Raw genomic sequence first — 1,083,046 nt, forward strand, 5'->3', positions numbered from 1 at the left:
TGAGCCTTCACTATCCATCACAAAGAAATTCAGTGCACTGGTCAAGAGCTCAAACATCTTCAGACAAGTGAGGTGCTTCAAAGAATTGCAACACTTACAAATAGTGTCCTGAAAGAATGGGTACTCAAATCATCAAATTTAACTGGAAATGCAGTCAAAGAAACTTCATGGCAGATTAAAACTGTGTGCCGGACCGAGACTCAAACTCAGTACCTGTGCCTTTCGCTGGCAAGTGCTATACTAACAGCTACCCAAGCACGACTCATGACCCATCCTCACAGCTTCAATTCTGCCAGTAGTTCGTCTCCTACCTTCTAAATTTCACAGAAGCTCTTCTGCAAACCTAGCACTCCTGGAAGAAAGGATATAGAAGAGACAAGGCTTAGCCTGTGGGATATTTCCAGAATAAGATTTTCACTCTGCAGTGGAGTGTACACTGATATAAAACTTCCTGGCAGATTAAAACTGTCTGCCGGACTGAGACTCGAACTTGGGACCTCTGCCTTTTGCAGGCAAGTGCTCTTCTGACTGAGCTACCCAGCATGACTCACGACCTGTCCTAGTTCTGCTAGGTTTGCAGAAGAGCTTCTGTGAAGTTTGGAAGGTAAGAGATGAGATACTGGCAGAATTGAAGCTGTGAGGATGGGTTGTGAGTCGTGCTTGGGTAGCTCAGTCAGTAGAGCACTTGCCCGCGAAAGGTAAAGGTCCCGAGTTCAAGTCTCGGTCCGGCACACATTTTAATTTGCCAAGAAGTTTCATAACAGTGCACACTATGCTGCAGAGTGAAAATTTCATTCTCATGCAGTCAAAGTCAAGAATGCCTGAGAAAGCGACTGAGACTGAAGAAGAGGTGCCAAAAATTGGTTATCTGACTTATGCTAGCCCAGTATCTGGAAAGATCAGTAGACTCCTAGAGAAACATGATATCCAATGTATTTTTGTCTTCTCCAGCTAAGATAAATAATATTCTTTGTAGTGTTTAAAGACAATCTAGGTCTCTGAAAGCCAAGAGAGTATTACAATCCATGCAAATGGACATGTCTTATATAGGGCAGACTATCAGAACAGTCAAGGAGAGATTCAGAGAACAATAGCAACATACCTGACGACAACCACCAAGCAAATCAGCTGTTGCCAAGCTCTGTCTTGAATATATTCATGAAGTGAAGTGAAACACAATAAGATCAGTAATGTGCTGCAAACTCCAAGTTTCTGCAAGACCGTACTCACGGAGTATATTGAGACAAAGATGTCAGAAAATCTAATAAAAAAGGGACAGCAGTTTCAGTTTACCTGGCACTCAATTTACTAAAATCTTGTCAATCATCACATCCACCAGAGTTGGAAAACTCTCAGGGAATTTGCATTTCATGGGCCATCAGTGTGACCTCTCAAAAACAAAAGGGCATAGTGTGAATCAAAGAGCGGTGTGAGACCAGCAATAGCTCACAGACTGGTTGGAGTCCAGGCAGTGAGCATACAGAACAGCAAAACTTGCAGCACCTGAAGAAGATGGCTGAGCTGGTCATCAGAATATTCTGTATGAAATGGAAACAACAACGTGGCAGAACACTCGGAAGCACGCTTTTAATACTGCTGAACACAATTATTGTCAACACTCCTTAACATGCGCATCTATTTGCAAAGAAGCCTTGTAGGTGACATCAGGTCCATGTCAATGATAACTGAGGGAAATTTCTTTCTCTGCCTAATTTGCACACTGGAAAAGTATTGTGCTGGTGAAAAAAGGATTCGCCTTTCTCCAAGCAGATCATCAAGAGCCTTCAAAGGTTCTATGACAGGAGATTTGAGAGGAGGGTTCCTCTGAGAGGCACCACTAAGCTTACAATGTATATCTTGGAGGCTCATTTCAAGCTTAGACTGTTTTGCACATTGTTGCTTACATCAAGAAGTGTTGTAAGCACGAGAAGCTAACCGCACAATTGGTGTACAACATAGTGATGTCACTTAAACACTCAACTGATATCATGAGACATGAAATGAAAATTTGCCACATAGTGGTTGGCTAGAGTCAACAAAACCAACTAATGACTGCTACCTACAAATTATGGCTCAAGGAAACCATGAGGAGAATGAAACAAAAATATGTGCTGTTTTTTGGAGGCAGCTGGGAAGGCTGTGAGACCCGAAGGGTCATAAGGTGAAGAACGTTGGTTCAAAAATGCATAAAAAATTTTGCTGTGACCCAAGAAAAAATGTGTTATAGCTTTGAAAATACTGTACTTTCTCTGGCCTTGGCCAGCAGGGTACTTGGCGAATATCTTTAAGTGAATGTTACATATTTTTGCTTGTATATATTCACTGCATATTGGAAAAATGAACTAGGAAGTCTCCCGTGTGGCCACATGTTCTGATGTCCATGCATGTATGCATGTTAATGCCTTTTGTATAAACAAAAAGCTTTGATATTAATTTTTAGCTAAATGGTTGTTCGAATGAAAAAAATGGAGAATGCATTTCATATGTAAACTGTCTCTCCTTTCCACAGGCAATGTTTTCATGTGCGTCAAAAAGTTCCGCTGTGTAACAGTTGATGAGGCTGCAATAATTGTTAATATTTGGAAGATTAAATCGTAGTTCTCATCAGTCACCACATATATGGCAAACATAACAGGAATCTACTGATGCTTCCACCACAAGACTCACAAATAGTCTTTTACATCTGTTGGTAGTTATGTCTGCCACCACAGAGGGCACTAATATGAGGCACTACTTGCTGCAATCACCAAATAATTTGCAGGTGTAACATTCTTCTGCTGTTCATGGATAAAAGTGGCTGCACAGCTTTGCTTGGCCAGTTGTCGCCAACCACCAGTTGCTGATCTGGTATCTACAGCTGCCGCAGTTATAGCCTAGCTGGTATCAATGAGTGATTATTGGGCAGTCAGCACTGAGTGTTGTCAAAGTGTTTATCTTTATTTGAGGCTGAACTATAGACTGCCTGGCAGCAGTCCAGGCTGAACAACTATTATATAAGTTAGCCAACATTCATAGACAATGGTATGGTCCAATCTGACAGTTCAAAATATGACTAGAAATTTTGTATACAGGAAGAATGCACTGAAAGAAAGATCCTGTCAGAATTTTAGCTGTTAAGACGCACTGCAATTATGTCTAGAAAAACAATGTTGAAAATAGCCAAATCTGTAACTCGCCAGGTAGCTGAAAAAAATGTACACCCCTACCAGAACTGTAGCAGACTGCACATGCACACTATGTCAGGTGCATACCCTTGGTTGAGGGTGCAATCGGTAAACAGATAACACAACTAGGTGCACTTTGAAGGATTGAAGGAAGACATCGAAGCAATTCAGAGGTGGGCTGCTACATTTGTTATCGGTACCAGAGCATTACTTAAGAATTGTTAGCGCAAGTGATTTATGTAAAATTCTTTGAACCCCTTTTATAACGGTGTGTAATTTCACATGTCAAACATCGCTGCTATGCATCTATCTGTTCCAGCATTAGATGCATTTTTCATTGCTTGTGATCATAGGACTGATGCCAGCGTAACATAATTACTGAACCATAACCAGATGTAACCACTGGGTGCTATGCACCTCCAGAAAGCTATATTGTGCATGTATCACAAAGAATCCATATTTTTTCTTTGATGTAGAAGGAAGTACTTATATTATCTTAAAGTTTGTCTCTGTAGTGAGTGACATAAAAAAGTTGCAGGAAGGATGTGTGTCAGATGTTGGACTTATGTGTCCTGCATTAGAATGTCAAGAGTGTTACACTCCACAAGACTAATATTTTGGAAACCATATGGCTTAGACATTATAGCGTGTTTAACTGCAGAGCTATGTAGCCTTAGGAGTGTGTTCTACGATCATTTCTCTCTTGCCAACAACTTCTTGGTACTGACCCTAAACGCTACAAAATTGATTCAGAATTGATAGCACAGTTGATTTATGTAAAATGCTTCAAACCCCGTCCATCAAGAGCTCCCTCATGCATAAACCACGCATTTCTTCTTAATCATCTGTTATATCACCACAAAACTCCAAGGTCTACTACACACTGGTAAGGGATGCTAACCTCCTCGACATGCATGCATCTGGAGAGATCTTGAGCACTTGCATGGCTGCTGTGAGTAAGACTGGTGTGGAACAGTATGCACTGAACAGCAGTTATGGACTCGGCTCGCTTTCTTCCTTCACAAGACTTGGAATGTATCAGGTACAGTAGCCTCCTGCTTCCGGTCAGTTTCAAATTAAATCGACGACATTGTTGCAGGGAGGGTTGGTCAAAGGCAATGCAGGGAGATCTTTTGGTATCCAACTTTCTCTCGTGAATGCAAGAATACTCTGTGAATCCCATCTACATAGGGAAGATGGCCAGTCATTATAGTAAATTCCACAATATGATCAAAGTGCTAGAAATATGTAGATAACCTAACTGCATCAGTATCGGGCACTGTCTCATATACTTTGGTGTATATGTGTGAGAATTAACAATGAATGGATGTAATGCACAGTCATCTATCTAGTGTATGATACTCACAAAGTTGTGGAGGGGTGGTTTAGTGATGATACAGAAATTGGGAAGCATGCAACCATGCCATTGGTTGGCATTGAAATTACAGAAAAGCTGGTAAAATTGCTAAACTTGATCGCACTATCAACTATGGTGCTTATTACAGTACATCACCCCCTATTGACGGCGTCTTTTTCCATCCCATTTTCCGCTGGTATGCTGTTGATTACCACGTAATGATTGACTGACACCACTTGTTTGAGATAGGGAGAGCCTTGGTGGGAACAACACCTTCTGAGGATGGCCAGCACCGAAACAGCAATTGCGATTATGGCTGCAATATGAGGAATGGGTGCTATTGGTCTCTTCAAAATGGAATTCCGAGACATATGCTACCCTGTTATTGTAGAAGATGAAATTAAATGTAGAGGTCATTACCTCCAGACAGCTGTTTGGAAGTGCTCTACAATGCTGCAAACTCTTCCAGTTTCCATTTGTTGTGATGTGTTCCACATTTTTGTCAATAAGAAATACCACCTCAGACTTTTATTTCAACCAGTTTGTGTGTTGTGAGAGCACCGTAGCTTTCACCATGTGATCTGCAGCTTTTTGTGAGAGACAATGGGTAGAAACATGTTAATGTCGGGTTAGCACCTGACACAGACCTTAAAGTCTGGTAGAAAAGCAAAATGTACAGCTGTGTGCACATCTGTAGTCATACACTGCTTTGATGTGTTACAGCAAAAAACACTGTATCAAACTGCTTATGAAATAACAACACAAGAACCCTCTTCTTCTGAGTGATAGTCGATATGATCCTCATTCAGTACAGGCAACATAACTTCACAAAGGCTGATGAAAACAACTTCGATCACTGGTCACATACTCCGGTGGACCAGTAAATGCATTTTAATGGGATCACCACATATGTTTAATGTTAACATGCAGATGGTATTTGTTTCCCTGATATATCGGAAGAGAGAGATGGAGTAAAGTTGTATTGAGTTAACTGAGGTAACATTATCGAAGTTTTTACAGTTTGTAGTTTTACTCCCTTGGATGTTACAAAAATAATGAGTGCAAAGAGAGACACTGTGCTGTCATTGATTACTTGGTCACCATTACAATGTCATATTTGTAGTGTGGTAATCACAGGAACATGATAGAGGGGATTAAGACATGCACAGGATGGTATTTATAGAATGTCATTTAACGTTGATGAATTGTGGGTATTATGCTTCTGAATTTCTTTGTACAATCTGCATATACTCTGCATGGTGGTGAATTTTCTCTTGTACATTACTGTGCTGTTTTTGCCGTTGTGATAGCTCTCTACCCATCAGCTTTCTAACTAATGGAACAATGCTGTCTGAATGCGATGAAATTTGGAGAGAATTAGCAGGGGTTTGTTACTTGGTGGGGGACATCTCTTACTCATTGAAATCAGGTGAATTCAAATGCTATACACCACAGACTGGAAGAGTCGTGAGAATACAACAGGTAAGCTACACTCTGACAGATGGGGAGTTGAGATGTGAGCTCTATGTTGGGGAGGGAGGAGCTAGGCGGGGGAAGGCGAGGTAGGGTCAACTGCGGCCTCTGGTGATGGTGGTGGTGTTTTTAACGAGGTCAGTTGGCCTCCTAAAGTCAAGTTGAACTCACAAAATTTGACATTCCCACCAATAAATTTGAATTACCCACCAAAATTCCAATAATTAATTTGATTTATAAAGTGTCCTTGGAGCCCCATCATGGGTGATAAACCACTCAGCAGAAGGGCAGGTTAGGGGAGGGGGGTCATAAACCAGTCAAGTTTTGCACAGAATGTATGCTTGTCCCTGAATGTATGCAACCCACTCTAACAAATTGACTCAGAGTGAAGTTTATCCCGCTACTAACGTCACGGACATTGTGCATTCTCATGCGTTGCCTCCTATGTGACAGCACCATGGTGTCATTTTTCAACAGGAAAATGCTTATCCACACATGGCACATATCTGTATGAACTGTCTATGTGATGTTGAGACACTACCATGGCCAGAAAAATTCTGAGATCTGTCCACAATAGAACATGTGTGGGACCAGCTTGGACGTCAACTCTATCCCAGTGTCAATATCCAGGGCATCAAGGACCAGTTACAACAGTTGTGAGCCAACTTGCCTCAGGACAGGATACAGCAGCTTCGTGATGCCCCTCCCAACCAAATCAGTGCATGCATCCAGGCCAGAGGGGCTGCAACGTCATAGTGATGAGTGGTCTCATATTGCCAAGTTCCTTGTAAATCTGAGTCGGTTTTGTAATTATGCAATCACATTTCACTTTTGTTTCCTCCTCACATTCTGGTTGCCTGCCGTTTTAAAAAGCGAGTATATGTTTTATGTTGTATTCATCAAATAAGTCTGGCAACCAACATAAAAGGTAAGAAGGGAAGGAACCTCCTACCACAGAAACGTAGCTGCTGCATATAGGTAGCGTGCTCGCACACTTACAACTACATTCATCACAGTGTTATCGTTAACTAAAACACAAATATGGTTCTCAACGCCGTAAGTAACAAATAACAATCAATTATTAAAATAATATGTACACAAATACTCATATTTAATTTGCTGATAAGGCATGGAATTTAAGTAAAAGTACTGAACCCACAAAGGAATGGCCAATACAACATGAATTTTTTTATGCACGAATAATACACCGAAAGAAATGCACTGTTTAGGAAATACGCAGCGCACTGTAAGTTTATTTTCAAAATTGTTGAAGTTATTCGTTTTGTCGTACAAAGAATCGCACATGAAAGCGGTTCGTACAGACCTTCCAGCCCTAGGGCATGATCGGCTGTGACGAGAGAGCGTAGCGCCGAGTAGTGGTAACATCCGGAGTGGCACAAGCGAAAATGAAGCACCTAAACCACACAAGGAATGTCACATATCATTAATGTTTTCAGTAATACGAAGTTCGAATTAACAGCTAAACTGTTGCATATGTAAATCTTAGAAAGGCGACAAGCAGAGGGAAATAAATCGAGACAGTGTTTGATGTTACATTACAATTGATTTCCACAGTAGTGACTTTAATTTGTTAAAATGAAATATTTCTTTAGGCTTATAATTTTATTGCAATTCCTATATCATAGTTCTAATGACAATTTTTGAATAATGTGTATTTAGTGAGAATCCTTACCCCCCCCCCCCCCCCCCCACAGTCGTCGCAATAAAGCGAAGTGTCATTTGAATGACGAAAACAAATATTTTCCTTGCATCGGAAGGAAGTAATGTTTTAAGGCACGGCGCAGTGATTACTAGTTTTATTTAGACGAAATTGGCCTGGAGTAGGTAAGAAATAGTCCTAGCCATTGTTCTGCTTAGTGTGCTGCATACCGAGCATTCTTAAAGCCATTCCTAAATTGTGCCCATGCAAAGTGATAATGCACAAATTACTGAAATTGAAGGATGGTGTCTGCTGATAAACCTCAAATGACATGGAGCTACCGGAAATTATATTTTTTGACAATCTCCTTAAAAATATTTTTACAGTCGAAAAAATTCTTTATCAAGAGTCTCATTGTTTATTCTAGATGTCTTTTCGTCGTCGTCCTGAAAGACAGAAGTACCATTTTGTCCTGACCAACAGTCCCACAAATGCAATGAATCAATTTCTGTAGTTGTTTAGAAACAGTTTCGAATGAAATTTTAAAAATTATTCCTTCCTATTTCTCGAGATTTTGATAGGTCGTTATATTTCCAACTAAAGAGTTCTCTTTTTATTTTTGGTTTTAATGTGCCTTGAGGTCGCTGAAGACGGATATCAAGGTGCGGAAACAGTGACTAACACATACTTGTCACTGTCAGTGATGTAGCCTGTGTGAATGTGTCTTAGCATTAATTGGTGACCCACCAACCACTCTGATAGATCTACACCGAATCGCCGTTGAGGATGGGACAATTTGGACCAACAGTGCCTTGATGAACTTGTGGATGGTATACAGGCACACATCAATGCAAGAGGACGTGCTACTGGTTATTAGAGGTAATGGTGTGTACAGGAATCTGGACCATCACCTCTGAGGATCTCCCAACAAGTCACCGGTAACCACTGACAGTGATACCAATTCACGTGAACCCTTTCCACAACCTTGCATAAGGGACCAATCTTCCCCTTCGTCATCCAACGACTCCCTTGGCTACCTGCTGATAGACCTCTCACCCAGTGACGGTCAAGTCATGTCGGCCCCCCAACACTGATACAACCGACCACTACATGGACGCTTTGTCAGGTGCTGTTTCATCTACACCATCTCATTGGCCCAGTGGGCATTCTGGGCACGTTGACTCTGTCAGTCCTCCCTGAGGCCAAAAATTTAAACAGTTTCCACTCTTGTATCCGATGATGACATCCTCATTTTAAAATTAGTAAAAAATAGTCTCGATCACATAGTCTTCTATTGAAAATATAACTGGATTCGGCTTCTAGTAGTAGGTCATCTTAAGATAATGCAGCATCCAGCAGGGGATGATGATGCTTGGAACAGCTGTGCTGACCCTAATCACACGGGCGTTGATAACCGTGCAGTTGAGCGCCCCGAAAACCAAACATCATCATAATCCTAATCGCAGTTTTGCGACTGGGGTCAGCACAGATGTTCCAAGCATCAGCGTCATCCTGATGCTGCATTATCTGAAGATGGCCCACTACTAGAGGCTGAAACCGGTCATGTGATCGAGACTTCTTTTTACTAATTTTACTTAACTGAGAGGTCACTGTTAAATCTCAATAATGTTATGCTCAGATTAGGTAATTTCACAGGTGTGACAGATGATTCTGCATGATGTGCACAGCGATTTGCCTCTATGTACAGAGTGCCTAGTCCTGTGCAGTGCTTCTGTCACCAAACTGATGACAATGCAAGGGGGAAAACAGAGATACGTAATGCGCTATAGAAGCCTCCAGTGTGTACTGCTTAGTTACCTCCAGCATCTCCTTCCAGCAGACAAGCTGGTTGAAGGAGTATATGGGTGTTAATACCGAACAGAGGAGTCTCACGACGTATGACTTTGAGGAGATTTTTTAAAATTAATGAATAATGCTATTTCCGAGAAAATCTTGGAGAATTTAAGAAACTACTACGAAACTCATGTAGTTTATCGTTAGGAGGGGCGTTAGGGTGTACAACATGATGTGGCTAGCCAAATATTGAACGGGCCACAGTCTTCTACGAAGGATTAGTAGCTCTGGAGATGAGTAATGTTTATGTCGGTATACGTCTATTGGACTTTTCCAAACTCCATATGTACAGATTTCACTCCAACTTTGTGAAAAAAAATTCTCTGATAAAAATGTATTTTATATGGACACAGACAGTTTCATCTACTGGGTGAAGGGTTACGATCCATATGAAGTAATTAGGTCTTATTGCGAAGGATTCGATATGTCTGGATATTCGTTCGACAATCCTAACGGTATTACACGTCAAAACAAGATCATCGGCCTGAAGAAGGACGAGCCAAATGGTTCGCAGATCTGGAGTTTGTTGGTCTTAGATCCAAAGTGTATGTATAATTTACAGACATAGGCGCTACACAAGGCCAGGCAAAGGGTATGTAGCGCGCAGCATCCATGGCTCTCATGACTGATGACTGCTTGGAGTGCCTACTACCTGGTGAGGATTCTTTCCTCTCTGCATATGGTGCGTCAAGTGAGCATCTGATCATACGACCATGACGTGCATACTGTATCGCAACTGAAAATCGGTCTTTCGGGTCATAACAACAAACAATTCATCTGTGAGGACGAGATCGAGACTCAAACTACACTCCTGGAAATTGAAATAAGAACACCGTGAATTCTTTGTCCCAGGAAGGGGAAACTTTATTGACACATTCCTGGGGTCAGATACATCACATGATCACACTGACAGAACCACAGGCACATAGACACAGGCAACAGAGCATGCACAATGTCGGCACTAGTACAGTGTATATCCACCTTTCGCAGCAATGCAGGCTGCTATTCTCCCATGGAGACGATCGTAGAGATGCTGGATGTAGTCCTGTGGAACGGCTTGCCATGCCATTTCCACCTGGCGCCTCAGTTGGACCAGCGTTCGTGCTGGACGTGCAGACCGCGTGAGACGACGCTTCATCCAGTCCCAAACATGCTCAATGGGGGACAGATCCGGAGATCTTGCTGGCCAGGGTAGTTGACTTACACCTTCTAGAGCACGTTGGGTGGCACGGGATACATGCGGACGTGCATTGTCCTGTTGGAACAGCAAGTTCCCTTGCCGGTCTAGGAATGGTAGAACGATGGGTTCGATGACGGTTTGGATGTACCGTGCACTATTCAGTGTCCCCTCGACGATCACCAGTGGTGTACGGCCAGTGTAGGAGATCGCTCCCCACACCATGATGCCAGGTGTTGGCCCTGTGTGCCTCGGTCGTATGCAGTCCTGATTGTGGCGCTCACCTGCACGGCGCCAAACACGCATACGACCATCATTGGCACCAAGGCAGAAGCGACTCTCATCGCTGAAGACGACACGTCTCCATTCGTCCCTCCATTCACGCCTGTCGCGACACCACTGGAGGCGGGCTGCACGATGTTGGGGCGTGAGCGGAAGACGGCCTAACGGTGTGCGGGACCGTAGCCCAGCTTCATGGAGACGGTTGCGAATGGTCCTCGCCGATACCCCAGGAGCAACAGTGTCCCTAATTTGCTGGGAAGTGGCGGTGCGGTCCCCTACGGCACTGCGTAGGATCCTACGGTCTTGGCGTGCATCCGTGCGTCGCTGCGGTCCGGTCCCAGGTCGACGGGCACGTGCACCTTCCGCCGACCACTGGCGACAACATCGATGTACTGTGGAGACCTCACGCCCCACGTGTTGAGCAATTCGGCGGTACGTCCACCCGGCCTCCCGCATGCCCACTATACGCCCTCGCTCAAAGTCCGTCAACTGCACATACGGTTCACGTCCACGCTGTCGCGGCATGCTACCAGTGTTAAAGACTGCGATGGAGCTCCGTATGCCACGGCAAACTGGCTGACACTGACGGCGGCGGTGCACAAATGCTGCGCAGCTAGCGCCATTCGACGGCCAACACCGCGGTTCCTGGTGTGTCCGCTGTGCCGTGCGTGTGATCATTGCTTGTACAGCCCTCTCGCAGTGTCCGGAGCAAGTATGGTGGGTCTGACACACCGGTGTCAATGTGTTCTTTTTTCCATTTCCAGGAGTGTATTTGCTTGAATAATTCAATGCATGAATGTGGTAATTATTTGTAAAATTGAATGGGCTGTTTATTTGTAAAGAGCCCACGAGTGTGTGTGTGGGGGGGGGGGGGGAGGGGGATAGTTATATGAACCGTTTGTCCTAGTTATGTAAACAGGTGTGCTTATATGCGTGTATGTATGAGATTACATACACACTGTGTATGGAAAAATCGTTTAGAGGAACCCAGAGTAGTTCAGAGTACTGACGCGGACTGAAGACCGACGTTTTTAGGTGTCAAGCAGGTGCTGGCAATAAGTTGAACTATATCACCTTAGTGCTCTTCAACTGCAGCAGCTATGATTTTTCGTGTTTTCTTAGGATTTTCACTGTCAATAGGCATTGTCCCACTCAAAAATTTGTAACTGTACTAAACAACTGAAATTTCGTAAACGTCTCAAAATCTGTATGTTGGCTACAAATATGCGACTTTGACTACAATTCAGTTCTATCAAACCACATATCGATAGCGCTTTCCATATTAGAAATATATGCGGTGCCAGCGTTGGGAGATTAATCCGGTAGAGGGAAAACTTTTTAATTCCAAGATAGGGAAGTCTGTCATTCGCTCAGTTCTGCCCCGGGCCTGGGGAAGAATTGGGCAGTAAGGATAAGCAGTTATAAAAACACACAAAGCTAGTCGAATGTAGACTTTTTTGCTCTACGTTTATTTCGTTTTAAGAGATTATAAAATTTTAATTACGGTATTAATCACCTGTGTCGTTTCCTTAAGCCTCTTCACATAATTCACACACCAGGACAGCCTCATCATCTTTGTTGTCAAGTCTCGTACATCAGTTGTGTACCCACTGTTTGCACATGGAACAAGTGACCCAGACTTCAACTGACACTGAATAAAAATCACCACATATAAACATGCACACTCAGAACAGTCCTCAAAATCGCTCTCATTAGTTTTGGTTTCTCTCTTCTTATTTTTTAAACTTATCGTCAGGCTCTTTCTTTTGATTTTTACATTCCTAATTTTACTGTCTTTCTTAAATAATTGTTTCCATATCCTTCTTACTTTTACAAATTTCTTTTCCTTAAGAGTGGCTTCTGGCTATTTTGTATGACGAATCAGTTAAGACGTCCGTCTCTCCCCTCTTCCGATTCGTCCTTTTCGTGATTTCACTAACTTTTGGCAAAGGCATTACACTTTGGGGAGCCCCTGTTGTCAGTTGTCATCATAGTGCTATCAGGAGTGGAACAATTAGCCTCCTTAAAGCAGACGGTCTTAGGCAGACTGCCACCATTACAGTTAGCTGAAACCTCGCCAGGTTTATCATCTAACCTGGTAGGCATGTCTCTAGCGAGGCGTCTTTTGGCATTTACCGGCGTGATGTGTGGCTTATAAGCAGTCGCTCGACCATGAAATCCAAGTTTTCTCACCTCCCGCCTAACTGTCATAGTACTTGCAGTGGATCCTGATGCAGTTTGGAATTCCTGTGTGATGGTCTGGATAAATGTCTGCCTATTACACATTACGACCCTCTTCAACTGTCGGCGGTCTCTGTCAATCAACAGACGAGGTCGGCCTGTATGCTTTTGTGCTGTACGTGTCTGTTCACGTTTCCACTTCACTATCACATCGGAAACAGTGGACATAGGGATGTTTATGAGTGTGGAAATCTCGCGTACAGACGTATGACACAAGTGACACCCAATCAACCGACCAAGTTCGCAGTCCATTCTGCTCTCTCACGATGTATAATGACTAATGAGGTCGCTGATGTGGAGTACTTGGCTGTAAGTGACAGCGCAATGAATCTAATATGAAAAACGTATGTTTTGGGGAGTTTCCGGATACTTTTGATCACGTAGTGTAAGTGCTGTACTGGTAGCACATGTTTTCCTTAAAACAGAGATGAAGCTACTTGACAGAGAACATTTAATGTATGGAGGTATACACTCTTTCTCCCATGTTTAAAGTAGCGTTACTTGATTGCTAAGACCACTGGTCAGAGGACTTTATGGTTTGTGCTGAAATCTGAAAACGTATGTGGTTTACTACAAGTTCTTGAAAATGGCAATGACTGCTTAATAACGTGGTTGTATGTATTACAGCGACGATTCTGTGTTACAAAATACGAAAATTTTGCTGATGTCATTGATACGTGTCGGAGTTGACATAAAATGTGGAATCCACCCTGTAGTGCGTGGTATTTTCCAGTAAGGACTGTACTTTACGAAGTCAAAAGTACGTGTCTTCCGAAGCAGCGAAAACTTTCCTTGATCATAATCGTTTGACAGGATGTGAGTCTTTATTTGATGGCAAGGCATGTTTATGAGAAGTTTACAAGTTAGAAACATATTTAAAACTTTCCAGGACTGTTTGATGAGCACATAACATCTAATTTCAGCTTTATGTTGCGGCAAGACGATGCGAATATGCAGCACTTCGATTCCCACCAATGATGGATAGACAAATGTGCGTATAACGCTCACAGAATCTCAGCACTTGGTGTCACTCTCCCAGAATCGCTACAGATATGAAAGTAAACGGTTCGAGTCATATCCAGACTGACTGCTAGTGTACCAGTTGTGACAGAGAAGATTCTTTTAGGAGTTTGATACAGCTTTTCACAGTAGGATATTCCCTGCAACTAATCTGTACATAAGTGCTACACCATACACGCAATACCACACGGTTAACGTAGCTGGTAGCAGAATTGTCACGAATGCACTTATTAAACTACCACTGTAGCGAACTGAATATACACCCTCAAACCAGCACAGCATGATTTGGCCCTTGTATGAGAAACACCCATCAGCCATCCTGCTGGAAGACAGAACACAGTTCGTTATATTGGACTGTGAATGTCTCACATCACAATATATATAAACGACAGACGTACACGTCAGATGTTTCCACAGGATTTCTAAATAATTTCAGATGAACACCATTTAAGACCACAGTTTTCAGCTTGCAGAAGTAGTATGAAAGTCGAGAATCTCTTTCGATTCTTGAAAGTCTCGTCTTGATACATACTAGATGATCGATGACAAGTGTCACAGGTATGCAAGCATGGATAGGTTGTAGAACAGTATGACTACAACCATTCGGAAATATCACAGTAGATGCGCACTGCGTTAATTGTCAGAAGTACACATTACATGTTTCTACAGGCTTTCTAAATAATTTATGATGAATGCGGAAGTGTTTCCTCCAACAGCGCGCTTACGTTGGAAGTCTTTTGCTGACCAAGGTTGCAGATGGCCATACTAGAGAGGTCTGCTATAACAATTTACACAAAATTCCACATACAAGCATACAATTCCCAGCAGATCTAGCATGCAGATGAATTAGTTCCACAGTAGCTTCTTCCAGGGATATCTGACAATGTATGTTTACACACAACTCTGGTAAATTGAAGGTGTAGAGCTTACGTCCAATTGCATCCCAGATGCATTCAGATCAGACAAATTTGATGATTAAGATATCAACATGAGATCTTCTCAAACCACTGTAGCATGATTAAGTCTTAAACCACAGTCAATTATAAGGGTGTTTGTGCAGTGAAATGTACTACAGTAGTTCTTAAAGACGTGTCGTCCATGTGGCTCAGTTGGCAGTGGTTGTTTTTATAGTAGTACATTTAATCCATAAATTCAAACGGTAGAGCCCATGAGAAATTCAGTAAGATAATAGCAATAGACTCAAACTATGGATTGAAATAGGTCCTCTACTAGCTGTAGGAGTAGAGTCATAGCATAGATTCTAAAGCAGTTGTACCACAATGACCACACACTTTTGATAGATGATAGTATTATTCTTTAACTAACACTGATGATTCTAAATGGTGACAGTTGAGGAATTTGAAGAACAATGTGTGAAACATGTTTGTAAACCGTATCTTGTAGAAATCAGGGTCACTTTGGGTAATGAGGATGAACTCATCTTCCAAAACCTTCATGTACTGTTCTTTAATCACCATGCCATAAAGGAATATCGCACCGTTTATTCCGTGACTGGACATTACTCACCACACAGTTACCCAGGGTGAAGAGACTTGTCGATCGCGAAATGCTGATTCCCAGTCCTCCAAATGGGCCAATTTTTTATATTGACGAACCCATCCAAATGAAAGTGAGCTAAATCAAACCCTGTGTATACTAATTCCCATCATGCCCCACAGCAAACCGTACTCTTTGAACGTCTTAACGCAAACTGTTCAGAAGCTATGACGATTTTATTTGATATAGTTCAATAATTGTCACCCTGTATCTCGGAGGAAGAAGTTCGTGCAACTATTTCTGTTGATGGAAGTGAACCAATGGCTTTTGATGAAAGCCTGAATAATGAGCGCATGTGGAAGCATGAATGTGAAAATGTGTTAGATGGTATGCTAAAACAGTCGGAACAGTCTGAGAGTAAAGAAAATATAATGAAGACAAAGGCAGACCATGTTTGGTTGATTTCTATAGCCTACCATTGGGTGTAATGGATGTTTTAAGTAATCAGTCTTACGAGGAATCGACGAATGGTAATAGGCTTAATTGTGATAAAGGTTGTAGTGATTTGGCGGAAGTAAGTGAGAATTTGTTTAAGAGAGACGAAGGTTTAAGTTGTGTTGTTAGTAGTGTGAATGTTGCAGCTACTTATATCGTTGCTTCGGAGGAAGCAAACAGTATATCTGATGTTTATGGGCCTGATGAAATGACTGGTTTTGAGGGTGATTCAAATCCTACAGATGAGATGGCAGAAGAGCAGGAAAATCTAGGACTGGATAATGAAATTGAGGGTTGTTCTGAAATTATAATGTGTACCATAGACATGAGAGAAAAAGGAAGAGACATGTGAAATGATCTTTTGAGGGAACAGTGTTCAGAGAGGGTTGAAATCAAATATGTGCAGCCTATAACTGAAATGATCGAACCAAAAAGCGGTGTGTCAACAGTAGTCACCAATTTTGCTTTTAAACGTAAGGATCCGTGATGAATGGGAACAGATGCGTCGAGTTGGAGCAGTTCAAAAAACGCAAAAAGGTGAGATTTAAACGGTACTCACAATGGCAAAAAAGGAATAAAAAATGATATAAGAGGCAATGGTGACAGAGTTGCACCTTATGAATGAAGAACAGAGTGTGTACAAGTACAAGCGAGTAAAAAGATGTGTTTCATGTGTAGTTTTCAGAGTTTTTGGGGGTTGTTTCTGTTTTGTGTAAGGGTTAATTTGGTGAACTTAAGATGTAACTGACAAAGTATGGAGGCACAATTTAGTGCAAGGAGGGAGTAATTATTGAATGCAAAAATCTTGGTGCAGGGAGGTCGGCAGAACATAAACAAGTTTCATCATTTACGAAAGAGAGAAATATGAATAATTTGTACATAAGATCTGACGGAAATTTAAAGGGGTTGGTAAATGTGTCACTTGTAATATTTCGTATTGGCTTTTTCATATACTAGATGTAGTTCACTTGTAATAACTGTTCACAAAATATTTGGCGTATAGAGGTCATCAAACCTTATTAAAATTTTACTTGTATGTGGGAGTAGAACATGCAGCTTAGGGGAAAACTTGAAACAAAAGTTTTTGGGGTATATTTCGTGGGTTAATTCTATGTTATTTTGGGTTTTGAATATATTTATGTGTTTAAAATTTTGGGGATAAGTTTTTAATATCTTTATGAGAATAAATTTGAGGTAAATGGTATTTTATAACATATATGAGTGAACATCTGCTGAATGTATGATCCAGCTATCTGTTGAGCTGAAAAGAAAGTTAAATGAGCGTTTTCTGCACATGGTAGTATCAGTTAAAAGGTTTTTAATTAGACATGGTAAACTTGCACAAAAACGATAAAATATTAGTTGATTTGTGGTGTTGAACAAATTCCATAGCATGAAAGACATGTTTTACATTGGGAACATGGACAGAGTTTTTGAAATGCCAAGCTGAATCAAATGTGTCTTGCCTATGGTATAAATCAGTTTTTGCTTGATATTTTGTTTGTGAATGTATCTATTCAGTGCCTGATCTAGGGGATTCAGGAAGTCATATGACCACTGGTAACTATCCTACAATCATAGTGACTGCAGATTGACGCTGTTCTGCGCTGTACTTGGCCAAAGGCGTCATGAATTTCTGCAGAGGCGGCTGGACTACGAACGATCTAACCTTCGACGCCACAACATCGTTCATGTGTTCTGGTGGTGATAGTGAAAAAATATGATGTGGTCAAAGCAAAAAAAAAAGTGCTATTAGATAAGCGTAAAAGCGCTGAAAACATTTGAAAAGAAGGAGCTGACGCAAGAGTTTATTCAAATTTATATGTTTATTTCGGCATTTAATGAGTACACCATAATTTTAAAATTTAAGTCACATTTAGAAAATTTAGGCTGACAGTATGACATCCCAGGAGAAACATGCTGTTTCATACACCACCACAAAGATACACAACAGTAGAGTATTTTATTTATTATGTTATGTATGTATTTATTATGTAATGTTAGAATGTCTAATTTGGTGTTAATGTCTCAAGTTAGCAAGCTAATGTGCCACATTAAGGGGGTGGCGGTGGGGGGATGGGGGGTGCACCGTGAAATGCCAGATATACGATGTAACGTTCCGTCTATGTAGGTGAGCTAATCGGTCACCTAGAATTGATATAAGGTAAGCTGAATATGTTTGCAAAGCTGTGTGCCTCCAGAGCCGACAGCATGACGTGGCTAAGTGGGTAACCACGGCCGTTCCAGGTGAGCCACGTGCATGAGCAAACGACCAGATGTGGGGAAAGTCCCATATGGTCAGTTTGGAAGACGCATCAATTACGTAAGAGGGCCAGCTATGGTCTCAGCAATGGCAGGTTTTGAGACAAACTGAAAGATGGCTTCTTACAGCTCTTCAAGAGTCTATAATATTAATGTTGTTGTTGTTCTTGTGTTCTTCAGTCCTGAGACTGGTTTGATGCAGCTCTCCATGCTACTTTATCATGTCCAAGCTTCTTCGTCTCCCAGTACTTACTGCAACCTACATCCTTCTGAATCTGCTTAGTGTATTCATCTCTTGGTCTCCCTCTACGATTTTTACCCTCCACGCTGCCCACCAATGTTAAATTTGTGATCCCTTGACGCCTCAGAACATGTCCTACCAACTGGTCCCTTCTTCTTGTCAAGTTGCGCCACAAACTCCTCTTCTCCCCAATTGTATTCAATACCTCCTCATTAGTTATATGATCTACCCATCTAATCTTCAGCATTCTTCTGTAGCACCACCTTTCGAAAGCTTCTATTCTCTTCTTGTCCAAACTATTTATCGTCCACGTTTCACTTCCATACGTGGCTACACTACATACAAATACTTTCAGAAACGACTTCCACATACTTAAATCTGTACTCGATGTTAACAAATTTCTCATCTTCACAAACGCTTTCCTTGCCATTGCCAGTCTACATTTTATATCCTCTCTGCTTCGACCATCATCAGTTATTTTGCTCCCCAAATACCAAAACTCCTTTACTACTTTTAGTGTCTCATTTCCTAATCTAATACCCGCAGCATTGCCCGATTTAATTCGACTACATTCCATTATCTTCGTTTTGCTTTTGTTGATGTTCATCTTACATCCTCCTTTCAAGGCACTGTCCATTACGTTGGAGTGCTCTTCCAAGTCCTTTGCTGTCTCTGACAGAATTACAATGTCATCGGCGAATCTCAAAGTTTTTATTTCTTCTCCATGGATTTTAACACCTACTCCGAATTTTTCTTTTGTTTCCTTCACTGCTTGCTCAATGTACAGATTGAATAACGTCGGGGAGAGGCTACAACCCTGTCTCCCTTCCCAACCACTGCTTCCCTTTCATGTCCCTCGACTCTTAAAACTGCCATCTGGTTTCTGTACAAATTGTAAATAGCCTTTCGCTCCCTGTATTTTACCCCTGCCACCTTCAGAATTTGAAAGAGAGTATTCCAGTCAACATTGTCAAAAGCTTTCTCTAAGTCTACAAATGCTAGAAACGTAGGTTTGCCTTTCCTTAATCCTTCTTCTAAGATAAGTCGTAAGGTCAGTATTGCCTCACGTGTTCCAACATTTCTACGGAATCCAAACTGATCTTCCCCGAGGTCGGCTTCTACCAGTTTTTCCATTCGTCTGTAAAGAATTCGCGTTAGTATTTTGCAGCTGTGACTTATTAAACTGATAGTTCGGTAATTTTCACATCTGTGAACACCTGTTTTCTTTGGGATTGGAATTATTATATTCTTGTTCAAGTCTGAGGATATTTCGCCTGTCTCATACATCTTGCTCACCATATGGTCGAGTTTTGTCAGGAATGGTTCTCCTAAGGCCGTCAGTAGTTCTAATGGAATGTTGTCTACTCCCAGGGCCTTGTTTCGACTCAGGTCTTACAGTGCTCTGTCAAACTCTTCACGCAGCATCGTATTTCCCATTTCATCTTCATCTACATCCTCTTCCATTTCCATAATATTGTCCTCAAGTATATCGCCCTTGTATAGACCCTCTATATACTCCTTCCGCTTCCTTGCTTTCCCTTCTTTGCTTAAAACTGGGTTTCCATCTGAGCTCTTGATATTCATGCAAGTGGTTCTCCTTTCTCCAAAGGTCTCTTTCTCCAAAGGTCTCTTTAATTTTCCTGTAGGCAGTATCTATTTTACCCCTAATGAGATAAGCGTCTACATCCTTCCATTTGTCCTCTAGCCATCCCTGCTTGTAACACTAACCAAAACGGCCTTGCTGTGCTGGTTCTGCGAGCGGCTGAAAGCAAGGGGAAACTACAGCCGTAATTTTTCCCGAGGGCATGCAGGTTTGCTGTATGGTTAAACGATGATGGCGTCCTCTTGGGTAAAATATTCCGGAGGTAAAATAATACCCCATTCGGATCTCCGGGCGGGGACTACTCAAGAGGACGTCGTTATCAGCAGAAAGAAAACTGGCGTTCTAGGGATCGGAGTGTGGAATGTCAGATCACTTAGTCTGGCAGGTAGGATAGAAAATTTAAAAAGGGAAATGAATAGGTTAAAGTTAGATATAGTGGGAATTAGTGAAGTTCGGTGGCAGGATGAACAAGACTTTTGGTCAGGTGAATACTGGGTTATCAATACAAAATCAAATAGGGGTAATGCAGGAGTAGGTTTAATCATGAATAAAAAAATGGGAGTACGGGTAAGCTACTACAAACAGCATAGTGAACGCATTATTGTGACAAAGATAGACACGAAGCTCACGCCTACTACAGTAGTACAAGTTTATATGTCAACTAGCTCTGCAGATGATGAAGCAATTGATGAAATGTATGATGAGATAAAAGAAATTATTCAGGTAGTGACGGGAGACGAAAATTTAATAGTCATGGGTGACTGGAATTCGAGAGTAAGAAAAGGGAGAGAAGGAAACATAGTAGGTGAATATGGATTGGGGCTAAGAAATGAAAGAGGAAGCCGTCTGGTAGAATTTTGCACAGAGCATAACTTAATCATAGCTAACACTTGGTTCAAGAATCATAAAAGAAGGTTGTATACATGGAAAAATCCTGGAGATACTAGAAGGTATCAGATAGATTATATAATGGTAAGACAGAGATTTAGGAACCAGGTTTTAAATTGTAAGACATTTCCAGGGGCAGATGTGCACTCTGACAACAATCTATTGGTTATGAACTGTAGATTAAAACTGAAGAAACTGCGAAATGGTGGGAATTTTGAGGAGATGGGACCTGGATAAACTGACTAAACGAGAGGTTGTACAGAGTTTCAGGGAGAGCATAAGGGAGCAATTGACAGGAATGGGGGAAAGAAATACAGTAGAAGAAGAATGGGTAGCTCTGATTGATGAAATAGTGAAGGCAGCAGAGGATCAAATACGTAAAAAGGCGAGGGCTAGTAGAAACCCTTGGGTAACAGAAGAAATATTGAATTTAATTGATGAAAGGAGAAAATATAAAAATCCAGTAAATGAAGCAGGAAAAAAGGAATACAAACGTCTCAAAAATGAGATCGACAGGAAGTGCAAAATGGCTAGGCAGCGATGGCTAGAGGACAAATGGAAGGATGTAGAGGCTTATCTCACTAGGAGTAAGATAGATACTGCCTACAGGAAAATTAAAGAGACCTTTGGAGAAAGGAGAACCATTTGCACGAATATCAAGAGCTCAGATGGAAACCCAGTTCTAAGCAAAGAAGGGAAAGCAAGGAAGCGGAAGGAGTATATAGAGGGTCTATACAAGGGCGATATACTTGAGGACAATATTATGGAAATGGAAGAGGATGTAGATGAAGATGAAATGGGAGATACGATACTGCGTGAAGAGTTTGACAGAGCACTGAAAAACCTGAGTCGAAACAAGGCCCTGGAGTAGACAACATTCCATTAGAACTACTGACGGCCTTGGGAGAACCAGTCCTGACAAAACTCTACCATCTGGTGAGCAAGATGTATGAGACAGGCGAAATACCCTCAGACTTGAAGAAGAATATAATTATTCCAATCCCAAAGAAAGCAGGTGTTCACAGATGTGAAAATTACCGAACTGTCAGTTTAATAAGTTACAGCTGCAAAATAGTAACACGAATTCTTTACAGACGAATGGAAAAACTGGTAGAAGCCGACCTCGGGGAAGATCAGTTTGGATTCCGTAGAAATGTTGGAACACGTGAGGCAATACTGACCTTACGACTTATCTTAGAAGAAGGATTAAGGAAAGGCAAACCTACGTTTCTAGCATTTGTAGACTTAGAGAAAGCTTTTGACAATGTTGACTGGAATACTCTCTTTCAAATTCTGAAGGTGGCAGGGGTAAAATACAGGGAGCGAAAGGCTATTTACAATTTGTACAGAAACCAGATGGCAGTTTTAAGAGTCGAGGGACATGAAAGGGAAGCAGTGGTTGGGAAGGGAGACAGGGTTGTAGCCTCTCCCCGATGTTATTCAATCTGTACATTGAGCAAGCAGTGAAGGAAACAAAAGAAAAATTCGGAGTAGGTGTTAAAATCCATGGAGAAGAAATAAAAACTTTGAGATTCGCCGATGACATTGTAATTCTGTCAGAGACAGCAATGGACTTGGAAGAGCACTTGAACGGAATGGACAGTGTCTTGAAAGGAGGGTATAAGATGAACATCAACAAAAGCAAAACGAGGATAATGGAATGTGGTCGAATTAAGTCGGGTGATGCTGAGGGAATTAGTTTAGGAAATGAGACACTTAAAGTAGTAAATGAGTTTTGGTATTTGGGGAGCAAAATAACTAATGTTGGTCGAAGCAGAGAGGATATAAAATGTAGACTGGCAATGGCAAGGAAAGCGTTTCTGAAGAAGAAAAATTTGTTAACATCGAGTATAGATTTAAATGTCAGGAAGTCGTTTCTGAAAGTATTTGTATGGAGTGTAGCCATGAATGGAAGTGAAACGTGGACGATAAATAGTTTGGACAAGAAGAGAATAGAAGCTTTCGAAAGGTGGTGCTACAGAAGAATGCTGAAGATTAGATGGGTAGATCACATAACTAATGAGGAGGTATTGAATACAATTGGGGAGAAGAGGAGCTTGTGGCACAACTTGACTAGAAGAAGGGATCGGTTGGTAGGACCTGTTCTGTGACATCGAGGGATCAACAGTTTAGTATTGGAGGGCAGCGTGAAGGGTAAAAATCGTAGAGACCAAGAGATGAATACACTAAGCAGATTGAGAAGGATGTAGGCTGCAGTAGGTACTGGGAGATGAAGAAGCTTGCACAGGATAGAGTAGTATGGAGAGTTGCACCAAACCAGTCTCAGGACTGAAGACAACAACAACAACAACAACAACATGCAACAAAACGCCGTTCCCTAAAAATACGATAATATACTGCTTGATTATTCTTAATTCTGTTTTAGAAATGACGCCTTCAACCGGTTGGGTAACAAGGCGTTCCCAATCATCAGAGATTTAATGCTATGAATAACAGTGCTCTTACGGGTGTGGTGGTCTAAAGGTGTAGCAGTGAAGAAACGCACATGAAACAGTAGTAGAGATATTGTATTAAGTGTTTAAGGTATGGCTTTCCTTGTTAACCTCTAAGAGGAATACAGCGATAGTCATGTATACCGATAGCTTATTTCTCGCAATTTCTTGATCATGGACGCATTTGGAAGCTGCATATGTTGTATAAGTTGTGACTACACTCTCGTCTCACAAGGAAAGGATCTGCGTTCGATCTAACATGTCTGTATGAAATTTTAGTTACTGGACCATTACGAACCCCTCCATGTGCTGGTGAGTGTCGTCTTTTGCAAACGTGTCTATAAGTCACTGCAGATGTCACTGAAGAGGGAAAACGCAATGCATGTATCTTAACTATAAACGCAAGTGAGGACTTCAATAGAATTAGCAAAGCAGTATGAATAACTACAAAACTCACAGTGAAGAAAAGCAAACTCTCACACCTCATAACACCGTATTTTATAATATCATCGCTGAACACCACGTCAATGACACTTTTGAACTTGTCCACAGGTACACCAATATCGTAGCCAACATTCTGCCACGCACAACGAAGAACTGGTCTATGTACTTCCGCATATAATTGATTGTACATGACAGGATGCATTTTGATGATAAAGAATCTGTCACTCCAGTTTTGGCTGCATGGTCATGGAAAATAGTTTAAGAAAGTCTCTTGGTATACATTTTACATTGCCTGAAGATATACACGCCCAGAGGCTGTCCATATTTTTAGTTTTATGTGGAATGATTTTTAAAACTAGATCTTATACTCCTGTGTCTTCCAGTGGTACTTGTACATCCATATGTCCAGACCTGGAGTCACAAAGCACTACTGACTTCGTCGGCAAATATGGATCCAAAACTGACAGAAAAAACATCTTCAGATGTTCTTTCGTTATCTTCCCGCTCACACTCGCATCTACAAAGACGTTTAGAGGGCATCGTTTATTCTTTTTCCCATGGTATACGGGGTTCAAACTTTCTACTTTGTTCTTGGAAACATATACAGAATCTCTCTGCCGATCGTCCGTCTGATGATGTAGCATCGTCGATCGTATAGCTATGTGTTGCACTGTTCAGTGATTGCAACGTCGAAATAGTGTTTCTCCCCCTTTTCATGATTAGTGTTCTTTCGGAAGAAAGCTCATAGTTGAACTGACTCTGATAACAGTTCCATACAGAACCCATTTGGATGTTTTCTGTCGTGATTTACTTAAGCAACAAATACTGAATCGTCTCTTCTTTGCCGTCCTTATCTTTTCGTGCTGGGAATACAGTTATATAGCGTGATATTCTCCTAAACTACTTTTTCAAATTAATAATAAATCCAAGTGACGCTGCAAAATTTGCACACTCGAGATTTTTTTCTACTTTCACTGCTCAGAGTTGTAAACGCCAATAATGAACAGAAAAACTGCATCCTCACGCTTCATAAAACTTCACTATTACACGTTGGTCGATAATATTGAACAGCAGCATAGATTTTCTTTGAAAACTGCATTGCTTCCTATTTTCTTTGCCACATATTCCAGTACGGTTTTAATACTGATTTTAGTCTTCAGTTTAGGGTTTATTTTCCGGAGCTTGTCATATGTGTTCAGACGTCTGACGTGATCATCTTACATGTTCTCTAGTTATGTTGTTATTAAACACCGTGATGACACTTTCCACTTTAAATCTCTTATCAGGAAAGTGCTGGAATTCGCTTTCACTGCTTCCTTCGCCTCTTCTCGAACTTCCTGTACCAGTATTGCGGGCAGTGATTTGATCGTCACTGTCATTAGTTGTGTGATAATCACCTGTTACTGTTACAACAGTATCCAGTTCTAACTGATGATAATACGTTTGTTATAATAGGTACCAGTAAATGTGCGAATGATTCATCTTCTACACCAATACCATCATCACGAAGGAGAGTTTGTCTTAACTTCGTCTTCAATTCATTGTAAAACATTAGCAGGATAGATTGCCAATCGCCGATTCAATTGACGCTTCACTACACACAGGTAACTTCACGAAACGAAATTTCACATACACACTGCACCGTCTCTACTGGTGTAGTGGCAGACCAAAGTCGAATTTCGGATGACATTCTCTGTGTCCTCTAATGGACAACTGCACAGGTTTGCAGATAAACGAGTATCTTCGATACGATAAGGGACTTTTAGAAATGCACCCGCAGGGGATTTTGGTGTCAATGTGTTTGTTGGAAATCCTTTCCCTGACAGTTCTCTTCTCACCGCAGTTGTGTGCACATTGCAGGAGGCAGGCATCTTATTCAATGTATACAACACTTCTCCCATGCTTACAAGGGAAACTCCCCATCGCACCCACTCAGATTTAGTGGTAATATGGACCAGTGGCTAGCCCGTCGGAAACTGAACACAGATCAAGGATGAATACAGGAAGAAGATTTACAGAACTGTGGAAAAAGAAGCAAAATCTGAACAGCGAATGGTGCAAGCTCAAAACGGGCAACATCGAACGAATCTGAATAACCATTGCGTCGAGGTTCTGTAGTCACGGTGTCAGACTTCGAAGCGAGATACTTGTGTTCAAATCTCCCTCAAGCCTCTTTTTTTTTTTTTTTTTTTTTTTTTTTTTTTTTTTTTTTTTTTTTTTTTGCGAAATTATGAACTGTCCGTCCACGGTCATTAACTTGTCTGTTCACTGCATTCAAATTTGTGTCTGTGTCACGTTGTAAAGTCCGTTTGCAAACATCTATGTGTAAGGAAGAGATCTCTAGTCGTACGTACCTCCTATTTGTTCGACATAAGTACCACATATTTCTTATTGTACGTTTTTACTCTTGAATTCCTTTGTTGTTACATGATTCACACCCGTTTATTTGTTATTTTCATTTCTGTGAAAGGTCTAAGCAGCATCTCGCCTGAATACATCACATTTACTTGCGACCGTAATATAGTCTTACCACATGACTCATATTCTATAACCAATGTATAGTATGCCAGTTGTCAGGCCTAAAGAAGAACAGACACATTAAAGACCGGACGGAAAGTTCATAATATTCTGAGGAAGAAAAAATTGCGTTCAATAGAGGTTCGAACACGGATCTGCCGCACGTAGTCCAACACCGTGATCACACAACCACGACCCACGACGGCATGTTTCTGTAGTTTTGATCTATGTTATACATCTTAAATTTGAACCGCTCACTACTATTTTGCTTCATTTTTCACAGTTCAGTACAACATCTTCCTGTTTTGATGCTTGATCTGTGTTCAGATGTTGACGGGGTATCCACTGCGCCATTTTACGCCTAAATCTGAGGGGGGAGGGTGGGTGATAGGGCGTTTCTCTTGTTAGAAAGAGAGTTTGATTTTTCTGGCTACATGAGATTTCTTATTGCTTTGTTTTCCTTTCCGAAAACATGTATACCATCCTCTTGATCGTCAAGGATTCCGCACCACAGAAAATCGCTGTGTTTCGAAAGACATTGATTTTCATATTTTGGGTGTAGTAGTGTAGTATTTCTGGAAATTTCATTCTGCACTGCACATATCTCTATTATGAGCTAGATATAGCTTCAGGAAGTCGTTGCAGACGGAAATGAATGGTTTATGCTCAGTTATAGCACAAGACACACATGTCTTTGTATAGGATGTTGAGAAAGTGGAATGGGTTAAGGACTTGGTGCCATAACATGATATGGTAAATATTGAGGACAAGGCCTGCCTCTCACTTCCCGCACATCGACTAAAAATGTGTGTTGACAGACAGAAAACAGTGACTGCTAAGTTAAATTGGAAGTTATTGGATCAGTGGCGGCATGATTGTCATCTGTGAGATTTCCCATTCTACGCCTTTGAGCGGAGTGGACCTTGTCGTTGAACAATGAAAGAAATGTAATTTTTAATAAAATTTATATCTACAGTTTTTACTTGTTTTTCTTTTGTTTTCGCTTTCCTTATGTAATATATTATACAAAGAAAACAGTTTTAATCTGCCAGGAAGTTTCATATGAGCGCACCCTCCGCTGCAGAGTGAGAATCTCATTCTGGAAATATTATATTGTTGGGATCTCATTCTGGCAAGATCTTGCTCTTGTTGCTAACTTCATTTTAAACAATGTGCAAGCTGAAGAACTTCATCACTCACCAAGCAAAATTAATCTGAGGAGAGTAGTTGTCTTAAAACGGAACGATGACCTTCATCAGGCTGATTTCGCATGTTACAAATACAATTCAGGCTATAAATATTTGATGTGTACTGCAAATATCCATGAGTCTCTGGTCTAAAGACTAAAACTACTACTGAGGTTGCAGATGTCCTTAGAAAAAATTTCAGGTATATAGCAGGATTCTAAGTCGTTCAAGTAAGGAGTCTTACAGTTCTAATTTTAAGAATCTAATGCAAAAGCATAAAATCAATCCCTACTCATCAATATCTACCTTGAAAGTTTCAGCTGTGAAGTGATTCAATAGAATTCTTAAAAGCAAATGTTTAAACATTTAATTGCTCAAGGATCTTTCAATTGGATTGATGTGGTATAAGAACTACTTAGTCAATACAATCACACAAAACATAGAACGATAAATATGGGAACTATTTATGTGTGAGATAATAGCCTCTTGTGTACTGTGTACAATAAGATCAATATGATAGATTCCCAAAAAGCTAAATTCGAATTCGGCGACATTATAAGAATTAGAAAACGTAATACGTTTTTCGAACAAGTCTTCATCCCCAGCTGGTCTAGCAAGACATCCACAATTTGAGCAGTTCAGGCAACAAATCCAAGAGTGTCTCTGCTAGAAGATTACATGTTACGACGTGGAGCAGGAGCTTTTTATAGTATATAACTACAAAACATCATACATCTACCCATATATCTAATTGAAAACATCACATGAAACATAACTTTCATAATATGGCTGGCTTCTGATAAAACACACAATTTGTGGATTACTTTGTAAGAGGTTGCTTAGATAAGGTCTTGGCTGTGTAGAGACAATCACATGCAGATAGTTTGTAATGTACAATGTGTGTGTGTGTGTGTGTGTGTGTGTGTGTGTGTGTGTGTGTGTGTGTGTCTGTGTGTGTGTGTGCATGTGCATGCGCATACATGTGTATGCACATGCATGTGAGATGAAACTTACTGACAAGTAATAATTTTAGGTGCATTTGTGTTTTTGATATGTAAATACTGTAAGCTGCGCCCATTATGTGTTTTTGCTGCTGTGCATGCACATATGAGATGATAGTACAGTATTTGATATAAACATGTTTTCCTATTTTTGATGGATAATACAGGTCGTTCGGATACTTTTGAGCATGGTTACGGTGATGCCTACATACTGACTATTCTATTTCATTTTAATGACATGTAAAATTCTGAAGCTATAATTATAAGGTGTAAATGTGGGTGTGTTGGCTTAAATGCTGTCTGACAGGTCCATTTCCAACAAAAGGGACGACACGATGACGTCATAGAAAGGGGGAGTGGCTTTTGATGTCTTGGTTACGCTACTGACACGCACAAGTGACGTCACAGATGCATACAAAGTGTGCCAGAAGCCCCATAGCCATATTATTACAGATATAGACGTCTAGGATGCTGAGATATTTAAGGGTTGGGATACTATTTCAAATGACGAACAGGTTAAGTTGCAAAATAGCCCTTTTTATTGCTTGAAGATGGCTAGTTTCGGGTTTTTATTCATAACCCATTGCGAAATCGTTAAGTGGAACAATAGGCTAAAATTACTATTTGTTACATAAAGTACCAAATAGCCAAGGGGTGTCACAAAGCGAGGTGTCTAAAATGTCAAAATATGTACCATCAAATCAGAATAAATAGTACTCCAAATAGCAAAAATCATGACAATCCTTATCCAAAGGAGTGAAATGCAAGTGGTCATGACACCAGATACAAACTGACAACCTAATTTCAGTCAGCCTGAGAAAATTTTCCTGCAGGTGGCCCTCCTACGGATGTTTAAGGCAAGTATTTATTTCATACCATAATTATCACCAGTACAATGAAATAATGACTACAGAAGTGTGTAAGTCATTCCACTAACAAATTACACATCATTTTTTTACGCACAGTTTCTTAAACCGAAACAAGAAGTCCATTTAATAAATAAGACAACACACATAGCTCCACACTTAGAGATTGTTTATGAAAGTTCTTGCAGTAACTTACGGCAATCTTAACTGAAAATCTCATGTGCAAATTAAGTACACTGATACACTGATGGAAGTTGAATGTTATGTGAAAAACATGAAGTATCACCTACTAAAATAAACTGGTTTCAAAATTCTAATAATGATTTTCAATTTTGTATTTGCTGTCGTATTTGTGCCTGGTTGCTTCAGCTTTGAAGTGCTATTAACGTATATTGTACGTGGATTGCTTTGGTCGCTAAATGGAAAACTGCAGCAGTGAGATTTTGCACAGAAAGACGAAGCCCTCGTTGGTTAAAAGTATTTCACGACTGCAGCTGTGCGTTAATGTGGGAAAGCCCTTGATCTTCATAGACTATTACTGGTTAGAGCTGCTGTCGACACATTTGCTGCAAATTGCAAGTTTGATCACCCTTCGTTTGTAACTAAGAAATTATCGTGAGGTTACAATAGCGGATGTCCAATTGAACTGGTGATAGTTTCCATTCATTTAGGGTAATACAAAACGACAAAATTAACGCATTATTTTAATAACACCACTCTTTGTCTCCATAATATATTACTGCATAAAACTTAGCATATGCTGTTCTGAAAGCGACGAAAAGTGTTCGATATAATCGAACTGGTTACTTTTGAGGCGTGTCATACCACAAGAACTAAATTTTATAAGTGACAGAAAAAACTTACCAGACTGCATGTTTTAAGATGTGCAGCAGTGGAAAGGGAGAGGCGTTCTTCTGGGAATTGGTGGCGGCCTACCGACATGTTGGACCTATCCTTTTTCAATACCCCAAAACGAAAAGGCACGAGGAAACGACAAGAAAGAGACTGGGGGTTCTATTTCCGCACTGTCCCTCAAAAGTCTGCATTTGCTTTGAATTTTGGTAAGCGCAAAAAAGCAAGTGCGCTGGAAGAAATGGTACAATTCCCCATGAGTATTGTGAGAGTCAAACAAACGTTACAGAGCAATTGCTAAAGCCATAGTACAGCCTCACTCCAATCGGTCAGATGATCCAACAGCTGGCTAAACGAGAGGTTTTGTGGAGAAATTCTAGAAGTGAGTTTGAAACCTGCAATGCATAACAAGTCTGTGCTCCAGGTTACATGGATGGGCTAGTGGCCCCTCCTGCTCACCTTGCGAACGCCTCTGGCCCTGTCAGATCGACTAGATAACATCACGCCGTCAGCTTAATTAGCGGATCGGACGGGAGTGTTACATGAGGAGAACAGCTCAAGTGAATCCAATAGCCCATTCGAAGAATAAGTAGGAGAGGGTTGCTAGCCACGTGTACAGAGGAAAGAGAAGCTGCGTAGTTTTGAGGGTCTGCGCACATGTGGAAGCCTAACAGAAACATTAACAGGCATCAGATTCATGAAAGAAGAAACTGAAGGTGCTCTTGTTAAACTCGATACCGTCCACACGAACGACAATGGAACACTTTGAGACAGGTACATCAGCGTGAAACGCAACACAAAACCCGCCCAAAGTCAAACCGACAAAACCACAGACTGTGGATTAATGTAAGAACAAACAGTGTCAAAAAACATTATTTCTGGGAATCGACCACAGAAAATTAGGGACAAGTTTCAATGCCATTAATACTGTTAATACTTTACTCCACAGTTTCACATTTGGGACTAATAAATATGATTCTGGATGCTATTATTTTTGCTATCTAAATGTCCTCTAGTACTTTTCGTAGTTAGAATTTTTCTGACCTTGTTTGTCTTTGTATTGAATTAGTTTTAGTAACTTTTAACTTTAAGACATTGGCTGTTTTTCAGAAATTTATTAATTACGAAATATTCCTATTTTTCCTGTTTTAGGCAGCACAATAAGATAAGATGCTTGTGTACTTAAAGTTTGTGCACATTCCACATTGCACTCATATCCCTGCAAGAGAAATTGAAGACTTTCTCGAAATGGAATCGTCACTGTGTATGTCAGTCCATAGTAGAGAAAGATGAAACCACTCTTTAAAACTGAGATAAAATGTAATTTTCACAATGTACCATTATTCATCATCACTTTCAACGTGGACGACTTGCTAGCAGGTTATGGTAACATGCTGTACTTTGTGTACGTATAAAAGGCGTTAACGTAAGTAGGTCTCTGACCTTTTCTGCAAATGATGGTATAAGTGTCGTGTGAATGGGTTGCAAGTTATGGTTCATTGGATCTTTGTTCTCTTCTTGTTAAATTTAATATCTTGAATGCATCTTCTGGCGACATCACAGTGAACACACAGTGGAAGCGTGTATTCGTCATCGCCATACTGGCGTATCACCCGGCGTGATTGTATGGGGTGCCATTGGTTACACGTCTCGGTCACCTCTTGTTCGCATTGACGGCAATTTGAACAGTGGACGTTACATTTCAGATGTGTTACGACCCGTGGCTCTACCCTTCATTCGAGCCCTGCGAAACCCTACATTTCATCAGGATAATGCACGACCGCATGTTGCAGGTCGTGTACGGGCCTTTCTGGATACAGAAAATGTTCGACTAGCTGCCCTGGCCAGCACATTCTCCAGATCTCTCACCAATAGAAAACGTCTGGTCAATGGTGGCCGAGCAACTGGCTCGTCACAATATGCTAGTCACTACTCTTGATGAACAGTGGTATCGTGTTGAAGCTGCATGGGCAGCTGTACCTGTACACGCCATCCAAGCTCTGTTTGATTCAATGCCCAGGAGTATCAAGGCCGTTATTACGGCCAGAGGTGGTTGTTCTGGGTACTGATTTCTCAGGATCTATGCACCCAAATAGCGTGAAAATGTTATCACATGTCAGTATAATATATTTGCCCAATGAATACCCGTTTATCATCTGCATTTCTTCTTGGTGTAGTAATTTTAATGGCCAGTAGTGTATTTTTGTTCTGCCCACTGCAGGAGTTATTAATCATACTGACCTCAACGATCTCTTCGGGCAATGATAGTATATGCTTGCAAATACAAGAAGCTATTTCATTTCCTTCACAACTAGAAATAGTTTCGTACCACAAAACTAAGCGGATCTGTGCTTGTTGGTTGAAGAGTACACAGTTAAATTGAGAGTCCACAACGTCCATTTATAGAAAGCTATAACACTGAATAAAAAGGGTGTTGGTAAACACTTTTGCAAATCAAAGCAATGCGTTGATTTCCCCTATTCTTTTCTTTGTTGAACCTCTTCTGTACATCGCTGAATTCTGTTAAACTTAACTGAACTTTTTTCCTCTTCTTTTTTTGTTTTTCTTCCTCAATATAAGTTTTTTTTTAGCTGACACTCTTACACTTCACATTTCCTACATGTATCTTCCTTGGAATGACTGGTTTAAGGCCCAAGCGGCACAAACCACTGCTTAGGGAGCCACGTTGAGAGAGGTGGCAGAGGCACAACAACTGTAAGATTTCTATACAAAACTTATGACAGTTACGTAAGTAGTGGATGTATGTACGTTCTAACCAAATGGGTAGCATTGCTCTCTTATATAAACAAACCAGCCAATTGACAATGTCTAATTTGATGACCCTTATGCAGACAAACCGCTAACTTGGCAGCATATTTTATTTTATTTTTGTAGGACCTTATTAATGAGCAATAACTGTCAAGATAATTATCATAATTTATGGACAAAATGGCGGCTGAACGGAGGACTTAGCTTCATGTTCAACCAGGTCTTCAGATACTTTTGTGTTAAAATGATAAAAGTCATTTTTAATTATGTTAATTTATAAGCCAAAAAATTATATCTTCCTGCCCTCAGTGCCCCCACTGTGCTGCTACTGGTCATTCTCTCATCACCAACGCTCCCACAGTTCTTTAGTGTCCCTGAGACAGGCATTCTCCCATCTCTTTCCCACTGCTGTTATTGCTCATTTTATTATTATTTTTTGTCGATAAGTATTATTGTCTCTCTCCTACAGCGCAAGTGCACTCCTGATGATAATGCAGCCAATAGTATTTGAAAATCCCCCAATTTAGTGGAGCAGATGATATCTGGGGCTGCTACCCCACATACGAAGTATGTTCAAAAAAATTCCGCGCCATTCGTAATTTCGTGCGATTGGTGTGTTGGAGCGAAGTGCGATTGGCAACCGTGTTTAATATGTTTAATGTGTGCATTCCGGAAATTTCATTGATGTATGTCTGTTCAGTGCTGTATACAATAGAACATTGTGTCGCATAGTCTGCGAATTTCGAGATGGCAATGTTAGAGGAGCAACATGTCTGCATTCAGTTTTGCGTGAAACTCACGAAAACTTTTACAGAGACACATCAAATGATGCAGAATGCCTATGATGATGAATGCTTAAGCCGTACTCAGTGTTACGAATGGTTCACATGGTTTAAAATGACCAAATGGAAATTAAAGATGACCCTCGTTCAGGACGCCTCCGACGTCTACCGACGACGCTCATGCCGGGAACGTCAACAAAATCGTACATGCCAATGGAAGACTGACTCGCCGAGACATTACAGAAGAATGTATCATTTCAGTTGAATCACCTCATAAAATCCTGCCACAGCATCTTGGAATGCATTGTGTTGCCGCCAAGTTCGTCCCACGCCTCATGAGACAGAAAAACCAGCCACTCGCTGTACCCGCGCGGTCTCAGGCGACTTGCCACGGTTCGCGCGGCTCCCCACGTCGGAGGTTCGAGTCCTCCCTCGGGTATGGGTGTGTGTGTTGTCCTTAGGGACAGTTAGTTTAAGTTAAACTAAATAGGCCTAGGGACCGGTGACCTTAGCAGTTTGGTACCATAGGAACTTACAACAAATTTCCAACGCGCAAATGAGAAGATGTTCCTTAAGAGCATCATAACTGGTGATGAGACGCGGGTATACGGTTATGATGATGAGACCAAGGTTCAATCTACACAATGGGTCGGAAAAGGTTCTCCAAGGCAGAAAGAAAACTCGTTAGGTCAGGTCAAATATGAAAACCATACTGATAGTTTTCTTTCACTTTGAAGCATTAGTTCATCATGAATTCGTGCCACAGGGACAAACTGTTAGGCGATGGTACTATCGGGCGTTGTGGTTCCTGCGAGAAAATGTGAGAAGGAAACGGCCTGAAATGTGACGAGACAATTCATGGCTCTCGCACCACGACAACACACACGCATATTCATTCCTGTTGGTGCATGATTATTGCACACAGAACGAAATCCTTGTGCTGCCTCATTTTCCGTACTCTCCAGCTCTGGCACTTGCGGTCTGTTTCAATTTCCAAAACTGAAAACCCCACTGAAAGGACGAAGATTTGCAATGATAGACGAGATAAAAGAAAATTTGGAGACTGCGCTACGCGCGATGCAGCGATGGACGTACCAAGACTGCTTCTGGAAGTGGAAACGTCATTGGGAGCGATTTACAGTCTGTAAACTCAGGAGTGAGCTGCGCTTGAGGGAAGTGGCCTTTTCCAGGAGAACACTGCCACTGGCCTACAGGGGCACCCAAAATCGGTTGCTCGTTACCTGTCTGGGCTGTAGATCGGCGTGCAGTGATATACGTCCATTCCATTCGTGGAATAGTAGTTGCCAGCGCCACTCAGTTAACTTTTTATACTTACTGATATACTATACAATCGGGAATGATGGATAATCGCCCCGCTCTGAAAGAAAATGTTGTAATTGGTAAGGTTTTAAGGGACCACACTGCTAAGAAAATGTGCAGAACACGGTGAAGCGGAGGTATTTGCAGAGTAAAGAGCATTCTGTCGTCTCTAATGTTATTACAGCATATGTTAAAGAGGCAACACAAATAGAACTGTTGACTAATATTACCAGTCCCAATCAAAGGGCTGTAATTTATACAAACGTCAGCCTCGCTACATTAGGACGCATAAGAAAGGAACGCGAAAATAAACGACATGGTTTACTGGAATCGCCACGAAGCAAAGCTAATAATTTTGGGAGGAAACCCATTGTTATAGGCTGTTTCTCAAAATTGGTCATTCGACAAACGATGGAGGACTTTTCATAAATCAATAAATAGTGCCAACATTACGGTAATTGCTTACTGCGATAATACAAAAATCCATTCTCCTTGGCAGAAAGACGTTTCACACGGGTTTACCTGCAAAAGATCTGTAAGTAAACGAATGATTCTGCTAGAGAGATCGGATATGACTGACTGGCATTGTAAGTATCTGATCTAAGTGAGTAAATTAAAGGAGCGAGACAGAAACTTCTTTTATATTGATGAAACTTGGGTGGAAAACAACATTACATACAGAAAATGTCGGCAGGGCCTTGGCCTTGATGTCAATATGGATCATGTAAGTATCTGATCTAAGTGAGTAAATTAAAGGAGCGAGACAGAAACTTCTTTTATATTGATGAAACTTGGGTGGAAAACAACATTACATACAGAAAATGTCGGCAGGGCCCTGGCCTTGATGTCAATATGGATCATGTTAGAGGAAGCAGATGGATTATTATGGTCAACATTGGATCAAAAGATGGGTTTTTACCCAATGCACAGTTACTTTAAAAAGGAGGATCTGCAACAGGGGACTACCATGGGGAAATGAACAATGAAACTTTTTCAAACTGGATATCGACTATAGTAATTCTGAATTGGCCACCGAACCATTTTACTGTTATGGACAACCCTTCATATCATGACGAGGTGGATAGCAAGGCAACAACCTTTTCCTGGAATATAAGGGAAATGATTGAGTGGTTATTAAAAAAAAGATGGAAACTGATTTGTCAATGACAAAAACAAAATTATTTGATTTAATTAAACAACGTATGATTTATGGAAATTTGAAATTAATAAAATCCTTAATCTCATGGGTACACTGTGCTGCGACTTTCAGCATATAACTGTGACTTCAATCCAATTGAACTGGCATGGGAGAAACTCAAAAATTTCGTCAGAGGAAGAAATATTCTTGGAGATATTTGCATGAGAAAATAACTGCAGTTTGTGAAAGAAGGTATGTAGCATTTTTCTGAGTTTCCACGTTTTATTCCAAACTAAATTTTGCAGTAACCAAAAAAAGTATATACAAACATTTCTCCAATTGTTACAGATTTTGAAACAATAACTCAAGATGACTGGAGTGCATACTGCCTCGACATAGAGAGTCTTGAAAGACAGTACTGGGTTAAGGATGGAATTATTGAAGATGTGCTAGAGGGCATAGTTATTAATTCAGAAAGTTATGATGACTATAATGACAGTGAAACTGTTCATGATGACCTCTAAAAAATGACATATGTAAATGGGAAATGAACAATTTCTTAAAAAATACATCATGTATGCTTTCAAACCTGACTATGTTCACACACTGTGAAGCACAATGTACTACATAATAGCAAAAGTGTTAAAAATTATTCAGAGATAAATGTAGACAAATGTGATCCAAATAAAGAAATACCTTTATCATTAGTTGTACAAAACCAGAAATAATTAAAAATTAATTAATTTTCGCTAATAGAATATGATTCAATCATGTAAAACCTTTGAAGCTAATGGAGCAGTAGCATTTGAATGCATTCTGTCACTAAATCTCTATGTCAGTTATTATTCACCTGATTGTAAGACATACTGCTTAAAGTATGTACGCAATAGCTGTCATAAACACTGCTGAAATTTCCTTCAAAACACGTACATCGATTCTGGAGTTCTATGTAAAAAGCTTGATATACAAGATGTATTCAGATATTAATTTTTATTTTGTAGTAAGAACTTTATTTGTTAATCTACAACAATGTTATATACTTTACACTTATGCCAGTGTTTTTTCCAGTTCCTGAAGCACATTTGGAACTCTTTCTTCGTGATAGTTTACAGCTCTCTTAACTATGCATTTTTAATTTCACCTATGCTTGTAAACCAACTGCAATTTAACACCTGCTTTGAAATGTTTATACCACTTGTAAGCCCTTGTTTTACTTATAGGAGACTCACCAAAAGCAATATTTGACACTTCTAAATCTTTGATACATTTTATTCCATTCTCATAACAAAATTTGATACAGATTCTGTAATCTACTTATATACAAGACAAATAATCGTCGAAACTACCAAAACACATGTAACCTATTTGACAGCTGACAACAGACTAAATACCCGATATGCATAACATTGTACAGATACCTTTGAGACATGTTTCCAAAGACAATGATAAAAATATTAGTGTGAATTGGACTAATAGATGTGAAATTTTAAATTTCTTGTTACTTTTTAAATGCTCTTTGTGTTGCAAAAACTGTTATGCACCCTTCAAATGAAACTTCTACCTTTTTTAGTAGAAACACACTGTAAGAACAAGCCTTTTATTGTATGGATTTATTGCACTACATGGTGCTGGATTTGCGAATAGCTGTTGAGGAATTTACATTCACATGAAGAGGCACTTGGTTCTATGTTTCTAGTAGAATCCCAACTTCTGTTCCTATGTGAATATTATTTAATCTACAATGTTGTGTTTCGCAAGATGCTATCGTCTTTAGTAGTGCTTATGGTCTTAACACATTTATCTAATAATAATCGCTGCCGGGACATATGTATACACGGCGTCGCCACAGATCTAAAGCAAGCACCACGGCAGGGCCAGTACTACACTGTGAAAAAACCTGTAAAAGCGTCTAGTGACAGCTGGATAAGCAGAGTGGGGACTAGCTCGCTCGCTCTTGAGTTTACTGATAGTTTACATGAATTGTGGAGGAGAGTGTTTCGTAGGAGACCATGGACAATAAGTAAAAGGTAAGTGTACAAAAATTTTATGTACGAAGTATTGAATTATTTGAAATATTTGAACACACCTTGTAATCTCATAATTGGTTAAAATTAATTATTTTAACTATTTATGATAAGTCGGACTGCCACAAATATCATCTACTACTAAAAAAAATTGAACTGGTTCTCCTCACTACTACAAACAAAAATTCAATTGAATCTATAAACTTAACTGAATACGAACATATTTGTAAATCAGTAGATTATAAATTTTAACAGAATATGTAAATGATTCAGAATCAGTTTAGTATGAATCATTAAGTGAATAAAAAACCTTGTACATGAAAAAATTTAAAAAATATGAACTATCAAAATATAAACCATATAAAAATATAAACTCATTTTCAAAAATGTAATAAATTTTTTTACTCCTTTCTTATTTTAATCTATTGTATTAATTATTTTTATCTATATTTCAATCTATTGATTTTTTATTTTAATCTATTAATTTTTTACCTTTTTCATTAAATTTTTTTTCTACAGGAATGGAAGCCAGGATCTGTAAAAACTGTGAGGTGACAACCAGTTGATAACGTTACTTCACAGAAATATACAAGAAATAGTTGCAGAACCAAATGCAGCCATTGTTTAGGAGAATGCAATAAAAACTATATAATAAAAGTATAATTCCAGAATGAGATTTTCACTCTGCAGCGGAGGTGCGCTGATATGAAACTTCCTGGAAGATTAAAACTGTGTGCCTGACCGAGACTCAAACTTGGGACCTTTGCCTTTCGCGGGCAAGCGCTCTACCATCTGAGCTACCGAAGCACGACTCACGTCCGGTACTCATAGCTTTACTTCTGCCATTATCTCGTCTCCTACCTTCGCAGGAGAGCTTCTGTAAAGTTTGGAAGGTAGGAGACGAGATACTGGCAGAAGTAAAGCTGTGAGTACCGGACGTGAGTCGTGCTTCGGTAGCTCAGATGGTAGAGCTCTTGCCCGCGAAAGGCAAAGGTCCCGAGTTCGAGTCTCGGTCGGGCACACAGTTTTAATCTGCCAGGAAGTTTCAAAAGTATAATTCTTTGTGTGTGGGTGAAAAATGTTTCTAAATATTACTGCAAAGAACATTTTCAAACGAATTATAAATGAAGAAAACTCAAAAATACTTTTATCGATTAATAATTATAAAAACATAAATTCAAAAAATGAAGAAAACAAATTCAAAAATGTAAATTGTCATAAAACTAAAGAATTAGAATGTTTCTATAAAAATCTAACATTTGAGGACAAATATAGATATTAATGGAAAAAAATGATTCTAGAATACAACAAAAATAAAAAACTTAATAATGTTACTTAATTCTTTTTTTTATTTTATTATTAAAAATTAAAAATTTAAATGAAGATTCTGTCAGTGACTAATTATTAACTTTATAATGTTCACTTGATATTGTATCTTTTTTATGTTATAAATCATATCTTTTTTACCATGTAGACTTAAAGCTCTTTATTAATTTCAACAGAACGGATTTCATGTTTAAAGCTTTATATTAAATTCAAAGTTCTATATTGTACTTTATTGTGAAATAAACAATCATTACAATCCTTTAAATTTTTATATTTTTAACAAGACAGTTCTTTATGCCTTTTGGTTTTTTCCTCTTGCTTATTATCAAATTCACAAGCAGACATTTTTGCTCTTAAACCAAAGAATCCTTCATTTCTCCTACTACTTTTCCATTTACTTGAGGAGAGTTATAAATATTATCTTCTGAATAATCACTTGTATCACAATAATCAATCAGTGGTTTCATATCTTTAATAAAATTTTAGTTTTTATATTATAGATTTAACTATCGGAATGTTGGAAACAAAGTTCAATTTTTTCTTCATATTTTAGTGAAAATGATACATTAAATTTTTCGATTAAGCAAGTATAGAGATTCCAATACAAATAAGTTTATTAAAAAGTTTTTAGTTTACTTCACATGGAAGGAAACAAAATTTTCATTAAATATTCTTCTTCCTTTAAGGTTTATCCTTGCTAATAATGTATCACATATCTCTGCATCTGAGATTAATTTTATATATACTCTGTTTCTTATGCTTCCTGTTGATTTCCCAAACACTGGATTATTCAGTTGTTTCTAGAAACCTTATCCAAATCCTTTCTTGTTTATGTCCTCATTTCTGTATATAAATCAACATACTTTTTTAAAAATCAACCTATTTAAATTTGAAAAATTAATTAATTTTTTTCATTCTTAGAGATAAATATAGCTTAAGATTTCTATAGTGAAGAACATAATTACATTTACTATCTCACAGAATTTAATTTTTGGGAGCGAGAGGGAAATCCTTATGTTTATCATGTAAATTTTTTGGGTATTCACAACTCACTCAAAAACATAAACAAGTGTCTGAAATTTCGGTTATTTTTTTAAAATCAAATGAATTTGAATCAACCCATATGAAAACATCGTGATATTCTGCAGGATTTATTAAAATGTTTCCCTGATCAATTGAGTATGTTTGTAATATTCTTCACTAATACCATATCCATTTAATTTATTATAAAAGTTCTTCTGTTAGTGGAAGTTCTTTTTTTCAAATTTTTCCAAACTATGTATATAATCATAAATATAAGCCCTTTTTAGTTACTAAATTTGTAAGTTCTACTGGTAAATTTTTTTGAAATACTGTTCATTTGTTTCCATTTTAAATTTGAAGAAAGTTAATCAAGGCTTCAAGCCTTACAGTTAGATGTGTCAATAAAGCTCATATCCTAAATTTCTGTATTTTTACCAAAACTAATATAAACACTTTCAATATTTGCTGTTAAATTTATTTCTTTTTTATCTTAAGCAAGTTCTTTCACAAATAAATGACAGTCACAGACACATAAATTACATAAATAAATCGGTATCAATCTTGGATCTTTTTAGTTTTACATCGAAATTATTCCATAATGGATTTAGTTATTACTTTTTTATATAAGGTATTTTACAGAATGGAAAAATTCTAGATTTCTTATATTTAGATTCTACTTTACAAGTCATGCTGTGATTTCTTCTTCTTCAGAATAAGTTCTTCCTATTTCTTCAACTAATTTTTCAAACATTCTGAAAATTTTTTGGGGAAATATGATCCTTTGTACACAAAAAAAATTTTGTAGTCTCCATACAAATATTTAATAAAGTAACAAAAAGCACTTGGTTCATGTTTTATTATTTTGCAGTATAAGTTTTGGTTATTAGATTATAGTTTTAATTCAATTTAATTTATTTGTTCATTGTTAACCTTATATGTATTTTTATTTTACACAATAGAAACCACTAGTAATATCAGCTGTTGTTAATTCAGGATATTTGTAATTAATTTTAATGACAAAGTTACAAAATCTGCATAAATAACAAAAGGAAATTTTGTGTACATTGATAATTTTTATGTTTTATATTTATATCTTTTTCTGGTGCTTCTGCTTTTAACAGATTATTAATTAAACAAATATTTGAGTGGTTGTCGAATTTCTAGTTATTATTAAACTGTAGTGAACATGAATCACGAATAAATTTCCAATTTTTATGTGCTCGTACTTGAGATAAAGCAAGTCCAGGTAAAAGTTTTATCCAGCGGTGATATTAGTTATTTCATTCCTTAACATATGGTAAATTCATCTGTTCTTATTTCTTACATTTTGCAATTTTTAATGGGTATACGTGACGTTTTTTAGCTAAGGAATAAACTTATGTAGCTAACTAATTATAGATTCGTTTTTTCAAATATTATCTATGCAAACACAAAATGATATGTTAGGTATTTTTTCTTCAGGGTCTATAATAATTGTCTTATATTTACTTGTTCTATCTGGGTTTTCACATTTCATATTAGTTACTGGATTTCATGCTGAGGCTGTAGACCACAGAAAACATTTCAGCTCTTTATGTGATATATTAGTATAATTCTTTTAATTTTTTTCTGGTAATTCAGTATAAGATGAACCTATGATTGGACATATCTATTATTTGCTAACTGTATTCCCATACTTCTATATCATGCCCATTCTGTTCTGCATGTTCGAGAATTAGACATTTGTGATAAAATATTGTTGACTCTCCTTCAATTTTTTTGATATATCCTTTTCTCTGGAAATTTTGAGTTCGATGCCAAAATTCCATAACTTTGTTATTAGTCTACATTCCGTAGTCACAATGACATAAAAATTTTTCTCAAGGCATTGCATAATTTTAGGTTTTCTTCACCACAGTCACAGTTTTAGGTTACAATGCATAGAAATGACTAGAATTAACTGAGATTACACTATTTACGAAATTTACAGTTTGTAATCTAATTTTAAATGCTCTAGAAACTACATAAGTATTAACTATTTTCTGCTTTTTGATTTCTCAAAGACATACTGGTAGAAAAACTACTTCTTTCAATGGTTCATCATATTTTCAACATTGGAAGGAAGTAGTGTTTCTAATTCTTTTCTATTGAGGCTTTCTGATTGACAATGATGTTTTATTTATAAATTTAACTAAAAAGTTTGTTTCACAACAATCATGAAGTAAATGGTAAATGGCGGATTTAATCACAGTGAAGTTGTATAATCATTCCCTAATTTATAAATGAAAAAATTAATACGTTTTGAAAAATAAAAAAATGTAACATTTTAAATTAAAAATGAAAAACAAAAAATTAACAGAATAATAAAACAGTAAAAAATATTAATATTCAAAATAATTAAAAACATAAAAATATAACAAAAATTATTCTAATAAATGAAAATCAAATTAAAGACAATAAAATAATATTAAAAATAATGAACTATTTATTTTAGTTAATGAAAATAAAAATCCTCAGTTTGCAACAATAGATGTTGTGGAAATATTAGCATTTAAAGGTATAACCAATTGATTGTAACAATATTAATGAATATGATAAAAATTTATATGAAAATTTTAGGGCATGTCTTACTTAGGGATAAAAGGAAGTGATAAGATGTCTCTCATTGAATCACTTCTCCATCCATTATTTTTCTCTTCTTGAAAAGAAGTGGCTAAAAAATTTTAAACTAGGGTTACTGAAGATATTTTATCATCTATAAGAAAACATGGTAAATACAGAATCAAGGAAAATATAAAAAATTCGTACAAAATAGAAATAGAGCACAAAGATTATTGTATAGCACAACTTCAAAAAAAAAAAAAGAAGAAATAAGTAAAAATCGTGAGTAAACAATGAATTTCGGGGAAAGGTGAATGGAAACTTTAAGAGAAACAGTTAATATAGAGATAATAAACGAAAAAATGATAAAATAAATGTAATATTTCAACATACGATTTCTCCAAGAAAGAATTTAAGGCCAACATTAGTTATTTTAAAGATAGCAAGATGGTAACTTTTAAAACAGTTATTATGTTATTAGAACTCTAAGATTAGATAAACAATGAATTGAAATTAGAAATAGCCCCCTGAAAGGTTAAGTAATGTTAAGCCTATATTATTTCCCCAATTAAATAAAATTACATGAAGGGATTAAAGATAACTTAAGAATTGACAAGTATTGCAACAATTTTAATGTGTTAGATACATCAGAACAATTATTCACGATATAGCAAATTGAATCTTGTATGGTATTCGCTTTTAATTCAAATATTATTCACTTTGAAAAATTTAACTTAAATAGTGCTATCAAAAATTATTTTCAGTTATTTAAAATTTATAACATTATATTACAACAGAGTATCCTGTTACATAACTATTAAAAGCATTTTCAAAAGCAATTAATTTTTGGAAAATGTGTTCCTTTCTCTTTCACAAATTGATTTATATATATATACAAAAAAAGCAAAATTTGTTTTAGTCATTATTGTTCATAAAATTTCCTTTTATGTCCTTGAATCTATATCTAAATTTATCTATACAAAATATTAAATTTCAAAAACTTCTGTTGACGATTTAAAAGTATATATTTTAAAAAAATTCCTAGATATTTCTTGATTTAGAATATAATCAACCATTTTACATTTTTTATATACAGCAATAAGTTTACACAATTGTTTCATTTCTTATTTGGTTTCATTTTTAATGCTGAATATTTTGTACTGTTGTATTGTTCTACTAGTTTTTTTAACTATATCAACTCATTAAAAATTTTTTAATTTAATGTTCTATTAAATCTTTAATCAACTTAAACTCTTAGGCCGGCCGCAGTGGTCTAGCAGTTCTAGGCGCGCAGTCCGGAACCGCGCAACTGCTACTGTCGCAGGTTCAAATCCTGCCTCGGGCATGGATGTGTGTGATGTCCTTAGGTTAGTTAGGTTTAAGTAGTTCTAAGTTCTAGGGGACTGATGAGCAGAAATGTTATGTCCCATAGTGCTCAGAACCATTTGAACCATTTTTTAAACATTTAGTGTTGAAATAGTTGAGTAATGATTAATAAAAAATTTTTTTTAAAGGATAATAAAATTCTTTACCTTTGTCCATATTTTCTTGGGGATCTTAGTTTTAAAATGTTTTTGAAACCTTAGAAATATTATTACCAGTTTTGACTTTAATCAAGGTAGATGAAGCAAATTTGGAAAAAATAGCAAATACAGTTAACAAATATTAATATCCTATATTTATTTCTGAGATACTTTTGAAATTCTTAGAACCCATTTCTACTTAATCTGTCACTAAGTGTATATAGCAAAACGTATATTTCTTCTATTCAAATTTTTCTGATCAGATCATATAACAGATTCATTATTTCTTTGGCAACATTCAATGCTGCCTCCCAGCACCTACAATCTTGGTTTAATAAACTAATTTTTCTTATTTTTACCATCTGTATAAATACCTTAATTACTTGTTTTCAATTTTTTGTTGCTGTTCTAGCAAAGTGTTTACATTTCAAATACCAGATCTGATTATCCAAATGGCCAAGATTCATATAATTGGTTTTATCCATTTAGATAACATAAATTTAACACTTAAGTGAATAACACATTGATTAAATGAAAAATTTTAATCTATATTATAATCATTAACAATAACATTTTTAAGGATTAACACATACACAAAATATATACTTATCCATTTTTAAATCCATTGACTTAATTTAATGTATAATAACTGTGTTCGAACACTTGTACATTAATTTGTTGTAAAATTTTTATTCTTTTTCCATATAATGTTTATAAGAGAATTATTAAATTTTGTTAATATATCGGTATGATCAGCTTTTTGCTTTAGCTGACACCATTTGATTTTCAAAATATTTCTTTGAGACAGTTGCATAACCACTCAGTGAGGCAGCAGTAACAATCAATCTAATACCTTTCAACTCAATAAACTTCTTAGCAGACTATTAAGCAATTGCTTATTAATTTGTTACATCGTATTTTACATTTTTCATCTGCATCTTGTTTATTAATTTGGAGCTATTTCTCTGAAATTCATTTCTTTATAAATTTTTTCCAATCCTTCATTAGTTGTTATTTCTGTTTCTACTTTGTGTTTATTACATTTTTATTCTAGTTCTTTATGAAATTTGATTCTATTCCTCCTATTTTTTTCTAATTCATGTTTATTAATTTTTAATTCTGACAATTTTTGATTTATTTTAATTCCTCATATTTTATTTCCATCAGTGCCCATTTATTAAAATTGAAATATCATGTAATTGAAAAATATCTGATAAGAGTTTTAACAGAAATAAACTCAACTAACCTCAAGTAATTCCATCAAAATTTTGTCTTCCTTCAATATTTTAATTCAAATTATTTTTCCCAAATAATTGCTTATGGTACATTTCCAACAAATGAATTGGAAACAATTTTTCATTATTTCTTTTATAAAAAGCAATCAAATTAGTAATAATATTATCAAATATCTAAATTAACTATACAATATTTAAAATTTTTGAGCTATTTCCTAATTTGTCAGTAAAAAAATGCCTACCCTATATTATATTTAAATTTTTAGCAAGATTTCCTATGTCAAAATCTGATTCCGGCTTATTATGCTTTTCAATTATTTTTTGAGTCCTTTGTTTCTACGAAAACCCCAGCTGAAACCATCTTCGGACTGTATCAAGTTCCTTTCTTAAGTTATGCTAAATTATGTCTTGTCTGTTCGAATTCTTTATCAGCTAATTTTGTTACTGGGTTAGTTACATTAGCTGCTCCTCAAGTTACTAAACCAGCAGCAGTTAAATATGATAATGCAACAAATAAAGGAGGAAGAACTCCTCTTTCATGCTTCTTTTTTTAAATGTTCTACAATTCCTTCATAATAGGTATAACTGGTGTAGAAATAAATTTCACCGACTTTTTTATCTTTACTTCTTTTTTGGGCATTTGTCAAAAAATTATCAATACTATTTAATTGTTCAGTATTTAATTTAATTTCAGTTGCTTTAGAATTTGTTTTACCACATGGTAGAATATTTGATGCTAAAACTATTCTTTTATACAGATTAAAAATTTTTGATATTATACAAAATGGACTTTGATTAAAAATTTAATATTTAAAAAATTAATGAAAAAATCTTATTTAAAAAATTTCTAATCCCCAATATTTTCACTGAGTACCATACCGTATTTTCTTTTACCAAACATCTTCTTACTGTCGTTGCAACTAATTTTTCTCATGTTAAAACTTTATCTGGTTATATCTTTTAGATTACTGGTGTAATTCATTAGATCCTTGATAACCATGAGCTAATGTTTTTTCAACTTTGTTCCTGGGACACAATACGTATAGCCAGGAAGATGCATTTTAAATGGTAAGTTATTTATTATAGTATTCACTAATCTTTTGCATACTTCTCTGATTTTTAGTAATTATGAGAGAAATTTCTTGAAATTCGAATTAAATTAGATATATTTTTATTGTTAATATTAATTTCATTGAATTAGGTTTTTAACATCTTTTTTATTCCATGTTTTTCATTACTCCATCATTCATCCAAATATATTTAGTTTCTTTCCCTATACATTTTTAATAAACATTAGTGAGCTTTTTCATGTACACTGGCATCAAAATCTTCTGATAACGTTAGAAAGTAGATATCATATTACTGTAGTTAATACCTAAGCTTATTGTAGTCTAGTAGAATTCTTTACCAGATTATAATACTCTTGAATGAAATAATATATCTGCATAAAATAATAAATCTGCACTATTAAGGTTTGTAGTTATATCACCCCTTGTAGCATATTTTTAGTTAAAAATTGTATAATTTAGCTGTAGACTAATGTACCTTTTCACCAATTGTTAATTTACCTCCATCAAATTCTGCTGTAATATACCTACAAATTTATGTGTGCCAAGAGATATTAAACAATAATCTTTATCTTCACTATAGTTGATGTATTCTGGCATTCATTCACATCTCTTTCTTTTTTTTAAGTTTTTTGTCTTCTTCTGTTGTCAACCAGTCATTCAACTTTTATGCGAAGCACCTTCTATTTCTGAGTAAGTTAATGTATAATCATATTGTTTAATTGGTGATATATCATCAAATAGCCTAATATTGATGGTGATTATAAGAAACCATTTCTCTTCATACTAATTTTCTATTTGTTCCTTTCATTCCTTCTTCATATTTCTATTTTGTTTAGCATTTTTAACAACTTCCAGGTCTTATTTTGCAAACATTTAATAAAATTAAGTACATTTATAATTTATTTTTAGTGTTCGTGTTTCATGTTTTATGTATTTATGTTTTCTGTTTTTATGTATCTTTTATTTACGTAGTTACATGTTTATACTTTATGTTATGTGTTTAATGTTTGATATTGTTAAAAATCTTAAATTTTATTTCTTTATTCACCTTCAATAATTTTTCTGGTCTTACTTAATGCAATAAATTCAAATGTGTCACTATGCTAACTTTTACAAAACATTTCTTAAACTTCCTGAAATTATTAAATCACAATCAACAAACTGATGGCAAATATGATTTAAATTTGAATCAGCCTGTCTAAAAATACTTTTAATAGTTACATTATCTTTAACTTTTTTGAAAATTTTAGTCTGAATAAAAGCTATTTTCTCATGTTTACTTTTAGCATTTAAATATATATAGATTTTCAAGAATAAAATCATCAACTAAAAGAAATCGATTATCCTCAGATTCATCTGATAGTACACGTTCATTATCATTAACAATGTAAGTAAAAAAGTGTAAAACTAACTTGTTTACACTTTTCATTAATTTTTGATATTTTCGTTGATCTAAACTTATAGAGTAAACATATAACCGATTAAATTCTTTCCAGTTGCATCATCCTTGAGCTTAATATCTTATCAGTCATTGACATTCTTTTACCAGATATGCATGATCCTATTATAGAACATCCTATAAAATTTGGTAATTATTTGCAATGCTTATATTACAATTTCTGTTGTGAAGTTCTTGGTTTTGACTTCCAAGCAGTTTAGATATCATTAAATACTTTTTTAATATTAAATAATTTATAATTAATATTAAATTAGCTGTCACCTATTTGAATGGAAAATAATTAAGTAGTTGTCAACAAATGGTTATTTTTTCCTGTAAGAGATAGTGATGAAAATTTTGCAGAAGTCTATTTTCTTACAATGTTTCAATTCCTAAAATTTTAAAAAAAAATAAAGATATTCTTTTCAATGCAATGGTTTAACAAGTGTAGAAAAATGTAATCTTTCTAAAAACACCTAATAAACATATTACAGAAGATAAAATGTTTTAAAAAATATTATGGAAAGTGTCAATAAAATTCATGTGGATATAAAAGATGGTGTTAGGCTATTATAATCACATTTTTGAAGTTAAGAAGAAACTACTGCAAATAACATGCAAAATTTATTCAATTTGAGTTATTTATGTAGATTTCAAGTTGTGCGGTGGGATGCGTATAGAAAATGATAAATGTTTATATCAAGAAGATATATTAATTCGCTTTTCAAAACATGATTTAGAATTTAGTGACCTGTAATATATGAACCAAAATATCCTTTTTGTTCTAATTCATGATATAAGAACTCACGATTTAGAAATGAATATTACTGATCAATATAATACTTTGATCTCCATCAATGGTGCCAACGCAACAGTTAATCTAGAAATAACTGAATAAATTTTACTCTTTAAGAATTTTAACCATTGTAAGTGAATGAGATTGAGATGTATCATTTTATTTTTTTCCATTGAATGAAAAAAGTGAAAATAACTAAAATATTCCTAATAAAGATGCTGAAAGCAATATAAATGTTAATGATATCTGGGCTCATAAATCATGATCAGTTTTATATGACTTTTAAAATTATTCGTACTGGTGACTACCTGACATAAGATGGAAAATCTTATAAAAATCAATTGATAACTATGTTGCAAAATTATTTGATTCTGTAACCACTAAAAGAGAAATCAAATTATCAAAAGTAGAACACATTTTCATTTCTTCTTCACTATAAAAAATTAATTTCTTTCTTACAAAATTTATATATCGACATGTACTTAATGATGGTAAAATAAAAAAATTGTTCTTTATGCTTTATAAATATTTAGAGGGTTTTTGATTATAAATAAGAAATGCGGGATTTACCTATAATTCCTACATACACTTCAAGTGCTGAATATTCTATATTGAGATACGCTGATTTAAATGGTTCTTGAGTCATAAAAAAAGAAAGTTTACTAAAATAAGATAAAAAATATATATATGAAATGTAGGGTACCTCTTCTTGAATATGAACCCAAATATGAACATGAATTAGAAGAAAAAACCTAAAAAATAGAAAAGTAGCAGCATCTTTCTTTGAATTACGAACTATATAAATCACTGTGTTGAATAACAAAAATAATTTTGATTTAGATATAGATAACTATTTTAATTCAGCAGCGTGTCATATGACTTATTTTATTTTCATTGTTTTTCAACACATCGAAAAAGTAAATGGTTTGTTCTTCATTATTTGATAATGATGAATTACAGACTATTTGTTTAAGAAATGGAAGGAATGTAATTTTCCCTCAAGAGATGTGGAATATAGACCCACCAAATAACTTTTTAAAACTTATGATTCTTTTCGTGATTTCAAATGAGTTATACAGCAAAAAGTAAATTTTGGTATGAACTCATAATTTTATTGCAAAATTGTCCAATTCATGTAAAAAATATTGTCAAGGAAAAATATTACAGTAACACAATAATCTACTCTGACAGTGTGTGCTAGCTTTATTAATTAAATTCCTAACGATACTTTAAATTATATAATTTTTACAGAAGAAAGAAATTCACTCATGATGCTCAGCATAGAACATTACCAGAGAATTTTATGGTTATTAAGTGAGAAACTTTTAATACTTATATACAAACATAAATATAGTCTTAATATTAAATGATAGATTATAATACACTTAAAGATGGAACATTAAATGATCATTATTTCTATGCAAATCTATAATTTTTGAAGTCATAAAAAGAGAGAGCTTGATTTTCAATTTCTTTCCTATTTATCTAAAAAGTCGATAGATTAGCAGTAATTAATGGTGAAGATTTAGCTGAAAAAAATTATCATAATGAAAAAGTTGGTATAGCACAGATTTTAAGAAATACATTTATTGATTTCATAATCGATAATCCGTAAGGAACTCCATTTTTGATTAGATATTTGAATAATTTGTCAAATACATTTTGAAAAGTCATAAATATGGCTTCAATTAATAAATTACAATTTGGGATGCATCTTCCATCCTATGAACTTTGTGGATCAGGAAACAAATCAGAAGAAAGATTAGCTAGAGGAGAGCAAGGAATTAATCCATTAGATGAAAGCATGTGAGGAACATGCTGTCTCGTATAAAATAACAAAGAATTAGAAAAAAGACATGAAGCTGTTATAAAAAACTTCAATTAGTTTCGAAAAAAAGAATGCATGCAAGTGATGCTTCAGTAAGAGAAAATAAAGCTGCAACTGCACTTACAAGAATAATGTATGGAAAACGAAAATTGGGAATGGGCAATGATGTTGATGTTATAGGAAATGGTTGGGGATTGTAAAAATATTAATTCTCATAAAGTTTTTCAATTGATTATTCTTTGCTACAAAGTCGCAAAACTCAACGAAAATCAATTATAATTAAGTTAAATAATTAAGAGATACATGGTATGGAGCCATTTTTGTCTAATTCTCAAAAAAGAAAGGCAGAGAAAGCGACAAATTGTCCAAAAACTGGTGGAAATCTAACAAAAAAGAGAGAACGAAAAGGACTAACACAACATGAAGGTGGAGCTCATCCATTACTATTACCTGCATTAGCATATCCAGCAACTGTTGATGCACTTACTGGTGGTTCTGCAGCAATCGCAAATGCAGTAATATAAAAAAAACGCCAATGCAGAATTTGAAAAACAGAAAACTCATAATCAAGCAGTGGAAGAAAATGGTGTTAGGTCGAGATAACGAATTTTGAAAATATAATCAAAAAGGATAATAATCTTTCATCTAATTCTGACATAGATGAATTAGTTAAACAATGAAAAATTAAGTACTTTCGTGACGTTTTTGTAATTGATATACTTCCTAATTAACCAAAGAATTATGCATATTGAATAGTTAATTTAGATAAACATGATCGTCCTGGTACTGCTGGATTTTTTATTATAAGCATAATAATAAATGTATTTGTATCATTTGGTAGATATAGTGGGTAAGAAGTTGAAAATCTCCATTCAAGTGAGTTGTACTATAATAGACAACGAATTCAGTATTTGGATTAAGTAATATGCAGTCATTTGTCTCTCTTTGCTTTAACATGCATGCATTACAAGTTAATGACTTTTTGACTTTAATAAGCTGGCACTTTTGGAAATAACACACAGCCAAAACGTTACATAATAAATGGAAAAATAAATTTAGAAAACATTGAAAAAGAATTAAATTAAAAACTGGTCCAAAAAAAGAAAGTTTAATTAAACAATTCCGTAAAGAATTCTGTGTCATTTTTAAAACAACAAAATGATATACTGATCTTAATGGTAGAAGAGTAGTGGTTGTAAAACATCCAGTGAATGGTTATGATGCTCTTACTAAACAGTAGTTAGAGAAAGAATAAGTTGCAAAACCTGAATATACAAGTAGTTCAACACAGCTGAATAATCATGTAATTAAAATATGTTTTTATGAAAATGTTTCATAGATTCCTCAAGATTTTTTACCACTACAAGTCTTGTTGAAAAAGTAAAAACAGTCATGCATATGTGACATTTGCTTGAGATAGGTGTAATAAGTTAGAGAATATAATATAGGATAGATAAATAATGGAATCTATTTTTATGACCCGAATGAACCAAAAATACACAATTTTGAATATGATTTCAAGCTTAAAATAATTATTCTTGTTGATAAGAATACAATCAGAGTTATGGAATTTGACGAGTTTGATGTTACAATGTGTGTGTCTGATAAATTATACGAAATAAATAATATTAATCAGCCAATAATTGTTCCCAATTAAATTTTTTAACTGTAAGATTAAAAGATGAAGTAAAAACTGTTCCAGTTGATGTCAAGTTAATTGTATTTTCGTGAAATAATTTAAATCTTTTTAAATTTATATTCTAATTAAATGTAAAAACGTATTTGCTGTTTGAAGTGTAAATAATTTACTGAAACACATAATCCTCACATAGTAACAACTAAAAATGGCCGACAAAGGACTGAAGATCATTGTACATTTTGTAAAATGAAAAAGAGTAAATTGGTTAAGAAAATTTTGTAGGCAATGGCTTAAATATTCATGAAGAAATTATTAATGAATTACCCAAACCAATGAGAATTAAATGAACTGAAGAAAAGTAATTACTTTTGGGATACATTATTAAGGCAAGCTGATTTAGTTGAAATGGACTCAGGTAATCTGAAAGGAATTTGAAAAAAAAAATATCAATATCTATTAACTGTTCTAAAAGCTTTTTCAAAATTTGTTTGGTCTTTTCCAGCTAAAAATAAAATAGTTAAGAATATAATTAATGCTTCTGAAAAATATTTAGAGAAGTGTGTAATCAAAACATTTACAAATACATGATGGAAAAGAATTTTATATTATAGATTTTCAAAATCGATGAAAAATATAATATATATTATTTTTCAACTTTTACAGGATTAAAAGCATTTGTTGTTGTATGATTTTACACAACATTTAAAGATATGATGTGGAATTTTCTTTTCAAGGTAAATATAAATGTTTGAACTAATTTGAAATTAGTTAGAAAATATAATAACACAAAACTTTCAACTCTGATAATTAAACCAACAGAGATAATGAAAAGAATTATAAATCAGCTGTCATTGTTGTTAAGGATAAAAATAAATTAAGAAAGGAGATAAATTCAGAATCAGTAAAATTAAAAGGAGTTTTTGTAAAATGATATACAACCAACTAGCCAACAGATATTTTGCAATTAAAGATGTTATTCTTTCTGGTGACAACCAAAGCAGTTATTGAATCAAATATCAATTGAAAGGTTTAAGTGGCAAGGGTAATGTTTATGAACAAAAACTACAAAAAAACAAATATCCTCATGTATATCTTGTTAAAATATGAGAAAGAAAGGAGAAAAGTATAAATGAAATGGTTAGGATATTATCTCATAAAAACTTTTGTATATCAATGGAAGTCGTTATTGAAACTTTAAATCACTTTTATACTGATTATAATATTCACTCTGCTAATTGTTTTAGTCAAGCAGATAGAGGATATTATGATATTCAAATAAAAGTTAACAAAGCGACACAATGTCAGAATCATCTGAAGGTTTTAAAATTGAGTTGATGGAATCAAATATTAGATTTAGCGTGTTTTGCATATAAAATGAACATAAAAATAGTTATGAATATTAGCTGAAATTTAATTATGAAAAAAGTAAATGGAAATTTACTTTTATTGAGAAATAACTAATTTGCATCGTGTTAGACCCTTGTTCTTTGTATTTTTCTTTATCTTCTTCAACAACTTAAATTTAAAAGTGTCTTATAAATTTTTTATAAATAAAAAACCAAACAGTGCCAACGAGAAAACTAGCTCCTTAATTTTTTTATCTGTGTGTTATCCTGATGAAGATGAAGAAATAATGTCTTAATTCATAAATAAATTAACTGATGAAAACATGAATTATTCAGTTATTTATGTATTGTTATGGAGAAGATTTTGTGTTGTATATATATACTTTAAAAACACACTAAGTTACTTCTCACAATACTTAAACATTATTTCAAAATTTTGTTTGATTTTGTTATCATCTACTTTGACTATTTTTGATAGAAGAAAATTTTCTAGTGTTGTCTAAATATGTTAGTTTTATTAAGATATTCTTCATATATTTCCTAAATAATTGCTGTTAGTTCCTCTCTGGTCAGATCATCTAACACAATTTTATCAATTATCTTGTTGTTTACTTTAGTTGTGATTCCTTGAGAAATTTTTAATGCTTGTCTTTCATGACGAGGTAGTAATTTATTGTTATACATTTTATCTCTAACTTCATACACATTTAATTTCAGTCCATTCAACAAGTTACTCTCTCTATAAATAAAAATATCTAAGTAATATTCTATGTCATTAAAGTATATGTTCTGAAATTCTTTTTCATCGTTTTTTCTGTGTGTTTTAAAAGCAGATAGAAACATTCCTTCAATAACACGATAAATTACTCAATCACTTAAACAGTAGTATTCAATTGTATTATCTGGATGTTCACGACTATTGTATGTAGATAATCTAGATTTGATTAATTTGATTGTTATTCCGCCAACTTTATAGACTTGTCTGTTAAGACATGTGTGTTGTTGTCTGTAGTCACTACATACATTAGCCATTCTTCTCTATTTTTGACATTTTTTTATATTCATTTATTAATTAATGTTTTTAGATTTTTATTCTTGTACAGCAAGTTCTTAAATTGGTTCTTCTTGTATTTTTAATTTAATTTGCACATACATAACAAGTTGTTTAGATTTACCTTTTTCAACAAATGCTGTATATTTGAAATAATCGATTAATATTTTTTCAGTGGTACTCTAATAATCTTTAATTTCATCAGCCACTTTAGTTCTTAAACTCATTACTAATTTTTTAAAATTATTAATAGTTTACAAAACCCATGTCTTTTTAACAATTACTGAGTGTTAATTGTTTGACCTCTTTGTGAACATATTCATATTCAATAGCTTGGGGATCGTCATATTTTAATACTTTATGTTCAAGATTATAATTATTTAAAGACTGTGTAAAATTATATTTTATTTGTCTTAAATTTTCGGAGTCTTGATGCCAGACTCTCCAGTCTGATAATGAATGGACTTTGAAATATCATATGTAATTAACAGATTTTCTCTTGAATTAAAGGAATCCAAATATCTTTGAAACAACTTCCTAAATTTAATTGACAATCTTTCTTTTGAATTAATCCAAATATATGCAACATGCAGCCTTTCTAATTAGAAGTACTGGCAATAGCTACCATGTATTAAGAAATTTTTTTTAAAATTTTTATATTTCAATAAAACTAGTGTTTCTCCCATTCTCGTTTTATATGTGAAAAATTTTTCTACTGACTTCTTTATGTAAATTATTTCGAGCTGTTTTCGGTAGGTTGTAAGATATTTGACCCCAAAAATTAATATTATTCCAGGTCATTAAATCCTTACATATCTGAAAAGTCTGTTGTTTCGAAGGGGCTAAACTTTTACCCAACTGGAACTTTACATATAAATTTGTGTTTTTACAGGTTATATAAGTTCTTGTTCCCTAGTTTACAAAAAGTTTTGTTTTTACAGGTGGCTGAAAGCGTGGTTATGTGAATGTCTTCATTTACATACAGATTAAATTTTATATGAGTAATCTGTTCTCATGTACCTTCGTAATTACCATCAAAGGATCATCAACCAATGAAAGACAACCACCAAATTGAGTTGTAATAAATTTTGCAGTATATGTTTTAGTAACACATTTACATTTTGGACATTTCATAAGTTTTGTAGCCATTCATCGATACACTCTTCATGAAAAATTTGATTTCAGATTGTTTTTATAAATTGATGTTCATTACCTAAACATATAGGAGATTTATATTTTTTATATAATTCCACCAGTATTTCATATGGTATAATTATTTTTTGACTGGTTTTGAGTTCTTAAAATTATTTCCCAATTAAGTTTATCTTTAAATTCAGACCATCTTTCTTCAACTGATACTGCATCCCAATTTGATTTATTTTGAAATCCTCTCATAAAAACTTCAGACATTTCTTGTGCTGTGTATCGTGACCCCAAGCTTGTCAGTGCGAGTTTTTTGTATCAATGTAATAAATAAACTACTTGAAATCTTTCCCTAAATAAACTATTCCAAAAATAAATAAAGTAAATTCCTTCCTCTCTCCAGCAGCCCAGAGAAGGCTAAGTCCTTTTTCCCCATTCTCCCCCCCCCCCCCGTCCGGTCCGCTATCTAGGATTACATCACAGAAGGGACGACAGAGTCCTCTGGTGGCAGTACTGTGTACTAGATCAGTTCGACTCTGGACCTCATGGTGGATTGATTGCGATACTGCCTCAAACTGTTTAAAGAAACACTGCATGCAAAATAAAGACCGACATTTATCCTATCCAGCATCCTAACACAGTCTGAGTGCTTTCCCAGCCAATTACTAGGAAGAGGTGGCGGGCGAACGACTTAGGTTATGGGAGGTAGCCCAGGTGACCTATTTTCCTGCCATTTTCTTAATTTAGTGGAGGTAGCCATGGTGTGTTGCATTGTCATGGTGGAATTTGAACTTTTCGCCATTTTCTGGGTGAGAGGATGGGGGAGGGGATGGTGTTAGGTTAGTAGAGGTAGCCCAATTGACCTAGCTTCCAGCCAAAATTTGAACTTCACGTCATGACATCACTGCGATGTGGCCATATCTATCACTGCCATCTTGGATCCGCCATCTTGAGTAAATCTGGAAACAATGCAACATGGGGAGGTGCTCTCTTTGTCCCACTACTACTCTATTCGCCCAACTCCTCCTTTGCAGACAGAGTTAATAGGAATTTGAGAGTATCTGCCATTGCCTATCACCATAGGAACCTAATGAGACAGGATGAGACGTAAAATTGACTTGCATATACTTTCCACATGGCTAAGCATGAAACTCATTTGAAGCCTCCTGCACATTTGATGTTTGCTTATACACCTAATTCTGTGTTAAGTAACTTATGGGAAATGTCGATCTGTTGTCCTTGAAAATTTCTCCTTGAACATTTCTCCTGCTATTATCCAAGAACAATAGCAGAAAACATGGAACAACATAGGAATGGCACATTGTAGAAGTGAGTACCATTATAATAAAAAGGTGAGCACTGTTATAGTAATATAAGGCCACTTTGTAATTGCCAGTTTGGCGACAGGGTGTTCCTTAAGAATTTCACTGCAGTGAGTAAGGCTAGGGAAAACATTTGAAAGAAATTGTCGCCTCACTTCAGAAGACCATTCGTTGTATAGCGTTTCCTCAGTCCAGGTATGGTAAAACTGCAGGATAACGAGAGTGGAAAGAAAGTGCTAGCGCATGTCTCCCAGTTTAAGCTCTAGGGTGAGTAAGCAGCCGAAATAAACTTTGGTACCGTCCTTTCACGAGTAGGCTGAAGTTTTGTTGAGGGGGAGAGGGAAGATTGTGCCAGATGTTCATCGTTCCAGCGGTTTGAATTTGCGCGCCTGTCCGCACGAACTTGGGTGGTACTGGTATGCAGCTCGCCTGTACATTGTCGGCGGAGCGCCCTATGTGAGAAGTGTAGTGTGCTTGGGGCAAGTAAGTAGCGACAGTTGGCTCTAGGAGTTACTTATCGCAACATCTGTTCGTGAGCCACTGACGTGGTGTCAGAGCATGTAATGTTAAACGTTTTTCTTTTCGGAAAACAACGTTGACCTGCAGTAGTCCACCTAGCTCTTTCAACTATCCATCTAAAGGAATTGTTTTATTATGTCTGTCGTTCTGATAATGCAAAAGCGGAAATCTCATGTTGAAAGAAGATCGGTTTTTTTAATGTTGTTGTTGATTGGTGATTTATACTGTTTATCGGTGAGAGTTTTTAGCATCGTTGTGGCAGTCGGGCGGATGCATCTGGGCACGCCTTCTAACATGATATTGACTAATGCATACAGATGTATTTACTACAGTGTGATCAGTTACTGAAGCCTTTAATTTCACTGTGTCTCTCTGTGTTCACTTTTGATATAGAGTCGTGATAGGTAATGCAACGTGTTCTGATTGTTTTACCGGCAGCCAAACTGCTGGACAGTCGACGCTGCAGGACATATAGTGTGATGTGTTATGGGTTGTTTGAGTCTGACGCAAAGTGATATCACGAAATGTAGCCTTTTTAGCTGTTCCATCATTGCCACTTGCTGCTACTGCTCTGAATTCCCGAAGTTACGGAAACTTGTGGTTTGTTCTTGTTTTTCTATTTTGTTCACTGAAGTAAGGGCTGGCAGAGTTGCTTTACATCCTTACATGGGAATGTGGTTACACACATCTTCCCAGTGTATGTTGTTTGTGCATACGGCTATCTAATTTTGCTAAATTACTGAAGTGTTTGCTCTCGCCCCACATGGGCTATGCAGTGAAAATTTTCACTGTAATCATAACAGTGGTTAAGGTGCGATATGCCGTAAGGACTATAGGGATTAAATAAACATTAAGCATGTGATATTGGTGCCCCACATAATGCTATGTCAAACTGACACATAAGGCACAGTATGCTACTGTGGTGTTTCATTGCTGGTCAGTGGAAAAAAAATTAGAGTAGCTGGTGCTTCAAAGCACCACCTCTTAATCATAGAAGTGGTGCACTTTTGTAATTTTAGTTATTGTTTACTTTTTGATTTAAGATACTTTAAAGCAGAAGTAAGGCTGTTAAACAAGAATTCTTTACCATAACCTTATCTTAAGCTTCACTCAGCCATGGAATACCACAGACGATTTGTTTGTGTTGTGGTGTTTGAGCAGCAATTAGTTAAACCGCAATGATGGATGACTTCATGATAAGCCGGTGTACTGGATATTAGTAATTGTGTTGTATGTGTGTATCCTTTAGTTGTTGATTTCCAGTGTGTGTGTGTGTGTGTGTGTGTGTGTGTGTGTGTGTGTGTGTGTGTGTGCGCGCGCGTGTGTGTGTATGTCTGTTGTATTTGGTTTTCGTGTGCTGTAATTCTTATCCATGGGGCCAAAGTATTATTAATTAATGTTTTATTTAGTAAGACTTTTATTAAGGAACGGTTATGCTTTAAGGAAAATAACGTCAAAGCGTCTGTCAGAATAGACGATTTTAAAAATTTTTATTGAAGTTATTGAGAGCTTAAAGGAAATGAAATTGCTTTTGTCATTTGTCTTCAATTTTAGCTATCTACAGTACTTTTGTAGTCTGTCAGTATCATTGTTGGATTAACTACTATAGATTGCGGTTCAAGACTCTGGGAACATGGTAAGTGGGCTGTTGTATTGTATCTGTCTTTAGTTGCAGGTTGAGATTGGTGCTTATGACTGGAGAAACTGTTGTCCCCAGGGAGTTTCCATGAGATGATAATCCACCAACCACGAGCAGCCCTGTAGCTAACCAAAAATATTAGCTTCATCTATGGGATATTTTGTTAATAACGGTATTCAGCTCAGTCTCATCAGCTAATTAACCCAGCCCTTCTCTACCAACTACAAAGAAACCTGAACACTGTAAAGATATCCTAAACTATTTCTAGGGCAACAGGTTCCCTGCAGGTCCAGGCCTGTCTGTTAGACATGGGATGCCAGTCTCCACCTGAAGATGTTGTACACCCTATACATACCAGTCTGCTGACCTACGTTCAGCAACATGAAAAACTGCTTTACATATTTTCCCTCCCAATTATTGCTTATCAGATCATTTGTTCTGCATATAGAATTACAGATGGTTACCAGCTTCTCCAAGTCTCATACGTATGTTTTTCAAATAGTTCTAGACATGGCAGAGGAGACTTTTTTACATGTGAAATTCATGTCTTGCTGAATGCTAGATGAACAGAAATAAGTGTCACAGGTTTGCAATTAAAGAAGACACACAGATTGGAGAAATATATCCATCATGATGTATATGTCTCTTCCAAACACCAGAGTGCGCAGTGACGCATGATGTCAGAAGGCAAAGTCGTCCCACACAGGTGAAAACAGTTGGTAGAGACGTATTTTGTCTCTGGAAAGACAAAGCTACATTATAGACGCAAGAAAAGTTGTCATAAATGCCAGTAGAATCTTAAGTGGGTAAATCTTCCATGATGTTGACAGAAATCTCTTTGTGTAATTTCAAAGACCCAAACGCTTTGTTAGTAGTGCACAGAAGGAATCTGAGGGATTCTGAGCCATCCTATTCGAAACACTGAGAGAATAGTGTGTTGTAACATTTGACTATAATCAACATTTTCTCCGGAGTGTTATTTCAAATCATCAGATAATCACACACCTGGTCCTGCTACTGTCAGTACATCTGTTGATGTTAATAATCTATAATGGACTTGAATAAGTCAAAATAAGAACCAATGATCACAAATTACTAGATGCATATACATGTACTGTATTTAGTGTCATAGTGACAAACATAGTTCCTGGGCCTCGTAATATAAGAAGAATAACTAAACTCGGAATCAACACAACAGATGCTACATCTGACATCTTGGAGAAGCTGGCAGAACAGGTTTCTGACAAACTGCATGGTACATCGAAGCAGGACACAAAGATTTGCTTTCAGACTTTGTCCTGGCAAAACATTCTATTACGTTCTACATCCCCCTATATCAGTACCTGAAAGGTAGTAGCTAGCATGGACATGTCTAAACCAGAACATATTCCATCACCTATTTAGAGCTGTCCTACTTCCACCTCAATGATACTTCAGGTCTGCAAACATGTTATTCACTCGCCAGGAAAGTAACACAGTAAACCACTTAGCAGTGTAATGGTACTTCTATAGCTCTCCCAATAGGTACTAACCTATACTATCCTACATGGGTGTGTTTCCTTGGAGTTTATTATAGTGTCTGCTGTAATGACAGTGTAAGTCAGTCACTGACAAGTACATATGAACTTGTAAGTTAGATCAATTTTACCCCCTTGACTGCTGTGTAATGTTATAGAACAAATCTTTAAGTATTTTGACAAATAATACCACTGTGGTACATGAATGTTCCAGAAAATCGAACTCTTACACTTTGCTTCATGATGATACATATACTGTGACAGTTTTGGGTATTATTAGCCCAAAATACTTAAAGATTTGTTCTATAACATTACAGGCTACATATGGAGGTACTACTGTTATAACTTACATGTTAAAGTGCACTGTTCAGTGACGGACTGAACTGGATGTAGTTTATATTTTTTGATCATTTTCCAAGATAATGGAAATATTGTGAAATTTCAAGTACATATCATAAACATTTGTATAAAGCATCTCAAAAATCATCAAAAACAAAAAATTTCCCAAAATATCAGAATATCACAACAAGATAATGAATAACACATTCCATTTTTATCATTTTCGAATATTTTCATCATTTTTCCAATTTTTCCACTATTTTTCAAGATTTTTCGCCACTTTTTTGAAATTACTTTTTATGTAACCAATAATTTCCTTATTATTTCGTCGAAATTTCAGTGACTTTCCGTGATATTTACTTGAATTTTCTACATATTTTATTAGTTTGGAAACTGGGCTGTTAAAAACAAGCTACATCTATTTTAGATAAATATTCAAGACAAAAACATCGAAAATATTTCAAGTATAAAATTTGAAAATGTATAGAGATATAAAAGTCTCAAACCACCTTGTCCTTTTCATCTCCATTTTCCTTCAATATGTGGGTGAAAAAATAGAAATACTTAGTAAAATATCTTATCATATTCCATTTCTCTCACTCAATTATTTCCTTAGTAGTTTTATTATAAACTTTTTTTAATATAAATGGGTTTCCTCAAATATTTAAAACCATTTAAAAGCATATGCATTCTATGTGGAGAATTTCATTAGCAGAATAATTTTCAAAGTTTAGTGAGGTTATGAGTTTGTAAAGTGATCATAATGGTTGGGAATACAGCTCATGCAGCAAAGAACATATAACTGATCTACTTTTCAATGTGAAACATAAATGTATGAAATGTGTGTTTTACAAAAATTCTGTCAAGAAATTATATAGGTTATAAAAATATGTAAAATGTAAATTTTTGGAAATTTCTATCAATTAATTATTTCATCATACTCATATGGTAATGCATCTTTTTTACTTTCCAAAACATATCTTTTATCATCATGAGAGCTTAATGTACTCTTATTAACTTCAATAGAGTAAATTACTAGTTTATTACTTGATATCAGAATAGTTCTCTACTGGTCACAATTAGTAAACAATCTTTATAATCATGTAAGCTTATTTTATTTTTTACAACATATTTCTCCATTTTTTAGTTCTGGTTTTCCAAGGTATCTCCAATTTTGTAGGCATACATTTTTGTCTGAAACCGATAATTTCCTCCATTAATTGCATTCATCTTTCATTTTATGTAATACTTTTTATTTACTTGGAGAATGTTGCAGAATGTTGGATAATCACTAATATCAATTTTTATCAAACATCTTCTTTCTATCTTTACAAATATCTTCAGTTTCTATATTTTAGATGTAACTGTCAGTATCTTGATTGCAAAGCTCAATTTTTGCTCTAGGTTTTGGTTTCATCACTGTATAGTTAAAGTCACACATCAGTGCTTCAGATAAAGCAAGTACGCTCATTTTAGTGAAAAACAGATGCTAAATGTAATTTTGTCTTATTCACATAACTGTGGCAAGATATTCACCGAATATTGTTCTTCTTTCGAAATATGATCTTGGTGCAAATTTTTCACACTTATTTGCAGCTAAAACTAATTTTACACCCACTGCATTTCTTACATTTTCCATAATTTTCCCAAATACTGAGTTGTTCATTAATTTGTAGAAATCTCTCTAAAGCATCTGTAGTGTTAATGGTCATTTCTATGATTAAATCCACATACATTCTCAACCTTTCACATTGTTCAAATTTTAAAAAGATATTTATTTTTATTAACGTCAGTCCTAGAGATAAATACTTTTAAGATTTCTAAAGGAACTACAAAATTATTTTTTTCATAAAAAGTAGTCAATAACATTTTCTTTAATACCAGCTACAATTTGTTTTCCTGGAGTAATTGTAAATATTTAAGTTCATCATGGAATTTTTTTTGATATTTCGTGTAACTTCAAGTATATAACGCTTAGGAGAATTATCAGCAGTTTTCATCTTATAACTGCCAATTAAATTTTTCCCATTCAGAATTTCCATATGTTAAATATTGACTAATAGTCCAGCCATATAAATGATTTGCATCTAAATCTGTAATAAATTTGTTTTTTTATTTGAATCACAACCTTTCAAATATTTACTACTTGCTTTGACATATCTCCTACAATATTAGGGTTTACCACCTACAGTACATTTTTAACCATCACCATTATACCATAAACATCAAAAACTGTAATTTAACTTTAGTCTTTTTCACATAAAATGGCAACTTAATCCTTGCGCCATAAGCTACAAAGTGTGATTTAAATCATAAGCACTTATACTAGTTTAGAGATAAATGTCACGATATACACTAAGATTTTTATATTAAAATTTTCAGTCTATAATCGATATCTTATTTAGATGGAACACCTGTTTCTGCAAAGTTTTCGGACTATTTAAATTCTTACAAGAATAAATACCTTTTTAATTATTAAATTTTTCTAGATTTTCAAAAAAAATTTCTTATGATTTTCAAATGATTATTTCTTATATCTGAGGCAGTCTGTTGAGACATGCAACCCTAAATTTAAATGTTTCAATTTTTCTGCCTTTTTAACAAAACTAAGATATCTGTTTTCATTGTTATATATTAATTCTATTTCTCTGTAATCATTAATTAATTATTTTACAAACAATTGAGTAACATATGAGGAGGTATTGTGTAAATAAACTGGTAGAAAATGTGATGTTTTAATCTTTAAATTTCAATTGTTACATAATTGCTATACTTATTTTCCAGTTAAATGTTTATTATGATGAACTGTTTCATGCCTGAATAATGGCATCTACATAATGAACATACCTTAATTTAGAATTATTGATTGTTCTTCAGATTTTAATGGTTTTATTTCCTCAATTTCAGAAAAATAAATTGCCAAATTGATAATTTCTTATCACTATTTCGTTCTCTATAGACAAATGGGTTTTATGTTTATTCATAAATCTAACGTTCTAAGAAAAAGTAGTTGGTAGATGTTTTTGAGATTTCACTGTATGTAATTTATTCGAATCAGGCTTACGAATATCCAGCTTTATTAACCAAACATTCAAAATTAGCGTAAACAGGTAAAAGAACTTTCCTTGTATGTTGATAATTTTAAAATCTAATCTATGAATTTTTATTCAGTAATTCAATTTTAATGGTTTTGCTAATTAACGATTACCACAAATAATATCATGTTAACTGTGCTGAAACTAATCTTGAGATATTTTCTATCCAACAATAATGTGACTTACTTTCATCCTTAAAATAATATGATTATCAAATTTACGTTTAGTTCTTATCTATAGAATTACTAGACATTTTTCATCAAGTCAATAAACATTAACTCATACATTAATATTAGCCACAAATTTAGGAATATCTTCAAGTCTGTCAAAAATATACATTGTACAATCTTATGAGGAATATTGAAACTTAGATTTTTGTATTTTGTAACTCTATTCACATTTTTATTTACGAGGAATAATGCAGATTTTATAGGTCACAGAAAACATTTTTGATAATTGTTTTAACACTAACACAGACGTGTTTTTCTAATAGTTATATGCAAGCTGAACCTCTCCATGGAACATATTTATTAATTGTCATTTGTAATCCAGAAACTCAGATGGTTTCCAACCAGGTCCATGAGACATGATAAAAATTCCTTTTCCCAATTTTTATACAAGTTACTCAAATCTCTTTCATTCATGATTCTGTAATTATGTGACTGGAATTTAAATTTAATTTTTTTAGAATCTGATGTTTTCATCTCATATTCAATAATAAAGTTATAAATTTACTTTCAATGCATTACGTTATTTTAACTTTTCTTTCACTATTTGCATAATTTGCTGTTTTGATCATTCAAAAAGAAATTTAGGACAAGAATGTTCAGACTGCTCTCTAAATTTATAGTTTGTAATCACATCTAAAATGCTTTGTTAATTAATGATTAACCATATTAGTTTCTTTCCTTCCCACACACATTTGCAGAAAAGGAATATATTTCTTTCAGTTGTTTGATTTCATCATTTTCAAAAATCTGATGTCGACTTACAATTTGAAATTAAGCTAATTTTGTCCAGATATTGTTTTTAATATTATGATGTTCAATTATTAAAGTTATTAAATAATGTTTTCATGATTTAGTATGTCCAGTAAATTTATATCTCTTACAATATTAAGAAAGAGTAGCTTTTTTGGACAGCCTCAAATTTTTCTCCATTTATAAGAAAAAATTTCATTAACAAAATAAAAAGAATAAAGAAAATATTAAGAATGGTTGGTAATATAGAATATAATAATATTAACAATATTGGAAATAAGATAATGATAAATTTAACTGTGTTCAAGATAAAAAATTGTTATCATATTTTTTTCTTATATTCCAGAGTATAATTTTTACAGCTGCTTGAATGTTTATCTTTATACAATGGCTTGTTCTATTTGATTATTATAACAAAACGGAAAAAGGCACAAATTAATCGTTTAATATATTGTCTTAGTGGTACTCATTAGAATATTGTTAACATATTGTCCTATTAACATCTTTTCTATCTTTATGTAAATTAAAATTTTAATTTACTTGTAAAATGAGAGAACCTGTGTTGTTTATGATCTGGATGATGTATTCGTTGTACTGATATTTCAAGAAATAAATTTTGATTGGATCGATGTCATCTTGAGATAATTTTAAATGTTTTCCTTTTACACATGGTCACATTATTCATCCAAAAATATTTGTATACTGCAGACCTAATGAGTTACCTATCTCATGTACTAATACTTCAAATGGATTTATTTGTTCTTTTGCCCATTTATATCAATTTACAAGTAAACATCTCATCTTGAGCCAAATGTATTTCTAATGGATTATTATTAATACTAGGGAAAACGCATGAACTAACACATTAATGTTTCCAGCTAGTAGTATTAGATATAGGAGATTTATATCAATTTCATCTTTATTTACATCTGTTTTATTTGTAATTAAAATAAAAGACTACTTTCTATCCTGATGAAACTCAATGTCAATAATTTGTCACAATTCAAATTCTGGTCACTGTGAATTTATTTCTAGTTGCTACTTCATTTTGTCAGTTCATGTTTTTTGTTCCATTTATATATATTGATGCTATAGCTACCAAATGAATTTTTACACCACATGCAGGCATTTTTATAAAATTTCATCTATCTTCAATGAACTAATCATTTAATTCAAGATTAAATATCAACTGAAATAACATTAATCATTCTCTGAATCCATCATCATTCACTTGATTAAGTTACCTGGTACATTCAATCAACCAAAGTTATTTAAATAATTAAGTGGTTCCTCTTACCACCTGCAACTGTCTTCACCACCAACAGCAACAGATATATCTTCTTTTATATAGACTTCAAATGGCTTAAGATGTAGCTGAAATATTAGAACATAATCAAACACATAATGTTTCAAAAATATTTGCAACAAGGGAAAAGAATTTTATAAAATTTAAACTAAGTCTACCAGACAGAACTGCCATAAATGAAAAGCACGATCCTTATCAATGAATGTTGCAAATATTCTTTATTTTCATCATTAAAAAAAGCAAAAAGTAAAAAGATTACAGAAAACATTTTTTAAAAAAAATGTTTTTCTATTACATGGAGTGTATCCAAGCTACAAATGAATCTCAATCAGCAGTATTGTTCATTATATTTGCTTTTATCAACCAAAACAATTATCAGTTAAAGTTGAGAGTGTGATTAAATTATATATATATATATATATATATATATATATATATATATATATATATATATATATATATTCTGAGATTTGATTAAAAAAATAACTATTTAAAAATTTTAATGCTACATTTCTCAAAACTAACAAAACTCCATGTACAGAAATAAAATCTGATAACCCACTTTCTTCAGGATATGAATTTATGTAAAAAATCGAAACCTTAAAATCATGTAATCTTGAGCAAAAGAAACGGACGTTTTAAACAATTGATATCTCGAAAGAATCAGGAATGACTCGAATGAGATTACTTCTTTAACCGTGGTTGTGAAAATAAAAATGAAATTCAATTGTGTATATATCAAAGAATGTACTCACAATGAAGCACGCGTAGAAAAATTTCTACTTTTACAACTTTTAGAACAGAAGAAGATAAAGAGCTGTATAATATGTAATTTGATTAGATTAAATGTTATTTACATTGGTTTGTTGATGATAGAAATAATTTGATGGTAAGGAACACGAACTAAAAAACGATCAAACTAAAAATAAGTTATATACCCATCTTCTAACATCAGCACAATGTATCCAATTCTTATCATCACCCAAGAGCTTAAAACTAGTGTTAAAAGTGTTGTAATTGATAACCTTGCATTAGATAATATCAGTCAAGGAGAAATAAATAAAGAATAGAAGAATGTTACTTAACATATCCTACCACAGACGAAATAATAAGAAGAGATTTTGAACCACATTTATACGATAATCGTTATAAAATAACCAAAAACAGAACTATATTTAATCTAACTAACGAAATGCTTTTGGTGAAGTTTATGTGGATACATAAGTCTGTTTCTTGTAATACTAGGAAACAATACATGTTTCATCAGCATTTAGGTGAAATAAGTAAAGATAAATAACCCTCACAATTATCAGTTTGCTGATATATATATATATATATATATATATATATATATATATAAGCAATATATATATATATGTATATATATATATATTCACTGACTGTGAACTCCTGACGACGATGGGGGAGTTGGCAATCGAAAGCTCGAGCATTTTATTTGAATTGACGCGGCTGGAAAACCGAGAACGTTTTATTCATGTATACCATCGCGAAAGACTCCGAGGACACATACTTGCTGTAATATCAAAATCATTCAATGTTAGATCTTTGTTTATATTTTTTCAGTGACAATAATTTTTTCAATATTATCGATTTGTTGTTCATTTCCAATCATATATGAAAATTCAGTTATTTGGTTATTATATAAAATTTTTACCGAATTCATGATGAAAGTGTTTAATCTCTACACTAAGATTTGTTATAGTGACATAGTTTTCATTATGAAGCTGACATATCTTTTGATGAAGACGTGTTTAAGTGATGAATTGTGATAACTATCTCTTTTTATCAGTTGTTTCATTTACATCCACTAATTTTGCACTATTAAAATCAATGTAAATTTTAGTTGTTTGAAAGGCATTACTCAATGCAGTATGGAATTTTTTAACTAAATATTTACTTTTGGGTGAAATATTTTTATTCTTTTTTCAATTTTTCTAAATCTCCCAATTTTTTTCCAACACTGGGGGAATTTATCTTAGAAAACATTTATTAAATTTATTATATTATAGAATTTATAAACATCTGACAACAGCTTTAATGCAAAAATACAGAAATAACCACATATTAATTCATCATAATGCTGTATTCTATTGACCTTATAGTTAGCTCAATTTTTCCCACATAGCTAATTAATCCCATTGGAATGTTGCTGCTGAATGAATGAAAGACAATTTATTTTTCGTTTTCAGTTTGCAGTAACATATACAGTGTGTGTGAATATTGTTTAATCAGATTTTTAGGACAAAATTTGATAATGGTCTATCGCACTTTATAATTATATCTTCTAAATCTGTTTTATTACTTTTTCTTTTTTCTCCACTGCTATATTATTTCTTTTTCGTTTCTCTTTTGTGCATTATAATTTTTTCATTAACTGATTTAGCTATAGCAGCTACTGTACCAGCTAATGAACAGATAGCTCCTAATGCTGCTAATAAAACTGGTAAATAACCTACTTCATGATTGTTGAAGCTTATCCTTCTTTCATTTTTTAAAAAATAGTCAATATTTTTTCATAACAGGTACCGTTATGGGCAAATTTCTACTATTTTTCTTATCTCCCTATCTTTTTTGAGTATCAGTTAACTAATCATCAATGCTGTGTAGTTGATCTTTCTTGAGTTTTATTGATCTACCTTTACTTTTTCCACTCATTAGTGTAGTATAATCAATGCTGAATATATATATACTAAAAATAAAAATTATAATCCTCATCCATTTTTATCGAATCTAAAATCATTCCCAGTTTTTTTTTCTATACAATATTCCTCTAACTGCTGTTGCAGTTAATTTTTCCCCATACAATGCATTTTCCATATACATTCTGTGTTTTGCGATTGTTATGAGCTGTTTATCTGTTTCATGTTTAGATTCTAAATCTTTTTTATATCTATAGGCAATTTCGTATGCTTCATCTAAAAGATTTTTACCTTGATGTCCTTACACCGATGCCTCTTCTTTAGTCTTCTTGCCGGCCGTTGTGGCTGAGGTGTTCTAGGCGCTTCAGTCTGGAACCGAGTGACCGCTACAGTCGCAGGTTCGAATCCTGCCTCGGGCATGGATGTGTGTGACGTCCTTAGGTTAGTTAGGTTTAAGTAGATCTAAGTTCTAGGGGACTGATGACCTCAGATGTTAAGTCCCATAGTGCTCAGAGCCATTTGAACCATTTAGTCTTCTCTTTGTTTCTTGTTTATCCAGGCTTCTTGAGATCTCTTGTGAATAGATACGATAAAACACATTCAGCAGTGGCGTGGGACAATCTATGAAGTTACACAACAGTTCGTAATTTAATTTTTGAAACAGCCAGTTTATTGGCATTTCTGGAAATAAAATCACCATCATACTCTCATGCGGTAAGCAAATTTCGTGTAACAGTTTGTATGTGTAATGGGACTTATTATGTCGCAAATCGTTCTAATGAATTAATTAATCTGCATTACAGTGCAGCTAAGCGATGTGATCAACAAAGTGATATGTGTCTTAATTAAAACAGAACCTCAATATCTGGAATAAACTTGTGGTTCATTTTTGTCAAAATCAGCGCTTGTGTCAAAATTAATTTCCAACTTCGTGCATTAAGTCCAAGTGTGTTTGCAACTATTGTATGCGATTCACTGGACAGCTCGATAATGCACTAGCGTGTAAAACATTTCAAATCGAGTGCTCAGGTTTCACTTTTCCCTAATGGGTTAAATGACACTTTTGTAATAACGTGATGTGTCTATCTCATGTGAAGCCTAAATGAAACTGGATTTGTCTCCATTTGGGTCAAAATCACAAAAAAATAAACTTCACCAAGAAGGTCAGTGAACTGTACACATGCACAATTAGCACTCTAAGTGATAATTCGTCTCATAGTTAAAGCTGTAGTACTTTTTCATACACACAAAATTCAAATCGCCTTTATATTAAACAGATAAATTATGGCTTGCAATTACTAATAAACATTTCCCATTGTGAATAAACTGCAAGAGCCTGTATGCCATAAGCTATAAAATTTTATCACCTGAAAGAAAGTATTAGTTTGCTAAAATGGATTCAGGTTACAGTCAACTCGTTTCCAGACAATGACATCACAAATCGATACTTGCTTGGAATGAACGAAATACCTGTACTGAAAAATACTGTCCATTGAGTAATTTACTGACCTTTATAACAAATTTGGTACCCATTGCATCGCTACATCCTCTAGCTAATCTTTCTTCTAATTTTGTCTCTCGTCCACAATACTTGTAACCCAGTAGATGCATTTCAAATAATCTATTGTTAGTTAATGTATTTACTAAACCTTTCCCATATTGTTCAGATTTCCAAAGTTTATGCAGTAAATTACTTAAAATCTAGTTTATAATAAAATAGTTGAACTTACTAGTTAACATTTTTGATATAACAATTTTTTCATTATGATAATTTCTATTTCTGTGTGATTCTTCTCCATGAATTATCAGTAACCCATCAGTTAGATCTGTTATATCATTCATCCAAACATATTCAAGTGGTTTCTCTGTATATTTTTAATATACTCCCACATTCTGAATAATCGTACCGAATTGTGAGGTACCTGATGTTAATTTTGGAAATAATCTTCAACAATTTCTTTTATCAAGTTACTGTATATAGTACCCATACTTGATAGTAATTTATTTGGATTTTTATCAAAATGTAGTGATACTGATTCAAATAATTTATTTGCAAACTTTGATAAATTAACAGAATCTAATTTTGTATTTATACTGCGTAAGCCATACATTTTTAGTGCAACTGTATTTTCATGTGTTACTTCACCAATTTTAAAATTATGTCCACTGAGTTATGTTGGTAAGTTACCAACATATTTAAAAGCACCAATAGGTCTTAATCTAAAAACTTTATCTTCATTCTTTCAACTTTCTTTCACTTATATTTATTTTTCAGCATTCTTTTATTTTCTTGCTCTCTTCTGTATTTCTGTGTAATAGGTTTCGTATTTCTTATTCACTAAAGGTATAATTAAATTATTTAATTGGTGGTATAATCTTCAAATTTCTCTAACTGATGATGATGATAGGGAACCATTTTATTTAAAGTTCTCTATTTTCTTCAATACCTCTCAGAATGTCATCATCTAAACCTTCGGTTTGTGGTTTAAGTAGTTCGATTGCATCACTAACAGTCTGAACTTCTCTTTTATGTTTCTCATATTATATTCTTTGTTATTTCTCACATGTTTGGAAAATTTCTATTTACTCTTCAACTTAACTTTATCCATATTTTGCAGCTGCAAACATGACTATATTCAGTATACTGAAGGTATGAATTAAAAAACGCTTTCCGTCACAAATTTCCATGTTTTCTTAAATACATGATGCATTTTGGGCCCTGTGAGTCCATCATCACGTGTAAATTGTCTTAATACATGATTTATTTTTGCATTTTAATGAGGTGAAATGCATATTCTGTCATGAAAGTGTTTGAAGTTAATTTATGATTTTCGTTAGTCAACTGGAGCTAATATGTACTTAACAGTGGAAAAAATTAACGGTGTAAACTTACCACATAACACAAGAAAAATGTTTTTCTTGTAGCATCCTTAACATGAACTTCTGAATCATATTTTGCTAGCATTTAACCACAGTAAAAAGCATTAGCAATTTTTAAATTTCTTGCTTAATGTTCATGTTCATATTTATGTTGTTTATGTTAAGTTATGTTATGTTTATGTTTAATGTAGACCGTTCGTCTGGTGCAACTCTTTCGATTTGACGCCACTTCAACGACTTGCGCGTCGATGGGGATGAAATGATGATGATTAGGACAACACAACACCCAGTCCCTGAGTGGAGAAAATCTCTGACCCAGCCGGGAATCGAAGCCGGGCTCTTAGGATTGACAGTGTGTCTCGCTGACCACTCAGCTACCGAGGGCGGACTGCAGTGCGTGACAATTCTTGTATGGTAGTTGACAATCAATCCATTAGTGTTGTATGTTTTGTGGTATGGCCACAACTGAATTCTCCATCTGTATGGCACATTTGTGTCATATGCAAATGTATAGTGCAAGTTTGTGGTTTCAGGTTGACACTGCCTCATGAAATTAAATATAGTTGGCAATTATCTCTGCTTGTTTAAAGACTAAATTTATGACCGTGCTTTTTTCTGAGGGGAGCTATGAATTGTGTTTGAACTACCATATCGAATACTTGTTGTATAACAGGATTAACTATGTGTGTTCGTCTCAACTGCCACTCAACTGTGTATAAAGTATTTGTGTTTCAGGGGGATGATCTGCATTTGACAGAAAGAGAATATATTTATGTATTTAAAGGGGATGACCATGGACACAGCTCATGTTGTTATGAATGAGTAATGTTAACAGGCCACTGGCCTGTATGATTCTCAGACCATATTTGGAACGGTAATGATAAAGAGTTGCTGTGGATTTGGCAGTGTAATATAGTTTCACTGTTTGTGAATGTTGTCATTCTCCTTTTAGAGTTTCGCTGTCTCTAGGAAAAGAGCTTCTTAACTAGGTTTGTTTAACGTTTGATACAGTTCTATGCAGGATCTTAGTATAAGTTAAATCATGAGTCGATAAGTTGTGTTAAAAAAATCAAATTTTAGAAGTTCTTTAAGAGCTGCTGAGAAATTTTGAGTGATAATTTTTAGTGGGTTGTTCTGACAATGTAATCAGTTTTCAAGATGTGGGTCAGTATCTGTAAGCTTTTGCTAATTGTTCTGTCAGAAGTCTGGTTTATTATTCTGAAAACCTTATTTATGTTAAACCGGGTAACCGTTGAATTTAAGGTAAATGACTAAAATTGATTTTGATGTAGGACTTGAGCCAGCATGATTCAGACTAATAAATACTCAAAACGATATGTAAAATTTTGGAGGCGGTTAGAAAAATACAAAACTAAAATGGTTTAAGAAAAAGGAAAGTGTTCAACAAGGCAGTTTGCTTTCCCTATTACTTTTAATTATACTTATGGACACAATCATGAAAGAAATCAAGGAAATAGAAAATGAATATCTCATCCTTTTGCTTTTTCTGATGGCATCTCCATCTAAGGAGAGACGCAAATGAATGTTCAGAGGAGACAGGAGTACTAGAATAAGAGCAAAAGGAAACAGCTCCTACCACCAGGTAGGGAACTTAATCTGGGACAAGGGGCATGAGCTGTGAAGGGTGACTGCACAATACCTGCAAGTTTTTGCAGATGGGATAGGTTCTACTCACGTTCAGTAGTCTTCTTTGTTTGACATTTAGTCAGTAGATGGTTCCGTGCTATGTCGCTGGCGACAGTTACAGTCGTGTGGCGTCAGTTGGCTCTGCGCTCTGTTCTGTAGGTAGCTGAGTTTTTTTTTGTCACGAAATATCTAGTCCAAAATAGTTACAGAAATATACTCTCTTAAGAATGTGTTCTTTCCTATCATATGTATACGCTCTTAATGGTTACGATTCACATTACTTCATATACAGGCACTTATCTCTCAAGTGTTGTTGCCACTTGCCTGATACATATAACTTCGCATGTTTGACGGTTCATGTTCGTGTTCCATCTTTGCAGCAGAGCTGAGAGCACTGCTGCTGCTGATCACTCCATGGAGATGGAAGACAAGGCTGAGAGGTCATGCCTTTGCTGTGGCGTTGGCGGAAAGCAAATTGTCGTGGTGTCGTTCTCACGACACATGGAAATTTGTTGTGCTTTCACGCCATAGTGTGGGCAAATGAGGTGGTAAAACGAAAGCTGTATACGTGAATGGGCCGTCGATTATACCTCTCAACGAGCCTGCCGACAGACAGGAGAAGAATGATAAAGACGATTGTACAACTGTGCTAACTCTTAGATCCAGTGCAGACGCACTGAATAGGCAGAGCTGTACGGCACGAAGATCGACTGCTGTGAGCTCGAACTTGGTGAAGAGTCTGTAGACTCGGATGCCATGATCGAGTTACAGGCAGCAAGTATGATAGACTTCAGGGTACTAAAGACCGTTGTGACTATACACACCATAGCAGAGCCAACGAACAAGAAGACGCTGTAGAAGCAAGAAGACAACCAAGGTGCTCACTCAGGGGTCGTCTTGGATTTGCAGTTAAAATGCAGTCCAGGAAGAGCTTCTACATGGTGACTAGGGAGATGGAAGGCTGCAAAACAGGACAAATAAGAAGAGGCCGTAGATCTTAATCAACACCGTGCGAGCGGAAGGTCATTCCAGTATCATCTTCAAGCTGTGCAAACTCCACGGCTTCCCCACCTCTGTGGAAGTTCTACCATGCAAGTTGGACTGTAAGCGTCAGTGCTTCCGGGGCCAGGGTGGTGGCCATGTGGGTAAGCACTGTCGCAACACCACTAGGTGCGTAAAATGCTCTGGCTAGCATGACAGTCGCACCTGTGGCAGAGACAGAGATGAAATGCCAATGTGCCCCCACTGCAGAGGGCCCTATATTGTAGACTTGCGCTGCTGGCTGGCGTTCGCAGGCCACAGCAGCGCCAGCTTGAAGAAGCGAAAGATGGCGAACCAGGTGGGCTTGGCAGCTGCTGAGAGGGCCATGAAGAATCATAGGAGGAGATGAAGATGAGGTTTGATCGTGACTTCGCGCTCCGAGAGGACCAGAGGCACCCTGGCAGCGGAAAATAGGGAAGAAGAACAGGGCATCAACATCGACACTGCCATCCATTAGGCAGAGTCCTGATTCAGGATGGTGTTACATGGAGAAAAGGAGCCTGTCTGCCTCTTAGTGTGCGATGAGTGCAAGAGGCAAATACTGGATTCAGGTGTAGCTGACAGACCTACTGCAAATTCGCAAGAGAAGACATTATGACAACCAGATGGAGGACAAAACTCCACGAAAGAAGACAACTCACAGGCCATCACAAGTGGAAGCAGCACAAGAAGAACACCAATTACCCTGATCCCAGATGGTCAACCTAGGGGCACAAACAAATGAAGTCGTTGGAGACTACTGCAAACTGATATCCCGTGAACAGCATGCACTAGCAGACAAAAAAACCAAACTGATAAAGTATGGAGACAGCTCAAATGACCAGGCAAAAGAAAATGGGATGCATGGTACATTACGTCTACAGTGGAAAGACTGCCATCAGTTCGAGGCTTTTAGAGGTTTCTCTTGGCCATGACACAAATGCCAGAGCTGTCCCCAATATCCTTCCAAGTTCCAACTGGGAGAAAAGAAAGTTCTCCACCAAATCACAAAGGCCAAGAAGCAGAAATAGTTACCCACAAGTAAGTATTGCATTTTCAACCCCAGCAGAGAAAAATGAAATTAAATAAACGAACAGTAAATATATTTTAGCTGTGTCTGACTGAAAAGAGCAGAGCAGGCCTTAAAAAAATCCTGGTCTGTGGTGGCTGGCTATGTTACTGCCAGTGAAATAACCACCATGCTTTCCACACAAATTTTTTCTGATGAGTTTTCATTTTATAAGCATAGTACCTAAACCCACTTTTTGGTCTCTGCGTCATTGCAAAAGTGTCCACCACCAGGAGGATGAATGTGCATCTCTTGAATTTTCAGTTCCCTAGCAGAAGATACGTGTGGCTTATAGGTTATATACAACATACATGAATTCCTCTGTCATGTTTGAATATGGGTTAAACTACAAGTATGTCTCATGCATTTTTCGTTATTGCTGTCATTTTAACTTGGGTCATGTGGGCTTTGATGTTAATGGTGGTGCAGCATCATCACAACAGCATTCTAACATTGGGAATCACAGCTTGCATATTCCACTTCGCATTAGGTTATCAAATTGGTAGTATGCAAGTGGCATCTATGTGCATGGATCTGTCACTGATGGATGGTGGCATTACCACACATGAGTGGGACTCAGTGCTTGTGGCCTAATCTGGCCCAGCACAGCTCAGGGTAAATGTGGTTGACTGATGACACTGCACCTCTGGGCTGATAGGGTGCTTGACGGTGAGGCTGTAATGGCATACTGAGTCTAATAAAATTTAAGGCAAGTCATCACCAAACTTAATTGCTTAAAATTTAATGTCAGAGGGGTGGACAGAATTGTTTAAACTTCAGGCAGCTGGAGTTTAGCTTGAGGCAGGCAGTGGCCATCTTGGTTCTGTTCTTATAACAAGTGATCTAACAACCATGACTGCAGGTCCCTACTCATCTGCGTGAATAACAGGTTGGGGGAAATATGTTAAGTGGTTTTTCATGTGACTGAAAATAGGTCAGCATACTAGTTACTACCTGTAAGTTGAAAAACACATTTATGTGTCAAAAAGCTCAAACTGGAATCCTTTGTCAAACAGACAGGCCTGAATCTGTGGGGGAAACTAACATCCTTTGTATCAGGGGGAAATCTGGCAAAAATGCAAGCTGGGCCAGTATTATTCGTCAGTCATCTTGGATTGCAAAATGACAATGCACCATCTAGAATTTTTGAATTTCTGGCAATTTATGCTAAAGATGACAACCCCACTTCCACTTCCACTTCCACAAAGGAATTGGGTGTGGGGGTGTGAAATCCGACTAGTACACTTAGGCTAATTTCAATTTCCTGCCTATTTTTGAATTTCACGCCATTTTATACGTAGTGCTCTTGGTCTATGTCACATGGGCGACCTTGGAGACAGAACCCTTTGTTCCAGGACTGAGAAATTCAAGGACAATGAGGATGACACGAAAACCAGTTAACAGGACGATAAAGGGTACGAGGCGGGAGGGGGGGGGGTATCATCTGAGCATCTGTTGTTCCCATTCTCTGCTTGCCTACTGCTCTTAGCCGAGGGATACTAGCCCGCATCACATAGGATGACGCGTCCGACCACAGGGGAGGAATGGTAGGGAAGCGTGGAGGGGATGAGATCTGTGCATGCAGAGAATGGGCAAACACAGTTTACATTGCCAAACTGTGTTACTGCAGACAACAATCAGGTTCATTTGTCTACAGTACATAGTATCATACGCTCAAACCTATGACTGGAATAAATTTTAAAACCGATTTCGATCAATAATCTTGAGAAAATCTTACCCCACGTCTTGATGACGTTGCGTCCACTGCTTCACAGCTGTAGTCCGCATAGTGCCGAAAGGCGAGAACAGCTGACACAGCTTTGTGAAACGTCAAATACAATTTCTCTCAAAATTATAACTGTATAACGACAATGTCATTGAAACTGCTTGAAATAATTGTCATTTATTGCGGTTTGGACTGCATTATAAGTAAAAATGCAATAAACAGCAAAATAAACTTCAAGTGTAAACCCCCTGCTTCTAATCCACAGAATTTCTAAAAACGTGTATAAGGTGTGATTGCGAGTGTGTTTCACGTTAGTTAGGTGTCATCACTATGTGTAGAAAAGAATCACTAGTAGAAAAGACTAAAGTAAAATACTGTTGCAAAAATGCTCAGTATGTTGTAATAGTTTTCGCTGTAAACAGGTGTTACGTGTGAAAACTAACTCGTTCGACATTACAGTGAGAGATGGCATTTATAATCCATCGAACAAGCAAACAATTAACTATCTTCTGCGAAAAACTCGAGGGAATGCTGACCGATACCATCGAAAGCCACGATACCTCGTCAGGCAACCGCCGCTGTCATTTTAAAGCATTTTCCAATAGTGCTTTGAAAATGACAGACGTTTACGTGTGTAAGGTTTTGACGAATTTATTTGACCGCATTCTTACAAGTTATTAGAGCTTACAACACGCTGAGAAAAGCTTAACCTCTCCTTGGACAATATGTTGAAATTATACTCTGCATACTACATAGGATACGAATTCGTAATCAACAAAGGTTAGGAAGTTCTTGTATACCATGTATGTAACTGATATGTTGACAAATATATTTTTGAACCACGAGTCTTTAAAACCAAGAAATATTATTACTTCACATTGTTCCAAAGTATACATCGTAATACCAGATTCACTGCTATATGAGTCTGTGTCCGAACCATCTGATTGTATATTTACAATGATACGTTAAGGCTTACACCCATCTTCAACTCGCTATGAAAACCTTCTTCCTGAAGCTTTTCAGCATGCAGCACACCATGTGCCCACGCTGAATGAGGGGATGTCGTCTATTGCTTCCCACATCGCTTTTAAAAATGGTTCAAATGGCTCTGAGCACTATGGGACTTAACTTCTGAGGTCATCAGTCCCCTTTAACTCAGAACTACTTAAACCTAACTAACCTAAGGACATCACACACATCCATGCCCGAGGCAGGATTCGAACCTGCGTCCGTAGCAGTCGCGCGGTTCCAGACTGTAGCGCCTAGAACCGCTCGGTCACTCCGGCCGGCTAGCTTTTAACCTTTGCCCAAATTAATTCCATGGGATTATACTGACAGTGATACGTGGGTAAACGTAAAACTGTGTGACCACATTCACGTGCGAGCCTGTACGTCCTGTCGTGTAACTTATATATATAATCGGAAAGTAAGGAACGATAGGCCGCGAAATGGAAACCACAGTGAAAATCAAAACTATTTTACTTGCAGCAGTTAGCTACAACTTCCAGCTACTTATCTCCTCAGTCGCCATTCCGACTTAGACGTTTGTCGTAGCGTTGTACCAACTTTCCAATACCCTCGTTATAGAAGGCAGCCGTCATTGCTTTCCGCCAATTCTCTACGCTGACCTACAGCTCGTTGTCTGTGCCAAAATGTTGTCTTCATAGCCACACAAGGTTGGCGCCGGTGGCGACACCTACAACGTGCTGACATGAGAAAGTTTCCAACCGATTTCTCATACACAAACAGCAGTTGACCGGCGTTGCCTGGTGAAAGGTTGTGATGCCTCGTGTAAGGAGGGGAAATGCGTACCATCACGTTTCCGACTTTGATAAAGGTCGGATTGTAGCCTATCGCGATTGCGGTTTATCGTATCGCGACATTGCTGCTCGCGTTGGTCGAGATCCAATGACTGTTAGCAGAATATGGAATCGGTGGATTCAGGTGGGTAATATGGAACGCCGTGCTGGATCCCAACGGCCTCGTATCACTAGCAGTCGAGATGACAGGCATCTTATTCGCATTGGCTGTAACGGATCGTGCAGCCACGTCTCGATCCCTGAGTCAACAGATGGGGACGTCTGCAAGACAACAACCATCTGCACGAACAGTTCGACGACGTCTGCAGCAGTATGGACTATCAGCTCGGAGGCCATGGCTGCGGTTACCCTTGACGCTGCATCCCAGACAGGAGTGGCCGGCCGGAGTGGCCGTGCGGTTAAAGGCGCTGCAGTCTGGAACCGCAAGACCGCTACGGGCGCAGGTTCGAATCCTGCCTCGGGCATGGATGTTTGTGATGTCCTTAGGTTAGTTAGGTTTAACTAGTTCTAAGTTCTAGGGGACTAATGACCTCAGAAGCTGAGTCCCATAGTGCTCAGAGCCATTTGAACCATTTGAACAGACAGGAGCGCCTGTGACGATGTAGTCAACGTCGAACCTGGGTGCACGAATGGCAGAACGTCTTTTTTTCGAATGAATCCAGGTTCTGTTTACATCATGATGATGGTCGCAACCGTGTCTGGCGACATCGCGGTGAACGCACATTGGAAGCGTGTATTCGTCATCGCCATACTGGCGTATCACCCAGCGTGATGGAATGGGGTGCCATTGGTTACACGTCTCGGTCGCCTCTTGTTCGTATTGACGGCAGTTTGAACAGTGGACGTTATATTTCAGATGTGTTACGACCAGTGGCTCTACCTTTCATTCGAGCCCTGCGAAACCCTACATTTCAGCAGGATAATGCACGACCGAATGTAGCAGGTGCTGTACGGGCCTTTCTGGATACAGAAAATGTTAGACTGCTGCCCTGGCCAGCACATTCTCCAAATCTCTCACCAACTGAAAACGTCTAGTCAATGGTGGCCGAGCAAACTCTCGTCACAATACGCCAGTCACTACTCTTGATGAACAGTGGTATCGTGTTGAAGCTGCATGGGCAGCTGTACCTGTACACACCATCCAAGCTCTGTTTGACTCAATGCCCAGGCGTATGAAGGCCGTTATTACGGCCTGGGGTGTCCGCAGCTCGTGGTCTTCCGGTTGCGTTCTCGCTTCCCGCGCACGGGGTCCCGGGTTCGATTCCCGGCGGGGCAAGGGATTTTCTCTGCTTCGTGATGACTGGGTGTTGTGTGTCTTTCATCATCATTTCATCCCCATCGACACGCAAGTCGCCGAAGTGGCGTCAACTCGAAAGACTTGCACCAGGCGAACGGTCTACCCGACGGGAGGCCCTAGCCATACGGCATATCCATTTCCACGGCCAGAGATGGTTGTTCTGGGTACTGATTTCTCAGGATCTATGCACCCAAATAGCGTGAAAATGTAATCACATGTCAGTTCTAGTATAATATATTTGTCCAATGAATACCCGTTTATCATCTGCATTTCTTCTTGGTGTAGCAATTTTAATGGCCAGTAGTGTATTTTGTGACTAGTAATAACAGTAAATATGTGGCAAACAAGATACCCAGAAACAAACAACTAAGTAAGTCTTAAGACAGGCCCTCCTATATGTTTAGAAATTAAAGAAAGTCAATAGCCTGTTTTGAGTGATATAATTATTGTTTCAGAAATTTTGGCTTTAGGTACTACAATGACTGACTTGCATCTCTGTCATCATTCCACAAGTATGTAAAGTTACTTGGGAGCATTTGAAACCAATCTGCTTTGCTAAACTGAATGAGAGATTCTGGCTAGAGATTGTTACATAGTTTTAGTAAATGCTATTTTCCCTAATTTTATGGCTGCTATAGACAGTAGACACATCAGAGTTGTGAAGCCTGTGGCTAGTGGGCCATCGTATTACACTTACAAAGACAATTTTTCTGTTTTACTTCTAGCAATTTTTGATGCATCTTTCAAATTTATTTTGTTGACGTGGGGTATATGGAAAATAAGTTGCTTCTAAAATTTTCAAAAATGTTATACTTTCAAGAAAACACTTTAAATCTATCCTCACCCTACGGATCGTTTAGGGAAACGACAGAGCGTATGCCGTTTGTGTTTATTGCTGATGAAGGATGGAGAATTTTCCACCGACTTCTAAATGTAGATTTAAAATTATGTGTAGGTATCGTTAGAGTCCTCTGTGTTCTTCACAATTTCGTCCTGGAGAGGGACAGTTTTTAAACTGAAGACACTATGACAATTGAAGGTTTATTTGACCTAGAATATGGAAACGAAGTGCGTTCGAGTTTTTGAGTGAGACAGGTGCTCTCCCATAGCAAATGGCCCACATTTAAAAAGACTGTCAAGGCCAGGCACTTGTTCGATGAACGTAGTTCAATTAAGTTTGTAAATCTTCGATTTCATTACCTATTCCTCACGTTATTTCGTTGATTGTGTTTACTTTTTGTTTGTTGCACGACATAAGCAACAATAAGACTTCTTCTATACTCATAAAACACAGTGAAAACGGTGCATACGTAATATTTCAAATTTCTTCTAAATAAATTTAGAGTCCTACAGGAAGCTCTTTTTTTTTTTAATTTACCTAATATATCTGACAAGAAAGTAGTTTGGCTGTGAATTTTTGTCTATTACAGCTAAATTCACGAAAAAAGCAAATGCGAAATTTTATCTTGAAATAAGAAAATAAAAACAACGCGAAAACCGTAATATCTTTGCTAGGTCTATCCAACGAATGATGGATACCCATGAATGTCACTTGTTACCTGTTGTTCCGCATACCGTGTTGCTCGTGGTCGGGGGAAATGTTAAAAAGAAGCGCGGACTAAGAGAACACTGTAATTCAAAGAGGGGAGCCATAGAAAGTCGATTGTTTGCGCTTACACATTCATGAATAATAATCTTCGTGATCAGTTTGGCTTGTTCATTGTTATTTACGTTGTATACTACGTGTTTGACATTCGACTGAAAGCAATGAAAATAATATCAAACCAGATCTTGTGATGACAGGTATTTCTATACTGAGGTACTGAAATCAGAATAAAATTCATCTAAAACAGTTTTCTCGCTCACCCGTTTCACCTCGAATTCTGGAATGAGATTCTTTACAGTACTGTATCAAGACCACAGTTTCTTTGTTTTGTCATTGTACGCTTCTGTCGTGGTGTCCCAGATCACAGGTTTCCTTTCAACCTCAGAAAATATGTATTTTTTATTTAGTGTACTTTCGAACAGTTTATTCATGCCCCTCACTTCTCTGTGTAGCTTGTTTTATGTTTTCATATTTATTTATTAAAAACTGTTGAACTGCACTCCACCATACACGATGTTTACTGTATTGTAACAACAAGATACTGAAGGACTATCGGGTTGACAGCGTGCGCTCAAGTGACGTATCCTATGTGTGCACAGGTCCATAGGGGGAACAATGATGCCAGTAGTGTCCTTCGGCTAATAGGCTCCATCAACCGCAGTGCTCCATGACCGGCTTCGGCAACTCTTAAGTGGAAAGAGCTGTTGCCGAGCCCGGCAGCTAGTGGATCAGTGCCGCTGCTAGTTGCCGTCTACTAATAGGCTCCTGCCGCTGCCCATAAGACACAATGCACCGAACCCTCAGGAAGCTAACGGCGTTACTCGTGACTTCACGAGTGGCGCCACTAGTGTCCCTCTGCTGATAGCTGCCTTAGGCTTTTTCTAAATCGATGTTGAGCAGATATATGTTTGTACCTGATTCTGCCATAATTATTTGTGGTTTCTTATTTTTGAAAACTAGTGTGATTATTCTGGGTTCATTTCCGAATACGCCTGTCCACAGTGTTGTCCTTCCCTCACTATCTCTGTGAAATCTTTCCTGATGATTGGTCAGAAAGTTTTACAGAATTCACAAGGAATACCATACACTCAGGGTTCCAGCCCTTTGGCATGCTTTTCGTTATGCCAGTAGCGGCATAAAGTGGTTTCTGAACCAATTTGTTAGTGGAGGTTGCATACATTCAGAGGCAAACTTGATTGATTTATGACCCACTCCCCTTCTCCTAATGCCCTGCTAAATGGATTATGACACCAGGGGGGGGGGACGGATGATTTATGACTCCCTGGGGATAATCTGTCCTCCTGAGAACCAACCATCCCTCCCCTCCTCCTCCCACACCCCTCTGTAAACTTCTAAGCCTCCCCGCTCGCCTTTGCCAATGCAAGCACACTTTCAAGCCTGTGTTATTCGAATAGCCCCCACCCACTCTAGAAATTTGATTGACTAATTAATAGATCAATAAATTAATTAACCCCGCCCCCTCTGGGAAATTCACCAGCCCTCACCTACCCTCCCCCACCTGGAAACTGGTATACTGATCAATTAATTATCCCCACCCCTGATGAAATTGTGGGTTGCCCCAGCTGACATCTGGGCCCATTCCCCACCCCCTCCCTTCCTCTTGAAATTGTGGGAAAGTGAAATTTTGGCAGAAAATTTAAAAAATGGCGGGACATTCAAATTTATTGGTGGGAATATCAAATTTTGTGTGTTCATCTTGAGGTTCATGGACCAACTGACTTATTTCACAACACCATCACAAGAAAGTTCTGTTGGACCTACTCCACTCCACCACTTCCCCACTCCACTACTCGAAGTCACTTCCAAGGACCTGTGTAAAGTTTTGTCACCTGTACTGCAGGAAGACCATATCGAAAATCAGGGGGGGGGGGTTCTTGTGTTGTTATTTCATAAGCAGTTCCATATATTGTTTTTTTGCTACAACACATCGAAACAGTGTTTGACTACAGCTGTGATCACATCCACGCTTTTGTTTATCTATCAGACTTCGAGGTCTATGTATATTGTGTGGTGTAAACTATTCTGCTCTCAAAACACACAGGATGGCTGGAATAAAAGACACAGGCGGTGTTTCTTATTGACAAACACTTCGCAAGATATGGAAGAGCTTGCAGCATTGTGGAGCGTTTCAAAACAACTGTCTGAAGGTGATCACTTCTGCATATAATCTCATCTTCCACAGTGATGGGGTATCAGATGTCTCAGTGTTCCATTTTGAAAAGACCAACAGCATTGATTCCTCATCTTGCAGTAATGTTTCGGTGCTGACCATCCCTGGAAAGTGTTGCTCCCACCAAGATTCTCTCCATCTCAAACAAGTGGTGTCAGTCAGTCATTATGTGGTAATCAGTGGCATACTAGTGGATGGACGGGATGGAAAAGACACTGTCGATATGGAGTGAATTACTGTAGTAAGCACCATAGTTGATAGTGCTATCAGTTTTAGCAATTTTACCAGCTTTCATCTAATTTCAGTGCCAAACAATGACATGGCTCCATGCTTCCCAATTTATGTATCATTGCTAAAGCACCCCTCCACTACTTTGCAAGTACTGTATACTAGATAGCGAATGTAGGTAGATAGATAGATGATTGTGCATTATGTCCTTTCATTGTTAATTCTGGGACATATACACCAAAGTATATGAGACAGCGTCCTATACCTCTACAGTTAGGTTATCTACATATTTCAGGCAGTTCGATAATAGAGCGAAATTTACGATTACGATTGGTCATCTTTTCGTTTGTGGATAGGAGTCACATAGTGTTCTTGCAGTCATAGGATCAAGTTGGATATTGGAAGATCGCCCCATATTGTCTTTGAGTTACCCTCCCTGCAACACTGTCGTCGATTTAATTTGCAACTGACCAGACATTACATTCCATGTCTTGTGAAGGAACAGAGCGAGCTGAGTCCATAACTGCTATTCAGCGAAAAACTGTTCGTCACCAATCTCTCTCATGGAACCCATCCTAGTGCATAAGATCTCTCCAGATGCTTGCATATCGAGGAAGTTAGCACCCTTTATCGGTTTATAGTAGACATGGGAGTGTTATGGTCATATAACAGGTGGCTAAGAAGAAACATGTGGTTTATATATGATGGAACTCGAGACTGACGGAGTTTGAAGTATATTATGTAAAACAACTGTGCTATGAATTCTGAAGTACTGTTGTAGTGTCGGGGGTCAGTACCAAGAAGATATTGGCAAGAGAGAAATGATCGTAGAACATAAACATGTGCACTTCTAAATCTACGTGTTTCTGCACTTAAACACACACTTCTTAAGTAATAGAACCCAGTACGTTGTCCTCAATGGTGAGTGTTCATCGGAGGTGAGGGTATCATCTGGAGTGCCCCGGGGAAGTGTGGTAGGTCCGCTGTTGTTTTCTATCTACATAAATGATCTTTTGGTTAGGGTGGATAGCAATGTGCGGCTGTTTGCTGATGATGCTGTGGTGTACGGGAAGGTGTCGTCGTTGAGTGACTGTAGGAGGATACGAGATGACTTGGACAGGATTTGTGATTGGTGTAAAGAATGGCAGCTAACTCTAAATATAGATAAATGTAAATTAATGCAGATGAATAGGAAAAAGAATCCAGTAATGTTTGAATACTCAATTAGTAGTGTAGCGCTTGACACAGTCACGCCGATTAAATATTTGGGCGTAACACTGCAGAGCGATATGAACTGGGACAAGCATGTAATGGCAGTTGTGCGGAAGGTGGATAGTCGTCTTCGGTTCATTGGTAGAATTTTGGGAAGATGTTGTTCATCTGTAAAGGAGACCGCTTATAAAACACAAATACGACCTATTATTGAGTACTGCTCGAGCGTTTGGGATCCCTATCATGTCGGATTAAGGGAGGACATAGAAGCAATTCAGAGGCGGGCGGCTAGATTTGTTACTGGTAGATTTTATCATCACGCGAGTGTTACGGAAATGCTTCAGGAACTCGGGTGGGAGTATCTGGAGTAAAGGAGGCGTTCTTTTCGTGAATCGCTACTGAGGAAATTTAGAGAACCAGCATTTGAGACTGACTGCAGTCCAATTTTACTGCCGCCAACTTATATTTCGCGGAAAGACCACAAAGATAAGATAAGAGAGATTAGGGCTCGCACAGAGGCATATAGGCAATCGTTTTTCCCTCGTTCTGTTTGGGAGTGGAAGAGGTAGAGAAGATGCTAGTTGTGGTACGAGGTACCCTCCGCCACGCACCGTATGGTGGATTGCGGAGTATGTATGTACATGTAGATGTAATGTTAAAGCCAGGTGGTTTCCATAATATTAGTTATGCAGAGTGCAACGCTCTTAATACGCTAATGAGGGACATACATGTCCAACATCTGACATACATCCACCCTGCAAGTTTTCTATGCCGCTCACTACAGTCACAGACTTTAAGATGATAATACTACTTCCTTCTATATCAAAGATAAACATAGATTCTTTGTGATACATGCACAGTATACTTTACAGAGGTGTATAGCGCTCAGTGTTCACATCTGACTATGGTTCAGAAATTATGCTATGCTCGCATCAGTCCTATAAAATGATCGCCAGAAATAGAAAATTCATCTTATGAAGTAACAGACAGATGCATAGAAGCGGTGTTTGTCAAGTTGAAATTACAGGCCATGCTGCACTAACAGTGTAAAGAGGACAACCGTAAAGCAAATGTACACACACAGAGTTTGCAGTACCTCAAAAACCTCTGGCATGACATATATCCTCCCTGCAAGTTTCTCTTCAATAAACTATGGTGACAAACTGTAAGATGATGAAACAACTACCTTGCACACGAAGGAAAACATCGATTCCTTGTAACATCAACACTGCACAGGTTTCCTGAGGTGTCTGATGCCTGCTGTTTACGAAGTTGAAGCCGGATTAGGGTTTGGAAATTATGAAATGTTCACAACAGTCCTATAAAATGATCATTGGTAGCCAAATATGCATACTAAGAAACAGTGACATTGTATGGGTAAATACACACCACAATCAGTAGCCGAAGGAGATGTAACCACCTTATCGCAGTTTACCACTGCTCCTGCTAACCTTCCTGTTGCACAAAGGAGTCATGGTCCGATGTCAGGTTGTGTAACTCATGTGCAGGATAATATTGTCGTTTCGCCTTGACATCAAGTCTCTAGAATGCCTCCTCTTTCACACTATCAAGGTGTGTATATGTAGCATTGGTCCACTCTTCTCCTCCAGAGTGCGCAATTTTATTGATTTCGCTCAGTATTCATTTCACGGTATTTTTTCTCTAACTTTATGTATTCTTAGTTAATTTCCGTAAATGTACTTGGATATCTATTTTACACATTTCATCGTACATCCCTCAATTTTTACGTATTTCACATAAATTTTTCGTGTTCATACCAGGTTCCCCTCGAATTTTACCGATTTTATGTCATTTTTCATATTTTTGACAGTTTTCCTTAGATATATGGTGATATTGCTGACATACCCATGTGTTGATTGATTTTCTACGAGAATATTTGGTCGTCTTCTACACCAACATACTAAAAAATTCTAAGACTTCCTCTCTCCCCAATGATCCACATGCATCCATTTTGGATAGGACGTTCATGAAAAGTATAGTAACAGTTGCTTTGCACCTATATGAGCCTCAGTGTGTGGTGCAGATGATGGATGTATTGAAAACTCGAAGTCTGGAAGCAATTCCGTGTACTCCTCTGATCCATCAGAGAGCCTGTCTTTAGGCTCATATAGTGCTGCACTTGATGGAAACTTAAAGTCTGCAAGCAGTTCTACATGTTCATTTTACTTTCACTCTATCGTGTAAGGGTTTGCAACAGTGAGTTGACATGTGTACAGAGTTGATTTCTGTTGCTGCTCAGAGTTTTTCCCCATAGGTATATGCTCTTATTGCATACCAGATGATGTTCATTATGTCTCTTTTTTATCTTCCATGATATGTATCCACAATCCTGTCAGGCCACCCACAAACTATAGCTTTCAGGTATTTATTTTTATTACCCCTGTAACAAGTTATTCGTTAGTTGGCAGTGTGTCATCTGCAGGTAACATGTTGGGCCATAAGAGTTTCCCTTCTCTAGCTACAGAGTGTTTCTCCCTGGCAGCGTCATTTATAGACGAATAGGTAGCAGGTTATGTATCCGAACTGCAACAATCCACCGCTGAAGCTCTACACACATACATATAAAATCTGCATGCTTATTAGCAATAGCGAAGTCTCGATTTCAACCACTTGTACATTATTTTCGACAGTGCTACAGCTCTTCAATTAGCGAAATACTCTTCGCAAAATGGTTCATCCAGCTAAAGAACGTAATATTTGATTTAATCTATATTACCAATATTTACAATGAGATTGTCTAGTCTCCAGTAATAACAACCATCCAAGGGGTTCTACTGCGCCTATCACGCCTCCTTTTATACTCTAAAGATCCATGATGACAGCACATGATCACCACGGTCAGGCTATTTTGTGTGCCAGATGTCCATTGGATGGCGGGAGATAGTGAGTATTACTCTTATGTATAATATAGAACAGCACATTAGTTGGATGGTATAATACAGCACTGTACTCGAAAGCATCCAGTCACTTCCATTCACATATTCTACAGTTGCATTACATTTGCTCTATTTTCTGTATGTCTGTGTCACAGATGGTTCCCATAATGCAGAGTAAACCCAATTTAGTTTTTGAGTGTGGATCCACTAGACATTATCTCCAGGAAAACATTTGGAGGTGGATCCACAACAGACTACATCCAGGATAGGGTTCAAAGATGGATCCACCACGTGTTATATTTGGAACTGTGTCTAGAGATGGACCCACAATGTATTGCATATGGGATAGGTTTCGGAAGTGGGTCCCTCATGCCTTATGTCTGGAGATGTTTTCTATATCATGTCTTATGTCTGGAGATGTGCTCCTTTTCTGAAGGTGAATCCTCCAGTGGGAGGACTGGGTCATAGTAGCCATCTGTGACCCATAGACAGACAGGTCTCAGCAGGATTAGTTCAGGAGCATCATACCTTAATTCTAAGTGACTTAATTCCACCAGTATGACAAGACGACCGAGAGACAGAACACAATCAGTGCTTAATTTCTTCAGCTATTTGATGATGGTTACCACCCACATTGGTATTTATTTATTTATCATATGGCAACAACAGCAAATTTTGACAAGTACAAAAAATTTAATTTTACATGTATATCTAGTTAAGCATTTACATATACTTTAGTTTTACTTTTTCGCACAAATTGTATACACATTTTTGTATTGTAAGAATTACTAACTTAATATTATTACTTTGACTGATATAATTGCAAGTTAAAAAAGGCAGATACATTCAATCACAGTTCAATATCTAATGATTGAAGCCACTAGTCTTGCCTAATCTTTACTACTGTGATGTAGTTCAACACGGCACAAATAGTGAAAATTCGAGACGCCTCGAGCTAGTGATGAACGCTTGCGTTAGATACGTATGCAATATACGGTTGTATGATCATATCAGTCCTTCATACTCCCAGCTAGGTTGGATACGCCCACATAAGGCACGCGATCTCCACACGATGTGCTTACTTCATCGATTTCTTAGCCACTGGTGCCCCCAATACTTATCTTCTCACATTAAACACCTATCATCATTCCACAACCGCAATACCAGATCGGATACGTCTAGCATCTTGGCTGTACCTTTACATAACACAAAATCTTTCTCCATGTCATTCTCCATCTCAGCCATACGACTATGGAACGCGCTCCCCTGTGATCTGCGTCTTATCCAGAACCACTCAACATTCAAGAGTGAACTCAAGACTTACATATTAGGGACGGTATAGCCACCATTGTTGGGCCCCTCTCATCTCTTTCTTTCTCCTCTCCATCATAGCTTCGAATTTTACCATTCTATTTCTCTTCCTCTAACCTATCTACCTCTTCTATATCTCTTTCACCCCATTCTATCGTCTTATGTCTCTGCTTGATGAGAATAACTCACAAGCTGCAAGAATATAACGAGAAAATTCCCAACTAGCAATAGGACTGACATTCATAAAAGAAAAATATGTTTACTTTCATATACATAGTCATTATTATTATTATTATTACTATTATTATTATTCTTGATTGTTATAATTAATTTTTGATTGTTATAATTATCATTGTACTACGTTTATAATCTCTATTTTTTTCTTAACATTAATACTGTATAACATGTAATATGTCCTTAATGTTCTGTAGAAACTGAAATTTGTTGAATCTGAGTATGCCTGGTTAGGTGTAAGAGAGGGCCTGAAGGCCCTAATCTTGCCAGGTAAAATAAATGCATAAATAAATAAATAAATAAACTAACAGCAGAGGGAGTAGCATTAATAAAGTCACTATATGGTCCAGGATACTTCCTCTGAGGACAATCTCTAACAATATGTTGAACAGCTTGTTCTTGGGCCCCACAATCACAGGCTGGAGAATCTTGGAGTCCCCTCTTGTCATTCATAGCGTTGCACCTGGCGTGGCCAGTTCCTATTCTGTTCAGCCTTTTCCACTCCCTTCTCTGCAGATGAAATCCTGGTAGGGTGGCAGCTGGGTCTTGGGTACCTCGATGTGCTACTGTTGCAGAATTCCACCTCTTGTGCCACTCTTCTTTAATGTCGACCTTCTTATCGTTCCTTCCATTATGCCACAGTGGATTGCGAGATTTTAAACGGTCTGGGGGAGAGTTGTTTAAGATTGTATGAATTGGGAGCCCTTGTGGGTAGTCGGGGTGGTGTATTTTCTTCCATTCTCGATCGATTGCTTCTTGGCGTCGACGTTCAGGTGGTGGGAAGTTGCTGATGGTGCGCAGCCAGGGGATCAGGATGGATTTTAACGTGCTCGTGATAATCCTCATTGACTCAAAATTGTTCAAATGGCTCTGAGCACTATGGGACTTAACTTCTGAGGTCATCAGTCCCCTAGAACTTAGAACTACTTAAACCGAACTAACCTAAGGACATCACACACATCCATGCCCGAGGCAGGATTCGAACCTGCGACCGTGGCGGTCTCGCGGTTCCAGACTGTAGCGTCTAGAACCGCTCGGCCACCCCGGCCGGCCTCATTGACTCATTCTACATCTACATTCATACTCCGCAAGCCACCCAACGGTGTGTGGCGGAGGGCACTTTACGTGCCACTGTCATTACCTCCCTTTCCTGTTCCAGTCGCGTATGGTTCGCGGGAAGAACGACTGTCTGAAAGCCTCCGTGCGCGCTCTAATCTCTCTAATTTTACATTCGTGATCTCCTCGGGAGGTATAAGTAGGGGGAAGCAATATACTCGATACCTCATCCAGAAACGCACCCTCTCGAAACCTGGCGAGCAAGCTACACCGCGATGCAGAGCGCCTCTCTTGCAGAGTCTGCCACTTGACTTTGCTAAACATCTCCGTAACGCTATCACGCTTACCAGATAACCCTGTGACGAAACGCGCCGCTCTTCTTTGGATCTTATCTCCTCCGTCAATCCGACCTGGTACGGATCCCACCCTGATGAGCAATACTCAAGTATAGGTCGAACGAGTGTTTTGTAAGACATCTCCTTTGTTGATAGACTGCATTCTCTAAGGAATCTCGCAGTGAATCTCAATCTGGTACCTTCCATACCAACAATTAATTTTATATGATCATTCCACTTCAAGTCGTTCCGCACGCATACTCCCAGATATTTTACAGAAGTAACTGCTACCAGTGTTGGTTCCGCTATCATATAATCATACAATAAAGGATCCTTCTTTCTATGTATTCGCAATACATTACATTTGTCTATTTTAAGGGACAGTTGCCACTCCCTGCACCAAGTGCCTATCCGCTGCAGATCTTCCTGCATTTCGCTACAATTTTCTAATGCTGCAACTTCTCTGTATACTACAGCATCATCCGCGAAAAGCCGCATGGAACTTCCGACACTATCTAATAGGTCATTTATATATATTGTGAAAAGCAATGGTCCCATAACACTCCCATGTGGCACGCCAGAGGTTACCTTAACGTCTGTAGACGTCTCTCCATTGATAACAACATGCTGTGTTCTGTTTGCTAAAAAATCTTCAATCCAGCCACACAGCTGGTCTGATATTCCGTAGGCTCTTACTTTGTTTATCAGGCGACAGTGCGGAACTGTATCGAACGCCTTCCGGAAGTCAAGAAAAATAGCATCTACCTGGGAGCCTGTATCTAATATTTTCTGGGTCTCATGAACAAATAACGCGAGTTGGGTCTCACACGATCGCTGTTTCCGGAATCCATGTTGATTCCTACATAGTAGATTCTGGGTTTCCAAAAACGACATGATACTCGAGCAAAAAACATGTTCTAAAATTCTACAACAGATCGACGTCAGAGATATAGGTCTATAATTTTGCGCATCTGCTCGACGACCCTTCTTGAAGACTGGGACTACCTGTGCTCTTTTCCAATCATTTGGAACCCTCCGTTCCTCTAGAGACTTGCGGTACACGGCTGTTAGAAGGGGGGCAAGTTCTTTCGCGTACTCTGTGTAGAATCGAATTGGTATCCCGTCAGGTCCAGTGGACTTTCCTCTGTTGAGTGATTCCAGTTGCTTTTCTATTCCTTGGACACTTATTCAGGTGTACATCCAGCTTCCTCATGTGGGCACTATGTTGCCACAGTGGAGCACAGTATTCGTCAACTGGGTACACCAGCGTAAGTATTGTAGTATGTAGAGTCGATGCATCAGCACTCCATGTTGTACCAGCTACTTTCTTTATGATGTTGTTTCGGGTCTTTAGTTTTTGGCTTGTTTTTTCTAAGTGTTTTTTTTTAATACATCAGAGACCGATCTAGTGTGACACCAAGGTATTTAGGCTGAAAATTATGTCTAACCTTTTGTTGGCAGAAGCTGACATTTAACTGCTGGTTTGCAATTCTGTTGTTTAGATGGAACGTGCAGACTTTTGTCTTTACTGCATTTGGATGGAGTCTCCATGCTTTGTAGTATGTGTTGAGAATATCTAAGTCTCTAGATAATATAGGTTCTCCTTCCTCACGTGTGCTGGTTTGTACGGCTATTGCAAGGTCGTCGGCATAGCAAAACTTTGCGCTAGCAGTGTTTGGCATGTCACTGGTGTAGAGATTGAAAAGTAGGTGTGCTAGGACGGACCCTTGGGGGAGCCCATTTTTCAAGGTAAATGACTTGCTCTGTTTTTATCCAGTACTAACCTTCAGGTTTGAGGTAGCGGTTGGTTAACATATTTCCCACAAGTGTCTTCAGTTTCTTACTTGTGACATGCTTTTTTAACTTCAGCAGGAGTCCATCTAGCCACACAGTGTCATGTGCTGCTGACATATCAACAAAGGCTAATGATCTACATCTACATCTATACTCCGCGAGCCACCTTACGGTGTGTGGCGGAGGGTACTTATTGTACCACTATCTGATCCCCCCTTCCCTGTTCCATTCACGAATTGTGCGTGGGAAGAACGACTGCTTGTAAGTCTCCGTATTTGCTCTAATTTCTCGGATCTTTTCGTTGTGATCATTACGCGAGATATATGTGGGCGGTAGTAATATGTTGCCCATCTCTTCCCGGAATGTGCTCTCTCGTAATTTCGATAATAAACCTCTCCGTATTGCGTAACGCCTTTCTTGAAGTGTCCGCCACTGGAGCTTGTTCAGCATCTCCGTAACGCTCTCGCGCTGACTAAATGTCCCCATGACGAATCGCGCTGCTTTTCGCTGGATCATGTCTATCTCTTCTATTAATCCAACCTGGTAAGGGTCCCATACTGATGAGCAATACTCAAGAATCGGACGAACAAGCGTTTTGTAAGCTACTTCTTTCGTCGATGAGTCACATTTTCTTAGAATTCTTCCTATGAATCTCAACCTGGCGCCTGCTTTTCCCACTATTTGTTTTATGTGATCATTCCACTTCAGATCGCTCCGGATAGTAACTCCTAAGTATTTTACGGTCGTTACCGCTTCCAATGATTTACCACCTATGGCATAATCGTACTGGAATGGATTTCTGCCCCTATGTATGCGCATTATATTACATTTATCTACGTTTAGGGAAAGCTGCCAGCTGTCGCACCATTCATTAATCCTCTGCAGGTCTTCCTGGAGTACGTACGAGTCTTCTGATGTTGCTACTTTCTTGTAGACAACCGTGTCATCTGCAAATAGCCTCACGGAGCTACCGATGTTGTCAACTAAGTCATTTATGTATATTGTAAACAATAAGGGTCCTATCACGCTTCCTTGCGGTACTCCCGAAATTACCTCTACATCTGCAGATTTTGAACCGTTAAGAATGACATGTTGTGTTCTTTCTTCTAGGAAATCCTGAATCCAATCACAAACCTGGTCCGATATATGTCTTTAGTTTCTTTTGGAATCCAGCCTCAATGTAGGATGTCAAGGCTAGGACCTGCTCACAGCAGCTCCGCTTGCTTCTGAACCCAGCCTGATATGTTGGGGTTGTGTTGTTTATTATTCATTGTATTGTGTTATGGATGAGTCATTCCAGTAGTTCGAAGCACACGGTCAGCAGTGCAATTGGCAGCTAACTTGAGGGGTCATGTACTGACTTTTCAGATTTGAGGATTGCTAATGTGAGTGCAATCTTGAACTGTTGAGGCACCGTTCCGGTCTTGAGTATATCATTGTAGAACTTCTTCAGCCAAGTTCTTCCATGTTCCCATATGTGTTTTATAAATTCAGGAAATATGCCATCCAGTCCTGTGGCTTTTCTCATTTTCAATGTTTTGATGGCCTCATTTATATCTATTTCATAAAATAGTTCTGATAGTGTGGTGTTATCATGGAGGTGCCTATTGACGTCATTGAGTTCGTTCTTTACTTTTTATTTCATGGTTGTGTCTACAGGGACCTTCTCAGCTCTTGATTTTATGTGTAGTGCCAGTTCTGATGGCGTAATCTTTGGTTGCTGATTGCAGACGTTGTTTGTTGTGCCAAGTTTTCTTAATAATCCCCATGCCTTTCTGCTTGAATGAGCGAAATTTAAACTAGACATCATGTCCATCCATTTCTGCTTTCTTGCTTCATTTAGCTGTTCTAGTATTATTTTACCAGTATCAGGGTTTTCAGTTTGTTGATATTCTGCATACAAGTTTTCTATTGTGTCATCCCAGCAAGGGATGTATTGCTTCCTGAACCCTCGGGGTATATTACGTTTGGCTGCACCAATTATGACTCCCACGAATCTTTTGCAGTTTTCTGCTTTTGGGGCTACCCAGCGTAGGTTGCTGTCAACTTCTCATAAATACTGATTCCAGTTAGCTTTCTTGAAATTCCATCTTGGCTTGTTAATGGAATTTATTATGGGTATCTCCAGCCCAGTTTTGATTATTGTTGGGCGATGTTGTCTTCTTACAAGGGAACCTCCCCATCGCACCCCCCCTCAGATTTAGTTATAAGTTGGCACAGTGGATAGGCCTTGAAAAACTGAACACAGATCAATCGAGAAAACTGGAAGAAGTTGTGTGGAACTATGAAAAATAAAAGCAAAATATACAGACTCAGTAGACCATCTGCAACATAGGCAATGTCAAGAACAATTGTAGCAAGGGAGCGCCGTGGTCCCGTGGTTAGCGTGAGCAGCTGCGGAACGAGAGGTCCCTGGTTCATGTCTTCCCTCGCGTGAAAATTTTAATTTTTTATTTTCAGTTTATGTGACAAACTCTTAGGTTTTCATTACTTTTTTGGGAGTGATTATCACATCCACAAGAAAACCTAAATCGGGTAAGGTAGAAGAATCTTTTTACCCATTCGCCAGGTGTACAACTTATGTGGGTGGACAACAGGTCCTTGGTTCAAGTCGAGTGAAAGGTTTACTTTCTTTATTTTCGCAAAGTTATGATCTGTCCATTCGTTCATTGACGTCTATGCTTACTGTAATAAGTTTAGCGTCTGTGTTTTGCGACCGCACTGCAAAACCGTGCCAGTTGTAAACGAAAGGAAGCGCCTGTCCAATGGGAAACGAAAAATTTGATCGCAAGGTCATAGGTCAACCGATTCCTCCACAGGAAAACACGTCTGATATATTCTATACGACACTGGTGACGGCATGTGCGTCACATGACAGGAATATGTTGTCCACTTGGCGAATGGGTAAAAAGATTCTTCTATCTCACCCGATTTAGGTTTTCGTGTGGATGTGATAATCACTCCCATAAAAGTAATGAAAACATAAGAGTTTGTCACATAAACTGAAAGTAAAAAATTAAAATTTTCACGCGAGGGAAGACATGAACCAGGGACCTCTCGTTTCGCAGCTGCTCACACTAACCACGTGACCACTGCCTCGCTGTGCTCCCGATATCCCTGATGTTCTCTACCTTGTACATGGATTACTCAGTTTGTATATTTTGCTTATTTTTTCATAGTTCCACACAACTTCTTCCTGCTTTCTCGATTGATCTGTGTTCAGTTTTTCAAGGCCTATCCGCTGTGCCAACTTATAACTAAATCTGAAGGGGGTGCGATGGGGAGGTTCCCTTGTTAGGAATTCCTGTAGAACTTTCCTTGTATGACTCAAGAGGAGTGTGTTTTCATCGGTGGAGGGGAAACACAGGTCAGGATTAGTGTCAGTGTGCCACCTACCGAAGCAAAACGTTTTTGGTTCTGAGATACAGTTTTTTCTTCTTCTGCCAATTCCACTAATTTTTCTCCATTTATGTCACTGTTTGTATAACCCCAAGTTGTGTGATGGCCGTTGAAATCACGTAGATATATGCATGGCTGGGGTACAGATGGCAAGAGTGGGGTGGGCCACTGGATGTTCGGTGGTTTGGAGACTGAGACAACAGTTAAGCCACTCAGCTCCAGAGTTATCACTTCTGTCACTGATCACCTGGTAGCAGACTTCTTTAATAACAGAAACGCTGTTTTTGGGGTGCACGATAGAGCCATGTGTAGATGATGGCAAGTATCCTATCATTTTGTAACCTGCAACCTTTCCCTTTGCCATAATGTCTTCGTTTAGATGGGATTCCTGGAGGGCTATGATATCAGTGCCTTGGTCTGTGGCCAATTTCCTCAAGTAGTCACATTTCACTTTTGTCAGTCCTTCTACATTAATTTGTAAAATACTAATACTTTGTCCAAAATTCTTCATACTCTTTGTCTGGCTCTGAGAAGAGCCTTTGTTGTAGTTTGTTTTCTTGTGCTGTTGTCTTGAGGAGCCATGAGAGAGTGATCTAGTATGGCTGCCAGGACTGTAGAATTCTCACGGTCCTGCCTTAGCAGTCTGTTGCCCGGGGTACACTATCTTGGAGGTTGTCTACACGTTGCACCCCCCACTTTGGTATAGGAGGAAGTGACTACCTAGAGTATGGGAAGCCTACAGAGACATCATGGGAAATTCAGTAATAGTTACCTGGAGAGTGTAAACCTACTTCAGGAAAAGGCTACTCACCATGCAAAGGGACTCTCATGATCAAATTAATTAATTAGGCTGTCAATTTGATACCAATGATGTGCTGCTGAGTGGGTGGTAGTGAGGGCGACAGTACCATGGATATGATTCGAGAGCTGTAGCGGTGGTCTGGCGTTTTTTTGTGGTGAAATCTTTTAACAAAATTTCAATCTCCCACATACACAGGAAGAGATGATCCACATAATAAAATCAGTTTTATTATGGAAATTATAAAGTAATATATAGGATAAACCTGATACAGCTTACGACTTCTCTGTGCTGTTACCTTGAGAGATGTTGTATGTGACGAGATATTTGTTTACTTTAAGGGAGAGTTCGAAAGTGAGGAGGCATGGTGTGACAGAGGTAGAGCATACTCTTAGCACTCCGTCAATAGCCAAAAATGAGTTTAATATTCTAGTCCTGTGATGTAGGACACAACAGACAAAAAAAGACATTTTATTTCCCAGAGGGGTAGAGGTTAATTAGTTTATTGGCTTAATTAATTAGTCAATAAAATGGACAGAGTGGGAGGGGGTATTCAAATAACGCACATGAAATTTAAATGTCATTATTACTTCCCTGATAGTCTTCCTGTCTCTCCACTTGGAATGTATATATACACTCCTGGAAATGGAAAAAAGAACACATTGACACCGGTGTGTCAGACCCACCATACTTGCTCCGGACACTGCGAGAGGGCTGTACAAGCAATGATCACACGCACGGCACAGCGGACACACCAGGAACCGCGGTGTTGACCGTCGAATGGCGCCAGCTGCGCAGCATTTGTGCACCGCCGCCGTCAGTGTCAGCCAGTTTGCCGTGGCATACGGAGCTCCATCGCCGTCTTTAACACTGGTAGTATGCCGCAACAGCGTGGACGTGAACCGTATGTGCAGTTGACGGACTTTGAGCGAGGGTGTATAGTGGGCATGCGGGAGGCCGGGTGGACGTACCGCCGAATTGCTCAACACGTGGGGCGTGAGGTCTCCACAGTACATCGATGTTGTCGCCAGTGGTCGGCGGAAGGTGCACGTGCCCGTCGACCTGGGACCGGACCGCAGCGACGCACGGATGCACGCCAAGACCGTAGGATCCTACGCAGTGCCGTAGGGGACCGCACCGCCACTTCCCAGCAAATTAGGGACACTGTTGCTCCTGGGGTATCGGCGAGGACCATTCGCAACCGTCTCCGTGAAGCTGGGCTATGGTCCCGCACACTGTTAGGCCGTCTTCCGCTCACGCCCCAACATCGTGCAGCCCGCCTCCAGTGGTGTCGCGACAGGCGTGAATGGAGGGACGAATGGAGACGTGTCGTCTTCAGCGATGAGAGTCGCTTCTGCCTTGGTGCCAATGATGGTCGTATGCGTGTTTGGCGCCGTGCAGGTGAGCGCCACAATCAGGACTGCATACGACGGAGGCACACAGGGCCAACACCCGGCATCATGGTGTGGGGAGCGATCTCCTACACTGGCCGTACACCACTGGTGATCGTCGAGGGGACACTGAATAGTGCACGGTACATCCAAACCGTCGTCGAACCCATCGTTCTACCATTCCTAGACCGGCAAGGGAACTTGCTGTTCCAACAGGACAATGCACGTCCGCATGTATCCCGTGCCACCCAACGTGCTCTAGAAGGTGTAAGTCAACTACCCTGGCCAGCAAGATCTCCGGATCTGTCCCCCATTGAGCATGTTTGGTACTGGATGAAGCGTCGTCTCACGCGGTCTGCACGTCCAGCACGAACGCTGGTCCAACTGAGGCGCCAGGTGGAAATGGCATGGCAAGCCGTTCCACAGGACTACATCCAGCATCTCTACGATCGTCTCCATGGGAGAATAGCAGCCTGCATTGCTGCGAAAGGTGGATATACACTGTACTAGTGCCGACATTGTGCATGCTCTGTTGCCTGTGTCTATGTGCCTGTGGTTCTGTCAGTGTGATCATGTGATGTATCTGACCCCAGGAATGTGTCAATAAAGTTTCCCCTTCCTGGGACAATGAATTCACGGTGTTCTTATTTCAATTTCCAGGAGTATATATATATATATATATATATATATATATATATATATATATATATATATATATATATATATATATTGTTGTGGTCTTCAGTCCTGAGACTGGTTTGATGCAGCTCTCCATGCTACTCTATCCTGTGCAAGCTTCTTCATCTCCCAGTACCTACTGCAACCTACATCCTTCTGAATCTGCTTAGTGTATTGATCTCTTGGTCTCCCTCTACGATTTTTACCCTCCACGCTACCCTCCAATGCTAAATTTGTGATCCCTTGATGCCTCAAAACATGTCCTACCAACCGATCCCTTCTTCTAGTCAAGTTGTGCCACAAACTTCTCTTCTCCCCAATCCTATTCAATACCTCCTCATTAGTTATGTGATCTATCCACCTTATCTTCAGCATTCTTCTGTAGCACCACATTTCGAAAGCTTCTATTCTCTTCTTGTCCAGACTGGTTATCGTCCATGTTTCACTTCCATACATGGCTACACTCCATACAAATACTTTCAGAAATGACTTCCTGACACTTAAATCTATACTCGATGTTAACAAATTTCTCTTCTTCAGAAACGATTTCCTTGCCATTGCCAGTCTACATTTTATATCCTCTCTACTTCGACCATCATCAGTTATTTTACTCCCTAAATAGCAAAACTCCTTTACTACTTTAAGTGTCTCATTTCCTAATCTAATCCCCTCAGCATCACCCGATTTAATTTGACTACATTCCATTATCCTCGTTTTGCTTTTGTTGATGTTCATCTTATATCCTCCTTTCAAGACACTGTCCATTCCGTTCAAGTGCTCTTCCAAGTCCTTTGCTGTCTCTGACAGAATTACAATGTCATCGGCGAACCTCAAAGTTTTTACTTCTTCTCCATGAATTTTAATACCTACTCCGAATTTTTCTTTTGTTTCCTTTACTGCTTGCTCAATATACAGATTGAATAACATCGGGGAGAGGCTACAACCCTGTCTCACTCCTTTCCCAACCACTGCTTTCCTTTCATGCCCCTCGACTCTTATAACTGCCATCTGGTTTCTGTACAAATTGTAAATAGCCTTTCGCTCCCTGTATTTTACCCCTGCCACCTTCAGAATTTGAAAGAGAGTATTCCAGTTAACGTTGTCAAAAGCTTTCTCTAAGTCTACAAATGCTAGAAACGTAAATTTGCCTTTCCTTAATCTTTCTTCTAAGATAAGTCGTAAGGTTAGTATTGCCTCACGTGTTCCAACATTTCTACGGAATCCAAACTGATCTTCCCCGAGGTCCGCTTCTACCAGTTTTTCTATTCGTCTGTATAGAATTCGCGTTAGTATTTTGCAGCCGTGACTTATTAAACTGATAGTTCGGTAATTTTCACATCTGTGAACACCTGCTTTCTTTGGGATTGGAATTATTATATTCTTCTTGAAGTATGTGGGTATTTCGCCTGTCTCATACATCTTGCTCACCAGATGGTAGAGTTTTGTCATGACTGGTTCTCCCAATGGAATGTTGTCTACTCCCGGGGCCTTGTTTCGACTCAGGTCTTTCAGTGCTCTGTCAAACTCTTCACGCAGTATCTTATCTCCCATTTCATCTTCATCTACATCCTCTTCCATTTCCATAATATTGTCTTCAAGTACATCGCCCTTGTATAAACCCACTATATACTCCTTCCACCTTTCTGCCTTCCCTTCTTTGCTTAGAACTGGGTTGCCATCTGAGCTCTTGATATTCATACAAGTGGTTCTCTTCTCTCCAAAGGCCTCTTTAATTTTCCTGTAGGCAATATCTATCTTACCCCTTGTGAGACAAGCCTCTACATCCTTACATTTGTCCTCTAGCCATCCCTGCTTAGCCATTTTGCACTTCCTGTCGATCTCATTTTTGAGACGTTTGTATTCCTTTTTGCCTGCTTCATTTACTTTATTTTTATATTTTCTCCTTTCATCAATTAAATTCAATATTTCTTCTGTTACCCAAGGATTTCTTTTAGCCCTCGTCTTTTTTACGTATTTGATCCTCTGCTGCCTTCACTACTTCATCCCTCAGAGCTACCCATTCTTCTTCTACTGTATTTCTTTCCCCCATTCCTGTCAATTGTTCCCTTAGAATCCACATCTGCCCCTGGAAATGTCTTACAATTTAAAACCTGGTTCCTAAATCTCCGTCTTACCATTATATAATCTATCTGATACCTTTTAGTATCTCCAGGATTCTTCCAGGTATACAACCTTATTTTATGATTCTTGAACCAAGTGTTAGCTATGATTAAGTTATGCTCTGTGCAAAATTCTACAAGGCGGCTTCCTCTTTCATTTCTTCCCCCCCTATCCATATTCACCTACTATGTTTCCTTCTCTCCCTTTTCCTACTGACCAATTCCAGTCACCCATGACTATTAAATTTTCGTCTCCCTTCACTACCTGAATAATTTCTTTTATCTCATCATACATTTCATCAATTTCTTCATCATCTGCAGAGCTAGTTGGCACATAAACTTGTACTACTGTAGTAGGTGTGGGCTTCGTGTCTATCTTGGCCACAATAATGCGTTCACTATGCTGTTTGTAGTAGCTAACCCGCACTCCTATTTTTTTATTCATTATTAAACCTACTCCTGCATTACACCTATTTGATTTTGTATTTATAACCCTGTAATCACCTGACGAAAAGTCTTGTTCCTCCTGCCACCTTACTTCACTAATTCCCACTATATCTAACTTTAACCTATCCATTTCCCTTTTTAAATTTTCTAACCTACCTGCCCGATTAAGGGATCTGACATTCCACGCTCCGATCCGTAGAACGCCAGTTTTCTTTCTCCTGATAACGACGTCCTCTTGAGTAGTCCCCGCCCGGAGATCCGAATGGGGGACTATTTTACCTCCGGAATATTTTACCCAAGAGGACGCCATCATCATTTAATCATACACTAAAGCTGCATGTCCTCGGGAAAATTTACGGCTGTAGTTTCCCCTTGCTTTCAGCCGTTCGCAGTACCAGCACAGCAAGGCCGTTTTGGTTAATGTTACAAGGCCAGATCAGCCAGTCATCCAGACTGTTGCCCCTGCAACTACTGAAAAGGCTGCTGCCCCTCTTCAGGAACCACATGTTTGTCTGGCCTCACAACAGATACCCCTCCGTTGTGGTTGCACCTACGGTACGGCCATCTGTATCGGTGAGGCACGCAAGCCTCCCCACCAACGGCAAGGTCCATGGTTCATGGGGATATATATATATATATATATATATATATATATATATATATATATATTCTTCCTGTCTCTCCACTTGGAAAGAATACATATATATATACTTTCCAAGTATATATATATATATATATATATATATATATATATATATATATATATATATATATATATATACTTTCCAAGTGGAGAGACAGGAAGACTATCAGGGAAGTAATATTGACATTTACAATTCATGTGCGTGTTTTAGTGCATAAAATGATAGACTTTAGCTGTTAGCGTTGTATGTTGGTGGAAAATATTTTCATGGGTGGACATATGGAAGAAGAACAACACACCTTTCAGATAGTTTGTATATATGTGCAAATATACACTTTCTAAGTGGAACAATGTCTATTGTCATCAAAAGAACGGTAAATTAGAATGTCATTGGTGTTTGTTGCGCGATTCTAGTGCGAGTCGTTTACGAGATATCATATTTTGAAAAGTTGCCACCCTGAAATTTGTTTGTGCCATTCAACCTGTGTAGTTGCTAGGTATGATGTTTAATTTTAGTTTAGAGTGTGCTTTTGTGTTCCTGGAGTGCATTGCGTCTTGCTAGTCAGTTAGTGTGTGACAGTCCAAGCAGTAAGTCGTGAGTGGACGATACGGTTTACCAGTGCAGAGAAAGCCGACATGCTCATGGTGTATGGAGAGTGCATGAAGAATAGAGTTAAATTCTTGTACGATGTGTGCGACAAGACATCCGAATAGACGTCAACTATCTCGGTAATTATTTATGAACCTCTACAACCAGTTAAGTGAAAGTGGTAGTGTAACACCTAGACAACGTAACAGAAGGAAACAAGTGATGACAGAAGATAGGGAAATTAATGTTCTTACTACTGTTGCAGTTGGTGTGCACGTTATCTCCCGCGTTATCGCAAGAGGAAGTAGCATGAGTCAGGCAAGTGTGCTACGCATTATCCATTGGCATAGATTCCATCCCTATCACATTTCACTCCATCAACATCCGCATGGTAACGATTATGAGAAACGTGTTCCATACATGCGCGTTACGACAGGATACTCCAAATGTATCATGTATCTTGTTTAGTGATGAAGCCATAGTTACCAGTCACTGCCAGATAAAAATGGTTCAAATGGCTCTGAGCACTGTGGGGCTTAACATCTGTGGTTATCAGTGCCCTAGAACTTAGAACTACTTAAACCTAACTAACCTAAGGACATCACACACATCCATGCCCGAAGCAGGTTTAGAACATGCGGCCGTAGCGGTCGCGCGGTTCCAGACTGAAGCGCCTAGAACCGCTCAACCACTCCGGCCGGCATCGCAATATCACACGTTAATGTACATGGTGAGATAAGCCATTGCAAATGTTAAATGCTGGTATATTAATAACCGGTGTAATCGACAGAATGTTGAATGCGAGTATGTAAACGTGGATGCATTGTTTGGCACAGGTGCCGGATGTCAGTTTTCCAGATAGAGCTATGGAACGGTTAATGCTGTCAGTGGATGACGCTGGAGTTCTTATCCGATGATGTCCCATATGTGCGCGATTGGAGACTGATCTGCTGATCAAGCAGGCCATGGCAACATGGCGATACTCTGTAGATCATGTTGGGTTACAACAGCAGTATGTGAGCGAGCGTTATCCTTTTGGGAAAACTTCCTGGAATGCTCTTCATGAATGGCAGCATAACATGTACAGATTTGCAGTCGAGGTGCATTGGATAACGAGAATGCTCCTGTTGTCATACGAAATCGCAACCCGGACCAGAGCCGGAGGTTTATGTCCAACGCGTCTAGCACACAGACAGGTTGGTTACTGGCCTCCTTCTAACCAACACACTGCATCACTGGCACTAAGGTAGAACCTGTTTTCATCATAAAACACAACAGATCTCCACCCTGCGCTCCAGTGAGCTCTCGCTTGATACCACATAAGTCGCAAATGGTGGTGGTTTGGGATTTGTGGAATGCACGCTACAGGGCGTGTGGGTCGGAGCTGTCCTTCAAGTAACTGATTTGTAACAGTTAGTTGTGTCACTGTGGTGCCAACTGCTGCTCAAATTGATGCTGCAGATGCAGTATAATGCGCCACAGTAATATGCCGAATACGATGGTATTCCCTCTCTGTAGTGCCACATGGATGTCTGGACCCTGCTCTTCTTGCGACCATACATTCTCGTGTCTGCCACTGCCAGTACTCATGTGCAGTGGCTACATTCGTGCCAAGACTTTCCACAATATCGCAGAAGTAACTTCCAGCTGCTTGTAGCCCTATTACACGACCTCATTCAAACTCTATGAGTTGCTGATAATGGCGTCTTTGCCGATTTAAATGTATTCTTGGGTAAGATGAACTCACCTCGACCAATCTCAAAGACAATTAACGTTAACGACTATTACAGCCTATATTTAAAGCAAACCTGATCTGCATCCTCATAGTGGCGCTGCTAGCGGCACTCTAATGAGATTGGCGTGAAATCTGAATAGACATCATCTTTCAGATGTAGAAACACGCTTACCAGCTTCCGTTTATGTCGCACAACCCTTCTTGGTGTTGTGATTTCTTTTCATGCAGACTGTTAGTCCTACCGAAAAAAATGAACAGAACCTTTTTGTAGGAAATTTAATGTGGTTAAACTCTGTACTGGGGTACGTTTCCGCTAGACCCCGTTGTTTTTCAGTTACTCAAGAAAACGTTCAAAAGTAACCTTCAAATGCGCTTTTCTTCAATAAATCGAAAACCATGGTCTCCAGCAATATATGTGGCAGTACAAAATTTAACTACATTAAATTTCCTATGAAAAGGTCCCGTTCATTTTTTCTGTAGGACTGATAGCTTGCGTATAGTGAGAGAGCGAATATGAAGATCTCACGCGTCGTCTTGGAAGGTCAGATACAACATTGTGGGTTGCATAAAACGATAGCGGTGTCATCAAATGAATCACAGACTAAAGATCCAGGATGTATTTAACCTATGGAAGTAATAGTGTTCGAGGAACTGCCTTTATCGTGTTGTAAAACACACATAGTACAGTTGCGCTATTTCGTGTGTGTGCGTGTGTCTGTTTCTCTTGTACTCTCTTGTACTCTCCAGATTAGGTTTGGTACAGGAGTCGAAAGTGGATACAACCACATTATGTCTGGGATATATTTTGGAGGTGGAGCAATCTACGTTTGGCCTGAGGTAGTGTCTGCATTTATATCCACCCACATTACATCTGGGGTAGTGTCCGGGGACAGATTCATTCTCTTTCAGTCTCAGGTTGCGTTTGGATGCGGATACAACTGGGTTATGTCTGTGGGTAGAGTTGAGAGATGTATCAACCTGCGTTAGGTCCAGGGGGAAAGGTTTGGCGGCAAAGAGAGAAACCAACTCAAGCACATACTCAAAATAGCACAACGGCTGGGTGTGTTTGTAGTAGGATAAGGTAAGTTCTCCAAACGTTATTATTTCCATCTGTTACATTCTTCCTACATCCTTAGTACACACACACACACACACACACACTCACCCAATATAGATACAGAAGTTTTGATACCTGCAGTTGATCAGCATACTGTGTTATTAACACGTGAGGAAGTACAAATGGATGTCCTCATTGTTTGATGCTTGTGGATTGGATTGGATTGTTAGGGGGAAGAGAATAAACAGCGATGTCATCGGTCTCATCGGATTGGGGAAGGGCGGGGAAGGAAGTCGGCCGTGCCCTTTCAAAGGAACCATCCCGGAATATTCCTGGAGCGATTTAGGAAAATCACGGAAAACCTAAATCAGGATGGCCGGACGCGGGATTGAACCGTCGCCCTCCCGAATGCGAGTCCAGTGTGCTACCCACTGCGCCATCTCGTTCTGTCGGATGTTTGCGACCATAGCGGTCGCGTGGTTCCAGACTGAATTGCCTAGAACCGCTCGGCCACATCGTTCGGCTTCATCAATTGCTCACAATTGGCGTTCCCGATAAGTTAATCGCAGATCAGAACACTAATTTTGTTTCTGATCTGATATGTCGATTGTCTCTCAGTCACAAGCTGAGGACAAGCCCTTGCTCCCCTGAAGCCAATAGGAGACTTCCCCACGCGATTTTTAAGACATTCAGCTATAATGTGGACAGTAATCATGACAAGTGGGATGTGTACATTAATTATGTAATTCCAGAGCCCACACAGCTACTGGCCTTTTGCCATATGAGGTAACATATGGTAGGGAAAAGGTCTTCAACTTTCGAAGTGATAAAACCGAAGCTTGGAAGCGATGCTGAATCGTCAGAGAAGTTTGCCAAAAGGTTGTGAGACGTTTGGCAAAAAGTGAAATGTGCAAACATGAAAGCTTTGGAGCATGAGGACTTGCTAGGACAACACATGGGGATGTCACAATACAGGGTCAGTCAATGGGTCCTGGTAACGAATCCATACACACCTAAGGGTAAAACGCAAAAATTCGTTACCTGGTACCACAGACTGTACCAAGTGGTGGAAATAACATCTCCTGTTAACGTTAGGATACCGATGCTGATGAAAACTTCAATTACTGACATGGGGAGTGTTAAGCCATTTAAGGGAGTTTTGGATGCTTTACCACAAGTGACATCGTCACCTGCAGTACAGAATACTAAGTCTAGGAAAGTAAAGAATGTATCAGCCAATAATGAACAAACTGCACATGGGATCATATTCACTTCAATCACGTTGACAGCTAGGATTATGACCAACTTTTGGATTACTTTTTATAGTTGTGTTTAACACCAATTTTTGTGTCTAGTTTGCAAATTTGGAAATTTGTTTTAAGGTCTTATGGGACCAAACTGCTGAGATCATCGGTCCCTACGCTTACACACTACTTAATCCAACTTAAACTAACTTACGCTAAGGACGACACACACCCATGCCCGAGGGAGGACTCGAACCTTCGACGGGGGGAGCCGCGCGGACCGTGACAAAACGCCTGAGACTGCATGGCTAACCCACGTGGCTTTTGTCTAGTTTATTGAGGGGTGTAAATAAAACATTTTTTCTACTATACATCATGGGATTTAAGGCGTTTGTTTTCTTTCTAACTCTTTGTTGATAAGTTTTGTTAGGGGGTAGAACGAAAGTTATTTGTGTTGTACGTTCTGGCTGTGTTGTTTAATCGATGTAGCCTCGCCTTTTGGAGGAGAGAGTGGAAGTGATGAAGTTTCCTTTCTCTCAGGTACCGACCAGGAAACTATTGGTAATTTCAGAACAAAGAGAAGCTTACGTTCTGCGGTCATTGAAGACTTATGAAAATATCAAAGGGAAGGTATTAGGATGTGTCCAAGTAGAATGAGGCATGAGAGGTACATTTGTTCTTGGGACACACCAAAGCAACTGAATTTTGAAGGGAAGTGTAAACCCTGTGTTCTCATTTCCAGCGATTAGGCCCACACTGAGTCTACCTAGTTTTTTCATCAGAAATGTTTATCATAAACTGTTAAGAAAACGGGAAACCAAAGAGCATGATGAGACTGGAACTGTAGGACAGCAGAATACTGATAAATGGTACGACAAGTGACATAGTGGGCACAACATTCTGTCTCCTATCTCCGTTCACCAATATACTTAAGTGGACACAACTTATGTTGTATTGTCCAGAGAGGTTGCGAACCTAAAACCTAACCTTCTTGAACAATACCTTGAATCTAGACATCCTACGCTTGCTAGAGGAACTTGTAGCGACACAAAAGGAACTAGTCACAGCAGAGAAAATGCCCCAGCATGTGCAGGAATACTGTGATAGACAATGTCGTAACATATCCACTATATGCGTTACATCTTCCAGTGCTGTAGTGGCACTTTTTACGATTTGTGTAATCAACTTTTGCTTCAAACTGTTGTCTGCACACCGCTCAGAGTCACCTGTACACCAAATATCCGACGACAGGTTTGTTAATGGAGCTAAAGATTGTTTGTTGACCTAGTAGATAAACTTATAAATGTAATATTGTGTAAGTAATGATTTTGATATAGGTCAAGATGATTAATCCAATGGACTGAGCGTAGAATGTAATGTTATAAGATTAAGAGCCAATACAAGGTTCATGTGATTCAGTTCCGTGAAAGTGGAAGGATAATTAAATTGTACAGTGTATAATCACTGATGTCAAATATATGTAACGAGATGATTACAGATATACTCCAAGCAGTGAAAGTGGAGGCGAAATTTCTAAAGAAAGGGGAGAATGTCACATCCCAGAATAATATTCCAGGTAGACATTACAAAATTGTCGAAGTTCTTCCCTGGCAACGTCAGAAGCAGAGCATAAAGAGTCAATGTCCGGCGAAATGCCAGCAAGAGAGAAACGCTGATCGAGTGGCAGTGAATGTGAAAGGTTTTGCAACATTCATAACTGGCCAAGTGCTCAAGTAAGCGAATGTACCACGATGAAATAATGGCAACAGAAAGAAGCTGTCACAATGGTGACTGCACAGAGTGTCACAAGAAAGCACAGATCCATCCTAAGAACAACTATTCACTTGCCAATGTAGCAGAAACGAGCATCTGAAAAGTGAAGCTGAGAAATCATAAAGCCACCAAGAGAGTTGACCAACCGGGAAAACCAGGACTCATGATGTCATTGCTGCCTCAACATACAAGAGGACACTATCGCATGCAGTATAAATTCTACTCCTATCCTAGCGGATTTCTATTCAGTTACAGTGGTCCTGTAAAGAGGGGAGACAAGGTTTTGTCTACCCTCTACTCACCTAGTAGCCTTCCAACTTCCATGGAGCACCAGGGCCGGCCGCGGTGGCCGTGCGGTTCTTGGCGCTCCAGTCCGGAGCCGCGCTGCTGCTACGGTCGCAGGTTCGAATCCTGCCTCGGGCATGGGTGTGTGTGATGTCCTTAGGTTAGTTAGGTTTAAGTAGTTCTAATTTCTAGGGGACTGATGACCACAGCAGTTGAGTCCCATAGTGCTCAGAGCCATTTGAACCATTTTTTTTTTTTTTTTTTTTTTTTTGAGCACCAGGTCCTGTTGGGGAGACTTAGCCACTGTGAGTTGCAGCACTGAAAATGATGGGACGCTGTGAATGTCAGCATCTGGCTGGCATTCTGGAGTCCTGACCAGAAGATCTCATCCATCATCATAAGAGTGAGCCACTGCTGCTGCTCGCCCTGGTTCGTGCAGCCTACACCGATGCTGCCAGCATCTCTCTCCTAACAGGTGGCTGTGGTGATCCTCTGCCTAGCTGCACACACTCCAAGCAGGGCTGGAGGGCACCTTTACTGGATGTTGATATACAACACCAATGAGAACACTCGGCAGATCAATTAGCGGAACTTCAGACCATTGTCCCATGCTGGCTGTGTTGGTGGCGCTATCAGGTTCGTTGTCTACCCATGACGTAACAAAAAATGTTCAAATGTGTGTGAAATCTTATGGGACTTAACTGCTAAGGTCATCAGTCCCTAAGCATACACGCTACTTAACCCAAATTATCCTAAGGACAAACACACACACCCATGCCCGAGGGAGGACTCGAACCTCCACCATGACCAGCCGCACAGTCCATGACTGCAGCGACTTAGACCGCTTTTTTTTTTTTTTAATCTCATTTTGTTCGCTTTCGTTCGTTGCATCTGCTCGGGGCGGACGTCGTAAGACATCCGTTTATGTTCGTCGTTGATCGATGAACTCAGTATTTTTATTACAGAGGGCTGCTAACCCTCTGACCAAACACGCTGAGCTACCGTACCGGCTACCACTCGGCTAATCCCGCGAGGCCATGATGTAACAGCCTGGTATGTGAGCCGTCACTGCCGCTCTGAGACTGCAAGGTGTACACACGTCAGCACCCGCTGGCCAGGAGTGCACTGCACTCGCTCGCCTAAGCTGCCAGCATCCTGAGGAAGACAACTATGTACTTCTGCTTAATAAACAGATAACTGACAGTAATATCTTTTAACACTTTCGAATTTCTGACAGATCCTCACCACCGCATCCCACATTTCACAATCCTGATGACTGTAGGGGACTTGGACTGGCCCTCTATAGTAAACATAAAGCTGTATTTAGGACAGCTAAAGTTAGCAGTCCATCTTCAATGCAGTTCATGTGGGTTTCAGTGTGTATAAGTGTTGGCTTTGGCGATTATCACTGAGTGTTGACAGGAATATTTTTTCTGGGTTGACACAGGAAAAAGAAGAGGAACAAGTGATTTTGCAGACCGTATTACAGATCCTCTCTGGGTTTGTGGGACAATTCGAATCAGTGTTAGACACTAAAGAAACTTGGTAGGTAAACAATAAGAGCACTAATGTCTCTGTAAATTTACATATAAAACATGGAAAAATGAAAAATGTGAAAAAACTGACGTAAATATGAAAAATATGGAATAAATTTGTTAGATATTAAAAAAGTATTGAAAAAAAGATACGAAATGAAAATACAAGATGTCTATAGTTATAGAGAGGGAGTAACTGCAATTCGTAGTATAAGTTTTAGGACTTTAATGTGAGCACTGGATGTATAGGAGAGGGATAATACCACACATACACTAAAAAAAAAAGAGGGAATTATACAGAGAGAGTAATCGGAATTTGCGGTAGGGGCTATACAACTTTAAAGTAACTACTAGATGTAGAGCGGTGATACCACTTATATATATTTTTAAATAATGGAGAGCAGGGACATTCTAGAGACATGGTATCAAGACAGAACTACTATATTCACCTACACCTGTGTCGTACTGCATCATCAGCAATAGGCATATGCTCGTGGTGAAGTAGCTAGCCTTGCTGCCTCTAGATCACGGGGTCCTGGGTTCGATTCCCGGCCTGGTTGGGGATTTTCTCTGCTGGGGGACTGGATGTTTGTTTGGTCTTCATCATTTCATCATCATTCGTGAAAGTGACTAGATTGGACTGTGTAAAAAATTGGGTCTTTCTACAGGTGCTCATGACTGCACAGTTGCGCCGGCACGGGTGGCCAGGCGGTTCTAGGCGCTACAGTCTGGAACCGTGCGACCGCTACGGTCGCAGGTTCGAATCCTGCCTCGGGCATGGATGTGTGTGATGTCCATAGGTTAGTTAGGTTTAAGTAGTTCTAAGTCCTAGGGGACTGGTGACCTCAGAAGTTAAGTGCCATAGTGCTCAGAGCCATTTTTGACTGCACAGTTGAGCGCCCCACTAACCAAACATCATCATCATTATCATCATCATAGGCATATTGGAAAAGAAATTTAGCAGGGAAGTGCTGGAAATTGTTTCGATGATATATGGCTATGTCGTATAAACTGGAGGTGACCAATGTTAAAAATGCGTTTTCCAATGGGTCAGATGTCTAGACTATTGCATGAGCTTCGTGAAGATGATAACCTTATGGATACAGATACAATGCAAGACTTTGCTTTGATTTTTTAACGAAATGGAGCTGTGTGACTACCCAAAATCAAACCACGACTTCTGTAAACAAGAGGTAGACTACCAGGGAAGCAGTAACGATATTCACAATTCACATGCGTGTTTCAACGTATATAATGGTTGGCTTTGGCAGTTATCATTGTGGTCATGGAAAATTTTTTCTGGGTGGACATTTGGAAGAGAGAGAAGAAGGAGATACCTTGCAGACATTTTGTATATTCTCTCTAGCTTGATGGGGGAATCTGAGTCACTATTGTATACTAAAAACTAGGTAGGGTTAGCAATAAGAACATAAATATTCTTGTCCAGTTACACATAGACTATGGGAAAATTTTGGAAAATACTTAAAAATACGGAAAATATGGAAAAAATATAAAAAATGAAAATTATTGGAAAATATGGTTGATGAGTGATTAACGAAACCTGATGCTGATAACGACATTGTAGTCACTTTCCTCTTAGATCACTGCCCACCAGTGGAGAGGTAAAACCCATCCATCTAGGCTATAAAGACGTGCGAAAGTTACAGCTCAGCTGGCAAAGTGATAGATTATAATGCAAGAAATAAATTACTTTCATTACAATACAGTAGCTATATAGTGATAATAGATTCAAATTAATTCATACAAAAGATAAGTTACAATCCCCCAACCAGCTGTGTTGTAAAAATCGCTCACATTATGTTTTCATGCATCTCCATGACTTATGGTAGCAACTAATACTTTTGTTCAGAATTTGCATAGTATTAAGTTACTTGTCATAATTTTGGCTTTTTAAATTTTACTCTATGCACATTAAGTTACGTGATGCTGTGGACATGGATGACATAGAAGATAAGTTGGTGTTTTGGATATTCTGCATGTTTTACGTTGCATTAGAGGTAGACATTTGCAGATTCTAAAGCCTACTACTTCGAGATGGCCAAAGATGGGGCCTGTGCAAATGCCGCCGGTATCCCATTGTTGTACCCTAAATAGGGATTCCCGCTGCTGCTGACACGTCAGACCCACAATCTTAACAGTCAGGACTCCTCTGTCGGTGTCCCGTCATTTAAAAAGTACTATAATGCTTTATTTAAACAATGAAATACACTTTTGTCGCAAAGTGGAAATGACTTAAATTTTAAAAAAGTTTTGTACTCTAATGGTTCGACTGCTGTCAAAAATTTAGCTAATACCATATTAGGACAGGTTGCTTTCAAATATAAAACATTTATGTAACACTACTGTCATTCTGCAATTGTCTACTGGGGTGACAATGACGCACGAAAGTTGACCTGTGTAGAACTACTCGTTTCATACAACTACAATTCTAAAAAGGTTATAAACTATGCTATTTCCACCTATAAATTTAATACTTTACCTGTAAAGTATGTGAAAATCTGTATTTAGCATCCGATTCCATTGCTATGTAGAAGAATTGACCATTCTTCGTAAGTAAAGTCCATTTCAAAACGAGGATGGTATGTATGTACTGCTGAAGACTGTAGGTTTTAGTGGGATATTTATTAATGGCAGGAGGCAGCGAAATGCAGGAAGATCTGCAGCGGATAGGCACTTGGTGCAGGGAGTGGCAACTGACCCTTAACATAGACAAATGTATGTATTGCGAATACATAGAAAGAAGGATCCTTTATTTTATGATAATATGATAGCGGAACAACATTGGTAGCAGTTACTTCAGTAAAATATCTGGGAGTATGCGTGCGGAACGGTTTCAAGTGGAATGATCATATAAAATTAATTGTTGGTAAGGTGGGTACCAGGTTGAGATTCATTGGGAGAGTCCTTAGAAAATGTAGTCCATCAACAAAGGAGGTGGCTTACAAAATACTCGTTCGGCCTATACTTGAGTATTGCTCATCAGTGTGGGATCTGTACCAGATCGGGTTGACGGAGGAGATAGAGAAGATCCAAAGAAGAGCGGCGCGTTTCGTCACAGGGTTATTTCGTAAGCGTGATAGCGTTACGGAGATGTTTAGCAAACTCAAGTGGCAGACTCTGCAAGAGAGGCGCTCTGCATCGCGGTGTAGCTTGCTGTCCAGGTTTCGAGAGGGTGCGTTTTTGGATGAGGTATCGAATATATTGCTTCCCCCTATTTATACCTCCAGAGGAAATCACGAATGTAAAATTAGAGAGATTCGAGCGCGCACGGAGGCTTTCCGGCAGTCGTTCTTCCCGCGAACCATACGCGACTGGAACAGAAAAGGGAGGTAATAACAGTGGCATGTAAAGTGCCCTCCGCCACACACCTTTGGGTGGCTTGCGGAGTATAAATGCAGATGTAGATGAGGCAGTATCAAAGAGCAACACTCTACTAAAAAAGAGGAGTTATAGGTGTATTGTAGACTATCTCTTGGTTGAAATCTGTGTTACACATCTGATTACATTGCTCTGCTAGAGTACAGGCTATTTTTCATAATCATATTGCATTTAAAAATCAGGAAGGGTGTATATACTGCAGAATTGTGTAATTTTAACAATTCCAGAAAAGGGGAACTGACAGCTGTATATAACTTGTAGAATACTCTACTGAGAAAAGAGGGCTGGCAGGACTATTGTAGACCATATTTGTTTACACAGGCTCCAACACAGACGACATACGTATCGTACATAAGTGTTGTATTAAAGCTGGGGAAACTTATTTTCTCAATTCAAGACTTTCTGAAAATGATGTACAGCACACTCTCGTTTAACCGGATTTCAAGGGACCAAAAAGTAGCGAATTCGTTTTAATGACGTTTGAATTAACGAGTTTTTCTTTTCTTAAAAAAGAAATGCGACTATTGAGTTCAATTTTTTTCTTGTTATAGCTACCAACGAATGAGGGTTCTCTATTTTCGTGAGATGTAAGAGAAAATAAAAATAGTTACCGGTACTCTGTATATGTACAACAGTATTTCCGGCATTTGTTTAATTGAGAAAGTGTATGTAGGCACAAATATTGTCAAATACTTGTCATAATTTTCTTTTTCAAAAAATACAGTTACATAGATATTGGAAACAATGTTGTGTCCATTGAATTAGTGCGTCATGTAATAGAACAAACGATAATCTTAACAAATGTACTGTTCTGTAACACACTAGGTTCTAATTATAGCGAAAGGTTTTAGGTTACAACAGTTCTTAACGGTTACACATTTTACTTCAGTACATTAATATGCAGAAAATCATTAAATGTTTTCGTCGGATTGTCGGTCGTAACATTATGGCACTCTAAGAGGATACCACATCCAGAGCAGCCTTAAATGCCTTGGAGACACCAGAACTGGCAGCAAATCTCTCGAGAACAGCAACTGCAGCTGCAACTTCAGAGCGGAGCGGCGGTGTCCTATCTTCATGTTCCTCATCAGAAAATGATAGTAAAGCATTATCAATCTCTTCCGCATCATTAGCAGAACTGATGACTGGTTCTTGAGCAGCACAGATGTCGTCGTCTGCCTCCGTCCATTCTTCCATATTGACGGTACAAGAGGGCACCAACCTGGTATAAGCCTGTAGAAGTGCAGCATCAAAATCCAAAGATAACCCACATTACCAGTAAATTCAGATGCTGGACCATCGGTTTCCCCTTCAGCGGCGTTATCAGTTGCTGTCCAGACCTTCTTTAAACAGTTAGTTATGGTGTCTGTTATTATTCCTTCCCAAGCAGCAGCTGTGTTGCAAACAGCTTGCAGCACATTCCAATAGGAAACTGTTTCTTGTAGGTCGATTGCACTGATGGCAGCCTTAACAACTCGGCGCCTGTAATTACGCTTCATTGAGGCAATTATTTCTTGACCCAAGCGCTCGTGGTTTTTGCTACTAAGAAAGCAACTTCAATGTTCGAGCAGTGGTCCAAAGTTAGGAAAATATTTCTCCTCCTCGCAACCATTTGTTATTGAACCTCCAAGAGAGATTTGGTCATTTAATAGACTGTCATTAAAAAACGCTGATCTTTGTATTTTCAATCACTAATGGTTTGAGCTTCTCAGAACCGTCTGAATTACACCAAAAGACCACCGTCAGTTCCTCCTTGCTGTGTTTTCCTCCATGACATTTTAGCCATGACGTTTAGTGTTTTTTCAGGAATCAAGTCACAGAAAATGCCGGCTTCATGCACATTAAACACTTCTATTGGATGATACAAATGAGAGATCTTAGACTGAAATTCCCGAGCCCAATCATTGGCATCTTTCTCGTTTACTCTAAGTGCCTCCACAGACACCAACAGCACTGATTTTATGCCTCTTCTGAACACACAAACCCAGAAATTCCCTTTTTCTGGGCAATTTCACGAATCTTTGCTTGAAGCATGGGGCCGAACAACACTATGAGCGCATGTGCTGGAACCATTGAAACAGCGAAACTTCCTCTTTTTCATGTTTGGCTGGCGTCATGCCCTTGTTATTGCCGTTGAGTGATACAGCTTGCCAGACTAGTCTCTATTGTCTGTCTTCAACTTATTATCGTTGAGAGATAGTCTTCGTGACCTGAAAGTGTTCCGCAACCTGTGTTTTAGCCTTCTCTCCACTGTCGACCAGATGTAGAAATGGCTGCTTTTGATTTATCGTCAGGGCGTTATGAGCTTGTTTATGTTTCGGCGGAATACTACAAGTGATGGAGTGAAAAAAATTCACCGTTCGCAAACAAACGGAGAAAGAAGGTTCCCTGGATTGTTATGTGTAGCACGCTGTGTACAGTCTCCTGACTGTATTACTACTTTCCCACAACCAGTACCTGAAGAAGGAATACAATATATAATAAAAAAGCATGCCGAAACAAAGGAACCTTGGAGTATACAGTATATCCTGTGAATTTTGTAAAACTTTCTGACCGATCATCAGGAAAGATGCCACGGGGTAGCGAGGGTGGAACAACACTGCGGACACTTATATTCTGAAAAAGAATCAGGAATAATCGCATTCCTTCTCAAGACAAGGAAACCACAAAGAATTGTGTGTTTTAGGTCGATACGTTGTTATATACGGAGTCGAAAATCATATCTCGTGTCATAGCTGCAAGATTAAAACAAGTCCTTCCAGACATCCTCGGGGCGGACGTGTAGCATACCTAACAAAATTATCATCGATGGAATTTGTTCATTAAGGGACACGAGTTTTTTCTCATGCCAGAATCAGGCAAAAACATTAGGGCTACTCAACACTGATTTATAGAAAGTCTTCGATAAAGTCTGTCATCAGTACCTAAGGAGTGAGTTACAGCATTTGAGATTTCCACAACAATAGATTTACTGCTACCAAATCAATCCCAAATAGTTTCCAGAGTGTAACGCAGACGAATATCTTATGGATGCATTCCGAATCTAATGTTCTGTCATTCAACGATATTGTCCATCATCTCTTTAGAACCATGAATCCTTACAGTCAGCATCTACACAACACGACTACACGTTAGTGCATGACTGTTGCAGGTGCAACTATGAGCAATAATAAAACACAGCTCTCTTGCCTCAATGGAAGCTCAGATTCAACGTTACATCCCTTTACAAAACGTGTGAAATGGTATTGTGGGATTCGAAATTAAAGAAAAACATACTGATGTCACCTCCAAAGAAATGACAGGAAAAGTAATAGTTGCTCTGATAGGGAAAAGTACAAGGGAATCGAATATCATTAAGACGCTTGAACGCATCAGCACACTGGCCTTACCCAAATGTAGTATTTTGCCTAACTCATTACCACTGACAGAAAATATATAGCGCAAATAAAAACAATCATACCTTGATTTTTCTTAGAAAACCATCAGCTGACATTATCACCTACAGTAGGCCTCCTAGGTTTAACAGATTGTGATTGTGACAAAAAGTTCAGCCCTTGTTATGAAAAAATCCAATAAATTCACTGAAACTGCTTGCAAGTTGGTCGAATTTACCGCAGATTGCACGGGATATGGCGGCAGAAAAAAACATAGTTTGGGAACAATGGCAGCAACTATATCTCAGGCCTTTGAAACCAGAACACATATGTTAGAGAAGACCTGTAATGAAAGGTATTATATTCATCATCATCATAAGTTGTTGTGCTGAATGCTGAACGTCGTGACCCCATGAACCAAACGTCTCCATCCCGGACGCTTACCAGCTTCTCTTAGTGCCTGCTGAAGAGGTAGACCGGAGATCTTCTTGATTTGATCTATCCATTTGCTCGCTGTTCTTCCTCTTGGTCTCTTGCCCTCGATCTTTCCTTGCAAGATTATTTTCTCTAGATTTTCTCCATCTCTTCTCACAATATGGCCAAAGAACTAGAGAATTGTTTCGGTGACTCGAGAAGAAAGGCGCCTGAAGAAATCGAGTTGTTCAATAATGGACACATTTGTTCTTCTATGTTCGCAGCTCGTGGTCGTGCGGTAGCGTTCTCGCTTCCCACGCCCGGGTTCCCGGGTTCGATTCCCGGCGGGGTCAGGGATTTTCTCTGCCTCGTGATGACTGGGTGTTGTGTGATGTCCTTAGGTTAGTTAGGTTTAAGTAGTTCTATGTTCTAGGGGACTGATAACCATAGCTGTTAAGTCCCATAGTGCTCAGAGCCATTTGAACCATTTGTTCTTCTTTCGGTGCATTTTATGCGTAGCATCCTACGCCAGCACCAAAGCTCAAACGCATCAATGCGCTGTTTGTCTCTGGCCTTGGCTGTCCATGTTTCCCAACCGTAAAAGAAGACAGAAAACACGAGTGTTTCAACTAGACGGATTTTTGCGCTATTTGCTATTGCTCTGCTAGGCCAGATCTTGGTGAGCTTCTTCATAGCCACTCGTCCTTGCGTGATCTATCTTCTTATCTCATCTTCGCAACTTCCTGTGCTGCAGATGGTTGATCCAAGATAGATGAAGGAATGCACACGACTTCCAGTTCCTTTAATCGACCTGTGAGCTGGATCTGTTCTTCTCGGTCAATTACAAAGACAATAATCGGAAACATTCAGAAGAAAACTCCATGTCTAGTTAAATACAATGAGTTAAACTGGAAGACGGTGTATGTAGATCTCGCCGACAAACGCGTGAGCTCACTGACATGCTCAGTGCACGCACACTGAGGTGACAGAAGTCATGCGATAGTGATATTCGCATATACAGTTGGCCCTGGTACTGCGTACACAAGGTATAAAACGGCAGTGCATTGGCAGAGCTGTAATTTGCACTCAGTTGATTTATGTGAATATGCTTCCAATGTGATTACGAGCGCACGACGGGAATTAATAGACTTTGAACGCGGAATGGTAGTTGGAGCTAGACGCATGGGCTATTCCATTTCGAAAACCATTAGGGAATTCAATTACAATGAAATGAATACTCCTAGCTGCATACAGGCGTTGATATAAGTCAACGGGGACAATTGAAAATGTGTGCTCCGACGGGGACTCGAACCCGGGATCTTCTTCTTACATGGCAGACGGTCTATCCACTTTTTTTTTCACTAATCTTTATTGAACAAACTAACAGTACATATATATACGCAATGCAACAGTTCTTCAAGGTACCATTTAAACATATACAAATGATTGTTAGTTAAACAAAAAATATTCGAAAAAACATAAAATACAACAAAATATAACTTTTTTTTTTGGTCGATGCATGAGAACGTGAATAAGGGTGTTGCATCATGTGACGGGTAGGCATGGTACACCCCAACTTTGAGGGGGGTCAAGGAAGAAGATAACCGGCAAAAGTTCGTCGGTAGGATGGTTTCCGGGTGAGTGTGTTATGCGCTGTCACAACTTTGTACCAGAAGTCAAGGACTGTATGCGGACCACTCTGAAAGAGGTATTCTAAAGCCTGTCCTCGAAGCCAGATGAGTGTATGGTGCTTAGCAAGAGGGTAGTGAAATGTCTGGGGCAACAACAAGAAATTTGGGGTTAACGTCGTCGGCGGGGTCCCCTGAGCCACAAGGACACAGAGGACAGTGTAACTGCAGGGACATATCTCTGGCACGCCTCCCTTGAGACCCTCTTTCGCAACTTATTGTCCCGTACTATATTCATAGTGCCCCCGCCCATTATACTCATTACTCGCGGCTTTACTGCCGATTCCTGTTAGAGCTCGGTCACTCTTTGTGCATCCGCACAGAAGAAGATGGTCAAATGGACGGTGAGCCTTAACCATCTATAAATGAAGACGGTGTCTGTTCTTTCGGATATGTCCGAAAGAACAGATACCATCTTCATATAGTTAAGGCTCACCGACCATTTGACCATCTATCTATCATTTGACCAACTATCTATATATGGGAATGCGCCGGTAAAACCAAATATCAGTCATTACCTCTCACCACAGACAACATGTCTGGGCGGCTGGAAGTTAAAAAAAAAATGGTTCAAATGGCTCTGAGCACTATGGGACTTAACTTCTGAGGTCATCAGTCCCATAGAACTTAGAACTACTTAAACCTAACCAACCTAAGGACATCACACACATCCATGCCCGAGGCAGGACTCAAACCTGCGACCGTAGCGGTCGCGCGGTTCCAGACTGTAGCGCCTAGAACCGCTCAGCCACCCCGGCCGGCGGTGGAAGTTCAACACTGACTACTGTAAATGAAGTAGCTGACAGTTGCACAGTTACGTTTCACAGTTCTTTACTTTCAGTGTTCACAAACCCACAGTATTACACAGTTATATGGCCACTTCACTACTGGTAAATGTTAAGCCTCATTAATAGGTTGCAGGTAAACATAAGCATACTGCTACAATAATTTGCTGTTGAGCATCTATGAGCAGTAAATACCTAATTACATAGTTCACAGTTCTTGCAGAATAATAAGGTACGTGACACTATTTCTCAAATAAATTGAACAGACACTGTCATTGTTTTAACCCACGGCCTATTTGTGTTACACTAATTCCACTGTTAAGTTGATGCATTGTTGCTACTGCCCTCTGAAAATCGGCCGTGGACTAACTGACTCGGGATCAAAAATCGGGCCTTTATATATCCTCAAAATAATAGGTACTGAAACTACACATTGTTTGATGTTTAATTTACAGAAATTACTATTAAAACATAACTTATTCACTTAACTGAATACATCGAAAAATTCCTCCTTTTTAACAGTTCCTTCTATCACAAAGGTTAGGCCGAATTATTTGTTTAAATAATAAAATTAACTGATACAGTTACGCAAACAATGATTGTGAGAAATCTGGTAATTATTTTGGAATTACATAAGGGCTGGCTTTGCTAACATGTTTTCGAATAGAGCCAAATAAATACTTAAGGAATCCCAGTAGTTCTTCTTCCAAATGTTTATAATTAATACACAATTTATATGTGTTTATATGTCAACAATAGAATTTAAGTCACGAAACTATTACTGCTCTCATCCAATAACAAAAGATATTAACTAAGAACAGTCAAAATAAATTGGGAATTGATTACCTACACAAAACTAAGCACAAAATTAGACCTGGTGCTATATTCTTTGAGACTGAGGGCCAACTTTTCTCTTTTATGGAAATGCAGATTATACTCATGTATGTTAATGGTAATTAGGCAAAAATGAAAATAAAATTAATTTAAGGAGGCAGATGGGAAAACAAGAGAGGAAGTAAAGAGGTCTCAGCTTGCTTCGTCACACGTTGACAGTTTGTACCAGATAAAAATTAGGTCTTCAGCACACCAAAGATAATTAAGTAACACCGAAAACCTGTGTTGTTTGTGATTTATGTTGTTGACAAATGTGAAACATAAAAGCAAGTCAGTACGACTGTACTGCCATTTAAATACGTCGCGTTCGCTGTTTTTCCCTCTTCCTCTCCCCGTGATCAGACAGGGGGGCGTGGCTATGAGGGGAACGTGAAGCAAGGCTGAGCATTTCGGCACTCGGACCCGTGCATGGCTTACAAGCCCTCACCTTCGCCACCACTGATTTGATGAATAAAAAGTAATCTTCAGGTAAAGCTTTTGGCAAAAAATACGAATAATTTTAGCTTTAAATAAATTATTTTTTATGAAATTCATTGCTTTCCTTACATCACTCTGGAGCATTATTGGATTATGAATAAAACCCTATCTCAGGTACCATGCATGAGATAAGTGACTGTCTACAAGATACTGAGGTTACAGCCCTTTTATTAACATAAATGGACAATATTCTTCTATCAAAGCAAAATATTTTTTCCTGTTCTGTGTGTGTGAGATTATGTTGTTGGGATGTACTCAGTCTTCAAACTATACGAGTAACATAACAATAAGAAATGTTACATTTTTCATTTTTATAGGCCAGTTTCGGTTGGAAAAAAATTGGAATTCGTTGTCGGACGTTGTGGAATATTCTCGCTTTAGGCCCTACAGTTCAATGATGTTCCGATAGGAAGCGTAGTTGTACGTAGCCTTCAAAATGGCACCTGCAATGGAGGCGCATTCCAAGCACAGAGCTATCATCGACTTTCTTTTGGCGGAAACCCAGAGCATCGCAGATGTTCATAGGCACTTGCAGAATGTCTAGGGTGACCAGACGTCCGGATTTATCCGGACATGTCCTCCTTTTTAGCTCTTTGTCCGGGGTCCGGGCGGATTCTTACAGTGCCGGCTTTTTCAAGTTGAGCGTAATACAGTTAAATTTACAATTCGTCCCGTTCTATTGCTCCTTTCTTAAAGTATCAATAATTGTAAAGGATTGTATGTATCTTATGTCTATAAATAATAAACTCATTTATTAAAATTGAACTTTTGTTTGATGGGGAATACTGCAGATGAGGATACCACCCGTCAGCTTTGGACAAGTCACATGTAAGTAGTCAATCAGGAGTGGTGTTTAGACAGCCGCCTTTGTTAAATCTTAAAACTACGCTGTAAATATAAAAACAATTGATGCCACACTGTCCCCACAATCAATGTCTTTAATTTAAAATAAAAAAAAATATTGCCCTGGGAATCACCACCTGACCACCAGTAACAATTAACTACCAGTTTTACCGGTAATTCCCAGCAGTCACGTGACTTGTCCAAAGCTAATGGGTGGTATCCTCATCTGCAGTTGACCCGTTTGATGTGTACTTTTTTCTTCCTTTGTCCTCCTTTTTGAAGCTGTTTGTCCTCCTTTTTAAACAATTGCTTCTGGTCACCCTAAGAATGTCTGTGGAGACCCGGAGGAGAACAAAAGCACAGTGAGTCGTTGAGCGGGGCATCTGTCAACATCACAACAAGCTCGCGCAAGCCTGTCTCATCTTCTTCGTGCCGGCCGGCCACACAGAGCTGTGACTCCTGCAATGTTGGAACATATGGAAACACTCATTTAGGCTGATCCACGGATCACAGTCCAAGACTTCGCAGCACAAATGGACGTCTCCGTTGGTAGTGTTGACACACTCCTCCACCAGTTAGGGTACTCGAAAATGTGTGCCCATTGTGTCCGTCACCGACCACCAGAGCACCATAAAGAACAACGTAGGACCATCTGTCTGGAATTTCTTGTGCGTTACGAGGTGGATCGTGACAAATTTTTGTCGGACATCGTCATAGGCGATGAAACATCGGTTCATTCGAACGGGAAACAAAATGGCAATCCACGGAGCGGCGTCACACCACCTCTTCTACGAAGAAAAAGTTCAAAGGCACACTCCCAGCCATTAGGAGGGTCTTCTGGGATTCTGAAGGGGATATTCTGTTTGATGTCCCCCCCTCATGGTGCAACGATCATTTCCAAAGTGTATTGTGCTACCCTCAGGAAATTGAAGCAACGGCTTCAGCGCGTTCGTCGCCACAAAAATACAAATGAACATCTCGTTCTCCATGACGACATAAGACCTTATACAAATCTGCACACCCGTGAGAAGCTCACAAAACTTCGTGGACTGCACTGGACTTCACTGGATCTCTCACCTTCTCTCTTCCATCTGTTTTGCCCAAAGAAGGATGCACTCAACAGGAAACAGTACGTGGATAATGGAAAGGTTATTGATGTAGGAAGTCATTGGCTCCGACGTCGACCAGTTGAGTGGTACCATATGGGCATACAGGCTCTCCCATTAAGGTGGCGTAAGGCCGTTGCCTTGAACGGAGGTTACGTTGAAATATAGATTTTTATAGCAAAAAGAGTGGGGAACAATATGGTGTATTGGAATCCTTAATAAAATCAACCTGCTTTCAGAAAAAAAAATGTTTTACAGTACTTATTGAACGCCCCTCGTATCTATGTTCCTATGGCCCATTAAATTAAAATCATTCTGGAACCTTTCGAACAACCTGGTTTAATTTTCCTACCCCTATCCTGAGCTTTTTCTCCAGTCTCTCCTACCTGACCACTTCCACTAATCAGTTTCAGAGTGCCTTTGCCGACACATCCATGACAGTGATTTTCTCACACTGCTTGCCACTCCTGATTATGACGTAACAAAGGCATGAGTCATGAAGGCATTTCTTAGGGTACTACTTCTCCTGACGCTGATCTGCATCAGAGCTTGCCTGTTAACATTCTTAGATTGGAAACCAAATGCTGGTACTAAAGCATTCCCAGTTCCCATGATAGGTAGTTCATTCATCTTCGTACTTTCTTTCAGCTGTGGATGACATCGTCGTAGCTTCTGAACCTTTGCCCAGACACACCAATGCCCGCCGTCTGTCTGCTGTAATTTTGATATGGGGACTCCAAGGAGTTGCCTGTGTGCACTCCCTCTTTCTTTGGAATGCACGGCATCTGCTCCACTATCCTGTGTGTTACCCGTCGTTTTGATGTCGTTAAATCACATCAACATTGCATTGTTGTGCTGGTCTTTGATGATATGGAACTCTTAATCGAACCATTACATCTAATCATCTCTCAGTTCTGTTAGCATTTTACGTAGTTTCATTGTGCAATAAACAACAGGGATTTTTGAGAGGGTAGGCAAAATACACTTCTGTTCACTAAAATTGCAACACCAGGACAGTTACCAGTAAAGAATCTTCTCTTATTGTGAGTGTACTGTGTAGCAGCAAAAATATCTTATTAAATTTGTAGGTAATATACAGGGAGCGAAATTTAGTACATAGAGCCTCCACATCTGGGAGTAACCTCGGCCGTAACCATGCTATGCATCGAGTTGAAATGAGTTTGGATGCCAGGCAGAGGTAGGTTACTCAATGCTGCTTGAACTCAATGCCAGAGTGGTAGCGTGCCAGGCTCTCTAAAACCCACGTCCAAATCTTTTTCACGGGTTCGAGATATGGAAAACAAGTTAGCCTGGACAACAGTCGACTCCCTGTGTATCGAGGTAAATCAGGACAGCACGGTAAACGTGTGGCCTTGTGTTATGTGGTTCAAAGTAAACGCCACAGAGACCTCGATTATCGGGAACAATCGTTAGCCTTAACTCATCATAAATGTAACACGTACAGTTAAATTACTCTCCATGTGAACTGGAGATGATTGTGTTGTTTATCCAATGGCACACCATACTATCAAGCCATGTACTGTCTCCTTACGAGGATGACAAAAATCTGATCTGGCAACATTCGTTCTCCTCAGAGCCTCCATGCGCGGCACCATGATGCTGTGTGAAAAACTGGGACTCGTCTGAGAAAACGATGAGATGCCTCTCTTTTGTTCATTGTTAGCTCACCTCTCTGCTGCCTCAGTAAGGGAAGTCGCAAGAATGGATGCCGTGCTGTCAGTCGCTGAAGCTCCAGACGTCGTCACACTGTCGATGCAGAGTCTTGTCTTGCTGCAAAGAAGCCCATTTCATGCCTTAAGGTACGTCACGTGGCTGTACGAAGCTGCACGGCCAAGCTAACAAGACTTCTGTCCTCTGGTCGTGTAGGGTAGTTGGGATCATGCATGGTGTTGAGTATGGCCTTCCTGAATCCACTGATTCCATATTCGCATTACAGTCGTTGAGTCCTGCGACTGTCGAATTGCGACTCGGATTAGCAGACGTTTCTCCTTCCGCAAGATATGACACGATCTTCTCACAAACAACAAACATTAAAATGCGATTTCTGAATGATGAACCCACAGTATAATCATTTCTTGTATGCGTAATATAGATGCTGTTACTCATACCTATTTTGTGCAATTTGTGGCGTTACCTGTCACTTCATCTGTAAAATCAATTGAATTCTAAGCCCCATAAATTAAATAATGCTTCAAACCCATATATGGATCTTATCGATAATGATGAATTAAACTGGATGTAGTCCATTCCAGGAGTTTGGTCCCACAGTTCATGTGTGCTAGCACTGTGTTCCACGTACAAGTGAAAAATCAAAACAAGTTTTCACATATATGTTTATTATGTAAACACAGTTCACACATGCAGTCAAAAATATCGACAGACCTAGGCCATGTTTTCCAGTGGGCAATCACAAAAACACACGTATCCGTCATACAACCTACCCCAATGCTATCTCCTTGCCAGGATCTCTCAAAAATGTATTTATAGACATGCCTCCCCATCCGTTTAGGGGATGTAAGGTCACGACAACGAAGTATAAATCTCTGCTTCATAGCTGAAGTAAGTTTCCTGATGGCTAGCAGTATTTTGATTTATATTAGTTGTTACATAAAAGAGCTGTGCTGTACGTATTTCAGTAGCTGTCATATACTGTATGTTAGGGGCATAAGTACAGATACTTCTATTGCTGAACGAGGACAGTGTACTGAACAACATTACGTCAGTATGTACTTTATTTGCAAATTAATAATTATAGATATTAGGAGCAGCATGTTTTAGGTTGGTTAGTACCTACAAATACGTGTGGCCAAAGGAAGCCTTTAATGCTTGTTTTCACCTGAGCAGAAGGTCAGGTTTTTAAGAGTGGACAGATTTTTGACGTCGCAAGTTATTATGGGATAACATTTATTGCAATAAGATACGTAGATGTGGAGCCGGTGGCTGTGAGGAAGCTGCAGGAAGACGCCTCAGCTATGAATCACAGCGCAGCTGACGCTATGTGGCCGTGTGAACGGGCTACCGTGTCACCTAGTACGACCGTTTATTCATACCCCCTACGAATCTAAATAAATCATAGTAAATATTAAACAATTGCTTACAAACTTGGTATACTACTTTTTGTTATTCAGTAGAAGATCTCATAAAAATTACAGCTTTCTATTATAGTTCCGGAGATTGAGAAAATGTACTAAAAACCATAAAACCGACGCTTAGGGTGTAAAATTCAGTTAGGAACAATAACCGTTTGTCTTTTGTTATCAATTGAAATCATAAACAAAGTTCTCAATGTGTAGAATCATTGTGGACTTAATAGCCATAAACGTGTGTTATTAAGCAATAAACATTACTGGTCTTGAAATTTTAGGACGCTTATTTCAGTCAAAAATACACAACATTACCACCGAAATCCTGATAAATAGAAACTTTCAGGAACTGTTTCCACCACTAGAGTTACGTGGACTCTGCTGGGTGGGAATCAGGTGACGCTTTCTTCAACGCTGATTTTTCGCCGGCTAGTAAGTACCTACGATTGCAGAGTGAAGGGACGTCAAGCGGAAGCCGTACTGAGGTAGGTGGACATTTAATATGATCAGTACGACGAATGTTCGAGACATATATATATCAACCCGCCCCGCCGCAACATGGACGCAAAACAATTAGCCTATACTGACAGGCGTAGTCCAATTAGTGGTGCAGTTAATACTGTGTAGAAAACATCATGTAATAAATTATTTCGCGCGTTTGCTGGAAGACTTTTAGACGCAGAGAAAAAATAATTAACACACCGAAGTGGGTACATATGAAGGTACCAATGATTACCATATATGTACTTATTCCTCTAACGTCCTGTATATTAAGGCGGTAGCAACAACATTTGAGTAATTTATCCCTTCCATAAACCATTCTGCCATCTTAGAAATAAAATAAACGTAATTTTTACTATACAGGGTGATTCAAAAAGAATACCACAACTTTAGGAATTTAAAACTCTGCAACGACAAAAGGCAGAGCTAAGCACTATCTGTCGGCGAATTAAGGGAGCTATAAAGTTTCATTTAGTTGTACATTTGTTCGCTTGAGGCGCTGTTGACTAGGCGTGAGCGTCAGTTGATGCTAAGATGGTGACCGCTCAACAGAAAGCTTTTTGTGTTATTGAGTACGGCAGAAGTGAATCGACGACAGTTGTTCAGCGTGCATTTCGAACGAAGTATGGTGTTAAACCTCCTGATAGGTGGTGTATTAAACGTTGGTATTTCAGCCAATAAAGTTTTTGGTCCCTTTTTCTTCGAAGGTGCTACTGTAACTGGACTACAGTATCTGGAGATGTTAGAGAATTGGCTGTTCCCTCAGCTCGAACAAGAAGCACAACAATTCATATTTCAGCAGGATGGAGCGCCACCACATTGGCACTTATCTGTCCGTAACTACCTGAACGTCAACTACCCGAGGCGATGGATCGGCCGCCAGGCAGCCCGTGACAGAGCACTTCATCACTGGCCTCCAAGAAGCCCTGATCTTACCCCCTGCGATTTTTTCTTATGGGGGTATGTTAAGGATATGGTGTTTCGGCCACCTCTCCCAGCCACCATTGATGATTTGAAACGAGAAATAACAGCAGCTATCCAAACTGTTACGCCTGATGTGCTACAGAGAGTGTGGGACGAGTTGGAGTATCGGGTTGATATTGCTCAAGAGTCTGGAGGGGGCCATATTGATCATCTCTGAACTTGTTTTTGAGTGAAAGAAAACCTTTTTAAATACTCTTTGTAATGATGTATAACAGAAGGTTATATTATGTTTCTTTCATTAAATACACATTTTTAAAGTTGTGGTATTCTTTTTGAATCACCCTGTATTTACAGTCACTGTAGAATATTGTGCAATATGTCTCAACGTAAAGTAACTGATTCCAAAATTGGTCTTAGATATTGTGAGCCTCTAATATTTCCGAAGTTATGGACAATTGAACAATGTGATTAACATTTTTGTAATACTAATTCACCCGATACGCTTAGGATACAGTTGTTTGTGTAAAACATGTTCTTTTGTTGTCTTGAATTGGCTCAATGAAGAGCCGGTCGGGGTGGCCGAGCGGTTCTAGGCGCTACAGCTACGGGAACCACGCGTGTACCAAGGCCAGTCCGTCTCACAATCCTTCTGCGAATGTGTAATTATGACCCTTGTATCGGCACACTGCGCTTACCGGCCAGCGGTAGCTACGCTTCACCGCAGTTATTTTACAATTTCCTATAAGTTTCACTTAAAACTAGCTAGCGACACTACTAATGATTTTGATGTGCAGCTTATGCTTCGATCAATGCTGCACACAGTTTCGGCCCTAAAGCAAGCCAAATTACTTTCGGAAAAAGACGATAATCGTTTCATACTTGATAAAGTGAACAGAGTTCCATGTGGTCACTACCATCTTAAATGTGGTGATTGAAATTATTGTAAAAACGTAAATAATGTAAAAAAAAATTGTAGATTGTAACTTGAGGTGAACGCCACCTGTCTGATGGAAAAATTTAGAGACACATCTTATGTAGATAATGTATATAAAAATGTAAATTTTAGATCGTCAGTTGAGGGGAATACCACCTTTTTCTGGTGGAAAAAATCTGGTGAACCACAGCAATTGTTCAGATTGTAAATAGTTGAAAATTGCATACTTTTCGAAGATAATTCGGTGAGTCACTACAATTGCTCGCATAACGAGAAACGTAGTATGTAAATATATAAATAATGAAAATGGTCTACATTTTTGATGGAAATCCAGTCAGCTTTTGTAATAGCTGAGATACTGAAAAAACATAATATGTGAAACAGCAAATCATAGGATGTAAATTGAGGTGAACACTACATTTCTGATGGACACTTATTGAGGCATTATGATTGATCACATAGTGGAAAAACATTGTATGTAAAAATGTAAATACATAAAAATGTTAATTGTGTACTTTTCACTGGAAAGTTAGTGATCAATCGTAACTGCTTACGTAGTGAAACAAAACCCTCTCCGTGTTGAAACGTCGTATGACTAATTTACTATCATAAATTTTACATGTAGAGTATTTTTGTTTTTAATTTCTTTTTTCTGTCTTACTCCCGCTATACTTTGTTTCATTCATGCAATACAATACATTAAGAAGTGTCCCTTTTTTAATAGAGTTGGCGAGGCTACGTTTCGCCGGCCAGGTGGTCTCGCGGTTCTAGGCGCACAGTCCGGAACCGTGCGACAGCTACGGTCGCAGGTTCGAATCCTGCCTCGGGCATGGATGTGTGTGATGTCCTTAGGTTAGTTAGGTTTAAGTAGTTCTAAGTTCTAGGGGACTGATGACCACAGCAGTTGAGTCCCATAGTGCTCAGTGCCATTTGAACCATTTTTTTTTTTTTGAGGCTACGTTTTATCAGTGCAGCTGGTACGTGCTGGAGATAATTCCCTGCTCTGGGTTCTATCTAACAGCAGCAGGTGAGGAGTTAAATTGTGTACTGCATGCATGTCTGCGGGTTAGTTACGAAAAAAGTTCGAGAGATGGAGTATTTATACCTTTTCGCAAAAAAGTTGTGAGAGCTGACATTTAATGACAATATTTGCACACACACACACGTGAGACGAAATTTAATGAGGAGATATTTTAATTTAAATAATGAGTTAGTTCATGTGTGTGTGTGTGTGTGTGTGTGTGTGTGTGTGTGTGAGAGAGAGAGAGAGAGAGAGAGAGAGAGAGAGAAGGAGAGGGTGAGAGAGAAGATATTATTACTTTGCATGAGAGATAGCCCAAGTGCGTTTCAGGAAAGCAGTATTTTTATGTATGAAATACAGAGAGAAATGATTACTTTATCACATGTGTGTTTAAGGAGTACAGTACATTTGGCATGAAACACAGAGAGGAATGATTACTATGAATGAGACAGATAACGTACGTGTTGAAAGAGTACTGTATAGTATTTAAAGTATGAAATACGGAGATGATATGTTTATAAAAAGTTCAGAATTTGACTTATGAATAACAACAACACACCAATTAAATACAAAGATACATATGTAAATATCTTTCGGAAATAATGCATATCTTCGACATTCAGGTTGAGGTTATGTAATTTTTTACTGCATATTTGATGCCATTTTAATGCCTCGTATTGATAGTCACTCTGATTGGTTGGAGAGGGGAAAGGGGAAATGGTTTCTAATTTACTACTAACAAAATTGGGCTACTTCCGCCATCTTGGATTTTTTATTGATTGTTTCATTTTAATACTGCACTATGATTAGCCGGTGATAAGGCGAGGGGAAGATAGGGGGATAGGGAGAGGGTTTCTAATTTTCCATTGACACAGTTAGGTTAGTTCCACCATCTCAATTTCTGATTGGCTGTTTCAGTTTTAATACTGCGCTAGGATTGATAGGCGACATGGGGAGGGGAAAGGGAGGGAGAGGGTGAAGGTGGAGGGGTAATAAAGCACAACTGAATTTGTTGGATTTTTAAAATTTAATTTTTTTAATTGATTAATTTTGTTGATTGATAACATAGCTGATAAGGATGATGAATTCACTGATAAGAGCTATGATGCCAGTCAAGGTCAAGGTTACAGGTGAAAGGTCATTGTCCCTGCCCCTGAATGGAGGCAACCCAAACGTCAAAGATCAAAATAATTTCACTAATGTGAATAACTTACAGTCAGCTGTATTATGTACAGACGTTCTACCTGTTGGTTTGATCTAATTTCGGACAGCTGTCAGTCATCATCAATGTAAATATTACAAAGGCCAAAGGCCAATTCGTATCAAGAGTCGCCATTGTGTCCCTACTTATAATGATCTCAAAGACGCGATGGCCCAGTTCAGCAGCATGTGATGAATGTGCTAGTCGCAGTAAATTGGATGAGCTGGAGAAAAAGGTACAGTATATTCTCGGTTATCCAAGCGCGGATTATCCACTTTGCGGATTATCCGCGGCCTATTTCTCCAACTTTTTTTGCTGGTAAAAATTTTGCGTTAACCAGGCAGCGGTCGCAGTTGAGCGATAATCTTGAGCCACAACACGAGTGTACTAAGTAATGCACTGCTCGAACACTGCAGGAGCTGGACTGTATTTTGATTCAAAGTAGTGTAAGATAATGTGAAATTGGATTGTATTCGTTGTAAGTACCGAATTTACACATATACTATGATGATTAAAGTAGAATTTATTAGAAACATTAGTTAATGATTTTAATAATGATATAATTAATTTTTGTTTTAGAACAACCCTAATACAATATTGCGCGCTTTAATTGCGAATTATACGCGGAATTCGATTATCGATGGTCTTCAAATCCCTAATTCCTGCGGATAATTGAGAGTTCACTGCACTAGAGGTTACGAAAGTGCTATTGAGCTAGGACGCTGCACAGTTCAACATTCTGTGTAATCACAAGTGATATCGCAGCCAAGTACAGGACTGCCAATGTAAGTGATCACAGTCAACTTAGTGTTAAAGTTTTTGGCATTTTTATGAGCCGCTTTATATTCTTATTTTGTAACTCATGCTAATAAATGTCTCTGCTGGAACTGTAGACCATTCGAGAAAAGTGTAGTCAGTCTCCCAAAGGGCAAAGGCAAGATGTTCACCCACTCTGGCGCAAGCACCCATGTCTGCACAGTGTGTTCAATTGAGGAGATGCTCGTTACAAACAGAGTTGAGTTTAATAAGTGCACCACATGCAAGCATGCAACTGAGGACTTCTCCCACAGTCTCCTACATGAAGACAGGGAGGAAAAGATAATAGATGAGCATAGTGTGAATACTTTTTGACAAATAATGGTGATGCAGCAGGATGGGGTGAAGATGAATTTCAGAACTCATGTTGATAGATGCTTGTGCTGGAACTACCTACCTTTTATGAAATTGCCAGAAGTATTCAGATCTTGAGTGAGTTAGTTCATAACATAACCACCAGAGGGCGCTGTTGTCCACTACCACATCCCTCAGGAGACAATAGGAGCCCAGGAACACCATATCTGGTCATGTGATGGTGATGTAGAGCATATAAGGTGAACAGGGCAGCTTACCAGTCTCAGTCAATCTCTGGAAGAAGAGCAACATCCATGAAGCATCGCCACTAGCCACCACAGTCCGGCCGCCACATCGCAGGTCTTATTACATTCGGCGCCACATTGGGCGACCTGCACGCCGGATGGGGATGAAATGATGATGAACACAACACAACACCCAGTCCCTGAGCGGAGAAAATCTCCGACCCAGCCGGGAATCGAACCCGGGCCCAGAGGTCGGCAATCCGACACGCTGACCACTCAGCTACTGGGGCGGACAGGAAGAACCATAAAAGTATATCTATATACATATACAAAGATACTGATATTTAGCCTCACTGCAATTCCATTTCTTTCCTTTGTTCAACCTCATTTTCTTAGTCTGGGTGGATGCTTATTGCTTTTTCTTCTCTGTTCAACAGTGACCTTCGACGTGTTCAGACCAGCAGCAGCGATGACCACGAACTTGTCATAGACTGCAGTGACTTCCAGCATGTCAGGACAAGCATCAGCAGTGGCACCGTGGGATCCTATTGCGCACCTGGTCAGCATGATGGAATAGGAGAATGATGTGCTGTTGTCTAAACCATTCAGTGATGAATACACCCAGCCTGTCCCTGACTTACAGAGGGGTGCAGATAGTCCTACACAGCACAGATCAGAACTAGCTGCCACACACGAGCCATCTGAGATGATTTCAATGCCACTGCAAGAAGAACAGCGTGTAGATATTTTAGATGAGAAGCTAGCAGTTGCATGTAGCGCTCTAATGCTTTTTGTTTCAACATACAATTTAGCATCCACAGGTTCAAAGCTTTTAAATATCGGTAAACTAGCAGCTGTAGAAGCCAATGACTAGTGTGTGTTGTTAGAAACTGAAAAAGTATCTAAAAATGTTAAAGTGCAGTTTACTGAACACGAATGGAATGAAATGAAACATGCTGAAACCTATATCAATCAGCAGATGGCCACCATGTATTATCTAACTTGTACCCCACAAGCCATTAACTGTGGTGCTCCAACTCTCTCTATTACAAAAGTGTATGATGATATATATCATATATATTCGCAAATACTGTGTGTTATTTCTTACTTCATAACCGTCTCATTACAACGTAGTCACGGTAGCTCAGTCGGTAAGATGATTGCGCTATAGAGGCTATGGATATTATTATTACAAGTGCACATTTTTCTATCAAATGTGGGAATGAGATACTCCCTCCTGATAACATAAGAGCTGTAATTGTGGGTCAACCCAACTGCGGCAAGACAAATGTTCTCATGTCGCTACTAACACACCCAGATGGGATCTGCTTTGAGTATGTATGTGGATTTTCAGAAACACTGTTTCAACGCAAGTACTGCAAAAGATACTGCAGGGTGTAAATGATGTAACACACACGACATTCAGTCAAAGCAGTCAAATCCCCCCAATAGAAAAAGTAAAGCCTAACACAGTGTTCATATTTGAAGATGTCACTGCGAAAAACCAAGATCAATATTTCTGCTTTGGGTATTGACATATTTTATTTGACTCAGACATATTCCAGAAACCCAAAACAGTTGGCGAGGGTAATGCAAATATCATTATAACTTTCAGAGAAGACAATTTGAATCTAAAACACATTTACCAGGTGAATATAGGAGCTGAAATATCATTCACTGATTTTGTAAAAATATGTGCCGATTGCTGGAATCACACACAGTACGAGTTTCTTGTTATTGACAAGACGGTAGGTATAGATGGAACTTCCAGGTGTGTCTATATATTTAGCTATCAAAATAATGATGAGTATCTTCGTATACATCATGCCATGTATATCAGGCACTCAGCCTGAGAGGGTAGGTGTGCATAGACAGAGAATGACTTTGTACATGAATGGAAAATTTCAATCTTTCGAACATAAAGTAAGGAACTAGATACATACCGAGACACTTCTGAGACTGATCAACAAATTAGATGCTATGGTTAAGGAACTACAGGCATACACCCACATCACTCTGAGAAAAAAAGTAGGTGACTTAGCTGTAAGGGTTGATGGAATTGAAAAGAAAGTACATGACACAACTGTAAAGGTTGAGTGAAATGTATATAAGGTGCAGCCTGTGAAGCAGCCCGCTAAGTATATAGCAAGATGTCAACTAAGCTTATGGTCATCAGTGCACTAAAGACATTCAAGAAAAGTTACGGTTGCTGAGGTTAGGGCATTTGAATTGAGAGCCGACGATGCCAGAAACGTTTAAACCAGTTACTACATCTCTTGATGAATTCTAAGTGAAATTACACAAAGATGACGACGTTGCTATTGCTGGTTTCATTAACGATCACAGCGATACTAGGGTAGAGACAACATTCGGTGTGAAGGGTGAAAAACCATACATTTTTGGCCATGCAGCCTATAAATTTAAATGAAAAAACAATAGAGAGAGGGGGTAGGGAATTTAAAAGAAAACCAGGTCTACTGAAACTCATTTCCCTAAAACCCTATAAATTTAAATGAAAAAACAATACAGAGAGGGGGCAGGGAATTTAAGAGAACACCAGGTCTTCTGAACTTCATTTCCCTAAAATAAAAAAAACAACAAAATTTTCTCCCAAATATCTGGAGATATATTTTGAAATAGTACAATTGACCAGTGCACACGGAAAGCAGGAAACTAACGCAGTGCGAAATACAGAGACATTATAAAACCATTATTATTAGACGGTCGGTATAGCAGTGATGATGATATTGACGTTCAGCATAAGAGTCACCAATCAGCCTCCTCAGCATAAATGCCGGCCGGTGTGGCCGTGCGGTTAAAGGCGCTTCAGTCTGGAACCGCGCGACCGCTACGGTCGCAGGTTCGAATCCTGCCTCGGGCATGGATGTGAGTGATGTCCTTAGGTTAGTTAGGTTTAATTAGTTCTAAGTTCTAGGCGACTGATGACCTCAGAAGTTAAGTCGCATAGTGCTCAGAGCCATTTGAACCTCAGCATAAATACTATGGCGATCCCAATGAATAATAGATCGACTATGACTGGTCATGGCATCAGCTGCTGTGGGTAATACTGCTCATTCAAATGAGGTTGTCTCAGTAATTTCAGAGTTTAGAGAGAGAGAGAGAGAGAGAGAGAGAGAGAGAGAGGTATAATCGAATGAGTATGAAGATGGTAGTTTGAGAACTGCACAAACTAGCACGCAAAACATTCCCGTAGGCATGTTATGATTAAAGGTTTGGGTGATTTATGACAGGCTGATCTATACAAGGGTGTAGTTGCATGAGAATAATGGATTCAAATATATTTTAACGGTTATTGGTACATACTTCAAATTTGCCCAGGCATTACCTGTTAAAAATGTGTGTGTGTGTGGGGGGGGGGGGATGTCGCAGATGTGTTTAAGCTTTTATTACAGACAGGGATGAATCGATGCCAGGACAACCTCCAAACCGATCACAGTAGAGAGTTTTACATTAGGTCGTTCAAGACTGTGGTGCAGCGGTATGGAATACATCACTACTCAACATTCACACACCTGAAGGCGAGTATCGTGAAATATCTCAACAGAAGAATAAAATGTCAAATTTCTATCAGTTTTAATCTTAGCAGCTCATACAACTAGCTGCACAGTATAATCGAACCAAACATAGCACAAAAGAATGAGACCAATCGATGTTCATGGTAATGGACTCATCGATACGGTGTACTATTGTATTAAAGTGCTTGATCCACTTAAACAGAAATTTAATGTGGATGATTTGGTACATATCTCAAAACACAAGACAGTATTTGAGAAGTCATACCTCCCAAACTGGTCGAGTGAGATATTCACAGTTTATAGGTTAGGTTTGGTTAGCTTAGGTTAGGTTAGGTTAAGTGCAGGAACGCATCCCAGAACCTACATCTTAAAGGAAAGCAGTGACACTGAAATTTCAGGATGCTTTTACACCGAGAAATTGCAGAAGAGTTTTGAAACACATGTGTTTCTCATATAGCGCGTCATTAGACTTCGAGGCAATAGAGCACTAGTTAAATGGCTTGGTTCGGATGCGATACAAAACAGCTCGATTGACGCTGACGATTTAAAATATAATGGGACGGACAGGGCACGATCAGCACAGTAGCATAACATTTGTGATAGGAGACCCGTTATAGGAGGCTGTGGCATTCTCGACAAACCTCCCATCGAACTGCACATTCCAAAGTATAATTACTCTGGACCTGGTACAAAGCTTCAAAAACGTTTGACTCGTGGTGATAAAGAAATTAACCTGGTTGACGAGGCGTGTTTGGAACACGACACTGCATATGCAAAACGCAAAGATCTCCCAGGACGTCACGCTGCAGATCGAATTTTAGTTGATAAAGCCAAGGAAATATGTGTGAAAAAGTATACTGATATAGGACAACACGTTGCAGCATTTCTACTTGATAAAACAATGCATGGTAAAATTAGGTTGGGCTTGGGTGTGAATTTGTAGCACACTGAATAAGAAGAAGATAATGATGATGAAGAAGAAGCAAGAGCAAGGGTGTTTTAAAAAAAACTGTATCATGTCAGCGATGTAGGCAGCTAAAAGTGGCCCGAAGCGTCATGGAGTGGTTAATGTACACAGGGTTCTGTCGATACCCAAGACATCAGGCGGAATTATTCCCTTCCTCATTCCTGCCCTCGTAGGTATCTCAGCGATGGAATGACTGGCTGGTGGTACTGAAGCTATCGCAAGAACAGGGAGGAACGCGCAGAGCTCCCAGGAGCAGCAAGAGGAAGCAAGAAGACATAACTGCATGATGGAAGCAGCAGCCATCGTTAATGATGAAATCATACAAGAAAGGACTAGGCCTCTTCATAAACAAAAAAAGCCCGTTAGTTATCCTACCGGACAGCCGGCTTACAAATACAGATCTGCTCAAGTTTGCCAGGAAAAAATTCAGCATTCCGATTCCTTGGTGTGTGTATGCAGAGAATGTGGTATTGTGAATTTACATGTTGCTGGGGGACCTGGAACCCACTGGGTGACGTACGTTAAGAAAAATACAAATAACGTCTACTATTTCGACTCATTAGGAGAGCTGCAGCCGTCTGAAGAGTTACAACGATACTTCACCGACAGAAGATCTGTGTTCTACAATTTTATCGCTACCAAGACTTTAATACCTACCTATGTGAGCATGTGCATCATATTCCTCCTAATGTTTAAGAAGAAGCATCTATATAAGCAGATGCATTAAGCATCCACCCATCAGTCAAAGTTCAGATGCAATGTCATATACTCTGACATTAAAAGAACGATCGTCAGCATTACGCGCGAATTATTTCCCACCGACTGATTCACGCAACGGTGAGTGGAGTATTGTGCTGAATGGATTAGAGACTTACAGCAGCATTCCAAATATCACAGAGGCTAACAATAAAATTCACCTGGAAATTAGTGACGCAAAAGAAATTGTGGAAGTAGAACTTCATGTATACAATATTGATGATTTAAAAGAAGTTTTAAAGCGGTCTGGAAAAGAGATAGCGCTGCGTGCGAACATCAATACACTTAAATCTGAAATAAAGACTACGAGTGTAACTATTGACATTAACCAAAAGGATCAATAGGACGGCTACTGGTTTTCACAAAAGGACAGGTTTTGAAGAAGGATCCTAATAAATTTTACAGATCCAGGGGGACAAGGAACGAGCCTCCACGCGTGCACTATCTGAGATAAGAGACCGAGAATCATCTGTCAGATAATGCCGGCGTCCCCCGGAAACGTTAAAATAAAAGACAACGGCCAATCCTTCCAACACCGGAAAAGCAAAAAGAATGGGCCCTTCTCAGAGCCAACTCTGACGATTGCAAGCCTAAACGTAGAGGGTATCACCAAAAACAAACAACAAATCATATCACAACTTTGCCGCACGCACAAATGGGACACACTGTGTATACAAGAAACACACAAGAAAGAAGGGACAATAAGACCAGAAATAGAAGGAATGAAATTAGCCATAGAAAATCCACATCCTAAATATGGCAACGCTGTCTTCACTAAACCTGAGATGGCCATGATATCAACTAACAGAACTACATACAATAACACAGAATTACTGACTGTCGAGTGTAGCACCTTCACCGTAACGTCAGTATACAAGCCGCCCGGAGAGAAGTTCAACTTGACTTTGCCGCCAAACTTCAACAACCAGAAAACACAGTTCATCTTAGGAGACTTCAACTGCCACAGCACATCATGGGGCTACAAACATACAGACGACAACGGACATAAATTAGAGCATTGAGTGGAAATAAATAACTTATCCCTGATCCATGATACCAAGCTACCATGCTCGTTCAGCAGCAAAATCTGGAAGCGCGAATACAACCCTGATATTTGTTTTGTAAGCGCAAACGTGGAAGACCGATGCTTAAAAACTGCATATGCACCTCTTCCTAAAACACAACACCGACCTATCGGAATCCAGATATACGCTGCTTTGAGAACAACGAAAATACCATTCCGCAGACGCTTCAACTTTAAAAAAGCTAAATGGACAGAATATGCTGTGGAACTGGATGCAGAAATAAAAAATCTACACCCAATTCCAGAAAATTATCAAACTTTCGTAGAGACCCTCCAAAAGATTTCTCGAAGACACATACCCCGAGGCTGCAGAGAGCATTTCATCCCAGGTCTCTCTGACGAATCAAAGAACATCCTGAGGGAGTACGAAATGCTTTACGAACAGGACCCCTTTAGTGAAGAAGTAGTCCAATGTGGAGAAACACTAATGAAAATGATTAGTGAATCAAGACAAACGAAATGGGTCGAAACTCTGGAAGTTCAAATGGTTCAAATGGTTCTGAGCACTATTGGACTTAACATCTGTGGTCATCAGTCCCCTAGAACTTAGAACTACCTAAACCTAACTAACCTAAGGACATCACACACATCCATGCCCGAGGCAGGATTCGAACCTGCGACCGTAGCAGTCGCGCGATTCCGGACTGCGCGCCTAGAACCGCTAGACCACCGCGGCCGGCAACTCTGGAAAGAATGGATATGACCCACAGCAGCAAAGTCGCTTGGAACTTAATAAAAAAACTTAATTGTGACTCTGGGACAGCTAAACAATGCTCTTCAGTAACACCCAATCAAATTGCCCATCAGCTCCTACTAAATGGAAAACCCAAGAAGGAATATCAGAAAATAAAAATCAGCAGAGTCAAGAGTCAAGCATGTTCGAAATACCATTTACCATGAAAGATCTTAATCATGGAATGAACTCAATGAAAAACGGGAAAGCAGCGGGAGTCGACGATATATGCGTGGAACAGATTAAACAGCTCGGACCTAGTGCCAAGCAATGGATCCTGCAGCTCTTTAATCATTGCTTTAAAACGTGTAAGATCCCAAAGATGTGGAGGAAATCAAAGGTAGTGGCGCTACTAAAACCTGGGAAAGACGCATGTCAACCAAAGAACTACCGCCCAATAGCACTCTTGTGCCATCTGTACAAACTGTACGAACGAATAATCCTAAACCGCATAGCAAATATCGAAGACTAAAAGCTCATTCCCCAACAGGCTGGATTCAGACCCGGGAAATCATGCACCTGTCAAATCCTAGCATTCACAGAACACATAGAGGAAGGGATTGAAAACAAACAAATAACAGGTGTAGCATTGGTGGACTTAAGTTCTGCATACGACACCGTCAACCACAGAAAGCTCATGGAAAAACTGTACTGTACATTTAAGGATCATCAGTTCACAAAAATCATTGAATCTCTGCTGCAAAACAGACAGTTCTGTGTAATGCTGGACGGAGAAAAAAGCCGATGGCGTCGACAAAAGAACGGTCTCGCCCAGGGCAGTGTGCTGGCCCCCCTACTATTTAACCTATACACCAATGATCAACCAACACCGGAACGTACTACCCATTTCTTGTATGCCGATGATCTGGCCATTACAGCGCAAGGAAATAGCTTCGAGGAAGTAGAAGGGAAATTAGAAAGCTCGCTACACGTAATGTCTGAATACTATAAAGAGAACTCCCTCAAACCAAATCCATCTAAGACATAGGTTAGCGCTTTCCACCTCCGCACAAAACAGGCAAACAGGAAGCTGAACGTCACCTGGAATGGCAACAAACTGGACCATACGGACAAACCATCATACTTTGGTGTTGTGCTGGATAGATCACTGACGTAAAGATATCACTGTGAAATAACCTGCCAAAAAGTTGCTGCCAGGAACAATATTTTAAGAAAACTGACGAATAGTAAATGGGGAGCTAGTCCGACTGTATTACGAACAACTGCTCAAGCACTTTGCTTCTCCACGGCAGAATATGCATGCCCTGTATGGTCTCGATCCACACATGCCAAAAAAGTCACTACAGTCCTTAATGAAACATGCAGGCTAACAACAGGATGCATGAAACCCACTACACTTGGGAAAATATACAAAGCAGCTGCATTCTCATCTCCTGAATCCCGAAGAATTGCGCACGAACATGCAGAAAAATTTTCGACGAGCGCCACCCGCTGCGTGGTTCTTCATGTGGTCGTAGCAGACTTAAATCCCGCAAGAGATTTCTCACTAGTGAATTGAACGAGCCTCCGAAGGACTACCCTGCCTCACGAGAAATACCCAGCGGCAGTACATCAAGCTGGAAGAATTGGAGAACACTGAACCGCATCATAATAGGCGTAGCACCAGTTAAAGCAAACCTAGTCAAATGGGGCTTCAAGGACGAAGGAGACAACAAATGCGACTGTGGTGAAGTTCAGGATATGGAACACCTTCTACAGTGTTCCATCTGCCCCACAAGGTGTACCCTTGACGAACTATGGCTTGAGAAGATAGAAACATTGGATTTGGCCCTACATTGGGCTGAAAGGCTTTGAAACAAATCTCCGGAGACGAAAAAGTAAAGTAAGTACAGATCCACTAGTCAGTGAATATACTCCCTATTGGTACAATCTGTGTCGAGTGTGACATTGTAACAAACTCTTATTCCAACAACAGATTAATTCATACAGTTTACGGATTCCTCCCGTCAGTGGGAATAGGGTATAAGACCGTTGAGACGACTACCAAAGCTATTTATCTCCAAGTAACAGTTCAGGCTTTGGACCATCTTGAGCTGCGTATTGTGGACCAGGATAATCAACTTGTCGATTTTCGCTGCGAGGAAATCATTGTACGGTTACATCTACAGCGGGATCAGCAGTGATCTTGAATGTGCAGAGACCCAGAAGCTTTGGGGGCCTTTAACCAGCCGGGAACTATTGGAGGCAGAATCGATTACCTATGTCGTACCGGACCTGAGTAGTCGGCGGCGAGCTTCAACCAGTCAGGGATAGCAGCATACCCGCATTGTCATGAAGACAGGATGGGTGTAAGTATAAAACCAAACTGCACAAAGCGCAACGTAGCACACCACAACAGAACAGCAACGTTCAAACTACGAGTTCCTTAAATCAGTGGGTCTGAAGACATGAAATGACGTCATTCGATATTACTAGCTCTGTGGAATATGACGAGTGTGTTATACGCCAGGAATACTTTTTGTGTAAACCTTATGCATCAACCACATTTCACAAGCACGATGAATTCAGGATTGTCATCCAACAGCATTATTATATATCTTTATGGAACATTTACGAAAAGGGTTGGTACTGCTACAGTGGTATCGAGCCTTACACGTAATGCTTTAGCGTTCTTGTTTCAGGAGAGCATTGCTACCCAAACAACCCAGTTTCCACGTAAAAAAGGTGGGATCAGAAGCATATGGGGTCATGCATACACTCCGGAATTTCTCGAAAACGTTTGAAAGCAAGTGAACGTCTGTTCCCATGTAAATCTGTGCATAATCTCCTAAAGCGGAGATAGTGAGTTCCCGCCATACATTCACGGCATGCTCATACTCTGCATCCGTTGTGGCATCACCTGTAAGGTTGCTGGAGAATGCAGCTATGTCAGGTGGCCTGCCATACTATCCAGATACTCGTATGGGAAAACCCACTTTCAAGTCACAAGCAGAAACCTATCCTCATGGGGAAATGCAGTTTGTGTGAAATGCATATCTCCTCAAGGCAGAGTTTCAACGAATTTCTGGAGTGGTGCCTGCATAGAAAGTAGCGCATCAAGGAATTGGAGCATGATTTTCGGCGTCATTCGTTTTGAGAATAAAATATATTTTTAAGGCTGTCAGATAGGACACTGACCTGATCTTTCTCCAGGCCGAAATCTGCCAACCGCTCAACAAGAAAGTGAGCGTCATACCTGCTAAATTAGGGAAGACAACGAGTATGTGCCTTGGAAGCCGGTAGTTCAAGTTGCACATATTGTGAGCTCCGTCACAGAACTTCTCTGTAAGATGACAGTGAACCCTACAAAAAGTTTCTGCTTTTCTATCTAACGGAAGGCCACAAATATGACAGTCAAATCTTCATTCTCCTTAGGTTTGGTCATGTGAACGTTGTCGCTATAAAGCTTATCAAACTCCCGCGTAAGGTTTTCGAGCTCAGTGAGCAGCCAAACCGCAGGATTATTCCTGACATAAGATTTGTAGCGGTTAAGACTTGAACCATAGGACAATCCAACTTAGAACACAACTCCATATGGTATGTGTTTTTTTTTTTTTTTTGTAATGGTAGTATAGGAGGCTGTAGGGTCACCTTCACAGCGGATCACAGGAGCGAGGAGGCATTCAAAGTAGGCATAAACCACAAATGGACATCGCTCCTGATGGTGAACAGTTTTAAATTTTATTCATTTACCTTCCTCAGTAGGCATAATAACACGTAGTGGGCCCTTGGAAGCACAATCTACTAGATGTGCTGCTTATAACTTGTCTCAGGAAAAGACATTGAAGCACCGTAAACAAATACACTTTTTATGCTCATGTTTACTCGACAGAGAGAACAGAAGTCAGGACATGTCTTTGATTCAAACATAATGATAATTGTGACCTTCAGAGAATAGTAGCATGTTTACATGCATCTTATGCTCACTGACAAATTTTGAGAAATGGAGGGGGTTGAGAACTGTATACTTATCCCATGCATCTGACTTCCTTTTTTTCTCCAGGCCATAAACGTGGACTGATATTCTGGGATTCTGTGCCTCAAATTTAGGTATGTTCTGGATCTTGAGGGGGAACTCGATACCATCAAAGTTACAACACTTGTGAATATTATTACCTATACTGTATCTACCGACACACACACGATGATCCCTACGATAATAATTTCTCTCACAAGCCAGGATTGACTATGCAAAACAAGCCTGATCCTTTCTATTTTCGACATTAATGCATGCTCTCTTGTTAGCCATATCCTTAGGGATATGCTGGATCCTTCATGTACCAGAGCATAGACATGTGTGTTGATATCCAGGTGTAGTATTCAGCTGAGTGCTTTATCTGACCCTCTCAGTTCCATCTTGGAAAACTGGGCCGGTATAGCACTCAAGTGGATTCATGAAACATCTTGGCAATTGACGTGCTCCGCGTTATTATAACTCCATTTTCTCCCCAAAGGTAATGACTACTTGTCTCTTTGGGGGGGGGGGGGGCAGATGCAGTAGTTTGATGCACACTACTGCACTACATTTAGTGGTGGGATACCACAGATCATTGACTACTTTGAGGAGCTCCATTTCCATGAGAGGAAGAAAGCCGACAGGATTGGGGTACCCTCTTGCCAGATTTTTTAACCTTGTGAAGGAGATTCGCTCCTCAAAGTCGTCTGTAGTCACCAAATATTCTAACTGCTATATTGCTTCACTGCTCTGATGTTCTTCACTAAAAGGACGGGATAGCGAACTTTCGCTACCTTTAGGATCATCTCTGGTACTAATAATGCTACTAGTACAGGGTGATGAGGTCCATGCTGTTCATGATGGAGTCGGTGAGGTGCACAGGGTATGTGCGGCAGCACACATACCTTTCATTCCCGGTGATGATTCTGGTGAGTTTCAGAAGGAGGATGAGGTGGCGCTTTGGGTCAGGCCTGTGGGAACAGCTTGGCTGTGGTGACGGCTCCTGATGTTGGTGTAGACCTGGTCCACTTGCCTGATTGATGGTAGCTCGTTGCTTGATCTAGAGACATGGTGCTAGGGCAGCTATAGCGGCAACGGTGACGGTTGCAGCCTCTCGCGTAGCGACTAGCGGTGTTTCTGCCAGTGCTGTATGCCGTTTTGGAGAGGTAGGTTCCACTAGTACCTGCATCCCAGTGTGCTGCGGCTGCGGAGGGGTAACCACTATAGAAGAGAGAGAATAATGGAAAAAATTAAGTGCAACATTCCAGACATTGCTTGCTGCTTCTCCCGCAGGGGGAGAAAGAATACAGACGATCGCATTGTTAAATAAGTAGAGTGAGTACTTTTACACTCTGGGCGCACGGCGCGAACATTTTATCGATATTGTCTTGTATCTCTACCACCCATTCAGGAAAGTCATCCTCTTCTAAAAGGGCCAGGTCACACTGCCTTTGCAGCTCTTCTTTAGAGCCATCTCTCTGAAACATTCTGGCATCTTATCGTCATCAGAATCTACATGGTGCCACCAATCCATCTACAGATTTATTAGAGAAGAAAACAAAATAAATTAGAATCCTCACAGTACTGCTCGGCTGTCTCACAGGGTGCTGGAGACTGTTGCAATTGGTGAGTAGTCTCTGGTTGACTGTCTATGGCATATAGAATTGTTGGTGTAACAAGACAAAACATAATTTTTTAATTACACAGGTACTACTGCTACTGAAACTACTACTACTACTAGTACTGCATAGATATTTTTCCTATACTTACGTGACTTGTTGCTGTGTTTTCTCTGCTGGAGGCTGTTCCACAGTATGAGGCTGGTGTATTTTTTCAGTCTCCAGCATCGCCACAAGATTAGATTCCATTTTAGCCATGTAAGCTATAACAAGGACAACAACAAGAACAAATTACACCACTATCACGAAGATTTTTTTAAATACTCATCTGGCAGTTCTGGTTGTGGGCTTTCTACAAGGGGACTTTTCTTCTCCTTCTACCATCTTTCCCCTCATTCCAGTATAAAATCCTGGAGTTGTGCTGTAACAAGGGAAAAGAAACGGAATTACTGTTGAGAATTTTTTTAAATACATGAAATGTTTTTAATGATTTCTACATGACAACAACGTATTTACCAAAACAAATCATTTATTTTCTTACAGGGTAGTTCGTATTCTTCAATTCTATGGTGCTTGCCTCTGATACTGATGCTACTGTTGATGACATTCATTTTTCCTGGAAAAAAAACTGGCGCAAACACACACAAGCAAATACGCAAAGGAACTGAGGATGGCAGAATCAGAGCGACTGCACCACAATGAGGGTTTGTATAACCTCTACCCCCTCCATCCACCATTTCACCCAGGGAACGAATAGAAGTGTGGAATTCCTCCCTACACGCTGATGAATGCTGGTACGAGCACACAGGACAAGTTGTTGCTGGTCTGCCAGCCATGGATTTTGCACTGTGTTATATGTTCGTTCTGGTGCACTCTGGAAATACCCACGAAATATAGCCTATGCCATAGTGTTGTACAGGATTTTTGCAACAAGTAACGATAGTTTAGCGATGTGAGGGGAAGTGGAGGAGGACGAACAACGCCATCTGGTGGTGGTGGCGTGAACTAGGTAAGCTGATCTCTGAACCTCAAGGTGAACACATAACATATAATATACCCACGAATAAATCTGAATTTCCTGTAATTTTGTGAATTTCCCACCACAATTTCCCTCCATTTCAGGGAAGGGGAAGGGGAAGGGACCCACATACAGCTGGGGAAGGAGAAGGGGAAGGGACCCACATGCTGGCTGGGGAAAACTCATGTCGTCATCAGGGGTAGGGGTAATTAACTGATCAATTAATTAACTAATATAATTAATTTTATATCAACTTTATTTAAAAATGCGCCAGAACTAGCTTTCTCCTACTACTGATGAAAGATTGTTCTCCCAAAATGCCTCAGTTTTAATGTGATCACATTTTAATGTAATTAACAGTGTAAGTAAAGATGAGCTGCATTATTGTCTTCAACAGTTCTAACATTATTAATGGAAAACAGGAATGAGGCGATCAGGATCGTTGGTACTGAAGACAACAAACACATTTGGATAGGACACTGACAAACACTTACGTCAGTTCAATTCTGACTGTATTTCGACCAGTTGAGGTAATCTGGCTGGTACTTTTGCTGGTATGGGAATCTATGGAGTGAAACAAGTGCGCTACATCCATACTGTGGGACCTTCCTACACTTTTAGGTCCACTTTCTGTAGCGACAATGTAAAAAACTGTGGTCTCCTATTTGTCAGGACTTGATTTTTCCTGCTACTTGAATCCTTCCTACATCTACATTTACATACATACTCTGCAAACCACCAAACGGTACATGGAGGAGGTTGCCTTGTCCACTGCAAGTCGTTCACTTTCCTGTCCCAGTCAAAAATTGAGCAAGGGAAAACGACTGTCACTGTCTACATTCTTCCGTAGCCCTGATTTATCTTGTCTTCGTGGTCATTATGTGAGATATAACTTGGCGGCAGTATGATCGTTCCTCGGTCTTTCGCAAATGCAGGTCCTCCAAACTTTCTTGATAGTGTTTCGTAAAAGAACAACCTCCTCCCTCCAGGAAGTCCCATTCCAATTCACAGAGCATTTCCGTAATATTCGCGTACTGTTCGGACTTAACCAGTAACGAAGCTAGCAGCAAGCCTCTGGTTTGCTCTGATGCGTTAATTTAATCAGCTCTGGTGGAGATCCCAAATATCGGAGCAGTATTCAAGGATGGGTCACAAAAGTGTTTTCTACGCGGTCTCCTGTATAAATGAGCTACACTTTCCCAGAACTCTCGCAATAAACCGAAGTCGTCCACTCACCTCTACAATCGACATTACGTGCTTGTTCCATTTTATGTCGCTTTTACAACATTATGCCTAGATATTTAACCAAGATTTCTTGGACATCAGTCTCAGTATTTTTAAACTTTTCAAGTTACTACACTACTGAGTTACCGGTAGACGTAGTGATAATTAATTCCGTTTTTCACTCGAATTTCCATGTCCACGCATTCATGGTGGAAAGAGCACCATCAAATCCATCAATGTCGTTTGTAGCCACGGACGGCTGTGTTGGTGGCGAGAGTGGTATTGATCAAATCTAGACCGCCACCACCACTACACAATAAGCCACTGATTACGAGAATAATCGTAAGTTTACTCCAGTGTAGTGGTTGCAACTTGCTGCCAAAGACGATCTTGTCACACAGCTCTCTGCATTCCATCGACCTGTTAACACTGAAGGTCGATGTACTGTTGACTGAACGGCTGGTTTGGGACCGTCGAAACATTTCACAATGCATTTCAAAAAGCAACATTCACGCCCGACGTCAAAGAAACGGAACGAAACGTTGACATCAAGATTTCTCAATAAGAAAATTTGTCGTTGTCGTTGGTGGGGGAGGGGGGTTGGAGGCTTCCTCTGCTGACACAGGAAGTCAACCTGCAAGCATTCTTGCAGCGTTTACTCATGTTTTAATGGTTGATTTTGTGCTTTTGGTTTATTATAATTTATTTTATTGCTTTCTTTGTTTTAGGTACACACAGCTATACTTGCACTCATCCAACACCATGGTTCGGTAGATTTGACACACTACATAAATGATGTAATAAACCATAGGATTACTGGTAGTAGTAGCAGCATTGGTAGAGAAAGAAACATAAATGAATGTGTGAGAGAGAACAAGTTTTGTGCTTTTTTTGCACATAATCTTTATTGTTTTTTTTTTAATTTTTTACTGCCACTTCACTCTGTTTTACGTTACAAATCAACGGTTTTCAAAAACCTGAATTAAGCAATAACAATTTCAGTTTTGCTACGAATAACATTTATTTTTAAGGGAGAAGGATAACTACATAATCAAAAAAGTTCCTTAGGTTACACGGCCCTTTATATATCCACACCCAGTTTCTAGACGGTTCACCATTTCCGGTTTCTAGAGGAAGCTGGTAATACACACATCGCATACGCAAACAAAGCATCGAAATGACGAAGCGGCCAACAGGTATGTAACACACCCAACGTATAGGTAATGAGGCTACGATCTTAGCTAACCAAAGCTACTAGAAAAAATACGGTAGTCCATGATTAATTACGATAGTCTACGGTAGCCTACGATAGTTTCAGAACGCAACACATAGCAAAGGTTCCTTGAGAACTCGGATATTTTTCCTATGATTGTTTTTCATAAAACAAGAAAGATACCTGAAAGTGAAAAAGTTTTCAGTTTTATCATACCTAGAGAGAGAAAAAGACTACAATGTGCATAAATAAGGACATAAACTCATTAAACAATTTTCATTAAAACCATTTTTAACATTGGAAAAGTGAGCTCGAACGAGGAAGAAATTATAATTGTTTTTGGAATTATTTGGTACTTAGAAAGAAAAAACTACACTATGGTGAAAAGACTTAAGTATTACCTTCTTAATACTGTTTGATGTATTCGTATATGTATCTTTTCTCTAGCAGGTAAATGTCAGTGTTTTGAAATGTTTGGACGACATTTTTCCTGTGATTGCACCTCTCAGAAATTTATCATAAAGGCTTTGTGACGAAAACTCGTTATGAATTTTGCTTTGGCCATTAATAAACTCTATTATTTCTGGTTTCCTAACTGTGGTAGTCTATTCCGACTTTCTGTATGAGAGATGCTACCTGATAAAGTCACTTTCACCGTTCGGTACTGAGCTAAGCGAAGTGATGTTAATGCCCCGGCTAATGCGTGGACACCAATCATTTGACGGTGATGTCGTCTAACGTTTCGTTTCGTTCCGTTGACTTCGAGTGTTTTAACCGACCTTGGACGCTCCGCTTTTTCGTATGCTACCTCGTCTCGCGCCGTCGCCGCAGCGTATATCACGTGAACATCACACTAGTTGGTAACTGAAGTGTCTCTACTCGCCGGACGCAACAGCATAATTGTGTACTCTATCGTGTATGTGCTATTCGCACCGTTCTTCGCTGTATTCGTGCTGCTCAAAATGTTGTGCAAATCATGAGAAAAGAGCAGCTGTGATATGTTGCTAGTGTTTGTCGCAGCAGTCCGCCTACACGACTTCAAACCCACGTTCTATTCGAGAAGGATATTCACTTCTACTAACACTCAATATCACCCTGACTTTAATAAGCTATCAAAAGTTTCCAGTACTGTCTGCTTCAGAAACTGCGTCATCGCAGTTCAAGTACATTCGAATGCGGCTGACACTTTAATTATTGAAGCAATACACTATCGATTAGGGGCACCACTGCTATCCACTGCCCGTCGTCGGCTAGTACATTTTACCAATTAACAAATTCTTATAAGGAGAAGGTGTTCTATGGATGTTACGAATAAATAGGTATTTTGTGAGGTATTGATTTAAATCGTTACGGTGTTCCACGGCATTAACATTTTTTGAATAGGCTCTCTCGCAGTTTCGAGTTTTACGTTCACTATGTTTTAATTTGATATTATCCGACATTCTATTTTAATGATTATTGCCAAAATTTCTGACCTATTATTTCGCCAGGTTGAAACTATCACTAAACGTAACTGGGCCACAGCGTTAGATGTAGTAAAATACGCAAATTTATCGTTACGACTGTGCGGCAGTTTCGAAGCCACAATAATCACACAATTTTTTGTTGCGCCTCACACTATACCTCGTCCGGAGAATTTCTTTATACATTAGCGCGTGTCAAATACAGCGCTGGAAAAAATTAGTACGCCCTTGTAGAGGTTTCCAAGTCACTCAAGATATTTATTTTCAGGCATAATGGCTATGTTTTTGCACCGTGACTGTGTGGGATAATTATTTATTTCAAGTTTCTGCTACCGTCACTTTTTAGTTTATGCTTAATCTAACATAATGCAACTCGTTTCGAACATGTTCTGTTCATCTTCAGGCGTTTATACATACATACATATAGAGAAATGTTACTTAAAAATAAACAGTCTTAAACTGGATTAATCTAGAACTCTTTGTCCATTGTTTTTTACTGTAGCTGCTGGTGTGGCATTTGGGGGGAAGGAGGGGGCAGTGTATGGCTAGAAATCGAAATCAGAACAGCAGCTACAGTAAAAAACAATGGACAAAGAGTTCTAAATTAATCTAGTTTAAGACTGTTTATTTTTAAGTAACATGTCTCTATATGTTTGTATGTATGTATAAACGCCTGAAGATGAACAGAACATGTTCGAAACGCGTTGCATTATGTTATATTAAGCTTAAAATAAAAAGCGACTGGTAGCACAAACTTGAAATAAATAATTCACTCAAGGTATATTGCTACATTAGCGCATATGGATTGTATTAAATGATTACATTTACAGATCAACAACACAATCGGTTCTGGGGTACCGGTATCGACCCACGCTGAAACAGCCGTGTTAGTATGTAGTGTAGCCACCACGGGCGCCAATGTAGGTGCTGACTCTGGCACGTTTAGTGTCACAGCAGTGTGTGGGCGAGCATTATCCCGTGGAACAACACGTTTCTTCCTGTTGCAAGAGCAGCAAAACAACAGGTCCAACAATATTCTGCAAGTAACGAGCGCTAGCTATCATCCTCTCCAAAAACACTAAAGATGAACGAGAGTTGTAGCTCATCACACTCCAGACCATGAGGCCTGAGGTGAGGCCAGCATGTCTTGGACGATTGCACTCAACGAGACACCAGGTCTACAGGATGAAAAGTATTTAAACCAACAAACTTTGGGAGGTTGTAGGGGACATCAAAACAAATATTTTTCCCTAATGTCATTTTTTCTTATGAGGATTATTTAGACCGGTGGAGGCCGTATTACGCTCTTCAGTTGTTAGAGGCCGTATTATGATCTTCAGTTGTAGGAAACTGCTGTTCACCATCGTAGTAGTGCATTGTCTCTGTTTACTAATGGAGCGATACACTTGGGAGTGAGCACACTGATATGATTGGTGCGTACTACGTAGCGCACCACAACGGACGAGCTGCACAGCGTGTTTATCAACAACAATATCCTAATCGCCGTATCCCGCATCATACGACCTTTGCTGCTGCGTACCAACGTCTGCGTGAGACCGGATCATTTAGCAGATTACCTGGACAGGGACGCCGTCGCACGGTAAGAACGCTGCAATTTGAGGAAGCGGTCTTGCAGCATGTGGAGCGGGATCCTTCAGCCAGCACTCGTGCAATTGCACGTAAAATGGGGACGAATCAGACGAGTGTAAGAAAAGTCCTTCGAGAGCAATTGTTACGTCCATTTCACTTACAGCGTGTCCACAACCTGGAACCAGTTGATTATCCATCCAGAGCACAGTTTTCGCAGTGGTACCTGGAACAATGCGAAATGCATCCTACATTTCCATTCTCTGTGTTGTTTACCGATGAAGCAACGTTCGGGAGTGATGGAATCTTCAACATGCACAATTCGCATGTTTGGTGTGAGGATAACCCGCATGCCACAGTTACTAGCGCTAATCAAGTGCGGTTCTTCGTTAATGTGTTGGTTGGTGTTGTTGGGGACTGTTTAAATGGGCTGTATCTGCTGCCTAGGCCATTAAATGGCAGGCACTATTACAATTTTCTCGCTAGAGCATTGCCAGAATTGCTGGAAGACGTCCCGCTCCCTACAAGACAACGCATGTGGTTCCAACATGACGGGGCGCCGACACATTTCAGTCGTCGTGTGCGTCGATTCCTGGACCGACGGTTCCCAGACACGTGGATTGGCAGAGGTGGTCCTGTACCATGGCCTGCTCGATTCCCACTTTTTTGTGTGGGGAACAATTCAGGACACTCCTGATGTTTTTGCGCGTGTCAGACAGAACATGATCCGACAGTGTAACCTTTGTTTACGTGTCAATGGAGACATTTTTGAAAATCTACTGTAATTGAAATTGGGTTGTGTTAATGTGTTGTCTCTCGGTCATAAAAAATGGAAAAGTGTTTGTTGGTTTAATTAATTTGCCGCCAGAGAAATCTTCCTTTACCGGTTTAAATACTCCTCACAGGAAAAAATGACATTAGGTAAAAATATTTGTTTTGATGTCCCCTACAACCTCCCAGAGTTTGTCGGTTTAAATACTTTTCACCCTGTATATCGCACACGCAAACGACCATCACTTGCGTGCAGGCAGAATCTGCTTTCATTGCTGAAGATCGCGGTACACCATTCCATCTTCCAGGGGATCCTCTGATGGCAGTAGTCGAGCCGTGCACATCGATACTGTGGCGTGGGTGGAAGATAGGCTAGAGGTGTGCGTGCCCGTAGTCCCATCGCTAATAACCGGTTCGCAACAGTTCGTGTTGACACGTCTGGGCTCAGAAGCTCTGTTATCTGTGTTGTGGTAGCTGTACGATATGCCACTGCTGTCCTTACAGCACGACAATATTGACGGGCGTCTGTGCTGTGTGGTCGTCCAGAACCTCGTCTACGGGTGTGAGAATATTCACGTGACCACTGATACCTGCGTCGTTCACAACTGGCGCAGCACGTCCAACTGTGGCAATTCTCCGAAAAGACCAACCCGCCTTCTGATTGTGAACATTCCCTATTAAAGGGTAGACACAGATGGCGCTCTGGTAGCTATACAACTACGCTACTTGTTGGTGGACGACGCTGAAACCATCATCAGCACATTTACTATCCCCCAGATTGCATATGCTGCCATCGGACCAAATTCGACGTCGTCTTTCAAGGTGTACTAATTTTTTTCTCCTGCAGTCTATTTTTCAATGTTAGTTTTCGATGACGTCTTTCTTACGTTTCCGATTCATGGAGCGTCTATCATATCATGGTTATAAAGTGTATCGTTACAAGAGGCTACCATCCTAAGTGTCTATTCCACTCATAAGTTTCCAAAAAAAGTTCGTAGAACAGGTCACACACGATATATTACACGGCAAAAACCTGTTTACAGAACAAATTTGCTACTGATATCTTCGATCCCATCTCTAAGGGTGTGTTTACTTGCCGTCAACATCCGCTGATGTGACTGTAATGCACTACTCTGGTACGACCTAGAAGTATTGCTGATGGAATGGGCAGTTGCCAAGGTATGGCCGAGATGTTGTCTACGAAGTGCGGAGAATGTTTGGTATGGCCAGGACCTAACTACCTCTGTCCTTCTCTGTAAAATCTTCTTTTATAACTTTGAGCCTTGCTTCATCTTTCTCACACCGGCAGCGCTGCAGTAACAAGTCAGTAATATTAATAGTGAAACAATATTATTTCGCATCGTATCGAAAGATGGCGCGTATACATAAAGGCACTCGAGTTATTAGTTGTCTACAAAAATGCAGCTATGGGTGAACGAGAGAACCATGAATTTCACAAGTGATACGTACATAAATAACCAGAGCTATGGAACGCTCTCAGAAAATCATGTATACAAATCCTACGATGTGAAAATGGACATTCTCGCTACTACCGTCACAGTAGATTTGCATTACCGTGCCGCAAATGTATTCTGCATAGATTCTTAAAACTTTCAAATAGTTTTGAATAAAGACAGTAGCTTCACCATCATATGTCTTCCATTCAGTAATACAGCAAGCTTATTCCTCCTACGCAGAAGTGCTGCACAGCTCATTGGCAGAAAACATAATCATGACAGCAGCAGCAACATGGACAGCAGCAACAGAACCACCAACAAAAGTGGTAGCACGATCGCCAGCACCACAAACAACAGCAGCAGCAATGCAACATTGCTGAAGGAGGAATCAAATCCCAAGTACATCTGCGTCACTCAATGAGGAATATTTATGGCTTCAAAACAGAGAAAGGAAAAGATTGTGACAAATCAGCATGAAAGGTTACAGATAAGTGGCAGCAGTCAGGAGAAAATCAAGGCATTACCAGATAATTGCAAAACGTGCAGGATAATATGTCAGAATATTGAATGTGTCAACAACAAAGTGTTACATTTGGAAACAGCTTTAAACAATTTTGGTGATATCTCTTGAATTTGTTTATCTGAAGGCTGTTGCAAGGTTAGTGAATTAGGACTTATAAACATAAGCAGTTGCAATTATTGTCTCACTATTTCCGTAATATTTTTAAAAATTGTGGTGTATGCCTTTACACAAGAGTAGGATTACAAATCAAGGCAAAAACAGCAGTAGATCACCTAAATATTGTAAAACATTTTGAATACATAGATACAAAAGTTGGGGAGAAAAGTAAACAAGAAAAACTTACTGTGTTATCACTATATACACTCCTGGAAATTGAAATAAGAACACCGTGAATTCATTGTCCCAGGAAGGGGAAACTTTATTGACACATTCCTGGGGTCAGATACATCACATGATCACACTGACAGAACCACAGGCACATAGACACAGGCAACAGAGCATGCACAATGTCGGCACTAGTACAGTGTATATCCACCTTTCGCAGCAATGCAGGCTGCTATTCTCCCATGGAGACGATCGTAGAGATGCTGGATGTAGTCCTGTGGAACGGCTTGCCATGCCATTTCCACCTGGCGCCTCAGTTGGACCAGCGTTCGTGCTGGACGTGCAGACCGCGTGAGACGACGCTTCATCCAGTCCCAAACATGCTCAATGGGGGACAGATCCGGAGATCTTGCTGGCCAGGGTAGTTGACTTACACCTTCTAGAGCACGTTGGGTGGCACGGGATACATGCGGACGTGCATTGTCCTGTTGGAACAGCAAGTTCCCTTGCCGGTCTAGGAATGGTAGAACGATGGGTTCGATGACGGTTTGGATGTACCGTGCACTATTCAGTGTCCCCTCGACGATCACCAGTGGTGTACGGCCAGTGTAGGAGACCGCTCCCCACACCATGATGCCGGATGTTGGCCCTGTGTGCCTCGGTCGTATGCAGTCCCGATTGTGGCGCTCACCTGCACGGCGCCAAACACGCATACGACCATCATTGGCACCAAGGCAGAAGCGACTCTCATCGCTGAAGACGACACGTCTCCATTCGTCCCTCCATTCACGCCTGTCGCGACACCACTGGAGGCGGGCTGCACGATGTTGGGGCGTGAGCGGAAGACGGCCTAACGGTGTGCGGGACCGTAGCCCAGCTTCATGGAGACGGTTGCGAATGGTCCTCGCCGATACCCCAGGAGCAACAGTGTCCCTAATTTGCTGGGAAGTGGCGGTGCGGTCCCCTACGGCACTGCGTAGGATCCTACGGTCTTGGCGTGCATCCGTGCGTCGCTGCGGTCCGGTCCCAGGTCGACGGGCACGTGCACCTTCCGCCGACCACTGGCGACAACATCGATGTACTGTGGAGACCTCACGCCCCACGTGTTGAGCAATTCGGCGGTACGTCCACCCGGCCTCCCGCATGCCCACTATACGCCCTCACTCAAAGTCCGTCAACTGCACATACGGTTCACGTCCACGCTGTCGCGGCATGCTACCAGTGTTAAAGACTGCGATGGAGCTCCGTATGCCACGGCAAACTGGCTGACACTGACGGCGGCGGTGCACAAATGCTGCGCAGCTAGCGCCATTCGACGGCCAACACCGCGGTTCCTGGTGTGTCCGCTGTGCCGTGCGTGTGATCATTGCTTGTACAGCCCTCTCGCAGTGTCCGGAGCAAGTATGGTGGGTCTGACACACCGGTGTCAATGTGTTCTTTTTTCCATTTCCAGGAGTGTATATCAGCCCTGGGTGATAAAATCATATTTTAAAGAAGTGGGGGGAGCATTAAACACGTTTCATAACAATGAAGTGAAATTGTTATTATGTGGCGATTTAAATATAGCCCTTAAAGTGACAGTGAAGAAAAAATATTGCTTTTGGGGAACCCATGTACTTTTCGCATCAAACCACTCTTTTCAGACTGCGCTAGAATAACAGAGTTTTCATTTTCTCTATTAGATAATATCTTCGCAAATGTCTAAAATTGTATCGCTGAGGCTCTAAAGGTAAACTTAGGTCTTTCATAACACAAGACACTAGTATCATACGAGGCGTGTTTTTAAATTTCTATACCGTTTCGAAATTCCGACGCTGCAGCGTTGGCGTCCGTATTGGCGCATTCGTGTACAGCACTCTGTCGATAAGCCACAGACGGCATGACAGGGTCGTTCGACGTGTTAAAGTTTGTTTATGCGTATTTGAAATGCTTCCTCCGATTGAGAATCCCGCCGACTGTAAAATAGCCCTGTGAGTTGTTTTATTAGTTCTGTAGGCGCGAAAGAAGCTGAAATTCATCGTCAGATTTGCGAAATGTACGGAGAAAATATTATGAGCGATGAAATGGTGCCGAAATTGGTGAGAGCTTTAAAAGATGGCCGTAAAAATGTGCATGATAAGGGACAAAACGGGCGACCTGCAGTCATTACTGACGATCTGGTGCGAAAAGTTGATGAAAAAGTGAGAGAGAACAGGCGCTTTACGATTTCGACTTTACATTATGAGTTTTCTCAAGTATCAGTAAGTGTGCTTTATGCAGTTATTACAGAACGTTTAAATTATCGAGTTATGCTCATACTGGGTACCAAAACTGCTGACTGAGACGCACGAAAGCAAACGTTTAGCCTGTTCTTTAACCTCCCTAGAGTGATACAGAGTGGAAGGCGACGAGTTTTTAAGGCAAATTGTCACAGGCGTCGAAACATGGGTGGCTTACGTTAGACCTGGATCAAAGCAGCAATCAATGCAATGGTCACATTTAACATCACCCAAGAAAGTGAAGTTCAAGCAAACAATTTCAAGTTGGAAAACCATGCATACTGTTTAATGTGGCGGGAAGGGGTGTTACTTACGGGCTTTCTGCCTCTTGGTGAGACCATAAGTTCTATGACTTGTGAGAGCTTAAAAAACTGCGTAATGCAATCCAAAACAAAAGTCGTGATATGCAGAGTGTGGGATCGTTTTGCTTCATAACAATGACCATCTACAGGTGGTCAATCGAACTCAAGGGCTGATCGGATCATTTGGGTGGAAACAACTTGATCACCCTTCGTAGATCTCCGATCTAGTGCTCAGTGACTGCCACATGTTCCTGAGTTTGAAGGAGCACCTGCGAGGTCAGCGCCACAATGATTCTGAAGATGTTAAAACGACCGTGTTGCAATGGATATCTAATCGGGGGCAGTTTTATACAAGGATGATGTTCAAAATTTGGGTGTAGAATATGATATTTGTCTTAATATCGATAGGAATTATGTACAAAAGTAGAATACACTACAGGCTTTCCTGCAAAAATAAAATTGCTAAGAAAATTCTACTTCTTTTATTTTTATTTCAAAATGGCACTTACTTAAGAAAACACGTCGTGTATGTAAAGTCTTCTACACTCAAGTTATAGTAGTTAAACAATATATTGGAATATAAAAGGCATTTCTACACAGAAAAGATGAACATTTTTAGCGAGATGTTAGCAAAAGAAACTTGCAACAATTTATTTTCAAAAAAACTAAAACTAATGTGTCATTCAGTGCCTTATCTAGTACCGTTGTGCCTCTATCTGAGATTTGGTTTCTAAAAAGAGCTCATAAAAGTCAATTTTGTGCCAAAGAATGACAGTCAGTGGATATTACCTGTTATAAGAGGATATAGTCAAACTCTAAAAATCTCAGTCAACTTAAAAAAACAAAACAAAGATCAATACTTCAAGATTATATTGAAACATTTAAGAAAATTTGTAGGAAACTGATTAAAGAAAGCTACGACAGTGCAGAATGACGAAGCAGTTACAGGGATAGCAAAAGAATCAAAATGAATATGGACTGTACCAAAAACGTTAAAAATTAAAATGACATTGTTTTAAACGTTTATCAGCAATGTTTCTCGGAAATCAAACTCTAGCGAATTACATAAATGACTACTTAATGAGTTCGCCAGTCAGCCTGTGTAACAATTGCTTAAGGTATAGTGAAACCTCAGTTACAACAGAAAGAAGTGTTAATTCAATGTTGCTAAGTCCCACAAACAGATCACAAGTTCTCCGAATAAAAAAACAGATGAGGAATAAAACGTTTACAGTGGTTTATGAGGTACCAGGTTCAACCATAATTAAATGTGCTAGTGTCATACCAGAACCACTCTCAGATATCACAAATATGCAATTAGAATTAGTGTTTCCACAAATATTAGGAATTTCAAAAGTAAAACCATTGCATGAATGGGTAATACATACATAAATTCGGAAATTATAGATCGTTATCTTTGTTGTCTGTATTGTCAAAAGTGATAGAGACAGTCATGAAACACAGACTAGCAGATTACTTTAAAAAGTTGAATCTCTTGTTTATAAATCAACATGGTTTTCACAGAAGCATAAGCACAGAATCAGCTACTACTCAGTTGATTGAAAATATGATAATGGACTAAAAAGGAACAACAGTACAGTAGGAATAAACATGGACTTATTGAAAGCATTTAATGCTGTCTAACATGGGACTATATAAATAAAAGGTAATTAATATAAACATATTACATACAAATTAGACCCTGTTGGTGTACAAGGATTGGCGAAGAAGTGCTTTCAGTCATATATCGAAAGCAGAAGACAGCCAGTTAGAATTACTTCAAGAAAAATTAAAAATCAAAGCATTGTTTATGGATCTGATATTCAGACTGTTCTGATAGAGGTAATGTAGGGCTGTGCTTATGGGCTCTCGTATTTCTTAATTATGGAAGTGACATCAAGATTCTCTCTTTACTGATGACAAAAATTTGTCATAAGTGATATAAATCAGGTATTGACAGCATCTGCAAACAGAAGTTTGAAATAAATACAAAATTAGTTTTAAATGAACAATTTAACCTTAAATCTTTCAAAAACTAATAACATTCATTATAGAAAAAATGTCATATGATGGTCTAGAAATCAGAACTTAAAATTAACAAATGTAGAGGGTCACTATCTCAAGATTTTTGGTGTGCATATTGACGAAAATTTAATCTGGAAAGCTGTGTCTTGCAAGCAAGCTAAGCTCTGCTGTTTTACATTATGTGTAATTACGAGTGCGTCCTGAAGAGAAATGCATCCGAATTTTTAATGTGAAAATTCCTTATTTGTTTTAAATAAAACAAACGTTATGAATATTCTACATCCTCATTCTTCATGTCTACATACCTGCATCCCTTTGCCAGTATAGGGCTCTGAAATGTAGCATGTAACATCTGGGTGTGTAATGTAACTGTTTAGGTTTGTGAAAAATAGCGTAATCGAGTTTCGAATTCGAAGTGTTCACCCACATATGGAGCACCATCTCCTTCAGCATGACAATGCCAGACAACACAGAGTGCTGCGACATGTGCAGCAATCTGACGCTTGGGTTCACTGTCACTGTTCATCCTCTATATAGTACCAACATGGTCCTATCCAATTTTCATCTGTTTCCAGAACTTAAAGAACACCTTCGAGGACTTCAGTTCGATAGTGATGAAGCAGTGCAAGCAGAGGTGAGGTTGTGGCTGTGTCAAAGTCAAACATTCTACAGTCACAGTATCAACAAACTAATCTCTCATTGGGAGAAATGTGTTCATCGCCATGGTGACTATACTGAGAAACAAATACGTAGACATGCGGAATAAAGATGCAAAATGTCAATACGTTTGTTCCATTCGAAAGCTTTAAGAGTTTTCAAATAAAAAATTCGGAGGCCTTACTTTTCAAAAATGGTTCAAATGGCTCTGAGCACTATGGGACTTAACATCTGTGATCATCAGTCCCCTATGACTTAGAACTACTTAAACCTAACTAACCTAAGGACATCACTCACATCCATGCCCGAGGCAGGATTCGAACCTGCGACCGTAGCGGTCACGCGGTTCCAGACTGAAGCGCCTAGAACCGCACGGCCACACCGGCCGGCTCCTTACTTTTCAGCACATTCTCGTAGTATTGTGAAGCTGAACTGTCTATTTTGTTTATATACATTGTGGTATTACTTACGGCCTTCTCTTCTGGGATGATAATAAGACAAACCTAAAAGCCATCTTCACTATACAAAAACGAGCTGTAAGAATTATTACTAACAGTTCAAGGCTAACACTCTCCAAACAATAATTTCAACAGTTAAATATTTTACCTTTTCCATGCCTCCATATCCCAGAAAGTATAATTCATACAAAAAGATACTTTGACGATTTCAAAACAAACTCAGATATTCATTGTTATAACACAAGAACATGGAATGGCATCCGTGTAAAATGGATAAACAAGATTTTAGCACAAAAACGAACCAACGTTCGAGATACTGGATTGTACAACAAACTCCCGACATAGATAAAAGAAATAAAGAAACTGTACAATTAAGGAAGCAGTATTCAAATTCTTAATGACCAACTGATATTATATAGTAAATAAATACCTGCAATAAACTTGCAGTAAATAACTACATTCATTTACTATATGTCAACAGCATTTTTAGGTGCTTTCTATAATGTGAGTGAATATTTTGAACGAAACAGTCAGTACCCAGATTTTACTTGTATGTAAATCTCAACTATGTATTCGACATAAAATACCCTTTTCATACATTTCATATCTAATTACAGTTGTATATGACATTTTGAATGTGGCATTGTATTGTGTAATGTTCATCCTTGGAATTTGAAGGATACTGTAAAGCTTTGTGTTTTTTATGCTATGTATTTCCTAATGAAATCCGTGCAGTCTGTGTAATTTCTGGATGAAAAAAATTACTGCTGCTACTACTACTATTACTACTACTACTACTATCACGTGTATTTTCATGTTTATGGGCAGCAACTTGGCAATTGACCTTTTTTTATTACGCTGTTTGTACACATTACTTTCCACGTCCCAAACTTTGGTCATAGAGTTATCACATTTATGAAATTAATTGTTATTTCGCTGTACTGGTGAACCAAAATAAAATATTGACGTACTGGGTTCAGTCACATTAATGTGATCACCCCCTATATTTGACGTCAACGTGCAACCGATTACGGACGGTAGGTGGCAGCATTAGCAGTGGAGGTATACAAAGTGTGTTGGGTAGACGCGTAAAACAATGCAGCCGTTGTTGTAATGCGGAAACGCAGCTATTTATTTGATGGTCAAAAGGACATGGTCATCGACTTTCGGGCCAATAGTGGAAGCATTTCCGAAACGACTAAGTTTGTAAACTGTTCTCATGCTGCCGTGGTTAAAGTTTACCGTGCATGGCAATATCGCGCCTCCAAAACTAGCGCCGAGGGAACTATGGTGCAGCACAGAGGCGAACGACAGCTACGGAGATGTGTTTGGGCGAAGAGACACGCAACTGTTGAGCAGGTGACTGCCAAGATGAACCAAGCTGCTACGAATAGTGTCTCCTCAACGGCCATTCAACGAACACTACTGCACATGGGCTTCTGTAGCAAGTGACTGGTACATGCACTCATGGTGACTGCTGTTCATGGGCTATGAAGGCTGGAATTTGCACACCAGTACCTCAACTGGACGTCCACTGAGTGGCGAAAGGTGGCCTTTTAAGATGACTCACGTTTTATGCTCCATCGGACAAATGGCCGTTGGCATGTATGGCGTGAAAGCAGACTCTCTGCAACAGTCGTCGAAAGGGTCCAGGCCGGAGGAGGGACCTGGGGGTTGTTTTCGTGGCATTCCATAGGTAATTTCATCATTCTGGAAGGCATAATGGATCAACATAAGTATACATCTATCCTTGGGGACCATGTCCACCCCTACATGCAATTTGTTTCTCATTGGCATGATGGTATCTACCAAGATGACAATTCAACATGTCACACAGCTCGCAGTGTGTTTGTATGGTTCGAAGAGTACAAGGATGCGTTTATCATACACTCCTGACCACCAAACTCCCCGGATTTAAATCTAATCAAGGCTCTGTGGGACCACTTCGATCATGCTGTTTGTGCCACGGATCCTGAACCAAGAAAGTGTAGCGCTGGAGTCGGCAAGTCCCCATATCCCGTCGGTACCATCCAAAACCTCAGTGACCCTCTTCCTGCACTCTTGCAGCGATCCGCACTGCAAAAGTTGGTTTTCAGGCTGTTGACAGTGTAAGTATTTGGTGATCATTTCAAACTAATTCAATGAATTCCTTGAATTTAACGTAAAAGCGTTACAATCATCTGTTACCAAGAGGGATATTGATAGGAAGTACTCTTCAAAGAGGTGTATCAACTTCTGTATGAGTTATCAGTAACCAAAAACTGAAGGATGATAATTAATCCAGTTGTAGCTGGTATATAGTATGTCATTTTGATACTGGTGTTAATCATTCTTGGAGGAATTACTTTTAAACGGTGTATTCAGAATGGTGTTTCAGCAATTTGTTGATAATATAAATGCGAGATCAGTTCATCAATTAGTTTGTAAAGCACTTGCCGTAGTTGAAAAAGAATGCATCTGTAAAGCTTGATTTCCCTTTTTGTTGATTTTCTTGCATTACAAATGCAGGAGAACCACACTCACTTTCACTAGATAGCTTTCATCCATTTTTCATCCAGTGTGCCCAGAAATGAACTGCTGTAAACGCTGCTAGACAACAGTGGGCAGCAAAGTTGCTGAACATGTGGCTGCATATTTTGTCGCTAGCCTTGTTGCTGGGCAACATTCTTGGGCTATATTGCTGGCAACATGCAATCTGTATGGCCCATGTAAACATACCTTAAGATAGAGGCTTTGAGTGTAATTTCAAAAGTCAAAGTGCTCCGATACTCAGTTAATGAGAGAAGGGGGGGGGGGGGGGGGAGGCGAAGGAACCCTACATCTCTGCTCTTGGCGAAGTTGTGTGGATTACTGTGAAGAGTGTGAGTATGGTGCAGTGTAGTATTTGTGTTGTTACAGACGAAGGGAAGGGAAATGGTGAAACTCAGTGCAGCAAGTAGTCTACTCCTCTCGAGTAGCAGCTTAATGTCCCCATCAGACTGATGGATCATTGTCAACAGTGTCACATGATTTCTTTCCATGACACACTAAGAGGACTTAATTCAGGGCACCGGCTCTAAGTCTGTTGATCAGGAATTTTACGCCGAGACCTCTCCTCCTCCTTCTGGCAAATAGAGGCGGTGAAAATGTTCCATCACCAGTATTCACACCAGATTATCTTTTAGTCAAGGGCCACCACATAGGCACCACTGTAGCCTTGGCTACAGAGGCGGGAGACTGTATTTTAGACAAGTATAAAATTTTCAGGAACGGGTATAGAAATTGGGCTATGCTTTCAGTGTGACAGGTGCACATCCGACGGAACACCATATGGCACTTAATGATACACAGACTAAAACTAACGACGCTATCATGTATTGCTCAACATGCAAACTGTGCTAAAGTTAGTCATCTGGTTTACAGTTTTCATGTAATTTGTTATGGCTTTGGGGTATTTTGTTACAGTCTGGGAATGCTTTGTTACAGTTTGGGGCATTTTAATACACTTTGAGGCATTTTGTTACAGTTTTTGGGTAGTTCATTACAGTTTTAGGGACACTTAGTTCCCAGTTTCAGGGGCACTTGGTTACAGTTCTGGGACATTTTGTTACAGTTTTTGCCATCACATGTAGATATACAAGTGAAGCATTATGTACTTTCCCCTCTGTAGCACATGAATTGCTCGATTTCCCATCATACTGATGCTACATAAGGAATCTTCAAAGTTCAAGCTTCATCTGAAATATTTCGGAGTAGTCTACATGAAGTCAAACTTGTCACAACCTTGAAAAACTCTGTTTGATGATTGTTGGAACTATGTCACTGCATTTGAACATATTTCAATTTCCTATAAGCTAGCAAGCTTGTACAACTTCTGCCCGCACCACATGCCTGTCCGTTTCACATTACATTTCCTGATGTTTCCTATCATGACTAGCAGAAAAATCTCCTGAACAAGTACACTTGTTACAGGCACTCATCACAGAATCATTTAGAAGTCCTATTCAAGTATGTATGCTTGTTAATAGAAGTTCCAATATCCCACCAATTGATTACAAACATGTTTCACACATTGTTCCAAAGATTCCTCAACTGTCACCATTTATAAATCATCTGAAAATATTAAAAATTGTAAAACCCAGTCGGAGGAATCGTCTAAAAATCACTTAAAAATGCTATTCTAGGCTGAACGTTACATCACTTTCTGTTTATAGGAAGGATGACTGGAGTTTCTCGTTTTGTCTACATCGGTATCAAATTTCCATCACACCAAGGCACACCTACAACAAATATCAGTGTTAGTTAGAGAATAGTATTATCATCTATCAAAAAGTGAATGTTTGTTGTGGCACAAAAGGTTTAGAATCTATGCTATGACTACTTCTACAGCTAGTTGGGGACCTGTTTCAATCTATAGTTTGAGTCTACTGCTACTGTCTCACTGAATTCGTCATGTTCCCTGCTGTTTGAATTTATGGATTAAATGTACTATTATAAAAACAATCACTAGTACTCTGCCAACTGAGACCACACGTCTTTAAGAACTACTGTAGCACATTTTTCTGCACAAGCACCCTTATAATAGACTGTGGTATAAGACTTAATCATGCTACAGTGGTCTGAGAAGCACTCATACTGATATCTTAATCATCAAATTTGTCTGATCTGAAAGCATCTGGGACGCAATTGGGCGTTAGCTCTACACCTGAAATTTACCACAGTTGTGTGTAAACATACTTTGGCGGATACCCCTGGAAGAAATTGCTGTAGAACTAATTCATCTGCATGCTAGATCTGCCGAGAATTGTAAGCTTGCATGCGGTCTGTTATATAAATTGTTATAGCACACCTCTCTAGCATGGCCATCTGCAACCTCGCTCAGACTTTCAGCATAAGCGAGTTGTTGGAGGAATCACATCTGTATTCGTCAGAAATTATTTAGAAAGCCTGCAGAAACATGTAATATGTACATTGACAATTAACTCAGTGTACATCTACTGTGACATTTCCGAATGGTTGTATTCATACTGTCCTACAATCTATCTACGCTTACAAACCTGTGACACTTGTCATGGATCATCTAGCATGTATTGAGACGAGACTTTCAAGAATCGAAAGAAATACTAGACTTTCATGCTACTTCTGCAAGCTGAAAACTGTGGTCTTAAATGGTGTTCATCTGAAATAATTTAAAAATTCTGTGGAAACATCTGACGTCTACGCCTGTCGTTTATGTATATTGCAATGTGAGGCATTCACAGTCCAACATAACGAACCGGGCTCTGTCTTCCAGCAGGATGGTTGATGGGTGTTTCTGATAAAAGGGCCAAATCATGCTGCGTTGGTTTGAGGGTGCATATTCAGTTCACTACAGTGGTTGTTTAATACATGGCCGTCCCTGTGGCCAAGCGGTTCTAGGCCCTTCAGTCTGGAACCGCGCGACCGCTACTGTCGCAGGTTCGAATCCTGCCTCGGGCGTGGATGTGTATGATGTCCTTAGATTCGTTACGTAGATTCACGTAAACATGCTGTTATTCTCAGATGAGAAATATCAGGAGAAAGTTAATTATCGTAACTGCTGGATCAAAGATATGTTCCGACTCCTATTTTCTCAATTGAGTAACCACACGTGCAAAGCATTTTTGCTTAAGGTGCCTGAGTGCCTTTCCAGCAGGCGAGTTTTTAGAAAAATACCTAGAAGACTGCGCTTCCAAGAACCCAATAGGTGCTATTTTGCCTATCGAATAAAAGAAATTTATAAAGTTCAGAAATTTTCACCATTAGAAACGATTCTCATTTGTGGTGTATGACGACTTTGAATTGCGCTAGCTGTTGACAACTGTACTACATATACAAGCGATATTAGACTACGTGGCGAGAGGTGATGTCATGATCACCTGAGCAGAAGTGACGTAGAATTGTTAAAATTATGAAAGCTGACGGAAAATACGTCTAAACTGAAGGGAAAATCCCAAAAATGCTGCGACATTGAGGAAGAATGAGGGAGTACTTACATGTCTGCTTGGTGCAGGAAAATTCTTGCACATGTGAAAGAGTATGTGACAGCAAGAAGAATATGAGAAGAAGTTGATATGGAAGGACCGGGAACCAGGGAAACAGTCATTTTTCTTGGACAGCGACGGCTGGAATAGTTTGTTTAATATGGATGACCGCCAAATGTAGAGTAATAAATTTATATATACTGTATAGGGTGTATCAAAAAGAATCATCCGATTTGGCACGTCTATATTTCTGAAACTAATAAACATATACAATGAATTTTATTTTTTGGTGAATGAGAAACTCAAAAGATTTTTTCATATCTTTTCGTAGGTGTTCAGTATGCTACCCTTTAGATGCACTATTCAGATGCACTATCCAGATTGCTTCCACACTGCAGTGAGCATGTCTTGAGTTACAGCTTATGCAGCTGCTGTTATGCGATGTCCCAGTTCATTCATTGTTGTTGGTAATGGAGGCACATAAACAGCGTGACCAGATGCAATTGTTTAAAAATGAGGACAAACAGCTTCAAAAAGGAGGGCAAAGGAAGAAAAAAGAGGACACATCAAACGGGTCAACTGCAGATGAGGATACAATCCGTCAGCTTTTTACAAGTCACGTGACCGCCGGGAACTACCGGTAAAACTAGTAGTTATTGTTACTGATGGTCAGGTTGTGGTTAACGGAGCAATATAAAAAAAATTAAAAACAATGATTGTGGTGACAGTGTGGCGTCAGTTGTTTTGTAATGTCAACAACACGGAATTGTTTACAAAGCCAAAAACGTAAGACCATTCACCTCCCTTCATTCGACGCACCGCTACCAACATCTACAATTGAAGCAGCCGCTGACGATATGTAAACTGCACTTTAACCTCCCGAATACAAATAAATTGAGTGACTATGGAACAATGAAAGAAAACCATGACAGTTAATCTGTCGAGTCATTTCTTACCTTTAATGGCCACTCACTAAGACGTACGTTCCAGCTCCACATATCTTACATTCCGCTTCAAATTCATTTCTCCCTTTCTTGATATTTGCAGTTAAGGACGTCAGAAAATGTACACTTTCGTTTAGGCATAGCCAAATATTTTACGTAACTCACTTGGTTAAAAATTACACTCACAAATCACACGTGTTAATTTCTTTGCGTGTTTTTGGGTACTTGCATTGTTTAATTCATAAATTTCGGGCGTATTATAGTATTTGAGAGTTGTAACATCGCGCTTTAGTACCTGAGTAGTGTAAATTCGCGTAGTCGTCTGTCTTCTGTTTTTGTTTTGAACGGCCAGTGTCGGTTGGTCACAGCCAGTACGCTCCCTGCCGCCGTTGCATAAGCAGCTGCCAGCAGCAAGTCGTATACTCTTAGCTCACTTATTTGTTACATAGTTTAATTCTTAATTTCTTTGCGTGTTTTTGGGTACTTGCATTGTTTAATTCATAAATTTCGGGCGTATTATAGTATTTGAGAGTTGTAGCACCGCGCTTTAGTACATGAATAGTGTAAAATCGCGTAGTCTCCTTCTGCCGCCGAGCAGTTTGTCAGCAGAGCGCAAGTAGCAGCATTACTGCATTTACTAGGCAATCTTGTATTTTAATAACCGTTTAAATTTTGTGTCGAATTGTTTGTGCTCTCTGTAGATTAGTTCAGACGTTCTTTGCACAACAGTTTCTATCATGGATAGGGACTGCGACTGCTGTGTTCGGATGCGGGTTGAGTTGGCATCCCTTCACTCGAGCTTCAGGCAGTGTTGGCTTCGGTCACACAGCTTGATGCTGTTGCCAATGGGCATCACTGTGGGGGTCCGGATGGGGGTTCGTCGAGGATGGCCAGCTCGTCCCATGCATCCCCCGATCGGACTACAGCTGTAGCTGCCCAGGATACTGCCCACATTGAGGCTGACCCCTCACCCGTGGTAGAGTGGGAGGACGTCTCGAGGTGTGGCAGGAGGCGAAAGACATTCCCCGGCTGATACTGATCTTTGGCCGGACATGGCTGCTTGTCCTGTTCCAGAGGTTGCCCCTCAGTCTGCAAGATCCGGGCGGTCGCAGAGGGTGGGCTTACTGGTAGTTGGGAGCTCCAACGTCAGGCGCGTAATGGGGCCCCTTAGGGATATGGCAGCAAGAGAGGGGAAGAAAACCAATGTGCACTCCGCGTGCATAGCGGGGGGAGTCATTACAGATGTGGAAAGGGTCCTTCTGGATGCCATGAAGGGTACAGTGTGCACCCTTCTGCAGGTGGTCGCTCATGTGGGCACCAATGATGTGTGTCGCTATGGATCGGAGGAAATCCTCTCTGGCTTCCGGCGGCTATCTGATTTGGTGAAGACTCCCAGTCTCGCTAGTGGGATGAAAGCAGAGGTCACCATCTGCAGCATCTTCGACAGGACTGACTGCGGTCCTTTGGTACAGAGCCGAGTGGAGGATCTGAATCAGAGGCTGAGACGGTTCTGCGACCGTGTGGGCTGCAGATTCCTCGACTTGCGCCATAGGATGGTGGGGTTTCGGGTTCCGCTGGATAGGTCAGGAGTCCACTACACACAGCAGGCGGCTACACGGGTAGCAGGGGTTGTGTGGCGTGGGCTGGTCAGTTTAGGTTAGATGGCAAGTACAGAAAGGGCAACAGCCTCAAAGGGTGCGGGGCTAAGCCAGGACATGGGGGGACGAAGCAGCAATCGGTATTGTAATTGTAAACTGTCGAAGCTGCATTGGTAAAGTACCGGAACTTCAAGCGCTGATAGAAAGCACCGAAGCTGAAATCGTTATAGGTACGGAAAGCTGGCTGAAGCCAGAGATAAATTCAGCCGAAATTTTTACAAAGGCGCAGACGGTGTTTAGAAAGGATAGATTGCATGCAACCGGAGGTGGCGTGTTTGTCGCTGTTAGTAGTAGTTTATCCTGTAGTGAAGTAGAAGTGGATAGTTCCTGTGAATTATTATGGGTGGAGGTTACACTCAACAACCGAGCTAGGTTAATAATTTGCTCCTTTTACCGACCTCCCGACTCAGCAGCATTAGTGGCAGAACAACTGAGAGAAAATCTGGAATACATTTCACATAAATTTCCTCAGCATGTTATAGTCTTAGGTGGAGGTTTCAATTTACCAGATATAGACTGGGACACTCAGATGTTTAGGACGGGTGGTAGGGACAGAGCATCGAGTGACATTATACTGAGTGCACTATCCGAAAATTACCTCGAGCAATTAAACAGAGAACCGTCTCGTGGAGATAAGATCTTGGACCTACTGATAACAAACAGACCCGAACTTTTCGACACTGTAAGCGCAGAACAGGGAATCAGTGATCATAAGGCCGTTGCAGCATCCCTGAATATGGAAGTTAGTAGGAATATAAAAAAAGAGAGGAAGGTTTGTCTGTTTAGCAAGAATAATAGAAGGCAGATTACAGACTACCTAACAGATCAAAACGAAAATTTCTATTCCGACACTGAAAATGTTGAGTGTTTATGAAAAAAGTTCAAGGCAATCGTAAAATGCGTTTTAGACATGTACGTGCCGAGTAAAACTGTGAGGGACGGGAAAAACCCACCTTGGTTCAACAACAAAGTTAGGAAACTACTGCGAAAGCAAAGAGAGCTTCACTGCAAGTTTAAACGCAGCCAAAACCTCTCAGACAAACAGAAGCTAAACGATGTCAAAGTTAGCGAAAGGAGGGCTATACGTGAAACGTTCAGTGAATTCGAAAGTAAAATTCTATGTACCGACTTGACAGAAAATCCTAGGAAGTTCTGGTCTTACGTTAAATCAGTAAGTGGCTCGAAACAGCACAACCAGACACTCCGGGATGATGATGGCATTGAAACAGAGGATGACACGCGTAAAGCTGAAATACTAAACACCTTTTTTCAAATCTGTTTCACAGAGGAAGACCGCACTGTAGTTCCTTCTCTAAATCCTCTCACAAACGAAAAAATGTCTGATATAGAAATAAGTGTCCAAGGAATAGAAAAGCAACTGAAATCACTCAACAGAGGAAAGTCCACTGGACCTGACGGGATACCAGTTCGATTCTACACAGAGTACGCGAAAGAACTTGCCCCCCTTCTAACAGCCGTGTACCGCAAGTCTCTAGAGGAACGGAAGGTTCCAAATGATTGCAAAAGAGCACAGGTAGTCCCAGTCTTCAAGAAGGGTCGTCGAGCAGATGCGCAAAACTATAAACCTGTATCTCTGACGTCGATCTGTTGTAGAATTTTAGAACATGTTTTTTGCTCGCGTATCATGTCGTTTCTGGAAACCCAGAATCTGCTCTGTAAGAATCAATATGGATTCCGGAAACAGCGATCGTGTGAGACCCACCTCGCTTTATTTGTTCATGGAACCCAGAAAATATTAGATACAGGCTCCCAGGTAGATGCCATTTTCCTTGACTTCCGGAAGGCGTTCGATACAGTTCCGCGCTGTCGCCTGATAAACAAAGTAAGAGCCTACGGAATATGAGACCAGCTGTGTGGCTAGATTGAAGAGTTTTTAGCAAACAGAGCACAGCATGTTGTTATCAATGGAGAGACGTCTACAGATGTAAAAGTAACCTCTGGCGTGCCACAGGGGTGTGTTATGGGACCATTGCTTTTCACAGTATATATAAATGACCTAGTAGATAGTGTCGGAAGTTCCATGCAGCTTTTCGCGGATGATGCTGTAGTATACAGAGAAGTTGCAGCATTAGAAAATTGCAGCGAAATGCAGGAAGATCTGCAGCGGATAGGCACTTGGTGCAGGGAGTGGCAACTGACCCTTAAAATAGACAAATGTAATGTATTGCGAATACATAGAAAGAAGGATCCTTTATTGTATGATTATATGATAGCGGAACCAACACTGGTAGCAGTTACTTCTGTAAAATATCTGGGAGTATGCGTGCGGAACGACTTGAAGTGGAATGATCATATAAAATTAATTGTTGGTATGGAAGGTACCAGATTGAGATTCACTGCGAGAGTCCTTAGAGAATGCAGTCCATCAACAAAGGAGATGGCTTACAAAACACTCGTTCGACCTATACTTGAGTATTGCTCATCAGGGTGGGATCCGTACCAGGTCGGATTGACGGAGGAGATAAGATCCAAAGAAGAGCGGCGCGTTACGTCACAGGGTTATTTGGTAAGCGTGATAGCGTTACGGAGATGTTTAGCAAACTCAAGTGGCAGACTCTGCAAGAGAGGCGCTCTGCATCGCGGTGTAGCTTGCTGTCCAGGTTTCGAGAGGGTGCTTTTCTGGATGAGGTATCGAATATATTGCTTCTCCCTACTTATACCTCCCGAGGAGATCACGAATGTAAAATTAGAGAAATTCGAGCGCGCACGGAAACTTTCCGGCAGTCGTTCTTCCTGCGAACCATACGCGACTGGAACAGGAAAGGGAGGTAATGACAGTGGCACGTTAAGTGCCCTCCGCCACACACCGTTGGGTGGCTTGCGGAGTATAAATGTAGATGTAGATGCACTACAGGAAGCCAAACGAATACAAAGCGAAGATACGAAACAAAAATTTTAAATAATCGATATTTGTATTCGCTTATAGATCGATCAACGATAACCTCGACGATCCTGGTGCCACGTACTAACACCGCCTTTGTGCGGGTTTATCACGAAGGCTGTGCCAATAGTTAAAGTATTTAAGAAAAGAGCAATAGAACGGGACGAATTGTAAATTTAACTGTATTACGCTCAACTTTGTGAAAAAGCCGGACACTGTAAAAATCCGCCCGGACCCCGGACAAAGAGCTTAAAAGGAGGACATGTCCGGATTAATCCGGACTTCTGGTCACTCTACACATAAACAGAGTCTATTATAAACCCCCACAAGAAATAATCACATACAGTCAGGTCTGGTGACCCTGGAGGCCAGTAATGTAAGGCCCAATCATTTGGTTCAGTGCGACCGTCCCATTGTTCAGTAATCCTTTGATTTAAAAATTCCTGCACTTCCAGATGCCACTGTGACGGTGCCCCATCCTATTGGTAAATGAAGTCGTTCGAATCAGTCTCCAATAGTGTGAAAAGAAGGTTCCCAAGCATATTGAGCTATGTGCTCCCTGCAAGTGTTCTCGGCAAAGAAAAATGGACCGTACACCTTTTTGCATGAATCTGCACAAAACACATTACACTTTGGAGAGTCTCTCTCATGTTGTGCAACTTCATGTGGTTGTTTCATACTCCATATGCTCACATTATGATGGTTCACCTTTCTACTTAAATGGAATGTTTCCTTGTCACTAATCACTAAGTGTGGAACGAAACTGCAATCCTCCATCTTGTGAGGAACGAAATCACAGAACTCCAGGCGTTATTGTTTGTCACCTTCACGAAGAGCTTGCATCAGCTGAATTTTGGACGGTTTCGTGAGTAAACGTCGACGCAACACACGCCAGACGAACATCGGGGGTATGTCGAGCTGCGTGGCGAACGGATTTCTGCGGTCCGCAGCTCGTGGTCTTGCAGTAGCGTTCTCGCTTCTAGCGCACGGGGTCCCGGGTTCGATTCCCGGCGGGGCCAGGGATTTTCTCTGCCTCGTGATGAGTGGGTGTTGTGTGTCTTTCGTCATCATTTCATCCCCATCGACACGCAAGTCGCCGAAGTGGCGTCAACTCGAAAGACTTGCACCAGGCGAACGGTCTACCCGACGGGAGGCCCTAGCCACACGGCATTTCCATTTCTGCGGACTCCTTGTGAAACTATGGCGGATGCGTTCGACGTGGGGGACGGCTCGGTGATTTTCCTTTACACAAACAACCTGTTTCTCGGAACTGTTCATGCCATCGTCTAATGCTCCGTGCTGTAGGAGGACCCACAACATACCTAGTACGAAAGTCAAGCTGAACAGTTATTACTAATCCGCACTGCTCAAAACGTACAACACAAAACGCTTTCTGTTACCCCGTCACCATTTTACTAGAACTGAAGTGGGTGTACACTGCTGCTGCCTAGAGGGAACCATGTAAAACTCGAGAGTTTACTCTTTAGAACGGTACATTGTTCATGCACGTATCTCAAATAACTAATAGTTATGATTTTTTTTAATCGGATGATTCTTTTTGATACACCCTGTCTGACACTCCACTCCTTTTCTCTAACGTCAGACGTCAGCAAAAACACCCTGTGAGTGGGTTAGCGTCTGTAGAATAAATGACTGGGGTGAGGAGTTGACCCTTACTTATTCTATGGCAGAGCACAACAGTGTTTAGCTGTACACGGTTTGTTTTTAATTCAGGATAATTGTTAAAGAAGTATACACATTTTCATAGGTTATAACATGACGATGTTAGGACAGTTGTCAAGATAGCGCATTACGTTCTGTTAAATCGAAATGACACGACACTGAATACAACAATATCAAATTTTAACCAGAAGGTTCTCTACAAAATTATTCTTACTACTACATCGTGAAGTTGGCCAATATTACGACAAAACATCCGATTCCGGTTCTAAGTTCGGTACTATTTAGGATGGCAAACAAGTCTACGGAGGATGGTTATTTTTTGTGACAAGCTGAGCAAATGATTACTCAAGGTTGCTCGAGTTCACAGCGGACGCAAACTGGTGAACCAACAAGTTTACGCCTCTGCTAGCGGTATTTCCCTTTGCTGCGATGAGCTGTCGCCTGTATGGCTTCTCTCGTCCTCTGAAAGTTCTGTAAAAGCTAATCGAAATCTTTGCTGATTTTATCAGCACGAACTGTCCTATGTTTCTCGTTAGGCAAGAAAACATGCACTCACCCCTAGTCTTGAAATGTGGCAATATGCACGTGCATGGATGGAGCAGTGTGCATATGACAATGCCCTCTCAGTTCTCGCAAGAAGAATTAACTACGTGGCTGTTTCGTTTCTCCACAGTTGGAGCTCAATGACGCTACAGCTACTATCTAGCTGAACCTCAGCCGAAGTGAACGCAGAGTTCACACAAAATTCCTCCTTTGCGTCGTACAGAGCGTGATGCACCCTGTTCTGCACTTGACGCTGGTTCAGAGGAGAGTCCCCGAAATGTTCGGTGTTGCCTCTCTTGTAGCAAAACTGTCCCCCACCTGGGTCCTTTCGTGCTTCACGTCACGGCTTTTTCCAACCAACAGGAGCATTCCTTTCATCTTTTGGAAAGTGGGCCTACCATGAAACTGCGTCGAAATTTCGGCACTTTATTCCTTCCTAGTTCATTTCAGCCAATCGGACATTTTGCACCCGCTCCAGACGCCTAAAAGTTACACGCGTACATCACCTGCGTACCACGCGCAGTTCACATGATCAACTGTGTCTCTGGTTTGTTTGTATCAATCTGGAAATTCCCCAACGCAGTTTTCTAAAGATTCTTTCCGTAGCACGCCGCTGGATCGCTACCTGCCCTCTTCAAATGAGTCACCCAGCGCGTTCATTGTCCCTCGCCACGGGCCGCTTTAAGCGTGTTCCGTTGTACTTGGTCCGTGACTTTGCAATTCGCATCTGCTCCCAAACTAAAACGTTTCCTCCAGCAGCTTTTTTCTTCTCTTGCTCATTGACATGCAGGGTTTAGGTTCGGTTCGTTAATACCATCGACTGAGTGTCATCCCTTTGCATTGCAAACTGTACATTTTAATAGGCAAATCTGCTCATTGTCAATAAAGTATGTTAGGTGACATTCAGCTTCTTGTTACGGCATAAAAATCTCTCATGTAAGGTGCGAAAATGACATTCATTTAATCTGTCGCCTTACACCTGTATATCGGGTCACAAGCCCAGGTGTGATCCTAAAGTTATCAGCAACCACCTTATAGACTTTTATAAAGTATCCTTACCTGAAGAGTACTCTATTACCAGCTTGGGGGCTGCAATATACAACTACAGAACAGATCGCATGTTTGACCATGTGCAAGACTGTTCACGTGTTTTAAACCCTAACAGACAGTGTTGACAATGTGCTTCTCTGTACTCACTACCATTCACAACCTTGCGATATCAACTGAGAAATAGCTTGCCAAACAGTTTTTAACAACATTCTGCTGTATGTTTATTGAGGTAATAGGGATAAATACAAGTTGACTGTTATCACTGATGCTATCCTGGAAAAGAGAACCACCTGGCTCAAAATGGACATGGACCTGTGTTATAGGATGGTAGAAAGTAGATGGAGTAATCAGTTGAGAGGGGTTGTAACAAGGTATGATTTAATGGTAGTCTTATGATGCATTGGAAACGGCCTTGCCGCAGTGGATAGACCATAGAACGATTCCCGTGAGATCACCGAAGTTAAGAGCTGTCGGGCGTGGTCGGCACTTCGGTGGGTGACCATCCAGGCCTCCATGCGCTGCTACAATTTTTCGGGGTGCACTCAGCCTTGTGATGCCAATTGAGGAGCTACTCGACCGAATAGTACGGTCGAATGTCGCGGTAGGCCACTCGTGGCCTGAAGGCGGAGTGCTTATGATGCATTCTAGAGAGAGGGAGATGTTGCAGCAGATCATTTATCACGCATTTTTTCCATTGTTCTCTTGGGGAGTACCAGTTGTCTGCAATCGCATGTTCTGTGTGTGACTTAAAGCCTTATCTACCCATATATTTTGTTAACTTTCATATTAAACTTCACTTTCATGTTCAAAACTAATGTCATTTGTCTCTTGTACATCCTTTATATATACAATTGGGATAGGTTTTTTTTTTGTAGATAACAACAACAAAGATAATCGTATCGAATTTTTTCATTTAATAAATTCTCAAAGATACAACTCAGTTCTGGAGATTACAATTCAGTTCTTGAGATTTCAATTTGAATTTGTTTCACTTAATATATTTTTTTAAAATAACAAACAAAAAATGCACATCTTGAAATATTTACAATTTTCAGATATATATGTAAATCTACAATAAAAACTGATGTGGAGATTATTTTATACTTAACGCTAACAGGCCCAATAGTAGCAGTTACATGGATGAACAACAATAATTTTCATAGACTGTGAACTATGTACACTTAAAAACTAATCTGACATGGATGGTTAGCGGCAGGTAGAAATTAAGAACTATTCTGTTTGCAAATGCACATGGCATGCACACACACACACACACACACACACACACACACACACACACACACACACACACACGGACAATTACTTAAACTATGATAAAAGGGTCATACTATTGGGTTACATTCACACCCAGTCTCATTCTCTCCCTCTCACTCAATCAGTCCCCCACCCCCTCTCTTACAGTTTCAATCCCGTCATCACAAATGACCCTTTCATTGTCATGACATGACAGGTTGGCTTTAGATTGCAGCAAAGTGTACACCTCGTGCCCTCTCTATCGAATACTAGTTTGCTACACCATGTGCTGAGGCTGTGGCGGAGCACCACAAACTCCGGTGTACAGACACTGCAAACAGTCTTCGGTAGAGACTGCTCTCGATGCCCCATGATGATACCCTTAGCCTGCCTCTGGGTGGGTCCTTGCAATGTGCATATATGCATACATTCCTGTTCACACATCTATGAACTCCACAATCGGCAATCCATTCGCCTCATCTTTCATAAGGCTGATAATCTTCTTGTTCAAAATGGTTCAAATGGCTCTGAGCACTATGGGACTCAACTGCTGAGGTCATTAGTCCCCTAGAACTTAGAACTAGTTAAACCTAACTAACCTAAGGACATCACAAACATCCATGCCCGAGGCAGGATTCGAACCTGCGACCGTAGCGGTCTTGCGTTTCCAGACTGCAGCGCCTTTAACCGCACGGCCACTTCGGCCGGCAATCTTCTTGTTCTGTGGAACAATATTGTAAGGATTATTGGCCGTGTATGAGGATTCATTGAATTCATTACCATGGTACCTCATTACTTATATGGATACCAGTTCTTCATCCAACAGATGAAGCTATCTGTACCAATATATAGTAATTTAGGATTGGCGAAATGCTGTTTCGCAAATTCATAATGAAAGTAGTATACGTGGAGTTTGGATAGGTCTAGTATGCACAACGCCTCATAGACAGGTTTCGTGAACTCTACTTCAACTTTTACCATCTCCACAGCAACAAAGTTCTCATTAAATATTGTGATCTGTTTAAAATTTCGTCTGGTGATGCATTTTCTTATATCTTAATGCCCATCCCATTTGGCACTAATCAAAATTTCCTGATGTCCCCTCAAATTCTGCATTGTTTTACCGAAAGTGCAATTATTCATTAATTAAAAACAAATGTTTCTCAGAGTCACATGTTGCACAAGTCCTCAGTGTTGTATTCAAATACATATACTCCTTTAACCAGGAGGATTGCCTGAAGGCACATACATCATGCATACTAATAGAGTATGTGGATTCTGCCTCCATCGCTTACCCCACATCAGAATCAGCTGTCATACCCCCGATTTTTCCATTGCATGGTGTGCCCTTATAAGTTGTTGACATCCAAGTACATGATGCAACTCAAATCATAGTATGCATTGAACTTTTTACCCATACATGGGTTATTTGCCTTGGAACACCTATGGACACATTGGCAAATTTACCCATGGACCTCTCGCTCACAGAAATAAAGCATTACAGCATTGGCCAATAATTCGATGCTGCCCTTCATTTTCTTGAGGATAGTGCCCCATGACAACCCAAGTGCTGTGTAATAAAAGGAGGGATCCAGAGAATATGTGGTCATGCATCGACTCCAGAATTGCTCGAAACCGCCTGTAAGGAAGCACATATCTGTGTCCATGTAAAGCTGTGCATACTCTCCCAAAGTAAAGGTGCTGAATTCCCTCCAGACATTCACAGCCTCCTCCTACTCTATATCCGTTATGGAATCACCTGTAAGGTTGCTGGACAGTGCAGCTATGTCAGGTAGCCTGGTTTCATTGAGTTTTGCCGTACTATCAAATGGCTCTAAGCACTATGGGACTTAACATCTGAGGTCATCAGTCGCCTAGACTTAGAAAAACTTAAACCTAACTAACCTAAGGACATCAGACACATCCATGCCCGAGGTAGGATTCGAACCTGCGACCGTAGCAGCAGCGCGGTTCCAGACTGAAGCGCCTAGAACCGCTCGGCCACAGCGGCCAGCACTGTACTATCCAGATATATGGGGAAACCCCTTCCTAGTCATGGTTGAAACTTTTCCTCGTTGGGAAATGCAGCTCGAGTGGTATGCTTATACTGCCTAGGTAGAGTTTCAACGAGTTTCTGTATTGGAGCCTGCACAAAACGTAGTGAATCAAGGAAGGAGACCATGATTCTCAGTGTCATTCATTTGGAGAATGAAATACATTTCTCAACGCTCTCAGGTAGGATTACCTGATTTTTCTACCAGCGAAAATTAGCCAAGTAAGCATCAAGAAAATGAGTGTCACACTAACTTAAATTATGGAAGAAAATGGGTACATACCTTGGTAACTGGTGCTTCAAATTGCATGTATTTTGAGCTGTATCAGAGAACGTAGCCATAAGATGACTGTGATCCCTATGAGGAGTTTCCACTTTTCTATCCAATGGCAGCCCACAAATATGACTGTCAACTGCATTATTGTACAAATCTTCATTCTCCTGAAATTTGGTTGTTGTAAGGTCTATCAACCTCCCACGAAAGTTATTCAAGCTAAGTGAGGAGCCAAACTGCAGGATAATTCCCAGCATAAGATTTGTAGCGGTTAAGGCTTGAATCATATGATGATACACTATGTGATCAAAAGTATCCAGACACCCCCAAAACATACATTTTTCATATTAGGTGCATTGTGTGCCACCTACTGCCAGGTACTCCATATCAGCGACCTCAGTAGTCATTAGAGTGCAGCGATCGTCTCCATACGTTTCTATTGGGCTTTTGATAGAGCGCATCATAACTTTCTCCTACAGGTGTTGGACAATATGGTTTTCCACGCGTCTCATCGACACCCTGCAGTGCCTTTTGGCCGCAGCCATCTCTCAAATCCAGGTTAACGGATGGACGGTGGGACCAATAAACATTAAGCCACCTCTACGACAAGGTTGACCCCTTTCTACCTACCTTTATGCAACTGCACTCGAGCGATTCTTCGGGGGTCTCAACCACAGGCTATCAGGCATCAGACTGTGGGAAGTCACCTTCCACTATAGGGCAGACGCTGACAACCTGCTACTGTTGGTTTGTTCCACTGATGTAATCCACAGCATACTCAGCCGAATCGAGCAATACAGACAGGCCACGGACAGTTTCCTGAACATCAAGAAGTCAATGCCTTTCGTTATCGGGTGTCTCGCACCTGACGCTGTTGCCCCCCTCATGCCAGTTACTGAATTTACACTCCTGGAAATTGAAATAAGAACACCGTGAATTCATTGTCCCAGGAAGGGGAAACTTTATTGACACATTCCTGGGGTCAGATACATCACATGATCACACTGACAGAGCCACAGGCACATAGACACAGGCAACAGAGCATGCACAATGTCGGCACTAGTACAGTGTATATCCACCTTTCGCAGCAATGCAGGCTGCTATTCTCCCATGGAGACGATCGTAGAGATGCTGAATGTAGTCCTGTGGAACGGCTTGCCATGCCATTTCCACCTGGCGCCTCAGTTGGACCAGCGTTCGTGCCGGACGTGCAGACCGCGTGAGACGACGCTTCATCCAGTCCCAAACATGCTCAATGGGGGACAGATCCGGAGATCTTGCTGGCCAGGGTAGTTGACTTACACCTTCTAGAGCACGTTGGGTGGCACGGGATACATGCGGACGTGCATTGTCCTGTTGGAACAGCAAGTTCCCTTGCCGGTCTAGGAATGGTAGAACGATGGGTTCGATGACGGTTTGGATGTACCGTGCACTATTCAGTGTCCCCTCGACGATCACCAGTGGTGTACGGCCAGTGTAGGAGATCGCTCTCCACACCATGATGCCGGGTGTTGGCCCTGTGTGCCTCGGTCGTATGCAGTCCTGATTGTGGCGCTCACCTGCACGGCGCCAAACACGCATACGACCATCATTGGCACCAAGGCAGAAGCGACTCTCATCGCTGAAGACGACACGTCTCCATTCGTCTCTCCATTCACGCCTGTCGCGACACCACTGGAGGCGGGCTGCACGATGTTGGGGCGTGAGCGGAAGACGGCCTAACGGTGTGCGGGACCGTAGCCCAGCTTCATGGAGACGGTTGCGAATGGTCCTCGCCGATACCCCAGGAGCAACAGTGTCCCTAATTTGCTGGGAAGTGGCGGTGCGGTCCCCTACGGCACTGCGTAGGATCCTACGGTCTTGGCGTGCATCCGTGCGTCGCTGCGGTCCGGTCCCAGGTCGACGGGCACGTGCACCTTCCGCCGACCACTGGCGACAACATCGATGTACTGTGGAGACCTCACGCCCCACGTGTTGAGCAATTCGGCGGTACGTCCACCCGGCCTCCCGCAAGCCCACTATACGCCCTCGCTCAAAGTCCGTCAACTGCACATACGGTTCACGTCCACGCTGTCGCGGCATGCTACCAGTGTTAAAGACTGCGATGGAGCTCCATATGCCACGGCAAACTGGCTGACACTGACGGCGGCGGTGCACAAATGCTGCGCAGCTAGCGCCATTCGACGGCCAACACCGCGGTTCCTGGTGTGTCCGCTGTGCCGTGCGTGTGATCATTGCTTGTACAGCCCTCTCGCAGTGTCCGGAGCAAGTATGGTGGGTCTGACACACCGGTATCAATGTGTTCTTTTTTCCATTTCCAGGAGTGTAGATAGCTGGGAGTCACTTTCACGAAGGACGTGTGCAGAACAGTCGCTACAAACTATCGACAGTTACTACAGACTATACACGTGATGTTGCGCCAGGACCTGCTCCTGTACTCGAGCCAGCCGCATTGTGTGGAATACTTGAACCTTTATGTGGTGTCACAACTCAGTCATGTGGTACAGGTCATCCATCTACTGCTGGTGATAGATCACAGACTTCAGGCTGCCTTCGGTTATTACGTATCCTCAGGACACGTATTTAAAGTATGTTATGACACTCGCTCCCTACCCCTGCGTGATGGAGGGCTGGGACTGGTCAACGTCTGGGCATAGTCAGCTGCCCTCCATATAAGCAACATGTGGAAACAATGGACCAGTCATCACGTATCCCTCATGGGTCGTCTATCCCACTGGTGTCGCTGGTGGACGTTACGACACAGTTCTCCCATGTATCGACATCCCGTCTCGAATACAGTGATGTGGTCTCGGATCTCCCCGCAACATGCCCGCCGAAGACAAAACACTTTCACAACACCTTCCTGCGAGCGGTTTGTGTAACGTGGTAGAAACCAAGTACCCAACTGTCCCTTGCCCACGAGTGTGGAAAACGATACACCACCACTTTCTGCCCACCAGCGTGGGCGTGACGTGGTATCAAGTCACCAACAAAAAATATGCTACGGGACACCGGCCCCATACTGTCGAATTAATAGACTCCCTCCTTTGCCCTGACTATCGCTTCCTGGACACCAATGAACATTGATTCACTTGTGTATCGTCGTCCGGCATTTGGCGACTGAATAATTTTGGAAATTTGTGGTAAGCTTGTATGGGACCAAACTGCTGAGGTCATCAGTCCCTAAGCTTACGCACTGCTTCATCTAACGTAAACTAACTTTCGCTAAGGACAACACACACACCCATGCCCGGGGGAGGACTCGAACCTCCGAGGGGGGCAGCCTCCCGGACCGTGACAAGGCACCTTGGCGACTGACACACAAAATCTTATCTTGTACCTTCGTGTCACACCTGACGTGATTGAACCTCGGACCCTCCTCTGTATGGATGACTATTAATTTCCCCTCACAAAATACTACTCAATCACATGGCTCAAGGGAATGGCGATCGCCTATGTCTTCGGAGAAATGGAGAAAGTGGAGCTTGACTACTGGTGGTACCTGCAAAACTTTCACAACTCCGCGAATGCACACCGAGGTACTGTATGCTCTTCACAAATTATTTATGCAGTGTTTTCGTTAAGCCCCCCCCCCCCCCACGCCCCGCCAATTACAATTAGTTGGGGTATGCTAAGCTCTGTCTGACGTTCCACGCAGCATCACATTGAAGACAGAAATTCCTGAATTATAAGCAGTGAGGAAAGAAAGAGATTGCCTCATTCAAGGAATTGCATTTTTGGAGATAGAAGACTCCTTCCTATAGCAGTGGACAAGAAACATCCAAGTGTACCATTTGTAGAAGGAAGATTCTTTCAGCTGAAGCTGCACAAGCAATCTACAAAACTTACTTTTGTTTCCTTTGAATAACATTTTATGTAACATTACGTTTTACTGAATTTCCATTTGCACACATTTGATAATTATAGTCATGTAAAAATAATATAGCCGGCCAGTGTGGCCGAGCGGTTCTAGGCGCTTCAGTCTGGAACCGCGAGACCACTGCGGTCGCAGGTTCGAATCCTGCCTCGGGCATGGATGTGTGTGATGTCCTTAGGTTAGTTAGGTTTAAGTAGTTCTAAGTTCTAGGGGACTGATGACCTCAGAAGTTAAGTCCCATAGTGCTAGGAGCCATTTAAAAATAATATAGAACCCTGGGCTCTACCATCTTGGAAGAATTTTTGGGAATATTTAGGACAAACATCTGAAGAGTTTTTTTTTCCTTTATTGATTTTCGATTCCCCTCCCCCCCCCCCCCCCCTCCCAGAGGGGTGAGGGCGGGCTGACAGCAGCTCAATACGCTGCTCTGCAGCCGAGGGAAGAATTAAACACACAATGGTGAGATAAAAAACAATATAAAAAAGGCGAGAAAACGGGACTTTGTGAATAAGAGTAAAATGGCGGAAAGTTTCGAAATTTAAAACATAAAAACATAGCGTCGACGATGCGGATGAAGACACAGAGTAAGTAGACAGGCACAATAAAAAAACACAGCGACAGTCTGGTGACTATTTGCGCGAGACAAAACACACAACTAGCGACAGTATGGTGGCTGTTCGCAACACTGATAAAGGCCACACAACATGGAACATTCACTGAAAACAGCACTATAGGTCATACGGTAGCAGATGGGGTCAGGGGGAGGAACCGGACCGATGAGGAAAAAGTGGGGGGAGGAGTGGAAAAGAAAAATGGGGGGAGCCGATGGAGGAAGAGGACATAGGTAAAGGAGGGCAGAGTGGACCCAAGAAAGAATGACGAAGGCAGTGGAGGGGAAAGAAAAAGGACTTGGGAGCGAGAAGGGAGTCAAAGAGAGGATAGGTGGGGAAGAACAGGATGGAAGGGGTAGGGGGAGCCCAGGAAAAGGACAGAGGGAGGGAGGGGGAGGTGAGGATCAGAGTTGATAGGTGGGATAAATGGAGGGAGAGAGGGCATCAGCCAGGAAGGGGAGTTGGTGGAAGCCACCACGGGAAAGGAGATGAAGGGTGTAAAGGTAGAGGGTAGGGGGGACACAACGGTGAAGGTGCGGCAGCGGGTTGGGGTTGCAGAGGAGAGGAGCAACCATGGGATGGGAGGATCAAGAAGGTGGGAGGTGTAAAAAATGGTTCAAATGGCTCTGAGCACTATGGGACTTAACTTCTGAGGTCATCAGTCCCCTAGAACTTAGATCTGATTAAACCTAACTAACCTAAGGACATCACACACATCCATGCCAGAGGCAGAATTCGAACCTGTGACCAGAGCGGTCCCGCAGTTCCAGACTGTAGCGCCTAGAACCGCTCGGCCACTCCGACCAGCTGGGAGGTGTAGAGGACGCAGATACATTCTAGGAAAAGGAGCAGATGGGGGAAAGAAATCAGGTTATAGAGGATCCACGTGGGGGACGGGAGGCGTATATGGAAGGCAAGGCGGAGTGCATGGCGCTCAAGGATCTGGAGGGACTTATAGAATTTGTGTGTGTGGGGTGGGGGGGGGGGGACGGATATCCAGGCAGTACTGGTATAACAGAGGATGGGACGGATTAATGTTTTGTAGGTGTGGAGGATGGTAGAGGGGTTCAATCCCCATCTCCGACCAGAAAGGAGTCACTTGAAGAGCGTCAGTTTTTTTTTTTATGGTAGGGAAAAACTGGAGGTGCCGCATAGTGGTAACTTTGATATTTGTTTCATATTTTTGACAATTAAACATAGTCAGACAAGTAGAAAGTTTAGAAAAATGATTTGCGTCGAAGCATCTACACTCCTGGAAATTGAAATAAGAACACCGTGAATTCATTGTCCCAGGAAGGGGAAACTTTATTGACACATTCCTGGGGTCAGATACATCACATGATCACACTGACAGAACCACAGGCACATAGACACAGGCAACAGAGCATGCACAATGTCGGCACTAGTACAGTGTATATCCACCTTTCGCAGCAATGCAGGCTGCTATTCTCCCATGGAGACGATCGTAGAGATGCTGGATGTAGTCCTGTGGAACGGCTTGCCATGCCATTTCCACCTGGCGCCTCAGTTGGACCAGCGTTCGTGCTGGACGTGCAGACCGCGTGAGACGACGCTTCATCCAGTCCCAAACATGCTCAATGGGTGACAGATCCGGAGATCTTGCTGGCCAGGGTAGTTGACTTACACCTTCTAGAGCACGTTGGGTGGCACGGGATACATGCGGACGTGCATTGTCCTGTTGGAACAGCAAGTTCCCTTGCCGGTCTAGGAATGTTAGAACGATGGGTTCGATGACGGTTTGGATGTACCGTGCACTATTCAGTGTCCCCTCGACGATCACCAGTGGTGTACGGCCAGTGTAGGAGATCGCTCCCCACACCATGATGCCGGGTGTTGGCCCTGTGTGCCTCGGTCGTATGCAGTCCTGATTGTGGCGCTCACCTGCACGGCGCCAAACACGCATACGACCATCATTGGCACCAAGGCAGAAGCGACTCTCATCGCTGAAGACGACACGTCTCCATTCGTCCCTCCATTCACGCCTGTCGCGACACCACTGGAGGCGGGCTGCACGATGTTGGGGCGTGAGCGGAAGACGGCCTAACGGTGTGCGGGACCGTAGCCCAGCTTCATGGAGACGGTTGCGAATGGTCCTCGCCGATACCCCAGGAGCAACAGTGTCCCTAATTTGCTGGGAAGTGGCGGTGCGGTCCCCTACGGCACTGCGTAGGATCCTACGGTCTTGGCGTGCATCCGTGCGTCGCTGCGGTCCGGTCCCAGGTCGACGGGCACGTGCACCTTCCGCCGACCACTGGCGACAACATCGATGTACTGCGGAGACCTCACGCCCCACGTGTTGAGCAATTCGGCGGTACGTCCACCCGGCCTCCCGCATGCCCACTATACGCCCTCGCTCAAAGTCCGTCAACTGCACATACGGTTCACGTCCACGCTGTCGCGGCATGCTACCAGTGTTAAAGACTGCGATGGAGCTCCGTATGCCACGGCAAACTGGCTGACACTGACGGCGGCGGTGCACAAATGCTGCGTAGCTAGCGCCATTCGACGGTCAACACCGCGGTTCCTGGTGTGTCCGCTGTGCCATGCGTGTGATCATTGCTTGTACAGCCCTCTCGCAGTGTCCGGTGCAAGTATGGTGGGTCTGACACACCGGTGTCAATGTGTTCTTTTTTCCATTTCCAGGAGTGTAGATTCTGGGGTCGCGGGTTCTATTCCCGGCCGGTTCAGAGATTTTCTTCACTCGGAGACTCCATGCATGTGTTGTTCTCACGATTTCATCTCGTCCCCTAGACGCACAAGTCGCCGAAGTGACGTCAAATGAAAACATTTGCACCAGGCGGCAGAACTACGTCAGACAATGTCTTGCGGCCAATAATGCCATACGACCATTTCTTTTCGTCATGGAGCTAAAAGCTGAGACTGTTCCTTTGACAAATATAAAGTACGAACATGAGTTCTACTTGAAACAAAAACCGGGCCTCAGTTGATTCACACTCACTTTGAATTGTTTGGTCGGTATTCTTATCTCCAGCACTACCTTCTGAGTGTTCGCCACTGTAATAGTCTTCACTCACTATCACATTCTCGGGATGCATCGGTATCGGCAGTTCTTCACCATAACATGCAGGAATTGTATCAGACGGGAAATTAGGGTTTCTTACAATTTACTTTGTTTGTCAGGCAAATATAACAGTTTGTTTGGAGTCCACTGATTCCCTCCAGATCGTGGGACAGCAAAAGACATGTGGTGTGATAATTTTAACCAGCCTGTCAGGAGTGTGGCGCATGACGAACGCTGTATATGGGGGCCTCATCCAAGCCTACACCCGAAATAAAGCTCACAGGAGTACTTTACAAGAGGATTAAGTTTCTGGTTTTTCGATATCTGAATTAACTCTCCACAGACATAATAAAAGCATTTTCTGAATCATCACAAAATACAAACTACAAATCTTCACTAAATTAGGACAACAAGTAATTACTTCCAACAACTGTGACAACTCTTATTGCTGAATGCAAGTGGCAACAAACACAACCTGATAACGAGTTCAATTATGACTCATCGGCAGTGCTGCCAATCCACCTTAATTTCCTGAAGGTAGATTTCTGAACTGACGATCGTATGTGGTAATACTTTGCACATATTTCTATTATTTTTCAAAAATAAAATGTTCAGAGTATTTAAATTAAGCTACAGGAGAATATATGCAGCGTTTTCAAGGATAGCGTGTCACAAGATAAGTGAGCTCGACAGTCACAAACTGATTTCATTTTCGAATTCAGCACGAACGGCTTGCAAAAAACGCCATTCAAATTCTTTGCGACAAAAATGTTGTTGACCAGTGAAACCATTCAGCACAACGCTCTTCTTTCGTCATGTTGTTGACCACCATGCCTCTGTGAGAACGGTAGCATATCGATACTACGCGGTTGTTCATGAAATTCCTGTTGTTGTTGTGGTCTTCAGTCCTGAGACTGGTTTGATGCAGCTCTCCATGCTACTCTATCTTGTGCAAGCTTCTTCATCTCCCAGTACCTACTGCAACCTACATCCTTCTGAATCTGCTTAGTGTATTCATCTCTTGGTCTCCCTCTACGATTTTTACCCTCCACGCTGCCCTCCAATACTAAATTTGTGATCCCTTGATGCCTCAAAACATGTCCTACCAACCGATCCCTTCTTCTAGTCAAGTTGTGCCACAAACTTCTCTTCTCCCCAATCCTATTCAATACCTCTTCATTAGTTACATGATCTACCCACCTTATCTTCAGCATTCTTCTGTAGCACCACATTTCGAAAGCTTCTATTCTCTTCTTGTCCAAACTGGTTATCGTCCATGTTTCACTTCCATACATGGCTACACTCCATACAAATACTTTCAGAAACGACTTCCTGACACTTAAATCTATACTCGATGTTAACAAATTTCTCTTCTTCAGAAACGATTTCCTTGCCATTGCCAGTCTACATTTTATATCCTCTCTACTTCGACCATCATCAGTTATTTTACTCCCTAAATAGCAAAACTCCTTTACTACTTTAAGTGTCTCATTTCCTAATCTAATCCCCTCAGCATCACCCGATTTCATCTGACTACATTCCATTATCCTCGTTTTGCTTTTGTTGATGTTCATCTTATATCCTCCTTTCAAGACACTGTCCATTCCGTTCAACTGCTCTTCCAAGTCCTTTGCTGTCTCTGACAGAATTACAATGTCATCGGCGAACCTCAAAGTTTTTACTTCTTTTCCATGAATTTTAATACCTACTCCGAATTTTTCTTTTGTTTCCTTTACTGCTTGCTCAATATACAGATTGAATAACATCGGGGAGAGGCTACAACCCTGTCTCACTCCTTTCCCAACCACTGCTTCCCTTTCATGCCCCTCGACTCTTATAACTGCCATCTGGTTTCTGTACAAATTGTAAATAGCCATTCGCTCCCTGTATTTTACCCCTGCCACCTTCAGAATTTGAAAGAGAGTATTCCAGTTAACGTTGTCAAAAGCTTTCTCTAAGTCTACAAATGCTAGAAACGTAGGTTTGCCTTTTCTTAATCTTTCTTCTAAGATAAGTCGTAAGGTTAGTATTGCCTCACGTGTTCCAACATTTCTACGGAATCCAAACTGATCTTCCCCGAGGTCCGCTTCTACCAGTTTTTCCATTCGTCTGTAAAGAATTCGCGTTAGTATTTTGCAGCTGTGACTTATTAAACTGATAGTTCGGTAATTTTCACATCTGTCAACACCTGCTTTCTTTGGTATTGGAATTATTATATTCTTCTTGAAGTCTGTGGGTATTTCGCCTGTCTCATACATCTTGCTCACCAGATGGTAGAGTTTTGTCATGACTGGCTCTCCCAAGGCCATCAGTAGTTCTAATGGAATGTTGTCTACTCCCGGGGCCTTGTTTCGACTCAGGTCTTTCAGTGCTCTGTCAAACTCTTCACGCAGTATCTTATCTCCCATTTCATCTTCATCTACATCCTCTTCCATTTCCATAATACTGTCCTCAAGTACATCGCCCTTGTATAAACCCTCTATATACTCCTTCCACCTTTCTGCCTTCCCTTCTTTGCTTAGAACTGGGTTGCCATCTGAGCTCTTGATATTCATACAAATGGTTGTCTTCTCTCCAAAGGTCTCTTTAATTTTCCTGTAGGCAGTATCTATCTTACCCCTAGTGAGACAAGCCTCTACATCCTTACATTTGTCCTCTAGCCATCCCTGCTTAGCCATTTTGCACTTCCTGTCGATCTCATTTTTGAGACGTTTGTATTCCATTTTGCCTGCTTCATTTACTGCATTTTTATATTTTCTCCTTTCATCAATTAAATTCAATATTTCTTCTGTTACCCAAGGATTTCTATTAGCCCTCGTCTTTTTACCTACTTGATCCTCTGCTGCCTTCACTACTTCATCCCTCAGAGCTATCCATTCTTCTTCTACTGTATTTCTTTCCCCCATTCCTGTCAATTGTTCCCTTATGCTCTCCCTGAAAGTCTCTACAACGTCTGGTTCTTTCAGTTTATCCAGGTCCCATCTCCTTAAATTCCCACCTTTTTGCAGTTTCTTCAGTTTCAATCTGCAGTTCATAACCAATAGATTGTGGTCAGAATCCACATCTGCCCCTGGAAATGTCTTACAATTTAAAACCTGGTTCCTAAATCTCTGTCTTACCATTATATAATCTATCTGATACCTATTAGTATCTCCAGGATTCTTCCAGGTATACAACCTTCTTTTATGATTCTTGAACCAAGTGTTAGCTATGATTAAGTTATGCTCTGTGCAAAATTCTACAAGGCGGCTTCCTCTATCATTTCTTCCCCCCACTCCATATTCACCTACTATGTTTCCTTCTCTCCCTTTTCCTACTGACGAATTCCAGTCACCCATGACTATTAAATTTTCGTCTCCCTTCACTACCTGAATAGTTTCTTTTATCTCGTCATACATTTCATCAATTTCTTCATCATCTGCGGAGCTAGTTGGCATATAAACTTGTACTACTGTAGTAGGCATGGGCTTTGTGTCTATCTTGGCCACAATAATGCGTTCACTATGCTGTTTGTAGTAGCTAACCCGCACTCCTATTTTTTTATTCATTATTAAACCTACTCCTGCATTACCCCTATTTGATTTTGTATTTATAACCCTGTAATCACCTGACCAAAAGTCTTGTTCCTCCTGCCACCGAACTTCACTAATTCCCACCATATCTAACTTTAACCTATCCATTTCCCTTTTTAAATTTTCTAACCTACCTGCCCGATTAAGGGATCTGACATTCCACGCTCCGATCCGTAGAATGCCAGTTTTCTTTCTCGTGATGATGGTAATACTCTATGCTATTTCTAATTTTCCATGTGTGTTAATTATAGGCCCAAACAAGACGAAAGAAACAACTATCAATGCAATTAACAAAGTCTTCGTTTCTCTTGAGTGTATGAGGGGCACAAACATGAACATAAAAGTCTCTGCACAGTTACGGCATGGTGTGAAACATTCAACAATAATTTCGCTCTTTCATTCGCCCATGTTCCACGGCCGCCCTTTGATTTCACCTAGGTGCTCCAGTCTGGGCGTTGACTTTCGCTATTTTTATTTATTTTATTTACACGTCAAGTTCGGTAGGACCAAACTGAGGAGCAAATCTCCAAGGTCATGGAACGTGTCAGTACATGAAACTACAACATAAAAGTAATAACAGATAAAAATAAATGTTTATGAACCCGAAAAAAGTCAATCCATAAGTTTAAGTAAACGCAATCAACAATACAATAAGAATCAGCTTAATATTTCAAGGAACTACTCGACAGAATAGAAGGAGTGACCCATGAGGAAGCTCTTCAGTTTCGATTTGAAAGCGCGTAGATTACTGCTAAGATTTTTGAATTTGAGTGGTAGCTTATTGACAATGGTTGCAACAGTTTACTGCACCCTTTTTTGCACAAGAGTTAAGGAAGTCCGATCCAAATGCAGGTTTGATTTCTGCCGAGTATTAACCTAGTGAAAGCTGCTTATTCTTGGGAATAAGCTAATATTGTTAACAAGAAATGACAGTAAGGAATGTATATATTGAGAGGCCAATGTCAAAATACCCAACTCGTGAACAGGGATCGACAAGAGGTTCGTGAACTTACTCCACTTATCATCCGAACCGCCCGTTTCTGAGCCAAAAATATCCTTTTAGAATGGGATAGATGCCTACCACGATGATATCATTTACTGTGGCCTCAGTGTGCCTGCATCTACATCTGCATCTAAATCCAGATAATTACTCTGCAATTCACAATCAAGTGCCTGGCAGAGGGTTCATCGAACCACCTGTAACCTACTTCTCTAGACTTCCACTCCCGAACAAACAAACACATAAATCTTTCCGTGCGAGCTCCGATTTCTTTTATTTTATTATGGTGATCATTTCTGTCTCTGTAGGTGGGCGCCAACAAAATATTTTCACACTCTGAGGAGCAAGTTGGTGATTGAAATTTCGTGATAATGTCCTGCCGCAGCGACAAACGCCTTTATCTAATGACTGCCATACCAATTCGTGTATTATATCTGTGGCACTCTCTCCCCTATTTTGCGATAATACAAAATGAGCTGCCCTTCTTTGAACTTTTTCGATGTCCTCCGTCAATTCTATCTGATGCGGATCACACATCGCACAACAGTACTCCAGAAGAGGGAGGACAAGCGTAGTGTAGGCAGTCTCTTCAGTAAACCTGTTACGTTTTATAGGTCTTCTGCTAATAAATCACAGTCTTCCCCCACAACATTATCTATGTGATCGTTCCCATTTAAGTTATTCGTAATTGTAAACCGTAGCTACTTAGTTGGTTTTACAGCTTTTAGATTTGTGTGATTTATCGTGTAACTGAAATTTAGCGGATTATTTTTAGTACTCATTTGGATGACTACACACTTTTCATGATTTAGAGTCAGTAGCCACTTTTTGCACTATAGAGATACCAGTCTAAATTATTTTGAAATTCGTTTTGATCCTCTGATGACATTATATAACGGTAAATAACAGCATCATCTTATCCATCGAGGCTGGCTTTCGGGCGTGGTCATAGCGTACACCATTCGGGGTGGTCATATGGGTCCATATTACCACTTCTACCCCATCCGCCGTCGCGTTCAGCTGGCGTACCTACGACTGCCGCCTCACTCCCGAACCGCTCGCCATCGCCTCCTCGGGCATCTGCAGCTATCACGACACCAGGGACATCGCAAACGCGCCCGTACTTGCGGAGGGTCTCACAAACAATGATATGCCGCTGGCCACCAGCAATCCCCGAATGGAAGCAACACAACTGTGGAACTACACAACAACGCTCACGCCACAACTACCAATCTCATTCCTCCCGGTGTGTCACTTTGTCGCTACATTAAAGGTTATCACGTCACAACTTCAGTTTGTTCTCAGCACAGAGCAATTTTACTATCGACACACCATCGGCTCGATAATCCCTCGACCAATTTCGCTATACTTAAACAGCGGTTGTGGACACATTTCGCCGGCCGGTGTGGCCGTGCGGTTAAAGGCGCTTCAGTCTGGAACCGCGTGACCGCTACGGTCGCAGGTTCGAATCCTGCCTGGGGCATGGATGTGTGTGATGTCCTTAGGTTAGTTAGGTTTAAGTAGTTCTAAGTTCTAGGGGACTGATGACCACAGATGTTAAGTCCCATAGTGCTCAGAACCATTTGAACCATTTTTTTTTTTGGACACCTTTCAACAAGAACGTGTGAGTGCTGCTGCTGAACACTTCCTGTTCCTTCAGACATCCTTCAGCTGACTTATCAGCCGGTGTCATTACTGTGTCGTTTGATTATCAGTGCTGTAACTTCAACTGTCCCAGTTCTAATCATTTACTGCAATTCCCACATCTTGTGCCTACCACAGGCAGAACACTGTCCACACAATGAAGTGGTGAGGACTGGGCTCCGTTTGAGTGAAATCATCATGTCTTTTATCAATTTTGTCCAATGCACAACTTTGAATGTTCAGTACCACAGTGTAATTATCTCGGGAATAGCTGCTGTGAGTAATTCTTTGCCTCATGCCTCCTGAACATCGCGGGTTGCATTGACCCATCTAGCAGACGTTTGCCTATCCTCGTCAGCTCATCCGTGTCGTGACACAGTTATTGGCGAATCAAATGCGTGCACGCCTGCCTCTCTGAGAGGACATCGTCTGACGGCCATTGGAGGTCCCAGGTTCTATTCTGGGAACTGCAAAGAATTTTTCCACATAACTATAGTGGGGTGTACTCAATTTCGCAAAGAAAACTGAAGAAACTTCTCGACAACGGAATTGTGGCATAGGTTATGGAAAGGGGATATTAAGAGTCAGAGGAGTGGTGCCCCTTTCACACTGATGTTCAGTGAGGACACAGGTAGCGTGGTATTCGAAACCTGACTGCAAAGTTATCATTGTACTCTACAGAAGATTTTATTGGGTGTCGAAGAGATTTTATCCTTATTGCGAATCTCGTGCAAACGCTACCAGATGACCCAAGCTACTAATGATCTCCAAGAGGACTTTTTTGTCGCAGAAGCTTTCTTTATAAATAGCAACCACATCTCAGTACCTCTAATTTTCTGAATCAACCGCAGCATTGCATCCACTCAGCTCTACACAGAGCATTTACTTCGTACCTAAAAATGTATTGTATGTAATTCATATGTTTTTCAATATTTAATTTCTTATAGATTAGAACATGTTTTCTCATACCAAAAACTCTCACTAGGGTCACCGAAAATGTACCTGTTTTGATACAACGGATCGAAGCATCGTAAACGGAACAGACGCATTTAAACGCCTGACATACCATTTAGGCTTCTGGTTCCTAAATGACCTCTAGTGAATGAAATGGTGGTTCCTATAACAATAGATCAGCTGCTTGATTTCCTCAAAACTGCCAACAAGAATCACGTGTTTTTGTTGGAGTGAATTCACAATTAATCAAATGTTGAGTTCTAGCAACAGAAAAAGGAAGATTAAAAGTTAATGTAATTTGCTATTGGCTTGAAATCATGTCTCCAGATATCAATTTAAGACACAAATTTTGAATATTAGACAATATTTCAATGGCTTATCGACATGTTTCTTGCTTCTTAAGCCATCTTCAGAGATTAGGTAACAACTACTGCTAGATAATGGCTTTTACAAAATTTATAAAACATGTGTGCGTATTAATGGAAGTATCACTGATTGTTAAGACCCAACGAGTAGTCGCCAAAACATTCTGTATGTTGTGGATGATGAAAGTACACTTTTTATATGAACTGGTATTCAAGTGAAAGGATAACTTCGTAAAGAAAATAGAGAGCTCTAGATCCTGGGGATACAAGACAGGCGTAACAAGCTGAGAGAGACTGTGCTGCAGTTCCGTTAAGATGCAACTAGAAAACGTTTGTCCTTATTGCCGGGCTGACCGACTTATGCAAATGTTGACTTCCACTTGCTTCAGCTGACTAGCATCCTGTGTGGTAGCCAGCAGGGCTCTTTTCCCGCTACCTGATGGTAAGTTGGACTTCCTACGCAGTATGCGAGCGTATGTAATTGATACAGAAGAACGAAAAACGTTATTCAGCATGGAGATATGACTTGTAGGGTATTTATTCTGGTCATAAGAATGAGTAACGTTACCTAACGTGTCGTCTCCAGCTGCGGAAGAAACTATCAGAGGGTCTCGCAAACTGTATACTCGAACATTTTTTGGCCAACGGTGATAACCCAAGAAATTATTTCACTTGAAAATAGTCGTAAATGTATCGTGAAAAAATCAGACTACCTTGTAAGAGAAGGTTATTATCGGAGTCGATATTAATTATAGTTGTATCTGAAAGTAATCTACAGAATTATAGACTCATACCCTTGACATCGATTTGTATTATGATTCAGGAACAAATGCTATGTTTCATTATTATGAACTATGTCAAAGAAACGACCTACAAGTATTGACACATAACCAGCACGGATTCGGAAAATATCGTTCTTGTAAACACAGCTGGCTCTTTATTCACACGAGTGCTATGACAAGGGATTTCAGATAGATTCCGTATTTATGGATTTCCAGAAGGCTTTTGACACTGTAACACACAAGCTGATTACAGTGAAATTGTGTACTTATGGAATATCGCCTCACTTATGTGACTGGATTTATGACTTCATGTCAGGGAGGTCATAGTTCGTAGTAATTGAAGGAAAGTCATCGAGTAAAACAGAAGTGATTTCTGGCATTCCCCAAGGTAGTGTTATAGGCCCTTTGCTGTTCCTTATCTATATAAACGATTTGGGAGACAGTCTTAGGTTGTTTGCAGATAACGCTGTCGTTTACCGACTAATAAAGTCATCAGAAGATCGAAACAAATTGCAAAACGATTTAGAAAAGATATCTGAATGGTGCGAGAATTGGCAGTTGATCCTAAATAACGAAAAGTGTGAGGTCATCCACATGAGTGCTAAAAGGAATCAGTTAGACTTCGGTTACTCGATAAATCAATCAGATATAAAGCCCGTAAATTCATATAAATATCTAGGAATTACAATTACGAACAACTTAAATTGGAAGGAACACATAGAAAATGTTGTGGGAAAGACTAACGAAAGACCGCGTTTTATTGGCAGGTCATGTAGAAAATCTAAAAGATCTACTAAGGAGACCTCCTACACTGCGCTTGTCCGTCCTCTTTTAGAATACTGCTGCGCGGTGTGGGATCCTTACCAGATAGGACTGATGGAGTACATCGAAACAGTTCAAAGAAGGGAAGCACGTTTTGTATCATCGCGAAATATGGGAGAGAGTGTCACTGAAATGATACAGGATGTGGGCTGGACATCATTAAAAAAAAAAAAAAAAAGGTGTATTTCGTTGCGACGGAATCTTCTCACAAAATTCCGATCACTAACTTTTTCCTCCGAATGCGAAAATATTTTGTTGACACCGACCTAAATAGGGAGAAACGATCACCACGAGAAAATGAGGGAAATCAGAGCTCGTACGGAAAGATATAGGTAATCGTTCTTTCCGCGCACTATACGAGATTGGAATAATAGAGAATTGTGAAGGTGGTTCGATGAACCCTCTGCCAGGCACTTAAATATAATTTGCAGAGCATCCATGTAGAAGTAGATGAAGTGTTGAGTGCTATCGACAGGGTCTCAAGCTGATTCTATATTACTATATTGTCAGGAGGCTTTTGACACAATGGGCTTCTTATCAAATTACATGCCTGTGGAGTGTCATCTCAACTGTGCGACTGTGTTCGTGATGTCCCACAAAAGCGTTACAGCTCTTATTCAATGACGGAAAGTCATCTAGTAAACCGAAGTGATGGTTCAAATGGCTCTGAGCACTATGGGACTTAACATCTGTGGTCATCGGTCCCCTAGAACTTAGAACTACTTAAACCTAACTAACCTAAGGACATCACACACATCGATGCCCGAGGCAGGATTCGAACCTGCGACCGTAGCGGTCACGCGGTTCCAGACTGACGCGCCTAGAACCGCACGGCCACACCGGCCGGCCAAACCGAAGTGATGTTTGGGTTTCCCCAAGGAAGTGTCATAGGCCCTCAGATTTTCTTAATGTATTGGGTGTAAAAAAACTAAGTATACAAAATTTAAGAATGTTTACAGGAGATAAAAAGAAATAAGAAATAGTTTTTTATGTGACAAAATTGTCATAGGAGCATCTTTTCCTCAAAAAGAGATCCGTAAAAGTTTTGACGCCAATAGCGTTCAGAGACGGCCTTCAAACTGTCGTGTGATGAATATTGTTTTATAAGGAAGGAAAATTAGATGTCTAACGTCTCGTCCATATCAGTCTCATTAGAGATGGAGCTGAAGGACGGATTGTTTCAAGAATGGGGAAGGAAATGGGCCTTGCCCTCTTCAAAGAAACCATCCCGGCATTTGCCTGGAGCGATGTGGGAAAATCAATGAAACTCTAGATCTGGATGACCGGACGTGGATTTGAACCGTAGCCCTCCCGAATGCGATTGTTTTAGAGACGTTGCTGAAAATGTCGCCCACTTAGATTAATGCACAGGTGACATCTACATACTAATGATCGTCTGACATGGACAAAACAACCAGGTGTTTCACTAATAACGGCTGTATCTTCAGCCAAAAGGCCTACACAGTCCGCACAGTGCAAGGTCTACCAGATTCCCGTCGATTAGTCTAAGGGGTTCTGTTTCACGAAGAAATGTGAAATTGTTTGGTAATCTCCTCCCTGTGAAACGCACTGCACACAGGCGCCTTGCTGCTACACCGTTTCATCGTGCCTCCCCGTAAATGAGGTTCATACCAGGAAAATCGGTTAGAGCGTAATCAGCCGTTAAGAGCCTGCAAACATCAACATACTTTCATGCAAACACGATATAACAGAAAAAATAATAATTTAAGTGTTTATCCATGGATATGGGCACTGCTAGCAGTAATAAAAACTTATTCTTCATAGCACTAAGATGTAACTGTGTTGCAAATTGTATTCCAATGTCAACGTGTTGCATACGAGGCAGTCGAAACAACGATGAACGTTGGCCTAAGGGAAGTCCAGCGTCCAACCCTTTTAGGACACCTAGCGGGGAAATGGTGCACCTGTGGCATTTGTGTCACATAGCAAAAGTGTTACGTCTTATCTTCTCTAATAACTCTTCAAATTTGTGTACGTAGTTTTTGCACATCCTGTATATAAATGGATTAGGAGACATCTGTGCAGCCCTCTTAAAGTGTTTGCAGATGATGCTGCCGTTTACCGTCTACTAAAGTCATCAGAAGATCAAAACGAATTGCAAAATGATTTAGATAAGCTATCTCAATGTGATAGTTGACCCTAAACAATAAAAAGTGTGAGATCCCACACATGAATACAAAAAACAAAAAAATCCATTAAATTTCTGTTACACGATAGGTCACACAAATTTGAAGGTTGTCTATTCAAGTAAATATCTAGGTATTACAATTACGAACAACTTAAATTAGAACCATCACGTAGAAAATTTTGTGGGGAAGGCAAACCAAAGACAGCGTTTCACTGGAAGAACGCATAGAAGTTGCAATAAATCTATTAAAAATTACGAACAACTTAAATTAGAACCATCACGTAGAAAATTTTGTGGGGAAGGCAAACCAAAGATAGCGTTTCATTGGAAGAACGCTTAGAAGTTGCAATAAATCTATTAAAAATACCGCCTACACAACGCTTGTCCGCCCTCTGCTCGAGTACTGGTGTGCGGTACGAGATCGTTACCAGATAGGATTGACGGTGGACATAAAAAAAATTTAAAGAATTTCTGCTTGTTTGTGTTGTGGCGTAACAAGACAGCCACGCCACTCGGAAGTAGCCGAAAGGCACGCGTTAACTCACGCAGGCTAGTAAGATAGGTCTGAAACAGGATACGTAATGAATGCTATAAAGAAAAGTACGTAGCTCCTGGAATACTTAACTTTAATCCATCCTTGTGGTACATCGCTCTTGACGATACAAGTGAGACTCTTTAGATACAAGCTATGTAATGCTAATGGCGCCTTGCTAGGTCGTAGCCATTGACTTAGCTGAAGGCTATTCTAACTATCGGCTCTGCAAATGAGCGAGGGTTCGTCAGTGTGCATCGCTAGCTACGTCGTCCGTACAACTGGGGCGAGTGCTAGTCCGTCTCTCGAGACCTGCCGTGTGGTGGCGCTCGGTCTGCAATCACTGACAGTGGCGACACGCGGGTCCGACATGTACTAATGGACCGCGGCCGATTTAAAGCTACCACTTAGCAAGTGTGGTGTCTGGTGGTGACACCACAGTTTGTATTATCGCGAAATAGGGGAGTATGTGTCACGGGTATTGCAAGCGGATTATGATGGTAACAATTAAAACAGACCCGTTTTTCATTGCGGCGAAATCTCTTCACGAAACTTCAGTCAGCAACTTTCTTCACCGATTGCCAAATAATTTGTTGACGTTCGCATATATATGGAGAAAAGACCATCGCAATAAAATGAGAGAAATCAGAGGACGGAAAGATTTAGGTTTTCATTTTTGTCACTTGTTATTCGAGAAACAGTCTGAAAGTGGTTCTATGAACCCTCTGCCAACTATAGCTCAGTCACGCGTATGTAAATGTAGATGTACCTGGGATGTAAGCAGAGCAGTAAAGTGGAAAAGTACAAACAACTTTGCCTGACAGTAAACTTAAGCGTTACATATGTATTTATTTACTTCACCTGATAAAATTAGAGTCATTAGGCCCTCTGTTACATCAAACCAGGCAGTCTGTATATTTTGAATTACATGCATTACGATAATCACGTTCTATTTCACTACTGGCCATTAAAATTGCTACACCACGAAGATGACGTGCTACAGATGCGAAATTTAACCGACAGGAAGAAGATGCTTCGATATGCAAATGATTAGCTTTTCAGAGCATTCACACAAGGTTGACGCCGGTGGCAACATCTACAACGTGCTGACATGATGAAAGTTTCCAACCGATTTCTCATACACATTAGCTTTTCAGAGCATTCACACAAGGTTGACGCCGGTGGCGACACCTACAATGTGCTGACATGAGGAAAGTTTCCAACCGATTTCTCATACACAAACAGCAGTTGACCGGCGTTGCCTGGTGAAACGTTGTTGTGATGCCTCGTGTAAGGAGGAGAAATGCGTACCATCACGTTTCCGACTTTGATAAAGGTCGGATTGTAGCCTATCGCGATTGCGGTTTATCGTATCGCGACATTGCTGCTCGCGTTGGTCGAGACCCAATGACTGTTAGCAGAATATGGAATCGGTGGGTTCAGGAGGGTAATAAGGAACGTCGTGCTGGATCCCAACGGCCTCGTATCACTAGCAATCGACATGACAAACATCTTATCCGCGTGGCTGTAACGGACCGTGCAGCCACGTCTCGATCCCTGAGTCAACAGATGGGGACGTTTGCAAGACAACAACCATCTGCACGAACAGTTCGACGACGTTTGCGGCAGCATGGACTATCAGCTCGGAGACCATGGCTGCGGTTACCCTTGACGCTGCATCACAGACAGGAGCGCCTGCGATGGTGTACTCAACGCCGAACCTGGGTGCACGAAAGGCAAAACGTCATTTTCTCGGATGAATCCAGGTTCTGTTTACAGCATCATGATGGTCACATACGTGTTTGGCGACATCGTGGTGAACGCAAATTGGAAGCGTGTATTCGTCATCGCCATACTGGTGTATCACCCGGCGTGATGGTATGGCGTACCATTGGTTACACGTCTCGGTCACCTCTTGTTCGGATTGACGCGGTAGACGTTACATTTCAGATGTGTTACGACATGTGGCTCTACCCTTCATTCGATATTTGCGAAACCGTACATTTCAGCAGGATAATGCACTACCGCATGTTGCAGTTCCTGTACGGGCCTTTCTGGATACAGAAAATGTTCGACTGCCGCCCTGGCCAGCACATTCTCCAGATCTCTCACCAACTGGCTCGTCACAATACGGCAGTCTCTACTCTTGATGAACTGTGGTATCGTGTTGAAGCTGCATGGGCAGCTGTACGTGTACACGCCATCCAAGCCCTGTTTGTCTCAATGCCCAGGCGTATCAGGGTCGTTATTCCGGCCAGTGGCGGTTGTTCTGGGAACTGATTGCTGAGGATCTATGCACCCAAATTGCGTGAAAATGTAATCACATGTCAGTTCTAGTATAATATATTTGTCCAATGAATACTCGTTTATCATCTGCATTTTTCTTGGTGTAGCAATTTTAATGGCCAGTAGTGTACATATAGAAATTAAAAATTACAATAGTACATATAAAAACAGACATAGTTTATATTCGTACCCGATAAGTACAAGAATAATTACAGATTAAGATGAGGTAGGTTTTTAACTGTGAGAGTTAGCAACAAAGAACATGAGAGAAATGGGTGGACTGGGAAGCAAGAAGGAAGGTGATAACACACAGTTAATGAATGTAGGGGAACAGAAGGTGGTGTACTTATAGAGCAGAGAAAGGAAAAGAGAAGCGTAACTGGAAGAAGAGAGGAGCACTAGCTTTGCTATTTGACATAGGGAAAATTGGCCGCATATCTTAATTTTTTAGAAAATTTTATGAGGGTGACAGAAGGAATTGCCCCAACTTCTTAAAAGTAGCAGGTCATCGAATTGTGCGCAGAGTGCAAGGCAGCATGTTCCAGAGGCGGGGAGCAGCTACAGCGAATGAGCTACGGTACGAATGATCAGTTTCGACCTCTCCTTCGTTCCCCGTGTATTTCGGGACGAACTTTTGTGTATCGCGATAAACAGGACTACCGAACTGGAAGGCCGCCAACAGCTGCGGTTCGTGCTGTTCACGCAAGTTTAGAAACGCGATGGACAGCCTCGCCTTAGCCGGTTCCAGTGTTCGAGATCGAAATTTCAGGCAGCAGCAGTAGAGCAGTCGGGCGCGTTAAAATTAGAAGACGCGGCGTAAAACGTGAAGACACGAGGGTGGGCCGGCCGGGAGGTTAAATTTAACAACACCGGGTGCGTGGCGGAGCGAAAGGGGGGGGGGGTCAGTGGAGGGGGGACGCGGCGGCAGAGGCTGGGCGGGCAGTAGCGGTGGCGGCGGCCAGTGCGTGTCTCGTGCCTAGACATGGCGGGCGCGGGTACGGGCTCTCCGCAGCCGCCGCGCGAGGTGCACTTCTGGCCGCTCGTGTCCGAGGTGAGCTGGCGCGGCGACGCCGAGCGCAAGTCGTCGCGCCTGCCGCACTTCTTGCAGCGCTTCTCGCTGCACCGCTTCAGGAAGGAGCGCGACCGCGAGCGGGACAAGGGCAAGGACAGGGAGAAGGGCAAGGGCGGAGCCGGCAGCGGCCGTGCGGAAGCGGCGGCCGGCGCGAAGCGGGCGACCGACGACGGCGGCGGGGGCGGAGAGGGCGAAGGCGGCGAGCAGCTGGTGCGCTGGGTGCCGCTGCGCGCCAAGCCGCCGCTGCCGCCGCAGACGCACGCCCCCGCGCGCCGCCTGCTCGAGACCAGCCTCGACGCCGACGCCGCCCCCGCAGCCCCCGCCGCCCCCGCCGCCGACGCGGCCGACTCTGCACACCAGCTGGCCCCGCCCGCAGGCGCACCCCTGCGCGCCAAGTCCGTCGAGTTCCTGCTCGACAAGGAAAACCACGCCGCCGCACAGGTCAGACCCCACGCTGCGCAGCCGCTGCCGCGCAGCTCTCGCCGGATGCTCAGATCGCTCATTTGTTTCCTGGAGTTCTTGACGAATTACTTTGCTCTTTGTGAATAGATTATCTCATTTCGTTTCATAAGAAAACGTCTCATTAGAAAAATCTTCACTTGTACTCCCGTAATTATTATAACTGTCATTTAAAGCGCTCGAAATGTTAACCTTGAGCGTTAATACTTCCTATAATGCTATTACGGACAAATAATGCTTCACGATGAATATACAGTTCTGACAAGAAGAGCATATAAGCCTTTGGAATGTGGTACATATACATGTATACATGTAATGCCGGCTTAGATCTTTTTTAATATGTGACTTGTAAGTACAGCATCTTTTCGAGTCAGTACAAACTTCAATTTTATTAATCTCCTATATACCTAATATGTTTTAGTAGAGTTAGTCTAATTCTGAAGATGACGCTCATAGTAGCGTCGAAACCAGGTCAATTTTGACTTAATATTTGTGACTGAGGGCTTATTTGTTCCAATATAGCCGGCCGGGGTGGCCAAGCGGTTAAAGGCGCTACAGTCTGGAACCGCGCGGCCGCCACGGTCGCAGGTTCGAATCCTGCCTCGGGCATGGATGTGTGTGATGTCCTTAGGTTAGTTAGGTTTAAGTAATTCTAAGTTCTAGGGGACTGATGACCTTAGAAGTTAAGTCCCATAGTGCTCAGAGCCATTTGAACCATTTTTCCAATATAGTTCTGACACACTCCCTGAACCTTAGTAGCTATGTTCAAAGTTTTACATTTAATTGCACTGATTGACTGTTCCGTCAGTTCTTGGTAGAATATTTTACACATTACGAATGAAACACACACAACACTTACGTAATAATATACAATATTTATTATTTATCACACGAACAGGTTTTCGGCTGTTGCACCGTCATCTGGTACAATTATAAGTATGAGGTTTGAAAGGTAGTTTTTGGAAAATAGTCCACTCTCTTCTACGGTTGGATATTGGTTTAGGTATGTTGATCATGTGTTGTGTCAATGGACAGATACTACCAGACAACTTCAAAAATTCGTGAAGCAACTAAATTCTAAACACAACAGTATAAAATTCACTGCATAAATTATTTACATTCAACCATAGACGTCAGTGAGCGTATGCATACTTTCAAGATTTATAGGAAACCTACCACCACAGATATAGTAACACCAGTGAATTCTCAACACCCAGTGACACATAAACATGCACCCATTCATTCTATGATACATCGCTTATTACTCGTACATCCCCATGAGTAAAGCCAGCTTCCAAATGGAATTAAATTATGTCAAATAAATAGCAACAGATAATGACTATCGTATGTTAGTGGACTACATAATGCGCAGAAACAACAGATGTACTCTCTTCTTTACCCTGTCCTTGACCCACCACCTTAAGGATGTAATAAATGGCGCACAATTCCATATTTCGGAGAAGTCTTACCAGATTTAGCCAGACATCTTAAATCCAGGAACGGAAAAACATCATTTTATGTGCACAACAGTGTTGTACACTGTTTGACCAATGGTAAAGACAGCACTAGAGCTTTGTAAGAGAATGGAATATATAAAATTACTTATAACTGTGGCAAGTTCTATATAGGTCAGTCTGGCAGGGCAACTTGTACCCGCATGAAGGACACCACAGAAGTTGGAAATTATAAAAGGGGATTCTACCTTTGCAGACTACCTGCTTAAAGAAGGCCAGAGTTACGAGGTTAAACATGAAGTATTACATCACATCCACAAAGGAAGATAGATGAACTGTCTTGAAGTAATGGAAATTAGTAAACACATGTCAATCAGCTCAAACTTAGTGCTGAAAGATCAGACACAGTTTCCTCACTCTCCACTTCTAACTGTAAATACTACTCATGATCCCATTAAGGACATGTTGTTAATTACCCCTCTTATTCATATAGTCCATTTCCTTTATTTCATGTACTATAATTTCTCTAGTTCTATTAAAAAAATTTACTTTGTATAATCACAGCTACGTAACTCACCCGGTTAATATCACTATTATATTTCATCTGTTTGTAATTTAGGATCTATGAAAGACAAGATTATTTTGTTCAGCCACGTCTTTGGAATATGACACCAAAGTTTATTTTTCAGTTATGTTCCTCTATGTACAACTGTTGTAATTTGTCTATAGTTCATTACTTAATGTATCACATATTTTGTCTTAGTTAAATAATCTTACATCGTATTTACTCTGAAATAATTCCGCTTTTTTTATTCCTAATTCTAACATTGACATTTCCAGCTCTGAAAATGGAGATACTCGATACATGCACTAGTTTAAAATCAGTGATATAATAAAATTTCACTGCACCACGTACTTATCCTTGTACCTGATGATGGCGTAACAGCCGGAAACTAGATGGTTTAGCAAATAATAAATACTGTAGAATAACACCAGTGTTGTGTGTGTTTCATTCATGATCTTCATTTACATACATTGTCGGCAAGCCACCATACCGTACATGGCAGAGGGTATCTTGAACTACTGCTAGCCATTCCCTTTCCCGTTTCACTCGATAATGGTGCGAGACTAAATGACTGTCTATATGCATCCTTACGAGCCCTGATTATCCTGTCTTCAAAGTCCTTACGCGAAATGTATGTTGGTGGCAGTAGGGTCGTTGTGCAGCTTGTCGCAAATAGCTGTTATGTAAGCTTTCTCAACAGTGTTTCGTGCAAAGAACGTCTTCTATCGTCCATGGATTCCCATTTGAGTCCACGTATCTTTACCGTAATACCTGTGTGTTGATCGAACGTACCTGTAAGAAATCTAGCAGCATGCCTCTAAAATGCTTCCATGTCTTCCTTTAACCTGACTTCGTGGGGGTCCCAAACAGAGCAGTACTCAAGAATGGGTTGCGGAAGTGTTCTATACACGGTCTCCTTTATAGGTGAGCTACACTTTCTTACATCTCCCAGTAAACTGAAGCAGACCATTCACCTTCCCTACAGCCGACCTGTGTGCTCATTCCATTTCACGTCGCTTTGCAGCGTTACGCCTACTCATTTAATCGACGTGACTGTACCACAGAAGAGTGCTGAAGATCAGATCTGCGGGCGGAATAATTGATGAGAGGACAGCGAATCTAACTGACAAGAAAAGAAATTTGTGGCACAAATGGGGGGGGGGGGGGATGCACAGGGTACAGCGAGAAAAAGAACTTGAGGACAGCAAACGGTTGTAAATGGATGCCGCTTGCAGTATTTATGAAGAGATGAAGGGGCTTGCAGATAATAGACTACCGTGAATTGTTGTATCAAAATAGTCTCTGGACTTGAAACCATAACTACAGTAATCGTTTCCATAGTTCTTTATTCGATCGGACTCTGGCTATGCAATCACAGAAATGTCTTTTTTCGTTATCAGCCGGATTTGTTGAGCAGTTCTGTGACGCTTTTGACTCTACCTAAACAGACCGAGACAGATCTCCCAGCTCTTCCCTGATTTGTATCTCTTCCACAAATTCAGCATGATAATGTCCAACATTGATGAAAAATAGTCAAGAATAGACCAGTAAATGGTTTCGAAAGCGATCTCCTTTATGTATAAATTTCATTTCCTGAAGGTTCTTCCCGTTATCTCAGTGTGACATCTGCCTTCCTCTCAACGCGTGACAAATGTATTGTGGTGCAAGTGTGAAACGTCAGGAAGTTAAGTGTCAAATACGAAAGGAATTGTTGAATGTGCATGCACGCAACACATTTGTGCGAGTGATAAACAAACAAGACAAAAGACGATAGAGAAAAGAATTTGCTAAAATGAATGACTCCAGATTGGTGGTACCTTTAGATACTTAGCGGTGGTTACTGATTCCACTGATTTCTATTCAATGGTATAATCTATCAAAATGGGCATTTTTGTCGATTTACTCGCATGGTATTACATTTGTTTATGTGTGGAGTCATCCATCAGTAATTTTACCAGGCATTCATCATCTTCGTATTCTCTTCCATTTGTAATAGTTTTGTCGTATGCGACTTTCCTGTATACAATAAGTTATTCACGAACAGTCTCGGAAGCTATCAACGTTATGTACCAGATTTTTTTATCTATACAGAGAATTTTAAAGTTCCCATGACATTTTCTTGAGTTGAACCCACCGCTATTAACATTTCTGACTACGACTTCCCATTCACAAGTACCTTCACTGAGTGCAGATTCCTGGAAGTCTTCGATACGAATATGAGTGGTCTGCACGATAAATAAACACTTAATGTAACTGATAAGTTGGCAATACCACGAACACCGAGGTGAAATGATGCAAGTTAATTCGAAACAAGGAAGACAAATAAGACTATAACAACCGATGGAGCGGCGAAAATACAACAATATTCAAACACATACACCAAACGCGTGACAAATGTATTGTGGTGCAAGTGTGAAAAGTCAGGAAGTTAAGTGTCAAATACGAAAGGAATTGTTGAATGTGCATGCACGCAACACATTTGTGCGAGTGATAAACAAACAAGACAAAATACGACAGAGAAAAGAATTTGCTAGTCTAGAGAAGTAGCAGATTTTGGATGCTAATCAAAACGAGAGTGTACAAAAACTTCGAATTTTAGGTTGTTGTTAATGCTTTTACTCAACAAAGGAAAATGTGCATTGTCACTAAATAAAGCATTTCCGTAGTTTCATAAATAGTAATTAAATTAACGTAGTTACATTGTTGTTTAGAAGTCCTTAACATAGCTACTCTTATTTTTTTCTGTATGCTCTGTTTTGTTAACTGTATTATTATTATTATTATTATAGGCTGAATTAGTTGGCGGGTCACTATAACTTTTCACATATATGACCCATAAAATCTTTGGGGAAACGCTCTAGTGCTTTCTAGTGCTTGTTGTTGTGGTCTTCAGTCCTGAGACTGGTTTGATGCAGCTCTCCATGCTACTCTATCCTGTGCAAGCTTCTTCATCTCCCAGTACCTACTGCAACCTACATCCTTCTGAATCTACTTAGTGTATTCATCTCTTGGTTTCCCTCTACGATTTTTACCCTCCACGCTGCCCTCCAATACTAAATTGGTGATCCCTTGATGCCTCAGAACATGTCCTACCAACCGATCCCTTCTTCTGGTCAAGTTGTGCCACAAACTTCTCTTCTCCCCAATCCTATTCAATACTTCCTCATTAGTTATGTGATCTACCCATCTAATCTTCAGCATTCTTCTGTAGCACCACACTTCGAAAGCTTCTATTCTCTTCTTGTCCAAACTATTTATCGTCCATGTTTCACTTCCATACATGACTACACTCCATACAAATACTTTAAGAAATGACTTCCTGACACTTAAATCTATACTCGATGTTAACAAATTTCTCTTCTTCAGAAACGCTTTCCTTGCCATTGCCAGTCTACATTTTATATCCTCTCTACTTCGACCATCATCAGTTACTTTGCTCCTCAAGTAGCAAAACTCCTTTACTACTTTAAGTGTCTCATTTCCTAATCTAATTCCCTCAGCATCACCCGACTTAATTCGACTACATTCCATTATCCTCGTTTTGCTTTTGTTGATGTTCATCTTATATCCTCCTTTCAAGACGCTATCCATTCCATTCAACTGCTCTTCCAAGTCCTTTGCTGTCTCTGACAGAATTACAATGTCATCGGCGAACCTCAAAGTTTTTATTTCTTCTCCATGGATTTTAATACCTACTCCGAATTTTTCTTTTGTTTCCTTTACTGCTTGCTCAATATACCGATTGAATAACATCTGGGAGAGGCTACAACCCTGTCTCACTCCCTTCCCAACCACTGCTTCCCTTTCATACCCCTCGAATCTTATAACTGCCATATGGTTTCTGTACAAATTGTAAATAGCCTTTCGCTCCCTGTATTTTACCCCTGCCACCTTTAGAATTTGAAAGGAGTATTCCAGTCAACATTGTCAAAAGCTTTCTCTAAGTCTACAAATGCTAGAAACGTAGATTTGCCTTTCCTTAATCTTTCTTCTAAGATAAGTCGTAAGGTCAGTATTGCCTCACGTGTTCCAACATTTCTACGGAATCCAAATTGATCTTCCCCGAGGTCGGCTTCTACTAGTTTTTCCATTCGTCTGTAAAGAATTAGTGTTAGTATTTTGCAGCTGTGGCTTATTAAACTGATTGTTCGGTAATTTTCACATCTGTCAACACCTGCTTTCTTTGGGATTGGAATTATTATATTCTTCTTGTAGCCTGAGGGAATTTCGCCTATCTCATACATCTTGCTCATCAGATGGTAGAGTTTTGTCAGGTCTGGCTCTCCCAAGGCTGTCAGTAGTTCTAATGGAATGTTGTCTACTCCGGGGGCCTTGTTTCGACTCAGGTCTTTCAGTGCTCTGTCAAACTCTTCACGCAGTATCGTATCTCCCATTTCATCTTCATCTACCTCCTCTTCCATTTCCATAATATTGTCCTCAAGTACATCGCCCTTGTATAGACCCTCTATATACTCCTTCCACCTTTCTGCTTTCCCTTCTTTGCTTAGAATTGGGTTTCCATCTGAGCTCTTGATGTTCACACAAGTGGTTCTCTTATCTCCAAAGGTCTCTTTAATTTTCCTGTAGGCAGTATCTATCTTACCCCTAGTGAGATAAGCCTCTACATCCTTACATTTGTCCTCTAGCCATCCCTGCTTCTAGTGCTTAGCTAAGCAAATAGTGGGGGTACGAACATGTAACTACAAACATTTACTTTACGAGTACAGTATGTTCTACACAACAAAACGGGCAATTTCTGATCAAAAATACGAAACATGACGAATATGGAGAAGATGCTTCTACTGCGTGAACTTTGAGCCATTAGCAATAAGACACATGGTACATTGCTGTAAGATAGTCCATCGAATTCACTTTAAGGTGGCTGGATTATTGTAGTTCTGGATTTCGTGATTTCTATAGTCTGACATAAAAAAACCCACAGATGCATCTTACAAGAGGCAGTGTAGAGAAAAAAAAGCTTATGCATAGACCGATATACAATGGCAACGGCAGGAAGCAGTCGCCAGCGACGTTTAACCGTTCCCCGTGTCGGTTCCAGAAAGAGTAAGGGGGTTGAATTCATAACTCTTTAGCTACAAATGTACCTCTAAATACATATTTTAGTGTTTCATTGGTTTATTTACTTATTTTACGTGGTAGACTTCCTTCCATAGGAAACTGTCAATTATTTTGGTACAATTACGACCACCATCGATGTGTAACGAACGATTTCCTGTCCTGTTACATGGAGAGAGCCGTCTTTAATAATCTCTCTGAACACGGACCGATGAACTCTTACATGAAGAAAGGGGACACCTAAATTTCTGCTTTATTTTTAGTGTTACTTTCATCACATGGAATGAGAAACAAAACTGCGTTTCACCCCACTACACTTGCAACCAGAAATATGTAGGGACTTCAGAAAGCAAGTTACATATATCGCCCCGTGATAAGGTCATTTCACAACAAGAATGGCATATTGTCAAAAGAGAGTAGATGTTATGGGATTCCTGCAGGCGCAGTTCTGCTGACGTACGGATTGCAGGTGAATCGCAGTGAGCGAGTGAAATGGCGACGTGACTGGAAACGTATTCCATAGTTGAAAGTACACGGGACAGTACGATTTTTGAGGGGAAAACACCTAAAACTGCGCAAAGATTAATCGTGAAATTCTGGCAGTATATGAACCACATGCAATGGCGCGTCCAGCCATTATGAAATGGTGTCAACAATTTGACCAACGTTACTCAGATGTGGGTGACGCTGATCGTGAAGAAAGGATCTGGCACGATGCGAATTCCATATTTTCGGCAGACTGAAGCAATATATGGCGGGAAACAGATTTTCAAACGATGAGAACTTCACACAGTTGTTCTCCAATGGCTCTCTGTCCAAGGAGCGGATTTTTATCGTCGAGGAACTAAACGATTAGTAGAACTCTCCGACTGTCGTTTACAGAGATCTGGTGATTATGTTGAAAAATGGTCTCCTGTCTCTGTGTCACATGGAAGTGTAGTGCAGCATTCAATAAAAGTTACTTGGTCTGCCATAATAATGTGTAACTCACTTTTGGATGTCCCCTTGTATGAAGCTACGTTCGCGTTATGCCGTATCACAGACTATGACACATTCGGGTCATTGGATAGTTGGAAGAGAACATATTCTACCATAATCCAATAACTGGAAGAGAACATAACCGGCCGGGGTGGCCGAGCGGTTCTAGGCGCTTCAGCCTGGAACCGCGCGTCCGCTACGGTCGCAGGTTCGAATCCTGCCTCGGACATGGATGTGTGTGATGTCCTTAGGTTAGTTAGGTTTAACTAGTTCTAAGTTCTAGGGGACTGATGACCTCAGATGACAAGTCCCATAGTGCTCAGAGCCATTTGAACCTTTTTTTGAAGAGAACATACTCTAGCATAATCCATTCGAAATAATGTACACAGAAACATACATACGTACAGACACGCATGCTCCAATCAGATTAACTAAGTATAATATGCAGTCTGTACGTAGTTTCTCGATATTTCTCCTGATACCTGTAATCTGAAGCCCTAAAATGCTATACAAATAATATTCCTCTGTCATAGTGAACACAAACTGATGAGGTAAAGCATTATGACTATTTTCTTATTGGGTTTTGGTCCATATTTGGACTGCAATACAGCCGTGATTCTACAGTTTAAAGAAAAAAAATCGCGCACTCGGTCTTCGTGACTTCTCACATACTAGCAAGCAAAAATGGCTCTCACAAAATTTCGTCCTACGCATATTTCCGGCTGTAAATTAATGTTAAAGATCGGCAATCTGGCAACACTGTAATTGCATGTACGGTAACGAGCCCTGGCAGCGCATCTGACTAGTGCTCTGTACGTGGTGCAGGTTGGTTCAAATGGCTCTGAGCACTATGGGACTCAACATCTTAGGTCATAAGTCCCCTAGAACTTAGAACTACTTAAACCTAACTAACCTAAGGACATCACACACACCCATGCCCGAGGCAGGATTCGAACCTGCGACCGTAGCAGCCCCGCGGTTCCGGACTGCAGCGCCAGAACCGCACGGCCACCGCGGCCGGCTACGTGGTGCAGTGGATAGCGTTTTGGGTTAGTATGAAGGAGGTCGGCGATTCGATTCTGAGTCGAGGTATATTTGTTTTTACTTTCCAGTTTCATTCTGACATATAATACTGTAATATACACTTTTTCTTAACCCACACGTATCCGACATTTACGTAGTATATTCCTAACGAAATGTAGTGTAGTTGAACGTGGCAAGAATGATAGCTGGTACTAATCGACGAGACCATTGGGGGAGGGTACACAGAAAAAAAATGGTTCAAATGGCTCTGAGCACTATGGGACTCAACTGCTGAGGTCATAAGTCCCCTAGAACTTAGAACTACTTAAACCTAACTAACGTAAGGACAACACACACATCCATGCCAGAGGCAGGATTCGAACCTGCGACCGTAGCGGTCGCGCGGCTCCAGACTGAAGCGCCAGAACCGCTCGGCCACCAACGGCCGGCTACACAGAAAACTGGTTTGGAATTTAGTAGATGCCGTGCTGCGAAACAATTCGCGTCCACATCATGCAGTTGGCTTATTTAAAAGCTAAGCAATGAAAGCGATTGTACTTCCATTTCTGTGTTCGTAGAACGTTAGCGCAAATGTTTTGTAGAAGAACCACTGAAGACGTCAGACGCAGACCACATATACCAAATAAACATAAATTCACTTCGATCCACAATCGAACCCTCGACCTTCCGCACACTAATCCAAAACACCACCCACTGCACCAACTGCACAGCACTACTGATACATGCTGACAGTGTTAGTTACCGTACATGTGATTACAGTGTTGCCAGATTGCCAATATTTAACGTCCATTTACTACTGGAAATATGCGCAAGCCTAAATTTTCTGAGAGAGATTTTTCTATTGTTAGTATGTGAGGAAACGTGTTGCGAAGTCCGAGTGTGCGAATATTTCTTCACCCTGTATGTGTCAAGGATTCAAAAAGTCGTTAATTTGTTTCTGGGGGTATGTGGCACCAGATATCTGCGCAATGGTCACACAGTTCCCATAAATTACGGGCCTGTGGTTTTTGGGTACTGAGCTGGCACCAGATGCTTTACCATATGCCTTCCATCGGGTTCCAAGAAACATCAATGTGAGTTCAGTGTCATGCTCCTCAAACCGCTTCAGCACGAGTCTGACCTTGCTGCACCGACAGTTATCCTGCTGGGAGATGCTATCGGTGTCGAGGAAGGAACGACGGTGGACCGCAATAATGGGCATGTAGTCGAAAGGTGTCATAGTGCCTTCGATTACTACCAAATGCGCTACAGAAGCTCAGGTGAATGCCCCGTAGCGCAATATCGTCCCGTGGCGTGGTGCATGTTTATAGCAGCTATTCACCTGAGCGACAGCATATCGGGACACGACCATAGATCTGGTTTAACAAGAAACATGATTCAACCGATCAGGCGACACGTTTCCATTGTTCACCGGCACAGTCTCGACGATCCCATTTAATCGCTATTGATGAGGTTGCTAGCTCAATATGGGAGCACGCAGGGGTCCTCTGCTGCTGAGCACCATGTTCGACATTGTGCGCTGAAGGGTATGTTCCGAAACACTTGCGCCAGCGTTGTACTCTCTCGACAGACCTGCCACACATCGCCGCCTATCCTACGTTACCGTGTGATCAAGCATCCGGCACCCACGTTCTGTGATGAGGGGTGCACGTCCAACACCTTGTCGCCTATTTGTTGTTTCACTGTCCTCCAATCACTTTCCGTAGATGTTCACGACAGCAGCACGCAAAAAAAAAAAAAAAAATGGTTCAAATGGCTCTGAGCACTATGGGACTCAACTGCTGTGGTCATAAGTCCCCTAGAACTTAGAACTACTTAAACCTAACTAACCTAAGGACAGCACACAACACCCAGCCATCACGAGGCAGAGAAAATCCCTGACCCCGCCGGGAATCGAACCCGGAAACCCGAGCGTGGGAAGCGAGAACGCTACCGCACGACCACGAGATGCGGGCAGCACGCAAACAGCCGACCAGCTTCGCCCTTTCCGAGATGCTCATTCCCAGGCCACAGGCCATAACAGTCTGCCCTTTAGCTGCTAGTAAACCTTTTGGGGTGTGAGGTCGTGGTCCAAGAAACTCTTCTGTTCTTGACGTTTCGTCCAGGATTGCGCTGGACGTCCTCAGAGGCGCTCCTCCGCTGAGTCTTGCCGACTGACCGATCGGAAATTTTTTTTTCCTTTATTGGATTTCGATTCCCCCTGGAAGGGGGCGGGCTGGCAGCAGCCTAGTACACTGCTCTTCAACCTACAGAATTTTTACAACATAAGAAGATAAGACAATAAAAGCAGGCGATAAAACGGTGACGTAAATTGTAAAACGGCGGAAAATTGTGGGAAGTTAAAACATAAAACAAATGGTGGGCGATGATAATAAAATACACAGGAAACAGACAGGGAAAATAGTAGACAGACAATTAAAAAAAACAAGATGACAGTCTGGTTTCTGTTTGCAAGAGATAAAAATATCACACCCAGCAACAGTATGATGTCCGTTCGCAACACTTCAGAAAAGACACACAACACTTAACAATCACTGGAAACACTGCACTAAAAAGTCGGCATACCACAGACAAGAGCAAATGGGGGGGGGGGGGGAGACCAGGACAGATGAGGGGAGAGGAGAGGAAAAACGAAAGGGGGGGGGGACCGACAGAAGGAGAGGTCTCACAAGTGGGGGAGCAGGGCAGATGTGAGAGAGAATGGGGAAAGGCAGAGGAAGGAAACGCAAAAAGACTCACGGAAGAGAAGGGAGGCAGAGAGAGGGTGGGCAGGGAAAAAACAGGATGGGAGGGGGGGGGAAAGAGGGAGCCTGGGAAAGGACAGAGGAAAGGAGGGGGAGGTGAGGATCAGAGTTGATAGGAGGGATACATGGAGGGGGCGAGGGCATCATCAGGGAGGGGGAGTTGACGGAAGCCACCTTGGGGAAGGTGATGGAGGGTGTAGAGATGGCGGGTAGGGGGGACACGACAGTGAAGGTGCGGCAGAGGGCAGGGGTTGGAGAGGAGAGGAGCAACCTGGGGATGAGGAGATCAAGGCTACGGGAGGTGTAGAGTATGCAGATTTGTTCGAGGAATAGGAGCAGATGGGGGAAAAGAATCAGGTCATAGAGGATCCGCGTGGGGGACGGGAGGCATATATGGAAGGCGAGGCAGAGTGCATGGTGCACTGGTCGGACGTCCAAGAGTGACATAAATACTGTAGGAAAGGGGCGTGGTCAAAGTAACACGTGATGAGCAGAGATAATCCTTGTCAGAGATAAAACTTAACTATCGACTGTCGTCTTGTCGAAGATAAAACTGTCTAGCGATTCTGCAGAGCTACTGTCTATATGTCGCTAAGTTTCATTGCCTCCTCTTTCCTGTTAAAATTATCCTGATGCTTATAAATTTCAATGGCTTCTCTACATAGTCGCGGGTAATAATCTGACGTTGTAGATAAAATTTCTGTTTCAGAAAACTTCACTTCGTGGGCTCCTGACCGAAGAGCATGCTCTGCTACAGCTGATTTCTCTATTTTTCCTAGTTGGCAAAGACTTTTGTGCTCTTTTAGCTGTGTATTTATGCTCCTCTTGATAATTCCAATATAAACTTTACTGCACCTACACGGAATGTTGTATACACCACATGTCGACAGAGGAGGGCGTTTATCCTTCACAAATCGGAGTACTTAATTTTCCTTGTTGGTCTAAAGACCGGTCTGATGTCATGTCTCTGTAAAATCTTACCGATCTTTGACAACATGACAATCAAGAGTTAAGTTTTATCTCTGACAAGGATTATCTCTGCTCATCACGTGTTACCATGACCATGCCCTGTTCTTACAATATTTATGTCACTCTCGGACGTCCGACCGGTCAGTCGGCAAGACTCAGCGGAGGAGTGCCTCTGAGGATATCCAGCGCAGTCCTGGACGAAACGTCATGAACAGAAGAATTTCTTGGACCACGACCTCACATCCCGAACGGTTTATCAGGAGGTATGTCATTCGGCCGTGAAAGCCTTCATTCTATGACTCTGCTCTTTATCATAGTCGCTCATGTCAGTGGATTTTCCCGATTTGCGGACCAAATAATAGCTAGAGTAACACCCCACTCGTCTCTCCTCCAATTATGTGCGTCCATTACCAGAACTTGTTACCTGACTGTATCAGTCTCTAAGAATGTGTACTTTTCGTTGGGAATTTCTGATACTTGAAGATTTATTAGTTACGCATTTCGTTTCGGCTCTTGCTTCGCGATCTATAGTGATTTCTACGATTCAGTGTATTTATAAACAACCTTCTGAACAAAATGATGAGGTAAATAATAAGCTGCAACGACACTGCTTACATTCCTGAGCCTACGGTGAGGTTCGCCAGTTACAAATCTGGATCGGCTGCGTGGTCCGCGTTAGACGTAAACAGTTATACTCCTCCTCGCTGCGGAATACGCGTGGGAAGACGGGTTTCCGAGCGGCTGCCTACGTCTTGCGTCTTCCGTCACTGCTAGAAACGATGGCCACTTTTATGCAAGCAAAACTAGTTTTGAAATTCAGCTCTACGTCAACTTTACACACAATATACAATGATCATGAAGAATTTGTTGTAGGGTCGAAAAGTTACAGGCTTAAGTTCATTTGCAGGCTCCTGGAATACTCCAGTTCATCTTACCAGACAAAATATTAGTCATCCCTTTAAAAAATGCACACTGATGGGTTTGGGGCGCTGTAGATAAGATAAGCTGTCATGCCACCGCTGACGTAAGTCATGACAGTGAAGTGGTGCCCATTTTCCAGTCGGTTGTGTGGAATCAGCGCAGTAAGATGAGTCAACGTGAAGACGTTACAGTGAAAGAAAGGAGCTATCATGTTTGGACGTGCCCATTACAACACTCTGAATGAAATTTCCCGATTAGTTGGTGTATCAACGCGGATTCTCCAAAGTCTCCGTTGTGTAGTTTGATCCATTTCCGTACAGGAAATGTTTGATGCTTCCATGCTCTACGGTCTAGAGAGATGTCGTCGTGGTCTGGGGAAAGTGCAACATTGTCGGTTGCACTCAGTCCGCAAAGCGATCTTAATACTAGAACCCAACCGCATGTTTCTCTTTGAGCTTTATGTGCCCATGATGATGATGCTTGGTTTGTGGGATGCTCAACTGCGCGGTCATCAGCGCCCGTACAAAGTCCCAATCTTTACACATTCCAGTCTATCAACTTTCAGGAATGAGGATGAAATTATGAGGACGAAACAAACACCCTTTCCCCGTGCAGAGATAATTCCTCACGTACCCAAATTCAGATCTTGTACATATAGGCTGTTTGTAAATTCCCGTTACAGACTTCTATAACTTGCAGAGGGAAATGAATACATAATATTTTGAACAGGAACCCATGTGCGAAAACGTATCGTTTCCCTTCTACAGCTGTTTGAAAAACATGTTTGCTAGCTAGGTATGCAACATGATAGTCATGTTGGAGAGCGGTTACATCGGATCGGCTGATGTCATTTGACGTCTATTCTATTTCTCTGAGCTGATTAGGTGTTAGAGCAACATGACCGAGTACACGTTTGCAGTTTACAGCGACATGGTCCTTCTGATTGGCGAAGCTCACTGTAATGGAAGAGCTGCTCGTCGCCTTTATCAAGATCGTTCCCCCACAACGTCTGACTCCATCGTATACCCATTTCCCCACAATTTCGCAACAGCTTCGAGAAAGGGTACCTTCACCCTCAGCAGGGATGACTGTGGTGCTCCAAGGAGACGCCGTTCGCCCGAATTGAGAGACCGTACTGCATCGCGTTGAAGAGAACTTATCAACGAGTGCACGAGCAATTTCTTTGGTTGTTAATAGTGGAACTGTAAAACAAGTAATGTACTGGGACACGCCTAGTCAATTACTTGTAAAAGTGGTCTTGTTACCAGCATGTTTTCAAATGATTGTAACACGGAATGGTACGTTCCCAATATGGGTTCCTATTCAAAATATTATCCACTCACTCCCCTCTAGCAGTCCTAGAAGACTGTAACGGGAATTTCCGAACCCCCTGTATATCCCACAAGATACGTCTGTTAAAGTGTGAACATTGTGTGTAATACATACAGCATCACACGGCATACACCAAACATGCACACCCCATCAACGGAGAAACAACAGTGATATTAGCACTCCAGGCGGACAAATATCTGTTACTGAGGATGCCAGATAGTCGTATTCTCAAGGAGATGATGTGGTCGAACTTTACGGCAAATTACCTACAAATCGCTCAACGACAAAAGTTAAAACGAGGAGGAAGGATGGGGAAAGGATGGAGGAGAGCACGACAGTTGACAGAACAGATAAACTCCAAGGAAAAATATTAGTCACCCCGTTGAAATAGCAGACTGTTTCTGTAGGGAAGCTGTAAATGACGTAGAAATGATACCAGATAAAGATCCCCCCTCTCCCTCCTCATCCGCTGACGTAAGGCATGACAGTGAAGTTGTTTTTATGTGGCAGTTGGTTGTAGCAAAAAATATTCAAATGTGTGTAAGGGACCAAACTGCTGAGGTCATCGGTCCCTAGACTTACACACTACTTAAACTAACTTAACGCTAAGGACAACATTTCACACCCATGCCAGAGGGAGGACTCGAACCTCCGCCGGGAGGGGCCGCACAATTGGTGACATGGCGCCTCCAACCGCGTGGCCACTCCGCGCGACTAAGTTGTAGCGAAGTAAGCTGAGTCAACGTGGAGATGTTACAGAATGACAGAAAAGAGGTATCGTATTTGGACGTGCCCATGACCATACCGTGAATGAAGCTGTCAGATTTGTTGGTGTATCAACGCAGACTGTCCAACGTGTATACAAGGAATGGTGTATCACTCACAAAAATGGTTCAAATGGCTCTGAGCACTATGGGACTTAACAGCTGAGGTCATCAGTCCCCTAGAACTTAGAACTACTTAAACCTAACTAACCTAAGGACATCACACACATCCATGCCCGAGGCAGGATTCGAACCTGCGACCGTAGCGGTCTCGCGGTTCCAGACTGCAGCGCCTAGAACTGCCTGGCCACTCCGGCCGGCTATCACTCACACCCACGTAGCACGGTGTAAGAAAAGTGATCGTAAGATCATACTAACCGAGAGGCGTCGGAGTGGAGTGCCTTAACTTATTAATAGCATTCACTTCCAAACAGGACAGGAACTGCTTCTGTCAGTGAATGCTGATCTATCTCAACCAGTTTACGAGGGAATATTGCGAATGGTACTTCGTGAAATGGACATTTGGAGTCGGGCACCTCGGTAACGGCTTTGCACAAAGCTGCCCACAAAGCTGCACGTATTCAGTGGGCCAAACAATACATAAATTGGACAGTGGCTGACAGGGGGCGTGTAGTATCGTCCGTTGAGTCGAGATTTTGCCTCTTTTCAAACGATGCAACGCGTTGAGTTCATCGACGGCAGTGCGTGGAGGACATATTTCCGGCCGGAGACGGTTCTGTGATTTTTTGGAGCAGTTTTTCGTGCCATAACTTGAGCGTACTCATTCAGGTTACCATGGGCGTGAACCAGTATGTTTATGTCAACATTCTCGGTTGCCCTTCCTTCTACATCTTCATGATGAGTATACTGTGGACATTCTCGAATTCCAAGACGACATAAGCCATGTTCACGGGGCTGCATGCATACATCCCTCGATCGACGATTATTTAGGCACCTCATCGTACCACGAATGACCCGCTAAAGTACTCGATTTTAATGTCACAGAAATTTACGAGACTATTTGGAGCAGTGGGTGAAACGTAGCAATCAGAATCCCTTCAATCTGATAGCTCAACTGGTTGACTATATGGTAATTAGAAACGGAACACAGACTGACATTGGACAAAGTAGACAGGAAAATTGACTTCTCGACATTTGCGTTAAGCGACTTAGAAATCTGTGTGGCCGGTCTGGGATTTGGACCCTTCTCCTTCCGAATGTAGTTCCAGGAGAACCTCTGATAATAAGAAATTGCCGTTTATCTCCACATAGTTACTCGAGCGTCTGGGTAACGAAACTACTATTTTTATTCCTTGTTATGTGCTTTTCTTCTTTGATATATTTGTTTAAAATTCTCATACCATCCGCAGTCTCACCGGGGATGTTTTTTACGAATTAAGGGAATTTTGAATTTCTATGGAACATCAATTGACAAAGACATGATCAACCATTTTTGTGGAAATTTCTGATCGGAAACCTCAAAGAATTTACGGGATTTTCCGCAGTCTACAGAACAGTCACAAGGTGTCTGATTAAAATGATTAATTGATAGCAGACAGATACCATAAGAGACCGTCTTTGCAGTTGATAAACCAAAGGTGGGTGTTAACACTCCTCCACGACGGGTACTTCCATTCCACGTTACTTACACTAATGTCCCCATTTCGTGTTGCTTCCCAAGCACGTTCAAGTGATTAGCACTAGGAAGAAGGTCGAGGTAACAAAGAAACTGCTTTCCCACTTGTGAGCGTCGCCGCTGTGTGAACATTGTCCGGATCCACTACTCGTTCTTCACACGCATGCTGAAGGACAATTTGCAACTATCTCAGGGCATCTAAGAACAACCGTATTACTTTTTCAACTTGCCTGACTCTGCAATAATTAACAACCAGAATGAGATTTTCACTCTGCAGCGGAGTGTGCGCTGATATGAAACTTCCTGGCAGATTAAAACTGTGAGCCCGACCGAGACTCGAACTCGGGACCTTTGCCTTTCGCGGGCAGGTGCTCAACCATCTTTTTTTTTTTTTTTTTTTTTTAAATCTCATTTTGTTCACTTTTGTTTGTTGCATCTGTTCGGGGCGGACGTCGTAAGACATCTGTTTAAGTTCGTTGTTGATCGATTAGCTCAGTTTTTTTATTACAGAGGGCTGTTAACCCTCTGACCGAACACGTTGAGCTACCGTGCCGGCACCATCTGAGCTACCGAAGCACGAATCACGCCCGGTACTCACAGCTTTACTTCTGCCAGCAAGATGACTGTTTCTACCCGTTCAGCTCAATTACAGATTAATATGCAAGCTAACTCACATGTATGACACACATGAGTGAAATAAAAAAATGTCCGTTAGCCATTTTTAGGGACATTCTAAAATCGTGACTAAGCAGCTGTTCATTGTAACATGATGTTTTGGTTGTTTAAGGTGGTAGCCTTAGAGTATTTTCTGAACAATAATTCCTTTATTACTAAGCTTAACTATCGTATTTTTGACATGTGAAGCTCAATGTTTATTTCACATGTTTGACCTGTGTTTATCATAATAGCTTCAGTCTAAAGTTCTCTAGTACTTCACGTTCTCAAAAAGAAGAGTCAAGGACTCGCTGTTCGAAGAATAAAATTAAAATGTGCTCTATGTTACGGTATTTGTCAAACGTATCAATATTTATATCCCAAATAGTTAGTTCATGTCGTGCTCTAAATCAGTCGAACCTCTGACGCTGATGAAAGTTGGTACTTGTGTATTTCCAACGAACAAATTGCACATGTGCTGAATTTTGACAACGTCGCACAAGAATTCAAAAAGCAAAAGTTTAAACAGCTTGTGTTTATGTGGGTACGAAGTGTTTCCTCCATTAGCCCAGACTGGATTTAAGCGTAGGTGGCTGGAGAATGGCAAGTTCAGAGGGGAGAAGGAATCAATCCGCATAAAAAATGGAAAACCGCAGGGACACCGTGTGCTTGTATCCAGGTCTCTCTCTCTCTCTCTCTCTCTGTGTATGTGTGTGTGTGTAAGAGCGTGTGGATGTGCGTGAGTGCGTGGGCGTATTTGTGGTGTGATGTGTGTATGTGTGTGTGTGTGTGTGAGAGAGAGAGAGAGAGAGAGAGAGAGAGAGAGAGAGAGAGAGAAAGGGAGGGAGTGATACGACCCCACACAGGGCTCCATAGTACATGGCCCTGCTGTCAGTGCTGAAAAGATGGTGGCAGATTTAGTGCCGGACCCTCTGCGAGGAGTCACGCATGCGGTGCCAACGCATGGAAAGTCACTGTACAATTTCAGTGTGATGTGGTGAAGGGAAGGAAGAAGAGAACAGCGAGAGTATTAAAAGTATACTGTTGGGACCTGCTTTCTGGACAGATGTGACAAAGGAGGGTCTCTGATGTGTGTTTTTGGGTAAATGTTGCTCCTGTGGAACGAAAGCAATCATCAGTACAACGAAAAATCAGTTCAAAGTTGCAAATTTTACTTTCTTTTATTCACTCGATGAATAGTTCCGGGCCGAGACCCATTTTCAAATCATCGTAACATAGTTAAAAATGGTATTTCCATAGATGTGAAAACTATGTAGAAAATGGGCAACGAACAGTTACAGCGCACATTGATAACTGAGTTATCTGCTGTGTCTTTTTTAAAGAAAACATCACAATTTCGCCTTTATCGGTTTATGAAAACCACGGAAAACCTAAATCTGAACTGCCGGGCGGGGATCTTAGCCCAGCTTCCCGTGAATGTGATAACAAATACACATTTTAAATAAAAAATTGAAATTAATATTATCTTGTAACTTTAAATGATAAATTTTTAAGAGAAAAGAGAATTTGTTCTAATCGTATATCGCAGAGTTAAAAAAAGTTGGAGTTCGACACAGAAATTTTCCCTACTACTCTGAAAAACGAAAGAGGGACTAATTTTTTATGGAACTAAATATATGCAAAAAATATAATTTTTTATTCGGAACCTTTCTTCGCAGGATGTGCAGAACTATAGACCTATATCTCTAACGTCGATCAGTTGTAGAATTTTGGAACACGTATTATGTTCGAGTATAATGACTTTTCTGGAGACTAGAAATCTACTCTGTAGGAATCAGCATGGGTTTCGAAAAAGACGATCGTGTGAAACCCAGCTAGCGCTATTCGTCCATGAAACCCAGAGGGCCATAGACACGGGTTTCCAGGTAGATGCCGTGTTTCTTGACTTCCCCAAGGCGTTCGGCAGCATGTCATTCTCAATGGAGAGAAGTCTTCCGAAGGAAGAGTGATTTCACGTGTGCCGCACGGGAGTGTCGCAGGACCGTTGCTATTCACAATATATAAAAATGACCTCGTGGATAACATCGGAAGTTCACTGGGGCTTTTTGCGGATGACGCTGTAGTATATCGAGAGGTTGTAACAATGGAAAATTGTACTGAAATGCAGGAGGATCTGCAACGAATCGACGCATGGTGCAGGGAATAGCAATTGAATCTCGATGTAGACAAGTGTAATGTGCTGCGAATACATAGAAAGAAAGATCATTTACCATTTAGCTACAAAATAGCAGGTCAGCAACTGGAAGCAGTTAATTCGATAAATTATCTGGGAGTAGTCATTAGGAGTGATCTAAAATGGAATGACCAAATAAAATTAATCGTCGGTAAAGCAGAGGCCAGACTGAGATTCATTGGAAGAATCCTAAGGAAATGCAGTCCGAAAACAAAGGTTACAGTACACTTGTTCACCCACTGCTTGATTACTACTCATCGGTATGGGATCCGTACCAGATAGGGTTGATAGACGAGATAGAGAAGATCCAACGGAGAGCAGCACGCTTTGTTACAGGATCATTTAGTAATCGTGAAAGCGTTACGGAGATGATAGATAAACTCCAGTGGAAGACTCTGCAAGAGAGACGCTCAGTAGCTCGGTACGGGCTTTTGATGAACTTTCGAGAACATACCTTCACCGAGGAGTCAAGCAGTATATTGCTCCCTCCTACGTATATCTCGCGAAGAGACCATGAGGATAAAATCAGACAGATTAGAGCCCAGACAGAGGCATACCGACAATCTTCCTTTCCACGACCAATACGAGACTGGAATAGAAGGGAGAACCGATAGAGGTACTCAAGGTACCCTTCGCCACACACCGTCAGGTGACTTGCGGAGTATGGATGTAGATGTAGATTTTTCAAGACATTTCATAGCCTCACTATGCTTAATGTATGATATATGCAGCTTAATAACAAACGCAGTATTATTACTTTGCGCCAGTTAAGCTCCAGCTGGAAATTAGTTGAGAGAGAGCACATCTCCTCTGGCAGTGTAGCAACTGTCATTCTTTATGTGTTGGTTATTTGGTCCTACTGTATTAGTCGGCCCCCAAGACTGTAAAATTGCAGTGTGCACTGCACTACTACTGGTTGTGCATACACTCTTTCGAACAGCTGTGGGTGGGAATATTCGGTTGTTTCACGCTTTGAGAAGTGATGCTCAGCACATAAAGGAACAAGACAGGATTCTTTTTCCGTGATACGATCATGTGTTATCACATTCCTGAGACATTATTAGCAAACATACCTTTATATCTTTTGTGTCTTATTTTTCCACTCTTCCTTTTTGTATCGTTGCAACTCGAAGCCGGAAAATAAGATGGTATGGGAATAGCATCTACTTTGGGAGCGTATCGGTGATTTGAAATATATGCGGAAATCATCCGCAACATAATTTAGCAGTGCGGGAAGTTCTTGTGGATATTAAAAGCTTTTTGTTTATGTTAGACATATTTGCAGTATCCTGACAGGCATGGAATGTTTGTGCACGTATAGGACCCATGCAAGCTCCACATGAGCGTTCATATGTGCCCAACAATGATGTTTGTGCGCCTACAACGAACATTTAGCCTTTCTGTATCGATTCTGCTGTCTCTGCAATCAGAAAGTGCTTTATGACGATTATGACAATGTCACAGAGTGCACATTGCTGAAATTCAACACATTCCATCAGCCCTGTGTGTGACTCCACATCAACAAAGCAAAGTACCATTTCTGCACGTTGAATTTGCATCTTTGATTTGATATGACCCGAGCTATGAGATTCTGGTTTCTTGCCACCCCGTAATCAGTAATTCAGCGGGTAAATTCAGTAAGAGTCAATCACAATGCTCCATTTATTCACAAGACATCCTTGCTGCCAGAACATAGGAGCATCTACAAACTGATTCGAACAAGATAGAGGCAAGGTATCTATGGAAAGTTCTGAGAAAGCAAGTGTTCAAAGACAAGTCAAAGTAGACCACCCATCTCTGGCGGGAATGCCATCACTCATCCACCACTATGGCATTAGGATATCTCCAGACCAGAAGCTGTAGGATACCAAAAATTTCCAGCATTTTTCTCTTCTGTAGGACAGTGCTTCGAATTCTGTTTGCACAAGTGTTCTGATTTTTCCCCACCCACATCTGTGCTTAGACGGTGCTCTCTTTCCAAATAACAAGAGTACATATCTCTACAGGAACTTCTCAGGTGTCATGTATGAAAGGGATGCCGCCACCTCATGCTTGCGGGACCTGAATGGACACCTACGCATGTCTCAGCAGCGGCGGTGGCTGGAGGCGGCGTTGACACATGCATGTGTTGGATCCTCGGATACGTCACAATTGACTATAGTTCGAAAGGGTCTTTTACGTGCACTGACTATTTGTGCAGTGTATTATTTCCAGCTGTTTATGAGTTGTGAGCATGTTGGCGAAGCGTTGTATACAGATTATTATGGTAATTTACGAGTTGTTTACTTGTCTGTACATTGGTGTACTGCATTATTTCGGTGATTTATGAGTAGTTTCCAGGTCTGTATGCTGTGTACTGCATTATTTTGGTAATTTACGAGTTCTTTGCGTGTCTTTAGATAAGTGTATTGCATTATTTTGGTGATTCACAAGTGGTTTGAAGCTCTGTGTACTGTGTAGTGGGACCCTAAGCATGCCAGAGCGAGTGTTTTGTATCAGTGTAATATATATACTATGTCAAATCCATCCCTAAATAAATTGTTCCAAAATAAATAAAGTACACTCTTCCCTCTCTCCAGCAGCCCAGAACAGGCGGAGTTTTTTTCCCACCAATTTGCCCCTCGAGACCGCCATCTTGGATTATGTCATGGGAGGGGCAATGGTGCCCTCTGGTGGCAGTACTGTGTACTAGGTCAGTTGGACTCCAGACCTCGTGGTGGACACACCAGATGGTGGTACTGCCTCAAATTGTTTAAATAAAGATTGTCTGCAAAATAAAGACTTACGTCAGTCCTATCCACCAACTCAACACAGGCTGAGTCATTTTCCTCATATTTTCCCCCTCCAGACCGCCATCTTGGATTATGTCACAGAAGGGACGACAGTGCGCTCTGGTGGCGGTACTGTGTACTAGGTCAGTTGGACTCCGGACCTCGTGGTGGATGCACTGGATGAAACTACTGCCTCAAACTCTTTAAATAAGCACTGCATGCAAAATAAAGTCTTACGTCCATCCTATCCAGCAGCCCAGCACAGGCTAAGTCCTTTCCCAGCCAATTCCTAGGAAGAGGTGGCAGCTGGATGACTTATGTCAGTGGAGGTGGCCCAAGTGACCTTTTTTCCCGCCATTTTCCTAAGTTAGTGGAGGTAGACATGATGTGTTGCATTCTCCTGATGGAATTTGAACTTCTCTCCATTTTCTGGGGGTGGGAGGGGGGAGAGGGGGTTATGTTAGTGGAGGTAGCCCAACTGACTTATCTTCCCACCAAAATTTGAACTTCCCACCATGAAATCATTGCGACATTGCCATATCTATCGCCGCCAACTTCAACAAATTTGGCAACAATGGAGAGTGGGGCAGACCATAGTTTGCCCTACTACTTGTGTGTACTATCTGGTAGCTGGAGCATGACAGATGTGAAGGTAATATCCCATCCCGCAAGAGAATATTATAAAGCTGTTATTGTTTACAATACTCGAGATGCTAACCAGAAGCTTCCAAAATTTTATATGACCCATGCTTAGAAACGGTAGTTCAACCAAACGCCATTAGGAGCAGTGTAATTCATGTTTCTTCTGTCAGTAAGCCAGGCGGCTTTGATTTAAGAGGTCATGGTTACAGTTGGCGGGCAGTTTTCCATTGTGACATTTGCTAGTGTTTGCGATTTTGCAATGACTATCCTGAGAGAACAGCGTTTCTGTATCAATGTCTGTTTTAAACTTGGTAAAACAGCCGCAGAAACACACAAAATGTTAGTGCAAGCATTCGCTAATGACGCTTTGGATCAGGTTTCAAATGGTTCAAATGGCTCTGAGCACTATGGGACTTAACATCTCAGGTCATCAGTCCCCTAGAACTTAGAACTACTTAAACCTAACTAACCTAAGGACATCACACACATCCATGCTCGAGGCAGGATTCGAACCTGCGACCGTAGCAGCAGCGCGGTTCCAGACTGAAGCGCCTATAACCGCTCGGCCACCAGCGGCTGGCTTTGGATCAGGCACAAAGGAATGACTGGTTTAAACGTTTTATAAGTGGCCGCACATCTGTTGATGTTTTGATGATGATGAACGTTCGGGACGGCCATCTACCGGCATTACACCAGAAAATGTAAGTGCTGTTCGGACTGCGATAGTGGAAGATCGTAGGCTATCCATCCATATCTAGTGAAGTCCTAGGGTGGCTGAGGGAGAATGTGAGAAGGAAACGTCCCAAGAAGTGGCGGAGAAATGTCTGGTCCATCACGACAACGTGACGCCACATACAGTTTTCATCGCGCAGCAGTTTTTGTCAAAAAATGGCACGGCGGTTCTTCCTCATCCACTGCGTACACCCGACTTGGTTCTGTGCGAGTTCTTTCTCTTTCTCAAGTTGAAAAAGAAATTGAAGGGATGAAGATTTGACACGATAGAAGAGATACAAGCGGAATCGCTAGTAGTGTTGAACACATTGACTAAAAAAGAGTTTCGGGCTGATTACAGAGATCTAGGGCTTTGTACGAAGGTTGCAAAGCCAAAGTCAGCAGCGAAATGAAGGGATACATGTGGATGATCGATATTGGTGTGCGGCTAGGCTTTTGACGCTCGTCGTAATTAAACGTGACGTACTGACCGTAAATTGGGGAAGGGACCCACATTTATTCGGTTACGCTATTGACGATAAAATACTCAAAATAGCAGTTATAGTAAGATACGTAGAAGTGACTGTCTGGTGCGACCTAAAGTGGGACCTAGCAAGGTAGAGCAGTGGCTAGCAAACTGGACTCGCATTCGGGAGGAAGACAGTTTAAATCCCGCGTTCGGCCATCCTGATTTAGATTTTCCATGATTTCCCTAAATCGCTCTAGGCAAATTCCGGTATGGTTCCTTTGAAAGGGCACAGCCGACTTCCTTCCCCGTCCTTCCCTAATCCGATGAGGCCGATGACCTCGCTGTCTGGTCTCGTTCCCCAAACAACCCAACCCAGCCTAAAGTGGAATGGCCGCATAAAACTAACTGTAGGAAAAGCTGATGCCAGGCTGAGATTCATTAGGGGAATCTTAAGGAAATATAATTCCTCCTCATGCCGGCCGGAGTGGCCGGGAGGTTCTAGGCGCAACAGCCTGGAACCGCGCGACCGCTACGGTCGCAGGCTCGAATCCTGCCTCGGGCATGGATGTGTGTGATGTCCTTAGGTTGGTTAGATTTAAGTAGTTCTGAGTTCTAGGGGACTGATGACCTCAGATGTTAAGTCTCATAGTGCTCATAGCCAATTCCTCCGCGAAAAAAGGTACTTAGAAAACAATCGTTCGACTGATTCTCGAGTTTTGTTCATGACCCTGGGATAATTACCAGGCTGGATTAATAGAAGAGACAGAGAAGAATTAACTAAGAATGTCACGTTTCGTCTCAGTATCGCTTAGTTAGTGCCAGAGCGTTACGGAGACGTTCAACAAACCGCCATGGAAGACGCTACAAGCGAGTCGTTGCATAGAACGGACAGGCTTACTGCTGAAATTCCGAAAACGTACTTTCCAAGAAGAGTCGGACAACATATTACTTCCTCCCACGTATGCCCCGTGAAATAAACGAGAAAATCAGAGAAATTATAACTCATAAGAATTATAACTGAAACAGCAACCAGCCACAAGTATTGTTTAACGAAATTTGTTAAGATCAGATCATGACTGGTTTCGGATTTTTACAAATCCATCTTCAGTTGATTGCTACATGTTTCGTTGTTTTCTTTTTGGGGCCTCATTTTGCATCCATTATTGCTTAGCTGCGCTAGGATACGGAAAGTCTGTCCTAATGTAGCAAGGAAGAGGCAAGAAAGGGCCCATGCCATGTTCTAGAATCTGGAGAAAAGGCTTTTAATTAATCGCTCCCAGCGCTAAGTCCCAAGCGACTGGAAAAAAGCGCAGATGACTTTTGTAAATAAGAAAAGTAAAAGAACAGACCCACAAAACTACAGACCAATATCTTTAACGTCAGCTTGCTACAGACTTATTGAACATATTCTCAGTTCGAATATAACAAATTTCCTTCAGACAGAAAAGCTTCTGTCCTCAAATTAGCACGGATTTAGAAAGCATCGGTCGTGCGAAACTCAACGTGCCCTGTTCTCACATGATAGCCTACAAACCATGGATGAAGGGCAACAGACAGATTCTATATTACTAGATTTCCAGAAAGCGTTTGGCACAGTGCTCCACTGCAGACTTTTGACGAAGGTCCGAGCATTTGGATTATGAGCTTAGATTCGTTAGTGGCTCGAAGACTTTTCGTGTAATAGAACCTTGTACGTTATCCTTGACCACAAGCATTCCTCAGACGCAAACGCATCGTTAGGAATGCCCCAGAGAAGTGTGATGGGACCGCTCTTATTCTCCGTATACATCTCTGACGGACAGGGTGAGCAGAAATTGATGGTTGTTTGCCGATTACGCTCTGGTATACGGGAAGATGTCACCATTGAGTGACTGTAGGAGGATACAGTATGACTTAGACAGAATTTCTAGTTGATATGATGATTGGTAGCTTGTTCTAAATGTAAAAAAATGTAAGCTCATGCAGATGAGTAGAAAAAAAATGCCGAAACGTTCGAATACAGCATTCATAGTGTGCTGCTTGACACAGTCACATCTATCAAATATCTAGGGATGAAGTTGCAAAGAGATATGAAATAGAATGAATACGCCAGGTTGGTAGAAGGGAAGGCGAATACTCGGCTTCGTTTTACTGGAAGGATTTTGCGAAAGTGTAATTCATCTATAAATGAGACGGCGTATAGAACGCTAGTGCCATCCACTCTTCAATACTGGTCGAGTGTTTGGGATCGCCACCAGGTCGGATTAAAGGAAGACGTAAAAGCAATCCGGAAACTTCCTGCTAGATTTGTTACCGGTAGGTTCGATCAACACGCACGTATTACGGAAATGCTTACTGAGCTCTAATAGGAATCCCTAGAGGGAAGGCGAACTCTTTTCGCGAGTCATTACAGCGGAAATTTTGAGATCCGGCGTTTGAGGCCAACTGCAGATCGATTCTACTGCAAAAATGGTTCAAATTGCTCTGAGCACTATGGGACTCAACTGCTGTGGTCATCAGTCCCCTAGAACTTAGAACTACTTAAACCTAACTAACCTAAGGACATCACACACATCCATGCCCGAGGCAGGATTCGAACCTGCGACCGTAGCAGTCGCACGGTTCCGGACTGCGCGCCTAGAACCGCGAGACCACCGAGGCCGGCGATTCTACTGCAACCGAAGTTCATTTCACGTAAGAACCACGAAGATAAAATGAGAGAAATTAATGCTCGTACGGAGGTTTCCTCGCTCTATTTACGACTCGAACGGGAAAAGAATAGACTGGTAGTGGTATGCGGTACTCTCCACCATACAGAATAAGGTAGCTTGCAGAGTATGTATGTAGATGTAGATTACAAATTTCTCACGCATTTCTAGCAATGATTGTCTGTGATTATACTAAACAGCAGATTTAATATTCTGGAATACGATGTGAGATACTGTGGCTTTAGAAATCACTAATTTACCCTTTGTCTGTGGACATTATGGGTATGCGAATAAAAATATTGTACTTTTCTGCGTTCTTAGTGCATAAATCACAAGGTACCTTGGATTTAATAATGATAAAAATTAAATTTAAGATAGTTGAATCAAAAATTAGCATTCTAATAATACACTCCTGGAAATGGAAAAAAGAACACATTGACACCGGTGTGTCAGACCCACCATACTTGCTCCGGACACTGCGAGAGGGCTGTACAAGCAATGATCACGCGCACGGCACAGCGGACACACCAGGAACCGCGGTGTTGGCCGTCGAATGGCGCTAGCTGCGCAGCATCTGTGCACCGCCGCCGTCAGTGTCAGCCAGTTTGCCGTGGCATACGGAGCTCCATCGCAGTCATTAACACTGGTAGCATGCCGCGACAGCGTCGACGTGAACCGTATGTGCAGTTGACGGACTTTGAGCGAGGGCGTATAGTGGGCATGCGGGAGGCCGGGTGGACGTACCGCCGAATTGCTCAACACGTGGGGCGTGAGGTCTCCACAGTACATCGATGTTGTCGCCAGTGGTCGGCGGAAGGTGCACGTGCCCGTCGACCTGGGACCGGACCGCAGCGACGCACGGATGCACGCCAAGACCGTAGGATCCTACGCAGTGCCGTAGGGGACCGCACCGCCACTTCCCAGCAAATTAGGGACACTGTTGCTCCTGGGGTATCGGCGAGGACCATTCGCAACCGTCTCCATGAAGCTGGGCTACGGTCCCGCACACCGTTAGGCCGTCTTCCGCTCACGCCCCAACATCGTGCAGCCCGCCTCCAGTGGTGTCGCGACAGGCGTGAATGGAGGGACGAATGGAGACGTGTCGTCTTCAGCGATGAGAGTCGCTTCTGCCTTGGTGCCAATGATGGTCGTATGCGTGTTTGGCGCCGTGCAGGTGAGCGCCACAATCAGGACTGCATACGACCGAGGCACACAGGGCCAACACCAGGCATCATGGTGTGGGGAGCGATCTCCTACACTGGCCGTACACCACTGGTGATCGTCGAGGGGACACTGAATAGTGCACGGTACATCCAAACCGTCATCGAACCCATCGTTCTACCATTCCTAGACCGGCAAGGGAACTTGCTGTTCCAACAGGACAATGCACGTCCGCATGTATCCCGTGCCACCCAACGTGCTCTAGAAGGTGTAAGTCAACTACCCTGGCCAGCAAGATCTCCGGATCTGTCCCCCATTGAGCATGTTTGGGACTGGATGAAGCGTCGTCTCACGCGGTCTGCACGTCCAGCACGAACGCTGGTCCAACTGAGGCGCCAGGTGGAAATGGCATGGCAAGCCGTTCCACAGGACTACATTCAGCATCTCTACGATCGTCTCCATGGGAGAATAGCAGCCTGCATTGCTGCGAAAGGTGGATGTACACTGTAGTAGTGCCGACATTGTGCATGCTCTATTGCCTGTGTCTATGTGCCTGTGGTTCTGTCAGTGTGATCATGTGATGTATCTGACCCCAGGAATGTGTCAATAAAGTTTCCCCTTCCTGGGACAATGAATTCAAGGTGTTCTTATTTCAATTTCCAGGAGTGTAATATAAAGAATTGATTTGCATTTTTAGTGGAATATCCTTACATATTGGGTATCAAAGTAATCTACCTTAATAACATTGAATGAAAACGATCACTAGTGTGAGATGCAATACGTCTTATGGATGTTTTAGAGTCTTGCCCTCTCTTTGATAAATTTCGGAGGACGCCCCTGCCCACAGCATACATTTCTGTCGCAGAAAAAATGTAACAGAGCTGGACTTTAAATAGCTCAGGGCTTTCAAAATACAGGAAATGTCAGCGGTAACTGAAAGTACAACCTCGATAGTGAAAACAGGTGGCCATGGTGGAATATAAATTTGTTTCTGTAAATTCATCGATGGCTACCGTGGAGCAAAATTGCTTTGGAGGTCAATAATCGATCTACTCGGTCACGCAAGCATGTACAGAGAGAAGGGCAGACAGTAATGGCTCATAGATCGACAGGTGGGACTGATGTGCAGCTTTAATGAGAAGTGCGGGCTGCGTTGCGATGGCACTGGCGCCAATGGCAGCTGACATGGCAGCAGAGACAGCGCCAGCGGCCGCCCGAGCCGGAGCGGTCGCCTCTCCGCACCAGCCTCGCTCAGTTCCAGCACGGGTTCGCATTATTTCCTCTTAGCTAACAGAGACAACGGCTGCAAAATATGTCCAATTCATCTGTATAATCCTGTACGTCATACATCGCGTTCCAGTGTGGCCTTTCATAGAAAATATACTGTTGTCTGGCACTACGAGGGGTAGTCATTGAATTGTCTTACCTTGAAAACATCATGAAGCGTGGTGATGGTGTTAGTAATTTTCTACATATTCGCTCTTCAATTCGACACATTTTTACCCAACGACGGATGACTTGGTGGCGACCTTGATTACAGGAGACTGCGATTTTGCTGTTCAGGAAACGATCCACCTCGAAAACCTGTCACGCTATGGTTTCTTTATCCCAATAATTTCTTTATCCAAGGCAAGAGAAAGTAGTCACTGGTTGCCATTTTAGGAAAGTACGAGAGTGAGGGATAACTGATAGACCAAAAGAGCAGCACGTGTGACTCAATCCCAGATATCCCGAGAGTGGTCGATGTGATCTCCTGCGGTCGATAAGAGTTCTCCTGGAGTTGATTAATACACGAGGATCGAAAGTGTTTCGGTTAATACACAGAGGATCAATTATACTGTCCAGAAAAAATAGAATATTACAATAAAAATATCTTAATGTACGGAAAATCGTTAAATGTAGATACATTTTTGTTATCGTTTTCCTGCCTAGTGGTACTGAATAGATAAAATTTCGATATAATTATAATTCCCTCGAATTGTAAATATCTATTGTTAGCGAAAGGTGGCAACACTTCACTCTGAGAAAGAAGAGGCAGTTTTTTTTATATCTCGGGTGGGAGTAAGTTATGTCTCTTGCTGCTGCTGTTTTGTAGTGCTGCAAACGTATTGTCGTTCAAATGGCTCTGAGCACTATGAGACTAAACTTCTGAGGTCATCAGTCCCCTAGAACTTAGAACTACTTAAACCTAACTAACCTAAGGAAGTCACACATATCCATGCCCGAGGCAGGATTCGAACCTGCAACCGTAGCGGTCGTGCGGTTCCAGACTGTAGCGCCTAGAACCGCTCGGCCACCCAGGCCGGCAAACCTATTGTGTTTTTCATGTTAAAAATCTAATTTTAATACCCACAATTTCGGGTACCAGTGCTAAGAAGAAATACAGGCAGTATTCACAGGAGCATTTGAAATGAGGTTTTGTGTCATCGTTTGCTAATGAAACAATTCTTATGTTTTAGTACGAATTGATGCTATGAAACCGGCGAGAATGAAAGACCACTTGGAGAGGACCCATTCTGATCAGAAAAACAAATATTTTGAGTGTTTCAAAATACTAAAAGAGAAAGTGAGACTTCAACCAAATTTCAATTCATATTTGAAGTCATCTGCTAGTGTTGATAGAGGAGGAGGACTGAAGAAATCCTACAGCATCTCTCTTAATATATCAAAGAAAGGCAAACCGTACACTATTGGTGAATAAATTATAATACCAGCTACAGAATATGTAAATGAAAATGTTATGAATAACGAATCTCAACTAGTTTTAAAATGCATACCATTAAGTGCAAATACTGTGCAGCAACGAACTCAGGAAATGGCCAATGATGTGGAGAGAACTTTGACCTCTGAGCTCCAGTATAACAAGTTTCCTATTTAGCTTGGCGAATCTACTTTCGGAACTTCATTCTTCTGATGGTTTATGTTAGGTTTCATAGCCCATTCCATGAATGACAGTGTTGATGAAGTTCTGTTTTCTAAACATCTTGAAACGGATTCAAAAGATGAAACAATTTTATGTTTACAAGGTTATTTGAACAAGCGCACCGTTCTTTTCATGAATATTATTGCAGTAGCTACTGACGGTGCACCTGTTATGGTAGGAAGTTACTGATGAAAAGGTTCCTAAAGTGTGTAATGGTCACTGTATTTCCACAGGCAACATCTTGAGCCAAAAAACTGAATGGCGATCTTTGTGATCCTCTAAAAGTGTGCACTAGTTCAATAAATAAAATACAATCTCATCCTCTCAATTACGGACTGTTTGCGAAGTTATGTGAAGAAAATGATTAAACTTTCAACCAAATACTTTTGCACGATGGTTGTTAAGAGGTGATAGTTTGTTGACTTGCACGACTTAACTGAGGAGTTTCGTAGGAATGTGGATCCATCACTATGTGACGAGTTAAAACAGTGCAAGAACCATCTGTTCTATTTGAAAGACAGAAAAAAAAGTTACAGTTATTCAAGATCGAATAATCATAATGGTCTTTCGAGTAAAAATGGAACTATTTAAATCTTCGCTGGCGCTTTCCGATTTTAAATATCTTTCAAACTTGCGTGTACACAAAGAAAATGAAAAGATTTTCGACAATGATTTGGAGATATATCTAGGGTGTTTCGCCTGCCGCAACCGCTGCCTTTTTATTCAGTCCTCAACGTTATATCCCGCCTTCATAAACCACTCTGGGATTTTCATATTCTCACGCTCGTTGTGCCCAAACTGTTAGTCCTACAGAAAAAATGAACAGGACCATTTCGTAGGAAATTTAAAGTAGCTAAATTTTGTCCTGGGATACGTTTTTGCCAGAGGCTGTAGTTTTCGAATTATACAAGGGAAAGGTACGAAAGTGACCTTCAAACGTCCTCCATCCCCACACTAAGACTCCACCCGTCAGGATTTCTAGTACGTTGTTCATGGTACTCCCTCCTACCATTGTAGAAATATTTGGGACTGTACGACTTATTTCCCACGTTCGACATTTTTGGTCTTATTACGCCGCCGGCTTAGCTGAGCACTTACAAATTGTAAAATTGACATTTGACAAAGTTTTATCTAAAAATTTGTGAATTTTAACAGCATAAAATAAACAATTACATCGTTGTATTCGTCAGGCCTTCTGAGTACGCAACTACTGTGTTTGCAAGCGTTAAGTTTTCATCGAATGGTCGATGTAATTAGTTTCAGCGTAACGTTTACAAAAGTCGTTTTTGATTCATTACCTCGCGGGCATGTTTAAGCTGATAATGTTAACGAAGTAGCCGACTATGCTGGTGGCGTAATAACACAATTTATGGAGACTATAAAAGATCGAATATCGGAAATAATTCGCATAGTCGGAAATTTTTGTACAGTGGTTGGAGGGAGTGCCACGAACAACGCAATAGAAATCCTGGCTGGTGAGGAATAAGAGTGGAATGGTGGTACGTTTGAAGGTCACTTCTGTACGTTTCTCTTGAATAATTCGAAAACCGTGGCCTCCAGCGAAAACATATTCCAGTACAAAATTTAACTACATTAAATTTCCTACAAAAAGGTCCTGCTCATTTTTCTGTAGGGGTAATGATTTGCACGTAGCGAGCGAAGGAGTATGAAAATCTCACGCATGGTTTATGAAGACCAGCTGTAGCATTACAGGTTACATAAAACGACAGCGGTGGGGGCAGTTGACTCACCCCATATATTAAACATCTTGATAAATTAAGAGAAGACTTTAAATCACGTTTCGAAGACTTGGAGAATATGTATGTCCCCGAACGGTTTGCCACCCCATTTGATGTAAAAACAGGTAATGAAGGTGGTGAACATGGCTTAGAAGATGAACTGATTGAAATATGTGCAGCTAAAGCGTTGTTTGGAAATAAAACACTCAATGAATTTTGGAGCAGTTACAATACTTCCACGAAATCTCCCAACTCAGAGCAGAAGCCGAACCTATCTTACTCACATTCCCAACTTCATACATGTTTGAAGCTGGTTTCACCCACGCACATACAATATTTGATAAAACAGCGGAAGAGATGGAACTTGGGAAACCTTTATGATTTGCGACTAAAACTTACCAGTTTTCAACCGAATGTCAGTAAACTTTCTGCTTCTCTTCAGACTCATCCATCCTACTAATAACAAGTATTTGCGGTGTATTTGACAACCAACGGCACAGTCCTCTCAATACGTTGCAAGTGTCAGTGGTGGTCAGGACAGTGTTTTGTATAGTTGTGAGTTATCTCGGAGCTAAGTTCAAATGTTCAAATGTGTGTGAAATCTTATGGGACTTAACTGCTAAGATCATCATTCCCTAAGCTTACACATTACTTAACCTAAATTATCCTAAGGAAAAACACACACACACGCCCGAGAGAAGACTTGACGCTCCGCCGGGACCAGCCGCTCGGAGCTAAGTGAATTCGAACGTGGAAAAATTGTTGGTGCCCGTATTGTGGCTGCTCCCGTAACCAAGGTAGCCGAAGTGTTTAGTGTCTCATGAGGCACCAAATCGAAGATTTATATCTTATATAGGGAAAGCAGAAAAACATCATTCGCTAAATCACAACGCGGAAGCAAATGTGTATTGAGTGATCCTGACGGACGGTCATTGAAGAGGACTTGAGGAAAAATAAAGAGGACGACAGCTGCAAAAGTCGCTGCAGAACTGAATGTCACACTTGCGACCCCTGTAAGCACTAAAATAGTATGAAGTGAGCTCCATAAGTAGGGAACTGCAAGGAGAGCTGGAATTCTAAAACGTACCATCAGTGATGCAAATGCCCGTAACAGGAAAATGTGGTGCTGAAGCTATAAAATCTGGACTATGGAGCAACGGAAGAAATTCATGTGGTCCGATGAGTTCTGTTGCACAATGTTTCCAACTTCTGGCCGCGTTTGCGTTCCAAGAGCGGAATATGGCGGGGGTTTGGTGATGGTTTGGGCAGCCATATCGTGGTATTTATTTTATAATACCCAAGGGTACCCTGCAAAGTCGTATTACTGCCAAAGATTATGTGACCACTTTGGCTGATCAGGTCTATCCCAAATATAAAGCTTGTTAGCCAGTGGCGATGCTGTGTTCCATGACGGAAGCCCCCTGTTCACACAGCTCTCATTGTCCAGGACTGGTTTTGTGAGCATGAGGGTGAACTGTCGCATCTCCTCTGTCACCACAGTCACCTAATCCCAACATGATTGAACCGTTGTGGTCTACTTTCGAGAGAAGGGTGCATGGCGTGATCACTTTCCACCTTGGTCATCGGAACCTGAACTTGCCACTGTTTTGCAGGAATAATGGTATAACATGCCTTGAAACACATATAGGACGTGCATTTATCCATCCCGAGACGACTAAAAGCTACTTTGTAGACCAACGGTTTTCCTACTATATATTAGGCATGGTAATGTGCTGTGTTTGTGGTGTTTCCATATGTTTGACCAGCCCCGTGTACGCGTGATCAAAGGCAAAATTAATTTCGTAACTATATTCTTCCAAGGTGATAAATAAAATTTTGTCTCTAACCCTCGCATATAATCCTTTATCAAAAAGCGTAAACTTGAAGGCTTTAATTTTGTTTTCTTGTCCGTGACTGATTTCCATTGTTTCACAGAATGAGAACGAGGTTTCATTTGACAACTTTCATAGATCTTCACTAATGTGCTTTACATTTTTTCATCGAGCGATGAAATGGCGTGAGTCTTAACATCATCCGCACTGTCCGAGTTGGATTGACCTGACGAGTGCATTGAAAACACCAATGATTTTCGAAAATAGCGTGAGATAATGTTTCTGGAACTCTTTCTGCAGTCCTTCCATTCTTGGTTCTTACGGTGCAAAAAAAAAAAAAATTGTGGTAACTACTGAGGTCATCGGTTCCTAAGCTTACGCACTACTTACGCTAACTTAAACTAACTTACGCTACGGACAACAAACACACGCCCATGCCCGAGTGAGGACTCGAACCTCCGACGGAGCAGGCCGTCCGGACCGTGACAAGGCGCCTGAGACCACGCGGCTACCCCGCGCGGCTCTTACGGTGCGCCTCTATCGAGTTCTAAAGCACAGTGTCTGGCAGGTGCACTCGTTTCATTTAAGGTCCATATTGCGATAGAAGTTAACTTTTTCGCAAGTGCAAAAAGTTACACTCTGCACTGGATTTGAGTCATGTGCTCCACTTAATACACTTGTTGAAGAGCCGAATAAGTAGACTTTCTATTCTGTTTTCAGATGCTTTTTCTTAAGAATTTGAGTAAATCATTACATTACGTGCAGACGGATAGTTATTCCACCGACTTTTTTTTTACCATTCATCGTCACTCTGCATGGAGCTGTCCTCGTACGGGACGTGTTTTTCATTGTGAAGCACGTTAGGTGATGTCTCCATCGTCTTTGGTGCATACTTAGAAATGAGATGGTGCTTCACACGGAATGTGATCATCGTGATCTGCGGCCGCAACGCTCTCCAGCAGCATGTGTCTGCTGTACCTGACTCACAGGTCACAGAGTTTGTTTACGAAAATGAACACGTGTAAAATTGCTATATTAACTCAATCAAAACGCACATTTCCACCCTTGTTCACATGCTGGCAATGTTGTTCTGTCTTTAGCGTACATAAATAAAAACTTCAATATCCATGTACTTGATACAAGGCGAGAAGGAAAAATCTATGTCCAGACAGTAGGAACATCACCTTTTAAAACTTCAATTACAAATAGTACAATACTAATTTACAAATGTAAAACAGTCTTCCACATAAGATTAAAATGGTTTCTTTATTCTCACTTTATCTCTTTTATGTTACAACATCTTAAATGCTTTAATCGCCGATATGTCATTAACTGACATTGAATTGTAGTGAATTGTACTAAGAACCCTCGTTTTTGATAATTCTTCACAGTGTCATTGTCTTGAATCAGCACACTTTTTGATAACAAGTTATAATACGAAAAAATAAATACGAAAATTCCTTAACCACTCGTCAGGCCTCCTGGTATTTTATTATAACAAATGTACCAAAAATGATGCGTTTTCGAGAGCTCCTAATTGTGATGGAGGTTTGAAACAGCTTATATTCACAGGACGTAAGTAATAACATAACGCCGGCGGGGTGGCCGAGCGGTTCTAGGCGCTACAGTCTGGAACCGCGCGACCGATACGGTCGCAGGTTCGATTCCTGCCTCAGGCATGGATGTGTGTGATGTCCTTTGCTTACTTAGGTTTAAGTAGTTCTTAGTTCTAGGGGACTGATGACCTAAGAAGTTAAGTCCCATAGTGCTCAGAGCCATTTGAACCCTTTTTTAATAACATAACACTCACCAAATATTAGTTTCAAAAGCAAACAACGTAAACCAATATGGGGGCTCTCAGGTTCTGCTTGTGAAGTAGAGCACGCTGTCTTATCTCGTGGGTCATTTTCCTCACCACGAAGCAACCTTCAGACTTCTCTTGTTTAGCATTTCACGCTTCTGAGTGCTGTGGAGTGTAAAATTACGCGTTGTGACGCCACAAATCTCGACCAGTTCTTCGTCGAAGAATGCTTTCAGGCCCAATGTGAGAACGGCTGAACAGCGAGTAAATAACTTACTTCCTTTTTAATTGTGTGGATTTGAATAAAATACCTCATAAGAACGTCTTGACGCCTTGCACGACGCACATGCTACCATGAATGAAATGGGCGTCGTTCAACCGATTTAGGCGGTATGTAGTGGCAGCGCTGTGTCAAGGCTGCAGGCCAAAAGAGGCAGAGTTTGGGCGAGGCGTGTGGCCTGTGGCGTGGGGAGACGCACAGGGACAGGTTCCTGACGCCAGCCGCAGCCGGCTTATAAGCTCCCTCCCATCACAAGGAAACAGAAGAGTCTCTCCGCGCGATGCTGCGCTCCAAAAATGTAGTTCATTAATTGGAGAACATCTGATGAATTTAACTAGCTTAGGATGCCACATTAAGATTAACAGGCAGCTTAGAGAGAAAAATGAAAACTGTAGTTGTCGTGTGGTTAGTCTTATGTATCGTGTTACTCTAACAGAAAAAAGTGACTTTGTCAGAACACATCATAATGCAATGCAGCAACCCTCGAAAAAATATCCAAAGACAGAAGGTTAATTTCACTTTGACGTCACATCGACGTCGAGGTGGTTAGAGGTGGAGAACTAGCGCAGCTGAACGTCGATGGGAGATCGAATCTCAAGCAGTCATATCAGAGGGGCCATATGAGTCCTTTGTTTTGAGATGTGCTTTAGCAGTGTCTTACTTAACTACAGTACCAGTTCGTTGGTGACAAATAAATAGGAATCTGAGGAGGAAATCCTATTACCGATTGATGAGCCGAGGTGTGGTTCGTGTTTCTGAGTGAAACATGTTACTGAAAAGTAAGCCAACGAGGTAGCTTACAAAACTCACTTCGACCAGTATTTCAATATAGATCGCCAATATTGGGTCTACATCTTATAACATTGCAGGGGAAATGTAGAAGATCTAAGGGCAGCGTTTTTCGCTACAGGTGCATTTACTAAGCGCCAAAGCGTCACGTAGGTGCTCAGCCAATTTCAGTGGCAGACGTATCACGGGAGATGATCTGCATCACAGTGTGGCTTACCACTAAAATTCTGAAAGAATAGGTTCCTAGATGATTCAGCCAATATACAGAATCCGCCAGAAAAATGTATACACTCTTTGTCAGGCTCTATCGAGATATCGATATTGTCGCACGATTTGAGTTATGAGCGTGTTGTAGTATGGTGTTTGGCTCAACAGATGTTAGCACTTTCATCTCGGTATTGAGAAAACAAGATGGCTGGAGCACGCTTGACATTCGAGCAACATAATAATAATAATGTCGTGTGACTAGAGCCTCCGTTCGGGTAGACCGTTCGCCGGGTGCAAGTCTTTCGATTTGACGCCACTTCGGCGACCTGCGCGTCGATTGGGATGAAATGATGATAATTAGGACAACACAACACCCAGTCCCTGAGCGGAGAAAAGTCTCTGACCCAGCCAGGAATCGAACCCGGGCCCTTAGGATTTACAGTCTGTCGCGCTGACCACTCAGCTACCGGGGGCGGACATTCGAGCAACGAAAATGTATTATGAAGTGTTTTCTCAAGTTTGATAATGCCGTTGAAGTGCAACTTCAGTGGAGGTGGGAGTTTGAAACAGAACCGCCAACCCGTCTAACAGTTAAACGCATCATTGACAAGTCTGAATTGCATGGAACGATTTCCGATATGCGCAAAGGAAGATCAGGAAGACAGCGTACAGCTACAAGTCCTGCTTCGTCGGCTCTCGTATTGGAAACGTCTGTTAATTCTCCACAGAAGTCTGCTACGCAATGCGCATGTGAAGTGGGGGTTAGCAGTACAAGTGTACGAAGAATTCTGAAAGCTGCTAAGTGGAAAGTTAACATTCCACAATTACTGCTCGCGATTAATGATCACGATCGTGATCGCCCAATGCAATTTTGCGAATGGTATCAGCAAATGGTAACTGATGACGAGCAATTTGTGACGAAGGTAGTGTGGAGTGACGAGACACAATTTATGCTTAATGGAACCGTGAATCGGCATAACATTGTGTACTGGACACCGGAAAAGCCGCATGTTTATGTGGATAAAGCGGTGAATCTACCAGGGGTTCATGTGTGGTGTGGATTATCAACTAGTGGATTTGTAGGACCTTTCTTCTTTGATGCTACTGTCACTGGAGAAGTGTACCTGGAAACGTTACGCACATCAGTTTTGCCAGGTATACGTACTCTTTATGGAGCTGATGCAGAGGTATTCTACCAACAGGACGGCGCGCCACCACACTACCACTTAGTCGTACGAGCTTTCCTGGATGAAAATTCTCCGGACCATTGGATTGGACGAAGAGGGCCTATTGAATTCCCGCCACGATGGACAGATCTAACACCTATGGACTTTTGCTTGTGGGGAACTGTGAAAGATAAGCCATGCACGCTGGAGGAACTTCGCCAGGAGATCACAGCGACATATGCAGCGATCTCCACTGTAACATTGACTGACGTAGTTGCGGCGACCGCTCGTCGTTCTGTTATGTGTATAGCCGCCATCGGTGAACATTCTGAACATTTAAAGTAACCATGTGCTAAACTGAAGGTTGTACGACATATGTGATCAATTATTAAATGTAAAATAAACACATAAGTAATACTTTTCGTTCCTTAAAGTGTGTATACATTTTTCTGGCGGACTCTGTATTGCTTCCTTTTACGTATAATTGGCGAAAGGTTCAAATGGCTCTGAGCACTATGCGACTTAACTTCTGAGGTCATCAGTCACCTAGAACTTAGAACTAATTAAACCTAACTAACCTAACGACATCACACACATCCATGCCCGAGGCAGGATTCGAACCTGCGACAGTAGCGGTAGCTCGGTTCCAGACTGTAGCGCCTAGAACCGCACGGCCACTCCGGCCGGCCTCTGGTGAAAGGGCCATGAAGGTAAGATTAGAGAGATTCCAGCTCACACGGAGTCTTACCAGCAATCATTCTCCTCGGGGACCATTCACGACGGAACAGGAAAAGTGGGAAGTGACAATGGAACACAAAGCCCCTCGGCTACACACCTTAAGGTTGCTCGCGGGTTATAGATGTAGATGTACCCTGTCAGTCCAAAGAGTCTCGACACTGGAATAATAATTAAAAGTAGAGAAAAGTTAAGATGGTGGCTTTAATGCTTCAGGTGTTCCACTGCATGGTCGCTCACCACTTGAGTACAACGCACAGAAAGTTCATAGAAACACATGAAATTGACAGAAAAGTCCTTCTTTGTGATGTCATTCAACTCGCACGTCACATTGGTCTGAATGTTGATCATGTCGTCAAAGCATTAGCTCTTCATGTTAATTTCTGCCCTCTGTCACTTTGTGGTAAGTTTGTATTGATAAAACCAAATCTCGTAACCCGTGATGATTTTTTCCAGGAAAGGACTGTCCGCGTTTTGCATGTAAATCAAGTCGCGGCAAGCGTTCATGCGCGATTGTTTTTATTAGTGTGTGAATGTGTGAGACAAACTGTGCACATACTTTTCTCTTCTTCAAAGGCTTCTGGAGAACGACTTGAACAATCCATTTTGAGATGTTCAGTTCCTTGCTCCATTGCAATTTGACACGCAACAATGTTGATACACTTTCAGAACACGTACATCCGCAACTCGTGATCTAGTGGCTAGCCGAGTTGGGGATTTTCTCTGCCCGGGGACTGGGTGTTTGTTTTGTCCTCATCATTCGTAACAGTGGCTAGATTGCACTACGTAAAACTTGGGACTTTGTACGGGCCTGATGGCCGGGCAGTTGAGCGGCCCACAAAGCAACCATCATCATCACACATTAACTATTTAGCACTCCCTGCTCGCAACTAACTGGTCGAATACACATCTGTTGTTGGCAGTTGTTAGTTCAAGGTGTTACTGTACTGTGCCGACGTTACTTATATGCCAGGAATGAAATCGAACTCGGAACTTTTTGGACGGGTGGTATAGATGTGAAAGTGAGTGACGCTTATGGAACTGAGGGAATATCAGTAGTGCTAAAACGACAGAAGGATCGCTGTAACATTACGTAAAACAACACTCCAGCATCGACTGAAATAAGAGAGATTTCGTCAAAGAAAAGGAAAAGGAGAAGGAAATATTGATCAAAATATTAGCTTGGGCGTAACTGTGACTATAATGAATATCAAATAAACTAAGCAAATGACTGTAACTAGTACATTTTATTGATATTCCCGCATTTTGGAGAATTGTACGTACATCATGACGTGGATTTATTTAAATTAGAAGACGTAGACGATTAGTGCATATTTCTGGGTAACCTGTGATATTCGCTTCCAGTGGTCACAGGCTGTTTTTCTGAGTATTACTAATGTTATATAGACTTTCTACTAGTCTGAAAAGCTTGTAAGGGCGTTTCAGGTTACGTTGCACCGTTTCCGAGTTTTTGGCTCGGGTTCGATCCTTACTACCTTCTTACGTCCACTTTTTGTATCGCTCTTTTGTTCGATTTTAGGAAACCAAAACAAAGCACAAGTTTGGCGACACCGTCTCTAGCGGGCCGCTTGAACTGCAATGGCGTGATTGTCTAAATTCAATGCTAATTAACTCGGAAAAGGCACAACGTATTGAATGTTTTTCATAACAATTATTTCTCAGCACAACCTACCCTGCAACAACCTTACGTACTTTTCAGACTGTTTCTTATAACACTATAGAAATTCTGTGTAACATTAGTAGTACTCACAAAAGCAGCCTGTGACCACAGGAAGAGGCAACTCATTTTATTTATATAGTACAGTATTAGGTTTTTACCTAGTCGAACTACAGTCAATACAAACCACTTCTCATACTTTTAAATTTTCAGCCTCCAGTGCGGAACAAAGCTTGGCACAAAGATCATGCGCCATCTACTAATTTATGTTTGAAAGACTTGCTACGTGGCTTGGTACCAAGATCAAGTCTAAGGAGATGCAACAGAATACCGAGAACACAACAGCACTGAAAACTCGTTTTATAAAAGAATGACAACTAGAACGTATACCATATTCACTCTTCAAATGCTTAAGAGTGTATTATTCAGCATACATTATAAAGCTCGCCATCTACTTTATTTATACATGAACATATAAGGATGCCAATACAATTCATCTAACAGCGCAATGGTGTACAGAAAAACGTCAGCAAACATTTTCTAGTGAGCACTAGAAAAAAATTGGTATATTTGCACATTGTGCTTACATTATTTGCAGACACAATACAAGTATGAACTTTAGTTTATTATGCTAACTGTAATGCAGCTGTTAACTGTGATTTTTCTTATATATTTACTGTAACAAATCTGAATGTGGCTAACACCGATACTGCCCGCAATATTTGTAGTAAAACTACCATCATTATCCCGGGCTCTCAATATAATATTTTGTCTATCTTTGAGAGGATTACTTTTGTATTGTATCTTGTTGAGCACAGAAGCGGTATTTTATTTGAATAACGTTTTTTCGTAAAGGGAACATAATGGAACAATATAGTTATAGAGATGGACTTAACAATGCTGTCCAGCTTGGTGAATTAACTTACGATAATTGCATACGTTATTAACAAATAATGGATTTACGTGCGGCGTATTGCAATCAGGCAGACTAATTAAAGTAATGCTCTGGGGTGCGGCATTTACAACTAATAAAAGTGAAAGAATTAGATGTGTTAGTTACAGGGTTGTGATTAAGGTCGCTGTAACAGCTTTCATTTCAATAAAAATCATCTATGTTTGAACCACAGCCAATCTGATTATAGTTACACTGTTGCAAAATTAATTGTTATCTTACTCTGATGCGTTTCGTCGAGTGTATGTGCAAATGAATACTCGTCCATGTACCGTTAACATGTCTATCGGCCGCCTGTTATACAAACTTTTTAGTCAAAGGCAAGTTCAAAGACGATAGACGCCGTTTTTATGACTTTTCTAACGCAATGCTGCACGTCTACGTACCATCCATTTGTCGTGAAAATAGACTGTTGTTCGATTAAAATTTTTACGTATGCTACTCGTATAAGTATATAAATCAAATCCATTGTAATTCACAGTGCTGCGAAAGACAATTTTGGATAAAAGTGGAGAAGCACAGATTTTATCTTATTTCTGGAAACAAGTCTGAAGCATTTTAAACATCATAAAAATACCGACAGGGCAGTGACGAAACTGAAACCGAGGCAGATTTTAGGGAAATGAAGCAAATAACTGTTAAATTTTTAAAATTAAATATCTAACAATTAAAATCAAAATTGTCATTCTCGCAACAGTAGTAGGAATTCATAGTAAGGGACTTGGCGATTCCCGTAACAGTCTCCATATTGACGTTACGTTCAATCGGACTGGCATTTTAAATTCTTACATATCACAGGGTGATAGGTAGAGGGTGACTCACACGTAAGTGAATTGCGTGGTTGGCAGTATGGGCGGAGAAGGTAAGTAAAAACTTTAGACCATGCAGAACTGAGCAGGTATTTTGTGAAATACGAGAACGATCAACTTCATCAGTCAAAAACTATTATCACTGACTTAAATTTATAAAATCGAATTAACTTACAGTATCACTGTTCCTTGGCTTCCATTTACTTAACTAGGAAGGCACCACAGCACTTTCGCCTGATCCAGTACCGTACCGTACAATAGTTTTCAGTTAGCCCAGTTACTCCAGTACTGCTAAATAAAGCAACACTGATGCTTTATAATTGCTTACTAGTGATATCTATGGCTACGGCTGTTGCTGATGACTCATCGTTACTACACACTGTCGTTTATCTCTGATATTACTTTTTTCTTTTGCAATACTGTTAGTTTTTGAAATCCTTGGCGACGGTCTTTCGCCAGTGGCCGCCGCCCGCTGGTATGCGGTGTTTGTTTTTGTTATTATTTCTGGACGTGAGGGAATGGATGTGGAAAACAATCTTGATAGCGCAACAAATCACCGAGCTTTTTTTAGAAGCGCTCACATACAATGGCGCTGTCAGACGCTGACGTTAACAATGACGTTGCAAAGAACTTATTGCTCACAACGTTAAAAGGGCTATTTACGATGTGTCAAGAATCCTACTCCGTTATGAAGTTCGGCAGTCGACTTCTGCACTGAAATTTCAAATAACAGATTCGAAAGATTTGTTAAGTGATTTTCTGATTATTGAGATGGAATCGCCGAATTTGCAGTTTCACCTGTTAGAGTTAATATGTTACAATTAGTTGAGGAATATCATAGGGCGATCTTGTAAATGACAATGAGATACTTTTAATTTGCAACATTTCTAAAGAGCTATTTTTACAAGGTATAAAGGAACCGAACATTCAATCGTTCAACAGCGCTTAAAGAATTAATTCTCGAGACTATTTCTTTTTTTTATAGTCGGTATTCCGTTTCGAAGATAGTGAATGCTTTACATGAACATCTTTATACACTACATCCTCATACACCAAACACTGTGGTGCCATTTCGACTATCTCGTTGCTATTTTGACTATGTTGTAATACTAGTGCTGCTTAATGAATATAACAGTTTCACTGATTTCATCTCCTTTCTTGAATTAGGTTCAAATGTCTCTGAGCACTATGGGACTTAACTGCTGAGGTCATCAGTCCCCTAGAACTTAGAACTGCTTAAACCTAACTAACCTAAGGACATCACACACATCCATGCCCGAGGCAGGATTCGAACCTGAGACCGTAGCGTTCGCGCGGTTCCAGACTGTAGCGCGTAGAACCGCTCGGCCACCTCGGCCGACCTTGAATTAGGAATGGGATGTCTGACAGATATGAGATATCGAAGCGTATTCTCCATGCTGTAACAGTATTAACTAAACGATATAGCAAATAGCTAACGAACATTTAGCTACATTATATGTCGTAAAGTGTATTGACTAATGATGCAAAAGACTGGCGATCGAGAACCGATAATGTTTGTCATCGTTTGTTAGTTTCAACACTATTTTCATGCTTGTGTAGTTAAAGTTGTTTAAGCACCGTTGTCGTCCGAGAACAACTTTTCCATTTGTAAATTCCCTTAACATTATCCGAGACTCCTGTGGTTTAGTGTCATACAGTATTCTATTGTCACGTCTTTTTCAGTGCTGGAGAATTTTTGTAACTATATCTTAAACAGGATTAATAAAACTACCAGCAGTGATACCAGCGGAGAACGACAGTGACTTCTGAAGTTTTATATCATGTTCACGTACTAAAACTTCTCACATTCTCATTTGTTCAGTTGTTTCCGTTATTATGCAACATCCTGGTGAAAGGTTTACGCACCTGGGACATCTCTTCATACAAATTAACAGCATGTAACGGAAAACGTAGTACACTCCACTGCACAGTAATAATTTTCGATTGGTGTTCCACTTTCCGATAGTCAATAATAGTAAGCGTTATTTCTGTACCACCGGACGGAGATAACGCAAAAAACTGAAAATCAACACCATGACGAAACAATCAGAAATAAATAAAAATTAATGCCACACTGTGTATTGATGATTCTTTTTCTTCACTTCCCAGTTTAGTTTAATTACTGTCTGTTACTGTTCTCAGCTTCCAACTCATTTTTCTATTGAATTGTATTTCACTATTTTCATTCGTAAACTTTCAAGAGGCATTCCGTGTAGATGTTCATTCTACCGTTCTTCTAGGTTTTCATTTACGCTGCATATGTTTACTTCATTTCTGATATTAAAGTTTCTGATTCTGTCAGTTTTTTCATTTGATTATTAGTATTGTTATTTCGCGTGGCTACGGCCTTGTGAAAGCCTTCTATTTGATGCCGGTTCGGAGGCTTACCTGTAAGATATTCTTAGAGTAACTGCATTAATTAACGTGACTGTGGGTAGGTAATATGAATCGCAGTATCGTGTTGGCGTGGTTCATTATGAAAGAAAGTGGAGTCGGTGAAACCCAATCGCAGCTACTGTTCTGGAGCACGAACGAGGGCTCCGAATTAAATGCCGCCATAGAATGGAAGGATAGGCATCAATAGTGCCACGAAACCCCATTCTATGACGCGCCGCAGTGTCACAGTGACGATCGAGGTTTTACTCAGGAAATTGGCGCACTGTCTACTGATCGCGGACTATACGCCACGGCCGCGATATTAGATGACAGTCATTGACGACCACTACTGCTACGGATTTTAGTTCGGCTGCTACGTTGGGCAAGCTGCCAATGCCGAAGTTACACATTTCCTTTAGTTCAGCTTTGGTGCTACATTTCTATACGGAAAAATCTATGCACATGGTGGTCAGAAACGTTATAACTTCTTCGACGCACTGGAGGATACGCGTCTTCCATAGTCCTATCCCTTAGGTAGTCAACCGTCCACATGTGGCTTGTGAACAGTCGCCACTTGTTACAATGCCTTCACAGCACCAATTACTAGAGAAATGTCAACTTCAACCTCAAAAAAATGCATGGTCAGGTAGATTCGATATCACGCCGTGTAGGCACTCTGAATTAAATTCATGGTAGCTCCAGAAAAGGATACCACTAAGAAGGTGAAGGAGATGCTACGCCTGGTGAATGGCAGTCTTAGTCTCAGGACCCCTGGATTGTACAAGATTCGTTGGGAGCGCGGTAGGAACTACATCGGTCAGCCTATCCGTACTATTACCGACTGCTGTGCAGAACACCAAAGGCACGTTACAAATCGAGAACTTGAGAAATCAGCACTTCTGAGCACACTCTCACAAATAAGCACAGAATAATGTTTGATGGAATTAATTCTTGTGCCACGCTTTTACATACTGAGATTACGTTATTAAAGAAACAGTAGAAATTATAATGTCCCAAAATCTTCAACGGAGGCAGTGACTATTAGCTTAGCACTCCGCAAAAGCCAGCTCTTAAAGCTGAGAAAACAGAGAAATGCACTGAATTACTTACTTTCCCGCGAGAGCGGTGGCGCTACCAGTGCAGACTCGAGACGATCTCTGAAAGCATGACGTAGTGATGACGGACGCCTATCAATCACAAGCCGTCTATGGGCTATAAATGGTAACTAAAACAACAGCCACGACATCAGCTGTTCCTGACAAAGACGACGGAGAATTTCTGTGGAAAGATCAAATTTTTACCTAGATCTGACGTTGGAAAATAAACCGAGAATGTTTTACACACTTATCATGTTTATCTGAATGTTTCAAACTCTCTGATGAGTTCTTAATTGACGTGCAAACGTAACTAAAAGTTGCACTTTCGGGTAACACTATAGGCAGTGTGTTATTTATCGTCATTAGAGCCTTACGTGGCGCTAGCGGGTGATTAAATATAAGTCTGCGGGGTGACCTGCATTACATAAACACGCTTGCATACGGCTGGGGTTTCTTTACAAACCGCAAGGAACCTGTAGCAATGCGACCGGCCAGTAAACGGACCCCTATCGTGCAGAGAACCTGTCTGATGTGTCTTTGGGCGTTATCAATATCTGCTGGGATCTGATTACATGACCTCGATTTAACACTCATCTGTACTAAAACCTACAAATATAATTCGTAATTTTCATTAAATGAAACGTTTTTCCTTTCTGTCCCATTTAATCGGAGATGGGAAAAATTGTTGTTTTCGTGCCTCTTGTTCTCATCACAAATAACGCCCACATTGCTTCACTCTGTCAGTCGTCTGGTTTCTAGTGGTAAATCACATACATATCTGTAAGGGATAGCACCTTTCGCACATTTCCATGTACGAGTGTACGTGAAGCTTCTTCATGCTGAAAATGTTCCAGAAAAGGGAAGAAGATTGGATTATTCGTATTGTTGACTGTGCGGTCGTCATGGATGGACCACAATCTCGGTTCGACCATGAGTCTCGGTTAGACCATGGAAGGGAAGAAAATCGTCAGCAACGTTTTTGAAGGAACCATCTCGGCATTCATTTGAAGTAATTTACGGAAACATAAATCGAATTCGGATAGCCGGAGGAGGATTTAGACCCCTGCTCGTTTGGACGCGAGTCCATCCCGGTCGGTGGCTACGTCTCGCTGTGGCTCAGCCTTCAGTCTGTAAGAAAAGTTTCTAGCCAAATAACACTCAAACGTAATGTACACTACTGGCCATTAAAATTGCTACACCACGAAGATGACGTGCTACAGACGCGAAATTTAACTGACAGGAAGAAGATGCCGTGATATGCAAATGATTAGCTTTTCAGAGCATTCACACAAGATTGGCGCCGGTGGCGACACCTACAACGTGCTGATATGAGGAAAGTTTCCAACCGACTTCTCATGCACAAACAGCAGTTGACTGGCGTTGCTTGGTGAAACGTTGTTGTGATGCCTCGTGTAAGGAGGAGAAATGCGTACCATCACGTTTCCGACGTTGATAAAGGTCAGATTGTAGCCTATCGCGATTGCGGTTTATCGTATCGCGACATTGCTGCTCTCGTTGGTCGAGATCCAATGACTGTTAGCAGAATATGGAATCGGTGGGTTCAGGAGGGTAATACGTAACGCCGTGCGTATTACTAGCAGTCGAGATGAAAGGCATCTTATCCGCATGGCTGTAACGGATCGTGCAGCCACGTCTCTATCCCTGAGTCAACAGATGGGGACGTTTGCAAGACAACAACCGTCTGCACGAACAGTTAGACGACGTTTGCAGCAGGATGGACTATCAGCTCGGAGACCAAGGCTGCGGTTACCCTTGACGCTGCATCACAGACAGGAGCGCCTGCGATGGTGTACTCAACGACGAACCTGGGTGCACGAATGGCAAAACGTCATTTTCTCGGATGACTCCAGGTTCTGTTTACAGCATCATGATGGTCGCATCCGTGTTTGGCGACATCGTGGTGAACGCAGATTGGAAGCGTGTATTCGTCATCGCCATACTGGCGTATCACCCGGCGTGATGGTTTGGAGTGCCATTGGTTACACGTCTCGGTCACCTCTTGTTCGCATTGACGGCACTTTCAACAGTGGACGTTACATTTCAGATGTGTTACGACCCGTGGCTCTGCCCTTCATTCGATACCTGCGAAACCGTACATTTCAGCAGGATAATGCACGACCGCATATTGCAGGTCCTGTACGGGCCTTTCTGGATACAGAAAATATTCGACTGCTGCCATGACCAGGACATTCTCCAGATCTCTCACCAATTGAAGACGCGTGGTCAATGGTGGCCGAGCAACTGGCTCGTCACAATACGCCAGTCACTACCCTTGATGAACTGTGGTATCGTGTTGAAGCTGCATAGGAAGCTGTACCAGTACACGCCATCCAAGCTCTGTTTGACTCAATGTTCAGGCGTATCAAGGCTGTTATTACGGCCAGAAGTGGTTGTTCTGGGTACTGATTTCTCAGGATCTATGCACCCAAATTGCTTGAAAATGTAATCACATGTCAGTTGTAGTATAATATATTTGTCCAATGAATACCTGTTTATCATCTGCATTTCTTCTTGGTGTAGCAACTTTAATGGCCAGTAGTGTAAAAAAATTCCCAGAGAGTCCGACGCCATTCTGCCTTGAGAGTTTAATCTTCTTACAGTAATTTCAATGTGATGATTCATCTTAATCGTATAGCAAAACCGAATATCCTTAGAAAATGCGAAGAATTGTCCAATTATCCGCTAACAGCAACCGTTGAGATGCTCTTCCCACTAAATTTATACTCAACTCAATTTTCCTCATTTGATCTTGCGGAACATCCTTCAGTCTCTGACACAGTTTATCCACGTAGCAACCTGCTGTCAGGGACCCCCATTGCACTGCCAGTTGCTCGAATCTTGCAGCATCCAAATTTATGGGATTCAGACGTGACAGTTGCCCGATGTTGGACTGCATGGGAACATCAGGTCAGGCATAGTCGTCGTCAAGTGTCTGGTCGATCATTTCTGACCACCTCAAGGGATGATCGCCGTATTCTGCACCAAGCAAATCATAACTCCTTCATATCTTCGTCTGCCTTCCGAGAGCAAGTCATGAATTCCCTGCAACATTCTGTGATATCTCACACCATTGGTCGGAGACTAGCATCAGTCAGAATACGGAATTAGCATCCCATATGTAGCCTGTCATGAATGACCATTGTCGGTGATGTGACGACAACTTGGGGAATCTCCCATTCTCCCAATGTTCTGGAGACTCACAGCTGTGTTACTCCTGGCGTCTTGGTTTGGGGAGCCATCAGCTATGACTTCAGATCACGGCTGATAGTGATTAAGGGAACTGTGATGGCACAACAGTACGTCACGGACATCCTCCACTCTCATATGTTACCTCTCATGGAACAGAGTCGTGGTGCTATTTTTCAACAAGTCAATGCTCGTCTACATATGCCCGCATTTCTATGAACTTTCTGTGTGATGTTGAAGTGCTCCTATGCCCGGAAAGAACCTCTGATCCCTGATGGATCGCGTGTCGTGTCATCTCAGACGTCAACTTCTTCCCAGTGCCAATATCCAGGATATAGAGAATAAGTTACAACAGTTGTGAGTTAGAGTGCCTCAGGAGCGGATACAACGGCTCTATAACACCGTTCCCAACCGAATCAGTGCATGGTTCCACGCCATACGGCGTGCAATGCCATACAGATGAGAACGCTCATATAGCAAAGTCCTCTGTAAAACAATGTATATTCTAATTACTGAAAAGATATCGCATACCCTCTCATACTGTAAAATTTCTTTTCGTTTGCTCCCCCCTTCTCGGTGCTTCACTTTTTTTTTTTGTCAGGCAGTCTTTAGCTTCGCGTTCTGTCCATGATGGGCAAATCCGCTCAGACCGACCGCCGTGTCATCCTCATTAAATGGCATCATTGGATGCGGTATGGAGGAACGTGAGGCCAGCCCACAGCTCTCGAGGCCGTTGTCGGCGCTCTTGACCTTGGAGCCGCTACTTCTGACTCAAGTAGCTCCTCAATTGGCATCACGAGGCTGAGTGCATCCCGTTCTAGACCTCTCACCAGGGGAAAAATCCCTGGCGGTACCGGAAATAAAACACGTGTCCTTCGTATAGCAGACACGCTGTCCACTGTGCTACGGAGGCCGACACAGGCAATGTATACAGCGATTATTTGCGTAACATTGTTAATAAAGTTTCCCTAACAATTGTTTGTTGATTACTTTCGGACCAAACAACATGGGCCTCTCATCGAAATAGTCGAACAACAATATTCCCAGTCTGACTGCCTTTCCTTTGCATTAAGGTTAGTGATATTCTAGCTAACTTAGTGTTGTTTTCAAGGACCTATTTTACGTTCTTTTCACGAATTTTATGTTCACGCGCAGTGTGCCTTTACGGTATGTTTCTCTATTATATGTCAACTAACTTCTGAAAATGTTTTCTTGCATGCTTTAATGTTTATCTCATTTAGATGCGCTGCTGTACTCAGTTTCTCCTGCCGAAGGTTAGGTTTTTAGCTTCCTACGCTATGTACAGCGTAAATTAGGCTTTGCCAAGAACGTGTGGCGACATTTTACTGTGTGGCATACTGTGAAACGTCCCCTTAGAAAAATTATATATGACTGTGCTTAAACTGACACACAATAATTTTTTAGCGCAACGCAATCTGACTTTCAATAATCCCTGCAAAAGAATGGCCCTGACTAACATTAGCCGGCCGAAGTGGCCGTGCGGTTAAAGGCGCTGCAGTCTGGAACAGCAAGACCGCTACGGTCGCAGGTTCGAATCCTGCCTCGGTCATGGATGTTTGTGATGTCCTTAGGTTAGTTAGGTTTAACTAGTTCTAAGTTCTAGGGGACTAATGACCTCAGCAGTTGAGTCCCATAGTGCTGAGAGCCATTTGACTTACATTAACCTATACATTTCACAAATCACTTACCTCACAAAAATCTTCGTTACTCGAACTACTACAATACAGCGAGCGCCACTACCGCCAGCTAAATAAAAGATTCAAACTATGGAAGGCACTAACTACTGATAGGCATAGTTAGCAAATGAAAGATTTTAATAGAGAAGAAACAATGTATTTACCTTAATAGTCATAATATATACAGCAGTTCATGACATCCATTCTTACAAATGTACTGTTTCTGATGGACACACGTCCAGATTATCCGCTCTCAAAAATCCGCCATCTCATTTCCCCACATCCACCACTGCTGGCGGCTCACCTCCAACTGCGCAACGCTACGCGCTGTTAACATTCAGCTGCCCAACATTACAATAGCCAACAACAATGCAAACCAGCCACAGACTGCACACCGCACAGCCAGTGATTTTCATACAGAGCGCTACGTGGCGTTACCAATAAAAAAACCTAAACAGCCTACTTACAACTGCTGAAAAGTGCATCGCGACGGTTTATCCTATCGGGAGGTTTAAACTTGGGAAGTTTATAGTATGGTGCGTTTTACTTTTTAACGAGCGTGTGACAATATTCACAAATATACTCCTGTAATGGCGAGAAATTAATTGTTACGCTTACCGGCAATTCGAGCGGAAGTAAAAATTTGTAACAGATGTTTCATTACTCTGGAAAGGTAGGACTGAGTGCACCGTGTTCACTGACCGGTTTCAGTGGATACATGACCTACAAAACAGCTCCTGTGGTTTCATCACACACATTATTATGGCAGGCCAAGTAACTTCTATTAAATGTTGCACAGACACAGATACATGACATTTTTCAACATAGTCACCAAGTCTCTGAAAACAGCTATCGGAGCGTTGTATCAATCGCTCACTTCCTCGATGAGTTTCCCCCCTTATATTCTTTCAGCTTGTCGAAAAGATAGAAATAGCATGGCGCAAGATATGGACTTCCCGGTCAGCATCACCCACGTCTGTGCGGCCTTCCTCAAATTGTTGGCGCCAGTGCATTAATATGGATGCGACATTGCCTTTGGTCCATATGCTGCCAGAATTTAACGGTGGATCTGCGTGCAACTTAGACATTTTGTGGAATGTCTTCACGTAATAGAGTAGGTTCTGTCTGTATGCGTCTCATGGGTGTTCACCTGTATGGCGTGGACCTGTTGACCTGCTTTTCCGGAGTGCATTCGCCCACGACATTCAAGTTTCATCCCAGGTTTCATGGTGTGTGGCTATCGGTTCCAAACCGTGGTCACATTCCGAGTTCTACAGGGTAAATTAACCAGTGCGCGTTACATTGCACAGGCTGTTATCTTCGTGCTACTCCCATTTTTTCGACAGGAAGGTGGCGCACTTTTTCAGCAGGACAACGCACGTCCACATACTGCTGCTGCTTCGCAACTTGCTCCTCGTGGTGTACAACTGCTCTGGAAATCACGAGATCTCTCACCACGCCGGCTGAAGTGGCCGTGCGGTTAAAGGCGCTGCAGTCTGGAACCGCAAGACCGCTACGGTCGCAGGTTCGAATCCTGCCTCGGGCGTGGATGTTTGTGATGTCCTTAGGTTGGTTAGGTTTAACTAGTTCTAAGTTCTAGGGGACTAATGACCTCAGCAGTTGAGTCCCATAGTGCTCAGAGCCATTTGAACCATCTCTCACCACACGTATGGGACATGATGAAGCGGAAACCACTGCAACAAGGGCGTAAGGTGCTTGGGACAGTTTATCGTAGCATGTAATTCGGTGCATTTGTGATTGTTTGCGTACGAGAATACACACCTGTGTTGCCACCAGTGGCGGAAAACTGTTTATTTATGTGACTGTTTGGGTACTCTTTACTGTGATATTTGTATACACTTGTTGTAGCTGGGATTCACAGTGATACAAAACTTTTTGAAGGACATCATCTTTACGCCAGTGACTGTTATAAGTTTTTATTACACACTATTGCAATTTCGGCCATAGGCCATTATCAAGTGCTGATATTACGGCTTCAAGCCATGCCAACGTAATGTAAGATAACACATTTGTATGTCGTTGTCAATCCTGTGCAACAACGACACGAATGTATCTAACAGGATTGACAACGACATACGAATGTGTCAGCTTACATTACGTTGACATAGCTTAAAGCCGTAATATCAGCACTTGATAATGGCCTAAGGCAGAAATTGAAATAGTGTGTAATAAAAACTTATAACAGTCACTGGCGTAAACATAATGCCCTTTAAAAATGTGATATTTATGTTTCATTTGGTTTGAATTTGATATCATATTCTCCTACAATTTTTCATCGCACTTGTCAATAACGTGATCTTGTCATTGAGGGTGTTGCATTTTATCCCGGCAAGAGTAATGCTCAAATAGTGGTTTATAAATCAAGAGCCGTAGCATATGTTAGTGCTTAAATTCTCTGTCCGAGCAGGCCTCGTAAGGCCCAATGGTAACGACAGCACGCCGTGTCATCCTCAGCCGATAGGCGTCACTGGATGCGGATACGGAAGGGACATGGTCAGCACACCGGTCTTTCCGCCGTTGTCAGTTTTCGTGACTGGTGCCTCTACTCATGTCAACAGCGCTCGACAGACAGACGGTGGCCCATCCTAGTGCTAGACTAGCCTAGCCCTACAGCGCTTAACTTCGGTGATGTGACGGGAACCGGTGTTACCACTGCGGCGAGGCCGTTGTCGAGTGCTTAAGCTTGTGAAGTAAAATTTTACTAGACGTTACCTTCACATGTTACATGGAAGCAAAACATTAAAAAAATAATTATACAGGGTGTAAATTTTAAGTTGACAAACCATAATAACACGAAAAATAAGCTTCACAGGAAAAAATGTGTAGAATTCAGAATTGATTATTTTCGAGGGGGACATCTGCTGGTGCTAAAATTAACCCGCCACCCCAGCCCCCTGGGGATCGGGCAGGAGGCCACTTTAAAATTTCAAATGGGAACCTGCATTTTTTATCGCAGAATCAAATTCTACATAGAAAACTACGTACATTTTGTCTTAAACATTTGTTCTTGATTCTTGGTAGTTGGCGCTGTAATTCAAGAAAATCCATGTTCTTATTTTAGCGTGGAAAATGGTTACGGATAAATAAAAAATACTTATTACTTCGTAAATTTTGATTCGCAAAACTAAAACTTTCCCTCTCTCCCCATAGGGTGGGGTTTGAGAGAGAGGAATTAGAGTTTTAAAAATGTTGACGCAAATATTTTTTTCCGCAGATTCGGATAAGTTTTGTTTGTTTCCCGGTCATGAGGCGGCCACATAACTTTTAATTATCAAACAAATCATCTGACTAGCTAACTAACTAACCAAACATTAGTTTTAGCGAAGGAAAATTTACGAAGTAAATAACTACTTTTTTTTTATCCGTAATCATTTTCCACGCAAAAATGAGAACATGGATTTTCTTGAATTAAAGCGCCAACTACCAAGAATCAAAACAAATGTTTAAGACAAAATGTACGTAGTTTTTTTGTTATAATATGATTCTGCAATAAAAAAATTCCATTTGAAATTTTAAAATAGCCTCCCGCCCCGCCCCCAGGGGGTGGTGGGTTAATTTTAGCACCAGAAGATGTCCCCCTCGAAAATAATCAACTTTGGATTCTACACATTTTTTCGTGTGAAGCTTATTTTTTGAGGTATTCTGGTTTGTCAACTCAAAATTTACACCCTGTATGTTGTTGAATAGTGGACCCGCAATTAATCTGTGCTATGAGCCCTGAACGACGTCAAACCTGCCTTATCTAATCTACCTGCACTCTTGTTAAATCTGCCAGAAACAAGAATCGAGGAAAGTAAATGAAGTATTGACTGGCGGCAGCCAATATCCTTCCTGTCACCCGTTTCGTTTGAATGACATCATTTGTTTGTAGTCGCAGGCGTGCGACCGGGTCATTGATCGTTGCCACGCCCACCTGTCAGCGGCTGGAAGTCGTCAATCGAGTTTCTGCCGGACACTGCGCACTTTATGATTTAGTTAAGCTGATCAGCAGCGTGCTCTGGAGCAAGAGTTAATCCCGCCTCGCAGCAGGAAGCTTATAATTTGGAGGTCAAGTGCCTAAAGGCGACGTGCAGACCGCCACCAGGATTGACCTCTGTTCCAACAGACAGTTAGAGAGCTGCAGCGGCAGGCGGATGCTGAGTCATTCGATGATTCAGGCAGCGGAAGCATAGTGCTCCCGCAGACTACGTCCTGCCTCTCTGCACACCAGCTTTCCGAACTGTTGTAAATACCCTCCAGCTGCTACTCGCTGAAGCCTGTTTCCCTGCGTACGCTACACCAGAAATTTCGTTCAGCATGTTATGCATAACATTCTCGTTTGCAGCCAGCCGCTGTGGCCGAGCAGTTCCAGGCGCTTCAGTCCGGAACCACGCTGCTGCTATGGTCGCAGGTTCGAATCCTGCCTCGGGCATGGATGTGTATGTGATGTCCTTAGGTTAATTAGGTTTAAGTAGCTCTAAGTCTAGGGGACTGATGACCTCAGATGTTAAGTCCCATAGTGCTTAGAGCCAGTTGATCGATTCTCGTCCGCCAATCCCGAATGCTGGGCGAACCCGAACTACACCGACAGAATTTCGAAGGTTGTTCAGGGATGTTTTCTGAGTGTATTTATGCGAGGGACCCGTGGCCTCAAGTGACTCGTTACAGAGTAATACACTGAGATGACAAAAGTCATGGGATACCTCCTAATATCGTGTCGGACCTCCTTTTGCTCGGCGTAGTGCAGCAACTCCACGTGGCATGGACTCAGCAAGTCATTGGAAGTCCGGTGCAGAAATATTGAGCCACGCTGCTGTCCATAATTGCGAAAGTGTTGCCGGTGCGGAATGTTGTGCACGAACTGACATCTCGATTATGTCCCATAAATGTTCGATGGGATTCATGTTGGGCGTTCTGGGTGACCAAAACAACAGCTCAAATTGTCCAGAACGTCCTTCAAACCAGTCGCGAACAACTGCGGGCCGGTGACATGGCACATTGTCAAAAAATGGTTCAAATGGCTCTGAGCACTATGGGACTTAACATCTGAGGTCATCAGTCCCCTAGACTTAGAACTACTTAAACCTAACTAACCTAAGGACATCACATACATCCATGCCCGAGGCAGGATTCGAACCTGCGACCGTAGCAGCAGCGCGGTTCCGGACTGAAGCGCCTAGAACCACACGGCCACACGGCCGGCTGGCGCATTGTCATCCATAAAAATTCCATCGTTGCTCTGGAACATGAACTCCATGAATGGCTGCAAATGGTCTCCAAGGGGTTCAGTTGGACACGAGGACCCAACCCATTTCATTTAAACACATCCTACACCATTATCGAGCCACTACCAGGTTTCTCAGTGCCTTGTTTACAACTTGGATCCATGGCTTCGTGGGGTCTGCGCCACACTCGAAGCCTACCATCAGCTCTTAGCAACTGAAATCGGAACTGATCTGACCAGACCACGGTTTTCCGGTCGTTTAGAGTCCTACCGGTATGGTCACGAGCCCAGGAGAGGCGCTGCAGGCGATGTCGTGCTGTTAGCAAAGACACTCGCGTTGGTAATCTGTTGCCACAGCCCATTAACATCACATTTCGCCGCACCGTTCTAATGTATACGTTCGTCGTACGAGCGATGTTGATTTCTGCGGTTATTTTACGCATTACTGCTCGTCCGTCAGCACTAACAACTCTACGCAAACGCCGCTGCTCTCGGTCGCTGAGTGAAGGCCGTCGTCCACGGCGTTGTCCGTGGGAGCGGTAATGATTGAAACGTGGTCTTCTCGGCAGACTCTTGACACTGTGGATCTAGGAATACTGGATTCCCTATCGATTTCCGAAATGGAATGTCCCATGCGTCAAGTTCCAACTACTATTCCGGGTTCAAAGTCTGTTAATTCCCGTCGTGCGGCCATAATCACGTTGGAAACCTTTTCACATGAATCACCTGAGTACAAATGACAGCTCCGCCAATGCACTGCCCATCTATACCTCGTGCACAAGATACTACCGCCATCCGTATACGTTCATATCGCTATCCCATAACTTTTGTTCAAACGGTTCAAATGGCTCTGAGCACTATGGGACTTAACTGCTAAGCTCATCAGTCCCCTAGAACTTAGAACTACTTAAACCTAACTAACCTAAGGACATCATACACATCCATGCCCGAGGCAGGATTCGAACCTGCGACTGCATAACTTATGTCACCTCAGTGTAATATACTACGATTTTTTCGGTTTATTACCCTAATTACCGTTGTTTTTGTGAAAATACTTTGAAAACAGTGAAAATGCATGTAATATGCAATGGACAAAACATACAATACGAAACACAATATTGCTAAAGTACTGTGATACTTGCCGTAGCTGCGGTAACAATCATGGCGGCCGAGCGGTTCTAGGCGCTTCAGTCTGGAACCGCGCGACTGCTACGGTCGCAGGTTCGAATCCTGCCTCGGGCATGGATGTGTGTGATGTCCTTAGGTTAGTTAGGTTTAAGTAGTTCTCACTTATAGGGGACTGATGACCACAGCGGTTGAGTCCCATAGTGCTCAGAGCCATTTGAACCATTTTGCAACTACTTCGTAACGACCCACTGGAGACCACGATTCTCTTGAACCAAAATAATCAGAAATTATCTTTGAAATTTTTTAGATGGAGTCCGGGTTCGTCGTGTACATGTTTACAATTAATTTAATAGAAGTGAAAAATTTAAGTTTATTAATGTGAATATTCCAGAATGAAATTTCCACTCTGCAGCGGAGTGTGCACTGGTGTGAAACTTCTGGCAGGTTAAAACGATGTTCTGGACCGAGACTCGAACTTTGGAAGGTAGGCTGTGAGGATGGGTCGTGGGTCATGCTTGGGTAGTTCAGTCGGTGGAGTGCTTGCCCGCGGAAGGCATAGGTCCCGTGGTCGAGTCTCGGTCTAGCACGCAGTTTCAATCTGCCAAGAAATTTCATTGTGAATATTCATAACCGACCAAAGATATGAGAATTGGAGAGGCAGCTCGTCTTTAATTTCAAAGATCCGACGGAAAAAATTGCTTGTTAACATATCTCTGAAGCTTAGCATGTTCATAAAGGGTTAATTTCATATCCTAGCGGAGAAAGTTGCTTAAAGGAAATGAACTTTTATACGGAGAAGTAAGGATCGTACCCCCAGCTGCTCAACCTGCTTTTGACCTTTTATCGTTTTCGTAAATCACCCCACGTTAATACCTGAAGCGTTCCTTAAACAAGTCATGACTGGTTCACTTCTGCACCTGCGTTAATGATCCGTTTCTAGTGACGCGTATATTTAAATTCTTGCAGCCGCAACTGAAATAACATATACATATCTACAGAGTCCATCCAAACAGTTTCGAAGCTGCTTTCATTCCTCGTATATGAGCGACGTCATCACTGTAACTACGGTGACAGCTTGAACTAATAACTGTAAACAACAGATGTGCATTCGACCTATCAGTTGTGAGCAGGCAGTGTTAACTAGCGGACGTGCGACCGTAGTGTATCAACGTTGTTGAGTCACAAATTGCAATTAAGCAACGACCAGCATATCTCTAAATCAAGAGTTAAAGACATTCACCAGGACGTTTTGAAGAAGAGAAAAGTGTGTGCAAAGTTTGTCCCGCCAACCTTGACTCTCGAACAGAAAATAGTGACAGGTGGACGCCTGTCGCGTCTTGATTATAATAAAAAACGCGGACAATTCATTTCTGGGGAAAAAAAATCATCGGGCATGGATGTGTGTGTTGTCCTTACCGTAAGTTAGTTTAAGGTCGATTAAGTAGTGTGTAAGACTAGGGACCGATGACCTCAGTAGTTTGGTCCCATAGAACTTACCGCAAATTAAAAAAAAAAAAAACATCACGGGTGAAGAGACCAGGTGTAGTCAATACAAACCTATCACAAAAAGATAAAGTGCAGAATGAGTCTCTGATGGTTCTTCAAGACCGAAGAAGTTGCGAATATCATGCGTGAGTTCAACATCTTCTCAAAGAAGGACTTTTCTAAGAGTTTCACCTGACTGTATGAACGTTCTGTATGTTGCACTCAAGAGGTGTATATTATGAAGAACACCTGAAGCATTCAAATTACCATCTCAATTTTTCTCTATTTTTCATTAATCCAGTTTCGAAACTTTTTTGGGCTGATGGTGCATGTACTCACGGAAATGAAAATCGGTCCACCCATAAAAAGGTCTGAGACTTGCTCGCCTACATTTTGAACCCATATATCTAGAATGGGGGATTATACAATCAGAGGCCATCTTGCTGAATTCGTCGTGTCAATCAACGTTTGTTAGTTCATGTGGAGTTTATTACAAATCTTTCACAGTTGCAGTACATATGTTTTGGCGACTAGTTTCGAGCCGTCTGGTTCATTCTCAAGCCTGAGCTACTGAGGCTGCATTGAAAGTGCATTACTTTAATGTGACAACCAGCTAAAACTGACAATGCATGCATCACATAGTGACTGCAGATAAATGTTCACTGCATAAGTCAGAATCAAACTCTTGATTCCAACTTCTATAGTGCGCGTATGTGTATTGTGACATTTTATCTACTGTCACTGTGTGATGCGTGTATTTCCAATTTTAGATGGTTGTCATTAACATCACGCTCTTTCAGAGGAGCCTCTGTAGATCAAGCTTGAGAACAAACCAGTTGGTTCGAAACTAGTCGCCAAAATATATGTACTGTAGCTGTACAGCTTTGTAATAAACTCTTCATCAAATAAAAGGGTTGCTGGTCGTACTTCAACAAAATGTTGAAATTGCATAACAGTTTGTTAATTTGCTCTGATTTTCCAGATCAGCATTCCCGTTTTCCCATTGGCTGTAAACCAGGCTGGTTTTCCCAGTGCTAAATCACTGGACGTCTATCGCGCAGAGACATGCCATGAGAGCTTTTTCCTTTTTTTTCCCCTGAAAGCGACGTCTACTGTACGCTCCAGGAACCAAAGAAACACTTTGAAATCAGCATTCTTTCAAGTTACGGTTTTTGTGAAGCGAATGTATCGTCATCTACTGTACCTTTCTAAATTGTTCTCACTATCCACGTTTGACCCCAAGGAAACTCAAGGCTTACCTTCCCTGCCGGAGGTACGGTCTGCATCAAGAGCGTCACATGATCTCGCTGTACAGGGTAATGTGCACACGTGTAGTGTATATTGCAGGACGTTCACTCACAGAAGTGTAGACCACCTCACTGACAACTGAACAGTGTTGATGAAAATTAGATTGAGATAGCTCTAAGTCCACTGTCATACTACGTGCACTGTCACTCTCCCTTATAGAAGGAGGTTAATATCCAATGTAAAAAATCAAATTGTTCAAAGAGTGTTAATGCCTATGTACAGATATGTATTTCTTCGCAGACAGTCCTTGGTTAATGAAGTAAGTGTTATTAAACTGCTCATTTAGAACGACCATGTTTGTAGTTATCAAGACTTAAATGTTGATTCATTCTTGACACTGTTATTCTTGGACCTCTGTACAAAACCTCTAACTGTTTAATTCGAGATCTTCATGATTGTAAATGGGGATTTACGTAAGGACTTTTCAATAAGCTGTAAAGTTTCTTTAGTAGTAATACTTCATAATGAGCTTCACGGAAATCATACAGTCACCTTAATTTTGCGAACACACTGAGTTTCTTCCTAGTGGTGGTATTATATATAACAGTCCATCTTAGGCCACTGAATTTTATGTCGGCGTTATGTTAAACATGATATGAAGCTATTGCTCCGTTTAAAGGGCTGTGCTTAAGATTTTTTTAGTTAACTTTCATAAAAGATAAAATTTTGTACTCTTGGTATTCCGCAGGTTGTATGTATTTATTAATAAATATCTCACTACAAGCAGAAGACACTGAAAATGGTTTCTATGGCCGAATTAAGGTCTATCAATTAAAAATTTTACGTGGAGCACATTGTGAACAACAAGATATTTTTAAGAATTCTGTAAATTCAGTACGATTGTTGGTATGAGAATTAAAGTGTGACATCAGAATTGCCTGGAACCTTCGGATCTTGCGGTAAATCGTTATATTAAAAATAGCTTGGATTTAATCGTGATTTGTGTGCGTTAAAGTAATGACTGTAGCAAATAGTGAGTGTGGTAAGGCAGAGGAAGGAGTAAGAAGTCGGTGAGCTTGGTTTAAAATTAGAGTCATTTGTGCATACAAGGTACTGTAGTTAGCGGAAGCAGTAGGGGAATAATTACAGCACCTTGGATCTTATTTAACACAGGCACAGACTTCGTCCACAGCTTCAGTTCACTACTTATTTCGCATATAACCCAGATTATTGTATCCAGTTTTGACGAGGCTATCACCAGTTCCCAATATGATAGTATATTTAACATTCTGTAAAGTGTATAGGTCCTACTTTTGTTTTATGCATTTCTGTGGCATTTAATGTGTGTTATATTTGAATTAAATTTTCATCACTATGGTCGTAATGCACAATCTAGGGAAAAAAAAATCAACGCACCATGAAGGACCCATCCGAATGGAATGCAAATCGGTAGATGTGATGTACATGTGCAGGCAAATCAATGATTACAGTTTTAGAAAAAATGGATGATTTACTGAACAGAATCAGCTTCACAAATTGAACTAGTCAATAACGCATTGGTCCAAAAATGGCTCTGAGCCTGCTGAGGTCATCAGTCCCCTATAACTTAGAACTACTTAAACCTAACTAACCTAAGGACATCACACACACATCCATGCCCGAGGCAGGATTCGAACCTGCGACCGTAGCGGTCGCGCGGCTCCAGACTGTAGCGCCTAGAACAGCTCGGCCAGCATTGGTCCACCTCTGTCGCTTATGAAAGCGGTTATCCAGCTTGGCACTGGTTGATCGAGTTGTTGGATGTCCTCCTGAGGGACGTCGTGCCAAATGCTGTCCGAGTGGCGCGTTAGATCGTCAGAATCCCGAGCTGGTTGGAGGACGTTGCCCCAATGTGTTACTGACTTGCTCAATTTGTGAAGCTCTTTCTATTCAATAAATCATCCAATTTTTCTGAAACTGTTATCATTTGTTTGTACATGAACATCTCATCTACCGATTTCCGTCCGTCCCGTTCGGATAATTCCTTCGTGGTGCGTCTTCTTTAGTCTTTCTTTTGTCTGTGAGTATATTTTAAGGTGTATGTGCTTGTAGTTTTATTAGGTGTGGCAATGTTTCCTTGGCCCGATATCTGACTGGTACCCTGCTATCTCTCCTCTCCAGTATGGTAAACTGTTACACGTAACAGTGTGTGACGTTTGGATAACTATCATTTGTTGCCCGACATGGCTATCATTTTTCCATATTTGCTGTGTACTGAGTCATAGCAATAGGCGCTGCTTGCGAATCTGTAATATACATATATTACACTTTCTTCTTTTGGGTTGTCTGTAGCAGTATATGAGTATTTTTTGTTCCTGATAGGATGTGTCAGATAGTCATTTGGTTTTGCATTTGAATGGTGTAATTGTGAGTGTAGTATTGGCACGTTCAGGACAGAGTATTACGAGTGTTTTGCTTGTTTACCCCGTGTAAAGCCCATCGCGTTTCGTCCCCTGTTATTTAATACCGCCGGCCGCGGTGGCCGAGCGGTCCTAGGCGCTTCAATCCGGAACCGCGCGACTGCTACGGTCGCAGGTTCGAATCCTGCTTCGAGCATGGATGTGTGTGATGTCCTTAGGTTAGTTAGGTTTAAGCAGTTCTAAGTTCTACGGGACTGATGACCTCAGATGTTAAGTCCCATAGTGCTCAGAGCCATTTGAACCATTTTTTTAATTTAATACCGTGTTATTTGTTGCAGCTCTGTACGCCGACGAGACTCGTTGTTAGTGTTGTTGGGAATGGCACATATGGTACCCTGACCATTAGCACCCAAATGAGTTTCGACTGGGCTAACTCTTAACGTCGAACTAGCCCTGCTTACCGACTTTGTCTTCACCACATTTTCGAGCTGCATCTCAAAATGTTCAAATGTGTGTGAGATCTTATGGGACTTAACTGCTAAGGTTATCAGTCCCTAAGCTTACACTTTACTTAACCTAAATTATTCTAAGGACAGATACACACACACACGCCCGAAGGAGGACTCGAACCTCCACCCGGACCAGCGCGCAGTCCATGACTGCAACGCCTTGGACCGCTCGGCTAATCCAGCGCGGCCGGGCTGCATCTCTCCGATAAAATTAACTGAGTCATTCGAAAATATTCTGAAAATCGAACTTCTGCTCAGCACTGAGGACGAACGTTCATTAATCATTATGGACAAGAAAAATGCTAGTGTTTTACAAAGGAACATGAGACAGACTTTTGAAGCATTTTTCTCATTGTGAGCTTATGATAAGTTAGTAGCGTCTCCTAAGCCTGTCGATGTGCTTGCACGCGAGCCAGCGGAGAGAAAGCGAGTGCACCAGCGCGTAACGCGATAATGCGCACATCTGTAAGCCGCAGCTATCGCCGCACATGTGTTTCATTTCCTGTGGTCGTGTGACAGCTCAGAGCGCTGACCACGGCGTGACTTCCTGTAGAGGCAGACGCCACACCACGTGGTTAGCTGTAAATGCACACGCTCAGTGCAGCTCTTCCAGTATTAAGAATCAGCCGAAACAGTTACGAGCTCCTGTGTTTGTGTGGCCGCAATAGAAAGATACTCATCTATTCGACACAAAATTATTTCATCAGATAGGAAGACGTGCAGCATGTGCGGTAAATCAAATTCCAGAGGAAATTTACACTGGACGATTTAATAAAGCATTATGGGTGAAAACTGCAGCGCTGCACCTCCACACCATCCACTTTTGGCGCTAGCACCATTTGTACAGTTTGTATTTTGAATCAGTACCACAACTACGCTTATTACCGAAAGTACTATCCTATGGCCATCAAGCGAAATTTGTGACTGGATTGAGGATTTCTTGGTAGGAAGGATGCAGTATGTTATCTTGGATCGTCTGGCACAGTTGTTAGATCGGTTAATGCTGCTACTGTAGCAGGTTATCAAGATTTAGTGAGTTTGAACGTGGTGTTATACTTGGCGCACGAGCGATGGGACAGCATCTCCGAGGTAGCGATGAAGTGGGGATTTTTCCGTACGACCGTTTCACGAGGGTACCGTGAATATCAGTAATCTGGTAAAACATTAAATCTCCGACACCGCTGCGACCGGAAAAAGATCGTGGAAGAACGGGACCAACGACGACTGAAGAGAATCGTTCAACGTGACAGAAGTACAATCCTTCCACAAATTGCTGCAGATTTCAGTGCTGGGCCATTAACAAGTGTCAGCGTGCGAACCATTCAACGGAACATCATCGATATGGGCTTTGGGAGCCGAAGGCCAACTATGTAGCCTTGATGACTGCACGACACAAAGCTTTTCACCTCGCCTGGGCCAGTCAACACCGATATTAAACTGTTGATGACTGGAAACATCTTGCTGGTCGGCTGAGTCTCGTTTCAAATTGTATCGAGCGGATGGACATGTACGGGTATGGAGACAACCTCATGAATCCACGGACCCTGCATGTCAGCAGGGGACTGTTCAAGCTGGTGGAGGCTCTGTAATGGTGTGGAGCGTGTGCAGTTGGAGTGATATGGGACCCCTGATACGTTTTGATATGACTGACAGGTGACACGTACGTAAGCATTCTGTCTCATCAACTGCATACATGCATGTTCATTGTGCATTCCGATGGACTTTGGCAATTCCAGCAGGACAACGCAACACTCAAAATTCCTACAGAGTGGTTCTGAGATTAAACACTTCTGCTGGCCACAAAACTCCCTTGATATGAACATTATTGAGCATATCTGGGATGCCTTGCAACGTCCTACGGCTTTATAGACAGCTCTGCAGGATTCATGATGTCAGTTCCCTCCAGCACTACTTCAGACATTAGTCGAGTCAATGCCACGTCGTTTTGCGGCACTTCTGCGTGCTTGCGGGGGCCGTACACGATATTAGGCAAGTGTACCAGTTTCTTTAGCTCTTCAGTGTATGTGTGGTGTCTTTTTTCGGACTTAAGGATACATCGGAAAGAATAAACACTACACATACAATAGTAATATACAGGATGGACCATTTCATCCATAATGGGGAATAACTCCAGATAGAGATTAGATACAACAAAATGTTGGAAGTAAAAGTTGTAGGTGGTAAAGAGGGTCACGCACTGCTACTAATGGCCATGAACTTGAACGAGATTTTTAAGGAGATTTGGTGGTTAAACTGATTTTTTTTAAATTGATAGCGTAATACTTGATTTAAAATTTGAACGGAGCACCAAATTTTACGTATAAAATGATACATTATTCAAGGTCAGGGCAAGGTTTAGTGAAGGTCAATTAACAAATATGTTTTTAATTCTAGTAGGGATTAACTCGGAATAGAGGAGGGATACAGCAAAATGCAATGTTAGATGCCAATTGGAAGGGGAATTAGGGGTCAGGTATCATTACCAATAACCATGCTTCTTAAAGTTAATTATCGAAGGTCATTCGAATGTTGAGTTTTTTTCGTGGAAGCCTCTATTTGTGACGTCAGGTTTGGAAAGAGGGAAAGAGGGAAGAGGGAAAAGAAATATGAATTTTAAGTTTTAATGAACGTGTATATTGGCAAAACTAAATACTTCACAACGTATAACGTTATTCTGAAATTTACAAGACAGAACAAACATAAATAGAACGTAGATCTTTGACTTAAAAGTCGTTCAGTGGGTCCCCTGACTTGTCATTGCTCGGGATGCGCATTCCAGTTTGTAACTCACATTGTATTTTACTGTATCCTTCCGCTATTCCGAGTTAGTCTCAACGAGAACTAAAAGCATATTTCCTTATTTGACCTTGATTGAACCTTGGCAGGAACTCGAATACTTCGCCGCAGTTTTGAAATCTTAAATCAAACATTAGGATTCCCTTTTTAAAAAATCACTTCAGCCTGCAAATCACCTTGAAAATGACTTTCAAGGTTACGGTCATTAGGTTACGGTCATTAGTAGCAATGCGTGACCCTCTTTATCACCTACAACCTTTACCTAAAACATTTGGCTGCGTCTCATCTCCATCACGGGTTATTCCCCATTATGGGTAAAGTGGTCCACCCTGTCTATTCCTTGATGGTATTTCATGATATCTTCAGTGTGGATGCACCATAGGTCCGACTTCTTGCGGGAATCTTGCTAAATGCTGCGAGCGAGGTTGGTGAACAGGGGGACGCTACAGAAGTAGTGTGCAACAAGTTGGGAATTTGGGTTGCACAGAAAGCGTGCTTGGACAGCCGAAGCGGGTAAGGCGACTGCTCGAGTAAAGCGAGAAATCCAGGTTCGATTCCCGGTCCGGTACAAATTTGCACTTGACTAAACTGAATTGTTTCACTGCCCTTACGCGGCTGACGTCTGTATTTCTCTATCATCACATCATAACCAGTTGTGCAATGAGAATGGTGACACAGTATGCTTACTGCAAGATTTGCCCCTACTCTTCTCTACTCCTCATGTGTTGTGCAGTGTGTTGTATGGATATATTTGTGTCAGGAAAAAAATTCCAACAGGGGAAAAATAATAACCCACACCTATTGTGTGAGAAGGGGGAAAACTTCGCCAAATTAAAATAGTAGATGAAACACACAGTTCAGTTTTCACTACCGGTGTTTGCATACTTGTTGATTTTTGTTACATGGAAATCAGGCCGTAATCTGAAGCACATTGCTGCACCTAACGTGTCATCCCCTAATGCTGGGGATATCATCAGAGGCAATAATGACTCATAAGTACTTTCAAAAACAAACAAGATTAGCAAGCGGAATTGTTCATTAACTTACGAAAATATTAAATGGAAATTGTGCAGCCCTATGATATTTTCGTAATATTTCAATCAATTTAACCTCTGAACCATGGGAACAGATTACATTTAATAAGCAGTACATTCTAATTAACTCATTTCTGAAACTCACACATTATTAAAGACGAACTCCATCGTTCCAGCAAGTGCAGTAACCAATTTGGAAAGGTAGTTAGATTGTGGGACTTACTATAATCACAACGAAAAGCATCATGTGATCCGTTAAAAAACTGTAGCACGTACCATCCACTGGAGACTTCCGATGGGCAGAGATTACCATATGACAAACATAATAATATACAAGTACAGGATGTAATCTTCCTCGATGGCTGGATTGTGTATTATCTGCATTCGTTTTTCATTCACCTTAGTGTGGCTATAGGTACTCCGCAAAGTCTCCCACTTATCCACCACTCAAAGAGTGAGATACTGAAATCTGTTAATATATTGGTGTCCAAAACTTAAGGACGAAAGTAAGTTACGAATGATGTGTCACTACCAAGTAAAACAGCTCGATGAAACTTGGACCATACATAGATACACTACTGGCCATTAAAATTCCTACACCACGAAGATGACGCGAAATTTAACCGACAGGAAGAAGATGCTGTGATATGCAAATGATTAGCTTTTCAGAACATTCACACAAAGTTGGAGCCGGTGGCGACTCCTACAACGTGCTGACATGAGGAAAGTTTCCAACCGATTTCTCATACACAAACAGCAGTTGACCGGCGTTGCCTGGTGAAACGTTGTTGTGATACCTCGTGTAAGGAGGAGAAATGCGTACCATTACGTTTCAGACTTTGATTAAGGTCGGATTGCAGCCTATCGCGATTGCGGTTTATCGTATTGCGACATTGCTGCTCGTGTTGGTCGAGATCCAATGACTGTTAGCAGAATCTGGAATCGGTGGGTTCAGGAGGGTAATACGGAACGCCGTGCTGGATCCCAACGGCCTCATATCACTAGCAGTCGAGATGACAGGCATCTTATCCGCATGGCTGTAACGGATCGTGCAGCCACGCCTCGATCCTTGAGTCAACAAAAATGGCTCTGAGCACTATGGGACTTAACATCTATGGTCATCAGTCCCCTAGAAATTAGAACTACTTAAACCTAACTAACCTAAGGACATCACACACATCCATGCCCGAGGCAGGATTCGAACCTGCGACCGTAGCAATCGCGCGGCTCCGGACTGAGCGCCTAGAACCGCTAGACCACCGTGGCCGGCCCTTGAGTCAACAGATGGGGACGTTTGCAAGACAACAACCATGATATGGCGAATAGATGAATTACCCTTAAGCGGGTAATCCAATTCATTTTTTCTGAAAGCAAGTTATTTTTATTCATGATTCCAATATACCACATTAATCCACACTTTTTTGGCTACAAAAGTATTTTTTTAAATAATCTAAGTTCAATGCGACGGCCTTATATCACCATACTGGGAGGGCCTGTGTAACAGCATCATACCACCCTATGGTCGACGTCTTGCTGCATGAGTGACCTCCCCGTCATCCACGTACTTCTTCCCGCGGAGTGCATCAATCATTGGCTCAAACAGATGGAAGCCTGAAGGTGCGGAAGATGCAGGCTGGAGAGAGGATGAGCAAACACAGCCCAAAAAAGTTTTGTGAGCGCCTCTCGGGTGCGCAGACTTGTTTGAGACTTTGCGCTGTCATGGAGAAGGAGAAACTCATTTGCGTTTTTGTGGCTACGCACAAACTGAAGTCGTTTCTTCAACATACTGAGGATAGCACAATACATTTCAACATTTCAGAGTTGATCGTTGCTCCATGATGGAGGACATCAAACAGAATAACCCCTTCAGACTGCCAGAAGACCGTCGTCATGACTTTACCCTTTGAGGGTGCACCTTTGAACTTTTTCTTCGGAGGGCACTTCATAGATTGCCGTTTTCTTCGGTCCAATGTGAGGAACCCACGTTTCATCACCTGTGACACTGTTCGACAAAAAATTGTCACGATGAACATCGTACCGTGCAAGCAATTCAGCACAGAAATTCCTTCGTTGCTCTATATGTACTTCTGTTAGATGGCGTGCACACACCTTTGAGTACCCCAACTGATGGACGAACGTGTCAGCACTACCAGCAGAGACGTTCACTTGTGCAGCGAGGGGTTTGCTTGTGATCCATCGCTCACCTCGAATGAAAGTGTCCGTACGTTCCTACGTTGCAGGTGCCACAACAGTGTGCGGCCGGCCATAGGACAGGTTTGCGCGACTCTGTTACTATGACGAAAGACGCCTCGCCTCGCCATCACCGTGCAGCATTTGCTCACTGTCAAGTCTCGGTACCGAGCGAGGTGGCGCAGTGGTTAGACACTGGACTCGCATTCGGGAGGACGACGGTTCAATCCCGCGTCCGGCCATCCTCATTTAGGTTTTCCGTGGTTTCCCTAAATTGCTCCAGGCAAATGCCGGGATGGTTCCTTTCAAAGGGCACGGCCGACTTCCTTCCCGATCCTTCCCTAATACGATGAGACTGATGACCTCGCTGTCTGGTCTCCTTCCCCAAACCAACCAACCAACCAACCAAGTCTCGGTAGAAATTTTGTAAGCGCCTATGAATATTTGCGATGCACTAGTTTTCTGCAAAGAGAAACACAATGACGGCTCTCTGCTTGGAATACACCTCCGTTACAGATGCCATTGTGAAGGCTACGAATAGCGCCGCCACCTATCGGAACTTCATGAAACTATAGGGGCCGAAGCAGGAATATTCCACGATGTCCCACAATGAATTCCGCGTTTTTTCAACGCAAATTAGTTGAGAAAAATGTGTTGATTTACTCATTGAACGTTCCTCGTGGAAGTAATTTCGTATCTGCTCCTGTTAATAGTACACAATGACTTCTTTTTCTTGTCTGGAGGTGCGTGCTGTGCTGTCGTGTAACGAAGACCTCCCGTCGGGTACACCGTACGTCGGGTGCAAGTCTTTCGATTTGACGCCACTTCGGCGACTTGCACGTCGATGGGGATGAAATGATGATGAGGACAACACAACACCCAGTCTCTGAGCGGAGAGAATCTCCGACCCAGCCGGTCATCGAACCCGGGCCCTTGGGATTGATATTCTGTCGCCCTGACCACTCAGCTACCGGGGGCGGATGTCTGGAGGTGATACGTGTGAGCATAGCTGTGCAACGTTAGTAAAAAGTTAACTCCGCTAATCATTAATCCGTTACTAAAAAAGTTAACCTCGTTTAAAGTTAAAGCGACAGTTTACAAGAGATTTATCGGAAGTTATCGTTAATCGTTAACTCGTGATAGACAAAATATTTTGCTGTGGGCGTAGTGAAATGAGCAAGTGAATCAAACGTATCACCGTTGCTTAAATAAAAATGTTTTGGTAGGGGAAGTATAGGTAGCACATCGAAGATAAATAAAAAACGGTTTAATCATTTAATAATTTAGTTTTATAATTATTTAGGTATCAATATTAGACCTAGGGAGAATCAAAATACAGAAGAATAAGATAGTGTCTGACGTAAGGTACATACTTCTCTTCATAAACATCAACTTAAAGCTTTCATCCGAAAGCGATGCTCGTTTAGAGGACAAAATATCTTTGCCCACAGAAAAAAGTCGTTCGGCTGCAGCAGTCGAGGGTATCGGGGTATTATATTGAATAAAAACCTGCTCCCTAAGAAAACCGCATGGTCGAATAAGTCTTTTAATTTCGTGTCCGCCACATTTTGACTAGGCTCTGGGCTTAGATTTTTAGAGATGTGTTACTACTAACCTTTTTAGATAGTTGTTCGAGCTAGAATCCGATTCAATGATTTAGTTTCCACGGTCAGTTCACTAACAAAAAGTAGTACTTCATGCGAACTCAGTAAACAACCTACAATAAACAGACAACACTCAATTATTTTCTCTCACACTCGATTGTTTACATCAATCGGGCGCAACCCGGCGTAGTCACATACCTACTTGATCCGAACTTGTCAGAACATGATTTCTGCAGGCGACACAGCGTCATTTTTGTCATAAATATTAGGTACCTAATTAACGATTAACGGACTCAAAGGAAGTTAAAGAGTCCGTTAACGTTTTCCAAAATTAACTTAGAAGTTAATCTGTTACTCTAAAAATTAACTTCGTTGATTAACGGTTTTGCGCCCAACTGTGCCTATAATTATAAGAGGAATATTTTTTGTTTATTTTCGCTCAGTTTGTGTGCTCCGGTGGCATCAATATTGTTTGGTGGAGAGTTGAGTCTTGCACACTCTCTAGCGTGTCGCCCGCTTTTGTGAGTCAGCCGCGCTCTTGAGATTTCCAACTGGGCGGCGCAACTTAAGAGTTGACCTTGTGGATCCAGGATTTTCTGAAGAAACGAGACAAAAACTTTCTGCCGTTATGGTTGTATTGTCGCCATTGTCAGAACGACAATAGGCGTAGCTGTGCTGGGACATTCGAGGCTGGCGTGGATGTTTTGTTTATGTGCAGCGGAGCGCGTGTCTGATCACAAGGTAAAGTTTAATGGCGTCACCTCCAAAATGAGACAGCTGATTTTTTAATTAAAAAGAGAGAACGAGTCAGAGTGTGAAATTTTGAGGTTAGCCAAGAAAAGCGGTACGACAAAATTGTCACTGTTACTGTCGTAGACTCACTGACAGAAGAGGTTAGACACCTAGGATGAGAAGGAATGAAATTTAACACTTTGAGAAGTTATACTGTTTAATTCAAGTGATTATAAAAACAAATTAAATGAACAACGGAAATGGCAGTAAGAGCTCACTGCTGGTCCCTTATTAATAGGGTTTGCACCCCATTGAGCATGGATGTGTGAACTTATTCCTTTGAGAAGGGAGTCGTACAGTAGCTTTATCTTCTCATTAGGTAAACAGCCCCACAACTGTTGTAATTTTACCCGCAGTATTTGTTGTGTCTAGACAAGACAGTCGAGACACAAGGCGAGGAAGCCGAAAGGGCACGCGTCAACTCACGCAGGCTTGTTCAGGTCTGAAACAGGATTCGTAATGAATGCTATAAAGAAAAGTACGTAGCTGCTAGAATACTTAACTTTATTCCATCATTTGTATACAGCATTCTTGATGATACAAGTGAGACTCTATCTTGAAATGGTTAATGGCGCCTTGCTAGGTCGTAGACATGGACTTAGCTGAAGGCTATTCTAACTGTCTCTCGGCAAATGAGAGAAAGGCTTCGTCAGTGTAGTCGCTAGCAAAGTCGTCGTACAACTGGGGCGAGTGCTAGTCCGTCTCTCGAGACCTGCCGTGTGGTGGCGCTCGGTCTGCGATCACTGACAGTGGCGACACGCGGATCCGACATGTACTAATGGACCGCGGCCGATTTAAAGCTACCACCTAGCAAGCGTGGTGTCTGGCGGTGACACCACAGTATTGACAATGACATTGAGTTGACATGTTCCATAGGGAACGGATTGGGGATCTCGCTAGCCGAGGAAGTGCCTCAACAAAATGCCGGAAGTTCAGAGGGACAAGAGCCTTGTGTGAATGTGCGCTGTTCTGTTTAAAGATGCTACCAGGATATTTTCCCGTGGAAGGTAACTGTGGTGTCACCGCCAGACACCACACTTACTAGGTGGTAGCCTTTAAATCGGCCGCGGTCCATTAGTATACGTCGGACCCGCGTGTCGCCACTGTCAGTGATTGCAGACCGAGTGCCACCACACGGCAGGTCTAGAGAGACTTACTAGCACTCGCCCCAGTTGTACAGCCGACGTTCATAGGAATGGTTCACTGACAATCACGCTCTCATGTGCCGAGACGATAGTTAGCATAACCTTCAGCTACGTCATTTGCTACGACCTAGCAAGGCGCAATTACCAGTTATATTGAGCTTATTATAAAACCTGTACCGTCAAGAGCGATGTACATCAATTATGGATTAAAGTTAAGTATTACATCATCTACGTACTTTATTTGCAATTCTCAAGACATTGTCCTGTTCCAGACCTCACGCCAGTCTGCGTGTAATTAAACGCGTGCATTTCGGCCTACTCTAGCAACACGGTGTTGGCTCTTCTGCCAACACTTCAGTAACATATGAAGATGAAGGATGTCTGTGAAGTACCACTATGAATAAGAATTCTCTGAATCATTACCAGAGGTCATATCTGATAGTACCCCACACCACGATGCCATCTTGTCTCCCCAAAATTAAGAATTTTCTTCTACCTTCGGCACAGCCATACTTGCAGACGATGGCCATCCGGTGTAGTACAGAACAGCGATTCAATGTAGAAGATAATGCGACACAACTCGTCAACGTTCAGTGATTTCCGGGTATGGCACCACTCCAAATGCGGCCACCTGTGCCTTGCTGTTAACGCAGCCTTTTCGTGGGACGGCGAATCTGTAGCCTGGCGTTTGCTAGATTCCATCCAATAGTGCGGGATGACAGGGGGTGTTGTAGTGAACCCATTAGTTGCGCCCTGATTGCAGGGGCAGATGTGAAGGGGTTATGATGAGCTTGGCGCACAATGCGGCGATCCTCTTTTGGTGTGGTCATACGTTGTCGACAGGAACCTTAGTGGTGCGTGTGATTTTCACTTTTAACACTACCGTCCTCTAAGTCATTACATAGCTAGATAAATAGCTATGTAAATGCGTAGCTACACATAACGGGAAACAGCAGTGTTAAAAAACGGTTCTAAAATGATTGTCCCAATGAACAAAAACTTTTAGTGCTCATCTTGTTTGGACGATATAACTGTGGTTCCGAACATCGTCTTCTTGTTGTCTAGGAGATGATGTAAAGGTGCAGGTTTTTAAACGTGGTGGAGACAGTTATTCTCATTTTCATGATATTTTGATTTATTTCCTCCCCATAAATGGCAAACAATGGAACTTATGCATCAACCTTCTGCATGTTGCTAAAGATAGCTTTCATGCAAGCTGACACAGGTTTCATACTCACTGTAACAATTTAATTAAACATTTCAGATTCATTTTCAATTATAAATCACAGTTCCCAATATAAAAAAACGTATATGGTGCACTTTTCCTGCATAGCACAAAAATCAACCTACTACGCAGCACCCAGACAAAGGCTGCCCTACTCGAGGTCGAAACGAGGACTTCCCAGCTTTTGGCGCGTATTAGACACGATGTATCACAGCTTGAAGTTCTAGATTGTTCCAGAACCGATAATTGGTCAAATTAACTATTATACATATTTTTCTGCATTCACGAGTGAACGGTTCTAAAGACAAAATTTCTCCTGAGGTTAAAAAAATTTATAAAGGTAAAAATAATCATATTATTATACATAATTTTGAAATAGAGTTTTTGTGTTGTTTACGGGATACGTCATATCGCCAAAATAATAAATATTACGTATTTTCTTCCATATGACTTGTTTCTTTATGAAATATTGAATTTGGCTTTGAAAAAAATATATAACTGCTTTTGTTTCAAAAGACAGTAAAATATTATGAGAAAATTTCGCAGTTGAAATATTGTAAAGTGTGAAACATATGCAAATTATGATCACATGAAAGAAATAGAATTATAGGATAATTAACTTCTTTAAAATCAAAGAAAACAATAGTATTACAAAGTATTACAGAAACCTTATAAAAGAGTAGACTTTAAATAAATATTTCCACGCAATACATGGGTCGGTTTTGCTCTCCTTTTGTACACGATTGGCAGCATAACTGAAAAACTAATGGAGTCACAAATTTAATCAAACAACTCGAGTACCATTATCTACTATTGGTCAAAGTCCTCATACTTTTGGCTCGTTGTACACTGGCACATTAGAACACCCAACGTGCCTGGAGTTTTCACGATTCCACCAGCTGGTCGCAGGCTGATCCATAAGAATGCTCTTAGTAGATTATCAAGGAATCGTAATGTTGTCTCCCTCGAGCACACGGCATGCTCCTTGGTCCGTCACAATGCTCACTATCCACATGGAACAGGACACGCCCATTACATATGTTGTCAGACCTGATAACATGGTCACGTGGTGGCTCACTGAGAAAGTTATTAGATTGTATCACATCAGAAAAGCCTCCATATCAATATTTCAATGTTCATTGAAATTGTAAATAGCTTGAAGACAAAGATCTGTAAATTTACATATATACAGGGTGTATGACAGGAGCGATTAGTCGAAGCAGCCGGCCGGAGTGGCCGAGCGGTTCTAGGCGCTACAGTCTGAAACCGCGCGACCGCTGCGGCGCTGGTTCGAATCCAGCCTCGGGCATGGATGTGTGTGATGTCCTTAAGTTAGTTAGGTTTAAGTAGTTCTAAGTTCTAGGGGACTGATGACCTCAGAAGTTAAGTCCCATATTGCTCAGAGCCATTTGAACCATTTTTTAGTCGAAGCAAAAACGTCTGGTAAATAGAGGCTTTTAATTGTATGCGAGTTATGAACGTTATTCATCCTCGAAACTGTGAAACAAATCTCTTCTGCTGCAAGTTCTTTGCTTTCCATATTTTGAGAGGTGGTCGTTTGCAACAAAACAAGGAAAAAAGTCCAGTAAACATGGGGTAAATGTGCATACCTTAAGAGCTATGAAGACTTGTTCATCTTAGCTACTATAAAACTCATCTCTTCTATTGAACAAATGCTCATAACTGCGTTTTAGAGTCCATTTTTATTAGACATTTTTTCTTCGAATAATCGTTCCTGTCATATCCCTGAAAACTGACCATTCCATCTGAGAATCTTCGAATAAGCGTTCCTGTCATATCCCTGAAAATTGACCATTCCATCTGAGTCATCCTACATATGCGACAGTCCAGTAAATTGTTAAGTCTTGGTGTATACCAATTTTATGTTAGAAAAGTGAGACACCTGATGTAGCCACGTGAGCTGTACATCCTTTTTAATCTATAATTCTACAGGTTCAAAAAATGGTTCAAATGGTTCTGAGCACTATGGGACTTAACATCTGTGGTCATCAGTCCCCTAGAACTTAGAACTACTTAAACCTAACTAACCTAAGGACATCACACACATCCATGCCCGAGGCAGGATTCGAACCTGCGACCGTAGCAGTCGCGCGGTTCCGGACTGCGCGCGTAGAACCGCTAGACCACCGCGGCCGGCAATTCTACAGGTAACATTTTAAAGTTACCTACAAAGATGAAATATCGCAATATAATGGAGCATGCTAAATAAACAATAGTAGTAATAATAACAATAATAATGGTCACATGGTGACAACACCAATACACTATGGTGGCCGTCTCATATAATGGCATCGCTAATCATTTACACACTCGCTGACGGTATATCGGACCTTTCCTAGACTTCCTATTTATCAGCCAGCGTAATTCACCTGCTGTCACTCCGTGTAGTTTCAGTAGACAACGCATCGCATTTACAAGGAAGGAAGAAAGGACGATTAGGGTTTAGTGTCCGAGTGTTTCAGGGATGGGGAAGGAAATCGGCCGTGCCCTTTCAAAGGAACCATCCCGGCATTTGCTTCAAGCGATTTAGGAAAATCACGGAAAAGCCGGACGCGGATTTGAAGCGTCGTCTTCCCGAATGCGAGTTCAATGTGTTAGCCACTGCGGCACCGCGCTCGGTCGTCCCATTAGGCAACATGTGGTTTACTTATAGATCTGGCGACTAGTGAAAGGACAAATATAGCGTCGTAGAGTAAATTATGGTCGCGAACGCGACAACTAGCTTACGAAGATAAGATTTAGTTCCATTGAGAAGTATATCACAGCGGCACATAATGCACGAGAATGTACAAAACGAAATATCACATCCCCTAATAATGTATTCTCTGAGAATTGTAGCGTAGTAACTTAAAACCGGTACTACGGATTGGTATTGTTTAAAGAATTTTTGGAGTGTGTTGTTACAGGTGTTCATGTGACTTCAAGTAATGTTAATTAGTTCGAGGATTACTATTAAAAAGAACTTATTATTTTAGAAGGTGATAAAGAGGTTTCAGATAAGGGGGATAAAGTCATAATGGGTCAGGAATCGTAGGAATTATGATTTGCAGAAAATTCGTGACAGGGTAGCGGAACCCTGCTTGCATACTCGGTTACATATTCGAAAGCAAATGTACCGGGTGATCAAAAAGTCAGTATAAATTTGAAAACTGAATAAATCATGGAATAATGTAGATAGAGAGGTACAAATTGACACACATGCTTGGAATGACGTGGGGTTTTATTAGAACCAAAAAAATACAAACGTTCAGAAAACCTCCTACAGATGGCGCTTCATCTGATCAGAAGAGCAATAATTAGCATAACAAAGTAAGACAAAGCAAAGATGATGTTCTTTACAGGAAATGCTCAATATGTCCACCATCATTCCTCAACAATAGCTGTAGTCGAGGAATAATGTTGTGAGCAGCACTGTAAAGCATGTCCGGAGTTATGGTGAGGCATTGACGTCGGATGTTGTCTTTAAGCATCTCTAGAGATGTCGGTCGATCACGATACACTTGCGACTCCAGGTAACCCCAAAGCCAATAATCGTACGGACTGAGGTCTGGGGACCTGGGAGGCCAAGTATGACGAAAGTGGCGGCTGAGCACACGATCATCACCAAACGACGCGCGCAAGAGATCTTTCACGCGTCTAGCAATATGAGGTGTTTTTTTTTTGTTCTAATAAAACCCCATGTCATTCCAAGCATGTGTGTCAATTTTTACCTCTGTATCTACATTATTCCGTGATTTATTAAGTTTTCAAATTTATATTGACTTTTTGATCACCCGGCATTTCAGAAGCAAAAACAGGTATTGTTACTGCGTTCAGGAGTATTATAGCCGAGGAAAGACAGGAGAAAGAAAAACAGGGAAGAAAGCAGAAGTGTCTAAACAAGCAGCAAGACAAACAGAAAAGAAAACGGGAGAAAGACGTGAGGAAAGGAGGAAAAGCAGGAGAAAAAAGAACAGATACAAAAAAGAGCAATTAAAATGAGAGAGGAAGAAGGGAAACTTAAGATTTTGCGTTCTGTCGACGACGATGTCGTTAGAGACGGTGCACGAGTTCGGATGAGGCAAGATTGCAGAAATGTACCATTTTATGTTCAAAGAAACCATTTCGACATTCGCCTTAATGGATTTTGAAAACGAAAAAAAATTAAATTTAGAACAGTTTAATAAGATTTGAAAATCTTTCCTCCGAATGCTAACTTTCAGAAGAAACCTGTCTAAACTTCCACCTGTCGCTAGTATTATGTCAGAACAATTATGGGATGGAGATAAGTAGAGGAACTGCGTTGGTGCGCTTTAGGCCTTGGGTAGAAATTTTGTATATGTGTGGTGTAGTGCACATCGGTTCATTAGGTAAACTTTAATTTGGAGTATCTTCAGCTGCTTATGAAAATAATAATAATAATTACTTTAAACTACTACAAAGAGTAGATTGATCGATGAGAGGATACGGAACAAAAAAGGTCTAACAAACTTATGTCCGGAAATGCATGGTTTCCATGATAGAGACCATTTATTCAATCATACGTTGTTACAGTGACTGCGGTCTAATACGCGCTGTATCATGCGGTTTTCACAGAATGGATTTGGTAGACAGAGACTCGTATTTCTAGCCAATATACAGATTGCAACAATACTTAGAAAGTGTATTTTTGTGCGAACATATACTTTTTAAATGGAACAACGCCTATTGACATTAACAAACTAGATGTAGGGTAAATTAGAATACCAATGGTGCCCGTTGCAGGATTCTAGGTCGAGTCGTTTACGAGATACCGTATTTTGAAAAGTTGCCACACGGGCACTCGTATAAACTTGTGGCAACACACGCTAAAGAACAACGCAAGTGCGTACATTAACCGTCAGAGGTTGTGTTCAAAATAACCACTGGCAGCGGCAATACACGCTTCGAATGTGGTATGGAACGACTACTGCACACGTACCAGCATTTCAGCGGAGATGTCCGAGCAAGCTGCAGTAATACGTTGTTGCATATCATCGAGTGTAGTTGGTCCGTCATTAGATACAGCGTCTTTGCGCGCAGGAAAAGGTCTGCAGATGTCAAATCCTGGAAACGGGCTGGCCATGGTAAAGGCCCTCTGCGTCCAATCCAACGGTTTGGAAACAATTCGTGAAGACATGCTGTAGTACTTCATGCACTATGGGCTGAACAGTCATCATGTTCGTACCACATCTTCCTCCTTAGTTTGCAGAGGAACGCCATCTGGCATCCGTGGAAGATCTTGTTTTAGGAGGCTGCAATACTTATGCGCGTTCAGTGTTCCATCTATGAAAAACGGATCTAGGACTTGATGGTTCACTAGCCAACACCACACGTTTATACTCCATTGACGCTGACATTACACTCGACGAAGCCAACGGAGACTGTCAAAAGACCAATAGCGCATGTTTCAGCAGTTTACCTGGCCATGAGCCGGCCGAAGTGGCCGTGCGGTTAAAGGCGCTGCAGTCTGGAACCGCAAGACCGCTACGGTCGCAGGTTCGAATCCTGCCTCGGGCATGGATGTTTGTGATGTCCTTAGGTTAGTTAGGTTTAACTAGTTCTAAGTTCTAGGGGACTAATGACCTCAGCAGTTGAGTCCCATAGTGCTCAGAGCCATTTGAACCATTTTTACCTGGCCATGACTGATAAATATGGCTTCATCACAAAACAAGATACACAATACATCTGGAATACTCCGTCTTAGTGCGCATGTACAGACGTTAAAACGATTCTCGGACTAGTTTCCATGCAGCTCTTGATGGGAGAGAGACGTGATAGGGATGGGACCTATGACGATGGAGAATGCGTAGGTCACTTGCCTGACTCGTCCCGTGTTCTCATGCGATTGTACGGGAGCTAACGTGCCGGTCAACTGCAACAGCAGCAAGAACATTAGATACCCACACTTCTGTCGTCTCTTGTTTCCTGATATTACGTTGTCTAGTTGTTACACGCAAGAACGAACTGTATTCTTCTACACTTCCCATACAAATGAGCGCGTCGTTTTTCTGCATTGGTAAATCCTATAGTCCACTCACGATCTACTGCTTGCACTGTCGCACAATAAATGCACTACTGGCCATTAAAATTCCTACACCAAGAAGAAATGCAGATGATAAACGGATATTCATTGGACAAATGTATTATACTAGAACTGACATGTGATTACATTTTCACGCAATTTGAGTGCATAGATTCTGAGAAATCAGTACACAGACCTACCACCTCTGGCCGCAACAACGGCCTTGATACGCCTGGGCATTGAGTCAAACAGAGCTTGGATGACGCGTACAGGTACAGCTGCCCATGCAGCTTCAACACGATACCACAGTTCATCAAGAGTAGTGACTGGCGTATTGTGACGAGCCAGTGGCTCGGCCACCATTGACCAGACGTTTTCAATTGGTGAGAGATCTGGAGAATGTGCTGTCCAGGGCAGCAGTCGAACATTTTCTGTATCCAGAAAGGCCCGTACAGGACCTGCAACATGCTGTCGTGCATTATCCTGCTGAAATGTAGGGTTTCGCAGGGATCGAATGAAGGGTAGAGCCACGGGTCGTAACACATCTGAAATGTAACGACCACTGTTCAAAGTGCCGTCAATGTGAACAAGAGGTGACTGAGATGTGTAACCATTGGTACCCCATACCATCACGCCAGGTGATGCGCCAGTATGACGATGACGAATACACCCTTCCAATGTGCGACGGTTGTTGTCTAGCAAACGTCCCCATCTGTTGACTCAGGGATCGAGACGTGGCTGCACGATCCGTTACAGCCATGCGGATAAGATGCCTGTCATCTCGACTGCTAGTGATACGAGGCCGTTGGGATCCAGGACAGCGTTCCGTATTATCCTCCTGAACCCACCGATTCCATATTCTGCTAACAGTCATTGGATCTCGACCAACGCGGGCAGCAATGTCGCGATACGATAAACCGCAATCGTGATAGGATACAATCGACCTTTATCAAAGTCGGAAACGTGATGGTACACATTTCTCCTCCTTACACTAGGCGTCACAACAACGTTTCACCAGGCAACGCCGGTCATCTGCTGTTTGTGTATGAGAAATCGTTTGGAAACTTTCCTCATGTCAGCACGTGGTAGGTGTCGTCACCGGCACCAGTCTTGTTTTTGCATAAAAAACGTTCTAAGTATTATTACAATCCTTGTATTGACTAACAATACGAGCTCCTGACTACAAATCCATTCTGTGAAAACCGTGCATCAACAGCACTTACCAGATCCGCAGTATTTGTTGTGCAAGTTTTAGGTGGTTCACCCTGTATACTCTACTCAGGAAAATGTGTTGAAAAGTATTTATTACATGTAAAAGTAAGACTGTAGGTATTGTGACTGCAGAATAAAGACCTCTAAAAGGATTTTGAATTAAATATATCTATCGTTTCACTAATTTGTTCAACAAACTCTGCAGATAATTTTCATACCAAATAACTTGTGAAAACAATTAAAGGAAGTGAGATTCACTCTGCAAGCTGATTTACAATAAATCGATAAGGACAGCTCTAATAGTTTTTGTCTTAATCCTAGTATCGGAGAACCATTCGTAAAATATAATTGTTTTGTTTGGTGCCTTGTTTGTGCTTACTTTCGTTAAAATGTATTTGTCATCATTATTTTATGAAACATCAGACTATAGATAACTTCGCGAACGGTAGGTACAAGTTATCTGCTTTGAGCAATTCACAAACTTTCCAATCATCTTCTGCTATATGACGATATTATACTTTAAAATTACTTAAGGTTTAATGCTAGCCAGAAGCTCAACGTGAAAATAGACATTTTATGATAACAATTATTAGGCTACACTATGCTGCCGTTTCAGGATGTCACTCTCTAGTATACTACGTTGTAACTATCTCTCCAGTATTTGCTGAAGACAAAGTAAAAATTATTCGTAAAATGTAATTGTTTTGTTTGGTGCCTTGCTTGTACTTAATTTCGTTAAAAGGTATTTTTCATCAGTATTTTATGAAAGCATCAGACTAGAAGTAACTTCACGAACGGTAGGTACAATTTATCTATTTTTACCAATTCACAAACTTTCCAGTCAACTCCTGCTATATTACGATATTATACTTCAAAATTATTTAAGGTTTTATGGTAGCAAGAAACCCAACGTGAAAATAGACACTTTATGATAACAATTATTTGGATACACTACGCTGCCATTTCAGAATGTCCTTTCTTGTGTACTATGTTGTAACTAACCCTCCAGTACTTATTGAAGATAAAGTATACTATGCGTTATCATTAACATTTTTTACGAAATGGCACAGCAACACGTGGGAGGATTTTAAAAAACAAAAGCTCCGTTCCTTCCACCGCAATAAACGAATAAACTCAGAGTGAGAAAACTTTTGCAATATACAGTATATCTTACTAATGAAAAGCTATGATCCTGGAGCAAATGAGACTTTCACACGTTGTTAAGTTGCTTCATGTTCGCTGACCATCCACCTGCAGTGGAAATGAGGAAACCTTACTCATTTGAATAAAATTCATGGAGACGCTGAGACTCATGAAATGTACACGTGCTTCCGCCATCAGCATCTGTCGAGAGTGGGTGAATTATGGTAAAGCCGATGAAAAGACATTGAACTTCCGTGCGTCGTTAGGCAGTGTGTATATAGGAGTTGCCCGCTCTCAAGCAGATTCTATGACGCCCTGAGGTGCGGCTGGAAGTTTACGGGAAGTATGCCGGTGTTTTTTAGCGCACCGTTCCCCGTGTATTGCTGCAGATATGGCTCCAAAGCAGTCAAGCCGTACGCGTGTTTCAATGCCGTCGCTAGTTGGAGACTGCAGTGGGCACTGGAACAATACAGTGTAAGGTATGAGAGAAAATTAGGGTTTTACGTGCCATCGACGACTAGGTCATTCGAGACGAGGCATACGCTCGAATTAAGGGAAGAAATATGTCGTGTCCTTTTCAAAGAAAACATAATGCCATTTGTCTTAAGCAATTTAGGGAAACCACGGAAACATAAATATGGGTTACTGGGCAGGGATTTGAACCGCCGTCGTCTCGAACACATGTGCATTGTCTTAATCAACTAGTAATCTCGTTCAATAACATCCTGATTGAACGAAGTTGTAATGTATAGAAGTTGTCTTATCTTGCCAAGTGTTCACGTCGTTACATCACATAAATTTCTTTCCAGATGCTAGCCTGTGCTTCAGCTCTAATGACCTCGTCGTCGACGGGATGTCAAAACATAGTGCTTCTAGCTTTCTTCACAAGGCCATAATTTTGTTCAGAGATTTTTTGGTGCATGGTGATGTATTACCCTTTCCAATTACTCGTGATATGCTATCGAACGCCAGTTGAAGCCCATGTAACATCTCTTCGTAATCTACGCGAATTATGTGCCTGTATGTGGACACGTGCCTCTAGTTAACAACGATCACGTAAGAAGGGCTCGTAGAATTGATGCAACGACAAATTGGAGTTGTTTTAGGTTCCAAAGTTGAATCAACATGCTATTTATAATTAGTTTCTATGTCCTGGCTCATTGGTGTATACGAGTATCTCAGCCTTTGTTGACGATTCCGGCTAGTTTGCATACATACATGACGACACATTTTCAAAAATAACATGTTTCTTAAGGTTTTCGTTTCACTTATCCTTCTTGCTCAGTTCCATTTACATGAGCGGCAGCAAACCACAGGTAAGGGTTTATTTTTCGGGAAAAACGGATCTGATGCAGTCCCATGCTTGAGGATCTTTATTCTTTATTTGTCCTACAGGAACGAAGTGCATCCATCATTATGGTCTTTCGTTACTTCTGTGGATAACAGATAGTTTGTGCTTTAATCAGAAGAATTATATATCCCAATCTGTCGTTTTTCTCATGAGCATTTTCTCGTAAGTTTAAAAATTACGTTATCTGTTTTAAATCCACAGTATTTTCGCTTCTGTGACTAAGTGCTGTGTGGTAAATGCAAATACCATACTGAGACTAGAGTATAAGATCAATTTAATTTCCAGCACAGTTCCAGATCTACAGTAAGCCTTCAGAGGCCTATTAAAACTACCACATGGTACGAGTATATACAGTGTCCCAAACAAATTTTGTTACTTGACTGCATGTAAACAGTTTATTATGTCCGTTAGCTCGCCTGTTGTCTATGCCATTGCGGGTTACTGCTCACGCAATGGTGCAATTGCTTCAGTCTTCAGTTTAACCCTTAACCGGAATCGATATTTTGACGAACTTAACTGGAATCGCGTTTCCAAAAGGACCCTTGAATAAAAATTCAACATAATCCCCATAAAAGATATAATTCTTATGTGAATGCGTAATGATTGAATTAAATTAAGTTGTATTTCAAATATAAATCAACTTTTATTGAGCAAAAATTTTACACTCTGTTTTTTTTTGTAAACTATAAGTCCTATGTCTCATATTTTACAAGAATTTTTAGTACCTTACTTTGGAATGGTACATGATTACAAAAAAGGCTTAGATTAAAAAACTTAGATATTCTATGGAGTTTCTCATAACGTCCACTTAACATAAATAGGGACTCTTTATGGCATCAGGCAGAAATAAAAATAATGACAACGAAACATGGAAGTGTCCAAATGTTATCTATATCAGTATCTGAACTAAGAATGGCACTTTGTACGCAACACTTTTTTTTTCTGCATGCCGTTTACAGATGAATTTAAAACATCTGTCGAATTTTTGTGATTGTTTGCTGTCAGTTTTAGAACCACTTGAATAACATCTTCCTCTTTTTCGTGAGCCATTTTGATTACAAGGTGAATTTTCTAATCGTAGGTTATTTTGTGGTTCATCAACTGCCCCAAGAAAATTATCTATCCTACTCTTCAAATCTACCGAAAATGGAGAATACTACATCGTTTTTTCTCTGATAAATGGCCTTATCAAATTTAGTCCAATTTCTTTTTTGTAATGATTACGTTTCACACGTTTTCCGCCATTTGATGCCTTCCATAATACGAATCCATTTGCACTCGCAACATTAAATATTGCTGAAAAAACTACACATGCCCATCGTTGAGTTCTTCTAGAGACTGAATAATTGGCGCATTTCTAATCTAATGTATCAACGCCACCTTTTGTTCTGCTGTAAAATTCAACTATCTCAGGTTTTCCACTGTTTTCATTGACTGTATTGTCATGATGCATTGATGAGATCACCACTAAACTTCGATTCTTTTTTGGGGCAGAAGATGCCAATGTTTTATCCTTCACGAAACCTAATAACGTAGATCCTACTACCCGTTGTTTGTTGGCTAAAAATTCTGGTGGTATTTCCCTTTTATTTTTGCGCATCGTTCCAACGTAGGTCAAACCACTTTTAATCAGTATGTCAACCAGCTACACAGAAGAGAACCAGTTATTGGCAGTTACATTTCTGTTTGTTCCAAATAAAGTTCTGCAAGCTTCTGTGTTGGAACTGAAAGTTGGCTTGTTTTATTAGTGATTGCTTTGCCCGTGTAGATAAAAGCATTGTGTAAATAGTGTGTTTTAGCGTCGCAAAGTCACATAATCTTGATGCCATATTTAGCAGGCCTCGATTTCATATAAACCCTGAAAAAGCATTTCCCTCTAAAAGGGCAAAGCATTTCATCAATTGTCAAATATTCTGAGAAGCTATAGTGTCTTTGACAGTTCTGAATGAAATTTCCAAGTATTTCTGAGATGAGAGCAGCGTGATCATTAGTTCTGCTTTCTTCTCTGGAATTCACAGCATGAGGTCTCAAAGCAGATAACAGGAACATAAATCGCTTTCCTGACTGCGTTATTCTGAATATATCTCGGCCTGTTCCATCAGTTGCCCCATAAACTTTCTATATCTTCACGGCCAGATTTGAATACACCTGATAATAGCAACAACTCAAAGAATGCTTTCATTTCCATAATACTCACATGGTTAGTGTAAGTAGCATTAGTTTTATACTGTTCTAAATATTCTGTTATTTTCTGATTAGTGTGAGTGCAAATATGTGCGATCATTTCATCTGATATCAGCAACTGCCATGATTCAGTTGGTGACATGTTCCGTTTTTCACGAGCTGTACCGATGAGACCAGATAGGTGAGTGATGTTGTTGTGACTTCTGACTCTGGACCTAGCTAGTGGATGAAAAGACCACTTGAATCGATTTTAACCTCGAAAATATGCACTAATTGAGAGCCGGCTATCTCTCTCTACTGAATGATCAGACGATGAATTGCTTGAATTAGAAGAGATTTATTGTTGTGTATTTTCATCGTCACTTATGTCATCGTCACGTATGTTCTCTTCATCACAAGCTTGGAAATCACTTAAAGATTCTGTGTCTGAATAATTTTCGTCTAATAATAGTTCAAAGATTTCTTTTTCAGTGAGACCCCGCTGCATTGTAGCAACAAAGTGTCTGAAACACCACAAAATAAAATATACACTGACTATAAAACCCCGTATCTGGAATCGCGAGTCAAATTGGACCCTGGGATGGCACTTACTTCCACTTCCAGTAAATTTCAATCAGCGAGCTCCCGGTCCCTGGTACACCTCACAATTTACTGAGATTACACTGTCGCGCGAGCTGAAACTCCGCGCGTTTCCATTGTTAGACGGTTTTTATTGTTGTCAGGGGGTCCAAAATGACCCACGATCCCGGTTGAGGGTTAATTACGACTATACCTTTCACAATTTAATTCTTCAACAAATGCCCAAGCAACAACAGCTCTTGAACTAATTATTCGATATGGAGGTATCGATTTGTTAAAAACAGACTGCTGCTTTTACTGTATAATAAACTATTTTTTTAAAATAAAGTTAACGTTCGGCTCAGTCCAATACAAAACAAGGATACCTCAAAAGGTCATTCTGATGTCTTTACTCTAGAAAGCGAACATTCAGCCAATGTGCGAGAGCGTATGAATTGTTTTCCACTAATTCATGCTCTCAAGTTTCCCCAGTAAGTCATTTCTAGACACTGGTTTTTGTTAAGATCTTTCCGTCTGAATTCATTTTGTCTATACCACACCTCGCCTCTCCTACACCCTCTCTCCTTACGTTTCGGAAGCGTACACTAGTCTACTGGACGCAAATAGAGGCGACTCGTTGTTTTCTGTTCCTCGCGAGCATTCGTATAAAGCGCTCGCACGTGGTGAGCTTTTTTCTCTCCCTGCACGCTCAGTTCCCAGAGGCTCGGGTGTCTGCCTGCTCTTCCTGATGTGCGCTGTCATAAGAAACTCCCAGCGATGAACGGCTAATTGGGTAGCAACTGTGGCTACCGCGCCACTGCTCATTGTCAACGCAACAAGCCTGTTTTTGTTTGAAACAGCTTGCTCCTTGCTGATGTTAGTATTTCAGTCGACTATTGCCGACTTACAGTCTATTATTACTTTCTGATACTCAGAAATGACAGTACCTCTTTTTCATCTGCAGTTCTCTCACTGTGTGATCTCATTACACATATGGAATGATCTCAATTTTTTTCGTTATAAGCTTTATAATTTCGAATGTACTGAGACTGTGATAACATCGTTATCATTATAGCCATTTTAATGTCGTTATTCACACTGTAGCGAGGGGCGAAAGTAATAATCGTTACCTCAAAGCAGACCGTCTCTAATGACATAGTCGTCGACCGGACTTTAAATCTTAATTTCCTTCCTCAACGAGAGTTCACTCTTTACTGTAACGAGACATCACATTTTCATATTACGCTCCGTGAAATTAGCCAGAGGGTGGTTGTAATTAAACTTTTGCTACTTGATCCAATGTAGAAAGAAAAATATCTACCGCATGACTACACAACTTTATAGGAATAATGTTCAGGCTGTGCGCTGCAAGATTTGCGCTGTTAGTAGTGTTAGTATCAAGACTGGCCGTTAGGCGCCGGTACACGTACGGCGACATAGGGTTGAAACAAAAGCATCAGTGTGCATTACAGTTGCAGACAATCAATATGGATGTGCAAAAGGTGAGCGGAGCTTTAACAGTAAAGCTATTTTATCAAAACAATAGGAATAATTCTGCTCCTCCCCGCGACTACTGTCGCATTAAAGGTATACGGAAAAGTCGTCTTTCCGCAACGGGGTTGAAGTTGTCGTTTCGGAAGTTGGTACTTACTTCCGATTTAGGAACTGCTCATGGGAGAAGCCGACGGTTAAATTACACAATGCCTTGTAAAGAAGTTACTGCTGCTATGGCTGTGAATGATGGACGCAGAATGCTACCTTCAAGCGGTGCCCGAGCTGTGTCACGTCAGCTGAACAATCCATGGTCTACCGTTCGAAAAGTGCTGCAAACGGTTGTGAAATGGTATCTCTAGTGCGGTTACAGGCAAAAATGGTACGCATTTAACAAATGTTACCCTCACACGTGGACATTAAAATGTATTTCTTTCAATGCTTTATTAGTTAGTACTCTTTCGCATCTCCTTGTAAATGTTTGCACGAAGTTTCATTGTCCAACGATCACTCGCTTTTCCTGGGAGCCGTCTCAAGTAGCGAAAGTTTAATTAACACCATCCTGTATTTCAGCAGCTTTCTCTTTGTTATCTGGCGCGAATATGTGAGTCGGTAGGCAGGTACTGTTAAAATATACTACACTCCTGGAAATGGAAAAAAGAACACATTGACACCGGTGTGTCAGACCCACCATACTTGCTCCGGACACTGCGAGAGGGCTGTACAAGCAATGATCACACGCACGGCACAGCGGACACACCAGGAACCGCGGTGTTGGCCGTCGAATGGCGCTAGCTGCGCAGCATTTGTGCACCGCCGCCGTCAGTGTCAGCCAGTTTGCCGTGGCATACGGAGCTCCATCGCAGTCTTTAACACTGGTAGCATGCCGCGACAGCGTGGACGTGAACCGTATGTGCAGTTGACGGACTTGGAGCGAGGGCGTATAGTGGGCATGCGGGAGGCCGGGTGGACGTACCGCCGAATTGCTCAACACGTGGGGCGTGAGGTCTCCACAGTACATCGATGTTGTCGCCAGTGGTCGGCGGAAGGTGCACGTGCCCGTCGACCTGGGACCGGACCGCAGCGACGCACGGATGCACGCCAAGACCGTAGGATCCTACGCAGTGCCGTAGGGGACCGCACCGCCACTTCCCAGCAAATTAGGGACACTGTTGCTCCTGGGGTATCGGCGAGGACCATTCGCAACCGTCTCCATGAAGCTGGGCTACGGTCCCGCACACCGTTAGGCCGTCTTCCGCTCACGCCCCAACATCGTGCAGCCCGCCTCCAGTGGTGTCGCGACAGGCGTGAATGGAGGGACGAATGGAGACGTGTCGTCTTCAGCGATGAGAGTCGCTTCTGCCTTGGTGCCAATGATGGTCGTATGCGTGTTTGGCGCCGTGCAGGTGAGCGCCACAATCAGGACTGCATACGACCGAGGCACACAGGGCCAACACCCGGCATCATGGTGTGGGGAGCGATCTCCTACACTGGCCGTACACCACTGGTGATCGTCGAGGGGACACTGAATAGTGCACGGTACATCCAAACCGTCATCGAACCCATCGTTCTACCATTCCTAGACCGGCAAGGGAACTTGCTGTTCCAACAGGACAATGCACGTCCGCATGTATCCCGTGCCACCCAACGTGCTCTAGAAGGTGTAAGTCAACTACACTGGCCAGCAAGATCTCCGGATCTGTCCCCCATTGAGCATGTTTGGGACTGGATGAAGCGTCGTCTCACGCGGTCTGCACGTCCAGCACGAACGCTGGTCCAACTGAGGCGCCAGGTGGAAATGGCATGGCAAGCCGTTCCACAGGACTACATCCAGCATCTCTACGATCGTCTCCATGGGAGAATAGCAGCCTGCATTGCTGCGAAAGGTGGATATACACTGTACTAGTGCCGACATTGTGCATGCTCTGTTGCCTGTGTCTATGTGCCTGTGGTTCTGTCAGTGTGATCATGTGATGTATCTGACCCCAGGAATGTGTCAATAAAGTTTCCCCTTCCTGGGACAATGAATTCACGGTGTTCTTATTTCAATTTCCAGGAGTGTATATATACACTACTGGCCATTAAAATTGCTACACCACGAAGATGATGTGCAACAGACGCGAAATTTAATCGACAGGAAGAAGATGCTGTGATATGCAAATGATTAGCTTCTCAGAGCAGTCACACAAGGTTGGCGCCGGTGGCGACACCTACAACGTGCTGACATGAGGAAAGTTTCCAACCGACTTCTCATACACAAACAGCAGTTGACCGGCGTTGCCTGGTGAAACGTTGTTGTGATGCCTCGTGTAAGGAGGAGAAATGCGTACCATCACGTTTCCGACTTTGATATAGGTCGGATTGTAGCCTATCGCGATTGCGGTTTATCGTATCGCGACATTGCTGCACGTGTTGGTCGAGATCCAATGACTGTTAGCAGAATATGGAGTCGTTGGGTTCAGGAGGGTAATACGGAACGCCGTGCTGGATCCCAACTGCCTCGTGTCACTAGCAGTCGAGATGACAGGCATCTTATCTTGATGGCTGTAACGGATCGTGCAGTCACGTTTCGATCCCTGAGTCAACAGAACGGGACGTTTCCAGGAACAGTTCGACGACGTTTGCAGCAGCATGGACTATCAGCTCGGAGACCATGGCTGCGGTTACCCTTGACACTGCATCAGAAAGAGGAGCGCCTGCGATGGTGTACTCAACGACGAACCTGGGTGCGCGAATGGCAAAACTTCAGTTTTTCGGATGAATCCAGGTTCTGTTTACAGCATCATGATGGTCGCATCCGTGTTTGGCGTCATCGCGGTGAACGCACATTGGAAGCGTGTATTCGTCATCACCATACTGGCGTATCACCCGGTGTGATGGTGTGGTTACACGTCTCGGTCACCTCTTGTTCGCCTTGACGGCACTTTGAACAGTAGACGTTACATTTCAGATGTGTTACGACCCGTGGCTCTGCCCTTCATTCGAGCCCTGCGAAACCGTACATTTCAGCAGGATAATGCACGACCGCATGTTGCAGGTCCTGTACGGGCCCTTTTGGATACAGAAAATCTGCGCATGCTGCCCTGGCCAGCACATTCTCCAGATCTCTCACCAATTGAAAACGTCTGGGCAATGGTGGCCGAGCAACTGGCTCGTCACAATACACCAGTCACTACTCTTGATGAAGTGTGGTATCGTGTTGAAGCTGCATGGGAAGCTGTACTTGTACACGCCATCCAAGCTCTGTTTGACTCAATGCCCAGGCGTATCAAGGCCGTTATTACGGCCAGAGGTGGTTGTTCTGGGTACTGATTTCTCAGGATCTATGCACCGAAATTGCGTGAAAATGTAATCACATGTCAGTTCTAGTATAATATATTTATCCTATGAATACCCGTTTGTCATCTGCATTTCTTCGTGGTGTAGCAATTTTAATGGCCAGTAGCGTAAATCATCTAGTACACAACGTCGAAAGCTTCATGAGGCTATTTATAGATGCTGTTGTTATCCGTAGAAAGGTTGCGACTTCAGATGACCGCGGCGACATGCAGGAAGATCTTGGCGGATCGATTATTTGTTCATGGACTCGCAGTTGCCCCTGAACAAAAATAACGTAACGATCTGCGCATAAATAGGTGAAGAGACCCATAACTGTTCGATTACAATAGTGGCGATTGCTATTTGATACGATGACAGCCGTAAGGTACACCGGTGGAACCCTCTGAAGAGGATTGACCACATGAAACTAATCGTACGGAAAACTGATATCAGACTGAGGTTCAATGGAAGAATATTAAGGTCAACCACGAAAGAAGTAGCTTACAAAACGTTTGTAAGACCGATTCCTAACTATTGCTCATCAGTTAGGGACTAGTTCGGAGAGCAGAAGTGCGGCGTTATGGGATCGATTAGTAAGTGCGAGACCGTTACGGAGATGTACAACAAATTACAGTGGCAGACGCTACAAGAGAAGTATTATGTACTCAGGAGAGGAATACTGCTAAACTTCCGAAAATATACACTATGTGATCAAAAGTAGTCAGACACATGGCTGAAAATTATTTACAAGTTCGTTGCACCCTCCATCGGTAATGCTGGAATTCAATATGACAGCTTGATGACAGCTTCCACTCTCGCAGGCATGCGTTCATTCAGGTGCTGGAGGGATTCTTGGGGAATGGCAGCCCATTCTTCACGGAGTACTGCACTGAGAAGAGGTGTCGATGTTGGTCGGTGAGGCCTGGCACGAAGTCGCCGTTCCAAAACGTCCCAAAGATGTTCTATGGGTTTCAGATCAGGACTCTGTGCAGGCCAGTCCATTACAGGTATGTTATTGTCGTGTAACCACTCCGCCACAGGTCGTTAATTATGAACAGGTGCTCGATCGTGTTGAAAGATGCAATCGCCGTCGCCGAATTGCTCATCAACAGCGGGAAGCAAGAAGATGCTTAAAACATCAATGTAGGCCTGTGCTGTGATAGTGTCACGCAAAACAATAAGGATGCAAGCCCCCTCCATGAAAAATGCGACCTCACCATAACACAACCGCCTCCGAATTTAATGTTGGCACTACACACGCTGGCAGATGATGTTCACCGGGCATTCCCCATACACACACCCTCCCATCGGATCGCCACATTGTGTACCGTGATTCGAAACTCCACACAACGTCTTTCCACTGTTCAATCGTCCAGTGTTTACGCTCCTTACACCAAGTGAGGCGTCGTTTTGGCGTTTACCGGCGTGGTGTGTGTCGCTTATGAGCAGCCGCTTGACCATGAAATCCAAGTTTAACACCTTCCACCTAACTGTCATAGTACCTGCATTGGATCCTGATGCAGTTTGGAATTCCTGTGTGATGGTCTGAATAGATGTCTGTCGGCGGTGTGTCAGTCAACAGACGAGGTCGGCCTGTACGCTTTAGTGCTGTACGTGTCCGTTCTCATTTCCACTTCACTATCACATCGGAAACAGTGGACCTAGAGATGTTTAGGAGTATGGAAATCTCACGTACAGACGTATGACACTAGTGACACCCAATCACCTGGCCACATTCGAAGTCCGTGAGTTCCGCGTCGTTCCCCATTCTGCTCTCTCACGATGTCTAATGACTACTGAGGTCGCTGATATGGAGTACCTGGCAGTAGGTGGCAGCACAATGCACCTAATATGAAACAAGTACGTTTTTTGGGGTGTCCGGATACTTTTGATCACAAAGTGTATAGTACCTTAGCGAAAGCATACGGACGCCCCTACGTAAACTGAAATTGGCCACCAGATCTCACGAGAGGTGGGCCCGTCGGTATAAAGGGAGGTACTGAGTGTTGTCTGTAGGGAAGCTGTAACAGCAGAATGGATTGGACAGGAGAGCCCTGTTGCTTTGAATGTGGCCTGCCCATTGGCTGTCACCTGAGTAACAAATCTAATAGGGAGATTTAAAACATTCTAAAGTTGTCCAAGGCGATTGTGAAGTGGAAATGCTAAGGAACAACCACAGCTAATCCAAGACCAAGCAGACTTCATGTACTAACGTAGAATCAAATGGCTCTAAGCACTATGGTACAACATCTGAGGTCATCAGTCCTCTAGACGTAGAACTACTGAAACCTAACTAATCTAAGTACATCACAGACCAGCGGGAGGATTCGGACTTGCGACCGTAGCAGCAGCGTGGTTCCGGACTGAAGCGCCTTGAACCGCTCGGCCACTAACGGCCGGCTACTAACGGAGACGGACCGTCAAGAATTGGGGGGGGGGGGGGGAGAGGGGGAAGTTGCTGTTAAAAAAATCGCATGAAATCAGCGGGAGCAATCGCTCGTGAGTTCCAGAGTATTACCAGCAGTCCAGCTATCACAATAACTATGCATAGGAAGTCAAAATGAATGCCGTACAGTGGTCGAGCAGCTCCTCAGAAACCACACATTTCTGTCTTCGTACATCCATATTTAAATTGGATGATGGTGGTACATTAGCGGGCAGTATGAAGTAACTTCACACTAGTTACTGCCCGCGATCCATGTGGAGCACGTATTGGTATCACCGCTGACTTCTAGTGCTCAGGCACACACAATTGATTTCATCAAAGTGTACGGGCCTGAAGATGGCGTTGATGCAACGTCGAAACTAGTAGCCAAATAAATATGAAATCTTACGTACAGCTAGAGGAGTTTCATTATTAATAAAAACACATTTCTGTAGCCAATGGTAAGCGACGCTTGAGGTGATGAGCGACACCACTGGACAGTGGATGACCGGAAACGTGTGATTTGAAGTGATGAATCACACCATACCCCGTAGCAATCCGATAAAAGTGTTTGGGTTTGGCGAATACTTGGAGAATGCTACCTGCCAAGTAAAGTGTAGGGCCAACAGTGAAGTACGGAGGAGGTAGGAGGTGGTATTACGGTATGTGGATGTCCTATTATTGCGCTGAAGATAAAGTTAAATGCGGAAGGATATGGGCACATTTTACAGCATTATGTAGTGCGTACAGCAGAGGAACAGTTCGCAGACAACGACTGATTGTATCAGAATGACAGTGCACCGAGTCATAAAGCAGCATGTGCGAGGCAATGGTTTGTGGAAATAACATTTCTGAAATGGACTGGCCTGCCGAGAGTCCCAACTTTAACCCAATGGAACATTTATGTGAAGATTTGGAACGTCGATTTCATCGAAACCCCAGCGTCCAGCATCACTGCCGTCTCTGGTTACGGTCTCGAGTAAGAATATGCTGCCATTCCCCCACAGACGATGAGACACCTATTTTAAAGTGTCCCCAGCAGAGTTCAAGCCGTCATAAAGGCGACTAGTGGACACACCCCACATTAATATCCACTAATAGGTATTGATTAGACAGTGCACATTCCAAGAATTGTCGAGCTATACATCATTTCCTCCAACACATGTCTAACGAAAGGACCAATTTAGTAAGTCATGGCTGGCCCTCCCGGTTAGCCGTGTTGTCTAACGCACGGCTTTCCGGACTGGGAAGGAGCGCCTGGTCTACGGCACGAATCCGCCCGGCGGACTTGTGTCGAGGTCCAGTGAGCCGGCCAGTGTGTGGATGGTTTTTAGGCGGTTTTCCATCTGCCTCGGCGAATGCGGGCTGGATCCCCTTATTCTGCCTCAGCTACACTGTGTCGGCGATTGCTGCGCAAACAAGTTCTCCACGTACGTGTACACTACAATTACTCGACCACGCAAACATAGGGGTTACACCCGTCTGGTGTGAGACGTTCCCTGGGGGGTCCACCGGGGGCCGAACCGCATAATAACCCTGGGTTCGGTGTGGGGCGGCGGAGGGATGAAGTGGGCTGCGGTAGTCGTCGTGGGATTGTGGACAACTGCGGCTGCGGCGGAGACGGAGCCTCTCCGTCGTTTCTAGGCCCCCGGTTAACATACAATAAAATACAAGTCATGGCTACAAGATACTGACACGAATTATTTACAGAAAAATGGGAAGACTGGGAAAGATCAGTTAGCGTTCCGGAGAAACACAGAACCGCTCGAGGCAATACTGAGTTTACAACTTATCTTAAAAGATAGGTTAAATAAAGGCAAACGTTCGTTTGTAGTATTTGTAGCTTAAGGGATAGGTGGTGGTGGTGGTTAGTGTTTAACGTCCCGTCGACAACGAGGTCATTAGAGACGGAGCGCAAGCTCGGGTTAGGGAAGGATTGAGAAGGAAATCGGCCGTGCCCTTTCAAAGGAACCATCCCGGCATTTGCCTGAGACGATTTAGGGAAATCACGGAAAACCTAAATCAGGATGGCCGGAGACGGGATTGAACCGTCGTCCTCCCGAATGCGAGTCCAGTGTGCTAACCACTGCGCCACCTCGCTCGGTCGCTTAAGGGATAGGTTTTGACACTGTTTACTGAATAAGATTTCTTGAAATTCTGAAGGTGGTAGGGATAAAATACTGTGTGCGAGAGGTTATCTACACCTTGTAGAGAAACCATTCTGCAGTTATAAAAGTCAAAGAACACGATAGGGAAACAGTTGTTTAGAAGGAAGAGAGGCGGTGTTTCAGGCTATCCCCGACGTTATTCAATGACCAAGCAGCAAAGGAAACCAAGGGAAGGAAATTAAAGTTCAGGTAGGAGAAGAAATAAAATCTTGAAACTTGCCAAATGACACTGTAATTCTGTTAGAGACGGCAATATACTTGGAAGATTAGTTGAACGGAGTAGATGGTGTCTTGAAAAGACGATATAAGCTGAATATCGATGAGAGTAAAACAGGGTAATTGTATGTAGTCGAATAAATCAGGCAATGTCGAGGAAATTGCACTAGGGAATGATACACTTGAAGTAAAGGGAAATATTTGACAACAGCTCAAGCAGAGAGGATGTAAAATGCGAGTTGGCCATAACAACATAAGTGTTTTCGAAACAGAGAAATTTTTAAAAATCGAATATAAATGGCTAAAATGGTTCAAATGGCTCTGAGCACTATGGGACTTAACATCTATGGTCATCAGTCCCCTAGAACTTAGAACTACTTAAACCTAACTAACCTAAGGACATCACACAATACCCAGCCATCACGAGGCAGAGAAAATCCCTGACCCCGCCGGGAATCGAACCCGGGAACCCGGGCGTGGGAAGCGAGAACGCTACCGCACGACCACGAGATGCGGGCATATAAATGTCAGTGTTACGTAGTCTTTTCTGAAGGTATAAGGCTAGTGGAACTGAAACATCGACGATACACAGTTCAGATAAGAAGCTATCAGAAGATTTTGAAATGTGGTGCTGTGGAAGATTGCTGAAGATTAGGTGAGTAGATCGTATAACTAATAAGTAGGTAAAGAAACAAATTAGGGACAAAAGAAATTTATAGTACGACTTGACTAAAAAAGTAATCGATTGATGGGACACGTACTGAGGCATCAAGGAATAGTTAACTTGGGAATGGAAGGGAATGTGGGGGTAAAAATTATTGAGGGCGACCTAGGCTTAACTGCGATAAGTAGTTTCAAATAGATGTATAATGCGGTCCTTACGCAGGGATGAAGATAGTTGCTCAACATACAATCGCATGAAGAGCTGCGTCAACTCAAGACCACAACAACAAGTAATTCTATAAACAACACTTAGAACATTAGAATCCAGAAGTTTCCCATCAGCTACGTCATAGATATCATTTTAGTTCCGTAAGTTTTTAATATCTTCCTTAATACCCGAGGTGGCTAACGCATAGTATTGGAGTGGCATTCGATCAGCAGATAACAGGATCGAATACAGCTGATGAAAGAATTATCTCTAATGTAATTTCAGAGGTTTTGGGGAAAGAGGTGATCGTATACGAGGGCGTGCTGAAAAGTAATAACTCCGAATTTTTTATTTGAAAACTGAAAATTCTTAAAGCTTTTTAAACAGAGCAAACTTTATTAACATTCTACGCCTTATTCTTCATGTCTACATATTTATTTCTCGACATAGTCACCCTTGCGACGAACACATTTCTCCAAACCGAGCGAGGTGGTGCAGTGGCTAGCACACTGGACTCGTATTCGGGAGGACGACGGTTCAATCCCGCGACCGGCCATTCTGATTTAGGTTTTCCGTGATTTCTCTAAATCACTCCAGGCAAATGCCGGGATGGTTCCCCATCCTTCCTTAATCCGATGAGACCTTTGACCTCGCTGTATGGTCTCCCCCTCCAAACAATCCCCCTCCCCCTCCCATTTCTCCAAACGAAAGCCCAGTTTGTTGATACCGTTACTGCAGAATGTTTGATTTTGTTGACGCAGCCACAACCTCACCTCTGCTTGCACCGCTTCATTACCATCAAAGACCTCGAAGGTGTTGTTTAAGTTATGAAAACAGATGAAACTAGAAAGGGGCCGAGTCGGGACTTCATGGACGATGATCGTTGACAGTGAACCAAAAAGTCCGCTTGTTGCAGCTCTCGTGTGTGGTCAGGCATTGTCCTGGTGAAGGAGAGGGTGTTCCATGTGTGGACGTTTCCTGCGGTTAGAAACTCGATTATAGCTCTGTGTTTCGTAGGCACCTAGATAGTTACGTTACACTTCGCCATGTTACCCGCTGCAGTTCAGAGCAAAGGGTTGCAGCTTGCATCAGCGCAGCGGCGAAGTCGACAGAGTAATATGCATGGTATGTAATACCTCAAACGATATTGAGAACAGAAACGACGCCACCGCAACGCTACGAGGTCGGCTCCGGCAAACATCGCGGTGAATCGACAAGCGGGCGCCGCCGTGTTTAGAAGCCTTACCAGTGTCTCTGCTTGCTGCTAAGGCGCTAAACGCCACGCTGCCCATCCCAGCCGCATTCAAAATATTTTCGGCACGGTCTACTGGTGCCTTTCTTCAGTAAACTCGAACTATAGATCAGGACAAATGACACATTCCCGCAATTTCTCACCTGTATTCAGTAGCTTGTCTGCTGCAATGTAAAAAACGGTGTAAAAGAAACCTACTTTCACGTCGACAACAAAGATCATGGCGATGACGCTCTTGCTTTTGTAGGCGGTTAAGGATGAATTACAATCGTGTTTCCTTAACTTGTGACAAAAGTCTGATATTCTGATGATAGGTCGTATCCGAAACGCAGAAAAAATGTGTTTATAACAAGTGGATCCTTCTTGTTTACCGACTTGAAGTAGCATTTCAGATCGTACCCTGTTAAAGGTAAGTTAAGGTTCTCTTTGAGTTGTAGTGTGTAATACTTGAGCTGCTTCTGCCTACAATAATTCAAACATCGCAGCTATGATTTCAAACCACGTTTTATCTTATTCTTAGACCAACGTCATTTTTATCAGATAGCGGGCTAGCCGCGAGGTCTAAGGCATCTTGTCACGGTCCGCGCGGCTCCCTCCGTCGGACGTTCAAGTCCTCCCTCGGGCATGAGTGTATCTGTTGTCCTTAGCGTAGGTTAGTGTAAGTAAGAGTAAGCAGTGCCTAAGCTTAGGGACCGATGACCTAAGCAGTTCGGTCCCATAAGACCTTACCACAAATTTCCAAAATTTTCAGATAGAGAGATACTTTAAAACTATCTCCTTGGACTGAAGTTTGTCTGCAGTTCAGCTGCTAAGACAGTCTTTATTTTCTGTGGAATCGAATGCTTTCCTCTTTTAAATTTCGATAAGCGGCAGCAATCTCGTGCCAGCTACGAAGTACGAAAAAAATTTAACCGTAGATAATAAGTGGTAATGTCGTATGCTTTTTTAGATTGAAATGGTAATAATTGTGGCGGCCATAGCAAAGCTTTCAATCTCTCGTTTCCGGTGACAATGTTATTTTTCTTTTTCATGTATGCCATTAATTCAAAAACTGTTCTCAAATTTCCATTTCAGAAAGAAATTTAGTCGCAGATCGGAAAGGACGTGAAACTAATCTCCAACTAATCTATACGTCGATTAGCAGAACAACCATTACATACCATTATAAAAATCAAAACATTTTGATAAACGACTTCCTTGCTGGTTTGACTGGTCGTATGTGTTGCTAGATGTCTGCTTCAGAAAGTCACAAATTGAATGTATTCCACACTCTTCTAAATAATTCACCACAGTAATATCATTTTTTTAAGAACTTGCTTGGTAAGTGTTAGAATCTGCTACATTACTGTTTTAATCATAATATCCGCTTCTGCGGTTTACCCCATGAAAAACTGGTACATCTTGTCTTAGAGTTTGGTGACGTAATGTGTGGCAAAAGGGAAAAGACTCACGTCCATTTATGAGCGTCTGGAACCCAACCGAGAGGGACATTGGATAGAACTGAGAGGTGATCGCTTTCACGGCATCTTTATAACCTTACACAAGCAACGATGCTACCGAAAGAGTAATTACGTATGTCTATCATTTCTAGATTTAATTGATAGAGAGCGTGTTGTAATGTGTTTGCTCTTCGTGTTACACGGCTTTCGCCTTACTAAAATAATATCAGGTAACTGCCTATCGTCGCACAAGACAATAGCAACTTGATGAATAGCTTTAGATCATAGATATTTTAATCAAAATTCGAGCTGAAATAATCGCAGATTATATGTTATGTCATCATTAAAATAACAGAAAACAAAAAATTCTTGTAAAATAATTAAATATCTAATACTGCACAAGTGAGACGTGTCACAAAATATGTGAAAAACTGTTCTACAGCTGAAGTGAAACTGATGTGTTTGAAATTATCTACTTCTTATGTTTCTATTCTTAAGTTTGAAATAATTCTGCGAACAACGAAGATGGTTCAAATGGCTCTGAGCACTATGGGACTTAACATCTGAGGTCATCAGTCCCCTATAACTTAGAACTACTTAAACCTAACTAACCTAAGGACATCACTCCCATCCATGCCCAAGGCAGGATTCGAACCTGCGACCGTAGCGGTCGCGCGGTTCCAGACTGAAGCGCCTATAACAACGAAGAAAAGATACAACAGCTACAGTGCATGTAACGCTACTTTATATTCATAGGATTACTGATTTCCTTTCTCTGGAGATTGTAAGCAAACTCCTTCATAAACAGATGTTCGGTGTATATTTTTTGGTCAAATGTGTAACATGAATCCCTAAAAATTACACAATGAATTTTTGTCCGAATTTTCATAGCCAAACGAGAATGGGTACTGAACAATAGGGCATCAAATCGACCAGCGTGAGGTCTAGTTTTGAAAAGAAAGATTTAATTGCTTGAAAGTAGCCAGGATAATTAGAAAAACTTAATTAGTGATTTAAGAAAAAATGCTTATGGGAATATTCACATGAAAAGAGGGGTATCAAATTGACCACCATGAGGTGTGGTTCTGCAGAAAAAAAAGTTTAATTGCTTGAAAGTAATCAGGGTGATTAAGGAAAAATGAGTTATTTGAAAAAAAAAATATTGTCCGACTTTTCATTGCAAAAAAAAAAAAAGAGCGGGAAATGTAAAAATGGAGTATCAAATTGACCACTGTGAGATCTGTTTCCGCAAAAAAAAAAAAAAAAATAAAAATAAAAAAAAATAAAAAAATAAAAATAAAAAGTAAAACAAAAATGTAAAAAACAAGAAAATATTTTAAAAAACACCGGTCAAACATGTTGTGAAATAATTTCTCTAAAAGGAAGAAATAAAATAGACTTGTGAAAAATTTGATGCAACTTTGAATGATGATTGAAATCGTGAACAGCGAAGTGCTGACTGAGAATCTTGTAGTTCTCTTTAAAATTCTGATCTAAGCATTGAACTTTAAATTCTCAGTCGGCGCCTCGTTTGCTATTCATGATTCCATGCTTCATTAAAAGGTGCGCTAATGTTTCTCTAATCTATTTCATTTCTTACTTCTACTCGAATCATCTCAGAAAACATTTGAGCGATATTTAAAAAAAAAATTGTAAATTAAGTGTCTTGTGAACACCATGCAAGTACTAATTTATTAGACAGAAAATGAAAAATTCTTCCTTTTGTTTGCAAACCTATGACGGGATGTCAGAGGGAGTCGTATCTTGGTGATTGACTCATACTGTATATAACGGCAATCACTGTTCATGCAGGTGCTGCTAATGCTATATAGATGGATATCATAAGGTTCATCTTTCTCTGTTTCCCCGGAGTGATACAGTCTTGTGGGGCTACTTTCAACTCCTCGGATTATTTGTTTAGTTTCTCTGAAGACTGCACGGTATCTCCTTTATTGCACATGTTCTCGGCTCACATCTTCTGTTTATTGTTGCTGTGAATACACGATACACGATAAGTAAAAAATTCTTCTGTTAATTTGCACACTTCTGTCAGAGTATCATCGTTTTTCGAGCCTTGCTGTTTGACTGTGCTGTATAGGACGGCAGCACCCCTCAGGGCGGGCGGACCCGCACGCTGCGCGCTTCCTCATTCCAATCACGTCTGCGCGGTGCGCGGCTCTTGTCTCCATTCTGGCCACTGTAGACCATTTCCTCAATCCTGCCTCATTACGTGCGCCCCTCCGTCACGTGGCCACCTCAGCTGACCCTCTCAATCCTAGTTCGTTAGCATTTTCTCTGCCCATTGCTTTAGTTTTAACGCTAAATTGACGAACTTTTATACTTAGTAAGCCTTGCATTTTACTTAATATTAATTATTTTTCTTGCGGTAAAGTTGGCGCATAAGTAGAACATGTTTCATCCAGTCTTCGTCTTCCAGGTTACGTGTCAGTAGGTTGTTTAAGGTCCTGTGCAAGTCGTTGACAAGCACAACTCTGGGATAAATATTCATATCACAAGGAACAAGTTATGGGGAAAACGTGAAACTAATACCGCATGTAAATATGACTAAGTCTTCAAACAATTGTAAAGGAACCATCGTCAAAAAACCACATTCCTCGAACTACCATTAGCTGAAATAAGAACTTCTGCACGTCAAAACGTCTCAGATGTATGACCTGCACGGATATTTCTAACTATATACACATGTATTTGACACTAACAACTGGTGAACCAGTTGACGGTGACCATGTCCTATACACTGTCTGATCAAATGCGTGTCAGTGGATATAAATATGGGATGTATCCACACTTCGTCTTTATGGCAGCTTGAAATCTATTAGAGACATTTAAAATGACGTGTCTGAATGTCTGAGGACGAATGGCAGTCCATTCTCCCTAAGAACCCAAGACCAGGGAAGGTAGTGATTTTGGATGTTGGGGTCTAGAGCGAAGTCGACGTTCTAACTCATCCCAAATGGGGCTCAGGTTGGGACTCTCAGAGGCCAGTCCATTTCAAGAATTTTACTGTCACATTGCCTCACAGACGCTGCTTTACAACAGGGTGCTTTGTCATGCTGATGCAAACAATCGTAGTCTCCAAACTCTTCCTCGACGGTACGAGGTACACAATGCTGTAAAATGTGCCCATATCCCTTCGTGTGTATCGCTTTCATAAGCATAATAAGGGGATCACATCCTAACCACGAAAAACACCCACATATCGTAACGCCACTTCCGTCCGCCCCATTAGCTGACCAGCGCGACGGACTGTCGTGCCAAGGGGCCCGGCTTCGATTCCCTGCTGGGTTGGAGATTTTCTACACACAGGATCTGGGTGTTGTGTTGTCCTCATCGTCATCATCTGATCACCATGGACACGCATCTCGCCGAAGTGGCGTCAACTCAAAAGACTTGCACCAGGCGATCGGTCGACCCGACGTGAGGCCATCGCCACACGACATTTCCATTTCCAACACCACCTCCTCCGTGTTTACAGGAAATGATAAGAGCGTGATTCATTACTCTATATCGCTCTTTCTAGTCATCAATTGTCCAATGGCGCCTCAAGGGTCGCTTTGCAATGACTGTACACTGATCAGCCGGAACATTATGACCACCTACGTTAATACCCAGTATGTCCACCTTTGGCACGAATAACAGCGGCGACACGTCGTGGCATGGAAGCAATGAGGCCTTTGTTGGTCGCGGGTGGGAGCTAGCACCACATCTGAAAACAAAAGTCAACTAATTCCTGTAAATTCCGAGGATGAGATCTGACGCCAGGTTCAGTCACATCTCGGATGTGTTCGATCGCGTTCAGATCTGGCGATTTGATGAGGCCAGCACTTCAGTTGGAACTCGCCACTGTGTTCCTGGAACCACTCTATCACACTCCTCGTCTTGCGACATGGCGCATTATCTTGTTGAAAACTGCCAATACCGTCTGGAAAAACGATCATCATGAAGGGTTGTACGTGGTCTGCAACCAGTGTATGATACTCTTTGGCCGTCATGGTGCCTTGCACGAGGTCCGCTGGACCCATGGATGCCAACGTAAATGTTCCCCAGAGCGTAATGGAGCCGCCGTCGGCTTGTCTCCGCCCGACAGTACACATTACAAGGAGCTGATTCCCTGGAAGACGGCGGATTCCCAGCGTCCCAGTGGCATGATGAAGAATGTATCAGGATTCATCAGGCCATGCAACACTCTGCCACTGCGCCAACGTCCGGCGCCGGTGGCCACGTGCCAATTTCAGTCGTAGTTGCTGATGTCGTGGTGTTAACTTTGGCACAAGCATGGGTCGTCGGCTGCGGAGGCACATCATTAGGAAAGTTCGGTGGACTGTGTGTTCAGACACACTTGTACTCTGCCCAGCATTAAACTCTGATGTTAGTTCTGCCACAGTTCGCCGCCTGTCTTGTTTTACAAGTCCGCCGAGCCTACGACATCCGACATCTGTAATTAGGGGTTGCCACCCAACCTCACGACGTCTGGACGTGTTTAACCTTGGTTTTGTCACGTGTTCAAAAATGGCTCTGATCACTATGGGACTTAACATCTGAGGTCATCAGTCCCCTAGAACTTAGAACTACTTAAACCTAACTAACCTAAGGACATCACACACACCCATGCTCGAGGCAGGATTCGAACCTGCGACCGTAGCGGTCGCGCGGTTCCAGACTGAAGCGCCTAGAACCGCTTCCCTGATCCGATGACCTCGCTGTTTGGTCTACTCCCTCCAAATCAACCAACCAACCAGGGATTTTCAATTAAAGTATCCTCCCCCAGTACGCGAATTACATAATATGTACGAGCGCAGGTTGTAACGCATGAACGACGGCATATGGAAGCTGGGGTCTGGCTGCGGCTCATCCACGGATGGCCAAAGCGGTTAAGGCGACTGCTCACGTAAAGCGGGAAATTTGGGTTTGAGTCCTCATCCGGCACAAATTTTTATTGTTGTTATTCCATTATACAGCTAATGGTTGCCCGTATTCGCAAGTGTGGATGCATTTCGTGTGTAGCTTCACATAGTTGCCACCCCTCTGCCTGATGCTGCGTTCGCTTTTGAAAGTCACTAACACGAAGACAGAATCGCCTACAGTCACAAAATACAAATTTGGCCGTTGACCACCCCTGTTTCGACATTCGTTGTTCCATCGGAGAAGAGCTACACAGTACTGAGGCACAAGAGGGAACCTGCTCAGCGGAACGCTTTCCTGCAGTTCACCTTCTGTCAAACGGTTCCTAATTATCCTAACTGACACTCCAGGTCCGCCATTAGTCGAAATCTGTATTACGCTCGCCGTGTTATCATCAATGGCTGTTCCTCTGATGCGGCGTCCTAGACTTCAACAAATATCACGCGTTTCACTTCCGTGTCACCATGTGCATTTTATCTGCTGTTTCGGCTGATACTTGTAATTTCATTTCTACAATGTCGAGATGGAGTCAGTCCATACAAAAATTGCTCATCGCTTATTCCACACGACGCCGAGTGTCAACGAAAAGCGCTATCTCGTTTTTCGTGACAAACAAAATGTGCTTTTAGGCGTAATTTCATGATCCCATTCGACAGAACGGTTCCAGAGTAATCTAGCATAATACTGGCTGTACGGACAGCTCACAATAAGGTCAGTGGAATACGAAAAATGACCAGCACTCCAGCCGTGACTGGGTGACGTTGCTTCATGATGGTATCAGATGCCGGCCGCGGTGGTCTCGCGGTTCTAGGCGCGCAGTCCGGAACCGTGCGACTGCTACGGTCGCAGGTTCGAATCCTGCCTCGGGCATGGATGTGTGTGATGTCCTTAGGTTAGTTAGGTTTAAGTAGTTATAAGTTCTAGGGGACTGATGACCACAGCAGTTGAGTCCCATAGTGCTCCGAGCCATTTGAACCATTTTGGTATCAGACGGTCTGCGGGGCGTTGGTGAGCACTCGTCAAGAAGGAAATACCCGGGGAACAAATGTTTACCGATTTTTCGTGCAATCGATTGCATTCGAGACTGATAGAGCGCAATTCTTGTAGCAATTGTACTAATAGAGCCTGGGACAGTATCACATTCACGATATTTTTGCAGAACGGCCTAGTGTTTCATTTTACATAAAACTCCATTACGAATGCATCTATTTTATTTCACTAAGGTTTAAAAAATTTAAAAAAAGGACAGTCAACGCCGATGTATTCTAGCGTACGGCACTTCGGTAAACATTTGAACCAGAACGACAAAAAATGTTCAAATGTGTGCGAAATCTTATGGGACTTAACTGATAAGGTCCCTAAGCTTACACACTACGTAACCTAAATTATCCTAAGGACAAACACACACGTCCATGCCTGAGGGAGGACTCGAACCTCCGCCAGGGCCAGCCGCACAGTCCGTGATTGCAGCGCCTTAAACCGCTCGGCTAATCCTGCGCGGCTCCATATCAATCGTCTTGGGCAATACGACCTCGTTGAAATTCATTTATTCTACCAGCTGTCCGAGTCAAAACCGTCCTAACGCGTATATAATACAGTGCACTCTTCGAAATAACAGATCACTCTTTTAATGAGTCAAATGGTGTTGGTATGATCTCAGAGCTCCCACGGGCAGCGCATTTCTTCTGTGCGGGCCATGTGCTTCTCCACTCTCTTCTGACAAGCTATTTGTCATGCTTTTAGCGTTTCCAGCCCTTGTCCTTCAACAGTCAGCTACAGGAAGTTGTCAATGATTAAGACACAATTTATTTCATAACAGTAATGTATATAACCGACGTCCTGATTTTTAACAGGTACGTAGGACGTCAAGATTGGAAGGTAATCGGTAAAAAATTTTATATAGCCAATCGCATAAATTATTCTTTATTTTCGACACTCGTTTTCGACAGACTTTTCTGTCATCTTCTAGTCTTCAAAAATTTTTGTTACAAAATGTGATTATTGTGATTTAGTACCTCATGCCGCGTTGCCATATTCATGGATAAAATGTAGCACATTATACAAAGGTTTGTCAGAAATGAAACATTTACAATTAAAAAGCACTTTGTGCACATGGCCATGTCCGTATAAGTAGCGCTAACAGATGTTTGCTAAGTTTTAAAAATCAGAATGTACAGTAAAACGCACATTTGAACATCATTTTTGAAGTCCAGAAGGTAACAGCAAAGTCTTTTGAAACAAGTTGTCGAAAGTAAAGAAGAATTTATAAAAATTTTACTATAGAAAGTTTTCTACCAAGTAAAACAGATGGCTCCTTCCAATTTCTCAACATGAGAAAATTCGATGGAAGCTAATCACCATATTTGGAGGAAAGGAATGGCATGGAGAATATGAGCTTCGCCTTTCTTATGTATTGACATCGCACGCTTATCAGTACAAAAAAATATCTGAATTTATAAGTGGTGCTGTGGATTGCTCGTGCTTCTAAGTACTGTTTACTCCAAAGTTCGTCAGTTCATGCCGCAGGTACACTGCTTAGAGAGCACAGGCATAAAGAAGTGAGTGGACAATAATCTAACTACTCAAAAACCACAAGAGCCCCAAAGCATATGAAAATGGTTCATTAGTATCGTAAAATGAAACTTCAATGTTAGAAAGCATTATTTAACGTGAAAAATGCATACTATTTGTAAATGAATGGAAAAACTTTTGCATGTACCCACTAACATTTATTTAAGAAATCTCTTGAAAAAGATTCTTTTACAGGATTTTACATTACAGTATAGGAGATTATGTCTACTATTTGCGAGGAAGAAATTACACGCTTTTCGGAGAGTGATTTATTAATATCATTCTCTATGTCTGCGAATAGAGTACGCGAAAGCAACATTTACGGGCTAACAAGAATTGATACGTAAATGAGCCAGAAATTGACGAAAAAGCGAAAGGTATAATTATGCAACATAGTGTTGCATCATTGCTAACAATTGCTTCATGACGGGTTACCATTTTTATGTAAGATTACGTGTATTGGTTGCGGTGGCGAAAGACAGCCACAAGCTTGCTGCAATAAAGTAACAGCAGTCTAAAAGTGGCGCTGTTGTAACACTGAAAGTGAAATTATAATGGGCCCTCTTCCAAGACGAATGGGCTGACACGCAGGCGCTAGGATGTCGTTACACAACACTACCGCGGGGCTTTGTCTATTAATTCATGAAGTGGCTTCATTTTTTAGAGAGTTTCGTTAGAGCTCAGAGCTCTTGGTCTAGAACGTTAAGAACGGCTTAGTAATGTCATTAACTACTCTGCGCTCCTGAATTCTAACAGAAATCCTGCCGTCACTTATCGACATTCTTCATAGTTTAAAGGTTAATAAAATTTTTTGCATTGGTCTGCAACATTATACTTCATAGCGTAGTACACAGTTTCATTTTCTTCCTCTTATATATTCATCTTGCGTATGCACGTCAGTAAAAAGAAGACTCTCAAAATGATCACCGATGCTCTTCAAACTTTTTACACTAACTAGTAATAGTCTTCTTCAGTTGATGTTTATGTAGCTAATAAGATTTTAACTTTAATTTTTTAGCTAAAGCTAAAATTACATACTTCCATGCTACTGAAATTCGCATGGCCTTTTCGCCTAATGTATAATGAATAAAAATATTACAAGAATATTATTTTTTCTATAAATTTCATCATCTGTTCGCTTTTTGAACAAAAATCCCGAAGTTTAAAGAACATTTTGCTTTTTTCTCCATATTTATTATCCGTATTGCACATACTGTTTCTGTTTCAATTTCCTTGAAATTTTTCACTTTGTAATCGCTCGTATTTCATTCTTATTTTCTTACCATACTTTAGTATGTATTGAAGCATTTACTCTTTGTTGATTTACATTTCTGAAAAATTCGCGGTGTTTTAACTTCTTGAGAACATTGATATTGTTAGGAAATATTTTCTTCATTAGTGCAGCTTACTACCGTATTATCTATAGTATGACAAACTGATTGTAAATTTACTTTCATAGCAAATGGAAATACGTATTTTTCACATTTGTAGTGTACTCTGTTTTGATCATTTTTCTATAATATATTCTACTATATTCATTCCTCACAACAGGCATAATTTCTATCTTTCATTGCATCATTTTGAAAAAGAACTTGCCTAAACTCTTCCCAACCTTATAACCTCTACAGATCTTAGTTCATTACTGTTGTTTGTTGTTTATTAAAAGTAAAAAATTAAGAATCATGTATATCATTCAGAGGAGAAAAACTACACGTAACTTCAATATAATATTCTTTGAATTCTACTCAAATTTCCTACATCACAGTAAATTTCACCAGTAACCCGAAGGTGTTTTTTAAAATTTGGAAAAAAAAATCTAGAAAATTTAAAGCAGGTTGTAAATATTCTGTAATGGAAACAGTAGTTACATAGTAGTAAATATTTTTGCTTTACAACAATTTATTTGATGACTGGGTGTTGTGTGATGTCCTTGGGTTAGTTAGGTTTAAGTAGTTCTAAATTCTAGGGGACTGATGACCATAGATGTTAAGTCCCATAGTGAATTAAAAAAAAATCAACTTATTAATTCTACTATAACAGTCTACTTAACTTCGACAGCTACCCAGACTGATTACTATTAGCTCTCCACTACCAAAAATATGAATTAATACAGGAGAATTTTAACTTAAAAACTAAAAAAGAAAGAAATATAACATTTAAACTGATTATAATAATACGTATATGGGTGCAAAAAAGGGCAGCTCGTTTTGTATTATCACGTAGTAGGGGAGAGAGTGTGGCAGATATGATACGCGAAGTGGGATGGAAGTCATTACAGCAAAGACGTTTTTCGTCGCGGCGAGATCTATTTACGAAATTTCAGTCACCAACTTTCTCTTCCGGATGCGAAAATATTTTGTTGAGCCCAACCTACATAGGTAGGAATGATCATCAAAATAAAATAAGAGAAATCAGAGCTCGAACAGAAAGGTTTAGGTGTTCGTTTTTCCCGCGCGTTGTTCGGGAGTGGAATGGCAGAGAGATAGTATGATTGTGGTTCGACGAACCCTCTGCCAAGCACTTAAATGTGAATTGCAGAGTAGTCATGTAGATGTAGATATACTCACTCGGTACGTGACTGTGTCAGAGCTACCTCGAGTCTTGCCTAACCCCTAAATGCAATTTGATGTTACTGCCTATAGTGATGCTATTATACCAACCTCCCCTGTGTGCCTTGGAAGTACTCATGTCACCACAATTTCAGATGGAGCTATTGTGATTGATCATGGAACTTGATGTTATCTCTATCACTACAACGTAAGACACACAGTTATCTATTAGCAAATACATGGTTGATCTAAAACGATAACGATTTTGTGTGACTAGACAAGACTCAAGTCCACGCAAAATCTGGTCGCTTCTATTCTGAAAGTCTAATTCATAATAATGAGTAAACAAACTACATAATTCCATACCTTGAAGAATCAGGCTACACATTTTCCAACTAAGGCAACAGTTAAAATTTCTTGGTGCCAGGGAAAACGAAAACTCAAAAAATGACGTTTTTCACGAGACAGATGGTTCAAATGGCTCTTAGCACTATGGGGCTTAACATCTGAGGTCATCAGTCCCCTAGAACTTAGAACTACTTAAACCTAACTAACCTAAGGACATCACACACATCCATGCCCTAGGCAGGATTCGAACCTACGACAGTAGCGGTCGCGCGGTTCCAGACTGTAGCTCCTAGATCCGCTCGGCCACCCCGGCCGGCTTTCAGGAGACACCTTTTATTGATTTTCGTGAAACAAACAACTGAAAAAACTTTTTCCAAGTTGTTAATAACAATGATCTCTACTCATATAATTACATGGAAGAGCTTTGTATTCAAAGAAACGAATTTAAGGTTTTATGCGAGTTAGTCTGTTTCTCCTGTACTAAGAACTAGACTTATACTATGGTGGTCGTTGAATACAATAACACATACATAGCTTCAATTTATGAAAACAAAAAGAACAAACAAAATAACAATATCCTCGCTTCGAACAAAGTCTGCACAGAATCTACAGCTAAATGACTGACAGGTTAGCAGTACGAACTCAGTCACCATGGAATTCTTCTGTGTCAGAGTCATAGTCCTCATCTTCATTTGTTTTGAGATTTGTTTTGAGATCTTTGTAAAAGTAATGGAATATAGGTGAAACAACTGGGAGGAGAACCAAAAGGTCTTTCATTTTTTGTTTTTAAATTGGGTGCGTGCCATGATAACATTTTTCAGGTTGCTGTCGAGCACCTATTTCCCTCTTCGAATGAAGCTTATTGATTGAAACGGTTCATCCTCATAAAGACGCTTTTTGAAAACCACGAAACCATTAAACATCCTGTCACTTAAATTGATTTCCATATGTGTATCTTTCTTTCGAAGTAGAAAGGTGTCTTTCAGAACACCAGCAAACTCCAAGAAGTCAGTATGTGACAGTTCTGCAACACCAAATTTCCTTTTCTTGGCAATTGAGCGTACCGGTTGATACCAGTCATGCAGATGAGCCACTACTACTTGCAATTTCTTCCCTTGTTTTTCGATCAGGCCTTGATCAACGTCTCATTCTAAGTGACTGTGGCCACTAATCACGAATTTATGATCAACTGTATTCAGATTTGGATTTTCCTGCATGGCGAACAAGAACATTGCAGCCACATGAGAGTTTTTGTTCTGCCCTCCGAGCCTGAGTATAGAATCACTTGTTTCACTTCTGAAGAGATTGACATCAGTTCCTTGAAAACACACGTTGCACTCTGTTTCCTACCACGAGCACCTTCTGCTTCATGCCACATGTGGCGAGTTACGCTACCTGTACTGTTTTCATGCATGGTCAAATTGCACGTTCAGAGTGGCCGTTTATAACAAGCAATTGAAATATTCAAAAACGGAGTCAGAAGACACTGTTGTAAGTCGAAAGTGTAACACTGCATCGAAATATCTGAGCTAGAATGTTTCTTGTATTTGTCCTTTTGAAGGTACGTTTTGACTGCCACAGTGTGATGAGCAGCTATCTCGTCGTCTATTTCTTCCATAGAATCATCTTTCGTTGTTGCAAATTTCTTTCTAACGTATAGAACATTACATTTGTGACACGTATCCACTTTAGGCTCTATAAATGTAAGGTTTATCTTACGGAACTCTCGTACATTCCTCTGGAAACTGGCCCATCATTTCCATCACAGTAGAGCTTGTACGTAGTTTTCAAATTCAGATATGATGGGAGATAACCTCTGTTACTTTCTCTACGTGTGTAGTGCGATTTATAATGAGGAAATGATGAAATTTGATCTCTTACTTCTTTTAGTTTCTCACCAGGTGGTGTTTTCCCTCTGTTGTCATCACTTAAAGTTCTAGACACGTTAGCCTGTCGATTGGTAAGTGCAAGCGTAATGAACATCTGGGACTCTCATCAAGGATGTTCATGAAACATCCTCTGGAAACACGAATTCCTTCTCCTTTACCCCGCAAATGAAACAAATGAATAACCACAAGACATTTTGCTTTGTCGGGGTCCTGGGTCCTTTTCCGCGATGTTGCAGGTGCTTTCGAGTCAATGAGACTGACTACATAGCTTACTGTTTTGTTTCGATCTCCAAGAGCCCAATATTCATTAAATATTTGTGTCTCAACCGTGCTCTGTTCATCAATTATTTTGTATAATTTTTACTTATATTTCGAACGGCACATTTTCAGAGATTTTGGAGCTCTAGCTTTAACTTATTTCCCTTTGGTAGTTATATATTTTTGTCCTGTGTTCCGCTTTCGTTTTCGTTCCGCTCTCGCCTTCCGAGAATGAGTACCTTTCACAGCATTTGGTGCAGACAATGTTTTCGGGTCAGCAGTAACATAGCCAATTTGCTGTGCAATACTGTCAATATTCTTCCTTTTTTGAAGGTCTCCCGGCATTCACTATCTCACACACATTTGTGTCTTCATCGTCATTTGACTCATTCTCTTCCTGTACATAGTCTTCATCCACGTCGCAATCAATATATGTGTCTGACAAAGGATCACTATCACTGCCTGTTGCATCCTCATCATCCTGAATTACTCCTAACATCTCCACAGTTAGCTCAGGTGACACATGTGAGAATGTACCTTCCTGTTTTTCCAGGTTAACGACCATCTTTCTCCTACTAATTTCATTAAGAGCTGAAATACACACAAACAGGTTCTAAATAGTAGGAAATTTTGACCGTAAAACAGCTACTTATGATAATACACCTTCGTGTATTCACTACTGAGCACTACCAAGAGCACTCACTTGTTTCGTCATTCTTGTCCTGTGTTAAAAATTTCTTTGCACGTTCTAACATTCTTAATGACCCAGCAGGCATCTTCAAAAGTATGTAGTCTTCTGTTACTATTGTTGTCTTATTTACATGATCGTACCACCAAACATCACTATACTGTACACTAATAATACTGAGAATTAATCTGTTTTCCTACTGTAACCAAATTTTTACAATTTCAAATAGTACTCAGAGAGGTAAAAATACATACCTGCGTCCGGCCATCCTGATTTAGGTTTTCCGTCATTTCCCTAAAACGCTTCAGGCAAATGCCTAGATGCTTCCTTTGATAGGGTACGGACGACTTCCTTCCCCATCCTTCCCTAATCCGATGGGAGCGACGACCTCGCTGTTTGGTACCAACTAACCATGCAGCCAACCTACAATCATTTTCCATGACCAGGTCAAGAAGTATAAGAAGACTTTTACTGTATTGCACTGCGGCACTAATAGTATAAACTGACTTGTACTGTTTTCGCCCAGATAGATATCAACATGTTTACTTGTAACATTAGGACCAAACGACTAACAGAATATTCTATCCAATTCTGACTTAAAGAACTTAGACCAAAATATCGATATCCCCTCCACAACTTAAGCGGCGGACGTATCTTCTTTTACCATTTTCTGACTTATCCTCTTTTTTTTCCTCGAAGCCTAGATTTAATCTGCTACGGTTATTTGGAGGCTTAATCTGCACAAACTGGCAGCTGTAAGAGCTAGCAGGATATGATTTATATGGCTTTTGATATGTGTGGGTGGGGTGGAGGAGGAGGGGGGGGGGGGAGCAGGATGAGCGTTTTACTCCTCCCGGCAGTCTTCACGATGCGGGCTCTAGTTTTGATGAAGATGGACCCAGTATTGAAGAAAGGCTATCTGAAGAAAATTGAGAATTGTGTGGTTTGGTCTGGCAACTTCATTTTGTAGCTACTTACTTATAGTCCTCTTTTAATTAAAAACTGGTGGCGAAAATTTCTTCCGTCTCTACGACTAGAACCGATTGCTTTTACTTAATGCCAGTCCACTTAACTTGCATTAGCAGGGTTGACTATGAAAACAAGTAAGCAGAAAATATATGTAATGGGTTGGGTTGTGTTGTTTGGCGGAAGAGACCAAACAGCGAGGTCATCGGTCTCATCGGACTAGGGCTTGAGAAGCAAGTTATAGTGCCGTGCGAGATATAAATCAGTGCTATGGTACCGAAATTTTGTCACGATTAAGCATTTTCTGTACACAGTGCATCTTAAAATCATACTTCTTGGAAACGATATCAAGTTTAATGTGTCAGTATCGTAGGTAGTCGTCAGAAAATGGGAAATGTGGCTCGGACTCTGTAGCAGTGCAATAAATACAAGGTGTTTAAAAAAGTCTCACTTATTTCTACAGGAGGCAATATTGAACTACAAGAAAAGTTGTTGTTGTTGTGGTCTTCAGTCCTGAGACTCGTTTGATGCAGCTCTCCATGCTACTCTATCCTGTGCAAGCTTCTTCATCTCCCAGTACCTACTGCAACCTACATCCTTCAAAATGGTTCAAATGGCTCTGAGCACTATGGGACTCAACTGCTGTGGTCATAAGTCCCCTAGAACTTATAACTACTTAAACCTAACTAACCTAAGGACAGCACACAACACCCAGCCATCACGAGGCAGAGAAAATCCCTGACCCCGCCGGGAATCGAACCCGGGAACCCGGGCGTGGGAAGCGAGAACGCTACCGCACGACCACGAGATGCGGGCCCTACATCCTTCTGAATCTGCTTAGTGTATTCATCTCTTGGTCTCCCCCTACGATTTTTACCCTCCATGCTGCCCTCCAATACTAATCCCTTGATGCCTCAGAACATGTCCTACCAACCGATCCCTTCTTCTGGTCAAGTTGTGCCACAAACTCCTCTTCTCCCCAATCCTATTCAGTACCTCCTCATTAGTTATGTGATCTACCCATCTAATCTTCAGCATTCTTCTGTAGCACCACATTTCGAAAGCTTCTATTCTCTTCTTGTCCAAACTATTTACCGTCCATGTTTCACTTCCATACATGGCTACACTCCATACAAATACTTTCAGAAATGACTTCCTGACACTTAAATCTATATTCGATGTTAACAAATTTCTCTTCTTCAGAAACGCTTTCCTTGCCATTGCCAGTCTACATTTTATATCCTCTCTACTTCTACCATCATCAGTTATTTTGCTCCCCAAATAGCAAAACTCCTTTACTAGTTTAAGTGTCTCATTTCCTAATCTAATACCCTCAACATCACCCGACTTAATTCGACTACATTCCATTATCCTCGTTTTGCTTTTGTTGATGTTCATCTTATATCCTCCCTTCAAGACACCATCCATTCCGTTCAACTGCTCTTCCAAGTCCTTTGCTGTCTCTGACAGAATTACAATGTCATCGGCGAACCTCAAGGTTTTTATTTCTTCTCCCTGGATTTTAATACCTATTCCGAATTTTTCTTTTGTTTCCTTTACTGCTTGCTCAATATACAGATTGAACAACATCGGGGAGAGGCTACAACCCTGTCTTGCTCCCTTCCCAACCACTGCTTCCCTTTCATGTCCCTCGACTCTTATAACTGTCATCTAGTTTCTGTACAAATTGTAAATAGCCTTTCGCTCCCTGTATTTTACCGCTGCCACCTTTAGAATTTGAAAGAGAGTATTCCAGTCAACATTGTCAAAAGCTTTCTCTGAATCTACAAATGCTAGAAACGTAGGTTTGCCTTTCCTTAATCTTTCTTCTTAGATAAGTCGTAAGGTCAGTATTGCCTCACGTGTTCCAGTACTTCTACGGAATCCAAACTGATCTTCCCCGAGGTCGGCTTCTACTAGTTTTTCCATTCGTCTGTAAAGAATTCGTGTTAGTATTTTGCAGCTGTGGCTTATTAAACTGATTGTTCGGTAATTCTCACATCTGTCAACACCTGCTTTCATTGGGATTGGAAGCAGTAATTATATGTACGGAAACCATTACCTGTTGAGATATAGGCAGTTTTACTTGCGATACAGTATTCGACGGTTTAGACTGTCTTACTGTTGCAGTTCATTGCTCATGTCTCAATGGCTGTAATTTGCAGGACACTGATGGTGGCGCTGATACGTATCAGAGTGTGCAACAAGCTGCTACATCAGCCAGCTTAGGCTGTGCTGTCCATGCACTATGTTAGAGAACGAGATTAGTGTTCCCGCGCTGTGTGAACTAACTGTACTATAAACAGTGCCGTGGTGTCCACGACGGATATGGCAGATATGGTATTCTGTTACGTGATAGCCGATTGCAGTAACCGCCAGTCTAGTGAACTACAAGCCGAAACGTGTCATTCCATCTGCAAGAATGTTCAGCAGACTAATCCGACAACTTGCAGACAATGGATCATTGGCAAGCAAGGACAACGGACCGCGGCAGAACCTATCACATTGTGACGCCACGGAAGTCTGCTGGCTGCGATCCGGTCCGCCGCTATGAGACGCCAGAGAAATTTGTTCCGCCTGCACTCAGTATCGAAATGGACGCAGAAGAGCTATTACCTGTGCTTTGTGTGTGACGTCGAAATAAAAAGAAAATGCAGAAAAAGAAGTAATTCTAGGTATATTCCTTTATTGCCCATCGTGACATAAAAGGGCTATTTCACACTCTGTAAAATTATTTTAAAAATTGCAATGATAAATTTGTCATTTATGTGAGAATTTCAGAACGTTCATACGAAGAGTTACTGAATATCTATCCAGACAGTATCACTTAAGAAAACATAACCGGGCGAGGTGTCGCAGTGGTTAGCACACTGGACTCGCATTCAGGAGGACGACGGTTCAATCCCGCGTCTGGCTATGTTGTTGTGGTCTTCAGTCCTGAGACTCGTTTGATGCAGCTCTCCATGCTACTCTATCCTGTGCAAGCTTCTTCATCTCCCAGTACCTACTGCAGCCTACATCCTTCTGAATCTACTTAGTGTATTCATCTCTTGGTCTCCCTCTACAATTTTTACCCTCCACGCTGCCCTCCAATACTAAATTGGTGATCCCTCGATGTCTCAGAACATGCCCTACCAACCGATCCCTTCTTCTAGTCAAGTTGTGCCACAAGCTCCTCTTCTCTCCAATTCTGTTCAATACCTCCTCATTAGTTCTTCAGAAACGCTTTCCTTGCCATTGCCAGTCTACATTTTATATCCTCTCTACTTCGACCATCTAATCTTCAGCATTCTTCTGTAGCACCACATTTGGAAAGCTTCTATTCTCTTCTTGTCTAAACTATTTATCATCCACGTTTCACTTCCATATATGGCTACACTCTATACAAATACTTTCAGAAACGACTTCCTGACATTTAAATCCATACTGGATGTTAACAAATTTTTCTTCTTCAGAAACGCTTTCCTTGCCATTGCCAGTCTACATTTTATATCCTCTCTACTCCGACCATCATCAGTTATTTTGCTCCCCAAATAGCAAAACTCCTTTACTACTTTAAGTGTCTCATTTCCTAGTCTAATTCCCTCAGCATCACCCGACTTAATTCGACTACATTCCATTATCCTCGATTTGCTATACTGATTTAGATTTTCAGTGATTTCCCTAAATAGCTTCAGGCAAATGCCGGGATGGTTCCTTTGACAGAGCGCGGCCGACTTCCTTCCTCATCCTTCCCTAATTCGATGAGACCGATGACCTCGCTGTTTGGTCTCTTCCCCCAAAATCAACTCAACCCAAGAAAACAGAAACTGGACAGGCGTGAATATTTCCGAACTATCAGTCTAATACGTCATGGTTGCAAAATACTAACAGGAATCCTTTACAGAAGACTGTGAAAACTGGTAGAAGTCGACCTCTGGGAAGATCAGTCTGGGTTCCAGAGAAATGTAGAAATACGCGAGGCAATACTGATCCCATGACATATCTTAGATGATAGGTGAAGAAAAGGAAAAACTACATTTATAGACTTAGAGAAAGCTTTTGGCAATGTTGACTGGAATACTCTCTTTGAAATTCTGCAGGAAATGGGAGTAAAATACGGGGAGTGAAAGGCTGTTTACGACTTGTACAGAAACCAGACGGCAATTACAAGAGTTGATGGGCATGAAAGGGGAGCAGTAGTTGGCAAGGAAGTGTGACAGGGTTGTAGCGTATCCCAAATGTTATTCGATCTGTACATTGGGCAAGCAGTAAAGGAAACCAAACAAAAATTTGGAGTAGAGATTAAAGTCAAAGGAGAAGAAATAAAAACTTTGAGGTTTGCCGATGACATTGTAATTCAGTCAGGGACAGCAAAGGATTTGGAGAGCAGTTGAACGGAATGGACAGCGTCTTGAAAGGAGGATATAGGGTAAGTCGAAAATCAAAAAAATTAAGACAAGGGTAATGAATCTAGCCGAATTGAATCAATTGATGCTTAGGGAATTAGATTAAGAAACGAGACACTAAAAGCAGGAGATGAGTTCTGCTCTTTGCACAGCAAAATAACTCATGATGGCTAAAATACAGAGGATATAAAATGTAATCTGTCAATGGCAAGAAAAGTTTTCGATGAACAGGAGAAATTTGTTAACATCTAATATAAATTTAAGTGTTAGGAATTATTTTCTGAAGATATTTGTGTGGAATGTAGCCATAAATGGAAGTGAAACGTGGACGATAGACAGTTTAAACAAGAAGAGAATAGAGGATTTTAAAATGTGGTGCTACAAAGAAATACTGAAGATTAGATAGGTAGCTCGCGTAACTAATGAGGAGATACTGAACAGAATTGGGAAGACAAAAAATTTGTGGAACAACTTGACTAAAAGGAGGGATCGGTTGATGAGACAGATTCTGAGATATCAGGGGATCACCAATTTAAAATTGGAGGGAAGAGTGGGGGTAAAAATCGTAGAGTGAGACCAAGATATGAATCAGTAAGCAGATTCAAAAGGATGTAGGTTGCAGTAGTTATTAGGAGATAAACGACTTGCACAGGATAGATTAGCATGGAGAGCTGCATCAAACCAATCTTCGGGTTGAAGACTACAACAATAACAAACATCATAAAGCACGATTAGCCTCATTTGTACTAATATGAGAATATATTAGAAATCAAATAAAATTAATAGCACATCTGCAAGAACTTCTATGAAGGCTTTAAAGTAACATATAAGACCGCTGACGATGAGCGTGTAATCGATAACGGTCAGATAAATTAAAAAATGTAAAATGCAAGCAGCGTTACTTTTATATACAAATAAAAATGTCGTTTCTCAGCATCTCAAGCTAATTCAAACTTTTTTATTTATGTAAACCTGATGAAAAGTTCACGAAAAATGGCATGCTAATTCTTTCTCACATAACAGCATGCAGTGCAACAGTGGGCGTAAAAATTATTTCTTAATTTCCAGCACGTACAAAATTGTAGACAGAAGATGTGAACGAACGGTATGCCAGCTAAGCAAGGCTTTAATATTAAACATTTATTTTATAAATGCATTATAGATAAATCTTACTTTGGTTAATTACAAACATTTGTCAATGCAGAAGTTATGTGAGTAGATATGCAGCAATAAAATATGGTACGTAACAAACCGTCCAGTGAGTGACTTCCTGTAATCAGTAGGGTTCAACTTCAGCCCTGGGTTCAAACAGCCTGCCAGACAACAGCACTGACACACTTTTGAAAAAGCCTCTTTGAACAGATACTGCGACATTCAAAACATCGTGTATGAGGTTTTGATAATCTTATTGTGACAGTGAATTGGTCGTATCAGTGCGAAAGTTTAATCTTTTATTTGTAACATTATTTGTAATTTGTACTATCATTTTAATTCGTTTCAAATAATTTCTTCATATCGCTGCAACTTTGTTGTTCGGCGCTGTTATCGAAATTTCTATTCAAGAAGGGTTCTGTGGTTCAAGATGACTTTAAAAACTGAGCCACTCGTCATTATGGCGGGCGAAGTAATGTCTATTCAAAGCCAGATTACACTTCAAAGTGGCACAGATGCATGACACTTTTTTCAACACAGTCATCAATTGTTTGTAAACAACGATCGTATAACTATCAACCAATTGCTCCAGTCCTCGACGATAGAGATCCGCTTCTTGGTCATGGAATCATTCGAGAACCGCTGTGTGAACGTCCTCATGGTTCAGAATCTCTTTTCGCCAAATTTTCTTTCAGATTTTCGAAAAGATATAAATCGCATGGTGCAAGATCTGGATTTCCTGATCAGTATCTTCTACGTGCAGATTAGAAGTTTTGCCAAGAATTGTAGAGTCCCGCGTACTTCATCTTTGGAGCATGTTTCCAGTTGCCGTGCCATTTCACTCCCACATTGTGATGCACTTCTTACCCGTACGGCAGTAGAACTTTGTCTGCGGGATATCCGGAACTCCTACTCTCTTCTTCCAATGCACCGCTTTGTTGGACAATAGCCTTAGCGTGGGAGGAGACGTATAACTTACCTTTTTAAGTCCTTGATATTATTACGCACATTCTGGAAGTGGTTTCTTGGAATACCGACTACTTTTTAAGCCTCGTACGTTTGAGAAATCGTGATGTGTTTCTACGCAAATCTATTATTAAGAGAAAATGTAGGGAGGCAGCTACAAATTCCGACGACGTTTTTATGGGATACACTTTTCTCTCTCGTCTAAAAAAAGTGATTGGCGTTTACGATCTTTTTGCCTCAGTTTCGTAGACAATCAATGACAAGTTTGCAGGTGAAAGTTATTGGTTGAAGTAAACTGTAGAGTGGACCCTGTGTCGAATCGGATGCTGATCTTGTGCTGTTACGGACAACGCTTTACCCGTTGAGTCATTCGTCCTCGCCTAGAGGCCCGTCACTGAGCTTCCACCTGCCAGTGCCTCTTTCCTACTCTTCCGATCCCCACAATACTTCTCTTTCGCTCCTTACCAGTTTAGTACTCTTGAAGAGCGAAATTTCCATTCTGGAAACAGCCCGTCGGTCATTGTCAAACCACTCTTCGTCACATCCTTCCAAAAGCGAGCACTGGCACAGCAAAGTATGCAGGAAAGCTGAAGAGGAATTCAGAAGTCACGAGAGAGGTACTGGTAGACTGGTCCTTTGGGTAAGGCTGCACAAGAGTGCAGTAACGGCTGAGTCGGCAGAACATCTTCTTTTCCTTTTCCTCTTTCACTTCGGGATCAACATTGTTATGCGGTGACACTAGTGTAAGCGGTGGCCCGATGCTCTTCCTGACGCCTTCATTCCCCGCAGGACGGAATCTGTGTACCCCACCTGTGTGCGTCTAGAGTAAATCCCATTTTTAAGTATGAGAACGTTTTTTTAAAATGTTTTCGAAGCGTGTACAGGGGTAGGACAATAATACGGAAAAACCGCGAGAAAGTCACGCTTAAACATAACTAATGCAGATGATGGGCAAGCCTGTAGGTTGTGCTTTTGTATTTGGCCACGAGCATTGTGTTGCAAGCGTCAGTCGTGGTCAGAACAGCGGTCCCTGAGTTTGTGATTGCTTTATGTTGGAGCTCAGTGAATTCGACCGTGGACAAATAGCTGGTGGTCGTATGGTGGGTGTTTCCGTCATAAAGGTAGCCGAAGTGCTTGTGCTTCAAGAGGCAACGGCATCGACGAATTTTGGGTATACGATAAATCGCACAAATCTAAGGGCTGTCGATTCGACTAAATACTTAGGAATTACAGTTACGAGCAACTTAAATTGGAAAGACCACATAGATCATATTGTGGGGAAGGCGAAACAAAGATTGCGCTTTGTTGGCAGAACACTTACAAGATGCGACAAACCCACTAAAGAGACAGCCTACATTACACTTGTCCGTCCACTGCTGGAATTTTGCTGCGCGGTGTGGGATCCTTACCAGGTAGGATTGACGGAGGACATCGAAAGGGTGCGAAGAGGGGCAGCCCGTTTCGTGTTATCGCGAAATAGGGGTGAGAGTGTCATTAACTGAAACAAAGGCGGTTTTCTTTGTGGCGAGATTTACTTACAAAATATCAAACACGAGCTTTCTCTTCCGAATGCGAAAATATTTTGTTGACACCCACCTACGTTGGGAGAAATGACCATCATAATAAAATAAGAGAAATCGGAGCTCTTACGGAAAGATTTAGGTGTTCCTTTATCCCACGCGCCATTCGTGAGTGGGATGGTAAAGAAGTAGTATGAAAATGGTTCGATGAACCCTCTGCCAGGCACTTAAGTGTGAACTGCAGAGTAACCATGTAGATGTAGATGTACTGCTTACAGGGAAAGTGGAAAACCATCATCCGCTAAGTCACAACACGGATGAAAGTGTGTGTTGAGTCATCGTGATTAGAGAATTGTGATAATGACACGACAGCTGCAAAAGTCACTGCAGAACTGAATATCTTACTCGCAACCCCTGTCAACACCAAAAACCACTAATGTAGCCCCATAAGTAGGATTTCGGTGGGCAAGCTGAAATTACAAAACCACTCATCAAAGATGCAAATTCCCGGAACATTAAAACGTGGTGCCGAAGCCATAAAACCTGGACTATAGAACAAGTAAAGAATGTCATTTGGTTGGATGAGACTTGTTGAACACTATTTCCAACTTCTGGCTGAGTTTACGTCCCAAGAGTGAAATATGGCGGAGGTTCAGTGATGATTAGGGCAGCTATATTGTGGTATTCCATGGTCTCCATGGTGACTCTGCAAGGATACATTACTGCCAAGGATTATGTGACGATTTTGGCTGTTGAAGTCCATCCCATGGTACAATGTTTGTCCCCCAATGGTGATACTGTGTTGCAGGAAGACGGGGCCCCTGTTCACACAGCTCGCATCGTCCATGACTGGTTGTGTCAGCACCAGGATAAATTGTTGCGTCTCCCCTGGTCACGACAGTCACCAGGTCCCAATATTATAAAGCCTTTGTGGTCTACTTTCGAGAGAAGAGTGCGTCAACGCTTTCCACCGCCGTCATCGTGATCTGAACTTACCAATGTTTTGTTCCCTTTAAACGATGCAGGGCCTGTCTTTATCCATTCCAAGATGACTGAAAACTGTACTGAATGCCAACGGTTAGACATGGTAATGTGTTGTGTTTGCGAAGTTTCCACATTTTTGTTCATCCCCTGTATCTGAGTCGGCACTTCAGTACCAGCTCGGTATTCACCTAATTGGATGTAGAAAACTATCTAACAGCCACAGCCAGGCTGGCCAACCCAGCAGGCCTCGTCATTAATCCACAGGACGGATTCGGTCCGGGGCAGGCACGTCGCCCTGAATTCCGAAAGCGACGCTTTTACGCGCTCCCCTATCCATGCTGGTGATGGGCTCAGTCGGTAGTACGTCGCCTGCAATGTTCAAAGATTCTGGATCGAGTTTCTATCAGAACAACAGTTTTCATCAGTCAGAAAGGTTCACAACAAAACACACTCCTCTGTCGAGTAAATTTACCATTTTGGCATTTTGCAAAAGTTAAAAATGGTTCAAATGGCTCCAAGCACTATGGGACCTAACATCTGAGCTCATCAGTCCCCTAGACATAGAACTACTTAAACCTAACTAACCTAAGACGTCACACACATCCGTGCCCGAGGCGAGATTCGAACATGCGACCGCAGTAGCAGCGCGGTTCTGGACTGAAGCGCCTAGATCCGCTCGGCCACAGCGGCCGGCGCAAAAGTTAACATCGCGAAATAGACTGCTACTATTTCTTCTCGTTTCGGAGAGGTGCTTTAAAGCAACTAAAATTATTCACCTGAAAGCTAATGTTCGAGCAAAATAAAAGGGAAGAAACATCTTTTCCACAGGAAACGTCAAATTAGTTCCTACACGCAGGCCACGGGTGCTGCGATTCTGTCTCCCGTCAGAGCGAACAAAGCCTGCGGTGTAATGAAGTGTGCGGCTCGCCTCCGGCAATAACGATGACCTTACACAAAGGCGTGCAGTGCTTATGAAGCATGCTGGTTGTGGCGGTGGGAGTACCCCTCACGCTCCGCGCTGCGCTGCGCAGACCAAAGGTCGGCCCACGTTGGCCAGCGTCCAACCCGTACGTTTTCACAACCTGCCATTTCCAATTCATGGCCTGAGCGCTCCTGGCTGACAGTCTTCACACGGAAACACGACGCAAATTTTTTATACAACACTTGATCTCCTGAATAACAGATTACTGTAGGTAATTACGAAATACTAACATTGCTTTCTTTTTTACGGTAAACAAGAAAACTTCTCGCCAGCTTCAGTGACAGTTCTTGTATCTGCCCTTAGCTACAGAGTTGCAGTCTGTTTCGTGTTTGTTTCTGTATAGGGTCTGTGTGCTTTGCAATTATTTCCCACTTCTAATAACTTATTGAGATGTTGCAGTAGCTAACACGCTGGAATAACATTTTGAAGGAAAAGTATACCCATCTCAGCATCAAGATTTTGGTTTACGTTTCTTCACTAAATCACTTAACATCATTTGGGCAAATGTCTGCTGTATGTAGTTTCGCTGGTTATTTCCTGTCTTCTGAGCCATCGTTCAGTAACCCACTGATAAAATAAAATAAAAAATTCAAAAATATCCACAGAACATTCAAACCTCTAGTCTAATCCTGTGCAGTAATAAGATGTGTGAAACCAGAGATCTTACCAATCGATGATTGCTTGTAAAGTGGTCTTTGCTGGATGATTTCTTGTAGCTGATGGTGGTGATACTGAGTGTCGATCCCGATCCTGGCACGGTCACCAGGTGAAATATTCTCACTTTTCGAAGAAGAAGCTGCCATTGTACACATGCTACATACGGGATGCCGTGACTACGTGCTTGCTCTACTAAATTACGCCACTGCCGATGAAGGAAGCATTAATCACCCGGTCTGGCCTAAATCTTACACTCCTCCTTCTTCCTAGTGTTGCTTGTGATAAAGAGATTTGTGTTTTGTCTTGATTCGGCAATTATTTAGCTTTAGCTGTGTGGTGGTATTTCCTTCCTTCTGCCAACCTCTTACTCCCAAATACTTGTCAACTGTTTTTAGAACGGCTGCAAGCTTCGCTTTGACTCTTAGGTCAAGGCTATGTAGTGTACCCTGCTAACATGTGCCTTTTTATCTTTTTAACTGCTACACCACAGAGCCGACCACTGGAGCTGAAGTTTAAATACTGCTTGCTATAGCCACTATTAGCCAGCTTCTGCCGTCTTACAAAAGACGACGAAAGCAAAGAAGTATTGGACAACGTTTGAAAGGAATGAGAGCCAAATTAATATCTACTGAGACGTCGAGACCTAATGAAATAGCACTTGCGCGTTGACAGGCACACCAAAGTGTGTCAAAGTTATAGTAAAAGTAAAAATAAAGTGCCATAGATATGGCTATGGTAATTCGTTACTGTTTCCTGTCGCCCGATGTAAAATATGTCAGATGTCTAATTATTGAGCGGGGAGTCACACACACATGACTAGTATTCGGGAAGTGTGTGCTTCAAATCCCCATCCAGCTATCTTGAAGGCTTCTCGGTTTCTTGTAGTTTTACTGCGTAACTTGGAGTGAATGTGGGAATGGTTACTTCAACAAGGCTACGCCTAGTTTCTCCTCCACCTCACTGTTTCCGGCTAGTGCTTCGACTCTACTTATCTCGTCATCGACGACGTTAAAGATGAATTACATCGCCGTGTGAACGGCTTGTGCAGTGTAGCATTGTATTGTAATGGTTTATTATGGGTTGAAAGGATGAGAAATGAAGTAATCCGGTGCAAAACATAACTCGATTATGTTGAAAATGACCAAAGATACTTCCGAGTTTCACGCCACCTTGCGAAGGATGGATCAACATTAATAGTGCCTTATGCCCTTACCCTATACGACAAACAATATACACTCCTGGAAATTGAAATAAGAACACCGTGAATTCATTGTCCCAGGAAGGGGAAACTTTATTGACACATTCCTGGGGTCAGATACATCACATGATCACACTGACAGAACCACAGGCACATAGACACAGGCAACAGAGCATGCACAATGTCGGCACTAGTACAGTGTATATCCACCTTTCGCAGCAATGCAGGCTGCTATTCTCCCATGGAGACGATCGTAGAGATGCTGGATGTAGTCCTGTGGAACGGCTTGCCATGCCATTTCCACCTGGCGCCTCAGTTGGACCAGCGTTCGTGCTGGACGTGCAGACCGCGTGAGACGACGCTTCATCCAGTCCCAAACATGCCCAATGGGGGACAGATCCGGAGATCTCGCTGGCCAGGGTAGTTGACTTACACCTTCTAGAGCACGTTGGGTGGCACGGGATACATGCGGACGTGCATTGTCCTGTTGGAACAGCAAGTTCCCTTGCCGGTCTAGGAATGGTAGAACGATGGGTTCGATGACGGTTTGGATGTACCGTGCACTATTCAGTGTCCCCTCGACGATCACCAGTGGTGTACGGCCAGTGTAGGAGATCGCTCCCCACACCATGATGCCGGGTGTTGGCCCTGTGTGCCTCGGTCGTATGCAGTCCTGATTGTGGCGCTCACCTGCACGGCGCGAAACACGCATACGACCATCATTGGCACCAAGGCAGAAGCGACTCTCATCGCTGAAGACGACACGTCTCCATTCGTCCCTCCATTCACGCCTGTCGCGACACCACTGGAGGCGGGCTGCACGATGTTGGGGCGTGAGCGGAAGACGGCCTAACGGTGTGCGGGACCGTAGCCCAGCTTCATGGAGACGGTTGCGAATGGTCCTCGCCGATACCCCAGGAGCAACAGTGTCCCTAATTTGCTGGGAAGTGGCGGTGCGGTCCCCTACGGCACTGCGTAGGATCCTACGGTCTTGGCGTGCATCCGTGCGTCGCTGCGGTCCGGTCCCAGGTCGACGGGCACGTGCACCTTCCGCCGACCACTGGCGACAACATCGATGTACTGTGGAGACCTCACGCCCCACGTGTTGAGCAATTCGGCGGTACGTCCACCCGGCCTCCCGCATGCCCACTATACGCCCTCGCTCAAAGTCCGTCAACTGCACATACGGTTCACGTCCACGCTGTCGCGGCATGCTACCAGTGTTAAAGACTGCGATGGAGCTCCGTATGCCACGGCAAACTGGCTGACACTGACGGCGGCGGTGCACAAATGCTGCGCAGCTAGCGCCATTCGACGGCCAACACCGCGGTTCCTGGTGTGTCCGCTGTGCCGTGCGTGTGATCATTGCTTGTACAGCCCTCTCGCAGTGTCCGGAGCAAGTATGGTGGGTCTGACACACCGGTGTCAATGTGTTCTTTTTTCCATTTCCAAGAGTGTAGATAGCAGTTGAATCTAATCTGAACTTTGGTGCGTAATCTATGGGTCAGGTAAGAAACGCTGTCACATCTCCCTATCCATCCGACCAAATTATGGTGATGAAACTTTCTTACGCGGGTAGTTCTGAACAATGAACATACGAGACGTGTGACAAAGGACCATGAACATGTAGCGGCGGAATTCTCGTATCTACGGCTTTGCACAGCGCCTGCGCCAGTCACTAGGTTCTGTGCTACGTTGATAGATGGGGATGTTAATTATAGTTTGTAAAGTCTTTACCGGAATCGGTACGTATGAGACACTATTCGTACCTAATATGTTCCAAAACACCGCCCATAAATATAATGTTTCCAGCCTGCCGCGGTGGCCGAGCGGTTCAAGGCGCTTCAGTCCGGAACCGCGCGACTGCTACGGTCGCAGGTTCGAATCCTGCCTCGGGCATCGATGTGTGTGATGTCCTTAGGTTAGTTAGGTTTAAGAAGTTCTAAGTCTAGGGGACTGATGACCTCAGATGTTAAGTCCCATAGTGCTTAGAGCCATTTGAAACAACCTTGAAAATTTTCTTGATATTTTTATCCGTTTCTGAGATATAGAGGGAAACGTCCCCTTTGAAAAATTATAAATTACTGTGCTGGTAAACCTCTTACGTCATTTGATACAGACTCAGCTGAATAAAACTGAACGTACTTAGACATTTCTCTCTTTACTTATTCCGATCATCACTGAACTGACACACAATATTTGTAGCGCAACGAAATCTCACTTTCAATAATCCCTATAAAAGAATGGCCCTGACTAACAATAACCTATACCTTTCATGAATCACTCAACTCACAAAAATCTTCGTTACTCGAACTACTGAAATACAGCCAGCGCCAATACTGCCAGCTAAATAAAAGATTCTAACTACGGAAGGCACTAACTACTGATAGGCATAGTTGGCAAATGAAAGATCTTGATAGAGAACAAACAATGTATTTACCTTAAGAATGTAAAAGTCACCATATATATATATATATATAGGGTGAGTCTCCTAACATTACCGCTGGATATATTTCGTAAACCAGATCAAATACTGACGTATCGATTCCACAGACCGAACGTGAGGAGAGGGGCTGGTGTAATTGGTTAATACAAACCATAAAAAAATGCACGGAAGTATGTTTTTTAACACAAACCTACGTTTTTTTAAATGGAACCCCCTTAGTTTTGTTAGCACATCTGAACATATAAACAAATACGTAATCAGTGCCGTTTGTTGCATTGTAAAATGTTAATTACATCCGGAGATATTGTAACCTAAAGTTGACGGTTGAGTACCACTCCTCCGCTGTTCGATCGTGTGTATCGGAGAGCACCGAATTACGTAGGGATCCAAAGGGAACGGTGATGGACCTTAGGTACAGAAGAGACTGGAACAGCACATTACGTCCACATGCTAACACCTTTTTATTGGTCTTTTTCACTGACGTACATGTTATTTCAGTTTCACATAAGTATGAGTAACCTATCTAAATTTTACTGACCAATACATTTCCTTTAATATCAGTTACATGTTCTGCTGCAACACGGAAAAGAAGGGAACCAGCGGAAAAGTGCTCCTATCGGAGAGAAAAAAATGCGAATATGTTCCTATTTATTTAAAAGACTATGATTGATAGGTGAGGTACCAGCAGCCTCATTCTACCTTCCTCAACACCTTTAAAAATTTTCACAAAAATTTTGGCATGCGCTTTTTTTATGTGGAGGGGTAAGAGACAGAGGTAGTGGCTAAGAGACCGAAAGGTAATAAATACAGTAGATAGTGGTTGGTTATACAAAGACCGAAGGACACAATAGCAGAGTGAGAGAAAGAGGGGGATACAGTGCCAGTGGAACATAGTTGATACTGATACTGGCAGAACAGTGCTCGGAGAAGAGTGAAGGAGACAATGTCATGGGGGGAGGGGCGAGGAATAGAGAATGTGGAACTGGGTGAGAACCAGTGATAATGAGAGACAGAGTATATGACAATGACAACGAGGAAGAGAGAAATATAGTGACATTGAGAGGAGGCACAGCAGTAGGAAGGAAGGAACGAGATATTAGCAGTAAGAGGGAGTGACAGTGAGAGGAGACTGCAGTAGTAGGACAGAACGGAGGGGACTGTGGCTGTGACAAGAGACAATGACAGACATGCACAAAGAGATAATGTCAACGAGGTGGGCTGAATGAGTGAGTGAGAGAAGGCAACTGGGAGTGGGTGGGTATGAGCGGCTCACAGGGGTGGACTAGTGGGTGTGAGTGATTTACAGTTAGGGGAGCTTGCGGGTGTTTGAGGTGAGTTTCACGTTCAAATAAGCTCGAATATGTTCTCATGCCAAAATTTTTGGGAAAATTTTTAAAAGTGCTGAGGAAGGTAGAATGAGGCAGCTGGCACCTCACTTCTCAGTCAGGGTCTTTTCAATAAACAGGGACATATCCGCATTTTTTTGTGCCCCGATAGGACCATTTTCCGCTCGTATAAGGAGTCATGACGTGAGTTTTACGGAAAATGGCAGGAAACTAAATCAAACGTGAAAAATCTGAAATGATGCGGCCGTACAATTTATCCTAAACAATAATTACTCGAAAGTATAATAAGAGATCGCATGTTATAACAGAAAACTTATAGACTGTGACATTCGTGTTCCAAACACAGTATTAAATATAGTAATTAATATTAGGTAATACACTATAACAACAATAAATTGTTAGTGCCGTATTTTGTAAGACGCCTTCTTATGACTTTAGCGTAAATAATGATAAACAAATCTGTAATATTTACTCAATAACATAGTAATGTCTTCTCAAAGTGACATTTTTAATCGGTGCTTAACTGTATGAACATTAACAGCCGGTCAAAGAAGAAGTTTCACAACTTTTCTAATGTATATGTACATACGTGCGTGCCTGCGTGCACTCATGTCTCTCTCTCTCTCTCTCTCTCTCTCTCTCTCTCTGTGTGTGTGTGTGTGTGTGTGTGTGTGTGTGTGTGTTTGTGTGTGTGTCACGTATTTGAGTTCAACGCAGAATTCGTTAATTGAGTGTACAGAAGTGCTTAAACATCACATCCAGTTTGGACGGCGCGCCAGAGACCGGTGCTTAATGTCACTAGCGAATTCGTGTGTGGCTGGCTCGCAGCCCCACCACGAAGCGTTTAACGCTCTCAGCAATACTCACGTGTCACCAGCCGTCACGTTTGTTTTTAAATCACAAATTTCCCCGTCGCGTTTTTCTGTCTGATTCGCGAGGGAGGTTTGTGTACATAAGATATTACCTCTTCGCGAGACAAGTCGTCCGGCTGTAGATACTTACGACTGGGAAGGCGGGTCAGGTCGCTAGTTTTTTCTTCAATAACCGTACAGATTCAGGCGTCGACGCTTAAAGAACCATCTGAGTGCCGGTTCCTTAAATGAGGCACACAGACCCATTCAACTGTTTGCCGGCCGCGGTGGTCTCGCGGTTCTAGGCGCTCAGTCCGGAACCGTGCGACTGCTACGGTCGCAGGTTCGAATCCTGCCTCGGGCATGCATGTGTGTGATGCCCTTAGGTTAGTTAGGTTTAAGTATTTCTAAGTTCTAGGGGACTGATGACCACAGATGTTAAGTCCCATAGTGCTCAGAGCCATTTGAACCATTCAACTGTTTATATGTTACCTACAATATATTTCCGTCACAACGAAAGCGTTTCTACATTTGGTGTACCGATAAAGGCGAACTATTAATGTGTTTGATAGTTCCTCCATAGGGAATTGGTGCTAACATACCACTGACTGTGAAGAGTTTTGACTAGAAAAACCATGCTTTTTAAGAAATGAGATTTCGTGGTAAGTGTTAGGTCTGTGTCTACTTCCGGATAACTTTTTAATTATATTAATAAAGACTATGTATTCCAATATCCATGCACACAGAAAGTTGTTTATACATGAAGAATGGTCCTTACTGTCTTTTCGGGATTTTCGCTAGGATAAGAGTCATAAGTTGAAAGTTGTTAATCAGTGACGGTTACATCATTTTAAATCAATCGAGATCCAAGATGGCTGGTGTAGTGCCGTCCAATTCCGTGAGCAAACAGACGCCCACCCTCTTTCCCCTAATATACTTGACGGGCGTGGACGAAAAGATGTTGACACTTCCAGTGGCTGTTACCTCACGATTACCCAAAAGTTTGTCAGCTTACGAACGTAAATGGTCTAGGATCAAAAAAACTATGTAATAACTATCATAGCTCTCTGGTAGTGAAACGTACCTAGGATATTGCCAAGAAATTAATTCTTATAGTGCAGCATCTTTTGAGTTTATTGAGCCATGCGCAGCCTGTTTCACATACTCATTTGCCGGTGATGAACGATATGCACAGAGTATAACCAGATATCTGTACATAAATCAGACCGTCTACGTGGTACATCTGTGAAGCTCTCCATCTTTCTTTTGATCTAAATTTCACAGATTTCCTTTGTTTTCGATTGTTTGTCTTCTGTCTTCTCGTCTATTTTCGGTAGAAGACTAGTTTAGTCAATATCGCTGAAATTGTTCGTGATCAATAGTAAGTTATGCTTTCTTCCTAGTTATGGGAACTTTTATTACATTGTTGCTGGAAATTCTGATATCCTGTCAACTAATAGTTGTCCACACTGTTTCATGCACGATTTTTAATGACATACCGGAAACAACATGTTCAATCACATCCTCCTTCATATAGATCGTGGCTCCATTTCATTACTGAATCTGATACCGGTCAAAGTTTTACAGTTGTTTCCTACCGCCGAAGGCGGTGGGAGTGTTATGAAACGACAATTGCAAAGGATACATTATTTCGTCGCCTCTGTGCAGAACAATTTCATACTTAAGGTTGAAAAAGAAACAAATTCTTTTTGTTCCACAAATATTAGTTCCTTACTAATAGCTTTTTGCTTACTAGCCCATCACCAGAACAATCTGTACTCAATGAGATGGGTGACAAATGTTATACCGAGTCCTCACAACTCTTGATATGTGTGAAATGTGTTACAGCCAACAACTGGCTTTTACTTTATATTGTGTGGTAAAATTTTGTAGGAAAAAAGAAGTTCAAAATGGATAACAAATTGAGATGTAATCAGTGACTACGAGAGATATATTTCAGTAAAAATATCACATGGGCTCTAATTTTCAATATAACATATACATTGATGCATAATTATTATTACTGTTTGTTGTACAAGAGAAAGTCAGTAGCGTATATATTATGCAGGATGGTGGTAACCTAATGAGTTACAATTTATGGAATCAAGAATATATTAAACGCCGTACGAACGTTAATGACCATTAAATTACGGTACGGCTACGTATAATGTATGTATAACTGAACAAGCCAAAAGAAGGAAACAGTACAATAGACACAAAATTGTAAGAGAAAGGATTGTGTGGACAACAATACAAGGCTCAGTTTTACAACTGTATTGCAGTACAATTCCCATACTCTTATGATGTCAAGTATTGTCGCATAACAGAAAACTCGATTGACATAGTAATTACATATTGTTATTAGGTTTTCGTATTTCGTTACTGCAGTGTTGTAAGAGCTGCTAATTATTCAAATGACGCTAAAAAGCATGAAAAAATGTTTCTCAACAAGCTGCTCCATTCGGTGAATGGAACCTTAGGAGATGTTCCAGCTTCTGGAGCAACTTCTTTACAGAGAAACAAACAAGAATAAGTTTTTTTATACGATAATTCGTGATAAATATAAATCCAATTCTTCGAACGAAATAAATTTTCGAACCTCTACCTCAGTGTTATTAAGTAGTGAGGTATAAACAACATTAACAAAAATAAAAATGTATTTGTAAGAGTCCCTTAAAAACGAGCATTGTAACAAAGGAACGTGACGATAGAGTTGTTTTTGTAGTGCAACGGTTATCATTATGGAAGGATTTTCTGTGAATATCACTACCGGGAAGCCTCGATGCAGTGACCTTTCGTAGAATCAATCGATGTAAGCTAAATGTCGAGTCCATTAGCAGCTGTACGTCGACATGTAGCCGTGCGTGAAATCGGGCTCTGAGAGACCTACGAAACCACTTGCGGAAAGCATCGCGCCAGCGGCCGCCAGTCGCACCTCTTGAATCATGAATAGCCCTAACAAGGGGACCGTACCCGCTCGCCATCACCGACTAAAGTTCTTATAGCACGTAACATGATCTCTTTAGCAACTTTCCTGCTGTAACAAAGCATCCGACCGAATGCCCTGTAGTATTAAAAGATGTGTCTACCCTTCAGCAACACGTCAATGTCTTAGCTTCATTTTTGATGCGCCTTGACTAAGGTCCTTTTGGTATGTGGCGATTCAGTTCCACAACAGACTGAAGTCAGTGATATAGACCTATAGCTACGTGCCCCTGATCTATGACCCTTTCAAGAAACGGAAATGACCAGTGCTATTTTCCAGTCGCCAAAGTACGCTTCGTTGCTCTAGCGACCCAAACTCTTTCGCATAATCTCTGTAGAATCTCGCAGGTATCGAACTCGATCGAGAGGCCTTTCCACTATCGAGTGATTGTAGTCGTTTTCCTCTTCTCCAATCACTAATCTCAGTACCTGCCATTTGGAAGTTCGCGCGATTATTGAAAGGAGAAACCGAGAAACGATTTCGGAAACTGAATTCATTATTTCGACATTTTCTCTGTCATCTTCTGTTTCGGTGACAATGTGGTGCCTGGTCGACTGGACTGATGATTTTGATTCGCTCATTGTCTTTACGTAAGAACATAACCCTTTAGTATTTTAGTCTCGTCGATTGACAAAATTTTACTTTCAAATTATTGAACGGTATTCACATTGCTCTCCTTAAGTTCATATTGGCTTTGTTCAGCTTTTCCTTTTTGTAAACTAGGCAAAATAGATACACAAAACATAATCTGAGCCATCCCGGTTGGTCTGTCTGCTTATGGTAATAGCTCATATCCATTCATGAGGCATATAGGATTTCTATGGGTATCAGTCTCCATATTAACCTCCTGAAGACTGACTTACCCGTGGCCATTGTGTTAAGATGCGCCGAGACTGTTTTTTTTTTCTTTTACCATAATTATGATGAGACGTTATATGGTGCTATACATCTTACGCCTTTCAACCTTTTTTCAAAGTGTGACTTGACTTTCTAATCTTTGTAGACGATCATTTAGGAGGAACACTGTGTTAGGGACGGTCAGTTGAATTTTTATTTCTAATTTGCTTGTTCTTCAGGGAAATTAATTTACAGAATAATCTTAGCTTACACAGTTTTGTATACAGGCGAAGACCGTTACAGCTTGAGGCTCTTGGTTAAGTTTATTTCCAGATTATAACCTCAAATTTAAAGATACATGACTGTTTTATTGTCTGGTTGCTACAGGTTTTCATCTAACATAAACTGAAGTAAAAGAAGATGCAATTTATGCGTGTTCATTAAATGATCAGAAATGTAATGCATTAAGTATATGGAAAAATTTAGTTGCATGGTAAATCTTTTGCACCTTGCAGTGATAGTCTGCGATGTTGAAATCGCAGCTCAAGAAACGGTTACTGTTGTCAAACTGAACAACCTGCAGTCTCGTTTACATTACTCCTGCAAATTATATAATTTATGGGCCTAACCTGCATCTCTGTTTACAATATTCCCTCAAATTATGTCATTTATGGGAGTAAATGTAAATACTAAGTGTAATCCTTTCTGTTTGTTTACATATGTGGAAGGAATAACTGTACCAAAGAGATTGAAGTTGGAATGGCAGCAGAAGTTAGGTAATGAAAGGCCGAAAGTCAACACGCGTAGGGTGATATTTTGAACTAAGCGGAAGAATTAGGTTTTGTCTCTTAAAGCTTTAAGTTGCTACTGCTTTCGATTTGCAAAATACGGCAGCAGAAGTTCAAATGGTTCTAATGGTTCAAATGGCTCAGAGCACTATGGGACTTAACTGCTGAGGTCATCAGCCCCCTAGAACTTAGAACTACTTAAACCTAAGTAACCTAAGGACATCACACACATCCATGCTCGAGGCAGGATTCGAACCTGCGACCGTAGCGGTCGGGCTGTTCCAGACTGAAGCCCCTGTAACCGCTCGGCCACACCGGTCGGCGGCGGCACAAGTGGTTAATATTTTACACTCAAAGTAAATTTTCTGTTCAGAAAAATCTGTGGTGACACATCGTTGGTTTACATGTCGAGGACACTGCTCGATCCCGATCAATTAGAAAATGATAATCAAGGTGATCTACAATACATCAAGCGCACACTCCCCCTTCTCCTCAATCGCCGTCGTTTTATTTTGTTTCTTATTAGATTAATCGGTTCACTAACGAAGATGTTGCACTCTTCGACCCTATATCTTTGCTACATGGAAAACTCGTGCGTTTACTCACAGGAATAAGACGGACTGCACGTCAACGGCAAAAATAAGACCTTTTTATTATAATTTTTGAGAACATTTGTAGTGGAGAAAGTCAGCGGACTAGCTAAACCACCTTAAAATGGATTAAAAACACTCTTGACCACAATAAAATATTTTCAACGGTAACCGGTTTCGGTTAGTATGTGACCATCCTCAGATGAAATTTTTGGTAAATTTTTTTGGGAAAACAGCGATTTGTAATCTATATAAAAACAATGAAAAAACAGTCTTGATCGCAATGGTTATTTTATTAAAATGACCGGTTTCGGCCTAGGTTTATGCAGAAACCGGTCATTTTAATAAAATAGCCATCGCGATGAAGACTTTTTTCACTGATTTTACATCTTCAGCCGATTTATACCATGATGGTAGGTAGTGACGGGGAACGGAGTTTGTGTCGTGGCTCCACGAACGTCAACTGCTCTAGATGACGTGCGTGAAGCCACAGCACCTGTTCCGTTAATCGCCACCACCTTAATCGGCTGAAGGCAATCACATTCTGACCAAAACCGGTTAACATTTCAAATATTTTATTGCGGTCAAGACTGTTTTTAATGCATTTTAAAGTTTTTTTCTTATCGATTGTGCCAGAGACAACAGTGCTCACTGATTGCTACAGCCTGAAATACTGGACACAGCCCTCATAGGTACTTTGCTCTTACGTGGACTGAATGAAGGTACACAACGGCGCTTCGGCGCCATGATGATTCTGCGAAACTTGGGACCGGCGCTCACGGCTCAGTGCTCCAGGATTAGCTCCCAGCCATGCCACATCAGAACTAGCTCCACTTATAGCTGCAGACCGTGGAACGTCTGTCAGGGAAAGAGCGTTTCGTAAACGGAAATGCACTCCCGTGCCAAGCGCTGGAAGCCGTGAGTCTGGAAATATTTATCAGATATCTGTGGACGACCCGCTGCAGGGAAGCTCGCGTAAGTAAATGGCCGTGACAGTTCCTTTTCAAATGTGACCTTACAGTGGTGGAAAACAAGCGATGTTGAAACCGTACAAACGTTCCTGCACATAGTAACAGCCTCCCAGGATAGCTTTCAACGTAAAGTTGACGGGCTGTGTAGGCATGTCCATCTGCCGGGTCGTACATTATCTTGTTGCGCTGTGGCGGAAGCTACTCTAAAACAGAAGAAACGACAATCAGGCAAAACAAAACAAATAACATGACCAACCGAAAACAAGAAAATGACTAAAAATGCATATCTGAGGAAAATTACGCTATCAGTAGTCACTACAGGGAATTCCTTTAATAATTCCAAAACGAATTATTTTCGGAATCCATGTTCACAGGAACTTTTTGTAATGTTTTGATGGCAACAATAACTCCCTAAAGTTTCTGAAATATGTTTTTATACGCCCTGTATCTGCCACGAACTTGTTTAGATAATTTCTACATATGTTGTTAAAAGGTTCAGAAATGTTAGAGTATAGTTATTTCTAATTAATAACTACGTTTCGCCCTGAAGGGATTTGTGCTTCTTGGAGAAGGAATCTGAAAACTACATGCTCAAGAAATACTGAATCACCACAGTTACACATGCTGATGGTCTCTTTCCTATTGTATGAAAGTATTAGAGATATGGGAGATAAAATGAACCACACCCCAAGTTGGAATGACGTTATTCTTTTGTAGTCTCTCTCAGGTGTTCGGAAGGAGACTGTGTACTCTGCTTCCCGTAGGTCAACATCAAAATCCCGTTGCAATTCATCAAGTCTCCAGTTTTAAAGATTTGACGTTTTATTTATTCTGGAACTTGTAATCTCTTCTACTTTATCTAAGTTATCTTCCCGTAACCAATCCCAGTTGCGGTGTGATATCTCACTGTGATGTCGGCTGCACACATTTCCCAGAAGGACGAGCAGAGCCTCTGCTGGTGTAGTAATGAAGGTCCTTATCGTACTTAGAAGAACGTCTCGCGCGTGCTTCTTAGAGTGGTTCTCTGTGGTACCAAACTGAGTCGGTGAGACCACATGGCAATCAGGGACGAACTGTGGCGTAGTTTCGCAGCTTCCAGGGGTAAGTTGCAGCCGGCAGTATCGGTGCTGGGAATTTGATGCATGATTTTTGCCACTTTTTGACAGACTGTATCAACTTGTGCTGAAGTTTCTTCTGGCGTCGGGGAATACTCATACGTACGTGCAACAAGTGCTGCTCATAAATGAGCTATTGTCTAGGTTAAGCGTTAGCTAACAGTTTAGGGAGATCTTGTCAATAAGCAACATTTATGTGGTTTTATTTGCAGTTATTGCTAATTTTTTGCTTCTGCATTACCTCTGCATCTTTTACATCACATTTTTTGCATGCCCTTCACTCGTTAAGGATCCGCAGACACCACCGCCAATATACCATTAGCATAAGCCAAAACTTGATCCGCTATACCAGTCCCATCCAACAATTCCAGCTACATGTCAAGTGTCACGACCTAGAAAATTGGCCCACATATTTCTATCTAGTTTAAGAGTTAGATTACAATTTAGAGAGTCCTTGTCGTGAAGCAAAATTTATGTGGTTTTACTTGCAGCTGTTGCTAATTTGTTGCTCCTGCACCACATCTGCATCTTTTGCAGCACATTTTTTGCATTTCTTTCACTCGTCAGGAATGGTTCAAATGGCTCTGAGCACTATGGGACTTAACTGCTGAGGTCATCAGTCCCCTAGAACTTAGAACTACTTAAACCTAACTAACCTAAGGACAGTACACACATCCATGCCCGAGGCAGGATTCGAACCTGCGACCGCAGCGGTCGCGCGGTTCCGGACTGAAGCGTCTAGAACCGCTCGGTCACACCGGCCGGCCGTCAGGAATCCTCAGATACCAACATCAAGATGTTACTAATGTAAGATACAACTTGATTCACGTCATCGGTTTCATCCAACAACTCCAGCGACATGTCAAGTGTCAGGGCCCAGAAAATAGGTCAACTATGAGCAGCCCTTGGTAATATTTTTTATTACCTTATTCCGTTCGGCAAGTTATTTGCATGTGTGACACGGGAGAGCTTGATACTAATAAAAATGAATTTTGAAACGTAGAGACATCTTAGACGACCACTTAACAGCCCACCATAGACTGTCAAAAGCGCCTATGATGTTGGACCTAATAACTGCACAATATCTATTGTTTGCCATGTCTGCAATTTGGAGAGTCTGCTTGGTGGCGACATCGATAGAGTGACCTCTGTGGAAGCCAAACTCACATGGGCTAAGCCCTCAACATTCTCTGTGCTCTTGAACACGCTTACACAATAGCGGCTATTGAACTTTCTATAAGGAGGCATACGAGTCAGCTTTTCGATGTACTGCGGGATATTTATCGATGCATTTCTTCATGATACATGTACTGATTTCCCATCTTGCAAGATAACAGCCGCAGTCACAGGACTGCATGCATTCATTCCCGGTTTGATAATCACTCAGGCACCCTGCTTTACCTTGACCTGGCCGCTAAATTAGCCAATCTTAATCCAATAGACGAAGTGTGCGACCGTTTGCAACAGCGGGTGAAACGTAGCAATCAACGTCCCCGCAATTTGGTTGCTCTATAGGATCTAATCAGTCCTCCTGGGTAGCTGAGTGATCGTTCCGTTTGAGCAGCGACAGCGGTCGGACGTGTTTACTCCTCTGTACCGCCGTAGCGCTTTGAATGTAGCAGTTAGCTCTTCCCTGGTGAGTGTTCATTTCTGAGTCGTCCTTATCTTTTCTCTTGTGGTGTTTTGTTTGGTGGCGGATTCGTCCGCTTGTTTCGTGTCCATGGTGTCCAGAATGATTCTGCGTAAAGGTACAATCAGTTTTTCGTTTGGTAAGTCCACCAATAACGTGCAGCAAGTTCCCTCGAATTTCATGATTGGTTAGCTAAAACGTTTGGTATTACTACAGAGGAGGTTCACACTGCATATTTTGACGCTGCGCTTCATGTCTTTTTCGTAAAATTAATGAATTCCCCCAAGGAGACAGATCGTTAGTTAAACACAGCAATCAGGTTTCTTTCCGCCATAGAGAATGTTGAGTTGGTATTGTCCTCCTTGCTAATGCTGATGTTGAATATACCAATGCGCAGGTTTTCAACTTGCTGCCGGAAGTAGATGATCAATATTTTAGGATGTGCTGCTTAAATTTGGCGATGTTAAGGGAATTCGCTGGTCGAGTCAGCAGCGCCTTCAATATTACAGTGGCATAGTTCCGACGAGATGACCATTTAACAGACCATCTGGTCATATCTTCAGATTTGTGGTTATCAGGTCCATGTTACTTGTAGTCGTCAGGTGGGAATATGCTTCTTACGTAATGGGAGTGGTCACCAACGTTTCAACTGTACCAAGCTGGTTGTTGATCTCGAAAAATTCTATTGAACATCGAATAAATTGACGGTAGCAGATCTCGTTGCACCTGGTGGTCCTTCTAGTGGCAATCCACAGCCAAATTTGAGTTTATCAGCGAGCAGTTTTCCCCAGTTAAAAACGAAGACGGATTCTACGCCGTGTGCTAGCCGTGCCAGTGCTCGGGTGCTGCACAAGAAGTGACGTCCTACCCAGGATGGAGCTGTTTCTGATGTGAAATCCTCCGAGTTACCCCATCCTGCATTTAAATGTCTCTCTTGATGGTACAAAATGCGTACTAGCCTCCCGCCTTCCTGTGGATGCTGTGGGGGCGGCGGATTTGGGCGTTCGTTCGTCCTCCAACTTGGATCTTAATGGATCGCGTCAGGGATCTGGTGTGTCTGGTCCGTCTCCCCCCCCCCCCCCACCCCTCCCTCCTGTACATGAACATCGCAGCGTCAGTGATTGTCAATGGGCGGCTGAACCCTCCGATTGTTCTCCGTCGGTGAGTGTCTCTGGACAGCTCGCTTTTTATGTCTTTGTTTGTCCTGTCTGTTGAACTGTTTTCCCATTATCGGGACCGTTGTTGCGGCAACATGCTGATCGGGTGTCAGGTTTAAAAATCTCAGGGAGAACCTCGTAGTTAGGGCGTATGCCAATGACGTGGTGGTCCTCCTTCGTCCAAGTGAGGAATTCCATTTTAAAAGTGATAACTGTTCGTTTTTGTAGCACTTCGGGGGCACGCTTAAATGAAGAAAAATGCAAATTTGTCAACCTACGCATCTTCGAGGACGCTGTTCTTTCTTGAGCATGTTTCGTGGATCGTTATAAATCTTTGCCGGTTGCCGTTGATCGTTGCCCACTGAAGACGGCGGCTTTCAATTGGAAATCTGTTACCGATAAAATTCAAGGTGCCGCACTGGAACGTGAACGACACTCGCTTACCGTTTTCCAGAAAGTACGTGTATCGGATACCTATATTTGGTGTAAGGCATATTATATCGCGCAGAGCTTTCCCTGGCCCAGAATGGTAGTGAACAACTTGCGACAACTATCTGGCCAATTAACGTGGAAAGCCACGTATTTAAACTACGTTACGAGATTCTGACAAAGCCGCGCACGGAATGCGGCTTGTCTCTCTCAGATATCTCACGCAAAGCCTCTGCAGTGTATGTTCGACGCATGATACTTGTTGTTCACTGTGAAGTGCATGCTATGACGTCACTACTCGTCACCGTCGTGCAGCCAGTGAATCTTGCTTCACCTGCTGACGCAGCTGGCATTTATTTCAAATTGTGTCACGTTCGTGAATTTTATATTACGGTAAGCTATCTGGGGGCGACATCTTGAGACGGCAAGTGGTCACGACACAATACCTACTTACTCCTGGGGACAGGGTGACCGGCCGCAATCCTGCAACGTATTCTTTGGAACGTTGTGTGGACCAACATCAGTCTCCCATTTCACACGATGGGCGGTGGCTTCCTATTGGTACAGAGCCATTAATTACATATTACCTACTAATGAACGTCTACACCGCATTGGACTTATTGACGTGGTTACATGTTGTCGGTGTGGTTCCTTGGACATGTTTCCGCACAGATTCTTCTGTAGTGTTAACGTGGCAAACTGGTCCTGGTTGCAGAATCAACGTGCTTTCCTCTCCGGGATTGTGGTCGCTCCCTGCCCCACCAACATTATCCTGCGGCTGGATTCCTCCTCCTTTCCTAAGTCGAAAACTAATTCCGTGATGTGGTTAATCGCTCATTTTATACATTTTGTGTTGCTGGTGTGGGGGGATGACTTTTTTTTACGTTTTAGCAGTACATGAGTACTGTGACGCCTCGCAATTGCCCCGTTATGGTTCACATGGCTCTGAGCACTATGGAACTTAACATCTGAGGTCATCAGTCCCCTAGAACTTAGAACTACTTAAACCTAACTAACCTAAGGACATCACACACATCCATGCCCGAGGCAGGATTTGAACCTGCGACCGTAGCGGTCGCGCGGTTCCAGACTGAAGCGCCTAGAAACGCTCAGCCACAACGGCCGGCTACCCCGTTATCGGGACAATTTTGCCAGCATACTAAATCTCACGTTTATCAGACAGCGTGTTAGTTAAGGTGTTCAGCGGGTGTGGCCCTTATCTGATAACGATGTCGAGGCGCTCTATCGGGGCATATGACCATTATCATTTCTCGTTTCTGTCTTTGGCGGGCTGTTTCGCCGATTGTGTTCTCTATTATATACAGGAAAAAAACACGTTTAGGTATGTCCTTCAGAAATTTCAGTAAAAAAAGCGGTAAAGCGCGTGCTAGGAAACCCAGAGAAGTCAGATCGAATCTCGGTGAGACCACGGATTTGTCAGTCTTTCACTGAACCTAGCCTTCACCTCTCAGTGAAGTGACGAGTCGCCAGAAACAACGGCTAAAGACAAAATATGGTCATCGTGGCTGACTGCCATATGGAGGACCCACGTTCGATTCTAGGCAATGGCAGGAATTTTTTCCCTGGTGAGAGGACTTGAGCGGGGTGCACTCGTCCTCGTGATGCCAATTGAAGAGTTACTTCACAAAAACTGTGCTGACACCACGCTTCTCCATACTGCATCCAGTGACGTCATTGGCAAAGGATGACACGACGGTCGGTCGGTACAGATGGGCCCACCAGAGCCTGTGGACGGAGTTTACGTTTACACAATCCAGTCATCAATAAGTGGCATCAGCTATATATGACGTACGTCAAGAAACTTGTGGAGTGTCTTCATTGGCAAATTGAGGCCATTTTCAAGGTTACAGGATGTGTTAGTATCAGCGTGATGTCTCCGTGACTGACTAACTTTTTTGTCCAGTGTGATTATGTTTTTTCAATGCTGCAGACACGTAAATCTAGGGTCATATTGCTTCTGGCTCTTACGAGCATGCATCTAAAGCTCGTTTCCTTTTCATATGCCCAATAATATAATTGTAACTACATTCTTCTGTAATCCCAAAATTGCACTGATTTTTTTGTTACGTGTTTTACGTATTTAGTTCCATGACAGAAGCATGAAAAAGTAATCTTGTACTGAATCCGAAATGTCAATAAAATGAAATGTACGATTGCAGGTGGCAATATTAATAGCGTAGCAGTAATGGTAATAGTAGTAGTATTAATTGTTGTTGTTATTGTTTCATTCCTCTTGTGATCACTTTTACAGTGATACTGGAGATGACGTGGCCCCACAATTTAAGAACGAGAAAAAAATTCATCTACACTACCTGACCAAAAGTATCCTGATACCTGTTAGTGGACAGTAATATGTGGTGTGTCGATCCTTCGCTTTTACGATAAATTGCGTGTTGGCTTCTGTCTCCGGTTCTTCAGCCAACGTTTTTCTGACGTATCGCCAGGACGAGTGGCTCCCATTGTCAAAGCTTAACCCTCCATGCTGCTGATGACCACCTTAAAAGTGCTATGACGGCTTGAGCCCTGGTGAGGACACTTTCACAGAGGAGTCTGAATCTCTGCAAAGGAATGACAGCTCACTCTTCCTCAAGTCGAAATCAGAGCCGTTGGTGATATTGGACGTAGTGGTCTGGACCGAAGTCGACTTTGTAACTCATCCCAAAGGTTTGGTTCAGGTCGAGACACTGGGGAAACCAGTCCACTTCAGGAATGTTATTGTCCACAAACCAGTGCCCCATAGATGCCGTTTTGTAACCATCATCGCTTCCGAACGGTTTCTCTGTTGTACTCAGTACACAATGCTGTGAAATGTCTTCATATCCTTCTGCATTTAGCGATTCCTGAAGTGCAACGAGTACACCTCACTATAACCACGAAAAACATCCACATACCGTAACATCACCACCTCTGTACTTTACTGTTGGCATCAAACATGATGGCAAGTAACGTTCTCTAGCCACTCGACAAACTCAAACAATTTCGTCTGAGCCGGCCGAAGTGGCCGTGCGGTTAAAGGCGCTACAGTCTGGAACCGCAAGACCGCTACGGTCGCAGGTTCGAATCCTGCCTCGGGCATGGATGTTTGTGATGTCCTTAGGTTAGTTAGGTTTAACTAGTTCTAAGTTCTAGGGGACTAATGACCTCAGCAGTTGAGTCCCATAGTGCTCAGAGCCATTTGATTTGAATTTCGTCTGACTGTCACAGAGTATAGCGTGATTCATACTCCAAATGACTCGTTTCTAGTCTTCCACTGTTCAGTGGCGTCGCTCTAGACACCACCTCAAGCCTCGCTTAGCTCTGACTACTCAGGTTTGTGGCTTATGAAGAGCTATTCGACCATTGTGCCTCTTCTTTTTAACTCCCTTCGCACGGTCATTGCGCTAGATGGACTGCTGGTAGTACTCTGGAACTCACGAGTACTTCCTTCCGCTGATTTCGCGCAATTTTTCTCAACGATCCTCTGAAATGCTCAACAGTCCTGTCCGTCAGTACGTCAGATCTGTCTGGCCTTGTTTTAGCTGTGGCTGTTCCTTCGTGTTTCTGCTTCGCAGTCACATCACAACAGTTGACTTGGACAGCTTTAGGAGAACTGAAATGCCCCTGATGGATCTGTTACTCAGGTGACATCCAATGACCTCTCCACGCTCGAAGTCATTGAGTTCTCCCGCCCGACCCAAAGTACTGTTATTGCTTTTCTTCTAGCAGCGCAATACTCCCCGACTCATTTTATACTGGCGGGTTCCCCTCTCATGACATGTACTGGTCAATTTCATATTACATAAGGTTGTCCGGATGCTTCTGATTAGATAGTGTAGCCGGCTGGAGTGACCGAGCGGTTCTAGGCGCTTCAGTTTGGAACCACGCGGCCGCTACGGTCTCAGGTTCGAATCCTGCCTCGGGCATGAATGTGTGTGATGTGCTTAGGTTAGTTAGGTTTTAGCATTTCTAAGTTCTAGCGGACTGATGACCTCAGTTGTTAAGTCCCATAGTGCTTAGAGCCATTTGAACCATTTTTTGGATAGTGTAAATAGGCAAACAGGCCATATAAAAATTATTTACCAGAACTGCGGGAAAATATCTAGGATGAAGTGAAGAATAAAAGGGTTACAGATCGTCAGACCAATAAAAGACATGGAGCACACCGAAAAGTGATATTTGAAAGCATGGAAATGAAGGGAAAATGTGATTTTCTAGCCCTCAAAACCCTCGTAGACAACCAGTACTATCAGACCAAGAATAGAATGAAATTTCTGCCCATGTAATTACTCTTGCTACCTATGGTCTTCCAGTTAATAAACTCGAATTATTTGACACAAGTCGGTCGCACTCTTCCTGAGTTCAAAAATGGTCTGCCTGGGAAACTTGGGTTGACAAATTTTCGAGAATTTAATTTTTGAAGTGTTGCACGCTAAAATCGACAATTTGTAGCGAATAGGATGTGTAGACTCCAATGAAGGTGTTGTGACTGATAATTTTCAATTTTTCACAAACACAACTTTTATTGATGTAAGTTCACAAGGTTGATGACTGAACAACAAACGAAAGGTAACAATAACGATGCCAGTAAAAGTCTCCTAATTGAGGCAAACAAAAGTTAACTTCCAATTTTCCACAAAGATTCGTGGTAACACACACACACTAGTAAGAGTCCAATTCAGAGACGAAGGCGTAATCTTCAGCGGTCGAAGTACACGAGGTCGGCATCTGGAGTGAACTGAACTTCGGAGCTGGTTCTAGCCCCTAAATAGCTATCTCGAGTCAATAAGGTTTTGGCGTAGTGATACTTTCTGCAGGCCGTGACTCGAGCTCCCCCTGCAGAAGTAGTGCTCGGAATGTCTGTTTCCATTATCTTGTATGTAAATAGCCGGTGTTTACCATGGTGCTTAAGGTACACCTTTGACATAGACAACCTCGTCCTCCCTAGTGTAATATGGGTTGCCAGCCCTCAGGGTCTACCTTGGCTCTGGCATAACAGAAGGTACCACAACAATGTGACACATCCACTGCGGATGAGTTTTTTTACGTAAAATGTGGAGTATCGCATAGTTGGCCAACTTGCACTCCCAACAATGTGATACACGAAAGAAAATCCCCATCCTCTCCTATAATAAATAGATTTTTTGAAAAGACAGAATTCGAAAGGAGAGATGTGTTGCTATCCTCAGCGTTCCAAGTGAAATTTTAAGTGAGTTAGCCGGCTGAAGTGGCGGTGCGGTTATAGGCGCTGCAGTCTGGAACCGCAAGACCGCTACGGTCGCAGGTTCGAATCCTGCCTCGGGCATGGATGTTTGTGATGTCCTTAGGTTAGTTAGGTTTAACTAGTTCTAAGTTCTAGGGGACTAATGACCTCAGCAGTTGAGTCCCATAGTGCTCAGAGCCATTTGATTTTAAGTGAGTTACGTTTAAAAAACCTCAAAAAGTGTCATAAAGTTGGGGAGTTCTATGGTACAGTTTTGCAAGGACGTTACACTGTCCAATCACATTAATGTGGCCACCTGTCAAAAGCCTGAATAAGCACCTTTTGCAGCACGAGATGTGCAAGAAGAGAGTCAATGAGGGTCCGAAACGTATCGACAGAGATGTGGAGCCACGTCGACTCCAGTGAGGTGGCCATCTGCTCTAGGTTTCACGCTTGAGGATCCATGGCGCATACAGCCCGATCGAGGTGGTCCCACAGATTCTCGACTGGGTTTAAATCCGGGGAGTTTGGTGGGCGGGGGTGCATGGTAAACTCATCCCGGTGCTTTTCGAATCACGTATGAACGATGAGAGGCAAAAAGATTGCCCAGCTCGAATAATTTAGACTCCAAGAACAGAGCACTATGCATTCCCCAGATCAAAAGTGCCAGTGCTCACAACTCTAGTGGTGTGAACAATTGCACGTCGGCAAAATTACTACAACGAGGGGCGATCCACATCTTTTTCAAGGGCTGAATAGAGCTGCTACGGTAGATCAGCGTGTTCGGTCAGAAGGCTGGTTGCTCTCTATAATAAAAGAATGTGAGTGAAAGGATCTACGATGAACCTGACCAAGATTAGACTTTTGTAAAATGAAATCTTTTGAAAGACTGTGGAACCTCGAAATGTCTACAACTGCACAATCTGTAGCGAATTAAGGTTTAAAATATTATCTGCACTGGTCTACATAAAAAAGTGACATCTGACTCCAGTTAGATTCGAACGCTCGTCCTTTACGTTCGTAAACCGTCAGCCGATCCACTCAGCCACTGAAACATATGTGGAACACTCGCCGTTGTAGTGATCCTACCGACGTGAAGTTATTAAATTTCAGCCGTTTCTACGTGCTCGAATAATGATTTTCAAAAGAAATGATACGGTGAGTTAAATTGCAATAAATCTCGACATCACTGTATCCTAACTATTATATTGCTTCAATTTGAAGACGTAAACACCAAGCTGAAGGTCCACAGACCATTAGAGTCGTGAACACTGGCACTTCCGAACTTGGGCATGCGCAATGTTCTTGGACTCTAAATTATTCGGGTCAGACAATCTTTTTGCCTCTCAATGTACATCCCCAGCTTTTTTACACGTTGCATTGTCCCGCTGGTAGATGCCATCGAGCCGAGGGGAACCAGACGTCATGTAGGGGTGGACATGGTTCCCAAGGATAGATGCATACTTGTGTTGTCACATAGTACCTCCCAGTACGACGTGATCACCCAGGGAATGCCACGAAAACATTCCCCAGACCGTAACACTCCCTCCTGGTAGCAGGACGTTTGCTTTCAGACGTTTCACGCCGTACATGCCAACAGCCGTCTGTCCGTTGGAGGATAAAACGTGATTCATCTGAAAAGGCCACCTGTCGCCACTCATTAGACTTCCAGTTGTGGTACTGACGCGCAAATTCCAGCCTTCGTCGCTGATGTACAGCAGTCAGGACGGGCGCATGAATTCAGGCGCTTGCTGCGGAGACCCATACTCACAAAGGGACAGTGCGAACTTTCACTCACCGATTTTATTCATACTGACAGACTGCGTAGGGCACAAATAGCACTTCAACATATGTAAATAGTAAGTTTCCGAGAAAATCGAGTTTGAACATTTTACGCGTGCAATACATACTTTGTATGGTCCTTAGTAATCAAGCATTCTATAGCCAAGAGTGTAAGCGTTTAATTTCGTAAGCGTGAGGTCTGTGGCTCGAATATCCCGTCAGGTACTCTTTGTTTTTATTTCATTCCCACGTAATTCTAACAACAGATTTGCGTGGTACGCCGCGTAATTCTATACTGCCCGAGCACAGCTTACGAATTTAACCCAATCTATTTTACAATAAACGTTGAAAAAACCATACACATGCAAATATTCGACGTTCATCAGAAATCGGTCTAAGGCGTCTTGCACGGTTCGCGCGGCTCTCCCCGTCGGGGGTTCGAGTCCTCCCTCGGGCATGGGTGTGTGTGTTGGCCTTAGCGTAAGTTAGTTTAAGTTAGATTAAGTAGTGTGTAAGGTAAGCTTAGGGACCGATGACCTCAGCAGTTTGGTCCCATAAGACCTTACCACAAATTTCTAATTTTTCCCCATGTTTCTATGGTCAGTATAGTCCTGTTTCGTTCACTGCTCAATAGGCTGCACGTTATACTTGCCACACATCTAGATAAAATAACATAAATAAAATGACTGTACTTGATTGGATTGAAAGTTCTTGAGTATCCATTTTTCCAATCTCTGTCATTTAGTACTCCGTCTTCAGGCCACGAGTGACCTACCGGGACCATCCGACCGTCGTGTCACCCTCAGTGGAGGATGTAGATAGGAGAGGCATGGGGTCAGCACACTGCTCTCCTGGTCGTTATGATGGTATTCTTGACCGAAGCCGCTACTATTCGGTCGAGTAGCTCCTGAATTGGCATCATGAGGCTGAGTGCACCCCGAAAAATGGCAACAGCGCATGGCAGCCTGGATGGTTACCCATCCAAGTGCCCACCACGCCCGACAACGATAAACTTCGGTGATCTCACGATCCTTTCAGGATAAAGATCATGGAAATATTAAATAAATCATTCAGTAATGACAGTTTGCACAGTCACAATACTTAGGTGGGAAAAAAGAAGTGCAGGCAGAGCTATTTGATCCAGGGACCTTGCGCTCCTGAAACGGACCATTTAACACACTTTTTTTTCAGTCATTATGGGAACTCGAAAGGAGGGGCAAAGAGGTCAGGGGTCACCGGTCGCCTTCCGAGGCCTAGCCACAATGTCCCGTTCCCGCCCTCCCGGAGCCAACGAAGAAAAGGGATCTTACAAAATCAAGTTCTCTTTATTTAGACAAATTCAATTTTTTTCTTCTCCACCGATTCCTACTACCGCCTTCTGAAGCTTCCGAGTCGTCTTCTCACAAATTAATGGAGGGAGGACTCCCTCTAAACCATGTTCCGTGAGTCGTCTTCAAGTGTGTCTTCTCGTACTCGGAAAGCCCCAGTGGGCAAGACGATCCTCGAATAATGCGCCTAAATCTAAATAATTCGCTAGTCGTGTCCGGTACGTGGTGGAACGCCTCGTGAGCTGTCGTCGGGTGATACCACAAATCGAAAGCGCTGTCGGGCGCGGCTTGCAAAATACAGTGCCACGCCCTTCAGCCAGTTGACGGCGTTCGTTCTGGCGGTGGGAAAGTAAACAGCATCTGGGTGTAGAAGCTCGTCCGGCGTGATAGACTCCGGCTGTCGCCTCAACAGCAGCGCCAGCATACGCTGTATAAGATCCCAGCAGTTGCTCGTCGCACCACAGGTCAAACAGTGCGCGTCTGTGTCGACGACTGCGCAGTGCGGACACAAAGGGTCGTCAGTAACGTAGATTGCGCCGGCGAGTGGCTAATTTGCCGTTCACAACCACGTACCATAAGGATCGAGCGTACGTGGGAAGTTATAGAGTGTGGGCGGTCCACCCCACCCTGATCCAGCGGGTTGTCGGGTGCTGCTGTTCGACCTTGTTGCGGGGTTGTCGTGCATGATAGAGGCGGTAATAGCCTCTCGTGCCCGGCGCTCTCGTCGTAGATAGATCCTCGGACATGAAGCTCAGTCCGACCAGGCAATTTCGGACGCAGGCGAGACAAGGAACTACACTGGTGTCCAAAATTAAAGCAACAAACGGAAATTTTGCAATGTAGGATTTATTTTGCCACAAAGCAATACGAACAGATGATAGTAAAGTAGAAACAATGTAAAGAATGCAGAACATAATCAAATGCAACGTGCACAACGGTAGACAAAAATGTTCTTCATTTTTTTCCAGCTTAACGGATTTGCACACACATTCTGACAACTGGTTAATATGCTCAGTATGGCGTGAGGCCCACTCTGGCATCAATACTGGCTTGACAACGACTGGAAATGCTGTGAATGATGTCATCAATCTCATGTTGAGGCAATAACGCCCATTCTTCCTGCAGAACTAGTCTTGGAGAGTGGTTGGTGGATGCTGACGTGATGCAACCGGTCTCCCTAGTGCGTCCCAGACATGATCTATGGGATTCAAATCGGGAGAGCGAGCAAGCCACGCCATGCGTGTAATATCTTCCGTTTCAAAAAAAAAAAAAAAAAAAAAAAAAAAAAAAAAAAAAAAAAAAAAAAAAAAAGATAGGAAGACTGGGCCCACATCACCTCGCAACAGCCACACTTGAGATCTCAAGATATCCTCACGGTACCTGACAGCAGTTAAGTCTTGTTGATTCACCTGTACAATTTCATGAAGAGGTGTTCGAGTGGTCAATATAGTCCCTGCCCACACCATTAGGTATCCTCCGCGATATCGGTCTCTTCCCGCACTGTTTGGGTCCCGAAATAGTGTTCCACATGCCCTCCAGATGCGAATCCGTCGAGAATCACTCTCCAGACCAAATCGGAAGTCATCTGTTAAAGGAACATTGGTCCACTATTCGACCGTCCAATGGCACCGTCCAATGGCATGTTGACGGCTCCACTCTGGACATTCCCTCCTTCTGTGGAGACACGCCAGAGGTAAACAGACAGCAGGTCACCAGCAATAAAGGTCACTCTGCTGAAGAGTTATGTAGACCGCGTGCCTCGATACAACACGTCCAGAGGATGCTGCGAGGTCAAATGCCAGTTGCAGTGCAGTACTAGGACGGTACCGTCGTGCCCTTACAGCCAAATAACAGTCCACTCTTTCTGATGTTTCACGTGGCCGGCCCTGTCCTGGTCTCCGGAACACAGTTTCAGTCTCCATAAACTGTCGCCTCTTCCGAGAAACAACAAAACGATTCACATTGAACCATCGGGCCACATCAGTTTGCGACTCTCTTGCTTCCATTCTACATATGGTCCTCCATAGCAGAGAGTATGTAGGCGTCTTCTCTGTGCCATACTGCACCATCTGTGACTGTATTGGGACTACCCTGCAAAACACTACCCCGCTTGATGGGTGCCCTGACGTCATTGTTGGCATGGTTGTCTGTTGACTGGAATGCCATCTTTCGTGCAGAACACGATCGTAACGACATATGTTGACAGTTAGTATGAATATATCTAGAATTAGACACAGGGCAAGGAAACAGCAGTTTGTTGCTTTAATTTCGGACACCATTGTATGAGACCCACGGCGACCGGTAGTAGAAGAATTCCGTACGCGACGACCTGAAGCAGTGTCCCGTCAAGCTGGTGCTGGCCGCGGTCCACACGAGTCGCGTCGTCTATAGATACAGCGCCCGCGCGTGGTTGTGAACATGAGTCAACCCCAGACCTCCCGCCAGCAGTGGCCTCGTTAAAGAAGTGTAGCGGACTTCGAATATCTGACCTGCGCTGATGACGTGGCGTGCCCTCCTGGAAACTATAGGCCATGGCGACCGTTAATGGGAGAACGTGTGCAAAATAAATAAGTTTGGACGCTAGGTAAGTGTTGAATAACGCGTCCAGAAAATCATATCCACGTGTCGCAATTTGCTGTCACGTAGTAGCTCACGGGTCCGTTGCAGCAGCCGGCGACATGTGGCCGTTGCAGTTCGTCGAACTGTACTGGAGAACGGCACTCCCATTGCGTTCAGTCGGCTGCGGACTTCTTGAGTACTAGCGATCATCCAAAATATATAAATGCGTGTAAAAATTTTCAAACTCGATTTTCACGACAACAGTTGAGAGTTGCGCCTTCCTGTTTACATATGTTTAAGTCGTAGTCATGCCTTGCACATGCTGTCAATATGAGTCAAAGCGGCGAGGGGAAAATCGTACGGTATCCTTGCCAGTAACGTTTGCTAAACAGTCATTGAGGAGACACTGTTGGTAGCCCCACGGTTAGTGTGGGCGATCAGTTACTCAACAGTCGCACATCTCTCCAGCCGTCATTCCCCCTGTCATCTGTGGCTCGCGATGCACCACAACTGCCTCGGTGCCAGTTTTGGATAGCACCATTTTTCCATGCACGGTATACTTCACTACTGGACATTAAAATTGCTACACCACGGAAATGACGTGCCACAGTCGCGAAATTTAACCGACAGGAAGAAGATGCTGTGATATGCAAATGATAAGCTTTTCAGAGCATTCACACAAGGCTGGCGCCGGTGGCGGCACCTAAAACGTTCTGACATGAGGAAAATTTCCAATCGATTTCTCATACACAAACAGCAGTTGACCGGCGTTGCCTGGTGAAACATTGTTGTGATGCCTCGTCTAAGATGGAGAAATGCGTACCATAACGTTTCCGACTTTGATAAAGGTGGGATTGTAGCCTATCGCGATTACAGTTTATCGTATCGCGACATTGCTGCTTGCGTTGGTCGAGATCCAATGACTGTTAGGAGAACGTGGAACCGATGGGTTCAGGAGGGTAATACGGAACGGCGGGCTGGATCCCAACGGCCTCGTATCACTAGCAGTCGAGATGACAGGCATCTTATCCGGAAGGCTGTAACGGATCGTGCAGCCACGTCTAGATCCCTGAGTCAACAGATGGGGACGTTTGCGAGACAACAACCATTTGCACGAACAGTTGGACGACGTTTGCAGCAGGATGGACTATCAGCTCGGAGACCATGGCTGCGGTTACGCTTGACGCTGCATCACAGACAGGAGCGCATGCGATGGTGTACTCACCGACGAACCTGGGTGCACGAATGGCAAAACGCCATTTTTTCGGATGAATCCAGGTTCTGTTTACAGCATCATGATGGTCGTATCCGTATTTGGCGACATCGTGGTGAACGCACATTGGAAGCATGTATTCGTCATCGCCATACTGGCGTATCACCCGGCGTGATGGTATGGTTTCACGTCTCGGTCACCTGCTGTTCGCATTGACGGCACTTTCAACAGATGTTACATTTCAGATGTGTTACGACCCGTGGCTCTACCCTTCATTCGAGCCCTGCGAAACCCTACATTTCAGCAGGATAATGCACGACCGCATGTTGCAGGTCCTGTACGGGCCTTTGTGGATACAGAAAATGTTCGACTGCTACCCTGGCCAGCACATTCTCAAGATCTCTCACCAACTGAAAACAACTGATCAATGGCGGCCGAGCAACTGGCTCGTCACAATACGCCAGTCACTACTCTTGATGAACTGTGGTATAGTGTTGAATCTGCATGGGCAGCTGTACCTGTACACTCCATCCAAGCTCTGTTTGACTCAAGGCCCATGCCGTTATTACGGCCAGAGGTGGTTGTTCTGCGTACTGATTTCTCAGGCTCTATGCACCGAAATTGCGTGAAAATGTAATCACATGTCAGTTCTAGTATAATATATTTGTCCAATGAATACCCGTTTATCATCTGCATTTCTTCTTGGTGTAGCAATTTTAATGGGCAGTAGTGTATAACCACGGCGGCACGAGAACAGTTGACAAATTAGCTGTTTCGGAAATGCCTTCACCCTTGGCCCGAAAGCCAATGATCATGCCCGTTAGGACGTCAAATATCGCTCCGTTTCCGCATCACAACGACTGCACTGTTTTCCTCGTCCCCCCCCCCCCCCCCTCACCGACACGCTTTATGTACCCTCCTGTGCTAGCGCTGCCACCTGCCGTCTGCGATGTCGATCGTAGGTGGTGGTCACATTAATGTGACTGGACCGTGTATTTCATTATGTGAGAAGCTAGTGCCACACTATTGATAGACGATGTCGTTTCCGAATATAGAGGTGTTCGTAGCGACGGGTTATTTTCGCGGCTGGCGGAGGTCAGTGAGGTGAGAGTGGCAGGGAGCTACCTGTTGGGTGGCGGCTGGCGACCAGTATTGAGCGACAGCGCCGGCGCCGGCGTGGCAGCAGCAGCGGCAGCGGCAGCGGCGGCAGCAGCGCCGGGAGGCCGGCTCGCGGCCGCAGTCCGCTTGACTGGGTCAACGCGGCACACGCCGGGCCGCGCCGCCGCCGCGTCGCGACCCCATGCTCGCCGCACGTGCACCGCCGGCATGAGCGGGTCCGTGCTCGCTCGTTCTTCGCCCTCGCTGCAGCTCGCGCATTCCTGATGGGGAGCGTCGGAATCGACGCCGGTAGTATGGTAAATATCGCGCTTTCCTGCTCGCCGCACATTCCTGGACGCACCTCGTGCTTTACGTGTCCCTACCACGTGATAAATAAGTCACGGGTTTTACACACATAATAATTTCACCACACAAATAACATCGATTTTCGCTATCCGAACCTACACGATCCGAGAATGACGCGCCTGGAGGAAACGTACACCAGTTTGATCTTTCAGAGGCACACTTGAGAACAAAGACCACGTGGTTACGAAAAATACGAAATTTCTGTTAACTCCAGTAGATCCTGCAGAATGGCTTGTATTTATAGAGGGATGATAAGTATATCCTCGGACGACTGACCCACCTAGCTGCTATACGTTAAACGCCGACGGTATAGTTTAATTATTGGCATGTTTTGTGCGACCTCTCACTGTTATGTTGAACGAGTCAGTAAATCAATTACAGTAACGTTCAGATCATTTACATGTTTGTCTTAAGCTTCCTTTTCTTCATAGTGACTTTACTCAACTGTACTCAATATCTCTATCTCATACGTACACCATATTATTACACATTCATAAATTATTTTATTCTGTAGAATGTGAATAGTATTTCTCAGAACGTATAAAGTTTACACGAGACACTTTTTCCGGTGATATCTTTGTAAAACTCGGTTTTATAGTCACATTAGTGCTTCCAACCCATTTCACTTAGTTTCCCTCCGCTACTTTACTCACTTCTAAAGCTTCTTCTTTGCTGACGAGTTCCCGCTATTCCTTAAGCGAGCGTGCATTGCATTTGTTGCCTTAATTATCATTGTACTTAGCTTTTTCTAATGTTAATTAGCTTTAAAAGAGCTACAATCTAATACTGTTTTCGTATAAAGCTGTATCGCTTCTTTGAGCGCTAATGACGAAAGCTCATTTTTGTTGAGATGCGAAACGAACCTCTCGAGTGAGCTCCTATAAGCTGTTTATTGGTACGTATTTCTCCTTGTCTGTTTTACAATACGACTACATACGCTTTTGTGAGTCTAGCACAGTATACGCATTGTCATGTAATATTGGTCATCGTTTGTTGCGGATAACTGCTACCAAACGTTAACAGTTTACAAAATGCAAGAGTAGGCTTCCGCGGCCATTATCACGGTCAACAAAATTCTTCTGGAATTCTGACCGTATCGTCAATGAGTAAAATACTCCGGCGTTTCGGCCACTATTGCAGATGGTCTTCCTCAGGCTGTTTTTACTAACTGCAATCTAACCGTATTGTCAACATGTAAAACTCTCCGATGTTCCGGACACTATTGCAGATGGCCTTCCTCAGGGTGTTTTTCCAACTACAATGTGGCCGCATTGCCGATGTATAAAATTCTCCGATGTTTTGGTCACTATTGCAAATGGCCTTCCTCAGGTCGTTTTTGCTAATTGCAATGTGATCGCATTGTCAGCATGAAAAATTCTGCAACGTTTCGGCACTATTGCAAATGGCCTTCCTCAGGGTGTTTTTGCCACTACTATGTGATCACAATGCCGATGTGTAAAATTCTCCGACGTTTCGGCCATTATTCCAGATGGCCTTCCTCAGCCTCTTTTTGCAGTTTAGCAGAACACCCCGAGGAAGGCCATTTGAAATAGTGGCCAAAACGTCGGGGAATTTCACACATTGGCAGTGCTGTCATCTGCCCAGAAGAATTATATTGACGGTTTAAAAATCGTTTTACATCAAACGCCGTGTTGAATCTTCTATACTGGAATGTAGCTTATCTCTTAGACTTTCTTAAGTGATCACCATCTAAGGCCAGACGGCTTTATGGTTGTAGAGAGCAGACTGATCTCTGACATAAGAAACTCAACAGCCTCATCACTTCGTTAGTCATAAGCTAATTTTGGTCTATTGGTAAGAGAACAAGTCGCCTACGTGGGAACTTCACTAGAATCCAGAAGGACGGAATTTTAGTTTTTTTGTGTTCCTTCTAAATAAACTGAAGGATTATAAATATAATTGAGGTGCCCCGCCGTATTGTAGTGTTACCAGTCAAACGTTACTCCCTGTTAGACGGACACAGGACATTCTATGAGTTCGTGAGTGAGTAATTTTCGGTACGCTAATGTGTCGTGTCCAATCAGTTCAGGCTCACTTTACAACAGTTATATTTATCTCGTCATTGTATTGGAAAAAAGCCTTTTCCTTCTAGACTAGTGCCAACCCTCTGCAATGTAAAAAAAAAAAGTTCGTCAAGTTATGTAAAAATAATGTGGCTCAGACAGACCACTGTTTTTATTCGTCTCGAAACTCTTCGTGGAAAACATCGTGTTTGCTTGGACATGCCAACCAAGGCAGTTTACCGTTCTCATCAGAACTAACGACTAAGGCTGCTGCGACGTTACTGGAGACTGTCGTGATCCCTTTCGCTTGCTGACTGTACAGCTGTTGTGAAATTTTACCGTGCTGTGCAAGCTTTCACGGTCTCTTTTTTAAAAAAAAAAAAAAAAAACAACTAAGACGTGAAGCTATATTGTCATCTACTACTGAAGCGAATATGTTTTTATGTAATCGTTACAGCGCGGAAGCGCTCTAACAAATATGCCTGAAATGACCGCGCGCAGAATCGCGGGGCGGGGTTGGGGGTCTTGGTGTTTGGTTCCCATTTTAATTAGGAACATCGGATAAAAAAGGCCATTTTTATTGTCATTCGAACATTTCTATTACTATAGCTCCCTTACAGTGTATTAAGCAAGGTTCGAACGACGGAACGGAGCTGGCGCCCAGGCAGATTGTGCGAATAGATGAATTTCTTTTGCCAAAGGTTTTAATTGAGTTGATATTAATGCTCAGCACCATTTGTATGAGCACCGTTTGTATTTTACGTGCAAAAAAGGCACCCTTAAATAATTCGGAACTGGAGCGAGACTGATGGTTCAAATATGATCCACCGGTGTAGCGGATTTTGGTCTAAGATAAGTTTTAACCGTTGATTCGTTTGGATTTTACTTGAAAAGAACACGCTCTTCTGTGAGGTTCTTCTAGCGCGTCACTTCTATACCTTAAACTTGTACGAATCGTTTCAAACTTAGCACGAAGCCAGATAAACTGAAGCCAAAACGATTTTTTTTATCCAGTGATCTCTAGCCATTGTCGAGATACGATGGTTTAAAGTTGAGCTAAATGCAGCATATAAAATTCGTTCTTACGTAAATTGAATGAACGGAAATGGTTTAAAGTGCGGCAGATAAATAAAAATTGAAAGCTCGATTTCAAAAATCTAGCTTTATTAGGATTTTACGTTTAAAACATACTTTTTTACGAGGGCTTTTTACGCGCTCCACTTCTATGTTCCAAATGTATGCGAATCGGTTCAAATTTTGTAAGAAGGTAGACAAATACATGTAATTAGTGATCGTTCTGCTGCTTTGTGAAAGCTTTATCCGTTGCCACGATATAATCAACATAGTTAGAAAGACAATAAAAAAGAACCTTTAATGGATCAATCGTCACTCGAGTCAACAAAAATTTACATCGGTTACCAAGCTACGGAAGTCTAATGTCAAAACTATGGTAGAGTAAAAGCTGGGAACCAGAATGAAAAATGCCGAGCCGGCCGGTGTGGCCGTGCGGTTAAAGGCGCTTCAGTCTGGAACCGCGTGACCGCTCCGGTCGCAGGTTCGAATCCTGCCTCGGGCATGGATGTGTGTGATGTCCTTAGGTTAGTTAGGTTTAAGTAGTTCTAAGTTCTAGGGGACTGATGACCACAGATGTTAAGTCCCATAGTGCTCAGAGCCATTTGAACCATTTGAAAAATGCCGCTATTGTAGAACAAAAATAGGCGAATGTACCCTGGGCACAGATAGTGGTGTATAATAAGGGAACTAGGAATCGCCTTGTCTGGCAGCTTGACAGACATTTAAATCAAAACATCTTGACATATTCGCACTTTTTTAGGAGTTACCACTACTTCCCAGCACACTGAGATCTCTTAGACCCACCCTCTGTTACGTGTATGGTGAGGGGTGTAACAACAAATAGACACAAATTTATGTGCTTGTAGAGAGTGGGATGCATCTACAATAGAAAGTATCCGAGAGTGGGGGTGCATCTATAATAGAAAGTATCGCAGAGTGGGAATCCATGCTTCCTAGACTTTAATGCCACATAGTGTCCCATTGGACAACATGACAAATGCCATGTTGGATGATATGATGGCATCTGTCATGTTACACGACATGTCGTCATCTATCATATTACTTTACTTCACGCGATGTATTATATTACGTGACATGGGTATTGACACTAACAAGTAAAAAAGGGCGAATATGTTTTGATTTAAATGTCTTTGAAGCTGCCAGATAAGTCGAAAAGCTAGTTCCCTTCTTTTATTTCCCTAACTCTGCCGAGGACACATTCGTCTCTTTTTGTGCTATGATACGAGCATTTTTCTTTCTGATATTTATATATGTCATCGATAAGAACATCTGCAGGTACTCATTTTCCAGAAGTAACCGGATGGCGTGTAGTGAGGGCTGCCTGCCACTAACATTACAAGCCGCATGATCATTCAGTTCGCGGATGCTGTGCGGGAAGAATGACTAGCAATATACATCAGCACATTGTCTAACCTGTTTAATTTTATCGCTAGTATCTCTGCGTAATTCGTATGAAAAAGACAGTCGAATACTCTTATAATATTCTTTATAGGCATACAATCGAAATTTAAAAGCCTCTCTTCAAAAATTGCACCACTCATTTTTTTGTGGAATATCTTCTGGTGTTGATTGTGCATGTCGGAAGTTGTGAGAGGAAATATTTTGACCAGCCCAGCATTGCACAAGTGTGAAAAACCGTCCAAAAAATATACTCTCATTACTCGTTCAAGTACGTTTGAGTCCATAGAAATACATCACAGACTATCAACTGGAGCTATTCATTAAACAAGAATGAAAAATTCTCCTACCACAGCACAAAAAAGGGAAATATGTCCTCGGTAGAGAGAGGACAGTAAAAGAAGGGAACTAGCTTTTCAACTTCTCTAGGAAAGACGTTCAAACCAAAGCATCTTGACATATTGGCGCTTTTAATCCACCGGCAGATATTTTGTCCCCCCCAAAAAATCTTTTCAGATATTACATGTATACTCTTCAGCCATATGATATTAGATATTGTTTATTATGTTTGGTGAATCTTCTGGATTATGGGCACGGGATCAGAGAGTTTACCCTATAAATTTCAAGATGCAGGTGTGCCATCATCTTGCAGCTGAGAGTTCCCTGGACTAAGGAAGTAGCGTTAACTCGTGAAAAAGCGAGAATACGTCAAGATGTTTTGATTTAAATGTCTTTGAAGCTGCCAGACAAGTCGAAAAGCTAGTTCCCTTCTTTTACGTCCCTATCTCTGCCCATAACATATTCGCGTTCTTTTGTGCTACGATAGGAGCATTTTCATTTTGTTTCCCAACTTTTACTTTACCATAATTTTGATATTAGACAGTCGTAGTTCGCCAACCGATGCAGATTTTCGGTGACAAGGACGACGACTGATCTGGTATAGGTTTTTTTCTATTATCTTTCGAACTATGCTGTTTATATCGTTGCAACGTATAAAGCCCTCACAAAACAACAGGTCGACCATTAATTACATGTATTTGTCTACCTTCTTACAAAATTTAAACCGATTCCTACGAGTTTGAAAATACAAATGGCACCCGTAAAAAAAACTCACAAAAAACGTGTATTTTAAACGTAAAATCCGCATGAAGTTATATTTTTGAAAGTAAGTTTTCAGTTTTATCGTAAGAATGCATTATTTATTTATTTAATTCGCTTTAAACCTTTTCTGCCCATTCAGTTCTGTAAGAACGAATTTTACGTGATAGATTTAGCTCGAATTTAAACCATCGTACCTCGACAACAGATAAAGATTATTGAAAAAAATCGTTTTGACTTTATCCATTTATCTACTTCCGCGCAAAGTTTGAGCCGATTCGTACAAGTTTAAGGTACAGAAGTGGAGCGCTTCAAAAACCCTGCAGAAAAACGTTGAACCATGGTACATCGACAACGGATAAATATTTTTGAGTAAAAAAATTTCGCTTTTACTTTATCTATTTATTTACCTTCGTGTGATGTTTGAACCGATTCGTACAAGTTTATCATATAGAAGAGGCGCTCTAAAAACCTCCCAGATATAGTGTTTTTTGCATGTAAATTCCAAACAAACAAAGATTTTTTCAAACGTTCAAAACTTGTCTTAGACCAATGTCCGATACCCCGGTGGACCAAATTTGAACCATCGACCCCGCTCTAGGCTGGAGTTATTTAAGGGTGATCGGTTTTGCTCTTAAAATACGAAAGAGAGTAACTGTTTGTGCACTTAAAATCCGAAGGCTCATATACATATGGTGCAATGAGATGAGCATTAATTTCAGCCTAATTAAAATTTAATGCTAAAGGAATTAATCAATTCGCACAATTTGCTCTTGCTTACTATACTGTAAGGTAGGTACAGTGAGACGGATGTTCGAATGGCGATGCAAATGGCCTCTGGTTAGGGCTACACCAAAAAGTTGCACCCCGTGTTCCTAGGCGCGGCGTTTTCAGTCAAGTTTGTTACCGTAGGTAACCGGTTGAGGTGTAGCGAGGGATGCCTGTCACCAACATTACAACCCTCATGACCATTCAGTTCACGGATGCCGTGCGGGAAGAATAATTAGCGATATAAATCCGCACATGCTAAAACCTCTTTAATTTTATCACTACTATCTCTGCGTGAGTCGTACGAAACAGGGAGTCGAATACTCTTACAATCTTCTCTGTAGGCATATAATCCCAATTTCAAAGCCCCTCTTCACAAGTGTCGCACCACAATTTTTCGTGACCTATCCGCTGATATTGACTGGGGTTCACAAGTGTGAAAAGCCGCCTAAAAACATGCTCTGATTACTCATTCAGGTTCTCTTGAAGGCTTCGAAATGGATCACAGAGTATCTGCTGGAGCTGTTCATTCAGTACTGACTATTGTCACAATACAGCTTCTTTTCCGAGTGAAAGCGTTTCTATTTACGTGCAGCGATGCTACATCGCCACAAAGTTTTCATTTACTTTCAGTATACTTCCACTAACGTCTTCTACAAGCCTAGAACTACTGTGCAGAGGACACGTATTTTCGTACCTAATGCTAGGATTTATATGTTTAGTTTTTTACTGTAGCACGTTCTTTACTGAAACAGTACTGTGCAGCGAGTACTTTTCTACTTAAAACTGAGCTTTGCTTTCTCTAGCTCTATGGTGCTAGTTCAGGCATAATCTGATATCAATGTAACCGGTTTTTGACATCATAAGTATTAGATGAACTTCATTCACCACATCCGTATTTTATGAACACAAATTCGATGTCTACCTGAATTTTTTTCAGTCTTGTGGTCTAATTAAATTAAGTAATCACTCCTAACACGTAGCTAGCTATCCCTTAGCTCCTCTGTGAGTATAAATAGGACAAAAACTTGGGGAATTTCGGCTATAGTAAGATTCCGGTTTGATGTTGAAATAAGTTAAGATCCTAGGGAAGCGGAGGAGTTGTTGTAAATCTACGCATTATTTTGAGATTAGAATTATGGGAGACATTCTCCATACTGAACAGTTCGTCACTGGAATAAAAAAGACTCAAATGGCTCTGAGCACTATGGGACTTAACTTCTGAGGTCATCAGTCCCCTAGGACTTAAAACTACTTAAACCTAACTAACCTAAGGACATCACACACATCCATGCCCGAGGCAGGATTCGAACCTGCGACCGTAGCGGTCGCGCGGTTCCAGACTGTAGCGCCTAGAGCCGCTCGGCCACACCGGCCGGCGTCACTGGAATACATCCGTCGGTTGAGAACATAGGTCATATTTGCTGACACGCTAACAAATAAGCATAAGTGCAACTGATTATTATTAACGACATGATAAATTAGTTGTTAACTTTGAGACTCCAAATATGTCAAGTTTTTCGGCTGTTTTAAAATGTAAGGAATGTTTCGACACTTTAGACGCTACGCTACAGATTTCATTATAAATATGTCATCATGATGTGGACCTTATGTGGACCTTATAGACAGCTTTATATGAGTAATTCGAAAATATGGATATTCGAAAATATGCAGTTGACAATTTTTTCCGTATCGTAATTTTAATTCCAGGAGAATTAACTTGCGACACTATGAACACAAAAAAGGCCGTGATACTTCAAATAACGCTCACCGAAAGTCTTGTTATAGCGCAGCATGCGATGAACGCCCATTTGAGGAAAAGGTAAGTATGACGTCGCAATAAAAATGGTTCAAATGGCTCTGAGCACTATGGGACTCAACTGCTGTGGTCATAAGTCCCCTAGAACTTAGAACTAATTAAACCTAACTAACCTAAGGACAGCACACAACACCCAGCCATCACGAGGCAGAGAAAATCCCTGACCCCGCCGGGAATCGAACCCGGGAACCCGGGCGTGGGAAGCGAGAACGCTACCGCACGACCACGAGATGCGGGCTGACGTCGCAATAACTCTAATGCGTTTCAGAAGTTACTCATTACTCTGAACATGAGGATTTTGGAATTTTTGGTACGCTGTCCACTTATGTACTCTATTATTTCCTTATACCAAGCCTAGATTCTCAATCACTGTGATAATCAGGTTTGTTTGCTCTGATAATACCGATGAAACTTGTACTTTGCACAGCATTGCTGACTTACAGCTCTTGATAAATGCTTTGATTTTGGCTAGAGGTTTATTATAGTTAGAGCATTTAAATCTTTTAATTTACTATGAATACATTTGATCGTTACCAGGGTTCACCAAATCTATTTACATGTTACGGAGAAAAGAAAACTGTACTTGGTTTTGATTAGAAGTCGAATTGTAGCTAGTTATTCCTTGGTCGACCAGAAATTTGATATATTATGTGTTTAAAGTACTGAAGTTTGCCTTCATAACCACAATCGTCAATCAAATACTAATTTTAGCGAGACTCAACCAGTGGGACAGCGTGGAACTACTAGCAAGTGTTTGTGTTAGGAAGAACAACATGTAATTGCTTCGCTGTTCTTGAAGAGCGAGTTGCCGTAATTAGTTGTAAAGAGAGGTCATTAAATTCTCACAGGCGACTGAATACGTGACGTGTTTTCTCCGCTGGAGTTCCTTCGCGTGTGTCTTGCAAAGAAAAGAATGCTCCTTCCATCAGATTCAATAAATACAGTGAAATTTACGTTAACATTGTGGACATTAAGGCTCCAATATTCTACTACAAGCTAGCGAACTTTAATGAAGGAATCTCATGAAAACACAATGATCACGCCGAGTCATTCTTAGCTTGGCAACTCCCGCACCAGTTTACAAAACTCAATTTGCTGTGAAAGTCCTCAGCCAACAGCATCTGTAAATGTTAAATTAGAAATGGATGATAATTTTTTCATGATCAGCTACTTGGACTTCCTATCTGTCGCTTACTTTTTTTTTCTTCGTATCGGACACGCTGTCGACGTCTTTTCATTTTTGACCATGTGAGGCCTCCCTGTGTGCGCCTGATCTTCGACGCTACATTTTGTTGTAACGTTATCAGCTTGGCAAAGGCCAAATGGACTATATTGCTCCTAAAAGTCTACCCATTTTACGTTGAGCAACTCAGCCTCATGTCTTGCATAGCCTACATCACTCAGGACCAATGTATGCTCTCCTCGTAGATTAAATGTGCTACAGCCATTGCCCTGCATGAGGAAATTTCATCTGCGACATTACTTACATTCCAACCGAGAAAGAATACCATATTTTAACACATTTAGTCACTAAAAAGAGTTTTCACGTGTGTGAATATTTCTGGCACACCTTGTAATGGAACTGGTCAGTTCCTATCGCCCTCACATATAGTATAAAACGACACTCACATTAAATTCATGACACGAATCAGCGGAATCAAGTTCATAAATATAAAAAAATAGTTCATTCTTTTTTTTCATAGACAGAACTAGTATATAAAAATGACACATGATTTATTTCCAATTTGATTCGAAATTGTAGTTATAATTTATAATTATTTTCATTATCATTATTTGTATAATTTATTCTGAAAACATTTATAAAAGAAGTATTTGCTTGCGTATGAGACCCTTTGGATGTAAGATATCGATATATTTTATGATATTTAAACTGCAACCTTTTGTATCTTTGTACTTGTTGATCTGTGTAAGTAGTCAGAACTCAGAAGTCTGAAATCGCTTAAGTCAGAAATGTGAGGTTGATGTGTTATGATGTGAGTTTTTGGGCTAAATTATGGAAACCAATGTGTGTCATTTTATTTAATTATGAGACGAAGAAAATAAAAGGATAAAAGTTCATCACGCAGCAGTGTCCTTATTTGTGAAGTTTCGACCCGACCATATTCCTATACATGACACTGATTACTGCAGCAAGTCATATTTTGGCGAAGATCAACGAGAACAACATGAGTACATTTTAAATTTAATTATTATTATGAACTTGCTTCTCGCTTAAAAATGCTTACAAACACTTAGCGTTGCTGTACCTAAGAAGATGAATGTAAACAACTGAAGATTTTTTATATTTTTATAGGAACGGGGGAGGGGGGGGGCGAATAATTTTTTAGGCAGTCTCCTACAGTTTAAGGAAGTAAGACAACGTATAATGGTATAGGTCCTGTAAGTGACCAAAAGACATTTCGAAATTTATAGAGACATACTTTTTCCGTCACTTCGCACTGTTCCTGAGATTTGCAAAGGAATTATGTTGCTCGTAATGAGGTATCACTAACACATTATCGATGAGGTAAACTGTTGGCATACGATGGACAGGAGACAGTTTTAAACTATCTATAATTTTCATGAAAACAAATTTACACAATGTTTGACCAATGAGCCAGTACACCATGCTACTCGAAGAAGCACGAAGTGCACTCTCCAAGTAGCCTTCCTTAACGGACATCACCAGTCGACATGCGTAAGAGAACAAGTGGAACAAAGCCAAACCACAAGAAAACATCCAGCCACATTCGATTCTTGAGTTCATGTGGCCTGCACAATACCCTAATTCGCTCATCAGCTCAAAATAATCCGGTTTCATCTTACGAATTTAATGATTCAAATCTTCTGCTATCACATGAACAACTTCACGAACCTAGATTAGCTGTTAAAACTTGTACAGCGGTCTTCAAGGATGCGCTACTGACTGTAGTGTGCCTTCTGTTCCCAAATGTTTTTGCGAGCTAAAGAATACTTCGCTGTGTCGTCGGAAGTGGGTCTTGTAGCTGCTGTATTAAATTGTGATGTCGCAGTAGCTTGGTGAAGCATGATTGAAAACTCTCCTGCCTGCATTTTTTTCTAGTTAAGCAAGCGATAATGGCTTAAAGCCATTTGTGGAAAGAAGAAAAAGTCTAAATAAATACAGCCTAAGTGTAAAAATTCCGAAAGTACTTGTAAAAAGTGACTGATTATCTCATGAAAACTCCGAGAATCAAAATTCCCTTAGATGTTCAAGATAATTTAGCCATCAATTTATTCTAGTGGATGCAATAAAGACAGCATTTACTAAATAACAACATAAATTTGAGTTGAGAATTGTCCATTCGAATTACTGTGAAGTATGAGTAAAACGAACAGGATCCTTAATAGTACAGGTATAGCAAAGAAAGGAAGAAGGGTAGCAATACAATATTACATAGGGGTATGTGATACAGAGGTTTCGTTGCTTTTACTTATCTGGTGCCTATGAGAGCTCAAGTATTCAAAACGTAACCGTTTACAGAGCAGTTTGTCACTATAACTGCAGCTGTACTTACATGTGAAACATTGTTGTTGAGGCTACGGTCGGAAAATTTTTGTACGCTCTTGGGGTTCTGACAGAGAAACTAGCTTTTCAAGAAGGATTGTGGTTTCATAATATCGCTCTGTATTTTAAGTGCTTTATTGTCCCAAGTGAGATGAAGTAACAAAACGTAAGTTGTGAAGTTACAGTGATTTGAGGCATTAAGTCGGAAGCAATAGCCAACGTTTCAATCAATCATCTAATTTTATCGTTAGTTTTACAGTGTGAAATATGTTTATAATTGATCTTTCTGATACCTAAAAGAATAGTGAAAAACAGAATGGTTGAGACACTACAGAATTGCTAAAGAAAGTGTATTTACCAATGTGCATCAGACCAGATCTGCTTTTTATTCGCAGAGCTGAGGAAGTAGTGAAGTGTTCAAACTGCTTCAATATTCATATTAAAACTGGCATTTTTCGTGGTTAATATCACATGTTCTGGGCATTTGTGTCGCATGCTTCGGGACCTATCAAATCTACATCTGCAAATGCGATGTTTAATGCACCGTCGAGAATCTCTACTTTTTCAAGATATTGCTTTTTATTTAAGTTTTGATCGATGCCGTGTCCCTGGGGCCATCTTCAGACATTTACATTAGCGTGTTACGTGGTGACACAGTGCGTGACGTTAGAAATACGACGTCTGCTGCTTTGCGTGTGGGAATTTTCTTTTACGTGGGTACACTTGTCATAGACAGGAATAGATGACATTGATTTGAAAGCTAATTGAAGGCTTATTCTATGTGAGGTTTCTAATTTGGGAAGGTAATTAAGTTAATGGAATATGGCAACTTATGGACACCCAGTTTTAGACTTCGATCTCGTCTTGTCGCACAGTTCTACACGGAAACGCACACTAGGCCAAAAAATTGTGCACATTTCTTAAAACTGAAGCAGAGAGATTGTTTTCGTAACATATCTGCATGAGATCTAAGCTTGCCTATAGTAGAAGAGTGGGTTGTGCCTTGAGGAGAGTCTACCTAGGAACACATATTTCTGTTCCAGTCTAGCGAACGATTCTGGAATCACATGGAGGCATGCGCGCTAGAGACCGTCATAACTAGTTTGAAATGTAAATTACATAACGGTGTTTTTTTATACATTTTCAGAAAGAAAACTTCAGCTGAAGCACAAAACCGACACATGAAATTGATAACTTTGGGCTCGGTCATTTCCGGATCAGGGTTCCTTCCCTCAAATTCATACATTTACCCTTTTCCGTTATCCCTGAAAGTATGTAACATCATCACGGAATCATCCTGTATAATAGCTGCATGATAGGGAACTGGCACATTCTGCTGTTGATGTAAGACGACATGCAATGCCCCAATATGGTCCAAGATGGATAAGTCGACCAGGGTCTATACCTTGGCCCTCAACATTACCTGACCTCAGTCATCAGGCTATTTCTGTCTGGGTCAAATGGGAGGTGTACAGCACTCCTTTTGAAATGCTTGAAAACCTGGAAAATCGGATTATAGAGCCTTGGCAAGATTTACGATATGATCCGAGAGTGTTTTAATGACTCCATAACTCACTGCAGAGGGGAAAGTAGCGTTGCACCAAATGCAAGGAAGACAAGTTGAACCCTTCCTGCTACATTATTGCATTTCTTGTTAAGGTATCTGGCCGCGGTGACCGAGCGGTTCTAGGCGCTTCAAAAAATGTTCAAATGTGTGTGAAATCTTAGGGGACTTAACTGCTAAGGTGATCAGTCCCTAAGCTTACACACTACTTAACCTAAATTATCCTAAGGACAAACACACACACACCCATGCCCGAAGGGAGGACTCGAACCTCCGCCGGGATAGGCGCTTCAGTCCGGAACCGCGCGACCGCTACGGTCGCAGGTTCGAATGCTGCCTCGGGCATGGATGTGTGTGATGTCTTTAGGTTAGTTAGGCTTAAGTAGTTCTAAGTTCTAGGGGACTGATGACCTCAGATGTTAAGTCCCATAGTGCTCAGAGCCATTTGAACCTTTTTTTTTTTTTTTTGTTAAGGTAAGCCACAGGTGACATTTGAGCCCAGTTAGATGAGAAATTAATTGAAAAGATTACATTTAAAATACAGTTGTATTAACTAGGACAATATCTCATACTGAAGTTGATAACTACATGGTCGGAATTATCTCGCAAGTGTATGCGGATCAACGTTCGCTGAAATGTTTGAGTCTATTATTCTATATTTTCACCCGCATCAGTGTACGCATCATCCAGACGTAGTCGCACGTATGGGATAACGCTCTCCGCTTAACTAGTCCATCACGTTGTCCCATCAGAAAAGCCAATCGCCTGGTTCAACGGGCACGCCACTAGCAATATTGATTATCGATGAAAGAGCAGCTGTGCTGATGAATTCTATTTACATACGTGCTTCGTGTATGGGTGTATGCCTTTGTTATCAACTACGTAAGACCATGGAAACAGTGCCTGGTTTCCACACTGTAGGCCAATTAGAGGCGCTTTTACGATATGAAACCGTTTACTTTGTAAACATTCAAACTTTTGTTGCACTAGTAGAATACATACTTCGCACCATTGTTAGTTATCTTCTTTTCGACTTTTAGCATTTATAGACGACATGGCGTCTCCTATCACTTTCATCCTGTACAAGAATCGTTCATAGTACACAGAGACTGTTTTCATTTTCTTTTCGGTAACTCGACACGTCTACTGCCATCATGTTGACACGCAAGAATCTTGGGTCTGTCGACAAATAATTGCACTAGTGACCCGTCAGATAGCCGTTGTATGCAAAGTGGAAGCTCGAGTTACAATGGGAAATAAATCAGTTACCGTACACTCTGTACGAGATGGGGCAGTGATTGAGACACTGGACTTGCACTTATCTACATATACAGACATACTCCTCAAACCACCGGACAGTGCATGGTGGAGGGGACCTCGTATCACTATTAATCATTTTCTCTCCAGTTCCACTCGAAAATAGAGCGAGGGGAAAAGACTGTCTGAAAGACTCCGTGCTAGCCCTAATTTCTCGCTTGGTCATTACACGAAATGTACGTTGGTGGCAGTACAATCATTTTGCAGTCGACCTCAAATTCTGGTTCTCGAAATTTTCTCTGTAGTGTTCGCCGAGCCGGCCGGTGTGGCCGAGCAGTTCTAGACGCTTCAGTCTGAAACCATGCGACCACTACGGTCGCAGGTTCGAATCCTGCCTCGGGCATGGATGTATGTGATGTCCTTATGTTTGTTAGGTTTACGTTCGCCGAAAAGAACGTCGCCTTCCATCTCCTTAAAGCCTGGATGTTTATTGAACCTACCGGTTACGAATCTAGCAGCCGACCTCTTAATTACTTCGATGCCTTCCTTTAATCCGACATGGAAGGAATCGTAAACCCTCTAACAGTACTCAAGAATGAGTCGCGTTAGCGTTCTATACGCTGTCTCCTTTTGGATCAGTTACACTTTCCCAGAAGTCTCCCAATAAGGCGAAGTCGAGCATTCGCCTCCCCTATTTCCAACCTGACGTGCTCATTTCATATCGCTTTGCAACGTGACACCTAGATATTTAATCGAATCGACTGTGTCAACCTACATCATACTAATGCTTTATTCGAACGTTACAGGACTGCTTTTCCTATTCATCGGCACTAACTTTTTTTTTCTACATTTAGAACACGCTGCCATTCATCACATCAACTAGAAATTTTGTCTAAGTCATCTTGTGTATTCCTAGAATCAAGAGCAGCGTCCGAAACCCCGTCGTTCATTCAGAATATGTCGCATTAGCGTTCTATACGCCGTCTCATTGTGGTTCTTTACCCATCCTTGTCCAGTTCTAAAATAAGGAGTTAATAGTTTAACGTCCCATCAAGAAAAGGTGCGTTAGACATGGAACACAATCTTAGGCTGATGGCAACCAGCCTCTTCCTTTCCCCGTAGGAGAGCCACAGGAAACTAAAACTAGGCCGGCCGGGGTGGCCGAGCGGTTCTAGGCGCTACAGTCTGGAACTGCGCGACCGCTACAGTCGCAGGTTCGAATCCTGCCTCGGGCATGGATGTGTGTGATGTCCTTAGGTTAGTTAGGTTTAAGTAGTTCTAAGTTCTGGGTGACTGATGACCTCCCATAGTGCTCAGAGCCATTTGAACCAACTAAAAGTAGCTGACAGGACATGCACCTGAACACTGCTCCTTCCGAATGCGAGACCAGTTCCTTAAACATTGCGACCTTTGTCTCAATTTATCCCAGTTCGAGCTTGTGCTCCTAGTCTAATGACCTCACCGTCTACGGGACGTTGAAACTTAATCTTCCTTCCTTCGCTTAGTTACCATTCGTCACGACCTAACCGCCTGTTAATTAAATGCATTCATCTGCGAATTCTGTTATTCCGCTTGAAAGCGATGTTAATTTCAGTTCTAAATTGCGAATCAACGCGCTTTCAGTTACGTTGGTGGCATATACAGCCTTCCTGACAGAAGTGTATCTGACAGCTGTGCGATGTTTCTTCCTCTGTCCTTCATGTACTCTGAAAAGACAAATAAGCACTGGGGCAGGTAACTTCGCTGTAAATGCCATATATACCTATTATAAATTAAAGACTACCCCGCATTTCCTGTATCTGCGTCTACATAACTATTCTCCATTTCACACATAACTGCTGAGACAGGGTTCATCGAAACATTTTCACGCTGTTTTCCTACCGTTCCACCCCCGAACAGCGCGCGGGAGAAACGAACGCTTATGTCTTTCCGTGCGAGCTATGATTTCTCTTGGTGGCCGAGCGGTTCTAGGCGCTACAGTCTGGAACTGCGCGACCGCTACGGTCGCAGGTTCGAATCCTGCCTCGGACATGGATGTGTGTGATGTCCTTAGGCTAGTTAGGTTTAAGTTGTTCTAAGTTCTAGGGGACTGATGACCTCAGAAGTTAAGTCCCATAGTGCTCAGAGCCATTTGAACCATTTTTTTTTTAAATTTCGTGAAAAATTCTCGCCGCAGCGAGGAACACCTTTATTTTAATTTTTGCCACCCCAACTCGCAGATAGCATCCGTGGCACTGTCTCCTATTTCGCGATACTAAAAAAACGAGTTGCCCTTGTCTCAACCTCTTCGATGTCTTCCGTCAATACTACCTGGTATGGATCCAAACCGCACAGCAATACTCTAGCAGAGGACGGACAAGCGTAGCATAGGCAATCTCTTTAGTGCATTTGTTGCATCTTCTACGTGTTCTGTCAATGAAACGCAGCCTCTGGTTCGCTTTCCGCACAACATTATCTATATGATCGTTCCGATTTAAGTTGTTCGTAACTGTCATCCCTATGTATTTAGCTGAACTGACAACGTTTAGATTTTTGTGCTTTATCGTGTAACGGAAATTTAACGAATTCCTTTTAGTTGTCATGTGGATAACCTCACCTTTTAATTATTTATTGTCGATTAGCACTTTTCGCACCACACAGATATTTTGTCTAAATCATTTTGTAGCTGGTTTTCTGTCTGTATGGAAGGTCATACTCAGAAACTACGATAAAGATTTTGATACGGCTTTTACTAATAGCTAGACTGATTCACGAGGAAGATTTGTGCACATAATTTATTATCGTTACGCCAGACAAGTCATCCAGCCGTAGATATTTAGTGTTACGCGAGCGAATCCAGGGTAGGTCGCTAACTATTGTATATGCTCAATCTCCGGAAAAACGGTTCTACGAAATACCTAAGATATTTTGTGCAGTTAATTTCCTGTTTTTACGGTATTTAGTTCACTGCCGATTTATCTGTGCATATTTTGAGATATACTGATCTTTATCCCTTATCTCAGGCGGTGTGAGTATCCTTTTCTCTATGTACTATCGGTAGTTGGAATCAAAATATTGCTCTTTGAAACCACTACGAAATGGACAACGATATATGCTCATATTAGACTCTTCCATAACCTGAAGCAATGGTTGCATGTGCGACAGAAGAAGAAGTCATTGTCTGAGAAGTAATGTGTAACAAAGCTGGTACAACGTAGTTAAAAGGATTTTTAGGTCAGATGCAATCAAATGACAAGAGATCGGGCTCTTGTGGCAGATAATTACTCAGTTATTCTATAATTGCGTGCTATTAGCCGACTTGGAAAAAATAATAACAGCTATTAATCATTCTTCTTGCAAAGAACGAAGTACTGCATGCAAGATTCGTTCTCACCATTTTCGTCACACTTACAAATACCATCCGAAACCCGTGGTGAATACTGCATTCCAATTTTCATGTAAGTGCAGATGAATTTTCTCGATGCTGAGATGTGTCCATCTGTTGGCAAATGCTGAGCTTTCAATAGCATGACGCAGCAAAATCAGTATGCAATGAGCATTGCGAGAAAATGGCTCATAATGATTTACCGAATCGACAGTATGCAATAACTGAATTCCTTTTATTGAATGAAGGATTCAGGGCATCAAGTCACTGAGAATACGTTGGTCAGGACATCTGAAAAGGATGGCAGATAGCAGGATGCCTAGTAGAATAATGAAAGGAAATTTGTCTTCTATAAGAAGGAACGGGAGGCCAAGAACAAAATGAATGAGCGTCATGTTGGCTGGCCTTGCCAAAGCAGCTATCAGAGGGCATAATAGAAATTCAGGAAACACATGTACAGGGGAAAAATGTTAAGGATATCAAGCTCATTAAGGCCGTAGAACCAAGGATGAAGTAGGAGATATGGAAGTAGATAAGAAGAAGAAATAACGGTAGATATAATCCATTCCGAAATCTATACGGTTATCAGCAAAACGCCACAAATGTTGCATATAGTACGAGAAATGAGAGGATGTGTGGAAAATTATTTTTCAGGGGCAAATCCCCACATCTGAGATCGGCGTCAATCCGCTGTCACCGACGAGAGCTTTTTAATGGACTCACTCAACCCTTTTCTTCGAAAAATACAAGATATATAGAAATAGGAGCTCATCAATTGCTAATCGTTCGCTGTTCACTTGCTGTCACGTGCATTAAAACATTTAAAGTGTTAATAAGGAGCTGGGATGATACAAATCACTTACCTGGTATTTTTTGCGGAGGTAAATAGCGAGCCGCCTATCAACAACTTCTTGCGGCTGATGAAGTTGTACTACTCCAAGGGCCCCGCAGACAGTGAAACTTTCCGCCGCAACTCTATTAAACTGTATAGAGGAATGGCAAATCTTCCAATCAAAATACACAGCACCTCACAATGAAAGCTGTGAAAACTGTAATTATTGAGAAAATTATATAACCTATTTCGCAACAGGCGAAAATATTAGCTTTCGCATGATATTAGCGTTGACGAATTTTTTGTCGGTGTGTATCACAGTACAAGAAGGAGATGGTACCAAAAGAAATTTCAGGTTCAATTATCTGTACAATGTTACGCATACAAAACTAAACAATTTGTGCAATCTTAATCATATGAGTTGAGAATTAAATGACTCAGGGAATGTAACCTGTGAGGCGGCCGTTAATGGTTTGGAATAGTTGAAGTCATTTAATACAGTCTTGACGGAAGGTACGGTATCAAGTAATAGCAAAGTCATCAGTTTTATGGAAAGCGCTTTTCGAGCGCTTAACTTACTATACAAATAAAATGAAATAACCAAAGCTCTTATGACCACCAGGCTTGGCTACTGATACTAACGTTGACACGACGTGGCGCATTACCAAAAGACTGTGCCAGTTATCCTTTTCACAACACTCAGAAGTATAAGACCTCTCAGCTGGATACAATCACATATAGTTTTTGCTGTTAATTCCGTCTCTTCTTTTTCAGACCTTACGGCAGACGATTTGTACTACACAATGGTTCATTGTGCTACGGACAACATAGATCTTTCATCTGTTTGTGTTAAAAGAAAACTTTTAAGTCACTTTCAGTCGTTCTATGGATAAACCATTATTGACTGTTTTTCTCACAAAGGCCATGTATATTGTAACTTTTTTAATATTGGTTCATCGTATCCTGTGAGGGGAAATTTTATTATTTTTTAATTGAATCTGAAGATTATTATGCTGTATTTGTTTCACTTTCAAGAATATCTTAAAATTTAGATTTCTCTTCAAGTTGAGGGCAAAATTCGGTCGAGAAGACTTCTGTGCGACGGATTTATAATCAGTTCTTAAGTGAGCTGCATGCAGATAATCCATTTCTGATTACAATGGCTGAAATAAAAATATCATTTGAAATTGTTAAGGGGTGAATACGTACCATCTTCTCGCTCTAATATTAGCTTCTTGTGTTAAGGAACATATTGCCAACGTCTTATTTTGTTATTATGGAATAGACTGGGAAAGTGACGAAAATAATTTGTACCAAAACATTTAGAAAATTGCTCTTTTATTCTCTGGCCATGAAAATGACAGCTGCTCTGGAATTAAATGATTCTGAGACCTGGAGCTGCTACAAGGATACTGGCCGCTCGGTTTTAAGCTCCGTGGTATCCCGTCGGACATACAAAGTTACTCAGCGACGTTAAATAGTTCATTTACCTGTCTTTTTCTTAAATCATTCAAGTACATCGTTGATACTTGGGCGTAATATCTTGATATTCTACGCGAGTTGTTAAAATTTCCGTGGAAAGTACAGTGTTCCACTAGGCGAGACAATAACTGATGACAGGGTCGATATACCTGTTCGTTTCGTCGTCAATGCGTCTGACGTTAGATGCTATATGCGTCCCACTAGAAAGCTACGTTTTTTTCTTTTAATTGAACTAAATAAAGCAAGAATATAAATGGAATGGATGTGATATAGATTCGTACCAACGCGTGAACAGTAAACTCGTTATGCATAGTGTGTGTACCGATGAAAACAGAAGCTTCTATTACATCTATTGTGGCAACTCAACAACATGTCGTAAGTTAAGTTAGATGATACGCAGGCAGTACAGAACAATTGCTTAATAGTCAAAAGAATCTGGGGTCCAGTAATTTCAGGAGTAGACTTAAAGCAGTATGACATGTTACTTCCAGGTTTAACGTAAATATCAAATAGTTTGAGTCATGTTGAGATGGTTTTGGCGCATAACCCAGAGGTTTATGTAGGAATTATATATTAATATTAGATATTATATAATATCTAATGTAGATATTATATAATATTATATATTAACATTAGATATTCGTATTTACGAACGAAAGTTACGAAGTCAATCAAAAGGCTTAATGGCATCTGAATAATGAAGTCAACGCTCTTTGGAGAGCGTATTGTTCGAATAGTTACACTTGAGAGCTTGTTCAAAATGCAAGTGGTTGTCATCACGAGACGCTGTGAGACGATATTTTTCCATATTAGCATAGTATTTCGCAATCTGTTGTAGTGTCTGAAGACGCCTGAAATTCTCGATATAAATTCTTCATTAAATCAATCTTAAAGATAGGTTCTGCTACTAAACTTTTGATTTCTACCAGGCAAAATTCATTCTCTGAATTGTGATCGGTTTATTAAAAAAGAGTTGTAATCAATTTATGTAATACTTTACCTCAGTATTCTCTTAGCACCTGAAATGCGAGAATTTAAGTCACACTAACGATCCATTTATTAAAACACAACACGAAATATAACGCTGGCTGAAAATTTTATCGGTGGCTTGCTTGCTGGAACTCAAGAAGCTTATCGGTTTGAGATAAATGTGCTCTCAAATGATTGATTTATTACAGAGAGTAATTTATCATAAGAGAAAAGGTTATTATTTCTAAGCTCTAAATATTTTAGCCTATTATTATTTGTAGTGTCTGAATCTAGCAAGCAATATTGTAACTTAGTTTACTTCTATTCATCCAGTAACACCCAAAGTCAGATGCTCTTATGCAACTCATTAGTTACTTTCAAAATGTTATATTGTAATAGAGAATAAGACAGCAGTAACGCCTGACTCTAGGTGCTTTGAAGATGTTTTGGAAAGATGTCAGGAGCTGATACAGCAGTTATACTGTCGCAAAGTTTTCGATAAACAATTTCTTATAGTTGAGGTGATACTAACATGAAAGGAAAAAAAAATTAATATTTTGTTCATAAAAGAAAGAAGTATTGTGAATGTTCAATTACGTATTAAATCTTACATTTGAATAAGAAATTGTAATACCAATTGTGTTTGCAATACTGAAAGCTTCTCTTCTACAAATGCTCTCTTAATTTGTTCGTGTACATGCGCCTTGTTATAGTAGAATGGTGTTTGGAGTTAATGTTAAATTGAGAAAGTCTGTGCAATGTCGATACAGAAAATTCATATAACCACAACAGAATACTAATAATTTCATATCAGCAGTACAGATACCTGCAGCGAAGAGTGTTAGTGATGCTCATGAAGCCTGAAGTTTTTTATCAGGTATAGCTCATTCATATGAAACTGTAATTTCGGAAGAAAAAATGAACGTATATCAGAAAAACACCGACCAGTCATCCTCATTTAGGCCTTCCATTGTTTCCTTAAATATGCTGAAGTGAATGTCAGGATGGTCCTTTTGGAAAGGCCACGGCCAAGTTACTGTCATATCTTCGTCTATTCCGAGCTTGAGCTTCGTTTCTAATGACCTCAGCGTGACAATTTTCTGCTCTCTCGAAACCATGAACATATAACTCCCGTAACATTTGTAATAGGCACTAAGTTTCATTTTTATAATAGTACATCTAACGAAGAGGGTTTCTGCTAAATATTAAGTTTGATTGGGCTGGTTTCTGCTAGATATTAGGTTTAGTTGATTTTATTAAAATTAGCAGCATTCTTTTCACCTTCGTGGTTACCGTTTTAGATTATAATATTTTATATTGAATGGTTCCCATTTAGCAAATATTTCATTATGTTGTATCAGAGTGTTTCAATGTAGCAAACGAATAGTGGTCTGGGACACAGATCTCAAGACATTTATAGGAAAGAACAAGCGATAATACCATTGCCAGTGACGATGGAATAGACCCTGGTCGTATCTTCTGAAAGAGCCAATTATTGTCTGAGATGTAGTATGTATCTCAGTTAGATATTCGTCGGACGATAAGGCGATATCGGTGTGTAGTAACTGATACACGAGAGAATTAAGAAGCAGCCAAATAGGAGCAGGTACTGAACATTAGCTGTCGAGGGGAAGCTTTGAAAGGTTCATATTTGCCTTGGACAATATTTTAAGATGTTAATCTCTCCATACTAATTGAATATTTAAGCTAACGAGTTTTAATTTGCTATGAATGCTGGTACAATGATTAATATGGTATATGGGTTGCAGTCCAGTATTTCCAAACCTTTTAGTATTCGCGACACAATTTTCAAACACAATTTTCTCGATAACAGTATACATATACTGTATTTTGAGTATTTTGACGCTAAAGCTACGAAGTTAAAAGCCTTAAAAATAACCAAGGCTAAATTAAATAAATGTATTGCTATTTCGCAACACCGATACACTGCATTGACAAAACCAGAATCTATTTTGTTTTCAATTTAGTATTGGAAAGTTAACTATTAAATGCATCGTGCGTTACTGGTACAGTCCTTTTTATAAGTGCATTATATCAGTGTAAGTGTGAATTTGTTTTTTGTCAGAATGTATTTTGCTTTGCTTTCATCACTGTAAATTAATCAGTTTTTCAATTTTCAATTCATATTTCTTTTCTTGCGCCTCCCATTTAGTGTTATCACGGTCTCTGCGGAGGGAGGGGGGGGGGGCGGAATAGCTGGGACATATTTTATAAATTTTACGTACTTCCTTTGAGATGTCTTAGAAGTGTTCGTCTCGGAGCAGACATTGGGAAGTCTTCAGCTGGGCGTTTTGATAATCTTTTGACCCAATACCTCACAGATATTTCGTCCAGCAGTTATCAAGAATGCCACCAGTCAGGTTTCTTCTGCCTGTTATCAAGAAAGAATTATAAGGTAGGAAGTTCTCGGTTGTTCTTGGATGCACATTAACTAATATCAATTCGGCCATGCTAAATTACGAAGAAAATATTATGCGTTGGCTGAGGTAGTGGCTACGCCGTTTAGAAAGTTGCTGCTAATCGAATGATACCCATTTTGAGTCCCGACGAAAACAACAATTTAGATTTTAGTCTGCATGTTCCTTGTCTGCATGATGTTCAGTTCTGTATTTTAGCGATGACTGTACGTAAGGCTAACGGCATAACGGAGTATGTTCACGCTTGTCATCTTCTAATTTAGAGTAAAGAAAGATAATTGAGAAAGCTAGGACAAGGCTCTGGAAACTGTTTAAAGTCAAAGATTAGAAAATTTTCACTTGCTTCTCTCATTATTTTTATAGCAAACCGAAGCATTTCAGCATCCTCTCATTGTTTAGTTTCGGTCTCACTGTCGAGAGATGAAGTAGAAGGATGAGACAGCACTGTCAACTTTTCGCACTGCTGCATGAAAGGTACGATGCTGGCGTTTCGCAAACTCCGTTTGGATACACTACAATTACATGCACATATTGTACTAAATGGTACCTGGTACTTCCATGTCACTGCCGTGACACAATGTTACGAGGGTAACATCGGATCGCGACGTTTTTACTCTCCATCTAGTCTGTCCTGTTTCGGACCTCGGACGACGATAAGAAATTAATCCCTATTCAGGCTAACAATGTTCCCTAACATGTTGAGATCATAATAACAATCGCAAAGTGTTAACAGTGAAACGTTGAGGTCTCATGCTTTTATTCGTCCTTATTCGTTAAGTTCTGCCTCAATACTTTCACACCGTTCGCTTAGCAGTAAGAGTGTAAAGCTGTCAGATTGTTAGTAGTTGCAGTGCTTAGTATTTTACGAACTGCCATTGGCAAATTATAGGATGAGTTTTTTGATAGTACAGCAATCTTAAACAAATAGTTGCATTATCTGTAGCCTGTAGCCTGTAGGGAAAGTGACAGTGTGAAATATGTATTTATTTGTATTTTCTGCTACCCCGGTCACGACAACTGACAACTGCCTGGAGAACGGTGTGCTGACCACACGTTCTTCCGTATCCGCATCCGGTGGCGCCTAAGGCCTGAGGATGACACGGCGGCCGGTTGGTACCGTTGGACCTTCAAGGCCTGTTCGGACGGTGTTTCTTATTTTATTTTCTGCTACCAGTCGCTTTTATTTGTTTTGCGTTTAATTTAGCATGTTGCAATGCGTTTCGAGCATTTTATGCCCATCTTCAGACGTTTATGCATAAAGAAAAGTGTTACTTAAAAATAAATCGTCTTAAACTAAATTAACACCGATCGTTGAGTTTCCTTTTCACTACTGGAGTGGCTGTTGGGGTAATTGAAGGTATTTTTTTTTTTTTGGGGGGGGGGGGGGTGGAGAGGGATGGGGACTGTGATTAGCCAGAAATTAATTTAATTTCTGACCAACCACTGCCGCCCCCCCCTCCTTCCAAATGCCCTAATAGCCACTCCAGCAGCAAGCAGTAAACACAACGTTCTATATTAATTTATTTTAAAATGGCAGACTCGACGTCTTCGTGTGGATCAGCGGTCGTAATCATCCACAAACACATAATTTTTTTCTGTCTTAGGCACACACAATTATTTATTATTTTGATTACGCGTTTCGGCTAACTTTCATCATCGGGTCTGTCATGAGGCGAAAAGTAAAGTAAAAAGTAAAACCATGAGATACACAATTCTTTGCACATTACAAAATATTTTTCGCAAGAAGAGAAAATTCCATGGGATGCACATTGTTTCTGTGAGTCACAGAATGAGGACTACTTTCAATAATTAGGATACAAATACAGAAATGTACATAAGTAATACTTACAAAGCTCTTTAAAACATCAACATAATGTATATCGTCAACTAATAAATGTTTGGAAGATGTGTAGGCGCATCCTGGCGGCGACGCAGTCAACGTAAGAAGGTAAATTATTCTTCCGCCATCAGGCGGCGCTCATGGCAGAATAACAGGGCACCCTGTTTGACTAATGACTCATAAGTTTGCGTTTATGAGTAATCAATCGAAGTAGAAACTATATTGCGTTTATGAGTAATCAATCGAAGTAGAAACTACTATTTTTTAATCAAATTTATATTTTAAATCTAATAGAGTACGCTGTCTTCTGCCTCGAGCGCCATCTGATGACAGCAGAATAATTTGCCTTCTTAAGGTGATTATGTCACCACCACCATACATCTACACATCCTACAAACATGTACCATTTGAGGACACTCATTATATTGATGTTTTAAGGTACTTGGTATGCGTTACTCACGTACATTTCTGTATTTGTATCCTATTAATTGCGAGCAGTTCTCATTCTGAGACTTACCGAAATAATGTGCATCCCATGGATATTTTCTCTTCTTGCGAAAAATATCTTGAGAATTGTATATCTCATGGTTTTACCTTTTGCCTCATGACAAATCCAATGATGGCAGCTAGCTGAAACGTGGCATCAAAATGATAAATAGTAAAGTGTGGCCAAGATATAAAAAATTGTGAATTTACTTCAAGATAACTTATTTTTTGTGCATAAATACTTGCAGATACGCAGAACATGCTAGAAACTCGTTACAGTATGTTACATTAAACATGAAAAAAATAAAAGTGATATAAAATACAAATAAAGAAATCATTGCAAGTTTTATTCCGTCATGACATTACTTCATTTCACTGTCGAAACGCCACCGTCAGTGGAAATCATTGTAACACTGTTAGAACCTCCATTTTCCGCGTTATTGCCTGCAACTGCAGAGAGTGCATTACTTGCAGTGTCATTCACAAATCAGTTAACTACTAACAGCAGTAGTTACACATCATACACTTTGTATTTAGCCCCGTGTTTGCAGTAAGCTAACTTGTTTCCATCGACCTCTGTTAATAGCCGCAACAGCATTTTCCTTTCGTCCGCCGTTTGCATTACGCGCTGCATTTCCAACCGGCCTCTGTTTCGATTAACATATTTCTACGTGCTAAACCCTCTTTACATGCTTGTACTTCTGTTCAAGCAAAAATTCTGTACTTTCGTTCAGTTCGACAGTTTTTACCTTATAAATCTGAATTTCAACTTTCTTGGTCATAACATGCAGTTTAAAACGTCATAACGTGAAGTGAGTATTATGCACCAAGTAACAACGTTTTGATGTTCTTGTGCATGCAGAGTACAGCAGGATACGTGAACATTTTTATGTCTACCTTCTTTCTGTCATTAGCGTCTAGTCATTTGCAGTCTGGAGCAATGCATCACGTAGCCTCAGCAGCTTAATAACCCTTCTCTGTCTCCACACTATTCTTTGTCAATCAGCTATTATTCTGAGAATTTTCTGACGGTTTCTGTGTCCCAGCATGAAAATCTACCTCTGATTTCTTTTATGTTGCTTGGATTATTTGTAAAACTGTGCAAGACGTCGTAACAAATTGCTTGTACTTCTCATCAGTTCATATCAATGCACTTGTTTGCTTCAGATGCCTTCGTAATTGAGATTCTACATATTTCGTCAGTAGCCGATACGTTAAAAGTTCACTACCTTTTGCCTTATCCAGTGTTTCTAGAATTATGAGTTTCACTGCATGTTTAAGCAGCAGATAATATTTCGATCCGGTTTATTGTGCTTAGGCTAACTACAAGGAATAGCTTATCGCTTGTGCTGCTCTGTTACGAAATGATCGTTTCACTTTGCTACGCACAAGCAGGATATCATTTTTTCATTTGAAGACTTTCTTCATGATGTGCTTCCTCTTTGTGTGCTGCTGCAATCGTTGTCGTTATACGGTAGCAGACCTCTTTTAACCTTTTCAACACCGAGTCTTCCGCGTGGGCGAGCTATGCCGTACACGGAAATAGTGTCAGCGAAAGGTCACACGGGGCGCGAAAAATGCGGCACTTACAGCGTGTTTCAAAAATGACCGGTATATTTGAAACGGCAATAAAAACTAAACGAGCAGCGATAGAAATACACCGTTTGTTGCAATATGCTTGGGACAACAGTACATTTTCAGGCGGACAAACTTTCGAAATTACAGTAGTTACAATTTTCAACAACAGATGGCGCTGCAAGTGATGTGAAAGATATAGAAGACAACGCAGTCTGTGGGTGCGCCATTCTGTACGTCGTCTTTCTGCTGTAAGCGTGTGCTGTTCACAACGTGCACGTGTGCTGTAGACAACATGGTTTATTCCTTAGAACAGAGGATTTTTCTGGTGTTGGAATTCCACCGCCTAGAACACAGTGTTGTTGCAACAAGACGAAGTTTTCAACGGAGGTTTAATGTAACCAAAGGACCGAAAAGCGATACAATAAAGGATCTGTTTGAAAAATTTCAACGGACTGGGAACGTGACGGATGAACGTGCTGGAAAGGTAGGGCGACCGCATACGGCAACCACAGAGGGCAACGCGCAGCTAGTGCAGCAGGTGATCCAACAGCGGCCTTGGGTTTCCGTTCGCCGTGTTGCAGATGCGGTCCAAATGACGCCAACGTCCACGTATCGTCTCATGCGCCAGAGTTTACACCTCTATCCATACAAAATTCAAACGCGGCAACCCCTCAGCGCCGCTACCATTGCTGCACGAGAGACATTCGCTAACGATATAGTGCACAGGATTGATGACGGCGATATGCATGTGGACAGCATTTGGTTTACTGACGAAGCTTATTTTTACCTGGACGGCTTCGTCAATAAACAGAACTGGCGTATATGGGGAACCGAAAAGCCCCATGTTGCAGTCCCATCGTCCCTGCATCCTCAAAAAGTACTGGTCTGGGCCGCCATTTCTTCCAAAGGAATCATTGACCCATTTTTCAGATCCGAAACGATTACTGCATCACGCTATCTGGACATTCTTCGTGAGTTTGTGGCGGTACAAACTGCCTTAGACGACACTGCGAACACCTCGTGGTTTATGCAAGATGGTGCCCGGCCACATCGCACGGCCGACGTCTTTAATTTCCTGAATGAATATTTCGATGATCGTGTGATTGCTTTGGGCTATCCGAAACATACAGGAGGCGGCGTGGATTGGCCTCCCTATTCGCCATACATGAACCCCTGTGACTTCTTTCTGTGGGGACACTTGAAAGACCAGGTGTACCGCCAGAATCCAGAAACAATTGAACAGCTGATGCAGTACATCTCATCTGCATGTGAAGCCATTCCGGCAGACACGTTGTCAAAGGTTTCGGGTAATTTCATTCAGAGACTACGCCATATTATTGCTATGCATGGTGGATATGTGGAAAATATCGTACTATAGCGTTTCCCAGACCGCAGCGCCATCTGTTGTTGAAAATTGTAACTACTGTAATTTCGAAAGTTTGTCCGCCTGAAAATGTACTGTTGTCCCAAGCATATTGCAACAAACGGTGTATTTCTATCGCTGCTCGTTTAGTTTTTATTGCCGTTTCAAATATACCGGTCATTTTTGAAACACCCTGTATTTCCTATCTTTATTTTCGGCTATGGAGCGGTACTAGTCGAATCAGAAGTACTTGTTGACGGTCGTTGCTACTGTTTTCGATTTTAATTTACAAATAATTGCATTTTAATACTTTTACTATAAAAGAGAAGCATTTTGTTTTAATTCTACACAGCAAAAGCGAGAATGATAATGTGTTGTTCTGTCTCCTCTCTGATACGGAAGGACTAAATGTGTTCAACCATTACAATGCCTACTGCAATGATTATTCGCTCTATTTTTAATAATATATGGTTTGTCATCGTCCGAAAACGAATAACTAAAGAAAAAGCTAATAACTAAAATCTTCGACTGGGTTGTTAAAATTCTATATCTGTGAGTTGTCACGTTCAGAGACTTGAAAATTTTGTTTGGTTTGTAGATTTTGAAGCAAGGCTTAACGTACGGACCTACAACACATCTTTGCGATACAAATACGTCCCTTTTTTCTTAATTTCCTTATGTTTCTTGTATACAAAACAACTACCTTATTGTAACATCCTGGCAGATTAAAGCTGTGACCCGGAACTGGACTCGAAACTGGCCTTTGCCATTCGCGAGCAAGTGCTCTACCACCTGAGCTACCCGAGCACGACTCACGACCCCTCCTCGCAGACGTAGTTCTGCCAGTCGTGGTTTCGAGTGCCAGGAAGCTTCATATGCGCGCACACTCCACGGCAGAGTGAAAATTCATTGTGCAAACTACCTTATTATTCTCGCCTTGTTTTAAGATTGGGTATGGTCCTTGGAGAATGACATTGTATTTATGCAGAGGGTGGTGCATTTTCGAGGGTTATTTTATTATTAGTTTTCCGTTTTTCATCACAATAAGTTTGCATAACACTTTTTGTGAGACGAATGTGCAATTGAAGGTTTGTTCCAGTTTCAAGTTTGTACATTACGTGTGAATTTAATACAGACAAGTCCAAAAAGTGGAGAAACTTGTTCTTGCACTATTTAATGGTTAGTCCGTTCTATGTCATGCAAAATTTAATTAATACAGATATTCATTCATTAATACAGACAAGTCTAAAAAGTGGAGAAATCTGTTCTTGCACTATTTAATGGTGAGCCCGCCATATGTCATATAAAAGTTCATTAGCTCATTATATGAGAGTCTCCTGCTAAAAGGTTAATCACCGCCTGTGAATTTTGCCTACCATTAGGCATTTAAAACACACGTTATCAGATAACTATGTTTGGTTTAATTGCTTATTTTTTGCTGTGTTTTATTAGACATACTAACGTAATCCCAGAGAACTTCCGATTTCGGAATGTGTTATGGTACATTACAAAGATATCGTTCTCTATGGCACAAATACGACCTATAATAGATATTAATAATGTGAGAGAAAGTTGTATGACTCGACGGTGGTCTTACTTAAGACGATTGCATAACATTAAGATAAAACCCATCACGTCCATTAGAGAAAACTATCTTCTGACTTGACATATTAGCTCGGTTTTGACAAAAATATCAGCTGTAATATATCACGTCACTCCTTCAAGCAACTATCGATCAGATGGTTGTTGGAAGTGAAACTACAAAACCACACGACACCAAGTAAGAGGATGTCCGGACTGGTGTTCAGAATTTCCTGCTATAGAACAGGAATACAGGTATATGCCAATGCGTAACCCTGCCAGATCGAATATATCATATTCTGGACTGTTTAAAAATACAGACTTTTCGGGTGGAGCGTCCGCCTGCAGCTGAGGGAAAACAGAAGTCGCATGTGGGTAGCTCAGGCTGTGCACACAGCACTACCAGATACTGGCTGTTAAGAAGATCTGATTGTGTCAAACTGTGTCTAGCAGAAGGAATACCAACGAAGACAGAAACGCAAGAATTTCATTTCATTTGTGAATCGAGCCGTTACTTTCCATTTATAAGTGACGAACTATTTGGTGTCAGACCCCGAGCCGGCGCATGAGGCAGAACTCTCTTCAGTGTTGCACTGCGAAAATTCCGGTTTGGTTCCTTTGCTTAGTAGTTGCCCGAATTTCTTCTCCATCCTTTCGTGAATCCGAATGGTTGCGCTCTCTTTATAGACCTCGCAGTCGATAAAAAGTTAAACCCACATTTTTCTCCCTTCCTATTTCTGCTTTTTTTATATTCAATAGGTGGTAGAAAAATATTATTCGCAACACACACGCTATTTCCTCCAAATGAATCTATACGACACATCTGGATCGCAGCGTAGAAATGCATAGCCTTTAGAATATGGCTGAAAAGACACTGTCAGCAATATGAACTGGTGTGCAAAACTTAAGGCTCAAAATAACATCACACGACGCGTCACTGCCAGGTTACCATAGTTTGATGAAAACTGGACCATACATAGAAAGAAATAACACAGTATAGTACAGTACAGTACAGAAGGCAACTGGAAGAAATATTCAATGAGACCAACACAAATGACACTTTCATTCCAAGACAATAATTACACTGAAGTCACCGCCATTCATGATAGTGCCCTGGACATTACAAAAGGTAGTACATGGTTCTTAATAGAGTATGTGATCACCACGGACGGCAATGCACGCTTTGCAACGTGTTCTCATGCTAGCCACAAAGTTGGTATGGAGTTTTTGTGCTAGGGCTTTCCATTCCTCCACCAGCGCAGTTTATAAGTGCTGAATGGTTGTTGGTGCATGTGGACGTGCTCTCCAACGCACCCCACACGTGCTCGATGGAACTTAAGTCAGGGGGACGGACAGACCTCTCCATTCGCCGAATATCCTCTCGTTCCAAGGGCCCCTCTACCTGCGCAATTCGATGCGGTCGCGCATTGTCATCCATAAAAATGAAGTCAGGGTTAATCCACTTCTGAAAAGACACACATGGGGAAGGAGTCCTGTCACAATTACGTTGAACAGTGAGTGTACCGTGTTTCAGCGATTTGGAGGTCAGTACGCCCATGCAACACACGCCGTAACACCTGGCCCACCATGGATGTGTGTGATGTCCTTACGTTAGTTAGGTTTAAGTAGTTCTAAGCTCTAGGGGACTGATGACCTCAGATGTTAAGTCCCATAGTGCTCAGAGCAATTTTTTGAACCTGGCCCACTAAAACGGTCGTGTTGGACAATGCTGGACGTACACATATACGGCGAGAGCTAGGAATACGTAATGCACCCAGGAATACTGTGTCGCGTCCCAGGACAGTTTTGTAGTGCAGTAGGAACGTTGAGGACACTCTGAGGGTTGTTGGGGTGTTGGTTCAAATGGCTCTGAGCACTATGGGACTTAACTTCTGAGGTCATCAGGCCCCTAGAACTTAGAACTACTTAAACCTAACTAACCTAAGGACATCACACACATCCATGCCCGAGGCAGGATTCGAACCTGCGACCGCAGCGGTCACGCGGTTCCAGACTGTAGCGCCTAGAGCCGCACGCCCACTCCGGCCGGCTGTTGGGGTGTCCACCTTTGTTGTCGGAGATGAGAGGGAGATAGCTCTCCGAGGTAGAAAAAACTGGCTCTGAGCACTATGGGACTTAACTGCTGAGGTCATCAGTCCCCTAGAACTTAGAACTACTTAAACCTAACTAACCTAAGGACATCACACACATCCACGCCCGAGGCAGGATTCGAACCTGCGACCGTAGCGGTCGCGCGGTTCCAGACTGTAGCGCCTAGAACCGCTCGGCCACTCCGGCCGGCTCCGAGATAGAACTGTGGTTATTGGTTGCAGTGGTAATCTGTTAGGATTAATGGCAGGATGGGTTTGCTGAAGAGTTCAGTATTAATTTAAGTAATTCATTTATTATGTCTTTGATAACTTATAAAAAAGGTGCTAGTTCTTAGCCCCTTCTTTAATAAATGTCAGACTCCATTTATTCTTATCAACAGGCCACACGCCTAAGCTTGTTGTTGTTGTTGTTGTTGTTGTTGTTATGGTCTTCAGTCCAGAGACTGGTTTGATGCAGCTCTCCATGCTACTCTATCGTGTGCAAGCTTCTTCATCTCCCAATACCTACTGCAACCTACACCCTTCTGAATCTGCTTAGTGGCCGGCCGGAGTGGCCGAGCGGTTCTAGGCGCTTCAGTCTGGAATCGCGCGACCGCTACGGTCGCAGGTTCGAATCCTGCCTCGGGCATGGATGTGTGTGATGTCCTTATGTTAGTTAGGTTTAAGTAGTTCTAAGTTCTAGGGGACTGATGACCTCAGATGTTAAGTCCCATAGTGCTCAGAGCCAGCCAATCTGCTTAGTGTATTCATCTCTTGGTCTCCCTCTACGACTTTTACCCTCCACGCTGCCCTCCAATACTAAATTGGTGATCCCTTGATGCCTCAGAACATGTCCTACCAACCGATCCGTTCTTCTAGTCAAGTTGTGCCACAAATTTCTCTTCTCCCCAATTCTATGCAATACCTCCTCATTAAGCTTACAAGAGGCAATTACTGTTCCATAAATTGTTCTTGTTAATTATGAAACTACAAACGCTATCTATTCCTTGAGACTAAGACAGATCGTCTATGTTCAAAGATAATGATTACTTATCTTGCAGTTGACGTACGTGTCATCGGATCTGATCACCGACTTCTCGCTGAAAATATTACTTTTGCATTCTTCTGCTGATGCTGCTTGGCGTAGCTACACGGTGGCTCCTCAAAGCGGCCACTTCTGCTCTTCCTCTGCTTCCTCTCTCAGAATCCCTTGCTTATATACCGTTCTAAGTCGAGGCTGACCTTTCCATCAGCTGGCTCCTTCGACACGAAAACACTTTAATGTTCGATTTCTCTTATAGGTTTCCACTCGATGTTACCACTTACGTATACTGGAAAGCTTCCTTGAGTATGTGCCTCTTGGCGCAGTCTCCTTTATTTGATCTGACAAGTATTGCTTATTAAATTTTTTCTTGGGATTGGACAACTGTCAAACGTGATCGTTTAGGCGGTTTAGGTGGTATGGTATGGTGAGGCATAATGTACCATAGGCATAGTGTCATCCACATCTTTGAACACGATATTCTCACCGATCTACCTTATTGTGACACTTTTCTCCATCCCCACGTGCTCCTTTTCAGGGGTCCATTCGGCCCTGACTTCATTTTTATGGATGAAAACGCACGACTGCATCGAACAGCGCAGGCGGAAGAGCTCTTGGAGCGAGAGGATTTTCGGCGAATGGACTGACCTGTTCCTCCCGGTATACTCCATCGAGCACTTGAGGGGTGCATTAAGGGGAGGACGTATTGGAGCGCGTCCGCGTGTGCTAACGACCGTCCAGCAGGTGTCAACCACGCTAGTGGCGGAATGAGACGCCCTACCGCATATCCTTACCAACCTTGCGACCGACACGAAAGCACGTTGCAGAGCATGCATTGCAATAAGAGCTATAACCCACCTTTTGTACTGTCCAGGGGATCATCAGGAACGGCTGTAACGAGTGTTAACTATTATCTTTGAATGAAAGTGTTTACGTTCGTCTCCGTGTGTATTTCTTTCAGTTGACTTACGTACTAAAGCAGTTGTTCCTACGTATGGTCCGAGTTTCATCGAGCTATGTTACTTGTCAGTGACACGTCATGCGAAAGTTACTTTGGTTCTTAAGGTTTGCGCGCCAGTTTCAGTTGCGTCGATATCTACTAACTGCAATGTCACGAGGGATATCCACGTTTATTATGTAGAACAGAGCGGACTGTTGTTGCATGTTTCATTATAAAAGCCGGCCGCGGTGGTCTAGCGGTTCTAGGCGCGCAGTCCGGAACCGCGCGGCAGCTACGGTCGCAGGTTCGAATCCTGCCTCGGGCATGGATATGTGTGATGTAGTTAGGTTTAAGTAGTTCTAAGTTCTAGAGGACTGATGACCACAGATGTTAAGTCCCATAGTGCTCAGAGCCATTTTTCATTATAAAATCTGGCAAGTCATATAATTAATAATTGTTCTCACTGTCCTCTCTCTTTTCAAAACAACAATAGTGACAACATACATTTACGTATTCAAAAAACTTGGTTAAAATCAACTGCATCGTAATATTTTATAACGTTAGTGATTATTCACCGCTAAACCATGACTTCTTTTGATGGGGAAACGTAAATTAGTAGTTAATAATCGTAATTTATTTCCCAAATTATCCACTCACATAATACGTAAGGCATAAAATACAGAAGGTTTAATATACAATTCTTTTTCCAAAACTTCGTTGAGTCTTGTAACGACTGAGGAAACGCAAGAACTACAAATATAGTTACATCATCTAATGCTCTACCAAATGCAAGTACGAAGGCGTGTAGAAAACTAAAGCCTCCGAATTTTTGATCCTGTTCTCGGTATTCGTTGAGGTATGACATGTTATGCATATTACTCGGTCGACTTTCCAGCTTCGCCTACTCAAGTTGCAAACCTCTAGAGCGCACCGAATAGTAGTATCTAATAGAGAGCCTATAGTATGTAACATGGCGGTGCGTTACGTTTAGGTCGTTGCGTGAGGACCAGCTTGCTCTAATTGCGTTTCTCACCGCAGAAAAGGTGCCACCAATTGAAAGCCACAGAAGAATGAAAGCGGTGTACGGTTATTATTGTACCAATATTAGTAATGTGCGACGTTGGGCTGTTCGTGCTCGTTATGAAGGAAACGATGGTGGTAACCTCAACGTATGTTACATCAGATTTTCATTATCTGTTTCCATAATTTAAATCACGAGTTCGAGGACTTCACTTTGATGATAATGAAGCGGTGCAGGCAGAGGTGAGGTTGTGGCCCCGTTAACAATGTCAAACATTCTACAGTAACGGTATCAAGAAATTGGTCTCTCGTTGGAAGAAATACACTCCTGGAAATGGAAAAAAGAACACATTGACACCGGTGTGTCAGACCCACCATACTTGCTCCGGACACTGCGAGAGGGCTGTACAAGCAATGATCACACGCACGGCACAGCGGACACACCAGGAACCGCGGTGTTGGCCGTCGAATGGCGCTAGCTGCGCAGCATTTGTGCACCGCCGCCGTCAGTGTCAGCCAGTTTGCCGTGGCATACGGAGCTCCATCGCAGTCTTTAACACTGGTAGCATGTCGCGACAGCGTGGACGTGAACCGTATGTGCAGTTGACGGACTTTGAGCGAGGGCGTATAGTGGGCATGCGGGAGGCCGGGTGGACGTACCGCCGAATTGCTCAACACGTGGGGCGTGAGGTCTCCACAGTACATCGATGTTGTCGCCAGTGGTCGGCGGAAGGTGCACGTGCCCGTCGACCTGGGACCGGACCGCAGCGACGCACGGATGCACGCCAAGACCGTAGGATCCTACGCAGTGCCGTAGGGGACCGCACCGCCACTTCCCAGCAAATTAGGGACACTGTTGCTCCTGGGGTATCGGCGAGGACCATTCGCAACCGTCTCCATGAAGCTGGGCTACGGTCCCGCACACCGTTAGGCCGTCTTCCGCTCACGCCCCAACATCGTGCAGCCCGCCTCCAGTGGTGTCGCGACAGGCGTGAATGGAGGGACGAATGGAGACGTGTCGTCTTCAGCGATGAGAGTCGCTTCTGCCTTGGTGCCAATGATGGTCGTATGCGTGTTTGGCGCCGTGCAGGTGAGCGCCACAATCAGGACTGCATACGACCGAGGCACACAGGGCCAACACCCGGCATCATGGTGTGGGGAGCGATCTCCTACACTGGCCGTACACCACTGGTGATCGTCGAGGGGACACTGAATAGTGCACGGTACATCCAAACCGTCATCGAACCCATCGTTCTACCATTCCTAGACCGGCAAGGGAACTTGCTGTTCCAACAGGACAATGCACGTCCGCATGTATCCCGTGCCACCCAACGTGCTCTAGAAGGTGTAAGTCAACTACCCTGGCCAGCAAGATCTCCGGATCTGTCCCCCATTGAGCATGTTTGGGACTGGATGAAGCGTCGTCTCACGCGGTCTGCACGTCCAGCACGAACGCTGGTCCAACTGAGGCGCCAGGTGGAAATGGCATGGCAAGCCGTTCCACAGGACTACATCCAGCATCTCTACGATCGTCTCCATGGGAGAATAGCAGCCTGCATTGCTGCGAAAGGTGGATATACACTGTACTAGTGCCGACATTGTGCATGCTCTGTTGCCTGTGTCTATGTGCCTGTGGTTCTGTCAGTATGATCATGTGATGTATCTGACCCCAGGAATGTGTCAATAAAGTTTCCCCTTCCTGGGACAATGAATTCACGGTGTTCTTATTTCAATTTCCAGGAGTGTATGTTCCCCGCCAGCGCGACTACGTTGAGAAATAAGTATGTAGACACAAGAATGAAGATGTAGAATGTTAATAAAGTTCGTTTTATTTAAGAAGCTTTAAGAGTTTTCACATAAAAATTCGGAGGCATTACTCTTCAGCATGCCCCTGTATCATGTTTTCGAAGATTCTCCCTGGAAAATTGCTGAAGGGAGTCCCAATATCGAACTATCAGCACCTAAACCTCTTTGATAATAGTTAAACCTCGCGACTTCACGTGCCATTTCAGTGTCAATACATCAGGGTGCCTGTTAAGACAATTTTTAGATATTTTCGATATAATACACGTAACTGTTATCGTGCGCGACGTGGACAATCGGAGTCTCCTCTGCTGGATAATGAGGTTGTCAAAGCGCACTCATATTAAAAGTGAGTGAATTGATCGCAGTCCATTTTGGATGAAACTTAATAAATTCTTCCACTCTAGAAGCAGTCTTGCAACGTCAAACATCCAAGCTTATCCTTTCGTTTTCTATTTTGTTAGCTGTGTGATTTGGAGATTAGTAAAACTTATCATCTATGTATAAAGACAATCTGTCAGCCTTATCCAAACCAAAAACATTTTAGTTATGTGCCGTTCCGCCGTGTACCAGAAACATTTTGCATCTAGGAGGTACTGGAGTCACAATGGAAACCAGCAGCACGAAGGTCTACGCGAAGAGTACTCGCACTCACCGGCAGACTGAGGTTTCTGCCCGTTTATGTACCCCACACCAACAGACTGCTCATGCTAGCATCTCAAGCCGCTCAATATTGGTTCGTTAGTGACGCTGTAGCCTATACTGCATTTTGGTGACTAAGTCAACTTCATAGTTTCCGAGATACAGGGTGACAATTATTGAACTGTATGAAACAAAATCGTCATAACTTCTGATGAACGGTTTCCGTTAGGACGTTAAAACTGGACGGTTGGCCACGGGGCATGATGAAAATTAGTATGTGCTGTATGGTTTGGTTTAGCGACTTTGTCCACTTTCATTTGGATGGGTTCGTCAATAAGCAAAATTGGCGCATTTGGGGGACTGAAAATCCGCACTTCGCGATCGAGAATTCTCTTCACCCTCAACGGGTTACTGTGAGGTGTGAAATGTCCAGTCAATGAATAATTGTTGCGATATTCCTTGATGGCACGGTGACTACCGAACGGTACGTGAAGGTTTTGAAGTATGATTTCGTCCCCATTATACAAAGTGACCCTGATTTCGACAAGATGTGGTTCATGCAAGACGGAGCTCGGCCCCATCGAAGCAGGAGAGTGTTTGAAGTCCTGGAGGAGCGCTTTTGGGACCGCATTCTGGCTGTGGGGTCTGAACACATGCGAATCCTGTTTGTGGAGCTATATTAAAGACAAGGTGTACAGCAATAATGCCAAAACCATTTCTGAGCTGAACACAGCCATTCAGGAGATCATCGACAGGATCGATGTTCCGACACTTCAGACTGGCATGCAGAATTTCGCTTTTCGTCTGCGCAGCATCATCGCCAATGATGGCAGGCATATCGAACATGCCATAGCCTAAATCCCAATATCTGTAGTAACGTTCACATATTGAATAAAGTATGTGCACGCCGTAGATTGTAACTAATCTACTTTTTTTCATATAATTCAATAACTCTCACCCTGTATCTCTGCGACCCCAATGTCTTCTGCAACAAGATCGGTCACCCAACCAAATTTCCAAATACAGACCATACTTATCTCCGACAAGCAATGCGCGATTCGAAGAGATCTCTTTCTGGTTTTCCATTTCTTCGCCTCTAAATAGTTGTTGATGTAAAACTAGTGAAAATCTCACACAGCAATTGCGGATATAGTGAGGGCGTCATCTTGCGTCTTTTCGGGGCACGAGCAAAAAAAAGAGCTAAACATAGTCTCAATTCCAGCCGGTTTAGGCGGATAATGGGTTCAGAGGTGACTACGTCATGATACCGCCATAAGAAGTGCATCGTGCTGCAATACCTGTCCTTGCTGGAGTATAGTTTTGTAAACTAATCATCACTAAACGCTTTTTCAAAGATGATTTCCTTGCATTACTGAGCTATCTAGGTCTTGAACCATTTTCCTGAAACTGTACAGTGTTGTGTTGTATTGACAACACATGAAATATATGTCTGGAGGTAGCTGCTGCAATGAAAGGCAGCCGCGCGAAGTGGCCGCGCGGTTGAGGGTGCCATGTCACGGATTGCGCGGCTGCTCCCGTCGGAGGTTCGAGTCCTCCCTCGGGCCTCGGGTATGGGTGTGTGTGTTGTTCTTAGCATAAGTTAGTTTAAGTAGTCTGTAAATCTAAGGACCGATGACCTCAGCAGTTCGGTCCCTTAGGAATTCACACACACACACACACACACACACACACACACACACACACACAAGCGCGCGCGCGCGCGTGATGAAAGGCATTCGCAAAACGTTACATCCGTAATATGAACCTGCATTTCAAAAAGAAGAGTCTGTCCGCGAATACATTAATCTCATCACAGTTGATTTAATGTTACGTTATCTCAGCGAGAAATGCAAAGTCTGGTAACCGTTTGTTTTGGTGCAATGATCGTGTGCTATTTCTTTATTCCATAACTAGTAGAATCATAAAGAACACGTCGTGCATGTTGGTTTGCTACTCCATTTTACAAATTATTCGTAAAGTATATCGCTACGTATTGTGTCAATCTCTTACATAGTGCCTTTTAACTGACGGTGACAAACAGTGACACATCAATACACATCCCACAGATCACAACAACTTGCTGGACAACTGATCACATATCTTTGAGCAAGAGCTGCAAGCCCTTTTGAGTGCCCGTGCTCAGTGAAATTGCCCTATTTAATGAAACAATGTAATTATGACCCGACAATACAAATAAATTAAGACAATGACTAAAGCCTGTAAAAATATTCGTCGCCTTGTGCTATTTTCGTCCCTTGACATCCACTCGTTCCATCTTCGCCATCTTGGAAGGAGGTCGTTTGTTTCACTCGATTTGCTCATCCGCCACGCAATCTCTGACCGTGAAGCGGAAATCCAATGAGGTAACTCGTGGCACAGTGCCCAGCTGCATCGGGTCGACCAGTTTGTTTCCTTACTAAGCACGTCGTTGCTTTTCTCAGAAATGGTGAAGCAAGGTGAGAGGGCTTTAAGTATTCCTTTAGAAAATATTTCTGTATTTTGAGTGTGTTGTTCTGATTAGCGGAAAAAGCCGGTTAGTTTTTTACAACAAACAAAATTTTTTTAAAGCGGAGTTTTATATGGCCGTTCGATGGATTGGTCACAAATTACTCTAATCCATTATTTGGTTAAACAATGTGTGTTAACAGGGACCTAAAATACGAAGAATAACCAGTAGTGCAGCAGTGACTCCGTAGCTGTTCTGCACAGCGCTCAGTGGCATACAGCACAGCGCGAACCGGCAAGTCAGATGTAGAAGGCGTGGCATATAAATGTTTGTCGATATGACAAGTTCTGAAAATCGAATTATACTAATTTTGTGAAGCTTCATCGAATGGACACACAAAATTCCTCTTGGAAAAATGTTTGTAACAAGAACTATCCGCGGAAGCAACAGAGAAAATGCGCTTGACGACCTTCAAGACACATACCCGATAAACGCTATGTGATCTAAAGAAAGCGGGCACCCCTATGTAATGCGGTATGACCACTAAATGTCACGAAAGCCTGACTCACCACTATAAAAAGAAGCGGGGAGTATTGTGTTGTTAGTAGAGAAGAAGTAACAGCAGAATGAGTCACACATGTGAGCTCAGTGTCTTACAACATGGACGAGTCATTGGACGTCACCTGAGTATCACATCCAGCAGTGTCATTTCAACTCTTCTAAAGCTGCCCAAGTCTACTGTTGATCAGACTGTGAAGTGGAAAAGCGAAGGAAAAACTACAGCTAAATACGAAGCAGACCTCACGTACTCATAAAGAGGGGCCGTCGTGTATTGTGGAGGACGGTTGTAAAAAATTGCATGAAATCAGTGGAAGGAATTGTGAATTCCAAAGTAATATCAGTTGCCGAGCTACCACAGTTGACTGTGTGTAGGAAGTTACAAAGCATCAGGTACAGTTGTCGAGCAACTCATAACCCACTGGACAGTAGGTGACTGGAAAAGCGTTATTTGGAATAGTGAACACTCTATACCCTGTGACAATCTGGTTATGGTATCACACATCGGTACCACTCCACAGACATCAAAGTTGGCAACGGAATCTAAAGTTTCCGTCAGACGTCGATATCGGTAGCGCTGGATCTGGTGGAGCCAATGGTGCATGCATGCTGACCCATGCCTCCAGTGGCTCCGTACCAAGCGCCCTTTGTCGCCACAGTATAGGATGGCTGGCAGCAGCCACACAACCCACACACATTCGGAGCCACTTCACTACTTAACGCTACGTAGAGGCCACCTAGTCGTGGCTCTGGCGCCATTGCTCGTGCTTTAGTTCAGAAAGCTTCACTCTTGTTGCTATCATATGAGCTGGACTCTATCTTTTGCTACATTATTTGTAGGCTTTAAGAAATAAAAGTTAAGTAAATCTTCTGTTTGTTGTGTTAACTTTTTCGCTAATCATTCTGCTCCTGTCCAGCACTCTACGAAGTTCTACACAACATCGATGGAAGAGTTAGGATATGACGAATACCTGGAGAACGTTACCTGATGTGTAGGGCCAACAGTGAAGTACAGAAGAGTTGGTGTTACAGTAGGTTGTATTTTCGTTTTTAGGGCGTGATCCCCTTATTGCGCTTGACATAACGCTAAATGCGAAAGATCTGAACACGTTTTATAGCACTGTGTACTGAATACAGTTGAGGAACAGTTCGGAGACCGTAATTTACTGTGTCAGCATCACAATACACCCTGCCATTAAACAGAACCTGTGAGGCAATGGCTTGTGGATAATAACATTTCTGAAATGGACTGGCCTTCCAAAAATCCGGAACTACCAGGTAAACCCCTAGGAACATCTTTGGGATGAGTTATAACGTCGACTTCCCTCCAGATCCCACAGTCAAACATCACTACCTCCTTTGGTATGGGCTGTTGAGGAATAATGGGTTGTCATTCCTCCACATGCATTCAAACACCTCATTCAAAGTGTCTGCAGCAGATTTAAAGCCGTCATAAAGGCGAAGGCCGAGTGTACTCCATATTAGTGTCCACTAATAGGTGTCAGGATACTTATCATCATATAAGGTATATCTGACACGAACACCAGACTCTAACCTCCTCTAAAGTCTACCATCCATTACGGGTTTCGTTGATCTGCATCCATGCAGCTTCAGCATGTTTTAATGTCTTGTGTCAACCTTCCATTAGGTTGTCGTCTCGAACATTTTATACACTACTGGCCATTAAAATTGCTACACCAAGAAGAAATGCACATGATAAACGGGTATTCATTGGACATATATATTATACTAGAACAACCATCTCTGGCCGTAATAACGGCCTTGATACGCCTGGGCATTAAGTCAAACAGAGCTTGGATGGCGTATATAGGTACAGCTGCCCATGCAGCTTCAACACGATACCACAGTTCATCAAGACTAGTGACTGGCGTATTGTGACGAGGCAGTTGCTCGGCCACCATTGACCTGACGTTTTCAATTGGTAAGAGATCTGGCGAATGTGCTGGCCAGAGCAGCAGTCGAACATTTTCTGTATCCAGAAAGGCCCGTACAGGACCTGCAACATGCGGTCGTGCATTATCCTGCTGAAATGTAGGGTTCCGCAGGGATCGAATGAAGGGTAGAGCCGGCCGAAGTGGCCGTGTGGTTAAAGGCGCTGCAGTCTGGAACCGCAAGACCGCTACGGTCGCAGGTTCGAATCCTGCCTCGGGCATGGATGTTTGTGATGTCCTTAGGTTAGTTAGGTTTAACTAGTTCTAAGTTCTAGGGGACTAATGACCTCAGCAGTTGAGTCCCATAGTGCTCAGAGCCATTTGAACCATTTTTGAAGGGTAGAGCCACGGGTCGTAACACATCTGAAATGTAACATCCACTGTTCGAAGTGCCCCCAATGGGAACAAGAGGTGACCGAGACGTGTAACCAATGGCACCCCATACCATCACGCCGGGTGATACGCCTATATGGCGATGACGAATACACGCTTCAAAATGGTTCAAATGGCTCTGAGCACTATGGGACTTAACATCTATGGTCATCAGTCCCCTAGAACTTAGAACTACTTAAACCTAACTAACCTAAGTACATCACACAACACCCAGTCATCACGAGGCAGAGAAAATCCGTGACCCCGCCGGCAATCGAACCCGGGAACCCGGGCGCGGGTAGCGAGAACGCTACCGCACGACCACGAGCTGCGGACATACACGCTTCCAATGTGCGTTCACCGCGATGTCGCCAAACACGAATGCGACCATCACGATGCTGTAAACAGAACCTGGATTAATCCGAAAAAATGACGTTTTGCCATTCGTGCACCCAGGTTCGTCGTCGAGTACACCATCGCAGGCGCTCCTGTCTGTGATGCAGCGTCAAGGGTAACCGCAGCCATGGTCTCCGAGCTGTTAGTCCATGCTGCTGCAAACGTCGTCGAACTGTTCGTGCAGATGGTTGTCTTGCAAACGTCCCCATCTCTTGACTCAGGGATTGAGACGTGGCTGCACGATCCTTTACAGCGATGCGGATAAGATGCCTGTCATCTCGACTGATAGTGATACGAGGCCGTTGGGATCCAGCACGACGTTCCGTATTACCCTCCTGAACCCACCGATGCCATATTCTGTTAACAGTCATTGGATGTCGACCAACGCTAGCAGCAATGTCGCGATACGATAAACAGCAATCGCGACAGGCTACAATCCGACCTTTATCAAAGTCGGAAACTTGATGGTACGCATTTCTCCTCCTTACACGAGGCGTCATAACAACGTTTCACCACGGAACGGTCAACTGCTGTTTGTGTATGAGAAATCGGTTGGAAACTTTCCTCATGTCAGCACGTTGTTGGTGTCGCCATCGGCGCCAACCTTGTGTGAATGCACTGAAAAGCTAATAATTTGCATATCACAGCATCGTCTTCCTGTCGGTTAAATTTCGCGTCTGTAGCTCGTCATCTTCGTGGTGCAGCAATTTTAATGGCCAGTAGTGTATCTGTTGGAAGCCATCAAAGAACTTCTTTGATTCATCTACCATCCAGTCGCCCACCCAGCTCCATTTCATTTTCATTGCTTTCACAATGTTGTCTTCCACTTTAGCCTGGCCTCTGATAAATTTCCTTTCTCTCCTGCCTCTCGTAATAATTCCCACCCTTAACTTGTCTATCTATCGCTGAATGGTTTTCTCATTACATCTCTATATCTTATTACAGTAAGTACAAACTTGTAATACACCCAGACTATAAACTTCCACGGAGGGAGGTAGCGCAGTGGTTAGCGCAATGGGCTAAATTCTGAAGGACGACAATTCAAACCAACTTCCAACTATCCTGATCTGAGTTTTCCGCGAATTCCCTAAATCACTTAACACAAATTCCTGGATGGTTCCTTCGAAAGTAGATAGTCGGTTTCCTACTCCGTCCTTCCCTAATTCGAGTCTCGAACGATCTCGTTGTCGAAGGGACGTTAAACACTTATCTCCTCCCTCCTCCTGAAAACTCTCCGTTTCGGACATATCGGAAGATTAGTTTTGAAAAACTTGTACAGTTTATTAAATGCGCTGTTGTCTATTTTTTATTCTTCTGCTTATGTCTTTTCATGTCCTTCCACACATTGTCTTCAACTGTCCTACATGCAAAAACTCATGCACTCATTCTATGACGTTATTGTTAATTGCTGCTATTTTGTTCTGTCTTTTTTTATATTTTGTTATTGCCTTATATCAACCGAGCGAGGTGGCGCAGTGGTTAGCACACTGGACTCGCATTCGGGAGGACGACGGTTCAATCCCGTCTCCGGCCATCCTGATTTAGGTTTTCCGTGATTTCCCTAAATCGTTTCAGGCAAATGCCGGGATGGTTCCTTTGAAAGGGCACGGCCGATTTCCTTCCCAATCCTTCCCTAACCCGAGCTTGCGCTCCGTCTCAAATGACCTCGTTGTCGACGGGACGTTAAACACTAACAACCACCACCTTATATCAACTGATTATCAAGCCACTTGATCCATTCACTCTTGCATTTATTGCTGAAATTTGTCTACCATAGAAGCACACCGTAAAATGTCAGCAGCAAAAAGAAGGCGTATCTAATTTATTTCATAAACATGTATTTCTTCTCCGCTGTTCCAGTTCAAGGATTTTAACACATCGTCTAGGAATGCCTTGAAAGGTTTTGGTGATATTAACCGTGAAAATCTTCAGTCGGGACCGCCGGTCTGAGATTTAAACCCATTACTCCTTAATACTATACCTGTGGCTTAACAACAGCAGGGTCACTCTCTGTGCAATTTGGAAGCAAAAACTGCTACACTATTATTGACTGTATGAACTTGAGTTCAGCTGGACATGAGATTGGTGTCAAGAAAGAGTAAGACAGTTCTTACATTATTTGCCACAAACATCATAGCAAGGAGAATACTGCGGTGCGAAACCTATAAAAATAACTGTACTTCAGAAGTTAAGTTATTTACTCTCAGAAATGATGAAATGGAAGACGATTCTGGGAGAAGTAGGAGAAAAATCTTTAACAATTTTCATGGAGTCAATGTTATTATTACTGCTTGCTATTAACTTTTTAATTGCGCTACATTTCGATCTGAAACGATTACTGGCTATTTGTTGGTTTTTTTGCACTGAAAGTCTGGCTGCGAACAGGAAATATTACAGTTTCAGGTTATTGTTTTTTGTGAGGGTAAGACATTGTTTTAGTCCCGCGTATATGCCCTTTCTGCCTTACCCTTAGGCAGTTTGCTTCCAGTCTTCGGCACTGTGAATTTGAGCTTGAAGGATAACAGTTCACTTCACGCTCTGCCGGAACAGTATTCTGTTTAGACTTCATTAGGGAATAATCGGTGGTTCGTATAAGATAATTAGCGAACATGGCAATAAGGAATTCACAGGAGGAGGATTACGTCTTAAGCTCGGATCGAGCAAGGGACAAGTTCGTGAAACTTCTGTCGCCGTAATACACTCCATTATTGTTTAACCTTATGATTCTTAAATGTCACTCGTTATAAATTTTCCAGCTATTTTTCTCACAGGAATTATATTATTTTGCATGGGGATGTACTCATTGCAATATGATCTTCAGCTGACGTGATATTTTCTGTGAAAGAGATGCTGTTTGAATGCTTCTTCACACAAAAAGGTTTTCATAACTGTTTCTGATATTAAGTTTCACTGTGATGCATGACAATTGGTCTTCATTGATATTATTCTGGGTTATCAGTGACAAGAATACATCAACTCGTTACGTTACAGTTACTTAAAGAAGTTATTATTAAGTTTTAATATATCATATTTTTGCGGGGACTGTTGTGTCTGTTGGTAGTATATCTGATCAGCTGTTGTAAAAAAATTTTTTGACGGTCACCACACAACCTACAAGAGAATAAAATGAGCTTATTCATTCTGGTATAAGCTGTTATGGTATAAGCTGTTCGTTACGTTTTGGGAAGATTCTCTTTTCATTGCTTCCTGCCAGGGTATGCGAAGATACATCATAAAAAGATTTAGCATCACCTCGATTCCGAGAGTTCCGGAAGCTTTACAGAAAACAGGAATACAGATCAACATAAACATCATTTCCGCCCTTTATATTGCTCATGAAAGCCACACATTGCATGTTGTACCACCATACAGCGAGACCTTCAGAGGTGGAGGTCCAGATTGCTGTACACACCGGTACCTCTAATACCCAGTAGCACGTCCTCTTGCAGTGATGCATGCCTGTATTCGCCGTGGCATACTATCCACAAATTCATCAAGACTCTGTTGGTCAAGATAGTCCCACTCCTCAACGGCGATTCAGCGTAGATCCCCCAGAGTGGTTGGTGGATCACGTCGTCCATAAACGGTCCTTTTCAATCCATCCCAGACTCTATAGGGTTCATGTCTGCAGAACATTCTGGCCACTCTAGTCGAGCGATGTCGTTATACTGAAGGAAGACATTCACAAGATGTGCACGATGGGGGCTCAAACTGTCGTCCGTGAAGACGAATGCCTCGCCAATATGCTGCTAATATGGTTGCACTATCGGTCGGAGGATGGCGTTCTCGTATCTTACAGCCGTTACAGCCCCTTCCATGACGTCGGCCCCACATAATGCCGCCCCAAAACATCAGAGAACCTCCACCTTGCAGTACTCGCTGGACAGTGTGTCTAAGGCGTTCAGCCTCACCGGGTTACCTCCAAACACGTCTCCGACGATTGTCTGGTTGAAGGTATATGCGACACTCGTCGGTGAAGAGAACGTGATGCCAATCCTCAGGGGCCCATGCAGCATGTTGTTGGGCCCATCTGTATCGCCCTGCATGGTGTCGTGACTGAAAAGATGGACCTCGCCATGGACGTTGGGAGCCAAGTTGTGCATCATGCAGCCTATTGCGCACAGTTTGAGTCGTAACACGTCGTCCTGTGGTTGCATGAAAAGCATCATCCAACATGGTGGCGTTGCTGTCGGGGTTCCTCCGAGCCATAAGGTAGCGGTCATCCACTGCAGTAGTAGCCCTTGGGCGGCCTGAGCGAGGCATGTCATCGACAGTTCCCGTCTGTCTATATCTCCTCCATGTCCGAACAACATTTCTTTGGTTCACTCTGAGACGCCTGGACACTTCCCATGTTGAGAGCCCTTCCTGGCACCAAGTAACAATGGGACGCAGTCAAACCGTGTAGGCATGTTTGAACTACAGACAACAAGAGCCGTGTACCTCTTTTCTGGTGGAATGACTGGAACTGATCGTCTGTCGGACCTCCTCTGTCTAATAGGCGCTGCTAATGCATGGTTGTATTCATCTTTGGGCGATTTTAGTGACATCTCTGAACAGTCAAAGAGACAGTGTCTGTGATGTAATATCCACAGTCAACGTCTGTCTTCAGGAGTTCTGGGAACCAGGGTGATGCAAATTTTTTTTGTAGTGTGTACATCTCAAGGAAATGTCGCGTATATACTGCGAAATTGAGCATTTTAGCAATGAGAGAATCTTTTCCAGCTGTAAATATGACATTTGAATTATACCCATCTTCAAATGAGACTTTTCTACTTACTTACTTGCTTGATTACTCACTTTACGCGATCAGGCCAATAGGACCGGGCGTAGCGTCTAAGCTGCTTTTCGACTGGGTTCTATTTTCTATTTTCGGCCTCCTATAGCTTTCTGTGCCTATCTGAAGCAAGTTCTTATGGATTCCGTCTCTCTACGTTTTCTTTGGTCTACCTAGTGGTTTTTCGCGGCGAGTAAAATACAGGTATTTTAAAGGTCATCGATGTTTGTCCATCCGAGCGGCATGACCTATCCATACAAGGTGTTTAGTTCTAATAAGGGTCACAACATTTGGGCTGTTGTAGATCTCATCAAGTTGAGAGTTATGCCGCATCCTCCTTTTCCCGGTGATTTGATCTTGCAACGGAAAATAGATCTGCCTCTAGACTCTCTACTGGCAGACCAGAAATTACCTAAATCCTTTTACCGGACACTCTACATTTCGCAACCACACAGCCCCACGGGTTGGATCAGTCTCTTGTACAGCTGGAGTTTGAAAATTCCCTTACAGCTCGCGAGATTTAAAGAATTGACGGAGACTTAAGTATGTTTGGTTTCTGGGTTGGATCCTCGCTTTGATCTCGGTCTCATTCGCTGCGTCGTTTACTCTTCGTCAGTGCTCATATCGACTGCCAATCAATGGTACTATTGAACTTTCTCATCGTGCTTAGTACGTGTGGTAGACACGAGTATCAATATGGCTATTAATTGCTTTGTTATTTTCTGTTTCTGAACTTTTATTATTACTTTTTTTTACACTATTGTATAAAAAAGGCCTTGTCTTTAAGTTTTACTTTATTATGCAGTTCTTCCAACATACTATTCAGGAAAGATTTTCTGATTCATCGATCATGCTTAACTATAGGAAATTGCACTTTCCATGCTTTTTCTTATAAGAACGTTACAACCTGGAATGTTCTAGGAGCAAACAAAGTTAGTAATATTTATTTCTCGATTATTACGAAGTATGTTTTTCATTGTTATATAATACCACTGGTGTTGAGAGTTTTCGCATTGTGGAGAACAGAGTGCGTGGGAAGTGGCATGTGAACCAAGGTGAAGAAGATTCACACCATGTGAACAAGACACGGATGCCGACTGTACTCGTTGATATTAAGGAATCTGCTGCGGAGGCTCCGCCAAGGTTGCCGCTTTTGCGCTGCTTGCATACGACGCATTTCCTTCCATACGGGCAACTGCTACGGCCACTCTTCACATTTTCGGTGTTTTGTAGTATTTTCTTTGTTTAACGGTGGGGGTGGAGCAGGCTACGTAACAGGATCAATACGCTTGGAGTAACTTTCCTCGTCTAGGGGAAAGGTGCGGAGAGGACTGATTAGGGGAAGGGAAGAGGAACCAGCTTCCAGAAACTCCACCCACGAACTCTGAATTAGATTAGGAGACTGTTGTTAAGTCAGAGCCCACACGACTGCAGCCCTCTGTAACTACAGTTGAGTTTCTGATTTCTTCTTCGCGCTGTGACTAACAGTCAAATCTCAAGCCATTAAATAACGATTGTATCTTTTGCCCATGAGTACTGTAGAATTTTTTTTGCAGGTAGCCTTTCAGGAGACAATGAATGAAAGTTTTCTGTGTAGTTACAATAACAACCTGTTGCTTTCTTGTTGTGCTTCCGTGTCTCCAAACAATTCATCGCTCACTAGTTCTCTCATTTCCTCCCTCTTTCTCTGCCTCACACACACACACACACACACACAGATACAAATCCCTTAAAATCTCTCCCCGCTTCTCATCCACTTCCTCCGTTTCCTCTGTCTCACACGCCTTGTATTCAATAGAAATAGCAAGAACACCGGTTCAGGTTATGAATGTCACCCCTAACACCTCCGTGGTGAAGACGGTGTAACATCTGAACGTCAATTAATAAGTTACGCATGTGATAGGGTTGATCACAGCGAGCATTGTACTTAGCGACACCATATCAACAGGAGCATAAAACTGAGCCGGCCGGTGTGGCCGAGCGGTTCTAGGCCCTTCAGTCTGGAACCGCGCGACCGCTACGGTCGCAGGTTCGAATCCTGCCTCGGGCATGGATGTGTGTGATGTCCTTAGGTTAGTTAGGTTTAAGTAGTTCTAAGTTCTAGGGGACTGATGACCTCAGATGTTGAGTCCCATAGTGCTCAGAGCCATTTAAACCATAAAACTGACACCCATCTGTCAGTTCATTAAACAAACACACCTAAATCTGATTTCCTCGGCATCATGGGTCAATGATATGTTTTCAGGTTTACTGAGTCTTATTTGTCGTAACAGAAAAGTCTATACAAGCAATAAAACGACAGTCGCAGGCTATCATCGTGTGGGAGGGCATCGAAATAAATGTGAATATCTGCCTGTGTAGCGAACATATAAGGCCTGAATGTCAAACAAACCAAACATGTGTATAAAAATAACCCATTTTATTTAACTTTTGCTGTTCACTTAATAAGAGCAAAATTTCCGAAATTTGTAAATGCCAAGCTCGTAATAGCCATACTGCGAAGCCTAGCTGTACTAACAATAAACACAACTTGTGTCGGTTGAGAAACAAAAGGGAACACATATAAGAATAGAAAAATTACCAGATATCACTCCATAAATTAGAAACGAATATTTCATGGAGCATTGTAATAACTGAGCAATGTGTCCCTGTGGTGAAGAAACTGGTTTCATGTTAAGGAGGGGGAGGTACAAGTCTCTGCTAACTATTCGCATTTATGTTTTCCCTGGTTTCCGTAAATCACTCCACGCGAATGTCGGGGTGATTTCTTCAAAACCGTATGCGACAGATGTCCCGTCGCATCATTGTCCAAACACAGTTTGCCCTGTCTCTAGTTACCTTGATGTTTGCGCTCAGTTCTGACTTCCTTGCATTGGATTCTCACTATTCATCTTTCTTTCTTTGCTTTTACATAGAATGAGAAATAAACATCTACTGACGATAGTGATACTGTCCCGGGACTTGTTTAGGAAAAGGAAAGTTATGGTGTCTTGCCTCAAGGCGGACCTATAGTCTTTATGTAGCACGGTGGTTTTATTAATTTCATTTTTTTACCTCACTCATCATTGGACAACCTGTTTACTTTTGACGTATTAAACACGAGAGCTGGTTTCTTAACTCACATGAGAAATACAGTATGAGATAATCACAACTTCATGATAATCGTGTGCATGGATTACACTTGCAAGAAGGTCTAAAGCTCTGTGTCCTCTACTGCAGATTTTTTACTTGTTAGGCGTACACTAAGAGTTTCTCAGTAACTGAAATACGTGCAGCGCTTACTTCAGTGAAAGATAGGAGATTCACACTGAGTCAAGTCCGTAAGCCAGACTAACGACTGCTTGGGTGTTAAATAGTAATTTGTGGGAAATACTCTCTTGATAATCACAGAACATTTTTCTCATGGCCATAAAATTCTATTTTGTGAAAATTCAGTGGAAATTGATTTTTCTGTTACACATAAGACTTTTCGCAACATTTACTCATGTCGAAGTCAAAACTAGCACGGAACTCCGTTGACTCTTTCAGCTGTGAAATTGTCAACATTTTTCCACTTACGAGTCACGAGTCTAGTTGACGATTCTAGATGAGTAGAACGACCATTTTCTGCTGTCTTTAGTGACAGTGAACGATTGTACTCCAAACTGTACGAGACATCCGCGGGCAGTACACTTTTCTAGAGTAACCTTGTTTTGGAAGTATACTCTTGAAGTACTGCGGAGCAAGCTGTCTATAGTTGTTGCATGACTTACATTCCTCAGACAATTTATATGATGCACTATGCGTTTTACCGTTGAATGAAGCTCACATGACGTTTAAAATTACTGTCGTTTATACAATTTTGCAATAAATTCTCTAACATACTGGAAAACTTACGACCAACGACAAGTATGACAACACATTTGCAGCTCTTCCGTGACAGTCATGAAATGCACCACCATCGTCATGGATTTATTAGGCGAGAAATACATACGTGACAATTTGAAGAGTCAATATGTTTAGATTAACGTTTGTCCACTGTAAGAATGGCCCTCCAACGCTGTACCCTTTACGAACAATCTCAGAATGCTTTAGTGAACGGTAAAGAACACGAACGTGTTCAGTTGGACTGCTGACCTACTAGCAGTTTTTTTTCTCTAGTGGCCGTCTGTATTCTCGAATACCTGCAAAGTTTATGAATTCATTCTGATCTGTCCTTCTGTAAAACGAATAGTCTCACGTAGAGGATTAAAATCCTTTTCTACTTTTTCGCTCATTGTAGAGAGCAGCTGAGAAGTTCTCTAGATTGTTAAAAGAGTCATCGTACATGATCGCAAAACATACCAGAAACATGTAAGCAAAGATGTCGGTGTTTCGCGACAAAGCAAAGTTGATGACTAATCGTCTATGTCTCTTTTTAAAATCTGTCTAACTAATTTTGGTTTAATAATATGGTTGTTAATTTCCACTTCCACCAATATGTGCGTTAATTTATATTTATGTATTATGTGCAGTACCTGTATCAAGTCATTAATGCTGAATGCTTTATGTTATGACTCTTTTAAATGTGCTGCAAAGGTGGAACTGTTACTATCACATATCGCCTTATGTTTTATAAAACGTACGCTGAATGTAAAATTTTGATCAGTTTTTGCAACTTATATTATAAATGCCTGGTTCTGAATCTGACTCATCTTCACAGGGCATACGTCGCAAACTGGTCCTACCTTCATGTTCTTCACGGAGTGTGCTGTTTTATCATAAATGCGGAAATATAATGACCTTCCTCTTTCTTTGTCCTCATATATACCTAGGCAAGGTTATTTCTTCTTCAACCCTAGGGGGTCCTTTATACGTTTTCTTTTTAAATAACGTGTCTACAATATTAGCTGTAAACCGTTGTCTGTGGCCACATTCTTGGGAGTATTTAGCTCCTCTTCAGTTTTCTTCTCTCGCGATGTTTCTGATCTGGGGATCATTGCTAGAAACTGTGGCAAGTCTTGTGTCCTAAGGTGATATGACCAAACATGAATTACTACAGTGGCGTGCAGAACTTAACGACGAAAGTAATCTTCTCATGATGTGTCACCAACAAGTAACACAGTCTGATGACGCTTGGACCATACATAAAAAGGACAGTACAGTATAGCACAGATGGTAACTAAAAGAAATACGCAATGAGACGAACAGAAATGACACATTTATTCAAAGATGCGTACACTGATGTCCCCGCGCTTCATGGTGGTTCTTAATAGAGTGTGTATTCGCTACGAACAGTAATGCATGCTCTGCAAACTTCTCCCACGCCGGCCACAAGGTTAATACGGAGTTCTTGTGGTAAGGCGGTCCATTTACCAGGGGTCGGTCGTCTAGGACATGACTAAACTTCCATTGACTCATGTGTGTTAATCGAATTATGTACAACGGATAAATTTATTTAATAAGAAAAGGTCCTCCAGCCTTCAAGACTATGTAACTAAAAGTCTCAGAAGCCGACCTTGCCTAGGGTATTGGGCGGATCATAGGTGGTGGATAGTGAACGTTCCACCAGATATGATGAACTGCTGCGAATAAACACTATGTGATCAAAATATCGGGACACCCGCAAAAACACACGTTTTTAATATTAGTTGCATTGTGCTGCCACATACTGTCAGGTACTCCACATCAGCGACCTCAGTAGTCATTAGACATCGTGAGAGAGCAGAACGGGACGCTCCGCAGAACTCACGGACTTCGAACGTGGTCAGGTGATTGGATGTCACTTGTGTCACACGCCTGTACGCAAGATTTTCACACTCATAAACATCCCTAGGTCCACTGTTTCCGATGTGATAGTGAAGTGGGAACGTGAAGGGACGCAGTACAGCACAAAGGCGTACAGGCCGACCTCGTATGTTGACAGACAGAGACCGCCGACAGCTGAAGAGGGTCGCAATGTGTAATCTATCCAGACCACCACACATGAATTTCAAAATGCATCAGGGTCCTTTGCAAGTACTATGACAGTTAGGCAGGAGGTGAGAAAACTTGAATTTAGTGGTCGAGCGGCTGTTCATAAGCCACATAAATCACGCCGGTAAACGCCAAACAACGCCTCACTTGGTGTAAGGAGCGTAAACATTGGACGATTGAACAGTGGAAAAATGTTTTGTGGAGTGGCTAATCACAGGACACAATGTGGCGATCCGATGGCAGGGTGTGGGTATGGTGAATGTCCGGTGAACCTCATGTGCCAGCGTGTGTAGTGCCAACAGCAAAATTCGGAGGCGGTGGTGTTACGGAGTGGTCGTGTTTTTCATGGAGGGCACTTGCACCCCTTGTTGTTTTGCGTGGCACTATCACACCACAGGCCTATATTGATGTTTTAAGCACCTTCTTGCTTCCCACTGTTGAAGAGCAATCCGGGGATGGCGATTGCATCTTTCAGCACAATCGAGCATCTGTTCATAATGCACGGCCTGTGGCGGAGTGGTTACACGACAATAACATCCCTGTAATGGACTGGCCAGCACAGTCCTGATATGACTCCTATAGAACACCTTTGGGATGTTTTGGAACACCGACTTCGTGCCAGGCCTCACCGACCGACATCGATACCTGTCCTCAGTGCAGTACTCCGTGAAGAATGGGCTGCCATTCCCCAAGAAATCTTTCAGCGCCTGACTGAACGTGCGCCTGCGGGGTGGAAGCTGTCATCAAGGCTAAGGGTGGGCCAACACCATATTGAATCCCAGCATTACCGATTGAGGGCGTCACGAACTTGTAAGTCATTTTCAGCCAGGTGTTCGGATACGTTTGATTACGTAGTATAGAATAAGCAGTCCCGAACCAAGGCGAAATAAAACAAAATCGACTTTAGCCCATTAAATTTCGGGCATGCAGCCGCGCAAAAAAAAAAAAAAAATAAATAAATTCCTCCGCTGATCTTTCGGCCTCGTATTGTCCGCGTGAGTCACAAGACTGACGACTAGTTGCCAAGCGCGGCCTTATATGCTCCACCACGGCGGTACTGCGCATGCAGGTCACAGATACTCGTTGGCGGCAAAGAAATACGCTCAGACATGCACCGCCTGTGGCGAAGGCGTACAGACATTCGATTCGCTTATCGATGTATGATCGGCGACGTCTTCTCTGCAGTTTGATTACCCCAACAGCCGGATTCCATGCTTTGTCCAAATTAAAACCATTATCTCTGTTTATTAAATTATTAGCTAATCTTATCTCTATAGCTTCCTTGGAGACAGATGCCCAAAAGGAAGAGGTGGATGTTAAAATCTTCACATCACTGTAATTCATGGAATACCAATACAATGTTCGGCTACAGTTGACTTGTCTGGCTGCAATAAGCGTGTGTATCTTCGATGCTCCACCTATATCTCATGATGCATTTTATTTGCGCGGCTGCATACCCGAAATTTAGTGGACTAATCATTACGACGCGAGAAGTTGAAAATGCACATCAAAATCCACTTTTTGCGTCTGTCTTGTAACAAGCGTGAAAGTGGTCAGTGTTTGTTCACCAGTGGTACGGCTAAAATTTATATTCTGGAACTAACCCTTCTAATCTTAACACTTTCGATTTCATTCAATAAATCTACTCAAGTCACCTGATTCCGCGTACAATCATCATGGAGCACTTTGATAACCATAATATTACCCCAGGTGGTGAATCCACTGCCAGTATTACTGGCGAAACTGGTCTTTCGGATTCTGGGGCGGCCAGGTTAAAATGCAGTGTGATTCAACAGAGGAAGTCGGAGTCCTCTGACCAACTTAAAAAAAAAAATACATTTTTTGCAACACTTAACATACAAACACTTTCGCAAGCAGGTAAACGTTATAAATTGGGAGATATATTAAAAGAACAGAGGATTCATATTTTGACACTTCAAGAAATACGAATGACGGATAAAAAACCCATAGATTTCGGTGATTAAAGTCTTTTTTAAAATGAAACTGATAAAGAATACTTAATAATACACTACATCTCGGAATTGCTTTTGCAGTCTCCAAAATATTTTAAATTCAGTAACGGAGGTAAAATCTATTAATAATACGCAAATAAGGCATACACTTTAATTAATGTCCATATGCCAGTCAATGAGGATAACTGTAAAAAACCAGAAGAAGTTCATGAAGTTTGGGAAACGTTAGAAAGCATCATCTCGAAACTCCCTAAAACCATGTTAAAATTTTAATGGGTAATTTTAGTGCTCATTTACGTAAAGAGAAAAAATGTAAGAAACCGGTGGGTGGATTTCCTGCGCATAAGTGGACAAATCAAAATGGCCAAAGACTTGTTGAAAGGGTCAAAAATTTTAACCCTAAAATCATTTCAGAAAGAACTCTTCCAAACAAAAAAACTTGTAAGCCCACAATACATTTATTGGGGAATTTAAATCGATCATGTAGAATTTCATACCCTAACTACAAAGAAATTTTTAATATCCAAGTTAGGAAAGGGGCTAATATTGGTTCTGACCATTATTTAATTCGAATAAAAGTAAAACTTCAACTTCAAGAACTCTTCAAAGCAAAAAATGTTATCTCAAAATCTGACACCGCTAAAATAACCCCATCTCTAACAAGCGAACCTGACAAAAAAAAATCGAACAATTGGCAAAGCCTAAAACAAAATTTCATCACAACAGCATAAAATTTAATTCCGCTTCGAAAGAAACAAAAACACCCTTGGCAGAAAGCGGATTGAGAAACAGCAGTTAGGTCTAGGCATGAGGCATTCAAAAATTGGAATAGTAACAGAACTTTAAGTACGTATAACACCTTTCTAACTGTAAGAAAAGAAACATCTAAATTAATCCGACGGAGAAAAGAAACTACTAAAATGCCCAAATAAATCGAAATAGACTTCCAAAGGAAAATAAAAGAAACTTTTATAAAACATTCAAAACAAAACTAACTGGTTACCAACCTCCAAGTCTTTGTTTCGAAAATGAAAATGACTGTTTGGCTCTTAACAACCAGGAAAATTGCAAGGTACTTGCTAATTATTTTGAAAAACTATCAAACTGTCCAGAACTAGCGAATAAATTCCCACAACAGCAAACTAATAACACCAACCCTAACTCTAAAGAACCTGCCGAAATCGGAATAATTAAACAAATTAATAGACTTAAAAACAAAATGCATCCGGAGAAAACGGTATAATTGCGGAAATACTAAAATTAGCTGGTCCTAACACTAAAAAGAGATCACTCAACTAATAGGACATATCTGGCAAACTGATAAAATACCTGAGGACTGGAAAACTGCCCTAATTCATCCATTGCATAAAAAGAGGATAGAAACGATGTTAATACTGTAATCTCTCTTCTTCCGGTCACATACAAAATTCTCTCGCATTGTTTACCTGATCGAGCCCGAGAACACTTAGAACCTAACATTGGTGAATAACAAGCAGGCTTTGGACCAAACAGATCCTGTCTGGAACAAATTCTTAATTTGAAACCAATCCTTAGACGCCAAAAGACTTCTGGTAACAATATTGTAGATGCATTTGAGGATTTTTAAAAGTCCTACGACTCAGTTGATCATGAATCTCTTTTCCAAATTCTAAAGGAGCAAGGGCTATATAATAGAAATCTAACGCTGATTGAGGAAATGTTAACTGACACTAGCTCTAAAGTCAAATTCATGGGAGAAATTTCTGAACCATTTTATATAAAGATTGGAGTTAGACAGGAAGATGGCCTCTCCCCATTACTGTTTAACTGTGTTTTAGAAGAGGTGATTACAGAATGGCGAGAGCAAAAGTCGAATCAAAATATAGATCAATCAATCACGTTAGGCAGAAGTATTGAGTAGATTGTCTCGCCTTTGCAGATTATCTGGTAATTTTAACTAGGGATATTACCAAAGCTCAAAAACAAATTCAAATTCTTAAAGAAGTTGCCGAAAAAGTGGAACTATAAATATCATTCGGAAAAACGGAATATATATGACATGCAACAAACAAGCACCAAAGTTTTTGAACACAAAATATGGAAAAATAAAAATGGTTTCTCAGTTTAAATACTTGGGGGAAGTCATACAAGAAAACGGTATGGAAAAACCTGCAAACGAAGATCGCTGTCAAAAAATGGCAAGTGCATTCAGATTAACACACAATATTTATAATAAAAAATCACTTTCTAAATTCAGTAACTTTAGGCATTACAGCACTGTAATCAAACCTGAATGTCTTTATGGAGCAGAAACTTAATTTTAAATAGAAAGAGGGATATTGAAGAAATTCAAAAGAAAGAAAGATTATTAGGAAAATATTAGGCCCCAAAATTACCGATGAAGAAACTTATAGGCTGAGAAGCAACAAGGAAATGGAAGAATACACAGACATACATGGTGACATGAGAAAACGAAGAATTAAATTTTGTGGGCACATAAAAAAAAGACACCCACTAGGTTGACAAAACAAATAGTAGGGTTCTACGAAAACAGAAGTATGGCCAAAACTGAGCCAATTAAATGGACCGCTACGATTAAGGAGGATCTTAAAATAGCCAGTATAACTCAGGCAGACGTTACAGATAGAAAAACATTCAGGCAAAAGACATTTGCTTAGAAAGTTGGTCAGAGGTAAATTAGAAAACGGACTAGAACACCGTGGTCTGATGAAAGAAAAACGCTTCATTCTGAAAGGATGAAACAAATTTGGACACAAAGTAAAGCCAACCATCAAAAGTGATATTGATGGATTGTACCTCGCGTGGTCCTATTGGGCCCATACGTGAATAATAATATATAAAAAAAAGGTCCTAATGAGACATGAGACTTAGGTTGTCCATTTAGTAATATGATTAATTAGCGCCAAAGAGATCAACTAATTAATAAATGAAGTAGGGTTCCAAATCAATTTAATTTATTGCAAATGTGGTTGCCCTCCCCTGTTGCACAATTTAGCGGTCATCTGCTACTGTAGTTGACCGTGGTCGACCATCTCCTCCCATTCGGGCAGTAGTGTCTGCTGTTCGGAACGCTTCTCATGCAAATGAAACTATCTTTTAAGCAATACCAAACTCCTGTGCTACATTCATCACACTTCGTCCTTCTTCCAGTTTCCCGATGATCCTTCTCCGTATGAAGTCATCCAAATCTTGTCTCCGGACCATGTTGTAATGACGACTGCTCACCGTAACTGCTCACTGATTGACACAATTGTCTTTTCTCGTCCCTTCAATTCCCTCACGTCACGGGACCAGTCCCATTTGGCGCTATAGCCACGCTGGCCTCAGACCATGTGACGCCCAACTTTCTGTGCATGATTGGGAGACATCAGGCAATTTGCTCCAACCGTTTCATTCATTTCCAAAGAGTAGTTAATATGTTACGTTACTTTATCTGTCTCGCCTTTAAGTTTCATAGAGCAATGTATATACTTGGTAGTAGCTTCACGGAAGTAATCGAATTTATGTGCTGACATTTTTTTGGTGTTTGTATGTCCAAAAAATTGATATGTCTCGTTTCTGCTTCCATCGCAATTGTAATTTTATTATGGAAGCTATTAACCTAAGTATGCGTAACTTTAATTTCATCTGTGATGCCCTTAAACAAAATTAGTGCCGTCGACAAACCTCTAATAATAAATTATTTCTTCGGCTGTCTCAGTGCATTTTCCAAAAAAGTTTTCTTTCAACGTATTAATAAATATATACACTAAAAAGGCGGCAAGACTTGAATCCATTGCCTCTCCATCTTCTTGAAAATAAATATCATCTTGGAATGGTAATCAGTAATATAAAGTGCTTAATTATAGGAATTCTACAATTTCGAATACTTAAGCTTAGCTGATTTGTTATGCTCTTGAGATGCTAGGGCTTATACAAAGTGAAGTCGGTTGCATTTCTTAAGAACGAAGATGTACAGACTCCCACAGATGAAACTGTCACATAGGTAGAAGTGAAAGGACGATCCAAATAAACCCAAGGCCACTGTCACTACTAAAATATTCGGGTGTGCTTGAATAGAGTAATTAGCTTCTTTGTTGGCACGTCCTCTCGGTCTTGCGGTGCCGATAACACGGGGCGGAGCAGTCTGGGCTTGGCTTATCGCCGGCGGGGCCATTCGGAGACTATTGACAGGTGCGACGGCGCGGTGCATTGTGGGAGCGCATCGGATACGCACGTGGAGCAGGCGGCTCACCCTGGCGCACCACGTGCAGTCACAGTCTGCCCACTACACACTCGTTGAAGGTCGTGCTTTGCGTAAACTAGCACTAAAAATATCGAATGCGTTCTTAGCTGTTAGTTAACTTTGGAAACGCTTCAGAGGTAAAATTCCTGACTTGGTGCACCAGTGGACCAGATCTAGACACGAGCCGAGACCTTCTATATAGCGATTTCAATTGCTAGAATTTTCATAGGAAATGCTAGGGTTCGACCAGAGAATTCAGTTAAGACTTTCTTCCCGGACACTGTTGACCTGAATGTTGTATGTACGGTGTACATTACCACCTAAATAAGTCACAAGTAGAATGATCCAGCATTGTATTATTCCTTGTTTTAGGATTCATCTTCATTTTGACAACCAATTCTAGGAACGACTTCATAAACGCTAATGAAAGTACATTCACTGGCATTTGAGACGGTAATTCGCTTAAGCCAGCTCTCAAAACAATTTACAAGACCCATAATGAAGTTACGTTGAATCGGTTAAAACAGCCCAATACAATAAATACAAACTAAAATGTTTTATGTCTTCAATTAAAAAAAATTAATTTTATAATATTTTCCATAAAAGCGTTAAAGTGTCCTGAGAAATACTGCTATCCATGAAAACATCGTTCAAATCCCTTTCTGTTCACTCTGAATTTAGTTTCCATTGCTGTGCATAACTCATCCCGTGCGAAGACAAGAATTGTTTGGTACTTCTAAATCAATCTTGCTTTCTTAAGGTTGCTCCATTAAAAAGAGGTTTCTTGCAACCTTCCTATAGACGGGCGTCAAATATGGACAAAAGGAAAGAAAAATTGCGTATATAACTTGTTCGATTTATTTTCTTTGTCCATTGTGTAAAGTTAAGTGATGGTTATTTAAGCTATACAAGTTTCATTCCTGTTTATCAACAAAAATTTTGTGCAAACATCTACATTTTGTTTATTAACTTAGCTCTGCATCCGGGATAAAACGTACACAATGCGCTCTTGTTTGAAGTAATGCTAATGTTATACGACATTTGTTGGAGAAAAACAACACAGTTGTGTATTTATATCACAAAAGAACGTACAAGTTGACAGCTGTAGGAATCTATCGATCGCTATCAATGATGATATTTTGGATACAGAGTTAAACCCATTCGCCATAGATAAACAGTGCTGCTTTCAGTGACACATTAGAGAAACGAAATAAGTCTAGTAATTTATTAAACAAGGAGATGTGCAAACACAAGTTACAAAAATTACGAAATATTAATAATTTCTATTTTTATCGTCACCGATGTTGGCTTTGAAATGTCGGCATTAAATAAGTTCCGATAGTATGAAAATAATTAAGTAATATATTAAGATGCCTAGAATTACGGAAGAGGAGGACGCAGTAGAAGCAGGGGCTATCAGCAATTGGGGCTAAGGAGGCTGCCATCACAGAAGTGGTTAAAATAAGTTTCGTCACAGATTGCAGGACCAAAGGTTCTGCAACCTGACAACTGTCTTTGGTGTATTTCGCCCAGCGGTGAATGTGGATATGGCAGCCACTCTGAGTAGTCTGCAAATTGTATGCAAGGGAGTGAGTCCGTCTGGCGGCAAACAGATAAAGCTATTACGTAATCGTGTACAATGTTGACAGAGCAGTCCAATGGGTACTACAGTGTAGGGAGGGGCATATTTTAATGGTAATGGTAAGAAATTCGACATGTACGATGGTAACCTAATGTCTGATGTCCGTAAGGAAAATTTCTTTGCAAACTGGAGATGTGCGGAAAGAGGTTATGATACAGTGTAATTACTGTAACTATTTGAATATGTTTCATACGTATGCCAGGTCAGCATTTCGCGCTAGTCTTCTCCGCTTTACAAAGTAAAAGTCCGTAATATCACTGTGAAATAACTGATGTCATAGAACAAGTGGAGCGAGCTATCTTGTAGATAATTAAAGTAGACAAATGTTTTTTAGATTCGTGAAGCCCAGAGCACACTTTCTTAATTTACAGTACAGGAAATTATTGGGTATGAGATCAGAAATCGTTTGAAATTTAAATCATGGATACAGGTGAGACCCACGATGATGACTCCTTGGACGGCCCGTAGTGCTGCTCCGTCAGAAACCACCTGCACAAAACCAAGTAATTAAGTTTTAAAAACGGGCTGCTTATGTTCGAGCGCTCTTGTTTAGAAACGTAAATGGATTATTCAAAATTCAATTTTTGAAGTTCAATATTTGATTTCATGTACTGGGCTGCTTAAAAATTAGTATTTTTAATGAAATTGCCAACAAGTGATTTTTTTATGGCAATAAGAGCACGGCTGCGCCGCCTGACAAAAAGGAGAGCAGGTCACAAAAGGGGGAAGAGGAAATATTTGAATCTTCACGAATCGAGAGGTTATTTGATGCTATTTCTGTGATTACAAACTCGAGTCATATTTACAAAGAACTTGACAGTATGAGCCGACTTACCAGTATATCGTTGGACCCCGTCTGGCCTGCGTGCACGTACTGATGCGCTTGGGTGGAGTGTAAAAACCCGTTGTACCCTCTGCTAGGGCAAGCTGGCCGCAATCGTTGGAACTTGTGCTTGATATCCTGGTTATTGACTCTGGGACGGAGATTACATCCAAAATGGTCCCACACGTGTTCTATGGGAACAGACTTGGGGATTTTACTGGCCATAGGAGTATTTCAGCATCACATAGTTCATAGAGACGCGCTCCATATACGGACGAACGTTATCCTGCTGAAAGATGACACGCCAATATTGTCATATAAGAGATAACACATGAAGACACTGGATGTTCGTGACGTACCGCTGTGCCGTCAGAGTTCCCTCAGTCATTACTAGCCGTGACCTGAAATCATACCCGATAACTCTTCACACCATGACTCCAGGAGTAGTTCAGTTGTGCCTCTCCAAAACACTGAAAGGAAGCCCTCTCCCAACATCATTTCCATACTCGCCGACGATGCTCATCCGGTGTAGCGCAGAACCGCGATTCATCGCTGAACATAATGTGACGCCCGTCATCAGCAGTCCATTCTTCTTGGTCACGGCACCACTCCAAACGCAGCCGTTTGTCTACATCTACGTCTACATGGTTACTCTGCAATTCACACTTAAGTGCCAGGCAGAGGGTTCATCGAGCCATTTTCATACTGCTTCTCTACCATTCCACTCTCGAAAGGCGCGTGGGAAAAAGGAACACCTAAATCTTTCCGTTCGAGCTTCGATTTCTCTTATTTTATTATGATGATCATTTCTCCCTACGTAGGTGGGTGTCAACAAAATGTTTTCGCATTCGGAAGAGTAATTTCGTGACTGGAATTTCGTAAATAGATCTCGCCGCAAAGAAAACTGCCTTTGCTTCAGTGACTGCCACCCCAACACGCGTATCATATCAGTGACACTCTCACCCCTATTGCGCGATAACACGAAACGAGCTGCCCTTCTTTGCACTTTTTCGATGTCCTCCGTCAATCCTACCCGGTAAGGATTCCGCAGCAATATTCCAACAGAGGACGTACAAGTGTATTGTAGGCTTTCTCTTTAGTGGGTTTGTCGCATCTTCTCAGTGTTCTGCCAATAAAGCGCAGTCTTTGTTTTGCCTTCCCCACAATATTATCTATGTTGTCCTTCCAATTTAAGTTGCTCGTAATTGTAATTCCTAGGTATTTAGTCGAATTGACAACCCTTAGATTTGTGCGATTTATCGTATACTCAAAATTTATCCGATTTCTTTTAGTACTCGTGTGGATGACCTCGCACTTTTCTTTTTTTAGTGCCAATTGCCACTTTTCGCACCATACAGATATTCTCTCTAGATCATTTTGTAACTGCAATTGACCGTCTGATGATTTTACTAGACGGTAAATTACAGCGTCATTTGCAAACAATTTAAGAGGGCATCTCAGATTATCACCTAGATCGTTTATGTAAACCAGGAATAGCAGAGGACCTATGACACCATCTTGCGGAACGCCAGATATCACTTCTGTTCCACTCGATGATTTAGCGTCTATCACTACGAACTGTGTTGCGGTGTTAACGGCAGTCTACGCAAGGGACTGTAATTCTTCATTCTGGCTGCTGCTAGTCTCGCTCGCACCAGTGGTGCAGGAAGTCACAGAATGTTGCAGAAGTCCATTACTTGTTTTCGGAAGGCTAGCGCAGATGTGAAGGTCCTACTATGTGCTTAATCCTCAATACGGTGATCCTTCTTTGTAATGGTCAGACAAAATCGACCGGAAACATGACAACTAATACGCCTGGCCTCACGGTTGCGTGCAGTCCAGCATCTGGTCACTGTCACATCCAAATTCAACACAAATCTGGATATTGCACGTTCCGACCAGTCGGGAAGATGGAGAGCCACAATGAGGCCTCTTTCCGTCTCTGTAAGGTGCCCATAACGCTGTCACATACTAAAACGTGGCATCTCCGTGTCCTATACAAAGATCAGTCATCATCTGACATTTTTCACGACCCTGATATGCCCTACCAGGCCTGGTAACAACATTAAACACAAACAACACCAGCGCAGTCTGGTGGCCGTTCTACCTGTCACAAAGAATAGCAACCTGAATCATTTACTTACCTACTGATGGTGTCTGCTTGTGCGAAATAACATTGACATCCCACAATATCTTCTGGGCGCTTCACTTTTTTTTTTTTCGGGCAGTGTACTGTTGGCGTTCATCTTATTCTAGTGATGTATATTTTAATTGGAATTTAAGACATCATTGCTACCACTTTCTGCTAACCAACCGGTTTTAAATTATTTTTTGTACAGTAGTTTTTTTCTTAGTCAAAGGAACAATTCGCCTTAACTAATTTTGGGGCAAATATAGACAGCCTGCATCAGAATGTCCAGATGTCTATCCGAATCCTGCACCTCTAGAATGAGAGTCATATGTCTTAATCATTGCGCCTCCTGTCAGAGTGATGTGCTAGTATGAACTGTGGGCGTGTATAAATGCAGAATGCCCCAGACGTCTACCCAAAGACCCCCCCCCCCCAAATTGCTATAGGTTCATCAGAACTAAAAGTGACGAACGGTAAGATGCAGTGTTGTCTTTTCCAAAGTACGAACGAGGGACGTTCAATAAGTAATGTACCATATTTTCTTCTCGGTTAATTTAGGTTGAAAAATGCGAATTTTGTTGTGGGACATTGTGAAATACTCCCACTTCAGCCGCTATAATTTCATAAAATTCAGATAGGTGGCGGCGTTACACACTGCTTCAGAACAGCTCTATAAAGGAGGTCCGTTTCAAGCAGATAGCTGTCATTGAGTTCCTTTTGGCGGAAAACCAGAGAATCGCAGATGTTCATAAGCGCTTTCAGAATGTCTGCGGAGACCTGCCAGTGAACAAAAGCGCAATGAGTCGTTGAGTGAGGCGTCTGTCATCATCGGAACAGGGTCGCGCAAAACTGTCCGATCGACTGCGTGCCGGGCTCCTGCAATGTTGGAACGTGCGGACGCTCTCATTCCAGGTGATCGATGAATCACAATCAAACAACATGCTACGCAACTCGACGTCTCTTCTGCTTTACTGAACTGACACGCACGCACGCGTCCCCCCCCCCTCCCCCCCCCCCCCCCCCGGCACACACACACAAACACTTGTCCACCAGTTGGGATACTCAGTGCTGTGTGCCCGGATCTTTCCGACTTCCATCTGTTTGGCCGAATAAAGCATATACTCCGCAAGGAAGCAGTACGTGGATGATGGGAAGGCTATTAACGCAGCAAGACGTTGGCTTTCACGTCGACCAGCAGAGTGGTACCATGCGAGTACACAGGCCCTCCCAGTAAGTTGGTGTAACGGCGTCGCTTAGAACAGAGACTATGTTGAAAATAGTTTTGTAGCCAAACGAATGGGGTATAATATAGTGTATTAGAATCCCGAACAAAGCCAACCTACATTCAGAAAAAAATATATTGTATTACTTACTGAACATCCCTCGTAGTTTTGATGCCGTCTGAGGTAATGAGCGAGAACGTACGAGTCGCCACACAGAGGTTAACGGTCTCGCAGGCATCGTATCGGGAGAACGGCTATCATGAAGTCATAGGACATCATTAGGCATCACGTACGATTTTTTGTCTTTTTACGACCTATCCAATCACTACACGTCATTCATTAGCATATCTCGGATGGTCACTGAATCAATTTATTTTTTATTCGGCTGAAAGCTATAGTAATGCCATTCCCCAAGCTTGTTTGGTTTGATACTACGACGTGTAGAGGCTCTTAATATACCCTGTAATCGCTTCACCCACAGGAAATTCATTCCCCATAGCAGCTCTATTCGGAACGGTATTATCGTCCAAGAAGAGGACGTCCAGACCAACTGCGCGTCTGAAGGGTCGGACACGTACGTGGACGTGCGCGTCTACACGTGAACAGTATTCCTCCAAACACCGAGAAAAGGTGGAATTTCCTTCAGAGCATCGAACAGAATGCCTAACCATACCAGAGCCCCACTACCATTAATTTGTGTACTGCGACAACGTTCCTGTGATTGTACATATAATTATTTTGCCTCTAAACGTGCTGTGACAACCATTCTTCAAACTGGAGCTGAATTCTTCTATAGAAAGCAAATCATTCGTGGTCCACTGTCGACTTTTCTTACTCCGCAATGGACTGGCACATCTCTGAATCGCTGTTAATAAGTCGCACGTGCCGGACGTCTAGGAAACATGCCAACTGCTCTGAGTCTCCCATACACTGTCTGCCAAGAAACTGTAACTAATCAGGCAGCTGCACTCTCAGGATCTCTTGCAGACATTGTTGAATTTCGTCGTCCAGTTAAATTGATGCAACGATTAAGACACCAGCGAGTCTTCATGGGCGAATGGGTTTCAAACCCTAGTCCAACTACCCACATTTAGGTTTCCGTCATCTTTCTAAACGAGTTAAGGTAAAAATCAGTATGATTCCTTTGAAAAGGACATGGCCAATTACGTTCCCCAACCTTGTCCTACCTGAGATTATGCTCTTTCTCTAATTAACTCACCGTAGTCGGAAAGTTAAACCCCAGTCTTGATTTCTTCTTGTTTTTAAAAACTCAGGATTCAGATACAATTTCGTATAAGAGTATTTGCGTGTCAGAATCTGTGCAGGATGGATGAGATGACGCAGAATTAAAGGAGAGCGAAGAAATCGCTTAGTAACCACTCCAAGTTATAACGAAAAATGTTGGTAGGGACGCTATTAGACTGCATTAAAAATAGACGGATGAGACAGCAAGGCTAGTGAGACGCACTGTACGGAGAAATCGCTTCGTTGCTATCTGCATTTCTGTAGAACAGCGACTGACCCGCAGGTCGCGGGACAATGCTAAGAAGACGATGATGAAGAAACGTCATTATAAGGTCTGTGACATCACAACAAGTAATCAGATAGCACTGACTGTGTCCTTTAGGCTTTACTGAACACAAATTAAATTTGAATTTCATGCATGCTATTATTATTATTAATTTCTGATATAATGCGACACGTAGACGATAATCAACATGATCATCTACTATATCTGACAATATGTTTTATTTTTCTTTAAAAAAGTGATGTTGACTCAGCCCTGGAGAACAGTTTCCAGACTCTGTGTGTGTCTTATTATTAGTTTCAAATCGCTTTACTTCCTCCATTGATCGGGAACTCGAGTGGACGTTGTAGAGAGTAGATCACGTAACTAATACGTCCCGAATATTTAAAGGAAATTAGATCAATCACGGGTATTGAATTCGCTAGGATGTACGCGGGTGTCATATTTGGACATGGCGCACCATTCTCTCTGCAGTGTATTTCACCCTGGATAAACGGAGCGCTGAAACGGTAAACTTACCACTACGAATACTATCTCAAAACTTCTCAGAACTTGTTTCAAATATTTATGTCAAATACAAAGCAAACGACATATGGATGTTCTGTATAGAATTTCATGTTTCATTTTCTAACTGACCAGTATAAAAATCACATAATTTTACGCTCGTGTAAAATGGAAAATCAACATCTCGACGCAATGTTATTCACGTGTTATGAACGTAGTGACAGACTGTCTTGGAGCCAAAATACAGTATACTGAATAGCGTTTTCAAGCTACCACTTAAGGCAGCAATAGTGCGTAGAGACAACCATAGAGCTATCGGGTGTTACCCTGGAAGGTAATATTCAGTGTTACTTTCACTTGCTGTGAAAACTGGTTAGCGATGTAGCCGACAATTTCTACCGGACTAGATGCCGTCTCTTCGTGTCCCATACATTCATTCTAGGAAGAGAACAGACCTTGTGACCGCGATGGCCAGGAGAGTTGACGGACATCTGGTGAAGTGCACTGCGAAATGCAAGAAGTACGTATACGAGCGCTGTCGTGATGTAAGAGCATGTTTTCTAAATGTTAGATGAACTGCATAGTTTTCTGGACGTATCTGGCAGTGTTTAGTATTGCCTCGATAAATACTAGCCGCGCGGGATTAGCCGAGCGGTCTCGGGCGTCCCAGTCATGGACTGTGCGGCTGGTCCCGGCGGAGGTTCGAATCCTCCTTCGGGCATGGGTGTCTGTGTTTGTCCTTAGGATAATTTAGGTTAAGTAGTGTGTAAGCTTAGGGACTGAAGACCTTAGCAGTTAAGTCCCATAAGATTAAACACACATTTGAACATTTGATAAATACCAGACGTTTGCGCTCACAGTGAGTTATGGCTCCCAACATCACGACCCAGCAACTGGTCCCGTACGTCTCTTACCTGGCACAGTCCAGTAGATGCTGGACCCCTAGCTAACGCCGCACTAGAAAATAGAACCGTCGTCTATCGTCCATTCCTCCAGCTGTGTCTTTCTCCATACTGTCGGCGTCAGCTGCACAGTAAGGAGGTGTAATGGAAATTTGGCTAGAGCATCGTTGGTCATAGAAATTGGTTCTGGATGATCTTACCTGATACTATCTATCCTTTATAGGGTTTATAATTTAAATTGCTACAAGTATGGTTTACAAAAAATTTATTTAGATCAAACCATTGCCGGTTTCAGATTTATTACAAATATAAATTCAGACGGCTCTTACAGATTTTCTTGCTTTCCCGCTGTGACCTCGATTTGTAGTCGTTACTGATTTTGTACACTAAAATAAACAAGAAGTTTTTCGTTCAGATTCGGTAAACACTTTTGTTTCTATTTTCCTTCTTTAGGGCCAGCAGCATAATGTATGTCAACTAATGACAAAACTTTTAGAAATATGCACCAGTACAGCTGCTTGTAATAATTAATCTTTAGTAACGATTGACTGTTTCGGCATTTATCCTCATTGTAAAGTACGTCTAGAATGATGTGACGTCGTAAGAATATAACTGTGAAACTACTGTCAAACCATAATTAACGTTTTATTTTAAATATATTTACTTCACTTACCTTTTAATGGAAACATTGACAGTTATAAGACAGTTGACTAGCGACGTAATATGGACGTTACACCATTCTAGAAGTACTGGACAATGGCAATAAATGCCGAAACAGTCTTTGGTTAATAAAGGTTACTTATTATAAGCAGCTATTCTGGTGTATTTTGCTATTAATCTTTTCTTCTTTTTGATTTCCATAGAAACGCCCATGAAGTGATTTCACCTTAATAAAACATGAAATCTGAAGAAAATAGGTGGTGTATATTTCCATGTGTCTAATTTATCGGGTATTTATGTTACACATTTTACTTAATACATTTTGCACATTCACTATGCGAATGCTGTTAAATTTTGTGGAAACTTGTTCAACACAAACCAGTCTGTGTTTTATGGCAGCACACACACGCACACACAACATTCGCGAAACGTGACTCAATTTGATGTAACAAAAACAAGAGTTACAAAGATGTTAGAACAGGAAAGATGTTAAGCTGCAGATACTGTATAAAGTGCATGGGCACAGTGAAATATGTCTTTACTAGTGCAACGAAATTAATTTATAAGTCAAAGAGAGAAGTAAAATTATTTAGAATAAATTATAATGTGTCATTCTACTGAATGGCTAAGTTTGCACAAACAAATATTATATAAACAATGAAAGATTTATAAGTGTGAACTATCTAATCAGATCTAATGAATACATAAAGTGTTTGTACAGTGAATAGAATCATTATTAGCTTAAATAAACTTTTTTAAGCCATACTTGTGGTTGGTTATACTACAGCCACTGTTCTCATTATGCTGCTCGGGTAGAGGCGCCATGTCACGGATCGCGCGACCCCTCCCGCCGGAGGTTCGAGTCCCCCTCTCGCGCATGTGTGTGTGTGTGTGTGTGTGTGTGTGTGTGCTGTTCTTAGCATAAGTTAGTTTAAGTAGTGTGTAAGTCTAGGAACCGATGACCCCAGCAGTTTGGTCCCTTAGGAATTCACACATATTTGAACATTTTCTTCTCACTATATCAACTTTCGACAAGATAGCGAATTGATACTTTTTCTTAAACTCACGATCCTAGGACTGACGTGTAGTAGCTCTTCGAGCAAACTGGCGATTCTTTCCAATTACACGAATACTCCACACACTAAATCCTACATTATTTGGCTAATATTCTTTCTTTTGGTCTGCCTTTCGCATTTTTACCCATAACTGAACATTCCAATATGGCGTGGAGTAGTTTTTCGTGTCTCAAGAAGTGCTTCTTCCAGACGTCTCTTTTCTTAATCATCTCCCACAGCTCTGGCATTTCTTCAGCTCTATATACGACTGCTTCGTTTGACGTCTTACCAACCCATGCAGTTTCGAGCATCCTTCTGGAACAATTACATTTCAAAACTCTTCCAAATAAAGTTCTTGACTAGGTGTTTCCTCACTGCCAGGCTACTTGTATTTCGTGTAGAAATTCCTCTCCTATTATAGAATGCTGCTTTAACCTGATTTCTGTAATTTATTACATCCTTTCTGCTGCGATCATGTGGCGTTATTCTCCTTTCTGAGTAGAAGAAGTCTTTTACATTCTTCAAATTCTGCCCGATCAGTGATCTTCATATACTACTTGTTTATTTCATATTATACTTGTTAGCAATAATGTTCTACATGGCATACAACATGAAGTCCTTGTTCACTTTCAGCTATGATAGCTGCACTAATGAGCCCAACATTATGACCGCCTTCTTAATAGTGTCCTGGTCCGCTATGGAATGCTATACAGCATCAATTCTGCGTTGCGCGGATTCGATAAGTCTTTGTTAGGCTTCCGCAGATATGTGGCACCAGATGTCTAACCACAGGTCACGTAGTTCCCGCACATTGCGGGCCGGTGCGTTCTGAGCGCCCTATAACATCTCAGATGTGTTCCGTCAGGTTCATGTCAGGCGAATTTGGTGGTCTAGACATCAACGTGAGGTATGTGCCAAGCTCCTCAAACCACTGTAGCGCAATTCTGGCCTCGTGGCATGGACAGTTATCCTGCTGGAAGATGCCAACGCCGTCAAGGAATACATCAAGCATGAAGGGATACAGGTGGTCCGCAATAATGTTCCCTGTCTCCACCGGCCAGCGTCCATGGCGCGGTGCGCGTTTCGAGCAGCCATTCGGCTGTATGATGGCGAATACAGACACAAACATCGACCTTGTATAACAATAAACGTTGATTCACCCGGCGAGGCGACATGTTTCCACTGACCCACGGTCCAATCTCTACATTCCGTGCCTACTGCCATCGTAATTGATGTCGTTAGGTCAGCATGGGACCAGACAGGGGTCGTCTGCTGCAGAGCTCCATGTCCACCTATACTATGTGATCAAAAGTATCCGGACACCTGGTTGTAAATGACTTACAAGTTCGTGGCGCCCTCCATCGGTAATGCCGGAATTCCATATAGTGTTGGCCCACCCTTAGCCTTGAATGCAGCTTCCATTCTCGCAGGCATACGTTCAGTCAGGTGCTGAAAGGTTTCTTGGGGAATGGCAGCCCATTCTTCACGGAGTGCTGCACAGATGGGAGGTATCGATGTCGGTCGGTGAGGGCTGGCACGAATTCGGCGTCCCAAAACATCCCAACGGTGTTTTATAGGATTCAGGTCAGGACTCTGTGCAGTCCAGTCCATTACAGGGATATTATTGTCGTGTAACCACTCCACCATAGGCCGTGCATTGTGAACAGGTGCTCGATCGTGTTGAATGATGCAATCGCCATTCCCCGAATAGCTCTTCAACAGTGGGAAGCAAGAAGGTGCTTAAAACATCAATGTAGGGCTGTGCTGTGATAGTGCTACGCAAAACAACAAGGGGTGCAAGCCACCTCTATGAAAAACACGACCACACCATAACACCACCGCCTCCGAATTTTACTGTTAGCACTACACACGCATTCGCCTTACCCACACCCTGCCATCGGATCGCCACATTGTGTACCGTGATTCGTCATTCCACACAACGTTTTTCCACTCTTCAGTCGTCCAATGTTTACGCTCCATACACCGAACGAGGCGTCGTTTGGCATTTACCGGCGTGTTGTGTGGCATATGAGCAGCCGCTTGACCATGAAATCCATGTTTTCGCACCTCCCGCCTAACTGTCATAGCACTTGCAGTGGACCCTGATGCATTTTGGAATTCATGTGTGGTGGTCTGGATAGATGTCTGCTTATTACACATTTCGACCCTCTTCAACTGTCGGCGGTCTCTGTCAGTCAACAGACGAGGTCGGCCTGTACGCTTTAGTGCTGTACGTGTCACTTCATGTTGCCATTTCACTATCACATCGGAAACAGTGGACCTAGGGGTGTTTAGGAGTGTGGAAATCTGGCGTACAGGCGTATGACACAAGTGACACCCAATCACCTGATCACATTCGAAGTCCGTGAGTTCTGCGGAACGCCCCATTCTCCTCTCTCACGATGTCTAATGACTACTGAGGTCGCTGATGTGGAGTACCTGGCAGTATGTGGCAGAACAGTGCACCTAATATGAGAAATGTATGCCTTTGGGGCTGTTCGGATACTTTTGATCACTTAGTCATATGTGCCTCGAGTCACTGCCAATTCTGCTTTACAGTGCGGAGAAGCCTCCGATCTTCGTTTTTTGTGATGAGGCGTGGACATCCTTTGTCGCCTACTCATGTTCTCACCGTTCTTCAGCCAGTTTACACAGAGAATCACGACGTTAGTACGCGTACAGGCGACCAGCCTCGCCGTTTCCGAGATAATGGTTCCCAGGCGAAGAACCGTAACAATCTGCCCTTTGTCACAGTTGCTTATAACAATGGATTTACCCATTTGCAGCCCATATCTTAGCTAAAATTCATCTCAGCTGGGGTTGTATGCTTCCCTTATCGCGGCACGTGCCCACAATGCCGGAAGGCGGTATTCAGTCTTGTGGCGGGCAGTGATTGTAATTTTTTGGCTCATCAAGATATATCAGATCTAAAATCCAACTTATTCATTATCTCTACTTGCACTTTGACTCCATTAGTTTGCTGAACATATTATAGAAGACGGAAGAAATTGAACAGCGTTGTCTCATACCCTAGTTAATCTTTGACTGATGGTGATAGCTGTTATATGTCAACGGTGCCGCCGCGCCGGCTCGCCGCCTTGCAACGGTTCTCGCGGCTTCCCCCGTCGGAGGTTCGAGTCCTTCCTCGAACATGGATGTGTGTGTGTTTTGTCCTTAGCGTTAGTTAGGTTAAGTTAGATTAAACAGTGTGTAAGCCTAGGGACCAGTGACCTCAGCAGTTTGGTCCCATAGGTACTTACCACAAATTTCCACTTTTCAATGGTGCCTTCTCTTCTTTATGTTAATGCCATATATTACCCTGCCTTTATAATTCGTTTCGTTTTCCTTCAGTATTTATAATACTTTCACCCAGTCAACCCAGTCGAAACGTTTTTAATATCGACTGATGTATTATACGTGTTTTTTTCCTTTCCCCAAACTTTTTCCATTATGAATCGAAAATCAATAACTGCTTCCCTTGTGAAACCAAAGCGGTTGTCTGTGAACATACCTTCCACTTTCCATTCTATTCTTCTTAGAAAATCAGTCGTCTGAGGTACGTGGTACACTGCGAATTTCATTCTGTTCGCATGTTTTTCTTCTTTTGGTCTCCCTCTGTCAGGCACTTAAGTGTGAACTGCAGAGCAGTCATGTACATGTAAATGGTTTAGAAACAATAATACAAACCTCCAGAATGTATTCCAACATCGCAAATATCACTAATTACTTTTTTGCAGCTTCCTACTCTGGAAGCAACTGTTCCTACTCTGTCCGCAGTACGGCGATTTGAATTATTATTTTTACTGCCCTCTGTTAGTGTCTAAAGTAAATATGGTGTTCCTAGCCCACGTCTGTAGAGATATTACTTGTCCATTCCCCACTGTTAAACAGGGTGTAAACGACAACTGTTTACACGTACTACATTGGTGTAACAGAAGTCAAAACAACAATTTGATACAGGACACTTGCGCTCTGTCAGGCCGGAAAACAACCTCAGACTGAAACTTCCCGGCAGATTAAAACTGTGTGCCGAACCGAGACTCGAACTCAGCACCTTTGCCTTTCGCGGGCAAGTGCTCTAACCTGAGCTACCCAAGCACGACTCACGACCCGTCCTCACAGTTTCAATTCTGCCAGTACCTCGTCTTCTACCTTCCAAACTTCACAGAATCTCTTCTGCGAACCTTGCAGAATTAGCACTCCTGGGAGAAAAGATATTCCGGAGACATGGCTTAGCCACAGCCTTGGAGATGTTTCCAGAATGAGAAAGATTCTGGAAACCTCAGACTGTCTTACAAAAGACAACTAAGTTACAGTATAAAGCATTCAAGGCGCGCGAGATTTTCCATGCCCTTTCGCTCTCTTACACCACAAGCTTAGTCGGCTATTTCGTCAACATTATTAATTTAAACTATCCCGAGGGAGAGGGCAGGGCGGAGTGGCCATGCGGTTCTAGGCGCTTCTGTCTGGACCCGAGCGACCGCTCCGGTCGCAGGTTCGAATCCTGCCTCGGGCATGGATGTGTGTGATGTCCTTAGGTTAGTTAGGTTTAATTAGTTCAAAGTTCTAGGGGACTGATGACCTCAGAAGTTAAGTCGCATAGTGCTCAGAGCCATTTGAACCATTTGAACCGAGGGAGAGGTAAAAGTAATAAGACTTTTGTAAACGTTATTCAAAAGCTAATTACGGTTACAATTAAATGTACACGTACCCCTTACAAGAAAGTAGTTTTGTAGTAAGAAGGCCAGATAAACAAGACAATTTAATTGTCAATTTAATGGTGTTCGGGACAACTCGAGGCACGTCTTCACGGGTCACATCGGCTCATTTCTAAGCGGGAATCTGCACTGGGACATCAACCTGACTATCGCCCGCCATACGGCTCGACAACCAGGTTCAAAATGATTCAAATGGCTCTAAGCACTATGGGACTTAACATCTGAGGGCATCAGTCCCCTAGACTTAGAACTACTTAAACCTACCTAACCTCTGGACATCACACATCCATGCCCAAGGCAGGATTCGAACCTGCGACCGTAGCAGCAGCACGGTTCCGGACTGAAGCGCCTAGAACCGCTCGGCCACAGCGGCCGGCCGACAACCAGGAGTGATGGTCGGGGGTGCCATTTCTTTTCATAGCAGGAACCCTATAATTGTCATCCACGGCATCCTTACAGCACAGCGGTACGTTGACGGTATTCGACGCCCCGTTTTGTTGCGCTTCGTGGCAAGCCATTCACGGCTTACATTTCAGCAAGATAATGCTCTAAAGCCTTCGGTAAATACAATTTGAAACTAAAGAGTTCCAAATAATTTCTGAATCTTCTACAAGAGTGCTTTTATTATAAAATCGTCAGTTACATTAGGAATATTATTAAAAATGAGGCACTATAAAAAGTTAAATTAAGTTTGAAGCAATAATTCTTGAGATAATAAGTACGCCTAATACATAAATTGTACTTAATTTTTCTTGTAAAACAGCTCATCCTTGTCTCCTAGAAACACTTTTCACACAATAAGTATCTGCAGTAATACACATATGTTCATTCACCTACTTTGTTGTCATCGTATCAGAATTTTCAGTTTTTTATGCAATTTTTCAATTTTTTATGAGTAGCATGTATGTGGCATGCGTTTTCAGACATACAAAAAATATATCGCTCTTTTCTAACTTTTTCTCTTTAAATCTATAGTTTAATGGAACAGTGAGAGGTGAAGAGCGCAACAGCTACGCTGAGAGATTCTGGATGTAACTGGGACGAAAGCTACACAATGAAGAAACGAGCGTGTCAAAAAACTAAACGAAAGTGAGCGCTGGTACACCTCAGGAATGGCATTTCTGGGAACAGCTGTAGTTGGAATTGTGCGCCGCTTACAGTGAGCAGGGCTTGTCCGTTGATTGGCGACGGCTTTAGGTGCTGAGCGCCGTCGCTGCCAAGGGGCGTCCAAGCCGCAGACTAAAGAGCGAACACCCGATATGCGACACGCCTCAACGCAACTTTCCGAGGCAGCCTATCTCTCTTTATTCGCGTCCTTTGAGACATCACCATATTTACATTTCTAAGCCCCGCTGAAGGGAGAAATGAAGGTTTATCTCTAGTGTTGTGTGCAGTGTCATTAAAGCAGTTAGTGGTGTTGACTTTTTATCGTTCTCGTATAATTTCTGGTTGTCCGAATGACATTTAGAAACTCTCAGCTAGCAGATGCAACTGATCATTAGGCTCACGTTTCATTGTCGTGTGGTTGTGTGCGCCTAAAAGTTGCTACTTGCGGTAAGGACAATGTTAAATACCTTCGTTTTAGGCAGTATGAAGGTCACTTGAAATTAGACAAAGCGATGAAGCGCTGAAGTTCTGCGCACCTTAACAGGACTCTCGGGATTTAATTACGTATCTGCTCTATATCTACATCCAACGCCACGAGCCATCGTATGGTGTGAGGCAGAGGGTACATAGCGTACACGATGATTTATGCGCTCTCTCTCTACACAGCGTGTAGATTTATAAATATTCTTCCTTGATGTTCCTGTTCGGTCCTGACTAACGCGGTTGTGAAATATGAGCAATTCATGGAGATATGAAAATTTCGTGTAAATCGTAACGGGAAAAATAACGACATTAAGTCAAAACGGCGGTTTTTACGTAATGCGAAATTTAGAATTTTCTCTTTCCCGTGTAAGTTTGTCGTAAATGTGCAGCAGCAGTTTTCTAATATTGGTAACTGGGTATTACGCTGATGTGCAAAAGCCAAAGACGAAAGTAACTATCACGTGTGTCACTGCCCAGTAACATAGCTCGATGACACTTAGACCACACTTTGGGAAAAAAACTGCTACAGTATGGTACAGAAGATAACTGAAAGAAATACGCAATGAGACGAACACAAATTACAAAGACAGTAATTTCACAAAAGTCACCGCAATTTGTGATGATCCCCTCAACATTACAAAAGGCGGGACACGGTTTTTAATAGTGTGTGTGATCACCACGGATGGCAATGCATGTTCTGCAACGTACTCCTATGCTGGCCAAAAGTATGGTAAGGAGTTCTTGTGCTAGAGGGCTCCATTCCTCCACCTGCGCGATTAACAAATGCTGAATGGACGTTCGTGTAGGTGGACTTGCTGAAATAGGACTCCCCAACTCATCCCGCACATGCTCGATGGGACTTAAGTCGGTAGAAATGGCAGGCTAGTATATGCCAAATATCATCTCATTCCAAGAGCTCCACCACCTGCGTTGTTCGATGTGGTCGCGCATTGTCATCCATAAGAAACAAAGCAGGTGCGAACGCAGCCCCGAAAAGACGCACATGGTGAAAGAGTACAGTGTCACAATAACGTTAACCGGTCAGTGTACCGTGTTTATTTGGGGATCAGTACGCCCATGAAACATTATGCCTCCCCACAACATACAAGGTGCGCTCCATAAGTAATGCGACCAAATTCATAAAAAATCCTTTATTGAATATATTCGTAAAAATAAACAAAAATTTTCAAAATAGCACCCTCGTGCGTCGATACACTTCTGGAGGCGGTGTTTCCATGCCTGGAAGGCATCCTGGAATGCCTTTTCCGGAATGTCCTTTAGAGCTGACGTAACATGCTCCTGTATTCTTTCAATCGGGTCCCAATGTTTTCATTTCATGACTCCTTTTAACCGAGGAAACAAAACAAAAGTCAACTGGAGCCAGGTCAGGACTGTAGGGAGGTTGGGGAACCAATGAAGGCGCTGTGACTCGGCGCGTTGTCCTGGTGAACTTTGCACGTGTCCTTGATGTCGCTTCGGCAGCGCGAGACCCTCCTTTTCAGTCTTTTGAGCACTTCCAAGTAGAAAACTGAGTTCACTGTAGTCCCGGTAGGTACGAATTCGTGGTGGACAATGCCTCTGACGTCAAAGAAGACAATGAGCATGGTTTTGATACTGGACTTGCTCATGCGTGCCTTCTTGGGACGCGGCGACGATGGGGTGTGCCACTCTGAACTCCGCCTTTTTGTCTCAGGTTCGTACTCAAAAATCCACGACTCATCACCAGTGATAACTGCGTTTAAAAAATGAGGATGTGCTTCTGTTCGTCGGTCAACACTTTTGGGACGAGTTTGGCACACACCTTTCTCATGTTCAAATCTTCGGTCACGATGCGGAAAACGGTTGTTTTTGACATGTTTAGAGTTTGTGCTATCAATTGAAGGCTCAGCCGTCTGTCACAGTTCAAATAATCGCGCACACGCGTCACATTTTCGTCGACTCGTGAGGTTGATGGCCGTCCACTGCGACGTTCTACGGTGATCTCCTCTCGGCCCTCCATGAATTACCTGTGCCATCGGAAAACTTGTGATTTGGACAAGCAGTCATTTCCAATGGCAAGCTCAAGTAATGGAAACGTTTCGGTGGCGGACTTCCTAAGTTTAGCGCAAAATTTGATAGCGTACCGTTGCTCTACAGAATGATCCATCGTGCCGTGTTACATAAACTCAAAACGGGGTTGACGGAAACGCACGTCCTGACTCTCCGGCAGCTCCCTGAGTGAGACAAAGAGCGTTTTGAAGCTAACACTCCCCTCCACTTAGCTTAGCCGGTTATAACACGCTGTGGTGTACCGTTTCGGCAGAAAAAAATTGGTCGCATTACTTATGGAACGCACGCTGTAACACCTGGACCACGAAAACGAGCATGTTCAACAACGTTCCAGGGTGCATTACATACTCCCACCTCTCGGCATATGAGGTTATGTCCAGGGACATTACTCACGTAGAATCTGCTGTCGTCGCAAAATACCATGGGATCCCGCTCCTCGTCCAGTCGCCCTGACCTTGGCACTGTCGCAAACGCTGCGGGTGTCAGCGGAACACAACGTACTGGTTGGTGGTCGGGCGAAGGGCCCACCACAATGCAGGCACCGTACCACTCTGGAACATGAGATAACGTACTTCGCACTCTTGTTAAATGTGGATGCAATTCCAGCCGCTGTTTGACATGGGTCCCTTCTTGGCTGTTGCGCAATGTGCGGCCACCTGCTGCAGTAGTTACCCGCGGCAGACCAACTCGTCTCCTCCTTCGCTCCCCACGCACGACGTGAAAAATGCTGTGAGCAATACGAAACTCTCGGGCTACACTCGCCATACTTCGTCTCTCGTCCAGTTATCCGGTGATTCTTTCCTGGGTGAAGTCATCCAAATGTTACCTCCAGGACATGTTGTAATGAAGAACACTACCACAACGCACTGCACCTGATCGCTGGTTGACACAAGTTGTATTTTCCCGTTCCTTCAACTGTATCGCTTTGCTGGGCGAGCCTCATTTGGCGATATAGTCACGCTGACCTCACGCCGGAGCCAGTGAGATATACGGGCCCTCTAGCGTGTGTCACAGCACGTGACAGCACAGGTCTTACGAGTTCCAGCGACCATCTCCGGTGGGAGCGAACTGCTATTTCATACGAGTTTAATAATTCTTAATGGCTCGTTTAAATACAAAGCTTTCGATAACACATGACAGAGTTAAGACCGTTAATGCATACCTCTTCATTGGAATACTGATTTCCTGTGGGCCCAAGACAGAGCCGAGCGTTAGCGATGTACGTCGGCCAAGGCAACTAGTGTGACCGTCACGAGTTCGTTGCGGAGGACCTGTATTTCTCATGGGCCTGGTGCACGAATGGTAGACCTCTGGCAACACGCTCCCGCAGTTTCATTCATTTCCACCAAGTATTTAATGTGTTATGTTACTTTATCTATCTCGTCCCTAGGTTTTAGAGAGCAGTATATTAAATGTTGAAGCTGGATCTTGTTTTTTTTATTTTTTTTTTTTTTTCAAAGCCATGGTTCACGCATAACATTAACGTGACCATTTCCAGTGTGAAGAGCTTGTGCTTTAGATGGAACATTAGACAAAAATACCGTTTTCCAGGCGGCATGTTGTTTTACGCGTTTCTGAAGCTAAGTGCCGTAAATGGTGGTTCTCGTATTTATATTTACGTACTCCTAAAACATGCTGTTTAGTTGATGCACTGTATTTAAGACCTCTCCAAAACACATAGTTTCTGGTATGATTTATTGTGCGATATTATCGGAAAATGTGGCAGTGCCAGATAAAATAGTTACCTCTTTTTCAAACTATAATCCTCTAAAGGTTGCTTCATTGGGGAAAGGAATTATTTTTATCATATCATCAAACTTCGGTAACACGTAAATTTCGGTTAAATGATGAATGACACAAACGTCAAGGCTGTCTGTTAAACTAAATACCTAGAGATTACAGTTACGAACAACTAGAATTGAAACCATCACATAAAAAAACTTGTGGGAAAGGCGAACCAATTGCAGAACAATTAGAATATGCAATAAATGTGTTAAAGAGACTGGACTGGCTACGCCCGTTCGACGAAAGATTCACATATTAGCACTGGAAAGTTGCACAGGTCACAATAATTCACAAGAAAGGAAACAGAAGTCATCCGCCTAATTACAGACCCATATCATTGACATTGATTTGTAGTAGGATTCTGGTAAATTTACTGTGTTCCACCATTATGAAATACCCCAACGGAAACAGTCTTGTGAAACACAGCTGGCTCTTTATTCACACCAAGTGACGTGTACTGCCGACAGTGGATATCAAGTTGGTTCCATATTTCTAGATTTCTCGAAGGCTTTCGACATCATGCATTACGAACAGCTTCTAAACAAATTGCATGTCTATTGCGTATCGTCTCAGCTGTGCAATTGGATTCGTGATTTCTTCTCATAAAAGTCATGTTTCGTATTAATTGACGAAAATCATCTTGTGAAACCGAAGTGATATCTGGGGTTCCCCAAGGAAGTTTTAAAGGCCCTCTGATGTTCTTAATCTATTTAAAATGTGTGGGAGACAATGTGAGCAGTCCTCTTAAACTGTTTGAATATATTGCTTTCGCTTGGCGTCTGGTAAAGTCACCACAAGATCAAAACGAATTACAAAGTAATTTAGACAAGATATCTCCACGGTGCGAGAAGTGTCATGTGATTCTGAACAATAAAATGTCCGCCACGTGAGTACGCAAAAAAATCCATTAAATTTCTGTTACATGTAAAATCACAAAAATTTAAAGGCTGTTTAGTCATTTGAATATCTAGGGACTACAGTTACTAACAACTTAAACTGAAACCATCACGCAGAAAATGTTATGGAAAAGATGAACCAAATATTTCGTTTTATTAGTAGAATACTTAGAGACTGCGTACATTACGCTTTTCTGTCCTTTTATGTAGTATTGATGCACACTATGGGGTCCTTACCAGATAGCATTGAGAGAACATCGAAAAAGATAAAGAAGGGCAGTTAGTTTTATATTATCGCGTAATAGAAAAGACAGATTCATAGATGTGACAAGCGAGTTGGGGTTCCAGTCACTGGAGCAAAGTATTCCTCGTTGCGACAAGATTTTTTCACGAAATTACAGTACCAACTTTTTCCTTCAAATGCCAAAACATTTTTACATACGTAAGCTGACAAAATAGGGTGATAAAATAAGAGAAATCAGAGCATTCATGGAAAGATTTGTGTTTCGTTTCTTTCCAATGTGCTATTCGAGACTGGAAAATTGTTGTATGAACCCTCACTTTAGTGTGAATTGCAGAATAATCGTGTAGATATAAATCTGGATCTAGAGGAGAGAAATCTTTCAGGCAATCGTGAAGAAAACATTGAAATCCCTTGAGTTGTACCTTGAAACTGAACTGACAACTCTTGTGGCTACAGATCAATGAAGCCTAAGCTACAACCACTGGATGATTGCCACAGTACGGAAACTTTTTGTGAATGTGAAATGTTAATACAATGTTCACACTGCTCGTCTTGCTACTTGCTGTCGAAAAATGTAAATGACTAATGATGAAATTCACCTCTGTCATTTCCACCAGAGACTGATTTGTGAGCCTCATTCTACACCTGCACGATAAAAAAATGCAATGATGCAGGAAAAATACTGTTCTTAGAGCCTCCTAATGCGTGGTTGGATTATAAAATAATGGCAACATTACAGTGCAGGGACCAACCAATGCATCTGTCACATTAACCCAAATGAAATCAGTCGCAAGTTTAAAAAATATGCAGGCAGGAACTTGTGATTAAATGATGTTCACTTCTCACTTTCCTCAAACTGAATTTATTGAAGAAAAACTAAATGAAATGTCATTTCACACTATTCACAACAGTGTATTACTAAAATAATGTATCAGTGCGTCAACATAAGTAAGTCGATCAGCATCACGTGTTCACATAACCTTTTCAAAGTCCACGGAAAATATTTAAAATGCTTCAGCGCACTTCTATGTTGAAGTTCTGTAATCACGAATTAAAGACATTTTAACTGAAGATCGTCATCAAAGTTAACTGCAAAATAGTTCATAGATGTTTAGACTAAGTCGCGTAATCCGAATTTATTCAGAGTCCTCACACAGAAAAATGTTTCAAACTCTTTGTGATCGACACTCGCGAAATATTTTTCAGTCCTATACAACCAGTTTACGCGACCCGAATTTTTGTAAGTCCACATAAGCTAAATATGTTTCAAATTCCTCGCGATTATCACGCGCGAAACTTTTACAAGTCCACTACCAAAGACGTAGAAAATATTTTTGTTACACACACGAAACTACTTCATGCCACACATGTGTCGTATCTGTGCTCGAATTCCCCTCCTATAACCTGCCAAAATCCAAGTCGTCCCGCGCGAAAGTGGCCGCCGTTACTTACATCCTCGCTCTGATGTGAGTCAAACTGATGCACATCCGACTTCGGAAAACATATATAAAGTACAAATCTAATCTTATATATACATATTACACACAAATTTGGACCCAAATTTCATCAGCTTTCCAATGCTGCTCGTAGTTTTCGTGTACCTTTAATGGTTTTCTCACATAGAGTTTTGGCTTATGCGGACACTATTTTGCGCCGTTGTATCAGTAATAAATCCTAAACGACTGAAGTAATTACAGTCATTCATGTCTAATTACCTCTGTTTACTAATACTACCGCTATCTTCACTGTTTCGTTTTGTTTAGTAGAAAATTCACTTTTTTATGCACAGAATATACATTCCAGCCTGTAATTTGGAATACGTCTTATCTACAGAAAATCTATTAGAACAGTTCGATACTGCTCACTGACCCCTAACCATTAACATACGTTTGACTGAACTGCTTAAGGCGTTAGTGAGTTATTAATGTTTACAAATCATTTTACATCCAAAACATTTGACATTGAATAACTTGTAAACACACTCGTCTAATATTTGTCTTGAAAGCCATTGAACTGATTTCTCTGATAGTGGTTTGGATTAGTTTTTGTTTACAGTTTCACTTATTTCATATTATCTTTATTCAGTTAGTTAATCATGACGGCAACCATCCGCAGTTCATTCATATGGTCGGGTTTTACCCACCACACGGCCTATGTCTCCAGCTAGCTGACCTACAGGCATGCATCCCCATACTTTGAGGTCTGCCAATCATCGCGCATCAAAGGTCCGCCCCCCTCCCTCCCCCCTCCCCGCTCCACAACCAGCTGACAGAGCTGAAAAGCTCGTCCGGCTCGGCGTGGCCCCCTCAGCTGTCAAACTTCACTCTCTTGGCTATCATATCATTCGCCAGTTAAGCTGGTAGCATTACAACAGAACACGCGCGCTTGGCCGCATCTGTTGTCAAAGTTTTTCATAGGCAGTTTTGGGAAGTACAGGGTAGGGCAAATAAAAGTGGCCCGGAGAACAGAGTTCCATAGTACAAATAAACGGAGCAGAGGAAAGGAAGTGCAGTACTAACCTGACCACAGTGGGTGTTGAAAGTGACCACCATTCATCTCTTGGCACTTTTGGGTCCTGGCCAGCAAGTTTCTTAAGGCGCATAGAAGCTGGACTGTTGGAAATGCTGCAGTCTCATCCGAAATGTTCTGTTGTAGTTCGTGAAGACTATGAGGGTTGTTTCGATACATCTTAGCTCAGGGCTCGCCACAAGAAGTAATCTCACACTGACAGATCAGGTGGCCCGGGTGGCCAGCTAGGGCTGCGACCAGACTGACCTCTGCTAACAGTTCTGTCAGGCGCGAAGATTGTGTAGATGTGCTCCAAGTTTCGGCCGCCTATATGAGCAGTTGCGTCATCTGTGTGGAAGTAGCTGCAGGTCTTTTCTTCCTCCGTTAATACTGCCGCAAATTGTATCCACTCTTCCGGGCCACTTCTACACTCCTGGAAATTGAAATAAGAACACCGTGAATTCATTGTCCCAGGAAGGGGAAACTTTATTGACACATTCCTGGGGTCAGATACATCACATGATCACACTGACAGAACCACAGGCACATAGACACAGGCAACAGAGCATGCACAATGTCGGCACTAGTACAGTGTATATCCACCTTTCGCAGCAATGCAGGCTGCTATTCTCCCATGGAGACGATCGTAGAGATGCTGGATGTAGTCCTGTGGAACGGCTTGCCATGCCATTTCCACCTGGTGCCTCAGTTGGACCAGCGTTCGTGCTGGACGTGCAGACCGCGTGAGACGACGCTTCATCCAGTCCCAAACATGCTCAATGGGGGACAGATCCGGAGATCTTGCTGGCCAGGGTAGTTGACTTACACCTTCTAGAGCACGTTGGGTGGCACGGGATACATGCGGACGTGCATTGTCCTGTTGGAACAGCAAGTTCCCTTGCCGGTCTAGGAATGGTAGAACGATGGGTTCGATGACGGTTTGGATGTACCGTGCACTATTCAGTGTCCCCTCGACGATCACCAGTGGTGTACGGCCAGTGTAGGAGATCGCTCCCTACACCATGATGCCGAGTGTTGGCCCTGTGTGCCTCGGTCGTATGCAGTCCTGATTGTGGCGCTCACCTGCACGGCGCCAAACACGCATACGACCATCATTGGCACCAAGGCAGAAGCGACTCTCATCGCTGAAGACGACACGTCTCCATTCGTCCCTCCATTCACGCCTGTCGCGACACCACTGCAGGCGGGCTGCACGATGTTGGGGCGTGAGCGGAAGACGGCCTAACGGTGTGCGGGACCGTAGCCCAGCTTCATGGAGACGGTTGCGAATGGTCCTCGCCGATACCCCAGGAGCAACAGTGTCCCTAATTTGCTGGGAAGTGGCGGTGCGGTCCCCTACGGCACTGCGTAGGATCCTACGGTCTTGGCGTGCATCCGTGCGTCGCTGCGGTCCGGTCCCAGGTCGACGGGCACGTGCACCTTCCGCCGACCACTGGCGACAACATCGATGTACTGTGGAGACCTCACGCCCCACGTGTTGAGCAATTCGGCGGTACGTCCACCCGGCGTCCCGCATGCCCACTATACGCCCTCGCTCAAAGTCCGTCAACTGCACATACGGTTCACGTCCACGCTGTCGCGGCATGCTACCAGTGTTAAAGACTGCGATGGAGCTCCGTATGCCACGGCAAACTGGCTGACACTGACGGCGGCGGTGCACAAATGCTGCGCAGCTAGCGCCATTCGACGGCCAACACCGCGGTTCCTGGTGTGTCCGCTGTGCCGTGCGTGTGATCATTGCTTGTACAGCCCTCTCGCAGTGTCTGGAGCAAGTATGGTGGGTCTGACACACCGGTGTCAATGTGTTCTTTTTTCCATTTCCAGGAGTGTATTTGCCCCACCCTGTATCAGCTCATGATTAAATCTGTTAATGCTGCCATGATAAGAACTCTGTTTCCTATTCCTAGAATGACAGGTCTCTGAATTGTAGCTCTTCTCACGAGAAACAAACCTCTTCAGAGTATTGTGGAAATGCAACTTTCCGTACCAACAGGAAATGTGGGCGTTCTCAAATATCTGCTGTTGTGTTGAAGGCAGTTCGTCTTCCACGTTAAAGTATGGACCCCGCGCAGTTTTTTTCACACTATAGCGAAGCGTTTGCAGATCGGCGACGTAATGTTTCAAAAGAGAACTTCGACATTATGACAATGCTTTGTTTTGAAAGAATTTCGACAGCGTATGGTTACAGAGATTGTTTTTCTTTAATTGATTAGATCTGTGGTTGTCAAACTGCGGGCCGCGGACCGCATGCAGCCCGAATTACGTATTTGTGCGGACCGCGGATCTCTGCCGCATTTTATAACAATATTCATTTTACAGCTAACACCCGAACCAGAAAAACGTGAACTAATGTTAAGAGCTTCTTAAGAATGTAGTTTTCACGTTCAATGACAAAGCATAATACTTGCAGAGACAGCAACATTTTAAAGGTGCTTAATTTTAACTGACGCTGGTGAACTCGGCCGTGAGCTAAGTAAAATTTCCTCCCTACCTCAGTGGTAGAGGGGCAACTGGCGCAGCCACTGCGGAGTTACGAGATGTGAGAGAAGGACTGCTGTATTGTTCGTTTTCCACTTCCAGTCGCGTGAGCGACTTGTAGCGACCAGCTACTATTGTATAAATTTTGACACAGGCCTAACACGGATTCCTGAATGTGCATCACAGAGACGTTCATCTTCAAATGCAGTACTTAACTGTAGCAAATAACATTAAATTAATTAAGGCTGTTGTAATATAATGCAGTGAGTAGAAGAAAACTAATATTTCATTTAGCATATTTTATAAGGACAAATGATATCATTAATCCAAGTCATTCGTACGCATGGTGAAACCATCAACACCACGCAATTATAGTGTCACAGGTTAGCAGCAGTCTGCAACAGATCGCAGTCAACAAGAAGTGTTGCGAATGGTACCGGCATGTAGCGATCAGTAATATGGGACTGCCGGCCAACTTCTCCAAAAATGGTTCAAATGGCTCTGAGCACTATAGGACTTAACTGCTGAGGTCATCAGTTCCCTAGAACTTAGAACTAGTTAAACCTAACTAACCTAAGGACATCACACACATCCATGCCCGAGGCAGCATTCGAACCTGGGACTGTAGCGGTCGCGCGGTTCCAGACTGTAGCGCCTAGAACCGCTCGGCCACCGTGGCCGGCAACTTCTCCCGTCTCTACTATAGAATAATACTATCAATAACATAACTGACCAATAACTATAGAAGTGCAATTTTCGAGCACTCTTCAAACTACAGAGACCAATGAGGTCGAAGTTTTATTTAAAGTTTTCTCGATGTACTTACCACGGCATGGGTGGCTTAGCACAGATAGACTTTTAACCAACGTATTGTGGATGTTAACTGCAACTACAGTGTGATTAATATTGTATTACACCTAACAGTTATGAGCACGTCTTACCTGTATCTGACTGTGCCAGTGTGCGATTTGCAGGGGGGGATGGGGGGGGGGGGAGGGGGGGGGATTTCCCCCCTCTGCATCAGACCATCCCCTCCTCTGGTTTTAGTTTATGCATCCCAACCTGGGATGTTTATTTCCCACGCACTGGAGTAAAACTTTACATATAACTTAAATTTGTGGAGCTGAATACTGAAAGTTTTTAATATGTCTTACTATTAATACTATTAATATGTTTCAGTTTTCTATCATCAGAATAAGTACAGCTTTTCGCAAATGTGCCTCTACTTTTTGAATTCCCCTCGCATACCTGTATGTAGATGATTTTGTAAATAAGCTTTACCTATAATGTACTTTTAAAGATATTACAAGGGATGGCTTTTCTGATAGTGCATACGCGTGAATAGTGAGTTTCGGCATTAACATCTATTTATAAATAGCTGTTTAACCATGTGTAACGCCACGGTCCAAGCTAGTAACATATATAATTCTACTAACCCCCTAAGACATCCCCCCCCCCCCCCCCCCCCACTGGTAAAAGCACATATCGTACTCTGGACTGTGCCAATCATATCTTGCAATCTAGCGTAGGAACTCTGCAAAGCTGCCAGCTGCCCGACATGCGCTCTGTAACAACTGTCTGTGCGCCGCTACAGGTGGCAACGCAGAGCGTCCCTTTCGTCAGCTGGTAGGTTCAAAGTAATTTTAATCGCACTATGATGAGAATGCTGTCTCACATGAAAGTCAAACATTTCGCATTTAGAAGATGCAATATGGACTATCACTTTTGAGTAGGTGTAAATATGGACGAGAAAGCCAAAAAAGTACATCACAAAACACATTAGTTAAATATTTTTATACTTAAATTTGCCGCCGAAGTTTGCAATTGTTGTCTGTACCTGACTCCATCGTCAAATCAAAAATGTGCTGGAGGCACACAGTAGGTGTGCGAAAAGTTGGCTGGTAACCTCAAGGATGAAGCTGGCCGCAGGGGAAGATAGATTCGTCTTTGCAGAGTGAGCGGGCTTGATACGGGGACGGAGTTAGTTTCTAATTTCAGCGCTGACATGTGTATGTGTGCTTATACTGATCATCTGATATGATATGAATTTCAGACGGAAGTAACATGGATTCGTGAGTGTGCATTCTAGAGACAGTGATCTTCAAACGCAGTACATATTTGTATCAATGAATACGAAATCAAGTTAAGGCTGTTGTCATACAATGCACTGGAAAGAAGAAAAATCGCATTCCAAATATTTAGTAAATATTTTTGATCGTGTCTGTTATTGAATAATAAATTGTTACTGTTATTAATCAGTTAATCATCCGCTCACATAGATAACACAACATATTGTCAGTCAGTTACAATGTCACAGTTTTAGGATTGCTGAGGGTGGCAGTAATCTGAAGGAGAGAACAACCGACACGAAGTGTTCCGAATGGTGGCGGTTTTTAACGATCAGTACTTGGGAATCAGCGGGGCCAACTCGTTGCACCCTTACTATAGCTAGTCTACTAGGGGTTCTTAACATATTAATTTAAGAAGGTTGCCGATCAGTAATAAGGTCGATACATTTGCGGTCCGAGGTGCCACTCTATAATGTCAGTATTGGCTCCTCAGCAGAAAAGTTCGACAACTACTATTACATGCACAATGGGGAACGGCATATGTTGCTGATGGTGTAAGACGACGTCAAACGCGCCAATACGGCCCAAGATGCATAGGTCAAGCAGGGCCTGCACTTCGGCCTCCAACATCCCCTGCCCTCAATAGGCAAAAATTAATAATCCTCCTAACAGACCGTACATGGGAATTATCTCCTCCCAACGTCTTCTACGACTATAAAAGATTTATCCGATCCGCCTCACCTCTGTCCAGTCCCGGCATGTGGGTATAATCTGCCAAGAAGTTAAAATCAGCGCACAATATGCTGCAGAGTGAAAATTCATCTCTCTCTCTCTCTCTCTCTCTCTCTCTCTCTCTCTCTGTGTGTGTGTGTGTGTGTTTGTGTGTGTGTGTAGTATGTCGTATGGTTCAGACTAAAGTGCATTCCCAGAACTTCATGGATCAATAAATGCCAATTGTATACAAATTACGTTTTATTCGAATAAGCTCAAAACAGGTGTACCGCCATCCATTAGTATCATAACATGCTCAGTGGCTGTTTAACTGAGCCGAGCATGGAGAGATTGCATTACATGTGGCGAAACAAATCAGTAATTCGCGCAGGCACGCCAAGTCTGGTTGGAACAGGAGTAATACCAGATCAGCGGCAATAGCTCTAACAATGAAAAAGGAAATAGTATTGCGGTTAGGCTACTATCAACTGTTTAGTAAACGTATTACCGTAGCGAAAACAGACACTAGTCCAACAATCGCCTGAGTTTGGAAAACGTAATCTTTTACCGCCAAGAGCTGCCGGTAATTATTCTTTATCGAAAAGCCAGTTTCGTTCCAAGGACCATCGTCAAGTTAATAAAACATTTACAACATGCTCGGCGATAAAAAATGAAACACGTCAAATAATAAAATTCATGAATTCGTCATTGTTTCCAGATAGTAATATAAGTTACACAATCATTTATAAAAATATGTCAAACACTGCACTGATTCACATTACATAAACAGTCACCATTAACGTTACGGAGGCATTCTACATACTGCGACATTGACGATTCATGGATTTTGTTATTTAACGCGACTGACCGTCAGGATGAACAAACGTAGCGAGTTTTGTACACTAAGTTCTAACTGCGAATGTATTATTGAAGAGGAGCCTGATGGTGGTAAAAGAGAGTAACTTGATGATTCAGTATGAACCGGTATAAATGTAATTTAGCAAGTAATTGAAACACAGTAAATACACTTGGTTTTGAAAAACTGCCTATTGGCTTCTGTCTCGGGTTCTTCGGCCCACGTTCACCTGATGATTTTACTGACGTTTCGCCAGCACGAGTGGCTGGCATCATCAAAGCTTCACCCTCCACTGCCGGTGTTGAACTAGGTTTTGACGTTCCGTCAAAATGTCCGTTCATTACCTCTGGTAACTCTTCGCACTAATGGTTTTGATTACCAATACACGCACGCAATGAAGAACAGACTCATATTGTACCCTTCACTTTGAAAGTGGCGTCCATTTGTAGTCTATAGTCGGGCCGCCCCAAAATTATCTTTCGCGAACGGAAAATGAGATCGAGCGGGCAGGTCGCTCGGCCTTAATTGGCTCCCAATTATGCTAGCAGCAAAATAAAAACGTTTAATATGTTTACGTGTCTGCCAAACGCAACGAATAGTGAATACGATTATTTCCTGTGACCCTTCAACGAGAGAGTTTTTTGAACAAATGAGATACCGTATACTTCATGGTTATTTTAGTAAAGGTCAATGTATTGATATAGTAGTTCGGACATTTTAATACGACCGTCTCTCCACGACGAGAAACACGAAAAGCAGTGCCTCCCCACGAAGGAAAGTAGGAAAACGCGCGCCGCCCTACAGCGAGAAAAACTTTTATCTGCGCCGGTGTGAAAGTGTTAACTACATGTACAGTTACTGTTATTAATCATCTGCTCACACAGACAACACAAGAACACTTTGTAAGGCAGTTATAGTGGCACAACTTTGAGTCACTGAGTGTGACAGCAGTCTGAAACAGAGAATAGTTGACACGAAGTGTTTCGATGATGTGTGGTTTGTGGGACGCTCAACTGCGCGGTCATCAGCGCCCGTACAAAGTCCCAGTTTTTTCGCAGTCCAGTGTAGCCACTGTCACGAATGATGAGGATGAAATGATGACAACACAAACGCCCACTGCCTGGGCAGAGAAAATCCCCAACCCGGCCGGGAATGGAACCCGAGACCCCGTGATCCAGAGGTAGCAACGCTAGCCACTAGACCACGAGCTGCGGACGAAATGTTTCGAATGGTGCCGACATTTAAAGATCAGTACTTGGGGTCCGTACTAGTCTACTGGAGGCTCTTAACATACTAATTTATGTAGTTTACCCATCATTAACAATATGATCGGTAGGTCTACATATGCGGCCAGAGGTGCCTCCTTATAATGTCAGTATTGACCATTGAGCAAGCAAGTTTGACAACCACTGGATTAGATTAAATAGGCTTAACGTAACAGTATTTCTCAATAATGTAAGTAAACGTGATGTAATAAATTTAATGTAATAGATAGGTATATTTTCAATTTCAACATAACCCTGAAAAATAAATAATACAAAACAAAGAGTGTACCGTAATTGAAAAATAGGCCGTCAGAAAATAACACCAAAAATAATACTGAAATTAGCTAGAAGTACCACCGAAACTGGTAAAAATGACTCCGAATTTGACCATAAAATAAAAGGGTTTTTTCGTGTTCCTAGCAATTCATAGCGCAGGATAACATAGCTCAACTTCACAGAGCTTGTATTTTAGGCAACTACCATCAACAGTTCACAAATCAGATATGTGAGATGCATTCAGGAGGCCTGTTATTGCTCGCAATGTTCCCGTCTGAATTCTTTCAGCACCGGAAGCAGCTTTCTAAGAAAAATACCATTTACCTTCTATAAGTTGTCCAGTCATATTTTTATAATCACTTCCTAGACTTGGCGACTACGAGCTGTAGCTCATGACGTTCATCACACGATATACACCGGCGAAGTAGATGTATTGGAAGACTATCAATCTGTCTGCTTGCATTTCGCTCATTGCAGTAATGGGTAAGGGAAGCGATTTTTATGAGTTAGCAACCAGGGACTTTCATTGGCTGCCAGGTTAAGAAATGGAAAGAGTGGTAATATTTCTGAAACTGAAATTTGTGAACTTTTTGACCCGCTCGTATGCCTCTGTGATGAAGTGTAACTTGAATATCCCGAATGGCACCATTGTGAATAACTGAGATGGAAGCTCCTGGGCTCCACGTGTCATTTATGTCCGACCTGGGTGAGGGCTACGACAAGACAACTAGAAAAACGCGTTGACGTCCAGATAAGCCAATAGGCTAACATACCCTCGTCTATCGCAAGCCGGTGGATGTTGTCTGGACCGTAATAATGACGACGCATTGTCGAAAAAGTCCTGTAATTACTCGACTGTATAGAAACTGGAGAGCTGCTGGGCGAAGATTAACCTTCTGCGATTTGTCACGTTTCCTATTTCATTGATCACATGGAGGTTTCTCGTGACCGACGAGAAACGTCGGAGGACAAACGTCTGTACCGCTATTCATAGCATCAGGAATCGTTCAACTAACTACACTGTATTACTTCTCTGAGTAATTAAACATTGCAGTCACGTTTCTACCAAACAGATAGTGTCGATAGTTTCGTACATATCAAACACACACTGCCTGAAAAAAGTCAAACATCTAGAAAGGGGGGGGGGGTGGAGAAAACGAAAAGAAACTTCACGGATTGAGAGAACATGTAATTTTATTCCAGTGATTACAATATGGGTCAAATTTACAAAGGATTTGGCAGTATGAGTCCACTTACCTTAATGACGTTGACCCCCTCTGGCCTGGATGCATGCACTGATTTGGTTACGAAGGGAGTCATAAAACCTTTGCATCCTCTCATGAGGCAAGCTGACACATAACTGGTGAAATTAGTCCTTTATATCCTGCACATTGGCTATGGGAAGGACTTGATGTCCAAGCTGGTACCATACATGTACTATCAGGAACAGATCTGGGGTTCTTTCTGGCAGCGGAAGCACCTCAACGTTACGCAGACAGTTCAAAGATGCACGTGTTATGTGTGGAAGAGCACTATTCTGTTAAAAATGGCATCACGACACTGTTTTATGAATGTTAGCCAGCCCGATCGTTGAGTGGTCCGCGTGACGGATTACCGTCCTACGGCACCGGGTTCAATTCCCGGCTGAGTCCGGGATTTTCTCCGCTTAGGAAGTTGGTGTTGTGTTGTCTTCATCATCATTTCATCCCCATCCGGCGCGCAGGTCGCCCAATGTGGCGTCGAATGTAATAAGACCTGCACCATGGCGGCCGGACCTGCCCCGTAAGGGGCCACCCGGCCAGTGACGCCAAACGCTCATTTCCATTTTTTTTTTTATGAAAGTTAAAACATAATTACGCCCGATGATCTTAACATACCGGTGAGCCGTCAGAATTCGCTAAATCAGTACCAGCCATGAGCTGAAGTCATATCCGATGGCTCCCCACACCATGACATCAGGAATAACATTGCTGTGCTTCTCCAAACATTGGAAGAACGGGATCTGTCCCCAAGTAGCCGTCATACTTTCTGACGATTGTCATCCGGTGTAGTGAAGAACCAAGATTCATCGCTGCACATAATGCGACGCCGTTATCAGCAGTCCATGCTTCCTGATCACAACACCAATTCAAACGCCGTCTTTGGTGTTGTGGTGTTAACGGCAGCCTACGCCTGGGACGGCAGTTCTCTAATCTGACTGCTTTTATTCTCCCACTAATGGTGCGCATTGACACACAGTGTTACACGAACACCATTACTTATTCTTGGACGGAATGTGCGGATGTGAAGGGGTTACGATGTGTTTGGTGCAAAATACGGCGAGCGATCATTGTGGTGGTAAATTATTGTCGTGTGACTAGGGCCTCCCGTCGGGTAGACCGTTCGCCGGGTGCAAGTCTTTCGATTTGACGCCACTTCGGCGACTTGCGCGTCGATGGGGGTGAAATGATGAGATTAGGACAACACAACTCCCAGTCCCTGAGCGGAGAAAATCTCCGACCCAGCCGGGAATCGAACCCGGGCCCTTAGGATTGACCTTCTGTCACGCTGACCACTCAGCTACCGGGGGCGGACATTGTGGTGGTGAGACGTGGTCGACAGGAACCTTGGCGACGAGCATTGCTGCACTCAACGAGAGAAGTTCAAAATGGTTCAAATGGCTCTGAGCACTATGGGACTTAACAGCTGAGGTCATCAGTCCCCTAGAACTCAGAACTACTTAAACCTAACTAACCTAAGGACATCACACACATCCATGCCCGAGGCAGGATTCGAACCTGCGACCGTAGCGGTCTCGCGGTTCCAGACTGAATCGCCTAGAACCGCACGGCCACACCGGCCGGCCCGAGAGAAGTGGCGCAGCGGTTAGCACACTGGACTCGCATTCGAGATGACGACGGTTCAAATCCAGTCAGCCACACAAATTTAGGTTCTCCCTGATTTCTCTAAATCGCTCCAGGCAAATGCCGGGGTAGTTCCTTAGAAAGGGCAAGGACAGTTTCCTTTCCCGTCCTTGTAACATTATGAGCTTGTGTTCCATCTCTGGTGGCCTCGATATCGAGGAGACGCAAAACCATATTCTTCGTTCCTTCCTTTCCATCACGTTCCTATGCAGTCCAACAGAGAGCCATTTTTACATCCTAAGGCTGCACAAATATGGATATTATACAATTCGACCAGCCGGAAAACCGAGCGAGGTGGCGCAGTGGTTAGCACACTGGACTCGCATTCGGGAGGACGACGGTTCAATCCCGCGTCCGGCCATCCTGATTTAGATTTTCCGTGATTTCCCTAAATCGCTCCAGGCAAATGCCGGGATGGTTCCTTTGAAAGGGCACAGCCGACTTCCTTCCCCGTCCTTCCCTAAAGCGATGAGACCGATGACCTCGCAGTTTGGTCTCTTTCCCTCAAAGCAACCCAAACCAACCCAGCCGGAAAAATGGAGACCCATAGTGTCAGGTGGTAATAACGCTGTCTCACACGAGTACTCATCGTCCCCGTGTCCTGCATAACGATTACTGAATATCGACGCTGATCAAGCCTATTAACGACACTCAACGTGAACAACATTAATGCACACTCGAGGTCGTTCTATCTGTCACAGAGAATTGCAACTCTATTGATTTACATACCCACGACCATGTCTTCTAACTTAGGATATAATTTTACCTGTGGTTTCATATTTCATGGTATTGCTCTTTGGCTAACTTTCATCATATTCCACATTTTATTGCGGTGTCATTACTCTTCTTTTATTTTGGAACTAGTGTACTTACATCGCCTTCTGTAGCGTCGTATGCATATCTAAATATGGTACTATAATAAATTATCTAACGGGGGTGACTTTCGTGCCTTAAGGTTTTCTCGTCAGTTTTTGATAATTTTGATGCATTTGTTTACGAAATGTGTTCAGCTATGTATAACATTTGTGTAAGAAAATGCTATCGCATGTCGGCGTTGACTGGTTCAGCATCAGTCCACTTCAGCACAAGTCACTGGACAGCAGCCACATAAATAGCATATGGAGATTGCACTTCACAGCGGTAGCCTCCTCAGTGACTTATTGGAGAAATTCCCTGAAGTACTTCATTAGAGAAATGTTGTATGTGCAAATGTGCCCGCAGTAAGCAAGAAACTTCAGAAGCGTTACAGATTCCTGGCTGGCTTTGTTTTAAACAGAGTAACCTATTCAGCTAGCTGTCACAAGACACCCACGGAATTCTCTGTTATGCAGGTAGGCACTGAAAGATCTCTTAATTATGGTCACCTCACCAATCTTTAAACACATTAATGCGGCTACAAGACGCTCACGATGAATATTAAAGCAAGCATTTAGTGAATGACACTGGGGTCAGTTGGCAGTGGGTAGTGAGTGTTTGAGCTTCGTAGATAACAAAATAATTTGTATGTTTGATAAAGGACAGATCGGGGCGGCTATGGAACCTCTTGTCTCTATACAGCCAACGACTACGCTACTGCTGCATTTGGAGAGCTCTTTATTGAGTGCGTTGGGCCTCAAGAGCATGAAGCTCTGGATTGCCCACGATGGTGATATGAAGGTGATTTTATCGTAAGATGAAGAAATTAGGATGAACTAAGACATAAAAAGGAGCTTTTCGTCCAGGCCGTGGAGGCCCGAAGGACGTCTTACGTGCCGCTTTGTCGTCCTCTGCCTTGCGGCGTCAATGCGAATTCGATATTGAGGGGCATGAGGTAAACACACCGCTCTCCCGGCCGTTTTGAAGACTTTTCTGACTGTGAAGCAGCTACTACTCGGTCAGTAGCACCTCAATTGGCATTACGAGGCTGGGTGCACCCTTTACCAGTCGACCCACCGAGGAAAAGTCGTTGGCGGTATTGGGAATCGAACCCAGGTCCTCCGCATGGCAACCAACTTCGCTGACCACTCAGCTACGGAGGCGAGCAACTGGGACATATGATTAGCGTAAGAGTACGCACAACTGTTTTCTGATCTGAGTAATTCGTCTGTATTTCACTATATCTCAAATGGCGGTGGCATTTTTCGAAAGTTAATGCAAAAACAATTGCAAGTGACGTTAACTGAAACGATTCGAAAAACACAGTACGGATTCAAACACTCTGAAAGTCCTCTATCAATCATATTGATCATTTATGGGCCTGCATGAAATGGCTTATGCTTCAGTGAATTACACATCGAGAATGGGAATCGCACTGCATACAGATTCTTAGTTGTAGCACAAGAATACTACCATCGTTTCCTTACAAGATTGTCACGTGCGAACGCTAATTGATCTACGTAGTATTTACTTATTATTCATGCGGAGAACAGCTTCATCAGTACACCAGGGCTTCACGTCGACCTAAGAGAACAGATTGTGGCAATAATCACATTCTGCCCTATCGACACTGCCCCCCTCCCCGCTGTCCCAAATTATACTAGCAGCTTCCCTTCACGAGAAAATTCCTCACGTTTTAATATATTTCACGGATGATTTCCACGTATTACTAGAAGCAGACAAGAGTCTGTGAGCACGTATCGATTAAAAGACTTTGCACTTGGGCTACTACTGACACTTCGGCACTACACGCAGGCGTGTAGGTTGGCTACAAGTTGCAATCGCTGGAAGTTTTGTATCAGTTTCCCTAATAATTATGGTCACATGTGGATTCGGAAACTTCATTCTGAAGAGAGACACACAATTGGCGACTGTGTTGCCCTAAGTCCCAGAACAATGCTTTTAAGAATACTCGTTTCCATCCATAGTCTCTAGCATTGAGTAACAGCTCTCGTCGGACGATATGCATTTCATGAAACATAATACTGTATTCCATCAGTGTCTAGCACAGTAAACTTAATTATTATAGTTTCAGACTACTGTAATTTCCACATAAATAAGTGTATGCTACTTGACGAATCTGAGATCTGCCATTAAGGCTGCGCAGAAGTGCTTTTTACTCGTACAGGTGATACAAAAGCAGTGTATCTGTTTAATAATTATCAGCAAATAATTTGTCAAGGTTGTTTTTTATCTTCCCTACCTTCCTAGAAATGAGCCGGAGTTTGTGGTTTGGATTCCTTACAGACATTCTCCAAGAATACTAGACGTCGAGTTGAGGTGGCGGCTATTTAAAAAATCGTAGAAGGGATCGTGAAGCTGCAAACGTTAACTTTTGAAAGAGATAGAAAGTAAGTGAGTTTAAACTCTAAGGACTGATAGCGCATGATTTTTTCCTCACTCACAAATCAAACAACGAAAAAGCAGAGATCGACAGAAATAGAGCGAAGGAAAGAAAAGTAAGCGCAAAAAACTAAGAGAGTCTGGCGGGGAGGCGAGAGTAAAAAAGAGAAAGTAGACAGATAGGTAGAGAAAGAAAGACTCAAGTTGTAAAACCACTGTTTAATATCACGACGACTACATTCCAGCCGCAAGATGTACTGCTATTTTCGGAGGATAACTTTAACTTTTCTCGATACAGCTCAAGTTCCTCGAGTTGCAAAACTTTCAGTTCACTGCTCTGTTAAACGCTTCCGATTGCGGGGCAACTTGTGAGCGTAGCAACATCTGCGCGACATCCGCGAAGTTTAATCGAAAATCTGTCGCATCCCACTTATTCAACTATCAAATGGTTGTTCGAATGCCGAATTTTTCGGAGATTATTTCTGTGGTAAAGCGCTATAGGTTCTTACCTCAAAACGGTAACGTGCGTTTTCCTTGTACGTAAGGCTTTTGATTAGTTCTCATTCACTGAAAAGCATTGAGTATAGTAGGAAGACACCATAGAGAAGAGAGTATAAAACCTGCGAGGCAACTGAGTATTGCTGCGATCGTATAGCTGACAGCAGACATCGTGATGTTATAGCATCTGAGAAATTTCACCAGTGCAGCTTTTAATTCACATATTGTGCAAGTGGCGTGGTTACTGAGTCGATTATTCAGGATTCTAACATTGTCAAAAACATTCTCCACTATAGACCACCACTTACCGATTTTTCAGAATCCTATTTTCTGTAAATTTTTGTGTATTTCTCAATTTCCAAAGTTTGTTATTTCTAATCTTCCCAGGAGTATTACTTCAAAATTACATTAAAGGAAGGTTTTAACAATTCAGTGTACGCTTTCATTACAAATTTTCGACCAGTTTAAAGAAGTAATTTTCGTATTTCATGCCACATTTAAAAATACGCTTTATCCTCGACTGCTTAGAAGATTTTCACAAAAATACGGCCATATCCCACTATGCAGATCACTTAATCGTTTCATAAATATAAATCTCTCTCGGTATAATTCTGAATTAGTCCTCGTAAGTTTAGAAGCTTCTGAAAACAGACATCGTAGTCCAGAGAGCAGTGTAATCAATTATCAAATGCTTATAACACATTTGAAAACACAAAAATTTCTCCCACATACTAGTTTAATATGTACAATTAGGAGGAAGACAAGACCAAGGAGAATTTCTTGAGATAGATGGCGTGAGATTCAAGGGAGATCACTGTTTCAGATATTTGGTATTTTGGTTTACCAGTGACAACAGCACAGAAATGGACATAAAGGGAAGAATAGCAGTGGGAATGAAATGTACACTATGTGATCAAAAGTATCCGGACACCCCCAAAACGTACGTTTTTCATATTAGGTGCATTAAGCTGCCACCTACTACCAGGTACCCCAAATCAGCGACCTCAGTCGTCATTAGACATCGTGAGAGAGCAGAGTGGGGTGCTCCACAGAACTCATGGACTTCGAACGTGGTCAGATGATTGGGTATCACTTGTGTCATACGTCTTAAGCGAGATTTCCACACTCCTAAACAGCCCTAGGTCCATTGTTTCCGATGTGACAGTGAAGTGGAAACGTGAAGGGACACGTACAGCACAAAAGCGTACAGGCCGACCTCGTCTGTTGACTGACAGGGACCGTCGACAGTTGAAGAGGGTCGTAATGTGTAATAGGCAGACATCTATCCAGAGCATCACATAGGAATTTCAAACTGCATCAGGGTCCACTGCAAGTACTATGACAGTTAGGCGGAAGGTGCCAGCGTGTGTAGTGCCAACAGTAAAATTCGGAGGCTGTAGTGTTATGGTGTGGTCGTGTTTTTTTATGGAGGGGGCTTGCGTCCCTTGTTGTTTTGCGTGGCACTATCACAGCACAGGCCTACGTTGTACATTGATGTTTTAAGCATCTTCTTGCTTCCCACTGTTGAAGAGTAATTCGGGGATGGCGATTGCGTCTTTCAACACGATCGAACACCTGTTCATAATGCACGGCCTGTGGCGGAGTGGTTACACGATAATAACATCCCTGTAATGGACTGGCCTGCACAGAGTCCTGACCTGAATCCTATAAAATACCTTAGGGATGTTATGGAACGCCGACTTCGTGTCAGGCCTCACCGACCGACATCGATGCCTCTCCTCAGTGCAACACTCCGTGAAGAATGGGCTACCATTCCCTAAGAAACCTTCCAGCACCTGATTGAACGTATGCCTGCGAGAGTGGAAGCTGTCAGTAAGGCTAAGGGTGAGCCAACACCATACTGAATTCCAGCATTACCGATGGAGGGCGCCACCAACTTGTAAGTCATTTTCAGCCAGGTGTCCGGATACTTTTGATCGCTTGATGTATGTATTCCCTAAGGGATACGCTCAGATCAGAATCAATATTAACGAACACTAATATGGAAATCTATAACACAATCATTTACGGTTCGGAAACTTGGAACATAATCGTACGAGAAAAAGAAAAAAGTTGTTAATATTTGAAAGAAGAGTAATGAGAAACATATGGAGGTCGATCTCGGGTAAAGAAGAGTGGAGAAGGAAGAAGAATGGGGTAATGTACCTCTTCATGCATTAACCAACAATCCTGCAGAAGCTGAAGAACTAAAGAATCCAGTGGGCGGGCCTCGTAGTCCGTCTGCTAGAAGAACGACGAGTAAAGAAGGCACTTGATGGAAGTCAAAGGCAGAGATGGATGGATGATGAAACCTGCAGAAGGACGTGTCAACCCTGTGGGATTGAAGACATCCGGAGGAACCAGGCACGAAACAGAAAGAAGTGAAGGTAGTTTTTGGAAACAGCACGTGGTCTACAGGGCCTGTGATCGTTGATATGTATGTATCTTTTTTTTAACTAATAGTAGAAATCCCAGCGTATCATCAGAAGTATTGACAGCTGCAGATTATTTTGCACTAAGTAATAATTCAACAGTTTTTCCAAAGAAATAAAGTCTGAGTGTAAGTGAATGTAGTGTTGTGCGAGAAACATAATGGCTCTGAGCACTATGAGACTTAACATCTGAGGTCATCAGTCCCCTAGAACTTAGAATTACTTAAACCTAACTAACCTAAGGACATCACACACATCCATGCCCGAGGCAGGATTCGAACCAGTGACCGTAGCGGTAGCGCGGTTCCAGACTGAAGCGCCTAGAACCGCGTGCGAGAAACACTTTGTGTGTATTCTACAGTATCGTAGTCGAGATAATTGCTTAACAGATGACGTCTTCTTCATATTTCTCATCAACATGTCACTCATATCTTTTTCTCCCACTGTTTTCGTTATAAAGTTCAGAGTTCAAAATATTAGACTATGTAGTATACCTACAACTTTACATCGATGACGTAAATGTTGGAGATAGGGTCCTTCCTACAGAATTTTATGAATCTGTGGAAGTAATTAATGGTATTATTGGTATAAAGTTTCCCTGAAATGCACATATAGTAATTTAATACAGAAATCTTCAGAGTGGAGCAATGGTTAAAGTGTAGGATTCGCAATCGAGAGGTATGGGTTCAAATCACCGTCTGACTATCACGATTTAGTATGCCCTTGAATTCTTTAAATCTCTTAAGGCTGATGTTGGAGTGGTTCCTTTGAAAGGATGAGATAAATGAAAGTTTTATTCTCAAGTCTGAGACATTAGGTTAAACGGTTCACTCTTTAGTGCTGGCTGAATTTTACGACTCGATGAATTTTAATCAACATCTCATCGAGACACCGTTGGAGATCTTTGTAATGGAGTACATACTTCGTTTCCCAGCGAATGTCCTTTAGAATTTAGGAAGGAAGCCTGTTTGCAGAAACTGCGACTGCTGTATATTAGTTAGGAACAGCGCACAGGTTGTGACACAAGAGGTTAAGTGTAAGCCGCGATCCTTCCACAAGCCTGCAAAGTTAGCGGAATATTGCTGGATCTCATGTCACATCCCTATAATGATAATATCAGCAGAACGAATCGTTCATAGGATTTGCATGTGTAAGCCGATGTATAATTTTAGGTATATAGTTGGACAGGCAATAGTACATGGAGGTTTTCGTTAAGACGTGGAATGCCATCCCACAACTATGGAGTCCTTGCGGTCTCGTCATAGTTGGTGAAGTAAAGTGCGCAACTTGAGAAACAAAAATTGTTCATTTCCTTGTACAGTGGCTTCCAGACTAGCAAGGGACCTAGTGAAGGAACTAGGTACAGTAACTACTCTTTCCCAGCACATATATTCCTTAATCTAATTTGTAATAAATAATGTGTCTCTTTTTCAAGCAAACAGCTCAAGTCATGGATTCAATCAGAGAAACAAAAATAGTCTACATAAAAATTTAGAAGTCATTTATTTTGGTCTATAAGCATGTCCACAATTCAGCAACACACATTTTCAATAATTTGTCAGTATCCATAAAAAGTTTAGCTACTAGTAAAGCAGGATTTAAGAGGAGTCTAAAGGATAGTTTGATGGCCATTTCGTTCTATTCTATTGATGAATTTCTTAATGGAATCAATTAATGTAGATAGTATTAATATTGCCAAATAAAGTAACTTTTACGTAAAATCTGACCTCTGCACATCTTCAGTGCAGTAATGTGGTCTTCATAAGTAAATTCAAATGGTTCAAATGGTTCTAAGCATTATGGGACTGAACATCTGAGGGCATCAGTCCCCTAGACGTAGAACTACTTAAACCCAACTAACCTAAGGACATCACACACATCCATGCCCGAGGCAGGATTCGAACCTGCGACCGTAGCAGCAGCGCGGATGCGGACTGAAGTGCCTAGAACCGCTCGGCCACAGCGGCCGGCCATAAGTAAGTGTTCTGAACTTGTTACTGTTTATTGGTTCATGGCTACAGCATCGTAAGAATTATGTTATCCATTGTTGTTTACATAAATTTATATACTAGTGATAAGTTTGGTATTAATTTCAAACAAAACTATGTTCCAAATTTTTTAATCGTTCCACATCAATGAGGACCTGTTTTATAAATAAGTATCGTGTATTTTTGTTTTATTCCATGTTCTACATCCTTAAGAATCCCCATGCCATGGATCAATGAAACGGAAATCATACATCTGTTTATCTGTCTAAATAGTTCCGAAGTACTCTGCCGTCTTTTCAAGCACATATAGAACTGTACTTGCGTGGCGCGCAGTACGCAACGCTGGTAGAAAACAACAAGCGTTTTGCGGACTGTGTCGTTACCGATGTGAAGCTGGCAGCCTTCTATGAGTGTTGATCATAGTGTGTGATGATCTGAGCCGGCCGAAGTGGCCGTGCGGTTAAAGGCGCTGCAGTCTGGAACCGCAAGACCGCTACGGTCGCAGGTTCGAATCCTGCCTCGGGCATGGATGTTTGTGATGTCCTTAGGTTAGTTAGGTTTAACTAGTTCTAAGTTCTAGGGGACTAATGACCTCAGCAGTTGAGTCCCATAGTGCTCAGAGCCATTTTGATGATCTGAAACATGGAACAGTGACTATTAAATCGATAATTGGTGAATGCTGTAATACGTATATAGTGCACACGTATCACTGCGAAATTTCGAAAAGTACAATACAAAAATACGACGAATGCATGGCTCAAGAACATATACCAAGTAAGTTTTCTCCAAATTGAATAGTAATCAAATTTAAGTATGGTTCCACAAATTACAAATATTTTCATTTTGTTTACTGAATTTCAAACAACAAATTGTTTCTTAGAGCAAAAAAAAAAAAAAAAAAATGGCTATGAGTAGAATGGGACTTAACTTCTGAGGTCATCAGTCCCCTAGAACTTAGAACTACTTAAACCTAACTAACCTAAGGACATCAGACACATCCATGCCCGAGGCAGGATTCGAACCTGCGACCGTAGCGGTCGCGCGGTTCCAGACTGTAGCGCCTAGAAGCGCTCGGCAACTCCGGCCGGCTCTTAGAGCAACAAACGATCTACGAGCACAAAGCGAGGCCTCAAAATGAAAGCTTTTACGAGGGAGTGTTGTAAAGTAATGACTGCAAATTTTTTATTCTATTCTCTAGATCGGTTGAGATATTTCATGTCATGCATATTACTCAGTCGACTATCCCCCTTCGCTGACACAAGCTGAAACACTCTGCCGCTAGAGAGCTCCAAATTGTAGTGCGTAACATCGCGGTGTGTAACGTAACTATGTCGGTGCGTCCAAGACGCTCAGAAAACTGAAAGTACGAATTCGAAGAGTTCGTTCACACATGGAGCACCCTATCCTTCAGCATTACAATGCCTGACCACACACGAGCGCTGCGACGTCAGAAAATATCCGACGCCTTGGGTTCACTGACATCGATCAGCCTCCACACAGTCCTGACTTGGCCACATTAGATTTTCATCCGCTTCCTAAACTTAATAACACCTTCGAGGGCTTCACTCTGGTAGTGATGAAGTGGTGTAAGCAGAAATGAGGTTCTCAACACAGTCAAACATTGTACAGTGACGATATCAACAAAATTGGTTTATCGTTGAGTGAAATGTGTTCTTCGCCAGGATGACTTTGTTGAGACATAAATATGTAGGCATGAAGAATAAAGATTTAGAATGTTAACATAAAATAATCGGAGACATTACTTTTCAGCACACCCTCGTAATAGCAGTTGGGTGATTTATCTGAAAAAAAAATGAAGTCGGTAATTATTAAATGTAAATAAACTTTTTGTACCTCACTTGTGGGGCGGTTGCTGTATTCAACTTATTGTCCTTATAATTCCATTACAGCTACGTTTCTCAAAGTTTCTGCTTTCGATAAGATAGTGAACCTCAAGAGTTATTTAACAGGCGGTTGCCGAGCAAGTAGCGTTGTAGTTCTGCCATGCGCCGCACTAAGTGAAAATGAAATCATTCCAGGCCAAAAGGTATGCCTTATTCATAGGTCTTGTTTTGAATTCATTCCTCGCTGCTGCAGCCGACGCAACCGTAAAGCCTGCGCCGTACGCCTTCCGACATTTCACGGATACCTTCATCCCCGAACTAAGTTGAATATTGTTTCACATCAGCTAGCAACAGTTATTTCAGGCAGCGCTGACAGTGGTCGCGGAGAGACGATCTGTGGGGCTGAAGCTGCAGATAGCGCGATTCAGCTGATTTGGGCGGTATTGATCCGGCGGAGGCTCGGCTCGCTCCCACGAGTGGCGCAGCCTCTTGGCCCAAATAGCGCGTCGCTCCGCTCCGTGCTGTAAATATGAGCCTACCACTCTGGCATAAGTTTTTCAGTCCGGCCGTTGCCGAAAGCAGGCTTAAGTTAAGGCAAGATGACTGAATTAAGCGATTCACATATTTTAATAAAATAACTGTTGATAAGTCACAGTTAAGCAAGTTGTAACCTAATTGTCGTTGGAGAAATTCAGATGAATTTGAATATTTAACCGTAGAACGCTAAAGAGGAGGGGAGGAGGGGAGGAGATGTTATATTGCTGCTAAACAACTGTTCGTCAAACTGCGGCCCGCGGGCCACATGAGCTCTGAGTCAAGAACTCGTGCGGCCCGTGGTCCTTAGCCGCATTTTATAATAATATGCGTAAAGCAACTAACAGCCGAATACAAAAGCGTTAACAGCTTCTTAAGGGGAGTAGGACGTGAAACGGGCCGACTTGGAGCAGGAGAGGCACCACAGGACATTTTAATTTACACCGTCTATACTTTTACAAATAAATTCACAAAACTTTGTTAGCATGACAAGGAAGGATGCAGGATTCACACTCATAGCGGAGGAAGTTCAAAAACATAACAAAACATTTTTTTACATGTGAAATTTCATCATTTTTTCACTTAGTATTGACTGCATTTGTTGCTGTAGGTACAGTTTTCTTCATAAGTAAGAGAGATATTCTTCGATGAATTTTGCACAGCATACAAACCATACTTACAGGTGTATGAAACTCTAGAATTTCCCAAATCTGTTAAAAACTGTGGTAAAAATTGAGATAATTAACTATAAAATTCGAGTTTTCTCTAAACACGAAGTTTAAAACGTAACAGCCCATTCATTTCTCCATAGATTAAATAAATTCTAGAGTTTCATACACCTGTAAGTATGGTTTGTAAGCTGTTCAAAATTCATCGAAGAATCTCTCTTGCCGGCCGCGGTGGCCGAGCGGCTCTAGGCGCTTCAGTCTGGAACCGTGCGACTGCTACGGTCGCAGGTTCGAATCCTGCCTCAGGTATGGATGTGTGTGATGTCCTTAGGTAAGGTAGGTTTAAGTAGTTCTTAGTTATAGGGGACTAATGACCTCAGATGTTAAGTCCCATAGTGCTCAGAGCCATTTGAACCTTTTTGAATCTCTCTTACTTATGAAGAAAAGTGTACCTATAGCAACAAATGCAGCCAAAAGTAAGTGAAAAAAATCATGAAATTTCACATTTAAAAAATATTATTTTTTGTGTTTTTGAACTTCCACTGCTATGAGTGTGAATCCTGAATCCTTCCTGGTCATGCTGACAAAGTTTTATGAATTTATTTGTAAAAGTATAGACAGTGCAAATTAAAATGTCCTGTGGTGCCTCTCCTTCTCGAAGTCGGCCCGTTTGACGTCCTACCCCCCTTAAGAGTGAATCTTTTTCTTGGTAGTAACAAACAAAAATACTTACAGATACAGTAATATTTTAAAATGTGCTTAATGTTATTGACGCTGGTGAATTCGACGATGAGCTAAGTAAGTTTGCCGCTTACGTCAAGAGCAGAGTGGCATGTACTTCTGCCACTGTAGGGTAAATTGTAGCGGGGCGGGAAATGTTTTAGTGTTTGTCTTCCAGTGCTGACAACTCACAAGCGTGCGCAACTAGCTGTTATGTTATAAATGTCAGACGGAAGTAACATGGATTCGTGAATGCGCATAATAGAGACTGTCATCTTCAAACGTGGTACATGTTTGTAGCAAGTAATGTGCAATCAGATTAAGGCTATGGTAAAACAGTGCAATGAATAACAGGAAAATTACATTAAAAACATTAAGTAAATATTTGTGATCGTATCTCATATTGCAGTTACTGTTATTAATTAATATAACATACTAATTGATGTAGCTTACAAACTAATCGTAAGATCGGTGGGAAAGATGTGAAAAGTGACCAGGACGGAGAAAGTGGCCATTCCATATGGTTTGTCCTGAATAGCATTGTTGCCTGCCGACAAGTGGTCACACAAGTTCTAACATGCATTGCCATTGTTGCCAGTGAGGTTGACAGTGTAAGGGAAGCTTGTTCCGTTATTTTTCGGTAAAGACTTTTTTGTTTTTGAGTAGGCTGATACAGTATAAGTCATTTATATTATTCTTGTTATCTTACTTGCATAGAGAGCAATAACTCTTTACAATATCAGTTTTTAGATAACGTCTTTTGGTTGGTTGGTTGCTTGGGGAAGGAGACCAGACAGCGTGGTCATCGGTCTCATCGGATTAGGGAAGGATGGGGAAGGAAGTCGGCCGTGCCCTTTCAGAGGAACCATCCCGGCATTTGCCTGGAGTGATTTAGGGAAATCACGGAAAACCTAAATCAGGATGGCCGGACGCGGGATTGAACCGTCGTCCTCCCGAATGCGAGTCCAGTGTCTAACCACTGCGCCACCTCGCTCGGTAACGTCTTTTGACCTACAAATGTAGTTCCGCGTTATTCATTTCGGTTTGATTGTTTCTTCTGTGCTCTAATAATGTCGACATCGCGCCCGACAAGGAAAAGCGGGCACACTACTTGTCGGATAAAGTGGCCAGGATGTTCACCCCTATAATAATTAGTTACTTCCAAAAAAACCGCTTAATACAAAAGATAAAACTGAGTTAGAAACCCTTTTATATCCACAAAGCTGTCACGCGTATTTCTATACTTTTGTGATAATTTTCATTGAAGTTGTATTATTTAAAGCCGACTCTGTTCCGTTATATTTGGCCTAATACGAAGGTCCAACTTTAAACGGTCTGTTGCAGCCACCTGGTATTCTTTCAGATAGTACGGCATGAAGACCTCTAGAAAATGTGTCAAGAAACGTCCTTTTTTGTAACTTACTGCAATCGCGAATTTTTCGAGGGTTTAGTAATCTAGAGTTAATTTCATACCTTCTGAAATTATCAGGAAGTCGCAGCGACAGTCTCTAAATTCTTAATGTCGATATATCAAACGGGTTTGACGTCACAATATGTATCGCATCCTCCAACTCGCAGAGATCAACACCGTGACATGATGTTTGTTTTCTTCCGTCCAAAGATTGGTTTGATGCAGCTCTCCCCGCTGGTGTATCCTGTGCAAGTCTCTTCATGTCGACATAACTACTGCAACCTGCATCCATTAGAATTTGCTTACTGTATTCGAGCCTTGGTATCGCTCTACAATTTTTACCCATTATTACCAAATTAAAGATTCCTTGTTTTCCTAGGCTGCGTTTCATCAACCGATCCCCTCTTTTAATCGGGTTGAGCCATTACGTTCCTTTTTCCCAATTCGAGGCAGTACGTTTTTCATTATTTACTGAATCTACCCTTGTAATATTCAAGATTCTTCTTGAGCACCATATTTCCAAACCTCCTTTTTGTCTGAACTGTGTCACTGACGCGTATTTTGTGGTTTAATAAAACACCTACAAAAACTAAATATCATTTATCTTTTGTAATTTTAAAAATAGGAACGTTCACAGAATTTCTTTCTTCTTTCTAAAATTTAAATGGGCGCTAACGTTGAAGATGATGGGGCGAAAGGGGTATTAATTAATATCTGATTGCACTCGGGAGTAGTACTCTCAGAAGGATTGGGAACCACTGGTACAGAGGGTCGCCCGAAGAAAGTGCTTTCTCTCAGTGTAGCAAGGAACAGTTTGATTACGATATTTGTTGTATTTTACTGGTAAAAAGTAGTCCCATTTATGCCTATAGAAGGAGAAACTATTTTGTCTTATGTATTTATGTTCTTGTCTTTTAATTTAATAGAAACGCAAGATGCAATAACTCAAAATTACGCATTCGTGGGTTAGCACATCGATACCTCGTTACTTTCGGTTAGCTGATTACGTCTATAGACATATTAGAAATACACAGTGGAAATTACTTCCAATTGTAATATTTTATGAAACCTTACAGTGAGAATGGATAGGTTTTCATATCAATGGACATCATGAGGCTCACCTTTATCCTGTTACAGGTGTCTCACTGGCCCTGACCCGATACTTAGAGGTGATGCTCTGAGGTCGATAATTGTAGCGTCATTTTTGTGCATACCGGATACGCACTGGGATTGAAAGAAAGTGGAGGGATACTCTTAATAAGACACTAGAATTATGTTCGAGAGGAGTAATGTTCAAATTTTTGGCCTGGGATTCATATATTGAATTTTGTCGGATTTCTCTAGACCTGTTTAGATAAGTGGGGGACTTTTTTTTCCATGATCCTATTCAAAATAATGTTTTTTTTTTAAATATCGGTGTTAACATGATACTGAATTGTAAGCTTAATTTAAGGTGACTGAAATGAACTTCTTAGATTATGGCCAGAGGAATAGTAGAGGAAAGATTTCAGATGAGCCAAGAATATACTGTCTCATTGATAAAAAACCGCGCTGTGGAAGTAACGTCAACAAGGCATGGGCTTTATGATGCACAGATTACTAATGATAAGAAAGAAACAAGACTGATTCCAGTGCAACAACATTACTGACAGTAATCTGTGAAGCCACCATCAGCTTCAGTACTATCTCGTGGAATCGGATCAAGGAAATTCTGAAAGTGAGTCTGAAGTATTACTCTCAAAGCAGCTGCGGCTCGAATGTGAATTAGAACACAGTGAAGTACTGGTTAATAGTGGAAGTAAATCTAGCACCCAAAATCATTGATCATGCTGAATGGCTCCCTGAACTTTCTTATGTAATGTTCATCTGGAACAAAGTTTCTAGACTAGTGTCGGAACTTGATGTTGATCGATATGTATATGGTATCATCATTTTATTCGAAAGAGATAATGGTCAGTTCTGAAGAAATCATTATTGGCAAGCGGCTTTTCATTGTCTGCATTCAATTCAGCTGTTAGGGATCACAATATGGTAACCATTACAATCTGTAGTACCGTGCGTGGCTTCCCACAAGAGTATGGGGTGTCTGGCAAATTACATTAGGGCAAACGGAAACCAGCTCGCGAGGGAGCATACTCCACCAGAGATATGTATAGTATAGGTGATGATGTCCAGGTCACAGTGAACTCTGTTCCAAACATTAAAAATATCGTTACCTTAGAATTGCATTTACCGTCGCTACGATTTGGTGACATGAGGTGAGGTATCCGCCAAGAGCGATTATTTATGTGAATGCATGGTCTGAAAGAGCAGACATCACGCGTTCAAATAATTGAGTTCCCTCGATGGGCTTAAATCCACCAGCTTCCATGGGAAGGTACACTACTGGCCATTAAAACTGCTACACCACGTGCTATAGACGCGAAATTAAGCAGACAGGAAGAAGATGCTGTGATATGCAAATGATTAGCTTTTCAGAGCATTCACACAAGATTGGCGCCGGTGGCGACACCTACAACGTGCTGACATGAGGAAAGTTTCCAACCGATTTCTCATACACAAACAGCAGTTGACCGGCGTTGCCTGGTGAAACGTTGTTGTGATGCCTCGTGTAAGGAGGAGAAATGCGTACCATCACGTTTCCGACTCGGATTGTAGCCTATCGCGATTACGGTTTATCGTATCGCGACTTTGCTGCTCGCGTTAGTCGAGATCCAATGACTGTTAGCAGAATATGGAAGCGGTGGGTTCAGGAACGCCGTGTTGGATCCCAACGGCCTCGTATCACTAGCAGTCGAGATGACAGGCATCTTATCCGCATGGCAGTAACAGATCGTGCAGCCACGTCTCGATCCCTGAGTCAACAGATGGGGACGTTTGCAAGACAACAACCATTTGCACGAACAGTTCGACGACGTTTGCAGCAGCATGGACTATCAGCTCGGAGATCATGGCTGCGGTTACCCTTGACGCTGCATTACGGACAGGAGCGCCTGCAATGGTGCACTCAATTACGAACGTGGGTGCACGAATGGCAAAACGTCATTTTTTTGGATGAATCCAGATTCTGTGCCGGCCGGAGTGGCCGTGTGGTTCTAGGCGCTACAGTCTGGAACCGCGTGACCGCTACGGTCGCAGGTTCGAATCCTGCCTCGGGCATGGATGTGTGTGATGTCCGTAGGTTAGTTAGGTTTTAGTAGTTCTAAGTTCTAGGGGTCTGATGACCTCAGAAGTTAAGTCCCATAGTGCTCAGAGCCATTTGAACCATTTTGAACCAGATTCTGTTTACAGCATCATGATGGTCGCATCCGTGTTTGGCGACATCGCGGTGAACGCACATTGGAAGCGTGTATTCGTCATCGCCACACTGGCGTATCACCCGGCGTGATGGTATGGGGTGCCATTGGTTACACGTCTCGGTCACCTCTTGTTCGCATTGACGGCACTTTGAACAGTGGACTTTTTATTTCAGATGTGTTACGACCCGTGGCTCTACCCTTCATTCGATCCCTGCGAAACTCTACATTTCAGCAGGATAATGCACGACCGCATGTACGGGCCTTTCTGGATACAGAATATGTTCTACTGCTGCCCTTGGCCAGCACATTCTCCAGATTTCTCACCAATTGAAAACGTCTGGTCAATGGCGGGCGAACAACTGGCTCGTCACAATACGCTAGTCACTACTCTTGATGAACTGTGGTATCGTGTTGAAGCTGCATGGGCAGCTGTACCTGTAAACGCCATCCAAGCTCTCTTTGACCCAATACCCAAGCGTATCAAGGCCGTTATTACGACCAGAGGTGGTTGTTCTGGGTACTGATTTCTCAGGATCTATGCACTCACATTGCGTGAAAATGTAATCACATGTCAGTTCCAGTATAATATATTTGTCCAATGAATACCCGTTTATCATCTGAATTTCTCCTTAGTGTAGCAATTTTAATGGCCAGTAGTGTACAATCACTCTCGACCTCCTGTGGGACTCTCAAACCAGCAAGCATAGAGAACACGAACGGGAACTGCGGATAGGTGGCGCTAGAGCGGAACGTGGGTCAGCAAGGGGCGTACCGAGATAACCCGAGCAATTGCGGAAAAAACTCTGTGTCTGTATGGGGCAGTGGTTAACACAACTGCGTGGTAAGCAAAATATCCCGGGTTCAAATCCCAGTCCGGCAAACATTTTATCTGGGAGCTATTGACTCCTCTGCAGCTGACATCATGAGTTCCTTTCCTTTACCTTCACCTTCAATTTACATAAAAAGGACTTTTAGTTGGTGGAGCTTCACTGTGGAGAAATGAAAGTAACATCAGGACCTGATAGCGCTTTATAATTACGACATAAACAATAATTATAGTAATGCAACAAGTAAGCTGGATAGAAGGAAGCTAGGTACAGACTTCACAGCTGAACACCACCACTCCATCATACACTATCTGAGCAAATGTATGTGGACGCCTATTGTAGGACACTGATATGGGGTGCGTCCACCCTTCGCCCTTTTGACGGCTTGAACTCCACTGGGAACACTTTCAATGGGGTGTCTGAATTTCTCTGCGAATGGCAGTCCATTTTTCCTAGACAGCCGAAACCGTAGAAGATACTGATGTTGGACGCTGGAATCTAGAGCGAAGTCGACGCTCCAACTAATCCCAAATGTGTTCCATTGGGTTCAGGTTGGAACTCTGGGCTGGGCAGCCCATCTCAGAATGCTATTGTCCACAAAACATTACCTCATGGATGCTCCTTTATGGCAGTTTGCATTGTCGTGTGATACGAGTAATCACACTCTTCGAACTGTTCGGCTACTGTACACAATATACAATGCTCTAAAATTTTCTCATGTCCTTCGAACTTAACATTTCCTTAAGCTCAGTAAGGCGACCACACCCTGAACACGAAAAACAAGTCCATAGCGTAACACCATTTACTCTGCATTTGGTAGTTGGTACTATACATGTAGTGCCGGCGTAATGTTAAATCTGCAAAAATTACCGCCTGAAAACGGATAAATATGAGCATATAAGAAAATAAATTTTAAACAGAGTTGCTATTTCATGAAACTTGATCCAAGAAGGCGAACAAAAAAAAAAAAAAAAAAAAAAAAAGATTCTGTAAATCTGCAAATAATGGTTTTTCTTAAATAATTAAAAAACTGGGTCTCTGACCGAAAAATGGTATATTAGAAAGTTGTAGGGGTTAAAAAGACCTATCGATTGCTATTTTATAGCTATCGATTGCTTTGTTACGCTCCGAGCTCTATCTAAAAACACGTCAAGAATTGGATTCTCTCTGACTCGTTAAAATTCACTTTCCCATACTTGCTATTTACTGTGAATATAACTCGCAATAAGTCAAAAAAGCACTTGCTTGAAAAATTAAAAAATGCCTGTTATTTTTCGAGATACATCGATTTTTTTTAAAAAAAAAGATTCTCGATGATTGGCTAGATCTTCTCAGCGAATGGCCCTACAGTAATGCATCTAGGCTTATTTTCTTCACAAAGAGTTGTTCTACCATGCTATTAGCTTCCTATTTATTTAAGAAAAATCATTTTTTGCAAATTTGCGGATATTTTGTCCATGTTGGTCATCTTGGACAGAGTTTCATGAAAAAGAAACTCCACTTAAATTTTGATTTTGTACACGCTCATATTTTTTGTTTTCAGGTAATAATTTTTGAAATTACTTCTCCATAATGCTTGGACTAATGATGGTAGGTAACGTTCTCCAAGCATTCATCAGACCCGAACCCTTCCATCGGACTGCCGAAGGCTGTAGTCTGATTGACCACTCCAGATCACTCGTTTCCAGTCTCACACGTCGCTTAGCATTGACTACAGAAATGACTAGTCTATGAAGAGCTGCTCGACCATTGACCCCATTCTTTTTAACTTCCTATGTACAGTCATTTTGCTAGCTGGTCTACCGGTAGCACCCTGGAATTCACGAATAATTCCTTCCGCTGATTTCATGCGATTTATTTAAACCACGCTGCACAATGCTCGACGCTCTCTGTCCGTCAGCACGTCAGGTCTGTCTGTTCTTGGCTTAGCTGCAGTTGTTCCTTCAATTTTTCACTTCACAAACACATCAGCGACAGTCTACGTAAGCAGCTTTACAAGCATCGAAATTCCCCTGATGTACTTTTTACTGAGGTGACACGCAATGACTAAACCTACTTTCGAAGCCACTGAGCTCTTCTGACGATCCGTTCTGCTGTAACTGCGTCTCTAGTGGCAACACAATACTCGCCGTACTCTTTTTTTTACTGGTGGGGCCGCCTCTCGCGTCATCTAGCGGTCAGTTCCGCAGTGGCCAGATGCTTTTGTTCAAATAGTGATACACATGCAATATCAGATGGCTCTTTTGAAAATTAAAGCTTACTGGTGTGTCCGCGTATCGTGACAGCTAGTGGTCAATTCTACAATTACGTAACGGTGTGCAGACACTTTTGTTCGTATGGTGATACAAATGAAATTTAGATGGCTCTTTTAAAAGTAAAAACTTCGTAGTCCCGTTCGAAAGTTAAAATATGCCAAAGTTTCTGTATTTTGTCATGTAGAAGATACAGTTCTATGAAATCGAATGAATCTGTTTGCAAAACCTGTTTAATAGACGCCCATACGACCATAGATCAGACTGGCGAGTTGACATTCGCATTCCCTCCCTCGCAGCGCACAGAATCTGACTGAATCGCGCTAGAGATCGGCTGTAAACAAAGGCTTGCACCTGACACGAAAAATTCGTTTTTACTCTACCGAGTTCTACAATTTTTTGAAGAAATAAACGTTCGCAAGCAGCCCTGAAAGGTCACCAGAGCGTAAGGACGTACGTAATATGCACGTGTTAGCTCGGTCCAGTGCGCTGTGGGGTCATCGTCTCCGTGGGTGTCGGTGAAAAGCGTTTACGTGGGCGTGGGAGGGAGCGACGCGCAGCCATGTCAGAGCGCGCCCTATCTGCAGCGCCTTTGTGTTGGCAGTGCGGCGGCGGCCGTGGCCGCAGTGCGTGAAATCCCGTTCCTTCTGCGGGATGGGCGCGCCTGCCAGCCGAGCGCACCCGCTCCACTCCTCTAACATAACAAACTAGACGCAGTACACGTTTCTTTATTTGTCCTCGTTTCGTCTGAGTTCATGCAGACCTTGGAGAGTGTCTAGTCGAGTTTTACATCTTCCGCGGAGAAGAATATCAGTCAGCTGAATTAGCGGAGGGGCAGGAAATATCAGAATTCTAGTTTCCAAAAAGGACCATGGAGTCTTGGTAATATTTTAGATGATTAATAGCACTGATAAGGAATGTGCTAATGTTCGTACACCATTTCAATCAAGCGGTCCAGAGGGGGATACGAACCCTAATCCTGAAGACAGCTCCGATCTCTTAACAACTGCAATACCTTGTTCGGTTTTGTTGTTAAGATACCACATGTACATTGATGAGCCAAAGCATTATGACCACCTACTTAAACGCGTGTTGGTACACTTCTGGAACGCAATTCAGCAGTGACTCTGCATGCCATGGATTCGACAACTACACTACTGGCCATTAAAATTGCTACACCACGAAGATGACGTGCTACAGATACGAAATTTAACCGACAGGAAGAAGATGCTGTGATTAGCTTTTCAGAGCATTCACACAAGGTTGGCGCCGGTGGCGACACCTACAACGTGCTGACATGAGGAAAGTTTCCAACTGATTTCTCATACACAAACAGCAGTTGACCGGTGTTGCCTGGTGAAACGTTGTTGTGATGCCTCGTGTAAGGAGGAGAAATGCGGACCATCACGATCTCGACTTTGATAAAGGTCGTATTGTAGCCTATCGCGATTGCGGTTTATCGTATCGCGACATTGCTGCTCGCGTTGGTCGAGATCCAATGACTGTTAGCAGAATATGGAATCTGTGGGTTCAGGAGGGTAATACGGAATGCCGTGCTGGATCCCAATGGCCTCGTATCACTAGCAGTCGAGATGACAGGCATCTCATCCACATGGTTGTGACGGATCGTGCAGCCACGTCTCGATTCCTGAGTCAACAGATGAGGACGTTTGCAAGACAACAACCATCTGCACGAACAGTTCGACGACGTTTGCAGCAGCATGGACTATCAGCTCGGAGACCATGGCTGCGGTTACCCTTGACGCTGCATCACAGACAGGAGTGCCTGCGATGGTGTACTCAACGGCGGACTTGGGTGCACGAATGGCAGAACGTCATTTTTTCGGATGAATCCAGGTTCTGTTTACAGCGTCATGATGGTCGCATCCGTGTTTGGCGACATCGCGGTGAACGCACATTGGATGCGTGTATTCGTAATCGCCATACTGGCGTATCACCCGGCGTGATGGTATGGGGTGCCATTGGTTACACGTCTCGGTCACCTCTTGTTCCCATTGACGGCACTTTGAACAGTGGACTTTTTATTTCAGATGTGTTACGACCCGTGGCTCTACCCTTCATTCGATCCCTGCGAAACTCTACATTTCAGCAGGATAATGCACGACCGCATGTTGCAGGACCTGTACGGGCCTTTCTGGATACATAAAGTGTTCGACTGCTGCCCTGGCCAGCACTTTCTCCTGATCTCTCACCAATTGAAAACGTCTGGTCAATGGTGGGCGAGCAACTGGCTCGTCACAATACGCCAGTCACTACTCTTGATAAACTGTGGTATCGTGTTGAAGCTGCATGGGCAGCTGTACCTGTACACGCCATCCAAGCACTGTTTGACTCAATGCCCAGGCGTATCAAGGCCGTTATTACGGCCTGAGGTGGTGGTTCTGGGTACTGATTTCTCAGGATCTATGCACCCAAATTGCGTGAAAATGTAATCACATGTCAGTATTAGTATAATATATTTGTCCAATGAATACCCGTTTATCATCTGCATTTCTTCTTGGTGTAGCAATTTTAATGGCCAGTAGTGTATTTTAGATGATTAATATCGCTGATAAGGAATGTGCTAATGTTCGTACACCATTGCAGTCAAGCGGTCCAGAGGAGAACACCGATGCTAATCCTGAAGACGACTCCGATCTGTTAACAACAGCAATGCCTCGTTTGGTTTTATCGATAAGGTACCACATGTACACTGATGAGCTAAAGCATTATGACCACCTTCTTGAAAGCGTGTTGGTCCACGTCTGGATCGCAATTCAGCAGTGACTCTGCATGCCACCGATTTGACAACTACTTGATAGGTTTATAGAGATTTGTGACACCAGATGCCTACGCATAGGTCACACACTTGCCGTAACTTATGGGCGGTTGGTTTGTGGGCCCAGAGCTGGCGCTCGATAGCGTCCCAGCTGGGATTCATCGGATTCAGATAAGCCGAATTTGATGGCCAGGACATCAACGCGAGTTCACTTCAAGATCCTAAAACCACTGCAGTACAGTTCTGGCCATGTGACACAGCCAGTTATCCTGCTGAGAGATCCCATCGCTGTTGATGAAGACATCAAGCATAAAGGGTTACAGATGGTCCCTAATAATGTTCACGTACTGCACAGCTGTCATGGTGCCTTCGATTACTACCGAAGGTCCCATAGAGGCCCAGATGAATGTCCCCCATAACATAATACTCTCCCACCGGCGTGCGTCCGTGACGAGCTGTATGGTTCGAGCAGCCGTTCGCCTTGATGACGGCGTGTCTGGGCACGACCATCGACACCGTTTAACAATAAACGGGATTCATTCGACCAGACGATACGATTCCCTTGATAAACGTATTGGCGCCTACTCGTGGTTTCAACTTTACATAGTTGCTCACGACAGTAGCACGCTAACAGCCGCCCAGCTTCGCCGTTTCCGAGATGCTCGCTCCCAGTCACTAGGCCACAACAATCTGGCTTATGTCAAAGTCGCTTAAGTCGGCGGATTTCCGCACTTGCGCCTCTTACCGTCGCTAGAATGATTCCACATTCGTCTCTGCTCCGCTCATATACGAGGGTTGTCCAGAAAGTAAGTTCCGATCAGTCGCGAAATGGACACCACAGTGAAAACCAGAAACGTTTTATTTCCAGCAGTTAGGTACACTTTCCACCTACTTCTCTACATAGTCGCCGCTCCAACTGCGAGTGTTGTCATAGTGTTGAATCAACTTTCCAATATCCTCGTCATACACTCCTGGAAATGGAAAAAAGAACACATTGACACCGGTGTGTCAGACCCACCATACTTGCTCCGGACACTGCGAGAGGGCTGTACAAGCAATGATCACACGCACGGCACAGCGGACACACCAGGAACCGCGGTGTTGGCCGTCGAATGGCGCTAGCTGCGCAGCATTTGTGCACCGCCGCCGTCAGTGTCAGCCAGTTTGCCGTGGCATACGGAGCTCCATCGCAGTCTTTAACACTGGTAGCATGCCGCGACAGCGTGGACGTGAACCGTATGTGCAGTTGACGGACTTTGAGCGAGGGCGTATAGTGGGCATGCGGGAGGCCGGGTGGACGTACCGCCGAATTGCTCAACACGTGGGGCGTGAGGTCTCCACAGTACATCGATGTTGTCGCCAGTGGTCGGCGGAAGGTGCACGTGCCCGTCGACCTGGGACCGGACCGCAGCGACGCACGGATGCACGCCAAGACCGTAGGATCCTACGCAGTGCCGTAGGGGACCGCACCGCCTCTTCCCAGCAAATTAGGGACACTGTTGCTCCTGGGGTATCGGCGAGGACCATTCGCAACCGTCTCCATGAAGCTGGGCTACGGTCCCGCACACCGTTAGGCCGTCTTCCGCTCACGCCCCAACATCGTGCAGCCCGCCTCCAGTGGTGTCGCGACAGGCGTGAATGGAGGGACGAATGGAGACGTGTCGTCTTCAGCGATGAGAGTCGCTTCTGCCTTGGTGCCAATGATGGTCGTATGCGTGTTTGGCGCCGTGCAGGTGAGCGCCACAATCAGGACTGCATACGACCGAGGCACACAGGGCCAACACCCGGCATCATGGTGAGGGGAGCGATCTCCTACACTGGCCGTACACCACTGGTGATCGTCGAGGGGACACTGAATAGTGCACGGTACATCCAAACCGTCATCGAACCCATCGTTCTACCATTCCTAGACCGGCAAGGGAACTTGCTGTTCCAACAGGACAATGCACGTCCGCATGTATCCCGTGCCACCCAACGTGCTCTAGAAGGTGTAAGTCAACTACCCTGGCCAGCAAGATCTCCGGATCTGTCCCCCATTGAGCATGTTTGGGACTGGATGAAGCGTCGTCTCACGCGGTCTGCACGTCCAGCACGAACGCTGGTCCAACTGAGGCGCCAGGTGGAAATGGCATGGCAAGCCGTTCCACAGGACTACATCCAGCATCTCTACGATCGTCTCCATGGGAGAATAGCAGCCTGCATTGCTGCGAAAGGTGGATATACACTGTACTAGTGCCGACATTGTGCATGCTCTGTTGCCTGTGTCTATGTGCCTGTGGTTCTGTCAGTGTGATCATGTGATGTATCTGACCCCAGGAATGTGTCAATAAAGTTTCCCCTTCCTGGGACAATGAATTCACGGTGTTCTTATTTCAATTTCCAGGAGTGTAGAAAGCAGCCGCCTGTGCTTTCGGCCAGTTATCTGCACTCCTCTGCAGCTCGTTATCTGTGGAAAAATTTTGTCTTCATAGCCAACGGTTCTTGTGAGCAGAGATGAGTCTCAGGGGGAGCCAATTACGTACTGTATTGTGAGCGATCAAACACGTCTCATCGGAAACGCTGCAGGAGCGTCTTCATTGCCCCTGCAGTGTGCGGCCGAGAATTGGCATGAAGAAGGAACTACTCGACAGTTCTGTTATGTGGGCTGCATGACACAGGCGAAATCTCTAACCAGGCCCTCATACTTGGCGTGAGACGCTATTCCCTAGGCATCTTTACGTGCTCACTGTTCGCTCAAATCTGAAAAGAGCGATACGACATGATCAACGTGCATACTAGAGACACTGTCCATTTGGCTCAACAGTGTATACTATAGAATTACTACGACGTTTACATGGTCGCTGGCAAAATCTTATCATTAGGCGTATTAATACAGTTAGTATCGAAATGGTTCAAATGGCTCTGAGCACTATGGGACTTAACATCTGACGTCATCAGTCCCTTAGAACTTAGAACTACTTAAACTTAACTAACCTAAGGACATCATACACATCCATGCCCGAGGCAGTATTCGAACCTGCTACCGTAGCGGTCTCACGGTTTCAGACTGAAGCGCCTAGAACCGCTCGGCCACACCGGCCGGCAATTAGTATCACACAGGACACTGACATTAGTTAGCTCGTATCTTCGCATAACTTCCTGAATACACCCCTGTAACTGAAATACGTCGCTATTGTGGGACTCTTTGTAAGTTCCATGTAGGTATATACATTCAGCTGACAGAAACAATATTAATAATGACTCAGCAGATAATATTTCGTTTCCACGTTTTATGTGCAGGGACTGTTTAATGCGACTGTAGAACTTCAGCCGGCCGTTGTGGCCGAGCGGTTCTAGGCGCCTCAGTCTGGAACCGCGCGACCGCTACGATCGCAGGTTCGAATCCTGCCTCGGGCATGGATGTGTCTGATGTCCTTAGGTTAGTTAGGTTTAAGTAGTTCTAAGTTCTAGGGGACTGATGACCTCACCATGGGCATGGATGTGTGTGATGTCCTCAGGTAAGTTAGGTTTAAGTAGTTCTAATTTCTAGGGGACTGATGACCTCAGAAGTTAAGTCCCATAGTGCTCAGAGCCATTTGAACCATTTGTAGAACTTCATCTTTGATTACAAATGGATTACACATTACAGAAGTTGAGAATAAGGGATTTTCAATAGGAATCTTTCCATAGTAAAAGGGGTTGCGTATTACTTATTGCGCTCGGATGTCATATGCGTAATTGTACACTTCATGACAAAAAAGAGAAGCGTCCAGAAGTAAGTCGAATGTAAATGTAACTTCGTACACGTACACGTCATCGGCGAATATGAAAATCATTACGGTTGCAATATTATGTGACAAGTAGCATGGTCATCAAAGTGCGTTAGGGATGTTCGTGTTATCAGGCCTAGTAGGGTATATAAGAGTGTGAACAGTGGCAGACATTGAGTGAGCACTACGAAAAATACGGTGTGGCCGCTACTCGTGCCAGACAGCGTTGTCACCACATGAGAGAGATTGAAAGGGGTCTCATTGTGGGCCTCCATTTGGGCGGCTGGTCTAATTGTGGAATATGCAGATTTGTAGAACACTCAGATGTGAAGGTGGTGAGCATGGAAACGTGAGGGCAGGCTTCTTCGTTGTCAAGGTCCCAGTCGACTACGTCTGCCCACCACAAAGGAGGTTCGACGTGTCGTGCACCAGGTACATCGTAACGGCTTCACATTTGCGTCTGCCATCCGAAAACAAGCGACCGAGTGACCGTAGCATTCTGTGTCATCCCGCAACACTGGTCGGAGATTAGTAGCATCCAGACTAGAGAATAACTGTCCCATGCGTAGGCTGCCGTTAACGCCACAATTGCCGCTCGGAGTGGCCGCGCGGTTAGAGGCGCCATGTCACGAATTGAGCGGCCACTCCCTCCGGAGGTTCGAGTACCCCCTCTGGCATGGGTGTGTGTGTCGTTCTTAACGTAAGTTAGTTTAAGTAGTGTGTAAGTCTATGGACCGATGACCCCAGCAATTTGGTCGCTTAGGAATTCATACACATTTAAACTGCGTTTGGAGTGTTCCCATGACTGGGAAGCATGAACTTCTAATGAATGACGCCGCACTTGATTCAGTGATGAATCGTGTTTTTGTACTACCCCGGATGTCCATCGTCTGCAAGTACGGCGAGACTCTTAGAGAAGTTCCATTCTTCCAAAGTTTGAAAGAGTCGCCGCGGTGTTACTGCTGGCATCGGGTATGACTGCAGGTCACGGCTGGTAGTGATTGAGGGAATTCTGACAGCATAACGGTACGTCACGGACTACCTGCGTCCTTATGTGTTACCTCTCATTCAACACTATCGTGGCACCATTTTTCAACAGGACAATGCTCGTCCGCAAATGGCACGTGTCTCTACGAACTGTGTACATCATGTTGAGGTGCTTTCGAGGCCAGCTAGATCTCCAGAACCGTCCTCGATAGAACATTTGTAGAGTCAGCTCGGTCCCAGTGTGAGTATCTAAGACATCGAGGACCGGTTATAATAGTTGTAGGTCAGCTTGCTACAGGAGAGGAAACAACGGCTTAATGACACTCTACCCTACCGAATCAGTGCACGTATTCAGGGCAGAGAGGATGCAACGTCTTATTGATAAATAGGCTCTTACTGCCAATTTCTTTTTAAATTCTGACTCACTTTTGTAAGCACTGACATAATATCACATAGCCACACACACCGTGAAGTTTAATTTCCTTTCGTTCGTCCTTTCTGGGTGCGTCATATTTGTATTAGACAGCGTATTTTCGAGGTCTTTGCTGCCTCTCTTCACAGATGTGGTTTTATTCTTGTTTCTGATGGAGTTACAATTCTAGTTATTATCGTGGTCTTTGATCCGCCATATATCGTTCGATCCGAGGAGCAGGGGCCTTAACGTAAGATTTCAGTTCGTCTCATAAACACCAGTGGTAGTGAGAAACAACACCTACATACATACCAATAACATCTTCATCTGTGTTCCATAAGATACCTTACGGTGTGCTGTGGAAGGTGCTTCTAACAATACTAAAATTTCCCCCGTTTTCTGATCCAAACTGCAAATGGTACACAGGAATTGCAACTGTCGGTAAACCCCACATGAGGTCTAATTTCTCTGATTGTTATCGTCGTGATTATTTCGCGAGATGTGTGTGGGACGATGTAAGGGTCAAGCATTTCTACTGAACTCCCTGGTCCGCGCATGATAGGTAGCACACCGCGCCTAATACACGTTCACCGCGGCGCTCGGGGGCCACAGCACTAAGTTACGACACCTGGAGATGGGCTTATAAGAGCCCGAAACTGGTCGTGTGATAATAAAAGAACTGTACAACTGAAGCGGTATTTTCAACCTCTGTTGTAAAAATTGTATTATCGTGCTCAAAAATATTCGACCTACCTGAATTGCGTTCCGCCTGATTTGGATGCAACCCACATAACAAAACTGTCTTGCAGTTCCTCTAATCCCTTGCCGGTACACTCCTTTGACTATACAAAATGGTTACTACTAGAGAACATTGCTCTGTATGGCCTTCACTCAGATGAAAAATAATATTACGATAATGCAAACATCACGGAACACGTTATTAGAGATTATACGCATTTAGCGCTTGTAAATTCAAATTGACTGCAATTTCAAAAAAGCAAGTTTCAATTAGTAATTACATGACGAAAATTTTGTTCTAGAACAGCGGGATTGGGATAACTCTTGTTTCTTGCTCATTAAGTCTGAGGTCAAATCACTTTTCGGACAACCATTTTTAGCAAACATGAACAGATCCTCTTCGTCTCTGGTAACGCCAATAGAACAACGTAGCTAATGATCTTTTCTTCGTGGATGATTACAGTCATACAGAATTTTTCGAAAGAAATTTCCACCATTTGATTGTTAATTGTTCATTTACTGTACACAATCATGATTTCGGATTTTTAGCCATTCTCAAGTGTTTTTTGAGATGTTAAAGTATATCTGTCCTGTCTGCGACGAAATATGTTTTCGCGACGGTGACAGGTCACAGACTGGTCAGACATACTTTAAAAATTCAACATGCACTTGAGAATGGCTACAAAGCCGAAATCATGATGGTGAACAATAATGGACAGTTAACAGTCAAATGACGAAAAATGTTCAAAAAGAATGAACAACGTAGGTTTGCACCTTGATTCCAAATCCACATTAATCAATGTCCCTTCGCTACCGACAGGAGGAGCGTCCGTGTAGTTTAGGCCGTGTAAAGGCGGAAGTCGCGGCAAGTAGAATCTGTCACCAGTAAGCTAATCAGGAATTTTATTGTATTTATGAACCGACAGTAATGTAAGGCCGCAGGGCACTTATTTCTTATTGTATTTATACTTGTACTTAAGATATTGAAAAACTGATGCTAGTTTTGGATTCAAACTAAGATCTCCCATTTCGCTGGATGTGACCCGTTGCGGACGATACAGTCCCACCTTTTGTTGTTCACCCAAAATTCAAAACTCCTCAAGGTCTCCACGAAAGGTGCGTGCCTGGATTCAAATCGTGATCCGACATAAAAATTTTCATGTCATTTCCAGTTGTAGCATGCGCACAACTCACTACAAGTGAACAATACTTCTGATTTTAACCGTGTCTCCGTGCATTGTCAACAATAACGATTGGCACCGGCCTCGGTTCCCAGTCAGATACAGAACTTTTCGTAATATTATTTCAGGTTCAAACATGCCACTACTAGCTACTGAAGAAAAATAATTCCAAGCTAAATGTCTCTTCGTATGTAGTCAACAATGATGATACGTGCTGGTTCGACATCCCCTCTGCACGGTACTATTCGCCATGCTATTTCCAGTTAAAACATACGCTCATGTCGCTGGTTGTGAAACACATCGATATTTAACGTTTGTTTATCGCTATAAAACAACGGCGATAGATGCCGGATTCGAGACCCGGTAAGGCAAAACTTCTTCGTCTAGTCAAAAAAGTTCAAATGGCTCTGACCACTATGGGACTATCTACTTAAACATAACTAATTTAAGGACATCACACACATCCATGCCTAAGGCAGGATTCGAACCTGCTACCGTAGCGCTCGCGCAGTTCCAGACTGAAGCGCCAAGAACCGCTCGGCCACACCGGCTGGCGTCCGCAGCTCGTGGTCGTGCGGTAGCGTTCTCGCTTCCCGCGCCCGGGTTCCCGGGTTCGATTCCCGGCGGGGTCAGGGATTTTCTCTGCCTCGTACTGATTGGGTGTTGTGTGACGTCCTTAGGTTAGTTAGGTTTAAGTAGTTCTAAGTTCTAGGGGACTGATGACCATAGATGTTAAGTCCCATAGTTCTCAGAGCCATTTGGACCATTTGAACACCGGCTGGCTTTCGTCTAGTCATTTTAGTTTCAATCATATCGTTACTGCTGAAAACTTTTGGTTGCAATCCTTTCATTGTAGTTAGTTTACAATCGATAAGTTGCTGTGTTCGAATCAACTTCTAGCACAATATCTTACGCCACGTCGTTTGAAGTTTACACATGTGCACTTTTTTATGACTGAAACCATATTTAAGATCGTATTAGGTTAGTTAACAGGGAAAATAGTAGCTGTATATGAGTTTTGGGTTCTGGTCTAGTATAAAATTATTGTCATGTAATTTGAAGTCGAAAATTGCTTTTTGAGATGTTGTCTATTGTAATAAATTTGAATTTACAAGCACTAGATGTGTATCATCTCTAATAAAGTGTTTTGTGACATTTGCATTATCGTCGTGTTATTTTTCATCTGAACTGAAAACCCTACAGAACAGTGTTCTATAGTGATCTCTTGCAGTAACCAAATTTGTGTAATCAAAGGCTGTACCGGCAATAAATTAGAGAAACTGCAAGACAGCTACGTTATATGGGTTGCATACAAATCAGGTGGAATGCAATTCAGACCGTTCGAGTACTTTTGAGCACGATAGTAAATATTACGTGCAAAATGTTAACATGGTCATCCGTAAATATAAATTTATGCGTATATCTGACAGGTACCTCAATGATCTTTCATTATAATTTATAATCAGCGTTTCTATTATTTAGTTCAGCTAGAAATCGTGGTTTCATCTGGACATGCAAATCCTTTGCCGAAAGTGTATCTGTGAGCAACTGACAAACCTGCACATTGAGGACCTACATGGTTTGAAAGATTCATGTTATGTGGCTGTAACGGGGAGTCCATACTGAAACGGACCACATATGTATAAAATTTCACTTGCTCCGTTGCCACTTTAAATTCAGCATGTGCGTAACAAATGAAAGTAAAAAGTCTTTTCGTACTAATAATTTACGAAATCTCCTAAACCTTGTAATAGGAGAGTTTTTTGCCTTATTAACAAAGGCACACACTAAAAATTACGTGGCCGACAACGAACCGTCTTGAGTTATATACTGCATTCTCTACAATTTTTGCAGTGTGATAGCACGCGACTATGCAATTAACATGGTCATACAAATCAGGTGGAATGCAATTCAGACCGTTCGAGTACTTTTGAGCACGATAGTAAATATTACGTGCAAAATGTTAACATGGTCATCCGTAAATATAAATTTATGCGTATATCTGACAGGTAACTTAAACCGTGTTAAACTAAATCAGTCAAACTACAGAATCATGGAAATTGAGTTCCTCGCATATTTCACGGAATTAGACTCACTACTGTGTGAGCTAATTTTAAAAGCACAAAACAAAAATAAAATTTTATATTTCTTCCTTGTAACGACTTGTCACACAAAACATGTAATAAATTTGTCCCTAATTGAGTAATGAGTACCAGTTCGAGTCGCTTCCACTGTTTCAGAACAATAATACTCAGTCACACATAACAAGATATTGAATGCCTTAGTATGGCTCAGTGGTACAGTGAATGACACATTTCATTATTGAAGTTAAGTATATGAAATGCCAGATGAACAATTCAGAAAAAATATGCTCAGTCCAGTGCAGCAATCAGTCGTTAATAAAGCCAAAAGAAAATCTGTCGAGGTGAGTGAATATACACTACCGGCCATTAAAATTGCTACAGACGTTTTCAATTGGTGAGAGATCCGGAGAATGTGCTGGCCAGGGCAGCGGTCGAACATTTTCTGTATCCAGAAAGGCCCGTAAAGGACCTGCAACATGCGGTCGTGCATTATCCTGCTGAAATGTAGGGCTCCACAGGGATCGAATGAAGGGTAGAGCCACGAGTCGCAACACATCTGAAATGTAACGTCCGCTGTTCAAAGTGCCGTCAATGCGAACAAGAAGTGAGCGAGACGTGTAACCAATGGCACCCCATACCATCACACTGGGTGATACGCCAGTATGGCGATGGCGAATACACGCTTCCAATGTGTGTTCACCGCAATGTCGCCAAACACGGATGTGACTATCATGATGCTGTAAACAGAACCTAGATTCATCCGAAAAAATGACGTTTTGCCATTCGTGCAACCAGGTTCGTCGTCGAGTACACCATCGCAGGCGCTCCTGTCTGTGATGCAGCGTCAACGGTAACCGCAGTCATGGTCTCCGAGCTGATAGTCAATGCTGCTACAAACGTCGTCGAACTGTTCCTGCAGATGGTTGTTGTCTTGCAAACGTCCCCATCTGTTGACTCAGGGATCGAGACGTGGCTGCACGATCAGTTACAGCCATGCGGATAAGATGCCTGTCATCTCGACTGCTAGTGATACGAGGCCGTTGTGATACAGAACGGCGTTCCGTGTTACCCTCCTGAACCCACCGATTCCATATTCTGCTAACAGTCATTGGATCTCGACCAACGCGAGCAGCAATGTCGTGATACGATAAACCGCAATCGCGATAGGCTACAATCCGGCCTTTATCAAAGTCGGAAACATGATGGTACGCATTTCTCCTCCTTACACAAGGCATCACAAAAACGTTTCACCAGGCAACGCCGGTCAGCTGCTGTTTGTGTGTGGGAAATCGGTTAGAAACTTTCCTCATGTCAGCACGTTGTAGGTGTCACCACCGGCGCCAACCTTGTGTGAATGCTCTGAAAAGCTAATCATTCGCATATCACAGCATCTTCTTCCTGTCGGTTAAATTTCGCGTCTGTAGCACGTCATGTTCGTGGTGTAGCAATTTTAATGGTCAATAGTATAGTTTTCAACTATCAGTGACAAGTAACACCATTAGCAATGACACAGGGGGGTCTTTGATTCGTTAATGAGCGTGATTGATGAGAAACAGGCAAAGTTTCAAGTTACTGATGTCCGCTATACCAGGGAAGTTCTTCCTTTCAAATAATACACAGTGACAGGCTAAAATATTGGAGCAGCCAAGAGGGGAGGAGGAAACGAAATGAAACTTTAAAGGTTGAAAGGGCAAGCAACGTTATTGCAGCGATTAAAAACTCCAGTGAAATTTACGAAGAACTTGATGGTTTGAGCCCACATGTCAGTATGACGCTGCGCATCCTCTTGCCTCGAAGTATTCACTAATTTCATTGGGATGGGTATCATAAAGCCGTTGCGTCCTCTCCCGGGGGAAGCCGGCCCACAAATACTGGTTCTTAGTATCCAGGTTACCGGCACTGAGACGGAGTTTATGTCCGAGCTGTTCCCACACGTGCTTTATCGGAGACAGATTGGGGAATCTTTCTGGCCTCGGAAGTACTTCAACATCAGGCAGACAGTTCATAGAGAGGCTTTCCATGAGTGGACGAGCATTGTCCTGTTGAAAAATGTCACCATAACATTGTCGTATGAGAGGTAAAACATGAAGACAAAGGATGTCCGTTGTGCCGCCTTAGTTCCCGTCAATGGCTACCAACCGAGACGTGAAGCTAGACCCGTAGCTGTACGAAGTTACATTGACCTTCGACCTGTCTTCTGGGTGCTTTAATTTTTTGTCAGGCAGTGTATTGAGATTACGATTCAAAAGGAGATCCGACAGTTTCCATATCTAAGACACCATCTCCCACAAGTCGTGGAAACTGATCGGAGCTGGCTAGGTTCAAGATGTGCTCATCTACGTTGATGGCGTTGCTGATGTGTTGTATAGATCTGATCTTGGATGAACAAGTACCCCCATTTTCGTGCAGTATTCCTTCGGCTATTCCGACAGAATTCTGTACCCATGGGGTAGCTGGTTTTCTTATTGAAGTTACAGTACTCCTGTGGGGAGCGACAGGCGAAGAAACGGATGTTCATGGTAGGACAATAGGTTCCTGTATTGTTGGTCTGCAGGCGACGATGGCAGACATGTCGAGGATCCCATTTAATCCCATGTACATTTCCCCCGTGTGAGAATACCACCAGCACATGCTTGAACGGTGCCTGCTGGGAACCGCCACACGCTGTTTACGACTTGCTCGTACACTACAATCGGAGTTTTTCAACATGTACAGCGACTTAACAGACAACAAAAACGTTTTCCACGCTTCTAGCGTATAATGGCGGTCTTCCTGTACCGATGCTTACACAAGAGGAAGATGGTGATTCCTGGAGGAGTTTGCAACTCTGGTGATGAATTGGTGTGAATGGAAGAGGACGTCGAAGATCACGCAAGACTTCGGAGAGACCCTGCTGGCAGAGATGCCCTGACCCAGCTGTGATCGTTGTGACTTGGGGGAGAAATGGACTTCATCTGCGTCGCATTCTACACTCTTGCTTCTGCTTTGGCTTGCAAGTTGTGCCCTGCTGCCAGCAAAACTTAGCTTTAGTTAACGAAAGAACTTCGTCTGGAAGCAGTTGGCTGAAGCAGTTCCCAATTAGGCGTGTTCCAGTTTAAAGAGACCGTATAAGGTTGCGAACACTAAGGGCTGTAGGAAACAAACTGGTAACAGCGACTAAACGTGCGTAAGTCGGCTACCAAAGTTTTCTATTCTTCCCCTGCAGCTTCTACTGATGTTGAGACTCAAACGTTGTGGGTAAAAAATTACTTTCCTTTGACATAATGAGAGGTCAAAAATGTAAAATGGTTCAAATGGCTCTGAGCACTATGGGACTTAACTTCTGAGGTCATCAGTCCCCTAGAACTTAGAACTACTTAAACCTAACTAACCTAAGGACATCACACACATCCATGCCCGAGGCAGGATTCGAACCTGCGACCGTAGCGGTCGCGCGGTTCCAAACTGTAGCGCCTAGAACCGATCGGCCACCCCGGCCGGCTCAAAAATGTAAACTTCAATGAATCGTGACATACTGAAATCAACAAAGAGATTCAACTTGCGGAACAGACTAATGTATAGTGGGAACCAGTTATGAAAGAAAGACTAAAGTGATATATTTTATGAAAAGCCTTTGGTAATGAGTCTGATTAACTTCTGCTGTCCGGAACCCAACGCAAAGTTTCACCAATATAGTAATTCACTCGACTATTTTAAAGACATGTAGGGGTTTGGATATTTCTGGAGTTAATACATTGTAAACATTGAACGTCAGTCGTTGTCAAAATCGCTTGCATTTGCCACTGTTGTTGTTGTGGTCTTCAGTCTTGAGACTGGTTTGATGCAGCTCTCCATGCTACTCTATCATGTGCAAGCTTCTTCATGTCCCAGTACCTACTGCAACCTACATCCTTCTGAATCTGCTTAAGGTATTCATCTCTTGGTCTCGCTCTACGATTTTTACCCCCCACGCTGCCCTCCAATGCTAAATTTGTGATCCCTTGATGCCTCAAAACATGTCCTACCAACCGATCCCTTCTTCTAGTCAAGTTGTGCCACAAACTTCTCTTCTCCCCAATCCTATTCAATACCTCCTCATTAGTTACGTGATCTACCCACCTTATCTTCAGCATTCTTCTGTAGCACCACATTTCGAAAGCTTCTATTCTCTTCTTGTCCAAACTATTTATCGTCCATGTTTCACTTCCATACATGGCTACACTCCATACAAATACTTTCAGAAACGACTTCCTGACACTTAAATCTATACTCGACGTTAACAAATTTCTCTTCTTCAGAAACGATTTCCTTGCCATTGCCAGTCTACATTTTATATCCTCTCTACTTCGACCATCATCAGTTATTTTACTCCGTAAATAGCAAAACTCCTTTACTATTTTAAGTGTCTCATTTCCTAATCTAATTCCCTCAGCATCACCCGATTTAATTTGACTACATTCCATTATCCTCGTTTTGCTTTTGTTGATGTTCATCTTATATCCTCCTTTCAAGACACTGTCCATTCCATTCAACTGCTCTTCCAAGTCCTTTGCTGTCTCTGACAGAATTGCAATGTCATCGGCGAACCTCAAAGTTTTTACTTCTTCTCCATGAATTTTAATACCTACTCCAAATTTTTCTTTTGTTTCCTTTACTGCTTGCTCAATATACAGATTGAATAACATCGGGGATAGGCTACAACCCTGTCTCACTCCTTTCCCAACCACTGCTTCCCTTTCATGCCCATCGACTCTTATAACTGCCATCTGGTTTCTATACAAATTGTAAATAGCCTTTCGCTCCCTGTATTTTACCCCTGGCACCTTCAGAATTTGAAAGAGAGTATTCCAGTTAACATTGTCAAAAGCTTTCTCTAAGTCTACAAATGCTAGAAATGTAGGTTGCCTTTTCTTAATCTTTCTTCTAAGATAAGTCGTAAGGTTTAGTATTGCCTCACGTGTTCCAACATTTCTACGGAATCCAAACTGATCTTCCCCGAGGTCCGCTTCTACCAGTTTTTCCATTCGTCTGTAAAGAATTCGCGTTAGTATTTTGCAGCCATGACTTATTAAACTGATAGTTCGGTAATTTTCACATCTGTCAACACCTACTTTCTTTGGGATTGGAATTATTATATTCTTCTTGAAGTCTGAGGATATTTCCCCTGTCTCATACATCTTGCTTACCAGATGGTAGAGTTTTGTCAGGACTAGCTCTCCCAAGGCCGTCACTAGTTCTAATGGAATGTTGTCTACTCCCGGGGCCTTGTTTCGACTCAGGTCTTTCAGTGCTCTGTCAAACTCTTCACGCAGTATCTTATCTCCCATTTCCTCTTCATCTACATCCTCTTCCATTTCCATAATATTGTCCTCAAGTACATCGCCCTTGTATAAACCCTCTATATACTCCTTCCACCTTTCTGCCTTCCCTTCTTTGCTTAGAACTGGGTTGCCATCTGAGCTCTTGATATTCATACAGTTGCCACTAACATAGCAAATTCGTATAGTAGCTGAGCTGTCCACCATGCATTAGCCTTGTTAATTAAAACATTTATAGATCTGCCCTATTTGAAACAAAATTGTCTCTGATCAGTCCGTGAAGTTCACTATATTCCCGCTAGCCGTTACACACGAGTCATTATGGATTCTTATGACGAACACAAGTGATGTAAACCCAGTAAGCCGCGCTTAGTGGCCGCGCGGTTTGAGCCGCCATGTCACGGATTGAGCGGCTCCTCCCGCCGGAGGTTCGAGTCCTCCCTCGGGCATTGGTGTGTGTGTTGTTCTTAGCTTAAGTTAGTTTCAGTTAGTTTACGTAGTGTGTAAGTCTAGGGACCGATGACCTCAGCAGTTTGGTCCCTTAAGAATTCACACACATTATTATTATAAACCATGTAAACAAATTTCTCAGCCATTTGCAGATATGTTAAATTCTTCGAAAGCCGACGCAGTTGAATACGATACTGCTGAAGTTCCTTTTAACTAGAGTTACACATTCTCTTTAAGTTTCCAATAGTGTCGTTAAACTTAAAAATGACTATGTCGATTGTGCACTAACTTGCTGAGGTTCTTGAGTTTCCATGGGATTAAAAGGGGCTGGATCCGTTGTTCACTAGCGTTAGATCTAAATCTGTGCCGTGGCGGTAAAACAGGTAAAGTACACATACACAGATACGGTGTCCTTGATAATACCTCTTTCGTCACCAGCATATCCAGACACAGTTCCTGATGTCCTCAGCAGAATCTACTTCGTTAGTGCGATTGTCCACTGCACACTCTATTATAGACCCGAAACTATCCAACGGAAGATAACCGAGAGCCTATGCAAAGAGTCTATAAGACAGCAATGGACTCAACGAACTATTACGAGGCCGTGCTGAAAATTAATGCCTCCAAAAATTTTATGTGAAACCTTATAAAGCTTTTTAAACAAAACGAACTTTACTAACATTCTACATCTTTATTCTTCATGTCTACATATAGTGCAGTCACCTGCACCTAGAGAGCTCCGAATTGTAGCCTACAACATGGCGGTCTATATCGTAACTACGTCGGTGCGTGACAAACAGCGTACTGTAATAGAGTTTCGAACTTTAAGAGCACCCTCTCATTCAGCATGGTAATGCCAGACCACACATGAGCTCTGTGATGTCTGCAACAATCTGACACCTTAGGTTCACTGTCAACGATCATCCTCCATAGAGTCTCAACTTGACCCCATCCGATTTTCGTCTGTTTCTAAAACTTAAAGAACACCTTCGAGGATTTGAGTTTGATAATGATCAAGCGGTGCAAACAGAGGTGAGGCTGTGGCACCGTTAACAAAGTAAAACATTCTACAATGACGGTATCAACAAACTGGTTTCTCGTTAGTCGCCAGGGTGACAATGTTGAAAAATAAATATGTAAACATGAAGAATGAAGATGAAGACTGCAAGTAACAGTTGTTTGATGTAAAAAGCCTTAAGAATTTTCACATAAAAATTTTGGAGGCATTACTTTTCAGCACGCCCCCGTGGACAGTGGGCGTTCTCATATCGCCAGCTGGCTGTGTTGCGGGACGGCATGTGAAGTCCTCCACCTTGTCTGCAAGGAGGAGACATGGCTACACAGCCAATGTTTTTCTTACTCACATAGCGATGATCTGTTGTGACTTTCTTGTATCGTCATTGTATTCCGATTGGGGTACAACAGCCACCGTCCTGGATGTACCTATTTCGAATCCCTGTGTTAGGAGAGCTTTTCACCAGCAATATTGGATTTCAGAGGAGACAAGAGGTGGTGGAGTACCAATGCTCTGGGTAAAATATCAAACTTCCCCGCAGTATGTCACGGATTGAGGGTATGCGACACTTTTGTTGATAGTGATCTGTCCGACATCGGACAGCCTGCTATTGTTTTAGAGGAATAGTGCAATGTGCCATGTTTATCCTCCACCATCTATCACACATTGTGATCAACAACATGAAAGGTACCAATGTAAATCCCTTGGGTATCACAGCCAATATTGCTATTGCCTTAACTTTCACGTAAGAACATTTACGAAAAGGCACTGAAATTGAATGAACAGATAATCCAGGAGTATGAACAGTGAAATAATTAGCGCAGTAGTAGATTGGAAAACATACACTACTGGCCATTAAAGTTGCTACACCAAGAAGAAATGCAGATGATAAACGGGTATTCACTGGACAATTATATTATACTAGAACTGACATGTGATTACATTTTCACGCAATTTCGGTGCATAGATCCTGAGAAATCAGTACCCAGAACAACCACCTCTGGCCGTAATAACGGCCTTGATACGCTTGGGCATTGACTCAAACAGAGCTTGGATGGCGTGTACAGGTACAACTGCCCATGCAGCTTCAACACGATACCACAGTTCATCAAGAGTAGTGACTGGCGAATTGTGACGAGCCAGTTGCTCGACCACCATTGACCAGACGTTTTCAATTGGTGAGGGATCTGAAGAATGTGCTGGCCAGGGCAGCAGTCGAACAGTTTTTGTATCCACAAAGGCCCGTACAGGACCTGCAACATGCGGTCGTGCATTATCCTGCTGAAATGTAGGGTTCCGCAGGAATCGAATGAAGGGTAGAGCCACGGGTCGTAACACATCTGAAATGTAACGTCCACTGTTCAAAGTGCCGTCAATGGGAACAAGAGGTGACCGAGACGTGTAACCAATGACACCCCATATCATCACACCGGGTGATACGACAGTATGGCGATGACGAATACACGCTTCCAATGTGCGTTTACCGCCATGTCGCCAAACACGGATGCGACTATCATGATGCTGTGAACAGAACCTAGATTCATCCGAAAAAATGACGTTTTGCTGTTCGTGCACCCAGGTTCGTCGTTGAGTACACCATCACAGGCGCTACTGTGTGTGATGCAGCGTCAAGGGTAACCGCAGCCATGGTCTCCGAGCTGATAGTCCATGCTGCTGAAAACGTCATCGAACTATTCGTGCAGATGGTTGTTGTCTTGCAAACGTCCCCATCTGTTGACTCAGGGATCGAGACGCTGCTGCATGATCCGTTACATCCATGCGGATAAGATGCCTGTCATCTCGACTGCTAGTGATACGAGGCCGCTGCGATCCAGCACGGCGTTCCGTATTACCCTCCTGAACCCACCGATTCCATATTCTGCTAACAGTCAGTGGATCTCGACCACCGCGAGCAGCAATGCCGCGATACGATAAACCGCAATCGCGATAGGCTACAATCCGACCTTTATCAAAGTCGGAAACGTGATGATACGCATTTCTCCTCCTTACACGAGGCATCACAACAACGTTTCACCAGGCAACACCGGTCAACTGCTGTTTGTGTATGCGAAATCGGTTGGAAATGTTCCTCATGTCAGCACATTGTAGGTGTCGCCACCGGTGCCAACCTTGTGTTAATGCTCTGAAAATGTAATCATTTGCATATCACAGCATCTTCTTCCTGTCGGTTAAATTTCGCGTCTGTAGCACGTCATCTTCGTGGTGTAGCAATTTTAATGGCCAGTAGTGTATGTTTCCATGAGAATCTAGTTGGAGATGGCACTTACGGAGAGAAAATTTTAGCCCTACACGCGAGGGGTTACAAGCTAACATATGAGAATTGCTAATACGTTGACCTTAGCGGGAAAAGTGTAATGTTCAGGAAGAGTGAAAGAAAATGAAGAAAGGAACAAAAAACAAGAATAGTTCAGATTCAGATCTAGTTTCGTAGAGAAGAAAACTATGCATGAGAAAAGTTTTATATACTCGCTCGCTTAAGTGGACACAAACTTCCCTTCATCTTTTTCGGAGAACGGCAGTGACCTCCCAGACACGCAGATGTAAAATGAAAATCACTCGTGTTGTCTTTGTTTATGCGGGAGTAATGTGGACGTCTCCGTATTATGCAGTCGTAGCGCAGGAAATGATTTTCGATTTGACATATCGCATTTTAGATAAGCCACAAAATTATCTTGACTTCATAAATTTTCGCAGAAGGAAAAAACAAACTTGTCATAAACAACGTAACATTAAATTCGTGACTGCATTATAGTAACATATCAAAGGAATGGCACATCTGTCCACCTCTGTGTCAGAAAACAGACTAATACCTTAAATGAAAATGAAGTCCCATGCTTCTTGGTAGAGTGTAGGGGAACGATGCAGGAGACCCGCACCGCCGTACTAGCCAAGGTCCTAATGGAGGCGATTTGCCGTTGCCTTCCTCCGACCGTAATGGGTATAAATGATGATGGTGAAGACGACAAAACAACACCAGCTCATCTTGGGGTAGGTGAAAGTTCCTGAGCCCGCCGGGACCCCGTGCTGCGGGAGCGAGAGCACTACCGCGAGACCACGAGCTGTGGTCATTACCTTGAAAGGAAGTTAAATTACAGCACAACAGACGTGAAAGTTTTTACGTTGTCTATGAGGTCGACTTACAATCCACTGCTAAATATAGGAAGTATGGCTCGCACTATATATTTTTAATAATTAATTATTTGTCTCTAAAAAGATTGTTGCCTCGTGAAGTGTCATTAATGCCCAGCAAATATTCGACTTTAGGGTGTATGCGTAATAACATCAGCACTGTAGATAATACATTCTTCAGCTGTCGCCTATGGTTCACGATCCAAAATACCAATGACTTGTAAAGATTTTGTGACACATTTTTAGCAGTGTTTTTGCGCCAGGATGTAGATACATGCTGCTGTGCAATGCTGTTGCAAATTGTGGTCCACAGTTTGTAGAATTGATGCTTATAATAATCCTTCTTAAAATTGCTTAGCACTTTATGATTACAAACATCACATTTTGAGGCGGAAGAATAATAGAAGAGAAGAATATTGAGAAGCGATCCAAGTCACAGGAAAGTACAGCTTTATCACATACGCAAATCGTAATGAAGTACATGTCATTTTCAGTTAGAGATTTATTATGTTTAATTGTTCTCGCCAATGGTCTTCAGAATTGTATGTTGTTCAGACACTGAGGGACGATGCATATAATCCAGAATAGTTTGTACCTATTATCAGTGCCCTGTTTCATCCAACTTTACGAATGACCACTAGATATCTAATCATATTTCATGTTCAGAAGTTGCAGATCACTGTTTTATGCCGAGAGGCATCTTGTACGTTGTTGACAGTTCGTTGAGATACACTGGGTGGTTAACTCCAAACCTTAGCACTGATACTGTGTGTAGTAATGTGAACAGAACACCTCATTTACCCTCTTGTGTTTGTCTCTTGTAGATGAAGAAATAGTCTCAGCCGTCTTTAAGATGACGAGGAGAAATGTGCCAGGGTGCATGTGTCCATAAATCTTGAAATATGCAGCGCAAAAGATAATGTCTTCTTTAACATATATTGTGGATGATTCACTCACGCAAGGAGGAAGTCTAGAGATCAGGACTGCAGCAAGAATTATATTATTAAAAACGTTGCGATAAGGATGCTTTATATCCGAACGCTCCGGCAAGACTCCATAATAGGCTGCTGTGTAATCGCCCGCTGGCATGCAGTGAATTTCACGGCCTGGCCAGAGGCAGTTTTGTTTCAGAAAGAGCAGATCCACCAGCGACTTCATAAAGGGGAATAACGCGTGGTGGAAGCAGGGCTAATAAGTATAATGGTGGCCATCGCAGCCGCCTTTGACAACGCCTACGTCCAATGTAATTTTCATCTAGCTGAGAGATATCAAAACCCCTGTATGTATAAATGGCTCTGAGCACTATGGGACTCAACTGCTGAGGTCATTAGTCCCCTAGAACTTAGAACTAGTTAAACCTAACTAACCTAAGGACATCACAAACAGCCATGCCCGAGGCAGGATTCGAACCTGCGACCGTAGCGGTCTTGCGGTTCCAGACTGCAGCGCCTTTAACCGCACGGCCACTTCGGCCGGCCCCCTGTATGTATATAAAATAGTCCAGTCAGTTATTATAAAGGCTGAAGCTTTGAGTGCAGAGCGTGGTAGCAATAGGCGCTATCGAAGGCAATCCACAAGACACTAACTGCGGTCCAGATGTTAGGAATTAACCACTGACCACTTGATAGTATTAATGGATTAGGATGATGACGTAGACGGAAACTTCGGGTATTCATACGACATATTCAGAGAACTAAACTATAGAAAAACCAAAAAATATTCCCGTACTGAAGCACACATAACAAACAAGTAATAGGTGTCCGTTAGAGAACTTACTTGGTGAAAGATGGTTTGTTGCTAGCTACAAATGACCTACAAAGATACACCCGAGTTACATCCACTTCAAACTGTCAATATAAATCAAAATTTTCAGCATTGAAACAGTAAGAGTCTCATTAGCATTGCTGTGTCAGCAGTAAGTGTGTGGGCCTAAGAGTTGAGTCAGATACAGCACAGGCGCATGAAGCGCGGTATCGAACCTACCGCCGACTACGCAGTCATTCGATACGGAGCACAGTCTTAGACTGAATAACCACAGAACAGGAAATCGGCCGTGTCCTTTTGAGAGAAACTCTCCCTGCACGCACCGAGCTCCGTTCTGAGAGATCACGGATATCATAAACCTGGCTGGGCGACCAATGATGATCATTTCGATTATTTTCTGTAAAATGTATTTCTCCTGTTCATTAAATAAGAAAAATTATTTCTTGCCAGTTTAACTACATTTTCCAGACCAGTTTTATTTTGGCTGTACACTAGTTTCCACAGAGAACTGCTAAGCTTCAGATCGAAAAGGGAAGAAAGCAATTAAAACCCCAAGTACATATCAAATTATGTCAGTTATATATTGCAGTTTCTTTCGTTAGTCCCTCCTGTTAAATGTGGTTATTTTTACTTTACTATTTTTTCACATTTGTTTATTAGTTTTATTTTCCTTTATTGTAAGTGGCAGATTTCGTTTATTTTTTTCGGTTGCTGTGTTCGATTGATAGCTAACTGCAATACTCATAAGTCTTCATTTCTTGCAACTATAGACAGTTTTAGATCATATGTAGTTTACTGTGTTAATTCAACTCATTTCATAACTTTTTTTCATATGAGTTGTTTATCTACTATATATAGTCTGGAGTGTTAAAATATTGTGTATGAAAACAGAACAAATGATAACTACATGTGACATGACGACTAAACCTATTCCGAGCCCCACAGAAACAGCGGGCTCTATATGAACAGTAAAATTAAAGTTTTCTTTAACCCCATGATTGGTCTGAGCAAGACAATGCTTTACTAAGCGTGGTTTTATTTAAGGTGGCTAGCCTCCACCATCTTCCAACCTCTGAACTGAGAAAAGCAAGGAATACTGGGATTTAACGTCCTGTTGACTTGATCGTTACAGATGGATTGCAATCTCGGATTGAGGAGGCAATCCTATGCTATTTACTTAAGCACAGCGTAGCCGCACGGGGATATGAACCGCCGTCCTCTCGAATGTGATTGCAGTGTCTTACAACTGCGACACCTCGCTCGGTCTTTGAATGACATACACAGCATGTTATAGTGGGACCTATAGTTTAATATCATCTCCGAATTGTGGGGCAGCTTGTCATTTTTGACATATTCGGATCATCGTCAGAGGCTAAAAAAGCGATGAGTGACAGAGAAAAGCTAGGAGCGACGATTCCGACACTTGCCCAGTTACGCACTCATTCACTTAGACAACGAGCCAAATTTTAGACAGGAGCAGAAGTAAAAAGAAATTCCAAAAGGTGTGCTCAGATACGAGATTTTCTGAGACGTTGTAGTGAAAAACTGGTATTACTTTGAGGAGTGATGATTCTTCGATAGAGTTTTATATTTTTGATTACTCTTTCTTTTACTTCTTTGAGTTTGTATTTGTATTATCATGAAAGCGTGGAATACAATGCTCCGCCGGCCGCGGTGGTCTAGCGGTTCTGGCGCTGCAGTCCGGAACCGCAGGACTGCTACGGTCGCAGGTTCGAATCCTGCCTCGGGCATGGGTGTGTGTGATGTCCTTAGGTTAGTTAGGTTTAAGTAGTTCTAAGTTCTAGGGGACTTATGATCTAAGATGTTGAGTCCCATAGTGCTCAGAGCCATTTGAACCATTTTACAATGCTCCAGTTGTCATACGATGGAAATAAAAGGACATAGTCTGAGACCTGCTTGCAGCAAAAAGTGAGCTGTTTGCGTTATTTAATATCCTTAAAATTAAAAAAATGTACAGTAAACACATACAACTAACACAACGCAGGTGAAGCGTACAGTGGAAACGTGTTCGAAAACGCCGAAAATCGGTCATCCTGGTGTACGCACGTCAACTGATTGATGCTTCAGGGCGAAAAACATGGAATAAGAAGATCACAAAATCGGAAGTAGAACCAAATAGTAATTTAACCTTAAGAAAATTGCGCTCCAAAAAGTAGTTTCTTGATTAACGTTAGAGAATAACCTGTAAAATAATAACTTATCTGGAATCATTATATAATGCAATTATTATATACATAAAACCAAAGTATTGTAGCTCATCGAAGGTGGTTAGTAAATAAAAAGAAGCGAATTGCGTATGGCACAAAAACCAGCATTTCATTTAGACGGACCACATCTCCAACAATAAAAAAAAATACTTTGGTGGGGCTATGTTATATTTCGAGTTAGCAATGAAGTTGTAATTGTTTTCACAGTTCACCAGGTACGCATGGAATCCCAGTTCGATTTTACAAAGAGTACACTACGACATTGGCCCCTTACCGAACTTGCGTTTATCGTGAATCTCTCGCCCACCGCAAAGTCACAAGTGACTGGTAAAAGGCGCATGTGACTCCAGTATATAAGAAAGGTAAAAGGACGGATCCTCAAAATTACAGACCAATATCCCTAACTTTTGTTTGCTGCAGAATCCTTGAACACATTCTCATTTCGAGTATAATAAACATTCTTGAGGCTAAGCAGCTTAATGTCCGCGAATCAGCATGGTTTTAGAAAGCATCGCTCATGCGAAACTCAGCTTTCCCTTTTCTCACATGATATACTGAGAACTAGGGACGAAGGTCAACAGGCAAGATTCCGAATTTCTTGATTTCCGAAAAGTATTTGACATGGTACCCCACTGCAGGCTGTTAACGAATGTACGAGCACATGGAATAAGTTTACAGATGTATGAGTGGCTCGAATACTTTTTAAATAATAGAACCTAGTACGTTGTCCTCGACGGCGAGTGTTCATCAGAGACAAGCATATCGTCAGGAGTTCCCCAGGGAAGTGTGACAGGACCGCCGTTGTTCTCTACATACATAAATCATTTTACCAACAGGGTGGTCGTCAGTCTGCGGTTGTTTGCTGATGATGCCGTGGTGCACGGTAACGCGTCGAAGTTGAGTGACTGTGTGAAAATATGAGACGACTTAGACAAAATTTCCAGTTAGTTTAATGAATGGTAGCTATTCCTAAATGTGGAAAAATGTAAGTTAATGAGTAGGAAGACCAAACCTCTAATGTTGTAGATACAGTATTACTAGTATCCAGCTTGACACAGATAAATCGTTTTAATATCTAGGCGTAACGTTGCAAAGCGATATAAGGCGGAACGAGAATGTGAAAACTATGGTAGGTGAGGCAACGGTCGACTTCGGTTTATTGGCGAATGTCATCTGTAAAGGAGACTGCATATAGGATGCACATGCGACCTATTCTTGAGTACTGCTCGAGTTTTTGGGATCCGTACCAGGTCGGATTGAAGGAAGACATCGAAGCCATTCAGAGGAGGTCGGCTATATTTGTTACCGCTAGGTTCGAACAAAACTTAAGTGTTACGGAGATGCTTCGGGAACTCAAATGGAAATCCCTGGAGGGAAAGCGGCGTTCTTTTCGGAAAACACTATCGATGAAATTTAGAGAACCAGCATTTGAAGCTGACTGCCAAATGATTCTGTTCCCACCAACATGCACCACGCGAAAGGGCCACGAAGATAAGATACGAGAAATTAGGTCTCATATGGAGGAGTACAGACAGTCGTTTTTCCCTCGCTCTATTTGCGAGTGGAACAGGAGGGGAAATCACGAGTAATGGCACAGGATACCCTCCGCCACGCACCTTACGGTAGCTTGCGCAGTATCGATGTAGATGTAGAAGGTTTGCGCATACAAACTACAACACGTTGTTTCTCATTGCTTGTTGTAGTGCCCCAATATTGTTGTTGAAATCGTCGAAATAATAGTCACAAACACAATACGCCGTTTCCCCAGTTTTTCGTAGAGTTTAATTTTTTGGCAAGCGTAACATCACATTTGGTTTAATTTTCGTCAGAGTGAGAAAATTTACATAGCTTCAGTTAGTTTTGTCATGGCTTTTTCAGAATGTTTGAGAAAGTCCTGAAAATGGCATAGACTCAGTTTGTAGTTTTCATTAATTGATTTTGTTATTTTATATGAAAATATAGATAAATTTCCAGATACTCATGCAATTTGTTTGTTCTTTTTCGGGTTTATGCAGGGTAAACGAGAATTCCACTGACAAACTTTCAGGGGAGGTAGTATGGCTTAAAACAAGAAAAAAGCTCTTTTAAACACGATTTTTAAAATGCATGCGTTGAGAGCTATGAGTACTTGTCAGAAGAAGACGTTTCACAGTAGCGAAGATGAACAAGTGCTCATATTTCTTAAGATATGCATTTTAGAGCCAATGTTTATTGGCCATTTTTTCTTATTCTGGTCCATAGTACCACCCCTGAAAGTTTGTCGGCGATGTTCTGGTTAACTGTGTAATATCGTAAGTACTGGTTCTTTCTCCGTGTGTGGCAGCGAATTTATCGCGTATAGTTTGCAACGGCTGAATTCCTATTTTTGTCGCAGGTTTTATTGTTCGTCATATCTTTTACAGAACTCCTTTCCAGTTTACCCTGCGTAATAATCAGCACACTGAGAATACGTGTTTTTTTTTCTATTGCTTATTGTGTGAAGCTACGTGGTATATTGCGTCTCAGTTGTTGGTTGAAACCAAAACTGCCGCTAATTGTCAGTATTATTTGACGAAATACGGTGTGTACCGTAACTTCTCTTGTAGTGTCACAGTTTTCATTCAATCCAAAATTACAACGAAATGTCAATAAAACGTTGACAGATGGTTAAATTTCTTAAATAAATCGCGCCAATTCGCGTTACATAGTTTCTTAATTTGTGACTCGGTGGCTAGGTGAGCAAATGTCATACTGCGGGTCAGAAAATCCATGATAGATCCCCCACTTATTGATTCTTTCACCTCTAGAAATGATTTTCATATCTCAAAAATGCTAAGCTGCACCGTGGATTGAAGTCTATATTAAACTGGGTGTCCCTACACGACTTACAAAATCAATTCAAAGAGCAGATAAACAAAAGAACGTAACACCTCCAACGGAATCAGACATAGTAAACACTGCAGTGTTGAAACCAACCTATGGGTTGTGAGAGCTTTAATTTTACGTTTGTTTCAAAATGAAGGTTCGCTCAAACTGTATCACAACTTGCGTGTTTCTCTTTGCTAAATGGATCAAACGAAGCAGCAAATAATTTATTCGGGAAGTTAGTCCACGTACCGATAACTGACTGAAACGTGGCTATTTGCTAATCGTCGGTGGTTGCAAGTACAATGGTTTCGACACACACTTCAGTTCGTGAGATCCGCGACCTCGGTGTGTGGTACAGCGCTCGCCAGTTTCTTTGCGTTCTCAGAGTTCCACTGAGGTCAGATAAGTACAGTTTTTTCACCAGAAAGTAAGAGGTCTGTGCTAACCTTTGCCGTCTCTTACAAGACGCAAGCCACTTTTCGTGTGTTCACGACAACGCTCACTCTAGGCACGAAGTACCTGTCATCGTAGCGCAGTTTTTGTAATATAAAATAGACATGTACTGTTATTATTAATGTTTAAAACAGTTCACACCCTCAACTATAGGATCTGTTCTTCTTGCTGAGGTATGACACACCATTGTCACTGATGTTACCAGAGAAATAAAAATTTACCCGCAGTTAATGTCAATATTGGAAACATGATTTGGTGCAATTTTGTCATATGATGACATGGTTGGAGACCGTGGCTGTTATTTGAAGACAAATGTTGATGGTGTTGAGACAGCAACCAAATTTATTTTCAGTTCCTTTAATCAAGAGGTACCGTTACCGGTTTCGAATCATTACGATTCATCTTCAGACGGTTTTCATGTTTTCAAGTAGCAAACTTATACGTTACTACAATTCTCTTGATGCTAAATGTAAATAAATAATGTACTGTCTTACCTATACAGTACTCAAAAAAATGGAACAGCTTTATAATTAATGTTACAATATTCGCTCTAAAATTCACAAAATCAATGTCTCTCTGTAGTAGTGTAAAAGGCGTTTCAGATGCATAAGTGAACATATCATCTTTATCCAAACATGGGGCATCTTTATAATGTTACGACATATCATAGCATCTTTGACACTCATATGTTTGTAAGCACTTTGTATGTATCAAAACATGTGTTGCATGTTAGAAATCTATTCTGCGACAAAAGTAAAGTGCTCAATGAGAAAAATTTACGTGTGCAACGATAAGAATGCAGTGGGAATGTATTTACATCTGCTGGACGAAAACTATGAAAGTAAACACTACAAACGGACATTATCGTACGTCACATCCAATGCAAATCTGTAACGCAACCATCTGTGTGGCGTGCTTATAATTATGTATTATTTATATTTTAGGACAATTTATCTGTAAAAAAACGCACCACATGTTGCAATGAAAGCATGAAAACCGTCTGAAGATGAATCGTAATGATTCGAAACCGGTGACGGTACCTTTGGAATAATGGAACTGAAAATAAATTTGTGACTGGTTACTGTCTCAACACCATCAACATTATTTGGCTTCTAGAGAACGTATTAAACACACGATTTCACTTAAATTGCTCACACAGTAGTGCACAATAGTCACTATGAATTCGGACTCGTATGACACTGAATAATTATTCCCAGCATAAAAAATGTGGTAGGGTATTCCATTCCTCCACCAGCGCGGTTGACAGCTATTGGATGGTCACTGGTACATGTGGAAGTGCTGCCGATGAGATTTAAATCGGGGAGACGAGCAGACCAGTCCATTCACCAAATATCCATTCCTTCGAGAGCTCCTTCATCTGTGCTTTTCGATGCGGTTGCGCATTGTCATCAATAAAAATGAAGTCAGGGCTTAATGCAGCCCTGAAAAGACACATGGGGAAGGAGTACACCGACACAATAACGTTGACTGGCGATTATACCGTGTTCAAAGATTTGGAGGTCAGTACATCAATGCAACATTATGGCTCGTCACACTATAATACCTGGACCTCCAAAAACATGCTGTTCCATAATGTATTACGTGGTTCCATCTCTCGCTACATGAAGGTACATCCAGAATAAATACTGAAACTGAATCTGCTCTCATCCCAGAAGCGCACGCGTTCCCACACATCGTTGGACCAGTTACTATGTTGTTGGCATCATTGTAAACGGTGCTGCCGATGCGTGGGTGTCAACGGAACACCCCTATGCAGTCACCGTGACACCGTGGAACTTGAGATTTCGTGCCTTGCAGTCATGCTAAATGTGGCTGCAATTGCATCCGCTGTTTGTCGTAGGTTCCTTTTCGGCTGTTCTACAGTGTGGCGGTCATCTGTTGCTGTAATTCACTGTGGTCGACCAACTTCTCTCCTCCCGGCAGCAGAAACTGCGGCTTCGTATGCTCCCCATGCACGTGATGCAATAGTGTCTGTGGGGAAGCAAGCCAGTGCTACTGAAGCGAGTGTATTGAGTTTTTCAGATTGCTCAACGAAGGTCACTCCATTTAAGAGCCTGATGTACGCTGTGAGCTGCTAACAAATTGCACCATATCCTATTATAAAATTAAATGTTTAAATGTTATTTCAAATTTTGATGAGGTTATGTAAGACTATGAAAAGGTTAAATACTGTGAATCTCAACACGATTCACTAATTACCTCTTTCAAAAATCCACTTTCTTATAAAATTCTAAGAGATACACAATATTAAAGCTAAAAGTTCTACTTTGGAATTAGATGCAGTTTATCATATAGACAGACTGTAGCAGCTTTTTGAATTATTTCACTTTTTCGATTTATTAGAAGCGCATAATATTAAAGATACAAAATTCCACTTCAGAAATTAGGTTTAGTTTATCATAGAAACATATGGTAGAACTTTCTGTGAAGATACCTCATCAACTTTTTGAATTAATAAGGAAAAACCAATTTTCATGGCTACATTTTTTGAAACAAAATAGATTACTTATCTTTGTTATTAAGCTGCAAAGCCACGACAGGAGTACAACATTTATTATATATAATAATAAAGCTGCAGTAAGTTTCAAGGTGATATTGTGAAGTTGAAAAGGTACAGAATTAAAGCAGAGACAGTTCACAGGTCACCATGTACGGTTGGTGCCGTTTGGAAAATTCTGGAGTTCAAAATTTAAGAGCTGTTGGGCTAAAAACTTTCTAGAGCATAAACAAAGTACAGAGATACTTATAGAAAAACTGGGATCGTTGTTAGTCTTCAGCTAACAACGATATAAATAAGTTTGTTGTCATAAAGGGTGCTGTCAACGCTAGGAGCAGTTTTGGAGTGAACATTCCCTTAGCCTTCTGCACCGAGCATAATATGTAATTAACGAGGTTTCTGCACCAAAGAGGTTATTCGATCGTTGTCAGTCATACGGGAATGTGTTACGCTCCGCTGTGAATCTGTTTCGCGTCCGCGTAAGCCCCAAATCGCATTAATAATGACTGACATTATTGTGTTTCGGTCGACTGATGTATCATGTATAACTGGTGAAACAGGGTAAAAGTGAACTTACTCGGATTACGAATTTATGTGGTGAACACCTGTCTCGTTCCCCCTGTTCTGTTTTGTGTGCCTCCCGTTATGTAATAGAAAACAGAGTGCCAAGTTTCGGGGATTATTCTCCACTTTTAAGGCGAACAATTAAAAGTTTCGTAAATGGGACAAAGAACTGTTTAGAGTGCTGAGAACTATAGGACAACCTTTAATGAATTTTATAGTTATTCTTGTGAGTGTGAACATTGCTCATAATGTTCGTTAAAGCCGGCCGCGGTGGTCTCGCGGTTATAGGCGCGCAGTCCGGAACCGTGAGACTGCTACGGTCGCAGGTTCGAATCCTGCCTCGGGCATGGATGTGTGTGATGTCCTTAGGTTAGTTAGGTTTAAGTAGTTCTAAGTTCTAGGGGACTGATAACCACAGCAGTTGAGTCCCATAGTGCTCAGAGCCATTTGAATTTGTTCGTTAAAGGTCAGTAGAATTTTATTTATCGTCGTGGTTCCTGACTCCTCTGTATTATTCTTAGAGTGTTTGAACATTTTATTTCAGTTTAGGCGAGCTGAGAAGTGGCTCTGTGGAATGAAGACTATGGACAGTAGTTCATCGCTATCTGGCTCTCCGAACAATAGCTTTCAGGCCCTTGTAAAAGTCTGTGGTAACTAAAAATCACACAAGACTACCAAACATTTCAACTGATAAAAAGAGAGAACAAACATCATATATACTTTTAACCGCCGCCCGACAGATCAATACCAATCTCCTGGGCTACACACGTCACACTTCGTCCTTTTTCCAATTTTCCCATGATACCACCCCGTGCTGAAGTCACCCAAATGTCTCCATGCCTTCTAATGAAGAATACCGACATAGGGCAGTGCACCGTAGCTGTTACGTGACTGAACACACACACACACACACACACACACACACACACTCACACACACACACAGCCTTTTCGCGTTGCCTCAACTGCCTCGCGTTGCGGAACCAGCCCCATTTGGCGCTATAGCCATGATGACCTCCTGCCATGTAACTTTCTTCTTTCTGTGCACGACTGGGAGATCACTGGTCATATGCTCTCGTACTTTCATTATTTTCCACTGAATTTTTAATATGTTATGTTACTTTATGTATTTCGCCCTAAAGTTTTACAGAGCAGTGTAGCATTTGTTCAGTGGATCTCTCATTCTGGAGTCCTTTGTTCAGAATCCGCTGAAGTAGGTAGTCTCTGCGAAAATGGCGTACGACACAGTGTTGCAGTAGCAGCCGCACTGCTGTTATTATGAAATTTGCTGAAGTTGTATGGAGGAATTCAAAAGTTGCAATTTTCACGAAATACGTAAGTTCGTTGCTCTGTCGCCGGTTGTATCGATCGTTGCTCCAAAGTGAAGAACAAACACAAGAAACATTTCTCCGGTTAGGTTGCTAGCACTGCACGAGTATGGTGTCGCTTCCTGATCCCGACCCTCTTTCTTTGCCATTGCAACCAGTTTGTGGGGTGTAGCTGACTTACTTCGTCCTCCATTCGTCACAGCGGCAACCACTCCTGAGCCGGAGCTAATACCCTTCGCACCCTTTCACAAAGGAAACGTGAACAAATAGCTAAAATTTTATCGTCTGCTAGTCTAGAGAGAGACACACACGCACACACACACACACACACAGACACACACACACACACACACACAAATGGTTCAAATGGCTCTGAGTACTATGGGACTTAACTTCTGAGGTCATCAGTCCCCTAGAACTTAGAACTACTTAAACCTAACTAACCTAAGGACATCACACACATCAATTGCCCGAGGCAGGATTCGAACCTGCTACCGTAGCGGTCGCGCGGTTTCAGACTGTAGCGCCTAGAACCGATCGGCCACCCAGGGCGGCACACACACACACACACACACACACACACACACACAGAGAGAGAGAGAGAGAGAGAGAGAGAGAGAGAGAGAGAGAGTTGTTGTCGTTGATGTTTTTGGGAGGGAGTAACGATTTAACAATACTCATGTCTGACTATGGATGTTCAAAATCATTTATCCGTTTTCACTAGACATTCTATTCTACATGAATGAAGATAGGAACTGGAGTTAATTTTAACTTACGTGTAGGACTAATAAGCTTTCATTTTCAAATGAAATATCCGATTTGACAAAGGTATATCGTTTACATACATACACACGCAGCTTTGGAATAATTTTTACAATTAGGGTAGGAATTCTTACTAATCCATGACAAATACACTCAAAAGAAAAAGAAGAAAAAAAGAAAAGAACGGCTCACCACGAAGGAGTTATGCAAATTAATATTCATACAGGTACGGAAAATACAAAATTGTACACTTTGGATGCCAGTGTATGAATGTGCGACGCTGTAGCGCAGTTTCACGGAGCGGCTGGCAAGGATAGTAAACTAGGGTCATATTGATACCAGGGCATAAAGTCTTTGCCAGTTTCGTTCCGTGTATTCAGTTGGACAGTAGTTATGCTTCGGAGACAGATGTATGAACGATATACGCAGATGTCTGCATTTGAGATAAAAGAGTCACATAAAGAAACCACATGCCGTGCTATCAGGCAACCTTGCAGGCCCGTGAGTGCGATGCGATATCCGTACATCCCTTGTGGCTGACCCATCGTTGAGGCACCTCATTTTTAAGAAACTTTCTTAAATGTAGATTCCATTGCGGTGGTACTCCGACCTGTTGAAAAATGGATCGCCTGTATTTCCAAATACGTGGTTCCCATAACCAAGAGAGCGAGAGAGCAGCTACACCACGCAGACCCCTACCGGCAACAATGTAAGCCGGCAACTTACAACTGACACCAAGGTAAGCTGTTACCTTCGATGCGTAAGTTGTAATTCACCCCAAGTGTCTATCTTCATTCTTGTAGAAGATATGGTCTTTTTAGTTTACCCATGTTTTGGAGGGTGCTCTTATTCCGCAACTGTATATTCAGTTAATGAAAAGATGCTCTAGTTGCTGATATGTCGTTTATTTAAGTCTACGGCCGTTTTTGCCCATTTTCAAGTGTTTATGAAACAGCCACGGTTAATACTTAATATGATAGACATATTAATATATTACATAGGGTGAGATGAAAGCCGAAGCTTGCATACGTACAGTAAAAGTATAAGAAGAATATGTATCTAAGTTAGGCAGCAGTAAAGCAGATGATATACGACGTGAAAGTCTGGTTCGTAGCTGTATCCAGATGTTAGTAAACGTGTTCCTGCATGCAGTCCACGTTGTCTCCAAGACACGCTAGCGCCTTCTATAGTTCCCTGTGTTAACTTTTGCCCACTCAAGCTAAGTGACGTAACTTTACACTCTACATGGACGCACCATCCGCTGCAACTACTTTCGATTTTTATTAACCCTAAAATCCACTTTCGCTCTTTGTTGGTAAAGCATGCAGTCTGAAATATCGAACATTTCACAACATAACTCTTTTGAAGATAAAGCATGTCAGTGCTTTTAATGTATCGAACTGTACATTTTTATAATCATGACATGCCCACTTTTCTCACGATGTCATTGGGTACATAACTTTTAAATCTACCAGACTTTTACTTTTTGGCTGTTTGATGTTGCTTCACAACAGCACAATGTAAGTTACACATTCTTTCTGTACTTACACTGCACATGTGTAAGGTTCGTTGTCCATCCCCAGCTATGTAAAATATTTATATATCCATCATATTATGTAAGGCAGTTTCAGGTGCACTTGAAAATAGCCTGAATGAGACGGCCTAAATCGGTCGTGGATTTTAAGTCATATCAGCAACTGGAGCGGTCTTTCAATAGTTAAAAGATACATTCTTACTGAATCGGATAATTCTTTTTGAAACACTCCGTATTTTGGTATTTACATAGTGCCATACTCCAAATGTAGATGGGTAGTTATATTAGTATGTACCATCCTATGACCCCATCATTATAAAATTGGAGGGTGTTTAAAATGTCATTCAAAGGTATTCTTGTCGAAAACACCAACTTTCATTTTTCCTCCAAATGATTTTTCACATCTTTGCAGAGTATTATAAGATATTTATTGGAAAAACACCTATGAGATTTGTAGGTTGACTGGATTTGGCAGATGTCTGGAGAACATTGATCATCAAAACAGCATAATTTAATATTTCCAGATGCCTCTGTGTCACATAGAGAAAGAATCAAGGGCACCGAAGTCAAATTTCTGATCAAATAGAACGGGAAACCCCTACGTAATTGGAAACTGACCACCGTCGAGAGAGGCGGACCAGGGGATATTGTGTTGTCAGAGGAGAAGCAGTAACAGCAGAATGAATACTTCAGGAGAGCTCAGTGACTTCGGATGTAGACTAGTCATTAGATGTCACCTGGTAATAAATCAACCAGGGACATTTAACCCTTCTAAAGCTGACTAAGGCAACTGTTGGTGATGTGGTTGTGAACTGGAAACGCGATGGAACAACCCAGCTAAACCAAGACCAGGTAGACTCATGTATTGATGGACAGTGATTGCAAACATTTCTGAGAATGGTTGTAAAAATCGCATGAAATCAGCGAAATAAATCACTCGGGAATTCACAAGTGCTACCAGCATTCCAGCTAGAACAACACCTGTGCGTAGGGAGGTAAAAAGAATGGGTATAATGGTCGAGCAGCTCCTCATAAGCCACACGTTTCTGCAGTCACAGCTAAGCGACACTTGAAACGCGCCACCACTAGACGTGGATGATGGGAAACAAGTGATTTTGGAGTGGTGAATCACGCTGCACCATGTGGCAATCCAACAGAAGGGACTGGATTTGGCAGATGTCTGGAGAACATTACCTGCTACAGCTGTGACGTACAGAGGGGGTGGTATAGGAGCGTATTTCGTGGTCAGGTTATGGTCACCTTACTGCGGCTAAGAAAATATTAAATTCGGAAGGATATGAACATATTTTACAGTGTTGTGTGCAGTTTACTGTGGGGTAGCAGTTAGGAGATTCAAAATGGTTCAAATGGCTCTGAGCACTATAGGACTTAACATCGGAGGTCATCAGTCCCCGAGAACTTAGAACTACTTAAACCTAATTAACCTAAGGACATCACACACATCCATGCCCGAGGCAGGATTCGAACCTGCGACCGTAGAGGTCGCGCGGTTCCGGACTGAAGCGCCCAGAACCGCTCGTCCGCCGCGGCCGGCGCAATTAGGAGACAACGACTGTTTATATCAATACGACAGTGCACCCTGTCATAAAGCAGTACCTGCAAAGTAATGATTTGTGTACAATAACATTCCTACAATGGACTGCCGTGGCCAGAGTCCAATGGAACGACGTTGGGACAAATTAGAGCGTCTACTCCGCTCCAGATCCCATCGTCCAACATCAATAACGTCTCCGGTTTCAGCTCATGGACATTCAGACATCTCATTGAATGTGTCTCCAACAGAGTTATAGCCGTTATAAAGGTGAAGGGTTGACACCCTTCATATTAAAGTCTACTATTATGTGTGGGCACTTTCGATCACACAGTGTACTTTATGTAGCATGGCAGAGTAGGTACACTATGTGATCAAAAGTACCGCACACCCCCAAAAACATACGTTTTTCGTATTAGGTGCCTTGTGCTGCCACCTACTGCCACGTACTCACATCAGCGACCTCAGTAGTCATTAGACCTCGTGAGAGAGGAGAATGGGGCGCTCCATGGAACTCACTCACTTCGAACGTGGTCAGGTGATTGGGTGTCACTTGTGTCATCGTCTGTACGCGATTTTTCCACACTCCTAAACATCCCTAGGTCCACTGTTTCCGATGTGACAGTGAAGTGGAAACGTGAAAGGAGACGTACAGCACAAAAGCGTACAGGCTGTCCTCGTCTGTTGACTGACAGAGACTGCCGACTGTTGAACAGAGTAGTAATGTATAGTAGGCAGACATCTATCCAGACCATGACACAGGAATTACAAACTGCATCAGGATCCACTGCAAGTACTAGGCGGGGGGTGAGAAGATTTGGAATTCATGGTCGAGCGGCTGCTCATAAGCCACCCATCACGCCTTTAAATGCCAGATGACGCCTCGCTTGATGTAAGGAGCGTAAACATTGGTTGAACAATGGGAAAAACGTTGTGTGGAGTGATGAATCATGGTGCAAAATGTGCCGATCCGATGACAGCGTGTGGGTATGGCGAATTCCCGGTGAACGTCATCTATCAGCGTGTGTAGTGCCAGCAGTAAAATTCAGAGGCGGTGGTGTTATGGTAGGGTCGTGTTTTTCATGGAGGTGGCTTGCATCCCTTTTGTTTTGCGTGGCACTATCACAGCACAGGCCAATATTGTACATTGATCTTTTAAGCATCTTCTTGCTTCCCACTGTTGAAGAGCAATTCGGGGATGGCGATTGCGTCTTTCAACACGATCGAATACCTGTTCATAATGCACGGCCTGTGGCGGAGTGGTTACACGACAATAACATCCCTATAATGGACTGGCCTGCACATAGTACTGACCTGAATCCTATGGAACACCTCAGGGATGTTTTGGAACGCCGACTTCGTGCCACCGACCGACATCGAACCTCAGTGCAGCACTCCGTGAAGAATGGGCTGCCATTCCCCAAGAAACCTTCCAGCACCTGATTGAACGTATGCCTGCGAAAGTGGAAGCTGTCATCAAGGCTAGGGATGGGCCAACACCACATTGCATTCCAACAATGCCGGTGGAGGGCGCCACGAACTTTTAAGTCATTTTCAGCCAGGTGTCCGTATACTTTTGATCACATAGTGTATGTTGCGTGATTTAAAGAACAGAACATTTTAAGTAGGCCTGCTTACAGCAAGCGTTTTATTTCCCATATGAGGTAATCACACCGGGATTAATCACCCCAGTAGAATGAGACCGACGTCTTGTGACTCGTCTGGATATGCTCTCGTAGGGTTCAGTGCTCTGCTCAATCCAATTTTCGCGGAACAGCAACGTGTGAGCTTGCACCGAGACACTGTTTGAGGACATGCGATACAAGTTCTCAAACGCCCACTGGTTGCTAAAGAATGCTGAGGAAATGCGGAGTAATCATAGGGAAGAAAGCAAGCGTTCTGTAGCCGCGGGGGAATTTTTCCCAGGCCGGAGCGCGCGCCACGGCGCTGGCAACGCTGCTCGGCGGCCAGGGCCCGGGCCGTGCGGTTTTCTCCGTTCCGCGCAGACGCGCCTAGTATGAAGGCGGAGAGTCAGTGGCCACGACGCGCGCTGCCGCTGCAGGTACGTCCAGCGCTGCTCGAGCGACGCCTGTCGGCCGGCTCGCGCGCTTCCCTCCACCTCGTCCCAGTTCCAGTGCTCTCCCACTTGCAAGCCGAACTGACAGACTTCTCTGACTACCATCGAAGTCAACGAGACCATTAATTGTTTGTTGATTGACCTTTGTGGCTTGTTAATGTAACTTTATCTAGGCTATTACGTCCCTTGATGAAAGCCCCTTTTACACGAGCGACTTCTTTGTCTCAGTCGTCTACTAGTGGCAAATAAGTCTCCTGCAGCGCGCAGGTGTTTTATTTCTGTACTTTCACGAGTGGTCGTTGCGTGGTTTGTGACAGCCGTCTGCTATACGGTTTGAAATCTGAACTGTGAAAGTGAGACAATGAGTGGCCATCCTTTTTACGAAAAAAATCAACCTATAGTAAAAGAAAATAGGAATAAGCAATGATAATATTTTATCAATAACCGAAGCAAAACTGACAGTGGCACCTCTTGGCAAAAGTCGCGTGGTAAATTTTCCACACTTCTGAGATCTGAAAGAATAAGAAACGTGTTATTCGAGCATTTCAAGACATAAACATTTATTTTCTCGGGAAAATATTTACTTACAAACAAGTAAAAGAATATTTTGAAGGCAGTAAATAGCAAAATTTTGAAAAACACAGCCCTCAGTCGCGAACACAATTAATTTGTGACCTAGGTTTCGGTGTCACAAGGGACACCTTCTTCGGACAGAATTAAAACTAAATGTTACAGCATAACGTACCAAAAAATACGAAAGCTACGGTCGTACCTGACAGCGTCAGATAGAATTAAAATAAAATGCAACAGTGGTGCAAGCCACTAAGGGCTGCCATGTGTCCTCTGCTACAGTCAACACAAAACTGAAACATCGTGTGACTTGTGCGCCACGGCAGTAAATATCATCTTTTTATTTTATCCTTTCTGTCTCTTGGTTTCTTTCTAGGGGCAAAATAACATCAAATATTATTTTTAGCGTTAAATAGATCTGACTTTTTCACTGCCGAAACAACCTTCATTAAAAGACGTTTATCTATTTACGTTCTTATTTATGAGTGGTGTAGATATTGTAAAACGTAAATACTCTAAATGCTCTTTTGCTTTCAGATATTTCGTGTCTCTCATGGGAGAACACGAATAATAAATACACCTGGCCCTCATGCAAGCTTGACAATGTCTCACGAAAACAGCACAAACAACAAAATAAAAATCAAGAAGACACAAAAACACGAAGTCCATTACTATAATAGAATAGAGCTCACTGAGAATAAGTTAACTTCCGATATTAGCAGACGCCACCGCAGGAACCTGTTTTTGCGCATGCGCTTGCACAAGCGCATGGGCAGCTTTCAGGATACTCGAGATTTTAGATTGATCACTGATGTCACCGTCCCACTCGCAGCCGAGCCAATTTACGCCCAAACACGTGGAACACACCTCATCGTGTAGTCGATTTCGACCAAAAAGTCGCTCTTGTAAAACAGGCTTTACACATGTAATGACACTCGCTTCTCACGAGACGTCGTTTGTATTTCTCGTTGGCGCCAAAATTGCGTGCGTTCGGAGTGCTGTCTGCCTCTTAACACAATACTGAACCGTGAAAGTAAGGTTGTGAGGGACTGTCCATCTTCCGAAAGACGGAATATACTAACAGCCTTCAGGAACCAGCAATGACTAAAGCAAAATTCATCGTGGATGTTCTTGATAAAGGCCATATGGTAAATTCTCGACATAGCTGAATACTGAAGGAATAGGAAAAAGAACTTCTGAACATTTCAGAACATTAACATTTGTTTCCTCGATAAAAGACATATTCATGACATAACGATAAAGTAAAAAGCCGCTATGTACTGCGTCTTAAATATTAGGTTGGTGCATAACTTCGTAGCGTTTTTCCATAAATTTAACAAACACAGTAGATACACATAACAGGGACTTTAATTATCAACAGTATATTCTCTTTCACTATTTACAAAAGTCTGTTAACGGTGGGGTAACTTTTCGATTCCGTGACGGTAGGCACCACACGGTTTTGAGGCGAAAAACCCGTCGAGCCATATTCGCAGCCCATTTTCGTCCGGAAAGGAAGTTCCTTTAACGTTGTTCGATAGGCAGAGGAAAAGGTGAAAATTTGAAAGGAACAAGATTGGGTGAATAAAGTAGCTGTGGAATGACATCCCAACCCATCTCCAGTATAGTGTTTTTTGTCAGTCTAGTAGAATGCGGGCGGATATTATCATGCAGTAGCATCACTTCACGTAGTCTGGTCGTTGTTCTTGGATTGCGTCTGCAAGACGTCTCATTTGTTGATAATAAATGTTAGCGGTGATGGTTACATCTAGCGGAAGCAGTTTGTAGTACAACACACCGTCGTTGTTCCAGCAGATGCATAACATCATCTTTTGTGGATGCGGGCAGGTTTTTTTTACGGGGAGCTTCTGTTTTGTTTGGCCTCAACCATACCTTTCTTTTCCTTACGTTATAAAAAAGACACCGTTTCTCGTCACCTGTAACGATACAGGATAGGAATGGTCGGTGATGTTCTCTAGACAATTGATGACGAGAAAGCATAGATACACATATGGCCACCCGCTGATTTCTGTGATTTTGGCTTAGAACCTGCGGTACCCAAACACCCGATTTATTAACCTTCACCATTGCATGCAAATGTCGCACGATGGTGGGATAACCACAGTGCATCGCATTTGCCAGTTATCAAGCACACGGACGTGGATTAATGCGTTTAAACGATCTTCATCAAACCCCGAAGGTCTTCCTGAACATGGAGCGACAGTAATGTAAAAGCGATCCTCCTCAAAGCGAAAAAACCATTTTCTTGCCGTGCTCTGTCGAATGGCATCATCTCCATACACGACTGAAATGTTTCTGTCTGTCTCCGCTGCTGTCACCCCTCCACTGAACTCAAACAGAAGAAGTCGAAAATGTCCCGATTTCTCCATTTGGCAGTCCATTTTCTAGTGTCCACAGCTCGACTCACTGCCGCCAAATGACAAATATAAGCACAAATAGCAACAGTGAATTACAAAGAAAAAAAGAAAATCGATAAATAAATCCATAGCAACCGGAATACCAACATTCAAAACAAAAACACTATGAACTTATGCACTAACCTAATATTTTTATTCTGATATTGACATTGCTTTAGTATCTGTACTGCATTAAGCAAAAACTGCAAACAATTTTTTTGCAAAAATCCGTCGTTACGGATATAAACAGATGTCCCTTCTTCTAAAATAATAATAAAACATTTCACACGTACCGTTGAGGAATTGTCAGAGGACTAGACTTACGGAAAAAACAACACCAAGAAAATGAGTTGTGAGGAATAAATGAAATTTGGTAGGCGTGTTCCTGCATTTGAAAGATGGTGTCTGTTCAAATATCGCATCAGTCGCATAAAAGTGGTGTTAGTAGTGCCGCTACGAGGATGTGAATTAGGTTTGCTTTAAAGACACTCTGTAACGGTCGTGAGCGTTGGTTTCCTTTAAGACGGGACGTGGTGAGTTGATGTTAGTCACGAATGCATTTAATGTGACAAAGACGCCAATATCAACACCTCACTGAGTTTGAATGAGGTCGTGTAATAATGCTACGAGAAGCTGCATGTTGGCTGGCTCTGAGCACTATGGGACTTAACTTCTGAGGTCATCAGTCACCTAGAACTTAGAACTACTTAAACCTAACTAACCTAAGGACATCACACACACCCATGCCCGAAGCAGGATTCGAACCTGCGACCGTAGCGGTCACGCGGTTCCAGACTGTAGCGCCTAGAACCGCTCGGCCACCCCGGCCGGCAGCTGCATGTTCCTTCTGCGATACTGCAGAAAGACTTGGCAAGAATGTAGCCATTATAAATGATTGCAGACAGCGGTGGTCACGAGAATGAACGGTCGCAAGAAGACCGGTCTCCGGACGGCGCTGCCGAGAGGCAAGACCGTCGTATTCGGCTTATGCTTCTTTCGCATCGTACTGCGTTTGCAGTAGCAATTTGAGCCGCAGTTGACACCACAGGACAGAACCGGGCTAGACGTCCAAAACCAGCACCATTTGCGACTTCAGTGTGAAACGTCCCCTTTGTACAATTACACACGAGACTGTGCTTATCCTGACACACAATAGTTTGTTAGCGCAACGTAATCTGACTTTCAAAAATCCCTACAAAAGAATGGCCCTGACTAACATTAACCTATACCTTTCACAAATCACTTACCTCACAAAAAAATCTTCGCTACTCAAGCTACTGCAATACAGCGAGCGCCACTACTGCCAGCTAAATAAAAGATTCAAACTACTGAAGACACTAACTACTGATAGGGATAGTTAGCAAATGAAAGATTTTAATAGAGAACAAACAATGTATTTACCTTAATAATGTTGAAAACTCATAATATACATAGCAGTTCATGACATCCAATTTTAAAAATTTCAAAACTCCACCATCTCTCTCCCCACATCCACCACTGCTGGCGGCTCACCTCCAACAGCGCGTAGCGAAGATTTTTTTGTGAGGTAAGTGATTTGTGAAAGGTATAGGTTAATGTTAGTCAGGGCCATTCTTTTGTAGGGATTTTTTAAAGTCAGATTGCGTTGCGCTAACAAACTATTGTGTGTCAGGATAAGCACAGTCTCTTGTATAATTGTTAAAAAGGGGACGTTTCAAGTGATGTTAAGAGAGAGCTCACTGGAGGGCAGGGTGGAGGTCAGTTGTGTTCTTTGATGAAAGCTGACTCCACCTCAGTGTCAGTGATGGCCGTCTGTTAGTTAGAAGGACAGTTGAGGGTCTGCAACCAACATGTCTGCTTGCTAGACACACTGGACGTCCTACACCTGGAGTTATGGTCCGGGGTTCCATATCGTATGACAGCAGGAGCACTATCGTGGTCATCCGACGCCCTCTAACTGCAATTTTTCAACAGGATAACGCTCGGCCACATGCTGCGGTTAAAACTCAACACGTTCTGCACAGGGTCGACATGTTGCCTTGGCCTGCGCGATCACCAGGTCTGTCTCCAGTCGAGCACATATGAGACATCATCGGACAACTCCAGCGTCGACCACAAACAGCATTTACCTTCCCTGTTAAAAAACGGTTCAAATGGCTCTGAGCACTATGGGACTTAACATCTGAGGTCATCAGTCCCCTAGACTTAGAACTACTTAAACCTAACTAAGCTAAGGACATCACACACATCCATGCCCGAGGCAGGATTCGAACCTGCGACCGTAGCAGCAGCGCGGCTCCGGACTGAAGCTCCTAGAACCGCTCGGCCACAGCAGCCGGCTTACCTTCCCTGTATTGAACGACCAAGTGCCACAGGCATGGAACTCCATCCCACAAACCGAGTTCCGACACCTGTACAGCACAATGCATTCACGTTTGCATACTTGCATTCAATATTCTCGAGGCTAGACCGGCTGTTAATGTACCAGCATTTCACATTTGCAATGGCGTATCTCGCGCTTACATTAACCGAAGTTAGTGCAATGTTAATTCCTTAAATATGCTACCTAGACAAATGTAGTCCTGAAATTTCATTGCTCCACATTAATTATTTTTTGGTGTTGCGATTTTTTTTTTGTGTCAGTATAAATGCTGCCTGCCAAGCTGATATTTTGGCTTCTACTTTCATGAACGCAGTTAACTAAACGACTCGCAGTACAGAAAATGCAGAAATTCACTGAAGAGCTGTAATTCTGTTACTTTTACAAAAAAGAAAACTGTCAGTACAATGTTTCAAACTGATGGTAATCATTGCATTAAAATTGGGAGTTTCGGAGAAATTAGGTGAACTGCACTACTACTACATGTATAATACTAACACAACAAGTCGTTCAGTTATTAAAATCAATGCTTGATTTCAGCTGTCAGTGAGAAAACTGTAAATGTCGGCTCCACTTCGCATAATGTGTAATCACAAACACTTGGCTTTTCGCCCTCTGTCAAGTAACTTAGATGATGGGTTCAACACGTCATAGACAGAAGCGTACGCAGTCTATATGTCTGTGTGGTCTAAGGTAGCTAGTGGCTATTATATCTTCCGTCGTAGTTATTACTTGGAGCTGGGTGACGTTATTAAGCACTGCAACTTCATTTCGATTTTTCCAATGTCTAGAGAAGTGTTACAACTTGCAAGATATCAAGCAAGGAGGGGCAGTATTTGACGCAGTGAACCCTTTTTTTAGCGCAGTAGCATCGCATTCGGGAGGACGGCTGTTCAAATCCCCAGTCGGCCATCTAGATTTATGTTTGCCGTGATTTCCGAAAATTGCTTAAGATAAATGAGGGGATGGTTCTTTTAAAAAGGCCACGGCCCATTTCCTTCTCCGTCCTTTGCCCAATCAGAATCCATTATAATGACCTAGTCGTCGACGTGATGTTAAGCCGTTATCTTCCTTGAACTCTTATTACGGAGGAGACACTAAGATTCAGATTGTCTGTTGTTTCTTCGAGTCACTTCAGACGACTTACGGCAAAGCTAATTTCAACAACGCCACCACCGAGTGTCTTTTCCCATTCTTATCCAGCTGCGCTCGCGTGTTCGACTGTAATGACTTAGGTGTAGACGGATGCTCTACTGTGCCCATTACAGGCGGGCGACACACACAGGTTCCATAAGTGTTCGGAATTTCTCATTGCATACGGGTGCTAATGCACTTCCAATGGCCACTCACTTTCAGAAATCATGTCGATAGACTGCAATTGTTTGAATTGGCAGTGCGTGTCACACCCATTTACTGTATTAGACGTGTACGCTACGTCATGATCCTGGTGACTGTGCTGCACTGTGGCTAAGTTTAAACCTTTAAAAAAAAGTAGCTGTATTTGACTTAGGTCCACGGACACTAGCTTTCAACTGATTTCTTGCTCACTTCTTATCTACATACCGACCACTCTACGATACACAGGCTAAGGCTGACAGCGGTGTGAAGTAGCCAGACTAACTTTTCTTGAAATCCGGCATACCACATGATACGTCCTAATACATGTGGTAGAAACACTCCTCGGATACAGAAAAATGGTTGTATGTACATAATTGTAAGCAAAGGAAGTAACATGCTTCTCCTTGTCTGTGGCGAAATGCTGGGTAATTGCTTTGTGCAGAATATTTCAGAACGATTCTGGACTGCATGTTCTACATGATTGAAGACAGAAAATTGCAATAAATGTTAACTTGCATATACATTACAAAGTTTTTATTTTCAAAAGATCCATCCAATTACGTTTGAAATCAAAGTTTTCATTTACTTTTCCCAAATGTTCAAACTTTCACAAAATCCATAAAAAAATAAGTTATTTACCGTGAGGCCATGCCAGTACTGCAATGTGCGATTCGTACACCCCTTGCGGCTTTAGGGAGCGCAGTGCCGTAGTATGGATGAAAATCGCGCAGCACAGTTGTAATTAAATTGCATCTTTTGAAAGAGAGAAAGCGAAGCGCCTTTTGTTGCTGTGTTATCGCCATCTCGATTTGGTTCAAATGGTTCTGAGCACTATGGGACTCAACTGCTGTGGTCATTAGTCCCCTAGAACTTAAAACTACTTAAACCTAACTAACCTAAGGACATCACACACATCCATGCCCGAGGCAGGATTCGAACCTGCGACCGTAGCAGTCGCACGGTTCCGGACTGCGCGCCTAGAACCGCGAGACCACCGCGGCCGGCGCCATCTCGACTCGACGAACATTGGGTAATGAATTAGCGACCGAGTGAATGGCACCAGGCAGACCCCTACCGGTAAGCTCATGAACCGGCAACGTGCAACTGACGCCGAACTTCTAGTTTATGGTTAAGTTTAAATGTACTCCATGTTTCTACCTTTATTCGTGTATCAGATATGGTCTTGTGAACTCGGACGAATGTTTTTAAAACACTGCGTATCTGATTTTTTGGCTGCGCTTCAGCAACTACGCATGCAAGAGCTTCGACGGGTTAGAAGTAACAGTCAACCAGTTGAAAAATACAGGTTTGTTAAATCTTGTCGATGATTTCAGAAGATATTGCACCTATTAACAATATTACAACATTGTGTGTGAGACAAAGGTGGTAGCAGTAAAACAAACAAAACAACAACCTTTTTAAAATATCACGCTGGATATAACAACATATAGTATACCACTTGCAATGTTTGTGTAAAACTGACATCTAAATTTAAAACGTGGCATCGGATCCTACCGCTCGGCGCTGGCCTCCACGTAGTGCTTGTTTTCCTTAAAATTCTATGTTCAGTAAGAATACCTATCTTGTTATTTTAGTGTCGTTTGTCATCCCGTTTATTATTGTACTAGTTATTTTATAACACTCCTCATTCTAGTACATTTGTTCATATAGCATGCTTTATCAGTACCACTCCCCTTAGCATGACGCTTTACAAGTGATGATCTAGCCCCCTACTTCCTCCCCCTCCCCCCTCCCTATCTCCTTTCTCTTATCCAAATTTGTATTTGGCATTTAATATTTACAGTTTTTCTGTCACTGTGTGTCCTTTTAGAATAGCCCAGCATAACAGGGATTAACTGGATACGTCTAGTATTGGGCCTCTTATACAATGATAGTGTTCCTTGAAGTGGTTTTGCTTTGATGCTCATGCTTGTTACTGTTACGTATTCACGCAAAAGTGCTTCTCGTGAGGTTTCCACATTTTGTAAAGACTCCGCTCTGTTCACCCGAGACTGCAGGCTCTTTATAAACCATATGACTTTAACGACACAGTTTATAAACCGTCTTCTCTCCCTATTTTCAGTTATTTAGATAATACACTAATTCTGTTAATAATATGTACAAGTGAAATCACAAACGCTGCTTATTGCCTCTAAGCACATATAGGACGTTCAGGAGCGCCGCCTACCAGAGATGATTTAAGGCTAGTGTCTCTACTCTTCAGCCGGTAGGCGCATATCTCTAGCTCCGAACGTGACATATTTACGCTTTATAGAATCCAATGCTACGTTTCTTTCAAGTGGCATACTATATGTTGTTGTCTCTAGCGTCAAGTATGTGATATTTTAAAAGGTTTGAAGACAATGCGCTACAGTAAACGGTACTACTTTTACATAATGTATTTTCAGTGGTGCTTAAATGGATGACATGTACTACACAGTCAACGACTACCACATTGGCTATAGATAATGTGGCCCTACGTGTGTATGTTTGACTAAAAAAATCCTGGAATATTGGTTATTGTAATGTTACTACATTTGTTCCACACACAATGTCGTAATCTTGTTAACAGGTACAATACCTTCTCAAGAAGTCGGTTTTAAAACCTTTGAAACCATGGTGAAGATTTAATAATCACGTATTTTGTAACTGGTTGCCTGTTACTTCTGATCCACTGAAACTCCATATCTCCACAAGATTTCTTTCCGCATGCTCGTTATAACTGTAAAGTAATATTGTGCGAAAGAGCAGAATTCCTATTGGATCTGACTGGTAAGGCTACATTGCGCTTGGATAAGGGTAGGAGAGTTAGCTACCCCATGTGAAGACAACTTTAGCGATATTCTAAGGAAGGAAGTGCTAGGTCACAAAAAACTGCAGTGTTAATTTCAATAATCTGTTGTTCACATAACTTTATGCACCATAACTAAGCCCGCAGCTCGTGGTCGTGCGGTAGCGTTCTCGCTTCCCACGCCCGGGTTCCCGGGTTCGATTCCCGGCGGGGTCAGGGATTTTCTCTGCCTCGTGATGGCTGGGTGTTGTGTGATGTCCTTAGGTTAGTTAGGTTTAAGTAGTTCTAAGTTCTAGGGGACTGATGACCATAGATGTTAAGTCCCATAGTGCTCAGAGCCATTTTTGAACTGTCGTCCATGAAGACGAATGCCTCGTCAATATGCTGCCGATATGGTTGCACTATCGGTCGGAGGATGGCATTCACGTATCGTACAGCCATTACGGCGCCTTCCATGACCGCAGCGGCGTATGTCGGCCCCACATAACGCCGCCCCAAAACATCAGGGAACCTCCACCTTGCTGCACTGGTTCAAATGGCTCTGAGCACTATGGGACTTAACTTCTGAGGTCATCAGTCCCCTAGAACTTAGAACTACTTAAACCTAACTAACCTAAGGACATCACACACATCCATTCCCGAGGCAGGATTCGAACCTGCGACCGCAGCGCCGCGCGGTTCAAGACTGTAGCGCCTAGAACCGCTGGAAATTTGTTTGTCTGGCACATTCCATCACTTAACACTTTCACAGTCAGATGTTTGCAGTCCAAATACTCTAAGCTATTAAGATAAACTGATTTCATTACTAAAATTGTACAAACAATGAAAATAGAGTCTCTTTATATAATCATATTTACTTCAAAGTACATATGAAAGTTATGATTATTTGTTATTTATGAAAAAAGTATTGTCTTACCATTACTGCCTAACCAAGGAATGAAAAATAATCATAATTTTAATATGTGTCGTAACAAATATATGTTTGTATATAAAAGTTAGTATTTTCATTCTTTGTGCTATCTTAGCATCTGAAAGAAGTTTAGACTATAAGCATCGGAATGAGAAAGTGTTAAGCGATGATGCGTTTTTTACTGTGCTTTTTGTACCAGACAAATTGGCAACAAAAATATTAGCGAAGACAACAGTGAAATTACCATACAACTCACGTAAGGCATACACTGAAACAAATTAATCTTCCTATATAGGGTTAAATTGCGGTATGAAACCTCACTTACACACCCAGAAACTAACCATCACACATAATATTGAAATACAGGTATCTGTAAAGAACCCGAAGATGGCAGCATTATGCCAAAACGGTTCGTGTCAATAGATATTACTAAAAAGTGACAGAAGCAGTAAAAAAATAATTTCTGAGTTGTAATAAAACTGTTGTATACGCTATTACTACTTCACCTCTCTGTTTCTTGGCCAGTTTATCAGTTCGTTTTACTGGATTATACCTCTTGTTTTTGTAACAATGGTTTCGTCATCAGCTGAGAACGCTCAATAAGATGTGACGTCATGTGTGTTTATTGAGCCATCGTGTCTGAATACGTCTGATGTTGTTTCGAAAGCCTTGAAATCGATAGATGTTGGTGGGCATTCAGAGAATGGAATACTGTTTGATTTTAACACGACGTGTCGTTTGCAGAGCGCCGGAAGAGAGCTGCTGACGCGACGATAAAAGACGCGGGCGGCGTCACATTGCATGTCCGCTCGAGTTGGCGGACCAAGGCAACCTTCTCCTCTCGATGAAAGCACTCACTGTGTTCTGCCTGTACGTTTCGATGCAGCCGATATCCAAACCGTGTTTGTACGCTTTCGAGCTTCGTTTTTATAGGGCAGCCTGTACGACTGTTTACAGGACTCCGTTAATATTATTTATTATCATGACGACAGTTTTTGTTCAGAGGGATTTGAGTTATGCTGAAGAACAAGAGCGTACGGTATTTTTTATTTCATTATGACTGTGTGGTTTCTTAATTCTCCAACTTCCTCCTCTCAAAAATTTTATGCGAGATTGTGTAGAAGCCAACGCGATGACTGCACTGATATCGTTGTAAGTTAATTTCAGCTTTTGATGTTTTATTGAAAGTGAAGATGAAGTCTGACGTTACTTATACTAAACGTTGTGATTTATCATCTTCCAAAACATGTCCGTAACTTCGCCATTTTGACTAACATTTTTATCAGTAACATGTGTCCTTCAGAACAAGTTTTGTCATGTTATTTAATTGTTACGACGTGGTGATCTTGAACATAGCATCATGATTAACGACATAGCCTGTTTCATTAACTTCCCAGAGCATCGATTTGCGACGCGGCGTTGGCGATAATCGGATTGCTTCTCTAATTACGAGCCGATAGTGAAATGTATCTTTATTTGACATTGGCAATAAAATATCTTTGCTTAACTAAAGCAATTACCGTTGTCCAAACGCTTTTATCTGTTGATTGCTTTTTCGAATGTTAGAGTGCATCTGTTAAATGGACAGCCAGAGGACGAGAGCGTTTCTCTCGAAATGCGTTGCTATGTGTTTTCATTGTTTTAACGTGGTTGTATGCAAACTTTTAGCGACTGCTGCCTCTAGTCCTTAATATGGATACTATTAAAATTACTTATATGTTCCCGTGAGTGTAATAATCATTGCTTTAAACGTTTCCCCGTAATGCTTGTGTCGTGCCGTATGTTTGTTGGTTGTTTACAAATTAGCACCGGATTACGTGACCATTCAATCAGCTCATACTATTGTCTGACATGTTATATCGCATTATATTCGTCACATGTATATCTTTCATAATTACTGTCTTAATGTGCCTGCCCTTTTGAGGTATATACTCGGTAACGGCACATTTAAATCCCATACCCATTTCTGTGTCATCAAATGACAATAAGGCCGTTTTATATTGTATTTTTATAATTTTGGATGAGGAACTTCACCATCTTACATTAAATACCGAAGATTACAATCTAGCACTAAAATAAATTTTTGCTCGGCTAAGAGTAAATAACCTAGCTATTTCGACATGAATACACAATTTCTCCGTAGAACTGGCTCGCACTTAGTACTAAATAAGTACTTGTTTTGATTTAACGTCAGATACACATCACCGGTAGAAACATGTGGTGGTATGTTAATGATCCAGTGTCCTGTGGAAATTGATCTGCTGTCGATTACAAAGGTTTTTTCAATCGTGCACTGATGAAAGTTGTACCTTATTACTCGTTGACTTAGCAAGTATTTCACTTTCTAGTCGCCCGCCTATAATTAAATATAAAGCTACATCAGCGACTTGCCGGTAGTGTGAATCACAAACATGTAACAAACTTTTTCAAAGGTGACGATCTCGTTAAGTACCTACATCGAAATCTATATTACTACTGCATTCATTAAGTAACTGAGAAGTGTATAGAGTATAAAAAAGCTACGTATACAAAATGTAGAGTGATTACAGGTGACAAAAAGAAACAGTTTCCTCATGTGTCAAAAATGTCACAGGTTCACCGTTTCCCCTCTATGGGTCTATGAAGGTTTGACGCTAGTAATGTCCAGAGACGGCGTTCACATTGCCGTGCAATGTATATTGTTTTAGGGATGTTGTTGACCACCGAGGGATTTATTTTTGTGGGGGGAGATGAATCATTTTGTGTACGAGACACGGATAGTCCTTCCAGAAGAATTGGTTGCCCATTTGGCTGAAGCTGCAGTTATTATTCGTGAAACACCGGGTTGTCTTGATTGTGTTAGACAACCATTACTCGCAGATGCCAGTTGTGCAGTAATGTAAACGGACGACATTTTCACCAACATTTCTAGAACAATATTCCTCACACGGCAGTTTGAACACAAACTCTGAACATCACAAGCGTCAAATTTTTCATTAATGCCGAGCGGGGAAACGGTGCACATAAAGTGTTGTTTCTTATCTCCTATAAACCCTCTAAAATTCTGTATACGTTGTTTTTTTCATACCTTGTACAGTAGAGAACACTTGCAAGGGTATCAGGTCTTTTGTACAGTAACGAGCACCACTCACAAAGCAATAAACGTAGTATATAATTGTAACTGAGATAAAGAGTCTTGCACTGCCTTGGTAAACTGAAAAAAGACAGTCCATAATTAGTTAGGTGAGGTATGTGTTCATATATGACAGTTCACTTGAGCACTGGCAGAGTCAGTATCATTGTTCTTGTTTTTTGTTATTCATATTATCTTGATACAGCTGTCAGGCATAGTTGTTCGTTTCTAGGACTGTTTCCTTATATTAAAGCGCATGCGTTATGGTTTCTGCACACATTTATAGAAAACAAAAACATTCGAGAAGACAGATCATGTCAGTATGGAACGGAACAGTAATAATCACGACTGTTGTTGAGGTGCGTACAGTCGATATGTGTGACTGCTGGTTTCAGTCTTCAAATCTAACAAAATATAATGTACATTATGGGAGGAGTACCACAGTCACTATCAGCTTACATATCCTAACGAACGGGGGAGTGGATTCCTATTAGTATTTCCCAGTATCGAAAGTATGAGACTTAAGCTACACATGCAAAACGCCTAGTTTAATGTTCACACTGCAAAATAAATCTTACGTGTTTTTTTTTGTTTTTTTTTTTTATCTGACGGTTGCATGATGTTGAGTATATGTTCCTGTCGCGCTTCTGTCAAATGCAACAAACAACATGACCGTCATTGTCACTGACACCCAAAAAAAAAATACAGGGTGTCCATAAAGTCCCTTCACATCTTCAAAATTTTATTACAACGGCAATTGTTGAAATATTTTAACAACATTTCTTTTATTGTAATCAGTGTTTATAAAAGTTTTTTGACAGTGTTTAATAGACCTCGATATGGGCGCCTTTAGTTGCACGAAGCACATTAAGACGGTACTCGATTTCTTGCCATGTTCGCTGTAGCATAGCGTCATCAATGGTGGCAATGGCATTACGAATCCTTTGCTTCTTGTCAGCCATGTGTCGTATCTGTGTTTGATACACGATTTCTTTTACATACCCCCATAAAAAAGTCCAAGGGAGTGATATCTGGCGAACGCGGTGGCCAAGGATTTGGCCCATCCCTCCCAATCCATCTGCCTGGAAATGTTTCGTTGAGGAACCGACGAACATGCAGTCCCCAATGTGGTGGTGCACCATCTTGCTGGAAAATGACAGTTGATGTAAGTCAATTAATTGTGTTGCTACATATTCGGTCAGAAGGTCGAGGTAAACACCTGCAGTAATTGTTGACTCGTTGAAGAAAAATAGACCAATTATTCGGTTGCACATTATTCCACCCCACACATTCACTTTTGGACTATCCTGGTGAAGCTCTCTAGTCACATGGGGGTGTTCAGGTCCCCAGATTCTCACATTTTGTCTGTTTAATGTCCTAGAAACATGAAAAGTTGCCTCGTCACTGAAACAAACTCGCTTGAGGAATGCTTTCACCCTCCGAAAGCGTTCCAGAGTGCAAATTCTGTCCGTTTTGGCTTGTCATTTGGCTCAACTGTCTGCAACAGTTGTACTTTGTAAGTGTACAACCGTAAGTTCTTGTGGAGGACCTTATGCACAGCTGAATGTGGTAGTTGCAACTGTCTGGCAGCAGTGCGGATGGACTTCGTAGGTGAACGAGTGAAGACGTTTAAAACGCGATCAATGTTTTCCTGGGATGTTCTTGGTCGCCCGCCCCTCCCTTTATCCAACCATGTCCCTGTCTCCATAATTTTTTTGTGCCATGCACGGATTGAAGGGTGCGATGGTGGATCTCTCCCATACTTCGTTCTGAAGTTTCGTTGAGTCTGAACATCCGATTTTGTCTCAATAAACCAGGACAAACATTGTGCCTTCTCTTGAGGAGTTGCCATTTTATAGACGTTCAGTTCCTTCCATCAACAGAATATCTGAAACACAAAATTTTAGTATATATAAAAACTTTATTAAACAGTGATTACAATAAAAGAAATTTTATTAAAATATTTCAATGAATGCCGTTGTAACAAAATTTTGAAGTTGTAAAGGGACTTTATGGACAACCTGTAATTTAAAACATAAATCAGCAATAGTCACCCACATTAAGATAACTGGCCACCCACACCGGAGTATCGCAGATGATCTTCATACATTATATAAAATGGTCAAGGGTCACCAAATGGGTTTTTATGAACAATTAGAAATTTTCATACATAACACAGTGCAGGGTAACAGGTTGCTAAATAATAAGCTAGAAAGCACCAATGGAAAATTTATTCAAAATTTCTCCGATGGGCAGTGCTTGTTGTATTAATATAAAGAAACTCATGTAACAGGGAAAAAATTGTCTGCATAATATTAAATATCTAACAAAGGAACACTAAATTATCGTAATACTTAATATGTGCCATGACATAAATATGATGATATAAATAATATTGTGTTGTTGTTCTTTGTACTATCTTAACAACTGTAACAAGTCTATCTAACCAGTTTGTGGTGGAGTTCTGTTTTTTATTGTGTTGTGTGTACCAGAGAAACGCATATCCAGCAAAGATGTAAGCAAGGACATCAATGAGATGATTAAAAAAAAACAACAACTCAATTAAGGTATACACTGAAATAAATGAATCTTTCTGCATTCGTTAAATTTAAGTGCGTAAATTCACTGGCATACACAGCAAATATATTTCATCACACGTTAGTGTGCAAGTAATTGTAAAACACTTGAAGACAGTAGCCTGCTGCCGAAACGCGTCGTGCTAATAAGTATTAGTAAAAAGTGATGTAAGCAGAAAATTATTTCATAAATTTAAAATATTAGCTCCTCTCTTTGAAACGAACGGAAAAAGATATATGATAATGCATTATGTTGATGCATGATGCGTTTTATTATTAATGCGATAGACTTGCTACTGTTGGGCATTCATATTGCGTGCTCGACATGCTTCAAGTTGGTAGCGTTTACGGTGAAAGTTACTGTCACTGGTGAATTTATTAGTGGAGGGGCAATTTGCCGCCTTAGGGAGAGCCTGACAAAGCGGTCGGGGAAGCCGTCGTGGACGAGAGAGTCTGCCGGTTACCTGCAGCTATTTTAAGGAAACGACAGGAAGCATAAATCAGGATGTCATGACGGGAAAGGAATTCAGGGCACACCGAAAGCCGCTTCGTGTGTCAGTGGTACGGCTGCTAAGCACATGGCGGCCAACCAGCTACTCCTTAAAATGAGATTTTCATTCGGTCTTTGTAAACAGTGGCCAAAGTTTCCCACATTGTGACACTTAAGACACATTCGCTTAGAGCTCCCACCTCGATACCCTCCACCAAATGCTGTGCTCATTCTAAAGCATTTGACCAGCCTCTTATCTCCTCTATTGCTATGCTATCAGAGAAGATCTGCCATTACTGCTGTATCTATTTTCTTATCATTTGTGATAGATTGCATTAAATTATATGTCGTCGAACAATGAACCGTGTGCCGCAAGTCGCAATCAGATTGTGGTAGACTGAATCTACCTACGTTTAAAGCTTATACCATCCACCCAATCGTTGCATAGGGGCGGTTACAACGGTACTGATAATGTACAATCGACAACACGCAGTATTTAATGCATAGGATGCTTCGCATTGACTTCAAGGATAACATCATATGAGCACAAGATATATCAGGAGAAAACGAACATTTTTAAGAGGTGATAATGATTCATTCTGAAGGGAAAACATTTTACGCGAGAATGCTCTTCTCTCAAAGATGTCAAAAGTCCATTTGTTTGCAAAATGTGTTCAAATATGTGTGAATTCTTATAGGACTTAACTGCTAAGGTCACCAGTCCCTAAGCTTACACACTACTTAATCTAAATTATCCTAAGGACAAACACACACACCCATGCCCGAGGGTGGACTCGAACCTCCGCCGGGACCAGCCGCACAGTCCATGACTGCAGCGCCTTAGACCCCTCGGCTAATCCCGCGCGGCATTTGTTTGCAGCAATGTACGTTGGGCAGGTGATGTCATTCAGAAAAAGGATACAGCAAACGATGTCATGCATGTTTTCACGAAAATCCGCATTAAGGGAGGGGCCCTCTTTTTGAACGTATGAAAAATAGGTGATTTTCGTTATTTTTTAAGTAAAATAAAAATTACTGTTAAATCTGATGATATAGTTTTATTGCTTACACTTTCGTTTTTAAGAAATCACTCTTGTGTCGACATTGGACGCTCCCTGTAACCGCTGCACCAGGTGGAAGGACTCCTTATAACGAGAAACCTGCTCATCGGCGGGAATTTCCGAAGACCTCCTATTTCACCTGTAACAAAATAATTTTACACCAGCCCTTTTCAACATGTTTTCTATCAGCATACATAGGATTATGGAGAAATATTAAGTTCCAACAAAATGGTGACGTTTTGAAACAAATATTTTCTTCGCTCACAAAAACGAATGAAAGTGTGCACCGAAAATAGACTTAGTAAGATATCACAAAACGGCTATGTAGGCTGTTAGAGATATAAGTTCAGAATGCCATCATCGAATTTCGATTAAAATCATATTGCTGTTCTCAAGTTATGTTTCCCGCCAATTTGTTAAAATACTGTTTCGAGGAAAACGCGTTTAAAGATTTGGGTAACATTTTTTTGTAACTAAGATAAATATTTCTCTAATCATCAATCCCTAGCCCATACAGTAATCCTTCCAGATCCGAAAGGAAGTCGTCCTCCATCTTCTCGTGGCCATGGTGGTCCTGTGATCATCCTTGGCAGCTTCTGCCATCTGCTGCTCTGCTCGCTCGATACACTTTTCGTGCGCTTTTGTGCAGAAGTTGTAACTGGCTAGTCCGATCTCAAATTAGAGCATGTTCATAATTTCCATAACTCCTGTTAGGACGTCGTTGTAATTTCATGCTGCCACACTGTCCTAGTTTTTCCCGCAGTGAACAGTTTTCGGAGACACGTTTTCATAAATCGCCTTGTAACTCGATAACGGAGTTTCTGACGAACTTGGGATGAACGCTACAATAAAGCAGATATCCCAGAGAACATTTTAAGCAAAGAAATCAATATTTGAAATTTTCAGAGAGGACTGGCCCTTAAGTAAAAGGATGAATTATGTTACTGTACGTAGTATGAAAGTAAAATTAAGTTTAATGTAATTATATCGTACATCTAGAAGTTTTGCATCTAGTCAAAATGAACTCAACAAGAAACTGGAGCTCTTCTGAGCTGTTTTTCTGTGTCCCTCGAAGTTATAACAAGGTTCAAAAATGGTTCAAATGGCTCTGAGCACTATGGGACTCAACTGCTGTGGTCATAAGTCCCCTAGAACTTAGAACTACTTAAACCTAACTAACCTAAGGACACCACACACATCCATGCCCGAGGCAGGATTCGAACCTGCGACCGTAGCAGTCGCACGGTTCCGGACTGCGCGCCTAGAACCGCGAGACCACCGCGGCCGGCAGTTATAACAAGAAATGAGCACAACTACAGGAATAACAAACTTCATAGTGGTTTAGGACGGTTGTCACCCAATGTCATTAAAATCGTTTTCAGCGGTTATTTTAAACGCTCTTGAGCAAAGGAAGACGAAGCTTATAAAAAAAAAACTAACGGTGATTAGACTTCCATCATAATCCGAATCCACCATCTCCGTTCAGTATCAGTTTAATTAGTAGACCATCTAACTATTAATCAGTATTTCCGATTCAGCGCAACACTTGATCGCAAACTCCGCTAGTGCGTGAGCGCAGTACGTGATTTGGTAAACAAGCTGATTTCATCGCCGTCTGAGTTCACAAACGTTTGTTGCGTGCTGTGGTTAGCGTGAGAAGAGTGCCGAGTGAGGCGATGGTGTGACGTGGGCGTGCTTACACTAGCAGACTTGTTCAGGAAATTTGTCCTCAGGCTAACTCGCCGAGGAGGACCTCGTGAAACATTGCAATTTATCACGCACTAAGCATAAAACACTTCGTTTCTATTTATATGCGATTTAGTAGCGCTAGTGCAAGAGAAGCACGAAGTAAACGTACTTTTAGATTCATATCGTGTACGATGCATGTAGTTCAATAATCACGTTTTTTTATTACTAAATAAACATGTCTATCACCTTTCGAATTATGCCTCTGTAGTGGAAGGACTGGCCGTTGGGTCACCGTATCTAGAGAACTACCGGGAGATAATATTTTAGCAGTCTTTGGGAAGGTTCCTTCAGTGTCTTCCGAAGTGTGAGATCTTCTGCACTTGCTCTGTGCTACTCTGAAACTGAGTATACATACCCTGTGTCGTTTACATCCTACCACACCAAAGCCGTGGATGAGGCTACCAATGAGACATGCAACATGATTACAGATGTCTACGTCACAACCCTTCGGAGAAAGTTATAGTCTCGCTGGAATTTTTTGTCCTGGTGTTCGACGAGACGTAACAGTCCGAAAGTAAAAGATGAAATCAATTACATCTGAAGCTCATCCTCTATTCTATTAAGTTACGAGCAAGCACGTGCACGACTGAAATCCTGAAAGAGTTTCTGAAAAACAACTGAGGTACTCACAGCACTACCAAACGACAGAATAAACGTAGCGTGCTAGAATCCAGCATCCTTAAATGCAGATGATACATGGAAGAGGGAAACCCTCATCGCCTCATGTCAGAATGGACTGTCTGTAAATAACCTAGCTGAATTCGTTCTCGTGTCACAAGAAGGAATACTAATTTATAGAGGTTGATCTTCAGCAACGAGTGTCGATGCCCGACCTCGCGACGGCCGAGCGGTTCTAGCCTCTTTAGTCCGGAACCGCGCTACCGCTACGGTCGCAGGTTCCAATCCTGCCTCGGGCATGGATGTGTGTAATGTCCTTAGGTTAGTTAGGTTTAAGTAGTTCTAAGTTCTAGGGGACTGATGACCTCAGATGTTAAGTCCCGTAGTACTCAGAGCCATTTGAACCATTTTTTTGATTTAGCCCGACCTCGTGAGTCATGGAACACTTTTCTAAGTCTTTTTCTAAGTCTTTGCCATTGGCGTTGTGGTGGTTGGAAAATTCTGGTGTGCAGTTGTCTATGATCGATGGTCTTTATATTTTGTCCATATTTAAGATGTGTATATGCGTATACAGGGTTTTAAAAACAGTATTCCATATTTTGAGACGATAATATGGACAAAAAAAAAACAAAGATGTCCCTAAACATGGGCTCTAAAACGCATAACTTAAGAGCTATGAGCACGTTTTCAGCTTCGCTGCTATATCTTCTGCTGCAAGCTCTTTGCTATTACGAACTATCTACAGACTGCAGTAAACAAGTGAGGACACATTCTTCTGTTATTATCCATGGATACAGTATACAGTAAAATCTGTTAGTGTTGTTACTGGGCCGGCCGAAGTGGCCGTGCGGTTAAAGGCGCTGCAGTCTGGAACCGCAAAACCGCTACGGTCGCAGGTTCGAATCCTGCCTCGGGCATGGATGTTTGTGATGTCCTTAGGTTAGTTAGGTTTAACTAGTTCTAAGTTCTAGGGGACTAATGACCTCAGCAGTTGAGTCCCATAGTGCTCAGAGCCATTTGAACCATTTGTTGTTACTGGAAACAGTATTCACAGTTCTCGGTAAGTGCAGCGCATACAATAGTTCTAATCGTGCCAGGTTGTGTTTTGATAATTTTGTGAAATAGTTTTAGACTGCAATTTCATCTTTGGACTTACCAGCAAGATGGAAGCTTATTATTCCACGTGGGGAATGGTATGCATGATCTTCTATTACGGTCTGGCAAATGGAATCAACTGTCGAGCCCTTGTGCTGTATGAGGAAAAATATCTAGAAAACAGGGTATCAGCGGCACAATTATTTTGCCGTCTTTCCCAGCGACCAGCAGGCTCTGACTCCGTACCTCCAACAACGTCGGATCGTGGCAGACCTCGCAGCATTCCCATTCGTACTCCTGTTGTGAAGGAGCGAGTACTGCAACGAATGGAAGAAGATCTACGTAGAATTTCAGCACCTATCGGGGTTAGTCATCATGTAGTCTAGGAGTCCTGCATTAACAGTACACCTTCATCATATTCAGCGTGTCCAAGTCCTTTTGTCACAAGATCAGCCTGTCAGAATGTATTTCTGCCAATGGCTGTTTGGAAAGATGTAGTGAAGATCCACTTTTTAGAACAAGGATACTGCTCACAGACGAGCCCAATTTCACGGGAGATGGGATTATCAATTTTTATAATAAACTTGTGAGGGCTGATGGAAATCTACACGCAACTGAAGAAGCAATCCAGCGTCTATTTTCTATTAATATGTGGGCAGGAATTATTGGCTATAGACTAATAGGAGCTTCCATATTGCCAAACAGAACGACTTCTTTGTCCTGCTTGAGGAGGTACCATTCCAGCAAGGGCTGAATGTGGTGCATGCATGAAGAAGCACCAGCCCATTTTCTCCGACATGTCCGGTAACACCTAACACGAACATTTCATCTACATCTACACACCGCAAGCCACCTTACAGTGTATGGTGGAGGGTACCTTGTGTACTAGCGACACTTCCCCCGTTGCCTGTTGCAGTCGCATATGGTTCACTATAAGAACGATTGGTGGTAAGCCTCCGTGTCGGCTACAATCTATCCAGTTTTACCTCGATGATATTTTGGTGAAGGAGGACGCAGTCTATTGACTGACTCTTCTAGGAACCTACACTCTCTGAACTTTAAGAGTAGACCATACCGTGATGCAGAACGCCTCCCTAGCAGCTTCTGCCACCGGAGTTGGCTGAGCAACTGCGTGAAGCTTTCGCGCTTACTAAATAAACCTCTAATGAAACGTGCTGATCTTCTTTGGAGCTTTTCTAATTCCCTTATCAGTCCTATCTTACCGATCGAATACTGATGAGCAATATTCAAGTATTGGTCGAAAGAGTGTTTTGTAAGTAGCTTCATTTTTTGATGGACTACATTTCCTGAGGACTGTCTGGCATCTGCCTTACTCGTGATTAATCTTATGTGGTCGTTCCACTTCAAATCGTTTCGTATGAATACTACTAAATATTGTATGGAAGTAACTGCTTCCAGTGATTGTTCTCCAGTTGCGTAATCATAAAGTAAAGGGTCTTTATTTCTATCTATTCGCAATGCGTTACATTCGTTACGTTGATGGTCAATTGCCACTCCCTCCCCAAGGGTCGTTCCTTTGCTGGTCTTCTCGGGTTTCACTACAGTTCTATAGCGTCGCGACGTCTCTGTATATAACAGTATCATCAGCGAAAAGTCTCTTGGAACTTTCGACATCATCTACTAGATCATTTGTATACAGGGTGGTCCATTGATCGTGACCGGGCCAAATATCTCACGAAATAAGCGTCAAACGACAAAACTACAAAGAACGAAACTTGTCTAGCTTGAAGGGGGAAACCAGATGGCGCTATGGTTGGCCCGCTAGATGGCGCTGCCATAGGTCAAACGGATATCAACTGCGTTTTTTAAATAGGAACTCCCATTTTTTATTACATATTCGTGAAGTACGTAAAGAAATATGAATGTTTTAGTCGGACCACTTTTTTCGCTTTGTGATAGATGGCGCTCTAATAGCCACAAACATATGGCTCACAATTTTAGACGAACAGTTCGTAACAGGTAGGTTTTTTAAATTAAAATACAGAACGTAGGTACGTTTGAACATTTTATTACGGTTGTTCCAGTGTGATATATGTACCTTTGTGAACTTAACATTTCTGAGAACGCATGCTGTTACAGCGTGGTTACCTGTAAATACCACATTAATGCAATAAATGCTCAAAATGATGTCCGTCAACCTCAATGCATTTAGCAACACGTGTAACGACATTCCTCTCAACAGCGAGTAGCTCGCCTTCCGTAATATTCGCATTTGCATTGACAATGCGCTGACGCATGTTGTCAGGCGTTGTCGGTGGATCACGATAGCAGATATCCTTCAACTTTCCCTACAGAAAGAAATCCGGGGACGTCAGATCCGGTGGACGTGCGGGCCATGGTATGCTGCTTCGGCGACCAATTCAATCATGAAATATGCTATTCAGTATCACTTCAACCGCACGCGAGCTATGTGCCGGACATCCATCATGTTGGAAGTACATCGCCATTCTGTCATGCTGTGAAACATCTTGTAGTAACATCGGTAGAACATTACGTAGGAAATCAGCATACATTGCACCATTTAGATTGCCATCGATAAAATGGGGCCAATTATCCTTCCTCCCATAATGCTGCAACATACATTAACCCGCCAAGGTCGCTGATGTTCCACTTGTCGCAGCCATCGTGGATTTTCCGTTGCCCAATAGTGCATATTATGCCTGTTTACGTTACCGCTATTGGTGAATGACGCTTCGTCGCTAAATAGAACGCGTGCAAAAAATTTGTCATCGTTCCGTAATTTCTCTTGTGCGCAGTGGCAGAACTGTACACGACGTTCAAAGCCGTCGCCATGCAATTCCTGGTGCATATAAATATGGTACGGGTGCAATCGATGTCGATGTAGCATTCTCAACACCGAAGTTTTTGATTCCCGATTCTCGCGCAATTTGTGTGCTACTGATGTGCGGATTAGCCGCGACAGCAGCTAAAACACCTACTTGGCATCATCATTTGTTGCAGGTCGTGGTTGACGTTTCACATATGGCTGAACACTTCCTGTTTCCTTAAATAACGTAACTATCCGGCGAACGGTCCGGACACTTGGATGATGTCGTCCAGGATACCGGGCAGCATACATAGCACACGCCCGTTGGGCATTTTGATCACAATGGCCATACATCAACACGATATCGACCTTTTCCGCAATTGGTAAACGGTCCATTTTAACACGGGTAATGTATCACGAAGCAAAAACGTCCGCACTGGCGGAATGTTACGTGATACCACGTACTTATACGTTTGTGACTGTTACAGCGCCATCTATCACAAAGCGAAAAAAGTGGTCCAACTAAAACATTCATATTTCTTTACGTACTACACGAATATGTAATAAAAATGGGGGTTCCTATTTAAAAAACGAAGTTGATATCCGTTTGACCTATGGCAGCGCCATCTAGCGGGCCAACCATAACGCCATCTGGTTTCCCCTTTCAAGCTAGACGATTTTCGTTGTTTGTAGTTTTTTCGTTTGATGCTTATGTCGTGAGATATTTGGCCCGGTCACTATCAATGGACCATCCTGTATATAGTGAAAAGTAATAGTCCTATAACAGTCCCCGCAGGCACGCCCGAAGTTACTTTTACGTCTGCAGACACTTCTCCGCTGAGAATTACATGTTGTGCGCTATTTCATAAAAAACCCTTCAATCCAGCCACACGGATGATCTGATATTCTGTATGCTAGTATTTTGTTCGGTAGGCCGCTGTGTGGAACTGTATCGAATGCCTTCCGGAAGTCAAGTGTACGGCACCTACCTGGGCGCCATTATCTACTGCTTTCTGGGTCCAGTGGGCGAGCAGAGCGAGCTGTTGTTTTCGGAACCCACGTAGGTTCCTACCGAGGAGATTTTCAGTCTTCATAAATGTCATAATACGCGAGCATAAAATATTTTCCAAAATTCTACAACATAGGTCTATAGTTTTATGCGTCTGTTCGACTACCCTTCTCGGGAACAAGAATGACCTGTGCTTCTTTCCAATAATTAGGAACGTTCGTTCCTCCAAGTTAGTCATACTTTGTGAAAGAAATCCCACTGGGAAATGCCTCTGCAAGTTTTTTTTTTTTTTTTTTTTTTCGGGTAACACTCTTACGATGTTGTAGCTGTGCGGACGACTAAGAATGTAGCCGACGACAATGCCGAACAGCCGCAGTTGCTGCTTCTGCTGGTTGAGAACCCAATCGTCTCCAGAGTCTCCAGAGCCACAGATAATTGTGGAACAGACAATAGTTAGAATTGCAACTTACTCTGCCTGTCCGCTACTACGGTGCTCTCAATACTCGCGAGTTAACGATTAGGTGCTCAAACACTGGCGCAATCATAGCTGCACACCGTGTCTCCGGGAGCGCCCAACAAACGCTTCCGCACTCTTTCGTCACTCAAGCTGCTCTGGCTTCCTCTCTGCTTGCAGCGCCACAGAGACTCTCCTTACACAAAAATAAACAACGGCACAGTTACTGCCACTTCGTCTTTGCTTTCGATACATTAAAATAAAGTTCCCTTAGCTACTGCCCAGCAATAATTACAATCAGTTATATACAGTCAGAAATAAATGCACTGTTACATCCATTACATATTAACTATAGTTTCTGTAATAAAGCTCAGATATCCACAATCAGAAGTACAGTACAAGCTACCAACGGATATTAAACGGCGAAAAACTTTGGATGATGCAGAATGTATTTTATTTGCATTTTCGGTGTTGCAGCTTGTCGAAAACATGTAACTCGCATGGTGCAAGGTTTTCCTTCCTTCTCGGTCAGCATCATCCACGTCTAGGTGGACTTGATCAAATTGTCGGCACCATTTCACTACAGCTGGATGTGACATTGCATTTGGTCCCTATACCGCGACAGTTTCACAGTGAATCTTTGTAAAATTTAGACGTTTTGCCTACAAGAGTCATACCATACCACATATTTTAACTTTTGGGCACCTTTCCCGTTGCCGTACATTTCAATCGCTCTCTGTTATTCACCTGTTATCTGTACCGCAGCAAAACTGTGTGTGCAGAAAACCCGGAACATGTACCCTCTTATGACAATACGCCACTCTTGTTGCGCATTGGTCTTAGCGAGGAAATACATATGTAACTTACTATATAAAGTGCCTGCCCACGTGTACGCTAGTTCTTCGCATTTTAATCACTTATTGGTGGTACATTCTTCTACACATCACATCAGTTGGATTCATTCCGCCCATTTTCCTGACTGTTGCGATTTTCACACATGCGCAGTTTCCTCACTATTTTAATGTCAGTCGTATATACATACTTTCATGTAACTTAATATGATAGTGCAAAGGAAGACATCACACACTTCATAATGTTTGTCTAAATTATTCACTTCGGTAGTTATTAACATAATTGCATTTTGAACTTGATTTCATTTTATTTGACGAGGGTTTAATTAATATTTGGCCGCTCTTAATGAAACCGTTGCATCATCAAACGCACGTGTAATTACTAGATTTGGAATAAAAGAGAAACTGAGCGCTGTGGGTCTTCGTTATGAACACGGAGCTCGTAATTGTGAGCAGCTGGGATGAGATCTTCATCTGCCTACTCTGATTTAGATTTTTATGGTTTTATTAAATTATTTCAGTCGCGAGCTGGATGTTTCTATGTAGAAGAGGTTCGACGAGTTCCTTTCCCACACTTATCGATTCGATATCTGTGACATGTTAAAATATAACTTGTCTTCTTACTTTGGAATTAGAGAGACCACTTGAAACACAGAGATATTCGTGGAACTGAACGAAGCTATACTGATTCATTACTAAACAAACTGAACTGCAAACTTGGAATTAATAATGTAGTGTTCATGTAGTGCATCTGTAATAAAGGTAAACTTGCGATAAAGTTACAAGGCTATAGTACTGTCACTACCTTTATTAAAACAATTACGTAAGTGAAATTTGCCTGCATTTATTCCCAATGAAACTGAAAATAATTAGAGAAAAACCCCTAGCAATGCAACACGAAACATACGTGGAAAAGAAAAAATAATCAAGACAGTTATTACCGGTTCCCTTTCAGTAACCTTCTGATATCATTGTAGTCTAAGCTGCTTCAGTGACCGAGAGATTTCCAATTAGGCTTAATGTGAACACATTTTAATCTATTATTATTATTGTTACTATTATCATTATTAATAACTTCCGCAATTTATCCATTCAGCTATCTATCAAGTTACAACGAGTTGTAAGAAATTATTATTTTAATGCACAACATAGACAGATAAACAAACACACATTTACAAAAAAATTTGTAACTCTCTCAGCGAAACGTATTTATCGCGATTAGTTTAATAGGTATAGCCCTATTGGTGCTGGTATGCCATTTCCTTCATCCGGTCTTCGAACTAACTTACCCAGCCCGTTACAGGGGAGCTACAATTTAACGTGGACTTACACATTTAACGGTAATTTCCTGAGGTTAAAGAACAGTAAATGAGAAATAAGTCGAAGGACTGAGCTGTGTTGGAACCTCAAACCTCTAGTATTCTAGTCTGATTAACACCGAGTTATAGAATTGAGAACTGAAGTAATGAGATCAATTTACCTCACATAAACAGCAAGAACTTCCTCTCCTTTACGTTGTTGAGCACATGCTCTACATCTTTTGCAAATATTCTTCGTAATAATGAAAACTGACTGAAAGTTGAACTAAAGACCAGATAAAAGGAACAGAGCATCCGTAAACAATTTCTCTTCTTTAGAGCCACCGGCATAACATATGTCAGATAATGACATGATTATTAGAAAGATTCATCAGAATAGCTGCTTATAATAATTAATCTTTATTAACGATAGAATTCTTGAAGAAATGAAAATCTATATATACACACACGAGGAAATACCCACAAGAAATATTAAACAAGCAGACAGAATTTAGACACAAATACTCCCCCAAATGCTTTACTGAACTATTAGGAAACGAAAAACGATAAATCGAAGACAACACATGCAACAACCAAAGATAATCGTGAGAAAATGTAGTTAGTAAAATAATATCGCTGTTCATCTGTTTAACCTTTGAAAACATATGACTCGTAAGAGCAGAACTGTCAAACTGCTGTCAAACCATAACTAACGTATTATTTTCCACATATTTACATCATTTACTATCTAATAAAAGCATTGACAGCTATAAGACAGTTCACTAACAACGTAATATGGACGTCACATCATTCTAGACGTGAGTGCAATACAGTCACTTTAATATAAATGACATTCACATTTATACACGGTCCCACCAAAATTGTATTCGCAGGTACTTTACAATGGCTATAAATGCCGAAACAGTCTGTCGTTAATAAAGATTAACTTTTATAAGCGTCTATTCTGGTGCATCTTTGTAATTAAGGACTGTAGTAGTCTATAAGCAATCAATTAACAAGCGTATCCAGAGTAAAACTTTGAAATGAACGAACTTGTTTTTCGCTGAAGGCCTATAGTCGTATAACATAGCGTGAAGTGAAAAACACAATGCAGCACTAACATAAAGGGAATATGACATCGCCATTGGATCTAACCTCGTGTGTGTCTTCTATGCAGTGCCCTCAGACAATGGGACGTCTGCGATCTAGCCAGCACGCCGCAGCTGTTCGCGCTCCCGGATAAGTGTTTCATAAACCGCCGCAGTACGTGCGAACGGTAAGGACAATTCGGCAGATTTATCCTTGGCAAAATATGATAAATGATACTGACACATTCCGTGGTAGACGTACGTGATAGCGCGGAACGTAAAATGTAAACGTGTGGTCTCATAAAAGGCAGCGCGCTGCCGTGGAGTCAGCAGAAACATGCTCCGGTGTGCAGCGGCGGCACCGTTGTGCCTCGTGTTGGTGGGGGTGGTGGTGGCGGGGGCGGTAGCGGTGGCGGCACACGAGGAGCTGCGCTTCCCACAGGGCTTCATGCTGGGTGCGGCTACCGCCGCGTACCAGATAGAGGGCGGCTGGAATGCTAGCCACAAGGGCGAGAGCGTCTGGGATCACGTGGCGCACGAGCATCCCGACTGGTTCAAAGGGGGTGACACGGGTGACGTAGGGCCCGACTCCTACCACCAGTACAAGCAAGACGTCGCAGCAGTCGTCGCCATGGGCCTGAAGCACTACCGCTTCTCGATCTCCTGGCCTCGGATGCTACCCGACGGCACTACGGACCAGGTCAACGAGGACGGCATCCGGTACTACAACAACCTCATAGACGAACTGCTGCGCCACAACGTCACCCCGGTCGTCACGATGTTCCACTGGGACCTGCCACAAGTCATGCAGGACCTTGGTGGTTGGCCAAATCCTCTCATCGCCGATTATTTCGTCGACTACGCAGCCATACTCTTCAAACTGTTCGGAGACCGCGTCAAATGGTGGATCACATTCAACGAGCCGTCCAATGTTTGTGCAGGGTACGCCGACGCACGCCTCACTGCTCCCAAATTGAGTGTCCACGGCTTGGGAGACTATCTCTGCGCACACACCATCATAAAAGCTCACGCCAGAGTCTATCACTTGTACAAGAAGAATTTCTACGAATCGCAGAAAGGAAAAATAGGAATTACACTTTACACAATGTGGTTCGAGCCGCAGTCGACTTCACCGCTGGATGAAGAAGCGTCCAATCTGGGTCTACAGTTTCTGGTGGGGTGGTTCGCCAACCCTATTTACAGTAAGAAAGGAGATTATCCTGAAGAAATGCGCAGCAGGATTGACTACAACAGCCAAAAGGAGGGCAGAACCCGCTCCAGACTGCCATACTTCACCAAACGATGGGTGAAGTTTATTCAAGGCTCTGCAGATTTCTTCGGCCTCAATCACTACACTACCAAGCTCGCCACGATGAATGAAACTGGCCCGTATCCATCTCGGTTGCGTGATAGCGGAGTCAGCATGTTCTTCCATCCGACGTGGCCACAGACGAGGTCCCAGTTCTTCAGGGTGGTTCCCTGGGGATTCCGCAAAATCCTCAACTGGGTCAAGGAGAAGTACAACAATATACCGGTTCTTGTTACGGAAAACGGCCTCGCCGACGACGGGAGACTTCACGACACAGGTAGAGTGGGCTACCTCGCCAATTACATGCAAGAAATGCTCAAAGCTATTCGTTACGATGGATGTAACGTAATAGGTTACACGGCTTGGAGTCTTCTTGACAACTTGGAATGGTTCCAAGGTTACTCTTATCACTTTGGCTTGTATGCTATTGACTATACTGTACCGAATAGGAAGAGAATACCGAAGTTCTCTGCTCGGGCATTCGGAGATATTGTCAAGAAGAATTACATTCCTGAAGAGTACCTCAATATCACTGATAATTTTCGATCGTAGCAGTACTATCACTATAAATACGGTGTAAACAACTTGTAATGTGAGCAACTGAGTTAATAAGATTCGTTGTAATAAATAATAATTTATTTTCTATAATTAATTAACAATGTACGTAAGATAACGTGAATAAAATGTGATTGTGGCAATAAAATATTTATGTCTGTGTTCAGCGAGGGAGAGATAAAATGCAGACACACGCCTTAAGAGCAGTTCTCACATACAACTTCGAAGTTTACAAGAAATATAACCATGTAACCGATAAGGCAAGCCATTTAAGGCAACATACATGGACCGTTTAATGTTAATAGAATCATAATATTTCCACGAGATATTCTAATCCTTTTTTTCCTTCCTTCCATGTTTCTAAGAAAATTATGTGCACTGCTTAAACTGTCGTCGATAGAGTCTTTGAACGTCTGGCGTTACCCATCTCATTTTTACCTCTTCGTGTGCATCTGTATTTACACCTTTTATCAAGTATCAGTTTATATCCTCGCTCACTAAAAAAGCAAAGTGAAGATAATTTCAAAATGTGTGGACTAGCTTGGAGAGCAGCATCAAAGCAGCCTTCGGATATAAGACTTTATCACGACCACCTTTATTTATCACCAGAAGTAATTAAGGTGTAGCACTTACCGTAGTAATTATTGGAAAAGATGAACATTTGGAAGACTGAGGATACAAATCTTAGATGAAAAGTAATTAAATTCAGGAATCTCCATTCTCCATCTGCTCTAACTTCTCAACTCTATTAATTCATGTTGCCGGCATTTCGTCAAAAGAGCAAGACTACTGCTTCGTGCTTCGAAAAGGAACTAGAGCGTCGGTTGCGGGCCAAATCAGTTCACTCAACATCCCGCAACAACTAATCAGCGTACTTCAGGAACAATGGGAAAAAATTCCGTATTCAGTATATCATAACCTTGTGGAAACCGTTTACCGTATATTAAACACTGTTGCAGTAGCTAAAGGATGCTCTGCGCACTGTTGATTACATATCTGGCGTGTTTGTAACGGAGACCTTTGCTCACATTGTGTGCGTAATAAAGCAACACAGATTGATTGCATCATTTGCTTTTTAAACTTGGCAGACACCTCATAGCTTTTACTGCGTACGAAATTCAAGAGTAAAGAAGCCGCGAGGTAAAGAGACATAATTTCATGATTCTCTCCTTTCAGAATTTTAACAATTGTCAACTTCTTTTAGGTTTTGGGGCTGTGTTCTTACGAGACGCGTGAGTTTGCTTGCATATTGAGATTGAGTTGATAGTTAGGGTAAACGCTTTATTAGCACGTGGGACATGAAAACAATAGAACTAAGAATACACATTGCTGTACTAGTGGAAGCCATAAGTGCTTCCCCGTAGTTCTTTGTCGGTAAAATTGTATTTTGCAGTTCAGCTGCATCAGGTAACTCGTGCCTGATTTCAGGTGCCTAATTGTCCAAATGGGAACGATTTGAATCGCTGTTTCGATTTACCGCGTATCGCTTTAAGAAAAAAGAAATGCAGAGTCCACGGAGTTTGATTAGTTTAAAAACTTATTGGCGTCAATGAAAATGTGATTCATACGATCTCACATGAACTGTGTTCAAAGTACACGCTTAAACACGAGTATGTCATTACAACCAGTGGTGAGGAGCAATTGTTAAAAAACTTGATAAGTGTTCATGAAGGAGCAGAGAGTTAAAATTCCTGTCCATTATTAAATTTTTGTGGTGCTACACGTAACCAGCCAACGGATTCCCCAAACGAGTGAAACCTAGGGAAATAAAGTCCGCTTAGTGTAGCCGCCAAATCGTCGTACTCGACTCTAATAATGGGCGCGAATCAAACAATAAATTGTTAGTGATTAATCAAGGTTAATATGGGGACTTGCGCATACCTTAAGGTTGGTCGTATAATCATACCACCGGGAAGAGCAAAAATTTTACTCGGTTACTCAAATACAGCCCTGGAAATGGAAAAAAGAACACATTGACACCGGTGTGTCAGACCCACCATACTTGCTCCGGACACTGCGAGAGGGCTGTACAAGCAATGATCACACGCACGGCACAGCGGACACACCAGGAACCGCGGTGTTGGCCGTCGAATGGCGCTAGCTGCGCAGCATTTGTGCACCGCCGCCGTCAGTGTCAGGCAGTTTGCCGTGGCATACGGAGCTTCATCGCAGTCTTTAACACTGGTAGCATGCCGCGACAGCGTGGACGTGAACCGTATGTGCAGTTGACGGACTTTGAGCGAGGGCGTATAGTGGGCATGCGGGAGGCCGGGTGGACGTACCGCCGAATTGCTCAACACGTGGGGCGTGAGGTCTCCACAGTACATCGATGTTGTCGCCAGTGGTCGGCGGAAGGTGCACGTGCCCGTCGACCTGGGACCGGACCGCAGCGACGCACGGATGCACGCCAAGACCGTAGGATCCTACGCAGTGCCGTAGGGGACCGCACCGCCACTTCCCAGCAAATTAGGGACACTGTTGCTCCTGGGGTATCGGCGAGGACCATTCGCAACCGTCTCCATGAAGCTGGGCTACGGTCCCGCACACCGTTAGGCCGTCTTCCGCTCACGCCCCAACATCGTGCAGCCCGCCTCCAGCGGTGTCGCGACAGGCGTGAATGGAGGGACGAATGGAGACGTGTCGTCTTCAGCGATGAGAGTCGCTTCTGCCTTGGTGCCAATGATGGTCGTATGCGTGTTTGGCGCCGTGCAGGTGATCGCCACAATCAGGACTGCATACGACCGAGGCACACAGGGCCAACACCCGGCATCATGGTGTGGGGAGCGATCTCCTACACTGGCTGTACACCACTGGTGATCGTCGAGGGGACACTGAATAGTGCACGGTACATCCAAACCGTCATCGAACCCATCGTTGTACCATTCCTAGACCGGCAAGGGAACTTGCTGTTCCAACAGGACAATGCACGTCCTCAAGTATCCCGTGCCACCCAACGTGCTCTAGAAGGTGTAAGTCAACTACCCTGGCCAGCAAGATCTCCGGATCTGTCCCCCATTGAGCATGTTTGGGACTGGATGAAGCGTCGTCTCACGCGGTCTGCACGTCCAGCACGAACGCTGGTCCAACTGAGGCGCCAAGTGGAAATGGCATGGCAAGCCGTTCCACAGGACTACATCCAGCATCTCTACGATCGTCTCCATGGGAGAATAGCAGCCTGCATTGCTGTGAAAGGTGGATATACACTGTACTAGTGCCGACATTGTGCATGCTCTGTTGCCTGTGTCTATGTGCCTGTGGTTCTGTCAGTGTGATCATGTGATGTATCTGACCCCAGGAATGTGTCAATAAAGTTTCCCCTTCCTGGGACAATGAATTCACGGTGTTCTTATTTCAATTTCCAGGAGTGTAGAATGTACGTCGAAGGTTAAAATTCACAAGAATATTTTTCACTGAAATCATTATTGTTCACTAGTTTTCACAGGTTACCAAAGACGTTGGTTTAGAATAGGCTGCGCCGGCCGGTGTGGCCAAGCGGTTAATGGCACTTAAGTCTGGAACCGCGCGACCGCTACGGTCGCAGGTTCGAATCCTGCCTCGGGCATGGATGTGTGTGATGTCCTTAGGTTAGTTAGGTTCAAGTAGTTCTAAGTTCTAGGGGACTGATGACCTGAGAAGTTAAGTCCCATAGTGCTCAGAGCCAGAATAGGCTGCAAAGTGAAAGAATATCTTCTCTGATGTCCAGAAAAACACTAGGCGGTTGACACGAGCAATAGAGAGTTGTGCGCAACATGAGAAGTGACAGAGGAACATAGTGTGCTATCTAGACTGTAGGCTGTAGGCGGTTGCATCTTACCATGCAGTTGCAGACTGCGAACCAGTAATTCATCTTAAAATCGCGTACACTGTGAAGGTAATTTATGTCTCGCGAAGGGTAAATTTCACGATCTGTATTAGAGGTTCTTACTACTCCACTGACTGCGAGTGCATGGGCTCTCAGCACTTTTTCCAACACGGCGCTTGGAGTGGTAAGAGCCGACGTGTGGCTGCTCCAGAAAACTTGCAAAAATGAGCCTGAGTGATACTGATGGACTCAGTCCCAACAAGAAGCCAGCGTATTATCGTGGTTGGCACTATTTTGTATTGGCAATCCAAACAGATGTTCCTAGACAAGCCAGGTCACTTTTACAACAGTGTTCTAAGAAAACTCTTCAGATCTGTTAGGTAGCCATACTTAAGTCATATACAGTCACTTGTTCTACGAAAGTTGCAAAGGTCACATCAATACACGAAAAAGAAAATACGAGTAATCCGCTGAATCATAGACCCATATCACCGTGATCAACCAACACTTAGATTTTGGAACATATACTGCGTTCGAACAATACAAAATACCCTGAAGAAAACGATCTAATAACACACAGTTAGAACAGATTCAGAAAATATCATTCTAGGACAACACAATGAGCCCTATATTCACACGGAGTAATGAGTGCTATCGACAGGGGATTTCTAGTTGATTCCATATTTCTATATTTCAAGATTTTTAACACCGTTCCTCACAAGCGGCTGCTAATCAGACTGCAAGCCTGCTGAATATGGACTGGATTCGTAATTTCCTGTCAGAAAGGACACAGTCCACAGTAATTGACTGGAAGTTATCGAGTGAAACAGAAGTGATAGCTTGTGTTCCCTGAGGAAGTGTTACATCCATATGTATACTCTGCGAACCACTGCGAAATGCATGGTGGAGGGTACGTCCACTGTACCAGTTATCAGGGCATTCTCCGTTGCCATTCACGTTGGAACGTAGATAAAATGATCGTTTAAATGCCTCTGTGCGTGCTGTAATAAATCTTATCTTATCCTCGCAATCCCTATGGAAGTGATACGTATGAGGTTATAGTATACTCGTAGAGTCATCATTTAAAGCCGGTTCTTGAAACTTTGACGGAAGACTTTCTCGGTATAGTTTCCATCTGTCTTTAGTACGTTCAGCATCTTAGTGATACACTCCCATGGTTCAAACAAACCTGTGACGATTCGTGCTATCCTTCTCTGTACGCGTTCAATATTCCCTGCAAATCCTATTTGGTACAGGTCCCACAGTATTCAAGGATAGGTCGCACCAGTAATTTTTAAGCAATCTCCTTTGCAGACTGATTGCATTTCCCTATTATTCTACCAATAAACCGAAGTCTGCTAGTTGCTTTACCCGCGACTGAGTTTGTGTGTTCGTTCAACTACATGCTCCTACTAAGCGTTACAACCAAGTATCTATATAAGTTTATAGATTCCAACTGTGACTCACTAATACTATATTCGTAGGAAACTACGTTTTTTCTTTTTTTTTGTTTTTGTTTTTTTTTGGTTTTTTTTTTTTTTTTGAGGTGCAAAATTTCACATTTTTCAACATTTAAAACAAGTTACCAATCATTGCACCACTTTGAAATCTTATCAATGTCTGACTGAAGATTTGTACAGCTTCGTTCAGACTGTACTTCGTTATAGATAACTGCATCATTTCCGAAAAGTCTGTGGTTACTATTAACATTTTCCGCAAGATCATTAACATACAACATGAACAGCAGGGGACCCAACTCACTTTCCTGAGGTAAGCCAGAAGTTACATCTACATTTGTCGACGATTCTCCATCTAAGATAAAATGCTGTGTCCTCCCTACCAAGAAATCCTCAATCCAGTCATATGTTTCGTTTGATACCCCATACGATCGCACTTTTTATAATAAGCGTAGGTGTGGTACTGAGTCAAATGTTTTTCGGAAATCGAGAAATATTGCATCTACCTGACTGACTTGATCCATGGCTTTCAGGATGTCACGTGGGAAAGAGCGAGTTGGGTTTTACATGATTTTTGTTTTCGAAACCAATGATGGTTGGTGTGGAGAAGGTATCTGTTCTTTCGGACATGTCCGAAAGAACAGATACCATTTTCATATATAGTTCAGGCTAACCGGCCATTGACCTCTTTCTTCTGTGCGGATGCACACGTATTGCCCGAACTCTTACGAGACTCAGTAAGATTGTCTGCCGCGAGTAATGAGTGTAATGGGCAGGGACACTACGAATGTAGTGTGTGGCCACTATACCATTTTCATATATAGTTCAGGCTAACCGGCCATTGACCTCTTTCTTCTGTGCGGATGCACACGTATTGCCCGAACTCTTACGAGACTCAATAAGATTTTCTGCCGCGAGTAATGAGTGTAATGGGCAGGGGCACTACGAGTGTAGTGTGTGGACACTAAGTTGGGAATGTGGGTCTCACGGGGTGCGTGCAAGGGATAAGTCCCTGCAGTCGCCCTATCCTCTGTGCCCTCGCTGGCTCAGTTGGATAGAGCGTCTGCCATGTAAGCAGGAGGTCCCGGGTTCGAGTCCCGGTCGAGGCACACATTTTCAACTGTCCCCGTTGATGTTTATCCACGCCTGTCGGCAGCGTAGGATCTTGATTTAATTATCATAACAAAATTATAATTTTTCAATTCACTGTTGGACGGTTGAAGTCTCCTCCAGTGACTGCAGTATCATTAGGAAACTTACGTACAAGCGAACTGAGGTTTTCTCTAAAGTTTTCAATTACATCAGGAGGAGAATCTCGTTGTCGATAGAAAGACCGTATTATAATTTCTTGCCAGCCCTTGATACTGAGTTTTGCCCAAACAATCTCACATGCAGCTTCAATTTCGACCTCGACGGATTTGTGTTTCTTGTCTACTTACGACAAATACACCACTTACTTTTCCGGTTTCCCTATCCTTTCTGTATACGCTTAAATTTACGCCAAAGATCTTACTACTATCAACTTTCTGTGCCTAATATTATGTGAGAGTCATTGCTCTTTAACAGCGCTTCAAACACTGGCACTTTCTCACGAATGCTTCGGCAGTGAACCACTAGGATTTTGATACTCCCACATGCGGGAGACATTTCTTTGGATCTTTCACTGATATTTCTGGGTTTCCCACAGCTATCGTTATCTGAATTGGGTGGATAGTCGACTAATCTAAAAATAAAAAAAAACCTGTCAGCTACTTGGGTAGCTGCCTCTGACGTGTAGTGTATACCTGACCTACACTCCTGGAAATTGAAATAAGAACACCGTGAATTCATTGTCCCAGGAAGGGGAAACTTTATTGACACATTCCTGGGGTCAGATACATCACATGATCACACTGACAGAACCACAGGCACATAGACACAGGCAACAGAGCATGCACAATGTCGGCACTAGTACAGTGTATATCCACCTTTCGCAGCAATGCAGGCTGCTATTCTCCCATGGAGACGATCGTAGAGATGCTGGATGTAGTCCTGTGGAACGGCTTGCCATGCCATTTCCACCTGGCGCCTCAGTTGGACCAGCGTTCGTGCTGGACGTGCAGACCGCGTGAGACGACGCTTCATCCAGTCCCAAACATGCTCAATGGGGGACAGATCCGGAGATCTTGCTGGCCAGGGTAGTTGACTTACACCTTCTAGAGCACGTTGGGTGGCACGGGATACATGCGGACGTGCATTGTCCTGTTGGAACAGCAAGTTCCCTTGCCGGTCTAGGAATGGTACAACGATGGGTTCGATGACGGTTTGGATGTACCGTGCACTATTCAGTGTCCCCTCGACGATCACCAGTGGTGTACGGCCAGTGTAGGAGATCGCTCCCCACACCATGATGCCGGGTGTTGGCCCTGTGTGCCTCGGTCGTATGCAGTCCTGATTGTGGCGCTCACCTGCACGGCGCCAAACACGCATACGACCATCATTGGCACCAAGGCAGAAGCGACTCTCATCGCTGAAGACGACACGTCTCCATTCGTCCCTCCATTCACGCCTGTCGCGACACCACTGGAGGCGGGCTGCACGATGTTGGGGCGTGAGCGGAAGACGGTCTAACGGTGTGCGGGACCGTAGCCCAGCTTCATGGAGACGGTTGCGAATGGTCCTCGCCGATACCCCAGGAGCAACAGTGTCCCTAATTTGCTGGGAAGTGGCGGTGCGGTCCCCTACGGCACTGTGTAGGATCCTACGGTCTTGGCGTGCATCCGTGCGTCGCTGCGGTCCGGTCCCAGGTCGACGGGCACGTGCACCTTCCGCCGACCACTGGCGACAACATCGATGTACTGTGGAGACCTCACGCCCCACGTGTTGAGCAATTCGGCGGTACGTCCACCCGGCCTCCCGCATGCCCACTATACGCCCTCGCTCAAAGTCCGTCAACTGCACATACGGTTCACGTCCACGCTGTCGCGGCATGCTACCAGTGTTAGACTGCGATGGAGCTCCGTATGCCACGGCAAACTGGCTGACACTGACGGCGGCGGTGCACAAATGCTGCGCAGCTAGCGCCATTCGACGGCCAACACCGCGGTTCCTGGTGTGTCCGCTGTGCCGTGCGTGTGATCATTGCTTGTACAGCCCTCTCGCAGTGTCCGGAGCAAGTATGGTGGGTCTGACACACCGGTGTCAATGTGTTCTTTTTTCCATTTCCAGGAGTGTATTTAGGGGGACCCTACAACTCTCAGCTCTATGGCACAAGTCTAGGAAGTCACAGACTAACTTGTCAAAGAGATCTCGGAGTCTCTGGTTGAAGCCTTCCACTCGACTAAGAACCAGGCGGCTGCGATCTGTTCTGGGGCCAATGCTACAGATTGTGAACTTCGTTGAAACTTTGAGCAATGCTGGTCTTTCAGCCCTCTCTGTTAGTCGCTGGAATGATCTAACTACAATCTCAGAGCCCAGGTGACATACATTGTTTGTGCCAACGTGCGAAACAATCTGTAGTTGGTTGCACTCTGTTCCCTCAATGGTTGCCGGAACAGCCTCTTCAACGTGCTGAATTCGGCCTCCAGGCATACACACTGAATGTATCTGGTGTTTCTTCCCATCCCTTGCTGCCATTTCTTAGGGGTGCCATTATTCGCAGTACGTTTGAACCGCCGATGATTAACCCTTTTGTGTCTGCCTCCTCTTGACACGGGACAAAGCAGGTTTCGCCAAAACAGATGAAGTGAGTATCACTGGCTCAGTTTCAGTCAAAGAGAACATCTCGAACTTTCTTAGGGGGATCGGTATAACACTCTGAGTCCTCCCTGGTCCCTGTCTGACCTGTACAGGACTCCTAGACCCGTCCGCAGTTCGTGGTGTAGTGGCTCTGGATCCCGAGGTCCCGGGTTCGATTCCCGGGCGGGTTGAGGATTTTCTCCATCGGGTACTGGGTTTTTGTGTTGTCCTCATCATTTCATCATCGTTTGTGAAAGTGGCGAGCTAGAACTGTGTAAAGATTGGAAATTTGTACGGGCGCTGATAACCGCTCAGTTGAGCGTCTCACAAACCAAACATCATCATCATCAATATCATCACACCTAGACCCACCACTGACAAGCCACTGGAAGGATAATGTTGGGGCTTGTATTTTCTACAGGAGAGACAGTGTCCACAGGAGAGGACAGCACTTTGGGTATCTCTGGTGCCTTTGGTAAACAGCTAGTGGTAAACGTCCCAACACATCCATTCGCAGCTGCTTCTAATCACTTGGCAGTAGTTACGGCATTTCCAGTTGCTTACGAATTGCAACCAAGTCATCATCCCCTGACTGAAAACAGCAAACACATCGGGACTGCGTTATGCCTGGTGAAATATTTTACAGAAATGTAAACAGTTTATGCCTGGGGCAGTATTTTACAGAATAGTAAACAAATAACTTTTTATTAAGCTTGATGATTTTATTTTAATTTATGAATTTCATATGCTACAAATATTAGCAGTAGTCTTTTGGAATTTCAGTAATTTATAGCCAAAAGCGAGATATCTATTGTTTTACTACATCTCTGAAGCCTTTTTCAGGTTATGGTTACTAAGAAAGTTCGACAGTTGCGTTATTTTTAAATAAATGCAGATGATATACACTACTATTAAAAGAGAGAACTAATATGACACGATATGTTACAACTGTAAATCAAAAACACCGATTTATTACAAAATAGTGATACAAAACACTCATAAATCGCAAAAATCTTTGCAAACGTTCGAAAAACACGTTTAAATTTTATGTCAAGTTTTCTAAGTGAATTTTGGTAACGAAGTGGTTTCACTCTAAGAGAAAAGAAATTTTGAGAGTCTGATTTTTCGTCCCCTTCTACACTACCGTGCCAAAGAGAAACTCTGCAGCTTCAGTGCATCTCAGAGAAACGACATGAAATGTGGGCGGGTATCTACTGTCTACAATCTATATAAACGATTTGGTAGACTATGTACCGTGCACTATTCAGTGTCCCCTCGACGATCACCAGTGGTGTACGGCCAGTGTAGGAGATCGCTCCCCACACCATGATGCCGGGTGTTGGCCCTGTGTGCCTCGGTCGTATGCAGTCCTGATTGTGGCGCTCACCTGCACGGCGCCAAACACGCATACGACCATCATTGGCACCAAGGCAGAAGCGACTCTCATCGCTGAAGACGACACGTCTCCATTCGTCCCTCCATTCACGCCTGTCGCGACACCACTGGAGGCGGGCTGCACGATGTTGGGGCGTGAGCGGAAGACGGTCTAACGGTGTGCGGGACCGTAGCCCAGCTTCATGGAGACGGTTGCGAATGGTCCTCGCCGATACCCCAGGAGCAACAGTGTCCCTAATTTGCTGGGAAGTGGCGGTGCGGTCCCCTACGGCACTGTGTAGGATCCTACGGTCTTGGCGTGCATCCGTGCGTCGCTGCGGTCCGGTCCCAGGTCGACGGGCACGTGCACCTTCCGCCGACCACTGGCGACAACATCGATGTACTGTGGAGACCTCACGCCCCACGTGTTGAGCAATTCGGCGGTACGTCCACCCGGCCTCCCGCATGCCCACTATACGCCCTCGCTCAAAGTCCGTCAACTGCACATACGGTTCACGTCCACGCTGTCGCGGCATGCTACCAGTGTTAGACTGCGATGGAGCTCCGTATGCCACGGCAAACTGGCTGACACTGACGGCGGCGGTGCACAAATGCTGCGCAGCTAGCGCCATTCGACGGCCAACACCGCGGTTCCTGGTGTGTCCGCTGTGCCGTGCGTGTGATCATTGCTTGTACAGCCCTCTCGCAGTGTCCGGAGCAAGTATGGTGGGTCTGACACACCGGTGTCAATGTGTTCTTTTTTCCATTTCCAGGAGTGTATTTAGGGGGACCCTACAACTCTCAGCTCTATGGCACAAGTCTAGGAAGTCACAGACTAACTTGTCAAAGAGATCTCGGAGTCTCTGGTTGAAGCCTTCCACTCGACTAAGAACCAGGCGGCTGCGATCTGTTCTGGGGCCAATGCTACAGATTGTGAACTTCGTTGAAACTTTGAGCAATGCTGGTCTTTCAGCCCTCTCTGTTAGTCGCTGGAATGATCTAACTACAATCTCAGAGCCCAGGTGACATACATTGTTTGTGCCAACGTGCGAAACAATCTGTAGTTGGTTGCACTCTGTTCCCTCAATGGTTGCCGGAACAGCCTCTTCAACGTGCTGAATTCGGCCTCCAGGCATACACACACAGCCCTCTTAGATGATTTTCAGCTAATGCTGTCGTTTATCTTCTAGTAAGGTCACGAGAAGTTCTACACGAATTACAAAATTATCTAGACAAGAAATCTGTACGGTGCGAAGCGTGACAGTTGGACCTGAACAATAACAAGTTTGTGGCCCTCCATATGAGTACTAAAAATGAACCATTATATTTCGTTTGCATAATAAACACCGCAAGTTAAACTAAGTACATAGGGATTACAATTGCTAATAACTTAAACTGGACATACGACATAGAAAATGTTGTGGGAAACGCAAATCAAAGCCTGGGCTTTATTGGCAGACTACATAGAAGATGCAACATCTAGTAAAGAGACCACCTACACTACGTTCGTCCATCCTCTACTAGAGTAATTCTGCGCGTTATAGGATCCTTGCCAGTAGGACAGACTAAAGACATCGAAAAATTCGAAGAAGGGCTGTTCGTTTTGTATTATCGTGAAATAGGGGAGAGAGAGTCACGAATATCATATGACAGCTGGGGTGGGAACCATTTAAACAAAGGCGTTTTCCTTGCCCCCCCCCCCCCCCCAGATCTTTCCTAAAATTTCAGTAATTCACTTTCTCCTCCGAATGCGAAACTATTTTGGTGACTCTCATGTACATAGGGAGGAATGACTATCGTAATAAAATAAGACAAATCAGAGCTCGCACGGAAAGATTTGTGTGTTCACTTTCAAAGAAAATGGTTAAATGGCTCTGAGCACTATGGGACTTAATTTCTAAGATCATCAGTCCCGTAGAACTTAGAACTAGTTAAACCTAACAACCTAAGGACATCACACACACCCACGCCCGAGGCAGGAGTCGAACCTGCGACCGTAGCGGTCGCGCGGTTCCAGTCTGTAGCGCCTAGAACCGCTCGGCCACCCCGACCGGCTGTTCACTTTCCTCATGTGCTATTCGAGAGTGGAACGATCGGAAAAATAGTTTGAAAGTGGTTCTGTAAATACTCTTCCGAGCACTTGGATGTTAATAGCAGATTAATAATATAGATGTCAATGTACCTGGCTGTTCGCAACCGCTACTGTTGACACTCGGAGCGATGGGGGATGGGAACAGGGGGAAACGGGAAATGCATTTACGGTTGCTCCCATCAGCCACCGCGGCGAGTGTCAACTTCGTTTGCGCGTTATCGTAATTTCGGCTTTAGAGCGATTATGACGTGCACCATGTCTGCGTAACACTTGATAATGGCTCAAAAGTCGAAATCGTGATACGGAAAATAAAACACGTTTAGTCAGATGGCAGCAGTATTACCATTTGAAAAACTATATTATGACTGTGCTCTTAATAAAGAAATCATTATCAACATAGGAAATCGTTATGAAACATTTGCATATCTATAAATAAATAGTTATTCGGTAAACAAAATATCACTTCAGTTTAATGAAGTATCTTTGACTTTTCGCCACAGAACTATACTGAAGTCTCCACTTCATCTTAAGTTACACTATATGTTTAGAGAGTTTCGTAAATGGTTCAACGTCTCTAGCTGCTATAGTGTTCCAACACACCGTTTATTAGGCGCGAAAGCGTCAGAGACGCTCTTCCAATTCCAGTGATAAATGTTAGAAGAGAGACGTTCCACATCGAGCCGTGGTTTACTCTTAAAATTTGTAGAGCATACATCCTAGAAGAGTCAATTAACTTATTGCTTCCTCCAACATATGTCTCACGAAAATATCGTAAAAGTAAAATTAGAGAGATTTGAGTCGGTACGGAGCGTACCAACAACTGATTATTCTGCGCATCACTGGCGATTGGAACAGGGAGGGGGAAGCGAAAGTGGTTACCAAATTACCCTCCGCAACACACCATAAGGTGGCTTGCCACGTATAGGCACAGATGTAGGTGTAGATGAAGATGTAACTAACATTATGTCGGTGGGACACTTTCTCCCTGTGACGTAAAAATGTACAAAATATGCATAGCAAGACAAGATATATATAAAAGACGACTAAACTGAATATTTAAATTTGTTTTACGCAACTTGCTTTATGCATGATGAGACAAATAGTAGTGACATATGAGGTGTTTAAAAATAGTCACATATTCCTACAGGAGATAGTATTGTTCAAAACTAGAAGAACAGTAACTGCAATGATATGTTCTAAAAGCAATGTCTGTCGAGATACGGGCCAATCCGTCCTTTCATTCCCATCTGTCTGTTACGTAGAAGCACACATTACAGCCATTGCTGCGTGTGGTTACCACCCATCCCGACACATCCTTCAGCCCTCATTTGCAGTGAATCACGCCCTCTTTCAAACACACCTGATTACGTGACACGCATTTGTCACACGCTGCTGTAACGTCTGCACATTGTCGATGGGTTGGCCGTACACCGATGCCTTTAAATAGACAGGCGTCCAACGGATTCAGGTCTGACGACCGGGCAGTTCATACTATCGTACCTCCTTGAGCAATCTATCGCCCATGAAACGTTGCGGCAAGGTACTGTCGCACGATCCATTGTAAATAAACTACAGTCGTCTTTCTGCGATGATGATGATGTTCTCCAAGAGCGTTCGCAATTCACCGCATAAAAATTGGTAATACACAGCATTTGTTTATCTATCTGGTAAAGTGTATAGCTCTACGAATCTCTCACCGACAATTCCCTCCCGTACGTTGATACTGAAGCGGTACTGATGATTTACCCCCATGATGTCCTACAAATTACAACCATTCAGACACAGGCAGTGAACTGCAACAGTAAGACGGTCTACACTACTGAATACTACATATAACACATCACAAGTAAATCGGGCCATATTTCAACTGGTATTGGTTTCAGTACATACAACTACAGGAATTTTTCTTCTGTCTTTGACCATTACTACCTCCTGTAGCAAAATGAGACAGTTTTTTTTTCTTAACCCTGAATTCACGGTCACCATTTGGCAGTAACGTCTGTTGGTGTACACGGAGCCAAAAAACACACGCCGTGGTGGTTCTAAAGGGAAAGTGGTAGTGCTAATGCTCGCTGCATGTCATTCTTTAGTTTGACTGAGCCTTGAGTGCTGCTAAAAATAGTGAATACCTGAAAGAGATCTGCTAGTGTTGGCTTCGTACGCGTTTAGTGAAACGAGCTTTCCAAGCTGGAGGCTGGTCAGCGTCGCCAGTCTTCTGCTATCGCCGGCCAGTGTGGCCGAGCGATTCTAGGCGCTTCAGTCTGGAACCGCGCGACCGGTTCCGGTCGCAGGTTCGAATCCTGCCTCGGGCATGGATGTGTGTGATGCCCTTAGGTTAGTTAGGTTTAACTAGCTCTAAGTTCTAGGGGACTGATGACCTCAGATGTTAAGTCCCATAGTGCTCAGAGCCATTTGAACCAGTTTCATCTGCTATCGTGTGTTTTCTAATGGGACGTTCGACTATAGGAAGCGTAATAGTGCTCAGTGGCTCTATAACGTTCCAGTAACCTCGGTGGCTAGTGATAGACGACATCCTAGAAACTTTGCGGAAATAACTCAGAGATATTATTTGTGCATGTCATGTGTTTCGCCGGAAATCGGTACTCTCGGGTATGACATGCATGATCCATACGGAAATATAAATGTTATTGTATCCAAGCACCACTCGTCATGGAGAACTTTCCATAGGAGTAAAACAATAATCATATTTCACTTAGAACAATGAAATTTATCGCTTAACGATATCTTAGAATACCAGAATACGTGAAACTTGTGAAAATCATGTTATTTTGGAGGAGACTATTTTGAATGTCAGAGATTTTGAGGGGGGGGGGGGCACCGCAAGTGGTGAGCGGCCCAGACACGTTTCTCGGGGTGTTTTCCGTTGGGGAAGTGCTGGAGTGTAAACGCAAAATGGAATAAAGTGATGTCTATCTTTAAACTGTAGTTTTTATTTGGCCCAGCCAACTGCATACATTATAAAAGTCGTGATATAACACTAAGACAGGCAAGGAACTGGGCGATCGTATCCTCCCCTACTGAAGCAGAAAGTAAACCATAATTTATAGCCAAAAATAAACTACCTTCAACAAGACTTTCGTAGTGAACAGGGCCATTTGTGTTTAGCTCCCAAAGATGGCGACTGTATCAGTCGTGGGAATATTGCACAAAAAGTTAAAGCGTCAACCTCTCTATAAACCGGAAAAAGTGCTGTCATTCAAGCACTCCTAAAATCCAGGGAAAGTACAAAGTTTTCAATTATCAAGAGAATAACTACTCCAGCGATATTTACACACATCAAAAAAAGTTTTTCATCACCCTGGTTCCCAGAACTACTGAAGATAGACGTTGACTGTGGATGTTGTATCACAGACACAGTCCCTTTGACTGTTCAGAGAATCCGGCCGGTGTGGCCGTGCGGTTGTAGGCGCTTCAGTCTGGAACCGCGTGACCGCTACGGTCGCAGGTTCGAATCCTGCCTCGGGCATGGATGTGTGTGATGTCCTTAGGTTAGTTAGGTTTAAGTAGTTCTAAGTTCTAGGGGACTGATGACCACAGATGTTAAGTCCCATAGTGCTCAGAGCCATTTGAACCATTTTTGAACTGTTCAGAGATGTCACTAGAACCGCCCAAAGATGTAAACAATCATGCATGAGCAGCGCCTATTAGACGGAGGGGTCTGACAGCCGATCAGTTCCAGTTATTCCACCAGGGAGGAGGTAAACGGCTCGTGTTGTCTGTAGTTCAACCATGCCAAGACGGTCAATTCCGCGGTTCGATCGCGTCCGCATTGTTACTTTGTGCCAGGAAGGGCTCTCGGCAAGAGAAGTGTCCAGGTGTCTCGGAGTGAACCAAAGCGATGTTGTTCGGACATGGAGGAGATACAGAGAGACAGGAACTGTCGATGACATGCCTCTCTCAGGCCGCCCAAGGGCTACTACTGCAGTGGATGACCGCTACCTGCCCGCATCTCGTGGTCGTGCGGTAGCGTTCTCGCTTCCCACGCCCGGGTTCCCGGGTTCGATTCCCGGCGGGGTCAGGGATTTTCTCTGCCTCGTGATGGCTGGGTGTTGTGTGCTGTCCTTAGGTTAGTTAGGTTTAAGTAGTTCTAAGTTCTAGGGGACTGATGACCATAGATGTTAAGTCCATAGTGTTCAGAGCCATTTGAACCATTTTGACCGCTACCTACGGATTATGGCTCGGAGGAACCCTGACGGCAACGCCACCATGTTGGATGATGCTTTTCATGCAGCCACAGGACTTCGTGTTACTACTCACTGTGAACAATAGGCTGCATGGTGCGCAACTTCACTCCCGACGTCCATGGAGAGGTCAATCTTTTCAACCACGACACCATGCAGCGCGGTACGGATGGGCCCAACAACATGCCGCATGGACCGCTCAGGATTGGCATCACGTTCACTTCACCGATGAGTGTCGCATATGCCTTCACCCACACAATCGTCGGAGACGTGTTTGGAGGCAACCCGGTCAGGCATAGACACACTGTCCAGCGAGTGTAGCAAGTTGGAGGTTCCTTGATGTTTTGGAGTGGCATTATGTGGGGCCGACGTACGCCGCTGGTGGTCATGGAAGGCGCCGTAACGGCTGTAGGATACGTGAATGTCATCCTCCGACTGATAGTGCAAACATATCGTCAGCATATTGGCAAGGCATTCGTCTTCATGGACGACAATTTGCTCCCCCATCGTGCACATCTTGTGAATGACTTCCTTCAGTATAACGACATCGCTCGACTAGAGTGGGGAGCAAGTTCTCCAGACATGAACCCAATCGAACATGTCTGGGATAGATTGAAAAGGGCTGTTTATGGACGACGTGACCCATCAACCACTCTGAGGGATCTACGCCGGATCATCGTTGAGGAGTGGGACAATCTGGACCAACAGTGCCTTGATGAACTTGTGGATAGTATGCCACGACGAATATAGGCATGCATCAGTGAAAGAGGACGTGTACTGGGTGTTAGAGGTACCCGTGTGTATAGCAATATGGACCACCACCTCCGAAGGTCTCGCTGTATGGTGGTACAACATGCAATGTGCGGTTTTCATGAACAATAAAAAGGGCGGAAATGATGTTTATGTTGATCACTATTCCAGTTTTCTGTACAGGTTCGGGAACTCTCGGAACCGAGGTGATACAAAACTTTTTTGATTTGTGTGTATACCACCACGTTGCGAGAAAAGCAGTTCAACTGTAGGAATCTTCTGGAAGACAAGTAAACGACCACAGCTCAAACGCAGGTGGGGGTTGTAGGGCACTGCAGGTGTCCTTAGGTCGTTAAAGCAACAGACACCAAAAGGCCAGATAGCAGCAGTTTCCATGTACTTAATACGCTCAGCCTATTCATCAGGGTCGCATTCAAGACGTCAAACGTTTTAGCCAATATAAAGATCATTATCTCAGGGCAGCCTGCACATATGAACAGAAAGACATAGTGATGAGATTTTTCTCTGCAAACGGATAGTGTGCTACTCTAGCTAAGCTGCGCAAGTAAAATATTGAAGAGAAATTTTAAACATACGTGACAACAGTGCTTCCAGATGTGTATGTCACAACAAAACATTTCCTCGTGGCACTACATTACAAATGTAACGGAACAGCTACGCACACAAGACGACAAGGAAAACAATATATACAGTTTTCTCGACTGAATCAAAAGCGTCATCAACGACTTGACGAAATGTTCAAATGTGTGTGAAGTCCTAAGGGACCAAACTGCTGATGTCATCGGTCAACGACTATACAGTCCCTCATACAGCATACATTAATGTAGCAAAATCTTATGACGGGCAGCGTTCTTCAGAATTTCCTGGCGCAAGTTCAACTGCAGCTACGTACGAGCACGGTGAAGAAAGTTGCCAATGACGCAACGAACTCTATGCTGTCGATCTCGCATCCTGTACAGCCACACACGGCAGAAGTATAATTTGTTCTCAGGAAAACTGTGAAACAAACAGGATAAACGCTCTCTGGAGTGTGAAGCGAATGAATGCGATACCTTTGACGAGTTTTCAAATCTATTTTGGTTCTGTTTGCTTCCGAAGTCGTTTCGACCTCAGGCAGTTACCAGTATTTCTTGTTATAAATTATACACAACACAGTCCTCACACTACTTGATAAATTGGCATTTCAGTCTTACATACACAAACACATCCAAAACGCTTGCGTTCCTGTATCAAACAAACACGATCTCCATCTCTCTAGCCGGCCGGTGTGGCCGTGCGGTTAAAGGCGCTTCAGTCTGGAACCGCGTGACCGCTACGGTCGCAGGTTCGAATCCTGCCTCGGGCATGGATGTGTGTGATGTCCTTAGGTTAGTTAGGTTTAATTAGTTCTAAGTTCTAGGCGACTGATGACCTCAGAAGTTGAGTCGCATAGTGCTCAGAGCCATTTGAACCAGCCATCCATCTCTCTCTCTCTCTCCTTCACACACACACACACACACACACACACACACACACACACACAAATCACACAGAATCGGGCAGTACTATGACGTTTATTTTAAAAATTTGTGATAAGATCCTATGGGACCAAACTGCTGAGGTCATCGGTCCCTAGGCTTACACACTACCAAATTTAACTTAAACTAACTTACCCTAAGGACAACACACACACACACACACACCCATGCCCGAGGGAGCATGACGTTTATCTGCGCCGGCCGCGGTGGCCGAGCGGTTCTAGGCGCTACAGTCTGGAACCGCGCGACTGCTACGGTCGAAAGTTCGAATCCTGCCTCGGGCATGGATGTGTGTGATGTCCTTAGGTTAATTAGGTTTAAGTAGTTCTAAGTTCTAGGGGACTGATGACCTCAGAAGTTAAGTCCCATAGTGCTCAGATCCATTTGAACCATTTGTTTATCTGCTTCTACATACATACGACGCAAGCCACTATGTGATGTGTGGCGGACGGTGCCATGTACCACAAATAGTTGTTTCCTTACCTGTTTCACTCGCAAATGGAGCGAGGGAAAAACGAATGTTGTTATGTCTCCATATGAGCCCTAATTTCTCTTGTTTTCGCGGTCATTATGAGAAATGTTCGCCGGCCGGAGTGGCCGAGCGGCTCTAGGCGCTTCAGTCAGAAACCGCGCGACCGCTACGGTCGCAAGTTCGAATCCTGCCTCGGCCATGGATGTGTGTGATGTCCTTAGGTTAGTTAGGTTTAAGTAGTTCTAAGTTCTAGGGGACTGATGACCTCAGAAGTTGAGTCCCATAGTGCTCAGAGCCATTATGAGAAATGTACATTGGTGTCAGTCAGCTGCAAATGTCTGTTCTCTAAACTTTCCCGACAGTGTTCCGCGAAAACAACGTCGTCTTCCCTCCAGGGATTGCCATTTGAGTTTACGAAGCATCTTCACAACACTCCCGCGTTGACCGAACCTACCGGTAAAAAATGTAGCAGCACGCTTTTGAGTTGTTTCGATGTATTCCTTTAATCGATCTGGTAGACATCCAAAACACTAGATCAATATTCAATTGTGGGTCTCACAAGTGTTTTATATGCTGTCCTCATTTTATGTGAGCTACACTTTCCTAAAACTCTCCCAATAAACCGACGTCGACTGCTCACCTTCCCTACTACCGTCCTGACATGTTCGTTCCATCTCAGATCGCTTTGCAACGTCTCGACTAGGTATTCAATAAAGGTGACTGTATCAGCAGTACACCACTACAACTGTATTCGAACATTACACGATTGTTTTCCCAACTCATCTGCATTAACTTACATTTTTCTACATTTAGAACAAACTGAAATTAATCACACCAAATGGAAATTCTGTCTGAACTGTCCTGTGTCCCTCTACTGTCAGTCAACGACTATACGGTCCCTCATACAGCAGCGTCATCACCGAGCAAACGGAGATTGGCGCTCACCCTATCCGTCAGATCATTTATGTACATAGGGAACAAGAGCGGTCCACCACACTTCCCCGGGACATTCCTGACGATAGTCTTGTCTCTGATGAACACTCGTCGTCCAGAACAACGCAGTCCGCAGCTCGTGTACCGTTCTCGCTTCCCACGGCCGGGTTCCCGGGTTCGATTCCAGGCGGGGTCAGAGATTTTCTCTGCCTCGTGATGACTGGGTGTTGTGCGATGTCCTTAGGTTAGTTAGGTTTAAGTAGTTCTAAGTTCTAGGGGACTGATGACCATAGCTGTTAAGTCCCATAGTGCTCAGAGCCATTTGAACCATTTTTGAAGAACAACGCACTTGATTCTATTACTTTATATTGTAACGCAAGAAGCTTTCTCTGATTGATTTAGCTGGTGGTGTGTGGTTACAGGTTTTAAAAAAACTGGCCGGTCGATGTGGACGTGCGGTTCTACGCGCTTCAGTCTGAAACCGCGAGACCGTTACGGTCGCAGGTTCGAATCCTGCCTCGGGCATGGATGTGTGTGATGTCCTTAGGTTAGTTAGGTTTAAGTAGTTCTAAGTTCTAAGGCACTGACGACCTCAGATGTTAAGTCCCACAGTGCTCAGAGCCATTAAAAGAAAAACTGAATCTTCCTGACAGATTAAAACTGTGTGCCGGACTGAGACTCGAACTGGGGACCTGTGAGGAGGGGGCATGAGTCGTGCTTGGGTAGCTCAGACGGTAGAGCACTTACCCGCGAAAGGCAACGGTTCCGAGTTCGGGTCTCGGTCCGGCACACAGTTTTAATCTGCCAGTAAGTTTCATATCAGCGCACACTCCGCTGCAGAGTAAAATCTCATTCTTAAAGAAACTGCTGATATACTTTTTTATTACATTAGGAAATTATAAATCCGTGCTACGATACATTTTTCCTACGTAAAGGAAACCAACTCTAATGGATATTGTTACCTTTATAGACACTGTTGTCTGCAGCAACGAGTCCTCTTCACGTCCGCGATCGTTTAGCGCTCTGGAGGGAATTACGGCGTTTAAGGGTCTATTGAAATAATTAGAGTAGGGAAGGGGTATGTAAACTATTCATGGGCCTCGCTGAGGGAAAAATCCAAGCATTAGAGACCTGCATGGACTACAATCATATTTAGAATGTAAGTTATTGTGTTTACAAATATATAGTCTTCGACGTGATGGAGTGGTGAGACTCGCTCTATGAGGAAACGCGTTACCCAAATTAATGTCGATTGGAGGAGTTAGCGTTCATGCTAATAACAACAACCTATTCGAATAGGCTGATTTTTCATAGTTTCGTAGTGAACAACTATTAGACTGTGTTTTTTCCGACAACGTTTCCTCGCCTTAATCTTACGCCAACTGCGTGTTTAGTTGGCCAACCTTTCGCCAACCATGAGTGCTACTTGTACGTCCTGCTGTTCCACTACAGGGTTGACATAAAGGATAGCCAGCCTTTAAACAGTCCCCTCGGAGTTCACTTTCTTCACTTACCATGACGCCCTTCCAGCCAACACCGCGCCATCCTCTTTCGAAAACATCAAACCATTTCTATTTTATAAAGTGAAAATAATTGAGTCTGACTCTGACTTTTGCTGTCATCAACATTTGTGTATTTCCGTACACACTCGCGACTAAAATAGCACGTTTATCACCAACCGAGATATTGTAGTAGTAAGACACTGGGCTCGCATTTAGGAGACGGTGGTTCGAATGACCGTACAGCCATCGAGATTTAGCTTTTATGTGGTTTCCATAAGTCGTTTAAAGTAAATACTGAGAAGATTCCCTTGAAAAGGAAGCAAACTATTTCCTTCCCCGAGTCGAGCTTGTGTTTCGTCCCTAGTGACCTCGTCGTCGACGAAATGATAAACCCTAATCTTCCTACTTTCTTAATTTACAGTTGCTTCTTACCCACTTAGAAACAAATCGCTAGTAAATTTCAACTGTTCGTGCCTTAATTTTATGGTATCTGAACCAACTTAGCTTGGCCAACAACTTCAACACTTTTACCCCTTACACACCATTCGGAACAAATAATGGAACTCATGTTACAGTAACAAGTAAAAATCATAATTGAACTAAATTGCTAACCTATTCATCGTTTTTGTGATCATTGACTGGAGAATAAATAATATTGGCTACCATGGAGAAACTGCAAATATAACCCGGCCGTAGTGGCCGAGCGGTTCTAGGCGCTGCAGTCTGGAACCGCGCGACCGCTACGGTCGCAGGTTCGAATCCTGCCTCGGCCATGGATATGTGTGATGTCCTTAGGTTAGTTAGGTTTAAGTAGTTCTAAGTTCTAGGGGACTGATGACCTCAGCAGTTAAGTCCCATAGTGCTCAGACCCATTTGAACCTCAAACTGCACATATAATGACACAAACATATTTTTGTAGTACAAAGATAATACTTACGGTACTGCTAAAGTAGCGCGCATTCACGAATCCTTCCATGTCATCTGTTGGCACCTCAGAAGAGTTGCGGAAGGCTTTCACGGTAACTAGAAAGGAACTCCGGGCAGAGGACACGGAAACTGCGTGGTCGTATGCCCCACGCGGACGCTACTAAATATAGCCATCTCTGACGTCATATACGGAGGTGGGTGCGCACGTTTCTCCTGTCGCTTCTGCGCTTCCGCTTCTGTGAGGATTTCAGATAATCGGATAGCCAAGCATTAACAGGAACTGGCAGCAACGCGACGCATCTGATGCTACTCCTGTAACGATTCTGACTTACGCATTAGTCTGCATTAACTCACGTGATCAATCAGATACAATACGCGACTAATTCAAATCATTTTTGGAGAGCGCTATATCAACATTTTGTAGAAATACTGTCTCTCGTGAGCTTCATCGTTCATTCAGTATATTATTCTTTCTCTCTGATGAAGATCCACAAATGCAGCGTTCTCAGAAATGACTGGCCGAATGCTCCAGTTCGTACTCTAATCACTCTTATCTCTTTCTCCTAGCCGTTGCACGAAAAATATGAGGCAAATATCCAACTCATTTTATGATCTAACTGCCGGCCGGAGTGGCCGAGCGGTTCTAGGCGCTACAGTCTGGAACCGCGAGACCGCTACGGTCGCAGGTATGAATCCTGTCTCGGGCATGGATGTGTGTGATGTCCTTAGGTTAGTTAGGTTTAATTAGTTCTAAGTTCTAGGGGACTGATGACCACAGGAGTTTAGTCCCATAGTGCTCAGAGCCATTTTATGATCTAACTCAAATACGGACTATCTCAGTTTTGCCGTAATTTCTCCTCCAAAGCAATGATACTGCTCTTTCAGTGGGAGATAATGTTAACGAGGCATACATGTCCTGCCTAGACAAGCTGACCTCAAATCTAGTTTGAGGTTCGGCTTCAGACTGGCATGGTAGGTATACCCTCTTTGGAAAATGGGTTTTACGAGAGTTTGTGAACGTTAGTCGTCGTAGATTCGTTACGTTTACGATAACTCTTCCTGTAAACCGGTATTAACCTTACTCTCTTCATGAAATTTTCTATATTGTTTCTATTTGGTGTCACATTGCTTTTGTTTTGTACTAGCATACTTTACCATATGCAGGACAATCTCATTGAGTCTGCTCTCGAAAATATCCCATTTTTGCTGTAGTTTATGAGTGTTGCCTTACATTTGCTGCATTGAAATTAAGTTGTCTTTCAGTACAGCAAGCGAAAACTTATTCTACATAAATCTGTATTCTCTGCCCTTTTGGAAGTTACAGCATCAAATTCAGAGGTGTGCGGTCCGAATCCAGGTATTGAAAGGGATTTCAATGTAAGAATTTAGGTAAAGGAGAGAAAATATGGAGGCATATAGTTTGCAGCCACCAAACTGTACACCATTGTGCTGTTATGACTGGGTGAGAACATAGAACCATGAATAATAATGTGTCAATTGGATGAGGCTGCTGTGCTCGATAAACTCTATGAAACTCGCTCATGTCAATACGAATACAATATTCTATGGCACATACATTATTTTAAGCCGTCCACTCGAAATAATTACAGAACTATACATCGTCAGTAGGTTGCAAGACAAAAATTACTAACTACTTCCAATACGACCTTTTCACGAGGACATTGTCACTTAATTCAGTAAACATACACCACTGGCCATTAAAATTGCTACACCAAGAAGAAATGCAGGTGATAAACGGGTATCCATTGGACAAATATATTATACTAGAACTGACATGTGATTACATTTTCACGAAATTTGGGTGCATAGATCCTGAGAAATCAGTACCCAGAACAACCACCACTGGCCGTAATAACTGCCTTGATACGCCTGGGCATCGAGTCAAACAGAGCTTGGATGGCGTGTGCAGGTACAGCTGCCCGTGCAGCTTCAACACGATACCACAGTTCATCAAGAGTAGTGACTGGCGTATTGTGACGGGCCAGTTGCTCAGCCACCTTTGACCAGACGTTTTCAATTGGCGAGAGATCTGGAGAGTGTGCTGGCCAGGGCAGCAGTCGAACATTTTCTGTATCCAGAAAGGCCCGTACAGGACCTGCAACATGCGGTCGTGAATTATCCTGCTGAAATGTAGGGTTTCGCAGGGATCGAATGAAGGGTAGAGCCACGGATCGTAACACATCTGAAATGTAACTTCCACTGTTCAAAGTGCCGTCAATGCGAACAAAAGGTGGCCGAGACGTGTAACCAATGGCACCCCATACCATCACGCCGGGTGATACGCCAGTATGGCGATGACGAATACATGCTTGCAATGTGCGTTCACCGCGATGTCGCCAAACACGGATGCCACAATCATGATGCTGTGAACAGAACCTGAATTCATCCGAAAAAATGGCGTTTTGCCATTCGTGCACCCAGGTTCGTTCTTGAGTACACCATCGCAGGCGCTCCTGTCTGTGATGCAGCGTCAAGGGTAACCGCAACCATGGTCTCCGAGCTGATAGTCCATGCTGCTGCAAACGTCGTCGAACTGTTCGTGCAGATGGCTGTTGTCTTGCAAACGTTCCCATCTGCTGACTCAGGGATCGAGACGTGGCTGCACGATCCGTTATAGCCATGCGGATAAGATGCCTGTCATCTCGACTGCTAGTGATAGGAGGCCGTTGGGATCCAGCACAGCGTTCCGTATTACCCTCCTGAACCTACAGATTCCATATTCTGCTAACAGTCATTGGATCTCGACCAACGCGAGCAGCAATGTCGCGATACGATAAACCGCAATCGCGATAGACTACAATCCGACCTTTATCAAAGTCGGAAACGTGATGGTACGCATTTCTCCTCCTTACACGAGGCATCACAACAACGTTTCACCAGATAATGCCGGTCAACTGCTGTCTGTGTATGAGAAATCGGTTGGAAACTTTCCTCATGTCAGCACGTTGTAGGTGTCGCCATCGGCGCCAACCTTGTGTGAATGCTCTGAAAAGCTAATCATTTTAATATCATAGCATCTTCTTCCTGTCTGTTAAATTTCGCGTCTGTAGCACGTCATCTTCGTGGTGTAGCCATTTTAATGGTCAGTAGTGTATATGTGGGTACCACTCCAGTATGGAGAGTGCATCATCTCGTAATATTGTAAGATGACTGTTAGTATAACATGAAGGAGAGAGCAAGTACATTTCTACTGTTGACCATGTAATTTATGTTATTATTTGAGAACAGTGACGATTCATGAATAAAATATTATTGGACGATATTGATTTTACATCGCCTTCTATGCTGTTGTAACTACACCACCCGACAAAAAAGGGAGACTCCCAGAAGACATGATTCGACATCAATATGACATCGGATACATACACATCCCGCATGTAAATGGCTAAAGCTGCAGTTCTCTGTGCCAGGTAGAACGAACACAAGGCCGTATTATTGTCGTTCGAATTTAGTGTTGTAACCAGGCCTGTAGGTTATTGAAGGGGTAAAAATAGTGTCAGATGTTGAATGATCACCGTGAAGAACACGGAGGTGCCGCGTACACGTGCGAGACAGCACTATCAGCACTTAACAGAGTTTGAAATGGGCCTTATTGTGGGTCTCCACTTGCCTAATTGGTCGAATCGTGCAACATCAAGATACGTGGAATATTCTGATGTGGCTGTGGCCCGATGCTGGAGAGCGTGGGAACATGTAGTCAGCCATACTCGTCGTCAAGGTTCCGGTCGACCACCACAAGGAAGGGTCGCCATATTGTGCACCAAGTACGTCGTAACTCCTTCACATCTTCGCCTGCCATAAGAGAACAAGTAATGGACTCCCCGCAACATTGTGTCATCTCGTACCATTGATCGGAAACCAACAGCAGCCGGACTCGGAATTATCATGCAATGCGTAATTTTTCCAGTGCTTTGGAGAGGCACAATGGTGTTACTCCTGGTATCATGGTGAGGAGCCATCGAGTGTGACTTAGTCACGGCTTGTGGTGATTGATGGTATTCTGATGGTAAAAGGGTATGTCACGGCCTACCGATGTGTTACCTCTCATGCGACAGTATCGTGATTCCATTTTTCAACAGGGTAATGCTCGTCCACGTACGGGATGCGTCCCTATGAACTGTCTGTGTGATCCTGGGATACTGCTGCGGCCAGCAAGGTACTCACATCTGTCCCCAGTAGAGGATGTGTGGGATCAGCTTGCACTTCAACTCCGTCCAGGATAGCATGAAACATTTACAACAGTTGTGGCCAATTTGCCTCAGGAGTGTATACAATGGCTTTGCGACACCCTTCCCAACCGAATGAGTGCATGCATCCAGACCATAGGTGTGCAGCGTCATACCGATAAGTGGGCTCATGGTGAGAAGATCTTTATAAAATGGTTCAAATGGCTCTGAGCACTATGGGACTTAACATCTGAGGTCATCAGTCCCCTAGAACTTAGAACTGCTTAAACCTAACTAACCTAAGGACATCACATACATCCATGTCCGAGGCAGGATTCGAACCTGCGACCGTAGCGGTCGCACGGTTGCAGACTGAAGCGCCTAGAAATGCTCGGTCACACCGGCCGGCTGATCTTTATAAATTTGACTGTAATTTGTAACCACTGAAATAACATCACATACCCTCTCGGCCCGTGAAGTTTTATTTCGTTTCATCCTCTCTTTTCGATGCTTCATATTTTTTGTTATGTATGCATTTTATGATACCTAATGATGGTCTGGTTTTATAATGAAGAACTTTTTCTCAGCAGCTCTTGGCGGTGAAAAATGACGTCTTTCAAACTTTAATCAATGCTATGTAAAACAGGACTATAAATAGATTAGCTGAGCATGTGGTTATTGTGAATGTGACTAACAGTAATGGTGCAAAAAGTTTCGAAAACTGTTGAGAGGTGCTTATGATTTTAGCAAAGTTAAAAATTGCAAAAGAGTGCAAATTTAGCAAAAATAAAAATAGCTATTGCCAGCTCTCGAACTTAGGACCACTCCGGCGGGAACTAGTGTGCAAGGGACAATCACTCAAACCAAACTGGGGGACGAGATGGAAAGATGACAACTGACATATTTTCCCACCATTTTAAATGACTGTAAGTTGCTGTTTTTTTTTAGTTATTTTCTTACCATTTTTAAAGTTTAACGCCGTATTTACACAGAAAACTCATCTTATTCCAATTTTACGTCCTTTTTACTTGACAAATTACCTTATTCCTCCATAATATGAAATTTCCACAATTTTTACATAGGACAAGGTGAGTGTTTCTGCCATACTGAATTTTTACAGTGGTAAGATGAAGTCTGGAAGTAATGTAGTCTACGTCAGTGGTCCGACAAGGTAGCAAGTAATGGAGGATGGAGATCATGGAGGGGTTTCAACTTAACTGACAGCTTTCTGTGAGTTGGGAAGCACCCTGGGAGTCTTATTTCCTGCTACGCCTGAAAGCTCATCTTGGTCACTATCCTTGATGCTAGAGCCGGTTTCCGGCAACAGGGGAACAGAGTTTTGATCCAGCCTGGAAGTCATGCACCGGCTTCCGCCCAATCCTCCTAAATGGGTTGTGATCTGGACTGATTATGCTGATTTGAAGGACGAGCAATTTTCCCGTTATGGCCTGCGTTTCCAGCACCTGGTGGAAAGAAAATCGTAAAGGTCCTATCAGGAAGTAGCATCTTCTACAGAAATTCTATTAGTGGTAGCAGGAAAGGGCCAGCGGAGATATCCACATGCTGCTACTGAATCTGACTGGCTGATGGAGCTAAATGCTAAATAATTCCGTGGAGAAGGTTTGAGTTCGTAAAAATTATGGAATTTGCCGGTGTCCCTCAAGGGGCGAAGAAGCGAGCTGTAGGCACCGTGGACCACAGATGGTATTTTAAGTGCTTTTAGAATGTAGCCGGGAGTGGGTGATTCTCAGTGGTCAAATAAAGTCATTCTGCCAGTACGTTAAGCCCTGAAAGCATTGTTAGGTACGTCACTCGTGCACGGGCGTAGAATACTGATCTCAGTCATTTACTAGTAATCTAGGGGAGTACGTGGTTGTGTGTGTGTGTGTGTGTGTGTGTGTGTGTGTGTGTGTGTGTATGTCTGAGTACGTACGTGTTCGCTAGGCAGCATCCTTATACCAGATCGCGGATCCCGTTAGCTTTCAGGAGGTTGTTCGTGTTCGATGAGCTAAGGATTCTTGGTGAGGTCAATAACTTCCATTTCAAGAATGGTTCAAATGGCTCTGAGCACTATGGGATTTAACATCTGAGGTCATCAGTCCCCTAGAACTCAGAACTACTTAAACCTAAGGACATCACACACGTCCATGCCCGAGGCAGGATTCGAACCGGCGATCATAGCGGTCGCGCGGTTCCAGACTGAAGCGCCTAGAACCGCTCGGCCACAACAGCCGGCTAACTTCCATTTGTTCCTGCGAAAGTTTTAATGTGGTATCTTTGTGTGACTTTTTCCCCTGTTGACTAAACATCATTCCTGTTTCATTTTTATTCAGATTATTGCCAGAAATAGCTAGGAACCAGTAGAAGATGTTAGTAGCGTGCACATTCTAGTCCAGTAGGCGAATCTCGGAATATTTCTGAGCGTGGCTTGTACTTATTGATTTTGGAGTAGTGAGGAATTCAACCCAGTCGTGCGGATTGTAGCGAAGCTGGTGAATTTTATTTAGAATTATTGGTAGTGTAGCAAAGTAGAAGATTAATCCAAATCCTCAGGTAAACGTTTTCTAGTAAGCTTGCGGAGCAACGTAATTCATCTCTCGTACCATACACCGCTAAGAACGTATGGATTCGGACTTCACGCGACGCCACGATACCTTCGAGAATCGCCTGCTGCTCGTAGCAGAGTTAACTTTTCTAAGTGGAAAGTGGATAAAATATTTAATGTTTGCAGGTTTGTCTCGCTTCTGCGAAGCTCATTAACAGTTTTCAGTTAAGCTTCCTAGATAGGTCAGTAAAGATAAAGTTTTGGTGATTTGCAACAGTTCAAATGGTTCAAATGGCTCTGAGCACTATGGGACTTAACATCTGTGGTCATCAGTCCCTAGAACTTAGAACTACTTAAACCTAACTAACCTAAGGACATCACAAACATCCATGCCCGAGGCAGGATTCGAACCTTCGACCGTAGCAGTCGCGCGGTTCCGGACTGAGTGCCTAGAACCGCTAGACCACCGCGACCGGCGATTTTCAACAGTGCAAATCACCTTGAGGACAAATCAATAGTTGCGGAACCTACACAGCTTTGATCTTGATGCCCTTACACGCCCATGGCACGGACCGGGTCTGTTTTCTTAGCAAATGAGACTAGTTTCCACGAGAAAAATATTTGTAACATTTGCTGTTATCGAAAGTGTCTGTTTAATTTCTGATCCAAAAGTTTTAATTCTTCAGAAACGGCAGAAATGCACTATCATCTGTTTGCGTGATTATATAATGTACATCACAAAGCAGAGTGGTGCAGTGATATGACATTGGCCTCAAATTTAGGATGACGGCAGAAAAAATCCCTGTCCGGTTATCCAGAAGAAAAAGTTGCTTTTATTATCCGTTATTAAGGCTGTCAGTGGCTCAGAAGAGATATCCAAATTTATCTACAAAAGTGTTTGATCATTTTGGCAATAACATAAAATGCTGTCAGGTAGGAAAGCAATTTATATACCTAACCTAAAATAATTTCTTCTCGACAACTCCTTCTGCTTCAAGGACAAACTTTTATTTAAAAACTGGTATCGTTTTAAAGCGTAGTTGCGTGAGTAGAACTGGAAAATACATGTGTTCATTAGCGTTAAAAACCAATGATGTATACTGCCGGCAGGAGTGGCCGAGCGGTTCTAGGCACTACAGTCTAGAACTGCTCGACCGCTACGGTCGCAGGTTCGACTCCTTCCTTGGGCATGGATGTGATGTCCTTAGGTTAGTTAGGTTTAAGTAGTTCTAAGTTCTAGAGGACTGATGACCTCAGAAGTTAAGTCCCATAGTGTTCAGAGACATTTGAACAATCATGTATACATATCCTGTTAGCTGACTCGTTCCACATCATTTCAAGGTAAAATCGTTCCAATAATCTATGTAACATGTAACTTACTGACTAACCAGAATGAGATTTTCGTTTGATTTCCTAAATACACTCCTGGAAATTGAAATAAGAACACCGTGAATTCATTGTCCCAGGAAGGGGAAACTTTATTGACACATTCCTGGGGTCAGATACATCACATGATCACACTGACAGAACCACAGGCACATAGACACAGGCAACAGAGCATGCACAATGTCGGCACTAGTACAGTGTATATCCACCTTTCGCAGCAATGCAGGCTGCTATTCTCCCATGGAGACGATCGTAGAGATGCTGGATGTAGTCCTGTGGAACGGCTTGCCATGCCATTTCCACCTGGCACCTCAGTTGGACCAGCGTTCGTGCTGGACGTGCAGACCGCGTGAGACGACGCTTCATCCAGTCCCAAACATGCTCAATGGGGGACAGATCCGGAGATCTTGCTGGCCAGGGTAGTTGACTTACACCTTCTAGAGCACGTTGGGTGGCACGGGATACATGCGGACGTGCATTGTCCTGTTGGAACAGCAAGTTCCCTTGCCGGTCTAGGAATGGTAGAACGATGGGTTCGATGACGTTTTGGATGTACCGTGCACTATTCAGTGTCCCCTAGACAATCACCAGTGGTGTACGGCCAGTGTAGGAGATCGCTCCCCACACCATGATGCCGGGTGTTGGCCCTGTGTGCCTCGGTCGTATGCAGTCCTGATTGTGGCGCTCACCTGCACGGCGCCAAACACGCATACGACCATCATTGGCACCAAGGCAGAAGCGACTCTCATCGCTGAAGACGACACGTCTCCATTCGTCCCTCCATTCACGCCTGTCGCGACACCACTGGAGGCGGGCTGCACGATGTTGGGGCGTGAGCGGAAGACGGCCTAACGGTGTGCGGGACCGTAGCCCAGCTTCATGGAGACGGTTGCGAATGGTCCTCGCCGATACCCCAGGAGCAACAGTGTCCCTAATTTGCTGGGAAGTGGCGGTGCGGTCCCCTACGGCACTGCGTAGGATCCTACGGTCTTGGCGTGCATCCGTGCGTCGCTGCGGTCCGGTCCCAGGTCGACGGGCACGTGCACCTTCCGCCGACCACTGGCGACAACATCGATGTACTGTGGAGACCTCACGCCCCACGTGTTGAGCAATTCGGCGGTACGTCCACCCGGCCTCCCGCATGCCCACTATACGCCCTCGCTCAAAGTCCGTCAACTGCACATACGGTTCACGTCCACGCTGTCGCGGCATGCTACCAGTGTTAAAGACTGCGATGGAGCTCCGTATGCCACGGCAAACTGGCTGACACTGACGGCGGCGGTGCACAAATGCTGCGCAGCTAGCGCCATTCGACGGCCAACACCGCGGTTCCTGGTGTGTCCGCTGTGCCGTGCGTGTGATCATTGCTTGTACAGCCCTCTCGCAGTGTCCGGAGCAAGTATGGTGGGTCTGACACACCGGTGTCAATGTGTTCTTTTTTCCATTTCCATGAGTGTAATTTCTCGAATCCGAGTCTGTGCTCGATTTCTAATGATACTGTCGTTGACGGGACGTTAAACTTTAAATTCCTGTCTTCTTTCGTATGGTGTCTACATCAAATCTTTCGGATAAATTAAAACACCTTGCAGGGCCAGAGTCTTAGGTTTTGCGGGCAACGATGTAGCAGATTTGTACATAGCAGATCCTCTGTGAAATCTGTTGGATTCTGTGAAGTAAGAAAGAAATATTAACAGATACAACAAGCCTTTAGTCGGGACATAAGTCGCAGATATAAGGCTCTTTTGGTACAGCGTAGTCTGAGAAACCGAAGATATTTTTGAGTCTCTGCAGACCGGAAACTTTATTACGATGCCTGTCCTACAGATCTAGATACTATCGTTGTAGCTGCACTGCCAGATTTGAGATATAATGTGCAACAACCAGAAAGATGTGTAAATTGCAATGATGTTACCTTTGCCGATATGTATGACAGACATTGAAATAAAAACGTGACGTCCGCGAGCTTTAGGTGCCCAGCACAGCGACAAGTGTTATCTGCGCGTAGGTAGCACGCGGCAGAAAGCGATGGGCCGTTCAACGAGCTGCAGGCCCCCTTTCAGAGCATTGCTATACAGGGCTCGTTTTTTGTGAGAGCGCGACAGCTGACGTCATAACAGGGCGCGCGGGAGACGCGCAGCGGGAAAAAGTGGCCAGGGGAACGGCCTCAGCCGCGGCCTTCCACGCCTTCTCCCTTTGCTCTACACAACCATTAGATTTTCAGGGCTTGCAGTCGTATAATTGAGACGAATGCGGAGAATTCTAAACAGCTGGCTTAATTATGGAACACGCGTTTATAACTTTTTTGCGGAACGAAAACCACCTCTGCAGGAATCAACATGCATCCCACAAACTGCGATCTTGTGTGACACCACTCGCTCTCTTCGTCCACGGTCAGGGAGATCGTGGATAAGCCATGTCTCCGCACTATCATTTCTTCCAGGAGTGTTAGTCCCTCAAGGTATGCAGGAGAACTCCTGTGAAATTAACAAGGTAGGATATTAGGTACTGGCGGGAGGAAAGCTGTGAAGACAGGTAGTGAGTCGTTCTTGGGTAGCTCAGTTGATAGAGCACTTGTCTGCCAAAGGCAAAGATGCCGGGTTCGAGTCCCGGTCCGCCACACAGTTTTAATTTACCACGAAGTTTTATGTCAGCGCACACGCCGCCGCAGAGTGAAAAATAAAGCATGGATTTTTGGAAGTATTTCAAGGCAGCGCTATTTGGACATCACTGTTAACTCACCGGAAAAAAATGTTAAATCATCGCCATAAAAGACCAACCGGGTTGCCCTGGAGCGCTGTAAACGGTGTAGAATTTATACTAGCCGGTCATGAGTTACTGAAACGCAGGATGATCTGCAATGAATTGACGCATGGTGCAGGGAATGGCAATTGAATCTCAATGTAGACAAGTGTAATGTGCTGCGAATACAAAGAAAGAAAGAAAGATCCTTTATCATTTAGCTACAATATAGCAGGTCAGCAACTGGAAGCAGTTAATTCCACAAATTATCTGGGAGTACGCATTAGGAGTGATTTAATATGGAATGATCACATAAAGTTCATCGTCGGTAAAGCAGATGCCAGACTGAGATTCATTGGAAGAGTCCTAAGGAAATGCAATCCGAAAACAAAGGAAGTAGGTTACAGTACACTTGTTCGCCCACTGCTTGAATATTGCTCACCAATGTGGGATCCGTACCAGATAGGATTGATAGAGGAGATAGAGAAGATCTAACGGGGAGCAGCGCGCTTCGTTACAGGATCATTTGGTAATCGCGAAAGCGTTACTGAGATGATAGATCAACTCCAGTGGAAGACTTTGCAGGAGAGACGCTCAGTAGCTCCGTACGGGCTTTTGATGAAGTTTCGAGAACATACCTTCACCGAGGAGTCAAGCAGTATATTGCTCCCTCCTACGTATATCTCGCGAAGAGACCATGAGGATAAAATCAGAGACATTAGAGCCCAAACAGAGGCTTACCGACAATCTTTCTTTCCACGAACAATACGAGACTGAAATAGAAGGGAGAACCGATAGATGTACTCAAAGTACCCTCCGCCACACACCGCCAGGTGGCTTGCGGAGTATGGATGTAGATGTAAATGTACTTCTACCAATCGGTAGTATGGAACTTCCCCAGTAAAATGGCTCGACGTGGAGAAGCGACAAGTGTGACAGAATGACGGGAAGGAGCTAGCGCGTTTAGACATGCTCATGACCACGCTGTGAATTAGGTGGTCTGCTGTCTTGGTGTATCAACGCGGACTGTACAACGTTGCTACATTTTAAGCTGTACCACTCGCAGTCACGATGTAACAAAATGTGAGAACAGTGGTTGTAAAAAGATTCTAACATACAGGGACCGGAGACGAGTGTCACAGCCGGCCGCGGTGGCCGTGCGGTTCTGGCGCTGCAGTCCGGAACCGCGAGGCTGCTACGGTCGCAGGTTCGAATCCTGCCTCGGGCATGGGTGTGTGTGATGTCCTTAGGTTAGTTAGGTTTAAGTAGTTCTAAGTTCTAGGGGACTTATGACCTAAGATGTTGAGTCCCATAGTGCTCAGAGCCATTTTCGAGTGTCACACATTGTCAGTAACAATAGGTATCCAACCCAACACGAATTGCAACTGTCAGTGGAAGCAAGTAAATCTCAAGCACGATCTGAGCGAACTTTACGAAAGCAACTGCATCTAATGGACATTTGCAGTCGCATAACATGCAAAAGTTCACTGCTCACTATTATGATAAGACGAAACTACAACCGTGTGGCCATAACTGTGGGTTCCTCGATTACTCTGGGACATGGTTCAATTGACTACAATACATAAAATATTAGTTCACTTTAATACATAAATGAATAAAGATACTTAACTGCATACAATCCTTTTCCATTGTAGTGCTTGATAATTTACAACTGTCATTGACTATTAAAACATCATTTGATGCATTAATTAACGACCTGTTCTCTTGAATACAATGTTCAACATTTAAAAAAGTACATTTTCGTCTGAGACTTAATAACTTTGTAGGCTTACTCGATGATGTTGACTGCTTCAGCTAGCGTCACGAACTGGGGCAGAGTGCTTCCATGGTCGGCTCTATATGGATATCCGTGAGAGGGCGCAGTTGTGCTGAGCGTGAGCCTCCGGCGTTCATTGTTGCACATTACAGCGCGACATTACTATTTTCTGTGGTATCGACTTGCGTTGCCGACTCTGGTGTGGCACTACCATCTCTGGACGATACCACACTTCCTCTGGCACATAATGCTACACATCTTCAGTGGGCCAAAAAACACAAAAACTGGACAATAGCTAACTGGAACCATGTAGTGTGGTCCGACGAGTCTTGATTTTCCGTCTTTTTAAGTGATGCCATGACTTAGGCTTACACACTACTGGCCATTAAAATTGCTACACCAAGAAGAAATGCAGATGATAAACGGGTATTCATTGGACAAACATATTATACTAGAACTGACATGTGATTACATTTTAACGCAATTTTGGCCCTGATGCGCCTGGGCAGTGAGTCAAACAGAGCTTGGATAGTGTGTACAGGTACAGCTGCTGCCCATGCAGCTTCAACACGATGCCACAATTCATCAAGAGTAGTGACTGGCGTATTGTGACGAGCCAGTTGCTCGCCCACCATTGACCAGACGTTTTCAGTTGGTGAGAGATCTGGAGAATGTGCTGGCCAGGGCAGCAGTCGAACATTTTCTGTATCCAGAAAGGCCCGTACAGGACCTGCAACATGCGGTCGTGCATTATCCTGCTGAAATGTAGGGTTTCGCAGGGATCGAATGAAGGGTAGAGCCACGGGTCGTAACACATCTGAAATATAACGTCCACTGTTCAAAGTACCGTCAATGCGAACAAGAGGTGACCGAGACGTGTAACCAACGGCAGCCCATACCATCATGCCGGATGATACGCCAGTATGGCGATGACGAATACACGCTTCCAATGTGCGTTCACCGCGATGTCGCCAAACACGGATGTTACCATCATGATGGTGTAAACAGAACATGGATTCATCCGAAAAAATGACGCTCTGCCGTTCGTGCACCGAGGTTCGTCGTTGAGTACACCATCGCAGGCGCTCCTGTCTGTGATGCAGCGTCAAGGATAACCGCAGTCATGGTCTCCGAGCTGATAGTCCATGATGCTGCAAACGTCGTCGAACTGTTCGTGCAGATGGTTGTTGTCTTGCAAACGTCTCCAGGGATCGAGACGTGGCTGCACGATCCGTTACAGCCATGCAGATAAGATGCCTGTCATCTCGACTGCTAGTGATAGGAGTCCGTTGGGATCCAGCACGGCGTTCGGTATTACCCTCCTGAGCCCACCGATTCCATATTCTGCAAACAGTCATCGGATCTCGACCAGCGCGAGCAGCAGTGTCGCAATACGATAAACCGCAATCGCGATAGGCTACAATCCGACCTTTATCAAAGTCGGAAACGTGATGGTACGCATTTCTCCTCCTTACACGAGGCATCACAACAACGTTTCACCAGGCAACGCCGGTCAACTGCTGTTTGTGTATGAGAAATTGGTTGGAAACTTTCCTCATGTCAGCACGTTGTAGGTGTCGTCACTGGCGCTAGCCTTGTGTGAATTGTCTGAGAAGCTAATCATTTGCATATCACAGCATCTTCTTCCTATCGGTTAAAGTTCGCATCTGTAGCACGTCATCTACGTGGTGTAGCAGTTTTAATGGCCAGTAGTGTACATGCAGGCTAACGTGAAAGTAGCTGGACTGTTTATTTCAGCATTCTCAGTGACCAAGTTTTGCCATTTCATTCACATCTTCATGATCAGTATCTTGTGGACACTCCCGTCTTCCAACATGACAACAGCCATGTTCACAGGGCTACATGTGAACATGTTTGATTTGACGAACACTCAAGCGTCATATCACACCTAGACTAGCCCACTAAATCCGCCGATCATAAACGTTAGCTCTGTCCTCAGGCACTGCCGGGTCCGTCGGTACCGACCGACAGCCGCGGTATGGAGCAGCGTGTGGTCAGCACAACGCTCTCCCAGCCGTTGTCAGTTTTCGTGACGTGCAGCCGCTACTACTCAGTCAAGTAGCTCCTCAGTTGGCATCACAAAGCTGAGTGCACCCTGTTCTAGTTCTCTCACCAAAGAACAGTCCTTGGCAGTACCGGATACCGAAACCGGGGCCTTCACATGGCAGTCAGCCGTACTGACCACTCAGCTATGAAGGCAGATAAACGTGACAATTAATATCCCTACAATATGATGACGCTATGAAATCTAATCATGAAGGATTGATTATAGCTGCATATGACATACCTGAAGAATTCCCTTCTCCGTCATTATCAAGGCTAACAATCTGAGAGCTACAGAATAGGTAAAAGGTTAAACTTTGTAATTATTTAGAAAATTTGTGAGAAGAGAACTATGTAAATCGAAATTTTGCTCTTGCCCTCAGTTGAATGAAGTAATGATATTAAGGTAATCAAAACTGTTGTATATCATGTAATGAAGAACTTATGAATATTGATTTGTTATACTCGCTAATCTTGTTAGCATAACCAGGTTTATTATTTCGAATCAGAATTTTTCTCACATTTTATGCTTTCAAAATTTTTGGAGGGTAATTGTAACAAAACTGGGTATGGTTAGATAACGGTAGTAACCAATATCGGATCATATGAAATGACCGATTCCCAAGTTGAAGACTCAAAACCTAGAAATCTACTATCATATAGCTGTACGACAATGTATAAATGTCAACTTATATAAACACTTAATGTACGTATTCAACAACATTATTAGCGTTGTGACTTCAGGGAGGCCTACTTATTTTTTACCCAGTGTACTTACGTGGGTGACGTGGGGGATAACGTCGGAAGCTCCTTGGGGCTGTTCGCGGATGATACACTTCCATGTAGGACAATAGCCACCCCGGAAATTTCGTCGAAATGCAAGAACATCTGCAGAGGGTCGACTCTTGGCAGTTGACATATATAAATGTAGCTTATTGCGATTAAGTGTGGGGAAATACGTGGCCGAGCGGTTCTAGGCGCTACAGTCTGGATCCGCGCGACCGCTACGGTCGCAGGTTCGAGTCCTGCCTCGGGCATGGATGTGTGTGACGTCCTTAGGTTAGTTAGGTTTAAGTAGTTCTAAGTTAAAGGGGACTGATGACCTCAGATGTTAAGTCCCATAGTGCTCAGAACCATTTGAACCATTTATTTTTTTATTTTTTATTTTTTTTGTGGGGAAATACCAATTAATATTTAATAACAAAAGGAGGGTCAGCATTGGTCGTTGAAGTAGAAATCTTTATTTCTGTTGCAAATCGATTTCAATCACTGCGTGACCATCATCAGTGCCAGTATTAAAGCCCTATGGACTCATAAATACGAGCAGTGAGATTGCTATATATGCACATATCAATGACTGGCAAGTACTCTTTATTGGTATGTACTCAAATGGTTCAAATGGCTCTGAGTACTATGGGACTTAACTTCTGAGGTCATCAGTCCCCTAGAACTTATAACTACTTAAACCTAACTAACCTAAGGACATCACACACATCCATGCCCGAGGCAGGATTCGAACCTGCGACCGTAGCGGTCGCGCGGTTCCAGATTGTAGCGCCTACAACCGCTCGGCCACTCTGGCCGGCTTGGTATGTGAGTCCACAGGGCTTTAATACTGGTACTGACGATGGTCACGCTGTGATTGAAATCGATTTGCAACAGAAATAAAGATATCTACTTCAATGGTCAATGCTGACCTTCCTTTTGTTATTAACACTTGTGTGGTGGTCATGGTGCACACAACTCCACATTGAGGCCCCATAAAAAAGTATTATTCGATTACTCTATTGGTAGTAAATCATTGCAATCAATAACAGCTGTAAAATGTCTAGGAGTAGCCATCCGCAGCGACGCAAAATAGAACGGCGACATGAAACCATCTGTAAGAAATGCAGAGGCCAGTATGAGATTCACTGGAAGAATTCTAAGAATATGCAATGTAACTACCAAAGAAGTAGCGTACAAAACAATCGTTCGATCGTTTCTTGAGTATTTCTAGATGATGTGGACAATCGGTAGGTACAATTAAAAAGAGGACATACAGATGATCCAGAGAAGAGAGGTAAGTTTCGCCTCGAGCGCATATACTACGGTCAAAAACGTGATGGATATATACTGATCGTCATAAAAACAGCTGCATAAAGAAGGAGCCGACCTACCCACTGAAAGCTGGGTGTGTATATTGATCAGCATCATCTATTCCAATGACTAAGTTTCCACAGTTGGCTAGGCACTCGGGGAGTGTCAGTAGAGCAACATCTGTACGTGCAATATGCCCAGGTGACACGTTCGCCAGCAGGTTGCCCAGCTAGAGTAGTCCAAGAGGAGCCGCACTGTGGGACTGCGGGAAGCTGGGTGGTCCTATCGTCGTACTGCGCGCCACATCGGCAGAACGGACACCACCATTGCCCATTGTTGGCGGCAATGGATAGAGGAGGCACGCATGCATGACATGCAGGGTCTGGCCGTCTGACATGCACTACAAGGAGAGAGGGCCAAGGGATTGTCCGACATGCGCGAACACATCTAATGGCAGCGATACGTGCGGTTCAGCGGGCTGTCCTGCTTTCTATGCGGCATCCCATAAGTGGTAGTGTCATTGGGAGGTGGTCTAATAACGCAGGGCTCGTCACGCGCCGATCGTTACGCCGCTCGCCACTCAGCCCCGCAGCATCGCGCTGGACTCGCATGGTATTGACATCTACGGACATGGGCCCCTGCAGACTGGCAACGGGTCATCATTAGTGACGACTTCGGCTACTGCCCTGGAGGCGGCGACAACCGGACCCGTGTCTGGAAGCGCAGTAGAGAGCGCCACGAGGAGCGGTTTGTAGTCTCCCATAGCACTTTCAGCCAGCCTGGTGTGACGGCATTGAGAGCGATATCCTATGGTGCTCGTTCACCATTAGTATTCCGTATGGACTCAGTGACAGCCGCACGGTACGTGGAGGAGGTCTTGCAACCGATTGCTCTGCCGTTCGTGAACGCCACGCGTATGCTATATTTCAACAAGACAACGCTCATCTTCATACCGCTGGCACCTCCCGAGCGCGTCTTGCAACTGTGGATATTTTCCCATTGCAAACCGTATCGCCAGATCACTCGCCCATCGAGAATGTGGGGCGTGCTATCGTGTATGCCATAAGGACTCCACCACGACCCACCAACCAGCGGGAACTGCGCCTTCATGCACAAGCAGTATGAGATGGAGTATCACAGGACTACATCCGAAACTTGTACAGCTCCGTGCCACGACGTCCGAACGCTTGTATTCACAGCAATGGGGAGCTTGCTTTGCTGCTCGATGCAGTTCTCAAAATAAATAAAACAGTGGTTCAAATCTCATTGAGTCTCACGTGGTATACGTCAAAAACTTATCGTATGTTCCGTCTATCAATACCTCACATTTCCGAATACAAGCACATTGCAGAACTGTTATATCTTTATAATACACTACTGGCCATTAAAATTGCTACACCAAGAAGAAATGCAGATGATAAACGGGTATTCATTGGACAAATATATTATACTAGAACTGACATGTGATTACATTTTTAAGCAATTTGGGTGCATAGATCCTGAGAAATCAGTACCCAGAACAGCCACCTCTGGCCGTAATAACGGCCTTGATACGCCTGAGCATTGAGTCAAACAGAGCTTGGATGGTGTGTACAGGTAGGGCAGCTTCAGCACGATACCATAGTTCATCAAGAGTAGTGACTGGTGTATTGTGACGAGCCAGTTGCTCGGCCACCATTGACCAGACGTTTTCAATTGGTGAGATATCTGGAGAATGTGCTGGCCAGGGCAGCAGTCGAACATTTTCTGTATCCAGAAAGGCCCGTACAGGACCTGCAACATGCGGTCGTGCATTATCCTGCTGAAATCTAGGGTATCGCAGGGATCGAATGAAGGGTACAGCCACGGCTCGTAACGCATCTGAAACGTAACGTCCACTGTTCAAAGTGCCGTCAATGCGAACAAGAGGTGACCGAACCATGTAACCAATGGCACCCCATACCATCATGCTGGGTTGTACGCCAGTATGGCGATGACGAATACACGCATCCAATGTGCGTTCACCGCGATGTCGCCAAACACTGATGCGACCATCATGATGCTGTAAACAGAACCTGGATTCATCCGAAAAAATGACGTTTTGCCATTCGTGCACCTAGGTTCGTCGTCGAGTACACCATCGCAGGCGCTCCTGTCTGTGATGCAGCGTCAAGGGTAACCGCAGCCGTGGTCTCCGAGCTGATAGTCCATACTGCTGCAAACGTCGTCGAACTGTTCGTGCAGATAGTTGTTGTCTTGCAAACGTCCACATCTGTTGACTCATGGATCGAGACGTGGCTGCACGATCCGTTACAGCCATGCGGATAAGATGCCTGTCATCTCGACCGCTAGTGATACGAGGCCGTTGGGATCCGTGTTACCCTCCTGATCCCACCGATTCCATATTCTGCTAACAGTCATTGGATTTCGAACAGCGCGAGCAGCAATGTCGCGGTACGCTAAACCGCAATCGCGATAGGCTGCAATCCGACCTTTATCAAAGTCGGAAATGTGATGGTACGCATTTCTTTTCCTTACACGAGGCATGACAACAACGTTTCACCAGGCAACGCCGGTCAACTGCTGTTTGTGTATGAGAAATCAGTAGGTAACTTTCCTCATGTCAGCACGTTGTTGGTGCCGCCACCGGCGCCAACCTTGTGTGAATGCTCTGAAAAGCTAATCATTTGCAAATCACAGCATCTTCTTTCTGTCGGTTAAATTGCGAGTCTGTGGCACGTCATCTTCGTGGTGTAGCATTTTTAATGGCCAGTAGTGTAGAAGTTCACTTTGGTGTTTCCATTTCTTATCGTTATATGCAAGGTTTCTCTGCTAACACTAAGATAAGCTCTTTCCTCAGTAAAGGTAATCTCATCTCTCCAATATTTTCTTCGAACTGGAAAGTATTTAGATTGGATATCTTAATTAACTCGCTCCCATGATAGATGTTCTAGGTCTCAGAAGTTCTTGTCATCAAAAAGTTGACTATTTCCGTTTCTGCAAACTTAGTAACTCACGGTCTGCTGCGTCAGGTGAGGAGGGGAACGAGGCAGGGGGCGGGGGTTAGGGGAGGTGAAGGGGGTTGGGAGGGCAGGGTTGCTCGTGAAACTTAGTTAAGCTCGGCACCGGGGCGTGACTCAATTCCGTCTCTCGCTTTGACAGAGGCAGTCGATACGGGGCAACAAAATTCTTCTTTGTAATTGCCTCTATGTCTGATAGCAGTATTAACTCCGTCATATTAGCTACGAAAAAAGGTAATCTCTTCTCGAATTTTCAGAGAAACCGTACTGGTTCACACTGGCAGAAATTCTGCGATCCGCTTTCACATTATTTTGTTGTCTACGGCTTCCAGCAGCAGTAAAACAACGACTAAATTTTATAGGTAAAAGTCTAAGGTAGATGTCTAGAACTCGTGTATTTAAAGCGACGGACAGTCTCAAAATGTTTTTGCTTGCATCGATAGTAAAAGACGGCAACTTTATTTTTGCACAGTCATCCGCATGAAAACAATTGTAAATAATCTTAACACTACTCGAACTGAAGTCGTCTCTATTAGAGAAATGTTTGCGTCAGGGTTCTTAAAATTACATAAACTGTTTACTTGTGCAACACTCGTTCTTAAAACGCATTACCCAATTGGAACTGACTCATCTCAGTATCGGAGTAAGTACTTGATGAGGATGTTTCATTCCTAGGTAAGTTGTTTCTGTACTGGTTTCAGTCCTTGAACCGTGGGATATCGCTTTCGGGGTATCTGCTGCAAGCAACACACTTGTTTTGATCATTTCTTGCTGTTTTAATCTTCAGCTCTTTTTGAACAATGGGAATTAAAAGATGGAGAACTGTTACACACTACGGAGGTAGGCGGATTTGGTGACTTCACCACTGTCATAATGCAAACGCATCGTGAAGTCGCGGGCAAGCTTTTGCAGGATCACATCCAGAATCTAGAAGTTCTGTGTTTCCTGTTTGCCCATTTTCTTTACGTGTGTATCATGAACATAAAGCTAGTTTTCCGCCATTTCGGCCATTTTAGTGCAATACAAGTATGGATAGAGGCGGTTATAAAACACTTAGTGTGGAGATGAAAAGCGTTCTATAAAGAACACATGTTTCATATGTTACTCTAAAACACATATGAAGATCGAAAATGTTGGTGCTTGAGATAACTAACAATGCAAGAAAGAAGTCTTTTCGGGAAATCCTGTCGCTTCTAGAAGGACGTACCAATGGTTCCGTGAAAAAACAATAAACGACAAAGCACGTGGACTAATAAGACTGCTACTCAGTGCACAGTCCTCAACCACCAGTTTATAAAGACAAATAGGTCTTTAACTGTGTATGCTATTATATCGCTAAGGTATATTGTGGTGTCACCGCCAGACACCACACTTGCTAGGTGGTAGCCTTTAAATCGGCCGCGGTCCGTTAGTATACGTCGGACCCGCGTGTCGCCACTATCAGAGATTGCGGACCGAGCGCCGCCACACGGCAGGTCTAGAGAGACTTCCTAGCACTCGCCCCAGTTGTACAACCGACTTTGCTAGCGATGGTTCACTGACAAAATACGCTCTCATTTGCCGAGACGATAGTTAGCATAGCCTTCAGCTACGACCTAGCAAGGCGCCATTATCAGTTGCTATTGATCTTGTGATTCATGTACCGTCAGACCGACGTTCACCATTAATGGATTAAAGTTAAGTATTCCACCAGCTACGTCCGTTTTTCTAAAGTCTAATTTCCCTGTCCTGTTCCAGACCTCACGCCAGCCTGCGTGAGCTAAAACGCGTGCCTTTCGGCTTCCTCTTGTAACCCGGTGTTGGCTCTCCTGCCAACCCACAACATATATGACTGCAGGATTTTATACTAACATTATGACAATCAGCATGCACTGTGGGAAGTCATGGGATAGCCATATGCACATATCCAGATGGCGGTAGTATCGTGTACACAAGGTACAAAAGGGCGGTGCTTTGTTGGAGTTGCCAAAAGGAAGTGGAGCTGTCATTTGTACACAGGTGATTCACTTAAAAAGGTTTCTGACCTCATTATTGCCGCATGACGGGAATTAACAGACTTTGAAAGCAGAACGGTGGTTTGAGCTAGACGCATGGGACATTCCATTTCAAAAATAGTTATTCAATGTTCCGTGATCCACTGTGTCAAGAGTGTGCCGAGAATACCAAATTTCACCATAGACAACGCAGTGGCCGACACCCATCACTTAACGACCAAGAACAGCAACATTATCGTAGAATTGTCAGTGATAAGAGACAAGCAACACTGTTTGAAATAACCGTAGAAATCAATCTGGGACGCACGACGAACGTATACGTTAGGGCAGTACGACGAAATTTGGCGTTAATGGATTATGGCAGCAGACGAGCGACATGAGTGCCTTTGCTAACAGCACGACATGGTCTGCAGCGCCTCTTCTGGGCTCGTGGCCATATCGGTTGGACCCCAGACGACTGGTCAGATGGGCCCCCATTTCAGCAGGTAGGAGCTGATGGTAGGGTTCGAGTGCTAACAGCACGACATGGTCTGCAGCGCCTCTTCTGGGCTCGTGGCCATATCGGTTGGACCCTAGACGACTGGTCAGATGGGCCCCCATTTCAGCAGGTAGGAGCTGATGGTAGGGTTCGGGTGGGGCGCAGATCCCACGAAACCATGGTCCCAAGTTATCAAGTGTGTTTACATGGAATGGACTGGGTCCTCTGGTCCAATTGAACCGGTTTCCCGATTGGTATGAAGAACATTCTGGACAATTTGAGTGAATGATTTGGCCACCGATATCACCCGACATGAATCCTATCTAACATTTTTGGGAAATAATCGAGATGTCAGTTCGTGCACAACATCCTTCACCGGCGACACTTCCGCAGTTATCGACGGTTGTAGGAGCAGCGTGGCTTAATATTTCTGCAGGGGACTTCCAACGATTTACTGAGTCACTCCACGTCGGGTTGCTGCACTACGCCGGGAGGAGGTCCGACACGAAATTACGAGGTTTCCCTACTTTGTATTTTCTCAATGCAACCTACGTGGCGTCAGCTCTTTACTTTCTAGAGTATAAGTAGTCATATCTCACGAACAATGACACTGTTTCTGGTGATTACCAATACAAATTTAGACGGTGCCTCTAAATTTCCACGTGAGCCAGGAGCATTTATCTCCGGAAGAATATCGTTTTCGCGATGAGGACGCACGCACGTGCGTGCGCGCGATCTTACACACACACACACACACACACACACACACACACACACACACACACGCACAGACATTCCGAACTGAAAGTGTTTTCAAAATGAATCATTTGCGGCAATGTATGTACTACATTACAACAAATGTTTATCTATTTGCAAGATGTACGCTTAAATGCTGCTTTAGAACCATGTTTCGTTATGATAATCACCCTTATGACACACAATGTTTTCAGCTCCCTTCTTGTTTGACCATTCATGCTGCAACGTTGTTCGTCTGACGCCTGTGCAGGGCTTTTATGCAGTACCGTATATTACGTAGATCGGAAAAGAAACGTCCCAAACGCGAGACTGTGGCCAAATATAACTCTTCTTCAGTCTCGCTTGAGTGAAATGATGGTCCGCTGACGAACTGACAGCTTGGCAGAGTACCAAGGCTACGTTTCACGCTTCAGAATAACTCCCATATGACTGTAAGTCGCCTTACATCATCTCTACCGTAGGTTTCTAACAAGGGAACCTCCCCATCGCACCCCCCTCAGATTTAGTTATAAGTTGGCATAGTGGATAGGCCTTGAAAAACTGAACACAGATCAATCGAGAAAACAGGAAGAAGTTGTGTGGAACTATGAAAAAAATAAGCAAAATATACAAACTGAGTAGTCCATGCGCAAGATAGGCAACATCAAGGAGAGTCTGAGCTCAGGAACGCCGTGGTCCCCTGGTTACCGTGAGCAGGTGCGGGACGATATGTCCTTGGTTCAAGTCTTCCCTCGATTGAAAAGTTTAATTTCTTATTTTCAGACAACTATTATCTGTCCGTCCGATGCGAGGTAACTGTGAAAAGATTCTATGATTTTGCGAAACTGCACAAGTACACAGAGCAGTATTGTTTACGTGATCGTGTGTCAATTATCGAAGTTCAGGCACTCACACATAATCAACTTCGCTCTCCAAAATTCCAGGACATGTTCAGATTTGCTTGGACATATGCAGGATTTGACGGTCTACACACGGAAAAATTTGAAAACGTTAAAAACGTATGTTTTGACAGAACACAGGGAAAACTGTGCGACTGTGAAACTGTTGCATTCATTTGTTGCAGTTTATGTGACAAACTCTTATGTTTTAATCACTTTTTTGGGAGTGATTATTACATCCACAAGAAAACCTAAATCGGGCAAGGTAGAAGAATCTTTTTACCCATTCGCCAAGTGTACAAGTTAGGTGGGTCGACAACATATTCCTGTCATGTGACGCACATGCCGTCACCAGTGTCGTATAGTATATATCAGACGTGTTTTCCTGTGGACGAATTGGTTGACCTATGACCTTGCGATCAAAAGTTTTCGGTTCCCATTGGAGAGGCACGTCATTTCGTCTACTAATCGCACGGTTTTGCGGTGCGCTCGCAAAACACAGACACTAAACTTATTACAGTGAACAGAGACGTCAATGAACGAACGGACAGATCATAACTTTGCGAAAATAAAGAAATTAAACTTTTCAGTCGAGGGATGACTTCAACCAAGGAACGCGCATTCCGCAGCTGGTCACGCTAACCACGGGACCACGGCGCTCCTGAGCTCGTAATGTCCTTGATGTTGCCTATCTTTCGCGTGGACTACTCAGTTTGTATATTTTGCTTATTTTTTTCATAGTTCCACACAACTTCTTCCTGTTTTCTCGATTGATCTGTGTTCAGTTTTTCAGTTTTTTGTGGGGGGTGCGATGGGGAGGTTCCCTTGTAAGCTGTCAGTCTCAAGTGCCGTACCTAGTAACATCTGCTGCCATCACTAACCATCTTATTGTAGGGAAGTACACTAAGTGATCATTCGTATCCAGACTCCCACGTGAAAGGGCAATCGAATTTTCGTAAGGAATATCGTCTCAGAATGGTTTTCGTCTATCCTTCCCTTTTTATAGGTGTACTACTGATATTTTTAAGGAACAATTCTTCGCTGAGACCTGCAGGGAATGGACGATAACACTGTAAATCATTGTGACTTTGTGTGGGATAGATTATATACAACAGTAAAGGCAAATTATATGAAAATTATTTTTAACTGACGTTTTCGTAAAGTGGACTGGAATTTCTGAGGAAAGGTAACAGCCAACCAAGAATGCACAATAACCATGACAGAGGCTATCGATACGAAACAAATGGTATGGAATATTTGCAGTTCAGTTTTCACGCAGACCGACGAATAGCTAATGAGATACAGGATGGTTGTAATTAAACACAATTGTCGCATTTCGGTATCCTCACCGCCACCGAATATTCATTAAGTTCTCCTGCACAGCGAACGCGTCGATGTGTGGTGTGACTTCACGGCACATTTCATGATTGGTTCATTTTTCTTTGAGGAACTCGAACCCCAAGGATCAACGACATACAGCATGAACGGCACACGATCGAATCATCGGCCGATGGTACAAAACCGCGTGGCCACCAAGATCATCAGATTTGTACCTGTGTGATTTCTGGCTGTGAAGTTACCTGAAGGACAGAGTTTATCAAGGGGGCGCTAACATACGTTGGAGGATGAAGATGAGCATGGCGAGGGAGGTAGCAGCATCCCACCTGAGATGTTTCGGACAGCAGTAGAGGTATATCTAATGCTGTTTCACGCTGTCGTAGATGTAAATTTTTATGACATTGAACTACGTCAGTAGCTTGGAACGTGAACATGGTACGCACTTAATAAATGTTACTCTCTCATATGGAAATTAAAATGTGTTTCTGTCAACGGTTTATTCGTTACTTCTGTTCCGCATGTCCTTACAAATGTTTCCACAAAGTTTCATTGTCCTACGATCACTCGTCTTTCATAGGAGCCCTCTCAAATAGGGAAAGTTTGATAATAACCACTCATGGAGGTATCAGGAATAGCAGATGCTACACGGAGTAAACGCATTTTTCATTATAAATAACACAAATTCTCGTCGAATTTCCTATTAATTATGAGTATTTTTAGCTGCGATAAAATAGTTGCAAATACTTCTTCAGATTGTTGTTGTAGTCTTCAGTCCAGAGACTGATTTGATGCAGCTCTCCATGCTACTCTGTCCTGTGCAAGGTTCTTCATCTCCCAGTACCTACTGCAACCTACATCCTTCTGAATCTGTTTAGTGTATTTATCTCTTGGTCTCCCTCTGCAGTTTTTTCCAATCAACGCTGCCCTCCAGTACTGAATTGGTGACGCCTTTATGCCTCAGAATATGCCCTACCAACCGATCCCTTCTTCTAATCAAGTTGTGCCACAAATTTCTCTTCTCTCCAATTCTATTCAATACTTCCTCATTAGTTATGTGATCTACCCATCTAATCTTCAGCATTCTTCTGTAGCACCACATTTCGAAAGCTTCTATTCTCTTCTTGTCTAAACTATTTATCGTCCATGCTTCACTTCCATAAATGGCTACACTCCATACAAATATTTCAGAAACGACTTCCTGACACTTAAATCTATACTGTATGTTAACAAATTTCTCTTCTTCAGAAATACTTTCCTTACCATTGCCAGTCTACATTTTATATCCTCTCTACTTCGACCATCATCAGTTATTTTGCTCCCCAAATAGGAAAACTCCTTTAATACTTTAAGTGTCTCATTTCCTAATCTAATTCCCGCAGAATCACCCGATTTAATTCGACTACATTCTATTATTCTCGTTTTGCTTTTGTAGCACTCCTCTGATAACTTTTCTGACGTTGATTAATCATTCTAAACTGATAGTTTCAATTGTTACTATGTTACCGGTTAATTTGATAAAGCACAGTATCTAATGTCAGCTTGTTCTACTATAACTTTTGTCAGTGAAATTATATCTCGTCAGTTAATTTCTATCGATACAGTGCAGGCTTTTACGGCCTAGAGACCGTGGTCGATATACGAAACAATTCCCTGACGTTTCGTCTCCGACTGCGGAAGACATCGCCAGGGACACACGGCTAATTCAGTTGTGCGTGTTGCAGGACGAACAGAACCGGAACTGTGTCTCCTCGTTTCAAACATGGACTGAGGGAGTAAACTGCAAACCGGAAAGACAAATCCCATTTGAATTCAGCGGAGACGCTCCTTCTATGTTGTGCATAAACCAATCAACTGACTCAACAAAAACAGATAAAAAGAAACAGCATTATCCGCGATGTTAAGATATACCACTTCTTCAAAGATTTTGTGCTTAAGAAAAACTGAGATAAGGCACGCATTAAGTTTACGTCTTTTGTCTCCTTCTGATGGCATGAAGGTCAATTGGCGGTCATCTGACTGTGAAAATTAAAAGATTCTTACGGTAATCGTCAATACATTACATCTGTTGGACGAATTCTCACCGTTCCAATTCTTGTCGTTCTTCCTTTTTAATGTAACAGATCCTATAGAATGACGTTTGCACTTTAATGTTTATAAATACAAGGGGCAGTCAAATGAGAGACAGATGGAAAAAAGGAAATAAACTTTTTATTATTCTAAAGCTAGTCGCCACAACTGTTGCTGTATCTACCCCACCGTAAGACAAGACGATCAGCGCTTTCATGGAAAAATGTTTGCAATTACCTACACCCGCCAACACAGTGTTTCGTCCTAGGTTCGCGCCCAGGACCGCACACTGGTGGCACCTATGCTTTTGTTCGATTAAATGAATGGATGGGTGATGGAATAAAGATGAGTGAATGTTAATACACAACAGAAAGAGGCATAACACATCAAGCTGGCCACTAGCCTAGACCATGTGCTCTTATCAATGTAGCTCTGTTGCCAACAACATACTACACTACTGGCCATTAAAATTGCTACACGACGAAGATGACGTGCTACAGACGCGAAATTTAACCGACAGGAAGAAGATGCTGTGATATGCAAATGATTAGATTTTCAGAGCATTCACATAAGGTTGGAACCGGTGGCCACACCTACAACGTGCTGACATGAGGAAAGTTTCCAACCGATTTCTCATACACAAATAGCAGTTGACCGGCGTTGCCTGGTGAAACGTTGTTGTCATGCCTCGTGTAAGGAGAAGAAATGCGTGCCATCACGTTTCGGACTTTGATAAAGGTCGGATTGTAGCCTATCGCGATTGCGGTTTATCGTATCGCGACATCGCTGTTCGCGTTGGTCAAGATTCAATGACTGTTAGCAGAATATGGAATCGGTGGGTTCAGGAGGGTAATACGGAACGCCGTGCTGGATCCCAACGGCCTCGTATCACTAGCAGTCGAGATGAGAGTCATCTTATCCACGTGGCTGTAACGGATCGTGCAGCAATGTCTCGATCCCTGAGTCAACTGATGAGGACGTTTGCAAGACAACAACCATCTGCACGAACAGTTCGACGACGTTTGCAGCAGTATGGACTATCAGCTCGGAGACCATGGCTGCGGTTACCCTTGACGCTGCATCACAGACAGGAGAGCCTGCAATGGTGTACTCAATGACGAACCTGGGTGCACGAATGGTAAAACGTCATTTTTTCGGATGAATCCAGGATCTGTTTACAGCATCATGATGGTCGCATCCGTGTTTGGCGACATCGCGGTGAACGCACATTGGAAGCGTATCACCCTGCGTGATGGTATGGGGTGCTATTGATTACACGTCTCGGTCACCTCTTTTTCGCATTGACGGCACTTTGAACAGTGGACGTCGCATTTCAGATGTGTTACGACCCGTGGTTATACCCCTCATTCGATCCCTGCGAAACCCTACATTTCAGCAGGACAATGCACGACCGCATGTTGCAGGTTCTGTATGGGCCTCTCTGGATACAGAAAATCTTCGACTGCTGCCCTGGCCAGCACATTCTCTAGATCTCTCACCAATTGAAAACGCCTGGTCAATGGTGGCCGAGCTACTGGCTCGTCACAATACGCCAGTCACTACTCTTAATGAACTGTGGTATCGTGTTGAAGCTGCATGGGCAGCTGTACCTGTACACGCCATCCAAGCTCTGTTTGACTCAATGCCCAGGCGCATCAAGGCCGTTATTACGGCCAGAGGTGGTTGTTCTGGGTACTGATTTCTCAGGATCTATGCACCCAAATTGCGTGAAAATGTAATCACATGTCAGTTCTAGTATAATATATTTGTCCAATGAATACCCGTTTATCATCTGCATTTCGCCTTGGTGTGGAAATTTTAATGGCCAGTAGTGTATACTGCTGATTTCTTTTTTTTTTTTTTTTTTTTTTTTTTTTTTTTTTTTTTTTTGTTTGGTAATTTTGGCACAGGATTTGTTACAGCAACATGTCGATAGTGAAGTAACTAGGATCATTTACGTGGCCATGAGTCTGACAGTAGTTTTTTTTCTCTTTTTCCGCAGCCCCCTGAGAATGAGCTGCAGAAGATTGGGTGCAACAGGACGATGTCTGAACACCAGATGCGCGTGCAGCGCTCGCTGCAGAAGCTGCACGTGCCCGACTGGTACAAGAAGTCGACGGTGGCCAGCCGGCCCGAGGGCTTCTTGCTCAAGCGCGGCAGCACCAACTCGGCGCTGCACCACTGGCCAGGCCTCGGCTCCAAGACCACGTCGCTCTCCAGCCTCGGCTCGACCAGCCTAACCGCCTCGCGCTCGCCGACTAGTGAGTAGTCCCACAACTCCCTCGAGGCGGTCGTTTTGGTGCCAACGCTTTTCCACACGTTCTGTGGAGTTTTTCAGTCACAGGCAACTCCGTCCAGTATGGAATGCACTGAATAATTCAGTTTTAGTTGGCAGCTGCTCACAACTTTATACGTTGACCCGCGAAAAATCTAAGATACAGCAAACTCCAGATTATTCTAGTTAATGCGGATTCAAAACTACACGGATAACCTAAAAACAAAGATAATTCGGATTAAACATTTTTTTACTATATCTATTGAGGACTCGTGGCGGCGATATACGTCTTTTAGAGACATTGTAAGTAGAGAAATCCAAATCACTGCTATGTTTAAAGTTCTTAGTGCTTCATTGGTTTGCAATACGCCTGTTTCCGCTACAGTGCCTTTCTATAGGTGCGTGCAAATAATACGTGGTTTAGTTAACTTTTGTTTCTGTTCTTATGTATAATTATTCATCATATCGGGTGATTAATGTTGTTGTCGAAGAGATTTTTTGGTTGGCTATGGTCTTCTTGTTCTGTTTACAACAAGTCACTAGTACATAGAAACTCGTAGACTAATAAATCAAATGAAAATTGTATCCATATAAACTCGCAGGCGCTCTGTCAAATTAAGCTGTCAAAACTACAAAAACTTGTAAAAACAACAAGAAGACCATTACCAACAAAATAATCTCGTCTACAACAACATTAAAGATCGAGATATGGCAGCATAGCTGTCACAATCACATAAACACGCCACCTAGGACATAACAACTAAATTAATTGGCAGTTGCGAATATTGACAACCATTAGCTGTAGAATAGAATGACGACAATGAAAATATATGCCGGACGGGGACTCGAACCCGGATTTCCCGCTTATAGCCTGCGATCGCCTTACCATTTGGCTGGCTATCCGTGCTCGATTCACGGCGGACCCAAACTTAACATACGTCGTCAGCCATGCGTTTACAACTTGTACTCGTACATCCATTATTTATATTCCCGTAAAGTTGAGACATTTCACTTCAAAGGCACCTGCCCGTTGTCAGCAGATAAATACGATGTCATATAAATCGTTAGATAGTGAAAGCACCAATCGATGTTTTATGGACGTCAAAACAACTAGACGTAAGTACTATTGTATAATTACGCAATATTGCCAATACTTACACATAAGTATAGAAAAAAGGTTAACTGAATCATGTATTATTCGCAGGCGGCTAGAAAATGCCACTGTAGCCGAAATAGGCCTATCGCAAACCAGTGAAGCACTAAATACTTTAAATCTAGCAGCGATTTGGATTTCTCTACTTATAATGAACTATAGCTGTGATTTAAACTGGCGGTTTATGTAGGTATTGTACGTAACCCTCCCTCATAGCCGCTCGCCTTAGCACGCCACTTTCGGTATTCGGGGAAAGACCATGGCTCCGACTCGAATATGGCCGGCGCTTTAACGACGAAGGCCGCTATGCCCGCCAGAGTAAATGTGGTTTTCAGGCGGTTTCCCACATCCCACTAGGCGAGTACCGTGCTGTACCCGCCTCAGTTACACAATTCACAAACATTTCGAACATTCAAGTGGGCTGGGGAAGAGATATGAGGGGGGAGATATGAGGGCAGGGAGAGCCACTCTCTTACCACTAACATTGCCAAATCGCACACACCACACCATCCAAGCAATATTTAGGTGGACTTGGTTTCACAGTAAACTATGTGTGGGGGAGAGGGGGCGATAAGCTAATTAAAATGAACATTATCTGAATGGATGTCAAGACGCAATGCAATCACTATGACTCTAGCGTCTAGCTACACATGATTCAGAGGATAATGTTCCGGTAACACCTTCATCTGATGATGAGCCTGAAGTGGCTCGAAAATCGGTTAATGATGCAATAAAGAGCATCAATTTCGAAAAAGCACCTTTTGGCATATCACACAGGGTGAAAATTATTGAATTGTATGAAAAAAAATGGTGCTACAGAAGAATGCTGAAGATTAGATGGGTAGATCACATAACTAATGAGGAGGTATTGAATAGGATTGGGGAGGAGTTTGTGGCACAACTTGACTAGAAGAAGGGAGTGGTTGGTAGGGCATGTTCTGAGGCATCAAGGGATCACCAGTTTAGTACTGGAGGGCAGCGTGGAGGGTAAAAATCGTAGAGGGAGACCAAGAGATGAATACACTAAGCAGATTCAGAAGGATGTAGGTTGCAGCAGGTACTGGGAGATGAAAAAGCTTGCACAGGATAGAGCAGCATGGAGAGCTGCATCAAACCAGTCTCTCGACTGAAGACCACAACAACAACAACAACAACAACAACAACATGAAAAAAAACGTAAATAAGTTTCAAACTACGGCGTGCACACACTTTATTCAATATGTAAACGTCACTACGATAATCTGATTTAGGTTATGACATAGTCCACATGCCTGCCATCATTGGCGATGATTGACGCAAACGAATAGCGAAATCCTGCATGACACGCTGAAGTTTCGGAACATCGATGCTGTCGATGGCCTCTGAATAGCTGTTTTCAGGTCAGCAATAGTTTTGGGGTTATTGCTTTACTCCTTGTTTTAATGTAGCCCCACAAAAGGGAGTCGCATGTGTTCAGATCCGAATAATATGGTGGCCTATCGAGGTCCACGCCAGAGGCCTCTGGGTACCCCAGAGCCAGAATGCGGTCCACAAAGTGTTCCCCCAGGACATCAAACACTCTCCTGCTTTGATGGAGTCTATCTCCGTCTTGCATGAACCACACCTTGTCGAAATCAGGCTCACTTTGGATAATGGGGACGAAATCATCTTTCAAAACCTTCACGTACCTTTCGGTAGTCACCGATTATTCCGTGTGTGGACATTGGACACTACACAGTCATCCGTTGAGGGTGAAGAGGCTACTCGTTCGGGAAATACGGATTCTCGGTCCCCCTAAAGCGCCAATTTTGCTTATTGACGAACCCATCCAAATGAAACTGGGCTTCGTACCTAAACCAAACAACAATGTGCATATTAATTCCAATCAAGCCCCGCGGCCAACCGTTTAATTTGTTTGAACGTCCTAACGCAAACCGTTCAGAAGTTGTGACGCTCCTGTTTCACGTAGTTCAATAATTTCATTGTCACCCTGCACATATTACTAAGCGACAACCCAGAACCTGGTTCAGTTGAAGGTTGCCCATATAACGACTTTCAGGGGCAACATAAACTTTGTTTTCAATATTTCGCATACTCATTGTCAGACTTTAAAGATTTAAAATGCTGTCGTAATCAACTCGTTAAGATGTATGATCTTATAATAAAAGTTTAACACAGTATGACAAGTATTACAGTTAGAAACTGTGTGTTGGTTTTGAGGCAGCATAACTGACGGTGCGCAAATACCAGGACTTTATTTGTCCAGTATTTGAGAATGACGGATTTAAAAGAAAATTTAAAAAAAGGTTCAAGAGTGGGATTAAAACTAAAGGTGAAAGGATACCAGTGCCTCTATTCGCTGACGATATTTCTATTCTCACTGAATGCGAAGAAGAATTACAGGATGTGTTGAATGGAATGAACAGTGTATGAGTCAGAATATGGACTGAGAGTAAGCAGAAGACGAAAGTAATGTGAAGAAGCAGAAACGCGAACAGCGATAAACTTAACACCTTAACTGGTGATCACGAAATAGATGAAGTTAAGGAATTCTGCTACCCAGGCAGCAAAATAACCCATGACAGTCGGAGCAAGTACGACATAAAAAACAGACCAGCACTGGCAAATAAGGGCATTCCTGGCCAATAGAAGTCTACTAGTACCAAACATAGGTCTTCATTTAAGGAAGAAATTTCTGAGAATTTTCGTTTGGGACACAGCGTTGTATGGTAGTGAAACATGGACAATGGGAAAACCGGAACGACGGACAATCGAAGCATTAAAATGTGGTGCTACAACAGAATTTTGAAAATTAGGTGGACTGATAAGGTAACGAATGAGGAGGTTCACTTTAGAATCGGCGAGGAAAGGAATATATGGAAAACTCTGAGAAGATGGGACAAGATGATAGGACATCTTTTAAGACCTCGGGGAATAATTTTCATGCTACTAGAGGGAGCTGTAGAGGGTAAAAACTGTAGAGGAAGACAAAGACTGGACTATGTCCAGCAAATGATTGAGGACGTAAGGTTACCAGTGCTACTCTGAGATGACGAGGTTGGCACAGGAGAGAAATTTGCGGCGGGCCGCATCAAACCGGTGAAAAAAAAAAAAAAAAAGAGAAAGAGAGAGCATTTAGCGACTTCCAGCAAACTTTAAAAATAATTTATAATTTCAAACCTTTGTGAAACTTTATCTCCCAGACACCAATCATAAAATGATTAAAGAAACGAAGTTTATCTATTACTATATTTTTGCTGTTCATGCAAGAGTCAAACTTTAGCATCAGACATGACGTTTTAGTTGATTACTTCTTTACTACCGACTCTATTCGAAACAGTTTGCAGAGAGTATTCACGTATACCAGTGAATGTACCTGCAAAATTATAGTGCAGGAGATTAAACGTCTTAGACAATTAGATGTTTTCAAAACTAGTTTCTGCTTAAAATAGCACGCAGTAAAAGTTCAGTAGCAGGCATGACGTTTTAATTTATTACTTCATGAATACTATTTCTATTTGTAACGTACTTTGCAGACAGTATCTTCATATATCGCTGAATGTACCTGTAAAATTATATTATCGTGCAACACATAGTTCAGAATATATGACGTCATTAGCACTGGAACGCGTGAAAAGATTGATTTTGCTTAAAACAGAATTCAAACTACCCACTGTTTCCTAGAGAGAGCAGTTAGCGACTTCTAACAAACTTTGCGAAACTTTTTCTCGCTTATATTCTTAATGTCAACTATTTAACACATTAACTCTTTTGCAATCAAACGTTTGAAGCTGCTTTATACATGGGATCGATGCTTTATATAGTCAGGGGTTTACTGGTACCTACATAAACCGCCGTTCCATGTTTCTACATGAAATTAGCATTTACTGTAGCTACAAAACATGATACCTGCCACATACGAAAGTCAACAGCACTACTTACGGCTACTCGTTACTCGCCGGAAACATCGGGGCGGAAATTATCTATATTTAGCTCCTAGTGAAAAGGCTAAACACATACATAGGTATGATATCGGCCGTAAAAATGTTAAAAGGATGGAGTTCCTGTATTTACATGAAGATAAAATGGGAAACAACAAAAAAAAAAATTTCAGGGATTTCCGAAGATGAGACTGGCGTCTTCCAGCGGTAAAACACAATTCAGTTGCATAACAGTGTATTCTAAACGAAAATATTCTTTCTAAGTATAGTAGAATATTTTAGGGTTCGTTTCACAATTTTTTTCTTCAAAAATCATCCATCTATGTACGAATAATCGATATGTCGGATAAGCTGAACCCAGGTAATCAGAAGTTTGCTGTACTTACATCAAAGAAGGGACTTTGAAATTTGTGTTATAAGCCATCACAAGTACAGAAAAAAATATAAAAAGAAACCTTGACCTTAAAAATCAATTATTTAAGCTGCACGGACGTGCTCAGAGGGGTAAAACGTAACAATATGTAATGAAAACCAGTTTCTAGTAGCACAAATAATATATTTTTTCAAAATTTTACCATTTCGGCTAAGCGCTGTCCACACCTAATGATTGAAAGCAGTCGCATACGATTAAGGACGGCGGTTTAAACGTCTCTTTCAATGTTTCTAGTGAAATCACTTTACTTAAATGAAAAAAATTCTTTTTAATTCAAACAAGAACCTTAAGTGTCCTATAGAATAATGACGGAAAAAAATCGAATCTATGATTTGGCAAACTTTGCAGTGTAACAACAGCAGTATGCGGAGTACATTCTTTCCCAACAGTATTATAATGGTTGATGCATTTAAACAGAATACACAAAAAGTTGCACCACCTATGCTCTGAAACAGTAGCTTAGATGTTCTAAAACAAATGCTAACTTCCATAAAGCATATTTTTTAAAGTTACATTGCGTATTTAACACGATATTAGTTCGAAAACAATTCCAGTTTTCACAGTTTGTCAAAGAAGCCACATTACCAGATTTTTTATTTTTACGGTTGCGGCCGTCAACATCAAACTTGTGAGTGAGCCAGTAGCACACCTCTAGAACTGATATTTTAATTGCTGGTGAAATTATGTGTATACTCCCCCATCCCAAGAATTACGTGGAAAATTTAACACCAAAGCGTCGTCTGACGTGGTATTATGGGTAAACGTTTACAGTCCACATTTATAAGGCTATATGGTGTGCATTTATTCGGACTTACGAATGACTTTTCGGTGAAATTCAAACTTCAAACCTGTTCAGTACAGGAACTTGATCAGTCGATGACTGAAAAGTTTAATGGGCACACAGCATATGGAGTATATTTTTTTGAACAGAAGATTAAATTCTGAATGAAGTCTTACAGCGAAATGAAATACAGCAAAACAGAAGAATTTTCTGTCCCATGTTGTAGATAGATGCCCGAACAGTGGATGGCTCAGTGGATAATGGCTGGTAACTGGCACTTACATCGCAAGCGTGCATATTGAACGAGTAAAGCTGTAAGATAGCACTAGGCCACTTGAGCAGAAGTTTGATCAAATCAAAACACCAGATAATTTATTGGGTTACAGTGCAAGCTGGAAAGGCAGAAGATCATATCTGGAAATGAATTCAGTAAACATCAAAGTTATATTACTAGCTGATGAAAATGAAGACATTCAGCAAAAGGTGGGAAACAAATGGAAGGCAACGGAATAGAAACGCAAGGAAATTGGAAAAAATAAATGGCAGAGACATTACGTTGAAGGAAAAAATTATGGACTCAAAACGGAGATTGATACATGTAAATGTTGCGACCAAATACAGGGTACTGAAATAAATTCTTGGAATTCCGTCAAAAGTCGCATTAAGAAGTATCCTTTATTTATTAGTAGTGGCTAGTTTCGGACATTACGTCCATTTTCAAACCATCCGTCTCCGTAAGTAATTAAAATACATGCAAATACGTATGCTTGGAAATAGCCACAACAGACAACACTATCTATTTAACTGTCTGGATTGCCATTCTAGATTGTCTGTTGTGGCTATTTCCAGGCATGCGTATTTGACTGTATTTTAATTATTTAGGAAGACGGAAATCAGTCATCACTAACAAATAAAGGACAATATTCTTAATGCGACTTTTGGACGGAATTCCAACCATTCATTTCAATAAAGGAAAAGTTGATGACCTATTTCACCTGCAGCATACTGAAAGTCCGTAAAGAAATGTAGCTTTAGTTGAAATAAAAACTGAGGGCCCGGGAGAGTGGAAATGGTAGAAAAAGTAATGAATTAACTCCAACCGAAGATGATATAACTTTCAAAGAAGATATACTGCTAGCTTATTTTCGAAACCCCAGAGTGTGGTCGTAATGTGAGGAGTATGTGCTATCACCAGAAAAGTTCCACTTACTCTGCTACGATGTAACGTGCTTTACTTTACCTGTATGTAATATCTGGTACCCATAATAATTTTCAGATGGAGTTCTAACATATTTTCTGCTTTTTGTTAACAGCATCTAACAATGGGTACCCAACTTTCAGTAGTCGCACTTTCATGTTATTTACACTTCTGGTTCATACGGACTGAGAGATTCAAAGGATCGGTCATGAAACGAGTAAACGTATAATAGCATCATTCATTGTAACCACGTTGTTAAGATGTTACGAAATTCTTCCATGAAGATGTTATTACACTCCATAAACGAAAGTTTATATGTCTGTGTATATAAACGGCATTCCGTCTCTATGTCGGAGTGCACAGTAACGTCCATAACGATCCTTTACTGCGGGTATTCTGAAAGGAAGCACATGAAGAAAGCTTTGTGTCAAGCAATAATTTGTGTCTGCATTCTTTTTGTGCGATGTTATCTGCCGTAAGAGAACCGTTTACGAAGAGACCGATAAGTAAACCTACAAGAATAGCACAAAAAATAAACAGACAGGCCGTCGGAAACGGGGAGGCACAGAACGCTCGATCGAAACATTTAACGGCGCCGCTAAGAGTGAACGTGCTTCCTATGCGATTTTCCATGCCTCCCAACGCACACCTGCTTTTTGCCTATGCTGTATGCTTCAGAAGCAGACTTAGCCGAAATATACTCTTAACAGGCTTAGAGTACTCATTAAAAGATAACATACCTTTCTTCTTAGTTTGGTGGCAACTTACAATATTCTAGCAATAAAACGCTTAGACCCGGCTGGTCAATCCTACCACCACAAAATTGTTCAATTTCTTTTGATCGGTAGATCTGTTTTTTGTACGAAAGGTTACATGTGAAGACTCCTTTGGTCGCGTTCTCTTCAGTACACCTACTGCTTCCGTTTGCGAACGTTTAGGAGGGTCACTACTGGAATTTTTGTTCTGTGTGGGTTCACACCGTGCATGATGCTCACCCACATACGCCTTGCAGAACCACTGCTTGCGCTCTGGTGGCTTCTTGTTTCTTATTTGTTTCCTTTTCCTCCTCTTCCCTGCCATGTATTGTCATTGTGTACCCTCGCTGGCCATGTAAATGTAGTTTCCAGTATCATCGAACAGCTATGAAACAATTATTTCTGTTGACACTCCTGATTGGTTAACTGCAGCTTTAAACAAATTTTTACTTCCTAAGGATTTATCACTGGGTCACCGTCTCTGAAGGCCTGGATGTCAACGAGACGTCAAGCATCGATTTTCTGCCCTTCCTATTTCTTTTACTTAAGTGTTTTTATTTGCGTTAAGACCCAGCCGGATGCTGTGCTTATTAAGAAGCACACTTCTGCGACGCGGGGAGTCGTGCCGGGGTAGGTTCGAATCCGCCCGGCGGATTAACGGCGAGTGTCGGCGTGCCGGCCAGCCTGGATGTGGTTTTTAGATGGTTTCCCACATCCCGAAAGGTGAATACCAGGCTGGTACCCACGATCCACGTCAGATACAGGCTACCCAAACATTTAGACAACTATCTGTCACTTGCACATAGGGATTCTTTAGGGGAAGACAGAAGATGCAGTATACTGATTCCGTCCTCGGGAGGGGTGGGGTTGGGGGGGGGGGGGCAGGAGAGCGATGACATAAGATGTTTCCCGCCGTAAACCATTATCAGCAGCAGCTGCAAATCTAGTAACTGTATTTCAGTACACTGAGGTGATAGAAGTCACGGGAAAGCGATATGCACATATACAGGTGGCAGTAGTATCGCTTACACTAGGAATAAAAGAGCACTGCATTGGCGAAGCTGTCATTTGTACTCAGGTGAGTCACGTGAAAGGCTTACCGACGTGTGTGTAGCCGCACGACGGGAATTGACAGATTTTGAACGCAGAATGGTTGCTGCAGCTAGACGCATGGGACATTGCATTTAGAAAATCATTAGGGAACTCAATATTCCCAAGCCCACAGTGTCAAGAGTGTGCCGAGAATACCAAATTTCGGGGAACGCAGTGGCCGACGGCCATCACTTAACGATCGAGGGCAGCTGCGTTTGCGTAGAGTTGTCGGTGCTGACAGACAAGCCACACCGCAGAAATCAATGTGGGAGGTACGACGAACGTATCCGTTCGGACATTGCGGCAAAATATGGCGTTAATGGGCTATCGCAGCAGACGACCGAAGCTCGTGCCTTTGCTAACAGCCGGCCGTGGTGGCCGAGTGGTTCTAGGCGCTTCAGTCTGGAACCGCGCGACCGCTACGGTCGCAGGTTCGAATCCTGCCTCGGGCATGGACGTGTGTGATGTCCTTCGGTTAGTTAAGTTTAAGTAGTTCTAAGTTCTAGGGGACTGATGACCTCAGTTGTTAAGTCCCATAGTGCTCAGAGCCATTTTGCACTTTGCTAACAGCACGACATCGCCCGCAGCGCCTCTCCTGGGCTCATAACCATATCGGTTGGACCCTAGACGAATGGAAAACCGTGGCGTGGTCACATGAGTCCCGATTTCAGTTCGTAAGAGTTGATGGTAGGGTTCAAGTGTGGCCCACATCCCACAAAGCCGTGGATCCAAGTTGTCAACAGGCACTGTGCAAGCTGGTGGTGTCTCCATAGTGGTGCAGACTGTGGTTACTTGGAGTGGACTGGCTGGTCCAATTGAACCGATAATTGACTGAAAATGGTAATTTTCAGCTCCTTGGAAAGCATTTGCAGCCATTCATGGACTTCATGTTCCCAAAAAACGATAGAATTTTTATGAATGACAATGCGGCATGTCATTGGGCCACAATTGTTCGCGATTGGTGTGAAGAACATTCTGTACAGTTCGAGCGAATGATGTGGCCACCCATCGAACATTTATGGGAATAAATTGAGAGGTCAGTTACTGCACAAAATCCTACATCGATAACACTTCACAGCTATGGACGGCTATAGAGGCAAGATGCTCAATACTTCTTCAGGAGACTTCCCATGACTTGTTGAGTCCATGCCACGTCGTGTTGCTGCACTATGTCTGGCAAAAGGAGGTCCGACACTATATTAGGAGGTCCCCCATGATTTTTGTCACCTCAGTGTAATTACACGCGGTGAGATGTCAGTAAGAGAAGTACCGAATGATTACATTGAGTAGAAAAAATGCTGACGCTTATGTTGCCAATGCTTTTATACAGTAAAATCGTTCGACTGCCGCTCTACAAATCAAAACAATGTGCACCTCTTAAGAAAGAAAAATGAAGATTAGCTACATACAGTTATCTCCAGTTCCAGAATGACCCCTGAATGACAAACGTATTTGACTCATTAGCATAGTATTATAAAGTGCCGTTTTTCTCCTGTGTGTCAAGTTCAGTAACATCCCAAACTCGAGAACGCGTAATCTGATTAATTTAGCTCAAATCCCTTATTCGGTTGCATGATACTAAATATAAAAACTAGCCACCCGCCGCTCCACAGTCGCTCTCAGTAAACACTGTTACGGAACGTGCTGACAAGATGTGTTACAAACAATTGCCGTTGATGCGTCGACAGCTCAGACTTGGAGTCAAAAAGCTTCTTTTGCAACTAGAGTGAAGGATATTCTGTTAGTAATGCCAGGAAGTATTTTTATCTGGAGAGAAGTGACTACCTGAATTATGGATTTAAGTACCAAACTGTCTAACCATAAAATGTAAGAAAAATAGCACTGTATTTGATGTGACAGCCACCAGAATGTGTGATAAATTCTCAAAAAGTCATTTTAATTTTAACACATTTTATTTAATGGGATTCGCAACAAATAAGTCGTAATACTATATCTGACGAATTTCACAATAATTTGTCATTCCTTTCTACAATTCCTATACTTCAGATGCTATTCTGCGCGTCTTTCCAGCGCTGTGACTCGTGAACGAGTAAGATCCTAAACATAATCCCTAACGTTAGATTGCAAGTAGCTGTATGTCTAAGTTTGAAGAGCTGCGTTCTCCGCAATCACAGTTCAGAACATTTTACTATCGCCGTTGTTGCTTCTTATCTAGCAGACAAACGCTACTCGGCTACTGTCAGTCATTAGTGCCAATCGCAAGACCAGACTGCATTCAACAGGTCTTGAATTTATATTCCATTATTCCATTGAGGTACACTAACATGTCTACAGATGATTGCAGATAGTCTGTTTGATAAAGATCAAGTCGTACCGCAACAAATGACTGGCAAGTGTTAATGTGCTGATGATATCAGGTATTTTTTGACAGACTGGGTGTCATTTTGGGAACCCAAATCATGTTCAGTGCAGTTGGGATACTTTGTGATTGCTCGCCACTGACTTCAGTCAAGCGACTTGGCGCCATGGTCGACAAACTGATCTTGGGCAGGTTCAAAAACCATTCGTCATCCCGATTTACCATATCCGTGATTCCGGCGAATGCCAGACTAGATCCTTTAACAAGATCACAACTGATTCCCCCCAATATCCCTTTCTAATTGAGGTGATATGACTTCAATCATGTCTTGGTCGACACGACTTTCATATTTCATTCTCCTTGTCCGTTCTTATCTACAAGACAAATTAGATACGTAACTGGTCGCCATGAATGACTAACAGTACTCGTGTCGTATGTTATTTGTGGTATCACTAGTGCTTACATCTACACCCGTACTTCGCAAGGTATCTTATAGTGTGTGGTGGAGGGTGCTTTGTGTACCAGTATCACTTCCCCATTTCCCCACTTTCCTGTTACAACCACGAATGGTTATGAAAGTAAAAATAGGGGACGACGTGAAACCCAGCTACTTCTCACACAGAGCAGAAAGAGTGACACTGCATAACGATGAAATGAATGAAAAAGAACGCTATACTTGATGTAAAAACTACCAGAATGCCTGATAAATTCTCAAGAAATCTCAAAATTCCAAAAATACTGGGATCAATCGGCTGTGATCTAGTTAAATAATCGAGTCTGGCATTTGCCGCAGTGATTCAGATGGGTCACGGAAATGCTAAATCGGGTTGTCGAATGGGTTTTGTACCTTAAGAGGATCAATCTCCATAAGACTGTTGATACGAGTGGAACAAAATTAACATCAACGAACAGTTTGGTGATCGAGAAACCCGGGGCAACGCAACTCATATTGGTACTCGAATCCGGGAATAAGAATTTCTTCATGTGTTAGAATCCAAACCAGAAATTCAGGGTCCAACACTATCGCGTCACATCGACTTAACAAACTCGGCCACAAAGGTGAGAAATTATGCAGAAATTGACACAAGGAATAGTTCTGCATTGTAAACAACGCATTACATTTCTTCAGTAAACTTCATAAATGCAAATCACATGATACCGTAGTGTGACTTCTCCAATAACGTGTCTCTAACTACAACAGATCTCTAAAAGAGACTTCGTGTTTGGTTTTGTGTTAGAATATTTCTCACGAAAGTAAGTTATAATTTTGTTTTTAGCGTGTATGGCTTAATTTATTTTCTGAGTCAGCTACCTCTTAGGGTGATAATCGGTGGGGTACATTACAGAAGACGAGGCCATGGGAAAATAGTCTCCAGGAACAAAGTTTCCTTTCGGATGTTTAGGTCAGTATTCATAAATTTGTTTTTAATTTATAAAATATTAAGAATTGTGATTATAGGTACTGCAATTGACCAAAGAAAAACCATTTCGAGCAACTGTTTTTAACCACATCAGGTGTCTGCTATAAATATTTTGCACGTTCTCACTAATGAAGTTGTTACATTACTATTACTTTATTTATAATTACTTCTGTCATTATTTTCCTGCTGTTGGAAGACGGTTTGAGATTTTATTTCACTTTTTAACACAAGTCAAAGTAGCAGAAATTCCATATGAAAACTGTAAAATCTCGGGGAAGCAATGATAAGAAGTTAATGCTGTTTGCACATATATACAACTCTTTCACTGTCATAACAACTTACCATAACATCAAACACACCTCAAATGACTATATAAACGCGGAAAAGATTCCAGAAAATACTTCTGTCGAATTCAGACCATCGATCTTAGAACCCTAAAGCGTAGACTGACATATCATAAATGGCTTCAAATATAATAGTAAATGATTATACATCAGCACCGAGTCTCAGAAAACCAGAACCTATTGAGAAATATACCATGAGCAGCTGGATATGCGATACATTCCTAGTAGAACATAGCACTCTTAGGTAGTTGTGACATGGACCCAAAAGGCACCAGAAGTGTTTGCAAACTACACTAATTCAAAGACATTTGTTGGAACGGAGATCAAAATGTGTTCTGTCCTCTCTACAGCAGTTTAGATCTTCTGTGCGTGTCTAAATTCTCCTGACATTAGGCGGCCAGGTTAACTTTCTAATGTCGGTACTTCGTGACACTCTCTTAACAAAGGTACCCGTGTCAGATCGTGGTTTCTGCACCCGTGTGATCACTCTTGTGTGTTGTTTTGACCTACTGAACTAGCGATTGCTCCCATGCATTGTGGCCCTTGAATTCTTTTTTATAATCTGAGATTATCCACAGTGACCCCAAACCCTTGTCGTGTAGATCGTAATGATATCATCAGAGTCCAAGAACTCACGGTACATCCTTTGCATGGTGGTCGATAAAAAACCTAGCGTCTACGAAACCTCAGAGATGGTGTGCTCCTTTCATCTGGCCACAATGACAGAGCCGCGAGCAAATCTGCTGATATCCTGTGTCATGTTCAGCCTGGTCAGAAAGACAATGTTCCCGAAAAACAGGAACACTGAGTCTCCAAAGAGCACCAAACTCTAATTCAGTTGCCGATTAATACAACAGAGAATGTAACGGGCATAAGTGCAGATATTTTTATGAGCCGTACCTGAATATGTACACACATCAGTGTGTTGGTTGTTTTTCCTGTGTGATGAACAGTCTTTCCACAAACTAATGACCTGATGTTTTCTGGACGGTCGTAACTGCACCACTAAGTGGGCTACACCTGTCAGTATAGCTTATTGTTCTGTATCCATACTTCCACACTGCAGCACCTGACCAGATGCCCAGGGGAAAATAAGAATGAATAGCTTGCTCTTGTTACATGTACTTAGAGATACTAACCAACCTAAAAACATACGACTTGTAATAGCTGTAATTATTAGTCTGCATATGACGTAAATACTGTTGTAATGTTTTTCAGTACACCGTAGTCAGTAACCAATAGAAATATCTGCACTTATACCCATTACACCACATGTATAGTCATGCGCTTGACTCCTTGCACAGTGACAATTGTTTACATGTACTGTACATGACTTTATTTATAAAAATCACTGTTTACCCAGGAGGCGCAAAATCTGGTTAAAAACCTTAGGTTTTGAAAGAAAGCAACAGGCCGAAACCAGCAGTTTCTTTAACTTATACAGTATATATACTTGTTATTATGCTACCAATCTCTTGCCATTATGACAGTTTTCTGCCTGTTAACACTGAGAACAAGGAACCCGACTTGTAAAATCATAGCCAAGACCTGTAGTACACTACTGCAAGTAAATCCTCATACAGAATAAGATAGCCAGGAAACAAAAAATTGCCTGTAAAAACTTACAGTTACTGAAGGCATAGCAAAGTGGTACGACGTGCACTGAAGTAAACTACAGGGGGAAAATGTCCAGGAGGACAATCAATTGAACTATTTAAATAAATAGGAAATAAAATTACCTGATTAGTAATAATACTGCATCAGTAAGCAAGATGCGCCCATGCAGATTCTCCAAGCAATCAGATAAACATTAATCACGAATCGGAAATCTGAGAAGGCGGTCAAAGTCATCGAATAATTTTGCTGGTACTAAGGGCCAGAAAAATTCCGCTAAAAGCTATACTGTGGAGATTAAAGTCGCGTATTGACTGGTAGCTAAATTTTAACTGGGTAATATATAGCCTACATGAATTATAACACGGGGGGAGACATTTCGAGAACCCTTATTATATGACGATAGATTATTTTTAATGGGGATAGAAATCATATAAGGCATAAAATATTGTATAGTTTTTTTTAATATGCACCTGCTTCAGAGATTTCAGTATGTACCTCTCTTTTTTTCTTTCTCATCGGTGTGTGTCTTGGGGCATGTCCATTTTGCTAACGAAAACTTACACCGCCTGCCTCGTTTGCACTTTGTTGTTTGCCAAGTTTGAGTGACTGCTAAAGATACCTCTGTCGGACTAAGCCACCACGTTTACCTGGTAAGCGGACACTGCATATGCGCCCCCACGCGCATGCCAAGCCCCGCACCAATCCCTATCCAGCTCCTAACCACATACGTGAACTCACATAGCACGGCAGCTGGCAGCAACCTGGCTGTCAGCTGACAGGTAAAGCTGTTATGCACGCCTTATGAATATGGCGGGGACGGAATCAAAATTTCACAGTCTTTCGGTAGCGCGTCCCCAGAGTGCAGGAAGGCACTACTTGGGAGACTTTCGGGTCTAGGCGTACAACATGTACGCTTCCAAACTAATCATTGACTGACTTTTGATTTTCATATACAGGGAAGCACTGCTGGAACCGACCGGCTAACTCCCCTCATCAAAGCATCCAGACACATCGTCAAAGACAGACTCCGGCTTTCGAAGAGCTTAAACAACCCAGCGACAGTCAGCAGTTCAGAGGTGAGAAATTTATCCTCTGGTGCAACTATGAAGCAGCCAGAGGCTCTGCCTAACAGGATCTGGTGATTTGTACAGGACGTACTCAGGTACATGCCTGCCAAGGATATGGAAGTTAATTATCTATTAAGCACACTTTGTTGATTTGTGTAATGCATAATTATTACATCACAAAATGCTAAACTTGACACGCCACTTCTTTGCCTCTATTACTATCATTAAGTTTCCATGGCCAACACAAGTGTGTCTTTTAAGTGCATAAGCTTTTTGAGCAGCGAGATTTTGATTCGTCAAGCTGGTATAGGGGCAGGTGGATTGAACTGTTCTCAAGACCTTGGTTCAACGCCGGATGTTACTGCCAAAATGCGAATTCCTCTCATGTAGGTGGAGAGGCAGTAGTTGAGAGTTCTTCTGCTGGGTGCCACTCACACACACATGGTCTTTAATTATTGAACCAACCATCATCCGCAGGTATATGTCACTAAAGTCATTGTGCCTTATTCCGTAAACACTGTTTCGAGTATTCTGCGATTTATTTTAGTCGTGTACACGACAGAAAAGCATTCCAACATCAAGTTTGGTTTCCTGTTAGGGGAATCAGCTGCAGAAACCACCTGAATAGGACTCACAAACCAAGCAATAATGGGGACAGATGAAGACTACTTCATCAGAAAGACCGAGGAGAGGAGAACCAATGTGAAAAAAAGTCTCTGTCTTTTCAGAATGAAGAGGATAGTTTTCCCGAAGCTATTCCCACACTACCAAAGTTAATCAATATTAAGAACTTCGAGGGCTAAATCAATTACGCGAGGCACTGCGGGAAACACGGTCTGTAATGTGGCTCCACCAACACGACATGTCATGTGGTCGAACGGCGCTGAGTTTCAGGAGATTTTATTTCGCCAACATAAAATAAAAATGAATTCACACACACACACACACACACACCCTTCTCAACACATCTTTCTCCTGTGTCAGCAACAGAAATGATTGGAGTCATTACGACTCGTAAATTTGAATTATTTTAAAAATTATCTATTTCAAAGGATGAAACACTGGGGCAAGTGTCCAGTGAACAAATATTTGAAGGTGATGTAATTTTGTATATTTCTGTTAAATTCCCTATGTGTAACTTAATGATTCGATCTACTTTTTTGTTTTCTCCGCTATTCATTTAACAATTGTAAAGGTTAGCACGGGGCAACAGCATTTCCAGTAACTTGTAGGATATATACAATAAAGTAAATGGTTGTGTGAGATGAAGACATTTGTTGGCTACAACTAGCAGAGCCAAATCATTTGGCTGTAGCCCATCAGTAAAATCGTTAAAATGTACAAAGCTCTAACAACATGCATGGAATATGATTTGTCAGAACAGTGCAATACAGATACGTAGGAGAGAATGCCAGTTGTTCTCCGACTAAAAGTGGTAGCAATGTTGCCACTAACTTACACATGAAGTTGTGCCCTTTTGTACATTCCCCATTTCACTAGAGGGAACGTCAGCAATAGTTTCCACGTTTGATCAGTAAACCATGGTCCAATACGATGAGCTAATTTAGAATAATAAAAGGCGTGCTGAAATCTTTACGTGTACTCTAAATACACCTATTAGCAAAACAGTTTTTTTTTTTCGACATCTGATATATTCCATAGTTTTGATTAAATAAAATAATGTTTATATATTAGCAATAATTCTTCAATTAAATATTTACTAGATTTGTCCGCCCCCTTAGCTGAGTGGTCAGCGCGTCGTACTGCTATGCAGCGGGCCCGTGGTCGATTCCCGGTCGGAATGGACACTTTCTGCGCTCGGCAATGTAATGTTTGTTGTCCTCATCATCATTTCATCGTTATCGATACGCGAGTCGCCCAATATGTCGTCAGCTGAAAACACTTGCACCTCGTCGGCCGAACTTCCCTAGGTGGGAACTCCCTGCCATCAACGTCATACGATCATTTCATTTCCATTACTAGATTTTATGTTGTCATTCGTTCTTCAAGGAAAGGAAGAAATTTTGCTTGGCCTGTGCACTAAGCGCAACCTAGTAGACACAGAAATACACCATAGTTCAAGGAACAAATGGAAAGAACGTAGTCCGCATCTCGTGGTCGTGCGGTAGCGTTCTCGCTTCCCACGCCCGGGTTCCCGGGTTCGATTCCCGGCGGGGTCAGGGATTTTCTCTGCCTCGTGATGACTGGGTGTTGTGTGCTGTCCTTAGGTTAGTTAGGTTTAAGTAGTTCTAAGTTCTAGGGGACTGATGACCATAGATGTTAAGTCCCATAGTGCTCAGAGCCATTTGAACCATTTGAAAGAACGTAACGGGCATACAAACTTCAGATGAAATCAAAAAAGTCAAATAATAACTTTCATAGAAACCTTTGTTTAACGGAACCGCTCTCCTAAGACGCCACTATAAAACAGAAATCAAAGGCTACAATCAAGCGCTCTTAAGAAACACGATCACGCAGACAGCAATACGAGCTACATATCGGCGTTATTCACTGCTGTTAATCTCAGTACTTGCCACATTGCTACCTTCCTTCACAAAGTTCCAGAGCAAGTCCACGCAACATCGTCCGCCTTAGTTCCAAGACTGTTACAAGTAGTTCGCTGGAATAACACATCCCGGATAAGATCGATTGTTGACATCAGAGGTGAACCTGCACGAACGTCGCTTTTTTTTCCTTCTGCCAAGAAGGCTTACATCATTCGTCGACACATGTAACTGGGTATTGCCCTGCAGAAGTAAGACGTAGATGCAGCACATATAGCTCCAAAATCTTCAGAATGGGGTGCCCACGGTCATTGCAGAGGAATGTGGCAAGAAATAAGAGGCATCACTGCAGAACTGAATGTTGCACTCGCGAACCGTGTCAGCACCAAACCGACACGAAGGGAACTTCATGAGATCGGAGTTGTAGGGCGAGCTGGAAATCCAAAACCACTCATCAGCGATGCAAGTGCCCGTAACAGGAAAACGTGGTGCCGAAGCCATAAAGCCTGACTATGGAGCAATGGAAGGAAGTCATTTGGTCCGATGGGTCTTGTATCACACTGTTTGCAACTTCTGGCCGAATTTACGCCCCAAGAGTGAAACATGGCGGCGGTTCGATGATGATTTGGGCACCCATTTGTGGTATTCATGGGACTCATGGTTACTCTGTAGGGTCGCATTTCACTGCCATGGATTATGTGACCATTCTGGCTGATCAGGTCCATCCCATTGATTACAATATTTGTTCCCCAGTGGTGATACTGTCTTCGAAGACGACATGGCCCCCGTTTGCACAGTCCACGTCGTCCAGGACGGGTTTTATAAGCACGAGGATGAATTGTGGCATCTCCCTGGCCACTACAGTCATCAGATCTCAATATTATTGAGCCCTTGTGGTCTATTTTGGAGAGCATCTACGAATATTAACATGCTGGGTCACAGTGCGATATAGCGGCTTTCGTATCTATTAACGATGGTACAGTTAATTCGTTTCCAGACGGACGTAATAAAGACAGTGAAAAAAACCTTGCCGTAAATGTCGGCAATAGCTATCGGTTGCTTGAATGCTTGCTTATATTATTATACAGGGTGTTACAAAAAGGTACGGCCAAACTTTCAGGAAACATTCCTCACACACAAAGAAAGAAAGTATGTTATGTGGACATGTGTCCGGAAACGCTTACTTTCCATGTTAGAGCTCATTTTATTACTTCTCTTCAAATCACATTAATCATGGAATGGAAACACACAGCAACAGAACGTACCAGCGTGACTTCAAACACTTTGTTACATGAAATGTTCAAAATGTCCTCCGTTAGCGAGGATACATGCATCCACCCTCCGTCGCATGCAATGCCTGATGCGCTGATGCAGCCCTGGAGAATGGCGTATTGTATCACAGCCGTCCACAATACGAGCACGAAGAGTCTCTACATTCGGTACCGGGGTTGCGTAGACAAGAGCTTTCAAATGCCCCCATAAATGAAAGTCAAGAGGGTTGAGGTCAGGAGAGCGTGGAGGCCATGGAATTGGTCCGCCTCTACCAATCCATCGGTCACCGAATCTGTTGTTGCGAAGCGTACGAACACTTCGACTGAAATGTGCAGGAGCTCCATCGTGCATGAACCACATGTTGTGTCGTACTTGTAAAGGTACATGTTCTAGCAGCACAGGTAGAGTATCTCGTATGAAATCATGATAACGTGCTCCATCGAGCGTAGGTGGACGAAACTAAAATGAGCTCTAACATGGAAATTAAGCGTTTCCGGACACATGTCCACATAACATCTTTTCTTTATTTGTGTGTGAGGAATGTGAAATGTGCAGGAGCTCCATCGTGCATGAACCACATGTTGTGTCGTACTTGTAAAGGTACATGTTCTAGCAGCACAGGTAGAGTATCTCGTATGAAATCATGATAACGTGCTCCATCGAGCGTAGGTGGACGAAACTAAAATGAGCTCTAACATGGAAATTAAGCGTTTCCGGACACATGTACACATAACATCTTTTCTTTATTTGTGTGTGAGGAATGTTTCCTGAAAGTTTGGCCGTACCTTTTTGTAACACCCTGTATATTACTAACAGATAGTTTTCCAGACGCGACTGTGCTGTACCGAACACGATTTTAAATTCCAAATAAACCACATAATGAAAATAAGCCGAAATTTCCGTCAGAGAATCTTTTTTTCTCACTTCATTAAGTTAGTTACCCTCACACGTGATACAACGAAACTGAGTGTTGTTTCTAGCGTTATAAATTTCCAGAACAGAAGAAACGAAAACTGAACTCCAGTTCCAGAAAATCACAGAGTCTACATAAATAATGAAACGTTTCTTTCGTTCGGGCCTAGGAGCTTCAGTAGCGTCGCGCGAAATCGCACTTGTGAATGCTAGACTCGACGCGGTATGCGGTGCACGAAAAAAAAATTACACGACGTACTGCTCCACTGATTTAAGGGTCAATTAACGGCAGGCAGCCAGTAATATAAGCGAATCATACGATCTGCTTTGGAAAAAATAATGAAGCATTCATTGCACTTTATTTATTGATCCTTGAAAACATTTTCTAATTTTTTTAATAAGAAATTGTCATTATTAAGCCCGCCGTCCGAGGAGTTAAAGATGCTGTGTCCAAAATGAGCTGTGTCCACGAATAAAATGACAAACAGTTTTCTTACCTATGGGATATTGCTCACGGAGCAATGACACGGCATTTTTTTTTAATTTGACAAAATAATAAAATGGCGGACGTTTCAAAAAGAATTGTAGTTTTGTCGTGTGTTCCTGGTCACGTTTTTTTCCAGTAACTAATAAATAAATTAAAACTAAAATTAACGTATTACTCCTTACAGACATGCCCGAGGAGTAATTCCGCCAAATTTCAGAAAGATATCTTTGTACCCGAAATTCTTTTCGCCAGCAGTGTATTTCAAGCTGACAGAATGGAAGCCTGGGTACAATCATGGTTTCGTAGGAAACCGCAAACATTTTTTCGTGAAGACATTGGCCGTCTTATAGTGGCATAAATATATTAACAGTTATAGCGGTTACTTTTCAAACAATAAACGGTTCACTTACTTGTTTTCCATCTGCTTCGTTTTCGTAGGACTGCCCATTATAATAGCCATGGAAACGAGTAAACGGCGGCGAGCTGGAAATTATATGTTACAAGCTTTTTAGTAAAATTGAATGGAATGTTCGTAAGGTTTCAGACTGTGATTGAAACTAGCGTTCCGCACGAGAGCGAGAGCAACGAGCAACCTTCCTAAAACTGTATGCGGAATAGGAACGCAATATCGGATCTGTAATAGCGTCGGGAATGCGGACGTTATCTACATCTACATCTGTACTGCGCAAGACACCTCACATAAATTAATTCATATACCACTGTCACTTCCCCCTTCGCTTATTCCAGTCGCAGATTGTTCACAGAAAGAACGATTGCTGGGAAGCCTCCATGTAGACTCTAATCTCTCTGATTTTATCTTCATTGTATTTTCGCGAGATATACGTAGGAGGAAGCAATATATTGGTTGACTCTCCCTGGAAGGTGCACTTTCGAAACTCTGACAGTAGGCCATATCGAGATGCAGAACGCCTCTCTTGCAGCGTCTGCCACTGGAGTTGGCTGAGCATCTCCGTGATTATTCCACGCTTGCTAAATGAACCTGTAACGAAACGTGCTGCTCTTCGTTGGATACTCTCTATTTCCTCTATCAGTTATAACTGGTACGGATCCCACATTGACAAGCAGTATTCAGGTGTTGGTCGAACGAGTCTTTTGTATGGTTCCTCCTTTTGTTGATGGACTACATTTGCTGAGGATTATTCCAATGAATCTGTCTGGCGTCTGCCTTACCCGCGATTATTTTATATGGTTGTTCTACTTCAAATCGTTCAGTAAATATATTCCTAGATATTTTATGGAAGTAACTGCTTCCAGTGACTGTTGGTCAATCGTGAAATCAGGCAATAATGGACCTTTCTCTCTATGTATATATGTACACATGCATGTATGTATGTATGTCATCGCATTGTCCATATGCAACAAATGAAAAAATTAAATGTTCATGTGGATACTTGTCTTAATGCAAACAAACCGATTTTCCGAATCAACCTATGTGACGTGGGTGCACGATCTCGCACAGCCATGCGAATAATATGTCCGGCACCATTCGTATGTGGCCGCTGAGATCCTTGACAGAGTTGACTATTGCCCTCCTCAGCACACTGATTTATACCTCTTCAGTCTGACGTGAAAACTACTACGATGAAGGATATATAACTTTATGAATCACTCGAAAATCACAAGAAAACAGTTACCAGTCACCTTCCTGTTAATTTATTGCCATGACGTTTTATGAAGACTTTTGTCTTCCCCCCTATACGGCAATTTTCTAGTAATTTATATAGAACTGGATAAATTTACTGCGACAATGATGCCGGCCGCGGTGGTCTAGCGGTTCTGGCGCTACAGTCCGGAACCGCGGGACTGCTACGGTCGCAGGTTCGAATCCTGCCTCGGGCATGGGTGTGTGTGATGTCCTTAGGTTAGTTAGGTTTAAGTAGTTCTAAGTTCTAGGGGACTTATGACCTAAGATGTTGAGTCCCATAGTGCTCAGAGCCATTTGAACCATTTTTGCGGCAATGATGTATTGTCACGCGACCCGCCCTGTTTTCACTCAACGAGAAAACGATGAAAATAACGAGTTTTGCTTTTATTTGAACTATATATAGACAACGTTTCTAAAGAAACATAATTGGAAACTCCAAAAAAAGACATCCGCACTTGCAAAAATCCTGTTGTTGCATTGCTGCTCAGATAGCCAGTTACTGTAATATACATTATGTGATCAGAAGTATCCGAACACCTGGGTGAAAATGACTTACAAGTTCGTAGCGTACTCCATCGGAAATGCTCGAATTTGCCGGCCACGGTGGCCGAGCGGTTCTAGGCGCTTCAGTCCGGAACCGCGCGACTGCTGCGGTCGCAGGTTCGAATCCTGCCTCGGGCATGGATGTGTGTGAAGTTAGGTTTAAGTAGTTCTAAGTTCTAGGGGACTGATAACCTCAGATGTTAAGTCCCATAGTGCTCAGAGCCATTGCTCGAATTCAATACGGTGTTGGCCCACCCTTAACCTTGATGACAGCTTCCACTTTCGCAAGCATACGTTCAATCAGGTGCTAGAAGGTTTCTTGGGGAATGGCAGCCCATTCTTCACGGAGTGCTGCACTGAGGTTCGATGTCGGTCGGTGAGGTCTGGCACGAAGTCGGCGTTCCAAAACATCCCAAAGGTGTTCCATAGAATTCAGTTCAGGAATCTGTGCAGACAAGTCCATTACAAGGATGTTACTGTCGTATAGCCACTCCGCCACAGGCCGTGCATTATGAACAGGTGCTCGATCGTGTTGAAACATGCAATCGCCAACCCCGAATTGCTCTTCAACAGTGGGAAGCAAGAAGGTGCTCAAAACATCAATGTAGGCCTGTGCTGTGATAGTGCCACGCTAAACAAGAGGGATGCAAGCCCCCTCCATGGAAAACACGACCACACCATAACACCAGCGCCTCCGAATTTTACTGTTGGCACTACACACGCTGGCAGATGACGTTGAGCGGGCATTCGCCATACCCACACCCTGCCATCGGATCGCCACCCTATCTACCATGATTCGTCACTCGACACAACGTTTTTCCTCCGTTCAATCGTCCAATGATTACGCTCCTTACACCAAGCGAGGCGTCGTTTGGCATTTACCGGCGTGATGTGTGGCTTATGAGCAAACGCTCGACCATGAAATCCACGTTTTCTCACCTCCCGGCAAACTGTCATAACACTTGCGGTGGATCCTTATGCAGTTTGGAATTCCTGTATGATGGTCGGGATAGATGTCTGCCTTTTACATTTTACGACCCTCTTCAACTGTCGGCGATTTCTGTCAGTCAACAGACGAGGTCGGCCTGTACGATTTTGTGTTGTACGTGTCCCTTCACGTTCCCACTTTTACTATCACATCGGAAACAGTGGACCTAGGGATGTTTATGAGTGTAGAAATCTCGCGTACAGACGTATGACACAAGTAACATCAAGTGACATCCAATCACCTGACCACGTTCGAAGTCCGTGAGTTCAGCGGAGCGCCCCATTCCGCTCTCTCACGATGTCTAATGACTGCTGAGGTCGCTGACATGGAGTACCTGACAGTAGGTGGCAGCACAATGCACCTAATATGAAAAACCTATGGTTTTGGGGGTGTTTGGATACTTTTTATCAATAGTGTATTTGAGCAATGATAAGAACAAACGCCGTTTTTTTGTTTTTTCCCTCAAATTGATGATGTTTTCGTGACAGCTTTTTCTAAACATGTTTTAGTACATCTGTTCCATCATTAATGTGTATTTATTTTCTATATTAAATTTTAGATCTTTTTGAGCGGTAAAAGTAGTGTATTCAAAATTATGGCCACATCTTGTTGCTGCAATTATTGCAATTTTCGTTTTCTGCATTAAATATTATTCTGTTACATTGCAGAACATGTAGTGTCGGGGCAACAAGACATATGTAACTACATTATTGCCTTAGAAGGTGGCAAAAACGTGGGGAAATCGACTTCAACCTACAAATTCTACATGGAAACATTCAGAAAACCTTAAGAGTTTCATGAGTATTTTTCTTTCATGCACATGTTCCTCGAATGAAAACAGAGTACTACAAACGCTGTGCAAGCGTTTTTGTTCTTGTATCCTGAATTTATGAAACTCTGCTCTACACTATGCTAATAAAGCTGAAAGTTTACAGTTTCACAAGTGTTTGGCTAGATACAACGACAGATTGTAGCTGAAGGACATGTATGCTAGCGGGAAATATCGACAAGAGTCTTGTGAATCTACAGAAATTTTCACAGTTTACAAACAGTCTACTGCCTCGGGCATGGATGTGTGTGATGTCCTTAGGTTAGTTTGGTTTAATTAGTTCTAAGTTCTAGGCGACTGATGACCTCAGAAGTTAAGTCGCATAGTGCTCAGAGCCATTTGAACCATTTTTTGAACAAACAGTCTGAAATCGATTTTCATTAATCTTTACACAATTTCTTCAGCAGTTATGTCGTTGCGGATGACATGCTACACGAGCAAAACAAATGAATTCTGTACAAGCCAACATATTAGTAATTAAATTAAGAAACAGAAACCACAATAGTAGCAGGAAATATATACAGGCTTAATTTTTTATTCTTTACTGGTGTTCTTCAAACATATGTTGTTGAAAGCAAAGCAGTACAATTGCAACATCAGGAAGGAGTTGTGTGACATAAACGAAAGTTGGTAGGCCTTTTCTACATCTGAAAGATGATGTCTATTCAGATTTCACGCCAGTCGCATAAGAGTGGCGCTGTTAGCGCCACTATGAGGATGCAAATTAGGTTTATGGTTCAAATGGCTCTGAGCACTATGGGACTTAACATCTTAGGTCATCAGTCCCCTGGAACTTAGAACTAATTAAACCTAACTAACCTAACGACATCACACACATCCATGCCCGAGGCAGGATTCGAACCTGCGACCGTAGCAGTCCTGCGGTTCCGGACTGAAGCGCCTAGAACCGCATGAAAATTAGGTTTATTTTAAATGCACTACGTAACGGTCATGGGCGTTACTTACCTTTGAGATTGGACATGGCGAGTGAAAAGGACGCCATTATCAACACCTCACTGAGTTTGAACGAGGTCATGTAATAGGATTACCAGAAACTGCAATACTGCAGAAAGACGTGGCAGGAATGTAGCCACTTTACATGGTTTCTGGAAGCGATCGTCACGAGGACGGATGGTCGCTCCGTGGCACTACCGAGAGGGAAGACCATCGTGTTCGACGTCTGGCTCTGGCGCATCGTACTGTATACTGCATCTGCGGCAGTAATCTGAGCAGCAGTTCGCACCAGAGTGACGCCACGAACTTTTGCAAATGGGCTACTTCAAGGAAAGCTCCGGGCCATATGCCCTGTAGCGTGCATTCCTCTAATCCCAAACCACCGCCATTTGTGACTTCAATAGTGTCAAGCGAGAGCTGATTAGAGGGTACGTTGGAGGTCTGTAGTGTTTTCTGATGAAAGCTGGATCAGCGTAGGCACCATTGATGGTGTTGTGTTGGTTAGAACGAGGCCAGTTGAGGGCCTGCAATCAATCTGTCTGCGTGCTAGACTCACTAGACCTATATCTGGAGTTATGGTCTGGGGTACGATTTCGAATTTCAGCAGTATCACTCTCGTGGTTTTCCCTCGCATACTGACTGCTAATTTGTAGGTCAGTTTGGTGATTCGACCTGTTGTGCTGCCGTTTTTGAGCAGCATTGCAGGTAGTGTTTTCCAACAGGACAACGCTCGTCCACATGCCGCTGATTTAATCCATCATGCTCTATAGAGTGTCGAGATGTTGCCTTGGCCTGGTCGATCACCAAATCTGACTCCAACTGAGCACATATGGGACATCTTCAGACGACAACTCCAGCGTCATCCACAAGCAGCATTAAGCGTCCCTTTATTGACCGCCCAAATGCAACAGGCATGGAACTCCATCACACGAACTGACATCCGGCATTGTACAACACAATGTTTGCACGTTTGCATGAATCCATTCAAAATTCTGGTGGTTACATCTGTTATTAATGTACCAGCATTTCATAATTGCGGGCTGGGCTAGCACTTGGATGGGTGAACATCCGGTCAGTCCAGCGCTGTTGGCAAGCAGGGTCCACTCAGCCCTTGTGAGGCAAACTGAGGAGCTACTTGATTGAGAAGTAGCGGCTCCAGTCACGAAAACTGACAACGGCTGGGAGAGCGGTGTGCTGACCAAATGCCCCTCTATGTCTGCATCCAGTGATGCCTGTGGTTGAGGATGACACGACGGCCGGTCGGTACCGTTGGGCCTTCATGGCCTGTTCGGACGGAGTTTAGTTTAATTTCATATTTGCAGTGGTTTACCTCGCGGTTACATTAATCAGTTAAATTTCATTGCTCTACATTAATTACTTTTTGATGCTGCAATTTTTTCCGTCTTTATATGCTTGGGTAGAACACTTAAGGAAAAAAATATATGTTTTTGCAAAATCATTTGCAAACAGGGTTAACAGAGACCATGAAACACTAAAGGATAATATTTACACCTGAAACTCGAAGCAGGGAAATTTCTCGTTTTCCAAGAGCTTACTAGTCTGAACGCCATTCGTGGCGTAGTTCGCATGTCGCAGATATCTGATTCTGCTAAGTCAGGCCGAGTCTGAAGTTTGAATTTTGCTATATGGAGGCTGTTGAAAAGCTACGGGTTTATATATCAGCAGGAGAGATAAGGATAACTAAATTATTAAGGCGACATGTTGAAACATTTCTTCGATTCGCCTTCTCTAGTGCCGTAGCGTCGCGAAAGTATCGCTCCGGCCAGAATCTAAGCTCTCGCACCGGTGAGCGGTGCTCGAGACAAATTACGTGACGTGTGGCACCACTGTTTAGCAAGAAAACTTTAATACGTGAATTGGGATCAACTCCAGGCACTGCGACTCTACAAAAGAGTCTTGATAAGGATCGTCAGCCTCAGCTTGACTCACGAAACAGGGTCAAAATATTCGCTATTCCAATAGCAATTATAAAGACCTTGTAGCAGTCTAATGGCATTCATATGAAGACCACAAACTCTGTGTAGTGGTTTAGAAAATGTACATTTAAAACAGTAGCACACTCCCATCAACTGGTTTCTTTCAACATCTGTGGGAATTTCCACAATGACAAAACTGGGTAATAGCACAAAGCTACGAAGGTCAAAAGACAGGCCAATATTGCAGCACTTAAAGTAAAGTACCCAAGAAAACAAAAGCCGTTTATTGGCTTTAATTATCCCCTCGTCGCCGGCCGTTGTGTCCGAGCGGTTCTATGCGCTTGAGTCGGGAACCGCGTTGTTGCTACAGTCGCAGGTTCGAATCCTGCCTCGGGCATGGATGTGTGTGATGTCCTTAGGTTAGTTAGGTTTAAGTAGGGGACTGTTGACCTCAGATGTTAAGTCCCATAGTGCTTAGAGCCATTTTATACCCTCGTCAATTGCGCCTGTTCCGCCAAACACCGCCTCCCTCTAGTTAATAACCACATTGCTGTTGTTGTTGTTGTGATTGTCGTTGTCGTCATCGTTGAGGTCTTCAGTCCGATGTCTGGTTTGATGCAGCTCTCCACGCTAGTCTATTCCTTACAAGCCTCTTCATGTCTGCATAACTACTGCAACCTATATACATTTGAATCTGCTTACTGTATTCAAGCCTTGATCATCCTATACAGCTTTTACTCCCCACACTTCATTCCGTTACTAAATTGATCATTCATTGATATTTCAGAATGTGTCCTGTAGAACGATCCCGTTTTTGGTCAAGTTCTTTTTTACCCAATTCGATTCAGTGCTACTTCATTAGTTACTCGATCTACCCATCTAATCTTCAGCAGTCTTTTGTAGAACCATATTTCATATGTTAGTATTATCTTCCTGTTTCAACTGTTTATCATTCGCGTTTCACTTCCGTACATGGCTACCCTTCATACAAATACTTTCAGAAAAGCTTTCCTAACTCTTAAATCTATATTACATGTATCAAATCACTTTTTCTCATAAATGCGTTTCTTATTATTATCGGTTTGCGTTTTATATCCTCTCTACTTCAACCATCATTAGTTATTTTTCTGCGCAAGTAGCAAAATTGATCTGCTACTTTCAGTGTTTCGTTTCCTACATCAGCATCGCCTGATTTAGTTCGACTACATTCCATTACCTATGTTCTACCTTTGTTGATGTTTATCGTACAACCTCTTTTGAAGACGCTATCCATTCTATTCAAGTCTCAAATCCTTTGTCGTCTCTACAGAATTGCACTCATGTTCAGCAAAAACTGAACACCTTGAAACACTAGAGAAAGGACACTCATATTCACAGGACATGTACGTTTAAGTCACTTTTTTTCAGCATGTGTCCTGCTGCCTAGTAGGCGCAGGGCCCGGTATGTGCCCTGTTAACTTGTTCCATGCGTTATGGTATCGACGCTTATAAGGCGCGAATGGCGTCCTGTGGTATAGCCATCCACGCTGCATTCACCTAGATCCAAAGCTCATTTGTGGTGGTTGGCACTGGGTCACAGCGCTGCACCCTTCGTTTCACTATAGCCCACACATTTTCCATTTGCGACATGTATCGTGATCTGGTGGACCAGAACAAAAGGCTAGGCTGACATCCTGTGACACCAAGAAGGCACGTGTTCGTGCGGCAACATGTGATCGTGCACTGTCTTGTTGAAAAATGGCGTCTGTTGTGTTGTGGGGTACGGCTATGGGTCACAGGATGTCATTCACGTAGGTCACACTGCCCTGGACAAGCACCAACTGTGATTTGCGGTTGTACCCAATAGCACCTCACTCCATAAGGCCTTCAGCTGGTGCTGTATGTCCTATGCGAGTGCCGTCACTGTGATATTGCTCCTTCTGTCTGTGGTGAACCAAAATGTGGCCTTCATTTTCAGACAAAGAGAACCTGGATTCGTCCAAAAACAATATCTGATGCCATTCCCCTGTCCCCAGTGACGTCGCTCCACACACCATTGCCGTCTAGCATGCTTCTGCTCATTCGGCAAAGGTAGGCAGAGAAGTGGACGACGCGCACGTAACCCATGCCATAATAAACGGCGACGGACTGTCACCCCTGATAGTGTATGATGTGTTACACTGTCCCATTGTAACGCCAGAGCCGAGGAGAACGCAAATCCGTCCTGCAATGCCATTCGGATCAGGTTTCGCTCTTTTTGGGGGCTGGTCTGCGTGGTGCGACCTGACCCATCTCGTCGTGTTCTACGGGATTCCGTGAACCATTCTGCACACACCCATTGCATACGACCAGCAAATTTCTCGGATGGATGTATCACACTCTCTCATGTCAACAATGCGCCCTCTTTCAAACACACTGATTTGACGGTACGATTCGCGCATACGTGTGCAAGGCACCCTGCATGTCTATTCAAATCACAATGGTCCATTACCTTCGGTTTATAGCGACAACGAGAGCCGCAGACATATTTTACCGGTAGGTGGTGTTGTGCCGCGATATCAATGTTGACCTTGAACCCGCTGTCCGACATGGTTCAAATGCTAATTATTTCTGCAGAGCGTACTAATGTATGTACATTTCCTGTGAATATGTACGTTCTAACACTAGTAGTTCAAGGTGTCCTGTTTTCTTTCTTTTTTCTGAACGTGGGTATACAGTGGTATCGGTAAATCTCGAAGTTTTTATTTCTTCTCCTTGAACTTCAATTTCCTTTCAAATTTTCTCTTTGGTTTTCTTTACTGCTTGCTGATTGTGCAGATTAAACAACATAGGGGATAGGCCAGAAATCTTTTAGACTCCCTTATCAACTACTGCTTCTCTTCCTTATCCTTGTACTCTTATGAGAGCAGTGTGGTTTCCGTACAAGCTTTACAGGGTGGTTAGGAATAGTCTGAAAAGCTTGTAAGCGTATTGCTGAGATATATTTAAAAAAAAAGAAAAGAAAAAAACAATGATACGTCGCGCCGTTTCCGAGTTAATTCGCACTGAAGTTAGCCAATAAGGCCGTTGCGCGAGCAAATTGAAGCGGCCTGCCAGAGACAATGTCACCAAACGTGTTCCTCGTTTATTTTCATAAAAACTAACAAAATAGCGATACAAGAAGTACACATGGGACGGTAGTAAGGCTCGAACCCGAGCCAAAGGCTGAGCAGTCACTGCGCTATGAGAGGAAATGACACTAATACTGTATCTGGCGGGCCGTTCGAATTTGCACACGCAACGGCCTGATTGGCTAACTTCAGTGCCAGTTAACTCGGAAACGGCACAACTTATCGATTTTTTTCTTAAAAATTATTTCTCGGTGCAATCTACCCTAAAACACTCTTTCAAGCTTTTCAGACTGTTTCTGACTACCTTGCATATAACTTTTCGCTCCATGTATTTTACCCTTGCTTCCTTCAGAATTGCAAAGAGTGTTTTGAAGTCAACATTATTAAACGTTTTCCCTAGATCTACAGATGTTATAATAAATCCACTATTTATTATTACGAAACCTATTCAGACCAATTACGTGTGCACACACAAAGCCGCATCTCGCACTTTCGAATTCTTTTGAGCTTCCCGTTCTGGCAGAATAGGGGAGGGGGTAGATTAGTGTTTAACGTCCCGTCGATAACAAGGTCATTAGAGACGGGGCACAAGCTCGGGTTTGGGACTAATGGGGAAGGAAATCGACGGTGTCCTTTTGGAGGAACCATCCCGGCAGTTGCCTAAAACAATTTAGGGAAATCACGGAAAACCTGAATCGGGATGGCCGGACGCGGGGGTGAACCATCGTCCTCCCGAATGCGAGTCCAGTGTACTAACCACTGCGCTACCCAGCTTGATTTCTGGCAGAATAGCTCTATCGACCATTGATGATCACTAACTCCTGATTTGAAATGTGCAACTGTTTTAAACAACAACTTCTCCCCACGTGGCCCACGACTTGCCTCCTACACCCGGGAGGATTGACGACCTGTCACCAGATTCCAGAAGTTGTCAACAGCTCCCGAAATAGTTTAAACTTTCTGGCCTTTCCGCCAATTAGCCTGAGGAGTTGAGAGCGGCCATTCCCATTGGTCTTCTCGCGCTAACAGCTCTCCTCCGGAAACTGCTGTCTAATGTCCAGACTTCTCTCAAGTTAATTTCCAACTTAAATGGAGCTAGAAAACACCTGGGTAAGTCTTAAAGACTTAAGCAAGCCTAGCAGAGTCGGTCCATAACATTTAACTTGTAATGCGACTCTCCCCTACAGCAGATTAGAGAAATTCACCACACGAAGTGCAGTCGGCGGACAAGGCGAGCCTTCTAGATTGCGAGACTCGTGGAAACTCCTCCCGACGCGCCTCTAACAACGAACACCATCAGGATGGGCTAAAAAGAGCACAAAATCCCTGCATCGGTAAAAATTCGAACCTTATAATTGTTCACCCGAACCGTCGTATTAACAGGATCGAGAATGATGTAATTGCATACACCCAACATCGATGTGCGCCAAATACTACGAGTTCAGCTTTGCAAGTCTTAACAACCCTGCAAACAGTTTCTCAATACCACAGAAAGAGTTGTTTCCGTGTCTCTCCCTCCGTAGCTTTCCATACCTGAAGTGACAGTGAAAGAGCTGCGTCAGCTTTTTTGCAACAGATAGTGTGGAAGGCAGAGCATGGGAACCGTAGATTAACTGAGACAGGAGGCCGTGTCAGAATTCAAATAACTTTATACATGGTAAAAAAAGACAGAAATGTTAAATATAGTTTCTATATGGAAATACAGGATGTTTGCAAAAGATTCATCCCATTTCATGACTATATCTTTTACCTTTATGAAGACAGAACTTTGGAGTGAACCTTCTCTTACACATAGAACTATAAAGCTTTTTCTTATATTTTTAAATCGAAGACACATATGCCTTTACAAAGATATATCTTTTAATAATGAATTAAGGATAGGTTTGCCTTTTTACAAGTACACAATTATTGTTTAGCTTTAAAACCCAAACATGTTCACAACAGTTGTGGCATCCTCCGTGGGATTTTTTCTTTTATTTTTTTAAAATACATACATACAGATTATATTTACGTTAGGAAAGATGTTACATTGGATTTTGTTATTCAAATTGCATGTGTACTTTAACTTATATTTTACAAAAAAATGGCTCTGAGCACTATGGGACTCAACTGCTGAGGTTATTAGTCCCCTAGTACTTAGAACTAGTTAAACCTAACTAACCTAAGGACATCACAAACATCCATGCCCGAGGCAGGATTCGAACCTGCGACCGTAGCGGTCTTGCGGTTCCAGACTGCAGCGCCTTTAACCGCACGGCCACTTCGGCCGGCAATATATTTTACATTATGTATGTCCTGTGGTTGCCAACCGAAATCAGCCACAGGTCTAAATTACTACGTCATGTCATCTATAAACATAAGGGATGTTAGCATTTTATTTATTTATTTATTTATTTATTTTTTACTTTGTGTTCTGCCTTACGGCAAGTCTTGTCATGGGGGAAGCCTCGCCAGAGAGGTCCACCGCATGAGCGTCTAGGGAAGTGATTCCAGTGGTGGTTTCCCGATGCCTTCCACTAGTGATGATTAAATGATAATGAGGACAACACAATACCCAGTCCCTGAGCAGATCAAATCTCCGACCCAGCCTGGAATCGAACCTGGGCCCATTGGCGTGACAGACCACCGCGCTGACCACTCAACTATCGTGGCGGACGATGTTAGCATATCATCTGCACTGAATTTTTGTGTCGCTAAGTTTGGTTGGGAGCCAAGGACATAAACAATGTAAAATGAATGGTAAATTACGTATGTAATTTAAATAACACAATTCTGTGTGAAATACACTCCTGGAAATGGAAAAAAGAACACATTGACACCGGTGTGTCAGACCCACCATACTTGCTCCGGACACTGCGAGAGGGCTGTACAAGCAATGATCACACGCACGGCACAGCGGACACACCAGGAACCGCGGTGTTGGCCGTCGAATGGCGCTAGCTGCGCAGCATTTGTGCACCGCCGCCGTCAGTGTCAGCCAGTTTGCCGTGGCATACGGAGCTCCATCGCAGTCTTTAACACTGGTAGCATGCCGCGACAGCGTGGACGTGAACCGTATGTGCAGTTGACGGACTTTGAGCGAGGGCGTATAGTGGGCATGCGGGAGGCCGGGTGGACGTACCGCCGAATTGCTCAACACGTGGGGCGTGAGGTCTCCACAGTACATCGATGTTGTCGCCAGTGGTCGGCGGAAGGTGCACGTGCCCGTCGACCTGGGACCGGACCGCAGCGACGCACGGATGCACGCCAAGACCGTAGGATCTTACGCAGTGCCGTAGGGGACCGCACCGCCACTTCCCAGCAAATTAGGGACACTGTTGCTCCTGGGGTATCGGCGAGGACCATTCGCAACCGTCTCCATGAAGCTGGGCTACGGTCCCGCACACCGTTAGGCCGTCTTCCGCTCACGCCCCAACATCGTGCAGCCCGCCTCCAGTGGTGTCGCGACAGGCGTGAATGGAGGGACTAATGGAGACGTGTCGTCTTCAGCGATGAGAATCGCTTCTGCCTTGGTGCCAATGATGGTCGTATGCGTGTTTGGCGCCGTGCAGGTGAGCGCCACAATCAGGACTGCATACGACCGAGGCACACAGGGCCAACACCCGGCATCATGGTGTGGCGAGCGATCTCCTACACTGGCCGTACACCACTGGTGATTGTCGAGGGGACACTGAATAGTGCACGGTACATCCAAACCGTCATCGAACCCATCGTTCTACCATTCCTAGACCGGCAAGGGAACTTGCTGTTCCAACAGGATAATGCACGTCCGCATGTATCCCGTGCTACCCAACGTGCTCTAGAAGGTGTAAGTCAACTACCCTGGCCAGCAAGATCTCCGGATCTGTCCCCCATTGAGCATGTTTGGGACTGGATGAAGCGTCGTCTCACGCGGTCTGCACGTCCAGCACGAACGCTGGTCCAACTGAGGCGCCAGGTGGAAATGGCATGGCAAGCCGTTCCACAGGACTACATCCAGCATCTCTACGATCGTCTCCATGGGAGAATAGCAGCCTGCATTGCTGCGAAAGGTGGATATACACTGTACTAGTGCCGACATTGTGCATGCTCTGTTGCCTGTGTCTATGTGCCTGTGGTTCTGTCAGTGTGATCATGTGATGTATCTGATCCCAGGAATGTGTCAATAAAGTTTCCCATTCCTGGGACAATGAATTCACGGTGTTCTTATTTCAATTTCCAGGAGTGTATATCCTAAACAAGGTACAATCTGTATGAAAGTATTTCAGAAAAATAAAAGGCAAAATTCCACTAAGGATACTACGACCGTGGTGAAACACGTTTAGATATCAAAGCAAAACAACAATTTTGTACTTGCAAAACAGCGGACTCATTTTTAGTTCATTATTATTTTCTGTAAGCACGGGAACTAAGATCAAAATTCCAACACGATAGTACATTGATGAGCCAAAATATTATGACCACCTGCTTAATAGCTTATTCTTCCGTCTTTGGAACGAAATACATCTGGCTCTGTGCACCACGGATCCGACAGTTTGTTGATACGTTTATGGAGGTATGTGCCATTAGGTTCCTACGCACAGGTCACGTAATTCGCGTAAATCACGGGCCGCTGGTATTCGTACGCGGTGATGGCGCCCGATAGCGACCCAGATGGGTTCCATAGGTTTCACATTAGGCGAATTTGGTCGCCGAGACCTCAACGTGATTCACTATAATGCTCATCAGACCACTTGTAGCACGGTTCTGGCACCAAGACACGGACAATTATACTGCTGAAAGATTACGTCGCTGCCGGGGAAGACATCAGACACGAAGGGATGCAGGTGGTTCGCAGCTGTCTGCGTATCTTCGATTACTACCATAGCTCCCATGCAAGCGCAGGATAGTTCTCCCACAGCATAACACTGCTCCCACCGGTATTTACTAGAAACGTTGCAAACACAGTTGTTGGCATAAGTTCCTTTTGCTGCACACAAACTTAGTGAAACATATTTTGTCCTTTAAATACTTACTTTATATTTACCAACACTAGTCGAGAAAGCTAGCTAGTCATTCAAGACAGCCACATAAATTCTGAAGAGAATGTTCTACATGAGACAATTTCGAGTACTACTGTCGGAGGAAAGAAACGGGCGTTCCGCTGACCAATAAACATCATATGGAGACATGTCTGATAAGAGAGTGTATTGCTCAAGAACTGGAGTTAAAGGAGGTTTCGGTATTTCTCGCTTCTGCGAATTCTGATGCAAATAAAACGAGTGCCACATCTCCTCTACGTGATTTACCGCAGTCTGTAGAATGGTTAAGTCATTGGTATGTTAGAAGCTTGTCAATCACAGCATGAGGTCTATCTACAGTTTACTGTTGAAAATCCACAGCTCCCATGGATATACTTATTTTGTGGTCGTTGATTAACCAGGGTTGAAGGTCCAATGATCCGTTTTATCGTTGAAGTGATCTTTGACTTTATAAATAACAAACAAAAAATTGAATAATGTTTGTTTATGTTTGTTCTATAGAATAGCAATACAATAGCGCGATCACAGAACATCAGAACATAAGAAGTGCAAGGCCCAAGTTACGATATGGAAACAGAGAAAAGCAGTAGCACTCCTAATGGCCTAGCAGTGAACTTCGAATACCGGAAAATATCGCGCGATAGTGAGGATTCTTGGTCTGCGTAATACGAATTTTAATTGATAATCTTTTTCATTTATACTTCATGGGTGGACCTCTTAGTCTGGCGGTAAAGTGTACGCCTGGAAATGTTTTTGTGTCCCTGCAAAGTAACACACTTGAGAAATCTCAATCAAAACCTAAGATTAACTTCTCATAGCTGGGGTTCAGCCATATAAAATTTTCTAAATAACGTCGGCATTGTGGTCGCCTTTTGACTACAAAATTATTTATTTGTGAAAACCAATATTGCAGTTTCGACGGTGTGGCCTTTATCATGAGGATGTAACTGTGCTTTAGGACATATAAAAACGTAATAATCATCTGACTTGAGACAAAGGCTGGTTTCATCGCATTGCGGACCTGATTACGATTTATTGTGTGTATTGCACTCATTGAACTGCACTGTCAATATGTTGCTCGCATACATGATACTGTGCGGGGCAAATGACTCCATATTTATTTTATATAAAACAGAAGCTGGTTTTGACGGATGTTGCTCTGTGTACTCTGTATATTTAACATATTCATGTGTGACTACTCCATTTAAATGCATTGTACGCATAGTGTTCGTTTTCCTGTTCTTTTTTTTTAATCTGTTCTTCGTATTTTCTCGCACTAATGGTGAACTCCGAAATTTTCATTGGAGACGGATTCTATTACGTCGATTACTGATAAAATGTATTGTCTGTAGTACCTTTTAATACAGTGTGACCACATTTTCGTAAATGCTGTTGCATTTTTAGAATTTGCAAGTCAGAATGCTCTAGTCACTAAGACTACGAGCATACTCATTTACATCTACATCCATTCTCGGAAACTCACTGTTAAGTGCATGGCAAGAAGCGACAATATTCAAAGCAGAATTACATCCCATTCCGTGACAAGATGTCCATTTCTGTCAAAATCTGCTAACTTGGAGCTCTCATTCAAATACAAACAAGTACGAAAAATTGATGTAAACAAAAATAAAGTACAATGTGAGCAATATACATATAATGCATTTAAATAGAGCACTTCACACGCGGATTTGTAGGCAAGAGCCGGCCGGAGTGGCCGTGCGGTTCTAGGCGCTATAGTCTGGTGCCGAGCGACCGCTACGGTCGCAGGTTCGAATCCTGCCTCGGGCATGGATGTGTGTGATGTCCTTAGGTTAGTTAGGTTTAATTAGTTCTAAGTTCTAGCCGACTGATAACCTCAGAAGTTAAGTCGCATAGTGCTCAGAGCCATTTGAACCATTTTTTGTAGGCAAGAACAAATGTCCCAAGAACACTATGCGACGAAACCAGCTACTGTTTTATATGAAATAAAGAACTAGTATTACAAATGAGATCAAAAATCAAGCAGATTATGAGCCATATATTCCCATTGCAGTTCAAAGACTGCAGTACATACACGAAGTCATAATCAGCAATGCAGCGCTATGAAACCAGCTTCTATTCTGAACGTAACCAAAAAAACTGCGGAAGATTTACGACGACGAAGAAGAAACTGAAATGAAGGACTGATAACTTGCAGCGCTCCCAGTGGCCTGGCAAGCAATTTAGATCGTGTTTCTGGAAGTCCTTATATGAGTTTCACTCCCATGAGTGCGATGCACTGCTGTATCTTCCTGCATCAGTGTTGTCACCTTTCACGCAAGGCGAAACAGTACAGCGCCATCTTGAAAACATACGTTCATCTGTAGCTGTCAAAGCGTCTGCTTGCCACACCCGCCGATATCGTGTCAAGACTGTCCCCACAACTGTCCATTTTCATGCTGAGGCTGCTTTTTTCTTTCTAGTGGCTTGTGGCGTCATTCTTATAGCGTTAAACAAACCTTACGTCAGAATTACGATGTGTCTTATGAATCAAATTTAAGTTTGATATATGTTAAGAGTCTGCAGACGGTAATTTGAATCATCAATTTTACTGGAAGACTAGGAATTTAAAGGACCGTATGAGGGTCCAGATCCATTCGGATTGCAATGAATGACAACATGTGCAGAGCAGCACTTATTATTGACAATTAACACCTACAACAGGAAATATGCACATTAGCCCTTTAGCGTACGAGAGGCACGGGCCCTGACCTCCTACAGTCACCCAGCCGAGTGCTCTTTCACAACTGAACTCCCTTTCGCCGTGGCGAGTGTCCCATTAGCTGCCCTTGGAGGAGTGGCATCCTGTCCATTGCCCCTCAGTTACAAATAACTCGAGAGATCAGCATTCTCCAGTGACTCGGTCGAGCGTAACGACCGAACATACCGGCCGCCAAAGAAATATAAATTTCTTTCCAAAATGATAAAAGTTCTGCTAAAGAGTAGAGGAGAACATATGGAAATACATAGATGATTGCGCCTTTCACCCAGTTTTTCTGTTACTACAGTTTGTAACTGGAGCCTGAGAAACACAATCACACAAACAAGGAATACACTGAAACATAAATAATTTTGAAATTCACTGAGTCTGTTGCAAAGTAATCACAGAACAAGAAAAAGGAAGCGTGCAAGAAAAGAAAAAACACAAATACATTATTGAAACGTCTCCTTTGAACAATTATACATGACTGTGCTTAAACTGACACACAATATTTTTAGCGCAACGCAATCTGACTTTCAAAAATCCCTACAAAAGAATGGCCCTGACTAACATTAACCTATACGTTTCACAAATCACTTACCTCACAAAAATCTTCGTTACTCGAACTACTGCAATACAGCGAGCGCCACTACTGCCAGCTAAATAAAAGGTTCAAACTACTGAAGGCACTAACTACTGATAGGCACAGTTAGCAAATGAAAGATTTTGATAGAGAACAAACAATGTATTTACCTTAATAGTGCTCAAAAGTCATAATATATATAGCAGTTCATGACATCCATTCTTACAAATGAACTGTTTCAGATGGACACACGTCCAGATCACCCACTCTCAAAAATCCGCCATCTCACTTCCCCACATCCACCACTGCTGGCGGCTCACCTTCAACTGTGCAACGCTATGCGCTGTTAACATCCAGCTGCCCAACACTACAATAGCCAACAACAATGCAAACCAGCCACAGACTGCACACAGCACAGCCAGTGATTTTCATACAGAGCGCTACGTGGCGTTACCAATATAAAAACCTAAACAGCCTATTTACATAGCCCTCATGCTCCCCACAAAAAATTTTACAAATTGTTTTGGGCAGTGGGCAATAATGATTTGATAAAATGTTTCATAATTACAATAACAAAGATATCAAATGCACACACTTATTGATACAATGTTGGTCAAAAGCTAAAATTTTCTCACAGTCCATAAAGACAGTCCTGATCATTCATCACAGTAAAATTGCAGTGTTTTTCTCAAAGTCTGAGCAGTAAAAGAAAATACACACGGAAGTAGTGGATTTCCATGCAGTCTTGAAGAAGTAGTTTAGTCCTTCCAACGGAAAGACATTGCTGACTCTCGACATGCAGACAAGTAATGGGTCACAACAGAGCAAACCCACAGCAGAGTCACTAGAAGTTTTGAAGAATATTGGTAGGTAGGTCATCACAGAGCAGAGCCACTGTAGTCCTGGTAGAGATTACGGTATTGGTGGGCCACCAGAGGTGCAGACCCACTGCAGTCCTTGTAGAAATAATGGTATTGGTGGGCCATCAAAGATGCAGACCCACTGTAGTCCTTGTAGAGACGGCCAGCAGCCATCTGTTGCAACTGTGCAGTTGCACAATCACCATCGAAGAGTCTTGCGGACAATATAGCAAGTCCATAAACCACCACTTGTGCACTCACAAAGTTTTTGGAATTGTCCTTAGAACCAGCAATGCTGTTATCCAGTCCCTTGCTGAATTATTAACACACGTGCGAACACTAACAGTCCCTACTTCTCACATATTGTCCATATACTATGACCAATAGAAACGTGTGCAGTGAAATGTAACTTACAAGTTACTTGATTTGATGAACTGGCGTCAATTACAAATTTATAACCGAAGAATACAATAACAAAGGTACAAAATACATCATTAAAGAACATAACAATACAGGTAACATTTGTGGTAATGCAGGCTTTACAGAAGAATCGAAATAACATATACATCAGTGTTACAGGAATTATGACATAAGTAAATACATAAAAGATCAGAATAACTTTTGAAACATCAACTTCACACATGAGCATTAAAACAAAACAGAATAAATAATGTCTAAACATCTTTACAAAGAAAATAACGTATTATCAGAAAAATTCTACAACGTAACTGTTATTAGCTAAACACATTAAGACAGGAAAAACACAAATTTACATAGTGTAATAACACAAAAATACTGGACAGGGTTTGTTTTCAGTGTGACATTTGGTACTGCAGTCCACCCCAAAACTTCATTCCATATATCTTTCCTCTTATTTCAACATTTGTTTCCACCAAAAAAATTCTATCCAAGCATGCTTTCTGTATTTATATATTCACACGTTTATTACCTCATTATTTATGTTCCATTATCTTACCTCATCATTTATTTCCAAGAAAATGCTGCCTAAACCTGTTGTCCCTAAACCCTACTTTTTTGGTTCATATCCTCTTTCAAAATACTTTTTTGGCCAAACCATTTTCTTATAGCTTCTCAATGCATTTCTTCCAATTCATCACAACTCGTTCTCTTATATAGCCTACCCCATCTTAAGCTAACTTAAATCTACTGAGCTCAGATGCTAAACTAAGGGACGAGGCAATGCAGCAGCACAAAACAATTAATACAAACAGCAATAAAAAAATGGAAACTATCAAAGCAAGCTACAGTAAAACTAAATTACCAAGCAAATGCAACATTACAACTAATATGAGCCAATGTGCAGCAACAAGGAAAATAAATCAGTAGTAAAACTGGCTTAAAAGAGTAATACAAAGTGAAATTTAGTAGTACTATGCCTGGCAAACAGCAGCAGCAAATGCAATAACTTATATCTAAACATGACAAAGCTCAAGCAGAAAAATATTACAGTAAAGACAACAATGCAGATAAGGGAAATGTCTATTCACATCTTAATCTCTATGTCATTAAAGTGGTGCACCACAAAAACTTATTCTATGAAATAAATTACCAAATACTTGAAAAGAAAATTATGTATGCAGTTCCTGTGAAGGGAAATGTCTTTTTGTACTCCCTCATTTTTTTGGAAGTATCACAAAATTATTATTTACTGGATCTGTAGACAGAAAACATCTATATTAGTACATCTATAAAATTTTATTTTAACCAGTGCTAGATATTAAACAAAATAGGCAAAGTAAGGCGTGAAACGTCATTCACTAGCCATATGGCATTTCATAATGCAGTAAACAATCTTTCAACTAGCAAGACAATAGGCATGAAATATTTCTCATCATTTCATTTCAGTAAATATCATAAATTAAGAACTCTACAGTGTAATCATGTTTTCAAGTTTGAGGGTGTCGTATTTACGATGCTTTCTACAAAGGAATGTCAATAGCGAGGATAATGGCTTTTTTTTTCTCCACCTGTGCCTCTGAAAGGCACACACTAATGGCTTTTTTCCAGGCGTCTGTCGCGCAGCTGGGTGCCCACAACGCATTACGTGAAGGTGGTCACTTAACTTTCTTACCGAAATATTTACGACAGCAGTTTCCACTACAGTGACAGTCTCATATAAAAATATTTCACAGGTCAAGAATTTGCGTTACAAATCTGTAGAAACAAAATCCTATTGTAATAACTGTGTCCAAAAAATTTTCGTCGGCATTGTATTACATTCACGCATTTACATCCATTTCATAACTCTTAACGTACGATTCTTGGTTTCCAACAACCTTTTTCACAAACCAGAGTCCCTAACTACTACTCATTATTCCTTACCTTATTCGTTGACACTTCTTCAATATTTTATCATAACAGATATGTGGCATAATTAAATAACTCATATAGCATCAGCTTGTTGATCATAAACATACCGCAACAGCATAATACACATAGTCATCGTAATAATAACATCATAACACCTCAGTCAAATCTCAAAAACGTCGTAATGTCAAAACCTAAATAAAAAACCTCTGCTCATTTCAACAGTGTCATCTACCTCCAACGTACTTTAAAAATCATGATCCCATACCAAATACATTATTCAGAGCCCTCATAGTATCACAATGGTTCCAAAAAAATACGAACAATTCACAAAGTACAGACGAAATACAATTTCATAAGTGTGAAGTTATCCATCTGTGTAATTGCGTAAACATGTGTCACTGATGTAGTAAAAAAATGTTTGTTTCTCTGTTAAATAATCAGATAGCTGTGTAATGTATGTGTTAGAGAAATATGGTACCGATGTGTAAACTTGTATAAGCAAATACCATATTAGCTAGGGCTCCTTGTGCTTGCCAAACACATGGTACACAAAGTAGGCGTGTACCCCCTGAGGATAAATGTAATTATACCCCCAGGTGCTACAGATTACAGCAATGGAATGAAATGTATCACGGAAAACTTTCTTTGTAATTCAAAAATCTTGAAAAATAAATGGTTTAAGTACAAAATTAATCACTCAAATGCGTGTCCTGTAGCGCTAAATGTGCGTCTTGCTGTAAGATAATTCTGTGGAACTGTCATAGTTATCGTCCTCTGTAAGCAAAGTTCTGCTGAAGTCAATGTACTTACCTCGTCATAAACGAAAGTGAAATGCTTTGCGTATAGATATCGTAGTTATTACGTACCTTACCATGATCAAGAAAGTACTATAATGTAACGTATTGTTGTGCTACGAAAAAGGCTGTCTCATTGTAGCTATACCACAAAAGTTACTACTAAAACATGTTTTACTTTCCAGAATAATACAGAAAAACTGTGCAGATATAAAACTGATACAGCGCAAAAGCAATAATATAAATTGTGTCACTCATTAGTAGTGTCGTGATATAATCGTGTAGCTGTCCAATAAACTAACCAATGTGTCATCTGATATCTCTCAGAAAGTACTTTAAATCCAGAATGTATTTTCAAATAAACCAAAATGCTGCATTAAAATGTCATTAGCAGTACCGGTACATGTTCTAAGTATGTGAGCCTTATAGCCGTTATGTAATCGTGCAACTAACAAGCAAGAATGTACACACACAATAACACTGTGTCGTCTGTTCACTATAACAATGCACTCGTAAATACTGTCTAAATATGTTCCCTAGGTTCTAGACTGGATAGTTAACTTCAAAACATTGTTGCATGTTAACAGTTTCTCAGTGTGACAAATTGTACTAGTAGCGTGAAGTGAAAAATTTTATGGCAAAGACTAAGTTAAAAAGCAGATTATCTATCAATAAACGGTTTTACATGTGAAATGTGGTGCCATCCGTTACTCTTCCTAGTACGCAGAGGTTCAACTTGAACGCAATTATCATGCGGTATACGTCGGTCAGGAATGCTAAAATTTTTCTCAAGGTTAGCGTCTATGTTATGTTTGTCTGAGCCAGCCGGCGCACGTGGCTGCCTGCGGTGCAAGTCATTGTCCGTCTCTTTGTTGGCGCGCGTCGTTATTGGGATTTGGAGATCTAACTTCTACAAATTCACGTTGTCGAGAGTGCCCTGCTCTGTTTGAATCCCGCCAGTTCTGATGCAAGTCAGGTCTGTCGTTACGATCATATCGTCTGTCACCATGTTGGTAGATTCCATAGTTTCTTTCTTGTCGGTCACATGGTGGAGAATTTCTCCCTGAATCGTAACTGCGCGCTGGACCGTTGCGTCTAAAGCTATTCTGTCTCCCTTGATAATAATTATTTTGGTTCCCATATTGTCTGTTTCTCTGATTGTCTCTGTGATAGTCACTACCTCGGAGAGGTGATCTTTCCCTGTAATTATTACTACTCTGCCAACGGTTGTCATACGGGTGATGTCTGTTTTGGTCACGATTTGTGTTGTGAGAATAGCCTTGTCGTGTCCAGTTATTATTTCTTTCATCGCGGAATTGCGACGGATGTGACTTGTAATTGTAGTGTTCCTGTTTTGGCGTTCTGCGATTGTCAGTGTCAATTTCCAATTCTTGTAACAGTTCCTGAAAAGCTTCAATGTCGTCTTTGCAACGTCCTGCCAAAATAATATGTCGTAAATGTTCAGGTAATTTGATTAAGCAAATGCGGACGAGTTCTGAGGGGCTGTATGGGTTTGACAGGTACTGATTCTTGTGCAACATGTCTTCAAAATATTTCACAAGACTGGAAAATTCAGATTGTTCGAAATTTTCATCATTATGATGCTATGTTTTACTCTGTCTTGTGTAGCTTGAGACCAATATGCTGAGAGGAAGGCATGACAAAATTCTCCTTCACTGTGGCAATCGTGAATGACCGATCGCATTCTTACAGCTGGTTCATTCTCTAAATAGCCACACATAAATTCTAATCTATGCTCTAATGACCTGTTGGGGGGGGGGGGGGGGGGAAACAATGAGAGAATTGATGAAGCCACGCTTGTGGATGAATGTCGTTGCCAGAATTCTTAAATGTTTTGAATTTGCGTGTAGTAATGAGCAGCTTATAGTCAAAATCATCGTGTCGGCGAGTCGCATGTCGGTCATTGGTTGCGTCGTTTCGGCGGTTCCATTTCAAAATTCGGTGCACCTTGCCAATTTCTTTCATAATTTCTGAAATGCCCTGTGTTATTATTTTGTGGTTGTTCCGTATTTCTATGTCATTCATCCCGTACTGGAGCGCGAGTGTCCTCTGAAATAAGTAATTCTTGTATTACTTGTGCCAACTGATCTTGTACTTCCCGGATATCTCTTTTGTACAGTGTACTGATTTGATTTTGATTTTGTTTGAATTTTCTAATTTGTTCATACTCTTCAGTGTCCGTGAAGGCTACAGGTCTTGTGTCATTCAGATCATCAGCTACCTTTGTAGGTAAGTTAGTGAACTGATCTGAAAGTTCGGATACTTTATCCGATAGTGAAATTATTTCCTCTGTGTGTTTTTCTGCACCAAGTTTCAGAGTGTCCATTTGTGTTGAAATCGTATCTACTGTGTCCTTTAAGTTTTCCTGAGTTTTTGCAAGTTGCGTAACTGAATCGGTAGATGCAACTGAGTCAGTTTTAGCTTGCAAGGTGTCGTGATTTTCATGAACAATAGTTCGCAGTTCTTTTATTGCTGATTCGTGATTCTGTAATGCATTTTCATGACGCGAAAAAATAAGTTGGAAATGCTCACAAATTTGTGTTTTTACGTCATTACAGACTTTTTGACATTTCGATTCGATTTTATGCAACTCAGTAGTTAAATCTTCACGTGTTTGTTCAAGCGTATGTTCCACTGAGTCTAACTTTTGAAGCTTTTGTTCCATTGCGTCTAACTTTTGAAGATTTTGTCCCATTTGTTTCTGATTTTGTTCAAGCGTTGTGTCTAACTTTTGTAGCCTTTGTCCCATTTGTTGCATTAACTGTAATAACAACGCATCGGTGTCTGAAACATGTTCCTCAGTGCTATTCGGCAGTGCATTTGAACTGTCAATATTCGCATTTTGAAAAGCAGAAAACGTGTCTTGACTTATTTGAGAAAACGGTGAGGACGCAAAAACCCGAATCTATAGTATTTGCAAGACTATGTCCTGTCATTTCGGAATCCTGAGGCGAGCTGTTGCCGACCGATCGATCGATAATGCTTCCCTGTTCACTAATTGTTTCACTGTCTACGCCATTATTTGCAGCCCGCTCCATTTCCCTATGCACAATTACCGAATTACTACTTTGAACATTAGTTAATTCATTACACGGTGGCGCAAACACACTGCTTTCGTCTTCACTGTCATTTCTCAGTTTACTTTGGAGCCTAGTGTTACGTTTTTCACACGCCATTACTGTCACAATATTTCACACGATAACACAGAAAAGCATAATTTGAAGAGCAAAAATAAGAGAACACATTAACATAGCACTGAAAATAATATCTAGTTAATTGCAAGCGCAGCTGCGAAATACTTGGCGCAAATCTACATGAATGTCACATCTGTTTTACTGTACAACAATGAAAGACTGCAACTACAAAGGAGATGCTCTCTACAATTACGCGCTAGCAATAAATAAAAGCTACACTAATTACACAAACTCCAAGAAAAAATCAGAAGATTCCAGGGAGGTATCCTCGGCTAAGGGTCGACATATGAAACGTCCCCTTTGAACAATTATACATGACTGTGCTTAAACTGACACACAATATTTTTAGCGCAACGCAATCTGACTTTCAAAAATCCCTACAAAAGAATGGCCCTGACTAACATTAACCTATACGTTTCACAAAGCACTTACCTCACCAAAAATCTTCGTTACTCGAACTACTGCAATACAGCGAGCGCCACTACTGCCAGCTAAATAAAAGGTTCAAACTACTGAAGGCACTAACTACTGATAGGCACAGTTAGCAAATGAAAGATTTTGATAGAGAACAAACAATGTATTTACCTTAATAGTGCTCAAAAGTCATAATATATATTCTTACAAATGTACTGTTTCAGATGGACACACGTCCAGATCACCCACTCTCAAAAATCCGCCATCTCACTTCCCCACATCCACCACTGCTGGCGGCTCACCTTCAACTGTGCAACGCTATGCGCTGTTAACATCCAGCTGCCCAACACTACAATAGCCAACAACAATGCAAACCAGCCACAGACTGCACACAGCACAGCCAGTGATTTTCATACAGAGCGCTACGTGGCGTTACCAATATAAAAACCTAAACAGCCTATTTACATTATTTACTTCTGTATCACTTCACTCGGTAGAGTACATAGCTTGCAGACTGGACTCTTGAAAACTTCTTGTGGTGTAGGAACAGCGGCCACTTGCACTATTCCGTCGCTCTCAGCGTGTACTGCTTTAATGACAGTTAGCTTCCAGCATAAGGGTTTCAGGTTACCTTCCTTTGCTACGGCAACGCGACAGGTCCGTGAGTAGTGTGAAGTTAGCACCCCCTTTTTCTAGAAATATACATTTTTTTCACAGTTCTTGATAGATGTAGCATAGTTCTAGAGTTCTTTGTACAAAATTTCAATAGTTGTGCAGAATTTAGCGACGAAAACAACAATACTCGAAAAAATTTTCGTGTCGAAAACATTCTTTGGCAATTTCCGCAAAATGTAAATAAGTACAAGAGTTCTGAGCACAGTTCTGAACAGAGCTCCAAGAGTTCTTTCGAAATTCCAAGTAACATTTTTTTTGTGCAGCTAATAGTTTACGAGATAATTGCATTTTAATGAGATAATCTTTTCACTTCCTGTGAAGTTGGCACCCTTTTTTTCAGAAATATATTTTTTTTTTCAGAGTTCTTGATAGATATGCCATAGTTCTAGAGTTCTTTGTACGAAATTTCAATAGTTCTGCAGAATTTAGCGAAGAAAACAACAATATTCGAAATAATTTTCGTATCGAAAACATTTTTTGTCAATTTTCGCAAAAATTAAACTTGTACAACAGTTCTGAGGACAGTTCTGAACAGAACCCCAAGAGCTCTATCGAAAATCCCAACAACATTTTTCTATGGCGATAATGGTTTGAGATAAATTGATTTAATATGGGACACACTTTCTCTACGGAAAATATAAATATATTCGTACAACAGTTCTGATGACAGTTCTGGACACCACGTGAAGAGTTCTATCGAAAATCCTAGTGAAATTTTTTTGTGCAGGTAATAGTTTAAGAGGTAATTGCAACTTAATTAAGAATTCCATAAGAGCTCCTACTGTGAAGCTGGCACCCTTTTTTTCAGAAATATATATTTTTTCAGAGTTCTTGATAGATAAGTCATAGTTATAGAGTTCTCTGTACAAAATTTCAATAGTTCTGCAGAATTTAGCGAAGACTTCTATCGATAATCATAATAACATTTTTTGTGGTTATAATAGTTTGTATGGTAATTGATTAATTGTGGGGCGCACTTACTCAAAAAAAAAAAATATGTCTGTTCGTACGCTCTGATGCCAGCTCTGGATAGCATTGTAAGAGTTCTATCGAAAATACTAGTAACATATTCTGTGCAGGTAATTGTTTACGTAGTAACTGCCTTTATTAAGGAATGCTTATGAGCGTTTCCCGTGAAGTTTGAACCCCTTTTACGATAAATATAAATTTTTTTCATAGTTCTTGATATATATGCAATAGTTCTAGATTTCCCTGCTCAAAACACGAATAGTTCTGCAGAATTTCGGGAAGAAAACAATAACTCGGCAAAATTTTGGTATGGTAAAAAATTATTTGTCAGTTTGGAAAAAATAAATTTGTATAACAGTTCTGTTGGCAGTTCTGGATAGCACCGGAAGAGTTGCATTGAAAATGATAAGAACATTTTTGTGGCGATAATAGTTTATACAATAATTGTTTTAATCTGATACTCACTTTATCTAATATAGCAAAATTCGTAGAATAGTTCTGATGACAGTTCTGAATATCACCCACAGAGTTCTACCAAAAACCATAATAACATTATTTGTGATGATGACATTATATGAGATAATTAATGTGGGACTCACTTTTGTCATGTAAAAGTAATAAATTCGTACAAAAGATCTGATGGCATTTCTTAATACGACCCTAAGAGTTCTACCGACAACTGTAATAACGTTTTTTGTGGGGATAACAGTTAATGAGATAATAGCATTTTCGAGAGACCCACTTGGTCTACATTATAATAAATTGGCACAACCCTTTTGCTGACAGTTCTGGATAGCACCGAAAGAGTTCTTTTAAAAACCCTCATAACATTTTTATGGTGCCAGTAGATTATGAAATAGATTGTGTGTTCACTCTCCAGTGGGTGTGCGCCGATGTGAAACTTACTGGCAGATAAAAACTGTGTGCCGGACCGGGTCTCTAACCCCAGGCTGTGACGAAAGAATATCGCCACAATATCCTTTCGTCCAGGAGTGCTTCTTCTGCAATTTTCGTAGGACAACTTCTACGAAATTGGGAACGCAGGAGATAAAGTACTGCTGGAAGTACAGCTATGAGGACGATCGTAAATTCTCACTTTTATTTTGGAAAACCGAAAATCGAAAACCCGGATGTATATTCTACTAAATGCAAGAAGTCTAAATGTTCAGCACTATACAAATGCCAGTACACCTTCTTAAGACTGACTGTAGTAACTGTAGGTGGAAGCGTGGGATGTGCACGCTTAGATGATTCAAGGAGAGAAGGGTCGTCAGTGCATAACAAACAGATGGCTGAGAGAGCAGATACATTCACACGCGCCACTAACCAGATAGTGTCACACCTGTCGAGAATCGCACCAGAGGTACAGTGAGCTGTGGTGGAGTGCTGTTGGCGTGGTTACTATGCAACTTACTTGATGGGCATCAATACACCGTTATATTAATGTACAATACTTGAGAAACAATGTCATTCACACACTCCGAGTTCCTTATCACTCAGTACTAGACTAAATTACCGGTCTAGTGATAAGCAGCCTATGTACCTCACCGACTACACATCTTCGTGTTATAAGAAAAAAAAAGAAAAATACCAAGGGACACAAAATATGAATCCGGATAAACCGGAAATCCGGATTACTGAGGACCAAATAAACGAGGTTCTTATTTACAAATTTCGATATTCTTATTAACTTTAATACTGTATCCCCTCCACATTATAACACCTCTGTCAGCCATGTATTGAATTAGGATTTAAACATATTACTTAGTTCGTTTGTACGATATATTCAGTAAATATACTTACATTTCTATACATTGTAAAGACTTTTAACTCTCGCTGTAGTGTAACTCATCAAACTTCCACACTTCCTTTCTAACTAGAACAAATGGTTGCAACAATATTAACGACAGCAGTTTCAAATTTATTCGTTACACACAGCACATGTTTTTATGTATCCTAGCGTCTGGTGATGTTGCCACATAACTTTCATCCATGAGGGTCCTGGGCATATTTTTAGCTGTTAGTGGGTCCTGGATGTCATGAGAGCTCAAAACAATTACTGTTTTACGTAATAAAATTCATCTGGTTCTTCCTGATTCTAAAAATATACACTTCATGTATGCCTTTCATTGTTGTATGATTCAGTATCGACGCTAATGCTCTTGATGAGATATGAGCCGATTGCTCGTTTTTATCCACTGTGCCCTTTCGTATTTCATTTCAGCGATTAATTTATTTGTTTATCAACGTAGTAAGTAGTACAAAGCTAATCCAGAATGTAAACTGCACTTAAATTCTGTTTGAACTGTTTAATCGTCAGTGTCCGCTGTCTGAACGTCAAATTTCAGATTAATACACTGCGCCTGGTTGCGTTATTTTATAGGAATTTTATTATTGTATGTGGGAAGTACTAGATAATGTTGAAGAAATCCAAAGCATATTGTTCGAAGAGCATAATATTATTCGAAATTTACCTGTACCAATAGGTGCAGCCAAAGCAGCATTTGTGATGCTGTAATTACCTCATAGATAACGATATTTGTCTACTGTAGTTTTGTATTCCAATCAGAATTTTGAGAGCATCAAAGCCTCATTTCAGCGTGAGAGAGGGGTAAAATCAATAGATGATATTGAATTGAAAGCCTTCATCAATCTCTTGTTTTTAATTGTTGTTAACAAAAGTAACAGATAAAGCCTGGAAGATCTGTGTGGAACTGATGGTGATGGCATGGAAAAATTTCACCTCGCAAATGAACATAAAACGTTTCAAATTTATTCTGGAGAGCCTTAGATTTTACAGTCGCGCTATTCGTGATGAAAGGAGACAATTAGACAAGCTAACAGCTATTCGGGAAATATGTACTGTGTTTGTACGCAACTACCACAATCTTACACCCTTGGAGAAAATTTTACAGTAGACAAGAAGCTGGAAGGATTCTGTGGAAGGTACAGTTTTCGCCAATATGTATCAATCAAAACAAACGAGTATGGATTCTTAAGTGTGGATTCTTAAGTATTTTACCTGTACAATTTGGAAATATACGCTGTGTTGCAACCAGAAGGATTTACCAACTGAGCAATAAACATTTTGATGTTGTTATGTGACTGTGTAAACCTATATATCAGTCAGGTCGAAATGATAATAGAGCTATGAAGGGAGAATTTTTCTTTTGTTGGCATGATGAAGAAAAACAAGCGCGGAGATTTCTCTAGAGTTTGCTATCAGTAAAAGAAGGGCTGCCCACATTTCCTTTTTTGGCTTCCATAAGACTGAACTCTAGTTTCCTCCGTACCTAAAAAGGGGAAGTGAGTGATCCAGGCATCACGTTTGCATGAAGATAATTCGATAGATGCTGACATTGTAGATAAACGGAAGCCATCCACCGTAAATTTTACAATAGCGTTAAGTGTGGTATTTTCACAGCGGATAAGCCGAATGCTTTGTACAACGCTGCAAGAAATGTGCGCCGCTGGTCAATGGTTGTATTTTTGTAATGATCAGTACAGTTGGAATCTATGCACAAGTGATTTATTGTGGCAACAGTAAGAATTGTATCAGAAGGAAAGGGTTCCTGAATCAGCTATGTTATACAATGTTGTTTTCTTCGCTAAATTCTGCAGAACTATTGAAATTTTGTACAGAGAACTCTATAACTATGACTTATCTATCAAGAACTCTGAAAAAAATATATATTTCTGAAAAAAGGGCGCCAGCTTCACAGTAGGAGCTCTTATGGAATTCTTAATTAAGTTGCAATTACCTCTTAAACTATAACCTGCACTAAAAAATTCTACTAGGAATTTCGATAGAACTCTTCACGTGGTGTCCAGAACTGTCATCAGAACTGTTGTACGAATATATTTATATTTTCTGTAGAGAAAGTGTGTCCCACATTAAATCAATTTATCACAAACTATTATCGCCATAGAAAAATGTTATTAGGATTTTCGATAGAGCTCTTGGGGTTCTGTTCAGAACTGTCCTCAGAACTGTTGTACAAGTTTAATTTTTGCGAAAATTGACAAAAAATGTTTTCGATACAAAAATTTTTTCGAGTATTGTTGTTTTCTTCGCTAAATTCTGCAGAACTATTGAAATTTTGTACAAAGAACTCTAGAACTATGCCATATCTATCAAGAAATCTGAAAAAAGTATACATTTCTAAAAAAAAAAGGGTGCCAACTTCACAGTAAGTGAAAAGATTTTCTCCTTAAATTGCAATTATCTCGTAAACTATTAGCTGCACAAAAAAATGTTACTTGGATTTTCGAAAGAACTCTTGGAGCTCTGTTCAGAACTGTGCTCAGAACTCTTGTACTTATTTACATTTTGCGGAAATTGCCAAAGAATGTTTTCGATACGAAAATTTTTTCGAGTATTGTTGTTTTCTTCGTTACATTTTGCAGAACTATTGAAATTTTGTGCAAAGAACTCTAGAACTATGGCACATCTAACAAGAACTGTGAAAAAAAATGTATATTTCTCGAAAAAGGGGTGCTAACTTCACACGACTGGGTCCGTGCACTTAGCCTGCTGCTGCAGATGATGTAGGTAGTTAGACGACTAGCGCGGCTAAAAGATTTGGAACCCTTGCTGCAGTAGTTCCAATCTTGCGAGCAAGCTCAGTTGGGCTTTATCCGGATCTGGCTGAGGGATACTCGTGATAATGGATCCAGTCAGGACTTGAGGACTAGAAGGACTGCAAGATAGAGATGTGAGAGGACGAGAGTTCAAGAAAGCCTCAATCTGACAAGTCAGAGTTATCAGCTGTTTAAATGTTGGACATAAGGTTTCCATTATTCGCTGCAGGTGGTACTTGAAGGACTTCACTAGTGCTTCTCATATTCCGCCAAAGTGTGGTGACGCTGGAGGAATGAAGCGCCAATCGATGCCTTCTTCATGCAGGAAGTTTTTCACCTGTGTCTGCTGATGATTGCTCACAGCAGCTTGTAACTCATGGAGTTCCCGGCTAGCTCCGACGATGTTTGTCCCATTTTCGCTGTCACCTACTCTGTAGTGACGCAAATCGTCTAAGGGCTGACAGGAATTCTTCAGTACTCATGTTGCCAATTACCTCCAAACGCACTGCTCGTGTCGCCAGGCTCACAAATAAGGCAACAAAGCACTTTCCCTTTAATTTGGATCGCTGTGAGCCAGTTTTCACCTAGAACAGTCCCGTGTAATCAATTTCGCAGTTGAAGAAAGGTCTCACAGCTTCTACATGTGGGCGTGGCGGTCTCTCAAGAGCTGATGTGCAGGCGTTACGTTTATTCGCTGACAAGTCAAGCATTGATGCAGAACACGCCGGATTGCATTTCGTGCATTAGCTATATTGCTTCCCGAGAGATGTAAGCAACAGTTGACACCCGGAGTTAGAGAGACGACGACGTTCGCTTTCCACTATTAGTCTCGTGAGATGATGGTGAGGCGGCAGTATGAACTGATGCTTCTCCTCGTATGATAGACCTCCATTTCCTAACCTGCTGCCAACCCGTAGGAGCCTCTTGTCATCAAGGATGGGATGCAAAGATTTGAGTTTGCTGTTCTTATCTACTAGCTTGTCAGCCTCCAGTGTTAACTATTTCTTCAGATGTGCCGACGCAATCAATCGAAGGTTATTGCATCTGTTGCAAACCATATCAAAAGCTATCTTAAAATTAGCACTAGTTGCCGGAAGATAAGCAATTACATTGTGAGCTTCAACTGTTAAACAACTAAGCAAATGATGATATTTAGCAATATCCTCTACTTCCTCAATATTTACCACGAGACAGAAATGTATCGTAAAAATGCCTGAAATGCGCTACATCACCATTAAACGACGGCAGTTTTATGGTGGCTAACTTGATGCTACGTTTTGATCCACTCAAGGCATGTGCAGCATCTGACGAAACATGTCAGCTGCGTTGGCATGATTCATCTGCATTCCTCTTAGCTTTTTTGAAATCTCTAAGAATATATTTTCTAAGATTTCCCTGTTGTCAGCATGTACGTCTACATCTCCAAACAATTCGAGCTGTCACTGCGCGTCTTCATACTTACTCACGATCTTTGGCAACTGCTTTAGACTGACAGTAAAACCCAAGGCGTCTGATTTCCCTGCACGTCAGATTCATTTGCAAAGTTTAACAATCGCGTAAGGCTTGCTCTCGCCGCCGAGCGTGTAGTAGCGAGTTTCTTTCTTACTACTTCATACATCATCACGGTTAGCGGTGGCATGCTAGAGCAGAAGCAGCAGTTAGGATGAGTGGTAATTTACTGGAAGTAGGATAACCAGACCAGGTATTTAGCATATAGATGCCTCGAGTCAATGCCGTTGGCTGCGCCCCGTGCTGCTCTGTTAAAGCTCGACGCCGCTGTTCCGCCCACGGATTGCTGCCGCTGCACGCTACTTCGCCGAACCCATCACAATCCGGCCCGGATGGACCAAAATGTTACCGTCTGCAGACCGAAATTTGACTCTTCAATTTTACCGGAGAACCAGGAATTTAAAGGATGGTTCGGATTACAATGAATGGCAACATATAAAGAGCAACACTTATTTTGACAATTAACATACGCAACAGAAAATGTAAATATTCGCCCTTTAGCGTACGAGATGCGTGGGCCCTGACCTACGATAGCCGCTCGACCGAGTGCTGTTTCACAACTCCCTCTCTCCATAGCGAGTGTCCCGTTTGCTGCCCTTGGAGGGGTGGCGTCCAAACCATTGCCCCCCAGGTATACATAACTAGAGAGAGGGCAGCATTCTCCACTGAGTCTGTTGATTCTAAAGACCGAAAAATATAATTGTAAGCTATGTTAATGGCCAATTATACAGATAATTCGCTGCATCTAAATTGTGAGTCCCTCACAAACTGCTAATTCTGATGGCATGCAAATCGTGTTCACCACACATTGACTGAACGGGGATGTAAGGGAGTGGAACGGCTAGAACCATACAAGAACAAAAATCATTAGAAAATGATGTTGTACCGGGTGATCAAAAAGTCAGTATAAATTTGAAAACTTAATAAACCACGGAATAATGTAGATAGAGAGGTAAAGATTGACACACATGCTTGGAATGACATGGGGTTTTATTAGAACAAAAAAAAAGTTCACAAAATGTCGCACAGATGCGCGCCGTTTGGTGATGATCGTGTGCTCAGCCTCCACTTTCGTCATGCTTGGCCTCCCAGGTCCCCAGACCTTAGTGCGTGCGATTATTGGCTTTGGGGTTACCTGAAGTCGCAAGTGTATCGTGATCGACCGACATCTCTAGGGTTGCTGAAAGACAACATTCGACGCCAATGCCTCACCGTAACTCCGGACATGCTTTACAGTGCTGTTCGCAACATTATTCCCCGACTACAGCTATTGTTAAGGAATGATGGTGGACGTATTGATCATTTCCTGTAAAGAACATCATCTTTGCTTTGTCTTACTTTGTTATGCTAATTATTGCTATTCTGATCAGATGAAGCGCCATCTGTCGAACATTTTGTGAACTTTTGTATTTTCTCTATCTACATTATTCCATGATTTATTCAGTTTTCAAATTTATACTGACTTTTTGATCACCTGGTATATCAAACGATTCAGTCTGATCAGACGATTACGAAACTGAAAGAAGATTTTGTCTTGACCAACGGTTCTCAAGCTTTCTATGATCATTACCCGAGAGAACTATCAGATATATTAGGTTCACCCCACCTCCCCGTTCCCCCTCCCCTCCATTATCAACATTAGACCATAACTACAGAAGGAAAAATTATTTTGTTTGAACACTTATATTTTTAAAATGATGAAAGATAAACGATATTTAGTTTTTGTAGGTGTTTTCTTAAGTCACAAACTAACCAGTTGGTACTGGTTATCTGTAAAATTTTTTTTTTTTTTTTTTTTTTTTTTTTTTTTTTTTTTTTTTTTACAAAAGCAACTCTGTGCGCCACAAGTGCTGCCAAGTTAACTTCTGAGAAAAGAAAACAAATGATCTATATTGTGGGTAGACGCTTGTTACAAGTCATGCTTCCTCTGCACCAATCTCCTAGCAATACTTGCTTCACCTACACCCAGCACCACCATTTGAAATCAACTAAGCTAAAATGCATGCACTACGCTTACTGTTTGAAAATCACTTGATTGCTGAAGTGCTCACTTCTGAAACTGCAGAAACTTTAAGAGCTCGGACAGTCAATGCTTTGTGTCTGACCACTGCTGCCTATAATAATAATAGTGTGTATCCGCTACAGTAAGTCAGTAACCATTACAGAGCTTCTGTTGTGTTGCAATGTGAGTTCGGTTGTCCATTGTCCAGTGAATAATGAAGCAATTTCTAGTCTATTGCGGGAACTACTTGCTACGCAGAGAAGGCATTTTCATGAGATGTTCAAGCGTATGTGATATAAGCAGCTCAGTCATTTTAATGTGACCATCTGTAAAAAGCCTGAATAACCAGCTTTTTTAGCGCGGGTCGCTCCGAGACGTGCAGGGAGAGAGTCAGTGAGGTTCTGGAAGGCGCCGACAGGGATGTGGGGCCACGCCGTGGCCAGCCGCGCTAGGTTTCTCGGTTCAGGATCCATGGCGAGAACAGCTCGATAGATTAATATAAATCTGGGTAGTTTGGAGGCCAGGGGAGTACAGTAAACTCATCATGGTGCTCTTCGAAGCACGCACGTACACTGCAAGCTGTATGACGCGTTGCATTGTCTTGCCGGTAGATGCCATCGTGCCGAGAAAAAAGAAATTGCATATAGGGGTGCACACGGTTCCCAAGGATAGATGCTTACTTGTGCTGATCTGTTGCGCCTTCCAGAGTGACGAGATAACCCAGGGAACGACATGAAAGCCTTCCCCACACCATAATGCTGCCTCCTCTGCCCTGGACCCTTCCGATAATTGTTGCAGTGTGTTTACTTTGAAACGTTTCACACCGTTCACGGCTACGGCCATCTGTCCGATCGAGCATAAAACGAGATTCATCTGAAAATGCCACCTGTCGCCACCCAGTAGATGCCCAGTTGAGGTACTGGCGTGCAAATCACAGCCTTCGTCCCTGATGAACAGCACTCAGCATGGTTGCTTGAACGAGGCAGCTGGTGCAGATGCCCATACGCAGCAACGTTCGCTGAACAGTCGTCTCTGCATTACGACAACGACTACATTGTTTTTCCGCGTTCCTCTCGACACGCTTTATGTACCCTCCACTGTTAGTGCTGCCACCCGCCGTCTGTGAGAGGTTATTGGGCGTTGACGTCGAACACACGCGGTGATCGCATTAATGTGACTGGGCCTTGTCTATATCTGAATTTTACAGTTATAGGTGCACAGTATAAAATAAAATACACGTGTGTAGCTTAGTGGGTGCACTATGAGAGGAAGAATTTGGGCGCCCAATGGTTTGCGTCTGACCAGCCCCACCAAGACTAATAATAATAATACTGTATAGGTCCTACAGTAGTTTACTAGCCATGACTTACGAGGTGCGACAATAAAGCAATGAGACTGGTTTTCTTTGCAAGATATGGTAACCCTGCAGGCTTACTCTTTGACCTTGGTCTATAAGCTGCTTCTAGTCCAAGCGGCACATCGATGCAACTGTTCAGTCGTGAGTTGTGCTGTAATAAGTTAACACGTGTTTGTGTCTCTCGTCACGGAAATGGAACCGCATAATATTGCACAACGGTATGCCATTTATTTTTGCATTAAATTGGGTGAAAACGCGACGACAACTTACGATAAGCTTCAGAAGGCTTTTGGAGAGGAGGTTATGTCAAGAGCTCAAGTTTCTCGTTGGCATAAAATGTTTAGTGAAATGCATGCTTGTGTTCTTCTCTGATTCATAGGGAATTGTTCATAAAGAGTGGGTACCTCCACGACAAACAGTTAACCAATATCACTACAAAGAAATTTTAGAAAGACTTCGTAAAAGAGTTCTTCGTGTCCGTGCCAACATTGCTGATAATTGGATTCTGCATCACGGTAATACGCCATCCCATACTGCTCTGTCAGTACAGCAATTTATAACCTCAAAACAAATTTCAGTACTACCACAGCCACCTTATTCACCAGATGTCGTTCCGTGCGACTTTTTTCTATTTCCAAGAGTCAAAACGGCGGTCAAGGGACACGATTTTGAAACAACACAATATGTCCAAAACGCTGTGACGAGGGTCTTGGAGGATATTACAGAAGATGAGTTCCAGAAATGTTACCATCAATGGCAGAAGCGCTGGAAAAAGTGTGTGCAATCAGAAGGGAACTACTTTGAAAGAGACAACACTAAACTTGACTAAAACAGTAAGCAACTATTTCTTTTCACATCAGTCTCATTACTTTATTGTCGCACCTCGTAGTTAAAGTTGTCTAGCGCTGTCAATCGGTTCGTTTATTTGTTGCAGAGTGAATAATGACGCAACTTCTGATCCACTGCAGGAACTGTCAGGCATTTTTATGAGATATTCGAAGTGTTTGTGATGTACAACTCTCAATTTTACTATCATTGATGCATGGTAAAAAGCACAAAGAACATGTGTAGTGGGTGGGTTGTGTGAGGAAGATGTTCATTCAGTCGTTTCACAAGCTGTAACCTCGACCACATGCTGTTGTGTGCTTATAACAATATTTGGAAAAAAAATGTAATTACGGTACAAAATCAATATTGCTGTCTTAAGAAATAGTGGTAATGATCTTTCAAAAATAATTTAGTTTCAAAATCGAAAGAAAACCGAATATTCAGGGCCCCGGTTTGTTTCCCTTCATGACAATCAAAATAATGCCCGCCCGCACACGGCGAGATTTTCTACTGCTTGTCTTCGTGCTTGCCAAACCCTGCCTCAACCAAACAGGTCGCTGGATGTCTCCAACTGAGAACGTCTGGGCCTGCCGGTGTGGCCGAGCGGTTCTAGGCACTTCAGTATGGAACCGTGCGACCGCTACGGTCGCAGATTCGAATCCTGCCTCTGGCATGGATGTATGTGATATCTTTGAGTTAGTTAGGTTTAAGTAGTTCTAAGTTCTAGGGGACTGATGACCTCAGATGTTAAGTCCCATAGTGCTCAGAGACATCTGAACCATTTGAAGAACGTCTGGAGCATTTTGGACTGGACTCTGAACCAGCTAGTTTTTGACTCTCTAAAACGATAATTTTACAGAATATGGCACGATACCCCTCAGGAAGACATTCAATAACTCTGCCAATCAGTACCAAGGCGAATAACTGCTTGCATAATGGCCAGAGATAGCGCAACACGTTACTGACTTGCTCAGTTTGTGAAGCTCTTTCTCATAAATAAGTAAACTAATTTTTCTGAATTTGTAATCATTTGTTGCTATCTGCTTGTTGCTTCAAAAGGTTTTTCTAAAAAAGTTTCAAGAGTAAGATGAGCAGTGTTCTCATATCAGGCTTTGTAGGATCAGTTCATGGTAGCTATCACACACAAAACCTATTACGTCACTGCGAATAAGTTGTAGTTCTAACTTCCATAACATGTCACTCAGTCTGAAGAAAGTTTCTAAAAGAGAAACCAAATACGAATATTTGCGCCACACGAAGAAAACTGATGAAGCAAACAGAAGTAAATAGATCGACACAGATACGAACAGATAATTTCAAGCACTTTTATGAACTGGCCGAAAGCGTCTGTTATGTTGCAGCAGAACCAACTTTAATTATGTAGAATTGTACGTAGTTGTTTACAAAGAAGTTTTCATCTGTAACAGTCGATTTGGAATAGATCGAGTGGTCGCGATTGACTTTGGGTTAATGGAAAGAGCTGCGAGTTCAGCAGAATTATATCAGAAGTGTACGATAGTAAATGAGATAGGAATACCCCATAATCGAATGTACCGACTCTGGACACGCTTTCATGCAACGGAAAGTATTCAAAGAAGATTAGAACATTTTCCATCGGAAATTACTGCCAGAGATGATCGTTACATATTTTTCATGAGCTGTTGGATTTGGAAGGAGAATGCAACCTAGCTATAGCGAGCCATGCAAATAGTAAAAGGGGAAACAAACGGACACTAGTTTTCTTCGGGAAGGTAGCTTTTACTGTGTGTGTCCCATTATCAACGCGACGCCTTAATGACTGAAAGCGTTAAGGAGCACCACTTACATGGCGCACCGAATAGAGTAGCGCTTGTTTCTCTTTTCTCTAGCGTGACTTAACGTGAAACCTGACAAACGTCTCGTTTGCGTCTCGAGAGAGAACACGAAATTCGAGATAATGCATCTCTATTTGCGTGAGACATCCCATTATCCTTTCGGCTGGCTGATATTGTGGATTAGTGCTCGTCACTGACGGATATCCAGGACATCAGAAACCATTCTTTGACGTGTTGAAGATATAGGACGTGTTTTACGTGGAAGGTAATCTCTGAATAGCATGTTTAATGACTTCCCATGTGGCTTGTGTCGAATATCAAGTACTCAAAAGTGAGTGTAAAGTAATAGATTCTATAGCAAACGGGCAGAAGATAACCGTAACTACACACAGAGCTCGGTGAGGCGCTGTGCTTCGTAGTCGTGGGGCTTGAAAGGCGAAGTTGAGAGTGCTTTCTGGCGCTCCGCAGAGAGAACAGTAGCGCTGGCGGCCGGGACGGGGAGCCGAGACAAGCGGCTGTGAGCAGCTACCTGCCGTCCCCTGGGGCAGCCGGCCTCGGGGGGTTGCCTTCAGCAGCCGAGTATCTGGCAGGCAGCAGGCAGGCACTGCGCCCTGCGTCTCCCACACCGCGGACGGGATGCAGGTCCGGCGGGGGCGTCAGGTGCTAAAGGTCAACAGGACGGAGCGGAATGCGACCTCACCGTCAGATGGTGCTGTGTTCACACTAGAACGAACGCGAAGACAACGTTGCTTTGCTAAGCCTAATCCGGAACGCTGAGAGTGAGGTTATGAGATAGCGTCTGTCAGAACATAACATCAGAATAACGCAACTAGGAATAATAAAGTTTATTAGCGACCAATGTAAAATTAACAATAGATGATCTTGACAAAGTATGTATGTTTAAGTTTATCCACGTAACATGTCATGTTTTGAGAACTGCGAGTATACTGTAAATTTATGAAATAATTTCTACTGCTTCAATCACTTTTTTACTAATACCTCGCATTTAAGTCTTTTTGGAATCATGTAACCGCCTGTGTGTGGAATTTTTTACCTATTCCGTCTTCGTCACTGAGCACTTTGCAACAGGCAATTAAATTTCCAACAAAAATTATCCTATTTCTACAAATACACTACTGGCCATTAAAATTGCTACACCAAGAAGAAACGCAGATGATAAACGGGTATTCATTGGACAAATATATTATACTAGAACTGACATGTGATTACATTTTCAAGCAATTTGGGTGCATACATCCTGAGAAATCAGAGCCGGCAGCGGGGGCCGTGCGGTTCTAGGCACTTCAGTCCGGAGTCGCGTGACTGCTACGGTCGCAGGTTCGAATCCTACCTCGGGCATGGATGTGTGTGATGTCCTTAGGTTAGATAGGTTTAAGTAGTTCTAAGTTCTAGGGAACTGATGACCTCAACAGTTAAGTCCCATAGTGCTCAGAGCCATTTTGAATCTGAGAAATCAGTACCCAGAACAATCACCTCTGGCTGTAATAACGGCCTTGATACGCCTGGGCATTGAGTCAAACAGGGTTTGAATGGCGTGTACAGGTACAGCTGCCCATGCAGCTTCAACACGAGTTCATCAAGAGTAGTGACTGGCGTATTGTGACGAGCCAGTTGCTCGGCCACCATTGACCAGACGTTTTCAGTAGGTGAGAGATCTGGAGAATGTGCTGGCCAAGGCAGCAGTCGAACATTTTCTGTATCCAGAAAGGCCCGTACAGGACCTGAAACATGAGGTCGCGCATAATCCTGCTGAAATGTAGGATTTCGCAGGGATAGAATGAAGGCAGAGTCACGGGTCGTAACACATCTGAAATGTAACGTCCACTGTTCAAAGTGCCGTCAATGCGAACAAGAGGTGACCGAGACGTATAACCAATGGCACCCCATACCATCACGCCGGCTGATACGCCAGTATGGCGATGACGAATACACGCTTCCAATGTGCGTTCACCGCGATGTCGACAAACACGGATGCGACCATCATAATCCTGTAAACAGTACTTGGATTCATCCGAAAAAAATACGTTTTGCCATTCGTGCACGCAGGTTCGTCGTTGAATACACCATCGTAGGCGCTCCTGTTTGTGATGCAGCGTCAAGGGTAACCGCAGCCATGGTCTCCGGGCTGATAGTCCATGCTGCTGAAAACGTCGTCGAACTGTTCGTGCAGATGGTTGTTGTCTTGCAAACGTCCCCATCTGTTGACTCAGGGATCTAGACGTGGCTGCACGATCCGTTACAGACATACGGATAAGATGCCTGTCACATCGACTGCTAGTGACACGAGGTCGTTGGGATCCAGCACGGCGTTCCGTATTACCCTCCTGAATCCAGCGATTCCGTATTCTGTTAACAGTCATTGGATCTCGACCAACACGAGCAGCAATGTCGCGATACGATAAACCGCAATCGCGATAGGCTATAATCCTCCTTTATCAAAGTCGGAAACGTGATGGTACGCATTTCTCCTCCTCACACGAGGCATCACAACAACGTTTCACCAGGCAACGCCGGTCAACTGCTGTTTGTGTATGAGAAATCGGTTGGAAACTTTCCTCATGTCAGCTCGTTGTAGGTGTCGCCACCGGCGCCAACTTTGTGTGAATGCTCTGAAAATCTAATCATTTGCATATCACAGCATCTTCTTCCTGCCGGTGAAATTTCGCGTCTGTAGCACGTCATCTTCGTGGTGTAGCAATTTTAATGGCCAGTAGTATAATAGATGATCTTGACAAAGTTTGTATGCTTAAATTTATCCACGTAACATGTTATGTTTTAAGAACTGCGACTGTACAGTAAATTTATGAAATAATTGCTACTGCTTCAATCACTTTTTTACTAATACATCGCATGTAAGTCTTTTTGGAATCATGTAACCGCCTGTGTGTGGAATTTTTAAGCTGTTCCGTCTTCGTCACTGAGCACTGTGCAATAGGCAACTAAATTTCCAACAAAAATTACCCTATTTCTACAAATAACTTCAGCGGCACACACAGTCAACGAAACTAATCACACCACTGATTAATATAACACACATTCAGGTAGAATGCGTTTAATAATGGCAGCATGCTGCCGAAACACGTCGTGGTAATTAGATAAAAATGGTTCAAATGGCTCTGAGCGCTATGGGACTTAACAGCTGAGGTCATCAGTCCCCTAGAACTTAGAACTACTTAAACCTAACTAACCTAAGGACATCACACACATCCATGCCCGAGGCAGGATTCGAACCTGCGACCGTAGCGGTCGCGCGGTTCCAGACTGAAGCGCCTAGAATCGCTTGGCCACACCGGCCGGCGGTAATTAGATACCGGGTGGTTATAATTAAAGCGCAGCTATGCACCTGAGGTTCAGTGTGGGCTGTAATTATAGAATGGCAGCGATACTTCATAGGTATGCTAGTACGTTAAAGCTCAGCCAATTTACGCTGGAAAAATAATTAGGACCAATTTTGGCCACAAGGTGCCAATTTGGTGCTGTACACTGTGGCGGCCGTTGTGGCCGAGCGGTTCTGGGCGCTTCAGCCCGGAACCACGCTGCTACTACGGTTGCAGCCTCGGGCATGGATGTGTGTGATGTCCTTAGGTTAGTTAAGTTTAAGTAGTTCTAAGTCTAGGGGGCTGATGACCTCAGATGTTTAGTCTCATACTGCTTACAGCCATTTGAACCATTTGATTTGCTGCACACTCTTGGTATGATGGTGTTTTACGCGTACCGCCACAATTACACGGCTGCATTGAGAAAGTATCACCGACTGAATGGTCTGAGGAGAGACCCAGTGTCATTAACTGCTTCAAGGAGAGCATAATGCTATTCCAAAACACGAGAGAGCATTGCGTGGCACCTGGAAGAGGAAGGCGTACTATCTATCGTAGTGGAAGTTACAGATGAGATTTCTGTTTCTATAACTGACCATGCAGCAAGTGTCACGGTAGTGCTAGTGCTCGTCTCTCATAACTGTCCACCTCATGATCCGTAGCAACGTTCTGACTTTTCTCTTCGGTTTCTGGCAATGATCGGAGTTGATGAAATATAGCCAGGCATTATTCTGTGGAGTAATGAGACACGTTTTGCGCTATATGGTGCAGTGAGTGCGCAGAATTGCCGATTTTGCAATACTGTAAAACCCCGTGTTGTCCAGAAGAGCCATTGCACTCGCCGTATGTGACTGTGTGGTGTGCATTCACAATCACCTTTATTCTCAGTTCGTTCTTCTTCTGAGATAATGTACTTGAAGGGCCTGTCAAGTGTACCGTGAAGTCTGCACGTTATCGAGACCGCCTTGTACAGCATGTGATTCCTGCTATGAATGAGCGCAATTCTGTGGAAACCACTGTTTTCATGCAAGATAAGGCAACAGCTCACGTCGCTCGCCCAGTGAAAGATCTGCTTAATGGAACCTTCTACGAGCATGTAACCTCCAGAGGTTTTCTAGATGCGTGGCCTGCAAGATCACCTATCTGAATGCATGTGACTTTTGGCTCTGGAAATATCAAGAAGAGATCGCTTACTAGGGACACGTTCGCTCTGTAGCTGAACTGAAGATCAGTATTCAGGAACACGTTGCTCATATTCCACAGGAACTGGTGCATGTCGAATTACGTACGCAGCATCTCGTCGACGTCTCCGGTGCTCATATTGAACAATCTGTGTAAGCGGCGGTCAGTAATAGAATCAACATTATGCCTTACTCACTTGTTTGACTTTTTCTACCAACGACACGTTGCTAATCCATTACATAACTTATAGAAACATTTCTATAGGGCTTTCTTGCATTCACGGCTCCAGATTTGCACTGGGTGGTCAAAATTGGAACAGATGTGAGTTACCACTTGTTGAGATGCTGGTAGTTAAAATGTACCCTTTTCTGAAGTGATAAATATAAGCTAGGTGAGCAAAAGCTATGTTTAATCGGTTTGAGGAAACCAAACGAAGAACAAGTTTGTCCACACTGCCTCTGGCAGGCTCCTTGAATTTGTGCGTACGACAATTTGATGCCAGATAACTTGGAAACGAGGCTACTCATCGAATATTTCTTAAGAACTATTTCTCTGCACAACCTCCCCTGAAAACACCTTACAGACTTTTCAGACTGTTTCTGACCACTCTGTATTTTAAGTATTTTCGGGAACATTAATTCTATTAAATGCCTGAAAAGGTAACTATGGCAATCTCAAAAGTACTTGACGCTTCAGGTATTTGTATTGTATTTGTGAATATTTATAAATTCTCTGTGGGATATTTGGGTGGTAGTATTACTTAAACACTGAAGCGCCAAAAAAGCAGTATTGAAATACATAGATATGTAAACAGACAGAAGAAGACGCTGCGATCCGCAACGCCTAAATAAGACAAGAAGTGTCTGGCGCAGCTGTTAGATCGGTTATTGCTGATACAGTGGCACGTTATCAAGATTTAAGTTGGTGTTATAGTCGGTGCATGAGCGATGGGACACAGCATCTCCGATGTAGCGATGAAGTGAGGATTTTCCCGTACGACCATTTCACGAGTGTACCGTGAATATCAGGAATCCGGTAAATCATCAAATCTCCGACATCGCTGCAGCCGGAGAAAGATTCTGCAAGAACGGGACCAACGACGACTGAAGTGAATCGTTCAACGTGACAGAAGTGCAACCCTTTCGCAAACTGCTGCAGCTTTCAGTGCTGGGCCATCAAAAAGTGTCAGCGTGCGAACCATTCAACGAAACATCATTGATATGGGCTTTCGGAGCCGAAGGCCCACTCGTGTACCCTTGATGACTGCACGACACAAAGCTTTAGGCCTCGCTTGGGCCCGTCAACAACGACATTGGACTGTTGATGACTGGAAACACGTTGCGTTGTCGGACGAAGCTCGTTTCAAATTGTATCGAGCGGATGGACTTGTACGGGTATGGAGACAACCTCACGAATCCATGGATCCTGCATGTCAACAGGGGACTGTTCAAGCTGGTGGAGACTCTGTAATGGTGCGGGTCGTGTGTAGTTGGAGTGATATGGGGCCCCTGATATGTCTAGAAACGCCTTTGACAGGTGTCACGTACGCAAGTATCCTGTCTGAACACCTCCATTCGTTCATGGCCATTGTGCATTCCGACAGACTTGGGCAATTTCAGCAGGACAATGCGACACCCCGCACGTCCAGAATTGCTGTCAATAATTGCTACATAGTGGCTCCGGGAACACTCTTCTTAGTTTAAACACTTCCGCTGCACCAAACTGCCTAGACATGAACATTATTGAGCATATCTTGGATGCCTTGCACCGTGCTGTTCAGAAGAGATCTCCGCCCCGTCGTACTCTGACGGATTTATGGGCAGCCCTGCAGGATTCATGGTGTCAGTTCCCTCCACCATTACTTCAGACATTATTCGAGTCCATGCCACGTCGCGTTGCGGCACTTCTGCGTGCTCTCGGGGGCCCTAGACTATATTAGGCAGGTGTACGAGTGTCTTTTGCTCGTCAGTGTACTTGTCTTGGTATCGGGGTTTTCTAATGCATAACGAACAATATCTGTAGCGTTGTTACCTTTAACAGCAGAGTTCAGAGCACGCTGTAGCTGGCATGATCTGGTGTACCGACCTATCCACATCCACAGGTCTGATTAGCTTGTGCTGATTTCATATACAGGATGGTCAGAATTTTAAAAAGAGATGGGGCCCCTCCACGCCCGCACCAACGTGGTGACCAAACCAAAAGTTCTACTGTCACCTCCGTAAACATGTTAGTTATCTAGTAAGTGGATCACAGGATGCTGGGCTGTGATGTTGTCCGTGCGTCTGGGTAAGACTACGCATTAACACGGTCCATCAGGTGATGGATAGTGGACGAAACGCGAGTGAGGGTAGCGATTTGAAGAGCAGAGGGAAAAACCTCTGCGACAGTGGGATGGGTAATAAGAGCAGTAGTGGCTTACTAGCTGCGATAGCTCATGCAAGGTTGGATTTGTTAGTATAGGTATCATGCATCATTACCGTGACAAGCGATGGCGATGTGTCCCAGTTGCTGCAGCTGCTACATTCCTGGAACAATCAAGATCGTTATACCTTAGCGGGAGATCGGCCGTAGATCATCTCACTGTGTGGGGGATGTGTGGAGCTTGTTTGCATGCAGTGTACGGTACGGCTTCCCTGTGTGGTGCCAGTTATTCGGCAGTGTATTTCAGCTGGATATCCAGTAATGGCGTCTGATTAACAGGGGCTCGCCTGTGCCGTTATGTTTGCGTATGCTTGGCCATAGATGTTATGTCCTTACAAGTATGTCTTTTGGTCTTTTATGTTTCCATCTATGGTTGTGGTCGTAGTTCCCCAGATTCAGAATAAACGGGTTCTGCGAATGTCTGGAGTTTCTGTATAGTCTTGTGGTGAGTTTGTGGATCACCTCCATGAGAGTCTCAAGTCTGTATTCCCGGTGAAGGTCCGCGGTGCGTGTGTATCGTGGAGCATTGCTTATGATTTTGGGTACTTTGTTTTGTATGAGCTGCAGACGGCGCAGGCGTGTAGGCGCAGCGTATCCCCAGACAGGAGCTGCGTACGTCATCAGGGGTCGGATAAGTGTCATGTACATGGACCTCGACACCCTTCTGTTCAGTATGCTACGCCTGTTGAGCATAGGATAGAGCTGTTTGAGCCTCGCGCTAGCTCGGTTGGTCATGTGTTGTATGTGGTCCCCCCAGAGTAATTTCCGGTCCAGCCAGACACCGAGGTATTTGACTTTCTCGCGGAAACGTATTGGACGTGCATGTAGAGTTATTGGTCTGCAGTAGCGGTGTTTGCGCAGTTGCTTCGGTCTTTTAGTGAACAGAACGGCTTCGTACTTGTCGACGTTTACTCTAACACGCCATTTCTCCAACCAAGGCTCGGCCACTCTGAGTGCAGTCTGTAGGCGTGACGTAATGTTTGATAGTTTCCAATCTTGCGCAAGGATGGCTGTGTCATCGGCGTAGATTGCCATCATTGTGTTGTGTGTGGTTGGGAGATCGTTTATGTAGAGGTTAAACAGTAGGGGCCCTAGGATGCTTCCCTGGGGTGCTCCCGCGTGTATACCGTGTCGTGTTGATTGTTTTCCCTGCACGTCAGTGTTGAAACTCCTGTCTGTGAGGTATGAGTGTATTAGACGCAGCAGCCCGTCGGGGAATCCGGCGTCGCTCAGTTTGCGGATGAGGCCGTTGTGCCGTAGACGGTCGAAAGCCTTTTCGATGTCCAGGAACACTGCCCCTGTAGCTTTGTTTACGTTGAAGCCATGTGTTATATGTTCAACAACCCGTAGGAGTTGTTGTGTTGTGGAGTGGTGATTCCTGAAGCCGAATTGCTCCGATCTCAGGATGTCATTTGTTATGCAGTGCCTAGTGATGCGTTTGAGAATCACCTTCTCAACAATCTTACTGAGCGAGCTCAGAAGGCTGATGGGTCGGTAATTTTGTGGGAGGCTGTGGTCTTTCCCCGGCTTCCTGAACATCAGGACCTTGGCCGTTTTCCAAAAGGCGGGAAAGTGTTGGTGTTTTAGTATGGCATTCGTTATGTGTGTTAGGTACTCAGTTGCTTTATCCGTGAACTCCTGGAGGACACGGTTTTGAATGCCATCATGACAAGGGGCTTTCCTAACAGCGGAATGCATTATAGCCCAGGAGACTTCGGCTGTGCTAGCATGTCGAATGTCGTCGCGCGATGGTTGGGCTAGAATGCGTGTAACCTCTTGGTCAGTAGCAAGTGTGAACACTGGATCTGATGGTACCAGGTTCGGTGAGAATGACGCTGCGAGTGTTCGGGCCATTAGTTCTGCTTTCTCTTCCGCTGAGTATGCAGGTCCGTCAGGCCCTTGAAGCGTTGGGGTGTATATTTTCTCCCTGGTGAAGTGTCGGGCTAGATGCCACACGCCAAACGTGCGGTGTCCAGCCTTCGAGTTTTTGGTTCCACTGTTGTGTTCTATGTGTTTGTATTTTATCGTGTATGATGCCCTGTAGTCTGTTAATGTGCCGTTTGAAGTACGGATGCCTGGTGCGCTGCCATTGTCTCCTGAGGCGATTCCTCATTGAGATTAGGCCCAGGATTTCCTGGGGCAGGGCCGCACTGCGTTGTTGTGAGGTGCGATCAGGTATGGTGCCTGCCATTGCGTCCTGGACGGCGTTAGTGAGGGTTTCTACTGCCTCGTCAATTTGTGCTGTTTCATTAATTTCGTGTGTAGGTGGGATGTGGCTATCGAGCGTTTGCTTGAACAATGTCCAATTCACACGCCCGTAGTCCAACATCTTGCGTTGTTCCATGTGCTGCAGTGTTTCCTCAATGTATGGTATTACAGGTTGGTGGTTTGAGGGCAGATCGTTTTCAACGGCAACGTTGAGTGTCGCTGTAATGCCCTTGATGAGGGCCATGTCTATCACGTCTGGCCTGTGTCCCCTCTGTTAGGGAATGTGCGTCGGTTCAGTGGTCAGAAAATGTCTGAAACGCTTGTAGGGATGTTGCACTGAGACATAAATGTTAAGAAAAAAAATCAGGATGTTGCGCCGTTTCCGAGTTACTTAGCACTGAAGTTAGCCAATCAGATCGTCGCTTGCGCAAATTCAAGGTTCAGCTAACCAAACAAAGCACTCGTTGGGCAACACTGCTCCTGGCAGGCCGCCTGAATGTGTGCGCTCGACGCCCCGATTGACTAATTTCAATGTTAAATAACCTGGAAACGGCGCAACGTATCGAATTCTTTTCTTAACATTTATGTGTCAGTACAACTTGCCCTGCAGTATCCCTACAAGCTTTCAGACGTTTTCTGACCATCCTACATACAGCAGGGACGTGAAATAAATCACACCTCTTCTTGGCTTTATATGCTATAGTTTCTTTTTCTCGTGAACGTATTGGAAAAATTCGTAAATACGACGGCCAGTGTCGTTATTGTTTCATTATCTTTGCAACTTACTGGTTCTCAAGGTCTTTAACAGAATTTGGCTCGTAATTTGGTCCCCAGTTATCTGCCTCCCCTTGTCAGTGTCACTTTCCTGGCTCATACCGCCAGGATACACTCTCAAAATTAGTTCCAGTGCTTCTCCTGCTATCGTACTAAAGTCTTTTGTTAATCTGAGAATGATGCTCCTCTGCATACGTTTTAGCTGTGCTTTCGCACGTTCGCAGGCTAACTGCTGCACATACACGTTTGCTGGGAATCCAGCAATGGCAGTAAAGATGGCACTATAGCAGCGGTCGGCAACCTTTTAGCAGCCAAGGGCCATATAGTAGCAAACTGAAATAAAGGTGGGCCGCAGCTGTTAGCGCCTATATTTATATCGATGATATTAAATAAATGCAAAAACACAAATATTTACTTTTACATTTTATTCATCATCATTTTATTAATAAACAGGAACAATGACAAAAAGAAATTGGAGAAAAAACGGACAAATTAAATGAGAACTTCAAAATAATTATACATGAGAGTTGAATCAAAATTTAATGTGGCTTTTGAGGCCGTAATTGACTGGCTATTTATGGAATGCTTGCTTTCGTTTCTGTCGTAGAAATTCACAGAATGGCACTCAAATGCTCATCTGTCAGACGAGAACAATATCTGTTTTTTCTGTAATTGAGAATTAAAAAAGTTTGCTCAAGTAAGTGAGTGCTGCAAAAAAGTGTAATTAATTGCTGAGCAAACCTTTTCAATTCTTCATAATTAGATAGCAAACACCCATTAAATTTAACAAGCTCATTGATTTCATAGAAACCGTTTTTTAGAGTTGCATTAGACTGAAGATCGATCACATTCACTCGTAGATTACCCGTTACGTCCTCAATACCACGTGAAAAGGGTTTGAAAATATCTTGCGTTTACCACAAGTCTCTTCAAAGACACAAAGTCTCTCGTTGAACTGGTTTTGTTGCGGCATTACAATGCATTTTGTTTTACCATTTTTCCAACGAGAATTTCTTCCAGCGTCCTCGACAGCGTTTTTTCTTTTTTTTTACAATTTAGTAAATGGTCTAGTTTTTCTGGTTAGTATGTTTAATGAAGAGCTTGTTTTTCATTTGTAATGCCTTTACGTCTGTGTGCATATCAGATTTTTTTGCCGTTTGAATCCTCGAATTCTACATAATAAACTCAATAGTTAAATCTGTCAGAAGTCTAAGGTTTATTAACCACTGAAAATCTAGAAGTTCTGGAACACATTTTCCTTTTTCTCTCATAGATGCCTTGATTTCTTTTCCGAGGTCAACAAATCTTTTCTGTACTGCAGCCCTACTTAACCATCTCTCTCCAGAATAATATAGGACATCTCTGTGCTTCCATGTCCTACAGAAACTGTTGAATTTGGTTATGTATCAACCCATTATTTGATGAAGTTCATAGAGGATATCACGATGTCCATGCAAGAACTTAGTAGCGTAATGCTACTTTTAGCCATGCCCAAATCTTCAGTCTGCCCAGAGCACGTTCTGGTGAATAGATAAGTATGTTTAATTTTTTTATCTGTGTACACTCCAACCTTAAAAACATTTTGTTGGTTCTTTACTGACGATTTGAGTGAGCCAATTTTATTTTTCCGTAAATTATCTACATGATTTTCAAATTTTACTTTATGCTCGCTATCGCAGTGGCGTTTGAGATTATGTTCTTTTCGAACAGCAATAATTTTTTGACATATTAAGCATAGGACTTTTCCTTTACAATCAATAAAAAAGTATAAACTCGTCCATGCACTCTATTTACTTCCAGTAACTTCCTTTTTTTCCATCACTGAAAGTTATTAAGCGCACAACACGGAGTAAACGCTGCTACAGGAGTATTGTTATGTTGCATGCATGCTATTTAGCTTTGTGAAATCAAGTGTGTCAAATAAAAAACTCTCACATTTACCGAAATTTAAAAAAAGAGCTTGTTAGTTTCGTACAGCGCCATGGCGTGCACAATAACTCTCTTCGCTCGATCGGCCGGCACCGTTAGAGCGCAGGAGTCAATAATATCGTCACGACCGGCGTCTCGTTCCCTCATCACTGTTTCTCGGATTTCAGTTTTGCAGCAAAATTAAAATAAACCTGAATGATAAGATCTTTATTTATAAAACAGTCGTTGGCAGCAAGGGGAAGACATCCGGGCTTGCCGACCGCTGCACTATGGTACTGCCTCATTGCTGAAATTGGTAACGTTCCAATTCAAACTACCTCGTACGTAACTTGCATGCTTTCTCAGTGACTTTACTGAGGGGAACCGAAAAATTTCTTTTTTGTTCTATATATAATTCCTAACGCTTATGCACCTAACCTCTACGAACGCAATTCCATCTAATTTGAGCGTAAGTTTTACAGTTAGGGACAATTCATCTTTCAGCAGCAAAAAGTTTGTTTCATTGGCAGCTATTGTAAACTTATTGCGTACATTGCTGCATCAGTGATAGAAAGGTTGCTGCTTTGCCTTCAGTTTGTTCTCGAGTTTTTGATAAAACTACAAGAGTGCCATTTGCGTGTGCGAAGACACCATCTATAGCACGACTAGCAACTATTCAATAACAAAAACCTATAAAATTGGGCCATAGATAGAACTTAGTGGCCAGCCTTTAGTAATGCGTTTGATTAACTGTCTAGCTTGCCCCCAAGAGTTCATCTTTTACAACAGTCCACTAGATTGTTGTAGAGGTATTTCGGGGTTTCGAGATCTCTTAGCTGGGCGAAAATCGCAGGCCAACAAACGTTTTCGAAGGAGATTGCGATGTCAGCCATTATATCCACTCCATATTTCTTACGACTGTCATCCATCACGTGTACAGTCCCACTAGTGGTATCATCAATAGATATTGTCCTTCAGAACAGAAACTGATTCGGGTGCAGCCCTGAAGCTTCCCGTGAGCCTGCAGGCGGTCACAGAGCATCGTCTCCTGTACTTCAGTCAGTGTGTTGGTGTCCACAGCTCGTGGTCTAGACATTGACGTCGCTGCCTCTAGATCGTGGGGTCACGTTTTCGATTTCCGGCCTGGTCGCAGATGTCCTCCGCTCGGGAATTGGGTATTTGTGTTGGTCTCATCATGTCACTTCATCTTCATCGACGTGAAAGTCGAAAATGACATCAAATAGAAAGACTTGCAAGAGACGGCCGGATACCCACACGAGGTTTCTCGTCCAATAATACTCCCGCGAGCTGGTCTAGCGGTTCTAGGCGCTCAGTCCGGAACCGCGCGACTGCTACGGTCGCAGGTTCGAATCCTGCCTCGGGCATGGCTGTGTGTGATGTCCTTAGGTTAGTTAGGTTTCAGTAGTTCTAAGTTCTAGGGGACTGATGACCACAGATGTTAAGTCCCATAGTGCTCAGAACCATTTGAACCATTTGAACTCCCGCGAGCTGTGGTGCTATCAGCGTGCTGTAGTGGTTAACGTCGCTGGCTGACTTGCTGCAGGTCGTCGTTCATTTTTCTTATTCATCATTTCTAGAATGTTCTTGAAATATATAATGTTTGTATACATGGAATATACGATGGTCGTACTAGTCAATCACAATATTATTCCACCTGGAAATTGCGGCACTTCGGTCGGGTCGTGTGTTTGTCAGTGCACTTGAAACCGATCAGAATGTGCTCTGCCGTTCTAACGACCAGACAACTTGCTCTTGAAACTGTTCATATTTCCACACTGTATATGGCTGCCAGAAAAATGGGGATGGCTTTCGTTTACAGTAACGTCACCGTGTGTTTCCGATAACGGCCATGGGAGGTCAAGCGCAAATATCGTGATTCGATACGATAAATGCCAGATTTCTGGGTTATTCGATGTTTGCGTAAATAACCACTCTCTCTGTCCAGGAGATCAGTTATGTTCTGGATGCACGTTGGTTTTCCTAATAAACGTGCTTTCAGTGCTAACAAAGGGAAGGCTTCAGGAACGGCCAATCTGTTCGGCTTACGTTTGGCACGTCGCTTGTGTACAACCTGAAATGAAAGACTCTATGATATTCTGACTTAGTACTATCTCTTTATTGAGAAAACTGTTCCTAAAATTAATGAATCGCAGTCGATCCAAAAGTAACGGAATCGGTAAATAATTGAAAATTGAGTATTTTTGTCACATAAACATGCGAAGCAAATATACTCGCTGCACCAAAAACATTTAATGATCGCAATCTTCGCGCAACTACATCGTTACTGGTGGAGACCTTCACTGTTCGAAGTTCAAAACTACGATGTGGGGAACATGCAAAGAGGGTAACATAACTGTCCTCCGTATATTTTGTCCCGCACCTTGCTGTAAACAAGCTTCGCACGGTCGGCAGTGTGCGGTCCATGGTGACGAATTCACAGCAGTACTTCTCGGAATTGTTTTCATACAACGATGCTTAAAATTGTAATTATTTGCTAATCCAAGTTGTAAGAGAAATTTATTTGTCTACCTTGTTATTATTCCTTGTTGATTTACTTACCATATTAACTCTCCCATTCATACCAATTTCGATATGAAAAAATTTGAAATGAAAAAAAAAAAACTGCAGAATACATTTGGACTCGAACATAGGTTTTCTACCCACCAGCTAAATTCATTGGTCATTACGCCAGCAGCGATTTTGTGTAGCAGTGTTTACCTTCTGGGTACACAAGTCGCAGTCGGAAAAGCGTCTTTCATCGATTTTCGAGAAAAATACGTGTTGCAGGCCCCATGTATAATGATGAATTCTCAATTTGCGATTATCTACCGATGCTGTCAATTTTGAGTAAATTGCAAGTCATGAACTTTAGGGGTAGTTTTTCTCTAAAACGGGGAAGAATTGAACAAAATGTCATTTTAAGTTGTATATAAGCGACCTGCCAAATATGAGCTGAATCGGCTGCCCATCTCTGAGGTCTTCAGCTTGAAAGCGTTGTATTTCACTGACGGCCCAACTTTCGGATTTGGACGTGCTTGTGGTTACGACGTGATGTTGATTGGTGGAGACGCCGTGTACTTCAAAACATCTACATCACCATGGCTCCAATTAGGGAACGTAAAAGTCGTCACCTACATGGACAGGAAGCAGTGAACAAACGGTACATCGTTGCCATGCTCGGTATATTCAGGAGACCAACAGATTCCACGATAGCAGTAAGTCATTTGCATCAGGTATCCATCAGTGTCCTCCATAGATGCTGGTCAAGACCCGACGAATTGGCTGAAAGGATTCGAACGAGTCGCCAAGTACAACACTTGGGATGATTTGATGTGTTTGGCAAAGGTGTACCTCTGCTAGGACAATTTAGTCCAGCAGTGCATCGAAAACATCGAAGAAGGTCTCAATATCTGTGACAAATTCCACGACAAACTGAAGAAAACATTTCGCGACAATCAGCAATAAGCGCACTTGGCTGAAGATCAACTGAAGAACAGAGTCCAACGTCATGGGGGAGCGACACAGTCACAAATACAGAATGTTTTGACCGTATGGCATGCAGTGAATCCTAACATGGTAAAAGCCAACAAAACCTAACACTTGATGAAAGGAACACCAGAAGACGTGTGTACGAAGCTCTTCTGGTAACGGACGTCACAACGACTCAGGAATTCATCGAGTGATGCCATATAATGGAGGAAATGTAACAGAAAAAGAGTCGGACGAAAGAAGTAAGAGCAACTACCAAATGTGCTCCCTATGGCAGTTGTGGAAGACGGTCATGATCTCGCCTCTGTCATACGCCAGTTACTAGGAGGAGAAAACAGAAATGTATGGCAGCCAAAAATGTCGGACCGACTACAACAGAGACAGCTGTCTTGAATGTCTACCCGACACATCAGGATATAATAGAGGCTGCAGAAGAAAAAGTGTTTTGATCTTTGGCACCGATTTCCACCACTAATCAAAGGCACGATGAAGAATAGACACGGCCAATTCGGACTTACGCCGCTGTCGTCGAACGACAACCAAGCATACGACCATCACAGCTACAAACAACTTCTTAACCAAGTAAAACGCCGCATGGAAGTAAAGACATTTGGAGGACCGAGAACAACAAACCAGTCTGCTCTCTCTGTGAATACTCTGGACATGCTGTGCATTACTGCAGAGAAAGAAAACTGAGTGTTCGACAACTATTACGCAGCAAGACGTCAACCATCACAACAGTCCTATTCGCGCCAGTCACCTGCAGACAATTACAGTCGAACTGTAGGCCGAAGATCATCGCTGTATCTTGGACGACGTCACTCCGTACTCACCGTAGTCGTTCCCAGTCGCCGTACAGAGGCACTAGCCGCTCGCCCAGTCGCTGAAATCAGAAAAACTAAGCGAGACTACCATTGATGGAGGTGACATCGCCATAGATGACAATCCTCCGTGGATGACAGTTATTAACATAAAAGGAAATCTCAGCGATGACATAACCGACGGCCAAGCATACGACATCACAGCTACAAACAACTTCTTAACCAGTCCAGGCAATGGTAGACCCAGTTGCTTCTGTTTCTGTAATGTCGTAAGCTGATCGTCGCCAGCTGAAAAACAAAAAAGTTCTCTGAAGCAAGCGAGATTGTACTGAAGGTCGCAAATGGAAAATACGTCCAACCGACAGGAACATATATTGCAAGAATAGCTATCGACAACAGAATGCAGCCTTTTGAATTTTTCATTTTAGTAGAATGTCCCCATACTGTTAATCAGAGCTTTAGAATGCTGAAGTTATTCCGACAAGCACGCATAACAAAGATTCCTCTGGGCGGCTGTTTGCCATCGAAGACGTTGTTATTATGCCACGGTCAACGAGAAGAGTTCTAGTCACCAATCGAGATGCATAATTAAACTGTGAAGGTTTTGTCGATTGCAAAAAGCCACTGAGGCTCACTAAAGAAATGTACATGCCAGCAACGATCATGGTCTTTATGCATTGTAAAGGAAAGTTTTGGATCACTGTCATGAGCAGCCAAAATTCATTTCTAAAGATATACATGTATGGCAGCCATCAAAAAGTCCTTTGACCTCTCCGGTTGTCCTTGTGAAGGAGGATGGCACATGGCGTTTCTTCGTCAACTACCAATGACTGAAGAACATCACGAAGAAAGATGTCTATCCATTGCCATGCGTTGATGACATCCTAGACTGCTTGAAAGGAGCAAAGTATTTATCAACTATGGACATGGAGTCAGGCTACTGGCAAATTGAAGCAATGAGACTGAGTAAGGCATGCTCACTTCTTTTTACATTCTGCAGTACTCACAATATTCCAAAGAGTTTAAAAATCAAAAGAGTTTACAAACTTTCTTGACAAAACAAGAATCTTCGCTAAAATATATCATTAATTTGTAAATGAATCCATAAATAAATTTAATAATTATCATTAGATTGTGCAATTAATAATACGAATTTTAAATATGTTAGATATTTCGTAATTTCAAATATTTCTAAAAGAAGAATTTTAACCATACATATAGAGTGTAACAAATTAATTTCTGTGTTATACATTTTAGTCCGAAACATAACACAAAATATACAAAACCATATGAAGCTCATTCACTTAAACAGCTCGTATAATGTTCACCTTTACAAGAATCGATAGTATACATGGTTTTGGTTATTTCTATAAAAGAAAGGTTATGTTAGAGGAGGGTGTCCCATTACAAGCAGTCATCGATTTTGCGACTCCTCGGTACATCCATGATGTGAGAAGTTTTCCCGGAATGTGCTCATATTACAGCGATTCATAAAGGACTTCTATATCGAGACATGTCCCTTGCAAGAACTACGGGAGAGAGATTCCAAATTATGCTGGAACGTGGCGCAAGGCCGATCTTTCCTTGTCCTTAGCCGGCCGCGGTGGTCTCGCGGTTCTAGGCGCTCAGTCCGGAACCGCGCGACTGCTACGGTCGCAGGTTCGAATCCTGCCTCGGGCATGGATGTGTGTGATGTCCTTAGGTTAGTTAGGTTTAAGTAGTTCTAAGTTCTAGGGGACTGATGACCACAGATGTTAAGTCCCATAGTGCTCAGAGCCATTTGAGCCTTGTCCTTAAGGAGGCGCTAATGTCTTCTCCAGTTCCAGCATTGTATGACGAGCTAGCGCTTTTGGGATACGGACAGCTCTAGTACAAATTCAGGAAGATGCTAAAAGGCGGTAGCTAATGCTTCCAGAGTGCTCAACAAGTCCAAGAACTGCTCCACAACCGAGGAAGTGTGACTTGGCCGCGCTGAGTGGCCGCGAGGTTTGAGGCGCCATGTCACGGATTCCGCGGTCCTCCTGCCAGAGGTTCGAGTCCTCCCTCAGGCATGAGTGTGTGTGTGTGTGTGTGTGTGTGTTGTTCTTAGCATTAGTTAGTTTAAGTTAGTTCAAGCAGTGTGTAAGTCTATGGAACGATGACCTCAGCAGTTTGGTCCCTTTGGAATTCACACACATTAAAGTGTGACTTGCAATTGTTTTGAACATCAGACCATTCACTGTTGTGACGGAGCACAATTCTATACGCTGGCCAACTAGCCTGAAAGAACCGTAGGGGCGACTGGCGAGATGGGCAATAAGGGTACTGGAGGACGACGTCAGAATGATACACTAAAACAGACGCAAACAAGGACACTAAATGCCTTTCAAGCAATCTTTTCGCGGAACACAGCACCCTGAGCGATATTTCAGCCGTCGCTGCAAAAATGACATTGCTGCTGAACAGGGGGAAGATCTCTCATTGCTGAAAACCATAGAAGCCTTTAAGAATGAGGAACCGACCAAAGGAGGATTGAAATTAATAAACTGAATATTGTATAAGAGGAATTATGATCCGATGGGGCGAAAATAGTTGCTCGTCATCCCATCTCATCTACGGCCAGTGATCCTTAAGTATTTTCACGACTCTCCAACATCTGATCACTCGGGATTCGTGAATACTCGAGGCAGAATCAGATGCAGGTATCACTGACCGGCTGTCTATCGATCAGTTACAAATCATATGAGCCACTGTAAGGAATGATAACGAAGGAAGCTTCGCCTCCGGGGCATCTTGTACTAATCTAGTCCGCTGCAGCGCCATTCCACCGAATTGGAATCGACCTCTTGGGGAGGTTCCCGAAACCGAAAAACGGAAAACGATGGATAATAGTCTGCACTGCCTACTTCACTCGCTATGCTTTCACCAAAACTGTGCCGATTGCTGAAGCTCCAGAAATTGTAAAGTTCTATGTAGACGTCATCGTTCTGAAGTAGAAAAGGTTTCCAGTCGTGACTAGCGTCAGAGGTTGCGACATCACCAGCAGGATGACAACTGCCTACCATCTACAGACGAATGGCCCCACAGAACGATTTAATATGACTTCGGCAGATATGCGCTAGTTGTATGTTGAACAGAGAGACTGAGATACAGTACTGCACTTCGTGACATTTGTATACAGTACAGCGAAGCAAGACACTACAGCCTTCACACCGTTCTTTCTGCTCCGTGATCGCCGAAACTGGAATGGATAAATTGTTCCCGTTTCAACCGGACGACAGTCGGGACGACTGCTTGAAAAACCTCATTACCAGGACCAAAGACGCAAGACAGATATGTCTTTATTGTCTCCTGTTTTAGTAATTAACGCTCTTCCTGTTTTCCAAAACTACGGAGTGCTCCCTGATTAGAATGAGCCGTCGAGAATACTTGCTATAGAAGGTACTATGTTCGAAGTCACACGCTGGAAGATGGGTGTGTGTTGTCCTTAGCGTAAGTTAGTTTAAGTTAGATTAAGTTGTGTGTAAGCTTAGGGACCGATGACCTTAGCACACAATTCCAATTTTCCAATGAATTATTTCGGGATCTAGAGTTTTCCCTTTCTTATCTTATAGATGGCTGAGACTACCTTTTCCTCTGCAAAAGGAAGTACAACAACCTTGTGATAAGAGTTAATATGCAGTTGATTTCGAAGGCATGTTGATCGTCGTTGGCCCTACCGGCGTCGTCTTCGGGAAGAAGTGTCAAGAGAAAGTGATCCGCTGACTCCTTCCAACTCCTTGTATTACTCCCTCATCACTTCGTTGAGCTGAAATAACTACAAGTGATTGGACTTTTCCAGACAGAAGTTTGTATGGTTGTCTCCAGACGTTACTGATTTCACAAGTAATGTTACTTATGCACTTGCTTAAGACTAATGAGTCAGTCCTGATACTTACTTTTAAATTGGTGGTAATTCTCCAAATATACAGTCGCCATGCGTTTCGTACTGTTCGTATTCGAAATGGTTCAAATGGCTCTGAGCACTATGGGACTCAACTGCTGAGGTCATTAGTCCCCTAGAACTTAGAACTAGTTAAACCTAACTAACCTAAGGACATCACAAACATCCATGCCCGAGGCAGGATTCGAACCTGCGACCGTAGCGGTCTTGCGGTTCCAGACTGCAGCGCCTTTAACCGCACGGCCACTTCGGCCGACTGTTCGTATTAAGTTGGACAGTTCAATCCATAGTGTTTTTGAGGCATTTGGAAACTTCTTCTTAGTTACTGTTATATTTTCTAACACTTCCTTCAGTCTGTGTGCTCCGAAATCGACGCTTCATTCATACGAGTTAGGAGATCCCAGTAGGCACGGTCCATGTCTAAAGCAGTTGCATTGGAAATTTGTCCAGCCCAATCAGCATGTGCAGTTCCTAGATCAAATGTGATACCACTGCCGTCACTATTAGTGGCATTATATTTTACCTTCTTACCTTGGATTCTTTCCATGACCGACCTGTTCGCTGTTTGCTAGTTCCAATATACATGTGGTTAACCACATCTGTTCACGACAAATTAATATTTGAAGACGACATGATTGTTAGAGTACATACACCAAATAGCTGCTTACAATAAGTAATCTTTATTAACGACAGACTGGACAGACGTAAATAAAGATTACTTATTGTAAGCAGCTATTTGGTGTATGTACTCTAACAATCATGTCGTTATCAGATATATATTGCGCTGCTGGCCCTAAAGAAGAAGAATATTTGAAGATTATGTAGTTATATGTTTATGCACACAACCAACCAAATAACAGAAAAAAATTTAATTTTTGAAAAATACGTCTCCTTCAATCTAATAAAAACACATCTGTACACTATAAAATAAAATTAATTTGGCCTAAATTCACCTACTGTAGCAGTCCATTTTCTGTTGGTGATGTCTGTACTTTCAGTAACAGCAGTTGGGCGGATTCAAAAGATGGTACAAATTCAATATAACGACAAGGAAGTCATATTTTACAGCGATGTCTGTAAGTGTTGTAAGGAAAAGTCCAACTCACTAGAGATCATGAGGAAGTAGCAACTGGCTTATCGTCATCTCTTGGTGTGATGTAGCGGACCACACACATATTTTTGTATCACTTGCACTGTTTTCGTAGTCTTAGACAGTAGAACTCAAATTCAGTAAACACATCTTGTTTTTACATGTTCACACTTTTTAGACAACACTGATTATGTTTTGATCCAAAGTTTCATACTTTTCTTAGCTATCGAATATGTGACGTTTATACATTTCGGGCTGAAGTATTTGAAGATGATCCTTGAACAACTCAAGGAAAAGCAGTCGGCCCAGTATTTTTCGAAACTGTACGATGAAGCAAGAGTCAGACTTAAAATTTCGTAGCTACAGCGTACGTAATTGGATTGTTTAGATACGTACGACAGTCAAGAATACACAGAGTCTAATTAAGCTGCGGTTGTTCTTTTGCAGCGATGGTGACTGTTTCGGTTTCATTTCGTCTTCTAGAACTGCAAGTGCTCGCCCAGTTCCAAGTGTTCCTCTCAACTCCAGTTAAGAACCGTGCAGGTTTCTGCCTGCCGGCACAAGCCGGAGAATCCGCAAGAGTGCGTCACAAGAATTATACGTCTGTCCGGGCTGAACGCAGCCCGTGGCCATGCGGCTGGCGACGTGAAGGGATTAACGTACTTTCCCAAGTCCTGCGCGTCTATGAAAGGAGGAAGCAGGCCAAAGAACGATGGAGGTAACACCATCAGCAGCTCAGCAGCGCAGCTGACTGTTGACATCGTCTTGTGTAGACAGCGCGAAGTAAGTTAGTTGAGAGTACGTTTTGTGCGTTGCTCAACTGAAGAGCAGTTTCACCGTTTATTGTAACTAGGTCGCTGTAATCATAGTCGTAAATATGCTCAAGTTAGGGTAATGTCCTCGAATCATTTAAGATTCTCAGCATTGCCTAAATTATATTATTCTTGCAATGTCTGGTACAAAATGTCCAAAGAGAGATAGCAAACATTCATGCGAGAGCTACGCGCACACTGATGGGCTAATTGAGGAGCGTCTGTTCTTCTCATAGCTCGTAGAAATGATAAGGCTCACAGCTGGCATGTTTCTTATTTCTCAGAGCACACTGCATGCAATAGACCCATAGATCGAGAGTGTCCTCATTTGTTTGTACTCCACTGATTTCCTGCTGTCTTTTAGGCGGACGGGTTATAGGGAGTGAATAATCCCTCCAGAACAGAGTTTCCTAAGAACTCTTACCAGAATGAATGACATACGTAAATCGATCTATTTGTAGTGACACAGGTTCGAATCCTGCCTCGGGCATGGATGTGTGTGATGTCCTTAGGTTAGTTAGGTTTAAGTAGTTCTAAGTTCTAGGGGACTGATGACCACAGATGTTAAGTGCCATAGTGTTCCGAGCCATTTTTTGTAGTGACACAGTGAGCCACAAATATGCTGACTTGCGCGCCAAAAACATTCAGCAATTTTTGGCCCACAGTAACTATTCTTCCGTCCTCTGACTACTATAATCTACTTGCCATCAAGGAGAAGGAAGTATGGTCAAAGCTGTGCAACAAGGATATCAGCTTCAATGGTACTTGGTAACTGAATAGTTCCTACTACACTCATGGTCATAAATTAAGGATAATTGCAGAATGTGGTGCCACACAACGTGGCACTACACAAAACTGGCTCTAATAGCATAGGCACATAGGGAACACACACGACACGGATGTGTAAGTCCACGGTATTGGTGATAAGTTGTGAAAATCGTCCCGAAACACATGTGCTACAAAATGCCACTGTTTTCTGCCCATGTACCCCGACATCAATATGGGATATGATCCCCATGCACACGTACACAGCCCGCACAACGGGTTGGCATACTCTGGATCAGGTGGTCGAGCAGCTGCTGGGGTATAGCCTCCCATTCTTGCACCAGTGCCTGTCGGAGCTCCTGAAGTGTCATAGGGGTTTGAAGTCGTGCAGCGATAAGTCGACCGAGAGCATCCCAGACGTGCTCGATGGGGTTTAGGTCTGGAGAACAGGCAGGCCACTCCATTTGCCTGATATCTTCTGTTTCAAGGTACTCCTTCACGATGGCAGCTCGGAGGGGCCGTGCGTTATCATCCATCAGGAGGAAGGTGGGACCCACTGCACCCCTGAAAATACGTACATACTCGTGCAAAATGACGTCCCGATACACCTGACCCGTTACAGTTCCTCTGTCAAAGACATGCAGGGGTGTACGTGCACCAATCATAATCCCACCCCACACCATCAAACCACGACCTCCATACAGGTCCTTTTCAAGGACATTAAGGGGTTGGTATCTTGTTCCTGGTTCACGCCAGATGAAAACCCGGCGAGAATCACTGTTCATACTATACCTAGACTCGTCCGTGAACATAACCTGGGATCACTGTTCCAATGACCATGTACTGTGTTCTTGACACCAGGCTTTACGGGCTCTCCTGTGACCAGGGGTCAGTGGAATGCACCTTGCAGGTCTCCGGGCGAATAAACCATGTCTGTTCAGTCGTCTGTAGACTGTGTGTCTGGAGACAACTGTTCCATTGGCTGCGGTAAGGTACCGAGCAAGGCTACCTGCAGTACTCCGTGGCCATCTGCGGGCACTGCGACGACCGCAGGTCAAATGCACCGCATGGTCATATCTCGAGGTGATTTAAACCTGCAAACCGCCCACCAGACGTTGTTTCACCATGTATCAGCATTATCCTTAATTTATGAGCATGGGTGTACATCACGCATGGTTCCTTATTTCTGGACTTTAACAGAACAAGATTGTCACCATTAACTGTCTAAGAGCCGTACAAATTACTGTTAATAAGATGAATAACCTACTGTAATTAATATACTCCAGAATCATAAGATGAAGAGGAGGATATTAGTGTTTAACGTCCCGTCGACGGCGGAGTCATTAGAGACGAAGCACGAGCTTGAGCTACGGAAGGATGGAGAAGGAAAGCGGCCGTGCCCTCTTTTTCACTATACCACTTTTTGATACCAAGTGGCAATGGTGCAACAAATAACAGACATAAACTGCTTTGTGCAGTATAAAACAATAATGGACTGCGTCCCTCTTCGTGACTGCGTTCCTCGCCGATACCGTTATACCTCTTGCTGCCGCCAGGCACGTTGTCACATTTTTCACTTTTTTTCTTTTTTTACAGCTCATCAGTAGGAGGGGAATCAAAACACTTTGGAAAGGAAATAACTCTAAGGAAACAAAATACACTTTTTTTTAGTTTGCAACGATACCAACACCGCGAGCGGTTCTAGGCGCTTCAGTCTGTAAGTTCTAGGGGACTGATGACCTCAGATTTTAAGTCCCATAGTGCTCAGAGCCATTTTAACCATTTGAATTTTGTTCTCGGACAAAAAGAGAGAAAAGAAGAAAATCTCCGCTGGTGAGAGTATAAGAGCGGCCCTCGCTGGTGATTCTGCCTCTGGGCACGTCGTCTCGTAGAAATGTAGGAGATAACCGTTTCGTCATGGTCGGTGTATGCCTCTTCATCGTGCTCAACGTCAGCTTTTGATACCTGGGACATTCCAGCTCAGCGGGGTATCTCGTAACACACTCCCCGGGAAATTAGAAAAATATTGTTACTATCTTGGGTTGCACACAATCGTATGTCGTTCATGTAGATGGTTCCAGAAATCCTGCACATTCTTCGGGCCGTCGTGAAGCAGGTAACGCACTGCTTGTCCTCGTGTCCATGTCACCGCGTTCGTCTTCGCTCGTGGGTAGTAAGTTATGTCCGGAAAAAGAACAATCGTATGGTCAACGGCTTGTTGTCCGCCGCGCGGGATTAGCCGAGCGGTCTCAGGCGCTACAGTCATGGACTGTGCGGCTGGTCCCGGCGGAGGTTCGAGTCCTCCATCGGGCATGGGTGTGTGTGTTTGTCCTTAGGATAATTTAGGTTAAGTAGTGTGTAAGCTTAGGGACTGATGACCTTAGCAGTTAAGTCCCATAAGATTTCACACACATTTGAACAATTTTTTGCTTGTTGTCTTACACGGAGAAACAAGGAAATCATCTTCGTCACTAGATGCCGCACTTCCGCAGACAGTGGGCGTCGTCGTCTCTAACTTGACACGTTCGACATAACGGGGAATTCAGCATATTGATGGCGTGGAGGATGGGTCGGGTGACTTGTTTACCGTTAACTGCCAGGTGCCACGTCGTTCGTGTTCCTGTATCAAGGGTAGTATGGGGAACTATCCGCCGTATCACCATAGAATGGAGTGGGGGGGGGGGGGGGGTGCCATGCTTCCACAGGGTTGGCGGGGCGCCTGCTCGTGAGAATTCGATAGATGTTGTGCGTTGTCGGCGGTCTGTTGGCCAGTAGATCTGTCATAACGTAGCTACATTCACGGAAAGAGTCTCCGATATGATGAAATGATTCGAAAATGTTCTTCACCATCACCGGCGCAATTCGAGCAGCTGGTGCCATTTCGTGTATGAAGTGTCCCGACAGATTCGGCTGTTGTCTATCCCATATTTTCTACATCACACTGAGATAAAGGGCTATCGTAGGATCGTGAAAGGGTACGAGCCCGAGGCATCCTCTACCAATAGGTAGGGTCGGATCTTGAAAAGTAATCCGACGCTGGCGAGATATCCAAATGATGCGTCGAGCGATCGCCTGCGGCATCGAAAGAATCTCTGTTGAGTGGGGGATAAGTGACGCCAGGTAGGTGTTTATGTAGGCAAAGCGTTGAATCATGTCTAAGGCGCGCAATTTGCTCGCTCTGACACCATTCCAGACGGCATGGAGCAACCTCTTGAAGTGGATCGCCGCCGTCCGTCTAACGTCATTTGTAAAGACGATCCTCAGATACTTTATACTTTCCTGTGTCAGAAAGGGTGCAACGCAGCCACCAGGTAGTCCAGTACCAATATTCAGGGCGACCGATTTGTCTACATTCATACGGCTACCCGTAGCAGCGCCATATCTACTGATTCAGTCCTACGCCTCATTTGTGTCGTTGCCAGTCCGCGCAACCAGTAATGGGTTGTCTGCTTACGCCTTCCAGTTAAAAGTGTTTCTCCGTATCGTTAGTCCTGTCAAGCCTTGGAGAAGGCATCTGAGAAGTGGTTCAAGGGTCAGTGCATATATGATCGTGGATAAGAGACGAACTTGTCGTGTCGATTTCGCAATAGTAAAGGGCCCCACCAATCGGCCATTAATAAGCACTTCAGACGTGGTTTCTTATAGTAATCGCATCATCTTGGCGATATTGCTATTGCCGCCTAGGGATCTCTGGTCAAGTGACACCACGCGATGCCGTATTCTTGTAAGCCGTGCCGCCATCAGTCTGATAAAAATCTTAAAATAACAGTTAATTAGTGTTAGCCAGCGGTAGTCTCTGAATCGTGTGCCGCATGAAGGTTTTGGTATTTGGCTGATCAGTGTTACGTCAGGAGCCATTCGTTCCCGGCAGATTTCAGTCCCACACGGCGCCACCAAGTGTTGAAAGGTTCGATAGACACCAAGGGTATTTCATTCGACCCCGCCGACGTATTGGGTGCCCCTTCCCTATAGCTTCTACCATTTCTTCCTCGTTAATTTCCGCCAGTAGTATAGCCTACGTCTCTTGATCGAGCGTCCCAAAGTCCGTGTGAAAAACTTCTCGTAGGGCCGACCTTTCGTGTTCTTCTTGGGTGTACAAGCTGGTGTAACGGCCAACGAAGGCATTTTGTGTAGTCAGATGTGCGCCATCCTCCGTGTCAATGACATGTATTAAGGCTCTGCGTCGCCGCTTCTGTCAATTAATGACATGAAGCATCAATGAGCGGTCCCCCCTGCGACCCGATCTCGTGTCCTCGCTCGGACCGCCGCTCCATCCATATGAGAACGCATAATAGAATGAGTATTGGTTTGGCTCATTGTACCACCACCTGTCGTTCAGGAGAGGGGACCTAGTTCGTACATTCTTGTAATATCGTGAAATATAAGTTTAAAGTCTGCCGTCTCCACTGTGAGTTGTTCGTGTCCCAACGCAATCAATGCACGTCTTATCACCGGTTTGGTACATTCCAACCATCACTATAAAGTCTTAAGGTATATCCGTCAACGCCCGTCACAAGATCGCAAGACTTCTTCAATAACTTGGCGACACACTGCAGCTTCATGGTGGGCTACATTCATTTTCCATTTCGCCCCGGCTTCGGGACACAGGCTGCCCTAAGAGGGCGATCATGCACATATATACCGAGTGGTCGGTAAAAGCCGCAGGCCATAGTTCCACATCATGGATATCAGGTTGGAGGTGGTGCGTGACGTAGACACGTTCGATGCAGCTAGCGGAGTCGCTAGTTACATACGTATACTCGTATAATACGGTTCGGTATCCATGGATATGTTCCCACGAATCTACCAGCTGCATATCTTGTACCAATGTTCTCATCGTATAACGTTCGGTATCCATGGATGTGTTCCCACGAATCTACCAGCTGCAATGTTCTCAATTCTAAGCACTGGTTATACCGTGGGAACTGATCCTTGGGTGCCAGCACACAACTGAAGCCGCCGTTCAGGATGTAATGAGCGTGCCGCCCTGAAAAGAGTGGGGCAATTTCTTCCGCGAAGCAGCGTGATCGTTCTTCCCGTTTGTCTGTGCCTGACGGCTCGTAGATATTGATAAGCCGCACTCCAAGTAAAGTCACAGCTATTCCGCGTGCCAATGGTAGATAGGTGACGTTTTTCAAAAATGGTGCAAATGGCTCTGAGTACTATGGGACAACTTCTGAGGTCATCAGTCCCCTAGAACTTAGAACTACTTAAACCTAACTAACCTAAGGACATCACACACGTCCATGCCCGAGGCAGGATGTGTGACAGAAGCGCCTAGACCCGTTCGGCCACTTCGGCCAGCTGACGTTCTTCGTTACGATGTCTTCCTTAAGAAGAATCGCTATGCCACTACCGGCATCTGAAGCTGGAGACATCAAGTTGTAACCATAGGGGGACGGGAATTCGTCGACGTGTATTCCTGTAAAAAAATATGTATATCTGCCACATGTAGCATATCTGCGTGTAAGGTCGTCTTGATCCGTGATGGTATGGTATTAGTATTAACATATGCGATGCATAACGCCTGTTGACATCCTGTGTGTTGTGGGGCGCGCATGTGAGGCGCACATTGTCCTTGTCGATCCGCTCTAAGTCGGTGGCGTGAATGAGTCGGCCATCATCAGCTATAGAGTGGGCCCCGTTGGGATTGTTGCCTAAACCGTGATAGCCGCGGTTGCAGACGACTGTATTTCCCCACTGTCATCGGCCCAGTTCTGCCAAGACGACTCCTGTCGCCGGACCTTCTCAGCCTCTGTTGTTATGGCCATGTCTTTATCTACTGTGCTGAGTTCTAGGATTTCTTGTGGATCTGTCTGAAAGGTCTCGATCGTGGAGAGAAAGCCATCACAGTTGATGGTATAACGTGGGTCGTCGTCGGAGACCCCTGCTCTCTCTATTGTCGCGTCCTCATCGTCTGCCTCTTCTCGTTCATCTTCTCCCGTACTGAGAAAGCAATCGCCGGTAGTGCGCGACGTCCTTTCTTTCCCCAATTTGGTTACCTCTCTTTGCGCTGTCGTACATCTCTCTCCATATCCGAATGCTGTCAGGAAGCCCCGTTGCCTTGGCTGCCGGGGACAAAAGCGGCCTTCGGTTCCACCAGCCGGCCGACTTCCGTACTCGTCTCCGTTCCTGCGACGTCGGACTTTTATTACAGCTCATCACCGGGGTGTTTCTCGCTTTATATCTTGGACAGGATGTCATCCACTTTGTCGTCTGTTCCATGGGGTCATCCGTCATTTGGTTCCGTGGAAAGTGCAAGGCGTCTCTTTTCGGAAGGCGGCAGCGTACGAAAGAGGCATGGATGCTGTCGTAGGTGGGGTACAGCTTCGCCCTTCGATACCTGCATTATCCTACTCTGGACGCACTCTGAGCGTACCTGACCCTCCTAGCCACAACCAGACAGGTCTTAGGCTGTCAGTCGTAAATAATTATCGCCCCACAGTCACAAATAAGATAGTAAGGTGGGACCTGACTTACGAGCTCGATCCGGGCTTGCCTCACCCCGTTAAGAACGGGCTATATCGTAAAAGTGGTCCATTTTTCGGCGACATTTCCGAGTACGCGCTCATATCGTTGTAAAGCATTGACCACGACGTCTTCCGGAACCTCGAAGCGAAGTTCAAAAACACCCAATAGTGCGAAGACCAAGTTCCGCGTGATCGATTGACACTGTCCCAACGTTGCCATCAGAAAGTTTAAATTCTGACCCATTCTTATGTTCACGTTCAATTTTATAACATACTACTTAGTTGATCAGTTTAAAGTAAACCACACTACTCATGCCCGCCCGGCTAGCCACGCGGTCTAACGGGCTGCTTCAAAAATGGTTCAAATGGCTCTGAGCACTATGGGACTTAACATTTCAGGTCTTCAGTCCCCTAGAACTTAGAACTAGTTAAACCTAACTAACCTAATGACATCACACACATCCATGCCCGAGGCAGGATTTTAACCTGCGACCGTAGCGGTCGCGCGGTTGCAGACTGAAGCGCCTAGAACCGCACGGGCTGCTTCCCGAGCGGAAATCCGCCCGGCGGATTCGTGCCGAGGTCCGATGTACCGGCCAGCGTGTGGATGGTTTTTAAGGCGGTTTTCCATCTACCTCGGCGAATGCGGGCTGGTTCCCCTTATTCAGCCTCAGTTACACTGTGTCGGCGATTGATGCTCAAACACAGTTTCCACGTACGCGTACACCATAATTATTCTACCAAGCCAACATTTGGGGTTACACTCGTCTGGCATGAGGCGAACCCTGGGGGGGGGGGGGGGGGGGGGCGGTGGGGTGGCTGGACTGCCGTGGCCTGTTGTGCGTTTGTGAACCACTGAGGGCTACGGCGGGACGAAGTCTCTCCGTCGTTTCTAGGTACCCGGCTTAATACATACATACATACATACACTACTCATAATAGAGAGGTGGATGCCAATCAGGTCCTGTAGATCTATTCTGATCTCTTCCCGTAAGATCGATTTCGAAGGATTTTCTCCTTGCAAATCCAGCAGCAAAGCTCATCTTAATGGTTGACTTTCTATACGAGTGAACCATGTTGTGCCTACAGCGCAGTAACTCCCGAGAAGCAGAAGAGGTAAACAGGCGTCCGAGTCGCTCCGTCGCTGGAGCCGAACTGCTTTTCGAAAGAACCATCCCAGAATTTGCCTTAAACGATTTAGTGAAATCACGGAAAACTTAATCAGGATGGCCGGAGGCGGGTTTGAACCGCCGTCCTCTCTCTGCCAGGCACTTAAGTGTGATTTGCAGAGTTTCCATGTATAGGTAGGTGAATGCGAGTCCAGTTTGCTAACCACTGATCTACCCCGCTCGGTTTAAGTTGAAGAGGACGGTTTGCATTTGTAGCATTATGTGCAACACATAACAAACAAGGAGAATGAGCACTCAATAGCGTTTTGAAAATTGATGATTATTTACCCTTCCCGTTAGTTCAGGATATATTAAATGCTCAAGTATTAAAATGTATCTGTACACTGAATAGATTCTGTAGTCAAACTGTTATATTTATTTAAATTTTTGACGTTTATCGGTTATTGCCATTCATATGTCTAGTTTTTTTTACAGATTCACGTTGAATCGTAAAATATTATATTCCGTTAGATTCTTAACAAAAGTAGCAGGCAGCTACTAAATTTTCTTTATAGTGTAGCAGTTCATAAACGAAGTAATTTTTAAATTAATTTGTCAGAAGATTGCTTAATATTATCATTGGCTATGTGTACTTGATGCCATTAACCTAAAAAAAGGAAAAAAACTATTTGGCATATCGTATTGAGAGTGATAGCCATTTGTCCTCTTCCTTACTAATACTTTATCTCTGTTTCGACAAAATGTCTTTCATAGTTTCAGAGCAATGCTGGCAATTCTCAGATTACTCGTATTAAGATGATTTATTGCCCTATTTTAATCGAACTTAGTGAAATAAACGAGGAGCACGTATCCGGTATACGAATAATTCGCATCACCATATGGGCTACAAAAATACATAAAATATACGAAAACCCAACAGAATACAGGTTACACTACAGACAGTGAAATTATGCGCACGCCTTTCCCAAAATTTGAGCGTAAAAACTGTGTTGTCATTATAGCTCAAAAAAAAGAAATGGCTCTAAGCACTATGGGACTTAACATCTGAGGTCATCAGTCCCTTAGACTTAGAACTACTTAAACATAACTAACCTAAGGACATCACACACATCCATGCCCGAGGCACGATTCGAACCTCCGACCGTAGCAGCAGTGCGGTTCCGGACTGAAGCGCCTAGAACCGCTCGGCCACAGCCGCCGGCAGTAAAGGTTTGATAGATCTGTTACTGTAATGCTGCTTGCAACTTATAATGCTACGACGCAAACAATTAGGATAATATACGTGACAAGATTTTCTATTCACGAGAACGTATTGTTTTAATTAATTTCGACTCATCAAACCTTACACGTATTCTATTGCTGCAATTATAGGATTTGTATCTTGACACAGAGAACTTAAAAGTTCTGTATGTGTAAGTCGGCTTAAGATGATACATAAGGTCACGTTTCTGTGTTAGTTTACTAACAACCACTAATACAGTTATAGATGACATGATGAATGCCGAGAAAAACGACAGGAAAAAAACCGCTGAAAATATGTCAGAAACAGCGGCGACAATTGCAAAAGTCATGCTGTGATGTATAGTAAATAAGGTATTATGAAATCATTCACGGAAATAATATTTGGAACGAAACTGTACATATATAATAATGTCTTACAGTGTTTTATAAGTATGCCATTTGTGTACGTTTTAGAATCAAAAAACCCACTGATGACGGCGATATTTGTCCCTGAAACTAGGTTGGAGGAATAAATAAATAAATAACAATAATCTTCACTAGTTCCGTTGTTACAGAATACGAGTGTATTCGGTGTTTATCGGGTGTTAAGGATTACCCAGCCTACTGTTCCACGGTATTGATAAATCGCCTCAGAGAACCAACAGAAGATCTCCTTTGCGACGGCTGCTGGCGAAGGCAGGAACGCGGACGTGTGCAGGGGCAGCATATGGCGTGTCTGTGAAGCGCAGCGTGCCGCGGAGTCACGCCCGCCGATACTTGCACGTGCAGATCGTATATCATCCCAGAACGCGCATTCCCCGCCTCGACCTTCCTGCAGCCAACGTAAGCATTTCGGCAGGCCTTTATCCGGGGGAAGACGAGAGCAGCATGAAAAAAAGCATCGGACTGCTGCTGCAGACCCACAACGGAACTGCAGCAATTCGTCTTTTGCGCAAAAATAGGACCTGTGAAAATGTCAGTCCGAGTCGTATTCGGTTGTTGCCAATGCAAAATTACAACAAATCTTACACTTCCATAAAATGTTAATGGGAAAAGAATGAAAGAGGAAACTGCTACATTTGAATTATCTAAATCGTTAATTCTCTAGTGTGCTTTTCTTTGGAAAAGAGAACTTTGATAATTTGCTGTCTGTATTTGTCCCACAGCTCGCGAAAATAAAGATTTTTTGAAGGACAACGCTTTCGCTTCTGACTGTCAGCTTTCCTTTACTCAGAACGACTGTAACTTAGATCGATAGGGTGATTGTTCTAGCGGAATGTTTCGTGCTCACGCATATTTAAAAAATGTGGACATCCTGTAGCGTCTATAAACATTCCAAACCATGTGAAGCCTTAGTTTCTCGCGGCGTATAAAATATTCAAACAACTTACGGGAATGCAGCCGGGTGACATGTTCGACAGTCATCGGCATATCAAAGAGTGAACGCCCTGTCAATTTCAAGGACAAATACAACGAGAGCAACGAGGGAGCGCTGTACAAAGTAATTTAAAACCTCAGTATACAGAGTACAAGCCAAAAGACAACACACACACACACACACAGACACACACACACACACACCACACACACTAGCGCCACCGCACAACAAAAGATGACCAACGTCCGAAGTTATCGATAGTCAATATTAATTATTAACGGCTTAGTATTAACTCTGTCCCACTGTTGTTTGATCGGGGAAAGAGCAGTATTTTAAGCAGGATTTAAGCAAAAACTTTCGTCTTTATTTCTAAGATCACTTGCCAAACCACTCTGTCTTCAGGCCACGAGTAGCCTACCGGGACCATCCGACTGCCGTGTCATCTTCAGAGGAGGATGCGGATAGGAGGGGCGTGGGATCAGCACAGCGCTCTCCCGGTCGTTATGATGGTATTCTTGACCGAAGCCGCTACTATTCGGTCGAGTAGCTCCTCAGTTGGCATCACGAGGCTGAGTGCACCCCGAAAACTGGCAACAGCGCATGGCGGCCTGGATGGTCACCCATCCAAGTGCCGACCACGCCCGAGAGCGCTTAACTTCTGTGATCTGACGGGAACCGGTGTATCCACTGCAGCAAGGCCGTTGCAAGATCACATGCTAATTTAATCTAAACTGATTCTCTAATAACACTAGCTCAATAGCTAGAAGTGCGTACCAGAATCTCCTTATTGTTACACTCCATAGAACGACCGGTGGCAAGGCACTGTTCTGCAACAGCAGATTTGCTCAAGTGTTGTTAACGTGTTTGATGCTCGTGCCCAATACACAGGTCTTCCACCGTCCTGGTGGTCTGACACATGGCACAACAGCAATAGATCATCTTTCACAGAGCCTAAAAGGGGCCTAAGCTTAGACGGTGGTCGAAAAATACAATTAATATAATTTTTTCGCAGAATTACAACCAATTCTGCTACAAATTCTACCTGCATAAAGAGAAAGACCGTCGACTTTGGAGCCACCTCGTTATTTTAGTCACTCAACTGTCTCATGGTTGGTCGATAGTGCAACGTGCGTCTGATTTGTCTTTCTCTATATCAATTCTGGCGAAAGGTGTTTTAAGATGGGCTAACTCAACTGACAAACTTGCACAGTCTAAGTTGACGTGGGCCCTATGAACCAAGCAAGGTGCAAGATACACCTTCACACTGAGCTGTATGCTGACAACTGTCATCCTAAAGATACAAATCAGTACCATCAATCTTTCCTCTGGCCAGCGCATCAAGGAAGGGAAGGCAGCCATCCTTCTCCACCTCCATTGTAAAGCGAATACCCAGCTGCATTGAATTCAGATGCTCTAAAAAGCCGTATAAATTCTCACCTCCATGAGGCCAAACAACGACAGCATCATCTACATATCTGGAAAAAAAAAAAAACACGCAGTTCTCAATGCCGCCGACTCCTGTCAACGTTTCTCGAAATTTTGCATAATCAGATTGACAATAATAGGTGACAAAGGGCTCCCCACTGCAGTTCCATTCATTTGTTCATAGGACAGGTCAGTGACGAAAAAGTAAGTGGAAGTCAGCACACGTCGAAATACGTTCGTTAATTCAACCTAACCTCAATGAACAGTAACAAATCAGACAGAGGAACACGAGTGAAGAGAGAGACCACATCAAAACTTACTAAAATACCGAAGCCATTCAGACGCAATCTCTCTAATAGACGTATGAAATCCGCCAATTTCTTAATGTGATACACCGAACTACTAGTGCGCTCAGTAGAATAGCGAGGTGTGTTACTACGATGTATCTCGGAGCATCAGTGTTACTGATAATAACCCTAAGAGGAACCCCTCCCTTGTGGGTCTTCTGAGGGCCATATAATCTAGGGGGGACAGCACAATAAGAGTTAAGTCTCTTAATAGTCTCTTGCAACAAGGAACTTCCTTTAGGAGGTTGTTAGCCTTCCTTTCAACCCTTTTTGTCGGGTCAGCATTGAGCCTTCGATACGCTGGATCAGACGTACCAGCCGAAATCTCATGGTTTGACAAACGTATTCCCTGAAGTCCGACATTCTGCCTCAACCGAACTCACTAACGTCAACGGGACACTCTTATAATTGATTTCACGTTTGCACTTGATTTGATGGCTGTTCGGGTGTACCGATGTAAAAGTAACCTGTCTAGCCAACCTAGGGAAGATACTGCTGGGACTACATGTGAATCGCTGGCCGTTGTGGCCGAGTGGTTCTAGGCGCTTCAGTCTGGAACCGCGCGACCGCTACAGTCGCAGGTTCAAATCCTGCCTCGGGCATGGATGTGTGTGATGTCCTTAGGTTAGTTAGGTTTAAGTATTTCTAAGTTCTAGGGGACTGATGACCTCAGATGTTAAGTCACATAGTGCTGAGAGCCATTTGAACCATTTTTTACATGTGAATCATTTGTGGTTGGTTGGTAAAACGTTATACATATATTTCGAGTTTAGATTCATTTGAGCCATTCTTCCTATGTGTTGATATTTTCACAAATGTTAGACTGGAAAAATGGTAGACTGGGGTTTAACGTCCCAAGGAGGACGAAGTCATTAAAGACAGACTTCCTTTTTGGTATGAACTAACTCGGCGTTTACCTACGTGATTTACAGAAACCACGCAAAACCTGAATCAAGATGGCTGGACTGGCATTCGAACTCCACTCCTTCAAATATGATTCCAGTGCCGTAATCGCCTTTGCCACCTCGCTCGTTTCACAAACATTAATGTTGTACCAGTACTACTAGCCACAGCTCAAAACGTAACGGTGATATAAAATTATATGCAAAAATAGCTCAGCCAATGTATCACATAGAATCATTTCACTATTCTGAACGTCTTGAAGCCCTTAGAAGTTGTAAATTTATAATTTTACACAAGTTGATGGTAATATCACTCTATCGGTGGTCTTCTACCAAACGAAAGCTCTGTGATTCATGCTACAGGGTGATATGCGGTGAATGGTGTTAAAATGAATAGCATGTTGATTTTAAGAAAAAATTATTGATACGAATTCTAAGTTTGAAATCTCCTATTTAATTTACATGGTCACTTACTAAAAATTATGTCATTCAAGTGGCGGCCATTCTCTCGAATACAAATTTCAACACACTGCCGGAAGTTGGTGTGGTCAGCCAAACCCACCTCCTTTTTAAGTGCCGCTTTTAACCCTAGCCGGCCGGAGTGGCCGTGCGGTTCTAGGCGCTGCAGTCTGGAACCGAGCGACCGCTACGGTCGCAGGTTCGAATCCTGCCTCGGGCATGGATGTGTGTGATGTCCTTAGATTAGTTAGGTTTAATTAGTTCTAAATTTTAGGCGACTGATGACCTAAGAAGTTAAGTCGCATAGTACTCAGAGCCATTTTTTTAACCCTATTAAACTTAGCGATATGTTAATATAGACACCTGTGGTAGCCGTGCTATATTCCAAGACCGTGCTATCTTGCGAGCTCCAGAAATAGACCAGCATATGACCACAACATTTCTGCGAACCAGCAGCCCGGCAGGGGAGAGCTAAAACCATCCCGTATACATAGTGCTGCTACGACCACTCAGATCTGTCTCTGTACCCTCACAGGCCTCTTTCAGTGAAGGGCAATTTACGAATCTTACACTAGAAGCCACTAACTATATATTTCCCTCCAGCACAGTCAAAAACATTAAGCTGACAGTTTTTCTTACAATCGCAAAGCGATATAATTACGTGATGGTACTGTCACGTCACCACATCACCTCCGGTTTTTGGAAGAATAAAACCCACTTGATGGCGATCCTCGATCATCACTGATTACTGACACCACAAGGAAAAGAATTATAATCCAAATTAATCATCGGAAATCAAAAAGTCCCGAAACTCCGAGCAATTTTCCATCCAGTGATAAGACAAAATGTAAAAATATAAACTACGGGAAACTTCATCTTTGAATCGATGAAAAATTAATACAATTGCACCTTACGCGTGGATTTTACATTGCATTCTTGTAATGACATGTAAAATGAGTTAATAGTATTATCTAAAAATTGTCTTTCAAAATTATTTGAACATCTGGACGTTAATGAAAAATGAAATAAAGTTACTTATCCACATAGTTGTTAATGCAATAAGTTTGTAGTGACTGCCTCATTCGGCCACACACCTGCATAAAATCTAAAAGTAAAATTTAATTGTTAAATTATTATTATCTTTATTATGGACGTCTTTCGTATCAAAATAAGGCACTTTTTTACCGCTAGTTTTCCTGTTTAAGGAATTGAGCGGCGGTTCAAACCCACGTTTGGCTATCCAAATTTAGGTTTCCATCATTTCCTTAAATGCCGGCCGGAGTGGCCGAGCGGTTCTAGGCGCTACAGTCTGGAACCGCGCGGCCGTTACGGTCGCAGGTTCGAATCCTGCCTCGGGCCTGGATGTGTGTGATGTCCTTAGGTTAGTTAGGTTTAAGTAGTTCTACGTTCTAGGCGACTGATGACCTCAGAAGTTAAGTCCCATAGTGCTCAGAGCCATTTGAACCATTTTTGTGCGCAATATGCTGCATAATGTGAAACTTCACTCCGGACGTCCATGGCGAGGTCCATCTTTGCAACCACGACACCGTGCAGCGTGGTACAGATGGGCCCAACAATATGCCGAATGGACCACTCAGTATTGGCATCACGTTCTCTTCACCGATAAGTGTCGCGTATGACTTCAACCAGACAATCGTCGGAGATGACATACTGTCCAGCGAGAGCAACAAGGTGGAGGTTGCCTGCTGTTCTGGGGTGGCATTATGTGGGACAGACATACACCGCTGGTGGTCATGGAAGGCGCCGTAACGGCTGTACGATACGTGAATGCCATCCTCCGACCGATAGTGCAACCATATCGGCAGCATATTGGCGAGGCATTCGTCTTCATGGACGACAATTTGCGCCCCCCTCGCGCACATCTTATGAAGGACGTCCTTCAGGATAACGACTAGAGTGGCCAGCATGTTCTCCAGACATGAACCCTATCGAACATGCCTGGATAGGTTAAAAAGGACTGTTTATGGACGACGTGACCCGCCAACCACTCTGAGGGATCTACGCCGAATCGGCGTTGAGGAGTGGGACTATCTGGACCGATAGTGCCTTGGTGAACCTGTGGCTAGTATGCCACGACGAATACAGACATGCATCACTGCAAGAAGACGTGATACTGGGTATTAGAGGTCCCGATGTGTACAGCAATCTTGAGCACCACCTCTGAAGGTCTCGCTGCATGGTGGTACAACATGCAATGTGAGGTTTTCAGGAGCAATAAAAAGGGCGAAAATTATGTTTATGTTGATCTCTATTCTAATTTTCTGTACAGGTTCCGGAACTCTCGGAACGGTGGTGATGCAAAACTTACAAAATGAAAAATATTGTTTATAAACAAGTATTGTAAATAGTTACAATATGTTTTCAGAAAAAAATTATCACTTATACTTTAACAATTATTGTAAATAGATACGTTTTCAATATTTTTTTTATCTCGTGTACTTTAAAGTTTATCCTTTTATTCCAACTGCCACACAGTCTCATGTCAATTCCCTGAGCAAGACCGTGTACCGTGTACCCCAGCTAGTAAAGTAATAAGAACATGTATTTATGGATAATTGTTTGTGTGGGCTTATTTTACACAATCAGGTAGGTCAGAGTGACTACATCATTCGCCCAGAGGGAGAATGCGTGAGTAGGAACACAGGCGGCGCTCAGGCTGTGTTTACAAAGCGTTCTCAGCTGTCCGATGCACGCCGTGACAATAGGCACAAGACTGACACATTTTGAGGTCTTTGTTTCAGGCAAGCGGTGCGCTTCTCTCTTCTCTTCACTCTCCCCGACGTCGCCCTCCTGCGACAGCTGTTGTCCACAGGACCGGCAATAACGTCCTCTCTGAAACATTCAGAGACTCATGTGATCCCAACAATTCTTGTTTTTCTTTACAACCCCATCAGTCGATCCTAACAGTTAATGGTTCAAATGGCTCTGAGCACTATGGGACTCAACATCTTAGGTCATAAGTCCCCTAGAACTTAGAACTACTTAAACCTAACTAACCTAAGGACATCACACACACCCATGCCCGAGGCAGGATTCGAACCTGCGACCGTAGCAGTCCCGCGGTTCTAACAGTTAATCTAAAATGAAAGCGCAAATGTGGTATTACTTTTACTATTGGATATGATCTCTGTTCAAAACAAACAAGCACGATTTCCACTTCCAAACGAAGGGTGAAGAAAGTCAAATTACTTGTATAAGGAAATCAAAAAGAGTAACTGATTGTTCCCTTAAAAAAGTTTCTATATGGTTGGTTCAGCAAGGGCGGCTAAATTTTCTTTTTGCATTTACGCATCAATTCGTCAGTTCTTTAGGCTGACAGTGAGAGGCTAAACACACATTATCTCAACATAAATATCTCGTCTGGCACTCTCAACGCTCTCATGGCTGAAACTGGCGGCTGACAGGAAACGTCATTAAACAAACGGCTATTTCCCCGGGGCGTGCGCTCGCAGCCGGTGGAGAGCCCAAATATAGTTTCACAACATCCCGTCAAAGAGCGAACTCCCGTCAATAAACGCATAAAGGTCATACCCTTCCAAACATTATTAATCAGTGTCAGAGATCAACAGTCTTCCACAAACAGAATACTTCCGAACTCTCATAATAATAAAACACTGCCTTTAATACTCAGAACTCCCAACCGATAAAAGAAAAGTGTAAGTTGCCGTACAAGAAAACACAGAGAATGTACGAAAGTGACGGAACGATACTCGACGTTTTATTACCTCTCGCAGTTGAAGCATCCGAAACAAATTACACGTGACATCTCTCGAGTAAGTATGCAGACGTTTGTCGAAGATCGCCACTACGTTATTTTATCTACGACAGTCGAAAACATAAATTAGCTTTCTGACAGTGATAGGACGTGATACTGGGCATAAGAATTAAAGCAACAATGCATGTGTACACAGTCACCCACAAACTCTCCCCAACCATAAGTGAAGCCGGCTGGAGTGGCCGAGCGGTTCTAGGCGCTACAGTCTGGAACCGAGCGACCGCTACGGTCGCAGGTTCGAATCCTGCCTCGGGCATGGATGTGTGTGATGTCCTTAGGTTAGTTAGGTTTAAGTAGTTCTAAGTTCTAGGGGACTGATGACCTAAGCAGTTAAGTCCCATAGTGCTCAAGAGCCACTTGAACCATTTGACGTGTGGTAGCGTTCTCGCTTCCCACGCCCGGGTTCCCGGGTTCGATTCCCGGCGGGGTCAATGATTTTCTCTGCCTCGTGATGGCTGGGTGTTGTGTGCTGTCCTTAGGTTAGTTAGGTTTAAGTAGTTCTAAGTTCTAGGGGACTTATGACCACAGCAGTTGAGTCCCATAGTGCTCAGAGCCATTTGAACCATTTTTTGAACCATTTGAACCATAAGTGAAGCACGCAAATTATGCCCCCAACAAAGCAACTAAATGCATATCTTAGCCGGCCGGTGTGGCCGAGCGGTTCTAGTAGGCGCTTCAGTCTGGAACCGCGCGACCGCTACGGTCGCAGGTTCGAATCCTGCCTCTGGCATGGATGTGTGTGATGTCCTTAGGTTAGTTAGGTTTAAGTAGTTCTAAGTTCTAGGGGAATGATGACCTCAGATGTGAAGTCCCATAGTGCTCAGAGTCATTTTTGCATATCTTAACCAAGCAAAGACAAAAACACTACATCCAGGACATATATATAAAAAAAGAAACGACATACAGAACATACAAAGTAAACATTTATTTCTATGATAGGGCACATTGTCCCTTCAACGTTGTCCTTCTCGGCCAACAATTCATTCCTTCGTCTACATTCGTTATCTGCTCCACTATCATATCGGGATTGCGAGCTGCGTCCTGGAACAGTATCCCGTAATTCTATCATTCCAACGGCTCCGTTTTCTCGCTCCATTGGCGGGGCCGATATACCATGATTTCTGAAGCGTCTCTTCCTCAAACTACTGCGGCTTTTTGCCACGCCATCTCGGCTTTGAGGCATGGCTTCTAGTGCCTTCACTACGTTCCTCTTCATTTGTGTTTGCGCTCTCGCTACTGCAGCCATTTTCATACTGGCGCGAGTCGTACACAACACCCTCTCTTTTCTCCTCTTGCTTGAGCCCACCCAGGTCAAAGAGATTAATCCGAAAGTCTCAGCGTCGTTCCTTTGTACACAAATGACTGTTCGTTTTTGCTCTGTTGACATTGAGTACAATAATCAAAAAATGGTTCAAATGGCTCTGAGCACTATGGGACTCAACTGCTGAGGTCATTAGTCCCCTAGAACTTAGAACTAGTTAAACCTAACTAACCTAAGGACATCACAAACATCCATGCCCGAGGCAGGATTCGAACCTGCGACCGTAGCGGTCTTGCGGCTCCAGATTGCAGCGCCTTTAACCGCACGGCCACTTCGGCCGGCTACAATAATCATAATAATTAGATATGCTCACCACTGTTATGCGGATGGTCCAGACATCGATTCTTTCGAAGAAGAATTCTGTCGAAATATATGTCGCGTGACTGGAAACGCTGCGCTACAAGGGACGGACCTTAAGTAATGCTCAAGAGAACTGCATTCCCTGCCACCACTCCACTTCACTGTTTCGGACTCAGGGCCCATGCTCTTTGCGCAGTGTTGTATTACTGGCAACACCCCAGCAATAGCTTCCCCACTCAACTGGCTATTAAGCCTAGAAGTGTACACCTGGGTCACCTTGACCCTGCAGGTTTTTTCTTTTTTTGTTTTGTTTGTTTGTTACTGTGCGTGTGCCACTACACATACACAGCCCATTGCCACCAATATAAACTCAGCTCTGGGTGAGATGCAGCAGATGACGGACGTTCGAAGTTGTGAGAGATTGCTCATTAATTAATTTAACGGAAATATTTTATTAAAGATCACAGTGACCCTGGAGTACACGTTGTGTAACTGCTCTGTCGGTGAGTGTGAACTTCATTTATGTGAAAATGGCACGTAGGAATGACATTTTACTAATAGGAGGTGCTATGCGGAAAGCATTGTGACAAGAATTCAATTGTGAAAGTGACATAAGTGACTTTCGTGACGGAAGTGATTCTGAAGCTGATACTCCTGCAGCAGTTATGGGCAATGGCGAAAGACCAGTATACTGAATCTTCAGACAACGATGAAGAAAAAACAGTCGTCCACGGTATTGTTGGAACACAACTGTCCGTAATAGTTTGTGCCTGCCAGCTGCCAATAAATTTGTAGTCCATATTCCAAGAGTGTGAAAATAATGAATGAACCGATTTATGAATAACTGAGAACACCTCAAAATATTCGTGTAATAAAAAAATGTGTGACGAGGGCCTCCCGTCGGGTAGACCGCTCGCCTGGTGCAAGTCTTTCGATGTGACGCCACTTCGGCGACTTGCGCGTCGATTGGGATGAAATGATGATGATTAGGACAACACAACACCCAGTCCCTGAGAGGAGAAAAATCTCCGACCCAGCCGGGAATCGAACCTGGGCCCGTAGGATTGACAGTCTGTCGCACTGACCACTTTTTTTTTTTTTTTTTAATTCTCATTTTGTCCGCGTTTGTTCGTTGTATCTGCTCGGGGCGGACGTCGTAAGACATCCGATTAAGTTCGTTGATGATCGATTAACTCAGTTTTTTTTTATTACAGAGGGTACGTAACCCTCTGTCCGAACACGCTGAGCTACCGTGCCAGCACCACTCAGCTACCGGGGGTGGACATTCGTGTAATAAGTGCAGTTCGTTGAATGAGTAGCGTCTTAATCTAATTAAACTGCAAATAATTTCTTAAGATACGGATAACTTTCAGGTTTCTTCACTGAAAAGTTCCCGTGACAGTTTTTGCTTATTCTCGAATTTATTCGTACTAATATTGGTTGAAAAAGTACATGAGAGAGGTGAAATGAGTTAAATAATTTTTTTGGAAATTTGTGGTAAGTTCTGTGGGACCAAACTGCTGAAGTCATCGGTCCCTAAGCTTACACACTACTTAATCTAAGTTAAACTTACACTAAGAACAAAACACACACCCATGCCCGAGGGAGGACTCGAACGTCGTACGGGACCGTGACAAGGCGTCATAGACCACGCTGCTACCACACGTGGCTGAGTTTAATACAGGGCTATTACAAATGATTGAAGCGAGTTCATAAATTCACTGTAGCTCCATTCATTGACATATGGTCACGACACACTACAGATACGTAGAAAAACTCATAAAGTTTTGTTCGGCTGAAGCCGCACTTCAGGTTTCTGCCGCCAGAGCGCTCGAGAGCGCAGTGAGACAAAATGGCGACAGGAGCCGAGAAAGCGTATGTCGTGCTTGAAATGCACTCACATCAGTCAGTCGTAACAGTGCAACGACACTTCAGGACGAAGTTCAACAAAGATCCACCAACTGCTAACTCCATTCGGCGATGGTATGCGCAGTTTAAAGCTTCTGTAAGGGGAAATCAACGGGTCGGCCTGCAATGAGCGAAGAAACGGTTGAACGCGTGCGGGCAAGTTTCACGCGTAGCCCGCGGAAGTCGACGAATAAAGCAAGCAGGGAGCTAAACGTACCACAGCCGACGGTTTGGAAAATCTTACGGAAAAGGCTAAAGCAGAAGCCTTACCGTTTACAGTTGCTACAAGCCCTGACACCCGATGACAAAGTCAAACGCTTTGAATTTTCGGCGCGGTTGCAACAGCTCATGGAAGAGGATGCGTTCGGTGCGAAACTTGTTTTCAGTGAAGAAGCAACATTTTTTCTTAATGGTGAAGTGAACAGACACAATGTGCGAATCTGGGCGGTAGAGAATCCCCACGCATTCGTGCAGCAAATTCGCAATTCACCAAAAGTTAACGTGTTTTGTGCAATCTCACAGTTTAAAGTTTACGGCCCCTTTTTCTTCTGCGAAAAAAACGTTACAGGACACGTGTATCTGGACATGCTGGAAAATTGGCTCATGCCACAACTGGAGACCGACAGCGCCGACTTCATCTTTCAACAGGATGGTGCTCCACCGCACTTCCGTCATGATGTTCGGCATTTCTTAAACAGGAGATTGGAAAACCGATGGATCGGTCGTGGTGGAGATCATGATCAGCAATTCATGTCATGACCTCCACGTTCTCCCGACTTAACCCCATGCGATTTCTTTCTGTGGGGTTATGTGAAAGATTCAGTGTTTAAACCTCCTCTACCAAGAAACGTGCCAGAACTGCGAGCTCGCATCAACAATGCTATCGAACTCATTGAGAGGGACATGTTGCGCCGAGTGTGGTAAGAACTTGATTATCGGCTTGATGTCTGCCGAATCACTAAAGGGGCACATATCGAACATTTGTGAATGCCTAAAAAAACTTTTTGAGTTTTTGTATGTGTGTGCAAAGCATTGTGAAAATATCTCAAATAATAAAGTTATTGTAGAGCTGTGAGATCGCTTCAATCATTTGTAATAACCCTGTACATGCGCGTCCAGTTTCATTATAATATATTCTGTTTTCAGGTAATTTCTCCAGCAAATAACTGAGGGTCACTGTGAGCCTGGTGTACACTTCGTGTGACAGTTTCAGAGCTGTACACTACTTGGCTTAATAAAGTTTAGCTGTACTCGGATAGGCCGGTAGCTTGATAGGCTATTTTTAAATGTTGTCATCGAAGTTTCGAAACGTAGGTTCCCGGCTACCGTGTACATTAAAATTTTCCTTAACGAGACGCAGTGTCTTGTGTCAAGTGGTCTCTCATATCTAGACCCTGACCCCGACGCCGTACTCGCTTCATCAATAGAGCCTCCCCCCATAAAGGATAGTGCCTCGCTACTAGACTGTGAATCCTCGCCCCCTATATTCATACCATCTGGTATTTTGAAAAGCGGATCCACTACTTGTGGTCGCTCAGTTTCTCATACCAAATTTTCCCTGTCGTGTTTCATTGAAACAAACCCGTCGTTTTCAACGAATTGCACCGGCTCGGTCGCTTCCGAAACTGGTCATTCCTTAAGATTTTGCACTCCTTGTTCAACATTAGTACTTTCAGTAGTCTGCACCTCCTTGTCTCGGACTGGAGTAGCCTATCTTCGGCAACCTTGAGACGAGATTCGTTTCTCCTGCCTAACTACGCAATATTCTCCCACAACTGTTTTCTTTCTTTCTTCGCTTCATCCCTCTCTGCATCAGCTCTTGCTCTATTTGCTTCAGCCTTTGCTCTTCCTGCTTCTGCAGTTGCGTCGCTTTCCACGATATGCCTCGGCTCTTGCATCACTTTAATCCATTCTCTTTAATCGTTGTTTAGCCCATATTGGCACGTCTCTTATAGCTCCAGAAATCGAACTATTCGGCGCAACGTTCACTTCGCTATCGTCAATCAGACCATTTGCTCTCTGCTCTTAACCTTTTCGCTTACCTACTGCCTCCCCTTTAGGAAGTTCAAGGCAAACTTATTCCGTCTCTACTGGACTTCCCTCTTGTGTAATTTTTCTAGTCTCTCTCGAACTAGCGCGACTTGACGTTGCCATATTTTGGAAGGACGCAAATCTAATATATTTTTCGACGAATACACTATCAAAATATAATAAACAGATATACTCCCTAGACACATAAAATATCTTCACACGCACTTTTATCTATCTTCAAACGCGACATCATTATGGAAAAGAGAATCCCGTTAAATAAAAATGAAATATAAATTTCTCGCTAGCAAGGCTGCCGCTGCTGAAAAGGAAAGCCAGCGAGAGAATTGGTGAGCACAAAATGGCCGCTACAACAACAATTTGCCCGTTAAATTGCAAGTGGTCGCTGAAACAACAATCTGCACACTAAATTGCGACTCACCGTGCTGTTTCTAAGGGCGATTGTCAGAGCATTCCAGAGATAGGAATCCTGGATCAGGCACGACATGAACTAAGTAGCTCGTTGAATTGTTACTGTGTGAGCGTAATGGGGTGGGGCTCGGCATCTGCCTGCCACACTTACACTGTTCAGCCAGAACATTATGACCACCTACTTTATGGTTGGTATGTCCACCTTTGGTGCGGATAACAGCGGCGACTCGTAGTGGCATGGAGGTAAATGAGGCATTGGTAGGTCGCTGGACGGAGTTGGCACCACACCACACACAAAAGTCACCTAATTCGCGTAAATTGCGGGGAGGTGGCCGATGAGCTCTGAAGCCACATTTAATCCCATTCCAGATGTGTTCGATTTGGTTCAGATCTGAGGAGCTGGAGAGCCAGCACATCAATTGGAACTCGCCACTGTCTTCTCGAGCCACTCTGTCAGACTCCAGGCCTTGTGACTTTGAGCATTATCTTGTTGAAAAGTGCCACTTCCGTCGGGGAACATAATCGTCATGAAGGGGTGTACATGGTCTACAACCAGTATACGATACTCCTTGGTCATCACGGTGCCTTGCACGAGCTTCACTGGGCCCATTGATGCCCACGTGAATGTTTCCCAAAGCATAATGGAGGTGCCGCCAACTTGTCTCTATCCCGCAGTACAGGTGTCAAGGAGCTGTTCTCCTGGAAGACGATGGATTTGCGACCTCCCATTGGGATGATTAAGAAGGTATTGGGATTCATCAGACCATGCAAGGCTCTGCCACTGTGCCAACGTCCAGTGCCGCTGATCACGTGCCCATTTCAATAGTCATTACCCATGTTGTGGTGTTAACATTGGCACATGTATGGGTCGTCGGCTGCGGGGGCCCATTGTTAGGAGTGTTCGGTGCACTGTGTATTCAGACACTCAGACACATTTGTACTCTGTCCGGCATTAAAGTCTGATTTTCGTTTCGCCGCAGTTCGCCACCTGTCGTGTTTTACCAGCCTCCCAAGACTACGACGTCCGACATCTGTAATGAGGGGTGGCCGCCCAGTCCCACAATGCCTGAACGTGGTTTCACCTTGGTTTTGCCATGTGTTGAAGACACTCACCACAGCACACCTCGAACACTCGACAAGTAGTGCAGTTTCCAAAATGTCCGTGCCGAGCCTCCAGGACGTCACATTCTGCCCGTGGGCAAATTCAGATAGATCACGTGCCTTCCCCATTCTACAGACGGATAGTACACTCACTGATACTACATGCACCGTGCGCGTGTCTGATTAACAGTCATCCCTCGCCAGGTGACTCTGCTAAGGCCAGAAAGGGTCACACTGTTCAAGCTTACCAGTCTATATACTCACCTCACAAACGACATGCCTCCTGGTATAATCCTTAAATTGTCTTGACCTAGTAAATTGTTAATCGCAGTAACTGAAAATCATCTGTGGCTCCAAAACTGTGAAATAAAAATGAGAGTAAGTCTCATTAATTATTTTATGTAAATAAATAAAATTTGCTACCACACATACATTCTTCCATAGAGGTGCACCTGATGCAGTACGGAAAACCGTCACAGTAAGAACTTCGGCTCCCTCCGTCGGAGGTTCGAGTCCTCCCTCGGGCATAGATGTGTGTATCGTCCTTAGCGTAAGTTAGTTTAAGTTAGATTAAATAGTGTGTAAGCTTAGGGACCAATGACCTCAGCAGTTTGGTCCCATAAGACCTTACCACAAATTTCCAATTACAGTAAGAGCTTAATTCAGTCTTGCAGAATAAATCGGTCATATTTCTTAACTAAAAAATCGGTCATATTTCTTAAATGTATGTCACCTGACCTAATTTGTTACACTTTAAAAGAGAACGAGGAAAACAAATCGATTCTTTTAAATACAGAATTTATTTCCCCTAAACTGGTTCACAAGTAAAGTGACAGTTTTCTCGACCTCAATCTTTGACCAATTTCGTATCTAATGCACAGGTAACAGACAATAAATTCCACAATGTAATGTACTTTGATGGCCCAAAAGTACACTAAATGATTGTTTCAGCGAAGTCCACTGGGACACACTGTTCTGGTAACAAGTGGTAGATACCTGCAATTGAACAGATTATTGCAATGGAACCACGATTGGCTTTCCAAACTCTTACAGCTCGCAAACGCAAGTTAAAACTGGATCCAAGATCTCGACAACTACAGACATTGAAAAGCAACACAAGTTGTGAATTTACATTGCAAATTGTGATGTGCTCAGCGAAAACTGCTCCAAGCTGCGACCAGGCGCGTTAATCTCTCGAAGTGACTTCTCGGCCATACGTCCTCGCACCTACCCCACGACTGACTAACTTACCTCTCCGCTGCCAGAAAAGTACGGCTTGGACGGGAGGACGACGATTGAAATCCGCATCCGGGCATCCTGATTTAGGTTTCCCGTGATTTCCGTAAATCGCATCAGGCAAATGCCGGGATGGTTTCTTTGAAAGGTCTCTAAACCGGTGGGACCGATGACCTCGCTGTTTGGTCCCTTCCCCCAAATAAACCAACCAACCTTGGACGGGGGGATTTATAATTTTCGCGACAATGATGACCAAGAACTCCTCTCAACACGCTGAAACGTAGAATAAGCCTGCCAAAACCTGTCCACAATCGCTTAAAATATTCCCATTAACTGCCCAGAGGTCGGTACAATGTATATGCTGTGTCGCCACTCTTTGGTTCTGACATTTACGCTTCTGCTCCTATGGTGACGACCCTTCTGATTGGCTGACATCATCCGGACAGTTATATTCTAGAATTTTCCCACACCTTCTTCTTCTTCTTCTTCTTCTTCTTTCACTTACACCATAGTCCCCCAGCGATCGCAGGGTCGGCGAGGTTACAACGGATTTGGCAATTTTGTGTTTAGGGATGGCCGGATGCCCTTCCTGCCGCCACCCCGTACCCCCCAGGACGGAATCAGTGTACCCCAACTGTCTGCGTCTAGTGTAAATCGTGAAATAGTGCGGACGTGTTTCAAATGTCTGCGACGCGCGTAACTGAGGCGGAACATGGGGACCAGCCCGGTATTCACCTAGTGGAATGTGGAAAACCGCCTAAAAACCACATCCAGGCTGGCCAGCACACCGGCCCTCGTCGTTAATCCGCCGGGAGGATTCGATCTGGGGCCGGCGAGCCTACCCGAGTCCAGGAAGCAGTGTGTTTTTTTTCTCTTTTTTTCTATTTATATATAAATAAAGAAAGAAAATTACCTTTTCCACTTCAGGCGTTGGCCCCTATCATCCATACTACCCCCAAAAACCTATCTAGCCTAAAAACAAAAACAAAGCTAGTACCACCGCCACTTTCATCCTAAAGCTAACTAGGACGGCCGTTCGCCACCACTTCAGGTTCCGCCAACGAAACAAAAATTAAATATGCCTCTGAACTTTTTATAAAAAAAAAATAATAAAAGGAGAAAGGAAAGGGTATAATACTTTATTATATTTTATTTGTTGTTCATTTTGTTCTTAGTTTGTTCTTGTGTATTTATTTGGATTCGAACGCAGGTCTCCTGCCCACTTTTTTTATCTTTTTTTTTATTTATATAGATATCAATGTGCGAACAGTCACAGTTAATCAAGCCTGGAAAACTAAAACAGAATGAAGACACCATCGAAGATATTAAACATAAATAACATGAAAAGAAAGCTACCACGTCGTAGTTAGGCTTCCCAGCGACTGCGCCCACTGATAAAGATTGTTCAATATATGCTCGTTTGCAGTTCGTTCTGACGTCATCTGCCACTGCCTGGAACATTCCAGCTGCACGGCGGGCTGTGAAAGGCACTCCATAGGTAGTCTGCGAAGCATTGTCGATATCTGGCATGCCCGGAAATAGCATGATGTCTTTCTTGCAAATAGAGCCAGAAGTCAAGGAAATTCTTGTGTCCGTCACGACAGAGGTAATGGACCGCATGTCCACGTATCCAGGTGACGGAGTTGGTTCGAGCCTTGGGGTAAAATGTCTCATCCGGAAACAATAACGTGCGTGCAGATATATGCTCCGGCCTAACTCGCAAGAGATAAGCCAGCACCTGCCGCACTAGGTGCCAAACCGGTTCCGCCTCTCCACAGTTGAGGCGGTGCTCGTCAGAATCTACTGTATTCCCCCACACTGAATTCTCCCACACAATTGGGAGATTCTGCCATGTGGATATTGTAGAGACGTTCTTGCGTCGCCAGCTTCCCATTAACGACTACGTACCATTGAGAAACAACGTCGGAATCAAGCATGGCGTCGTGTACAGTCTTCCACACCACGCGCCACCGTACGTCAGGATATTTTAGTTCGACCACATTTAGGGGGCGGCGTTGCAGTACATCGTGATAGAGGGATCGAGTCGTGGCCATTTGTGGTGTCGTGAGCGCTACACTGCAATAACCTTGTTCTAAATAGAAACGTCCTATATAAAAGAGGGGCGCTGGGATGTCCTGTAGTGCCACCGGCGCTCTTAGTGAAGCAGGTTGTAGCGCCGTCAGAAGCAGACTCGTGAGGCTCGTAGGACAACGGCGCAGCAGACATAAATTTGAGCTAACATAGAGGGCAATGGCCCTATCATGGACGTTAACTAGGCCGAGACCACCTTTTTCCTTGGGGAGGGTAAGAGATACGTATCTGATCATCAGTAACATACCAGCGGTGACGAAGTATCCCAGCGCTGCCATAATGCTACAAGCCAAGGGTTTCGGAATGGGTAGCGTTTGGGCGACATGCGGTTTGCGGGACGCAAGGTATACATTGGCATAATACGCCCGCTGAACGATGTTGAGGGATCGCAAGCGCTAATTTGCAATTCCGGCCCTAATTTGGTGAAGAAGGCGTCGATAATTGAGCGTCGTCGCACGTCGCATGTCGTTCATGAAATCTAAGCCCAAGCAGCGTACAGTATCACTGAAGCGTAAGGGGGCAATGTGTTCCTGCGGTAGCCCAATCCCGATGCTCAAGGCGACAGACTTGTCAACGTTGATTTGGCTACCAGAAGCTGTACCGTAGGTTGGAATCCAGTCCAACGCCGCGGCCATATCGTCAGCTCCTCGTATGACGATCATCAAATCATCCGCATATGCGGTGCAGCGATAGATGGCGCCGCCGAACTGTATCCCAGTGAGCCTGTCTCGGAGACCACACAACAAAGTTCTAAGGCCAATGCAAATAACAATGTTGATAATGGACATCCCAGTCGTACTGATCGGCGGATCGGCATGGGTGCCGTCAGTCTTCCATTAACGAGGAATAGCCCCATGCAGAAGGCGTGTCAACACTGTGATAAAGGGGTCGGGATATTCCATGCGCCGTAGAACGGCCGTGAGGAAAGTGTGGCCCACACGGTCAAAAGCCTGGCTAAAGTCGATAGACGCCAGGGCTGCCGGCAAACGTCTCACCCGTGCAAGGGATATGAGATCTCTGTAACGACATAACGCAGTTCTGATGTTGTTTGGTCCCCCCAAGGACATCTGATCGCTGGACAGGACGTGCAATAGTGTGCCGCGAAGACGTTCTGATAGCAGCCTCGAAAAGATCTTGAAGTCGCTGTTCAATAACGTTAAGGGGCGATAATCGCGGACATGATTCCGTCCTTTCGGCTTATGGATGGGGACAATCAGTCCTTCCAAGAACGGTGCAGGCAACGATATACCCGGAGACATCAATTACTGACAAATTTCAACCCAACACGGTACCAACAGTTGTTTAAATGCTTGATAGAACTCTAATGGTAATCCATCGATTCCTGGTGATTTATGGGGAGCATCTTTACCAATGGCGTCGAGCACTTCCTCTTCTGTCACTTCTCCCAGTAAACTCGGTACCATGTCTGGTGGAACTGTACCGTGGACACGTGCTGAAACGGTGTCTACCGTCGCCATATCAGGGAGCACTGCTGAATAAAGTTGAGCGTAATGCCCATAGAAGGCTTCTGCTATATCTGCTTGTTCTGCCACGTGTCGTCCGTCGTCCGTTATCATGTCGGTTACCAGTGCCCTACGGCGCCTCCTGCGTTCTAGGAGCACGTGGTGCATAGATGGCCTTTCTGATTGTATCATTTCTGGAGCACGCGACCGTATAACAGCGCCTTATAAATGATGGCGTGCTAAGGAGACGAGCTGCGCTTTCGCCCGATTGACTATGATCTGCCGGTCAGGTGAGGGCTCCATAGCAAGACATTCCCGTAGGACGGTGTAATAAAAGTTTTCCGTGCTCCTCCTCCATGCTGCCGCATCCCGGCCGTAAGCCATGAAGGTGCGCCTAAGAGCAGGCTTCGCACATTCAATCCATCAACTGAGGGTCGATCGGTAACGACCACGATGCTGTAAGGACGCGTTACACGACTCTTCGATAGCACATTTACATGCCGGCTCGTCCAGATGGGCGACGTTCAGTTTCCAGGGGGGCCTACTGCGCCACACACGTGCGGGTTGGAGGGCAATGGTGCAAATATAGGCTGTGTGGTCGGTGAATGCAGTGGGCCGTCGAAAGGGTGCTTGTGACGTAAATCCTGTCTAACCGACTTGATGAATGACTTGCATAATGGATGTATCCAGGAGCTGGGCCATGGATGTGGCGCCACGTGTCAATCAGGTGGAGGTCACGCACTAGCATTTCTAATTCCGCACACGGGACGTGATGTGACTGCTGATCAGACGGAGATAATGTACAGTTAAAATCTCCTCCGATCACGATATCGTCTATGCGGCCCATAAATAGACGCGTAATATCTTCCGAAAAAAAGCGGGCCCGATCTCTCCGTCTCCTGATCCTGAAGCGGCATATACATTGATGAGTCGTACACCGTTAACAGTTACTACCATGGCTCTTGCTCTCGGTAAGTACAGAACGTCCGTAGCCGCCAAACCGTCCCGTAGCAGAACAGCCACACCACAATCGGTAGAAGAGGCGTGGGAGATGTGGGCCTGTATATCCGTAGAAGTCAGGGAAACTAGCGACACATACTTCCTGTAAGAGGGCCACGTCGACGTCCGCCGCATCAAGCATGCGTTGTAGCATTGTCCGTTTGTGTGGTGCCATTATCGCGTTGATATTGACTGTGGCAAGGCGAAAGGTGTGCTGCCTAGCCTCGTCACCTAGGGTAGACGCCATGGCAATCAAAGCTAACCGCAAGAGATACCGGACCCACCAAACCCGTTACAAATTATGAGTCTTTCACACTAGGAGTGGCATCCCCAATGCCACGCCCTCCCCTGTCACCCGTGCCCTCTTCAGGAAGTTCCTCAACATCGTCCGACCACGGTGGCTGCAACACGATGCTGTGTAGCTGATCGGAACCTAAATCTCTCGCACGTACGTCGTCTTTGGTAGAGGTAGACGGAGCGCCATCCATCGACGCGACCTGCTGCATCTGTGGTGCAAGAAGTAACTGGGCACTCGTAGTATGGGCAAGTGAACCGTCTACACCACTTAGATCCTCAGCAGGCGCAGCATCCATGCCGTCTGATGAGATGTCACCTTCTTGACCGGCCGTGTGTAGGAGGCAATCGTCAGAAGGGGTACGCCGACGTCGCTTCCGTCGTCGAGGCTAACGTTGCTTTCGAACGTGGATATCTGTATCCGAATGTGGGAGGCAATCCAGCGTGGTATCACCTTCCGCTAGGAAAGCCGCGGTCGGGACAATGTTCGCGTCCACGTCCATCGCTTTCTGAATGTTACGTTGCGTCTGGAGTCCGTGGGCCTGTTGCTGCTGTTGTTGCTGTGGAGGGGGCGACATATGGGTTGGCATCGGGGGTCCTTCCTCTTCCTCCCTTGGTACTTCTGGCGTCGATGGGTGTGTCTGATCGCCCGTTTCGTCCTCAACTATGGTGCGCATCGTCGTCTGAGCGTACGTGAGGGGCAGGATTGTCGTCCCCGTCGGGGAAACGATCGAACATGGCCTTCCTGCCCACATCCGGAACAGGTACGCGGTTGACCGTTGTACATGATGATTGCACGACAGCCACCGATGTTCAAATAGGACGGCACATGTTTCTTGAGCTCAAGTTTAATTTGGCGCACACAATTGTAGACCTTATAAGTCGAGCTCTGCACTGGTCATTTTAACATAAACCACGCTCGCCGTTATAGAAAAATGTATTCCGGCGACAGTCGCCGGATCTAAACGTAGATCGTCGCGTATGAACTGTTCTATTTCATAGGCTCGAGGACGCGCGTGATCTGGTTCGAAAGTAATTTTGATCGTATCGTGGCGCCATGTGTGTGCCATAGTCGCACTGAACATGGAACTAATACAACTCGCGCCGCGAGAAAGTAAACACAAGCAAGCGCTCACGGTCGCGCACGGCGGGGAGCAGCGGACGTCCTCGCCCCACCGCAACCGAAAGCAGACTGTGTGTTAGCTCTCTCGGCTACCCTGGCGTTTTAGAATATTCCCACACCGAACGTGGCAGAATATTGGTATCGTATATTTGCATCCCCCCCCCCCCCCCCCCCATGAACCATGGACCTTGCCGTTGGTGGGGAGGCTTGCGTGCCTCAGCGATACAGATGGCCGTACCGTAGGTGCAACCACAACGGAGGGGTATCTGTTGAGAGGCCAGACAAAGGTGTGGTTCCTGAAGAGGGGCAGCAGCCTTTTCAGTAGTTGCAGGGGCAACAGTCTGCGTGATTGACTGATATGGCCTTGTAACATTAACCAAAACGGCCTTGCTGTGCTGGTACTGCGAACGGCTGAAAGCAAGGGAAACTACAGCCGTAATTTTTCCCGAGGACATGCAGCTTTACTGTATGATTAAATGATGATGGCATCCTCTTGGGTAAAATATTCCAGAGGTAAAATAGTCCCCCATTCGGATCTCCGGGCGGGGACTACTCAAGAGGACGTCGTTATCAGGAGAAAGAAAACTGGCATTCTACGGATCGGAGCGTGGAATGTCAGATCCCTTAATCGGGCAGGTAGGTTAGAAAATTTAAAAAGGGAAATGGATAGGTTAAAGTTAGATATAGTGGGAATTAGTGAAGTTCGGTGGCAGGAGGAACAAGACTTTTGGTCAGGTGATTACAGGGTTATAAATACAAAATCAAATAGGAGTAATGCAGGAGTAGGTTTAATAATGGATAAAAAAATAGGAGTGCGGGTAGGCTACTACAAACAACATAGTGAACGCATTATTGTGGCCAAGATAGACACAAAGCCCATGCCTACTACAGTAGTACAAGTTTATATGCCAACTAGCTCTGCAGATTATGAAGAAATTGATGAAATGTATGACGAGATAAAAGAAATTATTCAGGTAGTGAAGGGAGACGAAAATTTAATAGTCATGGGTGACTGGAATTCGTCAGTAGGAAAAGGGAGAGAAGGAAACATAGTAGGTGAATATGGATTGGGGGGAAGAAATGGAAGAGGAAGCCGCCTTGTAGAATTTTGCACAGAGCATAACTTAATCATAGCTAACACTTGGTTCAAGAATCATAAAAAAAGGTTGTATACCTGGAAGAATCCTGGAGATACTAAAAGGTATCAGATAGATTATATAATGGTAAAACAGAGATTTAGGAACCAGGTTTTAAATTGTAAGACATTTCCAGGGGCAGATGTGGATTCTGACCACAATCTATTGGTTATGAACTGCAGATTGAAACTGGAGAAACTGCAAAAAGGTGGGAATTTAAGGAGATGGGACCTGGATAAACTGAAAGAACCAGAGGCTGTAGAGAGTTTGAGGGAGAGCATAAGGGAACAATTGACAGGAATGGGGGAAAGAAATACAGTAGAAGAAGAATGGGTAGCTATGAGGGATGAAGTAGTGAAGGCAGCAGACGATCAAGTAGGTAAAAAGACGAGGGCTAATAGAAATCCTTGGGTAACAGAAGAAATATTGAATTTAATTGATGAAAGGAGAAAATATAAAAATGCAGTAAATGAAGCAGGCAAAAAGGAATACAAACGTCTCAAAAATGAGATCGACAGGAAGTGCAAATTGGTTAAGCAGGGATGGCTAGAGGACAAATGTAAGGATGTAGGGGCTTGTCTCACTAGGGGTAAGATAGATACTGCCTACAGGAAAATTAAAGAGACCTTTGGAGAGAAGAGAACCACTTGTATGAATATCAAGAGCTCAGATTGCAACCCAGTTCTAAGCAAAGAAGGGAAGGCAGAAAGGTGGAAGGAGTATATAGAGGGTTTATACAAGGGCGATGTACTTGAGGACAATATTATGGAAATGGAAGAGGATGTAGATGAAGACGAAATGGGAGATAAGATACTGCGTGAAGAGTTTGACAGAGCACTGAAAGACCTGAGTCGAAACAAGGCCCCGGGAATAGACAACATTCCATTAGAACTACTGATGGCCTTGGGAGAGCCAGTCATGACAAAACTCTACCATCTTGTGAGCAAGATGTATGAGACAGGCGAAATACCCTCAGACTTCAAGAAGAATATAATAATTCCAATCCCAAAGAAAGCAGGTGTTGACAGATGTGAAAATTACCGAACTATCAGTTTAATAAGTCACAGCTGCAAAATACTAACGCGAATTCTTTACAGACGAATGGAAAAACTGGTAGAAGCGGACCTCGGGGAAGATCAGTTTGGATTCCGTAGAAATGTTGGAACACGTGAGGCAATACTAACCTTACGACTTATCTTAGAAGAAAGATTAACAAAAGGCAAACTTACGTTTCTAGCATTTGTAGACTTAGAGAAAGCTTTTGACAATGTTAACTGGAATACTCTCTTTCAAATTCTGAAGGTGGCAGGGGTAAAATACAGGGAGCGAAAAGCTATTTACAATTTGTACAGAAACCAGATGGCAGTTATAAGAGTCGAGGGGCATGAAAGGGAAGCAGTGGTTGGGAAAGGAGTGAGACAGGGTTGTAGCCTGTCCCCGATGTTGTTCAATCTGTATATTGAGCAAGCTGTAAAGGAAACAAAAGAAAAATTTGGAGTAGGTATTAAAATTCATGGAGAAGAAGTAAAAACTTTGAGGTTCGCCGATGACATTGTAATTCTGTCAGAGGCAGCAAAGGACTTGGAAGAGCAGTTGAACGGAATGAACAGTGTCTTGAAAGGGGGATATAAGATGAACATCAACAAAAACAAAACAAGGATAATGGAATGTAGTCAAATTAAATCGGGTGATGCTGAGGGAATTAGATTAGGAAATAAGACACTTAAAGTAGTAAAGGAGTTTTGCTATTTAGGGAGTAAAATAACTGATGATGGCCGAAGTAGAGAGGATATAAAATGTAGACTGGCAATGGCAAGGAAATCGTTTCTGAAGAAGAGAAATTTGTTAACATCGAGTATAGATTTAAGTGTCAGGAAGTCGTTTCTGAAAGTATTTGTATGGAGTGTAGCCATGTATGGAAGTGAAACATGGACGATAACTAGATTGGACAAGAAGAGAATAGAAGCTTTCGAAATGTGGTGCTACAGAAGAATGCTGAAGATAAGGTGGGTAGATCACGTAACTAATGAGGAGGTACTGAATAGGATTGGGGAGAAGAGAAGTTTGTGGCACAACTTGACTAGAAGAAAGGATCGGTTGGTAGGACATGTTTTGAGGCATCAAGGGATCACAAATTTAGCATTGGAGGGCAGCGTGGAGGGTCAAAATCGTAGAGGGAGACCAAGAGATGAATACACTAAGCAGATTCAGAAGGATGTAGGTTGCAGTAGGTACTGGGAGATGAAGAAGCTTGCACAGGATAGAGTAGCATGGAGAGCTGCATCAAACCAGTCTCAGGACTGAAGACCACAACAACAACAACATATTTGCATCCGCTAACAGGAAATGCAGATTCGTCGTACCAGAAATGCTGAGGGGACCTTTGGTTCCCCTACTATCTTCCATGACTCTGCCACCTCGCGAACTTTAGGAAGCGGCCAGCGTGTGGCCACAACATATCTGCAAACCAGCAGCCCAGCAGGGGAGAGCTAAAAGCTTCCCGTATTCTAGCTCTCCGACCACCCAGGGCCGTCACTGTACCCTCATAGGACTGCCTCAGTGAAGTGGAATTCGTAAATCTTATTCCAGAAGCCACTAACGATGTCTGTCCCTCCAGCACAGCAAGGACATTAAGCTGCCAATTTTTCTTATAATGCGAAGCGATATATATGATGGTACTGTCACATCTTCGCCGAAAAAAATGAGATCTCCAAGGGAAATGTTTCCCATAGCTGCCATTGATGCGTCTGCAGTGTGCAATGTTGCACACTCCTGTTGAAAATAAACATTCTTAGTATTTCTCTGTTGACACTGCAATTCTGTCAGAAAGACCGTGTTCAGAATGTGTACGTACTGTTCGCAGTTCACTGTCACTGTCACTTTTGCGCCGTCCTCTTAAAGAATAATGTCTTGAAATACCAGCATCACCTGCAGAACGCCACACAGTCACACACGGGGGAGAGGCCTTTCATGCACTGCACGAAGCTGTTGAGGAGGCGCAAACAATAGTTATGTTTATAAATTTACCTTTTTAAGTGAAAATGTGCCTCATAGACACTATTGCATCCGAGTCGTCTTCGAAGATCACTTACATACGGATAGTGAATTCTTCTCGTTTTTGGATGTTCCTGCCTTTGAAATGCTGAACTCCCAGAATTTATATAAAATCCAAACTTCGTGTTTTTCCTCACAGACTCATGGGTCATCCGTAGACAGCCTGCATGCTGACATGCGGATCGCCTAGGACTCCTGACGATCGACTCGCTAATAATGATGATATTTCGAATGTGTCCTGTTATTCTGGAAACTGTAATCGTATTGCGATTTGAAGCTGTGCGATTAAAATGTTGACAAAATATCAGCTGTATTGCAACGACATACTTAGTATTTAACTCGAAAATGTCGTACGCCAACATTCAATTCTCTGTCGTCCATTCTTCCGTTGCTACTGAAATGGCTTACAGTTCAGAAGAGAATGACGTATGCGCCGTCTCCCTTCCACAACTGGCAGCGGAGTACTAGTCAATCTAAAAATGTACGTTTCTCATAGGTCACTCTCAAATTTCGTAACACACATTACGTCCAGTGTGATGTCAAGACTTAGCACCTTCACATGTTCGTCTTCTTACGTTTTCAAAAATGATTTGTGAAAGAGGGATTACGCTTGCAACATTTTCGGGATACGCATACTGCCATCGCTGCAGTATGAAAGGTTTTCTACTCTTTCAGATGTCAACGAGTTATTGTTCTTCGTTGGTAGAAGTGGTAAGTAATCCATGCTACCTCCTAGAGAAAATGCTTTACCCAACAGGAGCTTTAGGTAGCGTATCACAGTCAGTATTTTCCCTGTACCAATAAGAAGAGCCGGCCGGAGTGGCCGTGGGGTTCTAGGCGCTGCAGTCTGGAACCGAGCGACCGCTACGGTCGCAGGTTCGAATGCTGCCTCGGGCATGGATGTGTGTGCTGTCCTTAGGTTAGTTAGGTTTAATTAGTTCTAAGTTCTAGGCGACTGATGACCTCAGAAGTTAAGTCGCATAGTGCTCAGAGCCATTTGAACCAATTTTGAAATAAGAAGAAATAAGTAAAATAAGATAGGTAACATAAGATAGTAAATAAGTAATCGTAAGACGTTTTGCATCGAGTCTCAGTGAGCTACTCGTAAGTTGTACCCGCGTCACCACAGCACTTACAGCAAGAGGCACAGCGCGTGGAAGACACACGTCAGTTTCGAGACCCCTGAGTTAAGGCAGAATGAGCGTCATCCAACCCCATCGATGATTTCTTCTTATGTTATCCTTGCACTGTCTGGCCCTCGAAATGGTAGCTTTGTAAGAGGCTGCGGGTAACAAGATCTAAGGTGAAGCTGTTCTAAAAAAAAATGATTCAAATGGCTCTCAGCACTATGGGACTTAACATCTGAGGTCATCAGTCCACTAGAACTTAGAACTACTTAAACCTAACTAACCTAAGGACATCACACACATCTATGCCCGAGGATTCGAACCTGCGACAGTAGCGGTCCGCGCTTCCAGACTGAAGCGCCTAGAACCGCTCGGCCACCCTGGCCGGCGCAGCTGTTCTCAATCGGAAGGTTGGATTGAACGTCACAGGGCATTATTGCACGTGGTACTGCGGTGGTACGCCCTTACCTACATCTAACCTTATAGAAGGACTTATTATTTAACTTTAACCCCACGTTAAACAAACAATTCTAGGAACCGAGGCGAAGGGGGTGGGGGGAGGAAGAAGCGCCAGTTGGCAAATAAAATACTGGTAGCTATGAAGGATAAAACGCAAAACCATTGGATTTGTAGTATAAGGGGCGATCAAGAAGTTTCCGGTCGAAGGCCGTACAGTCCAAAATCGGTATGCCAATCAGGCAAATTCTCCGTGAGCATTGAGGCAGTTATTCCACCGACGCACCAGGTTGAATGTACCCGTTCTGGTAAACCACCGTATACTGCTGTGTGAAATAGTCCCTAACTGACCGCTGCACATCCTCATCCGACACTTCACGCCCTTTTTTAAGTGACCGAAGGCGTGATATTCGCTTGGGGAGAGATCACGACTGCAGGGCGGATGCTCGAGTGTCTCCCACTTGAGTTGGTGTAATTTCTGCGTTACATTTGCGATGTAGGGACGTACGTTATCATGAGGCAGCACAGAACATGGTGCACCATTCCATAACGATGGTTTTCGACAGATATGCTGCTCTATACCATTTTTCATTTTCCAATAGATGTCTACCAGTCTTTGTTCTTCGACAGCCAAGAAAAGAATAACAGCATGTTCGTTCTGTTTGGACACATTTGATAATAACGTCGATATACAGTACTGGCCATTAAAATTGCTACTCCACGAAGATGACGTGCTACAGACGCGAAATTTCACCGACAGGAAGAAGATGCTGTAATATGCAAATGATTAGCTTTTCAGAGCATTCACACAAGGTTGGCGCCGGTGGCGACACCTACAACGTGCTGACATGAGGAAAGTTTCCCACCGATTTCTCATACACAAACAAAAGTTGACCGGCGTTGCCTGATGAAACGTTGTTGTGATGGCTCGTGTGAGGAAGAGAAATGCGTACCATCACGATTCCGACTTTGATAAAGGTCGGATTGTAGCCTATCGCGATTGTAGTTTATCGTATCGTGACACTGCTGCTCGCGCTGGTCGAGACCCAATGACTGTTAGCAGAATATGGAATCGGAGGGTTCAGGAGGGTCTACATCTACATCTACATTCATACTCCGCAAGCCACCCAACGGTGTGTGGTGGAGGGCACTTTACGTGCCACTGTCATTACCTCCCTTTCCTGTTCCAGTCGCGTATGGTTCGCGGGAAGAACGACTGTCTGAAAGCCTCCGTGCGCGCTCTAATCTCTCTAATTTTACATTCGTGATCTCCTCGGGAGGTATAAGTAGGGGGAAGCAATATACTCGATACCTCATCCAGAGACGCACCCTCTCGAAACCTGGCGAGCAAGCTACACCGCGATGCAGAGCGCCTCTCTTGCAGAGTCTGCCACTTGAGTTTATTAAACATCTCCGTAACGCTATCACGGTTACCAAATAACCCTGTGACGAAACGCGCCGCTCTTCTTTGGATCTTCTCTATCTCCTCCGTCAACCCGATCTGGTACGGATCCCACACTGATGAGCAATACTCAAGTATTGGTCGAACGAGTTTTTTGTAAGCCACCTCCTTTGTTGCTGGACTACATTTTCTAAGCACTCTCCCAATGAATCTCAACCTGGTACCCGCCTTACCAACAATTAATTTTATATGATCATTCCACTTCAAATCGTTCCGCACGCATACTCCCAGATATTTTACAGAAGTAACTGCTACCAGTGTTTGTTCCGCTATCATATAATCATACAATAAAGGATCCTTCTTTCTATGTATTCGCAATACATTACATTTGTCTATGTTAAGGGACAGTTGCCACTCCCTGCACCAAGTGCCTATCCGCTGCAGATCTTCCTGCATTTCGCTACAATTTTCTAATGCTGCAACTTCTCTGTATACTACAGCATCATCCGCGAAAAGCCGCATGGAACTTCCGACACTATCTACTAGGTCATTTATATACACTCCTGGAAATGGAAAAAAGAACACATTGACACCGGTGTGTCAGACCCACCATACTTGCTCCGGACACTGCGAGAGGGCTGTACAAGCAATGATCACACGCACGGCACAGCGGACACACCAGGAACCGCGGTGTTGGCCGTCGAATGGCGCTAGCTGCGCAGCATTTGTGCACCGCCGCCGTCAGTGTCAGCCAGTTTGCCGTGGCATACGGAGCTCCATCGCAGTCTTTAACACTGGTAGCATGCCGCGACAGCGTGGACGTGAACCGTATGTGCAGTTGACGGACTTTGAGCGAGGGCGTATAGTGGGCATGCGGGAGGCTGGGTGGACGTACCGCCGAATTGCTCAACACGTGGGGCGTGAGGTCTCCACAGTACATCGATGTTGTCGCCAGTGGTCGGCGGAAGGTGCACGTGCCCGTCGACCTGGGACCGGACCGCAGCGACGCACGGATGCACGCCAAGACCGTAGGATCCTACGCAGTGCCGTAGGGGACCGCACCGCCACTTCCCAGCAAATTAGGGACACTGTTGCTCCTGGGGTATCGGCGAGGACCATTCGCAACCGTCTCCATGAAGCTGGGCTACGGTCCCGCACACCGTTAGGCCGTCTTACGCTCACGCCCCAACATCGTGCAGCCCGCCTCCAGTGGTGTCGCGACAGGCGTGAATGGAGGGACGAATGGAGACGTGTCGTCTTCAGCGATGAGAGTCGCTTCTGCCTTGGTGCCAATGATGGTAGTATGCGTGTTTGGCGCCGTGCAGGTGAGCGCCACAATCAGGACTGCATACGACCGAGGCACACAGGGCCAACACCCGGCATCATGGTGTGGGGAGCGATCTCCTACACTGGCCGTACACCACTGGTGATCGTCGAGGGGACACTGAATAGTGCACGGTACATCCAAACCGTCATCGAACCCATCGTTCTACCATTCCTAGACCGGCAAGGGAACTTGCTGTTCCAACAGGACAATGCACGTCCGCATGTATCCCGTGCCACCCAACGTGCTCTAGAAGGTGTAAGTCAACTACCCTGGCCAGCAAGATCTCCGGATCTGTCCCCCATTGAGCATGTTTGGGACTGGATGAAGCGTCGTCTCACGCGGTCTGCACGTCCAGCACGAACGCTGGTCCAACTGAGGCGCCAGGTGGAAATGGCATGGCAAGCCGTTCCACAGGACTACATCCAGCATCTCTACGATCGTCTCCATGGGACAATAGCAGCCTGCATTGCTGCGAAAGGTGGATATACACTGTACTAGTGCCGACATTGTGCATGCTCTGTTGCCTGTGTCTATGTGCCTGCGGTTCTGTCAGTGTGATCATGTGATGTATCTGACCCCAGGAATGTGTCAATAAAGTTTCCCCTTCCTGGGACAATGAATTCACGGTGTTCTTATTTCAATTTGCAGGAGTGTATATTGTGAAAAGCAATGGTCCCATAACACTCCCCTGTGGCACGCCAGAGGTTACCTTAACGTCTGTGGACGTCTCTCCATTGATAACAACATGCTGAGTTCTGTTTGCTAAAAAATCTTCAATCCAGCCACACAGCTGGTCTGATATTCCGTAGGCTCTTACTTTGTTTATCAGGCGACAGTGCGGAACTGTATCGAACGCCTTCCGGAAGTCAAGAAAAATAGCATCTACCTGGGAGCCTGTATCTAATATTTTCTGGGTCTCATGAACAAATAACGCGAGTTGGGTCTCACACGATCGCTGTTTCCGGAATCCATGTTGATTCCTACATAGTAGATTCTGGGTTTCCAAAAACGACATGATACTCGAGCAAAAAACATGTTCTAAAATTCTACAACAGATCGACGTCAGAGATATAGGTCTATAGTTTTGCGCATCTGCTCGACGACCCTTCTTGAAGACTGGGACTACCTGTGCTCTTTTCCAATCATTTGGAACCCTCCGTTCCTCTAGAGACTTGCGGTACACGGCTGTTAGAAGGGAGGCAAGTTCTTTCGCGTACTCTGTGTAATACGGAACGCCGTGCTGGATCCCAACGGCCTCGTATCACTAATAGTCGAGATGACAGGCATCTTATCCGCATGGCTGTAACGGATCGTGCAGCCACGTCTCGATCCCTGAGTCAACAGATTGGGACGTTTGCAAGACAACAACCATCTGCACGAACAGTTCGACGACGTTTGCAGCAGTATGGACTATCAGCGCGGAGACCATGGCTGCGATTACCCTTGACGCTGCATCACAGACAGGAGCGCCTACGATGGTGTATTCAACGATGAACCTGCGTGCACGAATGGCAAAACGTCATTTTTTCGGATGGATCAGGTTCCGGTTACAGCATCATGATGGTCGCATCCGTGTTTGGCGACATCGCAGTGAACGCACATTGGAAGCGTGTATTCGTCATCGCCATACTGGCGTATCACCCGGCGTGATGGTATGGGGTGCCATTGGTTACACATCTCGGTCACCTCTTGTTCGCATTGACGTCACTTTGAACAGTGGACGTTACATTTCAGATGTGTTACGACCCGTGGCTCTACCCTTCATTAGATCCCTGGGACACCCTACATTTCAGCAGGATGATGAACGACTGCATGTTGCAGGTCCTGTACGGGCCTTTCTGGATACGGAAAAAGTTCGACTGCTGCTCTGGCCAGCACATTCTCCAGATCTCTCACAAATTGAATACGTCTGGTCAATGGTGGTCGAGCAACTGGCTCGTCACAATACGCCAGTCGCTACTCTTGATGACCTGTGGTATCGTGTTGAAGCTGCATGGGCAGCTGTACCTGTAGACGCTATCCAAACTCTGTTTGACTCAATGCCCAGGCGCATAAAGGCCGTTATTACGGCCAGAAGTGGTTGTTCTGTGTACTGATTTCTCAGGATCTATGCATCCAAATTGCGTGAAAATATAATCACATGTCAGTTCTAGTATAATATATCTGTCCAATGAATACCCGTTTATCATCTGCATTTCTTCTTGGTGTAGCAATTTTAATGGCCAGTAGTGTAGTTCACGTTCCCACATTTACCGCACGCACGTCGGAGATACGTGAATGCCACGCTGATCCCTTGCCTTCAAGTCGGTGCTTATATACCCGCATCGGAATCTCGTTAAGTCGAATATAGGCAGCACCAACCTCCCCGAAAGGAAACTTTTTGATCGCTCCTTACGTAACACCCACTTGGCCACAAAAAAACAAGATCTATGACTAAGTCAGGATATCTCTCGATTCTCACTTACGTCCATCGAAATAAAAAACGTTTAATTCATTAACGCAACAATCACACATCATGTTATTTTACATAAACATTATGTTGTATCCATTCTGGATAGAAATGGACATAGTCAACTACTTGATATGGAGATATGACCCGAGCTCAATCTCAGCGCCGCTGATTCTTTGGCGTGGTGGAAGTTAGTAATACGATATTGCTTAGATTCGGAAGACCTAGGGCGTCAATATCGCCTTACTTTTTTTAAGCTTAATAAGAAGAGTTACTGTTTAAACCAATTATTCTAACGTTAACAATTTATATCCATATCTTCTCTTTGTTCCTCAATATCGACAGTTACCATTTTTAGTTAATATGTGACGAAACGTGTTCTTTTAATTTGGCGCTAAAATTCGAGATTTCACTGTAATGTATTCAAGACAGTCTGCTACGATTTTCACAGTTACACCCCCATCCCACCCCCTGCCATTTATCACGCCAGATGTTACACTTCACGCCAGCAGTTGTGCCTGCTCGCTTGACAGCTCCTGCTACAGCCGCTACACGCTTCTCTGCCTGCAATATTTCAACGGAGATTGTTTTTAATATAAAACTGTCGTAAATTTTGTCATCCATGTCAACGTGACCAGCATTCTGCAAAACTTCCCTTATGAAGATAAAACATCGCTCCATTTACTAACGCGTTTGCACATTAAAGCTCTGCAAACGCTCCATACGGCACAAGACTGGTGACCATTTCACTAACGATTATTCTACTCTAGGAACACAGCTAAATTTCTAGAGAATCAGGCAGAAACAGGTAACAGCCCAATGATGATACCAAACTACTGATACTGAATCTTTGACATTAAAGACATAGACTGGTATACACTCGACAACTTATGACACTGTTAAGCTGCATGGAGAAAACCAGGTAAGGAATGTCCATGTCAGTGCTGAGTATCTCGGACCAGCTGCATGAGACATAATCCACTGCTCGCCATTTGCCCAGAAACGACTACACTGAATGTGGTTGCTGGAAGTCCACCTCCTGGAGTACAAAATCCTACTTTTATGTCTCCTCCCAAACACGCTTCGATACCCACGTATCTGTGGCGTTCTATGGGTGTTGCAATTGGAATACTTGCGGCAGTGGATTTCATTTCGAAGCCAAATTATTCCACTTTTTACTAACTCGAGTAATTTCGTCGTTTATTGAGACTAAGGAAGCGATATAATATTGGAAATAATGATTGTAACACAAATTTCACTTGCTGTGTGAATCAAAACTTTTGACATAAAGTTCATTAATAACAGTAATCTTTAGAACTACGTAACAAATAGTTACTTGGTCATTCAACGAATCGTTATCAATACAGTTAATAGATTTTCTATTAAAATAAACAAAAGAAAGCGCATGTATACGAGAAACTATCAATCTGCCATTTTATGTGGCTCCATTCCTTGCAAGCGTTGCTTGCGATAAGGCTATAATCGCTACTACCTCAGTACTCTCTATACTGCATTCTTCGAAATAGGGATGTTGTTCGGTTCTTATTGATAAATTTTCTGCCGTACGACCCAACACCATCTCCACTATATCTACTGGGCGAACAACTCCATGAGTAGATCTGTAACCAGCTCTCTGTTACTTGAAACACCCAGTTTTCTTACTTTTCTGTCTATGGCGATAAATATCTCCTGGATGAGGCCTGTTTCGAAGCTTTTCTTTTGGGATTTGTTCGGTTTTCCGAACACTGCCTCCAACTGTACCACATATTAAACGCGTGTCAGAAAGTTCCTATAACGGGTAACGCTCCGTCTTCGACAAATCTACCGAAAAAATACCACAGACTATTGTATAATGCCCTTCACAGTAGCGCCACCAACTTGGGTGCAGCAGACAGTTGTTTATTATGAAATATAATCTGTTTACTGTCACGTGGCTCAGTCGTGTACTGCTCATTAGAGACCTGCCGCCTGAATGATTCGTTTCCGGCCACTGGTTCCTCATTTCAAAATACTTAGTTAAAATCCTCTACCAACTGCACAGCTTGACCGTAAAGGTTTCGGACACCTTCTATAGTATGAGGTCTATATACCACATGTTACATTTGATAGCTGCGTTACCATCGTCGTAGAATCGGAGTCTTCATTTCAGCCAGCCTGCCGATCAGTGATCTCTGTCTAAACTGGATGTTGAATTGTTGCTGTCTGAGAAATGTCATTAGATTGCAAAAGAAAATATTTCCTAACTTTGCGCTCACGTAAGCTTACGAGAGCGAATGCTTCAAGTTTCAGGAGAAGAACGACTGCAGCTGTTTCAAAACTAATGCAAAAGACGGTGACTCGGACATTGACAGACCGATCGAGAAAGCGATCCTGCCTCAGGTCATTTATGCTTTACTCATAATTTCTCTCTCTCTCTCTCTCTCTCTCTCTCTCTCTCTCTCTCTCTCTCTTTCGGAATAATTGCGTGAAACCTACAGCATGCATGCATGAAAATTGAAATGGCTCAGAGCACTACGCGACTTAACATCTGAGGTCATCAGTCCCCTACAACTTAGAACTACTTAAACCTAACTAACCTAAGGACATCACACACGTCCATGCCCGAGGCAGCATTCGAACCTGCGACCGTAGCGGTCACTCGGTTCCAGACTGAAGCGCCTAGAACCGCTCGACCACAACGGCCGGATGCATGCATGAGATGCATTATAAATCTATAAATTATATACTATATTAATCAAACCTCTGAGAGAGCAGATTTCGTACAATCAGGTATCACAAACAATGTTCACGCCTCCTCAAAAATACGATATTGCAGTGCCTGTGTTATTCGGATTGCGATGCAAAGATCCTCTGGACATGCAAGCATGTCCAAAGAAACAATCACTGCGGCGACTACAGCCGTATGAAATACATAAAATGCATTAGCAGCTGCGAACAAGAACAACCATCAGCTGTAGAATGGAATGACGACAATGTAAATTTGTGCCGGACCGGTACTCGATCCCGGAATTGCCGCTCACCACGAACGGTCGCCTCACCATACGACTATAGGTGCACGGCTCATGGCCACATCCAAACATCAATACGTCGTCAACCATGCGTCTACGACCTGTACTCGTACATCCATTATGTACAAACATCAAAAAAAGTTTTGCATCAAATGGCTCTGAGTACTATGGGACTTAACTTCTGACGTCATCAGTCCCCTAGAACTTAGAACTACTTAAACCGAACTAACCTAAGGACATCACACACATCCATGCCCGAGGCAGGATTCGAACCTGCGACCGTAGCGGTCGCGCGAAAGTTTTGCATGACCTCGGTTCCGAGAGTTCCGGAACCTGTACAGAAAATTGGAACAGAGATCACCATAAACATCATTACCGCCCTTTCTATTGCTCATGAAAACCACACATTGCATGTTGTACCACCATACAGCGAGACCTTCAGAGGTGGCCGTCCAGATTTCTGTACACACCGGTACCCCTAATACCCAATAGCACGTCCTCTTATACTGATGCATGCCTGTATTCGTCGTGGCATACTATCCACAATTTCATCAAGGCACTGTTGGTCCAGATTGTCCCGCTCCTCAACGCCGATTCGGCGTAGATCCCTCAGAGTGGTTGGTGGGTCACGTCGTGCATAAACAGCCCTTTTCAATCTATCCCGGGTATGTTCGTTAGGGTTCATGTCTGGAGAACATGCTGGCCACTCTAGTCGAGCGATGTCGTTATCCTAAAGGAAATCATTCACAAGATGTGCACGATGGGGGCGCAAATTGTCGTCCATGAAGACGAATGCCTCGTCAATATGCTGCCGATATGGTTGCACTATCGGTCGGAGGATGGCATTCACGTATCGTACAGCCGTTACGGCGCCTTCCATGACCGCAGCGGCGTATGTCGGCCCCACATAACGCCGCCCCAAAACATCAGGGAACCTCCACCTTGCTGCACTGGTTCAAATGGCTCTGAGCACTATGGGACTTAACTTCTGAGGTCATCAGTCCCCTAGAACTTAGAACTACTTAAACCTAACTAACCTAAGGACATCACAAACATCCATGCCCGAGGCAGGATTCGAACCTGCGACCGCAGCGCCGCGCGGTTCCAGACTGTAGCGCCTAGAACCGCTCGACCACTCCGGCCAGCTTGCTGCACTGGCTGGACAGTGTGTCTAAGGCATTCAGCCTGACCAGGTTGCCTCCAAACACGTCTCCGACGATTGTCTGGTTGAAGGCATATGTGACACTCATCAGTGAAGAGAAAGTGATGGCTATCCTGAGCGGTCCATACGCCCTGCATGGTGTCGTGGTTGGAAAAGATGGAACTCGCCATGGACGTCGGGAGTGAAGTTGCGCATCATGCAGCCTATTGCTCACAGTTTGAGTCGTGACATGACGTCCTGTGGCTGCACAAAAAGTATCATTCAACAGCCGGCCGGAGTGGCCGTGCGGTTCTAGACGCTGCAATCTGAAACCGAGCGACCGCTACGGTCGCAGGTTCGAATCCTGCCTCGGGCATGGATGTGTGTGCTGTCCTTAGGTTAGTTAGGTTTAATTAGTTCTAAGTTATAGGCGACTGATGACCTCAGAAGTTAAGTCGCATAGTGCTCAGAGCCATATCATTCAACATGGTGGGATTGCTGTCACTGTTCCTCCCAGCCATAATCCGTAGGAAGCGGTTATCAACTGCAGTAGTATCCCTTGGGCGGCCTGAGTGAGGCATGTCATCGACAGTTCCTGTCTCTCTGTATCTCCTCCAAGTCCTAACTACATCGCTTTGGTTCACTCCGAGACGCCTGGACACTTTCCTTGTTAAGAGTCCTTCCTGGCACAAAGTAACAATGCGGACGCTATCGAACTGCGGTATTGACGGTCTAGGCACGGTTGTACTACAGACAACACGAGCTGTGTACCTTCTTCCTGGTGGACTGACTGGAACTGATCTGTTGTCGGACCCCGTCCGTCTAATAGGCGCTGCTCATGCATGGTTGTTACCTCTTTGGGCCGATTTAGTGAGATCTCTGAACAGCCAAAGGTACTGTGTCTGTGATACAATATCCACAGTCAATGTCTATCTTCAGGAGTTCTGGGAACCGGGGTGATGCAAGGCTTTTATTGATGAGCGTATATTCCCGTACGGGTCAGACGTTGTACTTGAAAGTGGCTTGCCCGGTATCGGCACATAAATACGATATTGCAGTGGCTGTGTTATTCTGATTTCGATGCAAAGTTCCTTTGGACATGCATACACAGCCTGTCACTGGTTTACACTTCCTTGAAGTATGTAAAGAATAAGAAAAGCAGTTAGGACCTTAGCCTTGACTCATATAACGTGAATAACCCCAATATTTCCTAAACTGTTTTCTACAGATGACTGTATTTAAAATACAACCGTAGGAGAGGTCGTTAACGCACCCTAGAGTGCAGTGATACGTCCATTACGACGTAGTTGTTTAATGGGAGAATTTTTTTCCGCGTATTTGACTGGAAATTGTAGGAGAGTTGATATAAGGTTACTGATAGCTAGAGGCCTGCGTTACGCTGTAAACCCCATCACACTGTTTCGTGGATTTTACTATTATCGCAAGCATCAGTTACAACAAACAAATCCAGTACACATTTAAACAAGAAAATACACATGTATCACTATTTACACGGTAAATAACCCAGAGTTCACACGAATGTTAGAAGCCTTAGTCCAGTGGAGCGCCTCGGCACATGCAGACTCTTGATGCCACCAGGGAAACGTGTATTAGGCCACTCATTTACAATGTGGCTCACTGTCTGAATACCCCCACAGTCACACTTATTGTCAGAGCAAATGCCCTGCTTGCGCCTGTTGTATTTGTAAAAATCTTCTCCAGCCCCGTATCTGCTAAGCTGTACTCATATGTCCCTAGGACGATGAAGTCCTGGAACTTAACAGTTGCATTGTCAATAAGTTCGTCATTCCGGGCCTTCTTGGCTTGCTACTCACGTTTCCATTCACTGTCCCGTTTGAAACCACTGGAGAGCATTTGGCTCCTTATTCATATGCTGGTCTCCTGGATTTGCGGCGTTTTTAGGCAGTGAGAGTAAATCTTCGTAATGAGCAATTGTAGAGACCCGCCCTCCGACGAAGGTGAGTTAACATGTAGGTCTAGATCTGACAGTGCCATTAATGGTTCTCACAGCTGAATTCAGATGAACGTCAACTTTCTTCATATGAGCGCTGCGGAGCCAAACTGATGCAGGGTATACCAGTACAAGAAATGTTCAACAGAGAAATGTATCTGCTCCCACTGTGCTACCTCCCAGCTTCCTCACCAGGTTCATTCGTGTTGGTACATTTGTACCTTAAAACATTCACAGAATTTAGTGAGGTTGTTTGTCAGGTGTTCTTACATTCCTAAAGATCTTCAATATGATATGAAATTGCAAGGTCATCTGCATATTGAAACTGCCGGCAGGTCAAGTTCGGCATGTCTGCTGTGTAGAGACTAAATAACGTCGGGGCAAGAAGTCTTAAGGCAAACGATCACTGAGTACATGCCAGCTGCTCTTTCTCTCATCTTAGTGTACTTTAAACCGACAATTGCTCAACATGTTGTTTAAGAGATTGCCTAGAGTTTTACAGGGACCTATTCTCAGACATTTCAATACTAGGCCCTCACGCGACACCGCGTCATAAGATGTAGACAGGTCGACGAAAATTATCGCAACATTGAGTTTCTTTTGGTAAGCAGTTTCAGTGTCAGTAGTAAAGGAGAGCCTTACTTACAGCAGCTTCTACAAGGTCTGAACCCACCTTTTTCGGATGGTACCACGTAATTAATTTGGTCTTGTATTCAGTATAAGAACATTCTGTCCAAAGAGTTTTTAAGCACTGCCAAGCTGAGATATTGGGCGAAAGTGATCTGCAGCAGTTCCTTTTTTCCTCGGCTTTTTGATAGCAGTAATTTTAGCACTCTCAAGTGTTGCTGGAAATGTTCCTGTGCGGCAATTTCGCTAAAAAGGCAAACTAGCCACTTTCGCGTTGTAAGTCCACTATGCATAAAAATATGAGGGTAGAGCCAACAGGTATCTACAGCTTTTAAACATTTCGAGTGGCGAAAGGAAATTCAGTGGTAATAAACGGAAAATTCTGGGTTCTGTTGTAGAGATTTCTTGACTTCAGTAAGAGTGAGGCCATGTAACACGGCTGTTGGCTACCCGTGGGACTATTGGAGGCGGATGGATTACGCGCCGACATCGAATATCGATCACCCTATCACGCCAACCTCCCAGGTAACATGTAAGTCCCCCACAATACTCGCTGCTTGGCTGCTTCTTGGAACAACCAGAAATCAGTTATTGCGTCTTGGGCAAAGGTACGACCTAAATTCAAGTAGCTCGTTAACGTCGTCTTGTCACACATCGCTATATTTATGACATACAACCATTGTAGTTTAAGTAACATGTTTTACAAGTGATCTTATGGTCAAAACAGTCATAAGTGAGACAGATTTTCAATTTAATTACATTAATGTGATCCAGGAGGAAATAAAAGCTATGAATTGTGGCCTCACAATACTTCAAACAGCAAATACATGTGGAGTGCTATCTAAACTTACGAAATATTACAAATGCAGTTAACGATATGTACAAGCAAACAAGTGCCAGCAGATTCCCCAAAATTTATCATTTAATTAAATGGCAGATAAATCCAAAGTCTCGAAATGACTCCGACATTAAATACACAAAAATGCAGTTCAGTGTCCCACAGCGTTATTTAGAAGTTCACTCGTATAAACGTAAAAATATTTTAACTACGCGAGGGTTAATGACCGTAACAGCACATACAATAAGTAATGCAACACATTTTTTTACTGAAAGCAGATTGGTTTTTGTTGTGTACATAGTTCCGCGTAGTCAGCGCGTACACAACTTTCCCACTAGAGCGCGCCCCGCTAAGCACAACAGCGCAGGCGCAGCGCTCGTCTGTCTCCGCACTACGAGATGGCGCTGCCATGGAGACGGACCAAATTCTGCTTCCGCCGATCAGCGTATTAATATGTAACGCAGCCAATGAGATTGCTGCTAACGTAGAACCTTTTCTCCTCATGAATCACACTCGCGCAGTGATACATGAACGCGCGAGGTATTATAACGAGTGTACAGACATCCGATTAGTCAGTCTGCATTTGTCTGTACCAGTCTATGGCAAGTTTCAGTCTGCGCCATATAGGATTACCATATTCCTGTACATAGCCATGAAGATAAATTATAGACACTTTTGTCAAGTATCAGAGATATATCTGAGAATAAGATTAACGTACCAATACCAAAGGAACCTCAGACTGTCAATTGTAAATAGCATCCAGAACCAAGTTAAGTTCGGGAGGACGACGGTTCAATCCCGCGTCCGGCCATCCTGATTTAGGTTTTCCGTGATTTCCCTAAATCACTCCAGGCAAATGCCGGGATGGTTCCTCTGAAAGGGCACGGCCGACTTCCTTCCCCATCCTTCCCTAATCCGATGAGACCGATGACCACGCTGTCTGGTCTCCTTCCCCAAAACCAACCAACCAACCAAGTTAAGTAATTTTTATGCTTGTTATTATTTTAATAAATGTGTGTGAAAATTAATCAAGTTCTGTTTAAAGTTGGTCACCGTCAGTCTTCTTTTCTAAGCGTGCAAGTGGCATTTCTATCGTCTGACCTAACGGCAGAAGATAAACACGCAACGATAAGACCACGAGACATATTGTTGACACTCAACTACTTCGTTAGAGCGTCAAGTCAAATAATCTGATGGTGTGTGTACTGAAGGTCTTACAGTACGCTCACCACAGTTTTAATCCGGATTCCAATACACAGTATTATTCCCCACTCTTTTGGCTACAGAACCCGATTTTTCCACATAATCTCCGTTCAATGCGACGGGCTTCGCCACCTTACTGGATGGGCCTGTAAGTCCGCAGCGTACCTCTGGTCGACATCGGAGCCAACGTCTTGCTGCATCAGTAACTTTCCCATCATCCACGCACTGCTTCCCATGGAGTGCATCTTTCTTTGGACCAAACAGATGGAAGGCGGAAAGTGCGTAGGCGGCGAGGAACCTAGCGTGCACACACCTTTCGAGTACCCCAACTGGTGGACGATTGTGTCAGCACTACGAACAGAGACGTCTGGTTGTACAGCGAGGTATTTGATTGTGATCCGCCGATCACCTCGCATGAGAGCGTCCGCACGTTCCAACATTGCAGGATTCACAGCTGAGTGTAGCCGGCTGGCACGCAAGAGATCGCACAGGTTTGCGCGATCTTGTTGCGATGATCACAGACGCCTCGCCCAACGACTCACTGTGATTTTGTTCACTGCCAAGTCTCCGTAAACATTCTGCAAGCGCCTATGAATATCTGTGATAATCAATGACAACTTTCTGCATGGAACGCACCTCCGTTACAGGTGCCACATTCAAGGTTATGAAACTATATGGAGTGAAGCGGGAATATTCCACGATTTCCCACAACCAATTCCGCATTTTTTAACCGAAATTGGCCGAGAAGAAGAATGTGTTACATTATTTATTGAACGTCCCTCGTATTTATAATCCCATATAGCTGCTCACAGGCGGTCACTCGCAAAATATTTACGTACCCGCTCACGGTCAAGTTCTATCACCCCCTTCCCGCTCAACCAGCACGCGTCGTAACTCGTGTGACATATTGCGACAGACCATTAGACCATTAGCGACCCCTCGCTCTCACTTGCAATACAACCGCATCGGCCAATGTGGATCGTAAGCGCCGAATGTTATGAAAATGGCCCACCATCCAAATTAAATTAGGCCAACGGCTAATATGTCGAGAGCAGCGCCTTTACTCGCTAAACATTTTCCGATCTCACAAATCGTTCTATGTTTACTAGATGATTAATAATACATAAAAATAAGCGTTTTCCATGGTTATGGTTGTCTCTAGCAGGTAGGGCACTAGACTCCGGCCATGGAGGTCCGGTGTTCAATCCTGGATATGTGCGAGAATGTTTCATCGTTCCAGTCCCTCCAGGACGACCCCAGGCCCACTCAGCAAGTTATCAAATGAACACCATGAATCTTTCGCCGGGCAGAAGGCTTCCGAGGCGATGGGTTCGCCACCCTCTCCCTCCTAGTGCCGTGGTGAACAGAGGCTGCACTCAACCAGCAGTTAGACTAATAGCTCAGCCACAGACTTAACATTTTTTTTACTTATTTTCCATACATGTGCTCATTGCCTTAAAGAACAGAAACATCATTAAATATAAAGAAAAATGGCCTGCTTATATTGGGTGTATTTTTGAGCTGTTTACAGTGGTGCTTTGGTTCAAATGGCTCTGAGCACTATGGCACTTAACATCTGTGGTCATCAGTCCCCTAGAACTTAGAACTACTTAAACCTAACTAACCTAAGGACATCACACACATCCATGCCCGAGGCAGGATTCGAACCTGCGACCGTAGCAGTCGCGCGGTTCCGGACTGAGCGCCTAGAACCGCTAGACCAGTGGTGCTTTCAGAGTTTATGTAGGTTGTATCATATTCGAATCACATGCGCCTTTATTATCGGTCGAAATGAATAATTGGTAGATTAACTATCAAATAAATCTTAAATATAAACATGTGATACATTGAGAGAAAGGGATTAATTAGTACTATTCAATGATTTACTCATACAACTAGAATGTGTAAAAGTTTCTAAGTTCTGGCGCTTTTACATAATTACACATAATATAATCTTCTGTAATGTTCATTGTGTTCCCAAAGTTCTCGGGTGTACTGCCGGATCCAATCGTCCAAGGTCCACAATATTTTGGGCAAATAACCGTTCCACCATCATCAGATGGTGCTGCGAAAACACCACATAACGCCAGTTTTCCGCCCTTTAGCCAAAATATGGGCTTTATTAGGGACAATGAAAGACGACCTGGGTCTCACAAAAAGCCGGGTAGACTCGATCCGTGGTCTCGCGCTTTCCCGAATCCCGGCAGCGGCGTGCCCACGTGCGCGGTTATCCGGGCAGATGTTGGATAGGGTGTCGTGGGCATTCCGAAGGTTAACTTTGCGGGCCGTGACTTCAAAGCGTTGTTTTCGGCCACAAATATTTAAGCCTTGCGTTTTCCGACCGTCAAAGGAAGCCACAACAGTTGCCGAGGCTTTCCGACCTTTGTAATACGAACGTTCCTTCGCATTTTATCGGGGTTTAGGACCGGCTATACACATAGTACATAGGCTTGTTTAAAGTTTTAGTTTTTTTTTACTTTTACCTTTTTATTTTTTCCTTTTTCCTTTTTTTTTACCCGAGCTACACACGGTGATCTAGTGTGTGCTGTAATAATCGTATGGCACCGAAACTTAGTAGATATGCTAATGCGTTAATGCCGAACCGATTTACGTTGGAAAACATGTTAGTTCAAATTGTGGCTATCAGGTGCAAATCTGGCGCTGTACACTGTTTGTATGCCGCTGTGGCATCCAAGTTGCCATTTGACAAGCCATTGAAACGGTTTTATGTGAACGGAAGCAATTACGAGGGTTGTCCAGAAAGTAAGTTCCGATCGGTCGCGAAATTGAAACCACTGGGAAAATCCGGTAAAACTTTGCACAGATGTGTTCGGCAGTGTCTCTGGTATGCCCGTCGATCGTGTCGCGTCGGTCTTTTCAGTTCTGAGTGAACAGTGAGCACGTAAAGATGCGCAGGGAATAGCGTCTCCCGCCAGGTATGAGGGCCCGATTAGAGATTTCGCCTGTGTCATGCAGCCCACATAACACAACTGTCGAGCAGTTCCTTCTTCATGCCAATTCTCGGCCGCACACTGCAGGGGCAATGAAGACGCTCCTGCAGCGTTTCCGATGAGAAGTGCTTGATCACCCACAATACAGTCCTTAATTGGCTCCCCCTGAGTCTCATCTCTGTTCACAAGAACCGCTGGCTATGAAGACAAAAATTTTCCACAGATAACGAGCTGCAGAGGAGTGCAGATAACTGGCCGAAAGCAGAGGCGGCTGCTTTCGTTGACGAGGATATTGGAAAGTTGATACAACACTACGACAAAACTCGAAGTTGGAGCGGCGACTATGTAGAGAAGTAGGTGGAAGGTGTACCTAAATGTTGCAAATAAAACGTTTCTCTTTTTCACTGTGGTTTCCATTTCGCGACAGATCGGAACTTACTTTCTGGACAACCCTCGTACAATGCTGCATTGAGAGAGTATCGACGACTGAAAGGTCTGAGGACAGGCACAATGTCATTAAATGGTTTAAAGAAGACCATAAGGAAATTCGAAAACATGGGTGAGCTTGGTGTGGCACCTGGAAGAGGAAGGCGTACTATCCCGGTGGAAGTTACAGACGAGGGTGCTGTTACTGTAACGGACCATGCAGCGCGTGCACCGGGTAACGCTAGAACTCCTGCAGCGTTACGAGAACTGTCCATCCCATGGTCAACAGCTTATTTTACACTAGTACCCCTAGAAAATCCAAACGGTGCAGCAACTGAAACCTCATCATCCGCAGTAATGTTCTGACCTTGTTCTTCGGTTTCTGGCACGGATCGAAGGTGATGACATGTGGCCGGGCAATATTCTACGGAGTGACGAGGCACATTTTACACTACAAAGTGTAGTGAATACACAAAACTGCCGAATTGCGGTACTGTTAAACCGCACGTTGTGTACGAACAGCCATTTCTGTTGCCGTATGTGACTGTGTGGTGTGGATTCACAATCATCTTTATTTTCAGACCGTTCTTCTTCGAAGAGAATACCCCAAGAGGTCCTGTCAGGCGTACCGTGAAGTCTGCATGTTATCGAGACCTCCTTGTACAGCATGTGATTCCTGCTATGAAAGAGCGCAACTCTGTGGTAACCACTGTTTTCGTGCAAGATAGGGCAACAGCTCATGTCGCTCGCCCACTGAAAGATCTGCTTAATGGAACCTTCCACGAACATGTAATCTGCATAGGTTTTCCAGATGCATGGCCTGCAAGATCACCTGATGTGAATTCATGTGACTTTGAGCTGGGAGGATATCTAAAAGAACGCGTTTACCATGGACACGTTTTATCTCTACCTGATCTGTAGGCCAGTATACAGGAACAAGTTGCTCAGATTCCAGCGGAACTGCCACGAGCAATTATTGATAACTTCATTTTCTGTCTAAGCGGCGGTTAGTAATAAAATAAACATTACGTTTTCTCATTTGTATGACAATTTCTGCCCACGTCCTGTTGCTAATCCATTACATATAGAAGCAGTTCTATACCTCTTTCTTGATTTCACAGTGGCAAATTTGCTCCTGGAGCCAAAATTGGAACTAATTCTTTTCCGAGCGTAAATCGGTTTCTCATTAACTCATCAAAATGTCTACCAAGTTTCGTTGCCATACGATAATTACAGCCCAGAATGGATCTCTATGAGTAGCTGCACTTTAATTACAAACACTCTGTACATTACTACGGCAAATGATTAAACTTCTTATTTTATGGATTTTAATGTCTCACAAATATTTTTTTAAGAAAGCCCGAGATTTGAAACATCATCTTCAATCACTCGACTCGTAATATCTTCTTAAAATATCCTTCAAACTTTTGTCAAGCACATTGTACTTTTTTTTTTTTTTTTTTTTTTTTTGAGAGGCAGGTCAGTTGAGCCTTGTTTTTAATTTCAGATATAGCATTTACTGCTTCCTCCTTTACCTTATATGTCAGAAAGTTGCGTTCGGATGTTTTAGATTTATTGAGAACTTCAGTTTCCTACGGCAACCTTCGACAGCATTCGTGGTTCTGTGCAGCTTATTAAAAACAATCCACATTTTAATTAGTATCCTAGTATTTTCCATCCTTTGATTGGCCATATAGCCTGCGAATTTCATGACCCTCTTCTCCACTGGGCATTCCCTCCATCATTACCATCCACGCTTAATCAAAATTTTTTGGTGCACGGTACGCCACACATGCGGCAAAAGAGCCGGACATCTTCTCTATGCCTTTATTCCTTCATTAATCCCAGTTCTTGTAACTTCTTCCACAGATATTGGTTGAAGTGAAAATTTCTTTTATATGTGTTTTGAATTTTGTCTGGGAACAAAGCAAATAAAACAGGAAATACTTTTGTCTCTTCTTATGTGCTTCCAACGTCAATGAGTATGGTGTAGCTTTCTTTGAACTGTTTAGAATAACTGTTAAATGTACCGTCCACAGGAACAGTTCCAGTTTCACACAGGGTTTTCTCTGGTTGTGCACAATCGCACACCAGGATTATTTAGTCATTAACAGACCGATCATAAATTTTCACAAACCTGTCACCTTCAGTTAATTTCAAAATATCTTCGCTCAGCTGAATCTACAAACTAGCGCCAGTGTTCTGGATGGTCCCAAAATCTTCCCTTCTTACTTTACCGAATACAGTCTTGGAATTCTCATAATCTCGCATATTTTCAACGATATGTAAACTTTTATCTTTCAAATTTTAAAATTCATCTTTAAAAATTTGTAAAATAGGCACTGTCCCTTCTACATGGCCTCTTTTCCTGTAGTTACCCATTCTTTTCTTAATCTACACATCTGTTTCGTCAAGTGGGCAAGATTCTGCCATTTGCAGTTTTTAAACAGCCTCGACACTTACTCCGTTCGGAATTGACGCAAAACCAGTTCGTATATTCATCACATTTTCTGCACAACCGGTCGCGGTGACCGCCGCTGAGAGGACACGGTTTCCCTTTCGTTGTTGCAATTATTTCCAGTACTCACTGTGCGTATAATTCAAGTACGCCTACGATACTATACGTAAACGAAGGCTGTAGGAGAGGACGCTGTCTGACTGATGGTGAATACACACCCGCTGCTGGTGAACGACTGTAACAGGGCATTTATTAATGGCGCAGGAGTAGTGATAATTTGAACCTTGTCTCGTGGGTGGTGACACTTATTTAGACTGATTTAGAAGTGTATCAGGACAGAGGTTAATCCTGGTCCGTTAATAAAGTTTCCGATTAATCTGTGGAGCAAAACGTCTAGCAGTTTGTCTCGTGCGCCTACAAAGTTAACAATGTGGGGATTTTGTCTCGGCCGCGAATGGGACTTCGCTTCTAACCACGTACATTCCGAGACGGGCGAAAGGAACATGTCATTTGTTTCAGAGGCAATCAAGGCCAAACGAGAAGGGATGTATAGTGAGTTAACGCTCTTAACATCATCAGCATAATTTTTTGCATATATTGTCGGGTAATATGATGAAAGTGACAACGCAGACTAGGGCTTAGTCCGGATGACTACGGGGTTATTACAGACACAGTACACGCTCGTACTGGGCAAGGAAATCGGACGTTTCTTTCCCAAAGAAAAAAAAACCTGCATTTACCTTGGCGATGTAGGAAAACCATGCAAAACCTAATTGTAGATGTCCCCGCACTTTCGGAATGCGAGTCCAGTGTCTTAACGACTGCACCATTTCACACGGAGTGAATCTGGAGCATAGGCTGGCCTATAACGTGACAGCGATCGGCCCGCTGCCTCGAGCCTCATATTCAGCCCAAATTCCGTTTCTTCTTTTTCTTTCTACTGGCTTTATCCCGTGTCATCCTAGGGTCGGCATGTTAATCTGGATTTGGCTGTGTTAGTGGTAGAGGGTGGACGGATGCTCTTCTGTCGCCACTCGGTTCCTCCCCCCACTGTTTCTTCTCCGCAAATCGTTTTCCAGCTCTGTCATCAGTATTGCCTCGAATTTACCTTTCCTAAATGCTTTCATCATCCGAACACATTTCTGGCTAACATCACTAACTCTAGTGAACTATCCCTCGACCGAGGAACTAATGATGTCGCTGTTTAGCCCTTAACCCTCAATCAACTAATCTTTCACAGTGATCACTTAACATCTGACGCTGTTCACACCCATATGCACTACTGGCCATTAAAATTGCTACACCAAGAAGAAATGCAGATGATAAACGGGTATTCATTGGACAAATATTTATACTAGAACTGACGTGTGATTACATTTTCACACAATTTGGGTGCATAGATCCTGAGAGATCAGTACCCAGAACGACCACCCCTGGCCGTAATAACGGCCTTGATACGCCTGGCCATTGAGTCAAACAGAGCTTGGATGGAGTGTACAGGTACAGCTGCCCATGCAGCTTCAACACGATACCACAGTTCATCAAGAGTAGTGACTGGCGTATTGTGACGAGCCAGTTGCTCGGTCCCCATTAACCAGACGTTTTCAATTGGTGAGAGATCTGGAGAATGTGCTGGCCAGGGCAGCAGTCAAACGTTTTCTGTATCCAAAAAGGCCCGTACAGGACCTACAACATGCGGTCGTACATTATCCTGCTGAAATGTAGAGTTTCGCAGGGATCGAATGAAGGGTAGAGCCACGGGTCGTAACACATCTGAAATGTAACGTCCACTGTTCAAGGTGTCGTCAATGCGAACAAGAGGTGACCGAGATGTGTAACCAATGGCACCCCATACCATCACGCCAGGTGATACGCCAGTATGGCGATGACGAATACACGGTTCCAATGTACGTTCACTGCGATGTCGCCAAACACGGATGCGACCATCATGATGCTGTAACAGGAACCTGGATCCATACGAAAAAATGACGTTTTGCCATTCGTGCACCCAGGTTCGTCGTTGAGTACACCATCGCAGGCGCTCCTGTCTGTGACGCAGCGTCAAGGGTAACCGCAGCCATGGTCTCCGAGCTGATAGTCCATGCTGCTGCAAACGTCGAACTGTTCGTGCAGATGGTTGTTGTCTTGCAAACGTCCCCATCTGTTGACTCAGGGATCGAGACGTGGCTGCACGATGCGTTACAGCCATGCTGATAAGATGCCTGTCATCTCGACTGCTAGTGATACGAGGCTGTTGGGATCCAGCACGGCGTTCCGTATTACCCTCCTGAACCCACCGATTCCATATTCTGCTAACAGTCATTGGATCTCGACCAACGCGAGGAGCAATTTCGCGATACGATAAACCGCAATCGCGATAGGCTACAATCCGACCTTTGTCAAAGTCGGAAACGTGCTGGTACGCATTTCTCCTCCTTACACGAGGCATCACAACAACGTTTCAACTGCTGTTTGTGTATGAGAAATCGGTTGGAAACTTTCCTCATGTCAGCACGTTGTAGGTGTTGCCACCGGCGCCAACCTTGTGTGAATGCTCTGAAAAGCTAATCATTTCTTCCGGTCGGTAAAATTTCGCGTCTGTAGCACGCCATCTTCGTGGTGTAGCAATTTTAATGGCCAGTAGTGTAAACCCTACCAACCCTGGTAACAACACTAGAAACGCACAACACTAATAAACTCTGGTGTTAGTCCTACGTGTCACCGAGAATTGCAACTCCAATCATTTATATATCCACAGATGGTGTCTACTATCACGCTCAAAAGTATCTCAACGACCGGAACTGCTTTTCGTCTCGTTTGTAGGCAACCCAAATAATGCTCTTTTCTTGCAGGTCCTCAAATTTCTCTTCGGTACAGACGTTTAATTATAACAATTGGATACTACAATTTACAGTGCTGTGTATGACTCTCAATCAAGACACAAATATGTTATTAGAGATGATACAGTCATTAAAGCTTGTAAACCCAAATTTATTATAGTAAATGTCACTGCTTTGTAAACGATGGATATATGTCATGGCAATACCTATAGCCACTCTCCTCCAGGTTAGCTAAAAACTTAAGGGCAAAAGTAGAGTGCCAAATACACGTGAAGAATAGACACCTCACTCACGATATCACCATGGAATAAGTAGAAAAAGTAGAAAATTGGTAAGGGAATGAATAAATTAAACATTTCGTGTTCAAACCTAATTCATTGCTTCTGTAAGTATTTCTGTGTTGAAATCATCGCTACACGGCGAACAAACGTCAAATACGAGTCATTGAATATCTCTTAAACAATCGTTGTAGACACTACTTTGGTACCTCGAGGCCACGGTGGGCTATGTCCGCCAACCACAGCTATTGTCGCAGTTCATTACATTTACCATTAATTGGGCACTCTGACACAGATCACAGTTGTAAACCATAAAAACATCCTTCATCAAAGTCATTCGTTATTCTTGAATGTGGTGAATAATTCTCATCGAATCGATCCTACCTGAAACGAGAAAACTATTTTCTAACATGATTCCTTCAATACACTTCTCCCATACATCTTTTATTAAGTGAAAAAAGAACATAATGACTTTTTCCTGCATCACACTCCGTTTTCTGACGCTGAAACAACGATCCTGATAACCTTCAGTTCTTCAACATTCAATAAGTCACCGCACGATAAATTCCAGAACCGCAAAAAAAAAAGGCAACTTGCGTGACAACACGTCAAAAAACCATGATATGCTGCACGAGCAATGATCACGAGTTTGTAATGAAATGAATGCACTCCATATTATTTGGCATCTCGTTTCCATTGTACCACGTTTGCCACTAGACCACTAAAACATACAGCACCACAGCTGATCAATTGGAAAGTAATAGTCCCTGTAGAAATTTCCGCACGCTTATTCGTCCAAATGAGCATTATGTGATTTTATTTTAGTAATTACGAAATTAAGTCGAAAGTACATATTGAGTAACAGAGGCAGCTGGTGTAGGCGACGCGGACGAACAAGGAAATTAATGTTTCGAACAGTCTCTAGGAAGTCAGAATTCTCATCCAGTGTGGAGCGTCCTTTATGACAAAATCATTTATATTAGCAATATTTGTAGCTCGGCGGTACGTTGGAGTAATTCTAGCTTTGAATGCTTATGTCTGGGTTCGATTCACACTTCAGGCAACAACTGTGACAACCACGAAGAAACGCTCTTCACCTGTGGTATCTCCAGTTGAACAACTTGGGGTTACATCGTGATTCTAAATCCACATTACAAATGATGTCCCTCCGCTACCGACTGGAGGAGAGTAGGTAAACGTTCTGCCGTAACACCGGCGAAAGTTGCTTCAAGTTGATATTCTGTCACCTGTAAGCTTCCTTGTACTCGAAATTTCTTATTATTAATGAACCAATCGTCATATATGGTCACAGGGCATTTGTTTCTTATTGTGTTTGAACTTGAGATGTCTCCACGTAAAGATTCTAATCCTGGTCCGGAAAAAAAAAAAAGAAATCATGTCATTTCAAACTGTAGCACGCGCACGCTAAACTACAGATAATTATGATTTTGAACTCTCCCAGTCAGACACGGGACTTTTTGTTTTGTCGTTTCCAGTTCTGAGCAGTGCACATTTTTCTACTGGCGAAATAAGCCGAGATGTAACATTTATTAGTGGCTAGAAAACAACGGCGTTACGTGCCGAATTAGAATCCCGATAAGACAAAACTTTTTCGTCACGTCATTTCAGTTTTTCGCCTCACCTCTGGCGAAATAAATCAATATGTAACATCTGATAGTGCTTATTTAATAATCAGATTAGGTGCTGGGTTCAGATCCCCGTCCAACGCAAACTTTATACAATCTCTCCAAGTTTAAACATTCGCATACTTTGTTACTTTTGATTGAAACCATATCTAAGATCTTTCGTGGTTAGTTAAAAGGAACAGTAGTTGCTCGATAGGAGTTCTGAGTCCCGGTTTAGAACAAAAAGTTATGTACTTTAAAGCTGATACTTGTTTTCTGAAATGTAATTTATTAAAATAAATTCGAGTTTACATGTGTTTAAGAGCGTATCACCTCTCATAACGTGTTTCCTGAGACCTTAATTATCGTGATATTAACTTGCTTCTGAACTGATAGGTGTACAGAGAAGTGTTCTTTAGTGGTCTCTTGTTGTATCCATCTTGTATCGCAAAACGACTGTACCGAAAGAGAGATTAGAGGACCTGCAAAAAGTTACGTTATGTAGCTTGCTCAGAAATCAGGCAGAAAGCAGTTCTGGTCGTTCGAATACTTCTGTGCATGGTAGTACATTTACTAAATTACATTGGTGTCAGGCCATGTCTTCTGAATGCTTGAGTTCTTTTGTCAGGCAGCGTATATTCTGTATCACAACTCTGTTGCACCTGACATGCATTTCCGACAATCTTTAAAAAATGAAAGCACAGCTTGATCTTGGCCATAATGAGCGCAAAATCAATGGATACTTTAATCCGCCCAGTAGTTCATTTCGTGGCAGTATACCATTCAAATCAATAGTTCAGTGTCGTAAAAGATAAAAATATTACTAGTGGAAACCACGCAGTAAAATAATCTTGCTTTTGCGTAGGGAGAAGTGTTGTACATTGGCACGCTTTTCAGACTTTTGCCAGTAGCCAGTTCTGTAATACAATTTTAGCATACTTTCTTATTTCAGCTCTACATGAAAACAGTCACTGTTTGTGTACTGCAACGTTTTTCTGAAATTACAAAAATTACTCTGGATAGGTGAAGTTTTCCTAAATGTGAAAAAATTTTCCAACGTACAACATGTTCATGTACCTAGGAACAATTATTTTATTTAGATTTAAAAATGTTGTAATGGAGAAAATCTTGTCAGTAGTGCATTAAATAGTCTGTCACATCGGTACTTTATTGCAAACCAGGAATCACTAAGTGAAATCAAATTATGGAGAAACATTATCAGAATCCAGTTACAAGTGAAAAACATATTGAAATACACTGCGCAACACAATAATTGCCTCCCATTGTGCCACAGAATGGCCCAGAGGCTCCTGCAACCTTCCTCTGTAATGCAAAAGCATGGCGCCTTGCGACGTCACCCTCGGGCTCTGCGACGCTTTAAACAGCTAGGTGCCGACACATGCAGAGCCCAGACAGTCATGTGATGTGTAAAATGGGTTAATGTTACATTGGAACCAAATTTCACCACAATTCTGCGCAAAACCACAATGAACGCTTCACTCGATGGGAAGGTCGTCACACTCCGTCTTATCCACATTCACCCCTTCTTTTGACGCCTCTGCGATGTATATCAAAACCGCGACGCAGACATGGAAATCGCGCGGTTTTCTTGCGTGTGGCAGATGGAAACATTTCAGACCATTGCCACTCAGTATCGGAACGAAAAGGCTTGAGGAGCTGGCATCAAGGGCGTCAATGAAACCACACCATGCCTTTGGGCTTTGATTCCCACACATTTCATTTCAGGGCCGAAAACAACAGTCCGCAGTGCGATTAGCAATAGTACGGCGTTCTTTGACACTGCTGACACTCTTAGAACGATTCAATCCTCCTTTATGGATATTGCGAGCCTGCTCTGGTATACAGGGTGGAACCAATTGGAATCGTTCAAAACCAATCGTCGAAATTTGGACATTATTTGAAGCAGCATAAAGTTTTTATGCTTTTTCAGCCTTCTGTGGCGTGATTGGGTACAGAGACAGACGGTGATTGACTACTACGCGCCGGCCGTAGTGGCCGAGCGGTTGTAGGCGCTACAGTTTGGAGCCGCGAGACCGCTACGGTCGTAGGTTCGAATCCTGCCTCAGGTGAGTTTTAGCGTGGTGTTGTAGTCGGCGCCCGAGCGGTGGGACACAGCATCTCCGCTGTAGCAATGAAGTGGGGATTTTCCCGTACGAACATTTCACGAGTGTTCCGTGAATATCAGGAATCCGGTAAAACATCGATTTTCTGTCATCGCTGCGGCCGGAAAAAGATCCTGCAAGAACGGGACCTACGGCGACTGAAGAGAACCTTTCAACGTGACAGAAGTGCAACCCTTCCACAGATTGCTGCAGATTTCAATGCTGGGCCATCAACAAGTGTCAGCGTGCGAACCATTCAACGAAACATCATCGATATGGGCTTTCGGAGCCGAAAGCACACTCATGTGTCCTTGATGACTGCACGACACAAAGCTTTAAGACTCGCCTGAGCCCGTCAACACCGACATTGGACTGTCGATGACTGGAAACATGTTTCCCGGTCGGACGAGTCTCGTTTCAAATTGTATCGAGCGGATGGGCGTGTATGGGTATGGAGACAACCGCAATAATCCATGGACGATGCATATCAGCAAGAGACTGTTCAAGCTGGTGGTGGCTCTGTAATGGTATGGGGCGCGTGCAGTTGAAGTGATTTTGGACCCCTGATGCGTCTACATACGACTCTGACAGGTGGCGCGTACGTAAGCATCCTGTCTGATCACCTGTATCCATTCATGTCCATTGTGAATTCCGACAGACTTGGACAATTCCAGAAGGACAATGTGACACCCCACACGTCCAGAATTGCTACAGAGTGGCTCCAGGAACACTCTTCTGAATTTAAACACTTCCTCTGGCCACCAAACTCCCCAGACATGAACATTATTGAGCATACCTGGGATGCCTTGCAACGTGCTGTTCAAAAGAGATCTCCACCCCCTCGTACTCTTACGGATTTATGGATAGCCCTGCAGTGTTCATGGTGTTATTTCCCTCCAGCACTACTTCAAACATCAGTCAGGTCCATGCCACGTAGTGTTGCGGCACTTCTGCGTGCTAGTGAGTTCCCTACACGATATAGGTGGATTTATCAGTTTCTTTGGCTCTTCAGAGTATTTTCAAAGTGCTCAATAAAGGTGCTCAGGTGGGCATCGAGAGCGTTGCCGAACGGAGGGTCTGTGAGTGACCCTTTGCTGTTCTATTCACGCATGTGTGAAAGTCGCACACCTCCATGATCACGGCACAGGAGGGCACAAAACAGAAGTGTGAAAGGCATAAACACACTCTACGACTTCAGATAACGTTCAAATTTCGTCGAAAGGTTTTGGATGGTATTAGGGGTTCAACGCTGGATACCAGAGAAAATTTTGCGGTTCCTCTGCAGTCCAGAACATCGTCCAGTTGATCATTGCTCTACTAACTGCCGTTCCCCACCGAAAAATGTGTGGGAATCAATGGTCCAAGGGAAGGGGTGATTTTATTGCGCCCTTCGTGTCACCTACATCTACATACATAATCCGCAAGCCAGCGCATGTTTCGTGGAGGATACTGAGCGACAGTGTGTCTGAATCCTTCGGCCACACGTAAGAAAACAGCGCGATTTCAATGCTGGACGTTGCAGTTCTGACCTCCATCGCAGAGGAAGGCGTGAAATTTGCGTAAGAGGGGGTGTGACAACGTTCCCGTCGTGTGACACATTCACGGTGGTACTGGACAGATTTGTGGTGAAATTTGGTTCCAATGTGACATGTTTAACCCACCTTACACCTCACATCAACTTCTGGGGCCTGACCTTTTTTTTTTCACAATTGTTGGTACCTTGCTGTCTGAAACATCGTCGAGCCCGATATTGACGTCACAAGGCACCACGGTTTTCTACCATTACAGAGGAGGGTTGTACGTCTTCAACTTTTGTAGTCCTGTCTTCCTCAGTTGCATGTAGTATTACGGTATATTGATAATTTTTACTTATGTACCGTCTGACAGCAACTGAATAAAACACAGTTTTAGTGCCATACGCGTTTCGCCTTTATTTTCTGCAAGGCATCATCAGTGGCAGGTTGCGTGGATAATTTCTTACATATTACGCTCCTGTTGCATTTTTGGTGTTGTTCTTCTTCTTATGAATGCCAATTTGCGGTTTTTTTACCACATTCCACAGCACTATGAACTGCTGTTGTACGTATCTTTGAGCCTATTTTCAAACTTATCCAACAATTGCAGGGTTTCGAAGAAGTGACGCTTTAAACAGTGTTGCACAGTGTAGAAGCTGTTCGAAACTTATTAAACTTCCATTTTTCGCTGTTTGGAACTTAAGCTTCCATTTTCAAGATAAGCAAAATCGATAAAACATTAGCCCGCATCTCGTGGTCGTGCGGTAGCGTTCTCGCTTCCCACGCACGGGTTCCCGGGTTCGATTCCCGGCGGGGTCAGGGATTTTCTCTGCCTCGTGATGGCTGGGTGTTGTGTGCTGTCCTTAGGTTAGTTAGGTTTAAGTAGTTCTAAGTTCTAGGGGACTTATGACCACAGCAGTTGAGTCCCATAGTGCTCAGAGCCATTTTTGATAAAACATTAAAGAAAGTCAGTTCATTTGGAAATATCGCAAAGTAGATTATAGAAGACCTTCTTCCATTTAAAGGTACAAGTTGGTTTGCGACCGACGAAGTATGGCTTAACTGTCCACTCATTATATAACAGTTCTAAAAATTTATACAATGTTACTGAATATAAAATTATGTAACAGATGAATTAAAAGTGTCTTCCAAATAGCTTTAGAAAGGTATTTAGCAGAATGAGATTTTCACTCTGCAGCGAAGTATGCGCTGATATGAAACTTCCTGGCAGATTAAAACTGTGTGCCGGACTGAGACTCGAACTCGGGACCTTTGCCTTTCGCGGGCAAGTGCTCTACCACCGAGCTACCCAAACACGACTCACGCCCCGCCCTCACAGCTTCACTTCTGGCAGTATCTCGTCTCCTACCTTCCAAACTTTACAGAAGCTCTCCTGCGAACCCTGCAGAACTAGCACTCTTGTAAGAAAGATTATTGCGGAGACATGGCTTAGCCACTGCATGGGGGATGTTTCCAGAATGAGATTTTCACTCTACAGCGGAGTGTGAGCTGATATGAAACTTCCTGGTAGATTAAAACTGTGTCGGACCGATACTCGAACTCGGGACCTTTGCCTTTCGCGGACAAGTGCTCCACCAACTGAGCTACCCAAGGACGACTCACGCCCCGCCCTCACAGCTTTACTTCTGCCAGAGTCGTGCTTGGGTAGCTCAGTTGGTAGAGCACTTGCCCGCGAAAGACAAAGGTCCCGAGTTCGAGTCTCGGTCCGGCACACAGTTTTAATCTGCCAGGAAGTTACAGGTATATAGCATTTGAATGAGTCTCACGCAAAATGCTTACAACAGCAACACAAAACACCACTTCACGTCTAAAATAAATAAATAAATGCCAATGTGCTTATAGCGGCCTGCCGTGCGCATTCCCCCACGTGATCGTGTCACTAGATTAAGACACCGACCAGGAAACATCATACGTTGCGAGGTACATTATCCTCGAGATACATTCTCGCTACTTGTTAGACTTTGTAGACGTCGAGTTACATATGAAATATCAGATGTGTGTGCATTAAGTAGGAACAGTAGCACAGAGTAACGGTGGCTGTCGGTTGCAGGCAACCTGCTGAGCCCGAGCCCGGGCCCGCACGTGTACATGCGCTGGAGCACGAGCCGGCTCAACAGCGGCGGCACGTCTGCGAGCACGTCGCCGTGCGGGTCGCTGCGCTCGTCGTTCAACTACCGCCAGCCGTACCTGGGCTGGCGCTCGCAGGAGCGGCTGACGCAGCCGCGCACGCCCGCGGAGCGCCTCGCCGCCGGCCTGCTGCCAAAGCTCAACCCGCCTCGGCCGCCGCACCCGGACGCCGACGTGGACGCTGACGCCGAAGCCGACAAAGCCGCCGGCGATGAAAAGGTCTGCTCCGTAACATAACTCACTCACATTCTTTACTTGTGTCGTCTCAGTGTTCGTACGTAAGGGCTGATCTTTGACCAAATGTTTGACTGGAGAAGAAACGAGGCTCCGTAGAAATTATGCAATGCATTTTTGCCCGATTTTTCATGGCCGAAAGAATAGTCGGAAACGGACAAACGTGGTATCAAACTGACCATCGTGACGTCCAATCTTACAAAATAAGGTTTCTGTGGTGTGCGTACTGTAAGACCTTCGGTACACACACCATCAGATTATTTGACTTGTCGCTCTAGCGAAGTAGGCGAGTGTCAGCAATACATCTCGTGGTCTTATCGTGGCGTGCTTATCTTCTACCGTTAGGTCAGACGATAGAAATGCCACTTGCACGCTTAGAGTATCAAATTGACGGTTCTGGATGCTATTTACAATTGACAATCTGAAGTTCCTTTGGTCTTGGTACGTTAATCTTATTCTCACATATCTCTGATACATGAATAGTGTCTATACATATCTCTTCATGGCTACGTACAGGAATATGATAATCTTATTAGGCGCAGACTGAAACTTGACTATAGACTGGTACAGATAAATGCAGACTAATGCAGACTGGTACAGACTGACTAATCGGAGGTCTGTACACTCGTTATAATACCTCGAGCGTTCAGGTATCACTGCGCGAGTGTGATCCGCGAGGAGAAAAGGTTCTACGTTAGCAGCAATCTCATTGGCTGCGTTACATATTAATACCCGGATCGGTGGAAGCAGAATTTGGTCCGTCTCTAAGACAGCGTCATCTCGTAGTGCGGAGACGGACGAGCGCTGCGCCTGCGCTGTTGTGCTTAGCGGGGCGCACTCTACTGGGAAAGTTGTGTACGCGCTGACTGCGCGGAACTATGTACACAACAGTTTCATTGCTTAAAAGTAATCAGGTTATTTAAGAAAAAATTAGCGGGTTGAGGGAGACTTTTTATAAGAATTTTCATAGCCAAACGAAAAATAGGAAATGGGAAAATGATGTATCAAATTCAACAGCGTGAGGTCTAGTTTTGAAAGAATAAATGTAATTGTTCGAAAGTAATCAAGGTATTTAAGGAAAACTTGATTAGTGATTTGAGGGCAAACAGGTATATTACAGTCAGCTGCTGCTATATAAAAGGAGTGTCAAACAGTTCATCACTTGAAGGTCTAGCTATTTGCGTTTAAAATATTACATTGGTGTGATGTTTAACTATCAATAAAAAGTTTTGAAATTAAAAATTTAGAAAAAATATCGGTCAAATGTTTTCTGAAATGATTTGTCTAAAAGTAAGAAACTGATTAGTGAAACATTTGACGCGCCTTTGAATGATGCTCGACATCATGTACAGTAAATGAGATGCCGATTGATAATTTAAAGCTTAAAGCTTAATGTTCAACGCCGCCCGGGGTGGCCGAGCGGTTCCAGGCGCTACAGTCTTGAGCCGTGCGACTGCTACGGTCGCAGGTTCGAATCCTGCCTCAGGCATGGATGTGTGCGATGTCCTTAGGTTAGTTAGGTTTAAGTAGTTCTACGTTCTAGGGGACTGATGACTTCAGAAGTTAAGTCCCATAGTGCTCAGAGCCGTTTGAACCATTTTTTAATGTTCAACATAGACTCTTAGAACTTTAAAGAGGACTAGAGCATATTTACATATTTATTTATTTATTTATTTGGAAATTTGTGGTAAGGTCTTATGGGACCAAACTGCTGATGTCATCGGTCCCTGAGTCTACGCACTACTAATCTAACTTAAACGAACATACGCTAAGGACAACACACACGCACACATGCCCGAGGGAGGACTCGAACCTCCGACGGGGGAACCGCGGGCCGGAGTGGCCGTGCGGTTCTAGGCGCTACAGTCTGGAGCCGGGCGACCGCTACAGTCGCAGGTTCGAATCCTGCCTCGGGCATGGATGTGTGTGGTGTCCTTCGGTTAGTTAGGTTTAAGTAGGTCTAAGTTCTAGGCAACTGGTGACCTCAGAAGTTAAGACGCATAGTGCTCAGAGCCATTTGAACCATTTTTTGGGGAACCGCGCCGACCGTGACAAGACGCTTGAGAACGCGCGTCTATCCCGCGCAGGCAGAGCATATTTGTCTGGTAGATTTTGTAGACCGTGTAATCTCATTGCTGAACATGATTGCGAGCATCATTTAAAGCCGTGTCAACTGTTTCTCTAAGCGATATCGTTTCTTACTTTTAAACAAATCATTTTATAAAAATTGACAGTTTCTTTTGTGTTTTTTTATTACATACTGCATTTTCGGCTAATTTTCGCTTCAGTCTTGGAGTGACATTTTTCATATATTCGTATATTAGGCACTGAAATTTTTGGGCCTCTTCTGACTTTTCCTTGCGGAAGTACATATTTATTGATGTAAAATACGACGAAATATTGCATCATTACATACGCGTACTTTTAGTCATGATAACATAACTGAACAGTAGTGCTGCGAAATGTTTCATTTATTTATTGATCATAGTAAAATTAGGGCAGTCAGGCACTCTCCTACATATTTTACATTGTCTCCACGTGACGGCACCAATGTTAAAGAAGACCTACATTTAATACAGGATATAACACTTAGAATCAACTAAACTCGTGCGTAAAAGTTGAGAAAGAAAGTAACTTTCGCATGATATGTCACCGTCAATTGGTGAAATTTGGACTATACGTAGAAAGAACTGTTACATTATAGTCCAGTAGAGCACAGAATAACTGAAAGATATACGCAATGACACGAACAGATATAACACTTTCATTCAAGCAGAGTAATTATACTGAGGTCACCGCGTTTCGTGACAGTACACTGGACATGGTTCTTATTAGGCTGTGCGATCAGCATGGACGATAATGTAAGCGCTGCAACGTGCTCTCATGCTGGTCGCAATACTGGTACGGGGTTCTTGTGGTGGGGCGTTCCATTCCTTCACCAGCGCGGTTGACAACTGTTGGATGGTCGTCGGTGCACGTGGACGTGCCGCAATACGTCTCCCCAACGCATCCCACACGCGCCGTAACTATATACACTACTGGGCATTAAAATTGCTACACCACGAAGATGACGTGCTACAGACGCGAAATTTAACCGACAGGAAGAAGATGCTGTGATATGCAAATGATTAGCTTTTCAGAGCATTCACACAAGGTTGGCGCCGGTGGCGACACCTACAACGTGCTGACATGAGGAAAGTTTCCAACCGATTTCTCATACACAAACAGCAGGTGACCGGCGTTGCCTGATGAAACGTTGTTGTGATGCCTCGTGTAAGGAGGAGAAATGCGTACCATCACGTTTCCGACTTTGATAAAGGTCGGATTGTAGCCTATCGCGAATGCGGTTTATCGTATCGCGACATTGCTGCTCTCGTTGGTCGAGATCCAATGACTGTTAGTAGAATATGGAATCGGAGGGTTCAGGAGGATAATACGGAACGCCGTGCTGGATCCCAACGGCCTCGTATCACTAGCAGTCGAGATGAAGGCATCTTATCCGCATGGCTGTAACGCATCGTGCAGCCACGCCTCGATCCCTGAGTCAACAGATGGGGACGTTTGCAAGACAACAACCATTTGCACGAACAGTTCGACGACGTTTGCAGCAGCATGGACTATCAGCTCGGAGACCATGGCTGCGGTTACCCTTGAGCGCCTGCGATGGTGTAGTCAACGACGAACTTGAGTGCACGAATGGCAAAACGTCATTTCTTCGGGTGAATCCAGGTTCTGTTTACAGCATCATATTGGTCGCATCCATGTTTGGCGACATCGTGGTGAACGCACATTGGAAGCGTGTATTCGTCATCACCATACTGGCATATCACCCGGCGTGATGGTATGGGGTGCCATTGGTTACACATCTCGGTCACCTCTTGTTCGCATTGACGGCACTTTGAACAGTGGACGTTACATTTCAGATGTGTTATGATCCGTGGCTCTACCCTTCATTCGATCCCTGCGAAACTTTACATTTCAGCAGGATAATGCACGTCTGCATGTTTCAGGTCCTGTACGGGCCTTTCTGGATACATAAAATGTTCGACTGCTGCCCTGGCCAGCGCAGTCCGGAACCGCGCGACTGCTACGGTCGCAGGTTCGAATCCTGCCTCGGGCATGGATGTGTGTGATGTCCTTGGGTTAGTTAGGTTTAAGTAGTTCTAAGTTCTAGGGGACTGATGACCACAGATCTTAAGTCCCATAGTGCTCAGAACCATTTTTTTGCCCTGGCCAACACATTCTCCAGATCTCTCATCAACTGAAAACGGCTGGTCAATGGTGGCCCAGCAACTGGCTCGTCACAATACGCCAGTCACTACTCTTGATGAACTGTGGTATCGTGTTGAAGCTGAATGGGCAGCTGTACCTGTACACGCCATCCAAGCTCTGTCTGACTCAATGCCCAGGCGTGTCAAGGCCGTTATTACGGCCAGAGGTGGTTGTTCTGGGTACTGATTTCTCAGGCTCTATGCACCCAAATTGCGTGAAAATGTAATCACATGTCAGTTCTAGCATAATATATTGGTCCAATGAATACCCGTTTATCATCTGCATATCTTCTTGGTGTAGCAATTTTAATGGCCAGTAGTGTAAGTCGGGAGGACGGGCAGGCCAGTCCATTCGCCGAATATCCTCTCTTTCCAAGAGTGGCACGTTAGAGCTTCGAAATCCCGAGCTGGGTGGAGGGCCAAGTCCATAATGCGCCAAACGTTCTGAATTGGGAAAAGATCCAAACCTTACTGGCCAAGGTACGGTTTGGCAAGCACGAAGACAAGCAGTAGAAACTCTCTGCTTGTGCAGGCGGGCATTATCTTGCTGAAATGTAAGCCCAGGATTATTTTCATGAGGGGAAACAAAACGGAGGGAGGTGGTAGAATATCGTCGACATGCCGCTGGGCTTTAAGGAAGCTGCGAATAGCAACCAAAGGGGCCCGTTATGAAAAGAGATGGGACCCCAGACCGTCCATTCTGGTCGTCAGGTCGTATGGCGGGTGACATTGAGATTAGTACCCCACCACTGTGCAGGGCGTCTCTAGATACGTCTTCACTGAGTCATCGGGGCTCAGTTGGAAGTGGGACTCATCACTGAAGACAATTCTACTCCAGTCAATGAGATTCCAGGCAGGACTTGTCTGGAGACGCTCCAGACAGCGATGGTTCAAAATGGTTTAAATGGCTCTGAGCACTATGGGAAGTAACATCTGAGGTTATCAGTCCCATAGAACTTAGAACTACTTAAACCTAACGAACCTAAGAACATCACACACATCCATGCCCAAGGCAGGATTCGAACCTGCGACCGTAGCGGTTGCGCGGTTCCAGACAGAAGCGCCTAGAACCACTCGACCACAACGGCCGGCAACATCGATGGGATACCATCATCAGTGTCTCCAGCCATACGGCCCGACGACCAGGAGTGATGGTTTAGGGTGCCATTTCTTTTCATAGCAGGACCCATTTGGTTGTCATCCGCGGCACCCTTACAGCACGGCGGTACGTCGACGATATTCTACACCACGTTTTGCTCCCCTTAATTACAAGCCATCCTGGGCTTACATTTCAGAAAGATAATGCCCGACCCCACACCGTGAGAGTTTCTACTGCTTGGTTTTGTGCTTGCCAAAACCTGCCTTGACCAGCAGGGTCAACGGATCTCTCCCGAATGGAGAACTTTGGAGCACTATGGAGGTTCGAGTCCCCCTCGGGCATGGGTGTGTGTGTTTGTCCTTGGGATAATTTAGGTTAAGTAGTGTGTAAGTTTAGGGACTGATGACCTTAGCAGGTAAGTCCCATAAGATTTCTCACACATTTGAACATTTTTTTTTTTCAGCGTTTTGGGCAGGGTCCTCCGACCTGCTCGCGATTTTGATGATCTATCGTACCAGTTGGACAGAAGCTGCCTCAAGAGGACATTCGACAGCTCTGTCAATCATTCACAAGCTAAATAACTACTGGCACAAAGGCCAGAGGTGGATCGTCGCGTTATTGACTTGCTCAATTTGTGAAGTTCTTTGTCTTGAATAAATCATCCAACTTTTCTGAAACTGTTCAAAAATGGTTCAAATGGCTCTGAGCACTATGGGACTTAACAGCTATGGTCATCAGTCCCCTAGAACTTAGAACTACTTAAACCTAACTAACCTAAGGACAGCACACAACACCCAGTCATCACGAGGCAGAGAAAATCCCTGGCCCCGCCGGGAATCGAACCCGGGAACCCGGGCGCGGGAAGTGAGAACGCTACCGCACGACCACGAGCTGCGGACTCTGAAACTGTAATCATTTGTTTGTCTGCACGGGTACATCGTACGTATCAATTTCCGCTCATTCGGATAATTCTTTCATTTCTTCTTTTATTTTCTAAGAGCGTATTACGTAGCCATTTTCGGTCTCTTGGACAGTACTAAGTCCTCAGTTACTTATCGTGAATATAAAAAAAAAAAGCAAGCATCTGAAATAAGGCAGTAGTAGCTACTCATAGTAAATCATCAAAAAACACGTTATTTTGTTTTAAACAAGCAGCTAAGTGCAAGTGTTTTTTTTTAAGACACTAGTTAGATTTTATAGTGAGTTTAAATATCTGACCTCACGGTAATGGTCATGGGACCGAAAGGTGTCGTGCAAATAAATATGTTTTTATGCAGCAGGAGCTACTGTTTCATAAAATTTCTCGTGCTACTTGAACAACGAGGACTCTATCTTAGAGACAGGAAACAAATACTAAAGTGTTGTTATTCCAAATGACTTGACTGTGAGTCCTCGGTGTCGTTATTATGGAAGTGAGCACACCTATGCTTAATAATTTTTAATTTCACATAAACAAGGTTTCGGATTATAAACGAATATTTTAGTGTTACTGAATCAACGTCTTCATGTCTTTGTCTATGAAACAAAAAAACTACCCGGACTACCCGGAATGAAATTTTCACTCTACCGCGGAGTGTGCGCTTATATGAAACTGACAGATTAAAACTGTGTGCCGGTCCGAGACTCGAAATAGGGACCTCAGGAGCACTTGCCCGCGAAAGGCAAAGGTTCCGAGTTCGAGTCTCGGTCCAGTACACAATTTTAATATGCCAGGAAGTTTCAAAAAATCTACAACCAGCAAATAAATTAAGTGGTGAATCTAAATAGAGTATAGAGTCAATAAAGTTAGTCACAGTATGAGACGTTGAAGATGTTATCTCGAATAAATTATAGGTCCGAAGAAGCAGACACAACATATATAATTAAGGCGATGTCGGCCCATGATTACTTCGGTGCAGGTGCACACAAAGGCCGAACTCATGGGAATCGGTGAGCTGCCGCGTGTAATGAGGCTAATGAGCAGGGGCACTGCATGAGTAGCGTATGGTATAAGTTGAGAATTTGGGTGTGATGGGAGGCGTGCTAGCGTAGTCCGTGTGGTTGTGGTGACTACTACGGCCGGATTGAGTAGTGGTCAGCGCATCTGCCTAGTACTCAGACTGGGTTCGAAACCAAGTCTGGCACAAATTTTCAGCTTGCCCCATTGATATATATCAATGCTCACTGGCAGATAACACCTTTAATTCCTTTCTGTCTTGATTCATACTGGGTGCAGGGTCAAAATGCTGTCTGTTCCTTCGGCGATGTCCGGAAGAACAGTCGCCTCATTATCGCTGTGGAATGCCATGATCCTATTTTCTCATTCCTTATGTAACTGAATCTTCGACTAGACGACTCAATTCACAGAGATCTTCAACTATTGTGAAGAAGTGGACCTGTAAACTTCGCTTGGTCCACTCATCTACTTGCTGTTTTTCCTCGTGGCAAAGGAGAGGGCACTCCATGTGCGGACGAACTCGTCAAGTTCGAAACTCGATTACAGTACGCTGTTTCTCAGACACCAACATAGTTATGTTACACACCGCCATGTTACTCGCTACAATTCGGAACACCCTAGCGGCAAAGGGTTGCAACTTGCGCCAGTGAAGCGAGAAAGTCGACCAGTATTATGCATGACATGTAATACCACAACCGATTTTGAGAACAGAATAAAAAATTCGAAGGCATTACTTTCAATACGCCCTCGTAGATCCGAAGTGGCAACTACTGATAACATAATACATCTTTCTGGCGTACTTCTGTGAGAACAATATGAACATTATATTTCTGCTTTGCAGCCACTGCTGATTCTTTGTGATTTATTTCCCCTGGTCAGTATAAGGATTTCAGTAAATTCAAAGGTACTGGTCACAGCCTCATCCTATTGGGATTAAGTGACCAAAGAATCCATGCAAATATAGTTGGCAGACAACCTGCTCAAACGATACGAGCGATCACTGCCCGACAATTCGCGCAAACCACTCATTTCAGGCCTTCGCTCTCAGAAGAAAATTATTGTGCTGAGTTTTCGTCACCCTTGCAACCCATTCAATCCATTTTAATAACCAATAACATAATTTGTAAGCCCTGTGAATTTGCTTGCTCAGCGCTTGCTGTATTTTATTCTTAGCTGCGTAAGTTTTATATGTGACTGACGCTGTTGTGCCGAATGTGTTATCTGTGACGCATTCGCATTTTATTCCACTGTATATCACTGAGTCGAGTAGTTTCAATTCAGTCCCTGACTCGGACCGAAGATGGCTATACGGTCAACAGCCGAAATATCGGAAGATAAAATATTGCCGTCCCAGATGCGAGCCCGAAAAGCGATAGAATATTCTATATGCCGAGAAAACTACAAGAATCGCGTTACATACTAAAAGTTTCACAATTTTAATTTCCTTCTTTTATTGTAGCATGTTACCTATCGTTCAAACACAAACTGTATTCATCTCAACTTAGATTATTCGAATCAACAGTTAATATTATTTTATTCGTCACTTGTTCGCAGCTGCTCTGAATTACTTCCGGTAGATTACACACGTCTATACCAACTACTGAAACTCCTTCCCTTGGCATTTAGTTATATTTTGTGTATTCAAAAAACAGACTACAATGCTACCACTGACGATGCTTTATTTTATGAAAATGAAAATAAATACGTATTTTTACCAGTTGCGTGGGCAGATCTAAAATATTAAGAGGCGCTCGACTGAAGAACGGCATATCGTATCGTTGACAGCCCACCCCCCTGCCCATATGTGACGAGGGGGATGAAATAACAATAAAGTAAAAAATGGGAAAAAACGTATTTATTGACAAAGTCACCCTACTAGGATTCCGTTTTTAATGATTGAGGTACGGAACGCTAAAAGGCGATGATATGTAAAGGCCATTCGTTAACTTTCTTTGCGAAGCATGGGCGAATAGCTAGTTTCAGAATAAGTATCATGGAACGAAGTGGCCTCACTATTATGGGCTGATGTTCACTTTCTTACTTTTACCGTTGCGTACTTGTAAGAAATTTCTAGGACTGGGGGAAATTGAAAACAGTTCCGATTGCCTTCATCTCTTAAGTCGGGAACTTGGAAGAATAGTGCTGTAATAGTGTAGAAACTATTCATTTCGTTTCCAAGGAAAAGTTTCAGATGCTTTGCTACTACTATGATCTGAGAAACAATAAGGAAACTGAGAGTTTCCTTTTCGGGGGAACATGAACATCAGTAGACCTGGAGCTTTATAACATTCGGACAAGGGTAGAGAACGAAGCTGTTCATCACTCAGTTGATGCAAACATAGCAGAATCCTCCTGAAGTGAGTTGCTGAAGCCATTGGCGGCAAAATTTAGAACGGATAGACGGAGAGTGTCGGAAGTTCCATGCGGCTTTTTGCGGATGATGCTGTAGTATACAGAGAAGTTGCAGCATTAGAAAATTGCAGCGAAATACAGGAAGATCTGCAGCGGATAGGCACTTGGTGCAGGGAGTGGCAACTGACCCTTAACATAGACAAATTTAATGTATTGCGAATACATAGAAAGAAGGATCCTTTATTCTTTGATTATATGATGGCGGAACAAACACTGGTAGCAGTTATTTCTGTAAAATATCTGGGAGTATGCGTGCGGAACGATTTGAAGTGGAATGATCATATAAAATTAATTGTTGGTAAGGCGGGTACCAGGTTGAGATTCATTGGGAGAGTCCTTAGAAAATGTAGTCCATCAACAAAGGAGGTGGCTTACAAAACACTCGTTCGACCTATACTTGAGTATTGCTCATCAGTGTGGGATCCGTACCAGGTCGGGTTGACAGAGGAGATAGAGAAGATCCAAAGAAGAGCGGCGCGTTTCGTCACAGGGTTATTTGGTAAGCGTGATAGTGTTACGGAGATGTTTCGCAAACTCAAGTGGCAGAATCTGCAAGAGAGGCGCTCTGCATCGCGGTGTAGCTTGCTGTCCAGGTTTCGCGAGGGTGCGTTTCTGCATGAGGTGTCGAATATATTGCTTCCCCCTACTTATACCTCACGAGGAGATCACGAATGTAAAATTAGAGAGATTCGAGCGCGCACGGAGGCTTTCCGGCAGTCGTTCTTCCCGCGAACCGTACGCGACCGTTGGGTGGCTTGCGGAGTATAAATGTAGATGTAGATGTAGAATCGACCCTTTCTCCTGCTACTGCACCATTTCGTCTGTAACTGAAGAAGCAACATGCGTTTGTTTGTTCCAGTCTAGTGTTTAGCATACTCGACAGGCGGGCAGGGGATCAAATAGTCTTAACCAAGGAAAGTAATTTCCCTTTCCTATTTTTACGTACCAAAATTGAAGGAAATGTGGTCTGTTCACGGTAGTGTTCCTCACACTGACTCCCAATAATACTGTCATCATTACAAGGTATTTTAAAATCACCCTAAGCTATTAGCAGTGTTGAATTTTCTTTTGTAGTTTCAACAGTTGCTAATGGGGCAATACGTACGCCTGCTGTTTCGTCGCTTGTGCAAATGTACAGGCGACAGCCAGAAACCGAGATAACCGTTGACATAAGCTGTCGTGGTGCTGGAATTTGACGGAGTGTGTGACGTAAGCCGCAGAGTCGGATGGCCGGCGCCGGCGCACACGACAATGGCTCTCGATAAATGGAACCTGTCAGCGCCACCGCGGCTCACCTGTCCGCCGCAGCCGATGCTCTCTCACAGTCAATAGCCGCACCAATCTGCCATAGGATCTTCTTGTAAACGTCCCTTCCTTTGTCTATTGTGTGAGATGGTTATGATATCAGCCTCTGTCTAGCCACGCCACATCATCCTCACTCGGTTTTCCTAAATAAATTATACGATTTCTGGGTTGGTTGCTTCAACAAACCCGCAGGAATTCCCTTCCCCTTTCTTTTGCCGATCGGAGTCTCTAATGATTTCGAAGCTGACGAATTATTAATTTCTAACATTCCTTCTTTCTTCATGAGTACTCCACGAGCACACACATGACAGACAAACTGTGCTGCTAGATATTAAGCCCGCATCTCGTGGTCGTGCGGTAGCGTTCTCGCTTCCCACGCCCGGGTTCCCGGGTTCGATTCCCGGCGGGGTCAGGGATTTTCTCTGCCTCGTGATGGCTGGGTGTTGTGTGATGTCCTTAGGTTAGTTAGGTTTAAGTAGTTCTAAGTTCTAGGGGACTGATGACCATAGATGTTAAGTCCCATAGTGCTCAGAGCCATTTGAACCATTTGCTAGATATTAAAACGAAGGCTGGAATTTCATTGGCCAACATGACTAGCTGATCCAAACATATTAACACATAAGCTACCTTGCCTTTGTCGGGCACAATAATAATTTCTCTCTTACGTTCTGTGGCAAGGTTAATGCTGTTGATAGTAAATCTTCGTCGTGGAGTGGATTGTAAAGGTGTAGTTTTCTTTCACACAGTTGTTGCAGAAAATTCGTGGTAACTTCACATAGAACTCGTAAAGAAATTTCTGAGCTGGCAATTGCTGTATCTCCCATCAACTTACATGTTGGTGGCCCAGTGCTGCTTCACGGATGCACTGATAAACTCTACGAGTTATTATCCAAATTCCACCAGCTCGTGTTCTCCAGTTTAGCACTTTGTCCTCTACCACGCTAACAACAAAGTGCAGCGTTGTGCGTTGTTTAGTATTCTGAGTTGCATTCATTTTGGGAAGTGTGGGGTTTTTCGTGGTTTTCCTAAATCAGTTAAGACAAACTCCAGGTGGTAGCCACGATAAAGAACATGGTCAATTTTCTTCAGGATGCAGGACTTGTACTCTGTAATGACGCCGTAGTGATGAGATGTTAAATCCTAATCTTCATCCTTTCCTTCCTTCCTTCTTTCCTGCTAGTAAATAATCCCGTTTTCCTCTTGTTACTCTCTGATTCCAGTAGAAGAATTTGAAATTCTTCCACGAAAGCAGCTGAATGAAAGGTTTCCCGTATAGAGAAAATGTAAAAGTCACCATTTGGTTAGCCCTAAGTTTTTTGTTCGATAGGCTACGGTAAGTATCTGTTTTGATTTTGGTGTCTTGTTCCAACTTTTTACCTCCTTCTGCCTGATCTTGTATTTTATGCAGCTGACCATGTACTTATATTTCTCAATCACGGCATGGTGTGATCTGTTTTCTTTTATGAGGCCAATCTCACTTCAGAAACCTTAACAATCGATAAGACATTTCTCCGGTAATTTTCGTCCCACCATTTTTTTTTTCGGCTCCCGTATGCACTTGATATGTACTCCGGTGGTCTATCCGTCCATTTCAGATTTATTTTACTCGCGCCGAGTTCCCAATTCAGCAACTTTTTCATCGTGGTTAGTTTTGATCCACTGCACGATAGCCTACATTTCTTTATGGGTTTCAACTCTTACTTCCTCCAACTTAGGTTCATTTCATTCCTAATTTCGGCTTTTGTATTCTCTACCTTGTAGTTCCATTTCTCTAGAGCTGTTTGTCGTTTGTGCACGCATCTCATTTGTCGCCACAAATTTTTTGTTTCTTCTGCCGGTATGGATTTTATTTCATTATTTGTTTTGGCCTGCCAATAATCTATTTACTCTATTTTTGATTGTTCATCTGTTTGTGTATTTGTTGTGACAGACAATCTTGAAATGTTATCACTACCATCTGCCACACAACTCTCTGATACAACGAAGAATTTCAAATAACTTTCTCATCCCAGATAACTATCTCATGACTTCCACACAATTCTGTATCCATACAAATTTCGTTTCTGTACTCATTGTATGATCCCATTATGGCTAGTGATGAACTTAACTCTAAGAACGAGTAATTTGTTACAAATTTCAATTACAACCAGGTAAAACGTTCCATAAACCCATAAATTATTCATAAATATATTACACGTAGGCCATGAAGTTTACTGAAACCAGCTAAACACAAAATCAGAAAACGAAATGTGTACGCATATTACACGAGAGCAACTTATCTAAAGTTGAAAGCATATGCGTAACCATAGATACAAGAAAATCTAAAAATAATGAAATACGTGTTCCACGTGACAGCACAGTTCATAAACTGTTGTTCACAGTAAACATAACATTTGACCATAAATGTAACACTGTGCACTCTTGCCGCTTTCGTCTCTTGCAGAAAAACATTCTCACAAACATCTACATTTCTGTGAGGTACCGGTATTCGCTATTGACGACTGCACATAAAATTTAATGTAAAGTTATTATACTCCACTTTGCTATAGTATATCAAGTTGGCATTTTACGCGGGTACTTGAATGTTCGCGACAGCGTATAAAACAAACGGAGCTATAAACGTGTCACGGCTTCCGTAATGGAACAGTAACACGGCTTGCGGAAAGAAACAAATCGACACTCGGCATTGCCAAGACAGTGACAAGGGAAACGTTCCAGCAGCGAGTAACACGCCGCCTGCGCCAAGTTATCGACGGCTGATTGCTGCTGAGCGGAACGGTTGCTTGTGAAGGAGCGAATACGTCGCAGGCGCACCAATAACAGCTGTCTGTGCGTAACAGATTGCGACACAGAACTCTGACAATTGACAAGATACGAATGACAATGATTTGTTTCAAAGTAATAAAATGTTAACGGCAAGAAAAATAGCTATCCAGTTGAGTCTGAACAGTTTTCTCCGAGTGTCTTTAAACGAGGTAAAGTGCGAAAACTCGCTTTTCTGTTGCCGAGTGGGATACTATTAATTATTTAATAGGTTGCTTCACAGATACAGTCCTGGCCATTAAAATTGCTACACCAAGAAGAAATGCAGATGATAAACGAGTATTCATTGGACAAATACACTCCTGGAAATGGAAAAAAGAACACATTGACACCGGTGTGTCAGACCCACCATACTTGCTCCGGACACTGCGAGAGGGCTGTACAAGCAATGATCACACGCACGGCACAGCGGACACACCAGGAACCGCGGTGTTGGCCGTCGAATGGCGCTAGCTGCGCAGCATTTGTGCACCGCCGCTGTCAGTGTCAGCCAGTTAGCCGTGACATACGGAGCTCCATCGCAGTCTTTAACACTGGTAGCATGCCGCGACAGCGTGGACGTGAACCGTATGTGCAGTTGACGGACTTTGAGCGAGGGCGTATAGTGGGCATGCGGGAGGCCGGGTGGACGTACCGCCGAATTGCTCAACACGTGGGGCGTGAGGTCTCCACAGTACATCGATGTTGTCGCCAGTGGTCGGCGGAAGGTGCACGTGCCCGTCGACCTGGGACCGGACCGCAGCGACGCACGGATGCACGCCAAGACCGTAGGATCCTACGCAGTGCCGTAGGGGACCGCACCGCCACTTCCCAGCAAATTAGGGACACTGTTGCTCCTGGGATATCGGCGAGGACCATTCGCAACCGTCTCCTTGAAGCTGGGCTACGGTCCCGCACACCGTTAGGCCGTCTTCCGCTCACGCCCCAACATCGTGCAGCCCGCCTCCAGTGGTGTCGCGACAGGCGTGAATGGAGGGACGAATGGAGACGTGTCGTCTTCAGCGATGAGAGTCGCTTCTGCCTTGGTGCCAATGATGGTCGTATGCGTGTTTGGCGCCGTGCAGGTGAGCGCCACAATCAGGACTGCATACGACCGAGGCACACAGGGCCAACACCCGGCATCATGGTGTGGGGAGCGATCTCCTACACTGGCCGTACACCACTGGTGATCGTCGAGGGGACACTGAATAGTGCACGGTACATCCAAACCGTCATCGAACCCATCGTTCTACCATTCCTAGACCGGCAAGGGAACTTGCTGTTCCAACAGGACAATGCACGTCCGCATGTATCCCGTGCCACCTAACGTGCTCTAGAAGGTGTAAGTCAACTACCCTGGCCAGCAAGATCTCCGGATCTGTCCCCCATTGAGCATGTTTGGGACTGGATGAAGCGTCATCTCACGCGGTCTGCACGTCCGGCACGAACGCTGGTCCAACTGAGGCGCCAGGTGGAAATGGCATGGCAAGCCGTTCCACAGGACTACATCCAGCATCTCTACGATCGTCTCCATGGGAGAATAGCAGCCTGCATTGCTGCGAAAGGTGGATATACACTGTATTAGTGCCGACATTGTGCATGCTCTGTTGCCTGTGTCTATGTGCCTGTGGTTCTGTCAGTGTGATCATGTGATGTATCTGACCCCAGGAATGTGTCAATAAAGTTTCCCCTTCCTGGGACAATGAATTCACGGTGTTCTTATTTCAATTTCCAGGAGTGTATATTATACTAGAACTGACATGTGATTACATTTTCACGCAATTTGGGTGCATAGATCCTGAGAAATCAGTACCCAGAACAACCACCTCTGGCCATAATAACGGCCTTGATACGCCTGGGCATTGAGTCAAACAGAGCTTGGATGGAGTGTACAGGTACAGCTGCCCATGTAGCTTCAACACGGTACCACAGTTCATCAAGAGTAGTGACTGGCGTTTTATGACGAGCCAGTTGCTCGGCCACCATTGACCAGACGTTTTCAGTTGGTGAGAGATCTGGAGAATGTGCTGGCCAGGGCAGCAGTCGAACATTTTCTGTATCCAGAAAGGCCCGTACAGGACCTACAACATGCGGTCGTGCATTATCCTGCTGAAATGTAGGGTTTCGCAGGGATCGAATGAAGGGTAGAGCCACGGATCATAACACGTCTGAAATGTAACGTCCACTGTTCAAAGTACCGTCAATGCGAACAAGAGGTGACCGAGACGTGTAACCAATGGCATCCTATACCATCACGCCGGGTGATACGCCAGTATGGTGATGACGAATACACGCTTCCAATGTGCGTTCACCGCCATGTCGCCAAACACGGATGCGACCATCACGATGTTGTAAACAGAACCTGGATTCATTCGAAAAAATGACGTTTCACCATTCGTGCACCCAGGTTCATCGTTGAGTACACCATCGCAGGCGCTCCTGTCTGTGATGGAGCGTCAAGGGTAACCGCAGCCATGGTCTCCGAGCTGATAGTCCATGCTGCTGCAAACGTCGTGGAACTGTTCGTGCAAATGGTTGTTGTCTTGCAAAGATCCCCATCCGTTGACTCAGGGATCGAGGCGTGGCTGCACGATGCGTTACAGCCATGCGGATAAGATGCCTGTGATCTCGACTGCTAGTGATACGAGGCCGTTGGGATCCAGCACGGGGTTTCCGTGTTACCCTCCTGAACCCACCGATTCCATATTCTGCTAACAGTCATAGGATCTCGACTAACACGAGCAGCAATGTCGCGATACGATAAACCACATTCGCGATAGGCTACAATCCGACCTTTATCAAAGTCGGAAACGTGCTGGTACGCATTTCTCCTCCTTACACGAGGCATCACAACAACGTTTCACCGGGCAACGCCGGTCAACTGCTGTTTGTGTATGAGAAATCGGTGGAAACTTTCCTCATGTCAGCACGTTGTAGGTGTCGCCACCGGCGCCAACCTTGTGTGAATGCTCTGAAAAACTAATCATTTGCATATTACATCATCTTCTTCCTGTCAGTTAAATTTTGCGGCTGTAGCACGTCGCCTTCGTGGTGTAGCAATTTTAATGGCCAGTAGTGTACCTCTAATTAACAGTTTTATTTCAATAGCTAATCTAAATATCACCGATCTCTATTGTGAACCTTATTCTACGTTTATATCTATTCTCCGCAAGTCACTCCATGGTGTGTAGCGGAAGGTACTTCGTGTTCCTCTGTCGCTTACTCCTTTCTTCGCCCAGTTGCGAATAACCTGCGGGAAGAACTATTGTTGGTAAGTCTCTGTGTGGGCTCTAGTCTCATTAATTTTATGTTCATGGTCATTACGAGAGATATGCGTGAGGGGGAGTAATATATTGGCTGACTCTTTTAGGAATGTACCCTCTCGTAATTTTTACAGTAAACCACACCGGGATACAGAACGCCTCCCTTACAGCGTCTGCTACTGGAGTCGGCTGAGCACGTCCATGACGCTTTCGCACTTGCTAAATGCATCTGTAACAAAATGCGCTGCTCTTCTTTAGAGCTTCTCTATTACCTCTATGAGTCCTATATGATACTGATCCCAGACTGACGAAGAGTTTTCGAGTACTGGTCGAACGACGCTTTTGTAAGCTACCTCCTTTGTGAGTGGACTACACTTCCTCAGGATTCTTTTAGTTAATCTCAGTCTGACATCTGCCTTACTTGCAATTAATTATACGTGCTCGTTGCTCATTAAATCGCTCCGCATGCGTTCTCCTCAATAATTAGTGGATATGACTGCTTCCAGAGATTGTTCTGTACTCGTGTGGATACATAATAATGGGTTTCCTACTTTTCTTCATATTACTATTTTGTGCTAGCACCTGTGACAACACTTTGTCCTCTATTCCTATGGATTCTGTGGTGTCACCGCCAGACACCACACTTTCTAGGTGGTAGCCTTTAAATCGGCCGCGGTCCGTTAGTATACGTCGGACCCGCGTGTCGCCACTATCAGTGATCGCAGACCGAGCGCCGCCACACGGCAGGTCTAGAGAGACTTCCTAGCACTCGCCCCAGTTGTACAGCCGACTTTGCTAGCGATGGTTCACTGACAAATTTCGCTCTCATTTGCCGAGACGATAGTTAGCATAGCCTTCAGCTACGTCATTTGCTACGACCTAGCAAGGCGCCATTGCCAATTACTATTGATGCTGTAAAACATGTACCGTCAAGAGCGATGTTCACCAATTATGGATTAAAGTTAAGTATTCCAGCAGCTACGTACGTTTTTGGCTATTCTAATTTCCGTGTCCTGTTCCAGACCTCACGCCTGCCTGCGTGAGCTTAAACGCGTGCCAAATCGGCTTCCTCCTAGTGGATTAGCTGTCTTGCCAATCCACAACAGATTCATTTCCTTCCACGCCTTCAGTCACAACTTTTCTATTATCAAAAGTTGATCTTACATTTACACTACTGTTCTATTATGTCTGCTTTGCTGCCCTGGTGGTTCCACCCGAGCATCGCTCTCCACAGTGCATGATGTGCGACATTGGCGGGTGAGCACCAGTTCAAGGGCCAGTATCACTGAATCCCGTCCGCCGAAACTCCAAATGGTTCAAATGGCTCTGAGCACTATGGGACGTAACTTCTGAGGTCATCAGTCCCCTAGAACTTAGAATTACTTAAACCTTACTAACCTAAGGACATCACACACTTCCATGCCCGAGGCAGAATTCGAACCTGCGACCGTAGCGGTCGTGCGGTTCCAGACTGTAGCGCCTAGAACCGCTCGGCCACTCTGGCCGGCTCATCATGTTTCAAATCTGTGTCATCACAGATATTTCTTCTTCCTATTCTTATACTCGCAGCTGCTGATTAGCGCTCAGTAGCAATTTTGCACACATGCGAATTTTTTCTGCTATCGTATAAAGTTCCTACCCTGGCGTATACTCACTTCGCTCTAGTATTTCGGTCTGCACACGCTTCGCTGAAAACATTTTAGTGGCCTGTGCGGTGGCGCTCGACTCTGAAGAACACCAGTTCGAATCCTAGTGTTGTTAAAAAGATTCACTACCAGTAATTGGCCGGCAACGGGTGGAGAGGTGGTGGCGCAGAGTTCCTGATCACGTTTTTGCGTCGCAGCTCTCACATATCAGCAAGGAAAGACGCCATTGTGCGCGGAGGAGGAACACCCTTTCCTATCTGCAGCTGAACACACAGCGTGGATTTCACTGCCAACAACGCCATATGACGTTTACATAATCTGAGTCTGTGCTCTACGTCTTTATCTGGATGACTACCCTGTAATTCACAATTAAGTGCCTCTTCGTCGAAGAAATAAGTGACCACTGGCTAGAGCAGCAACTGAAGTCGCTCAACAGAGGAAAGGTCACTGGATCTGACGTGATACCAGTGCGAATCTACGTATAGTGTGCGAAAGAGCTTGCTCACCTTCTACTAGCAGTGTATCATTGGTCGCTGGAGGAGCGAAGCGTTACTAATAACTTGAAAAACGGCAGGTCATTCCCATTCTCAAGAAGGGTCGTCGAACCGACCCACAGAAACTATACCTCTGACGTCGATCTGTTGTAGAATTTTGGAACACGTTTCACCCTCGCGTTTTATGACATTTCTGGAAAGCGAAAATTTGCTGTTGGAAGGCGTTTGATACAGTTTCGCACTGCCGCCTGAGGGACAAAATAGGAGCATACGGAATGTCAGACTGGCTGTGTGACTGGACTGAAGAGTTTTTAGCAAACAGGACACAGCATCTCATTCTCAACGCACAACCTGCAAGCTTGGATAGGTCAGCATTTCAGTTCAAGCATGCATTTCTCACAGTGTTCCCACGTTTTTGTCCAACTTCTGTATGAAGTGATATCTGAATGTAACGCCAGAGGGTACATATTAAGAACAGTTGGGGTAATAAGTAGGCATTCGTGAGAAAAACACATTACACGAACGGTAGAAGATTTGACATTAAATCGTAATTAGTTATAATAGAATAACTAATTACGATTCAAGACTATATCTTGTACCGTTCGTGGCCGTATATAATTGGAATTGGTTCAGACTAATGCAGTTAACATACACTTTTTTAAGTAACTATAGATATTTTGTTGTTGTATTTTGTAGAGTATGACAAATGATACGTTTGCTATGTTTCGAATGAATAAAACCGGTAAACGTAACTGATGGTGCTTTCCTTATAATATTTAAGATACGTGAAGGCACAATTGAGTGATCCTCCCTCTCGCTCGGCCTTCTGCCGGGAATGTGACGTGGCGGAAGGCGGGGACTGCATTATATCGGCCTATAAAGTATTCGTGGCGCCTTGTGCAATTTTCTGCTTCAGTGCGCAGGCCTTCTATAGCTGCTACTAGCGCCAAGGTACTCTGAGACTAAACAGGCAGTGCCAAATAGGCACGGCAGTGCACTTCCTGCTGAAGGATGCACTTGTATCTACTCGATACGTGAGCGGCCGCCATTTCCTTCCAACGATCGTGGGCAAACGGTTTCGTTACAAAAAAATCTGTCAACAACCTCACGAGTCACGGCGTTGGTAACCTCTAGGAAATTTCTGATCATTAAAATTGCAATAGCAGGGAAGATGGCAAGAAACAAAATTTTAACTGTTGTGCGTATAAAGTACAATAGGAAGAATGTGTGATTAAATTTGTAGGTAATTTGCAGTGTACACGGTGGGAATTTAGTACACGGAATTGCCACCTATGGCAGAAACAGTGGCAAGTAAGCCGTCTGGGCATCGACTCGAAATGGGCTTTTACGACAGATACGAATACGCCATTCCATGCTGCTTCAATACTGTGCCTTCATAGTAGCCGGTGACTAATGGTGTGTCTATCATTCGTAAATCCACCAGAAGATTTTTCAATGAGTGGTAGATCTAGAGATAGCGATGGCCATGGAAACAGCAGAACAAAAAAAATGCCTCTGAGCACTATGGTACTTAGCTTCTAAGGTCATCAGTCCCCTAGAACTTACAACTACTGAAACCTAACTAACCTAAGGACATCACACACATCCATGCCCGAGGCAGGATTCGAACCTGCGACCGTAGCGGTCGCGCGGTTCCAGACTGTAGCGCCTAGAACCGAAACAGCTGAACACCGTGAGTATGGAGACAGTTCAGAGCAGTACGTTTAAAATGCGTTATCTTGTTGAGAGATAACGTCACGGTGACTTCGAAGATAAGGCAACGCAGTCTCGTTAGGCCAGGATCTTTCAGCTGTACAATTCCGACCTGTGCCTGTACACAGTTTTCCTTATTACACGGGTATAACACGACCTTACCACAAATAACCAATATTCAAATTTGATTTCTGAATGGGTAAACAGCTGCATAATCTTTTCTTATTTACAGAATGTACGAGGGCTGGAACTTTAATAGTGGCAAATGTTTATTTACGACTCATACAAAAAGATAAATATTTCCGAGTTTTACAGTTCTTCAGAGTAGTCACCAGAATTGTGTATAACCCGTTGTCAGTGATGTAGAACTCGTAAGATAGCTTTAGTAGCGCCAGTTGTGTTCATAGTTCGAGAGGAGCGGTGTATTTTCCGAATCTCTGTAACAGTTCTGAAACGAATGCCATGAAGTTCTTTCTTCATCTCAGGAATCAAATTGAAATCACAAGGGCTTAAGTCTTGGGACTGTGGTGGGTCGCAGGCTGTGTTCCAAAAATGAACAGCTTAGAGAAAGAAGCGGTGACACTTTCTGCAGGACCCACCCATCATTTCCATGAAAACGCTCGGTCGCTTGTGGCAAAACTTGTCACTGGTTTGTTTGATCGATGAGGCTTGATTCTTGAGATGAAGGAAGTACTTTATGGCAATCGTCTCGTCAGTCAGTAAACCGCTCCACTGGAACTGTCAACACATCTAGCACTGCTAAAGGTGTTCTTCGACTTCCACATTGCTGGCAACAGGTTATACATAATGCTGGTGACTACTTTCAAGGACAATAAAACTACGTGTGTCTGCTTTGTATACATTGTAAATAAATATTTGCCATTATTAAAGTTCCAACCCTCGTAGGTGGCGCTACTACTACTTACTTTGTACAGGTGTACTTAAATACTAATGATTTGCATTTCCAGACAACTGGTACACTTTGTGCCAGTCTGACCTTCTTTGCGTGCTGTTCTCAGGGTGTTGCAGTTTTAATGATCAGCAGTGTACTGTGATTCCCTCGAAGTAAAAAGTCACTCTGAACCGCCGAAGAGATGATCGCTCACTGGAAACAATAGGACTGAGAAATTAACTTGAACATTTGCATCGTTATTGAAAGTATCATCAATTAGATTCGCGTGCACTTAAAAGAACAAAGAGCGAAGAAAATATTTTTCCTGCTCACGCGCTTCAAGTTAAGAATTTATGAGCTCCTGTATTCTCTGCCCTGGTATTGTATTTTTGCTGTACTTCCCCGGAGCAGGTTGCGGTTATTGCTACTACAGCCTTTGTCTGTATCTCTAGGTATCAATTCTTTATTTCTTTTGGTTTCGTTAGCAATTCAGCACTCAGTAACATGGTGGGGATACCCGAGATCGAAAAAGTTAAAGTAGACACGTATTGAGGAAAATACACGTAAACGAATGAAACACAGCGAATGTAAATCTGCCTACTGAGGAATGTACCTCGCGCTAACCATATTATTCTTATAAACGAACAGAAGCTCCACAAAGCATTATGGCCATTTAGCTTCAGATTGTGCTATAGATGATTACAAAAACGAGGCAAATGGAATGTGTAAAGTGTTACTACTAGTGCAATCTGTGAGTGTGTATCTGTCAGTTAGTGTCGTGTCAGGATCACCTTTTGTTTATGAAGCAAAATTTAGGATTCGTTGTCTATTGAAGTGATGAGATTGTGGGACGAGAAAGTTGCTTTAGTGTGGAATCTGAAGGATTTCGTTTGAATGATATGACAGATGGGTGATTGTCCTAATTGTTGCTAATGTACGTGCTGAGAGAATAACGGTGAGAGACTGTTCCGAAAATGGGCAAGAATTCCTTGCTTAATTTTCTCTCGTATTACTAATTACATTTTTCTTCATTACTCTGTATACATTCACAATTAAATATATTTTTTTACAAAGCTAGGCCTCGCCCTGATCATTCTGATTCTTCATTTGTCCATTTCCCGCTCTTCATTTGGCCACGAAAATTCGAACAACAGCTCATTGCGTAATTTCTAGTGCGTCTTGTTTCTGCTCCGCTCAAACATTTGACCAAAACTGCAGGCAAACGAGAGAAATGCAACATACAGAAATCTATGGACTTGATTTATAATGATCTATAATATTACAAAGGATGATCAAAAAGTTTCCGTTCGAAGGCCGTACAACCGAGAATCGGTTCGCCAATCAGGCAAAATCGCAGTGAGCATTCAGACAATCATCCCACCGACGCACTGAGTTGAAGTTACACGTTTGGTAAAACACGTGTCATGTTGCGTGCAGATGTTCGTAACTTCCTGTTGCATATTCTCGTCCGACAGGAATCGTTGGCCTTCCAAGGCCTTTTTTAAGAGACCGAGGGCGTGATAATCGCTTGGGGAGAGAGATCAGGTCTATAGTGCGGATGCTCGAGTGTATCCCACTTGAGTTGGCGTATCATCTGCATTATAATATTTGCGATATGGATACGTGCATTATTCTGAATCAACAGTAACCCTGGTCGCAGTTTTGCCGGATGTTTCGCCTTAATTGCAGGCCGTAATTTCTCCAGCGTTGCGCAGTACCGTTCCTTATTGATGGAGACACCATGTTTCTGGAAATCAGTAAGCAAAGGGCCCTGATAATCAAATAACAGGGTGAGCATTACCTTTTAAGCAGATGGCTTGCTTATGAACTTCTTGGGACGAGGGGACAATGAATGGCACCACTGCATCGTCGACGGTTTCGGCTCCGGTTCCCAGTGGCGGCACCAGCTTTCGCGCTCGCTACAATGCGCTCTAGGAACGTGTTGCCTTCAACATTGAAGGGCATCAGGTGCTTCAGGCAAAGAGACATCTGGTTTGTTTTTCTCGGGCATTCAACTGCCAGTGTATCCAATGGCTGCAGTCTAACTCCTTCCGGATAATGTGTTCCACTGTACCGAAGCTTATCCTTTGTAGCGCACGAACTGTAATGCACCGGTCCGCCCTAATCGCTTCACCAACCGCCCGCTTGTTGGCCGTAAAGGATGAGGCTGGCTTCCAAGATCGACCAGCTTCTTGTGCCGAATCGCGACCGGCACGAATCTTGGTGGACCATTCCACAACGCTGGTTTTTGACAGGCATGTTGTCCCGCATACAGTCTTCATTCTCCGATGAATGTCTACCAGTGTATGTCCTACGGCATCCAAGAAAAGAATAACAGCACGCTGGTACTGTTTGGACTCATTTGGTAATAACATCGTCATAGTTCATGTTTCCGCACTTACTGCACTCATGTCAAGAAATGCAACATATATATATATATATATATATATATATATATATATATATATATATATATATATATTAGGTGGAGCCCCTCCACGTCCACACCGGCGTGATGGCCAACGTAAAAGGTCTACTGCCATCTCTGCATACTGGTTAGTTTTCACTAAGTGGGGTCTCGCAGGATGTGGGTACTGCGATGTTTGCGTACGTCTGGTTATGATTAACCATTAATACGCGCTCATCTGGAGATAGATTGGATCGAAAGTTGAACGAAGGGTAGTAGTTTGAAGGGCAGAGGAAAAAAAAGTGCCAAGGTAAGAGCCAAGGGAAAAAACCTCTGCGATAGTTGGGTTGGATTGTAAGAGCAGTAGCGGTTTTCTTGCTGCCTGCGACAGTTCATGCAGGCGTAGGCTTTGTTAGTAGTTGGTATCATGCAAGCGGATACCTTTGACGTTATGGAGCGGTGGTACCCGGTGGCTGCAGCTGGAACACGTGTTGGCTTCTCGGTCAGCATCAGCATGTCTGTAACTGTTGCGTTCTTCATCGTTTAGTGTCCGATACGTCATATATCGGATTCACAGTGTAGGGTAATGTTGGCGGTTTGTTTGTGCGTTAGAGTGCGAGCTTGTCGGCTTCCCTGCTGTAGCCTGTTGGTCGGCTTTAATAGCAGATGGCATATCCATCAATGTTGCTGATTTGCAGGGGCTTGCCGATGTTGTCGCTTGTGGGTACATGTTAGCTCGTCATAGGTGGTTATACCCTAGTTAGTAGTGTCTTTGGCCGCTTATGCTTCCACCTATGGTTGTGATAATAGTTTACCAGAGTAATTATGAAAGGACTGTTCGAGTGTCTCGAGTTCCTGTATAGTCGTGGCGAGTTTTCTGAATACTTCCTTGATGGTTTCAAGGCTGTATTCGTTGTGAAGATCCACGGTGCGGGTGTAGCATGGAGCGTTGCTAATGATCTGCAGGCGTGTAGGAGATGTTTGCGCAGTTGGGAAAGTCATTAATGTAGAGGTTGAAAAAGATGGGTCCCAGAGTACTTCCCTGGGGTACTCTAGCTTGGATACCGTGTTTTCTCGATTGTTTGCCCCGCATGTCAGTGTTGAAACATCTCTTCGTGAGATGTGAGTGTATCAGACGTACAAGTCCGTCGGGGAAACAAGCATCGCTTAGTTTGCATATAAGGCAGTTGTGCCAGAAACGGTCGAAAGATTTTTAGATGTCCAAGAACACGGCTCCTGTAGCTCTGTTCGTATTGTAGCCGTGTGTTACATGTTCGACTACGCGGAGGAGTTATTGTGTTGTTGAGTGGTGCTTCACTAATTCCTTCCCTGATACATCCGCATAGGAGTCACGTTAAGTTACATACACGCTGCAGCAATGCGCTTCACGGTAACTTTTTAATCGCGCATTATATTGCAGAATATCAGAAAGAAGAATCCAGCAGATCCAAACTTCTTACCTTGAAGCACGTCGAATCATCTGTTTTGTTTGATGTTAATTTTTATAATCACTTTCTTTAAATGAACTGTAGATGAATTTAATTGATAATAGATTTTGTAAAACTGAAAATGTAACATTTCCTTTTCTCACTCCAACTTTTGCCAAAGAACCAACATCTGTTCAGTTCAAAGTCACTATTTACTATGAGGAAAATAAGTAGCTTTTGGGGTTTATCACCGCCGTAGCTCGCGCAGGTTGCTGACATAGTTTCTTGTACGAAACCGGATTCGCCCTGCAGTCACTTTAAACAAGTCTCGGTCGCTCACCTGCGCGGTGGATCCACGTGAGCTTGTATATACAACATACTTCCGGCATGAACTGCTCAGTCATGCCGCGTGGCCTTTTTGGCACTGCCTGGCTAGTACCGGCACTGTAGCTGTGCAATGCCTGAGCGACAGAGCGGAGACACGGCACGAGAGACCACCAGCAAAGCATTGGCCAGCACTATGCAGCAAACTGTTCCGTACGTGAGGCAGTAGCGAGGGGATTATACAGAGTATTAAAAAATTATTCAGTATTTAGAGAGGTGCTAGTATGCACAAAATCAGGACAAAAATGTTCAGCCGGCCGAAGTGGCCGAGCGGTTCTAGGCGCTACAGTCTGGAACCGCCCGACCGCTACGGTCGCAGGTTCGAATCCTGCCTCGGGCATGGATGTGTGTGATGTCCTTAGGTTAGTTAGGTTTAAGTAGTCTAAGTTCTAGGGGACTGATGACCTCAGAAGTTAAGTCCCATAGTGCTCAGAGCCATTTGAGCCAACAAATCGACAGCAACAATAAAGCAGAAAAACTAATACCAAACCATAAGGACTTCGTAAAGACATCGATAAAACATTATTCCACAGTTTTCGACTCTAACAGTAAAGTGCAGAAGTTGTGGATCTGAGTGTGTGAGGATCCACTGAATGCCGTGAACTACATATGAAGTGTTTTTTAGTTGTGTGACTTTTTCCTCGTTTCTTGATCAGAAACGTTCCGGCTCTTCTCAGAACAGTGACATAGGACGTAAAACAAATATTGTAAGTTAATCGTAGTCACCCTTCACAGTGTTGCGTTTCTGACACAGTCATATACACAGTTCATAATAATTTGGGGAACACGTGTATCAACGTGAGGTATGTTACATCTCTTTTGATACAGACGCCATCTGTGGTCTTATTGAATGGCTTGAGGTCATCGGTTTCAATGTAGGCAGCAATTAAAATCATTCGCCATCTACTGGCTGTGTTACGCATTACAGTATCAGGTGACCCCTCAGATGGAAGTGGAATACCGGTGACCCAGTGTTCTCTAATGAGGTACACAGATGGAATTGTCATTTTTGGACGTTGTAGCCAACCAAGCACATGCAATGCAACTTCTTAATGCAGTGTAAGTTGCAAGGGCGGCCTGTTTGATCCAAAAAGAATGAACTTTCAGTAGTGTTGCTGCAGATGCCAATGTCTCTTTGTGTGCCTTCCATAGGTAGTGGACACGCTACAGGGAGACAGGTCAGTACACAAGGCGAGTTGGACAAGGTACCCGATGCATTACAACACCACGTGAAGAGCCGGCTGCTGTGGTCGAGCGTTTCTAGGCGCTTCAGTCCGTAACCACGCGGCTGCTACGGTCGCAAGTTCGAATCCTGCCTTGGGCATGGATGTGTGTGATGTCCTAGGTTATTTAGGTTTAAGCAGTTCTAAGTCTAGGGGATTGATGACCTCAGATCTTAAGTCCCATAGTGCTTAGAGCCATTTGAACCACGTGAAGACCGATATCTGGCCACCTCTGCGTTGCGGCGTCGAACGGATACCACCAGAGCAATGCAAGACGGTCTCTGGAGACGCTGTGTCCGATCTGGCCGTAATGAACAGGTTAGGAGAAAGGGCCTTACAACTTAGACGTGCTGTTCGAGCACCCAGCTTGACGTGAGAACATTTTGCAGCTCGCCTTCAGTTCTGCCGTTCTTATGTGAACTGGCAACTTCGTAACTGTCGAACCGTGTTATTCACAGACGAGTCCAGATATCCGGTCACACAAGGTGGTGGCCGTGTTCGTGTGTGGAGACCCGTGATGAGCGGTACCTACCAAATGTTCTCCAGGAGATCGACAGATTTCCAAGGTTGTGTACGAGGGGCGTTTGAAAAGTCCGTGCAAAGTCCGAGAGATGGCACCTCCGGCGCGTATCGAGGTCATGTTTAGTTAGTAGCATCTTTGGAAAAAACGCACACCAATTTTCAGCCCAATTGGTCTATTTCTTTGTGTTTGGCAGTCATGTGAATCAGGAAAGTCGGGTGATAGCCAAAAAATGGACGAAAAAGAATTTCGCGTGGTGATTAAACATTACTTTATGAAAGGCAAAACGCCTCAGGAGACTAAACAGAAACTTGATAAACACTATGTTGACTCTGTACCTTCGATTAGAACAGTTTATAAGTGGTTTCAAAATTTTCGGACTGGCCATGTGGGCACAAATGATGCTGAACGTTCTGGACGCCCTGTGGAGGTTACGACTCCAGAAATCATTGATGAAATCTATGATACGGTGATGGATGACAGAAGAGTTAAGGTGCGTGAGATTTCTAGTGCTGTGGGCATCTCGAATGAACGGGTACATAATATTTTGCATAAACATTTGGACATGAGAAAGCTATCTGCAAAATGGGTTCTGCGATTGCTCACGCTTGACCAAAAATGGAAACGTGTGAAGTGTTGTAAGGATGGTTATCAGCCGTTCAGGAACAATCTGCAGGACTTTAAGCGTCGTTTCGTCACTGTGGATGAAACATGGATACATTACTATACTTCTGAGACCAAAGAACAATCTAAACAATGGGTTACCAAGGAAGAATCTGCACGAAAAAAGGCGAAGACCATTCCTTCGGCCGGAAAGGTTATGGCGTCTATCTTGGGATTCGCAAGGGATAATCCTCATCGACTATCTGGAAAAGGGTACAACTATTAAAGGCCCGCATCTCGTGGTCGTGCGGTAGCGTTCTCGCTTCCCACGCCCGGGTTCCCGGGTTCGATTCCCGGCGGGGTCAGGGATTTTCTCTGCCTCGTGATGGCTGGGTGTTGTGTGATGTCCTTAGGTTAGTTAGGTTTAAGTAGTTCTAAGTTCTAGGGGACTGATGACCATAGATGTTAAGTCCCATAGTGCTCAGAGCCAAACAACTATTAAAGGTGCATATTAGAGATGGGCAAAACTGTTCTTTTCAGAGATTGGATCAGAACTGTTCACTCCCTGAAATGAATTAGCTGTTTTTCATGACTCACCACTCATTTACAAAAGAAAATAAATGAAAGGCACATTGCCCTTTAAACTTGGTTTATTCCAGTACTATACCTGTATTTTGATCTTATTTGATCCTATTTTGAAGTAACATAGATAATGAGTAAGAATTTTGTATTGTTTATTGAAATTTCCACGATATGACAAAGTTTTTGATTATTGATTTATTTTGCACTAGCGTGGTTTTTTGGGTGATCGGAAAATGTTGTAACTTGAGATTTACATTAACAATATATTTGGCTATAATGTATTAAAATTTCATTAACCTCATACAAATACATCGCAAGCCATATATTTTTCCTTTCGAAGACGCCTAAAATCGCAAAATCCGTACCAGAATAAGAAAAAAAAATATAAATTTGACTGTAAAACGAAAGTGCTGCATATAGCCTTACGCAGAATAAAACAAGGAAAATATTGGTGTATCACATTTTGCGATACGTTTATCGGTTCGCTCGTAATTAAAGCGTAAATTCGAGTGTCCATAATAAAAATCCTATAGTAAGAGTAGTCATCAGGAACCTAATCTAGTCAGTTTAAACAAATAAAAATAAAATAAAAACAATTGATGTATACATAACATAATAATGTAATATACATAGCGGTATTACTATGAAGAACAATATCCAGTGGGGACAAACTCCGATGCAGAGGCGCTGAGTCGAGCAGGTCGAGCCGCGAGCTGTATTACTGCGTGAGCTGAGACCGCAGAGACCAGAGTGACACCAGAGTCGCTTTGCTCGACGCTCTGGCTAGAGTCGAGACGGTGGGGTGAGCGTTGAGCGGGCGAGTTCCGAGGGTGGGGGGAGCTCACCCGCTCCGAGACAAATCGTCCGCTCCCTTGCGAGCAGGTTTTTGCAAGTAGTTCCTATGTTATCCGCTAGGTGGCTCTCTGTCCTGTTGCTGGCATCAACTGCCCAGAGGGCAGGACGTGCGACTGAAACGATCGCCGACAGAGTGCGATGCGAAGTTAAGCTGCGCCAGACACTGCACAGTGCACACGACAGACGACGCACAGAGACGGCCCGGCATATGTGAAACACAAAATCCAATGGGGCACTGCACAATGCAGGCAGCCAAGGTAGAAGCAGGGCAGAGGCCGGCGCTGGCTGTGTTGTGTGGCGTGCACTGTGCTCTGAACCAGCAGAGGCGCTGCTGATATGCTCCGTCTCTCTCTCTCTCTCTCTCTGCCTGGGAAACGTTTGGAGCTACCGTTCTTTTTTTCTGAATCACTGATTGTTCACTCCTTTGAAAGATTGAACTCTATGAATTAGTTCAAGAGCGGATCCCCCATCTCTAGTGCATATTACTCATCGTTATTGGACAGTTTGAAAACCGAGCTGCAAGAAAAACGCCGGCGATTGGACTGCAAAAATGTCCTTTTCCATCTCGACAATGCACCAGCACACACCTCAGCAGTTTTGGTCGCAAAATTAATGGAAATAGGATTCCAACTCGTTTCACATCCCCCATATTCTCCAGACTTGCCTCCCTCGGACTACTATTTGTTCCCCAATTTGAAGAAATGGCTGGCGGGACAAAGATTTTATTCAAACGAGGAGATGATTGCAGCAACTAATAGCTATTTTGCAGACTTGGACAATTCCTATTATTCGGAAGGGATCAACAAATTAGAACAGCGTTGGACGAAGTGTATAAGTCTAAAAGGTGACTGCCGAAAAATAAAAAAGGTTTACCCCAAACGCGTAAGTAGTTTCTATTTTTGCACGGGCTTTTCAAACTCCCCTTGTAATGTTGTGGGGAGGCTTTAGTGTTCACAACCATACTGAACTTTTCGTTGTCCAAAGTTGCCTTACTGCCAGGCTGTACATCGAACAGGTACTGTTGGATCATGCGGTGGCTGACGCATACGGTGGTGTCCCTGAATCCCTTCTAATGCCAGGGCCTATGTAGTCGGCATCAGCAGGGATATCTTGCGCAGCCTGGGCACTGAAGTAGTCTAATGGCTGGCGGTGAGTCCCGATCTAAGCCTCATCCTGCATATGTGGGAAATGCTTGATATACGTGTTCCTGTTCCACCACAGACATTCCAAGAACTCCCATGGGCTCTCATTGAAGAATGGTAACGGATACCACAGGGTGACATCCGTAGAATTATGTGGAGCATGCCACGAGGTGCCGGGCAGTGATAAACGCTCACGGAGGGCACGCAGCTATTGTAGATCTCAAAGTCCAATGAAAAGCTTCCAGGATGATGGGACAGTGTTTCAATTCTGATTTCTACATCTGTCTGTTATTATAGTTCTTTTTATGTAAACGATCGAGAACGTAATGACGTTTTATTGTGTACTTAATTTGTGGAAGATAAAAGTATAATTTGATAACATACCTAGCCCTCAATTATTGTTCAGTGGAGTATGGCAGACTCCTAAATTGTTGTTCCACATTGTACGAGTATACGACGTGCTGATATCATGTTACTAGCGCTAATAGAGACTTTCTCATATACCCTAAACACTAAATCTCCTGGTAGCCTACTACAACTGCTTTAAGCATTCTTTGTCACAAAGTTATGAGGGGCACCACAGAGAAGGTTGCATTCAGTTCTGACCATGCGTGTGCGTCAGGTGGAACGGTCGACTGTGAACGAGACTGTTTGACAGAAGCCATTCTTTTTATACCGTTCGGACAAATATGCAACTTGAATTTCCCAATACATGGGTACGGATTGTTCTTCAGAAAGTTTCTACTTGCTCTGACGAAAATTTTTCCTATCCATTAATTTTTAAGCAAAACAACTTTTTACTTATTTGATAATTTCAGTTATAATAACACGGGAATGAACGTTCTGCTTTAGGCACTGAACATCGAAGAGACTTAACAAATCTGAAATGGTTTAGTGCTTTTAATAGTAGCAATGTTTATGGATTTTTCTTGTCTGACGTTCTGCAAAAATGCGTATTTCCTCGAAAGCAATAAAATTCATAGAACTTTATTTTCATGCACGACAGCCCTACATCATACGAGTATGTCCACCAAAAAGTCTATCATTATCTTCCTGAAAATGTTCCTAAATTTCATCCATTGTTTATGACCTCGTAAGACACAGTAAAAAAGTAAAGCAGTTCAATGCGACGATTGCTTTGAACACCACAGTGCTTTACAAGGCATGGTCCTGTTAGAAGCGGTATTCAGGTGCCTTCCTTCGACCTCTGAACTGACTTACCACAAAGTTATACGGGACCTACAGTTTAACCCATTTCTTTCCAGTGTTGCGTACACGCAACACGAAGTTTAATTTCACAAAATGCAGTCAAAATGAACTTATTATACAAAACACATCGAGCAAGTGTGAAAGGGCTTTCACAACTTCTCTGCTTATGATTTTTGTATTTCACATATAGTCTAACACTTCGTGAAAAGAATAAATTACTGAAAACTTAGTGCTGCATGTACGCAACACTGGGAAGAAATGGATTAACGTGGATTCGGATCTACGGTGCAACTCGACATTTTTCACATCCGTGCGACGTGACGCAGTGGCTAGCACACTGGACTCACATTCGGGAGGACGATGGTTCAAACCTGGGTCCTGCCATCCTGATTTAGGTTTTCCGTGACTTCCCTAAATCGCTTCAGGCAAATGCCGGGATGGTTCCTTTGAAATGACACGGCCGACATCCTCCCCATCCTTCCCTAATCCGATGGGACCGATGACCTCGCTGTTTGCTACCTTCCCCCAAATCAACCAACCCACCAACACAATACTACTCCTGATTTCTGTCAGCGGGGTGATGTCAAAAATAAAGTTTTTGCACAACCAATGTCTGCCTGACCTCAAAAACCACGACGATGTTACTCACTCTGCGAAGGCTTCAGTAAGTCAGAACCGGTAAACACGAGTAAGGCACGAAATCGAATATCGATTTGGTGTTTGTCGTGCAACACAAGGCGCTCACGCAAATATCATACATTCACAATAGGCTTACCGACAATCATTCCTCCCAGGCGCTATTCGCGAGTGGAAGGGGTGGGGGGGCGGGGAGTCAGTCAGTGGTTCCAAACTACACTACGCCGCACACTGTTAGCTGGCTTGCGGAGCATGATGTATATGTAGATGAGTAGGTGCACAACTTCTGACCGCCTTCTACAAATGTGTGCATTAGTTTTATTTTTTATTGTACACTTTCTTCGAAATATAGTCCCTAAAAACTCTTTATTTCTCGTCAAAAATTGCCGCAAAGAGGGATCGTTACATAAGCAACATTCAAAACGGATGTAAGAATTTTCTTACTTCTCAGCGTTTAAATTATATGGAATAGATACTAATGTATTGCCGGCCGGTGTGGCCGAGCGGTTCTAGGCGCTTCAGACCGGAACCGCACGACTGCTACGGTCGCAAGTTCGAATCCTGCCTCGGACATGGATATGTGTGATGTCCTTAGGTTAGTTAGGTTTAAGTAGTTCTAAGTTCTAGGGGACTGATGACCTCAGATGTTAAGTCCCATAGTGCTCAGAGCCATTTGAACCAACTAATGTATTAGTATGTACGCTAACGTTTTTATTTAATTATATATATTTTTTAATAAACGCATCCCCCAGAAAGACCGGTATGAATGAATCTGAATTCTGAGTACAGTGTACCATTGACAAGTCATACAGATTCAAAGGACACACCATACACTCAGGTCCAACAGCGTTGTCTCTTGTGTGACTATAAGCTCAATGATACATCAAGTATAGTTTTTGCAAGAGACGTCGAACGAAGTAGAAACGTGAATCAAGTGCCAGTGTTCCTCACTGGCGCCAAAGGACGCAGTATCAACTTGTGAGTGAGTTCGAACAGGACAGTGGGCATGTCATGCCGCGACAATTCGCCTTATACAGTGCACAATGTACGATTGTGATGCGTGAGTAGAACCAGTAGTTTGGATAAGTTCCTACACAGCTATGACCAAGCAATATGAGCACAGTTTTATCCAGTTTTGGCTTTACACTGGAGTACTACAGAGGTTGTGGGCATGTCTGTCGACAGTTCGGCGCAGTCTGATGTGGATTGGCCTGAAGGCACGCATGCCACGATATCGAATTCCATTATTCAGAAACCACAATGGCTCAGACTCCGACGTGCAAGTAACTACTGTCGCTAGCGTGCTGACAAGGAAACATCACTAACTTGCCCTCATATTTTAAGCAGAAAAAAGCACATTTACGGGATTTCAGTTCCAGCAATCGATCTCGCGCGAAACTTTGGATCATGACTCCGATAGTACGCAGTCACAACTTTCTGAAAGTACAGCATTTAAACACGCGCGCTCAGTTTGTCACTCACTTCGCCCCATTACAGCTTCTTAACGCCGGGCTGAAAGTACTGTACAGTGGACTTATTAGAGGTTTGTGAAATACTGTTTGACATTGGTAACGTGATTTGTTCAGTGTGTCAATGTGCGCGGTGTTTAACCTGTAATCGGGGCCAGAGATCTTTTTGCTTTGAACATTTATATGTTGTGATTCACAAATGCAGTGTAAATGAATGAAACCAATGAGTGTGTAATTAAAGAAGTATCGTAACGCCATTTAATTATCAATGTCGCTGTTGGCCGCTATTTTTTTGGATTTTAAAGTTAGCACTGTTCAAACGAAGTTCATTTGCAGGAAATACGCTGTTCTTTAACGTGACGGAGCGAGGTGGCCCAGTGGCTAGCACACTGGACTTGCATTCGGGAGGACGACGGTTCAGTCCGGCGTCCGGCCATCCTGATTTAGGTTTTCCGTGATTTCCCTAAATCGCTCCAGGCAAATGCCGGGATGGTTCCTTTGAAAGGGCACGGCCGACTTCCTTCCCCGTCCTTCCCTAATCCGATAAGACCGATGACCTCGCTGTCTAGCCTCCTTCCCCAAATAACCCAACCCAACCCCATGCTTAAATTGTAAATCGAAAATCATGAATTTCATGTCGTAATAATATCGTAATCGTAATATCGTAATAACAATGTGCTCCAGGTTGACATATTTCGTACTCATATTACTTCCTATTTTTTGCGTAAAGTAACATGTGTTCTCGGACAAGGTTTCAAAAAAAAAAAAAAAAAAAATTGGGCAGATGTGTTCGCCTTTCTCCCCCCCCCCCCCCTCCCACCCCAACCATTTCAATATGCCGCGAATGGTTGTCACCACTGTACAATACGTAACGCTTACCGAGCGAGGTGGCGCAGTGGTTAGACACTGGACTCGCATTCGGGAGGACGACGGTTCAATCCCGTCTCCAGCCATCCTGATTTAGGTTTTCCGTGATTTCCCTAAATCGTTTCAGGCAAATGCCGGGATGGTTCCTTTCAAAGGGCATGGCCGATTTCCTTCCCCATCCTTCCCTAACCCGAGCTAGCGCTCCGTCTCTAATGACCTCGTTGTCGACGGGACGTTAAACAACACTAACCTAACCTAACTTAACGCTTAGGGTGGCTACAGTACGGTGGAGTGAGTGGCAAACAAGCGGTGCGCGCGGAAGTTTAAATGCTGTATTTTCAACTGGTCATAACAGCTTACAATCAGGATTATGGTCCAAATTTTCGCCCGGGGTCGATTTCTGGAGCTGATATCTTCCAAGTGTGCTTTATCGTCCTTAAATATGGCGTCATGGTGATGTTTCCTTCTAAGCGGCAAAACGCAGTGTTTTCGGAAAAGCTCAGGTAAGACAATCCTCCGTTGAAGGACGCAGTCCGTAGACAGCTTTTGACGTTGAACTGATATATTTGGTACACAACGCCGTTGTTAAAGCTCGAATGAAGGAAGGAAGATCAGGGTTTAGAGTACAGTCAACGCCCAGGTCGACACAGACAGCACAAATTCGAGTTAGGGTGGAATGGGAAGGGAAACTGTCCCTGTCTTTTTCCACCGAATATCCCAGCATTAGCCCTAAACGATATAGGGAAACCACTGATAACCTATATATGGATGACCAGAAATATACCTGAACAGCCATCTTCCCGAATGCGAGTTCAATGTTCTATCTACTGCGCCACCTTGATCTGTCTTCAAGCTCGAATAATGTGATACTGTGTAGAAATAGTAGGTACTCTTGTACTGTTATTGGTAACATCCAGAATAATACAAAGTTAGCTTCATTCCTCATCTGCCCACTGGGTGTGTGGCTGACATAACAGTGTGGTAAAGACTGTTAAAAGATCAATTCTTGATATGCATCGACGGCCAGAAGGGCGTCCTCAATTGTCCTGGCGATCCGGATTAGAGGCTGATGCGGTGCAGGACCGATAAACTCGGCATAGAGGCAGTGCAATGACTGTTAGCAGCTAGGAGGAAAGGAGGCTGGAATAACGAAGAGGCAAAACGGCACACGACGTTAATTGTGCCGGTGGTGTCTGGTACTGGCGAGTTATACCTGGGGTACCCCATGGAAGTGTTACAGGCTCTCTGCTGTCCTTAATCTGTATTAATGACTTAGGAGACAACCTGAGCAACCTTCTTAAATATTTTTGCTGATGATACCGGCGTTTATCGTCTCTTAAGGTCATCAGAATATCAAAATGAATTACAAAATGATTTAGAGAATATATCAGCATAGTGCAAAAAATGCCAGTTGACCCTGAACAATAAAAAGTGTGTGGATCTAAAAAATATTCCACTAAATTTCGCTACACGATTTTATTTATTTATCCGAGTCCAAAGAACACTAGACTACAATATAATAAAAACTACAATCGAATATTAATTGCAGGGAATTCCACACTTTATGAACCCAATGTTCAGCAACCAGAATGGCACAGTTATTCGCTGCAAGCAAGTCTTCCATGTCACGTAGTTCGTTCAAGTTACTGCAGACCAACAAGTGTTCAGAGTCCTGCATTACCCCACATTCACGACATTCATCATCACTGATACCCCACTTCCTTAAATTAGCACTGAACCTTCTTATCCCCCTTCTCAGCTTGTTAAGGGTTTTGCAGGCCCCGTGTAGGAGATGGCAGCCTGATGGTAGACGACAAATCACACAAATTTTGGGATTTTCGTTTCAATGAAATACTTAGGAATTATAATTATGAGCAACTTAAATTGAAGCCATAGCATAGAAAATGTTGTGGGGAAGGCGAATTAAAGAATGCTTATTATTGGTTCAAATGGCTCTAAGCACTATGGGACATAACATCTGAGGTCACCAGTCCCCTAGACTTAGAACTACTTAAATCTAACTAACCTAAGGACATAACACACATCCATGCCCGAGGCAGGATTCGAACTTGTGACCGTAGCAGCAGCGCGGTACCGGAGTGGTGGGCTTATTATTGGCAGAACACTCAGAAGACGCAATAGATTTATTAAAAGCACTGCCAATACTACGCTTGTCCGTCCTCTTCTTGGAGTACTGCTGGGGGTTCTTATCAGATTGGATTGATGGCGGACATCGAAAAAGCTCGCTTTCCATTGTCACGAAATAGGAGAAAACTGTCGCGGATATGATACCTGAGTTGGGATGACAGTCATTAAAACAGAGGCATTTTTAGTTGCGGGGAAATCTTTTCATGAAATTTCGGTCACCGACCTTCTCCTTGGAATGAGAAAATATTTTATTGACGCCCACCTATATATTATGAAATGACAAACATGACCAAGTGAGAGAAAGGTACACATGCTCATTTTTTCCACTTACTGCTAGTGGAATGGTTGACAAACAGTCTGAAGGTGCTTCTGTGTGCCCTCTGCCAAACAGTTTAGCGAGAATTGCAGAGTAATCACGTGAATGTAGATACTAGGGAATGGCACGCTGTGAGAGGCGATAATTTGAGGAATTCTGTGTCCGACTATAGTGATGGCATCCAGATCTTTCAGTTGTGTCTCCAGCGTCGATTTGTTGATAATATTGTTGTTCTCTCATTTGATTTTGATCTCATTTTATTCTTGTCTTTCTCCTCCTCCATGAAAGTCAACTGGAGAAGCAGGTCAGGCCAGCGTTTGGTCTGCAGTGGTCTGCAGTCGATGCCTCCTGTGATCCAGCCGGCCGCCGTGGCCGTGCGGTTCTAGGCTCTACAGTCTGGAACCGCGTGACCACTACGGTCGCAGGTTCGAATCCTGCCTCGGGCATGGATGTGTGTGACGTCCTTAGGTTAGTTACGTTTAAGTAGTTCTAAGTTCTAGGGGACTGATGACCACAGCAGTTAAGTCCCATAGTGCTCAGAGCCATTTGAACCATTTTGATCCAGATCGGCGATTTCCAGATTCAGCGATCGGCGAGTCTTCTCGTGGAAGGCGTGTATAGCGGTCTTACATCTTTGCATGGGTGGCTAGACCCCTGCCAGCTGGTGTGTCTCCTCGTAGAGAAAGTCTTTGCGGACGTGTATAGTGAGCTTCAGCGCACATGCTGTAGGTGCCCAATGTGCATCTTCGTCGTGTTCCCCAGATGACTGCGGCACATAGGAATGTGGGTAAATCACTTCCCGGTACAACACGACGCCCAAATATGGGGTTACAACGAAAAGCATTGAAGGTAGATCAGAGTTTTACGTTCTGGCTACAACGAGATCATTAGATGATGATCATGATGATGATACGGTGGTATGGGCTCACTACGGCAAGGCTTTTAGCCGCCCGTACTAAAATGTAAACAGATCAGTGTGAATAAAAACTGCAAGATTATTAGAATGTGTACTGCAAATAAAAACGAAAGAAAGCCGTAAAAATGTGCGCACAGACAAATGCGTATGCATACACGCACACACACACCCACACACAACAATCAAAATCAAGTAGGCAGATCTGACACACGGTAAAAACGGCAAAATCTGTGGAAATAAAAGTAGGCAGCAGATAGCTGCGGCTGGCTGACCGCTGGAATAAAAGAGATGAGCCAGCCACTCTGCAACACACTAAAATCTCCTCTATAAATGCTTAGGCGAGAGTCCAGACACATAATGAAATTTTAAGAACTTGACCACACTTGTCTCATAATTAGCTAAAATTGAGGGTCAACACAATATAAAATGAGTTTCTCACCACTGGCATCACACGCTCGGGGACCCTCTCGCCGGAGTAAGATGTCGGGTGTTAGGGGACAACACCCAACTCGGAGGGGGGTCAGCGCCACGGACTGATCAGCGCCATGGCTGGCTAGTTGGCTACACCACCTGCAGCTTACTGCCCCTCACTGCCAATCACGCCTCTTCTCACAGTTGCATAGATCTCCGACTCGCCAGAAAAATGACAGGTTGTAGAGGAATGACACATTGTGTCACATCATGTTTCCCGGAAGCATTCTTCCCCAAATTCCCACATGATCTGGAACCTAGCTGAACGACACCAGCATTCTCAGCTGTTGAAGGAAGTACAGTTGGTCGTGTATTAGCTGGTGCTAAGGAAATTGGAGAAGATGAGAAAATGTTAGCCACTTTCTTCTGTATATTCTGTGTCTCCATTGTTCTTCCTTTGTAAAAATTCTGGCTGAAGAGCAGCGTAGTGTGCTGCTGCCAGCCCACCTTATGTAAGGTGTTAAATAACAATAAAGAAAAAAAAAAAAGCTCAGCCAATCAGTCTTATCTCGCTTACGTCAGTTTACACCTCGCTTGCGCGGGACTGCTTACTTCCTGGTTCGTGTACGAGTTTGTTTCCTTGTGACTCTGTTGTTCGGTCTTGTTGTATTCGTTCTGTCCTACGTTGGTCGTGTCCGTCCTTTTCTGTTGTGTTGTTGTTCGCGGGCCTCTCCGCGGGTCCCGCCGCGCCTTCCGTCAGTGCTACCCCGCGACCGTCCTGGTCGCAGTTACAATAAGGTGGATGTGCCCTGCTCGGCTGTCGAAGTCTGAATGCCAGCACTAGTCTTCTGATAGGCTGCTTCAAGAGTGAGGCAAACGACTTCACGAAATGGTATGGCCTCAAACGCGTTCTTCATTTCAGAGTACTAGACACGTTTGGTTACTTTAATCTCCTGTATTTTCTTCTCTTCTGCGAAGAGAGGGCGTTCTTCCCTACAAAGTGAATGGGCCTTGTAGCAACTGACACACACAGGTGGGGCAGCACATTGAACATCGGATTTGTGAGCAGCGGAACCACACCTCCCACACATAGCCTGACCATTGCGCCCCACGGTGATATGACCAAAGCGTTGACATTTAAAGCAGCACTTTTGACTAGGTACATGCGGCCTAACTCGAAGACGGAGAAAAGCTGCTGCAGCATATTCAGGCAACTTTGATAAATTGAATGACAGGATAAAAGATGCTGAAATCTGGAATTTACCATCGACCCTTTCATGAAGTTCTGAACTTCAGTTACTCTTTCACCCTCCCAGTCGTGTTGCAGTTTTTTGGTATTTATATCCATTACTTCCCAACATGTTATAACTCATTTACAACAGTTTAGCCCAATGTGCAGCTCACTGTTGAGATCGTATTCTCCAAGTAGTGTAGCAGTTAAGAATTTGTTTCCTTGGGTGACTTTGAGTGTCTCGATCAGGAGTTACGCAGCCTCTTCATACATTTAAGTTACCATGCAAGCCGCTGTAGAACCTTATGGATGTAGAAAGGCGACAATTTTTCAAATGTAACTTCCACACATTTGACAGTAAATAAATTATCTACCGCAGGATGTGGTCCGTTACTATTACTGCTTCCTCTTACACTCGCAGATGACTCAGGTGGACTAGCAACATGATGTATCTTTGGGCTTCTTGTGTTAATTCGCCCAACGGACCACCACAATGGCTGAGAGTATTTTAAATTGGTGTAGACTTCATGGAAGTCCCACGAGCAGCGAGGGAAATAAGCGTTTATCCAGGAAGATCCCTATTTACCTGTGTCAGCCTTACACACCTGAGGTGCGGCAGTTCCCTGAGGTTCCCCACTGTTACCCATTAACGATTATCTGTCTTAAAAGCGGTGCATCTCATCGGAAAGCAGCACACTTTGAGACTGAGGGGTATAAATGTTTTTTACTATTCTCACGATCCAGGCTGTTAAGCAATATCCCTGTTGCCTATGAAACATAGCATTCCATTGCCGCACCGCACGGAGGTCGCTGAAAGACGTTCGCAGCATACCGTTGCAGAGGACTGATGGCGCTCATGAGTCCCCAGCTCAGGATACCTGGGTTCGCCAAGTCTGTACCCAGCAAATGAATGCCGAGCTCCTTGAGGTGCTCACCATTTAGAAAAAAAATGGCTCTGAGCACTATGGGACTTAACTGCTGAGGTCATCAGTCCCCTAGAACTTAGAACTACATAAACCTAACTAACCTAAGGACATCACACACATCCATGCCCAAGGCAGGATTCGAACCTGCGACCGTAGCATTCGCGCGGTTCCGGACTGAGCGCCTTAACCGCGAGACCACACCATTTAGAACGGACATGGCGAACTCTACCCCCCCCCCCCCCCCCCAATGAAATAGGGTTCCTATAGGTCATTAGAGATGAAGGTCAACCTCGGACTAAGGAAGCATGCGGAAGTAAATCAGTCGTGTTTTTCCACGAGAAAAAAATGTCTTAAGTAAGGTAGGGAAACTACAGAACTGGATGGAAATCTGAGGTGGTAGGATGGAAGCCAGCTTTAGCGCTACAGTGCTCAGATTCAGCCAGCCGTTTCCTGCTACAGGTCTCGTGTTAGGCGTCCAAGTGAGGTGACAAGTACTTGGCATCACTGCGCCAGGGAACAGAGATATCCCGCACGAGAACTGGAGGGTGTGGTAGTGACATTAGATTGATCGATCTCTGGAGATCCGCTGCCTGATACAGAGCTGCAGGGATACCTGGCGCATTGCTTCTGGCAGAACACTAAAGAAGGAAGAAATATTAAGGCTTAACGTCGCGTCAACGATCAACGATACGGAATTTGGACACTGTCTAGCTTTTCTTCAGGTGACACGACATTGGTGTGTGTGTGTGGGGGGGGGGGGGGGGTTGAGTTTGCCATGTCCGTTCTACATGGTGCAGAATCGATATTAGTTTCAGATAGTGTGGGAAATGTGCCGTCCGTTTCTAGCTGTTCCAAAGTTACCCTCATACTATCTGTCAACCTTACTGAGACATTTGTAGAGGAGTTTTTATTTTTTAGTTTTGTCGAATGCTACAGACCTCAGATCTCTCACCGTCTCAGGCAGACGTTTTACGTGGTGAAGTTGGCTAGCCAGCAAAGATTCTCCGTCCTCACAAATACTGATTCCACAGACGTCAACACCGCTCCTTCCTCCGAGCCACACGATTTGCGTGTTCTTGTGTGTGTAGAATGGTTTAGACCAGTGGTTCCCAACAGGTGGTCCGTGGACCCCAAGGGGTCCGCGAGTTACGCCAGAGGGGTCCGGAAGATGCTATTAGAATAAAAAATATACTAAATATATTTCGTATGATAACAGATTTTTTGTTTTGGCCGCTTCGTGCATGAGTAATTTTATGCTCAATATTTTTTCAATAATGAATATGTCGCCCCCCATGAACCATGGACCTTGCCGTTGGTGGGGAGGCTTGCGTGCCTCAGCGATACAGATGGCCGTACCGTAGGTGCAACCACAACGGAGGGGTATCTGTTGAGAGGCCAGACAAACATGTGGTTCCTGAAGAGGGGCAGCAGCCTTTTCAGTAGTTGCAGGGGCAACAGTCTGGATGATTGACTGATCTGGCCTTGTAACATTAACCAAAATGGCCTTGCTGTGCTGGTACTGCGAACGGCTGAAAGCAAGGGGAAACTACAGCCGTAATTTTTCCCGAGGACATGCAGCTCTACTGTATGATTAAATGATGATGGCGTCCTCTTGGGTAAAATATTCCGGAGGTAAAATAGTCCCCCATTCGGATCTCCGGGCGGGGACTACTCAAGAGGAATCGTTATCAGGAGAAAGAAAACTGGCGTTCTACGGATCGGAGCGTGGAATGTCAGATCACTTAATCGGTCAGGTAGGTTAGAAAATTTGAAAAGGGAAATGGATAGGTTAAAGTTAGATATAGTGGGAATTAGTGAAGTTCGGTGGCAGGAGGAACAAGACTTTTGGTCAGGTGATTACAGGGTTATAAATACAAAATCAAATAGGGGTAATGCAGGAGTAGGTTTAATAATGAATAAAAAAAATAGGAGTGCGGGTTAGCTACTACAAACAGCATAGTGAACGCATTATTGTGGCCAAGATAGACACAAAGCCCATGCCTACTACAGTAGTACAAGTTTATATGCCGACTAGCTCTGCAGATGATGAAGAAATAGATGAAATGTATGACGAGATAAAAGAAATTATTCAGGTAGTGAAGGGAGACGAAAATTTAATAGTCATGGATGACTGGAATTCGTCAGTAGGAAAAGGGAGAGAAGGAAACATAGTAGGTGAATATGGATTGGGGGGAAGGAATGAAAGAGGAAGTCGCCTTGTAGAATTTTGCACAGAGCATAACTTAATCATAGCTAACACTTGGTTCAAGAATCATGAAAGGAGGCTGTATACATGGAAGAAGCCTGGAGATACTGACAGGTTTCAGATAGATTATATAATGGTAAGACAGAGATTTAGGAACCAGGTTTTAAATTGTAAGACATTTCCTGGGGCAGATGTGGATTCTGACCACAATCTATTGGTTATGAACTGCAGATTGAAACTGAAGAAACTGCAAAAAGGTGGGAATTTAAGGAGATGGGACCTGGATAAACTGAAAGAACCAGAGGTTGTAGAGAGTTTCAGGGAGAGCATAAGGGAACAATTGACAGGAATGGGGGAAAGAAATACAGTAGAAGAAGAATGGGTAACTCTGAGGGATGAAGTGGTGAAGGCAGCAGACGATCAAGTAGGTAAAAAGACGAGGGCTAATAGAAATCCTTGGGTAACAGAAGAAATATTGAATTTAATTGATGAAAGGAGAAAATATAAAAATGCAGTAAATGAAGCAGGCAAAAAGGAATACAAACGTCTCAAAAATGAAATTGACAGGAAGTGCAAAATGGCTAAGCAGGGATGGCTAGAGGACAAATGTAAGGATGTAGAGGCTTGTCTCACTAGGGGTAAGATAGATACTGCCTACAGGAAAATTAAAGAGACCTTTGGAGAGAAGAGAACCACTTGTATGAATATCAAGAGCTCAGATGGCAACCCAGTTCTAAGCAAAGAAGGGAAGGCAGAAAGGTGGAAGGAGTATATAGAGGGTTTATACAAGGGAGATGTACTTGAGGACAATATTATGGAAATGGAAGAGGATGTAGATGAAGACGAAATGGGAGATAAGATACTGCGTGAAGAGTTTGACAGAGCACTGAAAGACCTAAGTCGAAACAAGGCCCCGAGAGTAGACAACATTCCATTAGAACTACTGATGGCCTCGGGAGAGCCAGTCATGACAAAACTCTACCATCTGATGAGCAAGATGTATGAGACAGGCGAAATACCCACAGACTTCAAGAAGAATATAATAATTCCAATCCCAAAGAAAGCAGGTGTTGACAGATGTGAAAATTACCGAACTATCGGTTTAATAAGTCACAGCTGCAAAATACTAACGCGAATTCTTTACAGACGAATGGAAAAACTGGTAGAAGCTGACCTCGGCGAAGATCAGTTTGGATTCCGTAGAAATGTTGGAACACGTGAGGCAATACTAACCTTACGACTTATCTTAGAAGAAAGATTAAGGAAAGGCAAACCTACGTTTCTAGCATTTGTAGACTTAGAGAAAGCTTTTGACAACGTTAACTGGAATACTCTCTTTCAAATTCTGAAGGTGGCAGGGGTAAAATACAGGGAGCGAAAGGCTATTTACAATTTGTACAGAAACCAGATGGCAGTTATAAGAGTCAAGGGGCATGAAAGGGAAGCAGTGGTTGGGAAAGGAGTGAGACAGGGTTGTAGCCTCTCCCCGATGTTATTCAATCTGTATATTGAGCAAGCAGTAAAGGAAACAAAAGAAAAATTCGGAGTAGGTATTAAAATTCATGGAGAAGAAGTAAAAACTTTGAGGTTCGCCGATGACATTGTAATTCTGTCAGAGACAGCAAAGGACTTGGAAGAGCAGTTGAACGGAATGGACAGTGTCTTGAAAGGAGGATATAAGATGAACATCAACAAAAGCAAAACGAGGAGAATGGAATGTAGTCAAATTAAATCGGGTGATGCTGAGGGAATTAGATTAGGAAATGAGACACTTAAAGTAGTAAAGGAGTTTTGCTATTTAGGGAGTAAAATAACTGATGATGGTCGAAGTAGAGAGGATATAAAATGTAGACTGGCAATGGCAAGGAAAGCGTTTCTCAAGAAGAGAAATTTGTTAACATCGAGTATAGATTTAGGTGTCAGGAAGTCGTTTCTGAAAGTATTTGTATGGAGTGTAGCCATGTATGGAAGTGAGACATGGACGATAACTAGTTTGGACAAGAAGAGAATAGAAGCTTTCGAAATGTGGTGCTACAGAAGAATGCTGAAGATAAGGTGGATAGATCACGTAACTAATGAGGAGGTATTGAATAGGATTGGGGAGAAGAGAAGTTTGTGGCACAACTTGACTAGAAGAAGGGATCGGTTGGTAGGACATGTTTTGAGGCATCAAGGGATCACAAATTTAGCATTGGAGGGCAGCGTGGAGGGTAAAAATCGTAGAGGGAGACCAAGAGATCAATACACTAAGCAGATTCAGAAGGATGTAGGTTGCAGTAGGTACTGGGAGATGAAGAAGCTTGCACAGGATAGAGTAGCATGGAGAGCTGCATCAAACCAGTCTCAGGACTGAAGACCACAACAACAACAATGAATATGTCAATTTTTTTTCTAAGTACCAAAAATAGAAAACATAAAAAGACTCTTTATTTGGCTTTTTAGGTACTTTACTGTGATATGACAAGGTACCAATCGTGCTCGATGAGGGGGGTCCTCGAGAAAATTTTGTTGGGAACCCCTGGTTTAGACATTTTACTTTCAAAGTACAAGACTATTTTTATTAGAAGGAAGAGCATAATCCCTGTTATATTAAACCTACCTATTTCTCCTCACGTACTCCGTGATGGACTTTAAGATCTCGTCCTACTTTTAGTTGGTAAACAGTATTGTTCTTTTCGTAAATCCAACCATACAAGCTAAATCAAAAGATCTGGTGCAGGTGGTTGGCTTATAAGTGAATAAACATTTCAGATACACTATTCACTGATGAAAACAGATGGACTGCAAGGTATTAGGATAATAATGAAATAGAAAGGCTGTAGATGTACTTAATGGTAATATAAGGCTTAAACCAACGCCCCTTACTGTAACTCTGGTCTGCTGGTACTGGCTTTCACTTCAGTAATAAAGCAACCTCCATGCATTGTAGATGGTTGGCGTAGTTGTCAGTTTTCAACCATTTCCTTATTTCGTTTTGAATTTGCTTCAAATATACGAAAGCGCTTCAAAGATGAAGCTATATTCCGTGTCTCTTTGATAATGATCCCTTCATTTTTTTATTCTGGTTCGTCAGTTCCTGTCTTGCCAAACCATTAACTCCACAGCTGCCATAACGATTATACTGACTTCTAACTTTCTCTTCAGTAATGTGTTTCTTTAAAACGGAGTTTTCCGGTACACTGACTATTGTGTGAACAAAACCTAGGACCATAGACTCCACGTTTAAATTCTGGTAGTCCTTAACGCAGCTCTTAACACGTCGTATGGGCTTGAAATTTCGTTACAGTTACGGAGCAAATTTGCTTGAAGTGGCTGAAGGCGCCGCAGCAAAATGTCAGCTGGCGTGTGCTGTTTGCCTTATAATTTATGGATGAGCTGGATATCGCAGTTTCGATCGCGTTCCGTCTCGGAGCACAGCAAAGTTTATTGTGCCTGGCCTGGGGCACGGAATTCTATTTCAGGTTCGACCGTGATGTTCCTTCATCGGAAAAATTTTGCATATAACTGTATGCACTAACTCGCTAACTGAGACGTTCACCGAGTGATATTGTTTCGTTTATTTTTCTTTACATAAATACTGTCTTATAATTCTTCATTTGCTAATTGTGAGTTTCATTCGATAAAGTGTAAAACAGCAGCTTGACTTATCCAGAGTGCACAGCATTACGTTATCTCCATGGTGTATGTAACTTGCTCAAAAATGCTTTCAGCTCCTGCATATCTAGCATAGTGTGTCGAAGACTGGTTTCATGCAGCTATCCATGTTATTCTGTCCTGCAAGTTTTCCCCCCGACCCTTCTTTCCATTATCAAATTGATAATTCATTAATGGCTCGCTATGTGTCCTATCCAACGATCCCTTCTTTTATTGATTTGTGCCATGAATGTCTTTTCTTCCCGGTTCCAGTCAGACCCTATTCCTCAATCACAAAGTCTACCTACCTAATCTTCGGCATTCGTCTACATCACAACTTTTCAAAATATTCTATTCTCTTCTCGTCTGTAATGTTTATCGTCGACGTTTCAGTTCATAATAGGGCTACATCCGAGGCAAATACTTTCAGAAAAGAATTCCTAACACTTGAATTTGCATTGGAGTTCACTTTTTCACTTTTTCGTACCTTTTCCTTGCTGTTTGGCAGTCTGCATTTTATATCGTCTTTACTTTTGCCGTCGTCAACTATTTTGCTACACAAACAGCAGAAGTTATGTACTATTTTCAGAGCCTCATTCCCTAATCTAATTATCTTAGCACAACTGGACTATATCTTATCACCCTCGTTTCATTTTTGTTGATGTTCATCTTGTAACTCCCTTTTAAACGCACTTCAAATCTATTACACTGATCAAACAAGTTCTTTTTCATCTCTGAAAAAGTTACACTCTTATTGTCAAACATGAAATCTTTATTTCTTCTCCCAAAACTTGATTCCCTTTCTAAACTTATCCTTAATTTCAGTTAATGTTTGCTCCATGGTCAGACTGAATAATATCGGGGCTGGGCCACAACGTTGTCTAAATCCATTCTCAAGGACTGCCTGTCTTTCACGTCATTCGACCTTTATGAATGCAGTGTGGTATCCGTACAAAGTATAGATAACATTTCGTTGCCTGTATTTTGTCCCTGATAACGTCAGAATTCTAAGGTGTACGTTCCAGTCAACATTGTCAAGTGTTTTTAAAATCTGCAAATGTTGTAAATGTGGATTTGCCTTTCTTTCATCTTTATACTAAGACAGTCGCAGTGTCAATATTACCTAGCGTGATCATACATTATCTGGAACCCAGATTGATGCTGTTTCTGGTCGGCTTTTACCAGTAGTTCCATTACCCTTGAGATAATTTGTATCAGTATTTTGCTACCATGACTTATTAAACTGATGAAGCCCGCCGCTGTGGCCGAGCGGTTCTAGGCGCTTCAATCCGGAACCGCGCTGCTGCTACGGTCGCAGGTTGGAATCCTGCCTCGGGCGTGGATGTGTTTGCTGTCCTTAGGTTAGTTAGGTTTAAGTCGTTCTAAGTCTAGGGGACTGCTGACCTCAGATGTTAAGGCCCATAATGCTTAGAGCCATTTGAACTATTTTGAACACCCCTCCCGGTTACCCCCTCGCCCCACTGCCCCCCATGGGACGAGTCAACCCTAGTCTAAGGACATAACGGGACTGCAACCACATTGAACATCATTTGACCCCTTTGGAGTGTAGTGCAACCACAAATTTTGCTCTGGTATACAGGGTAAAAGCACGAGCCACCGTTCAGAACCATGCGACTAAATATGAAAGTGTTCCAAAGCAGCAAAGGGCGTTTATGCTTTTTCAGCCCTCCTATTTCGCGCCATCCCTTGGTGTGATGACAGAGCGGTGCAACATTGACATGTGTGTGAACAAAATCTCAAAGGGTCACTCTTATTCCTACCCCAGTTCGGCAACACCATCGGTGCCACTTACATGCTATCTGTCAGAGACTTCAACACTCATTCAGTTGAGTGGTGCCTCACGGCTGCTCTAGCACATGAAGGCGGGCAATTGCACATAAAGGATGTCAAAGGTATTGTTTGCCCTCAGGTTCTAGAGCAGCTGCGAGGCACTGCCCAGCTAAATGAGTGATGAAGCCTCTAAGAGGTACATTTTTAATTTGCTCAGCAAAGGTACATGGGTGGCACTGAGGGTGTTCCAGAACTGGGGGGCCGGGGAGTATTGGAGGGATCATTTGCCATTTTATTTATGGCCATATCAGTATTGTATCCCTCTGTGATAATGCCATGGGAGGACGAAAAACAGGAGGGTTGCAAAAGCATAAGCACAGTCTGCTGCTTTGGAACACGTTCAGATTTCGTCGAAATGTTTTGAACTTTGCCTGGTAGATCCATCCTATATACCACAGCAAAAATTGCGGTCGCAGTACACTCCAAAGGGTCAGATAACGTTCGATTGAGTTGCAGTCCCATGATGTCCTTAGAGTACGGTTGAATCGTCCGGGGGCTGTCAGTAGTGTCAAAAGTTGTCAACAACGTTTTCCTGTTCTCATTGTACCGCGAACTGTTGTTTCCGAACGCTGAAGGTGTGGGAATCGACGCCCCAAGAGAGGGGGTGGTTTCATTGATGCCCTTTATGACACCCCTGAGGGCTTTTTGTGTAGATTCTTAGCGTCGGTGTGTTTTAAATGTTTCCCTTGGCCACCCAAAAGAAAACTCCGTAATAAAAACGCTGTGTGTCGCAGTTCTGACGTCCATCGTAGAGGTGTCAAAAGAAGGGATAAAATGTGGGTAAGAGGGGGTGTGACGACGTTCCCATCGTGTGTCACGTCCACGATGGCGTTGGGCAGAATTTTGGTGAAATTTGGCGCCAACGTGACATCTTTAACCCACCTTTCACCTTACATTAACTTCTGAGCTGTGGTCGTTTTTCGACTGTGTCGACAACTTTCTGATTGAAACTTGCTGAGGCCGAGGCTGACGTCGCAGGGCTCCACGCTTTTGCACAATTACAGAAGAAGGCTGTAGGCAGCTTTGAACCAAATTTAACATTATGGGGCTTCGAAAAAGTGATAAGTCTATTTTTTCCAGTGAGTGTGTTGTAGGATTATAAGCTGTACGGATAAATTATTACTCACCCCATTAAAGCGTCATACTATTCGCTTTGGAGCGCTGTAGAGGGTGCAGAACTGGTATCTGGCTGTAATGTGACCCTCCACCACTGCTGTAAGTCATGACATTGGACTGGGTACTACAAAGTTCCAGATAGTTGTACAGAATCAGTACAGTAAGATGAGTCGACGTGAAAACTTGACAAAATGCCAAAAAGGAACTATTGTGTTTTGGTGTAAACATGAATACCCTGCGGATGGGGTTTCCCAACCTAACAACATTGGCCGTAAATTGATCCTAATTGGCAACTACCAAAATCGACAGTCACACCATGTCAATGACAATCTATTTCAAACCCGACAGGAGTTGCTGATGTCGGTGTATGTGGGTCCATCTCAACTAGTTTTTTATTGAACATTGCAAAAGAAACTATATGCAGTGGACAGTTGGAGTTGGGTACCTCACCAAAGGCCATTGTTTACAACGGAAAATAAGCTGAACGTTTTCAGTGGTATAAACAACACAGAAAATGAATGGTTGGTGACTGAAGGAGTAGGAGGGCAACATGGCTTCTAAGCTTGAATACGCACGCTGTCCATTCCTCAGACAGTGGCATGTGAATGCGAGGGCAGGCCTGCAGACAGGAGAGCGACGACAGTGGCAATATGACGTCATCAGACCTCATACTTCTACCTCTACCCAGTCACCACCCCTCTACTAAGCAAAGCCCCGTTCTTGGAAACTGGCTAATCAGAGAATGCTACGCCAATACTCACGTATTTAGATCTCCCAGTCACAACCTAGTATTCTATAATTCAATCACATTTTAAGTTCCTTTTTAAGCCAGTCAAGGAGCTTCTGAGCTAACACACACATATTTAGATCCCTCAGTCACAACCCAGTATTTTACTGACCATTAAAAACGAAACAGCCAAACGGTACGTGCCCTAGAACCACCAATTTGTCAGCATTCGTAGAAGCTACACATCTTCATCAGCACACATGCACGTGCGCAATTATGCACACACGCAGACACACACATATGAACACATATTTTACCCTGACAACTTCTTCTTAAAGCCATGACACTTTCTTGGAAATAGACAGTCAGAGAGCTTCTAAGCCAAAACACACATATTTTGTTCTCCCAATCACAACTCAATATTTTATCGGTCATTAAAACTAAACAGCCAGTCGTTATGTACTCCACAGTCTTCTCTCTGTTATATTTGGCGCCCAAATAAGTTCTGTCTTCGTACCTCCACTTGGTGCAAGGTAATATATATCCTCAAATTAAATATCACAATGTTATCTCCACATCTAAATTGTCTGTACCAATTATAAAAAATATAAAGATTTGTCTCACATATTGGAACTACTGATCTAACTTAGTGGTTAAAATACTCTTGATGTCTAAAACACAAATGCAGACCTTGAAATCGAATTTCACAATGTTATTTCCCTGTCTAACTCATCTGTAATACTTATCAAAATACTTAAAGGTATTTGCATTACAATCTTTGGCCTACTTGAGGCTATGTTATACGGGTTCAAAAATCGAACTTTCATCATCAAATGTTTTTAGAACTTTTTCAGTAACGCTACACCACACCAAGCATTATTTTAGGGGGCTAAGAAGATAACGCATCATTTTCTATAACAGAAAAATTTAACTGACAGTACTGACTGGCTGCTATAGCTTTTAATTACTTTTAGATCTTAAATCTATTTGAGGATATGTTATTGGTGGCACAGAAATAGCAAGGTCAAAACTATGGTACCAGGGCTCTCTAAGAAATATTTATAGAGTGTATCTCATTTCCTTATCATCAGTTACTAAATAATACCAAGAACTAACTTGAAGATATGATTTATGACATGTTTATCTGCCCACATCACACTTTCCAACACTTTAGCGCACCAAAGCGTACGAAGTAATGCATTTGGGAGAGTTCTCTAACGTGAGTATCGCTTAAAGTGCTTATCTCACTAATATGCAAGTATAACTATGAAGAGCACCGAATACGACAGATGAGCTTCGTGCACACTTAGACCATCATGGAAACTGCTTCGTTTGCTTGAAAGGTTTGCTGCACTACTATGAGTTTCAGGAGTAGTAATGACTTTAGACAAGGTCTTGCACAGAGGAAAGGGGATGAAAATTCAGTCTCTGCACCAAACTAAAATAGCACTTTAAAGAAACTTAGAATTGTCTGTATTATTTCTACTGAACTAACCTAATAGGTTAGGTCACTTGGCAACGAAAATAGCTTCATCTCTCTATCTAAGTAAAGCAGCACTTTACAAGTTGTCTGATTTATTTTTCCAAAACAGAACAAAACACACGTGGCTCACTTATTGTCACTACCAGTTTAACATATAGGTTAAGATAAAGTTAGAAAGGACTGACTTATGCTGTCGCACAGAGGAAACTACATGCCACTTTGGTGAAATAACATACAGAGCAGTAGTTTTAAGATGTGAATTTAATACATGTTCGCATAGGTAAGAAAAATGGCTGCTATACTTCCAACTATCCCCTTTCAACTAGTTCTCAAAGCCCGCTAAACATTATAGTGATGCCATGCTAGGTTAACTTTATCTTGCAGTACAAAGCATTTTCCATCAACTCCTCATCTGTTGCAAAATGGAAATTGATGTTTAATATACTTAGGCAGTCTTCCGCAAGTTCAAATACGCCATCCAATCCGTGGTCAGGTAACAGCATGTTCTTTAGACACAGAAAAAATAGAAGTTTCTTGTAGACACATGTTGGAGTTTTGGTAAATCGATAATATGATTACTGATGTCATTGTTCACTCCCGGGCTTGTGATCTGATACGTAAATTTGTTACATATCTTTATTGTACAACTGGAGTTTGTCTGCTTTAAACGGTCTATTTAAATTGTCTTATCATTGTTCATAATCACACTGTTGTTTTCTTGGCAGTCTTCTTGCTCACAGAAGTCATGGACTGATGCGTGTGTGTGTGTGTGTGTGTGTGTGTGTGTGTGTGTGTGTTTTATGGTGGGAGTTGGGGGTTAGGAGCTCAGTCGCCAGGTTAGCAGCGCTGAATTTTTTTCAAAATTTTGAATGTGTACATTTAATAATTAAATACAAACTCTTTCTCTCACTTGTTCACTCACATTCATACCCACACAAACTCAGACTGTATAAATTATCTCTGTTATAAACTCGTTGAAAACTTGTACAGTATAAAGAAGGGAAGGCTAACATAATAATTCCTGAATTTTAGCTGGCTGCTCGCTTTCAAATAAACCTGAATGAGCCAACCACACTGGGATAAACACCAAAATTCTGCTCGTTAATAACTTCGGAATAAGACTTAATTATTCACGTAATCGTAAATTCATTTCCTCTCTGCTAAAATAGGGGACTGACCGGCTGGTAAGCTATACTTTTTCTGCTGTGTGAACATAAAAGCATCATCAGTTGAAACGTGGCATACGTAAAACACCAACTTTTCATACTGGAAGGTGCTTCAATCGTTTAAGATACTGTAATGGCCGTCAACAAAGTAGGAAGCTCAATGTCACTACCGTTGCGTGACGTCTTCACGTAGCTCGAGGAATGGCAGGTGGCCGACGCTACACATTGCGTGTTCTGGCTACAGGCGCCGTCTAGTCTACGGTATGTTTTGCTTGCTGTGCGGGTCGGATTTGCTTCAGTCCGTGCCCGGGCACGCTGCAGTGCACGTCAGCTGTTGGTTACCTTCTACCATTCTGTAGTGAAACTTTTGCAAGTAAATACATTGGTTTTCAATTTATTGTTCTTTAACGTAATTATTTTCGGCGTAATTACGTACAAAACTTACCTTCAACAAGAAATAATTTCCTCCTACGTCCACGCCTGCTTTTAAACATTTCTATAAAAATAAACTTTGTGTGTAATTACGTCGAAAATAATTATTTTGTAGGTAAAGAACGATAAATTGAAAACAAATGCACTTACCTGCACAAGTTACACCACAGAATGGTAGAAAGATAAACCAACAGCTAAATCACAGTTCCGCTTGCCAGCTTTGTTTCCACATACACACTGTAGCAGTGAAGGGGTTAGTGCCAGCCGTGTGTTCACCATTCCCGTGCGGTGTCGTGTGTTCACGTGTGGTTTCAGTTTCTCTTGGAAAGATGCATTGATTTGTGTTTTGTTGCGAGAGTAACGCAGGAGCGAGGGCAAACGCATAGTCCTACACCGGTCGGCGTGCGTAGGCCGACAAGACATTCGAAACCAAACTGAAATTGTCGCAATGAAAGTACTGAAGTTTTTTCACTGACTTGGCCAAGAATGAAGAAACCAGGAATAATATGAACTTTGCGCAAATCCGCAAACTGACTGCAAAAACGTGTGGTATTGCAGAATCGACTGTATACCGTATTAGCAGTGCTGTATCATCGGCAGAATCTCCAGATGTGAGCACGTGTTCTGATTCTCCTAGAAAGGGATATAAACAAGAATTTTAATCTACGGAATCTGACACTTCTAACAAAAAAGTTAGTGCGTAGAACTGTACTTCGTTATTACGACAGAGCAAAATATCCGACGGCTAGAAAAATAGTGTGTGATCTCGTGAAAAAATTAATTATCCTAGCTCAGAGACCTCTGTTCTTCGTCTTCTTCGCTTACCTGATTTTCAATTCACAAAGTGTAGTAATGGGCGAAAATTTTTAACGGAATGTGGAGACTGCATCATCAAGAACGAAGTTTTCCCGTACAATGCACGTATCGCCTGCTGAGGATAGGTGTGTAATATACTAAGATAAAACTTGGGTTTTACGGAACTATACGAACAAATGTATTTTGCTCGACTGCAAAGGAGCGTCGGACTTAGTTCCAAGACGTATAGTTACTTCTGTGCAGCTTATGTCGACATTTTTGGTGACGGGCGACGAAGAGTCTGTAATAGCTGCAAGTAAAAAAAATCTATAGTTAGGGAATATTCTCGGTATTTTATTTTGTTTCTCGGAATATTTTCATGTTTTCACGATAAAATATATATGACATGCATGGAGTTTTTACTAACATTTGACATTATCATTAACTGAAAATGCTGTATGACGGTGAGATGACTTTGATCTGCCTATTTTCGTGACAGCCACTGTAGTAAACAATTCACAGTAGGCCGTGTTGGCACCTGTAGGTTCACATTTGCTCGTGTCTGTAGTTACAGAATCTGCCACTGCTGCCATTACGGCAGTACGATCTTGCGAACTCTGTGATGCATGAACATACAGAACCTCTTCTATGAGTCTCCACTATTTCCATCATCGTAGCACAATTGACTTGGCACGTACTACTTCTGTAGCAATTCTTCTAAAGAACCATCCCGCCTCTCGAAAGGCTATCATTTGACTCGTACCAATCCCGTTCAGTTAGCTCTGCTAAACACTGTGCCTTATTGCCTTTTCCATTTCATTGATCATTTCTTCCCCCTCCCCCCCCCTCTCCCCACCCCTCCCCACCACAGGAGGGAAGTGGTTGTAGCAATCAAATTGCTGCTCTTCAGACACATGATGAAAAAAATATCTATCTATAGTTCTTTTTACAGATTATTCATTTTTATTGCAAAACCATAGACAGCGATAGTGATACTGATGCAAAAATGACGACAATGGTGACGCTGCTGCATCTGGCAAGTCGTTCAATGTCAGCTTCCATTAAATGTTGTGCGGGTGGGAAGTTAGTGTGTGGGGAGAAGTGGTAACAGGACAGTGCACGTATATGGATCGCTATGTCTGTGAGCAGTTCTGGAGAGAGAGCCTGTTGAAGCTTCTTTAGAACAGGATATGTTGGCTGTGAAACCACAAGCGTATATCTGGGCCTAGATCCATGATGCCCACTGCAGTTTGTTACATACATGAGGTTCTGTGGCACTGTTACGTCCACTGGCTACGAAACACGGTGACATTCATATCAGCAATGTTGTTCTGCTTCCTAGCTGCATATGATGACTGGAATGCAAGTGGCGTCGAAGTTCTCGACACCTAACGTGAATTTCGTCGGCTTGATCGATTATCTGTAACATTCATAGTAGAACACAGGTGGCAACTTTGGGCCCCTTTGAATAATCTTGAATCCTGGCAACGTGATATGCAGCTATTGAGCTTGATCTTGAACATATGTCACACGTTAGCTAGCAAACCACGCCCCCTTATCTATGACGTCATCATCATAACGTCACAAGCCATGTCTTTATCATGACGTCATATGCCGCACTCTCTTTACAATTTGTAACGTTGGCAGGAAATTCAAAAATACAAACGATCACTATGTGGTCGGCACGTTCAAATGTATCAAAACGATCTGTATCTTTCATGCACCATGTTCAGAGGTATCAAAACGACCTGTGTTATTGGTCAAAACGTTTTTTACTGCAAGATAAAGTTAATATCCTAGCAGGGAGCCGCTATAATGTTTACCCGACTTTGAAAAGTAGTTGATTGGTTCAAATGGCTCTAAGCACTATGGGACTTAACATCTGAGGTCATCAGTCCCCTAGACGTAGAACTAATTAAACCTAACTAACCTAAGGGCATCACACACATCCATGCCAGAGGTAGGATTCGAACCTGCGACCGTAGCAGCAGCGCGGTTCCGGACTGAAGCGCCTAGAACCGCTCGGCCACAGAAGCCGGCGAAAAGTATTTTAAAGTGGATAGTTCAAAGCATGGAAAAAATCATTTCTTACCTATAAGAATGTGTGTTACTGCTACTGCTCAGTGTACCATTTCGACGATGTGTCGTCTTGGTTTCTCTAATATGTAGCACAAAGAGTGAACTAAACTAGTCAACAAGACCTACTTCACCTACAAGTTACATCAGTAGTGCCAATATGTGAACCATGTATATTTTCCTTCATTTTTACTGTTTTAGAACAAGTACGTTACAACAGTATCGACACTTCTATTTTGTACTCTAAATCTTATGCATTATGATAAAAATTTTCTTTTGTTGTGAAGATTGTATTTTCGAGTCTTCAAAATTTCACCTCTGAGTGTGGAAGTATCTTCCATCACTGTCTTTCGTCATGCTGTGTTGTGTTTGCATTTCGTATTTTGTTAATCACGAAGTTATCCTAGCGTATTACGAAACTATCTAGTTTAAGTGATAGAACACGTTGACAGTGTAGTGAAAACACTCCATTTTCAGTGTGATTTGTTGTGCTGAAGTGGCAGAAAAAGTAACCCTCGAGCAGAGAACACCAGTAGAACGTAACTACTGGTAGGTGCAAGATCAAATAGTAACTGAAAAACCTGTGTTAACCAATATATAATGCCAGTTTAAATATTTAGTGTAGGAAATGATGCATTATCTTCTTTCCCCTCAAAATAGTGCTTGGTGATTTGAAGCATTACTGAAAAACTTCTAAAAAAGGTATGTGATGAAAGTTCGCTCGATGTACTTCCAGCGACATAGCCTCTAGTAGACCGAATTTCCCACACCTGTTACATATTTTCACAGATATTTTAAAAATGAAAATAAAATTGTGACACTTAACATAAATCTTATGTGTTGTTATCTTCTTCCCCCTAAAATGGTGCTTTGTCAGGTTCGATTTTGTGCGTTTCTCATTTAGGCCAAACTGCCTGTACCACAATATATTTTGGGAGAAATACAAAACAGGGGGAAAATAAAATTTACTGATGAGGCAGAAATTTAGGTGCTTACATATTTTTCATAAATAATACATATGTGGAAATACACTCTAAGACAACAAAAACGACACACCGTGAAGGAATGATCCGAATGGGACGGAAATTGGTACACGTGATGTACACGTACAGACAAACAAACGAAAACAATTTCAGAAAAATTGTATGATTTATTCAAGAGAACGAGGTTCACAAACTGAGCAAGTCAATAACACGTTGCTCCATCTCTGACCATTACGCGAGCCGTTATTCAGCTTTGCGTTGATTGACAAGTGTTGTCAGATGTACTCCTGATGGATATCACGTAAAATTCTGACCAACTGGCGCGTTAGATCATGAGAATCCCGGGCTGGTGGGAGGCTGTCCATATCGCTGTAAAGGTTCTCAATTGGGGAGAGATCTGTCGACCTTACTGGCCAAGGTAGGGCTTCGCAAGCAGTAGAAAATCTGATCGTCTGCGGGCTGAAATGTAAGTCCAGGATGGCTTGCGATGAAGGGCAACGAAACGGTGCGTAGAATATCGTCGACGTACCGCTGTACTGTAAGGTTGTCGTTGATGACAAGCAAAGGAGTCCTGCGATGAAATGAAATGGCTTGCCACATCCCACTCCCTGGCCGGCCGAGCGGTTCTAGGCGCTTCAGTCTGGAACCGCGCGACACCCACGGTCGCACGTTGGAATCCTGCCTCGGGCATGGATGTGTGTGATGTCCTTAGGTTAGTTAGGTTTAAGTAGTTCTAAGTTCTAGGCGACTGATGACCTCAGATGTTAAGTCCCATAGTGCTCAGAGCCATTTGAACCAAACCACTCCTGGTCGCTGATACGTATGGCTAGTCACTGGGGCTCAATTTGAAGAGGAGCTCATCACCGAAGGCAATTCTACTACAGTCAATGAGATTCCAGATCAAATACGTGTCTGTAGACTCCTCAGACAGCGGTGGGATACCAACATGACTGTCGCCTGCTGTACGGCCCGACTACTTGGTGTGATGGTCTGCGATGCCATTGGTTTTCATAGCAGGACTCCTTTGGTTGTCATTTGTCATCTGCGGCACCCTTTCAGAACAGCGGTATGTCGACGATATTCTACGCCCCACTCAGTTGCACTTCATGCCAGGCCATCCTGGGATTACATTTCAGCAAGATAATGCCCTCCCGCAGCTAGTGAAGGTTTCTACTGCCTGTCTTCGTTCTTGTCAAACCCTGTCTTGGCCAACAAAGTCGCCGGATCTCTCCACTAACTGAGAATGTTTGGAGCATTATGAGCAGGACCCTCCAACCATCTCACGCTTTGGACGATCTATCGCACCTGTTGTACAGAATTTGGCACGATATCCCTCAGTAGGACATCCAACAACTCTATCAATCAATGCCAAGCCGAATAATTACTTGTATAAGGGCCAGAGGTGGATCAATACATTATTGACTTGCTCATTTTGTGAAGCTCTTTCTCCCGAAAAACCCATCAAATTTTTCTGAAATTATAATCACTTGTTTGCGTGCACGTGTACATAACATCTATCTATTTCCATCCCATTTGGATAATTCCATCGTGGTGCGCCTTTTTCTTTCTTCTTTATTCTTTTTGAGTGTACTTTAAGTAATACCCATTACACAATTTTTGTTGCTGTGTGCACACACAAGAGATGAAATTTATTGATGGCCCAGTACAGTAATTGACATAAACATTATCTTAGTGAAGTATAAAAACAATCATTTACGGCTGTGTGTGTGTGTGTGTGTGTGTGTGTGTGTGTGTGTGTGTGTACGTGTGCACACATGCTTACAGAAAAAATTCACATCTTTCGGATAATTATGAACATACCAGGTACGTACTGAGTGTCTGTTTCGTCGGTATTTTGGAATTTTCCGCCAACGTGACGTCATGTAAAGAGGGCGTCGCTTGTGAAGATATGATTATTACATCATAGATAGGGGTATGGTTTGCGATATCATGATGATGACGTCATATATAAAGCGGCGTGGCCTATGACGTCGGATATGATGTCACCAAATTCAAGGCAAGTCAAAGTGTCCCAAAGTAGCCATCCTACTGTTCCCCAAGTTGCTACTAAATCAAAGCTGCCGAATTACACGTTAAACTGGGGTGGGTTATGGACACGCAAGTCACTCTATTGGCGTCAAATTCAAAGATTTACACTACGCCATTGAGCAAGAAGGAATTATTGTTATTTTTAAATGAAATGTTTAACTGGTATTCGTGACTTGGGGTAAATAAAAGTCCCACTAACACTCAGTATCATTTAGTAAACTAACCTACAGGGCTACTACACAAGCGATCTTCGTGCCAAAAACATAATGGAGCTACCCCTTGATCTCCACCCTCACTGCATGACGTAAAATTTGTCTACTACAGAATGTGCAGTTCACCAGCTTACCACAATGAAAAGTATCTCTACGGTTAAAATGTAGCAATTTTAAACTATGGACTATATTTATTGGAAGGCTATACCTTGTGTTGTCACAGGATCAAAGTGTGAATGTACCTGCCACTATGCTGACACCATGAGTAAGGACATGCATATTTTCTTTGGTCCGTCATTATCTACACTGATACATAGCTGAAACTTTTCATTCAATATGATGGATAATACTAAGAGAGATCATCTAGTCTCTGACGGACACACAACATATCCTCGCTGAAATTAAGTTAACTGAACGCCCTATTATGGAAGGTACGGCTCTGGCATAGTTCATAGTGAACCTTGGCTTCTTGAACAATTCTCTGCCAGGTATCCCTATCCAATGCTCGAGCTTTCCATCTCTTTCACCTCATTTTCTGCAGGTCCTCCATGACTCCATCTACTCATCTCGTGCTCTGTCGACACCGCCTTCTTTGACCCCCTGAATTTCCATACAATATCTTTTTAGTTACTTCCGTATCACTCACCCGTACCACAAGCCTCACCCATCTCAATCTGGCTGATTTCACTGTTCTTCTAATAGGAAGATCTTTATACACCGTCCAGTCATATTAATGTGACCACCCGTCAAAAGCCTGAATAACTTCCATTTGCAGCACGGTCCGCAGTGAGATGTGCAGAAAGAGAGACACTGAGATTCTGGAAGGTATCGACAGGGATGAGGTGCCATGCCGACTCCATTGCCGTGGCCAGCTGCGCTAGGCTTTTCGGTTGAGGATTCATGGCACAAAGAGCCTCATCGAGTTGTCCCACAGATTCTCGAGTGGGTTTAAATCCGGAAAATCTGATGGTCAGGGGAGTACACTAAACTCATCCTGATGCTCTTCGAACCACGCACATACAGTGCAAACTGTGTGACACGTTGCATTGTCCTGCATGTAGATGCCATCATGCTGAGGAAGAAAAACTGCACGTAGGGATGAACACGGTCACCGAGGATAGATGTATATCTGTGTTGATCCATTGCTTCTTCCAAAATGACGAGATCACCCAGGGAATGCCACGAAAACATTTCCCAGACCATGACGCCCCTTTCCTCCGGCATGGACCGTTCTCACTGTTGTTGCAGGATGTTTTCTGTCAGACGTTTCATCCCAGTAAAACATAAAACGTGCTTGATCTTAAAAGACCACCTGTCGCCGCTCTGCGGACGCCCAACTCCGGTACTGACACGCCAATTCCAGCCTTTGTCTCCGATGAACATCAGTCATTATGGGTGCTTGAACCAGGAGCCTGCTACAGAGGCCCATTTGTAATGTTCGCTGAACAATCGTTGAGGACACGTTGTTGGTAGCCCCCTGGTTCATCTGAGCAGTTAGTTGCTCAAAGTTGCACGTCTATTCTCCCGTAGACATCTCCACAGCCGTTGCTCACCCCTGTCATCTACGTCCCATGGTGCACCACAGTTGCCTCAAGAGCTGGTTTCGGATAGCGTCATTTTGCCATGCACGGTGTACTTTAACCACGGCAGCATGTGAATATTTTACAAACTACTTCGTTTAGGAAATGCTTCCACCCTTGTCCCAAAAGCCAGTGATCATGCCCTTTCTTACGTCAGATAAATCGCTCCGTTTCCACATTACAACGACTGCGCTGTTTCCCGTGTACCCTAGATACGTATTATATACCATCCACTGCTAGTGCTGCCACCTGTAGCCTGTGAGTATTTAATGCATGCTGACGTCTAACATAGTCGGTAGTTTCAATTTCCCCCCATATCGTAGTTCCGCCGGTGGTCGCGATTGGCGTTCTTGAGAGCCATAGGCATCTAGTACACAGTCAGAACCTCAGAAAGGCCGAGATATTACAGACAAGTGTGGAGTACAGCCGAAGAGCTGCGACTATCGAAACTCTTCGCGCTGCGTGTTCGTCTACTTCCTGTACCCGAGATCAACTGTTTACGATATTGTGGCCAAGTATAATACTTCGGAGAAGTCCTGGGTTCACTTCCTAGGTGTTGTGTCCAGTGAGGGTGATATCATGCTGCCACGTTTCTTTGAAAAGGGACAAGTCGCCATGAAAGAAGTTTATCTGCAAGTTTTGACGAATGTCGTGAATCGTCTGTCAGCGGAAGGTACACTGGCTCCTGCGAGCCATTTAGTCCGAAACATTGACATATTCTGGTCAAAGTAGTTCTGGACCTCGAATAGCCCAGATTTGAACCCCCTCGATTACTATGTTTGGAGCGTAGTCGAAAGAGTTACCAAGAAAACGAGGCACCCTATTGTCGCGTCTCTACACACCGCTATCGAAGTAGCACTCGCGAATATGGACAGCGCTGTTTTAAAGAGTGCGTGCGATCGCTTCAGGACAGGATTGGAAGCTGTCACTGCGGCTGAAGGAGGTTATATCCGGTAATTTTAGTCTTGAAAGATACCACTACTTATATGTACAAGGATTTTCATAATCATTTATATTTTGTTTTAATAAAATTGCTTTTAGAAAAGCTTCATTTGTCCAGATTTAAGAACCGCACCCTGTACAGTTCTATTGTTTTTTTTTTTTTTTTAAGCGGAATGGTATGATCCTCGTGATCCTCGCCCTACTAGATCCACTCCTGACTCATTGTGATTTACATTGGCTATGATTTCCCTCAATCACCTCAGGCAAGTGCCAGGATGGTTCCATTCAAACAAGGGCAGCCTATTTTGCATCCAACCTTGCGCGTACCACTAAGCTTGTGCTTCATCTCTAGTGACGTAGACAACAGCGGGAATGAGAATCTAAGCTTCATTCCGCTAACACTAACTTCTGTGGAGAGAGAGGAGGCGGGAGGGGGAATCAATGGATATCCCTCTTTGTGAAGCTCAGGTACTTCACTAATTCAGAATTTAACCTGTTTCAAGGTACCTCGGTGAGCCTGTTTGAAAACAGTTTCCCTAATAAAACAGTGAAACGTAATGGTAAGAAACTATCTAAAAAGCTATGGCTTACTAAAGGGATGAAAATATCTTGTATACAGAAAACAGAAATGTAATTTATAGCTAGAAGCAGTAATGATTCAAAAACAGTCAACCATAAGAAAAACTACTGCACTGTATTAAGAAAAGTTGTTAAAATCCAAAAGTATTTGCATTATGTCTTAGATTAGCACCCTTGATAATAAAATTAAAACAATTCGGAATATTGTTAAAAGCAACCAAGTGCACAGGAAGACTATATTTCTATCAAACTCAATGAAAAATTCCCTAACGAAAAGTCAAAAGCAAAAAATAATTTTAGTGATCATTTTTAACTGTTGTCGAGAAAATAGGTTCCAGCTGTCCATTAGGAAATGCAAGGCTGTATATGGAAGAAGCAATACCCATGCAATTTGATAGAATTGGATTTCAACCCACCTCTCCTAATGAAATTAAGAAATAATAAATTCACTGGAAAGTAAAAGCTCACCTGGAATTAATGGCTTTCCCAGCAGAGTACTAAAAACTTTTTTCCAACAGATAACTAGGATTCTCAGGCACATATGTAGCAGCTCACTGAAAGAAGGCATTTTTTTTGATAGACTGGAATATGCTACTGTTAAACCATTGCGTTAAAAGTGGGATGGGTTTGACACTAACAACTACAGCCCAGTCTCGCTTCTGACAGCTTTACACAAAATTCTTGATAAAGTAATATATTCGAGAGTAGCTTTACATATTTGTAAAAATGAAGTACTAACAAAATGTCGGTTTGATTTTCAGAATGGCTTTTCAACAGAAAATGCTGTTATCCATGCTTTCACTGACCAAATATTAAATGCTTTGAATAACTTAACATCACCCATTGGGATTTTTTTGTGATATCTCAAACGCATTTGACTGCATGAATCATGAAATTCTTTTACACTACTGGCCATTAAAATTGCTACACCACGAAGATGACATGCTACATACGCGAAATTTCACCGACAGGAAGAAGATGCTGTGATATACATTTGATTAGCTTTATATATTTGTCCAATACCCGTTTATCATCTGCATTTCTTCTTGGTGTAGCAATTTTAATGGCCGGTTGTATATATATATATATATATATATATATATATATATATATATATATATATATATATATGCAACATCGATTGCACCCGTACCATATTTCTATGCACCAGGAATTGCATGGCGACGACTTTGAACGTCGTATGCAGTTCTGCCACTGGGCACAAGAGAAATTACGGGACGATGACAGATTTTTTCCACGCGTTCTATATATTCGTGTAGTACGTAAAGAAATATGAATGTTTTAGTTGGACCACTTTTTCCGCTTTGTGATAGCTGGCGCTGTAATAGTCACAAACGTATAAGTACGTGGTATCACGTAACATTCCGACAGTGCGGACGATATTTGCTTCGTGATACATTACCCGTGTTAAAATGGACCGTTTACCGATTGCGGAAAAGGTCGATATCATGTTGATGTATGGCTATTGTGATCAAAATGCCCAACGGCTGTCTGCTACGTATGCTGCTCGGTATCCTGGACGGCATCATCCAAGTGTCCGCACCGTTCGCCAGATAGTTACGTTATTTAAGGAAACAGGAAGTGTTCAGTCACATGTGAAACGTCAACCACGACCTGCAACAAATGATGATGCCCAAGTAGGTGTTTTAGCTGCTGTCGCTGCTAATCCGTATATCAGTAACACACAACTTGCGCGAGAATCGGGAATCTCAAAAACGTCGGTGTGGAGAATGCTACATCAACATCGATTGCACCCGTACCATATTTCTATGCACCAGGAATTGCATGGCGACGACTTTGAACGTCGTATGCAGTTCTGCCACTGGGCACAAGAGAAATTACGGGACGATGACAGATTTTTTCCACGCGTTCTATTTAGCGACGAAGCGTCATTCACCAACAGCGGTAATGTAAACCAGCATAATATGCACTATTGGGCAACGGAAAATCCACGATGGCTGCGACAAGTGGAACATCAGCGACCTTGGCGGGTTAATGTATGGTGCGGCATTATGGGAGGAAGGATAATTGGCCCCATTTTATCGATGGCAATCTAAATGGTGCAATGTCTGCTGATTTCCCACGTAATGTTCTACCGATGTTACTACAAGATATTTCACTGCATGACAGAATGGCGATGTACTTCCAACATGGTGGATGTCCGGCACATAGCTCGCGTGCGGTTGAAGCGGTACTGAATAACATATTTCATGACAGCTGGATTGGTCGTCAAAGCACCATACCATGGCATGCACGTTCACCGGGCCTGACGTCCCCAGATTTCTTTCTGTGGGGACAGGTGAAGGATATTTGCTATCGTGATCCACCAACAACGCCTGACAACATGTGTCAGCGCATTGTCAATGCATATGCGAACATTACGGAAGGTGAACTACTCACTGTTGAGAGGAATGTCGTTACACGTATTGCGAAATGCATTGAAGTTGACGGACATCATTTTGAGCATTTATTGCATTAATGTGGTATTTACAGGTAATCACGCTGTAACAGCATGCATTCTCAGAAATGATAAGATCACAGAATTACATGTATCACATTGCAACAACTGAAATAAAATGTTCAAACGTACCTACGTTCTGTATTTTAATTTAAAAAATCTACCTGTTACCAACTGTTCGTCTAAAATTGTGAGCCATATGTTTGTGGCTATTACAGCGCCATCTATCACAAAGAAAAAACAGTGGCCCAACTAAAACATTCATATTTCTTTACGTACTACACGAATATATAATAAAAAATGGGGGTTCCGATTTAAAGAAACCTATGGCAGCGCCATCTAGCAGGCCAACCTTAGCGCCATCTGGTTTCCCCCTTCAAGCTAGTCAAGTTTCATTCTTTGTAGTTTTTTCGTTTGACGCTTATTTCGTGAGATATTTGGCCCAGTCACGATCAATGGACCACCATGTATAGATATACAAAGAAGTTTACAATTAATCTAAAAGAGATACGTTTACACTATTCATTTGTATCACATCACTGGTCACTGCCCACATTACACACAAAATCTCTCTCTCTCTCTCTCTTTCTCTCTCTCTCTCTCTCCCTCTCTCTCTCTCTCTCACACACACACACACATTTTTGGCTGGCGTCAGGACCTTGACAATATTTCCGCCACTCTATCGAGTTCTTCGTATTGTTCCCTTAGACCACGTAAAAAAGCTTAGTCAGCACCTCACAACAGTGAATGAGATGCTGAACTCAAGGAAATCGAAAAAGGTTTGCAAATATTTTAATTTTTTCTGTGAGCGCAACTAGAATATTGAGTACTGAGGAGCCAATGAAACAGGCATACCATATACTTGTTGTGTAATTTATCTGGCTGCAACAGTCCTAACTTAGTGTATGAAGTACCGGTACTGTAATTGTTAAATATATGGATGTTGCAGATGTAAGGCATACAAAAAAAACTGATTGGAGACTTCACTACTTGCATTCCATAAACTATTAGATCATTCAATTATTAACAGCCTTGTACAATCACAATTGTTTTCTGGCTTACACATGATCTATATTTCAGTTTCATAAAACATTATGATACAATGAGATCTCTGAAAATAAGTCTTTTCTTATACAAATAATTTAAAACTCAACGTATGCAGACAGTAAAAAGTGTGTACAAATTTAGTTTAGCATTTCACGCAGTGGGGCTACTGGTGAAATTCGCACATTCAGTTACATTTATATGTGAGTCAGTCACTGAAATAGTTAAAATTACAATAACTGACATGCAACAATCGCATTAAAAGAGTAGATGTATACAGTTGTCACAGCTTGATTATTAAAGATACACATTCTTTAGAAATAATTTAGCAGTTCCTGATATCTCTGAAAATAAGTCTCTTCTTATACAAATGATTTAAAACTCAACATATGCAGACAGTAAAAAGTGTGTACAAATTTAGTGTAGCATTTCACGCAGTGGGGGCTACTGGTGAAATTCGCACATTCAGTTACATTTATATGTGAGTCAGTCACTGAAATAGTTAAAATTAGAATAACTGACATCCAACAATCGCATTAAAAGAGTAGATGTATACAGTTGTCACAGTTTGGTTATTAAAAATTGACATTCTTTAGAAATCTTTTAGTAGTTCCTCCTCAGGCATTAAGTAGCATTTAAACTATGGATTAGTATATTGCAACAAGCAGCTTAACAGTAAACATTAAAAAAGCCGTTTTTTAAAGTAGCTTCTTTTCCATGACTTACATTAGATACTCATTTGTAGCCAGTCTAATATAAAAATGCCAGATTAAATGATTGCAGTTGATTTGCATGGGCCAATACTAAATAACAATAGTTCAATGAAGTTAGAGAAGAAGTAACTAAGGACTGTTTGTTTTTGCTAATGAATTTCCTGACTTTTGTACACCTATGAAGATCTCTGTTATTGGCAAAAATTGTAATATGCACTGTGCAAAAGACTAAATAAGCTCATTTCATTGGAACTTCATGCAGCTAAATATGAGTGAAGTACCTTAAAAATGCACAATTATTTTACCTAATATATTTCTTTTCAGGTCTCAAATTTGTCCGAAGTCCAGACATCTATAAAAGAAGTGACATCAGCCATTGTCCACTATGTTTCTGGAGTCAAGGATGGACAAAATGAAAACATGCCAAGCAGCAACAGGCACAGCCCACGAGGCAGTGGACGACTCTGCTGGTTAGAGAGCTCATTTGTGGGGAGCAGACCATTAGATTCACCGGAAACTCCGCTCCTGCTTACAAGCACAAAAACATTTGGCAGTGACAGTGATCCTACTGCTAGCAATATTGGCATGGTACCCATGGACAAGACTGGCACTGCAGCAAATGAACTGTATCTGGAGCTTAGTAATACAGCCACTGAAACCTTCAACACACGTCAGTTGAATGGTGAGTATCTTCTGACATAAAACACTGGTCTGCCGTGATTTGCCAGTGGTATTAGTAACACAGCAGGCCTTTTCACTTCATTACGCTATGCACTGCATAAATATTGCAAGCTTCCAGAAAAAAATTATTTAGTTGCTTTACTCAAGGCCTAATTCAGAATTATCTGGCATCAGGGACTTGACACTTACAAAGTTGAGTATGTTGATGTAGAAATTTTTTCTATTGAAACTCTCAATCTATTTTGCTTATTTACTCTTATAAAAGTCTTCTGATAATTTTAATTACTTCCTTTCTGTTCCTGGAATATCATAGTAAGGCTTGTTTACAGATTTGAGCTGATCCTATTTTTTTACTGCAAATTTGTGCTATTAAACATTTAGACAATGTATTCAGCTGTGTATAATTATAAAAAAGCATGGAACTCACATAATAAACAGACATTAAAGTAACATAGATTCTCAACTGTCATGCAGTTGATTCTATCAGTGTCAGAAAATGAGATTGCATATGTCCAACATTTTACTTCAGATTATGTAGAGCTATTGTGAACATGAGAAATGTCGATTCTTCTGAAAGCTAGAGCTATTGTGAACATGAGAAATGTCGATTCTTCTGAAAATTAAATCCTGAAGTAGTTCTTCGTTTGGTGTCTTGGCTATAACTGATATAACTGCATGATTATTATTATTATTTGATTTGCACTAGATATTGCTGAAGCTTGTTATAAATCAGTGCCAATTCACTGCATGATTTTCTCCTCTAGAAGCTTAGAAATCTTTTTTTTTTTTAGTGCTCAGTACCATAACCAGCATAACTGACAAAGTTCCACTACTGACATTTCTGTTATTTCTTTATGTAAACCTGCTCAAAATGGCCCTGATGCTCATAGTTCAATAATTACAGTAGGTTTTTGAGAGACAATATAAAACACACTTATGGTAATAAATTTCTGTGAGCTTCAATTATGTGCTGTAATGAAAGAACAAAAGAGTCTGAAAATCATATAATTCAAGCTGCTGACATTACCTAATGGCAAAACTCAGATAAAAGTTAGTTATGTGGGAACTACAGTAAATACCAGTTCTGTATACTGAGTTTTTAAAAACAAACATTTCTTCTCAAATCTGAAAACAGAAAAATGAGAAAATAAAGATACTGTATGTGGCAAAAGCTGCAGTAATATTATAATTTGTGGGAATCTTCTTTGAAAATATGAAGGACATACCTGAAGAAAGTGAAACTTGAAGTCAAGTGGGATATTCTGCTGTTGAAAATTGTCACTCTCGTCTATTTTGGGTCTCTGGTGACTGAATATTTGTTGCAGCTTTTCTTTCCCATTACAGTCCACAATTTCTTTCTACACATATCCATTTTTGTACTTCCTCTCTAGCTTTTAATGAAGTAATTTTTGTTCATAAAAGCTCATGTTTCCTCACTATGTTTTTCACATCAACATGGAGTAAATAATCTGCATCTACATAAGTACTCTGCGAGCCACCTTATGATGTGTGGTGAAGTCACGTATATTTCCATAAGAGTTGTTTGTTTTTTCTGAAACAGATAAAAAGATTATTTCTCTATATGTTTCTCCAAAAGTTTACTGTTATACCTATCAAACAAAGCATTATCCGAACAGAACATCTATAGTCAATGATAAATTACTTTGATTCTGAGTCATATTATATTTACATAATTTTTAATTTTTTAACATCCTGTGTTAAATAATAATTCCTTATCTTTAATTTAAGCTATAGGAACAATCTGTAAATCTTACTAATTACACAGACTTATGTACTAAAATATATTTAACAACATTATTGTTACAAAAAATATATAATAGAATGGTAACATTTAGTTCAGTTCATGTAACCATTAAGACATTGTATTAGAAGGATTCTTACAGTCACTAATATATACTTTGACATACAAAACCAAATCAAACTAAATTTGTCATTAAGTAGTATATTTCCTTCACATGCCATATGATTCCAGGTGATTTCTCATAACTAGTAGCCAATATCAATAAATATTGTGGTAGATGGTACAGAGTTGTTAAACTGTCATGGAACCTGTGTAGTAGGATTTTGGGGGACTGTATTTCGATTATATATATTTTTTCTCGAAAATGTCCCAGCTCATGATATTGCACATTCCTACAGGTGAAACCATTTGTTTATAGATGCAGTAGCATGTCAGTTCAAACAGAAAATCTGTCATGGTTGAAGTAACTGTAATGTTTCAGAAATTTTTGGTCTCCATGTACATCCAAATAACAAATTGCAAATGTACTGTGATCTTCAATGTTTTTCAACCATCAGCTAACACTCCAGCTTGGGTTGTTTAAATGATTTATGAATTCCAGCAGCAGTAATTTTTGCTGCAATAGTTTCATGTATTCTCTATGCACTACAAAATATTGTGAGAATCAATGTATAAAAGATAACAGAAATTAACTAAAAACACCTTTTACATGCCCAGAGGATATAAATTCAAATTTATTTTTTGTAAGATGTACTTATAAGGAGATGTTTTATGTTCTTACATCAAAATTCATAAAGATAAAATCATGTGTAAATGTCATACACATGAAGCCAAGATATAAAAAAACTACAATTTAAAAATTCCATAAACAGGACTTCTACATATATAGTGCATAATGAAATTGTGTGCATGTATATAAATCATTTGAGCTAAAAACATTGTCCAACAATGAAAATCGTTTTATTTATGGGCTAGATGTTGTGGAGTTCTTCACATTTTTCACTAAACAATTATTAACTGGTGACAATAATTACTGAAGAACCTTTAGACTCTCAATACAGGTTCATGAAGGAGAATCACCATTGTCTGACTACCAGTATGTCACTCCAGATTTCTTTCAAAGTTGTGTTAATGAAGTAACAATACAACACTAATTTCCTGTACTATAATTTAGGTACAGTAAAACATAACATGTAAGATTGTGCTTTGTTGCATGGTTTCAAAAGTTGTGGTTGTGTATTCAGACTGAAACAACCTGAAATCATAATATGTAGTAGTTATGTAGCATTCAAATCATTTTGATGTGCCGCTATCCCAATGAAAGAGTAAAATGTGTTCTGCTATTCTCATTTTGTGTGGAATTGAAATCCAAAATGTAATATAATAATATATATATATATATATATATATATATATATATATATATATATATATATATATATATATTAGTAGAGAGAGAGAGAGAGAGAGAGTTTGCATGCTGTGTTTCAGTATGAGGCAAAAAAGTAACAAAATATGTTTTCAGATTAACATTTTCTAAATAACAGGTTATTGTAGATTTGGTATGATGCGTTTTTGATAAAGAGTATCTTTTAAATTTTCAATAACTAGTAACTTTGAAACTGCCTTGGGAAATGGTGGCTAACAAATGTATCTACCTTCACTTATTCTATTAAAGTATTTTTTGTATATGAATTGATTCCTCCTCGTATCACTGTTTTTCTGTACGCAAATGATATCTGTATTGTCTCCAACTAAAATCTAGTGAGACCTTCCTAGTGATCAGAGCTTTATAGATACTTATTGTGGTAACTGCAGGCTTTAGCAAGTAACTAATGTGGTTTGAATAATGCTCATTATTATTTGTTATGAAACACTGCTTGATTAAACAGACATTCATCTGAGAATATGAAAATAATTCTGTGAAGGGAAGAGATAAGGGAATTATAAAATGATAATCATTTCAGATTAGATTTAGAATGAAAGTGTTATCATTAGAGCATATGGATTCATTATATTATTTTGAATGGATATGTGTTACATTTGTTTCTCAACTTTCAAAGAAAATTTGTATAGCACAATAATGCCTCAGTCTATATTTCTACATAGATAATATACTTGCAATTTTCCTTCATTTATTTTCAACCATAAAACTCCCAAGAATTTTCCTATTGTTTGTATTTCATGGTCAGATATACCTATTTGACATTTTTAATTATTATATATAAATTACTGTAATGGTATTTTTGTCAGTTAGTGATCACTGTAATGACGAAAAATCATAAATTTAGATTCACCTAAATAAGAATGTTCTTTTCATTTTTTAGTACTGCAAGTTAAATTGACTGATAAGTTAACATGGACTGCATTTCAAAATAATTTAAAACTAAGCAGTCATAGTTCAGAACTGTCTCTGCTATATCACTAACACAATCGAAACTACTGAAATAATGATTATCAATTTTTTTCTATGAGAACTAGTAGATAAGTTTGTTGCATTAATTAGAAGTTTGTATAGGCATATGTTGTCATTGAAACAGTAAGAGATCTAGTCTCAGAATTTATTTTCTCTTATATCTGAAACTTTATGAAAATATTTCAAGGGTGAAATTTACATTTATATAAGGCTCTCTACCACCTACTTTAAGTATTGCAGTTTCATTAATCTGCAGTATCTATATTGTTCTTAAAAATGGTTCAAAAATTTTCTTATAAACAATTATGTTTAAATTTTCAATAATTGGGTGTTGTCTTCATTATTATTATTTTGTTTGCCTTTTTAAAACATACATACACCCATTATTTATTCTTAGTTATCATTTTTTTTATTTTCCCACAACTTGTACATCCTGTCACTGGGTCTCTCATCATTCTAGTGTCTGTCTTTTTTCAGTTTCAGATTTAATTCTTTTTGTTGTTTCGACATGAACGTATGAGGACCCATCTTCTGTAATTATACCATCACAAGTATTTAAAAAATACATGTTGAAAGCGACTGTTACAATATCAAAAACAAAATTAACCTACAAATATTATGTATTAAGTAACTACCAGAAATCCCCTCGGATAAACATTGGCATGTTACCTTGGCTGCATTAAGCTTCTTCACAAATAGGTAAAAACATGTGACATAGTACTCCTTTACAGTGCACTTTTCAGTCATTGTTACTTCTTGTACATTACAGCTGATGATTTCCTCTAGTTGACGAAAATTGTAACTCCAATTTACAGCATCTTTTTCTTTTTTTGTCTGAATGACTCTTTCATTTTCTATTACTGCATAATGTTGAACAGTTTAACTCAGTTTTCAGATAGTGTTCATGATCAGACATAAGTCAGTAGCTTGCCATGTTGGATACATTGGTTCCTGATTAATCACGGAAGGTAAACACCATCAGAGTCAGTTAGTATTAGAATCGATAACTATCTAGGTATACCAGATCCCGTTGCTTCAGGGAAACAAGTCGATGAAGTGGCTCCCAGTTGAAAGACTTATACCAGATCATTGTGCCCTATGACAATAATAATAATAATTATATTATTATTATTATTATTATTATTATTATCATCACATCATCATCATCATCATCATCATCAGAAATAACACACCCCTCTCCCAAAATGATTTACAGAACTTACAAGACATAATGAGATCCATTATCCAACAGGGAATATCTTATTCCACCCTTGCCAAACCTCTCGCCCTCTACCCCACCCACTAGTTCAAAACCGTTTCCCCTAGACAATAAATTTATGACATACCTATTTAGTTTTGTTAAAAATATCTGATTAAAAAACAACTGCTTACATTGGGAACCCATAAATGAAAACTGATTCACCCTCTGAGAGAGACAGTTTTAGTGAGAGAGAAATCAGATTTATGAACCTACTACCTATCATGGACTTAATGATTTCATGGATGGAAAACTATTATGGCTCAAGGAATGGAATAGACAGCGTATTTTTTACAAGGCAGATCACTCAGTTGACTGTGTATACTCAGTATAGCTAAAATATATTGAAGTGTTCATTTAAAATAGCACTTCTTTACATTGTATTTAAGCTAAACTGTCAACTACTCCCTAAATTAAATACTGTTTTCAGTCTCAGAAACGAACTGTACTATGAAGATGTATATACATTGAGTACACACTGCTTTCATCAGCACACAACACCTACCAGTATGTGAGTCTCCATTATGCACTGAACGTCTCATGAAAATTTTCTAAGATAGCATGAAAAAATTGATTTTTTGCAGCTATACTGCTTCTGTGACTGTCAATATGTTTTTATTGTCAAAGTTCCCTCTGAAATTGCAAACTTCTAAATATGATGTAACCATTGCCACCATCAATCTTTATGTATACTTTCAAGGTATTCAGTCTCTGTCAAATCGAATTTGGTAATACAACTGTTTTCAAGTCATTTCTGTAACAGAATTCCCTAGGCCATTATCAGTGATTCTGGAAGGGAATGAAATTCTCCTTCCATCTGAGTTTGCCTTTTCTGTCACACATTCTATTCAATGCATGTGTCATGCTGGTCAACATTATTGGTAGTGCAATATTTCACTTGAGTTTTTAAATTTATAGACGATGTATGAGACCCTAAAGAGAAAAAAAATCTTAAATGAGTTTTAGGACCCTCATTTACTATTCACAGAGCCAATATTTTCAGTTATTCTGCAGAAGTCTGAAGTTAATAAAAACTTCTACTAAACATTACAGCCATTATCTAAATTGTGATATTATCTCACTTATGCTACTATGTTATTTCTTTCAGGTCCTTTTTCATAATATATCCCATACAGAATATTAACTGAAGTGATAATTCTGCAAGCAGAGGAATTACTGATAGCTTTCTACTTTGGAACAACTAACTTTGATTAAACTAATAAAATTATTCCAGAAGTGTAATTTCTGGCATACAAGGTGATGGCAATTAAGAGGAAAAGAAAAATCAAGACGAAAAAAGGTCTAATAACTTTTGCAATCTATGTGGAAAACAGGTTATTTGAATCTGTAAGAATAAGGTAATCAAAAGAATGAAATTGAGTATTACTTACATGTTTGCTGAAGAAGAAAACGGAAGGAGAGATGAAAAGTTAGAGTATGGTTGGCAGCAAAGATGGTTCTGAAAAAGAGGATAAATGTTGGAAAGGATATTACTGTCTTACATCTGCATACCAACAGGTGACTGGTAACACCTTGTTTGGAGGACGAGCCTGAATGTGTTTGGGAAAGGTTACAATTGATAAAATTAAATATAAGTATTCTAAGGAGCATAACATTCTACATGGGTATCAGGAAAGGTCACATGGAGCATTATTTATAGCAGTAATAGTTGTAAGGTTGAGTGACAAGACACTGCAATCAGAGTAAAGCAAACAATGATGAGCAAGTATTCTGTTTACTGTAGCTACGGAAACTAGTATAGCGTCATAAATGCTCCCAACCCAATACATATCTAACAGAAACTTGAACAGATGTTAATGATGTCTGAAACTCAGTATAAGGAAACAGTTAACTGTCACCATGTAACCACCTACGAATCATGCAGAAACAATTTTTCTTAATCAATACAGTTATACTGGAAGAAAAATTTAAACTTGATAGTAAAAATAATGTGTTCATTCCATTTTATGGGCTTCAATTCTTGATGCTCCTTCATTTCCTACATATTCATTGTTGTGAATATATTTTGCATCAACAATATCTGTTGTGGGAAAAAGTATGAAAGAAGAGTGCCAGTACAAAGGAATTTGACAAGGCAAATTATCTTGTGTTAAAAAATTCTCTATAAAGAATGGACGGCTTTTTTGTATTCATTAAATTATTTGTATGCATCACAATCTTCAGTTAAACTGACATTATTTGACTTCAAGTGATTAGAAATGAATACAAAAATGTAGAAAATGATGGATTTTCTGCTTCCTATTTGAACAGCAGATTCACAATCATTAGACTACCAATCTCTCATCATGCCTTGCAATCAAGAGAGGTTTAGTTACTTGTGGTATTGGAGTGACTGCAGTATTTTTGATTTTTGCATGGTGGTATCTGAATTTTTGGCTGAACAATGCACTTTTCCATCTTCTCACTTTAGTACAAATATCATTGAACGTTTTAAAAAGTTATTGGTATTAATAGCGAAAATTCTACATTTCATATTACCTGATTTTACACTTTGTTGACAAATAAATTCGTGTAGCATAACTAAAGGGTCCCTAACACTGATTTTTTATGTTTATATTCTTGTACTATTAATATGGACTCATAGATTTAGTTTCACACATCAGTATATAATAAAACATCTCATACAATAAAATCATTAACAACCATTTCTGATAATTTTGTTGTATTCCATATCGCATATTACGTATGAAGAAGTAACACTTTCAGTAATAAATTTCAAATTACTTTTCTGTTGTAATCAGTGCATATTCTGTTAAATCTAATATGATTTCACTTTTGTTTTACTACATTTGCTACACAATTAGCTAACGTTTTATTGAAATATGTGAATTTATAAAGACTGACAATTGTTCCATTGTCTTTGTCTTGAAATGATTGTCAATATTTGTAAATGATTAACTCTTTGTTACTAAAAATTGTTAAACTGTTGTTCTTAATATCACTATGACACTACCTGCAGATATCTATTTCTAGAGTACCAAAATAGCATTTATGCCTGTTAGTTAGACCTCATTTTACATATAAATTACTTTTTGTTATGAAAACAATTAATTTTTGTTACAAAATAATTAATATTTCAATAACTTTGCATCAGTGTAGAATTCAGTTTCTGTTGCTTTGTGATTATTTGTTTTTCTGAAAATATTCTTTGTGCTTCTTAGACATGTTCATGTACATTTAATTTTGCTTTATTATTATTATTATTATTACAATTCTTATTATTATAGGTATTATTATATAATTATCATTATAATTTTGCATGAGTTTATTGATTGTAAACTGTCATTTTATATACCAAAGTTCTGTTTTGACACAGTTTATAGAAAAGTTATTGTCTGTAAATAAAGTTACTTACAGTTTTTTGCGCTTCACACTCCATTTTATTGACACACTTCCCAATCATGTTGCATCTGTTGCAGTTTTGCATTGCTTTTTTGTTCACAATATTGTTCTACTTTATTTGGCATTATTGACTGGTGCAGAATATAACTGTAACATATTTTGAAGCATCTTGCACCTATAATGGTGTGGTTTAAGAGTGTCAACATCCACTTAAAGAAAATTTTGTTCAGAAATACATGTATCTGTAGTTTTTTTAATTTGAACCAAATAACCATATATCAATTAAAATTATCAAGACTCATTTCAGATACACATTTCCTACGTTCTCTTTCAGATACAATCGAGAATTAAGCATATGGTAACACTCAAACTAAATGCTACATTTAATTGCGCCACATTACAAATCTGAAGAAAAGCTCTACCTACAAATTAGCACAAAACAGCACATTCAAATCCAGAACTCATGCATTTTCCTTAACCACAAGATAATCATCAGTAGCATTCATACTTATAAAATTATAGCTGGTTTCATTGGTGAGATGGATCTACAAACACACATGGACAGCATGGACATTATGAGATTTATGGTAAATAAACATACTAAATCATTTTTCTATAATCAGAAAATTGTCATTTGTTTATCTATTTATCTCTTCAGTTAAAACCAGCTCTCCTTGCAATGTATTAGAAAATAACAAACACTGAAAAAGGTTACAAAATGTTCACCATAAAACAAAACATTCAGATGTGTTCTCCGACTCCAAAATTCATAAAATCAGTTAATGTAAAATTGCAATAGTTTACAATAATCATCAGTTTATCAAAATATTAATATCTGAAAACATCACAAAATAAGGAATTTCAAGAGTTTGACAGAAAAAAACACTTTAGCAAAAATTGATGATCAGTCATTCCTTATCAATGTTTTTTGCATATTTTTTATGATTTGAAATTTGTCATCTTTTCCTCTTGGAGTCTTGTTTTCTCCCTGTTCTGAATCTTTGTTGCAGCAGAGAAATAGTTCTATTAACCTTTGCCTGTTTCTATACAACATTAGGTACCAATTAGGCTTTCATGCCCATTTTTACACCAAAGCTCTCGTTTTTTGACCACAGTTCTGAGACTGTTAGCATATGTTTTATAATTATCTATTATGCTCTTATACATTTGACATTATTTTACTGTTTCTTTCTTACTCTTCAATACTGTTATATGGCCTTTCCCTGTATTTTCTTATAGTACTGGGAAATCATCAATGGAGTTGCTTCACTTATTGTACCTCATATTTCTAATACCACATTCACAAGCATATTTACATAACCTCTTGCTGCTCATTTTTAAATATGATGAAATCAAGTTAATACATAACAAATAGTTGGTAAATACGTCACCTTATTTCTAACCAGATTCACTATGTTTGACAGTGTGAAGGTAACTGGTATTTTTAAAGGTAGCTTTCAATGGTTTGTTGAGATAGATTCTTATTGTGGCATGTCATGACAGAAATACTTGGTTTTCATACAGCCTTTGAATACATGGCTGTAAACTGATAACATAAATTACATTATTATCATTGAGGGGACCTCACATAAGTAGCATTGGACTGTTTTGATATGTTGACAATCTAAATGGTTTTTTTTGTTATACCGGTAATAATTCAGCTTTTAAAAAGGTTAAGGCAATTTTAATATACATCCCAGTATTCACGTTTGTTCCAAATCATTAGCACTAGGTTCAGCTCCGTCATATAAGGATCTTGGTATGCTGTTTATTATTATGATTACATCAGTTTCCACAACCTCCTCAACATTCACATATCTTCTGAAAACCATGTGGTGGATCATGACTTTTATACAATCTATGCAATTCAGTTTTACTCAAAAATTATTATCTTTATTGATACAATATCATCAATTTTATCCATGAAATGTGAATGAGATTCAGGATACTTTCTACAGTACACAATCGATCGCATATTTAGACACCTAAAGTTATACGGTCATGTTCGTGTTTGATTAGACTGCATATTTCAAACAACAGGTAGGAGCAAAAGATTCATTGTATTATCAGAAACTTGGGATCGCGACTTGAGATAGTAGCAGCCTACTGTACATCATCACTGAATCAAGGATAATCTACCTCCTTAAACTTTAACTTGAATAATGTCGAGGTCTCCATTTCTTGGTATTTTCTTGAATAAATGCAACTCAGTCTTCTTATCTTGTCATCAAAAATGTTATTTTAATGTTATTAGTGAGACATTTAGACTATATCAGTAAAATCATTTTGGTTGGCAGATTTTGTAATAATTTTGTATCAGTCATTAGAAAGTAGACAGTATTCATTTAACAACATAATGGAAGAATATACCAGCGTTCTTCAAACTTTGATATATAAAACCTTGTTTCTTTTGTCCTACCACAAATGGAAACTGGTTGTACATTATCCTATTTATGTCAGTTTGGCAGATGTTTTCAAGAGACTGCTGCACTCTGTTACGAAACGTCCAAATTTGACTAAAAGATTTTGTATGGGTGAGTGTATTTCAACTTAGTGACAATGTGCTTTCTCTGGAAAAAAAAAATTCAAAATCATATGTTAACCACATTTTCATAGGAAAGTGTTAAGTGTGAATGTCTACAGACATCAAAAGTACCAGGAAAGAAGATGAAATGACAATGAAGATGATGTTAGTAAAATGGGGTGTTTTCATTCTAAGCAGTGGTCTGAGATATGTCAGCTGACATTTGAATAAATGAGAGGAAATTAATAAAAACAGCAACAGACACAGTCCTGAATGAAAGATTGTAACATACACAAGAAATTTATTTACTTACTTAATTTTCAAGTTACTGTGCCATGTATTTCCTCCCCTGAAGTAGGACTACACAGCGAAAGTATTGAAAATTTAAAACAGGTTTACTCAAAATGGAAGTTCATCATGGAGAGTCCCATATCTGGAGTAACTTGAAGAGGTCGAAAAAGTGAAAATCTTTTTCCATTTTATTTTATGATCGCAAATGTTGTTCTCATAAATTATTCTCTTCTTAATTATATGCTTCTCTTATTGTTGTGTTCTTTCTCAAGAATATTTTTTATGGCAAGATGAATGAGTCCATGTTTCAAAAGGAATGTCAAAATTAGTTATTGCTTTCTGATAGAAAACATAAAGTTAATCTTTACTTGCAATGTTTTACTCTTCAAGCTGTGTTAATATGCTTCACATAGCACATGTAAAAATAATAACAGTCACCAGTTACTAAATGCTATTGCCCGTTAGGTGTTATCATCAGAAATAAACATGAAACGCAATTTTACGACCAACAGGAAGGATGTTCCTTTTTCAATCTTCTTACACCATTCCTTGCAATCCCTTATTCTCAACATATTAAATTAGAAATAAAAATTTCTGAATGTTTAAGCCTTTATTCTTAGCAAATGAGTTCACTTATTAAAACATGTAATATCTCTCTTTTGTAAGGATCTTGACATATAGGTGTTAGAGTCTCATTTAACATCTAACATCAATTACACTTTTACGAGGTTAAGGGAAAGAACTGTCTGTACCTCCTTGAAAGAATCGTTCATTTAATTACCTAGGGCGATTTAGAGCAAACTAGTGTAGCTAACAGTATAAAACAGTTTTGTCAAAATAATAACTTTTTCAATTAATAAAGAGATTTAATACTTAAAATTTGAATTACTTCATAGGAACACATTACGTAAAGTGCCTCAACAGCATGTGCTTCTTGTTTGGTATAATATAGAAAGTAATGTTAATTAAGCCAAAAGGAACTTACACAATCCAATAAATTAATTTGATATTTAACTTATAAATAGTTACCACATAAGAACAAGTAACTCCTTACCACATTGCTCTAATTGAAAACGATGTAAATATTTCGCAATATTTAAAACAGAACAGGCTTAGGTAAACAAATAAAATCTAAAATAATAAAGAACGACTATTATAGTCCTGTTTGATTTGTTTTTGTGTAGTATACATGACCTTGAAGGCAAAATCAGTGTTATATGACTCTTTACTGAGAGATGTGTTTCCATTCTTAATGGGATACCTATTTTTTAACCTTAAATTTTATGTCAGAGATGTTTTAAAACCAGTTTACATCCTTTGTTTTCTACAGGCAGTAAGCTACATTTTCAGTGTGTTCACTTACCATGTTTCATATTTAGGCCTCAATTGAAATTGTGTTTTCAACTCCATTTTGATATTTTTATTACTTCTTTACTGTTGAGATCACGTGTACACACAGTGTCAATGTCACAGAAAATTAATGCAGTTATGTCCAGCAACACAGTAAAATGCCAACAGCTAAAAACCAAAGAATGTCACACACACTTCTATGTAATTCTCTAATTCAAAAGTGGTTGTAAAATTTATCAGAACTGCAAAAAATGAGTCGTCTAAGATACCATAAAGATGAATGTGTTTCACTAATCACAAATTAAAGAATTCAAAACATATTAGTTTCACACAAAACACAGGCTATTAAATTAAACACAAAAGCAGTTGGAAATAGTTAATAGGAGGAAAATATGAAGAAAACACTAATATCATGAAGGAAAAGGAAAACGAATGTATAAAAATATAGTTAGAGAACGATGGAATGTAAATGTGAAAAAAAGACTAAATATGCTAAGAACATTTGCTGACACACTGAACAGTAAACGAAAATATAATAATGTTTTCTAATTCAAGGCAGATACAAGGAATGATTATACTTTTATTTGCTCAATTTTGTGATGAATAAGATATTACTAAACATAATTTGTTTTATTTTCCATTGAGTTTAATACTGCACACCATGGTCTCTCAGCGAATGGTGGTTACACTGCAGCTTTAAATTAATGTCAAGAAAAATTACAAATCAAGCTTCTAACAGCAGTCATACATCATATGACAAAATGATGACTTTTAAACATTGCCTACAAGATTGTTCATAAATATTGTATCACAGTATTTCTGTTAGAAAAGTAGAAACTGTGTACAGCTGGTGAAGAGAGTCAATCTACAGTCAATGCCTATTACTAACTTCCAATCAGACTATTTGGATTTCTTCTGTACACTGAGGAGTGAAACAAGAAAACATTAAAATACCAGTTGTTTATGTGTCATTGGGGCAAGAACTCATTTTATGATAATTGGCACAATAACAGCAATAAAAATGTAATACATCATAAAATAAGAACAATTAACAGAAATAGGACAACTTTCTTCCAACATGTTGTTTTTTAATCCTAATAACATGACCAAAGAGTGACAGTCTCTTTCAAGTGTGTAATGATTTGTACAACAGCTCGCACCAATGAGCTAAGATATTTTAGTAAATTGCTTCACACAAATTCAGCATGAAATTATTGCTCAGTCAAAATGTTCCTCTACTTGCACAGAGCTTTAATCCCTTTATCTGTAGCATGTTTATCACTGGACTGCACTAAATTAGAGAATCTGCACTGCTTTAATTAGTAGCTGATAGAAAGAGCCCAAAATTGATTGTTAGACTGGTTGGTACTGAGCACAAATACACTGAAGGACATTCTCTAGGCATGAGCTTTCCATGTGGTTTGATGTACCTTTTAAATAGCTATTTATGCCCCATCTGTTAAATAAAGAATGGCATCTTAATGATACATGGAGATGATATGTTATATTTTTACTTCAGTTCTATGACTTATGTACTGAAAATGCATCTGCTCATGTTTTCTTGATTATATTATGTATGAGCATTAAAAAGATATTGCATTTTCGACGATTAGCTATTAGGCTAAAAAAACAATAAGTGACATAATTGTAAATGATACACCCTAATTACATAATGACATTGTATATGAAATTGTGTAGTGAAGTCACTGCATTCACACTACAGTGATGTAATACCATATACGACAATGAAAATTGATGGGACATTCCATAGGTTCATGTGTTAACAATCTTACTTGCAACATTTCCAATCTGTTCCAATAGCACAATGAAGTCTGATAATAATTAAAATTAGTTTATTATATCTTATGTATGAAAAATAAGGGTACTGAGTTTTTATATTGTGGCTTCTTGTGGTTAATTTAATGGAATGTAGAAAAACTAGAGTAAGAATTATAATTATATGAAAAGAAGTATTATTGAGAACCCAAACAGATAATTCCAGAACAAAATTTTGTATCAAAAACTTTACAGAACTGATATCTGTTGTGAATATCAACAGAGAATAAATAATAAAGAAGACAGAGTAACTAGAATGTAAAAGAAACAAAATTGAACAAAAGATCAATTTGTTGCTGGTATGAAAACATTATAGTGCAAATAAACAAGGAAACAGGATCTATTACATGTTCCTTCATGAAGTTAGTGATATATTTCAGAAGGATACTGAAAGGCATTTGAGAAAAATGTCATTGTAAGGACAGTAATGATATTCTAATGTAAGTGGAATTATAGATCAAACAACTTTTTTTAATTACTGTAGTGTTTCATGTTCAAGGATTAATATTTGGGAGTTTCATTTCAAAAATAAATAAATAAATTTGATCATATCCAAACTTTAAAAACCACCACTCTCAGCAAATTTTCCATTTATGGAAATTCGTGCTGGCCTCAGCAGAAATTATCGGTGGGAAAGCTCTTAGAACAGAAATCCAACTCTTTTTGTAAGAAATATTTAGCACTGGCCATAAGTAACCTAAGAAATTTTGTATATCTGGCCTCTGACTATTCTAATGTTTCACAATTAATCACTTTCAGTATTGCATAGAGAATCTGTGAGATGACAAAGTGGTCTTAACTTCTCCTCTTTAATTCAGTCTTCATGCTTCATAGCAGAATTTTTCTTTGGATGAACTGTGAGTTTAGAATTTGGATGTTTTAACTCGGAAAAGTAACATATGCTTTCTCCAACTGCGACATGACATGAAAGAGTCCATAAGATTCCCATGGAAACTTGAAGTTTCAAACAGCAGTTTAAGACTTCATTATGCAATAAGGACATCATTGCTTTTGTAAGTAGAATGTGACATCTGTACAAGAATCATGATAAATATTAAACATCTGTTGACATTTATGGCAGCTTTACATATATTTGTTAAAATTTTGAACATGATAAGAAGAGTAGCATCGTTTATAGTAGAATAAACGTGTATTTAGAGCTTATATAGTTCTCATTTGGCACTAATGGTCATTTATTTATACTGGAAGCAAATATGTGTTATTGTCTCATAGACAATAACGGAAGATACAGATTAGACTTACTCTCTGCAATATCCTGAATTCCAAGATACTTTGAACATAGTTTTATCCATTTCTAACAAATAAAACACCAGAATTTCAATTAGACTTACGAAATTGTATATAAAATTGGTGTGCCTCAGTTCCACAAATCAAAGTGTAGGACAGTGATATGTAAAATTTTGAAACAGTGATTTCATTAATTTGCCAATTTAAATTTTATCCAGAAGACTTTGACAGAAAATAAGGATTTAATCTTTTGTTTCACAATAAGTGACTACCAAGAGGTAACATAATTAATATATCTTTACTGAAGGTTTCACAGTGTATAAATTAATTCATTTAACCATACAAGCACATTCTCAAATACACAACATAGAAACAACTCCTTCAACTCTTAATTCAGTTCTGAAACTGAAAATAAATATCCTATATTGCCTGATTAAACTCCAAGATTACACTGGAGAAATAAATGAGTTACATAGTATTTACTGTATATCAAACTATTTCTCTGTTCAAAGACCCCTATGAAGGAAAGTGAAAGTACCTTCAAAATTTTTGACATGTTATAAATTTCATATGCGTTTGGATCCTCATGCCTTCCTGTCTTTTTTGCTCTTTATCATTATTTATGTAATGCAGCCTTAGCTAGTTTGCTCCACTGCTGCTCGTCAGTGAATACCAAAGCATGCATTTAGAAACAGTCATGGTACTAAATATTACATGAGCAATAACAGAATGTTATCTTCTTCAACAATTTCTTAAAGACAACTGTAACTTCCATAATTAGCAGTACATTTAATGAAGACTTTGTGTAGCCCATACAGAAGTCGTATCAAAGGCTTACTTCTCAACTGCCACACCCCTTACACAGAACAGTATGATACACGTGGTCCGTCTGTAACATTTGTTAATGACAAGTAACCACTTTGATTTGTGGAACTGAGGCACACCAATTTTATATACAATTTCATAAGTCTAATTGAAATTCTGGTGTTTCATTTGTTAGGAATGGATAGAACTACACTCCTGGAAATTGAAATAAGAACACCGTGAATTCATTGTCCCAGGAAGGGGAAACTTTATTGACACATTCCTGGGGTCAGATACATCACATGATCACACTGACAGAACCACAGGCACATAGACACAGGCAACAGAGCATGCACAATGTCGGCACTAGTACAGTGTATATCCACCTTTCGCAGCAATGCAGGCTGCTATTCTCCCATGGAGACGATCATAGAGATGCTGGATGTAGTCCTGTGGAACGGCTTGCCATGCCATTTCCACCTGGCGCCTCAGTTGGACCAGCGTTCGTGCTGGACGTGCAGACCGCGTGAGACGACGCTTCATCCAGTCCCAAACATGCTCAATGGGGGACAGATCCGGAGATCTTGCTGGCCAGGGTAGTTGACTTACACCTTCTAGAGCACGTTGGGTGGCACGGGATACATGCGGACGTGCATTGTCCTGTTGGAACAGCAAGTTCCCTTGCCGGTCTAGGAATGGTAGAACGATGGGTTCGATGACGGTTTGGATGTACCGTGCAGTATTCAGTGTCCCCTCGACGATCACCAGTGGTGTACGGCCAGTGTAGGAGATCGCTCCCCACACCATGATGCCGGGTGTTGGCCCTGTGTGCCTCGGTCGTATGCAGTCCTGATTGTGGCGCTCACCTGCACGGCGCCAAACACGCATACGACCATCATTGGCACCAAGGCAGAAGCGACTCTCATCGCTGAAGACGACACGTCTCCATTCGTCCCTCCATTCACGCCTGTCGCGACACCACTGGAGGCGGGCTGCACGATGTTGGGGCGTGAGCGGAAGACGGCCTAACGGTGTGCGGGACCGTAGCCCAGCTTCATGGAGACGGTTGCGAATGGTCCTCGCCGATACCCCAGGAGCAACAGTGTCCCTAATTTGCTGGGAAGTGGCGGTGCGGTCCCCTACGGCACTGCGTAGGATCCTACGGTCTTGGCGTGCATCCGTGCGTCGCTGCGGTCCGGTCCCAGGTCGACGGGCACGTGCACCTTCCGCCGACCACTGGCGACAACATCGATGTACTGTGGAGACCTCACGCCCCACGTGTTGAGCAGTTCGGCGGTACGTCCACCCGGCCTCCCGCATGCCCACTATACGCCCTCGCTCAAAGTCCGTAAACAGCACATACGGTTCACGTCCACGCTGTCGCGGCATGCTACCAGTGTTAAAGACTGCGATGGAGCTCCGTATGCCACGGCAAACTGGCTGACACAGACGGCGGCGGTGCACAAATGCTGCGCAGCTAGCGCCATTCGACGGCCAACACCGCGGTTCCTGGTGTGTCCGCTGTGCCGTGCGTGTGATCATTGCTTGTACAGCCCTCTCGCAGTGTCCGGAGCAAGTATGGTGGGTCTGACACACCGGTGTCAATGTGTTCTTTTTTCCATTTCCAGGAGTGTATGTTCAAAGTATCTTGGAATTCAGGATGTTGCAGAGAGTAAGTGTAATCTGTATCTTCCATTGTTGTCTATGAGACAATAACACATATTTGTTTCCAGTATAAATAAATGACCATTAGTGCCAAATGAGAACTATATAAGCTCTAAATAGACGTTTATTCTACTATTCTCTGTAGGCAATACAGGCAAAATAAACACTATCTAACGAACTGTGTAGAGCATCCAAGATAAAACGATACACAGCCCTCAGTGTCTTAGTCTCAACTGATGTTGTCTAGAGTATAGAAATAGAACTGTAGTATTAAATACTGTAACATACACCAAATTTGGGTAATTATTCAAACACAATGATTAACACATTTTCAAATAGTCACAGCATTTATGAATGATGCAGATGTTTGCAAGGCCTTAGGTATGTATCTGCCAAAAATAATACTGAAGTCATGCAGTGGTTGTATCAGGCAACAGAAATTAGATTTTCTACACACGATCTCATCATGTTATAACAGTGTAAACAGATATTTTCTTTTTCATGGAGAGATATCCTGACACTGTTCGGCAGCTGATGTTTGCAGTAAATATTTCAAACGCAAAATCACTGTTTCTCTGGATCATCATATATCCTTGGCAAATATCCAGATCTTTAAATCCATGTATTAACTGGCTTCTTTTTATCTATTTTTTCATAATTCAGTGATATTGACTTGCTAAAAGGTAAAGAAATTATTGTCACAGAATTCAAGCCATGCCAGCCCTAGACATTAACCTCATTTTCATTGTTTCTATCACAAAAGAAATTACAACATCATGATGCCTTATGTAGAAAAACTAACAAGCAAGCATCACCAAACTGACCTCATATTTTAAGGGAAAAAAAGGCACACTTGCAAGATATCAGCCCCCAACAATCGATCCCACGTGAAAATGTGGGCCATAATTCTGATAGCACACAGGTATGACCTTCAGAAAGTACAACTTTTAAATTGTGACAGCCAGAGCCCTCTTATCTTCTGGCTAATGAAGTGGAGGTATGAGAAAGAGGGAGGTGACCACATCTGCTCAATACGTTTTCAAGTATTCTTCCAGAACATACATTATTCTACACCAAAAATAGTAAGTATATAAATACGTAATATGCCAATCTCACACAAATATATCTTCAATATTGTTTTGACACTATTCTCATGTTGATATTCTGCAGCTATATATACAACTCAACATCAAAATGAAGGAACCTAAGCGGTTGAAAAAGTATTATGAACTGTAATTATTGATTTTCAGTCTACAATTTAATCGTGCCAACCACGTCGAAGAACAGCGCATCTCCTGCAAATGTACTTCTCTTTAACAGTGTCAGCTTTAAAATCCAAAGCCGTTAATAGTTAAATAGTGCTACGAAACATCTTTGAGGGCACAAATTTTCTTTCATTCATCTACACTCCAGCTGTGATCTGTAACATAAAGATGTTTAAAGTACGATAGAGAGACCCCTGGCACTAGCTAAAGGTTACAAATCACGCACTTTGACACATTAAGCAAAGCATATTAACAATGTGAAAACATTAATTCACAAACCTCTTATTGACTCCACTGTACAGTACTTTGCAATCAGGCAGTATGCAGTTGCAGTGGGGCAGAGCGAATGACAAAGATCTGGTGAGCGCAAAAGTCCATAGGATGTGCTTGCGGAAGGTCATAGCTGAGTGGTATCATAATTTTGGCCCAAATTTTCGTATGGAATCGATTTCTTGGGCTGATATCTTCCAGTTGTGCGTTTTTCTCCTTAAAATATGAAGTCCAGTTGGTAATGTTTCCTTGTAAGTGATGAAAAATTTCTTCATCCTGTCATCAACTTCAAAAGCTATTCATAAGAAAATATGACCCTTTCTCAATGGTATATGCAGCACACTTGTGAATACTGAACTACATCTGCAACACAATTACAGCAGTATTTTCTTATTATTGTGGCAGCAACAAAATTTCTTAAGACCAATATCATTTAGTGAGAAGTGTTACTCCTATCAGTTTATTTTTGTTTCTCCACAGGAGTCACAATCATACAGTTATGCATTATAGCCCAGCTGCAGTTTTCACTTATGGTTATACAGATAAGAAAATTGAGTCAGCACATATATTAATGACGCAGCCAGGCTATATTAATATTGACAGAAACATATATGATGATATCTTCTGCATAACCTAATTGCACATATCTTGATTCTGATCAACTGTTCTCTGCAAGATGATTATTTTAATACACCAATGATGAACTCAAATTTCATGTATTGGATTTACTGTAGGTGTTTTCCTAGGCATAATTGATAGATCCCCAGGTGTACCATCATCTTCATTCCTCAATTCAGTTAACTTCTGTACCAATGCTTTCCTTTCTTCTTGGTCCTCTGAGCGTATAAGTATCTGAGGTATCATTTCAGTAAATGCAAACCACGATGAACACTGGATTGTTGGCAAAACAATATCTGCTATTGCCTTCTTCTGGGATTTTGGGATCTTCAATTGATAAAATATATGGCGGGGCCCTTCAACCCAAGGGAATTTCGATTTGCATGTACACCAGTAGCGACAGTAAACACCAACATTATATTCCATAAACAGTTGCAATCTCTTCATGTTTAGTGGCATGTTTTGAAACCCTTATGCGACAAATCTTATTTGCAGTTGCTAGCCGCAGAGAGTGGCTTAACGGACCAATTTCCAATACTGCCAATTCAGCTGGAAGTGCAGCTATCCTTATAGCATGAGTTACCCTTTAACCAAAAGCTTGACTTGCATAGAGAAACTGACAACAGTGTTACTCAGCAGAACCAAAGGTTCTGGAAAGGATACTTTGACACATGAGGGATTGATTTCAAGTATTGTTGCATTATCTACATCTACATCTACATTTATACTCCGCAAGCCACCCAACGGTGTGTGGCGGAGAGCACCTTACGTGCCACTGTCATTACCTCCCTTTTCTGTTCCAGTCGCGTATGGTTCGCGGGAAGAACGACTGTCTGAAAGCCTCCGTGCGCGCTCGAATCTCTCTAATTTTACATTCGTGATCTCCTCGGGAAGTATAAGTAGGGGGAAGCAATATATTCGATACCTCATCCAGAAACGCACCCTCTCGAAACCTGGCGAGCAAGCTACACCGCGATGCAGAGCGCCTCTCTTGCTGAGTCAGCATGTTGCCAAGCTTACCACTCCACGTGTTGTTAGACGAAGTTTTCCCTTTCAACTGTTTCATCAACTGGTGCAAAGGTAACTCATTAGTATGAAAAGCACAAACCAAACAGATAAGTTTATGAGTCAGCGATCTCTCAAACAATGTCAAAACTCGTTGAATCACTGCCAATAGTCTACAAACTATTATCAGTGCTGTTTTGAGTTAAAAAATCCACAGAATGGTTAACAATAACTTCAGCAGGTTTCCTTTCTGTTAAGACTTTCTCTGGAATACAGTGGCAAAGATACCTTCCATCTGGCTCTCTCCAAACAGTATCTTCTTGTACAGTACTAGAAAAGTGATGGCTTGAGTTACTCATGAAATTCTTCATCAAGTGATTTCCTGACTTCTTTTGGGTCCTTTTTACTTCTCTGTGATCAGTCACAAGTTTCTCTCCTTCAGTAATTAATCCAGCTGTTGTAAAGGCAGCTGCAGCACCATACCTAATACTTTGCAATGCAACACTGCGCAATCGTAATGCATTATGCTGACTTGTATTTGAAGTAGAAGGTACATCAGAATCATCACATGATATCTGCAAAGGTTCTGCAGAAACTCCATCTTTAACATCAGTTGTCTCTTCACCTTCTTCAGAGAAAAGTACTTCATTTGACTGTAGTATTAACTTCCTTCCTTTGCTACTTGTATTCAGAAATTCTTCTTAATTCATCTTCTTGCCTCTTTTGCTTTTTAATTTGTCTTATTTGCTCAGGTAGATCTGGTACCGCAGGTTTATGCTCTCCAACAGATCCAACCTCCTCTCTTCGAACTTTAATACGCACTAGTTCTTTTACAGGGATATTCATATGCTTAGACCAAGAGCAGGAGAAGTGTACTTCACGTTTACAGTCAGCACCACCTGGACATGGGCCCTCGAACCTGAACGTACCTTAATCTCTCACTTCCAGTTAAGGCCATCAAGAGCTTATCTAACGTTGATATAAAGGCCTCTTTCACTTCCTGCCAAGTGATCTGTTTTTGGGCTTTTCCGAGTTTTCCTCTATCTTCTTCTGGACTGTGACTCTCGAATTTAAAACTGATACCTCAAAACAACTTTTTTTTTTCAAGTACTTTTGAATAAATGTTTTTTCCAAGAGCGGCTGCTCGGTGATTTCATTCTCTCCACGCTACTCTTTTAGTAGAAACCCTTATCTTAGAACATGACGCAGAGTTAGGAGTTCAGAAGGCAGTATTTATCGACCAGTTCCAATGAAGTTACTCGTTTGAGTGGTAATTGCCAGCATTATCTGCCTTTTAGTAGCCAAGGTTCCAAGTTTTCAGATTTTGCAAATGAAAGAAATCATTTGTGTCTGTATACAGAAAGACAAGAAATGTCACTATTTGTATGCTATTAATAAAACACAGTCTGCTGCGATTGGGTGTTGCCAGTTTAAAAACTTTAAGAGTGGCATTAAAAAGTTTACAAACTTTACAATAAATTCTTATATTTAGAGCATAAGTACAGACATAAATAATGATAAGAAGTCACTTCTTGAAAGAAGACAGTTTGCTGCGAATTTTAAATGAAATGACAAAATATCACGAAACTGAAATAGCTATTTACCAAGCAACGAAACGTAATTGCCAAATCTTATAAATATAATTGGGAATTGCTAACCAAAACACAATCTTATGGCGCCCCTCATTTCGTGAAGAACGAAGTAAAAGTATTTGACACTCCCAAGTGGTTTAAGCTTCTCAGGTCCTATACACGAGAACAATGCGCATTGAGTAACAGTGTATATTACCTTCTATTCGAGGTATTATGTCGAATACCATACATGGCAGATAATATGTGGATAAAGATGTCGATGCTAGGAAACAGATATTCAACGTTCATCATAAATGCAACGTTTTCGGCATGCTGTAATGTTCCTTCCCACTCGCTCTTTTTTCCACACCAACTTCATATTCAGCAAATTTCAGCTTCACATTATCTGTCAGCTGCCAAGACGATTGCCGCACGTTTACAGGTATTGTTGGTACACTTGTACATAGTAACGAAAATCAATAGCCTACATGTTTTAAAAACGGGTGAAAAAATTGTATACAACTGCAAATGTAGTGAGAGAAAAACGATTGTCTGTAGGCTTCCGTACAAGCGCTGATTTTTCTCATCTTGTCTTCGCAGTCCTTGTACGAGATGTACGTTAGTGCCAATAGAACTGCTGTGTATACTGTCCCTAATGTACGTTCTCTAAATTTTCTCAATAGTGTTTCGCTAAAAGAACGTCTTGTTCCCTCCAGGGATTACCATTTCTGTTCAAGCGGCATTTCCATAGTACTCGCGTGTTGATCAAACCTACTGGTTACAAACCTAACGCCGCGCCTCTGAATTGATTCAACCTCTTCCTTTAATCCGTCCTGGTGAATAACAACACACTCGAGCAGTACTCGGGAATTGGTTGCACAAGTGTTTAGTATGCATTCGCCTTTATAGGTGAGCTACACTTTCCTGGAATTCTCCCAATAAAGCGAAGTTGACTATTGACCTTCACTACAACTGACCTTACAAGCTCATTCTGTCTCGTGTCACTCTGACAAAGAGTAAAAGTTGGTGGTGCTGATGTGCTAAGGGTGTCGCTGGCGGTTGCAGAAAATTAAAAGTCCAAGATTGTGACAGCTACATCCATTCATCTACCACGTACGCCCTCCTTCTCACTCACGAGTCACGCCACAACCCTGACCTCCCCCTCCTCACCAGCCAATATCAGTGCAGTATATCAACAAAACAGCCAACCACACCATAATATTTCTGTGCCATTAAGATGAAATAATAATGTAGTACCAGAGCATCTATCTTGGCAGTGCTCAAAAGTATCTGAACAGTGATTATTTTATCATGTTCAAAGGTATTTATCCAAAAATTAAGTAAAGAGTGTATCTTGAACTATATACAAACATCTAAAATATGTCACCACACGTGCGCACATCCAACCACACACACACACACACACACACACATACACACAATTTTTATGCCTTGATCTTCGAGTTAAGTAGCACTCGTGAAGATCCAAAGATAGACTACAGTGCCATTCATGACAGTAGACAGAACAGAGCCTCAAATTAATTACTTTTACATCTAAGCTGTTCTACTACGATGGTTATCAACTGTCACAATGTTCTCTTCAAAAAGTCTAAAACTTCTACAAAAATACATCAGCAGTATAAAAATTGCAATATTTACATCAAGTCTCACAATGTTATTTCACTCACATTAAAATATTTTTCACATCTAAATTATTATTTGATGCTTGTCCAGTGTCACAATGTTCTTTCCATGTCTCAAATGTCTGCTAAAATACGTCAGAAACGAATATATATATTTTTTCATGCCTAAACAAATGTGGCTAAGAAATAATACATTATACAGGTAGGTAAATTTCATGTTGAGGTCTAATTTTGGCGATATAGTAAAATTGACCTGTCCAGGTTTCTAAATGCAGAAAACACATGTTGACTAAAATAAAGTTAAGCAGGCAAGCATATAAACAAGCAATCTGAATCGTAGCCAGCTACTATAACAATGTAATTAATTTCTTTTTTAGGCCTTCTCTTTGTGTAAGACACAGTGTACCCTCAAATTAAATATATCCACATCTTGTCAGATGTAACAATGGTATCTCCAAGTCTAAAATACATAAAGGGTGCTATCATTGCGCATATATTAGTGGTGGTTCATAGAATGAACATCACCTAGCATTTCAGGAGGAGCAAAAATAATAAATCATGGTCTATGCTAGAAAATATAACAGCCTAATATTGCTTTTTATTTGCATTTGAACTAGATTTTTTAGAGGCTGTAAGCAAAATAAATGCTACGATACTGATGACATGAACTATGTCACCAAGAATCTCCAAAACGTTTGCAGACTACATTTCCTGTAATCATCTATTAAGTAATCCAAATGTAATCAAAATACACAATGTAATAACACACAAGCAATGCTGCCAAAGGACAAACTAACTGAATATGCATAATTTTTATGAAGCAAGGAAGAAGGTGTTTTGTTGAATCTCTAATTGCAATGTAGCATTTAAACTGCATATTTTCGTAACACATCTGGACAACTTCTGAAATGTTTACAATCATCACAACAGGGCCAAATATGGCGCTGAAACAAGACAGAGATGAAGCATAGCAAGATAGGATGGTATAATAAGAGAGAGAATAAAAGCCACTATCGTGAAAATATAATCATTATCACTGAAATAAGGTTACTTATCATGATAAGTAATGATTTTGAATACAAAACACATGTAGGTTGCTTATCGTAATAAACAAGTATAAATACAGGTCTGTGATCAGGAACAAATATTTAAATTTTGCAGCAAAATAAAATTGTATTATTTCTCAAAATATAGAAGATTTTGAGCACAAAACAGGCATGGCAGTACTGTCATATTTTATTTATTCTATGATTTTTTAAAAATACACATGGCTTCCTTATTGGCTCTACTGGTAAAAATTAATGGTCAAGCGGCACTTGTTGATGATCAAAGTTCGCTGTTGTTCCACGCTTTACAAGAACAATGGACCTTAAAAATAAAATTTTTCCACATCAGAATTGTGTTTATTACTTTTTAAATTACGTGTAGCTAGCTTATTTACACTTCTGAAACAAATTATACGTTAGTCGATATCAGTAGTTCGAACTTTGTACCAAAATACATAAAAATTGTTTCTAAAACATTACAGAACACACACCGGTACTGCTGCTGATCTAACTTCCAGCTTCAGTTGCACTTGCGGACAAGAATTACGAAAATAAACAATGTTATCTCCACAACATTGATATTGACAACATGTTGGCGTCCAAAATGCAGTTTCAGCTGGTTCATCATTCATCCATACACCTTCCCATGCTTGCAGTACATTTACAAGTAGCACAGCAGTATGATCAGCAGACCTGCAATCAGCAAATTGTTTTGAAGATAGATCTGCAAAGGTGAAGTTCTTGGAACGTGTTTCCCCAGTATCGTCATTTTACCTTGTCTTGGTTGAATCAGCAACTTAGCAAGGCTCCACCTCAATAGAGTAAGTTCATCATTATTTATATAAGCAATGAATATTTTTTAGATAAGACTTACTGGTCTCATTCACAGCTTCCCATTTTACTATTGTATCTCTCACTTTTTTCCACAATCTTTGCAGACTTCAAGCTATAATCATTACTTCTTGAAGTTTTGCTTCAACAGACATGAATCATCATCATTTACATTATTGCCTGCCGGTTTTGAAGCTAGCAAGAAAAGTAATCACTGCAGCAATTCATTTGGATTATTCCAGTAGTAAACATCAAGAGCATTTTTCTTCTCTCCCTTATCGATATGTATGTCATTATCTCTCAAAAATAATCTGCCACTTTTATTTAATGCAGACTTAAAAATTTGGCTATATTTATAGTATCTGTTTGAATTTAATGGCCTGTAGGGGAGACAGCTTTCTTTATGAGCATTGTTAGCCCTGAGAAGTTTCTTTCTTGACTCTTCTTGAACCTCATCACAATTTTCCTACTCATATTGTTCTTCTTCTGCTTATTTTTCTTGATATCTGCTTTTATAGGTAGATTGTTTCTTTCGCTCTGTTGCCTTCATCCTTGACTGCCTTTTTTCCAATTTTCACCTCCAGAAAAACCTGGTGAGATGTTTTGTATCCAGACTGGGTACAGTTTGAAATTGTGAATAATATAATAGTGACAGTAAGAGACATTATAAATATTGTATTTAACCTTTGTGCATAGTGATTGATTGTGACTGTTGTAGAGGGTAATATAAGTCTGAAAATTAATTCACATTAAAATATTCACCCAATTAGTTTATACAAAGCAATGTTTTAATAGGTAATTAACTTGTTAAGTTTTATGTAACCATTTTTGACCCTGTTGTGATCAATGTAAACATTGCAGAAGTTGTCCATATGCATTATAAAAACATGCAGTTTAAATACTACATTGTAATAAATGACTTATCAAAATACTTTCTTCTTTCCTTCATGAAATCATGATTAGTCAGTTAGTTTGTCTTTGGCTATGTTGTGTGTGTGTTATTACACCGGATATTAGTAGAGGATTATAGGAAATACAGTCTCTAAAAGTTTCAGATTGTACATATATAGCTCCCAGTGCATCTAGTTCTTGCAAATAAAAAGCAGTATTAGACTGTTAATTTTCTAGCATATAACATGATGTGTTATCTTTGTCCCCCTAAAATTCTACTTGCTGGTGAAGCATTACTGATAAACCTGTAAAAATGCTAGGTGATTTCCTTTCTATGATTTATCGTCATGTTCAAATGACAACATCCTTTACGTATTTTAGACTTAGAGATACCATTGTAACATCTGACAAGCGTCATATAACGATGTATACGTGGGAATATTTAATTTGAGGTTTGCATTGTGTCTTAAACGAAGAGTAGGCCTAAAAAAAGGAATTAATTACATTCTTCCAGCAGCTGGCTGCAATTCAGACTTCCTACTTGTGTGCTTGCCTGCTTAACATTTTTTAGCCAACATATGTTTGCTGTGATTAGAAGCTTGGTCATTTTAGTTTTACAGTATTGCCTCAGTTAGGCCTCAGCATGAAGTTTACCTACCTGCATAACATGCTATTTTGAAGCCACATTTGTTTAGGCATGAAAATAGCATTGGGATATTTAATTTGAGAGTTCACAATCACGCTTTAGGCACCGATTATAACAGATGTGTGTGTGTGTGTGTGTGTGTGTGTGTGTGTGTGTGTGTGTGTGCTGACATATTTTAGATGTGTAAATACTGCAACATACACCTTTTACATAATTTTTAGGTAAATAATTTTGAGCAAGATACAAAAAAAAATTAATCTTTCAGATACTTCTGAGTTCAGCCTGAATGGATGCTATAGTGGTAAATTGTGATTTCATTGTAATGGACACTAAAATACTATGCTGTGATTGGCTGCTTCACTGTAATACTACACTGATATTGGCTTGAGAGGGGAGGAAGTAAGGAGTGGTGCAGCATGCCGAATGATAGATAAGAGGAAGTGATTGCCGTCATTGTGAATTTTTTATATTCTCGTCACTGCCAGCAACTGCAGCGGTGCAATAGCAGCACCGACTACTGGTGGAAATTGCACAATATACCAAATACACCACGTTTGCAACCTTGACACTAGTTCACGAGTTCTGTCACCTGCAATGTGACTGCGTCTAGCAACTTATACTGTATTCTAACATTACAGGATTCTTTTTCATATTCATCGGTATCAACTTACATTTTTTTCCAAATTTAGAGCAAACTGCCATTCATCACACCAAAAATAAATTCTACTCAAGAATTCTTGAATCCTTCTACAATCACACAACTACACTTTGCCGTAGACGACATTGTCTCAACAAATAGTCGCAGATTGCTACTCGCCCCATACGTCAGATCGTTCACGTTATTAAAGAGAACAAGGACAGTCCTATCACAGTTCCCTGTGGCACTCCTCAAGATACGTTTGTCTCTGACGGACACTCGCCAGCAAGTACAATGCACTAGGTTCTGTTACTTGAAAAGTATTCGACCCAGCCACATATCCGAGAACCTACTCCGAATGCTCGGCCCTTCAGTCTACAGTGTCAAACGCTTCTGAAAATATCTGAATATGGAGTCTGCCTCATACCTTTCATCCATGATTCGCAGGATATCTGGTCGTATCTGGGGTTTCATTTGTTTTCTGCTTTTTCAGTTGCTTTTCTACGAAAACGATACCTATTTCTATTGTCTTCCGTGCGTTATATTGTGTGGCGGTCAAATAATGATATGATTATACGATTCCCCTGCGTAAACTATGTTTTAAAAACGTAATATAAAATTTCAGCTTCCTTTTTGCTATCTTCTATTGCCACACCATACGGCTCGATGAGTGAATAAGTAGGAGCCTTCGACCCGTTTAGCGATTTTACGTAGGACCAGAATTTTCTGGGATTTCCAGCAAAGTGTTTCGCTGACATATGACGGCAGAAGCTGTTGTATGCTTAGGCAATCGATATTTCTATAGAAAAATGAATTTTTATGAGCTTTTGCCTGTCGATATTTCTGCATCAAACATTCCGACAAGTTAAAAACCGGAACGTTCACTACTTACTTTCGAAATAGCTGCCTCTCCAAATTCTCTTAAACAATTATTGAGTGTTGGTGACGGTCTAATATCCTTCTTATACCATTCAACTGTGGAAGAGTCAACCCCCACAAAAGATAAATATGTGTAAACAGAACCTTACTTTAAACATTAAAATGATTATTATTTCTAATGAATAAAGGTACATACTAATATGAAATCCACACTTACGCTGATCAGCCAGAACATTATGACCCTCTACATAATAGTCAGTATGCCCACCTTTGGCTCAAGTAACAGTTGCAACGCATCGTGGCATGGAAGCAATGAGGCTTTGGTAGGTCGCTGGATGGAGTTGGTACCACATCTGCAATGCAAACACAAGTCATCCAATTTCCGTAAATTCCCGGGGAGAGGGGGGTGGGGGTGGGAGGGGGGCAACGAGCACTGACACAACATTCAATCACATCCCAGATGTTGTCGATCGGGTTCGTATCTGGAACTCGCCACTGTGTTATTCAAACTGCACCACCACACTCCTGGCCTTTGTGGCATGGAGCATTGTCTTGTTTAAAAATGCCACTGCCGTCGGAAAACATGATCGTCATGAAGGGGCGTACATGGTCTGCAACCAGTGTACACCACTTCTTGGGCGTCATGGTGCCTTGCACAAGCTCCACTATACCCACTGATGCTCCCATGAATGTTCCCTAGAGCATAATGGAGCCGCGGCCAGCTTGTCTCCATCCCGCAGTACAGTTGCCAAGCAGCTGTTCCCCTAGAAGACGACGGATTCGCGCCCTCCCATTGACATGATGAAGACGTTATCAGGATTCATGAGACCATTTAACGCTCTGCCACTGCGCCAACGTCCAGTGCCGATGGTCCCTTGTCCATTTCAGTCGTCGCTGCCGATCTCGTGGTATTAACATGGGCACATACATGTGTCGTCGGCTGCGGAGGCCCTTCATTGGGAGGGTTCCGTGCACTGTGTGTTCAAACACATTTGTACTCTGCCCAGCATTAAAGTTCCGCCACAGCTCGCTGTCTGTCCTGTTTTACCAGCCTGCCCAGCCTACAACGTCCGACATCTGTAATGAGAGGTGGCCAGCCAACCCCATGACATCTGGACGTGGTTTCACCTTGGTTTTGCCATGTGTTGAAGGCACTCACCACAGCACTCCTCGAACTCGCGACAAGTCGTGCTGTTTCCGAAATGCTCATGCCGAGCCCCCCGAGCAATCACAATCTGCCCTCTGTCAAACTCAGATAGATTGAACGCCTTCCCCACTCTACACACAGACAGCACTGATACTACATCCATCGTGCGAGTGTCTGATAAGCAGTCATTCCTCGTCAGATGACGCTGCTATTGCCTGGACGCGCTTTTTTTATCGATAGATGGCCGATGCTTTGTAATTTTCAGGCTCATCAGTGTACTTCCTCGACCAACACATAGCGTGTTGGCTGTGGAACACTATGAACGGTCACTGTTTCTGGTTATCGAAGTCAGCAGAAAACAAGCTCAGGGGCCCTGATTATCTGAGAGGATATGAAAAGGAGTTGGGCATACATCCAACGCCGGCCGCGGTGGCCGAGCGGTTCTAGGCCCTTCAGACCGGAACCGTGCGAATGCTACGGTCGCAGGTTCGAATCCTGCCTCGGGCATGGATGTGTGTGATGTCCTTAGGTTAGTTAGGTCTAAGTAGTTCTAATTCTAGGGGACTGATGACCTCCGATGTTAAGTCCCATAGTGCTAAGAGCCATTTGAACCATACATCCAACATATACATCAAAACCTCTAATCCAGGTGCCTTAAAATTAGAACCCAGCGCTCCCCATCGATCTGCTGCAACGTAATGGAACTCGCTGACAAAAGACTGTGGAAGACTAACTCAATGGAGAAGACCGTGGAAGAGTAACTCAGCGGTATTAGATAAAAGAAGTGCAGTCAACAGCTACAAGCGTCTATCAGCCCACAAACTTCCTATTGGGAAAAAGGGCAAATTCCACAAAAATGTCTAAGTAAATTTTCGCAATAGCGTACATTCGTGCTACTCCCAACGTGTTCAATGGTTTAGTTAAGTGGTGCCTTATTGTGCACTATCCAAAACAGACCTGATTTAAAAGTTCATTATTTGTGTTTTTCTTGAATAACTCGGAAATCTGGACTTCCAGTGAAGTTATTTCCCAGGGCAAAATTAAACTACATTAAACTTCCTACAAAAAAGATCCTGTACATTTTCTCTCTCAGGCTAATAGTTGCCGCTTTGCATGTGTTGAAAAAATCGCATACTGTTGAAAATACTGTTTTAATGGTATAAAATAATGTGTATTGTTAAATTAAGTAGGTTAAGAACAAATATTGAATACGTGTACCACGTGTAAGTGCAGTAGACCCGTATTAAGTGATGAATTGCGTTCTGGGTGAGTAAGAGGGTGGTTTGGTGGGGCGAGGGCTGGAGGCTTGAAGTGCGAGGGAAGGTAGATCGTCGGGATTGGTCATGCAATTCCCTCCTCTATAGGTCTGCAAGTTGAAGAGCAAGCAGGTGATTCCCCACTCTATCTACCCCACTACGTAACAAGAAGCACAGGCAAATTCCACAAAAATGTCTAAGTAAATTATCGTAACAGTGTACATTGGTGCTACTCCCAACGTGTTCTATATCTACATCTACATTTATACTCCGCAAGCCACCCAACGGTGTGTGGCGGAGGGCACCTTACGTGCCACTGTCATTACCTCCCTTTCCTGTTCCAGTCGCGTATGGTTCGCGGGAAGAACGACTGCCGGAAAGCCTCCGTGCGCGCTCGAATCTCTCTAATTTTACATTCGTGATCTCCTCGGGAGATATAAGTAGGGGGGAGCAATATATTCGATACCTCATCCAGAAACGCACCCTCTCGAAACCTGGACAGCAAGCTACACCACGATGCAGAGCGCCTGTCTCGCAGAGTCTGCCACTTGAGTTTGCTAAACATCTCCGTAACGCTATCACGCTTACCAAATAACCCTGTGACGAAACGCGCCGCTCTTCTTTGGATCTTCTCTATCTCCTCTGTCAACCCGACCTGGTACGGATCCCACACTGATGAGCAATACTGAGGTATAGGTCGAACGAGTGTTTTGTAAGCCACCTCCTTTGTTGATGGACTACATTTTCTAAGGACTCTCCCAATGAATCTCAACCTGTTCAGTGGTTTTGTTAAAGTAGTGCCTTATTGTGCAGTATCCAAAACAGACTTGATTTAAAAGTTCATTATTTGTGTTTTTCTTGAATAACTCGGAAATCTCGGCTTCCAGTGAAATTATTTCCCAGTGCAAAATTAAACTACATTAAATTTCCTACAAAAAAGATCCTATACATTTTCTCTCTAAGTTATACCAGCCCTCCACAGTGTGCCTTACAAATCCCTGGTGATGCAGTGCGTTGAAGTGCCCGGGATGGAAGCGTTTATTTTCTGAAAAGTACAAAAAAAAAAAAATAGCTCTGAGCACATGGGACTTAATTGCTGAGGTCATCAGTCCCCTAGAACTTAGAACTACTTAAACCTAACTAACCCAAGGACATCACACACATCCATGCCCGAGGCAGGATTCGAACCTGCGACCGTAGGGGTCGCGCGGTTCCAGACTGTAGCGCCTAGAACCGCTTGGCCACTCCGGCCGGCAAAGTGGAATACTGATATGAGTTAATAATACTAGTGCAAGTAACGCATATGCACACAATCTACGCAAATCTGTGCACATTGTTCTACACTGCTAGAGGGGAAACTGATTCTATTCATCCTGTACTGCAGCTGTAATGTTCTTCCAGAAAAGACAACTTCCCCCGCCACGAGCGCTGCTCGCTTTCCATTTTGTAGAGAGAATATACCTCCCTCGTATTCCCTGTCCACTTTTCTTATGTGAGTTTACAAAACAGCTTCACTGAGCTCGTGTTTAAATAGTGGAGTTATTTTCAGTTTATTAAATGAGAAATTATCTGTAACTGTTAAGTGACCTGTTATCTACAACAAAATCCTGTCCCACGTTTAACGTGCTGTCAATATGTATTCGACAATACCACCGAGCGAGGTGGTGCATTGGTTAGCACTCTGGACACGCTGGGGAGGTCGATGGTTCATACCCTGCGACCTACCTTTCCCTGCAGTTCTACTCTCCAGCCCCCCTCCGCCATCCACACTGTTACACATACAGAATATAAAATATCCCTTAATACAGCTGCACTGCGCTTACACGTAGTACACACATTTAATATTGGTTGTTAATCCACTTCAGTTAGCAGTAGACATTAATTTTATAACATTAAAACAGTATTTCAATAATCTGCGGTTTTTCCATCTCCTGCAACGAGGAAACCCTTAGTCTTAGACAAAATATTAAGAGGATCTGTTTTGTAGGGAAATTAATGTAGTTTGATATTACAATTAAATGAATACGCCTAGCTGCATACAGGCGTTGATATAAGTCAACGGGGGCAGTAGAAAATGTGTGCCCCGACTGGGATCTCCTGCTTACATGGCAGACGCTCTATTCAACTTTTGTTGTGTTTGGTCGTTGCGGACGTTACATGACATCCGTTCAAGTTCGTTTTAATCCTATCACTCAGTTTTCTTATTAAAGAGGCCAACCAGCTCTCTGACCGAACACACTGAGCTACCGTGCCGGCACATCTGAGCCACCGAGGACACAGAGGATAGTGAGACTGCAGAGACTTGTCTCTGGCACGCCTCCCGTGAGACCCACATTCCCAACTTATTGTCCCGCACTATATTCATCGTGCCTCTGCCCATTATACTCATTACTCTCGGCTTTTTGCCGATTCCCGTAAGAGTTCGGGCACTGTTTGTGCATCCGCATAGAAGAAGATGGTCCAGATACCATCTTCATATATTAATGTAGTTTGATTTGTACAGGGAAACATTTTCGCTGCAAGCCAAGGTTTTCGACTTATTCAAGTAAAACAAAAAAAAGTGAACGTCAAACCCCCACCCTTCCCTGCTCACACCCCAACGGTGGGGTTATTGGTATGTTGTTCATGGCACTCCCTCCTATCACTGTACAAAAATGTTTGACTACACGATTTTCTTCTTTGACCGGACTACATATGGGCACACAAAGTGGTTGGGCCAGAGCAAAGAATGAGTGCCATCGTCTGGACATACTCACGGTTACATGGTCAACGACTGCTTCTTTAGTAGTACATTAGTCACAACTACGTCGCTCAAAGAGAGAGTCAACAAATAACTGCCAACATGAAAACTCGCTAGATAGTGTGGAGCTACTTTCCGTTTACTCATTTGGCAGACTAGTGCTCGGCCCATCCCACACAGTTACATGTGACGGTGAAAGTTGTGTTGTTCATGTAATACTACATGTAAGTCGTTTGCCGACTCTGAGTTACCACAGAATGAGCTGATGCTACTTCAAAAAAATGGCTCTGAGCACTATGGGACTCAACTGCTGAGGTTATTAGTCCCCTAGAACTTAGAACTAGTTAAACCTAACTAACCTAAGGACATCACAAACATCCATGCCCGAGGCAGGATTCGAACCTGCGACCGTAGCGGTCTTGCGGTTCCAGACTGCAGCGCCTTTAACCGCACGGCCACTTCGGCCGGCGATGCTATTTCCTCAGAAGTCTCATTGTGTTAGATGGTGCCGTGTTTAAGGATCTGGATTAGTACCTAGAAAGAAGCTGATTCAAATCACCATTCAGGCATGCAGATATAGGTCTTTTGTGATTTCCATAAATCATGTAAGACGACAACTGGATTGTTCTTCTAAAATACACAGCCTATTGCTCTCCAATCCACCCCTAAACTTCGCTTGTAACGTCGACAGGACGTAAAACCAGTACTATTTTGTGAATTACACTTAACATGAAATACACAGAAGATTGTGAACCAAAAATTAGAAAGTCTGTCTTCTGTGTTATTAAACTTCTGTTCGTGAGTTTTTCAAGGTGCATGTTGGTACATGAAAGAAGGTTTTATACGTGGAAGAGAACTAAAGACCCAGGGGGTTTGAAATAGATTGTATACTGATAAGACAAAGAATTACAAAACAGATATTAAACTGCAAAACAGTTCAACGAGCATAAGCGGACTCTAAAGATAATTTATTAGTTATGAACTACAGATAAAACTGAAGAAATTACAGAATGGTAGGAAATTGAAATGGGACCGGGAGAAGCTGAAAGAACCATAAGTTGTTGAGAGTTCCAAAGGGAGCTTTCGATAGTTACTGACTGAAATTCGACAAAGGAAAACAATAGAATCGGAATGGGTGACTTTAAAAGACGAAATAGAGAAGGCAGCAATGGATCAAATAGACAAAAAGACGAAGCCCAGCAGAAAATCTCGGAACTCACAAGATAAAAAAAATGCAGCAGATTAAGCAGGCAACAAAGAACACAGACGTTCAATAAGTAAGATTAGGAGAATGTACAAAATTGTAAAGCAACATAAATGTCGCAGGTGGGACAGGTAGGAAAATAAAATATACTTTTCAAGAAAAGAAAAGCAGGTTCGTGAATATCAAGAGTTGCGACGGCATATTAGTGCAAAGCAAAGAAGGGAAAGTTGGAAGATGGAACAAATATACAGAAGAGCTATGCAAAGGAAAAAGTTGGCAGTATTATGGAGAGAGAAGAGGAAGTGGACGAAGATGAGATGGGGATGTGATACTGCAAGACGACTATGTCAAAGCACCGAAAGGCCTAAATGGAAACAAGGCATCTGGAAAAAAAGACGTTTCCTCTAGTTACTCGGGAGAACCCGCCGCGACAAAACTATTCCACCTGGTGTGCTGGACATAAGAGACAGGCGAAATAGGCCAACCTTCAAGGAGAGTGTAACAGTCCCAATTTCAATGAATGCAGGTGCTGTCGGATGTGAATAATACTGAATCATCGGCTTTACAAATCATGGTCGCAAAATACTAACGATGATTATTTGTAGAAGAATGGAAAGACTGTGTAACCCAACCTCGAGGAACATCAGTTTTGGATCTGCAAAAATGTAGGAGCACGCGAGACAGTACTGACTTTAGGAATTATCTTAGAAAAATGGATTTCAAAACTAAAACCTACATTTTTGGTTTTTTAATATTATCCATTAATCATGCGAGGTACCAGCTGTTATGTTTCTACAGTAATAATTGGTATCATTCAATCATATTTCTGTCCTGTAACAACTTCACAACGCATTTCAAGAGACAATGCCTTCATAACCAGGTTGTAAGAACTTAACTCATAAGATTCGAACACTAAAAAATCTACCAGCACCGTTGTTGTGATCCTAATAAAGCAGAAGAAAGACACATTGGAGCGTGGGTCATGCCTCACATTAAAATCGTCGTCATTTGTCAGTAGCCGTCCCATCTCACACCGCAGCTATTGGCTCAACCGTAATGCTATTCTCTTAGTCGCCTACGTTTCCCCATTTTCCAAGTATACGATCGTCAGTCTGTAGCTATTTCGTCAAAGAAATGTTGCAGATTTATAACTATTTATCTCCCTTAAGGTAATCCTATAAAACCGTTAAGAAATTTAGTTCCGTTGGCTTTCACTTGTGCGTTCAAAATATTGCAAAGTTTCTTTTCGTGAATGGCGATCTCCATTTCTTCCAGAACGTCGCGTTTCCTCTCTTTATTTTATATGTGCAGATACAAGAAACATAAAAATGCATTAAGTAATAATGGCAAATTAGCGGTTTCGAATTATGTACATCAAACAGCCAGTCCCTTAAGGGAGCAGAAAAAGACTTGGATGTCTAGGAAACAGAAATGAAATGGAAGAAACTCAACGTGACAGAAGAATTGGAGACTCGCCGTGGAATAGAGTCCACAAGTTTGTTCAGGTATGCCATATCCAGCTCGAAGCACTCATTGATGATCAGATCCTACAGAGCTACTCAGAAAAAGGTAGAGGATCGGTGAGGAAGAGAAGTCACAAGACTCTTAAGGTATGCCACCTCTACCTGGAGGCACTCATTGACGATTATAACCCACAGAGCTACCAAAGTGTAGGGATCGGCGAGGAAGAGTGTCCACGAATTTCTTCAGGTATGCTGTATTCTGCTGGAGGTACTCACCGATGATTAGATCCCATAGAGCTACCAAAGTGTGGGGATCAGCGGAGAAGGGAATCCACAAGTTTCTTCAGGAATTCTATACCCAGCTGGAAGTATGCATTGATTATTGTAACTTATAGAGCTACCAAAGTGGGGGAGTAGTGGGAACGAGGGTCCACAAGATTCTTCAGGTACGTCATATTCAGCTGGATGCAATCATCGATTAAATCCCACAGAGCTACCAAATTGTGGGAATTAGTGAGGAAGAGAGGCTGCAAGTTTGTTCAAGTATGCCATATCCAGCATGGGGCATTCATTGATAATTAGGGAACCTATAGATCTACCAAAAAAGTAGAGAATCGATGAGGAAGAGAAGCCACAAGTCTCTTCAGGTGTGCCAGATCCACCTACAGGCACTCACAGATGATTAGAACCAAAGCACAGCTACCAAAGTGTGAGGATCGGCGAGGAAGAGTGTCCACACGTCCCTCCAGGTGAGCCATATCGACCTGGAGCCAATCATTAATGATTAAATCCCACAGAGCTACTAAAGTGTGGGATTCGGTGAGGAAGGGAGTCCACAAGTTTCGTTAGGTATGCCATATCTACCTGGAGGCACTCGATGATAATTAGATCCTACGGAGCTATCAAAGTATGGGGATTGGCGAGGAAGAGAGTCCATGGGTTTTTTCAGTCCTGCCATATACAGCTGAGTGCACTCATTGAAGGTTAGATTCTGTACAGCTACTAAAGTGTGGGGCTTCGTGAGGAAGAGTCCACAAGATTCTTCTGTTATGCCATGTCATTCTGGATGCACTCATTACCGATTAGATCCTGTAGAGCTACCAAACTGCGGGATTTATGAGGAAGAGAGTCCACAAGTTTCTTTATTTGTGCCATATCGAGCTGGAGGCAGTAATTTATGATTAGATCCTGTAGAGCTACCAAAGTGTGGGTATCGGCGACGAAGAGAGTCCACAAGGTAGTTCAGGTCTGTCATATCACCCATTGATTATTGTAACCTGTACAGCTACCAAAGGGTGTACTCTGTGAGGAAAAAAGTTCACAAGTTTCTTCAGGTGTGTCACATCCTGATGGATTCACTCTTTGATCATTAGATCCTGTAGAGCTACCAAACTGGAAATTGGCGAGAAGAGAGGCTACAAGTTTCTTCAGGACTGCTATATCCAGCCACTGGCAAGCATTAATGATTATATCCTATAGAGCTACTGAAGAGGGGAACGACTGGAAACAGAGTCCACATGTTTCTTTAGGTATGCTGTCTCCAGCTGGATGCACTCATTCATAATTAGATCTTGTACACCCACCTAAGATTGCCGATCAGTGAGGAATAGAGTCGACAAATTTCTTCAAGTATGCCACACCCATCTGGAGGGACTCATTGATCATTAGATCCTGCAGAGCTACCAGTGTATGGAGACCTGCGAGGAAGAGAGTCCACAAGTTTCTTGAGGTATGCCATACTCAGCTAAATGCACTCATTGATGATTACATCTTGTACACTCGCCAAAGTGTGGGTATAGGTAAGGAAGAGCGTCCAAAAAATACTTCAGGTATGTCACGTCCAGCTGGTTGCACTCATTGATGATTATATACCGTGTGTCTATCAAAGTCGTGCAGCTACGAGAAAGAGCGTCCACAAGCTTGTTTGGGTATGCTACGTCCAACTGGTTGTACTCACTGATGACTGGATCCCGTACAACTATCAAAGTGTGAGGATCAGTCAGGAAGAAAGGTCACAAGTTTCTTCACATATGCTACACCCAGTCAGAGATACGCACTGGTGATGCTTCCTGTAGATCTACCAAAGTGGTGAAGCAGTGGAGAAGAGAGTCCACAAGTTTTTTGGGTACACCATACCCAGCAGGAAGCAAGAAGCATTGATCGTTAGATCCTGTACAGGCACCAAAGTGAGGGCTCAGTGAGGAAGAGAGTCCACAAGTTTCTGCAGGTATGCCACACCCAGCTAGAAGCACTCATTGATGATTACATCCTGTACACTTACCAAAGTGTGGGTATCAGTAAGGAAGAGAATCCACAAAATTCTTCAGATATTTCACATCCAGTTGGTTGCACTAATAGATAATTAGATCCTGTACTGCTACGAAAGTGGGGGAGTTGCAAGAAAGAGAGTCCATAGGTTTGTTCAGATATGCTTATCCAACTGGATATACTCACTGATGTTTGGATCCTGTAGAGCTATCAGAGTTTGGGGATCGGTAAGGATGAGAGGTCACAAATTTCTTCATGTATGCTACATCCAGCTACTGGTATACATTGATGATTATATCCTGCAGAGCTACCAAAGTGTGGCGGTCAGTAGGAAGAGTATTCACAAGTTTCTTTAGGTATGCTATATTCATCTGGATGCACTTATTGACGATTAAATTCTGTACAGTTACCAAAGTCAGGGCTCAGTGAGGAAGAGAGTTCACATGTTTCTTCAGGGATGCCATATCTAGCTGGAAGCACTCAATAGTGATTAGATACTGTAGAGTTACCAAAGTGGGCGATCAGCGAGAAAAGAGTCCACAAGTTTGTTCAGGTATGGTATATCCAGCTGGAGGTAAGTTATTTATTGATGATTAGATCTGGTAGAGCTACCAAATGTGGCGATCGGCGAGGAAGACGGTCCAGAAGTTTCTTCAGGTGTGCCATATCCAGCTGGAGGCACTCACTGATGGTTAGATATCGTAAGGGCAACAAAATGTGGGTATTTGTGAGGAAGAGAATCCACATTTTTCTTCTGGTATACCACATGCAGCTGGAGGCAATCATTGATAATTAGATCCTATAGAGCTACCAAACTCAGGGATGTTGACTAATACACTTCAGCCGTTGTTCCAAATACTCCAGTAAATTTTCTGTGGGACTAAGATGGTGTGATTTAACAGGCCATTCGATGGGCAGCAGGCTACCTGGATGTCCAGCAAACCAGGAATGTATGTAATGATGGCTGTTATCATCTAGGAAGACAGGAGTGACCACAGCCGACTCAGTATGAAAATGCACAGGAAGGGACAGCAGTAGCTCACTGAGAATATTGTAGTAAAATCGCTGTCCATATATTCAGTATCCTAAATAAGTGTGTGTAGTCATGGTACAAAAGCCACCCCAGAATGTCACAAACCCACCTCCAGTCTCTATTGTCCCCTGTACACACGGTTATTAAGCATTTCATTGGACAGTCGATTCACTCAACACCTTCCTCCATTTGAAAAGAGCTGTTTCGGATCCCACTACACATCTCCAATAAACTACAGTCCACTTTGTGTTGATTGCACACTGAATACACGCAGCTTTATCTGCCAACGTGAGCAATGGTCTTTAGTGTAGTACTCGACTCCACATGTCCATCACGTGCAGTTTCCATAGAAATGACCGCTCTGAAACTAATTTAGATTGTTCTGCATTCACTGGGAGATGCAATTCCTCTTAGGTTCGAAACTGATTATCATTATCAAGGTGTGACACTCTTCTTCAGTCCCAACCAGTTAGGAGTCTTTTACAATCACTGTCCTTACACAGTGTTACATGGCTGAAAATGTTGCCCTATTTCTTATACACTGATCAGAAAGAACATTATGACTACCTGCCTAATAGCCGGTATGTCCACCAATGGCACGGATAACAGCAGCGGCCAGTCAAGGCATGGAAGCAGACGGTATGTCGCTGGAGGGAGTTGGTACCACATCTGCACACACAAGTCACCTAATTCCCATAAATTCCAGGGAGGAGGAGATGAACTTTGGTGCCATACTCAATCACATTCCGGATGTGTTAGATTGGGCTCAGAGTTTGAGAGTTGGGGAACCAGCAGATCATGTGGAAGTTGCGGCTGTGTTCCCTGAACCACTCTATCACACTTCTGGCCTTGTGACGTGGCACATTACGTTGTTGAAAAATGTCACTGCCATCGGTAAACATGATCGTCATAAAGGGGTAGTCTGCAACCAGTGTACGATACTCCTTGGCCGCCACGGTGCCTTGTATGAACTCCACTGGAGCCATGGTTGCCCATGTGAATGTTCCCCAGTGCATAATAGGGCGGCCACTAGCTTGTCTCTGTCCCACAGGACAGGGATCAAGAAGCTGCTCTCCTGGAAGACGACGGATTCGTGGCCTCCCATCGGCACGATGAAGAAGGTATCGGAATTCTTCAGACCATGCAATGCTCTGCCAATGTGCCAACAACCCGTGCTGATGGTCATGTGCCCACTTCAGTCGTTGTTGCTGATGTCATGGTGTTGACGTTGGCACATGAATGGATCGTCGGCTGCGGAGGCTCATTGTTACGAGTGTTCAGTGTTCTGTCTGTTCAGACACAATTGTACTCTACCCAGAGTTAAAGTCTGATGTTAGTTCCGTCACAGTTCACTGCCTGTCCTGTTTTACCGGTCTGCCCATCCTATGACGTCCGATATCTGTAATGAGGGGTGGCCACTTAACCCGACGACATCTTGACGTTGTTTTACCTTGGTTTCGCCATGTGTTGAAGACGCTCACCACAGCACTCCTCGAGCACCCGACAATTTGTGCAGTGTCCAAAATGCTCATTCTGAGCCTCTGGGCCATTACAATCTTCCCTCTGTGAAACTCAAAAAAATGGTTCAAATGGTTCTGAGCACTATAGGACTTAACTTCTGAGGTCATCAGTCCCCTATAACTTAGAACTACTTAAACCTAACCAACCTAAGGACATCACACACATCCATGCCCGAGGCAGGATTCGAACCTGCGACCGATGCGGTCGCGCGCTTCCAGACTGTAGCGCCTAGAACCGCTCGGCCACACCGGCCGGCTCTGTGAAACTCAGATAGGTCGCGCACCTTCCCCATTCTACACACAGATACAGGGTGGTTCAAAAATGACCGGTATATTTGAAACGGCAATACAAACTAAACGAGCAGCGATAGAAACACACCGTTTGTTGCAATATGCTTGGGACAACAGTACATTTTCAGGCGGACAAACTTTCGAAATTACAGTAGTTACAATTGTCAACAACAGATGGCGCTGCGGTCTGGGAAACTCTATAGTACGATATTTTCCACATATCCACCATGCGTAGCAATAATATGGCGTAGTCTCTGAATGAAATTACCCGAAACCTTTGACAACGTGTTTGGCGGAATGGCTTCACATGCAGATGAGATGTACTGCTTCAGCTGTTCAATTGTTTCTGGATTCTGGCGGTACACCTGGTCTTTCACGTGTCCCCACAGAAAGAAGTCACAGGGGTTCATGTCTGGCGAATAGGGAGGCCAATCCACGCCGCCTCCTGTATGTTTCGGATAGCCCAAAGCAATCACACGATCGTCGAAATATTCATTCAGGAAATTAAAGACGTCGGCCGTGCGATGTGGCCGGGCACCATCTTGCATAAACCACGAGGTGTTCGCAGTGTCGTCTAAGGCAGTTTGTACCGCCACAAATTCACGAAGAATGTCCAGATAGCGAGATGTAGTAATCGTTTCGGATCTGAAAAATGGGCCAATGATTCCTTTGGAAGAAATGGCGGCCCAGACCAGTACTTTTTGAGGATGCAGGGACGATGGGACTGCAACATGGGGCTTTTCGGTTCCCCATATGCGCCAGTTCTGTTTATTGACGAAGCCGTCCAGGTAAAAATAAGCTTCGTCAGTAAACCAAATGCTGCCCACATGCATATTGCCGTCATCAATCCTGTGCACTATATCGTTAGCGAATGTCTCTCGTGCAGCAATGGTAGCGGCGCTGAGGGGTTGCCGCGTTTGAATTTTGTATGGATAGAGGTGTAAACTCTGGCGCATGAGACGATACGTGGACGTTGGCGTCATTTGGACCGCAGCTGCAACACGGCGAACGGAAACCCGAGGCCGCTGTTGGATCACCTGCTGCACTAGCTGCGCGTTGCCCTCTGTGGTTGCCGTACGCGGTCGCCCTACATTTCCAGCACGTTCATCCGTCACGTTCCCAGTCCGTTGAAATTTTTCAAACAGATCCTTTATTGTATCGCTTTTCGGTCCTTTGGTTACATTAAACCTCCGTTGAAAACGTCGTCTTGTTGCAACAACACTGTGTTCCAGGCGGTGGAATTCCAACACCAGAAAAATCCTCTGTTCTAAGGAATAAACCATGTTGTCCACAGCACACTTGCACGTTGTGAACAGCACACGCTTACAGCAGAAAGACGACGTATAGAATGGCGCACCCACAGACTGCGTTGTCTTCTATATCTTTCACATCACTTGCAGCGCCATCTGTTGTTGAAAATTGTAACTACTGTAATTTCGAAAGTTTGTCCGCCTGAAAATGTACTGTTGTCCCAAGCATATTGCAACAAACGGTGTATTTCTATCGCTGCTCGTTTAGTTTTTATTGCCGTTTCAAATATACCGGTCATTTTTGAAACACCCTGTAGTATACTCACTGATACTACATGCACAGTGTGAGTGTCTAACAAGCAATCATTCCTCAACAGGTGACACTGCTATCGCCTGGATGGGTTTATATCGACAGTAGGTCAGTGGTCGTAATGTTTTGGCTGATCAGTGTAGACACGTTGGACAGTTTATGTTAATACACCAATCAATCTCCAACTTCATTCACTGTGTGGTCATAGGCGCATCCAACCACAATAGCTCCTTTCTGCCATCTCAAGTCGACCTACTATGATGAGCCAAGACATTGTGGCCAGTGCCTCCTACATGACTGAATGCCATTTAGTGGTGATGCTGGCAGGTGACACTGTAAGAAAAGTATGTAAGTGAAACAGATGTATGTGTAATCATTTTAGCGATGATAAGACTGCAGATGTGGAAATCCACTGACGAAGTGGATTTGTAAAGAACATATTGTTATTGCCTCATGTCTAGGAACGAGCATCTCAGAAAACTGAAGCCAGTCGTCTGTTCATGTGCTACGGTCATGAGCAGTGGTTGAACGTTGGTGAAACTATGAGTGGGCGACAAGGTGTTTTTCATCTACATCTCATCACAGAACATGGACATCGGAGACTTCCCACTTCGTGAAGCAGAATAGGCAGTGATCAATGGAGTACAATGATGGTGCTGGTACAAGTGTTTCAGCGCACTCCAATCAGGGAACTTTGTTGAACATGGAGCACTGCAGCAGATGACCCCTACATGTTCCCATGTTGACCCAACAACATTGTTGTTGTTGTTGTTGTTGTGATCTTCAGTCCTGAGACTGGTTTGATGCAGCTCTCCATGCTACTCTATCCTGTGCAAGCTTCTTCATCTCCCAGTACCTACTGCAACCTACATCCTTCTGAATCTGCTTAGTGTATTGATCTCTTGGTCTCCCTCTACGATTTTTACCCTCCACGCTGCCCTCCAATGCTAAATTTGTGATCCCTTGATGCCTCAAAACATGTCCTACCAACCGATCCCTTCTTCTAGTCAAGTTGTGCCACAAACTTCTCTTCTCCCCAATCCTATTCAATACCTCCTCATTAGTTACGTGATCTACCCACCCTATCTTCAGCATTCTTCTGTAGCACCACATGTTTCACTTCCATACATGGCTACACCCATACAAATACTTTCGGAAACGACTTCCTGACACTTAAATCTATACTCGATGTTAACAAATTTCTCTTCTTCAGAAACGATTTCCTTGCCATTGCCAGTCTACATTTTATATCCTCTCTAATTCGACCATCATCAGTTATTTTACTCCCTAAATAGCAAAACTCCTTTACTACTTTAAGTGTCTCATTTCCTAATCTAATCCCCTCAGCATCACCCGATTTAATTTGACTACATTCCATTATCCTCGTTTTGCTTTTGTTGATGTTCATCTTATATCCTCCTTTCAAGACACTGTCCATTCCGTTCAACTGCTCTTCCAAGTCCTTTGCTGTCTCTGACAGAATTACAATGTCATCGGCGAACCTCAAAGTTTTTACTTCTTCTCCATGATTTTTAATACCTACTCCGAATTTTTCTTTTGTTTCCTTTACTGCTTGCTCAATATACAGATTGAATAACATCGGGGAGAGGCTACAACCCTGTCTCACTCCTTTCCCAACCACTGCTTCCCTTTCACCAACAACATTATCAGTTGTAAATGATAATTAATTGAAACCCTCAGCTGCCGACAGGCGTTGTTGATATACCTCGATGGGGACAGCTGATAATGTGTGCCCCGACCGGAACTCGAACCCGGGATCTCCTGCTTACATGGCAGACTCTCTATCCATCTGAGCCACCGAGGACAAAGATGAATAGCGCGACTGCAGGGACTTATCCCTTGCACGCCTCCCGTGAAACGGGTGTAAAGCCATTTGATGTAAAACGGTTAAGCGGCTTGGGATATGTATGTGGAAGGAATTTGCGCTTTCAGTATTTTGACAGTAAGGCTATAGCGCAATGTTCCGCCTTTCTTGTAAAACGGTTGCCGGAGGTGGATAAGCATGCCAGTGGTGCTCTCGCACTGAGAAAATAATCCCGTGATGAAAAATGAAGCCCTTCGCTGAATCTAATATGTTGTCTTTACTGAACGTGCCTAGTAAGGATCCCAGATACAACAATCGTGTAAATTACGGTACTGTATGTAACGTCATTCACGGAATCATCTATGATCGTGAGAGACTCGTCTCCACATTTTCTACATACCCGCAAAAACCGGCTTAGTACATGTTCGAACTACGTACTTCAAAATTCATAATCATGCATAGTTTTATTCTACGTGCTTCCTTTAATTTCTAGATAAAACAGAAAAATTTTGATAACACTGTGTGAGATAGTCCAATGTCTCAAACAACGTGTAAACACGAAACTCAGTACACACCAAAGCTGGAGGCCAGTTGCACGAAGTCTGTTGCTTTAGTTCAGATCGTCACGAACACACATAAAATCTTAACGGAAATTTTGAACTAACACTTTATTTTGTAAGATTTGCGAGTGAACTGTACCATTTGACTTAGGAATCTCATAGGCTACAAAACAGACATCACCATTGCAGTGTCATTATCTCCTGCAGTATCACTATTCCTGCGAAAATGTTTCAAGAGGTACGTGGGACGTACTGAGCGAAGTATCGCAGTAGTAGGATACTGCGAAATCAAACTAAATTTGTGACTAGAGAATTTGTTGGTAGGGAGGACTCAGTGTGTTATCTTGGACTTAGAATAATTGACAGGCAAGTGCATTGGGACACTTGCTGCTCATGTACATAAATGATCTGGTAGATAATAAAATAGCGATCTAACGCTTTTCCCAAATGACTCAGTTATCTATAACTAATTTATCTATCTGTTCGAAAACATCTGAACAAATAATTAGTCAGATATTGATAAGATTTCAAATTGGTGCAACGATTGTTCACTCGCTTTAGAGAGGACAATCGTGGTTTGTACACTTTATGAGACGAAAAAAATGTAGTATACGACGACTACGATATCAAACACTGAGTCGTGAAAATGAAATAAGTCTACAAAGGAGATTGCTTATAAATTATACGTACGAACCGTCCTAGAATATTCTTCAAGTACTTGGGATCCGTACCAAATAGGTCTAACAGAGGATGTTGAACGTATACGGAAAAGGGCAGCATGAATGGTCACAGATTTGTTTAACTCATGGGAGAACGTTACTCGGATGCTTCGAAACGTTAACTGGTAAACGTTTGAAGACGCCAACTATACCGCGAAAGTCTACCTATAAAGTTTCAAAACCCAGCATTAAGTGAAGAATCTAGGAATATATTACAACCACTTACGGATCGCCCCCTCTGGGATCTCAAATACATTGTTAGGCTACTTACAGCAAGCATACGGCATTACATCTATGATTCTTCCCGCGCTCCATACGCGAATGTAACGGACAGAAACCGCAGCAAGTGGTACAATAATAAGTAGTCTCTGCCATGCATTTAGCAGTGGTTGCCAGGGTATGTATTTGCGGTAGCTGTTGATGTACATTCGAATTCTAAGCGGTTCAAATCCCCATCCGGAAATTCAGAGTGAAGCTGACGATGATTTCCCTAAATCGCTTAAGGCAAATGCCCGGATGGTTCCTTTTAAATGGACACTGCCAGTTTCTTTCCTCAGTCCGAGCTTCGTGATCTGTCTCTCATGACCTCGCTGTCAACGGTACGTCAAACCCTGATCTTCCTTTCACGTTGAACGTATGTAATGTTCACAGGTCGCCTGCCCCACTAAAACACGTCGCTGAAAAGTTTTTATGAGTGGTGACATAGTCACTGTGTAGGTGAGAGCGATCCAATATTAAGAAATTCTAGTGTATGTCATCAGTGACTGTTGTGGCATTTGCTAAAAAAGATCAGAAATTTGTAGCTAGTGTAAATGTATTTAGTCAATTAGCATAGCGCTCAACAACCGTAGATTTTTTTGGTCTTTGCCATTCCTTTCAGAGGAATTTAACTGAGGGTGAATCCCTGATTTTTAGTCGTGACCTGCATTGCATTCCACTTGCTACCTCCACAGTTCTGGTTCTTGCCTCAAGCTGATTTGGAGCATTGTCTGTTGCAAGTCGAAGCTTGTCCCACGCAACAGTAGCACATTCAGTTATCGAACGTTAAGTTACAGAGAAGATCAATTATTAATCAGCTGTCGTTCGACCTTCTGTGTACTGTTTGTGCGTTAAAGTAATATTTGTGATTAGTACAGTATACAGATTCCACTGCGTAGCTGGGAAATTTTTCGTAAACAACTTTGGTTGTTTATTGTGCTGCCTGTCAGACAGAAAAAAGGGTTGGTCAGTTACCGGTAATTTTAAAGTAATTTTCATGAAGAAATAGTGAAGAAATCATCCATAAATTTAGCTACCCGCATAGCTGAAGATAGTAGTACCCTGTTAGATTATGTATTCATACAACAAGCGGAAGTTAAACAAACCTACCCTGTGGTAAACGGATTGTCATATCACGATGCACAATTGGTCAGAATACTTGACTTAGCTCCATTGAGCCTAATGGTCTAAATTCAATATTTATTAATGAGTTTTTATTAATTTTTGAGAGCAGTTTATTCTAAAATGGTAATTAAATACAATAATGGGAAGTAAACTCCAAATGTATGAGAGTACCTTCACAACGAAAAACGGACATGTACAAAATAGCCAAAATAAGCAACGATTTAGAAATACTTTCATACCATTAGCAGTACTGTAACATATTAAGAAAAGTTGTAAAAAAGTCCAAAACTATCGACATCGTGTCCGAAATTGATATATCAGACAGTGAAATGAAATCAATATGGAGTACTGTTAAAACAAAGACACGTAAAGCAGCCATAGAAATTTCCACTATTTCCGTTGAAGAGTGGGAGCATTGTGAAAGGCAGCTATTGCGTATCAGATTAAAAAAAAATTAAATAGATGAGAAAATGGTGCAAATACTTCAGACGAGAAACCAAAAACTTACACTAAAGAAACAATACAGGAGACATTAGTTAAATAAAAATTAATCTCACATCCTCATTTGAAATTAGGAAGATCATCTTGACTCTAAAATGTAAAAGTCCATATGGGGTGGGTAAGATCTCCAGTAAGACACTAACACGTTGTGGACCTATAATATGTAATGTTCTCAGTCACTTAATTTATCATTAGTTCAAGGATTCTCCCCAGATAGATTAAAATGCACGATTATTAAGCCTCTCGTTAAGAAGGGTGACTACACAGATGTCAGTAACTACAGAGTCACTCCTTAGACTATTTTCTAAATTTTCTAACAAGATAATGAACACCAGGGTTGCCCCCCAACTGTGTAATAATGGGATACTTCAGCAATCGCAGTTTGTATTTCAAAAGGGGCACTCTCCTGAGTCAGCTATTAATTCATTTACTGAGCACATAATAAAATCTTTAAATGATAAAATATCGCCAGTTGGAATCTTTTTGACGTGTCAAAACATTTGGTTGTGTCAGCCATAATTTTCTTTTACAGAGGTTAAGTTTTTATGAAATACCAACTTCAACACGTATCTGGCTTTGTTCTTATTTGAGAAACAGAAAGCAGAAAGTTCCTCCAGGCTGTTCGAGTAATACAAAGAGGGACACCACATCTTCTGCAACGGGAAAAGTTACAATGAGAGTCCCACAAGGATCGATCACTGGCCTATTACTATTCATGTTTTATGCTAATGAACAATCGACGTTTCTTTGGTCGGGGGCAGAATTAATCCTGTTTGCAGATGATAGGAGCATTGTTACCAAACCAAGCAAAGAGAAAATAGTAAATAGAGAAAATAGCAAATGATTTTTTGTGAAGTTACTGACTGGTTTTGAGAAGATGAGACAACGTTAAACTTCGAAAAAAAAAATCAGCTCATCCAGTTTTGTACTGTCAAAAGTATCCTCCCTTCTAATAACCTATTATAGCAACAAGAAATAATTAGCGAGGTAGAAATTTATAAGTTCTTAGGTGTGCATATTGGTGAAAACTTAAACTGGAATAATCATATAATAGACCAGGTATAGCGTTTACGTTCTTCTTCTTGTGACATACTTATAATTGCCAACTCTTTCGATACAGATGAGCGTAAGTTTCATGTTTTGCACATTCTCATTCACCGACGTTTTATGGGATAGTATATTGGGGTAACTTCTCACTTAGGCAAAAAGTATTCATTGCACAAAAGACAGTAATTATAATTATGCATGCAATGCCAAAACACTGGAAAATGCAGTCTCTCGCCGGTCTCCGCCATAGTCGCCGACAGTGGTCATCCGGGGTAGTGTAGAACTTTGGTTCACTGCTGAACACAGTGCGAAGCCATTCGTCAGCAGTCCATGCTTCCGGGTCGCAGCACCACTCCAGATGCAGCCGTTTATGTTGTGGCGTAAATGGCTGCCTATGCATGAGACGGTAATTCCCTAGTCCAGCTGCAGCTAGTCTCTATCCAACGCTGCGGGATGATAATGAATGTTGCAAGGAGTCCATCACTCGCTCTCGGACAGCCGGTGCAGATGTGACTACAGTGTGCTTGGTTCACAATATGGCGATCCTCCCTTGTAGTGGTCAGACGTGGTAGACCGGAACCTTGACGACGACCATGCCTACCTTCACGTTCCCACCCAGTCGAACATGAGGCCACTGTCACATCCGAATGGCCTACAAATCTGGACACTGCGCGATTCGAAAAGGCAGGCAAATGGAGACAAGCAATGAGGCCTCTGTCGTATTCTGATAATGCTGTCTCACACGAGTGTCCTTCCCAATGGCCACTCAAAATCTGACGCTGTTCACAACCCTTATAAACCACACCACGCATCGCAACAACACTAAACACGAACAAATCCAATGCACTCTGATGACTCCAGAATGAGATTTTCACTCTGCAGCGGAGTGTGCGCCGATATGAAATTTCCTTGCAGATTAAAACTGTGTGCCGGACCAAATGGAAATTCGTACACGTACATATCATCATTAGCGGATGTATAAATGATTAAGAGTTACAATTCTCTGTAACATATAGAATGGTCATCAGAATGAAATTTCCTGGCAGATTAAAACTGTGTGCCGGACCGAGACTCGAACTCGGGACCTTTGCCTTCCACGGACAAGTGGTCACCCAAGTTTTAATCTGCCAGGAAGTTTCATATCAGCGCACACTCCGCTGCAGAGTGAAAATCTCATTCTGGAAACATCCCCCAGGCTGTGGCTAAGCCATGTCTCCCCATATCCTTTCTTCTAGGAGTGCTCGTTCCGCAAGGTTTCGCAGAAGAGCTTCTGTGAAGTTTGGAAAGTAGGAGACGAGGTACTGGCAGAATTGAAGCTGTGGGGACGGGTCGTGAGTTGTGCTTGGGTAGCTCAGTTTGTAGAGCACTTGCCCGCGAAAGGCAAAGGTCCCGAGTTCGAATCTCGGTCCGGCACAGAGTTTTAATCTGCCAGGAAATTTCATTCTGATGACCGTTCTATATGTTACAGAGAATTGCAACTCTTAATCATTTATACGTCCGCTAATGATGGTATGTACGTGTACGAATTTCCATTCGTATATCACTATGTCTTCTGGATGCTTCTGTCCTTTGTCAGGCAGTTTTTTTTTCCATATAGAAGAAATACGTATTCTATGGTTTTCAACTGAGACAGTCCACGTATAATACTTATCGTGAATATGAGCTATGGACCACGTAAGTCTTAATTAACATTTGGAATAAAATACGATATAAACCCAATAGAATGCTTGGCTAGCGTGAGATATTTGAGACTTTGAGGAATGGGAAATAAGTATTCTGAAGTGAACTGGGCTTCAAAATGGTTCAAATGGCTCTGAGCACTATGGGACGTAACTTCTAAGGTCATCAGTCCCCTATAACTTAGAACTACTTAAACCTAACTAACCTAAGGACATCACACACATCCATGCCCGAGGCAGGATTCGAACCTGCGACCGTAGCGGTCGCTCGGCTCCAGACTGTAGCGCCTAGAACCGCTCGGCCACTCCGGTCGGCGAACTGGGCTTCACCTTCCGACCTTACACTAACGATGCATTCACTGTTGACGCCCCTGTGATCCAAAATTTCTGACTCATTTCTTCAGAGCATTACGGTTACACTCGAACCATGGACTAATCGACTTTCTGATTTTCTCTTAAGGACACATCCAGCTCTAAACATATTACAGCCTTGTAATAACATTTACATTTATGAAAATATGTAGTTGATCAGTTTCGTATCTGTTTCTACATCTACACTCCTAAAGCCACTTTACGACGTACGTGTAGTAGCAGCGAAGCAGTTTTACTGTACTGTCACCGTTCTGGAGAGAATGGTCAGAATTAGATTTCTTTCTTTTCAATAGTCCAGAGTGTAGTTTTATGAAAAACTTTATCGTTGAAAAATGTTGTTTCTCGTGCTCCTGAAACTGTGAGTCATTTTCTTATTTTCTGATGTTGCGAATTGCTGGACAAAAACGCAGATCCACAAAAGAATCATTCGGTAATGGAAAGAGTGTACGACACATGATGGTCGTGGAGACAAATACCCGTTAAAAGTTTCCAGTTACATTAATACAAAAACTTGTGTTTTGTGATGCCAAATCCAGTTGGAGTAAGACCTATTTCATTTCAAATCAAAGGATCATGAGGCATATTACATGTATCTGAGTATTTACCTGCTCTAAATCTGGGCCTTCGCTGCACTCAGTGCCTTGCATCGTTTGAAACGAGGCAAAATCGCCAATCGTCCGAGTACCATACACACCTTTAGTCAGTTATTGTTCAGTTTCTGTGTCGCTTGGCGTACTGAACACGTACAGCTTTGTGTGCCGCTGTAAGCAATGGGTCTTGCGAGGTACCCGAACCCAAAGGTCCATCTTTTTTGGAGTTTTCGTCGCAATATTCGCTCTGAAACTAGTTGAGATGGTTATGATTTCACTGACAGCTGCAATCCCTGTCGAGATTCAACCCCGCTGTTAACAAGGCGTGAAACTCGTCACTGGTCTCCATCGGCTAGGATCTTTTTACGATCACTGTTCTTCTTCTGCGTTACAAGTCTACAAGCGGCGTACCATTCCTTGTAGACACGTTGGACAGCGTGCCTTGATACATGAAAACATCGGGAAACATTGTTCACAGTGGAGTCATGGACACATGCAGACACGATAGGTCCTTTATGCAGTTCTGTGATGTCTCCAAAAAAATGGTTCAAATGGCTCTGAGCACTATGGGACTTAACATCTATGGTCATCAGTCCCCTAGAACTTAGAACTACTTAAACCTAACTAACCTAAGGACAGCACACAACACCCAGCCATCACGAGGCAGAGAAAATCCCTGACCCCGCCGGAAATCGAACCCGGGAACCCGGGCGTGGGAAGCGAGAACGCTACCGCACGACCACGAGATGCGGGCTGTGATGTCTCCACGTCGACCTATCTACTACTGCGCTCATTCCGTACAAACGACTAGAGCGCTCGCACACACGCGCGCACAGATACATAAACACACACACACAACACACAACACACACACACACACACACACACACGCAACATTTAACTGCCATAACTAGCGTCAGCGGTTGACTGTTACATGAATGCGTAATACCAGTTCTCCACTAACTACAGTGCTCCAAATCTACCAGGTGCTCTTTTAACGAAGAAGATAATATTTTACACGGTGAACCTGTCTTCCAATAGTGTGAACGTGGTCTGCGTCCAGAATCGTTTACACCGTTGTTCGGACTAAATGCAGTTTTAACATGACTAGGGCCGGCCGGGGTGGCCGAGTGGTTCTAGGCGCTACAGTCTGGAACCGCGCGACCGCTACGATCGCAGGTTCGAATCCTGCCTCGGGCATGGATGTGTGTGATGTCCTTAGGTTAGTTAGGTTTAAGTAGTTCTAAGTTCTAGCCGACTGATGACCTCAGAAGTTGTCCAATAGTGCTCAGAGCCTTTTGAACCAACATGACAAGGAATGCTGCAAACTGTCCTCGGCTCCACGGCGTCACGATCTGGGCCGCATTTAGGACCCCGGCTGAACCTGTGGTATAGGCCCTACATGGGGAAATTTTTATTATGATTAACACGCAAAAACTGCATTTAAGAGCAATTTTCGAAGTAAAAGCCAGAACGCATCATTTTTATCAGGTTTATTATTTAGCTGTATAAAATTTTACGATACAAATTTTTATTTAATAAATTGATGAGATAAAAAATGGAAAGACTACAGTTTTTGAATTCTTCTTTCTGTTTATGGCGATTAGTTAGTATTTTATGGCGGTTCGCAATAACAGATAACACGGAAAAATATAAAAATTATCTCATTACAGTGAAAGCTTTACTTTGCTGCTGCACTGTCGTTATTCACCTACGATGATAGGTAACGCCGTTGCAGCCGTCCCACGTACTGAACTACAATGACTGCTACAGTCCTCATGATGCTGTAATAAGGATTTTGATAAAATTTGGAGTTGTTTCCAGTAGACATAGTTTAACTTAAACTCCGTCCGAACAGGCCTTGGAAGGCCCAGCGGTCCGACCGGCCGCCGTGTCATCCTCACACAGAGGCGTCACTGAATGCGGATATGGGGGGGCATGTGGTCAGCACACCGCTCTCCCGGCCGTATGCCAGTTTACGAGACCGGAGCCGCTACTTCTCAATCAAGTAGCTCCTCAGCTTGCCTCACAAGGGCTAAGTGCACCCTTCTTGCCAACAGCGCTTGGCAGACCGGATGGTCACCCATCAAGTGCTAGCCCAGCACGACAGCGCTTAACTTAGGAGAACCGTTGTTACCACTGCGGCAAGGCCGTTGGTATAGCTTAACTTGGTATAACAAAATATATTTCTTATAATAAAGGAAAATTCTTTCATTTTTTTATCTCATTAATTTATTGAGTGGAGAAGACGCATGGGCTGACTAAAAATTTTTACAACGAAAAGTGCATCTCCTGGAACGCCAAACTAAGACACTACAATACAGTGGTTAAAATATAATGTTTGTGTGCAAGTGAATGCCTCTTGATGAACTACAGACCAGAGAAGTTGAAGATTCTGGAAAGGAGAATCCTACGAAAAATCATGGGTGCAGTCCAGACTAAGGCCAGCTGGAGCTTTGCAACAACAAAGAGGTCTACGAGAACGTGAGAGTATCTTAGAGACTATGAGGAAAAGGAGGTTGATATTTGTAGGAAACCTGTACATAATGGACAAAAATATAGTATCCAAACAAATATTTGACTCACTCTTGAACAAAAAGACTACTACGGCATGGATTGAAGAAACTCAGAAAGACCTTGAAAAGTCCAACACCTTGGAAGCCGTCATGTCAGAACGGGACACGTTTCGAAACAGAATACAAAGTCTGAAAGGGTTGCAAGTCTAAAGAGTGACTACAAAGACTGGAAGAATATTGACGGAAGAACAAAATCAACAGCATAGCAACCGTGCAAAAGAGTGTTGGAAACAGAGGAAACTCCAGAGAAAGAGGACAAAATGAATTGTAGCGTAATCCTAAGTGGGCAATTCGCCAGTTAATAAAATTATAGCCGGCCGCGGTGGCCGAGCGGTTCTAGGCGCTTCAGTCCGGAACCGCGCGACTGCTACGGTCGCAGGTTCGAATCCTGCCTCTGGCATGGATGTGTGTGATGTCCTGAGGTTAGTTAGGTTTAAGTAGTTCTAAGTTCTAGGGGACTGATGACTTCAGATGTTAAGTCCCATAGTGCTCAGAGCCATTTGAACCAATAAAATTATATTTTTAAAATAATACGTGTTCACTTATATGACTTTTGAATTTCCCACTAAAACGATCACTTTACTGTCCTTATTTGGGCAAGTAAAACACAGTTTATGACCACTATGACTGGCGGTGAGGTGGAGATCCTTGGAACAAACAGGTGGTTATTGTGGTCAGTAACAGAAGAGTTCACGAAGTGAACGCTTAGCCAGAGGTAAGGCCTCGTACGTAGCGAGATCCGTCGTAAACAACACAGACCAGAAAGCAATCAGAATCAAGGCAAGGTAAATCGTTCTGGTACTAAATGGCGCATACAAAAGGCTTCCCAGAGTAGGAAGAACTGCAGGACATGCGCGGGCCGCAGTATTTACTAGCACTGTCACGTCGGTGGGAGGCCCACGTGACATGCCTCCGGCGGCCGCGCCCTCCGCGGGAGCGAGCTGTGACAAAACTATTGAAGCCGGCGGCTCACGGGACGAGTTGGCGAACGTTGACGTGGCGATCTAGCTCTATGAGTTTTGTGACGTCACTTCCTGCTGTTTCACGTTCATTAACTATTTCGTCACGTGACACACAAAATAAATTCTGCGATATTTTGGCGACGTGTCACGTAAAATATGACCAATAGGAAGCAAGATGCAGAAAGCTTGAGGCCCGCAGAAAGCAAAACGCCATATTGCATTTGTCGTGTTCGGTAGAAGCCCATATTCGGCGGGTTTTATGTTATACCTTACGTGAATGTATGCTGCTTCTTAAGCACACTACAATACAGTGGTTAAAATATAATGTTTGTGTGCCAGTGAATGCCTCTTGATGAACTACAGGCCAGAGAAGTTGAAGATTCTGGAAAGGAGAATCCTACTAAAAATCATAGGTGCAGTCGAGACTAAGGCCAGCTGGAGCTTTGCAACAACAAAGAGGTCTACCAGTAGGTCCAAGATGTTATCTCCACGAGTCGGTTCTCTGTTTTCGTTTGTGCGAGGATTTAGAGAAGGTACTGCAGTGCGGTCTTCCTCTGTGAAACAGCTTTGGAAAAAGGTGTTAAGTATTTCAGCTTTACGCGTGTCATTCTCTGTTTCAATGCCATCATCATCCCGGAGTGTCTGGATATGGTGTTTCGAGCCACTTACTGATTTAACGTAAGACCAGAACTTCCTAGGATTTTCTGTTAAGTCGGTACATAGAATTTTACTTTCGAATTCACTGAACGCTTCACGCATAGCCCTCCTTACGCTAACTTTGACAACGTCTAGGTTCTGTTTGTCTGAGAGGTTTTGGCTGCGTTTAAACTTGGAGTGAAGCTCTCTTTGCTTTCGCAGTAGCTTCCTAACTTTGTTGTTGAACCACGGTGGGTTTTTCCCGTCTCTCACAGTTTTACTCGGCACGTACCTGTCTAAAACGCATTTTACAATTGCCTTAAACTTTTTCCATAAACACTCAACATTGTCAGTGTCGGAACAGCAATTTTCGTTTTGATCTGTTAGGTAGTCTGAAATCTGCCTTCTATTACTCTTGCTAAACAGATAAACCTTCCTCTCTTTTTTTATATTCCTATTAACTTCCATATTCAGGGATGCTGCAACGGCCTTCTGATCACTGATTCCCTGTTCTGCACATACAGAGTCGAAAAGTTCGGGTTTGTTTGTTATCAGTAGGTCCAAGATGTTATCTCCACGAGTCGGTTGTCTGTTTAATTGCTCGAGGTAATTTTTGGATAGTGCACTCAGTATAATGTCACTCGATGCCCTGTCCCTACCACCCGTCCTAAACATCTGAGTGTCCCAGTCTATATCTGGTAAATTGAAATCTCCACCTAAGACTATAATATGCTGAGAAAATTTATGTGCAATGTATTCCAAATTTTCTCTCAGTTGTTCTGCCACTAATGCTGCTGAGTCGGGAGGTCGGTAAAAGGAGCCAATTATTAACCTAGCTCGGTTGTTGAGTGTAACCTCCACCCATAATATTTCACAGGAACTATCCACTTCTACTACACTACAGGATAAACTACTACTAACAGCGACAAACACGCCACCACCGGTTGCATGCAACCTATCCTTTCTAAACACCGTCTGTGCCTTTGTAAAAATTTCGGCTGAATTTATCTCTGGCTTCAGCCAGCTTTCTGTACCCATAACGATTTCAGCTTCGGTGCTTTCTATCAGCGCTTGAAGTTCCGATACTTTACCAATGCAGCTTCGACAGTTTACAATTACAATACCGATTGCTGCTTGGTCCCCGCATGTCCTGACTTTGCCCCGCACCCTTTGAGGCAGTTGCCCTTTCTGTACTTGCCCGAGGCCATCTAACATAAAAAACCGCCCAGTCCACGCCACACAACCCCTGCTACCCATGTAGCCGCTTGCTGCGTGTAGTGGACTCCTGACCTATCCAGCGGAACCCGAAACCCGACCACCCTATGGCGCAAGTCGAGGAAACTGCAGCCCACACGGTCGCAGAACCGTCTCAGCCTCTGATTCAGACCCTCCACTCGGCTCTGTACCAAAGGTCAGCAGTCAGTCCTGTCGACGATGCTGCAGATGGTGAGCTCTGCTTTCATCCCGCTAGCGAGACTGGCAGTCTTCACCAAACCAGATAGCCGCCGGAAGCCAGAGAGGATTTCCTCCGATCCATAGCGACACACATCTTTGGTGCCGACATGAGCGACCACCTGCAGATGGGTGCACCCTGTACCCTTCATGGCATCCGGAAGGACCCTTTCCACATCTGGAATGACTCCTCCCGGTATGCACACGGAGTGCACATTGGTTTTCTTCCCCTCTCTTGCTGCCATATCCCTAAGGGGCCCCATTACGCGCCTGACGTTGGAGCTCCCAACTACCAATAAGCCCACCCTCTGCGACTGCCCGGATCTTGCAGACTGAGGGGCAACCTCTGGAACAGGACAAGCAGCCATCTCTGGCCGAACATCAGTATCAGCCGGAGACAGAGCCTGAAACCGGTTCGTCAGACAAACTGGAGAGGCCTTCCGTTCAGCCCTCCGGAATGTCTTCCGCCCCCTGCCACACCTCGAGATGACCTCCCACTCTACCACAGGTGAGGGATCAGCCTCAATGTGGGCAGTATCACGGGCAGCCACAGTCGTAGTCCGAACGGGGAATGCGTGGGACGAGCTGGTCGTCCCCGACAAACCCCCATCCGGACCCCCACAGTGATGCCCACTGGCAACAGCCTCAAGCTGTGTGACCGAAGCCAACACTGCCTGAAGCTGGGAGCGAAATAACTGTCCAAGGAATAGAAAAGCAACTGGAATCACTCAACAGAGGAAAGTCCACTGGACCTGACTGGATACCAATTCGTTTCTACACAGAGTACGCGAAAGAACTTGCCCCCCTTCTGACAGCCGTGTACCGCAAGTCTCTAGAGGAACGGAAGGTTCCAAATGATTGGAAAAGAGCGCAGGTAGTCCCAGTCTTCAAGAAGGGTCGTCGAGCAGATGCGCAAAACTATAGACCTATATCTCTGACGTCGATCTGTTGTAGAATTTTAGAACATGTTTTTTGCTCGAGTATCATGTCGTTTTTGGAAACCCAGAATCTACTCTGTAGGAATCAACATGGATTCCGGAAACAGCGACCGTGTGAGACCCAACTCGCTTTATTTGTTCATGAGACCCTGAAAATATTAGATACAGGCTCCCAGGTAGATACTACTTTCCCTGACTTCCGGAAGGCGTTCGATACAGTTCCGCACTGTCGCCTGATAAACAAAGTAAGAGCCTACGGATTATCAGACCAGCTGTGTGGCTGGATTGAAGAGTTTTTAGCAAACAGAACACAGCATGTTGTTATCAATGGAGAGACGTCTACAGACGTTAAAGTAACCTCTGGCGTGCCACAGGGGAGTGTTATGGGACCATTGCTTTTCACAATATATATAAATGACCTAGTAGATAGTGTCGGAAGTTCCATGTGGCTTTTCGCGGATGATGCTGTAGTATACAGAGAAGTTGCAGCATTAGAAAATTGTAGCGAAATGCAGGAAGATCTGCAGTGGATAGGCACTTGGTGCAGGGAGTGGCAACTGACCCTTAACATAGACAAATGTAATGTATTGCGGATACATAGAAAGAAGGATCCTTTATTGTATGATTATATGATAGCGGAACAAACACTGGTAGCAGTTACTTCTGTAAAATATCTGGGAGTATGCGTGCGGAACGATTTGAAGTGGAATGATCGTATAAAATTAATTGTTGGTAAGGCGGGTACCAGGTTGAGATTCATTGGGAGAGTCCTTAGAAAATGTAGTCCACCAACAAAGGAGGTGGCTTACAAAACACTCGTTCGACCTATACTTGAGTATTGCTCAACAGTGTGGGATCCGTACCAGATCGGGTTGACGGAGGAGATAGAGAAGATCCAAAGAAGAGCGGCGCGTTTCGTCACAGGGTTATTTGGTAACCGTGATAGCGTTACGGAGATGTTTAGCAAACTCAAGTGGCAGACTCTGCTAGAGAGGCGCTCTGCATCGCGGTGTAGCTTGCTCGCCAGGTTTCGAGAGGGTGCGTTTCTGGATGAGGTATCGAATATATTGCTTCCCCCTACTTATACCTCCCGAGGAGATCACGAATGTAAAATTAGAGAGATTCGAGCGCGCACGGAGGCTTTCGGACAGTCGTTCTTCCCGCGAACCATACGCGACTGGAACAGAAAAGGGAGGTAATGACAGTGGCACGTAAAGTGCCCTCCGCCACACACCGTTGGGTGGCTTGCGGAGTATAAATGTAGATGTAGAAACTGAATATCTCGAGAACGAATCGTTGTTGGTACGATCTGTACGATCTGCTGTAATAAAAGTCGGGAAACGTCATATTGGTGGTTAAAGAATTTTGTTACTTAGTTATTATCGGGTCAAAGCTCGCGTGTTACGAGAGTACGCCGTTTTAAGGCAACGATTCACTGAGTATTCTGGAAAACGTGTCTTTCTTGTTAGGATTTGTTATAATTAAATGTAAATTAATAACATTTCGGCGCCTAAAATTTGTAAAAGACTATGACATAACACTTAACGCCGAAGATACAGCCTAGCATAGTGGGTAGAGGTACCTTGTTGCGGAGTGTAGATTAAGTCGGTAGGGGCTTCGTGTCCTGCTCTATCTAAATTTTTTGTCCACCTTCGCGTTTTCTAAAAGATTATTGGACTTTCATGCGAAATTAATAGGAACAATTTCTGTAGTACTGAATGTTATGTAAATATAAGCATGTTCGCCGGCCGGTGTGGCCGTGCGGTTAAAGGCGCTTCAGTCTGGAACCGCGTGACCGCTACGGTCGCAGGTTCGAATCCTGCCTCGGGCATGGATGTGTGTGATGTCCTTAGGTTAGTTAGGTTTAATTAGTTCTAAGTTCTAGGCGACTAATGACCTCAGAAGTTACGTCGCATAGTGCTCAGAGCCATTTGAACCATTTTATAAGCATGTTCTCTGTCAGGCTGCAGCTTGTTCGATTTGATGAACTTTTATAAGCTGATGCCCTTACTGACTCGGCATGTATCTTTCCTTTTTGTCTTATTACATGTTCACAGATAGTGAAGTTTTTATTTATGTATACCACACACGCACACACACACCCACACACAGACACAGACAGAACAACGTGACAAGCAAATGGACAAGGGAGGAAATGTGCGTTTCAATAGAGCTAACAAAGGAATTTTACGTATGTCCATTATCGCTAACAAACTGTGTTGTTTCGTGTCAAATGAAGGCTACAACTGTCACTGCAGAGCGCTCAGAACGAAAAATCACGTTAACTATATCGTCCCGTGTACTGACAGTGCTGTGTCTCGTGACATTGGATATCCTGTGTGCGAGCATATCAACGTTAGCTGCCTCGTCCCATGTGCCGACGGCTTAAACCTGAGTATCGCTGGTCCTCCAAATTGATACGCAGAAGGTGATCAGCGGACCTTTCAATCACGGATTCCAATGAGTCTTAGGTATGTTGTAGAGTGACCTACCCTGGGTAACCGGCTAGCAGGTTCTCATGTGACGACCCCTAATTTTCGGGAAGATCAATGTACCCGTATCAACTATATCTGTAATGATAGTCATATTTCGACGGAGCTAGCTTAGTGCAGTGGTAAGCGTTCGAATCCTGCCTGTGGCGTTTTCTTTCATGATACAGAATATCACTAAATAGTTCACTGATGTGACACAAATCTTTGGATACCGTCTAATATCGTATCGGATCTCCTCTTTCCCAGCTCAGTGCTTTAACTCGATGTGGCATGGACTCAACAAGTCGCTGGAAATCCTCAACAAAAATACTGAGCCATTCTGCCTCTATAGCTGTCCATGATTGTGGAAGTGTTACCAGTGCCGAATTTCGGGCACGAACTGACCTCTCGATTACGTCCTCCCAAATGGTTCAAATGGCTCTGAGCACTATGGGACTTAACATCTTAGGTCATCAGTCCCCTAGAACTTAGAACTACTTAAACCTAACTAACCTAAGGACATCACACACATCCATGCCCGAGGCAGGATTCGAACCTGCGACCGTTGCAGCCCCGCGGTTCCGGACTGCAGCGCTAGAACCGCACGGCCACCGCGGCCGGCTACGTTCTCCCATAAATGTTCTATGGGATTCATTACGGCTGATCTGGGTGGCTAAATCATTCACTCGAATTGTCCAGAATGTTCTTCAAACCACTCACAAACAATTGTAACCCGCTGACATGGAGCACTGTCATCCATAAAAATTCCATCGTTATATGGGCTATAAATGGCCTCCAAATAGACGAACATAACCATTTCCAGTCAATGATCGATTCAGATGGAACAGAGGACCCAGTCTGTTCCATGTAAACACAGCCCACACCATTATGGAGCCACCACCAGCTTTCAGAGTGTCTCGTTGACAACCTGGATCCATGGCTTCATGGGCTCCGCACCACACTCGAACCCCACCATTAACACTTACCAACTGAAAACGGGAATCATCTGACCAGGTCACGGTTTTCCATTCGTCTAGGGTCCAATTGATATGGTTATGAGCCCACTAGAGGCGCTACAGGCGACGTTGTGCTGTTAGCAAAGGCGTTCTCTTCGGTTGTCTGCTGCCATAGCCCATTAACGTCAAATTTTGCAGCACCGTCCTAGCGGATATGCTCTTTGTACGTCCTACATTGATTTCTGCCGTTATTTCATACAGTGTTTCTCGTCTGTTGGCACAGACTACAAAAATACCACTGCTCTCGGTCATTAACTGAAGGCCGTCGGCGACTGCGATGTCCGAGGTGAGAGGTAATACTTGAAATTCAGTATTCTCGGCAGACTCTCGACACTGTGGATCAGAGAATATTGAATTCCCTAATGATTTTCGAAATGGAATGTCCCACGCATCTGCCTCCAACTACCATTCTGCGTTCAAAGTCTGTTAATTCCCGTCGTGCGGCCATAATCACATCGGAAACCTTTTCACGTGAATTACCTGAGACAGCTCCGCGAATTCACTGCCCTTTTATACCTTCTTTGCGCGATACTATCGCCATCTTTATAAGTTCATATCGCTTTTCCATTACTTTTGTCACCTCAGTGTACGATGATCAGCCAGAACACTATGATCACCTTCCTAATAGATGGTATGCCCATCTTTGGCACAGACGTGTCATGGCATGGAAGCAATGAGGTCTTCGTAGGTCGCTGAAGGGAGATGGCACCACATCTGCATACACAAGTCACCTAATTCCCATAAATTGCGGGGACGCTGGCTATGACCTCTGACACCACGTTCAATCACATCCCAGATGTGTTTGATCTATTTAAAATCTGGCGAGCTGGGGCGCCAGCATATCAGTTGGAACTCATCACTGTGTTCCTCGAAACACTACATCACACTCCTGCCTCGTGACATACCGAGCGAGGTGGCGCAGTGGTTAGCACACTGGACTTGCATTCGGGAGGACGACGGTTCAATCCCGCGTTCGGCCTTCCCTAATCCGATGAGACCGATGACCTCGCTGTTTGGTCTCTTCCACCAAATCAACCCAGCCCTTGTGACATGACGCATTATCTTGTTGAAAATTGCCACTGCCGTCGGGAAGCATGACCGTCGTGAAGAGGAGTACGTGGCCTGCAACCAGTGTACGACACTCATTGGCCATCACGGTGCCTTGCACGAGCTCGAGCTCCACTGGACCAATGGATGCCCATGTGAATGTTCCCCAGAGCATAACAGAGCCGCCGCCAGCGTGTCTCCATCCCGCAGTACAGGTATCAAGGAGCTGTTCCCCTGAAAGACGACAGATTTGCTAACTCCCATCGGCATGATGAAGAAGGCATTGAGATTCATCAGACCATACAACGCTCTGCCACTGCGCCAACGTCCAGCGCCCATGGCGCCTACGTCATTGGCACGTGCATGGATCCTCGGAGGTTCGTCGTTAGGTGTGTTCGGTGACACGGGCACGCTTTTATTGTACCCAGAATTAAAGTCTGATGTTAGTTCCGCCACAGTTCGCTGCCTGTCCTGTTTTACCAGTCTGCCCAGCCTATGACGTCCGACATCTGTAATGAGGGGTGGCAGCAAAACCCCACGACGTCTGGAAGTGGTTTCACTTTGGTTTCGCCTCGTGTTGAAGACACAGCACTTCTCGAACACCCGACAAGTCGTGCAGTTCCCGAAATGCTCGTGCCGAGCCTCCGGGCAATCATAATCCGCCTTCTGTCAAACTAGAACTCAAACTCTCCTATTCTACACATGGACAACACGCTCACTGATACTACATCCATCGTCTGTGTGTCTGGTTAGCACTCATTCCTCATCAGGTGACACTGCTATCACCTAGACGAGTTTTTTTATGGATAGTAGGTCGGTGATCGTAATTTTCTGGCTGATGAGTGTACGTCCTTCGCCAACACATAGCGTGTTGTCAATGGAGTTATCGAAAACAGAAGAAAACATGCTCAGGGGTCCTGACTATCTGTGAGGATATGAAAAGTAGTTGTGCAAACATCCAACATATTCATCAAAACCTCCAATCCAGGTGCCATCACGATGTGCCCTCGGTAAAACTCAGATAGATTGCGTGCAGTCCCCATTCTACACACGGACAGCACGCTCACTAATACTACATACACCGTGCGTGTCTGACTAGCAGTTATTCCTCGACTGGTAACGCTCCTATCGCTTGGACAGGATTATATAAAAAAATGACAAATGTGTGTGAAGGGACCAAACTGCCGAGGTCATCGGTCCCTAGAATTACACGCTACTTTAAACTAACTTACTCTAAGAGCAACACACACATCCATGCCCGAAGAAGGGTTCGAACCTCCGGCGAGAGGGGCCGCGCAATTCGTGACTTGGCGCCTCTAACCGCGCGGCCACCCAGGGCGGTGGGTTTACGTTGATAGTAGGTCGGTAGTTATAATGTTCGAGCTGATCAGTGTATATGTCACGTAAAATTATACAAAAAATAGTCATTTCCGCCGTAGTAATATCATTAATGGATCAATCATTAACAACAAACTTTCTTCAAATGTGTATTCCGTTCGGTGCAGGACATATTACAGAATCGTTTTACTCGCTATCGTTTGCATCCCTTGCTGTGCTAGAACAGAATTCCGGATGATATTTGTCGCAGAAGTAACCCAAACAGAAATCTGTAGAGCACCACACACATTTAGTGAATGCTACTGCCTTTGAGGCATATAAATACAAAAATATTGTTCTTTGTTCGGTCAAATTTGATGTGAACCACTTGGATTTGAACATTCCTGTGAAAGCAGGTGCACTACATCGATTCAGGATTAAAGAGAGCATTTTTATGGGCTCTTCCTTCGAAACGATTTCTCTATTAGTCTTCAGAAAGTCGAATGCATTCTGATTCGTTTCGTGAAAATTTTATCCTGCATGTAAAAACAAACATCACAGGGTCGACAATTCCGCACCGCCCACGTTGCAGCTGTGAACCTAAATCACTGTTCTACGCTCGCTTGTTCGAAACGCTACGAACGTTACAGGTAAAGCTGGTACGCATGAAACCTCAACTACTATTTTCTCGGAAACTAGGGGCCGTCGCATGAAAAGCCGCCGACCAAATATTCAGGACAGGTTCCTCTACAACATACCTAAGATTCATCGAAATCCATTATTAACCGGTCTGTTGGTCCCCCTGTCAGCCTGGGAGGCAAATTCCAACCACTGTTGGATACTAATCTCACGGTGGTCGTGTGACATATCTGTGACGTAAGGAGTCAGTATGCTGTCTCGTCAGATACTACGGAGCTTAAGACATCTAGTACGTTTCTCGCAATATCTCCAAAAGATTCCTTTGAAAACAGTTTTCCCCAACTTTAAAATCTCAAGAATCTTCGTCCGATGACGGGAAGTAAAAATTGTTATCGGTCCACATTCGAATGAAGTAAGATTCGGCTTTTCACGGAATCGAATATAAATTAAATTGCCAAAATTCGTTTAACGATTATTTTAAAAGAATAAGTGATTTTGCCGAGCGAAATGTCAGGAGTTTGACCAGGTGCCACTGGGAATTTAAAGGCAGAGAACACGGGGTTTGAGTAGTGAATTCTGAGTTAATTCGTATCAGCTGTCCACTAAAAAATTCAACCAAATAAGTCCATACAAATTAATTACGCCTACGTCTTCTGGGATTACAAAGGGGCCTGCCGAACGGTATTAAAACAGACACATTTTACTTTAAACTTTCGTGTTGCGTGTCCCTTTGTGGCGCGAGTAGTGTAGATAGTCTGTGGCACAATACTGAGTGTAGGCTATTTGCTTGACTGTATCTTCGCCGCAGCACTAGGAGGATGGGGAGGGGGGAGGGGGGTGGCAGACCCATCGAGCTGCCCCTCTTATACCCTGGTACTCATTTGATAGCGGGCTGAGAGAACCTGGGGCCGTCCTGGAGGGACTAGAACGGGGAAAAATTCCCGCCCCTCTCAGGGATTGAACCCGAGGTCTCCTTGACCGGAGTGTAGAGCCCGACCAGCTAGACCACCATAGCCGCGCATCCCAGAAGACGTGTGGGTAAATACGACCCTGGTCGTGAGTATAGCCAGGATCGAAAAAAGAACGTTAGCAGACAATATTTTCATAGCTGCCTCGTTCAAGGACTTTATGAGAAAGTATTTGTGATAGTCCTGCTGAAAGCAAATATGGATCATCGGTGAGCGTCGCAGGCCTTACCTATCCTAGCCTGAACCATTTGAAACTAAGCCGGTCTTTGTAAATTGCTGTCCCAGTGTACAAACAAAGTAACGACGATCCTTTTCGCACTTGATCATTTTTGTAATCATTTGGCCTTCCCTAACTGTGCCGCTGGTCATTCAGCATCCATTATCCAGTAAATGATGCCCTGAAAATATTGAACAGTTTAGCGATTTCATCTGACTTCCTTCTCTGTCTCAACACGAGTTGCTGCCCTACACTCAACATACAGTAGCCTCACAATTACCATTGACGTAAGTGTATTACGATGTTGCCAGTACGTACACTATCTGATCAAAAGCATCTGGACAGCCCTATGTCATGCGGAATTTACCAATAGACGACGAAAGTGTCTTACGGTGTTCTGGTACCTACACCATCTGATCAAAAGTATCCGGACACCCAGATATGATACGGAATTTACCACTAGATGTCACGGGACATCACTATTGGCAGGCCAGTCAGTTTTAGAACTGTTATTGTCCACAAACCATTCCCTCACAGAAGCTTCTTTATGAGAAGGACCATCGATCACTGCAGAGGGTAGTTGTAATAAATCGTATGAAATCAGTAGAAGGAAACACTCGTGAGTTCCAAAGTGCTGCCAGAAGTCGCCAGCACAATGACTGTGCATATGGAGTTAAAAAAATCGTGTACGAACAGCTCCTCGTAAGCCACACATTCTGTAGTCAATAGACGACGAAAGTGTCTTACGGTGTTCTGGTACCTACACCATCTGATCAAAAGTATCCGGACACCCAGATATGATACGGAATTTACCACTAGATGTCACGGGACATCACTATTGGCAGGCCAGTCAGTTTTAGAACTGTTATTGTCCACAAACCAGATGGCAGTTACAACAGTCGAGGAACACGAAAGGGAAAATTGGAAATTTGTGGTAAGGTCTTATGGGACCAACGCTTGAGGTGGTGTAAAAGAGAAACGCCACTGGACACTAGATGACTGGAAACCAGTGATTCGGAGTGACGAATCACGCTATACCATGTGGCAATCTGATGGAAGGGTTTGGATCTGGCGAATGCTTGGAGAACGTTTCCTGCCAACAGTGAAGTACTCAGCAGGTGGTGTTATGGTACTGGGGTGTATTTCGTGGCTATGATGTGATTCCTTACTGCTCTTAAGGAAACGCTAAATGCGAAAGGTTGTGAACATATTTTCAGCACTGTGTACTGCATACAGTAGAGGAACAGTTTGGAGACGATGACTGTTTAATCAACATGACAGTGCACCCTGTCATAAATAAACATCTGTGAGGGACTGGTTTGCGAACAATAACAGTTCTAATATTGACTGGCCTGCCAAGAGTCTAGACCAAATGGAACACCTTTGGGGTGAGTCAGAACGTCGACTTCATTCTAGACCCCAGCGTCCACCATCAACACCTTCATGGTTTTGGCTCTTTAGGAAGAAGATCTAAGTCGAAAGAGTAGACAACATTGCATTATAACTATTGATAGCCTTGGGAGAGCCAGCCATCACAAAACTATTCCATCTGGTGAGCGAGATGTATGAGACAGGCGAAGTACCCTCAGACTTCAAGAAGAATATAATTCCGTAGAAAAGTAGGATCACACGAAGCAATACTGACCCTGTGATTTATCTTGGAGGATAGGTTAAGGAAAGGTAAACCTACATTTATAGCATTACTAGACTTAGAGAAAGCTTTTGACAATGTTGAATGGAATACTCTCTTTCAAATTCTGAAGATGGCAGGGGTAAAATACAGGGAGAGAAAGGCTATATACAATTTTTACAGAAACCAGATGGCAGTTACAAGAGTCGAGCAGCACGAAAGGGAAAATTGGAAATTTGTGGTAAGGTCTTATGGGAACAAACTGCTGAGGTCGTCGGTCCCTAAACTTACCCACTACTTAATCTAACTTAAACTAACTTACGCATAGGACGACGCACACACCCATGCCCGAGGGAGAACTCGAACCTCCGACGGGAGGACGAAGGGGAAGCAGTGGTTGAGAAATGAGTGAGACAGGATTGTAGCCTATCTCCGATGTTATTCAATCTGTATATTGAGCAAACAGTAAAGGAAAGAAAAGAAAAATTTGGAGTAGGAATTACAATCCATGGAGAAGAAATAAAAACTTTGAGGTCTGCCGACGATATTGTAATTCAGTCAGAAACAGCAAAGTACCTGGAAAAGCAGCTGAACTGAATGGACAGTGTCTTGAAAGGAGGATATAAGATGAACACCAACAAAAGCAAAACGAGGATAATGGGATTTAATAGAACTAAATTAGGTGATGCTGAGAGAATTAGATTAGGAAATGAGACACTTAAAGTAGTAAATGAGTTTTGCCATTTGGGAAGCAAAATAACTGATGACTGTCGAAGCAGGGAGGATATGAAAAGTAGAGTGGCTATGGAAAGGAAAGCGTTTCTGAAGAAGAGAAATTTGTTAACATGGAGTATATATTTAAGTGTCAAGAAGTCTCTTCTGAAAGTATTTGTATGGAGAGTAGACATGTATGGAAGCGAAACATGGACGATTACTAGTTTAGACAAGAAGAGAATAGAAGCTTTCGAAATGCGGTGCTACAGAAGAATGCTAAAGATTAGATGGGTAGATCATGTAACTAATGGGGATGAACTGAATAGTATTGTGTAGGAGAATTTGTGACACAACTTGACTAGGAGAAGGGAGCGGTTGGTACGACACGTGCTGAGGTATCAAGGGATCACCAATTTAGTATTGCAGGGAAGTTTGGAGGGTAAAAATCGTATAGCGAGACCAAGAGATGAATACACTAAGCAGATTCAGAGGGATATAGGTTGCAGTGGTTATTCGGAGATCAAGAGGCTTGCACAGGATAGAGTAGCATGGAGAGCTGCATCAAACCAGTCTCTATACTGAAGACTACAACAACAACAATAAAAGGAAGAATGGGCTGCCATTCTTCTACTGACATTCAGACACCTGACTGAAAGTGTCCCCGTCAGAGCCCAAACAGTTATAAGGGCGAAGGTTTTACCCACCCCATATTAACATCCACCAATAGGTGTCCAGACAGGATTGGTCAGATAGTGTATGTGGTACGTTTGTACACGTGTTTTGTAAAGCACTTTATATTTTCCCGAGTTGTGATGTTTTTATGAGTTTTCGCTAATCTTTGGATACTATGCCGCTTACGACAGTTCATTCGTCACTCATCACTCATTATTCATCACTCACCATTCAGTTTCACAACACGTGAAAAATGAATTTTAATCTTTTTATCCTACTTACTCAGCTAGTATTTCGATATCATACCTAATTAACTGTAGGTGATTTCTATACATTTCCAACCACAGGTTCATCACAGACCGCCGCCTCTCCTCACGACAGAAGAACTGCGTATTTTTCAGCCCAAATCCTGCAGATGTGTTCGTGTTGAAATACTTCTATAATATTACTATTCAGTGACCCAGCGGTACATTTCATCTCCCTATTTCTCAACATGTAGAAAATTGTCCATTAAAATACTTAAAAATAAATGCTGGGACTTGTCTCTGACTCGTGGATACATGGATCAAGTGTGTTCGGCACAGGTCGGCAGAGGGCCACCTTGAACGATACTCTGTCTTACATTGAGGTCAGACAGTGCCCACATACGTATTTGCTATCACATTTTTTCACTTATTTTAGGGTACCGCTAAAGGCGACTAATTTAATAGGACTTTGCACTTTGAGAATGATAGTGTACAAGCAGTACATATTTCTAATAGCATTTGCTACCTCACCCATGCAGCAGATATCGATATCATACCCTTCTCGCAGCACACACTAGTGCGTGTATTCCATCTAGATTCTAGACAAACTCCTACCAGATGGTGCTTGAAATGTGAAAGCTGTCTTCGTAGCGTAGTGTCGATCCTCGTCATCCCTCATCCGTTGAAGATAAAATTTGTTGACAATAGGTGAGTCAGTATCCTCTAGGACTTAGCAGCAATAAAATGGAAACTCGCATCAAAATTGCGTGTCAAATAATACCTCAGAAAAACATCATATACTTGTACCATTTGATTTAAGACTGTAGCATGTTCCGAGATCATACGTTACAAGAAGAGTAAGGTGACATATTACTTCGTCCCACAGACATGTTCCTGAATGACCACAGAGGGAAAGCCAGATAAAATAGCGATCACACAGACGCTTAACGTCAGTCTTTCTTCTTCCACATCATTCAAGAATGGAATAGGAAATATGGGAAATTTGCTGGTACCCGAAGTATATAGTGTAGGTGTGTCAGTAGACGTAGGGAGTGAATTGATGCATTAATATTAGTGTTTCTGTCAACCGCTAGTCGAGGTGGGGTGTAATATTTATACACTATCTATTCAATAGTATCGAGACATCTATTAGTGGACATTAATTGGGGTGTGTACGACCTTCGCCTTTATGAAGGCTTGAACGCTGCTGGGTACACTTTCAGTAAGGTGTGTGAATGTCTGTGGGGGAATGGCAGACAATTCTTCCTCAAGAGCCGAAACCAGAGAAGGCAGTGATGTGGGATGGTGAAGTCTGGAGAGAAGTCGACGTTATAACTCATGCCACAATGCTCCATTGGGCTCAGGCCGAGACTTTGAACAGACCAGTTCATTTCACAACTGTTATTGCTCACAAACTATTGCCTTACAGATGCTTCTTAATGACAGAGTGCATCGGCGTGCTGATACAATCACATTCTCCGAATTGTTCCTCTACTGTAAGCAGTGCACAAAATGCTGTAAAATGTGTTTGTATCACTTCGCATTTAGCATTTTCTTAAGCGCAATAAGGAGACCACATCCAAACCACGAAGAAAACGCTCATACCATAACATGACCTTCTCCGTATTTCACTGTTGGCACTGTATGTGATGGTAGGTAACGTTCTCCAGGCATTCGTCAAACCCAGACCATTTCATTGGACTGCTAGAGGGAACAGTGTGATTCATTATTACTAATCACTTGTTTCCAGTCATCCACTATCGCTCTTTACAGCACCTCAAGCATCGCTTAGCACAGACTACAGAAATGTGTGGCTTATAAGGAGCTGCTCAACCATTACATCCAATTCTTTTTTAATTCCCTATGCACAGTTATTGTGATACTGCTAGTAGCACTTTTGAACTCACGAGTGTTTCCTTTCGCTGATTCCATGCGTATTTTACTATTATCCTCAGCAATACTCCACGCACCTCGTCCGGCAGCGCATGAAGTCTGCCTGGTCTCGGTTTAGCTACGGTTATTCCTTAGCGGTTCCACTTCACATGAGCGACAGTTGATTCGGACAGCTTTAGAAGGGTTCAAATGTCCCTCATGGAGTTGTTGATAATGTGATATCGGATGACAAGTCCATGATCGAAGTCATTTATCTCTCTTGGCCGACCTATTCCACTATTACTGCTTGTCTACTGACAACGCGATATTCCGACCTCCTTTTATATTGACGACTCCGCCTCTCGTGATTTCTAGTGGTCAATTCCGCATTACATAGGGGTGTATGGATACTTTTGATCAGATAGTGTATTTTTACGTTTATAGCTTCACCATGCTGCAACTTTTTTACACAGTAACTTAAACCATTTCCATCAACTTTTACGAATGAAGATTTGATCACAGAGTATCCAAATGTCAAATGTGTGTGAAATCCTATGGGACTTAACTGCTAAGATCATCAGTCCCTAAGCTTACACACTACTTAACCTAAATTATCCTAAGAACAAACACAAACACCCATGCCCGAGGGAGGACTCGAACATCCGGCAGGACCAGCCGCACAGTCCATGACTGCAGCGCCTTAGACAGCTCAGCTAATCCCGCGCGGCACAGAGTATCCCCTGTCCAATTGAATTTCCTGTAAAACGGAATTATTTTGCAGTTTCCGTCACTTCAAATGATAAAAACCGATTCAATCATTTCCCAGTTAGGTGGACTGATAATGTAAGGAATGAGGAGGTTCTACGCAGAATCCGAGAGGAAAGGTATATGTGGTTCAAATGGGTCAAATGGCTCTAAGCACTATGGCACTTAACATCTGAGGTTATCAGTCCCCTAGACTTAGAACCACAATACTGGCCATTAAAATTGCTACACCAAGAATAAATGCAGATGATAAACAGGCACTCATTGGACAAATATATTATACTAGAACTGACATGTGATTACATTTTCACGAAATTTGGGTGCATAGATCCTGAGAAATCAATGCCCAGAACAACCACCTGTGGCCATAATAACGGCATTGATACGCCTGGGCATTGAGTCAAACAGAGCATGGATGTGGTGTGCAAGTACACCTACCCATGCATCTTCAACACGATACCACAGATCATCAAGAGTAGTGACTGGCGTATTTTGACGAGCCAGTTGCTCGCCCACCATTGACCAGACGTTTTCAATTGTTGAGAGATCTGGAGAATGTGCTGGCCAGGGCAGCAGTCGAACATTTTCTGTGTCCAGAAAGGCCCGTACAGGACCTGCAACATGCGGTCGTGCATTATCCTGCTGAAATGTAGGGTTTCGCAGAGATCGAATGAAGGGTAGAGCCACGGGTCGTAACACATCTGAAATGTAACGTCCACTGTTCAAAGTGCCGTCAATGCACAAGAGGTGACCTACACGTGTAACCAGTGGCACCCCATACCATCACGCCGGGTGATACGCCAGTATGGTGATGACGAATACACGCTTCCAATGTGCGTTCACCGCGATGTCGCCAAACACGGATGCGAGCATCATGATGCTGTAAACAGGACCTGGATTCACCCGAAAAATGACGTTTTGCCATTCGTGCACCCAGGTTCATCGTTGAGTACACCATCGCAGGCGCTCCTGTCTGTGATGCAGCGTGAAGGGTAACCGCAGCCATGGTCTCCGAGCTGTAGTCCATGCTACTGCAAACGTCGTCGAACTGTTCGTGCAGATGGTTGTTGTCTTGCAAACCTCCCCATCTGTTGACTCAGGGATCGAGACGTGGCTGCACGATCCGCTACAGCCATGCGGACAAGATGCCTGTCATCTCGACTGCTAGTGATACGAGGCCGTTGGGATCCAGCACGGCGTTCCGTATTACCCTCCTGAACCCACCGATTCCATATTCTGCTAACAGTCATAGGATCTCGACCAACTCGAGCAGCAATGTTGTGATACGATAAACCGCAATCGCGATGGGCTACAATCCAACCTTTATCAAAGTCCGAAACGTGATGGTACGCATTTCTCCTCCTTACACGAGGCATCACAACAACGTTTCACCAGGCAACGCCGGTCAACTGCTATTTGTGTTTGAGAAATCGGTTGGAAACTTTCCTCATGTCAGCACGTTGTAGGTGTCGCCACCGGCGCCAACCTTGTGTGAATGCTCTGAAAAGCTAATCATTTGCACATCGCAGCATCTTCTTCCTGTCGGTTTAATTTCGCGTCTGTAGCACGTCATCTTCGTGGTGTAGCAATTTTAATGGCCAGTAGTGTACTTAAACCTAACTAACCTAAGGACATCATACACATCCATGCCCGAGGCAGGATTCGGACCTGCGACCGTAGCAGCAGCGCGGTACTGGACTGAAGCGCCTAGAACCGTTCGTCACAGCTGCCGGCGGAATATATGGAAAACACTGATAAGGAGAAGGGACAGGATGATAGGACATCTGTTAAGACCTGAGGGAATGACTTCCATGGTACTAGAGGGAGCTGCAGAGGGCAAAAGCTGTAGAGGAAGACAGTGACTGGAATACATCCAGCAAATAATTGAGGATGTAGGTTGCGAGTGCTACTCTGAGATGAAGAGGTTAGTACAGAAGAGGAATTCGTGGCGGGCCGCATCATACCAGTGAGAAGACTGATGACGAAAAAAAAAAAAAAAGACTGATCCAGAAAAACCTTATGTGCACACCACACACACTATGATACTCTTGGAGTTGTTGCTAGAGTGTAACGCAGACGTGATTTTATAAGAAGGGGAACTCTAAATTCCTTAGCCAATATGGCAGGCTAATAAACTGCACCCGAGATCGTCGCACCATCGGCAGAGACTCCGGCTTAAGCCTTCAAGCCACCTCTCAACAAGAGAACGGCAGGTCGTTCTGGGAACGATGTTACAAATCGCGAGCTGTGCTTCCACACCATGAACGAACCTTCACAACTTCAGCCAGCCGCCGAGAGGAAGCGAAGTTGGCTTTTGAACCAAAGTGACAGGCATCATTAATGATATTGGAAATATCTACTGTCTGTAAACTATCGTTCCCCAATTGCAAAGTCCTGTTATATTCTTCGACTTTAGCAATACCCCAAAATAACAGCAAAAACGCGATAGAAAATACGTATGTGGACAATGACTGACTGTTTGTTGTTTTCTAAGGCCATCCTCAGGTTGTATGGGTGAACAGCAGTCCTTGCTGGCCTCGCAAGTGGGGTGCAAGCAGAGCTCTCAGTCTGCAGCATCATCCCTACCAGAACTGATCGGTTTCCTTAGGTTTGGTTTCTAAGGAAAAATTTGTCATACGCCCATCTTACTAAAAAGCTGATCCAGAAAATAGGTACCGTCTGCGCATTTCTCCCACGCTTCTGACTGCACGATGGCCACGCATGTGTTGTTACATCCATCGACTCGAGAAAAAAGTTGCCTAGCCATTTTGCTTCATTACGTTAACTTCTGAAGTTATTATTGTCGGTAATCGTGTTTAGAACAATCAATCGGCCAGCCAGCTCTGAAATTAGAGTTGTTATCAAGTTTATGAACGCGAGAAATGTTCTACCTTTTTAAATTTATCATTAGATAACGAAACTTCGGAGAGAACACGATGCGAAAAGGTATGGTGCGTTAGGGTGTTTAACGACGAAAGTGAAAATGTCCACGACAAGGAGCTCTCTGGACACTTGTCATTGATCACTGAGGAATTGGTACATTGAATCGACGAAGAAGTTCGTTCCAATAGGCGAGTTACGATTTCTGAATTATCAATGCATTTTAGGAACATTTCACGATCTTTATTACACGATTCATGACTGAACATTCGCACTACAAAAAATTGTAAGTTATTTTAACATTGTATTCAAGGTGAGAAACTCTCGTCTCACATCTGTAGCCAACCATATATAAAAAAACATGTATACAAGTCGGTGTAAACAGATATAAAACCTAATTTTCAAAATAATACAAACAATTTGCGAAACATGGTCGCAGACCCTACGAAAATTTTTTTGTCTACAGTGATAAACTTTTCTGTCTTCTTAATTTATCCTAGTACTATGCCCAGTTCCCTTTATGCTTGTCGCTAAGTGGGGCTTTGTTTGTTGAGCTGTTTTGCTGAGATGTCTATGGACGCTGGAAAGATCACTAGATAATTTACAAAGGCTAGGCAGTTGATCATAAGATACATATACTTGTAGGCTAGTCTTACCCCATTTTCTACCCATGAAATGTTCATTTATTCTCGCCGTTCTCGGATATCCTTTTCTAAAACATAGTTGAAGAGCGGAGCCAATAGTCCATTTCCTTGTCATACTCCTGTCCTGATTTCGACATCAGCCATTTCCCTTCTGAACTTCACTCAGGAGATAGTTTTGGTCAGAGTTTGCTGAAAAATTGCTTTTGTCTTGTTATCTAAGCCGAAATCTTCAAGGATTTGAAATACGATGGTTCGATCGGTTGATTCGCATGCGTTCCTGAAAACAAAGATTAGCAGGAGTTCCCTGTTCCCGAGTTTCAAATATGAAAGGGTGGGCTTCAGGTACATATTTTACTGTTACTGTTATTAATCTCTTAGGCACCCGTGTCACGTTAAAATGGTGGGGAGGGGGGGGGAGGTGTTGATGGCAAGTTAGTTATATTTGGGGAAGGAGGGAAGAGGCTAATCGCTCGTGGCTGAACTTCTTCTTGAGTGTAAGAAGCAGTGTGTGTATTTTGTCATTGTGCGAAAGCAGAATGTGTCTCAACATATCATGTCTTGCCATGATATTATATTGATTGATATAAATGATTATCAAAAGGAATGGTCTGCTGAGATGAGAAACATCCTGAAAAGTATAAGTAGTGGGCAGGTAAAAGGCCACCTTTATTGCAACTTTTTATTCACTGCTTTTGGGGGTAGTTTACCCCCGTTGTAAGGTGCGGTCACACTTTTCAAATCCCATGCATTCCTATCAATGTTAACATTATGGACTCACTACTGTCATATGTAAAGGTCAAGTAACCTGTCGTAGATGTGCCGAAGCAGTCCACGAAGCAGGAATAACGTATTTGCTACCCTCAGTGTAATGTGAAATGCTCGGGAGACAATTCTGTTTGGAGTCGTGTTCCTCAAAGAAATGAAGGGTGCACGAAATCAGGGTGTCTTTTGTTGAAGCTATAAAGGCGTAAAGCAGCCTCTTTCTTTAGCTTCATTGTGGAAGAAAGAAGTACCACAAATTAATGTTTCCAATCAGTCTCATACTCATACAAGCAACTCCATTATAAATTCCTGCGCTTGAGGAGTTTACCTGTAGACAAAAACCAGTGTTGCTTCATCAGCGAAGGATAACATCCTACCTGAAAAGTCACCAAAGACAGCAGTCAGTAACACACAGTGACCAATATCAACATGATCATTAAAAGTCAAATGGAGTGAGAAAAACCAAAAAACCAGAAAAATGAGTTCAAAGCCACCAGCCCACTTGACGCTCATTTTGCCAGAATATTCCCACTTATGTACTTGGGCGTCTGTCCGAAAGAACCCATCCACTACAAATTCCCCAAGCAAAGGCGATGGAAAAGGGGGAGTCATAGACAGACCTAACTCTCATTCTACAGTGGAATAAAAATGTGTTCACGATGCATGTGGAAGAAATGAGACTGTTAGTACAAAAAGTCTGTTCAGTGTCTGCAGGAAACCCGTTTCAAATATAGGGGTCTCCCTTGTCCCGAGGTGATACAGCCTCCACAGAACGAACAATCTTAGTGGGGAAACAGTTAAAGTTTGTGTGGCAATATTTGTCAGAAGAGTCCCAGTTTCAGAATTGACGTCTACCTGAGAGAATCAAAAAGTCCTATAACCTTCCCATTACAAATGCTCCAGGCGCAGCTAAAGGATAGGGAGAGCTGTTGACAAACCTCACCAACGACATGTTTACTACTCCCCAAACATACCAGCTTGCTACCAACTGCTGCTATAGTGCACATGCCATTTACATTGACCATATGCTCCCTATACTTGCCCCTAATAAAGTTATAGACAACGAGGCTCTCTACAACCTTATAGCACAACTCCTCCAACCATTTACTCTTTGTGGACACGTTAATGCAAACACTGTACTATGGGACTTCATCACCACATGCTCCTAAGGTAGAGCTTCTCACAAAAAGAAGAGTCATCTCTTTTGAACATGGGTCATGTCACACACTTCAGCCACTGTTTCAGGGTCGTTCTCAACCATCGAGCTATCAGTATGCACTCCAGTTCTCCATGACAGAGCTCAGTGAGAGGTGGTCGACTATTTGTGCTTTTCAACCACTTTCCAATCTGGAAAATCCTTGTAGATGTAGCAGTGACCGAAAGGAAACCTCCATGGTAGTTGGTATTCAGTTTATGACTGGCCTATAATTAATAATGGACATTGATACTGGCAAGATATCGGTCCCAGAGATCCCTAGATTTTCAAGAATGTTTTAATTTCAATAATATCAATGTGACGTAAAGTCATGCAGGAGGCACTCGACAATTATTATGATAACCAGTAGTTCTCTGTTCAGGCTGACTGTGTCGCAGTGGTAAAGATAAACCCTAGAAGAGTAATAACTTTATTGCTCATGTGACTCGTTTCGGAATTTATCCATCATCAGATATCCAGGAGCGGTTACTGCTTCTAGATATAGGGTTTCAAATGGTATGTAAAAAAAAATTGGCAGACTAGTCTGCGTAGCTTTTGGTTGCATTGACTTAGAAGCTTTAGCTTTTTACACCTCACCATAGACTTCAGTTTGTGACATAAATTTCAACTCGAAACGCTATATCTACGTGCAGTAATCGCCCCCGGATATCTGATGATGGATAAATTCCGAAAAGAGTCATATGAGGTATGAAGTCATTCCCTGCCTTTTACCACTGCGATCCGGCCAGCCTGAATGCAGAACTACTGGTTGATTTAATTTCAAGTTTGACATCGGATAACAAATGACAAAAGAATTTTTTTCATGTGATATAATTACAAATTTACTGTTTTCGGATTTTTTCGTTGGTTGTTGTAGAACCTTGCCTCTTGCCTAATTTCATGATTCCAGGACAACGGGAACTACCCTATAGGTTTTGGTGAGTGAGTTTGCGGGAATCAGAATATGTGACCTAAATCGCCGTAGCTTTTGGTTGCATTGACTTAGGAGCTTAAACTTTTTACAACGCCAGGAGACCGTAGACCTCAGTATGTGACACACATTTCAACTTGATTCGTCTACCCGTTGCTGAGAATAAGGGTTTCTAACAGTCGGACAGACAGACGGACAGAAAAGCAATTCTATATTGGTTTGGTTTTTACCGACTGAAGCACGAAGCCCTAAAAACAACACAAAATGCTTTTTCTGTTGCTACATGAGGATAATTTAGCTGGACCGACCGCCGTTCATGTGGACCACATGTTTAAACTCAGGGCTTTCAACGATTCTACCTGTAGACCCCACATCTAACGAAAGTTCTTAGTGCGTATGAGGTATGCAGGAACACTTCGGTTGCTTGGATACCATGATCAAACATTTGTTTCCTACAACAAGGTGGCTCAGTTGCTTATGTTATTTCACACGAAGTTAATACGTGCTCTCGCCGATATACACTACTGGCCATTAAAATTGCTACACCACGAAGACGACGTGCTACAGACGCAAAATTTAACCGACAGAAAGAAGATGCTGTGATATGCAAATGATTAGCTTTTCAGAGCATTCACACAAGGTTGGCGCCGGTGGCGACACCTACAACGTGCTGACATGAGGAAAGTTTAGAACCAATTTCTCATACACAAACAGCAGTTGACCAGCGTTGCCGGCGATGCCTCGTGTAAGGAGGAGAAATGCGTACCATCACGTTTCCGACTTTGACAAAGGTCGGATTGTAGCCTACCGCGATTGCGGTTTATCGTATCGCGACATTGCTGCTCGCGTTGGTCGAGATCCTATGACTGTTAGCAGAATATGGAATCGGTGGGTTCAGGAGGGTAATACGGAACGCCGTGCTGGATCCCAACGGCCTCGTATCACTAGCAGTCGAGATGACAGGCATCTTGTCCGCATGGCTTTAACGGATCGTACAGCCACGTCTCGATCCCTGAGTCAACAGATGGGGAGGTTTGCAAGACAACAACCATCTGCACGAACAGTTCGACGACGTTTGCAGCAGCATGGACTACAGCTCGGAGACTATGGCTGCGGTTACCCTTGACGCTGCATCACAGACAGGAGCGCCTGCGATGGTGTACTCTACGATGAACCTGGGTGCACGAATGGCAAAACATCATTTTTCGGGTAAATCCAGGTTCTGTTTACAGCATCATGATGCTCGCATCCGTGTTTGGCGACATCGCGGTGAACGCACATTGGAAGTGTGTATTCGTCATCACCATACTGGCGTATCACCCGGCGTGATGGTATGGGGTGCCACTGGTTACACGTGTCGGTCACCTCTTGTGCATTGACGGCACTTTGATCAGTGGACGTTACATTTCAGATGTGTTATGACCCGTGGCTCTACCCTTCATTCGATCCCTGCGAAACCCTACATTTCAGCAGGATAATGCACTACCGCATGTTGCAGGTCCTGTACGGTAGTCCTGTACGGGCCTTTCTGGATACAGAAAATGTTCGACTGCTGACCTGGCCAGCACGTTCTCCAGATCTCTCACCAATTGAAAACGTCTGGTCAATGGTGGCCGAGCGACTGGCCCGTCACAATACGCCAGTCACTACTCTTGATGAACTGTGGTATCGTGTTGAAGCTGAATGGGCAGCTGTACCTGTACACGCCATCCAAGCTCTGTTTGACTCAATGCCCAGGCGTATCAAGGCCGTTATTACGGCCAGAGGTACTAATTTCTCAGGATCTATGCACCCAAATTGCGTGAAAATATAATTACATGTCAGTTCTACTATAATATATTTGTCCAATGAATACCCGTTTATCATCTGCATTTCTTCTTGGTGTAGCAATTTTAATGGCCAGTAGTGTAAATTACATTTGTTGCTTCCTGCCTAACCAGTGTCAATTTCTTTTCAAGAAACTGAACTTCCAGGTAAAGACAAATGTGAATGCGACAGCTGTGTAAAGGGAACAAACAAAATACAAGGGTGGGTAATTTCTCCATTTTGAAGGACACTACCATGGACCTGGTGTGGCACGAAACGTGAATCACCGCACAGGCGACACAGCTCCATTGATCCACGGTCCAATCTTAATGACCTCATGCCCACTGCAATCTTAACTGATAATGTCGTTGTGTCAGCATGGGAACACCTAGAGGTCGGTTGCTGCGGAGCCCTATTTCCAAAAATGTGCGCTGAACGGTGTGTTCGGAAACACTCGTTTCTGCTCCAGCGTTATAATCTGTGGTTGTCTCTGCCACAGATCGCCGCTTACCGTGCTTTACGGAGCGGGCAAACCACAACTTCCCGTTCTGCGAAAAGCCATGAGAGTCCAACACCTTGGCTCCTACTGGTTGTTCCGCCACCCTTCAATCGTATTCCGTAGGTGCTCACGACAGCATTGCGCGAACAGAAGACCACCTTTATATTTCGGAGATGCTCGTTCCCAGTCGCCGTCCCATAACGAGCTGCTTTATTTCGAAGTCGCTTATCGCAGTGGATTTCCCCGTTTGAGGCTTGTATCGTCGCTGTAATGATTCGCCATTCGTCACCTGTTCGTTTATACATATGTCCCAGATATGTTGCGACAAACTTCTAGGGGCTGTAGAGGCGGTCTTGAGGAACTAATCGAGGATAGGAATTCCCGTTCAGAAACGCCGTCCAACTATGCTACAGAGCGTCGAAGTTCTAGTAGCCGGCGCCTGCCAATAGGCCACCCCTTCAGCAGCAAGCGCTGACGGACTGTAGGTGGATCGTCTCGCAATATTGTTTTTCAACGATCGCGACTGATTGCCACGATCGCAAGCGGAGAAAATGGAGCTAGCTGGTGCGTGAACAGGCCTTAACTACAAGGAATACGATAATCTGTTACCTCAGTGGGTGACAGTTTCGGACACAGGTTTCCATCTGCAGTTTGTTTTTCTCCTGTGTGCAGAAAAACATTGGAGATTTTAGAGAGTTCCAGGAGAAAAATAATCTGGGGATGGAAACCCGTGTACGAAACTCTCATCCACCAAGACAACAGAGCATCACATTCATATGAGACAAGGCTTGTCTATGCAGGAACTAACGCCATCTTCTCCACTGGTGATCGTGGCAGTCAGTCGCGACCACTGAAAACGGCATTGCGAGACGTTCCGCCTACAGTCCGTCGGCGTACAAAGTCACTTTTGCGGTGGCCTAGTGATAGACGCCAGCGCCTATAGCTTTGCCGCTTTGTCGTGTCGTTGGACGACGTTTTCGAACACATCTGTCTATCCCCGATTTGTTCTCAGGACACCATCTACAACCCCTCGAAGTTTATCGCAACACTACAGTCTGGAACCGCGCGACCGCTACGGTCGCAGGTTCGAATCCTGCCTCGGGCATGGATGTGTGTGAGGTCCTTAGGTTGGTTAGGTTTAAGTAGTTCTAAGTTCTAGGGGACTGATGACTTCAGAAGTTAAGTCCCATAGTGCTCAGAGCCATTTGAACTATTTCTTTATCGCAACATTTCTGCGGCACCCTGTATACTTTCCTTACCACAGCAAGTGTGTGTACCGCCACCAGGTAGCATTCAGTCTCATGGTGGGCAGCGGTCATAACGCTTTGGCTCATCATTTTAATTACATAGTTATCTCGATTTAAAGACTTTTTTCTCTCGCTGGGGAGGAAGGGCTCAGAACATTACCTACGAAGACAAAGCCCCATGATCTATCAGATCTAAACACATTAGTTCCAATTAGTTTCAACAGGTGCAATGGATGGTTCAAATGACTTTAAGCACTATGGGACTTAACATCTGAGGTCATCAGTCACCTAGACTTAGAACTACTTAAACCTAACTAACCTAAGGACATCACACACATCCATGCCCGAGGATTCGAACCTGCGACCGCAGCAGCAGCGCGGTTCCGGACTGAAGCGCCTGGAACCACTCGGCCACAGTGGCCGGCGATAAGGTAAGAAATGAGGAGTTTCTTCGTAGAATTGGCGAGCAAAGGAATACATGGTAAACACTGAGAAGAAGGAGGGACAGGTTGATAGGACGTCTGTAAAGACATCAGGGAAAAACTTCCATGGTACTAGCGGAAGCTGTAGAGGGTAAAAAATGTAGAGGAAGATAGAGATTGGAATACATCCAGCAATTAATTGAGGACGTTGGTTGCAATTGCTACACTGAGATGAAAAGATTGGCACAGAAGAGAAATTCGTAGCGGGCCGCATCAAACCAGCCAGAAGACTGACGCAAACAGTAAATAAATAACTGAAATAAATTAAATAAAAAATGAAGGAGCGCTACGACCTAACAATGCTGCCAGGCACTATTAGGATAGAACGTGCTTACGTCTCTTGAGAGGTCCCATCGACATCGGCCATGGCGTAGTAATTGCTGCTTCGCGTTCACTCTGCGCACTTGTAACCTAAGTGCGCCGAGGCTTACTGATCATAATCCTTAAACCCTCGGAGAGGGAGAACTGTCCCGTGGCCTTTACCACGCACCCAAACACACACATTCACACGGTGAAAGCCCACTTTTAGCCAGTCAGCACTGCTTTTGAGGCCTGACTGACTTTCGTTTCATAAATGAACATACTATTGGTGCTGGTCCCCTCTTCCGGCAAATACATATCTCTGCCTGGTGCTGCCTGTTGGCAGGATTTCTACTTTCTGTTATTTATTTCACAGTGTCATTATAAGCTCCATGAAAAACACACTGACACTGAGTTCAGCACAGACATTTCGCCAAAAGCGTCCAGCATGCTCAGAGAAATGGAAAGTTGCAGCATTTGCCTAAAACTGGAACGTCCAATCATTTATTCATCTACATTACAACGTTTACAATTCTGTATTGTTATACATGATAGTATTACTCTAAGCATATTTTTCATAATATCAATATAATCTAATCTAAGGCGTCAAAGATCACAAAAGTAATCAGATTTTAGTCACTGAAGAGACAACCAACTACATTGCCAGTAAACCAAATGTTTTCTAACACTTCTTACTCATTATGGTGTGTCAATAGAAGTTATCCTGGCACGCTTTCATTCATTGGAAGCACATTTTAAGTCATCAAACAATTTCGCACGTCCTCTTCATTTCTAAGTCTGATCCATATTATACGTACTTATTTTAGTACTAATTTTCATTGAAATAGGTCTCTTTTCGTTGCATGTATTTTACTTTCATCCTGATCTGTACGCTTTAATTAACTGAAAATGTCTTTATTTGGTGAGGTATCCGCCATGACTGGAAAAAGAGCTACTGAAAAACAAAAATTTCAAGAAAAATAGTGAGACCGGTTTCTGTTTTCTCTAGAATTGTTCTTTACTTTATTTAACTGATATTAGATGGATGTTAACTTAATGATCTGTTTGCGCTGAGAATCTCTGTCTAGAGGAAATAAATGTGTCCAGAAACGTGAATAGCTGCAGCTGCTTCTTTGTTCAGTTCACTAGTTCAAATGGTTCAAATGACTCTGAGCACTATGGGACTTAACATCTATGGTCATCAGTCCCCTAGAACTTAGAACTACTTAAACCTAACTAACCTAAGGACAGCACACAACACCCAGTCATCACGAGGCAGAGAAAATCCCTGTCCCCGCCGGGAATCGAACCCGGGAACCCGGACGCGGGAAGCGAGAACGCTACCGCACGACCACGAGCTGCGGACGTTCACTTGTTCCCTGGTCCCCTGTCACGTTAAACCTATTCACGTCATTGTAAAGTAATAATATGAATGAACTTATCATTTCAAATGTGATTATATGGATGTAGTATAAAGTAACATAGAGACACACAGTCGCAATCCAAACAGTGTTAACATGCAACAGTGACACACCATGAATGTTGCACAATATATACAAAATTAACAAGTACACTAATCAGATAAACTAGTTTTATTATACAAACAAATATTTATACGATTAACAATTAGGTTATTTCTAGTTTTTTTTTTTTTTGTGTGTGTGTGTGTGTGTGTGTGTGTGTGTACAGCCACGAAAGATCTGTACATAACTTAGATTAGATAGTAGCAGGATATGGTTTCAAAGCCAAGCAAAATTTGTTTACTTACTAACCTAGTTGTAGTATTGTAAACTAACAAACATTAACCCACACACAGCATACTAACAAATAACACTAATATATGTTAGATAAGATCAGCGTGGACTGAACAGATCAAGTTTTCCCGAGATCGAATTTGCCCGAGGAGAGATGTTCATGTGTATAATACTAATATAATGTGTATAATACTAATATCAGCGCACACTCCGCTGCAGAGTCAAAATCTCATTCTGGAAACATCCCCCAGGCTGTGGCTAAGCCATATCTCCGCAATATCCTTTCTTTCAGGAGTGCTAGTTCTGCAAGGTTCGCAGGAGAGCTTCTGTAAAGTTTGGAAGGTAGGAGACGAGGTACTGGCAGAAGTAAAGCTGTGAGTACCGGGCCTGAGTCGTGCTTCGGTAGCTCAGTTGGTAGAGCACTTGCCCGCGAAAGGCAAAGGTCCCGAGTTCGAGTCTCGGTCGGGCAGACAGTTTTAATCTGCCAGGAAGTTTTAATACTAATACGGTTAGCACAACACGGGAACGCTGTACTTAAAAGTCCGCCATCAATTTCTCCTCCATGGGTGGTGTAGTTGAAGGGGCATCTATATTTACTCTTTCTTGTCTTCTTTTTGTTCTCTTCTTAAAAATTTGCCGTAAATTTATAATTTCATACTTCCAAATTCATTTATTTTTATTTAAAAATAAGTAAGTAAATAAAAGATGATATCAGAGAGCAGACAAAAGGACTCCACGCAGCCCCACCTACACATGGTGCAATGAAAATTGTCTGCCTAAGCGCAAAACCCTCCCAGCTTTTACCCGCCGTCGGTCTACAATAGCCGCCGTCAATCAGAGGCAAACTGCATCCATCTTAATTAGCGCTCCTTTCTGGTCTTCCGGAGAAGACATATTCAGCCATGAGCTCCTTATAACTGCTGAGTGGATTCATAGTTTTGGCGTTCGTTTAATAACGCCACCTTCATCAAGATATTTCTGAACTGTGGCAGTCGGCTCATAGTAAGCACAACATACGAAGGGAATCTGTTTTGTCGTGCCCTTTCTTCGAACTTTCTCGCGTTTATACCGCTTTTATAACACCGGTCGGCCTCCGTTGTTAACCCCGCGAAGCATTTTGAGTTAAATAGAACTTTTCCCACAGCTCATAGACTGCCAAGGAACGAACAACGAATAAGCTGTAGAATCGAGTTTCATTTCCATTTACTCGCATCTCGTAGTTGCAGACCACTGCAGGGAACCGGAAATATGATTCGCGCTATCCATTTCGAATGTCTTAATTCATCATCGCATTAAAAAAGCAGTCGAACACGAATGATTCGTTATCCTAAGTTAAGGTTTTGCAAAGGCGTAATACCGTAACACGTATTCTTGGTGGATTTCAAGTTTATCGACAGTCCCTCAAAGGTTGTTCAGAGATATGTTTGGTGAGTGGTTTGATGTGAATAATCCGTGGTCTCTAGGGCCGCGATATCTATTCGTTTTCTTAAAAACTTACTTCAACAGCAATAATATTCCAAAAATTTTCAGAGGATTTCTACGTTATAGTCAGTACACATCAACTGGCGTTTACAGATTAGTCGTCATAGGGATTTGACGAAAATAGCCGTTTTCTTTTCGTGTTTTCCGCCGACGAACATCAAATCATGCAAACAATAGATGAATACCAAAACATGAAAAGTTTCAAAACCAGTAAGCTAGGCCAAGAACAAGAAAGGATAGATTATAACCGATATGCAACATATCGTTTGTTTTTAAGTGATTCCTTCCGTACGCTGTGTACTTCGGCTATTGATGCACTACCTGAAGAAAAATTACCATAAATGGACAGAAGTACTGATTAAATAGCAGAAGTAATGAACACAGAGGCAGAAGCTGCATTGTGTAACATTAAAAACAAGAAGGCTCCTCTAAGGATAAAAAAACAAAACAATTCTGAAAATAGGAGGAAAATATATTACTAAATATTTGGAAAAATGCCAAATTGGCAATATCGTTCAAGAAGCTGAAAAGCTTAAGATTATTATCGTCTTATAAGCCTTGTGGCACAAAGTTACAAGCTTCTCACTAAAGTAATAAACAACCGATATCTGAAATACTAGACTTGTAACAACCGGTCGAACAAACAGGCTTTCGTAAAAGTTTCTCAACTGTTAACCATATCCAGACCATTCACTTCTCGCTGTAAAGATAACAGAATACATTAACGTACATCCAGTACGAACTGACTATCGTAAAGTGTTGGATTCAGTGGTGATGTGGGTGTCACGGAAGCCCTTAGGAATGCCAGTGTCAATCAGTGTCAGGGCAGCTCCGAGCCAGATACCCTCTAGCGTGCATTCCACTCACCCAAATTACCGTTGTCCGCGACTTCAGTGGTGTCAAGCGAAACCTCGTTGGAGGGCAGGGTGGAGGTTTATTGTGTTTTCTGATGAAAGCTGGTTCTGTCTCGATGCCAGTGGTGGCCGTGTGTTGGTTAGGAGGCTAGCTGCAGGCCTGCAACCAACCTGTCTGCGTGATAGACACAGTGGAACTACGGTCTGGAGTGGAAATTGGTACACCATCAGGAGTGCACTCGTGGTCATCCCATGCACTGTGACTGCAAATTTGTATGGCAATCTCGTGATTCAATCTGTTGGGCTGCCATTCATAGCATTCCAGTGGATGTTTTCCAACAGGATAGCACTCGCCCACTTACCGCTGTTGTTGCTCGACATGCTCTGCAGAGTGTTGACATGTTGCATTGACTTCATCCGTCACCAGATCAGTCTCAAATCGAACGCATATGGATCATCATCGGACAACAGTTCCAGTGTCCTCCACAAATAGCATTAACTGCCCCTGTATTGACCGACCAAGTCCAACAGGTGTGGAATCCCATGTGACCGACTGACATCTGGAACCTGTGCAACACAATTCGTGCTCGTTTGCATGCTTCTATTCAACGTCTAGCAGTTACACAGGTTATTTACATATCAGCATTTCAAATTTGCACTGGCTTACCTCTCGCTTACAATAACCTGTGATCTTGCCATTTTAATCACTTAAATATGTTAACTAGACAAATGCATTCCAGAAATCTCGTTATTCTACATTAATTATTTTTTGCTGTTCCGATTTTTTTTCCATCACTGTATATGTCCTCCTATTCTAAAGTTAAGAGTACTTGTGTTCTGCATCTTTAATGCAAAATTATGTAATTTAAACTAAGTCTTATATTTTTAGTGTTTTATTTCAGTAGTACAGTCAATAAAAGGTATTAGCCTAATCGTATCCTTTTGATGTCTCATTGGCTGGAATTCTATTAAACTGGTTCTTTGTGGTATTGAAACATAAACAAAGTTATCAGTTAAAAATCAGCATAGGTTTAACTTATGTCTGATAAATGAATGTTCTATAGTAGGACTTCATTCATTTAATGAATGAGTGAATTACCTGATTAAGTATGACCTTTATTAAATGAAAATCCAAAGCTTATTGACAAGTGCAATACAGCTGCTCTATTGCTGCAGGAGCACCTTGCAAAAGGCCAAGTCCAAGTTCAACCACACTGGAAGATGTACTGGACTCGTTACTGGGCTTACCTCCAGCTTCTCGGTCTCCCAGTCCAGGACCTGTTCATGCAACTGACTTCGCAGGTAGGACCATGTAAGTTTCCATCTTTGTCAGATAAAAATGCACATTTTCATCCAGGGAGCACCTGAAAATAGGTTCAGTAGCGCACATTCTATTGTGTGTCTAGTTATGTATTTTTTTTTAGAAAGCTCACCAGTAAGATGATTGTTGATCACAAATAAAACTGAAATCAACTACTGGCTCCTGGCTGTGGTAAATTCTGATATTATGCACCAGACAGAGATGTCTAAGCTGCATATTCTAGACCTAGCTACTAAAATTCAGATGTTAGGAAACAATGTGCTTTATAAATTAAAGGATGGGAGAATATGAATTATAGTTTGAGTCTTCTTTACTCTGTGGTACCACAGTACAACACATTTCAGTAACTTGGTTTAAATCTATTACATGACTTCATAAAAATAAGGCAGAAAAAAAATAAAGTTAGAGACCTTTCTATACAACACAGCTGAATTTTAATCTACTTTCTTCAACATGAAAACTCTGGTTGGAATATCAACAATGCAGGAAAAAACAGACTGCTACTTACTGTAAAGAAGACATGCTAAGTTGGAGACAGGCACAATTAAAAGACACTTACATAAAGCTTTTGGACACAGTCATCATCAGTAAAAGAGAGACACACATCATTCATACACAATCGTAAGCACAATTCATGCTCGCATGACTGCCAACTCCAGCATCTCAGGCCACAATGCATCTATCACGTGGGATGCAAGCAGCAATCTGGACAGGGCGAGTAGGGGGAAGGGCTGTTAGTGTATTGGTGGGGAGAGAGATGAATACTGTCTGGTGGAGTGTGCAGAGACTAGGATGCCAACAGGCCCAGCGTCAGGAGGTTGTGGGGCAGGGAGGTGGTGGAAAAAGGAGCTAAAAGGAGAGGAGCAGAGAAAGACGGGTGGATGCATTAGTAGAGGACAGCAAATAAACTGGGTGGAAGATGAGAATGTTAAAATAAGTTGTGGCGGGGATAATTAGAGGAGCGGAAAATATGTTGTTAGGATGACTACCATATGTGCAGTTCAGAAAAGCTGGTGGTGGAGGGAAGGATCCAGATTGCTCAGGTAGTGAAGCAGCCATTAAGATCAAATGAGTTATGTTCAGTTGCATGCTGTGCCACAGGGTGGTCTACTTTTGTTCTTGGCCACACTTTAGGGGTGGCTGTTCATACTGGTGGACAGCTGGTTGGTAGTCATACCAATATAAAAAGCTGTGCAATGATTGCAGCACAGCTGATATAAAATATGGCTGTTTTCACATGTGGCCTGGCCCCTGATGGGGTAGGATAAACCTGTTACAGGACTGGAACAGGAAGTGCTAGGTGGGTACTGGGCAGGTTTTGCACCTGGGTCATCCACAGGGATATGATCCTTGTGGCAAGGGGTTGGGTTTGGGAGTGGCAAAGGGATGGACTAGGATGTCATGGAGGTTTGGTGGGGGACAGAACACCACTTTAGGAAGGGTGGGAGGTATCTTATGTAGAATTTCTCTCAATTCAGGGCATGATGATAGGTAGTCAAAGCCCTGGTGAATGATGTGATTCAATTGTTCCAGCCTGCAGTGGTACTGGCTGATGAAGAGGACATTCCTTTATGGCTGGTTCTTGGGGGTGGTGAGAGGATTGGGAGCGTGAGGGAAAATGGGATGGGAGATATGTTTGTGGACTATGTCTGTTGGATAGTGTCTGTCTGTGAAGACTTTGGTGAGACCCTCAGCATATTAACAAGGGAACCTCCCCATCGCACCCCCCTCAGATTTAGTTATAAGTTGGCACAGTGGATAGGCCTTGAAAAACTGAACACAAATCAATCGAGAAAACAGGAAGAACTTGTGTGGCACTATGAAAGAAATAAGCAAAATATACAAAATGAGTAGTCCATGTGCAAGATAGACAACATCAAGGTAACTTTCTGTACAGGAGGGATTGATGTGGAAAGGATTACAGTTGTCAAAATGCAGGTACTATTGGTGGTTGGTGGGTTTAATGTTGAGAGGTGCCGATGGAGCCACCAGAGAGGAGGAGGCCAACATCTAGGAAGGTGACACACTGGGTTTAGGAGGACCACATGAAGTTGATGGAAGAGATGGTATTGAGGTTGTGAAGGAACGAAGGTATGGTGTCTTGGTCCTGAGTCCAGATCATGAAGATATCATCAATTAACCTGAACCAGCCTAGGGGTTTGGTGTTTTGGGATGCTAGGATTTGTTAATACAGCTTCCCTTCAAAGGAGAAATGCATAGTTGTGGGTTAGGATAAAGTGAATAATGAGTACGATGAATGAGGTAGTGTGAGGGATGTTGTTGTACAAGGAAGTGGCATCAACAGTGACAAGTAGGGATCCAGGAGGTAAAAGTGTGTGGATGGTGGAAAGTTGGTGAAGGAAGCAGTTGGTGTATTTGACATGGGCGGCTAGATGATTATAGGCTACTTATTGGACGTGTTGGTCAATGAGGGCCGAAATTCTTTCAGTGGGGCAAAATAACCAACTACAATGGAGCATCCAGGATTGTTGGGTTTGCAGATAGGGTGAGGAGGAAAATGGATCCTGGGTAGATGTTCTGGGAAGGGTGAGGCTAAGTTGGAGGTAAGGAATTCCTGGAAGGTGACCCAGTGGGTGGTTAGGTGGGAGAGGGGTAGGATCACGGTTGGATGGTTACACAAACTAGAAGAGGCAGGTTTCAGTGTTGGAATTAGAGTGGCTTTGGTTGAAGGGATTAGTGGCAAAGAAGTGCTTCTATTGCAGGGATCAGGAAAAGGAGAGTATGTCTTTGAAACTCCAGCAAGGTTAAATTAGGATGTAGGGATAAAGATGAGGCCTTTAGATAGTACTGCAACTTCTGTGGAGCTCAGGGTTTTGGTGGGAAGGTTAACAACAGTGTTACGGGAATGTTTTGTCTCTGGATTCAGTAGAGAGTTGTTACTGAGTTTTGGGGGATGTGTCAAGTTGAAAAAATCAGCTAGGCAGGGTTTAACTGCTATGAGGAGTGAATACAATAGGGGTTGGATACTGGTGCCCCAAGGCGGCAGTAGGCTGTCAGCAGGTTGGATAATTTATGGAGGTTGTGTCTGGAATGCTCCTCCAGTTGCTGGAAAACAAGGGATTCAGTTTAAGAGATGCGATGTATGGAGCAGGGACTGCAGAGTAGTATCTTGCAGAGGGGGCAGAGATGATTCTGGGATGCCTATGCCATGGAGATGTACTTTTGCAATACCAGCTGTGAGGGCCAGGGATTGGAGGAATCTGAAACATGTAGGTCAATGTGAATGGAGTGGTAGAATGCAGAGAAAGTGATCTTTACGGTTAGGTCGTTTGGGGCGATTCCATGGTTTAGGCAGCATTCAGAAACAGGATGGGGGACTGGGTTTTAGCCAGGGAAAGGGATACTTTTTTGAACTGATGCAGAAGTATGGAGCAAGGGTGCATTGTGGCATGACGCGTAAAGGAAACGGGAATGACGCAGAAATGGGCTAAGTAGGTGTTGATGGTTGTGAGAGGAGTTGGATAAGGGAAAAAACGCGAAAATACGTAAATACAAGTAGAGACACACACAGTATGGAGCAAGGGTGCATTGTGGCATGACGCGTAAAGGAAACGGGAATGACGCAGAAATGGGCTAAGTAGGTGTTGATGGTTGTGAGAGGAGTTGGATAAGGGAAAAAACGCGAAAATACGTAAATACAAGTAGAGACACACACAGATGCGCAAAAATACACATAGGTACGTTAAAATACTCACAAATACGCAAAAATATCTGAAACCACGTAAAAATATGGACAAATACGTTAAAAACGAATAGAAACGTGGGAGGAAAGGAACGATGAGGTGTAGGAGTGTGTGTGTGTGTGTGTGTGTGTGTGTGTGTGCGTGTTGCGATAAGTGAAGAGAGAGGGAGGAGGGATAGGCTAGGCCAGGGGCGGGCAAACGTTGCACGCGGCTCATGAGCGCACAGCGCTGCACGTGTGCTGCTCGTGTGCAGGCGTCGACCGGGGCTGTGGCGACAGCCGGCAGGTTGCGGCGGTGTAGTGTCAGGCTAAGCTGCGTACGTTGATGCGAAGCGAGCACTATGTAGTGAACGTTGTATTTCAAGAAACGGAGAAGTGGAGATTTGCTATCTTTTAAAATGTAATGGGAGAATCATTTTTTCTTTGTGCAAAAACGTGAAAATTCGAAATGTTTAATATGTGGCAGTATTCTCGCTGGTCAACGGAAGTTTAGTATTGAAGGCCATTATAATAAATTTCACAAGGACGAGTACAATTTATTGTCGGATTCTGAGCGGATGGGGAATTGACTGAGCTTAAGAAGACCGATCTGATGATACCAGATGAATCTGTCGTAGTTGGCCGGCCGAAGTGGCCGAGCGGTTCTAGGCACTACAGTCTGGAACCGCGCGACCGCTATGGTCGCAGGTTCGAATCCTGCCTCGGGCATGGATGTGTGTGATGTCCTTAGGTTAGTTAGGTTTAAGTAGTTCTAAGTTATAGGGGACTGATGACCACAGCAGTTAAGTCCCATAGTGCTCAGAGCCATTTGAATTTGTCGTAGTTGCTGTTGTCACGAGAGATCTGCGACTTTCTCTCGTCATGTCTCTCATCTAACTGATCTAACATTTTATGGAGCACTGTTTTCAAGTTTTCAGGACGACAACAATAATAGCCCAGCGGTATGTGCAAGTTATAAGACTGCGCTTAATATAGCGAGAGCTGGAAAACCATTTGCTGAATTAATAAGTCTCGGTTAAGAGCAAACATCAGTGATGAAAATTTACGTAACTGTTTGTGTTAGTCTGTATGTAGAAATTTTGTTCCAGATATTAAACGTATTGTAAACTCCACCTGTAATAATTAAATGAAACGTATCGTAGGCAATAGGTACTCTTTCAAACCATGATTTCTTTCAAGCACTCCTACTAACCTTATTGATTCACTCAATAAAGCAAGCTAGGAAACAAAACGCATTACAGAGGAAGGAGTGGACAGAAGGTATGGTGGGGATAGGAGATAAGCGGGTGGCCAGCTTGCCCCTGTGTGCACGCGGAACACCTGTTAGCTGCACGCGTGCAAGTGCACCGCACATGTGCAGGATTCCTGCCCGCCCCTGGGCTAGGCCAAGGATCTAAGTTTGCTGCGGCACGGGCAGATATGGAAAACAAAACACTAAGGTACGCCATGTTGGAGAAAAGAATTTGGAGCATAAGACACCGCATCAAACCTGCGCATGATCAGGAAGTCTGTGTTGTGTGCAGACGACCATTGATACAGTGCGGGTCAGAAGTAGATGTGGTTTGGAAGGCGGTGATTAAACACAGGAAAGAGGAGAAAGAATGGACACTGAGAAGAGAAATGCTATAGAGAAGAGTTACAAAGAAAAACATTACAGGGTTGTGGGATGGAAGAAAGCAAAACCAAACAGTGGAAACTCTGGTAGGAATATGAACAATGCAGGAAAAGACAGATTGCTACTTACCATTAAGGAGACACGTTAAGTTACAAACATAAAAGCTTTTGAGAACAGCCTTCATCAGTAAAAGATACACACACCATTCATACACACAAGCAAGCACACATCATGTGCGTATGACCACCATCTCAGACCCAAATGCAAATATCACAAGTGTTCCAAGCAGCAATCTGGATGGGTGGGGGAAGGGAACGAATTTACCACCCTCTTTATTTGCTGCCTTCTGCCAACACATCCGCCTGTCTTTCCCTGCTCTTCTCCTATTTTGCTCTTCTTTTCCCCACCTCCTGATACACAACCTCTTGACACCGTGCCTGTCGGCATTCTAGTCCCTGCACAATCCTCCATACACCATTTGTCCCTCTCCCCACCACTACATTACTATCACTTCCTCTTCCTTGCCCTCGTGATAGTTGCATTCCGACCCGAGATGCTGGAGTTGGCAGTCTTGTGTTCATGAGGTGTGCTTGCCCGTGTGTGTGAATGGTATGTCTGTCTCTCTTTTACTGATGAAGGCCGTGGCAGAAAGCTTCATGAAAGTGTCTTTTACTTTTGCTATTTGCAGCTTAATCTGTGTTTCCCTACATTGTTGATATTCCTACGAAAGTTTCCATTGTTTCATTTTGCTGAATGCCTTTCTTCCATCCTACAACCCTGTGGCGTTTTCCTTAGTAACTCTTCTCTAAAACATTACTCTTCTCAGTCTCCATTCTTTCTCTTCCTTGTTTGATCTTCAGCCTAACCCACCCCGTCCCTTTCTCATCACTTGTCGCCACACAGACACACTCCCACACCTCATCGTTCCTTCTCTCCCACGTTTCTGCACGTTTTTAAAATAATTGTGCGTTTTTTCACGTGGTTTCAAGTATTTTAGCGTATTTTTACGTATTAGTGCGTATTTTTAAATATCTATATGTATTTATGAGTATCTGTTCGTGTTTCTGCACGCCTTTACGATTATTTACGCATGTTATGCGTCTTTTCGCTTACCCAGCTCATCTCACAACCAACAACACCTATTTTGCCATTTCTGTGTCATTTCCGTTTCCTTTCCAGTCATGCCACAATGCAACCTTGCTCCATTTTTCTGCACCAGTTCCGAAAAGTATCCCTTTCCCTGGCTAAAACTCAGTCCCACATCCTGTTTCTTAATGCTGCCTAAACCGTGGAATACCCCCAAACGGCCTAACCATGTCACCTTTTCGGATTCTGCCAATAGCTGCCCCTCGCAAACCTGGTACTACAAAAACACATCTCTATGGCACAGGCATCCCAGAACCACCTCTGCTCCCTCCGCAAAATACTACTACTCTGCACTCCATACTCCTTACATTGCATCTCCAAAACTGAATACCCTGCTCTCCAGCACCAGGAGGAGCATCCGAGACACCACCGCCATAAGTTATCCAACCAGCTGACATCCTGTTGCGGCCTGTGACTAAATGGTAGAGGACCTCCACCAATTATCTGACTCCTCCACCCACAAACTCTGCCAGAATAATGTCATCCTAGAAGTCCAGCACAACTTCCAATCCTTACTTAAGGCCTTAGGCCCTTCCCAGATCATCTCCCTTGTATCCATTTCCCTCCTCACCCTCATGACACCCCTCACATCAACAGTCTACATCTTCCCCAAAATCCACAAACCCAACAATCCTGTCCGTCCCATTGTGGCTGGTTATTGTGCCCCAACTGGAAAAATTTCGGCCCTCATCGACCAACACCTCCAACAAATAGCTCATAACCTAGCCTCTCACGTCAAAGACACCACTCACTTCCTTCACTGAATCTCCATCATCGCTACCCCTTTGCCTCCTGGATCTCTACTCATCACTGTTGATGTCATCTCCCTGTATGCCAACTTCCCTCACACTACTTCATTCCTCATACACCTTACTGACTTTATTCTAACCCACAACTATTTCTTCATATAACAAATCTGCAGCACAGCCATGAGCACTCGGATAGCACCCACCTATGCTAACCTTTTTATTGGCCATTTAGAGGAGACCTTGTTAGCCTTCTAAAATGCCAAACCCCTAGTCTGGGTCAGGTTCATTGGTGATATCTTCATGATCTGGACTCAGGACCAACATAGCCTATCACTGTTCCTTCTCTTCCATCTGCTTCACATGGTCCTGCTCAACCCAGTGTGTCACCTTCCTAGATGTTGACCTCCTCCTCTCTGATGGCTCCATCCGCACCTCTGTCCACATTAAACCCACCAACCACCAATAGTACCTGCATTTTGACGGCTGTCATCCATTTTACACCAAAATATCCATCCCTTACAGCCAAGCTACCAGGGATTGCGTATCTACAGTGACAAAGACTCCCTTGCTCAGTATGCTGATGGTTTCACCAAGGTCTTCACAGACAGACACTATCCCACAGACATAGTCCACAAACATATCTCCCATCCCATTTTCTCTCACGCTCCCAATCCTCTCACCACCCCCAAGAGCCAGCCATAAAGGAATGTCCTCTTCATCAGCCAGTACCACTGCAGGCTGGAACAATTGAATCACATCATTCACCAGGGCTTTGTCTACCTATCATCATGCCCTGAATTGAGAGAAATTCTACACAAGATACCTCCCACCCTTCCTAAAGTGGTGTTCTGTCCCCAGCCAAACCTCCATGACATCCTAGTCCATCCCTTTTCCACTCCCAAACCCAACCCCTTGCCACAAGGATCATATCCCTGTGGATGACCCAGGTGCAAAACCTGCCCAGTACCCACCTAGCACTTCCTGTTCCAGTCCTGTCACAGGTTTATCCTACCCCATCAGGGGCCAGGCCACATGTGAAAACAGCCATATTTTTTATCAGCTGTGCTGCAATCATTGCACAGCTTTTTATATTGGTATGACTACCAACCAGCTGTCCACCAGTATGAACAGCCACCCCTAAAGTGTGGCCAAGAACAAAAGTAGACCACCCTGTGGCAGAGCATGCAACTGAACATAACACATTTGATTTCAATGGCTGCTTTACTACCTGAGCCATCTGGATTCTTTCCTCCATCAACAGCTTTTCCAAGCTGCACAGATGGTAATCATCCTTACAACATATTCTCCACTTCTCTGTTTATCCCAGCCTCAACATATTTTAACATACTGTCCCCACACCCTCCACCGAACAGTTTCCACCCCCTCTGTCCTATCATCTGCTCCCCATCCTCATCTTCCATGCTGTTTATTTGCTGCCCTCTAGTAATGCATCCACCCATCTTTCCCTGCTCCTCTCCTTTTTGCTCCTTTTTTCACCACCTCGCTGCCCCACAACCTCCTGATGCTGAGCCTGTTGGCATTCTAGTGTCTACACACTTCACCAGACAATGTTTATCTCTCTCTCCACACATACTCTACTATCCCTTTCCCTTTTTTACCCCATCCATATTGCTGCTTGCATCCCACATGATAGTTGCACTGTGGCCTGAGATGCTGGAGCTGGCTGTCATGTGCACATGAGGTGTGCTTGCTTGTATGTATGAATAATGTGTTTCTCTCTTTTACTGATGAAGGTTAGGGTTGAAAGCTTAACATAAGTATCTTTTAATTGTGCCTGCTTGCAACTTAATGCATCTTCTTTAGGGTAAGTAGAAATCTGTGTTTTCCTACAGTGTTGGTTTTCTTCAACATCATGTGTGCAAATAGTGTAGCTATCCAATTTAGTGGATAAATGAAAATTAGAAATTGAAATGTATAAATCCAAAATCATCACTCAGTATTTATGTGAGATTGCTTCATTCTACCTTGTGCTTCATTAGACTGATTGCTAAAAGAGACTATCAGACAAACTCAGCCAGTGTTTTCTCCCAGTGCTACAGCCTGCTTGGTGATGACAGTTATTATGAGATGCTACAACTGTGAGTGATAAATAGTGCTATTAGAAAGTGTGCAAAAATTTCAGCTGACTGAGGTAGGTCTTTATACAATCCATAAAACAAGGTTTTCATGCTATTGCAAACTGAACTTTGACTTTCACAATTATAAGGATGAACTGAACAGAGATAAAGTATTTGGAATTATACATAAACTCATACTTGAATGTGGCATATGTGGTTCCCAGTAGCTGTTATGGTTCTGTGGCAAATTCATAATCTTAATGTGATTTTGATTCCCAGTCAATTCTTGGACTTTTCTAAGATTTAAAGTGACTTGTATAGCTGGAAATAGTTTGCATGCATAAAAACCTTAACATTTCACAACAGAAGGCTTTTCCATAAGGGGCTAAATAAGTTTGGTTTACTCTTTATTGAAACTTAAAAGTATGTAATCTCCAAAATTTGCCACACAATTAAGTTACCAAAGCAGCATTTTTGCAGATGAATGCTTTTTTTTAGTTTTATTTGTCATAAATACCTACAAATGAACTACTAAGCTACTGTAATGCATTAGAAGCTTATTAACAAAAATAAATAATTCTTTTGAATGGTAAATGGTAGGTACAACAAGTTACTGTAATAGGTACAGGATGGTTAGAATTAAACTAATGATGTTCTGAGTGCTGCAGTGCTGGCTGTGTGCATGACAGAATGCTGAAACATCATAGGTATGTTGATGCACTCATGGATCACCTTGAAAAACATAATAGCTCCACTTTAGACTAAATTTCACTGGCTTCACCAGAGTAAATGAGTGAACAACAACATGCATAGACAATATTTTAACAAATTATACATTTGAGGACACTGCCAAATTCTCTTTAAACCTAGGTATCTCAGATCACTCTGCTCTGCTTATAGAACTACATTCACAAAAAATAAATAGCAAAAAATAATGGAAGGAGATGCTTCATGAAAAGACAGTTCAGTGAAGAAAACATAAACTTGTTCTGGTATAGATTAAATGAGGTAGACTGGTCATCACAACCAGAAAATTCATGTTCAGAAAATTTTGATAAAATTTTAAACAGCTTTTTACATGTCTTCAATGAAACATTTCCACCTGTAGCTTGCCCAAGAAGGGCAACAAATAAACTAAAGTGGATTACCACTGGCATAAAAATATCTAGCAATAGAAAGAAAGAACTACATATAGAGCTGAAATCAAGTAAGAGTCCTGAGTTCATAAACTATGTTAAAGCATATAAAAAACTATTTATGAAGGTTGCAAAAGCAGCAAAGGAAATGGCAAACACTAAATTCATTAAAAAACACACAAATAAATCCAAGGCAGTATGGACAGTAGTCAAATCTGAACTTGGAATCAAACCTAGCAACCAGGAAATCTCTAAAATAAAGGTAAAAGACAAAATAATTGTACATCCTGCTCAGATATCAGAAAATTTTAATAAATTCTTCATAAATGTAGCAAAATCTGATGTTGATGTAGACTCTTATCAAGGTAATGCACATTTGTTGGGCTTAAGTCAGAGCAAGAAATAGAGACTAATTAAATTTAACAAAGTAACAGTAAAAGATGTAGAAAAAACTATACTAAATGTAAGAAAATAAAAATTCTGTGGGATGGGATAAAATACCTGCCAAAGCCATTAAAGCAGCTACAAACGTAGTAGCACAACCACTGCACAAAATAATTAATCAGTCACTTGAAGAAGGGTACTTTCCAGAATTTCTAAAATATGCAGAAGTCAAACCAGTATTTAAGAAAGCCTCCGAAGATGATATGGGAATTTACCATCCAACTTCCCTTCTTCCTGTGTTTTCTAAGATATTTGAAATGATTGTTGCAATTCACATTCAAAATTTCTGCTACAAACACAATGTAATCTCAAAAAATCAATTTGGACTCCAGAAAGGCAAAAGTACAATTCAAGCAATCAATGAATTTGTGACTAAAGTTAGTTCCACTTTTGACAAGTCACAAAAAGCTGTGGAAATCTTCTGTGACTTATCCAAAACATTTGACTGTGTGAATCACTCCTTACTATTATATAAAATGAGAAAATATGGAATTATAGGTAGCACCTTACAGTCGTGTAAGTCATATCTAATGGAGGGAAAGCAAAGGGTTGTCATAACATCAAGCAAAGGGAAATACTCCTTGAAGTGGAGAATCATCTCACAGATATACATTATCATTCAGTTTTATTTGCTGATGACACATCAGTACTGGTAGGAAATAAAAACACACAAGAAATTCCTGAAAATGTCATAGAAACTCTAGAAAACCTAGATGTTTGGTTCCATCTAAATGGCCTAAACCTAAATATTTCAGAAACACAGCTGATGAATTTTAAGACAAAACGGTCTCAAATAAATGATATTCATATTATGCACAGAAGCCAGGAGCTAAATGAAGCAGAGCATGTTAAATTCTTAGGAATGCAATTGGACAAAAAACCTATGATGGTCCTCACAAAGAGATTATCTAAATTCTGATTCTGATTCTGATTCTGTCAGCAGGTGAAAATATGGCACAGTAAGCAGTCCAAATGTGTGAGGAATGATCAAATATATAATAACAGGGATTCTGGCATGTTTACTTACATGGTCACAAGTTACAACGTGTGTTCTGTATGTTCTCACGACTCAGCTACATGCTGCATCCATAACACAGAATGCTCAACAGTTGTAATCAGAGTGATATGTCATTGTATGCTGTCCTTCAGGTCAGAAAGAGTCCTGATACATCCCTGATAGACATGATCTTTCAGATGTCCCCACAACCAGAATCCACATGGGTTTAGGTCATGGGATCTGTAAGCCACACATCTTGAAATTGCCTAGAGATGATGCAGTCATTACTGAAGATTTCTTGAAGCAAATCTTTCACCTGGAAAGTGGCATGTGGTGTTGTCCCATCTTGCATAAAATAGTGGTGTGGAGACAGTTGCATTCTTGCAAAGCTGGAAACATGTATTGTGCTAGGAGGTCCTTATAACATGTAGATGTACACCTAAAAGAAACATGTGGTGTCATTACCTCAAAAGAAGATGGACCAAAAATGAAGAAGCTCATCAAACCACACCACACAGTCACATAAGCCGACCACAGAGGATGTTCCTGCATGACATGTGGTGTAGTGGAACCCCCCATATGTGACTGTTCCGTGCATTCACAGCACTGTGCATGGTGAAATGTGCCTCATTCATCAAAAGAATATTCCATGGTCACATGCCATGCATTTCCATGCATGCCAAAAATGAAGGGAAAGTCATAATGTTGTAGCTTATCTTGAGGCATCATTTAGTGCACATACTGAATCTTTCAGAGGGGGGAGGGAATTCCTGTGAAATAGCTAGAGCACTGGCTGCAGAATTTGAAGCATGTGCTGCATAGTTAGTCATGCCAACACCAACTTCATCAGCAACTGCCATGGGAAAGGACTGCCTTCTTCTCCTTGCTGCACTATTTAATGCACCCATTTCTTCAAATTTATTTCTCATATTTCTTAGCTCATTTATTGAGATGGGGCCTTTCTTATCTGTTTCTGTTGGCAATATTCCCCCAAACCAGCACTGATATTGATGCCTTTATGATAAAAACAACTTTATCAGCAATGCATGGTCTTTATTCTCAATAGCCATGGCATTTCATACAGAAAACTTCAACTTCAAATCAACAGTCATTTCACAACAGAAATCAACACATGTCACCAATTAAAAAACAGCATACTGATGTCAAATCAGGTAACATCTCACATTCGAAATGATTACAGCACCATATTTTCACCTGGTGGCAGAAAGTCAGACTATTATTTTTTCAGCATACTCCACAAGAACACTGACTAATTAATGTACCTATGATGTTTCAGCATCCTGTGGTGTTTACAGCATGCACTGCAGCACTCAGAACACCATTAGTTTACTTCCTCTTACCATTGCAACCATGCTAAAAATAGCAACTTAAAAACAAATATTCTTTCAGACTATAAAATATGCATTAGAGTTTGGATGCTTTTTCTGTGGAAGTGATGGGGGAGGGGTGACTGTAATGAACCAGACTATGACACAACATATAGGACATGGTTAAGAAATGAAAAATGAAAGTGTAAAAGTTTCGTAGCTTAACATACACTAGTGCGCAAAACTTAAGCACTAAAGTAACTTTTGCATGCTGTGTTCTGCTAAGTAACAGGTCAATAAAACTTCTACCATGCATAGAAATAACTGCTACAATATAGTACAGAATGTTGTAATGGCAACCAGAATGGTCGCGGGGTAGTAGTGATGGAAACACGGCAGGACCCGCGGAGCAGCCCACGAACAACAACACAACTAGAGAGGACGGACACGACCAATGGAGGACCTGACAACACAACAATTACAGACAACAGAGTAACGAACCAAACAAGACAACTGTGTCCACTGGAATAGAAACATGAAGTCAATACACTGTCTGAGACAATACGTCCTGAGGTGCAACACGATGTCAGACTGCTGGCTGAGCGCGAGGCAGGTGCTTAAGTATGCTATTAGGGGCGCCACTATTGGCCGCTAGGACCACGTGTTCCACTGTGGTGTCCCCATACTAAAAGCGGGCCAGGAGGCGTGCGCCACCACAGCTTATGGCACAATGGTGCAGAGACCTCTATGGGTCTTTGACGTCCATGACGTCTGGTGTGGATTCAAATTCCATGGCGCGCGGTACCAGACAGATGATAAGTGAAAAAATACACAATAAGATGAACAGAAATGACACTTTTTTTTCAAAGACAATAACTACACTGACATCACTATGATTTATGATGGTCATTTGGACATTAAAAAATGTGGGATAATGTTTTTTAATAGGATGTTTGATCATCACAGATGTCAGTGAATGCTCCGCAACATACTCCCAAGCTGGCGACAAGGTTGGCAAGGAGTTCTTGTGATAGGGCATCCCATTCCTCCAGCAGCATGGTTGGCAACTACTGTATGGCCCTTGGCATATGTGGATATGCTGCAGTACATCTCCCCAACATATTCAACATGTGCTTGATGGGATTTAAGTCATGAGAATGAGCAGGCCAGTTCACTCACCAAACATCCTCTCATTTCAAGAGCTCCTCCACCTGTGCTGTTCAGTGCAGATGTGCATGGCCATCCATAAAAATTACATCAGGGCTGAATGCACTCCTGAAAAGGTGCACATGGGAGAGGGATACAGTGTTGATATAAAATTGACCACTGAGTGTAGTGTATTCAATGATTTGCAATGGTGCCAAGAGCATATGGACTGGACCACTGAGGAATGGGGTTGTGTGCTCTCCACAGATGAGAGCAGACTCAACCTGTGTAGTGATTCTGGACATACTCTAATATGGTGAGAAGTGGGAAGCACATTGGAGTCTCATTCAGTAGGACGATGATTCACACCCGTGTCCTGGTATCCTGATTTAGGTTTTCTGTGATTTCCCTAAATTGCTTAAGGCAAATGCTATAATGGTTCCATTGAAAGGGCATGACCAATTTCCTTCTCTGTCCTTCCCTAATCCGATCTTGTGCTCTATCTCTGGGATATTAAACATTAATCTTCTCCTCCTCCTCCATGGCAAGAGATGGGAACATGCAATGCACCCAAGAACTTTGTCAAACATAATCATTTTTGTTCAAAAAAGGTTCAAATGGCTCTGAGCACTATGGGACTTAACAGCTATGGTCATCAGTCCCCTAGAACTTAGAACTACTTAAACCTAACTAACCTAAGGACATCACACAACACCCAGTCATAATCATTTTGGTGATCCAGGTATTATTTGTGGGGAAGTATAATGTTGCCTAGACATACAGACCTCCAAACCTTCGAATATGGTACATTAAACAGTCAATGTTATTGTAACATGTGCTGTTTCACAATGTCTAGCTTTTTTGGGGGTGCATCTGGCCATGACTTCATTTTTATGGATGACAATGCACAACTGCATCACAGAGTGCAGGTGGAGGAGCTCTTAGAACTAGAGGATATCTGATGAATGGACTAACCTGTCCATTCCCCCAACTTAAATTGCACTGAGCACATGTGGGGTGCATTGGGGAGATGTACTGCAGCACATCCACCTGCACCAGTGACCATCCAACAGTAGTCAACCCTACAGAGAGAGGAATGGAATGCCCTGCCACAAGAAATCCTTACCAATCTTGCAACCAGCATGGAAGCATGTTGCAGAGCATGCACTGCCATCTGCGGTGATTGTGTTTCATATTAAGAACCATCACCTAATTTTCATTATGTCCAGTGGACCATAACAAGTTGCAGTGACTTCAGTGTAATTATTGTCTTTGAATAAAGTGTCATTTCTATTTATCTCTTTGTGTAATTATTGTCTTTGAATAACAGTGTTATTTCTATTTATCTCATTGTGTATTTCTTTCAGTTACCTTCTGTACTATAGTGCAGCAATTCTTTCTATGTATGGGCCAAGGTTCACTGAGCTATGTTACTTTGCAGTGACACTTCATGAAAAAGTTGTTACTTTCATCCTTAAGTTTTGCACAGCAGAATACGTAGACTAAAAGCAAGCAATAGGATTAAGTTAGGTTTTTTCATTACTATTTATTGATATTTGGGGGTTAAGTTATGTTAACAGAGCCAGTTGTTACTTCCTTACTTTTTACCACCATTTCACTTGTTCAACATATTGTTGTACTGAGAACTAAGTAATGAATATTTGAAACAAGTATTAAAAGCCTAATCCGAATATTAACAGAACTGAGGAACAACATGTACCAGTTGCAAGTGGTCCACTTAACCTCTAAAACAGGTTAATGGGGTAACTGAATCATTGTCATTAAGTGGCTTACATCCAGAAATGTAATACATATCAAAGAACCCAGCAAGTTCACTCTATGGAATGCAGTATACTTATGTACAAATTACAAATTATAGAATCAAAACAGCTTTCAAGATGCTAGTACATAGTTGATACAACGTGAATTCAATGACAACATGACAAAAAGTCAACATATTTCCACATGAATCTCATCTTAAGTGGGTTGGGTAGATTCAATGCACTGGTATCTGCTTCAAAACTTCTTTCATCTATTGGTATAAATTTCATTTTTACAGCCATACATCAATAAAGTGACACTTGTGTGCAACTTTTAGCACATTATCAACATCATGCCTAATAATTGTAAAAACAGTTGTGATAGACTTTTACAATCATGAAACCCACCAAAAAATATACCATGCTGTCTTCATCTGAAGAAACTCTCTGCTAAAAAGAAGCCATCATCAATAACAGAATGCTTCAGATTTGTTGGATTCTTACAACTTGCTCTTTAAGTTTTTATTCCTTCGATTTCTCAACTATTTTCCTGCATTTTATTTCTTCTTTTTCTTTTCTTCTGTCAATCTGGCTTCTTCTTTGACACAGGTTTTGATGAGAATTATTGTTGGAATCACTGAGTTAACTTTTTAGTTTATTTATATTAGAAGAGGGGCTTTGGACATATTGGCTTAATGGCTTTCCCACTGACATTAAATGCTACAGTAAACTGAGGAGTGTTCAGACCTACAGTTATGATGTCTTAGAAACATCAACAGTAGAAGTATATTACAAATCAGTTCTTTGGTGAGATTCATTTGCCAAAGGCTAGTTAGTCATTTAACTTGGCAGATAGTCTTCTGATAAAAAGAAAAGGTTCTGTTCTTCAGTACAATATGTCATAAAACACCTGCTTGTAATTCAGCTAGTGAGTACTTCAACAACTTTATAAATTATGATTCATCTCACTGTAGCTGTCATCAAGTTCACAACATATTGTAACTTGGAATTTCTTGAAAGAAGCAATAACTCTCAAACCAAGAGGTTATAGATTATTGTTGGTATGAGATGGCAGCGTAAGCAAATTAATATCATTGGCTTTTTATGTATGATGCTATAACTTTGATTTTGTGGTTTTAATTACTGTTCAGTATCATAAGTTTAATATGTTCTTTTGTAGGCCTTTTATGTCCAACAAAGTTCCACAGAACCCTACCAATAATTCCCTGTTCATCTGATCAGAGACTTTGACACCACCCATATGCCAGGTGTGGCATTGTGCAGCATGTGATTGTTTAAATGCATCCAAGTAAACTCAAGGAATGGGGACTGTTAACGAAACACTACTTAGTACAACCATTCTCACAAGTGGAATTCTACAAGCACAAGCAATTTGTCAAGTTGCTCTGGAGCCAGTCTCAATCAATACTTTCAGCTAGTGCCCATTGACTTTTATGTGTTTTTTGGTGTACATAGTGAAAGTTAGTTTTGTTACATGAATCCCTAGAGACATTCCAGTCCTACCATCTCCTCTCTCTCCCAGTTATTTGGTACAAGACTGGTCCCTTAGAAAATATATTTATACCAGAAACCTTACAGTTCTTGTGGTTAAGCCATAATGAATACTGCATACAGTGACAATGTAATCAGAAAGCCTTTTCTCTTACAATCCTTTGCAAATTTTTTAAATGTTCACTTGATGGTCTGAAAATAGGTCTTTCAGTTCCTAGGACAAAAGCCTTCTCTGTACATAATTTAAGGATTACTCTTACAACCTGCAGTAATATTCCTAATTTCTCCAAGGAAAAGTGTTGACTGTATTTTTCAGCATGACTGGTGAATAATCTTGATGATTTGTGGTTCCTGTCTTGGTCTTGGTATTTTCAACCCTGTAATTAACAGTGAGCCCAATGCTTATAATGGATGCAAAATTATAAAGAGTAAACCTACATAATTCAACATATTCACGTTTATTTAATGAGAAGTGCAACTGCTATCAGAATATGATTGATCAACAATCTATTGGCCTGTCTTTACTGCTGTACTAGGTTATCTGTTTCAGTAACTCTTTATCATCTTATCATTTTCTTATTCAATGATTACATTTGCATATTATAATAATTTATTGAACCTTGTAATGCAGTGTTGTATGTAGTATCAAGACAGACAGTCAAGGTATTATTATGTAATTAAATTTGCCACCTGCAATAATGATGCAGCATGTGTAACTCTATAACATTTACTTAGACTGTTTTTATTATTTATAGTAGTTCAATAGTTTCATGTTTCAGCTGCACATTTCATTCTGAGTTTAGTGCTGTTAAATATACAGTACATGCAGACTAAAATTCATCATTATATTTTAGCACATAAGTTTAAATGTTTCATCAACTCAGAGTAAAGTTAAATGTAAATTATCTGAAGCTGCTCAGTGCAAATGTTCCTCGATTATTAGCTTCAAAAGCTATATTTCATACTTTGAGAGAGAGGGAGAGATTAAACATAGTCAAGTATAAATCACTATAAAAAAAGTGATTTAAGAAACTATGTAAATGGTCAGGATTTTGTCATATTTTGTCACTGAGAAAGTGGATCATAACTGGAAAACTGACTCATTTCACATTAGAGTGGGAGGTTACAATTATGATCAACAGAAACTGAAAATAATAACTAACTAATGAAAATATCCTTATTAGCATTCATTCTCGATATCAATTTACAGGCCCCATTCACAATCATTATTTGAAATTTATTATATTTTAATGTAGTTCTCTGCACTACAAAATGTTTCAAATATTTCAGGGTTTACACAACCAAACAATGGAAAGTTCAGGTTGGAATATCAGCAATATTACGAGAAGGATAGATTGCTACTCACTGTAAAGATGGCAAGCTGAGTTGCAGAGAGGCATAATGAAAAGCATTGGGCTTTCACTGAAAGCCTTCTTCAGAAATGAAAAGAAAAGGAAAAAACACACACAATCACACAAGCAAGCACACCTCATACACACATGACCGTTATCTCTAGCTTCTCCAGCCAGAAAGCAACTGTATCTCATCCAGCAGAATCAGCAATCTCGAGTGGGGTGGGCAAGAGTACAGGGTACAGGTAGAGGGCTGTGGGTGGGGGATTGAGACAACATACATGACAGAGTGTTCAGGGACTACATGGCAGGGCAAGGCTGCCAGCCACAGTATCAGGATGCTGTGGGGGAGGAGAACGGGGTGAGTGGAAAAGGAGAAGAGCAGACAAGGGGTGCATTATTGACAGAGAGTGGCACACAGAACAGGTGAGGAGATGTGAACTGGGGGGGGGGGGGAGGTGATAGGGGAAGGGGTTGGAAACTGTTGGTTCCAGGGTATGGGGACATTAGGCTACCGTAGATTGAGGGTGGAATGATTTCATGAGTGGAAAATGTGTTGTCAGAACTCCCTTCTGCATCGTTCAGAAAAACTCTGTTGATGGGAGGATCCATATGACCCCAGTTGTGAAGCAGCCATTGAAATCAAGCATGTTATGTTCAACTACAAGTTGTGCCACAGTTTGATGGGAGCAGTTCATCCTGCTGTACACCTGCAATGTTGAGCAAAAGATGAATTTGGCTTCATAAACCTCCAACTTCTATTTTGTTTTCTGAGCCTTGTGCTGAATACCTCCCAATCTGTCCAACATATGAACACTGACACTATCACCAGATGAGCTTATATACCCCACGTTTCATGATGTCTGGTTGTTTATCTAACCCACAACCTAGGTTGTATGTTAAGTTTGTGAAACAAGGCTAGATAGGCGCTATGTTTAGTTAATGGAATATACAATGTTTCACCAATAACTCTCAGTTGATTCAATTAAAATGGCTAATAATGCAAACTAAGCATCATCAACTGTGCTTTATAGATGATTCCTAACCAAGAAAGTGAAATCATATGAACATATTTGGTTTAATAAGCAGTGACTAGATTATGAAATAACACCAAAATACAGTACCATTAAGATCAAAAAGAACTCTGCTTCTGCAAAACGTGTGAAGAAAACAGCAGACAAACTATGGATAAACCAAGAAACATGAAATTGGTATTGGATACAGGATAATGTGAGTGTGGACTTGTAATTAGTACACATGCAAGTTCCTCACATGCTACACCCATGTGAATTTATCTGGTTTGAAAATGCACCAAGAAAAAGTTTTGCACATCATTAATAAGATGTTTTTCTGCCCAAAGAAGAAATTACAACAGTTATTGTTGTTGAAGGAGAGAACTATAACCCCAAAAATGAAAATACGGTTTCCAGATAGAATTGTAAACTTGTCAACATTGATTCTGACAAAACCAAAAGAAAAGCTACTGTCAAAAGACCACAAATATGCCAGAAACATGATTCCCAAACCTTAAGTGTTAAGAGTATCTAAGAGTAGATCTATAACTAGGCCTACAGAAAGATACAGCTGTGAAAGTACAGTGAGTGGAAAAAACTATACAGGAACAGCAACAACAACAACTTCAATATAGAAAGAATAATAATTTCTTAGTCATGAAGGACTTAAAACTAGGACTGAAAGCAGTAACATGATTGTGCTAGAGCAGATGAAGGCAAGAATGTAATGCTGTTAATTAAAACAGATTATACAAACAAAGTTTAAAAAATTTGACCAATCAGTGCACCTACAAAAACTATAGCAAGACCCAACAGCTAAATACAATGATCAGGCTAATCAGATAGTAAACAAGTTCTACAACATTTTTCTCTGAATAAGTTTGTAAGAGCAGTCTTCAAATGAATCCTAGAGCTCCAGAACTACATGGCTTACCCAAAATTCACAAGCCAGAAGTTCCAATCATACAAGCACCAGCACACAGTATTTCCGGGAAGATGAACAGCATCTTGAGGAGAAAACTGAACTTCACAGGCAAATACAGCATTAAGAACATTTTAGATTTAGTCAACAAGTTAACAGATGTTAAGATACTAACAAATGCAAAATTAGTCTCTTTTGGCATACACAGCTTGTTCTCAGGCATTCCTGTGAATGACTGTGTATATACTGTCATGATAATTCTATTTACACAACATTAAACCAGGAAAACAGCTGGGCATAATTGGTACAGTTGAATGTTGTTTAGACTAAAACTATTTCTGATTCCAAGGGAACTGTTAAAAGCAAATAGATTGTCTGGCACTGGGCTCACCTTATCACTCTACCTAGCAGAAATGTTCATGGACAAGTGGGAGACTGATTTTCTTAAGAGTGAACCATTGGCAAAACATGTTGTGTATTGGTACAGATATGTTGATGATATTCTCTGTATGTGGAAAGGTTCGGCTAGTCAACTCCACATGTTCATGGAAAATATGAGTCAATGGCATACTAGTGTAAAGAGTACGGAGTTCAATTGCAGGGGGGGGGGGATGTGGGGGAGGGGGGGGGGAGTGGTCCAACATGAATTTCCATAGACATCAGATCAGTTTACAGCATTTAAAACTTACCAAAAAAAAACTCCTTTAATGACACATTAATCACAGCTTCCTCTCAACATCCTACAGCCTAAACATGCAGAGTTCCACCACATGATACACTTTCAACCTTTCCATCTCCATGTACAAAGAACACAATCAAAAACTCAGTACAATAAAAACCATTCCCACAAATAATGAATTTGAGTCCAACATTATTGGCAAAATTCTCAGTACAAAACTGAAGAAGCAAGCCAGATCCCTACTGCACCCAGTGTACAACAAAGATAGACCAAAGAGGAAATGGTGCAGTTTACCTTTTGTAGGTAAAACATCAAATAGGATAAGCAACATTTTAAAAGCAAAGGGCTACTCTTTGCATTTCTGTATTCAACAGACAGTTGGCAGACATCTCTTCAGTTAAACGATGAACAACCAGAAATCATAAAAAGTGCAGTTTATAAATCATAATAATAATAATAATAATAATAATAATAGCTTTATTCAACATCGAATGGTACACTGCACATGTACAAAGAAACAGTAATGATTAATGTTATTTGTACAATACACAAGACACATTCTTCTGAATACGTCATTAATTTACAACAAAATTACAATAAGGTGTTTACTTATTTCTGTTCACATAATTTCACAAAGCATTTGTTGTTCTTCATATAAGTATGGTACTCTTCTAATGTGTAGAAAGGGTGTTTTACTAAAAATTTCTTAAGCTGATGTTTCAGTTTAATTGTAGGAAGAGCCATGACTGCTCTAGGCAGTGCATTAGCTAATTTTATACCTGCATACTGAGGCCCCTTTTCGTAAAGTGCTGTTCTGTGGCTGCCAATGTAAAATCTTTCTTTATTTCTAGTATTGTACTGGTGGAAATCTGAATAAGTGTTTGGGTGCAGTCTTTTCACAAGCAATATGGCTTTTAGAATGTATGTGTTTATAACAGTTAACACCTCTGTTTTTGGAAACAAGTTGCGACAAGATTCCCTATATTTTGCTCCACAGATTATTCTCACACCCCTTTTTTGAAGAATGAGTAGCTTATCTAGATTAGCTTTGGTTGTTGCCCCCCAAATTTCAATACCATAGTTCAAGTGAGAGGAGAAAAGAGCATGGTATCCAGTCTTTAGGACTACGGTGTCTCTACAGAACTTGCTAATAGTACTGATTGCAAATATATTTTTTGACAGCTTAGTTGCTAGAGAGTCAATATGTGTGTCCCATTTCAGGTTGCTTTGGATTGTTATGCCAAAGAATTTTACACTAGACTCTTTCTTTACCAATTCGTTGCCCATGTATAATTTTATTTCATTATTCAAACTACTTTTGTTAAACTCCATCAAACATGTTTTACTGGTGCTTACATTTAAGTGGCTTTCATTAAAAAACTGAACCATTTCTTTTGTCACATTATTACACTCGGCCTCTAGTTCATTACATGATTCCTTTTTACATACAATGGACGTGTCATCGGCATACAGAACAATTTTGGAATTTGTAGTACAGTATTTAATATCATTTACATAGATCAAGAACAGAAGGGGGCCCAATACCGAGCCCTGGGGCACCCCATATTTTATGCAAGAGATCTCTGATTTGTAGACACCACTTTCCGTTTTAAGTAGAACAAACTGCTTTCTATTGCTCATATAACATTTTATTAGATCATAAGCAGCACCTCTAATGCCCATGTTCCATAGCTTGTCTAATAGGATGTCAACGTCCACACAATCAAAGGCTTTTTCCAGGTCTAGGTATACACCTGCCACATGTTCCTTGCTTTCGATACCCCGTAACACCTCTTCAATTAGTTGAGCAGCTGCAGTGCTTGTTGATTTACCTTTTACGAATCCATTTTGATTTTCGAACATCAGGTTGTGTTTGTTAAGAAAGTTTATAATCCTGTTGTATATAACTTTCTCAACTATTTTGGAAAAGGCAGGAAGGATTGAGACTGGTCTGTAGTTTTCTATTTTGTTGTTGTCACCTTTCTTAAAAATGGGTGTTACCTGTGCTATTTTGAGTCTGTCTGGAAAGGTGCCTGATTCTATTATATTGTTGACTGCTGCAGACAGTGGTACAGATACATTTTGGCTACAGGCTTTTAAAACATTAGTATTTAGGCCATCATTCCCAACTGAATTAGAGGGTTTTAGAGAGCTAATGATGCCCATTATTTCTGCACAGTTTGTGGGGGCTAGATATATACTATGGTCACATGTATTACCTTTAAAACTGTAGTGCATGTTTTTATGTTTGTCATTTATGGCTTCCCCTACGGAAGAAAAATATTCATTAAAAATATTTGCAATTTCCAGTTGGTCTTTTATGAGCATGCCATTGTGGTTAATAGTAAAGTCCATACAGGATTTGTCATTGCCAGTTCTAAAACTGTTTATGACTGCCCAGATGCCAGTAGTTATGTTGTGTGAGTTTTGAAGCTTATTTGCAACATAGTTGCTCCTGGTCTGTGTAAGTAAGTCCTTATAGTGTGCTTGATATATTTTGAAGGCTTCCTTTAGCTCAGGAATCTCTCTATTATTCAGCATTGCACTGTGGAGTAGTTTTAATTTTTCCCTCGCTTCAGTGACATTACTATTTACCCAAATATTTTTGTTTATATTTTTTGTTTGTTTCATTTTTGTGATTACAACTGGGCATGTGGTATCAAAGCAGTAATAGAAGTCAGCAGCAAAGTTATCATATGAAAAGCTATTATTTTCAAACCATTTTATTTGTGCTAGCATCCAGTTTAGTCTATTTATGTTGTCATTATACATTATTCTTTTAGTTACAAACTGTTGCTTTGTGGTGACAGTGGGGGCCCCATGGCGTTCCAATTTAAGCTGTACTGCATGGTGATCTGAGATGGCTAGTTTTAAAACTGATGCACTGTGGGATAGGTGGGTCATGTTTGTTATTATGTTGTCAAGACATGTTTTACTATTGCCAATTTCTCTAGTGGGTTCCCGAATGAGTGGGGTCAGGTTAAATTCATCACACAGACGATGTAACTTTTTGGTGCTGACATCATTTGTTAATAAATCTATATTTATATCCCCTGTAACTATAATATTTACATGACCATTTGGCCCAGAAAATGTTGTGTCTATATATACAAGCAAGTCAGAAAGATTTACAAAAAAGGTATCTGTATTTGCTGCAGGTGGCCTGTAAACACCGATAACTGTTATGTTATCTCTACCCCATTTCAGGTTTATTGCAGCAAATTCTGAGACTCCTTCCAAGCAGAAGGAACTCACATCAATAACATTAAAATTACTTTCATTTACAGTGAAAATTGCTACACCTCCCCCAGTCTTGTCTTTTCTACTGAAGGCTGTGCAGAATTTCATACACAGTGGTTGACTAATGCTAATCAGAGCTTCATTGTACCAATGTTCAGTTACAACTAATATATCGGGTTTGTCAATCCGTGAAATTACATCTAGATCATTATGCTTATTTCTAAGACTACCAAGATTCTGGTGTATGATTTTAAGGCTGAGTTTTACCTGCTGGACCTTAGAGGATAATCATCTGTCAAGAGTGTCAGTGTTGCTACATTAAACAGATTGGGAGGTCAGTCTGGAGTAGGCTCAGAGAGCAGCATATAAGCCTGCAGACAAATATGCTGACCACTTATTTTTCCTTATTCACAGTAAAATTGTTTAACTTAAAATGACAATACGTAAATTTTATATTAGCATTCATCCTCTTGCCACTTGGTTCAAGAATCATGAAAGAAGGTTGTATACATGGAAAAAATCCTGGAGATACTAGAAGGTATCAGATAGATTATATAATGGTAAGACAGAGATTTAGGAACCAGGTTTTAAATTGTAAGACATTTCCAGGGGCAGATGTGGACTCTGACCACAATTATTGGTTATGAACTGTAGGTTAAAACTGAAGAAACTGCAAAAAGGTGGGAATTTAAGGAGATGGGACCTGGATAAACTGAAAGAACCAGAGGCTGTAGAGAGTTTGAGGGAGAGCATAAGGGAACAATTGACAGGAATGGGGGAAAGAAATACAGTAGAAGAAGAATGGGTAGCTATGAGGGATGAAGTAGTGAAGGCAGCAGACGATCACGTAGGTAAAAAGACGAGAGCTAATAGAAATCCTTGGGTAACAGAAGAAATATTGAATTTAATTGATGAAAGGACAAAATATAAAAATGCAGTAAATGAAGCAGGAAAAAAGGAATACAAAACTCTCAAAAATGAGATCGACAGGAAGTGCAAAATGGCTAAGCAGGGATGGCTAGAGGACAAATGTAAGGATGTAGAGGCTTGTCTCACTAGGGGTAAGATAGATACTGCCTACAGGAAAATTAAAGAGACCTTTGGAGAGAAGAGAACCACTTGTATGAATATCAAGAGCTCAGATGGATTGCCATTTCCTTTCAGATAGGCTTTTTTTTTAATTTTCTCCAATGTTCTTAACAGTACTTGTGGCAAGATTAGTTTATGTTTAATAAATAGTATTAAATCTATCATTCATGTTGCAAGTATAGCCACTTCAAAGATTCCATTCTTTTACAAAAAGGGTTGTGAATGAGTACAAGATTAATGCATGTGGAAATTCTTATTGGTGTTTGTTGCAGTATTAGTTAGTTACTAATAAATGTTACTCATTTCTCATATATATTTTATACATACATGTATATTGCAAATTCAAAATGTTTTCCTTTTACAAAAGCTGGTGAACGTGTGCAGGATTAAAACTTGGCAGAATGAGGCCATCCATGCTGGAGCAGTGTCATCTGGAGGAAATGGATCACCAATGCAGTAAATGCAGTAACAGTGAAAGACATTTACAGTGTAAGTGTGGAAACAATATTAATCAGTCATTTGCAAACAATTGACTATGTTCTAAAATAATCAGTATGTAGAAAAAAGTGGTTGGCTGTATGTTCAAATGCGCTAGAAGTGTGATATATTATATAAAAATGCATCCTTTTAATTGATCTTGACTTCACCAGTGAAACTGAATTTATTATGTGTCATATGTCTGAATATAAACAGTTGTTTACCCAAAGCTTAAATTTTTATGCCAGTTGTTGCTTGTATACACTGTACAGCCAGGCACTCATATAATTATTGTGAATGTATGGTTAAGGTATCAGTTAGGCAGAGAAATGCAATGCATGACCTAAATTTATGTGTAAAATATGTCCCTGAAGTGGATGAAGCCCATCATAGTGTTCCTGCAGAATAAAATATGCTGCAATAGCAGAAGCCTTTATTTAGACTGTTTTGTGAGCTGTATACTGTCTGATGTTACCTGAAAATAATAAACAAATGTTATTCTTGACACCAATTTACTGTGATATAAGCTTACCTAATGTAATACTTCAATGTAGCTTAATTTATTGTGTATTACCTATAAAATGTAGATGTTCTCCTGAATTAATTTATAATTAACAAATGATTGATGACAAGCAGAAAAATCCATTGTATTATATTAATCAAAATTTTGTGAGCTGGATTAGTGAGGAATCTGTGGTTAACCATTATCATCAGTACAAGTTGTATAAAGCTAACCTGAATAGCATTAATATATTATTTTAGTCATACCTTCTTGGGCTGGCAGGCACATCTACCAGGATGTTCCTTGCTCTAAGACAGATCTTTGCTGGGCCACAATGGTAAACCTACAGTGCCTTTGTCAGCTATATTATGTGTTATTTTCATCTATTCTATTCCTGGAAAACTGAGAAATAAATCTCTTTACACCATGACCCAACTATCTAACATGTGTTACTCGTATATGTTAGTGATATAATTGTCATTTCCATAAGTGTCCAGTTAAGCAACAAAGTTTATAATCAGGGTGATAGAAGCAATCCTAGTGATGCAAAGCTTATTGGACTGTAGCTACAAATGCTGAGAAACTATGTGAGATACTATATATGTAAGTTATGATGGAGCAAAGAATAATTATGGTACTATAAAATCTTATTCTCAACTATTAAATTTCTGCCTTTCTTACTGAAACATGAACAGTTGAATTCAAAATTGAGTTCATCATCATATGAGTGTGAATTATACATTTATATAAATTATACAGTTAATGAGTGTAATAATATGCCTACTGTGAATATTCAGATGATTTACTTTCTGATGTTTCTCATATAAAAAATTGGTACAGTTCTCAATGCATGTCATACAGCATTATCATCTCTCTTATCCATAATACAAATGTCTCTTGTTAGATCTAAATTTCTTAATTTTTTAAAAATATTTTAAACTTTAGGTATCCTCTATGAGCTCTATACTTAATGGTACTTCAGCATTTCCTATGTTTTTTATTATATGTTTCTTTCTTGATGTAGGAACTCATGTGAAATGATCAATGTAATTCACTATGAAATGTGAAATGAGGTTCCATAATGAGCTTTAGCTTTGTACTGTATGGAGGGATGTATCTTGTTCTGTTTGAGGAGACAATGAATAACATTTAGAAACTCTGGAAAAAAAAAAAAAAAAAAAAAAAAAAACCTGATAAACTTGTAGCATTTTCGTAAAGTGTTGATGACCATCAATTTCAGTATGAAATCAAGAAATGTGTTTATGGTTATCCATAAATAATTTACAATGTCACACACACACACACACACACACACACACACACACACACACACACACACACACACACACACACACACACACACACATGTTACAGCATATCCCATAATTCCTCTTGAAAAATACAGTATATATAATGAAAATGAGAAATAAGTAAATGCAGAGGAATTAATTATTGTGTTCTTTGTTCTTCACAGTTTTTGTAGATCTGCAGTTTATGGAATCATGTGTGAATAACTTCAACTATAACTTAAAATTTGCAAGAGATCTTTATGCACTCATTGCACACTACATAGTGTTATCCTAATGTCTATTTTTTTCAAATGCCAGATGTATTTTTTATAAAAAGGCATGTAATACAGGCAGCAGAAAAATGGTAATTTACTGTAGATACGTGTTTGATGGTGTAGTTGCCCTTCCACAAGCTGTAGGCACTGAAATGTTTTCCAAGAATGGTCACACTATTTTATTATGTGTGCATGAAACTTACATGAAAATGAGAAGACTCTTTTTTATTGTATTATTATATACTTAAAAATAGCATGCACTAGAATGAGCCTACAAGTGTATTAATGTAATTACAAAATCACAAATCCAATAACTTGATATGACGGGGCATAAAAAATCAATCAAGATATAAAAATATATTTAAAAACATCTCTGGAATTTTGTTTAATAAATGAATATATTATTTTTATATGATATTATGCTCCCTTCAAGTAAAAGAGAATATAACAAAATTATTAAACAAAGAGCAAAGTTGCTCATACTGAACTCCCAAAATTAAAAACTTTACCTTGCAATTTACAAAAAAAAAAAAAAAAAAAAGAAAGAGAGTGACAATTACTGTACAGTCCCTTAACCCATAGATACAGGGGAGTAATGGGAGAGCCATTATGTTCTGGGAAGCAGGGCTAGAGTTCACACAAGGAAAGAAACAACGTGTGAAATTTGTATGACAAAGAAGTCATGGCACACTCAGAGATACATCCAGTACTCCTTTACTTTATTCACCTGTCACATTCTCAAACGAAATTGAGTTTATCAGTTAGTAAGGACAGAAAGTGTGCAAGAAGCTGATTAAGAGTGAGCTGAAAGAGAAGCCATGTAAAGGGAACTTGTAACATGGCACTACGTAGACATTTATGTTGGTTGTGCCTAGATATAAAATGATCCACACATAAATGGTCAAAACAGAACGTCAGAATTAGGAACAGAAAGACATGCACAGGAAGAAGGAAGAGAACTATGAGAGGACTGCCATGAGTGAAAGGTAAGCAAAGTCAAAATAAAAGAGATCTTTGTTCCAGTCACTGTGTTGAAAGCAGAAAAATATGAAAAAATAGCCTCTTTGTAGTCTTTTTAGGTCCTCACTTCACAGCAAGTACTTTAGTCCCCTGCTTATAATCTAGTTTTTTCTGCTGTAGATAATGCAGCTAATAACCAGAGAAACTGCAACAATGTATTAAAAGTACTGTATTGCTGCAACATTAATATTATTGCTTCTTAATTTAAATGTTGCACAATTGGTACTTAATCTCCATGGAAAGAAACAAATACTCACCCTGCTAGAGCTATGAATTGCGATTTAACTTCCTGAGGTAGCGTTCTTTTTGCTTAAGATCTTTCACAAAACGTCTTTACAAAACTTATATGGCAAATGTGGGAAGAAAATAGACTTGATACATCTAAAAACATCTATTCTAAATTTTTAAAAAATAAGTATATTACTGATAGAGTGATCTTTATAATGTCATTCATATGTACCAACTAAGATAAAAGTACCAATACTATATAAAATTCTAAATTTGCAGTCATAAAAGATTCAAGGATAAAAAGAAATGAGCACAATATACTCTTCATACATATGCTGCTCAATATTTAGTGGTGACAGTGTCTCTTCAGTATAACAGTAAGAAACCGAACATCAAATACACCACATGGTAAAAACTGATAACTGTTTTCTGATATGTACATTTCCCCTCTCAAAAAATTGGATATAAAATGTTTGTGTCATACAGGCCATACAATTTTCACTCTCTCTCCATCATCCTACCCATTTTAATCAGTTTTCTGACCACCTCATCCTGTTGTTGTTGTTGTTGTTGTGGTCTTCAGTCCTGAGACTGGTTTGATGCAGCTCTCCATGCTACTCTGGACTGTGCAAGCTTCTTCATCTCCCAGTACCTACTGCAGCCTACATCCCTCTGAATCTGCTTAGTGTATTCATCTCTTGGACTCCCTCTATGATTTTTACCCTCCACACTGCCCTCCAATACTAAATTGGTGATCCCTCGATGTCTCAGAACATGTCCTACTGATGCAGCTTTACCTCATCCTAATAGTTACAAATTATGTGTTTTATCTCTTCTTCACATTTGGACTTTCTACTTTCTCCATCACTTTAATCCATTGTTAGCCTCTTATCTCCAATTTTATTTTGGTTTATTTATTACTACTGTTGTCATCATCACTATATTAACTTTTCAGTCTTTCAACTGGTTTGGCATGCCCTGTCACAGCTTCCCCTCCTATGCTAACCTCTTCATCTCAGAGTAGCACTTCCACACAATAGCTTACGTTTTCCTTGAATATTTTCCACTCTCTCTTATCCCCTGTAGTTTTTGCTTTCTATGGCTCCCTCTAGTACCATGAATGTTATTCCCTGGTGTGTTATATTCTTTCTTTTATTTCATGTTTTCCACACATTCCCTTAACAACTTCCTCATTTTTTACCCAATCAGTCCACTTAATTTTCAGCATCAGTATTTAACACCACATCTCAAACACTTCAATTCTCAGATAAACAGTTGTCAGTTAACTTTCCACATCAAATTTAGATAAAATCCCAAGTTTTTTGTGACTGCCTCCACCATGGGCCAAGTCTTATTGTCATGATACTTGTTAAAGAGGATTTCATCTTATTGGTTAGATTATGTCATGATCACATCATGGAGATGGTCATTCCTGAAGTAATCTATTAGCTACTGCCTCCCTAACCACAGTTCATAACATTATGTCAACTCTACCAAGGAAACCAAGACATTATGCTTTTCAACTGAGCCAGGAGGAGTAACAAATCATATGGTGCAACAGCAAGTAAGATATATAGAGTCTTAGACAGACAAGGAATGATACCTACCTTTTGGTCACCAAGGAAAATTATAAAAATATTGTGACCTGTAGAGACAATGTTGAACTGTGAGTACCAAGGATTCATAATGTTCCTTGAAAGTGTGATGGCATTTACATGGGGCAGTCTATATGTGTTAATGCTGATCACTGTATTGAATATCAGTGTCACCTTAAATACAGAAATTTTTAAAATTTTTTTGGAGAACTGTCTAATGAATAAGTCTATATTATTTTTGAACAAATGAGGATTTAGGATTCTATCCCACACTTCAAGCTATTGTAATGTTGAAAATAATCAAGTTTTGAAAATATAATATAATTGGATAGATCAAAAAATCTACTCACAGGAGAAAACACACATAATATTTAAGGAAATGTGTAAGCTTTGAGAGCCAGTTGCTCCTTCTTCTGGCAGAGGGGTTACAGGGGAAGGAAGGGGGATGAAAGAAAAGGAATGTCAAGGTTTAGGAAATGAGGAGAGTTGGGGAAAATTGCCCAGTACCCCAGATCAAGGCAGACTTGCCATCTAGTAAATCTGGGCCTACTTCATTTTGTTTATTTTTACTTCTAAATAGAAAAATATAAGGTTTGAAAGCTCAAGAATGAGTCTGCATAAATGCATCTACACTTGAGTAATATGCTCTTCATTTGGTGAGTAACACTTCTGATGGTATTTTCCATTATAATGAAAATTTATTACATATTTATTTCTTTCAGTTTCCTATTTATGCTTTTCTTACAGATAAATTGTGGCAGGAGACCTAATATGAGAATTAACTTAATAGTGTACACATTTACAACCCAGTCTCTGATACTAAGGTATTAACAAAAATATGTTTAAAACTTTTCAAATTGAGTATATTACTTGAGGTTTTCATGAAACAAAAAATGCAACACTATATGTATATTGCAGAAAGAATATGTATATAGATTTTTTTATAGAAGTATGCCAACTCAATATTTAAGGTTGTAGTGGCAAATAAGAGAGGAAGCAATTATCAATATTGTCTAGAGAAATTGAAACCTTTAGGATAGAAAGTTGTAAAAAAAGAAGAGACTGAGAACCTGTATAAAGTTTATTGCTAAAGAGCAAATGTATAATGAATATTTGAATGTTGAACATCTGTGGTCAACTTCTACTGCATGCAAAGGGAAGCAATTTGATTGTATTTATTCATGCATGTGTTCCTTTATTTATGATTCTTCCATTTCAAATAAAACATTTTGTATCTGAAATCAAAAAGTTATTCATTAATTAAATCTGTGAACTGATTTTCCCTATGTAAAATATAATATTTAGTTTAACATAACAGACATTGGAAGTATACAAACATGGTTCTAGACCAAAAGGAATTCAAGTCTCATAAGTTGAAAGTACCTTATGTGGTGGCCTTTCAGTTCCATAACATACAAAACACCATTAATTTAAAATTGATTTATGAACATTTATTCACCTTAAACCACATTCTAGTGATGACCAGTTTATCTCAGTTGGTTTGGTTGGTTGGTACTTGGTGCTTACCGGTTTATCTCACACTTCTGTTCAAATTCACATACACCAGGCTAGCTCTTACAAACTGTGATTATTATCAGTGGCAGCATATGTTGTAACAGTTTCATGGCAAACTTAACACTCTTGTCCACATATGTACTAAACTTACTCAAATCACAGTTTGTAAGACAATCAGCAACTATGTTCAGTTCTCATAGAACCCACTGGAAATAATATTGACTTTTACACACACTTTAACAAAGCTATGTTAATTGAGTGTATTGTAGCTGTGAACTTCAATAGATATGCTGCTGAACTATTGCAATACCCAGATTTTGCATCGTAGATGCTGCTCATGTAACTTCTGGACTTGTTACATAGATCTTATTTGTGTAATTGCCAGGTACAGACTAACTATTTTTGCATGGGGTCTAATATGTATAGACTGGTCTAATGTTATTTTGTGATTTTGTTAATTACATATTAATTTATAAATTGGTGAAAATTAGAATTTGTGTTAAGAGTTGGTCTACTGACCCAACCATAATTTGGTTTAATTAAATGATAGTCATTTATGAACATATTAACGTATAATGTAATATTTGAATGACACACTGTATGCTTCCACAGTGAATTACTGACTTACATTAAAATTTGTGTGTTGTAACTTTTGATAATTTAGTTAAATTCTTAATTAGAAGCTCAGTCAGATAATCAAGGGCATTATCAAGTTGAGAAAAATCAGACCAACCAAAGTATAATGTCAGATCCTGAAATCTAATAAGCATAATGGCTCAAATGTTAAAAGTAAGTTTGGGTGCTTCCAAATTTTAATTATGAACATCTTATAATGTGTCATAATGAGTTATTTGAAAAATACTCTAGTTACAGAAAAGAATAAAATCAGGACTTTCTAACAAGTGGTATCAATCCTCTAAAAAGTACAAATGAGCTCAAACTAATTTTACCAACATACATTTTTGTAACATTTTCAACTATCAAGTTTTCTCTGTCAACAAGCTTTTATGTAAATCTAAATATACCATTACAATGAACAGATTATAAACCATCACATGGGCAGTAAAATTATATAAAATAGTATATGATCAGTACTTTGGTAATTGTAGATCCACACTGCATATGCACTACGTGTATGTATAGGTCAAATGGAAGAAAAGCAAAAATTAGTTATTTGAGAGTAATAAAATAAACAAAAGACAGAATAAACTTATTTTGCTATGTCTCAAAACATGGAAGGATGAAACAGGTTGGAGAAATTAGTTGTGTGGTAATCTGTGACTCAATAACATCTGTAAATTTTCAAGTACCTGAACAGAGATTAATGGATAGCACTGTAATAAACAATCACATACATGATTCATAACCTAGGTATTATGCTGGTCAGTCAGTGAAGATGGAATGAGAAACCAGTCAGCTACTTCAGAAGTGGTTTTCACTGTGTTGACAGTCAAGTAAAATTGTTGCTATACATCCACATATGCAGGTATGCAGTCTCTGTTCCCCTACAGAAAAAAATACTTGGGAAGATTCAGTCAGAACTGTCTTCTGTTGTACATAAAACTTTTGTAAGACAGATGTTATGATATCTCTACTTTCTTCAATCAAACCATTTTCTGGAAGTTCCCCTTTCACATGGAAAGTGTAGAATTGAGTCTGTGTGTGTATGTGTTTGTAAGTGATATTAGTAGTAGTTATAGTAATAATAATAAATAACCACAAACATTTAAAATTAATATAAGGTCAGCTTAAATTTATTTAATCCATACATACAGACACTTTATTACTTATGTGTCTACTGTGACATGGATTTAAGTATTTCATACACTGAACCTTTTTATATACATACATACAAATAAGTTGGCATATAATCCAAAAATAATTGTTACGCTAATAATTCATATCTGATCACTGGTAACTGCACAGGTAGTGCAGACAGAAGGCACTAAAAAGTACACACTACACAGACACACACATACGCACACACACAGCACGGCCAGCACATCTTGGCACAGTGTTACACCGTCCGGGTTATCTGGATACTTCCCACTAACACCAACCTGTCAGAACTCCGGAGATGGGAACTTGCCCTTCAGTATATCCTCTCTTCTCATTATCCGCCAGGCCTCAACCTCCGCTAATTTCAAGTTGCCGCCGCTCATACCTCACCTGTCTTTCAACAACATCTTCCGGAAGGTGTACACGATCAAAGGCAGAGCCACGTGTGAAAGCACCCACGTGATTTACCAACTGACCTGCCTACACTGTGAAGCTTTCTATGTGGGAATGACCAGCAACAAACTGTCCATTCGCATGAATGGACACAGGCAGATAGTGTTTGTTGGTAATGAGGATCACCCTGTGGCTAAACATGCCTTGGTGCACGGCCAGCACATCTTGGCACAGTGTTACACCGTCCGGGTTATCTGGATACTTCCCACTAACACCAACCTGTTAGAACTCCGGAGATGGGAACATGCCCTTCAGTATACCCTCTCTTCTCGTTATCCGCCAGGCCTCAACCTCCGCTAATTTCAAGTTGCCGCCGCTCATACCTCACCTGTCTTTCAACAACATCATTGCCGCTCATACCTCACCTGTCTTTCAACAACATCTTTGTCTCTGTACTTCTGCCTCGACTGACATCTCTGCCGAATCTCTTTGCCTTTTCAAATGTCTGCTTGTGTCTGTATATGTGTGGATGGATATGTGTGTGTGTGTGAGTGTATACCCGTCCTTTTTTCCCCCTAAGGTAAGTCTTTCCGCTCCCGGGATTGGAATGACTCCTTACCCTCTCCCTTAAAAGCCACATCCTTTCGTCTTTCCCTCTCCTTCCCTCTTTCCTGATGAAGCAACCGTTGGTTGCGAAAGCTAGAATTTTGTGTGTATGATTGTGTTTGTTTGTGTACCTATCGACCTACCAGCGCTTTCGTATGGTAAGTCACATCATCTTTGTTTATAGATATATTTTTCCTGCGTGGAATGTTTCCCTCTATTTTATATATATATATATATATATATATATATGTGATGAAACTGCTGCTTTTCCATCCTATTTCTCATAATTTCCCTGGCTGAAAAATGAGTCACTTCCCTCTCATTAGGAATGAGATATTTAGCTCAAGAAGATGAAAGGAAATTGTTCTCATCTGTCACAGCTCATGGAGCAATTTTTTTCTGTTAAGCTGTAAAAATTACTATGAAAATGTATTCTATATTTACATCCATAACCTGAAAATCACTGTGAAGTGATGGCTGAGGGTACTTTCCACTGTACCAAGTCTTCAAGTATTTTCTTGTTCCATTTGCATATGGAGCACAGGAAATACAATAGAATGACTACTTAAATTACTTTATGCACATGGTAATTATATATATTTACCATGTGCACAAAGTGGATGCAATGAAAGACACACTGTAGTCAATGAGTGCTGGGGCCACAACGCACATCCAAAGTGGTGCAATGTTGACAGTGCAAGTAATGGGTGGCTGGTGGCGGCATTAGCAGATAAGGAATTAGTCTCGACCTCATCTTTAACTCTTGCTGACTCAGTGGCAGCATTTGAAAAGGGAGGCATGTTTGCAGTGTTGCCTTGTATTGTTGCATCCACAGGACAAATTGCTGGTGGTGACACTTGCAGATAAGGAAGTAGTCTTGACCAATCTATTACTTTTGCTGACTCAGTGGTAGCATTTGAAGAAGGAGGCATGTTGGTAGCATTGCGTTGCATTGTTGCATCCACAGGAGGAATTGCAGGGCTGGTAGCAGTGTAAGCCAGGGTGGTGATGGTGAGTGTACCATCTGCTGAAAAACAGGAGGTGAGTCCTGCCGTGTCAACTTCTGGTGGGATAGGATTGGTGTGCAGGAAGCTGTGTGTGACAGGAGTTGCATTGCACCCAACCACCTGTCCTTGTAGACAGCAGTAACCATGAGGTAGGTATAGTGTAACATGACAGATATGTCATCAGGCAGAAAATCATAGAGATTCACACACACTTGGAAATTGACCAACAGGTGCATAGGAAGTGGTGGGGTGAGGAATGTCTGTTGTGACATGTCTGCTAACATCTGCACCAGTGTAAGGCAGTTCATCAATACTGTTGAGCTTTCCTGTATTTACAGTATCAAAAGTGTCTGTATTGCATTTCAACTCTTGGTATGATACTGTAAGTGGTGATTGTAGGGTGAGTTTCACTGTGTTTTGTAACAATCTTATATTTTTGAACAATACTTAACTTAATTAACTTAACTTGGGCTGAGGTTCATTGATGGCTGATGAGAACATCACAAAAGTTTCAAGCTTCACAAAATTATTTATTGACATTAGTTGACAACTGAACTGCACAGACTCCTGAGGTAAACAAAAGCACTGACTGACTGACCACTTTGACTGACTTCACTGACTGACCTCTTTGCAGCCTCACTGTATTACTTTATATACAAATTTAACATTTGTTGCCATTGTTAATTTATTACAAAATGTAACTTACAATTAAAAACAATTTCATCTAAACTAACTGCTGTTACATTTGTACAGATTATAACATATAATGTAGAATAACATATTTTTTTTAATATCATCTTTGGTCTTTTGTGTGAAAATTAATTTGCAATCTGATTTCAACAATTACTTTGATTTTACTTTAATTTTCTAATTAGTGATATTATGACTTACGTTGCTAACATTAGTTTGAAGTATGCACATTGTGCTTTGCCAGATTACATAAATTAAATACACACTTGCTGTCTTATATACTGGAGTTTTGTAAATTGGGGTAGTGTAACTAACAAGTGTAACTGCATGATATACAAGCACCATTAATTACACTGAATTATGTAAAAATGAACAACAAATGAATTTGCATCAGTGGATAATAATTTTTATTTTCATTTGAATCAGAATGATGTTTTTTGTGTTGAATAATGTGCCAATTGCAATTATGGTAATTAGAGGCATTAGTTATTTATGCCAACATTTCCACAGCCTCTTAATATTTGTTGCTAAACATTTATTACTTCAATTTCTCAATTTAATATATAATTTGGCATATGCACATAATTTTGTTAATGACAACAATCTATTAACAATTATGAGAATGTTCTTCATTCCAGAATATTCTATATGTGTTTACAAAGAATAATAGGTTTTTGGCAAACAGAACTGAACGATATCTATAAAAATACACATAAAAGGCTCTAGGAAGCACTGAATCATACAATAAATACACAGATGCATATATAAAAAAAGGTGATATCAGACAGTTCATAATAATCTTGGGGGCGGCTGTACCATTATAGTCGGTACATAGCATCACATGAGTACATGTGGCTAGGTCTTTATGAATAAAACTTTGTTGTGTCATGTGATGGGAGGGGGTTGGCAAACTGATGTTTTGTATATGTGTGTGCATGCACATGACTAACAGTAATTCTGGTTGAGTCCTGGTCAGTGGGGACCATTTCGTGCACTTCAAATTCAGCAGGTAGAGTGAGGGACTTGCTGTGTGGCAGGTGATACATCATGGTCATCTTTATGTGTCAGGCAAATACCCAGGAGAACCAATGGGAGGGGTCCCACCGATGATTCTGAGTGGTACATGAGAGCAGCTTTAATCGTCCGATGTCACCATTCCATGAGTCCATTGGTTTGGGGGTGGCAGGCGGTTATGCGGAACTGGTGGCATTCACATAGATGGCACAAATTATTGAACAGTTGGGATTCAAACTGCTGACCCTGGTGCAACATGAAGGAAGCTGGGCAGCTGAATCTGGCAATCCAAATGTTGATGAGAGTTTTTACTACTGTCTCTGCTGATATTTGGAAATGAGCATGGCCTCGACCCATTGTGTCATCTGATCTATCATTCACAAAATGTAATGGTAACTATCTGATTTGGGTAGTGGTCCTACAACGTTAATGTGGGTGCACTGGAACTGCCCCTTTAGATTCAGGAATTTAGCAAAGTTCGACTGTGGATGGTGGCAGGGTTTCACTTGCTGACCCAGAATGGAAGCCCTGATGCACATGTCACAATTCTCTTTCATGTTAGGCCAGACAATCTGTTCCATAATGAGGCATACAGTAGGGAGGTTGTGGAGAAAATCAAAAATTGTCTTGCAAAATGGTTCTGGGATCACTGGTCAGACCCATCCATTCAAAACATCACACCAAACTTGTTTGGTCGCACTGGGTAGTGTGCGTTGTTGCAACTGGAGTCCAGTGTCTGGTCTTTTAACAAGCTGTGGAGATTGAAATCTGTTGCTTGTGCAGCTACGGTTCTACTGACGTCCATCTGGGTGGAGGTAGCTGGGATACAGGAAAGATAGTCTGCAACAATTTTAGTGGCACATTTAATGTATTGCACATTGGTAGCCAACCGTGCTATGAAATCTAGGTGGTGGAATCTCCTGGGTGCAGAATCTGCTGATGGGTTGTAGAATGTGTCTGCCAATGGGTAATTATCTGTATATATGGTATGGGATCTCCACTCATCATTATCTTGAAAGTGACAAACTGTTCCTAGTAGTTCATGGTAGAATATGGACCATTTTTCCTGGATGTCAATAAGTTTGTGCGAGAAAACCTGAGCACCTGAGTGATTACACTGATCCTTTGTTGTAAAGCAGCCCCAGTCACATGATAGCTAGCATCACATGCGATGACTAGATGTTCATCAGGTGATGGGTGGGTGAGGGTCATGGCATATAACAGGTGTTCTTTTCTTTCTTGAAGGACACCTGCATTTGGAGTGTCCAGTTGAGGCATTGTTTACCAAATAGATTCTTGCCACACAATGCTTGGACGAGTCGTAGAGAAGTCTGAGCGGCATGTGGAAATTGGTTCCTCTAAAAATTTATAACCCCCAAAAACCTATGCAGTTCTTGGTAGTTGTTGGGAGGTTGGAGGAGGCATATCTGGTCAGTTTCTCAGGAGCAGGACCACCTCAGATGTGTCAACATGGCATCTGACAAATGTCACACAGGGTTTCCAAAGTTGGCACTTGTCATCATTTATCATGACTCCATGAGAGGCCAGCTTATGTAATACAATATGCAGGTAGTGTTCATGGTCTTGCTCTTTTTGCGTAAAGACTGTGACATCATTTAGATAAGCAAATAGAACAGGAAAAAGTACTCCATCTTCAGGTCATAAGTGGCCAATGAGGACCATCTGACAGCTGTGTCATCCTCAGCAGAGGATGTGGATAGGAGGGGCATGTGGTCAGCACACCACTCTCCTAGTCATTATGATGGATCCATAGTTCAAATGCTCAGTAGATAATTGAAAATTCAGTACTAGTGTACTTTACCCACCAATGGCCTTGTTGCAGTGGTAACACCAGTTCCCATCAGATAACAGAAGTTACAGACTGTTGGGCTTGGCTACGACTACAGCTTTACTTCTGCCAGTACCTCGTCTCCTACCTTCCAAACTTTACGGAAGCTCTCCTGCGAACCAAGCAGGGCTAGCACTCTGCTGCAGAGTGAAAATCTCATTCTGGAAGCAAGTTTACTGTTGCCAGCCAGTGTTTATTTACCTCCAAGACATGTTTAAAAGGTTTAAACCTCCATCATCAGGTGGATTTACATTTGTTAGTACGGTGTGTGTGTGCATGTTGTGCTACAATTCCGCATTTAAAGATCTGACCAAGTGTCAGAGTTGAGTGGAGAGGAGCCTCTTATAGCCGTAGTTGTAGGGTTGGGGTTGGTTTGTTTGGGGGAAGAGACCAATCAGTGAGGTCATCGGTCTCATCAGATTGGGGAAGGATGGAAAAGGAAGTCGGCCATGCCTGGAGCCATTTAGGGAAATCACGGAAAACCTAAATCAGGTTGGCCGGATGTGGGATTGTACTGTTGTCCTCCCAAATGCTCGGTTGTAGGTTAGGAAATATGCAGCAGTCCTCAGCAGTTAGGGAGAATAAGTCAGTAGCAAATTCTAACAGAAAGGAGAAGGTTCTGGTGCTAGGTAGTTTGCATGGCAGAGGTGTGGGCCGGCAGTTGCAGGAAGTGTTAGGGAATGAGTACCAGGTCATCAGCATTGTGAAGCCTAGTGTAGGGTAGGCTCAGGTGACTGTTAACATAGGGAGCTATGTAGGAATTTTAAGAAAGAGGATCAGATAGTGATTGTGAGTGGAGCAGGGAACAGCATTGATAGGGACAGGGCATATGATGTGGATGCTGAGGTGGTAAAGATTGCTACTCAAACTCAAGGCACTAATGTGGACTTCCTGCGACTGTTTCCGTTTCATGATTGGCCTCATCTCAATGCTGCAGATAGACATGTTAACATGGGGCTGGAGAAGGTGCTGATGACGGAGGACATGGCTCACATTGCAGTGATGCTAGTTGAGTCTGTCAATAGATCGTGTTTCACTAGGCAGGGTCTGCACCTCAGTAGGTATAGGAAGGGGAGGCTGGCAAAGCTAATAGGTGACAGTGAAGTGGGCGGTGGTGGGACCACTCATTGAAAAATTGCTCTAGTAGTTGGTGTTAGAGCTGCAACTTTTTTTAGATTGACGTGATCTGATAGGTATCCTTGCTTAAAGGAAGTCCTTTTAACAAAGAAATCACCTTCAGAGAAGGTCAGGCATCCAGACAGAGAAGGAATTAGCATATTTAATCAAAAAATAAGAGGTCTTAGAGATAATGTTAGTGACTGCTTATAGATGTTGACTCTGACATTACTGGTATATCGGAGCACCGCTTAAATAATTTGACAATTCAGAGGCTTCCTTTACCAGGATACAGATTAGCTGGCTGTTTTTCAAGGAGTTCTTTGTGGTGTGAGGGAGTGGCCATGTACGTGAAAAGCAGTATTCCATTTGAGTCCATAGACATATCACGGCACTGCACTGAACAGTTATTTGAATGTTGTGCGGAGGCAGTTGAATTTAGTGAAACTAAACTTCTAATTATTGTTGTTTATAGGTCCCCTAACTCTTACTTTAGAGCATTTGTGCTCAAGCTAGAGAAGGTTCTTGGATCACTTTATAGGAATTACCAAAAATAAGTTATATGTGGTGACTTCAATAATAATTTTCTATGTGATGGTGCAAGAAAAAGGATGTTGGAAGATCTTCTAAATTCATATGATCTGATGTAGATTGTCCTTTTTTCAATCAGGGTGCAGGGGAACAGTGGCAAAGCCATAGACAATATTTTTATTCATTCTTCATTACTAGATGGGCATTGTGTTAGTAAAGAGTGAATGGCCTTCCAGACCATGATGCACAATTTTTAACAATAAATGGTTTTTGTACTCAAACAAATGCTGTATATATAGTTATAAACTATGTAGAAAAGCTAATCCAATGACAATAGAGAGTTTTTTTAAACCTCACTGAGGAACAAGAGTGGCAGGGTGTTTATAGTGCTGATAATATAGATGACAAATACAATGCTTTCCTTAACATATTTCTCATGATTTTTGGAAGCTCCATGCCATTGGAACGTTCTAAACATTGTGCCAACAGTAAAAGGAAGCCTGTGTGGCTGACCAGTGGGATAAGGATATTATATACAACAAAATGGAATTACATCAAAATGTTAGAAGCAGTTGTGATTAAACTACACTAGCCCATAACAGACAGTATTGTGATGTCCTTAAAAAGGTTAGTAGGAAGACAAAGACAATGTGGTATGCAAATGGAATAGCTAATCCACAGGATAAAATTAAAACCATATATAGTCAGTCGTGAAGGAAGTTTCTGGCCAGCAGCACAAGGTCGATAATATAAAGTCAGTTCGTAGTAAAAATATTTATGTTATTAGTAAGTCAGATTTATGAACAGTGTTTAACAATCACTTTCTGAGCATTCCTGGTGAATTAAATAAAAACTTAGTTTCTAAAGGGAGTCATATAACTCTCTTCGAGACGTGTCTGAAATACTCCTCTGTCATACTGACAAGGGGGAGATTGAGTCGACATTTAAATCACTGAAGACTAAGGACTCTCATGGATGTTGAGGAGTGATGAGTTGCACATGTTAGCCCTGTACTTAGCTGTATTTGTAATTTTTCCTTTAAGAAAACAACAATTAAAATACTCAGTAGTAAAGCCACTTTATAAAAAGGGAGAAAGGGGTAATGTAGACCATTTTAGACCTATTTCTAAGCCATTAGTGTTTCATAAAGTTATTGAAAAGGCTGTGTATGTAAGGATAATAGATCCTTTTATTTCACATAATTTGCTACTAAACATACAGTTTGGTTTTAGAAATGGTTTAACAACTGAAAATACTATATTCTCTTTTCTCTGTGAGATACTGTATGGATTAAACAAAAGGTTTCCAATGGTAGGCATTCTTTTATTTAACTAAGGCGTTTGATAGTGTTGGTCACAAAATATTGCTCCAGAAGTTGGACCACTATGGAATAGGGGGAGTAGCTCACAATTGGTTCACAGACAGCGAAAGGCCATTCTCCACAGTACTGAGAATGGCTATGATGCGGGGTCTGAGTGGGACACAATTAAATGGGGGGGGGGGGGGGGGGTCCCAGGAATCAGTGGATCAGTGGAGGGCCACACCTGTTCCTTGTTTACATAAATGATATGCCCTCTAGTATTACTGATTACTGGTGATCCTAAATATCTCGGTTTGCTGGTGACACCAGCATAATAGTAAAGGATGTTGTGTGCAACATTGGCACTGTTTCAAATAGTGCAATTCACGAGATAAGTTTATGACTTGTAGAAAATAAAATAATGCTAAATAACACTAAGACTCAGTTTTTATGGTTTCTAACACACAATTCAACAAAGCCCGACGTTTTAATTTCACAGGATGGGCATATTATTAGTGAAACAAGTCCACATTCAAGATCTTGTTCAAAGACTTAATGCTGTCATTTTTACTATTGGAACGGTATGTGAAGTAAGTGATCGTTTGACATGAAAAGTAGTCTACTTTGCTTATTTTCATTCACTTATGACATATGGTATTATATTTTGGGGGTAATTCTTTCCATTCGCAAAGGACATTTTTTGCTCAGAAATGGGCAGTTCAGGCAATAAGTGATGTAAGTTCGCGAACCTCTTGTTGACCCCTGTTCATTATTCTGAGTGTTCTGACACTGGCCTCTCAACATACATATTTTCTTTAACGTGGTTTCTTGTTAACAATATCAGCTTATTCCCAAGAATTAGCAGCTTTCACTTAATTAATACTAGGCAGAAATCCAATCTGCATTTGGATCGCACCTCCTTGACTCGTGCAGAAAGGTGTGCGGTATACTACTGCATCCATTTTCAATAATCTACCAAAAAAATTCAAAAATCTTGGCAGTAATCCATGTGCTTTCAAATCGAAACTGAAGAGTTTTCCTTCTATTTTACCGAGGAGTTCCTTGAAAAATTAAGCTGATTCCTATGCTATATTGGTGATTGTGTTTACATAAACTTATGGCTTGTCTGTTTTGGGTTCATAAACATTATATTTTATGTGTTGTTATTTTTATGTTGTAATTTCATGTACTGACACCTTCCATGACCTTGGAGATTTGCCCCTCAATTTGGTCCTACAGAACTAGACATGTAAAAAAATAACAAAATCAGTATCTTGTGGTTTATAATTTTTTGTCCTTAAATCATACAACACTGACTCAAAGAGTCTAGCCAGGCACTGAGATACCACAGAAACAAGATGAGTCATTGGCTGTGATGTCATCATTTACCACTCTACGACCCTCAAGGTATAGTGGGCACAACAGCAGAAAGTCTACCCAATATAACTGACCAAACTAGTTATGGGACAATGGGAGAACATATCAGATATCAGGCAATTATGAAAAAGAGAGAATTATGGAGTATTACAGAGTTGAATTAAGGGGCACAGACTGTAGCAGGTAAAGCACTTGTGATTAAGTAAATATGTCAGTAGAATCACAGGGCTTATGGAATATGATAGGCAGGACAAATCTCTTGGAGATGAAAGGTGAAGTTTAGGGTTTAAGTTATCATTGTGATCAGAAATGCAACTGTAGTAACTTTACCACAATTTATTTCCTGGTGTAAATATTTCATTCTAACTTCTATTCTCCAAATTTATGTGTTTATTTTTTACAATGTAGTGATAAGGATAGGGTGTCACATTAAACATGGGATAACTAGGTCAAAGAAGATGGGAGGCTCATCATTATGGCCATGTTAAGAGTCATCACTGAAGACAATTCTACTCCAGCCAGTGAGGTTTCAGGCTGAAGACATGTTTAGAGATGCCCTGGACAGTAGTGATATACTAACCTGATTGTCGCCCCCCCCCCCCCCCCCCCATATGGCCTGACAGTGAGTACTGATGGTCTGGGATGCCATTTCTTTTCATAGCAGGACCCCTTTGGTTGTCATCTGCAGCATCCTTACAGCACAGCAGTACGTCAACGATATTCTACGTCCCATTTTGTTGCCCTTCATGGCAAGCAATCCTCGGCTTACATTTCAGCAAGATAATAATTGCCTACACATAGCAAGACTATGTCTCCCCAATTGAAAACGTTTGAAGAATTATGGGTAGAGCCTCCAACCAGCTCGGAATTTTGACGATTTAACCTATTAGTTGTACAGAATTTGGCATGATTCCCCTCAGAAGCTCGTCCAACAACTCTGTCCATTAGTGCCAAGTCGAATAAGTGCCAGCGGTGGCTTGATGTGTTGTTGATCTGCTCAGTGTCCATTAGTGTCAAGTCGAATAAGTGCCAGAGGTGGACCGACGTGTTCTTAATCTGCTCAGTTTGTGAAGTTCTTTCTCTTGAATCAAGCATCCAGTTTTTTTCTGAAATTGTCATCATTAGTTTGTCTGTACTTGTACATCACATATACCAATTTCTGTCCCATTTGGATAATTCCTTCATGATGCATTGTTTTTTCTCTTAGAGTGTATTTTATGGTAATTAAACAAGTTATTGTTATTAAAGTAAAGCATTTTCTATATTTTATTGTTGTCATTAGTAAAATTGTACACATCTGTGGCATGTTATTAGTGGCAGCGATAGCATATAATATTAGGAGAGAGGAAGACAGAGACAGTAGCAGCGCCAGAAACTGAACGTTGGGTCTGCCTCTCATATATTAGCAGCAGACAGTCTGGTTTTTAGAATTGTGTTTCTACAGATCAGGTAAACTTGTCAGTCAGCAATGACGTGTTAGAATCCCTTAAGGGCAAGAAATTTCCAATTGTTGTCTTGTGTGATTTCTCAAAGGCTTTATATTGTATAGACTAAAAGGTACTTGTAGAGACAGTGCGTCATTATGGACTCACAGTACCTGTATGTAACCGAGCTGCCTTAAAGATAGCTATAGATACCTCGAATGGCATATCACAAGATGTGACTGTTACGGCGTAAAGTCAAGCCATTGGCACGCCAGTCGGGAACGGCAGGGAAGAGAAGGCTGTGAGAAGTCAGCCAATCACACGCTGACCAGACCTCCCTCAAGGACGACAACGCGATACCATTGGCCCCTATGTGGAGAGGACATAAGCGCCACGCCCGACTGATGACGCCCCAGTTCAATAGTAGCTTCAAGACAAGTCACTTCGCTTGTATTCTGTATGTAGCACAGACTTGGAATTGTCTATACTGAAGAAGATTCATTATTTCGTATGTCGCCCTTTGCTTGCGACACATCTGTGTAATTGAAAGAGTTAAGTACTGTATTTACTTTTTGTAATAAATTCATTGATACGATTTGTTTGAATGTTTGTCTAGTGAACCGAGTATGCAGGATTCCTGGACACCACAGTGATGACCTCCTAGTGGGGCAAAGTGCTCGGGTACTCGCTGTTCATGATATATGTAAACGATCTGCCTGTGTCCATCAACAAAAATTGTAAGTTCACAACGTTTGCTGATGACACAACCATTTTTGGCTAACATCTCAGGTGTTAAATTAGGGTCTGATGTCTACGATGACCTTGATGCAGTACTGGCGTCATTCACAGTCAACTACCTAATTCGTACAAAAGTGGGCAATGTATGCTGGGTCTAAGGCGCTGCAGTCATGGATTGTGCGGCTGGTTCCGGCGGAGGTTCGAGTCCTCCCTTGGGCATGGGTGTGTGTGTTTGTCCTTAGGATAATTTAGGATAACTAGTGTGTAAGCTTAGGGACTGATGACCTTAGCAGTTAAGTCCCATAAGATTTCACACACATGTGTGAATGAATGCTGGTATTGAAACCTTCAATACAGTACCTAGTGACATGACGAGAGAGATATACAATAAAAAGAATATATTCACAGAGGCAAAGATAAGCCACTAAAAGGCAACAGTGAGGAATGCAATATTATATGCTGCTGAGACGATGACACTAGGAAGAAATTGGGCAGAAAAACTAGAGAAAGAAGAGAGAAAAATACTGAGGAAAATACTAGGCCCCAAAAGAGGTGGAGAGAGGTGGATGCGAAGACCTACGGAAGAATTGTACCGGAACATGAGAACAATATCCGGGGAAATCAGACTCAAAAGGGCAAGGTTTACTGGGCATGTAGTTAGGATGAGTATGGACAGAATGACGAAGAGAGTGTGGGAAACAACAGGGAGGACAAGGGGAAAGACAGGAACCAAGTGGGTTGTTGAGCTTCAGAAGAACTAGTTGGAATTGGGGATCAAGGTCGAAGGAAAGGAAAATTGGAGGAACAAATATACACTGACAAATATGCCGGATATCAATGACAGAGAAGAATATAGGAAAAGATTAGAATGTCACCAGTGGAGCCGCCAGGATAAACAGAAACTGAAGATCTCAGAAGAAGAGTGGGAGAGAAGAAGAGAAAGAATGAAGAGGTTCTGGGAGAAGAAGAGTCCACGAAGGGACTACCCGTGGTCCTGCAGAGGCCGTAATGCAAGAAGAAGAAGATGAAGTACCTAGTGACAACAAATGCTCAAGAGGTAACATGTTTTTGTTTGGAAATAATTTAAGAAGAACCTGCTTAACAATCCATTTTACAGAAGAATTCTTCTACAGAAGTGTCTCCCTCATGTGCAAATAGAATTTAACAGAAAACTTTTATTAATTTAGTATTAAAATATTCTAAATGAAAAATCCGCTGAATTCTTTATTTTACAAAAATTCTAAGCCAATGTTGCATCACCTGTACTACTAACTTTCTATGTCCATGTACTATATATCTCCAAAACCAAGATGAGGATTTTTTTCCCGAAATTTCGTGCCCAGAAGTAGTGGGTCATATGACGTGGAGTTTTTCTTTTCTTTACTGAACAGAACCTCAAGCTTCCATTAGGCTGTAACTCTACTCTCTGCTGCGCCTACGACTTTAACCTTGAGCGTATGCATGTGCTTTGAGTTTTGTTGTACAATAACAGAAAGTGTTCGTTACAGCACATTTTTTATCAGTTCTTTGAATTTGCAGATCCCATTTCTAAATTGCGTAGTAAAGTGCGTAATGGGTCGTAGTGTGGAACAATGTGGTTCAACATCGAATTTTAACAGGATGCAGACGTTCCTATGACGCAAATTTCAGACTCATGGTTGTTCGGCATGCAGGAGAAACAAACGATTGTGCGGCTTCGAGGAAGTATGGAGTCACAAGAGGAATTAGTCTGAGGCGGCGAAAGGACAAAGGACGTATGCAAAATGCGAAGGCGAGTATAAAAGCTTTCAGTGGCCCACAGAATGCAACATTTCGAAAATATTGAAATGGAAGTAGTGCATTCGTGCGCGAGAAACGTAAAGAAAGAATGGCAGTTTCCCGCGATGCCATTCAAAATAAAGCACAAGAATTGGCACAAGAGCACGGTGTCCAATTTAAAGCCAGCTCTAGGTGGAGCACAAGGGTGATGCAACGCAGTGGACTTGTGCTGCGACGTCAAAAATCTCTTGCTCAGCATCTTCACTGAAGACAATTCTACTCCAGTCAATGAGATTCCAGGCCGAAGATGCGCCTGCAGACGTTCCAGACAGTGGTGGGATACCGGCCTGAATGTAGCCCACCATATGGTCTGACAACCAGGGCTAATGGTCTGAGGTGCCATTTCTTTTCATAGCAGGAACGCTTTCGTTGTCATCTGTGGCACCCTTAGAGCACAGTCGTACGTCGACGAAATTCTGTTCCTCATTTTGTTGCCCTTCAAAAAATGGTTAAAATGGCTCTGAGCACTATGGGACTTAACATCTGAGGTTATCAGTCTCCTAGAACTTAGAACTACTTAAACCTGACTTACCTACGGACATCGCACACATCCATGCCCGAGGCAGGATTCGAACCTGCAACAGTAGCGGTCTCGCGGTTCCAGACTGAAGCGCCTAGAACTGCTCGGCCACACTGGCCGGCCTTGTTGTCCTTCATGGCAAACTATCCTGAACTTATGTTTCAGCAAGATAATGCACGTCCGCACACACCGAGAGTTTCTGCTGCTTATTCTCATACTTGCCAAACCTTACTTTGGCCAGTGAAGTCGCCAGATCTCTCACCAATTGAGAATGTTTGGAGCGTTATGGGGAGGACCCTCCAACCAGCTCATGATTCTGACGATATGACGCGCCAATTGGGCAGAATTTGGTACGATATCCATCAGGAGCATATCCAACAACTCTGTCAATCAATGCCAAGTCGAATAAGTGCTTATATAAGACCCAGAGGTGAACCAACATTTTGTTGAGTTGCTCATTTCATGAAGCTCTTTTTTGTGAATAAAGCATCCAAATTTTCTGAAATAGTCGTCAATTGTCTGTCTGTACATGCACATCACATTTACCGATTTCCTTTTGGATAATTCCTTTGTGGTGCATTTTTTCTTTTTTTTTTAAGTGCGTGTAATGGATTTCAGTTCCTGTATATAAAGTTATTGTATGAAGAAGTTTATGTAGGTTATTCTCATTTCATAAATCTCAATGTATCTATAGATATTTCATAATTCTGCATGTGGAATAGGCGTTTTTTTCTAATTTTATGAAAAAACTATGTGAGTTGAGTATTCTACAGTTCCCACATTTTTTTATAATATGCTATTTAAACCTTTATTAATAACATCTATTGATGTCTATACATCATACTTTTTTGTGTGCAGATTGTAGATTGCACTAAAACAATTTTCTTTTACAAATCTGAGATATGAGAGTGTCACAAACCTCATATTATTACATAATACCGTTATCGTTACACTTTTATATGAGTACTGAGGTGCACTGCACTGAAGCAATTTGTTTCTTTAGAGCTCAGAGATACTGGCTCACAGCGTTTATATTAGCTCAGCACAACTATTCTCAGAGTTTCATGCTTTAATGAGTAATTTTACACATCTGTCTCCCACACACCATAATAGTGTGCATTTGATTTTCATATAAGATTGTGAGCTAAACACACATTCAACTTTTTTTTAAAAAAAATATATTGATTTTTATGTAGTTTTCATATACACACTCTAAAACTACTAATAAATACTCATATTTCAATCATTGCGTCCATTCGTAATGCAACAGTGTTTCTTAAATAATTGTCCTTTATATACATTAAACTCTGCATCTACCGGTTGGTTACAATTAAAGTGCAGCTACTCACAGACGTTTAGTGTGATCCGTAATTATTGTATGACAGCGAAACATGGTAGATATTCCAATGCATTAATGCGGAATCGATACAAGCTGGAAAAAAATTGGTTACAACTTTGGCCATCAGGTGTAAATCTGACACTGTGAATGCAAGAAAGGCGTATAGAAATGTTTCCATATGTATTGGATTAGGTACAGCATGTGGGCAGGAAAGGTGAAAAAGTGAGAAAGGCATAATGTTGATTTTATTATTAACCGCCACTTACACAGTTTCTTCAATAATAGCACCAGAGACGTCGACGAGATGCTGTACAACGTCAGATTTGAATCTGGTGGCTCAAATTCGAACTTCTTGAGTAGCTGCACTTTAATTATAAACATCCAGTATATGATTCTGATCACAGACTTGTCCAGTTTAAGGCTGACAAGAGCTTTATTGCGCACTATATAATCAACCACATCGTCATGAGCCTTTATAACATTGTCAATTACATGGCACAATCTATCACATGCGTAGTACACTCAGTTATATAATTTCAAATATATGATCAACTTGTTTTTTAAGAAATATACTATGTGTCACACTACAGTCATGTTGTTTTAATACTGTGACACCAAACACTGTCATAATGATCGCAGAGACACGGCCTCTGGTGCTGCCACTGCTGCTGCCAGTGTTAATGTCACTTGAAAAAATGTTAATATCCACCTCACATAGATTGTATTCAATGGCTTTAAGTATATGCAAGATTCTCACATAAGCGGTACCATTCCACTTCGTTTAATTGAACACTTAGTCACTGCTGTACATTTTCCAGTTCTATAAGTAGGGGAAAGAGGGGTAAAGTGGCCAGGTTGGGAAAAGTGGTCACGGCTTATTTCATGTCTTCAGTAGTGCTGTTTCCTACAGAGAAGTGGCCACACCATTAGTGTTGTGAGTGATGTTGACAAAGGAAGCTTGTTCCATTATCCCTCTGCGAGAACGTTTAGGTTTTCCATCGTTTGGTGTACAGTCAGTGACTCACATTACTTTTGTTATTTCACTTTCATGCAGAGCAATAGGTGTTTGCGATATCACGCATTTGCCTTTTGCCTTACAAATATAAGTCACTGTCGTTTCCCTCGGGTGTACTGTTTTGTCTGTGAACCACTGATATGGACATGTTATCTGATCGGGAAAATTGGCCACGCTAGACGTCGGGAAAAGTGGCCTAGGCGGGCCACTTCTCCCAACGGATGGCCACTATTCCCGACCATTTTCAATCTGTTTATTCCAATGAAAATTGGCTAATTCCATACTTTGTGTAGTATAGAAACTAATATTAAAAGATTACTAATTATTAGATACACAGCAATAATATCCCTTAGTCTCCTCTTCTGCAAGGGTTTGCAAGAGCTTCAAGATGTCAAGGAAATACATTCAGAAAACAGTGCAACAATAATGGGATCATGTTGCGACGCAAAAGGCAACTGAAGCGGTAAGGAATGATAACATGCCTTTTCCAGCAGCAGCAAAACTCTTCAACATTCCACGTAATATGCTGAAACGAAGAGTTCTAGGGAAAAATAGAGATACAGTAGGCAGTAAAAAGTTTATGGGTAACTTAAGGGCAGTATTCAATGAAGAGCAAGAACAAGGAAACCTTAATTAAATTTTTTGAATGGGAAAGCGATTTTGTGGAAATGCAGTGAATGACTTGCGGTGATTAGCATTTAATTTTATTTTATTATCTTCCTGTAAATCATTTACATGATGTAGGAATTGTCACAACAAAGTTATCATACAAGTGCTACAAATATAATAATGGAATATCACTTTTACGGCATTTTTAAAAGTACAAGTTTAGACATATAAATTAAAATTTTTGGCAATAAATTTACACACAATCAAAGTACTCATCTACGTCATAGAAAGTTTTACTTAAAAGGTAACTTTTAAGCTCAGTCTTAAATTTTACTTCTTCTGTTATTTCCTTCATGTACACTGGCAGAGCATTGTAAAGTTTTATTCCAAAATAACTCACAAGCTTTTGGGTTTGTGCTGTCCTTACCCCTTCTCCATTCAAATTCTTACAACGTCTAGTATTATAATTGTGGCAGTCCTCATTTGTACGCAGATTTTTCATATGTGCTCTTGTACATATAATGCTTTTAAATATATACAGTGACGGTATTGCGAGTATTTGTAGTTGTTTGAAAGGGGCCAACAATGAGTTCTTGGAGAATTACATGTTATGATTCGTATAGCTCTTTTCTGAACTTCAAGATATCTGTTAAGCTTGATTTAGTTTTACTCCAGAACACTATGGCGTAAGACACGATGGACTGAAAATAAGCGAAATACACTAGTCTAGTACAGTCTGTGTTACCTACTCTAGATAATATCCTCAATGCAAAACATGCCAAATTGAGCCTGTGGGATAAATACTTGAAATGGTCTTTCCAGCTTAAGTTTTGATCAATGTGCATGCCGAAAAACTTTGTAGATTGCACACTCTCTATGTCCTTATCCATTAGTTTTAACTATAGTTCAATATCTTGGGTTCCTTTGCCATACTGTACATAATTTGTTTTACTTAGATTAAATGTTAACTCATTAGCATTAAACCATAGTTGTATATATTTCAGAACTATGTCAGTTGTGGTGTTTAATGATTTTTTATCATCACCTATAATTGTGCTTGTGTCATCTGCAAACAACATTATTTTGGTAGAAATATTTGGATGTTTTATGTCATTTATATAAATGAAAAATAATAATGGACCAAGAACACATCCCTATGGGACGCCTGTTTCCAATTTCTTTGCATCTGAAACCCACTTGATTTTCTGATTTTTATGTTCTGTGATGATTTCTACAACCTGAGTCTTACCTGGAAGGTAAGATTCAAACCATTGCCTCACAACTCCCCTTACACCTATTGCCTCCATCTTGTTTAACAGAATTTGGTGATTTACTGTATCAAAAGCTTTAGATAGATCTAAGTTAATTACCACTACACATTTTTTAGTGTCGAGTTTCCTGGCAGTCTCATAATTATATGCACGGATAGCTGGACACGAAGCCCATGCCTACTACAGTAGTACAAGTTTATATGCCAACTAGCTCTGCAGATGACGAAGAAATTGAAGAAATGTATGATGAAATAAAAGAAATTATTTAGATAGTGAAGGGAGACGAAAATTTAATAGTCATGGGTGACTGTAATCCGGTAGTAGGAAAAGGGAGAAAAGGAAACGTAGTAGGTGGATATGAATTGGGCCTAAGAAATGAAAGAGGAAGCCGCCTGGTAGAATTTTGCACAGAGCATACCTTAACAAAACCTAACACTTGGTTCAAGAATCATAAAAGAAAAAAATGTTCAAATGTGTATGAAATCTTATGGGACTTATCTGCTAAGGTCATCAGTCCATACGCTTACACACTACTTAACCTAAATTATCCTAAGGATAAACTCACACACCCATGCCCAAGGGAGGACTCGAATCTCCGCTGGGACCAGCCACACAGTCCATGACTGCAGTGCCTTAGACTGCTCGGCTAATCCTGCGCGGCATTCATAAAAGAAGGTTGTATACATGGAAGAAGCCTGGAGATACTAACAGGTTTCAGATAGATTATATAATGATAAGACAGAGATTTAGGAACCAGGTTTTGAATTGTAAGACATTTCCAGGGGCAGATGTGGACTCCGACCACAATTATTGGTTATGAACTCTAGATTAAAACTGAAGAAACTGCGAAAAGGTTGGAACTTAAAGAGATGGGACCTGGGTATACTGACTAAACTGGAGGTTATAGAGAGTTTCAGGAAGGGCATAAGGGAACAATTGACAGGAATAGGGGAAAGAAATACAGTAGAAGAAGAATGGGTAGCTCTGAGGGATGAAGTAGTGAACGCAGCAGAGGATCAAGTAGGTAAAAAGACGAGGGCCAGTAGAAATCCTTGGGTAACAGAAGAAATATTGAATTTAATTGATGAAAGGAGAAAATATAAAAAGATGCAGTAAATGAAGCAGGCAAAAAGGAATACAAACATCTCAAAAATGAGATCGACAGGAAGTGCAAAATAGCTAAGCAGGCATGGTTAGAGGACAAATGTAAGGATATAGAGGCTTATCTCACTAGGAGTAAGATAGCTACTGCCTACAGGAAAATTAAAGAGACCGTTGGAGAAAAGAGAACCACTTGTATGAATATCAAGAGCTCAGATGGAAACCCAGTTCTAGGCAAAGAAGGGAAAGCAGAAAGGTGGAAGGAGTATATAGAGGGTTTACACAAGGACGATGTACTTGAGGATAATATTATGGAAATGGAAGCGGATGTAGATGAAGATGAAATGGGAGATACGATACTGTGTGAAGAGTTTGACAGAGCACTGAAAGACCTGAGTCGAAACAAGGCCCCGGGAGTAGACAACATTCCATTAGAACTACTGACGGCCTTGGGTGAGCCAGTCCTGACAAAACTCTACCATCTGGTGAGCAAGATGTATGAGACAGGCGAAATACCCTCAGACTTCAAGAAGAATATAATAATTCCAATCGCAAAGAAAGCAGGTGCTGACAGATGTGAAAATTACCGAACAATCAGTTTAATAAGTCACAGATGCAAAATACTAACGCGAATTCTTTACAGACAAATGGAAAAACTGGTAGAAGCCGTCCTTGGGGAAGATCAGTTTGAATTCCGTAGAAATATTGGAACACATGAGGCAATACTGACCTTACGACTTATCTTAGAAGCTAGATTAAGGAAAGGCAAACCTACGTTTCTAGCATCTGTAGACTTACAGAAAGCTTTTGACAATGTTGACTGGAATACTCTCTTTCAAATTCTGAAGGTGGCAGGGGTAAAATACATGGAGCGAAAGGCTATTTACAATTTGTACAGAAACCAGATGGCAGTTATAAGAGTTGAGGGACATGAAAGGGTTGGTTGTTTGGTTGTTTGGGGGAAGAGACCAAACAGCGAGGTTATCGGTCTCATAGGGTTAGGGAAGGATGGGGAAGGAAGTCGGCCGTGCCCTTTCAAAGGAACCATCCCGGCATTTGCCTGGAGCGATTTAGGGAAATCACAGAAAACCTAAATCAGGATGGCCGGACGCGGGATTGAACCGTCGTCCTTCCGAATGCGAGTCCAGTGTGCTAACCACTGCGCCACCTCGCTCGGTACATGAAAGGGAAACAGTGGTTGGGAAAGGAGTGAGACAGGGTTGTAGCCTCTCCCCGATGTTATTCAATCTGTATATTGAGCAAGCAGTGAAGGAAACAAAAGAAAAATTCGGAGTAGGTATTAAAATCCATGGAGAAGAAATAAAAACTTTGAGGTTCACCAGTGACATTGTAATTCTGTCAGAGACAGCAAAGGACTTAGACGAGCAGTTGAACGGAATGGATAGTGTCTTGAAAGGAGGATATAAGATGAACATCAACAAAAGCAAAACGAGGATAATGGAACGTAGTCGAATTAAGTCGGGTGATGCCGAGGGAATTAGATTAGGAAATGAGACACTTAAAGTAGTACAGGAGTTTTGCTATTTTGGGAGCAAAATAACTGATGATGGTCGAAGTAGAGAGGATATGAAATGTAGACTGGCAATGGCAAGGAAAGCGTTTCTGAAGAAGAGAAATTTATTAACATCAAGTGTAGATTTAAGTGTCAGGAAGTCGTTTCTGAAAGTATTTGTACGGAGTGTGGCCTGTATGGAAGTGAAACATGGACGGTAACTAGTTTGGACAAGAAGAGAATAGAAGCTTTCGAAATGTGGTGCTACAGAAGAATGCTGAAGATTAGATGGGTAGATCATATAACTAATGAGGAGGCATTTAATAGGATTGTGGGAGAAGAGAAGTTTGTGGCACAACTTGACTAGAAGAAGGGATCGGTTGGTAGGACATGTTCTGAGGCATCAAGGGATCACCAATTTAGTATTGGAGGGCAGCGTGGAGGGTAAAAATCGTAGATGGAGACCAAGAGATGAATACACTAAACAGATACAGAAGGATGTAGGTTGCAGTAGGTACTGTGAGATGAAGAAGCTTGCACAGGATAGAGTAGCATGGAGAGCTGCATCAAACCAGTCTCAGGATTGAAGACCATGTCAACAACAACAGCTGATTCTGTGCTGTGGCCCAAGCGAAAGACATGTAGATTGCAGTTCAGGAGTTTGTAAGCATCTAAGCAATTTATGAGTCTGGTTTTCATTAATTTCTCTATTATTTTCGAAATCGGTTGGAGAAGGGATACTGATCTATAATTTTCTACCTTGTGTGGATCTCCATTTTAAGCAGATGTCTAACCTTAGAGATTTTCAACCTCTGAGGAAACACACTTTCACTGAAAGAGAAATTGGCAATATGTACCAGGAGATTTATAATTTGTTGGACAACTTTTTTTTATTATTGACACAGGCACTTCAGCCACACCTGCAGACATTTTTGGTTTTAGACTATTTATCACCTTTAATATTTCATTATCATTTGTGGGAGTTAACAACATACTACTGTGTACTTTTGGGGCTGTTAATTTCTCATGTTTGGTAAAGTTTTTACTTAATGACAGAGGTACACTTAAAAAGTAATTATTTATGTAATTTGTCAGAGTTTCAGCTTTTAATTCCATATTTTCACTGTTTTTGAGTACTATTTCCTGATCCTTGAGGCCCTTATCTATTTCCCTTTTCACAATGTCCCAAGTAGTTCTTGATTGATTGCCCGATTTTCTTATTAATTTATCATTACTTAATAATTTTGCTTTTGTAATTACTTTATAGAAACGAATATAGAATTTTTTGTAGTTCATTACATGTTCTTTAAACTTGGGGTCAGTACAACTTTTCAGTTTATAGTTAAGCATTGTCATGGTCCTGGAGGAATTTCTAATTCCTGTTGTGATCCAGGAGTTAGCATGTAAATACACGTAGTATGAATTTGTTTTGACATGTTTTTTAGGAAAACACGTTTAAAAATTCAACATAAACAGGGAAGAAAAAACATTATATGCAGCATTTGTGCTAGTTTGTAACAGTACTCCTGCCCATGATTGGTTAATCAGTGTATTTATGAAGTGACTGCAATATTTGTGGAGAAAGTTCTTTTGTTCATTTGATATGAACTATATTTGGTCACAGGGGCTATGGGAAATTTAAGGAGGAGTGCATTGCAATCAGATATTCCTAGGTCAACATTTATTACATCTGTATCTATGGCATCTATATTTGTGAAAATATTATCTATGATACTTTTTGAAGAGTTTGTTACTCTTGTAGGGTTAGTTATATGCGGATGCAAGTTTAAGCTCTGTAAAAGTTAGCAGTGTGAAACAAAATGCTACTTGGCAGGCAAAGACTGTGTGGCGTGCTTTACGGAACAGCAGACTGATAGTTGTCTTAGGAATTGCAAACTACATCAGGATCCACTGCAAGTAATATGACTGTTAGGCGGGAGGCGAGAAAACTTGGTGGAGCGGTTGCTCATAAGCCGCACACCATGCCAGTAAATGCCAAACGACGCCTCGCTTGGTGTAAGGAGCGTAAACATTGAATGATTGAACAGTGGAAAAACGTTGTGTGGAGTAATGAATCACGGTACACAATAGTGATGGGCTAAACTGCGATTTTCCGATATCAGTGATTTCTGTGAATGCTACTTTTCAGTATCTGTTATTCTTAACTGTGATTTGTCGCAGTTAAGAGTCGCAGTTAAGGAACATAGGTCGTGTATCCCTCCGGCACTGCTATTTCTGCGATTTCTGCTACTTCCGCGATTTCTGCGATTTCTGTGACTTCTGCTACTTCTGCGATTTCTGTGATTCCTGCGATTTCTGCGACTTACCACCTATGAAAAAGTTACATCTGTCAACACAGAAAATTGCATCTCAACAAAACTGTCATTGGCAAGTATGTTTTACGTTTTTTCTTCCGTTGGCTTTAATTTTGTATTAAAGAAACAACTGTGAAAATATTAATAGTGTAATTAATATGTAAGTAGCCGTACAGTACCGTAATAGTTCGTATTTAGAAAATGAATTCTAACATATTGTTATGTTCACAGGTACCTGAACCACATTTCAGTCACTCAGTAAAGTGATAACTCAAAACATCATTGTCAACAGATCTGAAGAAATTGCCACTGCGTCTTTAGACCGTTTTCGTCAGACAAGAGGTTAGTTTCTAAGCGTTTCGATGGACTTAATTACTTCAGTGAGATCGTTCTTGCAAATGTGATATTCATTATAGCAAATATTAGCAATCTACTCTGTCAATTATATTGCTAGTAATTAATGACAGCAACAATTGTTTAATAATCCTTGTGTTTTTGCAGACACAGTTCTGACTCTGATTACTGGTTGCTGTACGTATCTATCCACATCAAGGCTGTTGAGAGAGACTCGTGAAGATTCAAGACAGCTCTTAGAGGATTTGCAGTTTAAAAGTGAAATAATTGTGAAATAAGTGTGTGAATGATTAAACTGTGTGTTATTGAAGTTGTTGTGCGATTTTAAAGGAATAATAAATGTCAAATACAGTGAGTGAATAATAAAAATCTCATTTTCCACATGTTTAAGCCGTTCTATACCCATAATTTTCCGCCACTTACTTATTGGTAAACACTTGTTGGAGAGTGACATGCCGCCCCCCCCCCCTCCACCCTTTCTCCACAATCTTGGTGTGACACTGACCTGTAACACATCCTGAAGCCTACAATATGCATTTTGAGGCTGTTGATATGAAAGTGGGAAGTACAGATCTTCCAGTTAAATCAGGAATAGCTTAAGTGCATTACTTGAAAGTAACACAGGAAAAGCTTACTTATGTAGGTGGTAGTAGTGTCGGCAAAAAGTTCTTGTGTGTGAAGTTGCCATGTAGAACACCAGGTGTAAAACTTTTCTCCCGAGTCTTGAACTGTGTCGGAACAAAAAGGCATTCATATGACTGTTTTCATTTCTCTACACTTATACAGATGTCTGAGTTCTGCTGTGTTAACATTGAAAAGTCGTGTAGGCATGTGGAGTATTAACCAAAACTGTCATATTGGAAGCAGAATCAAACACATTTGTTACGTTACTTGATATTTTCAGGAGAAAAAGGCAATGTTGCTTCTTATTAATATAATACATTCAGAGTCACAGCAGTATTTGACCAACCATAACTGATGCTGAATGTGCATGTCGTCATATAATATGAAGGGCTTATTTCAATAGTGGTACAAGTCCATTACCTCCACTTTTCTGTCTGTAATGCTTCTGAAATTAGTGATCCAAACAAACATAAATAAAGGTTCATCTCTAGCAAGAAGCCATATGCTTGAATATTTCTAGTATCTCAACTGCAGATTTTTCAGCGCTCATTTAACTTTACGACTCTGTATCTCAAAATGAACAAAAATGGACTTGTACCACTATTGAAATAAGCCCTTCATATGCACACACAGCACATCGATCTCATGAGGCACAAGGCTCTCATAACGAAGTACGTACGTCGGTCAACAGATGACACTAGGAAAAGTATGTTAACTGCGCTTTTTAGTTGCTACTTGCGACTCTTAGTTGCGATTTGTCACAGAAATCGCAGTTTGACTCGGTAGCGAATAGCGTAGTATGAACTTTGCTCAACAGATGGCAGTGCTAACTGCGCTTTTTAGTTGCTACTTGCGACTCTTAGTTGCGACTTGTCACGGAAATTGCAGTTAGACTCGATACCGTATCGCAGAGATGGACGTAGTACGAACTTTGGCCAACAGATGGCACTGTTAACTGCGCTTTTTAGTTGCTACTTGCGACTCTTAGTTGCGACTTGTCACGGAAATCGCAGTTGGACTCCATAGCGTACCGCAGAGATGGACGTAGTACGAACTTTGGCCAACAGATGCCACTGTTAACCGCGCTTTTTAGTTGCTACTTGCGACTCTTAGTTGCGACTTGTCACTGAAATCGCAGAAAGCAGTGCTAAATTCGACCAATAGATGGCTCACGTCTTTGAATGTGAAATACTACTTGCGACTGCTAACTGTGACTGAAATCGCAGTTAGATTCTGTATAGTTGCTACTGTGATATCTGTGACTTCTCAGTCACTGTCATTTCTAACAGATACGCGATTTCCTGCCCACCACTAGTACACAATGTGGCGATCCAATGGCAGGGCGTGGGTATGGTGTATGCCCAGTGAACGTCATCTGTCAGCGTGTGTAGTGCCAACAGTAAAATTCGGAGGCGGTAGTGTTATGGTGTGGTCGTGCTTTTCATGGAGGGGACTGGCATCCCTTGTTGTTTTGCGTAGCACTATCACAGCACAAGCCTACATTGATGTTTTAAGCACCTTCTTGCTTCCCACTGTTGAAGAGCAACTCGGGGATGGCGATTGCATCTTTCAACACTATCGAGCACCTGTTCATAATGCACGGCCTGTGTCGGTATGGTTACACGGCAATAACATCCCTGTAATGGACTGGCCTGCACAGAGTCCTCACCTGAATCCTACAGAACACCTTTGGGATGTTTTGGAACGCCGACTTCGTGCCAGGCCTCACCGACCGACATCGATAGCTCTCCTCAGTGCAGCACTCCGTGAAGAATGGGCTGCCATTCCCCAAGAAACCTTCCAGCACCTGACTGAACGTATACCTGTGAGAGTGGAAGCGGTCATCAAGGCTAAGAGTGGGCCAACACCATATTGCATTCCAGCATTACCGATGGAGAGCGCCACGAACTTGTATGTATTTTCAGCCAGGTGTCCCAATACTTTTGATCACATAGTGCATTTTCGAATGACACCTTGTGGAGAGTATGGATACTCAAATATCCACCTTCACTGCAGGTCACACTTCTTTCAAGGGAGCAGAAATCCACAGAGGTCAAATTAGACATGAATCACAGAATCCATGCATTGTTGCAGTTTCATAATGATCCAGATTCGAGCATCAAATATATTATTAATGCTATGCAGTCACCCATGTTTGTACAGCATGAAGGGCATGACCCCACTGAAAAATGATCACTTACAAACTCGCCAAAGGCCAGTTGTGTGAGACACAAAGATCCCTGAGATCCACAGCAATGATGCAGGGCATCAGTTAACCAAGCTATTATGGAAGCAGTCAACCTCTCATGTTTGAAAGACGTTTCGTCAAGGTTGTTGCCCCTTAAAGGGATCACAACAACACATCACATACTGGTGGCTCATCTCTTTGTAAAAATATTGGTATCATCAGTCATGAGAAGTCTGGGACAACAGCATGCAAATGTATTTCACCTTGCAATTTCAAATATCAGTAACAACAGCCCACTATTGCAGCATCAGATAGCATAAGTCAAGATCCAAACAAGCTAGGAGGGGAAGAGCACCAAAATAAGATTACGCTTTGTCAGCTCACAGACCCAAGAATTTTCGTGTGGTATCAGGTGCAAGGCTGCCGATTCCTTGAAGACTCAGAATTGTCAGCGAGCGCCATACTGTGGGAACTATCTCGTTCAGAGAGTGAATCATGAAGGACCTTTCTATGGGTCACTAATGACACGCCTACTTGCACTGTGAAATAAGACTCTGACAGCGGATTTCAGACTTCAGTGCCACTTCAACTGGGACTTTGTGGTAACAGACATGTTGGGGTCAATGATAGGGGAGAAAATTTGTACTCTTTATTGCCTATTAGCTAATACCCTTTTTTGTGTAGAATAAAATTAAGCGTAGGAAACATAAAACCAGTAAAGACAAGAGACAAGCAAAACAGTACACATTTGTTTAACCCTCAGGTCCCAGCATTTTTTTCTTTCTAATTTTGCTACAGCTTTACACGGCGTGCTATCCTTTCTGCGAAAGAATCTATTACCTCATCGAAGTTCGTCAAACGTTTTCCTACACGAAAAATCAAAATGTCATTGTCTGATGCTGAAAAAGCTATTAATATGAATAATATCCAAGAGTGGTGTGGTTTCCCGATTTGATTACATCTATTTTGTCACTGTCTGGTAGAAAAAACGAAATAGGCCTTTCTAATATTGCAACAATTGTAACACACACCAAATAAGCGAGACTTTTTTGGCACAAATGGTCATTTTTATCTACCTGATTTACATAAATAACATGAGAGAATGAAATTCACAAAGTACCAACATCAGATGCCTATTTCGCCTATTACAAGCAAAAAAGTCTGTGTTTGGAAATAGTCTCACATCTCATTCATCTGTTCCGGTTTCTCAAACATGAGATCAAAAAGTAGTAGTAGTAGTAGTACGAAATATTTATGTAAATATGGAATCGTCGGTTTCTTCCATATGATTAGTGTGATGTACCTGTTTCTTCTCATAACAATCTTGTCATCACTTGTTCTGTAACTATTTCTGCCACTGTCAAAACTTATTCTCTAGTTAATTTCACTAACCCTGCCAGAATCACCGGTTTAGTTATCCTCGTTTATTCTCCGGTTAGGCGTTATTACGTGATCGTACAACGAGTTTTCCGCGCTATTCCGAGAATAGAACTTAAGCGGCTGCTAACCGGGGAATATACATGCTCTTAGTAGCTCAGCGATCTGCCAAAAATTTTCTGATAAAATTTCATTTTCTTGGATACACCGAGAAGAGAATATGTAAATTTTCTTACCTGTTATTCCCGTTAGCCGTTTCTTTCCACTCTGGTAGTCTGAATCAATGGATTTCACTTAATATCATTCGCACACCCTTGCAACCACATAAAAAGCAGCGATTGGTATTTACCCATTCGGGTTTATTCTGCTCAGCTCGTATAAACCCGTGCCCATTTTGTCTGTGGGAAAGTTTTTTATTTCTTTATGCGACGGGGATTCCACCGGCAGAAACATCACGTACATTACGCACACATTCAAAAATCAAGTTATGATTCGTTCAGAAATCAACTTCAGAATGTATGGAAACGCTATATGTACAGGAGTACATCCCCCAGTCTCCTGGTGCTCCACATAGCAAGGGGAAGGGGGCTATGTAGCAACAAAAATGACATTTAATTTCAAAGGTAACCGAACCGATCAGGATTAATATATGAAGGAAACAAAACCTTCCTGCGCAAAAGGAACTGGGAAGTGTACTGCCTTTTAGGTTTGCATTAGTGTCTGCTATGTTAACGTGCAAGGTTTTGAAGTATTCTTTGTGTTTGTGAACAGAAGGTGAATAAAGTAGTTATCGTGTATCAAATAGTGTGTCTGATCATCATTAGGCCCAATCCACTAATACTGGATAACTACATCACCAACACCGGCAAATACAGCCAATCTGGTTCATATCAACTGACTTGCAGCTGCTGTCAATCTCTATACAGGGCGAAGAATTATTCGGGCACTCAGACTTCGCAGTACGATTCCTTGTGTACTAGCAGTACAAAAATGTCTGTCACAAAATATCGTCCTGCGAAAATTTCCGGCAGCAAATGGACGTTAAAAACCGGCAACAGGGCAACATTGTAATCACATCTATGATAACTATGGTTCTCAGCACCACACTGTAGTTTTGTGCTGTGCATAATCTTTTGAGTTGGCATGCATAAAGACGAGGGTTCGATTCTGGGTTGAGGTGTAGCTGTTTTTATCTGCTAAATGTAGTCTGTGTGGTGTGGTATCTGGCCTCTTAATCGTCATACAGCGATTACAGTGGGTCTTCCACATAAAATTAGCACTTCCCGTGCAATGAACATGGAAATGGAAGTACATGGTCGGCCTTTAAAGAAGCTATTTACACGTCGTTTCTTTCACACAAATGAATCTACTAGATTCCAAACCTTCCTCCTGTGTACCCTCCACCAATGATAACGCATGGAAATACTTCTATCGTATGTGTGTTAACTGGGTACCTAGAAACGACAGAGAGGCTCCGTCCCCGCCGCAACTGCAGAGGTCCACAACCCCATGCCGACTACCATAGTCCACTTCACCCCTCCGCCGCCCCACACCGAACTCAGGGTTATTTTATGGTTTGGCCCCCAGTGGGGGCCTTCAGCCAGAAGCGAACCCTCGACCTTCTGCATGCTAACGCAAAAGGTTATACGCAGCATCAACTGTACATCAGGGCATACGTACACCTACATAGGTATTCCACAAGCCACCATACGGTGCATGGTGGAGGGTACCCTGCACTACTACTTGTAATTTTCTTTGCTGTTCCACTCGCAAATAGAACCTCTGTATGAGCCCTAATTTCTCATATCTTATCTTCGCGGTTCTTACGGACAGTGTATGTTGGCGGCAGTAGAATCGTTCGGCAGTCAGCTTCAAATGCCGGTTCTCTAAATTTTCTCAATAGCGTTTCTCGAAAAGAACGTCGCGTTCCCTCCATGAATTCCAATTTGAGTTCCCAAAACATCTCTGTAACACTTACGTGTTGTAAAAACCTATCAGTCACAATTCGATATCTTCGTTCAATCCAACTTGGTACAGATCCCCAACACTCGAATAGTACTCAAGATTAGGTCAACCCAAATTCCTGTATGTGGTCTCCTTTACAGGTGAGCCATTCTTTCCTAAAGTTCTCCAAATAAACCGAAGTCAATTGCAGTTCCTACATGCTCGTTCCACCTAACAACGCTTTGCAATTGTATGCCCAGATATTTAAACGACTTCACTATGTCAAAATGGCTCTGATCAGTATGGGACTTAACTGCTGTGGTCATCAGTCCCCTACAACTTAGAACTACTTAAACCTAACTAACCTAAGGACATCACACAAATCCATGCCCAAGGCAGGATTCGAAGCTGCGACCGGTTCCAGACTGAAGTGACTAGAACTGCACAGCCACACCGGCCAGCACTTCACTATGTCAAGCAGGTCACTAGTTATACTGTATCCGGACATAACAGGTTTGATCTTCCTACTCATCTGCATTAACTTACTATGTGCTGACATAGGTAGTTACCCTATATATGATAACAATGTTGCCAGACTGCCAATCTTTAATGTCCATTTACTGCCGGCAGTACATGCAGGACGAAATTTTGTGAGAGACCTTTTTGTATTGCTAGTATGTGAGGAATCCTGCAGTGAAGTCCGAGTGTGCGAATTTTTCTTCAGCCTGCACAGCAATTTTAGAACCAAGTATACAGAACATCTCAGAGTACTGAAAAGTAATAGTTCCCACTCAGCATTGGCTGATCACCGACTAGCACAAAATCACTACCCAATGCATATAGATACTAATTTAAAATTTCTTAAGCCTAGTATGAGGCTATACCAAAAATTAACAGTAGAAGAAAATCATCACATCCAAAAACAAAAGTAACCCAAGGAAAGAAAGTACTAAACGAATACATATGATTGTGAACCAAACCCTCTTTGTCACAATAGAAGAAGAACAGAAATAATACTGCACCCCAAAACTGCATATGGCTACCCTCTAAAAATAAATTCCCTTCCTCATCATACTCCACAACATTCATTCTAACTACCTATCGATAACTCTCTGTCTCGGACACACACACACACACACAAACACACACATACACGTGCACGTGCGCGCACACACGAAAGAGTGAGACAGAGAGCAAAACATCACAAACGTCAGCAACACTTCAAATCCCTGAGCCAGATTCCAAAAAAACATGTCGCGAAACAAACACCACAAAGCCATAACAATATGTAATTCCGGCAGAAACACTGCTTAGCGAATAAATCTTGCAAAATATATGTGTAATGACAACAGTGAAAGGAAACAAGGGGGAAAACACCACACCATCAGAAGATATAAGTAACACGCTAAATAACCAGATATAATGCGACTGTCAATTGGAAATAAACAGTAAAAAGAAAAATAAACGATTTTTTGTTTACAGATGACAAGCTTTATTGTGTAGCTGATTTAAAGCTACCTGCATAAACAACCAGCAGCTTCACATGAAGTAAGCAAACAAATGTGTTAATCCATATCATTTCCAAATTTACTGTAAAACTAATACCTTTAGACACATCGTAAAATAACAACACCAGGATGCTCAGGATGTCTCAACTCTGTCATATATGTATCAACCTGTACTGTATGCGAACTCATGCAGAATTTTTGACAATACTAGTAATCACCCATCTTTTACAAATGTAAATATGTTAGAACAAGTATACACAAGAGGTTCAAATATAACAAAATTTTTACAGAAAGAAAATAAATATACCAACTAAAGATTGTACAAACAGTGCTGAAATATGTATGGATGAAACTAAAACTACAGAACTGTGTTGTGCATAAGGTGGAATTCTTCTGCAGCTTTGTAGTATTAGTTACAGGGTAAGTAATTATTGTACTAGGTACTGTTATGCAACAAAAATATTCTCCATCAAAGTGCATATTTTTACATGGGATTGTGTGGTGTAGTGTGAACTTTCTATAACAGCGATTCATGGAGCAGGAAGTGGAAGGTGCTAGGCCATAAAATACGAAATTCTCTCACAGATTTTATTTCCTTCTCAGTGGTATAACCTTTTAACAAATTAGTTAAAGATTAAAAAATCAAGTTCAAGCAGTTTGGAACTGGTATTCATTATGAGCTTAAAGATCAACAAAATCAATACCTAACATCAGAAAAATTTCATGACAGTAACTTCAGTTTACACTTTCACAGTTTTTACAATTAACAAATAAAAATCGTTACTTAAAAGGGAACACACACAGTTGATGCAAACGATTATTAGCATTATTAGCACACTTATTCACATGACTAAGCAATACTCGACACGTAAATTGCTCATGTAAACTATCCTGTAAAGGGACATCTCAGGGCCAGATTGGCCCAGCCTCACCAACAATTTTGTGATATGCTTTTATTCTGCGTATTTTTTTCAGTATTGTACCAAATAGTGTGAGTATGACATGATTTTGGTGTTGTATGAGACAGAGGCCAGAAGTAATTGAGTCCAATTTCCGCTGCTCCAAGCAGGTGTCCAGGTCTTGCCCCTACTCTTCTGTCACCCTTCTCCTCAGTCCATCCTTCCATAGTGCTGAAGCTGTTTTACTTTCCCTACACAATTCTGGGGCCACTGTCAGGTAGCCCATACTCCCTCCACACACCAAGCTCCTAAAACTGCACACACAGTGATGTGACCAAGCTGTTTCCCTTTCTCCACATCACCTGTCGCCGTAGCACAACTACAGGTCATTTCAGATGGGCATGTGCATGAACTAGAAGCCCTTGCATACCCCTCTTTCCCTGCATTCCAGTGAACCCTGCTGTCTATGTCGTGCTTCCATTCTCCTGCCATTGCCCACTTGTCAGCAAGTCTACACAGTGTTTGGCGCCAGACAAATTGGACCTGAAGAGTTAACCTGTAGTTGCTGTCACATACATTGCTGCATTTCTTCCCCCCTCTACCACCATTCATCAACGGAAAATGTCACAGACAGGAAATGAGGGCACCTCTCACTAGTGTTCCCTATTCTTGAGCTGTGTGCTTGAAACTCGAGTGGGTTTTCAGGTATTTTAAAGTGAATAATGGAGATTGTTTGCTGAAAACGCCCCTTTATTTATTAAGTACAGAAGAGAAGCTAGCAATGTAGCGGTTGGGTGCACATCAATCTAAAGATTTCATGATGTCTCGAAACGTCATCAACCCAAAGATATCATGATGTCTCAGTGTAACTAAAACTTTAACTAATGAGGTCACTGCAGAAGTTTCTGCAATACATGCTTCTGTAAACAATCGTTGTTAAAAGTTTGTGAAGAAAATAAAAGTTATTTTTTTCTATTGTGTGTTATATGGTAGTGAAGGATTATGGACAACAATCAGCTGTAAGGGTCTAAAGCATTTTAGCGAACGAATTAAGAAACATCAGGAGAGTTGATAAAATTTTGTAAATATTTCTAAATACAACGTGTTTAGCAACATTAACATGTTGCTCAGATTGATTCAGCATATAAAATATCAGTTCAGAAACATAACAAAAAGTTACAAAGAATAGACACATATTAAACAGAATAGTAGAGTGCTTAATGTTACGTGGAACTCATGTGTTAGCACTAATGCTCACAATAAAAAATGAGAGTCAACTAATTATGAAAATTTCTTATATTTGTTATTCCTTCTAGGAAACGTTGACATTGTATCAGATGACCACTTAAACAGTTCTAGTACTTCTTTCTGTCTGAATATGTATGTCACATTATACAAAATGAACTTAGGCTGTCTGTATCAAGTTTACACTGAAGAACTGATTAAAGACATTAATGATGCCACTTTTGTTCCTGTGCAGGCAGACAAAACAACAGATATTACTAGCAAAAGTCAATTTATTAGTAAACTGTGGTATATTAAGGAATGGAAACCTGTTGAAAGATTCCTTTCCTTTGAAAATATTAATGATGTGACAGCATGTAGGCTTAGTGAGATTCTAAACAGAAATCTGAAATCTTTCAATGTTTAAGAAAAACTCATTGCTCAGGCTTCAGTGGCACCCAAGTAATGAGCAGCAATCATGGATGTGTACAGACACTGATGCAGAGTACTTTCTCATATCCCAAGTACACCCACTTTTATGCACACAATAGGAATTTGGTTATTTAGGACTCTTTAAATAAAAAACTACAGCCTGTTAGGTTGTTCACTGCAAATATTCCTGGGCTTAGGAACGCTTTTACCTTCATCACCTAAGTGAAATATCGGTTATGAACACTCAGCAACAAGATAATTTCTTCACTTTTTCCAGCTTCACGGAACTTCCCATCTCGGATTGTAAATAGTGTTCAAGAAAACAAATTATACATATTAGAATGTTTTGGTAATCATGATGAAGAGGATACTTGGGATGATAGCACAGTAACAGAATAACTTGCTTTGAGGAATTAACTTTACAATCTAGACTTTTTTTTTGCTTCAGAATTTTTACTGTGGGATTCTGAAACACATTGATATTTTGTATAACGCATTTCAAATACAGGATGCAAATGCCATTACTTGAGTCCGTCTTAGTCGCTTGTGCCAGCCACTTCTACTCTGCTCAGCACCATGTTGCACTGCCATCACACCCATGCAGGCAAATTTAAAACAAAGGTCTATAACGACATGATCTAGGGACCATCAGTTTTTATGAAACTAATGCATCACATCTTTATCACGCTTTGTTCACTAATGTAACATGGACAATACTCATTGAATAATATACCTTGACTAGGAGTGATTGGTTCACTTATGACCTCTTAACATTCTTGCACTTGATGATGTAGCTTTGGGCAGGGAAACTGGTTGTGTATCAACAAAACAACAATGTTACCAGCTGTCAGCGGAACTCTTCTTAACAATTTGTCTTTCAACAGTTGCAGATGCCCAGAATATAAAATACTTTGTTACTATATCCAATGCATTACATCATTTTGAGTCTCTGTTTGGGAACTGAAAAAGAACATCGCAAGTTCTACATCTACATACCTACTCCACAAGCCGCCATATGGTACCACGTACCACAACTAGTTTTTTTATGTCCTGTTCCACTCTCAGATAGAGAGAGGAAAAAACGATTGCTTATATGCCTCTTCTTGTATCTTATGTTAGTGGTCCCTATTCGAAATGTATGTTGGTGGCAGTAGGATCATTTTGCAATCAGCTTCAAATGCCGGTTTTCTAAACTTTCTCAGTAGTTTTCTACAAAATGGATGTCTTCTTCCCATCAGGGATCCAATCTGAGCTCACAAAGCATCTCCGTAACACTTGACTGCTGATCGAACCTACCAGTAACAAACCTAGCAGCTTGCCTGATAATTGCTTCCATGTCTTCTTTCAGTCCGACCTGGTGTGGATCCCAAACACTGGAGCAATACTAAAGAATAGGTCGCACCAACGTCCTATATGCAGTTTCCTTTAGAGATGAACTACATTTTCCTAAAATTCTCCCAATAAACTGAAATTCACCTTCCCTACCACAGTCCTCACATGTTAGTTCCATTTCATTTCGCTTCACAACATTACAGCCAGATATTTAAATGATGTGACTGTGTCAAGCAGAACACTGCTATTGCTGTGTCCAAACATTATGGGTTGGTTTTCCTACTTATCCACATTAACTTACATTTTTCTGTATCAATCTATAGTCACTTATCTTCGACACTTTCCTGTATACCACGGCATTATCAGTGAACAACCACAGGCTGCGGGGCAAAGTCAGGACATGTGGGGACCAAGCAGCAATCGGTATTGTAATTGTAAACTGTCGAAGCTGCATTGGTAAAGTATCGGAACTTCAAGCACTGATAGAAAGCACCGAATCTGAAATCGTTATAGGTACAGAAAGCTGGCTGAAGCCAGAGACAGATTCTGCCTAAATTTTTACAAAGTCACAGATGGTGTTTAGAAAGCATAGATTGCATGCGACCGGTGGTGGCGTGTTTGTCGCTGTTAGTAGTAGTTTATCCTGTAGTGAAGTAGAAGTGGAAAGTTCCTGTGAGTTATTATGGGTGGAGGTTACACTCAACAACCGAGCAAGGTTAATAATTGGCTCCTTTTACCGACCTCCCGACTCAGCAGAATTAGTTGCAGAACAACTGAGAGAAAATTTGAAATACATTTCACATTAATTTTCTCAACATGTTATAGTCTTAGGTGGAGATTTCAATTTACCAGATATAGACTGGGACACTCAAATGTTTAGGACGGGTGGTAGGGACAGAGCATCGAGTGACATTATACTGAGTGCACTATCCGAAAATTACCTCGAGCAATTAAACAGAGAACCGACTCGTGGAGATAACATCTTGGACCTGCTGATAACAAACAGACCCGAACTTTTCGACTCTGTAAGTACAGAACAGGGAATCAGTGATCATAAGGCCATTGCAGCATCCCTGAATATGGAAGTTAATAGTAATATTAAAAAAAGGGAGGAAGGTTTATCTGTGTAGCAAGAGCAATAGAAGGCAGATTTCAGACTACCTAACAGAGCAAAACGAAAATTTCTGTTCCGACACTGACAATGTTGAGTGTTTATGGAAAAAGTTCAAGGCAATCGTAAAATGCGTTTTAGACAGGTACGTGCCGAGTAAAACTGTGTGGGACCGGAAAACCTCACCATGGTTCAACAACAAAGTTAGGAAACTACTGCGAAAGCAAAGAGAGCTTCACTCCAAGTTTAAACGTAGCCAAAACCTCTCAGACAAACAGAAGCTAAACGACGTCAAAGTTAGCGTAAGGAGGACTATGCGTGAAGCGTTCAGTGAATTCGAAAGTAAACTTCTATGTACCGACTTGACAGAAAATCCTAGGAAGTTCTGGTCTTACGTTAAATCAGTAAGTGGCTCGAAACAGCATATCCAGACACTCCGGGATGATGATGGCATTGAAACAGAGGATGACACGCGTAAAGCTGAAATACTAAACACCTTTTTCCAAAGCTGTTTCACAGAGGAAGACCGCACTGCAGTTCCTTCTCTAAATCCTCACACAAACGAAAAAATGGCTGACATCGAAATAAGTGTCCAAGGAATAGAAAAGCAACTGGAATCACTCAAAAGAGGAAAGTCCACTGGACCTGACGGGATACCAATTCGATTCTACACAGAGTATGCGAAAGAACTTGCCCCCCTTCTAACAGCCGTGTACCGTAAGTCTCTGGAGGAACAGAGGGTTCCAAATGATTGGAAAAGAGCGCAGGTAGTCCCAGTCTTCAAGAAGGGTCGTCGAGCAGATGCGCAAAACTATAGACCTATATCTCTGACGGCGATCTGTTGTAGAATTTTAGAACATGTTTTTTGCTCGAGTATCATGTAGTTTTTGGAAACCCAGAACCTACTCTGTAGGAATCAACATGGATTCCGGAAACAGCGATCGTGTGAGACCCAACTCGCTTTATTTGTTCATGAGACCCAGAAAATATTAGATACAGGCTCGCAGGTAGATGCTATTTTCCTTGACTTCCGGTAGGCGTTCGATACAGTTCCGCACTGTCGTCTGATAAACAAAGTAAGAGCCTACGGAATATCAGACCAGCTGTGTGGCTGGATTGAAGAATTTTTAGCAAACAGAACACAGCATGTTGTTATTAATGGAGAGACGTCTACAGACGTTAAAGTAACTTCTAGCGTGCCACAGGGAAGTGTTATGGGACCATTGCTTTTCACAATATATATAAATGACCTAGTAGATAGTGTCGGAAGTTCCATGCGGCTTTTCGCAGATGATGCTGTAGTATACAGAGAAGTTGCAGCATTAGAAAATTGTAGCGAAATGCAGGAAGATCTCAGCAGATAGGCACTTGGTGCAGGGAGTGGCAACTGACCCTTAACATAGACAATTGTAATGTATTGCGAATACATAGAAAGAAGGAGCCTTTATTGTATGATTACATGATAGCCGAACAAACACTGGTAGCAGTTACTTCTGTAAAATATCTGGGAGTATGCGTGCGGAACAATTTGAAGTGGAATGATCATATAAAATTAATTGTTGGTAAGGTGGGTACCAGGTTGAGATTCAGTAGGAGAGTCCTTAGAAAATGTAGTCCATCAACAAAGGAGGTGGCTTACAAAACACTCGTTCGACCTATACTTGAGTATTGCTCATCAGTGTGGGATCCGTACCAGATTGGGTTGACGGAGGAGATAGAGATGATCCAAAGAAGAGCGGCGCATTTCGCCACAGGGTTATTTGGTAACCGTGATAGCGTTACGGAGGTGTTTAGCAAACTCAAGTGGCAGACTCTGCAAGAGAGGCGCTCTGCATCGGGGTGTAGCTTGCTCGCCAGGTTTCAAGAGGGTGCGTTTCTGAATGAGGTATCGAATATATTGCTTCCCTGTACTTAAACCTCCCGAGGAGATCACGAATGTAAAATTAGAGAGGTTCAAGGGCGCACAGAGGCTTTCAGACAGTCGTTCTTCCCGCGACCATACGCGACTGGAACAGAATAGGGAGGTAATGACAGTGGTACGTAAAGTGCCCTCCGCCACACACCGTTGGGTGGCTTGCGGAGTATAAATGTAGATGTAGATGTAGATTGCAGCTCCCCCCCACCCCCCGCCCCCAATCTGCCAGATCATTTATGTACATAAAAAACAGAAAAGATCCTATCACACTTCCTGGGGCATTCCTGATATTACCCTTGTCTCTGAGGAACACTCGCCGTCGAGGACAACATACTGGGTTATATTATTTAAGCAGTTTTCAAGCCAATCAGATATCTGGGAGCCTACTCCGTATGCAAATACCTCCATTAACGGTCAGCAGTGGGGTACCATGTCGAATGCCTTTCAGAAATCTAGAAATGTGGAATCTGCCTAGTTCTCAGGATGTCATGTGAGAAAAGAGCAAGCTGGGTTTCACACGGGCAATGCTTTCTGAAGACATTGTGAAACTTCTGAAGCTGAATGTATTGCCTCTTCAAGAAAACGTTCTAAATATAGCTCTGAACTTAATCTGACAGCAGTTACCAAAGAAGCGTGTGACTTTGTGACCAACAAACTTAAAGGAAGATTACTAATCCCTCATGCATTTAGTACCTCTGAAATTATTGACCCAAAATGTTTACTTCTTTCAGAGAACATATCCCAGGTATTTTAGACCGTACGTTATCATTGAGTTACGGTCCTTTTATTTGTCATGATAAATTGAAGAAAAACTATCAGTGATTTATCACAAAGATCCGTTTAAAGGCATTACATCGGTTCACTTTCCTTGTGGAAGGTCCCCTTGAAGAAGCGTTCACTGAAGCGAACATAAGTTGGCAGATTGTACTAACTACACAGCAGAAGCAAAGTGCAGTTTCAGCGCTGTAAAACTATTTAAAACCTTTTTCAGGAATAGTGTGGGTCAAGAAAGACTGAACTCAATATGGTGATTGAAATGATTGCCAGTCAGAAGAATAGGCCTGCTCAGTTGTTCTATAAGTAAGCTGCAGGACAAAGACCACATTAGTTAACATTTTAGTTACGTAAAATACACATGAAACCTTTCCTAGGCAAGGTTTATCCCAGAGTTTTTGCCCTTGCCCAAATCAAAAGCCAGGAAGGTCCCCATATTGTTCTCTGGTGCATTCCCAATATGGAAGAAGTAACATGCTTCTTCCCACAGTTACACTTTTGTTGTTTCTACACGACAATCACACCACACGAGCACATCTAGAATAGGTATGAACATCAGCAGGAGGAGACCTGGTGCACATCGATTCGAACCCAAACAGCTCCGAACCTCTAAAGTTATTCAATAAAATATGTCACCATAGCATAATCTTACACATTCACAAAAGTACACGGAAAACCAGGGAAACTGGTGGACCTCACCAACTACAATATTACACACACACACACACACACACAGGAAACGATAGTTTACTTCTGTATATCTATTATTTATAGCTACAGTATTTTGTGGATTATATTTATAACCGTATAATTAGTATATTTACTATTTTTAGTATGGTTTAAGCAGGAGGACATAAATAAAGATTAGATAGCAAACACTTGAGAACAATTCCGTTATAAAGCTTTTTCACTTTTTATCTGGGCCCCACCAACGAAACTGAGCAGCAGCTACCACTGGCTCAAAAGTTACGTCTTGAAATGTTTCACATAATATAGAACTAAGACTTGCTCCATAATCAGTGACACACTTAGCCCACAACTGTTAAATGAAAAACTAGTGAGTTTCTGAAGCAATACATGATAAATAGCTTACACACTCTCAGCGCATAAGATATCCATATGAAAAAATGTTAATGAATTTGAATTTAACTGACAAAGTGCCATACAGGGTTACAGGGCACATTTTTTAATGCAACAACATGCACTAAATTTCATTTCAATCTCCCACAAAGTGCAGCCAGGAACATTACAACAAAATGGGTCTCCAGTGTGTCACTTAAAACTATTTCAAATTTAATAAAATTCAGGCACACCAGATTTAGTAGGATTCCAATGTATTGGTGAAATTCGTCTATTACCTTCAGTGAAAATAATTGTTACTAGCCAATCGCCACATGACATGCCAAGCACCCATGTACACACCTCCATAACTCACAGCCAAGGATCTGACACTCGCTAGCTGGTAAAGTTCTGTCAGCTGGCCACGCACAATCCACAGGGAACAATTGCCACTAAATGCAAGATTGCATCACTGTAGCCATCGCCCCATTCCTGTGAACTCCAACTGAAGAAATCACCCCTTCCTACATATGGTATAAACATTTGCTGTAATCCATGTGAAGCTTAACCTATTTGCAGTTGAGACCAAGCAATAACTACTAAGATTTTGGACTGAGTGAGACGTGACACAGGTGTACTCAGCATTCAGTTCCTTTTCTGCAACTTTGGAAGCAACTGTCAGGATGTCGCAGATTCTGTCACCCACTTGTCTATACAAGCTGGTGCAAGATTCAGAAATTGACTGGTAGAGCCAATGATGAAATCAATAGAGTGTATAACACTTACATTTAAATTGTCCTTGACGTGGGAGGTGACTGTAGTACACTGACTTCTGCTAAACTATATTGTTTGTAGTACTTGTTAATAATCTGTAAATGCGTGAAAACATTTACATAATTGCTGTTGCACTTCTAGCATTTTTAAGTAAGAATGCCTTTGCCGCTGTGACTACAAAGCCTACTCTGAGGCAAGAAACAACTCCATTCAATGCAGAAATATATACTCATTTCGTGACAAGATGTGACAATATGGAGTAAAGTTGAATACCAATATTAAGTTCTCCATTAAATGCGTAAAGGTGCAAAACAATGGATTTGGTCAAAAGAAAGTAGAATACAAGCAAAATACTTAAAATGCCTTTAAGTCGAGCAGTTCACAAATTTTCACAGAACACTATACAACGAAACCAATTCCTGTTTTATATGAAACAGAACAAATATGAAATCAGTTACTCCACATGTTAATAAAATGGTGCAGAATATGACCAATATACTCACAGTACGGTTCCAAGAGTGCAATAGTAAATTATAATCAGGAATGCAGTACAATGAAACCAGTTCTGTGTCATGTCATGTCAAATGATACGAGGTTTTGAGATTTTCTAAGACGCAGATACTTCCATTTGATAATGGACACATAGTAGAAATCGCAGTATTGTGTTTATCAAATAAATAATTTTATAGCTTCAAGGCGACCATGATGACATTTACAAAATTTTGCATGTCTGTGAAGCCCAGCTACGAGAACTTAATCTTGGTTTTTATTGAGATTTCTCGCATACATTACTTTTCAAAGCAACAAAAACCTTTCAGTTCCCTGGCATACACTTTACAACTAAACTACTATAGTCGAGGCGACCTACGCCAGTCACGTTACATGATTTTGTGAACGTATATATGGATATACTTCAGCGTTATTGCAGCTCTATACAAGGCTATTGTCCCGCTCAGATACCATTTTGCTTCGCAGTTGAAAGCTGGAAACATCACTGGTGGATATCAAGGATCATTTTATGTCATCTCGACTACTGGTCCACCCATAGAACATAAATGAAAAATGTTGTCGTTTAAAGTGCATATTTAGAATTACAAATATGGATTTTCGAGCATTATATCAGTGTATTAAAAGTTCACTGCAAGGCCATTAGGAGCACTACTGTACTTTGGTTTCACACAGGCATGAAATACTTACACGCACCGCCACCCACAACTACCCTCACATTCAAGTTAGCATTTCCACATGCTGAAGTTGGAAAAGCTACTTACACGACTTTCAAGAAGGCGACAAGTAAAGCACTTAGGAAGGAGAAACTAGTGGCAGGCAATGTTTAACAGTATCCTTCAAGTGAAAGAAGCTTCTCCCTGAATGGAAGATAATATGGTTGCATAGCGTTTGCTCCAAGAGTTTATTCTGATATTGGCAAAGAAAAAACAGATCCACAAAGGTTGGCTACGGAAATAGGTATCTTGTAGAAATTGTCAGGAGACATCCACTATGCTAATAAGGGAGCTATCTGCTGAGGACGAAAATCATATTCATCACTGCAGTCCATGCATTGCAATGTGAAGAATACTATTTTTAAAATTTTGTGTTAAATGCCTAGAAGCTATCTACAATAAACCAAAGGTACTTTAGAAAGTAAGGTTTTTGTTTCAACAATTCTGCTCGGTTTTTATTTTTAGCTTTAGTCAAGATTATGATAGGTCACAGGTTATGTAAAAAATGATGCTTTCTCTACTGGTACAGTACTTAATTTTGTAATAAAACTTATTACAATTGTACAGAAGACATTTCTTAGTGATTGCACCAGTATAGAGCCTTTTGTATTAGCATAGAATTTTAATTAGGGTCAAGAACATCATTAATTAAATTTATAAAGGCACAAATAAAACTTGTATTTCTACTTCACCACCATATTTATACCTGGTGACTAAAGCAAAAAACTATTATCATTATACTGAAATAAAAAATATCTCCACAATATTGATGGTTCTGTAATAATTTGAACCTCAGTGAGTCTATATTCTAAGGTACACTTTTTTTCGAATCTGTATGTCACTTCAAATGGTGCTGTCTTACTTTATCAAAAACAAGTAATTATAAGGAATGAGACTCCTGTAGCACATTTAAGGTAATTATGCAACTTCACAAAGTATTCATTCATGTACTTGATGACTAAACCCATTATTGTGTCAAGATATTAACTACTTATGTTCAAATAGACAGCTTTACACAGGCATAAATGACTTACATGTGCATTTCCCCCACCACCATTCACTAAAGTCAATTTACATGTGATAGCACTCTATTTGGAAACTGAGACGCAAGTTTACGCATAAGATATGAAATTTTAAAGGCATTTTTAACTTTATTGCACAATATCACTTTCCTCATCATCACATATGAGCTTCAGCAACTGATGATAGGGGAATCTGCTCTCATTCTGCTCTATTTCATTTTAAAGCATGGGGCTAGTATCATTTATTTATGTACATGAAGTGTTAATGTCATGAAAAACAATGTTTTTAGTTTTCAAAAAAGTTAATGGATACTTCGTAAAGTACAAAATTTCGTAAACAGTCTGATAGAAATATAATTCTAACAATCAGAAAATTCTTACAACTTATTTGCAACAAGAGCAACACACCATCGTTTGAATTGATGATCTGTATTAAAAAATATTGTATCTGAAAGAGTGAACTTGCTAAGGTTAGTATTATTGTGTAACAGTAAAAACCGTAAAGGTATTTTTTATTTCAGTATAATGGTAACAATTTAGGAGTTTTAGTCATTGGGTGTAAATATTACTGTGAAATGGGAATTTATTTGTGGTTTTATAGATTTAAAACTACCGTTGAGATTCATTAAAATACAAAAGCATTACTTTCCAATGTGTGCTGTAGACAACATAAAAATTTAGAAATAGTGCTCTTCAGAATGTAATTCATGTATTGCAGTACTCCAGATACCATATATATATTTCAGTGTTACCTGTAATTAGAGCTGGCGTGGCATCCCACATATGTTTGTTAGACTTTTATATAGAGACAGAAATATGGGTCAAAAAGATTTCACAATTGAATTTACTCATTCGAAAATGATTTTCGAATGAAACTTAGTCCTCAACAGATAATTCCTTTACTAGCATATTATATGTTCCCAAACGGTTCTACAACATGCCAATTTCCATAACAAACACTTGTGGATCCGTTTTTTTCATCAACATCTTTGGCTTAAAGTTGCACAACTCCAAAATGAATAATTTCACTTGCTGCCATCTAAAATGTCGCGTAAATAGCGCTTGCAATTTTGGAGCAGGGAAACTAATTTGCAAGTAAGGGTAGTGGTGGATGGGGGGGCGGGGTGCACATATAAGAAATTAAACCTGTGGAAACCTAGCGTAAGAGAGCGAAGAGGTATACAGTCCAATGGTCGAGGGCAGGATCAGAGCTGCATTCCTACAGCTTGTAACGAGACTAATGGTAATCAGTAGTGCTGCTATTGGCTATGTTTCCATAGACACATTGAGATTACAAAACAAATTGTGTACTGTAATTACTTTAAGTTAAATTATAAGACCACTGAATGAAAAAGGAATTGAGGGCCAACAAACGAAAAACGAACTGTACCTATCAGCACACTGGAATGGTGTACACAACACACTTGACACCCATGAAAAATGTTTTATATTCTGCTATGTAATCTACAGTTCTCAAGAAAAGCGTTTCAAAATAACTTTAAGAAATTACCATTTGCGTTTTTCTTTTTTTTTAAGCATTCTTGGGGATATGGAGATCAAAAGAACCATGAGACAGGAGTTCATTTTCCACAGCACAACTTCACAAAATAGTGGCATACACAATACTTGTTGAAATTGCTTGGCAAACCGCTTGTGTGTGGTGAGATCAGGGCTAGCAATGGACTGCAATGGTATCGCATGCATGGAACCATGGGATAGATCGCTCATGTGAGTGTGTCCACTAGCGAGTAATTGTGCAAGAATGTTCTGTAAGTATTCATTGTGAGGCTCTATTTAAATGTTTGAAAAGAGAATATTTAAAAGTTAGTATTGTCATGTTTCATAAGCTCACTCAAATAATTCATTTAAGCATAGCATTTGCAAAACCATTACATTCTGAATGATGCTGTTCGATGGGATCAGCTAAAGTAGTTACTTCATCTGATGGAGTATACATAGTAGAAAAGTCATATATGTCTTCAGCCATCCAAGCATTATTTCGAGCATCAACGACTGACAAATCTTCCAATATGGCTTGTTGGATTCTATGTTCAATTTCCTCTTACTTGCTGCTTGTGACATTCCTCTAGGCCCAAAAGCAATATAATCATCAAAGACTTGAAATTCTTCATCAGGCTTCTGCCTCATTTCTAACGCAGTATTTAAAATAGCATCAGAATTTTCCTGTGTAATTTTCTTCATTTTACAAGGAGCCCTTGTAGCTTCTGTTTCCATACAATTTTCATCCAAAACAGTAGGTGTGTTTGTCTCATATTCATTTTCTTTGTTTTCTCCATCATGCACCTCAAATAAATATCATAATGTACAATGAATATTACATCCACATCTACACAGATAATCTGCAAGCCACCATATGGTGCTTGGTGGGGGTTACACTGTATTTCTACTTGTCATTACCTTCCCCATTCCACTTGCAAACAGAGCAAGGGAAAAACGACTATCTATATGCCGCCATCTGAGTCCTAAGTTCTCGTATCTTGTCTTCGTGGTCCTTATGAACAATGTGTGTTGGCAGCTGTAGAGTCATTCGCCAATCAGCTTCTATGCAATCATGTTCTATATTTTCTCAATGATGTTTCTCAAAATTAACACCATCTTTCCTCCCAGGATTCCCATTTGAGTTCCCAAAGCATGTCTGTAACAATTGCAAGTAGAGGTATTCAGCAGGTTCTATCTCAGTTTTTAAAAGAACCTGCTGAATATCTCTACTGTCATCCAAATTTCAATTCTAACTCATATACTTTCATTTTAAAAAACGTGTATCTTATTATAAAATATGTAGGAAATATAGAGGAAAGGATATTTTTTCTTTTTACTTTCACTTATAAAAATTATTTTTTTTTAAAAAAAAAGGTAAATGTAAGAAAAGAATTAAAAAGGCTTCTGATCCTGCCTACACGACGCTTCACAAACACTAAGTTCAGATTTAAATGAACCGCCTCATTTTTTGCGGTTGTTACTAATTACACAGCCAAGGACAGAAAATGTATGGCAAATTGCTAGCTCTCCCCCACATTTGACTCACTTCTGACTTTGTCAGATCTATGGCCACAATAATTCAGTCGATATAGTGATGCAGAGTCTGACAGAAATCGTCGGTCGGCGGTTTTTATATATAGTTGGTACTGGAGAAACAAAGTTGATTCTAATTTCCACATTTTCATCTGTTTATTTTACACATAAAAAAATTATTTTCTTCTCCATATTACATTCATTTGAAGAGACGAATATGAAACAACATGTAAATGTCAATGACAGTACTGTAATCAGTATTAAAAAACAATCATTTACATTTCAAATGAAGTATGTTCCCGTATTAAAGTCAATGGAACTTATATCAGAGTCATCCATCATTCAGCAAAGAAATGACACATGAGACAGAGGTACATTTGTGTTCATGTGAGAGAGATGGAGTAAACAAGAAACTGTTTTTTGATAAAGAGCTGCAGATAGAACTCGCACCGTGCTCAGTCTGTAACCAGTCTCTGTAGAGACAGGAGCTACTATCTTATCTCATTCGGCCTTGGACTCAAGCTGACAGTTACCGCTCACACTGAGGAAACTGCTAATTCTCATAACAACTGTTCAACCGATTTTAATAATCCAAAATGCTATCACAATCTATTAAAAATTCTAAGTTAAAATTTTGTGCAGTGTATCGCAAATTGTCTTTACCTTACATTACTATACGCAAGTGTGTCATTCGGAATTTTGTCATTAAAAGTTACATAAAGTTTCATAGTTGTCTTCTGACTTGTAACAAAACTTTTTATACGAATCATGTCAATGACATAGGTAGGATAGTCGTTATGAAATAATATAGAGTTATATCAGTGTCTGCTTTACGTAGTATATCTCGCTTAAAATCGAGAAATGTATCACAAGCGTTCTGAAGATTATTTCAGTTATGGAAATCTGTAATATCTAACTAAAAAATATTACTACCACTTCATCCTGCACCTTCTACAGTATTACGTTCATAAAAGGATACTGCAATTTTCGGATTTTTCAATGAATTTTCTCATTGTTCAAGTTGATAAATGGGTTCATATTTAACAGTTGATATTAGAATTAGTATTCATTTGTTATCTTTTCTAAATGTATTTTTCCAACATTTATATCACCTTTAAGGTGATGTAGTTTATTTCCAAAAATACCCATTTTTTAAATTTAGTATATAATTAAAGTTATAATTATCTGACAACAGTTTTGGAAGAAATAAACACAAATGACCACAAATTACCTCATTAAAATCTTGAATTCATTGTCCATTATAGAGCAACTTGCTTGAACCACGATGCAATCTATAGCCTGTTTTAGCTGATGTAATTTATTGGACCAATTCTCTTGGAATATTTCCTACAAATGATTTAAATTCAGATTTTTTATTCCCTTTTTTATAGTAATAAATTCAATGAGTACCAGCATGATCAGCTGTATTTCAATTTACTATTTCACCTAATAACTTTTTGGTTTATTGGGTAATTCATCATTCATGAATACTCCACAAAAATACTTAATTTTTAATTCCTTAGCAAGTTTTTCTACATCAAAATTACTTAATGGATTTGGATAAAAATCGAATGTTTCTGGCACTTTTCTAAATTTTTGTCAATCCAGCGCCAACTATCTTTTCCATTGCCAAATTATGTCTTTTTTTGTTCTGATCCTTTATTAGTTTTCTTTTTATTTATTACTGCATTTGTAATGGCTCCAGAACATGCCAACTATTGAACCAGCAGTTGCTCGATGTAGTAATGCAGCCAGTAGTAATGGTAAAAATCCTCCTTCATGTTTTGTTAATGATAAATCTTCTTTCTTTTTTTAGATACTCAATAAATTTTTTAACAACAGGTTTACCTAAAGGTATAATTAAATTACCGCCTGTTTTTGTAATCTCTCTTTTTAGTGCATCAGTTAACAAACTATCGATACCATTTAATTGTTCATTATTTAATTTAAATTAAACGATTTTTGTTTGGTCTTACCACTAGGTAGCAAAGTATAATCAATACAGAAGTTATTCATTTATATAGATAAACATTATAAGGATGATTTTTTTTAGGTAGCACTGAAATGGTGCTTCTGAAATTTGTTATAATCCCCAACCATCATAATCATCAAGTCCCATACATAATTTTAGTATTCAATACATTATTCCTCCAACAGCTGTAGTTGCTGATTTTTCACCAAGTGAGGCATCTTTAGCATACATTCTTTCTTTTGCAGCTGACGGTAGTTCTTTGTCTGCCATATGTCTAGATTCTAAATATTTATTATCTCGATATGCACTATCATGTTATTCGGATGTTTTATCTAGTGGATTAAATTCTCTATCACCACGTGTTAATCATTCTTCTAACTTGGTAAGAAGCCTGAAGTGTGAATATCCTGGTACATGCATCTTAGGCTTTGATAAATTATTTAAAGCCTAATTTACTAATGCTTTTCTACATTTTCCACTTTTCCAAAATTTGTGAGAAAGCCTATTAGAAAATCTAATTAAGTATGGAACTCCTTTTGGATTGTTATGATGATATCAGTACATTTATTAGTTAACATTTCAGTTATTCCAATTTTTTCATTATGAGAAGTTTTATTTCCAGGTTATTCTTCACCATGAATTACTGATAATCTATCGATTAACTGATGGACATCATCCAGCCAAACATATTTGATGGATTTTTCTGAATATTTCTTTATTAGGCCTTGCCCTATTTTTTAATCTGAACTTGAATCTCGATCACCTACATTTTCACTCCTTAAGTTTGGGAAATAGTCATCAACAGTTTGTTTCATCTAATCTTTGTGTTTTTTTAACTCTACTTGATTTTATTTTATTTGGATAATTATCAGAATTTAATGTATCTGATTTGTACAAAGTATCTGCATATTTGGATAAATCAGCACCACCAAATCTTCACCTATATTGCCCATAGTAATACGTTTTTAGTTGAAAGATTCATTAATCCGTCTGTAACTTCATATTGTTTATGACCAATAGTTATTTTATAATAACTGAATTTAACTGATAAACAACCAACATATTTAAATTGACCAACAGGTCTAAATCCAAAATTTATATCTTCACAATTGTTGACATACTTTAACGTCCTTTCACTTGTATTTATTCTTTTAGAATATTCAACATCGTTTATTTTTTGACATCACTCTCCTTTATTTTTTTAACTGCAACCTCGGTTTCAGCTATTGTTTTTCTTTCTTATTCATATTTGTTCAGTGCATCTGGTATTTCTGATTCAGTTAATGTGTAGTCATACTTACCAATATTACCTTTGAAAAAATTGTGTAGTTGTCTAATTGCAATATCATCTTCAGACCAGTTGTGCAGTTTTCTAATTGGTGATAAATTTCCAAAATCTTCTGTATGATTATGATAGAGAATCATCTGCTTTGTAAACACTCTGTTTTCTTCAATATCTTTTAACACATCACCTAAACCTACAATTAATTTTTCTTTTAGTCTTTTATTTTACATGGATTTTCTAACGTCCTCTGGGTCATTTCTGGTAAACATTTGTTAAAGATGGAAAAAGCACTAATCAATTATTTTTAAATGTTCAACATTTATGTTTAACATTCTGGCACCAGCAAGAGCTGGCTTCCTTGTTTAACCTTTATGTTATTTTTAACCTTCTTGTTCAACGTTTATGTAATGTTGTATTTCATTTCTGGAATTGCCTCCATCTGGTTTCCTAGTCACGTCTACTGTAAAAAATTCAAGCCAATCATTCCAGCATTTATTAGATATTTCTTTAAAATCGTCAAATTTGTTTAAATCTCAACCCGCAAACTCATGATAAATATGATTTAAACTTGTGACATCTTATCTGAAAATATTTCAAATAATTAAGATTATCTGTGACTAACCGTCTTGGTATTTTCGAATACGTTTGAGCTAAGCAAAAGTAAACTATTCCTTCATATCTACCTCTAGTAAAATATTCTTTAACTATGTCTCGATTTTCAAGAATAGTGTCGTGAAAAACTACAATTTAATTGCTTACACATTGATCTAATTGAATAATTTCATTATTATTTTCCATAAAAGTTGCAATTTTTTCGTTATGCTTATTTTCAGTTTTTTCACATCTTTCTATAAATTCTTGATGTTTCGGTTCCTCATGAGTTTATTGGTGGAGATTTAAAAAAGTTTGATGATTTTAAAGAAATATGTAGTAAGTGCTGGAATGATCACTGTGACCTAACATCCCAAAGATGTTCGGGCTCACATGCAGTTCTGCTTTGTCGAAATGTCTTGGCTCAAACTCGTCTAGGAGTTGAACCGCACGTGTCGCATTACACGCCCTAAATTAGACACTTTGTGACCCTTTAGTGAAATTGTCTGGCTTGGTAAGTCTGCAAAATTCAAAGTTAAGATAATGTATAGTAACAGTGATAATAATATCGCGAACTAGATTAACCACTCATAAATGATGTAGGTCACATACATACGATTTCGTTAGAATAATTTATATTCAGAAAGCAAAGTAATAGCAAAAGTGGTCATATTTAGAGTTACTGTTACACTCAAGCGCATATCCATTTGACACAGTTCGATCATTCACAATCTCATTGCGAATTACAAGTTCGATACTCCACCTCGTTAACTATGCGAAAATTTGGAGTTCACACTAGGCTCGCAGCTGCTCAGTGCTCAGAGACTGAAATTTTCTAAGTCGTTTCACTTCCTAGCTGCCTAAAGACCAACTATCTGCTTTGGTGTCTCAATCCCAAATATACCCTTTGGTGTCTCCATCCGAACTGTCCGCCTTCAGTCTGCACCAGCACTGTCCCTCTGCCTTTCCCCGGCCGCGTTTCCCGCGCGTGGAATGTACTCGCTCAACTGACTAGAGCAGTTCCCTTTCCTGAAGCCCTCCATTTGATTGGCTACAGGTTATTCTATGTTATTTTACATTTCAACGTATTTAAATAATCAAAGATTGACCACTTTCACATTCTAAATAAAGTAACAATAATATCCATTACATAATAAAAGTTAAATTCTTTTACATAAAATCAATAAAATTTCTTTCTTAACCTTGAATGTCATGGTCAGTAGCCTTGCACCAATATCCTTTCTGATAAATAAATATAGAACAAAAGAAAGTGTTATGCACTAAACTTTACAACAGATATTCTATTAGCTAATGATTCAATAAGGTGTCATGCTGCCATCATTCAATGTATTCCGTGTGGAAGAAATGATGGTCTGATGCTTAACTGAAGATATTGATAATTTTAATTTACTATATCTTCTAAACAAATGAAGTTACAGTGTTGATATTTACATTTCTGATTTTAATGATGTGCTTCTATATGAAATGTCGATCGTTAAGATCGAGCAAATCGTTCAGATTCTAGAATTCAGGTTTTTGTTACAACACCTGTTAATTTCACTTTAATAGTAAATCCTAAAGTATTATAGATATGTTCAATATTCAAGTTTTATTGGTATCACCATGAAATTACTGTGGCTAGATTCCCTGCATTACTACTGAATTAAGTAGTTTCTGTAAATATTTCCCTTTTATGGCCAATCTTAGGTCCGCCATATTTAACACTGCTATATCTCCTTGGCCACAAACGGCTTCTATTGGGTCTCCATATGATGTAGCTTCTCGTCTGTCTCACTTGCACACTACAGCACTTAGACCTCAATAGACAATAGACACCTGTTAGTTTCCCCATCTCGTGGTGAATCTGCGCTCTTTGTGGCATGCAGTTCTGGATGACAGGGTTCGTTTCACATTTCCTGAAGGCTGACTCTTTCGGCCATATACTTAAATGAGAGCGAAGTGCTCGTTAACTCATATCAGTTTGGATTTTTTAGGGCAGACATTACTTGGAAACTTTTAGAATAAAGGTACAAATAATTAGTTTTATCCGAATTTAACCATCCTGTTCCTAGAATATAATTATTAATTATTAATGTCTCTTTCCACAACCCCTTGGTCCTCTGATTGCACATTGAATGTAATTTTGTAAACATTTAACTGGCTTACATTTTGACTTCTTCTCCAGAACTCAGGTTTCATTTAATTAAATAAAAAATTTATTAATAAATGAGTTGTCTGTTTTAGTTGACAGATAAATTATCTGTTCTCAAAAGAATATTAACTGCACCTATATACTACTTTAACTCTGAATATTACATCAAAAAATAATTAATTCTGTTGTGATGGAGAAAGTCCTGTTGGTCAGTGTAGATAAAAAAACTTAGAAAAATTTATTCATACGTAAAAGCCAAATATTCTCATTAAAGCAGATGAAATTTTAGACAGAGTAACTATTGAGAGTGATGTAAAATTATACATGGATATAAAATATAGTATGGGAAGTGCGCTTTGATTTAATGGACAAATTGATGAAGCCAGTAAAGAGACTGCTGATAACAATGTTACTAAAATGATTCTATTTTAGTTAATTAATATAAATTGTAATTTAGCTGATAGAATGTTTGTAAAACACACTGATCATTTTCACTGAGAAACTAACATTATTTCTTAATTCAATCCTAATTTGAATTTTGTGAACCAATAATTTCTAAATCAAATTTTTCTGTAAATATTGCAATTATGGATCCTATTCAAGTTTTAGAAATTCCTATAACTGATGAAAATGAGAGTTTGATTGACTTTAATGGTGTTTGTGTAACTGTTGTTTTACAAATGTCTTAATCCTTAATAAAATTTTTTCCTTAATAATTCATGAACAAAACCGAGAGTTGTCGGTTTTACTCATTCCCTGTGAATGAGAAAAGTAAAAGTAATTTAAATGTACCCAAAAAGGATACAGATATTAATATAAGTATTGGTAATGGATTGTTACATCCTAACCATGCACAGTTATACATGAGCATCAGTATTACTGGAATTTATGGACAGATTACCTAACATACAATGGAAAATCCAATAACAATTCATCGATAATCATGTGTCAAAACTGTTGCATTTTATAAGCCCAAAGCAAGGAAATTATATCTTATCAGGTATTTTTTCAACAGTTCTGTTGAATTTCAATTCATCTCTGAGAAGTATGGAAGATCATATTCTTAAAAATGGAAAAATAAATAGAAAAAAAATAAAGTACTTTATCCACTAGGAAGGGTTGGTGAATTTTTTTAAAGATTATAAGGAAATTATGTGGGGAGGTGATTCGACAGTAATTTTTAATTGGAGTTCAAGTGCGGTAGATGTTATTTATGATGGTCTGATTTCAACCAAGCTAGAGTTGAAATAAAAGACACTGTTTCAAAAGCCAGTGGCGGCATTAGGCATTGGCGACCGCTAATAGCCTCGTGCCTGTGGGAGCATTGCCAAAACGTTATTCCAGTTGTTAAAATTTTAACGATCTAGTTACCCATATTTATCTCCGTATAAGTGTGGTAGTATTTGTCTAAGGTCGTCTGGCAACGTTATGAAAGTTAAATCATTATTACACACTGCACGCAGAGCCCCAAGTGTATATGTCTGGAACTGCAGACTGGTTCAGATAGATCGATTACAGAATACACGTGGGATGTACCTGTCATGAATATGTGCATGCATACTAGCATGCAATAACGCATTAAACTCAGGGGTACAGAGGCTTTTCATGACTAAGTTAAAAACTGGTTATTTGTCCATTGGAATTAAGTTATTACTTATATTTTGATACATTTATCATGGTGTTGTGATTTATTTTATATTTTTGAGGTATGTCATTATCCAAATACATTTCTTAACATATTTACTTTTCTGTAGAACGCTATTTATTTTACTGTCGAAAATTTTAGATAGTAATTTCTTTAATAACTTTTGTATTTTAATGTCTTTTTCTGCTACAATACACAGCAGAATAAATAAAGTTCTGTTATGTACAACGATCATACATCTTGTTTCGTCTGTACTACAACACTGAGTACTTTAAGTACTGCACTCATCAACCTACTTAACAAAAAATATTTCTAGGTCATCATGTCTGAAGGACCGTCAAGAGACAGAGACATAGGGAGGAAATGGGAATCCAGTGCATCCAAAAGAGGAAGAAAGGTTGAGATGGGCACATCCAAACAGGCTACGAGTTCTAGTAAGATGAAATTTCTTAAGGAACCTTCTTCAGGTGTAACTGCTCCAGAGGACTCTGATGAATCTCTTCTCCAAGTTTCTTTGTTTCTGTACCAGAGTCAGCATCAGGGTCGAATGAATCGGTTACCCTTTCTGAATCAGCATCGACATTGCGTGGAGCTGCTGTGATCCAAGATTCTGAGCTGAATAAAGAGCTAAAACGTGAAAGGATTTGTGATTCAGAAAATTAATAGCAAACTTTTCATATAAGAGAGTGATTTATAGAATTAGATCCAGAAAAGTGGGTATTTCCAGTAATAGATTCGCAGTGCCATGACAAAAGTACCCCAAAAAACCAGCAGAAATCTGATGAAAGTTACCCCAAGACGCAAAGAAAATAAATTTTACTAAATATCATTTTACTAGAAAATTGAGTAACAGCAAAAAGCAACATGGCATATTGTTAGCTTACTCCATGCCTCAAGATAAAGTTTACTGGTTTCTATGTAGACTTTTTTTTACATTTGCAGACACAGGTGCTAAAAAGAAGGATGTTGTGTAAAATAAGGATGTTGTGACTGTAAAGACTTAAATTGGATATTGCAAAGACATGAACAAAGTCAAGGATATATGGACTGCATGATTAAATAGATGGAATTCTGTAAAGGAATCGATTATGGAAAAACGGTAGATAAGGAAAATGAGATACTGATTAGGGAATCCCAAAAGTATTGGTACAACTTGTCTGAAAGATTGATCGATATTATCAGCTAGTTAGCCTTAAACAATCTGGCATTTAGAGTTTGTTGAGAATCCCTTAACCTGAACGATAGCAGAAACACTGGAAATTTTATAGACCTATTTAAATTGTTATTCAAATAAGATCTAACACTATGAGAGCGCTTGCAACGTATTAATGAAAAGCTACTTTGTCAACATTATCTGAGCCATGATAGCCAATATAAATTCATTACATTAATACCGAAACTTGTTATTAACAAAGTTATAAAGAGAGTCAAACAACTAAAATATTATGCCTTCATGCTTTATTGTACCAGGGATGAGTCACATGGAACAAATGTCAATAATATTAAGATTTTACAATTCCTCAACTAAAGAAATAGAGGAACATTTCGTTGGGTTTATTGTCGTCACAGTATGAATGGGAGAGTATTTAACAAATGCTATGTTAAAGGAACTAGAAAACTATCACCTACATACCCAAAACCTTCAAGGACAGGGATATGATAACGGCTCCACTATGGTTGACATTAATGAAGGTGTCAGAACAAAGATGCTCAATATTAATCCACTAGCATACTTCACACCTTGTGGATGTCGTTGGAATTTGCTTTGGATAGATGCAGCCAACACTTCTGCAACAGCTAAAATATGTGTTGGCTTCATCATAAAGTTAATGTGGTCTTCACAAAGTCAAGCAAGCTTCGGGATCTTACAAAAAGTAAATTAAAATTGACATTAAAACCTATGTCTGAAACACGATGGTAAAGTTGAATCAAAGCAGTAAAATCGATATTTTTGCAAGTTGATGTCAACAAAAGTTTGAATCACCTGAAAAATAAAAATGATTAATCCAAAACCGTTAATGAGTGTGAAGAAATTTTGAATGAAGCGTAAACTTTTAAGTTTATTGTTGCAATGCACGTGTGGTACGATATTTTACTATGTGTGAACAATATAAGTTAACTATAGCAATCAGTTCAAGTGAACTGGAAAGTCTCTATTGGTACTTTACATTCATTTCAGTAGCAAAGTCAAGAATTCCGTAATACATTATTTGAAATAAGCACTGCAGAAACTCGGTTGTTTGTAGAAAAATATAGTGTAAAAAAAGAGAACCGCACAGAAAAAGTGAATGATGATTTATGAACAAACTGATGAACCTGTACAATCTTTTGAAATGCATTACAGAGTTAACTTCTTTAACATAATGATAGATGCTATAATAGCTAGCACTGAATGTCGATTCCAACTGCTCAACAAAGATTTTGAACGATTTGGTTTTATTTACGATATTAATTGTTTGAAATCTTTATCTGAGGAAGACCTTCTCAGGAGCTGTAATGATGTAGATACAATACTTCGGGAAGGTGGAAATAGCGACATACAGCCTTTCTAACTTTATGAGGAACTCAATTCACTCGACTCATTCAAAGATACAAAACAACTTATTCAGTACATTTTCGAAAATAATTTGGAAGAAGTATATCCAAATGTTTACATAACAATCAGAATCATTCCTACATTTCTGGTTAGTACAGCTTTGGCTGAGAGAAGCTTTTCAAACATAAAATTGATTAACACCTACTTGAGAAGCACTATGAGACAAGAAAGACTATATGCATTGCCAGTGCCACCAACTGAAGCGGGAAAACCGACAGGTATTAACAATGACATAACCTATAGAAAATTTAGTGAGGCAAAAAACCGAAAAGTTCCATCGATTTGAATTTGTATTTCTTTACTGTAATTTTCCTCATTGCAGTAATAATTGTGTACTAATAAAATTTGTGTATAATTATAATTAGTGTATAATTTGGCTCATTTAACTTAACATTTTCTTTCTGATTGGAAACTAAAAGAGAACTTGCTAAGATGATTTGTCGCCAACACCCAGTTTTCGTCTAGCTCCGCCACTGCCAAAAGCAGGCAAAATTGTTGTAGAATCTATTCTCAGAAGAATGGTAAAATTTATCCAAAAAAGTACGTAAAGTATAGGTAATATACATAAAATAGATACATATGTGAAAATCCTTAACCAAAACCACAAAACAGTACTTACATGCAATATCATAACAACTTTAAAATATCAGCAACAGTGCTCTCATCAAATGATATGTTAGTGTTCCATGATTCAAGAATAAATAATTACAATTTGAAGCAAATTCATGAAATCAGTAACGTTTTTTGAAGAAATGTAAATTTTTTCTACTATTCCCAAGGCTGTTTTGACTGACACAGTCGTGTAGAGATTTTTAATGTCGAAAGAAATTAACAAAGTATCTTGATCACAATGCATGTCTTTAACTTTATTGCCTAAGCTTTGACTGTTGGAGATAGAATAATTATTCTGGAAAATAAAAGATATTTTCAATTTGTTGTGCAGAAACATAGCTAGGTCATGTTAGGCACTATTCATACTATTCGAAATGGGATGTACAGGATGTCATAATTTATGAACTGTAAATTGTACACGTAAGTTTGATAAGGTTTAAGTACAAATTTAGCATAGTTAACTGAGGCTCTTATTTCTTTTGGCAAAACAGGAGTGGGATCCTCATGCAGGTCGGAAACGTCGCTTTCCTCGAAAAACTCCAAGATTTTAGTAACATATTATTGCTTTTTAACAATCACGATGGCATTCCCTTTTCAGACTTTGTTATTAAAGCATCATTTACTTCAAGTCAACCCACTTTGAATCTGTTTAAAAGGAGAAAGAACACATCCCACCATGAAGTGACTTCGAGAACAGGCAGAGATACTAAGAAGACGCCGCCAGCACACGCCCCTGTGGGCGGACTGCTACTTGAGCAGATGCTGGATGGTCCACACTAGGGCACGGACCGCTTTTGGAGCACCTGGAGGGGGGGGGGAGAAGATAAAAGCCCTGCTCCGGCGCTTGTGTGGGCAGTTCGTCAGTGCACTTGATGATGGCAACGTGGTCTCTTGCCGAAATATTGTGCCTGTGGGGTACTAACACCTGTCAACTCTTTCATCTAGAAATACACCAGGAGAAACTGAAGAACCACATCACATACCCTTACAGGGCGGAGATGTATCGCAACATGAAAAGTCTTGACTAGCTACTCAACTCGAGAAACAGTTTACTCAGTGAATTTGCATTCTTTATGATATGCCGTGAAGAGCCTGTGGTGCCGAACTTCGAGAAGGTGACGCGCCACATTCATTCAGCGGTAGCCAGAAGAATCAAAAAACGTGCAAGCCCAGCCATGGTTTGTGAAAGAATACGTTTTAATCGCTGGTGCCTGAACTCGACTAACAGAGAACTTCTCAAACTATATCTTCAGCTGACCAACCAGGTCAGCTCCTGGAAATGGATTCATGGTGTCACAGGGACCACAGCTGACTCTGTACAAAGAAAGGCGACTGGACGTCAGACAACACAATTCGAGCGTTTATCAGAACGACAACTTTCTGAGGCTCCCTGCAAGACCATCATCAATCTTACGGCCAGGTAATTGGATGGGGACGCGCTCTCTGTTCTTAAGAGAGGACTTAACTTTGCACCACCTCCTAAATTCGCACCTATCACCGGTATCATCAGTGCAGTGGAACAGGCAGCTGCACGACTTCCACCTGAAGCAACTGAAGAAGTACATCGCGAAACCTTTCGTGCTCTCACGCAAACTAAAACCTGTAAAACCAAACTTCTCTAGTAGGGAGAGGGCAGCCATATGGGAGGTACGGGAAGATCCAGATATGGTGGTCTTACCAGGCAACAAAAGCAACGCACCTGTGGCCTTATCTCATCAGGATTACATTGGGAAAATGCGGGGCTTCCTAGAAAACAGCGCATGTCAGAAGATCAACACTGATCTTACCAAGACAGTGGAAAGGAAGACCATGGCTCTCTTTTAAGAATTCGGCTTACCATGCAATGTTGTGAAGAAGCATGTGTTCCACCAAGACTTATCAGACTCCCAAAGATACACAAAGAGGGAGTGACTTTACACCAGATTGTCAGCAACATTGATGCTCCAACGTAATCACTTGCAAAATACCTGTCGGATATGCTTAATCCTCATGTTGGAAAATTTCCACACCATATTCACAACTCAGTGGATTTTGTCGGGCGTCTTAACAACTTCAGGCTTCAAGGATCGGACTTCATTGTGCGTTTCAGTGTTGTCTCTCTCTTCACGAGAGTGCCTTTGCAGGAATTCTTGGAACTTTTCGGTCAGAAAATTGACATAGACACGACCAACCTTTTTTTTTCTTTTTTCATTTCTGAGAACGCATGCTGTTACAGCGTGATTACCTGTCAATACCACATTAAAGCAATAACTGCTCAAAATTATGTCCGTCAACCTCAATGCATTTGGAAATAAGTGTAACAATATTCCTCTGATCAGCGAGTTGTTCGCCTTCCGTAACGTTCGCACATGCATTGACAATGTGCTGACGCATGTTGTCAAGCGTTGTTGGTGGATCACGATAGCAGCAAATATCCTTCAACTTTCCCCACAGAAAGAAATCCGGGGACGTCAGATCCGGTGAACGTGCAGGCCATGCTTCGACGACCAATCCACCTGTCATGAAGTTTGCTATTCAATACCGCTTCAACCGCGCGCGAGCTATGTACCAGACATCCATCATGTTGGAAGTACATCGCTATTCTGTCATGCAGTGAAACATCTTGTAGTAACATCGGTAGAACAATACGCAGGAGATCAGCATACATTGCACCATTTAGATTACCATCGATAAAATGGGGGCCAATTATCCTTCCTCCCATAATGCCGCACCATACATTAACCCACCAAGGTCGCTGATGTTCCACTTGTCGCAGCCATTGTGGATTTCCCGTTGCCCAATAGTGCATATTATGCCGGTTTACGTTACCGCTGTTGGTGAATGACGCTTCGTCGCTAAATAGAACGAGTGCAAAAAATTTGTCGTCATCTCGTAATTTCTCTTGTGCCCAATGGAAGACCTGTACACGACGTTCAAAGTCGTTGCCATGCAATTCCTGGTGCATAGAAATTTGGTATGGGTGCAATCAATGTTGATGTAGCATTCTCAACAACGACGTTTTTGAGATTCCCGATTCTCACACAATTTGTCTGCTACTGATGTGCGGATTAGCCGCGACAGCAGCTAAAACACCTACTTGGGCATCATCATTTGTTGCAGGTCGTGGTTGACGTTTCACATGTGGCTGAACACTTCCTGTTTCCTTAAATAACGTAACTATCTGGCGAACGGTCCGGACACTTGTATGATGTCGTCCAGGATACCGAGCAGCATACATAGCACACTCCCGTTGGGCATTTTGATCACAATAGCCACACATCAGCACGATATCGACCTTTTCCGCAGCTGGTAAACGGACCATTTTAACACAGGTAATGTATCACGAGGCAAATACCGTCCGCACTGGCGGAATGTTACGTGATACCACGTACTTACATGTTTGTGACTATTACAGCGCCATCCATCACAAAGCGAATAAAGTGGTCCAGCTAAAACATTTATATTTATTTATGTACTACACAAATATGTAATAAAAATGGGGGTTCCTATTTAAAAAACGCAGTTGATATCCGTTTGACCTATGGCAGCGCCATCTAGCGGGCCAACCATAGCGCCATCTGGTTTCCCTCTTCAAACTAGACGAGTTTCGTTCTTTGTAGTTTTTCGATTTGATGCTTACTTCGTGAGATATTTGGCCTTCTCACTATCAATGGACCACCTTGTATAATGCTGGGTATGCTGAAATAAAATATTTTGAGCTTTGGTACAAAGTACAGAAAGGATCAGAAATGAGATTCTATTACTCATACATAACATCATATTTATTAATACATGTACTCGACAAATTTCAAATGATGTACTAGATTTTACAATTGTCTATGTAACTGAATTAATATTAATTTTTATTTGTGTGTAAATTCCATTCTTCTTTCTTGCCTCATGAACTCAGTGCTTACATCATCATAGAAGGTATCCTACTTCTTAGACTGTGAAGAACATCTGCCTGTATGTATGGAAGTGCCAAACCAGAAAGAGGCTGTTGACTCTGTGTATATCTTTGGCATGATTTAATAATTCTTAATGCAGAAAAAAAGCTTTCTACAGATGCAACTGTGCATAGGACAGTAACAAAAAGTAAACCTAGTTTATACACTTCAGGCAGAGCTGTATGTAATTGTCTCACAAGTTCATATGGGTGATCATTACTAAAGTTCTCATATGCACATAACATGGATAGCTCATTTTTCAGTGGAACGAAATCAATCACATCAAACCTTTCTTCAATTTGCACTACTGTGTTGTCAACAATATCACAGTAGAGAGACCTTCTTGAAATGGAGGGACGTACATGACAACACTGCATTTTAGCAAGAGGTTCATCTCCAGCATCAGCATGTTGTGCCTGAGTGTCACTCCTCACCAAATTAGCCTGGTTTCTAAGATTCAATATTTCCTTTTCATATCTTGAGTCTTTTGTGATTAATACAGAATATCTAGGTCTTTAGACTGAGGAATATTGAAGAGTACATCTGTGAAACAAAAAATTCTTCTGAATATCAGTAGCAAAAAGTTGTTTTGGGGCTAGACAGAAATTTCAAAAATCCTTGAGCTGCAATTACTATTTCATTGTCCCAATCTGAGCTTTCATCCAGTATGTGCTCAAAGAATTCAACAAATGAGGTTCACTGATCTTTCACGGTGTGAACGAAATGGGATGAAAAATTCCATCGTATTGGGGCACGTCTTGGCATTCTTTTCACTGTAAATTCATTCATTCTTAGTCTACCTAAATGGCCAGCCATCACAGTTGCACCGTCAAATGTTTGAACAACCAACTTAGGACTTAAATCAAATCCTTTGACAGTCTTGACCATGTACTGAAGCAACCCAATGGCTGTTCTGCCTGTACTAACATCTGTAAGTGGGATGAACCTTTCATGAACTTCTTCAATTTCAGAATTCATATACCTTGGTGTCTTTGAGAGTTGAGAAGAATTCATTATATTTGATGTTTCATCTAATAACAAAGCAACAAATGTTGACTGTGTAATTTCTTCTGTAATTGTTTTTAGAAGTACCTCACTGACAGCAAGTATTATGTCATTTTGAATTCTATTTGAAGTTCCACGGAATATTTTGGACGTGTGAAGATAATTAGTTGATGTAGCATTGTACTGAGATAGTAACTCAATAAGACCCAAGCAAACACCCTTGTTCAGAGAATCTTCTCCCTCATTGTGTCCACGAAATGGAACCTCATGAAGAGCAATGACACATACAACGTCAATTAATCTTTTCAACATTTCACTATTCTTCCTAACAGATTCATTCTGATGTTCAATATCAGTCCATAACTGTGTATCAGGCTGACTATATATAAATGTTGTGCTGAAAGTTTTATGTTTCAGCACCGATAAAATGTGAGACTGAGATTCCTTGTGTTTCTGTATGGCACTGTGCAAATTGTTCAGGTAATTATATCCTTTGTTTGACCATACAGTTTGTTCTTTTGAAAACAATAAACATGGCCAGCAAAAACGTTTGTTAAGCATCAAACTCCCTGTGATCCAGTCTTTCCAGCTATATTGAGACATTGGAAATGTCGAACATGTTCTTGGCTTTTGTCTTTATGAGCTGCCTTCAGATTAGGCAGTTCTGGGCAAGGTCTGCCAGTTTGCACAATTTCCTGTTTTTCGTTTAGACCCCTTAGACGAAACGGTCTTCGCAACAATTGTTCTATTATACACTCCACCTCCACCGTACTGTAATTAGAGATAATAAAGAAAAACATAATTAATAAATGAAATTTTTACGATTCCTGAGACATTTTTATGGTCTTATATATCACTGATATATGTATGAGACTGAGGCACAAAATAAAATTTTTGCAGATGACAGGATCTAACCCAGGCCTCTAGCGTACTAATCAAACATGCTATCCATTACACCACTGACACGTTCGAAAAAACTTGTACTCCAAAGGGAATTAAAAATTTGAAAAGCTTTGCGTAAATATTATTTTTTGTATTCGTCTCATAAATTTAAGACTGTAATTGTTTATGGTATTATAATCAACAAACCAAGACAATGAAACATAAAATAAATAATGAATACCATACTTTCATTATACCGATATTGTGGTCTGAACTTATAATATCTTCATGCAACAATTCTAATTCAAACTTCTCTTTCACTCCAAAGAAAAAAATATTGTTTTCTGAACTTGGAGTGTCTACAAACAATAACTTGACTTTCACTTGAAAAAAATTTGTCACTGTGCCTTAGCTAGCTAACTGGGCAGCAGAAGGCTGAGAGCTTGCCTGCGGCATATGTGCACACCACACATGAGCTAACTAAGAGGGCAGTGGAAGCCTCACAGCTTCCCTGAGTCGCTCAAAATCTCGCCTGTGCACATGTGCCCACACATGCACTCCACCACGCGTATCACACTACAGCAGCTCTTAGCTCAGCAGTAAGATTCGCAGTTTTTCTATTGCAGACACACGAATTTGCAGAAGAAACATTTATGTTTCCAGAACACGGAGGACTGTGGGTAATCGGCACTTACGTAACATATTGGGAATGCACGCCTCGTCCCTATGGCAGCCTGTTCGATGGTCAAATGATGGTATATTCGTATATACAATATTCATATGAGCAAATTTTAGATATAATTTTTGTTTTTTATAATTTCAGCTAACCTCAACACAATAAGAAGCGTTACAAATTGCTAACTGTTTCGAAAAGAGGTGGGATTTTTCAAATCGTATTGGTGAAATGGCTGGGAAACATGTAATCATACAGGTTCTCAAGGAAGAAGACAGTACGTCCTTCAGTTATAAAGGCACCCAGTATTGTGCTATTGGCACTGTTTGGACCTGGCTATGGAGTAAGTAGTAATGGCAGAATATCTGATGGTGGAGTTTTTAATAACTGTAGGCTATCAGAATGTCTTGAGCACAATACTTTGAATTTACCAGTTCCTTGAAATTTACTTGGTAGAACTGTTCAGATATTGTATGTCATTGTTGCTAATGACACATTTTCTATAAAAAATATATTATGTAGTCTTAAGCCCGGTCCACACGCAACGATCTGTCTGCGCAGACATTGGCGCAGATGTCTGTACATGCAAAAGATCGCTGCAAATGTGGTGTGTTCACACGACACAAACCCCAATCTACTACTCGCCCGCCACCTGTCGATGTAGAAAAGAAATATCCGTGGCAAGCGACTATGCTCCCTGTAAACGTCAAAAATTTAATTCAGTTATTTTGAAATATAGAAATGGAGGAAGTTCTGTTGTGGTCTGTGTTCGCTACTTGTGTTGCAAAAAACATTCAGACCAACCGTAGGAAACAGAGAAGGTGGTCAAAATGGTGTAGACAGTGGTTGCTAAAGCGAAAGCAGTTTTCTCACGTACATTTACTGCGAGAGTTGCAGGGCGAACCTGTTTTGTTTTACATTACTTCGTGTTCCATTTCCTGGCGCATTGACACTCCAACTTCATCTTCAATTGTACTCCTGCTTCGTCTTGGCGTTTCTTGATCACTAAGAAAGCCAAGCAGATCTAAATACCATAACGTTGGCTGGTATACTTGATCTACTCTTAACCCAGATCTTCTATATTTCTGAACTTTGGATAACTCTTTTCGGTAAACAGTTCGCTGACAGACTTAATTTACTTTACGTGCCTTCATGAACTCATCCTTCAGGACAGCGTAAACAGCTTCACATGTGTTGGGTATTATTTTACTCAACGCTTGTTTCGATATTGCAATTGAAAATTCCAAAAACTTGTAGCTCCTTCCTGTTGCTAGGAATCTTAATTTTACCGCCAGCCGTTCATGAGGAGAAATTGCCCTTCTCATACGAGTATTTTTTCTCATAATACGAAGGGTTACAAGCTTTAAGAGATAATTATAAGTTTCGACATCCATCCGCAAATAATTTCGCCAGTTCGAAACGAATTTTTTTTTATTACCGTTTCTCTGTTTGCCGCTGCGTCAACTGCCCGCAGTTTTTCAATTAGAGCATTGGATGCTGCTGTCTTTTTGTATCGGTCACTATATTCTTTACTTTTAATCTTCCACAAACATGGGTGGTTTCTATATATTTCAATGAATTCACTTACAAATTCTCGAGAACACTGACGAGTATATGCCATTTTAATGCCCTATGCACACAAATACAAACACTAGACTGAGCAAACAGCTGTTTCGCGTCAGATTTGCGGCGATCTCCTGTCCACACGCTCCAACTTGTCTGCGCAGATGTGGTTTGAACCCACAGATTTGAGAGGTTTCGCTCAAACCTCCAACTCCAACTTCCAGGTTTGCACACACCGCAGGTTGGTGGAAATCTTCTGTCCACACGCAACGATCTGTCTGTGCAGATGTGATGTGCGCAGACATTTGCGTAGACAGATCGTTGCGTGTGGACGGGCCTTTACCCTTTAAAAAGTCAGCCAGTGCAAAACCGAGTGTTTAATTACCTACTCTTTAGAGGAGGAAATGGGTCTGAAACATTTTTTGAACTTATATCCAAATGCTTTCGAGTATTAAAAACTCCAGTTCTTATAAACCTAAAAAAAGAAAGGAAACTTGTCAAGGAAATTTGTGTTCTCCACAATTTTTTTAGTGGCAGAAGGAATAGCAATTCCCATTATATGCCACTTCGCGCATTTGATGGTCGAGATTCACAAATTCAAGGAGAATGCCACAAAGATAGATGGGTGGAAACAAATTTACCGCTGGAATCCAGAAACATACATAACTGGCCACAGTCAGCCAAGGAAGTGCGAACTAAATTTACAGATTATTTTTTCACCAGGAAGGAAAGTAGACTGGTTATACTGTTGTCTTTAAAGTTTCGCTGAGTTTTTCATGTTAGCATACAATGTATCATATTTGTAATAAGTGTTCTTTGTAATATGTAAAATTTGCTTCAGTTACAATATTTTCCTGTGTTTCCTTTGGCATGCAGGACCAAAAATTAATCAAAATATTCCCACTTGGTTCTGTATGCATTATTGGCATTCTGTCCACTTTTCCTCTTTCTCATTTTGTTGACTTCCTGTGTATATTGTATGCACAAATGATGATTTTTTTAAATTTCAGTCTCAGTTGTACCAAAGTCTGTCATGATATTTTCGAAAGTGTCCTGTTTCTTTATTCTTGTTTTGAAGTCCACTTGCTTTACATTCCACAGTACAGGGAAACACTCCACTCTTTATATTAACAACTGTATTTTATCATAACTCCACATGAAGTTAGACACTGACATTTTTTATGAAACAAGAAGTTGAAGAAAACTTCCACCAACTGGCTAGTTAAGCAGAGTTCACACACGCAACAAAAGTGTCACCACAGTTAGTGGCATACTATAGTTGCAATGCAGTTGTATGATGGCTCAAAATTTTCAACTTTGTTGTACTTTATAGTGCCACTTTGCTTCCACTCACTGCTCAATGGTGACACTATTTCGAAACATGAGCATCCTGTCGTAGCATTATGGAGTAATTGCTGCTTCACTCCATTCGATTTCAGTGAGTTTTCATTTCATTACGGAAAGAGAATGAAGCCGACCGCTGTGGCCGAGCGGTTCTAGGCGCTTCAGTCTGGAACTGCGCGACTGCTATGGTCGCAGGTTCGATTCCTGCCTCGGGCATGGATGTGTGTGATGTCCTTAGTTTAGTTAGGTTTAAGTAGTTCTAGGTTCTAGGGGACTGATGACCTCAGATGTTAAGTCCCATAGTGCTCAGAGCCATTTGAACCATTTGAAAAAAATAAAATGAGTAATCGGCAGGTACATCTTCGCAGCTTCTGTACTACAAGAATGACAACCTATGTTTAATTTTTTGCAACAGTGTGTGTGTGTGTGTGTGTGTGTGTGTAAAAATCAATGACGTATTCAACAATCTTAAAAGACCTTTGGATAAATAAGTAAATAAACTTAATATATGTAGTCAAAAGGTGAGTCATATTTGATATGTGAGAGCAAGGATTGCTTACATTATGGGTTGTAAGCAGGAAATAGCTCCTTAGTGTGATGTGACAGCTGTTAAACTCAAAATCAGTTATTTTAAATGCCTATATCAACAAATAGAGTAAAATTCTAAACTCTTGGAAGAGTGGCAACTCTGCAGATGATTTTTACATGCCAACTGTTGGTTGGTTTGCTGCCGCAGCGAACATTTTCGTCTCCGAGTGTTATTTATTTTATAAATGTGTTTTTTACCATTGATTTATCCTTGTGCAAAATTTGCTTTCGGATCCAAAGTTTTGGTTTCATGTTTCTTGTATTTCACTCTTGTCGCAGTTATAATGCCATAACCTATACTATCTACAGGGTGTTTCAAAAATGACCGGTATATTTGAAACGGCAATACAAACTAAACGAGCAGCGATAGAAATACACCGTTTGTTGCGATATGCTTGGGACAACAGTATATTTTCAGGCAGACAAACTTTCGAAATTACAGTAGTTACAATTGTCAACAACAGATGGCGCTGAGGTCTGGGAAACTCTATAGTACGATATTTTCCACATATCCACCATGCGTAGCAATAATATGGCGTAGTCTCTGAATGAAATTACCCGAAACCTTTGACAACGTGTCTGGCGGAATGGCTTCACATGCAGATGAGATGTACTGCTTCAGCTGTTCAATTGTTTCTGGATTCCGGCGGTACACCTGGTCTTTCAAGTGTCCCCACAGAAAGAAGTCACAGGGGTTCATGTCTGGCGAATAGGGAGTCCAATCCACACCGCCTCCTGTATGTTTCGGATAGCCCAAAGCAATCACACGATCATCGAAATATTCATTCAGGAAATTAAAGACGTCGGCCGTGCGATGTGGCCGGGCACCATCTTGCATAAACCACGAGGTGTTCGCAGTGTCGTCTAAGGCAGTTTGTACCGCCACAAATTCACAAAGAATGTCCAGATAGCGTGATGCAGTAATCGTTTCGGATCTGAAAAATGGGCCAATGATTCCTTTGGAAGAAATGGCGGCCCCGACCAGTACATTTTTGAGGATGCAGGGACGATGGGACTGCAACATGGGGCTTTTCGGTTCCCCATATGCGCCAGTTCTGTTTATTGACGAAGCCGTCCAGGTAAAAATAAGCTTCGTCAGTAAACCAAATGCTGCCCACATGCATATCGCCGTCATCAATCCTGTGCACTATATCGTTAGCGAATGTCTCTCGTGCAGCAATGGTAGCGGCGCTGAGGGGTTGCCGCGTTTGAATTTTGTATGGATAGAGGTGTAAACTCTGGCGCATGAGACGATACGTGGACGTTGGCGTCATTTGGACCGCAGCTGCAACACGGCGAACGGAAACCCGAGGTCGCTGTTGGATCACCTGCTGCACTAGCTGCGCGTTACCCTCTGTGGTTGCCGTACGCGGTCGCCCTACCTTTCCAGCACGTTCATCCGTCACGTTCCCAGTCCGTTGAAATTTTGCAAACAGATCCTTTATTGTATCGCTTTTCGGTCCTTTGGTTACATTAAACCTCCATTGAAAACTTCGTCTTGTTGCAACAACACTGTGTTCTAGGCGGTGGAATTCCAACACCAGAAAAATCCTCTGTTCTAAGGAATAAACCATGTTGTCTACAGCACACTTGCACGTTGTGAACAGCACACGCTTACAGCAGAAAGACAACGTACAGAATGGCGCACCCACAGACTGCGTTGTCTTCTATATCTTTCACATCACTTGCAGCGCCATCTGTTGTTGAAAATTGTAACTACTGTAATTTCGAAAGTTTGTCCGCCTGAAAATGTACTGTTGTCCCAAGCATATTGCAACAAACGGTGTATTTCTATCGCTGCTCGTTTAGTTTTTATTGCCGTTTCAAATATACCGGTCATTTTTGAAACACCCTGTATATTCACACTCGCTCATATGATTTCAATTGACATCATATCGAAAGCTGTGCAACTACGTAGGATTTGTGGCGTTCTGTGTGAATGGAAGCTCACGATGCCACTACAGAAGGCTACAAGCTGTAGCGCCACATTAGTTGCGCGTGTGAACCGCGCTTACATCTACATGGATACTTCGCAAGCCACCGTACGGTGCATGACGGACGGTACCCTGTACATTACTTGTCATTTCTTTTCCTGTTCCACTCGCAGATAGAGGGAGGGAAAAGTAACTATCTATATGCCTCCGTATGAGCCCTAATTTCTTGTATCTTTTCTTCGAGGTCCTTAAGCGCAATGTATGTTGGCGATAGTAGAATCGTTCGGCAATCAGTTTCTAACTTTCTTAAATTATACTTAAAGCCTAGTTTACACGACAACACTAGGTTGCAGGCAACTGCGCTACCGGCCACTATTCAAGCACGCCGAGCGTTTGCGCAACTCGTCGGTGAACGAAACAGTTTCGGCGTGTTCCAACTTTGGCGACACTAGTTGCATGAGTTTTGACGTTATGTGTGTGCGTAGAATGTAGACAAACTGAAGTATGAAGTGGGGAACGGGGAATAATGTTCGCTTTTTCTATATATATGCTTTGCATAGTTGTTTGTGGTATTTCATTGATGCTGATTACAAAAAGAAGCAACATATTGCTGCTCCTGAGACCGTCATGTGCGATCAGAACATAGATAGTTTGCCAATATCTGAGCTGCAGGGCAAAATTTATTGAATTAGGAGCACATATAGAACTGAATTAAGAAAAATACAACCAAATGTAATTCTAGCTGAAGAAATGCTCTTGTCTACAAGACTAAAATCCCATCGTTCGAGTTGGCCCACTCATTTTTTTTAAGGAATGTTGTTGACAGGAGGGAGGGCTACGCAAATCAGGAAGCTACATTCTTTATTCAATATTCATCCATTTAAAACGTCGCAGCAGTGCTCCCCATTCACATATGTCTTAATTTTAACATTTTGCCATATTCAAGAGAGTAGTTTGCAAACCATTCTCTTCTTAAGGGGCTCCAGAACGCCCTATACTTGCAATGTTAAAATAACGCTTATAAATTACATCTTTCCTCACAAAGTATTTGAGGTAGGAAGTTGAACTTTTTACAGATTATTTATTGGAATATGGGCTACAACTTAACACAGGGATTTTACAAAATTTTAGTTCAGTTATTAAAGATGATTTTTTTTTCAATTGCAATGAAAATTCACAACATTTTTTTGCAATTTTTTATTTATATATTCAAAAATATACAGTTTTTTGGAAAAAGGCTATGTTAAATTATGCAGAAGGTACTGTGTAACATTTACTGAAAGTTTGAAACAAATATGTTTGGAAGATCCTTAGAAAACATGTAATTAGTATGAGAAAATAAAAGTTTTGGGAATCGAGCGACAAAGATTGGATTAACTTTTTAGTGCATTCCAGGTCCATAGGATGGATTATCTTCATCCTCTGCAAACTCCTCCTCCAGCTTCCTCTTGTTCCTCCTCCTGTTTACTCTTGCTTGTATTTCTAGACTCTTTACAGCCCTGTCTGCAGCCCGAAGGCGTTCCTTGTCTAAAGCAAGCATCGCTCGTATCATGTTAGAACCTATCTTCATTCCCATATTTCTAAATACCTTGCACCTTACAATGTTGCCATCATTGAAAGTCGCAACAGCATCATACACACCAAAGTGAAGTGTTTCTATTCCAACAAATACAGTATTGGGGATTCTCGACCATATAACACTATTTACACTTTCATTGGGGTTTTGAGTTTTTCCGTGAATACACTTTTTCAACAGTTCAGGTGCTGCTAAGTCTCTGAAAATAGGTTTTATCACCTCAATTATATAATGAGGCAGACTATGCTTATGAGTGTACACTTCACCAGTTAGCAATCCTTTGTTATATTTACACCAACTGTCTTCTTCTTTTGGACACAAGCTATGTTGGGGATTTTCATCGGTTGAAGAAGTATGAAAAAAAAGAGCCCAAACAGCCGTCTTCATTTCGTCGACACTTTGTGTATTTTGCCTAATAGCCATTCCATAATAGTTCTGTATTTTGTCAATTACACTGTCAGTTAACCTTCCCTTCCCATCCAACCCTTTACCATCACTGAGTTTTTGTTTTTTGTATGAAGCTTTCAGTCGCCAAAGTCTTGTTCCCATTCGCTTCTGTACGTGTCCAATACACTCAAATTTCTGCACTACAACATCATCACCATAGGGCTTCAGTCCTTGGACATGTTTGAAACTTTTAGAATCACCGTCACCAAGGTAATTAACATATCGCACTTTATCACACGCCTCAGAACGCTGGAATATACTGGCAACATCAGCCACTTCCATTCCTCCACTACTGCCACTATAGTTAGCTTTGCAATTATTTTCATGTGTACCTTTATATTTTTGTGGACATCTACAATACTTTGATATTACTGCTACATCTAAAACTTTCCCTGTATACATACTGGTGGCAGATACTACACCATGAAGAGATGTGTGTCCCCGTTTATACCAGGTACCATCGAACGCTGCAGTCAAATCTCTGTTACCATTATTTTCCATTACTGCCTCTTCCACAGTGTTCTTCATAGATTCTATACAGACATCTTCTACTTTAGACCCTATTAATTAATTATAGCTCATAAACTTGGTTGGGGGATTTGGAAGATTCATGATGCCACAGAAAATTGCATCTGCAGTAGCACCCTTACCAACTGACCGCAAGGAATAAACAAATCTAATGTTGTGTTCGTAGATTTTGCTACCATTTTCTTCAGTTGCAGTTACTGCAACACTGTTCCAAAAGGTGGTCATGTATGAACACATATCACATTTCAGTTGTATTTCACTAGCAAGTCCTACGTGCTTTATTATGGAGAGTTCCAGACCAACTTCACTACAATGAATACATCTTACACAGTTTGAAAAAATTCCTTTGACAACCGACATATCAAATATTTCATTCACATCCGATTCGCCCATAAAACATTCATAGTTTTCACTCATTGAACCAAGCTTCTTCTGTGAAGTATTTTCTTTCCCACTTTGACTGCTATGGGCAGGTGTACTTGAGAGGTTAGGTTCACTCACTTGGTTATCGTCTTTATTGTTTACAGTAATAACACATACCTTTGGCTTTCCAACATTTCTCCTTTTCTTAAAAGCCTTCAGAGAATTTCTAATAACTTTACTTTAACTCATTATTATACTTCAACAAAACAGAGACTCAAGAAACAGAATTAATTACGAATATTTTCGAGATAACGACAGAGTAAATAAATATGAAACAATCGACAATCACACCAGCGATATATATTGAACCATCACAGGTTAGCCACAACACATACTTTATCTCACATCACTAAAATGTACCTGATGAACACGGACGTTAATAATAACACCATTTGACAGCAGTTTAACAGCGCCACAGTGGGTCACACCCATGTAGAACATATTTCAAAAAAAAATTAAAAATAGTTATAGTCTTCAGAATTGAATAAATTATATATCTATTAAAAGGTAATAGTCTGCAGATTCAGAAAACGCAAAAAAGTAAAAATTGAACTTTTCATGATTTTGAGCCTTTCCGGAGCCCCTTAAATGCGGCCTGCTTCGAATATTTACTGCTGTTAATGTTAATAATTATTGGTGTTAATCAAACACCAACTGAAACAGCATCTTATAACATGCCGAGTGTTCCCGATTGTAATGTATGCAATGTGATATGTAATTTCAGTTCTGGCGTCAGTGCTTCATGCATTACAGTATCTTTATTCCTTATCACGTAATTAACTTTGTTTAGAAGAAACGTTAAGAGTTCTGGCGACATTCTAAGATAATTAAAAGAACTTCTTGGGTCTTCCATTACAAATTATTTCAGAAAGGATGCTGAGCAACCGAGCTGACACCTTTTCTTGATCCAGTCACAAATTGAATCACTTTTCTTATTTTTATCTTATGCAGCGATTCCACACAACAAGCTTTAACTCCATCACTACTCGTGCGACGTGCTGATGCCAAAACTTTCATTTCAGACACAACTCAGGAACCTACAACACGACGAAACTTAAATAAATACTGGTTTCGCCGTGTCTACAGTCATATATGAAACTATTTGCGTGTAAAGCCGGGTTCACACACGCAACGAAAATATCGCCAAAAGTCAAGTCATTCTGAAGTGGCGCTGTGAGCTACCGTTCTCACAGGACGCCACAAATTCTTCGTAGTTGCGCAGTTTGCAAAATGGCGTCAACTGTCTCAGCTGATTAAACGGCTGTAGATATTACTAAATAAAAATGTAAAATATTACTTACCAAAGTGTTTCTCGTCTCTCTTGTCTCGACTACATGTTTTAAGAACCGGTCTGCAGCTTCAAACCAAGCAAGGCTGGGTTTATAAATACCGTCTGTAGACGCACCACTGTTGTGTGATTTCAGTACTTTTTTATGTTCATTCATGTAAGCATTTCGAATGCTTCAAATTTTTAATTGTGTTGTAGCTACATCAATTCTAGGTACATATTCACGCATATTGTTTACTATTAAAATTATTGCAGCATCTCTCAAATTTCTGTCTTTGTATGATTCGCTTTTGTGGTTCCAGAGGCATTCTCGTTCTTGATACACCTCCAAGAATCTCATAATTGTCGCTGTTGACCACTTTTTCGGCATATTAATAACAAAAGCACAAACAAAAGCACTATCTGCGTACGAATACGCACTAGAAAGGTATGGATCCAGCCGCGAGGTAGCAATCGAATGACGTTATTCGATTGTGGAGAAGGCAAAATGGCGCAACAAAGTAGAACCAAGTTCAACTTTTTGTGGCGTGACAAAAGTTGTGCTTCTTAAATGGCGCCACCGAAAACTAGGAGTTCCCACATGCAACTACAAAGCAACTGCAGTTTGCCATTAGCAAACTGGCTTTACTCATTCCACGCAACGAGTGGCGCAACCCAATGTCGTCGTGTAAACTAGGCATGACAGTGTGCAACTAGGGTGCTTCCACACTTAAGTTGACGTATGCAATGGGTGGTGGAGATGTGCAAGTGTAAATGATTGATGCCAGCTTATCATGGGCTTTGATCTACTTACATTGTTGTGTTCAGAGACATTTTGCCGTTACGCCAGTTGTCTAATATCAAAGATTCTATTTTTACAGTTATGCATCTGCTGTCGTTGAAACGTTTCAAACGAGATTCATTTGTTACGCGCGAAAGTGCTGTGTTATTGACATAGTGTTTGATTTGTTGTTGGAGTAGTGGGTGTGTATGCCAAGAAGTAATTATGACTGTAACAAACTTAGCTTTGAGTAAAGAGGTTGAAAGCAATAACATGTTCCTGACGCCGGCTGCGAAGGTAAGTAGTATTTATGTTGAAGAAATTATTTTCCTTTGCTTATAGCTGTGTTGAAAGAAGTGTGCGTATGTGTAATTGTTACTGTTTTATTTCGCAGCTTCTGTGGAGGCGACTATTAAGATACATCATATCCTTATGTTATTGCAAAATGTATTAATTTTTTCTTATTTAAAAGGAAAATACTTAAACCATAAAAGGTGAAATGTGCCAACGTTGTGTTAACATTTTTGTATCGTAAATCGTCCCAAAGAGATGCGTCTTGAGTTATATTTAATGCACGACATAATTCCTATGTGGTATATGAGTAATAAAAGCGGACCGAAGACACTTCGTATTGGATTGAACTTAATGAAGGCAAAGTGTCGTATTTGGTGAATTTTGTATTTATTCTTGCATGTATTGAAAATATACTGTTTCGATGCAGAGATGCATTATAGACCTCCCAGAATCACATTTTTTGTTCAATTTATCGTACGAAAATTTTGGGGAGTACAACGCCGGCCCATCATATAGCTCATTGTTTTGTGGACTAGACACAGTTTAAATCTTTTTTGATAATAAAAGTGGATAACCTTCAGGATTAAATTTACGAAGCTGAAGTAGAGGACTGGCATTGCGTTGATGTGTGATTATTCTTTTTGTCTATTATTGCAGGCCATTGTTAGTTGATTTCATGCTCAACGGTCATTGGACTGCCTGCTATGTCACCAATACTGTTGTTAATTAGAGACCTCTGTGAATTGTCTGCTTCCAGAAAAAAGGAAAAATCGGCGCTAAAAAGAAACAAGTGCAAATTGAACCACCTCCACCACCCAAAAAACCTGAGAAGAAAGTACCAGAGGGGAGAAAATATGCGCAGATTGCACCAGAATCTATTAAAATTAAGGGTGAATGTGTTGGAGTTGATGACTTGGATGATGCCGTAGCAAAAGCTTTGAGTGAAGAAGTTAGCTACAGGCTAAGGGAAATTATTTCAGTAAGTTTACTTTCATTTTTTTGCATGTTCCATGGATCATATTTTTGAGAATTTGTCAGTAGGTTTATAAGTAGCGAAAATTTCGTCTGAAAATACAGTTTTATGCTGGTCATTTACATATCTGGTTTTTTGTTTTAATGTAAAACTAAATTTGATGTAACATAACCACCAACGGATCTGTATTCGGAAATTCATCTATGGACCAGGGAAAGAGTTGTCAAGGGTAGCTAATTTCAATTTTTTTCAGAGCTTGCACCTCTAATTCATTTCTCTGCCCTCCTTCACAGTAGAAGGAAGTGTGCAATTATTTTCACTCTAGTGATGATTTCCTAATATAGATTAACCTTCCAGGCAGAACAGTGCCCAGAACCACACCCAGATAAGTGCTCTGCAACTGGACATTGTACAGTCAAGTGCAGTGGGACATTGTACAGTCAAGGAGCTGTGTTTTAAATGTAGAGACAACGTTGAGGATTAGATGGATCACATCACTAGCACAATCCACTATGCTGCTGATGCATCAATGCTATAGTCTTCAGTTCAGCTTACAAGACATCCTGTTTCATGGTGTAGTGGAGAATGCTATTATCTCATGATATGTAATGCCCGTGGGACTGGACACTATGTTGGATGATGGTGGTTGGTCATCAAGGTCAGAATCTTGATGGACCACCACGCCTGGGTGAGGGTTAGCAGTGAATAGGTGTGAGGTGGTGTATCTGTCACCCAAAAGGCACTAAAGAAACATCATTAACAAGGTAAAAAATTTGTTGTTCAAAGATACACAACTCTCTTGACTCAGACTGCTTGCAGTGCCCATGGGGCAGAGGTGGCACATGCTGTGCTGGAATGCACTAATGCCTGGGATGCAATGCACTGTAGCAGCTGCAGAGGGAGCCATAGAGTCAGCACCCAGCAATGTCATGGGGTTGCTAGCCACATCCATTATTGTCCACGCTCTCCAGCTCCAGCTTCCACGCAGCTTCAGAGAGTGGGTAATCAGGGCACTCTTGATCGTACCATAGACAGTGCCCCAAGAGACACTCACCAAATCTATCTGGAGTGCATGTATCCGTGCTGAGTTATGCTACAGCCCCATTATGAGACAGACGAACAATGTCAGAGTCTCCCTACAGGAGCAGAGGAGAGTGGTAGCAACACCACAGCTCCACAGTGATGGGTGGTGGTGCTGTGCTGTGACTCAAGGTGGCAATGCCCCCACAGGTGGGAATTTTTGCACTGCCAGGGATTGTAGATGAGCAGGAGATAAACCAACATTGGTCCAACCTCCATGCTGGATGGCTGCAACTGAGCAGACCAGACTATCATAGGTCCCTGCTCTGAGCTCATCAACTATAGAATAACATAATTCCACTGGAATGGAAGTAATATTTACATAGGGCTGGCCCATGTACTTTGCCATGGTGTGGCAGGCATGACATCAGCTGGCCTGATTTTCTTGTCTAGTTAGCTTTTCTGGCCACCCTAGTTGCAGTTGAAAGATGACTCAACTTCATCTTCCAGGAGGGGCCACGGACATATTTTGCAGAGTCAGTATACTGAATAGTTATTCTTGCATCTGACGTACACCTGCTTACATCACTGTGTGTAGTCAACACAGTGATGGAACCCTCCTCTCTCTATCTTGTCGTTCTACTATATTGGCACTGTGGGCATCCAGCTTCTATGACATGTAGCAATTAACTCGATCTTGCAACCATATACCATATAACGTGTCAGCAGTACTTCCATGTTGGCATTCCACCCAGAGAGGTGTAGGAAAACCTGGAGTATCACACTCACCCTGGACGTTCTCAGTAATACATCACTAGGGAAAAAGGAATTTGTGTCATTTCCCCTCCCTCTTTCAAAAAGCTCATGTGCATGGTTCATCATATACTAACAAAGGCTAAGAATGCTCCCTACACACAAAGCACATAAACCCCCCCCCCAAAAAAAAAAAAACCAAAATACACAGTACCCAATGTGTATTAACAAAAATAAACCCACAACATCCCTAAAAAACTCAATAAACAACATTAATACACATTTTACCTTTAACAGACACACAAAGCAGATTAAACGCTACTGATTGGTGGGTAACATATCTTGCATGCACTCTGTTCACTCATTCTTTGTTCCTCCGTTTTTCAGATTCAGTGTCCTGCACTAGGATGATACAGACACTTGCAGCAAAACATCTACAGTCCCTTTAAATGGCTTCCTATGCTCCACATGAAAAGAAGTTTTTGTTAGTAGCTGCACCCTGACATTGGCGGGTGATATTACTTCCTTGGTACCATGTCAAAAAAAAATTTTTTTTTTTTACCCCAACCTTAGGTGCATAGGGATTTGTCACTAAAACCCATTGTCCCACACTGTTCTCTAATAAATTACACAAACATTGCTCTCTGAGGTAGACGTCCCAATTGTCGAGATGGATGTTCATGTAATGTCTCATCATCCTTGAAATCAGGTGATGCGTGTGTTCCATTTCCCATTTGATTGATGGTGGAAGGAACTAGTCCATCATGGTCAATACGTAATGGTTACCTACAGGTGTATGATTAAATAGGGTCATAAAATCCATCCCCAGCAATTTGAATGGTTTGGATGCTTCTGTAATAGGATTCATGGTGACAGATTGGCACGTTGTTCTCCATCAACCTGTCATCAGTCAGTTATTGCCATCTGCCATGACTGGCTAAAACATGGTCATGTACTTACTTCAATACTTCATGCCTAAAAGTTACAAGTACTACCACAACTGGTCTGCCTTTCATCACTGTGCACAGCAACCCTTTGTGTGTTGTAAATTGTGACTGTGACCTAAATAGTTGGCAGTCAGTGTCAGCTGCTTGAGCCTGTTGCCATTCAGCAATGTTTCTACCAAATGCGTGCAGAACTTCAACCTACCTACTCAAATTAGCAGCAGTAGTATGCTTTTCCCCAAGTTTTTGTACCAAATTTACTCAACTTCAGAGCTCACCACATCAGTTGATCCTGGCAGATCCTTTAGGCCAGCCACCACTTTGCACAGCATGGTCTGTTACAGCTTTAATCTTTATGCCATACAAGTAACAATAGAAATACATCTCATCATAAATAACTGCCAACATTTCCTTTTCTGTGGTAGAATAATTCTGCTCTGCTTTATTCAGCTGTCTCGGCATATATGCCACTGGATGCTCTTTACCATCCACATTTTGGCTAAGAATTTCATTCCGGATGTGGAAAGGGTGCTTCCGGATGCCATGAAGAGTACAGGTGTTGACTCATGTCGGTACCAATGACGTGTGTCACTTTTGACCGGAGGAGATTCTCTTTGGTTTTGGGTGGCTAGTGGGAATAGTAAAGACTGCCAGTCTTGCTCACGAGATTAAAGCAGGGTTCACCATCAGCAGCATTGTCAGTAGAACCAGCTGTGGTCCTTTGGTGTAGAGCCATGTGGAAGGTCCAAATCAGTGGGTCAGGAAGTTCTCTGACCATGTAGGTTGCAGATAATTTGACGTGTGCCATCGGGTGGTGGGTTTCCACGTTCCGCTTAATAGGTCAGCGGTCCACTACACACAGGAAGTGGCTGCATGGTTAGCGGGGGCTGTATGGAAGGGACTGGGCGGTTTTAGGTTAGAGGGTCTCAGGAAACCACAGAAAGGGCGTCTGTCTAAAAGGGGCACGGAAAAAACAGTAAGGTAGTTGTAGAAATGATCAGTATTGTAGTTGTAAATTGTTGTAGCTGTGTTGGGTTGTTTCACCGACCCCCGACTCAGAAGATACAGCTGCTGAACAGTTCAAAGAAAACTTGAGTCTCATTTCAAATAGGTACCCCACTCATACAATTATAGTCAGTGGTGACTTCAATCTACCCTCAATATGTTGGAAAAATTATACGTTTAAAGCTGGTGGCAGGCATAAAAGTCATCTGAAATTGTACTGAATGCTTTCTCAGAAAATTATTTTAAACAGTTAGTTCATGAGCCCACTCGAAGTGTAAATGGTTGCGAAAGCGTACTTGACCTCTTAGCAACAAACAATCCTGGACAAATAAGGAGTATCGTGACGATTACAGGGATTAGTGACCACAAGGCCGTTGCTGCTAGGCTGAATACCGTAACACCTACAACCATCAAAAAGAAACACAAAGTATATCTATTTAAAAAAGCTGATAAAATTACTCTTAACACCTTTTTAAGAGACAGCCATCACTCCTTCCGATGTGATCATGTAAGTGTTGTGGAATGTTTTCAGAGAGATAGTATCGACAGCAATTGAGAGGTATATACCACATAAATTAATAAGTGATGGTACTGATCCCCCATCGTACACAAAACGGGTCAGATTGTGATTGAAATTACAATTACAAATAACCTAAATTGGAACATTCACATAGATAATGTTGTGGGTAGAGCAAACCAAAGAGTGTGATTCATTGGCAGAACACTTAGAAGGTGCAACAGGTCTACTAAAGAAACTGCTTACACCACACTTTTCTGCCCTATTCTTGAGTATTGCTGTGTGGTGTGGGATCTACAGCAGGTGGGACTGACGGATGACATCAAAAAAGTTAAAAGAAGAGCAGCTCATTTTGTATTATCGCAAAATAGAGGAGATAGTGCCACAGATATGATATGTGAATTGGAGTGGCAATCATCAAAACAAAGGCTTTTTCATTGCGACGGGATCTCCTCATGAAATTTCAATCACCAGTTTTCTCCTCTGATTGTGAAAACATTCTTTTGGCACCCACCTACATAAGGAGAAATGATCATCATGACAAAATAAGGTAAATCAGGGCTCACACAGAAAAATTTAAGTGCTCGTTTTTCCCGCACGCCATTAGAGAGTGGAACAGTAGAGAGACAGTGTGAAGGTGGTTCATTGAACCCTGTGCCAGGCACTTTGTGAATAGCAGAGTAATCACGTAGATGTAGATACAGATTTAGAACACATCCAATCACCAGACTACTCATTTCACACAGTAAAATAAATTCACTGCTAAAATCTGGAAGCCCCAATACCGGACTCATGGTGAATGCCTGTTCCAAATCCTAAAATGCAGTTTCATGGCAACTGACCACTGATTTTTTTTTACAACAGATGATTCAGTGGTTCAGAAATTTCAGAAAATATGTTAACATATTTCATATAATAATTGCAAAGCCCAAGGAATGACTGTGAAGCTGTTAAGTTGTCTGTGGTGGCACAAATTCACTGACTGCAGAAATCAAACGTGGATCGGATCTGACACCCTCCTGACTAACCACATGACTCAAGTAATTCACCTGTGTTACAATGAAGTGACACTTATTCACACTGAGTGTCAACCATGCAGCACATGCCATATTGTACACTTCATCCAGTTGCTGCACATGCTTTTCCATATCTTTCGAAAATACAGTGATATCATTGAGATAAACCATACTCTGCTTCAGTTTCAGTCTTCTGAGCATTCCATCTGATAGCCTTTGGAAGGTTGCTGGTGCATTCTTATGACCAAATGACATCCAGTGCTATTGACAATGGTCCCAAGATACCACATCAGGACTCTCTTCCAGAACCACTTCCAACTGATGATAGCCATTTCTCCAATCCATTGTTGAGAAATATTCACAGTGACCCAAGTTTTCCAGTCTCGTTTACATTTAGTATAGAATATATGTCTGTAATATTCCTTGCATCCAGGTAATGGTAATCACAACAAAATCTATGTTTTTTTGTACCATCTGCTGACTTCATTGGTACAATTACAACACTTGCTCACAATGAACTGTCACTATGCTCAATGATACCATCAGTTAACTGCTGATCAGTAAAATCTTCCATTTCTGGTTACAAGTGCTTCAGGATTCCATACGGATTTCTGTACACAGTAGCATTACTACCTGTTATAGTCTGTGCTATGCTTCCTCTTGATTAAACGGATCAGCAAATCTTAACTGCAGAGCTTCTATAGCAGATTCATCTTTCCAAACTATGTGTTTCACTTTCTCACACTGTGCAGACATAGTGTTGTCTTGCTTGTGACCAAGGCCTCCTTCTGACCTATCGAGTACTCATCCTCATTCAGAATAGCCAAACTGGCAACTAGTAACCCCATTGGCAGACTCATTTTGCCCATACCAAAATTGTCTTTACTCACTGGAACAATGTTATCTCCGTCTCCTTCTCTTACGTGTACTGCAATTCTATGCACAAAGAAATGTGAAACATCCAAATTATCATTGCATTCTACAATGCACAACATTTCACTCAGGAGGTATACACCCACACTAACTCAGAATAACTTTCCTGTGGATCTTGGCACTATCATCTGAATTGATTTACAGTGTATATTGATTTACAGTGTATGTGTCTATATTCTATTTGGTACCTCATTCATGATAGGTGAACCTTGCGGCGATGTAACACTAGCAGTGGTCATTCCCGAGCAGAAACAGTGTTCCCCAGAGTTCAATAATTTACTGTGATGAGGCAACACCTCCGTGTACTGTTGAAAGTTCCTTGCTCCAATACTGAAATTGAGCAATGCTGATCCCAGTGATGCACATCATTACCACCCACTCCACGTGACCTATATCATGGAGTCCTCAGCATCCTCCTACCTAGAAGGTCTAGACTGACTACTGACAAAAGCTCCTGCATCCACCAAAAAAACTTTTATTCTGTTACTTTAACTAAGCCCACCAAGCCACATTCCACCTCTGCAATGGGAACATCATCAGATGGTTAAGGAATTCTCACTAGTGTTTAATGAGTGCTTCTTCTGACACTGTCCATTCCTCTTTTCATTGTGATGCGCACGCGGTGGCCCACTACCCCACACCCTTAACACCAGTGTTGTTGACATTACTTCTTAACGTAGCCCGTAGTCCACATCTATAACACTTCCACAACAGGAAAATTGTCCTGTTTATCCTATCTCTGTGTCACAATATCAACTTCAAGATGTTTAATCACCACCTAAATCTTTCAGGTTTACCTTTGTAATCCTTCTCGATGTATCTGTTGGCAATTCTCTTAAATACACATCCAGTGCCTTGTTTTCAGCTTCTTATAAAATGACTTTACCCACCTCCACATTTTGCATTAATTCTGTTACTTGTATTGGCTTTCCCGATTCTGTCCGAAAATGCTTGCAATGATTCATTATGTTTTTGGGGTAGACCATTAAATTTCTCCCTGAAAATCCTTATCTTTTTGTTTGTGGTACCACTGATAAAGCCTCTTTTCCAATTGCTCAAACATCTGTTCCCTACCCAATCCCTCGTGGTACGTAACATATAATTTGGCCAAATTTAGGCATGTTTCAGCCGACCAATTCCATAGCTTTGCAACGACCTTCAGATCACCAATAAGTACTGACACGTCCTCAGTCGACTTAAGAGTGAAAGATGTCATGAGGTTAGAACTAACAGAATCTGCTGAAGGAATAGGTAGAGAAAATAATGTTTTCACCTTCACCAGCTCAGCGTGCCTATGCCCACCTACAGTTTGGTGACTGCCTACATGTCTACGCAACACGTTACAGTTCTGCAGTGCAATTACTTGCTTCTGTGGGGCATCAGTTGCCTCCCACTTAGTCACTGTTCGTGTTTCCGACATTTGTTAAATCTCCGTCAAACATTAAAATAGCAAAAAATATAGGTTAACACACACAAAACTGTGGTACAAAGTACACTAGTTCTTTCACTGTATTGTGACCCAGCAAGATTCAGAGCATTGACACACCTATACATGTGCTACATACAGCTGACATGTATGCTTGGCAACTAGGGTTCAGCTAAAATTACAAAATGGGCACATCACATGTTGCAAGTAATGCCTCTAAATTGAGACAAGTCCACAGGTTCCTGCGGCTTGATGAATCACTTTTTCAATTTTTATGACACTTGTGACACCCTACCATGGTTGTAAACAAAAGAAGCAAAGAAGGCCAATACAATAAGCAACCATACACCACCTTGGACGTTTGACCTGTAAGAGGCTGCTGCTAAAGTCAAGTTGCCAGACCAAGCTGAACCTCCCAACACTGGACCACTTCCAACATTGGATACCATTGTGTCAGATTGGACCACTTCTGGTAGCGAATGTAATTCCATGTCCTGGGACATGTGTAATTGTGCTGAGTTATGCTGCAGCATCCTGTCAGGAGAAAGGTGAGCAACATTGGAGTCTGCCTGCAGCTACTAGCAACAGCACACCCCTACAATGATTGATGATGGTCTTCTCCATGGACCCGCTGGTTAGACCACCAGAAAGCCCACTGAAATATGGCGCCCACAGGTCTCCATCAGTCTTGATGCAGATGATCACACTGCAGTTCATGGTAGCAATGTCCACCAGGTAGGACATGCTGCTCCATCAGATATTGTAGGCAGCTAGATGAGAAGGAAATAGACCAACATAGGTCCAACCTCCAAGCCAGACGGCTGCCAACTGACAAGGAACAAGCCAGACGGCTGCCAACTGACAAGGAACCCATTTAGTATGAAGCCACAAGTTCAATCTTTAGTAAGGCTCATTGGAAAGTGTTGGGTTAACAATTACGATAGGAAAAAAATGTTTTATAGACAGTGAAAAAACAAACAGCCTGAGGCTGAATTTGTCCAGTGGTTCCAGGTGGTATGACTTGCAATGTCACACACTTTTCAGGAGAGATAGATTGCTCTAAAGGGGTATGATTTTTATACACAGACTAGGAATCAAGCAAAAGCAAGTTATTTTGACCAGCTCTTGGCCAAAAGCAGTGCTGACACGATATTTGTAGTTCTCTTACATTATTGTTTCACTCTTCCTTGCTGTGATATAAATATTCCCTAGAACCCTTGCAAGATCATACACATGAGAAAGAATGTTAGGGGGCAGAACACCTCCATCTTCTCAAAGCACAATAAATAAATTTCCAGCCCATTTACCATCCAGATTAACAGTCAGCATAATTGCTAATGAATGCGTTAAGGCATTGATGTTTGTTGATCTTGATACAACTCTCTTGGTACCACTGATTGCCAGTGTTCCTTTCAAATTCATTCCGCCTTGAAATCCCCATTTGTTGGAGTTGAAAACAAATTCCGTACTGAATGATGGGATGAGTTTGTTTGCATTATCTACAAATTTTCATGCCAGTTATGCAGTTTGCTGTGCATTGCCAAGTTGACACTTTGTTTGAAATTTCGGTATCCTACGTCTTCCCATTCTTTAGCACTGTTTGATGTTATGCAACTATTCCCTGCTTCCCTCGAAATTGCTATAATCTATGTTGTGTGCCATTTGATGTGCATAATGTAGTAGGTCACTATCATGCAATTGTAAATTGTATTGAGCATCCATGAAATGCACAACACCTGTTTTTGTAACAAGTTCACCTTGTATTTCCTTGAATATCTGTAGTTTTTATTATGTACTACCTGGTCATATTACTGTGGACTTATTTGAAATCTGTTCATAATTGTTTTCTTACTATGCTGTGGATGATCTTACATGTACATAATTCTGTTTAGTACCCACTCCTTGGACAATGATTGTCCATTACTACATTTCACTGGAGACAGGATTTCTGGATTCCTGTCTGACAGGGATGATGAACTACGTGGCTTGACACCTGTTTCAGTATCACTTTCACTTGTTAACCACGTATCATGTACATTGTCTTCCCAGTTGATTGTATACAACCCTACGTGTCTTTCAGAAATGCTAATATTTTATGTGCTATTTCTTTCTCTGCAAAATTCTTTGCATTCCTGTCTCACATTTGTTGTAGATATAATGCAATATTTGCTTTTTTATCATTGCCATTGCTGTTTCTTGTATCAACACCACTAGAACTGTATCACTGTTGTGAGTTATTAGTCAACTAAGCAATTCAACTACACTCCATACTATCATGCTGTGCTCACCATTGGATACATCCAGTCCTGCCCCTGTTTTCATTAGCAGCCAATAGTGTGGTTCCTTGGTAAACGACATGTGGCACGTCGAGTGCCATAAACATCATTGGTCTTCTGCGACCTCACACTCGAGGGAGGGATTTTTTGTGAGTGGGTACAGACTGAGACAAGTCCCTCCTCTGGGATTGTCAGCTACAGGATAACATACTTTCGCTAGAAAAGGAGTAATATATACACATAGCTGGCCCGTGTGCTTTGCCATTGTGAGGCAGCCAGGGCCTCACCTGGCTGCCTTTTCTTGTTTGGTTGCCCTAGTTGCAGCTGGAAGATCATAACACCACCAGCTTCTATTACTATAGCTATTGACCACTAATGTTACTCCTATGACTGGAATTTAATTTTGGTTGTTAACATGTGCTAATGGTTAAGGTATCAGGCTATGCTTAGTTATACAAAAGATTATGTTTTGATAGGAAGTAGTAGTTGAACTGGTGGGAATTGAACAAAAGTTCTGGCAGTATCTAAAGGAAAGAAAAATGTTTGCTAGGCTAATTAGCCAAGCTGGTACCAAGAAATTATACTTTTCATCTAGTAAATTAACTATTTCATGTGTCTTTACTTGGTACTAAACTGTTCTGCAAAAAGGATGTGATAAAGTAGCACAGTGGAGCAATTATTGGAACAGTAATTTACCATGAGTAACACAGATGGAATCTTAGAAATGTTTTAGGCCACAAACTGGTTCTCACTAACATTAACTGTCTGTATTCAGAATAAGAAAGCTAATATTCATTACAAGAAATCAATTACTGTTGGTGGAGCAGAACTAATATGGATAGGAGGAGGTATTACCATTCAATTAATTAAAAACACCTATATAGTGGAGACCTATAACCTGTTATGATAAACGATTTAGTTTATGTTGTAACCCTATAGTTTGAGGGCGCGAATCAAACAGTGCATGATAAAAGTGACTCCACGGCCAGCCTAGAGAGTTCGCCTCAGCCTGGACAGACTGTGCCATGTGCGCAAACAGCCCAGTATAAGACCTTGATTTATTTTATACTTCATTCACTGTTATTGTGAATCTCTTCCTGTGGAAACATAAAAAAATATTTGTCACTATTACATCTGAGTATGTGTTTATACAACATTACAACATACTTGGCGATGAGTGCAGTATTCTGCTCAGCGTGTTTATTTTCTTTGGTTTGATATATAACCAACATGTCAGTGGAAGTAGTTCTTCAAACCCTTGTTGAACAACAAACTCTCACCGAACAACAGTGAACCCTTACTGAGCAATAACATGCTCTCACCATGACACTATCTGTGGAAGATTGGGACGCATATGAAAAACGCCTTCAGCAACATTTTCAAGCTGTTGGAGTCACCGACCCCAACTTCTGCAAGGCTTTATTTTTATCGTGGATTTCTCCTTGTGTTTATCGCCTATTTGTGTCAACTAGCTCCTTTTCCAGAACCTGATAGTCTCCCTTTTTATGAAATGTGTCAGTTGCTCTCTAATTATCATTGCGAACATACTCATGTAAAGCTCTACCATTGCCAAAAGAAGCCACAACAGTCGTACAGAACTTGGCCAATGCAACTTCATGGGCTTAGCCGTTGTTGCCAATTTGTTACTGAGGCCAATGGGTCTCATATGCTGATTGGATGGTTCATGATGCCTTTAATAGTGAAGTTCATGAACTTGCTTTACAATGTGAAAATCAATCTCCCACAGGTGTTCTGAACATTGCTCGCTCTTTTGAAATATCTAGGGCAGCAGGAAATCAGATAGAAGCATAATGTGAAGTAGCGGCTGCTGCTGCCTATACTCCTTGGCTGCCATCAGTTAGCTCAAGGGGGAACACTGCATCATGCTAAGCAGCAGCAGCAGTAGCGGGAGGCAGTGTCACAACAGCAGCTGGTGCAGTGTTCTTCTCTTCCATTGTGCCCTTAGTGTTGCGTGTGCGCGCGCAACTCTCAACCTTCTTCACCAGACATGAACAGTGAACAGTGTTTTCTAACTGATGTTAGCCCAAACAAACTCTACACTGAAGTACGCATGAGGGACACGATGTTAAAAATGCAAGTGAACATTGGTGCAGCAGTGACATTATTAAATTCACAAACCTATGTGTGTCTTTCATCAGTTGATGAATTACAACAAACGACTACTAGCTATATTGGTACAGTTTTCTACTTCCATGGTGTACAGAGCAGTTGTTCGGCCTTTGACCTTTCTTGTGGTGGATAATGCCAACACTTAAAACTATTTTGGGTTAGAAGCCTTCAAAATTTTTGGATTCTCTATTTCTGACGAAATGCATCTGGTATCAGATAAAGTTCCATACCAACTACTGGACGTGCTCTGCTGGGAATATACCTCACTGTTTTTGGAGGATTTATAGTATGCTACTGATTTCAAGTTTCACATCACAATGAAACCCACAGTGCATCCTTTTTTTTTTTTTTTTTTTTTTTTTATGTCAACCCAGTCCCAGTAGCTTTACAGGTGCAAGTCAAATTGGAACTAAATCAACTTATATCTTTGGGTGTTATCACGCCTGTCTCCTCTAGTGAATGGTCTAACCCATTGATAATTGTCCTAAACCCTAACAGCAATCTTCGGCTCTCTGGTGATTTTAAAGTGTCTGTAAATTCACAGTCTGTTATTCGTACCTATCCCTTAAGCTGTCCAGATGAACTCACGGCACAGCTTTCCATGGGCTAATATTTTTCCAAAATAGCTTGTCAGAATCCTACTCACAACTGCCTGCCTCTGGATGATGATTCCAAACATGCCCTTGCAGTGAATAGCCCCTTCAGGCTATGTCACTACTAGTGCCTGCCATTTGGCGTGTCTAGCATTCCTGCCATTTTCCTATGATTTTTGGAGCAACTCGCAGCCTCGATGCTGGGATGCGTAAACTACCTGGATGATAGTGTGTTCTCAGGTTCCTCAGCAGTTGAACATTTGCAGAACCTTTGTGCCTGACAGTTTGAAATGTAACTTGAACAAATCACAATTTTTTCAGCATTCTATCTCGGTTTTGAAGTCTCAAATGTCGGAGTCAAGTCTTTATGCCAAAATGTCGATGCTGTTAAGCTTTGCTGTGTGCTACGTGTGTAAAAGAGTTGCAAATCTTTTTAGGGAAGATTGCATACTACCATAAATTTCTTCCTGGTGCAGCCACATTGACACAGTCACTTCATGCTTTTCACTTGTTGCCTGCCTGCAAGCATGCTTGCACCTTGCTAGGGTCAAAATTGCACAAGCACCTTGCTTGGTTAGCTACCAACGTATTGTTTTGGCCACAGATGCCTCCCAGTGTGGCCTTGGGACTGTTCGTGAACACAAATATGTGGATAGCTCCAAACGCCCCATTGCGTAAACATACAAAACTCTGAATCGTGCATCAGCACTACTCGCAGATAGAAAAAGATGTCCTCGCTATAGCGTACGCACTCAAAAAATTTCATGTTTTACTATACAATTCTAAATTTAATTTGATTACTGATCATAAACCTCCAGTTTCTTTATCGAACAAAGTGGCCTAACGCCTGGTATGCTGGGTGCTCTTATTGTCACACTATAATCGTGAGATTAATTTCCATCTCACAGCACAACATGCTAATGCGTATGCTCCTTCTCGATTGCCATCAGGCCCGAATCCATAATTTGATCAGGATGAACAGTTGTGTTTCCATTTAGACATCCGAGCCCAAAACACCGTGGATGATTTTCCCATTACCAGTTCTCTGATTTCGGTGGCTGTTGTGGTTGATTCTGTCTTGTCACGTTGTTCAATTTGTCCAGCACGGCTGGCCAGATAAACCACAGCGCCAAGTGTTGGATTCTTTACACAGTTATTATGCTCTCTGCCACCGCCTCTCAGTTTTTGAATGTGTGTTACTGTTCGCTGCTAGAGTGTTGGCACCCAGGATTGTGATCCTGTCTGCATTGCAGTGGAATGTCATGTGCCTTCTCCACCTGAACCATCTAGGTGTGTTTCTCATACAAAATTGCTGGACCGTCGTCACACTTTTTAGAAGGATGTTGACCGTGAGATCTTGTGCGTTGTCAGCCTGCCTGCAGGCACCACCCATCAGGTGGCAACACAGGCCTGCCCCACCTACCCTCCTCCCCATTGCACCCCTGGGAACATATTCATGTTGGTTTTGTGGGTCTGTCCCCTAACTCCTTTTGGCCTGTAGTATCAGATTCTTGCTCAAAGTTCCCTTGTGTGGTTCATTGCGTGTCCACCGCGGCTGCAGTCATTGCCCTCTCAAAGATTTTTTCCTTAGAAGGATTGTCGTATAAGTGTGTGGTGGACAATGGCCCACAGTTTGTGTCTCAAGATTTTGAAGATCTTTGTACAAAGAGTGGCATCAGGCTAGTTTTGGTCTCTCCCTTTCATTCTCAGTCCACTGGAGAGGTGGAGTGGCTGGTCAGTGCATTCAAAACCCAGATTGAAAAATATATCACTCAAAATTATTCCATGAGTTCTTGAGTTCATATAGATTCACTCCAGTCGGTGACAGCAAGCCAGCGGAGCTGCTTCACGGCTGCCAGCCCCATACACTGCTTCATCTGCTCTGGCCAACACTTGGCCACCTGCCGGTGTCTGCATCAGAGTGATTTCATCAGGACTGAGTCTTCTGTGCCGATAGGTGTGGCCAACATCCTAAGTGGATACCAGTGGTCATCCACCTTGGCCTATGACACCATTTCTGCAGTGTGGGCACTTCCTATGGCTTATGTCACAACACTATGACAAGCTCTGTCCGCAAATGACTGACTGCACAGCAGATAGCCCTCCACCCCGTGCCCACCATCAATCATCCGTGCCCCGTGCCGGCCACCACAGTGTCGTCCATACCTCCTCCTGCTCCTGTGCCATTTTCGACTCCATCTCCACAGCCCCTTTCGCCACCACCTTCTCTGCTACTCCATCGCTGAGTGCCTGCCCAGATATGGACATTGCTACAGCACCATCATCACGAGTGCTCCATTACAGCCTCTTGCAGAGCAGTGTGTACCGTGCCTGTTCGTGCCTGCACCATTTTATACCATATTCTCCTGTGATAACATAACACCTCGATACCTGCTCCAGCAGTCCTCACCGATTGATGAAGACATGGACATCTCCACAGTGAACACTTCCCCCAAGGGGGAAAGAGTATTTTAACCTTATAGTGTGAGCACACATAATTAAACAGCACATGGCAGAAGTGCCTCCATAGCAGGCCTAGAGAGGTCACCTCACAACCTGGACAGATGGCGCAGCCTGTGCCGTGTGCATAGCAGTCCAATATAAGCCCAGTGGTTAGGCCCTCAGCCTCACTTGCTTATCATATACTCATGTACAAAACTGTGTATTGATGTGTTCTATATTTGAGACCTTGCACTGTTCTATGCTTCATACAGTGGTATTGTGAATCCCATTCTGTGGAAGCAGAATATATCTTGGTTGGTGTTATGCTTGAGGTTGTGTCTGTACAACATTACAACAGTTTGTATACATTTCCTTTGGGAGCATATACTTCTTTGTACTAAGCAGATCATAAATGAAACAAGGGCTCTTTGTATCTGTTATGGTCTGAACAGTTGTAGCCAGACTTTAAATAACACAAAAGCTATTAAAATGGGTGCTACACTTCACAAATACTTTTATTGTGATGATGATTGTATTACTGGCTCAGTAACTTGAACTATTCACTTATGAAAATTTATGTGGAGTATTTCAGCAACAAAATTGTACACAAAAGTCAATGAATACACTTAAGACAAGGATTACTTCGCAGTTCAGTAAAGCAGATACTCACATGTATTGAATCACTGGTAAAAGAATCCCGTGTAGCTAAATGACTAAGGAGTACTACACGGTTCTCAACACCAAGTTTAACTAGAAATAATTATTATTTGCACATAAAGCAAATAACTGGTCAATACAAACAATTTGCATTACTAAATTTTTACTTAAAATGCAGATGGTTTCTGGTGATCTTCCATAGCTAAAGTGCAGACAGCAAATGTACTCGTGGCTGTTACTGTACAAAGACTTTGAAAATTATCCTCTTTGCACCAAATTTTTCTAATTAAGAGCCAACCAATAAATGCCATGAATAATTAGCCAGAACTCTTCCACATCCAAGGCATTATTGCTCAGTCTTGCTGCTTTGGTTGCCTCCTTCAACATATGAGATGTGAACAGTTTGCAAGATAGCCATCGACTGACTGTGCCACAAACACTTCTTGTGGTTCTGCCACTAAATCCTCCTTTTCTATTCCCGCCATGTGGGTTTTCATAGCAGTAGTATTGTCCTCCAGGTTTTACATAAGTACAAACCTATGTTCCCTATGCATTAACTGCCTCTACAAATACTGTTTCAACATTTCAGTATTTGTACAGAATATAATTTTTTTAAAATTACATGCATACATTAATTATAGTGATACATATTGACAGAAAATATGATGAAACATTTGCATAGCTGCTTAACCAAAGAACACAGTGACAAAAATGTCACACTAAGCATAGGAAGAGAAAGACAATACATGATATAGGTATAGTCGATGTTATTCAAATGTGTTACAAAGCGACTTAATCTTGCCTTTTAGGAGCGGTGGTGGACATATTTTGCAGAGTCACTATACTGAAAAACTACTCTTGCATCTGAGTTACGTCACTTTGTATGGCCAGCACAATTATGACATTCTCCTTTTCTATCATGTCATTTTGCTGCATTGGCACTTTGTGGACGTAGCTGCCATCTTTGGAATTTCACCCGGCTGCTGCATACTGAACTGTGTTGCTCCGTTGCTCACCTCTTGCATTACCAGGTGAAGACTTCAAAATTTATACTCAACAACATAAGGTTGTCAGTCTGTTTTGTTTCAGAAGGTAGGTGGTTGGCTCTATAAAGATCCAAGTGCAGATCACCTGCAGATAACCTCACACTCTTTCACTGATAGAGGTGGTGTAGTGGCTTGCACAGTGGACTTACTTTTAGGATGATAGCAGTTCAGATCGCCTTCTAGTCATCCAGAATTAAGTTTCCATGATTAAGTTAAATTGCTTAAGGCAAACTGTCATTAAGATAGCAAAGCCTCGTATGTTTTGCATTGAGGAGGGGGGGGGGGGAGCTTTCACATACATATAGATTTCAGTTAATTCAAGTCATGCTCCATTAGAGAGATATTGAGTCATAAATTAAAGTGATAATATTTTATGTACATATTATTTGGCAATTTTATGGTATTTATGGCCTTATTAAATAAGATATGAGGTTTTGTAACAACACATTGTTAACACTCAAGAAGTTACAAGCTTATGCGCTCAAACAGTTTTTATGTTATTAATAGAACTGAGCATATAGACATACACAACCAGTTTAGTAGCAATTTGAAGCCTTTTTATGAAAAAATAAAAGTTGTGGAGGAGTTCTTTGTGTTTTTTCCTGTACTAGCCTAAAATTATTGTTAAAGGAGAACTTCATAAAAGTGGTAATAACAGAGTTGAGACATATTAAACAATGGTACTTTTTTTGCGGAAATTGCAACTAGTCCTGTTTACAGATTTTTGTATCCCTGATGACTGTATTGGAGCATCTTGTAAGTAATTTCTAACCCTCTTCAAAATCCAATTTATATCCAATACCCACAGGTGGATTATACCTCAGAATCGATATGTCTGCAACACCTGAATGTCTTACTTTACTCCTTGGACAAATTCGTTTTTGGTATGGAACTTCAAAGATGTTTTTTAAAAAATCATGATATACACATTATACTCTATACAGGCCCTGTTTATCACACCTTGCTTCTTTTAACACATCAGCATAATTAGTTGGAAATATAGAGAATGTTCCTCTTTCTGTATTGAATTGTGGAATGCACATAGCCACATTCAACTTGTATGTGTCCTTCGAGTAAATAGTTCTGTATGATGATTGTACCACTTGCTAAGCTGTAATTTTGCGACACATTTCAAAGAAGTGCATTTCAATTCTAAGCTTAACTCTAATCACTATGTAAGACTTTAGTTTTACTTTTCTTCCATTCTTTTATTTCTGTGCCTAAAAAATCTGTAATGAAAGCTGAAAACACATTAGCCATCTTCATTATTTATGGCAAATACAACATATAACTGAAACACTTCTAAATTATAAACAGTGAAATTGTGACACACCAGCTTCTCTTTAAATTTAAAGACAACTGGACTGCATTGCAGACATTAACTGCGCTGCTTGTACATCCGTGGTATATACATAACACTTTCCTGCTTCTGTTGCCTTGCTACCATTTGATGTCTCCTGTCTTGCCTTCTTTTTCTTCATCTGCGAGCATTGTACTGACTCCCTGAAATATTATGTAACTGGTCAGAAAGACAGACATCCCATTTGTCTTTCTTTCAACAGACTAAAGCAGTGTTATATTCCTGTATTTCTTTTAAAAATTAATATCTTCTAACAGCTGGTTCATTATTATTGCTAATGCAATAACTTATGAACACTGTATGAATTACCAAATGTGGCTTCAAATAAAGCTCGCAAAAAGATGCTCATCAATAATTCAATGCCAACTTAGGAATTTTATGTAAAAATTTATTAACATTTTCTTTCGGTGTATTACTTTCTTCGTTCAGTTCACTTCGTATTTTAAAATAATTATCCTCTTTTAATCTGTTTAACCCACCTGCTGACTGACCTCTCACAAATTCCTAAGTTAGAGGAACATTCCTTTACACAATTAAAACCACAATTAAAACATCATCTTATACTTTTAAACTGTATTGAAAACTACATTTCCTTCTTGATTCTCCTACTTTGGTTTTTTATTTAACTTCTTTCCTGTGAATGAGGGTAGCAACTCACCCCATTTCATAATTGGGCAGAATGTACGAAGTATTGAAGAAAACATTCCATCGTTATTTTATTTTCAATAGAATTTTGATGAGTATCGTGGATCCATTTTCTTAGGTTCTCTTGTTTACCAATTTGTTCTCCTTTTTTTCTTACCGACAGTACTTTATTAATCTTTGTCTTTCATCCTAGAAATTTTAGATTCATTTCTTTTCCATACAGAAAGATATGCTATATCTTTGTTAGTATGCTTTCTTGTTATTTCGTTACTTTTATTCATGGGTTCTTGCTCCACAACATTATTCGGGAAGTTTAAATTTTTAGCATGGCTTTCCCTTTGATTTTGATTACCTAACACCACTTCATTTACAACAGCTGCAACTGACTGAAAATTGTGTTTTTTATATTTTATGGTTTCTGAAGTCTTATTCTTTTTTTAGACTTTTTGGGACCAACTTTCTTCCTCTGTTTTCATGTTGAGCTTAGATCTACTTCTGAGCCTTCAGATTCCTCTTTTATAGTAGGCTCATAACTTGTACTTGAATCTGTGAAATCACTGCCTTCTAGATTATTTACATTTAAGTTAGTAGGTGCTGGACGTTCATTTACTGTTCAGAATGATACTGGTGGTACACTTGGAATGTCAGATAATTGTTAGGGTCATTTTCAGTATTATAATTCTCCTAGATTCATAATTTTTTACATGTGTTTGACTTTCCTGCAATATCAAGAGAAATATCCAGAAAATTCACTGATTATATGTAAAATTGATATACTGGGTACTTCTAGACCACTCTAGAAATACTGTAAGCCTGTAACATGATATTATCTACATGCACTGAGAGTATCTACAGAAAGTAAGTTAGGGTTTGGTACAATAAGATGGAGAGAGAATAACATAATCCAAAACTAAACTAACATTTTTGTTTTATAATACACCTACACTTGATTGTTTTCATATTGAGGACAACATACTTAATTATTTGTGTTTGCAATGTTTTTGGATGGCCTGTTTAATCTTCTGTACACAACTAATCACTATAACAGTTAATATCTTAATGTTTGTTAATCGCTACAATGTAACACTCTTAAATTACACAAAAAGAATGTCATAAATCTCGCCAACAAACCATAAATGAGTATTATATTGTCACAATGGTGAAAGAAGTGCAGTAAATTTTGAGGCAGAAACAATCTTCTGAGATACGTTAAGGTATCAATGTTGTAAGATATGAGGTTTTGATACTTTTCTATAAGAGACCTCAGCATACCTGTATTGAGATATGGAATCATGTAACTAAAAATTGATAATTTTTTTGTTACAAGGTTTTTGCTGTCTTAACAGCAGAAATGGTGGTGTAGTTTCTTTGAAAAAGATGCAGCAGATTTCTTTCCCCAACTTCCCTAATCTGAAGTTGGGCTCTGTCTCCAATGACCTTATCAATGCAGCATTACACATGATCTTTCTTCTTTTCTCAGCCTTTCAGGTCATGACTCACAAGACATCTTTGCACAGTAATTGTACACTTTCATATTATGGTGGGCTTCGGTGCAAAGCTAATTACAGATACATGTTGCATTTGATGAAACTTTGTCTGAATGCGTTGTTTACCTCATAGTTGTAGTCCTAAATGGTCAAAAGATTCCTCAAGTCATCATGGATAAAATCTCACTGTCTTGTTGAAGCAGACTCATGTGGCAAAGGGAGCAATAGGGACTGGTACTGATGAACAGTAAACAGTTGTTAAAAAGCTCTATCCTATTGCAGTGTACTACCTCATGCCCCATATATACTGTTTAGTAGTAGTGACTCTTTCTCAGATGTAATGTTACCCAATTGCATTCTATGGCAAGAGCACTCAGTAGTAGTGGTCTCAAAATGACTTTAATATTCTATTATATTTTGACAAAGGCTTCCCCTGTGTTAAGAGATGGTTGGGCTTCTATTTCATATCTCAATGGGAAAAAGGTTAAAGCATGTTCACTTGGTGGGTACCTGTCTGTCTGTCTGTCTGTGTTTCTCAGCCTTTGTCTAAAACTTCCAGTTGCCTGTATTGCCTAAGTATATTACAGCAGGATACACCTGATGGTGTTATGTCCTGCTTTATTTACTACATCCTAGTGTGCAACTGCACCTCTTAAGATTAGTATTTTCATCACATCACCGTGTTCTGTAGTTTAGTCAGTGACAAACAACATACTATTTCATCATGTGCAAGTCATCACTCCATTCCACTTCAAGAGAATATAGGCAAGATACGGCAGGACAGAGTTTACTGAAGTACTATAACCACCTCTGCTACTTAGAGAAGCATTGTCTATAGCAAAGAAGTAACCCCAAGCTCTCACATTCAGTATGACATACTGCAAAAAAAAAAAAAGGGGGGGGGTCACCTATAGGTGACATGACCATAACACAGTGTAACACTGCCTCTAGTAGGGATATTGATTGTTACATTTCAACCTGTGTTCCAGATAGTCCTAGATCTATTTTCTATGGGAGTGAGATCAGGTGATTTAGTCAGCAAGTTGAGATGCGATAAGGTTTATGAGTGCTTGTCAGAATAGGAACATAATTGTGCAGGGCTGTGAATACGGTTGTTGTCCACAGTTTACTCATCATGATTACGTGGAAGAAATGGCACCACCTGATCAGTGAATAAACATCCTGGTCCATGTCCACTGACCGAGTGAGGTGGCGCAGTGGTTAGCACACTGGACTCGCATTTGGGAGGACAACTGTTCAATCCCACATCCGGCCATCCTGATTTAGGTTTTCCGTGATTTACCTAAATTGCTCCAGGCAAGTGCCGGGATGGTTCCTGTGAAAGGGCATGGCCAACTTCCTTCCCCACCCTTCCCTAATCCGATGAGACCAATGACCTTGCTGTTTGATCTCTTTCCCCAAACAACCCAACCCCATGTTCACTGTAACCCAAATCTTTTTACCAAAATTGCAGTACAAAAAGCACACCTAAACCTCCGACTAAACCCTCCATATACAGGGGTGGGGGGTCAAATGAAAACCTTAAATATTTTTTTAAGTATTATTTATTTTGCAGAAGTGGTACAAAGCTGTATCACTTTTCAACATAATCACCCCCACACTCAATGCAAGTTCTCCAGCACTTACAAAGTGCATAAATACCTTTAGGAAAAAAAATTCTTTTGGTAGTCCATGCAACCACTCGTGCACTGTGTGGCGTACCTCTTCATCAGAACGGAACTTCTTTCTTCCCATTGCGTCCTTGAGTCGTCCAAACATGTGGAAATCACTTGGGGCAAGGTGGAAGGGGAAGCAAAAAGAATTGGCAAGACCTGGGCAGAATTGAGGCAAATGGCCAAAGACAGAGATGGATGGCGAGTTCTCCTGGATGCCCTATGCCCCCATAGGGGCCAAAGTAATTAAGTAAGTCAGTAAGTAAAGGTGTGGTGAGTATGGTGGATAAGGAAGACACTCAAAATGCAGGTCTGTGATTGTTGCAACTGTTGTACGGGCAGTGTGGGGCCTTGAATTGTCATGTTGCAAAAGGACACCTGTTGACAGCAATCCATGTCACTTTGATTTGATTGCAGGCCACAGATGATTTTTAGGAGATTTGGTGATGAGGAGTGGCGCCATTCCTTGCTCGCTCTCTTCGTTTCCAGTTGTTGGAAGTGAACCCAGGTTTCGTACCCAGTAACGATTCTTGCAAGGAAGCCATCACCTTCTCATTCAAAGTGCTGAAGAAGTTCTTCACAAGCATCAACACTTCATTCTCTCATTTCAGGAGTCAGCTGCCGTGGCACCCATCTTGCAGACACTTCGTGAAACTGGAGTACATCATGCACAATGTTGTGTGCTGACCCATGACTAATCTGTAAACATGCTGCAATGTCATTCAATGTCACTCGGCGGTTTTCCTTCACTATGGCTTCAACGGCTGCAGTGTTCTGTGGAGTCACAACTCGTTGTGCCTGACCTGGATGAGGAGCATCTTCCACTGAAGTCACACCATTTGCGAACTTCCTACTCCACTCATAGACTTGATGCTGTGACAAACGTGCATCACTGTACTGAACCTTTATTCGTCAATGAATTTCAATAGGTTTGACACCTTCACTACGCAAAAACTGAATAACAGAACACTGTTCTTCCCTGATGGAAGTCACAAGTGGGTTGGCCCTCTTTATACTGATACTGTGATGGTATGTGTGCATCTGCACTATGCTGCCACCTACAGGCCATTCTGCATGCTGTTTGTATCAACTTACAACTTACAACTTATCAACTTACAGGATAACGGTGCGAAATTTTCGATTTGTTATTACAAATTTAAGGTTTTCATTTGACTCACCCTTGTACTGCAGACAAAATGCCTCACTGGGCCATTGATGCACTCAGTGTCTTACATCATTTGAAAAGAGGCAAAATCAGTACTCATTAGACCGCTCTACAGTCCTCCAGTCTGCAACTGTCCAGTTTCTGTATTGTTTGGCCCATTGAATACATTCTTCTTCGTATGCTGCTGTGAGCAAAAGTGTTTTGGAAGGTACTCCGCTCCAAATGTCAACTGCATGCAATTCCCTTCTCGATGTTCACTGAGGTATCTGCTTGAGGTAACTAAATCTACGATTGTCAATGCAGCTCACTTTTGAATGTCTTTACTGACTTAAATTGTGTTTTTTTTTCTGTTTTGATATTATTAATTGATGTTTAAAATATGATTGCCAATGTTTATGTCAAAATAACTAGATTCTAAAGCTTTGTTATTAGTATAGTAAAGTACATTTGCTAAATCTCCATGCTGTTCATTCATTTTTATTTTTGGACAGAAAAGTACTATTTACATGCGTCAGACCAAGAGCACCAAACTAAGCAGAGCCCACTTGAAGAGTGTGTTTGTTGCAAATGATTTGGAATATAATTTAGGCCATCTAACACCACCTTCATTCAATTTGCTTGAAGGACCAGAAATTTTTGTCCAGCTGGATTCAATCGATAATCTTGAAGAAATGGTTGATTCTAATGAAGAATTAGAGCAATTTCAACCAAAAATAGCAGGTAATTATGTAGCTTCCTACTGTAATATGCAGTTATGAGTTTGGAAAATACGCTCGGATGTTTAAAATCAGAATGTACTGTGACTGTACTGACATTTTGTTCCATTTTGACCTCTTTGGTGTCTCACAATCTGTTCAGTAGCACATAATGTTTATTTTCGTATTATGACATTAATAAAAAAGAACTGAGTGTTCAGTTCCAGCTTTTGTTTGTGAAGCAAAAGGAGGAAGATTAGGGCTTAACATCTCACATATGGCTTGTTGTCTGTATTAGATGAAATATGAGTAGACACAAGAATATTTTAATTTACAAGGGTAACCATTAGATGGCCCTCCTTCAAGTGGTCGGACCACTCTTTATTTAGTAGAAAGCAAGTGGTAGCCATTGCCAGGTGGTCCTGTCTTATTCTGTTTACATTTTGGCTGATAACATTGTTCTACAAGGGTTCTAGTTCTGGGATAAAAGATTGTGATTCTGTATGAATGTTTAATGAGAAAGTCAGACCTGAAATAAAAATTTTGTTATTGGGGATAGATTTCCAGTAATTCGAACATTTATGTCATAAAAAAGCCATTATTTGTGACTAAAAGAGAAAAAAATTGTAAATAATAGTTGGCAATATTAATTCTGCATTTATGACAAATGTTTTAATATTCAGATGTTGGTACTCATTTCTCGTTTGTGTACCGTTATAAACATGGATTTCATCAAACCTAAACTCATAGTCTTTGTTGGTCTCAAGGGTTACTGTGTTAAAGTGATTTTTATGCAAGAAGTTACAGAGGAGGAAGGGAGTAAATACAAATGTCTTTGTATAATATTACTTATTAAAGTGTGTACTGGTATATTTTTGATTTTTCTAGAAATACCTTGTCAGCACTGCTGTTGATATAGTCACGACAATTTGTTATATCTGTGGGGAATTCGCATTTGCAAGAAATAGAGAGAATTTCACCCTTTATAAAGTAGGCTGTCAAACATTATTTTGGACTAGCCAGTGGAAATCAGGAAAAATAATGGCCCCACATACATGTTACTCAACTTGTTGTTGTAAATTAATAAACTGGTAGAAAGGGAAAGAAAATGCTGTGTTATTTCCTACACTTATGGTATGAAGAGAATCAGAAGACCATATCTCAGGGTTCTCCCCCCCCCCCCCTCACCTCCCCCCCCACCGCACCCCCCCGTGTCGAATATTCATGGATTTGCAAGGAAGGAATTGAATTGAATTTATTTATTTATTTATCTGTCTATAAACAACTTTTGTGTTGTATTATAAGGCATCATCAGTGTATACATAATTATACAAAAGTTAACATATATAAATGTGGACATTCTGTTGGGCATGTGTAAGTACTTTGAGTTTGTATAGACTGGGGACTAAGTACATTATACTCACTAAAGTACTGTCTGTGAGAAGTTTAATTGCTTGAACCTAAAATACCCCAATAGATTTTTTGCATCAGAGGAAAACCTCTTTTGCTTCAGCAGAGTTTCCTCAAAGAAATATTCCATAGTGCAAGATATAGTACACTGTAAGCATGAGCTCTTTACGCACACAATCCTTCAGTTTCCTAAGGAGATATAAACAGTCATGCCAATTTACTGCAGAGCTTTTCTGCATAGCATAATTTACTACCAATTTATATACCTAACAATTTTCAGTGTGTTTGAGTTTATTTTGTCTATTTTTATTTAATGTTGACCTATTTTCATTTGCATCAATGAGCTGCCTTTTCCACCATGGAGTTGTTGATTTGTTCAACAATATTCATATTGTAACAGATTGTGTATCTGGACCAACCTTCCACACGAAGGCCAGTGCCACACACTAAAAGTCTTTCAGGTACTTAAAGGCAAACAAATGAAGAAATCAATAGTGTCAGTGAATTTGATGGCAATGAAGAAATGATAACATCTCCTGCAATATATGATCCACTGTACCAGGACACTTGTAGATGTTCAGCACCACACTTATAAACACAGGCAGATTTTTCGTGTGTGATATAGGGCTAAGTAAACAAGACAGAACTGGTTGGTTTGAGGTTACAGGAATATAATCTTCTCCATCTAACTACCAACATCATCAAATTTGGACACACAAGGTATTTTTATTTTCTACTTTGCAAGCCAGTGACATTTTGTAACATTGTTGCATGGTTAATGAAAACACTCATGTTCAAAAACGAACCACAGGAGTGGCCAATGCCAGTTTGGCTAAAGAAAGTTATGAAACTTTGGAAGATATTCTCAAATTAATTAAATACAGTTAGCATAAGTGATTTCAAAATAATTTCATTGTTACTGGGAATGCACCAAGGCTGCACAAAATACGATTGTTTCCTATTCAAGTGAGAAAGTAGTGATAGCAAAGGCCATCACATAAAAAAGAAATGGCCTGAACGATGGAAAGTGGGTGAAGAAAAAAAAAAGTTAAATGTCAAAGCCTGGTGGCTCAAGAAGATATGCTTCTTCCATCTCTTCACATCAAACTCGGTTTAATTAAACACTCTGTAAACACAATGGATCAAACTGGTAGAGGGCTTGCCTATCTTCCTGAACAATTTCCTTGTCCTACAGCAGAAAATAAATAAAAGAAGGTGTATTTGTAGGCTGTAAGGTCAGGGAACTTCAGCTAAATCAGAATTTTGAAACATATAAGTGTGAGCATGGTAAACTTTTTAAGAAAAGTTCAGAAAACTTCCATGGAGGAAGAAGACTAGCTGCAAATTACAAAGAAGTAGTGGATCAGAGGATAAACACTTGTCAATATCTTGCCTGCAACATGTCTTTGACAGTACACTTCCTGGGCTCTCACAATGATTTTTTCCCATGAAAACCATTGAAAGACAGTAAGAAGCGAAGTGGATGCCTACAATGTTGGCAGACTAATGCTGGAGTATCATTTGAGACAAGAAAGACACTCCATACAAGAGAACAAAATGAGATATGTAATTTTTTTTTTATTGCCACATTTGCCACTCTCTCTCTCTCTCTCTCTCTCTCTCTCTCTCTCTCTCTCTCTCTCTCCCTCCCCCCCTCTCTCTCCCCCTCTCGCCCCCTCTCCCCCCCCCTCTCTCTCTCCCTCCCTCCCTCCCTCCCTCTCTCCCCCTCCCCCCCTCCCCCCACCCCCTGGCCTGCCTTCCCTGATGAAAATACATACTAGAAGTGAATTCTTTTATAAGAACAGCCTCAGACATCACCCTCCTGGGCTTCCATAATATGGTATTTAGATTATTTAACTGAAATTCTTGAATTCCGAAAAAAATAAGCTAACATTTAAATACTAATAGATTAGATAAAAATGGACATTCTAATTAAACTGTCCACGGCAGACAAAAACTGAAAACAGCTTTTGACTGATCTTTGATATTGCTATAAAATTTACAGCTTTTAAAAGGCACAGCTGTTTCTAAATTAATCACCCAAATTTTGTGAATGGTGGATCAAGTGTTCCCAATATTCTCAACTATCTAAACAATTTGCAACAGGAGGTTCTGGGACTCACTCTACAAATGTTTATGATCATTATTTTCTGAGCAGTGAAGAATGTTAGAACAAGATGAACTTCCACAAAAAGTAATTTCATATGATAAGGTGTCAGACCTAGTGGTGTAGCGGGAAAGCGAACGTGCCTGAAAACTTTAGAGGTCATTGGGATCAAATCCTGGATAGACCATGGAAATTTTCAGTTTACCTTTAATCTGACCTTTACCTCTTAATGATGTGAGGATTTGCCAGGGACGACATGTGGTTCAGATTCCACATCAAACTATAAGTCCCATTTTCCTAGTAGGATAACTGGAGTAGGTTGGGGACATGAAGGTCGCCGAAGTGGCATCCAGTCAAAAGATTTGCATGTGGCCGTGAACTAAACACAGTTATTATTATTATTATTATTATTATTATTATTATAGGGTGTATACGACCCGGGAGATCCGGGAAAAACCCGGGAATTTTTTCATCCGGGAGAAAACCGGGAAAAACCCGGGATATTTTTAGAATTCCAGGAATTTTTCATTGTTTTAGTTTTCAGTTAAATTTTTGTAATTTTGACTGGTAAGAACCGATACTCTAACAAAGGATATTACTGTATCCCGCTACTGCAGAATAATACTTCAACAATAACACATAAATGAGAGAAAAAAACGAAAATAACTTAAATTGCAAACGAAATGCTCCATATACGACGACGACACAGTGCTCATGAAAGCTTCTGCCAATTGAAAATGTGTCAAAGGTTTTACGAAGACTATGCGTGCTTCATAACAACAAATTGCCTCCAATGAGCGTGAAGTCACAACTGTTTACATTCGATTTGTTTTGGCAGTATGCGCGGGCTCACGCGCATGCGTAGTTGAGTCACGTTAGAATAGTAGATTCTCCCGCTTCTGGGTACAGGAATGTGGCTGTTGGCTGTGCAAACAGTCGCAGCAAGCAGCTAGATGCTAATGGGAAAAGGGGGTGCCAAATTCATATTCTTGAGGGAAAAAACTTGTTTTTCACAATGCGCCTAGCATTCAGAGCACGTTTGTCTAGCGATTATTCATATGATTTTGAAACGCTTCCCTGTTGGTTTTTGAACATTTTGAACACATTTTAAGTTGATTTCTGAATGAATCGTAAGTTGACTTTTGAATGCATGCATAGTGTACGTGATGTCTCTGTCAGGAGAATCCTCGTCGCATCTAGGAATAAAGTTCCCGCAGACAAAAGGGGACGAGGCTATATAAGCTGAGGGAGTAAAGCAGCACGGATGTATGCCAATCACTGTCTGATTATGTGGTTGATTGGGTTTGCGAATGATCAGCGTTGTTATAATTACTAGCGAAATCCATAGATTCGGACTACCAGAATGGAAATAAACGACTGACTGGAATGACAGGTGAGAAAGATTACGTATTATCTTCTCAGTGTGTCCAAGAAAATGAAATTTTGACAGAAAATTTTTGGCCAGATCGCTACACTAGTAAGGACCAGTAGTACAGTCCCCTGCTAGCAGCCGCGTAGTTCTATTCTGGAAGTAACGCGGAAAACGTGTTGTTCGAACACGTAATAACTCCTAACCGGAAAATAATCGCGGGATAACTAAACCTGTGATTCTGGCAGGGTTAATGAAGTTAATCAGCGAATAAATTTTGACAGTGGCAGCAATAGCTACAGAATTTGTGATGACAAGATTGTTTGTTAGAATGAGGAAGGAGGAGAAACGGGGACATCACAAAAATTATGGAAGAATAAGACGATTCCAAATTTATATAAAAACTTCGTACTACTACTTTTCGATCTCAAGCTTGAGAAGCTGGTGCGTATGAATGAAATGTGAAACAATTTCCTAACATAAAGCTTTTTGCTTGTAGTAGGCGTAATAGGCATTTGATATTGGTACTTCGTGGATTATATTCTGTCGTGTTATAAAAAAGGCCATTTGTGCCAAAACAGTGTCATTTATTGGTGTGTGTTACAAAACTGCTGCAATAATAGAAAGGCCTATTTTGTTTCATCTAGCAGACAGTGACAAAATAGACAAAATCAGATCGAGAAGCCACACCAGTCTTGGGTATTATTTGTGTTAACAGCTTTTTCAGTATTAGATAACGACTTTTCGATTTTTCATGTAGCAAAACGTTTGACGAACTTTGATGAGGTAATAGATTGTTTCGCAGAAAGAAAAGCTGTAGCAAGATTAGAGAGAAAAAAATGCTAGGAGCTAAGGTTTGAAGAAATGTGTAATTTCTTGCTTATCTCTTGTCAGTATTGGTTTTATATATCCTATATTTAATTTTATGTCACACAAAACAGCAAGTTATTAACTAATATGCAATAAAGAGTTCAGATTTTCTGAAGAGTTCTTGTTCTCTCAGTTACAAATAATCCCATCCGTTATTAATTGCGAGATTTTTTTAAAGAGGGGCAGGCAGTCAAACCGGCCGACTGGGGGCAGGAGAGGCATCACGGGACATTTCAATTTCTACTCTCCTGAATATAGTTTGGACGTGCAGTAGAAAAATGCTTTATGAAGAGGCATGGCACTGCACTTTGGCATACTTCCAAATAATATGTCTTACATTTCCTCAAATACGTATGTTTTATGTTTCAGACTTTTCAGAAAGATGTGCTCTAAAAGATGAACATATTTTGAAAATTCGATTTTTTTTAGTATTGGCCCGGTTCGCAAATGTCGTAGATCCGGTGCTTATGCGCAGAGCAGTCTGAGTTATAGTGGGTAGTCTCCATGTGACTTGTGTTTACATTTAGTGACCTTGCTGTTTCCCCTTGGTTTACTTTCACGTTAAATGAAAACAAAACGGATATCTGTGGCCGGGAGCTATAAGGTGAATTAAAGCGCATTCACATAATTACGGAAGGCTGAAATACGTCATTAGTTTCACATTTTATTTTATTTCCATCTTTCTGACAGTCAAGCATTAATCGCCTTGCGGAGCAATGAAGTTATTTTTGTCTGTTTGCTAAAGAAATTTGACTTTTGTTAACCTTTTCCGCGGAGGCAGTTGATGTATTTGAAACGAAATGTTTAATTCCATGGTACTGGCTAGTTTCAACTGTTCGCTGCATTTCAAGTGCACGTTTTCATTTTCTAGCACGTATGGCATTATGCCATAATAAAGAACTAAACATGATATAATACAGTACTGGTACTCCAAGAAAATTTACATCCCGAAAACCACACTGAAAAGCTTAATATCAGGTCGAGGTCTACTTCATTGGGAATCTGGACATACGAATGTGTCCTTTAAATATGCACTTTAAATGTACACATTTTAATATGGTTCACGAAATTGCGATGCTCTTGCAGTATCCTCTGATGTCTTGTTTCTTTTATGACATAATGTATGATCTTTCAATGTTTTACACGTACGTACGTACCACACGTACGTACATACCGGCTTCCTACGTCATGATAGCTACCGAAGCGCGGTGTTGCCTGTTATCTGCACTCTCTTTCAACTTTTACGTAAGTTGAACTATGTGCAAGAATGTACCATAAATTTATTAACTTTCCCTGTTTGTGTGTTCGTGCTACTTAACAGTGATGTTGCTGTTGGCTGACTACATCACGTGTCCTATGCTCTGAATATCCGCTGTCATCGGCTGGCGAGATCACGTCACATGAGCTACGAACGGCTTCCAAAAGGGCATCGAAATCTCGATTTCAATGATTCGGAAAGTAACATGCGGTGTTTGGTGGAATTGCAATGTGTACTTTCGTAATACGAAAATACGCGGCGTACATGTTGCTGCACATCAAAGATATTTCCAAAACGTGTCTTTATCCCTGAGTTTCGTTTTCTAAAGTACTGGGAGATTGTACACCCGTGTATAAAACCATAACCATTCAAAGGATTGATTAGGGAAAATATACTGTCACCCGGGAGAAAGTGTATTTTTAACCGGGAAATCCGGGAAAAGTCTGGGAATTTTTTTTACTTGTCCACATATACACCCTGTATTATTATTATTATTATTATTATTATTATTATTATTATTATTATTATTTGGTGGAGTGCATACAAATAAAATAAACTGTCATTGTGATTGTCTGCTCTGTGACAAGAGAAAATGTGAAAGTGGTTGAACTCGGCTCTTCACTGTTTGAGGTATGAGATATTTCCAGTTTAGTTTTCATTCAGTTGAAAATCTAGAAACTCGCCTCTATAAATTCTGTCATAGTTGGTTGTTTCACTGTCTATTCTTCAGATTTTTTGTGGCTTAAGCAACACTGCATGAAATATTTCAGGTTTGGATTGCATGAAAGAGAGTTAACAGTAAACCAGTTGATGACTAAGGTGGTGATTTGATTGTGGCTGATAAAATTTCATTTACATTGCTGAACTACACGCAGACAAGCAAACAAATTTTCTCTCATGATTTCTACCTCCAGATCACTAGCATAAATCAGAAAAATCTTGTCAAAACACCTTCCCTCCTCAGGTACAGCACAGACATGTTATCATGCTGGCTACTGTGGCATGTCAATCCATTGTGAAACAGTCTGTGAATGCAAATTCTAAACAGTTTTGTAAAGAAAATGAAATTACGTGCAAGATCATCTTGTGCTGAATGTATCATTGTCGAGGAAAGGCATGGTTAGTTGGTTGCTTGGTTGGTTTCATGTACCACGGATTATTTTGCACGAGAAAGTGTAATGAAGGGGAAGTAGTCTTTTTACATTCACATTGCTGATTAATTTGTAAATATGGTTACATGCTGAACATTTCTAAGCCTTTCCAGTAATTCCTACCCTCCACCTATTCCCTGTTACTACAGTAGAAATTCTTCTGTGAAGTAGCAGAAAACTTTCTCAGTTTGTTATCAAATTTTACTCTGTTGTCTGTCAAATGTTTTGTATCATCAGGTAAGTGATCAAAAATTTTAGTTAGTGTTGTGCACCCTTTTCTGTGCTGAAGACCACCTTAATGTGCAGCAATGAATGTCATTTTACCTTGTGGTGTTGTAATTATGTACATCATTGTTCCTTTGGAACGGTAGTGGATTATTTACAACAAACATCATGAGGGTATAAGTGTACTGTGAAGCAGTAGTCAGAATGCCCAATTCCTTAAACAAATGTCTGTAAGATGATCGTGGGCGAGCAGCACGTATTATTCTTACAACGTGTTTTTGAGGAATGAAGACTTTCTTTCTTAATGATGAGTTACCCCAGAATATTATTCCATGTGACATTATTGAGTGAAAATATGCTAAATGTGTCAACTACCTGATTTGTCTCTCCTCCAGATTTGCATTGAACCGAAGTGCAAGTGTGGCTTAACTAAGGTGGTTATTCCAGTTCAAAATCTTATAAACATGAGTACCTAAGCATTTTGAAGTTCTCACCCTGTTTATTATTTTCTCACCATGTGTCCCACTTATCATTGTTGTAGTAATCCTAGATGTGCAGAACTGAATATGTTGTTGAGTGTGCCAGTTTGGTGGTTTTGGTACATTACATAAATAACACAATAAATTCCATAAAACTCCAATTTGGGAATACTATGATTCACACAGTCAAATGCCTTAGATAAATCACAGAAAATACCAACCAGTACTATTTTATTACTTAATACTTGTATTATTTTGTGAATGAACATGTCAGTGGCATTCTCAATAGGGTAACTCTTGTGAAATCCAAACTGTTTCGCTGAGGATATTATTGTTACTAAGGTGCGATACTACTTTAGAATACATCACCTCAAAAATTTTGAAAGTTGTGTCAGCAGTGAAAAAGGCCAGTAGTTATTGATATCTCTTATCGCCTTACTTAAAAAGGGGCTTAGCAACAGCATATTATACTCTCTCTGAAAAAAATGTCTTGAGTTAGTAATGCATTACATATTTCAGATAAGAATGGTCTCATTTTATGGGAACAAATCTTTAGTACTCTGTGTGAAACACTATCAAAGCCAGATGAGTTTTTATTTATGATAGAATGTGTAATTTTCTTAATTTCAGAAGGAGAAGGTGGTGATACAATTTTATGAGAGTTTCTTTTTCAAAGGTGTGCTGTGGTTTTTCTCTTGAACTGTTTGTCCCTGTGCTTTCTACTACATGTAAGAAATGATTATTGAATATATTGGCTCATCATTTGTAGCCCTTCAGTTCAGTAGTGATGTTATCCTGTTCTGTGGCTGATAATCCTGTCTCTCGTTTCACTACATTTCCTATAGGCTTAAGTCTGTTGTTGGAACTACTGATTTCTGATATTAAGTGCACATTGCTTGTTTTTTTAATAAAATTTTTGGTAATTTTATGTAGTTTTTGTACCGTGCAACTGCTGCAGGATCTGTACTTGTTCTTGCCAACAGATACATTTCCTTTTTCATTTCACATGGTACTTTAATGCCTCTAGTGATCCATGGCTTTTACATGACTGTTTAATATTATTTCTGGTTAGTTTATTATGAAATCTATTTTCAAATAATGATATGAAGTTACCATGAAATAGATAAAATCTGATGTTAGCATTTGGTTTATAGTGAATGAAATTCACCTCTTGTAAACTATTCTCAAAAACATTTGTCTTGGAGTCATTAATTATTCTAACAGATTTCCGCTGATGAGTATTCATACTGTAAGGCAGTATGTTATCCTAACTAATTGTGCCTCATGATCACAATCATGATTTGTCACTTGGTAAACAGTTGTTTTCTTGCTTTGAGCTTCACCAAAGAAAACCTTATGAATTAGAGTCATAGTGCCTTTATCCACCTGTGCTGTTAAGTTCATTACTGAGACCAAACTGTAGGATCTGATAAGGTTTCCAGATATTTTTCCTACCAGAATCCTTCAGAAAATCTGCACTAAAGTCACCATAGACTTAACTATGTCCTCTTGTCTGATAAATAGCATAGTAACACTTCGAAATTTCACAGTGGGTATCTGTATACGGTTACAACTAAAAGTGAACTATTTTTCAATATAAGTTCACAAGCACACACTTCTGTGTTCTGATCACTAGAAAATATACTTATCTCATTGTTTCTGAACTTGTGTTCCATCTTAGTATATGTGACAACTCCTCCTTTTCCCATATTAGCCCTGAATGAGTAAACTGCTAGAGTGTAATATCTTTTGCATGTAACTTACATAACCCTGTGGGTATGTGGTGCCCAGTCAGGCACAAGATGTTGATCTTTTCAAAGCTCTCTAAATTTTCCAGACAAGAAGTGCTTCTGCTTTATTACTGTCCTCTAATATTTTAATTAAATAAGCTGCTCTTTCTTTTCTGTACATGCTTAAGCATTTTGTGGGACTCTTTCATTACTTTGACTTATTTTAAAACAGGGTGCCTGAATCCTGATTCTAACCTAAAAAAGTTACCTCTCTGACACCAATAACCATAGGGAACCAAATTTGAGTGATGCTGGGCCCCTTGTATATTTTCCATAAGAAGCTCAGCCAACCTTTCCCTCTCCTATTGATGTGTAGACCAGGTCTAGTATATCCCCACCTTGCAATTGTAGCAACAGCCACTGCACTCATATGAGATTTCATTCCAGTCACCAGCAGCCTACTCAACTGAGATGTTTACACGACTCACAGCAGTGTTAATCCAGGATTGGTCATGGTATTTTAGGACCTCCTCAAAAATCATATTTGTCATCCTTAATATGTGAGAGTGGCTGGAAATGAGAGAGAATAAACTTTGGCTGCTTAAACTGATCATTTGACTGGCATACTGCCATCCGGGAAGAGTGATTTGCTCTCAACTCTGTCAACCACAGAGTGTAGCACCTAAATGATTTTTTCCTACATAATTGAAAATCGTGTTTCAGAAAAAATTCATCCTGTCATGTGTGGAAATATTCTAATTGTTCCTCCTTTTGTTGCTATAAATAACAAACGTTCAAAATCAAAGAGCTCAGACCATTGCTCACTACTCGGACATCAGTTTATTCTCACATCTTACAGCCTGGCAGCTACTAAATGTGTTGAAAATTGTGATACTATAAGAATGTGTGAAAGGCAACATTTTTAACTTTCCACCACAATACAGAAGTACAAACTATACGTGAAGACTATTTGGAAAGGAAGGAATGACAGGTCGTGAAATGGAAACTACAGTGAAAACGAAACTGTTTTATTTGCAACAGTTATCTACAATTTCCAGCTACGTATCTCTATAGTCGCTGATACGACTTAGACGTTTGTCGTAGCGTTGTACCATCTTTCCAATACCCTCATTATAGAAGGCAGCCGCCAGTGCTTTCTGCCAATTCTGTAAACTGGCCTACAGCTTGTTGTCTGTGCCAAAATGTAGTCTTCATAGCCAGCAGTTGAAGTGAGCAGAGATGAAACTCAGAGGGAGACAATTACAGGCTGTATTGTGGGTAATCAAACATTTCCAATTGAAGACGATGCCGGAGCATCTTCATTGCCCTCCAGGCGGCTGAGAATTGTCTTGAAGAAGAAAACACTTGACAGTTATGTAGTGTTGGCTGCATAGCTTCAGGCAAAATTTCTCACCAGGCCCTCGTACTTGGTGGGGGACACTATTGTTCTAGGTATCTTTATGTGCCCCCTGTGTGCTCAGAACTATAAAAAATGACATAACGCAATCGATGGGCATACTAGAGACACTGCCCAACACAGCTGTGCAAAACTTCATCAGATTTTCACTGTGATTTCTCATTTCGGGACCGATTGTTCCTTACTTTCCGAATAACCCTCGTAGTTTCAGAAATGCTTTTGTGGATATTTTCTCTCTGATTGCTGTAGGTACTTGCAACTGTTTGTAGGTATTCCTTTTGAATAGCTTTTGTAAGGTGTGCAGTTCTTTGGGTGGTTTTTGCATTGATAGGACTCTTCAGTGGTGATATTCTTCTGAGTAGCATATTTTTGTGTAAGACAATGGTACTCGTAGTTGAAGGTAAACAGATTAAAAATTCTTATGAATTGACTTTCTGTACACCTGTACCATATGTACAGCCAAGTGAAATGTGTGTACACAGTTCCCAAATGATGAATTTGTTTGTGGCTGTAATTTTTTATACTAAAATAATATTCATTTGGAAATTCAAAGTGTTAGTAGCAGCAAACAGTGCACAAAGTATGTGTGATGCTGTTAATAATCACTGAGCTTCATAGAATGTGAATGGTGCTGTTCTTATAAGGCTCTTATTAAATAAGGTGGCAAATCAGTTAAGTCCCTTTACTCTTCTTCAGGAGTAGTGAAATTCAAATGTGTGTCCAAACATTAGCATTCTAAAACAAAATTAATGAAGAGCTCCATTGTCCATAGATCTGCAAACTAGTGTAAATTTTGCTATACACACTGAATGCTCGTTTCTGGTGAAGAATAAACAGGACTAATCTCCTAACATAATGGCACCTTCATAAAGCTGTGGGTATGCGGTGTTCAATGACACCATTTGGTTCCTGCAGTGAAGTCTAACTGTTGTTAAGGAATATAACTGTGTAACCCAATCAGAAAGTGTGTAACGTCATTTATCAGTCATTGACATGCAGTGTAGCCAGTAACTACACTTGACTGAACCTTAGGGATGCTGAATCATTGCTCCCCACTGTCTGAACAGCGGAGCTCAAAACTGTTAATACTAAAGAAAGAGTGTGGTACAATTCTTTGCTGAAGAACTGGGTGCAGTGGTTATCACAGTGGTTTTTTGTTTGTGAGAAGTGGGGTCCAAATCCCTGTCCATCTATTTGGATTTAGGTTCAGATATTCCATGGTTTTCTAAATCATTAAGTCAAATGTGGATTGGTTGCTTTGGAAAGGACACCACTGACTCCCTTCTGTGTCTTTGTCTCGTCAGAGCTTATGGTGCAACTTGCATTACCTTGTAACTAACTAATGGGGGATTAAACTGTAATCTTCCTTCCTTTTTGTGTAATGCAGATGAATTATCCTGTGGAGAATGACTTTTAGGAACTGACAGATTGGTATTTGGTATGGTCCATTCTGAAATGCCTTCACAGTGTGAATAATACACAGTGGCACATCCGCAACCAGCCGTGGTGATTTAGGTTTTCTGTGATTTTACTAAGTTGCTTCCTTTGAAAGGACACAGCTGACTTCCTTCCCCATACTTTCCCAATCCACTGGGACTGATGACCTTGTTCAGTCCCCCTCCCCCCCACCCCCCACCTATCAACCAACCAACCAACCGACGACACACATTTGGCCCCTATGACCCTCACTCTTTGCACTTTGGTCAGTTCACATAATGTGATACAAACAGTTCTGGTGAAAGACTTTTGCATTAAAGCTGAAAGTGATATTACTTATAACCACAGTTTCAAGTCAGCCTGGCCTGTTTGATCTTTACCCATTGAAGATGGCAACAAATGCTGTACATATTAGTGTGTTTCAGTTCCTTGTCAAGATGTGTATTTTGTAAATCCCTCACTCTTGAACATCAAATGTGAAATTTGTCCAAAATCTCATAATCAAATAACGAAATTTGAAAATCTGTAATGAGCATACTGTGCTTTTGTTAATTGTTCATTTTTGTCTGCTGTGACTGTTACAACAAAAACACACAGGCCTTTATAGTTTTGGATTTTATATAATATCAGACATCCTGTATTTTACTGCAGTTTCCAAGAATTAATCAAGTTTGTCAATAATAGTAGGTATGTCGAAATCTATTCTGTTTGTTTAATTGTGTTATGAAGGCAACTGTTAGCTATACACAACTTGCGTCAAATGCAGGTTTGGGACAGGAATGGTGTGGACAACAGTAATGCTTCGTTGAGACAGTGTGGTGCAGTTTTTAATTTAATTGTGCGATAATTGGTATCTACTTAAGCAACAGTAATGCCTTCCTCTGTACATGAGTGCAGTTCACCTCATTAGTTCCCTCTTTCCCCCTCCTTAAACCTCCGTTACCCAAAACTACTTTACACACCAAGATATTAATGTACATCTGCACAAACCTTCATTACTATTGCCAATATTTCTCATGTTTATCATTATTATTTGATTTTTTGTTTTACTGTTATTATTATTGCTTTTATCATAATCTGTATGTATAGCAACTGTTGTAAAAATACTTCCGCATTTACTTTATTAGGTCTTAGTCACTAGAGTAAGCTAATTTTCTCATTTAAACTATGTTCATGATGTAACTCTGATGTGTGAAATGCTGCATGTGTGGAACACTGGTCCGATGTAAGAGAGGGCCTGATGGCCCTAATTTGATCAGGTTAAATAAATAGATAAATAAATAAAATAAAGTTGAGAGGGGCACTGCTAGTCTGAAATCATATACAGATTTTCTGTAAAAAAATTAATTAATTTATTTATCTGTTCATTTCAGGTAAAATTGTACTTCCAGACAAAAGAGTAAAACCTGCTGATCCAAATAAGAAAACAGCAAATGGGACTGGATCCCTTGAAGGTAATGCATCTTAATATTTAAATCTTTTACGTGCAAAATATGCCAATTGTGTACAGTTAATGAATAGAACTTTCTGTCCATTTTAGGAAAGACTGTTGTTCCAGTTGTTCCAGATAAACAGTCAAAATCTACCACAGCAAACAAGAAACAGGAGACAGAGCCATTGGAAGGTAGTACTTCTTAAATTTAATTTTTGCCTCAATTAGTAACTTTTTTTATGATCAATTTTTATTATGGCCTATTGAATAAGTGTGTGCATTTTTTTTATTTAGAATGCTGCAAAATCACACCTTTCATTTCAATATGATGCCTCAGCCAAACAACAATATTTTCTAAAGCTTTTCAGTATGTCTTGTCTTGCAGCTTTCCAATAATGAAGAAAAAAAGATTTTATTTTTTGCACCAAAGTTGCTATTTATTGGTTAACTTGTTTCATTCTGTGTGTGGGCAGTTTTAGAGTCGTATTTGACAGACAATACGAAAAGGAAAAACAGTAACCAGAAACAGAACTTTATTTGCACAACACCATCAAAAACTAAAAGCACATAATGCCTTAATATTAAAAGCAGGCAAAGATATTAGGATTCTCTTGGTGAAGAAAACTGAGTATATAAGTAAAACACATGAATTATTTAAGGCAAATATCATACATATAGATAAAGACCCCACAAACAGATTCAGACACTTAATAAAAAGTGACAAAGAAATCTGAATTTCTCTTAACACAAAAAGAACATAACAGGTACATAGTCACCCACAATGCTCCAAGCTAAGAGCACACAAATCCAGGACAGCAAATTATTCTTTCGGATTGAACTAATCTATATGCCAATGTGCCCGTTGATGACTGTTGGCCTGAAAGAAACCCCTTGAAATATAGAAAAATGTAAGAAATAGGAGATTATGAATTAGTGGAACTACTAACCATAATTTTATCCCACAACTATTTTAGCTTCAGTGGCCAAATATTCTTACAGAAAGAGGGTCTTGTGATTGGTAGCTGCCTTTGTGGCACGAGAAACCAGCAATTGAATATCACCCAAAATACAACCTGCACAGCCTTGACCCCTAAATTAGAAGATCCATAATTCATTATATATCAGCTTTTGCAACATGCCACTTGCAGCAGTTATAGTAGAGTACTCCTCTACTTTTGTAACGAAAATGGGTTTCATGTACTTTAATTTTTTCGTTTTATCTGCAACGGATTTTGCATACTTGCTAGTTCCCGCCTTGATGTGCTTTATCATTGGTCCTGGAAAAAAATTGAAAAAATATCGAAAGGATTGCTGCTGTCATCCACTTCTGCCACACATCCACTTTCTACTTCGAATTAAAGAGTCTAATGTGGTCCATCCAATTCATCTGAATATATTTGAAGTACTATCTTGATTATTAGGAATTATGTTATACACTGTTGGAGGTGGCATTTTGCCTGAAAATGCAATGGAGAAGTAACTTACATAGCAGATTTTAGACAGCAAATAATACACAACAATGTAATGGTAATATTGAAATAATGTTTTCTTACCAGAGTCTGATTCAGTAGCAGAATAACTATATTCACTTTCAAAAATGTCCCCTTTGAAACTAGCCTTCAGGTGGTTCATTCGAAGCTTCTTGATATCAGTATTGTTCAAAAACTTCAACATATTTTTCGAAAAATGCATTACTAACATTACGAGAAACCTGCGAAACATCAGCATCACGTGTCAGTTCTGCAGTTTTTAACAGGCGAGGGTTGCCCTTTGAGAATATCTGGCAGTTAAGATAACATCAAACTCAAATAGAAGCTGTGAGCAGAAGAGAAACAGTGTGAATGGAGATGAGCTGAGCTCGGGTGTGGGACACTCACAACATTACTGCCACATGCGCTGTTCTTGGGCTTGGCTTTCAAATTGTTAAGTGGGCATTATTAATATATCTGTCCATGGCCTGCTTATAGAAAGTAGGTTTGACAAACTTATTTATCCACAATGTTCTGTGGCTTGTAGCTAATGGGAATGACTAGTTAGTGTATTGTCAGCTAGTTATAATGTTTGCCTCAAAAGCTTGCTTCACGCATCAGGTGGCAGTGCTTTTAATGCTATAGGGTTTGTGCTTACTTTGTGGTGGCCTTTGGCAGTGCCAAAACAGACACAATTGTCATATTTGGAAATAGGATGGCTGCTTTTAGCAAGTGATAAAAACATCAGTGATATCTCATATAACTGGCAAGACATAGAGCATGAAGAAAACGAAATTCACATGGATTCAGAATCATTTGATGGTTATGCAGCACTGGAACATGTGCCACAAAATGTATAGCTGACCAAGCTAACTTATACCCACATCAGTACATAGCTTCTATTCCCAATTTATCAGCAATATTTAGGATTCACTGCTGGCAAGACTTAACAGATGATGAAATGAGGACAATAATTGGAATATTTATTCTTCTGGGAATTTTGTAAAAGCCAGAATGTAAATTGTGCTTTCCAAAATGGGAGTCACTTGACACACCATTCTCTAGGAAACGAGAGAATAAAAAAGTGTCATCTACCCTAAAGATTCTGGTCTGTTTACACACTACAAAGGAGCGTTACTGTTAAGGAAGTTTCGTTGTTCTGGATAGAATGTCTTGGATAGAAGCAATTTATTCCTTCAAAACATAATTTGGAATAAAATTTTACGATCTTTGTGAAAGCTATTCTGGAGATACATATTGGACTTCACTGTTTATATTGGTAAGAACACACATAATGGCAGTTATAATCCTGAAGAGAAAATGACTTAATAATTGGTTTTTTAGCTTCTTGTTATTTTCTCGAAAAGGTTTATTATATTTACTTCAACAGCTGGTACACTAGTGCAGCTATGGGTGACAAACTAACAGGAATACCGACATTGTCAGCAAAAAGTAGCAAAACGGAAAGAATTTTTCTGACATCAATAAAAGTGAAAAATTGAGGGACAAATAAGTAATGGGATGCAATAAACAAGAAAATGGTGACGAAATGGAAGGACAAAGAGAGACATCATGATGGACATCAGTTGGACTCCCATCTCAAACAGTCACGCATTATCCAGAATTTTTGGCAGGCCTAACAAAGAAAAGACCAAAAAGTAGTTGTGGATTATGCGCAAGAAGAGGTCTTTGAAAAGATACATCTTATTCATGTTCAGAATGTGAATTCCCCTATGTGCAACACCATCATTTTAAATATTTCACACAGAAAAAGGCCTGGAATTGTGTAGAAATAAAATGTTATTCTCTTCTTTAATACTTTCTTTTTGATCCTAATCTAATTTTGGTTCATACACTAAAATCAACAAAGAAGTGTTTTAATGTTATGTAGCTTGACTGCAGCAGCCAGCACTCATGAGACTGCAGCAGCCAGCACTGGTGAAGTTATCCACGAGGCAGAGAAGCGCTCATGAAAAATACCAACTTATAGGGTTAAAATAACGCCCATCATTTGAAAAATCTTTCCTGATATTTTTCATTTAAACGTTACAAATTGTTTAGTAACAGAAATATTTGTTATTTTTCTTTTTTTTTTTTTTTTAAATAAGAAATCTGCTTTGGGATGTAAACTGAAATCCAAGCCAGTGTCATGCTTTTACCATATTATTTTGTAATAACACAGTTTTATGATGCCAGTGATGCCAGTGTTACTCAAGTCCCAAAGTAGCATATATTATACCCTCTGTAAGAAGAATTCAGCTGTTAAAAATATTTCGTTTTGGTTTATAACACAAACTAGTAATTATAAAAGTAACACATATATATTTCAAATGTGTGATCAAGGCTGAAAAGGCCATCCAAGGGTTCCACACAACAGTCTTAGCTCCATTAATGGAAATGTGAAGGTATGACAGATCCAGTTTCAGTATACCCATGATTCCCTTATTTGAGCTCCACATGTCGTTATGCCATTTCATGTTGACGTAGCAACTCACAAGTGCACCCATGTTCCTGTGGGTTTGAGAGTTCTTCATTGGTTGAGCTTGGTGTTATACAGATCTTTCAGTCCATCTAGAAGAAGATTCTGCTGGGATTATGCTCATGTAATCTCTCTACACTTTTAATCACTTGTTGCAGGTGCACTGTTATTAAACTCTAGGACTAAATTCATTTGAACACTGCAATTTTCACAAATGTTGGAGTTCTATAATCACTCAAATTACACTGTCTAACTTATGCATGTAAAGAACAGAGGTGCTGTTGAAAGTCTAAACCATAGGTGGGCAGTGAGCGAGCCACACTCCCGGAGCCATCTGCATGAGTGTGGGCAGAGCCGAGGAGCCAAGATGATGATGCTTGGTTTGTGGAGCACTCAACTGCGCGGTTATCATCGCCCATACAAATTCCCAACCATTGCTCAGTCCAATCTCACCACTTTCATGAATGATGATGAAATGATAACACAAACACCCAGTCATCTCGAGGCAGGTGGAAATCCCTGGCCCCACCAGGAATCGGACCCAGGACGAGGAGCCAAGAGCAGCTGGTGTCTGTCTAATAGTTTGTGCGTAAAGACTAGATGGCAATATGTGCAGCCAAGGTGCAAGAATAGCCACAGCAATGTACCGTATTTACTCGAATTTAACCCGCACTCGAATCTAAGCCGCACCTGAAAAATGAGACTCGAAATCGAGGGAAAAAAATTTTCCCAAATCTAAGCCGCACCTGAAATCTGAGACTCGAAATTCAAGGGGAGAGAAAAGTTTTAGGCCGCACTTCCAAACCGAAACAAAGTTGGTCAATTGTAATATGAGACACAATTTAGGTTGAATGAATGACGATAGAGCTGTAGTAGTTTGGTTCGAGTCGTAAGCTTAGCAGTTAAGCTTTACCAGGTAGCCGTTGTTATGCATCAGGCGCTCAGTCCGTATTTATACGGGTACCCTTCCTTTTTCACGTGCTTCGTCTGGTTTGAATTTATTGCTTATTTTTCTTTGATCTGACAAGTGCAGTTCTCTTTGTTATAGGTGTTTCCGTCACTCAAAGCTGAGAATGCATTACTGTACTGTGTCATGCATTGTTTGTCGCATTCTGAAAATGAGGGTTTACGGCCTGTCGCCGCTCGCGGCATGGCTTGCTTTTGTGCATGCTACCGCCGCTTACAATTAAAAAAAAAAAACAAAGAGAGGAATCGTCTCATTAGCGAAACAATTGCAAGAGACTGCTATTTGTTGCTACTTACACTGCTGCTTTCTTTGATAATGATCAACAAGAACCAAATAATAGACTGCGTATGATAGATGATGTTCTGAACGAGAATTTAGCGAAAATTTTTTCCGTTTGAAAATCTTTGCAGACGCCTCTTTAGTACATTACGTTATGCACAGAAATTAAGAGTCATCTTAGATTTAAAAATCTAATCAATTGCCGTGCTTCGTTTCAGACTATCACTATTAGGCATAAGAATAATACGAATATTAACATGACATGGTATGTATATTCTTCCGCGTCTGCTGTTGTCTCACTCTAGTTTCGTAGTTTACTAGGCGGACAGGATTTAAATGAGGTAGCAGCAAACACGAAAGAATACATGGCAAAATGTTTATATTTGTATTATTCTTATGGTGAAGAGAATACTGCATGTGATTCACAATTCATAAAAGTTCCTATTAGCAACCATTTCTTCTCACAGTTAGGAAAAAATTCAGAAAGCAGAGCTGGCCATATTGACAAATATCCCAAACAATCTTGCCAGTAGGATTTTCGTAGTACATTGAAATGCTGCTACGTTCGAAGAGGAACAATACGGAATTTGTATTTACTTTGTTGGATAATGTATGAAAATGCAGTGGTCGAAACTCGGGGCAGAGAAAAAAAAGCTCCTCTTCCACCTTTTTTTTAATTTCTTTACTGACGCAGATGTTTTGGTGCTAGTATTTGTCTTTGTGCCTGCGAAGCATGCCTGCGTAGCGCTACATATATTCGACGACAGAAGTTAGTTGTGGCGGCACCTACCAACATTTTTCAGAACTTCCGCCTACTTTGCACTCGATTCTAAGCCGCAGGCGGTTTTTTGGATTACAAAAACCGGAAAAAAAGTGCGGCTTAGATTCGAGTAAATATGGTACCTGGCTGAGTACACAGTATTATGTTATGTTACAGTGCATTGTGTAGTTGAAATGGCTAGTCAAAGCAATGCAGTAAAGTGGTGTTCTATTTTATGGTTCAGCTCTAGTTGAGAGTGTGATTATTTTTTTTACCAAAAGCAAAGGAGGAACACAATGTTTGGTATTTGGTAAAATATTAATAATAAAAGTACAATATAGAACTTCACTACAGAACACAATACTTCAAACACATTACTTCAAGTTCTGGAAATCAGGGAAATTTGGAAAAACACTGGAGAATTTGTGTTTTTGTCTCAGTAGATGAAATAGTTTGTTTACTGAGATGTCATGCGTCATCGCTGGCTGGGTGAAGCTGAGAATGTGCGCTGCTTCCTGACTCCCTCATTCTTACTGCTTCTCCCCTTCCTACCACTCCTCTCAGCTTGCAGTCAGTGCTGCCACCACTTCTGGCTGCTAGCCTAGCAGCTGCTGAAGAGAGGCAGGGAGGTGTGAGAAGTGGTTTGTTTGGATCTGATTCTCAGATATTGTTGGTGTAGCGGCAGGAGGTGGCGGTCATGCATCTGAGTGATTGTGTGAATGTGTGTGTGTGTGTGTTCTTGTTTTCTGACAAAGGCTACGACTGAAAATTTAGTTGTGAGAGTGTGATTCTCTTTTCTAGTTGCCTGTGTGCAGCTCAGCGATCATCTTTATGGTAAGTTCCTACTTATCCTCATTGGTATTGACTCTCATAGTATTTGCACAAGTTATCTGTTGCATGGATTGATCATCGTGGCATCATTTCATCAACATGGTGTTTGTGACATGTTAATAACTTGCCCAAGAGTGTATGTCCGTGATGGGCCAAAGCTGCAGACCACCTCTGCGAGTATCTCTTAACAGATCGGGCCTTCTGATCTGAAGCCCACCATTTCCCAGTAATGCAGGTCCTGCCCATTAGATCTAGTCTCGCTGATCTGCCTGCAGGCTGGGTCTGTTAATGTGTGGCATAATGCAGTGGATTTTCATGATTTATCCGTGGACGCAGGACCGAGGTGCTCCTCGGCAGGCCAGAGGCCACAAACGATGGATTTCAGGAATTGCGAGTGTCTCAACACAAGTACATTGTACAGTGTGGCGTTTTATAGTCATTTTATTTATAGTAGTGCATTTTGCATTTCAAAAGCAGTTTATGCATGAGAAAGTATGAACAGTAAGGAGAAGAAAATTGTGGCAGTCGCTCGCAATTTGTGCGTTATGTACTCATATATTTCTTGAAAGAAAAATCACCCAATACCTGTAAAGTAATGGACATGACACAGTGGGCAGTAACCGACAATAACGAACATAGTGGAACCAACATATTATTGGCCATCACTTATTGTGTTGGTCTACACAACTACTCTTCTCTGCCTAGAGTTTGAGAGAGAGTTATTCATGAATACTCAGCTTCTGCATTTGTTACAAAAGCTGTGATGTTCATGGTGTGTGAGGGTTTTTACAGTGTACATCATTGTAGATGAGTTGCTTCAGTTGAAAATAACGATCACAAATTACTTGCATCTTTAAGGGTTGCTGAAAATTGAAGAGGAGTATTACAGAGATCTCTCTGTCACAGAGGAAGCCTCAGTGCTTATATCAAAGAACTTGTTTCACCATAGAAGGCTGAATGTGGTTTCGCAAACTCATTGTCAGAGTAGTTCCAAAATAACAAGATATCAAGTGGAAGGAAGATAGGCAAGAAGGAGACAGTTGAACATCTCATAGTGCTTATTAGATACAAAATACAGGTTCAGTTGAACAAAAATATAGGTTTAAAGTGGGCATTGAGATATTGAAGGAACCATTGAATAAGGGATTGATTTACGTGAATTATTAATATTAAAACCTGAATCAGGATGTCAAAGTTAGAGAATTTGAAGTGTCCCTTCCTCTCCCCAAATTTCCAAACATCAATGAACAGTCAGTGACTAGGAACAAAGTGTCTTTATGTTAAACTTCATACTGTTTCTACAAAGGTTGATTTAAAGAAGTGCATGCTGCTAATTTTCGTAATTCCCTCTGTAATGGATAGTTGCAGATGTGTGATGAGTGCAGCACTCTGTTATTTTCAAAGGATTACTTATTGATAGTAACCATAAAATCAAAGTATCAGATGCTTTTATGTTATAGTTTGGTGTTCTGAGATTGCATTGCAGTAATAGGCATTGCTGGGGATTTTGTGCCATAGTTTGCATGTAAGTGATGAGTGTTAAATTTGTAAAATGTGGACCTTAATAGTAGACAGAAACTGTAGCCTGCTTTGGGGACTGTACTGAGAGCCATCTTCTTTGCTGCAATAACTGATTGAAGTTTTATACTGTTCTTTATAGGACATGATCCTCTCCTGAAATGAATGTGAGTTGTAAAACCTTGAGATGATGTGACCAACGAAAGAAATGTGTTATGTTGGTGTTTCTATTTTGTGCATTGTTTACAAGCAAAAAGAGATTTATGAAATAATGCTATATTACTTTTTTTGACACTGTAATGTGTGCTTGGAGCACAATCCTTGTATATGATTTCTTCATAGATTTTCTGATTAAATATTGTAGTGATTTTATAAGCCTGATCATTTTTATCTAACTGTTTCTGGAAAATGACTTTTTCTTTTGAGTTTTGCAAGTCATGATACTAATGCTTTTGTTCTAATTACAGCTTTGGGATTACGAAAGGTTGCTAAGACCTGAATCTTCAGTCACCATTGTCAGCATTTGTCACTGAACCATTTCAAAATATTTGAAAGAAATTTTAGCTCTCTTTAAAGTGCTGTTGCAGCATATGCAGAAAGATAGAGCTTGCAGTTATTGTGGAGCATGATTGAAGAATTATTATGCAGTCACAGAAAAAGAAAAGCAGTATATAAACATAAAAATTCTGAGAAGATAATATTATGTAATTCATCTACTTCTCCCAGTGTACTTCATGTTGAAATAGTCCACAGATGAACTACTCAGTGTCAGTGCCCTGAACATTGACATCAGGCAGTTCACTCGTGAACTATTTTGACAACGTAATATTTCATTGACATTTATAAATGTTGTGTAATATAACAGAACTTACATTTACAATTGTGATCATGAAGCAAGTGGATATCCTTATGACTTAAAGGACATACAGGTTACACTGCTGTAAAATAGATAATTAGGTTTTCAGTTTGTCTTCCTAGGTTAAAGTAATATCATGGATCACGGTGAGAATGGGTAACATAGTGTTTGGCCACATTTAATGACACTGCTCATCTTTATTCTAACTTAGATGTTTTACTACAAGTCTCATTACAGTAGTAATTGTATTTGCTGCCTATCATTCTGTGTTATAATATTTCAAAGACATCTCTGCAGTTCATCATTCTTTAGTAAAATTGTACTGAATATGCATATTAATACATTTAAAATGTTGCCAAATGCATTAAAGTGGTATTAAACATAAAAATACAATCTAGTCTGTAAAAATGCGGGATTATTATTTTTAGTGTAGGGTTATCTACATAATGGACTCATTCAGTGTGAAAAATTGTGCTAAAAGATTTGATATTTTGTTAATTTTATTTATTTATTTATTTCCCTCTTGTAAAATGTCAGGAGTTCACTTAGATATAACTAGAATTAACACTTTTCACACCTCAAGTAAGATAATTGTGCAGAAGGAAGTATTTTCACAAAGAAATATTTTTAAAAAACTTTAAGAGATTATCTTTTACAAAGTGTAACACAGATTATGTGTTATGTTGAAATATAAAGATAAAAGAATACAGTTGTGTATGTCCATGTTTTTCATACTGATGATAAAAATTAAAATAAGAGGAATCAGTGGTGCTTCCAGCAAGTTGTCTGTTGATAGATATCCTTTCTTATTTAAAATTCTCCAAATAATAGAAGAATGTGCATTTTAATTGTAGTTCCATCATTCACATAGTACTGTTAAAACTGTTCAGAAGAATTAATGCTACTTGTTCAGAATTCAGTCATCCAGGATGATTTTTGTGTGTTTGAGAACTTCGGTATTAATCGTAGAAGGCAAGCTTCCATGGGCAGTAGTTACGTAATCGCTGATATTTATTTTATGGGCATACGGCCAAAGTTCAAGGCATAATTCTCTCCCCAGTGTTTTGTCTTCCAACGCTGGAAAGGCTTTAATGATTCAGAAAGCAATTACAGAGAGCAAGCTGAACTGTTTATATGAATCCATGCAATGGTTGGTTAGTGACAGCATCAGACTTAAGCTTACGATCACAGATTCACGTCAACATATGCCATGGAGCTTGTAGTAGGGAAGAGTTAGTGCTGTTTGTTTTATTAATACTAAGGCCCTCAGCTTGTCTAACTTCAGTCCTCCTCCTTTTCTGTTAATACTGTTTTTGTGCTTTTGAATGTATGTGGCTCCTCTTAAATCCTAGCATAGTAATTACTAGAACTAGCTAAGACCACAGTTTCAGAGAAACAAATTTGGTGGTTTCCCCAGTCCTACTGCATGATCTGCTACTGCTGATTTATCTGTCTTGCCCAGTTGACAGTTGCTGTTGTGTTCATTGAGGTGAGTGTTAATGCTTCTTCTTTTGAAGCTCCTATGTATACTTGGCATGTGCGAGTATTTGAACACTGCAAAGGACTTTCACCTGCCACTTGGCCACCCATATATAAAATCCCTTGCGCTTGTGGCGAAGTGTGCATAAGAAGTACAAAAAGGATTATTATTAACATCCAGCTGAAGGAACACAAGAGCAGTTGTCACCTGGGCACAGCGGATAAATGAGCTGTAACAGATCATGCTTTAGGACCAGGAAACCACCAAATACGTTGCTCTGACACTGTGATCATAGCGAGATCTACTAATTACTATGATAGGATGTACAAAAAAGCCATAGAAATTTTAAAGCACAAAAAGAATTTTAACAGAAAAGAAGGGCTGAAAGTAGAAAAGATATGGGCCTTAGTGCTAAATAAAACAAATAGTGCCAACTTTTCCTCACTACAAGCTCTACAGCATAAGTCAGCAAAACTCTGCAATTTTAGGCAGTGATCTGATGATTTCGTGAAGCATCCATTGTGGGGATACATATAAACAGTTTGGCTTGCTGAGCTTTTTAGTCTGTAACAGCTTTCTGGGTCATTAAAGCCTTTTATGATGTCTCCAGCATTTTAAGACGAAACTTGGTGAGGGAATTATGCCTTGGACCATGGCCATGTCCATAAAACAAATATCGGTAAAATTCAGCATTGTCCGACTGCTGATATAACAGTATTAGCATTAACCCATGTCAGCATGTTCCACACATACTCAATGGAGCTGAAATCAGAACTCATTGCTGGTCATTCCATCACCTGGATTTGCAGACATACCTGATAATGTCCACTACAGGTGCGCAGGCATTTTTGTGAAATGAAATGCAGCAACTACCACACTGTCTATCACCCCATCTCGAAGGGTACTGTTAAACACTATCAAGAACCTTGCCGGATTACATTTAGCATCTGTGACTTACACAGTAGAAGGAAGCCTTAAATTTATGGTAAGTAACACAGGTATCAAATGGTGAAATAGCCAGATGATGTGGGTTCACATGAGCTGAAGACTTAACTGTGTAATGTTGGCACCTGATCAAACACCAATGTTACAGTTAACATGAAGTCATCTTGCCACTGCACTAATGTGCCACGACAAAGATTGGCATATCTCTGTCGGGCTACAGTGTGTCGGAAACCTCGATCAGTTCATCTTGTAAACTACCTGTCTCCTTGTAGCTATGCCAGAAAACTTGGAAAGATCATAAGGTCGGGTTATAGTCATACTTTTGTTTATGATTTGGTGCAGTTAACTTAGTGTGTCATGTTTAATTGTTCTCTGTTAGAAACTTTTGTATTAGTAGCTGGTATACATACTGTTTGTGGACATTACAGTTACATTCTATGATTATTAAGTTAATTAACAAACGGTGCAGTTAAGTGAGTACTGAATTTTTGTTGTAAGAAATAAGTAACTTTTATGTTTTATCATGTACCTGAAAAGCTAACATTTAGGCCTAATTTTTGTGGCTTGTAAATAACAAAAATTCAAGTAGTGGAAAGTCTGTTAAGTGATTTAATTCTATTTTTAAGTGTGTGATTCGAGTTGCTGTGCATGATAAGTTTGGATGGTGTCGTAGGATAGTCAAAGGGGGAATGGTGACTGTAGCCAGGAAATGAATGGGGTAATAAATGAGGCTGTCTCATGGGACTTAAGGCTCTGCAAGAAAGACAATGGAATTCCTGAGTAGCCTTCAACCTGAATTAGGACTTGAAATTTGAACTAGACAAGTTTAAGGGGGAAAAGGTGATTGGGACTGGGTAAAGGTAACAGGTAATGGGCAAATGGTACCAGTTCTTCAATTCTTTCATCTGCATTTGAACTTACAGTATCGAATAAATTTTATGTGTTGCCTAAATTAGAAGGGGGAAGAACCTCCTCCAGCTGTAGGTCACATTAGGGTGAAGCAGGCTTCTAGCAAAGAAACTTGGTATAGGATGGTACCAAAAGAGAGCAAGAAGAAAAGTCTTGCTGCTAGATAGTAGTGGGAGGAGTGTAGGCCAGATGATATAGGGCAGCAGGGAACAGCTTGGCTAAGGACAATAATTAATGCATTAGGGGTGACCTGGATGAAAGAGGAGCAGCAACTACACACATAAATGTGAGTTTTGTGGAGGTCCTACAATACGATGACCAGCCCTGTGTTAACATTGCTGCGAGCCACATGAACACTGAGTTAAGCAGGCTGCTGCTGACTGAAATGAAATCTTATATGAGTGCAGTGCCTATTGCTACAGTTGCGAGGTGGGGATATACTAGACCTGGTCTACACCTCAATAGGAGAGGGAAAGGTTGGCTGAGCTTCTTATGGAAAATATACAAGGGGCCCAGCATCACTCAAATTAGGTTCCCTATGGTTATTGGTGTCAGAGAGGTAACTTTTTTAGGTTAGAATCAGGATTCAGGCACCCTGTTTTAAAATAATGAAAGAGTCCCACAAAATGCTTAAGCATGTACAGAAAAGAGAGAGCAGCTTATTTAATTAAAATATTAGAGGACAGTAACAAAGCAGAAGCACTTCTTGTCTGGAAAGTTTAGAGAGCTTTGAAAAGATCAACATCCTGTGCCTGACTGGGCACCACATACCCACAGGGTTATGTAAGTTATGTGCAAAAGATATTACACTCTAGCAGTTTACTCATTCAGGGCTAATATGGGAAAAGGAGGAGTTGTCACATATACTAAGATGGAACACAAGTTCAGAAACACTGAGATAAGTATATTTTCTAGTGATCAGAACACAGAAGTGTGTGCTTGTGAACTTATATTGAAAAATAGTTCACTTTTAGTTGTAACTGTATACAGATACCCACTGTGAAATTTCGAAGTGTTACTATGCTATTTATCAGACAAGAGGACATAGTTAAGTCTATGGTGACTTTAGTGCAGATTTTCTGAAGGATTCTGGTAGGAAAAATATCTGGAAACCTTAATCAGATCCTACAGTTTGGTCTCAGTAATGAACTTAACAGCACAGGTGGATAAAGGCAGTAGGACTCTAATTGATAAGGTTTTCTTTGGTGAAGCTCAAAGCAAGAAAACAACTGTTTACCAAGTGACAAATCATGATTGTGATCATGAGGCACAGTTAGTTAGGATAAATAACATACTGCCTTACAGTATGAATACTCGTCAGTGGAAATCCGTTAGAATAATTAATGACTCCAGGACAAATGTTTTTAAGAATAGTTTACAAGAGGTGACTTGGCATGAAATTCATGATGAACCAAATGCTAACATTAGATTTAATCTATTCCATGATAACTTCATATCATTATTTGAAAATAGATTCCAGCATAAGCTAACCAAAATAGATATTAAACAGCCACGTAAAAATCCATGGATTAGTAGAGGGATTAAAGTATAGTCTGAAATTAAAAGGGAAATTCATGTGTTGGCAAGAAAAAGTACAGATCTGTAGTAGTCGTGCACTACAAAAACTACACAAAATTACTAAAAATGTTATTAAAAAAATCAAGCAATGTGCACTTATCAGAAATCAGCAGAGCCGACAACACACTGAAGACTATATGGAACATAGTGTAATGAGAGACAGGATAACTAGCCACAGAACATGATAACATCACTATTGAACTGAATGGAAGGGCCACAAATGATGAATCACAGGTAGCAAATATATTTAACAATCTTTTCTTAAACATAGTAGAAAGTATTCGTGCAAAAAGTTAAAGAGAAAATGACAACAGTCTGCTGAAAAAGCAACTATCATAAAATTCAATCATATAAATGTATCAGCAACTTCTTCTGAAATTAAGAAAATTATACATTAAAAAAAAAAAAATAAATAAGAGCTCATCCGGTTTTTGGTGGTGTTTCCAAGAGAGTACTAAAGATTTGTTCCCATAAAATAAGCTGTCTTGTCTGGAATATGTAATGCATCATCTACCCCATGGCATTTTTCCAGAGAGCCTGAAATATGCCATTGTCAAATCTGTATTTAAGAAAGGTGATAGGAGACATGTCAATAACTACCACTGTGTTTCATTGCTGACATAATTTTCAAAATATTTGAGGCGATGTATTCTAAAGCAGTATGTACCTTACCATCAATAATATCCTCATAAAAACACTGTCTTGGATTTCAGAAGAGTTGCCCTTCTGAGAATGCAATTTGTGTGTTCATTCACCAAATTTTACAAGTATTAAATAATAAAATAACACTGGTTGGTATGTAAGGCATTTGTGTGAATCACAGTATTCTCCCAGATAAATTGAAGTTTTATGGAATTGATGGTATAGCCAGCTAATGGGCAGTGTCGTATCTAACCAAAAGAGGAGAGAAAGTTGTACTTAGTAATTCAACCAATGTAGTTCGGGAACATTATTCTGACTTGGGAGAAATTGCATATAGGGTTCCCCAAGGCTCAATCTTACGTTTCTTTTTGTTCCTCTTATATGTAAATTATCTTCTGTCTTATATAAAACTGAGTTAGATATTTTTGCAGATGAGACTAGTATCATAACCAATCCAAACACACATACAGAAACAGAAGAAATCTTAAAAGTATCATAGACTGATTTTCTGTGAATGGCATCACCCTCAATTTTAGAGAGACACAACTAGAATTGTAAAACTACCCTAGGCTACTGTAGACTTTCATAAGTACGCGTAGATAAAGGTAGTTTTCTTAGTAGTCTTGGTCAGATAAGTTCATAACCATGTTACCTGTGTGTTAGGTGTGCTGCATACCCCTTGGCCATTACCTCATTTCAGTCGCTATTTATGTATTCAATCAGTCTCTTACTAGAAACCTAAAGCAGTGAATTGAATTGTCTAGAAACTGAGTGAGGGTGTATAAAGGGCCATGTAACCTACGGAATGTTCTACATAGTTATCTTGCTGTCAGTTCCTTAAAAATAAACAGTACTTATAGAATATTTGAAATTATCCATGTTTAATACTGGTTTTATTTGAAAATTTTTAATTTGTATAACAGAGGTATGTTGTAAAAATAAAGAAAACAATACAGATTTAACATACAGTGCTAGAAAATGCAATTTCCTAAAAAAAAATATATAAAATCATCACTTCAGTACTTCACCAAGCCCATATAAAACATGGTTCTGTTATTCGTAAACAACTTTTGTGCTTATCACTAATTTATTGGAAGCTTTTGTCTTCAATCATAATGAAGAACATTCTACTGAGAAAAAAAGACAATAATAGTTATATTAATTTTTTAATGTTTGTTCATGTGAATCGTACTTGCATGATAAGTAATTGCTTTATTTACATTAAAGTGCAAAAACTATGCGAACAACCAGTTTGTATTACTTATCAGATGCACTTTATATTTTGCAAGGAACTGCAAAAACTGAACAATGTGTGGTTTTAATTAAGTGCAAAACAAAGAAACTAAGAGACGTCATTGGCTCCCAGTTTCTCTCTTACACATTCATTTATGTTTCTTTCCCTACCAATACAACATGATATGTCATATATGTGCTGTACCAAAACTTCGGAACTGACACACTCTAGACAACATACTCAGCTCTGTACATCTAGGTGTACCACACCAGTGATAAGTGTAACAAATGGTGAGAAATTAATAAATAGGATGGAAACTTCTAAATTCTTATATGTACATACTGATGAGAATCTAAACTGGAAAAAGCACATTTTGGAATTCCTAAAACAATGTAGTTCAGCCGCATTTGCACTTCAAATCCTTGCAAATCCTGAGGAGAGAGAAATCAATAAGTTGACAAATTTTGCTTTTCAACAATCAAGAAAGAAATTCTTCATTCCTCAAAAATGTGCTGTAAGATCAATGTGCGGTGCTTACTCACAATCATCTTAAAGACACCTGTTTAAGGAGTTGATCATTCTGACTATTGCTTCACAGTATATTTGCTCCTTCATGAAGTTTGTTGTAAATAATTCACTGCAGTTCCGAGGGAAACATTCCATGTAGGAAAAATATATCTAAAAACAAAGATGATGTGACTTACCAAATGAAAGTGCTGGCAGGTCAACATACACACAAAATTCAAGCTTTCGCAACAAACTGTTGCCTCATCAGGAAAGAGGGAAGGAGAGGGAAAGACGAAAGGATGTGGGTTTTAAGGGAGAGGGTAAGGAGTCATTCCAATCCCGGGAGCGGAAAGACTTACCTTAGCGGGAAAAAAGGACGGGTATACACACACACACACACACACACACACACACACACACACACACACAGACATATTTAAAGACAAAGAGTATATATATACAATTAAAATACCAGAAGGAACAGTAACATTCATTACTTCCCATTAAGATGGTCTTGAGCACAAAAAAGGGGTGCACACTGCTGCAACTATAATATTTGATCACTTGGCCAGTGATATAAAATGTCTGACAGAAAGCAAAGGAAATTTTCAAAACAAACTGAAAAAGTTTCTTCTTGACAACACCTATTTCATACAAGAATTTCTATTATAGTAATGTGGGAAAGGTGGCAGGTAGGAATTACTAACTCACATCTGTATTAAAAACAATAAAAACCATAGAAATGTTCCGCATGTAACCATATTTACAAATTAATGTACATTGTGAATGTAAAATTATTCTTTCCACATCATTATGATTTATCGTGTAAGATGATGCAAGGAACAAGAAACAAACTATTGCATAACTGATGATGGCAGATAGGGGGACATTGAGATATGTAGCAACAGAAAGGAACAATTTCCTTGTCAGAGTGAGTTCACTTGTGATGTTTGTGCAATTAAGGTAAATGATTTTTGCTTTTCATTTACGCCACTTTAATGTGTTTAATTCAGAAACAGTATCTGCTTCAACTTCTTCATAATGACACATCACTGTTGTTTTGTTTGCACATGCAGAGAAATGTAGATCTAAGATACATTTTGTCAGATATCTGACCCAATGCGTGGAATTTTAATATTTGCAGATTAGTAGTGCATGCTTCTTCCCTTCAGGGTCTATTTCACATGACAGTTAAGAAACAATTAAGCATCAGCAATGGACTGCACCTGTCTCACCTCACTATACAATACCCAAGAATTAACTATAATCAAGAAGGGAAAACCACACACACACACACACACACACACACACACACACACACACACACACATATCTTGTGATCAAGATATGTGAAGGGTTACTGAAGTAGTAAAAGGTTAATCACAAGACACTGAGAACAGAACAGCCACTAAAACATATAATTAGATTTGCTCTCAAACCAAGAGAGAGGTTTTTAAGAAGAAATAAATCTCTGGTGGCAGATGACAGACTAGTTTCACCTCCTCACTGCTTCCCCAACATGCTCTATAGCAGTAAGTCTGAACCAGAAGTCCGGCCGAGCAGTTATAGGCGCTTCAGTCTGGAATCGCGCGACTGCTACGGTCGCAGGTTTGAATCTTGCTTCGGGCATGGATGTGTGTGATGTCCTTAGGTTAGTTAGGTTTAAGTAGTTCTAAGTTGTAGGGGACTGATGACCTCCGATGTTAAGTCCGATAGTGCTCAGAGCCATTTTGAACCAATACTTGGTGAAGGGAGGGAGTCTGTTCTACTCACACCAATTAGTGTTGTTTATGATACTGGGTGTGTGGGGGACAGGGGGTGGTTCACTTTTTTTTTTAAAGTGCTCTTGCTATCCTTAGAAGTGTATTTTGTATTACTGTTTCTGCAAACAGGGCTTGCCAAATAAAACCATTAAATGGAGATATTTAAATAGGTAAATTTTGTTAACAATTTGGCCTAAAATCAACATTGTTTGAACACCTCTGTAAGGATGAGGATAACACACACAAAGAATTATTCATATACTGAAGTTCATTGGCTTTCAAAAGGCGCAGTGCTATCACATTTGGTTTTTATGTAAGAGGATGCAAAAATAATAAAAAATTTGTGTGTGTTCCATTCAGGTTTGCGCCATAGTTTTTGTGAAAACGTTGGAATAAAACCAGATGTGTTTTGTATTAATATGTAATCTGATTACCAATGTCTTTGATACTATGGTCACACAGTTCAGTGGTTACAGAATAGATAAATTACAAGTTTGGATTGCCGTTGGTCACTCCGCTGTATGCCTGATGAGCCAGCTGTGTTATAGCTTTGTGCTGTTTCTCATTTCACTTTTGATGCTACTGTAGCGCTCACATTGGCTCAACACTGAACTTTGTAGGTGTCTTGGATTTCTTTTGACACAAGCTTTTCTTTGACTTGAGTTTTCTATAATTCTGAGCCTATTTACAAATAATATGAGGTGACAGTTTTCAATTTAATACCAATTTTGACACACATTTTGGCAAATATTTTTGTTTCACTTTGGGTCCTAGCAGTACTGCACAGCTCTTCACAATGATACCTGATCAGACTGGCCATGGGTGCTTATAGGACCAGCCCCATGCCTGTCTCCTGTGCCACTTACCATCCGGTGCCAGCTTCTCACGGTGCGTCAGTGTGTCGGATACTTGCTACTCAAACTTCCTCTACATACCATACCGTTGCTTGTGTAGCTACAGAATGCCACTTTACAAATTGTCCCTGGGCATTGAGGCCATTTGGAATCTCCATGAAATATCTGCTTGAGTTTCTTTTAGCTCTTCCATGGTTTTACATCTGTTTTAATCCCAGGTATAGCACCTTTCACACCTTCTCAGTTGTCTTCAGGCATATGAGATAAAGTGATTGCGTGGCTCAATACGAGTGAGGTGGGAGTAAGTGAATGAGTGTTATTTTGTAGATTTCCTCCTCACCGTGTGCAACACTTTTAGGGACTTTATCCACATATGTTTGTTTTACTGTGGGTAAGGGCACTGATAACCTTGCCATTGAGTGCGCATAAGCTACCCCCCCCCCCCCCCCACACACACACACACAAAAAAATGACACCCAACTCCAAGTCTTAGCTACATGCACGAAATGATTCATAACAGTTGAATGCGTGCGGTGCCATCACAGAAAAACAAATACTGTGTAACAGATGTGATCTATCCATTGCCATCTCAACTATTATTTACACATTACTTGTTTCTTAGCTATTAGCTAGTCAAATCTTACAGTATTTTGTTACATGAGAAGTCGGGTCGACGACCAAATACACATTTTTATGTGACAGACGTGTACTCTTAAAGATTGCTTACCTGTTGGGTGTGTTCTCACATATCAACACATTAAACCTGCATCTATCAGAAAAAAATGATGCAATATTTCAAGGTGAAGCAATACTGTAGCTACGAGGAACAAATTAAAACTCTAGGAGTGATAACTCTCAAATGGCAACTGTTGTTCTTCTTGTCTCCAGAATTTATTCATATTTTGGAAAACATTGAAATCGGCCTTTTAGACATCTTGTACAGTATTTACACAAATGTTAAAGACTCCTGAATACTTTCCAGGACCTGAATCATATAAAGTTTGAGTTGGGGATTGTTTTCTGCCCGACATGAGCAAAGGGCTGCTAGAACTGCAGAGCAAGAACTATAAAAAAAGTTTGAGACTTTTTGAGCACTTTACGATTGGCCTGTTTTAGCAAAGTAAGCAGCGGGAATTATGATGGTTTCTCACTTCCTGCTTGTGTGAATATGTGTTTCCTGTAGTAATTTGCATGGAAAAATAGGTACAGGAACAGACTCAAAGATGTCAGTGCTGACCTTGGGATTCAGCTGTTGGGAACTGAACCTAATGCTATCAAGTTTCAGTGACATTCATCAAGATTTGTACTGATTTCTTTTAAAGTTGTTTTGCAATTATTAAAAATGTTACTTGAGATGTCAACTTTTCATAAAATGCAGATCGGAAAGCTGAAAATACTGCCCTGTCTTACTTGTCTGCCCACTGCACCTACTTGCAGTATAGAGGGTGTCTAAGGAAGAGTTGTCAATATTCAGGGATATGGCAGGAATGATCATTAAAACAAAAAAGTCTAGTAAACATAGGCCCTAAAACGCATACCTTAAGAGCTGTAAGCACTTCTTCATATTCACTAAAGTGAAACACAAGTGTTCATACGTCTTAAGGCATGCATTTTAGGGCCAATGTTTATTAGGCATTCTTGCTTTGAATGGTGGTTCCTGTTATCCATGAATACTGACCATTCCTCCTGGGATAATCTGTGTATTATAAATAGCTTAACTTATTTTTCATTAGATGTAGTACCAAACAGTTTTGATGCTTTACCTTTTAAGGGGTCCACCAATATAAACAAGTGCTCTGTTGGATTCATTTCCGTTGACCTAACTGACCAGTTCATGCAGTAGATGTTAACAGGCACAGTAATATTGTCCATGAAAAAGAAGTCTTGACTGACTAAATGTATCTCTTAAACTGCCCACATGGTACAGCTGGTTATTTCTATGCACATCTATGAAGATAAGGAGCTTCATACACAGGGTGTATATTCCCCGGAAAGCTGGGAATTTTTTCATCTGGGAGAAAAACAGGGAAAACATGGGAATTTTTCATTGTTTTAGTTTCCAGTTAAATTTTTGTAATTCTGACTGGTAAGAACTCATAATCTAACAAAATATTTTATTTCAGCCTGCTACTACAGAATAATGCAGCAACAAAAAATGAACGAGAAAAAAACACCAATATAAAAGTTAAACTACAAAGAAAATGTGGCAAAGGCTTTAGGATGAAGACTATGTAATTCTTCATAACAACAAACAGCTTTTGATAAGCGTAACATCACAAATTTTACCTTTCTAACAGGTCACTGGAAAATATTGCGAATGGTGGTTTCAGAAGCATTGCTTCCAAAATAAATTTCCTTTTACGCAAGGTGAATTATATTATGTGAGAATAATTTCATAAATTGCAGAGCATTTGAGTCTCATTCAAAACTTAACACTTTTAGGACCAGCCACTTCGAAAAATTTCAGGCCCAGAAGACCAGACATTTGTCATAATTTAAAATTTTACTGGCACATCTGTGTTTGATATGCCTTAAAAGGTAACACTTGCAAAGAAAACATATGTGAAAGCTTAGCTTTTATTGTAGCTATACTATATGTATAGTCATTTAAACCATGAACTTTCCTATTTGTGTGTTCGCAATACTTAAGTGATATCCCTATTGGCTGAGCGTTGTGCCAATGCTTTCTGCAGCGATCACTCGCTTCCGCGTGACGTCACTGTCGAGAACCATCAGCACCGCGAGGCTTATTCTCACTAGAGATGGGTAGTTCACGAACGAACGGGTGCAAAGGAACGGTACACCAAGATGAACGAATTTCGAGGAACGATAGGTTCATAGTTCACTTCGGTCGCGGCGGTCACTTCGGCAGGTCTCGTTCCAGCCTCGGTCTCCCTCGGCCGCACTCGTCGGTCTTCGCATGACCACCTGTCGCAGTTCCACTGCCGACTGCTCATTGTTCAGTATCCAGTTCTTTGTTTCGTTCACTGCGCTCGCCTATTTTACATGTGTTCCAAACTGTTCTTACACTTGGTTCTAGCTATTCAGCGTCCACGACCGGTAATCAAAAAGTATTTTATAGTTACGTAAATTACATAAAAATTACGTCGTATGTAATAGGTACGTCTTTTCAGGTAACAAACGGGCATATCAGCTCAATTCATTATATCGATGAACAGCACAAGACATACTTATAACAACGCAAGTTTTTTTTTTGTTATTCATATATTTTTTGGTTTCATCGACTTTCAATAATTTGCTTAATTTTTAGTGTAAGAAAATTCATATAAAACTATTTTCGTGTATCTTTCATATACAAAACATCACATTTAGGAAGGCTCTAATTATTTTTAAGTTTGGTTTCTTTGGAAAAAAAAAATCATTTTGGCTCAGTAGGAAAAGCGGTGCCTCTCCATTTGAAAAGACATAGGTTGCCAGAAATCGTATTTACTTATTATCTCAAAAACATTTGTTCAGAAAGAGCTTTCAAACCAAAAACTTTATTACTGCGAACTTAATTATCATTTATTATTGCTGTATTAACTTTAATAATGCAACATAAAAACCTAATTTTCACTAAGCGTGTGACGCAAGTATGAGAAAACCACAGTTTATTTTATGCTTCCATAAAGTCTCTACATCGCCTACGAACTCAGAGATAACGTGAAGTATATATTCGGTGTAAACGATTATTGTTTACAACGTAGCATAGCTATGTAGTGGAAGTCGGAACGAAGAATTTTATACAAGACACTTGTGGTCTATTAAGTAGCGAAACAGCCACCAACAGGTTTAAAAGACTACATGAGGTATAGCCCATGCGCGTCGCGTGAGATTTTCATGTTATCTTCTCCAGCTCTCTACACATCGTCATCGATTGTTTCGCAATTGTTGCATGCATTAGCTTGTTATTTCTTCACTGCCTAATTATTACATGTTTGTGTGTTTGTTGTATCTGCTCGTAACGGGCAACACATCGTCCGTAATTGGCGAGCAGTCTGTATTCGGGACAGGTTTTCCGTGCGCCACCCCATATTATTTCCCAACGATCAGCCACACAAGACCACGGTTGGCTAAACGAGAGGTTCTGCAGAATCACAGAAATTACTTCTAAAAGTATGTAAGAATTCTGTAATGAATAAAAACTCTATACTCCAGGGGGGAGGCAAGTGCCCCCTCTTGGTGCCCTCCATCCTTCAGTCACCTACACTACTAGTTTTCAGTTTTTCATAAGAACCATATACCAAGCACAAATGAACGGTTCCCAAAAAAGAACGATAAGCAGTGAACTAGTTCCTAAGGATGAACGAGTTTGCCCTTCTCTAATTCTCACGCCCACGTACGGTGCTATTCCGATCATAGTAACATTTACGAAAGCTGAGGCGCAATGTAAACAGTCACGTGTTCGATAGTTTACCGATACAGCGCTTGCTACGACTATGAAACTCTTATATTGTTTTTCTAGTAATGGCGGCCCACTTAACACGCATATTCTGTAATTCAATCTTTTCTATTAGGTAACTTAACCTGGCAAACTTTCAGACCGTTTTCAAATAATATACAATTTTCAGTCGCTCACAAGAGCTTTGTTTAGTAACCATATTTTTGCGTCACAGTCGGAAACAGTGTATTTTTGGGAATTTGTGGTAAGGTACTATGGGACCAAACTGCTGAGGTCATATGTCCCTAGGCGTACACACTATTTAATCTAACTTGAACTAACTTACTCTAAGGACAACACACGCATCCATGCCCGAGGGAGGACTCGAACCTCCGGACCCGCGCGAACCGTGGCAAGGGGCCAGAGACCACGCGGCTAAATAGTGTGAAACACTTTTCTCATTAAGATATTAAGTAGTAAGAAAACGCTATAAGCCCAGTTACTTGACACATTACTACGCGTGATACAGAAGCTAGATGATTAATCGCGTCATTTTCAAGAATGTGAAGAAGAATTTAAATACCTTAACCCGATATGTAGCGAACCGCAGAAGCTCTCCACCTGCGTGCTGTTTGTTTGGCGCTCTATGCCTTTTGCTGATTTGTTGAGGTGTCTTATTCGAGTAAAGGTTATGGTTTTAGCATACATTGTGATGACCTCTTAAGAAATAGCTGGAAACTTCCCAATTAAGTCTTGTCAGGTCTCTAATCACACTGGCGTCTTTACACAGACTGCTGCCATGAACATTTGAAAATAGCATCTCTAACTGCTTAATAGCTTCAAATCACTCATCTGAAGGGACGATTAAGCAGTCACGAGTGAGATTCCCAATGCACCCAGAACTTCTAGATTCTTCTGACACTTCAATTATCTTGCCTATAGGATAGTCGAATGATTTGTCTACGGAGGCGCATCTAGAAGCAATATATCTAGCGAAGTTGCGGAGACCTTCTAGAGAACGCTCTGAAGCTTCTATCAACTGTGAAACACTCCAGTCATCTCGTGTGATGTGTGTCATTTTTTGCTCACCTCCTGCCATTGCCAACGATTCCTCAATGTCCCACCCAAGTCCTGTAAACAACTTGGAAGTCGGATAGTTTGTATCAGTTTCCACTGCGACTAGTGAAGAATTACGTAATTCAATGTCAACAATACTTCTGTTCATAATTAAGATAGGCAAACGGCGTTTGAACTCCACTGGTAAGAGAGGACCATACGCCCTGCCAGCTGCTATTAGCTGGGAAAATAAGTTTTCCAGGCAGTATTGGTTGAATCCTGAGGTCAATACATACATCAAATCGTAGCTATGTCTCAAATCAGAGAAATAACACAATAGAGACTGATCGAGGTGAGTAACCCCGTTTGGAAAGAAGTAAAGTTTTATTATTTCCTACTCTTTTTGTTCACAGATGGAGTAGAAGCTGTGAAAAACTTCCTCTTGTGTCTCCATACACAATCCAAAAGCAATTTAAATTGGTCAGTTTCCAACAGGTACTCTCGAACTCATAATGTCAAACGTATCGTTTACCAACTAAAAAAGTTCTGTAGTATCTTTTTCTTTAGGCATTACGTAAGAAACTGCCTCTGACAAAATGTTGGGAAAGAGCTAGCAGGCAAGATGAACGCGCTGTTGATTCTTTCTGGAAAGTGTCGGATGATGAGCCATCATCTTCCAACAGCTGCTCGATTACGCGTTTTGTTATTGTTTGAAAAACCGTAGTCCAAAAAGTGATTTCTCAAATGTTTCACCATAAACAGTACATCAGCAAGTAACCAAACACGTTTCGTTTCAAAGTTAGGGTTTATGAAGCACGTGTTTGTATAATCGATGTGGATTCCTTCCACAGTTTCCCATTTTTATCTCCCAAATCAAATACAATGCCAACTACAACAAATCCCACTTTTTTGCATCTCTTTGATGATACTGACCAGCAAATCCCGATTCTTCCCAGCAGCAAGTTATAATACACAGGCTGCTTCCACGTTCCACATAAACCACGTGTCATAACAAACTGTTCTTGGCTATGGGGACCGTATATGGTGTCAGTTTCTTGGTCGTAGCGTATACGACTGTCCACACTCATTTCATAAAATCTCAACACGCACAGCCCCTCTACCTCGCTTAAGCTTGTTGCTTGCGTACTCATTTTTTAAGTGCAACACATCCGGCAAAATGCCAGGAAGACAGCAATAAGGATTTGAAATATATCTCTCTAACGCAGAAAATCCCGGTAAAGTATACCCATAACGTTCCTCAAATAAATGTAAGTTTTTCTGGACAGATAGCTCAGACGCAAAACTTTGCCTCCATCTTCCTGACTCCAACCTGTACTCTTCTTGGACATCATGAGACGTTTAGTTGTGTGTGTCCGTAAATACTCTTTGTAAAACTTGCTGTACTATAGCCATCATTTGTAGACACTGAAGGCTTTGGCACTGCTTCTTGTTTTTCGTCCTCAAATGTAATGTTTTCAGGTATTAAACTATTTTTTCTTTCTCTCAGTAGTGATAATTCTTTTTCAAGTCTCTTCATTTCATCCACGATACGGCCTTTTTCTGTATCTTTTTCTTCGGCGACACAGAAGCTAGCGTGCTAAGTGCACGTTTACGTGTTTCACGATCTTTTCTTCTGTTACTTCTTTGCTGAACAATGGAGGAAGCAGCAGCAGTGGCAGAAGTGGCTTTAGTAAAGGGATGGGAGGGGGGAGTGGGGGGGGAAATTAGCATTTCCTTGCCGCCCACTGCACAGCATAATAGCAAACCTATTTACTACTAAGTACATTATTGTGTGTAACGCAGCAGATAATATTTAACCATACTTTCTAATAATATAAATTACACGCAAGAACTACTGGCTGTATTTGGATGAAATTTTGCACGCAGTATGATACGAGTTAGACCTGGATAGGATATAGGATACTTTGATACCGATAAAAGGATCGGAGTCGAACTTGACCTATAAACTATTCCTTAAATAAGTTTTAATCTTTTTAATTTGCTGAATGATCTTTCGGATGTTACAAACAGGTATTGTATAAAACTTCGATAAACACTTCCGTAATGTATCTAGCATTGCATATTTATAATTTCCTTACATAATTCGTGAACAGTCCATATCACAGTCAATCTAGGTAGAAGAAGGTGACGCAGTCAATTTAGGTAGAAGAAGGCGATAAGTATTAATACACTGAAGTGAAAAATTAGGACATTGTTACATCAAAATATTTACTTTGGAACTGATCACATTTTTGTAATAAAGTTGCTCCATCTACAGTGAGCAAAAATGGTGTTAGGAAATTTAGTAATTGACAGATTGCACTCACGCCAGTAAAACGTGTATTTAACTGAGCTATTACTGTGTCTAGTATATTTTTTGAAAATGGTAACGTTATATATTTCTTCCCTGTTTCGAAATCAGTGGTCAAAAGCTAGTTCATCGAAATATTTTTTACTTAAGCTGTTTTCCGTGAAAACTGGGATCTATGTCTGGCTTTGCGCTTGAACTGTTCGAAATCATTTCTATAAAATATCAATTTTAGCATCTACAAAAGCTCTACTTGCCTCGTCCACATAGATACCCCCGCGTCTTTTTTTTTTTTTTTTTTTGTAAAATTTTGGATGCATATTAATGTCATAAAAGTTTTGGCCCATGAACTCACAAAAGAAATCAGAATTTAGCATTTTTGTTTTAATACCTTCTGCTTCGCTACTCTGATCTTTACTGGAACTCCTCAGTACTACGTATTTCTGATAATGCCTTGATTATACAAAAAAAAAGTTTTATTGCAGACATCGTATAACTCTGGTAGACCATCTAGTCGGACTTGATTGTCTTAGAGTGGATTCTGATTCGCCAGTGAATTTCGATAGTAGATCCCAACGCTTCATGCTGTTCTCGAAAAAATTATACAAGTCTTGTATTGTTGCGAAAAAAAAACTGTACTTCCACACAACTGCTAAAGACATAATTTATTACTAAATTCAAATTATGACTGGCGCAATGTACAGTGTGTTAACTGTAAGATGGCAGAGATGTGAGGGAGTGCGGGGAGAGGACAAAGCAAGCATTGGCTGGCGAGGGGAGAGGAGCCGTTGGGAAGGGGGGTGGGGGGACAAGGAACGCCTACCAGTTGCAGTGCTGGCACTACAAATTACGCGACATGCTTACACGAAAGCAGACGAAAGGCTTGGAAGTAAAACTCGCTTTAAATGTTGTTCGTAAACGAAACTGAAATCGTCATGTACATTAAAATAAAAAGAAAGATGATGAGACTTACCAACAAAAGCGCTGGCAGGTCGATAGACACACAAACAAACACAAATATACACACAAAATTCAAGCTTTCGCAACAAACTGTTGCCTCATCAGGAAAGAGGGAAGTAGAGGGAAAGACGAAAGGATGTGGGTTTTAAGGGAGAGGGTAAGGAGTCATTCCAATCCCGGGAGCGGAAAGACTTACCTTAGGGGGAAAAAAGGACAGGTATACACTCGCACACACACACATATCCATCCACACATACAGACACAAGCAGACATATTTAATGTCTGCTTGTATATATATATATATATATATATATATATATATATATATATATATATATATATATATATAATGTTTGTCTACTATGCGCTCACAAACCACTCATCCGATTGCAATGAAACTTTGGTGAAACCAACCATAGGCCTACTGGTAGGGGTTGTTGGCAACTCCCGAGACAGGCCAGCAACTGCCTCTTCACTCATTTTGATAATGTTTAGCACAACTGCACAATAAAAACATGCAGAACAGTACAGCGCAAAACAATAACGAAGCAGACGACAATGGCTACCTTATACAACACAGTCAGCTACGTAATGTTGGCAGCAGTCGAAACTGCGTGCCTACCGAAGCCTCCCGACGTTTACCGACTTCTACCGATTCAAGACTAGGGAGAGGTCTGCCATCTAAAAGTTTACACACTGTACACACTCCGCATTTGGACGCCATTATAAACACTGCTCATCACACTGGCCCCATCATAACCTTGACCTACACACTTTTTGAAATCATTTTTTTTTGTCAATTAAAAAATAATTTAGTCACCTGCTTCACTAAATCTGTTGTGCCATGTATGATAACCACATAAAAGCCAAGAAATAATTCCTTTACTTCTATATCGATTGGTTGTTCATTTTCCAATCTGGTTATCAGAACAATGCTTAGCTGATCTACCTTCGATATATTCTGTGTAGTGTCCACTATGATGAAGAAAAACGGTGAGGCTCTAATTTGTTCTAGCAGCGTATTTTCAAGTTTGATTCCTAAGCACTCAATCATTTCATTTTGAATTGTTGGACTTACACAGGGGACTGCTGACGGCAGATGTTAAGTCTCATAGTGCTCAGAGCCATTTGAACCATTTTTTGTTGGGCTTACACACCTTATAGATCACAATTTTAGAAATGTTTTCCAATGTAAGCAATTGAGTAAATAAACAAAAATAAAATGCTGAAAAAATTTCTTAGAACTAAAAATGATTACCCTTTGGGCATATTCAAAACTTACCACAAAATGTGATCATACTGGGCGATAAGCTCTACATCGGACAGAAAATTGCCATGGTACCCTTCCTCCTGACTTACGTCCTCTCAGTGTCCTTCGAAGGCCAATGAACGTTTTGCTAGAGCAAGTATGATATTGAGTGACCTTGCAAGAAGCATTTTCCAAAATAACACTTCTTTACGAATGTCATTTTCAACTTCCTTGTCGATAGTATCATCCTTTTTCCAAAGTTACGCAGCATGTGCTTCCATACGGCCACTCAAGAAACCGTGTTCTTTAATTCTTTCAGACAAATGCTTCCAGTCCCAATTACTCACACACCATACATTACTACTTTATGAAGCAAACAATCAGCAAAGTTGACAATAGGCAGCATCTAGAATTTTAGTAAAACAGAGACAAAAATGATTAACTGTTACATACCTAGAAACTGAAACACAGTATTGAAAACACCTGGTGGGGATCTTTAGGAAATGGTCCTGAAGGCTGTAACGGTCCCGTATCAAGAACTAGATTTTTCTTCTTTATCACTCAGTGTCTTGTTTGTGAGATTTCCCAAGTCATAAGAATTTTTACTTACCATTTCGAAAAATGTATAGGACGATGGTTCTTTCCCTGTTTCGTATGCCATGCAGAT

The 1,083,046-nt window shown here is 41.7% G+C and overlaps 2 protein-coding genes and 2 non-coding genes across 5 annotated transcripts; all 4 read left to right on the forward strand.

Moving 5' to 3' along the window:
* The first annotated feature begins 203,244 nt into the window (after positions 1-203,244).
* Positions 203,245-932,275, forward strand: LOC126248701 (uncharacterized). The gene is made up of 7 exons (XM_049949985.1): positions 203,245-203,402; positions 595,861-596,119; positions 612,124-612,243; positions 747,268-747,563; positions 815,074-815,431; positions 904,557-904,682; positions 930,995-932,275. The coding sequence occupies exons 2-7, from the start codon at positions 595,903-595,905 to the stop codon at positions 931,141-931,143; spliced, it is 1,266 nt and encodes a 421-aa protein (XP_049805942.1). The 5' UTR covers positions 203,245-203,402; positions 595,861-595,902; the 3' UTR covers positions 931,144-932,275.
* On the forward strand, positions 550,099-550,173 carry Trnat-ugu (transfer RNA threonine (anticodon UGU)). The gene has a single exon. It is a non-coding gene; the product is annotated as a tRNA-Thr (tRNA).
* On the forward strand, positions 901,440-901,514 carry Trnas-cga (transfer RNA serine (anticodon CGA)). The gene has a single exon. It is a non-coding gene; the product is annotated as a tRNA-Ser (tRNA).
* Positions 932,276-1,013,447: 81,172 nt separating the features above from the next.
* Positions 1,013,448-1,063,238, forward strand: LOC126248702 (uncharacterized). 2 transcript variants are annotated; one of them, XM_049949986.1, is made up of 7 exons: positions 1,013,448-1,013,716; positions 1,014,471-1,014,692; positions 1,038,266-1,038,494; positions 1,053,296-1,053,376; positions 1,053,463-1,053,546; positions 1,060,110-1,060,142; positions 1,062,125-1,063,238. In XM_049949986.1, the coding sequence occupies exons 1-7, from the start codon at positions 1,013,645-1,013,647 to the stop codon at positions 1,062,154-1,062,156; spliced, it is 753 nt and encodes a 250-aa protein (XP_049805943.1). In that variant the 5' UTR covers positions 1,013,448-1,013,644; the 3' UTR covers positions 1,062,157-1,063,238. The 2 variants fall into 2 exon arrangements, with proteins under 2 accessions (XP_049805943.1, XP_049805945.1); XM_049949988.1 differs by lacking the exon at positions 1,060,110-1,060,142 and having other exon boundaries at positions 1,013,475-1,013,716; positions 1,062,125-1,063,235.
* Positions 1,063,239-1,083,046: the final 19,808 nt, after the last annotated feature.

Source organism: Schistocerca nitens, chromosome 3 (assembly GCF_023898315.1).
Source record: "Schistocerca nitens isolate TAMUIC-IGC-003100 chromosome 3, iqSchNite1.1, whole genome shotgun sequence".
Lineage (NCBI taxonomy): Eukaryota > Metazoa > Arthropoda > Insecta > Orthoptera > Acrididae > Schistocerca > Schistocerca nitens.

Coding starts and splice junctions, on each gene's coding strand:
- LOC126248701 (XM_049949985.1), top strand. CDS start 595,903: ATGTCTGAACACCAGATGCGCGTGCAGCGCTCGCTGCAGAAGCTGCAC. Junction 747,564..815,073: donor AAGCCGCCGGCGATGAAAAG/GTCTGCTCCGTA, acceptor ATTTCTTTTCAG/GTCTCAAATTTGTCCGAAGT. Junction 904,683..930,994: donor TCATGCAACTGACTTCGCAG/GTAGGACCATGT, acceptor GAACGTGTGCAG/GATTAAAACTTGGCAGAATG.
- LOC126248702 (XM_049949986.1), top strand. CDS start 1,013,645: ATGACTGTAACAAACTTAGCTTTGAGTAAAGAGGTTGAAAGCAATAAC. Junction 1,014,693..1,038,265: donor GGCTAAGGGAAATTATTTCA/GTAAGTTTACTT, acceptor ATTTTTGGACAG/AAAAGTACTATTTACATGCG. Junction 1,053,547..1,060,109: donor GGAGACAGAGCCATTGGAAG/GTAGTACTTCTT, acceptor TCTCTTTTCTAG/TTGCCTGTGTGCAGCTCAGC.